The 1,153,433-nt window shown below is 41.2% G+C and overlaps 3 protein-coding genes across 3 annotated transcripts; 1 reads left to right on the plus strand and 2 right to left on the minus strand.

The window, feature by feature from the left end:
- Window positions 1-7,764: 7,764 nt before the first annotated feature.
- Window positions 7,765-48,763, minus strand: LOC136884174 (uncharacterized). The gene is made up of 5 exons (XM_068229826.1): window positions 48,671-48,763; window positions 48,266-48,437; window positions 34,654-35,069; window positions 13,857-13,989; window positions 7,765-7,932 (listed from the first exon to the last, which is right to left on the minus strand). Exons 2-5 carry the CDS (start codon window positions 48,429-48,431, stop codon window positions 7,808-7,810), a joined length of 840 nt encoding a protein of 279 aa, XP_068085927.1. The 5' UTR covers window positions 48,432-48,437; window positions 48,671-48,763; the 3' UTR covers window positions 7,765-7,807.
- A 112,945-nt stretch (window positions 48,764-161,708) lies between these two features.
- LOC136884421 (UDP-glycosyltransferase UGT5) lies at window positions 161,709-216,125 on the plus strand. Its single transcript, XM_067156567.2, has 4 exons — window positions 161,709-161,931; window positions 192,195-192,790; window positions 205,522-205,964; window positions 214,585-216,125. Exons 1-4 carry the CDS (start codon window positions 161,796-161,798, stop codon window positions 214,868-214,870), a joined length of 1,461 nt encoding a protein of 486 aa, XP_067012668.2. The 5' UTR covers window positions 161,709-161,795; the 3' UTR covers window positions 214,871-216,125.
- A 64,422-nt stretch (window positions 216,126-280,547) lies between these two features.
- On the minus strand, window positions 280,548-853,189 carry cpo (couch potato). The gene is made up of 9 exons (XM_067156211.2): window positions 852,901-853,189; window positions 348,995-349,072; window positions 346,046-346,099; window positions 345,811-345,873; window positions 343,770-343,908; window positions 341,550-341,686; window positions 317,683-317,894; window positions 300,446-300,623; window positions 280,548-280,727 (listed from the first exon to the last, which is right to left on the minus strand). The coding sequence occupies exons 1-9, from the start codon at window positions 852,970-852,972 to the stop codon at window positions 280,548-280,550; spliced, it is 1,113 nt and encodes a 370-aa protein (XP_067012312.2). The 5' UTR covers window positions 852,973-853,189.
- Window positions 853,190-1,153,433: the final 300,244 nt, after the last annotated feature.

Raw genomic sequence — 1,153,433 nt, forward strand, 5'->3', positions numbered from 1 at the left:
TTTCATGAGAGTAAGGAGTGTTTTAAAGCCCAAAGGATGTCTCTTAGGGAAAAGACAGACGTGTTAAAATCTAAACGGGCTTGTTTCATATGTTTAAAACCCGGACACAGGTCTGTAAGGTGTAAATCCTCACTAAAATGTTTGATCTGTGGGAAAAAACATTATCCGATAATGTGTTCTGATCTGCCTAGAAATAACGAGAAACCAATATAGTCAGAAGATATTAGGAGGCAAAACATGGGTAGTGCGCGAGTGTCTAACCCAACATTTAAGCCAAGGTGCTTGAGGTATATCCTGGAAGAGATGGTGTGGTACGAGTGGTACGGTTGAAGACTTCTTCTGGTGAACTTACCCGCCCTTTACAGAGACTCTACTTGTTGGAGGGATCTTCACCTTCAGATGTTAGTCCTGTCATTGATGTTGATGACAGAGTCCGACAACCTTCAATGTCGCCACTGAGGGAGGTACAGGTGACGAGAAGCGGAAGGAGAGTAAAATTTCCTGAGAAACTGAACCTCTGAGCATAGATGATCGTTGCTTCGTGCAACAATCAAGGGGGGAGGATGTGAGAAACCAGTAATATGTGTTGTTTACTTCCTTGAACTTGGTTATGTACTCTTTGGAAATGGAGAACTCTGGGAGCGTTTGTGGTTTGTAGATGTCTGGAGAATTAAATCTCGTGTGAAAGTATGTTCTGTGTTTTGAACTGTGTTTACATGTATAGATGACGTCCTGTAGTTATTAATGGTGGGGCAAGGATCTGTGACACGGGTAGTGCGCGAGTGTCTAACGCAACAACAAGTGTTCAACAAATTTTTCAACTGTTGTGTTGTATCCACAAGACAGTGACTTATTTTAGTGGATACCGAATATTGGATCACAACTATTTTCAAGTATTATACTATCTGTTTTCATTACGAAGCCAGATTAAATATCAATGGGAATTTGAATGTACCACTGCTGTTAGTAATAATTCTGAGGCGAACGTTAGGATGTTGGTGGGAGTGTCTGGAGAAGGGGTTTGCATGCGAGAACAGCGGTGGAGAGCTGGGCTGCTTCAGTACGCCATGAGTGAGCAAGAGATGCACAACGCATCATTATCAAATTGCTCGTAAAAAAGGGCACCAAACCTTCCAAAATTTTGAGAAGACTCCACGTACAGTTTGGGGAAGAAACGCTTTTGCAGACTCGAGTGTATGAGTGGACTAAAAAATTTGTGGCAGGAAGAGAAGCTGTGGAAAATGAACCTCATAAAAGGTGACCGTGGACAAGCATCATCACAGACATTGTTGTTGCAATTCGTGAAGATGGACGAATAAAAATTTTTCAAATTGTTTTAGCCGTAGGAATAAGTTACCGAAATGTTCAAATCATCATTCGAGATGAACTCCATTTCAGAAATTGTCTGCCAGGTGGGTTCCTCGTCTCCTCAACCAGGAATGAAAAGTTTTATGTCAGGAAGTTTGTCAGGGACTCCTGCGTTGCTACGAGGAGGAAGGAGAGGATTTCTTGCGCCGTATTGTGACTTGTGATGAAACTTGGGTGCACCATTACATCCCAGAGTCAAAGCAAGCAAGCATGGAGTGGCGGCGAAGTGACGAAGCAGGTCAGGACAAGGTCATGACGCCCATCTGCTGGAAAGGTGCTTGCAACCGTTTTCTGGGACTCTGCAGGTGTTTTGCTGGTGGTCTTTCTTCACAAAGCACAATTAATGCAGCCTATTACTGTCACCTTTTGGATGAAGCAAAAGCTGCGTATTGCAACAAGTGACGCCGGCAACCAATCCGAAACGACATTCTTCTCCATGACAATGCAAAAACTCATACTGCTGTTTTAACGCAGGAAAAATTGGAAGAAATTCACTGGACACCTCCGGAACATCCTCCGTACAGTCCAAATTTATCGCCCTGTGACTACCATTTGTTTGGACCACTCGAACAAGACCTAGGAGGACAGCGGTTCAATGATGATGCAACTGGAGAAGAGTTCGTGCGGAACTGACTCAGCATACGTCCCCTCTTCTGTTAGGACGGCATCAAATACTTACCAATCCGATGGAGAAAATGTGTACCGAAGGCAGGACACTATGCAGAAAAGTGATCTCTAGATGTGTATTTTTGTTGATGCATTAATTCATCCCAGAAAACAACACAGGATGGCAGGAATCATTGGCACAATAATACTTTTATACCATTTTCTTTGACTTCTCTAAGCTAACTTCTGCAATCTCTTGGATAGTAAGACGAGTGACTTGAGGGTGAATGATCAATTACAGGATACTGGTAGGCAACGAACAATGCCATTTACTCTGCCACCCCTGGTTCTAGAGAACTGTGATATGTGGTTGTGAATTACACGGACCTCCATGCGGAGTATAAGTAGGCTCAAATGGGAAAGATTGATAGAGAGTACTTTGACACAACACTTGTTGAAATCAAAACTGATTTAGGGATTCTGATATATAGTATATTTACTTTCAAAACTTCCAGATACTGAGAGCCTTTTGGTAAGAAATTGCATAACATAGAAGCATTTCAATAGCCTCAGCGACCACTAATGTGGAGATGGCTTCTGAAGCAAGTATAACCCTAGATGTGAGTTAATAAACTATGCTAACTCTGTCTAGTCTTCCTAACAGACTAAAATAATGAAGTAAATATGGGGAATAGCAAGTCCAGCAATAAGGTGGGAAAGGGTTAATGATGAAATAGAGTAAAATATACACTTATATGTCCGTTAAAAACTGTCGTATCGTGCTTTAAAATGAGATGAGGTCTATCATAGAAATCCAAGCCCTGCTGATCCTCTCCTGTCATACGAGGCTTGCACTGACCCTACTGACGAGTGCCACAACAACCCCTGGAAGCCTTAACACTATTTATTAATCTAATGTAACTTCACAACCCTGTGGTGATGTGCTACACAGCAAAACTAGTAACAAAACAAGAACTCTTTGGCACTACCAACATCACTTAAGGACTAGAATGAATAAAAATAGACTATTTATAACACAACAAGGAGAAGCACAAAGACTCTCACTGTGATGTAGGAATGTAAAGTCGAATGCACGGAATGTTACAACACCTCTCCCTTGCCCTTCGTTTACAGAATCTAACAAGGTCAAGAAAGATGGTCTTTGTTTAATTACAAGTTCAATGGTTTAAGCTTTTCATTCCATCCCACAGGCTTCGTATAGTTGCACTTTGTTAGTAAGAGGCTGGTGTGGCCAACAAACGTTAACATCAGAAAACACACCGGCAAGATTCTGTGCTGCTGACTGCACATAATGTATAAAAATTGTACTGAGCAAGGTGCCTTCTTCTCGTCCAACTTACAGCACAAACAAAGCCTCCTTCCAGAGGTCCTCCATGTACTTTTTCTTTGTTTACATATTGGAGTCGAAGAGAGTAGCTGACAAGAACACAAAAGTACAGTATGTTCGATAGAAACTGGTTCACTGCTAAATGATAATGTCCAATGACGGACCATTTATATTGGTATTATAAATGATCTCCTGTCAAACTTGACATCTAAATAGGGATGGGAATTATTCTCGCTTGAGAGTGTAGAGATCAAGAATCTGGCAGCCGAAAGTGCGTGAGTTGTAAAATGCAAGACTCATTTTTTTTAAAGGATCACATTTTTGATTAATCTGTCATAACACATGCACAATATTTTCGAATCTTATCTGTTAATATTAACAAACTGTGTTTTTGCAACAACACAAAAAGAACAAAATCAAACTTAGGAACTCTTTAAAAAAAATTATTTGTAATTACAAACAAATCAACTGTTGTTGTTCCTTTGAATAATGTTTCCTCATAAAACTATAATCCCAAAAATGGAACGGAGAAGAACATAATATACAAGAGTTACTTGCCAATGCTATCTTGTGGCTCTTCAAATGGCAAATTTTGCAAAAAGTGAACTAAAAATATTACATTCAATAAATCATGCTCCCAGGAAATGACAGATTCTGCTGTCTGCCTCATGGATTGACTCCTCAGTCTGTTCTATTTGCTGTGAATGGAAGACCAAACCATCTCCTGACTCATTCGGTTTACCAGCACATCACATCATGTAGCAAGTGCTTACTGTTTTCACGTCTCAACATCGAGACGTATTCCCGTTTCCCATTGCTCTAGCTTACACTTAACAGGTGAGCCTCAGCAGAAGAGGGACAGGACACACACATGGGAGACTGAGTCCTCAACCCATTTCCTCTATCACTCAATGAGTTACTGTCTGTTATAACAACAGAGAGGAATACTTCGTACATCACAGAGAGGTTCACAATACAAGCCAACTATATGACTAGAATAAACAATTCTGTCTCCTTGCTTGTCGACGTTGATGAGACTACAGTGTATTTGCCAACAAGACACATCGAGTACAGTGGGCGTGTGTTTAAAACATCCTTTAACTGTAGACGAGAAACAATATCCTTTTGTATTGTCCTTCGGAAAAACACTGCAAGTCATAAAATAATACAAGTTTTGTTCATTACAATCCAAGCAAGGAGACAGAGTGGGACACACAAATATAAAACACTATAAACCTTTAAGGCAGATGCACACAATATGAGTGCAATTTAAGTAGAGAGACAATTTATCAACAACATTTAAAAGACTAGATATCAAGAGATCCTTGGTTCACAACCCTGCTTTTATCTAAACAAATAAATACTGTACACAGATAGGCCTAGGTCTCTGCCAGCTGCAAATTGTGCGCATATCTTACTCCGCCAAGACCACAGTCACTTCTCCGAGCCAGATAATATTCTCTAGCAATGGACTACATCCTGTCCATTGGGTTTGGGTTCAATTACCGGCACAACACAACATTTAACATCCTACTTTTACTACAGATAAATTCTAAAACGATTTTAACACGTGTCTCATATTGATTCTTCTCAGTCTGTGGTATCTGCCATCTACTGGCTATGGTACTTGTTTGTTTCCTCACAGGAAGTGCTGTAAACTTAGTATTTTTGGGAATCAACATGGCCGCTCATTAACAGTGAGAAAGTTGTTGAAACTTTGACGAACGATGGAATTTTGGCCATCTGCAGAGGCGAAAAACCTGTATTGCGCACAGTTTGTCTCTCAGCCCAAGTACAAAAAATGTGTACTTTTAGCAATTATTGTGTTAATTGGTCATGTAAACAAACATACCACAGAAGAATAACACTCCTATATCATCTCAGTTCATGGTCTGTACCGTAATTGCTATAAAGCAATGCTATAGTTCAGTGATCAACAGTTCCCAGCTTCAAGATGAAAAACTCAACAAAATCAGCTGAGAAAGAGAACCAGTACAAAGACTGTAACAACACTCATCTGAAAGTCTTCAATCTGATTGAGACTTCAGTAGGAATGCTGTATTCAGCCATATCAAAGTTAGATGCCCAATTGTATATTTACTACCTGTTTTGGGACATTTGAGTACTGCATAGACAGAAGTTCACCTGCCATGTTCTCAGTTTCTCACATTAATTCCCTAGCCTCGGCAATCGCTGCCACTTTACTCCTGCAGTATTCATCTTCATGACCGCGTGACGTGAACTGGATGTGTTGCAATGAGTGGTAAGCTCTTACTGTTTACTTGTGAGTACTTATGGCTGCTTTTAACTATGAACAGACAACACACCCGCATCTTGCTATCTATTAATAGCTGGAACGCTGTTTAAAACCTAATGGCATTATTTGCCAAAGACCAACAGGAAGCCGCAATAAACAAGGCAGTTGCTGATCTGAGACATACAGTAAAGTAAGTTTCCTCTGCATATTTCTTTAACAAAAACATTCATTTATTTAGCTTCAGTCTTGGAATACGGTAATACAGCACAACAGTTTCAGAACCATAGTTCAGCACTACAAAAACATAGAAGTAATTTGTAGACAACACATGCAACAAGAGTGTTCAATATCTCATTCAAAGAGGAAGGTGGGCTCGTACCATGAATCTCTGTTGGTCAATTCTTCTGTTCTGACGCCGATGGTATTAACCCATTCACTGCCAAACCCGTATACATACGTTATCGAACGCCGTGCCACGTCCGCCAAACGCGTATATATACATTTTGGTGCAGTGTGTACTTCACCAATCTCACAAATGAGCGCGATAGAGTGTCATACTTTGAGATTCCGTGGAAATGCTCAAGAAGTTCTGTACTGCAGATATACCAGTCCATTTCGCGTGTTTTGAAAGCGATCTGGTGTTATTTCAGCTTCCTTGGAGCGGAACATCTTTCCCGCTAACATGTAGCCATCATGGCGTCTTGAAGTATACATTCATCTCTTGTTGACGAAGAAATTGAATGTTTCCTCATAAATAGTGATTCTGGAGAGCTATATTTTGATAATGAAGGTGGAGAATATCCAAGTGGTGATATTGAACTGCAAGAAAGTGCGAGACAAAGTAGTAATGATGAGTCTCATACGGAATTGTCACCCCTTCCTCAGATAAAATTATTCTTTCCCCAAATGTAAATGATTTTGGTAATACCAGTTCTTGGATCAAGAATTTTATATTATATTTCAGTAATAGTATCACCGAGCGGAGTTGCCGCGCGTATTAACATGCTACGGCTATGGCGCCAAGCTCTGTACTCGGCAGGCGAGTGGGTTCGAACCTCACTCTCAGCTGTCCTGACAATTTCTTTCCTTTTCTTTGTGGTTTCCCTTTCGTACCCCCAAGCAAATGCCGAGACAGTTCCTATTCAATAAGTCACAGCCGATTTCTTCCACTTCTGCACCCAGTTTCATTCACCAACATTCATTTTATATTCATTCTCTTCTCAACTGAGGTTTGCGTCGGGAAGGGCATACGGTCGTAAAACAATTAAAAATATGGTGTAAAATATTATCCCACTTCATCCCCAATATTGTATTGGGCTGCAGGACTAAGGGGATGATATGCATTCCATTAATAACATCAGTAAATATGTATCTGTCAGAGTGCTTCTTCCTTTAAAAAAAAAAAAAAACCGGCCCACAGGGCTCAGCTGGTCATCAAAACTTGGCAGTGAAAAGGTTAAGTTTGCGAGTCCTACGGAGACTTCCATTGTCACACCCTCTATGTTCTTGCTAGGTTGGACCTCTACCAATTAGTGTTAACAGAGGACAGTTGTCAAGTTGTACTTCCTCAGCATCCCTGATCAAAGAGTTAGGTCCTCCTTGCCTCGGGGGCGAAGTGTGTTGTGAGGTTAGGACAGGATGAAACCCAGTGTCAGCACATAGCGTACCCCTAGGGATCTGCTCAAGGCCTCAGAGGCAAAGATCATTTCGAAGTGTGCCCAGTGTGTTGTGAGGTTAGGACAGGATGTAATAATATTTTTTTGCTTTACGTCCCACTAACTACTTTTACGGTTTTCGGAGATGCCGAGGTGATGGAATTTAGTCCCACAGGAGTTCTTTTACGTGGCAGCAAATCTACCGACATGAGACTGACGTATCTGAGCACCGGACTGAGCCACCAAGTTGGGGTCAGAAAGCCAGCGCCTCAACCATCTGGACAGGATGAAGCCCAGTGTCAGCACACAGCATACCCCTAGGCCTCAGCTACTGCGAGCAGGCCTTCTGATATGACGCCGTTTCATTTTCCTCTGGCAGATGGCATTTTGTCACGTGAACACTAAATGGTCGACATAGAGAGCCAAATGGACTTTCTTCCGCTCTTCAAAAAAACCCAAAAGCCTCTGCCGGCATCCACAGGCCAACACCATCATCAGAGAATGTCAAGTGTGACTGTGGTCCTCACAATAACAACAACAGTAACATCAGGAGGGCAGAGAAAACAAAACTCATTACGGTCGCAGTAGATCCTCGCTCTGGGACACCAGCTGCACGTTGTCATCTGAACTGCGTGAGTGGAGACGCCGCACATCCGGGTTCAACAGCGAGAAAGGGTTCGGGCTCCGATCTGTGGACACTACCAGAACAATTACAAAATGTTCACAATTTGCTAGTAATAATTATACAATAAATGGAAATAACAAAATAATAGAGAACTGGGTTACGTCGCGCATTCCTATCTATGAAATGTCACTGTAAAATTTGTCACAAATGGAACATAATAATTGCTCTTACACAGTTGAAGTCTAAAATCTGTGGTAAATTAAGAAATATTTTATATTTGGTGAATATTATGTATACCTACTTTACTTCTTTACAAGTACTTTTGGTGCTACGCTCACAGTAACACACGTATGTCTTCTGTTTGTCTTACACTTTCAACAATTTCATGTGTGATGTCTGTGTTCACTGAAGTTCTTTGCTTTCGTTTTATTGCTTCAGGTGTCAATGACATCATTTCCTGAATTTTATCGTGATATGCAAGATTTAATAGGTGACAAAAAGCTATGGCCCATGTACGTAAAAAGAATTCTGTGAACTAGTGATTTATTGGTCCAGGGATCATGCTATTTTTCTTATTGTGAATGCTATTGACCTCCATTTTGCTGTTTCAACTGGCCGCTCTAGTCATATGGACAAAGATAATGAGAGTCCACAGACATAGCACTCCCATTTCTCGGTGCTAGCCCTGGACCTCCAGAAATTAACAAAAGACGGCATCAGCAGCGAAATACGACATAAAGGTGCCCTGTATACAGGCCTTAAGCATGTACTCATATTTCTCTAATAACGACGGTATTTCTTAATTTACCGCAGATTTTTCACTTCATTTAAGTAAAAGCAATTATTATGTTCCATTTGTGACAAAATTTACAGTGACATTTCGTAGACAGGAATGCGCGATGTAACCGAGAACTGCACACAAACACAAGGTCGGAAAAATCAAGAGAACAAACCAGGTGTAGGCATAAATCTTTTCCGGTTTCAGCGAACAGTACACAGCGTATGAATATGACACATACGTCAGTTTGTTCGCCTGACATTAACCTACCAAGACACACAAGTTGAGTCCGCCAAACACTAGCGTCTGTGTTGTATCATTCAGTGATCAAGTCGACGTTTGTGCCTGAAAAAGAACCTTTGCGGCACGCATAGCTTTTCTTATTTAATCAAAAGAAAAAGGCTGTGGAAAGTCATTGCTTGGTGGTAGAAACAAATGGTGGACACGCTCCTTCGATTAGAACATGCGTGACATGTTTTTGACAATTTAAATGTGGTGATTTCAATGTGAAGGACAGTGCGCTCTGGCAAACCACAAAAGTGCAAAGACAAGCAATTACAGGCGTTACTGGCTGATGACCCAACTCAAACTCAATGCTATCACCAACAAATGATTAATTTAAATCACACATTGATCGAAAGATGACTGGAATGAGCCAGAAGACAGGGCAAAGTGATTCTGTTACACGACAATGCGCTGTCTCGCACAGCAAAACCAATTAAAGACACCTTGAAATCGTTTGGATGGGGCATCCTTCTGCACCCGCCGTACTGCCCCGATCTGGTGCCATCTGACTATCACCTCTTCGCATCAATGGGGCCGTGTTCTCAGAGCAGCACTTCAGCAATTTCAAGGAAGTTGGAAATTGGCTCGACGAATGGTTTGCCGCAAAAGACAAGCAGTTTTTCTGGCATGGTATTCATAATTTACCTGAAAGATGGGTGAAGTGTACAGAAGCCAATGGCCAATATTTTGAATAAACTAAAATAAATTTTCCTTGAAAATGACGTGTTTTCTTTACCACAAAATCTGGCAAAAACTTATGCCTAGACCTAGTAATCATCAGATGGATCAGTTTGTAGGTTCAATCCCACCTTAGGTAGTCCAACACTCCATGTTAGTGTCACTTGGCCACTAGAAAGCAGCACAAGCAGAATGTCAAACTGCCTGGATGGCACCGCTCCAGCTGAAGTCATCATCGTCCAGCTCAAGTCCAGTAGAGATGTCAATGACACCCAGGGTCCTTCTAATTAAGCTGTTCTTGATCAAGTCAGGGTTTACCTTTAGTTCTCTTTCTTTCAATCTTGCTCTCCATCATCCTTCCATCTTCTCAACCTTCAACGTTGACAGTAGCAGCTTCAATACTGACATCCTGTTCTACTGAATTATTCTGCCAACTCTAAACTCTGATGATTGAATGCTTGCTTGAGCAACTGAAGTAGCGTGTAACACCCCGTTCCGCCTCGATGACTGTGGCATTTACTTCACGAGAAGCTAGAAGCATTGGGAAGCCATACTGATCCAAGATCGCTGCACAGTCTCCCATAATCTACGAAGATTGGTTGGAGCAGGGTCCAGGACACAAACATCCCTATCGACAGCACAGCACTGGGGCTCCTCAAGTGCCAGGCAAGCATCTTCACAGCAGAAATAAATCTCACTAGTGCCTTAAAAAACATTTCCAGCTATTATGATGCAAACCAGCTCAGATGCATCCTATGATGACACAACTTTGTGCCTTTCATTTGAAAAACAAACAAGCACATCAGAATATGAAAGTCGTGTGCTTTGGTACTGAGCTACAGTTCTGTGACACTCCAAAATATCTGGGGGTAATGCTTGACAGAACTATCACTTTCCAGAAGCACTGTATGAACTGTAAACAGAAATAACTTGCTGCACATCATCCATCATCTCATGCCAACCTGGTGGATGTGACCCTCAATGAGACCCGTCAGTTGTATCAGCCTGAAGGGACTGCACCAGCACTTATTCAAAGAGAAGTGGCTGCGAACAAGAGAGGACAAGAGTTGTACGAGAAAGTGGTCATGTACCCCCAACTCAGACTCAAGTCCAGGAACAGGTTTTTACAAACATCTCGGGAACCAATTGAATGAGTAAAAAAAAAAAAAAATTCAACAATGGAAAACAAGGTCTCCCAAAATCGCTGGACAGAAAGCAGTAGCTGGCTACAAAGAGAACTGAACAATGTGGGCAGATTGAAAGTGATCTTAGGAAGATGGGGTTACACTAATCCTAACTGTAAGTTCAGGAAAGACCCTACTCTAAAGCACGTGCTTCAATGTCTGCTGTGCCCGTCGTCCTGTACAGAAGATAAAATCTTTCAAGGCACACAGAATGCACTTGATGTAGCCAACGTTTCTTGGTCTATATGTGTGTAATGTTATTGAACATAATTTTATATGTATATTCTAGATGTTTGTGACACGAGAATAATAATAATAATAATAATAATAATAATAATAATAATGACTAAAATACACATTCATTCAACATATTAAGAGCATTTTGTGAATTGTTCAGGACAAATACAGTGTGTTATAAACTAGGTCACCTTCTCTCCGTTCTGGCCCGAAGCTTTTTTTATGCTGATCTCCTTTTTAACATCCTCATTTCTTATGTTGTCCTTTCCTGTCTTACCGAGCAAGTTGGCTGTGTGGTTAGAGTCGTACAGCAGTTAGGTTGCATTCAGGTGATGGTGGGTTCAAATCCCACTGCTGGTAGCCCAGAAGATGGTTTTCAATTTTTGTAAAGGAGACAAAGTCTCTCATAGTGCATTGGCACTGCCGGTGGCACCAAGTAGCCTGCGCAGTGACCTCCACGGTAGGCACTAGCCATGCGTCTTGGTTGGTAGGTGTGCTAATTACAAACTGATGAGCCCAAATTAGCACACTGGGGCAAAATTCTGGCAAGCTAGAATGAATTAGCTGGAAAATTTATAATGTCCAATAACGGATCAAGGATATTGGAATTATGAATTTACTCATTCAGGAGAAATATTTCAGGTTCCCTTTGGGAATCAAATCTATATCAACGAGTGGTGGGAATGCGTGAAGTTGATTTCTTGCCCGAGGCTTTCTTGAAGTCAGCAGCAAAATGAGTGAGCAAGAAGTAGTGTACATGCATCATCATAAAGTCCCTCCGTACCAAGATTTTGAGAAGACCGCAGGGACAAGGAACAAACCTTTACAAAGGCAAAAATAAGGTGTTGGGATGAGAACCTGTCAAAAACAAACCACCCCAACAATGGCCTTGCACAAGTGTTACAGAACAAAACATTCAAGATGTATCTAACAATACTGGAGCAAATGGCTACAAAAATGATATCTAAATATTGCATCATTAGTGACAACCTTCACTAATGGGTGGGTTCCTCGTCTTCTGGAAATTTCCCAGAAATGAGGAGGAGAGAAGAAGCATGGAAGGTCCCTGCAGCTGTTTTCTGAGCCTCCATCAGCATTTCGTTGGCTGACTCGCTTCTTACAAAATCTAAGAGCTATAGCAAGCAAAATATATACACTTCCTTGATTGCATTAGAACTGCCAGGAAAGTTTGCAAAACATATATTTTAATGTCACAATAACTGCCTCCAAGCCCATTTTCATAAAGTACTTTGAGGATACAGTTGCTAGCCCTAATTATATATACTACTGTTCTCAGATTGCACAAAAAAAAAGAAAGGAATTATGACTCAAACTAATATCTTCTGTGAAAATTGTAGCCAAAGTTGTGGCAGAAATTTGAATTTTAAATGTGATTTGTTCCTATTTGGATCCGTATAGATGATGTAGTTGATGTTGGTCTGTTTTTGCTTGTGGTTTAACGTCGCACTAACACATTGAAGGTTTTCAGTGAGGCAAGGGCAGAAAAGGGCTATGAATGGTAAACTAGCAGCTGTGGCCCAGCATTTACCTGGTGTGAAAATGGGAAACCTCAGAAAACAATCTTCAGGAATTCGAACCCACCACCTCACAGCTACGTGACTAATTTCCTTGGTTCTGGTCTGTTTCACTAGAACAATATGGCAATGTGTCCTGAGCAAAGAAGCCCATTTCAGAAGTTTCAGTCAATAACTGCGAAACATTTTTGATCGTGACAATCACAAAATCAATATAGCCTTTGGACAAGATAACCACAAACAGCCATCTTACGGATTATTGCTGGACATCAGGGCTTGTCTACAGCAGTTAGTCTCGCTTCTAAATGGCTCTTTCCACTGAAACTGCAGCAAGAGTTGTAGCATTGCTGAACAATGGGTGCAGTACGCGTTATGTGACAGACATGTCTTGTTCTAACGTGTACAGAACTGTTAAAAGGTACAGAGAGGAAACCCATTTCTATCAAGCTCTTTGTGATCGACACAAAACAGCTGTGGAGGCAGCAAGTACGGGGCAGATTTACAGTCCAAAGGAACTCTGCTTGAACGTGAGCACCCTGGTTCTCGGATGCAACGCCCAAAAAATCTGGACCGTGTAGCTCAGTGCTGTTGGCACCAGATGGAAGAGAGAGAGAGAGAGAGAGTTTGGGAAATGTTATTCACCCTGCACTTTCTCTGCAAGGTTTGGCTGGAGTTACCACTGATGCACACATGGATCTTATGTTGTTGAGAATGGGAGTCTGACAACCCACTGATACATCATAGAGATTTTAGTGGGACACGTGGTACCTTTTTCACTTGTTTTTTTATCCTGATGCATGACAATACTCGCCCACACATTGCTGTATGTATGCTGTGATTGGGATTTAGTGGCCTACTTGCGAAGCATGTCTGGTATATATTTGGGAGACATGCTAGAAGTCTTCCCTGACACACTGGCTCAACTCCGGGCAGAACGGGAGCTCATACTACACGACAATATTCGGGATTGCATTCCGTGCATGACTGATCAATTCACAGCTGTAACTTCGGCGGTAAGTGAGGCAAATAAGGGAGGTTTCGACATTTGCAAAGTAATGTTGGTGCACTGTTGTGATTATCAAATTAATAATGTTACTCAATTACTGTGCTGAAAATTTTGAAACAGACTAATTAATTTAGATACATTGCCATATTGCTGTAATGTAATAATATTTCAATTTTACAATGTTTCAAATGGATTAACATTAATATACTTTGTCATGCCAGTCAGTTTAGTTTCTTAAAACATGCAGGTTTCACCTCCAGCTGCCCTTACTGTCTTTGTACTTAGATAGTTTACCTCTGAGATCGCGAGCACGAGACTGAGAGCGAGGTGAAGCCAGAGCCTCTACTGGCAAGTCACGCACACAGTCTTCTAGAGACGGAGTCTTCCTCTTCTTCTTCTCCTTCTTACCACAGCGATGAAGGCTCTCCTGTAATAGAATGACACAGTAAGGGTCACCAATTCTTAGAATTGCCCTTTGGTACACTTTTCCAGTACACCTATTACATTACAATAATATATGAGGATTACAAGTTAATACGAATCTCAACATTATTTTTGTAAACTACATAGTCTAACTATAAGTTTACCATATCACTTCATCATATACCAGCCCTTAGAAGCTCCCATTTTACTTTCCACAAATTGTATGAAATGGAAATAAAATAAGTTACTGTGAGGGTGCAAAAGAAAAGCCTTCATTTTCATGATAGCTTGCAAACACTTATTGCCGTCTAGTGAGGGTAGGAGGTAATTTTGGAATCTTCACGGTTCTGCATAGTTGGCCTCACCCAACATGTGTGCAAATTTTCAGCAAGATCTGCGATTCCCCCTTTCAGAAACTTCCCTCGTTAAGAGGATTGCACACACCATACTCTCTACTGAACACCCTTTGTGCGGCTGTGATGGACGTCATGATCCAATAATTTTCCGTTAAAAATATGTGCTGAGGCAATGTGTACTGCATCTTGGACGAATGTTTGGTAACACAACAAGCAAGCCAGCAACAAGCAAAATTGAGGAAACTGACACCTACCAAAGAATAACTTGCATTATTGCTGGCAAATGTTGGTACGTGGATCTCCCATAGTTTTGTCACATTTAGAAAGAAATCGCATCATCCTATCAGCTTCAGGCAGAAATGAGATTGTTTTAAAGACCACCCGCTGTATGTTTACGTACCACTGAAGCCCTAAAATTTCAGACTGAAATTTAAAAAAAAAAAACTAATTATAAATTCACTAATTCTCTATCTATTTATCGATGGACTTGGCATTTTTCAACAAGATTTGTTTTCCATTGCCAGAACTCAAAAATTGCTCAAACTCTTGACACAACAAGATGTAACTGACTTTTATCAAGGGTGCAACACCAGAATTTGAAGGAACCTCAATTTAACTTTCAGTTTCGACATTTGACATTGAACTTCTAGCATCATACACGAAAAATAGTCCTTCACTACGGATAGGTTCTTCTGTCTCTTCTATTCGACACTGTAGTACTACGAAGCTTCATACTCTATAATTTAACTTGATATGTGTTTTTCCAGGTTCAAACTATGCACAGCAAAGCATGACAATGCAGAAAAGTTCAAATATATATGCACTGCTGTGTTAAGTTAAAATTTATTGAAATGATGAAAATACTGTCGTTATGTTACGGAGGATGACGAAAAATATTAAAAATTTTGTTAATTTTCTAAGTGTGGGACTTATTTTTGCACCCCCCCCCCCCTCAACTGAAAAAGGGATATAAAAATCGTATATGGACATTGGAATGTTTTCAGTAAAGAAACATGAAAGCAGCCAGACTATATAAATACTACCCTCATTGAAAAAAGTAACACCTGGCAGTATAATTTAGACTTATAAAAAAAAAAAAATTTCCTTTCGTCACTTATTCAATACATTCTTTTTGCAATGCATATATTTACATTACGTGATGATGACCCCGAGTAAGGTCGAAACTAGTTCCAAGCGACCTGGCAGTAGGTATATAATGCCTTTGGGAGTGGCGAGCCCATCATAATAACAGCCCATATATGGTATGATACTATGAAATCAAAAGAAGATTTAATACAATATGTCAAAAGGTGATGAGAATCTAATTGTAATGGGAGACTGGAATGCAGTGATAGGCCAAGGAAGAGAAGGTAATACAGTAGGAGAATTGGGTTAGGACAAAGGAATGAAAGAGGAAGTCAGCTAGTTAAATTCTGCACCGATCATAATTTAATCCTTGCTAATACTTGGTTCAAACGTCACAAACAACGGCTGTATATGTGGACGAGACCTGGAGACACTGGAAGGTATCAAATAGACTTCATTATGATTAGACAGAGATTCAGAAACCAGGTGTTGGATTGCAAAACTTTCCCAGGAGCAGACATGGACTCTCACCACAACTTGTTGGTCATAAAATAAATAAATATTCAATTGCGCACAATATGCATGAATACAAGTATACAAAGTATTCCACTATCTCACAAAAGTTTCTCAGAGATTCTGTTCTCAATTTGCTATTTTTTGCTATTTGCTTTACGTCGTACCGACACAGATATGTCTTATGGCGACGATGGGATAGGAAAGGCCTAGGAATAGGAAGGAAGCGGCCGTGGCCTTAATTGCTTGGTGTGAAAATGGAAAACCACGGAAAACCATCTTCAGGGCTGCTGACAGTGGGGTTCGAACCTACTATCTCCCGAATACTGGATACTGGCCGCACTTAAGCGACTGCAGCTATTGAGCTCGGTCTCAATTTGCACTTTAGTACATGGTATCTCTCGCAGAGTACACCACATCTTCTGCACTTACAGTCATGGCAGGGGTCATGGAATTGCTTGGATTCACACAGTTTATGGTGAAATCCATGCATGGCGAGCCTTGTTAACATATGTCTTAATTCATAACCTCCTTGTATCCACTCTAAGTTAATCATTGCGTCACTGAGGTAAAAATCGTCCGATATGTTGTTCCTCTTTTGATGAAGTTCCTGCAGTAGTGTCTTATACGCCGTGGTGGTGGGGAGCAGGAACTTCCGACGCAGCTCTTCTATGTAGAACAGTTCTCTTGTCAGCAAGTAAGCAAGGCGCGAAGTAGTGTACTTGGATAGACAAAGTGATCTCTTAAGAAATGCTGATTTTACAATCTCTAAACTTTGCAATTGTGCCTTGGTAAGATGAACCCATATGTTTTCTATCCCGTTGGACGCAACTGGACTAACTTTGAGATGAAATAACTCTATGGCCGTCATCAGCGACAAGCTGCTGAGAAGTTTGATGTCACCCATTGCTTTAATGGCCGCGTTTAGTCTTTCTTTGACATCAAGGGAAAATTGTTTTCCAGCTGATTGAAATGTTATTCCCAAGTACCGGAAAGTTGATACTGATTTTAACTGCCCTTCTTGCTTCCTCTCCTAAAAGTCACCGAGACAGTCTTATCCTCATTCAGTCTCAGCTTAGTTTCTTCTGCCCATTTACTCACTTTGTTAAAATTACTTTGTAGGACAGACTCTGAGATGGACGTTAAGGCCATGTCATCTGCATATATGAGTAATTTGACATTCCTAGACGTTATCGATTTTGTAATGTCTGCTGTTGCACTAATGAAGGGAGCAAAGGACTCAACGGGTCACCTTGGAGTACCCCAATAGTTTGTAAAATAGAACCTGATCTGGTAATGCCGTCACTGATTTCTATCCAATTGCTGGTGAGCAGATCTTTGATTAGAGGAAGAGGATAGAAACTCTGGTCGGTGATCTTTTGTAATTTCTCTAAAAGAATAGTTCTGTCAATCGTGTCAAAAGCCTTTGAATAATCAATAAAGATGGCATGAAGTTTCCTTCTAGGTTGATCCAAGGCTTCCTCTATGTCCTGTTGAAAGCACTGAACTGCCAAAGTGTTGACCTACCACTCCTGAAACCAAATTGGGAATCTGGAAGTTTGTCCGCAATTAACTCTGTAATGCGTTTAATGAACTAAAGCAATCAGAGTCTTTAAGGGAATACACTCCAGTAAGCATTGGGATCTGCCGTATCACCTTTCCCTTTATATAACATCTTAATTGTGGATCGTTTCCAACTTTCTGGTAGTCTACCTTGACGCAAACATACGTTTAGCAGTAGTGATAGAGTTCTGTAACATTGGGAAAGTAGCTTTCAAATGTTCGTTGAATAAGAGATCAGGGCCACATGCTTTCTTGTCTCTCAGGTTATGGATGGTATCTGATATTTCATCAAGTGTGAATTCCTCGTAATGGACGCTGGCCTCCGTGTGGGGTAAATGAAAGTTAACCGCCCGCGTATCTCTCTCCTGTAGGATTGCAGTTAGATGCGTCTTTCACACACTCATCGGTATATTCCTTGGGAACAATGATTGCCTTAGACGAAGGGCTTTATATGGATTCTGTTTTGCTTCCTTAATTAGGAGTCTCTCTTCCTTCTCTCTGAACTGATTTTTTCCGCTTCTGCGACAATGACTTTATAATCTTTTCTTAGCCTACTGTAAACTGCTAACCATTCCTTTGCATCCTGTAAGGCTTGTAAAGCAATTTTCCTTGCATTGAAACGCGCCATAGTGGACCAATCATAGGTTATAAACTTCATGGTTTTGATCCGTATTGAATTGTAAGTACAATATAATAATTAAATTAATGTAGTAATGGAAAAAGCAGATATGGTGCCTCGGAAAAGGTTAGGGCGTTCCCTGCTAAAAGCGACGCGCAGCTCTTCAGGTGGTGGGAGAACTGTGATAAATGGGCAACCAGCACTGAACTACATCAAGATTGCAACAGTAAATGTACTGACACTGACGGGAAAGACAGAAGAACTGGTTGACTTCATAACAGAAAAAGATACAGCCATACTTGGACTGTGCGAGACCAAAAAGAGTGGTACAGGGGAGATTCCTCTGAGAGAAGGATACAGGCTGTATTACAGCGGAGGACCTGAAGCAAAAAATGGAGTGCTCATCATACTTAGAAAAGAAATCCAAGAATATGTGGAATATACAAAATACGTCAGCGTTAGGATGATGAGACTGCAGTTTGAAAATGCATAGATGAACATCTAGAGGAATTCTTAGAGGAAGTGGAGAGAGAGATAGAAGATAAGGAAGTGCTATTGATGGGAGATCTAAATGCACTAGTTGGAATGGAAAGACAAGGAAAGGAAGATGTTGTAGGGCCCTTTGGATATGGCAATGTAAATCCAGGTGGATTTTTGCATGAGGAATCAAATGATTGTTGGAAACGCCTGGTTTAGGAAGAAGAACAGTCAGACGATTACAAGGTATGGTTGGGAAGACAGACGAACAAAGACTATGATTGATTATATAATCATAGAGAATGAACACCGGAAGAACCTTTTAGATGTAACAGCCATGCCTGAAGAAGCCTTTGGTGGAGATCATAAGAGTTGTGATAGGAAAATTGAGTGTCGGAAAGATTGAAAAACCCCCATTAAGAAGAGAGAAAAGAATTAAAATATGGAAGTTGAAGGAGAAAAGCATACAAGAAGAATTTCAAAGGGAAATAATACCCTTGGTACCCAGGACGGAGGTGGGGAATGTTGAAGATGAATGGAAAATATTTAAGGAAGCACTGGTTGGATGTGCAAAAAAGGTGTGTGGTAGAACATCAGGAAATGTGAAAGACAAAGAGACACACTGGTGGAATGATAGGGTAAAAATTATAGTGAAGGAAAAGAAAATGGCATGGAAAGCATGAAAAACATCTAAGACTGAAGAAAATAGAAGAAAATATGTGGAAGCAAAGAATTTGGCCAAGAAAGTAGTGGAGGAAGAAAAGAGGAAAAGCTGGGCCTTATTCACACAGAAATTGAGAGATGATATGCAGGGCAGCAAGATATTACTGTATGGTATCTTAAGAAACAAAAAGAGAGATCAAGTAAACACCAGATTTGTGAAGGATGAAGGTGGCATAATATTAACAAAGCCGGAAGAAATAAGAAATAGATGGAGAGAATATTTTCAGAAGCTGCTGAACATAAGAACTGATGACAGTCATTCAATGGACAACCAGGAAAGGCAATTAGTTGAAGAAATGGATAAAGAAATTACAATAAATGAAATTGAAATGGCAGCAAGAAAGATGAAGAATGGGAAAACTGCTGGAATAGATGAAATTTCAGTGGAGATGATAAAGGCAGCTGGAGCTTTAGGCCTGCAGTGGACATATTGGGTTCTCAGGAATGTCTGGGAGAATAAGGAGGTCCCTGAGGATTGGCAAAAAGGAATAATCATCCCAATCTTCAAGAAAGGAGATAAGAAAGTTTTGAAGAACTACAGGGGAATTACTCTAATATCCCATGTTGCTAAGGTAATGGAAAGGATACTGGAAAGTAGAATAAGGTTGAGGGTTGAGAATCAGATACAGGAAAATCAGTTTGGTTTCAGAAGTGGAAGGTCAACAATAGAGCCCATTTTCATTATGAGACAACTAATGGAAAAGCAATGGGAGTATGGAATGATATGGTGATGACTTTCACCGACATTGAAAAGGCATATGGCAGTGTCCCCAGGACTAAAGTTTGGGACAGTCTGGTGCAAAAAGGAATTGGACAGGGATTAATAAAAATGATCATGGCATTGTATACAATGGAATGTTGTAGTTGCGTGCAAACACAAATTGGCAGGACAAGTTGGTTCAAAATAACTAGTGGGCTGAGACAGGGAAGTGTTCTATCACCAATCCTGTTTACAATAGTAAGGGATGACATCATGAGAACAGCAAAAGCAGCATATGGAGGAAGAGAAATGAACATGATGTTATTTGCAGATGATATTGTGATTTGGGGAGAAGACGACAGGAAGGTTCAAGAACAGTTGAATGTGGTGAATGGGAAGATTGAAGAACGTGGATTGAAAATAAGTGTAGAAAAGAGTAAAACTCTTGTTATGACTAGAGGGGAGAAAGAAGGGAAAGGTCAGATTAGACTTGCAGACAAGCCCCTGGAAGTAGTGGAAACGTTTAAATACCTGGGGAGTGAATTAATGGAGAATGCTCGACTGGATGCTGAGATTAGTAAAAGGATTCAAGCTGGAAGTTGTTTCTATCATTGTGTAAGAAATATGTTAGGGGACAAAGATGTGCCAATGGAAGCAAAGGATACTATGTACAAGATGTATTACGTACCCATAACAACTTACGGAGCAGAAACTTGGACAATGACAAAGAAGGATGAGAGTCGAATACAGGCAGCCGAAATGAAATTCTTGAGGAGTATGATACAGAAGAGTAGACGAGACAAAATAAGGAATGAAAAAATCTGGGAAGAAATTGGAGTGGAAAAAATGAATGATAGAATAGAGAAGAGCCGACTAAGATGGTTTGGGCACATAAAGCGAATGAGCGACGAAAGAATGCCAAAAAGGGTGATGGAAATGCAAATCCAAGGAAGGAGAGGCAGAGGAATTAAGGCAGGGCTGAAGGATGTGGGAAAAAGGATGGCTGTTGAGGAAAGGTGCTGTGAATATTATGAAAAACTGGATTATGATTTGTTGGTTTGATGTTACTGAAAATGGGAATAAGAAGGTCAAAAAGGATATTTGGCTTTTCTGAAATTTCATTAAGATTATGATTTGGGTTGAAATATTGATCTAAATGTATGAAGCAGCGTCCGGTAATGTTCAGGAGGGGTCCTTTGTTGATGATTTTGAGAATTTCCATATCTTCTTTTATGTCTGTGAATTTGTGATTATAGTCATGCATATGCTGTCCTACAACTGAAAATTTATTGTATTTTAGGGCATTGACATGTTCCGAGTAACTTATATTAAAATTTATCCCGGTCTGTTCGACATAAGAAGAATTACAAGTGTTCCAAATGACCCTGTATACTCCTGATTTTGAATAACTATTGAACGTGTTTATGGATGTGGCATTATGTAAGACTTGTGCGTTCCTATTGTTTGTTTTGAAAGCTACTTTTATATAGTGCTAGTCACCAACATCAATGCCCTAAAATACAATTAATTTTCAGTTGTAGCATCTCATTTTATTACCTTGATTGATGATGAAACAACATCTAACAGTTTTCCGTCAGCTAATGGTTATTTACAGCGGTGTCCAATGGCTTGCGTACGACTAACACCACTCAAATAGATTTGGTGATGAACTACGGGATCAACTTTTACCAGTTCCCATTTACTATTGAATTATTAATGATTAGGTGTTCCGTGTATATAAATTAATATTTGACATATTCTCAATGATGAGCATACTCAAGAAGTTAGAACCTAGTTTATTTTCAAATTTAATCATAATTTCATCCCAATTTTTCAATGTCAATTTGTATATATTTGTTTCATTTGTTTTATGTCAACTGTGTGCATGTACATTTCTTTAGTTATTAGATGTTTTACATTAAGTCTGAAGATGGTCAGTCCCGGCCAAAACTAGTCCCTAATTAATTAATGTAATTTAGAATATTACATATTATAGTATTGAAAGGTGGACCATTATTATATTAATTTAATAATTATATTGTATAGTGAAACAAGGCTTCGCTTTTCTTTGACAGATGTCGTTGGAGATGAAAGCCTTTTTAATGATCTTTTCTAGTTTTGTTGCTGCCTCCGACAGAGTGCCACTTTGTAGTTTTTCAATAACTATTCTATTGTCCGAGTCACCAATTAAGGACAAATCAATCCGCCTGCTCACTTGGGTTGGTAATACTTCTGGGCACGAGTAAAAGTTAACTATGTTCAATCTCGTCTCAGTTGGTAATTTTTTTTTCTTTTCTGTTTCTGCTCTAACTACTTAACTGATTAGAGTTAACTTTGAGTTAATGAATACAAGGTCTGTCGTACTCATGCCATTGTAGCAAATATATGTCCTCTGATCCTTATTATTGAGTAGATGAAAACCCTCCTACTCTAAGTAACTACTAACCTCTTTTGTTTTCTGAAGTGGTCATGAAATGCCATCTGAAGTTGAAGAAATTGAAGAAAAGAAGGATTGCAACGAGATGGGATCTAGAAAAGTTGAAAGAAATGTGTGTGAGGAATTGTTTCAAGGAACATGTTGCACAAGGACTAAATGAAAAGGCCGAAGGAAACACGATAGATTAATGGGCAGTCGTGAAGAATGAGGTCAGAAGGGCTGCTGAAGAAATGTTAGGAAGATCACCTAAGAATCAATGGATAACTCAGAAGATACTATACCTGATTGATGAACAACGAGAAAAAAGAATGCCAAAAATGAAGAGGGCAGAAAGGAATACAGACGATTAAAGAATGAAGTGGATAGAAAGTGCAGGACAGCTAAGGAAGAATGGCTGGAAAAGAAGTACAAGGATGTTGAAGGTTGGATGGTCTATGGAAAGATACTGCATGCAGGAAAATGAAGGAAACCTTTGGAGAAAGGAAAACAAGGTATATGAATATTAAGAGCTCAGTTGGAAAACCACATCTAGAGAAAGAAGACAAGGCAGAAAAATGGCAGGAACATATCCAACAGCTGTATCAAGGTAAAGACATGGATGATATGGTTCTGGAACAAGAAGAGGCTGTTGATTCTGATGAAATGGGAGACCCAGTTTTGAGGTCAGAATTTGACAGAGCTTTGAGAGTCCTAAATGGGAACAAGGCACCTGGAAATTATGACATTCCATCTGAATTACTGACTGCCTTAGGAGAAGCCAAGCATGGCGAAGTTATTCGATTTAGTATGTAAGATGTATGAGACAGGAGAAGTGCCATCCGATTTTTGACAGAATGTGGTTATTCCTATTCACAAGAAAGCCGGTGCTGACAAGTGTGAAAATGACCGCACCATTAGTTTAGTATTTCAAGCCTGCAAAATTTCAACATGTACGATTTACAGAAGAATGGAAAGACAAGTGGAAACTGAGCTGGGAGAAGATCAATTTGGCTTCAGGAGAAATGTAGGAACACGCGAGGCAATTCTAACTATACGTTTGATCTTAAAAGGATCAAATTAAGAAGGACAAACCCACAAACATGGCGTTCATAGATCTAGAAAGGCATTCGATAATGTTGACTGGACCAAGCTCTTTAAGATTCTGAAGGTGATCAGGATCAGATACTGAGAACAAAGAATTATCTACAATCTGTATAAAAATCAGTCTGCAGTGGCAAGAATCGATGGCTTTCAAAAAGGACGCAGCAATCCAGAAAAGAGTGAGGTACGGTTGCAGTTTGTCCCCCCCTCTTTTTCATTGTTTATATAGAACAGGCAGTAAAGGAAATCAAAGAGAAATTTGGGAAAGGAATCACAATCCAAGGAGAGGAAATTAAAACCCTGAGATTTGCCAATGATATTGTTGTTTTATTGAGACTTCAGAAGATGTGGAGAAACTGCTGAATTGTATGGCTGAAGTCTTGGGTAAGGAATACAAAATGAAAATAAATAAGTCCAAACAAAAGTAATGGAGTGCAGTCAGGTGATGCAGGAAATATTAGATTAGGAAATGAAGTCTTAAAGGAAGTAGATGAATATTGTTACTTGGGTAGCAACATAACTAGTGATGGCAGAAGTAAGGAGGACATTAAATGTAGACTAGCACAAGAAAATAAATTTGCTCACGTCGAACATTGATATAGGAATTAGAAACAGACTTTCGTCTGGAGTGTGGCATTGTATGGAAGTGACAATAACTCGCTCAGCAAGAAAATAGAAACTTTTAAATGTGGTGTTACAGAAGAATGCCGAAGGTGAGATGGATAGATCAAATCATGAATGAAGAGATAGAATGATAGGACTCATCTTAAGACACCCAGGACTTGTGCAGTTGATTTTTGAAAGAAGAACAGGTGGTAAGAACGGTAGTAGTAGACCAAGGTGTGAATATGACAAGCAGATTAAAGCACATTTAGGATGAAACATTCACACAGAAATGAAGAGATTTTTTTTTTTTTTTTTTTTTGCTAGGGGCTTTACGTCGCACCGACACAGATAGGTCTTATGGCGACGATAGGACAGGAAAGGCCTAGGAGTTGGAAGGAAGCGGCCGTGGCCTTAATTAAGGTACAGCCCCAGCATTTGCCTGGTGTGAAAATGGGAAACCACGGAAAACCATTTTCAGGGCTGCCGATAGTGGGATTCGAACCTACTATCTCCCGGATGCAAGCTCACAGCCGCGCGCCTCTACGCGCACGGCCAACTCGCCCGGTAATGAAGAGATTAGCGCAGGATAGGGTGGCAGGAGAGTTGCATCAAAGCAGTATATGGACTGATGACTCAAACAACAACCTGCAAAAGAAAATATTTCCATTTTTCAGTGCGATCCTGTTTGGTGATAGCTACAAACAGTATCTGTCGTTGCATAGTCGCTGATGTTTATTTCAGTGCCAATGTTCTTCTTTAAAATCACTTATTCTTGATAAACTTGATCTTTAAGGTAATCTCACAAGAAAAAATCTGGTGGCAAGAGGTCATTTTCATTAGGCTAAGAGACATAGGAATAAGCGGCCTTGTCAGTATCATCTACCTAAAACTTTCAACTTTCTAACTCTCTCTTTTTGGAGCAATGTGTGCACCATATTCTCTTTGGAAAGTGACAAGAGCTTGATAATGAAACAGAGGGAAAAGAAGAGTAACATATGGACTATGGTGACATCACACAGACACTTCACAAAACTAAACTGTCAGAATCCGTTTTCAATACTTATTCAGTAAAGTTAATAGAAGATTTTCATATGGTATGAACAAAACCACCTGTTTTATATGGAACACTCTGTATGCATCTTATTAAATGCATACTTTGGGACTTTCCTTTAAGAATGCACACAAAATAATGACTCCAGACTTCAGTTTGGGCCTCATGTGAAATGTGTTATTAGTTCCACCTAAATCCAAGAAATGGAAGTACCTGGCAACTTGGAGTGGGCTGAAACCCCACTGTCGGCTGCCCTTAATCTTAGGTAATTTCCTGGTTGTTATCTTTGGTACATTAACATCTTTCAGATCTGCTACTAATAACTGGTGGTCGCTATTGAGGTTCTCACTTGGAATCATCTTGACATCAGTCACAAGTCTACTTCTTTCTTTATCTGTAATGACATCGTCAATGACCGTCTTGCTCTTTCCATCCCAGCTGTAACAGGTAATCTTGTGACTGACACTTTTTGTTGAACCTACTGTTTTTTACTACCAAACAGTTTCTTATGCAGAAGTCTAGGAGATGTTCGCCTTCTGAATTCCTTCTCCCATAGCCATGTGGTCCCATCCCCTTCTCATAGTCATTCCTGTCTGTCCCGAGCTGTGCGTTGAGGTCCCCGATGATAATTGCCCTCTCTTCACTGATGATCTCTTCTAGGTCTTTGAGAAACTTGTTCTTTTCATCTTGATTGGAGCCCGTCTGAGGGGCATACACTTGCACCAGTGCCAGCTTCTCTTTCATAATGTGAACTGTTGCCTTTATTATCCTCTCATTGATGTACTAGATCTCTGTAATACCATCTAACTCTTTAGACAATATCAATCCTACACCATTTCTCATCTCTCTGTTGTTACCATTCCAGTAGAGAGTGCAGTTTTTCCTCAACTCTTTCTTCCCTTTATCTTTCCTGATTCAGATGGCAACTTTTTTGCTAGAGACAGCCAAGACTAGTGAGGATGATCATAATGGGGCAGAGTATGAACTATCAGCAGGAGAAGTCGAAAGTGCTAATCTCCCTCTGAACTCGACTCAGATGTCTCAATCTCAGTTGGGTGTTTCGTCAGTGAAGACTGTCGGTCGAGACGGAACCGACTGGGAGGTCTTGTATTCAAACTCAATAAAGAGTTTGCGACAGACTGGGAACACACAGTGCACCTTGACAGTGTACCAAGGGAAGAAGAACAAGAACATCTTTCTTAACACACGGTGCGCTCAAGTGACAATGAACACAGAACAAACGAAAAAGCCAGAAACTGTAACTGTAACGGCACGAATCACGGGGTAGATGTAGTAGACCAAATGTCTCGTAAAAATACCACTAAGGATGCACGCAGGAGATGGCCAAGCCAAGTCTTTTACAATATCCTAGACCTAACATTTATCAATGCTTGGGTCATTTACAAGCAAGGAACCGGTAGGAAGATAAAGTGGAAGTAGTTCATCCTCCATCTGGCAAGTGAACTAACAAGACGTAACGAGCAAGGCCAACAACAACAACAACACAAAAACCACAAGAGGAATTTGTAGGACCACGTCCATCTAAAAAGCGGAAGAAGTGCCTAGTTGGTCTGTGTAAAGGCAACAAATCTAGCGATGCCTGCAGCAAGTGCCTCAAAGCACTGTGCAGAAAATGTGCACAAAAAGTAGAAGTTCTGTGTGAAAAATGTGTGGAGGTTGTTCTTCATTTTTCTTAAAGTACTTTTGAAAATGTGTTCAATTGGTTAATTTTGTGAAAACTCTTTAGAGAAACAGGAACACAATGCAGTTGTTTGTGATTATGCATGTGTCCATCGAAAACAAAAAAGGTTTGTACACTAAAGTTACGTCTTGATGTGTAAAATGAAAAACAGTAGAATAAAATTATTGAATTCTAATTTGACCATTTTATGGATTTTTTATGATGGGTTAAAATGACCCCTTACTGCTGTTCTAGGAATGTAAGACTCAGCTGTTCTAGTGTTAATCCTTACAATTTATTTGAGATTTAAACTGTACTAAGGTGGAACCTTTGAATTGTTTTCCTTCAGAGGAACTTTGTGTGAAAGTATATAAGAGAGTGCACTCTGCAGCTCTCTACGGATCAGAATATAGTTCTATGATGAGGAAAGATCACATCATTGAGATGAAAATGCTCTGATGGACCCTCGACCTAACACGGTACGACCACATGATGAACACTAGGTGTGGCCCCTATAGTAGAAAAGTGAGGAAGGCTAGGTTCCAATGGTATATTGCACCCGACAGGGGCATGATCCAAGGACCTTTGGTTAAGACTGATCATTTAAATTGCAGATGCAATGCTATGTGTGGAAAGGAATATCGAAATTAATTAATATCAATAACATGGAGACCGATAAAATAAGTCTACAAAATTTATTCTACAGAATGATATTATTTGCGATCTGTTGTGCAATATCTGTCTTTGTCCAGCGGGGAGCCCGCAGCAGAGTCGAGGCCATAGGCAGATTTGGAGTGGGGGAAATTGCCTTCTTGTAAAAGGCAATACCGAAGGGGCAGCTATTTATTCGGGACTCTCAGCTACCAAGGGCAAAGCTATGTTTAGCTGAGCTCCTATTAATCCTTTGTTCTGTAACTTCAAAGTTAAAATTCCAATGCAATAGAGTAATTCGTGTGAATACTGCATAAAGTTGATATACGTGACGCTAGGAATTAAACTTTTAAAACTGTGACATGTCGCGAATACTCAGTTCGAATTGTAACATTATTATTATTATTATTATTATTACCACTGCACGACTGTGTCGGGTAGTACTAAATAAATAGTGGCCGAGGGGTACAAGGAATTCGATAAAGTACCGCGGATTACAAAGTACTAATCCGAAATCGTGGCCGGTCACCCACGTTGAACGCAATTAAACATATTGTGAAAATAAATAGTGACTTGCTCTGTGCTCAGGCTAATGCAAGCGACTTCATCAATCAAAAACCATGGACTTCCGGCTTGAAGGTGAAATGGAGCTACCAGTGATCACCTTGGTGCCAATGGGTCAGCAGTAAACCCCGACATGGACCGCCCTAGCTGACCAAGGTGTCGTCAGATGATAGAGATGAGTATTATTCATATTCAAATGGCATGATTAGAAGGGACGGGAATTATTTATCATAAGCTGACGCTATAATGTTAAGGATGTAATTTCATCTGAATGTAGAAGTGCCAGAAATGAGCACGTAGTTTTTATTTCTTATTTTATTTAATTAATAACAGGTCTGAGTGATTTAATTGTGAATACGGGAAAATATAGTCTGAGATCTTAGAAGTGAAGCTTCCACGGTGTGAAGAATTATTTAATTTAATTTCCGGGTTGAACCGTGTAGTACTTGTACGCATATCACGTACAGTTTGCCGACGTTTCGAATACATTGCAGTATTCTTTGTCAAGGCGACTGAAATACCCCTACTCGATCCGAGGTAAACAGTCTCCCAGGCAGAAATTACACTACTAGAGTGGCCTTGATCTTGGCCTTTTATATCCTAGCCTTTCTGGCTGACGTAAGCCCTGGCTGTCTCGCGAGACTTCTCGAAAGTATTTGTCACAGCCAGGTAGTGGGGGCTTGCCCGCGCTGTTATGTAATGGGGTTGCGGCCCGTGTGTTTATGTTGTGGTCTGTATGTCTTAAACTATGAATGATAGGCATCCAGGAATTACTGATTTTGTATCCTTCTTCTAAATTTATGTTGTTCGGATGTTTCTTGATTTCGATAGCCTCGCGGATTTTCCTTTCCAGATTCCAAGGGATAGCTGCTAGGATCTTGGTCTTGTCAAATGATATTCCGTGCCTAGTTTCGTAGGAATGCTTGGCTACTGCTGAAATATCTGTGTTTTGGTTCTTGGTGTGACGGATATGTTCTTTTAGGCGGGTGGAGATCAGACGTTTTGTCTCACCTACATAACAAGCTCCGCAGCTACATTCAATGTGATACACTCCAGGGGCCTGTAATTCTATTGTGTCTTTTACTGGTGGTAGATAACGGGCTAGCTTACGGTGAGGTTTATAGATAGTTTTTATGTTGTATTTGTCCAGTATCTTGCCGATCCTGTCTGTAGTGTTTTTAATGTATGGCAGTATCGCTGTTTTCTGGCGGGTCAGTTCTTCTTTCCCGTTGTTTTCTCCTGCGGCGGCCTTTTCTTTGTTCTCTTCTGATTTTTTAAGGACTCGTCGGATGTTATTGAGCGAGTAGCCATTTTTCCTAAGGGTTTCCGTGAGGTGTTCTTTTTCTTCCTCGAGGTGCTCTGCGTCAGATATCGCTATGGCCCTGTTCACTAGTGATGTTAGGACAGCCTGCTTTTGTGATGGGTGATGATGAGACGAGGCGTGTAGGTACCTGTCTGTGTGAGTGGGTTTCCTGTATACTGCGGGACTCAGCGTCCCATTGGGGTTACATATTACTAGCACATCCAGGAACGGTAGTTTTCCGTCTACTTCTATTTCCATGGTGAACTGAATATTTACGTGTATGGAGTTGAGATGGTCGAGAAATAGCTGTAGGTTATTGCTCCCGTGAGGCCAGATTACAAAAGTGTCGTCCACAAAACAGAGAAAACATTTCGGTTTCAGGGCGGATGTAGCTAAGGCTTTCTGTTCGAAGTGTTCCATATACATGTTTGCTATTATTGGAGAGAGTGGCGACTCCATCGCGGCCCCTTCTGTCTGTTCGTAGAACTCCCCGTTGAAATAGAAATAAGTGGCGCTGAGGCATTCTTTAGCTAGTATTGACAGGTCTTCTGGAAGTTTCTGGTCTAATAGCGGAAATACTTCTGTTAGCGGCACCTTGGTGAAAAGTGACGTGACGTCAAAGCTTACTAATAGGTCCGTACTTTCAATTGATTGGTCCTTAAGGAGCTGGATGAAATGTCGGGAGTCCTTCACGTAGGTTTCAGTGTTACCTGTATGTGGTTGAAGTAGTCCAGCTAGGTAACGGGCGATATCGTGCGTGGGAGAGCCTATAGCGCTCACGATAGGTCGCCAAAAACTGTATGGCCTGCCTAAAATCCACAAAGAAGGCATACCTCTGCGACCTATCGTGAGCGCTATAGGCTCTCCCATGCACGATATCGCCCGTTACCTAGCTGGACTACTTCAGCCACATACAGGTAACACTGAAACCTACGTGAAGGACTCCCGACATTTCATCAAGCTCCTTAAGGACCAATCAATTGAAAGTACGGACCTATTAGTAAGCTTTGACGTCACGTCACTTTTCACCAAGGTGCCGCTAACAGAAGTATTTCCGCTATTAGACCAGAAACTTCCAGAAGACCTGTCAACACTAGCTAAAGAATGCCTCAGCGCCACTTATTTCTATTTCAACAGGGAGTTCTACGAACAGACAGAAGGGGCCGCGATGGGGTCGCCACTCTCTCCAATAATAGCAAACATGTATATGGAACACTTCGAACAGAAAGCCTTAGCTACATCCGCCCTGAAACCGAAATGTTTTCTCCGTTTTTTGGACGACACTTTTGTAATCTGGCCTCACGGGAGCAATAACCTACAGCTATTTCTCGACCATCTCAACTCCATACACGTAAATATTCAGTTCACCATGGAAATAGAAGTAGACGGAAAACTACCGTTCCTGGATGTGCTAGTAATACGTAACCCCAATGGGACGCTGAGTCCCGCAGTATACAGGAAACCCACTCACACAGACAGGTACCTACACGCCTCGTCTCATCATCACTCATCACGAAAGCAGGCTGTCCTAACATCACTAGTGAACAGGGCCATAGCGATATCTGACGCAGAGCACCTCGAGGAAGAAAAAGAACACCTCACGGAAACCCTTAGGAAAAATGGCTACTCGCTCAATAACATCCGACGAGTCCTTAAAAAATCAGAAGAGAACAAAGAAAAGGCCGCCGCAGGAGAAAACAACGGGAAAGAAGAACTGACCCGCCAGAAAACAGCGATACTGCCATACATTAAAAACACTACAGACAGGATCGGCAAGATACTGGACAAATACAACATAAAAACTATCTATAAACCTCACCGTAAGCTAGCCCGTTATCTACCACCAGTAAAAGACACAATAGAATTACAGGCCCCTGGAGTGTATCACATTGAATGTAGCTGCGGAGCTTGTTATGTAGGTGAGACAAAACGTCTGATCTCCACCCGCCTAAAAGAACATATCCGTCACACCAAGAACCAAAACACAGATATTTCAGCAGTAGCCAAGCATTCCTACGAAACTAGGCACGGAATATCATTTGACAAGACCAAGATCCTAGCAGCTATCCCTTGGAATCTGGAAAGGAAAATCCGCGAGGCTATCGAAATCAAGAAACATCCGAACAACATAAATTTAGAAGAAGGATACAAAATCAGTAATTCCTGGATGCCTATCATTCATAGTTTAAGACATACAGACCACAACATAAACACACGGGCCGCAACCCCATTACATAACAGCGCGGGCAAGCCCCCACTACCTGGCTGTGACAAATACTTTCGAGAAGTCTCGCGAGACAGCCAGGGCTTACGTCAGCCAGAAAGGCTAGGATATAAAAGGCCAAGATCAAGGCCACTCTAGTAGTGTAATTTCTGCCTGGGAGACTGTTTACCTCGGATCGAGTAGGGGTATTTCAGTCGCCTTGACAAAGAATACTGCAATGTATTCGAAACGTCGGCAAACTGTACGTGATATGCGTACAAGTACTACACGGTTCAACCCGGAAATTAAATTAAATATAGTCTGAGATATTTGCATGCGGTAGAAGATTTACTTATTTACTTCATTTTGGGAAACTTGTAGTCAGTTAATGCGTCAGGAGACGAGTAGTTTAGTAGATTCAGGGACTGATAATTTAAGGTAGGTTGTAGTTCACCCAGTATTGATAATTTTATGAGTGGTAAGTTATATAATTAAGCTAAGAGAGGCGCCAGAGTTACGAGAGATGTCTATAGGACTGATACCCCTTATACCTCCATTGAAATATTTAGCTAGGGAGTGTTTCAATTTAAGAGGGGTTGTTTTGATCAGTTTATGTATGATTAGATTATGATTTAAGTACTGTGTGACAATTTAATTATGGTATAAATACAAGTTAATTAGCGCGTGAATATTTAATGATGATTCGATTACCGTGTGACAATTTAATTACGGTGTGATTATGAGTTAATTAGCATGTGAATATTTAATTGTGAGTTGATTACCATGTGACAATTTAATTATGAATTAATTCTGTGTTAACCATAAATTAATGAGGGTTTGATTATGAGTTAATTATCGTTTAATTACTTAATTATGTTCTAATTATGAGGAAGTTTCCGTGTGATGTTTAATATGATTTAATTACCAGGTAAATCACATAAGGAAGTCAGTGGACAGCCGAAATCAATAATAATAATAATAATAATAATAATAATAATAATAATAATAATAATAATAATAATGTTAGTATTATAAGACCGGTGTCATGGTGCGAGATAGGTATATTTGAAGTCATGGGTTGGCCATGGGAAACATATGTGTTGAATTGAGGTTATTTATTTGTTATGCCCGTGAAGGCCAAGGCTAATGACCACCCAATGTGGGGGTGGAAACGCTTGACTGTGCGCCAGATGAGTTCTTTTTGTGTGTGTCTCGCTCCTAAGGGAGGGAGCTCTTGCTGTGAACGCAAGCCTGTATGGAAAGGCTAAGAGCCAGAAATATTCAACGCACCAGATTAATGTATTTGCTAATAAATGACACGGTCATTGGTACTAACATTTGTTAGATTATTATTATTATTATTATTATTATTATTATAACAGTCTATAATGATTATGTATGTATGTTGTTATTTATTTGAGTATAATTTAGCTAGGTTTTTCAGTGCCACATGTTCATCTCTGGGGTCTTCAGTTCAGTCCTCTACGTAGGCAGTGGTATTCCACAGTGCTGGAATGAAGGATGTGTGCCTCACGAGTTTATTGTACATGTGTGATTCTTTATGTTGTTCTATGTAATATGTTGAGACTGTGATTAGCGTCGGCGATGGCTATGTCCCATCGGCACGGCGAATTGTATTCCAGTGAGGGTCGGTTCAAACCCGGGTGTTTGATCCGCATTTGTATAATTTCTTTTAAGGTATTTCGTTGGGAAATAATTGTGTACGTTTAAAATAGGGATCACTCAGACCCGTTGCATGACTGTCAATGTCATTTGTCAATAATGTAAGATAGCTTCAGTATTTATGGTAAATGTTTCCGTTCATGCTGCGTCATGACATATCGCTTCGTGATAAATAATACTCGGATCTATCATCCAAGACTTCTTCTTCTTCATTTTGCCTCATGACTGAGGCGTCATGACTATCATAATATTCCGCCCTCTAGCCGATGAACCATACTCCGCCATTCTTCCCTACCTAAAGCTTTCAATGTGGTTACTCTGAGAGAACACTGTAGGGGGCCGTTCACCATGTCAATCCATCGCGTTGGTATTCGTCCTCTTTGTCTGGTTCCCTGGACCTTGTCCTCAACAATCAGCTTTTGGAGACTACCATCTCGGCGCATTACATGTCCAAAGTAGCGTACAATCCGCTGAGAGACCTTACATGATAGACAAACTTTTATCTGAAGTTGGTTCAGGATTGATGTGTTCGTGCGATGAGCTGTCTAAGGAATCCTTAACATTTTCCTCCAGCACCACATTTCAAAGCTTTCTATCCGTTCACGATCACGTTTGAGGATGGTCCATGTCTCTGCGCCATACAAGAGGACTGAGAAGACTAGAGATTCAACGAGCTTCTTTTTTGTCTCAATGGTGATGTTATCTTTCCAGATCTTCCGCAGACGGATCATTGCTACCTTTGCTATTTCAATTCTTCGCTTTATTTCATCTTTGGAACCACCAGAATTGGATAGTAAGGAGCCTAGGTATACATACTGATGTACAACTTCACACCCTCCAAGACTACAAGTCCATAAATGATCCACAACAAATGTCAATGAATAGTGTACTTCATTTGTGTATTTATGTGTCATCCGCACAGTCATCAGGACTTAATAAACCTTTTGCATTAACTTAAATTCTATATGAATGTGTTCTCATTATAGTTAGGTATGCCCCGTTTCTCCTACACTGTATGCCGCTAAGTTAATTTAAGATATGCGCCTATTTCTTTTACCCAGTAACGCCCTGTAAATTTCTCGCCGGAGCCGCTTTTTGGGTAGGGGCGGGTACAATATGTACGGTATATATGGGATATATTTCCCTGAAAGGAAATGGTCTGTAAAATAAGTACATTTAAGAAGTTGAATATTTTTCTCTTGAACCCATTTCAAAATAAATATTACTGGTAAGTGAAATTATTTTCATTACTGTGACCAGTAATATCACAGAAGCTTCCAAGTTTCAAGGCACAATCCTAGATGATGTTAATTATCAGTTCAGTGGAAAAGGCTGGAACACATGCACATCATCTTAGTAAAGAGGATGTTACCTGACTGGACTCCTCATCACTTGACTGGAAACGGAACACTTTAAAGTTGGGAGACTTGGGCCAGGTGACCGGTGGAGGACTGCGGATCATGTGTTCATGTATCTCTGGCAGTGTAAGCGGGTCCACTTCCAGGTCAAATTCCTGAGACATGAGGTTAGCGTCGTCAGACTCTGACTCCTCAGGGACGAGGCAATCGTCTGCCAGGCTTTCTCGGCTCGCCTGCAGCACCTGCAGGAAAGGGTTGTCTTGCCGTGACAACCGCAGAGCAGCCATGTCCTGATCGATGTCTCTCGTGCGGCCAGGAGTCAACGTCAAGGTGGACGCAGCGGGAGAAGGTGGACATACGATGTCCACTGCAGTCACCGACAGACTGGACGGCACTCGCGGCACAGCCCCGTATCCGTAGCTGGTCACCGCTGATCACACAATAAAGGTTATTACAGAAACTAACCTAGTAAACAGACTTTGAGAGTTACTAAACAATATAACGTTTAATGAACATTTATATCACTATAACAGAATCATTTAGTTAGAAACGACATGCATCACTTTCTTAGACATTCTCATTGCAGTGAAGTTACAATGTGACAGTCACCAGGAAATGATACCTCAAGACAGGATTTAAAAAAAAAAAAATTGATAGTATATAAAATAATAATCATTATCTTGAAAACCAGAAGTCTCTTGCTGACCGGCCCCATGGTGTAGGGGTTATGCCTTCTTCTTTCTGGAGGCCTGGAGTTCGATTCCCACCCAGATCAGAGGCTGGTTTGAGGTCCACTCAGCCTACATGATTACAACTGAGGAGTTAACAGACGGTGAGAGAGAAACCCTGCTCTAGAAAGCCAACGATAAAAACCGAGAGAATTTGACATACCGACCATGACACCTCATAATCTGCAGGCCTTCAGGCTGAGCAGCGGTTGCTTGTTAGGTCAAGTCCTTTTGGGGCTCTTGTTTGCTTAGAAGTCTCCAGCTTGAAAATCAAGCATTTGTCAAACTTTAAATTTGTTAGAATTGACTGAATTTCGAGAAAAGCCCGTCTGGTAGCCATAATCGTTAAGGCTCAAGGCTATATGGTCTGACACCGTGGTTAGCCGGTTCAAGTCCTGTTGGTCGAAACAGTTTTTAAAAAAATAATAATAATAATAATGTTATTTGCTTTACGTCCCACTAATTACTTTTACGGTTTTCAGAGACGCCGAGGTGCCGGAATTTAGTCCCACAGGAGTTCTTTTACATGCCAGTAAATCTACCGACATGAGGCTGACGTATTTGAGCACCTTCCAATACCACCGGACTGAGCCAGGATCGAACCTGCCAAGTTGGGGTCAGAAGGCCAGCGCCTCAACCGTCTGAGGCACTCAGCCCAGCCGAAACAGTTTTCACCATCAGGATGTTGACTGGCAGAGTAGAGTAAGGACATATGACAATGCTGATGGTGATTCGTCTATCATATGGCGACGTTAAACCTTGACTTGGCATGAAATGACCCAAATGGCAAATTACTTGAAATGCTAAGAGTCGCTAACTAAAATGAAACTTATGGGGAAAAGTATTTGAAAGTTGCAAGGTATCATGCTTAGTCTTATTTAGCGATGATAGCCACTAAACGTCTCTATGCTACAAAATGAAGTAATATGTTTTTCTTTGCAAACTTTGATCTCAAATCATGTTTCTAGTCTTCTGGATCGGGTAGTGAGTCAAGGACCTCCACAGTTCCACCAGGACGAGAACACTAGGAACTGCATGTTGCTTTTCGGGGACCTAGGCCTCGACTCACCCTCAGTCATTTCATAGGCTACTAGTACCATGGGCTCGCCATACCTACCGCTAGGATGTTTTCAGGCTGTCCCTAACATGGAGTGGACTTTTGTGGTATTACATCCACCAAGGGACCATCAGCCCTATTAAAGAGCCTCATCTGCCCAAAGCCATCGGCCTCTCATATTTATCCCCAAGTCTGCCATCTCCACCGTATCGAAGTCCACCTTCTCTGCCGTAGATGGCGTTGACGTCTTCACTCGTAATCCTCAGCTGGGACCCTTACCAGATGTTACACACCACGTAGGCAGGGGCACCACTCCTTGGGTAGGGCTGCCTTAAAAGAGGGTCCGTAAGTGCTACTTAGTGCAAACTTTGATCATAGGTTATAAACTTCATGGTTCTGATCCATATTGAATTGTAAGTACAATATAATTATTAAATTAATGTAGTAATGGTCCACCTTTCAATACTATAATATGCAATATTCCAAATTACATTAATTAGGAACTAGTTTCAGCCAGGGCTGGCAATCTTCAGCCTTAATGTAAAGCATCTACTAACTAAACAAATGTACATGCACATAATTGACCTTAAAATGGGGATGAAATTATGAGTAAATTTGAAAATAACTAGGTTCTAACGTCTTGAGTATGGTCATCATCGAGACTCTTTCATGTATTCATATACACAGAACTGTTAGTTCTAATACTGCTAATCATTAATAGTTCAATTGTAAACGGGAACTGGTAAATGTTGATCCCGTAGTTCATCTCCAAATCTATTTGAGTGGTGTTAGCCATATGCAAGTCATTGGACACCGCTGTAAATAACCATTAGCTGACGGAGAACTGTTAGATGTTTTTTCATCATCAATCAAAGTAATAAAATGAGATGCTGTTGTGGTGCTTGTTAAATCATGCTGAAATGTTGTTGGACATTGTCAGGACGGCGCATGAAGGTGTGGTTAAAACAGAAACATTGTGTCTGGTATAAAATTTGCAATTCATTGCGGTGCCCCTGAAGTTAACCTGAATAAATTAAATAAAATAAAATTAATGAATTGAATGAGAGAATGTGTTAGATGGCGTAGGTTATATGAGACTTATCTCTCAATACAGCATGTGCTGTGTGGCCTATTGTATGTGCTTCAGACTAACTGTTGTGAGATTCAAATGAAAATGAAGGAGAGGGGAGAGAAGGTCGTGGGGGGGAGGGGAAGGGGAGATTAAGGCGGTGCTGAAGGATGTGGGGAAGAGGATGGCTGCTGAGGAAAGGTGCTGTGAATATTATGACTAACTGAATTATGACTTGTTGGTTTGACGTTTCTGAAAATGGGAATAAGAAGGTCAAAAAGGATATTTGGCTTTTCTGAAATTTCATTAAGATTATGATTTGGGTTGAAATGTTGATCTAAATGTATGAAGCAGCTTTCGGTAACCTAATGTTAGGGAGGGGTCCTTTATTGATGATTTTGAGAATTTCCATATCTTGTTTTATGTCTGTGAATTTGTGATTATAGTCATGCATATGCTGTCCTACAGCTGAAAATTTATTGTATTTCAGGGCATTGACGTGTTCCAAGTAACTTATATTAAAATTTCCCCCGGTCTGTCCAACGTCAGAAGAATTACCACTGTTGCAAATGATCCTGTATACTCCTGATTTTATGTAAGACTTGTGCGTTCCTGTTGTTTGTTTTGAAAACTACTTTTAAATATTTTGGTGACTGGGTAGATTTGTTCGTTGAAGGTAAAGATAGAAAGAGAGTTGTTTTTCTCATCTTTTTTCAAGGTGTTTATATATATATAATTCGCTGGGGCCATCAAGGACCACGTTAAGTCTTGTTGCATTTGACACTGAACTTGGCCTTCTTTAGAGCCCATATTTCCTCATTCTTTGTGAGTGGGCCTGCTTACGCTCCTCTGTCCAAGGGGCACCGTGTCTTCTCTTCGGTTGCTCGTCTCGGTTTAGCCTGTTCGTCAATATTTTCTTGCGGAAGAGATCTCTGTTAAGGGCGTCTTCAGCTGAGATATGTAGCATTTGCAGGTCTTCTTTGGTATTTCTAAACCAGGGAATTGTGGTTTTGGGGTTTGAATCAAAAAAGTGAAAGATTTCTTTAGTTAACTTTCTTCCGTCCATTCTTTTCAGATGACCGTAAAATCGTGCCCGTCTTTTTCTGATTGTGTCGGTAATTTTCTCTATTTTGCTGTAACTTCCTTGTTGGATCTCTTTTGATGGATTCCATTTCTGTACTTTGATCCCAAGATTCCTCTCACAATTTTGCGTTCTCTTTTCTCCAGTTCTTCAAGGAGTCCTTTGTTGGCATTTAGAGACAGGGTTTCGGCTGCATATAGAACTACTGGCTTCAGAACTGTTTCATAGTGACGTATCTTGGTGTTTTGGGAAAGGCATTTTTTGTTGTAGATTGTACGGGATGTTTGGTAGGCTATTTCCAGTTTGCGTACTCGCTCCTGAAGTGCTTCTTTGTCCAGTCCATTTTTCATGATGATCTCGCCCAGGTATTTGAATTTGTCTACTCGGGTGATGTCCCCGTATTTTGTATGGAGTTTTGGTGGAGCCTCTTTGATGTTAGTCATTACTTCTGTTTTCTCAAACGATATCTGCAAACCAGTTTGTTCGGCAATTTCCTTTAAAATTTCAACTTGAGCTCTAGCGGTTTCTATGTCGTTTGAGAGAACAGCAATATCATCGGCAAATGCTAAGCAGTCTGTTGCGATCCCCTTGGATTTGGTTCCTATTCTCAATGGACTGTAGTTGGTTTCCTGTAATCTCACCAGCCAGGTTCTGATGATCTTTTCAAGAACACAGTTGAAGAGTATCGGGGATAGCCCATCACCTTGTCGGACTCTTGTTTTGATGTCAAAGGAATGCAAGAGACATCCGTGGAACTTCACCTTGGATTTTGTATCGGTCAGGGTGGCTCTAATTAATGCCAGCAGTTTCAAATCAACTCCAAATTCATTTAAGATGTTTAGCAGGACTTCCCGGTCAATGGAGTCGTACGCTTTCTTAAAGTCCACAAAGACAGACACATACTGCTTGGACCTTAGTGTACAATATCTGATGATCGTTTTGAGATTTTGTATCTGTTCAGCTGTTGAGCAACCTTTTCTGAACCCTCCTTGGTAATCACCTATTTGATGTTCGACTTGTGCTTCCAAACGCTCCAGGATGGCAAGTGATAGAATTTTGTAAGTCACGGGTAGCAAAGATATTCCTCTGTAGTTGTTGATGTTCTTCATGCTGCCTTTTTTGTGTAATGGATGAATTAAAGCTATTTTCCAATCTTCGGGTAGGGTCTCCTTGTTCCAAATTTCTTCTATTTGCTTTTGCAAGATATCAAGTGATTCCTCTGGGGCATATTTCCATAGTTCTGCTACTACCGAGTCTTCCCCCGGCGCTTTGTTATTTTTGAGACGGGCAATGTGGCGCTTGATTTCATCTCTGTCGGGTAGTCTGGAATCTGGGTACCTGAGAAAGGGTTCCTTGGTCTCAATGGCGCTTTGCGGTTTAGAGCAATTAAGTAAATTCTTGAAGTAATCTGCCACAATGCTGCACTTTTCTTCATTTGACGTCGCCAGTGTGCCGTCCTGTCACTCAAAGCATAGAGATGGTGGTTTATAGCCAGTGAGTTTGCGTTTGAATGCTCTGTAGTACTCTCTGCTTTCATTCTTCCTAAAGTTTTGTTCTATCTTTTCAATGAGAGATTTTTCGTATTTACGTTTCTCAGTTCTGAACACCCTAGCTCAGGGATGGCGAACCTTTTCCAAGTGGTGTGCCATTTTAAGTCTGGTTTAATTTTCTCATCTGTTGACTGTGCCACCTGTTGTTTTCCATTAAGGGATGTCGACAACCTACAACCCCCCGGCTCCCTACCACGCCGTGCCTTCTTTTCTAAATTCCCGATTATGTTTCACAATATGTTACTTCTTTATTTATTATACAAATATCTTGTAAATACAAATATCTTGTAAATACATAAATTGCATGTTCCGTGGGGTTGTACCTCAATTATGGCCACGGCGGTTTCCTTCCCACTCCTCTCCCATCATCGCCACAAGACCTAACTGTGTCGGTGCAACATAAAGCAAATTGTAAAAAAAAAAAAAAAATTAGATATAAAAATCAAAAGTACTAATATTGCGAATGGACTTCACTTCCTACATTAGATTCATTATCTTTCCATGTACCCTCGACAATTTAACTAATTTCTCCCTCATCTAAAACGAAAACAGCTATCCTTGTTTGTAAGGTCACATTCATGATTTCATCAAAACATACATGTGGGAGTTATCCAAATTAGATTTCAACTGCTCCGAAATTTCTTCACTCATTTTTATTATTCTATCCTTGACAGCAGTTCAGCTGGCTGGCATTTCTTTAATTATGTTAATTATTAGTTGTTTGTTAGGGAAGTTTTCAAATAATGTGTCGGACGTCAATAAGAAACTTTCTTTCAACAACTCACCGTCAGAAACCGGTTTCCCATGCATGTTGTACTATGCAGTGAGACAGATATAACAGCCGCACTAATACTATTCCCTGGCCGGAAAGATGATACAAAATAACTAGTTTCTTTTGTCTAAAGTTCGATATTTTCTGAAACGAACTCTCCCTTTCCTTCATTTGAAATGTTACAAACATTTGAATGACCAGTCTCGAAAGTGCGCTTTACATTAAATGTAGGGGATACAACTGTTTTCGGATACAGGCAACGCATCTTTTTATCAGTCCGAATTCCCTTGGCCAGAGTTCTTGAAAAATACGGTCACCACCTTTGTTAATTTTTTGTTCTTTTCAGCACCGAAAACATGGCTGCGATGTCCGTATACAAAGCCACTAGAAAACGACTTATTTGACCTTCGGACCTATCAGTGTAGTGGTGTTGCCATATTGCACGTCCACATGGAACTAGTATTTAGATTTTCGATATTTATTTCTTCCACGTGAAACACTTTAAGATATGCATTGTCTGTAGTACAAGACATATATATAAAATATTATTATGTTCATGTGGCGTGCCACCGAAATCGTGTTCGCGTGTCACCTAGTGACACGCGTGGCATAGGTTCGCCATCCCTGCCCTAGCTGCTTGGGCACGTTGGGTTTTGTAGGTTTCCCAATCATTTTCTGATTTCGTAGAGTAGTACTGTTTCCACGCATTGAGTCTTTCTTGGAGGACTGATTCGCAGGTACCATTCCACCAGGCATGCTTTTTGCTTCTCTTGATTTCTGCAACGTCTTTTGCGGCCTCAACAAGGAGACTTTTGGCGTTGTTAAAGTCACAGTCATTTGGTCTAGCCTTCTCCTGGAACTCCTCGACCCTTTGCCGAAGTTTATCATTGTTGAAGCTTGTGATCTGTTTGGTTGTCTTCCTTGTGTTTGCGGGAATTGGTTTGAATTTGATAAGAGACATATAATGATCTGAGGCCACATTGATGCCTTTCTTTACCTTGACATTCATAATCTCAGGGCTGTTTCTCCTGGAGATTGCAACATGATCAATTTGGAACTCTCCGAGAGCTTGGACGGGAGAACGCCAAGTCATTTGCTTTCTGGGTAGATGGCGAAAGTGGGTCGACATGACCTGCAGGTTGTCATTTTCGCAAATGGACACCAGTCTTTTGCCGTTGGGATTGGTTCTTTTGTTATTGATTATTTTTTCTACAAAGAAACTGTTGTATTCATTGGATTTCGCTATATTACGAATAGTGTTCAACTCATTTTTGAGGTCTCTTTTAGACATTGGAACAATGAAGGCTCGGTATACCGTGTTGTTGTATGCTGCTCGTTTGTGAATTTGGGGGTGTGAAGAATCTTGACGGATTGTAGTGACTGTTTTGGTGGGTTTTCTGAAAATCTTATATCTTTAGTAGCTTGGGTGCCGGATAATAGTTAGGTCTAAAAAAATTTATTTTCCGTTCAATTTCAGATTCAAGTGTGAATTTTATGTGTGGGTCAATGTTATTTGGATTAATGAGAGTGGTAGCTGCGTTTGTAATGCTCTCATCCATAATTACTATGATGTCATCTACAAATCTTGCCCAGAAGGGGATGTTGTTAAAGTTGTTGTTATTATTATTATTATTATTATTACCAATTTTGGTGTGTTCCAAAAAATCCTAGTAAATCTCAGCTAAGATACCCAAGGCCGGTGATCCCATAGCCAATCCTTCTTGTTGATAAATAACATTATCGAAAGTGAAAGCGGCCTAAGTATACTAGAAATACAGGATATCATGTCTATGCTTAAGTTAGTTATAAGCAACAACTATTTCACTTTCGATAATGTTATTTATCAACAAGAAGGATTGGCTATGGGATCACCGGCCTCGGGTATCTTAGCTGAGCTTTACTTGGATTAATTGCAACACACCAAAATTGATAATAATAATAACTTTAACAACATCCTTTTCTGGGCAAGATTTGTAGATGACACCATAGTAATTATGGATGAGAGCATTACAAACGCAGCTACAACTCTCATTAATCTAAATAACATTGACCCACACATGAAATTCACACTTGAATCCGAAATTGAACAGAAAATAATATTTTTAGAGCTAACTATTATCAGGCACCCAAGCTACTTAAGATGTAAGATTTTCAGAAAACCCACCCAAACAGTCACTACAATCCGTCAAGATTCTTCACACCCCCAAATTCACAAACGAGCAGCATACAACAGCACGGTATATCGAGCCTTCAGTGTTCCAATGTCTAAAAGAGACCTCAAAAATGAGTTGAACACTATTCATAATATAGCGAAATCCAATGGATACAACAGTTTCTTTATACAAGAAATAATCAATAAATATGAACACCTTGAAAAAAGATGAGAAAAACAACTCTCTTTCTGTCTTTACCTTCAACGAACAAATCTACCCAGTCACCAAAATATTTAAAAGTAGTTTTCAAAACAAACAACAGGAACGCACAAGTCTTACATAAAATCAGGAGTATACAGGATCATTTGCAACAGTGGTAATTCTTCTGACGTTGGACAGACCGGGGGAAATTTTAATATAAGTTACTTGGAACACGTCAATGCCCTGAAATACAATAAATTTTCAGCTGTAGGACAGCATATGCATGACTATAATCACAAATTCACAGACATAAAACAGGATATGGAAATTCTCAAAATCATCAATAAAGGACCCCTCCCTAACATTAGGTTACCGAAAGCTGCTTCATACATTTAGATCAACATTTCAACCCAAATCATAATCTTAATGAAATTTCAGAAAAGCCAAATATCCTTTTTGACCTTCTTATTCCCATTTTCAGAAACGTCAAACCAACAAGTCATAATTCAGTTAGTCATAATATTCACAGCACCTTTCCTCAGCAGCCATCCTCTTCCCCACATCCTTCAGCACCGCCTTAATCTCCCCTTCCCCTCCCCCCACGACCTTCTCTCCCCTCTCCATCATTTTCATTTGAATCTCACAACAGTTAGTCTGAAGCACATACAATAGGCCACACAGCACATGCTGTATTGAGAGATAAGTCTCATATAACCTACGCCATCTAACTAACACATTCTCTCATTCAATTCATTAATTTAATTTTATCTAATTTATTCAGGTTAACTTCATGGGCACCGCAATGAATTGCAAATTTTATACCAGACACAATGTTTGCGCCGTCCTGACAATGTCCAACAACATTTCAGCATGATTTAACAAGCACCACAACAGCATCTCATTTTATTACTTTGATTGATGATGAAACATCTAACAGTTCTCCGTCAGCTAATGGTTATTTACAGCGGTGTCCAATGACTTGCATATGGCTAACACCACTCAAATAGATTTGGAGATGAACTACGGGATCAACATTTACCAGTTCCCGTTTACAACTGAACTATTAATGATTAGCAGTATTAGAACTAACAGTTCTGTGTATATGAATACACGAAAGAGTCTCGATGATGACCATACTCAAGATGTTAGAACCTAGTTATTTTCAAATTTACTCAGTTTCATCGCAGTTTTTAATATCAATTTGTATATATTTGTTTCATTTGTTTTATGGCAACTGTGTGCATGTACATTTGTTTAGTTATTCGATGTTTTACATTAAGGCTGAAGATGGCCAGCCCCGGCTGAAACTAGTTCCTAATTAATGTAATTTAGAGTATTGCATATTACAGTATTGAAAGGTGGACCATTACTACGTTAATTTAATAATTATATTGCAAACTTTGGTATCATGCACACAAACAAAGTCAGTGGTTTCCTTATCATTGGTATTCTGTGAAGTATTTGTAATTTTTCTGACTACTTGTTGAAATAGGGGCTGTCTGGCCGAGGTGGTAAAGGCGTACTCGGTTCGCCCGGAAGGACGTCGGTTCGAATCCCCGTTAGGAATTAGAAATAGGACAATTAGAAATAGAAATTTTGTTCATCAACAGGTTTTGAATGTTCGTACTTGGAACAATCTGGAACATACTCGCTATTTTGGTTGACGTGTTCAGCAACCCGATTTATTTTAATGTGTTGTTCTGTCCTTGTCTTTTTTGTGCTTTTTCTTAAATATCTTACGGCTGATGATGTCTACAAGTTAGACGAAACATGTCCCGTCATAGTTAATAATGTAATAATGTTGTTTAAATAAATAGACAATAAACTTATGGTATTGTAAAGGTGGATTATTGACTTGTACAACAATGTCACAACTAAAGTAGAGGTCGAGCAGACATATATGAAAATTCAATATCAAGGTTATCAGAGATTTGGTCCCTTTCTATTCAACCTCGTCATGCACTATTTATTTAACAGCACACCTCCTCGGAACACACTTTACGCAAGTGACAGTCTTCATAAGAAATTATCAAGAGCACCTACAGAGGATTTGTGGAGTGAAAATTTAGAAGAGGTGGTCTGAAAATCAGCAGGCAGAAGACTGAATACATGCAAAACAACTTTACCAACACTGTAACATATACCATCAGGAAATCCTGTTCAGAGAAGTCGGAGAATTTAGATATCTCAGATCAGTCATCTTGAAAGATGATGTCACACATCATATAAACTCTGGGTGGATGAAATGGGGAGACCTGTCTGGGTTACTATGCGGTAATACCAGAGTGGTGGCCTGGACATGTGGACAAGTTGCACAATGCTGAGATGGGCCGGTGGAGTCACTCTCTTGGACAAAGTGAGAAAAGACCACATTCATGGGAGTTTCATAGAAAGCTCCCTTGCTGGCAAACTTTCCAAGAGCAGGCTAAGATAGTATGGCCATGTTATGAGAAGCCCAGAAGGCCATATGATTTGGACAGTAATGGAAATCAGAACCCAACTGAGAGGTCAGTCAATCACTTAGGGCTGGTGCACAGATGGCAGATACCCTATCAGGTTTTTTACCTAGTCTTTTCTTCAATTATTTCAAAGAAGTTAGAAATTTATCAAACATCTCCCTTGGTAAAGTATTCCATTTCCTAATTCCTTTTTCTATAAATATATATCACAATTTGTCCTCTTGAATTCAAACTTTATCTTCATATTTTGATCTTTCCTACTTTTAAAAGCTCCATTCCACTAACTTCAGCTTCCTTCCTCCCAAGTTTTCCCCGCCCAACATTTTCACCTTTTGTTGGATGTCACCTAGAAAGAAATGCACTGCTTTCCTTTACATCTTTTCTAGTTTTTGTAATCCTGGTGAGAGTTCCATACACTAGAACCATACTCTAAGTGAATTTTACATCCTCTTGTTTACATTCTTACTACACCCCCTGAACACCTCCCATTAACGTGATTACCGCAATGAAGATCACGTAAGTACTAATAGTCATCCACATGAGGTGGAAATCACAAACCAGACTTTTCACCCTGTTTACCATCATCTCATAACTTCAACAAGGTCTTTTTGAAGTCACTCACAATCCTGTAATACAGTATAACATCGTCCGCAAAAAGCCTTATTTGAGATTCCAGTTTTAGGAAGACCTCATCAAACTTGGATGAAAATGAAAATCCACAGCCTATTTTCAGTCATTCGACCAGGTCAGGAATGGAATGAATCAAACTTGGATATCGGTAATAAATAATGACATTCGGAAAACCAAACTAAATCCTTATTTTTTTATTATCGTACGGGGATATCTGAATTTGTGGAATTGAGATAAGGTGCTGTCAGCTTTTTCTGTCCTGTTCTTCATCCCATTTCTCCTAGTTTAAATTCATCGGTACTGGGAGTGTCCAAGGATATGTTCAGCTCACCTGGTGCCTGATACTTGTGGGCGGCCTGCACGTCTGGATGTAAAAGACGATAATGAGGTAGTGAGATGAATCACCATCAACACCATCTCATCCCCTCATGATCATTGTGGGGAGGTTTGAAAATGAATCCAGGCTCTTTGCACTCAATCTAATGATTACAAATTCTATACCACTACCTCTCTGCCATGCTGGCCAACATTCTGATGGTAAACACTTTCTCCACCAATGGGACTCAGACCTGATAACCATCGTGTCTGACTTTAATGATCATGGCCACAATTATCTGAGACAGGTCGAATCGATGAATTCACACTAGGAGAACTGACACCAAACAAAATGGAACAGAGAATAGGCCAAAGAAAAAGCAGGCACAGTATTTTATCTCACATTCCACAAATTCAAATATCACACGTTATAAGAATCCCAACACAAGAGCGAATAAGCTGAAACTCATTTCTTCTCCACTACAGCGTAAAAATATGAACACTCTTGTGGTAATGAAATACCATATCAGACATCTTGGGACATCTTAATGTACTCATCATAACATGAAAGCAAGTCATCACTACCCATTGTTTTCCTGTCACAAAATAGCAAACTGTCCTGACAAAGATGTAATGGAAATCACCAAGGTCTACAGACTAGGTCATTCAATGGAACATTCAACCAACTGACGCAGAAGACCAGCTAGTTTAAAGAGATGTAACCGAGGTCACCAACGAAGGGCTTGACGATGTTCTCCAGGCTAATGTTATTAAGATATTATGGACAACGAAGATAAGATTAGTCACTCTGGAGCCAAGAAAGTGTTCAAGGTTGCACTGAGATACTTCAAATAAAATCCAGCAGCAAAATGTATGGATGAGTTGTGGAAACAGACAGGTGCATCCACAAAATTACGAATGTCCAATTTGAAACAAAGAACATCAACATACAGACTTCTTCATGTGAATTAATTTCTCGTATATATTTAAATTTGTTCTTACAGTAATGTACAGTTCAATATTTTATCGAACATAGTGTAATAACCTGTGAATATTACATTAAACATACAACATTATAATATTTAAATACCTACGAGACTTGTGTCACATTGTTATGTGCTATACTCAAATTTTCTATTTTTTCCTTGAATTATCCAACCCTTTTTATGTACTGACCATGTTCTGGTCCTGTAAGTAACGGATGCGAGAGATTGCCCAATAAAATAATTGCAGTTACTTGAGAGGATGGAGAAGAATAAGAATGAAGGTAAATAAAAGTATCAGCAGAAGAGATAGAAAGTATATAAAAAGCCTGGCAGTGGAGATGTTTCATTTTAAGGGGAAAAATGTGATTATCATCCTGTAAATCTAAAACTGTTAGGTCTGGAACTGGACAAGAATTAATGAACAGAGGCTGGATAGAAAAGATGAAACTGGGAAGCCTGGCACAAACGGAAACAACGCAAGACTATGGTCACCATTAAATTTTCCCAAGTCAATCTTACTATGTAAGTTGACTATTTACTAGGTTGACACAATTAAAAATTGACATTAGTCCTACGCCTACATCTGAAGCAGAAATCAGAGGTAATATAATAAATCTGTACTCACATTCCGACCCACCACGCTCCATTTCAGTGAATGTTGGTTCTTCGAATCTCACATCATTATTGTCATCATGATATTTCTTTCTCTTGAATAAATTAGAGAAGAAAGTGAATGGTGTTTTCTTCAAATACCCATTTCGGTTATTGCCATCAGATGAAACATGAAGCATTCCTGACTGAAAGAACAATGAATACAGTTCATGCATTACAAGTCAGAAGACAACAAACCGTTACAGTTCAATTTAACAGGTGAATAAAATATAACTTATGGTATAAATAGAAGTTGCCGGGCGATATAATTAGTATAAGTCAATCACCCGCAGGCATAGTCATTAAGGTTGAAGCATTAATCCAATAGACATGCTAAATGAATACCATCAAATAGTAATATACTGACATATTTATTCACCTGTCTCTTATATCCTGCATTCTAATACAGTCATTAATGTACGGGCTGATGAGAAATTACGTGAACATCAAACACATGCAATGATACAAAACGTTCTGTTCTGTTCTGTTCGTGAAGTTTATTTGGGCTCGTTATTTCACCCAGACACTATACCGTATGATATTTGTACTAGATCTACACACGCACACAATTTCAATAAAGTAGTACACCAATGCAGTTGACAATGTTTTCGGAGTACAAGTACTTGAAGATTGAGGGAAGTAGACCATGCAGCAAACTCACAAATGGTTTCAAAGCACTGAAAGTAGATCAAGAAAAGACGTATCACCTAGACAATTAAAAGGGAGGAATTACGTATACAAGACTAGGAGATATAGGAAAAGCACAGGGACACAAGGTATACTAATCTTCACGCTAGAGTGGCCGTCTCAGCGACTTCTACAAAACATACACACCGGGCCAACATATAAGGGACAAGCAGGAATGATACAAAACGATTTGTTTTCTTTCCAGCATACGAGATATCATGGAATAAACAGTAAGTCCAATCAATCAATATATACAGCAAACTGTCTTCTTAAATATGGAAGTTTACTCTTTGCTTCTCACCTACCGTGACCAAATACAGTAGAGACGATCGAGGGACAGCTATTAGAGCTCTCTCTAGCGGGTAGACCTGAGTACTACTGATTCTGCCATAAGAGCACGTGTATTTGTGTGTGAAGTTTTTGGTGTTATTTATACGTTTCCAGTGAGTTGACATGATTAAATAGTAGCGTGTGTCATTCCTTGATATCTCCTCTTAACATGAGGGGAAAGGTATGCGCTGTGTTTCGCTGCAGTAACTATGAAGTAGAGAAGAATGCGCGGTCTTTCTTTCGCTACCCTCGTGACAAGAAAATGTAAGTAATATTGTGTTTGCATATATATTCTTCCAGTGGCAAAGAGATTTTTATAGTACTTCATAATCTCCTGACCTGCTCGACTCATATTTTAACTGGCTTCAAATATAATACGCATATTTTATTGTATAGTGCAGCAGTTAACCCTCAATACCGTACCGATGTGATGTTGTAGGTGTGATCTGTGGATTTTGAAATGTCACAGAAGTGATTTGGATAAGGTGTACAAGAAAGAAGGGACGTTACGCTTATATAGGTATTATAAGATTTGTTCAGATCATTTCAGGCCAGCGACATTAAAAATCCTCGACGATACAGCGAAGGGTATGTTACATTTTTACTCTAATTGAACGTAAATATTCCTCAAAGCATCACTATCGACAACATTTTCATAATTTTCTTTCTTTTATCCCTCTTCTCAGATTAAAGCCGGGATTTTATAGATTTTCCTTTCTGTTAGTAGGCATCATGTTAAGATGAAAATTGTCCAGCCTTTAAATGTTAATTCATTGCATCATGCGTGTAGGGAATGTGCCGGTATTTTTATTGACAAGTGTCTTAATGTGATGATACAATGTTTTTAAATGAGACAAAAGACAAATCTAACTGCAAACTGCTAAAGCAAAAAAAAGAAAAAAAAAAGAAAAAAAAAGAAAAGTAATGCATAAATGAAAGATCAAGCCATTTCACAGCAGTCCATTTCACATCTTGTTTATATGTCTAGTATCAGTCTTTAAATAATAACCTTTTAAATAATTCTTCATTCATTTATCCAGACTTGCTTTAGCAACTTCGAAGTTAATATCTCAATAATACTTTCTTTCTAGACGCAATTTATTTATCCATTTTCGTATATGAATTTCCATTGATATTCGAATTTAGGGTGACTTTTCAGGTCACTAGAAACGCCACCACCGAATTGTCTCCCATTTTAACAAGGCTAAATCCGTAAGTGTCGCGTATTGTTACGAGGCGTTTTCTACATAATTGTAATGAATTACAAATATATAAAAGTAAATATGATAAGTGAAGTACGTCAATTTGAAGGAATACGGGGAAAATGGTCATATCATGTGTTGCTTACAATTATTGCAGTCAGAGATTTGAAAAGGGGAGTAAGATATTTTTTCACAGGTAAGGATTAAAATCTGTAAACGAAAAGACAGTGACATGATTACATACCGTATTTAGAGAGTATAAGTGACAAAAATGACTTGTACTCTTCTCCCTTACATGGATATTAACATGTTTACTTGTGCCATTAGGAAAAAGCCTTATCTCTGATACACTTCTTTACATATAACTCAGAGAAATAGAGTAGGCGAAGCTTTATCTGTCCCTGTAATAATTAAGAGGGGTATTCCTCAAGGCAGTATTATTGGACCTTTATGTTTTCTTATATATATATCAATGATATGTGTAAAGAAGTGGAATCAGAGATAAGGGTTTTTGCAGATGATGTTATCCTGTACAGAGTAATAAATAAGTTACAAGATTGTGAGCAACTGCAAAATGACATCGATAATGTTGTGAGATGGACAGTAAGCAATGGTATGATGATGAACGGGGTTAAAAGTCAGGTTGTGAATTTCACAAATAGGAAAAGTCCTCTCAGTTTTAATTACTGCGTTGATGGGGTGAAAGTTCCCTTTGGGGATCATTGTAAATACCTAGGTATTAATATAAGGAAAGATCTTCAAGGGGGTAATCACATAAATATGATTGTAAATAAAGGATACAGATCTCTGCACATGATTATGAGAATATTTAGGGATTGTAGTAAGCATGTAAAGGAGAAGGCATAAAAGTCTCTGGCAAAATCCCAACTAGAGTATGGTTCCAGTGTATGGGACCCTAACCAGAATTACTTGATTCAAGAACTGGAAAACAACCAAAGAAAAGCAGCTCGATTTGTTCTGGACGATTTCCGACAAAAGAGTAGCGTTACAAAAATGTTGCAACGTTTGGGTTATGAAGACTTGGGAGTAGTATAATTGGATGGTTCGGCCGCCGCCTCCGCCTCCGGCTCTCGGGAAAGGCCTCCGCCGACCGCGGGAAATTTGAATTTTGGCGGGAAATTTGAATTTTGGCGCGAAATTTGAATTTGTAAACAAAGCCACGTGCTTTTTGACAGCTGTCATCGACAACAACGCATCGCTAACCTCACTGCTGCCATCTTGACGGGCCTAAACCTCAGTAGTACCAACTTAACCTAACTAGCGCGAGATTTGAATCGGTAAACAAATCTACGTGCTTTTTGACAGCCACGTGCTTTTTGACAGACAACAACGCATCGCTAACCTCAGTACTGCCATCTTGACGGGCCTAAACCTCAGTAGTACTAACTTAACCTAACTAGCGTGAGATTTGAATAGGTAAATAAATCCACGTGTTTTTTGACAGCCACGTGCTTTTTGACAGACAACAACGTATCGCTAACCTCAGTGCAGCCATCTTGACGGACCTAAACCTCAGTGGTACCAACTTAAACTCACTAGCGCGAGATTTGAATCGGTAAACAAATCCACGTGCTTTTTGACAGCTGTCATCCGCCATCTTTAAACTACAGAGCAACGTGCTGCCCTCTTTATCGCAGTAGCTGCAAATTCGTCACCTGTCATCGGCAGTGCTGCCATCTTGGCGGGCCTAAACCTTAGTGCTACCAACTTAACCTCACTAGCGCGAGATAAACAAATCCACGTGCTTTTCTGACAGCTGTCATCTGCCATCTTCAATCTATAGAGCACAGTGCTGCTCTCTTTAGCTACTTACCTTTGAAATGTGGTGGCGGATAATTTGAAAAATGCTTTTTGACAGCAGCCATCTTTGAGCACCGAGCGGCCCTCTTTAGCTAGATACCTTTGAAATGTAGTGGCAGGCAATTCCACGTGACAGCAGCCATCTTTAATCAAGAGAGCACCGTGCTGCCCTCTTTGTGGTGGCGGGAAATTCCACGTGCTCTTGTTTGGAAACAAACTCACGTGCTTTTTCTGACAGCTGTCATCCGCCATCTTGCATCACAAACCTCAGCGCTGTACTCTTTAGCTAGATACCTTTGAAATGTGGTGGCGGCAAATTCTACATTCTCTTGTTTGGAAACAAACCTATGCGCTTTCTTGACAGCTATCATCCGCCATAGTTAATCCAGAGAGCACCGTGCTGCCCTCTTTAGCTACTTACCTTTGAAATGTAGTGGCGGCAAATTCTACGCGCTCTTGTTTGGAAACAAACCCATGTGCTTTTCTGACAGCTGTCATCCGCCATCTTTAATCCAGAGAGAACAGTGCTGCACTCTTTAGTTGAAATGTGGTGGCGGCAAATTCCACGTGCTCTTGTTTGGAAACAAATTCTACGTGCTCTTCAGCTGTCATCCACCATCTTTAATCAAGAGATCACCGTGCTGCCCTCTTTGTGGTGGCGGATAATTTGAAAAATTCTTTTTTGACAAGCAGCCATCTTTAATCCAGAGAGAACAGTGCTGCCCTCTTTAGCTACTTACCTTTGAGGCGGTTAATTTGAAAAATTCTATTTGACAAGCTGCCAGCCTTAATGAAAAGAGCATCGTGCTGCTATCTTGCGGGTAATTTTTACGTCACAGCTGTCATCCACCATCTTGCATTGCTAACCTTAGTGCTGCCCTCTTTAGCTACTTACCTTTGAAAAAAATCTATCTGACAAGCTGTCATCCGCCATCTTGCATTGCAAACCTCAGTGCTGCACTCTTTATTTGAAATGTGGTAGCGGATAATTTGAAAAAATTCTTTTTTGACAAGCAGCCATCTTTGAGCACCGTGCTGCTATCTTTATCGTAGTAGCGAGCAATTTAATAACTAGATGCTTTTTTCTAACAGCTATCATCCGCCATCTTGCATCGCAAACCTCAGTGCTGCACTCTTTAGTTGAAATGTGGTGGTGGATAATTTGGATTAATATTTTTTGACAAGCAGCCATCTTTAATCCAGAGAGAACAGTGCTGCCATCTTTAGCTACCGCCATCTTACATCGCTTACCTCGGTGCTGCACTCTTTAGTTGAAATGTGGTGGTGGTAAATTCGAACAAGTTTACTCATACATCGGGGGAGCTAGAGTAAGCACGTGCTGCAGTGATGACGTCATCATGCATGTTTAGACTTGTTCGTTTTCTTAAGAGTAAGTCGGTGTAAAGGAATGTGGTGGCGGTAATTTCGAACAAGTTTAAACATGCATCGGGAAAGCTAGAGTAAGCACGTGCTGCAGTGATGACGTCATTGTGCATGTTTAGACCTGATCGTTTTTCTTAAGAGTAAGTGGTGTAAAGCAATGCAAGAAGTACGACATTTTTGAATGCGATCAAATATTTATTTACAAATGTACTACAACAGTGTTCGTTTTTGCTGCTGACAAGGTTGGTATGCTTCTTAACAACGTATGCTTCTGAAATGCCTCCTGCAACATTCAAATTAAACAAAACATTTAGAAATATATTATACTAAGTATGTTATGCTTTACAGAGAAGATCATATACTCCTTACCTTGTTGTTATTCCTTTTCGGAATCATCTTCATCATGAGGTACTAGAGAAAGTTCATTCATACACTGTGTACAGTGTTCAATCCTCGGATTTGGTCCATCCCAATCATCATCACCATTTTCTCCTCGATGCTTGTAATGTCGTTGACATGTTCTGCATAAAGCTACTTCGATCGACATCTTACTGTGTAGAGGAATGATGCCCCAAAAATTATGCACGTAAGAGGCAGCGTACGTAGGTAAAAATCCTGGTGGTAAGTATTGAATAAGATGTTTCGGCATCTACGATCTATTTTATAGAACATCTTAATAGCCTCACTCACTCGTGTAAGATAAATAAGATGTTGCGTATGAGCATGCAAACAGCATGTGCATTTGCAGTTTTGTTCCATAGCGTACGATGTCGAAGCACACACTAATGAAAATGATAAAGAGCTATTCTTATTTACAGTCTCGTAACAATATTCGTTAGCGGATGGTAGGTATCATCACTCATATGAATAATAAGACAATAGGCTGCTGTGTTAGCAGGAATGTTTTCAGATGTTTCAAATTCTAAACGAATATCAACTGGAGATTCTTTTATAGATTCTTCATGATAAGAGCAGTCTATAACAACAATCGGTGCTTTATTTATAATTCTTGAGGTGTAAATAGCGGACGATCTTCTTTCTGATAATACGATGATTGAAATTTACAAAACATGTCATAGAGCATCCCAAACTTATTTTTCTCAAAGTTAATGTCTATGTTTTCGTTGGGATACGTAATTCCGTTGAGATATAGTCTAACGTGTCTTAATTTACAGTGATCAAACAGTGAGCTATCTTTTTCGTGATTGAATTTACGATTAGTTTGAAATCCAAAAATAATGTACAAGGGCTTCTCAGTACAACGTGATGTTTTAACAGCCCAGCTATGCTTGTTTGTAAGTGGTAACACAGGATATTCATGCACCTCCCAACTTCTAAAACGTATAGGTAATGGTGTATCATTTTCTACAATCTTGAGCAATCGAAGTTTTTCACTATCAGATAAGGTTACATGTGGAATCCTCCACAGTATACGATGCAGTGTTATTTTCGATTCTACTGGTGTTTCTACTGCTTTAAGAGAATTGTAATCACTTCGATCACGGATTAGAATAAGCTCTTGTTTTGCGTTGATTATAATACGTGTAAAGTCTTCTGCGAATCCAAAAATATGTTTCAGTGATAACATACCCGTAAAAGTACCATCCTCATTAATCATCCAGTTGTTAGTAGCTTTTGGACACCATCCAGCCATCCGCAAAAGATTACTTTCTTCATCACACAAAGAAGGGTAGAGTTTCATTGCACTTGTAATACCAACATTCTTCGTTCGATCTATTTCAACATTATTTACTTCATATCGCGCTTCAGAAAAGAGAAAAGCTAGAGCATGGTTGTTTAGTTGTGAAGTGCTTGGTCCACTTCCATCCGACTTTTCTAGTCGTCCTTCAATATAGAGGTAGCTTTCGTGTGGTAAGGTGTATACATCTTGCTGATTAATAATAAAATGAATTTCATCATTGTTATTTAATCCAAACGTAAAAGGTTGGTAGGAATGAAGCTCACTTCGTACTACACCTTCACGACTTTCTACTGTATTCGTAATGTCTAGCATTTCTTCCATTCTATTGTAGTAGTGTATATCCTAAATCTTGGAGTATCTGCTTATGGGTATCTGTTAACTCGATGAGTCTCTGCACACATTTAGTATGTCTTTGGAATGTACACCGTGTTTTATATATGGTTTTCATACTGGTTTAAGATGTAGTTTGTAAGCTACGTACGCGTGCTGATCTAAATGAATAAGCTGATTATGTTTATTTACAAGTCTAAGAGTAATGTTGCTAATGTGTTTTACAGACACAGGATGATAAAGAACTACTGCTGGTTTCTCACAAGTAGTATATCCACGTTCCTCTGTAGCAATAAAGTCGTGCAGGACGTGCGAAGGTTGTAGATTACTATTCAAGTCTGTAATAATATTACAAGTAATGTTCACATTATAATCATCGAAGAGTTTTATAGGTTGATCAGACTCGTAACGTACGTTCGGTAGGAGCTCCCTCGATGAAAATCCCAGCAGTGGTCCAATCGATTCAGGTTGTGATTTGAAGTCAGTCTTAAATGATGATTCAATAACACATTTACGTGTAATGTTGCTTATAGTGATTGAGAACTTGTAATTATAATTACTAAAACTATCTTCCCCAAACTGATCAATTAACGTACTTTCAATATAGTCGTGAATACTGTCTACTGTATAACTACCTGAGGGTAGTGTTAGCACATAGTCATCGTAATAGAACTTGTTTACACCATCACGCACATTATAGATTTTATTGTAGCTTTCAAACGATACTAGTCCAAGACTATGCGGCTGATAACCAAGTTCGATTGGTGGATTAAAATAGATGGTTGTTTCAGGTCCTTCTCCACGTACAGCAAACGTTCTTTCACTGTTCGTCATCACGTAGACACTAATGCACTTTCTCTACTGTCTGGGTTTGATATAAGAACATAAGACATAATCGTCCGCACATGCGTGTATTAAAGTTTTGCACACGGTTTTTATTGTAAACAATGTCTGCACTGCTTCCGAAATAACGTATGAGCTCAAAAGGAGGAGGTAAGTCTCCATAGCTATCAAAATACCATACTTTAGATTTACGTTTTACATAAGCAACGTAATGAGTTCCAGGTCCACGACTGTCGTCCAAGTTAATTACGGCACTTTCACGTTCACGTGGGCGCGCTGGTAGTTGATCGCGCATATACACTCCTCGAAAATAATGAATTCCTAGTTGTTTAGCAAACATAAAACTTCATCATGCGTTAGAGCTCGATGTGGCAGTGCATTCAGTAGACGTTTTTTGGAGAAATGTAGATACCAAGGCCTTCCTTGTATGGCGCTAGCTTCATGTTCACACCTTTGCCTCGTAACGCAATTGCCTCCATCGTCTTGTTATGACGTTCACTCTCTTTCAACTGTTGTTTCGCTTCTTCTACAGCTTTGACAGTTCTCGCTACAGCACTAGCACCACCTAGCAATGACCCTAAAGCTGCTAAGCCAGCAAACAGCGCAGGAAGAAATCCTCCTCGTTTTGGTACAGGAATAATTCGTGCACGTTTACTAAATATTGCTCTGCACTTTGGAGAAATTCTCGCTCTTGCTGCGCGTAACGCCTTAGTAATAGCTACACGAGGATTGTATTCCCCTCGAATAGCTTTTTGCGCAGCCTTTATAACATCTTTCCATCCAACAGTTTTTACTTTCTTCTTCTTCTTCTTCATGTCGTTTGGATATCGTTGTTTCACCATGCTGTACACGACTTTACTAGTCAAGAGGAAATCATAAACTAACCGTTGCCTCTTGTTTTGTTTAATATATATATTACTATTACGCACTTTATGATTCAGTTATCATGAAGATTATAAAGCAGCAAGACACACTACCTGTTACCGACATTGTACCACATCTCTTACCTAGTTCTAGTACAACTACAAGAAAACGTCATGGAACGTTGTTTCCTTTTACTGTTCGATGTATTATATCAGGTCCGTCGGGATGCGGTAAAACAAATCTTTTACTCACACTTATTACTTCTGTAAATGGTGTACGCTTCGAGAATATTTACGTTTTCGCAAAGTCACTCTATCAGCCGCTATACACTATTCTACAAACTGTAATGCACGATCTACTTAAACATGAAATAAGATATTTTAAATTTAATTCGCATGAGCAAGTACCATCACCAGACGATGTGCTTCCTAATTCTCTTATGATCTTTGATGATGTCGCAACAGAACAGCAAAAGGTTATTCGTGCATTCTTTAGTATGGGTCAGCATAAATATGTTGATTGCATCTATTTTTGCCAAACCTATTCTCGTGTGCCTAAGCAGTTGATACGCGACAACGCAAATGTTATTGTGCTTTTTCGGCAAGATGAGCGCAACATGCGACATGTGTATAACGATCATGTTAACACTGATATGACATTCGATGACTTTAAACGTATGTGTGCTAAATGTTGGTCATTACAGCGTTACAGCTTTTTAGTTATTGATAAAGAAAGTGATGTACAGCATGGACGATATCGCATGGGTTTCGATCATTTTATATGCATTAACACAGAATTACAGTAACTACTTGATTAAAAACCATCATCATGTTAACATCTAGCAAGGAGATCACAAAACATATCATCCAAGCTCGAAACAATATTCGACGGAAATTTAAAGAGCTTAAACGTATTCAAGCAGACACGGATTTATTTTTAAAAACACAACTAAGTACACCACTCAAAGAAATTTTTAATTCTACTTCATTACCGCAGTCTATTTCAAGTTTTACTTCTATGCAAACATCATATCATAAAGCGAAGCATGAAGAAGAAAAGCATGAACAAGATAAGGAAGAGAAGAAGCAGGATGTAGATCAAGAAGAGGAAGATAAGGAAGAAGAAGAACTTAATGATACATCACCATCTAAGCGTGTTGAGTTTTTAACTACAGATGTTATTGCTGAAACACCTACTACATCGACGCAAAATCTACCATCTTTGTCTGAGGTTATGATTACACCAGAGTATCGCAATCAGTTTAGAACTTTTATTCAAGATACCTATGGATCTCTCTTTGCACCTTATATAGAAAAACTTTTTACAGGACAAACTGACACTACCTACGGTATTCGCTACGAAGATGACTGTTTCCGGATAGGAAATTCAAATGTTAAGATTAATAACAACAAACTCATTGTAAAAGGTGTTACCTATAAACCTACGAAAGGACTCTTAGAACTTCTTTTCTCACGAATACCTAACAAGGATATAATTTTACAAGATGATCTTAAAAAATATAAAGCAATACTTTTTGCTACTGACGCAACACGACGTAATTACAAGAGAACAGAAGCTGTAAATGCGAATAAGAGTTACAAGTATCGTGAGTTTATTTCTAAGCTGTTTCCGACTGCACGTAATCTTGATGTTATCTACAAGCCTTTGTTGCCGTATGTGGATGTAAGATACTGGAATGACCCAAACTTACTCGTTGAACGATTACAACTTTTAAGAGCATCGCAAGAGGCTGGTCACACTGGTCACGGATCAGAAATTCTAGAAATAGAAAGAGAACTACGCTATGCCGGTAATATTTTGTAATGGCTCGTCAAGAGAAGATCTCACCTGTAAAGGTAAACATCGCACATGAGATACATAAACCAGCACGTCGCACCTACTGTCGCAGACGCGTTATTACACGAGGAAAAGATGATCTCTGGCAAGCAGACTTAGTAGAAATGATTCCATATGCCTCTAGTAATAAGGGGTATAAGTATCTACTTACTGTTATCGATGTGTACTCGAAGTTTGCTTTTGCACAACCCGTGCGTTCTAAAACAGCAGCTCAAGTTAAAGAAGCATTTAAACATATTGTTGAAGAATCGAAACGCTGCCCAAGGCTTCTTCAAACTGATCAAGGTAAAGAGTTTTACAACAAGGATTTTTCTTCTTATCTCAAGTTACTTGACATTCAACACTACTCTACGTTCAGCAATCTCAAGGCAAGTGTTGTAGAACGCTTTAATCGTACACTCAAAACAATGATGTGGCGAGAATTTACAGCGCAAGGTTCATATCGTTGGATTGATCTGCTACCTAGACTTTTATCTATCTACAACGATACACCTCATCGCACTATCGGAACAAAGACACGTCTTGTTACAAAGAATACACCTCGTATAAATGCTATTCATCTTGTAATTAAAACAGCTGATCTACGTCGCCATCGCTTTAAAGAAGGTGATTTTGTTCGCATCAGCAAACACAGGTCTATCTTTGCAAAATGATACACACCTAACTGGAGCACTGAAATTTTTCAAATCAGAAGTGTTAAGCTTACTAATCCAGTTACGTATTTACTTCGCGATCTCAGAGGACAGCCTATTGAAGGAGGATTCTACATGGAAGAACTGCAGAAAACAAAATATCTTGATCACTATTTAGTTGAACGTGTTATTCGACGTCGTGGCAATAAACTGTATGTTAAATGGCTTGGTTTTAATAAGAGCTTTAATTCATGGATTAATAAAGAGGATGTACTTTAAATCTTATGTGTGTTTTCTTTTAATCCTCTACGTTTACTTTCTTCTAAGTCACTAGGACATGCTGTAGGATTAAACAACACCTGTAATATGTTTTGACAATTCATATTTATTTTAGAATATATATATATATATATATATATATATATATATATATATATATATATATATATATTTTTATCCTCTGTTTATTTTACGGACTTTGTCACTCAGTTTTCGTTTTATTGCACCAACAACGACAAGTGCTGCTATCTTCTGAGCAGCTAAAGCACTATTCAATAACACACACACACACACACACACACACACGCAGCATAACTGTACGAAGCAGATTTTAACAGCTACACGACATACTCTATGCAGGCAGCATGTAACTACGTGTCAGGCGAACGTGTTCTAGGGTCGCAGGGGAGATGAAGCACGAAGAAAAGAAGATCAATCACTCTATTGATGAGTCCACGCCCAACATGCTTCCTCATCTTTTTCCCAGCACGTTTCTTCACCTTTTCCTTGTTTACTCTTTCCACAGCCATGATAGGTGTTTATAAGCGAATACAACTCGTTAGTTTTAGGTCTGTGATACAGTTTAATTAGTTGACGTGTACGGCACTGTCTCACAGAAGGTCTTCTACCTAAACTCACGTGTTCATGATGTAAACTACACGTTTGAAGCTCTGACAAAACAGGATCTTGAGTCCACTCACGAGGCACCTTTTCCCAAATCTTCTTTACAGCATTCGCAGCTACATTAACCAAAAATGCCTTTGGTAATGCATTTAACTTTCTTCAGTAAAAGTGTTTAGTTTCGTTTTGCATGCATAAAACTTTACGATCGCCTTTTCAACTGCGTTACACTTAGTATCTTTTAGAAATGACATGATGCCTTCACTCTACAAATGTTTCTTTTACACTAAGGTTATTTCGACACTGCAGTTTACATATGTTGTTCACTTCCCGGCATGCACTGCAACACAACCAATCAAAGAGCATGCATACATGTTGTAAAGACTGTTCACTTGTTTCTCTACTATGCTCTTTCGGAAGAGTTTTAAATGATGGGCACCCCAATTCATGCATGTCGATAAATTCACACGATGATGGTAGAAAATCACGCGACCATTCTTTCTTTTCACAACCCTTTAAAAGAACATGATCTGCTCTTGACAAATGTGCATTCATCATTAAAGGTAGAAAACGATAAGGTATTCCTTTTTCTTCCCACTTCATACCTAAATTGTTTTCAATCCACTGAGTCTGCTTTTTATCTTCATCTGTTTGCAAACAGTAAGGGAACGGTGGGCTAAATACTAAACTAATAAGTTTTGGTGCCCACAACACACTGCAATCTAACACAGCCACATCTTTAAACACAAATTTGTTTCCGTTTACTTTAAAGCCTTGCACATCAACTATTAATGTTTTCGTCATGTTTGCACTCCACTCTCTATCACTGTTTCTCGAAGACTAAAGCGTTTAGTCAACGAACGGGTTTAAACATGCACATCTACGATAACGTCATCACTGCAGCACGTGCTTACTCTAGCTTTCCCGATGCATGTTTAAACTTGTTCGAATTTACCGCCACCACATTCCTTTACACCGACTTACTCTTAATAAAACGGACAAGTCTAAACTTGCATGATGACGTCATCACTGCAGCACGTGCTTACTCTAGCTCCCCCGATGTCTGAGTAAACTTGTTCGAATTTACCGCCACCACATTTCAACTAAAGAGTGCAGCACCGAGGTAAGCGATGTAAGATGGCGGTAGCTAAAGATGGCAGCGCTGTTCTCTCTGGATTAAAGATGGCTGCTTGTCAAAAAATATTAATCCAAATTTTCCGCCACCACATTTCAACTAAAGAGTGCAGCACTGAGGTTTGCGATGCAAGATGGCGGATGACAGCTGTTAGAAAAAAGCATCTAGATATTAAATTGCTCGCTACTACGATAAATATAGCAGCACGGTGCTCAAAGATGGCTGCTTGTCAAAAAAGAATTTTTTCAAATTATCCGCTACCACATTTCAACTAAAGAGTGCAGCACTGAGGTTTGCAATGCAAGATGGCGGATGACAGCTTGTCAAATAGATTTTTTTCAAAGGTAAGTAGCTAAAGAGGGCAGCACTAAGGTTAGCAATGCAAGATGGTGGATGACAGCTGTGACGTAAAAATTACCCGCAAGATAGCAGCACGATGCTCTTTTCATTAAAGATGGCAGCTTGTCAAATAGAATTTTTCAAATTAACCACCTCAAAGGTAAGTAGCTAAAGAGGGCAGCACCGTTCTCTCTGGATTAAAGATGGCTGCTTGTCAAAAAAGAGTTTTTCAAATTATCCGCAATCACAAAGAGGGCAGCACGGTGATCTCTTGATTAAAGGTGGTGGATGACAGCTGAAGAGCACGTAGAATTTGTTTCCAAACTAGAGCACGTGGAATTTGCCGCCACCACATTTCAACTAAAGAGTGCAGCACTGTTCTCTCTGGATTAAAGATGGCGGATGACAGCTGTCAGAAAAGCACATGGGTTTGTTTCCAAACAAGAGCGCGTAGAATTTGCCGCCACCACATTTCAAAGGTAAGTAGCTAAAGAGGGCAACACGGTGCTCTCTGGATTAAAGATGGCGGATGATAGCTGTCAAGAAAGCGCATAGGTTTGTTTCCAAACAAGAGAATGTAGAATTTGCCGCCACCACATTTCAAAGGTATCTAGCTAAAGAGTACAGCGCTGAGGTTTGTGATGCAAGATGGCGGATGACAGCTGTCAGAAAAAGCACGTGAGTTTGTTTCCAAACAAGAGCACGTGGAATTTCCCGCCACCACAAAGAGGGCAGCACGGTGCTCTCTTGATTAAAGATGGCTGCTGTCACGTGGAATTGCCTGCCACTACATTTCAAAGGTATCTAGCTGAAGAGGGCAGCTCGGTGCTCAAAGATGGCTGCTGTCAAAAAGCATTTTTCAAATTATCCGCCACCACATTTCAAAGGTAAGTAGCTAAAGCGGGTAGCACTGTGCTCTATAGATTGAAGATGGCGGATGACAGCTGTCAGAAAAGCACGTGGATTTGTTTATCTCGCGCTAGTGAGGTTAAGTTGGTAAATGACTTGATATTCTTCCGCCGTTGACACGTGTGGCTGACGTCACGTACCCCAGAGCGTGGGACCGAAGGTAATCACCCCCTCGTCACGTGTCAAATCCATGCTATCAAGAATCCAACTTTTAAATGATTGTCGATTTATACATAATGTTCTTAGGGCACAAAGATCATGGGTTCAGTACGTGATAGCGATCACAAATCACACATGCATCCCTCATTTGGCGAGTGATACTTCGTCGTGGAGCATAGTTTGAAGTGAAAACCATGCACAGCAAGCCTTGTTGATACGTGCCGTAACTCGTTGTTGGCTTCCTTCCATTTGTCATTCATCATCACTTCCGTACTGTTGAAGTCCAACCAGATTTCCGATTTCTTTCTCTCATATTCGCGAAATAAACTTTGGCACGCTGGAGTTGATGGGAGAATTTGTCCCGTATTTCCTCCAAAAACATGATTTCCCTAGTTAGCTCATACATCAGTCTCGAAGAGGTGAATTTCGATAAACATAGGGCTCTCTTTAAAATGTTGCTTTTATCTTCTCCACATCCTGTAAATTTCTTACCGACAGATGCTGCCAGATACTGGAGATGCCGTAGGTTATTACAGGTGCTATTTTCACTCTGAATAACTTCAACGCTGTCTGAAGGGATATTTTATACAAATATTTGATGTCATTAATAGCTACCACTGCTGTCGTTAATCTTTGTTTGATATGCACTGTGAAATTGGTTCCTTGTATATGCAGTGTTATTCCGAGGTATTTACATTTGTTCACACTGGTTAATGGTTTTCCATCCAAATATATCACACCACTTGCTGCATGTCTGCCTCCTTTCCTAAAGGTCACAGTCATGGTTTTACTTCTGTTAACATGAAGTTCATTTGTTTTAGCCCACTCTACGAGCCGATAAAATGCCAACTGCAGAGCAGTTATTGATCTGGACACTAAAACCATGTCATCTGCGTACATATGAATGTTCGTGCGTTCTTCGTTGCCTGAATGACATCATGTGTTGCGACGTTAAAAAGGAGAGGACTTAAAGGATCACCCTGTAGTACACCTGTAGTCTGGTCTGTTGGATCGGATATTGTGATCGAGTCGTCTATTTGCACCTCATTCTTTGCCGGGATGTTTTTTAGTAATTGCAATAATGGATTATTTTTTCCTATGAGATCCTCAATCCTTGATATGACTTGTGTTCGACTAATTGTACCAAAGGCTTTCGAATAATCTACGAATATAACATGTAGCTTTCCCTTCCTTAATCTAAAGGTTTCATGAATATCATTTTGAAGGCATTCTATAGCCTGCATGGTGGACCGGTTTTTCCTAAATCCAAATTGCTCTCCTGAGAGATACTGATCTATTAAAGCATTCAGCCTTTGCGTTAACAGTTTAGTCACTATCTTCAATAATGTGCATTCTAGTGCTACTCCTCGATATGAATTAGGGTCGCTTAAGTCTCCTTTCCCTTTATAAAGGGTCTTTATCGTTGAAGTCCGCCATCGATCTGGTATTCTTCCCTGTTTAACACATTCGTTGAATAGGCTAGTAAGGGGTTCAAAGAGAACAGGAGCCAAACTCTTCAAATGTTTATTATATATCATGTCTGGCCCGTGAGCTTTGTTATTTTTCAAATTTAAGAGTACCTCCTGTATCTCTTGTGCGCTTAACATATCTATTGTTCCGTCAATTTCGGTGCTATCGTTGATTATGCGTGGTCTCGAGTCCTTAAATGTCAAAACCTGTGTGTAATGAGCCGTCCACGTGCTCATGGAATATTCCGAGGGAATGTTGGTCGTTTCGGATTGATAACCATGTAAGGGTTATTTTCTGCCTCTTCTATCTGTCTTAGTGCTGTCTGTTCATAGTATTTCGCTTTAGTTTCCCTTATTAGCTTTTTGTATTCCCTTCTTTTCCAGGCGTACATTATTAGTGCTTCTTCTTCTAGCGTGTCTGCAGCAGTATGGAGGACCCGGCAAAAGGACCCGTTGGACCATGGTTTTGCTCTTTTCTCGGTTTGACTATATTTTATAGCGGAATTTAGGATATAGTTTTGTAGTTTCGATACGGCACTATCAATATCACCATCTTGGACATGTAGGGGCACCATATCTATTAATGCATTAGACTCTGATATTACCTGTATGTTGATTTTCCTTGATACTTCCGTAGTTTTAGTGACGGCTCTGGTTCTCTCTCGCAGCATCAGTGTTGTTGCCACTGGTAATTGCTTCCTGGTTGCTGCGTAGAACTGTCTGGGAAATCATTTCGACGTCCTTCATATTGGAAAATAACAAATCTATAGTGCTACTTCCATTATGGCATATATATGTATTTTCACTTGGTTCGTTAATAAGGCTTAACCCTTCTGTCTTGAGGTATTCCAGAAGTACCTCTGTTTTAGAGTTGCGAATATCTATCCTGCAATTCAGGTCTCCCATGAGTATTACTAGATCCCGTGGTTGTATTCTCTGAAGCCCAACACTAATAATATTCACAATATTTTCTGCCTTGTATCATGGTGAGAAGTATACGCCTATCACTGTGCATAGTTTTGTTTTTACTATTATCATCTCCGGTACTTCGTACATCAATTTGAAGGGAACCATTTTGGGTTTGAGAAGGCATGAGATTCCTCCCACTGGTCTACCCATTTGTCCTTGAGTGGCAAAAACATGCATCGTATAAAAAGTAGAAATATTCCACTCTCTAGTTAGAAAAGTTTCTTTTAAAATGATCAAATCAAAGTCCGCTAAATCATCGTTTGGTAACATATGGAATGCATTTAGTGCACTTTCAGCGTTCCATGTCATCAATTTCAATGTGTTACTTGTTTCCTTCCTATAGCTGTATGCTTTCTCTTTGGTGTCCTCGAAAAAGAAATCGCCTTACTAAGACACCTTTCGGCCAGAAGTGTGGTTGTTCTACTAACTCTCTCAGTTCGAACGGTATTCCTACTCTGAATGACTTATTGTTACCGACTGCTTTTAGCTGAGCACACTCAATCTTCCCGGTAATACCATTATCTTTTAAGTGCGCTACAAGATCCGCATCTTTAACCGTTTCGTGTATTCGGCCGACATATAACCAAGCTGATTTATCTCCTGCTCTTAGTTGATTGTTTTCAGGTGTCCTATTTTCCAATGATAAATTGTGATTTCTTGTATTTCTTTTTATCTGCTACTCTCCACTGAAGGTGCTCTTCATCGCTGTCTGTACCTTGTCGTCCAACAGTATGCATATCGGGTAATATTTTGTGATCCTTCCGTTTGGGATCTGTTCTGTCTCTATGATCGGGTATGTTCTCCGGTATGGACGATTCCTTTCCCCCATTGGGGTATACCTTTGCTTCAGGTTGTGTTGCTGGTTGGATTTCCTGGCAGTGCTGTTTCCCTTGACTAGCCACCTCTCTGAAGCTCTTCGTAGAATTGGTTGGGCCGGTCGGGCCTGTTGGTTCCTCGCTATGTTGTTCGGGATTTCTTCCCCTATGTTTCGTTTTGTTGGTATCCGGAGTTATGTCACCTATACCTACTGTAGAGGATCTGGTATGTTGTCCGGCGATGGTTGTTCTCAGAAAATTCAACTTCTGATTTATTTCGTTTACTTTTCGGTCTCTGTCGACATTCCATTTTAGCGCGTGGGGTTTGCAGCTACTGCATAACGAAGTCAGCTTGCAGTTCTTTCTTTTCTTCATATCATATTCACCCCTGATCATGCCGGTACATTCCTGGTGCTGCCATCTGTTGCAACTCTCACATTCAGTGGCGTGGTCTTCATCTCCCACTGGTTTCCTACAGATGTCACACTGCATCTCAGTCGTTACTTGCTCCGCTCCTGACTCTGTATTCTGCTTGCTGCGTGTCATTGTCAAGAGGTCAAAATGAAGATTTATTGCTATCCGCAAAGCAAAGTTCAATGTCACTCTCAATCCACAATCCAATGTCCACTCCCCTAGATAATATATCTGTAAGTAATATACCAGTTAGTTGGATATTCCTTGGTCTCGGGTACTTTTAGCTGGAAAAGATCCCGTACCCTTGTCGCTGCGTTTTATGGCTAATAGATGTCGTTAATTGTCACGGGTAATTATGAACTCCAAGATAGTCAACGGAGTTTTATATCTTACGATTACTCCTTGGCAAATACTTCTTGGCCAAATATTAAAATGGCGGGTCCAACCATGGTCCAACACAAATTCCGAAGATATCCAAATGTTTCAATTCATCATACGAGTAGCAAACCAGACCTAGGTAACACTATCTCTCATGAAGGTATACATTTGCACTGCATCAAATAATTATTCACCTATATTGAATTTTCAAAACACCATTTATCACACGTAAATCATAGCCCTCCGCTATTTCTGTGCGATTGACACGCTGAGCTTTAAAATGTTTTCTCCCAACCTCCTGACATGTTTAAATTGCCTATTGTCATGTTGCTTTTCCGAATCAGTTTTTAATTTTAGCCTGAGACCACTGTGATCAGAAAATATATGCTCTGTAACACCACATGTGAAGTCACTGTTTTGAATATGAGTGATTATGTTTTCCAGACAAGAATTTTTCCTGGTGGGTTGATCATTGGCAAGATAGAAATCATGAGACCTGAGAATTTCAGAATTTTTTTGCTGGATGATTCAACTAAAATATTAATATTAATATCACCTACACAGTAGATTTTGTAAATCCCATACCTCACTAAGTACTCTGCAAAATGATCCCACACGTTCAGAAAGGCATGACTATCAGAATCTGGTGTTCGGTACAGGGAAATAATTATCAATTTAGTATTTGTAAATATCACCTCTGTCACCTCAAATAACTTTTCTATACAGTACTCCTCTAAATCTAAAACAGTGTATTTCATATTAGACTTTATTTTACCATATATTGAAACTCCCGCATTTGAAATCCTACTTCTACAAAAATATGTAACTATCTCATATCCTGCTGGGATATAAAAACCAACCTCATCCTTTACAAGCCACTATACATTAATGCATAAAATAACAACTGGAGATTAATTCAAGAATATTTCAAGTTCACCTAGCTTATTTCTAATGGATTGAAGATTGATATGATAAACAATAAGGTCTGAATTTACATAATGTTCTCTTGAAACCTTGACTGCTGGTATAGGTTGGTCCACTGAAAGATGTTGTCTGGTATTAATATTCATACTATTTCCTAGTGTTCCATTTCACTCATGAGTTGAGAGCTTCCCTGGAACCCAGATCCTTGTACACAGATCTTGATTTAAGGATCTGAGTTTTCTGGCAGGTTTCCCTGTATATGCCAGTTTAGTGGTATAGATTTTCTTAAGTGCAAATTAGTTTGTAAATCTCTGTTGATAATGGTAGCAATTTGTCTACAGAGGGGTTGATTTTCCATTACCATTCAGATGTAACCCATGCCTAGTGAACATTTGCCTGCCAAGACCTAAAGTATCTACTGCGTAGACATTTCTAAAACTTTTAAATAATCTCTTGATTTTTGTATTTACATCATGCACAGCTTTGTTCACACACGAGTCCTCTAAAAGGTCATACTTACGTGGAACATTAACTGCAATTACTTTTGAGTCAGGTAGTTTGGAAATCATACCTCTGAGGGTCGTAATTAATTCATCACCTTCATTTGCAGCAATGTCATGTGAACCACTCAAAATCACCACATAACTGTCCTTCTCTAACACTGGATCACCACTTGAAAGGACGTCTCCTGTTTTGGCACCTGGTTTTACTAGTCCTAAAACCTCAGTTTCTGGATTCTGCAGCTCATCCTTGATGCCTTCTGCCACATCCCGCCCTTGACTGTTCGCGCAGAGATGAATTTTTGGTGATCTATACTTTCAGTTGGTATATGATGTTGAGGAAAATCCAATAAAAATCCTAAATGTGATGGAGTGTTATATAAGGTGACTGCGGAATGTCCTTTACACAGCGAGAACAATGTCGAATGAAGATTATTCAGGGTCATCAATTCTAGTGGCAACCGAAAAGTTTTCGACGTCTTGGCAGAAAAATCGAGCCTGGTTGCTGTTGACTACCAATGAGAGAGACTGTCAAGTAATGATGCGTAGAGTGTGTGTGTGTTAAACATTCGCAACGCGTGTGTAAAATGGTTGAAACTTCAACTAATGATTTACCTTGGGCAAAAGACGGTGTAATGAGGAAAAATAGAAAAAAGAATCTGGACGTTGTTTATAAAAACGAAAATAGCGTAATTCATTATCACTGTGTGCAGCAGGATGAAATGTATAAGAAAAAGGTTCTAGAAGCGTGCGCAGCTAGCGCTCGTGATTTGTTCATGAAAAGTCGAAAGGAAACGTTAGATACAATAATAGTTAAAGTGTTAAAGTCAGTTTATGCAGCAGTGAAAAGGGAATGGAGTTTCCATGATCATCCGGAGCTTATAAATCTACAGATCGCAAATGGCGTAGACATATCTTTATACAGACAAGAATGCGGCGGCAATGACCAATTTTATTGCGGAAAAATTACGTTTAAAATTAGTGAATTTTATCAAAGTGACTGACTGTTTTTCAATTTCTGTGGACGAGTCTACGAATGGGTTTTCTGAAAAACATTTGATTTTGTACGTTACATACGTTGACGAACAGAATGACGCTTGCTGCTGTTTCTATAAGCTAGTACCTGTTCAAAATGCTGATGCTAAATCGCTGAAAGAGAAACTTGTCCAAGCCTTTTCATAAGATGATATAGATGTAGAAATACTCAAAGATAAACTCGTGGGCTTTGGTTCGGACGGAGCTGCAGTGTTTACTGGCCGAAATAAGGTGTTGCTGCTAGAATCGGGAGGAACATATCTCCGCACTTGATCAGCGTGCATTGTATGGCTCATAGAATGGACCTTGTTTCAAAACAAGCTTTTAGTGTTGTGAATGCTGTTCATAATTTTGAACGCGTACTAGAAGAACTTTATAAAATTTTCAGTAGACCTTCTACAGATGCTGAACTGAGACATATTGCGGCAGTCCAGTGTTCTTTAAAGTCAAAAAAACTCTTCCATGTTCGTTGGATTTCAAGTGAGAAGGACTGTTTACTGGCAGTTTTTAAAGACTTCACTTGCATCATGGAATATTTAATCCGTGAATCTGAAAACCGTAAAGCAGAGCCGTCTACATTTTACAAGCCGGAGTCATGTAAGTTTGGCAACGTCCAGCGGAGGCGGAGGCGAAAGCGCGGGAGCTATCTGTGTATGTTGATGTGTAGTGAACTTCGTGTTGTGTTTATTTGTATTTTTCATGCATATGTTCGAGTATATGTAACAAGGTAGGTGACTGAGTGACATACGTAGAACCTATTATCGAAATACGTGAAGGCATGCCCCAATTTGGGTTATTAATAACACGTTTCGTGTATTTGTAGATGCCCAGAAAATGTTGTGTACCTATGTGTCGTAGCAACTATGACATCAAAAAGGATGGTTATGTTACCTCATTTAGGTTTCCTTCTGATGAGGAATTAAAACAAAAATGGATTCGTCAAGTTAAGCGGGATAATTGGGAACCTGGGAAGGATTCAGTCGTGTGTATAAAACATTTCACAGATGATAGTTTTTCAAAAGGGAAAAGTTTTGTGATAGTAAAGGCAATATAACTGTACAACCACCTAAACCTAATGAACTTCTTCCTAATGCATGTCCAACTATTTTCCCAAATTTGCCCAAATATTTGTCATCAAAGAGTGTAAAAGGAAAAGATCCTGAAGATAGGAGACTGGAAATTAAGAGTAGGGAAAACAAGAGGAAAACAGATTTGGAGGAATCAAAGCTTCAAGATGACTTAATAGCTGACTTTAATCATTTAAGATCCCTTTTTCATACCAAAATTGACATGTCAGTATGGCAGATCAGTATCTGTAATGAATTTCTTTGCACATACAGATTAAATCTGGATGATTTGCCAAATGTAAGTAATTTACTAAAAATTCACCAGGATATGCATGTGACTGTATATGTTAATAGTTATCAGGTGTCAGTCAAAGAAATTAAATGTTTAGCTGATGGTAAAATCTCCAAGTGGTCACAGCTAAATGAATATTTATTAAATTATACAGGAGCCACTGCTAGTAGTGTTAGTGTTGAATGTGTACAAAGTAATGTACTTAAAATGCTTGACAAGCTCATAGAGTTTTGTGAGGTTAGCAGTGAAAGCACAGACTTCTCATCTAACCTTGTTTTCATAAGGGAACAATTCGAACTTTGTACTAAAAGGAAAAAGAGTTACTCAAAAAGTACATTGATTCTTGCCTTTATGTTGAACTGTCAGTCTCATGCTGCTTATTGTTCTTTGCGTGAGAGTGGTACACTGATACTACCACACCCTAAGTACCTTGAAAAATTAGCAGCAAATTTACAAGTGTCACCTAATTTGGAAAAGGAAAACAGAAACTTTCTTTACCGAGTGACAAGGAATTTATCAGACATTGAAAAATATGTAGTTTTAAGTCTTGATGAAATTTATGTGAATCCCTCTCTTGAGTACAAGAACGGAGTACTCATTGATCAAGCCAAGAATAGCCCTTTACAAGAAGCAAGAACAATACAAGCTTTCATGGTGCATTCTGCATTTGGATCCTTTAAGGAAGTCATCTCTCTCACCCCAGTGAAAGCACAGTCCGGAGATATTTTATTTAACCTGACAATGAATGCTCTGACACTTGTTCAGAATACGGGACTAATTGTTATGTGCATAATATGTGACAACAATAGGATAAATAAGAATATGTTTAGCAGTATGTGTTCATTGTTAGGAAGTGAAAGTCCATATTGTGTACCAAATCCCCACCACAAGAATTTACAGATATTTCTCATGTTTGATCTTGTACATATATTTAAGAACATCAGGAATAACTGGCTGAATCAGAAAGACAGAGACAAAACTTTTATTTTCCCTTATTTTGAAGTAGATCAGATTATCCGTAAGGCGTGCTTTAATGATTTAAGGAACCTTTATGTGTACCACAGTCATGCATCCAACCTGATTGCTACAGCTTTTAAACTTAATTATAAAACGGTGTATCCCAACAATCTTGATAGGCAGAAAGTGTTACTTGTTGATAATCTGTTCCATGACACCACCATAGCTGCTTTAAAAACCAGTCAACTAGATTCTAATGCCACTGCAATTTTTTTAGAAATTATTAGTAAGTGGTGGCTTATTGTAAACGTCAAAAGTGTAACTAAAGGAATTTGCAAGAGGGACCACAATCAAATGCCTTTTACTGAACTAGATGATGACCGCATGCAATTTCTTCAACATTTCTGTGAGTGGGTAAGCAGTTGGGATGATTTAAATTTGGTTCATGGTCACTTAACAACTGACACTTCAAGAGCTTTGGTACATACCACAACTGTCCTGTTAAAAATTATCCAATTTTCATTTGAAACTGTGGAACCAAATTATTTACTGTTAGGGAAGTTTCAGAGTTACAATCTGGAAAGAAGGTTTGGTCAGTACAGACAGCTTAGTGGTTGTAACTACAATGTTACTGCACTTCAAGTTATAGAAAGTGAGAAGAAAATTAGGATTAAGAGTGTTCTGGGCTTGCACTCATCTAGGTATGGAAAAGTGCAGTTTGACTGTAGCCAGTTAGAAATGTCTGATTCCACCAAGACAGATGATATTAGGCTCAATATGGCAGTGATAAAAAAGTTCGACTCACTTTTATCATGTGACATTTCTGATGGGCATTTTGAGATGTCAGGTGTAATATACATTTCTGGGTATGCAGTAAGGGCAATATCCAAAAGGATAAGCTGTGACACATGTTTAGGTCTCCTGCAGTGCAATGAAACAGATGGCCCCTATTTTGAAGAACTTCAGAGAGGTGGGTTAGTGGTGCCATCAGATTGTGTTGTGTGTGTCTGTGTAACAGTGACAGGAATGTTTACCTTGTTGGTGTCAGAAGACTACAAGGAAGACTACCTGGATTGTGGAAATCACAAAGCAGTTCTCTTCTCTCTATCCAGAGCTGCTTTAGGGAGAGATGAAAATCAACAGTTCTGGTTTGAACAGGGTGACTGTGGGCATGACAATAATAGTCTAATAGACTGTTTATTGTCCACATTTTGCAACGTCATGTTGAATAATTATAGAAAGTAGATTAAGAACAAGAGTTATGCCAGCAGTGATGATAAACTCAGTAAACGAAGGAAGCTGTCAACACTCCATAAATATTGAGCTTGTGAGTACTGTTCTTTAAAGGGTTTTGTTTTTATGCATGTAAAATGTGTATTTCTAACTTTACTCTGAGTGCATTTCTTGTTGTGTGTGTTTCTTAGTGTTATTTTTCGCAGTGTGTATATTTTTCATAACCACCATGTTGGTCTAAGTGCGCTGAATATCATTGAAGTCAATTCAAAGTCGGACACGCCCCCTTTTCTCTCGGCCTCCGCTTGACAGATAGATACAGCGTTGCCAAGCGTACCTTCCGGCTTTAGCTGTAGATGGCTCTGCCGTAAAGTGTTGAGTAAAGATCGTTGTAAATTTGCAGGGCTGTATAGAAAGTTGTCGCGGAGAAAAAATTATATTGTTGAGTTTTCTGTTAGATGTATCGTGTGTACTGTCCCTCCTAGGTACAACAATGCAAAAGGAATCGGTTTCTTATCGTGAAATCGAAAACTAGCTTAATACTACAATGCAGACCCTTAAAGAAGTGCGCATGAAAGACGATGATTATTTGACTCTCTACAAGTGGTTCATGCGCCCATGAACGTACGATTTATTGGCAATTTTCACTATTTCCGGTACTTCTCCTACTTGTCTGAATTTATGTTATAGGTTGTTCTTACCTTAATTCTTTCGGTTTGGTAATCTTTCGTTGATTTAATATAAGTTCCCTTCGACGTGCAATCGTGTCACAGGTTGGATTAATATTGCTTGCCTATTTTCTTTCTCTTCTCCGCTGACTTACGTAATTTTTTCTTGCTTGTTGATTGGTTGCATCACCTTGACATGACTGTTTGCGTCACCGGCAACTTCATTTCTAATTGGTTCCGAGAATGTATTCCTCCGCGCCTTTCTACTTTTTCATTGGTTATTTCTGTTATTTGCCTTTTGCCTTTGTTATAATATTAATTCATTGGAAATAATTAATATTTTTTCTGGACGTCCTTTCTCTCACCATTTTGTATTCTTTTGTTAAGATTTTTATGTACTATTGTGCAATTATTTCCGTTGGTCTTACAGCACTATTTTGCGTCGTATCTGGAACCTTCCACAGCGCTATTTAAGGACTGCCTCAATCAAGTTCTACAGGATGCAGCCCTCACCGTAATTGCTGCTCCGCGGCCGAAACTTGGCCGCATGCACTGAGGACAGGCATCTCGCTTGCTTGTTAAAACTGCGGCATATCAAGTCGACACTCCTGCAGCTGGCTTGGCCGGCTTTTCTATTTTTCTACGGAATTGTATTAACGGCAGACTGGACTTTGTATTTTGCACAAAGCTGTGCACCAAATTTATGAATATTTTATACTCTGTTTTGTCCAGCCATCTTTAGTTCTGGAAGACGACTATTTTATGCAGCTGGTTTGCCTTTGAAGATTTTTCAATAGCACTGCAGTGCTGGATTATTTACTTGCTGGTCTCATATTTGACAACCATTTCTTTTAATTATTACCTCCCTGGTGGAGAACTTAGTGCTGTAAAGTCTTGTTTCAAGCTTTGTAATCAAATTTAGAATCCTTGTTAATCTATTGGTCATGGAGACCACTTTTTCGTAATATTTGATAGCTTTAATATCTAGTCATGCTATTCAAGTTTAATATCGTCCTGGCTTGGACCAGCCTTCAAATTTAATATATAACTATTTCAGATATTTTGATTTTTTGTCAGCTTTCATAAGACGGCAGTCTTACTTATATTTATTATCTTGCGCACAACCGGTGGCCGTTTTGGCTCAAGGACATGTGTACACTGTTTGATCTTAAAGCTTAGTTATTGTTAATGTTCAAAATCATTCAACCTATTTATTGTCATTTTTTGAATATTATAATAAATGTTGTGACTGGCGATCCCTTACTTTTCTCATTTCCCGTAAAACTTTGGAAACCTACTCTGGCCTTTCCTAGTTTTCTCCAACAAGGAAACGTATTTAACTTATTGCAAATGCGATTCTGAGGAGGATGAAAAGAAAGAGTTTGAAAGAGTAAGAGGACAATAATTCAGGGTTTAGTAGATGAAGTACACTGACTGAGCAAATGTCATGGGATAGCGGAGCACTGATGCGCAGGTGTGTTGTCTGCGCACCACACGCCCCCTGTGCCAGCGGCAGTTGTATAGGAGACCTTGTGAGCAGTGGCTGTGCATGTAACAGGTGTAACATGGAACGTCGTCGAGAGCTGACACCGTTTGAACGAGGTATGGTGGTCGGTGCCCGACGGATGGGAAGTGCCATTTCGGAAGTGGTGCGGGAATTCGGCTTCACGCGATCAACCGTGTGCAGGGTGTATCGTGAATGGTGGAATGCGGGTGTCACCGTCCACAACAGACGAACGACCGGCCGTCCAGAGACCCTCGATGACCGCGACTGGCGACATCTGAGACGGAGTGTCAATAGTGACAGACGGGCAACCGTGCAACAAATCACGTCTAAATTCAACACAGGCCGTGCTAGACACGTCTCCCAGTGGACAATCCGTAGGAACATGGGTTCTATGGAGTATGGGAGCCGACACGGCACACGGGTGCCACTGTTAACTCAACGTCATCGGGCACAACGACGCGTATTTGTCGCCAGTCACCAGGGATGGACACTGGAACAATGGCGTAACGTGATATGGTTGGACGAATCACGATTTCAACTGCACCATGCCGATGGGAGGCACCGTATATGGCGCAGACCACACGAAGCGATGGGTCCCGCCTGCCTCGAAGGTGTGATCCAGGGCGCTGGTGTCTCTGTTATGGTTTAGAGTGCATTTTCCTGGTATGGAATGGGCCCCCCTAGTTGTTCTGAAAGAGACTTTGAATGGTACGCGGTATGTTGAGCTGCTCAGAAACCATCTCCACCCATTTTTGGCCTTCCAGCGCCCAGACGGTTCTGCGGTGTTTCAAGATGATAACGTGCCGCCACATCGCTCCCACGTCGCCCGGGAATGGTTCCAGGAACATGCAGGGGATGTCCAACGACTGCCATGACCACCCAGGAGCCCCGATATGAATCCTATCGAGCATATCTGGGATGTCTTGGAACGCAGGCTCCGTGCCATGGATCCTGCACCCACGAACAGACCAGCATTGGGGGACGCTCTGCAAACGATTTGGTGTCAGCTGCGTCCAGAGGACTACCAGAGACTTGTCGACTCACTTCCATGGCGTCTCACTGCAGTTCGCAGGGCCAGAGAAGCCCCACACGCTATTAGGTGACTACTCCATGTCATTTGCTAAGTCAGTGTATAAAGAAGATTTCCTTCAAGTGAAGTACTGAAGTGCTTTGCAGTGTCTGAAAAAGAAACAAGTAGTGATATGGCAATGCTGATTTATGATTATGATTTGGTCCATTTGAAAGGATTCATACGAAAAATTCGTTCAGTGCCTATGTCAACCGCCGCTTGTGAACCCTGATAGACCCTCTGGACATCGCTTGGCAGACCAACGCTACTCACTGAAGAACTGCAGCGAGGAGAAATACACCCTCAGATTTTTTTCTTTGCGGTGAGTTTCGTTTTATTATTTTCCTTATCCTGTAATATTTTCCTTTTCTTTAAAATAGATCTGCATTTCGTTTTTAAAGATTTTTAATTACTTAAGATTTTCCAAGATACCTTCGTGACGCAGTTGGTAGAACGTCGGCCTCCCATCATTGCTCCGGTGGTTGAAACACTGATCACTCCATGCGAGATTAGTGCTGGACAAAGCGGGGCAGGAACAACTTCAATCAGGTTTCTCCTGTCATCTCTCATCCCGGCAACACTTGGCACAATCTCTTCATTTTTCTTTCATTAATCTTTGTCCAGATGAGTGCAATAGGCCTCACCAGCTGGCACAGCGTCAGTTACGCGCTTCATTCATTCACTTTTCTACTTTTTCACTTATGATTTTCCAAATTAGTGAACTCGTAGTTAGCAGGATTTCTTTCAGAAAAAATCTTCTGGGGGCATATTTCGTACCTTGCGGATGTGGTACAAAGATAGGACAAGAATGACGGACTATACAATATTTAGTACACTCTATGTTTATAAAATGTATCTTTTATTTAGTTTATTAAGTTAAATTTGGTTACAGTTCTACTCCCTTTGTCGCTATAGGATTCCATGGTCACAATGGGTGCAAAGATCCAGCATGTGTTGCAGATACATTATTGTTCAACATTGCAACTCATAAGGTCTGCCACCAGCCGTGCTCAAGGGAGAGAGAGAGAGATATGAGTGCCTAGACTTCCGAAATTCACATTGACTTTTTCCATCGAATACGCGTAGGGATTCAGTGAAATTGCACCTCGTTCGAAGTGCCTACTTGATACTACTATTTTTACTGAACTGTGTAATGACGAACGGGAAAAATTGAAATTGCCTACAAGGAATAACTTTCCAGTAATTATCATTCTTGTTATAACAAGAGAATTCAAGTAAAAATATTTACAACGTACATTTTCCTGGGAGAGGGGGTAATTTACTTACAGGGAATTAAATGCCCCCTCCCCCGCCGGGGACTGCCTGAAATAATAAACACTAGTAGTTACAGTAGTTGCCTGCTGCCATTTCTTGATGGATACAGTACTTTTGTATCCATCCCTTGGCACAGGCCAGAGTAAAGTGTAGCTTCCACCGAAGTCCCAGTCTCATCCATGGCTGTGACAATATGGAAGCTGCTGGGGTATGGGTGGTGCTGAGTATTGACATTCAGAGCACGACTAGTGCATCTGAGTGTTATGAAAGGTGTTGCTCATAGGGTCAGTCGTGCTGCAATAGCACTTTCTGACCCAGTGAGGAAAGCAATGGCAAACTACCTCACTCCTTGTCTTGCCTAGTACGCCTCATTTTGGTGCTGCCATTGGTTTTTGCGGTTTCCTTATAACCGCATAGCCTTTGGTGGTGCTATTTGAGGATCCAACCAGCCTCTGGGCTGATGACCTAACAGACAGACAGTTACAGTAAACTCTATGATCCTTATCCCCCCACCGCTTTTTCTGATTTTGCACCCCAATAGCGGCGATTGGGGGGGGGGGGCAAACAAAGAAAGGTACTCGGGTTTGTGGGATCTAGCGGCGGGGTGGGGCGTGTATAAATCAAAACTGAAAGGAAAAGGCTACAAAATGGTAAATTTTTATGTTCCCTGGGCAACTTTCGACAAAGAGGTAAGAGTTTACCAACTGAAATGAAATGTCGTATGGCTTTCAATGCCGGGATATCCCAGGAAGGGCTCGGCTCACCAGGTGCAGGTCTTTCTATTTGACTCCCGTAGGCGACCTGCGCGTCGTGATGAGGATGAAATGATGAAGAAGACAACACATACACCCAGCCCCCGTGCCATTGGGAATCGAACCCGGGACCCTCTGAACCGAAGGCCAGTACGCTGACCGTTCAGCCAACGAGTCGGACAGTTTACCAACCTAAGTGCGGTAATAAGAGTCCTTTTTGAGATTTTTATTACAGTACAATGAAATTTTCATGAAATGAAAAATATTACACAATTATTACAATTAAATAGAAGCATGGCGTGATTATACTATTAAAATCTTTTAGTATTGGGTCACACACAATGAAAGTGCAAGACTGCTCCCCTTCCTCACAAGCTTGTGCACTTGCTGCGACGAACGATATTCTGTCCGGCAATCATTTTGTTAATAATTTAATAACATAAAAGAGATAAGACAACAGTTTCAGCCGGCTAAAGTGTAATATCTTCTCCACAAAGCGGGAGACGAATCGCGGCTATTGCGCATGCTAGTGCTAGTTGCCGTCTGACTGATGTTCCCTACTCGATCGGACGGCAACTAAAATCTCTCACTCGACAGTGTTTCTGTGTAACCTTCCTCTAACTTCATGTCATTCAGGTGTTTCTCCTGGTTTTCGCGCCGCAGCTTCCAAATATTAGTCTTCTCAAACGAAATTTCGTTCTTTGTTTCGGAGTAATAGTTATCAACAGCAGAAATCTGCATGTCTTGATTCCTGGTGTGATTGTGTTTCGTCTACGTAGCAGATAACATTAGACTAAGTCAAGAGCTTGGATACTTCAGTATCTGCAGTTAGTCAAATTTTCGCGAAACTTAATGGTAGTTTAGAAGATTGTCCGACTCCTTGGCTGAATTGCCAGTGTTGAAACCTTTGGGGTCCCGGGTTCGATACTTGGCAGGGTTGGGGATTTTAGTCGCATTTGATTAATCCTTCCGGCTCGGGAGCTGAGTGTTTGTGTTTGCCCCACTAAACAACACACGACGCCACCAGCCAACACAGAAACACATGCCTCCACATACGTTTAGTGTCAGGAAGGGTATGCGGCAGGAAAACAGGGCCAAATACACAGTTCGCACCCGTGATCCTACACGCGTCGAAAAAGCAGTAGTAGAAGAAAAATAGTAGTTAAAACGATTGTAGTAGAAATGTTTCTTGCTCTGCTCGGCATCTTCTAGAGATCAGAACACATCACTTGGCACATTTTCGGTTATTTTCCATCAGAAACAAATTATTAAATATCCTCAGCACCACAACCTCGTATAGTACAAGACATTCTTTGTACATTTTTTCCCTCTGTCTTTGTGCAGTGTAAAATTACGATGTCCTTTATTCGTGTTCGCTCAGAGTTCTCCTGTGTTGTCAGATTGCCGTTCTCAAGATCAATATGTTGTAAATAACTTCCTCGTCTTGTTTTTTCTTGTCACTTAGTTTTGAAAGTGGCATTGCATCAGTTGAGTTCAAGGAACGTGCACATGAGGTCTTCATCCACAGTGAGACCATTTCTGTTCTCCAGCCATCAGATAGTAACTGAGCTCTTCTTTTCTCCACCTTACCTATGTCACTCCAGTAACATTAAAATTGCATTTATTTCAGTTTTTCATAAATTTTCTCCTAACTTCCCTTTTCTTCAATTTATTGGCGACGGTCTAGTTTTTTTTACAGCCAGACGTCTTTCCTGACACGAAGCCTGTGATGTGCTAATACTCTACCTAATATGACAGTGTAAAATCGCCAGCCCAGCCAGAATTCATCCTGGGGACCAAAGAACTGAACTGGATAAGTTTCCACCAAAAGCAACAACATTTATTTTATTACAAATCAAATCATATAATATCTCTACAGACAAAAAACAAATCCCAGCCATTTTCTTCCGTTCTATACTTAGGCTGCCATATCATGAACTGCAGTTCTTTCACTAGTTTTCAAAGGATACCATTCTAAGCTTGTCGCGGTCGCTGCAATTCGCGTCAAGTTCAAAGATATTGGAGTGCAGATTTTCAACATATTCTGTTATTTAGACCATAGGTCAAACTGCACAGAATAGCCTGATCCACTTTCACACAACTGTTTTACTAATGGTCTTCTTCAGTAAAACATCGACTTAAACATACGACTTTGTGATGTGAACGTATTCCCCTTGTTGCATCAGTGTGAACATAAACGTCATAATTAGAAAAACACCATTACTTACAGGTTTTGTCAAATAACCGGTGTCTTGCCACAGTATGATTACAGCACAAGCAGTAACAGTGCAATACCTCTGCCTGTCAAAACGTCACCCTAGTAACTCTCACCTTGTAGCAGTCCATTACGGGTTTCTTGCATCCAGTGCCACCTTTCTTGGTCAAGCAACTTTGGTTCTCCTCCAACCACAACGGTATTATGATTAGGGACTGAGCTATTACACCCTACACGGTGCTACCCTTTGTTTACTAATACCTTAATTCTTTGAAAACCACACCACTTACTTCTTCATTTGCAGTTAATGTTACTAGAGGATGGTTGGCCAGTTGTACTTCCTCTTATAACAATGATCACCATCACCATTAGTGTTAATAGAGGAAGGTTGTCCAGTTGTACTTCCTCTTAAAACAACGAACACCATCACCATTAGTGTTAATAGAGGAAGGTTGGCCAGTTGTACTTCCTCTTATAACAATGATCACCATCACCATTAGTGTTAATAGAGGAAGGTTGTCCAGTTGTACTTCCTCTTAAAACAATGATCACCATCACCATTAGTGTTAATAGAGGATGGTTGTCCAGTTGTACTTCCTCCTAAAACAATAATCACTAACATTAGTGTTAATAGAGGATGGTTGTCCAGTTGTACTTCCTCCTAAAACAATAATCACTAACATTAGTGTTAATAGAGGATGGTTGTCAAGTTGTACTTCCTCCTAAAACAATAATCACTAACATTAGTGTTAATAGAGGATGGTTGTCCAGTTGTACTTCGTCTAAAAGCAATAATCACTAACATTAGTGTTAATAGAGGATGGTTGTCCAGTTGTACTTCCTCTTTTAACAATGATCACCAACACCATTAGTGTTAATTGAGGATGGTTGTCCAGTGGTACTTCCTCTTAAAACAATAATCACTAATATTAGTGTTAATGGAGGATGGTTGTCCAGTTGTACTTCCTCTAAAAAAATAATCACTAACATTAGTGTTAATAGAGGATATAGGGCCAGTTGTCCTTCCTCTTATAACAATAATCACAACCACTATTAATAGAGGAAGGTTGTCCAGTTGTACTTCCTCTTATAACAATAATCACCACCACCATTAGTCTTAATTGCGAATAGTTGTCCAGTTGTACTTCCTCTTATAACGATAATCACCACTACCATTAGTGTAAATAGAGGATGGTTGTCCATTTGTACTTCCTCCTATAACAATAATCACCACTACCATTAGTGTTAATTGAGGATGGTCGTCCAGTTATACTTCCTCTTATAACAATAATCACCACCACCCTTAGTGTTAATAGAGGATGGTTGTCCAGATGTACTTCCTCTTATAACAATAATCACCACCACCCTTAGTGTTAATAGAGGATGTTTGGCCAGATGTACTTCCTCTTATAACAATAATCACCACCACCCTTAGTGTTAATAGAGGATGGTTGTCCAGATGTACTTCCTCTTATAACAATAATCGCCACCACCATTAGTGTTAATAGAGGATGGTTGGCCAGATGTACTTCTTCTTATAACAATAATCACCACCACCATTAGTGTTAATAGAGGATGGTTGGCCAGATGTACTTTTTCTTATAACAATTATCGCCACCACCATTAGTGTTAATAGAGGATGGTTGGCCAGATGTACTTCTTCTTATAACAATAATCGCCACCACCATTAGTGTTAAGAGAGGATGGTTGGCCAGATGTACTTCCTCTTATAACAATAATCGCCACCACCATTAGTGTTAATAGAGGATGGTTGGCCAGATGTACTTCTTCTTATAACAATGATCACCATCATCATTAGTGTTAATAGAGGATGGTTGGCCAGATGTACTTCTTATTATAACAATAATCGCCACCACCATTAGTGTTAATAGAGGATGGTTGGCCAGATGTACTTCTTCTTATAACAATAATCGCCACCACCATTAGTGTTAATAGAGGATGGTTGGCCAGATGTACTTCTTCTTATAACAATAATCGCCATCATCATTAGTGTTAATAGAGGATGGTTGGCCAGAGGTACTTCTTATTATAACAATAATCACCACCACCATTAGTGTTAATAGAGGATGGTTGGCCGGATGTACTTCTTCTTATAACAATAATCACCATCACCATTAGTGTTAATAGAGGATGGTTGTCCAGATGTACTTCTTCTTATAACAATAATCGCCACCACCATTAGTGTTAATTGACTTTGAGATGTCGTTATTTTACTTCTCCTCCTCTCAACGTTTTAGATTTGGCCTAAACGGCATTCAAACTCTACCTTTCCTTGTACTGTCTTCCATTCTGTTCCTTACTACTTCAAGTTTTATTTAAAACACATGTACTTTGAGCATCGCGCTCATTATTCTTCATTGAAACTATGGGAATTAATGGACCTTGTACGTCCTGAACTCTGCCGGAGCGCTTGAACTGCGATGCTCCGCCCCTTGACCAAGTAGAGCTCTCTGTTACGAATGCGGTTCCTTGCCGATCCTCGTGGAGCGTTTGAACGGCCATTATTGAGTGGCGTATTGTTGGAGAGGACCTGTGTTCGGCGTCTCTCAGGATTGAGAGGTTTTCTGTGTACATCATGGATGTTGGGTGAAGGGAATTATGAGAGGGCTTCCTCTGTCGCCCTCAATATGCTTTAATTTTGGTTTATAACCAAAGAGGGAACGTTACCAGTCTGTATGTTTATTTTAATTTTCGGCATGGTCTCATCATCAAGGATGTGAGTATTAAAATGGCGCTATAGCGTAATCTCAATCCAGCGGAATTTTCGGCTTTCATCAATTTGAAAATCTATTTTGTATTGAATGGGACTCTTAATTACTGTCAGTGAAACGATCTCGGCCCTTCAAAAAATCTGTATTATTATCTTGCTATTTAAGGTTTCGGGTTATAGGTAAAATATTCTAGAAATGAATCTGGGATGAAGTTAATTATCAAAGTTCTCATGTATAAAATTTTTGAAGATCTTGCAAAGTTTAAATTATTTAACTTTATGAAATCACCGCAAGTAGGATGAGTTTTAAACCATTTCAGTTCTAACCAAGAGGAAGGTAAGTTTATTAAACCTTTCTCAGTCTTGTTTTAATTTTCTTGGATTATTCTTGGTTCTTTTCGAGTAAGTTATGCTTTTCCCCTTGTTCATTTCTGGTTTCCTTTCCCGTGGTAACCTTTTGTCATGCTTTGTACTTGGCGGTGGTGTGTTACTATGACAACGGATGACTATTGAGATTGTTGATAAAAACATGTGTAGGTGGATGATTTTGGTTGATTTCTCTGACTTCCGTCGTGATGTAATGATTGTAATTATTGTTTGATTTTCCCTTACCTTCATGAAACCTTGTGCTCGGATTGGGGCAATTTTATTTTAAATATCCGGTTATTAATTGCTACCTGTGAAGTGTCATTGTGTTTATAGTATCCGGACTGTCGGTAATCTTTTCCCTTGGTGAGAACTCAGTGGTTCGAAAGCTTTTTCTATGGTTAATAGTGGACAAATATTATTATTTGCTTCATCTTTTCATTGGTATGTTGAGGCCTAATTTGTGTTACGAAATAATTCATTTCCCTTTGCGGTGGTCGACCGCGATATATTTTACATTATATTTTTCCTTGGTATGGCGACTACCGAATTATCAACACGAAATCAAACAGGGGTAATGCATGAGTTGGTTTAATAATGAATAAGAAAATAGGGCAGCGGATAAGCTACTACGACCAGCATAGCGAAAGAATTATTGTCGCCAAGATAGACACCAAACCAATGCCCACCACAATAGTGCAGGTCTATATGCCTACTAGTTCAGCGGATGATGAAGAAATTGAAAGAATATATGAGGAGATAGAAGATTTATTACAATATGTAAAAGGTGACGAGAATCTAATTGTGATGGGAGACTGGAACGCAGTGGTAGGCCAAGGAAGAGAAGGTAGCACACTAGAAGAATTTGGATTGGGACAAAGGAACGAAAGAGGAAGTCTGCTGGTTGAATTCTGCACTGACCATAATTTAGTCCTCGCCAATACTTGGTTCAAACACCACAAACGACGGCTGTATACATGGACGAGACCTGGAGACACTGGAAGGTATCAAATAGACTTCATTATGATTAGGCAGAGATTCAGAAACCAGGTGTTGGATTGCAAAACTTTCCCAGGAGCAGACGTGGACTCTGACCACAACTTGTTGGTCATGAAATGCCATCTGAAGTTGAAGAAACTGAAGAAAGGAAAGAATGCAAAAAGATGGGATCTAGACAAGTTGAAACAAAAGAGTGTGATGGATTGTTTCAAGGAACATGTTGCACAAGGACTAAATGAAAAGGCCGAAGGAAACACAGTAGAGGAAGAGTGGAGAGTCATGAAAAATGAAGTCAGTAGGGCTGCTGAAGAAATGTTAGGAAGGAAGAAAAGATCAACTAAGAATCAGTGGATAACTCAGGAGATACTAGACCTGATTGATGAACGACGAAAATACAAGAATGCTAGAAATGAAGAGGGCAGAAAAGAATACAGGCGATTAAAGAATGAAGTGGATAGAAAGTGCAAGGTAGCTAAGGAAGAATGGCTGAAGGAGAAGTGCAAGGATGTCGAAGGCTGTATGGTCCTGGGTAAGGCAGATGCTGCATACAGGAAAATCAAGGAAACCTTTGGAGAAAGGAAATCTAGGTGCATGAATATTAAGAGCTCAGATGGAAAGGCACTTCTAGGGAAAGAAGACAAAGCAGAAAGATGGCAGGAGCATATCCAACAGTTGTATCAAGGTAACGATGTAGGTAATTTCGTTCTGGAACATGAAGGGGCTGTTGATGCTGATGAAATGGGAGACCCAATTTTGAGGTCAGAGTTTGACAGAGCTGTGAGTGACCTAAATAGGAACAAGGCACCTGGAATTGATGATATTCCCTCTGAATTACTGACTGCCTTAGGAGAAACCAGCATGGTAAGGTTATTTCATTTAGTATGCAAGATGTATGAGACAGGAGAAGTCCCATCCGATTTTCGGCAGAATGTTGTTATACCTATTCCCAAGAAAGCCGGTGCTGACAGGTGTGAAAACTACCACACTATTAGTTTAGTATCTCATGCCTGCAAAATTTTAACACGTATTATTTACAGAAGAATGGAAAACCAAGTTGAAGCTGAGTTGGGGGAAGATCAATTTGGCTTCAGAAGAAATGTAGGAACACGTGAAGCAATCCTGACTTTACGTCTGATCTTAGAGGATCGAATCAAGAAGGACAAGCCCACGTACATGGCATTCGTAGATCTAGAAAAGGCATTCGATAATGTTGATTGGACCAGGCTATTTATGATTCTGAAGATGATAGGGATCAGATACCGAGAACGAAGAATTATCTACAACCTGTATAAAAATCAGTCTGCAGTGATAAGAATCGAGGGCTTTGAAAAAGAAGCAGCAATCCAGAAAGGAGTGAGGCAAGGCTGCAGTTTGTCCCCTCTCCTTTTCAATGTTTACATAGAACAGGCAGTAAAGGAAATCAAAGAGAAATTTGGAAAGGGAATCACAGTCCAAGGAGAGAAAATCAAAACCTTGAGATTTGCGGATGATATTGTTATTTTATCTGAGACTGCAGAAGATCTCGAGAAGTTGCTGAATGGTATGGATGAAGTCTTAGGTAAGGAGTACAAGATGAAAATAAATAAGTCCAAAACAAAAGTAATGGAGTGCAGTCGAACGAAGGCAGGTGATGTAGGAAATATTAGATTAGGAAACGAAGTCTTAAAGGAAGTAGATGAATATTGTTACTTGGGTAGTAAAATAACCAACGATGGCAGAAGTAAGGAGGACATAAAATGCAGACTAGCACAAGCAAGGAAGAGCTTTCTTAAGAAAAGAAATTTGCCCACTTCAAACATTGATATCGGAATTAGAAAGATGTTTTTGAAGACTTTTGTGTGGAGCGTGGCATTGTATGGAAGTGAAACATGGACGATAACTAGCTCAGAAAGAAAGAGAATAGAAGCTTTTGAAATGTGGTGTTACAGAAGAATGATGAAGGTGAGATGGATAGATCGAATCACGAATGAAGAGATACTGAATCGAATTGGTGAGAGGAGATCGATTAGGCTAAATTTGACGAGAAGAAGAGATAGAATGATAGGACACATCTTAAGACACCCAGGACTTGTTCAGTTGGTTTTTGAAGGAAGTGTAGGTGGCAAGAACGGTAGGGGTAGACCAAGGTATGAATATGACAAACAGATTAGAGCAGATGTAGGATGCAATAGTTACGTAGAAATGAAAAGGTTAGCACAGGATAGGGTGGCATGGAGAGCTGCATCAAACCAGTCTATGGACTGATGACTCAAACAACAACATGTTAATTCACCTTAAATTTTACATTTTTAATTTTTCCTGCGTTGACGGTTTTTCCCTCCTAATATTTTAAAAATTTTCATTTACTAAATAAAATTTATCTATTTGCTTTTCAAAGAATATGTTGTTCTTCTTTTAATTAAACTCCGCCACTAGGAATGACTCGGATTTCCTTGTGCCGGTCCCAAGCCCGGGAAAGGAGGAGGGTCATTGGCTGGTTGTTGAGTCTTGGGGTTGCACTGATGTCGAGTAAGTGCTGCCATTAAAACTCAAGAAATGCTTTAGTTAACAGTCCATCTGTCAATGTAACCAGCAAATCCTACCCCTTATGGGGATGGGTGAGGGCGAGTACCTGGCGCCTTAAAACTGGGTCCCTCGGCTAAGGTATGGTAACCCCTACAGAAGAGTCCCTGGTCCTCCAGGTTGGGGGCTGTGCGAAGGGCTGGTAACTCTTCCACTTAAAAACTTACCTCAATCATAAATCTCAGATGAATAACCGGACGGATTCTATGATGACGACAAAGGCAAGATCAAAGGCCAAACGATTTGGAATTAGAGATACATAAAAGTTGGGAACTTGGAACGTGAGAGGCATAAAAGGCAAAGAAGAAGAACTGGATAGAGAGCTGGCTAGGAAAGAAATCAATGTTGCTGTAATTACTGAGACAAAAAAGAAATTACAAGGAACAAAAGAAATTGATAAATACACTATGATTTATAGCGGAGTTACACAGGATAAAAGAGGTGCAGCAGGAGTCGCAATATTAATAGACAGGAAGTGGAAAAACAAAATAGAAAGCTACACCATTATAAATGAAAGGATTTTGGTGCTGAGGTTGAAGGTAGAGAGAGGGAAATTAACCTTGGTAGCCGTGTATGCTCCTGAAGAAAACAAACAGGAAGAATCTGAACAGTTTTATGAAATTCTTCAATCAGTGATGGATAACACATGTAAAAGTGACTTTGTTGTTCCGGCTGGTGATCTCAATGCCCGAGTAGAGAACAAACCAATTGCATAAATAGTGGGAAATAAAGGTGAACCAACTTTGAATGAAAATGGTAAATTATTGATAGAATTTTCATCCTATAATCAATTAAAAATTACTAACACCTTCCTTGAGAAGAAAGACATACATAAATTCACATGAACTGCAAGAGGACAGCGATCAATTATTAACTATATAATGGTCAATAAAAAGTTAGGCCCAGATGTAACAGATGTCAGAGTGCATAGAGGCAGCGATTTATATACAGATCATTATCTGGTCATTGCAAAAATCAGAATTCTTGCTAAATGGAGGAAAAGGCTGAATAGAAATATATACAGAAACCAAGAGATCTATAAGGTATATTTACTACAGGATGGTGGAATAAAATACTTATATCAAAATCGGCTGCAACAGTATTTAGGTCAGATTCCGGCAAGTACTGATATTAACAAAGAATAGGAAATCATAACCTCATCAATTCAGAGTGCAGCAGATGAAGCCATTGGAATGAAGAAGAAATTTAGGAGAAAAACTGGGCTTAAATATGGAATAAAGAAATTTCAGAAGCTGTCAAGCAAAAACAAATATTATACCTGAAAATGATACAGCATCGCACCCCACAAATTGAGAAAGAATATAAAAACAGCAGGAATAAGGTCAAGTCACTAACGAGAAAACTCAAGCAAGAATCATGGGATAGGTTAATAAACTCAATAGAAGATGATATCCATGGTAGGCAAGAGATGGCATATAAGTTAATGAAGCACCTCAACAGTGATGAAAGAGAAACTGCTAATATAAATGTAATCGAAGAAGAATCATAGATACATCACTACAAAGAATTGTGGTATAACGGAGAGTATGGAGAGAGTCAGGAAGATCAAGATATAGATATCAACATTGAAGGAATTGACCTAATAGATATAGAAGAACTTAATACTGTTCTGAAATCTTTTAAAAATAGAAACGCACCAGGGTTAGACAACATAAATATGGAGTTGTCCAAATATGGTGGGATTATTCTTAAATTTAGAATGTTACATTTAATTAATCTTTGTTGGAAAAGAAGAAATATACCTGAAGAATGGAGAAAAAAATAATTAATTCCATGCATTACAAAGTTAATCAACAAATCGTTAAGTGAAGGTATTGTTCCACGTGAGTTAAAAATTGCCAAGGTCATTCCTGTGTATAAAGGGTCTGATAAATTCGATCTTAATAACTACAGACCTATATCAGTCCTTCCCATTGTGTCAAAAATCCTAGAGATAGTGGTCAAAGATAGGCTATTAAAATACCTACAATGTAATGACTATTTTTATCCATACCAGTACGGATTTTTGCCTAACTCTAGTACCTACAATGCTGTGGAAGACATTATTATTAAGTTACAGGAGTCCTTAGACTCATGTATGGTAGCATCAGGCCTTTTTATAGATCTTCAGAAAGCATTTGACACAGTTGACCATAACATTTTTTTACTGAAGTTGGAAGCAGCAGGGGTTAGAGGTTTAGCACTTAACTGGTTTACAGATTATCTCAGAGACAGGGTACAGTTCGTTAGTTGTATGGGAGCAGAAAGCACGTTGCAGACTATAACAACTGGTGTGCCTCAAGGTTCTGTTCTAGCACCAATATTATTTCTTGTATTTGTCAATGATATTGGTAACTTGCCGCTGTTCGGCAAATTGTCATTATTTGCTGGTGACACAAATATTTTCTACACAGGGAATTGTACATATAATCTTGAAGAAAAGATGCAACATGACATATCTTTAATTCAGACCTGGCTTACTACCAACCGACTAAGAATTAATCATAATAAAACTAACTATATCATATTTCACAAACCATTATGTACATTTCCTCTGGACATCAACTTGAGTTTCTATGACCAAGTGGTACCTCGTGTTCAATCAATCAAATTTCTAGGACTTAGCATAGATGAGTCGCTAACTTGGGAGAATCACATCACAATGCTGTGTGATAGAATAACTCCTGCTATTGGTGTACTCAGCTGATTAAAATACAAAGTTTCTCATGGACTGTTGAAGAGTATTTATCATGCACTAATTGAAAGCCACCTGAATGATATGATTCATATCTGGGCATGTTGCAGTAAAGAACAATTTGAAAAGATCAGTATCTTACAGAAAAGAGCACTGAAAATACTCTTCAACTTACCCACCTTAACACCAACCATACAGGTCTACCAGTATTGTAATGTGCTGTCACTAGATGGTATCGTAAAAAAGCTTCAGCTATTATGTTGTATAAATTGAAAAATGGACAAACTCATTCGAACACACTTTGCAACTTGAATTCTGACATACATTCATACAGTACAAGAGGATCTACTAAAATTCACTGTAAATCATCGAAGTGTACTAAGTATGGCACTAATTCTTTATGGCATTTTTCTGTAAAGTTTTTCAATAGCTTTCCTGAGCATATTCGAGAAGCCGCTAACTTACCCATCTTTAAAACCAAGCTTGTTAATTTTCTAAAAGTAAAAATGCCAAGCCTATAGAGTACTGATTTAGTATACTATATCACTGCTGTTCATATTTGGTTTCTATCGCTAGGATACCTTAATATTATTTTTATTATTCTTCATTGTACAGTATATTATACTTTTGTCCTAGAAGCTGATGTTCTAAAATCTCATCTTTGTTGCCAAATGTAATTAATATTATAATTATTCATTGTACAGTATATTACATTTTTGTCCTAGAAGCTGATGTTCTCAAATCTCATCTTTGTTGCCAAATGTAATTATTTGTACTGCACCATTATGAGCCTTAGCTCAGGTGCCTCTTTTGAAATAAATTAAAAAAAATATCACTTTTCAAGAAAGGAAATCGAAGTTTTTGCAGTAACTACCGAGGAATAAGTTTATTAAATGTTGGCTATAAAATATATGCTAAAATAATAAATAATAGACATAAAATCATTGCACACAATCTCTTATTGGAAGAACAATGTGGATTTAGGAAAGGCAGATCATGTACAGATAATATATTTAGCCTCAAACAGATACAGGAGAAGAGAAGAGAATTTAACTTGAATACTTATGTCACTTTTGTAGACTATGAAAAGGCTTTTGATAGGGTAGATAGAGAACAGTTCTTGAATATAATGGTAAAAAATGGATACCCTAAACATCTTACTCAAGTTATCCAAAGTCTGTACAAAAGGACGAGAATTGTGTTAGATCTAGGATACAAACTAACGGAAGAAATATTAATTAATCAAGTGTACGTCAGGGATGCAGCCTCTCTCCAACACTATTCAATATATATATATATATAGATGAAGTAATCAGAAATTGGAAACGAATTGTGCACTCTGGAATAAAATTGAACACAAACACATACATAAATACTATGCTCTTTGCAGATGATCAATTTATCCTGCAGGATGATGAAGATAAACTCCAGAAATCAATACATCAGTTAAACACCATTTGTAAAAGTTATAATCTTCGGCTATCCAGAACAAAAAGCAAAGTTATGGCGTGGCAAGGGAAATATCCTATCAGAGCGAAGATAGTAATTGACAATCAACCAGTAGAACAAGTCACAAATTTTAAGTACCTTGGTTGTGAAATATCCTTTAATGATCATGACGAGGTGAAGAACATATGTGTGGGACAATTCGCCGAACACTGAAAGAGAAGATACTCAACTTAAATTCTATAAGACTATGGCTGTACCAACTTTGTTATATGGAAGTGAGACCTGGTTGGATAAAACAAGCTATAGGAATAAAATACAATCATCTGAAATGAGATTCCTAAGATCAGTGAAGGGATACTCCCTAAAAGATAAAGTAAGAAATGAAGAGATAAGACAACAATTAAATATATTCTCAATGAATGAAAGAATATTCCAAAACAGGATAAATTGGAAAAACCACATTCTGAGGATGGATAACGACAGAATCCTAAAACTTGCCCTGGAATACCATCCTACGGGAAGAAGAGATATTGGTCGTCCTATGAAGAGATGGAATGACATCTGAGGTCGGAACAGGCTATTAGGCTAATCCATGAAGGGGAAGTAAATAAGTAAGTTCTTTTAATTAATTGGTACTTTTGGTATCAGGTACGTTTTTTTATTTTCCACGGGTTTTGATGTGACACCGTCAATTACTTGAGGTAAGTTTCTTTCTTGTTTAATTTTTTCTGATGTTGTTTGAGGGTGTCTGATTACGCTTCCTGTTTTGCCTTTTGCAACTAGCTCATTTGTTACCAGCTAGTTTGTTTCTTTAATGTTACTGCCGTTATCGTAGTGGTTGTGTGTTTGTCTACGTAACGGGACATTGATAGAGGATGGTTGTCCAGTTGTGCTTCCTCTTATAACAATAATCACCACCACCATTAGTGTTAATAGAGGATGGTTGTCCAGTTGTGCTTCCTCTTATAACAATAATCACCACCACCATTAGTGTTAATAGAGGACGGTTGTCCAGTTGTGCTTCCTCTTATAACAATAATCACCACCACCATTAGTGTTAATAGAGGATGGTTGTCCAGTTGTGCTTCCTCTTATAACAATAATCACCACCACCATTAGTGTTAACAGAGGATGGTTGTCCAGTTGTGCTTCCCCTTATAACAATAATCACCACCACCATTAGTGTTAACAGAGGATGGTTGTCCAGTTGTGCTTCCTCTTATAACAATAATCACCACCACCATTAGTGTTAATAGAGGATGGTTGTCCAGTTGTGCTTCCTCTTATAACAATAATCACCACCACCATTAGTGTTAATAGAGGACGGTTGTCCAGTTGTGCTTCCTCTTATAACAATAATCACCACCACCATTAGTGTTAATAGAGGATGGTTGTCCAGTTGTGCTTCCTCTTATAACAATAATCACCACCACCATTAGTGTTAACAGAGGATGGTTGTCCAGTTGTGCTTCCCCTTATAACAATAATCACCACCACCATTAGTGTTAACAGAGGATGGTTGTCCAGTTGTGCTTCCTCTTATAACAATAATCACCACCACCATTAGTGTTAATAGAGGATGGTTGTCCAGTTGTTCTTCCTCTTATAACAATAATCACCACCACCATTAGTGTTAATAGAGGATGGTTGTCCAGTTGTGCTTCCTCTTATAACAATAATCACCATCACCATTAGTGTTAATAGAGGATGGTTGTCCAGTTGTACTTCATCTTATAACAGTAATCACCACCACCATTAGTGTTAATAGAGGACGGTTGTCCAGTTGTGCTTCCTCTTATAACAAAAATCACCACCACCATCAGTGTTAATAGAGGATGGTTGTCCAGTTGTATTTCCTCTTATAACAATAATCACCACCACCATTAGTGTTAATAGAGGATGGTTGTCCAGTTGTGCTTCCTCTTATAACAATAATCACCACCACCATCAGCGTTAATAGAGGATGGTTGTCCAGTTGTACTTCCCCTTAAAGCAACAATCACCACCACCATTAGTGTTAATAGAGGATGGTTGTCCAGTTGTGCTTCCTCTTAAAGCAATAATCACCACAACCATTAGTGTTAACAGAGGATGGTTGTCCAGTTGTGCTTCCTCTTATAACAATAATCACCACCACCATTAGTGTTAATAGAGGACGGTTGTCCAGTTGTGCTTCCTCTTATAACAATAATCACCACCACCATCAGTGTTAATAGAGGATGGTTGTCCAGTTGTACTTCCTCTTATAACAATAATCACCACCACCATTAGTGTTAACAGAGGATGGTTGTCCAGTTGTACTTCCCCTTAAAGCAACAATCACCACCACCATTAGTGTTAACAGAGGATGGTTGTCCAGTTGTGCTTCCTCTTATAAAAATAAATACCACCACCATCAGAGTTAATAGAGGATGGTTGTCCAGTTGTACTTCCTCTTATAACAATAATCACCACCACCATTAGTGTTAATAGAGGATGCTTGTCCAGTTGTGCTTCCTCTTATAACAATAATCACCACCACCATCAGAGTCAATAGAGGATAGTTGTCCAGTTGTGCTGCCTCTTATAACAATAATCACCATCACCATTAGTGTTAACAAAGGATGGTTGTCCAGTTGTTTTTCCTCTTATAACAATAATCACCACCACCATCAGAGTTAACAGAGGATGGTTGTCCAGTTGTATTTCCTCTTATAACAATAATCACCACCACCATTAATGTTAATAGGCGAAGTAAAACTTCCTCTTATAACAATAATCACCACCACTATTAGTGTTAATAGAGGATGGTTGTCCAGTTGTACTTCATCTTATAACAATAATCACCACCACCATTAGTGTTAATAGAGGATAGTTGCCCAGTTGTACTTCCTCTTATAACAATAATCACCACCACCATTAGTGTTAACAGAGGATGGTTGTCCAGTTGTATTTCCTCTTGTAACAATAATCACCACCACCATTAGTGTTAATAGAGGATGGTTGTCCAGTTGTGCTTCCTCTTATAACAATAATCACCACCACCATTAGTGTTAGCAGAGGATGGTTGTCCAGTTGTACTTCATCTTATAACAATAATCACCACCATTAATGTTAATAGGGGAAGTAAAACTTCCTCTTATAACAATAATCACCACCACCATTAGTGTTAATAGAGGATGGTTGTCCAGTTGTACTTCCTCTTATAACAATAATCACCATCACCATTAGTGTTAATAGAGGATGGTTGTCCAGTTGTGCTTCATCTTATAACAATAATCACCATCACCATTAGTGTTAATAGAGGATAGTTGCCCAGTTGTACTTCCTCTTATAACAATAATCACCACCACCATTAGTGTTAACAGAGGATGGTTGTCCAGTTGTATTACCTCTTGTAACAATAATCACCACCACCATTAGTGTTAATAGAGGATGGTTGTCCAGTTGTACTTCATCTTATAACAATAATCACCACCACCATTAGTGTTAATAGAGGATAGTTGCCCAGTTGTACTTCCTCTTATAACAATAATCACCACCACCATTAGTGTTAACAGAGGATGGTTGTCCAGTTGTATTTCCTCTTGTAACAATAATCACCACCACCATTAGTGTTAATAGAGGATGGTTGTCCAGTTGTGCTTCCTCTTATAACAATAATCACCACCACCATTAGTGTTAACAGAGGATGGTTGTCCAGTTGTACTTCATCTTATAACAATAATCACCACCACCATTAATGTTAATAGGGGAAGTAAAACTTCCTCTTATAACAATAATCACCACCACCATTAGTGTTAATAGAGGATGGTTGTCCAGTTGTACTTCCTCTTATAACAATAATCACCATCACCATTAGTGTTAATAGAGGATGGTTGTCCGGTTGTACTTCCTCTTATAACAATAATCACCATCACCATTAGTGTTAATAGAGGATGGTTGTCCAGTTGTACTTCATCTTATAACAATAATCACCACCACCATTAGTGTTAATAGAGGATGGTTGTCCAGTTGTGCTTCCTCTTATAACGATAATCACCACCACCATTAGTGTTAACAGAGGATGGTTGTCCAGTTGTACTTCATCTTATAACAATAATCACCACCACCATTAGTGTTAATAGAGGATGGTTGTCCAGTTGTACTTCATCTTATAACAATAATCACCACCACCATTAATGTTAATAGGGGAAGTAAAACTTCCTCTTATAACAATAATCACCACCACCATTAGTGTTAATAGAGGATGGTTGTCCAGTTGTACTTCCTCTTATAACAATAATCACCATCACCATTAGTGTTAATAGAGGATGGTTGTCCAGTTGTACTTCATCTTATAACAATACTCACCATCACCATTAGTGTTAATAGAGGATGGTTGTCCAGTTGTACTTCCTCTTATAACAATAATCACCACCACCATTAGTGTTAACAGAGGATGGTTGTCCAGTTGTGCTTCCTCTTATAACAATAATCACCATCACCATTAGTGTTAATAGTGGAAGGTTGTCCAGTTGTACTTCATCTTATAACAATAATCACCACCACCATTAGTGTTAATAGAGGATGGTTGTCCGGTTGTTCTTCCTCTTATAACAATAATCACCATCACCATTAGTGTTAATAGAGGATGGTTGTCCAGTTGTGCTTCCTCGTATAACAATAATCACCACCACCATTAGTGTTAACAGAAGATGGTTGTCCAGTTGTGCTTCCTCTTATAACAATAATCACCATCACCATTAGTGTTAATAGAGGATGGTTGTCCAGTTGTGCTTCCTCTTATAACAATAATCACCAGCATTAGTGTTAATAGAGAATGGTTGTCCAGTTGTACTTCCTCTTGTAACAATAATCACCACCACCATTAGTGTTAATATCTGATGGTTGTCCAGTTGTACTTCCTCTTATAACAATAATCACCACCACCATTAGTGTTAACAGAGGATGGTTGTCCAGTTGTATTTCCTCTTATAACAATAATCACCATCACCATTAGTGTTAACAGAGGATGGTTGTCCAGTTGTACTTCCTCTTGTAACAATAATCACCATCACCATTAGTGTTAATATCTGATGGTTGTCCAGTTGTACTTCCTCTTATAACAATAATCACCACCACCATTAGTGTTAACAGAGGATGGTTGTCCAGTTGTATTTCCTCTTATAACAATAATCACCATCACCATTAGTGTTAACAGAGGATGGTTGTCCAGTTGTACTTCCTCTTGTAACAATAATCACCATCACCATTAGTGTTAATATCTGATGGTTGTCCAGTTGTACTTCCTCTTATAACAATAATCACCACCACCATTAGTGTTAACAGAGGATGGTTGTCCAGTTGTATTTCCTCTTATAACAATAATCATCATCACCATTAGTGTTAACAGAGGATGGTTGTCCAGTTGTATTTCCTCTTATAACAATAATCACCACCACCATCAGAGTTAACAGAGGATGGTTGTCCAGTTGTATTTCCTCTTATAACAATAATCACCATCACCATTAGTGTTAATAGTGGATGGTTGTCCAGTTGTACTTCATCTTATAACAATAATCACCACCACCATTAGTGTTAATAGAGGATGGTTGTCCAGTTGTTCTTCCTCTTATAACAATAATCACCATCACCATTAGTGTTAATAGAGGATGGTTGTCCAGTTGTGCTTCCTCGTATAACAATAATCACCACCACCATTAGTGTTAACAGAAGATGGTTGTCCAGTTGTGCTTCCTCTTATAACAATAATCACCATCACCATTAGTGTTAATAGAGGATGGTTGTCCAGTTGTGCTTCCTCTTATAACAATAATCACCAGCATTAGTGTTAATAGAGAATGGTTGTCCAGTTGTACTTCCTCTTGTAACAATAATCACCACCACCATTAGTGTTAATATCTGATGGTTGTCCAGTTGTACTTCCTCTTATAACAATAATCACCACCACCATTAGTGTTAACAGAGGATGGTTGTCCAGTTGTATTTCCTCTTATAACAATAATCACCATCACCATTAGTGTTAACAGAGGATGGTTGTCCAGTTGTACTTCCTCTTGTAACAATAATCACCATCACCATTAGTGTTAATATCTGATGGTTGTCCAGTTGTACTTCCTCTTATAACAATAATCACCACCACCATTAGTGTTAACAGAGGATGGTTGTCCAGTTGTATTTCCTCTTATAACAATAATCACCATCACCATTAGTGTTAACAGAGGATGGTTGTCCAGTTGTACTTCCTCTTGTAACAATAATCACCATCACCATTAGTGTTAATAGAGGATGGTTGTCCAGTTGTATTTCCTCTTATAATAATAATCACCACCACCATCAGAGTTAACAGAGGATGGTTGTCCAGTTGTATTTCCTCTTATAACAATAATCACCACCACCATTAATGTTAATAGGGGAAGTAAAACTTCCTCTTATAACAATAATCACCACCACCATTAGTGTTAATAGAGGACGGTTGTCCAGTTGTACTTCATCTTATAACAATAATCACCATCACCATTAGTGTTAACAGAGGATGGTTGTCCAGTTGTGCTTTCTCTTATAACAATAATCACCACCACCATTAGTGTTAACAGAGGATGGTTGTCCAGTTGTACTTCCGCTTATAACAATAATCACCACCACCATTAATGTTAATAGAGGATGGTTGTCCAGTTGTACTTCCTCTTATAACAATAATCACCACCACCATTAGTGTTAACAGAGGATGGTTGTCCAGTTGTGCTTCCTCTTATAACAATAATCACCACCACCATTAGTGTTAACAGAGGATGGTTGTCCAGTTGTACTTCCTCTTATAATAATAATCACCACCACCATTAGTGTTAATAGACGATGGTTGTCCAGTTGTACTTCATCTTATAACAATAATCACCATCACCATTAGTATTAACAGAGGATGGTTGTCCAGTTGTGCTTCCTCTTATAACAATAATCACCACCACCATTAGTGTTAACAGAGGATGGTTGTCCAGTTGTGCTTCCCCTTATAACAATAATCACCACCACCATTAGTGTTAACAGAGGATGGTTGTCCAGTTGTGCTTCCTCTTATAACAATAATCACTGTACCGGGCGGTACACCTCCACGCCGCTAATTCAAACTTTGCGCCAGTTGAAACTCCCCTACTGGACGATGTCTGAACTTTATCTAATGTTTTAATTTTCAAGTTTCTCAGAAGATGTCACTACTTGGAAATTTTGAAGTTTCTGAACTGGGTCGTTTTCGATGTATTTTTGTTTTACCTGTAGTAAAAAGTGTGAACTTTCTCTTCTAGAGGACACTACTGAAAAACTACTATGGTGCACCCTAGTGCGAAATGAAAGAACTGTTTTTTGGAGTATTTTTTATTTCAAAAGTTTGTTCATTGTTTAATTTCTTTCTGTTATTGTTTAACCCTTTCTTTCCCCTTGTTTTGAATTTAGCCAATCCCAAATTTCTTTAATTAATTTATAACCAATCAGGTGTATCTTCTCCAACTTGAATATCTTGCTTAACCCTAGCCAATAAAGTTTTTGTGGGCGGGTGTTTTCATTCCTGAAACGCCTCGAACCTTCCACGAGAGGTTATAAACTGCTGATTTTCGGGTCTCTGCGCCACTTCAGTACCAACTTTCAAAGTGTAAAGTACGTAGCAGGGGGCGGGAAGCGCCTCTTTCTTCGGGCAGCAGTTCAACAACAAGGTAATGGCCGTTTAATAACTTCTTTTCTTGCTAGCTCAGCAGTTTAACTCTCGGGGCGGGTCCGAAGCGTTTTCCACCATGTAACTTTCCCTAAAATGTAAAGACTCTTAGCATCTATTCTCTTTTAAAGCTACATATTGGGATAGAGAGTGCTTAACCCTCTCGAGCTCCCACTCATATTGTTTTGAGGTGAACTTATTTTTCATAACCGATTCTTCCTTAACGTAATGTAAATTGTTTCCTTCTAAAGTCACCTCTTTAGTATGGGATTAGCCCTTGCATTAGCGGCCTAGAGCCAGATTAGGTTTTAAACAAAAGGTATTAGTAGTGCAGATCGCCTCCTCTCAAATTGTTATTTTGGAGGTCATGTAATTAACCTTTTTCTCACTTAACAGACCTCAGTAGGTTGGGTATTTTACCCCCGTGTCTATGTCCTTAGAGGACAACTTGAAGGTGGAGTTTGGTGTGGCCTTTGATAGGCTTAAATTTGAGAGCGAGTGGCTCTTTTTTGAAAATTGGGTGTGTATGCCTCGATGAGGCTTTTCTGTGTAATTTAGAGCACGTGCTCCTGGGCATGAATGGGGTTTTCTGCCCCTCTGTTAAATCATGTTTTGGGGTAAAGTGGGGCTAGTTGCCCAAGAATTGTGAGTTTGGGGGTCGAAGCCCAAATCCTGTAAATACTGTAATTGTACTTTTGTTGCCTTGCTACTCTGTACCTGCCATTCTTGTTATTTCTGAATTTTGAAAAGAAAATATAACCTTGTTAAATTTTAAATTAACTTTAATTTCGTAGCCTGAGACCTGTTCACCCCCGCACCTTCATTCACCTCTGCTAATCCACCAAACCACGGTAACAAGTGGTAGCAGAGCGTGGTTGAATGGGTCTCAATTTAGCCCATTTTGACGGCTAAACATTGCTTGGATTACAACTCTAACTATTTTCTCACTTGCTGGAATTTTTACCTTTTCCTTTTTCAAATTGTTCTGTCATCATGCCCGGCCCTCGCGATGTTCTCCATATTAACTATTTGCGCAAGGAGGAGCTGATCTATGAGTTAACTGTCAGAAATGTGCAATCTGGAGGCACGGTTGCGGTAGGCACAAATAAGCTTAGAGAGTCCCTTGATTTGCCCATTTCCATCCCCACTTTGGGAGAGAAAGAAATTGACGACTCTCTTTCCACGATCACTGACAATACTACTGAGCTAGCATCTGTAGTTAGTTTTTTTGAAGAAATTGATCCTTCTCCTAATCAAATTAAGCGTGTGCAAGCCAGGTTATTTCATTTTTCAAATAGAGTTAACGATCTGTTGTCTCTGAAGTTGAATGACGTTCAGAGGAAGGAAGCTAGCATGGTTCTCGAAAATCTTTCTGAATTGTCCAGTAAAGTTACCCAATTGTTAACTGGGGAAGTTCCTCCCAAAACTGATCAACCCGTCACGCTGAATGTAGGTAGCGAGGAAGAGCCTCCTAAGGGAGACATCAATAGGAAAACCGTTGCAGCTCAAACAACCTCTGCCCCATTGGACAACGAGTCTGAACGCCGAACCTCGTTGAATAATGTACGTTCTGAATTGACATCCTTGCCACTTAAACCTTTACCTACTATGTCACCTGGGTTCAGCAGCTTGCCTCATCCATTGGCAATGTTGCTCAGAGGTATCTCGAAGTTTTCTGTTAACACTACCAGTGAAGTTATTTCCTTTTTAAGGTTTTTAGTTGAGTTCCAGGACCATGCTCTTGTTTTTTCTCTTTCTCCATGTCAGATTTTGCAAATCATTTATCCCTATGCAATTGGTATTCTCTCAGACAAAATAGTAAGAGCCATTGCCGAGCAATCATCTAATGAAGACTTCCACGCCCACTTGCCAGCTAACTTCATCCCGGCTAGGGCAAGGTCCTCCCTTATTCAGAAGTACTATTATCGTGTACAGCGCTTGGATGAAAACTTGGCAGACTTCATCCAAGATATTAAATTCTATACTAGGGTGTTTGCTCTTCATTTCCCTGAAGATCAGATTGTACAGGCTATTGTGGAAGGCATTTCACCATCCTATAGGTCATATTTGTGTTTCGCGGCGTGCCCGCACACTTTCTCTGAACTTGAAGCATTGGCTGTCTCAGCGGAAGGAGTTAGATACGCCGATTTCTTGCGTGTCGCGAAAGAACCTCCTCCTTTTGGTAATCCTCGGCCTCCACCTCGCCGACCTGTCACACCTCGTAAATGCTATGCTTGCGGGTCGCCTGACCATCTTCGCAATAAATGTCCATTGGTCAAATCTAGTAGGGCAAATAATGGAGCTGGTTCATCACAAGGCTGTTTTAAATGTGGGGCTTTCTCACATATTGCCAAGAATTGCCCAAATTCGAATAGCACCCCCTCCTGCTCAACTTCTGGTGCAAATTCCACCAATGCCAATAATAAAAAATGACTAGTGGCTTCGGCTGAGTCGATTAGTCCCTCTTCCCGAGGCTCAGCCCCTGGTAAACAGGTCGTAAATTCAGGGAAAATTCAGTCCTCAAATTCATCTGTTGAATGCCACAAAGAATGTCTGAGGATTGCGGCGGATACCCCCGCACCTGTTCCTTTTCTTAAAATTGAGCTAAATAATGAACCTCTAACTGCTCTATTAGATTCAGGCAGCGTTTGTTCTATTATTTCGGCTGAATGGTATTCAAAATTGAAATCTGTTTGTAAACTATCTGACTATGGCTCATCCCCTGTTCAATATGTTTCGGCTAATTCATCTCCATTAGAAATTCTAGGTTCTGTAAATGTCAAAATCCGCATTTTTAAATTTACATGGAAAATCAAATTGTTTGTGGCCAAGCACTTGTCTTGCCCCATTATATTGGGAGCTGACTTCATTTCTCACACTGGTCTTGTGCTCGATCTTCAGAGTAGGTCGTGCACTTTGAAATTTGCGTCTAATTGTAAAATTCCATTATTGAAATGTAATTCTGCATCATGTTCATCTATTTCGCCTACCCAGGATGAGATGTTGTTAGACCTTAGACATCTACCTGAGGAGCAGGCTGATAGTATTCGTAAGCTGTGTCAGTCGTTTCCAGAGGTGTTCTCTGATACTCTTAATGTTACTGACCTTATTGAATACAAAATTGAGGTCACGGATTCGATTCCTGTCCGTTTTCCACCATATAGGCTATCTCCACCTAAAATGAAGGCTCTGAAAGAAATCATTGATCAGATGTTGAAGGATGGTATTATTAGGCCCTCTAAGTCGGCGTATTCTTCGCCTATTTTTCTAGTCCCGAAACCCCAAGGGGGCTTCAGGCCTGTCATTGATTATAGGGCTCTCAATCGGAAGGTGGTGTTGCAATCTGTGCCCTTTCCTGACCTTCATTCTTGTTTTTCATGGTTTCATAAGGCCAAGTTCTTTACTATCTTGGACCTGAATCAGGCCTATAATCAAATTCCCCTAGCGGAAGAGTCTAAACACCTTACAGCGTTTGCCACGGATTGGAATTTGTACGAATACAACCGCGTGCCTTTCGGGCTCCCCACGGGAGCAGCTGTACTCACTAGACTGCTAGATAGGGTCTTCTCCGACATCAAATTTGAGTACTTGTATCACTACCTGGATGATGTCGTCGTATTTTCGGAGACCTTTGAAGAACATCTAGATCATCTGCGAGAAGTTCTCAATCGCCTTCGTAAGGCTGGGTTAACTGTGAAGTTGTCCAAGGTTGCCTTCGCTAAGCCCTCTATGTCATTCCTAGGGCATATTGTGTCACCTGATGGTGTGGCAGTCGATCATTCTAGAACACAGGCCATCCGTGATTTTCAACCTCCCAAGGACAATCGCCAGGTTCATTGGTATGGTGAATTTCTTCAGGAAGTTTATTCCTAACTTCGCTAATAGAGCGGCGCCCTTGAACCTTCTTCGTAGGAAAGGCATCAAATTTGAGTGGGGACCTTCTCAACAAGCCGCTTTTGAAGATCTTAAATTAGCTCTCTGTAATGCCCCTGTCCTTGCTATGCCTGATTTCTCAAAGAAATTCATCGTCCAAACCGACGCGTCGTCGTCGGCGGTAGCTGCAGTCCTTCTTCAAGAGACTGAACTAGGGAGGCGACCCATCGCCTATGCATCTAGGACTCTATCGGCTCAAGAAGCCAAGCATTCCATCTATGAGCTCGAAGGTTTGGCAGTCTTATTTGCCTTGGAAAAGTTCCGTCTCTATCTGGAACATGTCAAATTTGACCTGGAGACAGACAATCAAGCCTTAAGTTGGGTCTTAGATAGGCCGCGTCGTACTGGTCGTATAGCCCATTGGGCCATTCGTATTTCTGCCTTCCAATTCGATGTCAGGCATATCAGAGGTACCGAAAATGTTGTCGCAGACGGACTCAGCCGTATGTTTTCCAACGACGTCGAGACCCATGAACCGGTCGATAGTTCATCTCCTCCCGAGTCCATACTATCTGATGTTAATGCCATCTTAACAGATGCTCCCATGCTCTTTAGGGATATCGAGAAATACCAACGTGAAGATCCGACGCTGGCTCCGATAATGGAAACCCTTTCTTCTGGGGAACATGTTGTCCCTTATGTACTGAGGAATGGTGTGTTATGTTGCCCTTCGAGGCATGATAAGATGATGAAGGTTGTCGTTCCAGCTGTTCTTGTACCTATGATCTTTAAGTACTATCATGAGACCCCATTAGGGGGGCATCTAGGCATCTTTAAAACTCGTGAGAAGATTCGTGAAAGGTTCATCTGGAAAGGTATGGACGGTGAAATCCGTGAACTAGTAAAGGCTTGTAAATCCTGCTTGGTTAGTAAACCCACCATGTCCACCAAGGTAAGCCTGTTGTCTTCTCATCAAGCGTCGCGCCCTATGGAACGCCTGTATATTGATTATGTAGGACCCTTCCCCCAGTCAAAGGGAAACGCCAACAAGTTCATCTTTGTATGCGTAGACGGTTTTACAAGATTTTCCTGGTTATTTCCGACTAAGCTGGCTACCGCTCAGTCCACCATTACTTGTCTAAATTCTATCTTTGCTTCTTTTGGTCCGTGTCAATATATTGTGTCTGATAATGCTAAGGCTTTCACATCAAATCTTTTTCGTAAATTCTGTTTTGACCTGTCCATCTCTCATGTGACGACTTCTGCTTATTACCCTCAACCATCTCTGGCTGAACGGGTTAATCGTAATCTCAGGTCCGCGCTTATTGCCTATCATCATGAAGATCATTCCAGGTGGGACGCGTCCCTGCATTGGTTAGCTTTTGCTTTGAATTCGGCGGTTCATGAATCTCACAAGTTTACTCCAACTTCTTTGATGTTCAAGTTTGTTCCCAACACGCCGCTCTCTAACCTCTGGTCTCTGAGTGACATTCTACCTGAGACAATAGACCCGGACAACATTAAAGAACTTTGGAAGAAGGCTAAAGCCAATCTTAAAGTGTCTCACGAAAAGGTTAGGGAAAGATATGATCGTGGACGGAGACCCACCCATTTGAAGGTAGGTGACCAGGTGATGGTCAAGAATTTTGTTCCCGCGGGCAAGCTTGCCCCCAGATTTCATGGGCCGTGTATCATTCTCGATTTCCTTACGCCGGTTACGTTGTTATTAAGTAATCCAGCCACCGAGAGGATATTTAGGGTTCACCTGTCGCAGGTGAAACCGGTATAATTTCTGTACTAATTTGTTTCATATGATTTTGAAAGAAATATGAAGGTTATATTTTTTGAGGGGTTTCACTTTAAGGCCTTCTGCCCGTCTATAATATTTTTTTTATATTTAAACATTTATTGTAAACCCTCCCCGCACAGTTAAACTACCATCCTGTCCTTGCCACGGCCATTACCACGCTCCCGTCTCCTGCTCCACAACATACAGTGGCTTGCATATGGAAAGAATTGCTTCACGCCGCTGGCTCCTCAACCTCACCACAATGAATGTACCCTACTATCATTCTGGTTCAACACAAATTCTGCCGTCGAGCTTTAATGTTTCAGTGCCCCCGCAGCCGCGCGGCGCAGTGCCGCGACTGGGATAGAGGAAGGGCCCCCTCTACTCCAGCGAGGTCGACTTGTGCACGGCGAGCCGGAGCCCTCCTCCCGGCCAAGGCTGATGTGCGGCGCACAACCTGCTACTTGCCCGCAGCTTGTATATGTTCACCGCGGGCGCGGCGTGCTTCAACACCTCTACTCCCCTCATAGTGCGGGCGAGCGGTATCTCAGGGTACTTGAGGGGTCCGAGCGGCCTCCTCTGAACTCAAGCAGCGGCGGCTGGTCTGGCCGTCAAACTGATCAACGTTTAAAGTACATATTCAGCTATATGGACATTCCTGTTCAACAATTATTACCCTTTTGGATTTTAATGCAATATCTGGTGGACTTAGAAAATTTTCTTCTCTTTCAAGAATTTAAAGTTTTTCCTCCTGTATTCAACTTCTACAAACATAAAGACATTACTTCAACAGTTACTACTAGAATTTTGAACCTGGAACAAACCGAATTTAGACAATTTTTATAAATGCTTCTGCAATTAATCTCCATAGCAACATCATAACTTGGACCTCGTTTTCAAACAATTTCATGTGTCACCACTGGAGGGAATTTTGGGGGGGGGGGAAGGTCTGTACCGGGCGGTACACCTCCACGCCGCTAATTCAAACTTTGCGCCAGTTGAAACTCCCCTACTGGACGATGTCTGAACTTTATCTAATGTTTTAATTTTCAGGTTTCTCAGAAGATGTCACTACTTGGAAATTTTGAAGTTTCTGAACTGGGTCGTTTTCGATGTATTTTTGTTTTACCTGTAGTAAGAAGTGTGAACTTTCTCTTCTAGAGGACACAACTGAAGAACTACTATGGTGCACCCTAGTGCGAAGTGAAAGAACTGTTTTTTGGAGAAATTTTTATTTCAAAAGTTTGTTCATTGTTAAATTTCTTTCTGTTATTGTTTAAGTTGGCTGTATAACCCTTTCTTTCCCCTTGTTTTGAATTTAGCCAATCCCAAATTTCTTTAATTAATTTATAACCAATCAGGTGTATCTTCTCCAACTTGAATATCTTGCTTAACCCTAGCCAATAAAGTTTTTGTGGGCGGGTGTTTTTATTCCTGAAACGCCGCGAACCTTCCACGAGAGGATATAAACTGCTGATTTTCGGGTCTCTGCGCCACTTCAGTACCAACTTTCAAAGTGTAAAGTACGTAGCAGGGGGCAGGAAGCGCCTCTTTCTTCGGGCAGCAGTTCAACAACAAGGTAATGGCCGTTTAATAACTTCTTTTCTTGCTAGCTCAGCAGTTTAACTCTCGGGGCGGGTCCGAAGCGTTTTCCACCATGGAACATTCCCTAAAATGTAAAGACTCTTAGCATCTATTCTCTTTTAAAGCTACATATTGGGATAGAGAGTGCTTAACCCTCTCGAGCTCCCACTCATATTGTTTTGAGGTGAACTTATTTTTCATAACCGATTCTTCCTTAACGTAATGTAAATTGTTTCCTTCTAAAGTCACCTCTTTAGTATGGGATTAGCCCTTGCATTAGCGGCCTAGAGCCAGATTAGGGTTTAAACAAAAGGTATTAGGAGCGCAGATCGCCTCCTCTCAAATTGTTATTTTGGAGGTCATGTAATTAACCTTTTTCTCACTTAATAGACCTCAGTAGGTTGGGTATTTTACCCCCGTGTCTATGTCCTTAGAGGACAACTTGAAGGTGGAGTTTGGTGTGGCCTTTGATAGGCTTAAATTTGAGAGCGAGTGGCTCTTTTTTGAAAATTGAGTGTGTATGCCTCGATGAGGCTTTTCTGTGTAATTTAGAGCAAGTGCTCCTGGGCATGAATGGGGTTTTCTGCCCCTCTGTTAAATCTTGTTTTGGGGTTAAGTGGGGCTAGTTGCCCAAGAATTGTGAGTTTGGGGGTCGAAGCCCAAATCCTGTAAATACTGTAATTGTACTTTTGTTGCCTTGCTACTCTGTACCTGCCATTCTTGTTATTTCTGAATTTTGAAAAGAAAATATAACCTTGTTAAATTTTAAATTAACTTTAATTTCGTAGCCTGAGACCTGTTCACCCCCGCACCTTCTTTCACCTCTGCTAATCCACCAAACCACGGTAACAATCACCAGCACCATTAGTGTTAACAGAGGATGGTTGTCCAGTTGTACTTCATCTTATAACAATAATCACCACCACCATTAGTGTTAACAGAGGATGGTTGTCCAGTTGTACTTCATCTTATAACAATAATCACCATCACCATTAGTGTAAACAGAGGATGGTTGTCCAGTTGTGCTTCCTCTTATAACAATAATCACCACCACCATTAGTGTTAACAGAGGATGGTTGTCCAGTTGTACTTCCTCTTATAACAATAATCACCACCACCATTAGTGTTAATAGAGAATTGTCACCCAGTTGTACATCCTCTTATAACAATAATCACCATCACCATTAGTGTTAATAGAGGATGGTTGTCCAGTTGTACTTCCTCTTATAACAATAATCACCACCACCATTAGTGTTAACAGAGGATGGTTGTCCAGTTGTGCTTCCTCTTATAACAATAATCACCACCACCATTAGTGTTAATAGAGGATGGTTGTCCAGTTGTACTTCATCTTATAACAATAATCACCATCACCATTAGTGTTAACAGAGGATGGTTGTCCAGATGTGCTTCCTCTTATAACAATAATCACCACCACCATTAGTGTTAACAGAGGATGGTTGTCCAGTTGTACTTCCTCTTATAACAATAATCACTACCACCATTAGTGTTAATAGAGGATGGTTGTCCAGTTGTACTTCCTCTTATAACAATAATCACCACCACCATTAGTGTTAACAGAGGATGGTTGTCCAGTTGTGCTTCCTCTTATAACAATAATCACCACCACCATTAGTGTTAACAGAGGATGGTTGTCCAGTTGTGCTTCCTCTTATAACAATAATCACCACCACCATTAGTGTTAACAGAGGATGGTTGTCCAGTTGTGCTTCCTCTTATAACAATAATCACCACCACCATTAGTGTTAACAGAGGATGGTTGTCCAGTTGTGCTTCCTCTTATAACAATAATCACCACCACCATTAGTGTTAACAGAGGATGGTTGTCCAGTTGTGCTTCCTCTTATAACAATAATCACCACCACCATTAGTGTAAATAGAGGATGGTTATCCAGTTGTACTTCATCTTATAACAATAATCACCATCACCATTAATGTTAACAGAGGACGGTTGTCCAGTTGTGCTTCCTCTTATAACAATAATCACCACCACCATTAGTGTTAACAGAGGATGGTTGTCCAGTTGTACTTCATCTTATAACAATAATCACCATCACCATTAGTGTTAACAGAGGATGGTTGTCCAGTTGTGCTTCCTCTTATAACAATAATCACCACCACCATTAGTGTTAACAGAGGATGGTTGTCCAGTTGTGCTTCCTCTTATAACAATAATCACCACCACCATTAGTGTTAACAGAGGATGGTTGTCCAGTTGTGCTTCCTCTTATAACAATAATCACCACCACCATTAGTGTTAATAGAGGATGGTTGTCCAGTTGTACTTCCTCTTATAACAATAATCACCACCACCATTAGTGTTAACAGAGGATGGTTGTCCATTTGTGCTTCCTCTTATAACAATAATCACCACCACCATTAGTGTTAACAGAGGATGGTTGTCCAGTTGTGCTTCCTCTTATAACAATAATCACCACCACCATTAGTGTTAACAGAGGTTGGTTGTCCAGTTGTACTTCCTCTTATAACAATAATCACCATCACCATTAATGTTAACAGAGGACGGTTGTCCAGTTGTGCTTCCTCTTATAACAATAATCACCACCACCATTAGTGTTAACAGAGGATGGTTGTCCAGTTGTACTTCATCTTATAACAATAATCACCATCACCATTAGTGTTAACAGAGGATGGTTGTCCAGTTGTGCTTCCTCTTATAACAATAATCACCACCACCATTAGTGTTAACAGAGGATGGTTGTCCAGTTGTACTTCCTCTTATAACAATAATCACCACCACCATTAGTGTTAATAGAGAATTGTCACCCAGTTGTACATCCTCTTATAACAATAATCACCATCACCATTAGTGTTAATTGAGGATGGTTGTCCAGTTGTGCTTCCTCTTATAACAATAATCACCACCACCATTAGTGTTAATAGAGGATGGTTGTCCAGTTGTGCTTCCTCTTATAACAATAATCACCACCACCATTAGTGTTAACAGAGGATGGTTGTCCAGTTGTGCTTCCTCTTATAACAATAATCACCACCACCATTAGTGTTAACAGAGGATGGTTGTCCAGTTGTGCTTCCTCTTATAACAATAATCACCACCACCATTAGTGTTAACAGAGGATGGTTGTCCAGATGTGCTTCCTCTTATAACAATAATCACCACCACCATTAGTGTTAACAGAGGATGGTTGTCCAGTTGTACTTCATCTTATAACAATAATCACCACCACCATTAGTGTTAACAGAGGATGGTTGTCCAGTTGTACTTCATCTTATAACAATAATCACCACCACCATTAGTGTTAATAGAGAATTGTCACCCAGTTGTACTTCCTCTTAAAATACTAATCACCACCACGGGTAGAATAGCAAGGCGAGTAGAGTACAGTAGATAGTCTGGTAGAGTTGACACGGGAGCACTCATACCGTACAGTAGTAGCACTATGTCAAGGCGTAAACACATCGTAAGTAAGTGTTTAAAGACATTTGCAAATATATTACTGCAAGTGGCTAGTGGAGCTTTAGAAGAAGTACATTAGGAAAGAATGGAATGGGTAAGAGGCTGGCTTGGTAGGAGCATCAGCACTAATTCTGAGAGAACGTGAGATGGATAATAAAGAAGAATACAGACAGTTTAATTTTTACTCCTTACATCCTTTAACAAGGCATCCATTGTCGTAAACCACTTAAGAGAGGGAGTGTAAATGTCTGCTGAACCACCTCCAGACTTTTTGGATTTACGAATTTTCATCAGTTCTTGGTTGTAGGTACATCGTAATTTCTTTTTAAATTTTCTGTTTCAGTTCCATTACACCAAAACCCTCTTTACCCATTTTCTTAACCAAGTCCTCTTCCGCCGCCCGTCTCATATTCTTGTTTCTGTGTTTATGTTCCATAAGTATTCTTTTCCACGGTAAAGTTATGCAAATTTGCATGTTTCTTCTTCCGTCCGTTTCATATTACCGCCAAACAAACGCACAATTTACTCTACTCCATGGAACACACATTGAAATTACGTGGTGGAATGACTGCGGCCAACTATTCGGCCTTCTCCGCCAGCTCTCGGAGCTCGGTTCTGATGGAGGGGGAAGGAGAGTGGTAGAGTTAGGGATGGGTTGCGAACGGAGTTGCGAAGAGTCGAGACTGCTACCTCTGGAACCAAGACCGACTCCAATCCCCAGACCTTAATGCTACTCTCGATCGTTCAAAGATGGCGAATCGAGTAGCCGGAATTGTTAGAAATGTGGGTTTGTTTTGGTTTGTTGTTATCGTATGTAGTCGGTGTAATTTTATGAGAGTTGGCGATAAATGTTAGTTTCTTTGTAGAATATAAGTGTGTGAGTGTATTTATATGAGTCAGTGCACACATAGGATCTGTAATTATACACAGTAATGTGAGAATGTGCTTCTTTTGATCGTGTTTTTGCCCATTAAAGAACATGATTGCACTAGGTGGACCAGGTTTTATTTTGAAGTCCATGTGAAAACTGTAGCGTGCATACATCATTTTGAGAATAAGTCTGAGGTTAGGGAAGCCATTTCTCTAATTCCAAATTATTCGTGTTCCTCGAAAAATATTAATTTAGAGAGACTATAACTGATACTGTGTTATTCCGTCAGTGTCTATGTGCTTCAAAATGTCGAGTGATTTAGATGCAAATGTATTTTACAATAATCTGTGCTTTGCCTGCGGAAATGTTTGGCTGGGTCTTGGAGTATAACAGATGGAGCAATCTGTATACTGTTACACAGAAGAAATGGTGACTTGGAGGAATTAGCTGGGTTTGTAACGTAGGGTTTTACACTACCAACACCTTCAGATTCATGCTGTGGTTATCTGTTATCAAGCACAGAGCGCCGAACTGAAGCTCGCCCATGTGGTTAAATATCAATGTTTAGTCAATAGTGTTTTTGCTCTCATGTTCTTTAATAGGTAAAAACCTATTATATCTTTAGTGTCTGAACGTTTCATTACTAAGGTTACTATCATTGTGTGAAGTGCTGTTATGCCATATGTCAACATTATGTTAACATTACTAGGGCCGTTCATTGGGTTAACATAATCATTTCGGGTGTACTTGGGCTGAGTGCCTTCTGACCCCAAGTTGGCAGATTCGATCCTGACTCAGTCCGGTGGTATTTGAAGGTGCTCAAATACGTCAGCCTTGCATCGGTAGATTTAATGGCACGTAAAAGAACTACTGCAGGACTAAATTTCGGCACTTCGACGTCTCCGAAAACCGTAAAAACTGTAGTTAGTGGGACGTAAAGCCAAACATTATTTCTGGTGTACTTCCCTTTCACTGGGTGCTGAATTTAAGAAATTGTCCACCACTTCAACAAGGTAACAAATTATGTTTCACAGTTCTCATACCCCCTGTGGGTGAAGGCGGTAGAATAACACCCACGGTATCCCCTGCCTATCGTAAGAGGCGACTAAAAGGGCCCCAGGGCTCTGAATTTTGGAGCGTGGGTTGCCGACCATGGGGCCCTTAGCTGAGTCCTGGCATTGCTTCCACTTACTTGTGCCAGGCTCCTCACTTTAATCTATCCTATCCGACCTCCCTTGGTCAACTTTTGTTCTTTCCAGACCCCGACGGTATTACGTATGGAGGCCTAGGGAGTCCTTCATTTTCATGCCCTTCCTGGCCCTCGTCTTCCTTTGGCTGATACCTTCATTTTTCGAAGTGTCGGACCCCTTCCATTTTTCTCTTTGATTAGTGTTATATAGAGGATGGTTGCCTAGTTGTACGTCCTCTTAAAACAATAATCACCACCACACCTTTCACGGTTCTCATGAGAGCGAACAAATCGAGGAATTTCGCACCTTAATTAATTTTGAAGTCCGCCTCTGTGGTGTAGTGGTTAGCGTGATTAGCTGCCACCCCCGGAGGCCCGGGTTCGATTCCCGGCTCTGCCACGAAATTTGAAAAGTGGTATGAGGGCTGGAACGGGGTCCACTCAGCCTCGGGAGGTCAACTGAGTAGAGGTGGGTTCGATTCCCACCTCAGCCATCCTGGAAGTGGTTTTCCGTGGTTTCCCACTTCTCCTCCAGGCGAATGCCGGGATGGTACCTAACATAAGGCCACGGCCGCTTCCTTCCCTCTTCCTTGCCTATCCCTTCCAATCTTCCCATCCCTCCACAAGGCCCCTGTTCAGCATAGCAGGTGAGGCCGCCTGGGCGAGGTACTGGTCATTCTCCCCAGTTGTATCCCCGACCAAGAGTCTGAAGCTCCAGGACACTGCCCTTGAGGCGGTAGAGGTGGGATCCCTCGCTGTGTCCGAGGGAAAAGCCGACCCTGGAGGGTAAACAGATGATGATGATGATGATGAATTAATTTTGAAACATTCGAAACGATGTTAGAAATATCATTTGTTGGTCTCTCTTCTAGTAGAACGTATGTGATTCTGGTTGATTATATGTGGTGCGTACTTGTTGACGAAGCGTTTTCATACGTGTAAAAGTGATTTTCCCTACGATGTTACATGTATCATGTTGAATTACCGCCGTTTATGTAATATGCACGTAATATTTTCGTGTTAGCCAATACCAGCAATGTGGCTACTTCGGCCGCCATGTTGTTTTTAAATATTACGGTCTGAGGTTTGGAGTCGGTCTTGCTGGAACCGACACTCTCGACTCCAGTGTCGAGTCCACTGATGCAGTAACGCCATCTATCATCTATTGTCCGACTCGTTGGCTGAACGGTCAGCGTACTGGCCTTCTGTTCTGAGGGTCCCGGGTTCGATTGCCCGCCGGGTCGGGGATTTTAACCTTAATTGGTTAATTCCAATGGCACGGGGGCTGGGTGTATGTGTTGTATTCATCATCATTTCATCCTCATCACGACGCGAAGGTCGCCTACGGGAATCAAATAGAAAGACCTGCACCTGGCGAGCCGAACCCGCCCTGGGATATCCCGGCACTAAAAACCATACGACATTTCTTTTTCATCTATCATCTATTGCCGGAACTGCTTGGAATTATAGTTGCACGTTCCTCCCTCGGTAACTCGTGATACAAATTGTTCGGTGTTTTCATTTTATCATCGTTAGTGTTAATGTTGTAGGTTTCTTTAATTGTAGCGGTAATAATAATCTGACAGTATACATTTACATAATCGCCAATATTGACCTCGACGAGTTCAGCTCCGCGGTGTAGGGGGCAACGCGCGCGCCTGTCATCCGGCGGTCCCGGGTTCTATTCTCGGCCGCGTTAGGTTTTTAAATTGTAAATAATTAATACCCCTGGCCTGGGGCATAAAACAGAAAAAAAAGGAAGCGAGTGCTTAGAGTATGATTTTACAACAAATATTTTACCAAACATTGTGCGTCATAATAGCCGCCTCCGCAGTCTAGGGAGGCCCCGGGATCGATTCCGGCCAGGTCAGGGATTTTTACCTGTATCTCAGGTTTCGTGATCACGTTGAGGTAGAGACCGGGTCTAGAAAGCCAACAATAACGGTCGAGAGGATTCGTCGTGCTGAACACGCGTCACCTCGTAATCTGCTGGCCTTCGAGCTGGGGGGAGGCCTACCACGGCTGTCGCGAAAAGGGGCTTTTGTGTATACAATAATAATAATAATAATAATAATAATAATAATAATTGTGCCAGGAGGTACACCCCATCGCCCCAGCGCCTAAATGAACTCCTCTACTGGTGAAACAGTGAAATTGAAACTACACCTACTTAGAACTTTACTCAGAAGATGTCACCACAGAAATCTGATGTAATTTTGTTATTGTGAAGTTTCCTGTACTGTGTGAATTTCTACTTGTTTTGTTTGCCATTCATCAAGAAGTTTGGACATTCTCCCATAGATGACACAACCAAAAAAAAAAAAAAAAAAAAAAAACTATGAACATGCACCCTAGTGCGAAGTGAAAGAACTTTTGATTTCAAGAAGTTTTGTATTCATAAGTTTTTTCACTAATTGATGTTCATTTATTTTTGCGTTGGCAATATTTATCTTTTCTTTCCGCCAGTTTTGAATCAAACCAATCAATAATTTCTGTAATTAATTTTCTACCAATCACAGTCTTCTTCTTCTCCTTCTTCTTCGATTTTGAGTGTAACTTGTAAATTAACCAATAAAAATGAGAGGGTGTGGCTAGTTTAGTCTTGAATGGTCTCGAACTTTCCCCGAGGATTTATAAATTGCGTATTTTCACGTTTCTTGGCCAATTGATCGTCAGCTTACTAAGTGTGTGTGTCAAAGCAGGAGGCGGGATGCCTCTTTCATCAGGCAGCAGTACATCGACAAGGTAATGGCCACATAACATCTTTCTATCTTGCAAACTCCGCAGTTTAACCCGAGGGAAAGGTCCGAAACTTTAACTATGTAACCAACTTTTCTAAATGTAAATCTTCTTTCGGCTAATGTAAAAACGTCGTAAAAACTTTTTAACTGTAAATCGGGGATAGAGAGTGATGTACCCTCTCGAACTCCCCTTCATCTTGGTTTGAGGTGCCATGTTTTGTTTCTGCAATGTATTAAAGTTATTTCCATGCGTGCAACCTCAGTAGTTTGGGTATAGCCCCTGTTTTGTCGGCCAAGCGCCCTATAAGTTTTAAGTTTTTGGAGCTTAGTCTTCGACTCAATTCAAATTGTACTCGGGCCGTTTATTTAACCTGTTCTTTTTCACTAAGACCCTCTTGGTTGGGTACTAGACACCTCTGTGTAATTCGATTTCTATTTTTTAAATAGTGCCTGGTAAGGCTAGAGATTATTAGAGATTCATGTTGCCTTGAGTAGGCTTGGAAAACTGACAGCACGTTATCTCTTTTTCAAGTGTTGTAAAAGTGCCTCTGGGAGGCCGGATATTGTAATTTAGGGAGCAAGTGCTCCATGTATTAGGGGATTTCTGCCCTTGTATTAATTTGTGCTCTGTTGTAAATTTGAGCTAGGAGCTCAGGAAAAGTAAAGTGAGGGCTTGAAGCCCACGATCTGTTTATACCACCAATATTGTCTTTCCTAGACTTGTTTAATGATGGCTACTGGTACCTCTAAAAATTGTTAAGCTTAAAATTTTTGAAAATATAACCTTCAGTTTAAGTTTTAAAATTCATTCTTGACATTGTAGTTAGACCCATTCATCCCGGCATCTTCTTTCACCTCTGCGATCCACGATAAACCCCGGAACAATAATAATAATAATAATAATAATAATAATGTATGTATGTTGTATGTTGGGTATTCAGCCCGAAGGCTGGTTTGATCCTCTGCAGCTCCGCCAACGCTGTCATAAATAGCCTAGGCGTCACTGAAGAGGCGTACTAGGGAAATGAGGAGTGAGGTAGTTTCCCGTTGCTTTCCTCACTGGGCCAGCCGTTGCTATTACATATCAGTCTGCCAAGCCCACTGAAATGCATGCACCAACCGACCCTATGAGCGATAATTTCACACCATTCATAACAGGGACTGGCTGCATAAGGAATGGTATTACTAGCATCACTCATATCTGTCACTTTCATATTGTCAAAGCCAAGGATGAGACAGAGACAGGTCAATGAAACTAACAAATTTGATATAGCCCATACCAGAAGACATAGTGCACTGTAAACACTACATCTCGCCAGCAAGGGCATATAATAATAATAATAATAATAATAATAATAATAATAATAATAATAACGCAACAAGACTTAATGTGGTCCTTGAATTACAATGATAACCTACAACCTGTTTTACAGTCAATAACCGGGTCAGGAATGGAGGGAATGAAGCCCCCATCCTGAGGCGAGGATAGGAATTGTACCGGTTGCCAAGGCCTGTCGCACTCCTTTGGGGGAATGATGAATGACTGACAGAGGGCAGCACTGTGCTCTGTTGATTAAAGATGGCGGATGACGGCTGTCAAAAAAGCGCGTGAGTTTGTTTCCAAACAAGAGCATGTAGAATTTTTCAAATTGCCGCCACCACATAGAGGGCAGCACGGTGCTCTCTTGATTAAAAATAGCTGCTGTCACGTGGAATTGTCTGCCACCACATTTCAAAGGTATCTAGCTAAAGAGGGCAGCACCGTGCTCAAAGATGGCTGCTGTCAAAAAGCATTCTTCAAATTATCCGCCACCACATTTCAAAGGTAAGTAGCTAAAGAGGGCAGCACTGTGCTCTATAGATTAAAGATGGCGGATGACAGCTGTCAAAAAAGCACGTGGATTTGTTTACCGATTCAAATCTCGCGCTAGTGAGGTTAAGTTGGTAGCACTAAGGTTTAGGCCCGCCAAGATGGCAGCACTGCCGATGACAGGTGACGAATTTGCAGCTACTGCGATAAAGAGGGCAGCACAGTGCTCTGTGGTTTAAAGATGGCGGATGACAGCTGTCAAAAAAGCACGTGGATTTGTTTACCTCGCGCTAGTTAGGTTAAGTTGGTACTACTGAGGTGTAGGCCCGTCAAGATGGCAGTACTGAGGTTGGCGATGCGTTGTTGTCTGTCAAAAAGCACGTGGCTGTCAAAAAACACGTGGATTTGTTTACCAATTCAAATCTCGCGCTAGTTAGGTTAAGTTGGTACCACTGAGGTTTAGGCCCGTCAAGATGGCAGCAGTGAGGTTAGCGATGCGTTGTTGTCGATGACAGCTGTCAAAAAGCACGTGGCTTTGTTTACAAATTCAAATCTCGCGCCAAAATTCAAATTTCCCGCCAAAATTCAAATTTCCCGCGGTTGGTGGAGGGACCCCTGGGAGCCCGGAGGAGGTGGTGGCGCCCGAATCCCTGTATTATACTACTCACCGGCGTCCCGCGTTCGATTCCCGGTAGGGTCGGGAATTTTAACCATAATTGGTTAATTTCGCTGACGCGGGGACTGAGTGTATGTGTCGTCTTCGTCATCATTTCATCCTCATCACGACGCGCAGGTCGCCTACGGCTGTCAAAATCGAAAGACCTGCACCTCGAGCCGAACTTGTCCTCGGACACTCCCGGCACTAAAATCCATACGCTATTTCATTTTATTTCCAAGTTAACTTGATGCGCATTGCGGGGCCGCTTGCATGTCGAGGCGCGGAAAATAACATCAAATATCATACATGTTGCTGCTCATTGACTTTTTAAAGTGTATTGTAGAGTGAAGTACGATATCGTTAACGAAGACGACGAACGTAATGGTGTAGCTGAAATAAAATTAAACTTGTCATGTCAGAAAGTATCGGCATAGCAGACCAAGGACATTTAATTTCACGTCTTTATTTGTCGTGATCGGGAAATTGATAAACAGATATCGATAGTAAATCATTATGAATTGCACATGAACGATGAAAACAAATCTAATATGGGTAAATCCTCTAACATAATTCGAACATAGATTACACCAACTTAAGCCTCCGTGGCTCAGGCGGCAGCGTGTTGGTCTCTCACCGCTGGATTCCGTGGTTCAGATCCCGGTCACTCAAAGTGAGATTTGTTCTTCTCCGGGTACTGCGGTTTTCCCTGTCATCTTCCATTCTAGCAACACTCTCCAACATCATTTCATTTTATCTGTCAGTCATTCATCATTCCCCCAAAGGAGTGCGACAGGCCTTGGCAACCGGTACAATTCCTATCCTCGCCTCAGGATGGGGGCTTCATTCCCTCCATTCCTGACCCGGTTATTGACTGTAAAACAGGTTGTAGGTTATCATTGTAATTCAAGGACCACATTAAGTCTTGTTGCGTTATTATTATTATTATTATTATTATTATTATTATTATTATTATTATTATATGCCCTTGCTGGCGAGATGTAGTGTTTACAGTGCACTATGTCTTCTGGTATGGGCTATATCAAATTTGTTAGTTTCATTGACCTGTCTCTGTCTCATCCTTGGCTTTGACAATATGAAAGTGACAGATATGAGTGATGCTAGTAATACCATTCCTTATGCAGCCAGTCCCTGTTATGAATGGTGTGAAATTATCGCTCATAGGGTCGGTTGGTGCATGCATTTCAGTGGGCTTGGCAGACTGATATGTAATAGCAACGGCTGGCCCAGTGAGGAAAGCAACGGGAAACTACCTCACTCCTCATTTCCCTAGTACGCCTCTTCAGTGACGCCTAGGCTATTTATGACAGCGTTGGCGGAGCTGCAGAGGATCAAACCAGCCTTCGGGCTGAATACCCAACATACAACATACATACATTATTATTATTATTATTATTATTATTATTGTTCCGGGGTTTATCGTGGATCGCAGAGGTGAAAGAAGATGCCGGGATGAATGGGTCTAACTACAATGTCAAGAATGAATTTTAAAACTTAAACTGAAGGTTATATTTTCAAAAATTTTAAGCTTAACAATTTTTAGAGGTACCAGTAGCCATCATTAAACAAGTCTAGGAAAGACAATATTGGTGGTATAAACAGATCGTGGGCTTCAAGCCCTCACTTTACTTTTCCTGAGCTCCTAGCTCAAATTTACAACAGAGCACAAATTAATACAAGGGCAGAAATCCCCTAATACATGGAGCACTTGCTCCCTAAATTACAATATCCGGCCTCCCAGAGGCACTTTTACAACACTTGAAAAAGAGATAACGTGCTGTCAGTTTTCCAAGCCTACTCAAGGCAACATGAATCTCTAATAATCTCTAGCCTTACCAGGCACTATTTAAAAAATAGAAATCGAATTACACAGAGGTGTCTAGTACCCAACCAAGAGGGTCTTAGTGAAAAAGAACAGGTTAAATAAACGGCCCGAGTACAATTTGAATTGAGTCGAAGACTAAGCTCCAAAAACTTAAAACTTATAGGGCGCTTGGCCGACAAAACAGGGGCTATACCCAAACTACTGAGGTTGCACGCATGGAAATAACTTTAATACATTGCAGAAACAAAACATGGCACCTCAAACCAAGATGAAGGGGAGTTCGAGAGGGTACATCACTCTCTATCCCCGATTTACAGTTAAAAAGTTTTTACGACGTTTTTACATTAGCCGAAAGAAGATTTACATTTAGAAAAGTTGGTTACATAGTTAAAGTTTCGGACCTTTCCCTCGGGTTAAACTGCGGAGTTTGCAAGATAGAAAGATGTTATGTGGCCATTACCTTGTCGATGTACTGCTGCCTGATGAAAGAGGCATCCCGCCTCCTGCTTTGACACACACACTTAGTAAGCTGACGATCAATTGGCCAAGAAACGTGAAAATACGCAATTTATAAATCCTCGGGGAAAGTTCGAGACCATTCAAGACTAAACTAGCCACACCCTCTCATTTTTATTGGTTAATTTACAAGTTACACTCAAAATCGAAGAAGAAGGAGAAGAAGAAGACTGTGATTGGTAGAAAATTAATTACAGAAATTATTGATTGGTTTGATTCAAAACTGGCGGAAAGAAAAGATAAATATTGCCAACGCAAAAATAAATGAACATCAATTAGTGAAAAAACTTATGAATACAAAACTTCTTGAAATCAAAAGTTCTTTCACTTCGCACTAGGGTGCATGTTCATAGTTTTTTTTTTTTTTTTTTTTTTTTTTTGGTTGTGTCATCTATGGGAGAATGTCCAAACTTCTTGATGAATGGCAAACAAAACAAGTAGAAATTCACACAGTACAGGAAACTTCACAATAACAAAATTACATCAGATTTCTGTGGTGACATCTTCTGAGTAAAGTTCTAAGTAGGTGTAGTTTCAATTTCACTGTTTCACCAGTAGAGGAGTTCATTTAGGCGCTGGGGCGATGGGGTGTACCTCCTGGCACAATTATTATTATTATTATTATTATTATTATTATTATTATTATTGTATACACAAAAGCCCCTTTTCGCGACAGCCGTGGTAGGCCTCCCCCCAGCTCGAAGGCCAGCAGATTACGAGGTGACGCGTGTTCAGCACGACGAATCCTCTCGACCGTTATTGTTGGCTTTCTAGACCCGGTCTCTACCTCAACGTGATCACGAAACCTGAGATACAGGTAAAAATCCCTGACCTGGCCGGAATCGATCCCGGGGCCTCCCTAGACTGCGGAGGCGGCTATTATGACGCACAATGTTTGGTAAAATATTTGTTGTAAAATCATACTCTAAGCACTCGCTTCCTTTTTTTTCTGTTTTATGCCCCAGGCCAGGGGTATTAATTATTTACAATTTAAAAACCTAACGCGGCCGAGAATAGAACCCGGGACCGCCGGATGACAGGCGCGCGCGTTGCCCCCTACACCGCGGAGCTGAACTCGTCGAGGTCAATATTGGCGATTATGTAAATGTATACTGTCAGATTATTATTACCGCTACAATTAAAGAAACCTACAACATTAACACTAACGATGATAAAATGAAAACACCGAACAATTTGTATCACGAGTTACCGAGGGAGGAACGTGCAACTATAATTCCAAGCAGTTCCGGCAATAGATGATAGATGAAAAAGAAATGTCGTATGGTTTTTAGTGCCGGGATATCCCAGGGCGGGTTCGGCTCGCCAGGTGCAGGTCTTTCTATTTGATTCCCGTAGGCGACCTTCGCGTCGTGATGAGGATGAAATGATGATGAATACAACACATACACCCAGCCCCCGTGCCATTGGAATTAACCAATTAAGGTTAAAATCCCCGACCCGGCGGGCAATCGAACCCGGGACCCTCAGAACAGAAGGCCAGTACGCTGACCGTTCAGCCAACGAGTCGGACAATAGATGATAGATGGCGTTACTGCATCAGTGGACTCGACACTGGAGTCGAGAGTGTCGGTTCCAGCAAGACCGACTCCAAACCTCAGACCGTAATATTTAAAAACAACATGGCGGCCGAAGTAGCCACATTGCTGGTATTGGCTAACACGAAAATATTACGTGCATATTACATAAACGGCGGTAATTCAACATGATACATGTAACATCGTAGGGAAAATCACTTTTACACGTATGAAAACGCTTCGTCAACATGTACGCACCACATATAATCAACCAGAATCACATACGTTCTACTAGAAGAGAGACCAACAAGGTGATTATTTAGAAATTTCAATTCGTCAAATAACTTTTTATCTTAGATTTCACTTCGCTGGATAGATGAAAATACATGTCAAAACTGTTAAAATGATATTTCTAACATCATTTCGAATGTTTCAAAATAAATTAAGGTGCGGAATTCCTCGATTTGTTCGCTCTCATGAGAACCGTGAAAGGTGTGGTGGTGATTATTGTTTTAAGAGGACGTACAACTAGGCAACCATCCTCTATATAACACTAATCAAAGAGAAAAATGGAAGGGGTCCGACACTTCGAAAAATGAAGGTATCGGCCAAAGGAAGACGAGGGCCAGGAAGGGCATGAAAATGAAGGACTCCCTAGGCCTCGATACGTAATACCTGTCGTGAACGGCGGCTCACGACGCGCCTTCCGCGTATTAACGAGAGAGCGAACGGGTTCGAATGGGATTCGAATCCGCGAACTCCAGGGTAGAAGGCCTGTGATTTAAAAGTAGCAGGCATATGAACGCATGTATATATGAAGGGAAATGATAGGAGAGTTTGTGTATATTCATAAATCATAATTCATAAATGACAGTAATAATAATAAGAGAAATAACAGAATATTTCAAAGAAGGATTTAGAATATTCGATGTTGCTTTGGGAGCTCGTAAGCCAAGAGCTTTGTGTCTCAATATTGTGGAACATTGTGTAAGTTAAAATACGCATTTCTTTTGGGTTGGAAATATACAGAGTCACGTGTAAGAGACGTAGAAACAGCTTCCAAATGTTCTAGAACAATGTGTGTAATGCAACGTGACAGGGTGGTTCCGTGTGCAACAACCAATCGGAGAACAGTGCAGTTGTGACGTGAACTAGTGACTTGTGTGGTGGTATATGAATCAGTAGGATTATTCGAGAAAGAATAGAAGAAACTATATAACTGGGTAACTTGTAAACAACAGGGCTTTTTGACTTTCATCCCTCGAAGAAGGCTTTTAGACTAGCAGACCTCAAAGGAGGCTATTCGACGGTAGGCAGTATCGCGCAGAAGAGTGAATAGTTAATTAGGGAGAACTGTTGGAGTACTGGTAGACTTAGCATTCAGTCGCAGACGCACTAAAGTGATAGTAAGATAGAGGGGTATCAGCCTCTTGAACTGAGTGTGACTTGTTGCTGAACAATCACAAAGATTCTCCACACCGATTGTCAAAGTAGGTGTTGGAATATCAGCTTATAGACTAGCAGCTTAATTGTAATTGGGATAATTCACGTCGCCGCGAAGATTAACGAGTTCCAGGGATACCTACGCAGAAGAGGAGAAGACAAGAAGAGAAGAGTGAAGACGTCGGCTGTACAAGAATCAGCTATACTCCGTAGTTAAGTATTCAACAGTAAATATATGCATTATAAGTATTCTTGTGTGTACTAGGAACAAGACTTAAGGACATTCTCATAGATCTGAAGTTGAGAAGGCATTGAGAGTAAATGGTGTCAGAGATTTTATATTGAATGTATTATTGTATATATTGATGTGTGAATATCCTGGGTGTAGAATATAATTAGTGTTTAAACATTGCCAATCTGACTATACGCTCCCAGAACTCCGAACCCAAGTTCTCAGCCTGTTGTACATCCCTTAGGGTCACGACATACCGTCGGGGTCTGGAAAGAACAAAAGTTGACCAAGGGAGGTCGGATAGGATAGATTAAAGTGAGGAGCCTGGCACAAGTAAGTGGAAGCAATGCCAGGACTCAGCTAAGGGCCCCATGGTCGGCAACCCACGCTCCAAAATTCAGAGCCTTGGGGCCCTTTTAGTCGCCTCTTACGATAGGCAGGGGATACCGTGGGTGTTATTCTACCGCCTTCACCCACAGGGGGTATGAGAACTGTGAAACATAATTTGTTACCTTGTTGAAGTGGTGGACAATTTCTTAAATTCAGCACCCAGTGAAAGGGAAGTACACCAGAAATAATGTTTGGCTTTACGTCCCACTAACTACAGTTTTTACGGTTTTCGGAGACGTCGAAGTGCCGAAATTTAGTCCTGCAGTAGTTCTTTTACGTGCCATTAAATCTACCGATGCAAGGCTGACGTATTTGAGCACCTTCAAATACCACCGGACTGAGTCAGGATCGAATCTGCCAACTTGGGGTCAGAAGGCACTCAGCCCAAGTACACCCGAAATGATTATGTTAACCCAATGAACGGCCCTGGTAATGTTAACATAATGTTGACATATGGCATAACAGCACTTCACACAATGATAGTAACCTTAGTAATGAAACGTTCAGACACTAAAGATATAATAGGTTTTTACCTATTAAAGAACATGAGAGCAAAAACACTATTGACTAAACATTGATATTTAACCACATGGGCGAGTTTCAGTTCGGCGCTCTGTGCTTGATAACAGAAAACCACAGCATGAATCTGAAGGTGTTGGTAGTGTAAAACCCTACGTTACAAACCCAGCTAATTCCTCCAAGTCACCATTTCTTCTGTGTAACAGTATACAGATTGCTCCATCTGTTATACTCCAAGACCCAGCCAAACATTTCCGCAGGCAAAGCACAGATTATTGTAAAATACATTTGCATCTAAATCACTCGACATTTTGAAGCACATAGACACTGACGGAATAACACAGTATCAGTTATAGTCTCTCTAAATTAATATTTTTCGAGGAACACGAATAATTTGGAATTAGAGAAATGGCTTCCCTAACCTCAGACTTATTCTCAAAATGATGTATGCACGCTACAGTTTTCACATGGACTTCAAAATAAAACCTGGTCCACCTAGTGCAATCATGTTCTTTAATGGGCAAAAACACGATCAAAAGAAGCACATTCTCACATTACTGTGTATAATTACAGATCCTATGTGTGCACTGACTCATATAAATACACTCGCACACTTATATTCTACAAAGAAACTAACATTTATCGCCAACTCTCATAAAATTACACCGACTACATACGATAACAACAAACCAAAACAAACCCACATTTCTAACAATTCCGGCTACTCGATTCGCCATCTTTGAACGATCGAGAGTAGCATTAAGGTCTGGGGATTGGAGTCGGTCTTGGTTCCAGAGGTAGCAGTCTCGACTCTTCGCAACTCCGTTCGCAACCCATCCCTAACTCTACCACTCTCCTTCCCCCTCCATCAGAACCGAGCTCCGAGAGCTGGCGGAGAAGGCCGAATAGTTGGCCGCAGTCATTCCACCACGTAATTTCAATGTGTGTTCCATGGAGTAGAGTAAATTGTGCGTTTGTTTGGCGGTAATATGAAATGGACGGAAGAAGAAACATGCAAATTTGCATAACTTTACCGTGGAAAAGAATACTTATGGAACATAAACACAGAAACAAGAATATGAGACGGGCGGCGGAAGAGGACTTGGTTAAGAAAATGGGTAAAGAGGGTTTTGGTGTAATGGAACTGAAACAGAAAATTTAAAAAGAAATTACGATGTACCTACAACCAAGAACTGATGAAAATTCGTAAATCCAAAAAGTCTGGAGGTGGTTCAGCAGACATTTACACTCCCTCTCTTAAGTGGTTTACGACAATGGATGCCTTGTTAAAGGATGTAAGGAGTAAAAATTAAACTGTCTGTATTCTTCTTTATTATCCATCTCACGTTCTCTCAGAATTAGTGCTGATGCTCCTACCAAGCCAGCCTCTTACCCATTCCATTCTTTCCTAATGTACTTCTTCTAAAGCTCCACTAGCCACTTGCAGTAATATATTTGCAAATGTCTTTAAACACTTACTTACGATGTGTTTACGCCTTGACATAGTGCTACTACTGTACGGTATGAGTGCTCCCGTGTCAACTCTACCAGACTATCTACTGTACTCTACTCGCCTTGCTATTCTACCCGTGGTGGTGATTAGTATTTTAAGAGGAAGTACAACTGGGTGACAATTCTCTATTAACACTAATGGTGGTGGTGATTATTGTTATAAGAGGAAGCACAACTGGACAACCATCCTCTGTTAACACTAATGGTGGTGGTGATTATGGTTATAAGAGAAAGTACAACTGGACAACCATCCTCTGTTAACACTAATGGTGGTGGTGATTATTGTTATAAGAGGAAGCACAACTGGACAACCATCCTCTGTTAACACTAATGGTGGTGGTGATTATTGTTATAAGAGGAAGCACAAATGGACAACCATCCTCTGTTAACACTAATGGTGGTGGTGATTATTGTTATAAGAGGAAGCACAAATGGACAACCATCCTCTGTTAACACTAATGGTGGTGGTGATTATTGTTATAAGAGGAAGCACAACTGGACAACCATCCTCTGTTAACACTAATGGTGATGGTGATTATTGTTATAAGATGAAGTACAACTGGACAACCATCCTCTGTTAACACTAATGGTGGTGGTGATTATTGTTATAAGAGGAAGCACAACTGGACAACCATCCTCTGTTAACACTAATGGTGGTGGTGATTATTGTTATAAGAGGAAGCACAACTGGACAACCATCCTCTGTTAACACTAATGGTGATGGTGATTATTGTTATAAGAGGAAGTACAACTGGACAACCATCCTCTATTAACACTAATGGTGGTGGTGATTATTGTTATAAGAGGAAGCACAACTGGACAACCATCCTCTGTTAACACTAATGGTGGTGGTGATTATTGTTATAAGAGGAAGCACAACTGGACAACCATCCTCTGTTAACACTAATGGTGGTGGTGATTATTGTTATAAGAGGAAGTACAACTGGACAACCATCCTCTATTAACACTAATGGTGGTGGTGATTATTGTTATAAGAGGAAGCACAACTGGACAACCATCCTCTATTAACACTAATGGTGGTGGTGATTATTGTTATAAGAGGAAGCACAACTGGACAACCGTCCTCTATTAACACTAATGGTGGTGGTGATTATTGTTATAAGAGGAAGCACAACTTGACAACCATCCTCTATCAATGTCCCGTTACGTAGACAAACACACAACCACTACGATAACGGCAGTAACATTAAAGAAACAAACTAGCTGGTACACAAATGAGCTAGTTGCAAAAGGCAAAACAGGAAGCGTAATCAGACACCCTCAAACAACATCAGAAAAAAATTAAACAAGAAAGAAACTTACCTCAAGTAATTGACGGTGTCACATCAAAACCCGTGGAAAATAAAAAAACGTACCTGGTACCAAATTACCAATTAATTAAAAGAACTTACTTACTTACTTCCCCTAGCCCGCCTGGTGGCCATGATCGTTAAGGCGCTGAAGTCTAAAACGGTCTAACACCGAGGTTAGCCGGTTCGAGTCCCGTTGGTCGAAAAAATTTTCACCATCAGAATGTTGGCCGGCAGGGTAGGGGAGGTGGTGGTATACAATTTCTAATCACTAGATTGCGTGCCAAAAGCCTGGATTAAATTCCAAACCTCTCCGCAGTGCTCATATGGAGTGAGGGCATATGACGCTGTTGATGGTGATTCGTCCGTCGGATGGGGACGTTAAACCTTGAGCAGACCCCTTGGTGCTATTCGACAGGAGTAGGCTATGTGCCGGCACCGGGTTTCACCCTCTCCCTACTATCATATATCACGTCATTCATTTCATCTCTCATTAACTCCTCTGATGAGGTTGACGTCAGGAAGGGCATCCGGTCATAAAAAACCGCCACAACAAATTCATCTCACCTCATACCCGACCCCGTAGGGAAACGGGACAAGGGTTGGACAAACTTACTTACTTCCCCTTCATGGATTAGCCTAATAGCCTGTTCCGACCTCAGATGTCATTCCATCTCTTCATAGGACGACCTAATATCTCTTCTTCCCGTAGGATGGTATTCCAGGGCAAGTTTTAGGATTCTGTCGTTATCCATCCTCAGTAGTGCATGTGCCGTGAGGAAGGCATCAGGTGTATACCGTTTTTGCTAAGTGCCTGTAGTGCATGTTATGAAAGTTTTATTGTACAGTATTGAACCAAAATCTCAAAAAACTATTATTACGTCACTTAAGTTGGTAAACTGTCAATATTTTCCTCTCTGTCGAAGTTCGTTCAGAGAGCATCAAAAACTTACAATTTTGTAGCGTTTTTCTTCAGTTTGGAATTGTGATAATGTTATTGGCTTTACGTCCCACTAACTACCGGTACTGTTACGGTTTTTCGGAGATGCCGAGGTGCCGGAATTTAGTCTTTTAAGTGCCAGTAAATCTACCGACATTTGGCTGACGTATTTGAGCACCTTCAAATACCACCGGACTGAGCCAGGATCGAACCTGCCAAGTTGGGGTCAGAAGGCCAGTGCTTCATCCGTCTGAGACATTCAGCTCGGCGTCAGTTTTGATGTATAACCCGCTATATCCCACAAACCCGGCACTATTTGTTGTGTGTATATTTCTTTGCCCCCGCACTTTTAATTCCCAGTCGCCGCTACTGCTATTTACTCCATCCGTGTAATATGTTCGTACTCTGTCAATGAGTTGCAGATCTCAAGTCAAGGTCGTTGGGCGGGACTGCGTGGCTGGGGAAGAGGCTGTTACATAAGAGCTGTCTCACCAGTAGTACGGTAGTGTAGTTTGTAAGACGGTGTCCGCTCAGCGGTTTCAGAACCAAGGCAAGTACAGAACAGAATAACTTCTTACGTGCATGTTTTAACCTTCATGTCTACGATACACCCGTTAACATCAACTCTCTACCTTCCTTAAATAGCAACAAATCACTTTTTAAAATGATCTAATTTCTGCCACAGTTTTACTTACCGTAAATTACCTAAATTAAAGACTTTGTAGGGGGTCACTTTTAAACTTCCTTGTTTTTAATGGAGGGAATTCCCGAGAAAAGAAACCTTAGTGACAAATTATCGTGATTTACATCGTTAGAGATTCTGTTATGTCCTCGGTGTTTCGTGGAGGGGGCCATAGGAAATTCAGCACTTTCGTAATTGCCTGTGGTTTGAAAGGCAACCGTGGGTGTGGATAGACCTAAAGAATTCACACGTTTTTTCACTTCTAAATGAATAAACGTTAACTTCGTAATTTTTGACCAGTAATTGAACTTAGGCTTGCTCCGTCTCGCATGTAGTCACCGGGTTATTTGAGAATAGGCGATGGCGAGCGAATTCTGAGAACATCCGATATTGTAGGATGTATGTCAATACTCTGAAATAACTTTCATTTGAATGTAGTGATCAAGAAGTTTACGCTTGCGAACTTTCGTACGTGGTTTTACATGTGACAAGCATCAGCAGAGGTTCAGTCTAAAGTTCGAGGTGGCATTCTTATATGGTAACTGCACAGTCGTCTTTCAGTCTGACGTTCGTCGTTATTTGAATCGCCTTGTGGCACAAAGACGAATTTGTCGAGTAGTGGCTCGTGATTACTGTTTTCAGAGGAAGTACAACTGGGCAACCATCCTCTATTAACACTAATCAGAGGGAAAAATGGAAGGGATACGACACTTCGAAAAATGAAGATATCGGCCAAAGGAAGACAAGGACCACGAAGGGCGGGAAAATGAAAGACTCCCTAGGCCTCCATACGTAATACCGTCGGGGTCTGAAATGAACAAGAGTTGACCAAGAGAGGTCGGACAGGATAGATGAAAGTGAAGAGCCTGGCACAAGTAAGCGGAAGCAATGGCAGGACTCAGCTAATGCTCGCAAGTGAGTTCCGTCTTACGACACTCTCAGACGGTTAGATGACGTACAACTGGGCAACCATCCTCAGTGGCTGAGTGGCTCAGGCGCTGACCTTCTGACCCCGACTTGGCAGCTTCGATCCTAGCTCACTTCGACGGTATGGGAAGGTGCCTCGTGTCGGTAGATTTACTGGTACGGTACGAAAAAATAAAACTCCCGCGTGACAAAATTCCAGCATCTTGGCGTCTGCGAAAACCGTGGAAGTAGTTAGTGCAACGTAAATAAAAAATGTATATGTTGTTCTAACAGTCTGTATTAACACTAATGAGGGGTCAAATACTGAAGTGCATATAAAACATGAAGGTATCGGCTAATGAAAGACTCCTCCACACGCATATGGTCGCGGTAGGAAAAGAACAAGAGTTGACCAAGAGAGGTCGAATAGGATAGATGAAAGTGAGGAGCCTGGCACAAGTAAGTGGAAGCAATGCCAGGACTCAGCTGAGGGCCCTGTGGTCGCCAACCCGCGCTGCCAAGTAAGAGCCACTGGCGGGAATGCCTTAGATATTATCCTGCTGCCCCAACCCAGAGGGGGATGGATTTGTTGAGAAGCAGCCTCCGCAGGCCTTTGCACCGCAGTACACAGGCTCAAAATAAACGGCCTGTACAGCGGATACTAGCACTTTATTCCTCGCCAACTCACAGCTCGAAACATACCACTTAGTCGAGCAGCTCGTCTCCTTACTCGCAGAGTTTGCAGCTGGACAAATCGTGCTGCTTTCCCTTCCAGTCGCATACACTGGCTTACCCTTCTTCTTCTTAGTTTTGCCTCATGACTATCATAATATTCAGCCGATGAACCATACTCCGCCATTCTTCCCTACCTAAAGCTTTCAATGTGGTTACTCTGAGAGAACACTGTAAGGGGCCGTTCACCATGTCAATCCATCGCGTTGGTATTCGTCCTCGTTGTCTGGTTCCCTGGACTTTGCCCTCAACAATCAGCTTTTGAAGACTACCACCTCGGCGCATTATATGTCCAAAGTAGCGTACAATCCGCTGAGAGACCTTACACGATAGACGAACTTTTATCTGAAGTTGGTTCAGGATTGATGTGTTCGTGCGATGAGCTGTCCAAGGAATCCTTAACACTTTCCTCCAGCACCACATTTCAAAGCTTTCTATCCGTTCACGATCACGTTTGAGGATGGTCCACGTCTCTGCGCCATACAAGAAGACTGAGAAGACTAGAGATTCAACTAGCTTCTGTTTTGTCTTAATGGTGATGTTGTTATCTTTCCAGATCTTCCGCAGACGGATCATTGCTACCTTTGCTATTTCAATTCTTCGCTTTATTTCATCTTTGGAACCACCAGAATAGGATAGTAAGGAGCTTAGATATACATACTGATGTACAACTTGACACCCTCCAATCTGTTTGATATGTCGATTGTTGTTGTTCTTACGATCAACAATAATGACTTTGGTTTTCTGTCGATTTAGGCGTAATCCAATTTCTAGGCTTGCTTCCTCTACTCTCTTGATCAGCTCTGTCAACTCCTCTTCAGATGATGCTATCAAGGTGCTGTCATCAGCAAATCTCAAGTTATTGATCTTGCATCCCCCAATGGAAAACCCTTTGTCCCAGCCATCTAATGGAGTTCTCATTGCATATTCACCCTTCACGTAACGCTAAATACTCTCATAACCATGTGTTTACATCTCCCCAATGAAGATCATGAAGGTACTTAGAGCGATCCCCGCATCAACATATTCGACACAGAAAGATACGGTAATGCAAATGTATTGATAGAATGACCGCTGCGAGTACTCCAAGACCCCAGTAAAATGAGCAGTTCATGCCTTATTTTTGTTTTCATGTTTCAAGAAAGCTGGTACCGGATGGGACGTGGCGTGCTTTACAGGCAGGGTGCGTTCCAATTGCACAGTCGCTTCCTTGCCACACCCCCTCAGCGGAAGTTACCATACTCTTTCTCAGGAACCATAAGAACACTTCTAACCTGAAAGAAAAACTTGGAAAAGGTTTAAAGTACTATGGCTCAAGCCACGTCAAAGGTTGTGAGGGGAAAATATATTTTCTATTTGAGAGCCCCTTTTTCTAAGGTAAAATGAGTATTGTCATCAGAGGCACAAGTGCACAAAAATAATTATAAATGAATATCTTCCATGAAAATAATAGCTGAAGTTGTGTTGCTGTTGCTGAGTTTAAAATGTCAGCAAATGGGACAGAGGTGACCTCTTGTGTCCCAGATGGTATGGGTGGCTGACATTGTCGTTCCTCTTTATCTCTTATGATCAGTGTTGGTATTCGTATTTCAAGCCTGCTTTAGTCTATTCGTCAACTATATTTACAACTTTCGAGAGTGAGAGAAGTAGCACCGTGCTCGAGGAAGACCACCTAACATGTCCAGTAAGTACTGCACCCATCGGATGAGTCTGATTGGCAACATTTTAAAAATTGGATTTGTTAATAAATAGTAATAGCCAGCGTTCTTAAACAAAGGGACAGCATTGGAAATTTCTGGTAGCTAGCTCGTGAGAATGAAGCCTTGATAAGAACCCACGCTTCGTTCTCTGCTAAAAATAAATTATTGGGACACCTGTTATTACATCATCTTTTGGAACTGCGTAGTTAGAGTGGAAAAGTACTGGCAGGAGTGACTGAGATGGAGAATCATGGTTTTTGATACCCGAATCCCCTTATTCTGGAATGAACTCGTCCGTATAGATGAACAGTGGAGTCTGTGCTCCAATCAGATTGCTGCATTTAAATAATTTCAAAATTAGCGCGACTAAATGACAGGTGGCTTGTAATTAATCCCTGTCAGTATTTAAGGAAGATTATATTAAGAGGAGATGTCAGTAATTATTATAGTAATTCTGAACTAACTTATTGGTTTGTGGCAAATGGATTGGAGTATTGTGTATCCAGATGTTTGTTATCACCGGCAGTGGGAACCCCTTGCCAGCGTGAAGAGTGGTTTATCAGCGCGGCAGAAGATATAGTCCAGCCAACGCCTACTGTATTGTAAAAGAAGTTACGAACAATTTTAGAGTCACGATGCATCATGGTAGTAACAATAATTGATGCAATTTGTGTGTATAAAACATTTCATGTTTTGGTAACTTTTGTTTTGGAGTTACCCAGCATTCCTTTGGTTGGGATTTTTAGTGGCAAGAATTAGTGTTCCTACGCCGATTAGTGCGCCCAACATCCCCCGAGTAGTGGCTTCTCACTAGTCAGTCATCATTAAGAGTCTTGTGGCGGACAGACGTGTCTTAACTTTGCTCCGTATTTGAGTACAAAGGTATAGGAAATACGCTTTATAAACAGTAGTTGGGTTGTTAAGGTATTTAAAAACACCCAAGTGAGTGGAGTATCAAATTGACAGATTTTACGAGTGTTCAGTCCATGCAGGGCGAAGACGAAACTTTGAATTATGCAGTAAATTGCATCTGAGGTGAAGCAGCTTGAGTATGTAGCCTGCAGAATAACGCAGACAGTTTAATATATGTGTAAGCCGTAAGTAGTGGAGAACAATTGGCCTGCCACAGCGGGGCTGTTAATGTGTTTGAAACATTTGAGCGGAGGAAATACTCTCCCTTTCTATAAGTATTTAGGTCGTGTGGGGGTGGACACTTTCTCTCACGGCTAGGTCTTTACAAAGGAAAACGTTTGAGCCTGTGCAAGATTTTGCTACGTGAGAAGCAGTAGTGTGTTAAAGCAGAGTACTTAAAATCCGACCTAAGTTCCAAATATCTGAGTACTGCGTATGTGTGTATATATGTATTGTAGTGTAATGTTTAGTTTTAAAACAAGTTATTGTGTTTAAAATTATGAGTGGGAAATAAACGTGTGCAAAGTGTCAAGAGAGTGGAAAGTAGTAATATAAGCCAATGCCGGATACATCAAGAATGGTCAAGGATATTAACATGTTGGTCATGAATCTGTAAGACAACATGGCTGCCTTTAGTCCTGGCGATCCCGAAGTGCCCTCAATGTGAGTACACAATCTCATGTTTGATTTAAAATCTAAAGCTTTCCTTTGATAATGGTATCTTTATTTAGACGGGTATGCGAGTGACGATGATGTAACTATAAACCCGAGTACACAGCCAGAAAATTAGGATAATTCTGTTTATGAATAGTGTAAATATTATTATTATCATTATCATCAGTCGTGCGTGTACTATTTTGTTCTGTATTGACCAAGTTATATTTTTGAGGCAATTATAACGAGTGATTCGCGTATACCTGCACTATTATTATTATTATCAGTAGTATTGTCAGTATTGCATTTAGGCGGAATTTTATTTGTTTCACGCAAGCACAGTTATCGTGGGGGAGTAGTGATGAAGTCAATTAATGATAATCAAACATATATATATATATATATTCAATAGTTACTGTCGAGAATTCTGTTGGACGACAGTAACACTGATACATCCACATGTTGGTTGCTATGGCAAGTAACGCGGTTAGACAGTTGAGTGAACAATGTTAAATAAAAGGATTTATTTTTTGGCTCAGGTAAAATCAAGGTGTTGTCAAATAATAAGAGCGATATTGAGCGACGGTAATTTATTTGAGATGTTTGAAGGTCCGTAGTTGAGAGTATATGGTAACACATGGGGTTATTTACCTGAAGATAATTATGGAGAACAAAGAGTATGGTGAACAGATTCTCAATAAAAAATGGAAATATAAGTATCAGCATGATAGCTGAGAGGTAATAGAATTCGTGCAGAATAAGAAATGATGATGACGTCGTAAATGAATAAATGTGAGGAAACAAATAAGCCAGTTAAAGAAGGTATACGAGTTAGAAGGATAAGATGATACATATAAATGGTTTAGCCGTGTCACAATATCGTTCTATTTAGAGAAAGTTATAGTACGCATTTAAATGATATTTCAAAGTTAGGTTGGTAACATGGATCACGCAACTGGGCTGGTGTGGATGCTTGCCAGTAGGAGCTATTTTATTGGTTTTAACAGATGATTATTATTATTATTAATATTAAATATATTTATTACTTTATTTGCCTCGTATCAGTCATCATTTAGGTACATTCTTTTATTGTCTGTGCATTGTCTATGCATTTTATTCTGAAGAAACCACAGTAACATTTGCAATGGGTCATGGCTACATTTCAGCGAATTATAATATGTTGAGACGCTGAAATAAGTCAAAAGTGTGGTGTGTGCTGATGACAGGGTTCATCTATGTATATATTAGTGGAATTTTAAGTATTAGGTTAGGATTTCTGGCTGCGTTACCTCGCTTGGTGTACATATTAGCATAAGTTAGTGTATGTTTCTTTAAAGTAGGAGAGTTTGTCTTTTCCAGATTAATTTTACGATATCTAAGTAGTGGTCACTCGCATATATGAAAGCAAAGCTTTAGATTTTTGTATGCAACAACAACCAAGGTCCATTATGTGAGACAAAGTTACTGAATTCTCAGGTTAAAGCAAGTATTGTTTATTGCACCTGGAAGGAAGATATTGTAATTATGGGAACTCAGTAACAGTTTTGATAAGAGAAATATTATTATTATTATTAATATTGGTGAACTCTATTATGAGAATTTCATAGTTATGCCTTTACACAGTGGATTAGGTATTTCATTGAATTATGGCAAACATGGTTTTATAGAAAAAGAAAAACAATAAGCACTGTTAAGTAAGATTATATTCCAATGGTGTTATTCATGGCAAATGAATGTTCTAAGATAAATGATATAAACACATTATAACTTATCAGGATGGTGGATCAAGAATACTGTAATTACAGGTCATGTTAAATTACTATTATTATTATTATTATTATTATTATTATTATTATTATTATTATTAATATTGAATATTATTATTTAACATTTTACCAATGCAATTCACAAGTAATTAGGGAGTCTTGATGAATACCATATTAATCACTTGTGTCAGTCAATTGTGGATTTATTAATTAATTAAATAATTTACATTTTATATTTTTTATTATTCAATTTATCTACGATTTGGTTAACAACAGTATTGGATTTTGGTAGGCGATTATAAATTCTTTAGGACTTTTCTTTATGATATCCAACATAGAAGTAACATTCATTAAGTGATATTATTATTCTCGTTTCAATTATTATTATTATTATTATTATTGTTATTACAATATTATTATTATTATCATTTCGATGCAGTGTAAATTCATTAATATCACTATATTGGAGGATTTGAGTCACAAGACAAGGATTTCCAGTGATCAGTTAGGCAATTAATTATGTAATCAATAAAATTTGAGTACAATCAAATTAGTAAAATTAATTAATTGTTATATTATGGCAACTTTTGGTATGTTTGTTTGCAAACTTATTTCACATATCTGAGAGATTAGTAGGGACATTTCTAGGTTTTGATCTACGCAAAAAAATCGTCGTATTATTTCAATTATTATTATTATTATTATTATTATTATTATTATTATTATTATTATTATTATTATTATTATTACTATTGTATTACATTTTAGGTTGGTTTTCCACACTTCAGATATGTATTTGGGATACACTGTGGAGACTTTCCTGTATTCTTTTAATTGGTTTACAAATGTGATTCAGTGATATCAAAACAATTTTATTAATTAGTTAATATCGATATTTTATTTATTTTTTATATCTATATAAAACAATTTTATCTATTATAAATATATTTTACTGATGGCAAGTAGTTTTTTTTGATGAATAACTTGATTTGGCTATACAAAAATTTATTCATATAAATATTATTATTATTATTATTATTATTATTATTATTATTATTATTATTATTATTATTATTATTATTGTTATCATCACTAAATGTTCTCATGAGTATATTGTTATTCAATTGATCCACCTGGTTTATAAACAACATTATCCTAGTAAATATGTAGAGTTACACCGACATTATATAATTGGATGAACAAATATGGGAAACATCATTTAAAACAAAAATTTTATGGAAAATTACAAATATTATACTTTAGGGATTAATGAGGTAGTCATGTGTGTCATTAATGAGAGTTCTAGCTGTACAGTCTCATATGATAATAATGTAACATTAACAAGTCTATATTTACATTTTATAAAATTTATTTACTTTTCTCTTTTTGATTTATCAATAAAATTTTATACACATATTTAAACTCAAATCAGTCTGAGTCATAAATTATTGTAGTCAATAGTTTACCGAATGCACTATCCCTATGCATCCTGATTCGACGACAGGGACTGATCGCGCCTGAGAAGAGGACCTCACCACCTTCGGTAAGTATATTTTTTTAGGGCAGCCGAGGCAACATTGACATCTAATCTACACCGAAGGAGCTCTGCAAGGGTGCATAGGTAATCAGTAATTAGTAATAAAATGTCACCCAACGCTGGGGCTTGACTGTCGTCTATAAGGGAATGGTAAGTCAACGTTAGGATTATTTAAATGACCAGACTGAAACTTAGAACATTCATTGAACTTGTAGTAAAATGAACACTGTGTAAAAGGCGGAATTTCATATATGTGATACATATTGAATATATGTTATTAATGTTTATTTATGTAAAACATGGGACATTTGTTGTTGTTGTATATAGCACGTAAGGTCACCTAGGCATAGAGGCAGACTTTTATGCATAATGGTTATAACACAGGAGCAGTGGGAGCAGTTAGTTACGAGCATTAATATGCTCAACACCAAGGTAGAAACTGTACAGAGTGAGATGAAGGAAGGATAGGATGAAATTACTAAAAACTTAGAAAATAGTCAAACAGTACTCAAGGACGAAATTACTAAGAACTTAACAGAAAGTCTAGAAAATAGTCAAACAGTACTCAAGGACGAAATTACTAAGAACTTAACAGAAAGTCTAGAAAATAGTCAAACAGTACTCAAGGACGAAATTACTAGGAACTTAGCGGAAAACTTAGAGAATAGTCAGGTAGTGCTTAAAGATGAAATCACTAGGAACGTAACTGAAAGTTTTTCCCAGAAACTAGAGGATACGCGGGCTATGTTGGAGACACTCGATGGTAAAATTGTTAGTAGTCAGGGCGAACTGAGAAAGGAATTCCTAGATAACCAAGAAAAGTTATTAAGGCTCTGCGAGACTAATAGGGCACACACTAAGCAGGAATTGCATAGTTTAGCCGCTGCACATAAGCAATTAATTAAGCAGATAGGCGATGTAAGCATATCATTTACAAAAAGTTTGCAAGAAACCAAAGAAGAAGTGCAAGCTCAATGTGAAAAGATGTCACAAAAGATCGTTATGATCGAAGATAGGGTCAACCAGGTGGAAACGGAGACACGTGATAACCTTACGGCGGTTAGCGCTAAAATGCAGGAAACCATGGAAAGGTTGGACCAGGGATTCAAAACGGTCGAGGCCAACCGGGTAGCAGACCAGGAAAGGGTGACACAACAATTCGCTGACATGAAAGAAGACATAGTTGAATGGCAGGTGGACATGAATAATAAATGGGAACAGTTAGATAAAGGCTTGATCTCTAGTGAAGAAGGGGTTAGAGAAGAGGTGAAAGAAGTCCTAAATAAGGAAATACACCAGTTGCAAGTACAAAGTGACAACTTAGCAACATTAATAAAATTTGTGACAGAGGAGCAAAGCGAAATTAAGAAACAGCTGGCTCAAACCACGACATCACAGGTAGTGACAGATGCTAATCCGTTCCGGGATTTGTTGATTAACAAGGAATCCAATACTCCATTAACTTCAGTTGGAGGTGGACAGACAGTTGCTGCACCGGCAAGTCTCATAAATGTGCTTAAGATTACCGATGAACAACCGAGAAAATTTAACGGGAGTGGGTCGTTAACTCCAAAAATGTTTCTGAAAGATCTTAAGGCCTACTTTAGGGAAATGCAGGTACCTGAAGAAAAGAGGTTGCGAATCGCAGAAAGATACCTCGAGGGCTCTCCTAAAACATGGTTTATTGGTTTCCGATTTTTATTTGAAACTTTCGAAGATTTTGAAAAGGCATTTCTGAATCGGTATTGGGGAAGCGACGCTCAACAGAATTTAAGGCTTGAGTTATATTCCAGAAAATACAATTCCAGTATGCCTACGAGATATAGTGATCACTTTTTGAACCAGCTGGTCAAGATGAAAGAGCTAGATAATCCTCCTTGTCAACAAGAGTTGGTTCAAGCCATAGTAAAGCAGTTTCCTCCAGATGTACAAAGGATGATGATTACCGCCAAAGCACAGAGTCCTGAGGAAGCGGAAGAAATTTTGCGACAGCTGGACAACACTGTAAATATGAGCACTCCGAGGCAAGCCAAGGCCACAGAGCACAGGGCATTTGTAGTTGACACGGTGAAGGCAAATGATAAACAAGATGAAAAGGGACGTGTCACTGGTACAATTTCAAGACGACTACCGAATGAGAGGAATACACCAAGTGGTCGGGAATTTTATGAACATCGGCAGTATCAACAGAACTACAATTATCCCAGGTCATATTCGAGAAGATACTGGAACAAGGAGCAAAATAGATACCAAAATAGGAATAGAAGTCAGCCATATCAACGGTACAGTCGAAGAGGAACGTGGAGTGATCATCCATCGCAGAGATCAGGCTACAGGAATCCGGAATATCGCAATTATGAGAAGAAAAGGTATGTGCAGGAACTGCGGGAGCAACAGCAACAGCAAGAGCAACAGAAGTGGAAGCAGGCGTTGGATAGACAAGACTTTAATCCCGATCTCACTGGAGCAGAGAGTATAGAATTTCAGCGAGCAAGGGAGCAGGAAGGTCGACGCCAACAATCGCTTAATCCAATGGCTCAAGCTTACCCACCTGGGGGTAACAGTCAAGAAAAGAAGAAGAGCATCAATTTTGAATCCTCAACTAAACCTAACTGGAATTAATAGATACTACGCTAAATTCGCACCACTTTACATAGGCCCATATCGTGTCACTCAAACCTTTAACAACAATGCGTACAAGATAACAGATCTGGACGGGAACAACGAAGTCATTTTCAATGCTTTAAACTTGAAACTCTATAGACAGCCACGACACGAGGTTCCACCACAAGTTAATATCGCCGAACAGTGGGGAAAATCATCAGAAGAAGATGACGTCTGTTCCGAGAAGGAAGAAGAAGATGGGGAGGACACGGAGCCGTCATCAGATGAGGAGGCGACATCCCTTGTTTCCGAGGAGGAAGACGACACCATTTCGGCCCAACGCCAGGGAGAAGAGAGAAGAGAATGCTGCCCAGTATGTCTGCAAGAACGAGTGGAATTGAGGAAAGTTTTACTAACTATAGCAGAACAGTTAATAGAGGAACAGAGACGCCTTCTTCAAGAGAATCAAGAGCTCCGGAGTAACTTGCTTAAGTCAAATAGAGCATAAAATAGTACAGACTCACAGATGGTTGCAAGTGATGCACACAAGTTACATTATCAACATGGAGGTGAAAAAAATTTTCTCGATACTCTCAAAAATTTTATTTAAAGTGGGAGAGTGTTGCACCCATCGGATGAGTCTGATTGGCAACATTTTAAAAATTGGATTTGTTAATAAATAGTAATAGCCAGCGTTCTTAAACAAAGGGACAGCATTGGAAATTTCTGGTAGCTAGCTCGTGAGAATGAAGCCTTGATAAGAACCCACGCTTCGTTCTCTGCTAAAAATAAATTATTGGGACACCTGTTATTACATCATCTTTTGGAACTGCGTAGTTAGAGTGGAAAAGTACTGGCAGGAGTGACTGAGATGGAGAATCATGGTTTTTGATACCCGAATCCCCTTATTCTGGAATGAACTCGTCCGTATAGATGAACAGTGGAGTCTGTGCTCCAATCAGATTGCTGCATTTAAATAATTTCAAAATTAGCGCGACTAAATGACAGGTGGCTTGTAATTAATCCCTGTCAGTATTTAAGGAAGATTATATTAAGAGGAAATGTCAGTAATTATTATAGTAATTCTGAACTAACTTATTGGTTTGTGGCAAATGGATTGGAGTATTGTGTATCCAGATGTTTGTTATCACCGGCAGTGGGAACCCCTTGCCAGCGTGAAGAGTGGTTTATCAGCGCGGCAGAAGATATAGTCCAGCCAACGCCTACTGTATTGTAAAAGAAGTTACGAACAATTTTAGAGTCACGATGCATCATGGTAGTAACAAGAATTGATGCAATTTGTGTGTATAAAACATTTCATGTTTTGGTAACTTTTGTTTTGGAGTTACCCAGCATTCCTTTGGTTGGGATTTTTAGTGGCAAGAATTAGTGTTCCTACGCCGATTAGTGCGCCCAACATCCCCCGAGTAGTGGCTTCTCACTAGTCAGTCATCATTAAGAGTCTTGTGGCGGACAGACGTGTCTTAACTTTGCTCCGTATTTGAGTACAAAGGTATAGGAAATACGCTTTATAAACAGTAGTTGGGTTGTTAAGGTATTTAAAAACACCCAAGTGAGTGGAGTATCAAATTGACAGATTTTACGAGTGTTCAGTCCATGCAGGGCGAAGACGAAACTTTGAATTATGCAGTAAATTGCATCTGAGGTGAAGCAGCTTGAGTATGTAGCCTGCAGAATAACGCAGACAGTTTAATATATGTGTAAGCCGTAAGTAGTGGAGAACAATTGGCCTGCCACAGCGGGGCTGTTAATGTGTTTGAAACATTTGAGCGGAGGAAATACTCTCCCTTTCTATAAGTATTTAGGTCGTGTGGGGGTGGACACTTTCTCTCACGGCTAGGTCTTTACAAAGGAAAACGTTTGAGCCTGTGCAAGATTTTGCTACGTGAGAAGCAGTAGTGTGTTAAAGCAGAGTACTTAAAATCCGACCTAAGTTCCAAATATCTGAGTACTGCGTATGTGTGTATATATGTATTGTAGTGTAATGTTTAGTTTTAAAACAAGTTATTGTGTTTAAAATTATGAGTGGGAAATAAACGTGTGCAAAGTGTCAAGAGAGTGGAAAGTAGTAATATAAGCCAATGCCGGATACATCAAGAATGGTCAAGGATATTAACATGTTGGTCATGAATCTGTAAGACAACATGGCTGCCTTTAGTCCTGGCGATCCCGAAGTGCCCTCAATGTGAGTACACAATCTCATGTTTGATTTAAAATCTAAAGCTTTCCTTTGATAATGGTATCTTTATTTAGACGGGTATGCGAGTGACGATGATGTAACTATAAACCCGAGTACACAGCCAGAAAATTAGGATAATTCTGTTTATGAATAGTGTAAATATTATTATTATCATTATCATCAGTCGTGCGTGTACTATTTTGTTCTGTATTGACCAAGTTATATTTTTGAGGCAATTATAACGAGTGATTCGCGTATACCTGCACTATTATTATTATTATCAGTAGTATTGTCAGTATTGCATTTAGGCGGAATTTTATTTGTTTCACGCAAGCACAGTTATCGTGGGGGAGTAGTGATGAAGTCAATTAATGATAATCAAACATATATATATATATATATATTCAATAGTTACTGTCGAGAATTCTGTTGGACGACAGTAACACTGATACATCCACATGTTGGTTGCTATGGCAAGTAACGCGGTTAGACAGTTGAGTGAACAATGTTAAATAAAAGGATTTATTTTTTGGCTCAGGTAAAATCAAGGTGTTGTCAAATAATAAGAGCGATATTGAGCGACGGTAATTTATTTGAGATGTTTGAAGGTCCGTAGTTGAGAGTATATGGTAACACATGGGGTTATTTACCTGAAGATAATTATGGAGAACAAAGAGTATGGTGAACAGATTCTCAATAAAAAATGGAAATATAAGTATCAGCATGATAGCTGAGAGGTAATAGAATTCGTGCAGAATAAGAAATGATGATGACGTCGTAAATGAATAAATGTGAGGAAACAAATAAGCCAGTTAAAGAAGGTATACGAGTTAGAAGGATAAGATGATACATATAAATGGTTTAGCCGTGTCACAATATCGTTCTATTTAGAGAAAGTTATAGTACGCATTTAAATGATATTTCAAAGTTAGGTTGGTAACATGGATCACGCAACTGGGCTGGTGTGGATGCTTGCCAGTAGGAGCTATTTTATTGGTTTTAACAGATGATTATTATTATTATTAATATTAAATATATTTATTACTTTATTTGCCTCGTATCAGTCATCATTTAGGTACATTCTTTTATTGTCTGTGCATTGTCTATGCATTTTATTCTGAAGAAACCACAGTAACATTTGCAATGGGTCATGGCTACATTTCAGCGAATTATAATATGTTGAGACGCTGAAATAAGTCAAAAGTGTGGTGTGTGCTGATGACAGGGTTCATCTATGTATATATTAGTGGAATTTTAAGTATTAGGTTAGGATTTCTGGCTGCGTTACCTCGCTTGGTGTACATATTAGCATAAGTTAGTGTATGTTTCTTTAAAGTAGGAGAGTTTGTCTTTTCCAGATTAATTTTACGATATCTAAGTAGTGGTCACTCGCATATATGAAAGCAAAGCTTTAGATTTTTGTATGCAACAACAACCAAGGTCCATTATGTGAGACAAAGTTACTGAATTCTCAGGTTAAAGCAAGTATTGTTTATTGCACCTGGAAGGAAGATATTGTAATTATGGGAACTCAGTAACAGTTTTGATAAGAGAAATATTATTATTATTATTAATATTGGTGAACTCTATTATGAGAATTTCATAGTTATGCCTTTACACAGTGGATTAGGTATTTCATTGAATTATGGCAAACATGGTTTTATAGAAAAAGAAAAACAATAAGCACTGTTAAGTAAGATTATATTCCAATGGTGTTATTCATGGCAAATGAATGTTCTAAGATAAATGATATAAACACATTATAACTTATCAGGATGGTGGATCAAGAATACTGTAATTACAGGTCATGTTAAATTACTATTATTATTATTATTATTATTATTATTATTATTATTAATATTGAATATTATTATTTAACATTTTACCAATGCAATTCACAAGTAATTAGGGAGTCTTGATGAATACCATATTAATCACTTGTGTCAGTCAATTGTGGATTTATTAATTAATTAAATAATTTACATTTTATATTTTTTATTATTCAATTTATCTACGATTTGGTTAACAACAGTATTGGATTTTGGTAGGCGATTATAAATTCTTTAGGACTTTTCTTTATGATATCCAACATAGAAGTAACATTCATTAAGTGATATTATTATTCTCGTTTCAATTATTATTATTATTATTATTATTGTTATTACAATATTATTATTATTATCATTTCGATGCAGTGTAAATTCATTAATATCACTATATTGGAGGATTTGAGTCACAAGACAAGGATTTCCAGTGATCAGTTAGGCAATTAATTATGTAATCAATAAAATTTGAGTACAATCAAATTAGTAAAATTAATTAATTGTTATATTATGGCAACTTTTGGTATGTTTGTTTGCAAACTTATTTCACATATCTGAGAGATTAGTAGGGACATTTCTAGGTTTTGATCTACGCAAAAAAATCGTCGTATTATTTCAATTATTATTATTATTATTATTATTATTATTATTATTACTATTGTATTACATTTTAGGTTGGTTTTCCACACTTCAGATATGTATTTGGGATACACTGTGGAGACTTTCCTGTATTCTTTTAATTGGTTTACAAATGTGATTCAGTGATATCAAAACAATTTTATTAATTAGTTAATATCGATATTTTATTTATTTTTTATATCTATATAAAACAATTTTATCTATTATAAATATATTTTACTGATGGCAAGTAGTTTTTTTTGATGAATAACTTGATTTGGCTATACAAAAATTTATTCATATAAATATTATTATTATTATTATTATTATTATTATTATTATTATTATTATTATTGTTATCATCACTAAATGTTCTCATGAGTATATTGTTATTCAATTGATCCACCTGGTTTATAAACAACATTATCCTAGTAAATATGTAGAGTTACACCGACATTATATAATTGGATGAACAAATATGGGAAACATCATTTAAAACAAAAATTTTATGGAAAATTACAAATATTATACTTTAGGGATTAATGAGGTAGTCATGTGTGTCATTAATGAGAGTTCTAGCTGTACAGTCTCATATGATAATAATGTAACATTAACAAGTCTATATTTACATTTTATAAAATTTATTTACTTTTCTCTTTTTGATTTATCAATAAAATTTTATACACATATTTAAACTCAAATCAGTCTGAGTCATAAATTATTGTAGTCAATAGTTTACCGAATGCACTATCCCTATGCATCCTGATTCGACGACAGGGACTGATCGCGCCTGAGAAGAGGACCTCACCACCTTCGGTAAGTATATTTTTTTAGGGCAGCCGAGGCAACATTGACATCTAATCTACACCGAAGGAGCTCTGCAAGGGTGCAGTACAGTCATCCTACTTTCAGAAGAGAACGGAATTTATCCCGTCACTACGTTTTTTACTTAATTCCTGTTGTTCCTCGTGGAATATCAACAAAGCATCTCCATCTGATCCTGTTGACAGCCAGCCTCTTTACCTCACTCTAGGTCTTGCCTTCTTCCATGTGAACAGATCTTGGATTTCCCTCTAATTGTGGTTACTGTTTTCAAGCCAAAAGTGTTTCTCTTTGTTGAAGTCTCTGTAATGGCTTAATTTAATGTTGTACGAGTTATTAGCCCACTGCACTGGGCTTACCAGCTGAAGCCTCCAGGCATGCTTTTTTCTGTCGGGGTTGTCTTCCTTAGCTTTTTGAGATCCTTCTTCACTACAAGGCTCAGGTTTCCCTCTTTATTTAACCCCAAGAGGGAGGGTTGCCTCCTCCGCCGTGCCAAAAGTCTCCTGTTCTGCCTCATTTGCCGTTAAGGACTTCACCAGAGCCCCCATTAGCTGTTACTTTCCTGTAAGGCCTTCACAGCTGCCGTAGCGGTCCTGGGGCACTGTACTTCGCCCTTACAGGCTATACCGTTGCCCGTCCCCCACGACGCGGAAAAGGGGTTGCACTTACGGAGGAAATTCAGTCATTTAGTATATACTAACAGAGTAGAAAGAGTGGCCTACTGCAAGACAGGATGGTAGTATAATCTCCTGCGCAACAAAATTCCGGCACCTCGGCCTTTTGTTTGTGATGCTAGTTTTTCATTAATGTCGCAACCATTGAACTGTTTTCCTTCATATATGATACCAGGGAATGAATGACAAAACCTCATCGTACGTGTACATTCTTTAAGATGGGTGTAAGGGAATCAAGCGTACAATTTCTTAACCCTTAATAAATATTATTATTATATGAATGTCTACATCTGTAAATTGAAGACTGAGTGGTGAAGAGCAAGTAGCCGTCCGGCACTTCCAAACGGCCCTCGCTACCGTTGGGGGCAGAAATGGACACGAGTTCATCAAGGGAGGTCGGACAGGATAGATGAAAGTAAGTGAAAGCAATGTAGGGACCCACGCTCCCAAGTTAAGATGCTCTGGGTCCCTTTTAGTCTCCTCTTACGACAGTCAGGGGATACCGTGGGTGTTATTCTACGTCCCCACTCACAGGGAGTTGTGAACTGAAGGGCTCGTTTCCAAAACCCACTACGTCAGTTTTTGACAAGATTTGGGAATTCGTTGGATCTTGTTTGTAATGTGTAGACGATATTTGAGGCCATCTTCCGCTTTTCCCCACACCTGTGTGTTGTCTGTATATGAATAGAAGGCGGTTGGGACAAACACAAACACCCAGTCCCCGAGCCAGAAGAAATAACCATACGCGATTAAAATCCCTGACCCGGCCGGGAATCGAACCTGGAACCCTCTGAACCGAACGCCTTAGGGCTGCTGAGCATTCAGCCAAGAAGTCGGACCACTGATGCCATATGATTGTTATTATTATAGGCTATTCCTATTTTGGATGAGGGAACAGCGTGTGTGGACCGGGCGAGTTGGCCGTGCGTGTAGAGGCTCGCGGCTGTGAGCTTGCATCCGGGAGATAGTAGGTTCGAATCCCACTATCGGCAGCCCTGAAAATGCTTTTCCGTGGTTTCCCATTTTCACCAGGCAAATGCTGGGGCTGTACCTTAATTAAGGCCACGACCGCTTCCTTCCAACTCCTAGGCCTTTCCTATCCCATCGTCGCCATAAGACCTATCTGCGTCGGTGCGACGTAAAGCCCCTAGCAAAGGAACAGCGTGTTCTTAGAAGCTTTTGCAAAGAATAGGTACAATACAGAATACCAAGTATTAAATCAGTGTATTGTTGGATGAACTCAATGTAGTACAGGAATGCGATGAAATGAGAAGGACGTTTGTTTCCCTATTGAGGTTGATCACACTACCCTGTGTAGGAGAAAGGAACATTTTGAAGGCAGTAGACCAGATCAAAGCTGAAAACGGCTCTGGGTGGAGGCTTCTCGTCATGGCGATCAGCAATGAGAAAAACGACTAATAAAGATGAGATGGCAGTCTGCTTTTCAAAGGAATTCGCGTTTCAGTAAATCCACAATATTACATGATAACTTGTAAATCTAACGTTTGTATATATTTTACTTAATATGAAATTAAATAAGAAGAAATAACTAAAATCACATTGTTTTGAGTGCTTGCTACTGATCTTCGAAATGTGGAAGCACGATGTGCATGTAGAATGCTTTATTCCAAAACACACTAAGTCTGTTGTTGCTCTCGAGAATCGACCTGAGTCAAGCGATGATGATGCTTGTTGTTTTAAGGGCCTAACATCGGAGGTCATCGGCCCAAGACCTGGTAAACACTCTACATTCTAATGTTAATACCTTCAAAATATGGTTTTAGGTTGTTACCCTTGCTGTTAATATCACTTTAAAAATGTTTTCCTAATGTCATGATGAAGTAATATTGCCCATTTGGCGTGACTGTGTATTTCGTGTTGTAACATCTAAAGTTCTTACTTCATTATTTCTGAATTCTTGCCGATCCTTGAGTCGGAAGAAAACTAAATATGAAGATCTACAATATTGAAAGTTCATAAAATTGATCAACAGTAGCATTACGTTGACCATTGTATGTTGTGTTGTACTTCGTCTCTTATGCTGCCACTCATCTCCGAAAGATGGGTTACCGGTATAACAGCCTGCCTGAATATTGGCGGGAAATAGCTGGGTTTTTAGGAATGCTTGTTCCGTTTCTTCACACCATTTCCACCTCTTGTTTACTTTCAATAGCTCTTATAAAAGTGCTGCCACTCCAATGTATCCCCCAGAATGATCCGCAAAAAATTGCGTCATGCCTACGAATTACCTTAATTGTTTTATTCTTGTTGGACGTGGAAAGTCACATATCACTTTTATTTTAATCGGGTTTGGTCGTATCCCTTCTCCATTTGTAACGTGTCCTACAAATAACATCTGTGCCTGGCAGAATTTTGACATGGCAAGATTGATCTTACATCCTGTATTTTTAGGTTCTCAAAGAGTTTCGCTAGCTTTTCGCAATGCTCTTCGAAAATTTGCGTTGCAAAGACCAGGCCATCCACATACCAGGTAACGTAGCTCTTTACGTCTGATGATAGGTTTCGATCTAAGGCTCTTATCAGCACGGTACAGCTATTTTTAGGTCCAAATGGAAGCTGCCAGTATGCATACGTCTGATTGTTGAACATAAATCCGGTTAGCAACCTCGACTTTTCTTATAATACAACATGGTGAAATAATGACGTGAAGTCCATGTAGGTAAAATATATCATTTTCCTAAATTTCTTAACGATATCCTTGATTCTACAGTAGGTACCTGTCATATTTCGGTATTAACTTCTCATTTAATTTTCTGGCATCTAAGCATATCCTTAGGCTTCCGTTTCTTCTCTTTACTATTACCAAAGGATTGAGATAATTATGTGCCAGTTGTTTTGGTTATTATACCATCAGATAACATCTCCTGTACGATTTCTGCACTTCATGGAAGTATTTTTCTGGAATATCATATACTTATCACTATATGGAGTCCAATAATTTACAAGCAGTTTATATTTAAACTTTGGGATTTGTCCCGGTTTATTCTTAGACTTCTGAGTATTTCTTCAAAATTTCGTATAATTTAAGCTTCTCCGCTGATGTTATTTCGGTTTCTGCAATGTTTTTCCATATTTCTGAATGTCCTTCTTCTTATTCTTCTTCTTCTTCTTCTTCCAAACTCATGATTTTTTCAATGTGTTGACTATTTCTGCCTCTATTTCGTTGATATCATCCTGGCTTGTACCTAAATGTAATCCTTCTTCTAAACTGCCATTTCTTGCCCTTCTATCCTCATATGTTCGTTACCATCTACCTTGTCATTTAGGCTGATTCGGCTGATTCTCTGCCATTATTTTTGATAATTGGGAACCTAATTTCTTAATTTTCCACGTCGATAGTCATTTTTGTAGCTAATATGAAATCAATACCTAAGATAATGTTGTACTTTGTTGTACAACCACATACCATCGATCATTTACTATCACCGCTTCGGGATGGTGGAATGCTCTTCCCAAAGACATCAAGGATGTTGCATCAAAAAGTATATTTAAAACCTCCTACCAGCAGTTCCCCGTTAAGTGCTTCCAGCAAGGTACAGTACCTGTATGAGTGGAACGAGTGATTGTGTGTGAAAATGATATATTATTGCACAATAAATTAAATATTGGTTTAATATGATTATGGAATAATAACAATATGTGTGTGGTTAAGTGTAAGAAAGGGCCAAGAGCCCTAACTTCGCCACAGTAAATAAAGGCTTTATCTATCTATCTATCTATCTATCTATCTATCTATCTATCTATCTACTTTATTTTATTCATTACTAGCAAGGTACCCGTGCTTCGCTACGGTATTATACTGAAATTTATAATTGAATGCTTATTGTTTTAGATATATAATCCGCCGAAATTCGCGATCTGACTCGTTTTCAGCGAGAATCCACCAAAATTCCCGATCTGACTCGTTTTCTATTAGATTACGGCACGTTTCCTCACATTTTTCAATCTTCCTTTCCAGCAATCGATTTCGTACTTCCCGGGATAGGCTCAGGTATTCTTCCCGGTCAGTTGGGTCCGTAAATCTTTGCAATACCGTATTTTCCTATAATCATTTTTAATCTGGATAAAATCCTTCAGGAGATCCGGCGTGGTGTCATATTGGGTGCTTTGACGGCACTGAACACGCGGCCGGATTGCATTCTTAGTCACTACCCGTCCAGGAGCCGTTTCCAGCGCGGTCCGCACATTTGACGACGGTCCGGAATATTATTATTATTATTATTATTACTATTATGTGTTGCTGGGATGAATGATGACAGGGAAAACCGGAGTATCCGGAGAAAAACCTGTCCCGCCTCCGTTTTGTCCAGCACGAATGTCACATGGAGTGACCGGGATTTGAACCACGGAACCCAGCTGTGAGAGGCCGGCGCGCTGCCGCCTGAGCAACGGAGGATCCTTATAAGTACATTAAGAACAGTAAAATCAATTGGTCTCACCTCCTTTTACACCCCACCGCCGTTAGTTTTTACTGCCAACCCCCCCCCAAAAAAATTAAAAGAAGGCGTGTTTCTTTATGTTTAAGGGAGATTCAAAACACCAATGTTCATGTCTATTACCTCCAGTTTTGAGATATAAGTATCCCCATAAATATAATTTACTTTTGTCACTTCATTTCAAACTACTCCTCCCCCCCCCTAAGTGAATTTTCCCGTAAAAATACTTGTTTCTTTAATAGTGAAGGATCTTCTAAATACCAATTATCACGACTCTAACTTCTTCATTTTTTGATTTATGTGTCCTCATGAAAGGAATTCAACTCCTTTACACTCCCGCCCCCCAAGATGGTTTCCCCACCAAAACGCGTTTTTCTTTGTTTTTAAAGGAGATCAAAATGCGAACATTCACGTCTGTAGCAACTTTAGATTTTATTAGATGTATATATTCTCATACAATTAAAGTCAATTAATTTTTCAAATCTTTCACCCCCTCCCCCCGCTTCATTGGATTTTCCGAGAATACGTGTTTCTTTACTTTTAAAGCAGATTGCAAATATCAAATTTCACGTCTGTAACATCTTCATTTTTAAGATATCAGTAGCCTAATTAAAAGAATTCAACACCATTTTCAGTCAGTTTCACCCCCCTCCACCCAAGTGGTATTTCCGAAAATTAAAAATACACGTTTCTTTATGTTTAATAGAGATAAAAATACCATTTTTCACTTCTGTAACATGTTAAGTTTTTTTTTTAGATATACTGTAAAAATTCTCATTTTAAAATTTCACCCCTTTTGGGTTCCCCTTAAGTGGAGTTTCCAAAAACAAATCACCTGTGTTTCTTTACGTTTACAGGAGATTCCAAACGCCCACTTTTTACGTCTGTAACATTTTACGTTTCCAAGATAATCTTTCAAAAAATTCACCCCAATTTGTCACTTCTGTTTAACCGCCATTAATAGGATTTTCCAAAAACTAAAAAAATACGTGTTTCTTTATTTTTAAAGGAGATCCCATATACAAATTTTCAGCTCTGTAATATCTTCCGTTTCTGAGATATATGTATCCTCATTAAAGGCATTCAACCCATTTTTCACCCTTTTACACCCCTCCTATTGGGATTTACAGGAAACAAAAAAATACGTGTTCCTTTATTTTTAGAGGAGATTCTAACTACCAATTTTTACATCTGTAAATTTTAAAGTTTTAAGATGTAGACACATTCATTTTAAAAGATTCACCCCCCTTTTCACCCATCAACATTTGGATTTTCCAAAAACGAAAAAATACGTGTTTCTTTACATTTAAAGTAGATCCCAAATACCAATTTTCAGGTCTGTAATATCTTCAGCTTCTGAAATATAAGTAGCCTCATTAAAGGCATTCAACCCATTATTCACCCTTTTACACCCTTCCTATTGGGATTTTCAGAAAACAAAAGAATACGTGTTTCTTTATTTTTAAAGGAGATTCTAAATACCAATTTTTACATCTATAAACTGTAACAGTTTTGAGATATAGATACACTCATTTTAAAAAATCACCCCCTTTTCATCCCCCAATAATTGGATTTTCCAAAAACATAATAATACGTGTTTCTTTATTTTCAAAGCAGATCCTAAACACCAATTTTCTGGTCTGTAATATCTTCAGTTTCTGATATATAAGTAGCCTCATCAAAGGCATTCAACCCCTTTTCACCCCTCCTATTGCGATTTTCCGAAAACCAAAAAATACGTGTTTCTTTATGTTTAATGAAGATTCTAAATAAAAATTTTTACATCTGCAAACTTTAAAAGTTTGGAGATATAGATTCACTCATTTTAAAAATTCACCCCCTTTTCACCCTCCCATTAATTGGATTTTCCAAAAACAAAAAATACGTGTTTCTTTATTTTTAAAAGAGATCAAAAGTACCAATTTTCAGGTCTGTAATATGTTCAGTTTCTGAGATATACGTACCGGTATCCTCATTAAAGGCATTCAACCACTATTTCACCCTTTTTCACCCCTCCCATTGGAATTTTCCGAAAACAAAAAAATACGTGTTTCCTTATTTTTAAAGGAGATTCTAAATACCAATTTTTACATCTGTAAACCTTTAAAGTGTTGAGATATAGATACATTCATTTTAAAATTTCACCCCCTTTTTCACCCCCTTAGAGACGGAATATCCAAAAATCCTCTCTTAGCGAGCACCTACATCTTATTATGAATGTATCCTCAAAATTTCATTTCTTTATGTCAAGTAGTTTTGGCTCGGCGATGATGAATCAGTCAGTCAGTCAGGACAAGTTACTTTATATATATATAGATTATGAACGGATGCTCGAAATTTTGACTTCCTATTCCAATTTTAAGGTAAGTTTGCATCTTGAATTCAACAGTTTTGTCTGGGATAATACCTCTGATCTTTACCCCTGATACTGGAATTGTTGGTAGTTTGATCTTTCTCTCGGTTTCCAAGAATAGTGGATTTGATATGACACTAATGCTTGCTCTGGAGTCTATTAAACAATGAGTTCTCTTCCAATTTATCTTATTATGATTAGTGGTAAGTTATACTGCTGCGTTCTTACATTAATTATATTGTCATCTACTAGCTCATCTGGTCCTATTTCCCATGAATCAACTTGTGCAATTATCCAGCTTATAATTTTGCCATTCTTTTTCCTTCTTTGAATTTTTCTACGTCTAGACTTATTCTAAGGTTGTCTCTTTTTTCTCTCGGATAAATCTGAGTTCGCCCTAAAACTTGGCGTGCACTTCGGTTCAATCCGCGCTCTCCTCTTTCTCTGCGCTTGTGTATTTGGAGCTCAAGACTCTCAGCACCTTCCATGTCTCCATTCTCGTCTTGATTTCGGATGGCTTGCTCCCGTCTCTCCTTATTTTGCGTAGCTTCTCGCAGAACCTGAATATATTTTTATTAGTTTATTCCCTTCCTTTGAAGTCTTGTTCTCGTCTGTCATCATATGCTGGTCTTCTACGATAATTGTATCGGTTCCTATTCCTTCCAAATCGATTGTTTGGCCAGTGATACGGCATGAATCCGTTGTTCACATTGTACCTTCCGTAAGATTCATTATCTATCCTACACTGGCATCTATTTAACTCCTTTCTTCTCTCTCGCAGTTTCTGGCCGTATTTCTTGGCTCTCTTGGTATGTGTTTCCCAGTATTTTCTTGTGTTACGACATTTATCGCTTCTTCATTGCCTGAGTTATGAATGACTCTACCCGGTGGATGTATCGTTGACATATCTAACTTTCGTAGGATGTTTTCCATTTCCACAGCTGATTCTACGTTTTCGGCGGCTAACAATCTCTGCACGTCCGGTGAGAATTTTTTATGGGACGTTTTTATCGCTTCTAATTCGATTGGTGCTGCGTTGAAGTCTTGGAATCGGTGGAATTGATATGAGAAGTAGTCCCTAAATCTTGTCTGTCCAGTTAATGCATATTTTCTCGAGTATAGTTCCAGCCCAAGTTGCTGTTGAACATCTGAATTCCAGAATCTTCTAAGACGTGCAATTTTGAAATCCTCATATTCAAGGAAGCTGCATTTAAATGCTTGGTACCATATATTCGGGTTTGAATCTAGGTGTTTTTCAATTACTCGTAGTCTCTTGTCTTCAGGAATTCTGTTCTCTCTGAAGTATTCCTCCATCTCTCAAAAATTGCTTGGTTGATATACTTGCAGTATTATTAAAGTGTTTAGGCCTATCGTCGTAAGTTTTAATGATGTTTATCATTGCCGGTGTTATTGTTGCTATTCCCTGCCATTGTGTCTTTGGTATTCTGGTTTGACTCTACGGTAACTGCAGTTGTTGTTTCTCTTTCGTTAATATGGATTTCCATATCTCTCCTCCTCTCATTATAGCTTGCTATGGTAGATTTTGTTGCCTGATTTTCCGTTCTCATGTCTTGAATTTCCTTATGAATTTGCTGTAACTCTCCTTCTGTTTTATCGATTCTTTCTTCTTTCATGATGCTTAATTTATCTGCTCTCTGGTAAAAATAAAATGTCGTATGGCTTTTAGTGCCGGGATATCCCAGGACGTGTTCGGCTCGCCAGGTGCAGGTCTTTCTATTTGACTCCCGTAGGCAACCTGTGCGTCGTGATGAGGATTAAATGGTGATGAAGACAACACATACACCCAGCCCCCGTGCCATTGGAATTAACCAATTAAGGTTAAAATCCCCGACCCGGCCGGGAATCGAACCTGGAACCCTCTGAACCGAAGGCCAGTACGCTGACCGTTCAGCCAACGAGTCGGACTGCTATCTGGTGTCTGGCTACGATAAAATTTACCTCCATGGATGTATTTGTAGCTTCCATTCCTTCTTTTAATTTTTCATGTACTCTTGGCATTGTTCCCATCTCTCCTGAGAATTTATTTTTAATCCCTCGATGTTATCTGCCAACTTCTTTATTTCCCCTTCCTTCAGGTTCTGAATGAAGTTTCGGTTCTCCGATTGTTCTTCTCTAATCTTGTTTATTTCTTCACAAACTTCTCTATTCTTGTTCTCTATTATGTCTGTCAGCTCCGTGCGTAGGCTTTCAATGTCAGTTTTAATCTATGCAACCTATACTCTGATTCGTCCAATCTATATTTTGACCATCTCTTTCTGTCTCCCCTCCATTTTTCTCATCTCTTCCATTTGTTTTTGTTGAAATTCCTATTGGCTTTGCTGGAATTCTTCCTGCTTCTGTTGACTTTCTCTCATGCATCTGATCTCTTCCATCATTTCTTGCTGTTTTTACTCCTGCTTTCTTATCACCTCCTTCTGTTTTTCTTGATCTTGTCGCCTTTCTCTTCTCGTTTCTTCAATGATTTCCTGCAAGATTTCTAGTATTCCTTTTTGTTCCTCTTTCGTCTTCTTTATTTCTTCATGCCTCATCTCTTTTCTGAAGTTTCTCCTCCTGTTCATTCCGATATTCTTCGAATTGAGCCCTTACTTGTTTTAAGTTAGCCATCTTTAGTATTTTAAAGTATGTCTGATACTGTGTTATAAGCTCTAAGTTTTGACAATACTTTAAGAGTTCCTAACTTCGTTAATGACTTATACTAGCTTTAATTCTACATCGTAGCTGTAAGTTTCTTTACTTTTCTTTTCTGTAATTATGGGATGGGCTACCCAAGATTTCCTTCACCAAGCCATGTCCATTCATCCCAAACCATGATAAATTCAGATCCTGTCTTAACCTTCTTTAGCCTAATTCAATTATGGTCGTGACCTATGAAATTAATATACTTCATCGTATCTCCTCCTTGTTATCTTAGATATGTTATTCTAATCTAAGTTTCCAAGCTATGTCTATTCCTTCTCTTCTTTTCTTATCCATATCTGGGATCTAAATTTCTTTTTTACCTCCTTCCTGCCACTCTTTTTCTTGCTCCTCTCTTTCTCTTGTTCGACGTTGGTGATCATTAATTCTTCTTATCGCTCTGTCCTTCTCTTCTTTTCGTTCCACGTTGCGGCACCATTTATTCTTTTTACGCCCTTCCTGCGTCCAGGTTAGGGTTGTCAAGTTTCGGTCAGCAAAAAAGGAATATTTTCAGGTTTTGACTTACTGAACAACATCTCTGGTAGTTTTATTTTAATACACTACCCTCAAAAATAGGGTTGCCACTTTCTTCACAAAAAGAAGGAAGATTGTATATGGACATATTTTTAATGACTCATGCATTCATATTTTTATTAAATGCCATTTTTGATCAAAAACCACTCACACTTACGTCATAAACCATACTGCTTCGTATCACTTTCGTAGTTTGAAACTGATTTAGCTTTATCTAGGAATCTACTCTCATTCATTACTAGGTTATAAAATTCTTTGCAGGACATGTCAAAATTTATTACACTTTGAAGCTCTGATTTTATGAGTTCTGGTGAACACCTGTTCCTAACCTCAGTCCACTCGTTCTTCATCATCGAAAACACTCGTACCGCAAAAGCATTTGAACCTGATATGCGTAGTATAAAACACATGAGCAGAGATATTTGTCAGTTTTTGTTTAGGCAGTACTGTGAAGAATTACACCCAATTAAACACAACATCACCATCCTTAATGTCTGTCTCCATGACTAAATGGTTAGCATGCTGGCCTTTGGTCACTTGGGTCCCGGGTTCGATTCCCGGCAGGGTCGGGAACTTTAACCACCATTGGTTAATTTCTCTGGCACGGGGCTGGGTGTATGTGTCGTCTTCATCATCATTTCATCCTCATCATGACGCGCAGGTCGCCTACGGGAATCAAATCGAAATACCTGCACCTGGAGAGCCGAACATGTCCTCGGACACTCTCGGCACTAAAAGCCATACCCCATTTCATTTCATTAAGCATCCTTAGTGATACAGTCAGTAAAGTTATCATTCACCTCACATTATTCTTCATATAGCTGGTCCAGGTTGACTTGATCGTGTAGATTGAGTATTTCAACTGCAAGTTCAAAGTTACAGTTTCCCCGTTCAAAGAACGAGGTTCCAACTTTGCATACTTATTACTAGCTTAAAAGTCATAAGTTTTCGAGATATTTCAGCAATGTGTCATAGAAACGATCAAATTCACATGAAATCTTCTTAAATGGACAGTCCTCATTTAAGCCGTTGGGCCTCACTATAAAAAATTACTCCATAACACTTCTTATGAACCTATTGTATGAACAAGTTTCACCTGTACTACGTTGGGTCTCAGGAGGGTGTAATAACTTTCAATGCGGATCTACCATGATATTAATCGCTTGCAACATACCACTTAGTCGCACATATCGTCTCCTTACTCCCAAGTCTTCCCAGCCCAAAGTTTGCAACATTTTAGCAACTCTACTCCTTTGTCGGAAATCACCCAGAATAAGTGGGGCTGCTTTCCTTTGGATCTTTTCCTGTTCTCTTATCAAGTAGTCGTGGTGTGCGCCCCATACACTGGAACCATGCTCTAGTTGCAGTCTTACCAGGGACTCATACGCCCTCTCCTTTACATTCTTATTATAACCCCTAATTATGTGAAGAGATCTTTACAAACTCGTTAATGAAGATCATTTCTAATATTTACACCTAGGTACTTACTGTGTTGCCCGTCAGCACAGTAAAGATGACTTTCCCCTCTTGGTCAACCATACAACTTGACTTTCGCCATCTCACAACATTATTTAGGCCCCCTGCAACTCATGTACTACTGCATATAACACGAGAGATAACATGAGGCAGGTAACTGACAAAAGCCGTGAGATTTATGTCCCTGACTTTTTTAGTTCCTTGACTACTAAAGGCCTTTGATGGTATTATGTGGTGCAAATTTTGACAGGTGCTAAAATCATTTGGTATTCCTCTGCATTTAATATCGATAATAAATGGTCTCTATAAAAACCATGCAGCAACCATAAGGTGAATGGTGATCTCTCAGATATTTTCAGTGTGAGAAATGGAGTAAGGCAACTCGACAACATCTATGCAGAGTGTGTCTTCATGAGAGCTCTCGATGGCTGGAGTGGTAGAATCTTGATTGGCGGCAGAAAAATTACCAACCTGCGCTTTGCAAATGACACTTCGCTCATCGCTGTAAGTGAAGAGAAACTCACTGACCTGTTTACAAGAGTGAACTACGTCTAGAGATAAATATGAAAAAGACGAGGTTAATGGTACTTGATCGACAAGGTCAACTCCAACTGATAAGATGTCTAAAGGATGTGGAGATTGTAAAGGAATTTGTATACCTTGTGTCTGTCATCACACTGTCACGGGGAGCTGTGAAATAGAGATTTGTTCTAGGTCGTGCTGCAAGGACTGGGGAATATCAAAAGCTACGAAGATGCGCTTGGTGGAATCATTAGTGTACTCATTCTTTTTGTATGGCTGTGGACCGTGAATGCTAGAGACAAAAATAGAATTGATGCCTTGGAGATGTGGTGTTGGCGGAGAATGCTACGTTTACCTGGAAGGAAGGAAGAACTAACATTTCCATTATGAAAGAACTGAGCCTTAAGAAACATTGATCCTCCCATTGTAAGTAAGGGTTATTTCCAGTTCCTTGGCCACATTTACAGAAGAGAAGGAGACAACTTGGTAAAGACCATTTTGCAAGGCAAAGTTGAAGACTATGCCTTTGCTGGCAGAACCTAGTGTTTACAGTGCACTATGTCTTCTGGCATGGGCTAGAGCAATGTTGTTACTTTCATTGATCTGTCTCTGTCCTATCCTTGGCTTTGACGATATGAAAGTGACTGAGGTATGAGCGATGCTAATAATGCCATTCCTTGTGCAGCCAGGCCCTGCTATGAATGGTGTGAAAATGTCACTCATAGGGTCGGTTGGTGCATGCATTTCAGTGGGCTTGGCAGACTGATATGTAATAGCAACTCTGGCTCGGTGAGGAAAGCAACGGGAAACTGCCTCACTCCTCATTTCCCTAGTATGCCTTTTCAGTGATGCCTAGGCCATCTATGACAACTGATGGCAGAGCTGTTGAGGATCCAACCAGCCTTATGGCTGAATACTGAACATACACAAGTTGAAGACAGTAGACCAGCAAGTAGATGGTTAGATCAGGCCTATCCGTTCTGGATGGAGGTATCTCGTCAAGGCTGCAACACAGAGATGGTGGTAGTATAAGATCATCCGCAAATCTGTGATTCCACTCCTTCGCTTACATCGTGTATATAGATAAGAAAACAGAAGACAGCTGTCAAAAAAGCATGACACTAACGTAAATATATATATTATCTCTGAGGGACATGAGATGTATTTTATTTTCAAAACAATTCGAGTGGGGGACGGGGACGGGGAGAGATATAAAATTACTAGGCGAAATATCGATTTTGTCGTACAAGGACGAGACAAAGTTCATTTTAAGCCCCTTAACACAAAAACCAAAACTCGGTAAGCCCTAAAACCGTTTTTAAGGCCCTAAAACCAACCATTATGGAGATATTGACACCACACTACCCCTGCTCTAGGAATCGGATGAAGAAATGAACTGCCGTAACCATGGCAACGTCAACTCCAAGATTCTACAGCAGCGAGATTATGCGTGTACGTTTGAGCATAGCTGTTGTGTCGTAGGACTCCTTTGGGCGGGGATGGAGTAATATGATAGAAAACGACCTATATTAATGTAGAATCCATAGTTTTGGGGTTCACTGAGGTGAATAATCACGCTCCAGTACAAGATCAGCCCCACTGGTACACATACGACTGTGGGGGCAAGAAACCCCTAGCACACAGATAGTAATATCGAATCCATAGTTTTCAAGGTCCCCGAGAGGAACTGCGTCAATCTGGATGCCGTAGTTCAGCCCCACTGGGACTAAGATTGTGGGTGTATGCTCAAGCCGTAGCAGTTGTACGACCGAGCATGGCAAGGTCTGTCGTGTTGTGTTGAGAGTAATCGACAATAGGGTAACGTAGTGAATGCTTCAAAACTTAGCCATATACAGTGAGTCAGAATGAAACTCATACACTAGAGGGAAGCTTGTTTATTTGGATTAAACCAAAATTATAACCATTACTTTATTTTCTTCTTGGTTCTGATTTAACAAATACACATTTCTCTACTAAGGTACAGAGTAAATCAACTCCTATTTCTTATACTTACAAAGAAAATTAATACGTTATTCTTAAACATGCATGAAACAGGTCAAAGTAAAACTGATACACCTTCAAGTAGTTCCTGAGCAATCTCCAATAACACAATGTTTTTAACAGTCAATACTTTTTAGGACACCCTTTAGCACTGTTCACGGCTCTTAATCGGTTAGGCATAGATTCTGCCAACTTTTCGCAATAAGATGGAACTATTTTCTTCCATTCTTCACTTAAAGCCATTTTCAGATCATCTTTGCTCGAAATCTGGTATTTTCTTATCGCTACTTCTAAGTAATGCCATACATTTTCTATCATATTTAAGTTAAGTCTGGTGACTGCGGAGGTGTCTTGAATACTTTAGGGCAATTATACAGCAGCCACATCCGTACTTTATGAGCTTCGTGCTTCGGGTCGTTATCTTGCTAATACTTAAATCGATCAAGTATTCCAAGCTTTTGAGCACTAGGTCGTAAATGTTCTTTCAGTAAATTTAGATACACATGTTGATCCATGGTCCCATGAATAAAAGTCAACTCTCCTGGTCAACTAGCTGGCATGCACCCCAGACAGTTACACTACATCCAGCATGTTTCACACTTGGACGTAGATTGCTAAATTTCAGCTCCTCTCTTGGTTTCCTCCAGACGTTAACCTTTTCATCTGATCTGAGGAGGTTGTATTTGCTTTCATCCGCAAAAATAATGGTCTTCCAGAAGTCAAAATCTCTTTCTATATACTCCTTAACGAAGCTCAACCATTTCTTTCCATTAATTTTTGCTAACAAATGTTTTCTTTCTCTAGCTATTCGTCCATGTCTGTTAGGATAAGTAGAATAGTTTCTGGATGTGTTCTCTTGTTGGTATGTTCCTCAGCCAGTTTCGGAGCACTAATCTCTTCACTTGTCTTACTATCTTCCCTGAGGTTGAACATTTTTCTCCTACTCACTTCGTCTTTATTTTCAATGCTGCGTGTACTTTGATATCTATTTATAACGAACTGTACAGTTGCATGTCTCCTGTTTGCAAGTTTACCAATTTCTCGGAGTGATTTTCCTCTCTTATGGTGAAAAAGTCATCACTTGTCCTCTTTGACGCCCCATGATAGCACCGGAACTCCACAACAAACTGAATGTGGTGTGGAAACACAAACATACTGTCCATGTAGGACTGTATGACGTGCCCCAGCAACAATCTGTTATATGTTGCTAAGTTAACTTGCCTGTGGTGACTTAATAATTCAAGACACATCTTTATTGTTCCACACATAAAATGCGAACATAAATTATTGTCCACATTCCTGTTCGTAAACACATACTAGTTACAGTGGTGTATGAGTTTCACTTTGACTCACTGTAGGTTTAGAGGGGAGGATATGACAATCCATTTTCCGACCTGTGATTGAGTGTCCGCGAATATTTGACCGATGCCTGGTTTGGTGCGCTTTGATGTTCTTACGGAATAATGACTCATGTTTGTTTTAACGGATAAGGCATGCATAATACACTGGGATAGTTACGGTTAAATGTTACTTGATACCAATGATACTACATCAAACTTGTATACAAAGAAGGTTAATAAGTCGGAAATAAATTCGCCCTTCATACGGATGTGGGGAGAAAGTGGTTGTGGGTTCTCGCGCAGGTACGCTAGTTTTCTAGCCACTCTTTTCTCTAGTCCAATAGCCCTCATTTTCGTCAGTAATCTCTCATCATCTACCCTCTCAAAAGTCTTCGACAGGTCAATAGCGATACGACCTCCTGAATCTAAAATATCTCCTATATCGTGCTGGAATCTTACAAATTGAGCTTCACTGGAATAACCTTTCCTAAACTCAAACTGCCTTCGCAAACTGTCTAGTATAATGAGCACGAATGCTTTCCGAGAGGTTACAAACAACACATGTCAAGCTGTAATTATCTGCTTTATGTTTCTCACACTTTGCCTTGTACACTGCGGCCACTAATTTGATATCGCTCCTTGATGCAAACAGTAATCAAATAAAGGCAATATTTTTCAATACAATATATCCCCAGAAATCTTATCAACCCCAACTGATTACCTAGCTTTCAACTTTTGTATCCTGTTGTTAACGTCTTTATTATGATATTATGATATTATGATATTATGATATTATGATATTATGAACATCCAGCTGCCTTTACCTTCGAGAGCACCAAGCTAGTGGTTCCGCGGTTTGGATCACGTAACTATCAGCTTGCAATGGGTTCGAACCCCAGTCTTGGCAGCCCTGAAGTTTTACCTTGGTTTTCCTTTCTTCACACCATGCAAATTCTCATCATCTCCTGTCCCACTGTCGCCATAAGACATATCTGTGTCGGTGCGACGTGAAGTTAAATAAATAGATATTTATTCAATACTGAGCATGTAAAAAGTGTTTTCTCCTGCAGGATGAGAAGCCTGGTGATACTGCTCCTGCTGGCAAGCGCCAGTCACGGTGCCAGGATCCTGGGACTGTTCCCGTTCCCTGCTAGGAGTCACATGATTTCCTTCACCGTCCTGATGCAGGAGCTGGCCCGCCGTGGACACCAGGTGACTGTGATCAGCAGTTTTCCCCTACAGACTCCCATCGCCAACCACACGGACATCGTAGTGCGGGATACTTTTCCTGAGAAGGGTGAGTAGCTCCTTCCCTGGGTTCATCTCTCCTGTTTTCTACGCAGAGCGTTAAACCTAGAAACATTGCAAACTAGCACCGCGATTATTTTGGACAAGTACTTCTGGATGGGATGGTTCATGTTTGTGGGTTACTGTAGTCACGTTCTAGTTCGTGAACCATGGGCAACAGCTGAGTGGCCTAGTAAGTGGTCCTGAGAGTCGGGATACCAGTTGCTATGGAATGGGAGTGGGCATCTCGGACATATTCTGAGTCATGGCCCTCCTTGTGTTCAGGCGGCTAAGACTATACAATTCACCGGTGGTCCATAACCCGTTAGAGGAGAGATCCTCCCTTGGACTATGTGCAAGTAGGGTAGCATCCTGCTTCATGAATTTACCGAGCTCAGAACATTTTAAGCAAGGCTCGGACCTATGGGAGTAATGGAGTTCCACTCCCATTTAACAGGCGAAGGACTCCTTGGAAACAACTTGGCGAACGAAATGGAATTCGATGGGGAGCTATCAGTATTAATGGGGCTTATGGAAGAAAGAAGATAGAACTGGCTGAGTCAGTAAAGAGGATGCATCTGGATGTGCTAGGAGTAAGTGATATTCGGGTAAGGGGAGATAATGAGGAAGAGAGAGGAGATTATAAAGTGTACTTGACGGGTGTTAGAAAGGGAAGGGCAGAGTCTGGGGTAGGACTCTTTATCAGGAATACCATTGCAAGCAACATAGTTTCTGTTAGGCACGTAAATGAGCGAATGATGTGGGTAGATTTGTCATTTGGAGGAATTAGGACAAGAATTGTGTCCGTGTATTCACCATGTGAGGGTGCAAATGAGGATAAAGTTGACAAGTTTTATGAAGCATTGAGTGACATCGTGGTCAGGATCAACAGCAAGGATAGAGTAGTGCTAATGGGCGATTTCAATGCGAGAGTTGGGAATAGAACTGAAGGACACGAAAGGGTGATTGGTAAATGTGGGGAAGATATGGAAGCTAATGGGAATGGGAAGCGTTTGCTGGACTTCTGTGCTAGTATGGGTTTAGCTGTTACGAATATATTCTTCAGGCATAAGGCTATTCACCGCTACTCATGGGTGCCTAGGGGTACCAGATCCATAATAGACTATATCTTAACTGACTTTGAATTCAGGAAATCTGTTAGGAATGTACGAGTTTTTCGCGGATTTTTCGATGATACAGTCCACTATCTGATCTGTAGTGAACTAAGTATCTCTAGGCCTAGGGTAGAGAAAGTGAAATCTGTCTGCAAACGAATAAGAGTAGAAAATCTCCAGGACGAGGAAATTAGAAGTACATGGATATGATTAGTGAGAAGTTTCGAACAGTAGACAGTAAGCAAGTTCAGGATATAGAAAGTGAATGGGTGGCGTACAGGGATGCTGTAGTAGAAACAGCAAGGGAATGCCTAGGAACAACTGTGTATAAAGATCGGAAAAGGCGACCATCTTGGTGGAATGATGAAGTGAGAGCAGCCTGTAAACGTAAAAAGAAGGCTTATCAGAAATGGCTCCAAACAAGGGCCGAGGCAGACAGGGATTTGTATGTAGATGAAAGAAACAGAGCGAAACAAATAGTTGTTGTATCCAAAAAGAAGTCATGGGAAGATTTTGGTTACAACCTGGAAAGGCTAGGTCAAGCAGCACGGAAACCTATCTGGACAGTAATAAAGAATCTTAGGAAGGGAGGGAAAAAGGAAATGAACAGTGTTTTGAGTAATTCAGGTGAACTCATAATAGATCCCAGGGAATCACTGGAGAGGTGGAGGGAATATTTTGAACATCTTCTCAATGTAAAAGGAAATCATCCTAGTGGTGTTGCAAACATTCATGGGGAGGAGGAAAATGATATTGGTGAAATCATGCTTGAGGAAGTGGAAAGGATGGTGAATAAACTCCATTTTCATAAGGCAGCAGGAATAGATGAAATTAGACCTGAAATGGTGAAGTATAGTGGGAAGGCAGGGATGAAATTGCTTCATAGAGTAGTAAAATTAGCGTGGAGTGTTGGTAAGGTACCTTCAGATTGGACAAAAGCAGTAATTGCACCTATCTATAAGGAAGGGAACAGGAAGGATTGCAACAACTATCGAGGTATCTCATTGATTAGTATACGAGGCAAAGTATTCACTGGCATCTTGGAAGGGAGGGTGCGATCAGTCGTTGAGAGGAAGTTGGATGAAAACCAGTGTGGTTTCAGAGCACAGAGAGGCTGTTAGGATCAGATTTTCAGTATGCGGCAGGTAATTGAAAAATGCTACGAGAGGAATAAGCAGTTGTGTTTATGTTTCGTAGATCTAGAGAAAGCATATGACAGGGTACCGAGGCAAAAGATGTTCACTCTACTGAGGGACTATGGAATTAAAGGTAGATTATTAAAATCAATCAAAGGCATTTATGTTGACAATTGTGCTTCAGTGAGAATTGATCGTAGAATGAGTTCTTGGTTCAGGGTACTTACAGGGGCTAGACAAGGCTGTAATCTTTCACCTTCGCTGTTCATAGTTTACATGGATCATCTGCTGAAAGGTATAAAGTGGCAGGGAGGGATTCAGTTAGGTGGAAATGTAGTAAGCAGTTTGGCCTATGCTGACGACTTGGTCTTAATGGCAGACTATGCCGAAAGCCTGCAGTCTAATATCTTGGAACTTGAAAATAGGTGCAATGAGTATGGTATGAAAATTAGCCTCTTGAAGACTAAAGTGATGTCAGTAGGTAAGAAATTAAACAGAATTGAATGTCAGATTGGTGATACAAAGCTAGAACAGGTTGATAATTTCAAGTATTTAGGTTGTGTGTTCTCCCAAGATGGTAATATAGTAAGTGAGGTTGAATCAAGGTGTAGTAAAGCTAATGCAGTGAGTTCGCAGTTGCGATCAGCAGTATTCTGTAAGAAGGAAGTCAGCTCCCAGACGAAACTATCGTTACATCCGTCTGTTTTCAGACCAACTTTGCTTTACGGGAGCGAAAGCTGGGTGGACTCAGGATATCTTATTCATAAGTTAGAAGTAACAGACATGAAAGTAGCAAGAATGATTGCTGGTACAAACAGGTGGGAACAATGGCAGGAGGGTACTCGGAATGAGGAGATAAAGGCTAATTTAGGAATGAACTCGATGGATGAAGCTGTACGCATAAACCGGCTTCGGTGGTGGGGTCATGTGAGGCGAATGGAGGAATGTAGGTTACCTAGGAGAATAATGGACTCCGTATGGAGGGTAAGAGAAGTAGAGGTATACCAACGATTTAAAGATAAGAGGTATAGAACTAAATGAGGCCACAACACTAGTTGCAAATCGAGGATTGTGGCGACGTTTAGTAAATTCACAGAGGCTTGCAGACTGAACGCTGAAAGGCATAACTGTCTATAATGATAATGTATGTATGTATGTATGTATGTATGTATGTATGTATGTATGTATGTATGTATGTATGTATGTACACAGTACTTCTCAGGGGCGTATTCTCCTTGAATGCAAGGCATTCATTGCATGCGTTATGATAACACAAAGAACTGTCTGATGTACGATTTTAGGTTGTTTCAAGTCGAATATTAACGACTTCATCTCTCAGAAGTTCAAAAGGTCCGCGCAACTGTACTGGTTCCGTTGCTTGACTACGTGTGGTGCTGGTGTAGTCTCGCCGTCTACACCACTCTAGGAAGAAAGAGACAGCGAATGGACGAGTTCAGGAAGAAAGGCATTCAATCTTAAAATTGCATTCGGTGGCAGACGTAGTTCTGAGATCCTCCGAACGATGTCGCTGGAATTGAAACTTGGTCAGAATTTGTCACCCTTTATCCGTGCTACCCTCTGCCATCTGTTAGCAACTTGGAGAAAGTCGGCATCTTTACAGCGAACGGGACCCACAGATTACCCCCCAGCGAGAACCCAACGTGACGAAACTGACCAATGCAACTGGTGTGACTTACCTCCAGTGCTTGAGTTGTGGCTAACTAGTGAGTTAATTCATTGTATTTTCGGTGTTTTATTATATATCTTGCGCAGATGTGGTATTAACGATGGATGAGTCTAAAACGGATATAATTGTAAATCAGTTTGAAAAGCCATTTACTGGCCGTTCGTTTGATGAAAGGATTCAGATAGTTAAAGCCTTCCCTCGTAAATTTCTTCCTCTTCTTCTTCTTAATCTGCTTACCCTCCATGGTTGGCTTTTCCCTCGGACTCAGTGAGGGATCCCTCCTCTACCTCCTCAAGGGCAGTGTACTGGAGCTTCAGACTCTGGGTCGGGGGATGAAACTGGGGAGGATGACCAGTACCTCGCCTCACCTGCTATGTTGAACAGGGGCCTTGCGGGGGATGGGAAGATTGGAAGGGATAGACAAGGAAGAGGGAAGGAAGCGGCCATGGCCTGAAGTTAGGTACCATCCCGGCATTTGCCTGGAGGAGAAGTAGGACACCACGGAAAACCACTTCGAGGATGGCTGAGGTGGGAATCGAACCCACCTCTACTCAGTTGACCTTCCGAGGCTGAGTGGTCTCCGTTCCAGCCCTCGTACCACTTTTCAAATTTCGTGGCAGAGCCGGGAATCGAACCCGGGCCTCCGGGGGTGGCAGCTAATTACACTAACCACTACACCACAGAGGCGGACCCTCGTAAATTTAAAAACAGAAAACAAGAATTGTGTACGCACGTTCAATCCAGAAACTTACAGTAAAACTGTTTGGCTCGAGTTCACCTACATGTAATTAGGGTGAGTAGAATTGAAATTTACTTAATACGTTGTGTTAACTGCATGGTTACTAGTTGCATGCCTCAGTGGAGATTGCAGGATACGCCACTGATACTTCTGGAATGTAGACTACTGTTCGATTCGCGCTACGTATGAAACATGAGCTAGCTGTTGACATCCAGAGTTGCTTCTCCTTCTTCTGACAGAAAGGTATTCTCTTGACTGTGTTCATATACGCACTAAATGTATGATAATATCACCGTACGTAATAGTTAAATGGAGAGCGGAAAACAACGGGTCTCTTTTATGATCCCGACGATAAGTGTTTCATGTTCACGGCCGTTCTCGTTCTTTAACGACTCCTTTCTGATTTATAACTTACCAAGGGAGACGTTTAATAAATTTCCAATTTCTTTGCAATCATTTAAGAAAAGGCTAGGAAAACAACAGATATAGTATCTGCTACCTGGACGACTGCTCTAAATGCAGATCAGTCGTGATTGATTGGTAGTGTTAAGATTGTCCACTACCTCCATTACATTCAAACTAGGCCTTTCTTTCTTTTTATTTGTTAATGTTTCTCCTACTTTGTGTCGCGCATGTCAACTCGGTCTAGTGTTACGGGGATTTCTCAATCATATATATATACTTCTTCTTTTAGCACTAAATCAGGTGCGTTTTCGATGACGATGGCCTAGGAAAGGACTAGGACTGGGAAGGCAGCGGTCTCGGCCTTAATTAAAGTGAAAACGGTGGAAAATGGCAAAACGCGGAGAACAATATTCAGCTGTTCGAACATATCATCTCCGGAACGCAAACCAGCAGCTAGCTTGTTTGGTCCTGTGTGAAATGAAATGTCGTATGGGTTTTAGTGCCAGGAATCGAACCCGGGACCCTCTGAACCGAAGGCCTGTGTGGACGGCACGATAATAATGTTGTCTCGCAGAAGACCTGTTAACTACGGCGAAATTAAAGGTGTTACATAATACATTTTACATTTATGAGCAAAGTAGACATAATAACATAGTATGTGAACCTCTTCTTGATACCTGAGCTCCCTAGTGCTGACCTCCGTTATCTTGGCAACCTTTGAAACACAAACTATGAATCGCTTATGCATCGCCGTGAGACATCTGGCGTACACTTTACGTACTAGTACTGTTGTTGTTTACACAGCTAAGCCAAACTACAGAATTCCTGCTGGGAACAAGATTCGCATCGACAAATGTTATATAGTGTGTGTTTGTCACAGTTGTTGGCTTAAGATAATAAACGTTTAGAAAATTCATATCGATCGGTTATATTATCGAGCCGATTCAGATTTCATTTCCATTCAGTTGGCAGTATAAACGGAACCGGGAGAACTCCCTCTTTTCTCCTCACAGCCGCAAAATTTGACTTCAAGGAAAGGTACCTACTGTATAGTGTGGGGGGGGGGGGGGGCGGAGCTGTTGTTTTGACGTCTTCACCCGGTTGTACCGAGTGAACTTTCTTTCTTAATCTGCTTACCCTTCACGGTCGGCTTTCCCCTCGGACTCAGCGAGGGATCCCACCTCTGCCGCCTCAAGGGCAGTGTCCTGGAGCTTCATACTTTGGGTCGGGGATACAACTGGGGAGGATGATCAGTACCTCGCCCAGGCTGTGCTGAACAGGGGCCTTGTGAGGGGATGGGAAGATTGGAAGGGACAGACAAGGAAGAGGGAAGGAAGCGGCCGTGGCCTTAAGTTACGTACCATCCCGGCATTTGCCTGGAGGAGAAGTGGCAAACAACGGAAAACCACTTCTAGGACGGTTGAGGTAGGAATCGAACCCACCTCTACTCAGTACACCTCCCGAGGCTGAGTGGACCCCGTTCCAGCCCTCGTACCACTTTTCAAATTTTGTGGCAGAGCCGGGAATCGAACCCGGGCCTCCGGGGTGGCAGCTAATCACACTAACCACTTCACCACAGAGACGGACATACCACAATTATTATCTAATATAATTTGCATTATCTACAAAACACAATATAGACGCAAATTTAATAAGCACAGACTGAATACACGACATTCGGATCACGGAGTGTCTTCAAACTTTGTACACATTTAGTAGTCCATTAGGACCAGAAAATGTGCCAGTACTGAAGCGTTCTCGAGGAAATCGCAAGAGAAGTTTTCGCGTGGAATATGTAACGGTGCGTTGCGAACACGAAACGGCGGTGGTCGAGTGGTTAGCGTTCAAGCTCCGTAATCGCTGGTTCGCTGGATCGAGTCCCGCTTGTCGTTTTGTTTCTCAACACTGGTCATATTCTTTCATATATATATATATATATATATATATATATATATCAATTCAAAGGTAATATAATGTCCGCCTCTGTGGTGTAGTGGTTAGTGTGGTTAGCTGCCACCCCCGGAGGCCCGGGTTCCATTTCCGGCTCTGCCATGCAATTTGAAAAATAGTACGAGGGCTGGAACGGGGTCCACTAAGCCTAGGGAAGTCAACTGAGTAGAAGTGGGTTCGATTCCCACCTCAGCCATCCTGGAAGTGATTTTCCGTGGTTTCCCACTTCTCCTCCAGGCGAATGCCGGGATGGTACCTATCTTCCCATCTTCCCATCCTCCACACAGTCCCTGTTCAGCATAGTAGGTGACGCTGCCTGGGCGAGGTACTGGTCACTCTTCCCAGTTGTATTCCCCGACCCAATGTCTCACGCTTCAGGACACTGCCCTTGAGGCGGTAGAGGTGGGATCCCTTGCTGAGTCCGAGGGGAAAACCAACCCTGGAGGGTTAACAGATTAAGAAAGAAAGAACAGGTAATATAATGAAAAAAGTGTATTTGCATGAACTTTTATTGGATTTCCAATGTTATTTGGCTCTTTACATAAAATACCTTTCTTTTTTCTTTCTTAATCTGTTTTCCCTCCAGGGTCGGTTTTTCCCTCGGACTCAGCGAGGGATCCCACCTCTACCGCCTCAAGGGCAGTGTCCTGAAGCGTGAGACATTGGGTCGGGACCTTACTCACGAGATCCGATGCAGAATTGAGCAGGCCAGAACTTCTTTTCAGAGACTTAGGAAACTTTTGACAAGCCGTGACCTTTCCATTTCACTACGGACACGACTACTCCGGTGCTACGTTTTCAGCATTCTGTTGTACGGCGTTGAGGCATGGACACTAACTGAGACCATGTGCAAGAGATTGCAAGCATTTGAAATGTGGACGTACCGAAGGATGCTTAAGATACCTTGGACAGCTAAAATGACCAATATAGACGTTTTGCACCGTATGAACAAAGAACCAGAAATTCTCACTACCATCAAGAGAAGGAAACTAGAATACTTTGGTCATATGATGCGGAACTCTAAATACCACCTTCTGCACGTAATACTCCAAGGGAAAATTAATGGAAAACGTGGTCCGGGGAGAAGTAGGACATCATGGCTCGGCAACTTGAGCCAGTGGTTTGGGGTGACAAAGCTTACTCTGTTCAGAACAGCTATGAACAAACAACAGATCATGCTACTGATCGCCAACGTTCTGCGAGGACATGGCACATGAAGAAGAAGATACAACTGGGAAGCGTGATCGGTACCTCGCCCAGGCGGCCTCACCTGCTATGCTGAACAGGGTCCTTGCGGAGGGATGAGGAGATTGGAAGGGATAGGCAAGGAAGAGGGAAGGAATCAGCCGTGGCCTTACGTTTGGTAGGGGCCTACATCCCGGCATTTGCGTGGAGCAGAAGTGGAAAACCACGGAAAACCACTTCAAGGATGGATGAGGAGGGAATCGAACGCCCCTCTACTGAGTTGACTTCCCGAGGCTGACTGAACCCCGTTCCAGCCCTCGTACTACTTTTCGAATTTCGTGGCAGAGATGGGAATGGAACCCTGTCCTCCTGGCGTGGTAGCCAATCACACTAACCACTCCACCACAGAGGCGGACTACAAAAAAAGTATATTATTTGTAATTATCAACATGTAAAGGACCAAATGCATACTTTTTTTCCTAAAAATGTATGCCTGCCGTGATTTGCGAAATTCCTCATACCTGACAGTGAAATCGGGGAAGGTACCCGGGACTGCTTTGCACCTGGACGCTCTGACCTGCAATACATATGAAAGAATATGACCAGTGTTGAAAAAAAAGCGATGAGCGGGACTCGATCTAGTGATTACGGAGCTTGAACGCTTATCATTCGACCGTCGCCATCTCGTGCTGTGCCCGCAACGCACCGGTACAAATTCGACGTGAAAATTTTCTTGCGATTTTCTCGAAAACGCCTAGGTAGTACACCTTAGTACTTGCACATTATGTTGTCCTAATGGACTACTAAAAGTGTCCAAAGTTTGAAGATAACCGTGATCCGAACGTCGTGGTCTCGACACGTGTCGTGCGCTGGTACACTCGACCGCTACAACCGGTATTACTCGCTCCGCTCCCAGCTCTACTGTCACAAGAAGGTTTCATACGTAGCGCGAATCGGACAGGGCAAATAAAGTACGCTTCTCGAGAAGTACTTGTACGATTTTCAAAATAATTGTAATATTTGCAGGTTTAAGGCTATGCGTAGAAACCCGTGTAGTTCCATTTAAAAAACCGCAATGTTATTACCATTATTTCAGAAGATATTGACGCCATTATGAGCCCCCTGGTACCATTACTGAAAGTGAAAACCATTCACGAGGTGGACGACTTACTGATACTACACAGGGAGCACTCTATGATATCTGTATATTGTAATTAATGGCTCAGTGTAGTGAGAGCTCCATCTGTTTCCTCCCAAGTGATACGGGCCATGCAAGTGTAGATTTGAACCCCGTTTTCAGTGGCTTCCCATTTTCACACCAGAAAATGATGCGTCTGAACCTTACAGTTCACAGTCTACTCCTTCCCAACCCTAGTCAATTCTGTATTAGTAGCCGCGCTGTCTTAAATCACACATTAGGGTTTGTCCACGCGGAAACAAGACCGGACGCGTAGCCAGGACTTACCGACAAAAGAAAGCGAAAGACATTATACCATCGGGGTCGGAAGAGAACAAGAATTGACCAATTGCTAGTAACTGGAAGCAATGCCAGACTCAGCTAGTCACGCTACAGAATACCGTCAAGTGGGCAGTGGCTGGCACTCTGTTTAATGCAGGTACTAGTGTAGCAAATACCCGCGGCTTCGCTCGCGTGGATTTCCTAATTTGATCAAAGTAATTGTTCCTCGGCAGTAGTATAATTGGACAGTTCGGGCGCCACCACCCCCACCGGCTCCCAGAGGCCACCTCCACCACCACCACAGCCAGAGGCCTCCCAGATGCCTCCTCCACCACCACCACAGCCAGAGGCCTCCCAGAGGCCTCCTCCACCACCCGCGGGAAATTTGAATTTGTAAACAAAGCCACGTGCTTTTTGACAGCTGTCATCGACAACAACGCATCGCTAACCTCAGTACTGCCATCTTGACGGGCCTAAACCTCAGTAGTGCCAACTTAACCTAACTAGCGCGAGATAAACAAATCCACGTGTTTTTTGACAGCCACGTGCTTTTTGACAGACAACAACGCATCGCTAACCTCAGTACTGCCATCTTGATGGGCCTAAACCTCAGTAGTACCAACTTAACCTAACTAGCGTGTGGTAAACAAAGCCACGTGCTTTTTGACAGCCACGTGCTTTTTTGACAGCTGTCATCCGCCATCTTTAAATCACAGAGCACTGTGCTGCCCTCTTTATCGTAGTAGATGTAAATTCGTCACCTGTCATCGGCAGTGCTGCCATCTTGGCGGGCCTAAACCTTAGTGCTACCAACTTAACCTCACTAGCGTGAGATAAACAAATCCACGTGCAGCTGTCATCCGCCATCTTTAATCTATAGAGCACCGTGCTGCCCTCTTTAGCTACTTACCTTTGAAATGTGGTACGTCACAGCTGTCATCCGCCATCTTGCATCCGAAACCTCAGTGCTGCACTCTTTAGCTAGATACCTTTGAAATGTAGTGGCGGCAAATTCCACGTGCTCTTGTTTGGAAACAAAGCCACGTGCAGCTGTCAACCGCCATCCTTAATCCAGAGAGCACCGTGCTGCGATCTTTAGCTACTTACCTTTGAAATGTGGTACGTCACAGCTGTCATCCGCCATCTTGCATCGCAAACCTCAGTGCTGCACTCTTTAGCTAGATACCTTTGAAATGTAGTGGCGGCAATTTGAAAAATTCTTTATGCTCCTGTTTGGAAACAAACCTATGCGCTTTTTTGTCAGCTATCATCCGCCATCTTTAATCTAGAGAGCACCGTGCTGCCCTCTATGTGGTGGTGGTAAATTCTACACGCTCTTGTTTGGAAACAAACCCATGTGCTTTTCTGACAGCTGTCAACCGCCAGAGAGCACCGTGCTGCCCTCTTTATGCCGGTGGCAAATTCTACGTGCTTTTTGACAGCTGTCATCCGCCATCTTTAATCAAGAGAGCACCGTGCTGCCATCTTTAGCTAGATACCTTTGAAATGTGGTGGCGGCAAATTCCACGTGCTCTTGTTTAGTAAACAAAGCCACGTGCTTTTTTTGACAGCTATCATCCGCCATCTTTAATCAATAGAGCACTGTGCTGCTATCATGCGGGTAATTTCGTCAGCTGTCATCCACCATCTTTAATCTACAGAGCGCCGTGCTGCTCTCTGTAGTAGCGGGCAATTTGAAAAGTTCTGTTACTTGTCATCCGTCATCTTTAATCAACAAAGCTTCGTACTGCTATCTTTAGCTACATACATTTAACATGTGGTGGCGGATAATTTGAAAAAAAACTTCCGTTAGCTATCATCCACCATCTTTATTCAACAGAGCATCGTGCTGCTATCTCTAGCTACATACATTTAACATGTGGTGACGGCAATTTGAAATTCTATCTAGATGCCATCTTTAATCAACAGAGCACCGTTCTGCTATCCCTTTGAATTGTGGTGACGGATAATTTGAAATTCCGTTAGCTATCATCACTAAACCTTAGTGCATTCGCTAACCTAACCTCTCATCTACTATCTTGAAGGAGATTATACGACACCTCCTCTACCTCCTGCTCTTCCTCCTCCTCCTCCCCTACCACCTCCGCCTCCTCCTCCTCCTCCTACTCCTCTGTCAAGGCATAACTTTATCGAACACGCATCGCGAAGGCAAGAGTGTGCAGCGATATGCATGTTTAGACTTGCGGGTTACGAAAGAAACATAACAAGACTTGAATCGAACACTGCACTCGATGTCGTTAACTTCAACATGTGATTAAAACATTGTCTGGTGTGTTCAGAACACTACATAAGTAGAATCGAACGCTGTACAACATGTTAGGGGATACCTTTGTTCTAAGAAGATCAGATTGAAACATAACAAGACTAGAATTGAACACTGCACTCGATGTCGTTAACTTTAACATGTGATCAGAACATTGATTGATGTGTTCAAATCACTAAAGAAGTAGAACCGAACACTGTACAACATGTTAGGGGATACCTTTGTTCTAAGAAAATTAGATTGCAAAATAACAAGACTAGAATCGAACACTGCACTCGATGTCGTTAACCTTAATATGTGATCAGAACATTGATTGATGTGTTCAGATCACTAAACAAGTAGAGCCGAACACTGTACAACATGTCAGGGGGTACCTTTGTTCTAAGAAAATTTGATTGAAACATAACAAGACTAGAACCGAACACTGTACTCGATGCAACATGTTAGGGGATACCTTTGTTCTAAGAAGATCAGATTGAAACATAACAAGACTAGAATTGAACACTGCACTCGATACAACATGTGATCAGAACATTGATTGATGTGTTCAGATCACTAAACAAGTAGAACCGAACACTGTACAACATGTTAGGGGATACTTTTGTTCTAAGAAAATTAGATTGAAACATAACAAGACTAGAATCGAACACTGCACTCGATGTCGTTAACCTTAACATGTGATCCGATACAACATGTTAGGGGATACCTTTGTTCTAAGAAAATTAGATTGAAACATAGCAAGACTAGAATCGAACACTGTAAGAACATTGTTTGATGTGTTCAGAGCAAAAGTACAACTTCAATGATTTACCTAGTGTAAAAATCAAAAACACACACTGTGCACATATCGCATAGCTATCTCGCCTATCACTTGCCTAGTATGAAAATCAAAAACACACTGTGCACATATCGCATAGCTAACTCGGCAACACTTCAAATGATTTGCTTAATACGAAACAAAAAAATCTATACCGCGTAGCTAACTCGTTCATCGCACTGCTAAGACGCTTAGTAATTGCAAATACACTGATATATGTCATACGAAAATCAAGAAAGCACACTGCGTAGCCAACTCGCTCGGGTCACTTGCTTAGTAATTGCAACACGACTAGAACACTGATACACGTTACTCTTTTTTTCTCGAAACACACACACACACACGGATAAGAATGTTCCGAGATACTACATACTTACATGTTTTTTTAAAAAAAATAGGGGGATGAAAGATCATAAATTATATGTGTATCGTCGCCATAAGACCTATCTGTGTCGGTGCGACGTAAAGCCCCTAGCAAAAAAAAATATATGTACACATGTTGTCTCCTCCAGGTTGTAAGACGAAATAGACGCAGTACTGCGAGTTTCCGCTCTAGCTGGCGAACGGAAGTAGCATGATATCTCAGCAAAAGTACGCGTGAGCATACACGCAAGTCAGACACAATGATGGATACCGCGATTCAAATCCTGGCAACTTATGCCGTCAGGAAGGGCATCCGGCTAGATCATGTTATGACGATCGCGCAGCTCCCTCGCCTAGCATTTGCTATTTTTTACGGCTTCCGACAGTAGGAGTTCGAACCTGCTATCTCCCGAAGTAGCGAGAATGATTGAAGAGTGTTGAGGGTGATTCATTTGTCGTATGGGGGTGATAAGCCTTGTGCAGGCTTCTTCGGTAGGAGTAGGCTATGTGCCGGCACTGGGATATCTAGTTATAAAACCCACTACAACTATTTGTCGCGTATACTGCGATTTAAATCCTAGTCAGGAAGGGTAACCGGCCGTAAAACTATGGTGTATGATCTAAGAGGCGGGGTGTGCAAAAAAGCTAGCATTAATTAAGGGCTGTTGATAGGGGGCGTTAAACCTTGTGCAAACTCCTTCGAAAATGATTTTGAGTACAAGACGTTGATAGTGATTCATCTGTCGGATGGAGGCAATAAGCCTTTTGCAGGCTTCTTAGGTAGGAGTAGGCTATGCGCCGGTACCGGGCTATCTAGTTATGAAACCCGCTACAACTGATTTGTCACGTATATTGCGATTTAAAATCCTAGTCAGGAAGGGTAACCGGTCGTAAAACTATGGTGTATGATCTAAGAGGCGGGGTGTGCAAAAAAGCTAGCATTAAGTAAGGTCTGTTGATGGGGACGTTAAACCTTATGCAGCCTCCTTCGAAAATGATTGTGAGTACAAGAGTGTTGAGGGTGATTCATTTGTCGGATGGAGGCGTTAAGCTGTGTGCAGGCTTCTTCGGTAGGAGTAGGCTATGTGCCGGCACCGGGTTTTACCCTCTCCCTACTATTGTATATTACATTCTTAGGTAGTTTCGAGGGCGTGCAAAAAGCCAGCATTAAGTAAGGGCTGTTGATGGAGGGGTGTTAAACCTTGTACAGGCTCCTTCAACAGGAGTAGCCTACATGCCGGTGCCGTGTAGGCTCTTTCGATAGGAGTGGGCTATATGCTGGCACTGTGTTTTAACCTCTCCGTACAATCATGATATTTTATGTTAGGAGCTTACACGGGCTGAATGCTACTCAGCTAAGAAGACGTTCCGTGAGTTACAAGTAGCTTATCACCACGCAGTGTCTTCGTTCAAGGTTACTACAGCCGGAAGATGCGTGTACAATTTCAGCCAACACATGCATTCCGCAGATCGCTCTCAATGACTGCGCCGATACAACTTCAAAGACTGTGGAACAAAAAAATGTAACCTATAGGCTACAGTTTGGTTTAGTGTGCATGCCTCTCACCCGGTAGTCTCGGGTTCGATTCTCTTGGGATTAAAAATATGTTTTACAGATTTTAAATCGCAAGAATTTGTTTTAAGACTAGTTGCCCTTCCTGACGCAAAACTGGCAGTATCTAGCCTCTTACATCATACACTATTGTTTTCGACCGGTTGCCCTTCCTGACGTCAAAGAACTCGGATTAAGAATCTGTTTTACAACTACTTGCCCTTTCTAACACGAGAATCGGGGATTTACAGCTAGATGCACTTCTTAGATTTTAAATCGCTGTATCACGAACTATTGTTTTACAGCCGGATGCCCTTCCTAACACAGAACTAAGATTTTAAATCGCAAGAATTTGTTTTAAGACTAGTTACCCTTCCTGACGCAAAACTAGCAGTATCTAGCCTCTTACATCATATACTATTGTTTTCGACCGGTTGCCCTTCCTGACGTCAAAGAACTCGGATTAAGAATCTGTTTTTCAACTACTTGCCCTTTCTAACACGAGAATCGGGGATTTACAGCTAGATGCACTTCCTAGATTTTAAATCGCTGTATAACGAACTATTGTTTTACAGCCGGATGCCCTTCCTGACGCAAAACTAAGATTTTAAATCACAAGAATTTGTTTTAAGACTAGTTGCCCTTCCTGACGCAAAACTGGCAGTATCTAGCCTCTTACCGTAAAACGGGGTGAGAATGTGACAGCATTTGTTGTTTTCTAATGATATAATTCCCAAAATTGAAACAAATACACTGAAAATGTAATCGAAGTAAGCTACAATGTTGTAATTTGACTTACCAGGTTCAATTTTGTATTTTCTTCACAAGGGAGTGTTGGTGGGGCATTTTTTCTTGGCACATTCTCACCCCACATTGTGGGGTGAGAATGTGACATGGCTTTCCTTTGCTTGAATTTCCTAAGAAACGGCCTGTGGCACATTCTCACACCACTTTTCATGTAAGTGAGCAAATTGAAAGTGGTTTTAATATTGAAATAGCTTGTAATTGATCTTAATGTACCATTTCATGATTTTATAAAGCATATCTCTAAGCACAGAAATCACTTCTCATTTTTTCCTTCTTTTGAAAGTGAGTTTAAGGTTTAATAACAGAAAAAACTTTTTTTATTCAGTTTTATTAAATTCTTTGATTACAGGATTATTTACAAGTAAAGTAAGAAATATTAAGAAAAATTATTTGGCAACAAGCGTGAATTACTTAAGGCTTCATGTCAATTAGAAATATGTCACGTTTTCCAATTTTTCGTGGTGTCTGTATCTTCCTGACGACCTGCTCCTTGCAGTACCATAACACGTCCGGACGTTCAGGCCACTTCCAGTATTTCCCATTCTTCGTCATAGTAGTTACTTTGACTTCCCCCACATCGTCGAAATTTGTCAATAATTTTCCTGGATATAATTGTCCATCATACCTGACGACTACAAAGTCTCCTGCAGATAAATCAGTTCTTTTTTCCTCATTCGTTGTTTGTACTGGTGCGTCTGACTGTTCATCTTCATGATCATCAACATTCATATCCTCTTGTCCATCCGTATTTTCATCATCTGAATTTGCCCAAGAACCCAAACTGTCTTCACTTTCCGCATAAACCACCGTCTCTTCTTCTTCTGACGATGTTTCGTCTTCATTTTGATGCTTTCGTTTCTGCGGCCATTTCTTCTTTTCTCCAGAAACATGTTGTGCTTTCCTTTGTCTAGAAGTTCTTGCTTCAGTGTCTCTTGGCTGTAATGCAAGATCTTCAAGAGTAAAGCCTTTTCCGGGTGGTACGTTGATCTTCTTCTTTCTGCTTGATATTGAAACAGTTTCTCCTCTTTTCTTTCTCAGTTCCTCAAGAAAAGTGTCACCGATATTTTGTCTGTGGTCTGGAGACTTTTCGATTACACTATCACTCAGTTTACTCAGCACAGCAGTTTTGTCAAGGGGGAAAATTCCACAAGCACGAAAATCAGACTTCAGGTTGATACTGCCTCTCTCATTCAACTGCACCATAAGTTCATTCAGTAAGCGAGGGAATACATTCTTCGGAATAGTCGAAAGTCTCCTTCCAGCATCTGTTTCCTTCCAGTCTGTGACTATTTTCTTCCAGACACTTTTCATCGACCTAAAATAGGCCACATCCAAAGGTTGTAGCAAATGTGTAGAATGTGGTGGAAGGGCAATAAACTTGATGTTATGCTCAGTGCACAGAGAAATCACATGGTAGTTGATATGGGAGCTCAGGTTGTCTCCTATTAACACTTTCGTTCCAGACTGTCTCTTCAAAATTGGTAGCAACAGAAATTCAAACCAGTCTTCGAATATCCTGGCATCGAACCAACCACTTTTCGAGCGGTTGTACCTAGTTCCAGGAGGTCCACCCTCCGTCCAACATTGGTACATTCCTTCAGCCCTATATGTAACATAAGGAGGTGCAAAATCTCCGGCAGCATTTCCACACATCATTATGGAGACGGAAGCCTTAGTAGCATTTTTTATCTGTTCAGGGTACTTACAGCCTCTCTTTACTAGAATTTTCTTGGAGCCTGGATCATCTTGTAGATTCGTCTCATCATAATTCCAGACATTTTCGGGAGGAATTCCCTCAATTTCTCCCGAAAGATTATCAAAATATTCACTGATAATATCATTATCAAGGCTAGCACGTGATCGAGAGATGCACTGAGCCATTCTAGAACTCAGACTGCTTTTGTGTCTCTGTAACAAGAGAAAAGCCCAGTCTTTTCCAGGGGTGTTGTTCTTGAAACGTTTTACTTTACGGTCTATCCTGTCAAGGTATGATCGTATTAACACACGTAATTCATTAACAGTAACGGGAAAACCGTAAGTTGCCAGCGCGATCACGTGAGAAACTATTATTTTCTCCTCTTCATAAGAAAACACTGTTTGACCACCTGATTTACCGGCAAGTTGTCCATGCATTTTCTTCCACAACGTGTTCCTATGGATTCCATATTTCTCTGCCACTTGACGAATAGAAGCTTTTTTCCCTTTGATTTCATTCAGTGCTGCTTCCAACTGATCATCTGTCCAATTTCGGTAATTTCGTCCACCAATTTTCCTTTTATAAATCCGTCCCATTATAGAGAAACACAGCCTGTAATAAATTTAAAAGAAAACCAATGTCACATTTTCACCCCACAATCTTCTCATTTTAGATCAAATTATTTGCATTTCATGAACAAATTATGATAACAATGTGTTTAAAACTGAGATATGACCTAGAACACTAAAGGATTCAAAATATATAATTACCTTTTGCCTACAATTCACGGTGGAAGCTGCACATAACAGACAATGCAAATGTATACAAAAGAGCGGGAACGGCGAGTAATTTTAAATGCACTGCTCGCGCCAAGGTAAAAGAATAAACGCAGGAAGAACGTCATGGCTGCCAACCTTTGACTATAAACAAAACATCAGTGCAGGCCACATTCTTGTATTTGACACCAAGTGACACTTGGAGATGCAGACATATGAAATGATGTCACTGTCACATTCTCTCACCACCAGTCACATTCTCACCCCGTTTTACGGTACATCATACACTATTGTTTTCGACCGGTTGCCCTTCCTGACGTCAAAGAACTCGAATTAAGAATCTCTTTTACAACTAGATGCTCTTTTTAACACGAGAATCGGGGTTTTACAGCTAGATACACTTCTTAGATTTTAAATCGCTGTATCACGAACTATTGTTTTACAGCCGGATGCCCTTCCTGACGCAAAACTAAGATTTTAAATCACAAGAATTTGTTTTAAGACTAGTTGCCCTTCCCGACGCAAAACTGGCAGTATCTAGCCTCTTACATCATACACTATTGTTTTCGACCGGTTGCCCTTCCTCACGTCAAAGAACTCGGATGAAGAATCTGTTTTACAACTACTTGCCCTTTCTAACACGAGAATCGGGGATTTACAGCTAGAGGCTCTTCTTAGATTTTAAATCGCTGTATAACGAACTATTGTTTTACAGCCGGATGCCCTTCCTGACGCAAAACTAAGATTATAAATCGCAAGAATTTGTTTTAAGACTAGTTGCCCTTCCTGACGCAAAACTGGGAGTATCTAGCCTCTTACATCATACACTATTGCTTTCGACCGGTTGCCCTTCCTGACGTCAAAGAACTCGGATTAAGAATCTGTTTTACAACTAGATGCTCTTTTTAACACGAGAATCGGGGATTTACAGCTAGATGCTCTTCTTAGATTTTAAATCGCTGTATCACGAACTATTGTTTTACAGCCGGATGCCCTTCCTGACGCAAAACTAAGATTTTAAATCGCAAGAATTTGTTTTCAGACTAGTTGCCCTTCCTGACGCAAAACTGGCAGTATCTAGCCTCTTACATGATACACTATTGTTTTCTACCAGTTGCCCTTTCTGACGTCAAAGAACTCGGATTAAGAATCTGTTTTACAACTAGATGCTCTTTTTAACACGAGAATCGGGGATTTACAGCTAGATGCTCTTCTTAGATTTTAAATCGCTGTATCATGAACTATTGTTTTACAGCCGGATGCCCTTCCTGACGCAGAACTAAGATTTTAAATCGCAAGAATTTGTTTTAAGACTAGTTACCCTTCCTGACGCAAAACTGGCAGTATCTAGCCTCTTACATCATACACTATTGTTTTCGACCAGTTGCCCTTCCTGACGTCAAAGAACTCGGATTAATAATCTGTTTAACAACTAGATGCTCTTTTTAACACGAGAATCGGGGATTTACAGCTAGATGCTCTTCTTAGATTTTAAATCGCTGTATCATGAACTATTGTTTTACAGCCGGATGCCCTTCCTGACGCAGAACTAAGATTTTAAATCGCAAGAATTTGTTTTAAGACTAGTTACCCTTCCTGACGCAAAACTAGCAGTATCTAGCCTCTTACATCATTTACTATTGTTTTCGACCGGTTGCCCTTCCTGACGTCAAAGAACTCGGATTAAGAATCTGTTTTACGACTACTTGCCCTGTCTAACACGAGAATCGGGGATTTACAGCTAGATGCACTTCTTAGATTTTAAATCGCTGTATAACGAACTATTGTTTTACAGCCGGATGCCCTTCCTGACGCAAAACTAAGATTTTAAATCGCAAGAATTTGTTTTAAGACTAGTTGCCCTTCCTGACGCAAAACTGGCAGTATCTAGCCTCTTACATCATACACTATTGTTTTCGACCGGTTGCCCTTCCTGACGTCAAAGAACTCTGATTAAGAATCTCTTTTACAACTAGATGCTCTTTTTAACACGAGAATCGGGGTTTTACAGCTAGATACACTTCTTAGATTTTAAATCGCTGTATCACGAACTATTGTTTTACAGCCGGATGCCCTTCCTGACGCAAAACTAAGATTTTAAATCGCAAGAATTTGTTTTAAGACTAGTTGCCCTTCCTGACGCAAAACTGGCAGTATCCAGCCTCTTACTTCATACACTATTGTTTTCGACCGGTTGCCCTTCCTGACGTCAAAGAACTCGGATTAAGAATCTGTTTTACAACTAGATGCTCTTTTTAACACGAGAATCGGGGATTTACAGCTAGATGCTCTTCTTACATTTTAAATCGCTGTATCATGAACTATTGTTTTACAGCCGGATGCCCTTCCTAACGCAAAACTAAGATTTTAAATCGCAAGAATTTGTTTTAAGACTAGTTACCCTTCCTGACGCAAAACTAGCAGTATCTAGCCTCTTACATCATATACTATTGTTTTAGACCTGTTGCCCTTCCCGACATCAAAGAACTCGGATTAAGAATATGTTTTACAACTACTTGCCCTTTCTAACACGAGAAACGGGGATTTACAGCTAGATGCACTTCTTAGATTTTAAATCGCTGTATAACGAACTATTGTTTTACAGCCGGATGCCCTTCCTGACGCAAAACTAAGATTTTAAATCGCAAGAATTTGTTTTAAGACTAGTTACCCTTCCTGACGCAAAACTGGCAGTATCTAGCCTCTTACATCATACACTATTGTTTTCGACCGGTTGCCCTTCCTGACGTCAAAGAACTCGGATTAAGAATCTGTTTTACAACTATTTACCCTTTCTAACATGAGAATCGGGGATTTACAGCTAGATGCTCTTCTTAGATTTTAAATCGCTGTATCACGAACTATTGTTTTACAGCCGGATGCCCTTCCTGACGAAAAACTAATACTTTAAATCACAAGAATTTGTTTTAAGACTAGTTGCCCTTCCTGACGCAAAACTGGCAGTATCTAGCCTCTTACATCATACACTATTGTTTTCGACCGGTTGCCCTTCCTGACGTCAAAGAACTCGGATTAAGAATCTGTTTTACAACTAGATGCTCTTTTTAACACGAGAATCGGGGATCTACAGCTAGATGCTCGCCGGATGCCCTTCCTGACGGCATAAGTTGCCAGGATTTGAATCGCGGTATCCATCATTGTGTCTGACTTGCGTGTATGCAAGCTCACGCGTATTTGTTTTGCTGAGATATCATGTACTTCCGTTCGCCAGCTAGAGCGAAAACTCGCAGTACTGCGTCTATTTCGTCTTACAACTTGGAGGAGACAACATGTGTACATATAATTTATGATGTTTCATCCCCTATTTTTTTTAAAAAAACATGTAAGTATGTAGTATCTCGGAACATTCTTATCCGTGTGTGTGTTTCGAGAAAAAAAAAAGAGTAACGTGTATCAGTGTTCTAGTCGTGTTGCAATTACTAAGCGAGTGACCAGAGCGAGTTGGCTACGCAGTGTGCTTTCTTGATTTTCGTATGACATATATCAGTGTATTTGCAATTACTAAGCGTCTTAGCAGTGCGATGAACGAGTTAGCTACGCGGTATAGATTTTTATTTTCGTACTAAGCAAATCATTTGAAGTGTTGCCGAGTTAGCTAAGCGATATGTGCACAGTGTGTTTTTGATTTTCATACTAGGCAAGTGATAGGCGAGATAGCTATGCGATATGTGCACAGTGTGTGTTTTTGATTTTTACACTAGGTAAATCATTGAAGTTGTACTTTTGCTCTGAACACATCAAACAATGTTCTTACAGTGTTCGATTCTAGTCTTGCTATGTTTCAATCTAATTTTCTTAGAACAAAGGTATCCCCTAACATGTTGTATCGAGTACAGTGTTCGGTTCTAGTCTTGTTATGTTTCAATCAAATTTTCTTAGAACAAAGGTACCCCCTGACATGTTGTACAGTGTTCGGCTCTACTTGTTTAGTGATCTGAACACATCAATCAATGTTCTGATCACATGTTAAGGTTAACGACATCGAGTGTAGTGTTCGATTCTAGTCTTGTTATTTTGCAATCTAATTTTCTTAGAACAAAGGTATCCCCTAACATGTTGTACAGTGTTCGGTTCTACTTGTTTAGTGATCTGAACACATCAATCAATGTTCTGATCACATGTTAAAGTTAACGACATCGAGTGCAGTGTTCAATTCTAGTCTTGTTATGTTTCAATTTGATCTTCTTAGAACAAAGGTATCCCCTAACATGTTGTACAGCGTTCGATTCTACTTATGTAGTGTTCTGAACACACCAGACAATGTTTTAATCACATGTTGAAGTTAACGACATCGAGTGCAGTGTTCGATTCAAGTCTTGTTATGTTTCTTTCGTAACCCCCAAGTCTAAACATGCATATCGCTGCACACTCTTGCCTTCGCGATGCGTGTTCGATAAAGTTATGCCTTGACAGAGGAGTAGGAGGAGGAGGAGGCGGAGGTGGTAGGGGAGGAGGAGGAGGAGGAAGAGCAGGAGGTAGAGGAGGTGTCGTATAATCTCCTTCAAGATAGTAGATGAGAGGTTAGGTTAGCGAATGCACTAATGTTTAATGATGATAGCTAACGGAATTTCAAATTATCCGTCACCACAATTCAAAGGGATAGCAGCACGGTGCTCTGTTGATTAAAGATGGCATCTAGATAGAATTTCAAATTGCCGTCACCACATGTTAAGTGTATGTAGCTAGAGATAACAGCACGATGCTCTGTTGAATACAGATGGTGGATGATAGCTAACGGAAGTTTTTTTTCAAATTATCCGCCACCGCATGTTAAATGTATGTAGCTAAAGATAGCAGTACGAAGCTTTGTTGATTAAAGATGACGGATGACAAGTAACAGAACTTTTCAAATTGCCCGCTACTACAGAGAGCAGCACGGCGTTCTGTAGATTAAAGATGGTGGATGACAGCTGACGAAATTACCCGCATGATAGCAGCACAGTGCTCTATTGATTAAAGATGGCGGATGATAGCTGTCAAAAAAAGCACGTGGCTTTGTTTACTAAACAAGAGCACGTGGAATTTGCCGCCACCACATTTCAAAGGTATCTAGCTAAAGATGGCAGCACGGTGCTCTCTTGATTAAAGATGGCGGATGACAGCTGTCAAAAAGCACGTAGAATTTGCCACCGGCATAAAGAGGGCAGCACGGTGCTCTCTGGCGGTTGACAGCTGTCAGAAAAGCACATGGGTTTGTTTCCAAACAAGAGCGTGTAGAATTTACCACCACCATATAGAGGGCAGCACGGTGCTCTCTAGATTAAAGATGGCGGATGATAGCTGACAAAAAAGCGCATAGGTTTGTTTCCAAACAGGAGCATAAAGAATTTTTCAAATTGCCGCCACTACATTTCAAAGGTATCTAGCTAAAGAGTGCAGCACTGAGGTTTGCGATGCAAGATGGCGGATGACAGCTGTGACGTACCACATTTCAAAGGTAAGTAGCTATAGAGGGCAGCACGGTGCTCTCTGGATTAAAGATGGCGGATGACAGCTGCACGTGGCTTTGTTTCCAAACAAGAGCACGTGGAATTTGCCGCCACTACATTTCAAAGGTATCTAGCTAAAGAGTGCAGCACTGAGGTTTCGGATGCAAGATGGCGGATGACAGCTGTGACGTACCACATTTCAAAGGTAAGTAGCTAAAGAGGGTAGCACGGTGCTCTATAGATTAAAGATGGCGGATGACAGCTGCACGTGGATTTGTTTATCTCACGCTAGTGAGGTTAAGTTGGTAGCACTAAGGTTTAGGCCCGCCAAGATGGCAGCACTGCCGATGACAGGTGACGAATTTACATCTACTACGATAAAGAGGGCAGCACAGTGCTCTGTGGTTTAAAGATGGCGGATGACAGCTGTCAAAAAAGCACGTGGCTGTCAAAAAGCACGTGGCTTTGTTTACCACACGCTAGTTAGGTTAAGTTGGTACTACTGAGGTTTAGGCCCGTCAAGATGGCAGTACTGAGGTTAGCGATGCGTTGTTGTCTGTCAAAAAGCACGTGGCTGTCAAAAAACACGTGGATTTGTTTATCTCGCGCTAGTTAGGTTAAGTTGGCACTACTGAGGTTTAGGCCCGTCAAGATGGCAGTACTGAGGTTAGCGATGCGTTGTTGTCGATGACAGCTGTCAAAAAGCACGTGGCTTTGTTTACAAATTCAAATTTCCCGCGGGTGGTGGAGGAGGCCTCTGGGAGGCCTCTGGCTGTGGTGGTGGTGGAGGAGGCATCTGGGAGGCCTCTGGCTGTGGTGGTGGTGGAGGTGGCCTCTGGGAGCCGGTGGGGGTGGTGGCGCCCGAACTGTCCAATTATACTACTCTCGGCATCGTACTAAGACATCATCTGAAAATTTCTGAAGTATAAAAACTCACCCAAAAACTGAGTTTCATTTACCCCAGAAATTAATAATAATAATGTTATTTGCATTACGTCCCACTAACTACTTTTTAATGTCTTCGGAGGCGCCGAGGTGCCGGAATTTAGTCCCACAGGAGTTCTTTTACGTGTCAGTAAATCTACCGACACGCTGCTGTCGTATTTGATACCTTCAAATACCACCGGACTGAGCCAGGATCGAACCCACCCCCATCTCAGTGTATTTTCCGAAAACAAAAATACGTGTTTCTTTATTTTTAAAGGAGATACCAAATACCAATTTTCATGTCTGTAACATCTTCAGATTTTGAGATATAACTCTCCTCGTAATAGGTGTTCAACCCCTCTTCCCCCTTATTTCATCCCCACTAATGATATTTTCCAAAAACAAGAAAATACATGTTACTTTATTTTTAAAGAGGATTCCAAATACCAATTTCTACGTCTGTAAATTTTTTAAGTGATATACCGTATAGATATCCTTATTTAAAAAATCACCCTCTTTTAACCCCTTAGCGACGGAGAATCCAAAATTTCCTTCCTTAATGAGCACCTACACACTGATATAAATATATATGCAAAATTTCATTTCTTTATGTCCTGTAGTTTTGGTTCGGTCAATCAGTTAGTCAGTCAGTCAGGACATGCTATTTTATATTGTCCCCGACGTAGTCAGTCAACGAACACGAGACACCCCAGGGGTGCTCAGTTCGATGGCTGTAGGCTTATAAAAATAAATGAATGTGGCAGGATTAACATGGGGTTCGAAAAATAAGCATGTTCAAGGTATAGAACAAATATGACATTTTTATTGAATTAAATGAAATATTAGCCATCCTGAAGTCTGTGATTATGACTATGATCACTACTTTATGTAATTTAATATGGCTCTTGATGTAACAAACTTAAATGCAAACAAATGGGATGATACACGGCAGTTGTTTTCCCTAATATTCTAACAGAGTATTTTACATTGTTAATTTTCTTTATCGTCTTTAAAGTCATTAAATTATTTATTTAAAGTTGAATAAAAAATTCTTATTAAAAATGAGGTCTGGGCCAAGCCTTCCTCGAACAATCTGGAAAAATGCAGTAATTGTAAGAACGAGTATAATAAAGAAATATCCAAGATTCATTATTTTGACTGTTATAACAAAATAAAATTTACATTCGTTATATTAACAATTTTGTAGTTATAAAAATGCAAAGTTGAATTTGCCTTTGTTTTCTCTAAGTTAATCCGAGACGTCGGATATATCTGTTCACGTCGTCTCACACCTCTTTTCGTGAGAATTAATACTGAACTTATAAGCATCTGATCAATAATTGAACAAAATAAAACGCCTTCTGAGCTTACGAACATTCATAAGTGGAAAAAATATCATCCATGTGGAACTCCCGTCCACTATCCATCAATAATGTCAAAGTGTCACACATTATCAGAATAAAATACATAGAAAATAATTCTCTAACTACTAACAAATTACTACATCTACAGCTAACTACTGAAATTATCAAGAAGACTGTGATTATCAAGAAGAAAATATCTACAATATTTACATGTCGACGAGTGTCGATCAACTATATCACTCTTCTGTTAACAGATTTATTACGTTCCAACAAGATCGAGTTACCTCATGAGAGCGAAATATTGCATTAACGAATGAGCTTGCCTAGTCACGAATCAAATTTTATCGAGATATTTCATCGAAGATCTGTTCTTCAGACCTAAGGCCTTCACGAACATTCACCTGTACCTTCAACTTGAAATTATTAAAGTACCTGAGCAAAATTGGGATATTCTCACGAATTAAGAAGTGCATCGATTAACATGGACTTTCATTTTCTTCATCTGAGGACACTAATAATTGAGTACACTGCCTACGTCTCGAATAATCCATATTCACATTACAACCTAACCCACATCAGGCTTTATAGTATTACAACATTAACATGTGAAAAACTCAGTTTCACGGAGATTCATATCATGCGCAATTATTCCACATACTTTACACGTACAGTGTACCACAATGACGACTCTAACTTGTCGCATCCTAATATCAAATATGTGTAGCTACGAAATATAAGGACTTAACTTAAGGAGATATCTTCACGTCTGGAAGTCTGGATTCTCAATCAGTCATTCTAGGATGAAAGAATCTGCATCCCGACGCCGCCGACGGTGGTCGATGGTTTAGAACTTCATGGTGAAGCACTGGTAATCCATAACACGAAGTTCCGTCCTCTTCTGGAAATGATCACGTCCAGGTCCTCCACGTTCACTCGTGAGAAAGCTGAAACTTACACAAAGTGCTTTAGAATAAACTCCAAACACACACGTAACTGTATTTTGGAAATGACACGTACTTAAGGGATTCATATCTGCACATTCAACGTCTGATCACAACACTGTTCTACGTTGTAGACAATTTTCAGAAGTGTAGAGCACAGGAGTGAAGCCACTGTTCCTGACGACAGTATTCACGATGTTCTACGTTGAAAATCTTGCTGGCAAGGACTCTGAGCGACTGAAGATGATAGTTCGGGAACACGTCAGTATGTGAGAGTGAGTACTTTTATCACATGACTTAAATATCGTGTCTGGTGCTCATGCACGGAAGTAAAGTCAATTTAGATACTGAATTCTTCTACCGTATGAATATATAATTTTATCACCATTTCAGCCAAAAGGTCGCGTAAATTAGTCAAAAATTTTAGTTTTAATTTATATCATCTAAACGTGCAATTATTCATCCAGTTTATTTTAATTTAATCCATGGGCATTCCGTAATTATGCATGTCATGGCACCAAAGATATTATAAAAATTTCATTCATATCGTTCCTCGCCAATTACAAGTGACACGCGCTAGCAACTTTTTTCTCTCGCCAACCTTCATTTTTTATTTTATTTTGGTAGTCGACCAGCCACCCTCTTCACGTCAAAAAACTTGTTCTCGTCCTCGAGCCAAGGTCGCGCACACTCCCTCTTGCCGACAAGCGAACACAAGCCACACGCCTGCATCTGTACAGTCAGCCGTGACCTAATTACGGCAACAATATGTATATGTAGATTACTTTTGTTTCAGATTTAGTTATATTTATCTTGTCCTGGGGGAGGAGGGAAAATAAAAGGGGCTCAGAAAATATTTATACGACTGACCATTTTTAATGAACAGGAGAGCTGCCCATCACTGGAAATATTTATAAGACTGACCCTGAACAGGAGAGCTGCCCATCACTGGAAATATTCATAAGACTGGCCCTGAACAGGAGAGCTGCCCATCTTTGGAAATATTTATAAGACTGACCCTGAACAGGAGAGCTGCCCATCACTGGAAATATTTATAAGACTGACCCTGAACAGGAGAGCTGCCCATCACTGGAAATATTTATAAGACTGGCCCTGAACAGGAGAGCTGCCCATCACTGGAAATATTTATAAGACTGACCCTGAACAGGAGAGCTGCCCATCACTGGAAATATTTATAAGACTGACCCTGAACAGGAGAGCTGCCCATCACTGGAAATATTTATAAGACTGACCCTGAACAGGAGAGCTGCCCATCACTGGAAATATTTATAAGACTGGCCCTGAACAGGAGAGCTGCCCATCACTGGAAATATTTATAAGACTGACCCTGAACAGGAGAGCTGCCCATCACTGGAAATATTCATAAGACTGGCCCTGAACAGGAGAGCTGCCCATCACTGGAAATATTTATAAGACTGACCCTGAACAGGAGAGCTGCCCATCTTTGGAAATATTTATAAGACTGACCCTGAACAGGAGAGCTGCCCATCACTGGAAATATTCATAAGACTGGCCCTGAACAGGAGAGCTGCCCATCACTGGAAATATTTATAAGACTGACCCTTGTTAATGAACAGAAGAGATGACCATCACTGGAAATATTTATAAGACTGGCCCTGAACAGGAGAGCTGCCCATCACTGGAAATATTTATAAGACTGACCCTGAACAGGAGAGCTGCCCATCAATGGAAATATTCATAAGACTGACCCTGAACAGGAGAGCTGCCCATCACTGGAAATATTTATAAGACTGACCCTGAACAGGAGAGCTGCCCATCACTGGAAATATTTATAAGACTGACCCTGAACAGGAGAGCTGCCCATCACTGGAAATATTCATAAGACTGACCCTGAACAGGAGAGCTGCCCATCACTGGAAATATTTATAAGACTGACCCTGAACAAGAGAGCTGCCCATCTTTGGAAATATTTATAAGACTGACCCTGAACAGGAGAGCTGCCCATCTTTGGAAATATTTATAAGACTGACCCTGAACAGGAGAGCTGCCCATCTTTGGAAATATTTATAAGACTGACCCTGAACAGGAGAGCTGCCCATCACTGGAAATATTTATAAGACTGACCCTGAACAGGAGAGCTGCCCATCACTGGAAATATTTATAAGACTGACCCTGAACAGGAGAGCTGCCCATCACTGGAAATATTTATAAGACTGACCCTGAACAGGAGAGCTGCCCATCACTGGAAATATTTATAAGACTGACCCTGAACAGGAGAGCTGCCCATCTTTGGAAATATTTATAAGACTGACCCTGAACAGGAGAGCTGCCCATCTTTGGAAATATTTATAAGACTGACCCTGAACAGGAGAGCTGCCCATTTTTGGAAATATTTATAAGACTGACCCTGAACAGGAGAGCTGCCCATCTTTGGAAATATTTATAAGACTGACCCTGAACAGGAGAGCTGCCCATCACTGGAAATATTTATAAGACTGACCCTGAACAGGAGAGCTGCCCATCACTGGAAATATTTATAAGACTGACCCTGAACAGGAGAGCTGCCCATCACTGGAAATATTTATAAGACTGACCCTGAACAGGAGAGCTGGCCATCACTGGAAATATTTATAAGACTGACCCTGAACAGGAGAGCTGCCCATCACTGGAAACAGCGATTTCGATGCACCAATTGGTAGCTGTTTGCACGTGTGTGTCTCCCACATGCTCTGTCCTGAGTACTTCGTCTCTGAGTGACGATTTGTGGCAAACCTGCGCGGAGCTGTTTGCGTAAGACTTTGAGACTGGAAGTGTTTTGAAAGATCTCCAGCGAAGTCTGCAATACAAAACTTATGGGCAAAATGGCCCGAAACACGCTGTGTAGCGAATAAAATCTATAACTATCCCAAAAGCTTTCAAACACCAGAAAACATTGCTCGAATCAAGAAAAGCCTTGAATAAAGTCCGGCGGAATCTCCGCGCCATTTATCTGTGAAAGTGAGAATTAAGGGACCGTCATATCGGAACATTGTCAAAAAGGACCTGCATCTTAATCCTTACAATCTTGCTCTTGTGCATGCATTAATGCGTCTTGAGTTCTGCCGGTGGTTCCTGAGTGAAGTGGAGTCAAGTCTTTTGGGTCCTCACTCTTCATTTCTTCAGGTGAAGCCTGGTTCAGCCTGTCAGGGTATGTGAGCTGACAGACCACTCGCCATTATGCATCATAAAATCACCGTCAATACGTTGAAAAGCCGTCGCATATTCTCAAGATTGGTGTGTGAGCGCAATGCCTGGTATCCGAACTGTATGTCGTGATACTGTCTAATCCATATGTGCATCAGGTCACAGAATATGAGCGACAGTGTCGATATTTTCAACAAGACGTAGCAACAGAACACGCCGCCTTGACAACCTTGTCACAAGTGGACAATCAGCAAAGTCAAATCAACTGGCCACCTCAATCGCCTGATCTCTCTCCCTGAAGGGTTTGAGATAAGTCGAACACAGCGCTGCATCGGGATCAACGGTGGTCATTTCCAGAATCTTCTGTGAAATTAAGGGTCATACCCATTATACATATTTTTATTTTGCCCATCCCATACAAGAACATTCAGCTGAATTATACCTGTCTCTTTCAGAGTCTGGCAACACCTTCACGGACTACAAGAACAGTGGAGGAATCCTGATGATGATTGGTGTGTTATTCTTCTGGGATATCGGAGTGAAGGCTTGTGACCGAGCCCTCAGACAGCCAGACATCCAGAAGCTAATCAATGACAACGATCCACAATTCGATCTGATCATTTTTGAGAACTTCGTCAGCGAGTGTTTCTACGGCTTCGTTCACAAGTACAAAGTGCCTGTGATAAACGTCAGTCCGACGACGGCGGGACTGTTCATGGGAGACCCGGTCGGAAACCCGTACACTCCGTCGTACGTTCCAGACATTCAAATGGGATACAGTGACCACATGACGTTCTCAGAGAGAGTCGTCAACATATTGTTCGCCGGACTGTTCACCGTCGGACGACGACTCCTGTACCTCCATCGCCACGATGCACTCGTGATGGAACACTTCAAGGACCCCACGTTTCCTGGTGTTTCTGCCCTGGAGCCCAACGCTTCTCTCCTTCTGGTCAACAGTCACGTCAGCTTGAGCTTCCCCCGCCCGTTCACTCCCAACACGATAGAAGTGGGCGGCATGCACATCAAAGCGGCGAAGAAGCTGCCCAAGGTAAGCCACATCCTGTTTGTTATGAAGGAGCATTCATTATCAGTCCCTACTGAAGTGTCAATATCACCCACTCACATTCCTTGGCAAGTTTACACAACATATGCATCTTTAAAATTGGTTTGATACATTCTGAGGATGTTCCTTGTGTTCTTCAACAGGTATGTTCTAGTTAGTGATTCGACAGAATGTTTCGTGAATATTTACAAGAACTGCAATGAAACACAGGTCCAGCATTTACCTGATGTGAAAATGGGAAACCACGGAAAACCATCTTCAAGGCTGCCGGCAGTGGGGTTCATCTCCGCGCCCCTAACCACTCGGCTAACTCGCTTGGTAAAAACCAAGTGAACAAGTCTTAAGATGTGTCCAATCATTCTATCTCTTCTTCTCATGAAATTTTGCCAAATCCTTCTCCTCTCGCTAATTATCTCTTCATTTGTGATTCCATCTCACCTTCAGCATTCTTCTGTAACACCATATTTCAAAAGGTTCTATTCTCTTTCTTTCTGAGCCAGTTATTGCTCTATACAATGCCACTTTCCAGACGATAGTCTTCAGAAATTTCTAATTCCTACATCAGCCAAATTCTTTTCTTAAGAAAGCTCTTCCTTACTTCTGTCGTCAGTAGTTATTCTTCCTTCCTGCATTACTTGGCTTCATTCACCTGCACTCCATCACTTGTACTCCTTCTCTCTAGATCTTCTGCTGACTCAGATGGAATAGCAATATTATCGCCAAATCTTAGAGTTTTGATTTCCTTTCCTTCGATTGTGATTCCCTTACCAAATTCTTCTTTGATTTCGTTTACCGTCAGTTCTATAGTGTGCCCTATAATGACCAATGCCGAGATCGAACTAAGTGCATCATAGTGAACAATACATCCACAACAAGTGGCACATAGCTTACCTTGCATGAGTAATCCTCTCCATCAGCTCCGGCATATGAGAATTCTTCAGGGGTAACGGGTAAGGAAAAAGTGTTACCAAAATCATATAAAGTAAAATAAAATAATTTAAATGAAGAGGAATAATAAGAAAATGCAAGGTGTAAACTCCCACAAGAACTAAAAATGAGCTGCTTTCCGATCTTAACAAACAAGTTTATTACAATACTCTAATTTGTTTTTATATTGTTAATTAACAGAGATGAAAGGCATTTATGTAATTTACATGAAAATCATGGACAAAATTATATGGTTTGGCGTCGAAATCAGGTTCTTCATGACATGAAACTAGCGTGGAGGAGATATCTTCATCATGCAGCGTCAAGCTCTGCAACAACACCATCACGATCGCATTAAATAAATGAAATTTAACATAAATCTGCTCAAATGCAAGTCATGTCTACCAATGACCTACTTCTCTACGTGAATCTATGCCTCAGTGCTCCTAGTTATCCTATCAATTCTAAACAAACATCTTATATACACTCATTTTCTGGGAATCGATCCCGAGACCTTCCCAAGTACAATAGCTATAGAACAACAGATAAATAAAAGGGGCATATGTTTACATTATGCCGATACATCTACCTAGTTGCAAGCCTCTATGAATGACCTCGACTAATTCTAAGACGGCATTATATAAAAAGAATCACTGCTCTACGGTATTCTTGACAGACAACACACAGTTTCAACTTTCAGACATCCATGTCCTGACGTCAGAAACCACATACATTACCCTCTTAAACCTCGGTGTTTTGTACCAAGCGCGCAGCCATTTCCCTTTGGCTATAAATATCCCTCAGCTGTCACCGCATAAACAAAGTTACGTGGAGGGTGATTCTCTCTGCTCCTCGGCCCTTAAATCTGACATACCTATTGCCCTCATTCAAATATAATTACTATAGGCCATTTTATACTTTACAATACTCTCTCGCAGATAATATAAATACAACAGGCTCATATATCACTTAGCATGGGTGCTATCACAGCACATTCCTAGCCTGGCCGTCCAACTGGTGCTCACATTCACAAACACTTACTTCACAGCTATATCTGATTCTCAATAGGGCCTCCACTTAATACTCAGGGCATAATAACATTATTACACAATTATAATAGGTCTCTTATTATATGACTGCTCATCTTGATATGCCGACCCGAGTATGTTTAAGAATTATAGAAGATCCTAGGCTTTCGGCGTTTTACAACAGATGTTACGGCCGACACTACGCCTGCACCTGGTTACTGCCTAACCCACCTGTCTTAGTTCTACTGTTATAAGACCGTATTGGTCCAATAAATGAAATACCCGACCTCAAATTCTTACCATGAATCTAATATCAGCAATAATGACACCAATAAAAAATAGTTGAGATGGAGATTGTCCCGCGGTAGAGTGCAGCGCTTTTCGGAATTGCCGAAGGAACTCGTTCAGTTTGGTCTGCAAAGTTCCCTTGGTGGTCTTCATGGCAAAGAGTGCGTCCTTCACTGTTTGGACATGCCGTTCTGCTTGGCCATTAGTTGATGGATGGTACGGCGCTGTAAGCTTGTGGTACTTCACACCACTATTCTGCAAGAAGGCCTTGAATTCTTCTGCGATGAGCTGCCTACCGTTGTCCGAAACATGCGCTGTAAACAAGTCGTCCATCAGGATTATTGTTGCTGCTGCTGTCATGGAGGTCGTCGGCTTGACCTCGAGCCACTTGCCGTAGGCGTCTACAACAATCAGAAGCATGGTGCCTGCATAGTCGATGTGGATGCATTCCCACAGTGCCTTCGTGTCCTCCCAGTGATTGTCGCGGAACTTGGGTGGAGCGTGCGCACGGGTTGCGCATCTGGTGCAGGATTTCACGGTCTTCTCAATGTCGGGGTCGATGCCTGGCCAAAACGCGAAGGAACGTGCCATTCCCTTCATTTTGACGATGCCGAGGTGACCTGCGTGCAGGTCAGCTTCTCGTAGTGCAGGCGGGACTACTACTTTGTGCTCAAACATCAAGCAGTTGGCGGCGAGTATGTATTTCGCCTCAGCTGCCTTGAAGTCATGGCGAGTGAGATCTTGGCCTCCTTCGAGATGTTTGAAAATGCTGCCTAAATAAGGGCCCTTCCTCGTCTCTCTTGCGATGGCTTCGGCTTTGACGGATAACTGCTGCGTCTGGTGAACTGTAAATATATCAACATCATCGTAATCCTCGTGTCTTCCCTCTGATGCGGTATTGAGTTTTGGATCTTGTTGACAGTCGATGGTAACGGCGCTCTGGATCAGTAGTCAGCGTTAGCATTTTGCTTCGACGTTTTAAACGACACAGTGTAGTTAGTGTGTGCGAGGTAGTCGGCATAATTTGCCATGCGACTAATGCACAGGACTGGTAGTGACTTCTCTGGGTGCAGGATCTGTGATCTGTGATCAACGTGAAGTGGTGAGCATACGGATAGTTTAAAACTTCTGTACTGCCCAGACGATGGCGAGCGCTTCCTTATCAACCTGATGGTACCTCTGTTCCGTTGCCAATATTGTCCGACTAGCGTATGCGATAGGCCGTTCGTGTCCGTTGCTGAGCCGGTGTGACAGCACTGCACCAAGACCAGTTTTGCTTGCGTCTGTTGCCAGAAAAAGTGGTAATGCTGGATCATACTGCATAAGGACCTGCGGCGAGGTTAGAGCATCCTTGATATCCTGGTAAGCCCTGTCACCCTTCAGCAGCATGTCCCTGAGTGGTCGATCTCTTGTTGACAGGTTGTGGATGAAGGCGCTGTAATATGTCGCTGTACCCAGAAACAACTGGAGTTCTTCTGTAGTCGTAGGTTTCGGTGCATCTCGTACAGCTCGCATGTGCGCGTCAGACTTATGGATGACTTATGTTGCTCCACTTTCGGAATTGGGTGTTCATCGATGATGATCCGCGGCTTGAGAGTAGGTTTGTAGTTACCCGTAATTTTCAACTTGCCGTTTTTCTTCACGACGACATGAGTTGTTGACCCACTCTGAGTATTCTACTCTCTTGTAGAAACCAGATTCGATCTCGGCATCGTTTTCTCTGGCGTAGGCAGTTCGCAGGGCCACATGAACTTCACGTGCTCGGGAGAAGTTGGGGGTAGCTCCATCCTTCAGGTGCATTTTCGCTGGTGGGCCTGACTGCTTCCCGGGGGTATGGCTGAAGACACCCTGGTGCTGGTTGAGGATGGCATACAGTTCCTTTTGCTGGTCCAGGGACAGAGACTGTTTGGCGGAGTGCTGTTGGATCTATCCTGGTCTTCCAAAAAGCTGCTCGTAATTGATCTCTCGTGCGAACTCAGAGATCCACTCTCGACCAAGGAGTGTCTCAAATTCATCGTCGACGATGTAGAGGTCAAGGTTCATGGAGGTGGTGCCGATGGTGGCGGTGACTGGCATCTTGCCGATGCAGTTAATGTGGTGGCCAGTGCAGTTTTCTGCAAAGGAAAACCTAGTTTTATCATACCTAACCTCTATTTGGTCAATATTAAACAGGGGGCTCCAGTGTCGAGTTCCATCTTGACGGTGGTTCCCTCTATCTTGACATCTATCAACTGCTTCCATGGAGACTGTATTGCTCCGAAGACCTCAACTTTGTTGAAATGATGTATGGCATCAATGCTGTTGGCTAGATGCTCATCTTCGGTCACGTGGTTTGTCTTGCGCTGCTTTGGTTTGGACGTACAAACTTTAGCAATGTGACCTTTCTTGCCACACATCCGGCAATCAGCGTTGAGGAAGCTGCACTGACTGAGTGGATGGTTCCCGCCACATCCAACACACGACGATGACGATTGGTCACGTGGTGTTCCTTGATTAGCTGGATGTGATCCTTACTTAGGGCTAGGTTGGTCAGATTTCTGTTGGCGATTGATCGATTTCTCACGTTGCATTGGTTGCTGCCCCTCCGCGACTGTGGCTTTTCGTAGCCTATTCGGTTGGTTGAGTCGGGTCTCGAGTTTATTTTCGGGTTCTTAACCTCATCATCAGTGTTCCGGGTGGCTTCGAGTGTGCAGGCTATCTCATACGCAGCTATGTAGCTGTCCGTTTTTTGCAATAATTTCGTCGCACACTTTGAGCAGTTGTTCGATTAGCATGCGGTCTAAAAATTCTCCATACTCACAGTGTGTTGCTGCTTGCCTTAATGTGAGAGTGAACTGGCGATTGTATCCCCTGTCCTCTGCATGATGCTCCGGAATTTTATGATCTCTGCGTGTTTATTGCGACTGGCGTCAAAATGGTCCTTCAACTTCGACTGAATTTCGCTGTATGAGATAGTTTCCGGGTCGATGGGGCTTACGAGAAACTGTAAAGCATCGTTGAGTTCGGCGCCCATGTGGGCACGGCGTACTACGCGTACTCTTTTTACTCAGATCGAGCGACCAGGTACTACGTGAAATAGTCCCCTGTGGTGCTCCCATCGGCAGCGCGATATGCTGGCATCGAGAACTGTGGTGGTCGAGGTTGTGTTGGTGGCGCTGACTCGATCGCGGTGGCAATTCGCGCGGTGGAATCCCTGAGAGCGTAGGATATCATCCCGGAAAGAGCCTGAAGAAGTTGCGCGGATACTCTTTGTGACATGTTGAAGGAAGATGGTTCACTAATTCACTGATACTCTAACACGTGTGATGTTGAACTTCGTTCGGTACCTCGTGCGCGCGTTGAGGTTACATTTCTCAAGAGTTTCACTTCACTGCCTCGTACGAGTTTCACTTCGCTATTTATCGGGTACACACGATGTTATTTACAAATCTCACTTAGGGAGGGTCATTCGTCGTTCACTAGTGCACTAACCCGCGTGATGTCGCGCTTCGTTCGGTAGCACATGGTCGCGTTGAGGTTAAGTTTCGCGCGTGAGTTTCACTTCACTTCACTTTTTCTCGAGTGCACGCGACTTTATTTATCCATCCCAAATCTGACACCACTTTTGTATTTGTGGGTTGATAAATAACACAAACTGATTAGAAAATCAATGTATTTAGAGGATAAAACTACAGACAAATATGGAGAAGAACAATACTCATGGTTGTTCTTCTTCTTCTTCTTCTTCTTGCTGATAGGTTTGTTTATGTTTGTTTGTACTATTACCCAGTCACTGTGTATGTGTATTATCGTTTCGTATATGTTAGATAAGACTTGTTATACACACGCATCACACATTATGGGATTTTATTCACACATAAATTCATAATGTTATTGTTACACCAAAGGTTAACTAACGGTTGTACTCAAATGCAAGGCATAGTGATTGAAGGTTACGGTTACAAAGATTGTAGGAGTGTAAAACCTATGATAGCTGCTAAAACAAAAGAAGGTCGTTTGTTTACAACGTTAATTTGGTATGATCAAGAAACTGGTTTAAAAGTGAAATTGTGTGGGGTGATGGTTCAAATAATAAACATTGGAAAACTCATGGTTAGTAGTTGCAAGTCCCTCTGTGTCCACCATATTGCCAACTGATGGGTGTGAAATCGCAATAGTTACAGAGAGTTTGAATACACAACAAAGTTCAATAGTTTTTCAAAATCAGGAGTATACAGGATTATTTGCAACAGTTGTAATTCTTCTTACGTCTGACAGACCGGGAGGAATTTTAATATAATGTACTCAGAACACGTCAATGCTCTGAAGTACAATAAATTTTCAGCTGTAGGACAGCATATGCATGACTATAATCACAAATTCACAGACATAAAACAAGATATGGAAATTCTCCAAATCTTCAACAAAGAACCGCTCCTTAACATTAGTGAAAACTGCTTCATACATATACATCAATATTTTAACCCGAATCATAATCTTAATGACATTTCAGAAAAGCCAAACATCTTATTTGACCTTCTAATTCCCAACAAGTCATAATTCAGTTTTCATAATATTCACAGCACCATTCCTCAGCAGCCATCTCTTTTCCCATGTCCGTCGGCCCCGCCTCAGTTTCCCCCCATTCCCCTCCACCTCCTCCTCTCCTTTCCGTGACCTCTACCTTTGCCCCACCCCCTTGCCCTTTGCCCTGACCCTTCCTTTTCCTTTGAATCTCACAACGGTTAGTATGAGGCATACAACAATAGGCCGCGCACCAAACGCCGCAACGAGAGGTAAGTCTCATACAACCTATGCCATTTGACTAACATGCTCTCTCTCTCTCTCTCTCTCTCTCTCTCTCCCCTTCTATTCATAAATTTATCTAATTTTATCACTTATTCAGGTTAACTTTATGGACACCGCAATGAACTGCGAATGTATACCAGGCACAGATTAAGAATGTGTCAGTTTTAACCATATCGTCAAGTGCCGTCCTGACAATGTCCAACAGCATTTCAGCATGTTTTTAACAAGCACTACGGAAACATTTTATTTACGCTGGTCGATGTGAAAACACCGTCTAGCAGTTATGCGTCAGCTGGTGGTTATTTACAGTGGCATCCAGTGGCTTGCATACCGCTAACACCACTCAAGTAGATTTGGTGATTGATGATCTGACTACAGAATCAACATTTACCAATGCCGTTTTGCAATTGGAATGTAATGATTAGCAGTGATGGAACTAACAATTCTATGAATATCAATACAAAAAAGAGTCTGGATGATGAGCATACTCCAGAGGCTAAGAATTTAGAGCCTAAATTTATTTTTCATATTTTACACTTAGTTCATCCCAGGTTTTAGTTGTGTGTTTGTACATCAGTTTTCATGTCAACTGTGTGATTTTACACTTTGTTTAATTATTAGATGTATGACATTAAGGCTGAAGATGGCCAGCCAAGGCCGAAACTAGTCTCTAGTTTAGTAATGTAATTCAATAATATTGCATAGTATAGTATTGAAAAAGGTGGACCATACGACATTAATTTAATAATTATTATTGTGATCACAATTCAATACGGATCAAAACCATAAAGTTTATATCCTATGATCACTTTCAGTACCGTTATATGCGAATTGAAAGTAAACTCATGGTCGAATAAAAACCCGTATATCACTGTCACCTAGCTTGTAAGTGTAGTGGACGGGAGTTTTCCTTCTGGTGAACGACATCGTTACACATTTTAATACATTTAAGTACAGTTTATTTTCAGTCGCCCACTCCAATATATTTTTCATATCTAGCTGAAGCTGTTTACAGTCGTTTATGTTTTCAATGGCTTTGAACACTTTGAAATAGTCCGAGTGTATTAGACAGCTGGAATATTTCACTTGTTCAGGTAAGTTATTCACGAATGCGAGAAAAACTAAAGGGCCTAAATTTGCCCCCTGAATTATTCCTGATTTTACGGGATATTCCCGAGAATAATGTTTCTGAAAAGAAATGAATTGCTTCCTATCATCCAGATAGGAAGTGAAATGAGGCAACAGTTGTTTCGAGAAACCGAACAGGTTTAACTTACCTAGTAGGGCATCGTGATTAACTTTATCGAATGTTTTTGCAAAATCTGTAAACACTACGTCCATTTGTCCACCTCTGTCAAATTCTGTGGACACTCGCTGAGTGAAGTTAATCAAGTTTATGAGTGTGGAACGTCATGAAAGTAAACCGGTTGTTTGTCTGGTATAAGAGGTCTTAAATATGTTGTTAGTCGATTACATAACATGAATTTGAAAACTTTCGCTATCGCGGATAATATAGAAATAGGCCGGTTGTTGTTTATTAATGTGGGATCCCCTGATTTAAGTATGGGGCATACTCGTGATAACCTCCATACGGATGGAAATATGGTTGTTTTAATAATTAAATTATAAATAAATAGAAGTGGATGCTTAAGATCATCTGAACAACCTTTTATCACACACGGTGGTACTTGGTGTGGTCCTGCAGATGCTTTAGGTATCAGCCTTTTAAGTGCTACTTCAACCTCTTCTAAAGCAAAGATTTTAATATACAACGTATCGTTAGTGAAGGATGGAGCGTTAGGTATGCGATATTGTGCCTTATGCGGGGAATATACTGATTGGAAGTAGACCGCAAAACCTTCTACAATTTCATCCTTAGTATCTAGTACCGTACGTTATTTTGATGTTTGTAAGTGTCGTAATCCCTACTGTTCTTTCTCCTATTTTTAACATATGCACAAAAAGATCAATATTGATACCTTGTTCCACTGTCTCAATGTATCTTTTGTGTGTGGACTTAATTTCAGATTTAATTTCAGCTCTCAGCATTTTATATTGACTAACATAATGTATCGTAATGTGCTTCCACTTTCTGTAATATTATTTTTCTTTCTTATCTGTAAACCTAATGGGGTATGTTTTCCGTTATCTGTTTTTCTCGTGGGAACCGATTCGTTTATCGCTGAATAAATGTTGCCGTAAAACAGTCTACTACAGCATCAACTTTAGTGCATTCATAGAGAGAATTCCAATCCGTGTCTCTAAGCTTCATGAACAGTCGTTCGTAGTTCACTTTTCTTTAAACTATATGAAGTCCGTGGAGTGGTGTTAGGTTTAGCCCGTCATTCTATTTCTAGGGCCGGGTGGTGTACATCCTCTGGCAGTAACGGGTCTGTGCTCCTTGTACATTCAATGTTTGAAATACTTTGATTAGTCATTACCAAGTCTAAAGTTTTTCCATTACAATTTGGAACTGAATTACATAAGAAAATAGTATGAAGATTAATAAAATAATAAATTAAATTAATAAGATTTCTTAATTGCTGACTTTGCGTATTTGTGTTAAATCACTGTTCATGTTACTAATTGATGGTATGTTGAAATCGCTGACAATGACGACATTACTGTTGTGTAGCTCGTAATGAGATTCTAGCCATCCGAATATTTCACTGTAGACAGGTGATTTTGAGGAAGGTGGTACATACACATGACAGATATACCATACCTTTCCTTGAATGACAAGATTCAGTAAGAGCCCCTGAAAACTATTTGTGACCTACTCGGCCTTGAGCACAGTTCATCCTCTCCTGACAGCAGTGGACACACCCCCACCCTTCCTAGTGCTACGGTCAGCCCACTACACTCTGTACTGCTCACTATCGAACACAGTAGAGTCCAGCCAGGTCTCTGTTAGGGCCACGAATTGATATTCATTGGCATGAATGTTCTAACTCAGTTCATCAAGTTTTGTTTTTAACCCGCGCATATTTTAATAGTAAATGTTAAGCCCAGTGTCGTCCTTTTGATTTACAGCTTTTTTTAGGTCATCCAGCCGAGCCCGCGGTATAGGGGTAGTGTGCCTACCTCTTACCGGAACCCCCGGTTTAGATTCCCGGCTAGGTCAGGGATTTGTACCTGCATCTGAGGGCTGGTTCGAGATCCACTCCCCCTGCGTGATTACAGTTGAGGAGCTATCTGACTGTGAGATAGCGTCCCCGGTCTAGAAAGCTCAAAGTAGTTTGCTAAAAGTTCCACGTTTCGGCGGTTACAGGTGACCAACTCCCCATCCGTATTCTTAAAGTGAAGGCATTGTGGTTTATACCCCGAGAGTTCCTCTTTGAAGGCCTGATAAAAGTTCTTGGTTTTGTACATTTTTAATTCTTTATCTAACTTCTCCAGTCTTGAACGATCAAGATCTTTTCACACGTTTGATGATCTTATTCGACAGTTTCCGCATCATTCTGAAATTCTCCAGTCTTCCTTTCATTTAGTTGAGTACCAGTTCGTCCATGCTGCGGCGCGCTCATCAACGGCAAGCCTGCATTCAGTATTCCACCATCAATGTCGTCTCTTCCTTCGAGGTTGTCCGAGGTTATTGGTCGTTTCGCATATCGTGGACTTCAGTTGGTTCCAGTCTTTCATATCTTTTTGCAAGATGTCAGTTGCAAAACGTTCTTTATTCTCCAACAGGAATTGGGGATCAATCCTTGGTGGAATTCTGGTAGAAGGTATCTTTCGTTTGGGCAGTAATATGACCTTTATTTGTGTGAAGAAATGGTCAGAATCAACATTCCAACCTTTACGAACTCTGACATTCATGACCTCTTTCCTACATTTTACACTGATTGCAACATGACCGACATGAAATGATCCTTTAGCTGCGTTCGGTGAATACCAGGTGGTCTGGTATTTTGCCTTTCTGGGAAAAACTGTGGACATGATCTTCAACTGCTATAACCTACACAGTTCAATTAAGCGCTTGCCATGGGTGCTTGTTCGTCTATGTGCTGTGTAAGGCCCTAGTATATCTTGGTACCGTTGAAGTCACCTAAGAGGATTTTGACATGGTGACCGGGGATCTTACTGATATAGTCTTCTAGCATCTGCCAGAAACTTTGGACCTTTTCGGGGTTTTCCTTATTGTCATCATTAATTGGAGCGTGTGCATTAACAATAGAGTATCCCTTGTTGCCACATCTTAGAGATAACATGGAGATGCGTTCGCTATCTGATGTAAATCCGATGACAGATTCCATTATATAATGTCGTATTAAAAAGGCTGTGCCAAAAACGCTGGAGCAATGTGTGTTCTTAGACACTGATTTTCCCTTAATTACTCTATAGCCTTCTGACTCAAGAGCCACGTCATCAGTAAACCAAGTTTCTTGGACTGCTGTTATTGCAATTTTGGGCTTATGCAGGATGTCGATCAATTGCTTGAGTTTTCCGGTCTTACAGAGGGTTTGAATGTTGATGGTTCCAAAGTGTGTGACAGTTTTGGGTCTCAATGGGTTGGTGATATTGGGGAACTCCGACTTTCCCCGCACGATGAGGTCAGGCTCCCCAGAATCTGAAGGCCTGAATGTGCCACCATTGGTGACGGGAGATTGGATACTCCCTGGAGTATTGACATCTGCATTGTTGTTTATCATTGTATACTAAACGCCTTCAGGGTTGGCCACTCCGAATCTTATTCAGGAGCATTGATTACAATGGGGTCACCACTCCCAAAGGCATTTTAGAGCTACGGGCGCCCCTCACATGGGGAACAGACGCCCTTGCAGCCGCCCCTAACATGGGAAACAGACGCTGCTGATGCCAAACATACTCATATTATTCCCCGAGTACTGCGCTGCCTCTTCCACAATCTCCACCATTCAGAAGTCCATCTTCTCCGCTGTAGATTCTGTTGAGGGCTTCACTCATAACCCTGAGCTGGGACCCTTACCAGATGCTACTCACCGGGTCAGTGTGCTATGGGACTCACATAGGCAGGAGCGCCAATCCCTGGGCAGGGCTACCTCTGAAGAGGGTCCCTACCTGCTACCTGAATAATAATAATAATAATAATAATAATAATAATAATAATAATAATAATAATAATAATAATAATAATAATAATAATAATGACAAGTTTAAATAATTATAAAAGAAAACAGTCAGTATAAACAACAATATTATGCACCAACAGTAAATGATTAACAATAACAACAATGTCAACGATAACTGGCAAGGGTCAGTTACAGAGTTAGCAAGAAGAAAGGTCATGGGTTGGATGGACGGAAAAAATGAAAACCTGGAGAGAAATTCAAAGGAATCTTTTATTTTTTGTTTAAATGGTGCAAAAGGTGTGAATATGTCAATATCGGGTAGTGGGTTAATGGTGGAAGTTGGAGCGTTGTTGTAAGGTTAGGCGCGGACGGGACATGTGATGCGTATGCCGGTCGCATACGTGTATAGGGAAGTACATCGGAAGAGTGTAGGCACTGATCATTTTATGATGGTAACATAGATCGGAGAAATGTAAACGGCTTTTCTGCCCAGGTAGTTCAAAATGTCATTGCCATGCATCACTTAAAATCATTCATTTTCAGACCCTCATTATAAGATACTGTACTTTTAATCTGATGTTTTTGTTAACTTGGTGGAACAATGACACCTGTTTACTTGTTCCTTATTGTGCAGGATCTACAACAGTTCATGGACTCGGCTAAGCATGGAGTGATCTACTTCAGTCTGGGCTCCAATGTCCGCAGCTCGGACATGCCTCCCGAGTTACTGGAGACGTTTCTGATGGTCTTCTCCAAGCTGAAGCAGCAGGTGCTGTGGAAGTGGGAGAAAGACTCCCTTCCCGGTCAGCCTGCTAACGTACGTCTGGGCAAGTGGCTCCCTCAGACAGACATCCTGGCACATCCCAACCTGAAGCTCTTCATCACACACGGCGGACTGCTCAGTACGCAAGAAGCCATCTACAGGCAGGTTCCTATGTTGGCTATTCCCATCATGGCGGACCAGAGGAGCAACGCCAATCGGGCAACCGCAGCAGGCTACGCCCTCATGTTGGAGACGGAGAATATCACAGTCCAGTCATTGTCGTGGGCTCTATCTGAGCTCCTCAATAACCCCAGGTACGTGCTCTATATGTACAATGTCACTTTCTCGTGATAAATTGCTTGTTGATGTCAGTTGCAGTTCGTGAAGTTTGCTGATAGGGGCCCACATATTTAATTATAACATTAAGGTAACATTTTTTGTTATGTTCTAATGGCATTGTTCTGAGATAAAATATACACTCACTTAAGCCAAAACTGTGGAAGTAATAGTGTTTTGAGGATTGAATAATCTATAAAAACAAGATTGGCGCTGAGGAGCAGAGAGACAAGGATCGTGTGAGTGAGCCACCACTTTCTGTGTTAGAACACAAATTTCCTGTACCTTTTACACTTGTTTCCCGCCAAGGGCTATTTTAGAAGCCTTTGCTGGTTCACTCGGTAGATTGTACCATCTGCCTGTGATGGCTAACCAGCAGTATCCTTCACCAGCAGCTGATGAGAAGCTGTTCCTTAAGCTAGAGTTGTGAGTCTCCATGTAAGGATCACTTGAACAAGAGCTGTTATGAAGGGTTCATCATCAACATAAAGTCATAAGGATGATTATATTCATAACTAGCTTATGTACTGTGCTTCGCTACGGAATTCTCTATCGAAGCATAGAAAAAGGTCCACCTATTCAATGCCATTAGATTAATACTAACGAAATACTCAGAAAGACTGTCTTTGTGGTTTTCCCAAATGAAGTCAACATAGGTCATTACAATGACACCAGTAGAAATGTTGCGATTAAAAGCAATATTATCATATCAAATAGTTGAACAAATGAAAAAACACACATTTTTTACTCTTAATGATCAATACTACGGTGGCGATTTAACAGTCCAAAGTTCCAGAGCTGTAATGACCAGGCCGCAGACAGTTGCGAACACTCCTCTGCCATTATTCCATTAAATGTGCACATTGCTCATTCCAATAGGTGCCTCAGAGTAGGGATTGAATAACTGGTACACCAAGATGAACCAGTGTGTTACGTGCCACTAGTATTAAAACATTTATCAACCAGAGGAATGGCATGCTAAAGAACAGAGAGATCTAAATCCCCAGGTACTTCCCGCCATTATTCAGGCAGGTTGTTATACTCAGTACCAGGCAGTAATCCCATCTATTGGAGATGATTGCCAGCAGAAGACACAAAGCACATCACAACAAACACTGGTCCATGTAATGTTATTGTTGATCAATTTTATGAGCTTTCTATACTGTAGGCCTTCACATTTAGTTTTCTTCTGACTCTGTGATATTAGGCATCTTATATAATTATGTATAGCATAGACTGTAGTTCCTTATTCCCCGACTTTACATACCGATTTTCATTAAATACTGTTCGCCCATTTTCTCGTGACTCGACGCTGATATGGACTTAAGCAACAAAAATCCAAATTCATGATTATCTCTGTTATCATAGCCGGTGCGGTAAAAATGTATAAGACATAAATGATCGAAAATTTAATACTATATAACTTTAGTTATGTAGCATTTATCGATAGGACCACTAATAAAGTAAATATTTGAGAATTAAATTTTAGGCCTTCCCCTAAACTACCATTTCACTCAGTGTGAATAAAATTATTTATGGCCTAGATTTTAGCGACGTATTTCCTAACTTTACATACCGATTTTCATTAAATTCTCTTCGGCCGTTTTCTCATGATCCGCATACGTACATATATACATACATAGATACATACATACATACAGACAAATTATGGAAACTTAAAAAATGCATTTCCTTGTAACTGTGGACATGACCGATACAGAAATACCATGTTTTTAAAATTCTGAGCAATGTACAGACAAAACTCTTATTTTATCAATCAATCAATCAATACTGATCTGCATTTAGGGCAGTCGCCCAGGTGGCAGATTCCCTATTTGTTGTTTTCCTAGCCTTTCCTAAATGATTTCAAAGAAATTGGAAATTTATTGAACATCTCCCTTGGTAAGTTATTCCAATCCCTAACTCCCCTTCCTATAAATGAATATTTGCCCCAGTTTGTCCTCTTGAATTCCAACTTTATCTTCATATTGTGATCTTTCCTACTTTTATAAACGCCATTCAAACTTATTCGTCTACTAATGTCATTCCACGCCATCTCTCCGCGGACAGCCCGGAACATACCACTTAGTCGAGCAGCTCTTCTTCTTTCTCTCAATTCTTCCCAACCCAAACATTGTAACATTTTTGTAACGCTACTCTTTTGTCGGAAATCGCCCAGAACAAATCGAGCTGCTTTCCTTTGGATTTTTTCCAGTTCTTGAATCAGGTAATCCTGGTGAGGGTCCCATACACTGGAACCATACTCTAGTTGGGGTCTTACCAGAGACTTATATGCCCTCTCCTTTACATCCTTACTACAACCCCTAAACACCCTCATAACCATGTGCAGAGATCTGTACCCTTTATTTACAATCCCATTTATGTGATTACCCCAATGAAGATCTTTCCTTATATTAACACCTAGATACTTACAATGATCCCCAAAAGGAACTTTCACCCCATCAACGCAGTAATTAAAACTGAGAGCACTTTTCCTATTTGTGAAACTCACAACCTGACTTTTAACCCCGTTTATCAACATACCATTGCTTGCTGTCCATCTCACAACATTTTCGAGGTCACGTTGCAGTTGCTCACAATCTTGTAACTTATTTATCACTCTATAGAGAATAACATCATCCGCAAAAAGCCTTACCTCCGATTCCACTCCTATACTCATATCATTTATATATATAAGAAAACATAAAGGTCCGATAATACTGCCTTGAGGAATTCCCCTCTTAATTATTACAGGGTCAGATAAAGCTTCACCTACTCTAATTCTCTGAGATCTATTTTCTAGAAATATAGCAACCCATTCAGTCACTCTTTTGTCTAGTCCAATTGCACTCATTTTTGCCAGTAGTCTCCCATGATCCACCCTATCAAATGCTTTAGACAGGTCAATCGCGATACAGTCCATTTGACCTCCTGAATCCAAGATATCTGCTATATCTTGCTGGAATCCTACAAGTTGAGCTTCAGTGGAATAACCTTTCCTAAAACCAAATTGCCTTCTATCGAACCAGTTATTAATTTCACAAACATGTCTAATATAATCAGAAAGAATGCCTTCCCAAAGCTTACATACAATGCATGTCAAACTTACTGGCCTGTAATTTTCAGCTTTATGTCTATCACCCTTTCCTTTATACACAGGGGCTACTATAGCAACTCTCCATTCATCTGGTATAGCTCCTCCGACCAAACAATAATCAAATAAGTACTTCAGGTATGGTACTATATCCCAACCCATTGTCTTTAGTATATCCCCAGAAATCTGATCAATTCCAGTCGCTTTTCTAGTTTTTAACTTTTGTATCTTATTGTAAATGTCATTGTTATCATATGTAAATTTTATTACTTCTTTGGCCTTAGTCTCCTCCTCTATCTCGACATTATCCTTGTAACCAACAATCTTTACATACTGCTGACTGAATACTTCTGCCTTTTGAAGATCCTCACATACACACTCCCCTTGTTCATTAATTATTCCTGGAATGCCCTTCTTGGAACCTGTTTCTGCCTTAAAATACTTATACATACCCTTCCATTTTTCACTAAAATTCGTATGACTGCCAATTATGTTTGCCATCATATTATCCTTAGCTGCCTTCTTTGCTAGATTCAATTTTCTAGTAAGTTCCTTCAATTTCTCCTTACTTCCACAGCCATTTCTAACTCTATTTCTTTCCAGTCTGCACCTCCTTCTTAGTCTCTTTATTTCTCTATTATAATAAGGTGGGTCTTTACGATTCCTTACCACCCTTAATGGTACAAACCTGTTTTCGCATTCCTCAACAATTTCTTTAAACCCATCCCAGAGTCTGTTTACATTTTTATTTACCGTTTTCCACCGATCATAGCTACTTTTTAGAAACTGCCTCATGCCTGCTTTATCAGCCATGTGGTACTGCCTAACAGTCCTACTTTTAAGACCTTCCTTTCTATCACATTTATTTTTAACTACCACAAAAACAGCTTCATGATCACTAATACCATCTATTACTTCAGTTTCCCTATAGAGCTCATCTGGTTTTATCAGCACGACATCCAGGATATTTTTCCCTCTGGTTGGTTCCATCACTTTCTGAATCAGCTGTCCTTCCCATATTAACTTATTTGCCATTTGTTGGTCATGCTTTCTGTCGTTCGCATTTCCTTCCCAATTGACATCTGGCAAATTCAGATCTCCCGCTACAATCACATTTCTTTCCATGTCGTTTCCCACATAGCTGACTATCCTATCAAATAATTCTGAATCCGCGTCAGTGCTACCCTTTCCCGATCTGTACACTCCAAATATATCAAGTTGCCTATTATCTTTAGAAATGAGCCTTACACCTAGAATTTCATGTGTCTCATCTTTAACTTTTTCGTAGCTTACAAATTCTTCTTTCACCAGAATGAACACTCCGCCTCCCACCCTTCCTATCCTATCTCTACGATACACACTCCAGTGCCGTGAGAAAATTTCTGCATCCATTATATCATTTCTCAACCATGATTCAACTCCTATTACAATATCTGGTGAATATATATCTATTAAATTACTTAATTCTATTCCTTTCCTTACAATACTTCTACAGTTCAACACTAACAATTTTATGTCATCCCTACTTGATTTCCAGTTCCCTGTTCCCTTATCACCGCTCCCTAGGCCATCCCGTTTCCCTGAATGTACCTCCCTATTACCCTTCCAAACAAATTTCCTAACTTATACGTACCACTGCGGTTTAAATGAAGGCCATCTGAGCGCAGATCCCTATCTCCTACCCACCCATTTGGATCTAGAAATTTCACTCCCAGTTTCCCACATACCCACTCCATAGTCTCATTTAAATCCCCAATCACCCTCCAGTCAGTATCCCTTCTACACAGTATTCCACTAATAACAATCTCCGCTTTCTTAAACTTCACCCGTGCTGCATTTACCAGATCCCACACATATCCAACTATGTTGGTACTTATATCAGCTTGCCTTACGTTGTTGGTACCAACGTGAAACACTACCACCTTCTCCTTCCCCTCCTCCCTCTCTTCTACTTTCCTTAACATCTGCCTCAACCTAATTCCTGGATAACACTCTACCCTGGTACCTTTTCCTCCACACACTTTCCCCACGTGTCTAACGATGGAATCTCCCATGACCAGAGCCTCAACCCTACCCACCTCGTTTGATCCCCTCCCTTCCTGGTCAGCCCTATCTTTCCTGATAACTGCAGAAGCTACTTCCTCCTCCCTTTTCTCCTTCCCATGACCCTGTTCCACCTGTCTTTTCCTATCATCTACTCTACATTTTCCTTTCCTACCTTTTCCCTTCCTCCTACTCCCACACATCTCAGCAACAGTTCCCTGTCCCTCATCTTCCTTCTGTTGTTCTACCTGGAGTGACTCGTACCGATTTTGCACAGACACCTGTCCTGAATTCTGATCCTGAATAGAGCTCTTAGCCTGCATTCTCCTTCCCCTTAGAACATTAGACCACCTGTCTTCTACAACTCCTCCCTTTCCTTCCCCTCCCTCTTGTACACCTACTGTAACCTGTACGTTGTTTGAGGGAGTCCTATCTTCCTTCCTGTCTTCTGTGAGAATCCTAATTATCTCTCTCAAACTTTCCAACTCCTCCCTCATACCCCTCAATGCCTCGTCACACCCACAGAAACTACACTCGCGCTCCTTAGCCATTCTTTACGGGGGGGAAAATGAAATTAAAAATAAAATAACTTATTTGCAAAAAATAAATGAACGGAGGGATATATTGTCTGGGATAGTACACAACAATAAGGTAACTAATATACGACTACACTACAATACTACTTAGTCGTGCTCTATTTTTTTATCCTACAACCCCTGACAGGATAAAAACTGCTGTTAATTACTGAATATCGAAAGTAATAGCCTACACAAGAACTACACAATTCCAAATTGCAATTAAGCCTATTCTAATTACAACAACAGTATTTTAGTACGGTACGAGTTTCTACGGATACCTCTACTACACCAGTACTACACAAATATTTTACAATAATAAAATAATCACACTAAATTCTAATAGGATATTACTCGTACCACTACTGTACAGTACACTACAGTAATGTTAAACTACTTTCAGACGTATCCTAATTACGGAACCGTACCGTATGTCACTAAACTAAGCACAACAGAAATGAAATTTGCAAGAACTACTGTAGCCTACTCAAAGATTACCAACGAAGCTAAATGCTTAGACAAATTATTATTAGTATTACGGTCTAATAGATACACACGAAAAATACACGAATATAGCAGGCAAGATACGGCACTATCTACTGTAAATGTACTGTATCTATACTACAATGTATCTACACTACTATATAGATATATATAATTTTTGAGGCTCTGGATTTTATTTACTCATGACATCCAAGTTTGATAGGTAAATGCATAACTCAAATTTGCTGGATTCACATGAGTTGATTTACTGTTTTTGACGTTCAAGTATGACTGTGCTCACTGCAGGCGCTAAATAGAGCAATATCTCCACTGCCTTGTTACACGATGGATCTGGCTAGACTCTGCGTGACCGACACCTGGCTACATCCATAAAGCACCAGTTGTTTCTGTGAAGCTGCATTAACACAAACTTGCCTAATACACTCGGTTAACATGAACAGAATGTATTATTTCTTATGGAAGGTTACCATGAACTCTTTTCTAGCCGCCTGCATTGTAAATGCTATTTCTTTTACGACTAACTCACATTAGCAAGTTTCATTTCAAAGTTCGGCTAAGCGACAACTAAAGAGTCCATCTCTCCTCAAATACTCGCAGAGCTCTGTTTCAGTTTAAACAGCTGTAACCTGAGCGGCAGGGTCACTAGTTATGCATCAACCGTCTATCCGCCTTATTCAAAGAATTGTCCGACTCGTTGGCTGAATGGTCAGCGTACTGGCCTTCGGTTCAGGGGGTCCCGGGTTCGATTCCCGGTCGGGTCGGGGAATTTAACCTTCATTGGTTAATTCCAATGGCTCGGGGGCTGGGTGTTTGTGCTGTCCCCAACATCCCTGCAACTCACACACCACACATAACACTATCCTCCACCACAATAACACGCAGTCACCTACGCATGGCAGACGCCGCCCACCCTCATCGGAGGGTCTGCCTTACAAGGGCTGCACTCGGCTAGAAATAGCCACACGAAATTATTATTATATTATTCAAAGAATTGATTCGCCAAGTGATATATGGCATTTTGTAACATCTGGCTAAACAACATCCCACACCATTTTACTGGCAAACTGATTATTAGCCTGGTATGGTGAGCTCGGCACTCTTAATTTCGGAACAAGGATGACCTGTGTTATTGTCCGTGGAACAGCTGGAGGAGATAGAAAGTAGTTATTGCTATAGGGCCTACAGTGACTTATCATTAGTGCATGCTCTCACACTATAAGTGTACTGTTGTCTGTTTGGATTTAACTAACTTAATTTCACCAAGCAGTTTAGTAAGAAATGCAACAAAACGTTGGTCTCTGTCAGGTAGTCAGAATTTAGGAATGATACTACCACTTCCTTCTTTTTCTGCTATTTCTTTTACGAGTTCAACACTTTCTTGCCTGTATGTTTCTGTGAAATTCTTATACAGTATAATAAAATTGTAATAGGTATTGAAAACCTAATATTTTGTTGCTGGTTACATTACCGTATGTTCTATAGCACAGAGTTTGGTGCTTAGCCGCTTTATGTGTATCTTCGGTCTACAAACTGCAAATACGACTAAGTTACATTTGAGGGAAATATGCACTGAATGAGTTTTTGTCCAAATACCAATTATTGATTAATTTTGACTGAAATATATCTTTTAAATGTGAAAACATTTGAACATGTCTTGCTCAAAACAAAGATTTGATGGATAGCCGCATGATGCTTAACTCTGTCCAATTCTCAGATCAAATCACAATGACTACTTGATGGGATGAACCATCTCCATGAAGAAAAAGAAATAAATGTGAAAACAAAATATTCTCTGATAATGGCGGGAGGCAGTTGTGATCGAATTAAGCCACTACTTCAAGGAGGCTACTTGGAGTGGTGCGTTGCCAGAATACCACGGGTTGCTCAAGAATATGGTTCACTACGTGCGGAAACATTTCCAGTAGACTAGACATCGTCTACAAGCTCTGTGAAACCAGCACGAGACAGTCAGAACAGGCCAAGTACCCGCTCAAGAAGACATCATGAATCCTATTTCATGTCCTGTTGTTGCAATTTTCAGGGCGATTCCAATCATGTGGATTTATAATGAGGTTCTGGCATGAACCCTAAAAACAATATCCTTGCACAACCTTACAAACAATTTGTGTTTCTTCTGCCTGAGGTGCGCACACATTTTCCAGAAAACATTACTATCAACAACTTCCCTTCTCAGAAATGTCATTTCATACGTATCATCTTCAATGGTGCCAACCGTCCTTTGTAGGAAATTTTACTCATTTACTTTTAGTTTTTCCTCTTTCATTTTCATTTGCCTCATGCTCCTGGGTAATAGCGTGTCATCCTTTAAGCAGCAGTCAATGATCAGTTTATGATTTGTTGTTTGTTTTCTCTTTGATGTAGTTACCAAGAGAAGGTCAAGTGGCTGTCTGCTTTGTTCCGCGACCAGCAGCAGTCTCCTCTGGAGAAGGCTGTGTACTGGACAGAGTACGTTCTAAGACACAACGGAGCACCACATCTGCGGTCCGCTGCACTCGATCTGTACTGGTACCAGTACTACCTCCTCGATGTGTTGGCAGTACTGTTGGTTGTCCCTATGCTCTTGCTCGCGGGTCTCATTCTTCTTTGTCGTACAGTGTGCTTCAGGAAGAGGCAACAGACCTCCATGACTAAGAAGAAAAAGAACTGAAAGAGTCTGTTGCTGTTCGTGAGGTCCCAGGCTGTGGAAAAGCTGCATTGTGAATTGAAGCAAGCAGCATGGAGCTAATGCTCTTTGTTAAGAACTACTGTATTTCTCCAAATCCAAGATGACACCCAATTTTTCCTTTAAAAGAATTAAATCAGGCTTAAAAAGTGCTTTGTGAAATCATATGACTGTCTTTCTTTTCAAGCCAGTGTCGAGTATTGTCTTTAGTTATGGTGTATTTCCTTGCAGTCACAAAATTATTATTCATTTCCGCAAGTTTCATAACCATTAAATTAAAACTGTCATCGCAATATCGAAGAGAATCCGTTGAAAATTTACTGGCAATACCTGTTCCACATCTCGACAATACAATGATTCATCAGAAAAATATTCCTGCTGTCTATAAAACTTTTACTAAGCGTCAAGCAGAACCAGCTGCCGCTAGATGCATGTCTTGCTTGCTGGCTTCATTCGACTTCAGTGGCTAGCGATGTCTAATGAAAACGCGGACGTTTAAGTTTAACGAGTTTATTGTGTTGTGGTATAGCCATTCGGTCCTTGTGTTTTTCACGCACATAGGCCTACCTCAATATTTTAATATTCGACTTCTTTAAAGCGTACTTGTTGCAGGCCACCGAATGTTTCTTTGTTTTGCACATTTTTGTGCATTTTGTGCTATCTATGTCGTTTTGCCAATGCGGAGCGTTGGCTTTAGTTATGCTGTATTTTCTTGTATCTGCATAATTGTTCTTCAGTCCACGTGTTCAATAACCATTAACTTAAACCTGGCATCATATTATCGAGCCGATGATCTAGATGTTAAGGTTGAGTTTTATGCGTTTGTGGGGGTGAAGGGAAGCAGCGTGGTGACCATGGTATTAATACTGCTAGGTTGTGAATGCAAGATGACCTTTGATTTTTCACACGAGATTCTGAAGAAAAGACGTCGTCTTGGACTGGGAAAAGTACAGTATGTCTTGTATCTTCCTTAACAGTGACATCACAGTAATGCTAAGAATTGTTTAATGTTTGTTTTGTTTGTGTTGATTGAGGTACAATAACAGATTATCTATTCAGGAGTATTGTCTAGTATGAAATTAATCATAAAGTAGTAAAAGTCAAAGTGCTCCACAAAAGGTAAGTAGAAATGTTAATGTCGCTTGGATCACTGTAGCATAACGAGTCTTACTGTCTTACGAGTCCACATGTGATTTGTATAACTAATTTTATATTTTTTTCATAAATAAATATAAAGTAATATTATAAAGTTTCTGAGTTTTTTGTATTGGAAACCATTCAACCTATTTCAGTAATTCTTTCACCATTTTCATTATCATTATTGGTAGTCTGCTCCAGCAAGCTGCCTCCTCTTTGTCCCGTCCATTCACTGCTGGTGCTCTATGTTTTGGTGCCAACTTGCAAGGCTTTTCAAAATTTGTTTTTTCCAACCATATGTTTCTCATATGTCCACACACAAGTCATTGTCAGACATTCTCATTCCTTGCTTTGTCTCTCCATGTCTTTCGGTGACTTCTAATTGACTTTCCACAGGTCTGCTTCTGGTTGACATGTTACCTGGAAGCTTGCAGAAATGTTTCATCACAAAGTAGTTAACGAATGAAGGGGTAGAATTTTAATGCACCCTGTATTCTATTGCCCATTTCTTGCTTTATGGTGTTACCAGAAGAATCTACTCCTTCACTGTGTACTTGCAGACGGAGTGTTCCAGGATTTTGACTCAACATCAAACCAACGTGGGATGATCAGTCACGTGTTTTCAAGGTTCTTCTTGCCGAACATGCAGTTAGCTTGTACTTATGGTTCTATCTCGCCCCATATCATAAAGAATACGAGTGGATTTGTTGTCTGATCCTTCATTTTCAACGCTTTTATAATCACATCCATTGTAATAATGAGAGAAGTATTAAACAGCTTGACCTGCCTCCATGAATTTTGACACAGTTCTTTGTTCCCCAGTACAGTTGTTTAACCTCCGACTGAGCACGCACAATCCTCTAACAGACGTCACATATTTACTTCATGAAACCTACATTTCAGATTTTCCCAACAGGTGACCTCCTCTTTTATCTGTCAATTGAGACATTAAACATAATAACAGGTTAAATACTCTCGGTGATATATGCATTAAAGCGTCTTTAAATTGTTCTTTCCATGTACTCATTGCCCAAGTACATAAGTATATGTTAAAAATGTCCATGATAGATCTACATCCATGTTGCTCTTACTCAAGTTTAGATTCGACAGATTTTTGGATTTTTAACCCTTGATATAGAAGCTTATGGTGGTGTTTATTGTTTTAAGAGGAAGTACAACTGTAGTTATAACATTTCTTTCGTTCATCTTTCTTGCACAGTGAGATGATCACACCTTCTCTTCAGCCCTCGGGGATTTCCTACTCGGTATTGCAGGTTCTCATGAGCTCAGACTTGACTTATCTACTCAACTCCTGCACTAGTTACTAGCTCTATTGTCTCCATGCTGTTATAATTTCTATTGTTTTCTATGTGCACTTCTCGGGATTGTCTTCTGTTTGCAACTTCTTCTTTACATTTCCAGTTTAAAGGAAGTGCTATCATCTGCTCCCAAAGTCACTCTGCAGTACGTGTGTCTCGACCTCCTGGATGAAGCGATAGGCACCCATTCAAAGGTTCTTACGAGAGCCACACAAAAACTTGCCCAAAGCTCCCTGGAGGGATCCTCCGTGCCTGTTATCTCGAGACTGTAAGCATCAGCAGATCAAACTGTGTAATATTACACAAGTCCTTAGAGAAAGTAAAGTACGGTAGGTGTTATTGCATTGCAGGTGACGCATGCAGGTAACGCAGACAAGCTTCAGGCATGTGGTTCAATCCCTGGATGACCAGTATGGCACAGCTACCTGTGTCTGAGAGTCAATACCTAATGCCCAACTCATTGAGCCTCACAAATGACTCCTCACCAATAAATCAAAATGGGCAACTTCAGCATTATATATATATCTACGAGTCACCCATGGCCTGACAGTTTTCTGCCAACCACCTCACATCCAGCTATCATCACTGGTGATACTAACTGCGGATACAGGCAGGTTAATTCCTTTGATAGTGTTACCGTGTTTTAGTGGATTAGCAGAGGTGAAAGAAGGTGCGGGCTGGAATGGGTCTAACTACAAGTCCGAAAGATGAATTTAAAATTTAAATAAAGGTTATATTTTCAACAGACAATAAAATTTAACCCCTCATAACATGGAGCACTTGCTCCCACCTTCACATCTCAAGCCTCTCTGAGGCACTTTTAGCACAACACCATAAATTGCTGACCCGCTCTCAATCTTTCAAGCCTATTAAAGGCCACAACCAACATTACAATCAACTGCCCTCAAGGCACACCTATCAAGAAACAGGGGTATCTAGTACCCAATCTACTGGGCCTTCGTGGAAAAGGAACAGATTAATTAAATAGCCCCCCAAAAAACCACAAGATGAATGGAGGCGTGTACTTGCACTCCTACATGAAAGCTTGTTAAAACCTAAGTGGCGTTAAGCCGATACACAGGGGCTATTCCTATACTATATAGGTGACTTGTATAAGAAAATTTTAACACATTAGGAAAGATTAGAAAATCAGTTACGAAACATAGTCACCTCAAATCAAAATGAAGGTGAGCTCAAGAGGGTAAATCACTCTCTATCCCCGATTTGCATTTAAAGTAATAAGAAAATGTTTACATAAGCCAACACTAAGTTACATTTTTGAACAGGTAGGATACTTTGAAAAGGTTTTGAACCTTCCCCGGGGGTTAAACTGCTGAGCAAGAAAGAAATAAAGATGTTAAAAGGCCATTACCTTAGCTGAAGAGCTGCTGCTCGAAGGAAGAGGCGCAACCCGCCCCCTGCTATACTTCCATACACTAAGCTAGATGTTGTTGAAGTGGTGACGAGCCGAGAAAATCAGCAGTTTTTATACCCTCATGGAAGATTCGAGACCTTTCATGAATAATAAAGACACACCCACTCAACTTTATTGGGTAGCTAAGAGTTACACATGGAAATTCGAAGAAGAAACCTCTGATAGGTGGAAAATTAATTACAGAAATTACTGATTGGCTAAGTTCAAAACAGGCGGAAAGAAAGCTTAATATTCCAACCCACAAATGAAATAACAAAATTTAGTAAAGACCAAAACTTATAAATACAAAATTTCTTCAACAAAAGTTCCTTCACTTCGCACCAGGGTGCATGATCATAGTTTTTTGGGTAGAGACACCTGTGAGAGAATGTCCACACTTCTTGATAATTAGTGAACAAAAACAATTCGGAATTAACACAGTGACATCTTCAGATAAATGGTTGAATTAATTAAGTTTATAAGGTTCAGAGTTTCTCCAGTAGAGGAGTAATTTAAGGCGGAAAATTCAAATGTGCAGCGTATAGGTGTACCAACCGGTACAGATAGTAAAGTGAATAACGGCCGAAGCACACAATCTACACCTTGTGTATCATCCTAAAGATGTACGCACATTCCGTTCTGATAGATGTAAGTGTGAAACAAATCCAGACTTGCGCATTGTCACAACTGACGATGCAGGTTTCCTTCTGCCGACCACCACATACATTGTTGATAAATTTCCATACAGCCAACACCACCGTATCGTCCTAGAAGTAGGAATGCAGATACCAAAAATTTAAAAATCACCACATGCATGACAGAATTTTTCCAAAGCCAACTGTAATGAATTTCCTCAGACCTAGACAGCAACAGCCAGAAACACATACCAAGAGGCAATCAAAAACAATACATACCTTGTTGGAGCGAGTGAGCTTCTGTATCAAGATTTCCAACAGAGTGTAAAACAAAAGCTAAAGGTTTCCACCTGTTTGCCGAAACACCAGACATCACAACATCAGCACAGATGCTCCATGAGAAAGGATTTCAAGTGCATGAGGAAGTAATAGAGTAAATGGCAGCGCGAGAAGGATATATATGATTGCCATTAAAGGGAAGAAAGCATATGTGTTAGACCCCATACTAAGATTTGAAACACACTCCGACTAACCGGACGAAGTCGACCGAGAAAAGAAGTCTATCTACATGCCTAGAGTGTCGTATTATAAGAATAAATACGAACTGGACAACATAGATGTGAGGGGTCTCATGATCGGTGTGAGAGGGACAGTCCTTAGAAGACGATAAAGCTGATGAAGACCTCCGTTGCTGCTTCCCACCGTCTTTTCCACTCTGTAGTTGGGTTGTAGCCTCTAGCAACCATGTCTAAGGTGTTATGTAAAGTTGGATGGCGTGAACGTAATCTGTTTTGGTTGATAGTTCATATATCTTCAACATCAGTACCAAGGAGTTCATCGACTGGGGGCTGTAAGCACTCAGGGGTTCTCTTTTGATACTCAGTCACCACTTGTATTCGCCATACTGAGACATAACTTACTTATTTTTTTGAAAATTTTTTCAATGAAGTTGTTTGTGTATTCATTGTCTTAGGCAGACTGAGTGAAGGAAGATTTTAAAAATAAATAAAAAATAGGTGGAAATCTTTAGCGTTTGCTTTACACTGTATTGCTCTTCAATATGGAATAATATGAAACTTATTACTGTGATTTCTACAGAGTTGTTGGACCGAAGTTGTAGATGATCTCAGTTGCACTCTGGATAAGGACAAAAGGGAAAGATGGACAAAAATGACTGAGGAACTAGACTTTAAGAATTAGAGTAAAAAAAGCCTGCAGCCTTCTAAAGATAATTTGAGGTCATTCCCACAAACCACAAGCACTTCAAGAAGTCAAACTGGATAGAATAACAGACTGAATCATTCAAAGCACACTCCAAAGCAATCAGAAGAGATCTATGAAAAGAAAGACGAAGTTACAATAGCCCTTCAAAGCTGCAAAGTGGGGAAGGCACCAATCTTTGACAACATTCACAATGAGTTCCTTGTTCACTGTGGTAAAAATGCTGGGAAATGGCTTGCTGAATTCTTTTCATCCATCCAATGCACAGGACACTTGCCACCAGAAGTCAAAAGAAACCTGATCCCAATAGCTCAATCTACAAGCTACTGGAAAGACTGATCTACAACAGAATCAGTCCAGCCATCTTCAAGATCCTGGTCTTTAGAGAAGCAGGCTTTAGATAGGAACAAATCTGGGAAGATCAAGTACTTGCACTAACAAAATTAACTGAGCTGGATTTGAAGAACATGAACAATACTCTGAGCAAACCAGGAAGATATGCAATGGATTGCTGCAAGGTTCCATATTAACCCTTCTGTATTCAGTGTTTATCTGGTAGACATCCCATAAATGGTGTCAAGACAATTTGATACATTTATAGCCACAAAACACACAATATTGAATAGCTTTGAGGATGCACTAACAAAAGATCTCTGCTTACAGACAAATTTCCATCAAAAGTGGCACCTGACACCAAGCACAATCAAAACATCTTGCTTTCATTTGAGTAACATACAGGCTCAAAGCACCTTAAAAGTGACTCTCCATGACGGAATTTTACCGTACAACCCAAACTCAAAATATCTCGGTGTAACACTGTCATATAGTAAACATCTGTCCAAACTTGCAGCCAAACTAAGTACAAGAAACACCATCTTATCTGAGCTACCTGACAGCACATGGGGATCCACAGTGGCTTATGCATTAAGTCTACAACAGCTGAATATTGTTCTTCCACCTGGCTGAAGAGCATGCAGACCGAGAAAATTGACACCGTCCTGAATCAGACAATGTGGATTATCAGCGGTATCATCAGAACAACCCCACTGCACTGGCTTTCAGACATCCTCCCTCCAGATGAACAATCTTGTCTGCGAAGCAAATAAAATACAGGCCAATAAATCATCTTTAACTCACCAAGACATCCATCGAATTGCTTCAACCTGATTGAAATCCAGACACCGAGCTCGAAAGCTGCAGTCGCAAAAGTGTGGCCAGTATCCAATATTCGGGAGCTAGTAATTTCGAACCCCACTATTGGCACTTTTCCATGGTTTTCCATGGTTTACCATTTTCACACCAGGCAAATACTGGGGCTGTACCTTAATTAAGGCCATGGCCGCTTCCTTCCCACTCCTAGCCCTTTCCTGTCCCATCGTCGCCGTAAGACCTACCTGTGTCGGTGCGACGTAAAGCAAGTAGAAAAAAAATCCAGACATCCTCCCTTGCTGCTGGCTCAAAAACTGATGAACAAAAACTACTGTGGACTACGAACCTGGAATGAAGAATGGACATTGAACTTTGACCACCCAGCGCCCGCCCGGATTACATCTTCCACGGAGTGTGCGGGTCCGACTGGGAATGGAAGAAGTGGCTCTGTGCTGCATTCTTGGGACCTGCGACCTTCTCCAAGCTGTGACTGCAGTGAAGAACTCCAGACAGTGGGACACATTACCTACAGATGCTCACATAGTGCCTTCAGTGGGACCATCGAAGACCGTCCAATGGCTATTCAGTGGCTGGTTTAGTTCTTTTGTTAATTTATGTATTTATATTTTGCATTGTTTGTGTATTGCACATACCTCTCTAGATTTTTACTTTGTGTTTTATCTTGACTTCCTATATTTATTCCACTTTTAAATTATTCATTGTGTTTTCTTACTCAATTTGTGCACAACTTAACTTGTACCACAGGCCCTTTTCTCGTGTAAACTGAGAGTTTGTCCTAAATTTTACTTGACTTTTCTCACACTTAACCCTGAAAACATTCACCGGGGCACAGAGTGCCCCAGGGAATTTTCAATTTGGAGAATTTTTTTTCACAACTCCTATGGTCTCCTACCTCTGTGACTTTTCTTCGACCTTCATCAGCTCATGCACTAATTCTAACGAGTGATGCCTGTGTGTATATCAAAACATATCTTTGGGGCATACAGTTTCCCGGTGTACAGGTAATGAAACTTTACTTTTTTGTAGCCAGTTTGATTTTTCGTACTTTTCAACATGTACCTTTGTACTTTGTGTTTAAGAGTGTATGAAATCGATTGCCTTGAAAGCGGTGAATACCAGAATCATGTAGGTCTGCGCCTGATATCCTTGGTGATTTTGTCAATGTTCTAGATGATGATGGAAATGAACATTATTGAAGAAGATGATGTGATATATATTTTCCCTTTATGCTTCAGATGAACTTATTTTAACGTTGGCAGAAGGATTAATGAGATCCTGGGTTTCACAAGGACTGAAAATCCCACCATTCAGAGGAATCCGCCTTTCTATTGGGAAGAAAATGGTATTTTCAATACAAACACCAGTCATTCTCAGATCAGAAATGTGTAACAACTGTCCAAAGTGTCTAATATTTGCACCGAACAAAGGATATGCTAGCGTTGTGCCCACATTTTGCAAAGTGAACGTTATAGTAGTACCAAAACCAAAAGATACTCTTTTTTTAATGTGACCTTTATATTTTATTATTTACCAGTGATTACAGTGCTGTTATAATTTGCAAATATATATTCACGTATTGAAAATACTCCATTTCACAGATTTCATGAGGTTTTAAAATAAATCGTAAGTCTGAGAGTGTAAAATTACATGATTCTTTTGTCGGGTATTCAGTGCGCCGGTGTATGGTTAGTGTCCCTGAAACACAGGTGTATGGTTAGTGTCCCTGAAACACAGGTGTACGGTCAGTGTCCCTGAAACACAGGTGTACGGTTAGTGTCCCTGAAACACGGGTATACAGTTGGTATCCCTGAAACACAGGTATAGGGCTAGTGTCCCTGAAACTCAGGTATACAGTTAGTGTCCCTGAAACACGGGGGTATGGTTCAGAGCTCATCTTGCACCATTTCTAGCTTCGTGCGGTACTCAGTGCCCCAGTGTACAGTTAGTATTCCTAAAACACAGGTGTATGGTTAGTGTCCCTGATTTATTTATTTATTTAGCGTATGGCCCATACAATCAAGTTGAGTTCAGAAAAAATATATATACATATTTACATAACAAGAAAACAATGAACAAGAAAAGGCTCCCTACAACTGAATGTCAAGATCATTGATCCACTGTATTGCTTCTGGAGTTGCCATCAGGAAATCCACTTTGCTGCCTGTGTATGCCCGCGTTTCACGCTCTCTGACAATATGATGTATGGTTTGTTGTGCAGCTCCACAGTCACACGCAGGTGTCGGCAACTTGTTCCATTTAAACAGCATGTCTCTGCATCTGCCATGGCCTGTTCTTATTCTGTTCAGAGCAGACCATGTTTTACGTGGTAGTTGGAATCCACTTGGAAGTTTGGCATTCGAGAACATACTGTGCAGGTGCGTCTCCGTTGCTGCTTCCCACCGTCTTTTCCACTCTGTAGTTGGGTTGTAGCCTCTAGCAACCATGTCTAAGGTGTTATGTAAAGTTGGATGGCGTGAACGTAATCTGTTTTGGTTGATAGTTCATATATCTTCATGTACAGGCAGATCGGGGTTCCTTAAGATTTTATTGAATTCCTTGATGAGAGCGGTGGATTTGCGTAAGTCAGATTGCATTATTCCAGATAGAAGCAGGAGCCAATGAGTTGGTGTAGATCGAATTGTGCCAGTTATTATGTGCATAGTGGAATTCAATTCAGTATCAATGAGTCTTGTGTGATGACTGTTCATCCATACTGGAGCACAGTACCCAGCACTTGAATATACCAAGCCTAAAGCTGAAGACCGTAAAACGCTTGCCGAAGAACCCCAGGTAGTTCCACAAAGCTTATGAATGACGTTGTTACGTGTTTTCAGTTTCTGTGCAGAGCCCAGCAGATGTTGCTTGTAAGATAGTGTTCGATCCAAGATTACTCCAAGATATTTTGGGTTCCAGTTGTGGTGAAGTATCTTGCCACAGAATCTTACATTCAATTTAGTATTTGCTAAGTGATTGTTTAAATGGAAACAAGACACCTCCGTTTTATTGGTGTTCGGCTTAAGTCTCCAGTTCCTGAAGTAAGTTTCCAAAATGGACAAATCCCTTGTTAACATCTCTTCAGTTCTCTCCAGTTCTTTGTGTTGCACAGCTAATGGTATATCATCAGCGTAGCAGAATTTCCGTGATATAACCTCAGGAAGATCAGATATATATAAGCTGAACAGGAGTGGCGATAGGACTGATCCTTGAGACAAACCATTTTAAGCTTCCTCTCCTTGCTCACATTGTTCCCAATGATAACCTGAAGCCTCCTATCACTCAACATATTGTTAATAAGTCTTGCTATCTTTATCTGATATCCTTGGTGATTTTGTCAATGTTCTAGATGATGATGGAAATGAACATTATTGAAGAAGATGATGTGATATATATTTTCCCTTTATGCTTCAGATGAACTTATTTTAACGTTGGCAGAACATACTCTCCCTCCACACGGTATCAAATTCAGCAGTGAGATCAACAAAAGCAACAGATGCTTTCAATTTTCGTTGGAACCCCATTTCTATGAATGTTGTAAGTGCCAAAACTTGATCACAACAGCTGCGACCTGGTTTGAAGCCTGCCTGATCCATGGGAATGTGCTGTAAAATGGTGCTGCTTATTCTGTTAAATATGCGTCTTTCAAACAGTTTGTGGCAACAGCCAAGGAGGGCTATGGGGTGGTAATTTTCTGGCTTGTTGTTGGGTTTGCCAGGTTTTAAAATTGCAATTATCTTAGCTTTTTTGAACTCCAAAGGCATGTGTCCTGTTAGTAAGATATCTGTGAAAAATATTGCCAGCAATTTCTTCGCATTTTATCCCAGATTGATCAAGAACTTGGGATGAATTCCATCGAAGCCAGGAGATTTAAATGGTTTTTACATCTTTCAGTGCTGTATCAATCTCGGATACTGTGAAGGGGTTTGCATATTCTGAAGACTGAGGTGCTGTTGACTTCAAGACTTGAAGTTGTCGTCTAATATATTTGGTGTGTTTCTTGTCACCTGGAACTCGTGACGTTTCAATGATGTGAGAGGCAATTTGATCTGATGTATCTTCAGCCTATTCTCTGCATACTGGTGGGCTTCCTCCTAATTTTCTAAGAAGACTCCAAGCTTCTCTGCTAGAGTGAGTAAAATCTATCCTCTCAACTATTTCTATCTACTTATGACTTCAAGATGAGTCCAAAGTGGACAGAAGCTCGGTCGCTATGTTAGGATCTCCACATTGTTGAAAGTCGTCACTTTCTTCATTCCTTCCAGGGATATATTCTTTGCGGGAACCTCTTGGAATGAACTTCTCAGCTGTTTCTATAACTGCACCAGCAAAACGCCTATATTTGTTATATTGAGGCGGAATCCATCGGATGCACTTATCAAGTTCTGCTGTGAAATTGGTCCAGTCAGCTTTACGGAAATTCCAACGAGAATGTGATGTTGATCTAGTTACAGGGATTGTGATACCAGTTTCAATTAGGATGGGCTTATGTTGGCTATGTGGAAATTCACCAATCACTTTTCTCGTGATGTTTTCAGGAAAACCACTTTCATTACAGCTTACAAAACAGAGGTCTGGATTTGTATCTTTGATCCATGCAGCTGATCTAAATAAGCCCTTGTCTTTAGCATCAAAAATTAAATGGAGGTCATTTTCCTCTGCCCATTTCACGAGCATTCTGCCATTTTCATCATTTTTGGAGTACTTCCAGAGTTTATGGTGACTGTTAAAATCCCCAACATAAATTGCAGGTTGCTTTGCAATATGTAAACATGTTCAGGCCAGGGAATGTCAGGTGGTTTATATACATTTGTTATAGTAATGCCATGCAACAGTGTGCCAACTGTATGTATATTTCCATCCGTATTTTTAGAAATAAGCGAGGCTTCATTTATGTTGTTACGGATGTAGGTGGCTATTCCATACACATCGTGATATGTCACTCCAAGAGCAATATAACCAAGGATACGAACTCTGCTTCGAAACTGATCTGTATTAGAAACATGCGTTTCCGGAATGGCGACAATATCAATATTGTTGCCCAATAAAAGTTTAGATAGATAGTCACACTTTGCTTTGCTGATACTTTCAACATTTAGTTGGAGGAGTTGAATCGTTGGTCCAATGTTTCTTGTTAGGGAGCTCTTAAAAGAGCTGTTGAGATATGTTTGATATGTCATTGTATGTAATTGGCAGGAGATTGCAGTGATAGACTGGCTGCCAAATATATTCTTGCTCGCTTAGCACCACCCAGGGGTCATGTGTAGGGTATTTTGAGGTTAAACCTACGGATGTGAGCAACATCAACACAGGGATACAGTTCAGAGCTCATCTTGCACCATTTCTAGCTTTGATAACAGCTTTTACATTATCATTCCACCATACTGTTTGTTATTTGGCTCTGTCATCTGCCTGTCGTCTTCAGGTGTGTCCCATTTCTCATTTGCAAACCTTAGATCTTCTTTTGTCAACATCATCTGAAAATTCTCTTGGAATATATCCCTCATCATTGGCTCAGGAAGTCTCCCATTTATCATTTTTAGTGTTCTTTTGTTGTGGGCTCTAGGAGATTTTCTGTTTCGGATATTTGCAACTAAAAGGAGTTTTGGGGTGTTGCTGCAGCGGACATCCAACGTAGCGTGGACATGCAGGTGTGTCAGTCATGTCATGTTGAGGTGCATACAACTATGTGAACTATGCCGACGTTCAGTTTCAATCAATCACTACTGATCTGCATTTAGGGCAGTTGCCCAGGTGGCAGATTCCCTATTTGTTGTTTTCCTAGCCTTGTCTTAAATGATTGCAAAGAAATTGGAAATTTATTGAACATCTCCCTTACTAAGTTATTCCAATCCCTATCTCCCCTTCCCAAAATGAATATTTGCCCCAATTTGTCCTCTTGAATTCCAACTTTATCTTCATATTGTGATCTTTCCTACTTTTAAAGACACCATCCAAACTTATTTGTCTACTGATGTCATTCCACGCCATCTCTCCACTGACAGCTCAGAACATACCACTTAGTCGAGCAGCTCGTCTCCTTTCTCCCTTCCCAGTCCAAACTTTGCAACATTTTTGTAACGCTACTCTTTTGACGGAAATCACCCATAACAAATCGAGCTGCTTTTCTTTGGATTTTTAATAGTTCTTGAAACTAGTAATCCTGGTGAGGGTCCCATACACTGGAACCATACTCTACTTGGGGTCTTACCAGAGACTAATATGCCCTCTCCTTTACATCCTTACTACAACCCTTAAATACCCTCATAACCATGTGCAGAGATCTGTACTCTTTATTAACAATCATATTTATGTGATTACCCCAATGAAGATCTTTCCTTATATTAAGACCCAGATAGTTACAATGATCCCCAAAGGGAACTTTCACCCCATCAACGCAGTAATTAAAACTGAGAGCACTTTTCCTATATGTGAAACTCATAACCTGACTTTTAACCCCATTTATCAACATACCATTGCCTACTGTACATCTCACAACATTATTGACGTCATTCTGCAATTACTCACAATCTTGTAACTTGTTTATTACTCTGTACAGAATAACATCATCTGCAAAAAGCCTTATCTCTGATTCAACTTCTTTACACATGTTATAACATATCAAAACATAAAGGCCCAATGATACTGCCTTGAGGAATTCCCCTCTTAATTATTACAGGGACAGATGAAGCTTTGCCTGCTCTAATTCTCAGAGTTCTATTTTCTAGAAACTTACCCACCCATTCAGTCACATTTTTATCAAGTCCAATTGCACTCATTTTTGCCAGGAGGCTCCCATGATCTACCCTATCAAATGCCTTAGATAGGTCAATCTCGATCCAGTCCATTTGACCTCCTGAATCCAGGATATCTGCTATAGTTTGCTGGAATCCTACAAGTTGAGCTTTAGTGGAATACCGTAAAGTGGGGTGACTTTGAACATTTTAAAATTATTTTTGTAAATAAAACCAAAACTTCTCAAGATATTGAAAATAGCCTTTTTGGGAAGTTGCAAGAGGTGTTACTGAATGTGACAAAGCAAACTATATGTTTTTTTATTTTAAAATATTTTTGACTGTTCAATTTCTCCCCATGGTTCGGGGTCACTTTGAACATAGAGACATTTGTCTACTCTGCGGAAGTTATACCATGTACTGGTCAATGACACCCCTATCATACGAAAGAGCATAGTACTTTGTATATAAATGTAGTTTTGAAAGTAACTTATTTTAAAAAATTGAGTGTTATTTAGGAGTTTTCTTTAACGACCTCAAATCTTTTCATACAATTATGGATAAATTTTGCTAATAATGGAAATGAGTGCTAACCTACCATCAGCCATCACTGAACAGCTGATCTGTCAGTGTCAAAGAACATCGGAACTGCAGTTCAAAGCTTGGTTCAAAGTCGCCCCTTAAAAGACAAGTCTTCATATTTTAATTTTTTACGTCACCAAAGAATAAATATAAAGTGTTTTGCTTTCTGTAAATGTCCATTCAAGATGTTTACCTTGCCCACAAAGACTCGTTTTGAATTCTGAAACTTAAATTACTTCTAATATTAGGCAAATGTATTTGATATTAGAAAAAAGAACGACATTTCCAGAATGCATTTTATTTTCTGGAGTTGGTATACTACGTTATTTCATATCGACTGTTAAATCATATGAAAGTATCGATTATTGGCGATTTTTAACCACCGCCGTCTCGATCCTCCTATACTGCCTGCTCTATGCGAGCCTTTTTGCGACTACGCTGCGACAAAATTTCTCCGCTAGATGGCAGACATAGACGCACAATGGTCTAAACTTATTCTAATGACGACAGTCTACAAAACACTATGCAGTATGGTCATATGTTCACTGAAGCTCGTAAATTACATCAGTAATATTAAATATCGGCAATATTACCTGCACGAAGTCGCAGTTGGCCTCTTCATGAACAATTTAAAGATTTTCCTGGACGAAGGCTAGGAGGGGTACCGCACTTTTTGTGTTCTTACCAACGCAATATCAAATAATAGAGGTCTTACGAACTTGGTTAGGAAACTATCACTAACATTTTGCTGATGTTCTTTGACCTCACACTGTAACAAAACACATTCTGAAAGTTTTTTTAAATATTTGTTTTACGTCGCACCGATACAGATGGGTCTTATGGCGATGATGGGATAGGAAAAGCCTAGGAATGGGAAGGAAGCGGCCGTGGCCTTAATTAAGGCACAGCCCAGAATTAGCCTAGTGTGAAAATGGGAAACCACGGAAAACGAACTTCAGGGCTGCCGACCGTGGGGTTCGAACCCACTATCTCCCGGATACAAGCTCATAGCTGCGCGCTCCTAACCGCACGGCCAACTCGCCCGGTATTCTGAAAGGGAAGACTTCGCAAGTCCTCGTATTACGCTCATGCACTTGAAGGACTTCGACAATAGGGCACATCAGTTTAAACGAACTCCTGGAGATGCTTCACCAGAGCAACAAAACTAGGTTTTGGGTATCGAACTCCTCCTCTGTCCTGATGTATAATCAGTTCCATTTAGAGGTGTCGAAGCTCTAGGCAGTGAGATGTTGCTGACACAAATGTCACACTCCATTCTCTCTTCAACAACACGAACCTAGTACCCGCAAGTTAGGATTTGATTTCCTGTTTCTAGTTTGATTGGAATATTATCGTCTGGATATCTGAGGTTGTCCAAAATGTCTAAACATGAAGGCGTTTTGTGATTGTCTGTCACAGTTTTTATCACAAGGAATCCACTATCCTCCACGGCTTTAATCACCTTCTGGAAAAAAATCAGCAGCCTTTTTCCAGTCATTCGACCGGGCCAGGAATGGAATGAATGAAGCCCCCATCTAGCAGGGAGGATAGGAATTGTGCCGGCTGGAGAAGCCTGTCGCACCCCTCCGGGGCAATGATTAATGAATGACAGATGAAATTAAATGATATTCGAGAGTGTTTCCGGAATTAAATATGACAGGGAAAACCGGAGTATCCGGACAAAAACCTGTCCCGCCTCCGCTTTGTCCAGCACAAATCTCACAAGGAGTGACCGGGATTTGAACCACAGAACCGAGCGGTGAGAGGCCGGCGGTCTACCGCCTGAGCCGCGGAGACTCCATCAAATTCTGAAATAAGGTGTAAAGGCACAGATGCGAGAGTAATTTGAGGATATCCAATTCCTTCATTACGTCCTTGCCTAGATAAAGCCGACAGCCGCTTTTCTCTCAATTCTCTTCTAGACGGTATTTCATGGAGTCGTATATTTTCTGGCTGCGAACAACCTTGCCGAGATTGGCAACATGGTATACAACAGTTGAATATTTCGGGGAAAGAATCTGAAATTTCAGTTCTACGAAATATATACTTTGCACGAACGGAAAGAAACAAGTACAAACACCTTAAAATCACTTTTGAAATATCTATAAACATAACATGATTAATTTATTTCACAGTTCTATTCAAAATATATCTTGTACGATCGAAAGTGACCAGACACGTTTACTCATTGTACAAAATAACTCAGGTTTTCACACACATTCATGCACCAATAATACACTGCTACACCCACACTGACAGCGAAGATTGTGCGTCTACTGCTGCGCTCTTACGACGATTTGGAAAACTATTGGTAGTCGCGCCTTCCTGTGTTAAACTGGTGGCATAGAGCAGGCAGTATAAGAGGATCGAGACGGCGGTGTTTTTAACGCTTGTAACTACAGTTACTTATCTACACAGTAGAGTGCAGCATTAAATTTAGAAAAACGCTAAATTACTGTTCAAAGTCACCTCGCCGTTCAAAGTCACCCCACTTTACGGTAACATTTCCTAAACCCAAATTGCCTTCTATCGAACCAGTTAATAATTTCGCAAACATGCCTAATATAGTCAGAAAGAATGCCTTCCCATGTCAAACTGACTGTCCTGTAATTTTCAGCTTTATGTCTATCACCCTTTACTCTATACACAGGGGCTATTATAGCAACTCTCCATTCATTTGGTACAGCTCCTTCATGCAAACAATAATCAAATAAGTACTTCAGATATGGTACTATATCCCAACCCATTGTCTTTGGTATATCCCCAGAAACCTTATCAATTCCAGCTGCTTTTCTAGTTTTTAACTTTTGTAGCTTACTGCAAACGTCATTGTTATCATATGTAAATTTTAATACTTCTTTAGCATTAGTCACCTCCTCTATCTGTCTATCTGGACATTACCCTCAAAACATCAATCTTTACATACTGCTGACTGAATACTTCTGCCTTTTGAATATCCTCACATACACACTCCCCTTGTTCATTAATGATTCCTGGAATATCCTTCTTGGAACCTGTTTCTGCCTTATAGTACCTATATATACCCTTCCATTTTTCACTAAAATGTGTATGACTGCCAATTATGCTTGCCATCATGTTATCCTTAGCTGCCTTCTTTGCTAGATTCAAATTCCTAGTAAGTTCTTTCAAATTTTCCTTACTTCCACAGCCATTTCTAACTCTATTTCTTTCCAACCTGCACCTCCTTCTTAGTCTCTTTACTTCTCTGTTATAATATATTAGATCTTTACCATTCCTTAGCACCTTTAAAGTTACAAACCTATTTTCACATTCCTCAACAATTGCTTCAAAACTCATCCCACAGTCTGTTTATATTTCTATTTATTGTTTTCCACCGATCATAGTTGCTCATTAAAAACTCCCTCATGCCTGTTTTATCAGCCATATGGTACTGCCTAATAGTCCTAATTTTAATATCTTCCTTTCTTTCACATTTATTTTAACTACCACAAAAACAGCTTCATGGTCACTAATACCATCTATTACTTCTGTTTCTCTATAGAGCTCATCTGGTTTTACCAGCACCACATCCCGAATATTCTTCCCTCTAGTTGATTCCATCACTTTCTGAATCAGGTGTCCTTCTCATATTAACTTATTTGCCATTTGTTGGACATGCTTCATGTCGTTCGCATTATCTTCCTAATTGACATTTGGTAAATTGAGATCACCGGCTACAATCATGTTCCTTTCCTTATCGTTTCCCACATAGCTAATTATCTTATCAAATATATCTGAATCAGCATCGGCGCTACCCTTTCCCAGTCTGTACACTCCAAAGGCATCAAGTTGCCTATTATCTTTAGAGATGAGCCTTACACCTAGAATTTCATGTTTGTCATCTTTAACTTTTTTGTAGCTTACAAATTCTTCTTTCATCAGAATGATTACTCCCCCTCCTACCACTCCTATCCTATCTCTATGATACGCACTCCAGTTCCGAGAGAAAATTTCTAGTGCAAGAGAAACCAAATAGGAAGCGTCACATTGCACTACACACCCAGAACAAAATGGAAAATACAGAAACAGAGTAAACTTACCTTCTGGTGGTAGAAAACAACAACAAACTGGTGGATCAAGCTACCAACTGTCAGTGTGTCAAATAATTATAGAGCAGAAAACAAGACAAATCTGTCCTTTTTTTAAAGTAAAATATAATTCATAAACTCAAGGAGAAATTAAACAGAGCAAATTACAGGTCATCCTCGCAGTTTGTTTTACCAAAATAAAATATAGGTACCTGAACTAAATAAAATCAGTTTGAAATAGAATAAGAATAAAATGGTCAATAAAATAACATCAAATTAAAGTAACCTGACTTCACTAAATCCACAGAAAAACTCCAATTATATTCAAGTTGAACACCAAAGGTAAATTAACGGAATTATTTTAAAAACTGCCGGTCGGCAAGAAATGAATTGAAGGAAATAAAATGGTACCATCAAGTTGAACAGAACACTTTAAATAAAGGAAATGAAATTAAAAACCACCGGTCGGCAAGAAATGATTTAATTCAAAAGAAATGGTAGAATCATATCTTTAGGTTACCTTCGCAACAAACTCAAAATATTTTCCTTAACAGAGGAAATAATTCATGATTTAGGTATATGACACTTTGTAAGAAATACAATATACCAACGTTCACAACTTCTCTGATACACTTTGAGAGATGGATACTCTCTTTCCCGATTTACATGTTTTATAAGGTAACAAAATACAGTGGGAGGTCCAGCACAGGATATCAAGTGCTTCTAGTTAAATACTCAAAGGAAAAGGAAAACCACCACAACAAAACCCGAAAGGAAAGGGAATGAGCGTAAATGATGAGCGAAAGAATCAATCACACCCAACACGGTTTCATAAAATTACAGAACAATCTTACGACAGGGCTGTCTCCCTATCACAATCACTTCTTTCAAAAAACAATTCATATCACCAAGGCAACCATCATTAATTGTTAAACCAGGGATGAACCAATCCTATTATTTGACCAACAATGGTAGGAAAATGGAGGAAAGTAAGCAACAAACCATCCCCAGAAACATGTAAAAACCCAAAAGAGAAAATAAACGAAATAAATTAAAAGCATAAGAAAGAATTTAGATCAATCGGCATCGCACAAATAATCCTTACTGGAACTCCTATGTATTACCCCACTTTTAAACCAAAGATAATTTCAAAACAGCAGTAACATCATTACCTGGTAATAATAATAATAATAATAATAATAAGAAGAAGAATAATAAGAATAAAAATTTCGCCTAGTAACATTTAAATTCCATATCGCAAAAAATTACACACTAGGTGTATAAATAAGCAAAACTAGTACATTTTCAACCCTATTTTTAGTGTTTCGAAAGGTTCTTTAAATTTACACAAGGATGGTCCTCACAATTTTATGGCGCACATCACTTATTTGGTGATAAAAGGGTTTCTCCGAAGAAATCACTGAAGTAGTTCACTGCCGATGAAAATCGCAATGTAAATAAGGAAGTTGACTTACAGTTTGGTTGCTGCAGCAGTAGAAAGATTTCAAACATGGCGTAGCCATGTTTAGCTTACCAGACGAAGATCACAATTGCAGGAAAACAACAAATCTTATACTACGAGGATGAAAAAGAAGAATCTGCTGAGGGTCTGGAGCACAACCCTGCATCACTTATACTATTATCCGTAGTCCATGCCGCTACTCCAGTACATAACGTGGAAACAGATACACAAGCATCTTCTCTCCATGATGGGACCACAGCGAATGTCAGGCTTCGCTTCTCTAGCTCTCTGGAGTCGAGAGTATTTTCAAAATGGCCGACTCAAAGCGCTGATTGGCCGGAGCAAGACCAAGGCCGGGAGGTAGCAGATAGTTGACACTCTCCCGAGAGGCGGCAGAAACAATCAGAGCTTACATGCGCTCGCAGAATTAAACATCACAAATAATTGTGAGAACACAGTTTAAGCTGTAGAAAAATTGACACGAATTTCTATGCCGTAACAGGTTATCCCAAAACGTAGATGGAGAGGAGACTAATACGAAACCTCGGTTTCACAGCTATGATTCAACTCCTATTACAATATCTGGTAAATACTTATCTATTAGATTACTTAATTCTATTCCTTTCTTTACAATACTTGTACAGTTGAGCACTAACATTTTAATGTCATCCCTACTTGATTTCCAGTTCCCTGTTCCCTTATCACCGCTCCCTATGCCACCCCGTTTCCCTTCTAAATGACCCTTCTAAACAAATTTCCTAACTTATATGTACCACTGCGGTTTAAGTGAAGGCCATCTGAGCGTAGATCCCTATCTCCTACCCACCCATTAGTATCTAGAAATCTCACTCTCAGTTTCTCACATACCCACTCCATAGTCTCATTTAAATCCCCAATCACCTTCCAGTCAGTATCCCTCCTACACAATATGCCACTGACAACAATCTCCGCTTTCTTAAACTTCACCCGTGCTGCATTTACCAGACCCCACACAACCCCAACTATGTTGGTACTTATACCTGCTCGTCTTACGTTGTTAGTACCAACGTGAAGCACTACCTCCTTTCCCTCCTCCTTCTCTTCTATTTTCCTCAACATCTGCCTTAACCTAATTCCTGGATAACACTCTATCCTGGTTCCCTTTCCTCCACACACTTTCCCGACATGTCTAACGATGGAATCCCCCATGACCAGAGCCTCAACCCTACCCACCTCATCTAATCCCCTCCCTTCCTGGTCAGTCCTATCTTTCCTGACAGCTACAGAAGCTACTTCCTCCTCCTTTTTCTCCATCCCATGACCCTGTTCCACCTGTCTTTTCTTGTCCACAACTCCACATTTCCCTTTCTTAGCCTTTCTCCTACTTCCACACTTTTCAGCAAACGTTCCCTGTTCCTCATCTTCCCTCGGTTGTTCTACCAGCAGTGAATCATACTCATTTCTCACAGACATCTGTCCATTGTTGCTGGGATATGAATTACTGGTATTTCCATAAATTATATTTTAAATGTTATTTATTGGTGAGTGTTGAGTTCTGATCAAACAAAATGATAAAAATCTGTTCATGAAAGAAAAAAGTCTAACCTTTCAAAAATAGGGGGTGAAACGGTGCAACAAATTGTGTTTCATTTCATCTTAAAATCCTTCCGCTATTCATGATAAGTTACTACATGTTACTACGTTGTTACCACATGTGTCCAAACAGACCCAATGTACTGTTAGTCTGTTCTTGGCTGCCGAAGGTTCGAGAATGAAGACTGTGTATGGGGCAGCATGTCTGTTAAAAACTATAATTGTGAAATGGTGCACCAAGTTCCGTCCGCGTCGCGTTTCGAAGTAAGACGCCGATCAATCTGGGAGGCTAGGAGTCCAGCCTCATCCATTAAAGACAACAACATCAAGACGGTGGATGAGGCCCTATAGTCCTGATCTCTGCCCTTTGGTCCCCTCAAAAAGGCCTTGAAGAGTGGACGCTTCTTGTCGGACGAGGATGTGCAGACTTCTTCACGCAGCAGAACACGGTGTTTTACCACACCGGAATCTTCAACCTGGTGTTTGCCTCAATGCTCGATTCAGGACTGTACGGCAATCGAACTGAAACTTTTTGATTGCACCTGTTGTCTCCATCCAGATTTTGACCAGGAATTACTTGGAGATCACTTATAACCTTCCAAACTTCTTGGCTGGTGAATAAATACTGTAATCAGTCACAGTTCTACATGTTCATTGTCCCAACTCTATCTTGAGATCTTGTGTAAGTCTCTTTCCTTGAAGCAAATGTTACTCTCAATAATATTGTTTCTGATACACAGAAGATGTTCCTATTCCATATTCCATGAGAACCATTGCCCAGTCTGTCTGAACATTAAAATTTCCCAATACTATTAAATTTCCACAGTCCATATCTTCTCCAAGTTAATAAGGAGGTTTTCTTTGACATAGGTGCAGTGATGTAGTGAAATATAATAACATCATTATTATCACTGACTACAGTTACTGTATATATTTTCACTCAACACAAATACACTAGCACTTGAAATATATATAGAATAGTTCGCAATTGGTCTGCTAAACAGGATCAATGTAGTATGACTCATCTACATCAACAAAATAATGACGTATTCACTCGGTCACTGACTGATCACCTACAAGATATAGAGTAGACCTGCCATTATATAACAACAGCAACACATGGATCTGCTGTAGCAGTATCAACAGCATACTTTCACAACAACTCACTACCAAAAATACAGAATAGATTATACACGCAGTGTCAAAACTTCGCCAACTGATTTGCATGTCTGTCGCTGTGCTGGCTGGGATTCTTACCTACAGGACACCTGGAAGATAGTTCTACACTTATCATGAATAGTAGAAGGATTATAAGATGAAATGAAACACAATTTGTTGCACCATTTCAGCCCTCATTTTTAAAAGATTAGACCTTTTTCTTTCTTGAACAGATTTTTAACATTTTTTGACGAGAACTCAACACTCACCAATAAATAACATTTGAAATATAATTTATGGAAATCACCAATAATTCATATCCCAGCAAAACTGGCCAACCTCAGTTGGAATGGAGAATCTGTGGCTGTGAAATCAAATTAAAATGTAAACAAGGATGTTGCAACAGTTCATTTACTACTGGCATGAATTTAATGGTTCCACCTATCTTGTGTATTCTCTTGTTGGCCATGTTAGTGTTCTACCAGTCTGGACAAAAGTGTATTTTTCACAAGACAAAATCATGTCGTTTAAGAAGGAGGTATGGACGAGAAACAGTGGAAGAAGTTATGAACAACTACGTTTTATTCGTAGTATTGACGGTCTCACTACACTCCTCAGCATAGTGTTCTTATTTAACAGTCAGCAAGATCTATTAGACGAGAGGACTTTGTACCTCAATGTGTTTTTAACTCACTAATCATGATCACTGTCACTTCACACCATTACGATTTTTAATTTGTTTGTATATTATGTAATCATTGTTTTACTACTGAAGATGGCCTTGAGATTAGGCTGAAACATGTATAGACTTTGCTTCATCTAACAGATGACTTGACTTGTATTGATAGGAGGATTTTATAAATATTTTCACCTGGAATATACACTAAATTTCACATCTGTTCCCAAGAAGCTGAGGTACCGGTATTTAACAATATCTTTTTTCAGGAGTAATTCGATTCATGTGGAAATAGACGCAACCATTCGAACTAAGGAAATTCTAGTTCATAGGGGAATACCTCAAGGATCATCTCTATCATAGGATATAAACTTCATGGTTCTGATCCATACTGAATTGTAATCACAATATAATTATTAAATTAATATTTTAATGGTCCACCTTTCAATACTATAATATGCAACATTTTGCTTTGCATTAACTTGGGACTAGTTTTGGCCTGGGCTGGCCATCTTCAGCCTTAATATAAAACACCTAATAACTAAACAAGTGTACATACACACAACTGACATAAAACTAATCAACAAATATATATAATTGACATTAAAAACTGGGATGAAATAATGAGAATAAACTAGGCTCTAAATTCTTAGCATCTTCAGTGTGCTCATCATCGAGACTCTTTCACGCACTAATATTCACAGAACTGTTAGTTCCATCCCTGCTAATCATTGCAATTTCAATTGTAAACCGGGAATTGGTGAATGTTGATCCTGTAGTCAATCACCAAAACCACTTGAGTGGTGTTAGCTATAGGCAAGTCACTGAACGCCATTGTAAACAACCACTAGCTGATGCAGAACTGCTAGGTGGTGTTTCAACATCAAGCAACGTAATAAAATGAAATGCTCTCGTAGTGCTTGTAAAAGTCATGCTGAAATGTTGTTGGACACTGTCTGGACGGCATATAAAGATGTGGTTAAAACAGATACACTGTGTCCGGTATAAAATTTGCAGTTCATTGCGGTGTCCATGAAGTTAACCTGAATAAAATTAGATAAAATTTAATTAATGAATTGAAGGAGAGAGCATGTTAGTTAGATGGCATAGGTTATATGAGACTTACCTCTCATTGCAGCATGTGGTGTGTGGACTATTGTTGTGTGTGCCTCATACTAACAGTTGTGAGATTTAAAAGAAAAGGAAGGGGCGTGACAAGGAGGGAGAGGCGGGGCAGGAGAGAGAGGTGGGGCAAGGCGTGAGGCCGCGAAGGAGAGGGGGGAGAACGGGGGTATTAAGGCGGGACTCTAGTATGTGGGAAGGTGCTGTGAATATTATGAAAAACTGAATTATGATTTGTTGGTTTGACCTTTATAAAAATGGGAATTAGAAGGTCAAAAAGGATATTTGGCTTTCCTGAAATTTCATTAAGTTTATGATTTGGGTTGAAATATTGATGTAAATGTATGAAGCAGCTTTCGGTAATGTTAAGAGGGGTCCTTTGTTGATTTTGAGAATTTCCATATGTTGTTTTATGTCTGGGAATTTGTGATTATAGTCATGCATATGTTGGCCTACAGCTTAAAATGTATTGTACTTCAGGGCATTGATGTGTTCCGAGTACCTTATGTTAAAATTCATCCCGGTCTGTCTGACGTAAGAAGAATTACAACTGTTGCAAATGATCCTGTATACTCCTGATTTTGAATAACTTTTGAACTCGTTTATGGATGTGGCATTATGTAAGACTTGGACATTCCTATTGTTGGTTTTGAAAACTACTTTTACATTGTGCTTTTTAAAGATGTTGGTGACCTCGTAAATTTGTTCGTTGGACGTAAAGATAGAAAGGGAGGAGTTGCTTTGTTTATCTTTTTTCAGAGTGTGTCTGTGTCCTCTCTGTTATATTCCTGCAAACACCACATGCATGACTCCGATTGAGTTCAGCATGTCAAAACATTGTCTCTAATATTTTGAAAACATAATTTCTGTTCATAATACACCGTAACGCTCATGCTGCAGCAGTGCACTGGTGGAGCAGTCAACCACGGAGATTTGCATGGAAAAGTTACAAACCACTGCTTTTATGATGAACAGTCTGTATCGTAAGCATGTTTCCGTGCAGTTCAGAGCCTTTGAGGTCAAGGGTGTCTGCAGAACTGGGCAATATCATAAACAGCAAAGCCGCGTTTGGCTGAATCACTAGAGTTCTCCATCTCTTTTACAGTTGTGCAACCTCAGCTCTGAAAGCTACTGACAAAAATCAAATCCATGTCTTTGAGATGTAGTGATGGCAGAGCATGTTACACATACCATGGTGAAGAAGCTCACGGGTGGCTGTTTTGAAGTGTTCTCTCTGATCATAGTGATAAAGTATTTAATACCTATTAAAAGTTGGTTAGTTTTGTATGTGTGTGTGATCCATTTAGTGAAATAAATATGGTGTGTTATTATTTGTGGAATGTACGAGTTTTTCGCGGATTTTTCGATGATACAGACCACTATCTGATCCGTAGTGAACTAAGTATCTCTAGGCCTAGGGTAGAGAAAGTGAAATCTGTCTGAAAACGAATAAGGGTAGAAAAGCTCCAGGATGAGGAAATTAGACAGAGGTACATGGATATGATTAGTGAGAAGTTTCGAACAGTAGACAGTAAGCAGGTTCAGGATATAGAAAGTGAATGGGTGGCATACAGGGATGCTGTAGTAGAAACAGCAAGGGAATGCCTAGGAACAACTGTGTGTAAAGATGGGAAAAGGCGAACATCTTGGTGGAATGATGAAGTGAGAGCAACCTGTAAACGTAAAAAGAAGGCTTATCAGAAATGGCTCCAAACAAGGGCCGAGGCAGACAGGGATTTTTACGTAGATGAAAGAAACAGAGCGAAACAAATAGTTGTTGTATCCAAAAAGAAGTCATGGGAAGATTTTGGTTACAACCTGGAAAGGCTAGGTCAAGCAGCACGGAAACCTATCTGGACAGTAATAAAGAATCTTAGGAAGGGAGGGAAAAAGGAAATGAACAGTGTTTTGAATAATTCAGGTGAACTCATAATAGATCCCAGGGAATCACTGGAGAGGTGGAGGGAATATTTTGAACATCTTCTCAATGTAAAAGGAAATCATCCTAGTGGTGTTGCAAACATTCATGGGGAGGAGGAAAATGATATTGGTGAAATCATGCTTGAGGAAGTGGAAAGGATGGTGAATAAACTCCATTTTCATAAGGCAGCAGGAATAGATGAAATTAGACCTGAAACGGTGAAGTATAGTGGGAAGGCAGGGATGAAATGGCTTCATAGAGTAGTAAAACTAGCGTGGAGTGTTGGTAAGGTACCTTCAGATTGGACAAAAGCAGTAATTGCACCTATCTATAAGGAAGGGAACAGGAAGGATTGCAACAACTATCGAGGTATCTCATTGATTAGTATACGAGGCAAAGTATTCACTGGCATCTTGGAAGGGAGGGTGCGATCAGTCGTTGAGAGGAAGTTGGATGAAAACCAGTGTGGTTTCAGACCACAGAGGGGCTGTCAGGATCAGATTTTCAGTATGCGCCAGGTAATTGAAAAGTGCTACGAGAGGAATAGGCAGTTGTGTTTATGTTTCGTAGATCTAGAGAAAGCATATGACAGGGTACCGAGGGAAAAGATGTTCGCCATACTGGGGGACTATGGAATTAAAGGCAGATTATTAAAATCAATCAATAGCATTTCTGTTGACAATTGTGCTTCAGTGAGAATTGATGGTAGAATGAGTTCTTGGTTCAGAGTACTTACAGGAGTTAGACAAGGCTGTAATCTTTCACCTTTGCTGTTTATAGTTTACATGGATCATCTGCTGAAAGGTATAAAATGGCAGGGAGGGATTCAGTTAGGTGGAAATGTAGTAAGCAGTTTGGCCTATGCTGACGACTTGGTCTTAATGGCAGACTATGCCGAAAGCCTACAGTCTAATATCTTGGAACTTGAAAATAGGTGCAATGAGTATGGTATGAAAATTAGCCTCTCGAATACTAAATTGATGTCAGTAGGTAAGAAATTCAACAGAACTGAATGTCGGATTGGTGATACAAAGCTAGAACAGGTCGATAATTTCAAGTATTTAGGTTGTGTGTTCTCCCAGGATGGTAATATAGTAAGTGAGATGGAATCAAGGTGTAGTAAAGCTAATGCAGTGAGCTCGCAGTTGCGATCAGCAGTATTCTGTAAGAAGGAAGTCAGCTCCCAGACGAAACTATCTTTACATCGATCTGTTTTCAGACCAACTTTGCTTTACGGGAGCAAAAGCTGGGTGGACTCAGGATATCTTATTCATAAATTAGAAGTAACGGACATGAAAGTAGCAAGAATGATTGCTGGTACAAATAGGTGGGAACAATGGCAGGAGGGTACTCGGAATGAGGAGATAAAGGCTAATTTAGGAATGAACTCGATGGATGAAGCTGTACGCATAAACCGGCTTCGGTGGTGGGGTCATGTGAGGCGAATGGATGAGGATAGGTTACCTACGAGAATAATGGACACTGTTATGGAGGGTAAGAGAAGTAGAGGGAGACCAAGACGACGATGGTTAGACTCGGTTTCTAACGATTTAAAGATAAGAGGTAACGGTATAGAACTAAATGAGGCCACAACACTAGTTGCAAATCGAGGATTGTGGCGACGTTTAGTAAATTCTCAGAGGCTTGCAGACTGAACGCTGAAAGGCATAACAGTCTATAATGATAATGTATGTATGTATGTATGTATGTATGTATGTATGTATGTATGTATGTATGTATGTATGTATGTATGTATTATTTGTGGTTAATAATCAAGATTAGTGGTATTCCCTTAAATTTTATATTGAGTAACTGCATTGTGTTTGGTAGATTACATATTGCAGGGCATGTAGGTTAGGTTTAATTTCATTTTGTATCTGGGTGGGGGAAAAAATATACTATATTTTGGTTTAATTACGTATAGTAGTATTGGTAGAATACTTATATAGATAGTTTGTGGATGATCATCTCTTGGAAGTGTTCTCTATTATCATACAGATAAAGAAGTTAATACCGGTACCTATTATGGAGTTCTGCAGATTTTATGTTTGTATAGGCCAATTCAGTCGTGTGTGTGTGGCTTGTGCAACTCTAGCATAAAATCAGAAGATGTTTACATAATATGTGACGGAAAGTGTCGTAGAAGGCATCATAGAGTGTGTGTAAAAATCAATAAGAAAGATTTCAGGAAACTTATTGATGATAAGTCGAAAAAGTGGTACTGTGGTAGGTGTGACGATAGGGCATGGCTTAGTAATGAGATTGAGTGTGTCTAACGTTAGTGAAATAGATGACGTGATTAGAGATATTCATAAAAGGCTTTCAAAACTTGAGGCAATAGAAACGGAGCAGGGCGAGATTCAAAAGGCTGTGTCATTTTGTGCGGACTCGTTCGACGAGGTAAAAGATTCTCTTCGAAAAATTACGGAAGATTTTAAGATGGCGATGTCTGAAATCGCAATGTTGAAGAGTAAGGTAAATGATCTTGAGAAAGAACGTGAAATAACACCAGCAGAGGTGGTAAAACTAAAGACAGAAAACCAAGAATTGCAACAATATGTTCGAAGAAATGATTTGGAAATCCACGGCCTGCCACAAGTTCAGAATGAAAATCCACTTACAACAGTGAAATGCATCTGTAAAGCACTCGATGTCGAAATGGCCGATAGTGATATCGATGCGTGTCATAGACTACCCTCCAGAAAGCCTGAATTCCCACCATCTCTCCTTGCGAAATTTTCTAGCCGCCTCAAGAAAGAAGAATTTCTTTCGGCCAAGAAGATGAGAAACATCAAGTCAAGTGAGGTAGGCATTCAGGCTGCCCCTAGAACTGTTTACATAAACGAACACCTGACACCAACCTATAAATACCTACATAAACTGGCGAGGGACCTGAAGGGACATGGTTATAAATTTGTGTGGACTAAAGATCGCAAACTTTACGTAAGGAAATCGGAGAATCACCGATCAATCCGCATTCAGAACACCGAGGACATTAAACGCCTTCAAGGGGAAGATATTACCAAGTCTATGCCATCCAGGCACATTATTCAACCTCAAAATGGCCAGTGACAGGACTACTTTAAATAATGTTATAACAGGATACCCAAAACTTCCTCTAGGTTGCTATGAAGTCAAATTCAACTGTTTGGACGATTTCATTAAGCAGAAACCCTTGGATATTACCGTGAACTCGTGTCATAGTTCAATTTCAGTCAGTTTACTTAGTGAGGTTAGGATTTTGCACCTTAACACCAGAAGTATCAGAAATAAGCTTGACGATATTGAGTTGTTGTTACTCCTCATTGGTGAAGTGGATATTGTGGTTGTGTCTGAAGTTTGGATAACTAGCAATGAAGCTTAATTCTATAATCTAAGGAATTATGATTGTGTATTTGCTCACAGAGATGGTGGAGTGGGTATTTACGTATCGCATAGTTGGAAAGTAAACTTGATATCAAAATGTGAGTTGAATCATAGCTTGTTGTGGATTGAGATTTACAGATATCAGTTCAAAAGGAAAGGTTGCAATCACATTAACATTATTGCTGGATACAATCCTAACTGGAATAATGCCATTCCATTCCTGAGTTCTCTTGAACAATTTCTCAGTCAGCCGAATAGTCCTAACAAGCTGTGTTTGTTCCTAGGTGATGTCAATATTGATGTTTTATCCAGTGACCAATTAAAAAGGAAGTATCTCAATCTTCTAACTTGCTATGGTTTTGCTCTGTGCAATAGAACATATCCAACCTGAATAAGTGACTCTGCTAGCACCTTACTTGACCACATATCAGTGAATAATTCTGAATTATGCTATACAGTATCAAATATTAATAATGACTTAAGTGACCATAATATTTTAGTTTTTGACATGCTATGGCCAAACCAAAACACTCACCTAACATCTCCTCACTCTAATATTTCTGCAATACCTAGTATGTGTAAGGAGAATGAATCGAGAAATACCTACATGAACACTGGTGTAGGCCTACACATGTCAGATACATATCTTGCGAACATTTGCCAAATAGGTATATTGTATGATTCATTCATTAACCAAATACAACAAAAGGACAATTATACGAGCTGTCCTAATAAATACAATACAACATTAAAGGGCACAAACAAACCTAGGAAAATTCCGTGGGTTACTAATGATCTTCTTACACTTATACAGAGACGAGACTGCTTGCATGCAAAACTCAAACATCCTACTCACAAAAATAACATGCTTCTGAGACAAGAATACTGCAGGTGTAGAAATACAATAAGTAACTTAAAAAGAAGACTCAAACATGACTACTACTCAAACCTTTTCAAATCTCATAATAACAATCCAAAACAGACATGGAAATTAATGAACGAAATCATTCATAATAAAAAAAGTAACGAATGTCTCGTGTACCACGCTTTAAATTGAAGGCAAAGTAATAACTGGTAAACAGGTTCTGTGTGACTCATTCAACTCCTTTTTTTTTATATACATTGCCAAAAACCTAGCTCTAAGTATTCCTGAACATAATACTGTGACTTTCAGTGAATTTACTAGTCTTGAATCCCTTTACCTGTACCCAACGGATGTAGCAGAAGTAAAGTCAATCATATCTAACCTTAAAAGTATGAATAGCTGCGGAATAGATGACATTACTACCTCACTAATAAAAAAGAGCAAAGGACCCTATAATAGGATTACTCGTAGAGATCATTAACGAGTCCCTGACTACCGGTATAATACCCAATAAACTAAAGATAGCTAAAGTGATCCCTGTGTTTAAGGGAGGGAATAGACTAAATCCATATGATTATAGGCCAATCTCAATTTTATCAGTTGTTTCCAAAATTATGGAAACTGTTGTGAAGAAAAGACTTTTGGCTTTTCTAAACAAAAAGAATTTCTTCTATAAGGGGCAATATGGGTTCAGGGAGAGGTTTAGTACCGAAGTAGCTACTGTTGATCTCATTACAATGTTACAATCCACTGTAGATAACAACAACATTGCAGCAGGCTTATTTGTTGATCTTACCAAAGCTTTTGATACTGTTGATCATAGTATTCTTTTAAGAAAATTAGAAAAGGCTGGAATTCGTGGTCTTGCACTGAATTGGTTTCAAAATTACTTAACAGGACGAAAGCAACTTGTTACCGTGAATAATTACTCAAGCTCTGCCAAGTATGTAACCCATGGTGTCCCACAAGGTTCCATACTAGGTCCTATTTTATTTCTCCTTTAGATAAATGATATTTCTTTATGTAATCTAAATGGCTATATCACATTATATGCTGATGACACCAGTATCTTCTATACGGGCAAGAGTAAGGACAGAGTTTTAGAAAACATTCAGCAGGACATACTCACTCTCTTACACTGGTACCACTGTAACAAACTGACAGTGAATCTGCGGAAAACTAAATACATACTTTTTTTCAAAACAAAACGTCCTTCACTCAGATAGTGATAAATTACTAATAAATTATACGGAAATAGAAAAAGTAAATAAAGTGAAATATATTGGATTAATTATTGATGAGAACCTTACCTGGAATGACCATGTTGAATACATAACTAAGAAAATTGCCCCAGTTGCTGGGTTACTAAAAAGACTTAGATATTTAATCCCTAAACACCTCCTCCTACAAATTTATTATTCACTAGTACATAGCCACTTGCAGTACTTATGTGTATTTTGGTCACATTGTATAAAGTCTTCCCTGAATGAACTAATGGTGATACAGAACAGGGCAATAAGGAACATATTTAACTTACCATTATACATCCCAGTAAAAGACCTATACACTCAGACCAAAATTCCACCTCTCAGCATAATTACAGAGCTTAATTCTGTCTTACTAATGTATAAAATAAAAAGAAACATAATATTTCGCAACACTACTTTAATAACCAATTCAGACAACCACAGGTATCAAACTAGACATGCAGATGACTTGGCCTTGTATCACATCCACTCTTCTAAGTATGGGAAGAACAGTTGTAAATTCTCAGCAATTCAAGCATACAACAAACTTCCTGCTGATGTAAAAATTGCCCCTACTTTAATAACTTTCAAACGAAAGGCAAAGGAATATTTATGGAATAGATACTTCATAGGTGAAATATAAATATGTAATGTTTAAAACAAACACTCGCCCCGCTTTGTCAATCCTATTGCATTGTTACTCACTTGTAGTACTAAGTATTTTAAGTATCTTAGTATAATTAAGGAATTATAGAATGGTATTTTACTTTTATTTTTTACACTTTCTGTATTGATGTCTCTACTTTTACTGTTTAAGTCACCTGATTATATCATTGTAAGTATTCAGAGTTTGTTGATCCGCCATTGAGTATATTATTCATTGTACAATTCCTCTGTATGAGCCTTTGGCTCGTTGGAATTAATTATTGAAATAAATATCTATCTATCTATCTATCTATCTATCTATCTATCTATCTAATCTACGTGCTAGACATGGTATTTCATAAACAGTAAGCCTACTTATAGTCGTAGTTCTTAGAGGGGTGTCCGTTTACTGCCTGCCTGGGTGGTCCTGGGTAAGGCTGTTGGCCAGCTCGTGTTGCTTGGAGTTACCAAACCTCTCTCTTCTGAGTTACGTACAACAGAACACAGTGGTCCAAACGAATGAACAAGTGAGCCGGAAGAGCTTTGCACGGTCTTGCCACATTTCTGCTTCCTTTAATATTGTGGGTATAGGTCTTTTAAGATCCATAGCACCAGTAACAAAAAAGATAATTTTTGATATAAATAATACGATAGCCTTGTAAATTTTATTAATAAAGAATTGAAGGGAATGTATGGTACTTCACTAACAAGATATGTATTGCCGGTGATTATTGCAATATTTAGCATTCCAAAATCTATTGTCAGCATACGGTCGAGTAAACATTCATAATCCAATTCATATATCCCGATAATTGAATTTTAAGTCTCCGGCATAGTTTTGAAAGAAGTTGTTGAGAAATGAATGTAGACATCCTCTTTTTTTTCAGCATTTCATGCTAATTTTAATTTCTGTCCATCCCACATAGAAGGGAAAATAATAGATATCTACCAGCTGTATTAATCCATCTAATTATTCAGTTTTTACCACATTTCTATTATTCACATTAAGTTTTGAAATTGAGATACTCTTTAGGAACAGTTTAGAACCGTAGTGTAGTTATTAGATACGGTAGTACAGTATCTTGCTTGTAATCTTTACTGTTGTGTAATTCTTGTGTATTCCTTTCGATATTCAGTAATTAATGGCAATTTTCATTTCTGTTAGGCGTAGTAGGATAACATAATAATATATGCTAAAATGGTATTGTAGTGCAGTTATTTTATTAGTTAGTTTGTTGTCATGTGATCCTTGTGTTAGCTGCTAGGAATAAAGAGAAAAACTTTCTAATAGGGATTTACTTTTTACCTACATTTCTTTTTTTCAATTAATCTATTGTAATTAGGATACATATAAACACAGTTTAGAACCATTGTACAGTAGTTTAGTTATGGTACTTTACTAGGAATTACAGTGCTTACTTTATTATTGTGAAATATTTAGTTACGGTACTTTACTAGGAATTACAGTGCTTACTTTATTATTGTGAAATATTTATGTAATATTGAGTAATTATTTCAGAAACCTTCCTCTGTACTTGAATTTTCAGCATTTTTTTTTTTTTTGCTAGTTGCTTTATGTCGCACCGACACAGATAGGTCTTATGGCGACGATGGGACAGGGAAGGGCTAGGAGTGGGAAGGAAGTGGCCGTGGCCTTAAGTGAGGTACAGCCTCAGCATTTGCCTGGTGTGAAATTGGGGAAACCACGGAAAACCATCTTCAGGGTTGCCAACAGTGGGGTTCGAACCTACTGTCTCCCGAATACTGGATACTGGCTGCACTTAAGCGACTGCAGCTATCGAGCTCGGTTCAGCAGTATTTTATGTCACATGTTGTAGAGCTTCAGTTGTTTCCTTTTGAAGAATATGACATTTAAAGTCAATATAGAACAAAAAAAAACATGATATGCATAAATTTTAGATACTGGTACCCATCTGATATGATTTCACCTATGGCTTGACTACCTGCTTTATTGGGATGGAGAAGGCTCCCCACTAATCTACAATTGATCTGTCAAACAGTATTGATACACAGCTGACACAAGTCACAACAGTGTGACAACAACTTAGGCCTACTCACCACTCTGACTGTATGCCTACTACCGATTATATACACTTCTGGCTAAGTTCTCATTACCACGAGATATCCAGAAAGTTCTAGAATTAATATAGCCTACAGACATCCTTGGTAAGTCAATGTTCCCAAGTTCTCTGGAATCAGCACATTCCAGGTAATTTTGGATTTCCCATAACATCCTATAATATATCTAGAATTAATACACAGATGTCTTTTATATGCTGTTCTTTCAGAGGTCTCCTGAATTGGTACAAGCACACCTAGAAGTTTCCTGAACTTGAAACCCATATAAGAAATTGATTACAAGTTGTACACGTAACCTAACCCACACCAACACTAACATATTCCCTGTCCCTCAAGGCAGAGAAACAGAGATGTACTTTGAGCTTTACTTACCATAAATGTGGTTGCATCACCTGGCTCCACTTCCCAATCTTGTTAGGATTTTTAAAGGATATTTTTAAGGAATGAAATTAACACACACAATTTTTATGATTTTCAAACACATTTTTATTCCCTTCCTTTGGACCCTATACAATTTATAGCTAGTAGACAAATCTTTCTTTAATGACAAGTCAAATTTTCTTTGAAATGCATCACCTGTTATTTGGTATTTGACTAGCATTGCAATAGTAAGAGTTGCTCAAGGTTATATAGCTTTCTTCTCCAATGGCTAAGGCTATACTTAGATAAGTACTTTGCTAGAGGAGATGTCAACTAAGATATGTTACACTTCTTTTTTAAAATAAAATATTGCAATGGTAATTTTTTGTTTTCATGCACACGCACATCCACACAAACACTCACTGTTTCACAGTGTTTAGCCAAACCTTCTAAAAAAAGTAAGAAGTACTCACTATATATAGGAAATTCTTCAAAAACCCTTCATTTTCCTTAAAAGAAATTTTTGTTTCTTATATATATCAAACTTTGATAACAATTTGTAAGGGGCACAGAACATGATATGTTTAGAAAGTGGTGTTTTTTTTAAAAACCTATGTCCTAAAGCAGGTCAATCAAAGAAGGCGTGAGTGGCAAGGTTATATCACATATTTCCTGCTTTTCACTACAGTTCTGGGGCTCAAAGTTCATCATGACACACACAGCACCTCTATCACACGCTACAACACTTTACCAGGGTTACCAGGCACAGAAACATAGATGTTGTTCCTTTACTGAACGTGAAAAGAATCTGGCTAGTTTCAAATGAAAGCTATTAGTTAAGTACTTACAGAACCATTCCACACAAGTTCCTAAACACATGTAACTCATCTAACATGTAGGGGATAGATCATTATTCTCATTTACTCCAAATAATTTTCAAAAATGAAATGACTTTTTAAACTCCAAGGAACATGTTGAGAAGTGACGAGTATGACATCTGTCACTTTCTAAAGAAGTATGGCAGCTAGTAAGAAGGGTATCTTGTAGTAGAATGAAAAGAAAATTTTGTGATATAAGTGATAATAATTGACATGAAAATAACTCTGGTGACATAAATGACAAAGGTTACAACCAGACTCAATTTCTGGTTCACCGCTACTGAATATGCATACATCGATTTTTGCTGAAGATAATTTCATAGATATGTTTTATTTTGATTTATTACAAATGTATTAAGTTTATTTATTTTCCAAAAACTTTATATGAGATATCTGGGTCCACATGTGAACATATTATTAAGAGTTAATACTACCTTGACTGTGAACAGTTTCATGAGTTGCTTAAATTAAAAAAAAAAAAAAAACTCAATTTAACTAAACTGTTTCCAATGTAGTTCAAGTGAGATGAGTGCCAAGGCTCTTCTTAAAATCTGCTTAAATGGAACATACTTCAAACAAAGCTTAGAAAAATAAAAGAATCAACATCTGTCAGTTTGTAAAGAAACAGAATGATGGACTCTCAAAGCTTTTGAGATATGAGTAAATCAACGTATGCTTTAAATACCTTGGACAGCTTGAATAATCAACAGAGAAATTCTGTACAAAGTAGGATGAAAGTGAGAGCTGCTTCATAGTGTTAAATAAAAAACCAGTATGTCTTGATGACATCCTTAGACATTGCTGCAGTGTACAGTTCAGGATCGGTGCCATAACTCTTTGATGCCTTCTTTATGAATTTCTAAATACACATAACAAGCTAGGCATGTGTCACTCTGTCATTGCAATTTGCTACAAAGCATTTTAAAAGTTCTAATTGGAACACAAGTTTTATGAAAGCTAGAAATTAAAAGCAGCATCCAGAAGGATATTTTAAAGTGGCTTGAAAGTAACTGTGATTATGAACCAATGTCAGGAGACCATGAAGTTTGTAGCAAAAGTGATTAAGAGATGGGGATAGATAACCTGGAAGCAATTTAATTACATCCAAGCTGGAGGGTCAAACATTTCCATTACAGCCAGAACAATACAATTTATCATACTCTGGTTCTTCTTCTTCTTCTTTTATGACCACATAGGATCACTTTAGTCAGTCCGTCGTTCAGGTCTCTTTGAAGGGATTGTTCGGGCTTTGCGGTCCTCCCAGTACTTCTTCAGACGCTCCGATCTTCGTGCCCTTTCCTCAGTTGAAAATGTGCGTGTTGTTGGTTTGTTTTGTGTAAGGGTAAAGCGGAGGTTTGTATTCTTGAGTTTTGTATTCAATTTTATCTTATTTTTGGTGTCTTCTGTTGTAAGGCCTATTTCCTTCAGATCCTCTCTTACTTCTCTGATCCATTTACATCCTGTTGTGGTATTTTTTGAGACGAGATTGTGTTGTACTAGTTGTTTCAGAAGTCTCGAGTCCTGCATCCTCATGATATGTCCAAAGAATCCCAGTCTCCTCTTACGCATAGTATCTGTAATGGGTTCTAGCTCTTTGTACACGACTTTGTTAGGTATTAACCGCCACTGTCCATCTTTCTGATATTTTTTGTTGATACAGGTTCTTCCAATCCTCCTTTCAATTTTCTGAAGTCTGTCAGTCTTTGATTGTTTATTCAGGTAAAAGAGTGTTTCTGCTGCATATGTAGCTTCCGGTTTTATAACTGTGTTGTAGTGTTTTATTTTTGTATTTATTGATAGACATTTCTTTTTGTAGATATCCCATGTTAATTTTTGTGCTTTAGCTAATCTATTTGTTCTTACTTGGATTGAGATTTTTTCATTTAAGTTATGTGTTATTACTTCTCCAAGATATTTAAACTGAGTTACTATTTTGATTTTATTACCATTTATGGTGACTTCTTTTAGCTGTGTTGGTTTTTGGGGCATAATTTCTGTTTTTTCAAATGATATTTTGAGGCCAATTTTATTTGCAATGTTTTGAAGTTCTGATATCTGGGTTTTTGCTTCTTTTATGTCCACTGCTAGTAATGCTAAATTGTCAGCAAAACCCAGGCAATTTGTTTTGATTTTTCGGCCAATCTTTATTTTGGGGGGACATTTTCTAAACCATTCCCTCATTACCATTTCTAGAGCACAGTTAAATAATAGTGGTGAGAGCCCATCTCCCTGCCGTAGTCCAGTTTTAATTTCAAATGTCTCTGATGTTTCACCCCTAAACTTCACTTTTGACTTGGTATTGGTGAGAGTCAATTTTATCATGTTTATTAATTTGGGGTGTAGTCCAAGGTGTCTTAAAATTTTAAACAGAGATTCTCTATGGATGCAATCATAAGCTTTCTTGAAATCTACAAATGTTATCACCATATCTCTGTTTCTTCTCCTGTTATAGTCCATTATCAACTTAAGACTCATGATCTGATCAGGACAGCTCCTCCAGGGTCTGAAACCTCCTTGATATTCTCCTAGTTCTTTCTCAAGTTGTAAACTTATCCTATTAAGGATGATTATTGAAAATATTTTGTATGTTATATCTAGGAGAGAGATTCCCCTGTAGTTATTAGGGTCGGTTTTGTCCCCTTTTTTGTGCAGAGGATGAATGAGGGCTGTTGTCCAGTGTTCTGGTAGTTCTTCTTTAATCCAGATAGAGACAAGTTGTTGATGGAGGGCAACTTTTGCTGAGTTTCCTGGTTATTTAATAGACATTCAGACATTGATTTATGCAAACAATAGTTTTGTGAATACAGTATGTTGCATCTTGAATTATTACAAATACTGTATATGTTTCCTCATTTTCCAAGAATCAACTGGAGATATCTGGGTCTACAAGTGAATAATTTGTAACGGTTCCAGTTAGTTAACTAGATGGCACTAAAAGAAGACGTAAAGAAATATGGCAGCTAATGTCTTGAAAGTGGCTGAGATAATGGATACATGTCAGGGAAAAGCCAACTTCTTGACAAGTGTGATATTCTAGTTCATTATTAACAACTGATTACAGTTTCTGAACGTTGGACATTGATTTCTACAAAAAGCTTTATGAATATTTTATGCTTTTATTTGTTACTGATATACTAAGTAACTCTATTTGTCAAGAAATACGAAAACAAGTTATCTGGGGTTACGTTGCAGTTACAAGGATTGTATTTTAAGTTGGTCCATTTGCCAAGAGGTTAAAGTAAGATATCTGGGTTTACATTGTGGTTACAACACATAAATATGGTCAGTAGTGAGACCTGAGGGAGAAGAAAAGCTGAGCTTTTTCCAAAATGTTCTAACGAAGTAAAAGCAAATATGTTATTTGAATTTAATATACAGTACTAGTGAAATATGTTTGTAGTGAAGCGTTACCTAGCAGGAAACAGTGATTTGTTCTCATCAAAGAACGAGAGTCAGCAGATCATCCGATCTGTGGCGAGCAGAGAAAAGGGTCCTCAAGTGATACACATGCCTAGCTACTGGCTTTCCGTAGTGAAGTGCTGAGAGAAGAATAGTGTGTTTTATTGCTACTGCACAAAATGTGTGTTAATGTAGCTTCACTTTTTTGTAGACGTGCACATCTACTGAATTCAATAAAGGAAGTAAAAGAGCGACAAGGACTGCGAACGCTGCACTTATACGTGGTGTGTAAATTATTATTATTATTATTATTATTATTATTATTATTATTATTATTATTATTATTATTATTATTATTATTATTATTTTGTCTATCCATTTTGTATAAATAAGCAAAATTTTGTTTCTAGTTATATATTACATGTTCCGTTGAGCTTACTCAAAGAAAATTGCCGTGCTTTGCTGGCTTACAGAGAATGTGCCTGGTAACCAAACAAGCAAAGTGCTTGTTCAACTGAAGACTGCTGAAAGAAGGACTGGCGATAGAACAGTAACATACAGGTTAGCGACTACTGTACTACTCACAGTATATATACAGTACATATTTGAGTAACAAATCTCTATATAGTTCTGTTATAAATTATTTGGTCATTTGTTTCCACACTCACCCACAAAGCTCGAGCAGAATAAGGCAGTACTCACTGGTAGAGCGACTATGATATGACATACATTTCACGCACTCTCTCTTCCATCCTGGACTATCTACTGCCCCACATAAACAAATCATCCATTCAGCTAGTAAGTGGTTCAAGATCTGCCCAACATCTAGACCTACTCATACCAGGGGTTTCCAACTCACTTTCCAAGTCATTAAAAAATACATTAATTTAACCTATATACTTTTAATTATCATTGCCAAAAAAAATGACAAGGTCTGGTTTGATGCTGCAGGGAAGTTACAAGTTAGTAATAAAATCAACAAAACTACGGTATGTATCATCACACTATCCCTATATTATTCCACTCTGAACTCGTCTATTGCTGCTGTGGAATTCAATGTTCTTTTCTAATTGATAACCAATACATATATTAATTTAGTAAAGTAAATTTAATTTAATTTGAAAAACAATTGCTTTTCCTTGGTACCACATACTGTATGTATTCATTTTAGGGATTAGCTCAAGCTGCTATCTTACTTTATACAGTCTTGGAAAACCTAAATATGGATGATGTAAGCAAAATAAATTACTTTTAAACTTAATTTTAAAAGTAACTTAAATTGTGAAGTAAAGCTATAAATTTGTCCACTTCTCTTCATGCACCAACAGCATACCACACCACCAACCACCATACAAACATGTGGTGATGAACTTTCACAATAGCTAAAGGCTTGAAATTCTATATTTTCATTTTATACAACCTGTATTTTTTAATGGATTTTGAAAATGCAATAATGTGTGGAATTTATGCAAAATTCAATATAAATGCAAAACTGACCTCTTTTTCAAACAAAGTTTCTTAATATTTTTTATTCTTCATCTGGAAACTTAAGCCCCCTTGGGCTGCCTGGATATGTTCAAATACCCAGAGTTTCCCCAAGTAAGTCCCATCAAAGTCCCAGTTCAACTGTAACAGCACAACATGAAAGACACAAAAACAATATCACTGATTTTTAAACATGACTCATCAATTTTTTGATATCTTCCTTTTATTATTCTGCTTTTGCATTAAAGGGCCAATAGATTTTTTGTTTCTTTAGCCAATGTCAGTTTGAAATAACTGTACAATTACTGTATTGTACATTTTACTGCTCGCTCTATGCAAATGTGATTTTAACTTCCCATTAGTTCTAAGAGTTATCTCAAACACTGTAAAACACAAATCAAAAGCTCAATAGTGAATACATCCCTCAGGAAGGCCTACATCATGACCAGGAAGAAGATGATCTATAAATTTTAAATTTATTTTCAGTTCATAATTTACCCTCTTTTCTCATTAAAATAAAAATGAAAGAGTCATTTTTGCAGCCTGCCACTCAATTTCTGGATACATTTGAGTCTTCAAGTCACCAAACGCAACTAAAAATAGCCCTCACATGATGATGTTGATGGCCTTTAGAAGTTGGAAACCCCTGTGTTAGACCATCTCTGAATTGGCTAACAATCTGAAAACTTGAAAAAGAAAGGTGCATTCCCTGCAACATTAATAGGGCTCTGATTTCTATGACCCTAGAACTCAGCAAATATGCAGGCTCTTATGCCCTAAAAGAAGTCAAAATATGACATAAAAACTTGGTAAAATGATGCAAAAGAAATTAAATATTCTCCAAAAACTGCTTTCAACCTTCTACATAAAAAACCAAAAAGCTCTTTTCCCTGCAGAAAAGTTGAATAAGCTAAATTAATTTTTGCTGTGAAAACAAGGAAAATTTTAACTGAATTCATGCTTCACCATAGAGAAGACAAAAGGGTTCTGAGAGAAAGGTGTCCAATGTCTGTTCTCTACACAACTGATGTTAACAGAGCCACTGACAGCGGAGTTGGCACGTTATGGAGAGGTGATGATTGGAAGGTAGGCGGGACTAAATAGCAGCAAGCTCATCACATTTGTAACATTCGTTTATCGTTTCTATTTTTACACCTTATTATCCACAACCATCAATGTTCATTTAACCACAAAATATTTCTTAGAAAATCCAAAATAACAAACCACAAACAAAATCATCAGGCATTAGTATACATAAGATACGATAATATTTGTCGAACAGTTAAAACTATTACAATATGACAAAAATATAACTTAGTGATAAGATATAGTAAAACATGCATTCATATGACCAATAAAAACCTAACGTGTTTAATTTAAGTTAAAAAGAGACCCCGATGTGTCACAGAAATCTGAGCCCTGCACGAAACTGGAAACGGCTCACCAAGGGACATTTCGTGGCCACTCATCAGCTGATAAAGGACGTATCATAGTAATAGGAGAAAGGGAAGAGAACTGAGCCCCATAACAAGGTCGGATTGCTTTTAACAGGTAAATGAAGCATTTGATATGTGTCACTCGGCAATGGTGCCCCTTGAGCTACAAGACATAATCATCGTTATAATGGACGGAAAGAATGGATCTGTCGCACTGTGTACATCATTGTCGTGTCCACACAGTGCGCACAGATCTTATAAATCTGCTTACAAAAAGAGTCAGCTAGCTCCATATCACATCAACCTTACACATAAAGCAACTAGACACTATTTAAAATTCTATAAATCTGTAGTTTTTTTTTGGTTTTGTTTTGTTTTTGTTTTGAAGATTCCTACAAGATAACACATGGAAATTGGATTTCCATCTGAACAAACAAGTGATGCCCGTACGGTTCAAGATTGTCTGGGCTTCTCGAGAGACAGGTTATATACATTTGTATACAATCAAGAACTTCTATATCCACTAAGAATAAGAATGCTTAAAGTTCTTTTCATTTAAAAAAAGAAAATAATACAAATGCCCAGCATTTCTTACACAAACTATGATAACTAGATTCTAAAACAAGTGGTCACATACAATATTGATATTACATTCATTAAAAGTAACTACATACGAGCTTATATACAAATAATTATCCTACCATATATATTTATATATAAAGTACGCGTCACATAGTATTACCCCAGAAAATTCGGCAAACAGCCTAAACTAACGTTCACAAGATTATTTAAACTACAACTTTTAATTTTTTTAAATTTTTTCTTATTTTCTCTAATGGTACTTGTGATAGGAGGAGAAGAAAAGAAAGCACTGGTTATTTTTGATATGATTCATATGATATGCTTCGGTAGTCTCCCTCTGCCCTTGCCGATTCACGCTGACCGCCGACTCTCCCGTGGTGGGGAAGGCCGGTGTGCAGAGCAATTCCGCAAGGCCCAGAGCTAGAAAGGCACTGCCGAGCATCCCCTCCCCTCACAGAAACACACGCACACACACACACAATAATATATAACAAAGCTTCCTGGTGGAGGGGGGGGTGGCGGCAACTGCTCCATGTGGTACAAACACCCGTATTCAGAGCACAAAACACTAAAACATCTCTTTTCCTTCTATCATATTATTATTATTATTATTAGTAGTAGTATTATTATATTATTATAGGTAATACAGCATAAGAATTTTTTGTTTATTGCTATGAATAAGAAGATCAAACCAAAGTATATATTACATTATATTATATAATATTTATGTCTGACCCAGTCACGCATTCATTGTACATCAATCTACCTAGAACTGATTGTAACATCCAGACACATTGAACTAATCTTCAAAAAGAATACACCCAATTTAACTTCTAAAAACATAACATGTAGGGCACCTTTGGTTTCGAGCCACCTCCGTCACTGCTAGCTGTGATGTGATCTTCAAGTCAGTCAGTCTGTTACCAAACATACAATAATAAAACTAAAATTAGCCCTCGCACACCAACTTGGGTACTCTGTGGTAACTTATATATCCTAATAAAAATAAATGCAATGTTTTACTCCACTTGGCAAACAACAATTTTTCATTCTCATTGTTGAAAATTAGAGTATAAAAATCAAAGAAAGTGAAGACCACTTGAAGCTAGCCTCTCACTGCTCCCCTGTCTGACCAGAAACAACAACAAAAACAATTAACTTTCTAACTGGATCATCGCTCACCCTGCGTCAGGTGCTAAGCTGCACATGGGGATAATTAAGATTGTCCGTTTTCTTCTCCCTTAGGTCCCTGCAACACCAAAAGACAGTTTACATTAGAGGTGTGGGGTAAGAGAAAGAAAGAAGGAAGAGCACCTCACAGAGCAGGAAAGAAAATATCACACAGGGAGCATTCCATAAGAAATAGTACTTGATATAACAAGTAGCCTAGTGGTGTAACACATGGAACCAGTGTTTTTTGGCACACACAGAAGCTCTTGTGCTGCTAGATGGCACAGCTGACCATTAAGAGTGCTTGTCTTGAAGAGTAACAATAATCTCTTCATTCCTACAAAGGTGTTACAGTGTCTCGATTTTCAGAGACTGTAAAACGATGAAGGAAAGATTTGTTAAGAAGTAAGCTGACTCAGTCTGTCAAAACACTATTTAAAGCACTCTTATATTATAGTGTCACATGTGTTTGGATACACTGACACATAATGGTACTGCCGAGGTTTCAAACATTATCACACAAGGTCAACATTTTCTTAATTCGAACTGATTGTATTGTTTCTTTTAGAGAGTAGTAATGTAACAATGTTAGATGTGGATATGAAAGAAATTTAATTATACTAGAACATGATTTGAAATAAATGAAAAAGAAAGCTGATAAATATATTGACCCTCTACATATTTATAATCTATAACAGTGAAGTCTGCTGAAATTAATGCAGGAGAGAGCATCATGAGATTCCATCAAATTACACTTCTCATTATTTTATAACCATTCCACCAGTGTGACGAGCGATAAACAATCAACTTGACCAAAATTTTTTATAACCAAATACTGCTTTAAGGTAACAATACCAAAGATACAGTAACATTTCTGTACAGTTTCTCATTTAAATTTAACACAACGAGATATGCAAGCTAGATACTTCACGCACAAGCACTGAACCACACACCACACAGTTGATTGCTGATTTGTTTGTAAAGCACCCAGGTGATGGACTGCAGGAGGAGGCCGAGGCTCAAATCCTGGTCGATTCTGGGTCAAGATTTTCATCTCAAGAATCACGTGACGTCAGAAAGGGCATCCCTGGCCAAAACCAAAACGAACCTGGGTGGCTCCAGATATAACTGGAAGATGACCCCAGCTGGAAAGACAGAATGGCTTAGGAATAAGACTGGGGAGTGTGCTGTCACCTCTTTTGTTTATTAAGGTCCTGGAGGAAATTGTAAAGGAAACAAAGGAAGCCTATGGAGATAAAGAGATGAAGATACTGCTGTTTGCAGCTGATGTTGTGATCTGGGCAAGGAACAGCAAAGAAGTGCAACAATAACTAGATGTACTGAACGAAAAAATTGAGAAGTATGGCATGAAATGAGTACAGAGAAAAGCAAGATGTCGAGAGGAGAAAGGCAAGGAAATGGCACTGTGAAAATTGGAAGTCAGAGTCTGGAAATTGCGGACAGCTTTAAATACCTAGGAAGCGAATTAATGCAAAATGCTAGGGTGGACATGGAGATTAGCAGGAGGGTACAGCAGGACAATGCATTCTGTCAAAGTGTATGAAAACTTATTTGGAGCAAAGAAGTACCAAGGAAAAGTAACTTATGCAGCTGAGACTTGGACTTTGACTGGCAGGCAAGAGAGTAGAATTCAAGCCAGTGAGATAAAATTCCTAAGAAGTATGATAGGAAAGAGAAGGAAAGAGAGAGTGAGAAATGAAGATGTTAGGGAAGAAGTTGGGATAGGAAAGGTAAATGAGAGAATTAAAAAGAATAAATTAAGATGGTTTGGACATTTAAAGAGGATGGAGGAGAATAGAATTCCAAGACAGATGCTGGAGGCAAAGTGCAAAGGCAAGAGAGCAAGAGGAAGACCTAGAACAAGATGGATAGAATCAGTGAAAAGCAGTATAAGACGAAATTTAGACTGGGACAAGATCGTGGAAGAGGAATGGTGGAAGGAAAGACGAAGGTGGAGAAGTACCAACCCGGCAGGGGAATGAGCTATGTTGTTTGTACACTCTGGGAAAGCATTCTTCCTGAATATATTAAGACACGTTTACAAAATTACTAACTGGTCTAGCAAAGCTAAACTTCTGGGGTTCCAGCAAGATACAGCAGATATATTAGATTCAGGACGTCAAATGGACTGTGTAAAAAAGTGTTTTACAATGTATTTATAACTTTAGCTCAGGGTTTAAAAAGCCCATTTTATTGAATGACTGTGTGCTTATTTTAGTTGTAACTTGTTTAAATGAATAGCTGAATATGATCAAGTCAAACAGTCAAAACTAGTACTGTTCTTAAAAAATTTGTATTGATTAGGTGGAATAAAAGATCAAGTTAAAAACTAAGATTGTTAAAAGTGAGTCTAGAAAGGTATTTTTAACATTTATTAACGTTGAACGCTGCAGGGAATATGACACTAGGCCAAATATACTGATTAATAGTGGAGAATTCCTGACTGGATTTCAGCAAAGGTGAACTACACAATTTGTTTTGGGTCCTTTATGACCACAGTCTCATCAAAGACAATTTCATCACTAAAGGTGCGGTTTCCTATGTGCAGCCATCGCTTGCGATTGCTGCATGCAGGGGGTGCATGCGTTGGACGCATGGCCTTGGCAGTTTCCATCGTGCAGTTGGTGCGCGCACCTCAGAAGGGCCAGTCTACTTGTGCAATGGCGAGTGTTGTGACACAAGCTTAAACAACAGGAAATGGAAGACAGTATCATGATGGAAATAGAAAGAAAGAGAAGGAAGAATGTATTTAAGGAGAAACGAGGAAGGATATCATTCCAATTTAATTTCCAAGCACCTACTGGACGATGAAATAAAGTTTCATCATTTTTTTCGTTTAACGAGATATCAGTTTCAAAATGTTACTGTCTGCAATTAAAAGTGACATAGAGAAACTTCCATCTAGAAGAGTGAGAAGAGTAATTTCACTCGAAGAGAAACTTGCTGTGACCCTGAGGTAAGAAATTTTAATAAGAGAATACATTATTTTAAAAGTCACCACCACACGCAATTAATCCAATATTATCTGCTTTTATGTATAGAATATTCAATATTAGACATGTTCACAAAAACATAAAATCGACTTTATATCTCAAAGAGTGGTTAATTTATACAGTTATATGACAAATTTGTGAATTAATTATGTCTGGTGATGACTTATTTTATATTTATGTTTCATTGCTTTGATAGAAGTTGGAATTATATGGTAAATAATGAAATTAGCATATTAAAATTGAACAAAAATACTCATTATTGACTCGTTGACAGGAATACAACAACACCATTATTGATAGGTGCCCTAGCTTTAGTCTCCAGCTCCATCACTACTTGAAAATGGCGCAACTTGGCTTCAGACTGTAAATAGTCTGGCAGTTTTTTTACTGACAAAGCCGAACTTTTATAAAAGAAGTCTATTTTGTCATCCTTCTGCACACTGTTAATAGACTCCAGTAACTGCAGCCTTTCTTTACGCGATAAGTCGAAAAAATTCTCAAAACTACTCTCAGTTCTTGGCCGTTTTCTTTTGTTTTTGCAGCTGCTCGGTGTTTCAAGAGACGGATCTTCGTTTCGTGCAGATTGCACGTCTTCTTGGAATGGCCTTGCCATTTATTCCATATCTTCGGAATCTGCAGCCTCAATGCTTCCAACAGTCGTCCTTTCCGACTCCACAAATTTTAAAAAATCAAGAAATGGAGCCAAATACCACTTCCGCTTTGCCTGTGCCCCCGATCTTGTTCCAAGCTTCTCCTCCTTGTTCTGCCTCTTCCAGGTATCTCGAATGAATCACCACCTCTTCTTGCAGAATTCACCTATAAAGCAATAAATAATACTGCACACCGGTAACCTATTTGGGTGCTTAATACTAATTTTCCATAATTTTAATTTCATATCATGTGTGATTGCAATTCTTATTTATGAGCCTTTACTTTTATTACTTATTCAGTTCTATTTTCCAGTTATATTAAATGTGTTTTGCAGGTACTTAGCAACAGGAGAAGCCTTCCATTCCCTGAAGTACGCTTTTAGAATTTCTCATAGTTACATAAGTTTAATAGTTAAAGAGGTTGTTTCTCCTATTTGTACAAGACTGCTCAACGTCCTGATGCCGCCACCAACAGAAAGTATTTGGAAGTCGAAGGCCACGGAATTTTGGGAAAGATGGCAATATCCTAATTGTGTCGGAGCAATTGACGGGAAACATATCCGGATTGTATGCCCTTCGAACAGCGAGTCTCTGTTCTTCAAATACAAGAACTTTTTCTCCATTGTTCTTTTGGCAATCATGGACGTGAATTACAAGTTCGTTGCAGTTGATGTCGGATCGTATGGAAAAGAAGGTGATAGTGGAATATTTGCCAAGTCGAATATGGGCAAAGAGTTGTATTCGAACAATTTCGACTTTCCACCAGAAGCAAATTTGCCAGGTTCTGAGAGGATTCTGCCACATGTAATTGTTGGGGATGAAGCATTCAGGCTTCACAAGAACATTCTGAAACCATTTAATAGCTCCCAGGCAAAGGAAAATTACCGTCTATGCAGAGCCAGGTGTGTTTCTGAGAATGCTTTTGATTTACTGTGTCAAGTTTTCAGATTGTTTTACTCCCCAAGCGGAGTTAAACCTGAAACCTGTAACAAATTAGTATTAGCTGCATGCTGCCTCCACAATTTAATTAGGGAAGATGGTCAATCACTTCTGACAGAAAACAGTGAAACAGCTGTGAGGAACATGACACCTCTTAGTAGAAATGGAGGATTCGCCCAGGCAGAAGGATTCCAGGTTCGAGATTCTTTCATGGAATTTTTTGTAGCAGAAGGCAAAGTTGAATGGCAAGAGAGAAGAATTCAAGGCACATAATTAGACCAGGGATTTCACTATACAGTAAAACCTCTTCAAGACGAAAGCTCGTCCGAAGTGGAAACGTTTCACGGTCCCTGTGATTATAACAGTCCTTATTGCATTATGAAATCTGCATAACACGTGAGTGGAAAAGATTTTATTTACGGAGAATATTATTGTATAATGCGGATAAAATTATTGTGGCAATGAAATCACTTGAGTTCTGTGTTGTACTGTACGAGCAAATACTGGCCATGACGGCCATATTATGTTCAAACCATGATCATATACACGAACTTCGGTGCAAAAGTGATGCAAACCAATTTACCATTCATTGATTCTCACTCTTCCAAACTTTTAAAATTATCGTACACAGTTCACGGGTGTATTCATAACACGAAAGAAAAACCAAGTGCGTGGATGTGTAGTGTTGTGAAATATTATTATTATTATTATTATTATTATTATTATTATTATTATTATTATTATTATTATTATTATTATTATTATTATTATTATTGAAATCTGTGGATCACTTGCATACATCAGTCAAGATATTCGAGTGGCATTCAAGAATAGATATTGATATGTTGTTAATGTTTTCTTTCGTAATTTTCCGTTTTTTTCCGAATGCAATGCAGAAACAAATCTATCGGAAAGCAAAATCGGTTCCTTGGAATTCCGCCTTCATCTGTATATATGTTTTGTACATAACGCACTTTTCTGCTTGTATAAATGTGTTCCATTTCAATATTTTAAGCAGTTGTGAAATTATGTAAACACTGTGAAAATAATTCAAAATAGAGAAGAATATTCATATGAATTGGTATTAACAAAGCAATGTTTCCATTGTATTGTATCATTATTTGTAATTTTTATATTTATTATAAGCATATGAGTCATTAATTAAAATGAGATGTTAAAATAAATATAGTGATTTTTGAAAAATATCCATTCAAGAGCAAATAATATACTAAGTTTTGTTTCCCGCTACTCACAAAAAGCTACGTGACTTGAAAACTTCTGTAAATACGTTGTGTGAACATTTTATAAAAATGAAACCGTGGGGCAGTTAAAAATAATCACTCACCTGTTTTATCATTGAAATTGGAGGCTATTTCTTCCCAGATTTTGTCTTGGAGCACAATATGTTTATAGTCCTGATGGGAACAGTCATATAGTTCCCGTCTTCCAGAAACAAACTCAATAAATCTCACCTCTTTGTCTTTAGAAAAGCTCATCATGAGATAATACACGCACGTGTCCGCTGCACCCGACTGGTATACTCAGCACTGCCTGTGTCTACTGCATGCGATGTTTCTAGGAGCTGTATGAAGGAAACCAGTCCTACAGCATTCCATTGTAGGAGTCGGGGATGGATGCAGTAGCGGTCGGCAGCAGACGCATGCGACCGCTGCACATAGGAAACTGCACCTTAAAGTTTATGCCAAGATATCTGATGCATTCATCAGTATTTGTCAAAGAATGTATAATAGATATTATAGCTATGTTAGCTCTGGGAAGGCATTCTTTCTGATTGTATTAGACACGTTTACTGAAGCTCAACTTGTGAGATTCCAGCAAGATAAACGGGATATGTTAGATTCTGGATTGTATCACTAGTGATAGTGGGAGATGAAATGAAAGTGAGGACTATTGAATGGGTGGCTAAATAGAACTCAGAGAATTAGTACAGATGAAGTAATTATTAAAAGGGGGAATCCTACAGGGCAGTATTATTGGACCTTTATGTTTTGTTACATACAGGATGGTCGGAAACGTGAACCGTGGAGGGTCGGTCGTGCCAATGACTCGATATCTCATACTGTTGTCCTTTTATCAGTGCTGAAGTTAGCCAATCAGATATGGGCTTCGCGAGGCAGTTTTGCTAAACCTGTACGTGGCCTAAGATCGGCACGAGAGCACCAGGGGTTTGAATACCTACGGTGAGATCGTTGGTTATATTAACACCTAGCTATCAACACTGAGAGGACGTTTTCTCTTACAGCTTGACTTTTCATCCTGTTTACATTCATACCATTCCCCTGCAGTCACATCGTGTGTGATTCCAGTTCTTTACTGATATCATACAGGCTGGTCAGAAACATGCTGATAACTCGATATCTTGTACTATTGCTGAAGTTAGTCACGTGCACAAAGCCCAAGCGATTTGATTGGCTAACTTCAGCAATGGTGCAAGATATCGAATTATTTCTTTATTTATCAGCACAACAGGGTTCACGTTGTTGGAATAAATTATCGAGGGAAATGTTTGATAAAGTTCCAAGTTCTATGAAAATGTTTAAGAATAAGCTAGGTGAACAATTGATAGGGAATGTGCCATCTGGGCAACAGTCCTTGATGATTGACCGATCAGGTCCATGACTGTAAACATTTAAAGTTGTCTCATTGTTTGCATTTCAGCCAATGCTTGACTGTCTTGTAGCCTAGTTCTAACATGACCTTATGTCATACAGACTTGACCTTTAGCAAAGTTTTTCTGTTTTTGTCTGCCGAGATCTATAACTGCAAGTCATTTCCTGAAGTTTGTGAACCATGACAGCCCAGTTAAGGATCAATAGCAGCATTTGTCTCTCCACATCACTGTAGCGGTGTCCGGCTCCATGGCTAAATCGTTACCGTGCTGGCCTTTGGTCAGAGGGGTCCCAGGCTCCAATCCCGGCAGGGAAGGGAATTTTAGCCATCACTGGTTAATTTTGCTGGCACGGGGGCTGGGTGCATGTGTCCTCTTCATCATAATTTCATCCTCGTCACAACACACAGAATCAAAAGACCTACACCTGGCGAGCCGAACTTCTCCTCGGACACTCCCGGCACTAAAAGCCATACGCCATTTCATTTCATTTACCGTAGCGGTTATTAGCTTGAAATGTTGTAAATGTTGATGTTATTGATACAAGGCGCTCACTCTTGTTGCTATCATCTAGTCATGAAATTTAACCAGGACGGCTTCATGTAATTTGCCCACTTTTAATTGATCACATTTTTCTTGTAAGGCCATAAGAAACTAACAAACTCCTTCTTAACAGTATTCTAGAACCAACAGCAATCTCTAGAGTGTGTAAAACGCCTCCACAGTTCCCATACAGTGCTGCTTCTCGGGATTCATTGACTGCATGAACTGTGCAGTTCTTTTCAACTGAGCATATGTATTTTTTAAATGTGTGTACATCAGTTACCGTGCGATTCTGTGATTGATTTGTGTAATTCCTTACTTGAAAGTGAATACTCTTGAATTGGTCTCATTCAAATTTCACCAAGATATTTTCTGTAGTTTTTAGTAAATCAAGAACAGTGGTCAGGGCACAGCTCTGTAGCTCGCATGCTGTTTATTATTCAAGTTGTTTTGCTCTCATGAAGATTCCTTGAAAGTGGGATTGATTATTAAGAATCCATGATAATAATTGTGACGTGTGCTGCGAGAGTTTATATATTTGGCGTCCGTCAAGTAAATTTTGGATCATGTAAAATTGTATTAAATTTTACTGTCAAAATTTGTGGGATGCCTGTCTCAATTTTTCTGTGACTTCCACAAGATACAAGCTTCAAGAAGTTTCCAAGGACAAGGCAACAAGTGTCAAATTAAATATTTAAATTTGATTGGTTTAAATAAAATCAAAAGGTAACTCCTGTGCAGTCATTGGTCAATAATTTTGCTGTGCTGTTTCCTGCTGCATCACCCAGTGTGGGCTACCTCTGTCTTTGGCATCATGTAGTGCGGACCTGTTGTCCGAGAGCTCTGTGATCCATGGGAGCTCTGCCTTCTCGTGGGATAAGAAAATCTTTAAATTTTCTAAAGTAACTTACTTTTATTTCAAGTTTTAATTTGTCACAGAAGTTTACCCATCAATTTTTCTATTGGAAATCAATTGTAATTTACAATGGTATACGTTGGCATGAGGTAAGCTTTTTCTAAAAGTTTTGTGATTTAAATTTAATTTCTCACCAAGCTTTACCTCATTAAATCTGATTCATTTAAATTGTTTTCCTATGACCTGTATTTTTTTTTCTTGTGAAGATGGTTACTTCACATTTTCATATTGTAATTGTCTTTGAATATTGACCCAATTTTAAAAGTATTTTCCATGAAGACTAGCAGCGGCAAGATTGTAAGACTGCAACTTAATTACATTGGGGTTTGTATTTCAATTTTGTATTTATGCTTCCAGTAGTGTTCCTTATTTATTTTTTATGTTTTTTAATAAATAGGTATTAACTAAATTATCCTTTGGTCGAAGTTTTGGCCACAAAAGTCCTTCGATCTATAACCTCGTAGGGTTCCTTCCGCTTCCTGCCTGTAGTTGTCATGATTTTTACGTTCTTTAATTATGATTTTATGATATGGTTTTTATGATTATAAATTTTATTTAATGTTACAAATTTTCTGTCTTTTTATTTATGCATGCTCGATCGCTGCTACAATAATATTCCTGGTTTATTTGCAGCTTGAGCACACGGTAGCTGGTCGAATATTCTAGATGAGGAATTATTCTGCTGTTCTGTATTATTATTATTGAGTGGAATGGTAAAGAAGGGCAGTATTGCTATAAGAGTGAAGAGACATTTTGTAGGAAACCAGAATACTCAGAATTGAGATTAAAGATAACTAGTTCACAGGAAGAAGAAATTTCATGAAGTGCCTGATGGAGGAAGATTTCTATGGAGAATTTTGCATTATTGATCTAACTATTTAGCAAGTAGTGTATTTTAATGAAAACTTATGTTATAAAATAGGTCATCTGGAGGTCGCATTTGTTGAAAATGTCTTTAGTATAAAGTTCTTTTGCGAAAGCAAAGAGTTCAGAAGCAGCAAATAAAATGCACAGAATAGTGCCATGGAGATAAACAGAAGAACTGTGTATGTAATGAGATGTCTTTGACACAATTCACGTAGCGTGAAGTATTTTTCTACCACCACCAGCAAAGCAGAGTATGTGTACATTGACCATAGCGAATGTTACTTGACCAACTGCGGAAGCAAATACGAATCGGGCAGCATTAAAAGCAGCTTAGCTCTTCATTAACCCTTTACCGTTCCTAACGCTGAAGTTGTATGACTCGCCTGCTGTGAATGGAAGTGTGCTGATAGGCTCGCTGCATTCTTATTACTCAGCAAGCTCTCAGCAGCAGGCCTAGTTTATACACATCATCTTCAGGTTCGAGTTCACACCATATCACGGTAGTGTCAAAAAGTTTGAAAGAATGCGAAAGTGCAGATTTTTAAAAATTAGTGGAGATAGTGAACTTTCTAGTAGTGGTTCAGAATTGTTTTGGATGAATAAAGTAGTGATAATGATTCAGAGAATCATGAAAATCATGAATACTGAGTCACAGGGTTACAGAGAAATGTTACTAGTGATGTCTGGAGTTGCGATAATCATTTTGATGAATTGAAGACCTCTCTGTATGTTACCAACAAATCAGTAATTTTTCATGAGAGGAAAAGTATTTTGGGGATTTATTTCATGGAACACAGTACGTGAATCAGTTGCATATGCAAGTGAACAAATGAGGTCAGTAATTACAATCAATATTTTATTGTTATAACTTATGACTTAAGGTTTTAAAAGTAATGTATGAATAAGAAGTGATGCAATGGAAAATAATCTGCAAGTGTGTCTTATGTTTGTATATAACAGCACAAATTATAGCAAATAATATTAGTGTAATAATAATAATAATAATAATAATAATAATAATAATAATAATAATAATAATAATAATAATAATAATAATAATAATAATAATAATAATAATAATAATAATAATAATAATAATACAAGGGCAGATCAAATATAAATGGTAATTATATTTTTAAATTTATTGCATCAACAAAAATACCTGCATTTTCTCCATGGGATTGGTAAGTTTTTGATGCCGTCCTGATAGAGAGAAGAGGGACGTGTGCAGAGCCAGTTGTGCATGAACTCATCTACACTTGCATCATCATCGAACTGCTGTCCTCCTAGGTCTTGTTTGAGTGGTCCAAACAAATGGTAGTTTCAGAGCAATAAATCTGGACTGTACGGAGGGTGTTCCAGGGGTGTCCAGTGAATTTCCTCTAGTTTTTCCCACATTAAAAGGGCAGTATGTGGCCTTGCATTGTCATGGAGAACAATGACATTCCAGATCGGTTGCCGGCATCACTTGTGATACCCAGCTTTTGCTTCATCCACAAGGTGACAGTAATAATTAATCCACCAGGAAAACGCCCATGGAGTCTCAGAAAACGGTTGCAAGCACCTTCCCAGCAAATGGACGTTTTGGCCTCGACCAGACCTGCTTCCTTTCTTTGCCGCCACTCCATGCTTGCTTCCCTTTATTCTGAGGTGTAATGATGCACCCAAGTTTCATCACAAGTCAAAATACGATGCAAGAAATCCTCTCCTTCCTCCTCGTAGCGACTCAGAAGTCTCTGACAAACTTCCCGGCATGAAGTTTTTTGTTCCTGGTTGAGGTGACGTGGAACCCACCTGGCACACAATTTTCTGAAATGGAGTTCATCTCGGATGATGGTTTGAACACTTCCCAAACTTATTCCTATGGCTAAAACAATTTGCAAAACTTTTATTCGCTGTTCATGAATAATGTCACAAATGACAACAACATTGTCTGCAGTGAGGCTTGTCCATGGTCTCCTTTCATGAGGTTCATTTTCCACAGCTTCTCTTCCTGTAACAAGTTTTCTAGCCCACTCATACACTTGAGTATGCAAAAGTGTTTCATCCCCAAACTGTGCGTGGAGCCGTCTCAAAATTTGGGAAGGTTTGCTACCTTCTTTCGCGACAAATTTGGTAATGATGCATTGTGCAACAGACGTGTGCATCTCTTGCTCACCCAGCTCTCCACCATCGTTCGCGCACACCTTCTCCGGACACCCCCACCAACATTCTGGCAACGCCGCCTCAGAATTATTACTAACAGCAGCAGTACATTCAAATTCCTGTTTATATTTGATCCGGCGATGTAATAATAAAAATATTTCAAAATCTAGATTTGTCTATGGCCTCTTACACGTGGTTTTGAACTGTCCACCATAGCAGAGGCATCATCATACAACCTATCACCACTGAAATCTGATTTTTGAAAAACTTCTTGGTTACATCCATATTCCTGAGAGATCTTCAATTGGAAAACAACGCTTGTCGAAATGATGCTTTTCCTTACAGTAGTTCAGAAAAAGATTTTTTGAATTATTTATGGAATGAGAATTTTATGAGCTTGCAGCAAAGCAAATGACTATTCATGGCGAATGTTTACAAAGAAAACCTAACACTGTTGATAGTACCTGGCAAGAAACTAACCCTCATGTTCTAATTTATATGGCTTTGGTTATTTACCTGAAATTGACAATTACTTCCTAGGAAACTTTCGCTAGTGCATGTTAGTAAGCCAAGCAGTGACAATGAAATGGCTTAGGAAACTTACGCAATATTTAGATTCAAAATTAGGGTAGTACAAATCCAATACACATTGTTCATGAAATGCAAAAGAAATTTCATTCATACCTTTATTCGTTTCACTTCTATATTATTTTCCGTAAAGGGTGGCATTTATGCTGTGGTGTGTATTGAGATTTAAATGCCCTGTCAAAAAACATTGTAATTTGAGCCTTTAAATAGAGAAGGTAAAGGGTTAATCCTGGAAAGCATGACATTTCATTTTCAGGAGATGGATCATTTTTTTAGAATCTACGTAAAAGTATATTAATCTCATGGTGCTTCCTCTTCTATAACAAAGCCTCCGCTTTCCAGCGGTGTGAAAAATTGCCAGTTTTGCTTTTTCTTTTCGGAATATTGTGTTTTTTTGTGTCTCTTTTTCTCATTAAATAGTGGAGTAAATACAATATGAATTTTTTTCACACCATGCAAAACAGTCAATATACTGTACATATGAATCAAATTACAAGAAAAACCCTGAATAGTTACAGACTAACTACAATTACAGGTGCCACTCTTTACTATAGAAGTACCTAATCAATGTACCTAACTAAAATACTAAAATAAAATTAACAATTGAAATTATAGCATAAATATATTAAATCTAAGAAATTATTAATGTTGAGAATTAATTGCAATTCCCAAAAATTATGCTTTCAATGGTGTGAGACCTCGTGTGTGAGCCCACTCACTAACATTGACTTTGACAAATTTTGACTACTCTTGAAAAGGTTTGGTGCAGTGGGTGGGCACAATAAGTTGCTAGGACTTCAAACAGTTTATGTTTAGCATGCAATATTTGGTTGCCTGCTCATCAGTTTCGACTTTCTGTTTAACTTCACGAGATGGCACAGTAAAGATTGGTGCCGATTTCAAAATATATTTTTATAAAGAAATCATAATAAACTGTAAGCATGAGTGATAATAATGCAATATTAAATATACAAAATAAATGAGAAGTGTAATTATTACAATCTATTGATAGCTACAAGCTTTAAAGAAAAATTATTTTTTTACTTTGTAGTGGATTTATCAGTACATTTTTGTGTTGTATTTCTTTCAAGAGGGTTTGTTTATTTACTTGGTACCATGTTGGAGGTTTGTAAATCACAGTGTTGTACAAGAGCAAGTGCATTCTGCCTCTCTTCAAAAATACAAATCAGTCCACTGTTCAGACAGATAATTATGATTTTGAATACAAAAAAGGATAATTCATTTTGCTAAAAAATTGTTGAAGTTGTAAAGCCTGAGATTATGGCTGAAATGCTCAAATAGTACCAGTAGCCACTTAGTCACATGTTACATGTACAATACTTTTAAAATCACGATTCTGATACTTGCCAATAAACATCATAATATTTGTTAAATGTACAAATTTTAATAGGTTATGAAAAGTTTAATTCAAGAAACCTAATTGTGTGCCTCTTATTTAAAGGTGGTGCTTGTTTCAAGGTATGTACGGTTCTTACCGTCAATAATAATAATTGAATGGCCTCAGTCCCTGGCTGCCTGCTCGTCAATTTCGACTTTCTGGTTAACTTCACGAGATGGCAGAGGTCCCACAGATCTATGGCCGAGTTTTAGTTAATTTTTTCAGGTGAATACCAGATATCTTTTACATGACAACATGGAGTGCCGAAGGGCCTGACTACCTGTACTGGGTTTGAAGCCATGATCTCAGGATCGGCAAGCGGATTTTAAAAGTTGCTACCAGTAGAGTTTCTGTGATTGTATGAAAGTGAATTAATTTCTCAGTTTTTGAAACTTGTACCTACACGCGCTGCATGTGCCGTGTTTGAGTAGCTACGTGCTTAATCTCACCGTAATATTCAATGCACTCAGAACAACAGGTAGCATCCTTCTATCATTCACAGCTGCACTCAACTGCTGAAACGCGATAACATATCATTATTTTATTTCATTTTGAGAACTGAGCTACACATTCTGACACCTTGATTGGTCGAAAAACTGTTCACATTGAGAATTTTCTCCAACAGGGTAGGAGAGATTGCGTGCCAAAAGCCTGGATTCGAAACCTATCTGCAGTGTTCACTTGAAGTGGGGGTGATGCTGACACACTTCCTACTATCATATATCACGTCATTCAAATTTCATGGTGGAAGCCCATTTTGATGGTGATTAATCTATGCTAATATATGAAGACGTAAAGTTTGTATGTAATGGCTAATCTCAGGAACTACTGGACCCATTCTAAAAAATATTTTACTAATGTAAATATACGTTATTCCTGAGGGACATGACCTGTATTTCTTTTCAAAACAATTTGAGGTGGCGGGAGGGGGGATAGGGGAGAAATATAAAAATAATAGGCTAATATAGGTGAAACGCATAAACCATCATTGTTGGTGCGGTCATATGAGGCAAATGGAGGAGGATAGGTTACCTAGGAGAATAATGGACTCTGTTATGGAGGGTAAGAGAAGTAGAGGGAGACCAAGACGACGATGGTTAGATTCAGTCTCTAACGATTTAAAGATAAGAGGTATAGAAGTAAATGAGGCCACAGCACTAGTTGTAAATAGAGGATTGTGGCAACATTTAGTAAATTCATAGAGGCTTGCAGACTAAACGCTGAAAGGCATAACAGTCTGTAATGTATGTATGTATGTATGTATGTATGTACTATAGGCAAAATATCGAATTTGTCATACAAGGACGAGACAAAGCTCATTTTAAGTCCCTTGATGCAAAGAACAAAATTTGGTAAGCCCTATGGGCCCAAAACCATGTTTTAAGGCCCTAAAACCAACCATTAAGAAGATATTCGCACCGCACTACCCCTCCTCTAGGAATCGGATAAATAAATGAACTGCCGTAACCATGGCAATGTCAGCTCCAGGATTCTAGAGCAGCGAGATTATGCATGTACGTTTGGGCACAGCTGCCAACCAAAATTGGTATACGTATGACTTAGTATCAGTAGACAAACCACGTGGGGGTAAGACACCCCTAGCGCCCTTATGGGCAGGGGGGTGAGGGGGTAAGTATAAAAATAATCTAAAATAGTACTGAATCCATAATTAACGGGGTACCAGATGAACAGTGACACTCAGAAATTTTTGAAGTCCAAGTTCAGCCCCCTTTTGAGTGGGTGGCAAGGGGAGAGGGAGATTTGAAAATAATCAAAAATAGTGTCGAATCGACAGTGTTCGGGGTCACTGAGATGAATTGTGACAATCCAGATTTTTTATCTCCTAAGGGGCGAGAGGAGAGCAGTCTAATTGACAGTCGAAATCGTGCACATCGTATCTGTAGTGCGACAGCTGAATACATATAGTCATCTCTTATTGACAGGATCAAATACTTCCCAGTCAATTCGAGCTTCCATAAGGACAAAGTTTTACTCAAAAATGAAATAACCTACAACTCGAAATCGAACACATCTAAATAACTACATAATAGATTGTAAAATATGAATCAACACGTCAAAAAGGAATTCACTTCACACATAACTAACTAGTAATACAACTACAGCTAGTTATAAATATTTTGAGAGAAGTCCTTTTCCTTAATACTAAAACAATGTATTCACTTATGAAAATAGAACCATGCCAAAAAAGTTGAAAGAAATACAGTGAATAAAATTATATCACAAAAGATGATGCACTGTCTGTCCACTTAAAACATATCATTATTATAAGATGGCTAGCTGGCCCCATGGTGTAGGGGTAGCGTGCCTGCCTCTCACCCGGAGGCCCCGGGTTCGATTCCCGGCCAGGTCAGAGATTTTTACCTGGACCTGAGGGCTGGTTCAAGGTCCACTCAGCCTACACGATTAGAATTGAGGAGCTAACTGACGGCGAGATAGCGGCCCCGGTCTAGAAAGCCAAGAATAACGGCCAAGAGGATTTGTTGTGCTGACCACATGACACCGTGTAATCTTCAGGGCTTTGGGCTGAACAGCAGTCACTTGGGAGGCCAAGGCCCTTCAAGGGCTGTAGTGCCATGGGGTTTAGCTATAAGATGGCTACTTATTTCACATTACAATGTCTTTAAAAAACATTCTTGATGTTGGAATGACAGGAATGACAGAGTAAAAGATATAGTTGTGATCATAGGAAATAAGAATGCCCAATTAGGCCAGGAAAGGAAAGGAGATGAAGAGATTATAGGACCATTTGGATATGGGAAGAGAAACAAGGCTGGAGATATTCTGGTAGACTTTTGTGGAAGAAATAAGCTGATCATTGGTAACACATTGTTTTGAAAGAAAAACAGTCAGAAGATAACAAGATATAATTGGGATAACAAAATCAAAACTCTGATAGATTACATTTTGGTCGAGAAAGGTAACAGGTAGATGTAACAGCCCTCCCAAATGAATCCTTTGAAGGAGATCACAGAGTTGTGATAGCTAAGTTAAAGGTGGGAAAGATACAAAAGATGATTGAGATTAGGGAGAGAAAGCTAAGGGAGTGGAAGTTGCAGGAGAAGGAAATAAATAAAGAGTTCAGTACACACATTAAAACAAGTATACCTAAGGAAGACATCAGAAGGGCTGAAGAAGAATGGGCGTACTTTAAAAAAGTCATGGTGGAATCTGCAGAAAAGAGCTGTGGAAGAGTATCAGGGAGGTAGAAAGATAAAGAAATGCTCTGGTGGAATGACAGGGTAAAATACACATTTAAACAGAAGAAACAAGCTTGAAAAAATGGCTGAGAAACAGAACAACAGAATGCAAAACACAGGTGCTGAAAAAAGGAGTGCTCCAAGGTGGTTCAAGAAGAGAAAAAGAAATGCTGGCAAAAATTCACTGAATCTCTGCAAGAAGATACAAATAGAAGCAAAAAGATCCTATTCCAGTGGGTAAGAAAGAAGAAAAACCCAGGTGAAGGTGCTAACGTTTTTTAAAATGAACAGGAGGAAGTGATGACACAGAAGCAGGATATATTGCAGAGGTGGGGAAAATACTTTGAACAGCTTTACAACATGTAAAATACCTCAGTACAAGGAGAAATTAAAAAAACAGATTTACTGCAGATGGAAGGTAAGGAAAATGAAGTGTTCATGGCAGAGATTGAGTGGACCACTAAAAGAATGAAACGAGGCAAGGCAGCTGGAATTAACGAGGTCACCATAGAAGTGATAATAGCAGCAGAAACAGTTGGTCTACATTGATTGTATAGACTCTTCAGAGTGATATGGAGAGGAAAGACTGTTCCAAAAGAGTGGACAAAAGGGGTCATAATACCAATTTTCAAGCAATGTGAAAATTACAGAGGAGTGACACTGATACCTCATACAGCTAAGATCCTTGAGAGAATCTTGGATAAACGAATAAGAGACAGAGTAGAAGGAAAATTGGCAGAACACCAGTATGGATTCAGAAGAGGCAGGTCCACATTTGACCCAATATTTACATTGTGTCAAATGATGGAGAGGTATTGGGAATATGGAAAGGACATGGTATTAATGTTTCTAGAGATTGAAAAGGCATATGACAGTGTCCCAAGGAATTTGGTATGGAAAACATGGACAGAGGCACAGATTGGGAATGAAACAATGCGGATAGTAATAGCATTGTATCAAAATTGCGAAAGCTGTGTTAGAACCAAAGAGAACCAAACTGAATGGTTCAGAGTTGAGACAGGCTTAAGACAGGAAAGTGTATTGTCTCCCTTACTCTTCATTATCATCATGGATAGAATTCTACATGATACCAAGGAGAAGATGATAGGTGAGCTGATGACATTGTAGTTTGGGGAGATAATGAAGAGGAAGTACAGACACAAGTTGATTTATGGAATGAGGAGATAAGATAGTTTGGAATGAAGATTAGTATTGCAAAAAGCAAGATTTTGATCATGACGAGAGGTAACACAAAATCCAGGGGAGTGATAAAAATAGGCAATGAACCTCTTGAAGTAGTGAACATTTTTAGATATTTGGGCAGCATGATATTACAAGATGGAAATTTGGATGGAGAAATTGATTTAAGAATACAGCAGTCTGCAAGTTTCTACCAGTGTGTGAGAGACGTTGTATGGAACAAAGATGTGCCAATGAAGTGCAAGAAGGTTTTATACTCGTCCTATTATAAACTTATACTGACCTATGCTTCAGCAGCCCGGGAATTGACAAAGTGGAAATAAAGTAAGATACAAGCAGCTGAAATGAGATTCTTCAGGAGCATACAGGGAAAGACAAGATGAGATGAGGAAATAAGGAGAAGCGTGGGAGTGTGTAAACTTCAAGAAGAGATTGATATAATGAAAATCCACAGCCTGTTTCAAGTCATTCAACCGGGTCAGGAATGGAATGAATGAAGCCCCCATCTAGTGGCAAGGATAGGAAATGTGGCGGCTGCCGAAGCCTGTCACACAGACTGATATAGCAAAGCTAAAATGGTTTGGACACATGATGAGAATGCAAGGAGAGAGAATACCAAAGAGAACATTCATGGATACAGAGACTGCAAAGAGGCGTCGAATGACATGGAGGAGCTCTGTTGGGGACTGTATTGCAGATAGAGGAGTCGACAGCAATAAAGTACTAGCAGAGGAGTGGTGGAAAGATCGAGTAAGGTGGAGGGCTTTGGTACGCTACGCTACCCAGAGAGAATCTGGAAAAGCGAATGTAAGGAGGAGGAGGAGGAGGAGGAGGAGGAGGAGGAGGAGAAGAAGAAGAAGAAGAAGAAGAAGAAGAAGAAGAAGAAGAAGAAGAAGAAGAAGAAGAAGAAGAAGAAGTTGGTTCTGGAGAACTCGTCTCAAAAATTCAACTAGAGAAAATACCTGAAGAATCAAACTGATAAAAAGGACATCAGATTGACCAGTACTCATAAAAAATAAATAATGTACGGTAGATGGATTTTATTGCACGAAGAAGAAGGAGTTTCATTGCCATTTCCCCTAAGCTGCCTGGTATGCTACCAAACATATGAAAGAACTTGAACACTATGGAGAAGTTTCGTACTGAATCAAGCTTGCTAATTGCCTGTATTGGCCGAATCTTGGACTCCAGATTGTTTGTTTGAAATTTACTGGGTAGAACATATTCCACATTTAAATTATTTACAGCATATACAATCAAAACTTTGTACATATGTACAATGCTACAAGGTAACGATGTCAAACAGTGGTTTTGTTGCTGATCTCCATCCACTTTTGAAGACAAACCAGAAATTTGATTAAAAAGACCAGTCTAACGTCACTGATATGTTCAAAATGTTCCCTTAGAGCGATGTTGGTTACAGCAAGGGCCAGAGGTCTCTTAGTGTTAAAAACACACCACCGTTGCACTAACAAAATGTGCTGTATCTACATAACCATGTTTCCTTAAAGCTGACAGAGTTATTTAACTGAAAATGTCCACGACTGAAGTTATCTTTTTTCTTTAGAATGTGGGGTTGATTTCACAAGCAAGTCAGATTTCTTAACAGCATCATCATCATTTCTTCGCTCCAGAAAGCCGGGCGTGGTTGTGTACGAGCCTCCTCCAGTTTGTCCTATCCCTCTCATATATGCGACACAAGTTCACATCTCTAATTTCAAGGTCCTTCAATATCTGTTTTTTCCAAACATCACGAGGTCTTCCTCTTGGAACATTGTGGTCAAAGTATGTTCGAGGAGTCCTGTGAGGGTTCAATCTTTTCATGTGACCATACCATTGCAATCTCTTCACTTCTAGAGTCTCCAGCAAGCTTCTTTCCAATCCAAGCTGTTGTCGGATATTCACATTCCTTATTTTATCCATTTTTGTTTTTTGTAGACAAGAATGGAGGAACTTCATTGCTGTTGCCTGAAGATGACTCTTTGTTGGTCCAGTAAGCGTTGGTGCTTCCAAGCCATATGTCAGTATAGGTACTAGGTATATTTTGTACAAGCTGATCTTGGAAACTAAGGGAAATGTTTCATCCCAAAGTATTTGACGTACAGCGTGATAGAATTTGGAAGCTTTCTGTATTCTGTTACTAATCTCTTGATGTATGGTATCGTCTGATGACAGAACACTACCTAAATACTGAAAGTTGTCTAAAATATTCATCTCCTCATCTCCAATTCTTAGATGAACAGTTGGAGAGTTTCTACTCATTACCAAGCCAACTGTCTTCGTTTTGCTGATTTTGAGACCAAAGGTTGTAAAAGCTTCATGCCAGAGATCTAGTCTAGTTTGTCCTTCCGCTTCTGTCACACCCCATACCATTACATCATCAGCAAAATCCAGGGCATTAGTTGTTGGATGCTTTCTTTTAACTGCTTTTAAAACTTCATCCATTATTATTATGAAGAGAAGTGGTGAAAGACAACTTCCTTGCTGGACTCCACTCTTCATTTCAAACCAACCTAACCTTCCATCCTGGACCTGGACAAAACACTTGCTACAAATATCTGAAAAAGAAGTCCCTTTTAGGATACAAACTTTTTTCTGTGAATTTGCAGTGTTTAAAGGATATTCAAGATTTTCCCAAAGGAAATCTGAAAAGTTTTCTCAGGGTTCTTCATTCAGCCATTTGTTGTGAATGTTTTTAAATACATGCACACTGTCATAGAGAACAAAAGTTTCTATGGGACAATTTTCATTTTGAAAGGAGTGATCACTTTGTGAGCTCATGAAACATAACGATTATTGTTAATTCACACAATGTTTTCAGTCACATCTTTACACATTGTAAGTTGAAATGATCAAGGGTGGAAGAAATTAAAATGCTACAACACTTTTCAAAGATCATCTGTTTTATTTGTGACGACCCTGAACAATCATCTACACTTCCCTTTACATGGATTTCATCAACTTGAAGACTCACAATGTTTTTGCTCCCAAAATGTTTCTTAACAACATCCTGTGCATTCTCATTTTCAAATAAAGGTGATTTCTTTTTAAATATGTGGTGTGACATCATAGCACTTATTACTTCATATGTAAATTAAGAATGAACTCATAATAGTAGGCACACTATATTTAGGTTTCTTGATGAATATGAGGCCAAACTGATTATGTGGGAGATGGATTTGGTGTGTGTGGTGACGACACTTTCTTCCAAAAGAGAATAACACACTTAGCCACCTATACTAGTGCTGTACATGCTACACACAGACTGTTGGTTAATTCAAAGATGACATTTGAAGTTAGTGGTCAAATCCAAAGTGATTCTCTATGACAGCATACCACCCCAGCACTGCTTACTTGTGCTAGGCAGCTAGAACACTGAAGACCAGACCCAAATGAATTAGATGGTAGAAAATCAATTCCAACAAGAACGAGCTGAGAACTGCCTTGGTAAATTTCGCAGTGAAGTGAGGGACATCAGTGAAACAAATGTGCAGTGATGCTGTGGAGCAGATACATCAGGTTGCGGCAGTCACTTTGGCTGAAACAAAGCTATGACAACGATTTTTTGATAAGCAAACATGGTGGTGGAACGAATAAGTTCAATGAATCATTAAGGAAAAGAAGTTAGCCTTCAGGACCTGGTGGAATACGCGACTCAAAACAGATCATGAATGATACCATTAGTTGAAATTGGCAGTGAAGAGAATGGTAGCTGTGGCAAAGGAGCATCACTACAAGGACTAGACACACCAATATTTATCGCCTAGCAAAATCCTGCAATATATTGACCATTTTATGCAAATCAAAGGATCAGATGACAGAATCCTGAAAGACCCATCAGCTATTCTCCACTGACTATTTTGCTGCCATCTGCAACAGAGAGTTTCCACACCTACCACTTCTGAGTCCTTGCCCCACATCTGGACCTGCACCATTATTCAAGTCCAGAAAATTGAGAAAGCAACCAGCCCAGATGATGTACCAGCCAATATCTGGAGGATGCTTGGATGGCCTGGCATGGAATTCCTTGTCACCCTGTTCAATCAAATCATAGTTAAGAACAAGCTTTCCAGTGTGCTGACCACCAGCACGATTGTGCCAATTTGGACAGACAAGGGAGATGTAACAGTATGCAGGAATTACCGGCCAATTTGACTTTGATGCCATACTCTGAAGATATTTGAAAGAGTACTGGATAATGGAGTAAGAAGCATTGTTGCCATAACACAAAATCAGTGTGGATTTGTCAGAGGATACAGTACCACAGATGTGATGCATGCCACATGTTTGTTGATGGAAAGGTACAGTGGAAAGAAGAAGCATTTTTAGACCTGAAAAAAGCTTATGATCGGGTCCCACATGATCCCATATTGTGAGCACTTCACAGCCATGGAATTTCAGAGGTATATGTAGGATAGATCTAAATTCTATACTGTAATATCACAAGCATGATTTAATGTCAGGGTGGGCTGTCGCTGCCTTTTATAATCACTGTCAAAGTTGCCCCTACGTTTCAACCTTTGTACGGATAGGGCAACAGTTGACCTTCAGTGTCTCTATCCCTGGACACTCCTGATATCTGGATGATGTGGTTATTTCACAAGAGTGCTGCCTTGTACTTCAGCATCAGGTGGAAACAGAGGCTGGGTGAGAATGAGCTGCAACTCACAATATCTAGAATATGGCCCCCAAACAAATGGTACCATTTCCATCAAGAAGTCAACAATTTTAAATATCTTGGATCTTTGGTCACATCAGATAATGATACTACCTATAACACACAGAAGGTCAAAGTTGAGACAGGTAACTGGTGCCCAACACTGTGATAAGACCAGTTGCTCTCTATGGAGTAGAAACATACTATGGAGATGGACCATGTCAGAAATGAAGAAGTATGGACGTTTATCATGTAAAACAACGACAATTCAGTTATTAAAACAGCCCTGCATATTGACCCAGACGGACACTGACCACGAAGGAGACGGGCGAAGAGGAGGATTGACAACATTGTGGAAGATATGTGTGCTGTGGGCCTCAACCATCAAGACGTCCTAGACATGCCCAAATGGCAAAAATGTAGCCGAATAGGGAACCCCATTTGATAGAAAAAATGCTAGGAAAAGTACAGCCGGCTCCACTGTTAGTATCCAAGGAGCCCTGGGTTTGATTCCCGGCAGGGTCACACATTTTAACCTTAAATGGCTCGGGGGGCTGGGTGTATGTGTTGTCTCAACTACAATCTCATATCTAAAACAGGATGGTAAGCCAAAACTCTTTCTAAAATGTTGAAGAAACCTTTGTTATGGCACTTCGAGCTTCCAGCAAAAGACTCCAAGTAATATTTATCTTTGATGAGATTTACTGTGAGTTCATAAATACTCTTTTTTTCCTTTGTGAACTTCTGTTCATCCCCCAACTCAAATCTTATTAGGGATCTCGCTTTGTGTAAGCTATCATGTCAATTCGTTCACAGCAAGGCAGGAAATTTCCTCATCTGCTGTCCAGCTGTTCTTCGTCAGGGCGTCAACTATATTTGACATCACAATTAGCATTCCACGGTTGCACTGTCCCAAGACATCTCCCAGCAGCCATGTCTAAGGACTAAAGTGCAGCAACATTTGCATTAATATTTAAACACGTCACCCACTCTGAAGTAGATAACCCGTTCTTGTTAGCATCGGCCACCGCGCTGTACATTGCTATCCTGTTTTTTCTTCCAGACGTATATTTCCAAGTTTGAAACTTGTGGTTAAATCTTGAGTATTTCCACCTTTTCAATACATTTCTAATCACACTTGGTGATTAAATGACATTATCAAAATTAGCAGTACATGTTCGTCTCATGAGAGACTTATTCAGTTGCTTGTTAATAGATACAGAATAGTGTAAAAACACTTTAGAGATAAAAAGATATTTTTACCTAATGCATGGATTTTCACGAAACTTTGTGGGAATGTCACCAACATAAAAGTAGAGATATCACGAAAATTTCATTCATATACAATTAATAGTTTTTCGAACATGTTAATGTAAATTTGTAATTAGGTAGATAATACTTCTTTTAAAAGCACTACATATAGATTTTATGTACATAATTTATATAAGGAGATATATCGTACTAAATTTTATGTAATTCTTACGTTTTAAAATTTTGGACTTAAAAATCTCTACTACTTGAAAAATTCTACAATAAAAAATTTCATATGCAGGTTTCTTAATATAGCTGTGATACATAAACCATACAAATTTTGATACAATTGGCTGAATATTATGGGAGAAAAATTGGATTTAAGTGTAAAAATTACAATTGGTGGGAAAATTAAAATAAAGTTCAAGTGACATTTTCTTCCTGATTCATTACCTGAAAGTCACCAGAACCATATGTTTTTCCTTCCCTTCCTTTCTTAGCAGCTTCTGTACGAATACTGGTAACTCTGGAAGCTTGTCTCTTCTCTTTCTCCTTCTCCGAAGAACGGAAAATGATACACCTGTATTTTGTTTTTCACAATGCAAGCTTTCCTGAGTCAAAGTTATGGGGATTGTAGTGTCTGTCATGTCATGATTGTTGGGTATAGGTGCAGGACTTACATGGCTTGAAGTTGATGCGACACTTTCCTGGTGAGAACAATCTGATTCCGATAATATTTCATGACCTTTTGTCCCTGATCTCTTCAATTGAGACTCCTGTTTGGTAATAGCTGGTCCCCATCTCTTTCCTATCGAAAGTTCAGCAATAATTTGTCGCTTGCTAAGACTGATTTATGTTTACACAGATTGTTTATTCCCTTGAATACAAGCTATCAGTTAACACAGCACACTGTATTTAAATAATAACAGTATCTTGATATGCAACTACAAGACGTTACTTGCACGCGTACCTCACAAAAGTAAACTACAATCAATCAATACTGATCTGCATTTAGGGCAGTCACCCAGGTGGCAGATTCCCTATCTGTTGTTTTCCTAGCCTTTTCCTAAATGATTTCAAAGAAGTTGGAAATTTATTGAACATCTCCCTTGGTAAGTTATTCCAATCCCTAACTCCCCTTCCTATAAATGAATATTTGCCCCAGTTTGTCCCCTTGAATTCCAACTTTATCTTCATATTGTGATCTTTCCTACTTTTATAAATGCCATTCAAACTTATTCGTCTACTAATGTCATTCCACGCTATCTCTCCCCTGACAGCTCGGAACATACCACTTAATGAAGTTAAATAAATATTAAAATTTATTTATTCCACCTATTCAATACATAAATAGAGATTTTTATATTTATTTGACTTCATTGTACATTTCAATACGGACCAAAACATGAGAATTATAACATGTAACATACCACTTAGTCGAGCAGCTCACCTTCTTTCTCTCAATTCTTCCCAACCTTAACTTTGCAACATTTTTGTAACGCTACTCTTTTGTCAGAAATCACCCAGAACAAATCGAGCTGCTTTTCTTTGGATTTTTTCCAGTTCTTGAATCAGATAATCCTGGTAAAGGTTCCATACACTGGAACCATACTCTAGTTGGGGTCTTACCAGAGACTTATATGCTCTCTCCTTTACATCCTTACTACAACCCCTAAACACCCTCATAACCATGTGCAGAGATCTGTACCCTTTATTTACAATCCCATTTATGTGATTACCCCAATGAAGATCTTTCCTTATATTAACACCTAGATACTTACAATGATCCCCAAAAGGAACTTTCACCCCATCAACGCAGTAATTAAAACTGAGAGGACTTTTCCTATTTGTGAAACTCACAACCTGACTTTTAACCCCATTTATGAACATACCATTGCCTGCTGTCCATCTCACAACATTTTCAAGGACACGCTGCTTTTGCTCACAATCTTGTAACTTATTTATCACTCTATAGAGAATAACATCATCCGCAAAAAGCCTTACCTCTGATTCCACTCCTTTACTCATATCATTTATATATATAAGAATACATAAAGGTCCCATAATAATGCCTTGAGAAATTCCGATCTTAATTATTACAGGGTCAGATAAAGCTTCACCTACTCTAATTCTCTGAGATCTATTTTCTAGAAATATAACAACCCATTCAGTTACTCTTTTGTCTAGTCCAATTGCACTCATTTTTGCCAGTAGTCTCCCATGATCCACCCTATCAAATGCTTTAGACAGGTCAATCACGATACAGTCCATTTGACCTCCAGAATCCAAGATATCTGCTATATCTTGCTGGAATCCTACAAGTTGAGCTTCAGTGGAATAACTTTTCCTAAAACCGAACTGCCTTCTATCGAACCAGTTATTAATTTCACAGACATGTTTAATATAATCAGAAAGAATGCCTTACTGGCCTGTAATTTTCAGCTTTATGTCTATCACCCTTTCCTTTATACACAGGGCTTACTATAGCAACTCTCCATTCATCTGGTATAGCTCCTTCGACCAAACAATAATCAAATAAGTACTTCAGATATGGTACTATATCCCAACACATTGTCTTTAGTATATCCCCAGAAATCTGATCAATTCCAGCCGCTTTTCTAGTTTTCAACTTTTGTATCTTATTGTATATGTCATTGTTATCATATGTAAATTTTAATACTTCCTTGGCCTTTGTCTCCACCTCTATTTCGACGTTATCCTTGTAACCAACAATCTTTACATACTGCTGACTGAATACTTCTGCCTTTTGAAGATCCTCACATACACACTCCCCTTGTTCATTATTTATTCCTGGAATATCCTTCTTGGAACCTGTTTCTGCCTTAAAATACCCATACATACGCTTCCATTTTTCACTAAAATTTGTATGACTGCCAATTATGCTTGCCATCATGTTATCCTTAGCTGCCTTCTTTGCTAGGTTCAATTTTCTAGTAAGTTCCTTCAATTTCTCCTTACTTCCACAGGCATTTCTAACTCTATTTCTTTCCAGTCTGCACCTCCTTCTTAGTCTCTTTATTTCTCTTTTATAATAAGGTGGGTCTTTACCATTCCTTACCACCCTTAAAGGTACAAACCTGTTTTTGCATTCCTCAACAATTTCTTTAAACCCATCCCAGAGTCTGTTTCCATTTTTATTTACCGTTTTCTACCGATCATAGTTACTTTTCAGAAACTGCATCATGCCTGCCTTATCAGCCATATGGTACTGCCTAATAGTCCTACTTTTAAGACCTTCCCTTCTATCACATTTATTTTTAACTATGACAAAAACAGCTTCATAATCATTACTTCAGTTTCCCTATAGAGCTCATCTGGTTTCATCAGAACGACATCCAGGATATTTTTCCCTCTGGTTAGTTTCATCACTTTCTGAATCAGCTGTCCTTCCCATATGAACTTATTTGCCATTTGTTGATCATGCTTCCTTCCCAATTGACATCTGGCAAGTTCAGATCTCCCGCTACAATCACATTTCTTTCCATGTCTTTTCCCACATAGCCGACTATCATATCAAATAATTCCGAATCCGCGTCTGTGCTACCCTTTCCCGGTCTGTATACTCCAAATATATCAAGTTGCCTATTATCTTTAGGAATGAGCCTTACACCTAGAATTTCATGTGTCTCATCTTGAACTTTTTCGTAGCTTACAAATTCTTCTTTCACCAGAATGAATACTCCCCCTCCCACCATTCCTATCCTATCTCTACGATACACACTCCAGTGCCGTGAGAAAATTTCTGCATCCATTATATCATTTCTCAGCCAGATTCAACTCCTATTACAATATCTGGTAAATATATATCTATTAAGTTACTTAATTCTATACCTTTCTTTACAATACTTCTAGAGTTCAACACTAACAATTTTTTGTCATCCCTGCTTGATTTCCAGTTTCCTGTTCCCTTATCACCGCTCTCTAGGCTACCCCGTTTCCCTGAATGTACCTCCCTATTACCCTTCCAAACAAATTTCCTAACTTATACGTACCACTGCGGTTTAAGTGAAGGCCATCTGAGTGCAGATCCCCATCTCCTACCCACCGATTACAATCTAGAAATTTCACTCCCAATTTTCCCACATACCCACTCCATAGTCTCATTGAAATCCCCAATCACCCTCCAGTCAGTATCCCTCCTACACAATATTCCACTAATAACAATCTTTGCTTTCTTAAACTTCATCCGTGCTACATTTACCAGATCCCACACATCTCCAACTGTGTTGGTAGACTACTTATATCAGCTTGCCTTACGTTGTTGGTACCAATGTGAAACACTACCACCTTCTCCTTTCCTTCCTCCCTCTCTTCTACTTTCCTCAACATTTGCCTCAACCTAATTCCTGGATAACATTCTACCCTGGTTCCCTTTCCTCCACACACTTTCCCCACGTGTCTTAACGATGGAATCCCCCATGACCAGAGCCTCAACCCTACCCACCTCGTTTGATCCCCTCCCCTCCTGGTCAGCCCTATCTTTCCTGACAGCTGCAGAAGCTACTTCCTCCTCCCTTTTCTCCTTCCCATGACCCTGTTCCACCTGTCTTTTCCTATCCTCTACGCTACATTTCCCTTTCCTACCTTTTCCCTTCCTCCTACTTCCACACATCTCAGCAACAGTTCCCTGTCCCTCATCTTCCCTCTGTTGTTCTGCCACCACAGAACCCACAAAAAAAGATTAAACCTACAAGAATAAAAAACTTATAGTTGTCAGCACTATGCTAGTACCATCAGGAATACCAATACAAGCATAAAATATTGCTCAATGACAGTCAAGTACTGAAATATTAGTCCGTAACAGGCTTTATAAATTTAGTCAGAAATATGGTAGTTGTACAGCTTGAGCCCGTATAAATATATTGGGAGATGCGGGGGGGGGGGGAAGTGCTTTTGGCCCATCCCATGGATGCATAATTGCAAAGAACAGGCATATTTGATTGAATGGAAACATGACAGTGACATCATTACCTAACAAGGCAAATCAGCAGATGCCACGCCCATTTCTGCTGTGTGCAGACTGACAAACAAAGCATTATTAAAGTGATAAATTGTTTGAATTCACTGAAATAACTTTGTGACAAGAAAGAAGAAACTCAATACTTTCAATTTCAGTCATAACAAATTTGCCAAAATGACCAAAATATTTATTTTTATCTCTAGAGTGTCGCCTTAAAAACAAGAAAGTATAGCCGAGAAGTATGTGATGGCTGTTTTTATCTACTTGCAGCTCAGTGAGAAAACGAAATACTAACATGTGAGACTGAGAAACAAAGTCACTTTATGAGTTTCATATCGTTATTGCTCTAGTGTTTTTCTAAAATTTTAGCCAAATAGCAAGTTGCACAATGTATCTGATAGTTCATAGAAATTGCAGAAATGTTGTGAATACACAGTGGTTTGACACTATAAATGTGAAAAGTCAAAATTGTTGTAAAAGTTTTGGATAAGAAGAATAATTTGGGCATTGAAGATTCTTGAGGTTTGTATATGTCACTCCTTACGAAGTTCTGATAGTTGCACTGTGATGTGTTGGACGGATTGCTGGTAAGGTCTCACTGGTGATCAAAGTTTCGGATTTTATTTAAAAATGCATACATCAATGCATATAGTTGTCGTTGAAGGACAAGGAAGATTCTTGTGAATTACGTATCACACGATATGGAGTTCTAAAATCTGCAAATCATCAACGGTAGTAGTAGTAGTAGTGCTGAGAAAACAATCCATGCACACGCAGTGAACAATGCAAAAAGATGGTAAATACAAGTCATTCAAAGTCCTTAAAAGCTGAAAGTGGAAGTAGTGCTTGAAAGTTAAAAAAAAATTTAAAATTTAAAAATGGACGAGAAGATTCGCAGATCAATGCAGAAATAAATGAAATTAATAAAGTTGTAAATAGTAATAAAAGCCAAATTAGTAAAATCGTAAAGAAAAAAAATGGAAAAATAGAAATTTTTTATAAAGAAAATATGTAATATGTAATATTGCATTGCTAAGTGTTAGACGTATGGGATAAATTTATGTGATGGGAAGCAAGATAAAGGAAGAAAAAGAAAGGAAAAGAAAATTTCTGAGAGAAATGGGGAAAAGAAGGGGAAAAAAGAGGAGAGGTTAATTTGAAGGGAATGGAAATGGGGGAAGGAAACATATAGAAAAGGCAATAAAATATGTAATATGTGAATCAATTTATGGAGCGAAGTGTTGGACGTATTGTATAATTTATGTGGAAGGAAGGAAGAATAAGGAAGGTAAGGAAAGAGAAAATAGGTAGGATAGTTCGGAGATAATTGGGGAAGGGAGGTGGAAAAAACGAGAGAGGAGGGGCTAATTAAAGTGGGTGTGAGGGATGAGGGAATAGGAGTAAATGCTGAGGAAAGGTGCCATGAATAGAATGGAAAATTGATTTTAGATTAGTTAAATTGAAATTTTTAAATATAATAATCAGGAGGTCAAATAGCATGTTGGTTATAGTTTGAGTTGAAATAGTGATCTAAATGTGTGAAACACTTTTCTGTTATATCAAGTAGAGGGCCTTTGTTTAATGTTTTAAGGATTTCCATATCTTGCTTTATGTTGGTAAAATTATGGTTATAGTCTTGCAATCTTGTGGTGAAACTCCTTCCAGTTTGTCCAATACCATATATGAAAAATTGCAATGATTACACTTGAGTCTATAAACTCCTGATTTTGAGAAACTATTAATTCTGTTAACAGAAGTGGAGTTGTATAAGATGTCTCCATTTTTATTATTTGTTTTAAAGGCTATTTTTACATTGTGTTTCTTAAAAATGTTGGTGATTTTGTAAATGTCTTTATTAAAAGTGAAAGTGGAAATTAAGGGGATGTTGGGTTTTTCTTTCTTTAAAGTGGTTGAGGGGCAATGTCTGCATTTGTTAATTATTCTTTCAATGAAAAAATTATTGTAACCATTGGATTTGATGATGATGATGATGCTTGTAGTTTAAAGGGGCCTAACATCGAGGTCATCGGCCCACCATTGGATTTTGTGATGTATCGAATAATGTTCAATTCGTATTTTATATCTTATTTTAGACATGGGTACAGTGAAGGCTGTAAGCTGTTGTAAGTTGCCTGTTTGTGAGTCTGTGGATGCATTGAATCCTGACAGATTGTGGAAGCAGTTTGAGTGGGTTTTCTGAAGATTTTGTAATTTAAAAATGTTGGGTTTCTGGTGATGGTTAGATCTAAATAGTTTATTTTTTGGTCTTGTTTGGATTCTAGTATGAATTTAATATGTGGATCAATGTTATTGAGAAGAGTGGAAGTAATGTTGACTAAGATATCATCTACATATCTGGTCCAAAAGTTGTGGTTGTTGTCAATCTTATTATGTTCTAGGAAATCTCGGTATATTTCAGCTAGGATACATGAGGCAGGCGAGCCCATTGCTACACTTCCCTGTTCATAGATACTGGTAATGTTATCAAAAGTGAAGAAATTTTTAAATAGACATGAAATCAAGGATTTCTAATTTACTCAAATGATTGTATTTATTTAAATTATTTTCAATAACAGGGTAAACTTTTGATATTTGTACACTGGGATACATACTTTTTTTTTTTTTTTTGCTAGGGGCTTTACGTCGCACCGACACACATAGGGGATACATATTAATGATATCAAAAGAATGAAGGGAGTTAATTAATTTCGTGTCACTATTTCTAGCCGAGTGCAGCCCTTGTAAGGCAGACCCTCCGATGAGGGTGGGCGGCATCTTCCATTTGTAGGTAACTGCGTGTTATTGTGGTGGAAGATAGTGTTATGTGTGGTGTGTGAGCTGGAGTGATGTTGAGGACAGCACAAACACCCAGCCCCTGGGCCAATGGAATTAACCAATTAAGGTTAAAATCCCCACCCGACCAGGAATCGAACCCGGGACCTTCTGAACCGAAGGCCAGTACACTGACCATTCAGCCAATGAGTCGGACAATGAAGGGAGTGATGGGGTTGGATACTTAAGTTATTTAATTTATTGATTATATCTGAAGTGTTTTTGAGGGATTTTTGAGACATAAATTGATAATTCTTCCTCAAAATGTTTTGGATAAATAGAGATATTTCATATAAAGGGCTTGGTCTTAAGTTGATGATTGGACAAATAGGTACACCGGTATCGTATTTTTTGGAGGGGGTTTTTGCATTAGGAAGGCTTGGATTCATAATTATTAACTTTGTTTTTTCTTGGTCTGTAAATAGGTATGGGATGTGCTTTAGGGTTTGTGTGAGTAATCGTTGAATTCTCTGGGTGGGATCCTTTGTGACTGTAGAAAATGAACTGTCTGAAAATAAATTCTTTGTTTTACTAATATATTCAGTTTTATCAATTACGACGGTAGTATTACCTTTGTCGGCTTTGGTGATGATAAGATCATTGTCACTGATTTCCTTTTTAAGTTCCCATAATTATTTTTGTTCAGCGGATAAATCTTTAACGTTATAATTCTCATGTTAGGTCCGTATTGAAATGTACGTAAATACAAAATATGTTACAAGTGTTATTTTTAATATCCACCTATTCAATACAAAGAGATCTAGTAAATTAAGAAGTAAATCTTATCATAAAAAGTTACAAGGGACATGTTTCGTCCATATTAAGGGCATCATCAGCCTCAAACTCGAACCTGTGAGGTGAATAATCTGGATCCTGATTATTCTTAAAAATTGTAAAAAGAGGATATCAATGTAGGTGTTTGTCTAACATAAAATGATTAGAATGTCCTTGGTTAAAATCGTATTATCAAGCTGCATGTCACAAGTTCACAAGATTACACTTTCTGGAGCGCTGAGTCAATGCGCCCAAAACCTGTTGAGGGTAGAGCAATAAATAGCTCAATCTTTATTAATGAAATAGAAATGTGTTTCCTTGAATACTCCTGTTGGAGGGTAAGAAAAAGTAAAGTTGATAGATTGTTAAAGATGTTAATTTCGTATATTAAGATAAGACAACAGTTTTCTTAAGTACCCGTTCAGCTGTCTATAGTCTTATTTAACTGGCTTGAAGGTGTGAAAGTTGAATGTGTTACGATAAGTTAACAGTCTTCTTAAGTAGTTGTGGGAGCAAGGAAAGTTATTCGGCTGTCTATAGTTGCATTTATCTTGCTTGAAGGAGCGAAAGTCGAAGGTATATTGATGTTGATTAGAGTTTTTTGGTGTGAAGTCTGTAACAAGAGGAGAGTGAATGCTTAGGGAAGGTATTTTTGAAGTGAATATGGGTTTAAAAAGAAAAAAATGGAGAATGTATAAATACTTACCCTTTCCTCTGTAAAGACGTAATCAGTTATGGAAAGATTAGTTGAAGAAAACAACGTTATGTGTATGTTCATTTATTTCTTTAACTGTTATGGTGTTAATCAGTTGCTATGGTAGCGTTGAATGACTGATACTTGTGCTTCTAGTATCGTATCGATGTGAGATTGGCAGAGATGGGTGTGGTGGATGGGAGGGGGTAGGCGGGGCATTAAGTTTATGTGTTGTTGGTAGTGAGTGATTTGCATGGTTGGACAGGGAGGGAGTCGTGTTGAGTTGCAGGAGATTTGCGGGGGCGGACATGAAGGGAGTCATGTTAGTTAAAGTAGTGGAGGTTCTAGAAGATGTTAATTTAAGATTTTTAAGAATGTAGTTATGTTTTGAATTTAGAGTTTGTAAAAATTTGGGTAAACTTTCGTATAATGGATTCTTGACTTCAATTAAATAATTGTGGTTTAGATTTTTGTTGTAGTATTGGTCCAAAAATATATAGATGGTTTCATTCATCAACTTTCAACTTTCTTTTGTCTACTCTGTTAATAATTGTGAGGTCTTGTTCTATCGTTGTGAAGTGATGTTCTGTTTCTTTCATATGGGAGCTCACAGCTGAAAATTTATTGTGCTTATTGGCATTATAGTGTTCTAAGTACCTAGTTTTAAAACTTCGGCCTGTTTGACCAATATAACGGACATTGCATTGTGTGCAGGTGAGCCTGTAAAACGTTTTTGCTTGAATTGACTATGTTGTGATTAAAATATAATTTTTTTTAGTGTTTGTTGTCCTAAAAGCTATATTGGTAGTTTTGTTTTTTATTGAGTTCAAGACCTGGTGAAAGTTTGGATTGTTGTAGGTGAAGGTAACGAATGTGGATTTTTTGGGTTTGTCAGGGATGAGGTTTATTGTTCATTTGAATTTGACCTTATTTATCAAAGGGTTAATCATTTCAGGTGTATATCCATTGATTTTTGCTAAATCCTTTATATAATTTAATTCTGTTTCAAGGTAAAGCTCTGTAAATTAAACTGCGAAAAGTGGCCAATTTATGGGAGTAAGGATGTAAAGAAGTATTTTTGATTTTTAATCTTTATTATTGTAATAATTAAATGGGTTGTATGAATTCTTCGGAAAGAAAATATGGTTCAGTTTCTTTTTTAATTCTATTTTTAATTCATCTTCTTTATCTATTGCCATTTTGTTAATGGCTAGTTCAGATTCTGTGAACAAGGTAGTGGTTGTGATAAGTGCAATAAGCTTAGGCCAATTATGTTTAGGGCCTTTATCTAATATTGAATTTTCATTTTCATTTAATTTACTTTTGATAAATTAATGTCTTGTGCATGAAAGTGTTCCATTACGTTTCTGGTTATTCTGGTTGTTTTAAACCAGCTATTGTATAGAGTTTTATAGTGAGTTTAATTTTCTTTCTAAGATTTACTGCTTCCTGTCTAGCTCGTTAAATAATTTATTATCAATTTAGGATTAGAAAAGATTCCATTGAGCACCTGATAACAACTTAGTGGCCTCAAGGTGAGTTTCATGTACTCTATGATTTAAGAAGAACTTCTTCTTGTATAACAATTTAATTTCTTCTCTTAGCCAAATTTAATTAGTTTTGATGTGGGTTTTAATGGTTTGAGGTGAATAACAATGTTTTCTGATAGTGCCTTTGAGAAAATTGGGTGTTAAGTTTAACAAGATACATTAAGGAAATCAATCTCTTTTCCTAACTTGGCAATCTTAAGTAAAGAAAAGCTTTACATTTTGCTTAGTAGGCTGTAACATTTTCTCAATTTTATCCAATACATCCAACATGTAGTAAAGAAAGGAAAGAGTGTTGGGATAGGTCTAGAGTTAGATTATAACAGCATAGTAGTGACTAGTTTTATAGTCTAATTTCAAAGTTCTATGTTCGTGTTCTGAGTCCTCGTGGCTCAGGTGACAGCACGCTGGCCTCTCACCGCTGCGTTCTGTAGTTCAAATTCCGGTCACTCTATGTGAGATTTTTGCTGGACAAAGCAGAGACAGGACAGGTTTTTCTCCGGGTACTCCAGTTTTGTCTGTCATCTTTCATTCCAGCAACTCTCTAGATTAACATTTTATCTGTCAGTCAATAATCATTGCCGCAAAGGAGTGCGACAGGCTTCGGCAGTCAAGGATGGGGCTTCATTCTTTCAATTTCTGACCCATTCGAATGACTGGAAACAGTCTGTGGATTTTTTCACGTGTTATGTTCTCTTAAGCATTCGTCTATATTTGTAATTACAGGAATGTGACTTTGAAATGATACCGTTTCTCACTGAAGGTGTATAAATCAGGGACGACTCACCAATATATCCGTCTTCAAAATAAAATCTGTTGGGAAGATATTCATATTCTAATACTCAAATACTTGATGGTGGGATATTTAATGATATTCATTGTCTAATAGTCGAATGTAAGATATTCATACTCTAATACTTGAATATAGTGTACTCAATAATATTCATATTTGAATGCAGGATATTCATTTTTAAATATGAAAATTAGTAGTAACATACAATTAAGAGATATATCAGCAGATAATGTAAATTATGTTACATTCTATCAGTATGTTATTAGGATAATTCCTGATATTTTAGAAAATTATTAATGTTAGGATATTTGGGATGAATCACTGATAATGAAACTTATAATCACATCGTTGTGAATATTGATGTCAAAAATATCCTAATAATTATCACAATTTCTTGTCATTAAGTTGAATACATAGGTTTTATTATTTACATTTTTTGCGTTATTATTTTGCAGTTATTTGACATTTTAATGTTATGTTAATTTAGATGGCGTGATTTTGAATTGAATTAGTTTAATCTTGTGTATTTGTATCGTGTCATATGACCTAATACCTTCTCCCTGCACGTTTTTCTGAACGATAAGTTCACAATGAACTTGAGCGCAGCAAGCGTAAAGACAACAAACTACCTCTTTTTGTACTCCAAAAATTTCTGAGACCTCTATTACAGAGCATTAGACTCAAGCAGAAGAGGGAAAGTTTCAAAACTTGATAATAGCCCATCAATAGGAAAGTTTTAAAACTTTAGTGACCTTTCCAAGCCAATGAAACACCGCTGTAATAAGGTACTATAAATACCAAAAAACACATCAGCACTTTTTATTGAGGATATAGTATTTACTCATTGACATATACAGTCATATTTAAGTTATTTCTGAATTTAAAAAGAAGCCAACCTTGAAGTATCTGTAGTAAGTTAGTATAGGTCAAATTGATTAGGCGGTATTTCCATGGGTGTACTTAATATTTCTTTCAACGTTATGTACTGTGTGTTAGTCTCGTTGTTTGCTGCTGTAGCCGAAGAGCTTGTTCAGTCAATTGTGCATAGGAATATTTCACAATGTATATTTATTGTCTCCAGATACATTTAATACCAGAAATATGTATGATGATTCTTTACAACCAGTTTGAAATGACGATCTATTTGTAGGATTACGTACTGTAGTGCCATCTTGTTGTGAAAATTACAAAATATCTTGTTTTATATGACATATGGTTGCAAGGAAAGGCAAGAATGAACAATATAAGATGGAAGTAAATCTGCAAGAGATAATAACGGTTAGAAAATAAAAATAAGAATAAAAATAAAATAGAAGAAGAAAAAGGAATTAAAGTGAGAGAAAGTTGCTAGTCTTCCACCAATCACACCTTGCGAGTAAAAGCCCTCTCCATTCTCTAGATTCAGGCTCTTTGGCACATTAACCTTGGCTAATGAAACAGCTTTTTTCCCAGTCATTTGACCGGGTCAGGATGGAATGAATGAAGCCCCCATCTTGCGGTGATCAATACTGATCTGCATTTAGGGCAGTCGCCCAGGTGGCAGATTCCCTAGCCTTTTCTTAAATGATTGCAACGAAATTGGAAATTTATTGAACATCTCCCTTAGTAAGTTATTCCAATCCCTAACTCCCCTTCCTATAAACAAATATTTGCCCCAATTTGTCCTCTTGAATTCCAACTTTATCTTCATATTGTGATCTTTCCTACTTTTAAAGACACCATCCTAACTTATTCGTCTACTGATGTCCTCCCATACCATCCCTCCATTGACAGCTCGGAACATGCAAGGTGAGTCACATATTACATATTTTTAAATAAAAATGTCTATTTTTTCTCTTTTTCCATTACCATTTTACTAATTTGGCTTTTATTACTATTTACAACTTTATTAATTTCATTTATTTCTGCATTGAACTGCGAATCTTCTCATCTATTTTTAAGTTTTAAACATTTTTTTAACTTTCAAGCGCTACTTTCACTTTCAGTTTTTAAGGACTTTGAATGACTTCTATTTACCATCTTTTTACATTGTTCACTGCGTGTGCATGGATTGTTTTTGCAGCACTACTACTACTACTACTACCGTTGATGATTTGATTGTGTGATACATAATTCTCAAGAATCTTCGTTATCTTTCAGTGACAACTATATGCGTTTTTAAACATAATCTGAAACCTTACCTGCAATACATCTAACACATTGCAGTGCAACTATCCAAACTTCATAAGGAGTGATATATACAAACCTCAAGTATCTTCAATGCCCAAGTTATTCTTCTTGAATTCTTCCTACAACAGCTAAATACATTAATTTATGCATTTTATACATTATCCAAAACTCTTGCAACAATTTTGTCTTTTTAACATTTATAGTGTCAAACCACTGTGTTTTCACAACTTTTTTGCTATTTCTATGAACTATCAGATACATTGTGCAACTCGCAATTTGGCTGTAATAACCTTAAAAAATATGTCAAAACTAGTTCCAATAAATGTTTTTTCCGTAATGTAACCCACATTACTTGATTTTGTATTGAGAAGGTGGAAATATTTTACTCTTACTTTTTAATTTAATTGTAATCACAGTTCAATACCGACCATTCAAAATGAAATTCACATCTCTTAACCAGAATACATATCCACACATTTTGGGTCCTTTTCAACAATATATCTGCCCCCCTCCATAAAAGTTGCAAGTTTTGATATTTTATCGAGCAGTCCTCTCAAAAACACTGCGAAAAAATGAAAGCCCACAGAGGTGCCACAACACTGTTCCAGCACATTTGGGCAAAATTAAGCACTGCTAACATCTATGCGTTTGTTTTTAAGAGCTTAGTTTCTGTGTAGTTTACATTGGAACAATGTTTTGTCATTATGGAGTGTTATGCAAAGGAATGCTGGTTTCACAGGTTTCTTGCCATTTGCCTTGGAATATATTGTGCCATCAAGTTGAATGTCTCCTTTCAGTTCTTCCAGTGACATATTCGTTGTATTTGTGATGAAGTCTATCCATCTCAGTTACAAACCATCACTCTCATTTTTGTTCCGTATTGCAAACAGCGATCTCACTTAGTATAGGTGGGGTAATAAATATACTCCTTTCGTAATCCATCTCAGTGCCGACCAAGTTCCTTCAGAACGTCTCCCAATCACACCTTCTGTCATTGTCTGCACGACACATGTTTACAACAGAACATTCACCTCATCTTATGCCATACACAGTGCAGATTTCACATGAAATTAATTTCATTATGGTCTGTATTAACGATTCATCACTGTTAACAAAGATGGGTAGGTCCACCTATTCAATACTTCAAATTATATGTTGTTATATTTTATTCATTATAGATTAGGACTAGTTTTGACCCTTCTATAGGGCCATTATCAGCCTTAATCACAAATGGAAAAGACGTTATATGTAACTTACAACCACCAAAACCCGATACATCAAATTGGTTTGTCTTGACTCATTGATACAACATGCTATGATCATAACATATGAGTCTATTTAAACTTATATCAATTGCACATATGAATCACTTGTTCTTGTAAGAAAACTATGGTCTTGATATATGATGTAAATATTACACATTTATGATAACACAGCAACATGTTAAAAATATATTCTTCGATTATATGATTTTTATCATGTCCTTTGGTGTAGTTCAACATTCTTCCAGAATAGGTGCACTAGTTAGATAATATCAAAGATGTATAATAAGGTTCTAAAATAGTCTTCATATATCATGTAAACATCATAGGGGTAAAGATAACACGTTAAAAATATCACATATCTTTCTGATATATGAATCTGTTGTGATGTCCTTTCATGTAGCTTTTAGGATAGGTGTATAGGGTAAACAACATGAAGAAGTGCGTAACTTTATATTATTATCAAGTCCATGGTCTATATGTTGTGAACTATCATTTTGTAATATTTATTGGATTTTTACAGTGTCGAATTTGTGGCCTTCTGACTGATGGATTGATATGTTAAATTATTCTGTATAAATTTGAATGTTTGGAAAAGAAAAATAAGGAACATTAAATTGGAAATGGAATAAAAGATGATTATTTAATAGTATCAGTTTATCTTTAGGTATATTGTTAAGATATTTAATACCAATACTAGAGTGATTGGTCATTAGGTATAAAGGAATGGCTTATGATGGTGGAGAGTGGGAAGAAAGTCAGTGGGATGGGTATATAACATGAGGGTTGTATTTCTTTTCTGTTTATTTTTGACATAAATATGAAGAATCATGTCAAAAAGAATATTAGGTCTTTTCCATTTGTGATTAAGGCTGATGATGGCCCAATCCTGCATTGTGCTTCAAAAAGCATTCGTTAGATGGCACTTGATAATCTGCCAGAGCAAGTTTCCAAGTGCCCATGCCAGCTAGTAGTAGTTGTCTTGCTATATGGAGAGTTGAGTGCCTGGTCAGTCCCAATGTACTACAAACAAGCAACTGGCTGCATGTTTTGGGTCACATCAGCTTGTGTGGTTCGAACCCCACTGTCAGAAATCCTGAAGATGATTTTCCGTAGTTTCATTATCGTAATTAAGGCTACGGTTGCTTCCTTCTCACTTCTAGCCCTTTCCTATCTTATCGTCGTCGTAAGACCTATTTGTGTCTATTAAAGAAACTATTATAGTTTTATATGAGTCCACCTTGTCAATACACCTTATAATGGTAGAAAATTATTAATTTAACATACATATTTCAGGAAAATTATCCATTCCCTTCATCATTTCAAAACTATTGCAAATTCGGATTAAAAAGAAAAGAAGGAAGGATCTTTCATGCATGTCAAATATCACAAATTCTACGAGATATTTGCAAGTGACTTTATTTTTCAACCCAGTTGAAACTTCCTTTAATTTGCATGTGTGCAAAGACTGTAGACTCAGAATAAAGTAAAAAAAAACCTCTTTTCCATTATTCGTTTTGTATAATATTCATTTACGTTCCATGTAATGCTTTGCTGTTCTAGTTCTATCCCGATGAAGGACTGTATAGCACTTACACATTTTCCACAGATGAAAAATTTCACTTTTTATTATGCTTTTCCTATTAATAGAGTACCATAATTTCACATGACAATACATTAGATAACAGTCTTAAATACTGCAAAAGCTACTCTAATCCACAGTTCGGAAGGCTGTTTGACTCGTCTGGCATTCCTTACTATTTGCACCTGTTGCCAAACTTTCCAACTGGTGAATGAACACCATAAATAGGTGGGAAACCAACAACCACCCTCTACCCCTGAAATTAAACACTGTTTCTATCCACTCCCTTAATTAGTCCAAGAACTAATACTTCAGTAAATTAATGGATGCCAGATGATGTACAATAATGTGTTTTTGTATTTAATTCCTTCTACTATTTTCTAATCTCTAATCAGCAATTGTATAACCACACTTTGTGTCTTTATTATGCTTTGTCCCTGTGGCAGTGGCAGCCTTGATAATTTTCAGGAAGCTAATAAAATAAAAAATAAAAATGTGGTTAACAAAACAAACCCATGTTACATGTAATTAAAACAAACCCAGTCAAAAATAATTTGTCCGCATTTTGTGGAGTGTGGAGGTTGTAACACACATTGCTTCACAAAGGTGCTGCTATTAACAAATCAATTGTATTAGATACTGTAAACTTAATTCAGTCATACTGCTTTACATGTTAAAAAACAAAGAAAAGAAATAAGACCAGTATTCACCTTTAGCAGGCAGCAGGCCACACACACAAAAGCTTTGCTTCCAAGGAAGTCACGACTGTCTTGTATGAGCTGCAGATCCTGTGTTTGGTTGGAAAATCTCTAGGTCAACACCAGTTAAGGGATAATTGTAGGTTTACAAAGATGAAATAACTATTATAATGTCTTATGCATAAAATTATTAACGAGTGATTGTTTATGGAGTCATAGTTTTACATTTCTACGCTGGAGAATGGCAAACATTTAGGTGTTCTGTAATTCTGCGCTACTGATAGTTATTACAAAATCTCTGTAGATACTTCAGTACATTTTTTCTACTCTTACATTTCTTCAGAAGCGTCTTGTCAGCCAAGAATGTTACATGTAAAAGGCAAGGGAAGCAGCCGCCACCTCAGCAGCTTGTTGTTAGTAGGGGATCATAAGCTGCGTACACCACAAAGACAGTTACTTACCTCCCACAGAATTATTCAAAAATCAACCTGAAAAATGACAAAGTTAACCAACCTCGGCCATTTTACTTTTGGCGTACTCGATACGAATGGCTCCGCGGTCAGAGGAGAGCAGAAAGGAGCCCTGGAGGGTGGCCATAGCCTGCGCAGCGAAGCGAACATCCTGGTATTCGATGAATGCCACGGGGGACCCACCCTTGGCGTGCATGCGAAGTCGACAGAAGCCAGGGAAACTGTGCAACACGACAGAAGAAAACACACACAACAAGGTGCAAGTTAGACAGAGACAGAGAGCAAGGGTTAGTGACTCCAAAACATCTGAAAGCAGGACTAGTGCAGGGGAGCATGCACTGCACCACAAGCACCACATTCTAAACCAAGAAACTACGTTCTAGCATTTTCAAATTTATCCAAATAACTTCAAGAACAATTTGGTTCATGGGCATAGCCGAGGGGGGAGGGGGGAGGGGGAGGGGAGGAATATCAGGATACTTCTCCCCATTTATTTTTATTCTTTGAGAACTGTTAAGAGTAATGCTTTAGAGAAATAATTGCTGCTTCTAATGAATTATGCAGACTAAATGGGATGCTAGGGTTTTAACAGTTAACTAAATGTAATCAATGACATCAAATTTACTTAGATTCTGCATTGTTATGGACAATTGCATTTAATTTTTGGTGTTGGCAGGGAGGGTTTGTTTGTACCATGGCCTTGGGGACAGTGGTTGGATTGTTTTGTGTTCAGTCTTAGTCATTACAGTTGCCTCTGTGGATCCGTGGTAGAGTGCCGGCCTCCGGATCCCAAGATAGCGGGTTCAAACCCGGCAGAGGTAGTCGGATTTTTGAAGGGCGGAAAAAAGTCCATTCGGCACTCCATGTCGTACGATGTCGGCATGTAAAAGATCTCTGGTGATACATTTCGTATTTACCCGACAAAATTAATGAAATCTCAGCCATAGACGCCCAAGAGAGATCCGGTTTACTCTGTCTGCCATCTAGCGGACCTAGAGTAAAACGGAACGTCGAAATTGACGAGCAGACAGCCAGATGGCGTCAAATCGAAATGTCTGCACACGGTAGCTGAGGCCATACGATTATTTATTATTACAGTTGATAATTTGTTTGTATAGTAAACGTGTTGGGCTTTGTTGACCTATCGATCATTATGAGGCAGAAGGAAAAAAGAAAAAACTGTGTCCTTCTGGTAGTGATTCTTAAAAATAAAAGGCTGGAAGAGTACCTGGCAACTTCTATGGACACCACCAATTCTAACTCGCTTTCAGAAAGTAGATTGGTAATAGTGAAAATGATAACTCATTCTTAAGACAGAAACTGTTGAGACATGGTGACGTTTTTATATAAATCCTTCATGATTATGATAAAAACTATCCACAAAAAATTAGTCACCCTGTGTAAGAATCCTGCTACTTTATTTTACAGTATATTATTGTACTGACACAGTTAGGTCTTGTGGTGATGATGGGATAGGAATGAAGGGGGAAAGAAGTGGCCGTGCCCTTAATTAAGGTACAGTCCGAGCATTTCCCTGGTTTGAAAAAGGGAAACCTTGGGAAACCATCTTCAGGGCTGCCGCCAGTGCGATTGAAACCACCGTCTCCCAAATGCAAGCTCACAGCTGTGCGGTCCTAACTGCACGGCCAACTTGCTCGGTCAAACAAATGTTCTCTGAATGAGTCCAGTGTAGTGAATAGAGGTGTACATTTAAGATGGCTTGGAACATATAAGTTTAAAACAAAAAATTACATTTTTGGTTACACCAATAAGAAAGGATTATATTTTACAAACTGGCTGTTAGGTTTGCTAAACAAAATATTTAAACTGGTACTGACAAACCTCTAAAATCAAAATAATAAAATAACATCAAAGAATATATACTTGACATGGTTGAAATTTATTTATTTATTTATTTATTTATTTATTTATTTATTTATTTATTTGTTTATTTATTTATTTTTAACTTTAGCAGTGGCAAAGTTAGCATTGATGGCCCTCATTAAATGGAAGAGAAAAATGGATTCTGATATTTATATCTGTAGAAAAGTTACCATGAATAATGAAAAGCATCATTTCCTGGTAATTACTGGTCACATTTCAGAGGAGTAACTGTTCTCTTCATCTTTGGTACACAAAGTGAACAAGTCATCATCATCATCATCATCATCAGTTTTCCACTCCAGTTGCCCAGGTGTGATTTACGAGCACTCTCCACTTCTGTCTGTCCATGTACCACTCTTCTCTCAAGACGACATCCCAGCTGACTCCTCTTGTTCCTATGTCCTCTTTCACTTGGTCCAGCCATCTCTTCCTAGGTCTTCCTACCGGTCGTTTTCCGGCCACGACTGTGTGTAGCCATTGTTTTGCTGTCCTTCCATCGTCCAATTGTTTGACATGGCCAAACCATTTCAAACGGGCCCTTGTCACTTTTTCATTCAGGGATGGGTACACACCAGCTTCCTGCCTTATTCTTTCATTCCTTACCCTGTCCCTTTTTGTCTTCTGTACCATAGTACGTAGGAACTTCATTTCTGTGGCTTGTAGTTTGCTACCCACTTGTTGGGTTGTTGTGCAGGTTTCTAGGCCATATGTTAGTATGGGGGTGAAGTATGATTGGAATAGAATCTGCTTTGATCTTAAGGGAGGTATTTGCAATAAACATGCTCCACTGCGTCCAGTTTCTGTCTTCTTTTCTGAGTTCCAAGGCAACTGATTGGGCTAAACCAGAAAGACTTCCGTGAAACTTGGGTGAATGAACAACTACAGTAACATATATAATGACATGATTGAGTCTGCCTCTGTGGGGTAGTGGTTAGTGTGATTCAATTTTTGGCTCTGCCATGTAATTTGAAAAGTGGTACGAAGACACAGCCTGAGTCTTTGTCTTCTCCAGACAAATGGCCACTTCCTTCCCTCTTCCTTGCCTATCCCGTATTCAGCACAGCAGGTGTGGCCGCCTCATGCTCCAGGACACTCGCACAGCCTGGGGAAAAACCAACACTCGAGGGTAAATAAATGAAATAAATAATAATCGTGTATTTCTACGTCGTACCATAGGTCTTATTGCGACGATGGGATGGGAAAGGCTTAGGACTGGGAAGGAAGCAGCCGTGTCCTTAATTAAGGTACAGTCCGAGCATTTCTCTGGTGGGAAAATGGGAAGCCATGGAAAACCGTCTTCAGGGCTGCCGACAGTGGGGCTCGAACCCGCTATCTCCTGGATGCAAGCTCACAGCTGCGCACCCCTAACTGCATGGCCAACTCCCCAGTATTTAATACTTATTTCTTATTTTTAAGCATACCTGTTTAATGGCTTCTTCAGTGCATAGCTTTTGATCAACCCTATGTTAAAACAACTTATATACTGGCATAACTCAGTCATAAATAAAAATAAAATGTAGCCTGCCCCGTGGCACCAAGTTTGACACTGTGGTTAGCCGCTTTGAGACCCAGACTGGCAGAGTAGGAGATTTGCTGGTATACTACATTACATACCTCCAAATGCTGTTGGATGAGGCGGTAAGACTTGAACAGACCTCTTTGTGTCATTCCACAGGAGTAGGCAATGTGCCAGCACCGGGTTTCACCCTCTCCACATTTCATTATCATGCCATGGGCGTCATGCACCAGATGAGCCAAATATGTCCTCGGGTACTCCCGGCACTAGAAGCCATTAGCTAAATAAATACATCAAAACGTATCATCGAACTTTACCTCCACACTTCGTGTATTCTGTTTCTTGATAATACACGCAGCATCTGTTCGTAACTGATGTTTCAATATTGCATGCTCGTGACATTAAGTGGAATCAAAACTTCATTTTTCGAACACAACAGTTGCAAACTCCACCGCAGAATTCATTTATATTTTATAATAACGACTTAATTCCATATCAGAGTTGATCAGTTGTGGCACTAGAATTACCATAAACTATTTTTGAATTTTGGTGCCTTACACCCATCACCAATTATTAATTTATAATTATAATATTTAAATCAGACTTCAGTTTTAGATTAATGTTGATTCAAAACTTCAATTTTCTGAAGAGATTTGTTGAAATTGCATCAGTGAAACTTACAAATACACTAATTGCCTTAATTCACATAACAAATTCTAATCAAGAATATATTACTGTACATTCAACCGATTTATCATTTTCGACAAAACCACATGAAGTAATTCTGTATAATATATGCAATATGTAAAAAATATTTGCAATTTTAGACTCTGAAACTAAAGAATATGCCATGATATCGTCCTTCAGTTTCTTAATTTTAATTTCAATTTTTATTTTTAATTTGAGTAGTAAATTTACTGTAAATTTAATGGTTTTCATTTAGTATGTAAAGTGTTATAATATATCTCTTTATGGTGTTGATCAAAAGAATACAAATACAAGAAGTCCTCAAAGCAAGGCAAAAAGTGTTTACAGTACTGAATGGTTGTAACATTAATTTTTATTTAAGATTAATTCATGAGTAAGCAACAGTAGTGCTCGTTCTATTTTAAAATAAATGTTCATAAATCACTTGACATAAAACATTAAATGAGTGTTGAGAACACATTGTACAAACCTATTTTATTAAAATGCACTTGTGTATTGTTTATAATTGAAGTCTAAATAATAAATATAGTCTTGGTCTCTGTATACACAGGGTTTTCCCAAACATATGGGAAGTAATCTGGGGGGATGGACACTACACCCCAAAACAACACAAAACTTGTCCCTAGGGTCAATCTCCTGTTTTAGTTATCAGCTGGAATCAGAGTCGGACATGCAGTTATGGACACTGTGGGTCGAACAAGGTTGCAATGCGTGGAGTGTTTGTATGTGTCTAATGATCAGTCAGGTTTTCAGGTGCATGTGGGACATTTAGAGCACTTCTGTCATTTTACATGGGATGTGCCAGGTACTTCCTGTACAAAGTCTGTAACTCATAGGGACTTTTTGTGTTCCACGTGTTTAGGAACACACTGCTGTGTTTCTCTTCAGAATCACTGAACAGATCATCCTGCAATTCATACCTTTGATACATGGCATTTGATTTAAAAGTGCAGGTACTTTTTAGGTACATAAATACAAAAAAAAAAAGGAAGTGGGGGGTCAGATCCCACTAGTGTCCGGTTGGCAGTTTTAGTTCTGTTTGTTCTCCTCAGCATGTAGTGAAATCCACAGCCTGTTTCCAGTCATTCGATCAGGTCAAGAATGGAAGGAACGAATCCAACCTGTTGCATGCCTCTGGGGCAATGATTAATGACTGACAGATGGAATGAAATGATATTGGAAAGTGTTGCTGGAATGAAAGATGACAGGGAAAACTGGAGTACCCAGAGAAAAAGCTCTCACATGGAGTGATTGAGCCACGGAGACTGAACACGACCTGCGATAGTAAGCGTACAATGCAATATTAACTTAAGTTCATGATGTCTTCCCTCCACAGGACAGTGTACGATACAAGCTCAGGGGAAGGGAGTGCGAGTGTTTCCTTGTTAGTTGGAAGCAGGTTCACAAGCAGAATAGCAGGCCCCACTGAGATGTGCTTTCAGATGTTTGGGTTGCACTATCATTACAACATGCTGCATTTCTACTGCTACAGGATTTGATACAGTGTGGGTGAAAAAAATATCAACACCAATGCATGCAAGAGTGGGCCCCAGCAACACACAAACCTTGACTCCAGTGGCGGTCTTCATTTTTTTAAACCCACACTGTATGAGCCAGCGAGTTCAGATGAAGACAAGCAACTGGTCGTTGTTTCCCTCCATCTCTCGGACAATCTTAAACCTCACTCTTAAAACAAAACAGTTTCATTTCTCCTGGACAACACAAAGTTCACATTCCTCCCCACACGGTAATCTCTGAGCGCTATTACTCGTGCGAAAGTAAGTACAGTGCGAAGTGTTGTTGGGTTGGTCAACTTCTGTGTGCAGAGCAGCGGGGATGAAGAGATTACAGGATGAAGACAATGGCAGGTCACATCTTCTCACCCCTCACCACTCCCAGTACAAATTCGTCTCTGTATCCCAGCTAGGCATCAACACTTCAGTCTCAGTGTGGCGAGATAAACACAAGAAAATGGAAGAGATACAAGACAAAGATGATTAGGAAGACAGGGAAAACACAGAAGGAGCCTATTGATCTTCACTTTTCCTGTCTTATCTCATGGTTTCTTGCCCCACATCGAGACTGATGCCCCTCAGTGAGTGGGACCGAGGAGTGAGAAGTGATCATCTATTTTCACACTCTCTGTATGACTCGTTTATTTATCAATTTCCAATTTTGATATACTTTGTCATCGTAGAGAAAATGACACTTCTAAAGGTTATCAGTCAGAGTTCATTTTAGAAATAAGCATGTCTCTCCATCAAATACTTTTAAAAGGCTTTATTTGAACAGTTGCTGAAATAAAGATGAATAATAAGTTATTTCAAGAATTTTAAATATTTTTCAAAATTACATTTATAGAAGTGATACTGTAGTGCTTGTAATGGTGAGGAGATGAGTGTTTACTTATTCATGGACATCTGCAGCAAGTTAACACAGTACTTCTTAGCTTCAAACGTTCAACATAAGCAATCCAGAGGTGAAAACTCTTAAACTACTAACAAGTTCTTTCTAAGCTGCCAACATTCCCAACACATACTATAACCTATCAGCTTCATTGTCCGTATTGATAGTTTGAGCACATAAGTATAAAAAATGAGAGTTTTCCACCTAATGAATACTTTCTTAAATAAAGTGTCTAAAATATTTCAATCACATTAAAACACAGTACCGGTTTCGACCTGTTAATTAGGTCATCATCAGCTGCTGATGAAGCTGCTTATTCAATAACGATTCTACAATGTCAAACATTACTTTGACTAAACATGAATGCCATATTTTTATATTTTATTAGAATATGTGGCATTCGTGTTTAGTCTAAGTAATGTTTTACATTGTACAATCATTATTGAATAAGCAGTTCATCAGCACTGACGATGACCTAATTAACAGGTCGAAACCGGTACTGTGTTTTAATGTGATTGAAATATTTTAAACACTTCATATAATAAAGTATTGATTAGGTGGAAAACTCTCATTCTTTACACTTGTGTATTGCCAACACACGGCAGGACTCATGTAGGCTACTGTCTCCCACTATCGTTATATTTCATGGAAATATCAGTTGTACACAAGCATTCCCCTTAAAAAACCTACACAACTTTGTTTGATAATAAGTTTTGCGGCTGTGTTCTGGAACCTTGAAAGGGATAAGCCAAGCGGCTATAGAAATACCTGAACAACATGAATTAATTCTCAGGTGAGACCGTGAACAGTCTGAACAATAACAGAAATGGGCCACAGAGATGACCATGGGGCTCGCGGGAGTCACCTTCATAAACAATACTGCCCAATAACTTCTGTTAAAGGCAGAAGATCATCATTTCAATTGTGCTATTCAGCTACCTTAAGTATTTTGTTTTTCATAGAAAATTAAATACACACCGCTTGAAGTTCTTTAAAGTATTATTGTTTCAAATGAGAGATTAATCATAGCTAAAATATGACTAAAAGCTGTGATCCAAGTTTATGCTCCGCAGCAGGGTTGTAGCGATGACCAAAAAGCAAGCTTCCTAGAAAAACTAGAGGACATCATTGATGAAGAGAACATAATGATAATTGGGGATTTTAATGCCCAGGTAGGTCAGGTTATGAAGGAGTTATTGGTCCATATGGATTTGGTAATAGAAATGAGGAGGGTGAACTTCTGCTTCATCTATGTACACGAAACCAACTTCTGGTGAAGAACTCGTGGTTTCAGAAATGACATAGCCACAAGACAATGAGATACAGCTGGGATGGTCAGTATAGATCAGTGATAGCCCTTATCATCACAGATAGGTCAAGTGGAAAAAAGGTGCGTGATGTAAAAGTGATACCTCATTGCAGACCTAAGAGTCACCAAACCAAAGTAAACAAGAAGAAAAAAACCACAAATTAAAGACTGGAAAATGAAAGATCTGGAAGTCAAACAGCAGTTTCAAGAGGAAATCAGAGCTAAAATACCAATAACAGACACAAAGAAAGGTAATGAAGAATGGAATAATTTTAAGGTAAGTCTGGTTGGTAGTGCAGATAAAATATGTGGAAGAACAAGCAGAAGAGTTAGAGAGAAAAGAACATCTTGGTGGAATGATAAAGTGAAAGAAGCCATAATGAAAAGGAATAAAGCCAAAAAAGTTCTTGATGTGGCTAAGTCTGACAGAAGAATCAACAGCGACTGAATAGACAACAATAAATTGGAAGAGATGGCAAAGGAATATAGATACAGCAAGTTGGAAGTCAAGAGAATTGTACGGGAAGAAAAAGAGAAAAGTTGGAAAGAATTTAGAACTAAACTGGAAGTAGACAGTAAAGGGAATATGAAAATGATATATGGAATAGTAAAAAGTAAAAGATCAGATAAAGAAGCAATTACAGCTCTGGAAACAGCATATGGGAATATAGTTCGCAATATAAAAGATATCACGGATACAATGGGACAGTATTTTGACAAGCTCCTAAATGGCCCTAATGAGATCTCTGTTCAATATTATCAAATGAATAACAATAATTTTGATTGGACGAAACCTTACGTACCGGTACAAAAAGACAAGACTGTACAACCTCAGTATACGACTAATAAATAATAATAATAATAATAATAATAATAATAATAATAATAATAATAATAATAATAATAATAATAATAATAAATGATTGTTCTTTCCTATTCTGCGACAGCAGAACTGGTTGCATCTTTTTAATCGCTGCGACTATACAGCATTCATATTTGTAGTAAGGCGTTTCATTTTGGTGGGTGTAAATCACAAGCATGCGTCTCTCCATACTGCTACTTAGGAAACGAGCATGCCGCCCAGACAGACTCAACTCGTTCAGACAAAGTGAAGACAAGAAGAATTGAAACGGTTTTGGTCCAGAGTGGTATTTAATTCTAGTTTGATGGTTGCTGCAAAGCTCAGCGGGCAATAAGCGACATCCTGTTCCTTCACTAAGTTTTACAATATTTAAAATTCTTCCACCGTTTTGATACTTTATTTGCCTTTGGCAAAATTTTTTTATTTGTCAACAGTACATGTTTCGTTCCTTATTTAGGAACATCCTCAGCTGTTATTGTAGCTTAAGTGAATTGCTAAGATTTAAAATACATTAATTTGCAGGTACAGTACATTGATTCATTTAAAAACTACTGAAATTACCAATTAAATTAAAAACAATGTAGGGTTAGTGTGTTAATAATGTGAGAGCGGATGATTACATAGTTGGTCAGCTTAAAAACTATGTCTATTCATTTGAATAGTTGTTAAAAATTTCATTTTGTTACATTAAAAAAGTCTGTTTGCGGTTAAAAGTTTAAAAAAATATTTGACTTCGTAACACTGTTCAAATGATTGAATTTTTTATCTTCTGTTCCTTCCAGGTAAGTTGTTATATATTATGAGTTTGCCTTATGGTGCCTTTGATTGAGTCTAATGTGGAACTTTGAAGCTGATTGCTGAACAATATTTGTGAAGGGAGCTTCGTTTCAATTTCTTGCTTTGGTAGCATTGACCCGGTCAATGACTGGAAAACAGTTGTAGGTTTTCATTTCGTATACAGATAGTTGTAAAATATAAGTTACCGACAAAAATGATTTTGACATACGTGTCAGTAGCACAAACGTAGCAACATTTCAGCCGTGTTCAATGTGCTAATGACTTGATTTATAGAAGAGATTGAAAGAGCAGGCTGCAGTACCCATCTGATTTACCACAGTGAATTTTTAAAGTTATTCATGACTTTGTATTGAAAGCACAACAATTTGCGCATAAAAACTGTGTTGCTTTGGTAGCAAGAAATTGAAACGAAGCTCCCTTCACAAATATTGTTCAGCAATCAGCTTCAAAGTTCCACATTAGACTCAATCAAAGGCACCATAAGCAAACTCATAATATATAACAACTTACCTGGAAGGAACAGAAGATAAAAAATTCAATCATTTGAACAGTGTTACGAAGTCAAATATTTTTAAAACTTTTAACCGCAAACAGACTTTTTTAATGTAACAAAATGAAATTTTTAACAACTATTCAAATGAATAGACATAGTTTTAAGCTGACCAACTATGTAATCATCCGCTCTCACATTATTAACACACTAACCCTACATTGTTTTTAATTTAATTGGTAATTTCAGTAGTTTTTAAATGAATCAATGTACCGTACCTGCAAATTAATGTATTTTAAATCTTAGCAATTCACCTAAGCTACAATAACAGCTGAGGATGTTCCTAAATAAGGAACGAAACATGTACTGTTGACAAATAAAAGTTTTTTGCCAAAGGCAGAAAAAAATATCAAAACGGTGGAAGAATTTTAAATATTGTAAAACTTAGTGATTAAATTTTGATATGGAAAATGAAGTTGATTACTTGCAGTCCTGTTCCTTTCCGAGACTACAAAAACAACAAAATCTGGAAGAAAAAAATGGTTGCAAGTGGACAATAATAATTAGAGTACCACTGTCTGTAACAAATACCACAAGCAGGAATAAGAAATACAAATGCTGTATGAAGACTGTGAGAAATATATTGTCGTGTTTTCTAATATTAATTGGTATTTTATTCAGTGAGACTGACACAGTCTTTTTTCTTCTGAGTTTTGTTTTCAAGTAGTCTCGGGTAGGAACAGAATGTTGCTTGTCGCTCGTTGGTGGCGAGGACAAAGCCGACACGGCCCTACATCGAGCATCCTCACTTTTCACTTCGAGGCCCAGCGCAGGCGTAAGCTTCCATTCCTCCTAAGGAGCTATGGAAATAGTTCCTTGAGAACAGAACCAAAACCGATTAGCCTATATGCTTCTGCAAGAAACGAAAATCTTACACTCGATGATACCAGGAGTAAATATATTATATTAGGCTATCTTGGACGGTGGAAGGATTAATCACAGCATTTTGTGCGGTAGAAGAACAAATTAGCCTCATGCATGCTGTGATGGGCGAGGCTGACGACTGACAACAAACCTCCAGAAATCCGACCCTGAAGTCGATGCCTCTGACGAGCTGTTGATGAAGGGGAAGCTTCCGTGCTTATCATTCAGCCTCTTTATGTCAACGTAGTTCCTCTTCAAGCACAGTACGGTACCTAACTGATGTAGAAACAGTGTGGCACCAAAGTGTATGATTCTCAGTAAGTGTATTCCAGGTTTGTGTGTTAAATACAGCTCTCTTCATAGTATGCTTTAGCTGATCGTAGGTCATCCTGTGGATGCGGATGGTAAAGTAAAAGCCACAGTCTAGTAACCCAGTCACGAAGCTCTAATAAGAGGAAGGTTCATCCATTTGATAGGTGGAGCGACACTAGCACCTCTAGTGGCGAGGTAGGGGCAACTAGCTAGCAGACAATAGGGAACGTACTACCACTACAGTCTTACCCATTCATACTATTCTGAACCATTCTATCGCCCTCTAGTATGACTGCGCTAATGCGCCTTCTCATTCGCCCAGTCACACATATAAACGAGCGAACACGGTGTAGTTACCAGTTCAGGTGCTTGGAGCACTGAGAAGCTGGCATTAGTCTGCTTGATGAGACACGCTCAGTGATCATTGCTAAGAGTGCTGGTGTAATTTGAGCCTGCGTTTATTTTATTTGGCTTGTTTCCTTGGTTGTGAACCGTTATAATGTTTATGTACATAATATTGTTTACTGCTGTGTCCCTTAATGTAAGATGGAAAGCAGATCAGCAAGTGGGATTTCGTTTCATGAATTTCCTCTCAACGACCAACAACGTCATAAATGGCTAAATGTTATTTCAAGAAAGAATTTCTCTCCAAATTTCAATTCAAGGTCATCGAAACGGTATGTTTGCACACCGAATAAATCCATACATTCATGCTACGGAGGAGATATGAACTGCGAGACTGGAATAACAGTCTTAGTAAAGGAGCGCTTCTTAGCAGAAAGTCAGCGCCTAAATGCAGCAGAGAGATGGTGATTGTTGCTAGTCCATCGAACAGCAGACAAGACAAGAAACTCGACACCTTCTTTCAGCGGAGAGATGCTTCATTCTATTTTGAGCAAATAAAAACTATTCAAGATGGCTGTCATGAAAGCGAAAGTAGAAATCGAATGACCCTACACAACAACCTTTTCTGTTCTATAATTTCTGCTGTGACTACAAAATAAAGGTTACAGCAGAATTTTTCTTCTTTAAGAGGCTCTTAGGTACAGACCTACATAATTTAACACTCAAAACAATAAAGGAAGTCGAAGCTTGCGGATTTTTTGCGTTGCGCATTGTGAGTTATAATCATAAGACTAATGTTAGCAGGATAAGAAGAATGTCTTCTTCAAAACACATCAAACCGAAGATCTGTCATCCTGCTGATAGTGAAATGTCTCTTTTTGCTTTCGACAAATGGCACATTCTGAAAAGTAAGACATTCTTTACTCAAAAAATCTATGTTTGATGGTTCCCAGGATATAAATGGTGATTTTATCAAGAAACTGTATCAGATACAATCAAATGAAACTGTGAAACTGGTCCATTTTTCTTACATGCAAAAACGTCGAGCCGTCTAAGTTTAACCCTCAAACACACGCGTATGGGGTGGAATCCACCCCAGGTCATTTTATTTCCTAGTGAAATGTACAAATAACTCTCCTGTGCTCTCCCCGCTCTTATATCTTTCTGGCTGGATCCCCGCAGAAAGAGTCATTCTTATATAATCTATCATAAAATCTCCAAATAATATAGTAATTCATATTTTACAATACAATGATATGTGGGGTGGAAAGCACCCCCACACGTGTGTCTGCATCCTAAAATTTGGCGCGTGTGCTTGAGGGTTGAAAATGAATGTGCTGCGCCCGAAGGGTATTTTCGCGACTGAAGTAATAACAGCCCTATAATATTTAAAAGACCATTCGTATACCGATACACGAGCCTCCGTGGCTCAGATGGCAGCACGTCGGCCTCTCACCGCTGGATACCGTGGTTCAAATCCCGGTCACTCCATGTGAGATTTGTGCTGGACAAAGTGGAGGCGGGACAGGTTTTTCTCCGGGTACTCCGGTTTTCCCTGTCATCTTCCATTCCAGCAACACTCTCCATTATCATTTCATAGCATTTATCACTCATTAGTAAATCACCTTGGGAGTGGTGACCCCACTGTAATAACAGCCTATATATGTTTCTATCATTACATCTCTGACCCGGTCAATGACTGGAAAACAGTTGTAGGTTTTCATTTCGTATACAGATAGTTGTAAAATATAAGTTACCGACAAAAATGATTTTGACATACGTGTCAGTAGCACAAACGTAGCAACATTTCAGCCGTGTTCAATGTGCTAATGACTTGATTTATAGAAGATATTGAAAGAGCAGGCTGCAGTACCCATCTGATTTACCACAGTGAATTTTTAAAGTTATTCATGACTTTGTATTGTGCGCATAAAAACTGTGTTGCGCCTATGAGTGACTATTTAGTGCCTGTGTTGCGTGATTTTCCTCACTTCAGTTGTTCTGAAATCGGACATTCATAGTTATTGAGTGAAGTTATTTGTGAGTGTGCTATTCCTGAATTCTTAAATAACATAGCCACATAAATAACAGAGATCTTTGAAAGATTTGAACGTGAGACACTTAAACAGAAAAGTGTGTGAATATATTTATTTTCCACAGTATTTACTACCTACCATTAACATTATTTTGCCCGACTCGTTGGCTGAATGGTCAGCGTACTGGCCTTCGGTTCAGAGGGTTCTGGGTTCGATTCCCGGCCGGGTCGGTGATTTAACCTGAATTACTTAATTCCAATGGCGCGGGGGCTGGGTGTGTGTGGCGTATTCAACATTAGAAATCATCCTAGGTAGGGCCCTCATCTTCACAGACATGCAGGTCGCCTAATAGGCCGTCTACTAGAAAAAGACCTCTACCAGGCCTCTCGGGAGGTCATACGCCATTTAATTTTTAACATTAATTTTACAGCTTTTCCGCTGCGGAGGGGTACGTTCATCACTGAGTTTCTTTATTACGGTGTAACGTGTGATTCAAATGTGTTTATTGAGTGATTGGCTATATATATGAACAGAAATATACAAAACACTTAACGTGTGGTGTAATGAGCAATCGTGATTCAATGCCAGCGAAGCAGCGCTTGGTGGTAGAAATGGGAACTAGGCCCGTATCGCTGTATTGGGAAGGCGTATTCGCGCAGTCATAGTAGAGGGCGATGACCATTCATACAAATAATGTCCTGACAAGGTGATTGTAATCGTTATAAAATAGTGGAGGAGATCAAACAATTTATTTCAATGAGTAGTTCGAGGATAATATCGAAATATTTATTTAATTTTAAGGAGTTATGTTTTTTACCGCGGACTACAGCATAAAATTGCTTCTAGAGGGCAACCGGTTGGAAATAGGTATATACCATCGCGGACTTTTTTTTTTTTTTGTAGAGGTTTCTACGCTCTACATTCGTACGTTTACTCTTGGAATCTATCGTCGACGGTTAAGGCAGCGTAAGCCAAGAAAGCAAGTGACGGACCGACCAATCTGTTTGTCTACAATCTGAGCTGCTACTCATCCCGGCTATTAGCACATAACAATGATTATAGGAAATATAATTTTCATTCATTCATTTATATCTGACACCTTTTTAGCGTACGAGCTGTAATAATGGAGATATTCAAGAGTTGCCGACGAGGGGGTATTGTTAGGCCTATGCCATCACAGTAGCAAACTAACTGGCTATGGTGATTGTCTTCATAATACCGTATGCAAAATAATAACAATGTTATTTGTATTACGTCTCACTAACAACATACGGTTTTCTGAGATTCGAGGTGCCGTAATTTTGTCGCACGGGAGCTTTTACGTGCCGACAATTTTCTAGGCCCATAAAACTTACCTTTCTGAATGCTTAGGAAATTTGAAGAAAGACAATTCCGGTGAACTCTTCCAGTTATTGGAGCAATTTATAGCACCACACGCAATATGTTGACTGCATTTTAATCAGTACAGCTGTAGTGAACGTACAGCACCTCGCCGCTTGGAACGCTGTAGTCACCTCGGATGAAAAATATCATCAGAGCTTCGCGACTGTGTTACTAGACTGTGGTAAAAGCTACGATTTATGGTTTTAGGTTATAGGAGTAAACAAATTTCTTGCCTTTCCAAATAACTCACAGGCTTGTGGAACCTTATCATCTACTTTTTCTTCATGATACAATACCGGTAGTTGTCTTCTCTCCCTAGAAGTGGCTTTCCTTCTGAGCTCTTAATATTCACACATCTAGTTTTCCTTTCTCTAAAGATTTCTTTGATTTTCCTATATGCAGCATCTACCTTTCATCACACACTTCTCTTTCGCAGCTGTCCTGCACTTCATTCTTTAATCGCCTGTAATCTTTTCCGTCCTCTTCAGTTTTGTACTTTTGTGCTTTCGCCATTCGTCAATGAGGTCTAGTATTCCCTGAGTTATTCATTGATTCTTACTTGACATTGGGACAAGACTTCATAGAGCCCCTTTGAGGATCTATAATCACTCGGGAAAAAATACATTAAGAACGTGGAATTGGATGTTCCTGGTATTTAACAATTCATGAGATTTCATTTTATTTGTTATCAAAATACAGTTCACCTGACGCGTAGAGAGGTTCAGTTGTTTCTGGAAGCTGTCACCGAAGGTCCACAACATCTCGGTGGTCGTAGTTATGCGTTCACTCTTTAAATGAACAGTGGAAGTTGTAACGGATGACGTGTTGTCACGCGAAGCAATTAGCGAAACATATGTCAGATGATAACTACATGGCTGTTATTTTATCTAACTTTTGTTTGTGGAATTATTTTTGCACCCTTTCTTGAAGACTGTTCCCCATAACGCTCAGCAATTTCTCCAGATCTTGTGCAGAGTGACCGCTGAAAGACATGAAGCTACTGTTCCTGTTTCTTCATTTAGTTCTTGTGCAACATGTTTCTCCTTCAACTTCAGACCAAGTTGTGCTCCTGGCTGTTCAATATCGTCTGAAGCCATCTCTTTCCGGTTTCAACTCAGTCTGACGAAACGAATTCATGAATAAACCACCTGAATATAACAGAATTACAGCCGAAAGTTTATGAGTTGTTTCTTTTCCAGCTCTTATCATATGTTTTGTCTTTCACGTGGTTTATAAAGTTGTTCTTACTTTGGGCAGACTAAACATCCTAACAGTTACAAATGAATCATAATGTCACCTTCCAGTGTCTCCACACGGTCGTTTGTGCTGTTTGAACCAAATATTACCAAGGACCAAATTATGATCGCTGCAGAATTCAACGAGCCGAATTCCTCTTTCATTCCTTTGTCCCATTCCAAATTCTCCTGCTACCCTGCCTTCTCCTTTTTGGCCCACCACTGCATTTCAGCCTCTCGTCACAATTAGATTCACATTTTCTATTAAATCTTCTATCTCTTCATCATCTGCACAACATAGCAAGCTCTCCACCTGAAAATAAATTCGTAAACAGACGTTTTGTTTTTTCTTACAATTTGTTTTACGTCGCACCGGCACAGATAGGTCTTATGGCGACGATGGGTTAGGAAAGGCCTAGGAGTGGGATGAAGCGGCCGTGGCCTTAAATAAGGTACACCCCAACATTTTACCTGGTGTGAAAATGGGAAACCACGGAAAACCATCTTCAGGGCTGCCGACAGTGGTGTTCGAACTCACTATCTCCCTGATCCAAGTTCACAGCTGTACGCCCCTAACCGCACGGCCAATTCGCCCGGTCACTGTCGTTATCAGTAGGGACCTTATTTACAATAGAGTCGCGCCTCGTTGTTGCTATATTTTTGTTATACATTAAATTGAATAAACAGACTTCAGGCACATTGTCAACAACGTTCCGTGCCGTTAAATAATTCGGAATCATACACAAGTGTACTTTTGAACTTAATTGTGGCATTTTTCAAATGGAGAATAGCCACCAAATTATTGTCATGTTTTTCTCATGCTCCACCTCATTGTTTAGTTGCGGAGCTGACAGGGGAGTGGACGTCAAAAGTGGCTACACACAGACTGTGCACAACTGTGCAACCAACATGAACACAGTGAGTGCAGTACTACTGCTAACGATGGCAACACTTACTGTATAGGTCAGAATGTCGGAGTTCGCCGTGGATGTCTACAACCGGAGAGAAAGAAACATGATGAGCGCTCTCGGGGTAGCACGGGGGTATGGAGGGTACGGTATGAGTCACTCACCTGCTGAAGATCTCCTTGAGCTCGTGTTCAGACACGAACTGGCCCAGGTTGGCTACGAACAGTGTAGAGCACGGCGCATTGCTCATCCCCATGCCAGGCTGCGAAGACGACGACCCGACGGGCGAGGCGAGCGCCGGGGACGGCAAAAAATGCGGCAGCGAGGCATGGATGGAGGTGAGCGCAGCAGCTGGGTGCGGAATGGACAGCGGGGGCTGTAACAGAACACCCACATTTACCACTTCACACGAGAGAGTACATTCAACACTTCACAGGAGAGATGGGACCAGCGAGTACATTTAACACTTCACACGAGAGATGGGACCAGCGAGTACATTCAACACTTCACAGGAGAGATGGGACCAGCGAGTACATTTAACACTTCACAGGAGAGATGGGACTAGGAACTAGATTAACCACTTCACAGGAGAGATAGGACTAGGAACTACATTAACCACTTCACAGGAGAGATGGGACCAGGAACTAGATTAACCACTTCACAGGAGAGATGGGACCAGGAACTAGATTAATCACTTCACAGGAGAGATGGGACTAGGAACTACATTAACCACTTCACAGGAGAGATGGGACCAGGAACTACATTAACCACTTCACAGGAGAGATGGGACTAGGAAATAGATTAACCACTTCACAGGAGAGATGGGACTAGGAAATAGATTAACCACTTCACAGGAGACATGGAACTAGGAAATAGATTAACCACTTCACAGGAGAGATGGGACTAGAAAATAGATTAACCACTTCACAGGAGAGATGGGACTAGGAACTACATTAACCACTTCACAGGAGAGATGGGACTAGGAAATAGATTAACCACTTCACAGGAGAGATGGGACTAGGAACTACATTAACCACTTCACAGGAGAGATGGGACCAGGAACTAGATTAATCACTTCACAGGAGAGATGGGACTAGGAACTACATTAACCACTTCACAGGAGAGATGGGACCAGGAACTACATTAACCACTTCACAGGAGAGATAGGACTAGGAACTACATTAACCACTTCACAGGAGAGATGGGACTAGGAACTACATTAACCACTTCACAGGAGAGATGGAACTAGGAAATAGATTAACCACTTCACAGGAGAGATAGGACTAGGAACTACATTAACCACTTCACAGGAGAGATGGGACTAGGAACTTCACTTCACAGGAGATATGGAACTAGGAAATAGATTAACCACTTCACAGGAGAGATAGGACTAGGAAATAGATTAACCACTTCACAGGAGAGATAGGACTAGGAAATAGATTAACCACTTCACAGGAGAGATAGGACTAGGAAATAGATTAACCACTTCACAGGAGAGATGGGACCAGGAACTACATTAACCACTTCAGAGGAGAGAGGACTAGGAAATAGATTAACCACTTCACAGGAGAGATGGGTACTAGGAACTAGATTAACCACTTCACAGGAGAGATAGGACTAGGAAATAGATTAACCACTTCACAGGAGAGATAGGACTAGGATATAGATTAACTACTTCACAGGAGAGATAGGACTAGGAAATAGATTAACCACTTCACAGGAGAGATAGGACTAGGAAATAGATTAACCACTTCACAGGAGAGATAGGACCAGGGACTACATTAACCACTTCACAGGAGAGATGGGACTAGGAAATAGATTAACCACTTCACAGGAGAGATAGGACTAGGAAATAGATTAACCACTTCGCAGGAGAGATAGGACCAGGGACTACATTAACCACTTCAGAGGAGAGATAGGACTAGGAAATAGATTAACCACTTCAGAGGAGAGATGGGACTAGGAAATAGATTAACCACTTCAGAGGAGATATGGGACTAGGAAATAGATTAACCACTTCACAGGAGAGATAGGACTAGGAAATAGATTAACCACTTCACAGGAGAGATAGGACTAGGAAATAGATTAACCACTTCAGAGGAGAGATAGGACTAGGAAATAGATTAACCACTTCAGAGGAGAGATGGGACTAGGAAACAGATTAACCACTTCACAGGAGAGATAGGACTAGGAAATAGATTAACCACTTCACAGGAGAGATAGGACCAGGGACTACATTAACCACTTCAGAGGAGAGATGGGACAAGGAAATAGATTAACCACTTCAGAGGAGAGATAGGACCAGGGACTACATTTGCCACTTCATTAATGACAAGGCCATTGTTCGGCAATTATCGAGGTGAACTGTGGAGCTGGCTGCGGAATGGACAGATCAGAACACACAATTCACCAACTGGTCGAGTGGCGGCCTCCAGATCCCAAACTTGCCAAACGTAATCAGATTTTTAGAAGGCGTAAATAAGGACTTTCGATCTAAACACGCCGCAATGTTAAACGATCTCTTGTGACACAATTAATTGGAGATCCGGTTTACTCTGCAGTACGGGTTAGAGAGAAATAAAGAAAGAAAGAAAAAAGAAAGGAAATATTGAAATTGGCGCGCAGGCAGCTGAATAACCACTTCACCTGACTACAGCAATGCGGTACTCAGTTTTTGCCCGCTAATGTTGGCAGTGGCCGGCCAGGTAAAGCGGCCGCCACAACCCACGCTAGGGCACGCTATTACGTTGCTAAGCGACGGGGCCATTGATTCCAAGTCTGCATGTTCAGGAACTCTGAATAAGTCATGACTGGAGCATGTAAGTAGCGCACACAACGCCAGCCGTTCATACCCTCTCGTGGCTGATTCCGGATTCTTACAAGTACGTAGGTCCTAGGGTCGCGGGTTTAAATCCAGCTGAGGTAGTAGAATTAATGTTCACTTTGCATTGCATGTCGTACGACGTTCACATGTAAAAGATCTCTGGTGACCTAGAAGAATGAACCGGAACAAATCGGCAAGCAGGCAGTGAAACTGGTAGCTGTTATCATCGTACAGTAGACACTCAACATTCGTTTCGATCATCAGTACTGTGGCTAGTATCAGTTTGTTGTTTGTCCAACCCTTGTCCTGTTTTCCTACGGGGTCGGATATGAGGTGAGATGAATCTGTCGTGGCGGGTTTTTATGAACGGATGCCCTTCCTGACGTCAACCTCATCAGAGGAGTTAATGAGAGATGAAATGAATGACGTGATATATGATAGTAGGGAGAGGGTGAAACCCGGTGCCGGCATGTAGCTTACTCCTGTCGAATAGCACCAAGGGGTCTGCTCAAGGATTAACGTCCCCATCCGACGGACGAATCACCATCAACAGCGTCATATGCCTCACTCCATATGAGCACTGCGGATAGGTTTGAAATTTAATGATTTAGAGCCAGTTTCTCCAAATCGAGTTAAACCTGGTATAAATTAAACCCGTTTAACTCTAGTACCTAGTTTAAACTTACGTTCATTTTCTCCACCAATTTCTGACACTCGTTTAGTTTAAACGGGCGAGCTGTCGTTGGCGCTAACGTTGGCTGCACTGAAAGAATAGTCGAAGGCATGGTCGATTGGAATTGGCCAATCAGAGCCAAGTAATTCAATGACCGACATTTTTGTAATATCAGCTGTTTGTGGCGAATTAATGCTATCGTACGTAGTGAATAAAGAACAAATTCGGTGGGATATTAGCTTTACTGATAAATAAATTGTTTACATTTGTGCGAAGTATTGTGTCATATAATTTTACCTATTGCTGTCTACAATTTCTTGGAACGCACTTTTATTTCTTATTTTTCTCTGTCATTTACCATAAACAAGTACCGTGGGCCTAATGCGTGTCTTTTGATGTCTGTATTGTCTTACGGAACACACGGGAACGTTGAAATATTAAAATCCTGGTCTTTCAGCAATAGGCCTACGGTATTCCTTTCCTCAGAAAATCAACATTTATGTGAATTTCAAGTAAACAAATTCCAAGCATGCTTGGGATCTATCTCTTATTAAAATCCATCGCCCTCGGCCGGGTTCAATCTCACAAACCTTGGATCCAGCAGACAGACCACTGAGGATGTATTATTTGGAGATGTATTACTTGATTCCATATTCGTTTATAATATAACCAAGTTCGCGATATGTCGTACTGTATGCATAATACTCTTCTCCCTATAGCATTAATATTTCTATTGCTGGTATGCTGGCAATAGTTACGATGAAACATTCTTAACTATAATTTATTCTATTACAAGTTTACTAGCGAGCATGAAACACTTTATTGTTTTACTGATCCTATAAATATATAATCTAGCGATTAGAAATTGTATACCGCCTCTCCTACCAACATTCTGATGGTAAAAATATTTTCGACAAACTGGATTCGAACCGTCTGGTCACGGATTCTGACGATGCTCACCTAACGCTTTAACGACCACAGCTACCAGGCACCGCCTAAAGAGCGCATGCTTCACATTACAGTATTCATCATTATCTGTTTACCCTCCAGGTTCGGCTTTTCCCTCGGACTCAGCGTGGGATCCCACCTCTACCGCCTCAAGGGCAGTGTCCTGGAGCTTCAGACTCTTGGTCGGGGGATACAACTGGAGAGAATGACCAGTACCTCGCCCAGGGGCCTTGTGGAGGGATGGGAAGATTGGAAGGGATAGACAAGGAAGAGGGAAGGAAGCGGCCGTGGCCTTAAGTTAGGTACCATCCCGGCATTCGCCTGGAGGAGAAATGGGAAACCACAGAAAACCACTTCGAGGATGGCTGAGGTGGGAATCGAACTCACCTCTACTCAGTTGACCTCCCGAAGCTGAGTGGACCCCGTTCCAGCCCTCGTACCACTTTTCAAATTTTCGTGGCAGAGCCGGGAATCGAACCCGGACCTCCGGGGGTGGCAGCTAATCACGCTAACCACTACACCACAGAGGCGGACAACAGTATTTTACAGTATATAATATTATAAAGAGACTGCAGTTTAAGGTCTGTGGTCCCCGTTGTTAATAAGAAAAATGCCTGCTGCATCATATCTTAAAGCAACCAGGACCATTGCTTCTAGCGAAATAGCATTATTTCGTGCAGTTGACGTTTTAAATGAATCCTTCTTCGATACTAGACAATCCTTGCTGTTCGCTTATGAATTATAAATCCATCAAAAAAACTCCGTTACATCCGATTTTCCAAGATTGTAAACTTTTGGAATGCTGCTTCTTAATCTCACTTGCACATCAAAATTATTTCCTGTTTAACCAAAGACTTCAATACATTCTCCCATTTTTCTAATGCTAATACTAGGTAATAATTTTAGTGTCCGCCTCTGTGGTGTAGTGGTTAGCGTGATTAGCTGCCACCCCCGGAGGCCCGGGTTCGATTCCCGGCTCTGCCATCCTGGAAGTGGTTTTCCGTGGTTTCCCACTTCTCCTCCTGGCGAATGCCGGGATGGTACCTAACTTAAGGCCACGGCCGCTTCCTTCCCTATCCCTTCCAATCTTCCCATCCCTCCACAAGGCCCCTGTTCAGCATAGCAGGTGAGGCCGCCTGGGCGAGGTACTGGTCATACTCCCCAGTTGTATCCCCCGACCAAGAGTCTGAAGCTCCAGGACACTGCTCTTGAGGCGGTAGAGGTGGGATCCCTCGCTAAGGCCGAGGGAAAAACCGAATCTGGAGGGTAAACAGATGATGATGATGATGATGATGATGATGATGATGATGAATAATTTTAGTACTTTTTCTATTAAAGTGCTGCAGTACTGGTAGTCAAAACTAACCCTTCTACTATGAAAATCACAGATACGTTAATAAAATGTCAAGAAGGTTGAATATAAACAGCAGTTTAAACCAGCAATATAGAAGGTTTAACTTTGAACCAAGTTTAAACTTGATACAAAGTTTAAACCAATATGGGGAAAATGAATGTTAGTTTAAACTCAGGCTTAAACCAGATTAAAATAAACCTAGTTTAAACTCATTTGGGGAAAACGGCCTTTAGTGATTAGAAATTGTATACCACCACCTCCCCTACCCTGCCGGCCAACATTCTGACGGTGAAACTTTTTTCGACCATCGGGACTCGAACCGGCTAACCTCGGTGTCAGACCGTTTTAGACTTCAGCGCCTTAACGATCATGGCCACCAGGCAAGCTGCTGTAGATAGTATCAGTAATCCATATAAGTTATTACTATTTCAATGAGTTATAATTTCCCTCTGGAAGCTAGTGTAAACTTGAAATTGAGTTGATCGCACAAATATCTCCACCGCGACATGGCCCAGGACAGAACCAAATGGAGATAACGAATACAAAGCGAACCCGCCGGCACGAGGGACAAAGGCTGAAGAAAATGAGTATTATATTATTATTATTATTATTATTATTATTATTATGGTTTTACGTTATAAGAGTAAATATATTTCTTGCTCGTAGATTTGCCATTCCAAATGACCGCTGAATGGCATGAGCTATTTTAGTTTTCATCTATTTTATTTTTTTTATTTATAAATGCGATTGATAACTAAATTCGGCAAAATTTTTCAGGTGAACCAATTCAAGTATTTGGGTGAAATTATTCAGCCTCTGGTTTAAATCACGAAGTAAATAAATAAATAATTTCCAAATCACAGAAAGCTTCCAGGTACAATAAACAATCAATATCTCGGAACTTAGACACTATAATACAGTAATCAAACCTGAAGCAATATGCTTCAGAAACCGTAATCATTGGTGGTGGGTCTCTAACCAAAGACATAGAGAAACAGGGAAGGAAAATTTTAAGAACAATTTTTGGTCCAGTTTGTATAGAGGGAATATGGAGGTAAAATCAATCAATCAATCAATCAATCAATCAATCAATCAATCAATCAATCAATCAATCAATCAATCAATCAATCAATCAATCAATCAATCAATCAATCAATCAATCAATCAATCAATCAATCAATCAATCAATCAATCAATCAATCAATCAATCAATCAATCAATCAATCAATCAATCAATCAATCAATCAATCAATCAATCAATCAATCAATCCTGATCTGCATTTAGGACAGTCGCTCAGGTGGTAGATTCCCTATCTGTTGTTTTCCTAGCCCTTTCTTAAATCGCAAAGAAATTGGAAATTTATTGAACATCTCCCTTGGTAAATTATTCCAATTCCTAACTCCCCTACCTATGAACGAATATTTGCCCCAATTTGTCCTCTTGAATTCCAGCTTTATCTTCATATTGTGATCTTTCCTACTTTTAAAGACATCACACAAACATATTCGTCTATTGATGTCATTCCACGCCATCTCTCCACTGACAGCACGGAACATACCACTTAGCCGAGCAGCTCGTCGCCTTTCTCCCAAGTCTTCCCAGCAACATTTTTGTAACGCCACTCTTTTGTCGGAAATCACCCAGAACAAATCGAGGTGCTTTTCTTTGGATTCTTCCAGTTCTTGAATCAAGTAATCCTGGTGATGATCACATATACTGGAACCATACTCTACTTGGGGTCTTACCAGAGACTTATATGCCCTCTCCTTTACATCCCTATCCCCCCAAACCCCATGGCACAACAGCCTTTGAAGGGCCTTGGCCTACCAAGCGACCGCTGGTCAGCCCGAAGGCCTGCAGATTACGAGGTGTCATGTGGTCAGCGCGACGAATCCTCTCGGCCGTTATTCTTGGCTTTCTAGACCGGGTTTACATCCTTACTACAACCCCTAAATATCCTCATAACCATGTGCAGAGATCTATACCCTTTATTAACAATCATAGACTATTTATGTGGTCACCCCAATGAAGATCCTTCCTTATATTAACACTTATGTACTTACAATGGTCCCCAAAATTAACTTTCACCCCATAAACGTAGTAATTAAAACTGAGAGGACTTTTCCTATTTGTGAAACTCACAACCTAACTTTTAACCCCGTTTATCATCAAACCATTGTCTACTCTCCATCTCACAACATTATTGCAGTTGTTCACAATCTTCTAACTTATTTATTACTCTGTACAGAACAATAATACTGCCCTGAGGAATTCCCCTCTTCAGTAGCGTAGCCAGGATTTCAGTTTGGGTGGGGTGGGGGTGGGGGGGCGGGGCATTAAGGTAGTTCTTCATCCAGAATTTTGTTTTGATAAGTGTCCAGACTTCCAGAGTTTAGGTGGTATAGAATACCTTAAAAGGAAATGAGTGTCCTTGGATACAAGTAAGAGTGGTGGATTCGTGCGGATTCCAGAAGCAAATAATAATATACATCATATATAAAAAGATTAATAAAAGTATATTAGTTAAAACTCGTGGACTCCTTGAACGACAGCCACACCCCCCTCCCGCCAGCTTCTGTTATTCCCATCCTAGTATAAGTGCATGAATGCAAGAATAAGTAGTTTGAGTAAAGATGCAATTTTCTGGTTTAGAATAAACACGGTAATAATAATTTCGTGTGGCTATTTATAGCCGAGTGCAACCCTTGTAAGGCATACACTGCGATGAGGGTGGGCAACATCTAACTGCTTGTTATTGTGGTGGAGGATAGTGTTATTTGTGGTGTCTGAGTTGCAGGAATGTTGGGGACAGCACACACACCCAGCCTCCGGGCTGTTGGTAGTAACCAATGAAGGTTAACATTTCCGACCCGGTCGGAAATCGAACCCGGGACCCTACGACCTACGACCTGGAAGGTAGTCACCTTCACGGGGCGTAGTACCAAAGTGGTTCCTTTTTTTAAGAAGACAAATTAAATGAAGATTCTACTTGCTCACAAACGAAGAACCATATTCAATAATGCAGCCGGTATTATGATTTCGATTCTTGGACATAATTACATCGCAACAATCAAAACCATCACTATCTACTGAAGATCCGTCACCGCACTCGGTACGACCGGCCTTCTTTTCATATCCACTGGGCGAGTTGGTCTTGCGGTTAGCTGTGAGCTTGCATCCGGGAGATAGTGGGTTCGAACACCACTGTCGGCAGCCCTAAAGATGAGTTTCCGTGGTTTCCCATTTTCACACTAGGCAAATGCTGGGGCTGTACTTTAATTGAGGGGATACTCCGGAGATAAAAATCGATATTTTGGTTATTTTGGTGAAAATTTTTTTATGACTGAAATTGAAAGGGTTGAGTTTCTTTTTTTCTTGTCACGAAATTTTTCCACTGAATTCAAAGAATTTATCACTATAATAACGCTTTGTTTGCCAATTGTAATTTTACACTTAAATCCCTTTTTTCTCCCATAATATTCTGCCAAATGTAACAAAATTTGTATGGTATATGTATCACAGCTATATTAAGAAACCTGCGTATGAAATTTTTGATTGCAGAATTTTCCAAGTAGTAGGGATTTTTAAGTCCAAAATTTTAGAACATAAAAATTACACAAACTTTAATACGATAGATCTCCTTGTATAAATTATGCACAGAAAAATCGATGCTTTTAAAGTGCTTTTAAAAGAAGTATTATCTACCTAATTACGGATTTATATTAACATGTTAATTAAATTTCATGAAGAAAATGGAATTAAACCTTTCAAAAGAAAACAAATATTTTGGAAAAACTATTAATTGTATATGAAAGAAATGGTCGTGATATCTCTACTTTTATGTAGGTGACATTCCCACAAAGTTTCGTGAAAATCCATGCTTTAGGTAAAAATATCTCCGGAGTGTCGCCTCAAGGCCACGGCCGTTTCCTTCCCACTCCTAGCCCTTTCCTTTCCCATCGTCGCCATAAGACCTACGGTGCAAGTTAAAGCAAATTCTAAATAAAAATACCGAGGATGCACATAGTTTGGCTTCTTTATGAAAAAACGGTCCATCTTCAAAAAAATGTACTTATATGGCACAAAATGAGGAACTAACGTGCAGCTCACACTCCTGTCACAGCCCTCCCAACGCTTCAACTCAAGCACGGTACAACCCCAGGATTCCTAGGATATTGCTGTTTCGTGCAACCGATGTGAAAAAGCTGATACGATGTTGGAAGCTTGCAACTATTTCTGGCCGTGGCCCCCGTTATCTCGGTGGTCACGTTCCGGCCCCCTACTGAATATCGCCTTGCTAATTGACTTTTCCTCATCTCTTGACATTTGTCAACACACGGTTATATTCCCTCTACAGGGAAATATCCCCGCGCATCACAAATCCTAAGTGGTTTCCTTTCACTCAAGCAGTACAAATATGGAGAATTATGTAAGGCCGTATTGAGCCTTGCTAGTAGATTCTTTGTCGCTACGTTAATTTAACATTTCGGCGTAATTTTTTAAGTTGTTAGTACCGTACGTAAAACAACGGCTGATCCTCGCTGTAGTTTCTGGAAACTGACTACGCCAGTGCCCTCTTAATTATTACAGGGTCAGATAAAGCTTTGCCTACTCAAATTCTCTGAGTTCTATTTTCTAGAAATATAGCCATCCATTCAGTCACTCTTTTTTTTCTATTCCAATATCCCTCATTTTTGGCAGTAGTCTCCCATGATCTACCCTATCAAATGCCTTAAGATAGGTCAATCTCGATACAGTCCATTTGACCTCCTGAACCTAGGATATCTGCTATATCTTGCTAGAATCCTACAAGTTGAGCTTCAGTGGAATAACCTTTCCTAAACCCAAACTGCCTTCTGTCAAACCAATTATAATTTCGCAAACATGTCTAATCTAATCAGAAAGAATGCTTTCCCAAATCTTATATGCAATGCATGTCAAACCGACTGGTCTGTAATTTTCAACTTTATATCTATCATCCTTTCCTTTATACACAGGGGCTACTATAGCAACTCCCCATTCACTTCGTATAGCTCCTTCATGCAAATAATAATCAAATAATTACTTCAGATATGGTACTATATCCCAACCCACTGCCTTTAGTATATCCCTAGAAATCTTATCAATTCCAGCCGCTTTTCTAGTTTTCAACTTTTGTATCTTAACTTACTGTAAATGTCATTGTTATCATAGGTAAATTTTAATACTTCTTTAGTGTTAGTCACCTCCTCTATCTGGACATTATCCTTGTAACCAACAATCTTTACATACTGCTGATTGAATACTTCTACCTTTTGAATATCCTCGCATACACACTCCCCTTGTTCATTAATGATTCCTGGAAAGTCCTTCCTGGAACCTATTTCTGTCTTACCCTTCCATTTTCACTACAATTTGTATTACTACCAATTATGCTTGCCATCATGTTATCCTTAGCTGACTTCTTTGCTATTCCCAGGAAATATATTGTCATTCTGAAAAATAAAAATCTCACACTTTTCGGAAAAGACGATTGAAAATTTATGAACACATTATCAGAATGAACAGTAACGGACTAACTGAAATAATTCTCAACCTGGCCCTTTCATCTAAAACCAAGAACTGAAATAGATCTCCAGGAAATAAACATATCGGAAGACATTGTACAGAACAGATGTAAATTCAGAATCAAAACAGACAATCACCACTTTGAAGACAAACCCAACACCAGAGCCGCTATAACTTGGACAGAAGAACGAAGGAAGAAGCTCAGCGAGAGGATGAAGAGATTTTGGGAGGAAAAGAAGGCCAACACATCAGCTAAGCAAGTTCAACCGTGCTCCTGAGTAGGGCATAACGATGTTAAAAAAATAATAAGAATTCCCTCCGTAATGTTTTCCCGACACAATTCGCTCTGGGACAGGATGTTCAAACCAGAACCGTCCCGATAAAACCTCACGAAGCTTTCTCTACTTGTTACAACGGGTGTATTGTGCTACTGCGTGTATATTTTTTTGCTAGTTGCTTGACGTCGCACCGGCGACGATGGGACAGGGAAGGGCTAGGAGGGGGAAGGAAGTGGCAGTGGCCTTAATTAAGGTACAGCCCCAGCATTTGCCTGGTGTGAAAATGGGAAACCACGGAAAACCATTTTCAGGGCTGCCGACAGTGGGATTCGAACCTACTATCTCCCGAATACTGGATACTGGCCGCACTTAAGCGAATGCAGCTATCGAGCTCGGTACTGCGAATATTTTCTGTGCCGCAGTTTGAAATGTTAATGAAAGTGATTCGTGTTGTTGTTTTGTGATACCATGATATAAAAAGTAAATGTGGAATTTAGGATGGGTGGATAGGTGCTAAGCTGTGAAAGAAAACTCCATCCTGGAAAATAAGAAGTGTGAAATAATTGAAGTTGATGCCATATTCTCCGTAGCACCAGTACAACGTGATATCAACATACGGTGTGATGAGGGTCACAGTTGTGCGCTATGAAAGTTGTGGAAAGGCACATGGTACGTACACACTACTACTGTTAAGGATTGCTCATGCCAATGCATGTGGATGAAATACTAGAAGTGGAAACAGCAGCTTTTAAACAGGAACTCCTGGACTGGTCTTCGAAAACTTAAATCTACACGATACTTCACGAAGGATATCTCTTCTCAAGTATTCAAACATCAGCTCGCCTATGATTCAAAGAAGTTAATTGAAGAATGTGGAGGGTACTCAAGCAGCTGGAGTGCAGTGCTAGTGACTATTACAGCCGACGTGCAGGACACAACTAAACATACTGTGATATCTTGATTATGAGAAAACCACTACAATCCAATGCACATTCTCAAGCTTTATCAACTTACCTGATTTTCAACAACATTATTTGAATAATCTGTCGACTAAGCTACACTCAGAGGCCGAAGTTCCAACTTCTTGTCTCAGTTTCATGCTACTATTCTTTAGAAAAGGCTTTTTGTTACTTGTTACCCACTCCCATACGTAAATTATGGAACAATGCTACAAGAAAAGTCATAGTAAGCTGCGTTGAACATGCGTGATAGAAACTTCAGAGACTGAATGCACACCTAAACGAGAACTGAGCAGTCGTCACATTTACCGCTAAAATCTCTCACCAACGCAGGTACCACTGCCTGCTACCAACTGAGGGGAGGGGCATTAGATACGTGCGCTATTTAATTGACTCTTTGCTATGTTAATTAATACATAAGCTATTCGTTGCTATGTCATTAAATACATTATCGGTTGCCAAGCTAATACGTGAGTTATTCGTTGCTATGTCATTAAATACATTATCGGTTGCTACGATAATACATGAGTTATTCGTTGCTATGTCATTAAATACATTATCGGTTGCTACGCTAATACATGAGTTATTCGTTGCTACGTCATTAAATACATTATTGGTTGCTACGCTAATACATGAGTTATTCGTTGCTATGTCATTAAATACATTATCGGTTGCTACGCTAATACATGAGTTATTCGTTGCTACGTCATTAAATACATTATTGGTTGCTACGCTAATACATGAGTTATTCGTTGCTATGTCATTAAATACATTATCGGTTGCTACGCTAATACATGAGTTATTCGTTGCTATGTCATTAAATATATTATTGGTTGCTACGCTAATACATGAGTTATTCGTTGCTATGTCATTAAATACATTGTCGGTTGCTACGCTAATACATGAGTTATTCGTTGCTATGTCATTAAATACATTATCGGTTGCTACGCTAATTCATAAGCTATTTGTTGCTATGTCATTAAATACATTATCGGTTGCTACGCTAATACATGAGTTATTCGTTGCTATGTCATTAAATACATTATCGGTTGCTACGCTAATACATGAGTTATTCGTTACTATGTTAATAAATACATTATTGGTTGCTACGCTAATACATGAGTTATTCGTTACTATGTTAATAAATACATTATTGGTTGCTACGCTAATACATAAGTTATTGGTTAGTATGTCAATAAATACATTATCGGTTGCTACGCTAATACATAAGCTATTCGTTGCTATGTGATTAAATACATTATTGGTTGCTACGATTATACATAAGCTATTCGTTGCTATGTGATTAAATACATTATTGGTTGCTACGGTAATACATAAGCTATTCGTTACTATGTCAATAAATACATTATCGGTTACTACGCTAATACATGAGTTATTCGCTGCTATGCTAATCAATAATTCATTGTTTGGATATGGATGTTCATGTGCGAAGGTTGCTATTTCAATATGTGTGTCCAACCCTTGTCCCTTTGTGATGTTTGGGACATCACTGAATATTTTTAATTATTGAACTATATATTTAATTGATAAGATGTATATATTTAATCACTGATAGGTCATTTTTAAATTAATATATATATATATACATATATACATATATATACATATATACATATAGGGTTTTTATCATCCATTTCAATCATCATTTCATTTCTTTGTATCGCGGCTATAACGTATTCTGAACGAACAAATTATTGGGTAAAGTATTTCAACATCATGCATATTTATAACTTGCAGTAAATTTTCCAATAGCCGTTGTGAGGTGACCAGAGTCAGCAGGCTAATTTCAGCCCAATTCCAAGAAAAGTACGTCATCTAGGTTACGAGAGACCTTACCTTCTCTACCTCATGAAGAGACAGTTGATACATTATTAACACCCACTTTTCAAACTCCGCTTCGGGACGCTTTATTTCAGCGAGAAAGTTCAGCCTATGTGAATGAACGTAATGAAGCAACGTGATGGATTCACAGCTATACATCGGAGAAGGGATGAGACCTCGAATCTTACTGGACCATGTGATATGGCTGATGGAAGGAGACTTTTGAACCGATATATACCACCGACAAGAGCTGGAGATTCAGATTCTTATTAGCATTAGCAGTCGTTTTCACATTCATACTCGTATTCTTACTCGTGAGCAGATTGTCACTTGTATTCGGACATTCTGATTCTGATTCTCACGCTTGGAAGATACTCTTACTACGATTCTACGTCTACACATCGGAGAAGATTTTAACTTAGTTCACTTCGCATCTGAGTATATTCTACTCAAAAGTTACTCTCATTGGGACTTGTTATCTCAATGACGAGAGGTAGTCAACGGGAGACCGGTTTTGACTAGTATAGGGGAGGAGAGCTTTTATTATGAATTTAGCTACGCTACTGTTCCGTAATACGGAAGAATACGAATGTATTCTCTCCATGAACATAACCCATGGTGGTTTTGCACTTAAAATTAGGACTCATTACGACTTTATGTAAGGAGTACAGTAGGAAGATTTAAGGACAGGAAATGTAGAAGTAGGACTGTAATCCAACAACAGAGAAGGCAGCCGGTACGAGATCCACACATCATCAGCTTCAAGACAACAGAGTCTACATATGGTGAGCTTATGGCATAAGTTACTGCAAGTCTTCGCGCAACAGTTCATTTTAAAAATTAATTTCATTCAATTTTTCTTTTGCTTCCGTAAGTTCAGATGTCGTTAAAACGCCGTTACGTCACGTTTTTCATCTTAATAAATAGCTGTTTTAATTTGTATTTTATGAAATGATTATTAATGATCCTTAAATTCCAAGTTAGTGCACTTAATGGTTTGTATTCCGTTCACCTCACCCCTGGGAGTTTTTTGAGTCTCATTACGTATTATTATTATTATTATTATTATTATTATTATTATTATTATTATTATTATTATTATTATTATTATTATTAATTATCTACTTTTGTTTTCAAGCCATAAGCTTGAAGACCGGCGCCCTTGGGATACTGTTTATGGAGAAACAATGACATATCATTTATTTATTTTAATATTAAAGTGACCCGCCACGTTATAATTTTGTCATACATCTGTGGGCCAAGTGGGTACGTCACATCTTTTCTCCATGGCAGCGTTGCTCAGCTGGACGTAAGGCTCCATAAGAGTCTTTAGAGAGCCCTATCTGGACGCAGTGCGGCCGGGCTGGCGTGACGTGGCAAGCATACGTCACAGTGAGGCGAGAGAGCGGGCACACTTTGCAGTGGGACTACGAAGCTTTGCTTCACTACTCCGCGACATGCTCACTGGGGTGCAGTATTTAAAAGAAAACGCTATAATCGCAAAAAAGAAAACAAACAAAAGACTGACCCTTCCAAAATATTCCGATTTGGGTTATACTGCCCTCGATATAAACAGTCAGTTTTATTTTCTTATGTTTATCTTTTCGAAGGAAACTGACACGTTAATTACATCATGGAAAAGTACAGGGATTAAGCGTACAAGCTACGATTTACAATTCCTTGAATGGGCATGACAGTATTTCCATTAAAAAAAAATAGAATTCCTGTTATTCATTACGAAAAAAGTAATATAAATACATAATTCAACAAGTTTACTGCTTGATTTTGCACAGCGTTGTTGTGTTGTATGACTTTCTCTGTTCACTGAAGTTCTGAAAATAGTATTTAAAATTTAACAGGCGTCCATTGATAATAGCCAGCCTCTAGATGGCGAAGGAGTTTCGTTACGAGTGAGGACATAGATATTTACGGTAGGTACTGTTCAACAATGTAAATGTATCTACCAGATAGATGTACAGTATCCTTCAACTGGTGTTATTCGCGGTAAGCATAATTGGATTGTTGGTGAGTTTATCAGATAAAACAACTACAAGCCACAGCTAATTCACCTTAACTCCATAACATTTTTTAAAGCACCTCTTAAAATTCAATAGTGGAGATTGTAATTCATTACGTAGATTATAAAATATTTGAGGTTTATTGTATCCGGTCAAACTACATGAACTGCTACGAACATAAATTGAAAATGACGTGGCTTTCTGTCTCCATTTCATACTCGGGTATCGTCGCAGTGATCGCGAGTGACACGGCCTGTGACGCAGCCCGCCGGCGCTCGCGGGGTTGGGTATGAAGTGAGATGAATCTTTGGAGCGAGTTTTTACGACCGGATGCCCTTCCTGACATCAACCTCATCAGAGGAGTTAGTGAGATGAAATGAATGACGTGATATATAATAGTAGGGAGAGGGTGAAACCCGGCGCCGACACGTAGCCTACTCCTCTCTCCATCCGACGGACGAATCACCGTCAGCAGTGTCGTCGTCGTATGCCCTCATTCTATATGAACACCACGGATAGGTTTGGAATTTAATCCAGGCATCTGGCACGCAAATTAATGATTATAAATTTTATATCACCACCTATCCTACCCTGTCAACCAACATTCTGAAGCTGAACGGGACTCGAACCGGCTAACCACGGTATAGACTTCAAACCCAAACGATCAGGCGGGCAAACGTTCTGGTTTGAGTTGACATATTTTTGTTATCTACACACCGTTTTGTTCAGGAAGCTCCGATGAATATTTTGGTAGATAAAATAATAATTTTATTCTTTGACCACGTTCATTTCCTGACTGCAGCACTTGCAGAATTTTAACAGCATTTAACTAAACAATGACGCTTAATCTGAAGATTACGACTTTGCTGTCATCAGAAGACAATATCTTTGTAGTTAGTTCAATAATGTATCTAAATACTATGGGTAATGAAGTGATTACAATTATTATTCACAATTAAGGAATATCAGTTGGACTGCTGCATGTCATTTCTCACGACATTAAATTGGCAAATATCGACGAAAGTAACCTTTTAATTAAGATAAATCGGCAATCGAAGTCAACAGCTTTTCCATAGAGGAGTTTTCATGTCTATCACGCAACCTTAGACGGCTAGAGCTATGACTATAGTGCGTGGACCGTTTGGTCAAGGCTGGTCTAACGAGATCTAGTTGGCTGTGGTAAAGCTTCGGCGCGAACATTGGTTATCCACGGCGTCGCTCTAACCAAGGCAGATTTGGAACATGACTGAGAGCGCGGGCAGTCAGTTGTCATTCTCCGTATGATGTGACGTTTGATGAGAACAGAGTGAAAGTGATTTGGGTAATCACGGAGAGAATTGGAGGTGTGTATCGCTTAACTCCAAACGACGCGATGGCGGTAATCATAACTTGGACAGTTTATCTGAAATAGCGCAGAAAGCACAGCGGAGAGTGAACTAATGCATAAGAAGGGAAACAGTCAATATTCCCCAAGACTTGTTACTCCATGATGTGCGATATATAAAAATAATTTGAAAGGAAAATATGAACAACACTATCAACATTTACCTAAAAATAAAGATGAAATCATGTATATTTCCGTCATGGCTCAGCCATTTGCCAACTTCCTCGCAGACTCGTTTGTAGCAAAATACTGAACTCCCTCTTCCCTCCGCATCTATGGACTTCAGATCAGATAGGGTGACCAAGGCATTTCACCCGAACATTTTGTGGGAGTAATTAAGTGTCCGCTATGTTAGTTTAAGAAGTCTGGGAAGGTAACTGACGAAACAATATCTTGAGTACCGAGCTCGATAGCTGCAGTCGCTTAAGTGCGGCCAGTGTCCAGTATTCGGGAGACAGTAGGTTCGAATCCCACTGTCAGCAGCCCTGAAGATGGTTTTCCGTGGTTTCCCATTTTCACACCAGGCAAATGCTGGGGCTGTACCTTAATTAAGAACACGGCCGCTTCCTTCCTACTCCTAGACCTTCCCTGTCCCATCGTCGCCATAAGACCTATCTGTGTCGATGCGACGTAAAGCAACTAGCAAAAAAAAAAAACAAAAAAAAAAAATCTTGAGTCAATTGAAAACAATGAATCGAAAAATAAATACCTTAACAATGTAATTTCTAGAATGGATGATGTAAAAACGGTGTATTTTCGTTACAGAAACTAAAGTGTTTCCTGTGTGTAGGTTTACTAAGAACGAGGTTACATATGAGGCAGGGGAACGACCGGTACAGTTCGCTATCAGGACTTCCTTTGGATGTGTGCCGTGCTACGTTTGGTGAAGGACGCATGGTCGGCTAATGGGCATGCTGTCAATAAGAGGAAAATTTATTTTTTTGCTTGGTGTTGTGTCGCTTTTAGTCTTTAGTCCGTATTTATGTTTCACATGAAGTGAAAATTGTTAGGTATTGCTAACTTGATGTTTGGCGTAATGCTTTTAAAAATACGCTCTATGCATCTTATTCTCTTACACAAAGTGCACGCAAAGTTGATCTCTTCTCATCAAATATTAAAGTGATTTTTCGTGCTACAAACTTCCCACGACACTTCGCCATGTCAGTTCGGCAGCCATGTTGTGTATGTATTGTAGTTGCTCCTAGCGCATCGTACATCTAGTTGGCCGTGGTTTATTATGTTTCACCTGCACATCAGATCTCATGTCACCATTGCTCCGGATGTAGGCTACTTATTGTGAGGAAACTTTTCTGTGTCGATTTAACACTTTTCAGTCCGTCGAATACACAACTTATAACACATACCTATACCACACACACTAATAAACAAATTACATGTTTCGCTCCCCAAGAATATCCTTAGATTCTATAAAATCGCTTAAAATCATGTGCGTATTGCTTATGTTGCGTAAAGTTATCGATAATTGTGATGAACAAGTGAGAAACCTCCAGCGACTACGTTTGTTAGTGTTTTCGACACGCTGAAAAGCTTTGAGGTTACGATGGAAGTAAGTAAAAGTCTACATTAAATTTACGAAGAAGCGTCAAGTTTGTAGGAGTCAGCAACCTCAGAACGCAATCTCGAGAGTTTCAGAATATATATCGATAACGACCGAATGAAAAAGAAGAACTGTTAACAACAAACCAGATAAAAGTGGAAGGTGCTGTTCTGAGTAAGTGTTAAGAGTACGTGGTAAGTAACTACCACAAGTTGATGATAAAACTGCGATGAGTACATCATGGAGAAAATAGTTATGGCAGCCTTCACGTTAGAGATCATATTGGAAAAACGTATTAAGTTGGGATTGCTATTTTGAAACGAGTCGTATGAAGATAGTAACCAATATAAATTTTTAACTTAGTGAAAAATTTGCTCTTCCACCGTGATTCATTAATTTTGACCTTGAAACTTAGCATCATTTTCACCTTTGCTCCAAATGTGAGATAGATAGCATTGTGGTTTGTGAAAGGGAACTACGGGAACATTACAACGTTTTATATAAAAAGGATAGACATAATTCAAGAACACACAATACGACAGAGCTACTTCTGCAGACAACCATGGTGCTATCAATAGAAAGCTCTATTACCAGTCCAAGTGCTTGTTAAATACTATGCACATCCGTTGACAGTAAACTAAATACATATCTAGCAGAGACGAGCTAGGGCAGGTTATGCCTAAGTTAATCAAAGGATGTTTAATGTGTATGGTTAGGGATTTATTCTAAATAGAAGGTGACGAGGGAAATCTATTCAACTTCCGTCGTGTGTGGAATGTTTCGCATGAGAATTAAACCCAAAGTAACGATCTGAAATCACGATAGTGATCAGCTACGAAAATCTCTGTCAATGAGAAATTAAAGAGAGTACGACATCAGAACTTGCAGATCAAAACAGACCGGTTGATAACCAGTGTAAGTGGTATCGTCCATTTAGACGTGCTGCTGTGTCCGTGAGCTCAGTCCCACGCAGTCACGCCTACTTTCAACGAAGAATCATGCATCTGCACAACAGCCAACGGCAGTTAATATAAATGCCAATAATAAACAATAATAATAATAATAATAATAATAATAATAATAATAATGGCGGGCTAAGTGGCTCAGACGGTTGAGTGCTGTCTTCTGACCCCAACTTGGCAGTTTCGATCCTGGCTCAGTCCGATGGTATTTGAAGGTGCTCAAATACGTCAGCCAAGTGTCAGGAGACTTACCGGCACGTAAATTAACTCATGCGGGACTATATTCCGGCACCTCAACGTCTCCGAAAACCGTAAAATTAGTTAATAATAATAATAATAATAATAATAAATACATAATTTTCCGGAAAACACAAAATGAACGCAGGCTGACACATCCTCTGACGGTCGAGAGCACGTTAACCACTGACATAACATGACGTAATACTTGTTCTCAAACTCATTAATGAACGTAGTTCTAATGAGCCGTATCTGTGGTAGTAACGACAATGTCCGGCTCCTCAGAGTAGTGTTATTCCTTTCATAGCCCCGGGTTCAATTCCCGGCCAAGTAGGAGATTTTAACCTTAAATGGTAAATTGTCTTCGCAACCTGTACACCTCCAGCACAATGACAGATGGCGCCCACCCTTACAGGCTAGAAATAACCACACGAGCACAATAAGCGTTACTTTGATCCTATTAGGCCTCTTTCCTTGTTCGATTGGTCGCTGTCGCCTTCTTCTTCTTCCCTTCTTTAAACATATTTTTTTGACTTTTACACTTTGTTTTACGTCGCACCGACAGAGACAGTGGGAAGGAGCTGCCATGACTTTATTTAAGGTGTAGCCCCAGCATTTCCCTGGTGTGAAAATAGGAAACTACGGAAAACCATCTTCAGGGTTGCCGACAGTGGGGTTCGAACCCACTATCTCCCGAATACTCGATACTGGCCGCACTAAAGCGACTGCAGCTATCGAGCTTGGTCTTTAATCAACTGTAGTATGTTAAACTGTAACTAGTAGTTTAAGTATCGTGTTGTAACCTCCCTCAACACCAGACACGGTATTGGTTGTTCATATTCACTGATTATGGTGTCGAACATTCCGAACTCTTGCGAATTTTGAACACAATAGGAATAGACAGTGAAGATAGCTGTATGAAGATCAAGAAGCTTCCGGGAGAATTGGAAACTCCGCTACCAAGGAGTACGGCAAGGATGTGTATTATCTCCCCTGCTGTTTAATCTTCCGAGCTACTCTTCAAGCTTACGGTAGGCTGATCAACAACCTATACTCTTCAGCGTCTGGTAGGCAGAAGGGGATAAGCTGGTGATGGACGTAACACGCACATCTTATGAACATGTATGGGGAACTAGTTGAACGAGTACCTTACCAGCTGGATTACTGAGGACTTAGATCCGTGTACGAATAGCAATAGCTTTCTGAGAATGTGTGACACGTCACATGCTGCTGTACGGCGCTGAAACATGTAGGACATGTTGAGAGATGTGAGTGTTGCGGACCTCGTCTCCAATGCTGCCGTATGACGAGGCAGCACAGCACAGCCAAGAAAAGAAAATCGGCCTAGGCCTATATCATGAGGAATGAAAAGTAGAGGTCACGGTCTGGATTCCAGCAGACTGATCAGGACAGACTTCAGAGTTGTTGTGTCGCTGTCAGTCTAGACGACCTGTGGCCGGGCTTACAAGTCTACCACTGACCTTCATATCGTTATCAATTGTATTCCTAGTATTTTCTTAGGTTATTTCATAGAACTTGGAAATTACCGCAATCTCCCTCAGTAAATTATTTCTAAACCTAATTCTTTCACCTCTAGCCGAATATCTGCCCCAATTAAATGGTGTCAGCTCGCTTTCATATCTTCCATATCTCCGTATTTTTGGAGAGGAGTTACGATATGAATTTGTCGCCTGTATTCTACTTTTTGACTTCTCGTTCGCGGGCGCTGTGGTCACTTGCAAGCCCTACTCACGTACTTGATTTTTTCGTTGCTGGTATCCAGACCTACCTTTCGGGCCTTTCATCCTATCTAACATGACAGTTACTACTGTACTGGGCATCCACTGAAGTCCACTGAGATAATTATGTTGTTGTTATACATTTGGATTATATTTTCTTGTTAAACATGTTTCTGTTGGAAACTAGAAGGCTAGAATTAAAGCTGAATGTCGCGGGTTCGAATTCATACAAGAAATTGTGAAATTCATCTGTGGTCATGTCAAAGATATGTTCTGACAAGCTCTGGTCGGCAGATTGTGTTACTTTAAAATATCTTCGACCTGCCCAAAACTCGCCGACTACAAGGCAGACAGGACATCAAACAAGGCTAAGAATGCATCTTACGAAACAAATAGACGAATTCTACGAAAACAAGACACACTGAGATGGATTGGCGAAATCAAACAGGCACACACCAGTAGATGTCCAAAACAGCGCAATCTTCAGATCCAAAATTCAAAAAAATGGAAACTTCACCAACTAACTGTAACTACTTTGCGTAAGTCCTAATGGGCTTATTTGCATATAATGTAAATAAACACACATTTGTGATGAAAACTAGCAACAAGACTGGTAAAAAGTGGTCAGAAGAACGGAACAGGCAACACAGTGAGTTCATGAAGAGAGTTTGGAAGAATAGGAAGGCGAAAATCATGAAGCCAATAGAAAAAGTAAAAAAAAAAATAAGAAAAAAAGAAATAACATTACAAAACGTTAATTGGTGAATTTTTTGATAGGATACATTCTAATCTAATTTTAATTAAAAAACTAAATCTACAAACTGTCATTGTCAATTTCTATTGTGCATTAAAATGGGATAATGTTTGCTTGAAGAACAGTGCGAATGAACTAGTGTCACTCTTTTCAGAAATCACTTTTACAAATAAAAAAATCAGTCAACTTCTTTTCTTTTCAGCCATAGAAGTGATGTAAAGGGGCCTAACAACTAAGGCCTTAGGCGGCAGCACGACACTGGACATGTGCCGTCTTGTCCAAGAGTTTGACAGGAGTGAGGTATACAGCGGTAGTTTCTCCTGTGTCGATTTCGCCAGGATCCTACAAACCGACTCCCACAAGAAGGAAATATCAGCACATTCTGTGAAAGAATATGCGGCTTTCGTATTGGAGAAGAGACAGTTAACACTCTGTTATTACTGGACATTCCAACTAAATAATGCATCGTATGAGCACAGGAATCCCTCTAGGCAAAGCGAAAATTGAATAAAAATCTGTCCAGCGTTTTCGAGATAGAATCGAACACAGATACACAGGATGTGTCAAAATTATAGTTACAAATTACAGGCTTGTGTATAGGACAATAAGTTAAACAGAGGTCCAGAAACAGTTTCCGAGATATGGGGGAAACAGACTTGTTCCAGCGTCTGGTATTTGTAGCACGTGAGGTACGGTGAATACAAGACGCCATCTCGGAGCTGGTTCGTTCCCTTGTTCAATTGTCCTCTACTCACTCCTGCAGACGCTGAAGTAAGCACTTGGAGAGGTAAATGCATGCGTCGTGCCATCTATTAGTAGCTCCGAGGGCGCGTTCAGTGTTAGTGTGCTGTGTGCAGAGAGAGACAGACCAATTGTAGACTAACATGGGCGCCAGCCTGGTGAAGCTGCGAATCCGCCGTTTTGTCTGCAGATAGTCAAAGATAGGAACGTACAGGGACCTGCGGATGTAGTGCCGGGTGGACGAGGGTGGCGTGTTGGAGTGCTGCCCCCGGCAGTTCGGCGGCGGCTGAGTACGCCAGGGGATGATGCCACAGCTCAGGTGCGCCCGGGAAGAAAGGCGCTCCAAGATCTGCAACAAATACAAGGTCATTAGCACAGAGTCTACAGTCTACAAGCGAGATCTACTTAACGCACGTCCACACCAAGGTATACAGCGGAGGTACCGGACGCCCTTAAGACTGCAATGACATTACCACATTTTACAAAGGAACAGGTGGCCCAATCTTGAATCTAGTTTCAATCAATGGAGTGTTTCTTGATCTCATTCTAGCAAGAGGAGTGGGCACGTACTCAAGTAAACAGTAGAGGCCTGCAGCAAGTGACGAGAAGGCCTACTGACGTCACGAACTCGCGGACACTTAAGAAAGAAAGGAGATCTCCAACGCGGTGTCATTAATTCAAGAGGCCACCTTGTAGTGATGCTGCTAATGAACCAGGCTGCAGCGCCGAGCAGCTCGGCAACAGCATGTGAGGACATCATATACATTTCACTTATTAGTGAAATTAACATTTCCAAAGAACTTTACTTTGGTTGTATTGTCAGCGTACTCTAACCACGTACATGGTGGTGATAATATCCTCTACAGTTGTCGTCAATGCTAGAGGAAAAAGACGAGTGAGTCATTTTCATGGCCGTTACAAATCGTTGCACAAAACCTAGAACTGAAGTTTTTGATTGCTTGATTGGTCCATGAACATTCTGTGTGTACAATGATGGCTCGATCAGATGCCTCCTTGCTGTTGACGTGGACTCGGATGGTATTGCATATTTCTTTAAAACATTGTGTATATTTGTCCATAGCTTTGTGAACAATTGGTAGCACTGGAACTACAGAAAATGTTATTTCTGCACAAACATGGGCGTTAAGAGGCAGTCGTTATTTAAATATATTTATTAGTATATGAACGAGAATGTTACATTTCAACAAGTGTTATACTTGACTTTGAAACTTGTGTAGCTCTAGCGATGTGTTTCTTTCGACATGCCGCAAGGTCAACTAGATTTTTAAAATTCACTTGCAGTGCACTTGAAGAACAAAACCATGCTCGTCGTGTTTGGCAGTCTTTCATCACTCAGGTTGTTGACGTCTTGTTCTTATTTGGTTACATCAAGCCGTACGTAAGAATCCAGATGTCCATCTCTTTCATGCTTGCAAATATTGTCTCACGGAAACAATTTTAGAGCTTCAATAGTGTGCATGTGTCGCTGCGAACAACAGATCACGTTCAAGTCCACCGACACACTTCAAACACAAGTAGCTCCGTCGTCATTAAAAAATGATATGGTACTATTCATTCCGGAGGCTGGGAGATTCCTCAGTGTGGTGCACAACATGAGTTTCCACAGCTACCTACGTGTGAGGGGACTGTTTGCGCCCACCTCGTGTCGAGTTCTTTTCCCACCCAATTACTTTATCTCTTGTTATTCTTGTTAAAAGTGATTTTTGGCCACTCAGCCGATTTTTAAACTTCTTCTTTCCCACCCAGCATTTATTTTCGAAAGAGTTTGTTAAAATACCTTTTCACGTTATATTTCTTTCGCACGATGCACAATAAACACACATGCTTGTGATTTAGGGAAGTATCATGCTGGTACTAAGTTTGTTGTATTTTACCAGGAGGCTGGTGGGTTATTGAGACTTCCGACTTCCTGGTTCGTATAGGGTCCATCACCTTCTGTCGATCGTCTGTGGTCAATGGTTATTCACTCCTTGCCGTCTCCTGACGGACTCCATCTCCCAGTGTCCTTGACAAGCAGTGCCACCATACACGTGAGGTAATTGAAATGGGCTGTCATCCTGCCTGTACCTCTGGGTAGTGTCAAGAAAGGACCTCCACTGTACTGGACAGCTCGATGCCTATCGCTTCGTGCTGTCCGTTTGAACTATATTTATAAGTTTGGAATGTGAAATAGAAGCATTGTTATTGCTACGTCTTTTGAGAAGAAGGAAGAGTCGTAGGAAAACTAGAACATTCTAGGTAGAAAGCAGCAGTCTACTTGGCCTGTATGAAGACGGATTTATTAATTAATTGTTTCCTGTTTTGTGCTAATACTCTTCCTTGTTCTGTTGAGATGAGGGCCACCACCAAGCAAGCCGGCGCTACAGTGACCTTGGTGTGGATGAAGGAGGTGCCAGTGCTGTGCTACTTACGTCCGGACAGTGGGTGCATTAGAGTCGTGTGTGTGGCTGCAGTTGCGCTCTGCTGCTTGGGCTTGCTAACCTTGGTGTTACTTTTAGCAAACTCCAGGCGGATCGTTTGGGGCATATCAGGATCGAACCTGACACCCTGCTGCAAAGAAAGGGCCGTACTAACCAGAGACAGACAACTTCAAAACAGAGTGCACAAGAACAATACAAAATAGTCATTAGCTAGGACAGAGCCATTCCGAGAGCGCAAGCACCACTTTCTGGTCGAAATGAAATAACTCAGAATTCGTAAATTTTGAAAACAAGTTATTTTTCAGCTCAGTAGAATTCATTCTCTGAATGACTCTGTCCTAGAGTAGGAGCGATGGGTGCTAGTAGGTGACAATAGGGTGCTCCAAAACGTGACGACTGATCTCCTTCATGCGATATCTGTACACAACTAATAAAAGTCAAATTTACACTTTTACAGCAACATGAGGGTAGCGGATTTCTGAAGTACGTTCGGCTAGTGCGGATCGAGACACCACTGCACTACGTACCTCCGGTTTACTGAAAAAACCTTCTCGCAATCACTGAAATTGAATTATTGCACTGAACACGGCATTTGTTTTCTTTAAATAAGTTACCTTCATAGGATATATATTGTCATAAAGAAAACGATGATATTGAAATAAGTTTCATTGTTGTTAAGTGCGGTCAGTACATGTGAGAGCGTGTGCGCACTAAAGAGCACGAATGATTTTATAATAGCTGCATTAAGATTTGCAATCCACAGAAATCCTCTCCCTCTAGCGTTGACTATGTTACAGGAGACTTGGGCGTGAAAAAGCCTTCAGCAATTCAAACTTTGTTTTCCCCACTTCTTTGAATAGATCAAGCTTTCCTGTACTACCTCACAGGCCATTTCCGAAAGTGACAAATCTCGGGAGCCAATGAAGCGACTCAGCAGACTTGAAGTAGCGTCTGCTTCGTCTCAGTGTCCGTTCTCATTCAGCAGAGATCTGACAAACAAACTTCCACTACCACCAGCTCTTGGAGAGCACGATCGCAAATGACAAGTGGCTAGCTGTAACCGGAACGACAAGAAAAATATGTTAATTTAATATATTCCAAGTTCTACTGTATAGTTACACTGGCAGAGAAAAAGACTGCCCATCCCTGTTGGAGACAGAAGACGGGCATACGCGGCAGTGGCAAAAACTGTGCTCAGCGAAAGCAAAAGACAGTCGAAAGAAGCGGGAAGAAATCTGGGTAAATGGATACATTGAATAATACTATTGTAAAAACAGAACTCTGAAACTTGCTTGGACTGGCTTGTGAATGTCATCCCCCTAGCCACTGCCTCAACAGGAGGCCTTTGCACAACGAGAGACATTTCGATCATGAACTGAACGATTTGGAAATATGTAACATAGTCACTGACGAATGTAGGGATCATACAGGTAAGCTTCTTATTCTGTAAAACTATAAACATTCTGGGCCATAAAAAACTGGCATTCTGCAACATGGACCTCCCTCTCGCTACTGCTCCAGACTCTGCGTGAACTGTACAACATTCCTTGGCCAAACGTTGCTTTCTTTCGACCTCGATGGTGTTTTTCTAATGTGCGGACTTGTTTGTGTTTGTCTTCTGGTTAGAGACGAACTTCCCCTTAGAGCAATAATCGCCAAAGTGTCTTCGGGGGCAATGGAAACATAGTTGGTGAAAAGCTTCCGATTTCGTGCTGGAGCCGGGGATCGGAGATTGACTTAGTGTCCGACGACATGACCCACATGGGTGACCTAGTGCCGGAACATAGCCTACTCCTGTCGAATAGCTCGCGAGTCGTCATAGGCCTGACTTCAGAGGAACACTGCGAAAAGGTTTGGAATTGAATTCAGGCTCTTGGCACGCAATCTAGTGATTGTAAACACATGCTGATGGTATCCGGCTAACCATAGTGACGAGGAAACCTGTCAGAGCGAGTGGTCGTGTTGGAGAATGCCAGCCAGTTCAGGGAGGGAACGCTAGCTTGTCTTGAGCTGTGCTAAGTATCTTACGCACCTGCAAGTCCTGTTTGGCCGCCTCAGCTCCTGCTCGGGTGTTGAACGTGACGAAGCCGACGGGCTGAAACAGTGAACAGCGAGAAAGTCAGTTGTGAACCCCGTAGCGACGCGGTTTTCAGGATATTTCCCAAGGGAGGCAGGGCTTTGGATGTTATTGCCTAGCAATCAGACTGCTCTCTGTTGCCACTCCCTCCCTTCAGCAATATCCTTCTATAAATAGATCACATACTTACCGAGGCTGTTTTGCCGTTCTTGCTGGTCACTTTGAGCAGGGATCCCTCGTAGCCCTGAGAACACAAAACAGTTCGTTAGTTCCTACCGTGCATGTTATACAGGAATTTTTAATTACACTGGCGGAAATAAATATCCAAACAGCATGAAATAAGGTATGTAGAATACAGAAATGTTGGCAATCTATTTGTCGAGGTGACATATTTAATTAATTAAAGGTACAAGACTACAGGGTAATATCCGCGGGAGAAAGCAATCGCAAATGTGCCGTGCTGGTCCATTACTAACCACTGTAATCGTCTGACTGTTGAATGCAGACATAAAAACGCGCATGCATTGTGATTTACAGGTGCCGGATGTCAGCTTGTGGGATGGAGTTCCATGCCTGTTGCACTCGGTCGGCCAATGCCGGTTGTGGATGATGTCCCATACGGCTCGATTGGGGACACACCGGGGGGATCGAGCAGGCCAAGGCAACATGTCGATACTCTGTAGAGCACGTTCGGTTTTAACAGCGGCATGGGGGCGTGCTGTTCATCAGTAGCAGCACAACACGTCGAATCACCATGAGAGTGCTCCCGGTCTAGATCCACCTGGCCTCCTTCTAACCAACAGACGGCCTTCACTGGAACCAAGGCAGAACCGGCTTTCAACGGACCTCCACTGCATTCTCCAATGACCTCTCGCTTGGCACTACTGAAATCGCAGACGACGGTGGTTTGAGGTAAGTGGAATGCACGGTGCAGGACGTCTGACTCGGAGCTGTCCTTCTAATAACCGATTTCGAACAGTTCGTTACGTCACTGTAGTGCCAACTGCCACTTGAGTTGGTGCTGCTCCACAACCTCCCTCTCGGTGGTGCCACGGGTACGTCCGGAGCCCGGTTTTCTCGCGAACGTACCTTCTCTTAATCACTGCTACCAGCACGCGAGCACAGTGGAAACATTCCTGGCAAATCGTTCTGCAATAGCGCGGAAGGAAAATCCACCTTCACGTAGCGCTAGTTCAACGGCAGGGAGCTGTTGATAGTGGCCTCTTCGTCGTCGTAAAGGCCTTTGTGACCCACTCACAGTCACTCGTCCAATCTCACAGGTAACTAACGCTGTCGCACAGACAGCCGGTATGTAAACAAACCTCGTGTGGAACGTCGTGAGTCAACGTCACCTTTCAGATCTACGAACGTTCTAGCACAACCCGTTCTTGGTGTTCCGCCAGTATCACAAGACCAAGCAGTTCTTGTCTCGTACATAACATGCATTCACACACTGGGTGCGTTTCTAAGCCAGACCGCCGACGGCAGCGATTGAAAGCTAGTTCTGGGCTGCTGTGTGTGGAGGCAGTATCCGCTGCCTGCCGTAAGAGGCTTCAGGGACTCTTAACTTGGGAGCGTGGGTTGGTGACCACGGGACCCTTACTTGAGTCCTGGCATTGCTTCCACTTATTTGTGTCAGGGTCCTCTATCCGACCTCCCTTGATCAACTCTTGTTGTTTTGCGACTCCGACGGTATTACGCATGGAGGCCTAGGAAGTCTCATTTTCACGCCCTTCGTGCCGCTGGTCTTTCTTTTGCCGATATCTTCATTTCATAAGTATTGAATATGTTCCTTCTTTCCCTCTGATTGGAGTTAATAGACGATGGTTGCCTAGTTAAAAGCTGAGTCTTATCTCAGGACATGGACAGCCACACCGGTCACGCGGCCCGGGACGTCACAATACAACCAGGAATGAAAATGCAAACACGTGGAGCTCGGTACTGAAAAATTAAGTTCTCCAATAAAATGTATTGTAAAAGTTTTAATTGTTACACTCGGTGTGTAAGGAGTTTAGATCTTTATACTCTCTAAATAAAAATAAAAGTAAAACGTGTAGTTCGTTAGAAAAAATGTATGAAAATTATAGAGTTTTGATGAAACTTGGTATGGATCCATCTCACAGTATAACGAGTGACGTCTTACATAACTATTAACCTCCCCAAACTTGTGTCTGTTTATGGGGGTTGAATACCCACGGTATCCCCTGCGTGTCGAAAAAGGCGATCGGATTTTCAGTGTGCAACAGATAATTGAAAAATACTCCGGCAGGAATAGACAGTAATATTCCTGTGTCGTAGAGAATAAGCCAGAGTAGCGCAGCCCTGACGGATTAGCAGATTATTAAAAGTAATCAAGGGCATTTGGGCTGCAGTGAGAATGAGTCTTAATTCAAGGTAGTTAGAGGAGTTTAATGTTCCTGGTTTTCATGGATCATTTACTGAAAGGTGTCTAGTGGCAGGCAGTGAGATGGAAATGTATTTAACCGGTTTCAATGGCGGATAGCGTGCAACTCAAACTTCAGGATATGATGTCGGTGGGGAAGACAAGATGGTACTGCAGTGAGCTCACCAGCTGCCGGACGAAACAGTCTGACTTCAGACCAACGGGAGTGAAAGGTGGGTGGACTCAAGATATCTTATTCATATGTTAGAAGTAACAGACATTGTTAGAAAATGTTACTATGCCATTTTAGGTTAGATTAATATTATTTTTCACAGTTGGAAAATAAAATGAAAGAGTGTTCCAACGTGGAAATTGTGTTGATGTACCTTTCTTCAGACATGAAGGTAGCGGTCACTTGCTGCGGTCATGGAGACGACTCAGTTGCTAATGCTCTATAAATAAGCCACAGCTCCAGTTACAAATAAAGGATTATGCAGACCGAAAGGCGTGTCAATAAGTACGTACTCCCCAAACCAGTGGACGGACGGCCGAGCGAGTTGGCAGTGTGGTTACGGTCACACATCTGTGGGCTTGTATTCGGGAGATGGTGGGTTCGAACCCCACTGTCGGCAGCACTGAAGATGGTTTTCCGTAGTTTCCCATTTTCACACTACTCCCACTATTTGCCCTTTCCTGTCCCATCCTCGCTATAAGAGCTATCTGTGTCGTTGTGGCGTAAAGAAGAAGTGGACGTACCTCATAGGCCCTGAATAGCAGGTACAGCTCTCTGGGCTTGGCGTCCATGGGCAGCCCGCTCACGAACAAGGTGCGCACCTGTAACAAACAACAACGTATTACCAGCTGACTTCTATACGGTACACGATAAGGAACACACCAGCATAGTTTGTACACAGTAGTACAAAACAAAAATATGCTAAGTAGAAAATAATGATACACAGTATTTAGTTTCAGAGGATATTGCCTGCGTGAATCAACAGTTTCCACATGATGCACGAAGTTTCGAAGTCATAGCAATGTCAATTCTCTGGTTACTTCCAGAAATTGCACACTGTAACTAGTGTAGAATTTTTGTGACTCACTGATTTGGAGTGTTCACAATAAAATGTTTGACGTGTCCGTAAATTCGTAATTTTCACAATTACAATTCATTTATCAGTTTGTATAAGAATATTTATGGAAGGATCTCCCTTTTCACATAATTGTGAAAGTTTAAATTCATGTATGAAACTTTTCTTTCAGTGCTGAACTATAATGCGAAGAAACTTCTTCTGAACTTTTTCTATCTTATTTATATGGTACTGATAATGAGGATCTATACAACACACACATTTTCAAGTTTACTACGTACAAATGCATTATAGAGAGTAAGTAATCAGCGTACCGACATTTTTGAGTTCCCTCGAATTCCGAACCACAAAACCTAAGGATCTGCGGACTTCATTTGTAATTTTTCAATGTACTCTTTAACGAACAATGTTCTCTCTATTAAAATTCCCCACATTTTACTCATTTAGACTTACCTAAAAGAATGTTATCAATTTTATGCATTTGTTGAATATGTTAATCTGGAACAATTATTGATAATAAAATGCATTTTTTATTCCTACTTCACATATACATATCATATTGATATCAGTCTATAATTTCAAAGCATACTCATGTATTAGCATCATCGGTATACATTAGAGATTTGATAAGTCATTAATACATATTGTAAAGAATGGGGCCCACATTCGAGCCCTGAGGTACGCCAAATATAACATTGAAATAAAATGATACATTGCAAATGCTTTTCTCACAGGGAGATAAGATGATATTAATTTCATTTCATAAAATCACGGGAAGGGCCATAATTAGAAAGTTTTTGCAATAATATATCGTGATCGTGTTTATCAAAGGCTTTTGAAAAAATCAGATCGCATATGTTTGATTCTTATTATCAATCCCATTAAAAACATCTTGAGTGAAATGTGCAAGACCTACAAACCATGCTGAAAGGGAGTAATGCAATACATTACTTGTTCCAAAACTTTCGTTGGAGCACACAATATTCATACAGGTCTATAATTTTCCAGCTTTGCACTGTAATCACATTTAAATATAATATTTCATAAATTCGGAAATATCTGAGTACTTATAAATAAACAATATTTCATCGTATTTCGGTACATCCTTTTAATACACAGACACGTAAGTCCCGATAGTCACACTTGCTAGACGTGAGATACTCAATAAAAACGTAACAAGATGTCTAGTCTGCTTAACCACAAGAAAAAAACAAAAAAAAAACAGCGAAGTTATCTGCAATCCACTTGCTCTGTTTAATGATATTTCATTGCTCTTATTGAATGAAATTCCAAACATATTCAGGATTAGTTTCCATTTTTATCTTGGATTTGGCAATGTAAGCTCTATGTGCATATTTGACTAGAGATGTAGATTCTCTCTGATGTCTTTGCAGTTCTTGGGATGATGGTATGAAAATTTAGATGGCTGTTTGTGCTATTCATTTAGCTTTAATAAAGATCTTCGGTTTAGAAACATGGATCGTTTCTTCTCTTATAAAACGTTTGCTTTGGTACAACATCCTTAATGCCCTAATTATTCTATAGAAACAAGTAAGTGTCTCTTTTGGATCCGTGAGGTTGTCTAATTCCTTCCACGATTTCTCTCGTAGTTGAAAAGACAATTTATAAAAATTAGCCTTATGAGGTTTAATGGAAGTTTTGGTTTGTTTAACCGACATGGGATTGTCTCGCGATAGTGCACGTGTTTCAGTGGTAGCTGAGGTATCCTGCGCTTCTCGTAAGAGGTGAGTAGAGTCTTTTCCTGATTCTTTGAGTTCATAGTGGGTTAGAGGTACTGAATATGGTTTACCATAGTTTTCTATTTTCACACCAGTCTGTACCACGGTCGCTGCTTTCCCACTTTTAGCTCTTTCCCATCCTATCGTCACTCCGACGTAAAGCAAATGGTTAAAACATTCTTTGAATTTATCCCGTTGATTAGTATTATTGGAGGAAGGTTTGCTGCCCTGGCGTTATGACAGGTACAATTAGAAAAGCTCTCACCCCGAAGGCACACATGGGGGAGCACAGCCGGAAATGGCTGTCGGGTGTCAACTTCCGCTCACGTCACCAGGGGGCGAGTAGGCTGCTAGAATGGCTCTTTATCGACGTTAGATATTCCAAGAATATGAGCTGCTTACTCCAGACCCGGCAGTGTATACGATTACTTCTCTCCTGTTTCATGTCTCGAAAGGATCGAGTTCCACAACTGCGAACTCAGAGTTACTGCAACATCACGACGTTCCGAACATGCGAAACACAAAAATTACCAATTTTTAAAAACGATGCAGAAATTCGTCAAAATTAATAATAATAATAACCGTCCGAACTCAGCTACCAATTTGACTGCCTGCATGCTATTTTCGAGGTTCAGTTTTGGCCTACGTGTTCGAGTGCGATGTGATCATGTGCAGCTACCTGTATCATCGAGCTGCGCCAAAACAAGCGAAAGTACATTTTTAGGTATAAATTGAGGATGAAATTTACTTGAGCACGTGAAGCACTTGTAACGTTAAAAAGTAATATTAAGAAGAGTCTTTTATGAAAGACTCACCCACATGTAGAGTGTGGTAAATATTGTCCAAATTACTTTGAAGATAATAACAATCCTAACTTGAAGACTTCACAGTCGTTAACATTATCCTATAAACTTGATTTCTCCTATGGCAGGAAAATGAATGAGGTTCACTTCTCAGCGCCAGGCTGAATGGTGCTGGCCTTCTTCGCAGCTCCGATCCTGGCCACGTATCGGTAGATTTACTGGCACGTAAAAGAACTCCTGCGGGACATAATTCTGGCACCTCGACGTTTCCGAAAACCGTCAAAAGTAGTTAGTGGGACGTGAAAATATTATTATTATTATCATCATCATCATCATCACTTTCGTGCCATATGTGGGTTATTCTCAGTATAATTGAAACAATCATTAACGTGTTAATTTTCTTTTCCCGTATTTGAATACGTCAATGCTTTAGCTTCAGCGTTTGAATAAAAGCATGCTGTCAAATTTATGGAGCAGAAGAAACAATCCCGGCGCAGCGTACGGATGGGCGCGCGAGTATTCGTGTACTGCTTTGAGGACAGGTGGCCTTTCACCATACATTACTCTGTTTCAGTTTCAACTATATTCACCTGCTAAGTTCTGTTACAAACTAACGCGTACCGGGATATCCCAGGACGGGTTCGGCTCACCAGGTGCAGGTCTTTCTGTTTGACGTCCGTAGGCGACCTGCGCGTCGTGATGAGGATGAAATGATGATGAAGACAACACATATACCCAACCCCCGTGCCATTGGAAGTAACCAATTAAGGTTAAAATCCCCGGCCCGGCCGGGAATCAAACCCGGGATCCTCTGAACAGAAGGCCAGTACGCCAACGAGTCGGACACTAACGTGTATACCTTCTGTAGTGTGAACGTTACAAGTGAACAGCGGATGGAATTGTACATCTCTCTTGTTTATTTTTGACACTTTTTTGTATTTCTATAATTTCTAAAGAATTTAATTTGGTTTCAATGTTAAGAATTTTGAGATGCTAATCCGTACTGAAGAAATAATTGTTTGTTATCAGATGTTCTTTCATCTTGTCTGACCGACGTTGTCACCCGTTGTTGAAAAATAAGAACCACATTTGTAGCGACCAAGTGGCTCCTTGCCTCGCCGGTGCCACGTAAAGCAAGCAGTAAAAAAATCCTAATTTTTCAGAAACTGGACCGTAGTGTCCATCCATTATATGTTCTGCTTCCGTGTTACTAATTCATTTTGTAGCCAGTATTCACAACAAATTTTTAAATATTTTGAAGTTCTTTGTCGAACTCTGTTTGATTTCTGGAGACAGAAAACCGTCTGTGAAAGTTACCTAACTTGTGTTGGAAGAGGTGGTATGAATTATTTGGTATTATTAAATCCGTGGAAGTGTAATTCCTGTGGACACTAAAGGTGAGGATATTTTCAGAGTGGTCAATAGTTAGATGAAGAAAATTTAATTCGGAATTGCTTTCAGTTTCAAGAATAAAGTGTGACAGTAACTGAAGTATGCCATCAACATAATAAACAGTAGGGTCTGTACATATTACACGAGTAAGAAAGCGACCGCTAATAAATCAATTTGTGGTGCAGCCTGTACATCCTCCCCAACGAGGGGTGACCTCGATCGATACTAGGGGGTGGGTTTCAGGTGAGACTAGGAGGTGGGAAGTAGGACCTTATTTTCCTGTGCGAAAGACTTCATCCAAAGAATGTGAGAACGGTCCTGGAAGGAGCGAAAACTCTCGCAAAAACTCCCACTGTGCCAGGTGCAAACAGACAGTCAACCTTCAGATATGCTCAACGGTGGCTTATGACGTCACGTTAGGGAAGTCCAAGTGACTAAATATTTGTAGCTCAACTTTACTTATCCCATTTCATCACTCGGTCTCGAAAGGGTTGACACTGGATCTACATTCATGACGAAACGAGATCATGGATGTTCAAAGGACAGTAACCACACCCTCTTAAACAGCGTCCTTTTGTCCTGTAAGCCCAATAGGAACAACTATTCACACTGTTGTGTCTAAGGTATGTCCACGATGTCCATGGATAACGATAAGCACACAGTCGTCATAGGTTTTGTAGTCTTCAAATTTCAGAAAAAAAGGGAAACAAAAGGCAATTAACGTCAATCAGGTGGCCACAAGGTTCTAACATTGATCCTGTATTTTACCATTTATACTGTTCAACCCGCATACCTCTTGATCAACAGTGTGCAGCATATCTGTATTTCACGGTGAGGTAAGCTATTCCGTTATCCACTTTCGGCCCAGAATGACAGACTGTTTCACTTCGACTGAACATGAACTGTCATTAGTGACCAGATGAGAACAAAATCTTCTTGCCATTTTTGCTCCTCTATTGTGATGTTTTCATGAAGTCAAAATGATCACAGTAATGAAAGAAACGGGAATTATAGATGAAAGACAGGTTCAGAAGACTGAAAGGAATAGAATCAAGATGAGAATGAAGAGAGAGTGGGGTCATTGCTCATGCACGGTAACACACGGTGAGTGACCTCCGACTCCGATGGTACTAGCTTCGTGAGGCCTACTTAGTCTTTAATTTTCACACTTCGCTTCTTTTTCTTCTATTCCCATTCTTAGAAGGGCTGGAAAACAATAATCACTACCATCATGGAGGACGGCCATAGAGAAGACAGTAGTTGTGAGTTAGCAGAGAACGGAGACCGAACATTTCTGTTGATGAATTAAAACTCGATAATGGTCGTGTAGTATTTCAGTCGGACAAGACGGGGCGGGCGAACACAATAATTAAAATGGAATGACGCTGTGCAGACAGACAGTTGAGGTGCAGTTCTTCGCTCCTAGTAATTCGACCAGGTTTGGTGTATCCGAGGAAGGGCTGGATTTAGGGTATAGTCACGGAGTACTTAAAACGATAATTTCTTATAATACACAAAACATTCTTTACTTGGTATATATTGTAATAGAACAGAAACGTAGCAACGTCTAATAATTTCGTGCGGCTTTTTCTTGCCGGGTACAGCCCTTGTAAGGCAGACCCTCCCATGAGGGTGGGCGGCATCTGCCATGTTTAGGTAACTGTGTGTTACTGTGGTGGAGGATAGTGTTATGTGTGGTGTGTGTGAGTTGCAGGGATGTTGGGGACAGCACAAACATCCAGTCCCCGAGCCAAGGGAATTAACCATTTGAGGTTAAAATCTCCGACCCACCGGGAATCGAAGCCGAGACCCTCTAGATCAAAGGCACCACGCTAACCATATCTCTTTAAGTAAGAACAAGTAAATGTGTCGTCAATAAACAATATTTCATAAACTATGACGTCAGTCAGTAATACACCTTTCCTGATAACGAATTCTTCCATTCTAGAGAGTGACCGGCTCCATGGCTAAATAGTTAGCGTGCTGGCCTTTGGTCACTGGGGTCCCGGGTTCGATTCCTGGTAGGGTCGGGAATTTTAACCATCATTGGTTAATTTCGCTGGCTCGAGGGTAGGTGTATAGGTCGCCTTCATCATAATTTCATCCTCATCAAAACGTGCAGGTTACCTACGGGAGTCAAATCATAAGACCAACACCTGGCGAGTCGAACTTGTCCTCGGACACTCCCAGCACTAAAAGCCGTACACCATTTCATTGCCCGTCCATTATATTTGAGATAATTGTTACTCACACTAATGTAAAATACCGTGCCTTGATTTCAAAACTTACCTCCTTGAATACATTTAATGGTTCTTGTTGAGAAAAAAGCCCCACATGATAACCCCCCGAAAATAAAATGACCTGTTCTTTTTTTCTCTACGGGAATCTTAACCCTTAATAATAATAATAATAATAATAATAATAATAATAATAATAATAATAATAATCAGAAAAAGGAACGCAAGATCATTAGAAAAATTTTAGGCCCAAAACTCGTAGATGAACAGTACCGCCTTAGAGAGGGAAACAGGAAATCAAACAATTTTCTAACATTCACAGCGACATCAGAAAACGCAGATTAAGAATCTTTGGACATATAAAAAGGATGAACCCAGATAGACTTACCAAGCAAATAGTTGAATTTTATGAAAACCGAAGTAAAGCCTAAACGGACACAATGAAATGGATTGGCGAAATTAAAACAGATCTCAAACTGGTAGGAATTACATCTGAAGACATCCAAAGCCGGGTTATCTTCAGAGCCGAAGTTCATTAGTGGCAAGTTGACCAAAAGAAGGAACCAACGAAGAAGACTGGAACAACATGGTCTCAAGAGAGAAAAGAAGCACACAGCAAACGAATGAAGGAAGTGTGGGCACAAAGAAAGGCAAATGCCTGTCTCCAAGTACTTTGCGTAGTCCTAATGGGTTCATTCGCAAATAATAATGATAATGATAATAATAATAATAATAATAATAATAATAATAATAATAATAATAATAATAATAATAATAATAAATAATAATAAATTTGATATGACAGTAATCTGCACGTTTTGAGTTCCGTGCCCAATTCACTGACGTTACATTGATAGCCACGGCCTCCTAGATTCTGGAAAACACGTTACGTGAGAGAAGCTTGACTTCTCCAGTAATCCAGCAACACGTTCTTTTTCTGTTTCTTCACCACGTTGCATGAGATTCTTTGAAAATATACTTCTCATTGTAGAACTTCAAACGAATGTATTTATAACTGTTGGTGGTCATGAGCCTTCTAGGAATTCCAATTTTCAAATTAGTTCTCGTGAAGTCACGTGACGGCGAGCTCACTGCCACTCAAACCGAGATACATTACAAAAGGTAATCTTCATTGCACAGCAAAAGGTTAATTAAACAAGATTATTAATTTTAATCTGGTGATTTACATTCTAAATGCTCCGTTAATTAAAATAGGATTACAAACAACTAATTACGGTGGGGCTGTGACGTCACAGAACAGTTGAAGTTCATTCTTCCGGTATCATTGAAGGCTGCGGAGTGGTTATTCACTCGCAGAAATCACTGAATCGAAACTAGAAAGCATCGACAGTCGGTGAGAGCAACGGTTCTCAACTCCGAGCTCCCCCTTCAAACCTCGACATTACAAGGTTTGCGAGGTCTAGGCACTCTTTGACGCGTTTCTGTGCCGTGACTCGTCTCATTGATGAGCTTAAGCGCTTCTCGACGTTGGCGATTTTACAGTTGGTGGTGATTATTGTTTTAAGAGCAAGTACAGCTATTCTCTATTAACACTAATGGTGATTGTGATTATTGTTTTAAGTGGAAGTACAGCTATTCTCTATTAACACTAATGGTGATTGTGATTATTGTTTTAAGTGGAAGTACAGCTATTCTCTATTAACACTAATGGTGATGGTGATTATTGTTTTAAGTGGAAGTACAGCTATTCTCTATTAACACTAATGGTGATTGTGATTATTGTTTTAAGTGGAAGTACAGCTATTCTCTATTAACACTAATGGCGGTGGTGATCATTGTTTTAAGTGGAAGTACAGCTATTCTCTATTAACACTAATGGTGATTGTGATCATTGTTTTAAGTGGAAGTACAGCTATTCTCTATTAACACTAATGGTGATTGTGATTATTGTTTTAAGTGGAAGTACAGCTATTCTCTATTAACACTAATGGTGATTGTGATTATTGTTTTAAGTGGAAGTACAGCTATTCTCTATTAACACTAATGGTGATTGTGATTATTGTTTTAAGTGGAAGTACAGCTATTCTCTATTAACACTAATGGTGATTGTGATTATTGTTTTAAGTGGAAGTACAGCTATTCTCTATTAACACTAATGGTAGTGGTGATCATTATTTTAAGTGGAAGTACAGCTATTCTCTATTAACACTAATGGTGATTGTGATTATTGTTTTAAGTGGAAGTACAGCTATTCTCTATTAACACTAATGGTAGTGGTGATCATTATTTTAAGTGGAAGTACAGCTATTCTCTATTAACACTAATGGTGATTGTGATTATTGTTTTAAGTGGAAGTACAGCTATTCTCTATTAACACTAATGGTAGTGGTGATCATTATTTTAAGTGGAAGTACAGCTATTCTCTATTAACACTAATGGTGATTGTGATTATTGTTTTAAGTGGAAGTACAGCTATTCTCTATTAACACTAATGGTAGTGGTGATCATTATTTTAAGTGGAAGTACAGCTATTCTCTATTAACACTAATGGTGATTGTGATTATTGTTTTAAGTGGAAGTACAGCTATTCTCTATTAACACTAATGGTGATTGTGATTATTGTTTTAAGTGGAAGTACAGCTATTCTCTATTAACACTAATGGCGGTGGTGATCATTGTTTTAAGTGGAAGTACAGCTATTCTCTATTAACACTAATGGTGATGGTGATTATTGTTTTAAGTGGAAGTACAGCTATTCTCTATTAACACTAATGGTGATTGTGATTATTGTTTTAAGTGGAAGTACAGCTATTCTCTATTAACACTAATGGTGATTGTGATCATTGTTTTAAGTGGAAGTACAGCTATTCTCTATTAACACTAATGGTGGTGGTGATCATTATTTTAAGTGGAAGTACAGCTATTCTCTATTAACACTAATGGTGATTGTGATTATTGTTTTAAGTGGAAGTACAGCTATTCTCTATTAACACTAATGGTGATTGTGATTATTATTTTAAGTGGAAGTACAGCTATTCTCTATTAACACTAATGGTGATTGTGATTATTATTTTAAGTGGAAGTACAGCTATTCTCTATTAACACTAATGGTGATTGTGATTATTGTTTTAAGTGGAAGTACAGCTATTCTCTATTAACACTAATGGTGATTGTGATTATTATTTTAAGTGGAAGTACAGCTATTCTCTATTAACACTAATGGCGGTGGTGATCATTGTTTTAAGTGGAAGTACAGCTATTCTCTATTAACACTAATGGTGATTGTGATTATTGTTTTAAGTGGAAGTACAGCTATTCTCTATTAACACTAATGGTGATTGTGATTATTGTTTTAAGTGGAAGTAGAGCTATTCTCTATTAACACTAATGGTGATTGTGATCATTGTTTTAAGTGGAAGTACAGCTATTCTCTATTAACACTAATGGTGATTGTGATTATTGTTTTAAGTGGAAGTACAGCTATTCTCTATTAACACTAATGGTGGTGGTGATCATTATTTTAAGAGCAAGTACAGCTATTCTCTATTAACACTAATGGTGATTGTGATTATTGTTTTAAGTGGAAGTACAGCTATTCTCTATTAACACTAATGGTGATTGTGATTATTATTTTAAGTGGAAGTACAGCTATTCTCTATTAACACTAATGGCGGTGGTGATCATTGTTTTAAGTGGAAGTACAGCTATTCTCTATTAACACTAATGGTGATTGTGATTATTATTTTAAGTGGAAGTACAGCTATTCTCTATTAACACTAATGGTAGTGGTGATCATTGTTTTAAGTGGAAGTACAGCTATTCTCTATTAACACTAATGGTGATTGTGATCATTGTTTTAAGTGGAAGTACAGCTATTCTCTATTAACACTAATGGCGGTGGTGATCATTATTTTAAGTGGAAGTACAGCTATTCTCTATTAACACTAATGGTGATTGTGATCATTGTTTTAAGTGGAAGTACAGCTATTCTCTATTAACACTAATGGTGATGGTGATTATTGTTTTAAGTGGAAGTACAGCTATTCTCTATTAACACTAATGGTGGTGGTGATTATTGTTTTAAGTGGAAGTACAGCCATTCTCTATTAACACTAATGGTGGTGGTGATTATTGTTTTAAGTGGAAGTACAGCTATTCTCTATTAACACTAATGGTGGTGGTGATCATTATTTTAAGTGGGAGTACAGCTGCTTACCCATACTGTATTAACACTAATGGTGATTTGATTATTGTTTTAGGAGAAAGTACAAGCGGACTACCATCCTCTATTGACACTAATGGTCGTGGTGATTATTGTTTTAAGAGAAAGCACAATCATCTACTATTAACACTAATGTTGGTGGTGATTACTGTTTTAAGAGGAAGTGCAACTGGACAACCATCCTCTATATAACACTAATCAGAGAGGATAAATGTAAGGGACCCGACATATCGAAAACTGAAGGGGTGTCGGCCAAAGAGAGACAAGGGCCACGAAGGCCGTGCAAATGAAACACTCCGTAGGCCTCGAGTGCTCTAATACCGCCGGGGTCTGTAAAGAACGGGAGTTGACGAAGGGAGGTCAGGTAGAAGTTAGTGGGAGCAACCGCAGCCTCATGGTCCGAAGATGAGACACTTGTTACGACAGGACAGGCAATACACGTGTCGGCGGACCTGTTTCGCCTTTAAAACTTGCATGTTTTGTGAGAAATGACATCGTACGACGATGAGCACAGCTACGGTGTTTCCCTCGCGTAAGCTAATGGAACGAATATAACTAAACTATTATGTGCGAACTAACTGCAGTGGATAGAAGGAGAAATGTTTCAATCTGTTTGGATAAGCTGCTAGGTACAGCGCATAGTGCTTTGATCTGTTGTTCCTTGACAAGAACACTTCCTCTCTTCTTCATCGTAAATAGCAGCCACATTTAGTTTTTCGAATTGAAGCCATACTTTTCACTTTATCAGCCATAATTCTTTTTTGTGCAAGACGGGTCAAAGGTTGGGGAGGGGAGCGGCCATAGAGGTGTGCTCCGGTGTGGGTGATCGTCACGCTCTCCGGACGGGGAAGCCTTCCAGACGGAGTTCGGTGGTGGTCGTGCCGTGTCTGCAGGTGCTTCTGTGGCGAGTGGTGTCTTCAGACTCCTGACGTTGTTCGGGGGACACTCAGGAGCCATCCTCGGCTAAGTTCGTGTATGGTCGTCGTGGCCCGATATTTAGCCACATCCTCCCTCTGCTTGGGCGTTTCAAAACTAAGGATTAATACTTCCCTCGAGTTGAGTGTATTGTGTACAGAATTACAGGCTCAGTGAACGCCCAGTTTGTAATGCCACTTGTTATTTCTAACATATAAAGAGAAAATAAGTGGTAATATTATTATGAAAGGCATACCTAGTTACAAATATTCATATCATATCGTTATGATGGAGGCCCGTATAATATTGTAAGGGGAGCGAGCTGATAAATCTTTTAACTTTTCTTTGCTAGGATGATACGTATCCCTCTTACAACTGTATATGGACTGTATATATACTGGAAAATTATTTATCATAAAAACAGGCTTACCAGTTTTGTTCTACATCTTCACAAACGCCGGGAATAGGATTGTTGAAACTCATTTTATAGTTCCTGTCGAACGATCTTTACTACAGTTTCAGCACTTATAGTTTAGTTCCTAATATCCCTTGACATGTTTTACACAGATTCTGTAAATAACTTATTGTTCACACTCAAAATGTTAACTAATAAAATAAACAAAAAGAAATTTCAATTTATATTATCTGAAAGATGAGAAACACATCACTGTGGAACAAACTAGGGAAGATACAACTACATATATTTATTACGTGGCTGTGGTATGTAGTTTAGGGGAGTAATAACTTTGTACACATTACTTCTTGCTCGTCTACAGTAGGTCTTTACAATGAATGAGGCTGTTCTTTGATAAAGTCTATTTTAGAGGAGAATAGTCTTCTTTGCGGTTCAAAATTTATTCTTTTTTATTCTTTTTATTCTTGTTTATTCTTTCTTATTTATTCTTATTCCGGGCTCGTATTGTAGGTATTATAGGTTGAAGGTGTCTCCCAGAAATTTCAGAATCTTCAGTATACTCAACTTCTGCAAGAATTTCTTCGAACATTCCTCTAAGTTTTCTTTTTCTTTGTTGTGCATCGTTATCCGATTTTTCTTCAAGGGATTGTGAAACTCATTTATGAGTCTTTCTTCTTCCTCTTTAGATGGGCCTTCCTGAATAACAAGGTCATTTTCTGTGCTGGAATTGTCTGTATTTATTCTTCAGCAGGCTGCATTGCTATCAGATGGATATGCTTACACATATTGAATTTGATGGCTGACTCGTGACAGCATGAATGCAGACTTTACATTCACTGCATGTTAAATTACATTTGCAGTCTCTTTCATCTGTTTTCCTAATTTCATGTCTATTGGCAGATGGTACTCTCGACAAGTCACCATCGTAGATAATATTTTCTCATGAAAGAGACAGTGCGCGTCTTATCTCAGACAGTTTACTTTACTTTACCTCTGTGCAAGTAAATGAGGCGCTCTCTTATGAACCGCATCAGAATCTCGATGGTTATATCCAGTCTTTTCGGGTTCTTCCCGCCCATATAAATGTGCTTGATAACTCCATGCATTCGCTCCAAATGCATGTTGGTGGAGGCGATGGCAATGCGCCCAACTAGAAGCACAGCAGCTCGAAATACAGGGCAAATTCCAGAGTGCCCGGATCACTTTTTAAATCTCTTAATGCCTGATTTAACATCCTCGAAAATGCATCCGAATCTTTCTCTTATAGCAGAATAATATCTTGTTAGTTTCAGCCTGCTTTTCCCTTCCTTTAATTTTACTAAGATTTTTTCTCCACGCGCGGTCAACATGCCAGGAACAGAAAAGTCGGAACTTGGAAGGAAGCATTACTTTCATCCAGGCATTATAGAATGCTTCCGCCTTGTCTGACATGAAAACTTTAGGCTCAAGGTTTTGGGACATAGCCTTTCTCAAAACCGACGTGAATATTTCCATGACTGTCGTGTTAGACCTGTTACTCGGCGTGAAAGCACACGGGAATAACTAGCAGTGTAGTCAGTTCACCCCGTGTGTGCTATAAGGCAAATGCAGCTAGAACCATATTTTTCAGGCATTTCCCTTTGTGATTTGTTCATAAGAATCAAGACAAAGTCCTCTGTTATACTGAGGATTTGAGGAAGGTATGCTTTGTGCCATGTGGAAACGCACTACATCTCCTAGTGTATCCACCTCACGGATCCAGGCTTCGACACTCGTGCAATCATTTCGATGCCGCACTGCCTCAGATTTTAAATTATACTGTTGTTCGATGTTAAACAGATCTTTCATGGTGAGAAGATGTATGCAATCTATATATGAACAGCCTATAGAACATCATCAAGAATTTTATCAAAGATAATTTTCATGGCTATTTTACTTGCTATATCTTCCCTGTCTAATTTTGTCAGCCTCAGACGACCCAGTTCTGGTTGGTGACCGACATGGGTTTTGCAGAAATTAGCAACTATTTTTCCTGATGAGCTGAATGTAACATCTATTTTCGATGGAAAATGGCCGTTTATTTTATTTGTTCCCAAAATTTTATCATAGCGTATGTTCTGCCCCTTAGTGTTAAAATAACCATCGCGATGACAAAATAATTTTTTCTAGAACCATCAATTTTACTTACATATTTAGAGCGCCATGTGACGTACTCACAGACATGGTATTAGCCTTCCAGCTGTAAAACTCCTTACTACTGGAGAATTCCAGAGTCTTGAGTTCGTATAATGTTTCATCGCATCAATTCTTGAGTACAGTATTTCTGAACAAATTGGACATCTCACTTTCACTCATACACTGCCTTAGCGTGGGGATAGCACTTTGAATTGTACTTATCATGAGTCCTGAAACTACATCACCTGAATGTTTCGTCTGAAAATGACGATTCAAGTATTTTCTATAATTAAAAGATGTAGAACATACTGTGCAAACAAAGTTATTCATGACTACTTTATAATTAAATAATACACTAGCTTAATAATTTTACTCCAAAATTCTCAAAGAAAGAAACTTTGATCCACGTTTTTACAAACTTCATCTGACTACCGCATGCTACAGATTGGGAGCGAGCATCTTTCCGCCCGGGATCTTCGGGAATGCATACATTACAAGAAAAGAAAGAAAGACTTGTGTATAATTATAGGATGTACCGGTAGAACATACTGCACACAGGATGTTACTCATCACTACTTTAGAATTAAATTTAATACACTACCTGAATTAATTGCTTGTGACGACACGATAGAATTAAATAATACACTAGCTAAATTATTGTCAAGATTGTCAAAGAATGAAAAGTGAGCGGGACTTGTGACGACACGACGAGCCGAGTGACCCCGGTGACGGCTCCTGACTGTCAGACGCTAGACAAAAGTACATTACGATAGTAGTGACAGGAAGTGAGGGAAGGCTGGGCAGATGTTGTGGTGATGGTGGTGGCGGCGGCGTTGGGGGTGGACCAGGTTCCACTGGATGGAGCTGGCGGAACATATGCGGACGTCGCGTTCGGTGGCAACATGCGGAGCATACTTGGTGAACTGGAACGAAATCTAGGTGGAGTGCGTCGAGGATGGTTTGGGCGGAGATGGTGGTGACAGCGTTGTGAATTACACAGGTGTACATGATGATATTGGGGTGGCTGGGCGCAGTTAAAGGTGAGGAGTCACCCGGCCGAGGTTCTGCTGCTGTCCGCGTCAGAGAGCAATCCACTTTCGCAGATGATTTGGCCTTGTTTGCTGAAACGATCGAGGAAGCAAGGGAGAAAGTCCTTTAACTAAGAACTAGCAGAACATCTTCTTCGAAGAAACAACAACAATATCGTGTCAAACAACAAACACCCACATGAATATCTCAAAGTCCAAGAACAAAAGATTGAAATACAAATACCTGGGAGAATGGATTAGGGGGAATGTTGTGGAATGCAAAGCAATAGAACCCAGGAGAAATAAACTTGAACTGGCCTTCCAACTAACAGTCAGCAAAATTAAACATGATAAAGCAGTGAAGCACTGCACTGAGGCCACATGGAGAAACTCGAGCTAAAAGGACCAACATTTCAACAATGAAACACTACAAAGAAATTGAAAACTCTCCAAGGGTACATTTTTACGGTAATCTTCTCAGAATGAACTGTAATAGATAAACCAAACAAATTTTTGACTTCCTCCCTAACCGCAAAACGAAACCCAAGTGGTTTAAAGAAGCTGAGAAAAACCTAGTAGAATTAAAAATGACCGACAGTTCACTATTCGATCGAACAGCTAAAGACGAAAATAAGAGAAATTAACATTGAAAGCCTCGGAAGACGAGAGGAAAGGAAGATCACAACGTGCCGCAAACAGGGCGGAACGAAACAATGAACATAAATCCTTCAATTATTTCGAGGTGGTCACTGATGTACTAAATACACATTTTGCAAGTCTCTCTCGTGGCTTTCAGGCAATTAAAATACAGTACTGGAGGTTGATTCGTGAGTGACAGAACTGGTTACACCTACATATTATTATATACTTTTGGATTCAGCAAAGAAATAGAACTCAAAATGAGTGTCGGCATTCCCTTCTGGACAGGTTTCTTTGCCGGTTTCATCATTCTCCGCCTCCTGCATTTTGTTCCGTATTTGGCCCAAAACACCTGCAGATGACTTCCTTAATTGTTGAGTGGATCTCGAACCAGCCCTTAGCTTCAGGTGTGGAACGCGAGGAGAAAGTCTATTACAAGTTAAGCAGGCGTGTACGAGAGGCGCAAGGGTCTTGTTAGCTAATTAGGACTCACTTGTCACAGTCAAGATGCAGCTAACATGCAGTGACCACGGGATCATACTGTACGTACTGCTTTCTGTGCGACGTACGGAAGATTCATTTTCCAGATCAGGGTCGCCGACAGGGCCCGCAGGGGGCGCACGACCAAACTAATGAGTAAAAGTTTAAATAAATTTAAATGCCTTTTGTTGTTTAAGAACTGAAAAGTAAACCAAAACAGGGCAGAGCGTGTGTCAATGTGCTGCTGTGTTGTTATTACCAATTTTGTACCATATTTTTGGGCTAAATGCGAAACAATATGCACTAATTTTGCAGCAAAAGCGGCACAAAGGTTGTTCCATAAATGTACCACAATGTTTGTTTGGAAAAATACAGCGGAAATTCACCAACCTTACACCAAGATTACACGAATTTTGAACCATTATATTTGTGGGGTAAATACGAAGAAAACTGCACAAATTTTGCACTAAAATGACACCAAGGTGATTCCACAAATGCACCCAAACCCTTGGTGTAAATTTGGAGCATTTTGAAGCAAATTTGGTTCAAAAGTGGTGTGGACAATAAAGAGGGTCGAAAGAAAAACTTTGGTGTATTTTTGACGTGAAATTGTTTGATTAATGTCCTTCATTTTTGTCGTAACTGTGGTGTAAAATGTCACTTCTTTTGCACCAACTATGTTGCTTGAAAAATGTGAAGAGATATGTGGTGTGATCATGGTGCACTTTTCACTGGTGTATCCATTGTCTCTTTTGCACCACAAATAGGCCTAGAGCACGTTTGTACCATTTGCACCATTACCACACCAATTTTTGGTGCAAACTCCGCCGTCAGAGGCTGATAATCAGGCAAGTCTTGGTTCTAAAATAACCTACAAGTTCGCAGTTCTGGTCTAAATTAAGTGTGTGTGTGTTGGGGAGGAGAGGACTGGGACCCCTCAGTTGCCCACGGGCACCGGGCCTTGATGTTGATGCCCCTTTCAATAGGAAGGACAGAGTTGCACTAAAATACTCATTGATTGAGAATGGATGTTAGAATTCAGTTGTCGCTGCTCGTATGGCAGATTGTGTGGGACATTGATGTTGTATGTCTAACTAACACGTGCCGGTCTCTTATGGTCGACCATTAGAGTTCAGATACACGATAAAATACACCCACACAATGAGTTCTTGTTGTTGACGAGGTAATTATAAACAGAGGCCAGTATTCTGTATAGCGGGGAACATTCCGGCGCAGTTGACATGCTGGTTCGTCTTTAGAAGTAAAACGCACTGAAGAAATATATGTTCTGGATTCTCCAACGAATCTGTCACAACCTGTCGACAACACGGAAGCTACCTTGATTGAATCTAATTCTGATGATGGTTGTGATATATCGCCTGTTCGAATTCCATTTACAGAACCATGGCGTCACGTGGTGCGCCTGCGCCTATCTCAAGTCTCAAGGCCTGACAAGAAAGAGCTGTGCTGCTGTCAAGTTTCAAATTGTACTTTGGTTACACATTTACACGTGCCGTGCCTACAAGCTCCCGCGGGACTCACGCTCACCGTTTACCCTAGAAATGAGGGCCAGTGGATGCAAGGTCCATCTCAGGAGGCGATGTTGTCCACATATTCCGCTGTGGGCTGGGATCCCGATAGCCCTGTCGGTTCAGTTGAGTGATAATGTGAACACTGGCTTTTCGACACACAATTGGGGTTGATAGAGTAGTCAGTACACTCTGTGAATCTGGATTCTGATGCTCCAATACAAGTACGGGTGTCGAAGAAAGCTATTGCCTCTGTGGAGAATATAGAAGTATCGGGCGGAGTTTGTTGAGTGCTGAGCACATTTACGGCGTCTCAGATCCGTGTTAGAGGCCAGTTTATTGATATGTATTCTTGGAGCATTTGAGGGGCTGTGCGTCTCTTGCGAAAAATACATTCCATCTGCTGTACAGTAAGACCACCCACACAAAAGTGTGGTAGCTGTGCTTGAAAAAATCGGAAAAATACTGGAAGCTATTGCTCAGAGCAAGAATGTTCTTTAACTTTCTAACCGGATATTACTATCACTTTTACTTGTGGTTCACCTGCCGAAGTGTAAGAGAGAGCCGTCACCCCTATCTTCGCCACTGATAAATAAATAAATAAATAAATAAATAAATAAATAAATAAATAAATAAATAAATAAATAAATAAATAAATAAATAACAATTTCACGGAATGGTCGGAGTTTGTAGGGCTCCGGATTCAATTCGTGAGTGGGTCGAGGTATTTTAGCTGCTTTCGGTTAATTTCTCGCGACACTAGCAACAGCATAGTCAAGAAAGACATCCGGCTGAGGTAATACAGGATAGCATTAGCCACTGTATCTCAGTATTTTAATTTTTGACTACACGGCCTATAAACTAATTTTTCATGTATTTTTAACAAATGATAACATTCGAAATTTTCTCAAAATGCGATTTTTCATGCGAATTTTTAAATAAAATTATGTGGATGTTTATTTCTTTTCTGGAAATATAAAGCGAGTCTGTGCACCCCTGGAATGTCACGTGGAAATGTTAAAAGTAATTCTGCGACAGATATTTCAGTACCGGTAAGTAAAATATAATCTGAAATATTTTATTTTAGAGAATACATACTTTACTGCCTTACAACTACTATTTGTGCTACGTCGCAGCGCTTCCGTAAGTGTTTTGTTTGTCTAACACTGTCGTGTGTGATGTCTTTGCTCACTGAAGTTCTTTGGTGTCGTTTTATTGATTTTTCTCATTCGATGTAATTTGAAGGGCTGTCACTTGATGTGCTGATTCATTAAACGATTTATTGGTCCAGGGATCACGATATTTTTCTTTCAACAAAATACTCGCGCTGGACATAATATGGAAGAACAAATGAGAATTCACAGACATAGCACTCCCAGCCCTGGACCTCAAGAAAGAAACGAAAGACGTGTACATATTTCTCGCTAGTAACGAGGGTATTTCTTAATCAACGTCCGATTTTAGACTTTGAGTAAAATCAATTACTATCTTCCACCAATATTACAGTGATATTTCGTGTATCAGCATCATTCACATAACCGAATGACACAATAAAATGGTCAGGTCCATCAACATGACAAGTTTATTTTGTATCAATTTAAAATAAATGTATTTCTATTAGCTGTTAGCAAACACAAGAGTTAACTCACATTCTGTGTTTTATTTTGAAAATGCTAAATCACAAATGCTGTGTGTATAAATCAAAATGGTAAATGCCTGATTTCAAAACTGTAAGTGATTGTTTTAATCCCGCAGGAAAAAACAACTAATCAGTGCAGGTTTCACTCACTTCCTTAAAGAGTTCAAGAGATGGCCAAGGGCAAGGTGATTGTGAGCCCCTGGCGCTTGCCTGCTGATCTAAATATCTCGCGAGAACGTCTCGACGCGGAAATGAATTCCACGGCACAGCTTATCTAAAGAAGGCGCTACAATACGCTCCGAGCTTCTGTGTCCACTACAGGCTGACTCGCAAGTATTTAATAGCCATTATTCGGTATGCGAGGCCACCCTTTGCTTTCTTTTTGACGATCTCTCCATTCTTTAAAGGGCCGGACTTAGTGCTAAGGGCTCGTGGCGTGAAACTCCCATTGAACTGAATGTGTGTTCGTAAGAGAGCGATGTAATGCTGGAGGCTCACGCTTTCACTCTCAGGTGCACAAAACTGTTCAAGACTCGTTCGATTGACCTGACGCGTAGGTCTCTGGCAACAATGAAGTAGAAGAGAAAGTTCATACGCTGCTTCCATATGCCGTGCGCAGGCGATTAATGTGACAGTATTGTTCTATCTTCAGCAACTCGGTAGAGAACTAATTGCTTCAGACATGACAAAACTTATACTCACGGAATTTCAGGAAACTAGTGTTGGAAGAACAAACAGCTAACATTTTAACATGAAACTACAGTATTTTTTTAAGTCTCTGCAATCACACGACGAATTTAATAATACAACACGAAACGTTGACTGCCTACTTTACCTGGACTTCAAAGTGACTGCAATATGCTACAAGTAGTTTTTCAATGTTTTGTTGTACAAGGTTGAACGTTCCATGCTCTCGGTCGGTTGGAGGGGGTTAAGTCGGTCAATGTTGCCTGAGTGGTTTTCCAAACAGTGGCTTGTTTCCAGCAAGTGTTTCGATACAATATCTGAAAAAGCCGGTTCATTGCTAATGGATATTTTAACGACGGGAGAAAATATCGTGCAAATATTACTACATAAGAAGGAAGAGAAAGATTCTACCGACATGTTATAAAATATGGAAGACCGTTCCTTTGCTGAATGGTCTTTGGCACTGAGAGGGCTGGGTTCGGTTCCCGGGCAGTTCGGAGGTTTGAGTGGTGTCTGTTTAATTCCTTGACTTGAGGCTGGATGCTTGAGTGTCTCATCATCACACACACAACAGGTCCATCCACATTCGCCATCCAGCCGTAAAACAGCGCCATGTGGGGAAAAGTGCTAGAAGATTACGAGTGAAAATAATGATTCGAACGAAGGCACTATTATGACAGGAAGGCAGACGTCCCCTTAAAGCACAAGCATTGTGTCGCACCACCATAAAAACTTTCAAAAAGAAGGATGTCCTTGGCCAAGTGAGGCGCTAACATCGCGCACGACGTAGCGTGAAGTAGGCTGAGAGTCGTGGTGTAATCAACTAGAAATCAGAAGACGGTCGTGGTTTTCTTAAAGTGCGCTGCAAGTAAACTGTATATTTTAATTGACCTTAAGATGTATTATTATTGACTGGTAGCATCAAATGTTTGTTCAAATTTCAACAATATTCTGTACGCACAGCTGTTGGAGCACCGTGTGCCCTCCTCCCTCCTCCGGCTCCTCCCGATAAGGCGCGCATCCCCTTCTGTATTTACAATATCACATTTCCAATATCAACTTTCCGACTTATTCTGGTCCGGGCTCGGAGCGCAGAAATTAAGATTTATCGCCGACCTGAGGCGGAAATGAGATTTCGAAAGAGAAGACATTAGTGGCTTTCTTGTGTCGAGCTGCGATACAGGGAAGTCGCGAGCGAAACCTTGCACCGGTGGACGTATGGAGTGGCTACAGCACGAGCCCTACACGAGTAAAAACTGCACTCCTTTAATGAATGGATGATCTAGGTACAATTAGGACTGTCAGCCCGGTAGCAAATTACCTACCAGTTGTTCATTTAAAAAAATGATTTTTTTATTTGCGACTTGACCGCTGAAGATCATGCTTCCTCCAGTACTCCTTCACACGCTCTTCCAATCTCTTTAGACTTGAAACCCTTCCACGGTCTAACATCTCAACTTTCTGGATGTTGGACTTCTCTAGATCTTATCCACGCCGTCCATGTCTTCTTGTTCCACAGGTAGTCGAATAACTTTCTTTTAAGTCTGGTTTTGTCCGAGAAATGATAACCTGCTGTTTTTCAGGGTCTCTGAAATTTTCTCAATATTTTTGTAGACTTCTTTGTTGTTTCGAACTTTTCAGCCGGTTTCAGTTCGGATTGGGCCCAGGATTTTCCGTAGCATTCTTCTTTCTAGGATCTCCAGCTTGTAGTACATATTATTATTAATTAATGAAATTTCATTGGGACAGTGTAGTTTGAAGGTTTACTGGTTTATGACGTAAGAATTTCTCGTCCAGTTTCTTTTGACAGTCTGGAAAGAGTAATCATTCTGTTATGTTGTATAGTGGGGTTCTTTTGATGTTTAGCAAGAGTGAGTCATGTAATGGTGATGAAGAAATGTAATTTTCGTTGGGAAATATTTCAGCAGAGAAGTGTCCGTTGTGGTGCGGGTCAGTATTTCTTGTCACAGGCGCAGACACGTTATCTCTGTTGAGGAGAAAGACGTGCGTTATCGGTAAGCTACTGTTTGACGTGAGAGATTTCAATGCACATCTTGAATTTAGAGATGTTTAATTTCGCAGTAAAATTAATGGCAGTGTTATAAAGTTTAAGAGCGATGAAACTCTTTACATTTGTATAGAACACTTTATACCGAATAAGAGATTTTTACTAACACGTACAGTATATCTATATAAATAAAATTGTAGGGAGGCCGCTGTATGTAATTTCGTTTGTTTTGCAAATTTTTCAGATATTTATCCGTTTTAGGTCAACTCAAGACCGTATCAGTGGTTTTTATTTTTCGTCTCTGTTTGTTGTACCATCATGGCGAAACGGCCGGACAGATCTCAACCAAACTTCATATTTAGAGTATACTCAACCCGAGGAAGGTTTCGATATGCATATGACTTAAAAAGGTCTGAATAGACCTTCATAGGGAAACCAGAACAGTTTTCTTCCATTTTCTCTTATACTATTGATTTTCTATAAAATCTGTGAACTGTTTGTAAAACTTCCCTTCATTATAAACAACTTTTGTTATGTACGTAATTTTGCTTACTTTTCAAATGATGGAGAAAGTCTGCGGGTCTCATGCTCTGCACTGAGTGCCCGACAGACCGACAACGTCTCTGTATTGCCATTTTCGTCATCATTCCTGTTCCTTGGGTAGAAAGCAAGAAAGACGTTAATCGGCCATTTTGCGGGATATTGGCGGAATACCATTCGAGGTTACAAATGTCCTCGGATAGCATTAGAGGGCGTTGTTACTGCGGAGTGTAGCCCATTGTTTCACACCGTAAGGTGTTTTCTGGTATTTGCTATATTTTTTACTGTATTTCTATTCTACTTCTCTTTTCCGCTTTAATTTCTTGCCTCTGCCTTACCTCTTTAGGCTTAAGTCATCGTCTTATCTGTTTATCTAAGAATTTCTCCTTTGTTGGTGCCTTCTTATATCTGTAACTCATAGTATCACAATTTATTTTCCAATACATCCACTTGATGTTTACGTATTTGACCTATCCGACTATCCTCAGTTATAGTCCCATTTCCTATTAATTTCAACTTTCTTAACTGTATTACTTTCTTTCTTAATTTATCGTATGTATGCAGTTGGACACTCTGTTCTTTGAGGAAAAATTCCAAGTTGTTCATGTGTATAACTTTTGGCCCCAGAAAATATCGAAATATGGATGCTTTTTAATGACGGTCCAGACCTTCGTTTCGGGGTAGTTTTTTCTAAACGGGAAGTCGTATTACAAAACTGATAGCACAATTGCAGTTCAATTTGGAGAGATCTACAGCTATTGTCGTGTTTCGATTGTTGATACGTTAGATAGCGCTGCATTTCTCGATTATAATCAAATATTTCCAACTCGATTGTGACTGGCATTAGGAAAAGGGGCCTGTCTCTATCTCTACTGTGAATGGCGGCTGCGAAGTGAGCCTTCCGTTGTCGTAGAACTCGACTGTGATGGCAGTAGGGAATTGTCAAAACTTCCCCAATGCCTATCTTACATCGGAAACAATTTATGGCGTCCTCGCTGTTTTGTTTTTCGGATAGCGCTAAGAGACATGCAGTTTAATATAATCTTACAGAGAAATGTGGCGAAGCACGTGTATATTTGATAGTATTTTAATATTTCTGCATATGTTGACAGTCTCTCATGTTCCCTCCAATGCAGCCCAATTGATGATTCAAGTATTTATTTATTTAGCGTACGAAAAGGAAAACATGCTTATGAGATAAAATGAACTATATAGATAAAGTAACTTCACAATTACAAGCTACAAGACACATGACAAGCACTGTCCAGTTCTCACGTAAGTTGCACTCGCGTACAATATGTTGGGTTGTCTGAGCAGGGGAATCACAATCATACTAAGAGGATGCAATCTTTCCGCACTTGAACGGGGAGTAGGCACAGACTCCATGCCCACAACGGATTTTATTCAGTGTACTCCGCGTTTTTCTTGAAAATTCAGCCCCCGAGGAGGTACAATATTTCATGATGCTGAATAGTGGCCAATGCCGAGGGTCATGTTTTGATGTCCAATCTTCCTTCCACTGTGCATTGGCGCAGAAACTGCTAGGGCACAGCGGATCGCTGGAGATCATGATTTAAGCCGATTCATTTCAACGGCAGGAATGTCATCATGAATAGGCAGCATGGACTTCCTTAGAATTTTATTATATTCCCCTATAAGCGCTTGTGTCCGGAAAGGTGCCATGATATTACTGAGCACAGGAAGCCAGTAGGAAGGTGTGTATCTTATTAAACCTGAGATCATTCTCATTGTGTTGTTCAGCTGGGTGTCGACAAGCTTCACATGACTACTGTTGAGCCATGCTGAACAACAATATTCAGCTGCAGAGAAGACAAGGATCAGTGCAGGCACTGGGGCGAAAGTAAGAATCAAAGTGGAAAATACCTTAATTAATTATTTCTGGGTGTTACTCTCCCTTTTTTTTAAAAAAATATTCTTATTTATTAATTTTTTATGTGCTTAAAACTTTTATGTGGTTAAAATTGAGGGACAGTGTAAGTTAAGAAGCCAATGAGGTGATTGCATTGTTTTACAATACAATAACGAAGTACAACTAAGAGTGAGGTCAGTAACTCTGGCAGAAACTGCGATCTCAATCCATTATAAATTTCAGTTATAATTACATATTTAATGCCGGCCTGCCTGCATCTTACCCGGAGGCCCTGGGTTCGATTTCCGGCCAGGTCAGGACCTAGATCTGAGGGCTGGTTCGAGGTCCACTCAGCCTACGTGAATACAGGTGAGACAGCGGTATAGAAAGCCAAGAATAACGGCCGAGAGGATTCGGCACCTCGTAATCTGCAGGCCTTTGGGCTGAGCAGCGGTCGCTTGGTGGGCCAAGGCCCTTCAGGGCTGTAGTGCCATGGGGGGAGGGGCGTACATATTTAAGGAAGGAATATTATGTTTAAAATGCAAAATTCTTGTGGTAAGTAACATACAGTGAAATGCTTCTTCTTTGTATATTTTTAGATTATCATAATTTTGAATTGAATCTCATGAAGGCGAGGTACAGATGAGATTATGTGAATGTCACAAGTGGACTGGTGTCCCTCGATAATGTCATGAGAGAACTGTTGGGGGAAGGAAGAGAATACAATGGGAAAGATTTATCACATTTGTCTTTTGTGTTCAAGAATTAGTGACATGAAACACAAGTCAGAACGAAGCAGAGGCTGCAGGATTCAATATAAATGCTGTTAAGACCAAGGATATGAGAGTAAATGCTAAAATTGATGAAAGATTGTATAGGCTTTTGGGCGTGTGCCGTGTCAAGAAAATAAGGTGAAGTTCTTAACGTTTCACAGAAAACTGTGTTCTGCGTCCTCAGAAATATTCTCGATTGTCCACGAGAAGGGCTTCTTAAACAATGATACTTTTGAATTTAGAACGTTATAATAGAAGTAGAAGTGGAAATGGTACGTTCATTCACCACCAGATGGCCCCCAGGACGTGGCACAACGCTAGCGTTCGAAGCGGAAGCTGACCGAACTATCACAATCAGACTAAGCGGTTCACATAACGTGTTTACGTAACATATAACATTGACACAAGCCTGGAATGATACATCTGGCGCCGAGGAACGTACGAATTTGGAAAACACCAAGACGAAATAACAATAGTGAAGGGACAGGGAAGGGAACTACCTACGTAAATTCTTAATGGCTGGCAACCAAGTATTACTTAATTGATAGCCGGTGTCCCTGTTGAAATTGTTAGGAATTCTACGTATTTCCACAGCTTTCCGTGACACGGCATAAGCCCAAAAACCTATACAATATCATTTCTATAAGTACGGGCCGTGAAAGCATGAATGGCAACATTGATGAAAGATTGTTTGTGGCAGGAGAAGAGATTGAAGAGGTTAAAACATTTACCTACTTGGGGAGTGCAGTGACAAGATAAGAGGATGTGACAGCCAGAATAGAGGAAGCAAATGGAGCCTTCATGCAGGTGTATACAGTGTCGAAGAATAACAACATTTGAAGGAAGAGGAAGATAAAAATTTTCTATGCAAATGTCAAATCAGTCCTGCTATATCCTTGTGAAACTTGGAAGGTTACAGCACGTATCACTAAACTCTTGCAGACATTTACAAACCATTGCTTACGACGCATCATAAACATCAGATGGCCTGAAATTATATCCAATGACGAGCTATGGAGAACAACGAACCAAGTTCCAGTCGCACTGGAAATCAAGGGGGAAGAAATGGAAATGGACAGGTCATACTTTGAGAAAGCCAGCGCACAGCAAGGGGCACGGAGGAGAGGTCATCCCAGGAAGACCTGGAGAAGGAGGCTTTTGAAGCAGAGAAGACTTGGAAGGAAGTTAAAACATTGGGAAATCGACGACAATGGACACGTTTCACTATGTTCGAGTGGGAATGAGAGTCAGTCATAAATTTGAACAAGGAATTCCGTGTTTGTTAAAAAAGAGTATTTCCAGAATTTAGAATGAATTCAGAGAACCCGCAATGGACATCCTGGAAAAATAGATTGGAATTAGTATAACTGGAATTATATTTGGCTTAACCACATCAGGGGTGCATAAATTGACCTCGGTTGGCTTTGCAGTGCACCACCACAGGTAAATAATCTCGAAATTTTTCTCCACATGAACGGATGTTAACCGTTCATTCTTAAAGAAAATGAGATCTTCCTCTTCAAAAAATCTTGTCCTTTCAATATTTCACTTATCTTGCTCATAATTTTATACTCCTATTGCACTAGTTTCATGTTTTCATTTCATTCACTTCATTTTCTCTTTTACTACAGAAAAGACAGAAGGTGAAGTTGCAAGTGTTCTGGCACACAACTTGATAAAGCTGCTTCCGTAAATTTCGAATGAATCGACAAATAGTCGCTCATGTTAGCACAGAACTTGTCATGATGAGCAAATACCAGAACAATTGAATATGTCGTAGAACGTCAGTTCTCTGTTCCGGAGGCTCTGTTTTATTTCTCATAGAATTTGCTATTTAGCACCGAATATTGTACAGCATAATGTAGAAAACTAATGTTATTAGTGAGAAAAATATAATCATTTTTGTGTCTCTATAATCACTCTGCATTAGTGATACCCAATTCTGTTTATTACTAATTAATATTCAAATATTATTGATATTTGATATAAAACATTTAGGTTTTAGGAACGATAACCATTAACATAGTGTATTCTAAGAGTAAATACATGTTTTAATTTTAAAACTACTCATTGGTGGTAATTTGGAGTTTTGGTCAAAGGGTCAGAGAACAAATGCCGCCTTTTCACAACATTTCCTTGCAGATTCTGTATTGAGAACATTTGTGAACAGGCTAGTGTACACAGACATCTGATTGGGAAGTTCGTAGATGCAGCGTGGTTTGTTTGTAGGAGATGATTGAATTTTGAATGCATAGGAAATATAATTTTTCAGTTACATAGTAGAACATTATTTCTTTGGGCATGCAACAACGTCTACATGGAAGTTAACAAGAACCAAGTAGTAACCTATTCACTTTAAACTTTATGATGGCAAATAATCCTAACCACAAATTGTATCATTTGGATCTGAGCCACTGCCTGCAATTAATCAAGCAAGCAATTAGTATGTCCCATAATGTCAGCACCTGGACTGCACAGAATTTTAGTTTTGCTAAGGCCGGAGCTATGATAAATTAAAGTCTTTTTTTCCTCAGAGCCATTACTCATTTGGTGACACTATCGCAGACGAGGCAGATAAAACAATAAAAGGATTTCAATAAAGCTGCGTTGCGCGCATATATCTGCCTAGGCCGGACATTGACACAACAAAGGTGGCGGAGCAAAAAACCTGCATCTCCATGGCAACCTTTATGAGCGGAGAGTAACGCCCAACAAGTAGGCCACGCTCTGATCTTCATACTTTGTGCTTGAGAACAGCCAACACGAAGAAGTAGGTGAGTGCAGGAGCACTGGGGCCGAGTGTTGGTCATTTCATTGCCTTGAAAGAATGGCCAACGGAGCGTTTTCTCGGTTCGTGCTGCCAAAACCGTCAATGATAGACCTCACTTATGTGTGCTAGAAAAGTTTGTTTGCAGGAAAAATCAACATTAAAATTAGAAGACATGCTTTGAGATTAATTACGAATCTCCTATCAAAATAAAAGTATATCTACTTGAATAACCTTATGAAGTAAAAATGCCCTTCAGAGTATATAATTTTCTTGAATGGGTGCAGAATTGTTGTCGTTTTAGAGACTAGAAGGGAATCTTATAAAAATGCTGGGATGAGTCGCTATTATTGTGCTACTCAAGATACTATGATGGAACGTCGTTCATATCCAAAGGAAATTGCTGATGAGACTGCCATAAACAAACGAACTTACACAGTGAGAAGATACAGAGATTGGAGCGGACTTGGGAGGAGTTAGAGCTCAGTTCGTCCGGCCATCTTCGAACGTCTGGTGCATAAACCCGACCTGGGGTCTACTACAAGAGTCGAATGGTCCTTCGAATTGAAGCAATCCCTTCTCCAGGAAAACTCGCCTATATTCGAAAGTCATACGTTTGTTGTCTGTCAAATAAATTCTGGGAGCGGTGCAACAGTAAAATGTAAGGAAACCTACACAAGTCCGAATTGGAATTTGTGCAAGAAGAGGCAATACATTTTAACAAGTCCCTTTTTAGGGGCCTGTGATCATTTTCTATGGAAAAACCTGCTCTTTCTGCTGCCAGAAAGTGTTGGAGCTCGTCTTCATCAGACATACGAGAATGTGGAAGACTTATCCCACTTTGTTGAGTTCGAAAGTTAAGGAACCCCTGAGAGGATCAATAACCGGCCAAGCGACAAATTCTCCCAGTCACCGAGCGAGGACTCTAACTTATTCATGTTCCTTAATATTTCAGTGGCGATCGAACGTTTCCAATTGAAAATGTCTGCCGGGTTCCTCCGAGCACACTTAGCGTCAGTGTGACGTATCTACGTGCGCTCATCTCACGTTCTGTACGGCGGGACGACCACCAGAAACCTTCGAGAAATGCGATGAAGGAAAACATGGCAATTTCGTTACTGTGGAATGCCACTTTATTTTATTTTTAAATATGTTCTTATTGGGCACAAAGCAATACGCCTCGACAGCCTAAAGGGTGAGACAGAAAACCATGTCTGTTATCACGCAGTGTTGTAATTGTGTTAGGCATGACCGTCCCTGCTACCTTCACTCCAAGCGATATTCTTCTGTGAGTGGAGTAAGTCACAAAGTCCCGTCGTGCTCAATCTGGTGAGTCGGAGAAAGACTCGGTTGGTATGATCCTGCAGTATTCGCCTGTAGTTGGAGTAGACTGTCCAGAGGTGACTTGGTGTGAAGTGCCGCCAAGCTCTATGAGTCTGAAGCATGTGGTACATGTGTAATAATAACAGTCCCAACTACGTGTACGGTTACTGGACACGCCGAGGGGCCGGAATGTTATCCCACAGGAGTTCTAGTGACGAGTACCTTCACTACTACCGGACAGAGCCAGGATCGAGCTCAGAAGGTCAGCGACCTTCAACCTGGCATGACACAAATTGGTAATTTACATTTCAGACTTCAAGGAGAGAACAAATGTTTTCCGAACACTACTCCACATTGGAAAATTAGTTGACTTCAAGTCTGACGACTGAGACAACTTGTGGTCGGAGGACGCACAGTGTTTTCAGGCTGGCTAGTAGCTGCGAGAGCTAATAACGTGTATAAACCTCAACGATACCGCCCTTGTTTGTCTTAATAACTTGGAGGTATAATTTAAAACTCCGTCTGGAGTTAGTTTCCTTATTTCTTCTCTCAGCAGAGCGCGGACCAGCAGCACGTTCAGTAGTGGACACAGCGTTGTACGATCAGCAGTAATTTGAACTTTTTTACCCTAAAGATATGTTAGTCAAAATTAATGTTCATAATAATAATATATTACTTTTTATTACGTTTATGGTAGTTTTAATAATATTGTGTTCTAATATGCGCTTATAGAAACTAAATGAAAAATTTCAAATTCAATTCTCTGGGCTTAGAAATATTTCGGTTGTGATACATTTCAAAATTATTCTCATTATAAATGTAATATATTTGTTGTGTTTGAATGATTGAAGTTCCTAAAATGTTTGTATTTTGCGCAACAATACTATAGGATCTTAATCTGTATTGTTTGAAATATATTGATCTTGTTATTAATGATCAAGTAATTTCCAAAAGGTGTTGTTTTACAAGCAGGTTTCCGCCGAGGTTTCGTGAAGTTATCAGCAGCAGTAATGCATATCAAATGCCGCTCTGTTTAGCCTTTTTGGACTTTGAAAAGGCTTTTGACTCGGTGAGTCACGCTACGGCCTCGATGATGCCTACATAAGAGTGAACGTCAATGTGCAACCACGGATTTTACCATTCAAATAGCTCTAAAGCAAGGCGACCCCATGTCTCCCAAGCTGTTCTCAGCAGCATTAGAAATGGCCATGTCAAAAATCAACTGGCAAGGTACAGGAATCAAAATCAATTGGAAAAGGCTGAACATTTTAATGTTTGCAGACGACATTACGCTTTTGACCAACGACATCGATGAACTACAGACTCTATCAGCCTGTCCAAAAGTGGGACTATCCATGAACCTTTCTAAAACCAAAGTAATGCTCAACAAATGGGCCCCAGAAGGAAAGCTGCATGTGGGAAACTCCACATTACAACAGGTCAATGAGTTTGTCTATCTTGGGCAGCTTGTAAACATGAAAGGGGACTTCAGACCAGAAATCTTCCGACGTATCAAACTAGGATGGCAAGCCTACGGAAGAAATTCTTCAATCCTCAAATCCAACATGCCAACCCACCTAGAGAAGCTAGTCTTTGACCAGAGTGTTCTCCCTGTACTGACTTACCTGGACATTGAGCGAGTTTGTTCAGCAAAAACTCAGAACAGCCCAAAGAGCTATGGGACAGTTTATGGTAGGCTTCACGAAGAAAGACAGGAAGAGACCTGATTACATCAGGTCAGTCAAGAAGGTCAGTGAGATTTTAGAAAGGGTGCTTACCATAAAATGGCAGTGGGCAAGCCATGTTGCTCGGAGAACTGATGGTAGGTAGACAAAGCTTGTGCTTGAGTGGAGTCCGAAACATCATCTGAGACCTAGGGGAAGAGCACCGGACAGATGGGATAAAGTCATCCGGAAGATTACTGGGATCAAATGGCAGACCACCGCTCAAGACCGTGCCAGATGGAGAGACCTCACGTAAACCTACCTTGCTTCGGACTTAAAGAGGCCACATCGCAAAAACGATTGAATAAGAGGGTCTTTCTTATAAACCCAGAGCGACCAGCGCCGTGTGCTCATTGTGTTGAGCAATTTCACGAGCACATGCTAGCACAGTGCTCACAAGAACAGTTTTAGCAGAGGACACTGGTGCGAATCCTGAACGGTCACCGAAAAAATGACTCACAAAATTAGCACAACAAGTAGGTATTCTGCACAAACAAGCCGTACAGGTTTCAAACCTGCTGTTCCAGCCACTGTGAGTGGTTCGACCCACAGCTTGTGGCCTGCGAACTGTCATAACTATCGCTACTCGTGTTTATGAAGGCTAACACCCCCTGACCCTGTAATACTTAAGAGGGGAATTCCTCAAGGCAGTATTACTGGACCTTTATCTTTTCTTATGTATAAACTAACTGATGTACCCGTGCTTCGCTACGGAATTCTACATTGTATACAGAATTGTAGGTAAGGTATAGTACACGGTGTGAGCATAGTTCTTACCGTTACCCTAGAAACGCGACGGGGAAGTCACCAAACGTCTTTTCTCATATGAAGACTGCGTTAGGGAACTTTCATTGCAATGGTATGCCCGCTTGCCTACCATCAGTCACAATCAGGTAGGGGAATTGCATTATAATGGCAGACACTCACTCTTCACCTGCCTTTTTATATCCTCAGAAAGACTGTCTTAGTGAAATGAACATAGGTAATTACAATGACGTCAGTAGGAATGGACCGAGTAAAAGCAATGATTTTACATGAAATACTCAATCAAATGAAAAACCACACATTTTCCAACTTTTAACGAACCTGCCGATCTAACAGTCCAAAGTTCCAGAGATGGAATGACCAGGCTACAGACAGCCGTGAGCCGTGAACATTCTTAGTTTTTATCGCGGGGGTGTCGAATAGTGGAGATTCCCAGGGCAAAAACTATGCCCTTTTACTAATCTGTTTCCTAGGAGTGCCAATTCACTACACTGGCGGCGGAAAAATCTGTCTGACTTGGAGGCAATTTTTCGCTCCAAGCCAGAAGAGAAACACCCTATTCACTGCTAATTTTTGGATAAAATGAATGTAGAATTTAATACAAGTGAAGAGGAAGAAGCTCATTTTAACAAACGGCTCTTTTCAGCGATTAATTTTGAGTTATTTAGTGAATTGTGGTGCTATAATTTGGAATATGCCTAAATTGTAATTCTAAACCAGGTCGTACTACTACTACTAAGTGAGCCTCTGTCTTAAAAGTACACACTGCTCATTCAAAACAGCGCGTCATAGCAGGAATACTATGATGAACCTGTGAGTTACGTACCAGCAGTATCAGAAAATGTATGAACCAAAGGAATGACATGCTAAAGAAGAAAGTTTTCTAACTCCCCAGCTATTTCTCGCCAATATTCAGCCAGGCTGTTATACTCGGTACGCATCAGTAATCCCATCTATCGGAGTTGAGCGGCAGCATAAGAGACAAAGAAGATCATCACAAACAATGGTCAATGTAATGTTATTGTTAATCAATGTTATGAGCTATCAATATTGTAGGCATTCACATTTAGTTTTCTTCCGACTCTGAAATACCGCTCTTATCATAGTGGCACGGTAAAACTGAATAAAACACAAATGGCCGGAAATTGTATTCTGTGTAACTTTTGTTATGTAGTACAGGAACAATAACATGTATGTATGCATGTTCAGTCCGTCAGCGATGCCACTGGTGGGATCCTCAACAGCTCTGCCATCAGCTGTCATTGATGGCCCAGGCATCACTGAAGAGGCGTACTAGGGAAATGAGGGGTGAGGTAGTTTCCCATTGCTTTCCTCACCGAGCCAGTGTTGCTATTACATACCAGTCTGCCAAGCCCACTGAAAAGAATGCACCAACCGACCCTATGAGCAACATTTTCACACCATTCATAGCAGGGACTGGCTGCATAAGGATTGGCATTACTAGCATCGCTCATACCTCGTATTGTAAAAGCCAAGGATAAGACAGAGACAGATCTATGAAAGCAACAAAAATTGCTCTAGCCCATAGTAGAAGTCATGGTGTACTGTAAACACTACTTCCCGCCAGCCAAGGCATACCAACAACATAGGTACTTAAAAATAAAATTTTAGGCCCCTTCCCCTAAACTACAATTTCATACAGGGCGAATAAAATTGTTTATAACTTAGACTGTATTTTCTTATTCTCCGACTCTATATACCGACTTTCATTCAATTCCGCTAACCCATTTTCTCGTGGTTCGGTGATAATATGGGCCTGGCCACAAAAATACAAATTCATGAATATCTGTGTTATCAAAGCTGGTAGGGTAACAATGTATGACTTAAATGATCGGAAATTAAATTCTAAATAACTTTAGTTGTGTAGTGTTTATAGATAGCACCTCTAATAATGCAAATAGTTGAGAATTCAATTTTAAGCCTTCCCCTAAACTACCATTTCACTCAGTGTGAGTAAAATGATTTATGGCCTAGACTGTAGTGGTTCATACCCCGACTTCACATATGGATTTTCATTAAATTCTCTTCAGCCGTTTTCTCGTGATGCGTGTACAGACAGACAGACAGACAGACAGACAGACAGACAGACAGACAGACAGACAGACAGACAGACAGACAGACAGACAGACAGACAGACAGACAGACAGACAGACAGACAGACAGACAGACAGACAGACAGACAGACAGACATTCCGGAAAAGTAAAAAGTGCGTTTCCTTTTTACTATAGACATGACCGATACAGAAATACCATTCTTTTCAAATTCTGAGCAATGTACAGACAAAACTCTTATTATATGAGTAAAGGAGTGGAATCAGAGGTAAGGCTTCTTTCGGATCATGTTATTCTGTACAGAGTAATAAATAAGTTGTGAGCAACTGCAAAATGACGTCGATAGTGTTGTGAGATGGACAGCAGGCAATGGTATGATGATAAACGGGGATAAAAGTCAGGTTGTGAGTTTCACAAATAGGAAAAGTCCTCTCAGTTTTAATTACTGCGTTGATGGGGGATGAAAGTTACTTTTGGGGATCATTGTAAGTACCTAGGTGTTAATATAAGGAAAGATCGTCATGGGGCTGATCATATAAATATTATTGTTAATAAAGGGTACAGATATCTTCACATGGTTGGTATTTAGGGGTTGTAGTAAGGATATAAAGGAGAGGGCTTATAAGTCTCTGATAAGACCCCAACGAGAGTATGGTTCTATGTAAGGAACCCTCACCAGGATTACTTGATTCAAGAACTGGAAAAAATCTAAAGAAAAGCAGCTCGATTTGTTCTGGGTGATTTCCGACAAAAGAGTAGCGTTACAAAAATGTTGCCAAGTTTGGGCTGGGAAGAACTGGGTGAAAGGAGACGAGCTGCTCGACTAAGTGGTATGTTCCGAGCTGTCAGTGGAGAGATGGCGTGGAATGACTTTAGTAGACGAATAATTTTGAGTAGTGTCTTCAAAAGTAGAAAAGATCAGAATATGAAGATAAAGTTGGAATTCAAGAGGACAAATTGGGGCAAATGTTCGTTTATAGGAAGGGGAGTTAGGGATTGGAATAAGTTACCAAGGGAGATAAATGTCCAATCTTATTAAAATCATTTAAGAAAAGGCTAGGAAAACAACAGATAGGGAATCTGCCACCTGGGCGACTGCCCTAAATGCAGATCAGTATTGACTGATTGATTTATACGGTATGATATCATAATAAGGAGGGCGGCCGCTCAGGCAGCTGCCGTAGCGCACAGTCTGCAAGCCAGCCTTGCTTAGTTGCGCAGATGTCATCTAACCATCGTCGTCCTGATCTCGCTCTACTTTCCTTACTCACCATGGGCGAATCCACTCCCCCACAACAGAGCCGGTTTATGCCTATCCTGTCATTGTACCCACCAAGAATCCTTCTTCACTGCTGTGTAGTAACATGAGCCGACTTACAGGGGACTTGTGTTTATTACAAGCAGTAGTGGTGTGGCTCAGTCTGGTGCTCAAATACGTCAGCCCTGCGTCAGAGAAAAAATGAACTCCCGAGGGACTAAATTCCGGTACATCGGCGTCTCAAATAAGAAATATCCTCCCTGTGTATGTTGAGCCTCGAGCGCGAAGGTTCTTTTGATCCTCAACAGATACGCCATAAGCCTGGGCATCAATGAAGATGCGTATTAGGAAAATGACGAGTGAGATGGTTTCCCGTTGCTTTTCTCACAGTTCCAGTAGGGAATCACCGATTGAGACTGAACTATTAACAAGTACTTTCCTAATCGTAAAACAACGACCGTTTCAGCCCTTTGTGGGTGGAGGCGACTAAGTTGTGCCAGGCTCCTCACATTCACCAACTCTTGTTCCTTTCCGATCCCTTCGTGTTGAAGACTTTCGGGACCCTTCCGTTCGTTAGTTCTCATTAGTGTTGCACCACCACCTGTCGTCCAAGACGCTGGCGGATAACTTCATTATGAATGAGACAGGAAATGAAAAAGCGAAGGAGTACTCGTGTGTTACAAGCGCAAGTAATCCCGTGAAAGACGATTTCTACTACTCAAACTCAAGAGCATTCCTGTGTGTTTCGAGCAGTTGACATGTGACGGCGAGAAAACGTATCACAAATTTTGGTTTTCACGCCTCTGATAATTCATAATCACAAAGTTTGTGTAAAGCCCACTCGACAGAATGGAGTGAACACAGGGAGGGGATGAAGAGATAAGTTCAAACACGCTCCTTAGCTGGGCATAACGAATCAAGAACATAATAATAACATAAATGAAAGTGGAGAACTGGTACAGAAATATGAACCAGAGAGACATGTGCTGTAATTTGTAACGACAGGCCGCGTGACGTCACGGCTCGTTGCTAGGTAACTTGTGCTGTGCATTCTGTGTATCAGCTGTATCACCAGGGGGCTCCTAGCTGAGTTTGATTTCCTTTCCACATACTCAACTCAAGCTCCTAAGTTTCGCGTTTACCACCTTAGCTCCCAGCTAGGCGCCCCGTGGTCACCAGTCCTCGTCCACAAGAGAGAAATAATAGGAGAGTCAGGTTGTTGGACAGCCCTGGTCATGCTCGATCCCAGGAGAGCTGTACACACAATTAGAGCGGGTCTCATGTCCTGCTTTATATCGAACACAGGACCCTCTTGTACACTGTTGGTCGCCTGCTTCCCTTTTGTTCGTGTGCTGAGCAGATTATCTAGAAGTTTACCTTAATTAGGAAACGTTTTGAACAATGCAGATCTGCCTGAAGGTTGGTTTGTTCCTCAACAGCCTAGGTGTCTAGGGTCATGAGAAGCGAGGAAGTTTCCCGTTACTTTCGTCACTTGAATACACGCACCAACGGGCCATGAGACGGACTGGCGAGCCACTTTGACCTTGTCAGAACCAGAGACAGCCTACACTAGGTCTGACTAACATATGAAACTTGAATAAATTAACTAGATGACGTCTTTGCAAAAAATATACACACATTTGAATCTTACAAGTGAAACATTGAGTGTGTACATTTGTATAACGAAACAACAAGCAATATTATTCAAGTGAATGTTTCGACTGGTCTTCCGTCGTCAAACTGGTAGGTAATCTGGCTGTGGTGGTGATTACTGTTTCAAGAGGAAGCTGTTCCCTCCCTGACCTGAGCACAGTGTCCAGGTGTCCGCACAACAGGAGTTGTCTCGAAATGGTTCAAATTCTCTACGTGACATTTCTTGTGGAGCCATTGATGCCCGACGGTCAAAACTTCCTCCAGCAACGTTACTACTGTTCACGGTAGACGTGACATTCAGCAGCTTTTCTACTGTTTTCTTTTGCTAGTGGCTTTACGTCGCTCTGACACAGATAGGTCATATGGCGACGATGGGATAGGAAAGGCGCAGCAGCTTTTCTATTGCGAGAAGACAAGTGAACTGTGCTGAAATACAAACAACAAAGTGGATTATTCCTGTGGATGAAAAGTGCATAAGTATCACAATATATAAACTTTGGAATACTTACTTAAATTCAGGGATTTGTAGTAATACATCTGCGATAAATGAGATTGGTGTAAGGTTTGGAAGGAGGTTGCAGCAATCCACAGATTGTTCTTGTACTGTTATAGTTATGGTAGAACAAGGACACAATATGCTGTTGGAGTGACAACTGTTTTGTACGTTCATATCTTATTGTTCCACAACTAAACTGGCAACATTCAGAACTTTCCACTCCTAATTCATTTGTCCAGTGTGCTGATGGTTTTCCTTGAAGCTCTTTTAGAAGTATACTCTGATTTCCTGAGGAAAGTCCACCTAAAGATTTCAGAATGATGTTGACTTCCCCCATAATAAGTCGTCATTTAAGGATGCACTGTTCTCACCCAGGACAATCGGAAGGACGGTAACCGATGGTACAATGTTGGTCATAATGACGTCATATCTCTGGCCGTTGAGGTGGTGACGTTAGCGAATCAGATCGTTTCGCGGGCGAACTCAAAGCGGTGTTGGTGACTTGGTCGAGCTTGAGAGCCAGCATCAAACACTAACAGACCGTAGCGTCCTTGTTCAGGTCCCTCCCCTGGAGAAGCACTCTCTAAGCCACGTGCACATTTAGCAGTGATCTGATTGGCTAACTTCAGCAGTTCAACGGCCAGAGATATGGACGCAGTACGATCAACATTGTAACGCTCATATACATGGCTCAAGTTGTTTTCCACCTCCCTGTATATATATATATATATATATATATATATATATATATATTCAGGAAATCTTACCGTATTCAGAGGCGTGAAAACCAAAATTTGTGATACGTTTTCTCGCCGTCACATGTCAACTGCTCGAAACACACAGGAATGCTCTTGAGTTTGAGTAGTAGAAATCGTCTTTCACGGGATTACTTGCGCTTGTAACACACGAGTACTCCTTCGCTTTTTCATTTCCTGTCTCATTCATAATGAAGTTATCCGCCAGCGTCTTGGACGACAGGTGGTGGTGCAACACTAATGAGAACTAACGAACGGAAGGGTCCCGAAAGTCTTCAACACGAAGGGATCGGAAAGGAACAAGAGTTGGTGAATGTGAGGAGCCTGGCACAACTTAGTCGCCTCCACCCACAAAGGGCTGAAACGGTCGTTGTTTTACGATTAGGAAAGTACTTGTTAATAGTTCAGTCTCAATCGGAGATTCCCTACTGGAACTGTGAGAAAAGCAACGGGAAACCATCTCACTCGTCATTTTCCTAATACGCATCTTCATTGATGCCCAGGCTTATGGCGTATCTGTTGAGGATCAAAAGAACCTTCGCGCTCGAGGCTCAACATACAGAGGGAAGATCATTTTTATTTGGACCCTGAAGTTGTTCGTCGCGTCCCAGTTTTTGGAGTTCTCTATTTTGCCCGTCATACTCTAGCAAATTCTTCTAGAAATTCCTGCATTGTTCTTCTATAATCGCGGTGGCAGTATTTAATAATAATAATAATAATAATAATAATAATAATAATAATAATAATAATAATATTATTATTATTATTATTATTATTATGAAGGCTACATGGCGGTGGTGAGACTGGTGGCAGTGAAGCACACATAGTACAGCCGAGTGCGTTTTGCAGGTTCCCAGTTGGCGGACGATGACTCGATTGCAATCTCGATGGAGATATTTACAGAGTATGGAGGTGCCACAGATGTTCCGACATTGAATGAAATATCTGTCTCTTTTTGATTATTCACCGAGGTGAGACGATATGCTGTGCGATGAGGCGGCAAGTGAACAATACGCTCAGATACAGCGCGGTCCACAAGTCAACGAAGTATGAACGGCATTAAAGGGTGTTATACACATGGCGTGTGTAAGATTTAGAAAGCAATACCGCCTGCCGGGAATGTAGCTTACAACACTTCTTTCCATACAGCTTCGATCTTGCCCGAGATAGTGCAACACTTGTTCAGATAAGTTGTCTCTGTGCTTTATTACTGGTCGTGGAGAGTGAGTTGGCGACCACGGGGCATTGCTTCCACTTACTTGTGCGAGACTCCTCACTTCCTCCTCTGGTCAACTCTCATTAGTTATAAGGAAACTTGTGCCATCTGTTGAGTATATTAAGAAGCTGGTGAAGGTCAGATAACCATAGAGTATGTAGCACAGAGATGATTCTCTCTGGCTTGACATGGCTCTATGCAGTGACGTTACATATATCAGAATATTAATGAAAGTGTTAGTCGCTTAGCAACCTGCTAAATACAGAATGTATTGCGGGTTAGGGTAAGCGTTCGCCTGCAGTTATTGGAGTGATCATTTTATGATAACGAAACGTTGATTCACAGCCAGGTAATTCCGGAGACAATAAAGCAAAAACTAAGCAAATCGGTCCAGTAGACTGATAGGACGGAGCGGTTTTTAACAATCGATATCATTCAACAAACTGTCGATATGCTGAGTTTTGAGGAACGTAAACGAATGCCATTCCTGACACAAGGTGGACTAAGCTGATCACATGCTGGCGATTTCTCCAGTAGGCTACCATATTCTTTTAACACAATAAGATGCGGCCAGTATCCAGTATTCGGGAGATAGTGGGTTCGAACCCCAGTGTCGGCAGGCCTGAAGATGGTTTTCTGTGGTTTCCCATTTTCACACCAGGCAAACGCTGGGCTGTACCTTAATTAAGGCCACGGCCGCTTCCTTCCCACTCCTAGGTCTTTCCTATCCTATCGTCGCCGTAAGACCTATCTGTGTCGGTGCGACGTAAAGCAACTTGCAAAAAAAAAAAAAAAAAAAAAAAAAAACACCATAAGAAAAAACAGATATCGTGACAGGAAGAGAACAAGAGATGGCCAAGGGAGGTCAGATGACAGAAGTGGGGAAGAGTGCCTGACTCATGGAGGGGAACTGTGGCGCCCCTTGTTGTCCCCCTTCACGAGAAGTAGGCATAGCGCACCACCTCCACCCACGACAGAATGTTCCCCTTCGGAAAAAATGTGTTCCTTCCAATCGTTGAGTCCACCAGCACTTTTACTCATTTTCCTTGTAATGGTACCACACATTAACTAGCACAGCCGGTCTTCGAATACGCCCCACAAGTTTCATATCAAGGGACTTCCCCGTCAAAACCAGTTCTTGATAGCTCGATGAAACATGACAGCAGCTCTGGTAGCGCTTTGCAACGGAACAAAGGACCAACAGCCTCAGTACGTTGATTGCGTGGACAGTCTGATGTCTGCGTTTCGCTGGCGCCAAACTCTTTCGCTCTGCATTTGACCTCAGGTGGTATGAATATGAACGTGGATCGTCTCTGATGAGAGGGCATCGTTCTATGTGATAGGAGTAAGTCCAGGGATGTTCCTCTCTACCATTTATACCATTAATAAATGAAGACTAGTTTCGATTCTCTTGGAATCATCTTCATTTCAAACAAATACATAAATCAGAAAAGATATCAGAACTAATACACATTTTACATGCAATATGCCTTAAAATACACTTAAAGGATGTCTTAAAAACATATTGAATGTCAATTTCCTTAGAGCAGGTGTGCACAATTTTAAGCCAAGTTGTGTTTGTGAATCTTATTAAATTTCTGTAGATGCCATCAATGTAAGCATAGATATATGTTAAAAATGTAAAGCCTGGATTTGGTACGTATGAATTATGTTCAGAATTGGCGAGGAGCTGGTGGAACATCCTACCTTGCTTGTAATGGCTGGTGTCATTTGAAAGTAGAACTGCTGAATATTGATGTTAAAAGTTGTATGACGGGGATGTCCGTGGAGAAAGAAGAACAACGTTGTGTTCGTCTTTAATTACTAAACATATTCCCTCGACTGATTCCTATCGCATTAGTCAAACGTCAACACGGACATCAAAGTTATAAATTATGATATAAATGATCTTTCAAAGAAAATTTAAATGAATGCAACGTTTGATTTTTCCAGCATTATCCGCAAAAGCGAGGCACTTGATATCACTCTTGGTGTTACTGACTGCCCTTTCACTAGTTTTAATGTGGAACTCAAGGTAGAGAGGAAGGCACTGATTGTTGCCTCATATCGCAATAAAAAATATATCCGGCTGTGTTATTAATTCAGGACGGTAAAAGGTGGGCTAATGGGATTTCACCTTCTCGCCATTATTGATCGCTGTCAGTCAACGCAATCAGTGGTGGCGCAAGCGCGGTCCGTATCCCAGATAAGAGGCGGAAGCAATCCTAGAGATCAACAAAAATTACCGAGCAGTGTTGCCAACTACTTTATTTACTTTACTGGCAGACCACTGTGTCCCTGCCTGTGGTTCACGACAGCTCCTCATTGGTCAGCTCCTGTTCTCTTCCCAATTCACCAGTATTGGGCTTGTGAGGCCCACGCCCTTCCTAGCTCTTCGCTATCTTTCGTCGATATGTTCGATATGTAGTGTTACCACCACCATCAGCACGGAGGCAGTAATGACCAGACATCTCGAAAATCCCGGACATACAGTTCAGTCCGGCGTCCGGGACATATTAAAACGATGGGATCAGAGAGACTCGCCAAGAGGATCCTCACCTTCCAGGAGAACAGTCCCATGGGTAAAAGAAGTCTACCGAGATTTAGAAAAATGTGGGACCACGGCAGAAGATATAACAAACAAAAAAATCTTCAGGCAGAGAGTTGCGGAGGTGAAGGACCTAACTGATGAGAAAACGAGGAAGAATAGAGTATTCTCGGCAGAAGAATGAGCACGAGCAAGCCAACGGATGAAGGAATACTGCCGAAAGAGGAATACTCGAGAAAACAATGGAAGTTGCGTAATCGCAGCTCATAGATGGCTGAAACGAAAATAATAATAATAATAATAATAATAATAATCTCAGCTGAAGACGCCTTTAACAGAGATCTCTTCTGCAAGAAAACATTGACGAACGGGCTAAACCGAGACGAGCAACCGAAGAGAAGACACGGTGCCCCGTGGACAGAGGAGCGTAAGCAGGCCCACTCACAAAGAATGAGGGAAATTTGTGCTCTAAAGAAGGCCAAGTTCAGTGTCAAATGCAACAAGACTTAACGTGGTCCTTGATGGCCCCAGCGAATTATATAATAATAATAATAATAATAATAATAATAATAATAATAATAATAATAATAATAATAATAATAATAATAATAATAATAATAATAATAATAATAATAATAATAATAATAATGTTGTACATTGTAGAGCAGGGATGGCGCGCCACTATACATATCTCGTGCATCGTATAGTGATCGTGTTTTATGTGTAAGAAATAAATTTAGAAAATCTGCCCGTCAGTCAGTGAGTGAGTGAAGTAGCCAGTAGTTCTTTGTGTATAACTGTGCATTGAATGTGTACGGACCACACAAACAACAACAGAAACTTAACAATGGTAGTGACCGGATTCTTCAAGAATACTGTAGTGGACAAGTGAATTCGGAGTGATGGAAAGAAGCAATAAAGCTTTTTGTTCCCTATGTTGGAAAATAGTTGTATCCCGCACATTTAATGTAAAGCGCCATTTTGAGACGAATCATTCAAATGTTCGTTATCGGATAATACACCAAACAAACTAGTTGTTTTGTATCATGTTGCAGGTCAAGGAATAATATCAGTGCGACTGTTTCCGTCTGTCTCGCTGCACAGAACAGCATAGGAAACCGCTTTCTGACTAAGTTCTTGAAAGAGACTTTCTTACTGACGTCTGGCACATTATTTGAAGACTTTCCTAACAAACAACAAATAATTAACAGGGTTAAAGAAATGTCAGGAGCAATTGAAAGCAAGGATAGCTGTTTTTGTCCAATTTCCTTGTTTAAATGTGGTGAGGGAGGAATTAGTTACAAAGAAAGATATAGTGAACGAAGTGAAGGAAGAACTTGTATTAAAAATGGGGTTTGCCTTAAAGAATATTGTGTCTGGAATAACTGATACAGCCCCAAGTATGGTGGGTATTCATAACGGGTTTGTGAGATAAAGAAAAAATTATACATCCTATTTTACAGTTTCATGGTATGTTACACCAGGAAGTCCTATGTGCAGTATTGTGAAAGAGTGCTCTCGGGGTAGCCAAAGTTGTGAACTTCATACATACACGTCCTCTAAATAATGGCCAGTTCTCCAAAATGTACACGAAGTGGCGCACTTGTAATGAGTACTGCAGAGGCTTGTCGAGCTCTTGGATGAAATTCACTTCTTCATGATAGAAAAGCAGGAAGAATTCCCAGAACATACGGACTCTATTTGGCTGTGTGTTTAAATGTTCCTCCCTGATTTTACAGCAGTGCGCAATGATATAAATAACGAACTGCACACTGCAGATAGATTGTTTGAGATCATAAAATCATTCGGGAGAAAACTTGAAGTAATCGTCACGGATTTTGAAACAGAGACATTTAAGTAATTTCCTTCACTTAAAGTACAAATTGAATTGATGTCAAAATTTTCAGATGAATTAGTTTTTGAAGAAACAAAAAGTGTTCGTAAGAAGTATGTGGACGTCTCACAAAATTCAAAACAAATAGTTTCCAAGAGATTTTCTCAATTTTTACATTTGGAGTAAAAATTTCGTATTTTAGTGGTTTCTCTTCAATATCCTGATGTCAATTCGGCTTCTGAACTCCTTTCTATTGTTGATCACATCTGTCGTAAGTCTCATTTCGTCTGCATCTCTCTTGAGCTGTTCATGAGTGACATTATTGACCATTTGGAAATGGAGTTGATTGAATTTGAAGAAAGCAGTACATGGGTGAACAAATTCGTACAACTTGGTGAAGCATTGGTGAAAATGGAGTGTGCTGTTGATGTTGAATACACTCTTCAGAAGCCAGAGAACTTAATACTTGAACAGTGGAACAGCCTCCCACAGAAGTTTACAGCCATGAAGAAACATGTTATAGTGCTACTTTGTTTGGGTCATCGTACGCCTGCGAGCAGCTTTTTCTACAGTCAACAGTTATAAACAGTCTTGTTTTAGACCTAAGTGATTAATCTATGTTGCTGAAGAAAACACGTTATGAACCTAACATAAATGACATGGCTACTAAGATTGAGCAACAAGTTTCACGTTAAATTTGAGAACGATATTTGACTTAAAGTCCATTGGCAATATTAGTATTTTTATTGTTATATCTAATAATATTTAATGACGAAGTGTGTTACAATGGGAGCTTATTTTCCTCAAAACTTACGTATTTTTGATAAATTTGCAAAAAACGACCACGGAATAAGCAAAAAATGTATTTTCAAGATACAGTATAGTAAATAAATAAATAAATAATAAATAAATAAATAAATAAATAAATAAATAAATAAATAAATAAATAAATAAATAAATGAAGACATTAGTAACATATTATGGAGCATATTTGGCAATTAGGAAAGGAAGTGGGGGGGGGGAGTAGCCAGTCCTTAAAGCAAAATAACAAGTGGCACGGTAAACAGGTGAGAATAATAAACCAGATTAAAAATGGCACACTAGCTGGAAAAGGTTCGCCATCGCTGTTCTAGAGCATTAAGTGATAGGACGAGCTGACCAGGCCACTGTCCTCGCCATGTCTAAACAATTTCACTAAAAACTGTAACATATGCTTCACGTCGCACGCATACAGACGATGGGAGAGGGAAGGCCCAGGGCTGTGGCCTTGCTTAAGGTACAGCCTCAGCATTTACCCGGTGTGAAAATGGGAAACCACAGAAAACCATTTTCAGTGTTGCGGACAGTCGAGTTCGAACCCAGTATCTCCCGAATGCAACCACACGGCAACTTGCTTGATAACATACATACACACAACGTTCGTTGGCGGTTCGGGCGGTGTAGGCCAAGGTGCTTGTTCTTGTACTGTCAGCAGCCCTGAAAGTGGTTTCCTATTCTCACACCAGGCAAATGCTAGGGCTGTACATTAATTAAGACCACGGCCGCTTCCTTCCCATGCTATCCCCTTCCTATTTATCGTCCCCATAAGACCTCGCTGTGTCGGTGCAACTCAACTCAATGTTGAATACATCCTGGGGATATGAGCCACGAATTTTTGGTAAATAAAGTAATAAGGATATATTTTGTATTTATTCCTAAACATTACAATCCTTTCCTTGATCATCGTCAACCGCTCGATTAGATTAGCAGTTTGCCTTTTTCTACCACTAGGAGCGCTAACGTGAGTCAATGCATCGTTTCACTTAAGCATCACTAGGAGCGCTAATGTGAGTTAATGCATCGTTTCACTTAAGCACCACTAGGAGCGCTAATGTGAGTCAATGCATCGTTTCACTTAAGCACCACTAGGAGCGCTAATGTGAGTCAATGCATCGTTTCACTTAAGCACCACTAGGAGCGCTAATGTGAGTCAATGCATCGCTTCACTTAAGCACCACTAGGAGCACTAATGTGAGTCAATGCATCGTTTCACTTAAGCACCACTAGGAGCGCTAATGTGAGTCAATGCATCGTTTCACTTAAGCACCACTAGGACCGCTAATGTGAGTCAATGCATCGTTTCACTTAAGCACCACTAGGAGCGCTAATGTGAGTCAATGCATCGTTTCACTTAAGCACCACTAGGAGCACTAATGTGAGTCAATGCATCGTTTCACTTAAGCATCACTAGGAGCGCTAATGTGAGTCAATGCATCGTTTCACTTAAGCACCACTAGGAGCGCTAATGTGAGTCAATGCATCGTTTCACTTAAGCACCACTAGGAGCGCTAATGTGAGTCAATGCATCGTTTCACTTAAGCACCACTAGGAGCACTAATGTGAGTCAATGCATCGTTTCACTTAAGCATCACTAGGAGCGCTAATGTGAGTCAATGCATCGTTTCACTTAGGCACCACTAGGAGCGCTAATGTGAGTCAATGCATCATTTCACTTAAGCACCACTAGGAGCGCTAATGAGAGTCAATGCATCGTTTCACTTAAGCACCACTAGGAGTGCTAATGTGAGTCAATGCATCGTTTCACTTAAGCACAACTAGGAGCGCTAATGTGAGTCAATGCATCGTTTCACTTAAGCACCACTAGGAGTGCTAATGTGAGTCAATGCATCGTTTCACTTAGGCACCACTAGGAGCGCTAATGTGAGTCAATGCATCATTTCACTTAAGCACCACTAGGAGCGCTAATGAGAGTCAATGCATCGTTTCACTTAAGCACCACTAGGAGTGCTAATGTGAGTCAATGCATCATTTCACTTAAGCACCACTAGGAGCGCTAATGTGAGTCAATGCGCAGTTTCACTTAAGCCCTTATAACTACATTCGGTGTGGACAGTCTTCAAAAAATTAAGAAGCACTTGAGGGCATTTAACCAACGAACACATTACAGAAAGGATTACACAAATAAGTTAATTTGGGAAGCCTCCGTGGCTCAGGCGTCAGCACGTCGGCCTCTCACAGCTGGGTTCGTGGTTCAAACCCCGGTGACTCCACGTGAGATTTGTGCTGGACAAAGCGGAGGCGTACAGGTTTTTCTCCGGGTATTCCGGTTCTCCCTGTCATCTTTCATTCCAGCAACACTCTCCACTATAATATCCTTTGATGTGTCAGTCATTAATCATTGCCCCAGATGAGTGTGACAGGCATCGGCAGCCGGCACAACTCCTATCCTCGCCGCAAGATTCACTGAATGGAAAACAGTTCGTAGGTTTGGCTAGCATTTGAATAAAAAGGAAAACGAGTAAGAAACAAGGAAATTGCTTACTTTTATGTTTTCTCACTATGGGCCTGTTAAAACTACCGCTCAGCTCCTACCTTGTTATACATTAACAGCTGCACAGGCAATGTACCGCCGCCAGGTGGCACTGGACACACGCCGTTCGTGTCAAAAGCTGGGATGAACTGGAACTCCTGGTATATCTGACAATGTACCTACCGCCCATCGCTCCGGAGTTCGCCTTGACTTGTGTTACTCGCCAACTACAGACATACTCCATAACACGTTCGCTCTTCCCGTCGCTACTGCTCCTGAGGGAGGCGAGCTCCGCCAGGGGGAGTTCGCTGTACCCTCCACACACAGCACTCTGGTGCCATACCAAGAGCGGGCCCATACTTCGAAGAATGAAGGTATCGGCCAAAGGAAGACAAAGGCCACGAGGTGCGTGAAAATGAAAGACTCCCTAGGCCTCGCTAACCTAACACCGTCGGGGTCGGAAAAGAACAAGACTTGATGAGGTGAGGTTGGATAGGATAGGTGCCTGGCATAAGTAAGTGAATAATAGCCAGATTCAGCTAAGGACCTCGTGGTTGTCGCCCACGCTCCAAAGTTGAGGAACCCTGGTCCCTTTTAGTCGGCTCTTACGTGAGGCAGGGGATACCGTGGGTGTATTCTATCACCGCAGGGCCATCAGCTATGTGTAAATAAAGCTCCGCTCTTTTTAAGTTTGAATGGTGTTTTTATAAGTAGGAAAGATCTCAATATGAAGATAAAGTTGGAATTCAAGAGGACAAATTGGGGAAAATATTCCTTTACAGGAAGGAGAGTTAGGGATTGGAATAATTTAACGAGGGAGATGTTCAATAAGTTTCCAAGAAAATACTAGGTGAACAACAGCTGGGTGCAGTGCAGATCAGTGGTGATTGACACTCCGGCACTGAGGACCAGAAGAGAGCTCGGTAGTGACCACGCAGTGCGACAACTGGATCATGTGGTGATTTCTAATGAAAATGATCCACTTTTCAGCTGCTCGAAGGAGCCAGTTATGTTTCATCGCTCCTCGGCCTCATAGACTGCTGCCAACCTCAACGATAAATTAACATGTAGATAATGAGAGGATATTGCAAGTTGCCTGCAATCATAATTGCCAACTGTAAGTAGTACTAACTGTTTTGAAGTCCGGTGTTGGTATCTAACCCCTTAGAGTGTCAGTAACATTACTCTAACAGATAAAGCAGATATAACCACTTCCCCACCCAATTGCTATGCTCCTATTCACTTTTGAGTGTCCGGACGCTTATTTTAACAATTGACTACTCTGCAAGTAAGCCACCTTAGTCTGTAACAAGACTTGTAATAATAATAATAATAATAATAATAATAATAATAATAATAATAATAATAATAATAATAATAATAATAATAATGTACTCATCTCTAATTGCCAATGAAGGACTCCTCAAAGAACTGGGGATAAAGGACCGCAGATGGTGGGATCCAACTACAATCCAACAAGCAAGTCTACAACAAAACAGAGACGCGCACGACTTTACTCTCACGTCAAGCGAATAGACGGGAACAGGTCGACCAACAGATCTTTCACGTATTTGATTCAAAACCACGATTCCTTAGTTTGGAAACAACAAATAAGACCTTCAAGTGCTACAGATCAAACCGGAAGACGCCCTTGACAGAAGTCCTTTCCTAAAAACGATAGTGACGAACGGGCGAACGATCTGTCCCTTGGACAGAGGAACGCAAGCAGGCCCACTCAGAAAGAATGAGGAATTCTGGGCTCAAAACAAAGCAAAGTTCCTTGTTAAAAAATGTAACAAGACTTAGCGTGGCCCTCGATATCGCCGGAGAATAAATAATAATAATTATAAGGGTGTGGTGCAGGTTTTTTCCTAGTAGACGGCCTATAGGCGAGCATGGGGCTCTACCCCCGAGCTAACCGACCCTGCCGGCCGGCAATCGACCTCGGAATACCCTGGACCGAAGGCTGGACAAACTGGTTCTCCACATACAAATGTTAGTCACATCAGCTGTATGCGGCGTAGCCTGCTTGCGGAACAAATGAGGGTGAAGCTCTACACATTTTGCTTGAGCAGCGACGAGACGAACGAACGTACGGTTTCTTTCATTTTGTAAGAAAGATCATTTTACTGTCGTTATCAGAGGACGAGGCACAATGAGATGGATGGGGCTTCCTCGACAGTAAGAAGTAGAGACGGGAATTTGCCTATTTTATTCCTGTGTAGGCTTTTGAGATATAAATACGTTTTAGGGTCCTTGAAGCTAGATTTCCTTGGTTTTATTGTGCCTATAAATGCCTATTTCAGCGGTTTGTGCCTATTTGGAGTATAATTGCCTATTTGATGCCTTTTGAATCTATTTTTAAAAAGCTGATTTTTTCAAGTGCATTATATTGTAGCTGATGTGCTCGGCAGTATTAACTTCTCACTTCTCAAGACCCCACGAGCAAAAATGGGAATTCTTGAAAGTCACCAGAAATAGTTCTCGGGAAATTTCCGTCAGGAGAAGCAAGGAACAATTTGACCTCGAAGCCAACCTTCAACCTTGTAAGACATATGCGAGAACCAATCAACGTCGAACCCTTATACCTCCTTCTCGATGTGAACTGTTGTACGCGTACGCTTTATCTTCAGAACGTGTTGTGGTTTATTGTGAAGAAGAAGTGTGTCTGTGGCAATGCCCAAAGAAAAACCACCGGGCGAGTTGGCTGTGCGCTTAGGGGCGTGCAGCTATGAGCTTGCATCCGGGAGATTGTGGGTTCGGGCCCTACTGTCGGCAGCCTTGAAGACGGTTTCGCATGGTTTCCCATTAGAAATCATCCTAGGTAGGGCCCTCATCTTCACAGACATGCAAGTCGCCTAATAGGCCGTCTGCGAGAAAGAGACCCGCACCAGACCTCGCCATACGCCATTATTACGTTTATACTAAGCGTTATTGCCAATTAGCCCAGCTGTAGAAATATAAGAACATTGTCATTTAAGTCAGTTTTATTATTTTTGAGATCAAGTGTGAAAAGATACCATATAGATTAACATAGAAATGCTGCGTTGCATTTGACACGAGTACAGAAAGCGTTGTCATCGCAGCTTTTCTACCAGTCCACTGTAAAGAGCGACCAACAACAATTTTCTATAGACCTGTGAACTGCAATGGTTGGAGCTAATATCCCCCTGCATAAACTGGAGCATCTTCAACAAGCTGCCGGGAGCAATCACCGAGTTGGAGACCAGTGGCTTTCCCCCGGTGGAGTCATTTAAGGTTGTAGAAGAAGTCAGGAGAAATTGAGAAATTTTAACCGAACCTCCGGGAAGGTGCCCGCTGTCAGCAAACAGTTCCATAAGAGTCCTGCAGCAGAATCCATGATGGTAAACGTAGGCAGGGTGTTACGAGGTGAGGTAGATGAAGCGGCTTCGATGAAGTTTTGTCCAATCAATTCCTGTGATGCTGAGAGATTTCTCTCAGTACAAAACATTCTGCCCGACAGGAGAACAAGATTGTTACCGGCAAACATTGAAACGTTGCTTGTCGTAAATACCTTTGATAGTAATTGAACGTGTTATTATAAGTAACTTACGCGATAGTGCCTATTTTGACTGTTTTTAGTGCCTATAATTCTCGTCTCTAGTAATAAGATACCTTGGAACATGGAAGTCCTTTCAATCCTTCATATCGCCGGCACTACTTGAGGAATACCTCACTAGCAGGTCGTCATCTGATAAAAGTAATCCTTCCTCAGTACTGTACTAAGACATTGTCTGAAAATCCCTAAAGTATAAAAACTCACCGAAGAATTGAGTTTCATTTACCCCAGAAAGTCTTTGTAAACCACGTTTGTTCTATTGCCTTTTGGGGCTAAGATGCGACTTAAAACTGTAGGTGTGAGAAATAGTCTTCTCTCAAGTCGGAAAAAAGTTTATTTTTAAGGATGATGATGATGATGCTTGTTGTTTAAAGAGGCCTAACATCGAGGTCATCGGCCCCTAAGTTTATTTTTAAAGGAGATTCCAAATACCTATTTCCACGTCAGTAACATCTTCACTTTTTCAAATATAAGTATCCTCTTAAAAAGCAATTCAACTAATTTTTCAATTCTTTCACCCCCTTAAGTGGATTTTCCGAAAACAAAAAATACGTATAGTTTTAAACCAGACTCTAAATACAAATTTTTACGTCTGTAAAATATTCAAATTTTGAGATATCACCATCATAATAAAACGAATTCTACTCCCTTTTCAGTCCGCAATCCTTTTTACGCCCCTCTCTTAAGTGTCTTTTCCGGAAACAAAAAGTATGTGCTACTTTATTTTTAAAAGAGATTAAAAATACCAATTTTCACGTGTGTAAAATGTTACCTTTCTGAGAAATACTGTAGATATGTATAGTGTTTTAAAAATTCACCCCCTTTGTCAATGCCGTTTACCCCTATTAAACTGGATTCTCCAAAACTAAAAAATGTTTATTTTAAAGAAGATTCCAAATACTAATGTTCACGTCTTTAAACTGTTAAGTGTTTGAGATATAGATACTCATTCTAAATATTCGCTCCCCTGTTCACCCCCTTAGCGGCGGAATATCCAAAAATGCACCTACATCGTAATATAAATTTAACATCCAAAATTTCATTTCTTTATGTCCAGTAGTTTTGGCTCGGCGATGATGGATCAGTCAGTCAGTCAGTCAGTCAGTCAGTCAGTCAGTCAGTCAGTCAGTCAGTCAGTCAGTCAGTCAGTCAGTCAGTCAGTCAGTCAGTCAGTCAGTCAGTCAGTCAGTCAGTCAGTCAGTCAGTTTATATACTGTACGAACCCGCCCGTATGTGTGTCTTACCTCACAGTTTTCTTTCCCAAACAGTAAATCATAATATGTTTACCATACCGATTGGGAACAAACTTTGACTTAAACGGGCATTCAGAGCGTCACAGTTCATCTCAGCTATCCCAAAGACTATGAATTCGTCACTTTCGTCATATTCGGAGTTTTAAGTTTCACCTCTTTCCCTTAGAGGTGCTAGGGGTTTCTTGCCCCTACAGTAATTTTTCCAGATAGTAAGGAGTATCAAATTTGGTTGAGAGCTATGCAGGAACATACACAGATTCACCCGTAATCTCTGTGATTTGCGACGTTTTCTCACCTTCTCACCCCGTGTGCAATGGGGACAGAACTAGGACTTCTCATTTTTATATAATTATATAGAAGTTAAAAGCAGAAATAAGTTTTAAGGAACACATCATAATCTTCACATGCTGTTGGGTAGGCAATCCGCTGATCAGACTTGACTTGCGGTTTGCTTATCTTCGCCTATTTTCTTTTTCACCCCTTCTCATCCCCAGTGCCGAACTACCAATCAGATTTCTTTTAAACCACATCATAATCCCTCTCAGATGTAATAAGGACAAACTGTGAAAATTTCAGCGAAATCGGTCGAGTAGTTTTTGAGTCTATTAACGTCAAATATATCAACATCCAATTTTATATATACGATTATACACTGACTGACAGAGCAAATGCAACACCAAGAAGGAGTGATCAGAACTTTATGCCAATTGCAGGGTAGACTGACATCACTGAGGTATGCTCATGATGTGAAATGCGCCGCTGTGCTGCGCACGTAGCGAACGATAAATGGGACACGGCGTTGGTGAATGGCCCACTTCGTACCGTGATTTCTCAGCCGACAGTCATTGTAGAACGTGTTGTCGTGTGCCACAGGACACGTGTATAGCTAAGAATGCCACGCCGCCGTCAACGGAGGCATTTCCAGCAGACAGACGACTTTACGAGGGGTATGGTGATCGGGCTGAGAAGGGCAGGTTGGTCGCTTCGTCAAATCGCAGCCGATACCCATAGGGATGTGTCCACGGTGCAGCACCTGTGGCGAAGATGGTTGGCGCAGGGACATGTGGCACGTGCGAGGGGTCCAGGCGCAGCCCGAGTGACGTCAGCACGCGAGGATCGGCGCAACCGCCGCCAAGCGGTGGCAGCCCCGCACGCCACGTCAACCGCCATTCTTCAGCATGTGCAAGACACCCTGGCTGTTCCAATATCGACCAGAACAATTTCCCGTCGATTGGTTGAAGGAGGCCTGCACTCCCGGCGTCCGCTCAGAAGACTACCATTGACTCCACAGCATAGACGTGCACGCCTGGCATGGTGCCGGGCTAGAGCGACTTGGATGAGGGAATGGCGGAACGTCGTGTTCTCCGATGAGTCACGCTTCTGTTCCGTCAGTGATAGTCACCGCAGACGAGTGTGGCGTCGGCGTGGAGAAAGGTCAAATCCGGCAGAAACTGTGGAGCGCCCTACCGCTAGACAACGCGGCATCATGGTTTGGGGCGCTATTGCGTATGATTCCACGTCACCTCTAGTGCGTATTCAAGGCACGTTAAATGCCCACCGCTACGTGCAGCATGTGCTGCGGCCGGTGGCACTCCCGTACCTTCAGGGGCTGCCCAATGCTCTGTTTCAGCAGGATAATGCCCGCCCACACACTGCTCGCATCTCCCAACAGGCTCTACGAGGTGTACAGATGCTTCCGTGGCCAGCGTACTCTCCGGATCTCTCACCAATCGAACACGTGTGGGATCTCATTGGACGCCGTTTGCAAACTCTGCCCCAGCCTCGTACGGACGACCAACTGTGGCAAATGGTTGACAGAGAATGGAGAACCATCCCTCAGGACACCCTCCGCACTCTTATTGACTCTGTACCTCGACGTGTTTCTGCGTGCATCGCCGCTCGCGGTGGTCCTACATCCTACTGAGTCGATGCCGTGCGCATTGTGTAACCTGCATATCGGTTTGAAATAAACATCAATTATTCGTCCGTGCCGTCTCTGTTTTTTCCCCAACTTTCATCCCTTTCGAACCACTCCTCCTTGGTGTTGCATTTGCTCTGTCAGTCAGTGTAGAGTGTGGAAATGATTTTGTATGATGCAGTTGGTTACAAACAACTGTTCAAAATTTTGCTACCGTATTCCCAAAATTAAGCGAGAACAAGCGATTATTTCACTCCTCCTGAAATCAGATGGCTCCTTCTACCGGATGAACATGACATTTACCGAAGTTGGGAATTTTTATTTTTCGAAGTACGTAACTTACGGGCGAATTTTTGACGGATTCTCTTCAGTTTTAATGTTAAAAGATATCTTAGCAGACATAGAAGGAGTCGCCATATCACTAAAAACGTAAAATTAAGCAATTTCCTGAATTGTGTCGAAAATTGAAGGGCTAAAGGGCCGGAAAGGTTTAAAAGTGAGAGTCTTCCATTACAGCTTTCGCAAATTATATCGGCCTAAAATCTCTTGTTTCTTTACTCTTTTTTTAAATATTCAAATCCTAGGCAAATTAACTTATTTAGATAATACTTTCTGTGATATGTTCCTTGGTTCAATACCCTCAGGCGTTTTGTGAATTTTTTAAATGTCCTCACCGAATGTAGTTAAGTGAAACTGCATTGACTCACATTAGCGCTCGTAGTGGTAGAAAAAGGCAATCTAATCGAGCGGATAACGACGATTAAGAAAAGGATTGTAATTTTTAGGAATAAATAAATAATACATTCTCGTACTTTATTACATGTTATTTACCTAAAGTTCGTAGCTCATGTCCCTAGGACGTTGCTTGGCTGAAGTGCTACAACTGTGGCTTGTCTTCGAGATTGACCACCTGATCGCGGTTAGCCGGTTCGGGTCCCGTTGTTGGAAAAATGTTCACCATCAGAATGTTGGCCGGCAAGGTGGGAGAGGTACTGGATTGTGTGCCAAAAGCCTGGATTAAACCTCTCCTCAGTTTTCATATCTTCGTCCGTCGGGCGGAGACGTTAAGCCTTGGCTACGTGCCGACACCGGGATTCGTCCTCTCCCTACCTCATTATAATGCCACATCCAGACGCATAGGCCACCTATGGGCGTCAAATAGGTGGGAAATATCCCGGTGGGATAGAGTGGTGTGGTAATAAGGTAAAGTTAAAAAATAATTACCCCACATCATCAACAACAACAAAAGTACAACAAGCAATTTCATAGAAAGAAAATACGACAAGTTTAACATTGTAAATCCAGCATCCACACACAACTTAAGTATTCCCAGTGCTCAACGTTACGGCTTACAACACTTAACATTACAAGCGATAATCAAGTAAAGAAAAAATATCAAACATATCTTGACCAGGCGAGCCGGACAGTCCCAGCACAAAAAAAACATTCCATGAATAAATAAATAAATAAATAAATAAATAAATAAATAAATAAATAAATAAATAAATAAATAAATAAATAAATAAATAAATAAATAAGCTACCAAGTTCCAAGATAATCTCTGTGTAATGCTAGGTCAAAGAATAGTTTGTTTATTCCTTGACCACGACCGTAAATAAAGCGACCCGAACTGTGAGGTACTCTGACTGGAGCTTATATCCCTTCACGAAAATGCAAATATCTGAAAGGGACTACTGAGAAATCCGAATCAAAATCGATACAGAGTCCAACGACCATATTTACGAGGTGAGCCTACAGTGTACAGAGGGCCCTAAATGGCGCGGTGTACCACTGTGAGGTCTGATGTTAAGGCCGTGAAGCCCCTTTCGGATATTCTGAAGGGGAAATTCTACTCATCTGGAAGTTAGAGACAATAGTTGAGCGATTGCATTACTTAATTCAGTTCAATCAAGCGTGACGTGGATCAGGGCCGACGAAGAAAATAATCATACGGCTCCGTTTTGTCAGAGAGGCAACCAACTACAATCTTGAGTCCCAGAAGCTGAGTCAAGTACTAACAACCTGCCTACAAACCAGGACTCACCCGAGGAATCTAGCACGCGACGGTTATCAAGAAGTCAGCTGCGCAGCGCTTAGAAAGCCTGCAGAAACAGACGATCGAATCGAGAGAAGACATTCTTTGTGTTAGAACAGCAACACTGTGCACGGTAAAGAGCACATAGACGCTGAAACAGTTTTACTATACACATCAATGAAACAACAATACATAATTGTTAAAACTGATCTCAGTTAACACTAAACCTCTTCTATGTTCAAATGAACAATTTGCATTGATGTCACTTGAGTAGTTAATATTAATATATTTATATTATCTTATATAGAATCGATAAGTGAATATGGAGTGGCAGATCAATTCATCCATCAGTCAGCTCCCTGGTATCAGGTAATCAACATACATTCAATACAATTCGAGTTCGTCAGTCGTCATGAAATTTCTCTGGGATCAGGAATGCGTTTCGGTTCTAAAATTTGTCGAAAACTTGTATGTTTTATTCCTGATTGTGGTCCCGTGTTCGGTCCTCGGGAAGTGACGGCCTTGACTTTTACGATACAGAACTGATACCGTCTGACGGGTGAAACGCATCTCAATTAGGGCAGACTATCGATCAAAGAATTAATGACAAAATTTACCTTTCATGTGAAGGTAGCAGTGGACGAGAAGCGAACTGTCCATCTTCTCGTCTGAATAAAAAGTATTGGTGTCCCAAAGAAGGCGGGAGGCAAGCGCACGAGTGTCTACATTGGACATCTGATTGACAGCGAACCAGGAACTGCCATTAGCTAGCTCCATGTAATATGAATGTGGCGGGCCATAGAGAAGAGAGCGGAGTATGGAATAACATCTACCTGGTACAGTCGTGTGGCTGTGAAAGTGATAGAAGAGAGCGGAGTATGGAATAACATCTACCTTGTACAGTCGTGTGACTGTGAAAGTGATAGAAGAGTATGGAATAACATCTACCTGGTACAGTCGTGTGATTGTGAAAGTGAGAGAAGAGTATGGAATAACATCTACCTTGTACAGTCGTCTGATTGTGAAAGTGACAGAAGAGTATGGAATAACATCTACCTTGTACAGTCGTGTGATTGTGAAAATGACAGAAGAGTATGGAATAACATCTACCTTGTACAGTCGTGTGATTGTGAAAATGACAGAAGAGTATGGAATAACATCTACCTGGTACAGTCGTGTGACTGTGAAAGTGACAGAAGAGTATGGAATAACATCTACCTGGTACAGTCGTGTGATTGTGAAAGTGACAGAAGAGTATGGAATAACATCTACCTGGTACAGTCGTGTGATTGTGAAAGTGACAGAAGAGTATGGAATAACATCTACCTGGTACAGTCGTGTGACTGTGAAAGTGACAGAAGAGTATGGAATAACATCTACCTGGTACAGTCGTGTGATTGTGAAAATGACAGAAGAGTATGGAATAACATCTACCTGGTACAGTCGTGTGGCTGTGAAAGTGAGAGAAGAGAGCGGAGTATGGAATAACATCTACCTGGTACAGTCGTGTGATTGTGAAAATGACAGAAGAGTATGGAATAACATCTACCTTGTACAGTCGTGTGGCTGTGAAAGTGAGAGAAGAGAGCGGAGTATGGAATAACATCTACCTGGTACAGTCGTGTGACTGTGAAAGTGACAGAAGAGTATGGAATAACATCTACCTTGTACAGTCGTGTGATTGTGAAAATGACAGAAGAGTATGGAATAACATCTACCTGGTACAGTCGTGTGGCTGTGAAAGTGAGAGAAGAGAGCGGAGTATGGAATAACATCTACCTGGTACAGTCGTGTGATTGTGAAAATGACAGAAGAGTATGGAATAACATCTACCTGGTACAGTCGTGTGGCTGTGAAAGTGAGAGAAGAGAGCGGAGTATGGAATAACATCTACCTGGTACAGTCGTGTGACTGTGAAAGTGATAGAAGAGTATGGAATAAACATCTACCTGGTACAGTCGTGTGACTGTGAAAGTGATAGAAGAGAGCGGAGTATGGAATAACATCTACCTGGTACAGTCGTGTGACTGTGAAAGTGATAGAAGAGTATGGAATAACATCTACCTTGTACAGTCGTGTGACTGTGAAAGTGCGAGAAGAGAGCGGAGTATGGAATAACATCTACCTGGTACAGTCGTGTGGCTGTGAAAATGAGAGAAGAGTATGGAATAACATCTACCTGGTACAGTCGTGTGACTGTGAAAGTGATAGAAGAGTATGGAATAAACATCTACCTGGTACAGTCGTGTGACTGTGAAAGTGATAGAAGAGAGCGGAGTATGGAATAACATCTACCTGGTACAGTCGTGTGACTGTGAAAGTGATAGAAGAGAGCGGAGTATGGAATAACATCTACCTTGTACAGTCGTGTGACTGTGAAAGTGATAGAAGAGTATGGAATAAACATCTACCTGGTACAGTCGTGTGACTGTGAAAGTGATAGAAGAGTATGGAATAACATCTATCTGGTACAGTCGTGTGACTGTGAAAGTGATAGAAGAGTATGGAATAAACATCTACCTGGTACAGTCGTGTGACTGTGAAAGTGATAGAAGAGTATGGAATAAACATCTACCTGGTACAGTCGTGTGACTGTGAAAGTGACAGAAGAGTATGGAATAACATCTACCTGGTACAGTCGTGTGACTGTGAAAGTGATAGAAGAGAGCGGAGTATGGAATAACATCTACCTGGTACAGTCGTGTGACTGTGAAAGTGATAGAAGAGAGCGGAGTATGGAATAACATCTACCTGGTACAGTCGTGTGGCTGTGAAAGTGACAGAAGAGTATGGAATAACATCTACCTGGTACAGTCGTGTGACTGTGAAAGTGCGAGAAGAGAGCGGAGTATGGAATAACATCTACCTGGTACAGTCGTGTGGCTGTGAAAATGAGAGAAGAGTATGGAATAACATCTACCTGGTACAGTCGTGTGATTGTGAAAGTGATAGAAGAGAGCGGAGTATGGAATACCATCTACCTGGTACAGTCGTGTGACTGTGAAAGTGATAGAAGAGAGCGGAGTATGGAATAACATCTACCTGGTACAGTCGTGTGGCTGTGAAAGTGACAGAAGAGTATGGAATAACATCTACCTGGTACAGTCGTGTGGCTGTGAAAGTGACAGAAGAGTATGGAATAACATCTACCTTGTACAGTCGTGTGATTGTGAAAGTGACAGAAGAGTATGGAATAACATCTACCTTGTACAGTCGTGTGATTGTGAAAATGAGAGAAGAGTATGGAATAACATCTACCTTGTACAGTCGTGTGATTGTGAAAGTGACAGAAGAGTATGGAATAACATCTACCTTGTACAGTCGTGTGATTGTGAAAATGAGAGAAGAGTATGGAATAACATCTACCTGGTACAGTCGTGTGGCTGTGAAAGTGACAGAAGAGTATGGAATAACATCTACCTTGTACAGTCGTGTGATTGTGAAAGTGACAGAAGAGTATGGAATAACATCTACCTTGTACAGTCGTGTGATTGTGAAAATGAGAGAAGAGTATGGAATAACATCTACCTTGTACAGTCGTGTGGCTGTGAAAGTGCGAGAAGGGAGCGGAGTGTGGAATAACATCTACCTGGTACAGTCGTGTGATTGTGAAAATGAGAGAAGAGTATGGAATAACATCTACCTGGTACAGTCGTGTGGCTGTGAAAGTGACAGAAGAGTATGGAATAACACCTACCTGGTACAGTCGTGTGGTTGTGAAAGTGAGAGAATAGAGCGGAGTATGGAATAACATCTACTAGCCCTCGAGTGCTCTAATACCGTCGGTGTAGGAAACGAAGAAAAGTTGACCAAGAAAAGTCGGATAGGATAGATGAAAGAGAGGAGCTTGACACAAGCAAGTGGAAGCAATGCCAGTAGGGTTGGGCACTATGTCCCTGTTTCGGAACACTGCGCCGGTGCACAGTTATGTTCCGGTGCACAGTTATGTTCCGCTATTCCGGAATAGCTAGTGTCAATTATTCCGAAACATTCTCAAGCGAGACTGAGACAGTGACTCGCTGTCCCGTCAGAAGCGCCACTATGCACTGCCCTTCGCCTACTAGCTGACTGTGGAGTGGGAGCACGGGACACGGGACTGTAACTGCGCAGTAGAGAGAACTTCGAAAGGCAACATTACATGCTCCGCGCCAGCGTGAATGTGCCTGTACCGAACGTGCTGTGTGGTTGGTGTGTGCCTGTGTCTAGTTATGGCCATGTCCAGCGTAAAACTGCAGGGAACGTGAACGAACAGTCGGAACACTGAAATTCGCGCCCAATAATCACGTTTAAAGGCTGCTTTTAGGTTAAGATTTTTCCGGTTAATATAAAATACACATAACACGGTTACAATGGCAGTGCAGGTGTTTAAAAGTAACTAATTCAATCATAATTTCACCAGTTGAATGTATCGGCTTGTGTTGTGAGTAATTAGGGCCAGGATAAAATTTCACGGCACGTGAGAAAGCAGTCCGAACTCTGAATGAAATACGCACCCAAAAATCGTGTCTAAATTTTCTTTTTAGGATAAGAAAGTTTTTATTCATTCTGAAATACACCTGCCACAATTCCACTGGCAGTAGATGTGTTTACAAATGTCACAATGTTATTTTCACCAATTAAAAGTAAACTCGTACAGTTGAAGAAACATTCGTCAGTACACAATATACATGCAGAACACGAAAATAAAACTGTGGGATGTTTTATGTTTGAAATGTTTTGTCACTGTGCCGGTTGAAGATCCCTTTGCAGACAAAATAGAACATAAATTGCATTTTACTCTGTCCGGTTTTCTTCTAGTAAAAATGTCGCTGCGACATTATGCAAAGTTTACCGTCTTTCGTACGGTTTAACTTTCGTGCTGTTATGCTCTTTGCACTTCGCATTCCTTCCCTCTCAACTTCCATTTACCTTCGTTAATATCTCGAAAATTTCCCTTAACACTTTCTCGGGGATTGCCGTTAAAAATTAATTTGAACTTTCAGGAAACTTTTAAGCCCAAGAAAAAATATAGGTCATCGCTTTGGAATTGCAGCTGACGCGGAGCATGTCATGTTGCCTCTCGAAGTTGTCTCTACTACGTAGTTACAGTCGTGTGTCACATGTGCCGGCACTCTGTACCTAAACACTCCGCCTCAAGCTGCTAATGTTCCGGTCTGCCCAACCATAAATGCCAGGACTCAGCTAAGGGCTCAACCCGCGCCCCTTTTAGTCGCCTCTTACGACAGGCAGGATATACGTGGTTGTTATTCTACCGTCGAAAAACAACAAAAGAGTAATGAACAATTAAATCTGTCGGAATAGGAAATAAGACCTACATTAATAAGTGCTACAGTTTCCAATAGATACCAACAGTAATGTGAATTTCTGTTGTAAGCAAAGGTAGAACTGTTTCAGTTAATCAATGGGAGAAATACTGAACTGAACACTGAAATGCTCGTCAAGTTTTCAAACATTAGTTACTATTATTGTATTTGGTTAATTATTCATCACAGTTTTTCCTGACTGAATTTTGGTGCAGTTTTTGAATAAAACGAACTGCAATGGAACACCGTAAAATCAGCCTCGAAGTGGCTCAGGATGGAGCCGGAATACCTACCACTGTGAAACATCCGAAAAGCTCCGTCGAAGCGACGCAAGAAGCAAGTAGTGAAATGCTGAACATTTTAGTGGCTGAGTTCTTAAACGCAGACAACACGAAAGACAGGAAAAATTCCAAACCAGCTCATCTTGCTAGAAGCGATGCCATAGCTGAATGGAGGTTTGTCTTCCCTTGGACGAAACCATTGAAAATATATTATGTTGAACAAAGATACTCAGTGTAAAAACATCATGAAGTTCTTTTACACAAACAAATCTATTCAATGACATGTTATCACTATTTGATCAATATGTACTATTGTCAATTTTGCAATCGTAACTCTATGTAATTAATGTAATTATTCCTTTACGTATAGTTATGAATATCACGACATTACTTTCTTAGATAAAGGGATAGTAAATAAACTTAAAAATACGTATAAAAGACGTGTAGCTCCGGGTTCGAACCGTGTCGTTCAAAAGTTAACATCCCCATTGATATCTGACTCCCATGATGTAGATTTTGAGTGGTTTTCATAAATGTTTCTGATCTTTTATCGTTTTTCTATTCTCTAGATGACCCGGCGAGTTGGCCGTGCGGTTAGGGGTGCGCAGCACTTACCTTGCATTCGGGAGATAGAGGGTTTGGACCCCGCTGTCGGCAGCCCTGAAGATAGTTTTCCGTGGTTTGCCATTTTCAAATCAAGAAAATGCTGGGGCTGTACTTCAATTAAGGCCACGGCCCCTTCCTTTCCTTCCCATCGTCGCCACAAGACCCATCTGTGTCAGTGCGAAATAAATAAAATTGTAAGAAAAATACGTATCTTTAGAAGGATTAGCCTTCTCTTTTGATGTTCGTCAAACTTCGCGCTTTATCACTGTTAGGTCTATATTTACTTCAGTGACTGCTCTTGTAATTTTGTTTCGAAAACTCTGACTAGCCTAAGTATAAATAGCCTACTTTTGGTCCAGTCTACAATGTTTTTGTTGATACTTACTCATTTATTATGCATTACACTGATGTGTCTTTTTAATTTAAAATCAGTAAATAAAGGGTCGCTGAACTTAATGACACTATCATTCAGCTGTCAACTGCTGATGCATCTTCGCGTGAGCCATTGAAGAATTGATAAGAGGGTACCAACTAATCATCGGAATTAGAGTGTCGGAAAATTTTAGTTTTCTCCTCTATAAGTCAACGTTTTCTCATTTTTGATTAGAATTTGTTCAGGAAAAATCATGGAGAATAAAGATCGGGAAGAATGGGAGGTTCTGTTGTAGAAAGTGAACTCAAAGATGGACAAAAATATACAGTGTTTCCTACTACTCTGATGGCTTACCTGCTGGCTTTCCAAGGATCGTATTCCGGTAGATATTCCACCTAAAATACCAGACTCTGGGAAGGAAATGCCGCCTTTGAGTCTTAGTGGTTCCAACGACCTCCAAAATCTACCTTCGTGCAAGTATGAAGTCTTAAATTGTTACTGTTGAATGAAATGCATTCCAGTGAGAAATGCAAAAAGAGTTCCTCTTAAAATCATGAATAAAAGCACCATTTAATGTCCTAACGTTCACTGTACACTGCGCGAAGTTGAACAGCGAAAGCTCAATAAGCTTCTAGAGCTGTTACGGTACTCGCGTATCTGGAGCTTCTGGAGGAGCAGATTAAAGTTTATTAAAACAGTTAACATCACGTCGACAAATTATCAACACATGGGAAGCCATGTCTTCTTTTTTTATCCCACCAAAACAAAGAATATCGTGTATGGATAAACTTCCAGAGCAATATTATTGAGAAACACACCTTCTAGTTGAGGCTGTAACGAAGTCAGGACAACACGAGGACTGTCGTATCGTATTACATAGCTATGGGATAAGTTTGACTATTTTGACCCCTATAGTAGACGAAGTTCTTAGAAGAGTTCTACTTAGTGAAAAACCTGAGTATAAGGTGTTTAGGAAGTACTACGGGTTGGAGGCGAGAGATGAGAGAGTGGATATGTGCCGTGATGTAAGTCGACAAAAAATTGTATTTATTTGTAAAGAAAAACGCAATTTATTAAAAATCGTATTTTTCTTGACTCTGTGCTTCTGATTTTACAATACCACGAAATTGTGGGACATCGCTGAGAAGTTTGAGTTAATTGTTCTGGAGATGGTTCACTCTTCACCTCGTATATTCCGCTCCTGCTTAGAATTTAAATGGGCCGTCTCCGGGAGACAAACACAACTTAGCTTCAGCAATAAAAGAAAGACGATCAAAGAGTTTCTGAACTAAGTTTGTCTTAGAGCACCATTGTTGTGTCGAGGTGCAAAACACGGAGAGAAGAACGCTTCGCTATCACTTGAGATGATAGAATAGTGCTTACCGCCCTTGCTCCTTGACATCCAGCTACAATATCTCTCACCGTAATACCAAAACCAAGATGGCGGAAATTATAGAAAAACAGTTGAAGACTTACATCACTACATTTTATTACATTCCACCAGAAACTAGAAGCTCAATATTGTTGAACACAATAGAAATGACATATTATAAACTGCAATAAATGAGAGATACGAACTTAGATTAAGTATGTTTACAAATGATTGAGAGACAGGCGGCCACGGCGAGGACGGAGGTGAACCACCATTTCCCAAGTTCTTAGCTGAGAAAGATATTGTACACTAAATAAAAATGCTCCCTGTCTCGTGCTCTGTAGACTTAGTTCGCATTAAACGCAGCTGTAATTGTGTTTGACTGGCGAGTGCCGAATCCTTCGAATTTCACACAAACTGTATTTGGTTGTCGGTGGACGCGGGAAGAGATCTTCAATTAACTACTAATATCGAATATCACCTTGTGTGTATGGAGGCTTGCGGAGTCACTTATGCACTCTGAGTACATCTTAGCCGTAAAATGGAAGTAACAGACTTTAAAGGAGCGGGAATGACTGCTGGGAACAATGGCAGGAGGGAGCTCGGACGATGGATGAAGGTGGGCATGTATCGATTTTCTTTACCACTAATGTAAACTGTGGCAGATTCCCTATCAACTTTTTACCTAGCCTTCTCTTAAATGTATCGAACACCTCATCTCCTTAGTCCCACAGTAACATGTTCTGTCGAATAACGGTCACGATGTTACTACCCTCATATTAACACGAACCTAACTCCATCAACACAGTAAGGAGACTGGTGCATCTCAAAGCTTCGTCGAGGTCTTTTTCCACTTGTTCACAATTATGTAATATCATTCGCAGTTCTTTATTTATATATTATAAAATATAAAGGAGCAATAGTAGTGCCTTGCGGAACAGCCCTTTTAATTATTAGAGAAGTGCGGAGTTAGCTTGCAGACTGAACACTGAGCTGAGATAGATGCACAGTGATCGAGGTCGAAGGGATCACAGTCTTCTCTGAAGCATTACAATTACTGCCAGCCTTGTGGTCTAGGGGGTAGCGTGCCTGGTCGGGGATCAATTCCCGGCCAGAACAAGGACGTGAGCACTGTTGAGAGCTCTCTGGCGGTTGCGGTCTAGCGGGTGAAGAATGACGGCCGAGAAGATTCGTTCCGCTGACCACGCAGCGCATCTCTGCAGCGGTTGCTTCGTACAACAAGATTACCAGCGCTCTTTTATTATAATAAAAAATATGTAATTGAAGAAGTAAATGAAATAAATATGGCATAGTGACAGTTGATGGGGCACATAAGCCGAGTTTCCGCTGCGTACTAAACACAAGATTTTAGAACTGCCAAATCATAGTCTGCATGAAATACTTGAAGATCGTTTAGCGAGCAGCTTCTCGACTGCACGCTGATAGCACGAACAATAGGGGAGAGGACACTTGATGAAGGCTCTTATAGCTCTGGGGTTCAGGAGGACGGGAGGACGCAGTAGCGGAGACCTCGTCAAGTTCAGAGATAAAAATACTACTTGTTTGACTTTTTAACACCAAGTACATGTACGACATGAATTGTGTCCGTTAATTTATCGACAGAGACACAAAGAGTAGCGTGGTCATAGTCCCTTTTGTCGAAGTTACGGTTACCACTTACATTTTAGGGGAAATATAATTTTGTGCAAGCTAAATGCCGCCATATTGTTACTGGAGCATACACATAAGAAGTGAGAAGAAAGTGGCGAGCCACGTGGCTTCAGGCTGTGCCTGTCACTTCGCCATGCTCCGACATCACAGATGAGCCGAGTGAGCGCGGGAGGCTGGTGTTGTCCTACAAGTGTTCAGATGAAGGACACAATTTAGTATTTAAATAATAATAATTAGATTGATGCTTCGCGGCCTGGATTAATAGGGATGATAATCCTCCGGGATTTTGCCGTGTCGTAGGATTCTTCACGTCCCGCGCAGATTTCACCCCCACCCGTCAAGTATTCCCAAGTTCCAACCGTTATGTCCTCTGAGGACACCCAGCAACGTGTCCAGGAAAGCTCTTTCTTTGAGACGCCAAATTAATAATAATACTAATATTAATAATAATAATAATAATAATAATAATAATAATAATAATAATAATAATCTATATAAATAAAATTGTAGGGGGTCCGCTGTCTGTAATTTCTTTCGTTTTGCCAATTTTTCAGATATTTATCCGTTTTAGGTCAACTAAAGACCGAATCGGTGGTTTTTACGTTTCGTGTCTGTTTGTTTGTCTGTTTGTCTGTTTGTCTGTCTGTTTGTCTGTTCCACCATCACGTCGAAACGGCTGGATAGATCTCAACCAAACTTCATACTTAGAGTATACTCATCCCGGGAAAGGTTTCGATATGCATATTGTTTTAAAATCTTTGAATAGACGGGGGGTTTATAGGAAAACCACAATGGTTTTCAGCCATTTTCTCTTATACTATTGATTTTCTATGAACTTAGTTTACCGTACGTGAAACGTCTCTTCATTATAAACAACTTTCGTTATGTTCATAATTTACATTACTCTTCACATGACGGAGAAATTTACAATTTTCCACTGGTATCATGCTCTGCATTGAGTGACCGACAACGAACCTACAGGTTACCATGGCAACGTCTCAGGGAAGTAACGTATTGCCATTTTCCTCATCATGCTTTTAAATTCGTGGTTGTTCCTTGGGTAGAAGGCAAGAGAGGCGTCAATCGGCCTATCTGCGGGATATTGGCGGAATATCGTTGGATGTTATAACCGCCCTCGAATAGATGAAATAATAACACCATTAGTCATCTTCTTATTATTTGTTTACCTAAGAATCACTGGACCTAAATTTCTCCTCTGTTACCGCTTTATTATATCCATAACTCACACTAGCATAATTTATTGAGGGGCATTTGATTTTCCAATACATTCACTTGGCATTTACATATTTGTTGTTATCCGGCTGTCCTCAGTTATAATCCATTTTCTATCCTTTCAACTTTTTTAACTGTATTATTTTCTTCTTTAATTACGCCGTATGTACGCGAATGCCACAAACTACTGGATGTATTTCCACCAAGACTCATATTTAGAATACACCTGTCCTTGATAGGTTTTAGGGAAAATATTGTTTCTAAATCCCTGAACTGAGTGGGGGTTTATACGAAACCGAAACAGTGATTTTGCCCTTCCACAAAATATACACAACCAAACTTAATGGAAATCTACCTACCTTGGTAGAAATTAATTTCTAAACCTTTTTTCTCATGTGCATCATTTCGATACGAGGATTAATAAGGGAGATATCATTAACGGACCGTTTTTCTGTACAAGTCCCATCGGACTTAACTCACGAGCGGGTGCGTGTAAAGCGTATTCCTTACAACTTGAAAACTACTGAAGACATTCGAACCAAACTTTATATTTAGCATCCACCTATCCAAAGGTAGGTTTTAAACGTAAATAACATTTCATGTTCCGGAATGGACTGGCGGTTTATAGGGAACCGAAATGGTGATTTTACTCTTCCAGAATATATACAGAAGAAGACCAACCTGACTGGAAATCGACCAAACGTGATGGAATTCCACCTCTAAACCTTTTTTTCCATGTGCATTTTTTCGTCAGGAGGATTAATAAGGGAGATATCATGAATGGTCACTTTTGCAGGTTAAGTCCAGCGGACATAGCCCAAAAGGTGTTTTACATGGAGCAGATTCTTAATCTATGTAAATCAAATCGTAACGACTGTGTGCCTCTACACTGACTATTTTGGCGAAATTTTCGTACAGCTTTCCGTTTAAGGGGTAATAATGACCATCTCCATAATTTTTGGTTTTCCTGAAAGTCCTAATTTTTACCCGCCTCGCCCAAAATCCAGATTGCGGCATAATCTGCCAGAAGAAAAAGAAGATAATTGAAATTTGACAAAATTATACGTTTTAGCCTGTAACGAACGGGAAACATCCTAGATCATTAAAACTTTCACTTTTTATCCCCGAACAATATCGAAATATGCAGGCAATTTTAATGATGGTGCAGACCTTCGGAAATTCCTATCACATAACAGATTGCACAATCTCCGTTCAATTTGGAATGATCTACAACCTTGGTCTTATGACTTTTTGCCGTATCTGTATCCATTTTACGTTTGATTTTTCTCTATTAATCGATGTTAAGTCAATTTGGAATTTTCACATGCATAATTCATACTTTCAAGTACTTATATGAAATACAGAATCATCAAACTCTTCACGAAAATTGGTCCACCCAGTAGCCATATGTGAAGAGAAATGCTATGTAAGTAGCTGTCACATAATTATCCAAAAAGTAATGTAATGTGAGATAATCTTACAAAACCTTTACCCTGTTCCACGTTTCTAACTCAATCCGACCCAAGAAAAGACGACATATCATAGGACCAGCCATTTAGGCCACTAAATCCGGCGTGTCTTATGGTATAATCCTTTGTCGATATGACGTACGTTTAGTAGCAGTTAATCTGTAAATGAAGGTCTTCAATATTGTAAACACGCATATACTTTCGTATGTCGATCTATATATATTCAGTGATGTCGATTTTTAGCGATCGAGAAAGGGTGGATCTGCTATTGCAATCAGTACTCCCCACACCGACTTTGACTGGCAGTAGGCAAGGGTGCCCGCCATTATAAAGAAATGTCCTCATTTAAAATGTGACTGGCATTAGGCACAGTGGCCTGCTATTTTGATGGAAACTCACCAACCTGGTGTGACTGGCAGTAAGCTAGCTGGCAGTAGGAAAATGGGCATGGCATTATAATGATAACTGCACAACTCAATTTCGAGCGATAGTAGGGTAATTGCCTGCCATTATAATAGAAACTCCTCAACTGTAATCTGTCTGGAAGTAGGAAAGGGGGGCTGCCATTTTAACGAAAACTCCCCAAATCGATTCTGTCCGCGTAGTAGGCAATGGGGCCTGCAATTATAATGTAAACTTCCCAACTCGATTGTGAATGGCAGTAGGCAAGTGAGCCTGCCGTTATATCACAAATCCGTAACAAACACTTCACATTGGAAACAACGTATGGGGACCTCCCCATGCTCTTTCTCGGATAACGCTAAGAGACATGCAATTTTAAAACAATCTTATTGACTGCATGCACACTATTTACTTCGATATTCGAATACAGTGTAGAATACCGTAGCGAAGCACGAGTACATTCGCTAGTAATAATAATAATAATAATAATAATAATAATAATAATAATAATAATAATAATAATAATAATAATAATAATAATAATAATAATAGGCTATAGATTATCACCGACTATCGTTAATTGCGTGTTGGAGAAGGTTATCCGTGAATGGGAAAATAACGAGAAAGGTTTACTGAACCAAGTATACATTGGAGGTTTAAAGGACGATGTCAAGATCAACTGTCTAGCTTTTGATAATGATTTATCGATCCCTTCTAAAAACACAGGTACAGATGCAGAACAGATACCGTACATGTTTTGAAACAACAGACTTAAGATCTTCTTTGAAAAAACAAAGTACTTTACTAATATCTCCACAGCTCTCCAAAAAACTAAAGACAAGGTATGATAAGATTGAAAGAGTTAACAGCTTCAAATATCTCGGTGATATTGTACATATGCAATCTAATGGAAGAGATGCTAACAACAATAACCGAGATAGGATGGTCGCAGCGTACACACTGCCCGTACCAATATCAATGCAAGTTTAACTCAGATACTACAATACGTTGATGTCTCTATGGAAGTGAACGCCTTCGAGTTACTAGAAAGGCTGGTCTGAGAGAAGCTGAGAACTATGAGAGGAAGATCCCAACAGGTTGCGAGGACGAGAAGCGACGGCTGAAGTTATGTGGTCACTTATTTAGAATGCAAGACAAGCGGTTGAATATAAGAATTTTTTTTACCATACTCGATAGTAGACCTAACACATGTGATAAGTGGTTGTGGGAGGTCAATAAAGATCTGAAAAATTGGACTAAGCCATGAAGACATTGTTAACAGAACCCACCAGATGACTAACTTGAAGGGCTTTGGTGCAGAAGAGCAGCAGAACAGAGGGCGGAGAGCAGAAAGAAAGAGAATGCAACGATACTGAGTTGCAAATTAATGTGTAAGTGCTCCTTATTGTGGTAAACCGCTGTACGGCAGCTTATCGCAGACAAGTCGTATAGCTATTACATCACCCACTTGCGCAGACACAGTAGCCTTTTGCTTAAACAAGAGCGAAGGCCACCACAACTCTGGTGTAGAGAAGGACGAAGACCTGCAATTCACATCTAAAGAAAGAAAGAAAGAAAGAGATCTCGAGTGGAAGGAGAGAATCAGTGGAAGTTCTTTCTTCGCGAGTTTTATAAAGCGTCCCCTTACTCCAATAACATGCCGGCACTGCTCGGGTTACAGCGAAGCAAGTGGCCGGGTTGTGTTCCACGTCACCATTGATCATCCTCATGTCAGAAGCTAGGAAGTCTGCAATACATGGAACTAAAATTTACGGCATTATTTGTATTTTTAATTTATCATGTTAAAACGCAATAGGAATTTAAAATTCGAGCTGCAGTAGATTGTACTTGAGTAAATTCACCTTTTCATCATCTTTCCACGATCTGTATACCATTAGAATGACTTTCTATTGCTCTGCACCGCACAAATAAAATTAACAGATGACATATGGTGGCCAATGCGAGATTTCACTGCCAGCTCATGTCAGAGAAACAGACTACCTGCTGATTGTGTGCCTGAGGATGAGAGACTTTTCATTATAGCTGTAAGAAAAATATATTGGATTATTATTATGTAAATATTATTAATTGTGTCTTGATAAAGATACATTTGTATTGAAGGACACTAAAGTGAGGAACTATTCCTCGATTCACTGTGAATTTTTCGGAGCAGTTTAATTTAGAGGTTCCAAACTATGTCTTTACGAGGTTCCATTTCATTACTGAGAAATCATTGCTACTTTTAGAGCAGAAATAAACAAACTTGTTGTAAACCAAAACATAATTTCATTTGTTTCGTTATGTTTGTCCATTGCAGCAACTTTCAACCGAGGGAAGTTTTGTAAATAAATAAAATGTTGTAATTTTCTTTAATTTAAGGTTTCAATATTTCTTATAGTCAACTTTATGATCTTCCTTAACATAAATTATGTCATTTTATAATAACTAATTGTTGTTAATTTAGTTTTATTTTTTTAATTTATTTTAAATTACATCAATATTTTTGTTTAATTATTTGAATTGTAATCAAAATGTGGTTAATTGTAAGAGAGGCCCTAACTTACCTGTAGTAACTCTGGTTTCAAGCGTCCCGGACTATCGCGTTAAGTGTCTGTTTCTTTGGCAGTACGGGAGTGGATATCTAAAGTAGCGGGTATGATACAAGCAAGTGGGAAGAATGGCAGGCGGGTACTCGGAATGAAGATAAAGGCTGCAATGAACTCGATGCATATGCTGCAGGGTGGAGTTATGTGAGAACAGATTACCGGTACGTAAAACTGGGCATTGGAGACAAGGTGAGTATGTTTAGAGTCAGGAGCTGTCGAACTAAACGATGGGCGTGTTCTCTTCAATACATTTCTTAATCTGGATATGTAGTATTTACGAAATTATTTAAAAATCGTTTAACATGAGACATTTCCCTCTCAATCATGCCTCACACATTCACTTCAAATACACGTTCATTCTCATTTTTCAATACTTAATCTTTTCTAAATGGCAGCCATTAATATGCGCGTGTTCTGTCCGCTAAGAACCCAGATACACTAGTGTGTACGAGTGCTGCTGGGCTGGACACCATTGTTTGTTATCATTAAAGTCTGATCGGTGAAGACAGCAATGGCGAGCGGTCCAACAGCTCACGGGAGGTATCAACTGATTGAAGGTCTTCCCACTAACACGTCCTGAGTTTGTGTACCTAAGTGGTAGGAAGGTCTGTTGTGCAAACGTCTTGAACCACTTCAGGTGAACGAATTGTTCTGACATCTGGATCCAGGTGAATTCTACAGAATGTATTCCTTTATGAGTCACAAATATTCTCGTACAAGCTAATAACAACCGTGCCTACAATAAAGATTTAGACGTACTGCAATACTTCTGACCCAGGAGTCGGTAGTACCCGAAAAGTTGTTATAGGAAAAACACAAAAGTTTTAAAATGGAGATAATTTGTGGACATCGCGTGCGACAATTATTGTACCTAGCCTCAACCGCCATGTTCAGGTGGCCGCGTGACTATGACTGTAGCTTTGGACTCCGGCGTGAGATGTTTTGACATAAATATCTCTTTATGGCGGGGGTTGGTTTTAATATTTACCATAGCCTAGTAACCGTGCAGGCTCTGACGTAAGGTATGAATGGATGGCCAGACAATGTTACCCAGCAGGCTGTGATGTAAGGTATGAATGGATGGCCAGACAATGTTACCTAGCAGGCTGTGATGTAAGGTATGGATGGATGGCGAGACAATGTTACCTAGCAGGCTGTGATGTAAGGTATGAATGGATGGCCAGACAATGTTACCTAGCAGGCTGTGATGTAAGGTATGGATGGATGGCAAGACAATGTTACCTAGCAGGCTGTGATGTAAGGTATGGATGGATGGCGAGACAATGTTACCTAGCAGGCTGTGATGTAAGGTATGGATGGATGGCGAGACAATGTTACCCAGCAGGCTGTGATGTAAGGTATGGATGGATGGCCAGACAATGGTACCTAGCAACCGTGCAGACTATATCTCATGCCTGGTGATGGGCTAAAATCACCAGCTATTGGATGGATGACCGAGGGACATATTTATGATGATTTGATTTACACAAAGCTATATTTATTTATTCATTCGTCTCATTGAGCTCTGCAAGTGTAATGGCGAAAACATCGTGAACATTTGAGACATTTGTGGTGGGAGGAAGTACAACAAATATTTCTTGACATATGAAGAATGGTCGTGGCCGAGCGAGTTCCGGGCCGCCTCTTCAAGATTTGTTTAGATTTACGAAATGAAACATCAAGCACAACATTTGGAAACCAATATAATTTGCAACCGTGTTCAGAAGTCGAGCTGTATCGATAATCTGACAGCATGTTCCCGTCACTACTTGGAATTACAGTCAGAGAAATACGCCTTAATTAAAATCTCTGTTCGTCAGGATTTATTAATGAAGACTAAGTCGATGTCAAAGACATTGTAAATTGCGAATTACACTTCACCTAGGCTTCGGCGGTTTATTTTCCGAGATCTCGTAGGTGTAGTCAATTGTTTTGTGTTTACATTCAATTACTTGAGTTGAGGTAACGAACTGGAAAACACGTTCAGATTAGGTATAGTCAGTTGTATATACACGTCAGGGTATGCCACAGTAGATGTAGTACGGCTTCAATAATTTGTTACCATTTGTCGTATCCACGCTGCGACTGCTCGCTTGTTCGTGTCCTATTGCTTGTTCATTACGTAGTTCTGTGACCTCTCCTACAGTAAACCTAGATCAAATTGACAATAATAATAAATAATAATAATAATAATAATAATAATAATAATAATAATAATAATAATAATAATAATAATAATAATAATAATAATATCACCCGCAGCTCGTAAATTGCCCTTTGTCTACGGCCTGGATAGAGTGGGGCCTCACTGCCCGCCTTGTGGCTATGATATGGTTAGACACCGAGGTTAGCCGGTTTGAGTCCCGTTGGTCGAAAAAGTTGTCATCATCAGAATGTTGGCCGGGGCCGGCAGGGTAGCGGAGGTGGTGGTATACAATTTCTAATCACTAGATTGCGTGCCAAAAGCCCGGATTAAATTGCAAACCTCTCCGCAGTGCTCATATGGAGTGAGGACATATGGCGCTGTTCATGGTGATTCGTCCGTCGGATGGGGACGTTAAGCCTTGAGCAGACCCCTTGGTGCTATTCGACAGGAGTAGGCTGTGTGCCGGCATCAGGTCCCCCTTCCTACTGTTATATATCACCTGATCAGATAAGGAAGGGCATCCGGTCGTAAAACTAGCTACGAAGACTGGTCTCACTTCAAACCCGAGAGAAGGGGGTGAACCCTCTTCAGCTCCCCGTGAGAAGTATCGCCCGTGGGTCCACTAGCTGAGTGTTGCGAGCCATAGCCGCCTTTTCCTTCCGACACCTTTATTCTTGGACTTCTTCGATTTTCATGTTTGATTAGAGGCTGGCCATTCACGATGGTAGAACACGAGTTGTTAAAATGCCATTAACAAGTAGATTACAATTTGAATATCAGCGAAATAAAATAACACATATTTATAAGAAATTGTACGAGTGCGAATCAAAAAGTTAGTTACACTAGCTCGCCGCGAGAGTGACCGTGGCCAATGCGGAGCAACCTACGTTTACTGCTGACACGTCGGATAGGAAAGCTGGTGTGGTATCTTCTCGTGTTGTGTGTGCAGAGCGGGCGCATCAACTGGATGTTCACTCCAAATTGGAGGTGCGTGAAACGATCACATTTATATGGGCTAAACGGCTCAATTCGTCGTGACACCACTGCTGTATATGGTGAGCGAGCAGGTATGTAAAGTGGTGTAAGCAATTCGACGCCGGACACACCGATCTCACGGACGAATATCGCGAAGACAGGCCCGCAACGTCCAGTACCATTGCAAATGTTAACCGTGTGGATGGGGTCGTTAGGGAGAATCAGCGCACAACACTGCAGGAAATTGCCAGCATGCTGAACATTTCCTATGGCAGTGTGTTCTTCTTTGTTCACCAGCACCTTGCAACTGTGTGAAGGAAGGGTCGCACGTCTGCTTACCGGTGTTCACAAGGGACAACGTTTCCAATCGTCTGTGGCATTTTTGCAAGCGTATTCTGTGGAGAGCAACGAGTTTCTGCGGTAAATTATCACAGGGGTTGAAACGTGGGTCCACCACTTCACCCCCGAAACAAAGAGAACATCGATGAAATAAGTGCACACAACACCACCACGAAAGAAGGCCAAGGTCCAACCTGCAGCAGGAAAGGTAATCGCGACATGGAGGGTGTGGTGCATGTGGAATTTATGCCGAAAGGCAGGACAATCAACTCGTCTTCGTATTGTGAAACGTTGAACCGTCTGAGTCAAGCAATTAAAGAAAAGCGCCGGGGAAAATTGAGCGCCAGTGTGATCTTGTTGCACGACAACGCCAAACGTCCGAACTGCAGCATCCTCCATACAGCCCAGACTTAGCGCCATGAGATTATCATGTGTTCGGTAAGCTGAAAAATTATCTCGGTAGCTACGTAGCGCTGAAGGTGATTTGAACACATCCAGAATCGAAAAGTTGGTTGGTCGTTCCGAGAAATGTTTGCAGTCTCTTGGGGACTATCTAGAAATTGTATGTTGTCAGAGCCGTGTTGCAGGTGCTTTCATAAATGACCATAACTTGGAAGTGTAACTTACTTTTTGATTCGAGTAGCAATCATTATAAAAATTAATACGAAATTTTCATAACAGGAGGGGAACAATAAGGTAAGTTTATTTTTCTCAGTTCTCACTTTTAGGTCACGTAACAGAACTGGGGGAAAGCTAACAAGGACGTGAAAGACTTTTGTACAAGTGGTTTTACGTCGCACCGACACAGATAGCGACGATGGGCTAGGAGGGGGAAAGAAGCGGTTAAGGAACAGTCCCAGCATTTACCTGGCGTGAAAATTGGAAACGATGGAAAATCATCTTCACAGGTGCCCACAGTGGGGTTCGAACACACTATCTCCCAGAAGCAAGCTCAGAGCTACGCGACCCTAACCGCACGGCCAACTCGCCCGGTTGTCCGCCCGACTGAAGGCCTCAAATGACACGTTTTACAGGATCTGAGAGTGTTTTGTAAGTCAGAAGAACTCAAACACTAAATCGTCGTATTTTATGAAATGTAGCCTGATATTTCTTGTCCCAAAGATTAGATGAAGTAGGGGCTGCCTGACCGAGACGGTAAAGACGTGCTCGGCAAGCATGTGGGTTCGATTCCTCGCCAGGGGTCGACAAATTTAAGAAACGTTATATCGACTTCCAGACATGCTCATGGCCTTGAGGTTTACTCAGCCACATGCTTAATTCGTGGGGGAAAAGGCGGCCGGGTGTAGGGCTAACTACTCTACCCCAACCCTCCACCGAGTTGGGTAGCTGCGGCCTACATCTAGTATTCGGGAGATAGTGGGTTCTAACTCCACTGTCAGCAACCCTGAAGATGGTTTTCCGTGGTTTCCCATTTTAACACCAGGAAAATGCTGGGGCTGTACCTTAGTTAAGGCCACGGCCGCTTTCTTCTCACTCCTAGCCCTTTCCTGTCCCATCGTCGCCATAAGACCTACGGTGCGACTTAAAAGAACAACTTGTTCCAAGGTCAATCATGCCCTGTACATTTTCCTTTGCTTAGTTGAAAAGTCCTTTCCTGTTTCAAGAGTTGCACAAATCAGTAAGTAATATTGATGATGTGATGAAGGAGATCTGGCTAAGAGCCCAGTCGCGCCCAGCGTGATTGAAATCAGGCGAAGTAACGGTATAATCATAGGTTTTGTAGGTATTAAAATATATTAAGTCTACGACACTTTCTGATAAATGTGAACGTCTAACTTTTGCTCTGACCAAAAAACAAAAAACAACAACAGCATACATTTAATTTCACCAAATTAAAATAATTGCTTTATAAGGACTTGTTTTAATCTTTGGTAGCCCTGTGGTCCTCATATGCATTCACTGTTAACCTAAATGCCGCGTTAATGAGCTAACTGAGGGTCAATACCATTGTGCTCAAATAAAGATATGATATAGAGAGATGTAATTAAGCAGCAGACAATGAAAGTTTTGTTTCCCTCGCGAGCTCAGCGGAGTTTCAATTAAAATTCCAGTGGTGCATACTTGGGGCTTGTTAACGAGGGGAAGTTAGCTGATGGAGTGAAGGCATATCTTACTTATCCCCTGCCTGTCGCACAGCTCTCAGCTCTCTTCCTTTCAGACCTGCCTTGGTCATTGGCCGTTCTCTTGCGACTCTGATGGTATTAGGGAGTCTTTCATGTCCACGCCCTTCGCTTCAACAGAGGACTGGTTCTAATCATGACCGCAGGTCTCACAAGGTTCCACCCACAAGGTCCTCAACGAGAGTTTCAGTCTACTTTCTCGAACATACTCTAGGCACTGTGATGGTACATTGCAAAACAGAATACCACCCGCCACAGTACAGTCGCAAGGGTAAGCCGCCTGTTGTGACAAACACAACACTGTCATACACAGGAACTGGTTATGTAACTTGATATTTACAAACAGTCGTCTCGCGTGGGATGTAAAGAAAAACGGAAAACATTCACTTTTCCTGCACAATAACAGGTTGTCAGCTGTTGACTTCCTACACTCCCCTCGTGGTGTTACTATAACTTCCCCTTACATCCTGTAGACATTTCCAGAAATCGTAGTTCAGTGGTAGCAGTTTATAGTAACATGGGCAACTTACGAGCAAATTATTTGTGGTATAAAAGGTAGACGGGATATGGTAGATTTAGGGTCAAGATGGTGTTTCGTAGTTAACCGCATGCAGGTAACATTCTGAGTTATGCACAGTGAACGCCGAGACGTACCGCACATCCAAAGAACACTTATCTTCAGATAACACTCATATTTCTTGTGAAACGAAGAGACCATTCAGCTCTCACCTTCTGAACAGGTTTGCAGACACTCAGGTTGTGAAATGTGCGATAAGACTTCCCGATTCTTCTTTACTCAAATCAATACAGACCTCAGCCTTGTCACATTTCCTTTAATTTTGGACACTTCTGAGTTTATACGATTTCCCTTTTAATAGTTTATTGCATTTTTGGGTAGAAAAATGCAACGAACTGATTCGTCTACTATTTCCTTCTTGTTAAGAAGGGGCCCAGTGGTTCGGAAGTCTTCACTATATTACATACGGTATTCCTATTTGGAGGGCAGACGCAAGGATATCTGCAAATGAACTGAAACCCGCTCTTCTCGATAGACGAATGCTTGCCAAAGCACTGGACAGTGAGAACAGATTATGTTCAAACAACATGATCCATACAGAAACTGCACTGCCAAAGTAAACGTATTAGCACTGGAACGTCTGCCAAGATCAATACGTTTTAACTCCGCTATCGTCGATATATGTCGGACCCTGTACGGACGAAGGCCATTTCATGGCATAGCGCAACCTCTAACAATAGTTGTGCTCTCACATCGATTTTCAGGATTTTCAGTGGCGGATCAACTTCCGGAAATCGCTGCTCGAACAAGTCATTTCTGTTTTAGGCGAGGTGAAATTTTGAAATGATGATGACTCCAGGTGACAAACTGAGTGGATTGGAACTCCGAGCAGTGGTGGATGGTCCGACATGAACATAGCTTTCAGTTCTCAAGCATCATAAGGAGTGATCCCCCGGTCGTGGAAGTTAGACCCTGAGAGGAACGTCCAGCTGCCGCGGACATTGTACGGGAACTCCTCTATACAATAATCTCCAACAAGGTAAACATGTCCTCAGGGCAGTCGTTGAACCTCCGTCAATCTGCCTGCTGGGCGAAGCTCTTCAGGTTCGTGTTATTCGCTACACACACGTGGTGCTCTGGATGGGATCTCTACAAGGTTGCGCAAGGATCTGGTAGTCTGCACCTCAATCCTGAATCTAAAATGTAATATTCTGGCTCACTAACAGTTTGTTTAACAGAGAACAGTGAAGAGGAACCAAAAAAGAGATCCGTCTTTTATTGATCAAGTAAAAGAGAATACAACACAAATCGATACGCATACTTTGAAACACACATCCGGTTCCACAGGCTGCTGGCTGCCATCTATCCTATTCGACATCTCTTGGCGAACTCTTGTTCTTCTCCGACCCCGACAGTATTAGGCTCGCAAGGCCTAGAGAGTTTTTCGTGGCCCTTGTCTTTCAAAATATGGTTCTTGTAATAATAACACCACTCTGAAAATGACGGCAAGCTCACGATAAATTGCTGGCTTTTGTTCAATGCGGCACAAATGTGTTCGTTCTTACCCCAGTACATGGACCATTGACATTTTTCTGGTCCTGTATCTCACGTTTTAACATCAAGAGGATGTAAAGAGCAACAGATCACGTTGAAACTGGGTACTTTGACAGTCTTCTGGCTAGATCATTGACCTGTCTCAGACTCATCCTGAGAAATGAGCGGTGTGAAAATGTTGCTACAGGGAATTTCACATGTAATAGCAATTTCCGGCTCGGCAACACTGCTCCTCTTCAGTGGCATGTGGGACAGCTGCCTTCGCGCTGACCGCTCAATGTGCCGCGTTCTGCAAGGTTGTTTGTTGATGCGTTTGCTATCTACATGTGGTGGAACATCCATAACCGTGAGCCTTGCCAAGACAACCAAACTCAAAGTCCGGAATGGCGATCCGGCTGTTGCGTCACTGCGGAATTATGTGTTATATTAAAGCCACGTAAGAGCAGGAGGCATTAGCAGTCATCTGTCATCAGCACAAGGATTACTGCAGTCTGTCTTCCGGCTGTGAAACACATTTCCAGAGTTTGGAACCACGATCTGCGAGGAGAAGGAAAGCTACACCCACTGAGGACCGATTTCTTCGTCTTCAGCCCCCGTAACGCTCGCGACCTGATGTCAGTCCGCAAGCGCCTGGGAGAGGGTGGTCTACGATCCTGTGTCAAGACCGTATCAGTTGGCGGCTGCGACTTTCGACAGTGGTACCGTTCAAGCTGCCTGGGACAGATAGTCGCGTCAGGATGTGGGGACGACAATCTGCGGATGACCGCCGACAGCCGACTACTACAGACAAGAACGCGATATCGGCAGAGAATTCCTGTTAATGAATGATGTGATGAGCCCCCACACACTGCGCTACGGTCACCGAGCGCTGCAGATGGTGGATTGGCCTCCACGCAATGCAGATATGAATCGCATCAAAGGTCTGTAGGACCTAATTGACAGCCGTGTTCAGAAACGACAAAATCATCCCGACACATTGCTTTCCGCAGAATAGCATCTGTGGGCTTGTCATTAGTAAGTCGTGATGTTGTGCAGCGCCACAAGCTACCGGAGAGGGATCAGTAGCATTTTCTTCGTTCTGCATGATTCCCTTATACGAAGATATGTACTCCTATTGGACAAGTAAGGCAATCAAGTTATGTATTCTTCGCTAATGTTTGGTGTCCACAATACTCGCTCAGAACAAGTACAGAGCATCAGAAACCTGTGCTATGTTCTTCTTGTTAGTAGTGTACCTTAGAACCTTGCAAGGAAAATTTGCGCTGTGTCAGACATGGTAAACGATGAAGTAAATATACCAATTTGTGAGCCTACATAGATATTGGTATACTTGAGGAAGTTTGGGAGTCTTGATGTAGAAATCTGTTAAGTGCAATGTTCATGACAATAAGCATATTGGAGTTGAGAGTTGAGCAACTCAGTGTCCCAGACAACATTGTCAGAAGCATCAGTGGTATCATATTTCCTCAAGGTATGTTACTGAATAGCGGCACACTGAAATGAATACGGATAAGGGCGTCTGGAAGTAAATATCAAATGTTGTGGAGTAACTCACAAAAACATTTGGCAAACGTTTGCCATTGACGAGAAAAATGTTCATCCAAAGTTTGAAGAAGGGAAGTTGCACCAGGTAGAATGGTGTATATGTAGTTTATCCCAAATTACAAACAGATTTTGTTGACGGAGGAAAAATGAACGCTGGTTTACGATGTGAACAACATATGTGTGTATTAGGAAGTCTGTTGCCATTGAGTATGTTTCGTAAGTGACAAAGTGAGTCAAGTTGTGACTAACAATCTTGTCAAAAATTCAAATTCAGGTCGATCCAGCTTTCGACTTGGCCAATAAACGGGCGTGAACACCCACGCCTTATATCTATATCGTCACATTGCCTCGCGTGTTGTTCATGATATATCTGATAGCTCTCATGAACTTTGGTTTTAGCTTCTCGTGTCTTTGGCTACGTTATCATTCAAAGCTATCCTCGATGATTGCAGTGACAGTGTTCACGTATAATCTGGTGTAAACTGCGGCACAAACAAACACAACATCGAGAACTCCCTAATTACAAATCACGAACGTAGGCAAGTGATATTTGTTAGCTGCTGCCACGTCGTGAATGACGAACCGAGCTCAATCAAGATAATGGCTCACAGCGAGGACAAAAAGGCGAGCTCTGCTGACTCATGACCAATTTCGTAATTGATTTTCGCACGAGGAAGGTAGCCAAGTGAAGTCTTTTGAATATCTGCCAGGCGCGCGTGGTTTGGCCCGCGTTCACACACCACATATGGCTCGGCCATGCGGAACTTTCGCACTGCGCCATTAATAGCTCAGTACCACGGGTTACAGTCTTGAACCTGGCTGCCATAACAGACAACTAAAGGGGAAAAGGGCGCTCTTAAGTGGACCCGGCCCTTCTTATACCCACCAGAATGATGAAACTTTTACAGTAGTACATTACATCTATTCACCATCATGTATCAGAAATTTCAGTGTATTAGTATTTTCCGAGAAGATATTGATTATTTTGTTACTGAAAATAATTGATACATTTGTCGACATAGTATCTTTGACATAAAATCTGTCATCAATTACGTAGGACAAAAGGGCTGCAACGAAATATGTATATTGGCGTTGTTTACAATCCCTGCACATTTGAGGTCTCTATCTCTAATAGTTTAGGAGAAAATGCTCCTTATATGGCAAAAAAGTAAACTTGTGGGAAACGAGGCTGAAAGTTCCTAGTGGAGTCCAGCACCATGAGAGGGGTTTCACTGTTATCTTATTTTCTTCTTACACCTTTCTTATTCCATCTTCTGCAGCACATCCGGCTTTATAATGTTATCTTCGGTGTATAGCATCATATATTCCTAAATGAAGGCTATACATTTACAGGAACACACTTATTGGGATTCTGGTCCAAATTACATAATTCACACTCTTATTTTGATTTTGAAGTCCTTAATATCGCTTAATATTTAGTAACAGAGGCAATATTCATTACACAGTACTATCACCTTTTATAGCAATGAAATGTTAAAACATTTTGTTCACACTGTTTCAATAACCTGGAGTAGTTTCCAGTTGAAACTTCTTGCTTGTGCTGAAGACAGGAGTATAGCCTTACTGTTTTCAGAATCATTTCCTACGGTATGAGAATTGTCTGAGTTCCACTAGAATACCTGAAAGGAGGCTTTTTCGTCTTATAAACTCTATTAGTAAATCGAGGCATGCTCGATAACTTCCAGTTACAGAATAGAAATAAAGCAATACGAATCTTGAACTAACCACCAAACGACTCAATGTAAACAACGATATCCAAGACATGCAGCAATGTAGACAAAACAACAACCTGTCAAATCAAAAAGCCAACACTAGAAATATGCGCTACACACTTTGGAAAGACCGGAAAATATGAATAAGGATGTTTTCATTCAACCGCTATCCATGACAATTGTATGTGGTGACACATGCTTGGAGTTGAGCTACCGGGATGATTAATATGGCAATACGAAGAGGAAAAGCTGTAGTATTTTATTTCATAATAAAATAAAATGAAAATCCAAAATGTCATCATTTTCAGGGTCCGGGTTCCCACTAGCTGAGTCTGGCACGGTATTACGTTTACGAGGCCCGACTCCCTTGGAGGGAATTGTCTTTCTTCGGCTGACACCGTAACTCTGAGAAGTGTTAATAGAGGAGATGCCTCAACGTCAGAACTCGCACGCGCTTCGCAGATGAATCATAGACCAGTTTATTTTCAGTTCACGACATTTAATAGTTACAAATCATCTCGCAGCTCAACACACCCCACGTAGCGATATGCCGACAAATCAATTTGTTCATTTATGAACATCAACAAAAAATTCTCCGTCACGAATTTATGAATTTCCAGCACAATCAAACGTCAACAAAAAGGTACAGGCTCTGCCAAAATGCTGAGGCGGGAAACATCAAAGCGTGTTTGGATTCTATCAAATCCAATATTCTCCAGCTCTTTCCGTCCGAATGTAGACAAACTTTTCTATACAAAGCAGTTCGATATTTGTATGTCTCCTCTCCCCACCTGTAAACAAATTCCTCTTTCACTGGAGAAAGAAGACAGCAAGTTTTTCAATTCTATTCCGCCTCCGGAATGCGCGCCTCGTTGCTCAACTGTTTACCAGCCGTTGCCATAACGACGGACGATCGTCAGACTTAACTTTGCGTTGCTTTTTAGAGAGAGAATTACAAGCAAGGAATAAAAAAGTCAGCAAAGTAAACAACTGCAAACTCTATTCATTTTCAAGTAGGTCTGTAATTACATCGGCGAAAGGTCAACATGGCACAGACCAGCAAATCTCAAAGAGAAACAAAACGCACCTTTTTCCCAGCTTTCGGTCTTCTGTTATTTGTGACGTCATTAATGAGTCAAGGAGCGCGCATATGTCAGTGCTAGGAATAAATATCGCTTGGGGAATTGAACGCGCCGCTGCGTAAGTAATTCAACAAGTGAACTGTTTATGCAATAGTTTGTAAATATTAACGCAAATCGGAACGGCTAGCGTTCGCCGCGTGGCTGAAGGTGGACAATAAAATACAAGGAAACGCTTAATTGTAATGCAATAATGCTGTCAAAGGTTTTGTAAATAAAATATTCGCTTTGACGGACAACCACCGATTGTTTTCTGCATTGCAGTGAACAATTAACAGATTGTCAACGGGAAATGATTGCTGATTACTTCTCAGTAAAGATTATTGTTATGGAGAAGCTTCTCTACAGTAAGTCCTCAGCGAGTTGGCGTCGTGTGCCTACCAGAAGGACCAAGTTTGTCTGGTCTCTTGTGTGTTGTTCTCATAAAGTCGTTGAATGAGCACATTTTCTAGTCAAAACAATAAATATGCATACAAATGGAGAAAAACGGTTCCAAAAATTTGTCAAAAGAAATGTAAAAAAGAATTTAAAAGATGGCCCTGCAAAGAGACCGAATTTGGCTCGTTTTCGTCTAAAACGCACTGCACCGTAATGCAAGGGAATGAATCCCGATGCGCTAGAATATGCATGGGGATGCACTTATTATACTGGGTGTACTGTGATGGTTTGTGTCAAATGCAGCGAGTAGTTTCTGTTAAGATAGCCCTAGCCAACATGTGATGCTGGCGGAGCGGAAAGCAGCGAATAACCTTTGTGGCTGTTTAAAAGTAAATTTAGTGTAATATTATTGTTGATGAGAGTAAATAAGTGTGTACTTGCTGTAGTTTGAAAGTAATTTACTGTGCAGACAACACGTACTTCAAGGCGAAAGGGAGAAACATCTCTGCCTCACGCTATGGTGTGTATTAAGACGACCACACGCTGAGTGTTCAGCCAAGCATATTTCCTCTCCCAGTAAAGAAGTTTGTGTTGTTTATTTTATATCAGATATTTTTGAACTAAGATTTTCGACACCGAGCATTACGTAACAGGAACAATCTGCAAGTTATCAGACAAAGAGAGGCCACTTGAGATCAAGGAGTCCTGGCATAGCTTCCAGTTACTTGTGCAGGTTCACGGTCAACTCTTCTGCCCATAGTTTCGGACTTCTTCCTTTCCCCTCTCATTAGTGTGCCACTAACCTCATACCAGAGGGGACAAGTAGCTGTGGACCTCGTGGTCGCCACATGCCTCTCTGTCACATCTCACCTCGTTCTTGCCTGTACTTTTGAACCTCCCTTGCCTAGACCAATATGCCGCAGTGACTGTCCCGCCCACATGCAGTCAATTAGATCAAAATCTTACATGTGAGTGAGCTGTTCACCACGCACTCTGTATACACAGCGTATTATTATTATTATTATTATTATTATTATTATTATTATTATTATTATTATTATTATTATTATTATTATTATTATTATTAAGCGTACGGAATAAAGTATCACATCAGCATAAAATGAATATATACTGTAGACACAAAATTAATAGTTTAATGTCGAAATTCTTCGGTATGCGTAGACCACTGCATGTGGCGTTGCATGGCAAATGTGTCAGACTTTGAACTCCGCAATTACAGCGAGGAAGGCACTCAGGACGTACAGTTGAGGTTGACCAAGTTCCTCTGGACAGGGAGGATCCCAGAACCTACGCAAAAGTTCTCACGCGCTTTGCGCTTATCAGACCCGAAGGACTTTGGCCTACGAAGCGACCGCTGCTCATCCCGAAGGGCTACAGGAGTCAGGTGGTCTTGGCTTTCTAGATCGGGGCCCCTATGTTCCTCAAATGTAATCACATAGACTGAGTGGATCTCCAACCAGCCCTCAGGTAAAAAAGTTCCAACCTGACCGGGAATCGAACACCACTGGGCAGACACAGTCACGAGCTGCTGGAAAGGAAAGGTAGTTGTGTGCACAACAATGTACAGAATTAACTAACACTCAGCAAGACCCGCCTTCCACTTACTAGTGCGAGGCTCCTCACTTTCATCTATCCTATCCGACCTCTCTTGTTGTCTACTCAGGCCGACGGTGTTACGGGTTCGAGGCCTGGGAAGTCTTTCATTTCCACTTCGTTGGTGGCCCTTGTGTCGATACCTAGAGCAGATGGTTGCTCAAGTTGTTAAAACAATAATTACGACCACTTCCCTTGTTCATGGCTCACTGGGAATGGTGAGCGCTGGGTTTGACACCCGTCGGTAGTAGATAAAGCCGGGAGTCTGAAATTTATAGCAGCGATGATGTTCGATAGTAAAATTTGTGAACAGGAGAGCAATGGATCAAGCTGTCTTGAGCAGACGTTGTCAGTCAGTGTGGTCCAGCCCCCAGCGTGTCACCTTGTTCTACATTATGTGCTCACAATCGGCTTGTGGAGCTCTCTGCAATCACAAAGGCTGCCCTATGACGGCCCAAAATATAACAATTTGCTTCATACCGTCTTCTGAATGTAAATATCCCGCCCACTCCGAATATCGGCTGAAATAACAATATCATTACGTACGATGAGAACAATTTGGTCAGACGTTTTCTGGTGTGCGAAGTTTTGAAAATGATCAACTGCATTGAAACATATGCTCGCGTCTGTGGCTTGAAGATGAAAACAGACTTGGCTTCTTTCCATTCTCAAAACTAGGTTCAGTAGTCTGCTGTATGCACAATACTTTATTTCGCCTCATTAGACACTTTAAATGAAATATTTCCTTGTACATCATTTTGACATCTCGTCACGCAAAACATCAATCTCTGGTTGTGAGTACAAATACATGTCCTACAATGGAATAAAATATTGCACGTAACAGCCACTAAATCTGCTTTACTCGTAACGAAATTCCATTCACTCCTAAGGTAGTAGCCTGCCACGTAAATAACTACTGTACTGAGATCAAGGAGTAAACAGAGTTCTATATCAATGGCCTCCTAGTACACTAAATTCAAGGAGTAAACAGAGTTCTGTGTGCATGGCCTGCTAGTACACTAAAATCAAGGAGAAAACAAAAGTCTATGTCCATGGCCTCCTACTCTATAAGATCAAGGAGTAAACAGAGTTCTTGGTCCATGGCCTCCTACTCCACTAAACACTTGTCCTACTCTAGTAGTGTACTAACGGATCAATCTGAACACTGATTTTGCTCTAATGCTGCGGTGGCGAGGGGAATAATTCAAACCTCGCAGCCTCCAGCTTTGTTCTCATTCAGACAAGTAGTGAGAATGTAATCTGCTGGCAACACGAGCTCTGCAATTTAACTTCTGAAGCTAAATGTGTAGGTCGTATCGATCTCCGCGTGCGTGTGTGGGCACTGGACACTACCTGGCAGAAAGTTGTGAGACAATCTTTCCTACTTGGAAGTTACTTTTCAAGTTGTCCCTGAAGCTGTTGCCATGTGACCACGACTCTTGACACCGAGGAACATCGCGCTGTCTCACCGTGGTGTAATATTTAATGGTGTAGAATATGGCATGCCAGTGGCGTAGAACGCATTGTGACCGACCATGTTCAAGATCCAACGAGGCGGGGAATCATGTGAAATAGTTGGAAATAGTAACTGGAGGTGACCAGAAGATCATTCCGAACTTTATACGGAAACTCTGATGTGATTCTTCGACAACTGTGAAGCTTCTTGTGAAAGAACACTCTTGAAATGTTCACTCTTCTGACGATATGCAAAGCTCGCTGACCCAGTTACAAACATGAAGGAGAGTATTCACTACTCCATTCAGAAACGACCGAGCTCGATAGCTGCAGTCGCTTAAGTGCGGCCAGTATCCAGTATTCGGGAGATAGTAGGTTCGAACCCCACTGTCGGCAGCACTGAAAATGGTTTTCCGTGGTTTCCCATTTTCACACCAGGCAAATGCTGGGGCTGTACCTTAATCACGGCCACGGCCGCTTCCTTCCCACTCCTAGCCCTTTCCTGTCCCATCGTCGCTATAAGACCTATCTGTGTCGGTGCGACGTAAAGCAACTAGCAAAAAAAAAAAAAAATCAGAAACGGAGAGATACTAAGCATTTCACACGCGAGGTCTAGATAGGAAACCTGTACTTATATTTCACAAACCGATTTGCACGACTGATGTTCGAACCTGAACGAGAAAAGAATTCTCTTCTTTATTCGTATCAGAAGCGAACATAACGATTAATTAAAAACAAAGCTGCCTCTGTGGATCCGTGGTAGAGTGTCGGCCTCCGGATCCCAAGATAGCGGGTTCAAACCCGGCAGAGGTAGTCAGATTTTTGAAGGGCGGAAAAAAGTCCAATCGACACTCCATGTCGTACGATGTCGGCATGTAAAAGATCTCTGGTGATACATTTGGTATTTACCCGACAAAATTAATTAAAATCTCAGCCATAGACGCCCAAGAGAGATCCGGTTTACTCTAGGTCCGCTAGATGGCAGACAGAGTAAACCGGAACGTCGAAATTGACGAGCAGACAGCCAGATGGCGTCAAATCGAAATGTCTGCAAACGGTAGCTGAGGCCATACGATTATTATTATTATTATTATTATTATTATTATAATTAAAAACAAATAAAATATATTACACAATGGTAATTAATATAGAAACTGAACATACATACACCTTTATTATAGACTGTTATGCATTTCAGCCTCCACAATCCTCTGCGGTCTCGTTTCATTCCATCCCTCCTATCTGTAAATGAGTCCAACCATCGTCATCTTCGTCTCCCTCCCCTCTACTATTGTCCTCACAGGTAACCTTGCTTCATATAATACCGTCAATGACGGCTTATACGTGCCGCTTTAATCATTGATTTCATTCGTAACTTGCTGGTCCGGTTGGGGGCGTGAGCTGTGAGTTTTCATTCGGGAGATACTGCGTTAGAATCCCACTCTCGGCAACACTAAAGATGCTTATCCATGGTTTTCTATTTTCACACCAGCCAGGCTGTTACCTTAAATAAGGCCATGCATGCTTCCTTCCCATTCCTAGCGCTTTCCTATCCCATTGTCGCCTTAAGACCTATCTGCGTCAGTGCGACGTAAAGCAACTTGTAGAGTTCCCTCCTGCCATTGTTCCCGCCTCTTTGTGCCAGCGATCATTCTCACTACTTTCATGTCTGTTACTTCGAACTTACGAATAAGTTTCCACTCAAAGTCTACTCCCGTGCAGCGAAGTTGGTGCGAGTTGCACGTTGACTAAGTACCATCCTTGAAATAATCTGCGTTCCCAATCTGACATCACTTTAAGTGTCATCGCACAAGACTGCAGGCTTTCCGCACAATTTCGCATTAAGACCAAGTCGTCAGCACAGGCCAAACTGCTTATCTGCCACTTCATACATTTCACTAGATGATCCATGTAAACTATGAAAAAGCCAGGTCTAACCCCTGTCATTATCTTAAACTAAGAACTCATTCTACCTGTCACGTTAAGTGATCAGTCAGATGACAAGACAGACATGGGCTATTTACTAATATGAGTATCTTTGAGACTCTATTTCTTCTCTTTGTATGTTTTCGCCAGTTATGCAGTTTTAAAATTGTTTTTATATCGATAGGCGTGTTGCCGAATAAAAGAATCGGTCGTGTGATTGAAGTCTTGTCTATCGAGTTTATTTCATTTCCCAACACTACCATCAATTCTCATTGCAGCCCAATCGTCAGCATAAATGCCTATGATTGCTTTCAATAACCGGCATTTAATTCCATAGTCCCCCAGTGCGGCGAACATCTTTTCCCTCGGTACTCTGACATATGCCTTCTCTAGATTTACGAAACATAAACGTAGCCGCCCATTCCTCTCGTAGCATCTTTGAGTTGCCTGGCACATACTGAAAATCCAAATTCCTCACAACCACTGGTGGCACTCTCCCTTGCGAGATGCCAGCGAACACCTTGCCTGGTATACCTCGACAGTTCTGTTCCCTTGCTTATACAGAGGAACAACTACTGTTTTCGTCCAATCAGAAGGTACCTTACTAATATTCCTTGCTAATCTTATTTCTCTTTGAAACCATTTCGTGCCTGCCTTCCCGATATATTTTAGGTCTAATTTTATCTGTTCCTGCTGCGTCCTCAAGTAACATCATTGTCCTCTTTTTCCGGTTGTTCCCTACGTCACGAGGAAGATTGAGAAGGTGTTCGAAGTACTCCCTCCACCTGTCCAGTGATCTATTGAGTTCACCTGTATTATCCAAAACAGTATTCATTTGACTTTTATCTCCATTCCTGAGATTCTCTATTACTGTCCAGAGGAGTTAACCCAGCGTTCTCTTCCTACAACAACTATTTGTTTCGCTCTGTTTCATTCATCTACGTACAATTCCCTGTGTACATTAGCCCTTGTTTGCAGCAAATTCTGATACGCATTCCTTTTATGTTTCCAAGCTACTCTCACTTTATCAGTCCAACAAGATGTTCTATTTTCCCCATCTTTACACACAGTTGTTTCTACTACAGTATCCTGGTATGCCTGTTCATTGTCCACTGAATGGAACACCCTTGTACTCCTGTCTAATTTCCTCGTCCTGGACGTACTCGTATTCACAGAGATTTCGCTTTCTCTATCCTAGGCCTAGAAATATTTAGTTCACTATGGAAAAATTCTCAGAAAACCCGCACTATCCGAACATATTTCCTGAATTGAAGGTGGATTATGAAAGTGTGAGTTGGTGCTAGAAAAGAGATATTTGAAGTATCGGAACACGTTCATTTTCTGATAAATGTTGGCCAGTTGTGTAACCACTGACTGCTTCAGGATACGTTCTCGAGAGGGCGTGACTCAAACCTTGATGTAATATTTTCAGTATATTGAATCAATATCCAGAAGCCCTACGCTTTTGCCTTTGAAATGCCACAAACTGTTTATCATTTTTTATTTGACTGTTCCTGTTTGAAAGATGTAGATATGAATTAGTGTGTCAAATGTACGACTCCATGCCTAAATACTGGCCTTTGGTCACAGGGGTCCCAGGTTCCTGGCACGGGGACTGGGTGTATGTGGTATCTTCATCCTCAACACGACGCGCAGGTCACCTACGGGAGTGCAGCAGGCCTCTCCGAAGGCCATGCGTCGTTATTACAATCGTGTGTTAAATGTGAGTGATATACAACATCAAGCGCCTTTAATGCTTTATTTAAAATATTGCTGTTGTAATGTGTTTGCTAAATTTCTCCATTTTATTTAGAAGTCATTCCAGTTTTAAGATTTATTTGTTATTTCGTGTACTAACCCGGTTATAGCTCTAATGTGTAAGATAGGGTTTGTACTTGGATAATGATACTAATAATAATAATGTGCTTTTTAGTGTCTTCCTACTGTGCGTTTAGATATTTCTAATGTGAATCCTTTGTTTATCAAACATTAGTTGCATGCTGCTTTTCCACTTTCTATTGAAGCTTATATCTGCAAGATACTTCCAATTTGGTATTCCATCAGACTTCTCAATTTACAGGGATAAATTGACAGTAAAATATTTTCCTCGCATAAGGCGTGTAAAAGGTTCCGGAAACTCTTGATGCGTTAAGTACATAATAATTTATATATTTTCATTATTTTATCGACGACTTACAACTGTACAGCCTGCTTCCTGTCATTCGACCAGGTCAGGAATGGAATGAATGAAGCCCCCACCTAGCGGGGAGGATAGGAATTGTGCCGGCTGCCGAACCCTGTTGTACTCATCTGGGGCAATGATTAATGGCTGAAGGTGAAATGAAATGATATTAGAGAATGTTGCTGGAAAGAAAGATGACAGAGAAAACCGGAGTACACGAAGGAAAACCTGTACCTCCGCTTTGTCCAGCACAAATCTCACATGCAGTGACCGGGATTTGAACCACGGAACACAGCGCTGAGAGGCCGGCGCTCTGCCACCTCAGCCACGAAGGCTCTGCTTACTAAAGCAAAGAAACATAAGAGTGATGGGCAACAGTTGAGTGACCTAGTAAGTGGTCCTGAGAGTCGGGATACCAATTGCTATGGAATGGGAGTGGGCATCTCGGACTTATTCTGAGTCATGGCCCTCCTTGTGCTCAGACGGCTAGGACTATACAATTCACCGGTGGTCCATAACCCATTAGAGGAGAGATCCTCATTTGGACTATGTGCAAGTAGGGTAGCATCCTGCTTCATGAATTTACCTAGCTCAGAACACTTTAAGCAAGCCTCGGACCTATGGGAGTAATGGAGTTCCACTCCCATTTAACAGGCGAGGGACTCCTTGGAAACAACTTGGCGAACGAAATGGAATTCGATGGGGAACTATCAGTATTAATGGGGCTTATGGAAGAAAGAAGATAGAACTGGCTGAGTCAGCAAAGAGGATGCATCTGGATGTGCTAGGTGTAAGTGATATTCCGGTAAGGGGAGATAATGAGGAAGAGATAGGAGATTATAAAGTGTACTTGACGGGTGTTAGAAAGGAAGGGCAGAGTCTGGGGTAGGGCTGTTTATCAGGAATACCATTGCACGCAACATAGTTTCTGTTAGGCACGTAAATGAGCGAATGATGTGGGTAGATTTGGCAGTTGGAGGAATTAGTACAAGAATTGTGTCCTTGTATTCACCATGCGAGAGTGCAAATGAGGATGAAGTTGACAAGTTTTATGAAGCATTGAGTGACATCGTGGTCAGGGTCAACAGGAAGGATAGAATAGTGCTAATGGGCGATTTCAATGCGAGAGTTGGAAATAGAACTGAAGGATACGAAAGGATAATTGGCAAATGTGGGGATGATATGGAAGCTAATGGGAATGGGAAGCGATTGCTGGACTTCTGTGCTAGTTCGGGTCTAGCAGTTACGAATACATTCTTCAAGCATAAGGCTCTTCACCGCTACACATGGGAAGCTAGGGGTACCAGATCCATAATAGACTATATCTTAACAGATTTCGAATTCAGGAAATCCGTTAGAAATGTACGAGTTTTCCGGAGATTTTTCGATGATACAGACCACTATCTGATCTGTAACGAACTAAGTATGTCTAGGCCTAGGATAGAGAAAGTGAAATCAGTGTACAAAAGAATAAGGACAGAAAATCTCCAGGACGAGGGATTTAGACAGAAGTACATGAATATGATCAATCGGAAGTTTCGAACAGTAGACAGTAAGCAGGTTCAGGATATAGAAAGTGAATGGGTGGCATACAGGGATGCTGTAGTAGAAACAGCAAGGGAATGCCTAGGAACAACTGTGTGTAAAGATGGGAAAAGGCGAACATCTTGGTGGAATGATAAAGTGAGAGCAGCCTGTAAACGTAAAAAGAAGGCTTATCAGAAATGGCTCCAAACAAGGGCCAAGGCAGACAGGGATTTGTACGTAGATGAAAGAAACAGAGCGAAACAAATAGTTGTTAAATCCAAAAAGAAGTCATGGGAAGATTTTGGTAACAACCTGGAAAGGCTAGGTCAAGCAGCAGGTAAACCTTTCTGGTCAGTAATAAAGAATCTTAGGAAGGAGGGAAAAAGGAAATGAACAATGATTTGAGTAATTCAGGTGAACTCATAATAGATTCCAAGGAATCACTGGACAGGTGGAGGGAATATTTTGAACACCTTCTCAACGTAAAAGGAAATATTCCTGGTGGTGTTGCGAACAGCCAAACTCATGGGGAGGAGGAAAATTATGTTGGTGAAATTACGCTTGAGGAAGTAGAAAGGATGGTAAATAAACTCGATTGTCATAAAGCAGCGGGAATAGATGAAATTATACCTGAAATGATGAAGTATAGTGGGAAGGCAGAGATGAAATGGCTACATAGAATTGTAAAATTAGCATGGAGTGTTGGCAAGGTACCTTCAGATTGTACAAAAGCAGTAACTGCACCTATCTATAACCAAGGGAACAGGAAGGATTGCAACAACTATCGAGGTATCTCATTGATTAGTATACCAGGCAAAGTATTCACTGGAATCTTGGAGGGGAGGGTGCGATCAGTAGTTGAGAGGAAGTTGGATGAAAACTAGTGTGGTTTCAGACCACAGAGAATCTGTCAGGATCAGATTTTCAGTATGCACCAGGTAATTGAAAAATGCTACGAGAGGAATAGGCAGTTGTGTTTATGTTTCGTAGATCTAGAGAAAGCATATGACAGGGTGCCGACGGAAAAGATGTTCATCATACTGGGGGACTATGGAATTAAAGGTAGATTATTAAAATCAATCAAAGGCATTTATGTTGACAATTGGGCTTCAGTGAGAATTGATGGTAGAATGAGTTCTTAGTTCAAGGTACTTACAGGCTGTAATCTTTCACCTTTGCTGTTCGTAGTTTACATGGATCATCTGCTGAAAGGTATAAAATGGCAGGGAGGGATTCAGTTAGGTGGAAATGTAGTAAGCAGCCTGGCGTATGCTGACGACTTGGTCTTAATGGCAGACTATGCCGAAAGCCTGCAGTATAATATCTTGGAACTTGAAAATAGGTGCAATGAGTATGGTATGAAAATTAGCCTTTCGAAGTCTAAATTGATGTCAGTAGGTAAGAAATTCAACAGAATTGAATGTCAGATTGGTGATACAAAGCTAGAACAGGTCGACAATTTCAAGTATTTAGGTTGTGTGTTCTCTCAGGATGGTAATATAGTAAGTGAGATTGAATCAAGGTGTAGTAAAGCTAATGCAGTGAGCTCGCAGTTGCGATCGACAGTATTCTGTAAGAAGGAAGGAAACTATCGTTACATCCGTCTGTTTTCAGACCAACTTTGCTTTACGGGAGCGAAAGCTGGGTGGACTCAGGATATCTTATTCATAAGTTAGAAGTAGCAGGCACGAAAGTAGCGAGAATTATTGCTGGTTCAAACAGGTGGGAACAATGGCGGGAAGGTACTCGGAATGAGGAGATAAAGGCTATTTTAGGAATGAACTCGATGGATGAAGCTGTACGCATAAACCGGCTTCGGTGGTGGGGTCATGTGAGGCGAATGGAGGAGGATAGGTTACCTAGGAGAATAATGGAATCTGCTATGGAGGGTAAGAGAAGTAGAGGGAGACCAAGACGACGATGGTTAGACTCGGTTTCTAACGATTTAAGGATAAGAGGTATAGAACTAAATGAGGCCACAACACTAGTTGCAAATCGAGGATTGTGGCGACGTTTAGTAAATGCACGCTGAAAAGCATAACAGTCTTTAATGATAATGTATGTACAGTATGTATGTGTGTATGTATGTATGTATGTATGTATGTATGTATGTATGTATGTATGATTATATAAGAGTGTTTTCTAAAAATGTATTTTACGACAGTGGAGGTAATAGTCTTAATGCACACTTTTCTGAATAAGTTGTCATAATCGTTGCTAAACTGAAAAAGATTTGTTTCCGATGCAAAGTGACGTACAAATGTTATTTCCTTCACTTGATAGGTCACGGAACGAGCATATTGTGGTTGAGAAAGGTGCTATAAAAATAGACTACTGTTTCGCTATTTAAATACTACATCGTAGCAAAGTGGTAAAGGAATTACAGGTGAATGTGAATGGAACAGTAGAGTTGCAGTGAGAAAAACAGTGCCATATGCGCATCAACGAAACTTCAATGCGGAGTTTTCTTGTTGTGTTAATGCGACAACCCACAACATATCTTTAATTAGACGACTTTTTAACGATATGGAAATTGGTGCTCCAACTTCCAACACTTCACTTTCTTAATTGCTGCTGCGTTCTCCGTCTCCCTGTAAGCCTGCGTACTCTGACCTCCCTTCGCCAACCTTCCTGCCCTCCCCTTCACCGTCAACTGTCCATAAAGATGGGTAAAAGTGAACATCTTTGTGGAATGATAAAATGAAAGCAGCTTGTAAACGTATCCGAAACGGTTCCAAACAAGGACTAATGAAGACAGGGATTTGCACGTAGAACCTTTCACTACCACCCCCCCCTCCCTCCTGTCAACAAACCGTCTCTCACATGCTGATCCCTACTACGATGTCACTCAATGCTTCATAAAACTTGTCAACTTTATCCTGATCTGCTCCTTCACGTGGTATTTAGACTCATCTTAATTCCTTGCATCACTAACGCGAACCAAATTCCACAAAAGGTATTCGTTACACAATTTTCAAATGTTTTCAAACATATAACGAGTTTACAGTTGAAGGAGATCTATCCCTCTTACTTACACAGTTGTGACTCAGCACAAACACACTAATTGTAGATTAAGAACACCACTAAGCTTCTGTCTACTGATAGACGACTATATTCAGCTTGATAGTTGGTCGTAGATACGTTAACGTTAATACGATATTTAGAAATTAATCAGTAATCTCATGACTCCATCCCCTTGCCATGTACTATTAGCCAACAAGATGCAGTAGTCAATATAACAACTCGCGCCTTTTGGGAACAATAATAGGTAAAGCAATAGCAACAATAGCGGAACAGGTGCTCCCATTATTGCGAGTGACTTGATACTTGCTAGCCTGTCTACTTGTCGAATACAACGCCCGATATCAGAGTCTTGCACACGGCGATTACTGAGCTGACTGTTCATATTACCGCCACACTATAACTCAGATTCTGTTCTCCCGTTTCAGATGCTTCAGAGAAGTCCATCAAAGATTTCAGTATGCTTAAAAATCGGCTTTCAGCTTTTAGGAGTATTTCGTATTTCATATTTCCTCTCTTGACAAGCTTGTATCATACAGCCAAGTGCCTAAAATAGGCTGTATGCCAAATCAAGTGTCACCGTGTGACTCCTCCACTACACTTCCGACCTTCAGATTTACTGCGTGTCGCTCGCCTTTGTAGCCAGCCTTCACCAGCTGGTGCCAGATCCCAGTATTCGCTTGGGATGGATATCGTAGACAGCAAGTGTTGCACGTTTTGTGTTTAGCCATTGTAGTCTGTACGACCAGTGAAATAAATAAATAAATAAATAAATAAATAAATAAATAAATAAATAAATAAATAAATAAATAAATAAATAAATAAATAAATAAATAAATAAATAAATAAATAAATAAATAAATAAATAAATAAATAAATAAATAAATAAATCTGGCATACGCCATCTTATGGTAAATAGACTAAACTATCTAGACCAAACTTTTGTCGCACTTTATTTTTAGAAACACATTCTTCTACCATATTCCTTCGCCATCGTCTGTGATTAAACTGATGACACAGGCGTATTAAGCAGGAAGCATCTTACTCGAGCCTCCTTCCCTTCCAACTGCTGACGAACGAGAGTCCACTGTATTCTCTTCTGAAGACGCGGAGAAACGTGAAGAATTTCCCTTTATTTCCTTTGACCACGCAAAAATCTTGTGTGTGAGTGAAAACTTCAATTTAGAAAGTCAAATCACTTCGAACAACATACGGAGAACTTCTAACACTGCACTCTAGAAAGGACAAAGTTGAAACCGCAAGACGGTTGTACTGTCACTGTAGCCTTCAGAGTACTTAGTATACTGTCAGCGATCTTGAAGTTCTGGCCGCACGCCGAAGATACTAGAACTTCATCACCTGGCTTCATACAGAGTTTTGAGTCACTATTTGTGAGCTGAGAGTTCAGTGTTGTAGGACGGTCACATGACTTGATTGTGCAAGTCATCGGTCTTGACTGGAGTCGAAACAAGATACAGCAGTTGTGTATTGTGATAGCTAACGGACCTGGGTTCGACAAGCTGCTTTACATCGCACCAACACAGGAAGGTGCTAGGAATGGGAAGGAAGCGGCTCTGCCCTTAATTAAGGTACAGCCTGGTGTGAAAATGGGAAACCACGGAAAACAATCTTCAGGGCTACCGACAGTGGGATTGGAACCCACTATCTCCCGAATACTGGATACTGGCCGCACTTAAGAGACTGCAGCCATCGAGCTCGGTCTGACTGTATGGAGCTGGTGTGTGAAGTGGCTGAGTTCTGTCAGTCATGTAAAGACTGAGAGCCGAAGACAAATCATCTCAGTGTTTCATTTGTAACATTTAAAAACATGTTCCTTCGCTTTGACACGAACGAAGTGAGGTAATAAAAATCCTTACTGCGTAAATGATTTCCCCCTCAAACTAATTACGAATGTTTTGAACTTCTCATGACGTTTAATCAATAATTATTGATCATACAATAAGAACCCTTCGTAGGAAGAAATCTAACGTTGAAGATAGCAGAAAAACGCAGTCCCCATTGAAGGTTAGATGGAAAATTGAATCAGGCACTCCTTGGACGAAAGAACTGGACTTGACAGTAAGGTAGGCTGTACTATGTGACGTCTTCAATGAATAAGATTTCAGATGCTCCATTAGAAAATACAGACCGAGTAAAAGGAATATGAAAATAACTACTTGTGGGTTGTAGTTTGAATGCAGAGTTCTGTGAATCACTACATACCACCTTTCAGTGTGATGTGTGGGAGCAATACCACCAATGATGCCAACAAGTACCGGGAATGGAACACGGGCCTCCCAGGACGACAACTACACTAGGGAAGTGACTTGTCTGACCAAAATAATGTGAAAATAACTAGTTGAAACATAGCGCAGAGCCCCGTGATCGCAGGCTAACAGGGAGCCACTTTAAGGTATGTTCCAGCTGGGAGATGTTGGCTCGGCACTCTGGATTCTCTCCAGCATCTCTTGTTATCGAGCTAATACAGTCTGCAGGAAAGAAGGATGGATATTCAGTGCTCATTCTTTACACCGTTGGCAACAAACAACTTGAAAGATGTTAAAACAGGTCTATGAAGTTGGAAGGAACTCAAGTGTGGATGAGTTGTGCACCATGATACATGTGAGTGCAACGCGAGTTTCCACACGGCGATGTTGCCCCTAGATTTAAGAACATGGAACACAAGCCTGTTTTACTATCTGTAAAGTGATTGGAAATTCTAAATCTTATGAATAAAAGTTGCACTTTCCAGGTTTTATCCTGCAATCAAAACAAACCACAGCTCGTGTGCTGCTTACAACTGACCAGCAGAGGTTTCGAATTTAACCCGGGTTTTTGACACGCATTTTACCCCTCTGTGGTGTAGTGTGATTAGCTGCCACCCCTCAAGACCCGGCTGCGATTCCCGACTCTGCCACGAAATTTGAAAAGTGGTATGAGGGCTGGAACGGGGTCCACTCAGCCTCGGGAGGTCAACTGAGTAGAGGTGGCTTCGATTGCCACCTCAGCCATCCTGGAAGTGGTTTTCCGTGGTTTCCCACTTCTCCTGTAGGAAAATGCCGGGATGGTAGCTAACTTAAAACCACGGCCGCTTTCTTTCTCTTACTTGTCTATCCCCCACAAGGCCACCTGGGCGAGGTACTGGTCATCCTGCCACGCTCCAGGACACTGCCCTTCAGGCGGTAGAGATGGGATCCCTCGCTGAGTCCGAGGGAAAACCAACCCTGCAGGGTAAACCGATTAAGAAAGAAAAGAAAAGATACTATAAAACTCATTAAAACTTAAAATATTGAAAATAACAGTAATATTTAAAGCATTCATCACTTTTCTATACAAAGGGTACAGAGAAATTGTTTCCCGACAGTGTAGATGGATCTAAAGAGGGACATATTGTTGACCTTTGGAGACACTACCAGCACGATTCATTTAGTCACAGGATGGCATTCCCCTTCATAACCTGCTATTTCAATCATGCACGTAAAGGTGAATTTTCCCGGGAAGTTTCAGTGTGAACATTTCGGAACGTTGGCAGTGGGAATAAACATTTCCATTCAAAAATATTAAAATAAATGTCAATTAATGAAGCTATCTTATAAACGCCCAATCTTCAGTAATGCACCGGCATTAGAAGTAATTTTTCGAACCACACAGGAAGAACATTATTAAAGAAGTGGTGACATTTCATGTTCTTGTGGTTGCGGGCCTGAATACGAGCTAACGCTAGGAATAACCATCGAACACTGGAACCTCTCACTTCCGTCATTGCTGCGAAATGACGAGGTGCCGGAAGACTGGGCTGAGATATGGCCCTTCAGGTAATGAATGTGAGACGTGTCCTCATAGGGCATGCATGGTGGCGCTCGCAGGTGAGCTGGCAGCCGTGATGAAGTGAGGAGGGCGGTATCCTCGGCCTCCTTGAATGTATTTTACTTGTCTGTGATCTAGGACTCTTACTCCGGGCCATGTTGTAGATGTCGTACATACGCAGTGCGACCACAGTCGACATCCTTTGTCCCTATTAATTTAATTATAGCGACAATCACGTCATACGAGGTGACACGTTCTTTACGGGGGAATATCCATTAGTTGGCCGTCACGAGAAATGTCGTGCGGCCGAACAGCAACACGAAGTGCATTGCAGTCGTCGGGCTCGCGCTATTGACTGCTTGTGAGCCCATGTTCTCGTGATCGTAAGTCGCTCGTGTGTGAAAGTGCTAAGTTCTATAAAACTACAGAAAAAATCGAACTGGAAGGTTTAGGGTGGGCCTTTGTCGTGTTACTCTTTTGGGGTTAAGACGTCAAGTGGTCTGTTTGTCTTTTAGTTTCGAGTCAAACCAAATCCTATAGCTCACTATGAGCAGCCCCTTCTCCCAAACTTGACTGAAGCGCATATTGTATCTCATGGCCAACAGTTGCAATCAAACTGTACGATCGTCGCATCTTGTGTTCCAAGGACAGAAAGTCGAAGATCACTGTGTATGAGTATCGAACACAGGTTACTTGCTCTGAAATCTCCGTGACAGTCATCTACCTGGGAAAATGTACACCACAGAAATCATGCCTTCAGTAACAAGAAATAAGCAGGAACGTAAACATTAAAATTAGGAAAGAATTTCATACTAAATGATTTTCACTTCTGTGTTGATTACCTAGTATCGAAAAATAGTGCAAAGCATGTTCCACCAATCAACACCATATGTGAACCATTACTGTTCAATTTGACCAACATCAAAACATCTATAGCTATCTGTATTTTTCAACAAAGTAATATTTCAGCACACATGAGGTAGTATGAAACGTCTTGAGCCAATCACCAGTCATCACGAACTTTTCAGAGCCACGGTTTATTTTAATATCAGCTTGTTCAATTGAATTGAGTAGATAATTTTAGTGAAATGCCAGTATTTTAATCAGTTCGTGTGTATTTGTTTGTAAGTGTTTTTGTCAAATGAATGTACTTTGAACTGAAGATGTCCTAAGGGGGTGATATAGTGTTGAATGGTGGAACAATGAGACAAGGAAAACCGAGCTCGATAGCTGCGGCCAGTATCCAGTATTCGGGAGATAGTAGGTTCGAACCCCACTGTCGGCAGCCCTGAAAATGGTTTTCAGTGGTTTCCCATTTTCACACCAGGCAAATGCTGGGGCTGTACCTTAATTAAGGCCACGGCCGCTTCCTTCCCACTGCTAGCCCTTTCCTATCCCATCGTCGCCATAAGACCTACCTGTGTCGATGCGACGTAAAGCAAGTAGCAAAAAAAAAATGAAACAAGGAAATAATTTGTGAAAATGTTTGTGTTTTGTTGTGGAACACGGGGCTTGAAGCACTTGAAATGTGGATATGGAGGAGGGTGCTGAAACGACAGAGGAAAAGTCAAACAAATGTGTCCTAGGAAGTAGATCACCATGATAGAAAAGAGAAACCAAATTACTTGGCGACACAGTACAAACTCCTCATGAACATGTTCCTGGGAACAGAGGAAAGAGTATCTAGATTCCTTGATGGACAGAGTGAATTTCGAGAAATATGCTGACTTGAAACGCTCAGCAGAGGAGAGAAGACAAGGGCAATGTTGGTACTGGAGACGGTGATGGGCTCGCTCCTCAGGATGTTTTCAGACGCAGCAGTCCTTACCAGAAACATGTGTCATTCACTTAAAAGTTTCGGGGATTTCCCGCATTGTCTTGCCTGTAGGGTGACTGGTGGTGTGCAACCGGTCTCACACGTTGTTCATCGACAAGCTTCGCCTAGCTGAGTCTGGCATCGCTGCCACTTACTTGTGTCAGGCTCCTCACTGTCGGACCTCCGTTGGTCAACTCTGACGCCGGCGGTGAGGCCTAGGGAGTCTTGTATTTCGTCCTCCTTGTTTTTCGTTTGCCGACCTCCACTCCTGCAACTTTGTCTGTGATTAGTGTTGAGGTATTGGCTGCATGTAGCTTTCAGGGCATAGTCGTTCGGTAGCCCTGGAGGTGGCTTTCCCTTGTTTCCTACTTTCACAGCAGCTGTAAGCCCATTCCACTTCTAGCCCTCCCCTGTGCGATGTGTCCGTGCAACAAATTATAAAATAGAGGTTGTACCACACACCATCACAAGGACCTGTGGCGGGCTCGAACCGCAGGACCATCGCACTAAACCTCAAGTCGAGGTGACAGCACCGCAATGATTTGGGATCGTACCTTTGTGAAGATCATCCCACCGCGCTCCACAGTATCTTACCTGAAACAAAAGAAGGCGGTCATTTAGTTGTGGAAGCCTGTAATAAATATTAAAACTAGATAATTATTTATACATTTTAATTCATCGTACAGCAGACCTCAAACGAGGAAAGTTTAAATAAAGTAATAAAAACAACTCTTGTTTCAGCAACTAACTACCCAGAATTTACCCGAAATGTTTATTAATCCCTGACGATGAGCTTGGAAAGCTTAGAGCGAATGATACCAACAAACACATCACAAATGGAAATTGTACTACATTAGTTCTTCTTCAGTTTGGTAAATTTTTGAACTTATTGTGAATTACTGATATCGATTCGTTTAGTTTGCACATCTTTTCTAACTAGGAAATCATTAATCCAGTGCCATACGATAAACAAACACAAATATAGTACAACCTCATAAAACAGAAACACCTTTTCCTACTAAGCATGCAGTTATGATTTCCTCTAATGATGAAGTTGGGGTGAAACATTCAGAGCAGACTTTCTGGTATACAACTAAAGCGGAGTCTTCAGAGATACATCCTTTAAGAATCAAGAAATGAAGATGAACGCAAAACTGTGGTACGTAGGATTCAAGCGCAAGTATTCTCTACTCATTCATTGATGTTAATTTTTCAGAGATCAAATATTCAGATTGCATCAGATATTCCATGCTATTCAAGCAACACTGTGGCACTCGTCAACATGTCGTAATATGCAATATGAATACAGGGAATACGTGAAGAAGTATATAAGTGAGTACTGCTGCCACCAGATAATATGGCGGAGCAGCTTTCTCTCAAGATGACAGATTTTCCGCCAGACCATGTAGCATAATATATGTCGTTGGTTTGTCCAGTCCATCCGTTAAGAGTTTTGGTGTCAAAAATGGCGTGTAAACTTGTGCCTATAGATGACATATTATGACCAGTTTTATGAGATATTTGACGATATAATTTCCTCTACCATCCTAACGACTCATTCATGGCATCGATTTTAAGTTTCCACAGAATAAATCGCTACGTCGTATCATAGAACAAAACGCAGGGATCTAGCAACTACCAAGTCCTGCACATCCCTACCTTACTCCTTTCTCCACTCTGTTCCTTCGAGCTTTGGTATTTAACATGGCGTCAGAACTGCTACCCCTATATCACATATGAGCTCCTCATGGTCTTGGTGTGAATTTTGGCGTTGAACACTCGAAGTTTGTATGACCAACACACTTCTTTTGATCTTACACATATTACTGATATCCTTCGTGAAAACCATAACGAGAATAGTGCTAGAAATTTAAATTCTCAAGTCATTCACTCGTATTCTGCACTACACGGTCGCGGTGCAATTCTGTCGTATCTCTATAAATAACGGGGAGTTTGTCTGTTTCCTTTTTGATAGCACTAGTTCCTTGTTCCAGTCTCCGGTGGACCTGAGGTGAATGTAGGACCCAGGATGTAGCTGATGCGTATCTCCCGTTCCTGTCTGTGTGGACATTGACCAGCTCCAAATGAGATTTGCCTGTTATCACTTCCGGTATTCAGTGAGGTAACTACCGGTTATGCTTCCAGGGTCACGGGACATCTTCCTTCCTTTCACACTCTCAGAGACCGAGTTCCAATTTCCTGCTCAACACCTTGTGTTCTTCTCACCATTCTTGATCCTTTCCTACTGGTTTGACGTCCCACTAACAAAGTGAAGGTTTTCGGAACGGGAGGATGAGAAAACGGGAAACTGTCGAAAACCAACTTGAGGGCAGTCGGCACTTGTCCAACTTCCTCGCGTCAAGTTCGATATTTCCCTCTGAACACAGTTATGCATTATCTCCCGAACTTCTAATTCGTCAGTTATTTAACCAGCAATAAAATGTTCTACCACATTTACTCTAGTACGTTCACTTTAAGAATATTTCATCCTCGATGCGATCCAAAATATCGAAACGCGTATCATCTGGACAAAAACGGACGCGGTTCTGTTTTGATCATAGTCGATGCACCTTCAGAGGACGTTGGTCAGGAATGTTGCACTCCACCATGAAGGCAGGGTTGCCACAACACCAGCCTCGCACCACACAGTTCACCATATCATTGCAAATTTATAGCGCCATATTTTTTGAACATATCTTAAAGACTTCCGGGACTTCAGTGTCTCTTTCCTGTTGCCTGTCGGACTTGGTACATAATTTCATTAATCTCCAGAGTAAGAATTTTCCCGATGACCTGTATTATTGTGGTACCTGTACTTGACTAGTATCCTCTGTATATCCAAAGACGGGCCTTTTAAGAGGACTTCTATGGGTTACCAGCTTGCGAGTGTAGGTTAGCAAACACGGTGCCCTGGCTGAGTTCGGCATGCTTCTACATACAGAGAGATCCTTATAAAAATGCTCCTTTTTAAAACAACACATATCTGTTCGTACGGCACGGATCCTAGCGGTTGTTGTTGTAAATAACATTGGAATAAGAGGAGTTAAGTATCCGTGTGATGCCACTGTAGTCTATACGTTACATTTCGCTCCATTTCGACATCAAACTCCGTCACTGCTGCTCAGAGAGAATGTGGTGCACACAGCCCTCCAGTCCTGGCGTTACATAGCAGGTTCTTCCGTAACTGGAAAGTGTGGAAGATCTCTCGGCCCTTCTATACAAGCTTCATGACTTGTGTCACGAGATACGTTAGTCCTGCATCACCGTCAGATGAGTCCTTTATCCTAATCGAATAATTACACAGAGATTGTGGCCTCCAAAATCGCCGTACCTCATCCCACGAGCTGTTTTACTGTGAAGATTCCTTAGAAATCCAATCTCTCGCAATCGGCCAAGAACAATTGACGATTTGAGGAGCAATGTTGTAAGCGAAACCTACAATATTGCATCAGTGGAAATACAGCGAACTGCCGGGAATATTCAAAGATGTTACGGATGTGTTTATAGGCCGCGTATTTCTCCAACATATACTGTTATAGCTTCTAGCACGAAAAGTTACATTCATTATCAATATAAATAAAATCAATGTAGAGAATCAAGAAATTGGTCTTGTTATAAACAGCCTGCACCTTGTGAGCTACACATGACTAAAGTCTCAAGTTCTTGGAGATCGAACACGTTCTTCAAAACTTCAAATCAATCATTGTAGTATCTATATAATGATATGTAGGGTGCCTCTTCTTTCTACCCGCATTGACCTGATAGAAACAGCTGCCTCATTCTTCAGATGAATAAGAGAGAACCGAGGACCAATAAAACTTTGTTACCTTTAACTGAATGCTTTTCTTGGTGTAGGAAAGTTTCCTGGAAGTTGATAGAAAGTATCAATCAGCAAGTTGTGTGCCCCATGTCCGGCCTGGTCACAGAGGTGTTGTTTGTCGACCTGTGTTATTGATGTATGGAGTACAGGCGCCTGCCGTCCCGACGCTACCAACATGGCGGCGACTCGCGTGTTGGCGTCGGCAGCACGCGACGGCAGGTACACTCAACGCAGGTGAAAATAGGACCTTAGTAGCCTTACATAAGAATAGTTTACCTGGAATACGCTACTTGTGACAGTGTACGATGGCGCTACAGTAATGTAGCCTGGAGCACTACTGCGCGTTATCTCCTACCTATTACAAGTGCAAGGGGTCCTCCCTTTCTTTGAACGACACCTTCATTTTTCGAAGGATCAAACCTACTCGATGTTTTCATTCCAGATTAATGTTGATAGACGATGGCAGTATACACGAAGGCTGCTTACAATTATATACAGTTGTATAGGCGCCAGGTGTCTTAGCTGTATTTGGATAATCGAGCTCGATAGCTGCAGTCGCTTAAGTGCGGCCAGTATCCGGTATTCGGGAGATAGTAGGTTCGAACCCCACTGTCGGCAGCCCTGAAAATGGTTTTCCGTGGTTTCCCATTTTCACACCAGGAAAATGCTGGGGCTGTACCTTAAGTAAGGCCACAGGCGCTTCCTTCCTACTCCTAGCCGTTTCCTGTCCCATCGTCGCCATAAGACCTATCTGTGTCGGTGGACGTAAAGCAACTAGCACATACATGTATTTGGATATAGGCACGAGTTTTCGATGTGCCTGTAGATTCCTTGAGGAAAAGTGTGACAGGAACATGTTCCGCTGTCCCAAATGAAGTTCGTTAAGCTTCTTCTTTGCCCTGGCCTTCGTCTCATTTCATTTGTGGTCCCCTTGTCTAGTTGGAATTCTCCAGTTCCTCTTGTTGGACTTATGCAGGTCTATACTTATCACCCAAGTCTGACGAGATCGTCCTGAAAATAATTTTCCGTGGTTTCCCATTTTCACACCAGCCAAATGCTGGGGCTGAACCTTAAGTTGTGAACGGTTCTCTTAACGCATAATGACATGGAAAACAATGGAGTTGACTTTGAAGTTCTCATGAGTGTGACTTCATCGGGTGAGCTCAGCAGCATGTGAACTACACGCACCGCACGATATACCTGGTCTTATAGGACGGGGAAGGAAGGGCCGTGATCTCAGCCAAGGTCCAGCACCTCGTATGAAATTGTAAATCTATTGAAAAGCATATTCAACCTTCCCGTGAAACCCACCACCTCCCAAATGCCAGCTGACTGTGAAGTGAGAGGAGCAGAGCAGCAAAATCCCTGGCTATGATACGTTTACCTTAATTATAGAGCGTTATGCTTTGCAGCGTGCAGTCTGCAAGCCTTAGAGAATTGACTAAACCACCACTACACTGCTCTATTTGTAAACTGTTCAGCGGCTTCTTATCTTTAAATAATTAGAAACCGAGTCTAACGTTCATCCTTTTTGTCTCCCTCTAATCCTAGATTCGCTTTATGTATACAGCTTCACGAATCGAGTTCATTCCTAACTTTTATCTGCTCATTCCGAGAACCCTCCTCACATTGATCATTCTTCATGTCTGTTACTTCTAACATATGTAACTTCCCTCCTGCACGGTAAAGGCAGCCTGAAAACAGACAGGTGTAAGGAGCTGACATCTTTCTTATAGAATACTGTTGATGCCAACTGGGAGTTTGGCACAGGCTGCCATTAAGACCAAGACCAAACTGAACGAGTCCCTCCCTGCCAGTTTATACCTTTCATCCGCGTAAACTATGAACAGCTAAGACGAAATATTACACCATTTTCTAAGTCCTGTAAGGACGTCAATTCTCTCTGCTGCCCAATTGTTAACAGAAATGGCTTCGATTTCATTTAATGCCATAATGGCTCTTTTTACACTCAGTACTCTGTAATATACCTTCTCTACATCCTCGAAGCGTAAACATAAGTGTCTAATCATCTTCGAATATTTTTTCAATTATTTGCCGCGTAGTGAAAATATGGTACTGGCAACCCCTCTCTCATCCTACAACTTATTCTCCACCGTTGACCCCACTCTCCCTCCCACCTTACCTGGTGTACTGATCAAAGAGATACCTCGATAGCTGTTGTAATCCTTCCTGTTCCAGTCTTCATAGATAGGTGCAATTACTGCTGTCGTCCAATCAGAAATTACCTCACTAACACGCCAATATTCCACTGTAATCTTATTACTCGTTGAAGCTATTTGATCCATGCTTTCCTAATGTATTCTTCTTCTTCTTATTTCTAATACGAGTGAGTCTAGGTACGACTTGTATTTCGCAGAGTCTCAAGACCGTTAAGAATGAGCTGGTTCTTGGAGAAGCCAACACCTTGTTAAATGCGGAGCAGTTTACGAGTCCATTATTTTCACTTGTTCATGGGCCGTCGTGCTCCGGAGTTCACGTTCATTGCTTCTTGTTCGTCCTTTGACTGCGTAAGGAGGTGCCTCCTTGAACTACGTGGTCCCCATCTGAGGGGACAAGGCCGTGTAAGAGGCGTCTCACCAGGCATCAGTCTCGTTACATTAATATTTCCTAACCAACCTCTCTTGGTCAAGTATTGATCTCTTCCCACAGCCACTGCGTTACGTCTAGGAGGTCCTTCACGGCCCTTTCACTTTTTGTTGTACTGTTTGGTGTTAAGAGACGATGGCGTGAGGACTGAACAAGCTAATTCTTGAACACTCGGCAGACGAAGTGGACAGCCGTTTTCACATCCGCTGTTGTACCTTGTTTAATACCAGCATCACTAGCAAAGGAAAATATTATGGTTCTATGAGTTCTATCACAGGACTGTTGAAATGTGAAAGATACCTTCTTGAGACCAACGTTTTTGTTCGTAATTTAGGCACTGACCTACGAAGCTTATTCAAATTGTAAGGTATCTTTAAATATAATACAGATGTGGTTTCAGGAGAAGTGGCGCTGTATAGACTGTGGAGATGCCTGAAGGTTACGGCAGCGTCTTTCGTGCTTCAAACGAGGAAATGGTTTAGGGAACCAAAAAAAAAGAAAGACATCGTTTTATGGCGGACCGTGTTGTGCACCGTGCTGGGGCCTCTACCACGACCAACACATGATGACCACCGACGATGCTTTTTCATCGACCCCACTCGACTTTTCTGTATTCCCCAAACTCTGAAAGAACGTGAAGTCGCAGGCGAAACTGTGCAACTTCCCACAAATTATCTGCCAGATCTGCTTCCCGGCTGACCGGCAGCTGAGTTAGGTGGTAAGGGTTTCGTAGTGTGTTTCTGTTGCTCGGATAGGCCAGCACGAGAACTCGCTTGTAAAGTGTGATGTCTACCTCAAGGAAACACGGGCGTCATGCCGAATCTTTCTCGTATCTCAGTAAACATCTAACCTGCGCAACTGTACTCTTTCCTTTCAAGAACATCGATGGCAGAAGTAATGTTTTCGTTTTTGTAGATCTTGTCCTAGAAAAGTAATTTAAAAAGAAAATATTCGATAAAGAAAATTTTCTGCGAAAGACACAGGTGGAAATTATTTGGGAGAGGTTTACAAGCCCTCTTCCACTGAAGCTATGCGTAGAGGCGGCTCGAAGGAAGTGAGACTACGCTGCTTGATTGTCACTATTACGTAAAAATCGACGTGTTTCCGAAATAAATGCACCTTGGATGAGTAAGAAGGAGAGCTTCATGTCAGCTCAACCCGAAGGAGAGAATAATTACATATTAGTAGAATTTGTGGAATGTGCTGGGTGTGAACAATGGCAAGCCATCTTCAGGACAACCAGTGGTGGGATTCGAACCCGGCATAGTGTAATGTTCCCATCAACAGGACGTGTGGAAGTTCGCTTGCGCTCCACTTGACAGAGCTCTCTGTAGAGTTACGACTAGTTTCGATCCGCGCCGGAGAACAAAAGTGAAATGGTCGGAAGTGCCCTGGCATGTCAACGTTCAAATTTGTCAAGTCGAACATTTGAATATCGATAGCTGAGCCTTCGTTAATCGACCTGTTTCCTCGATGAGCTATAAAAGCGCCTGCGAGATATCGAAAGCCTCATCTTCCGATAACTGTTATGGATGGCTGTAATATCGAAGTTCCTCTGCACATAAATCTCACCCCCAGCATCACTTAGCTTCCTCCGCTCCAGCTCGGCTTCTGGCACGGGGCCAGAATAATAATAATAATAATAATAATAATAATAATAATAATAATAATAATAATAATAATAATAATAATAATAATAATAATAATAATGTTTTAACAGATAATACATCTGGGCAACCATAAACTCTTAATATTTACAGCTACACGGAGCACACTTCACTGGCTCTGCATCTTCTTTCTTCCTCTCGACTAGTCGTTCCAATGCCAGTGTTAATGAACATTTCCTTCGTGACGTAACCAATTCTTCTTTCTCTTCTGAATGTCGTCCTTTCTTCACTTTCTCTTTCTAATACTACCTCGTTCCTTAATTTCTCTTGCCAGTTGATGTTCTCCATACCCACATTTTAAAGATTTCAATCTTCTTTCTGTAAAGAGACGAATTAGCGAACGTAAACTTTCGTGAACAACACATAACAGATGGGTGACATCAGGTACAGTCGTGGTTCACATCAAGTTATCCTTAAACGATTCTGCAATGAACTTTTGTTCGATGCTTACTACTGAATAGAGGTGGGACACGTTGGAGTATTGTGTGCTGAGTGTGTGGTTATACTGATTTCTAAGCTTGCGAGAGACTGTTGTCGAAATGGGACATTAGTAGCTGAAGAGAGATCGAATGATAGTGAATACCAGAGAGTGCCTAATAATAATAACCAGGGGTGAAAAAAATATATAACACAAAAATGTTGTTTATCGTATTACAGACACACACCAGCTGGAAATGTCAATTTTTATAAACTCAAATGTTTTGCTTCTAATATCTAACAAAAATAAAGGTTGCAATATGTGTTTTTTCCTTATTGAAATTTGTCTCTTCTTCACCCCACCTCTGCAATTATTCAGGTCTCTGAGACGCTGTGGCAGTGACACCATCTTGAGGAGGTGGTCCCGTTCCACGGTGGCAAAAATAATGAGGTCTGGGAGTGCCTGAGCGCTCACAGTGCAGTTCAGGTCCGGTGAGTTAGGTGGCCCCTCACTCATGCAGCTCAGTCGTCGACCTTATTCATCGCGTAAGGGTTGTTTCTTCGCTACAGTGAACAATCCTCGATTTGGTAACAAAGGTATTCGACGGTCATACATAATCCCAGCTCACCTGTTGAACATGCTGGTTCCACACCCTCCGTGTTTCGTCTGCAAACATGACATGACGCCATGGCCGGCTTCTCTCAACACGACGACGACCTTACTCGTGCTATTGCGTACAGTTAGTGCAGCTTGCCCTCAAGTCATCTCCCAGCTGTTGATCAATCCAAGTCGGTCTCCTCTGTGCTCGTGGCGTGGCCTTGGTCTGTCATGCACATCATTGCTCTCATGCGCTCTGGGTAACCATTACGGTACATGTGAATGTCCATCCTGAACAATGGCACAATTCTCTCACAAGAAAAGTGAAGCTCGTATCAGACAAACAGCGACATCTGCTGCATTGTAAATAAACTGTTTAATACTTGTCTATGTGTAAGGTCCGACCCTTCAAAGAATAAAGATATCGCCAAAACTGGGTCTCGCTGGATTCGGAAGAAAACAAGAACTGACCAGGAGAGGTCGGGTAGGGAAGATGAAAGTGAGGAGCCTGACACCAATGAGTGAAAGTAATGCCAGACTAATCTAAAGGACCCGTGGTCCTAAACCTTCGCTCTGAGTTTCAGGTCACGATTTTCGGATATGCTAAAATGCCGGAATGTTGTCCCGCGGAAGTTCTTTACTTCGCCAGTAAACCTTCCTTGCTCTTTCGTTTACGTCGCACAGGTCTAAGGCGATGAAGAGGGAGAAGTGAGAACCAAGTGGTCGGGCGAGACATCTTCATCCCGGACTCTACCGCCCCACAAAGCAAACCGTGAATACAATCCCTGTACTGAAATACCTACAGAGCTTGCCATGAACTAACGACCTGCGCTAATACAGTTTGTTGGTAATTACAACGAGAATTCCAGGCCATGTAAAACTCTGAAGCTATTCACAAGCTCAGTTTCCGATATCCAATTATATGAATGAGAGAAAGCTGGCCGCTACCTGCTCGTCTGCTGTTCTCCGCACAGCTGGGTACGTCCATCAGTGGAACCACACTACAGTACACAATAATAATAATAATAATAATAATAATAATAATAATAATAATAATAATAATAATAATAATAATAATAATAATAATAATATACAACATAAGGCATATTTTATGGTTAGTCAAACTAGTAATATGCCGAATCAGTTTTTCAATGATGGGAGTAATGGTCTCCTGTTCACAGGGTTCGGGGCTTATTTTGACTGCGTATTCATCTGGGTCAGGAGTCGGATGTTCGCGCTCGTTCACACAAGACTCCACAGGAGCAACCGTTACATGAGAGTAAAACTGGAAGAAGAAGCAGTTATACTAACAATATAGTAAGATTTATAAAAAGTAATTAACTCTTCGCTGTTCGTTTGGGCACCCGAGTGTGTCAAAAGCTAAACGTCACTAAATAACTGATGATGCGAGCATTGTAGGCAGCTGACTTGCTCAAGAGTCGCAAAGTTGATGATCTCAGAGTTCTGCACATTTCTTATAACGTGTAAGTCGCAGCGAAAAGAAAATATGAGCCTGATGGACTTTGATTGAATTGATTTCCTTGTGTACAGTAGACAGCGCAGTGAAGAAGCTGTTTTGGGTAAACAACGTATGAATCGTATTCCCGTTGTTTCCCTCACTCAACAAAAACAAGCACAGTAGAATTCTTGTGACATGTTTCCGGTATTGCTTCTGACGCTCTTGCTGCAGTAACTCTAAGTGAAGGTAAGTTTCTTTGCAATCGGCTTCTTATTGACTTAGAGTTCGCTTCACCAATGCCCGACACTGATCATGGCTCAAAACAGAGTTGTGATGGGGAGAAACATCAAAGTGAACTGTGGGTGGTATCCCCCACCCCGGCTATCGTAAGGGGTGACTCAACTCTCAGGCATTACACTGCTTGTGTCAGGCCCATCCTCTCAGACCTGACTTGGTGAAATCTTTAGCTCTTTTGAGAGCTAACACGACGAAATCACGAGACAGAAATTGTCCGGTTGTGAGAAACTCTACTGAAAAACGTTAGCTTCATTTTATTACCATTTCTTGAACATTGGCAGTAAAGCACTGAAGGATTCTTTTTCCTGTAAAATCTCGCACTTGATGGAAGAACTTACTTCAAGTACTTGTGATGTGGTCGCGACTCTAGCCTACAAGTGTCTTCCCCGCCAATGTTCCCTCCTCACTCACACATTTTGTTGTACTGCGGCTCGTTGTAAAGCTCAGTCAATTCGCTTTTTCTGTTATTAGCGAATGACGGGGTCACGGTCGCAACTAGTTACCGCATCTTACTCTTTAATTCTAAACAAAATCGTGAAGATGATGAGTTCCTCCTTCGAAAGGTCATTTTGGACTGGCTGGGATGCGTATTCAATAAACCATTTAGTGCACACGCTTTAATCTTGTTCGCGGTACAACTGTCTCAATTGTTCGTCAGAACAATCACGTGACCTCACCGCTGTCCCGAGTTACACATCAAGATGGCAGCACTATCGCAATGCCCGATGACGGCATAACAAGGTCACTGTCTGATTGATGGAAGCAATGGTTCATGTCATCAGACGGGTTTTCATATTAAAACTTTTGGAAGAACTTCAATAATAGCACAGTAACTTGTAAAAGTGTTTCCTCCTGATGTTACAACTTCATATAAGTAGCTCAAAACATTTCAGGTAAAGTGTACCTCAAGTTGTCCGGGGTGTTCCTGTTCCAGAAGTGCACGGACCATATAAAAAAATTCCCAAAATCTCCTACGAACGCTGGGAAGACAAAAATAACCGTGTACTGCGGTTTGAGGGCCGAACCGGAAGAGAGAATGTGCGCTACAAATTCCCGGAGCTCAAGCTCAGGTGTAAGAAGCACGTAATGACCACGGGTTGCTTTGAAGGGGCCGAGCTATGCGCATCACAAAGCAACACACGTTAATATAGTGGCATTCCTTTGCAACGCACAAGGGCTGGCTTCTCCCTTTATATTCTGTCGAGATTCCCTTCCTTCGCTCTTCAATTTGGGTGTGATGACCCAGAAGTTATTGCGCGTTGGAACTAAGGCGAGATCTGCAGGTTCCACTCTACACCGCCAGAATCACAAACCTAAGAACAGAAGATCGAGTGTATGAGTGAAGGCACGGGATTTTAAGCTGGGTGCAATGTGTTCTGTTCCTGTCTTACGGCCCACACACCTGTGACCGTACATTTATCTGGTGTGAAATTGGGAAACCGTGGAAAACAATCTTCAGAGCTGCCGACAGTTGGACTCGAACCTACCATCTCCCGAAAGCAAGCTGACAGCTACGTCATCTAAATGAACTCGTTAATGTGGAAGTAACAGACATTGAGGCACGTGGGTGCACTAGTTCTTCGGTGGGCTGCTCATTTGTGCTGAACAAGGCAGGAATTTGTTGTGTAGATTAAATAGAGCATGTCGTATTGTAAAAATACAAACACCGATCGTGGAAAATGATTTCTTCTACATTCAGTGAGATGACTGTTTCCAAGGAGTCCCTCGCCTATGGGACGTCCGTTCTTAACAATTCTGTGAAGCATACTGCCACCCCAGTAAGGGTTAGGGACCGCCGGTGGATTGTATAGCCCAAGGAGGGCCATGCCCGAGATACCCCGACTCTCAGGACTACTTATTACGCCACTCAGCTGTTGTCCGTGGTTCACGTGACTAAACTAACCAAACCACGGACCATGTGAGGCGAATGGAGTAAGATACTCGGTCTTGGAGGGTAAGAGAAGTAGAGGGAGACGAAGGTGACATTCAGTTTCCGATGATTTGAAGATAAGAGTTATGGAACGAGAAGAGGACACAGTCCTGCCGACTGGAAGCTAAAAGGCACTCTGTAATGAAGATGAATGCATTCATATCATTGTCGCTGCAACCACATTTGTCTCCCCTCTGCTGAGTGTTTCAGGTCAACATTCAGCCTGTCCATCACTTATTCCTCGGTCTACCTCTTCCCTTCCTACCCAGAAGTTATCCTTCCAGCAGAGTCGTGAGGAATGTGTTATGTCCAAGTGTGTGGCCAAGGATTTTGATTTTCCTCTTTTCTGCAGTGTTGATCAATTCCCTTCTTTCGTCTATTTCTTTAAGGAATGTATTGTTTGACTTTTTCTCTGTCCAACTAATTTTCAGCACCCTCGTCCATATCCACATTTCCATTGCTTCCAGGCGTTTTATATCCTGTTTTGCTAAGACCATGTTTTTCGCAACCATACAACAAAAACTTTCCACACAAACATTTTGGCAAAGTACTATTATTAGTGGGAAATAGTCCCACCTTTGCTGGCAAGACCTAGAGTTTACATGTCTTCTGTTGTAGGCTTGGTCTGTGTCGGTCTCATCCTTGTCTTTGACGATATGAAAGTGATGATAATAATACCATTCCTTATGCAGCAAGTCCCTGCTATGAATGGTGTGAAAATGTTGCTTGGTGCATGCATTTCAGTGGGCTTGGCGGATTGATGTGTAATAGCAACTGCCTCAGTGAGGAAAGCAACAGGAAACTACCTCACTACTCATTTCCCCAGTATCCCTCTTCAGTGACACTTGGGCCACCTGACGGCTGAGCACTCCATCTTCTGTTTATCCTCGTATGAATATCTGCTGGTCTTCTTGTGTGATTCCATGCAATTGGAGATCGTTTTTGTCTTTCCTTCCATCTTCGTAGAATTCACTATTTATTTTACGTATCTGCCTGGGTTCGGTTTCTGATGTGGCCGCAAAGAGTTTTCAAATGTCACTGTGAAGGTCTGATTTATGTTTGCAATCCATTGAGACAATCTGACATTGTCTTCTGTGTTCAGAAATACACTTCCTCTCGTAGATATTTTGGGTGGGTGATACAGTCTTCCTGTTATTGTTATTAAATCAGTATAAAGGTTACTTCATGCTGAATGTTCAGTGCACTCGCCTTCAGTTCACAGGAACACCTGTTCGATTCCCGGTTGGGTGAAGGTCTTTAGCTACTCCTCTATATGTAGCCCAACATACCACCAACCATCACAGAAACATGCAATAGTGAATACTTTCCAATGTAGACGGTTGGCGTCAGAAAGGGCATCCGGCTGTAAAACTGAGACACATACACATCAAATACCGACCCCAATACATTTGGAAAAGGACAGAAAGAAGAATATCAGATTATTGAGTTCCGTCTATTTCAGGTGACGGCGCCGTGAGATACATTGCAGCGCAACCATTCCTACAGTATCGCTCAGCAAGTTGCATACCTATATGTCACTAGGAGCATTCAGTCCTCTACTAATCTTGTGAAGGGACATGCATTCAGCGGTAGCCACATACCTTCACGATGCTGCTACAACACTTAATATTCCAGGGCTGTCAAGAGGCGCCAATTAAGACAGGACTGCCAACAATGCAGATGTTGGTAAAATCTGAATATTTTGTCTTGGGGATCGATGAGACTTTCTTGTTGGGAATCTTGGCACGTTTCGCTGCGAGACAACGTTATACCGAGGGGCGGTGGGGAAAATGGACCGGAAACTCAACATTTGTTCCAGAATACAAGAGCAGCATTTGAGCAAGATGAATACCAAACACTCGAGGCGGCGTCGTTGTACTGGACCGACTTGCTTCATTCTCTCCGCAATTACCTGACGGTGAGTCATGAAGAACTGCTAGGTCTCCAAGTTCAGGGAACTTTGAGTAATCATGAAATCAAATCATTAAATGATCACTCCAATAATTGCAGGCGAAGGCTTACTCTAACCCGCAATACATCCTGCACTTAGCAGGTTGCTAAGCGACTAACACTTTTATTAATATTCTGATGTAATTATGTGATTTTCATCCTTAGTAATGTCATTGCATGCAGCCATGTTTGATTACTACCTGTCAAGCCAGAGAGTATTCACTTCCTCTGATCACGGAAGAATACTATTCCCTGCTAGATATTCTTGATGCTCTAACCTTTCTCAGCTTGCAAATATACTCAACAGATGGCAGAGAGTTCCTAATAACTTACATGCTGTTAGAAAAAAAAAGTCTACATACAAACAGATCACATCATGATATATACCTTAGACATTATCTGGGAACACAGACCGAAGGATAACCCAGTTACACTGGAAAGAGTTCCCTGCTTGGACAAACCTCTCGTTCCAGACCAACCCATAAGCTCACAAGACAACCGTTCTGTATAGAAGAACTGCGCTTGTATTCTACGATTCAATACCAACCTTTACATCAAGAACTGAAGGATAAAAAAGCAAATATGTGGATAGATTTTTACCAAAAAGACGGCATGATGAATTCTGACTAGGAACTGCGGCATAGTTCATAACACCGTTAAAAAGGGGCAGGCAAAACATTATGACTACGACAGGCGAGTTATCTGACTTATTACAAGGGTCCTCTAGTAATAATAATAATAATAATAATAATTGTACCGGAGTACACCCGCCCCGTGCATTTAAAACTAGCGCCTTGTGCAAGGCCATCTATAACAGCAAAAATCGGAAACTCATTTCGGAAATAGTTTGAACATTCCTCGACAGATGTCGCCTCTATCAACTTATGTGCGCCCTCTGGAGTGAAGATGAACTATTAATTTACAACGTAATTTTGTGTGTCAAGGTTTCCTAAACTGAATTGCTTATAGTTTGTTTTTGGTGTTCTAAAGTTATCAACATTTCTATCTCTTCCCGCCAACTTAATATGTTAGCGAATAAGAATATTTGTACATTTATTTAAGTAACCAATCACTGTTTATGATATTTATTTGATCGTCCAATGAATATTGGGGGTGTGTCGGGGTTTCGGCCCTTCCTCTCCGCTATAAAAGGTGGAAAATTTCGGGCCATGTTGTATTTATGATCTCTCCAGTCAAGGAGTTTAGAGCGTGTTCGTAGTGGCGGCAAGATTAAGGCCTCCCTCGTCCATTTTCAGTAGGTCCACCAGCTCAAGGTAATGGCAGCTAGCTCGAGGGAAGGTTTCAAATTTCTTTCGCAATGCAAGTTTTATTTCTCAACGTAAATTCTCAAGCAAGTCTCAAGAACCCTCTCGTGTTCCCTCTCAACGTGACTGTTATGATGTAACCTTGTCACCTCCGTAGTGTAGCCTTGGCCTCTGTAAGCCCACATAGGGTTTTCAGTATTTTCATGTGAATTTCAAATATTGTAAGTGTTCGCCTCCTAACATTTAGATTTTCGTTTTTATCAAGGGCCCCGTAGTATGGGCAGTTGTTAACGTCAATTTCATGTTTTACTTTGAAGGTAAATCAGACTGTTGAGCATATAAGAGAGTGTTTATTGTTTGGGTTTGTTAAATGCAGGTAGGGGCCTTAATAGGCCCGGAGCTTGGACATTGAAGTAACTGGCAGAGTAACGACTCCCGTCGTAAGATGTAAAATTCGGAACTCGGTTTCTTTGATTGAAAGGAGTAATGGTGCTCTTGTCAAACTGGTGACTAGGCAGCTTCAACCTCTTCTTGTTGTTACTCAAGCTCACGAGCTAGACCTTGCACCTCATTTCGTTATTTGCTTAGCAAAGTGTAAATTTTGAAAACAATTAAAAACCCGGAAAGTAATATATAACCAATTTTAAAGTTTTCAGTTCATCTTCCATCTTTTCTATATCCTCTGTCCACCACGGTGTCCCCGGAACAACAACAACAACAACAACAACAACAATGTGATGTTTTATGGACATTTAAAAATAATCAAAGGTGCACAATTCTCATTCTCCAGACGTGGAAGTTACAACCGCCTTGGCTTCAAAGTGCACCAGGACTTTCAAGTCTTGAATATTACGACGGGAGGTGTCTGGGACAGAGCGAATTTTAGGACGAAAGTCGCAGGAAGTCTGCCGGGAGAAACATCTGCAGAAGGATGGCTAAGGAGAGTTAAGTGGCCGAGGGAACTATGAAAGGAAAGGAACAGAACTACAAGCCAGCTTGAACAAGGAATGCAGATGGGTAGATGCCCATGACATGAAGTGAAAACGCCGGCTTCGGCAGTTCCAAGTCAGAATACAGGAGGGAGCCACAGACGCCGAAAAGGCCGACTGTTAAAACTCAAGAAGAGCTCAACCATCCTTGGTCCTAGAGGTTGGACGAAAAGGAACCGGACAATCTAACCGATGATGAACTGGCAAACGGAAGAATCAAATGGGACCGGCCTTGCCCTCTACGGTTAGCGATCCTCAGAGCCTGGATTCGGTTCCTGGGCAGGTCAGGGATTTTTACTGGTTTGTAATTCAATCAGATACATGAGAGCGTTCATCCACCTCTTACTTGGAGCCCCAGGGTTCTGCCCCGGTCTAGAAAGCCGATAAATCGCGCTGAATAGCGGTTACTTGATAAGCCAAGGACCGCCAGGGGCTGACTCCTTGTGACCTTCGTTTCAGAGGGTCCTGGCTTTGATTCCCGGCCAAGCCGCAATTTAGCATCGTCTGGTTAACTCCTCCACCTCGAGAGCTGTGTATTTGAGGTCGTCTTCGTTCACTATAGTGAATATGGCGCCGTGCGGTTAAGGGCGCTCAGCTCTGAGCTTGCATCCGGGAGATAGTGGGTACGAACCCCACTACCTGGCGGCCTGAAAATGGTTTTCCGTGCTTTCTCAGGCAGGGGATACCGAGGATGTTATTGTACTGCGAAGTAAGGAGATTCATAACGGGCGAAATAATAATAATAATAATAATAATAATAATAATAATAATAATAATAATAATAATAATAATAATAATGCCTGGCACTTTGAACTGACCTATGGCTGCGTTGCCATTAGTTTTGTTAGATAAACAGCGAATGTGTCCCCATCGCCGACCCTGAGAGCTGTTCTCTCTAGTGAGAAGCCATCGTACGAAAGTGGAAAGAAGGATTTAGGAAATGCAAATTCCGATCAAAGATCTTGTGAACAGAAGAAGACTAAAGATGATGGATGATTTGAAGGTCAGAAGGGGGTAATGAGAGAGGGGATAAAAACACAGTATGAATACGTCAAGGAGCTGCGCTGATGAAGATATATCACGTGCTCTGTGCCATCGATTATTGGGCGGCCTACACTGGTCGTCATGGTTACCGCACTGTCTAAACAATCCGACTGCACAAGACAAATTTGTTGTGATTGTGGCTAGATCAACTTCTATTGAGTGAACTTTCAACTCGATGGAATTTGGGACAAGGTGTAGTTTCTTTATGTCGGCTGCTCATTGAGGACTGACGGCAGAATGACGTGGCATGGCCTGAAGAATACAAAACTGGAACAGGTAAGTCATTTCAAGTCCATTCTCGCAGGATGGCAGTTTCAATCAAGGTGCACCAAGGGCAATGCAGAGAGCGCCGCAGTTGCGATCAACAGTAAGAAGGAAGTCAGCTTCCGGATGAAACTACCTTTACACCTTTGCTCGGTGTAATCTTATTCGTAAGGTAAAAGTAGCAGACATAACAGTATCGACAACAGATGGGAACAATGCCAGGAGGGTACTCGGAATGAGTAGTTGAAGGCTAGGTTGAGAATGAACTCGATGGAAGAAGCTGTATGCATAAACCAGTTTCGGTGATGGGGTTATGTGGAGCGAATGGAGGAGGAAAGATTACCCAGGGGATAATGGACGTGGTCATAGAGGGTAAGAGAAGTAGAAGCAGACTAAGGAGACTATGGTTAGATTTGGCCGATAGGTAGAAGATGAGGAACGAAAAGAGACCACAGAGTTGGAGGATTAGGCTTTGCAGACTGAACGCTGAAAGGAGAAACAGTGTCCGAGGCAACACCATATACAGGGGTGTGAGGGTGGTGGTCTAGTTGGAGAGGGCATTCTATCCCCGCATTCGCCTGGAGTTTACATACGAGACCACGGAAAACCTTTCGGTGTTGGCCGAAGGGACTTTCCCGGTAAGTAACTGGCCTTGCTGGAACGCCAGACAACTGCCACCACACGCTCTACAGCCAGGAACAGAGGATGTGACTCTAACAATAACGGAACGTGGAAGTGTAGGTAGGAAGGGTCCACATTGTCTTATAACACTGGGACTCAGCCACGCTCCAGTTGGAAGACATGAGAGCACATATAAACACAATTTATAGTCTTAATTTAAACCATTGATGAAGTCTGAATAACATATCAACACTTTAAACTAAATAACACATCAAAAATGTTATTGTTGATGGCGAAATATTTTGTTGATCTGGGAGTTGGTATCCTTTTCTGTGTAGACGACCAATTTGACTGATATTCATGTTTGTTCAATAGTAATATGATGTAGCTTTAAGGGGAACATTCATTCTGGTATCCGCACCAAGCGCACGAACAGCATAGGGACTTTCACCTCATCACCACATTGATAAGGAAAACCTCCCACCCACTCAAGAATGCAATAAATAGCCATGTGCAAGGCAGAAACCGTTTGTCGCCTCGAGAGAGGTGACAATGCCCTGGCTTCTTAGCCGGGGCAATATTTTTCGTAGATGACTCATCGCTAAGGCGATGGACCTCTAGAAAGAGAGATAGAGCACATCTCTCAGTCACCTATCCCCTATTTTTTCTAAGGAAGCTGGGAGGAGAGGACCACCTCTCTACCCTCCCCTCCCAGCCCGAAATCAACAAAGTAAAATCCTCGGTTCGCTAACCTAGTCCCTGAGGACCTCGTCGTGTTGACACTTGCCAAACAAGAGCACGTCGTCCAAAATGGCGTGTGTAAGGTTAGCCTTGCACACTTATTCAAATTCCACGCCTCACACCTGTCAAAACAAGAGCATGTGGTCGTAAAAGCACGTGGAGTGAAGTTAGTATCCTTCAAGATGACGTCTGTGAGGTTAGGGTTTTTCTCCTATTCAAATTCCGTGCCTCTTATGTTTGTAAACAAAAGCACGTGGTCTTGTTTATAAGCATAAGCACGTGGCCATGACGTCATGGGTCAATCACCTTGCCAGGGGTCAATGACCTCGTGGGAAAAGGCTGATTCAGCTCCCACTGTTTCTCAATCGTCCTTGCTACACTAGTTATGTTCTCTAGCAATTAATGAAATGCCATTAATTTATTTAAAAACAGAACAACCAGGTTCAAAATTTTCAGTTATTACAATCGCCTGAATTAATGTTGTATTATATACAATTGATAATTTTATAAATGAGCATCAGATTTTTGATTTTTATGATTTTGAAAAACAGTTTTATGCAATAAAGGTTGAATTTGTTGGCGGAAGAAGGCTGTGCCTCTTCCTTAGGCGGGAAGCTTGTGTCTTGGTTTAATCAAAACATTTCATCTAACTAAGATTGAACCTACATATGATGATTATATTTAAGAAGTAATGTCCCTGAAAACAGCTAACAAGTGGAGAGAGCGGTACTAAATGTGTGACCAGCAGACATATTTATAACCATTTGATTTCAAAATCTATTCTGTAAACGTGTTCAACAGTTGCGACTGTTAATAATGTTGAAGGACGCAATGAGTGCAGTACAAGTCTGTAGCAGGTAAACTTTTCTTACAAATATAGTTTTAAATTTTCTTACGGCAGGTGAATTACAGTTCTCTGTTTTGTTTCTTACCAGACAAAATAGCGGCCTTCATCGCTCATTTCTTTATCGTTTTCTAGTCCTTTCCCTTGTTCAAGAACCTCGGGCGTTCATTGATCTTTTGAAAAATATCCACACTGAATGCAGTTAAGTGAGACTCTGCTTTCACTGACATTAGCGCTTGTGGTGGTAGAAAAGACAACTGCTCCTCTAATCGACCAGATGACGAAGATTAAGAAACGTTTTAGGAATAAATAAAGAATATATTCTCATGCTTTATTATATTGTATTTAAAATTCGTAGCTCATAACTAGACGTGGGATTTGAAGACAAATGCCTATTTCGTTCCTTACGAAATAACATGATTTTTGTTAAATATGTTTACGTTTCATGATAAATCCCTTACATTAATAGAGTTTTATAGTACCCTAAATGCCTATTTGGACCTTTAGAGCCTATTTCACTATTTCAGTGCCTAAAAATGGCTATTTTCTACATTTAAAATAAAATTCAACTTCAGTAATTTTTACAATCAAACAATGGACAACCCTGGAACGAGCAGAACAGCAGAGGGTGGGTTTTTCGCAGAAATGTGCTCTTCCCAGACAACTGTCACCAAAGGAATGCTGACTGAAGGGTGGAGGTGGAGGATTCGCTCAGAAGAACAACGAGCAGGTAGTAAGAAGGGACATACTGTGTCAAGTCGCCAGTGAAAGAACATCTGTTTAAGTGAATATACCGGGCGAGTTGGCCGAGCGCGTAGAGGCGCGCGGCTGTGAGCTCGCATCCGGGAGATAGTAGGTTTGAATCCCACTATCGGCAGCCCTGAAGATGGTTTTCCGCGGTTTCCCATTTTCACACAGGCAAATGCTGGGGCTGTACCTTAATTAAGGCCACGGCCGCTTCCTTCCAACTCTTAGGCCTTTCCTATCCCATCGTCGCCATAAGACCTATCTGTGTCGGTGCGATGTAAAGCCCCTAACAAAAAAATGTGAATATAGTTCATCATGCCTAAACCGAAACCATCTAAGAGTTAGGGTTGGGCAGACCGGAACATTCACTTGTTCCGCAACATTAGGAGCTTGAGGCGGAGTATTTCGGTACAGACTGCCGAGACACGGGACACAGGACACAGGACTGTAACTGCGTCCTAGAGAGAACTTCGAGAGGCAACAGGACATGCTCCGCTTCAGCTGGAATGTGCCTGAACCGAACGTGCTGTGCCAAGGCCGCACTAGAGAGATTAGTTGGCATTGGCTGTGCCTGCCTGTCGATACCGGCTGTGTGCCGCCCTGTGTTGGAGTGTCAACATTCTTTCATCCAGTTATATCTTTAATTCCAAAGCGATGACCCGTAGTTTTCTTGGGCTTAAAAGTTTCCTTTAAGTCCAAATTAATTTTTAACATCAATCCCCGAGAAAGTGTTGAGGGAAATTTTCGAGATATTGAAGAAAGTAAATGGAAGTTGAGAGGGAAGGAATTCGAAGTGCAGAGAGCAGAAGGCGGGGCGCACATTGGGATGCAGAAGAAGCAGCTAAAGCAGTGCAGTGCAGAGCAGATTTTTGTAATCCACACAAATCATTGCACCATCGCAAGTTGACAGACAGGGCAGGCCGGTTCTGCACCTACTTCCGCCTACCACGCGCAGTCTTCTAAATACAGTTTCCTGCGCACGTGCCACGAAGTTAGTTAAGGAATGGAGTAGAAAATTACCACAGCCATTCAGTCTCACCATGTTTTGTAGGTACTATGTGAAACATGTGGAGTGCAATGCAGTATGTACGTATATATGTATGTATGTATGTATGTATGTTCGTGAGAAAATGGCTGAACAGAATTTAATGAAAATCGGTATGTAAATTCGGGGAATAAGGCACTACAGTCTAGGCTATAAATCATTTTATTCACGCTGCGTAACAAGGTAGTTTAGAGAAAGGCCAAAATGTAATCCACCGAGCAAGTGGCCGTGCGGTTAGGGTCGCGCCTCTGTGAGCTTGCATTCGGGAGATAGTGGGTTCGAACCCCACTGTCGGCAGCCCTGAAGATGGTTTTCCGTGGTTTCCTATTTTCACACTAGGCAAATGCTGGGGCTGTACCTTACTTAAGGCCACGCCCGCTACCTTCCCAATCTACCACCCTTCTTCCGTCGCCGAAAACCTACAATATGTTAGTGCGACGTTAAACAAACAGCAAACAAAAGAATGTAATCCTCATATATCTATGAAACAATCCGTGACCCAAGTTCTCGCAACATATAGAATTTAAGACAAAGATCTAATGTTGATTATGGAGAGCATCATCGCCGACTCCGTTGCCGTCATCTATCATCACATTTATGTGAAGAGATAAATACGGAAAATCATTTATCATGTCTTGTCAAATATAAATGCAAACGCGTTCACAACAGATTGTCAATGTTGATTGATTTAAGTATCTTGTGTCTTGTGACAACTAGATGAAAATCGAGCAGTACATTTGTAAATACATATTTTCCCCTCTCCCCCACTGTGATCCTATTAATGAATTTACCATGCAAGTTGGTCGTGCGGTTAGGATCGCCTTGCTATGAGCTTGCATTCGGGAGATAGGGGGTTCGAACCCCACTGTCAGCAACCGTGAAAATAGTTTTCCGTGGTATCCCATTTTCACACCAGGCTAATGCTGGGGGGGCTGTACCTTAATTAAGACCTCGGTCGCTTCCTTCCCATTCCTAGCCCTTTCCTATTCCATCGTTGCCATAAGACCTATCTGTGTCGGTGCGACGTAAAAAATATAAAAAATAATCATGAATTAAATTCTTTGCTTAGTCCATATGAACGCCGAACATCGGTAACATAGAAATATTGTTCAGTCTTGTAAACTGGCGAAGGTGGTTGTTTTATTGCGATTGTCTTAAGCTGAATAACCGCGTTGCCATCAGCACAAGGGAAATTGTGAAGATGACTAACAAAATGAGAAAAATCGCGAATGCTTGAAGGAAAAGAAAAAAAGAGCCTCTTTATACTGGATGCCCCAGTATCACAGAGTCTAAAGAAAACATGTTACTTCTGAAAACCGACGAGACCCTGCGTGGCAATGTGCACTCACGTCCACTTCGCAGTTTCGTAAGCTTCGCGCTGTTCTGCTCTGCTCTTCCCTGCTCTGCGGCCAACTGCTTCTCAATGTGCGCCCGGCCTAACAGCACGAAAGTACAACAATGTATCCATCCAGTTATATTTTTAATTCCAAAGCGACGACCCATATTTTTCTTGGGCTTAAAAGTTTCCTTAAAGTCCAAATTAATGTTTAATGTCAGATATTAATTACTCACTAATTACTCACAATGCAGGCCAATACATTCAACTGGTGAAAATATTCTTGAATTGGTTACTTTTAAACACCTGCACTGCCATTGTAACCGTGTTATGTGTATTTTATATTGACCGGATAAATCTTAATCTAAAAGCAGCCTTTAACGTGATTATTGGGCGCGAATTTCAGTGTTCCGACTGTTCGTTCACGTTCCCTGCAGCTTTATGCTGGACCATGGCCATAACTACACACAGGCACACACCACACAGCACGTTCCGTACAGGCACATTCCCAGTTCCCAATGGCGCGGAGCATGTAATGTTGCCTCTCGAAGTTCTCTCTACACTGCGCAGTTGCAGTTCCGCGTCCCGTGCGCCCGCTGCACAGTTCAGCTAGTGGGCGAAGGGCAGTGCATAGTGGCGCTTCTGATGGGACAGCGAGTCAGTGTCTCCGGCTCGCTTGAGAATGTTTCGGAACAATTGACACTCGGTGTTCTGGAACAGCGGAACATAACTGTGCACCGGCACCTTGTGCCGAAACAGGGACATAGTGCCCAACCCTACTAAGAGTGCGCTTATACAACAATGGCTTGTACAGTTTCTAGGGATGACTTTTGATGGCAAGATTATTTTCTGCCAGTACTGCAATAAACAGGTATGTGCATATATCTTAAATTTCATATTAATCTAAAATAAGGTCTTGATATTGGCTCCTCTAATTAATTGTAGAGACCTAGTCCAGGCGACCTGGGTTCGATTTCCAGAACCGGCAGTAATTTAGAAATCTATGAGATCTGGAACGGTGTTGACCCAGCATCGTGAGGACAATTGAGGAGCTACAGTGGGCAGGAGTCACGGAGGCAAGGCAATACGGCTGAGGGATGTATCTTGCTGACCAGACGCCACCCAATATCTGCTGGGCAGCAACCGTTATTGAAAGCGAAGGCCCGTCGGGGACTGTAGTGTTCTTGTTCTTAATTAACTTTAGAGCAATAATGGCTTAATTTAAATTACAAATTGTATTCAATAGCTCACCTCATCTTAGTCTCCAATTGACATCACTTTATTGTGTTTTAGATTTCACATGAGAAAAAATTCCACCTTCAGCAGCATGCACATACTGCCAGTCACAAAGCAAAAGCAGCCATGAAAAGTAACATTAGACAGACTCTGCTCACACAAACTATATCTCCTACAACCCATGCTGATATGTGTAGAGCCCTAGTTGCAGCAAATGTCCCCTGGAATGCTGTGCATAATCCGGTTCTCAGAGATTTTTTAGAGAAATACACCAAGCAGCACATCCCATCAGCATCTACATTAAAGAAGAACTACTTAGATATTTGTTACAATGAGGTCATTTTGTCAATCAGGGAGGATATTGGGGAGTCTTGCATATGGTTCTGTGTGGACGAAACCACCGACTCTGTGGGCAGGTACATTGCTAACCTTATAGTAGGAAAACTGGAACCCAATCAGGCATCTACCGCTCACCTTCTTTGCTCTAAACAGCTTGAGAAAGTCAATAGTCAAAGCATTGCATACTTCATCAACAAGGGGTTGCAATTGTTGTATCCTGGGAGTGTTGATGATTCTAAAGTCCTACTTCTTGTCTGCGATGCTACTTCCTAAATGATTGCCACTGCACCTCTCCTCAAAACTTTCTATCCTTCTTTAATTCATGTTACTTGCATGGCCCATGCCTTGCATAGACTCGCAGAAACAGTTAGGGCCGAGTTTCCTGCAGTAAATACTCTCATTTCAACAATGAAGAAGGTGTTCTGTAAGGCTCCATCCAGAACAGCCATCTTTCGAGAGAAACTCTCCTCTATTCCCCTTCCATCACAGCCAATCATCACCCGTTGGGGTTCCTGGATGAAAGCTGCCCGGTATTATGCAGAACATCTTGAGGAAATCATGACTGTGATGGACAATTTGCCTTTAAAGGACAAGGCTGCATGTGTGTCGTCTGTCAAAGAGCTGTTAAATGATTGTTCCAGCATTCAGAGAGACATTGGGTATATTCAGGCAAATTTTTCATATCTTCCAGTCACCATTACAAAAATGGAGGAAAAAGAAAACCTTCTCAAACAGGAATTTTCTGTAATTGAGGACGCTGAGAATAACATACAAAGTGCTAGGGGCAAGGTAGGGGATAAAATAGGAGACAAGTGGTCTAGTGTACTGCAGAATAATTCAGGTTATTCAGTGCTGAAAAGGGTACATCAGGTAATGGATGGGGAAAAGGTAGACTTACCAAGTGAAATTGAATTGAAAAATGTAGGTAAATTTCCCTATGCCCCTCTAACACCTGTGAGTGTGGAGCGCTCTTTTTCTGCTTTCAAAATGATCTTAACAGACAAAAGACACAGCCTGACTGTGGAAAATTTGGAGAAGATTATTGTTATGTACTGTAAAGCAAACTACGAATGAAAGTACTGTAGGAATGTTCCTCACAAATAATAGACACATACTCCATTCGCGTTTACACCGTTATTGGATGCCTACAGTGCTGTAATTGTATACAGTGATTTTAGTATAAAGGTTTTAGATCAGTACTGATAATGATATATCATATAATCCATAACATTTTTTGACACATGACTTTTTTATATTGTTTTTGATAAATGTTTTTTATTCTGTCTTAATTTTGCAGTTATTTCGGTTAAGAATAGGGATAGCACGTTTTTAAAAGTAAAACAGTATCACGTTACAGTTTAAATGTATATTGTAACATTTTAAAGTCTATTTCCTGTCTATCCACACATTTTTAAACATATTTTAGGTGCGTATTTTCTCTTTTAAAACCTATTTACTTCTTTTAAAAGCCTATTTTACGCACCTAAAACCAATTTTGTTTAGGGCCTACTCATATCCCTTAGGATGTTTCCAACATTGAGTTGTTTCCTAAAAGGCTAGAACTGTCGATTTTTGAGTGTTGGTAATGACATGGACAGAACAGTACAATTTCTTACTTTTCTCACAACTATAGATATAATGTTTTTGTGGCAGGTAAATTGTTAAGTCTGATAAATGTGTCAAGAACATGCAGTACAATGTTTTCTTGAGAGACTGTACTTTCGCTGAAATACAGTTTATTCCTTCCCTGAAAAGTGGGAAAATCTTCCTTTAGCAAGAATCTTCCTCTCCCCGCTCTCCACTTTAAAATAAATAAATAAATAAATAAATAAATGATATAAATAAATAAATAAATGATTTTTATAATTTATTTCATTTACTTAAACTCGTATCTTAAGTGGTTTTCCTCTTTCTACCCCGAGGAACCAGTCATTCGTGTCAGAGATTTGGTTTGCTCATTTCGGACCACTCATACAGAAACGGCAGAATAATTTAGTATGATTTTTCATTTCTAATAAATATCCTGATCCACAAAATAATATGGTAACAATCTCAAACACTGAGATCGTCAATATCAGCAGCTTTCCCATTTTATGAAGGCAAATAAATAAATAAATAAATAAATAAATAAATAAATAAATAAATAAATAAATAAATAAATAAATAAATAAATAAAATGGACACGTGAAATGTTCAAACACGCGATAGTTGAGATATAGACTGTGAACTGTAACACGATCCGGCCCATAAATAACACGTTACATTTTATCGCGTGTAAATTACGAACATAATCCTTATTGATAACACCATTTGTCTTGTGGATCAGCGCGTTTGGCAAACCGAGAAGTGTTACACCTCGGTTGTGAAATAATAGAGAGACGACTCAGTTCACAGGGGATAGGAACTGCTCCACAAATGATCCTCTCTAGGCTCGTATCCTATAAGGCTGTGTGAATGGGATACTGAAAGGGGCTCTCCCTTCTTATCTTGCAACCCCAACGGCGTTAGGTTTACAAGACCTGAGAACTTTCTGTTCCATTCCCTCTCTTTTGTCGATAAATTAATTCGTGGCTGAGTCGGACCTCTTACTTTTCCCTCACATTCTTCTTCTGTGGCCCATGACCAGTCTCCCGAATGTTGGCGATCAGCACAGCTCCTGCAATGTTCTGAACACCAGTCCAGGTGTTCATGTCCTCCCTCTTCCCCTTTGCTGTAGAATCTTGTATTCCTCGCCACGAAGTACATGGCTCAATCATTCTGCTTTTGATAGTACCCAGTAGTTCTCTTGTAGAACCTGTTCGTTCCTTACATGTTAAATCCAGGAGACTTTTAACATCCTTCTGCATAGCTACATTTAGAAGGCATCCAACTCCTTAACGGGTTATGTTCAAGAGTCCTTGCCTCGACACCACATAGCGTTGTCGGTGTTTTAAATTGAGAGTATCACTCCATAACAAAGATTGTGCTTCTATACGGATCTTGATTTCCAAATCGGGATTTTGGGGTGTCAGTAACCAACCACCCTTACGTTTTGGATCAACGCCGAATAAGTTTTATATTTGCTTTGTTTTTTCCTCGTTCATGTTTGTGGGTTACTGTAGTCACGTCCTAGTTCGTGAACCATGGGCAACGGCTGAGTGGCCTAGTAAGTGGTCCTGAGAGTCGGGATACCAGTTCTTATGGAATGGGAGTGGGCATCTCGGACATATTCTGAGTCATGGCCCTCCTTGTGCTCACGCGGCTAGGACTATACAATTCATAATTCCATAGCCCGTTAGAGGAGAGATCCTCACTCGGACTATGTGCAAGTAGGGCAGCATCCTGTTTCATGAATTTACCGAGCTCAGAACACTTTAAGCAAGCCTCGGACCAATGGGAGTAATGGAGTCCCACTCCCATTTGACAGGCAAGGGACTCTTTGGAAACAACTTGGCGAACGAAATGGAATTCGATGGGGAGCTATCAATATTAATGGGGCTTATGGAAGGAAGAAGGTAGAATTGGCTGAGTCAGCAAAGAGGATGCATCTGGATGTGCTAGGAGTAAGTGATATTCGGGTAAGGGGAGATAATGAGGAAGAGATAGGAGATTATAAAGTGTACTTGACGGGTGTTAGAAAGGGAAGGGCAGAGTCTGGGGTAGGACTCTTTATCAGGAATACCATTGCAAGCAACATAGTTTCTGTTAGGCACGTAAATGAGCGAATGATGTGGGTAGATTTGTCATTTGGAGGAATTAGGACAAGAATTGTGTCCGTGTATTCACCATGTGAGGGTGCAGATGTGGATGAAGTTGACAAGTTTTATGAAGCATTAAGTGGCATCGTGGTCAGGGTCAACAGCAAGGATAGAATAGTGCTAATGGGCGATTTCAATGCGAGAGTTGGAAATAGAACTGAAGGATACGAAAGGGTGATTGGTAAATGTGGAGAAGATATGGAAGCTAATGGGAATGGGAAGCGTTTGCTGGACTTCTGTGCTAGTATGGGTTTAGCTGTTACAAATACATTCTTCAAGCATAAGGCTATTCACCGCTACACATGGGAGGCTAGGGGTACCAGATTCATAATAGACTATATCTTAACCGACTTCGAATTCAGTAAATCTGTTAGGAATGTACGACTTTTTCGCGGATTTTTCGATGATACAGACCACTATCTGATCTGTAGTGAACTAAATATCTCTAGGCCTAGGGTAGAGGAAGTGAAATCTGTCTGCAAACGAATAAGGGTAGGAAATCTCCAGGACGAAGAAATTAGACAGAAGTACATGGATATGATTAGTGAGAAGTTTCGAACAGTAGACAGTAAGCAGGTTCGGGATATAGAAAGTGAATGGGTGGCATACAGGGATGCTGTAGCAGAAACAGCAAGGGGATGCCTAGGAACAACTGTGTGTAAAGATGGGAAAAGGCGAACATCTTGGTGGAATGATGAAGTGAGAGCAGCCTGTAAACTTAAAAATAAGGCTTATCAGAAATGGCTCCAAACAAAGGCCGAGGCAGACAAGGATTTGTACGTAGATGAAAGAAACAGAGCGAAACAAATAGTTGTTGAATCCGAAAAGAAGTCATGGGAAGATTTTGGTAACAACCTGGAAAGGCTAGGTCAAGCAGCAGGGAAACCTTTCTGGTCAGTAATAAAGAATCTTAGGAAGGGAAAAAGGAAATGAACAATGTTTTGAGTAATTCAGGTGTACTCATAATAGATCCCAGGGAATCACTGGAGAGGTGGAGGGAATATTTTGAACATCTTCTCAATGTAAAAGGAAATCATCCTGGTGGTGTTGCAAACAGCCAAGCTCATGGGGAGGAGGAAAATGATGTTGGTGAAATCATGCTTGAGGAAGTGGAAAGGATGGTTAAAAAACTCCATTGTCATAAGGCAGCAGGAATAGATAAACTTAGAGCTGAAATGTTGAAGTATAGTGGGAAGGCAGGGATGAAATGGCTTCATAGAGTAGTACAGTTAGCATGGAGTGTTGGTAAGGTACCTTCAGATTGGACAAAAGCAGTAACTGCACCTATCTATAAGCAAGGGAACAGGAAGGATTGCAACAACTATCGAGGTATCTCAATGATGAGTATACCAGGCAAAGTATTCACTGGCATATTGGAAAGGAGGGTGCGATCAGTCGTTGAGAGGAAGTTGGATAAAAACCAGTGTGGTTTCAGACCACAGAGAGGCTGTCAGGATCAGATTTTCAGTATGCACCAGGTAATTGAAAAGTGCTACGAGAGGAATAGGCAGTTGTGTTTATGTTTCGTAGATCTAGAGAAAGCATATGACAGGGTACCGAGGGAAAAGATGTTCACTATACTAGGGGACTATGGAATTAAAGGTAGATTATTAAAATCAATCAAAGATATTTATGTTGACATTTGGGCTTCAATGAGAATTGATGGTAGAATGAGTTCTTGGTTCAGGGTACTTACAGGGGTTACACAAGGCTGTAATCTTTCACCTTTGCTGTTCGTAGTTTACCTGGATCATTTGCTGAAAGGTATAAAATGACAGGGAGGGATTCAGTTAGGTGGAAATGTAGTAAGAAGTTTGGCCTATGCTGACGACTTGGTCTTATGGCAGACTGTACCGAAAGCCTGCAGTCTAATATCTTGGAACTTGAAAATAGGTGCAATGAGTATGGTATGAAAATTAGCCTCTCGAAGACTAAATTGATGTCAGTGGGTAAGAAATTCAACAGAATTGAATGTCAGATTGGTAATACAAAGCTAGAACAGGTCGATAATTTCAAGTATTTAGGTTGTGTGTTCTCCCAGGATGGTAATATAGTAAGTGAGATTGAATCAAGGTGTCGTAAAGCTAATGCAGTGAGCTCGCAGCTGCGATCATGAGTATTCAGTAAGAAGGAAGTCAGCTCCCAGACGAAACTATCTATACATCGGTCTGTTTTCAGACCAACTTTGCTTTACGGGAGCGAAAGCTGGGTGGACTCAGGATATCTTATTCATAAGTTAGAAGTAACAGACATGAAAGTAGCAAGGATGATTGCTGGTACAAACAGGTGGGAACAATGGCAGGAGGGAACTCGGAATGAGGAGATAAAGGCTAATTTAGGAATGAACTCGATGGATGAAGCTGTACGCATAAACGGGCTTCGGTGGTGGGGTCATGTGAGGCGAATGGAGGAGGACAGGTTACCTAGGAGAATAAAGTACTCTGCTATGGAGGGTAAGAGAAGTAGAGGGAGACCAAGACGCCGATGGTTAGACTCGGTTTCTAACGATTTAAAGATAAGAGGTATAGAACTAAATGAGGCCACAACACTAGTTGCAAATCGAGGATTGTGGCGACGTTTAGTAAATTCTCAGAGGCTTGCAGACTTAAAGCTGAAAGGCATAACAGTCTATAATGGTAATGTATGTATGTAAGGTTTTTTCTTTTGCTGAAAATCATTAGTTTTCTTTTGTCAGCATTTCTATTTAATCCCACTTCTTCACCAGCCACTTACTTCGCCTAGCAAAACTGTAAGGCAAGAGCACCCTCAGTAAGGATTTCCTCATCACGAGATTATCGCAGTGTGCTTGTTATTTCTCCATTGGCACGTATCTGCAAAAGTCTTCTTGAAAATAGCTTCGCAATATAGGTTGAACATTGGCAAATTGCTCTTCAGCAAAGACAAAAATAAACGGTTTGTTCTGTTAATTTGCTGATACCACAGAGAGACTCCACAATCCAGTGAACGGGCACCACACAACGTAGCGGGGCAGTACAGTACGAGTTATGCTTGAGTATGAGAGACTTTACATTCGATAGACCTGTTTTAGTGGAGTTTGGGCTCCCGTGCTGTAAGCGTGTTCACTGTAAAGTATTCCTCAAGTCGAGAACAATGCTCGGGTCTGAGTGACACGACACTCTCTTATTATCTGTGAAGTTAAATCATATCAGACTCCTACAGAAGTGGTGCGTAGAGCCTGAGTCCACCCACACTTTTATAACCTAACAGTAGGTCATGTGACCTATCACTGCGCAGCTGTCGGTAGAGAACTCCACTGTCGGCAGCTCTGAAGATGTGTTTTGGCGGTTTCTCACTCTCACCCCCTACGCCATCTTGTGACGTCACTCCTCGTCTCCATGTACGATGATAGTGAGAGGGTGGAAACCGGTGTTGGCACGAAGCCTACCCCTGTTGAATAATACCAACGGGCCTGTTCAAGGATTAACGTCTCCATCTCACAGACGAATCACTATGGGCAGCGTCATATGCCTTCACTCCATTTGAAGACTGCGCAGACGTTTGGAACTCAATGCAGGCTTTCGGCAGGCAAACAAGTGGTTACTTCTCCTACTGCGCCAGTCAACATTTTGAAAGTGAACATTTTTCTATGAACGGGACTCGAATCACAGTTAACGCTCATAGCCACAAGATGTCACACTCGCTCGCCATATATTACAAATTAAACGTAACATTTTACACATATCCATATTTCTAAATCTACGTCCGGCTCCATGATTAAATGGCTAGCGTACTTCCCTTTGTTCACAGGAGTCTCGGGTTCGATTCCGGCCAGGGTCGGAAATTTTAATCATCATTGGTTAATTCCACTGACACGGGGACTGGCTGTATGCGTCGCCTTCATCCTCATAACAATGCGCAGGTCGCCTAGCGGCGTCAAATCCAAACACCTGGATCGGGCGAGCCGAACTTGTCCTCGGACACTCCCGGCACTAAAAGCCATACGCCACTTCATTTCTCAATATACAAAAGTGTTTATAAACTGTCAGTGAACGACACTGGGAACAGGTCCTAAAAGTAAAAGGTGTGACAGAGAAAAGTACGAGGTTGTAGATGTATATGTGTCTTTCAGAATAGATCTAATCCAAAGTTGGTAGAAATACGAATTACTGGAGGGGTAAGGCAACGCTAGCAATCGTAGGAGAGGGAACGTTATACAAGAATAATAAAAACCGATCAATATTAGCGTCGAATCCATAGTTCCCGCGGTCGCTGAGATGTACTGTGACACTCTGGATGCCGCTTAAGTACAAGTTCAGCCGCGTAGGAATGCTGAGTATGAGCCAATGTCACAATAAAGAAGTCTACAAAAATTGCTTTACACATAATTAACAGGTTGTAAATTACCTAAAAGTAAACAAACAATCAACGAAATGCCCGGGGAGCGCTGGATCCAACTCAGCTGGAGATGGTTGCAACGAACGAGCATTACACACGGTGTATACTGATCTGGGTTCTAGGTACGAGTGGTGTCTAACTGTTCCGGAAGGAGGGAGCGAAAAGGAAATGATACCACTTTGTTTTGAAAATATCACAAAGCCCACTTTGTTAATATTACGCTTATGAGATTCACCACGAGAGAGGCCAATTGGCGCTTACGACTTTAAGTGCAGCTGGAGAGAAACACGTCTATAGCATGGTGCAAATGCCTTTGACTTACATCATTATAACACGAATACACAAAATAAGAATTACTGCGAAAAGGCACTTGATAAAACATGTTCTATTCTATCTTTGCTTCACCTGAGACTAAAGGTGCCATAGCACACGGGCGCGTCCTGCTGACTCTGGTTGCTTGACCCACCCAGCCTAATTCGTGCCGCTCCTAACGCTTAACACGGAAGCTCAGCCTTCCCGGTGACAAACTAGCGAAGAAGCCACTCAACCGCCCACCGCGGCTTTACATAATTGTGTGATATTTTATTAATCTCACTATCGATAAAGTTCGAAATTGTACACCTTCCTTACAAGCTGTTGAAGATGCCTTCTTCTGCGTATAAAAGATTAATGACTCCGGGGAAATTGAGTGTTTTGTACGAAGTTGTGACTGTTTGTTCAACAAAGCTACGACCAGAAAACGATTTAATACAATTTCCAATTTTTCACGTAATTCTATCCACTTTTAAGGTTCGTAAGTAAAGCATGAGAGTGATCTGTTGCGTGTGTCACCTTGAGACGTCACCTTCTCTGTATCGCAAAATGTCCGGTAAACCCCACAGAAGTTCACTTTGAAGTGACGTTTACAATTCAAGTTACAGCCGCTCGTCAGAAGAATGAATACCTCGTATTGTATAAGTCCCTAGCGGTTACTCCTTCGTCAGAAACTATATATATCATTAACCATGAGTACCTTGCGTTATTCTTATTCTGACGGAGTGTAGATAGTTTTAGAGGCAAGCGCAATTAGTATAAATCTGTCTGTTGATGACAAGTATCTCTCAGCATGTGGCAGAGTAAGATATCGCAGTGTAGACCTGCTGACGCTGCTCACGCCATCCTCCTCATTATTATTATTACGCATAGAAATACACGCACCTCAAAGTCTAAAACAGGTTTAGTTTAACGTTTATAAATCTGTTCGTTTGTTTGTTTGTTCGTTTGTTTGTTCGTGTTTTTGTTTCAGCATCGCGGGGACACGACCTAATAGAATCTAGAAACTACGTATCTGATATCGAGACACTGCAGTGTCGTAGCAATATTGCTTGTATCGAAAAACTGTTTGTAAAAAAGCTGTGTGAAACATAATTCTTTATCTATCTTCTTTCACAAGACATAAATTCCATTTTTGCGTATTGGCAGCTAACCACGACGCTATCTTCTCAATCAATACAACAATAGTATAATTCAAATTTAAAGTACACATCTATCACATTTGAACATGTTTCGACCCTGATTGGGTCATCTTCAGTAGAATATTAAAATTAACGTGCATAACGGTTAAAACACTTCAATTAGAACAACGTGTGATGTGACTGTTCAAATGTTCCTAATAAGTTCATGAACCGTAGTCGATTAGTTGAGCTAAAATCTTCCATATTCACTAATGACCACTTGTCCAGATGTTTTGTCTCTTGGTGCTTAAATAGAAGTCAGTCAACAGAATTGGACAGTATTTGATGAAAGTTTCAGAATTAGGCTAGATTCCAATAAGGACAATTTTTTAGAGAAATAAATGTGCTTGTGATAAAAATGCGTCGTATTGTCCAGTAGAATATGGTTATAAACATCAAGAGACAACATCTGGGCAAATGGTCATTAGTGTACCTCAACTCACCCGCTACATGAACTTATTAAGAACGTTTTAACAGTCACATCATATCTTGTTCTAATGTAAGTGTTTTAACCGTTATACACGCCAGATTTAACATGCTACTGAAGATGACCCAACAGGGTCGAAACATGTACAGATGTCACAAACATGATTTTAAATTGTAAATTTGCACTCTACTATTGTTGTATTGATGAGGAGGATACTGTATCTTCTTTCACACACTCCAATCATCTCCACAAATATTAGTTCTGGTCCACCTCCGTGGTGTAGTGGTTAGTGCGATTAGCCACCACCACTGGAGGTCCAGGCTCGAATGCCGGCTCTGCCACGAAATTTGAAAAGTGGTACGAGGGATGGGACGGGGTCCACTCAGCCTCGGGAGGTCAACTCCTCAGTCATAGTGAAAGTGGTTTTCCCCAGGCAAATACCAGGAAGGTACCTAACTTAAGGCCACGGACGCTTCTTTCCCTCCTCATCCCTGTCTACCCCTTCAAATCTTCGAATCCCCTTACAAGGCCCATGTTCAGCATAGTTTGAGGGACTGCCTGGTCCTACTCCCCACTTGTACACCCCGACCCAAAGTCTCGCGCTCCAGAACATTGCTCTTGAGCTGGTAGGGCCGGATCTCTCGCTGAGTCCGAGGAAAAAGCCAACCCTGAAGGGTAAACTGATTAAGAAAGAAATAAATACTAGTTTTGGCAAAACAGTGTAAATAATACAAGTTGTGGGAAAGACGAACAGGATTTGTTAACTAGCGATGATTGTGCTTGTCATCTGCTCATTAGCCGCTATTAATAAAGATTGACTGTGTAAATGCGAGGGAAAGCGTGGAAGGAGCATGATGGAGAACTTAGCTTCCCTGCTGTGAGTTTTTAATGACGGCCGCTGTGACTAATGAAATAGACCATTCCTCTCGGTCTGGGGAAGCGTTTCATGCTATGTCTGCTAATCTATTCCTAGTTCTAGCACAGAGCGTGAAATTTTACTCCACGGTTCGAGCAACATTCTCATCGCATTTCCCCTCAAGACACCACTACAGTCTCTTCGTATAGAAATCGCGACGATGCAGGTATCTAGCTCATAGAATGTGGAGCTGCTCCATTCAGTGCGCAGCATCTCCAACTACTAGTAATACACTTATCTAGTCCCCAGCAGGACCTGTGATGATGCTCCTCTGTTGGGCGAAGCTGGAGTAGACAGCCTGATCATTTCAATTTTAGTAGAGATACCGCAAAAATTCACTTATCTAGTTATAGCGACTTGAATGTTACGGGACTGCGATGGTGTTCCTGTAATGAGCGCTCCGTTCAGCGCGAAGCTAGAAAAAACAGTGTCTCCTATCACTCCTAGTACAGACACTGCAATAATACACTTATTTTGTCTCTGGCAGGGTATAGCGACCTGAATGTTGCGGGAATGCGATGGAGCTCCTGTAATGAGCACTCCGTTCAGCGGGAAGCTTGAGCAAACAGTCTCTCCTATCACTCCTAGTACAGACACTGCAATAATACACTTATCTAGTTATAGCGACTTGAATGTTACGGGACTGCGATGGTGCTCCTGTAATGAGCACTCCGTTCAGCGGGAAGCTTGAGCAAACAGTCTCTCCTCTCACTCCTAGTACAGACACTGCAATAATACACTTATCTAGTTATAGCGACTTGAATGTTACGGGACTGCGATGGTGCTCCTGTAATGAGCACTCCGTTCAGCGGGAAGCTTGAGCAAACAGTCTCTCCTATCACTCCTAGTACAGACACTGCAATAATACACTTATCTAGTTATAGCGACTTGAATGTTACGGGACTGCGATGGTGCTCCTGTAATGAGCACTCCGTTCAGCGCGAAGCTTGAGCAAACAGTCTCTCCTATCACTCCTAGTACAGACACTGCAATAATACACTTATCTAGTTATAGCGACTTGAATGTTACGGGACTGCGATGGTGCTCCTGTAATGAGCACTCCGTTCAGCGGGAAGCTTGAGCAAACAGCTTCCCCCTCTCTCGTCGTATTTGTGGACGGCTTGCGGGCTCAAGCCACGAGCGCTAAAGAATTTACGACTTTCCTATTATCCCAGCTTTAAATTTGAAAATCCTCCCTATTGGAATAAACCAGATCTCTTCAGAGGGGCTTGCAAAAATTCGTTTTTTATTTCTCTTTCTGTCTCGTTCCCTTTGTGCAGCGCTTCAAATGAATGCCGTAGGGAAAATGTCAAAGGTTTCACTTCAATAGTAACACATTCGTCAGTAAAAACACTGGTTCACTCTCCCCGGAAACAATAGCAGCCATTACGAGCTCGTCCTGGGGAGTGGCAGTCGCGTGTTCAAGTCTCGTCTGCAGGAGCTCATTCATGTCTCTACATGGGAGAGGTAGGACACCTCGGCGTCTGTGTTGGGGGTCAACACGTTTGTGTTCGTCTGAAGTGAACTAAAGGATTAAAAACAGAGGAGAAGGGAAAATGTTAGGGTGAAGTATGATTAGTGAATGTACAATGAGAGAGGGGAAGGACATTACAATGCGTCACTGCTGATGATCCGTCGACTTTTTGCTAGCACATGTAATAGTCTTGTGTTGATTTCTGCAATTATTGTCGTCGCAACAGAGATGAACTGTTATTTCCGGTCATACAGACTGGGTCGAGTTTGTTTCACGTTAACGAACATTTCGAGGAGGGATTTAAGAAGGAGCCTCTACCTGACGTTGACAAGTTCGTCACACGGGATCAGTTTAGAGATCGCCTGTGGCCGCAGACACTGCACAGTATTACTCATAGTTTGTTCCGTTACGAACACGTACAGAAACAATTTGTGGCACAACACAACTAAATAACAAGTCAGTGTTGTTTGTTTTGAGAGCCGTTGAACAACGATTTGAGAAAAACGGTTGCAAGTGTTTTATCTGAAGGCAAGAACATGAGAAAAGGCTGGGGGTGTTAGAGATGAAGATATGGAGGAAAATGGACGGAGCGAGGGTGAGGAATGAAGGCTAAACTGTCCGGAGTACAAGTTATTTGGAACAGACAAATCAATTGGACTGGACACTGTTTGAGAAAGGATGGCATGTGATAAAGGAAGAAGAAAATCATATCAACAGCTGGACGAGATCACGTGCAAGAACACTGCAATCAATGGAGAAGACAGGATGATGAACAAGGTTAGAAGATGGCACAGAGGGAAAATTGCATGTTGTGAATAATTATCCAACATTCCGAAAAAAATCAAAATTTCTGTCACAATTTCAGGCACAATGTTTAGGGAAGACACAACATTCGTATTTTAGGTTTTCATTTCTTTGAATAGACTAAGCGTTCCTAGATAAAATAATTTTAATGATGTGTATGTACCTCTAATAGGAGTGGCTATTAAAATATGGCGACATTCAGAAAGCGGTGTTTTAAAATTTTTTACACGTTCAGTCGTGGTTCCGACTTAAGGGGGATAACATCTCACCACTGTCTTAATGCGAAACATTTCAAGCTTCAAAGATGACTCTCGGATGCGATATAGATTGCCAGAATCTTGTTTGCTCACCAGATCGTTACGGACCGTGGGTGGTCTTTGAAGTTGAGCCATAGGTACTCCTGAAGCTCGTGGTGATTCAATGGGAAAGGCAGACGAAATTGAGCTGTCAACTAACGTTATATTTTCTAAAGTAATGTTTTTCAGCCTTTACGTACATTTTAGGGACTAGAAAATCTAGGGAAATCAAACTCAATACATTATGTAATTGCTTAAAACCAGCAAGGAAGACTTTCAGATAATATACAGTATATGACACTGAACACCTACAAAATTTTCGGGAAAATAATCATTTTAAAGCCTTTTAATGCGCAGTGTTTCGTTTTAGCCTTATTAATGTCGACAAAATAATTACTGCGCATAAAGTAATATCTTAGTGAGAATTGTACCCAAATTTATGACACACAAATATGAATATTTAAACATGATTTATTGCTATTTAAGGAACTATCCGAGAAAGTTCACATGCTGCATGCATTTGTCTCAAGTTGATCTTACAAGATGAACAGAGCTTCAGCCTAGAAGTAGGCTCTCAAATTGAACAGGCGTGGAGACTTCAATTCTCAGACAGAACCTGATGTTGAGCTCCATGCGAGTAAACATTTGTGAGATCAAAGTACAAAGTGTTCGCTGGGCAGAGGAAACTGACGAGCGCCATACTGATAGAGACGGTACCGACGGAATTCCGGACCAATTAAAAGTTGGCACAAACATCGGACAGGGTTCCTGTAACTATCTACCCTGAGTCAACATAGCAGAAGAGACATCTCTCACTGCTGACAGACTCCGTCGTATGATCATTATAGCAAAACTGAACTAAAACAGAAGGTCCTACGATCACGATATCTACAGTCACATAGCACTGGAGGTCGTGTGGCTATGATCACGATATCTACAGTCACATATTACGCTGGAGGTCGTGTGGCTATGATCACGATATCTACAGTCATACAACACAGGAGGTCGTGTGGCTATGATCACGATATCTACAGTCACACTGGAGGTCGTGTGGCTATAAAGCCTGCATGTATCCTCTGTGATATTGACGAATGGTGATGAAAAGCCCGCCGCTCTGTGTGACGTATCAATCAGCCTAGGCAAAGAATTATCTCCAAAGCCAGTGTTTATGTTGGTAAACAGCGCTAATTGCTCGCCTTGGAAGCTTTGCAATCAGGGCTGCCAATACACTGGTTGGTTGACACAATTATAATGTGTGCGGCGCGGATCATCACACTCATGCAGCTAACTTAGGACCAGAGTGCTTCTACCCGGAGCTTAGCTGAGATGTGTTCACCAACAAAATAAACTCGTGTTTTGATTTACTCTCGTATGTATGTACTACTAGGTGTAAGAGGCAGCCTGCGACACTACTGCACAGAGAGCTAGCGAGGAATTCACAGGATCGCTTCCCTTCCAAATTAGTTATTTTTCTTAGCACAGTTCAGAAACTTATTTATGTAGTGAAAAATCAGTGATATTTCGATAAAGAGCTTCTAATCATTAAACAAACTGCATGAATAGTGAATACAAAATGAAACTCGTTAACAAAGCAGAAGTGTGCGTATCACTTCATCATGGGAAGAAACACTGGTCTCATACGGTGTAGTTTCGAGTAGGAACTCTTGTACAAATGAAGACTAATTATCTAGCGTTTAAAAGTACTGTAGTTATTATTTGTCAAAAGTATCGACAATAAAGGACTCCGCGAGTAAGGAGAATGAGAGTTGTCTGTTTACGCGGACAGAGAGAGTGTAGATCGTGAGGATTACATTCGCCCACAGAGACGTAATCTGTCAGATTTCTTATAACAAACAAGCATTTCTACAGTCGAAGTAAAAACTATTGCTAGTTTTAAAACCAAGTGGTTCATAAATTGTTCAGAAGTAAGAGAAATACTAATGTGTGCCTAAAAGAACCAAGAAACATCATTGTATAAAAGAACAATCCTCCTTTTTCTTGACCACTGTATGGTCTACTTGTTAGCGCTGCGTGACTTTTGTTTTATATAATGTACAGCAGGTGATTGTTTGGTGCGCCCTCTCAATGTATTGTCAATATCTGAATTCTTACATGTTTCGAGAGCCGTAACTCCCTTCATCAGCGATTTCTATATCAATATCAACATTCCGCATATCTCAAGGTCTAGCATTATTCTGTTTTACACAAAGCACCGTCATACACTCACACCGTCATACACTCACACCGTCAGACACTCACACCGTCATACACTCACACCGTCAGACACTCACACCGTCAGACACTCACACCGTCATACACTCACACCGTCAGACACTCACACCGTCAGACACTCACACCGTCAGACACTCACACCGTCAGACACTCACACCGTCAGACACTCACACCGTCAGACACTCACACCGTCATACACTCACACCGTCATACACTCACACCGTCAGACACTCACACCGTCAGACACTCACACCGTCAGACACTCACACCGTCAGACACTCACACCGTCAGACACTCACACCGTCAGACACTCACACCGTCAGACACTCACACCGTCAGACACTCACACCGTCATACACTCACACCGTCAGACACTCACACCGTCAGACACTCACACCGTCAGACACTCACACCGTCAGACACTCATACCGTCAGACACTCACACCGTCAGATACTCACACCGTCAGACACTCACACCGTCAGACACTCACACCGTCAGACACTCATACCGTCAGACACTCACACCGTCAGATACTCACACCGTCAGACACTCACACCGTCAGACACTCACATCGTCAGACACTCTGATATACGACGATGTTTTGTGTAAAACAGAACCTGTCAGATCTTGAGATATGCGGAATGTTGAAATTGATATAGAAATCCCTGATGAAGGGGGAATGTGTGAAACATAGTAAAGAATCAGATATTGACAGGGCGGACCCGTTGCACATTATATTAAACTAGTCAATACGAACCAACTAAGGGACCGAAATTGTTCAAATTTGTCAAATCTCTCTTTCCTTTGTCAGTACCTTGCGTTGAGTGCAGGAGGTATGTCTAGTCTTTAAAGCTGACATTTTAGAAAATGTTAATGTATTTTAGTTTGTAATACTGGATATATGGATTTTGTTTTTGTGATACCTAACAAAAACTGAGCAAATTTTTTCTGACTTTGAATGAAAACAAAACTCCTGGTTTGCAGTATTTTGAGGTAGAATCTACTACTCAAACTTACTTCCTCTGAGACTGTTTGAAACACATACTAACTTTAGAAAAACCACGTTCCTTGTTACGCTAGAGAATCATAAGCTTGTCCTGTTTTATCATTAAATAGTAGCATTATTTTGGTAATTACAGAAACATAATATCGTTTACTTCTTCTTCGTATCGCCTGTCTCTCGGATGCGAACTGTGCATTTCACCGAGTTTTCCGGCCTATGCTCTTCCTGACTCCAACCCTGTGACGTGTTGTCTCACGCCATGGTGGTGAGAAGGGACTGTGCCACTTTCATATTCCCTTCCTCAATTCTTGTCGGACGCCTTCGTGATCCTTGTCTTTATTCTTCCAAGAACCGTATTCCTGTGATTTCTATTAACAGAGGATGGTTGTAGCACCGCCGCCTATCTTTAGGGTAAGAACATCCAAATGTCGAACTATCGGCGCTCCATTAGCAGACACTGACTGGTGGCGCTCTACAACACACTACTGGAGGTAGGAGGAAAGAAGTTACAGCAAGTTAAATCATTTTGTAGCTTCATTCCATAGACGATAATACTTCAAGAGGCCCTCAGGGGTCTTCTGACATGTAAATCTAAATGTATAATATAACTATTTAAAATAGTTTATTTGAATCCGCCTTCATCAATACACTCATAAATTAAAGAAAAAATATTTATTAAACCAAACATGTTTCGGGAAATCTCAAACATTCCCTTCCTCAGTGGTCAGATCAAAGAGCAAACCTCTCATGGTTAAATTTATTATTAACATATAAATCTAAGTCACTGTCTACAAGAGCGTTGCCATGTACACTTTTAGAAATATGACATCTGAGACAAGCAGAGAGGCAAAACTGAGAGCATTTGAGATGTGGTGTTGGAGAGGACGACAGAGACATCCTGGACAGAATGGATGAACAGGTGCTAAGCAATTGAAGAAACGCACTCTCTTGTGTTAAAATACCGTTAAAGAAAGATATTCCACACAGAACGGATAAATTTAATTTGGTCGGAACACTTCAACGAGTCTACTTTCCATTGTCTAAACTTACTTCCAGGAAACCCATGAAAATCATTAGTTGCGAGTAATGCGAGCACCACATTGACTTCTCCAGTCCATTGCGTTCATCGACAACGGATATAAGGGAAGAAGACGCTTTTCGTGTTTGGGCGAGAATATTCAACTCTGATAGAAGAAGAGACTACCTGTTGAACATGAGATAGCGCTTGAATGTGACGTCACACGGATACTCGGTTAGAAGATGGCGCTGAGTTGACTCGCACATTGTTGTCACTTGTACACAATAATGTAATATTACTCTTATTTCTCATACCACAGACACAGAGTTCTTACCGCCATTCCAAGTGTACCTCGTTCCACTGAGTGAGATCTATTATCCACATGCCATTTCTCTTCTATCTCTAATAAGTACATCTAGAAAAACCTCAAAACAATTCCACCGCGAATTAATTTATACGTCAGCTCTTGTGTCTAAGATTGACAGAAGTTCTACCTGCCCTCAAGGTCACAAATACCCCTCGCTGTCATCACAGAACTCCGGTACTATACGTCCTACGAACTGAATGCAAAGATATCCCAGAGTATTTTAAACAAGGTGTTCCCACTAACCTCCACGTAAAACTTGTTTTCAAGTTCGCATTTGAAATATCCTCCATATTTATATCTAAACTAGACGTTGACAGCAGCAGCTCATTTAATACACGAGACGACTAAAGAAGAGTGCTGGATCTCTTGTGCCTCCTGAGAAAGTGGTACTAGTTGTGCTATCCAAACTCCATCGTGTGACATCCACGTAGCTGTTTCATAATTGAGTTAAATTCTAGTTTTTAGTTGCCAATAAAGCAGGAGTGCCACAACATTGAATCCATTTTTTGCATGTCACATTCAATGATGCCAACTTAGCGAACGATTTCTACGTCAAATTACAGAGTACAACAAGCGGAAACATTGATTGCTTGCTAGTAGAGCAGTGATTCCAATTAAAGCATTTAACCAGTAATTTGACCGCATTTGGTGCAACTGGAGGCACGCTTCGCTGATCCCGGCCCGGCTGGTTGTAAACTCTGCGAATAATTAAATCATAATTAACTGAGCTACAATATGCTCGTATTCCAGTGATGGATGCTTAAACCATTGCCTTCCCTCTGCAGACCTGCAGCCCGATCAGAAAATAATTTACCTGGAGAACGGGATCATTTTATAATGGCACAGGCAATGCTACCACCAGGATAGGAGATGGTGTATAGAGCACAGCCAATGCTGCCACCAGGATAGGAGATGCTGCATAGAGCAAATGCTCCTCGCACTTATCGAAACAATTGTAGAACCACAAAAATACGAGCGAGGAACTTTCTTTTTGTAATTAACGTACGACAGAACTTGGCACTTTACTAAATCGTAGGTTTACGAGTAAAACCTGTTGTCAGTTTTGAACTTAAGAGAATAAGTAAACATAGTGGGACCGGCTGGGTGACTCCCTTCAACATCTTAAAACTTTGTAACAAAAACAACTTCGGTTATTCTTCAGGACTTTCCTCCGGACATCGTATATTTAAGTTTACATTTTAAAAATTGTAAGTCTATACTCAAGATAATTAAAGTAGATATTCTTCCAGCATTTTCAAGAAAGAAGGTCCCTTACATACGCATTTTATCTCAAGCTTCAACATTGACTTGTTGAGTGTTTGGGTATTTTATGTCGTCATCATCATAAGTGTGTTTATTCCGTTTGTGTCGATTTTTGTTCCTTTTGTTAGCTGAAAATGTTCCGCATTAGGAATGAAACATGTGGATTTTAAAATAATGTTTTTTTTTGCTAGTTGCTTTACGTCGCACCGACACAGATAGGTCTTATGGCAACGATGGGACAAGGAAGGGCTAGGAATGGGAAGGAAGCGGCCGTGGCCTTAATTAAGGTACAGCCCCAGCATTTGCCTGGTGTGAAAATGGGAAACCACGGAAAACCATTTTCAGGGCTGCCGACAGTGGGGTTCGAACCTACTATCTCCCGAATAATGGATACTTGCCTCACTTATTAAAATAATGTAACTAGATTTTAATATGTTTGATAATTACAGAGAGTATGGTATTCTTCCTTCAACTTAAGCTTAGTTTTGAGTTTTTGACAGATTCTTATGCACAGTGGACGGAAACAACATCAACTGAGTGTACAATGTTGGTCATACTGATATCTCTGCCCGTTGAGCGCCTTACGAGGCGGCGTTGGTGACTTGGTCGAGCTTGAGAGCCAGCATCAAACACTAAGACACCGTAGCGTCCTTGTTCAGGTCTCTCCCGTGGAGAAGCGCTCTCTAAACATGCACAGATTTACCAGCGATCTGATTCGCTAACTTGAGCAGCTCAACGGCCAGAGTTATCTATCAGTATGACAAACACTGTATACAGGGGTCACGTTGTATAACATTCTCTGCTCTTTCACTGATGTTCACAATAACACCAAGCGTCATTCAGTTACGGTAAAAACGGAGGACAAACTTAACGTGACCAGCCGCATTTAGGACGACGTGGCGACCACCGTAAGTGTTTAACTAAAATGATTTTTAATAAGTTGGAAGTAACCATGCATAATTCCCCTTTCTATAAACGAATATTCGCCCCGATTTATCCTCTTGAATTCCAAATTTATGTTCAGATTATTATCTCCACAACATCTCCCCGCTGACCACTTAGCCAAAGAGCTCGTCTCCTTACTCTCAAGTCTTCCCTGCCTAACACTATTCTCCTGTCGGAAATCATCCAGAACAAATCGTGCTGCTTTCTCCTGGGTCCAAGGATCCCCGCTGAGGGACCTTATCATCATCAGTTAGTTATACAAGCTTACTTCAAACCTTAAATACCCTCGTAACCTGTAACCTTCATTTACAATCCTATATGCGTGATTACCCCAGTGAACATCTCCATGAGGTGCGATCTTCTCTTGGTGGAACTTACAACTCGACTTTTTACCTCGTTCGCCAACATACCGTTGTCTGCTGTCCATCTCATGACCAATCGTTCACAATCCTCTGTGACTGCAGTTCCCCTAATATTGCCGTGCGGCACTCTCACTACAATACATCACCTAGAGTTCTATTTTCTGGAAATGTAGCCACCAATTCAACCACTCTTTTGTCTAGTCATCAGTAACCTTCCATGACCTCCTCGCTCAAAGCCCAAGATTGACCTCTTGAATCTAAAATATCTGCTATAATTTGCTTGAGCTTCTCTGGAGTAACCTTTCCTAATCTCCAACGGCCTTCTATCAAATCAAGTTAGTATTTTCACACACAAAATATATTGCTGACATGACTGGTCAGTAATTATCCGCTGTACGTTTACCACCACTTTCCTTGTACACTGAGGCTACTAAAGTAACTCCCTATTAAATTGGTATTGCTCCTTCATGCAAACAGTAATAAATAAGCATTTAATTTACGATACTGTATCCCAAGTAATCTCATCAATTCCAGCTGTGTTTCTAGTTTTCAAGTTTTGTACGTTTTAGTAAATGTCTTTGTTATGATAGGGAATTCCAGAATATTAGTCATCTCCTCTACGTGGACCTTATCTGATGAGTGAATCCTCCCGAAATCCTTACATAAAACACTCCCCTTGTTCCCCGGAATGTCCTTCCTGGTATCGGTTTCTGCATTGAAGCACCTGTACCCTTCCAGTTTCCATTAAAACTCATCAATTCCTATCGTAATATCTAGTAAATTACTATTAAATTACTTAATCCTATTCCTTCTCTCATACATTTTTATAATCTTTACATTATTTCTAGCCGGCCTCGGGGTGTAGGGGTAGCGTGCCTGTCTCTTACCCGGAGGCCCCGTGTTCGATTACCGGCCAGACCAGGGAATTTTACATGGATCTAAGGGCTGGTTCGACGTCCACTCAGCCTGCGTGATTACAATTGAGGAGCTATCTGACGATGAGATAGCGGCCTCGGTCTCGAGAGCCAAGATTAACAGTCTGGAGGATTCGTCGTGCTGACCACACGTCACCTCGTAATCTGTTAGGCCTTCGGGCTGTGCAGCGGTCGCTTGGTAGGCCAAGCCTCTTCAAGGCCTGTTGCGTCATATGCTCTAATCATCAGTGATCCGTAGGCCACCACACTTCCCTATAAGTATTCTAGACGAACCCATAGCAACTCCATAGTCGCAGTTACTGCGACTCCCCCAACACGTTCTCTCCCTCAAAATCTCTCCCGTGCTGCACTTAGTCTAGCGTTACATTGTTGGCACCAACGTGGAAAATTATCACTCTTCTCCTTGGAATGTGTATTAACCTAATTCCTGGATAGCATTCTACCCTAGTTCCCTTTCCCCCACACACTTTCTGCACGTGCCTAACAACAGAATACCCCAAGACGAAACCCTTGACCTTATTAGATTCCCACCGTTCCTGGTTTCTTTCAGCTTCCCTGAAAAGTGCAGAATCTACTTCATCCTGCCTTTTATCACTATCATCACCCTATTCTACCTTCCTCTAGGTTTCCGTTACCCACCTTTTTCTTTGCTCTTCCTCCTGTTCCCTCTGGTCTTCTACCTGCAGTGACTCATACCAACACCTCACTGATATAATCTCTGCTGAACTCTCCACCTGAGTAGACCCGTTGGCCCTCCCGTGCTTCTCTCGTTCTTTGCGCTGCCTCTTGCAAACCTCTGGCATCCTGTAGCTTCCTGTTATCCGATAGAATCCTGAAAACTCTCTAACTCTTCGCTCATGCGCCCTCATGTCCACAGTCCGTGCACATCCATTCCTTCGGCACTGTTTAAATAAACATGTGTTGTGTGGTTATCATGAGTATGAACATTAACCTGCCTTAGGTTCTCACAACATGTCTCTCAGAATAATCTTAATGTAATTACCCTTACGTGAAAAATTAAAAAAAAAGGCAGATAAACAAACTTTTCTAGCGTTTTTAACATTGCATCAACACATCCAAGATTTTTGACGGCGTAAGGGAGATGGAAGGTAGTGTCCGTGGCGTTAGTTAAGGTACACCCTGGAGTAAAAAACGGGAAACCATTGAAGACCATCTTAAGGGCTGGCGAGGTGTGATCCGAACCCACCTACTTCCGAATGCAAGAACACAGCTACGCCACCCTAACCGCGCGGCCAACTCATTGTTCTGTGTCGCGAGCCACATCCATTTCACTCACAGGCGAAGACCTAACAAGAACAGTACCTATGTTTGAGAAAGGAATGAGGTGAGGGACCAATAAGAATACAGATACAGTCATCGACGATTCGCGCAAGGTCGAGCTCGATAACTGCAGTCGCTTAAGTGCGGCCAGTATCGAGTAATCGGGAGATAGTAGGTTCGAACCCCACTGTCGGCAGCCGTGAAGATGGTTTTCCGTGGTTTCCCATTTTCACACCAGGCAAATGCTGGGGTTGTACCTTAATTAAGGCCACGGCTCCTTCCTTAAACTTCCTAGACCGTTCCTATCCCATCGTCGCCATAAGACATCAGAATTCGACTGTCCTTGTTCGAGTCATGATAAGCGTGGAGTGACACGAGGTATGTGTTCACCGAGCAACAGGAATCTCGCGTTCAGCTCTGAACAACTGCAAAGAAACCTTTCTTCTATAAAATCTTGCGAGATATAAACAATAAATGGTCTAACAATTATCCGATAGGGAATAGAGGATCTTTTCGGAATTGCATACGGGCCACAATCGCCTATGCGAGTATCCAAGGCTTATCAAATTTGATGTCGACGAGTGAGTTCTATTGCCCAGCGCTGCCGTCATGGTCATCACGCTTCACGGCCGACTTCGGTACAATATGAAACTTCATTTACACGAATAAAAATCAAGTTCGCCGAAGGAAAGCATAACACAATTTATGCTGGACGATGCCAAAATATGAATATTATATGCCAGAAAACTGAATTTCAATGACGCTCATTATAGTTCGAGTTTCATTAGGATACAGGTTCTCTTCCAATCAGAGTTCAGTGATACAACTGTAGGTAAGGATCGCTTCCCACATGCGCCCAACGCACTAGCTTCGCACTTGTTTACAAAATCAAAAATCTCGGACACAGTGCACCTTCTACTTCCAACATTCCACAAGCACACGGCACATTCACTTCACCAACTGTAGAATAAACAATTTGTATTTGAAGTAAAGCTGGGTTATCATAATTTTCTATCAATGTTTTTGTTTAAAAGCTTTGAAAGCTCTGCGCTCTGTTCAGTAAACTCAACTGTCAAGGGACATCTCGACATGCATTTATGAATATTTAAAAATGTATAATTATCATCGAGCATAAGCAGTCATTATAAGCTTATTGCATAATGTACTATTAATGGACTGGTACTTAATAAAAGCCAAAGTCAGGGATTTATGTAAATTGTGGTACATTCTTGCCCCGGTGCACCCTCACTATACGTACGAGCTTTGTGGTGTCTCAACGGCATACAGCATCTTGTGGCAATCCAACCGATGAGCCCAGTGTGGTATTTTACGATTGAAAGGGTGTAAAGGTCTCCAAATGAGTGTGTATTCCTCTCAGAGCCTGCCATTAACATAAGACAAAATTGCTGGACACTCAGACAGTTGTCTTGTTGGAGTCAGTCGTCTTACTTACACAATTATCCCTGTTTACTCTCGCTATTTCCACCGTCCAAAACGGGAGGAACTGTCTTACCTGGAACAAAGGAGAAGGATATTAGTTCTCTATCGGATACTGGAGTGATCTCTGGCATAAACAACAAAATACTTAGCTACGTTATGACACTAATCACATAACAGTCCCGACACTCACTGTTTCCTGCTTTTTATGAAAGTCTGCTTGTGTACGGGCAGTGTCCACAGGACTCTGCGTTCGATTCCAAGCCGAGCTGAGCTGGCAGAGCAGTGCGTGTTTCAACCTGCACATCCGGTTGACGTCAAGAAGGGCTTGCAGCCGTACAACTGGGCCCAATACAGATTAAGTGCTGACTGCGAATCACTGGGAAACAACTAAAGAAGTATAAGAAGAAGAAGAAGAATATTTTTTGTAGTCAGATTATATCCTTTTTACTGCTGGAGGAACTTCTGCTTGAGCATGTCCCATATCCAAATCTTGGAAAGGCGGTTCCGTTGTTTTAAAATTTGACAAATACCTTTGAGACTGTTTCTTCAGCGTTCTCCTTGGACATGCGAGTTCAACAGAGAAAGAAAGAGGCTAAGGATGATCGAGAATATCACGTCCGCAATACTGATGTGAACTCGGCAAGCACACACAGTGTGGAATGTAGCATCACTTCCTTGGAGTGAACTCGGCAAGCACACACAGTGTGGAGTGTAGCATCACTTCCTTCGAGTGAACTCGGCAAGCACACACAGTGTAGCATCACTTCCTTGGAGTGAATTCGGCAAGCACACACAGTGTGGAGTGTAGTATCACTTCCTTGGAGTGAACTCGGCAAGCACACACAGTGTGGAGTGTAGCATCACTTCCTTGGAGTGAACTCGGCAAGCGCACACAGTGTGGAGTGTAGCATCACTTCCTTGGAGTGAACTCGGCAAGCACACACAGTGTGGAGTGTAGCATCACTTCCTTGGAGTGAACTCGGCAAGCACACACAGTGTGGAGTGTAGCATCACTTCCTTGGAGTGAACTCGGCAAGCACACACAGTGTGGAGTGTAGCATCACTTCCTTGGAGTGAACTCGGCAAGCACACACAGTGTAGCATCACTTCCTTGGAGTGAATTCGGCAAGCACACACAGTGTGGAGTGTAGTATCACTTCCTTGGAGTGAACTCGGCAAGCACACACAGTGTAGCATCACTTCCTTGGAGTGAACTCGGCAAGCACACACAGTGTGGAGTGTAGCATCACTTCCTTCGAGTGAACTCGGCAAGCACACACAGTGTGGAGTGTAGCATCACTTCCTTCGAGTGAACTTGGCAAGCACACACAGTGTGGAGTGTAGCATCACTTCCTTCGAGTGAACTCGGCAAGCACACACAGTGTGGAGTGTAGCATCACTTCCTTGGAGTGAACTCGGCAAGCACACACAGTGTGGAGTGTAGCATCACTTCCTTGGAGTGAACTCGGCAAGCACACACAGTGTGGAGTGTAGCATCACTTCCTTGGAGTGAACTCGGCAAGCACACACAGTGTAGCATCACTTCCTTGGAGTGAATTCGGCAAGCACACACAGTGTGGAGTGTAGTATCACTTCCTTGGAGTGAACTCGGCAAGCACACACAGTGTAGCATCACTTCCTTGGAGTGAACTCGGCAAGCACACACAGTGTGGAGTGTAGCATCACTTCCTTCGAGTGAACTCGGCAAGCACACACAGTGTGGAGTGTAGCATCACTTCCTTCGAGTGAACTTGGCAAGCACACACAGTGTGGAGTGTAGCATCACTTCCTTCGAGTGAACTCGGCAAGCACACACAGTGTGGAGTGTAGCATCACTTCCTTGGAGTGAACTCGGCAAGCACACACAGTGTGGAGTGTAGCATCACTTCCTTCGAGTGAACTCGGCAAGCACACACAGTGTAGCATCACTTCCTTCGAGTGAACTTGGCAAGCACACACAGTGTGGAGTGTAGCATCACTTCCTTCGAGTGAACTCGGCAAGCACACACAGTGTGGAGTGTAGCATCACTTCCTTCGAGTGAACTCGGCAAGCACACACAGTGTGGAGTGTAGCATCACTTCCTTCGAGTGAACTCGGCAAGCACACACAGTGTGGAGTGTAGCATCACTTCCTTGGAGTGAACTCGGCAAGCACACACAGTGTGGAGTGTAGCATCACTTCCTTGGAGTGAACTCGGCAAGCACACACAGTGTAGCATCACTTCCTTGGAGTGAACTCGGCAAGCACACACAGTGTAGCATCACTTCCTTCGAGTGAACTTGGCAAGCACACACAGTGTGGAGTGTAGCATCACTTCCTTCGAGTGAACTCGGCAAGCACACACAGTGTGGAGTGTAGCATCACTTCCTTCGAGTGAACTCGGCAAGCACACACAGTGTGGAGTGTAGCATCACTTCCTTGGAGTGAACTCGGCAAGCACACACAGTGTGGAGTGTAGCATCACTTCCTTCGAGTGAACTCGGCAAGCACACACAGTGTAGCATCACTTCCTTCGAGTGAACTTGGCAAGCACACACAGTGTGGAGTGTAGCATCACTTCCTTCGAGTGAACTCGGCAAGCACACACAGTGTGGAGTGTAGCATCACTTCCTTCGAGTGAACTCGGCAAGCACACACAGTGTGGAGTGTAGCATCACTTCCTTCCAGTGAACTTGGCAAGCACACACAGTGTGGAGTGTAGCATCACTTCCTTCGAGTGAACTCCACTCGCTAAATTTGATTGATAATTTCGGAAGAACCCTCCCCACAACTCAGATGAACACCACACGTGGTTGTAATTCACCTCCCAATTACTATGTTTTAATTGGTTCTGACTAGAGTGTACCTACCATTCTTCTTTCCAGCAAGTGTACTGACTACTAGCTCAGTCCTGGACTGTCACCTCTGAATTGCAAGGCCACGGATTCAAACCCGCCTCAGACAGTCGAAGCTGGTTGTCGTACGATGTCGGCATTTAATCGCTCAGCGTAGATCAAGTGAAGTAATTTACTCGCAGGCCGCCTAAAGAAACCACCAGCTGAGCTTGATGTTTCGGGCACTAAATTTCCGCACTTGGGTGGCAGCTTGTCTATCAATTGTTTTATTAAATAATAATAATAATAATAATAATAATAATAATAATAATAATAATAATAATAATAATAATAATAATAATAATAATAATAATAATAATAATACCATGGTACCATATGCACCATCCTAAATCTGCAACCGAACGTCTTACACTCCCGAGATCAGAAGGTGGTAGGGGCTTCTTATCCATTGTCAATTTACATAGCAATCTGATATCAAGTCTAAGAGAATATTTCCACTCGAGAGCTGATACATCGTGTCTTCATCATGCTGTTTGCAGAGCTGATATAAACTATACACCTCTCAATCTGTCGTCACCAGAAATGCCTGTTTCTACCCCACCTACAAAAGAAATGAATATGGCCATGTGGAAGCAAAAACCTCTTCACGGGAAATACCCCCATGAATTGGATCAGCCTCATATGGACAAACCTGCGTCGCACGCTTGGCTGACCTACTCCGGTCTTTTCCCAGAAACAGAAGGATTTGTTCTGGCCATCCAAGATCAAGTAATTGCTACACGGAACTACCGTAGATTTATCATGAATGATCCAACAGTGGTCTCAGACAACTGCCGCCGCTGTTCCAGAACTACAGAGAGCATACAGCACGTCATCTCTGGCTGCCCACACTTGGCCAACACCGATTATAAGCACCGACATGACCAGGTAGCAAAAGTCATTCACCTGAAACTTTCTGTAAAATGTGGATTTCTTCAGTCTTCAACTGCATATTGGAAATATACACCTCCACCCATTCTCGAAAACTCTTCATATAAACTACTATGGGACCGAGAAGTCATAACTGATGTCACGCTCAGCAACAATAGGCCAGATAATATTCTAATCGATAAATCAAAAAGATCCGCATCCCTTATAGAAATTGCTTGTCCAAATACCTCCAATCTGCAAACAACAATAGCCACAAAGATATCAAAATACACAGAACTGGCAATAGAAATACAACGCCTGTGGAAACTAGAATCAGTCACCACAGTTCCATGTACCGGTGTTATTGCAAAATTCTTGCACAGCTCTCTGGCCGCATTAAACCTGCATCATCACACATACGTAGAATTACAGAAAGCCACCCTCCTGAGCACCTGCCACATTGTGAGAAAGTTCCTAGGAACGACTTTCCCTCTGACTCACGCCAAACAACTTGAAGTTCCAGGTCGCAGTTCCAGTAATACTGAAGAACATATTCCCAAAACGGGGACATAAGAAGTCTGAAGTTGTTTGTATTTATTGTATAAATGTATATGTTGTAATTATTTCTATTGTAAATATTTGTACATATATGTACCTGTAGTTTCATAATCAAGAGGGTGACTCCTTGCATAGGCCGAGTCAGCCCATTATGTTACCGGCACAAGCCGAGCCTTCCTAAATTGATACAAATAATAATAATAATAATAATAATAATAATAATAATAATAATAATAATAATAATAATAATAATAATAGGAACAGAAATTACAACATTCGATGAATAGGAAGAACTATTGGCCAAGGACAAAAGCTCAACAAATGTTGATTCCGCGTCGCGCTAAGTGACCAATCCGCGCAGAATAATAATAATAATAATAATAATAATAATAATAATAATAATAATAATAATAATAATAACAATACGTCAGTTCTGCTGCTCAGGCACTATATGGCTGTCTGTTCGACGTTCCGTTTTAGTGGATGGAGAGTATCTCCTGGACGTTTATCGCTAAGTTGTAATGAATTCTGTCGGGTAAACACCAGAGATCTTTTACCTTCCGACATCGTTCGACGTGGAGTTATGAATGGATTTTTCTCCACTGTTCAAAATTTCGACTACGTTTTGCGGTCCAGAGGCAACTTTGATCTTTCCTACTTCTAAAAGCTCCACTCCATTGACAGCTCGAAACATACCACTTAGTCGAGCAGCTCCTCTCCTTACTCCCGGAGTTTTCAACATTTTCGTAGCACTACTCTTTTGTCGGGAATCATGCAGAGCAAATCGTGCTGCTGAGTGAAATGTGGATGAGCCAGGTCTTATGATGTGGAAGGAGAAGGATGAACAATTCACCCAGGCTAGCAGTCTATGATGTGGGATGTTACATTACGGAGTGCCGTGAGATATCTACAGCCGAGTGTTTGTATTTGTCAGGCAGATTCTTCAGTGAGTACACAGTTGGTAACATTGCGGTGGGAGAACTTGTATGAGTTGGGATTGAGAGCTACAGTCAGCCGATATCACAACAGCCAGGGCAAATAGCAGCGCGCACAATCTGCTGGAGGTGAGGGCACAGTGTGTTACGGAGAGCATCTCATTGTCAGACTGATCGACCTCGAGGCACCTTTGTAACGTTAATATTCTGTGTGAGTTTGTTTATACCTACACGGAAAGTTGTGATTGAATATCACTATTGGGCCCAGGAAACTGCTTTATTTATAAATCGAATACTGGACTCCACCAGATGTAAAGTAGGATATGCTGCACCTCCTAGTGCTAGGCCACACCCGTTACAGCAGACCGAAGCGGTACGGTGAAGCGACTCCTCGAACAGCGACAGTGTGCTGTGACTTCATGCTGCTCCACTGCTACGACCTCTAGATTCATGGGCGAAGACGGTCGCACTTTTCATTCTTGCCAAAATCATCTATATAGTGCGACTATCCTCACGGAAAACGTAACTCAGAGACCCTTCTCTCTTCTTAATGCCACTTCCGTCCTAAAATCAATTTTTCTATTTGGGGAACGATTTCGTTTAAGTTCTTCGAAATTAAAAGTGCTTTTAAAAACTTTAAAAATAAGGGATATCCGGCAGATGATGAAGGCGAACATTGTTTAAATTTTGCTTTTGTGAAATATTAATTGAACCGTGCTGCAGCCATCCTATTTCATTTAATTTCTTACAAACGTTAAATTGAATATTATTAATAATAACTTGTTTACACTTAAAACTGAATATTTATTTACGTAACTCCCCAAAGAGTTCATATTGTCGACTAGGACAATGTTCAGTCATATACATTATTATTAAAACAGTGAAACTGTAGTTGAAATATGTAAGACGAGAATTATCTGGCGAGACCTCTCCCAGTGTCATCCTTGCCTTGACTCGCCTAACCAGTCAATCCCTGTTATCTATGTTGTCCCTCGTAGAGTTGGTTGGTGTTGACCGAGCTGTAATAGCAACTTCTAGTCCGCGGAGGAAAGCAACTGGAAACTGAATCACTCCTCATTTTCTTGGTACGTCTTCAGTTATTCTTACGCCGCCTATGACAACTGATCGCTGACGTGTTGAGCATGAACACCAGGTAAGTACAAGAGCCACTTAACTCTCCCGTCCTAATTCATGCTGTCTGTCACAAATGGAAATATAAAAAAGAATGAATGTGTATTGTCGCTTACTTTTAGTTGGTAAGGCCCCTGACATGCAGAGCTCGTCAGACTCTTCCAGTCCCTACAAGTTTCACATTCCAATGTGATCTAGCGAAGGAGAACGGGCAACTGAAAGTGTTGTCAGTAGAGAGATGAACCCTTCGCCCGATACTCAAGTTACAAAACAACATATGTCCATCCAGACCAATACATATTTCTGTCCAGTTTCGTGGGTAGCTGGTTGTTGACAGGGGTTCCAGGTTTGATTCTTGCCTGGGTCATAGCGTTTTCGCCGTAGTGATCAGAGGACCCAGTTTGTTTTCATCGTCACATCCGGCCGTACCGCTACTTTAGACCTAGAAGCACTCATCAATTTTCTCGGACTGAGCACAGTGCAGGGCAAAGTCGCCGCGTGACGTGTGAGATGGCCAGCCTATAAACAAGAAGAGTTACACAGAAATAAAATTCGTGTCTTCCACTTTACTGCCTCTCAATCACACATTTGATATTCGTCGTAAAGCTTTTACTGCGTGTCGGCGACAGAACGAGGTCATCACAATTACTGGTCGGCAAGAAACCTAATGTTCCATTCAGTGGTTATAAACTCGTTTATGTTATTGGACACTACAGTGTGCATAAATAATTACCAGATATTGTGAATTACATGTTGAGAATAATACGTTTCTTTTCACTCGGCGTTCAAAAATAGTTATGGTGACGAGACTACGTTTTCCTCCGTACCCTCTCTCCAAGGACTTGCCTAGTTCTCTTCATTTCAATACAGATTCACATTTCAGTAGCCTTTTCTCTTAAGTCCAGCTTTCAGAACCGTACCAAAATAATCCACTCCATATCGCAAAAGCTTCGCGAGTCTGAATATCTCTGTTTGCTGACCAACAAATCTGCAAAACATTTCCGTGACTTCTGGTGAGTTCCGATTGTCGCTCGTAATTAGGGTTCCAAGGAAGCTAAACAGTTTCGCGTGTTCAATTTCCTTAGGGTCTGTTATATAATCTCATGGTTTTACTTTCCTTTCAGATAATTTTGAGGTTACACTTGTCTGGAGTTTCTACCAGTTTCTGCCAGTATGGCAATAATTTCAGAGGATCTTTATCGAATGTAACAGATCACCGTTCATTTTCTCTTTCATAACTGCGTTGGCCTCTTCGAGGAGCATACTGAAGAAATAAGGGGACACCTTGGAAAACTCCTATTCTTATTTTGGTATTCTGCCTTGTTCCATAGATTTCAATGCCAGTATTTTGCATTCTGCATACATTAAGAGGAGGATGCTTAACTACGGAAAGTTAAGGCTCAAACTTTAAAGACAAGGCAGAGAAAATGCGTGTCTCGTACGAAAATATCGGGACAATTCGTTGCGGAACGAAACTAGGGTATTCCTCACCTTACAGCATCGTATTCAAACACCCACAACATTTCTTCTAATAGAGATATCATACCAACAACAAACCAGCTAGGATTAAAAAATTACAACACTTGTTTCACTTTTTCTTGAACCTCACTGAAATACAGCCGCACCTCCTGGTAGAGAACCACATCGAGCAGTAACAAGATTGTAAGCCACGCGGGCACTTACGACGCGCAGCCTATCATTTAGGCTGTCAATTGTCACGTTCAGTTTTTGTCTACTAGACAGCAGGAACTGGGATTTCTATTGGGCGATCAATTAATGACGTTTAATTAATTTTGTTGTAATGTCTTCCGCACTTCAAAATTCGACTAGGTTTTAATCCTCTGCTCAACCACAGAGTGGCTTCTATAGTCTGAAAGTATAGGCAAGTCCGTGAGAACAGGCAAACACCCCTAAAAGTACTGTCGGTAACGGGAATAGAAGTAAGGACTGTAACAGTATCGTTCGTCTTATTAAAGTGATAACATTACTTTAGCTGGAATCAGAGGTGTTATTCAATTAAAGAAGGAGTTAGCAGGCCCGATATTTCACCGGGCTAAAGCAAGGCCTGCTAATACACGTTGTTAGGGCCATAACGAGCTGAAGATACCTCGCAGTGTAGATTACATCCAGATTTATGGGGCCGTGCAAACAGGCCTCATTTGTTTTAGACCTTATTTTGTTGCAGGGAAGACAAGGAGTCTTAAAGAGTGTGGAGTTGTAGGATGTGCACACGTGACTTCTCGACATAAACACTTTACTTAAATCGGTCTGTTCTAGGCTTCATTTTAATTTCATTCAACTGCGTATTGCAGCACGAACTCACAACCGGAAATATTCCGCTATAAAATATGTCAAGAATATTGTTTAAACATATGTGGAATAATCATCATCATCATCATCATCATCTGTTTACTCTCCAGGGTCGGCTTTTCCCTCGGACACAGCGAGGGATCCCACCTCTACCGCCTCAAGGGCAGTGTCCTCGAGCTTCAAACTCTTGGTCGGGGATACAACTGGGGAGAATGACCAGTACCTCGCTCAGGCGGCCTCACCTACTATGCTGAACAGGGGCCTTGTGGAGGGATGGAAAGATTGGAAGGGATAGGCAAGGAAGAGGGAAGGAAGCGGCCGTGGCCTTATGTCAGGTACCATCCCGGCATTCGCCTGGAGGAGAAGTGGGAAACCACGGAAAACCACTTCCAGGATGGCTGAGGTGGGAATCGAATCCACCTCTACTCAGTTGACTTCCCGAGGCTAAGTGGACCCCGTTCCAGCCCTCATACACTTTTCAAATTTCGTGGCAGAGCCGGGAATCGAACCCGGGCCTCTGGGGGTGGCAGCTAATCACGCTAACCACTACACCACAGAGGCGGACGTGAAATAATCAATTATGTTAATAATTATTGAGATATCTATTTATGGCAGAATTTAGAGAACAATATGAAATTATATTAAGTAATGTTTGACTTAAAAATGCAACCCTTTATACAAGTGGAGGAACATGCCTCCCCTAGTGCACTGTCACTACATGTACGAGTCCAACAGCTGCAATGGGGCCAAACGGTCGTAATTTTACAATTGAAAGAGCTTAAATGTTTTTTCATTTGCGAATGGTTAGTTGCAATCACAACACGTGATCTGTTCTTGTGTAGTGTGTTACAAATTCTGTTGAGAATTTCTCACGAAATATCACCATGACCTGCACTTAAGAGTGGATACTAAACACCGTCCTCGAAGGTCATTTCGTTATCCACCACGTCACAGCAAGAGAGGAATCAATATCCGCATGTCCGTGGTTCACGCCTCTGCACTGAACATTCTGCACTTTCCACCCACTGTCAGGGATGACACGGGTACATAAGACAGGCGTTACTTGCCCCATTTGACTTGTGGGAAAATCACACGATATTTTCACGTTTATTAGGTCATGGCCTTCCAAGAAAGCGGTTCCTATGCAAAACTGAGTTTAAACGTTTGTCAGCAAGTTCGGGAGTTGGAAGCAACCGACATGATTACTGATAGAATCAAGTGCAAACAATGGCAAGAGGAATCTACTCGATCTACGTAAGAAAAACTTCGTAGAATGCAGGGATATAGGTTACCGAGGATAATAATGGAATCGTCCATATGGACAGCAAGACTATGGTCGTTATACTCACAAGGAGGCATTCCCTACTCGTCACCACCGATTTCGTTCAAATTTATAGAACCTGCAGGGCTTGGCTAGAAATGAAAGTACCCGAAGCGGGAACTCCAGATGGCCAAGCGTATAGAAAATAAAAATAAAAGTAATAATGTTGACGCGGCTCTTGCACCGTATAAGCCACGAACGTTAGTGCGCACGCCGAGCAGTTGTTGGCGTAGCGGTAAGAGCTTGGACTAGTAATTCGATGCTCGTGGGTTCGACTCCCCGTGTGAATAATATTTTTTCAATTTTTATATTATTCATTTATTTTCATTTATTTTATTTATTTGTATGCAAAAGGCATATAGGATGTAATTTTTTAAGTGAGCGCACAATTGTAGAAAATTTGGAGTTGGGAACGTGTTCCATCTCCTCTCATTGGGGATTGTGCTATAAACGGGAGACAAGTGAAGGTGGCTCCTGGTGGCTGTTTGGCCCAGGTAGGAAAAAGTCTGACAATTAAATACACATTTTTTACCTTTTCTATGGCTTTTGCGTATAAATAAATTAAATAACATGAATTATTGACCTCTTTGCTTAATTGGAAAATGAATAATATAAAAGATGACAGTAAAAACCAGTCACCACACGGGGAGTTGCACCCACGACCATCGAATTACTAGTCCAAGCTCTTACCGCTACGCCAACAACTGCTCGGCGTGCGCACTAACGTTCGTGGCTTATACGGTGCAAGAGCCGCGTCAACATTATTACTTTATTTTTATTTTCCATGCGCTTGCCTATTTGGAGTTCCCACTTCGGGTACTTTCATTTCTAGCCAAGCAATGCATGTTCTATAAATTTGAGCGAAATCGCTGGTGACGAGTAGGGAATGCCCCCTTGTGAGTACAAACATGATAATATATTTAAAAAGAATTTTAATTAATATTACCTGCTCTACCTCAATTAAATATAATGCAAACGGATATAATATAAGTAATCTCAACACCCTGTTATTATGGGCTTACAAGACACAGTGCCGCCTCTGTGGTGTAGTGGTTAGCGTGATTAGCTGCCACCCCCGGAGGCCCGGGTTCGATTTCCGGCTCTGCCACGAAATTTGAAAAGTGGTATCAGGGCTGGAACGGGGTCCACTCAGCCTCGGGAGGTCAACTGAGTAGAGGTGGGTTCGATTCCCACCTCAGCCATCCTGGAAGTGGTTTTCCGTGGTTTCCCACTTCTCCTCCAGGCGAATGCCGGGATGGTACCAAACATAAGGTCACGGCCGCTTCCTTCCCTCTTCCTTGTCTATCCCTTCCAATCTTCCCATCCCTCCACAATGCCCCTGTTCAGCATAGCAGGTGAGGCCGCCTGGGCGAGGTACTGGTCATTCTCCCCAGTTGTATCCCCGACCAAGAGTCTGAAGCTCCAGGACACTGCCCTTGAGGCGGTAGAGGTGGGATCCCTCGCTGTGTCCGAGGGAAAAGCCGACCCTGGAGAGTAAACAGATGATGATGATGATGATAATAAAACACTCTGTGTACTGTGTCTTGTCATCATCATCATCATCATCTGTTTACCCTCCAGGTTCGGCTTTTTCCTCGGACTGAGCGAGGGATCCCTGCTCTACCGCCTCAAGGGCAGTGTCCTGGAGTTTCAGACTCTTGGTCGGGGGATACAACTGGGGAGTATGACCAGTACCGGTACCTCGCCCAGGCGGCCTCACCTGCTATAGTGAACAGGGGCCTAGTAGGGGGATGGGAAGATTGGAAGGGATAGGCAAGGATGAGGGAAGGAAGCGGCCGTGGCCTTAAGAGAGGTACCATCCCAGCATTTGCCTGGAGGTGAAGTGGGAAACCACGGAAAACCACTTCGAGGATGGCTGAGGTGAGAATTGAACCCGCCTCTACTCAGTTGACCTCCCGAGGCTGAGTGGACCCCGTTCCAGCCCTCGTACCACTTTTCAAATTTCGTGGCAGAGCCGGGAATCGAACCCGGGCCTCCGGGGGTGGCAGCTAATCACGCTAACCACTACACCACAGAGGCGGCACTGTGTCTTGTAAGCCCATAATAACAGGGTGTTGAGATTACTTATATTATATCCGTTTGCATTATATTTAATTGAGGTAGAGCAGGTAATATTAATTAATAATTATTTTTAATTATAATTTATGCCACAAAGAATGCTGATGTAATTGAGAAGAAACGTGTGTAGAATGCAGTAATTTAAATGTAATTGAATGGTAAAAGGAACGGAAGTAGAGCTACTCACTGAGACATAGACAGCAGACATTGTGAGTCGACATCCAATGTGATAATGTGACGTCGTGACCAGTCCAATGTTATAACATTGATGAACCATATCATAATATGCTTCAATTTATTTATTATAACTCTGTAGAATAATTTTCTTTAAGCGCTCAACATAGCCCCGGGGAGTGAAGGAAGGAATTCTGGATGGCCATGCCAGAGAAACCCCTATCGCTCCTCTGGTTGGACTTGAGCCGCAAGCCGTGTAGACCCCAAAGTTGTAGGGGGTGAGGTTTAAACAAGGAGATGTACCGAACAGGCTGACAAACTTCTCTTTTCCAGCGTTGGAATCACCTGAATTTCAATCAATCCGCCACTAAGCTAAATTCCACACATGACTAGCATTATAGAGGAACAGGAGCCGATAAAACTGTTCACTTGTGCTCGACTGAGAGATATGCGTATTAACGGGAGCAGCCGTTAACGTCTGGTGAGCTGGTCATTTCCCTTGGACCTGGCGTCCTCGAGCGCTGATAAGGGAAAAGCCATCCTTCTGGTTTGAAACTCCGAGTGTGACGTGTCGTAATTCGCGAGCCAACGAGACAGTTTGTTTGTGAAGTTTTTGTTAAACTGAAGTGCAACCGCCGTGAGCTAACTCACAAGAGCTAGTGACGATCTAAAATTATAAGATTTATCTTACGCGTACGCGAACTGTGTTGTTAACGTGTGTGAGTCGTTCAAAGTATAACCGCTGTCAAGGACTGATTGCAACCGGGCCAGATCCGTGCGGAGCCAGTGCTAAGGTTGTATTCCAGCACGCTAAGCGGTGAAGTAGATGGTTCTAACGTAAGTCAACAGTTCTAGATACGGCCCACATCAAGGAGACCGCAGCCATGAAGGAGTCGACAGGAGGACCTTCATCCCTGTGACGTGTGCCGCAGTAATAGCGGTTATGTAAGTCGTCTCTGATGGAGAGGTTGCTGTCAAGCTAAGTCTCTTTGTCCTATAAGCATGTAAAGTGATATCTGTATGCACTGGCTTAGGGCCGATTTAAACAAGTAAATTAATCATTAAATGTAAGCCAGAGTGACATTTGTGTTGCTTATTTTAGTAAAGTTACATATGTTCAGGGCTGTCTGCATGCCAAGTCCCCGAGCTATGTGTTGTATATAAATTTAGATGGGAATAAGAGAGAAAATAGGTTGTGTATATGTGTGTGTGCCAGTGTGTATTGATTTTAGATCGATTTGTTTGGGCAGATTCTTCATAAAAACGTAATGGGCTGTACACCATCAGCGTCGTAATATTAAAGAGGATTAGACTAGAGACAGCATATGTCAGAATGTTTTATTTGCATGATGCACGAATTTCATCTGAAAAAAAAAAACGAAACGGCAGATCTTACAACGTCGAAAGTAGTGGTGGCAGGCAAATTCATGAATGTACCGGTCATCGAACCGTGGATTATTTACATATGAGATTAAGCGGCTGAGATGGCAAGAGAAAGGCAATGAAAGCCATGTTGTTATATTTGGAGCTAAGATATATGTAAGTTAATTAGCCAGTCTATTCATGGGAGAATTATGTCAGGCTGTGAGCTGTATTTTGCTGGCCAGAAGTGCGTGATATTCTGAAGCCTTGAGAATATTGGCGACGGGCGACGTGTCTGTTCTCGCTAGGTAAAAGCCCATTTCAATCAACTGCAGGATGAGTGCGTACAGGAAGTGAAAATTGTCACAAATGATCCCGTTACTTTCATGAACCGCCTGACCACAGAGCCCAGTTATTTTGATGTTTCCGCTCCAACCAGCTGATTTTCTGGCATGTCGTATGCTGTGTCTATGTGAGAGTTATGCGATGCCCGACATCTCTATCAACTTCAATGTATATATTATGTATGTTTTATTTTTACAGGTGTGGATAATTTATTTTGGGTTGTGATGTTGTCTATTGTTTGTTAACGAGGAGACTTAGCCCGATGGCTATTTATGGGAAGAAAGGTTCTGACCTTACTCGTGATCATGTGTTTGGACCCTATATGAGTAGAGTCCGGGTTATTTTGGAAGTGAAATTCAGACGCATCCTAATAAGTGTTGTATATATTTGTGTCCGAATGATCGGAAGGTATATATGTACTTTAGGCCAATTACTAGTGTATAGGATATTACTATCGCATCTCACGAACGGTTAGAAATTGCGCCTTCGGGCAAAAAACTAGGGACTTCACGCGGCAAGCAACATAACTTATTAAAATGTAATTCAGACATATTCCATGTCACACAGATGAAAAAATGAAAACCTACAACCTGTTTTCCAGTCTTTGACCGGGTCAGGGATGTAATGAATGAACCAGATATAGGCTGTTATTACGATGGGGTCGCCACTCCCAAAGTGATTTATATTAATGAGTGATAGATGCTATGAAATGAGAATGGAGAGTGTTGCTGGAATGAAAGATGACAGGGAAAACCGGAGTACTCGGAGAAAAACCTGTCCCGCCTCCGCTTTGTCCAGCACAAATCTCACATGGAGTGACCGGGATTTGAACCACGGTATCCAGCGGTGAGAGGCCGACGTGCTGCCGTCTGAGCCACGGAGGCTCTCACACAAATGATAAGAGTTTAATATATCGGGTTCGATACTCGCTTTATTTGTAACGTTGTGTTTTATAATGTTAATTCATGTGAATATACGCGTTATATTATTCTTTGAATAACACAACCTATGGTCGGTTGTTTATTTGACTTAGAATTTTCTTTAATTAGTATGATTTCATCACATATTTTAGATTAATAAATCCATTTTACCAGATCACTGGAGTTCTCATTCACTAGATTTATATGTACATTACCTGTCCATAGACTTTGATGTATTTTATTAGTTTATTATTTACTGCAGATCTCGAGTTCATAAATATTTAAAAGAAATTAACAAATCGAGTTTTTATTGCCCACAGCCGGACGCACCGTGCGTTCTATCCCTGAGCGAGGCCGAAATTAAGACAGGATACGGTACCATATGATCGAAGAGATCATATCAGTAATAACAGCTATGATATTTTAGTCGAGTTTTAATATAATAATAATATAAATAATAATAGCAAAAAACACGTGAACTCAAAAGGCGGAAAGAATATGGGAAAACCACGAACATATACAACAAAGAATGCATGAGCGTTAACACAAAAATTCGACGTTACACGACGGTCGTCAAACCTGAAACACTTTATGCCAATGAGACTTTAAACCTCAATTATAAAGGGGATCTCTAAAGTATGAAGAAAGCTGAGAGGAAAATTATCCGAAAAATCCTTGGTCCCCAATCGCACAAGATCGCAGAAAAATACTCAAACTTTGAAACAGATTTCCGTAAACGACGGTTGAAATTCTATGGACACATTTTGAGGCCAGATGGCAACCGACTAACAATGTGCTCACAGCATTAAGGACGACAACGGTTTAGATCAAACATCACACCTACAGATATCGAGGACCGCAAAACTTTCAGAAATAAGATTTACGATTGGGAAGTTGCTTCACAAGGTAAGCCCATGGACTGACGAACGTCGAGTTAAACATAGCGACATGATGAAAGAACTCCTTAGGAACAAGACAAATAACAACAACAAATCATAATTTGTTTTATGTGATCCTTTAAGAGTCGATACAAACTAAATGAATATTCAGCTGCTGGCGACCCTCCCGCATTACAGTCGCCGTAGCGTGGAACTTGTCGTATGACACGTCCACATTGTTGTCTTATTTGCCCGGAGATGTCGATTCTGGTTTGGATTTTTACAAGCGCATCCCATTCGAACGCAGGTGCTCGAAATGTAACGCCCCTTCAGTGAGGATTACTACAGATCGCAGATCATGGTCTCTTTATACAAACACACTCAAGTTTTGTGAATACATCACACGATTCGCATTCGATATTTTACTACGAGATTTTATAATTGATTCGTATTTGACTAAAATGGTATAACAGATTAATATTATAGCTATGTTCACCATCCTACAAGAACTTTCGAGTCATTTTATGTTTATTTGATAATATTGCATTTTCTTTCTTTATAAATACTTTGCAGCAAGTAATCACAAGAGAAAGAACAACATAATGTTACGGATGTGATATAGTATTCAATTTCTTTTTCTTCACATTTCCAAAACTGCATTTTATAATTTGTTACTTTTAAGTGCTCACATTTATAAAGGTTTTAGGTAATTGAAATTCGATCCTTAGCAACAGAATAACTCGCAGAATTTTCGATTACTTCGAATTGCTGATTGCAGTGATAGTTTGTAGTACGAGGGATTGTGGTGCAGACTAGCGGTATGGTGTTGTCAGACTCATACTAAAGTTCTGCTCGACCACGTATATTTCTCTCGCGTAGTTTCCCGGCTAAACAATACCAAGTTGTAAAGCCCGCTCAATATCCCGGGACAATATCTCAATACCGCGCTCCCACTGTGCCGCGATGAAATGTTGTTCGAACTCATAAAACTTGGCGACTTTAGCCCCAGGTGGGGTGTCTTCTCCTTCAGCTCCTCCTCTCTTTTCCACAACATCGGGCTGAGGGAGGACTTGAACAAAATTCAGTTTTGATTCCTGAGGAATACTTTTTTAAAACTTAGTACCTTTCTTTGAATCCCTGATCGGATTATGTTCACATTTACATATTGATAAGGTATAACATTGTCAGACTAAATTACTGCTGCTACTCTTGTTGTTGGAGTAGGCGACCACAGAATTGTTTACACCCGGATCACTGTCCTATCTATATTTGGCGTTTACCCGACAAAATTCATTAAATCTCAGCCATAGACGCCCAAGAGAGATCCGGTTTACTCTGTCTGCCATCTAGTGGGCCTAGAGTAAAACGGAACGTCGAAATTGACGAGCAGACAGCCAGATGGCGTCAAATCGAAATGTCTGCACACGGTAGCTAAGGCCATACGATTATTGTTATTATTGTTACTGTCCTCTCTGGCCCCCTTCGTCAACTCTTCCGACACGGACGGTGCCTGAGGGGTCTTTAAGGCTGCCCTTCCCATCCTTTAAACGATACCTGCATTCTAACGATATGTCGGACCTTTTATATTTACGTTTCCAATTGGTGTTAATAGATGATCGTTGTCCAGTTGTAGTTCCTCTTAAAACAATAATCACCACCAGCATAGACTTTTTAAACAGTTAAGCACATTTTACAACAGGCGTTTAAATTACCCATTGCAAAATCCGTATAGAATAACTCAAGACTGTTTCTCACATACTGATAAAATTAAAAAGGGGATTTTTAAAATTTGCGTCAATTGTTGCTCGTTACGTATTACCATCACACGTTACAGAATCAACTCATTTGCCTGGTGTGAGAATGGGAAACCTCGAAAAACCATCTTCAGGTCTGCCAATCCTTCATCTCAGTGGTTGCCCAGAAAGTTGCTCGGTGATCGAACCACCACTGTGAACATTCATTTCTTTTGTGCATAACATCGGAGAGCGGGTGGGAACTTGTTGGGGTGACATTCAAGTCCAGGCAGTTCCTACAAGAAAGTGTTCGCCTGAAAGATGACAAGACAGCAAGAATGCCAGTAACCCTTAAGATGAGAAAAGTGATTCAGGGTAGCTTCAGTGACTGCGGAATTTCTGTAATAACGTGACGAAAGTTTGAATCAAGATCATGTTTAAGTATATTCAATGCAATAATAACAACAACAACGTCCCATCGATCGTCGGTAACGATAACTCCCACATTTCAGCCTGCGGTGTGGCGTGCGGTTAGCCCGCAATACAGCGCGGTCCGGGGACGGGGATATGCAGCCCGTTACACAACATTCATAACACGCTACTGGGGCTGAATGAGAATAACATCGCTTGTTTGTCCATCTTATTCCCCTCCGTGTGCAAGGATGGAAGTTCACATTGTTACAATCAATTAACATGTCCTAATAGGGAGTGTTATGAGCTGCTCGAAACAACTTGCACCGAAAATGACACCTCCGACACGAACATATGCAATATAAGAATATATCAAAATGTTGGGCATTTGATACTTGTCTACAGTTCATAGTGGAACCTGAAATATTGTCTATGTATAATCCTTTATGAGAGTGGCTGATTCTTACTCAAAATCACTCATTTTAACCTTCTGTATATAGCTTATGAATGTTCTACCCTTCCCCATCTCTCTAGAGGGTTCGGCATGAACTGAGATGAATAATTATTAGTGAGTTTCTACGATTCGATGCCCTTCCTGACATCAACCTCATCAGAAGAATTACTAAGATGAAAAGAATGACGTGTTGTAAGATATAGGACGAAAGAGAGTTAAACCGGTGCCGGCACATAGCCTACTTCTGTCGAATAGCACCGAGGGGTCTGCCCAAGACTTTACGTCTCCATTCGATGGATGAATTACCATCAACAAACTCATATGCCGTCATTCCGTATGAGCACTGCGGAGAATTAAATCCAGATAGCCTGCGTAACAACGGCAGCAAGAAATGACCGTTTTTATGGCAGTTTGTCTCCTTAGGCCGTGGCTGGTGGTGAACATGTTTGAGGATGACGTATTGATCGCCACTCCCCTCTGTATTGTCCATTATCTGACAGCAGCTACACACAGCCATATTACAATTTGTCACGCTAATAGACTGTTTGTGTTTTATCGAATGTCACATGATTACTGTATTCAAAATGCGACAAAAATGAGATTTAGGACTGCGATTATTGCATGCTCACTACGGAAATGGGTTATACTGTCCATTTATTAACGCGTCCTCTGTTGCCAAGCAACCGCACTGGGCGCAAGTTTCTCTGGCAGATTGATGACTGTGACACACATTCTAGAACATCATGAAAGGACAAGCAGTAAGTAATTCAACAAGCGAGCTAATATCTTCTGCATTAGACTCTAGAGCAAGACAGTCAAGAAGCAGCTCGTGTTACTGAAGGAGAGATATAGCCCACCCACGAATCGCCCTTCAAATACACGGAAGGAATTTAGAAATATTGGAAAATGAATTGATGATTTTGAAAGCCTCATTCCACAGACAAATTCTAGTTCAAATCTTGATGGGAGGAAGAAAATAATGGTGAAATTACGCTTGAGGAAGCGGAAGGATGGTAAATAAACTCCATTGTCATAAAGCAGCAGGAATAGATGAAATTAGACCTGAAATGATGGTATAGTGGGAAGGCAGGGATGAAATGGCTTCATAGAATAGTAAGATTAGCATGGAGTGTTGGTAAGGTACCTTCAGATTGGACAAAAGCAGTAGTTGCACCTACCTATAAGCAAGGGAACAGGAAGGATTGCAACAACTATCGAGGTATCTCATTGATTAGTATACCAGACAAAGTATTCACTGGCATCTTGGAAGAGAGGGTGCGATCAGTCGTTGAGAGGAAGTTGGATGAAAACCAGTGTGATTTTAGACCACAGAGAGGCTGTCAGGATCAGATTTTCAGTATGCGCCAGGTAATTGAAAAATGCTACGAGAGGAATAGACAGTTGTGTTTATGTTTCGTAGATCTAGAGAAAGCATATGACAGGGTACCGAGGGAAAAGATGTTCGCCATACTGGGGGACTATGGAATTAAAGGTAGATTATTAAAAGCAATCAAAGGCATTTATGTTGACAATTGGGCTTCAATGAGAATTGATGGTAGAATGAGTTCTTGATTCAGGATACTTACAGGGGTTAGACAAGGCTCTAACATTTCAGCTTTGTTGTTCGTAGTTTACATGGATCATCTGCTGAAAGGTATAAAATGGCAAGAAGGGATTCAGTTAGGTGGAAATGTAGTAAGCAGTTTGGCCTATGCTGACGACTTGGTCTTAATGGCAGATTGTGCCGAAAGCCTGCAGTCTAATATCTTGCAACTTGAAAATAGGTGCAATGAATATAATATGAAAATTAGCCTTTCGAAGACTAAATTGATGTCAGTAGGTAAGAAATTCAACAGAATTGAATGTCAGATTGGTGATACAAAGCTAGAATAGGTCGATAATTTCAAGTATTTAGGTTTTGTGCTCTCCCAGGATGGGGATATAGTAAGTGAGATTGAATCAAAGTGTAGTAAAGCTAATGCAGTGAGCTCGCAGTTGCGATCAACAGTATTCTGTAAGAAGGAAGTCAGCTCCCAAACGAAACTATCTTTACATCGGTCTGTTTTCAGACCAAATTTGTTTTACGGGAGTGAAAGCTGGGTGGACTGAGTATATCTTATTCATAAGTTAGAAGCAACAGACATGAAAGTAGCGAGAATTATTGCTGGTACAAACAGGTGGGAACAATGGCAGGAGGGTACTCGAAACGGGGAGATAAAGGCTAAGTCAGGAATGAATTCAATGGATGAAGCTGTATGCAGAAACCGGCTTCTCTAGTGGGGTCATGTGAGGCGAATGGAGGAGGATAGGTTACCTAGGAGAATAATGGACTCTGGAATGGAGGGTAAGAAAAGTAGAGGGAGACTCAGTTTCTAACGATTTAAAGATAAGAGGTAGAGAACTAAATGAGGCCACAGCACTAGGTGCAAACAGAGGATTGTGGCGACTTTAGTAAATTCACAGAGGCTTGCAGACTGAACGCTGAAAGGTGTAACGGTGTATAATGATAATATATGTGTGCCTTGATATAATTTCTTAGCAATTTATTGCAAAATATGGATGTTTTTTTCCTTCCAGGCCAATGGACTGACTGACTGACTGACTGACTGACTGACTGACTGACTGACTGACTGACTGACTGACTGACTGACTGAACCAAAGCTACCGGACATAAAGAAATGAAATTTTGGGGATACGTTTATATTAGAGTGTAGGTGCTCACTAAAGGAAGATTTTTATACATTCCTTCGCTAAGGGGGTGAAAAGGGGAGTGAACTATTTAAATGAGTTTATCGATATCTGAAAAACGTAAAAGTTTACTGACGTAAAAATTCGCATTTGGAGTCTCCCTCAAAAATAAAGAAAGAGGGATTTTCCTATTTTTGGAAAATCCCATTAAGCGGAGTGGGAAGGGGTGAAAAAGTGATTGAATTCTGTTTATTATGACACTTATATCTCAAAACTGAATATATTACAGATGTGAAAGTTGGTATTTTGAATCATCTTTAAAAATAAAGAAACACTTATTTTGTGTTTGTGGGAAATCCAATTAATTGATGTGAACAGGAGTGACAAATGGAGTGATTAAAAAAAGTGTATCTACAGTATATCTCAGTAGCGTAACATGTTACACAATGTGGAAATTGGTATTTGGAATCTCCTTCAAAAATAATGAGACATGTGCTTTTTCCTTTACGGAATGTCCAGTTAGGTAGCGGTAAATGTGGGGGAAGGACTGATAAAGGTGTGGGGATACTTATATCTCAAAAACGGAATGTGTTACAGACGTTGAAGTAGGTATTTGGAAACTCCTTTGAGAATGAGAGAACTTTTTTTTTACTTGAGAGAAAAGGCTATTTCTAACATGTACACATGTCGGCCGGTCGTGTTAGCCCCAAAAGGCAATACCTCAAGGTGGTTTACAAAGAGTTTCTGGGCTAAATGAAATTCAATTTTTGGATGAGTTTTCATAGTTTAGGAGTGATTACTTTTATCCGAGCGAAGCCGCGGGATAACTGTATGTATGTATGTTCATCCCGAGGCTGGTTGGATCTTCAAGAGCTCCGCAATCAGCTGTCATAGGTGGCCTAGGCATCACTGAATAGTCGTACAAGGGAAATGAGGAGTGAGATAGTTTCCTGTTGCTTTCCTCACCGAGCCAGAAGTTGCTATGACATATCAGTCTGCCAAGCCCACTGAAATTCATGCACCAACCGACCCCATGAGCAACATTTTCACACCGTTCATAGCAGGGACTGGCTGCAGCGTGATAACTGCTAGTTATATACATACACTATGCGATCAAAGTATCCCAACACCTGGCTGAACATGACGTACAAGTTTGTGGCGCCCTCCATCGGTAATGCTGGAATTCCATATGGTGTTGGCCCATCCTCAGCCTTGATGACAGGAGAGTGAGGTGCTGGAAGGTTGCTTGGGGAATGGCAGCCCATTCTTCACGGAGGGCTGCACTGAGGACAGGTAGCGATGTCGGTCGGTGAGGCATGACACCAAGTCGATCACTCCGCCACAGGTCGTGCTCGATCGTGTTGAAATCGCCATGCTGGAAGTGCTCTTCAACAATGGGAAGGCCTGTGCTGTGATAGTGGCACGCAAGTCCCCTCCATAAAAAGCACGACCACACTACTGTTGGCACTACACACGCTGGCAGATGACGTTCACTGGACATTCGCCATACTCACACCCTGCCATCGGATCGCCACATTGTGTACCGTGATTCGTTACTCCACACGTTTTTCCACTGTTCAATCGTCCAGTGTTTACGCTCCTTACACCAAGCAAGGCGTCCTTTGGCATTGACCTGCGTGATGTGTGGCTTATGGGCAGCCGCTCGACCATGACCTCCCGCCGAACTGTCATAGTACTCGGAGTGGATCCTGATGCAGTTTGGAATTCCTGCGTGATGGTCTGGATAGGCCAATGGCCGTAGCCGTGTTGAAACACCGGATCCCGTGAGATCTCCGAAGTTAAGCAACATTGGGCGTGGTCAGGAGTTGGATGGGTTGCTACGCGCTGTTGGTGGGGGGGGGGGTAAGGGAATGGAGGAGCGGAAAGGAACTGGCCACCCTACCGCAAGTAAACTCCGGCTCAGGAATACCTCTGCGGAGGTTCGGACCTGCCTTCGGGCAGAATAACCCTTACCTTACCGGTCTGGATAGTTGCCTGCCTATTACACTTGACGACCCTCTTCAACTGTCGGCGGTCTCTGTCAGTCAACAGACGAGGTCGGCCTGTACGCTTACGTGCTGTACGTATCCCTTCACTTTTCCACTTCACTGTCACATCAGAAACAGTGGACATAGGGATGTTTAGGAGTGCGGAAATCTCGCGTACAGACTTCTGACCCAATTGACACCCAATCCCGTGAGTGCCGCGGAGCGCCCCATTCTGCTCTCTCACGATGTCCAATGACTACTGAGGTCGCTGCTATCGAGTACCTGGCAGTAGATGGCAGCAGAATGCACCTAAGATGAAAAGCGTATGTTTTTGGGGGTGTCCGGATACTTCTGATCACATCTATATATTAAAAAAAATATTTGCACTGTTTTTGGGAAGTTCCGAGCGTGTTATTGCAAGTTAAATGACCCTGTGTCAACTGCATCTTCATTATTATAGACTGCTAAACTTTTTACATTCAGTATAAAATATTCTGTGAACAAAATAATAATAATAATAATAATAATAATAATAATAATAATAATAATAATAATAATAATAATAATAATAATAATAATAATAATAATAATAATAATAATAATAATAATAAGTGCAAAGAAAACTGTCACATTATATTTGGAACATGGTATTAAGCCTGTCCAGAGGTAGGTGGAATGATGTAGCTGCCAGGGGCATGCGGTAATGTAAACTCTCCGAGGATGACATCACGTAGCTAATCTGACTGTGTGGCAATTCAGATCAAACGGGTCATCCAATAAATCCCAAGGTATTCAACGTTAAAACGAATGTCTAGAACAGAAAACTGAAACACTTCAAGCCAGTAATCAATCGTGAAGGGGAAATAATGAGGACTGGAGGCAAATCAGTAGTTAAAGGCAAAGAAGATCTAGAAAGGAAGATCCTAAGGGAAATCTTCGGTGCAGCTTGCATGGAGGGAATCTGGATCAGATAGCAGCGAGTAGGTCTGCACAATGGTTCTGCTGTGAAATTTTAATGAATACGACCTGATAGATCCCTAAAATTGATGCCGTTCACCTATAAAACACTAGAGCGGGAAGGACGTTACTAACACCTTCACGTCCCCAGTTTGCAGAGAAACACAGACAAAACCTGAGCAGACTGTGTTGAGGTTTTGGGGAAGCGAAGCCGCGCGGTTTGCATAGCGAACTCTTGCTCACCAGACAAATGCAGCAACTAACAAGGTCCTGCCTCAGTCGCTGTGACATCGAACACAATCTTCTACACTTGACTCGACATTTTGTCTCACAGTTAGTCACAAGTCTGGATCCTGCTGGCCTCTGGTTCAACGAGTTTCGGGTTCAATTCTCGGCTAGTTTATCTTTCATTGGTTAATTACTCTGGCTTGGGAGCAGTAGAATTCATCGCGCCATCCCGACAGACGCGTAGATGGGCGCCAACTGGAAACACGTGCACAGGGCTGAACCGGAGGTGGAGGGGGAGGGGGCTCAACTCTCGTACCATTGGTTAATTTGTGAATTTATGAATATCTTGCGCGTCGACGAAAATGACAGCCTGCTATTAGCGCGAACACGTGAGCAGGTGTGAACAATCTGACTGAGAGGAGCCCTCTGACTCGTTCTGCTACAGCCAGCACATGTGTTAGCAGGGCTCCCCACACTACGACAATTGTGCCGTAAGTTGAAGGGCTGAAGGGTCCGGAAAGATTTCACATTACGACAGCTCTATTTTCTTCCGGAAAACAGCCTGAAATAGCTCGTTTCCTTTGTTATGAAAATCCTAGCCAAATTAACTAATTTACATAATTCTTTGTTCAATGTGTTCCTTGGTTCAGTACCCTCAGCCTTTCTTTGACTTTTTGAAAATGTCCACAACGAATGTAGTTATAAAGGCTTAACTCAAACTGTGCATTAGCGCTCGCAGCGGTAGAAGAAAGCAAACTGATAATATAATCGACCGCATAACGATGATAAAGAAAAGGATTGTAATTTTAGGAATAAATAAAGAATAAATATTCTCATACATTATTATATTTTATTTACCTAGCTGATATCCACAGGATGTTTTAAACACTGAGTTGCTAGAAGAAAAATTCATTTTATGAAAACCATGTCCGTTAATAGAAACAACGCTACATTCCCGAATGTCAATAACATTTGTATGAATACACATAACAAAACAACACATAGTTCTGCACAGAACAACTTGTGTTTCATTTCAGTCGGTTAATGCGTGTGTTCATTACTCACTCCCAAAGTCCGTCTATTGCTCGTCGAGACTTTCCTACAACCCTTCCTATTGACGGATGCCTAAAGTCCTGCCATAGGCATGTGGACTGCACTTATATTTCATAACGTGTTAAATCTTGCCAATTTTTATGTTTACAAACCGGTATCCTTATTTACAAGAGGCATTCACGTCAAGAAAGTTTACATTATGTTGTCGACTGTCCGCTCTACAATTAACGGTGGCGGAGCGAGGCCTTAGCAGTAAGACATATTGAAGTATATATTCTGCCCCATTTAACAAAGTCTGCAGACGAGGAGAGGGGGGAAGGTTTCCAACGCCTTCTGCTCCATTTCATTCCGCAAGCCTCAGCAATTTCAGGCGGCTTTTCCTCACGCGCCATTGGATAACATTCCCTGCCCTCACCCTCTCGGCGGGGTGAGAAAGTGGTTCCGGCGTAGAGGGCGCACTGTGAGAGTTATCGCACTTGTTGGAGAGGGCCATAATAATAATAATAATAATAATAATAATAATAATAATAATAATAATAATAATAATAATAATAATGACTGATATCATAGTGATAATGTTGTATTAAAACAGTGCTGGTGTGTTGTCATGACTGAAATTGGGCTGGGTTTGTTTCCCGGACACGAGCGTCAATCAGGCGATATGTGCCGCATTGTTACAGAGGCTATTGAACTGCGTGACACTCATTATGGGGGACTCAGATAAATCACAATAGTAGTGTACCTTCATTTCAACTGAACTCTAATTAGTGCTCGAACAAGTTTTGTGATTTAATGGCGTTGCATGGATAAATAAGTACACTCCACTGACAACAAGTGCACCATGTAATGAGGAGTCCTAGCTGATGGATTTCCTTCCAAATTATTTCCTTAGAACCTATCGAACTCCATTCCACCTGGCCTTCACAGCCACCTTTGGCGTAAAATTGTCACTTTGGTAACAACGTATGGTTCTGGAAATATTTGGGTAACGATTTCTGATTTGGTTTTCCAAAAATTTCCGGTTATTCGTGTTCAGTTTCATGCTTCTCCTATAATGCTCCGTTTCACTTTACAAGCCACCAGCGCAAGCCACCCAGTGGGTGTCAACTCGAATCACATGCATATGTCCTCTGTATTGACTCCCAATGGGGAAATATTTTACGCTCAGAAATTCTCGTTAAAATACACTATGTTTTTTGACTTGTGCTGAGTTTGTATTTCGAGAGATCTACTGACAGCAGAGTGGTTTAAACATCAAGTGTTTTCCGGAACATACTCACTCATGTGTATGTTTTTGGATTCAGGGTACCATTCAAAGAAGTGAAAAACAAAAATGTGAATTTCTCACGATTTTAAGCCCAAGTGGTGTTAAAATATACTTTGCCTTCTGAATTAAGTTAACTGATGTAGTCTCACTCATGGCCTCTGACTTAACAGATTTGCTGCGTGCTGAAGTCACACCCGTGGCCTGTCCAATGAAGGTACCTTCTACCACATTTAGTATTTTAATGTAAGCACTAATGTGACTAAACATGTCTTAATTTCGATTCCTCAAGAGGTGAGGCGCGCCTCTTAGATGGTAACGCCGTCTCTTCGGCCAAGGAGACCTGTGACGGAGATATGAGGTGAGGAGAAGGATCGGCGATGGCATTTAAAATGGATCTGTGCCGGCATTTGCCTTAGTGAAGCCATTCTCAGAACTGCCCCTGCGCAGCACTGCTTGGTGATGTAAGCCTCTGTGATGTTAAACAATTCGTCTAATATTGAAGGACGTAATCTGTGTCACAGCTTTATGTCCCGCACTATGTGACGTCACAAAGGATAATGGCGACGTAACGACGTAACGGGGAACTGCACGCTGTATTACGTACCTGTGGTGCGGGTCCCTCTACCGGGGGCTGTGACAGGAGAAATGTGAAACTGCCTACTGCATGTTGCAATACGTACCTGTGGTGCGGGTCCCTCTACCGGGGGCTGTGATAGGCGAACTCTACTGTTTGAGCTCGACCAGAGCCGTTTATTCTTTTATCGTATGGCTTTTAGTGTCGGGAGTGTCATAGTGTCTAGATGAAAGGGACAGGAACATAGTCTACTAGTGTCGAATAACACTAAGGGGTCTGCTCATGACTTACCGTCTCCATCCGACGGACGACAACAGCGGTATACGCCCTCAGTGTGCAGATGTTTGGAATTGGATCCAAGAGCTCGCTTGGCCAACTTTGGTTCTCCTGCAGTTCCGACGGTATGAAGTTTCCGAGGCCTAGACACATCCTTGGTGGCCCTTGTCTTTCTTTACTCCATACGTAAGCCCGTTACATTCCCCACTGATTAGTGTTAAGGAGAGATAGTTGGCTAGTTTCACTCCATATTACTGCGGAGTGAAGTTCCAGGTACCGGGCGCACAGCTGTGAGCTTGCATCCGGGAGATAGTGCGTTCGAACCCCACTGTCGGCAGCCCAGAAGATGGTTATCATGGTTTACCATTTTCACTCCAGGCAAATGCTGGGGCTGTACCTTAATCAAATCCACGGCCGCGTCCTTCTCACTCTTAGCCCTTTCCTGTCCCATCGTCGCCATAAGACCTATCTGTGTCGGTGCAACGTAAAACAAATTCTAAACAAAAAAAAAGAGTTTCAGCTGTCACCTACTGTGCTGCTGTCTACTCGACAGTTCCTAAAGCTGAGTGAGACGTGCACTGCCAAGATTTTCGATGATAGTTTCGTTCGTTTTCGGATTAACTACTTGTGCGGTTTTCGGAAAATTATGCAGGGAAAGGCTTGGAATAGATCCGCCACACACCTTCAGCTGGGTTCGACCCCACGGTCACTGATACACGGAGGCAGCTGCTGAAAGCAGTACATGTCAGCCACTTGTTGGTGTGTTCTATACGGCAGATAAGCGCTCCCATATTAAGCGCGCAAATCGTCTTTTCGGATTAATGCTATTGTTGTTGTGACGTCATGAGGAATGGATCGCGCGGCTCATTTGATTGCTTGCTCGTCATAATACGACAACTTGTTGTATCGTGTCTCTGGGAGGAGGGTTACCAACTTTGTATTTCTTTCCTACATATCCTGTACTAATTGACTGGAGTGAGGAGATAAATTTCAGGATCGGCCAAGCCAGAAATGCATTCATTAACATGAGGAGAGTGCAGAGACCTCAGTTTACATCAAAAATTAGACTTGTCCACCTTGTTCTACGGAGTTGAGACCTGGACCATAAAGAAAAGGGAAGTTGACAGATTAAAGGCACTTGAGTTATGGACGTGGGGAAGGTGAGTTGGACGGGTAACGTCACAAGTGAGAGGTGAATGGGAAATATTAAATACAGTCCGAACCAGAACACTGCTGTGATACGAGGAGCAGACAAAAGAAGACCAGGAAGAAAACTTGCTGCAACTGTTCCATTATTGCGGTGTTTCGCGCTGCATCATGTAATCTCTATGATGGTAGCCGACCTTCTGAGAGGAGATGGCGCTTGAAAAAGAAGCTAATAATCCTCTTGACGTAAAATTAACGCTAGTTGTAACTAATATTAAGTTAATCAGTGTCGCAACTGATAAATGTCTAAATAAGTCAACTTTATAGTGACAGATGTTTGAAACATGAGCTGCAGCTTTCACGTGCATGGAGATCAAAACCTTCTGGGATCGCAAAAGAACTGTTCTTGCTATTCACGATGATATTTGAGTTTGGACGGTGATTTCAATGCGCTGTTTGAACTGTGCTGCCACAGTGAGATAGCCTAGGCCTCCTTAACACACATCTTCTCAAACTTTGTGGCTATCTTATACAGAGTTTTGGGTGTGCAGCAGAGTAATGAAGCTCGCTAGGCTCGTGGACCTCGAGGAGCGGTTTAATTAGAGCGGCGGTTCTTGAGTTAACAAGGGACTGCGGCAACAACACTCAGCTGTGTGAGGACTCACGCATCTTGTTAATAATACTAGCCATAATAATAACAATAATAATGATAAAGAACAAAAAATAATCGAAATATCTACAGCAAAAGTGAGTTAAATCAGAAAGTCTCTGTGGATCTTAAATACAAGCTTTGACCATGAAGGCAGACTCTGAAAACCTGAGAAAAATGCAAGAGGGCGAGCAGAAGAACTTGATAATCCCACAGCAAAAGGAGGAAGCAAATGCGGGCGACAAGCACCGCCAATGTCCAAGTGGCATGTCCCTGAGGTGCACCATCACCACATCAATGTCAACTGTCCATTGTCATGTTTCACTTGGAATTTCACCTGTCGAGGATGATGTAATGACGAAGAAATAAGTCCAATTACGGAACATAGATGGACGTATGTATGTACATGTCCATGAAACTGAAACACTTCCGCTTCGATAATGCGCATGTGTCTTAGGCACTCTCTTATCAGGTCATGCGCGTATCTGTTGCACTAACGGTAACAATCGTATGAGTACAATCAGAGGTTCCTGCAGTACTTTGCGCTGGTGTGTGTGTCTACAAGTACGGGCCGTGAAAGCATCAATGGTAAGACAGTGCTTGCGGACCATGATGACTGGTTGTTCCAATGAGCACAGTTACCGTAAACGACTAAGCGTAGGACGCACACCTTTTGTATATCAATGCAAGTTACGTTACAGCGCTTGAGATGTATTTGGTCTAGTCGACTGATGTGACGCTCGTTTGTTAGTTTTGCTCGAAACAGTTCCCAACTTCATTGATATTGACTTGGGAACAGAAAAACAAACAAACAACATACTAACTGGTATGAAAACTGCTAGCATGTAGGCAGGACATTTTATCAAAATGTTGTGTATAGACACACATCCTATAATAGTTAATTTGGAACTGATCTTCACGTGCAAACAAGGGAGGTACTTGGGTGTTTTCCTTTCCCCTGAAGAACTGACTCAGTTTCGAGGTTCTTCATGTTGCACCGACACAGACAGGAGGAGGACAGCCGGGACATTTACCTGCTGTTCGAACACTCTCCGCTGACTGAAGAAACGACTCCATTTTCAAGTGCCCTTTATTCAAAACGACTTCGTCCTTCAGTTATGTTCACATTAATACCTAGTCATAGGCAGTTTGTATCCGGCTGTAGTAAGAGCGCAAGGAACACTGTGACCGATAATATGAGGCGTACCATTCATAAAGTAAGGAGTGGCATGATAATCACATAATACGTGACCTGTGATCTCCGTGCGTAGTTCTCTAGTCATTACATGTCTGCAATTAAGAACATTGCGTGCAAATGGCTTGAGACTTGACCTTGTATTCTTCTTGGAAGTGAATCAAATGTAATAATCAAACTAATGTAAAAGTCAACTGAAGCAAAATTAATTTCTTCACGAGGCATATGTAATTTGCGTACACATTCTGCAAAAGCCAGTGTGTATGTACAGTACACACACACGCATAGATACAAACACACACACAAAGACACGCACACAAATAAACACATACACAAACAGACACACACAAACACGCACAAACACATACACACAAACACACACAACATACACACAACATACGCACAACATACATACAACATACACACATACAAACACACGCACACAAACACATATACAAACACGCACAAACACACACAAATATCTAGAATGGAGAGCGGGTAAAAAGATTGTGGTTTCGCCCACGTAGCTGTGATCTTGCATTCGGGATATAGAGCGTTCGAACCGCACAGCTGGAAACTCTGAAGATGTCTTGCCGCAGTTTTCCATTTTCACACTAGAAAAAATATACTGTAATGAAGGCGACGGTCACTTCCTTCCCCTCTTAGGCTTTCCCTATCCCATGGGCGCCATAAGACCTCCCTGTGTCGGTGCAATGTAAAGCAAATTAAAAAACCAAAAAGTCACATACTATCTGGTAAAAAAAATATTTGTTATTAGAACATTTTCAAAGTATTGAAACTTAATTTAGAGATAATATTTCGAAAGCGCGATATTTAAATAAGATGTATAACTATAGCTTTTTCTTTAGATGCTATTTATTCGAAGCATCGACCTAAGAAGATCTTTTGCCCCTACTTTGCCCCATATGTTGTGAACCTGCGTGTATTTGGAAATGGCGCAAGTGTAAAGTGTTGAATGTGAGGAAAGGAAAATTAAGGACGACGCAAACACCCAGTCCGCAGGCCAGGGATGTCAATCATTTACAATCAAAAACCCCTGGCCGGGCCGGGAATCGAACCCGGGGCTGCCGGTAACAGGCGGACGCGTTGCCCCCTACACCGCTTTTTTCGGAGGAAATAAATGCCATGAGATCTTTGTTGTGAAATTCACATACGACCTTCATTACCTGGATGTGCAGGTTACATCGTACAGCTGAAAAGTGAATTTTGCACGTTTCTAAATTCTAATATAAAAATACTTTTCACGAACAGCACAATTTATAAAATACTTCTGCACCTATCCGAACGAAGAATGCACGAACGTGTAGTGGACGCTTCTTCAGAAAACCACAAATTATTTCAAGACGTGAAGTGGATCATGAGAGTTAAGAATTCTTAGCCAGTGATGAGTGCTTCACTTGTTTGTTCAAGGAGTGGAGAGACGCTGCACCACTCTGCTTAATTAAGAAGGCGGTGGCACCACAGTTCCTCTAATTAAACCAGCCTCCTGGATTCTTGTGGCCTTAGTTTTGTTGTCAGGGAGAACAAACTGCTCTATGCCGCAAGTCAATGTCTTCACATTTTCTCAAGCGAAGTGACGTCACATCGCGTCCAAACCTCTGCACGAAAATGCATGATATTTTGCATTATATTTCTGAAAGGGAAATGTCACATGAATAGCCATCTTTTGTTTCAAAATATTGCCCTAAAATACAATGTTTGAAAACTTATTCTTGAAAATAACGTAATTGTTTAAACTGTGGCTAGATTGTTTGCTTCTCAGATAGAAGCCAGTTCCCATTTCTCAATAAGTATTATTGAAAAATACATTTACTAAACTTCCACATTTTTTATCCAGAGAAATCCAAAATATTGGCCAAATGGTTAGTGCTTTGACGAGATAAAACTCTCAGTGTGTGGTGGTTTTGCTGCTCCAAACAATACACCAGAGTGTGCGTCAGCAAGGTGTACACTCTGCTGGTTATCAAACTATTTGACGTACGCACATGCTTCCCCTGGTGCGCCGTCACTACATATGAGGTGTCTCTACGGCGCGTCTTGCAACTGATGAGCCCACTGATACACTGGGGCGAAACGCTGATAATTTCACGATTGACAAAACCTAAAAACTTAAAGAGCTTAAATGTTTTTAACACTTGCAAACGATGAAATTAAATTATGGTTTCCTTTTAGGAAACTTATTTTTTGAAAGTCTGAATACTCGGCTTTCGACATGTTAATGGATAACAGTACAACAAACTCTGACACCGAGCCATCCCTGAAAAACTAAAGTTAAACTATTATTATTATTATTATTATTATTATTATTATTATTATTATTATTATTATTGCGTTCCTCTGTCGAAGGGACACCGTGTCAGTTGTTCGTGTCGATTTAGGCCGTTCGTCACTGTTGTTTTTCGGAAGAGGGCTTTGTCAAAGGCGTCTTCGGGTTCGATCTGTAGTACTTGAAGGTCTTCAGCAAGGCATGGTGGTTTGGTGAACGTGTTCCCGACCATTCGTTCGAGGTGACGGTGGCCGTCTTTTGCGGAACGCGTCTGTAATGTTCTCTGTTTTGTTAGAGACTTCCTTATTGCACCTCTTTCTGGTGGAAGCCATTCTTGTAGTTGGATCCCATGATTCCCCTATTTATTTTGCGCACCTTTTTCTACAGTTCTTCGAGGAGTTCTTTATTGGAAATTAGGGATAAGGTTTCGGATGCAAACACAACTAGTGGGTTCAGAACCGTTTGATAGTGACGTCCATTTTTCATGGTGATCTCACCCACGTACTCTACTCGCCAGACGTCCCCGTATCATTATCAGTAAGAAGTTCTACAGAGGTATTAATTTAAGTTTTCTGGTTGAGATTTTGAGTATTCCAAGTAGTTTCACGACATTTGTTAGCAGCGACATGTAAGTGTAAGGAGTCATCTTTGTGCTACCACTTGAACAAGTTCAACAGTTATCACTTGCACGAAACGACTTGGTATATTTATACCAGCTATTGTCCTCATCACTCATCGCTACCAGGTAATTATTTAAACAGGAGAATGATAGCAAGTGTTAATCTCATGTAAAGCAACTACTTACTTTGAAATAAATAATGTTACATTGTAGAAAATCTGCAGACAGTCGTGTAGTTGTGAATCTTTCCTTCCTTAGTCTTGGGATAAATGCGCACTGGTATTTCAAAACAACGAAATTGCAACCTAGATATTAATAATAATAATAATAATAATAATAATAATAATAAGAATAATAATAATAATAATAATAATAAGTACGGAAGGGAGTAGATCAGGTCTCATCGCTTAAGTAGACAAATTTAAGTATGTAGGTGAAATTATTGAACCAGCAGGGTTAAATAAGCAAACTAACAAGGAAATAACTGCAAAACTCCAAAGACCATACAAAATTACTTTGAACAGATACACTGAAAGAACTGTATCAAAAAGACTAAATTACGACCTTATAAAACAGTAGATGAAACAGAAGCTCTTGATGCACCTGAAACTCTTATAATTGGTGGAAAATCTCGAAAAAATATGACAAATACAATCAGGAAACGGCGATTAGAATTTTATGGTCACTTGTATCGACTGGATAATAACAGGCTCACAAAGAAAGAATGAAAAACCAGAATAACTGGATAAAAGATCAGTGAAGACCTAAACGAAATTGTCACTAATGAAGAGGGTATTAAAGATAGAATAAAATTCAGAACCTTGATTCACGAACAAAAATTATCCATAAATCTGACCCAGTCACATATAGAATGGACTGAACCACGTGAAAGAGGATGGGGAGAGAAGAAGAAGAACAGCGCGTAACGAATTAACACACGTCTTGTTTGTCTCCACATAATTTTCTGCATGTATTCGAAGCAACCGACCTCAGCTGGAATTGAACCGGAGCCTATCACTGACGACGTTTAGGAGGAGTCATTTACAAGGAAGAGCGAGCACACGAGGACGTAACGAGCTGTCAGCCCCATTTTAATTTTCAGCGCCATTGACCACATTACGTCTTACTTAGCTCGCTCTCACCACCGGAGTCTCAAGTCGCAACTTATCGCTTCAGATGTGCCCAGCCGACACGTTTTTGTCCCTCACAAGTTCTGAATGATATTATCGGGATGGTGGACGTTTTCCGCTCCTCAGCTAGCGAAATTCGTAGACATAGATTCTCTTCCCCTATCTTCTGCAGAAATGGGAATTTGTATTTCCTACCTTGCCTGTCACTTACTTTGGACGAACTTAACTTCATTGCGCCTGGAGATGTGATAATGACCCGCAGCACAGTGCCTAACGCTACTCCCACAACACTGAACCTTACCGCCCAAGGTTCTAGGCTGAAATATATCACATAGCAGGTTTCTAGGCTCATCGAAGAAATTATTCTTGCACTCTTGCTCCATATCTTTTGTGTGAATACCTGTACGAGGTGCTTCAAACTTATAGATTTATCTGCCAGGGGTAAATATAGGACAAAGCTAAAGTGTAGGTCGGAAAAGCAACCGCGCTTGTAAAGAACGGGTCAGCACATCACTGAAATATCCCTGAGATGTCCAAGGCGTTCCCGGACATCGTTGAGATTATTAATAGGACTGGTAATGCACAAAAGATTTCTAAATCTCCAAAGGGATCAATTCTGGAGACCTGGGTGGCCTAGATGTTGGTTAACACGGACGATAAACCTCTCATTGGACCTTGTTGGTAAGAATATTTGCATGAAGGCATTAAGGAACTTGTAACCGTTCCAAAGGTGATTAATTTATGTCTCAAAAAGGTTCGTATTCGCAACTATATTCGTTAAGAATTTTCTTACGTAAATTGTCCGGTACTCACATCTACAATTTGTGACAACAATTCTCGTATACAAAATATTGCTTTACAAGGAGAAAGGGAAGTCCTCCTTTGCCCAGAAAGAGGATAATCAATGTTTTCCGTTTTGCTTTACGGCACCGGCTTGACGAGTGTCACATAGGTGACCATTAGAACAGTCACGCCATCGATGTCTATGTCTGTTCCACACGGTGAGTTACATAACCAGATCGTGCGGTTCACTCTAATACCCTGACTGTGTTGTGTTTGTCACAGCAGGTCGCTTGCCATTGCGATAGGAGTAACTTTTGCCCAATATATTACCGTACATAAAACATAAACAGTAACATATCCTATAAATAAAAAAAATGGTTTCTATTTATTTCGCTGAAATTATATTCTCTGCTAACGTGGAGGATCATGGTAGCACATTCTCTTTCACCCTTTCATTATTTCCTCTGTAACTGAAGAGATGGTGGTGACAAATAAACAAAACGCGGGAGTCTGACTCAGATAATATGTCTCTGGACATGGGATCTAGACTCGCGACCTTGCAATGTCTCTAGAAATCGTACGATCTGTGTAACGTATCGCCTTCAGTAGCTTGGTCCAGCACGGGTGTGGTGGACGATCATAGGCCGTACTGGACTCATTGTGGTCGCTCTCTGCGCGACTTATTCTCTTCGTCTCCACCTTCTCTATCGTGTGCTATCCTTGGTATTTGCGCTGAGTGGGCCACTCTCCCCTCCACTTGCTAGATTGGGTTATAATAATATTTAACGGCATTGGTTTCACGTCCCACTTACGTACGTTTTACGATTTTCGGAGACGCCGAAGTGACAGAATTTTGCCCCACAGGAGATCTCTAACATGCCACAAAATCTACGGACATGAAGGTGGCTGACGTATTTAAACACTGCACTGAGATGGGATCTAACCCGGTAATTTGAGCTCAGAAGGCCAGCGCTCTACCCCCTGAGCTACTTATGAGATTGTTCTTTATGAACAGTTTGAGACAAGTGTCCTGCCGGTTACGTAGGACACAACGATATTTAAGCTACCATTCACCGTCTCTTTCATTGCAGTAAGTGTTGTTTAGAACTCGCCAGGCAGGCAGAAGTTTTAGATGTAGGTACAAAGCATTGGAGGAGTTCCAACGCACCATCTTGTGTTCCACCTGCTGTAAGAGTATAATATACTCTTCATATTATGAAGGTTCTCTAATTAGCAATTGGAGGCTGTCAGAGGCTCCCTGGAGAACCTCGGTCATGTACTGGTGCTCCCAGGTGGTGAGAATGACCACAGAACACGTTCGCCGTGGTAAATTAACCACCAAGTTGGAGTTGGGGACAACAGAATGCCCGCTCCTTAACCTCACTCTCCTACCACACATTTAAAAGTTCTGGAGAATTCTGCAACAGCCCTCTATAAAGAAATGCAAACGTTGATTTCCACGATTGACAAACGGATATTCGTAGTGAGCCGATCATCAATGGTATGATGATGATGTCGTGTGCACTCCAGAGAGACGTGACGACCTGTTCATCCGAGTGTATGAAGTGAGGCATAGCCTACTCGCAAGGGGTATACTGACGTCCTAACGTCCCCACTCTCAACAGCGCCATATGCCGTCAGTACAAATAAACTACTCGGGCATTTGGCACGCCACACGTCTCTTAGCGTGCCAGCCAACGTTATATAAACTTTTACACAAATAAGACACGAATCAATGACTCGAAACATAAAGACTTGACGTCTTTATCATCATTGACGCCCATGCGGGCTTAAGTCATGATCTGTTTTAAATATTGTCGCATCGATGTCTCCGAGCAAGAACGCCTTGCTGCACAGCTACTTCTTGGCATAACTCCTGTTAGTGCGATGTCTGTAAAACATAAGTCATTCACCAAATAATTTGCTAAAGAAATCAAGTGATTCAATGTAGAACGCAGGACACGCTTTTTCTCCTTTTGAAGTATATGGGATCTTTGATTTGCTTAGCATGAAGTCACGAGAGATTCCACTTAAAACAATAATCATCACTACCTAAATAGTCGTAATGCAGTGATAATAGTCCTACATTATTCCACGGTGAGAACTGGTGCCGTGAATGGTCTACGTTCAAACCTGGAAAACAGTTCATATAACAAACCTTTGGATACGACTGAACGTATAGAATGGGCCATATCGCTGTAAGCTTCAATGAACGAGATAATGCTCTCTTCTCATCTTGTTAGAGGGAACACTAATTGACATGAAAAATGCTCCTCCACTGTATCGAGCTGCGTTCGATAATCGATAAACCCACGACTGCTTTCTAATTTACTGCGTCCTGACGTTACAGATTTACCGAGTTTACAAGTAAGATGCACTTCCGGCCTGGAGAGAGCTTGTTGCCATGGAGACAAGACGGTAAGGCTGATGTCTCGATCACCCTCTGTGCATCGGAGGTAGAGTTCATCTCGAGAACTCCGTGTCAAATCCACCGGAAGTGGTTGGGAAGTAAAAGATCACAATTGGTGGAGTGAAGCCCACGGGGCACAGATGGCGTAAAAGCTGAGATTATTATTAAACACACTGTTCTACTCGACCGATTTGCTTTATGTTCTCCGGTGAATCATCCATAGATCCTAAGTTAAGTCAACTGTGAAACTGAACATGGACAGCCTGGCTCCAGTCATTCGACCGGGTCAGGAATGGACTGAATGAAGTCCCCGTCTAGCGGTCAGGATGGGAAATGTGCCGCCTGCCGAAGTCTGTCGCACTCCTCTGAGGCAATGATTAATGACTGACAGCTAATGGAGAGTGTTGCTGGAACCAAAGATGACAGACGAAACCGGAGTACCTGTCCTGCCTCCGCTTTGCCCAGCATAAATCTCACGAGTAATCCTAAAAACGAATCACTAAATGAGCACTCCAACCCGGCTCCATCGCTAAATGGTTAGCGTGATGGCCTTTAGTCACAGGGATCGCGGGTTCGATTCCGGGCAGGGTAAATAATTTTAACGATCATTGGTTAATTTCGCTGGCACGGGGACTGGGTGTTTGTGTCGTCTTCATCCTCATCACGACGCGCAGGTCGGTTAGACCTGCACCTGGCGAGTCCGACTCTACCGGCACTAAAAGCCATACGCCATTTCATTTTACCATTCTAACAATTGCAGGCGAAGTCTTACCCTAGCCCGCAATACATTCTATACTTAGCGGGTTGCAGACGGCTAAGGGGCTGAATGACAAGCAACACATATCTGGAAGGAAAACACACCTCTAGCGATGGAGTGGGATCTATATCAGTGCTGAATACATCCTTTTCGGGATAGTTGAGGTGAATAGTGACTCTCCATCGGCATTGGGGTGAAAAGGAGTGAAAGAGAAAATGTCCAAAATGACCGAGATTAGCGTTGAATCTGCAGTTTTCAGCTTCGCTAGGCTGATTGGTGACAGTTGGTATCTAAACCGCGACACGTAAATACTTACTTTTATTATTTATTTGAAAGGATCAACTACTTCCGAATGCAGACTGCAAGAAGGACGAAGATCCACGGGAAAGGATATAATCTAAAGCTGAAACAAATTAAACACAGAACAACTACCAGGAAGTTCGCAATGAATGTCACAATAAAGAAATCTACATAAATTCACTCGACACATAACAACATGTTATCTGACCTTTTTATAACGAATTATGCCGACAATCACAGGTCAACTAGTTATTATTATTATTATTATTATTATTATTATTATTATTATTATTATTATTATTATTATTATTATTATTATTATTATTATTATTCAAGTGATTTAATATCGGACGCAGCACACATTTTATCTCATTTTGTTTGCTTCTGCTGGGAAGGAATTACTGTGTGGTACAGTGTATAAAACAGCATAGTTTTATTTTGTAAGTTTCATTCAGGGGTAACCATGACGTATAATGGGAGAGCTGGGCCGCACACAGGGCAGGGTAATAGCTTTCTCGCTCTGTTCTCATTAGCAAAGCGAGGGTGCGATAAGCATCAGCTGAGAGCTTACCAACACGCAAAGTGAATGACAGCCCCTTGTCAAACACTGTCCGTGTCAAATGAATCCCGGAAACAGAGCTCTTCCAGCTGTTGAGAGTTAGTTTGGCTACATTGCTCCGGATTTTAATAATCCACAATGATAAGTTCGAGAGACTCCTTCCACAAACTTTAAAAATTTCGCACTACAGCAAACCGACTTCAGCACACGGTAAAGAGCTAGAGTTTCGAACGTAATCACCAATGAACATTGCAAATAAAACTGGGCCTAATTTATAGCCCTGAAGAACTCCATGCTGTTCACTCGTAATCCCCAAATAATGAACGTACTATTTCCTGAAACAGCTCAGAAATTTGATACTGACAGTTGAAAAACGTATAGGATAAGGATTGTGTAGTAGAACGCCTTGGTATACAAAACTATCCCTAAATGTCTCATCCTCAATATGAGTGTTCCCCAAGATTTCTTGTTCCAGAGAAGCAAAGTCGTATACGCCAGTCATATATTGCAATCTTTGAACTTGGAAATGCTCTTAAGGGAAGCAGTGTGTTTACAAGAATACTCATTCTCGAAACCCTTCTCCTTCAACGCAGTGCAATTCAGATGACGCTGAGATTTCAGTGTGATGTTTGGTCTCTCGTAGAGCACAATTACAGAACTTCGTGTGCAGCGTCTACAAGGGAAACACAAAGGTTGAGTCGTGATTGTATTTTTAAAAAAGCGGTTTCACATTTCTGTTTGCGAAAATTTGTTTCTCTGTCATGGCCACCCCTGCTTAGCGTCGTACCGTTTGTGCAGGGTTGTAATGCTGGTGGCCAGGCTCGCGACACGTAGGAGAAGTTCCAAGTTGGATGATAATGCTCTTCCGTGGGCAGTGGAGCAGTCCCGAGTGGGAGAGCTACTGGACCACTCGTATGGTATGGGAAGGTTAAGAATTAAGCAGACCACTTTGAGTGGAGTAGGCTACATGCCAACACAGTGTTTCCCGGACTGGCTCCCTCATTCTCATTATCTTACACCGAAAGGCTCATCTCTTCAGCGATAGACATACGATAAATAACAATATCATTATAACGCTCAAAACTGCATTCAAAATATGTTATTCTGTGAATCTTTTGAATCTATGTTTGTATGCACGGAGAGATTTCGAGATGAGTTCAGTGACAAACGAGACATCCGCTGTAAACTATGTTAGTTCATGATTTACAGAACATAGAATAGACATTTTTGGAGGATTATTATGTGACTATTTTAAACTTAGAGTATTATTACTATTACCTGGAGGCGTTATGTTGATCATTAAGGGGCCCCATCTCCACTCATTAGAGACATTGGCAGTACCACCTGTTCGAGTTGGAGAGATGTTGATGCAAGGAGCGCGGCTGGATTAAATCACTGTCGATGACACCAGGTGGTGTAAGGAAGATCACGTGATACGAGTGAGCCACTGACTGTACTGCTTTCCTTTACTTTGTCTCGATATAGAACTTAATATAAAAACCACAGCATTCGTTCCATCCACGAACACACATCATGGCCTTCGATGAAAAAAAAAGTCAGTCAGTAGAAGTCGGAAATATTTCCTTTATTCGTCTTCCCAGTTACCTGCGGACGGCTCTTTGTATGAGTTGGGCGTAGTTTTACTGTGTCTTGTGTCTCGATGAAGATGTATACACACTTAATCCCCGAAACAAACGAATTAACTGTATCGCTTTAAAATCCTCAATCCAGTGGAGATTCAAACCGGGGCTCTCTGAATCGAAGGCCAGTACGCTGAAGATTCAGACACGGACCAGACGCAGACGGATGTCCCTTACGTCTATCTTCAACGACTTGTGCAGGAGAGTGTGAGTCCTCACAGCAGTTAAGGGACCAGATCCTTGTCATCACCTGTAATATGCGAGGGAGATGCATTCTGTTCCTAAATACAACCTCATACTCGGGTGGAGATTATTATTCTAAACTAGAATCACACTACGTGCCCAATGGTCGTCTGCCTTCTTGTTTTCAATTTAACTTTCAAATGTCCGAGGTGCGGCGGCCATCGCATGCAGCCGTCGTAAAGTGTATCAGAACTAAGAATATGACAAGGGCGTTCACTTTTACGATCATCCACTGAACTGAAATAGATGACCTTAGTGAAGACCGCATTCTCAGTAGCGACAGCGTAGTGATTTTAGATGTAATATAATGTTAAACACTTACGACTTGGAGTTGTGCGGAGTTTCCTCGCAACGAGTCCCGTATAACACCCGCAAGGCTCCTCCACGGTGATGTAGTGTTGTTATGTTCCATATTTTATTTTCCGAGCTGATCTCATCGCCGCCGAGAGTAAAGCTCATTTTACGCGTGGGATAATCTGATTGGCGGACGGCTCTGTATCATATATTGTAATAATGCATAGTTGTGTTGAAAATCGAGTATTTACCGCAATAGAGCAGCAAACAATATACAGTCCCAGCCAAAAGTTTTACAAGTGTTCATCGTAATTGCTCCCAATACCATCGCGACATAATCGTTTGATCTCGGAGTGGAGGTAGTAACGTGCCAGCATCAAACCGCAGGCAAATACTTGAAATAGTTAAAAACTCGAACCCATCAGAGTAGAAATGCTGAATGTGAAATCAGATAGCATATTATCAAGGTACAGTTCACAACGCAAGTTAAAATGTGTTTTAACATTTGGAGTAAAACAGTCTTACCGAAAACTCTATCCGGAGGAAGAAATAAATAGAATGTTTAAAATTATTGTAAATATGAAGCCAAAATTGCATTCGAAGTATGCATTTGGTTGTTATTATAGGGCGTATAACTTTGTATAGTCCATCTTCGTAGTAAGCGTCTTTCTGGACGACCGGAGGTGTGGCCTAGCCTCGTGTGCGAGGAACTATGGGAGCGTTCGCGCTGGTGGTGGGGGAAGAACTTGAACCTTTCCTCCAGCTGACACAGTCGAGTTCAGGCAGCGGACGTAGCCCTGGGAACTGACTGAAATAGTGTGGAAAGCTTAGGCGCGATACGTTCCCGGGTCGGGGTGGTCATTATGCAATGGCTCATCGGTGTACATACATCACACTAACTCAAAGGTGTAGGAATTACTTAATATGATAAACTAGTGAAAATAAAATAGTACCGTACATTGTACAAATCGAGTCTTATATTTCGATTGTCTGCCTTAAAACCTTGTCACCGGGCGAGTTGGCCGTGCGCGTTGAGGCGCGCGGCTGTGTGCTCGCATCCGGGAGATAGTAGGTTCGAATCCCACTATCGGCAGCCCTGAAGATGGTTTTCCGTGGTTTCCCATTTTCACACCAGGCAAATGCTGGGGCTGTACCTTAATTAAGGCCACGGCCGCTTCCTTCCAACTCCTAGGCCTTTCCCATCCCATCGTCGCCATAAGACCTATCTGTGTCGGTGCGACGTAAAGCCCCTAGCAAAAAAAAAAACCTTGTCAATTAACTACACAGGCCTTTGAGCATAACATTCTAAAATTTCAGTTCTATTCCAGTACGGAAATACTTCGTAACTTTCGTCGTAAATGTTGGTGACGTCAAGAAATCAGAGGGTCATGCCTAAAAGAATTCATATCGGATGTTGCTTTCGACACAACGTGAAATAAATCTCAGTGTATAGCAAAAGTGGAGGTCAATATTTTGGCACTCTGTAGCCTTTAATTTATTCTTATACATTCTTACGAATATGAAATCTGTTATATAAAATTGAAAGGTTTGAACCATTTGGTAGAAAATCAATTGAACATAAGACAGTAACTTGCAACTGGTAATACTGCGAATAAAGGAAGTTCGTTTGAAACTGTACTGTACTGTATACCAAGGAAAGGCGCATCGGTACGCGCTATCAGTTCATCAATTGCCTAACGAATAGGAGGAAGTTGTTTCCACTGACAGCCTGGAGATATCATCTACTTAACGTGATTTCTAGTGAAATACGTATAAAAGAGATTAATTAATGCAAATTTGTCGGGCAAATGCAGAGGAGAAGCATTAGTAGAAATACTTCAGCTACTTTCATAATAACATTAACAATGTCTACTTTTCTTGTCCATCAGAAGAAATATAATAATATATAATACTCTTGAATAACCTGCTATTGTTATGACTGAGAGAACAGGTCTCCTACAGCAACAGCAGCAACAAAAACAACAACGAAAACAGCAACAAAATGCTCCGGAACAATAGACAATATAAATCTGTCTCATAAAATCAGAGCAAAAATATTATCGGACTTCTTACGTGTTCTATGGTCACGTTTGTTTAATATTCGGAGTTCAGGGATCGTATTTACAAATTATTCAGAATAACCTTCACTCTCGTCTGAATCAGTGTCATCTGAAGTTTCACCGAGGTTGATGTCGGACTGGTCTAATTCTAATTCCTTATGCATGGTGTTGTCACGCTCCCAGTATTCCTGCTCAGTGTCTTTTACGTGGTCGCAACATTTTTTCCGTTTGTCTTGCGAATACTGTGCAAGCAATATCCGCAAAGAGCTTCCTTTTTGTCGAGTGTGTCTGCTGTCAAGTCACGAGTGATCTATAAGACAGAGAAATATTTCGTACAGAATAAGCATTTTTATTTATATTGGGAGTAGGAGCGCCCCATTTATGAACAGTGAAGGCATTAGAGATGCTATGGCACACATTTTTATGCTAAAAAACTAATTATGCTGTATTACTTTTAATTGAGATATATTCTTTTTTTTGCTAGGGGCTTTACGTCGCACCGACACAGATAGGTCTTATGGCGACGATGGGATAGGAAAGGCCTAGGAGTTGGAAGGAAGCGGCCGTAGCCTTAATTAAGGTACAGCCCCAGCATTTGCCTGGTGTGAAAATGGGAAACCACGGAAAACCATCTTCAGGGCTGCCGATAGTGGGATTCGGATGCAAGCTCACAGCCACGCGCCTCTACGCGCACGGCCAACTCGCCCGGTGAGATATATTCTTATCACGCACCTCTCCTTTGATATCTCCCCAAACCGACTCAGTGTGATTGAGATCTGGATGATATGTTTCATATGTTCACTCATGGTATAAACACTTTCACGTGCCTAGCCTCGCAGTGGTCTCCCAGATTTAGAAGAGGACCTAGAAGCCATGCTCGTCACTTCAGTAATTTCAACTTAGCTCGCACGTAACAACACGCGCCGCTTGAGAGACGTTTTCACTTCAGCGCTAGCCTGGCGACTGGACCAGCTGTAGGAGTGGGGGGACGATAGCTCTCACCACTGCATGCGCAACCATTTCTCGCGCAGGACGCTTTCAACCAAAACGGACTATAGTTATGTTTATTCACATTGTGAAGACCTTCTGGAAATGTAGTCTGAGTCCGCCGCAAAATACATGAAAGCGTTAGGTTGAGAGAAAACTTGCGAATGTATGGGAAGAGTTTAACATGAGTTAAGCGACTAATCAAAAAATCAGGTAACAAAATCACTACTACCAACTAAATATTTATGAAAACAAATAGCAAGTTCATCCCTGTATGAATCCGTGGCCAACTTCATTGAAAGGTCCTCCCGTCATCTTACCGCTCTTGAGTGTGTGTCGCTGCAGCCTTAGAGCTGAAATTAAACAGCTGTTCCCATGTGAGCTCTGTCGCAAAGTGAATACTATAAGATAGCAAAGCTATTGGATGAGAGAGACCGTGTAAGAGAGAGAGAAAGAGAAATGGAGAGATTTTACCTGGAATTACCTGGAACATAGTTCATCCATGTACTCTTGTTCGAGACACAAATGCGCGGGTCGCCATGATGAAAAAGCGGCCAGTATTTTCCACATTTCAACACTTCAACATTTTTAGGAGAGGCTAGCACTTACACCATATATAAAAATTGGGTTGTGATGATTTTTCTGAGATTGAATGTTTATAAAAAAGTGATTACAAAAAGAAGAAACTTATTACCACTTTCTTATCGGACATTTTGAGTTTGGGGACGATTGGTCGGGTTTGCAACAAATTGACAGACTTGGAAAGTACGATATCTCAGCTGAAGATTAACACATTTTGATGACTTCACTATGCACTCAAAATGAGTCAAAACTTATGGCAGAGATAGCTAAACTTACACACTTAATTCACTTTCTTCTAAACATTCACATGTTTTTTCCTCATAATTTGAGTCGAGTTTTTTCACGAGGTCTTGTAGAAACTAAGTTTATCCACGTTTCGGCAATGAGGCCAAACTGAACATCATTCAGCTTTAACTTTAGTTTGGCCGGCACTGACTGTCATTATTGAGCTAAGTGTCAATCTGAACCGAGACACAGTTGCCTCCTTTCGACTTTGCCAGTATAAAACATTTGGAATGTGAGCAGCTTGTAGATAGTGTTTCTGTTTTCCAATTAAAAGCTGGAACATATTGTTATATTCTTCAGTTTGTACTAAAACCCGTTTTCTCTTTAAAATTCTCAACGATACCGAACTCTATCCGGCGGACGGAGTGAATGACCTGTAACAGGCAACACACTCATGTTGGAAGGTGCATTTCTTACAAGCCAGGAAGAGAACATTGAGATTAAAATTGAGTTTTTGTTCTGCCCCTACAACCTTTAGAAATGCTAGAAACATATTCCAGACCTGAAGTGTTTAGCTGATAGTAATTTTTCCTCAATTATTAGAATTCAAAGCGCCCGTGTAAATCACACTACTCTCACACGCGTCAATTGTATAAACCAGGAATGCTGCGGGACTGGAGTTGAACTGACACAGACATGCAGACTTGACGTGACGAACACAATAAACCAGAAATATCTCACTTTCATATTATTGGAGACAACCGATTTTGCAAAAAGGCGACTCAAATTGTGTCACAATGTTTCGTAAATAAATACACAATAATAACGCTGATAATGGAAGAAATTTATTGAATCTCAACTCCACAAATTGGAGACTGCACTTCAAAAGTTTCCGCTGGAACCGACACAGGAACCAGAGCCTGCATCAGAAATGCTCAATCTCCAATGCAAAACACTAAAAGGACAATCAGAATGTACACATTAGTTAAGAAAACCACTACATCTAATTGGTACAAATAGGCAAAGACTTGAAGGAATTAAGATCACCAAATGTACTGGACCGAGATAAATCACAAAAATCACATTCACGCAAGGTTTTGAGTATGATGACTTAAAAACTGACTAACATGTACTGTGTGGGCCCTGGAGCGAACAAAACATTCATTACGTATGAAGGAGTACAGGGCTAAAAGAAACAGCCAACAAATGTCGATTCCGCGTGATCCTAAAGGAATAATAATAATAATAATAATAATAATAATAATAATAATAATAATAATAATAATAATATATTTACTCACGATATAACCCACATTTCGTGTAGTATTTTGGACATTAACATCAAAAAGCTGATCGGTTAAAACCGCTACGCTTCTATGACTTAGCAGAGCAGTTAACGGAAATACCGCTACGAACGTGGGATTTTAAAAATTCCACAGTTGTAGCCCTTCAGGCACGTTCTAGGGATATGAGCTGCGACTTTTTGTGAATATATTATTTAGTTATTCCTAAAATTGCAATCCTTTTTTCAGTCATCGTTATCCTGTCGATTAGATCAGCAGTTTGCCTTTTTCCACAACTACAAGCGTTAATGTTCCACTTATGACTACATTCGGTGTGGACATTTTTCAAAAGTCAAAAGACGCCTGAAGATATTGAACCAAGGAACACATTACGGAAAGAATTGTGTAAATAAGTTAATTTGGCTGGGATTTGAATAAAAAAGGAAAAAAACCAAACCAAACCCCATGGCACTACAGCCCTTGAAGGGCCTTGGCCTACCAAGCGACCGCTGCTCAGCCCGAAGGCCTGCAGATTACGAGGTGTCATGTGGTCAGCACGACGAATCCTCTCGGCCGTTATTCTTGGCTTTCTAGACCGGGGCCGCTATCTCACCGTCAGATAGCTTCTCAATTCTAATCACGTAGGCTGAGTGGACCTCGAACCAGCCCTCAGGTCCAGGTAAAAATCCCTGACCTGGCCGGGAATCGAACCCGGGGCCTCCAGGTAAGAGGCAGGGACGCTACCCCTACACCACGGGGGCCGGCATAAAAAAGGAAATTAGTAAATAAAAAGTGATTTTCCGGATTTGTGTTTAGGGCGGATGTGATTTTTCGAAATTTGCTTTTCAGTTTGGTAGAGATTTTCATGCCTCACAATTTCAAATCTTTTCGCACTCTTTAGCGTCTGGCACAACTGAGGAAATTGCTTAATTTTAAGTTTTTCTTAGTATGATGTTTTCTTCGTTAATTTACAGAAGCTCAATGCCCTTTCAGTTCGTTCGTTACACCAGTCAGAGCTACCTGCCGAGTGCTCAGAGAAAACATCCACAGAGAAGTAATCTGCCCCCTCATTTGATCTTTACTTCTAACATTTTGAAGATTTAAGAAATCATAACTTTTAGAACCTTGTGAAGTGAGAACAGTCAGAGGATTATTGTGACATTTGATGATGTCTGTTTGTCAGGTGAGGGCTACGATGGTGCAGCTGTGAGCAACATAACAGCCTGATGACATCACAGGCGAAGTCGTGGCATTATTACTTTATATATTTTTTCATTGTTATCTGAAAGTCAAGATAAGCCACTAATGCACCAGCTCGCGTGCGACACACAACACGTACGCAGTAGCACCCTGTTCTTTTTTATTTGACTTGCATGTAAAGTGTACATTCATATTTCACGCAAATCTGCGTTGTCATGGCAGCGGTTCGTTGCGTCATAACACACGGCAGAGGGCGTGTTGGCCGGGGCCGTGGGAGTTCTCAAAGTTCAGCCCTTTTAACAAGAATCATAATCATCTTCTTAATGTACAGTACTTCATATATCATAATATATGTATGTCGAACCCTTGTCCCGTTTCTTTTCGAGCTCATGCATAAAGGGAGATGCATTTTTATGAGCGAATGCCCTTCCTGAAGTCAGAGGAGTTAATGAGATTAAATGAATGATGCATGGTCAGTATGGTGAAACCCGACGGCGGCAGGTAGCCTACTCCCGTCGAAGGGGTCTGATCAAGGCTTAGCAATCCCATGGACGGACGTATGACCTCATATTCCCTCATTCTATACGAACAGTGTGGTTAGATTTGGCCCCCTCTTGGAACTATTTCCGTTTGAAAATAGCACAAAATATCTGGTATTTAGCCTGTCTACAAGTGTCACACCCTGATCTGGTCGGTATGGAGCTGGTTCTCTGCTACTAGTCAACCTGTGAAACGTTTCCAAATGTGAAAAATAGGAATATACAATCTTAAATCCGTTGATCGCAAACATATGTACTTATATAACACACGTACAGATATAGAGCTCGTACTCGTACGGAAAAGCGTAGGAACTCGGATTATCTTTGTGGGCTTAGAAGAGCGAGTGCATTCTCAATCACAAGTAAGATAGAGTCCCAAATAATCGAAACATTAATGAATTGTGTGAAAATTAAAGGCATTCTATTACTATTATTATTATTATTATTATCATTATTATTATTATTATTATTTGTTGTAGTGGTGGTGGTAACAGTAAAAATAACATAAGTTTTCGAAGTAAACATCCAACAGTTGCTGGCAGAACAGAGGTATGTGACCCGCAGTGCAGAACTCGGCGGACGTATGCAACTCGGCGGTCAGCACTCCAACGCAGTAATACGAAGCGAGCCCTTTTAGTATATTCTGTAGTCGATAGCTACAAGAATCGATACTCCAATCCATTTGCTGGCGATGAAATATGTAACATTAATTTTGAGTTCCCTGCCTGGCTCCATTGACATCTTATGAAAGAATTTCGGTGCATAGAACTTTCTCTCTAGGATGAGCGAACCATTACTTTGATTGGTGTGTGGACTTGATTAGCTTTTAGCAGCCCACTGGTTAACACTCTGAGTCCTGTGCTCATCCTCTGGGAGTCACGCCTTTCTCAGCATTTGCTTAGAAAGAACATTACACGTTTAGGACAAGGTATTACCATTCTCCTTCTTGTTTTTCCTAATTACGTTGGTCCATTTTAAATTGATTTTAAAATTGAAACTGTTTCTCGCATATTAACAGTGGATTTGGCAAGACATCTCAGCCCGTCTCTTTATGAAACAATGTAATTCCTCCCATCACCTACAGAACATCAAGACTTAGTAAATGTATTGAATACCTTCCAATTAAACGAAGGATCAGACCATTCTCAAAACACAGCACCTGAACGTAGAACGACAAAGGAAACATCTGTCAAAACCACTGAAAAATTTGCCGACAAACTAAGGTATTTGTTGTATTCTAATTACAACTACTACTTATACCTAGTACAACAAAATAATATTAATAATAATAATAATAATAATAATAATAATAATAATAATAATCTTATCAATAACCGAAAAGAAGCAATCTAGTATGTAGAAAAACCCAATGAAATAGCAGCCAAAACAGACCTCAAAATTTCTTATCAAAAGACAAAATATATGGAAGGGACTAGATCACATCCCAACATTCAAAAGTTCTTCACCAAATATGGAAATATCGCTCAAGTAGACAAATTCAAATATTTAGATGAAATTATTTTAGCAGCAGGGTCAAATCAGCAAGCTAACAAAGATAAATTGCAGAACTTCAAAGAGCATACAAAACTACTTGGAACAGATACAATAAAAGAACTATATCAGGAAAACAGCAAAATTTCGACACAATAACGTAATGGTTAAAACAGAAGCATTTCATGCACCTGAAACTATTATAATTGGTGGCAAATCTGCAATAAAAATGATTGAAAAACAAGAAAGAAAATTCCTCAGGAAATTCTTTGGACCAAAATGCGAAAATGGAATTTGGATGAAAAAGAAATTACATTAAATCTATCAAGTTACAAAAAATCAGAAATAAAATCAGGAAGCGAATATTACAATTTTATGGTCACTTATAGAGGATGGCTAATAACAGTTTCACAATGAAAATGGAAAATAACAACAATTGGCTAAAAGAGTAGTATGAGCAAGGGGGATCCTAAATCACTGACGTCAGAATTTGTTTCTGCTGAGTCAGCATCCGAGGTCATTGACCCCGGCTAAGGTCGTTGACCACATGATGTAATGAACATGTGACCGTGACGTCACGAACACGTGCTATTATTTGTAAACAAAGCCACGTGCTTTTGACGACTGTCAAGATGACAGCTGTCATTTTAGAGGAGGACCTGAACTCAGAGTAATAAAGGTTTAAGGCTAGGTGCCCTCCTCGAAATGCCCCCTGTGGCCTAAGGGCTCTAGTTTAAGGCTAGCTGCCCTTCTCAACAGCGTAACGTTATGGAGGTCAGCTCAATCCCTCGTCCTCCTGCTCCTCCTTACAGTGTTTACGGACAGATGCCCTCCCCTCTACTATTTTTGGAGGAAGCCTAACTACACAGTCGCTAAGGCTTTACATATACATCCGACGCGTCACCTCCCCTCCTGAACAATATAAGATATGTTGTTAATCAATCCTGTTATAGAGAACCGGAAAAATGCGTTGTGCTGTGCCCCTCTACCAAGAGCAACATTTTTTCATGTTTAGAACATATACAGTCTGTTGTTATCTTACAGTAAAGATTTCAATAGTCAGCATACATTCCCCATCGTGTTCTGAAAAAAATTGCCTTAATTATAAATATATGATAGAAGGAGGGGGCAATAATTTAGACTACCTGAGATTCTTACATGTTAAAAAGGACATGTTATAAGGGAGAGCGTAGTAACACATTCCCCTTTTTTATCGAATAGATTTGTGAGGTTTTCATAAGGCTTTACGTCCCCATCCGAGAAACAAATAACTATGAACAGCGTGCTCTCGCTGCGAAGAGGATATTTTACACACACAGAATGGTATAAACTTACTCTGTTACGCTGAATTGCCTGGACGGCGTCGTCCTTCTTGTTGCAAAAAACCTGGTTCAATCCTGTTTTTAGCTGTGTGGGACCGGAAATGTTTGTCTGTTGTTAACTTACCTTACGACAGGAAGGGGCTGGCTATAAGTCGAACATAGACATTACGCTGAATACCCAGGCGGCACCCTTTTAGTCACCTCTTTTATTAATGATAATAGAAGATGAATGTATAGTTGTACTTCCGTCCGTGGTTTGACATTTTCACTCTACGGAAATAGAATTTATGAATGAACTATCTTTTACATTCATAAAGCGATATTCACCACTACTACTACTGATAAATAACACACGGTTGGACCATCTTCTAACGTAGCGAAGACATGCACACATTTTCACAGTTTTAGGAACATGTTTTAATCGTTTTCATTCACTTCGTTCACTTTTTGTACTTACTTTACACTTACATGTAAAATAAAAAGAGGATTTATTCATGATTTGAAATGATAAATGTAATAACTGCATTGAGGTAGGTCTTGTGTGTGTGTCTGTCACTCTGCGGTCTACAACAGGAAACAGGGTTTCCATTTTCTGTCGGGACAACGCCTAGAGTACGCAGCGTCTTCTCTAACATACATACACTAGAAGTGAATTATGAAATTAATCAGATATGAGATTATAATTTAGAAGGCTCGATGGTCGGTTCCCGGCCAGGTTAGAATGTTTTAACCCGCATCTAAGGGATTGTTCGTAGCCGGCAGGTTAGGAAATTTTTTAAGTAGTCTTCTCCTCTAGGCAAATGCTGGGAGAAAGTATCTAACTTAAAACAACGGCTTGCAAGTTGTAAGAGGCTACTAATAGGGTAATCTGCAGACCATCGGGGCTGTGCAGATGCTGTGCTGTTAGATGGGGCTTCATTCTATTCCGAACCTGGCAAAGTAACTAGAAAACAGCCTGTAGATTTTTATTTCTATATCGAACACATATTCCGAGTTATTTACTACTACTACTACTAATAATAATAATAATAATAATAATATTAATAATAATAATAATGTTATTGGCTTTTCATCCCACTAACTAGGTTTACGGATTTCGGCGGATACGCAGGTGCCGGAATTTTAATCCTGCAGGAGTTCTTTTGTAAATCTACCGACACTAGGCTGTTATATTTGAACATCTTCAAATACCACAGGACTGAGCCAGGATCGAACCTGCTTAGGTCCCTCCAAGATAGTTCTCTTGCTTTCGTCACCGACTTAGAGGTTGCTATTACATATATTAGATTGGCAAGCCAACAGAAATGAAAGCACCAATAACTCTGATAATATACGGAGCGAATTGTCTACGCGGTTTAGGGAGACGACCTCTCTAGGTGGCTACATCTTAGTTATAATAATACAACCCTGCGCCCAAGGAGGAGTTACCTGTTAACATAATTAAGATACAGCTTCCCAGCATTAGAGCCCCCGAGGCAAGGTAGCGGCTATACGGCTTTATACGTATGCTTTTAAACTTAACGTTCGATACTCGGGCTGCAGGCCTAACGTTACGGTGACTACACGTTATACTAACTTATCTTCCTGGACCTTAGATAGCCCGTTTTACGAACACACTATCTCTCTCTCTCTCTCTCTCTCTCTCTCGGATGAAAACTTACAGCCGCACGCCCCCTAACCGCACGGTATAAAAGTAGAGAGAATGTCTAGTACCTCGGTAGGAGGATAGCAAAACGTAAACAACATTAATAATTTCTGTTATAGATTGGCGTACAGTAAATCCGTTTTTAACCCACTATCTCCCGGTATAGGAATTTAGTCCTTAGTTGAGTATACACCGTTTTTGTTCTGTCAAAATATTTATATTAAGAGCCGCGAATTAAACACGCGCCTCTGGTGTGTGGGCATTATACAAAAAGTAATAATTTTCATTAAGTATTATTTGATCGTAAAACTGGACCAGACGATGAGGAAGAGGAGGAGGGTATCTATCCGTATAACTAAAGGGCATCTAACCGTAAAAACTGGTATAGGTAAGGAGGAGGAGGGAAGAGGACAAAACTAGACCCAAGGTAGCGACCGGGGACCCTCTAAACCGAAGGTCACAACGCTGTTTACTCTTCCCCTTATAGACTTTGTAGTTCTGTAAGAAAAGGAAAGTCGCCATAAGACCTATCTGTGTCAGTGCGACGTAAAGCCCCTAGCAAAAAAAGAAAAGGAAATGTGTTATTACTTATATACACATAACAATCAGTTCTACTTATAGACAGTTGTTATTGCTTATTGGAGTGAAGAACTTTATATCATATCTACCTAAGTGTGCACATTAGTAGTAAAACACCTATTATGTTTATGTGTGATCTTTGTGGTGTGAGTTTTTCAAGACTTGACAATCTTCAACGACATAAAGCTGTAAAGCACAACTTCGGAATATTACCATGCAAACAGTGTACTGCTACATTTAACAGACGTGAAATTCTAAACACATTTGTTTAAGTAATCTACCAGTAGAACGCTAAGAAACTTTGACTAAATGTCGAAAGCGCAGTATAAAAAAGCGTGATCTAAACGATACAACATCATCTCAGCTTACTACAAGTTCTGTTACTAACCTCACACCGCTAGATAAAGAGAAGCAAGAAGAGAAGATGCATAAGGAAGAAGAAGAACTCAACGTAGATCAATGAAATACCTCGATAGTTGTTGCAGTCCGTCCTGTTCCCTTGCTTATAGGTAACTGCTTTAATCCAGTCAGAAGTTACCTTGGTAACATTTCATGCTAATATTTTTACTCTGTGAAGCCGTTTCATTCCTGCTTTCTCACTACATTTCACCATTTCAGATTTAATTTCATCTATTGAAGCTGCTTTATACCAATGGAGTTAATCTGCTATCCTTCCCTCTTCATCAAGCGTAATTTCCCCAACACCCATTTTCCTCCTCCCCATGAGTTCGGTTGTTCGCGACACCAGCAGGAAGATTTCCTTTTACTTTGAGAACATTTTCAAAATATTCCTTCCACCTGTCCAGTGGGTCTCTGGGATTTATTATGAGTTCAGCTGAATTACCCAAAACAGTATTAATTTTCTCTTTCCCTCCTTTTCAGCGAACCTTTATTAATGTCCAGCAAACACGTCGCATTCTTATTAGCTTGCATATCTTCCCCATATATACCAATCATCCTTTCCTATCCTTCAGTTCGATTTCCAACACTCGCATTGAAATCGCCCATTTGCGTTATCCTATCCTTGCTGTTCGCCTCGACTACGATGTCACTCAATGCTTCATAAAACTTGTCAATTTCATTCTCACCTCCACCCTCACATAGTGAATACACTGAGATAATTCTCGTGCTAATTCCTCCAACAGATGAATCTACCCACATCATTCGTTTATTTATGTGTCTAACAGAAACTATGATGCGCGTAATAGTATTCCTGATGAACGGTCCTACCCCACACTCCGTCCTTCTCTTTCTAACATATTTTAAGGAATGCTTCATAATCTCGTATCTCTTCCTCTTTATCTCCCCTTACCCGAATATCACTTACTCCTAGGACATCCAGATGCATTTTGTTCTGACTCAGCCAGTTCTACATTCTTTCTTCCGTAAGCTACATCAATATTGACAGTTCCCCATCGAATTCCATTTCGATCGCCAAGTTTTTTTGAAGGATCCCCTCCCCTGTGAAATGGGAGTGGGATTCCGTTACTCCCATAGGTCCGAGTTTTGCTTAAAATGTTCTGAGCTCGGTAAATTCATGAAGCAGGATGCTACCCTACTTACACAAGTGAGGATCTCTCCTCTAACTGGTTAGGGACCAACTGTGGATTGTATAGTCCTAGTCGCCTGCGCACAAGGAGGGCCATGACTCAGAATATGTCCAAGATGTCCACTCCCATTCCATAGCAACTGGTATCCCGACACTCAGGATCACTTACGAAGCTACTCGCTACAGTAACCGACACCATAACAATTCTAATAAAATTATTTTTGCACCGATAATGGGAACTAAATAACAAGGAAACGTCATACAGTATATGTTGTTGTTTTTAACATTCTATAGCTGACAAATGAAGAGATCTGAGGTGCTCGGTTTGTCGATGGAGCCCAGCTCTTTAGTTGATACCAAATTTTTCACGACACCCGATAACATATTCGCTTTTATTTCTCTGAATACTCGATACTTACGTATTTTCTGTTAAATAACATTTGTCGTGTTTTTATTTTAACAGTTACATTTTGTACGGACGGAAATACTTGGCAAGTGTAAAGTTTTATAATATAAATTGATCTGAATTTTCGAATGTGTTTTACAGCTATATTATTTATCTTCTAATATATAATGTATTAAATATTAATCTACTAATGCTTTTCATAATTTGCTGGCAGAGTGTGCTTTTTGCATATCTGCGAAAATGAAATTTCATAATGTCAGAAATGAGTGCTGTATTCTGCCCTCGTGCAAACTTGTACTTGACGCATGCCTTGTGGGCACTCTACTACTTTTGAATGAGAGGCGAGTCTCTTTAATTTGTGCTCCTCGTAACAAACTGACATTATTAATTACAGTTTGATGTACTGGCAAGAACTGAGGACCAATCTCTAGTTGAAACGTAATGTAAATGTTTTCCGTCCCTTTAAACTTACTTGTTTAGAATGTCGTGGAGGGAAGTGCTGTTTGCTGCTACAGCAAGTGGGAATGCCGCCAAACAGAGTAGTTGCATAACAGTCGGCTTCTTCCCGGTCGTCACTTCATCTGGTTCACAGATAACTGCTGCTGTGGAAAACTCCAAATTCTGGACGTGTTGTGAGCGATATTCTTCAGCGTTATTATATAACCGAGCACGAGTAGTTTGCTGACTGTAGCTAAGATCCTGACATGTTTCTAAGTGCAGATACATTAAGGAATGTCTTCATGGCCTCCTGACGTCTCGCGTGTTTTTTATGTTTTCAATTCCCCTTTCTGTTTGCCATGTTCTTTCTTTTTTCTACAACAGTTTATTCTTCTTAATATTAGTTTGGTTGATGATCTTTTGTCTTTACTTTTAATCGATTTATACTTTTATCTTATTTTTCAATTCTTATTTTTTGTTGATTTTCGTAATTTTGTATCCTTATCCTTGTTATTTCTAGTTGGTGATTTTTCCTTTCTTCTTGCTTACTTTCTCATATGCTTGTTATTTACCTTTCGTGTTTCTTTTACATTTCGTTTTGTTCTTTGTTTCTTGTTTCCGTATTTCTATGATGGACGACAGTCCTGCCGGAGATGTGATGGTGCACCTGTCACGTCTGACCACTAGCCTATCTCAGTCACAAGGTCGAAGGTTCAAACCTGACGTGCACAGTCGGATTTTTGAAGAGCGAAGAAAGTCTTTTCAACGGCTCATGTCGTAGATGTCGGCATGTAAAGATCTCTGGTCACACATTTCGTGTTGAGTCGGCAAAAACTTGGCCCTGCCGTCTGGTGGAGATAAATAGAACTTCGAGATTTACAAGACCCTGATCATTTAGCACTCTCATGTCTTGAGTTCGAGGCAATAGTTTATTTTATGAATGCGCGACTTCCAAAGTGTAGTCATTCATCCTCCACCAGCGATTCACTGATCTCTTGAGCAACAGAGGGCGAACTGGCTGTTCGCGATCGTGTGTCGCCACTCCAGATCGCTAAACACCCATCCACTTTGTGTTTGTCTTTTGTCAATTATATTCGCTTCCTTTCCTCTAGGTGTAAACTAAGTTATGTTCTCAAATTACAACAGAGTGAAGAGGAGTCTATAAATAATAATAATAATAATAATAATAATAATAATAATAATAATAATAATAATAATAATAATAATAATAATAATAATAATAATAATAATAATTGTACGAGTATAAAATGAATAACAACAGGCTGACGATAAAACTTAGTACTACCTCTGAAAAAAATGTTTAATTTTCCCTTTGTGATCAAATGATCATAAAATATATCTCTCGATCATGGCCGCCCATGGACGGTTTCTGGATAACATAGTGTCGTGCCGTTAATGATCGCCTGCACAGTGAATTACAATCACACAGAGAACACTGCTGAGGCTTGAGCTCTCAGGAAAAGTGACCGTATGTATCAGAAACACTAGACCTTAATATATTAATATTTGCTTTAGGGGTTTCGAATAAAGGAGGAACGTACTTCTCTCCAGCTCGAACGGAAATTCAGATACACGTCATTCTGCGATATTTGACAACCTGCATCCTGGCAGACCGCTGGCCTTTGTTAAAAACAGAGCGGCGCGGTGTGGGAGTGGACGCTCTCTGGATCTGCAAGAATGATTTTACAGGAAATAGAACACTGAAAACACTAAAATAATAATACTATTCATAAGCAAAATTGTAGGCCTAAATTTCACTGGTATGGACAGTGCTACATTTCGACACAGGATTAGAAAGTTGGGGATTTCTGTGAAACAAAAAAAGAAGACAGAAATCGTGCTACGGATGAAAGAAGAAAAGAAAGGATGAAGAAATTACGGAGACAACAATAATCCCTAAACATGAGGAAGTTACTTTCGTGCTCGATACACGGCCAACAATATTCTACTGGTAATCTCCTACCCAGGAAGGTATCTGAATTGAAGAGCGAGGCAACTCGCTGAATCTAACACGATTATACCCCTTAAGGAATGGGATATTTAGTGGGTACAATCCTACGCCTAGCAGGAACAAATTGTGGGTAGGTGCTGCTGAGTGCCGTGATTGAGGATTTGCTCCTGAGAACTGAGAGATACGGGTTCGAAAAGAATGTGAAAATTGCAAGGCCGATTTGTGTGTTCCCTGTTTTGTCAGTTGTTGGAATACACTCCACACAACAAATAAGCGCTCAGCGTATTTGTTTATCACTCGCACTAATACGAACAGAGTGAAATGCGATAGCAAAGTAAGTTTTATGTTCCCATGCTTCATCTGTTTACCCCCCAGGGTTGGTTTTCTCTCGAACTCCGCGAGGGATCCTACCTCCACCGTCTCAAGGGCAGTGTCCTAGAGCGAGAGACTTCGGGTCTGGGGATACAATTGCGGTGGAGGACCAGTACCTCGTCCAGGCTATGCTGAACAGGGGCCTTATGCAGGAGTGGGACAGACAAGGAAGTGGCCATGACTTTAACATGTTGGCACTTCGAGGAGGGAATCGAACCCGGGCATCTGGGGTTGGCAGCTAATCACACTAACCACTACACCACGGATTTATATGCCCATAACGTCTGTTGTGGGATCGTAGCGATTTGGAACAAAATATTTTTCTTGGATCTCCTTGAACTTATGACTTTAGATATCATATGATGTGCGAACAATAAGAAAAGTAAAATCATCGGTTCTTCCGCGACTCCGGCGGTATTTCTCGACTGTCTTGAAACCATTGAAAGGACATCATGATCAGTGTTCTGTCACTTGCATGCCTTTTACCTTCCTTCTTCCCCTCCCTTAACAGTTAATTCAACAAACTCTCTCGTCCCATTCTGAGCTTTTCCGTGGTTTCCCATTTTCACACCAGGCAAATGCTGGGGCTGTACCTTAATTAAGGCCACGGCCGCTTCCTTCTAAGTCCTAGGCCTTTTCTATCCCATCGTCCCCATAAGATCTATCTGTGTCGGTGCGACGTAAAGCCGCTTGCAAAAAAAACATTCTGATCTCAGCTGCCTCAAAATATTAAATAATCAGCTGAAATTGATGTTCGGGACAGAAAGCCAAGTTCTCTCAACCGAAAGAACTCTCCTTCAGAATGGACATATTTCAAGCTTGCAACCCCGAAAGGGAAATCGTTTTTCAGTAGCTTAGTACCCGTTGACGTGCGGGTAAAATTATACGGAATAATGGCTCTGCGGTTCGGTTCACCAAGTTGTCAAATTACATTCTTGAGATAGTGGGTTCATACCCCACTGTCGGCAGCGCTCAATAAGCGGCAAATGCTGGAGATGTACCCACCTTTATTAACGCCCCGGCCGCTTCCTTCCTTCCCATCCCATCGTCACCATGAACGTATAACAAGTTGTAATAACATAAGGTAGGGAGATTCCACGAAATTGCTGCCAGGAGCAGTGTCAGACAACTGTCGATACATGATGGAGTCACGGGAATGTCGTCATGTTAGGCGGAGAGTTTCATTTTCAAATCCTCCAGACTCATGCCAGACACTTTTCCGCCCCATCAGACAGCGTCAGTGTTGCTTCTTCCAAGACTCAATCTTTAAAGTGACAGACGCCGCGTCACAAACCATTTCCGGCGGAGAACAAGTAGCAACGTCGCGACAGAAGACGAGATTATTTTGACGACGTTGGCGGTGAGACGTCATTCTGGGTGACAGCCGCTCCTGTCTCGTGTCGCATCCCCAAAACACACACATTTCTTCTTGTTTGGTTCATAATGCTGCACCTGAACATAATGAGACAGCTAATATCTGGACGTGAATCATACACATGTGATGGATCCCATTTACTTGAACTGGTATGGAAATTATTCCTACTTTTAGCACTGTGCGACTGGTAATTTGGACTGAACTAATTTCGTACATGACTGACGTTCCCTGATGTAAGGCCTGGGGATATTTTGGTGTTTTGATAACATGAAACGTACTTCTGGGGAATTCCACCGTTTGAAATGCAACTGTAGTGCATAAGCCTGTCTTCATGCGAGAAAATTACTACATACAAAGTAATTGGAAATACTAAATGGACTGTTAATATATATTCCTTGTTTTTCTTTTCTTTTTTAATCTCTTCACCCTCCAGGGTGCGTTTTTTGCTCAGACTCAGCGAGGGATCCCACCTCTAGCGCCTCAAGGGCTGTGTTCTGTAGCGCGACACTTTGCTTTGGGGGATACAGCTCGTGACGAGGACCAGTACCTCGCCCAGGCGGTCTCACCTGCTGTGCTGAACAGAGTCCTTGTGGGGGGTGGGAAGACAAGGACGAGGGAAGGAAGCGGACGTGGCCTTAAGTTATGTACCATCCCGGAATTTGCACGGAGAAGTGGGAAACCACGGAAAACCACTTTGAGGATGGCTGAGGAGGTAATCGAACCCCCTTCTACTCAGCTGACCTCCCGAGGCTGACTGGACCCCGTTACAGTCCTCGTACCACTTTTCAACTTTCGTGGCAGAGCCGGGAACCGAACCCAGGCCTCTGGGGATGCTAAGCACTACACCACAGAGGCGGACTACTATAGTGTTATTATCGCCTACTGAAGGTCATGTATCTGTGTAAGTAGGGACGTTATACCGGAGTAAATCACGATAATTATACTGTTTTACTTGTTATTTCTGATCATCCCCGTGGGGTCGCCACGTGATGTGGATAGGCCGAATGTTGCGTGTTTTAGTAGGATGAGCACACACATCCGTTCCTTGACACATTACTACTCATTGTCTTCTTTGTACCCGCCATAACATTTAGTTTTCAACAAAAAACACTTTTAGGTAGGAAACGTCCAAGAGCAAATAAAAGGACCATTGAGAAAGTATTCAGTTATTGCTCGCTACGATGAGCAGGGAATAGCCCCACTGCAGCGTGCTGGTTCCCATGGTAACCTGCCCGTGACCTGTGAACTTAGCTGTGCTGTAATCTGCTCTCTCCTTTAGAAACACACATCATTAATACTATGCCATACGATCTAATTAGTGCGAATTATCCTCGTAATTTGCTCCTGACGTCGTCCTGCTGTTCGAGCCGTTCATTTCCTAAACATTCATATTATTTTCGTATATGTAATCTCGAGTAAGCGATCCTGATGCATAGTAGCTTTCACTCCCTTACCTCCCGTTTGAAGAATCACTTTGTAGCATCTAGTATTTAGGAAAAACCTTTGACCGAAAGCTTTATTAAAACGGAATACCTGTAAAAGGCAGCCACAAAATAAAAAAAATCGGGTGAAGGTCTGGTTATTGTGCCCCAGCTCAGCTCTCAAGCCCAAGGAGACCCAGCAAGATCATACCACCTTCTTGCTCTAACCCTGGAATACTCAACAAACTTAGGAAACTGGGACCTGATTATCTGATTTTCATAGGAACTGGCTAAAGTCCAGCGAACTACCAATTTGTCGTGACCAGAGTTCCACAAAGATTCATTTTGAAAACTGTACAATGGAGCTCGCTCAAATTTGGTCCTACTTACATTTATGAACGAAAACTTGGACTTCTTTAACTACATAAGGAGCAGTCATGAAACCTTTACAAGTTCTCCTCGGTGAAATGGTGGTGATCACAAAGAGACCTTTTATCCTGTGACATTTCTACAAACTGGAATATGATGAAGAAATAAATCCATTAAGTAATTTATAATTCTATCACGAGGAAGCCAGTCCTAAAATAAGGTGATATTACTGCGGAGTCACGTCCTCTTATGACTAAAAACAACCGCGTAGATTTTGACCCTATTTGACCCTTAAGAAATATTCTCAACAAATAACACCCTCAGGTATTTCAATATCCATTCCGACCACTAGATCACTTTATCCTTCGAAAGGATGACTTTCATTTCATGAGGTCATAGAAAAACTCTTCGATGTCTCAGTCTTCATTATGAGAAGGAGAAGTCGTACGCTATCTTGGTTCATTCGTTATGTTGTTAAAGTGGTCACTTGTGGGTTCAGTAACCTAGTTCCTGCTCTCGTTCAAGAATAACACCCGAGAGAAATCGTTACGCTGACCATAGCGTTTAGAATGGGCAGCGGGTGCTTGGCAAGACAACACAGTGCCATAGCGTTTGTTTTGCTTGCAAACTTGGTCGGGTACATCTGAAGAGTAACGGAGGTAGTTTGTATTAGGAGCAGTACCTTATCCACCAATGAGTTGGCTCCTGGATTGATCTTACTCCTGGTGAACTGATGACTTTCCTTTTGATCCACTACCAATAAACAGCCATTGAAATACTAACCTCATTTTATTTAATTCATTACGAGATTTAGTGAATAACGCATGCAAAGTACGAACAATAAGGGAGATAGGTTGTAGCCTTACGGGACTCCATTATATTTTCTACCGAAAAGGTATGTAAATCTCTACAATAGAATTACGGCGATAGTTGTACGACACCCCAGAACGTTTCCTAACACAACCAATCCGAGAGCATGCACGAGATGCTGAACTGGCACTTGTTTGTTGTTATTGTGTGGCACAATGTGGGAGAGAGCAGGATCCAACATCTCTCCACTTGAGGGGAGACTGGCAGTTTTTGTTCCAGATAATGAGCAGGTCAGGTGATATGTTGAAGACGAACGCGGCGCAGTGAGTTAAGACAGGAGGCCGTGGATTAACGATATCGATTTGCACGGCCTCCATGTGTGTATCGGGGATTTGTTTCTATGTTCCTTCGACATTTAATAAGCATTCTGAATGCCTCAGTCGCCATGCAGTCTGTCGTCAATTACCGGATTACAAGCCAACCTCCGTGAGGTGGTGTTCGGAAGGATAACACCGAGCGGTTCATTCGGGAGCTTGTGGATTCCCACCACACTGCCGGCAGCTCTGAAAATGGTTTTCCATGGTTTCCCACTTTCACACCCGGCGAATGCTGGTTAGGCGACGATCGCTTTCTTCCCGCTCTTAGCCTTTTCCTATCCCATCGTCGCGATTAAACTTATCTGTGTCGGTGCGACATAAAGCACGTTCTAAATTTAGAAAAGAGTTCGATAACAGCCTTTTACCAGGTCACTACAGAGCACTTGCCATCTATTAACTCTTAAGAATGAATTTAAAAATTATTATTATTATTATTATTATTATTATTATTATTATTATTATTATTATTATTATTATTATTATTATTATTGTTGTTACGGGGTTACCCGTGGAATGTAGAGGTGAAAGAAGGTGCGGGCTGGAAGGGTCTATCCACAAAGCTGAGATATGAATAAAATTGCATTAAAGGTTATATTTTCGAAAATAGCAAAAGTTAACAATTTTCACATAAAATTTCAACAAATAACAAGTCAAATCAGGTACAAGAGCACTAAAGCCAAGATTTAGAGACAGTTTAACAATCTGGGCCTCAAGCCCTAATTTTTACAATTTCTGAGCTCTCAGCTCACAACCACATATTTACAAAAGGGCAGAAAACCCCTAATAACATGGAACACTTGCCCGAACCTTTGAATATCAAGCCTCTCTCAGGCACTTTTACCACAAATAAAAGAGCTGACCCGCTCTCAATGTCCTGAGCCTATCAAAGGCCACAACAGACTTTACCATTAACTGCCCTCAAGGCAACTTACAAGGAAACAGGGGTATCTTGTACCCAACCTACTGGACCTTAGTAGAAAAATAACAGGTTAACTTAATGGCCCTAAATGCAAAATGAATGGAGACGAGAATTTGCACTCCTAAGCACACATTTTAAAACCTAAAAGGCACTAGGCCGATGAAACAGGGGCTATTACCAAGGTATGGAGGTGACTCGTATACAGAATAAATTTAACACATTAAGGAAAACTAGAAAAACGGTTACAAAAACGTAGTCACCTCAAATCCAAAATGAAGGGGAGCTCGAGAGGGTAAAGCACTCTCTATCCCCGGTTTACAGTTAAAGATATATGAAGTTTTTTACAGAATTCTACATGTTTAAGAGACAGGATACATGATAAAGGTTTCGGACCTTTCCCGCGGGTTAAACTGCTGAGCTAGCAAGAAATACAGATGTTACGCGGCCATTACCTTAGTGAAGACTGCTGCCAGAAGAAAGAGGCGCTTCCCGCCTCCTGCTACATGTCCATACACTAAGTTAACTGTTGAAGATGTGGCCGAGAGACAAGAAAATCAGCAGTTTTTATACCCTCGAGAAAAATTCGAGACCTTTCATGAATAAAACAGCCACACCCACAGGCGTTTAATGGCTGGCTAAAAGTTACACATCAAAATTGAAGAAGAAAGACACGATTGGTCAAAAATTATTTACAGAAATAATTGATTAGCTAACTTCAAAACTGGCGGAAAGAAAAGATTAATATTGCCAACCCACAAATGAAAGAACGAAATTTAGTTATAGGAAAACTTATGAGTACAAAATATCTTCAAGAAAAGTTCCTTCACTTCGCACCAGGGTGCATGATCATAGTTTTTTAGTAGAGACATCTGTAAGATAATGTCCACATTTCTTGATCAATGGAAAACAAAACAAGTGGAACTCCACACAGTATTAACAACTTCGTAATCACAAAATTTACTGTAGTGACATCTTCTGAGACACTAATGAGTTGATCCAGTTTTTAAAGTTCAGAGTTTCTCCTGTAGAGGAGTACTTTAAGGCGGAAAATTCAAATGTGCGGCGTAGAGGCGTACCAGCCGGTAAAATTATTATTATTATTATTATTATTATTATTATTATTATTATTATTATCATTATTATTATTATTACAATCAGATGTTTCAGAACTGATGTGGGCATTATCCAAAGAGGCTGTTTATGTCGATATCACGGTTTCCTTCATAGTTGGAGAATTTGTTAATATATTTAAATTCTTCTTTTTCAATTGTACCGTTGTAAGTCGCAGCTACAAAACTAAAGACTTTCAGAAATATATTTCTCAAATTAGTTGTTTTACTTTTAATAGATTTTAGTCAATACTTTTTTCCGGCCAGAAATTTTGTCCCAACAACTATGAATACTAGGACCGCAATTCTGGTCAGTTTTGTACATAACATAAATAAAGCCAACAAAGTCAACTTAAATATTAAAACAAACGTGAGGGCGAAGACCACCAAGGTATTCCACATAATTCAGGTGATTTGAAAAAAACTGGTTTGAAAATTTCAGTTTTATTGGAGTAAGATTTCTCAGATTCTTAACTCTTCACTACTACAAAACAGGAGCAGAATTAGATTAACACATACCGGCTCGTTAAGGGTCTTCTTATCAGGAAGATGAGAAGAAATTAAGGCATGTTGGATATGAGTGTAGTGTCATTCCATCTGATTGGAGGCGTGTTATGAAGCGAATAGAGCCGGCCCGTTCTTGTTTTATGAGAACCTATAAAACGCTAGTCGGCACGACGTGATTCTTTTCCCTTTGAAGTTTCTCTTTAAGAAAATTGGAAAAGTTCGTGGCTTAACCGATCAGTGGAGTTTGTTCAGTAAACAGCGAAGAGATGTTCACGGGAAAAACATTAAAGTGCTCAAACAATTTACATAACTTGTGAGCAAGCCGCAGACTATCATCTCCCTATTTTATAATAATAATAATAATAATAATAATAATAATAATAATAATAATAATAATAATAATGATAATAATAATAATAATAATAATAATAATAATAATAATAATAATAAACGTCACACATGATCTGCCTGTCCCAAACTACTAAGCTGGAACAGTTCTGAAGCCAGTAGTTATGTATGCATCCAATGCCAATAAAGTGTCCTCGATGAACTGGATAAAAACGAGCGCAGAATAATTAGGGCATCCACCAAAAACGATCCGATAGGGAAGTCTATAACAAAACAGAGAACATTATAGACGCGCAGGATTTTACTGTCACCTGAAGCGAATGAGCGGAAACAGGTTGACCAACAGATCTTTCACGTATTTGATTCTAAACCACGACGCTTTCGTTTGGAAACACCAAAGAAGACCTTTAAGGGCTGCAAATCAAACCGGAAGACGCCTTTAACGGTGGTCTTTTCCGAAAAATGAAAGTGACGAACGAGCTAAACAGAGAAGAACAAGCGAAATGAAGACACGAGGAACGCAAGCAGGCCCACTCAGAAAGAAAGAGGGAATTGTGGGCTCAAAAGAAAGCAAAGTTCCCTGGCAAATGTAACAAGACTTAATGCGGCCATCGATGGCGCCGGAGAATAAATAATAATAATAATAATAATAATAATAATAATAATAATAATAATAATAATAATAATAATAATAATAATAATAATAATAATAATAATAATAATAATAATAATAATAATGTAGTGTCAGTCAGTTCCAAGACGGGCAGGAACGAATCAGACTTGGCATGTATGTCTTGAGTTATGAAAGAGCTGTGTGATAGGCTTCACGAGCCGGTACATTCGGCTCAGTTAGGAGGAAAAGCTAAGCTACATGTTTCTTTGTCATGCACTACAGAGACCCACAGTGTTCTTGAGCTGCTCAACCTCATGGCGTTGCCATAGCAACTCTGTTGTGGGTTGGCACATTTCACGTAAGGTAGAAATATTTAAAAGAGAAGTGTAAAATTATATTCACATAATAACATCGTAATATCTTTTAGAAAGTTCAGGAAGTCGATTTTTCCAACCACTCCTTTTAGAGCAGAAGACTAGCTGGCATGATCGTGCACACGAACTTTGATTTTCAATTTCCGACTATATTTTACTGTACCTGACGTGCGTTGACCCATGGCGGAGTTTTAATTAACTTGCTCTAATAACCAACACATGTGTCAACCAATGATCTGACATATTTCGATGTTAGTGTAAGATATAAGCGTAAGGAAAAGGAAAGTCTAGGAAATTTCAGTTCCGTAGGCTACATTTTTCAAATCAGTTTCTCTCATAACTCCGAATTCTTAACGATTCTTTGTTGTTGTACAAGTATTATTGCTTATAATACCTACAAAACTGAACTGTATAATGCGCTCAGCGTTTAGAGTTCTTCGGATAAAATTATTATTATTATTATTATTATTATTATTATTATTATTATTATTATTATTATTATTATTAACAAATACATCACAACTGGGAAATATCCCGTTGGCAATGGTCACTTACAGTAGTGTAATAATTAAGTAATTACCGATAAAAACAAACAAACAACACGAGCACGATAAGCAATTCCTAGTGTAACATTCTAAATTCAGCTTTCTTCACACAACTTAAGTTTCTGGAAGTGAACAAAATTGTAGAAGTGGCTTTCAGAAATGGCCCAGTTAGGAAGGAAACTACACGTGAACAGCCGCTCCTTTGAATAAGTAATTAGTGAGTTCATAACGTCCTTGGTTCATTGCTGTACTTGACGTAGCGAGTGACCAGTAGTTGAAGGTTGTCCCATCCCCTTAAGGTTCTTTTGCAACCTTCAAATCTTGACACCAGGTTGTAAGAATAACCAACAAGTACGTAGGTATAATTAGAAACCGTAATCGACACTGGGGCGTTCTCTGAGTGTTGTCTCCTGAGGTGGGATTGAACGTAGGACGTCGTACACAATACAGAATCTCTACAGCCAGGACGTCAACGGGACAGATGAAGCAAATTTTCGGTCACTCTGGGATGAGGATTTGCCTAACGAAAAAACGTAAAAGTAGGGAAAAATCTCCTCAGATGAGCGGGCCATTTGCCGAATGCAAGCGTACTGCTAACAGATACAGGACAGCAGCGTGCTTTTGAATAGGAGTAATGCCACAAAAACTAGTTCAATTAATCTAGTTCTCTAACAGACATACAAAATAAGAGCTACATTTGTAACTACGGAATGTCTTACTTACGGTAAACGCAAACCCTCTTTCATCACAAAAATAAACGGTCACTGTTTATTCGTTCTGTTGCTTTGTTGGTTACTCATACTGACTTCTGGATTTTGTTCACAAGACGTTCTACCACACTCAATGAAGTATGCAAACTGTGAACTCGCGAAAAATAACTTAATTCCCAATACAAATGTCATTTGCGGTTCATTGTTGTGGCTCATACAATTGACTTTCGGGACTCAAGTTTCCTATCCGTAGGACAGTGACTTGACTCGTCAAGTCACGGCTTTTCAACACGTTCTTCTTCAAGGGCCAACCAAGGGCAATACAGTTCGAAGAGGTACTTTTGGAGCGCTTTATCTCTGCTGACTATGTTCCGCCCTTTACCTAAATAGTGCTGACCGGTGTACTGCCCTCCGGTTCAAAAGGTCCCGAGTTCGAATCCTGGACGGGCGGGACATTTTAACTAATCCCTCTAGCTCGGGGACAGGCTAACGCATATGACACACACACAAGGTTAGCACCCAGCCGTAAAATTCATAAGCGCCAACAGCAACAGAACTGGGAAAAGGACAGGACCTGAGTCCGGGTCTCATCAGCTGGTCTGACATTGGCTGAGTGGACTCGGAACCAGCCGTCAGATTGAAGTAGATAGACTGCCAGAAAGAAGCAGGTATGGTACCCCTAAACCATGGGGCAAGTGCTTTACATCGCACCGGTACAGATAGGTCTTATGGCGACGCTGGGCCAGGAAAGGGAAGTAAACGGCTGCACAGCCGCGTGGTGTGAAAATGGGAAACCACGGAAAACCATCTTCGGGACTGGTTCAAACGCACTCTCTCCGCTCGCACCAGCACGCCCCTAGCCGTACATTGCAGTTGTACCACAGCAATACCTGCTCCTATAAAACAATTAAACATCAGGACAAGAGCCTAGCGGTATAGGCACCAACTTGCCCCAGTGAAAAAGGAAATTCCAGTTACAGCATAAGAGACGTGGCTGGCGAATAATCAATGGAAAAGGATTTTGAGCTTCAACCAAAAATAGTTACGTCTACAAAGGGTTAAAAGGAAAAACCTGGTCTGTTTGCAAATAAACCGTAATCAGTATTTTTGAAGAATCAGTAGCGGCCACTGCAGTCTTACTCCAACAGATGGCACAGTGGTCGCGTGGTTTGGCGCACACGTAGCTATCGGCTTGCATTCGGAAGTTGGTGGCTTCGGGCAGCGCTGAGCAATGTTTTCCTCTGTTTCCCACTTGCACACCAACCAAATGTCGGGGCTGTATCTTAATTAAGGCCAAGGCCGCTTCCTTCCCACTCCTAACACTTTCTTAACAAATCGTCGCCGTGTGACCTATATGTGTCGGTGTGATGGAGACCAGATTGTAAAACAAAACAAGAAACAAAAAAGCGGTATTTCAGCTGGCGAGGGATGGCCGAGTTTTTAATTAATTGTGCCGCGTAAACATTGAATGTGTCTGTCCTCCACAGATGAGATCGTGACGTTGAAGATCCGCTGATCCACACCAGATGTTCACTGTCAGTGAGGGGAGGACTGGCTGTTTGAGGGGCACTTCTCAAGGTCAAATCCGCCACGCCCTTCGCTCTACTGTACCACTGTGGGTGTGGCGCCCTCAGCCATGGGCGGCGGCCGCTTTTAAAAGCACCTGCTAGGGCGGAAACAGGAACAAAGCACGTAACGGTGACTATGTTGGTACCACTGCCATGTATCGCGGGACAGCATACCTCTTTGGGCTGAATGTGTAGCGGGCAGCATCACATTCCAAGAGAAGGCATTCTATAGCCGAGAGATGAAGTGCTCCCCCATACCTGGTGGCGGTCTGCGGGGTTGTGCCGTACGCCATTACTGTCCTCTAATGCAGTGCTTGTGTGTTACCCTACGCCTCACACATATCAAGAGAATACTTCTGCACCTTTCATAACACGAATAAAAGAGATATTTTCTAACTGAAGGAAAGCAAGGATAAGTATTTTCACTTTCAGATTTACTCATCTGCCGAGTTTGCTTCGAGGAATATGGGATACGTTCACGTGTGTTACTTCGACGAACATTTTCATACCACCACGTTTCTCTGTTTTGATACTGGTCCTGACAAAAACTGCAGCAAAACCACAAGAGCCGGAAAATCTTCTGGAAGATACAATCAAACTTATCTCCTTAATGTTTTACATTTAACTTCAAGTTTTCCTTCCACGACATTAAGGAATGAAGTCCTAAGCATTTGTCTTCAGATTTGGGAAATCATTTTTGAGGTTATATCTGAGTGATATCAGACAGTTGCAAATTATTTCTTTTCTCAAAGAAAGTGAGATGTAGCCTACTTCGTGTATCGAGCAATCATCAAGATAGGTTTGCATATTACAAAGAAGCCTAACAGTGGCGAGTGTTTTCTTTGCTCATGCTGTCTAAATCATCAAGCGTATTTGGAGGAATTGTTTACCTTTACTAAATAGTATGATAGCAGTCAATAGTAATTTATTGTTAGGATTTGCAGAAATAAGTAATAAAATTAGAGAATACATCCCGAGAAAAATCAATAAATATTTACCAAAATGAATTGGTTATTAACCTTAATAATTTCGTTCAAATAAGTTTAACATTTACGTGAATGCTTTAGTAGATATCGTCATTCTATTAAAATTGTTTAAATATAGCAGGAAGAGAAATGAATAAGTTAAATAAGGAGAAAATCTTTAAAAAAGATTATAACGGAAATTCAGAACTACTCTCATGCGAACTCAGAGTAAGTCAGTTATAAATAATAATAATAATAATAATAATAATAATAATAATAATAATAATAATAATAATAATAATAATAATAATAATAATAATAATAATAATAATAATAATGTTTATTTGTCCAACCCTTGTCACATTTCTCTACGCGTCGGGGATGAGGTGAGATTAATCTGTCGTGGTGGTTTTTACAGACCGGATGCCCTTCCTGACGTCAATATCATCATGCGATGCGTTACGTAGGAATAGAGAGGTGAAACCCGGTGGCGGCACATAGGCTACTCCTGTCTGCTGAAGGTTTATCGTCTCCATCCGACCGACATGCGCACTGCGGATAGGTTTCGAATTTAATCCAGGTTTTTGGGACGCAATCTAGTGATTAGAGATTGTGTACCAACATTCCGACCGACAATCTGATCGTGAACATTTTTTCGATCAACGGGACTCGAATTGGCTAACTTAACGTTCGAGTATTTCTGGACCCTACAGCCGCTGTTCCTGCAGACGTAGTGCGGATCTGCCTAGCTATTCCAACACAGTGTAGTGCGGGTCAGTATGTCTATAGGGAGTCACAGAAACTATATCTGACTGTTTTCAGCCCCATCGTGACAATACTTTCAAGTGATGGAGGTGACGACACCAACCATGGTCAAGTGCGATTTATTTGTTCGTCGATCTCGCTGTAAGTACGTCCTGTCTGTCGCAAAAGAAGCTCAGGACTCTCAACTTTGACAACCACAAGGCATTAGCTGAATCTGATATTGAGAGGATGGTTGTCCAGTTATCCTTCCTCTTAAAACAATATTCACCACGACCATCTCTCCTCATCTTTAGCACATGTTTAGGTTAGATATGAAATTCTGCAATAACTGAAGAAAGCTTGAGACATTTGTCGTTTGTTCTTTATATAAATAATAATAATAATAATAATAATAATAATAATAATAATAATAATAATAATAATAATAATAATAATAATAATAATAGTATGGTGAGGAGCAGACCTCTTGAAGCCTGGCTATCAGTTCCGACTGTGGTGCCATCTAATCGACGATAGCGCAACTCTACTTTAATTTTGCGGAGTGTGCTAGCAGAAATTTGTAAATTCTCAACAATACAGGCAGTCGGGATTGAAACAGAGAGCTTCACCTAGGCAGCCTGGACAGCAGTATATACCCGTATGAGTTATAATTTCCCTCTGAAAGCTAGTTGTAAACTTGAAATTGACTTTAATGATGTGATGGCGAGCTTCCTCGGCAGCGTGTGAGGGGATGTGCGATGTTTCAACAACTTTACTGGTGGTAAGGAAGAGAGTGGGAAACACAGACCTGGATGTTGGAGATCACTGAGACTATCGCTCCCATTGAGTGAGGAGAGAGCTACAGACTTCATGCAGCGTAGCAGCTTTGAGTAATGGTGACGGACCCACCCCGCACGACCTAGCACGACCCACCCCGCACGACCCACCCCACACAACCCACCCCACACGACCCACCCCACACGACCCACCCCGCACGACCCACCCCACACAACCCACCCCACACGACCCACCCCACACAACCCACCCCACACGACCCACCCCACACAACCCACCCCACACGACCCACCCCACACGACCCACCCCGCACGACCCACCCCGCACGACCCACCCCACACGACCCACCCCGCACGACCCACCCCACACGACCCACCCCGCACGACCCACCCCGCACGACCCACCCCGCACGACCTATTTCTTCAGTTAGTTCTAACAAATAATCCATTATCAAACACACAAACGGTGTTGCCTATGCTCTAAAAGAACCATTAAAGTTCTTATTTTAAGGTTGTCGTATATATAACGATAAATTCAATTATTTAAAACATGTTTGTGGGTGTATGGTTCTAAATTTATCGTATTGTAATTTATCATTGCCAGCATAATCGTCAATGGAAATTCACAAAATTAGTACGAATTCCTGACAAAGAAAGCGAACTGGCTTCTTCTTGACGAGGAAATAAAATCAAGCGGTGAAGGGAAGAGAAGGGCTCCCGGTGAGGTCACGACTAATTGAGCGAAAACCACCCCACATCGATTTTATCAGAATTAAACGGCTTACGTCAGGAGCTGCCCTCGCCCTATCCTGCTTGTGAAATACTTCACTTGAGATAGTGGCATTACTTCTGAGATAATTGACACGACGATAGTAAGAGTAATACTAGCCCTAAAACTCATACTGACTCAGAATCAAACAAACATTGGCAGTTACATTAAAAAAGGCTTTAAATGCCAGAATTTGCTTACATTTTCGATTACGAATGTTCTGACAAGTACCCCACTGCATTGGTAATCGACGGACAAGAAAATTCATGTTTGAATTGAGAGAGCGGCCGCGTCTTTAACCACCCTTTATTTAAAAAGTAGAATGAAGGCGGTATTTGTGAGCTGGCACCTTACTCTCATCAAGGAGATCACCAGCCCCTTACCCTTATGCATCCTGTCGCGTTTAATAAACACTTGAAATATACGGTCCCTCTCCCTAAACCATGGTAATGTAACGAGATGTGTCGCTACGGATTAAAACCACCAGGAATCGTTATTCCCACCCCGACAGACCGTGGTTCGAATCCCCGCTCCATTACGAAATTTGAAAAGTTGAAAAGTGGTACAAGGACTGGAACGGGATGTGCTCAGCCCCTGGAGGTGAATTGTGTCGAGTGGGGTTCGATTCTCACCTCTGCCATCCTCTGGTTCTCCATGGTTTCCCACTTCTCCTCCAGACAAATGCTGGGATGGTACTTAACTTAGAGTCACTGCCACTCCCTTGTCTATCCCTTCCTCCCACAAGTGTGGCCAAAGCCTCCTGCTCCAGGACACTGCCCTTGAGGCGGTAGAGGTGGGATCCCTCGCTCATTCGGAGGTAAGAACAATCCTGGAGGGTAAAGAGATTAACAAAGAAACAGAGAAAGAAAGAAAGAAAGAAAGAAAGAAAGAAAGAAAGTAAAGGTGGAAGGATGAATAAAACTGAATCTCAAGTGGCTGATGGACCACCGTGTATGAGCTAGATGACTAGTTTCATAAAGCGATGTCATATAGATTGTTTTATTTTCCGAGAATCTCTTCCCCATTTGGTTGTTGAGTCGAGTTTGCCTTTGTTACTCCTATGGAAGTGTAACGAACGTTGATTTCGAGATTCATTTGTACTTGAATGTATCAAGTACAAGTTGGTCGATTTGTCCGTTGTGTTCCGACAGTAGCAAGTTGCTAAAGATGGTAATAACAGATTTATTACTACACTATTATAATTGGCTGCTATTAGATTGTTAAAAGAGCAAAAGGGAAAAAGGAAAGAAAAACGCCCGAGAAATTATTCCGTCCCATTTCTTCTATTACTTCGTACAGGACGCTTATTATATCCCACACTTTGCTTAAATAATAATAGTGGTTCATGGTGTGAGTTACTGTAGTCACGTCCTAGTTCGTGAACCATGGGCAACGGCTGAGTGGCCTAGTAAGTGCTCCTGAGAGTCGGGATACCAGTTGCTATGGAATGGGAGTGGGCATCTCGGACATATTCTGAGCCATGGCCCTCCTTGTGTTCAGGCGGCTAGGACTATACAATCCACCCGTGGTTCCTAACCCGTTAAAGGTGTGATCCACACATGGACTGTGTGTAAGTGGGGTAGCATCCTGCTTCATGAATTTACCGAGCTCAGAACATTTTAAGCAAGCCTCGGTCCTATGGGAGTAACGGACAAGCGAGCGACTCCTTGGAAACAACTTGATGAACGAATTGGAATTCGATGGGGAACTATCAATATTAATGGGGCTTATGGGACAAACAAAGTAGAACTGGCTGAGTCAGCAAAGAGGATGCATCTGGATGTGCTAAGAGTTAATGATATTCGGGTAAGGGGAGATAACGAGGAAGAGATAGGAGATTATAAAGTGTACTTGACAGGAAGGCTAGAGTGTGGGGAAGGACTGTTCATCAGGAATACTATTTTACGCAACATAATTTCTGTTAGGCACGTAATCGAGCGAATGGTGTGGGTAGATTTGGCAGCTGGAGGAATTAGGACTAGAATTGTCTCCGTGTATTCACCATCTGAGGGTGCAGATGAGGTTGAAGTTGACACAGTTTTATGAAGCATTGAGTGACATCGTAATTAGGGTCAACAGCAACGATAGGATAGTGCTAATGGGTGATTTCAATGCGAGAGATGGGAATAGAACTGAAGGATACGAAAGGGTGATTGGTGAATGTGGGGAAGATATGGAAGCTACTGGGAATGCGAAGCGTTTGCTGGACTTCTGTGCTAGTATGGGTATAGCAGTTACGAATACATTTTACGAATACATTCTTCAAGTGTAAGGCTATTCACCGCAACACATGGGAGGCTATGGGTACCAGATCCATAATAGACTATATTTTAACCGACTTCCAATTCAAAAAATCTGTTAAGAATGTACGAGTTTTCCGGGGATTTTTCGATGACACAGACCACTGTCTGATCTGTAGTGAACTAAATATCTCTAGGCCTAGGATAGAGAAAGTGAAATGTCTGCAAACGAATAAGGGTAGCAAACCTCCAGGACGAGGAAATTAGACAGAAGTACATGGATATGATTAGTGAGATGTTTCGAAGAGTGGACAGTAAGCAGGTTCACGATGTAGAAACTGAATGGCTGGCATACAGAAAATCTTCCTGGTGGTGTCGCGAACAACCCAGCTCAAAGGGTGGAGGAAAATGATGTTGGTAAACTTACGCTGAGGAAGTGGAAAGGATGGTAAATAAAATCCATTGTCATAAAGCAGCAGGACTAGATGAAATTGGACCTGAAATGGCGAAGTATAGTGGGAAGGCAGGAATGAAATGGCTTCATAGAATAATAAGATTAGCGTGGAGTGTTGGTAAGGTACCTTTACATTGGTCAAAAGCAGTAATTGCACCTATCTATAAGCCAGGGAACAGGATAGACTGGAACAAGAATGAGGTATCTCTTGATTAGTATACCAGGCAAAGTATTCACTGGCATCTTGAAAGGGAGGGTGCGGTCAGTCATTGAGAGGAAGTAGTCGGATGAAAACCAGTGTGGTTTCAGACCACAGAGAGGCTGTCAGGATCAGATTTTCAGTATGCTTCAGGTAACTGAAGAATGCTCCGAGAGGAATAGACAATTTTGTTTATGTTTCGTAGATCTAGAGAAAGCATATGACAGGGTACCGAGGGAAAATGTGTTCACCACACTGGGGGACTATGGAATTAAAGGTAGACTATTAAATCACTCAAAGGAATTAATTTTGACAATCGGGCTGCAGTGAGTATTTATGGTAGAATGAGTTCTTTCTCCTTTGTTGCTCGTAGTTTACATGGAACATCTTCTGAAAACTATAAAGTGGCTGGGAGGGATTGTTAGGTGGAAATGTAGTGACCAGTTTGGCCTATGCTGACGACTTGGGCTTAGTGGCAGACTGTGCCTAAAGCCTGCAGTCTAATATCTTGCAACTTGAAAATAGGTGCAATGAGTGTGGTATGAAGGTTAGCCTTTCGAAGAATAAATTGATGCCAGTAGGTAAGAAATTCAAAAGAATTGAATGTCAGATTGCTGGAACAGGTAGGTAATTTCAAGTATTTAGGTTGTGTATTCTTCCAGGATGGTAGTATAGTAAGTGAGATTGAATCAAGGTGTCGTAAAGCTAATGCAGTGAGCTCGCAGTTACGATCAGCAGTATTCTGTAAGAAGGAAGTCAGCTCCCAGACGAAACTATCTTTACATCGGTCTGTTTTCAGACCAACTTTGTTTTACAGGAGCGAAAGCTGGCTGGACTCAGGATATCTTACTCATAAGTTAGAAGTAACTGACATGAAAGTAGCGAGAATGATTGCTGGTACCAACAGATGGGAACAATGGCCGGAGTGTACTCGGAATGAGGAGATAAATACTAAGTTAGTAATGAACTCGATGGATGAAGCTCTACGCATTAACCAGTTTTGGTGATGGGGTCATGTGAGGCGAATGGAGGAGGATAGATTACCTAGGAGAATAATGGACTCTGTTATGGAGGTTAAGAGAAGTAGAGGGAGACCGAGACGATGATATTTAGACTCAGTTTCTAACGATTTAAAGATAAGAGGTACAGAACTAAATGAGGCCACAACACTAGTTGCAAATAGAGGATTGTGGCTTCATTTAGTAAAGTCACAAAGGCTTGCAGAATGAACGCTGAAAGGCATAACGGTCTATAATGATGATGTATGTATATATTATTATTATTATAATACATGGACACCAAGAACCAAAGGCTGACATCACTTACAACCAAATATGGCAAAAGCACAGAAGTTAAGCACTTCAAGTACTTAGGTGAAATCCTTGGGAACACTGGATGTGAAGAAATAGCTAACATGACACGTGCAGGAAAATTATGTAAAGCCTACACAATCACTTCGAATATGTACAATAAGAAGTCGCTTTCAACCAACGTCAATACCACACAGTTGTTCCACTAGAAGCACTCTACGCAATTGAGACGCCATCCCTAACCATCAACATCAAGAACATAGCGAAAATAGAACGGCGGATACTGAAGAAGATATTATTTTGGACCCAAGATTCAAAAGGTATCTGGATGCGGAAAAGCTCAGAATATCTGTGTTCTACGGCAGCGATTATGCTTAGTTGCACGTAAGAGACCCAAAAAATCTCCTTCATCGTTAACGGAAGCCGAGAAACCAAATTACCAGCGACCTTGAAGAAAGTAATATTCACGCACTGGCAACTACACTTACCACATTGAGACAGAAAATCAATTCACACACGTTCACATCCAAGAATCCAACAGCCAGGAACTTGAAACTGAGAAATGCTAGGACACAGGAGAGAAGAGAAGCCCAGAATGAAAGGATGAGGAAGTTAAGAACAAGAAGAATAATCGTTCTACCTTCTCTTTAGAGGGCGAAACGCACTATATATATAACTGCTACTACTACTAGTAGTAATAATAATAATATTAATAATTCGGGTGACGTTTGTACCGTCCCAAAGGCGGTAATTATACTCGTGTCTTCTTTTGTGCACATCGCCACTCAGCCCTTCGTGCCCGTGAAGGAAGGCTCTATACTGTAAATTTTGCGGTCAGAATATGCACCTGTGTCGACTTAAAACTTAATGCCCAATAGTTGCGTGCCGTGGCGTCGCCTCTTGAATTATTCAGCAGCGCCGTCGCATGACCTTAAAGTCGCTCGTCCAGCCCGAGGATTAAATACAGATTCGTTTTTGAATTTCAAAAGGGAGGCAAGAAGTGTTTGTTTTATTCTAGTGGAGTCTTTTGTGTGCACGTGTGTGGGTGTGTGTGTCATGGCGCGTTACCATGGCAACCAGCAGGGCCCCCTCTTCCTCATTACTGACCTCTTTCTTTACCAGGAGGCCATGGTTACGTCTCAAGTGCGCTGAGTCGCTGTGTTCTGCACAACACCGATCGTGATGCAAAAGTGAATCGCAATGAGCCAGCTCTCATCGTCTTATCAAAGCTAACAGTACAATAGTGGCACAATCTCTCAACGTCGAACAGACTCCATTAAGCGGAAACATGCCTTACTGTAAAATTATCTCAGCCCCTTTATTTTAGATTATGCGGAAACTGTCTAACGTAGGAACAGAGAGTTTACAGTGCTTGTAGTGGATTATTTAGCGATATTTTAAAGAGTCCGTGATGCAACAACAAGTACTACACATACCGTGCTTCTGTCACAGTCTTTTTTATTTTGGGGATTAACTGGTGGGTATTTGCCCGTAGGAGAGATATCGCCACCTGCGTTTCACTACTTCTCACTACAGGAAAAACACTTATCAAAACATCATTAGAAGCGTAAAGAAGCTACAGCAATTCGCGCTATGACGGAATTATTCGGATGTGTACGTTGTGATTTCCGAGGCTAAAATTTCAGTGGAAAGTCAGACAATTAAGTAAATTCTATTTTACTGCTGGAAAATTTATATTAGGTGTTGCACCGATAATAAATAATAAGAATAAGAATAAAGAAGGTAAAGAAATTCCAATATTTTGGAGAAACATTCAAGGAAATAGTTGGAAAAATCCGCTGTAGAAGAAAGGATGGAAAGAGCGGACGGTATAACTAGGAATATCTACAACAAAAAATGGTTTATCTGAAAACAACACAGCTGAATGAATTAGAAGCATTGGAAAGAAAATTTATGAGGAAAATACTCGGTCCTCTATGAATTACAGAACTCTGGAAATTGAGAAGTATGATGAAATATACCGGAACATAGAAAACACAAGAGCTTTAATGCGGAAGACGCGATTGATATCTTTTGGACATTTATACAGAATGGATGACAATAAACCAACCAAACAGATCTTCAGATATCTTTGGAACAAGAAGTCAACGACAACCTGGATTAGTAAAGTCAAGAAAAATGTAGAAAGAATCAACATGAGGGAGGAAGAAGCTACAGAGATAGATAGAGAGAGAGAGAGAGAGAGAGAGAGAGAGACGGTTTTTTATACAGAAAGTGTTCGGAATGAAAGGATTTCAAGGTCGCGAGGGGAAGAAAACAGGCTGAAAATGGTGGGAGGGAAGGACAAGGAGGTATAATGAGCAGATGAAGGAGAAATAAGAAGGAACAAGAAAGGATGAAGCATCGAAATTGTCACGTCGTCCCTAGAAGATCATAAGGGAGAAATAATAATAATAATAATAATAATAATAATAACAACGAAGCCTCCGTGCCTCAGGCGGAGGCGTACTGTCCACTCACCGCTGAGTTCCGTGGTTCAAATCCCGGTCAATCCATCGGAGATTTCTGCCGCACAACTGCGGGAACACTCTCCAGTATCAGTCAGTCATTAATCATTCTGCCAGAGGAGTCTGACACGTTTCGGCTGCCGGCACAATTCCTATTCTTTACACTAGATGGGGGCTTCCATCGCTAACTTGGTCGAATGACTGGAAACAAGCTGCGGAGTTTCATTTTCGATATTATTATTATTATTATTATTATTATTATTATTATTATTATTATTATTATTATTATTATTATTATTATTATTATTACTCTAATAACAGTTTATAACCCATCTGCTGACAGCCCTGAAGATTGTTTTAGATGGTTTCCCACTTTCACATAAGGAAAATGATGGGGCTGTACCTTAATTAAGGACACAGTGGCCGCCTTTCTATTCCATCGCCGTCATGAGACCTACCCGTGTCGGTGCGGTCACTTGTTATGATTTACTTTAAAGCGTGTTCTTTCAATATTCCTAGAGAACAACCAATAAGTAGAGAAGAAAGAACAAACAATTTTAAAATATTTCTTGAACTAAGCAGACATTTGTGAAGTTACGTGTTCTCAGTTAAGTTTCGGAGAGTAGCTGTAGTTAAATGTGGTTATGAAAATTAAAACTATTTAGTTTTTACATTAGGTTAATTTTCTGAATAGTGCGGTGTGGGGTTTGTTTTGTGCTTTAAACGTAGATTCCAGGGGAAATACAGGCGACTTCTCACTTTCCGTCATGACGTGGTCCTTGTTCGGACTGTCGGACCTCTACCACACCCTGATGCAGCTAGAACAGCCACCGGTTACCTGTGGGTCGTACTTCCTCGCTATCATCTTGAATTCGTTCATTCACAGTCCATCTAGATAAGTTTAATCATTCATATTCCTATCAGATTTGCTCGAAATCCTTTCGCTCCCATTTAAAAAAAATCTTTGATCAAATCTCCGCCTGTTTCACTTCGAAATCATTCTGCCAATTGAAGAAAAATTACTTAGGAGAAGTGGATGGCGGGTTCATTGTTTATATTTAGAATTTAATTGTCCTCAAAGCGAACAGAGTGATTTAAACTTAACTTACCCTTACTTCAAATAATTCTTATATATGGAAATTTCCGTTTTTTCAATAATCATAATTACGAAGCATGTAGCAATGTGCTGTCGTAACTAGCACCCAATCAGTTTTGAACCATGTTTAATACGCTATTATTATTACTTTGAAATATATGGATATAATAATTTTCTATTGGCTGATCATTTCCTCCTTTGGGTGATGTTACATATATATTGATCTTAATTCTTAATTTGATAAACGATATAATGTTAAGAGTGAATTTCTACAATTAGTTCAAGATTTTATGACAAATCAAACATTTTGACAACCCTTGAGCGTGCATGAATAGGTGCAGTACTTCCCACTCATGTCGAAACCTCAATGAAGTCGAGAGGCTTCGCTTTGCACCTTCCGCAGTAAGCTCCGTTAAGTATGCAACCTGCAGCACGGACTACAGCGGAATGTGACGTCACACCCCTGCGTGCTTCCCAGCATCTGCACATCACTGACTTGGAACAACTGAAAGAGCTAAAGTCATAGACAATATTGTTCTCCTTAAAAGTGAATAGAAAACAAGAAAATATAAAAGTGAGTTTACTGAAGATCTTGTCTAGATGGCCCCAAGTTTGTCAGGGCTGAATTGAAGGAACTCGGATTGATGAGCAGAGAATGTTCTCCACATTGTGACTTTACGACGGATTTACAAACAACTTGCTGATGTTCCTAAAATCCGAAATTGATGAGTTCGTGTGGTTTTACTGCATTCCCTTTAAAAAAACACGCAATAAAAGTTCTGAACTATTCACATTTAGAATTACATTAGCGAATGGAGTGCACACAATGGTACAACGTGGTATTCAATTTAAACAAACCGACCCCTGGCCCATGTTTTTAATCACCTGCCAACAAACAGAGCGACTGCTTCTAATCTCCTAATGGCGCTGCTGGTCTCATCATCTGAGTGTGTGCTTGCCTGCCAGGTGTCGCTTTTACAACTGGTTCTGTAATGACACATAGAGCAGGTACAGTCACGGGCACTCTTCGTGTGGTCGTAGCTGAGTCTGGCATTACACGTCCAACTTAACTATCTCACATCACTTTGTCATCCCTCGTTCATGGTCTTAGGTTTCATTTTCACGTCCTTCGTGGCTCTTGACTTTCTTTGGCTGATACCTTCATTCTCCGAAGTGTCGGACCCCTTGCCTTTTTTCTCTGATTAGTCTTAATAGACGACGGTCCACTTGAAACATTAATAACTACCACCAACACCACGAGTTCAAACGGGTCGACATTGACAATTTTTATTTCACTCGAAACCGCTCATCGTATTGAATCTATAAAATATCATAAAGTGGCAAGTTTCCCGAAAACAATCACCAGAAAACTACAAAAAAATCTTACTTTTAACCGTAAAAATATCGATTTCTGCCTTTCCTCTTTCGAGTCCCCTATTTTGTGTGTAAAATTAACCACATCCTTCTTTGAAACGTAACGTGGCTGATTTCAAGAAAGCCCTCTGTGGTCCGTCCCCACTGACGTCACGTGACGTACCGTCAGTCAGTTTGACCTTACAGGAGGAAACGTCATGCAAGAAGCTCGAACGGAGACCCTCACGTGAGCCTTTTGGGATGTCAGCAAAGAGCATTTCTTGTTAGAGCTTGTGATGCACAACGGTCCAGCAGGACGAGTCGCTCCACATCAGCCAAAGAAAATCTTTACAAGTCTCACCTGGACGTAGTGCAAGAAAAGGCATTACATTTAAACAAGCCTCTTGGCCGCATCCAACAGAATCTTCAGATGTAGTGTGTGTCTCGTCTTTGAGCTGATTGTTACGGTATTATACTGAAGATACAACTACAAGGTATTCGCTTTTGACAAATTAGCAACATGCCTGCCTAAGGTTAAATAGCAAAGTCTCTTGTTGACATATTGTACAAGGAACACCGGTCATCAAATGCTCCTCCTTCTCTTATAATTCATATGCCACGAAATTGTAACTCACGTTCCCCAGTAGAGACAGAGTCGCTGTAGAAGAGATCGTTCATATCTATGTTCAAGCAAGTCCGAGAAAGGAAGGTCCCATCACTCACGTCCAGTTGGCTGCTCTGTGTGTAGAACAGCCAAATAAGTGTCGTGTGTTTGTTGAGCTCCTTCCACAACTGAGTCAAGGAAAAATGAACTCACCAAATAACAGCAAGAACTCGTGTACTCACCTGAAAGAGAAAGAAACACGAACATCATCATTTATGTAATGTTGGTGATGTTTATCATAAACTATACTAAATGTTTAATAGACACAAATATACATTCCAAATACTGTATTCCTGGAATAATCATTTTCTTAATTTACGCTACACATATTAAGAGTAATAACACGTAATCACTCTTAAGTCTTCCGAGGGCATAGTGGTTCATAACCACCCCTCACACATTCACTGCTAATATTAACCACAGTACCACGATACACAGTCATTGTCATCATAATTGTTTTGACCTGTACTTTTTGTGTTCATCGAACTAAGCCGGGATTCAACCTCGAAAGTTCCAGTATGAAATCAGGACAACTTTATCTGCTGGTGAAACACTGACTGACCACATCTCCGGTCTGCTTCAGAGAGTGAAGAACATGTTCCCTTTTGTGGATTCATATTTCTCGCTAGACACTTCAAACAGCTCCACTGTCCCTATCGCGATGGTCACTACTTCAGCGTTTGAAATAAAGCAACCTCATTCAGAGAGTCTCCCTCGCAACGCTCGTGTAATTGTTCAAATGTTTCGTAATACATTCTCAGTGGTTCCCTTTATGTTCCAATTCATGTCCTAATACCGAATTAAGTTTTTGTATTTGCAAGTGTTGAATGCTGATGACGTTTTAGAGTTATTTAGTAGGTGATGTTTCATATTATTTGCTCTTGTGACAACGTTGTTCTCAATAAATATAATGATGAAGGGAAAGAACTTCACAGTCGTAAGTTAACAGTGTTAAAACGTCTTTGATATTTCCCCGGTAATTGTTCACACAGCTCTCAATACAGTAAGCGCGCTCTCCATCGCTGAAAGCGGGGATGATTTATCGGTCACAGGTAGAACAGCGACCAACTTCATAACGTGGCGACATTTCAACATAGAGCTCTGCGGTTTGCATCATAAAGAAAGGCAAGGTCCATTTTCACCGCTCACTACACAAGGAATAGACATTTGTCATTCTCATTATTATTGTTCGGGTCTTCGCTGAATGCCCCACGTTCGATTCCCAACCGGGATGGGGACTTCAAGCTAATATGGTTAGCTCCCTTGACTTGGGGATTCAGTGTTTATGATCGTCCTGATACCGTTCTGTTCATCTGAACGTCACAATAAAACCACCACACAAACTCACATCGTTCTGCATAGGGTTTGCGCTAAGAAAGGCAGCTGGTTGTTACACTAGGCCACATTTACATCAAGTGCTGACCCTAGTAAATTTGAAAAAACCATCAGGAGGTTATTATTATTATTATTATTACCGATCTCGATGCATGCTTGACGGTCAGTTCACAAACGTTTCGAGCAGAATGTTGAGATTGGCACACGATAGGGCTAAGTTTGACGACCGAATGCCCGCCATACGTGTTTTTGTCTTCCAAGTTCCCGAAGCAGTCGAAGTAAGAGATGCTATTTAATGAACCCACAACCTTCTAACATTGAGACAAGCAGTGAAGGAGGACGAGGCGGGTCGAGATTCTCAGCCGTTTTCTTAAGACAGCGACGTCTTCTCGTCCTGCTTCCTGCCCACGGTAATGGTGACATCCCCTGAGTAAACAATTCTCACAACGACGTTCGGTCTATTAATTGAGCAACTCATGTTTCACCTCATATTTTGTTTCAGAACTGATTGAACGGTCCAAGAAATCAAGAGAACCACATTGACAGGCGGGGCAAGAGTGCGAAGATCATCGCTGTACAGGTACTGCTGTGAAAATAGGAAACCACGGGAAAGCGTGTTCGGAGATGCCGACAGAAGGATTCAAACACACGATCTCCAGAACGCAAGCTCATGACGCTAACCCGCTCAGTGACACTGGCTTCCCATCAAAGGAGAAGCGCGTTGAATCCCGGACAGTGGATGTGACATTTCTGAAATGAAAATTCACGTGACTATGACTCCCCTTCCACGTAAAATAGGATGACCTCACTCTGGGCATGATGAGGTCCTGTGGCTATCATCACAATATATACTATACAAACTTGCTTGTCTCTTCTACTGTGTACAGGAATTATTGTATCATCTGTTGCAATGATGTTAGTTTATTCTCTTCGGGATTATTTCTTTGTTGTCTGGTCGACAGCCGTAAATCCCACTCATTTCTGGTACGAAGGTACGTAAAAATTTAATTTTCTTGATTTATAACTCAAATTGTCAGGAACGGAGGTCACCCTACAAATTATGCATCACGCATTGTGTAATAACACAGGTAGATCGCGTACGTCAGTAAAGCGCGGCAGTTGTGGCCAATGTCAGGCACACAGACCACTTGCTGTTTATGTCGAGCAGTGTTGTTTATCTTTGCTTGTTCTCCTACAAAACATTAGGCGTATTTACAGCCTAAGATCCCTTCTTGTGAGTTTCTCGAGAGACCTAACTTGGTAGTGCAGTGTCAGATGACACGTACTTCAGTAGGGAGGAAACCGTTCAAGCAGAATTACGATCTCTGCTGTGAAGAGCGGAGCAACAACCAGCCGTCAACAAATCCTCTTGTGAAGCATTCTAGACGATGAAGCCCCAATCAGTTTTATTCCCACAACGGAAAACTACAACAAGTCAGTGTTACGGCTTGAATTGTGGACGCAGAGTTCATCCCACAAGAAGCAGCTGTAAACAAGAACAGTGAGCAGTGGCGTAGGAAGAACTTACCTGGAAACGGCAAGAACACACGATCCTTTACCGCTTCTTAACAACGCTACGTGTGCTGAGATTTAATTCCACTGACTATATCGTCACTGTAGTACAGGAGGAGATGTGCTGACTACTTTGAGGGAAGTGCTGCGTGGCGCCATCCTCGCTTATAAACAGAAGACCTGTCATGACATGCTTACTACTTCACCCTGTTCTCACAGTTGGCGGTTTCTATGAGACTAGGTCAACTGAATATGTTTCACTGATATCCAAATGAACGGCATGTGCTCGGAAACTCACACTTAACGTGGTACCAATGAGATTTACATTAACTCTAGACTGTTACGCCTCAGAGTTTTCAGTCTGCAAGCTTCTGCATCTAGTTTACCTTCAAGCGGTTCTGCGCTTGCTGCACATCACTCAGACCAGAGTACCTGCGAAGCACAGACGCACTTATGAGCCAGGCCTATGAGACAAGCAGAGTTCGGCACAGCCCTTAGGCAATATGCATTACTCCACTGTTTACAGGGTTGCATACCGCCTACGTTTCACGGAGGGGCAAGGAGTGACATTTCTGTGATGATGATCAGTAATATCTGAAGATGGTCAATTTTCTTAAGCCTGCAACTGGCGTCTGGTGATTATTTCACCCTTCGTTTCTGCTGTCGATGTTTTGACAGCTATTTCCGTTTTTCATCAGTTCGTCAGCAGAAAACATTGCATGCTGTTGTTTGTCCGAGGTAGCTGTTAATAGCACAACCCCTTTCTTGGAAATAATTACGCCAATTATGCGGCATTGTTCGTCGTATTTGTAAGAATCCGTCGCACTCCGCATGTTTAGCGTCTGAGATCCTAGTTATCTCTTCGTATGTGATTCAGTAACTCTTGTGTTTTCGAATTATTATTATTTTCATTACATGTGCGGAAACTATTGCGGATTGGTAACAAATTGAGCGCAGAATGCGGCACCTTCACTTCGAGTGATCGTATGCTACTAAATTTTCTTCCATATCTTGCACGATGTAGCTCTTACACACAGGAAATTTTGTATAGTGCACTTCAGACACATTGTATATCACGATACATTTTAGTGTGAACATTTGTTTAATTGATTTCATTTTAATTTGGGTTATATGATCGTTGAACTGACTATAAATACCTAGGTTAATGAATTTCCTTTGAGTGGTTTATATTTTTAACTGTGTATAATAGTTAACGAATTGATTTCACAATTATAGTGGAATTGTTTGTCAAATTTGAGTGTGTAAAACTTGCCCAAGATAACCGCCACTTCTAGAGTCAACGGATGGAAAATTTCCTAATATTAGACTAAAATCGTCCATCCTGACGCAGCTGGTGGCACTGCGGGCAAGTGTCCGCTCATCCCGGGGTAAGTCTGCTGTAACTGTCTTGAAAAGTTCCAAGTGAGTGAGTTCCTGTGATGGTGGATGACAACGCTACCATCAGTAGGTCTCAACATAATTTTCCGTGGTGTCCCATTTCCACACCAGGACCGTAATTAAGGAAAAGTCTTATTCCTTCCCAGTCTTATTCTTGTTTCGCTAAAAACTGTCCATGTTGAAGATCTATGTGAAGCTACCGTAAGTAAAATTTCCCAACTTTCTAGAGGAGACGAAATAAAAAGTAACCTCGTTAGGCTGATACAGTGCAATCTCTTAAACGTGCAACTATTTCTACTACCGAGGATGTAGTTATAATTTCCCCTAAAGATGAGGTTGAGGTGAGACATACAGTGAAAAATTGCTGCAATCTGCGTCTCCACACGTTCCAATAAACAGAGTGGAAGGAACAAAGAGGAGCGTAAAACATTAGTTTCATGAAACGTGTTTAGAATGTTCTATAAACAAAAGCAATTTCGTTGTCTTAGTAATTCTTGAATTATGTCATCAAAAAAGCCGGATATAAAGATGAACTTACATTTCTTTGTGTTGGTGTTTACAAAGAAACACAACCTTTTCTTGTTCTCTGCCATCAGCGCACGTCTGTTTGTGAGAGATGAGTACATAGATTTGTTCGACATTATAATGTAAGTTTTGTTCACAACACAATTGTTAACAGTTCGCCAAGTACGTTTGCTGCTCCTCACCAGAAACTCAATAATTGAACGTCAACATTCCCATGTATGACGGCGATGTCTCGGCGGTAGCTGGCACCGTGTCACACCTGGCGGTCACACAGCGTATCGTATCGATCGCCGTCGGGGCGCTCGTACCATACAGGTAGAGCGCGCACCCGTCGCTGGCGTCCGACCCGGCACACATCACTCGTACGTTGTACCGTCCACACCACATCTGTCCTCCATCTTCATCCCTTCCTCCACTCCTTTACCCATGGTGCTTCCCTTCTACCAGTCAACTTCTGCACACTTATGTAGTGACAGGGGCCGTGCTACACGAGTTACGTAATGATAATAATAATATTAATAATAATAGTAATAATAATATAATAATAATAATAATAATAATAATAATAATAATAATAATAATAATAATAATAATAATAATAATAATAATAATAATAATAATAATAATAATAATAATAATCGTATGGCCTCAGCTAGCGAGTCCAGACATTTCAATTTTGACGCCATGTGGCTGTTCCCTTCTATTCTAGGTCCACTAGATGGCAGACCGAGTAAGTTTGTTTTGAATTTTGTCGGGTAAACACCAAACGTGTCACCAGAGATATTTTACATGCCGACATCATACGACATGAAGTGTCGAATAGAGTTTTATCCGCCGTTCAAAAATCCGACTACCTCTGCCGGGTTTGAACGCGCTACGTTGGGATCCGGAGGCCGACACTGTACCACTGATCCACAGAGGCAACTTCATTTTGTGTTTATTTGAGGTTTTGTTTGTGCGTTTATGTGATTGTGTTTTAATTTATTTGTTTGTTTGTGTGTTAGTTTTTGTTTGTTTGTTTGAGTCTTTGTCTTTTGTTTGAATGTTTGTGTTTTTTCATTTCTTTTATATTAATTTGTTTGTGTTCGAGTTTCTGTGAGTTTGTTTGCGTGTTTGTTCGTTTGTGTGTTTGTTGTCTCCGTCGGAACGCATGCTTAACTACGATAGATTCTCTTTAAATTTCTTCTGATATTATCATCTTGTTATTCCCTCCTTATTGATGAGTACAACTCCCATCATCACTGTAACTACAAATCCACGTTTCCTTTCAATACACAAACAGAAATTAATATTAACATTCACAATCCGTGAAATTACAGTGAGGTCTCCTACAGGTGATTGTGAAAGTACAATACATTTGGTACATGTCTCCCCTACAGAGGCTCGCAGTAATGCAATACTTCTCTAACAGCCGTCGTCATAGTTTAGTACCGTAAAGCTCCGCCTGCAACGTTGGAATAAAGAGAGTGAAAAGAAGGTATCATGAAGAGGATTGCACAACTATGGCACATACGGTTGACACCTGAATGGTACAGCTGTAAAGTAACCTATCACAACAGGCCTTGAAGAACAAACACGTCAAGGGATGCGCAGTTGTTTCAGGTAGCTCCTGACTCCTCCAAGGGTACAGGTGAAATTCAATTGGATACGACCGCTCATTATTAGGTCAGCGGGAAGTCCGTTTTGAAAATATGTAGGTTGATTTTGGGCCTGAGTCCTTAAGACATGGCTGTCTTCCCCGACAACGTCGATATTTGTTTTCAGTTTGAGGTCCCTCTCAACATGGAGTTGTCCGTGGGAGAACCATTGCACTGATTGTGGAGGCGTGCAAATGTGTATCACGAACAAACAAACAAACAAACAAACAAACAAACAAACAAACAAACAAACAAACAAACAAACAAACAAACAAACAAACAAACAAACAAACAAACTTACCTTTGATTTTCTAGATATAGATGTTGTGTTTTATTTATAATTACATGTTAGACGAAGTAAACATTTTCGATTAGAATAAAATATGCATAGTAGTAATAGTTGTAAAGAAATTGTGCGATAAACCAGTAACAGTTCCTTGGTAGTTCGTGCTTGGGATAAGTGGAAGTTCCTCTAAGAGAGTCGCGTTCATCTACGCGTTTGTGTTTTTGTCTTACACTCCCGTGTCCTCACCAAGACTGTTTACATTTGTATTTAATATTAAGAAGCCTGCACGCCACCAATTTTCGTTGAAGAAATACGAATCGTTGAGACATGAAGTACTGTGACTAGTGTCAGGTTCGTGCCCTATGGACCTCATTACCTTCAGCTCACTTCTAATTGTTACACGACCCCACCTGACAAGTGCGTTGCCATGGCTACCGCCCTCAGCTCGAGGGTCCTCCAGTCGCCTAGCGAGTACCCTCGTCTCTGCACACAGCTCGCTCTGCCGTGCCATGTCCGAATTTTATTTTTATCTCGTCTTTACCCGAAAAATTCACTCATGGATCTGTTTCTCAGCGAGGTGTCGGCGTAAAAGGACAGTCAGATAGCGTTAATGGCCTCAAATCAAAATGTCGACACACGACAGCTAAGGCCGTATAATAATAATAATAATAATAATAATAATAATAATAATAATAATAATAATAATAATAATAATAATAACATATCGACGAAAGTGCCTTTTACATCAAGACAATAAGGTAGATAAGGGACGATCGGTATCACTGCCCTGGATGCATCGGAATCCCTTACAATGAACATAAAAGGCCTGTGAGGAACGAGAAGCTAAAGAAGGAAAGAGAGAAAGCAGAATGTCAGGCCCAGTCAAAGAATACTCGAGGAGACACAAGTGCAAGTGGGGAAGATAAGGGAGAGATTTGAAACGGAGGATTACATAACGTGATTGAACCTGGAGCAAGCGCATCACTTCCACCTTCTAAGCAAGAAAGCGAAGACATACAGGAACGTAGTACACCAAGTCTAAGCTAAAAACAGACAGGACATGGACTTAAGAATACACGGAATGTTTTCAGCAAAGATAGTATAGTTCCCTACCACAACCGTCGTCTTAGTTGAGGAAAAGCCCCAGAATTCACATGATGTGAAAGACTGCAGACAAACGTCTTCAAGGCTCACGATGGTGAGGTTCGAACCTACCATCTCCAGACTGCACTACGCGGCGCATTCCACGCAGCCAGCTCGTTCGGTGAAATGTCTTTTATTCCTCCAACTGGTCCTGTAACAATTCTGTATAAACAGTACGGATACGGTATCGCCTGTCACAAATAGTGATTATGCAACACTCCCTACAGAAGCGCAGTGCGGTCTGCAGCTCTTGGTGAGAACACGGCGACAACACAGAAAGCTCAAAAAATGTCGACCTCAGCAGAAACAGCGACATAGAACAAAACTCTCCAATCTTTTCTTAATTCTCCGAGTGTCAGTGAAGATTGGAAGAACAACAATGAGAGAATCCAGGAATTGTCTGGATCAATCACGTAGAAGGGGAGGGGAAAAGAGTCTGCCAGAGATGTGAATGAAGAGCGGCGAACAATGTAGCCGAGAGGCCATGCCGGTATTCCCTAATTTAAACAGGGGTCACCAGGAGCACACTTAACAGGGCTTACCTGCAGTCTAATTAACTTAAACTAACATTTAACAGGGCTTACCTGCAGTCTAGCTAACTTAAACTAACATTTATCAGAGCTTACCTGCAGCGTATTTAACTTAAAAAACGTTTAACAGGGCTTACCTGCAGTCTAGCTAACTTAAACTAACGTTTATCAGGGCTTACCTGCAGTCTAGCTAACTTAAACTAACGTTTATCAGGGCTTACCTGCAGTCTAGCTAACTTAAACTAACGTTTATCAGGGCTTACCTGCAGTCTAATTAATTAAAACTAACATTTAACATGGCTTGCCTGCAGTCTAGCTAACTTAAACTAACGTTTATCAGGGCTTACCTGCAGTCTAGCTAACTTAAACTAACGTTTATGAGGGCTTAACTGCAGTCTAGCTAACTTAAACTAACGTTTATTAGGACTTACCTGCAGTCTAGCTAACTTAAACTAACGTTTATCAGGGCTTACCTGCAGTCTAGCTAACTTAAACTAACATTTAACAGGGCTTACCTGCAGCGTATTTAACTTAAACTAACGTTTAACAGGGCTTACCTGCAGCGTATTTAACTTAAACTAACGTTTATCAGGGCTTACCTGCAGTCTAATTAATTAAAACTAACATTTAACAGGGCTTACCTGCAGTCTAGCTAACTTAAACTAACGTTTATCAGGGCTTACCTGCAGTCTAGCTAACTTAAACTAACGTTTATTAGGACTTGCCTGCAGTCTAGCTAACTTAAATTAACGTTTATCAGGGCTTACCTGCAGTCTAGCTAACTTAAACGAACGTTTATCAGGGCTTACCTGCAGTCTAGCTAACTTAAACTAACGTTTATCAGGGCTTACCTGCAGTCTAGCTAACTTAAACTAACGTTTAACAGGGCTTACCTGCAGTCTAGCTAACTTAAACTAACATTTAAGAGGGCTTACCTGCAGCGTATTTAACTTAAACTAACGTTTATCAGGGCTTACCTGCAGTCTAATTAATTCAAACTAACATTTAACAGGGCATACCTGCAGTCTAGCTAACTTAAACTAACATTTATCAGGGCTTACCTACAGTCTAGCTAACTTAAACTAACGTTTATCAGGGCTTACCTGCAGTCCAGCTAACTTAACCTAACGTTTAACAGGGCTTACCTGCAGTCTAGCTAACTTAAACTAACGTTTATTAGGACTTACCTGCAGTCTAGCTAACTTAAACTAACGTTTATCAGGGCTTACCTGCAGTCTAGCTAACTTAAACTAACATTTAACAGGGCTTACCTGCAGCGTATTTAACTTAAACTAACGTTTAACAGGGCTTACCTGCAGCGTATTTAACTTAAACTAACGTTTATCAGGGCTTACCTGCAGTCTAATTCATTAAAACTAACATTTAACAGGGCTTACCTGCAGTCTAGCTAACTTAAACTAACGTTTATCAGGGCTTACCTGCAGTCTAGCTAACTTAAACTAACGTTTATTAGGACTTGCCTGCAGTCTAGCTAACTTAAATTAACGTTTATCAGGGCTTACCTGCAGTCTAGCTAACTTAAACGAACGTTTATCAGGGCTTACCTGCAGTCTAGCTAACTTAAACTAACGTTTATCAGGGCTTACCTGCAGTCTAGCTAACTTAAACTAACGTTTAACAGGGCTTACCTGCAGTCTAGCTAACTTAAACTAACATTTAAGAGGGCTTACCTGCAGCGTATTTAACTTAAACTAACGTTTATCAGGGCTTACCTGCAGTCTAATTAATTCAAACTAACATTTAACAGGGCATACCTGCAGTCTAGCTAACTTAAACTAACGTTTATTAGGACTTACCTGCAGTCTAGCTAACTTAAACGCACATTTAACAGGTCTTATCTGCAGTCTAGTTAACTTAAACTAAGTCTTTATGGGGTTACCTGGAGCCTAGTTAGCTTAAAATAATCACTTGTTGACTTGCCTGACGTGACACTCCTCTACCAACCGTGGTGATCTGGAACTGATGTCACCTTGACGTTGACCTTCAATTGCCATCACGAAGTCTTCTGTCCCAGGAATAATTGACGGGCAGTTATCGAATAGTTCGACGCTTACATGGCGACGTAATATTGCAGCTATATCGTCAATTTATCTTCATTGATAGAGATATTTGTTGGGCTTTGGTCTTCGCCAGGGCACAATGGTGTTGAATTGTCTGCTTTGCGTATTTACTGGTGGAATGTTGTGTTGGAAAATGCTCTAAGTTGTTGCTTGCGTTGATTATTTGAGCTTTCCGACAAGGGCTCGGGGGAGTGTTGATGTTTCTACTGATGATTTGGAATAATTTCTACCTGATTTAGTTATCACAATTGTTCCATGTCAGTGTTACTCAAATTTATAATAGCAATCATGTATCCAAAAACGGACCACAATAGGTATTGATCAATTTCACCACGTTATTGACATGGCGGGGACTCATCCAAAAATGTGTGTAACGTAACGAGACAACATGACCGAGAGATTTGTTTTTCGCAAAGAGAAAAGTGGTATCTTTTTTCTTCCTTTCTTTCCTGAAACATTAGGTTTGCCTTCACGATATCTTGAAATCGTTTGGCACATTCGTATGTCTGTTCGAGTTCCATTTGAGGTTGCTCAATGCGCATGCACGTTGTTGTGACACACCCTGTAGCCTGCAAGAAGAAAGCGAGGTCCCACTCCCACATGAACTCTTTGTACGGTACTGCCACCTCTATGAGCCTCAAATTAACCAAGTACTGCGCTTGCTGCTCAACTCAAAGCCAACTTCATACAAATATTTATCCACAATAAATGGCTCGCCTTCTCCTGGGATTTTTAATGTTCTGAGGGTTGAGTTTCCTTTCACTGGAGTTAACTCCCGGAGAAAAGCTCTCAATAAACTCATCCTGTCACTCAGGGAGCTCCAACTTCTCCCCAGCTATTGAGAGATCTCTTGGTCGTCTAAAAAAATGAAGTCAAATCTGCATGTTTTAAGGCACCTTTCCAAGACTACATCTAAATAACTCCTTGCAAAAAACTGTCCACATCCCTTAATTCATCAACGGAGATGTAAAGAGCAACAAACTATATATAAGAATTCCCATTTCTGCACTATGTAAGCCAGTAAATACTTGCATGCGAACCTGCATAGGAGAACTGTTTTCCTAAACAATTTGGGGGTATTTCCTCCTGAAATAAAAGTATATTTATTCCAAGTCTTCATTGCAGTTCTTGAGACGTTTAGTGAGTGTGTTTGGGTGCTCTAGAGCTAGAGAAATGTACAATTTTCTATGTTGTGGATTCGAAAAAATAAACTGAGTTTTTGATAGTGTTCAACGTCCAAGTGACTTTAAGTGGAAAGTTCGATCCCTGCATCCACATTAAGTGCAACTGTATCATCATAGATGATAGTGAGCAGTGATATCTCTTAGAACTGAACTGGTTGTCAACTGGAACATTTCGCTGGGCAGAGAACTGGGTTACCCTGAAACTTCGAGATACGAAGAAGAGCCCCAACAACATATCAGCTTGTCCTCTTACTTCTTGGGGTCATCAGTAACACCCTTCTCCATGCGAACCTCTCCACCTTCTACACTCGATATTTTATTTAATCTGTTTGTCATACTCATACGTTGGTACTAACTGAGCAAGTCTTATCTCTTCTTCTGGTCACTTTGAAACTTCCTCTTCTCTTCCTTTCTGAACTACTTATTGCCTATGTCTCACTCCAACTCATTGGCACGGTCCACATGAAAATCTTCAAATATGCCTTTATAATTAGTATATTAATGAAGTGAGCAAATTTATTTTCTTAAGCAAGTTCTTCCTTGCTTTTGCTAGTCCTCTGTTCTGCTATTGTGATGTTCTACTTCCAAGTTAACAATGTTAATGTATTTCTCTTAGGACTTCGATTACATTCCATTACTTTGGTAATGGACTAATTTAATTTTTACTTTGCACTCCTTCTGCAAGACTGTAGCATTCTAAAGACTCAGACATGGTTTCTCTGCACGATTTATTTATTGCTTTAACAGAAGATATTGGAGTAGGTTCATTACACAGCTCTATATGGAGCAGATTAGTAGTAAGAAGAAACGTGCGACTACGGAGTCGATGAAGGAGTATTGGTGGAAGTGAAGAAGAATAAGAGGACATGCGCGCTACGGAATGAAGATCAACCTCAATAAACAAAAGGTGATGAAAAATGTCAAAAGAAGCTGAAAATGTGCAGGTAGAGATGGAAGGAAAGGTAAGAGGCTCTCTTTAGCAAGTGCTGTACAGAAGAGATAAAGGCAAAACACTAACACTACAAAAAAGACTTTCTGAACGGTGCCTTGTTATAAGGTCGATAAACTGGGATGTTGACGAAAAATAAAGTTTTTGTATGTGGTTGCAGAGGTGAATGGACCGCTAAGGCGAGGAGTGAAGACATCATGGAGAGGTGGGGAAAGAGGAGTCAAGGAGTGGTAACAGGGAGGCCGAATGTTGGAGGAAGTGTTCAGAGGACAGCCTGTTGTAGATACGCTAATGATGATAATGAACAAATGAACATGTCACATTGTTACTTCACCAACAAGAGTTGGTACTGACGTTCCTCATAACGAAGTCGAGAGAAAGTTCTGGTCTAAGGCGAATTTGAATTTGATTCCCGACGGGGAGACTCTTTCTTATCTAAAACGTAAAGAAGATTAGTGGAGCAATATTCTGTGGCTGAGTGGTCAGACCCGAGGTGACTGCTGCTCTTTAACTTTCCTAGTTCTGGGACTAGACGTTTGTTCGTATTCATTCACAACTTCATGTATATAATGTTATGTGGTCGCGGAGCACCTGCAGCCAACCGAGAACCGCTCTGTCGTCTCAGCTACAAGTGCCGACGGTAAACAAATGGCTGCCATCGTGGTTGAGCAGAAAACATGATTCCAATGTTTACCATAATTTTAGTGGTGTCTTATGTAACTGAGATAGTGTTATGGTTAGTGAACAAGTACACCCGCTCAAACTTCCTTCAGAGAACAAAACTTTAGAGCTGCATGAGATATTGCAGCTCAGCTAATCACTCGAGAAGCTCCCTGAGTCAGACATTGCCTTCACTTCTTCCCCCATATCCGACCTTCCTTGGTCAACTCTTGTTCTTCTCCGACACCGAGGGTATTAGGTTGCGATACTTACGGTGTCTTTCATTTTCACGCCCTTCGTGGCCCTTGTCTTTCTATGGCCGGTACATCCACTTTTAAAGTTTCGAATCCCTTCCTGTTTCTTGTTAAGAGATACTGTATATAACATATCGGGACACCCTGTAATAATAATATGCCTTCTCCGCGTCATTCTATGATGATTACTCGCATAACTAGCACTACACGGGACACGAACGACTCGCCACTGTTTCAAGGTACGAAAATGAATCATACACCAGCCAGCAATTGGAAATTCTCTCTCTCTTGTGAGAGTGACTTAGAAGAGGTAAATATCACGTGACAGGCAGTGGGCTGTACTTAACCTAGGGAAACGTAATTCCCTAAATATTTGTTGGTGTATTCAGTGATGCCAGCCAAAAACCTTCACTTGTTTCAAAATTTTCAACGGTGAGAATAATAATATTAATCACGTGACCCCTGACATACGCACCGAAGAGCTCGTCATAATCAGAGAATATTTTAGTTAATTATGACGGCAAAATTTATTCAAATTAGTTAATGTATCATTAATTGCGTGATGTGTATGGTTGCGGCTAACTACGAGAAGTCGTCATGAGTCTGGCCAGGCGAGCCTATGTTGGATTTTGTCGAGGCATAGTGTCAACCATTGGGAAAGTGCTAGGTGACGCTTTGATGTTTATGTTCAAAGCTACAATCCTACAGGAATAATATTCGATGAGAAGGATATAGAAGGTCAGAGCTATCTTTTCATATGAAAAACAATTCCGACAAACGGTTATTACCGGCGTGGTTACCTCCCGCCCTTGTTTTTTACCCTCTTCAGCATAAGAGATGTTGGATTGACGACTATCTAGCTATTATCTATCGTGTTCTCGGACGTGTCGTTGTTCGCACGGTGAAGTGAAGTTGTGCAACATGTTTATGTGTGGTGCAGTTGTAACACATAATTGGTGAAACACTGTGTAAGTTGTTACTTTGAATACATTAATTACTCATATGGTTGGCGTAGCAGGGGGAGAGGTGATACTCCCACGTGGCGCGTCCCAGGTGGCGGATAGGGGGGTCCTAACCGGCTTGCCGGCGGACTTGAGGGAAATAAAATACCTCTCGCGGACCAAACACACTACCCCATGTGGGTTCGGGAAGGCAGACGAATAATACACCCACGGTATCCCCTGCCTGTCGTGAGTATCGACTAAAAGGGGCGACCAAGGGCTGATTGTATTAGAACTATGAAACTACTTTTGATTACTACCATCACGCGTGGAACACCATGGGTCGCTTTTACTTGCGAGTAGTACCACTGTGTTAGGTACTGAATAGTTTTGTGATTCGTAGCACTCAAGCGTGGTTCAGTGTGGGTTTCCAGTACCCGTGAGTCGTACCCATGTGAGGAACACCACGGGAATGCTTCCGCCCGTGCTTACGACACCTAGGTGAGGAACCTCATCGGTTTGCGTTGGCTATGAGTGGCGCGATTGTGTGAGAAACACCATAGGTCTGCGTCACCTTTACGACGTACAATACTTGTGAGTAGTACCTTAATGTTTGGAACACCGTGAGTTTACGCTACCTTTGATTAGTACCGCAGCTTAAGAAATACCATGGTTCTACTTTACACGCGACATGTACCATTCTGAGGGGCCTTAGATCTGGATTTTGAACCCCTTTAGACATCAAGCATCCTGGATTCAGGATTGTGCTTCATGAGTGGGCCCTTGGTCAGTAATGAATTATCTATGATCTTTTTTTAGTTGGGTCCACTCCTTTTTTGTTTGCTCGTATTTTTTTGTTTTTGGTTCATGTCCATCCATTCCTTCTTCATGACGATTTTTTAAATTTTGGTTAGTGGATGATTTTGAATTTTTTGTTGTAATTTCATTTCGTACCATTAGGGACCGATGAACTCGAGCATCATCATCGTCACTCATCTGCCACAGATTGTGAAGAGTTTGTTGTAATCATCGAAGTTAGTGAAGCACAACCTACAGTGAGCTGCGTGGTATCTCAGCTACTTTTATATACGTGTGTTTGGCGCAATTGAAGTACAATTGATCAAATACAGTGAAGTGATGTGAAAACGTAGTCGAATTTACGACTAGAGACTTGAAAGAAGAATTTAATAAGAAAAATAGTGGTTCACATATAATAATAATAATAATAATAATAATAATAATAATAATAATAATAATAATAATAATAATAATAAACCGGCATCATCTGCAGAATATATAAACGTTATGAGTGAGTTCTCTTACATTTTTGACGCAGAATTCAGATCCTTAACATCAGGTCACAGTGCTAGTGTGTGTACGCGCTACTTCAATAGCATTTAAGTGTTAATCACTGTATATGCAAATTATAGGATCAGGCTAATGAAACTGTGGCTTTCTTAAAAATATGAGAAATTCTAACCATACGATTGTAGTGCGTATCATCTAATTAACTATAATCATATTTTTCCTTATTGCATATACGAACGGGTGATCGTCGATCTTGAGAGGAGAATCTACGGGTTGTGTACCTAGTCTTCGTCGTAGTGAATTAGGAGTTTTCAAGACCATCCAACCCCTGGTCAAAATCTACGACATGGAGGATTTCATCGTGGAGACGAACACAAGACTCCACAACATCGAAGGCGTCGAGATGATAGTTTAAGTCTACATGGATGTGCCCATCACAATAGAAAAGTACATTTCAAAATGAAAGTCATTGTCCACCTGTAAATAAGTAAAACTTAGGTAAAATGTAAATGATGATCGCAGGCTATTTCAAAGGGATGATAGTTTCTTAGTTCTCTGGTATAAAATCCAGCATTTTGTTTAACCCCTTGGAAAGACTAATGCATGTCAATTAAAAGATTTTAGTATTGATATTTTTTCTATGTGAAGTATTATAATAAATGGGAGTAGTATTCATTTAAGTAATCTGATTGTTATCATGAGATGAGACGTTGTGTATTCTCAGAAAGTACGTAGACTACTTTATACTTCGTGCGTAAGACAAAGTATTTTAGAAATTAAAGATACCATACCGGATGCAAGTATGATTGTTATATCGTGGATATAATATGTAAATTTTTAAAATGTCCCGAAGAATAAATTCTTATGCAAATATGTGTGTGTTTGGAATGTCAAAGTGAGAACGATGGTCGCCAATTGTTAGTTTGAAGCAAAATGGAGTTATGCCACAGTAATGACGACAAAATGAGGTTGAATATAACCAACAAAATATGTCAGATTTGTACTCTAAAGAGCTGCATTAGCCCGAATTTTAATATCGAGGCAGCTGAGGGAAGAGAGATATCCTTCCTTAACTGAGTTGAAAGAGAGACGTTACGTCGAGAGAAAGAGCCAGCTGAATATGCTTCGAAGATTTACGGTAGGGTGTCACCAGACCGCAGGCTTCACAACTTTTGGGATGTTGACTAATTGTTCGTTTCTGGTAATACACGACAAACACTCACACGCAGAATAGTTAATTATCATCGTTGTAATTGAATTAACATATTAGGAAACGAAATAATTCTTCCCAACTTTCATTTAATTTGTTTGATTCGATTTAGGGATTTAAAAACATGAATCCATCTGCAAGAAGACCACGGGTTCGATCCAATCTGAGGGTGACGAGTATTATCACCGTCATTTTGGTGATGGAAGGACCACTGCTTCCATATATTTGCGAATACCTTACAAGTGACATCATGTGTGTTTATTTTCAGATACGTGTATTGTTACATGTGAGATTATGGTATTATCGTCAATATGTTGTTCATAAGTTCAGCGTTGTTTCTGTATTATATTGTTCCATGGTATTAGTCATAATCGCGGCGAAATACGCTTATGCGAGTATTTACATCATTGTAATAATAATAAGGTTAGTAGGAGTTATAATATGACTTTCAGATATTATGGGATGTGCTTGTCATTGCCTTAAATCAGAGAAGATCACGATACGGCGGACTTCAGCTCATAAATATGATGTCATGATGATTACATAACATGTGATTATAACTGTGCCTTTTATTCACCAATCAATTAATGAGTGTTTCTAACAATGTGTGTGAATAATTAAAATAATAATGAGGGAAATGGGATTATTTGGTGCAGGATGCAAATTCTGAAAGGACAGATGAACATTAATTTCACCGATTTAAATCCCTCAAATTTCTAATTAATGTTAAATTTTATGGCACATTCGATATTTGTAAGTGTTCTTTCCTCACTTTAATAACATTTGTATTTGCAAATCTTAAAAATATCATTGACGTTGTATATTTGAAACCCGTCCTTATAAATATTTCGTTTAATACCCATTATAAGGACGCACCATCGGCCCGTTTGCTCTAAAATCTAGTCGCGGTTACTGTGAAGTAGGGCTGATCAGACTTCGATTCTAGGGTTGTTCTTCGAAGATCTGGTCATGCACTTTCCATTCCGCTAACGCACTTACGAATTATTATTATTATTATTATTATTATTATTATTATTATTATTATTATTATTATTATTATTATTATTATTATTATTATTATTATTATTATGCACTGAAGCTCTAGACAGGTGCAATACCGAACAGAGAAGGCTCTGTACTCGGGAGACGGGAGGTTCGAATCTCCCTCGCGATGGCATGCCAGCTCCTTTCCCACTCGTAACCCGTACAACACCTGCACACTGGCACTCTATTTCCCCTTAAAACAATAATCATCACCACCACCGTGCTGTAATGCTGTGCTTGCAGGTCTCCGTTCGATATCCGGTTGAGCACAAACTTCCCTCCGGTATTCATGGCTCCGGGCCCAGTCGGGTCGAGGGATAACTAAAACGTGTGCCTCCGCAACATAGCTGCAACCCACACACCATATTGAAACCTAGTTTCCTGTACATCGCAGATACTGTCCACCTTCATCGAAGTGTTTGGCGTACAGAATTAGCGATAGCCTCACTGGGTGAGCTTCTCGTCCAGAAGGCGAGTGGGGAGTTGTGTGTGTTTTGTAAGTTGTGCGCGAAGCGCATTACAGTTCTTCTCCCTTCAAATGTCCAACCCTCACGCCATCTCGCGTGCGCTGCACGCAATTAAAGGGCGGGTGACATGCATCCATTAGTCTCACCGGTCCCCACTTCGATTCCTCGGGGAGATCACGTTAATTTACAACTCATATTACGTACAGAATATAGATTTCATGCCTCACACACTGACATTTTTATTCCCGACACGTTGGAACCTTTCCAATGTAATCAAAGGGGTGTGGCTCTGCGGATATTGTGGCAGAGGAGGGGGGGGGGAGGGTTACCTTCTGTCTGGAGCACACATCGGCAGCTCTTCAAGTGTACATCATGTGTGTGCAGACCTACCTACAGGCATACAAAATGTTCATTATAGTCTGCTGTGCCTTTCAGCGTTCAGTCTGCAAGCCTGTGTCAATTAGTAACTGCTTTATTTGTAACTAGTTGTCTCTTATATTCAACCCCTTACAAACTGAGTTTAACGATCCTCGTCATGGTCTCCCTGTACTTCTCTTGGTTTGTCATCCTTCTCACATGACGAGACCACCGAACCCGGGTTATTAATAGAGCTTCATTCATCGAGTTAATTGCTAACTTAACCTTTCCCTCGTCTTTCTGTGCAATGGGCTTACCTTTATCCCACCTGTTAGAAAATTCCATGAAATAGCAGCCAAAACAGGAGTGTAAATTTCTTATGCAAAGCCAAACTATACGGAAGAGACTAGATCAGGTTTCAAAAGTCAACCGTCAATCACCAAATATGGAAATATCGGTCAAGTATACAAATGTAAGTATCTAGGAGAAATGATTGACCAGCAGCTAACAAGACAGAATTGCAAACCATCAAAGAGCATACAAAATCACTTGGAAGAGATAAAATAAAAGAACTATATAAAAAGGAAAAATTACGATATTTTAATACAGTAGTTAACACAGAACTGAAACTCTTATAACTGGTGAAATAAATACAAGAAAGAAAAATTCTCAGGAAAATCTTAAGACCAAAATGAGAAAATGGAATTTGGATGAAAAAGAAATCACATGAAATGTAGCAAGTTACAGAAAATATCACAGATTCAATCAGGAAACGGCGATTACAGTTTAACGGTCAACTCTATAGTAACAGGCTCACTTAGCCTTATCAATGAAATCTTAATAATTGGCTAAAAGAAATCAGTGAAGGCCTAAGTGAAATTGGCATTAATGAAGAAAGCATTCAAGGTGGAATAAAATTCAGAACCTTAATTCACAATTCTGTCAAGCTCACCGGATTAAATAGGGGATGGAATGATCAACGTACAAAGGAGCACAGCGAGCGGAAGAGAAGAAGGAAAAACAATCTCGCTCCATAATTGGGCATAACGGATCAAAAATAATAATAATAGTAACAATGACTGTCCTGAGGATGAACCCAGTGAAGAAGAATGGAACTTCCAACCTGATCAAGTGATTGTCGGCGAGGGAGAAATGCAGCAATTGTGGAATAAAACATGTGGGTTGAAGATCGAGGAACCTCACCTAGGTCTAGGGATACCTTCCTCACTCCCTCGCATGGATAATGATAGTTTGAATCTTGAGCAGAATTCTTCGAAGAACTTAGGTATTTTTTCACTTGGACCCATCATGAGGCCTATCCAGTCCGTATTCACGTTCACTGCCCCTAGTTGGAGTCCCAAATTCAGTCACTCCGCACGGCCTCTAGGGATACGACAAGTTCATGGAATAATAAATTGAGAAATGGATGAAAATAAAAGACATAGACGCTCCCAAATAAACACTTGTCTGAAGCCTCTCAGAGCGTAACAAGGAACATAGCAAACGAGAGATCCTTACCATACTAATGCGGGATTCAATGCTCCTGAATGAGACAAATTTAACCCACCTTGCAACTACGAAGTATCGCATGACCTCATATGAGACGTCATAAACGTTAATCGCAACTTGCCTGTGCCTTATTGTGCAGTGTCCAAGGTTATAAAGTAATCATCCGCAACCCGCTCTACGCTGCCTCATACTTGGCTGCACATCTCACGGCGCTCGTGCGTTCGCAGGCGATTTCTGCCGCAACCCGCACTGCACTGCTTCATGAAGGCACAATCACCCTCAGTTCAATGCTAGAAATGCGCCGTGGATCGCCACTAAGTTTAATTACCATAGAATCATGCATATAATATGCATTCCTTGTGGAAATTACGTCGGTTCTGTCTACGAATGTTAGTTTACAGTCCGAAATCTTGAAATTTTAGAGCACTTAAAGTAAGTTCTCTCACGCTATTGCTGTGAAAGTGAATATCAATCTTAAATCTAGTCGTAAGGATATTCAACATGATTAGTTCAAATCAATTTGAAAAATTATGTAGGCTTCATGTCCAGTTTTAACAACTGATTCAGTAACAAATGAATGCTCAGAAATGAAGGGTCTATTACCTTGAATATTGATCACTGCCACATTTAAAGCTTCTAACGGAAAAGGGGACGATATGGAGATATGGAGTGATGGCTATCAAGTCACGTGAATGGGAAAGAGCTGCATAAGTCGTGAGGCACACGATAACCCACTGGCGTTACACGGATACCATAAACCTACGGTAACTCTTAGTGTGGATACACATATGACAGGTGCCATGAGGCACACGATAACCCACTGGCGGTACGCGAATACCATAAACCTACGGTACCTCTTAGAGTGGATACACATGTGACAGGTGCCATGAGGCACACGATAACCCACTGGCGTTACAAGGATACCATAAACCTACGGTAACTCTTAGTGTGGATACACATGTGACAGGTGCCATGAGGCACACGATAACCCACTGGCGTTACAAGAATACCATAAACCTACGGTAACTCTTAGTGTGGATACACATGTGACAGGTGCCATGAGGCACACGATAACCCACTGGCGTTACACGAATACCATAAACCTACGGTAACTCTTAGTGTGGATACATATGCCACTGGTACCATGCGGGCAACAACAAGAATCGCTGGCCAAAGTTTGTTGTGAATGAACAATTTTAAAATTTGTTTCCAGCTGAATATCAACTTTTAATGTTGGAATTTGTATTTGACAGTAGGCTGCATTAGACTTATTAGTATTATGTAATATATGAACCAAGCAGTGATCACCATCTGCAATTATCGAGAAGAGTACTCTGTTTTTTATGAGTCGTAAGATATGTAATGAGTCTATTTTCCACTTAGGTTTCACCCTGTGTCGTTACTTTTGTCTTTGGCTGAGTGGTTCACAGGGTCTCGGGTTCGGTTGCCGACCGGGTCAAAACAAGTCACAGAAAGACGTAATGTGAATACCACCTGGCGTTAGGAGGGGCATTCAGCCGTAAAACAGGGTGAAGTCCGACGTGGAGAACGACTCTCTGAAAGTTGCTAATTTCTGCTCCACCATATCTGTCGTCCTATGGGACAGGAGTACCCTCTTCTGCGAGCGCTGTGCTACACCGCCTTCGTCTTTTTTTCCTTTTTTATAGGTGTTTGTTTTAAAATATGTATTCTTTATGTATCCGATTCTGGAGCTTCTCACACGACAAACTTAACTTCATTTCTCTGTTTTCTCGTGGGAACTTCACGAGAAAAGACTTGAAGCTCGGTGTTGACGTTCTATAGGAACGCAGCAATATTAACGAGACCAAACAGGAAATATACTTTTCCATTTATATTATTTCTGTCAAAAAAACGTACACCTTAAAATTGTGAATAAATATAATTGATGAGCTTTCATTGTACCGTACTAGCAGTTATTGACATTTATTACATTTTCACAAACTTCTAAATTCCCCGGATAGCCTCTATCAATTATAACTGAAAGCTGCACACAACGAAAGTTATAGTAACTACAATATTTCTGATACATTTTTACCGTACGATGGCATTTATTGGCGAGCACTTCTCCTCGTAATTGTTTTGTAGAGTATTCCTCAGGTAACACCGTGTCATACATATATTTCTATCGCTAATTTCAGATGAGCGTCAGCCACCACACACACTTACGTCAAAGCCACCTAACGAGGTACACCGAACATTAATAAAACGTGCACAGAATATGCACTAATATGCTCCTAAATATTCATTTATAACCTACAAATATGGCACTTATATATTAATTAATATATAAGGGCAATTTTAAAGATAACGATTAACTTCAGTATAAAGCAGGATTAAAGGTCCGGGAGACAGATAATGAGATGTTCAAATAATTACTGTGATCCCTGTAATATTAAATTTACAATAGCATTTTAAAAACAATCTTTCCATTAATGATAGTAAACCGCACGAGTATTTTTGACCAAGTTATTAGTTATGGAGAGACACCGCTTTCCAGTGATCTACAGCGAGTGAACGCAACTTGTAATTTAAAAGATATACTTAATCCAAATCCCTCAGCGCAGTTGCAGCCCTGAATTCTTCTGGCACATCGTGTGGGTGCTATCCTTCCACTATGCCAGGACAAAGTGCATCATATGAACACTTCAAAACATTTACTGAATTTAGTTTTGTATGAAGGAAGTGAAAATGAAAAAATAAGGCAAATTATATGCAAAATAACAATGTTTTTGTTTAATTAAATTTCTTTCGAAATGCTAAGATGTTCATAATTCTAAATGTGAATCTTCATTCAGAGTATTTATATGTAAATCGTCTACCTAGTAATAGGACACAACATCACGGAATTCATTCATAGATTCACAGAATGTCGTGTTGCAGATGAGCTGCAGCTCCTATGGACAAATAAACATGATGGCAAAGTTGGTTGCACTGAGCAGAGATATCATTCAGTAAATGATGATGAATTGGATGTTTTGGCGTCTTATATGCTTTTCCGAACAGGTCACCTCCTAACTCACTCACTTACTTACTGGATTACTTACTTACTTTTTAATATTAATGTCTTACACTGCAATGAAAATTACACAGGTATGAATTTTTCTCACAATTTCAATTTTTGTTCCTAGTCGAAGCTAATAAATTTTAAAACTCAGGACCACTTTGACTCGAGTGATTACCATGACTCCAGAACATATTCACTTCTTGTAACAATAAACTGAGTTCCCTATCTCGTGCCGGGGAGTGAGTGTTTCTCAGGCTGTAGTGAAGCAGCACAAGAACACGTGAAGACATGATGCGAGGGAGCCAGGGCGGGCGTGCACTGCAGTGGATCACCATGGCAACGGACCGGCTGACCTAATGAGGTTACGGCGCGAGGTCAGAGGTCAGTGGGAGCTGCAACATTGACACTGCATTGCACTACACAACACTTCCGGTAGCTCTCCTTGTCCACTTCCTTCTGCATCCCCTTTATTACTCCGTCTATTTCTTTTCTTCATCTCTCTTGATCGTCGATCGTGTTCAACTCTATTTCCTCTTTCCCTTCTCTCTGTTTTTAGTCTTTTGCTACCTTCATGATCAGCATCAGCAGCAGTCTGAGGTGGCACTACGTTCATCAACGAGCGTGACATCAGGTGTTGCCACTCTTCCTTTCAACTCAAACGGTTGTTAACTCTAGTAGATACGGCGGACTAGAATGACCCTGAAATTTTGCAACACTCAATCTACGTTGAGTAGAGATGCTGCTGCAGCAGTGACACTGCTCATAGGTTAGGTTCCGCTATTGGCGGTCCTTAGCGAGGAGAGTGTTCAAATTACGGTAAAGAAGCCACCAAACCACCTAGAAATATTAAGTTTTGCGGCTCATAGACTAAATCATAAGACTCTAAGGAGCGACTTTCCTGAGAGAAAAAATGTGCTTGGTTAAGTCATCAGTAGCATGTATCTTAAAATTGGTAAAACTGAGGCGCAAATTACTTTATCAAAGCAAGCAACATTCCAAAAAATATTTGTTTAATCAATGATTTTCCTGTACTGTATGTTTAGGCGACAGAACAGTACTCGTAGGTCAGGAGAAAGGTCGTGCAGGGAAGGCCAGTTGTTGGCCACTTTAAGGAAGAGGTTCAATACCACGTCATCTCTGGCCGAGTGATGTGGACACTTTCTCCCTGCCATCTCTAGCATGTTCGAACCTGCAGAAGCTGGTACCATTGATTCGCAGAGGAAGAAACATTATTATTATTATTATTATTATTATTATTATTATTATTATTATTATTATTATTATTATTATTATTATTATTATTATTATTATTATTATTATTATTATTATTATTATTACTAGCGAATGTACCCGTGCTTCGCTACGGTATTCTACATTGTATTTGAATATCGACGTGAATAGTGTACATGCAGTAAATAAGATTGTTTTAAAATTGCATGTCTCTTAGCGTTATCCGAGAAAGAGCATGGGGAGGTCCCCGTACGTTGTTTCCAATGTAAAAAGTTTGTTATGTATTTGTGATATAACGGCAGGCTCACTTGTCTGCTGCCATTCACAATCGAGTTGGGAAGTTTACATTATAATTGCAGGCCCCATTGCCTACTACGCGGACAGAATCGATTTGGGGAGTATCGTTAAAATGGCAGCCCCCTTTCCTACTTCCAGACAGATTACAGTTGAGGAGTTTTTATTATAATGGCAGGCAATTACCCTACTATCACTCGAAGTTGAGTTGTGCAGTTATCATTATAATGCCAGGTCCATTTTCCTACTTCCAGCTACCTTACTGCCAGTCACACCAAGTTGGTGAGTTTCCATCAAAATAGCGGGCCACTATGCCTAATGAAAGTCACATTTTAGATGAGGACATTTGTTTATAATGGCGGGCACCCTTGCCTACTGCCAAACACAATCGGGTAGGGGAGTTATAAACAAAACTGCATGCTCACTTGCCTTCTGCAAGTCAAATCGAGAAGGGAACTATTCATTACAATTGTAGGCCTTCCTTACACAGGAGTTGGAGAAGGAACCCTTTCCTACTGCCAGTCAAAGTCGGTGTGGGGAGTACTGATTACAATATCAGACCCACCCTTTCTCGATAGCTAAAAATCGACATCAGTGAATATATATAGATCGACATACGAAAGTATATGCGTGTTTACAATATTGAAGACCTTCATTTACAGATTAACTGCTACTAAACGTACGTCATATCGACAAAGGATTATACCATAAGACACGCCGGATTTAGTGGCCTAAATGGCTGGTCATATGATATGTCATCTATTCTTGGGTCAGATTGAGTTAGAAACGTGGAACAGGGTAAAGGTTTGGTAAGATTATCTCACATTGCATTACCTTTCGGATAATTATGTGACAGCTACATACATAGCATTTGGCTCACATATGCCTACTGGGTGGGCCGATTTTCGTGAAGAGTATGATGATTCTGTATTTCATATATGTAACTGAAAGTATGAATTATGCATGTAAAAATTCCAAATTGACTTAACATCGATTAATAGAGAAAAATCAAACGTAAATGGGATACAGATACGGCAAAAGTCAAAAGACCAAGGTTGTAGATCATTCCAAATTGAACGGAGATTGTGCAATCCGTTATGTGATAGGAATTTCCGAAGGTCTGCACCATCATTAAAATTGCCTGCATATTTCGATATTCTTCGGGGATAAAAAGTGAAAAATGTAATGATCAGGGATGTATTCCGTTCGTTACAGGCGAAAAGGTATAATTTTGTCAAATTTCAATTATCTTCTTTTTCTTCTGGCAGATTATGCCGCAATCTGGATTTTGGGCGAGGCGGGTAAAAATTAGGACTTTCAGGAAACTAAACCAAAAATTATGGAGATGATCATTATTACCCCTTATAACGGAATGCTGTACGAAAATTTCGCCAAAATAGTCAGTGTAGAGGCACACAGTCGTTACGATTTGATTTATATAGATAAGGAATCTGCTCCATGTAAAACACCTTTTGGGCTATGTCCGCTGGACTTAACCTGCAAAAGTGACCATTTATGAAAAATGCACATGAAGAAAAAGGTTTAGAGGTGGAATTCCATCACGTTTGGTCGATTTCCAGTTAGGTTGGTCTTGTTCTGTATATATTGTGGAAGAGTAAAATCACCATTTCGGTTCCCTATAAACCGCCAGTCCATTCCGGAACATGAAATGTTATTTACGTTTAAAACCTACCTTTGGACAGGTGGATGCTAAATATAAATTTTGGGTCGAATGTCTTCAGTAGTTTTCAAGTTGTAAGGAATACGCTTTACACGCACCCGCTCGTGAGTTAAGTCCGATGGGACTTGTACAGAAAAACGGTCCGTTAATGATATCTCCCTTATTAATCCTCGTATCGAAATGATGCACATGAGAAAAAAGTTTATAAATTAATTTCTACCAAGACAGGTAGATTTCCATTAAGTTTGGTTGTGTATATTTTGTGGAAGTGCAAAATTACTGTTTCGGTTTCGTATAAACCCCCAGTCAGTTCAGGGATTTTGAAACAATATTTTCCCTAAAACCTATCAAGGACAGGTGTATTCTAAGTATGAGTCTTGGTGGAAATACATCCAGTAGTTTGTAGCATTCGCGTACATACGGCGTAATTAAGGAAGAAAATAATACAGTTAAGAAAGTTGAAAGTAATAGAAAATGGATTATAACTGAGGACAGCCGGATAACGACAAATATGTAAATGCCAAGTTAACGTATTGGAAAATCAAATCCCCTCAATAAATTATGCTAGTGTGTGTTATGGATATAATAAAGCGGTAACAGAGGAGAAATTTAGATCCAGTGATTCCTAGGTAAACAAATAATAAGAAGATGACTAATGGTGTTATTACCTAATCTATTCGAGGGCGGTTATAACATCCAACGATATTCCGCCAATATCCCGCAGATAGGCCGATTGACGCCTCTGTTGCCTTCTACCCGAGGAACAACCACGAATTTAAAAGCATGATGAGGAAAATGGCAATACGTTACTTCCCTGCTGGCATGCAGTCAGAGACGTTGCCATGGTAACCTGTAGGTTCGTTGTCGGTCTGTCGGTCACTCAATGCAGAGCATGATACCAGCGGAAAATTGTAAATTTCTCCGTCATGTGAAGAGTAAGGTAAATTATGAACATAACGAAAGTTGTTTATAATGAAGAGACGTTTCACGTACGGTAAACTAAGTTTACAGAAAATCAATAGTACAGTATAAGAGAAAATGGAGGAAAACCATTCTGTTTTTCCTGTAAAACCCCGTCTATTCAAATATTTTAAAATAATATGCATACAGAAACCTTCCCCGGGAGGAGTATACTCTAAATATGAAGTTTAGTTGAGATCTATCCAGCCGTTTCGAAGTGATGGTGGAAAAACCACTCAGGTTTTCCTATAAACCCCCCGTCTATTCAAACATTTTAAAATGATATGCATATCGAATCCTTCCGCGGGATGAGTGTACTCTAAATATGAAGTTTGGTTGAGATCTATCCAGCCGTTTCGACGTGATGGTGGAGAAACCATTCTGGTTTTCCTATAAACCCCCCGTGTATTCAAAGATTTTAAAATGATATGCATATCGAAACCTTGCCCGGGTTGAGTATACTCTAAATATGTAGTTTGGTTGAGATCTATCCAGCCGTTTCGACGTGATGGTGGAAAAACCATTCTGGTTTTCCTATAAACCCCCCGTGTATTCAAAGATTTTAAAACAATATGCATATCGAAACCTTCCCCGGGATGAGTATACTCTAAATATGAAGTTTGGTTGAGATCTATCCAGCCGTTTCGACGTGATGGTGGAACAGACAAACAAACAGACAGACAAACAGACAAACAGACAAACAGACAAACAGACAGACACGAAACGTAAAAACCACCGATTCGGTCTTGAGTTGACCTAAAACGGATAAATATCTGAAAAATTGGCAAAACAAAAGAAATTACAGACAGCGGACCCCCTACAATTTTATTTATATAGATTATTATTATTATTATTATTATTATTATTATTATTATTATTATTATTATTCGACTTCCTTGACTAAATGGTCAGGACACGGCCGTCAGATCACGGGGCCTGGTGTTCGATTCTCGGATGGGTCGGAGATTTTTGCCGCATCGCAGAAGCACGCAATAGTAAAGGGCAACTGACCATAAAACAGGAGCAAACTCTTTCTGGAATTTCAAAGCGCGAACGAAATTCACGTCTCTGAAAACTTTGGTGCAAGACGTGAACCGACTTGCATGACACAGGCAATCACTTTTTTAATATTCTAGAGAACATCGAGTGACCAATGAGAAAAGAGAATCACTAAATTAAAATATTAGATTGCAAGGTCAGGTATGTCTTTTTCTATGAATATACTAGTTCATTACTTGACGGAATGTTTCAAACATGCAAGTTGCATGATCAGGCCCCGGATTCGATTTACGGACAGGTCAGGGATTTTCACCTGGAACATAGGACTGATACGTGAAACAATTGACAGCGAGGTCTAGAAAGCCAACAATAACGGCCCTCGCGCCAACAATGCAGAGCAACAAGGGAACGTTACTTGAGCAAGGGCCACTACTCCATCACTAAGGAACATCACAGGAAGTGAACACAACAGAATGGAGAATGCTCGAGTCCTCGCCACGCAGCGCCTACCTTACAGATAACAACCAGATTACCAGCAATCGATACTCTCACATCTCAGTTTACGCTCTGCTCAAGATACACGAGCTCGTTACTGCGCTATGAAAAATAAAATCCGAGCATAATGAAGCTTGGTATCAAAGGGCATTCAGAATGTAAATAGTCCAGTTTAAGTAATTTTTAACAACAGTTTTGGTACGGGAGAGAATTTTACACATTAAACTAACCAGACTATCCTTGGGGTATTTTTATTCAATTGCTACATCTATTTGTTCCTCTGGCATGCATAGTTCCCGTCGATGTCGGCATGTTGGATATTTAGCGGGCAAAATGAATTAAAATTAAAATTCACCACGTAATACAGTGCGATCATGGTACGGTAACCACGGCCCGAGGAGAAGAGGGACATATTCTGCCAATTACAGAGGATTCCTTACTTCCTGGTCGGTGACATGTAATCAGAGGGCGTCGCCATCAGCTACTCTCTCCTGCCAGGAGGGCACGCCACGTGATGTAGGAAGTTGATATTCAAGTGGGCGGAATGTAAAGAGAGGAATCAGCGCAGAACCCTCGTCAAAAGACTTCCTTCTCGTCCTGAAACAGGCACACAACAACTCTAGTTCTTCTGACATTCTGCATTCATTTTCTAAAATCCGACGTGTTATTTGAAGCGGCGTTGTTCTCCCGTCCACGTCCTGACCGTATTCATTTATAAACTTTCAGGCTTCCTCTTTAAAGTGTTATATTGCAATACGACAGCACTTAAGATTCCCATTTCTTGCAAATGCTTTTCCACACCAGGAAGCAGGCAAAAGTTCGTGTTAAGTGACCCTCGAAAGAAAACCTTATTTTGCTAATAGCGTCTGTTATTTTCTCCATATGCAGATATAGTTCATGATTGTGCCTTCTCTCTTTTCCTTTACTGGGCCCAAGATCTTCCTTAGAAACTTCCTCTCTTCTGCTTGTAGTTGCTCTTCCAGACGTTTCTTATTCTGCTGCATATAGAGATAGGACACTCTTGTGCCCTTACGTTCTCATCCTCTCGCTGAGCTTCTTCCTTCGTTGTTCTGCCCTGGTGTTGAGTTTGTCTTCAAACTGGTCATTGTCGATTTTCTTTCTGAATTTACATATGTCTTGGACAATATCTTCCGAGATGTTCATTTCCTGAAGATCTGTTTCAATTTCTTGGTTTTAGATGAAGGGGCCAGGTTGATAATTCTTTTAGTTAGTCTGTTACTGTTCATTCTGATAATGTGTCCATAAAATTTCAATCGTCTTCTCCGAAAAGTATGAGATCTTTTTTTCAGAATGACAATATATATATCCTAGAATGACTTTCCTCTCCATATTTCCTCTATATAAACTGGTCCAAAATTTTTCTTAAAAAATTCCTTTCCTGTTTGTCTGTGACTTTGGTTAGAGACGCGCCACCAATGATCAGATTTTCTGAAGCATATAGTGTCTAAGTTCCGCAATACTGATTTTTTATTTTACGTCTTCCAAGTGATCCTGTAAGGTTTCTGTAATTTAAAAATACTTTCTTTATTTGCTTCGTGCTTTAAACCAGGGGGCTGAATAATTTAACCCAAATATTTGAATTGGTTCACATAAAAGATTTTGCCGAATTTTTAAGTTATTATAGGTTGTCCATCTAAGTATCGTGAAGCTCCTTCCATGTACTGAGTTTCCTCATACGAAATTTGAAGTCCCATTTTGATGGCAATTTCATGTTATTTTTCAAAGGAATGAATTGCTTCTTGCCTGTTGTTAGAAAGGATTGCTATGTCATCTGCAAATGAATTCTGTCTTTAAGTAGTCTGCCAAGCGTTCTTCCTTTAATTTCCTTTCCGAGGTCGTGATTACTTTCTCAAGTACGAGATTGAACAGTAACGGAGATATTCCGTCTCCTTAACGGACCCTGGTGTTAATAGTTATTATTATTGTACCGGAAGGAACACCCGCCCAGTTCATTTAAATGAAGCGCCTTGGAGAATGCTATCTAAAATCCAAAACCCGCAACAACTAGCGCAAGAAGTTGGGACTTTTCTCTACAGATGTCGCTACTATATAGCTCATGTTATGCTCTTTGGTGTGAAGGGGAACTATTTAAATTGTAAAGTAATTTTGCTTTTTATGGTTTGGTAAAGTGGTTTGTTTATTCTTTGTTTTTGGTGTGTATATTTAGTTTTCATGCAGTCAACAGTGACTGGTATTTATTTAATTACCCAATAAGTCTTAGGGGTGTGTCGGGCCTTAACGCAGAATTTACTGGAACTTTCCCCTCGGGTATAAAAGCTGGCTTATTTTCGAGCGAGGTTGTCTTATTGATCGTTCCAGTCTACAGAGTGTGAGTTTATACAGGAAGCGGAGGCGACTCGTCTATCTTCGAGAAGTCCACGAGCTCAAGGTATGGCAGTCCTGACGTAACTAGGTGATAGTCTTTGAACGCCAGCTCGAGTGGAAGATTTCCAATCTTTAATAATGTAACTTTCAAACAAGCCGAAGGAACTTAACCGAAATCAGGGAATAGAGAGTGTGCTACCCTCTCGCGTTCCCTATGAACTTGATTTTGTGGTGACTATGATTTTGTAACCTTTTTGTGCTTGTAACTAAAATATTCTCTCCTTCTAGTGACCTCAGTAGTACAGGCTCGGGCCAGAAGTCCAAATAGGGTTTTAATCCTTAAATTGCAAATTTCAAGGAGTGCAAGTGTCCGTCCCCAAACCATTTAGATTTTTTGCCCAGTAACTTAACATGCTGTTTTTCACAAAGGGCGCTCGATACCCCTCTATTTCATTCCTTTTAGTAAAGATGTTAGACTGTTGAACATCTAAGAGAGTGAATACTGCTCGAGTTTGTAAGATGTAGGTTGTGCCTTTGATAGGCCTGGGCGTTTCTGGAAAAAGGTTCCTAAGTATGAATTTTATAGAGCTAAGACGCTGTTTCTATTAATGTAAAGGTTGAATGGTGCCTTGGGAAGGTTCGGGGAGTAGTCTCCTAGATAAACTTGTAGAGAAAAGATGCTCTTACTATGATGTAAAAGAAATTGGGAAATCCGTCTCATTGATTATGGAGTGAAGGGAGCAGTAGTGCTCAAGTAGGAGCTTTAAACTCAGATTGTTAATTGGCGATTTGTTGATTATTCTGATTTTTCCAACATTGTACTTAAGCTAACGAGCTAGTTCTGTACATGAAGTGTTGCTTTCATAGCAAAGTGTAAAATTTAAAATCTGAAAAGAAAAAAGAGAGCAGAGAAATAAATATAGCTCTAATTTTAAAGTTTCAAATTCATCTTCTGATTGTCTTAGATCGACCCGCATCTTCTTTCACCTCTGTGATCCATACAGTCCCGGAAAATATTATTATTATTATTATTATTATTATTATTAGTAGTAGTAGTAGTAGTAGCAGTAGTAGTAGTAACATTATTATTATTCTAATAGTAAGTAAGCTCGGAAAGCCCGATATGGGATTACACCTGACAGCCCGGTAGTCATGGTAACGTCACCCTCGATTGGGGACTCAACCCGCCGCCAGGACACGGAGCTTACACAGCCCACGAGTGACGAGAAACAGTTTACACAATCCGTATCTCTATAACGTTCACTGGAGCAAGCTGTTGGAGAGCCTGGAGATGATCGGGATCAAATAGTGAGAAAGAAAAGTCAGTCTTCAGCTGCAGGAATCGAAGACTATGAAAAAAGAAGTAACAATTGAGAAACGAGTGAGGCAAGGGTGCAGTTACTGTTTACGAGAATCAAAGGGGAATTTTGAAAAGAAATCAGAAATCAAACAGAGGGAATCAAAAGTATGAGACTTGCTGATGATATTGTTGTTATTTTATCCAAGTCTGCTGCTGGTATGAATGAAATCTCGGAGAAGGAGTGCAAGATACGGATAAATAAATGCAAAACAAAAGTAATGTGGTACATCAAGTGATGCGGGGAATATTAGAACATTGTTACTTGAGCAGAAGTAAGGAGGACTTCCACAATCAAAGAAAGCCTATTGCTTACTTCAAATAGTAATGTACAAATTGCAACATTCCAAAGATGTGGCGTTGTATGGAAGTGAAGCAAGCACAATGCAAAATCAGGGAGAACAGAAGATTTTGAAATGTGGTGTTACAGAAAAATGCTGAAGAAGAGGTCACGAATGAAGAGAGAGCGAATTCAGAGGAGGTAATTTTCACGGAAGAGAGGTAGAACACATCTTAGACACTTAGAACTTGTAGGCAGTAAGATGTGCAAAGATGCAGGATATAGCTCAGGATAGCCTGGCACCACGTTCACCAGGACACTCACTAGAGATCAATCAGCACGTTAATGTTATCACAAATGTCACTTTCCTGATTTATTGCTGGATGTTTAGAGTTCTTTTTCGGAGTAGCTGAATGCACATTGAAGCCATAAAGCTTAGGACACTATCAGCTGCGCCTGCAGCTGTTAATGTTTGTAACTACACAACTCCAAATTTCTTATGAAAAGACAAACTATGTGGAAGGCAGTAGATCCGGTTTCAACAGTCAACCATCAATCACCTAACACGGAAATCACCAAGTAGACATAATTGAACCAACAAGGTTAAATCAGCAAGCTAACAAAGAAAGAATTACAAAACTTCAAAGACCATACAAAATTACTCGGAACAGATACAATGAAAGAACTGCATTAAAAAAGGCAAAATTAGGACATTACAACACAGTAATTAAAACAGAAGCACTTTATTCTTCTGAAAGTATTATAACTGGTGGCAAATCTCGAATAAAGATTATCGAAAAACAAGAAAGAAAAATCGTCAGGAAAATCTTGGGATCAAAATTGAATGGGATTTGCTTGAAAAAGGAATCACATGAAATGTATGAAGTTACAGAAACATTCACAGATAGAATCATAAAACGGCGATCACAATGTTGTGGTCACAAAGCTACAGAACTCACAAACACAAATGCGGGATGGAGTGAACAAGATCAGGGAGAGGATAAGGACTTGCTAGTAAGTCCAAACGCGCTGCGTATGACGAATCAAGAACTGTTACCAGTGGTGTTACTTTGAGAGGGAACGAGCGACAACTGGGCTGTGGATTTAAGGTCAAAAATTTTCAGACCTTTGCTGGCGAGACCTAGTGTGTACAGCAGGGTTTCCCAAACTTTTTGTGACCATCGCCCACTTTCGAGATTTATAAAAACAATTCTCCACCTGATTTCAAAAAACGCACAAATCTTAAAATTACTAAGACATACAACTACATATAAGTTTAGAAATGAGGATTTTACGGACGTTTTCCTCTTATATCATGTTTACTTAGGTATAATTATGTACATTAAAAATTAGTAAATAATACGTCTAAAAAGGAAGAACAATCAATGAAACGAAATAAAGAAAAAATAAAATAAAAACATGAATTAAAATATCTAATTAATGTATCTAAATAATTAAATTAACTTAATTAATTAAACAAGATTAATTAATGTGAGGGATGGATTTTATGAGTTTCAATCAATTTGTTGATGTCAGGAACAATTTTTGTTAGAACAATTCTAAGATCTCCTCGCTTTTCAATTTCTAACCTATTTCTAGACTTCGTGGAAAGATTATTTACCCCACTAAACCCTCTCTCAAACATTAAGAATAAGGAAAGGCTACTAACAACTTTTCTGTGATGTACCACAATCCATGATAGAGCTGGCGAATTTCATTTTGAACCCAAAATGCTTGTAGTCCAGGTTGAACTTGGGCTTCCAGGGTCGGGCTGAGATCACCTTCAGAACTGTTGAAGGGGTCAAGAATCCAATCAGGTATTTCCAAGGATACAATATCCTCAAACCTTGTACACATGTCTGAATGAAGCATCTCCAAATGTGAGCAGTATGCAAGTAGGTCTTCTTTGGTCTGGGTTTCTAACTTGAGGCTAGGAAATTGGACAAATTCGTTTCGCTCAAGTGTTCTTTTCCAAAACACCAGCTTCAATACGAAAAATGCTATTTGCTTATATTAAATTGAGTTAATTCCCTTGCAGCTTCAAACTTACTGCATAGGTCTGCTAGATGTCACCGGTCTAATTGAGTGCAAACCAGTATCTTTCTCCTTTATGAATTCGAATACGGAGTTTAGTAAAGAGTAGAATCTCTCCAAGCAAGCTTCTTTCGACAGCCACCTCGTAAAATGTTCTTCATTCTCCATGCAGAGTTGTTTAAATAGCCTGCTACTGTAGGCACTGGTTTTCATCTTGTTTACCGCCGTAATGACAAACTGTAGAGACCTGTGCAGTCGTTCACTCCAATTTGTGGCCACAAGGTGTCGTCGATGAATGACACAATGTAAACCGGGTACACCTTTCTTCGCATATGCGAGCAGCCCTTTGCAGCGACCAACCATTGCAGGAGCACCATCAGTCAAACTATAGCTTAGCGGTATTTCTTTTTGTAGGAAGATGTTTTAAACATAGTTCCCCTTTCGTGTCAGTCCTTATTCTGCAAAAAAGCAATTCTCCTTCTTTTATAAACCGTAGCAAAAGAGACTCGTTTCCTTGCAGTGTTGACTCGTCCAGCTGGTGTTCACACAGTGTTCTCCGACATCTCGTCAATTCTTCTTTGCACTGTATTATTGCTCAAAGACAATTTCTTAGTAACATCAAAGGAGCATTGTTGTTAAAACTTCTTTAATAGCCGGCAAAACCAACTCTTCGCCAATCGCGTGTGGTTTCCCTGATTTAGCAATCATCAATGCAATGTTGTAGGATGCACGCGGAACCGCAGAAAACATTCAGATAACGAGCTTCCAGATTTTGAAAATAAGACACGTGTTTGTCCTTCATGTTGTTATGAGTCTTGGTGAAATGGTCCACAATCCCTGACGGGTTCATAGCTTCATTACGCATATTGGTTTAGTTTTATCAGCTTTAAATGGAACAATTCCGTACTTTAATTAATCCACTTTATACTGTCGTACAGCGCATTTTATTTATGGCACAGACATATTTAGATCGCTTCCTGAAATTAGAAATAAAGTTACCTTTAGTATTTCTCTGAATTTTTGGAGTACGTTAAGATACAATTTATTAAAACCCTACGTTTATCTTGCACTGAGGGCCTGAAGCCTAAAAAGTGATATGAAATTAAAAACCAATATTAGGCTACCATGTTTGGTGCCGTTCATTTGTTTATTGTTTACATACCTTCAGTGTTCAGAGGGTCACGGTTCAAGGCATATTTGGATACCAGAATATTAGGGGACAACACTATTGGGTACTGATATTTTATAAATAGAAGTAAAGGACTTGAAGGGCTGGTGACCTTTATACGTTAAAAACTGACCCGTCTAAAACTGAACGCGCTTTTTTCTTACCTTACGAATAAAAAAGTAAGGTTAGAAATTATACGAAATATTAGCACACTATTTACTATCACTGTTAATGTATAATTATAATGAATACAGTTAAAATGTGCGGTACATTAATATTCATCACTGCACACAATTGCAAACTTAACCTAAAATAAATACTGTAAACAACGCACGAAGTTGTGTGCACTACGCGCCACTAGTTGTACACCTAACCGACACTAATAACTGCGAATGGCGGCAGGAGACTAACACAACGCCCGCAGCAGAGCGCTGCAATCGCAGACAACACAATACACTGTGCACAAAATATAAACACAATCATAACTACTCTAGTTGTAAATAGATTAAAATGGAAACATAATTTGACATTTTATTTTATTCCTTGTTTTTATAGGCAAAAACTTCTCGGTCATATTCTATATTAAAAAACTGAATTATTCGCCCACCATTTTTTTTCAAATCGCCCATCGAATTCACATTCTGCCAGTGTCACCCACTAGCATGCTAAAATCGCCCACTACTACGCGTGCACTTCAGTGGCCTTGATACATATGCTTCCGTGAGGAAAGCAACGGGAAACTACCCCACTGTTCATTCGCCTAGCACGCGTCAACAGTGTCAGGTAGGGCATCCATGACAGCTGATGACGTAACTTCCTTCGTACTGAATACCGGACATACATACTTCTTCATGATGCAAGCTCGTTGATGTCGCCAAGAGCGATTAAGGGAGAGTAAGGAAGTACAACGTATTCCTAACACTAACTGGAAGAGCATTCTATACCCTTCAGTCAGATGGTTAAAAAAGACTGTGGATGAAGGTCAGAGAGTTCGATCGTGAGTTATATTGACAGCAGGTGGAGAGGAACGTAAACTTGGAGGATAGATACAGTGGAAATATGAGAGCCGCGATGTCAAGATCGTGTTTCAACCAACACTTGTGTAGAAAATATAAACCTTATACATTGTTTTGTGTAGCTTCAGGTTTATTCATAGTGATGTCAGTTATAGCAATTATGTAATGGGTGTATGAGTAAGATGAACTTACAGACAGTACTGTGTGGAAGAAGTGACTGGAATGTGTCGCTTGTGGTAAATGGTATAGCTACACTGGAAAGAAATTCACAGGAGGAAAGTGTGGAAAACCAGGCGGGTTTCGAACCTACTATCTCCTACAAATGTGAACCTGCTACAAGAAAGGAGCCAGGTCTCACATTTATTGATGTCGAGCGGAGTGGCCTGGCCTTTTGTCTGACATTCGACAGCACAGCTGACATTTCCATGCGGGTATTACGATAAGAAGACTTGGGACCACCGGTGAGTCGTGCAGGCCATTTCAGTCACAAATACATGAACGACATGGGATGTCTGTGAACAACAAGACGACAAACCCTTATGTTTGCGTCTTACGTCGGTACATCTGTCGCTACCAACATTGCGACAAAGCGGCGTAACTTAGGGACTTTTTGTGTGTTGCAAAGAGCTTGAGAACATGCTCTATATCTACTGTAGTGCCTTTCAGCGTTCAGCCTGTGTGAATTAACTAAGCGCCTTCCTTCCACGAAAACTGAGTCTAAACATCATCAACTACGTCTTCCTTCATTTCTTTTACCCTCGCTCATCCCAACTCTTATTCCGAGTAGCAGCAGGCAGTCACTCTGTTACTTTAGACTTCAATCCACCCAGCTTTCACCCCCGTGTAACAAAGTCGTACGAATGCAGTGATAGAGAAGTCCATCCTTTGCGAGCTCAGCTGTTCGTTACATGTCACTCGCCTTAGGACTCGTGGCAGCGAGTTAACTGCGATCCACATGCGACATCCACTTATTATTATTATTATTATTATTATTATTATTATTATTATTATTATTATTATTATTATTATTATTATTATTATTATTATTATTATTATTATTATTATTATTATTATTATTATTATTATTATTATTGATTCGTAAGGAGCGCGTGTGAACTTATTAGCACTGTTTTCTTCTTCTCTTCCCATTATCTCCTCATCCGTTCGCTGTGTTCCTTTATTACGCTGCTGTTAGGGCCATCCTGTATTTAGTCGGGTGAGCTTTACAGAAAATTTGTGTGTGTGAATTAAGGTCCTGAATTTTATTCTGTCTTGAATGGTTTTTTTTTCATTAATATCAATTTCATTTAGGTCTTCACTGATTTCTTTGTGAGCCTGTTATTATCCACTCTGTCACCGTCTCCTGATTGTATCTGCGATTTTTTCTGTAACTTGATTCATTTTATGTGATTTCTTTTTTAATCCAAATTCCATTTTCACACTTTGATCCTAAGATTTTCGTGACGATTTTTCTTTCTTGTTTTTCGATCATCTTTATTCGAGATTTGCCCCCAGTTATAATACTTTCAGAAGAATAAAGTGCTTCTGTTTTAACTACTGTGCTGTAATGTCGTAATTTTGTCTTTTATGGCATAGTGCTTTTATTGTATCTGTTCCAAGTAATTTTGTATACTCACTAGAGATTTTCAATTCCTTCTCTGTTCGCTTTCTGAGTTAAGTCTGCTGGTTCAATAATTTCACGTAGATACTTAAATTTGTCTACTTGAGCGATATTTCCAAATTTAGTGATTTGAAACCTGATCTACTCCCTTACATATACTTCGTCTTTTCATAAGGAATTTGCAGTCCCCGTTTTGCCTGCTATTTCATGGAGTTTTTGTACACACTGGATTGCTTCACGTCTGTTGTTAGATAGGAGATAAATGCCATCTGCAAATTTTAGACAATTAAGGTGAATTTCGTTTTGGATACATCTACCAATATTTATACCTTCCGTTTCATGCCATATTGTAATCACTTTTTTGTCATCATCATCATCATCTGTTTACCCTCCAGGTTCGGTTTTTCCCTCGGACTTAGCGAGGGATCCCACCTCTACCGCCTCAAGGGCAGTGTCCTGGAGCTTCAGACTCTTGGTCGGGGGATACAACTGGGGAGTATGACCAGTACCTCGCCCAGGCGGCCTCACCTGCTATGCTGAACAGGGGCCTTGTGGAAGGATGGGAAGATTGGAAGGGATAGGCAAGGAAGAGGGAAGGAAGCGGGCGTGGCCTTAAGTTAGGTACCATCCCAGCATTCGCCTGGAGGAGAAATGGGAAACCACGGAAAACCACTTCCAGGATGGCTGAGGTGGGAATCGAACCCACCTCTACTCAGTTGACCTCCCGAGGCTGAGTGGACCCCGTTCCAGCCCTCGTACCACTTTTCAAATTTCGTGGCAGAGCCGGGAATCGAAACCGGGCCTCCGGAGGTGGCAGCTAATCACGCTAACCACTACACCACAGAGGCGGACAATCACTTTTTGCGGAACTAAATTAAATAGTAGGCTAAGGGAGATAATCCATCCCCTTGTCTGACTCCTGGTTTGATTTCAAATGGTTCACATATTTCTCCTGATTGCTTCATCAATTCTCTTGTATTATTATTATCCTCCTTTTTACTTTCCCTTCGTTATTCTTTTCCTGATACTGTCAGATCAACAAATCGCTCATGTTTCATTGGAAGCCGTGTTACCTCTAGTAATGCCAACAAGACAGTAAAGAAGCTCTTTTCACTTGATAGTGATAGGCTACTCTTCTATTTAATTGAACGCCGCACAATAGGCGCACTGCAGTTTCATTTACAGACATCACACATGACTGCAGCGCGTCTTGTGGCGCCAATATGTAATAATAACCAATAGTCTTGAGTGGATACCTGCTCCGTGCATAGTGTCACGTGCTTCCCCTGGAAATGTATGCAATGAAATAATAATAATAATAATAATAATAATAATAATAATAATAATAATAATAATAATAATTGATTTTCGTGACATTAAGTACTGTTACGCCCAACTACCGGAAGTTTGTCCCACAGGTGTTCAATAAATCTACGGAAACGAGGCTGAGCCAACTCGGGGGGAGAATGAGCACAGCTAAACGGTGTCAATTCAGCACTTGAATTCTCTTTTGTATGACTGGAATATTGGGGCACACCACGGGGCCTTAAGCTGAGTCCTGGCATTGCTTGCACTTACTTGAGCCAGGCTCCTCACTGTCAGCTATCCTACCCGACCTCTCTTGGTCCACTCTTGTTCTTCTCCGACCCCGACGGTATTAGAGCACTCGAAGCGTGGGCCCTTGTCTTTCTTTGCCGGATACCTTCATTTTTAAAAGTGTGGGATCACTTCCGTTTTCCCTCTGATAACTGTTAATGCCGGCCCAGTGGTGTGCCTGTCTTTTACTGACATGTCCCGTCTTCGACTACCCACCATGTCAGGGATTTTTACTTGTATGTGAAGGCTGGTTTGAGGGCCACTCACTCTATGACATTACAATTGAGGAGCTATCTGACGGAGAGATAGCGGTGCCGGTCTATAATAAGGGCCGACCACACGTCACCTCGCTTCAGGGCTGAGCAGCGGCCGTTTGGTAGGGCAATGTGCTTCGGGGCCATCGAGTTAGTTGTTTGGATTAGTGTTAATAGAGGATCTCTTAAAACAAGTGGCTACTGTTCTGTGTTATTGAGTTGCGACTGATCGTACGAATATCCTGTCCATCCTGCTGGTACCACACACAGACATCAAATGTTTCTCTAGAAATAATTGGAGCGAAAAATATCATCAGATAAAGGTAGTTTTCTGCGCATGCATGTCACAACGATAAGGACTTAGTGACACGTTGTGGGATGAGTAAACATCTAGGACATCTCCCACTTCAACTAAGTTAATATAGTGGGACTAAGCCTTGAACTGTGAGAAGCAACGTTTAACATCTAATAACCCTGTATCAGCGAGCTCAGGCTCTCTCTATGGAATTTCGGCGGAGGTTATGCGATGGGGGTCACGCGGAGTGCCGTGTGGTTATCTGTCTTGTCTGCTCCAATCGGCGCTCGCTGCCATCTAAATGGAAATGTGCTGCAATCTACATTATTGACTGTTGACTGACTGGGGCGGAAACATGGACTAATTTCTGGCACTCTCTGTTATATGAACAACAGCACTCATGCAGCATTATCGTCCAGGTGGCAGTGTCCTTGAGACGAGACTTGATGGGCACCCTGTGTACTTCGCTCTGTCGACCAAGCACTTCAGCGCGCACCTGCTATCTATCTCCATCTGGTGGGCGACTCGTGGCGGCCACGCGCTGCTACCATTCATGTTTCATACTTCTCATAATTAAAGCTTCTTCTCTCCACATTCATAGTGGAACGTTCTTCTGGGTTCCATCTTCAACACCTTTTCTCGTGGCATGGCAATCGTGCCAGTAACAAGCAACAAGCTTGTGGAATAACTTGTGCGGGAGAATTCCGAAACCTCCGTGTCTTCATTGGGGCTTCACAAGCAATGTTATTACTATTACCGTTCATATTTCAAAATTGTGAGAAAGTAATCTTGGCTCAGTAGGCCACCCGGTAACGCTTCGCATGAATGAAGTGGTTCCTCTTTGACAGCGTGAGGCTATCCTGCCCTGGAATTCGTCGATCACATCTACACTCTTTCCTTGGCCGGCAGATGGAATTGTTTTATAAGAGGCGCTACACATTTTCTCTCTTGCTTCCAGCCAGCCGAGCAACGCTCATTCAGGAGACTTGTAATTTTGCAAACTACACCATACTTACCAATGAAATAAAGGATGAGTGTATGGTGCGGCAACCTTGACGATGTGAAGTGTTGTCAAAACAAACCTGGCAATAATCAACAGCATACATTGATGTAAAATACGAGTGAATAGGACTGTCAGTCACAACTATCTCACAGAATACTTTATAGGATGTAACGTTCGCAAGGAAAGTTCATATCATATTCTATTTGTATACCATTACATCCCATCCTGAGACACTTGCGGACGTCTCTCCCATACAGGCTGTTATTTGACACATGGTTCACCTTTTACCAAGTTGCACATTAACAACTTAAGACAAAACAGAGAAATCTTCTCTTGTACTTAGGGATGAGGTTACTAAACGTACAGTTTCCTCTTGTTTATGTCTGAGTTTCACAAATAGGAAAAGTCCTCTCAGTTTTAATTAGTGCCTTGATGGGGTGAAAGTTCCCTTTGGGGATCATTGTAAATACCTAGGTATTAATATAAGGAAAGATCTTCATTGGGGTAATCACATAAATGGAATTGTAAATGAAGGCTACAGATCTCTGCACATGGTTATGAGGGTATTTAGGGGTTGTAGTAAGGATGTAAAGGAGAGAGCATATAAGTCTCTGGTAAGACCCCAACTAGAGCATGGTTCCAGTGTATGGGACCCTTACCAGGATTACTTTATTCAGGAACTGGAAAAAAATCCAAAGAAAATCAGCTCGATTTGTTCTGGGCGATTTCCGACAAAAGACTAGCGTTACAAAAATGTTGCAAAGTTTGGGCTGAGAAGACTTGGGAGAAAGGAGACGAGCTGCTCGACTAAGTGGTATGTTCCGAGCTGTCAGTGGAGAGATGGCGTGGGAGGACATCAGTAGACGAATAAGTTTGGATGGTATCTTTAAAAGTAGGAAAGATCACATTATGAAGATAAAGTTGGAATTCAAGAGGACAAATTGGGGCAAATATTCGCTTATAGGAATGGGAGTTAGGGATTGGAATAACTTACCAAGGGAGATATTCAATACATTTCCAATTCCTTTGCGATCATTTAAGAAAAGGCTAGGAAAACAAAAGATAGGGAATCTGCCACCTGGGCGACTGCCCTAAATGCAGATCAGTAGTGTTTGATTGATTGAGATGAAATCGGACTCTTAGATTTACCGGAGTCTGTAAATAGTAAAAACGTCATCATCATCATCATGACCATCATCATAATCATCTTGTATTTACTAACGCCCACCGAGCAGATGATGTCCAAACAAAATCCTGTGAACTGCTCAATCCATTTAAAATGCTGGTTTATGTAATTAAAAATTGAATGATTGCCACAAAATACTCTTTCTGTTTCAATTAACTACTTAGCTTTAATGTATCAAACATGAATCAGAATCGATCTCGTAGTAAACAAGGGTTTGAACTCCCGGAGAATTATGGAGGCTCGTGAAACATGCGACGAAAGAACAGAAGGGTGCAGTGTTTTATTTGCTTGTTCTGGGAAGTACATTCGTTTTCTGCTATCAGCATAATACCATTGTTTCTAAAGATCATATAATTTTCTTCGTAGCTATTCTGTTTGCTGATGCTCAAAGCAGCCCTTTTTTAGCAATTTCTCGTTGTAGGCGTACATTTGTTGTATTTACAGTAGTATAGGCGTGAAAATTCGGCACAAGAAAGAAACGTTCGGCAGAAAGTCTGCACCTACACCGCAGTCATTGGCGGCACATGAAATTGTTGACAAGAAGTTTTGTTTTGAGTAAAGTAGAAATAAGTGATGCTGCCGGCGCTTAGTGACTTATTACCTGTTAGTTATGAGTGAAGAGAAGTTCGTTATTGTGTCGTTGACTAACACTTCACTCCGCGCAGAGGGGTGCACACATATGTCAGTAACCAGAAGTTTTACACCGCATCGACATGGGAATCGAACTTCGGAGTATCACTGTTCATTTCAGCGAACCCGAAACCTGTGGATTCGACACTATTTTCGATTATTTTTATACACCACACCCTCCCCACCTCCACCCCTAGGGGTGGCGTACCTGCACAGCAGTGTTGCCAGGTCTACAAATAAAATATCGGTAGATTGTACGTAAAATTTTCGTGAATTTTAATAAAACATTTCGGAGATTTCCCCAGCACTGAATATTAGAATTGAAGTCAACCGTACTTCTTCTCTCTTCCTGTAGATGTAGTTATTAATCAGGCGCAGAAACTGTGTGCCAATTTTGAAGTTGTAGCGCGATGCACATTTTATATTCTGTATGCGGATTGGAGATTTCGCTTCGAATGATGCAGTCAAGCCTGAGTTTTGAGTTCAGTACGAGGGGAGAGATTACGTAATTCCAGTGTGAAATGAATGCTGGAGCGTGTTGTGTACCATTACTCATTGTTATTCATTTTCCTTAACTTTGGCTTAGAAGAAATTTTGGGATATTTCTTGTTTTTTACGGGTTCTCATGTGTGTCGCAGAAAGCTCGGGAGATCTCTTGAAATTTCGGGAGACCTGGCAGAGAGTTTTCCCAGACAGTCATATGTGCAACAGAACCTCTCCTAGCCTATACCAGGGCTGTAGGCCTACTCTACTGTAGAATCCTCCAGCTGACGTAGCCATGGTTACTGCTGGTCCACAGTGGGGGAGAGTGATGCCAATATCTCCATTAGGTCATTGAAACAGAGCTTTATCGAGTTTTGTTCATCGCATCGTAAGGCTTAAAATGACCTTTGTGTCCTTCTTTTACTATAAAAAAGATATTCCGCCTATATTAGCCTTTAATAATGCAAAGGGACAAAATTCTTTTAGATGGGGTTACCCGCAAGGTCCTAATAGGTAGGCATACAAAATTCAGTTCAGGTATGTGGAATGGTATGGATATTTGTATAAGGAACCGACAGACAGACAGTGTGTATCCGTCATGATGTTATAAACTTTCAGGGTTCATGCAAAACGGCGAATTTGAGATAAGGAACAATATGCTGGAAACGATATTCTACTCATTTAAGTTCGTTTACCTGCACAAGTTGCACAAGCTGCTCCACTTACAACAAATGTTTGAAATGGCGTCCCTTGTCGTTTAAACAGCGTCGCAGGCAGCGAGAATTCTTGCCAAGAGATCCTCTTCAGTCTCGACAGGCTTTTCACGTGGCCCCATAAGAAGAAATCAAGTGGGTTGAGAGCGCGTGAACGAGCGGGCCACGAAGTAGGACCTCCTCAACTAATCCCAGGTTAACTGGTTCAAATCCGACTGAGGTCGGTGGATTTTAAGGTTATTTAAAGGTGGCAAATCCATGTCGTTGGATTCTGGGGCCATCGAATTGTGTTGCCCTTTTGTCCTTTTCTGGCATATTTCGTACATCCGTAAATCCACGCTTGTGGTAGCTCATATCTGACCTGCCGTTAGAAACTCTCCCCCGCATGCTTCGGCCTATTGCACACTGCACTGTCACATCTCTTCCTTTTAAAATGCCCATCGTCCTGCCAGGGAAGTTTACGCTTGCACAGTGGGAGCTCGTCCTTAACTCGGTATCCTCAGCTGGTTTAGAACAATATTACCGCGTGACGGCCTGTCTCTTCTGTAACCACGCCAACATTCGGTTGCCGTTTGCTATCTGCCCTGTAATCAGGGAATATCTCAGCGCCCCCTCCCCTATCATCAGGAGCAGGCGATGCAACTTCTCCACCTTTAAGCTTTTGAATATCTTCTCAGGATTTCAGAGGCTTTGGTATTATCTGGTTGCACGACGTACTCCATTACCGAAATCTTCAGATGGACACACAGTGGAGATGTTGGCACGACTGCTTGCTCAAAGTGAGACTCAGAATATAGAGCGCTCTGGGGTTAGCAGTTGCCGTTCATTTGGAGTTTCATCAAAGGCGAGGCTAGCAGTATAACCGGTCATATCGATGTCTCGTCTCTTTAAGTCATGCAATACCAACATAGGCCTGCTGTGAAATGGAGAAACCGCGGACAAAGATCTTCAGGGATCCAAACCCATTCTTTCCCGAAAGGTAAGCTGCAGCATTTCCTTTCAGGTTGTCTCTCGACTGGCAGTTCCTGCATTAGGACAGAGTTCATAAGTACGATCCAGGCACGAAGACAAGAGCTCTTACATATGAAACATGGAGAGGATCTGCATTCTGTCCTGACAAGGAATGTTTATTTGTTAGTGGCAACAGTGATCTATGCATACGAGGAAACTCAGCGAATGCTTGTCACGAACACATAGCCTAGACTGCTACCTTAGAGAACATGGACTCGTCCATCCAGAGTTGCACGCACGCGCTGTGCTCTGAAGAATGTGAAAGGCCGGGTGAGCGGTTGGTCCCCAGGAAAGTCAAAAGTGCGTCAGTGTGGGCGCGATAACGCTACATCACCTGCAGACTTTCTGTGGATACGGGTGATAGAATAAATCCACTGTCGTAAGAGGCAACTAAAACGTGCAAAGTGACTCTCCAGGTTGGAGCGAGGATTGGCAACCACGTTTATTTGTTTTGTTTTGTTAGTGGTCTAACGTCGCACTATCACGTTCACGCTGGAATGGGAGAAGGCTAGCTTGGGGAAAGTACTGGTCGTGGTCTTTAACTAAGGTATGCGAATGGGAAACCGCGGAAAACCATCTGGAGCAGTGCCGATGACGGTTAGATTCGTAGCCGCCATCTCCCGTATACGACACGGCCGACTTGCTGACCTCACCTACTCGCTCTTCTGCGGCCAACTTCATTCTTCCTCTTCAACACCACCATTTGAGGTTCAGGCATTTTGATCTGGCACGGACGATGCGGCTGCTACAGCGATACTACGGCAACAGGTTCTACGGAATGTAGTGTGAAGGTGCCCACACAGAACTGGTGCAGCATATGGAGTCTGTGTTACACCTTCATTTTAAGAGTTCCATAATTTGAAGTTACGAAAGGTGTCACATGAAACATGCCCCGAGATCCTCTGACCTGGAGTCTCCACGTTCGACTTTTCTACTGGCCATGGCTTTTGATCTCAATGTATCTGAGCTCCATTCAGCTTCTCTGAGACCAACTGTGGAACTACCTCGCGGTGAGATAGCGTTCTTGGTCCAGAAGATTCACCGCGCTGACCACCTGCACGCCTTCGGGCCAAGCAGCGGTTGCTTGGTAAGCCTAGGCGCATATAGGCTTTTGCACTATGAGGGTGTTACGTTGATCGTTTGTCCGAGAATATGGTGTATCTATGAGACTGCCCGGAAACATAGTAACCCTGGAGAAAGTTGCCGAACTGTGGGAATCTCGAGCGGGATTCTTAAAATCAGACCTATTGTGCTACTGAAATATGAATTTCCTTGACTTGGATGCACCTTTCTTGGCGAAAGCTTGTCGATTACGCGCGCAATAGGATCACGTCATTACTCTCAGTCAACCCTGCAAGTGTTCCGGTCTCCATTTCACACACTTCTCCTCTTTAGACCTTACGAGTAGAGTGCAATAGTCAAGTTGACAAGAAAAATAATAATAATCAAAAATAAAAATGAAAACTAGTCAGGAAAGATTTTTAGTAAATGACTCCATGTAGTTTAGGAAGTCAAGAACTTGGTAAAAGATAAAATTGACATGTGTTTTCTTAAGCCTACAGCTCGTATACTTTGAGAGGTCATATTATATTAATAACAGAGCAGACGCCCCATCAGCCCAATGAGCACTCACCAGCGGTGAACTCGCCTGTTAACGCGCCTGAAATATGAGCACATTTTTCACAGAGGAGGAAGAGGCTGCATCTGGTACCTTCTCGTTTAGCGCTGTAAGTTGCAAAATATACCGCCGACTGTCTATTACTTTCCTGCCTCACAGAGTAGCCACGACCGGCATCTCGATGAGTCTTTGTAGCTCGCGTGCTATCGTCATGTCCTGTACTACCAACAGTGCTTGTAAATCAGTTACCTACACTACATAATGTCGACGGAATATCTTCGTTCAATTGGTTTCTAACCAATAAAAATGGTTTAGATTTTAGATTAGAGCTCACTCTGTCTACTGAGCTTGCCGCTTGAACGAGTCTGGTCATAGCTGTTCACTCACTGGCTGTAACAAAGAAGAAGGCTGTACAACAAAGATGTGCTGCGGCACTAGTCTTACACTCATTGTCCAAAGTACTGGAGTAAGAAACTTCGAACGAGACCCTTTTGTCATAAATGAGTTTGGAGGCCTCTACGTGATGCTTTTGTCAGGTCCAAATTGCTCCCTAGGCTTATTAAGACAATTCACCTCATTATTAATTTTAAAAGTAAAGAAATACTAGAAAATATTATAATTTACAAGTGGACTCACATCTCAACTCACTAACACCTATTGTCTCTTCTTCTTTTTCCAACTCGGGTCCTCTTAATCGAAGGCCAATTCACTAACTATTCACCAAAGAAAGACGACAGCTTCGGGGAGATATCTTTATTAATAATACTAAAAATAATAATGGCATTTTTCAAAAACAAATACCCAATTAGAAACAAGATACTATTTAACCTCTATTTCGGTAGAAGTATAATCTTCAACAAAATACTTGGCGAACAGTAAATCAGACATCACAACAGGGAAACAAGCACGGTAATAGGAACCTGCTCTGAGCTTGATAAAATCAGACGAAGTAGAACCGAACATAAACGAAGTCCCATTTAAGCTGTGTATTAATCATGATAGTCCGCCTCTGTGGTGTAGTGGTTAGCGTGATTAGCTGCCACCCCCGGAGGTCCGGGTTCGATTACCGGCTCTGCCACGAAATTTGAAAAGTGGTACGAGGGCTGGAACGGGGTCCACTCAGCCTCGGGAGATCAACTGAGTAGAGGTGGGTTCGATTCCCTCCTCAGCCATCCTGGAAGTGGTTTTCCGTGGTTTCCCACTTCTCCTCCAGGCAAATGCCGGGATGGTACCTAACTTAAGGCCACGGCCGCTTCCTTCCCTCTTCCTTGCCTATCCCTTCCAATCTTCCCATCCCTCCACAAGGCCCCTGTTCAGCATAGCAGGTGAGGCCGCCTGAGCGAGGTGCTGGTCATACTCCCCAGTTGTATCCCCCGACCAAGAGTCTGAAGCTCCAGGACACTGTCCTTGAGGCGGTAGAGGTGGGATCCCTCGCTAAGTCCGAGGGAAAAACCGAACCTGGAGGGTAAACAGATGATGATGATGATGATGATGATGATTAATCATGATGGTGGTGATTATTGTTTTAAGGGGAAGAATTACAATCATTGGCACCTACGAACTTTAGCATATTTTCAAAGTCAAAAATCTCCATTTGAATTTTCTTGGTTTCAACGCATAATTAATATTAAACAAGTCAGTCTCGTTGGCTGAATGGTCAGTGTACTGGCCTTCGGTTCAGAGGGTCCCAGGTTCGATTCCCAGCTGGGTCGGGGATTTTAACCTTCATTGGTTAATTCCAATGGCTCAGGGGCTGGGTGTTTGTGCTGTCCCCAACATGACTGCAACTCACACACCACACATAACACTATCATCCACCACAATAACACGCAGTTACCTACACATGGCAGATGCCGCCCACCCTCATCGGAGGGTCTGCCTTACAAGGGCTGCACCCAGCTGAAAATAGCCACACGACATTATTATTATTAAAGAGAAACATTACGTTGATATGCTATGAATGCCACCTGATTTACTACAGAACAGACACGAGTGTTCCGCCACAGACAGGTATTAGGGAAGCGACCGTGACCTTAATTAAGGTACAGCCTCATGTGAAACCATCTTCAGGGCTGGAGACAAGCAGTTTGATTGGAGCCATTTACGGTGCCTGCTTCTCAGTTTTCCTCTGTGAGACAACCTGAAAATCATTTGGGCGAAGTACGTCTCATTTTGAATTAATTTTGTAGGGTAAACACCAAGCGTATTGTGCAGTCGACTTCTACCCACCTTTCAAAAATCCATCTCTCTCTGGAGGTGTACTAGTGTCTACAATGTCCTTGGTCTAACGAATTCACAGTTTCGTAGGCGAGAGTACGGAACGATCTGTTTAGCCCTTAGCTTCATGAACCCGTTCGAGCAGGTTTGTTGATTTCATAGAGTCAAATCAGGAGACAGGAAAATCTGTAATAGGTCAAGTCACGTGATCTCCACGTCATCAGGAAGCTACGTGACGTCACGATAGCCACATCGTTTATCGATAGCGAAGTGCGTCACTTACAGATCAATCTTCTGAGTTTCTAATCATAACATCTCAGAGTTTGTGTAACCGGAGCTAAGATGGCCACGAACTGCAAGGGGATTTACATTTATTATAGAGCTGCTCCGCGTGTCTCCATGAAATAAACTATAAAATTACTTTCAAGTGGCGTCGCTGAGGAGTTATTGCCAGGAAAAGGTCAGTGGATGGACTGCTGAGGACCACCACTCTAGTGATGTTCCCTGTTATCTTAGCTCCTGCATTTTCTGGACCTTCTGTTACGGTAAGTTTGTGTTGTTCCACGCTTAGAACGACTTCTATTACGAACAGTTTAGCGATATGCTTGGCCCCCTTAATATTGCTACACGAATGTACGCTGAGTTTTCAGAAATTACGATAAGTCTTCTCCCCGTGATGCTACTAGACAGACGGGCAGGTAAAACTTGTAGTGAACGCACTTTTTACTTTTGTGCACTTAAAACGATCTGAACAAGAATTTGAAGTTTGCAGACAAAAATATGTCATTTATAATATCAGCGCTTTCTTATTTCATTCTTAAACTTGTTGTCTATAGATGAGGTTGATAATCAGAGAGCCAAGTATCACAGAGTAGAAGAACTGTCTAATCACAGGACTGCGTAACGAACGTCTGGTTTCAATCATAAAAGGTTTTAGTGAACCTGTTGATGGTGATTCGTCCGTCGGATGGATACGTTAAGCCTTGGTGTTGTTCGACAGGAACAGACCAGCTATCTGTCACTTCCTGTCCTGGCCCAACAGCGCTACTGCGTGTTTCTGCGCTGATTGGTTCAGTTATTACCTCGAACCCGGCCCGAAGGAGGCGGACCAAAAGTAAATGAAGATCGCAAGCCACGTGGCATTAGAATGCGTTGAGAATAACATAACGGATAGTTCAGACTGTGGCGCTATAACAATGTGTCACGGTCTTCCTCTCGAGTGTATATTGAACCTCATTTCCATGATAGGCAGTAGCACAGTTTATCGGCCGTTCACTGCGCGCCAGTACTCTCGTAATGTTTCAACTACATGCCTGCTCCCCGGTGAATAGTAGCACTCACACAATCCTGGTTAATTTATATACAAGAAAAACTGGTCACAAATTCTCTACTCACTGCAACGTGTAAACGAGCAGATAAAGGATGAACTTTACAGGTTTATGATCAGTCGACTGAAATGTTACAAATCAAGAAGACCAGAACATTTCTCTCTCCCTGCACAGTTTACACTTACAAGTAGATATAATAATGTTTATTATTATTATTATTATTATTATTATTATTATTATTATTATTATTATTATTATTATTATTATTATTATTTTATATAACTCACAATTTTACAATTGGGTTTACGTGCTTCTTCGGTAAAATGTACATAGAAGAAGTACTATTTCCTACATACGCACCTATGTTCCATACATACCTGTATATACTTACAATGTTCACAACTAAATCTGATAGATATTTACAATTAGCTGCCACCCCCGGAGGCCCGGGTTCGATTTCCGGCTCTGGAACGGGGTCCACTCAGCCTCGGAAGGTCAAGTGAGTAGAGGTGGGTTCGATTCCCACCTCACCCATTCTCGAAGTGGTTTTCGTGGTTTCCCACTTCTCCTCCAGGCAAATGCCGGTGTGGTACCTAAACGTAAGGCCACGGCCGCTTCCTTCCCCCTTCTTCGTCTATTCCTTTCAATCTTCCCGTCTCCCGCCACAAGACCCCTGTTCAGCATAGCAGGTGAGGCCGCCTGGGCTAGGTACTGGTCCTCCTCCCCAGTTGTATCCACCAACCCGATGTCTGACGCTCCAGGACACTGCCCTTGAGGCGGTAGAAGTGGGATCCCTCGCTGAGTCCGAGGGAAAAACCAACCGTGGAGGGTAAACAGATTAAGGAAGGAAGAAGATATTTCCAATTTATAAGTAGTCAAAATTATTAGTATACCCTTTTCGTTAATCGTCTGTATATGGTGGATGGTTCATACTAATGTGGATAGGATTGCCGCTCTTTGTAACTCACAATAAGTGAGAGGGTACAGAGTATGTGCTTCAATGCTCTTGTGTAGTGTCTTTGGTATAATGCCGTTACATCCAATCAGTACTGCGATGATGATATCATTGTTGACTTTCCGCGTGCTTTTTATTTCTCTGACCAGATCTGTGTTCTCTGTACTGTAGGCTATATGTTGATTGAAGCTTGTGAGGATTATGAAGCATATGTTCTTGTTGGAGGTAATATTTTATCATTATTATTATCGAAGTCAGATCATGCAGGAAATATTAAATTGGGAAATGAAGTCTTGAAGGAAGTAGATGGATATTATTACTCGGGTAGTAAAATAACTAACGATGAAAGAAGTAAGGAGGACATGAAACGCAGACTAACACGAGCAAGGAAGGCCTTTCTTAAGAAAACAAATTTGCTCACTTCGAACAGTGATGTAGGAATTAGAAAGACGTTTCGTCTAGAGCGTAGCACTGTACGGAAGTATATATTCATGACATCTAGCTCAGGAAGAAAGAGGATACAAGATTTTCAAATTTGGTTTTAGAGAAGAATGCTAAAGGTAAGGTGGATAGATCGAGTCATGAATAAAGAGCACTGAATCGAATTTGTGACAAGAGATCGATTTGATCAGAAGAAGAGATAGATTCATTGACTGGACACACTTAAATACACCGAGAACTTGTTCAGTCAGTTTTTGCTGACGACTGCAAGATATTTAGGGAGATCAGGAATCCAGCAGATGCAGCTCTGCTACAGTCCTCACTTAATGCCCTCTCAAACTGGTGCCGTACTTGGAAACTTATCCCCAATCCTCAAAAATTCAGCCACATGACCATCACTACGTAAATCTCCTCTACCGACATCATATTGCCTACTCAACAAGCCCGTCACTGTACTTATGCAACAGTCTGGCCTAGGTGGAATATTCGACACAAAATTACAATTTAAGACCCATATAGAAACATATACAAGCAAGGCTATGAAATTACTAGGCATTCTCTATCGCTTCACAGAAATTTCTGACCCCATTGCTCTTCGTCACTTCTTCCTCACGATCATTCAACGTCTCTTAAACTACTGCTCTCCGATTTGGACAACAGCCGCCCCCTCCAATACTAAGCAGGTAGACAGAGCAGTGTCCTTCTTTGCTGCAATTGTAAGGAACAGAAACCCCAAGCTCAGAAATCTGTCTACGTAGCAGGTATTAATGGCAATTAATGTGTCACCGCTGCACGTCAGGCGACAGGTAGCTGACCTGGGATCTTAAATGGGCACTACCACTCGGAACATCTTGTCTGACTCTTCTCTCTCCGTGTTCCTTCCGCTCCACCAGAACCAAAGATCTTCTCCACATTCCCCACACTCAGCACTCAATACTTCAACGATCTTTCCTAATCCGCCTCCCAACACTCTTTAACACTACTAATAGGAGACAAGAACTTGATATAACATCAAACAAAATCATATTCGAGAGGGGTGTAAATAGTCTCTTAAAGATAAGTTGATGGGAAGGGATTATACCGCCATCTTGACCCACGACGACTTGGCTATGAACATGGACATTCTCATGGTTTTCGATGTGGACAGTTATTAGCAGGATGTGTCCCAGATCTTGTTATATTTTGTTATGTTTGTTATATTTTATTGTGAAAGTTTACATTTGTTGATTAGTCTGTTGACAGTACAAGTGAAATTTGCTCAGTGTAGCTGTATCTTGTGCTTCGTGAATAAATAAATGAAATAAATAAATAAAGTGTAAGCGGTAGAAATGGCGGAGCAGACCATCTTACGAATATGACAAGCAGATTAGCACAAGATAGGGTGGCATGGAAGCTGCACCATACCAGTCTATGGACTGATGACCCAAACAACATGTAGCCTCCGTAGCTAAAGATAGGGGATTGACACCGACCGAAATACTCACACTTCTCAAGGATGGAAACAATTGTTGTTTAGTCAGCATAGCAAAGATCTGGGACCGGCGAAACTCTGGTCTTATTATTATTATTATTATTATTATTATTATTATTATTATTATTATTATTATTATTATTATTATTATTATTATTATTATTATTATTATTATTATTCAAGGAAACCTCAAGCATGAACATGCCGGTGCCTTGGCGTCTCCCAGAGCCACGAAAGTAATTATTGGGTTCTAAACGTAGAACGTACATACAAACAAACATCTGCATTAAACACTGTTATGCCTTTCAGCGTTCAGTCTGCAAGCTTCTGTCACTTAACTACGTGTCTTCAAAATCTGCTGTTTGAAACTAGCTGCCTCGCGTCGTTTAGTTCTTATCGTTAAATGATTGAAGGCTGAGCCTGACCGTTCTGACTGTACTTCTCTTACCTTCCATTGCTGAGTCCCTTATTTTCCTCCATTCGCCTCACACGACTTCACTAATGAAGCCAGTTTATACGTACTCATTCTGAGCTCCCTCTTGTAATTGTTTGTACCAACAATCAGTGTGAATGTCTGAGTCTACCCCGTTCAGCAAAGTCGGTCTCGAAACGAAGACTTCCGTCCGAGAACTCACACTCTGCTACCATCCTCGGAGAATACAATATCCCTTATTAGAGTTTTACATCACTTTAGTTACGCATATTATGATTGCTGAAACACAGCTGTTCCATAATTAAAGCGGCATGTCTTCTTTAATGTATGTGACGACAGTCGGAAACTCCAGAGAAACAGCGCCCACCGAAATGTATTCTCTGTCCAGCCGTGCGATATTGTGGAGAGCAGGTGTCATTGCTGTGTGCCAATCGATCAAGAGTTAGGCTGACCACTAATGTTATTTAAATGTATGACAAGTTCATCTGAATGTCAGATAAACAAATAAAAGCCTCGCTCGTGATCAGAGTGCACTCCAGACCTTGTTATCAGTGTTATAAGGGCGAATCCGTGTAAATTGGACCTGCGTCTAATTTCGACCGGTAACATTTTTGGTACAGGAAAGTTTGGTCACGCCCTGTCTGAGACAAGGTCAGTAAGACGGCCGAGAGTAGTTTTCTTCCTGGAAGATGAACACTCACATTCGTTGTAAGCTTGTTCTGTGCTGTGAGCCGAAAGGGTGTCACAAGTACTGATCTAGGTAAGTTTTAACATAACTTAAATCCTTTGCATATTATTTAGCTTTCGATTAAATCTTTGCGTGTCGTGTAGTTCCGACTCCTCAAGACAGTGTAATTTGAAATAAATAATTACTGGTCATCCTCCCCAGTTGTATCCCCCGGCCCAGAGTCTGAAGCTCCAGGACACTGCCCTTGAGGCGGTAGAGGTGGGATCCCTCGCTGAGTCCGAGGGAAAAACCGACCCTGGAGGGTAAACAGATAAAGAAGAACAAGAAGAAATATCTAATTACATTTTTCGTAGTTTTACTGATGATTCCAAAATAACTTCCTTTATAACGCGAGGAAGGCCCCGCGGTGTTGGGGTACAATGTCCGGCTTTTAATCGGAGGCAGCAGGTTCGACTCCCGGCTAGGTCGGGCATTTTTACGTGGATCTGAGGCTTGGTACGAAGTCCACAGAGCCTACGTTATTTCGGTTGAGAAGCTATCTGACAAGTATTATGGTGGTGATTGGATTCAGTGCAATAGTTGCAAAAATTTGGCTCATTAAAGACTGCACCAAAATTCAAGATACATTGTTTTATGATTGTCTTGCGTGCGAAAACTGACGACTACAATTCATAGTGTCGTATTTTATTCTTTAGCATTTCATAGTAAATTAATCAAATAACTTGTAAATGTTGATATGTACCTGTCCAAATAGCAAGCTATAAAATTAATATTACTTTTAAACAAAAAACATAAGATAAGATAATATTAAAATTTATTTTCAACAAATCATTTGATACATTGTACCAGTTATCGTGTATGAAATTTCAGAGTAAATGTATCTATGGACCTTGAAAGTTTAGTGGTCCGACTTCCCCTACTTCTGTCCAGTTGACAATGCTGTAAGTAGTGTGAATGAAATCATGGACAAAACTGAGTATCATCTTTAATATCTACCGGACATAGTCTAGAGATCTGTGTTTCGTAGCATTAATTTCGAGATTTACACAAGCCTAATGTAATACTGTTCGAATTTCAAATTGCTATTGTGTTTGAAAATAGTAACGGAAGTCGTAAGAGTTAATTTCCCTTATCCCAGACCAGACGAAGCCAGCAGTCTCTCATTGCCGAGCTTGGTGACGTATATTCCGTACTAAATTATGCTTCTTAATTCGTCTCAGGCCTGTAACTCGGCGACAAAGGGAGAGTGTCTCGTGTTCCATCTTGTCAAGGATTCTCAAAATTATAAAAGTGCATTTTCTGGCAGTTGTATTTTCGGTGGGAAGAGCCACGTCACTCTGTAGCTAAACATTTGCGAAGCCGTGAGCAAGCAAGCCGTCCCTCTTAGCGGTCACAATTTGATATTAAAGTGGAGATAAATCTCTCCCAATAGGAGGTAATAAATCTGCCTAGAGCGCGCGAGCAATCAACAGAGATGTGACACCGGCTGTAGAAGACGGCGCGACGCCGACATAAAGGACTCATCTTCTCTACAAGATTGAGAGGCAGGCTCCTCTCGCTATTGTCCCGTTACGGCTCGAATTTCTGAAAACTCGAAATATGACCTTCAAATGGCGCCTACCTGTCTTCCCGAAATGACACGGAGTGTGAATAGAACTTTTCTCAGAGGGAACTGAATGCTGTGATAGGTGACTCTCCCATATAGACTATTGCATTTGCGTCTCATCACCCACTAATCTGAATCACATTGACCGCGTACCATTGTCGAAACTTGAGCAGCAATCAGACACCGCCCGTTATCTTCTCGCAAGAAAGTAGGGGCCCATTGACAGTCGAGCCGGTTGGCGAGCCCGTCCATGTATAAAATCCACACCCCGAACCCGACTAGCTCGACGGTGACCATACACTTGCCAGTCTGTACTGCAAATAGTACGTGCATTGCCTAGTTTTTGTTACAGAGAAAGTGGGTTCGAATCCCACTGTCGGCAGCCCTGAACATGGTTTTCCCTTGGTTTTCCATTTTCACACGAGGCAAATGCTGGGACTGTACGTTAATTAAGACCACGGCCCCTTCCTTGCAACTCCTAGGCCTTTCCTATCCCATCGTCGCCATAAGACCTATCTGTGTCGGCGCGACGTAAAACCACTAGCAAAAAAAAGTGTTTGTTATGGCCCAACAAAAACATTCCAAAGTGGCTGTAGCTGTTGCAGAATTTGTGCAATGATGAAGTAAAGAAGAAGAAATGTGTGTGAATAGCCTATTAAGAACTCTGTGCGTACAAGAACCTGCAGATTATAAGAACTTTCTGCGTATGGATAGCGACAGTTTTTGCGAAAAATTGTTTGAGTTGATTCGGCCAAACATAGAGAAACAGGAGACACACATGAGAGATATCATCTGTGCTGAAGAGAGGTTAATTGTAACATTGTGATTTTTTTTTTTTTTTTTTTTTGCTAGTTGCTTTACGTCGCACCGACACAGATAGGTCTTATGGCGACGGTGGGACAGGGAAGGCCTGGGAGTGGGAAGGAAGCGGCCGTGGCCTTAATTAAGGTACAGCCCCAGCATTTGCTTGGTGTGAAAATGGGAAACCACGGAAAACCATCTTCAGGTCTGCCGACAGTGGGGTTCGAACCTACTATCTCCCGAATACTGGTGACGTGACGATGTTGTTGAGTTGTCGCGACCTGCGGTCAGGAGGCGAACAGAAAGCGGAGCAGAATGTGATAACAACACTATTACTGTTCCTCTTCACTAGTTAAGAACAGCAACTCGGCAACATTAAGAAGTGTTTAAGAAAAAAAATGTTGTTCGGTTCTAGAATATTTGTCAGTTAGGTCGTCAACCTGCGCCAAATCTGTATGGTTTGAGACTGTGATTAACCACGATGGTGGGAGGAGCAGTGGTGTGCCTAAAACCAAGATTCAGTTCCAAACCGCTCCGCATATTACGCTGTTGGTGGTGATTTATCCGTTGGTTAAACTTTGAGCAGACCCCTCGGTGATGAATAGGCTACGAACCGGCCTGGGTTTCACCCACATGTGTTCGGACATTCTCGATCCTTAGAGCCATACCATAAATATATAATTTTCAATTTACAGAATAAAAGTTCGCTATGAACACTAAAACTGTGCACTTACAAAGTATTTCACCTTCGGCATCTTAAAAGTCCACTCTGCACACTTCACGACGTAAGCTTTCTGTGCTCTGCTCAAGACAACTGCTCATCGATAACATTTCTGTTTTGACAACTTATTGTTCGCCATAGGTCAAACATTTTTAACCACGAAAGTAAGACCAGGCTCACTGCACACGAACGCTGCAGGGAATTGCCACGTAATGTAGTGATATAGCCCCACCTGCCATCACTAACCACGGTGTCAGACATGCTCGTGACCTAAGTTCACCTGCTCGCCACTGTCTTTGAAAACACAAAGTACGCGACTAGCGAAAACGTAAAATTAAGCAATTTTCTAATTTATGGTCAAAAGTTGCGGCGCTAAAGAACCCAGAAAGGTATCAAATTGTGAGCCTTGAATAGCTCTATCAAACTAAAAAAGAATTCGAAGATCGCTTCTGGCCTAAATGCAGTTCCGAAAAAGCAGTCTAAAATCGCGTGTTTCCTTACTCGTTTTCTTTTTGTTTTAAATCGTAGGCATATTAACTTATTTCCAAAATTCTCTCCGCGATGTGTTCCTTGGTTCAATACCGTCAGGCATTTTTGATTTCTTCAAAACTGCCCACACCGAATGTAGTTATAAGTGAAACTCTGCGTTGACGCACATTAGTGCTCGTAGTGGTGCTTAAGTGAAACTCTGCGTTGACGCACATTAGTGCTCGTAGTGGTGCTTAAGTGAAACAGTCTCTCCATGGAATTGCTTGTTGTTGTTGTTGTTGGGTAATTATGTTTTAACTTTTTAATCACAAGCGGGATATTTCACAACTGCGATGTATTTGTTAATAATAATAATAAATTAATCCAGCTGGAGAATGCGTGTTGTTTGTGGTCATCTATCGACCACGACACAGCCGTAGAAGTGAGCCTAATACATACCAGCAATTCGGCAGAAATACCAAGAAGAAAAGTATTAATAAAAACAAACTATATCTAAAAAAAAGATAAGTGTTATATGAAATTTGCTATTCGGATCATAGAGCAAGCTATTAGATGGCAATGAAAATTTCAGAAAATACTCTTCACAAATATGGATGCTTCAAAAATTCAGTCATTGTTGTGTTGTGAGAGCGAGTGTGTCTTCCTCTACAAGTGCATTGACGCTATAAGCCATAGGATTAAAAAAAGGAAATGAGAATCTGTCGGCCCCCTTACAGAGCCGTTACCATGGTAACGAGCTGCAGTTGTAAATCTGGAGGATATTAGAAACAAAAAGTCGTCGAGTTGGGATTAAATGAAGAGACATCGGCCGCCACACGAGGAACCACAGGAAGATGGACAAGTCAACAGAAACATTGCAGAGCATTAGGTTTCCCTTCCACCTAATCAAAACCAATTTATTCTATAATTATTACATATATGAGACTATTATATTATCATATGTATGGGATTATTATATATGGACTATTATATCGTTTTATATATATTAAGTTGGATCATAACCTTAACTGCAATTGGAAATACGTACAATATGATGTTCTGGTGGCCAACTCTAATCATGATAACATATCCGAAACATATCTGACAATCAAATTGGTAAAACACCAGCCAATAAACTTGACTTCGGACGCTGAACTGCAAATACACATGTGCCAATATGTACGTTCTAAAACACTTTCTTTCTACCGGGCGAGTTGGCCGTGCGCGTAGAGGCGCGCGGCTGTGAGCTTGCATCCGGGAGATAGTAGGTTCGAATCCCACTATCGGCAGCCCTGAAAATGGTTTTCCGTGGTTTCCCATTTTCACACCAGGCAAATGCTGGGGCTGTTCCTTAATTAAGGCCACGGCCGCTTCCTTCCAACTCCTAGGCCTTTCCTATCCCATCGTCGCCATAAGAGCTATCTGTGTCGGTGCGACGTAAAGCCCCTAGCAAAAAAAAAAAAATCAATAAAACACTTTCTAACGGCCAAATGTTCTAAAGATAGCACATTGTTTGATAGGTCTTCCTAACAAATCAGATTGGTTGCACAAAATGAAATGAATTCAGTCTAGTCTGTTGTAAACCCTTCAATTTGTTAATAATGCCTCAGTGTGTGGTATATAAGGTGCTAAGTCGTGTAGATCATGTAGCAAGGTCTATGGTGAAACTGCACGTGCCTGTGAATGTGTGAACATGAGAAGGGTCAAGCATGTAACTTCTGCGTGTGGATATTCTCAGTAATGCCTTGATATCAGAGCAGAAAGGCAGACGTTGAGGACTTGGAAGAGATATATTATTATACAGAAGGACTAATCAGAAATTAAGCACAAAAATGGCTGCTTGAAGTTGGAAAATGAATTACATATGACATTGTATTAGACAGATGCAATTTCAGAAACTCAGTCGACAATCCATCCACTACCACCAACAAAACTTCGTCAGAAGATCTCGAGAAAGTCACAGAGAGAAGGTGAAGAGAGAGGAATAATAATGATATAGAGAAAGAACTTGAAAAACTCTTACTCCTGCCGCGTGCGAGACATCATGGCGCAACAACCGTCTAGTCGCTGCTGTACTCGACGGTCTGGGTTCGATTCGTGGTACTCCTAGAATTTTGGGATTGGCAGGAGGAATGGTAAGTCGTATGTATCTCACTTCCCTTCGGAGAGCTGCACCACCTCGAAACGAGCAACCGAATTTACATTTTAACCTATTTTCTACGTAATAGTAGCAAGTAGGGTGGACACGAACATGTACACAAGCGGAAACTTCAATCACGTCGGGATTTCCGACAAAAATCCGCGTTAAATAAAAAGAGAAATGTAGAATAACAGCGAACACTTAAACGTTAAAGAACACGAAACAAGACGAAAAGACGTGGTTCTTGCATCATCATCATAATAATTGTAATATGTGATGAGACGGAGAACTACTACTATGGGAAATATAATTTTAAAGTATTTTATTTAACGTGTCTGAAGGATTTCATATTTGTTTGTGTCTTCAAGATGTATTGAACTGCAAAGGAACATTGCAAGATACGAGAATTGTTTTGAAGTGATATTTTTGTATGAAAATTTTATGTAATTGATAGTTGATAACTATCTTAATACGACCATATATGGTAATGCAATTTCATTCGCTACAATAACGAAATTTTCTATTGGCCAAAAGATAGGGAACCTAGTGGAAATTGTTTCTTATTGGTTAATTGTGATCGGGCTATTTCCGGTCTTCTGCCGGCTTCAGAAAAATCATGCGTGTTCTCGGCGTCATTTACATCCGACCGCCCTAGCGGGGCCTCCCCTCGGGAACTCCAGTTTTTATTGGTAAGTGTTATTTCAATGTTATTCTTAATGTTTTCTGATTTCGTTTGATTTAATTTAATTACTTTGGTATTTCGGTATTTCCTTGCTTAATGTCATTTTCAAAGTTTTAAATTTAACGTGTCCGAGTTTGCCCTAGGTTCCCGTTGCTGTAATTTCAGTTCTACCACTTGCTTGCGTTTTAAACTATACTTTATAATGTAGCATCACCCTTCTATTGTTAAATCAATTTTAATCTGAGTTACTTAAGTATGTCTTGATTCCGTGTCGTGGAACTGTATTTTGTTACAGTCTTTTAAACACGCTTCATTTGTGCATAAGTATCAGTTGCTATGTCATGATCTTGTTTCTTGTAATATTGATTTTGATTATGTTAACATGATGAGTTTCGAGGTGATGATTGTAAGTCTTTTCTCCCCCATAACGCCATACCTTTCCATGGACCTCATAGGGCCCTCGCACCTTGCACTCTCCTCTCTTAGTTGTCACTTTTAGGCCTGTAAGTGTTCCCTTGTATTTGATTTAATTTTGCGTATCGAAAGATACTCGTCACGTTTCCATGTTCTGATGTGAATTCACCGCCACTGCATCATTTCACTATTTCCTTATTCATATTATTAAGTGTCTATATTATTTACAACTATTTCTTTATTCTCATTTTATGTCAACATTTATTATTTTTATTTTCCAATTATTATTATTATTATTATTATTATTATTATTATTATTATTATTATTATTATTATTATTATTATTATTATTATTATTATTATTATTTTGCGTAGGCGTAATTGTCCTATTACGGTTACAATAATAATGTTACGATGTTAAGTTCTTTAGCTGCTGCAGAAGCTCGACGTCACGAGTTTCCCAGGCACTCGACAAAGATCATGGGCAGGAGATATTTGTAACTTCCCCTGTCTCCATTATGGAGCCTCCTTCAATAGAACTCCGGCGTGCCATTGTGCTGGTCGCCAACGCGCCACTGCACTGTGATGTTTCAAGACAAAGATGTGAGGTAATGCTATTTGGTAATGAGATTGTCGGTCAGACTAATTACCCATAATGCAATTAGCCAAGCGCTCTCGGTAAACACACTGCGGCTCAAACTACGTATGTGCCCACTTTCTTCAAAAACATCATCCAGTTATTATCACAACAGTGGTGAGAGTCAGCTCGTCTGCTAGCACTAACAATGTGCTTTGTGAAAACGCTCAATTCAGGCAAGTTTTTGTATGTTAAAACTGCGACGACTTCACCACTGCAAGGAAACATGCAGCCGGAGTTGGCAATTTCTTCAACTGAAAATTCAGCTTGAAGGTTTCCTTAATACAGAAGGACCTTCCGACTTTCTTCCCTTCCTTTGAAAATGTATAGGGCATATCTAAATTTCTCAGTTCTACGTGCAATGTTATTCGGCTTAGACGACAGAGTGGGTTGATTGGTCCTTCTTAGTAGCCTCTTACGACATGGAGGGAAGTAAAGAGTTCCGATACATCGAAAGAAAAATATAGCGCCACGAACTACATTCAACAAAATGGAAGCTGATCCAGCCACGGCCGACTGGATCACTCGCTGCGCTCCTTATACCGGCCTTGACAATCGCTTGTGTAGCCCAGTATACAGCTGTAATCACGGCCGACTGGATCACTCGCTGCGCTCCTTATACCGGCCTTGACAATCGCTTGTGTAGCCCAGTATACAGCTGTAATCACGGCCGACTGGATCACTCGCTGGCTCCTTATACCGGCCTTGACAATCGCTTGTGTAGCCCAGTATACAGCTGTAATCACGGCCGACTGGATCACTCGCTGCGCTCCTTATACCGGCCTTGACAATCGCTTGTGTAGCCCAGTATACAGCTGTAATCACGGCCGACTGGATCACTCGCTGCGCTCCTTATACCGGCCTTGACAATCGCTTGTGTAGCCCAGTATACAGCTGTAATCACGGCCGACTGGATCACTCGCTGCGCTCCTTATACCGGCCTTGACAATCGCTTGTGTAGCCCAGTATACAGCTGTAATCACGGCCGACTGCAGCACTCGCTGCGCTCCTTATACCGGCCTTGACAATCGCTTGTGTAGCCCAGTATACAGCTGTAATCACGGCCGACTGGATCACTCGCTGCGCTCCTTATACCGGCCTTGACAATCGCTTGTGTAGCCCAGTATACAGCTGTAATCACGGCCGAGTGGATCACTCGCTGCGCTCCTTATACCGGCCTTGACAATCGCTTGTGTAGCCCAGTATACAGCTGTAATCACGGCCGACTGGATCACTCGCTGCGCTCCTTATACCGGCCTTGACAATCGCTTGTGTAGCCCAGTATACAGCTGTAATCACGGCCGACTGGATCACTCGCTGCGCTCCTTATACCGGCCTTGACAATCGCTTGTGTAGCCCAGTATACAGCTGTAATCACGGCCGACTGGATCACTCGCTGCGCTCCTTATACCGGCCTTGACAATCGCTTGTGTAGCCCAGTATACAGCTGTAATCACGTCCGACTGGATCACTCGCTGCGCTCCTTATACCGGCCTTGACAATCGCTTGTGTAGCCCAGTATACAGCTGTAATCACGGCCGACTGGATCACTCGCTGCGCTCCTTATACCGGCCTTGACAATCGCTTGTGTAGCCCAGTATACAGCTGTAATCACGGCCGACTGGATCACTCGCTGCGCTCCTTATACCGGCCTTGACAATCGCTTGTGTAGCCCAGTATACAGCTGTAATCACGGCCGACTGCATCACTCGCTGCGCTCCTTATACCGGCCTTGACAATCGCTTGTGTAGCCCAGTATACAGCTGTAATCACGGCCGACTGCATCACTCGCTGCGCTCCTTATACCGGCCTTGACCATCGCTTGTGTAGCCCAGTATACAGCTGTAATCACGTCCGACTGGATCACTCGCTGCGCTCCTTATACCGGCCTTGACAATCGCTTGTGTAGCCCAGTATACAGCTGTAATCACGGCCGACTGCAGCACTCGCTGCGCTCCTTATACCGGCCTTGACAATCGCTTGTGTAGCCCAGTATACAGCTGTAATCACGGCCGACTGCAGCACTCGCTGCGCTCCTTATACCGGCCTTGACAATCGCTTGTGTAGCCCAGTATACAGCTGTAATCACGGCCGACTGGATCACTCGCTGCGCTCCTTATACCGGCCTTGACCATCGCTTGTGTAGCCCAGTATACAGCTGTAATCACGGCCGACTGCATCACTCGCTGGATCCTTATACCGGCCTTGACCATCGCTTGTGTAGCCCAGTATACCGCTGTAATCACGGCCGACTGCATCACTCGCTGGCTCCTTATACCGGCCTTGACCATCGCTTGTGTAGCCCAGTATACAGCTGTAATCACGGCCGACTGGATCACTCGCTGCGCTCCTTATACCGGCCTTGACAATCGCTTGTGTAGCCCAGTATACAGCTGTAATCACGGCCGACTGCAGCACTCGCTGCGCTCCTTATACCGGCCTTGACAATCGCTTGTGTAGCCCAGTATACAGCTGTAATCACGGCCGACTGCATCACTCGCTGGCTCCTTATACCGGCCTTGACCATCGCTTGTGTAGCCCAGTATACAGCTGTAATCACGGCCGACTGCATCACTCGCTGGCTCCTTATACCGGCCTTGACAATCGCTTGTGTAGCCCAGTATACAGCTGTAATCACGGCCGACTGGATCACTCGCTGCGCTCCTTATACCGGCCTTGACAATCGCTTGTGTAGCCCAGTATACAGCTGTAATCACGGCCGACTGGATCACTCGCTGCGCTCCTTATACCGGCCTTGACAATCGCTTGTGTAGCCCAGTATACAGCTGTAATCACGGCCGACTGGATCACTCGCTGCGCTCCTTATACCGGCCTTGACAATCGCTTGTGTAGCCCAGTATACAGCTGTAATCACGGCCGACTGCATCACTCGCTGGCTCCTTATACCGGCCTTGACCATCGCTTGTGTAGCCAAACCCATCGTCTTTCGTATATCCCCAGAAATCTTATCAATTCCAGCCGCTTTTCTAGTTTTCAAATTTTGTATCTTATTGTAAATGCCATTGTTATTTTATGTACATTTTAATACTTCTTTATCAATAGTCACCTCCCCTATCTGGACATTACCCTCGCAACCAACAATCTTTACATACTGCTGAATGAACACTTCTGCCTTTTGAAGATCCTCACATATACACTCTCCTTGTTCATTAGTTATTCCTGGAATGTATAACTTGGAACCTGTTTCTGCCTTAAAATACCTACACATACATTTCCAGTTTTCACTAAAATTTGTATGAGTGCCAATTATGCTCGCCATCATGTTATCCTTAGTTGACTTCTTTGCTAGGTTCAATTTCCTAGTAAGTTCCTTCAATTTCTCCTCACTTCCAAAGGATTTACTACCTCTATTTCTCTCCAATCTGCACCTCCTTCTTAGTCTCTTCATTCCTCTGTTATAATAAGGTGGGTCTTTACCATTCCTTTCTACCTTTAACGGTACAAACCTGTTTTCACATTCCTCAACAATTGCTTTAAACCCATCCAGAGTTTGTTTATATTTTTATGTACCATTTTCGACCGGTCATAGTTACTTTTAAAAAACTTCCTCATGCCTGCTTTATCAGCCGTATGGTACTGCCTAATAGTCCTACTTTTAAGACCTTCCTTTCTATCACATTTACTTTTAACTACGACAAAACAGCTAGTTGGTTCCATCACTTTCTGAATCAGCTGTCCTTCCCATATTAACTCATTTGGAATTTGCCGATCGTGCTTCCTGTCGTTCGCATTACCTTCCCAATTGACATTTGGTAAATTCATATGTCCCGCTACAGTCACATTCCTTTTAACTGGTCTGGTAAACTGTAATTACAAGGTTTGCTTCCACTGTGGACGAGGTCTTTACAATAGACGCTCGTACTCATCGGAACCGTTGCTTGAGGTGCGTGTCATACAGAGACCTGTATGGCCGACACATTCTCCGGACATAAACTGTGTTGAACATGTATGGCATGGACCGAAGAGAGAAATTCCTAGAGTAATAATCGTCCTGTCATTATTCAGAAACTGACTGAACTGCTGTCTACTAAAACGGTTGGATTGTGTAGCTCGAGGGGCTGATCCAGCACGCAATGAACGATCTGTTTGTATTCAGGCTCAACTTCGTTGCATTGTTGTTGCATTTGCGCACCTGACTGCATCGATTTACAATTTGCTTAACGTCGACACAGATCGTTCTTGTGGCGACGAAGGTAAAGGAGTGCCTGGTGCTGACGACAATGGGGTTCGAACCTACTATCTCCCGAGTGCAGGCTCACAGCTGCGTGGCGCTAACCGCACGGTCAACTTGCTCCATGTTTTTCCTCGTAATGTACAATGGCAACATAAACCAGAATATGCAAAACTGAATTTGTTGCCTGTAAGTACATTAATGTAGATCACGTTTCATTTAGTACAACATCAACGAAATGACTGTCAAATTGAACGAATAAAGTGAATTCACTTAAGTCAATATTTTTAGTTTTTAAATTTTTGCAGTAACCTATTAAGGCTCTCTGTCCTTTATTGTATTATGAATGATTGGCACTGCTCAGCTGCTTCTGTTAAAGAGATCTTCCAGCTAACACACTTTGGTTCTTACTGCTCAATACACAACAAATCAGTTCCATGCACGATCAAAAGCAGATTTTCATTCATTTTTTGAATTAAACAAAAACCAACCAAAACCATTCATTTAAAGCGCTATTGCATACAACGCAGAATTGTTTGAAAATAGGGGATTTCGGATTGTTTAAAAATGAAACAAAATTGCTTCCCCTGAGAACTATAATTACTTCATGGGATGACTGAACTTTATGCCGTATTGTAGTAAATTCTAACATTATGACACTTTGCATGAACCAAGACATCGAAACCAGCGTAACCACGAAAATAAAGATAGGAAAACAAACGAGGCACGGCTTACACTCATAGTTGCAGCGGATAGAATGTTGCTGTACTCGTGTACAGTACAATCAATCCGTGTTCTGGGGGCTGGACTGTCGTCATTTTCAGACTCCGGTAATTAATCAATGTCATACTACAATACTTAGTGATTTCCAGAGCAATACACAACAAAATTAATAGTTTATTGGCCAATAAATATGTTAGCAACAACAGCCATTGAGCAAACACCATTAGCCAAAGCTCGATCGTAATAAAGACAGCGCTCAGAAATCAAATGTAACAACAGATAAAGTGTCGTCACAGGGAAATGCTTCCAAATTATGTTGCTCAACTAGACATAATTTGAGCTCGTATGACTGTGCGGGTATTTGGATGCAAAATACAAGTCTCCGCGGGACTCTGATGTGGCCAAAACAATATTTCTTTGTTAATAGGATTCGTATACATATTCTAACCTTGTAAATACCTTTTATCTCAGCAACGAAACTTCTGGTCGCATGTTTTCAGAATTGACGTACCTGTTATCAAACTCGCTAATTAATTATTCATATTGGCGTCCGTTTAGGTCAATATTGACCTCTTTATTCATTGCCCGCTCATTAATTAACATACACAGTCGTACCACCTGCCAGTATCCAAAGTAGGACTGACAGCAGTTGCAGCCGTTCAATTGTTGAATAACGGATCATGGAGGTGGTTCCACACATGTTCAATTAGATCGAGATATGGGACATTTGGGTGCCAGGGAAGAACTGAACTGGAACACTTCTAACCGTGTTGGTGGATCCCATCATCGAGGAAGGATTCTAGTAGTGGCTCCCACATGCATCAGGGGACCTACAGAATATGAGACTATAGCACTGCAATGTGTTTCCACCGGACATCTGTTCTACGCGCCTGAAAACCTGACTCGTCGGATAAGTCTATCCTGTGCTACTCATGACAGGCGGTTACTCGACTGTGTCACAGAGTACGTGAGCGTGGTATGACGTCACAGCCTCGGTATTCCCTGCCCGTCCGGCTCTCAACTCGGGACTATGGGTTGGTGAACACGAGGTGCTTAGCTGAGTCCTGACATTACTTTGTAGTTACTTCTGCCAGGATCGCCAGTTTCATCTATTCTATCCAATTTTCCTTGGTCAACTCTTGTTATTTTCCAACCCTGAGGGCATTCGAAACCTAGAGAGCCTTTATTTTCACGCACATCGCACATCTCCTGCCTTAGTTAATAGTTACTGCGAGAAAATAGGTCTATTTAGCAAACGGTGGCATTCAAATCGGACTACGCGTGTAATCAAATTTAACTGTGCATTGGAAATTGCACTCCAGGTTCCCTTGTTTGACACACCTCCGACCTTGTCGCGTATTGTGGGACATACCGTATTTCTCCGAATCCAAGACGACGTTTTTTCTTAGAATCCCACGTAAAAATCAAGGGTCGTGTTGCATTGGCGACCCAACAGTAATGAATACCACTGGTACTTACCACGGCTTCTTTTCACGCTCCCCGCCCGCGTATACAATCAATGTTCGCATCTTCATCAGACATCGCTAGCCGCGGCACCCGCTTGTTCTGTGTAACGTCACTGGTTCTCGGAAGAGAGAATGGCCTTCTATTAGCCTAATGACATCAGAACATGTGAACCTTCCAACTCTTAGAAAGACCTGCCCTTACCTTAGCTTACATTACTACCAGTAGTCCCGCGCTGCTCCGCAGGTCAGGTAACTCGCATGCCGTAGCCATATTGTTTTGTCTGTCCTTTTCAATAGTTTTATGAACATTTAATCTTCTTCTTCTGCTTTTACCACTCTTCCCACATCTGTGGGGTGTGAACTGTGTGTTTTCCGTCCTGTTTTACGGCGGGATGCCCTTCCTGACACCAAACATATATGGAGGGACGTAGCCACTATTGCGTGCCCCTGTGGTGGTTGGAAGTGTGGTGTATTGTGTGAATATGAAGAGGAGAATGTTTGGACAAACGCAAACAGCCAGTCTGCGACACGAAAGAAGAAATCGAAATCCTCGACACGGCCGGAAATCCAACCCGAGACCCTCTGAACCAAAACCTTCCAAGCTGACCATCCAGCCAAGCAGTCGAAATTTATTAACAATGAATACCGGTAATGTAGTTTATAACAGTACAATATTCACTGTGCGTCGATCATCCGAACGATCTTTAATGGCCCTGGCTGAATACTACTGGTCACCTTCTCCTTCTGCCATCTGTTGAATATGTTTGGAACCTGGAAAAGATTACGGAATCAAAGAGTATCTAGCAGAGAATATTATTCTTCCGTGATCACAGGAAGTGTATACTCTCTGGCTTGACAGTTACAAAGGGCACGAGGAAAGTTTTGCAATACACAAGAACGGATGACTGGACACCGCTCTTATGGTGAGGGATGAAAAGAGGGGTGAAAACCGGTCTTCGCTTTTAGACCACACTGACATCTTAACTTGCTTTCAATCCCACTGCTTGGTAACAACTGGTGTGAACGTCGCGCCTTGCTGTCTTCTAGACCGGTGAATATCGCGCAATTATCCGCTACAATTTTGCACGTGGATTGACTGTTGACCGGTGCCTGGAGGAAATGCCTCCTTTGCTGGGGAAAGACTGTCCACATCGGACAACAATTTTCTGCTGGTACAAAGAGTTTAAGAGGGGAAATTTTGGGGTTGAAGACGATCCTCGTTCTGGGCGACCGTCTGAATCAGTGACTGAGGAAAACATTGAAGCTGTGAGGAAAATGTTCCACCAAGACAGGCGGTTGACATATCGGCAGGTAGAAGAGACCCTCCACATCCCTGCACCAGCTATTCATTCAGTTCTACACGACCATCTCCATGTTAGAAAGGTTTGTTCCCATTGGGTCCCCCATTCACTTTCAGAGGAACAAAGGGCACATCGAGAGAAATGGTGCCTAAAAATGCTAAAACAGTTTGAAATTGGCATTTCGCGTAACGTCAATAGCATCGTTACAGGTGACGAAAATTGGCTTTATTATTACGATGTCCCAACAAAATCCCAGAACAAGGTGTGGCTGTTTGAAGATGAGGGTACTCCTGTGACTGTGCGAAAGTCAAGGTCAGTGAAGAAAAGGATGATTGCAGTATTCTTCACTAAACGGGGCATCCTAACTCGGGTTGTGGACAGTTACTGCGAAGTGATCCAGTGAGACTTGTCTCCCTCAGGTCATCCAGGCTCTCAAGCAGCTCCGTCCAAGGTCACGGATCAACACTTGACTCTTGCATCACGAGAATACTCCAGCACATCGTGGTAATGTAACAATGGATTTTCTTGCCAGATCAGGGTTGACTGTGCTTGATCACCCTCCATACAGTCCTCATCTTGCCCCACGTGACTTCGCACTCTTCCCAGAAGTGAAGATGAAGCTGAAAGGGCGGCGTTTTTCATCCGACGAGAAGCTTCTTACAGCATGGGTTCAAGAGTGTGAAAATGTAACCGAAGAAAAGTGGCAGAGTTTCGACGTATGGAGAAGTGTATTGAGTGTGGTGGTAATGATTTTGAAAACGTCTAAAGCGTTCACTCACATTGCAAAACTTTCCTAGTACCCTTTGTACATGGCTGCATGTTACGAAAGATCAAAGTCACGTATGTCAGAATATCAATGGAAGTGCTAGTCGCTGAATGTATTGCGGGTTAGAGTAAGCCTTCGCCTACAGTTAACGGAGTGATTATTTAATTAATGGGTTTTATGATTACTCAAAGTTGGCTGAACTTAGAGACCGTCTCATGATTCACCGTCAGGTAAATCCGGAGGGAATAAGACAAGAATACGTACTACCATCAGAACTGTTAGTAAGATGGCTTTGATATTAATTCATAATGATTAAAATTAAGTTTTCTGGAGAGCAGCAATATTTTTTCGACGGATCGTCGTATTGTAAACATATGTGAAACAAGTATTTTCGGCAAATTTTCAAGGGGTTCTCGTCGATGATAGTATTATGGTAATTAGTTAATGAAATAAAGAATAATTGTGCAGCCGCAAAAGAATACGGCACAACTAAAGCCAATATTGAATGTTGGCCTGAAGACAAAGGTAGTCTAAGAATGCGTACTGCACAAGAAAGATATTCCTATGATTTTACAAAGCACTTTTTAAGCCTGATTTAAATTTTTTGAAGGAGAAATGTGGGAGTTGTCTTGAATTCGGAGAAATACGATAAATATTCGTTGATAAATCAATGAACGAAATATATCAGTAACTTCAAATGATGAGACGTTCTCACGTGAGAATTATCTGGGAGCATATTGTTTAACAAGTCTCGACGGGGAGCTGAGAACATTGCATAGCTCACACATCGCTCTATGGGGAGTTCTCCGGGTGAGCAATTCAATTATGGCGATCAAAGGGTTGCTGTTTCATTACAACCCTCTGCTCACATTCCAGCGCAGAACCGTCACACGTCTTGAGTTCAGCCGGCTTCACAATAACTCACATGAAGAATATTGACGCGTAACTTCCAATTGATTATTTGGCATCAAAACAATTGTAAACGTTAGCAGGTTCTTTCAAGCAAAGCAAGTTTATTGCTAACATTTCGCGCTGTCTCCCATGTGAAATAGTCTCTACTTATTGTGTAGCCACTCTTTTCTTAAGTGATTTGAAAGAACCTTAGTTGAACATTTCTCTTCATAAATGATTTCAAACCCTTCTAATAAATGAATATTTCTCCCAATTTATTTATTAATTCATGTATTTATGTATGCCTTTGTGAATCGCGACGTTAGGTCTCACGGCCCTCTTAACCCGAACATACAGTATATAGTCACATAACAGCGTCTAGAAACGGATGGAATAAAATAGTATTGCAATGGATAGCTCGACACTCTCGTTCGTACAAGCCGTTCACATCTCGACAGGTTATTGACTGGCAGGCAGTGCCCCAGATACCTGGAATGAGCGGCTGTCTACAGAAGAGTGAGTAACTTGTATCATAAGGGTACAAGTCGATCTGATATTATCTCCATGGATAGATGAGAGGAAGTTAGGTATTCCGCAGTAGATTCGTTCAAAAGTCGAATATTAGTGTCGCACTATGTAGGTTCCTTAGTTGATCGATTTTCAGCCAGAATAAGGGGAAATATGTATCCTAAAGTTCAAAGGACATATAAATCTATGCAACACTTCATTTTCCTTTGAAATTTCGTTTCATTGTTTGTTCTGGTCACAACACGATCACATTATTGGAAGAATGTGAGTTTGAATAAGTTTTCTTTTGATACTATGTGTAAGAATTGATTTTTTTTAATTTTGAGGGGATGAAGAGATGCACATTCCTTTTTGCACACGCTTGTTATGTGAGCATTGGAATTTATTGTGTCATTTTTGAGGTCGGCTAGAGCATGAGAGATGTGTCAAGTTTACTCTGTTTGAAAGCCTAAACTGTCCGCTTGCGGTTTCTTCAGGTTAATTTATCTCTTGAATTCGAATATTTTCTTCATGTTATCAAATTTTCTACCTTTAAAAGCACTCCTGAAGCTTATACGTTTACTAATATAATTCCACGTCATATCTCCTCTGACGACTCGAAGCATACCAAATAGTCGAACAGATCATCTCCTTACTCCCGAGTCTTCCCAGCCCAAAGTTTGCAACACTATTGCTTTGTTGGAAATCATCGAGAACAAATTGTGCTGCTCTCTCATCAAGTAGTCCTGTGCAGGACCCATACAACCCCCTAGATGCACGATGTCGCTATGTGATCTGTCCTAGGTACTTACATTGATGCTCGTGAGCTACTATCACCGTATCTACAGTCCGAATCCATGTCTAAATGGTTAGCGTGCTCGCCTTTGGTCAAAGGGTACCCGGTTCGATTTCCCGGAAGGGTCGGGAATTTTAACCATAATTCTGTTGGCATGGGGGCTGGGTATATGTATCGTCTTCATCATCATTTCATACTGATCATGAGGCACAGGTCGTCAGTTCGAAAGACCAGCAGCCGGTGAGCCGAACTTGTCCTCGCCACTTCATTTCACCCTGTCTACAGCTGAGAGGACTTTTCCTGTCGGAAAAACTTACTGCCCATCTCACAACATTGAAAAGTTTCCATTTGCAGAATAATTTTAAAAACATTTGAAGTGATGTCGTTCTTGGTTTAAAATAATCACACCCCAACAACCTGAGCCACAGTGGTGAAGATGTTTCTATCGAAAGAAGGTGAAATTTACAACTATAACACTCTAAACAGAAAATATTTCACTACCAACTCTGTGTTAAAGATTGATGTTCAGTAGGCACAAAAGATAGTCATGCAAAATGTGATACGATTTTGTTGAAAACTTTACGAATTATGACGTACATGTTTGATGAAAGTACGGTGCCGTGAAAACAAGAAGCGATGAACGTAGGTGTGGCCGGCTGGAGTTGAAAGGACCTGGCAAATAGCAGCTAAAAAGAGCGGTCCAAATTGATTCATAATTTTACTTTTAATGAAGGAATATGTTTAAGAATACAGAGTTCTTGTGTTATGCGATACACAGTGTGAAATACTTCTTCATTATACATTTTTAGATTCACATTTAAAAAGAAGAAATTCCATGTTTGATAGGATGTACTTGCAGAATTTACAATGCATTCAGCGAACCCGCAATGGACATCCTGGGAAGAGAAATTGAAGTTAGTACAACTGGAACCATATTTGGCATAACGACACTAGGGTTTGAGAAGTTGAAATGGGGAAATATGTGAGTTGGTTTGCACTGTATCACCACAATCATCTCCAGGTTCTGAGGTGTAAGCGACCATCGGTTTTCAGACAGCGTATTGCGAAACATTGAGAAATTTCTCTCCTCATCAACAGATGTTAAGGGTTCATACTTGAAGCACGTGAGATCTTTCTCTTCAAAAATACTCACATCAAAATTCTCTCTCTCGAATGTTTCGCTCATCTTGCACATAATTTCATACCTTTGATGTTTCCAAGCACTAGTTTCATTTTTTCATTTCATTTCCTCGCGTTCAGATATGGTTCAAAAGATGTTTGAGAGGTGATGCTCATGCATCATCATGAGACTAATGACCATTACAATTGAGAATGGACACTAAAATGTAACGTAAAGTTGCAGGAAAGACCCTTGAGCCGTAAACAAAGCTGAAAAGGATCTACAAGCCAAAAAACGCCGAAAAAGGCAGTACAGGATAAATAAAACCCACCGTGTTCTGGCCTAAAATGACCCAGAATGTTGATACTCGTCTTTGGACACACTATAACAAAAGGATTATTCCTCAAATTCCGAGTCGTAAACATAAACCTCTATCGGCATTGTTGAACAGATCACACTCTCTCATGTTTTGGGGCCTTGCTCTCATGGTAGGGTGATGCGGAACACAAGAGTTCCCTCAGAAGGAAGTACTCGGGACTTGCTGATAATAGCAGTAATGGTTAAATTCGCAACATAGCCTACAATGAATCCGTCTGTGCACAATATATGGGACTGTGAACAAGCCAGAAGACGTTCATACGGAAAATACATTACTATGAACGCAAACTATTCGTCGATTAACTGTAAATTTCTTGCAAGAAATATTAACTTCACGAGCATCAACTTCATTACCCAGAAATCACGGCTAAATGTTTCACCATACTTCGTGGCGATCCTGTTCGCAATGGAAACAGATTTTACTGACATGAAGGTGAAAGTCCATGTCACATTAAGATCGCACAAATAGAAAATGGGCTGTTTTTTCCTTGAAAGGTAACCGTTTTGAATGTGTTACATTTTTTATGAATGTTCCACTGTTCCACTGTTCAATGTTTCTTTTCTTCTTTAGAATAAATCTGTTCAATTTTGAAAATTGTTTATAATGTTACTCCACTCTCTTGATCCCTGTTAGCCTCCCCTGTGCTAAGAACTCTGTAAAGCACGCATGGCGAGAGCAGTAGAGCGCTCCACTCGACAGCGAGCTGCTAACATGCATAGCTCATGTTTGTACAGCAAACTGGGCAACCATTATCACTATGAGTGTCCACCTCCTTGGTTGAGTGGTCAGCGCAGTGTTCTCCGGTTCAAAGGGTTTGATTCCCGGGCAGGTCGGAGATTTTAACCTTAAATCGTTAATTCCCTTGGCTCGGGGACTGCTGTGCCCAACATCCCTGCAAAACACACACCACACACAGCACTATCCTCTACCACAATAACACGCAGTTACGTACACATGGCAGATGCCGCCCACCCTCATCGGAGGGTCTGCCTTAGAAGGGGTCACCCGGCTAGAAATAGCCACATGAAATAAAAAACACTACAAATATCCCACTACTTGGTTGGTGTCGAAGGTTCGGTTCCCGGACAGATCGGGGATTACCTGCCCCCCCCCCCATGCACTAGCCATGTGTCTTGGTAGGTGTGCTAAGTACCAACTGATGAGGCCAGCTTGGCACACTGGGGCGAAACGGAGTTAGCTGGAAAATTGATAATGTTCAATAACAGACCATTTATATTGGTATAAATGTACTCATTCGGGACAAATATTTCAAGTTCCCTACGGAAATCAACATTTATATTACAAGAAAAAGATCGCCAAAGCGTAATCAGCTTCATGATAGAAATTAGTTACTATGTTTTAGAAATACAAAATATAAGCTCGAATTGTTACTACCATGTCATGAAAAAGTTTCTCAGATAATATTTTAACATTTTTATTTTTAACGTCGCTAAGTAGAGATAGGGTGTACTAGTTTCTCATGTATGCTCTTTCAATGTTATACTAAACGAAATCATTGCTGGCATATTTTTGCTCTTACGATATGAATAAATAAGTTGTGTAATTTACCGTACTTCAGTGCGCAGTAAAACCATGTCCACTCCAAGACACTCAGTTTGATGCCTCGGTAAACTTAGCAACATGACTATAAAGATCTGCTTCTTTTAATTCCTTGACACTGGATATGTATTTTTAAGTTCTTTCCGTAAATGAGCTGACAACGCAGAAATATTTGTGTCTTGTGCGGAGTCCCACAAGATTACGTCAGAAATTTCGGCCAGTTTGCCTCGCTTAAAGATTTAGTTCGATATTTTGTGGGGTTGTAATGTACAGATCCGTTCGCACGAAATGGCTTAATTAAATCTATCATATTAAAATATAGTGATTTTGTAAAACGTCTAGCGAATTTATGTTTTACATTATCGGAAAATTCTTGACGTTCAGGGAAGATGTAAGCTTACTCTACTAAAAAGGCTCTCATTTGCATCGTTAACATTCGAAAGTACGACAAGTGTCAGAACTTCACTGCCACGTCCTGTATCGTTTACAGGCTCCTCCTATCCGACCTCCCTTCGTCAACTCTTGTTCTAGATTTCATTTTCACGCCCTTCTTCACTTCCTTTGACCGATACCTTCATTCTTTCCAGTGACGATAATCTTCCATAATTTCGTCCAAGACTAGTCTTAATAGACGATAGTTGTCCAGTTGCACTTTTTCTTTAAACACCAATCTTTCGAGTAGTGACACTGATACACAGGTCAATGAGTTAATTGAACGTTCCATTTAAACTATACTCTAGACATAATTCATTATTGCAGCAAAGTATGTTTTAATAATTCATTCCACAATCTCAAATTTAAAATGAAGGCGGGGGGTCGAGTGAAGTGAGCAGCAGGGTGTAGGCGGATCATCGGGCGAGAGATTACAATTTTGAACGTAATCTCGTGTCGTGGTGACGGCTAATTGGGCCCTGATAGAGTCGTCAGAAGATGACGATCAATACCAGGAGAGAAACAGTCTCTCACACAAAGTAGGTTACCACACTACGAAAAACGTAACATTAAGCAATTTCCGGAAAGGTTTCAAATTGTGATCCTTGTATAGAAACACCTGAGTCCTAATGCTCGGTTCTTTACTCCTTGTATTGTTTATTCAAATCCCAGCCAAATCAACTTATTTACACAATTCTTTTTTAAAGTGTTCCTTGGTTTAATATCCTCAGATGTGATTTCATTTTCTGAAAGATGTCCACGAAGCTCGTAGTGGCACAGGCTCCTGATCTAATCCACCGGATAACGAGCAATAAATAAGGAACATATTATAATACATTGTTTATATTTTATTTAGCTGTAGCTCATATCCCCAGGATGTTGCTTCCATGAACGATACAACTGTGGATTTTTTCCTTACGGTAGATATTTACCATAACTTCATGTTGTCAACTGTGCGATGTCACGTGATCAGTGTTTCCATTGGTCGAAGCGTCTGCTATTTATCTTTACTCGGTGGCGATAAATTATGCAAACGATAAATAGTACTGTCCCACTTCACCAGGTGGCATGACCGGGAACTATGACTACCAAGCATATCACGAGTGTGCAGTTGTTCTTTTGGACAACGTCATGTAAATATCGCCGATGTGTGAAGGACGATTTTGATGAAACCATTGTACTCTAGGGGTACTATCAAGTAATACCGGCAGATTAGTAGATTGGTAACTCGAAAGCATTGTCGTAGATGTTGGTTAGACAAAGCATTTTTGCGTTTTTGTTTTCTTTCACCCTATCGGGAAACGTTATACATAGAACAGTTCTGTGACGGAAGATGCAGACTTAGCAGATGCCTCAATGGTTCTTAGTTATGGGGTCTTATTGTGCCTAATGTTTTGTTCTATTCAATGCATCAGGTTATGGTGAGGAAATAAACTGAGCTATTTTGTTTGCAAACGGTATGTCCTAAGTTAATACTTTTCATTTAATTTTTGAATTATGGTATGCGTAATGAACAAAGTTAATTATTTCGACATGTGGTAACTCCTGTCCTTAAAGAAATACTGCAACCGGACAAAAAAAGCTCTTTTAATGAACGGCAAACGAAATGTAGCACTGTACTGCGTACTCAGCTGTGGCCGTCTCCTACAGGGCAATGCCGACCGCTAGGATCGCTTTCTTGCGCCCTGTCTACCAGAAAGGCGCCTTTAAACGTGTGTGTGTTAGTACTCGCAGTTTATTGCCAGTCACGAGAATTTAAAGGTAGTGCAATTTCATTTCACAAGCTTCCAGTGAATGATTGTTCCATGTTTTGGAGGAGGCATTAGGTACGCATAAGCTGATGAAACTAGGCCTAACGTTTGATCCTAGTCACGTCATACAAATCGTGCGATCGCAACATTTGTCTCGGGACATTCTTGTAAACAATGCTACCGTGTCCGGCGATCATTTGAGAGGCCTTTCCAAACTTCACAAATCTTGAATTATGAAGCAGGTAAGTAATTTAGATAAAATGAATGTAGCAAACGCTATTTCCCTCTCGAACAATCGCTGGTTTGTCCCGAGAGCATTAAAGACAAGACACTTTAAATATGGTATGGAACATTTTACGCAAGACGTCGACAAAACCTCATATGGGCCATATTCCAGGAATTAGAACAATATGGCATTTTGAACTCCTCATTTGGTTACTGAATGATTTCCTGTCATATATTAAGGAAATTCAAATGCTTCCAAAGAAAGCGAAAAGATTCGACGCAAAGCTGAGGGAAAAAGAGAAGACTCACACTGTACGAACCAGTCTACTACAATCAAGAGGTTCCCAGATAGATAAAAAAGATAGAAGGCATGAAAGTCGTGAGATGTACAAATTCCAGAGCTTCCTGAGCACATAATGTCTACAATACAAAACCCTTTGCAAGGCAAATTATATCAGATCTGTTGGAACAATACTTTATTGTAAAGTGTTGGCTATTATATAAATATGATTAATTTCTTTCACGATCGACTGCTACAATGCCTGGTATTTATGTAGCTATGGTAGCAGGATACTTAGTACGTGTGGCGGAACACATCTCTTCTCCAGCTACTCGAAGTCCAACTTGTTTAAAGATCCAGGAGCCCTCAGATACCTGAAATCGTCCTTTGCGGAATTCTGCGGTGCATGACGTAATTTGTCACCTCTGATGTGCAATACTTATGTGTACGTTTTTCCTGAAAGACATGTTCATCAGTGAAATTAAGTGTACAAAATGTTTCCTATTCCAAAAATGTCTGAGACCTCTATTAGATAACATCGCTTCGAGCCACTCAAGAGAGAGTTTTGAAACATGATACAAGCCCCTCAATAGGAAGTTTTTAAAACTTTAGTGACCTGTACAAGCCATGGAAGCACCGCTCTACAATACCAACAAAAATATTCAACTCTTTTTACTTAGGATATAATTTACTTATTGACACGCACGGCGTGCGAACACAAGAGGGTAAGAACGCGATCCTAGTGGCTGAATGGTTTTCATGAGTGCATTCCAAGGCATTGTATTCTAGCGTAGGGAACGGCTGTCAAGGTGTGATACACAGGTCAGGACACGCATGTTACTTATGGAGCCGCCCTATTGGGACTAAGTTACGGCGTTCCCCACAGTACTTAAGTGTTGGATACAGCCGAGTTTCGGATTTAAGAACGAGAAAGTTGTTTAAATTAGTTTTTTAGCATTTTATTACATGCATTTAGCTTTACCATAACCTGCGAATTGTGAAATAATGCTAAGATTTATAGATTTCGTCATCTCGGTTTTCATATACCCTACTCTGAGCATTTGCGATGGCATTAAGAACAGACCATGTGACAACAATTCGTCGATAGATGGAGAGTGGACACGGCTGGTCCGTCGTCCAACAGCTCTGCACTCTGACTGGCCAACCGAGCAGAGGAGAAGTGGGCACGGCTTTACCGTGGTTCTACGCCTCTGCATTCGGGAGACGGTACAGGGCTGGATCTCACGACTGGCCCGAGAATGGTTTTCCGTTGTTTTCCATTCTCCTGCACTAAGGCGAATGCCGGGACCGTTAGGCCACGGTTGCCAACCCCCTCACCTTCTCCGAACATCTCCTTCACCGTAACAAAATAATCTCCCGGCCTGAGAGGCGGCCCGCCTCCCCATTCAGGAGAGGAATGACAACATTTTAATAGCCAGTAAGAAGTGTGGACGGTTAAAATTAAATAATTACATATAGGCTAAGGCGTAACACAACATTAGGCCTATTAATGCCAGCAATTTAGGCTACATTTCTAGTAACAGGAATAAACGCTTAGCGTAACGGTTAATGTAATGACACTGTGTGCAACTCACATCTACAGCGGGTGTGCCTGAAGAAAAGAGCCGCACCGCCACAAATAGGTCTTATCGCGACGACGGGAGAGGAAAGAGCTAGGGTACACTCCCAGCTTTTGTCTGGTTTGAAAACGGAAAACCGTCCTCAGGGCTGCCGACAGTGGGGTTCGAACCCACTATCTCCCGTAATCAAACTGATAACTACGTGACCCATGAACCGCAGCCGCTTGTTCGGTGATGTAGATTTTATATAATAATAATAATAATAATAATAATAATAATAATAATAATAATAATAATAATAATAATAATAATAATAATAATAATAATAATATTTATAATATATAATATATAATATATTTATAATATATTTATAATATAAATATATTATTATAAATATTATTATTATTATTATTATTATTATTATTATTATTATTATTATTATTATTATTATTATTATTATTATTTTACCTCCGATTAAGCACATCGAGGTGACTGCACGAGGCGAGGAACTGTTCCCGCACGAAAGTGATTATTGCCCAGATAAGAAGAATGAAATGTTGTTGAGATGTCCAACCACCAAATAAAACAGAATACACTAATTTATGCGTTTCGTTCTGAAGGGTCATCCTCAGGTTCTGTCAACTGTATTATTTTCAAAAGATACCAAATCCAAAAGTTGAATTTTACAGGAGAAAGGAAAAACGCTCACTGTGTCACATGAAAATTCATTTTAACTCTTGTATTATAGAACAACTCAGTATTTCTGTTAAAACGTTTGCAGGACGGATTTGTTGCCTTTTTGGCACTGAAACTTTAAGTACTTCTATTCGAAAGGTAGTAATTTCAGTGCAGACATCAGAAAACTGACTATATTTAAATGTACAATGATGAAAATTAAGTTATCTGCAGTGAAGGCACAGATTAGTTAAATACAATTAAGTGAAATTCGATGACGACAACAAAGTGTTCTCCGGTCACGTGACTCCGGTATGGCTCCTCCTTGGCTGCGCAGATACGTTGTCTTTTGCGGGCTGTGGTACTTATTGCTATCAAACGTGACAATTAATGGCCTCTTTGACACGTTCCTTTCATATCATGGAGGATATTAATGCATGTTTCCCATCAGCATCATCTCAATTTTGGATTCTTTTTTTGCTATTTGGTACATTTTGAAAATGCGCTTCTCATATATATACAACACAGTTTTCGTTGAGTAAACTCGTCAAGGATTGTGCATGGGAAGTTCATAAGACTCCTTGATTGTGCTCAGCTGTCATCTACAAGTGTCGCTGTTGTGGGAGTAATTAATAAGAGTGGCGGCCGTCGCATTTCCTTACGACTGCTCAACGCGAACTGTTACAGTAGGTACCCCTATAAGCTACAAAGTAGGTAGCAATTATGATATCGAGAACTACAAACAGCTGTATGCGGGATATGTGGTACCCGTGTATGAGGGCTGTCCGCTCGAGTTCTTTCACCTTATCCTCTGCCTGTCCCTATCGCATTAGGTTGACCATTCCCATTCAATATTTATTAATACCTTCAAACACTGCTGTTGCTGTGACGTTACGTACGGTACCACCGCGTACGACGTTATCCTAATTATCGAAAATTTGGCAACAATACAAATGGAATCGTTTTAAGAATAATTCAGCCTGTGTGAGTAGTCTGCTACTCTCCGAACTGCACGCTATATCAAACTACAACGACTGTCCGTCTGAGGTAACTACCATTTCTCTCTGAACAACATAATAAGTATACTTTGCAACGCTTCAAATATGTTCACAATACATGAACGGAATTTATGACATCCGAATGAATACTATAACTTTCCATTAGATTGATGTGGACGAGAAGAAACATGTCATTTACGGTAGCACTTCTTGTTGTTCTGTTAGTTCAGTATTCTTATACTGCACTTAGGGCAGTCGCAGATTCCCTATATCATTTATTTGATTGAACAGCTCTCTCCGTAACCTTAACTCCCCTTTCTCCGATTTGTCCCCTTAAATTGCAACTTTATCTTCATATTGTGATCTTTTAAAGACACCAGTAAAACTTATTCATCTACTAATGTCATTCCACGCCATCTCTCCGCTGACAATCCGGAACATACCACTTAGTCGAGCAGCTCGTCTCCTTTCTCACAAATTTTTCCAGCCCAAACTTTGTAACATTTTCGAGCGAATTATTACAGAGTTTCGCTTTCATAAGTGTATGAGTACGACGTGTAGTAACTTGGTAATTAGTCTCCTTCGCCGTGGAGTAAGGGCATGAAAATCACGTAAGGGCCATAAGGTGGCGATTCTACAAAAGATGAAGGGGACTTACTCGGTGGCAGTTGGGCTCATTAATGGAGCAACGGACATGATATATAGTGCGATGCAGTCCTTGAAGAGGATTCCTTGCCAAGTAAAAGACGTAAAACCTGCCTCACCGTGGACCGAGCATGATCTCCAGACTGAATCCTCACTCCCGATAAGTCAGTCACTGAGATGTTTGAGTGCTTGTTTGAAGAGGAGCAAAATCCCTTGAATGGAACAGTAGGTCAGTTGTTGAAGTTAATTCCACAAAACAGACCTGTATAATATGCTCTGCTTGTTTCCTAGTAACGGTCAAGTTAACGAGCCTAATTTTATGCACATTTACATTAATGTTAAAGACGCTCTATTTTAACTTCATGTGGCTACATTTTTCGTAAATATGTTTTTGGTTATTTTTCATGCAGATAAAAGACGAAAACGGGGTCACATTCAACAATTTTGTAAGTGAATTACGTAATAACATTTCTCAACATTTGGTCTTCTTTTCGACAACCCTCACATACATGAATATAGCTTCCACCGTCAGATTTAATGAAATGAACCAGTTAAGAGGAAAACATGAATTCAAAGTTCTAGTCCTTCAGGCAAGCAACATCCTAGCTACTCATTTTAGGTATTGGTAAATAAAATTAATTAAATTATGAAAATATATTCGTTATTTATTCCTAAAAGTTACAAACTTATCAGGTCAATGTCTACCACGAACCCCAATGAGAGTCAATGCAGAGTTTCATTTAAGCCCTTATGACTACATTCGGTGTGGACACTTTTCAAAACATGTGAGGGAGAATTATGTAAATACGTTAATTGGTTACGATTTGAAGGAAGCGAGTCGAGAAACAAAGGACTTTAGGCTGGAACTGCATTTAAGCTACAAGTGATTTGTTTGTATAGTTTGATAGTTCTCTCCACGAATCCTTCCCGAGCCCTTCAGCCCTTCACAATGGAGGAGGACGCCCTACTCTGTCTGTTAGGAAGGTTTTCATCATTAAAACTCCGTCGACAGTAAAAAGCATCTCAAAAATTGCTAAACACTCAGTAACGTCACCATTTCGCTGTAACCCCAACGAGAACGTGAACTGTGATAGCAATTACCCCCTCTTAAAGAGAAGCGATGAAACTGCAACTCGCCCATTCTTTTTTTCTGAGGAACGCTCGTTCCTTTTGCTGCCGTGTGCCAATGACGCTGCCTGCGTGCCATTTTCTTAGTTCCGTTTCGATCTACCAGATGGCACACTAAGCAGGATCTCTACCTGGTGATCTATGACTGAGGTAATGTCCAGACATAAACCCAACAAGCTCTCTCTCTCGTTTGAATACGCAGGCCGGTAATTAGGAGCTTAGGCGAAATACCCCCGACATACCCTGCTATAAAAATGTGAAACTACGTGAAACGATCTCCATGACAGGCGATCGTGGACACCATTACACGACCTGGGCAGCCTAAATAACTGTCTCACTTTGTGGCAAGCGCCGTGAACAATGTTATCAGACGAGGAAATTCTGTGGAAGTAATAAGCATTTAATCCATAGTCGTGAATTCGAGAGCACAGCTGACTCTACCCTGCCCAGCGACTATCGGAAGTCGCTCACTGGGTTCCCCAGGGACTGCCGCTAAGTGCTATCAATTTGTGAGTTTACACGGCTTATGCAATTTCCAGGAAGCGATATGACCCACGGAAACGCCCTCAACCAGCGACTAAGCTCAGGATATCGTCTTTATGTTGACAAGAGAAATTTCTGCTTCATCCACATACATTCCCATTTTCAAACTGTGGAGAAAACCATGTGGGCAGAATAAGATCTTCTTTGATACCAGATGATCCTCTTGGCAGTGCTCTTTATATTGCGCAGTTGGTGACCATGGCGTCGTCTGTGTAAAGCTTTATAATCTCGTAACGAATGTCCAGCAAGTTTTGCCGTTTCTCTACGGGCAGCGTATGAAGTGAGACGAATCTTCGTAGTGAGTATTTTTGACCGCATGCCCTTCCTGACGTCAACCTCATCAGGTGAATTAATGGGATGACGTGAATGACGTGATACATGATTGTAGGAGGTCCGGTGCCGGCATATAGCCTACTCCTGTCGAATAACACTAAGTGATAGATGGAGGAATCACTATCAACAGCGTCATGTGCCTACCTTTCGCGAACCATCTACAGACCAGATTTGACGCCTTAACGGAGGCCACCCGACGGGCTTGTAGGAGCTACACACAGTATTGTAAACAGTTGTATTGGTGGTGGTTCACCAGCCGGAAGATTAACATGCGGGGCGGGGCGGGGCGCACGCTAATCAACCAGCCGCAAAGAATGCGTGTAATTGGAGAACCCACATGTGTCCGAACGTTCCTTACGACAGGTGATTTGAAACCACTTTAAGTGAAGCCGTCTTCGCAGCCCGAAATCTTTGCTTTCTTTCTCTGGCAGCCTCTGTCCGTTCCATGCTCATTTTCTGTTCGTCACGGCCGTCTCTGAAGCTCTGCATCACTGATCTGCACGTCGTTCGGTTTAAGATGTCTTCCCGATTGAATCGAGACTGCTCAAGATCCTTTCTTATTTTCCTGAACCATTTGTCGGAAACTTTAGGTCTACTGTCAAATGTTTTAACAATCTGTTCGTCAGCATCTTCCCGTCCATTATAAAAAGATGTCCATACAATTTGAGTCTTCTTTTGTATAATATTGTATATACTTGTCCATTATGTAAATTCCATATGCTTAATAATAATAATAATAATAATAATAATAATAATAATAATAATAATAATAATAATAATAATAATAATTTCTCCTTTGGATCAATGGCAGTGACAGCTTCAGGATTCCAAGACTACGGGTTCAAACCCGACCGAGGTTGTCGCATTTTTAAGAGAGGATATATTCGACACTGCATGTTGTACGATGTCTCTGGCGACTTGGGAGATACACGCGCGAGCAGCCTGAATAGCCTCAATGTACTGGTGTTAATGCGTAGTTGTATTCCCTCCGAGGACTGTGTGGCTCAGGTAGGGGACCCGTGATTCCCAACGCACGCTCCTAAGTTCTGAGGCCCTGTTCACCCTTTTAGTCACCTCTTACGACTGACAGGTGTATTCTACGACCCCAATGCTAACTGAAGGAGAGCGAGTACACGATGTCAGCTTCGGGGTTTCTCCTCTTTTCTTCCCAAAATCTCGTCATCTCTCTGAATGCTTCCTCTTCCGCTCCTCTGTCCACTTTCTCTCAGCGTGTCGTCATATTCTGGACTTAAATTTTACATTTGTGATTTTATTTCGGCACTCGCTGGAGTCCGCGAGATTCCTATGTTGATCAGAAGCATATTATTATTATTATTATTATTATTATTATTATTATTATTATTATTATTATTATTATTACTATTATAGTCCGAATAATTGACTGAATGGCGAGCGTTGAGGCCTTCGGTTCATAGTGTCCCGAGTTCGATTCTCAGGCGGATCGGGGATTTTTACCGCGTCTGATTTACTGTTGCGGCTGTGGTACTGGGCGTGTCTGTTTGCCCGAACACTTCCGTCTTCAAATTCAGACAACACACTACACTACCAACCACCACAGAAACATATAATTGCAATTACAGCCCTCCATATTGCATTGGCGTCAGGAAGGGCATTCAGGCCGGAAACAAGGCGAAACCCACATGTATGGCACAGTTCGGGCCCGCGACCTCAGAGATCCCACTAACTACTTTTGACGATTTTCGGAGACGGCGAAATGCCGAAATTTTGTCGTGCACGAGTTCTGTTACGTGGTAGCCTATATCTATCGACATGAGACAGGCGTATTTGAGCACCTTCAGTTACCACCGGACTGAGCCAGGATGGAGTGAGAAGGTCAGGGCCTCAACCATTTGAGCCAGTCAGGCCGGCAGGTAGTAGAATCAAAATACTTTTGACTTTTCTGGGAAACACATAATCGCCGAGTCAAAGGAAGTGGCGAGATCCCGGTTCGACCGTACGAAAGGAAAGGCACTATGCCGAAGGAGGCAGACAACGAGAAACAACGAGTCGTTAAAAGTTTAGTGTAATGAATGTCGAACACAGGGTTGACAACCATCCTGAGGAGAATGGCGACTCCTGGGAAGACACAAACCTTAAAGTTAATGGCAAGAGGAACAGATGTGGCGAGTCTGCAGTTCGATCTAGCAGTCGCCTTCTACTCACCATTTCCGACATGCACCAGGTGAGTCCGTATTCCAAGGCATGAGCAGGGAAACCCCAGTGAGACCCCTGTAATGAGCTCCCGGGGATCTGAACTTATTTTCAAGTCCACCTTGTCATATTAGTAAACAATAGCTCCCTCGTACCACTTCCGTATCTCTGGTGTTTGAAGCTCAACAGAGATTCCTTTCTTGTGGACTAAAACGAAACGTGGAAATTGAGAGGTAGGCAGCCGAAATGGCGCTCCCTACAGTGGTTCAAAGGTGTTACTTATTGTTTTCACTGTTTTACGCCCTTTTCTTTTATCCCTTCATCATTCACTTTGCTCACTTCGACTCTTTCATTTGCACGTTTTTGCAAATCCTAATCAAACCTTTCTTTTCCAGCATTAAATTTATTATTCTATGTAACTGACACAGCGCCATCTTATAACAGAGTATGCGTGTGACGTCACATATTTAGCAGCGCTGTTTCATGAACATTATGTTTCTGCAGCAAGTATCCTTCTCTTTTATCAGATGGTGGTCGGATGCTGCAACAATTCCAAACAGCGGCTGTCATGTTCACTGACGAATGTGCAGCTCCCGGAGTCGCAATGTTTACTTATGGGTAAAAGAAAACCCAACGCACCTCACGTCACGCTCTGGGCCGGAATGATACAAACGCATCTGTTTGGTCCATATGTTTTAAACGTTGTGTTACCTCCAGATGGTTAAACACTGGCTCATCCCGTAGCTGCAAAATTCGGGAATCTTAGACGTTGTTCCGTTTTAACACGATGGGGCGCCGGCTCACTTCGCAGTGACTGTTCGATAACGTCTGAACGCAGTCTTTGGGAAGCGCTGGATTAGTCGAGGAGCGAACAATGATCCATGGCCACCTGATCCAACAACACCCGATAACCCACTCTGGCGTTACATCAAAGAACCAGCGATATGTTCGAATTGATGATCTGAAAATTCGGCGCGGAAAACTTTCCGGACAGTGACCCCAAGGATTCTGCTTAATATGAGCGTCAGAACATGGCGGCGAATTCAGCTGTGCAGAGCCCATGGAGGGACACATAAGGATGATTTAGATTACTAAGATGGCATATATAAGTAGAAATAAAGAAATAATGAGTACATGTACTTTTATGTCATATCAATTTGAGTTTAATATAATGCTGACTTTGTGCGCACTCTGGAGTGACGATACCTTCAGCTGTTGTAGAGGTAAGACACGGCGGATAACTGCTGAGATTTTTATCGTGCTGAAGCTAAATCCAGAAGCTGAACTACGCCACTAAATGAGCCTCACCAGTGCGTCATCAACAAGGGCGGTCGATATTTATTTGAGTCATGTCAGACATAAACCACTTTTTTCAATTGTGGTGAACGAGCAGGGAGGCTATCACAAACACACATTGCGCTCTGGTGGACTGCAGCAGCTTCAAAGGGAGGCCACTTTGATCGCTGCCAGTCGTCATGACAACACACTGTCTTCTTAACGTGCTCCCTTAATTAGTTTTATCTGTCCGGAATAGCGACAATCTGCCTAATTCTTACGAGTGGTGGTTCCTTTGAAAAGGAAGGGTTACGAAAGGTGTCAGATTGAAATCCTCTTTTTCAATGTAACTTGGATTAGAATGGAAGGTGCGAACCATGTCAATAAAAAAACTTTGTAAATGTATAAGGATTTATTTTCTTAACTATCTTACTATCTTTTAAACATAAATATGCATGGACATCTAAGACCACTATCAATAGAATTAGCGGCTACTTGTGGTGCTTTATGAGTTATATAAGTCAAACCGCCGCAACATGGCGGATCGCCTGAAATCGCGATCCTAAGCGAGAACTGTAAGGATGCTCGAGTTTCAGTTCAATCCCCGCACGAGACAGCAGCGAAGACAGGACTACGAATACCATACGACCACACTTCTACAGTAAGCACCCTTTGGGAAGACTGGCAAAGTCAATCGATTCCGGTATCTTGGCGAATGATTCCACCTTAATGTTAGAGACGGAACCTCCATCTTTGACACATGTGCCAAACTCAACGCAGCATTCCAACTGTCGCGAAACCGTTACAAAAAGAAGTGGATTTTGAATAACGCCAAAATATGCTATTAGAAAATTGCTGTCTGACCCCATTTCTTATATGCCGCGGAGATTTTACTGATGAACAGAAAAAGCACCATGGACAACGTGTAAGAACTGAAAGACGTATCCTCCAAGAGTGTTCCCGGGTGGAACCTACCAACTGACAGCGAACTCTGAACTGTACCAACACTAGGATGCGACGTAGGCGGTTCAATTTCTATGAGGACCTTCTGAGAATGGACATCGGCAGACTTACGAAGAAGATCTTCTCGCTCATCAAAAGTTACAAGACTGGAAGGATGTGGCTTGATGAAGTAAAAAGAGACTTAGCTTCCATTGGGATTTCTGATTCTGATGGTTCAGACCGTTGTATATTGGTAATCTCGTGGTCTCCTTTACATCTCGCAAACCTCTTTCGCAGGAAAGTAAGGGAAAACTACAAGCAGGAGTCAAGAGGTGTTCTGAACGAAAGCGAGCATTAGCGCTTCCTAGCGGCCTTGAATCAGTGATAATAAAATGAATGATCCAATCGTCTACTTGAAATCCTACGCGAGTCAACGAGATGATGTTGATCGTGAGAAGATGGTAATATGTGAGCCCTCTCTAAGCTAAGAATGATCATTAATAAGCTTGGTGATTGGGCGTGGAGGCGTAATACCGAGATCCACCCACCAAACTATTTGATGATCGGCAGCGCTAAAGAATCTTCCGTGATGTTTTTTTTGATTACTCATTTCAAGTACCGTCTTAACCTTAATTACTTGTCTTCATTTTTCCATTATTCATTTCTATCTGGAACAAAGTTTACTTTGTCTTTTGGGCAGCGTCTATATGGAGGCAGTGGAGAACCGTTTCTAAAGATAAGACAGAACTTCACAGCAACATAACCCGCCTCTTTTACGATTCTGCCTTTTCAGATTCCTCCTTCAGCCATCTGTTGAGTGAACTGATTCCTGTCAATTACTAGTAGAGAATTTGCTATGTCAGGTCCACATTTTATTCCCAAATATCTAATATATTCACACTGGCTGTTACCCAGTGATACGTAACACCTATCTTGACAACATTTAGACCAATAAGAAGAGTTTTTAATATTCTTCCCGAAGTGCAGCGATTAGAAATGCCGTTGGGGTTTTCAATTCCCTCATGTAATAAAAATCTTATGCGTTATGCATTGGTATAACCAGCAGATCCCTGTTGACGTTCAATGTGGGCTGGGCTCATGAGACGCCACTAACAGACATCGGAAGGTCTGCGTCTGGCCGTGCAGCAGAGGAAGCTCATCATGGTGGATGGGGCAGCAGCATTACTGGCAAGGAAGGTACGGTGCGTGGTATGCGGCTCACCATGCAGTGGTGAGTTACCAAGATAAGTGTAGACAGGTCAAGGTGACAGGTCCAGCAGAATAAAGACTGATTACCTCAGATGGAGTAGGGGTATTTCAATCGCCTTGACTGCAAACTGTACGGAATGTACACATCATGGAAGCTGCGGCAATTTTGAAACGTTTTTACCAGCACAAGGAGCTCATTGGCGCTGTTGGTAAAGGGAATACATTTGAACTTCAGTTGACTTCTGCCTTGGGAAACCTCTGAAGTTAATACGAACAGTAAATCCAGTAAAGACCTAAGTTGGTGTCCTCCGACTGAGATAAGAAGAAGCCAATAAACTCGCCTTGAAAATTTCAATAACACAATGATGTCCATTCTGTTAGCAGAATCCGCGATGTAATAATTTCATCCAGCAGGAGTTTCGTAACAACGGCAGACTTTCGAAGACGACAAGAGTAGAGGCACTTTGCGAGCAGCAGCTGAGTGACATCATAAGAGAAACTGTCTTTCCAACAAATTGCAGTGATGTTTCTAACATAAATTGAAAGTCGCTCAGTTTTCAAAGCAGTTCTTTGAACATTTTTGAACGCTCGTCCGTTCTAAGCTCCTTTTATGTGGTGAATTACTAAATGCAGCTATGTTCCTTGGCTTAGAATTTGATGGAAGTATGAAATGGCACTGGACACATTCACTACGTACAGTGCAGGCCGTTCTTTCACACGCTGTTTAGCGCTACGGAACAACTGAGAATCTTTATTAAGGTGAATTAGTCAGAGCTGAACCTTTGGGAGTCATTAATGCAGTGATTTTGTCCAACATGCTGGAATCTGACGCACAATTCTGAAGGGAGTACAAGTATAACTTCAACTTCTGGAACACTGTAAGTAATAATAGACTGTATTCATGTTTAATTTCAATTATTTTTTAAAAATACGTACCAGATAGACATGTTCAAGATATTTTTACCAATTAAACACTTAGATACTTTTAGAATTAGGAGGTGGCAATCCTGGGTCACTAATTTTTAGAATTCGCATGAGCGATTGTTGATAAAAGACTGTCACATACATGTGCTATATATTTTTTCAAGCTATAATGATGCGAAAATCTGTCCCAACGCCGAGGTGCGGTCACATACAACTGATGAAGTTGCAGTGAATTGCGCACCTCAAATCCCAATCAGGCTCCGTGACTGTACCGCGTGCGATCCCCGACCGGAACGGGGGATATTTAATTGTGAACTGAAAATTTCCTTACTCTGGGATTGACAGTTTGTGCTGTCCTCAACAACACTAGTCTTAACCTAAGTAAAAACGGTTTTCTACGAGGGCCTGTAACTTGCCAAATGGCTCGAAGGCGCAGTACCGCCTTTGCTGGGCGGTCTGTGGCGAGCTTACCGGCCAGTGGTTCGTGTAGTTGGACCCCATTCCCTCACAGCGCGCATTGTCGTGCAATAAGGTTATGACTAACCATCATCGCTCGAACTCTGCCAAGAACCAGTGAAGGTGTGTCGCAGGTTTCTGGAACAACATATTCGTGCTGCTCTGGGCCCAGTTCCAAACGCATCAGCCCACGATGCTATCAAAATGAGTGATGGGAGTACCTGAAACGTCCTCCGTATCTACCGGGCATTGTCCCTCTGTTCAACCACTCCGAGGGAAGCGTTGCCACACATATGAAGCGGCAGGCCGCTCAACAAAGGCGTAATGCTTCTCGTATCATGTCCCTTACACACGTCCAGCCATATTATAGGGGAAAAGTGTTTTCTGCTTCATGGGTAAATGGTTAGTGTGATGGCCTTTGGTGACAGGAGTCCCGGGTTCGATTCCCGGCAGGGTAGGTAATTTTAACGATGATTGGTTAATTTCTCTGGCACGGGGACTGGGTGTATGTGTCGTCTTCATCTTAATTTCATCCTCATCACGACACGCAGGTCTCCTACGGGGATCAAATCCAAAGACCTGCATCTGGCGAGCCGAACTTGTCCTTGCATTTTCATTTCGGGGAAGAGGTTGTCCAGCCACTACATCTCCACCAGACTGGCCCTTCGTGACCGGATCCACCGCACGTGCTAGCTCAGTACTGAGCTCTCAACGTAATCCGCTTTTGTTACACGAGATTTATATCACATTAATTGAAGGAAGGGATAATACATCATTATTGTTTGGGTTTAATTTTGTTCATAATATGTCTGAAATTGAGGTGCGAAGAGCGGTTTGAAAATTAATTTATATGGTATATAAAAATGGGTGCGCTGGGCAGTGGGATTAAATATATACTGTAAAGTTTGTAGTCCCCTCTGTTTGTTGTGTTAAGTGTAGTAGGTCTTTATGATATCTGTACTGCAGTTACAAGCAACTCGGAGTTCTCCAGCAACAGCAGACTGTTTAGTGATTATCAGTGATCTGGATGCCACGACAATTGACACACTTTTAGGACACTGACATCACTTTAGATCCAACACGATAGTTTACAGAGGTTTCTTATACGGGGTGTTAAGAGGGGTGGTGCAGTCGAGAAGTTTGTTACTTCCTGCCGCGCGCTGCCTGTAAGCGGGAGACAGAGTCGTTTCCCAGCCCCAGTTTGTTCCGCAGAAGAAAGACTACTCTGCGAACCCCGTAGAAAGAGATGAACTTGTACCAAGAATGCAGGCAGCTTTTCAGGTCATTCGCGGCACAGCGCACAGTCTACACCATTCTGAACGGTGTATCCAAGTACTGAACATCAACTGTAATGAAACTATTCAGATTGACAAACAGACCAAAGCAGCAGTAATTAACAGAATATCCTCAAAAACAAGACATAATGGCGAGCAGTTCTACTTTTCTCATGTGACCCCCAGTGACGTTAGGGAAGTCTTCAGTGAAATAAAGTCAGGGTCCACTGGCCATGATGGAATCAATCTGTCTCTTTTAAAAAGAATCATAGACATCATACTTCCAACGGTCACGCACATCATTAATAACTCACTCATGACTGGAGTCTTTCCTTCGAATTGGAAACATGCAATCATCCGACCTTTCCCTAAAAACAACAACCCCAACAGTCCCGAAGATTATCGTCCTGTAAGTATCCTTCCTATATTAGGAAAATTGTTGGAGAAAATAGTACATAAATAAATGACTGAATATCTTATACAGTACAACTTACTTGACAAATATCAATCGGGATTCAGACAAAACCACAGTACTGCCACTGCATTAGTTAAAGTGACAAATGACATGCAAGTAGCGATAGATAAAGGACAAATGACTATACTTGTTCTCTTGGACTTAAGCAAAGCCTTCGATTGTGTAGATAGAGACATATTACTCGCTAAACTTAAGGTGCTGAAATTTTCTTACAGCACTTTAACCTGGGTACACTCCTATCTTAGTGATCGTCAGCAGCGCGTATCAGTGGGAAACGATACATCTTCGTGGCAAACCATTAAGATGAGCGTGGCTCAGGGAGGAGTATTGTCACCACTTCTGTTCTCATTGTACATGAACGACTTATCTGAGACGCTGACCAACTGTAAATATCACCTGTATGCAGATGATATTCAATTATATATTCATACAAAGCGTAATGACTTAAACAATTCAATCACTAAGTTAAACGAAGACCTAGCAAATGTTAATGACTGGACTAGCAGAAATGTCCTGAAAGTGAACCCGTCAAAATCGCAGGCCATCATAATTGGCACGTATAAATCTCATGCTAAAATACAAAACAGGTCTATACCCAGTGTTATGCTCAGTGGAATACCAGTAACATTTAGCGATCATGTAGAGAACCTTGGAGTAGTATTCGATAAATATTTAAGTTGGTCGGAACACATCACAAAATTTTTTCAAAGAGTATTCTACTCATTACATTCTGCAAAAAGGATGAGGGACTTCCTTCCAAGAAACACAAGAAAATTATTAGTACAGAGTCTAATATTTCCAATATTTGACTACGGAGATGTAGTTTATAATAGTATGAGCAAAACACTTTCATGTCGACTACAGCGAGCCTACAATGCTTGTGCTCGATTCGTATTAAATATCCCAATCCAAACTCATATTAGCCCTTTCGTCTCTCAGCTGTCGTGGTTAAGATTGACTGAACGACGTAAATACCACGCTTTTTCCCTTCTCCACAGTATTCTGCAAACAAGCAAACCAAACTATCTTAGAACAGACTTTAAATACCTCTCCCCTTCCGCTAGAGCTCCCTTAAGGTCATCCACGCGTTCCCTCTTGTCCATTCCCATTCACCACAGTAACTCGTACAACAACTCATTCATACCTGCTACCATACGTTCCTGGAACTCAATCCCAGCTGAAATTAGAGGCATAGGCAATCCGAGGCTATTTAAAAGGAGATGTTTAATGTGGTATTCAAATATGTAAAATGTAGAATTCACTAAAGTAAAAATTTAATAATTAGCTCTTAATTATCAATAAGTATAAGGTTAAGTAAATTAATTTATGCGATTTTTAGAAATATATGTAAAAATAATTTTATGTACATTGTTCTGTAAATTGTACAAAGCTGTTGTATAATATGGTTTGGCATAATAACAGGCTCCATAGCCCCCCCCCCCATATAAGAAAGGCAATAAACTAAACTAAAGTAAACTATTGTTTCCTTCATTCAGGATTTAGAATGTGAAGGAATACACAATCGTGGGGCGGCAGCATGGTTATTGCGACCAACAGAAGAGAGGAGAAACGATCTGGTGCATTCCTTGACTGACAAGTGTGTCTTCTTGTACTGTGTGTGCAGGTACGGTTGTTCAATAAATGAACTGTGGATATTGCAACTCGAACTAAAACACTTGTGCATACGCGCGGAGCCTCCATCATGCACCCCAAGGCGCGCCCTGAAGTAACAAGTAACCTCCACCAATCCAATCGTTCTTAACATAACACGAAGAGTATCCCTGATTTGTTTGTTGCTATACACCTTGTAACTATCGGAGCTCCAACATGACCTCCACTCTGACACTCAACGTGTCGTCATAATTAAGTCAGGAAAGAGCGGTGGCCAAGCAAAGTCGGCACTTACGTTTTCCCGGATGTCATGTAGCTTATTCTTCTCCATTCATTGACTTGTCTCAGTCTCATCCTTGCTTTTGACAATGTGAATGAATGATGTGAAACTGTTGTGGTTGGTGCGTGCATTTCACTGTACTTTGCAGGCTGATATGTAAGAGCATCTTGTGGCTCAGCAACAAAACCAACGGGAAACTATCTCACTATGCCTCATCAGTCAATCCTATGCCAGCTGATGGCGGAGCTCTAGAGGATGCAATCAGCCTTCGTGCTGAATACCCAACAAACAAATCTTATTGAAGTTTCGCTGTTGAATTTTGAGACATTCTGCATATTATTAGCTGTGGTACCCGCCGTTGTCAAATGGTAAATGTTGCTGAATGTTTTGAAAATTTAGTTATGTGTGAAGTGATTCCTTACTCAGATGTTGAGTGATATTTTACCATCTATTATGCAGTTTTAGCGTTATTTAGATGTGTTTGATATTATGGTTATTTATTTACGAGTAAAACTTTGTCCTTGAGGAAGCTCTAATTGACTGGGAAGTATTTGATCCTCTCAAACAAATAATGTTACAACTATAGCCTGACATACGATAAATATCACTGAGACAGCCACCAATCAGCTTCCAGTGGATACAACACTAATCTCGGTCATTTTAGACTATTTACTTCAGCCGCCAGTCACACGTGGACTTAACGGTATCCAGAGCATGACAATTCGTGTCAGCGACACATAAACAGTCGATTCGACATTAATATAAGTTATTTTCCATTATTCTTATACGTCATCCCCTCTCATTCCCCATCCCTAGCGGGAGTTGGGAAGTTTTATCTCCATAGTATCTTTTTTCCAGACGGTAAGTCATATGTGTACCAAGTTTCGTTGAAAGATATTCTGGAACATACCCACATGCATTCATAATCTCGGTTATTTTTACATTCATTTTCACCCCTTCTGAACCTCCATACTAACTGCAACTGAAGACTGTCACACTTCAACTCAGCGATCTCGTTAACAATGGATTCAACTTTTCGATATTTTGATTTGAATGAAAACAATTTTCACTGAATTTTTTGACAGAAAGTATCGGTAACGCTTTGTTTGAAACTCACATTTTCTGGAACATATTCGATTATTGTTGTCAGTCCTACCTGCTCCCCTCACAAAGTTCCCGAAATATGTCTGTGACAAATTCCAGCTCTTTCCCCCTCAAGCAAAATGAAAGGTCTCGAAGTGAATCAACCCGTGTTTGACGGCCCATTGCATGGACATGACAGAGAACGAAGTGTTACACAACTCACAAAGATAATTTCTGAGTACGTTTGTATTTATTTGCACTTGACCCAACTAGAGGTTGGCCCTGAGATCAAGGGACAATTTAAAAGTAATTGGGAGGAGTTGATTCCATAATGATTTGTTAGTATATTAGACACTTGTGGTTTCATGAGCAAATACTGGTTGATGTATTCAAGGAACTTGGCTGCAATATGAGTCTTCACACTCAGAACTAAATGTCGGTTCTTTAAGTGAAGAACAGGGTGAAAGGTTTAGAAAAGATATCAAGTGCAATGCTTGGATGTTGAGGAGAAAGACACCGAAATCCATACAAAGGAGGAAAGTGAGAATGGCAATAACCTCCGTAAGTGAAAGCTGAAACCGAAAATACCCATCGACATTATTGCGAACAGTGGGGAAGAGAATGAAAATGAGATGATTTTCTGTTCTAAGTCAACTCAACAAACAGGCTTTGTTATGGTTTAAAGGGTGGGATTCAAAAAGAGGTGTTCAAAATATTTATACAATGTTCAATAAAACATGATACATTGGCAAAATATAGTCACTTCAAATCTGTCAGTATTCCCTGCCTGAGAGAAAGAAAACAAACGAATTAGATTCCCAGATTTGGTGCGATAAATAGCTTTCCTTGGGTTAGACAATATTCAAATACACTGACTGACAGAGCAAATGCAACACCAAGAAGGAGTGGTCAGAACTTTATGCCAATTGCAGGGTAGACTGACGTCACTGAGGTATGCTCATGATGTGAAATGCGCCGCTGTGCTGCGCACATAGCGAACGATAAATGGGACACGGCGTTGGCGAATGGCCCACTTCGTACCGTGATTTCTCAGCCGACAGTCATTGTAGAACGTGTTGTCGTGTGCCACAGGACCGTGTATAGCTAAGAATGCCAGGCCGCCGTCAACGGAGGCATTTCCAGCAGACAGACGACTTTACGAGGGGTATGGTGATCGGGCTGAGAAGGGCAGGTTGGTCGCTTCGTCAAATCGCAGCCGATACCCATAGGGATGTGTCCACGGTGCAGCGCCTGTGGCGAAGATGGTTGGCGCAGGGACATGTGGCACGTGCGAGGGGTCCAGGCGCAGCCCGAGTGACGTCAGCACGCGAGGATCGGCGCATCCTCCGCCAAGCGGTGGCAGCCCCGCACGCCACGTCAACCGCCATTCTTCAGCATGTGCAAGACACCCTGGCTGTTCCAATATCGACCAGAACAATTTCCCGTCGATTGGTTGAAGGAGGCCTGCACTCCCGGCGTCCGCTCAGAAGACTACCATTGACTCCACAGCATAGACGTGCACGCCTGGCATGGTGCCGGGCTAGAGCGACTTGGATGAGGGAATGGCGGAACGTCGTGTTCTCCGATGAGTCACGCTTCTGTTCTGTCAGTGATAGTCACCGCAGACGAGTGTGGCGTCGGTGTGGAGAAAGGTCAAATCCGGCGGTAACTGTGGAGCGCCCTACCGCTAGACAACGCGGCATCATGGTTTGGGGCGCTATTGCGTATGATTCCACGTCACCTCTAGTGCGTATTCAAGGCACGTTAAATGCCCACCGCTACGTGCAGCATGTGCTGCGGCCGGTGGCACTCCCGTACCTTCAGGGGCTGCCCAATGCTCTGTTTCAGCAGGATAATGCCCGCCCACACACTGCTCGCATCTCCCAACAGGCTCTACGAGGTGTACAGATGCTTCCGTGGCCAGCGTACTCTCCGGATCTCTCACCAATCGAACACGTGTGGGATCTCATTGGACGCCGTTTGCAAAGTCTGCCCCAGCCTCGTACGGACGACCAACTGTGGCAAATGGTTGACAGAAAATGGAGAACCATCCCTCAGGACACCATCCGCACTCTTATTGACTCTGTACCTCGACGTGTTTCTGCGTGCATCGCCGCTCGCAGTGGTCCTACATCCTACTGAGTCGATGCCGTGCGCATTGTGTAACCTGCATATCGGTTTGAAATAAACATCAATTATTCGTCCGTGCCGACTCTGTTTTTTCCCCAACTTTCATCCCTTTCGAACCACTCCTCTTTGGTGTTGCATTTGCTCTGTCAGTCAGTGTATTCTAAATTCGCAAGTTATCATTATTGTCTTAAGAGGAAGTACAGCTGGGACACCATTCTCTGTTAATACTTATCAGAGAAAAGAAAATCCAAAGTATCCCCTGTTATATGAGGCTCTAAAAGAGTTAATAGTAGTAAAATTGCTACTATGATAATAAAACCGAAGATGTCCTTGAACGAAAAGTAAGGGTGAAACGGAATTTTATCTGAATTTCTATTAAGACCTGAAGGGTTGTTAGATCCCAGCAAGCAACTCAATGTTGAATACATTCTAGGGATATGAGCTACGAATTTTACTATAATCTATCAGCTTCATTGTCCGTATTGATAACTTAAGCACACAAGTATGAAGGATGAGTTTTCCACCTAATCTAAGAAATCACTGTTACAATTAGGTTACCTTCAACATTTCTCAAGTACAGAATATCTATTTCTCTTCTAAAAATAAATGTAAAGTATACTTTGTCGCAAGGCAACCTGTGCATGAGAGGAAGTATTTCATAAAATAAATCGGCAAATAAAATATAAAAATATATTTCTTATTCCTACCTTATCCGGTCGGTTAGAAAATATTTTTTTTTTTTCTCTTTGCTTTACGTCGCACCGACACAAATATGTCTTAGTGCGACTATGGGAGAGAAAAGGCCTAGGAATGGAAAGGAAGCGACCGTAGCCTTAATTAAGGTACAGCCCCAGTATTTGTCTGGCGTTAAAATGGGAAACCACGGAAAACCATCTTCAGGGCTGCCGACAGTGGGGTTGGAACCCACTATCTCCCGATTACTGGATACTGGCCGCACTTAAACCACTGCAGCTATCGAGCTCGGTGCTTAGATCAGTTTGGCTTTTTTTTTTTTTTACCACTATCAGCGCTAGTGTGAGTCAAGGAAAGTCTGGTCACGGTACAATCCTTTGCAGTGACGGCCATACTGGGTCTTAAGCATTGTTATGATGTGGGCGGGGCCAATAGTGCGCTACAACAAGTGTTTCGCTCTCCAGTGATAAGCAATGATGACCTCGGTGGGTATGGTACACAATTCCAGCCGTGATGAATGGCAACCTACATTTTATAATTCAGTCTTGTTGAAGGTTAGTGAGTTATTACATTGAAGAATCATTGTATGAACGATATTTTTTTTATTTATGAGTTATATAATGTATTTCCTCCTGATATAATTTTAATGAATCGCAGTATGAACAGAAGTGGGTAGATGAACGGAAACTCTGAAGTGGAATTCCCAATACATCCATGAAAATGTTCTGCGAAACCTCCCAAAAACGATTTAAAAAAAAAGAAGTATAGAAGGTAACAGGAACGGTATAGGCCTAGGCCTAATATTATTATTCACCGGGCGAGTTGGCCGTGCGCGTAGAGGCGCGCGGCTGTGAGCTTGCATCCGGGAGATAGTAGGTTCGAATCCCACTATCGGCAGCCCTGAAGATGGTTTTCCGTGGTTTCCCATTTTCACACCAGGCAAATGCTGGGGCTGTACCTTAATTAAGGCCACGGCCGCTTCCTTCCAACTCCTAGGCGTTTCCTATCCCATCGTCGCCATAAGACCTATCTGTGTCGGTGCGACGTAAAGACCCTAGCAAAAAAAAAAAATAGCAATATTATTATTCGTGTTCTTTTTCGACTTAACTACCCTAAGGATACCATATAGAAAAAATTTAAATTAAGGAGTCTGGCACAATTAAGTGAATAAGTACCAGGACTGAACTAAGGGCCCCTTGGTCGCCAACCTTCGCTTCACAGTTAAGAGAACCTGGGGCCATTAGAGTCACGTTTTTCAACACAGAGGGGATATCGTGGATGTTATTCTACCACCAGTCCTAAAAAAGTGAGACCTGTAATTCGAATGATAAGTGCAGGCCAATATTCTTCTTCTTTTTCTTCGTTACAACGTGTTATGGAGACGATGGGATATGAAAGGGCTAGACGTGGGAAGGAAGCGACCGTGGCCTTAATTAAGGAACAGCCCGAGCACTTGCCAGATAAACCATCTGCAGCGCTTCCCACAGTGGGGTTCGAACCCACTATCTTCCAAATGCAGGTTGATAGCTGGCGTCTCCGAAGACCGTAAAAGTAGTTAGTGGGACGTAAAGCAAATAACATTATTATTATTATTATTAAGACTATAGCTACACAAATGAAGACCACCAGTTTCCAAATGATGTTGACAAATACAGATGCCAGCTTTGTACCATTTTCTGGGAGTGGTAGAATAGATCCACGGTATCTCCTGCCTGTCGTAAGAGGCAACTAAAAGGGGCCCCAGGACTTTAACTTTGGAACGTGATTTGATGACCACGAGGCCCTTAGCTGAGTCCTGGCACTCCTTTCACTTATTTGTGCTAAGCTCATCACCTTTTTCTCTCCCATCCGACCTCCCTTGGTCAACGTTTGTTCTTTTCCGATTCCGACGGTATTAGAGCATTCGAGGCCTAGGGAGACTTTATTTTCTCGAACTTCGGAGCCTTTGTCTTTCTTTGGCCGATACCTTCATTTTTCCCTGTGATTAGTGTTAATAGCGCGTACTCGCCCTCTCGCTATATATAGTAAAGAAAATGTGTTAATAGCGGATGGTTCTCCAGTAGTACTTCCTCTTGAAACAGTAATCACCACCACCAGCTGCATGAGTTATCCATAAACTAGTAGGAGTAGCTACGAACAGAACTCTGGTTGTATATGCGAAGAGTATTTTTGCCTCAGAACCCGAAGAAATTACCGCATGAGTGGATAAGAACATTTTTTGTCAAATAACATTTAATGCATTCAATGTTTGTCAATACGCTGGGATAGCCTTTCAGAAGCGTAGTACCGGTAACTACTTTCTTAATAAAGAAAATGCTGGAGGTAATTTACTACAACTGTCTTTAAGTACTTGAAGTTCAATGCCTCATGTAATCATAATACAACAGAGTGCAGATTTCTGTGTTTTTGACAATGAGATTACGTATTTTGACACAATAAGACCAAGCTGTTGGAAACATTTCTGCTGATTCTTGTCTCCCAGAAAATGAAATGCATGTTCTCTTAATGATCTTCTTATTCAAATAACTTTGGATGTATTCATGTATTTTAAGTGTTGTACAGGTGTATATACAAGAACAATAGATCCCCAATTAAAGTTCACATCTAGATTAGTTGGTTTTTTTTCAATGCTTGGTAACTAAATCCTCCAAATTCGAATACACTTGCCTTTGGTTATGCTCACTGAAAGACTAAATATGGCGGCTAACATGAGCTCCCTGGACTGGTCTTGACTGCACTGTTTCACTTAAGCTCTTAGAACTACATCGGGTGACGACATTTCTTAAAAAAAATAAAAAAGCGCCTGAGTATATTGAACCAACGAACACATTACATAAAGAGTTACGTAAAAAGTTAATATGGCTAGGATTTGAATAAAAAAGAAAATGACTGAAGTAACAAGCGATTTTTCTGGAATTGCATTTAGGCAGGAAGTCATTTTCAAAACTGGTTTTGTTATTTTGATATCCAAGACTCGTAATTTGAAACCTTCCTGGACCCTTCAGCCCTTCAACTTTCGGCATAATTGAGGAAATTGCTTAATTTGACTTTCTCCGTAGCATGGGGTGAGAAATGTTTGCAACCTGAGACTCCCAGATTTAGATGATGAACAGCTTTCCTTGGTTTAGGCAATACTCATCAATTCTAAACTCGCAGGCTTTGCTTTACAACTGGACAACCATCCTCCATTAAAACTAATGAGGAGAGACTTCGAAAAATGAAGTTATCCGCCGAAGGGCCACGCAGGGTGTGAAAATGAGAGAGGTCGGAAAAGAACAAGACTTGAACAAGAGAGGTCGGACTCCTCTTACGACAGGCAGCATATACCACCCCCACGCACAGACTGCAGCCAACTTCCATAGAAGAGGATTATAAAAGGAAAATCGCGCTCAAAGAAGTTCCAGCAAAATCTTATTGTTCGAAGCTCTATTTATCCGTCAACTCGAACAGAAGAGCGTTAGAGCAGCCGGCAATATCACGCCCAGATGGCGTTAATGGCAAAAGTCTGCAGGACTTTGGGAATCTCCCATTACTCCATCTTCTTAATTGGTTCGAGTTTCCAACTTATGAAGCACAAGACGGAAGGAATGCGTTCATTGTAACAACTTCATTCTCTGCTTCTAGAGATCGCAGCACAACGCGTGCTACATTCTACTTCAAGGCGGCCAGTACACTCGAGGAAAATAAACAGGAAAGTAATCATGTCTCAGCTCTGAAAATACCCGCCTGGTACCGTGGTTAGCCGACTCGATTCCCGTCGGCGGAAATTATGTTTACCATTAGAACGTTGGCTGGCATGGTAGGAGAGGATTGCTTCCCGGAAGTCAGGTTTCAATTGGAAAACACTGCGCAATGTCCATTTGGAGTGAGGACGTCCGTGTGATGGGGACGTTAAGCCTTGAGCAGAATTCTTACTGTTATTTACTTGACAGGAGTAGGCTATGTGCTGGCACCGGGTACCTCTTTATATGTCGGATTTGCACGCAAATGCATATTCTGTTTGCCTAATAGAGATCTCGAAAACCGACAACGAAGTGCGTTTGAAGGTGAAATTGGGCGAATTATTAAGTTTCATAGTGCATTACGTATATGAGATTAGTGCATACATTTCAAGTTTCGTATTTTACAAGCAGTCTCCAAGAAAATACAAAGTAAATAATAGCATGAACTCTTTCGGCAACGAAACGCTAGAAAGGGAGCTGGCACTTATCAAGACACACTTGCAAATCATACCAGGCAGAATCGAGCCAGAAGCTAGAAACGCATGGGTAGCGTCTTCGTGATTCGCTGGACATAGCGGAGAACGTAAAATGATAGGTAGACCAGTAAGTTCGGACTCAGCCTGCAAACAAAATACCGTGATGTTCTCAAACGAGATCCGGGCTACATAAACAAATGTTCGCCTGGTACGATACAGAATGTTCAACACCTACACTTTCTCACATCCGCGGGTGTACACAGAAAATTCGCCGCACTGAAGCTGGTTTGAAACGAAAAACCAGAAAACTTGCAGAATACCGTTGTAGAATACTGACAAACGAATTATGGAGTGCAAAAACAGGGTGTGCATTGTAAAATGGAAGTGAATGTGTATTTAAGTGCGTTTCTTCACATTTGTGTTTGAACACGGTTTTCTTGAAACCTATCTAATTGATTAATCACATGTATTAATTAAGCCACTGCCGTGTGCACAGAACATTGGTACGTCTCACAAAGTAGGCTACGCACGGATTGTTTGTACCAGTCGAACAGCGGCAGCCGTACGGAGTGTGAGTTTTGTTTTCATTCTTGTTTACTTATTTTGTACTAGCAAGATACCCGTGCTTCGCTACGGTATTATACTGAAATTTATAATTGAATGCTTATTGTTTAAATGAAATCCACCGAAATTCGCGATCTGACTCGTTTTCTGATAGAATCCGCCAAAATTCGCGATCTGACTCGTTTTCTAATAGATTACGGCAAGTTTCCTCCCATTTTTCAATCTTTCTTTCCAGCAATCGATTTCGTACTTCCCGTGCTAGGTCCAGGTATTCCACCCGGCCAGTTGGGTCCCTAAATCTTTGCCATCTTTTCCTATAAGCATTTTTAATATGGATCAAATCCTTCAAGAGATCCGGCGTGGTGTCGTCTTGGGTGCCTTGGCGGTACTGAACCCGCGGCCGGACTGCATTCTTAGTCATTACCCGGCCAGGACCCGTCTCCATCGCGGTCCGCACATTTCACGACGATCCAGAACATTATTATTATTATTATTATTATTATTATTATTATTATTATTATTATTATTATTATTATTATTATTATTAATATTATTATTAGATATTCTGGACCCTACAGCAAGATGCAAGACCGTTAATTGGCGGTAAATTACATCTGCTGCCATTGTCATTGTTGACAATGTGACCAGCACCATTGTCGCGCGTAGGCAAGTGTACGGGATTTCTGGCGATACGAATGACATACTTCCGTGTATTATTGACCTTATTATAGACGTGAACAATTGGACGGTCAATCGCATTCCTATCGTTTATTTCAAACGTGTTTAAATTTTTATTTATATGCCAGAAGAATCCACTGTAATCTAAGAACGTTCTCCGAAGGAAAAGATGGCTGCTGAAAACGAACCCAGGAAGGATTAAAAATGATCGGTTTATGATCAGAATAAGTACATCGAAAATCTACAGCCTGTTTCCAGTCATTCGACAGGGTCAGGAATGGAATGAATCAAGCCCCATCTAGCGGCGACAATAGGAACTGTGCCGCCTGCTGAAGGACACCTCTGGGGCAATAATCGATGAATGACAAATGAAATGAAATATTGGACAGTGTTGCTGGAATGAATGATGACAGGGAAAATCGGAGTATCCGGATGAAAACCTGCCCCACCTCCGTTTTGTCCAGCACGAATATCGCATGGATTGACCGGGATTTGAACCACGGAACCCTGTTGTGAGAGGCCAGCGCGCTGCCGCCTGAGCAACGAAGGCTCCTTATAAGTACATTATGAACTGTAAAATCAATTGGTCTCACCTCCTTTTACACCCCACCGCCGTGAAGTTTATTTACAACACCCCCCCCCCCCAAAAAATGAAAAGAAGGAGTGTTTCTTTGTGTTTAAAGGAGATTCCAAACACCATTGTTCCCGTCTATTACCTCCAGTTTTGAGATATAAGTATCCCCATAAAAATAATTCAATTTTTTCACTTCCTTTCACACTCCTCCCCCCCCCCCCCCCAAGTGAATTTTACGGCAAAAAATCTTGTTTCTTTAATAGTAAAGGGTCTTCTAAATACCAGTTATCACGACTCTAACTTCTTCAGTTTTTAATTTATGTGTCCTCATTAAAGGAAGTCAACTCCTTTTCACTCCCGCCCTCAAGCTGCTCCCCCCCCCCCCCCCAAACGTGTTTTTACTTGTTTTTAAAGGAGATCAAAATACCAATTTTCACGTCTGTAACAACTTTAGTTTTTATTACATGTGTGTATTCTCATACAATTAAGTCAATATATTTCCAATTCTTTCACCCCTCCCCACTCCATTGGATTTTCCGAGAATACGGGTTTCTTTACTTTTAAAGCAGATTCCAAATATCAAATTTCACGTCTGTAACATCTTCATTTTTGAGATATCAGTAGTCTAATTAAAAGAAATCAACACCATTTTCAGTCACTTTTACCCCCCTTCAGCGAAGTGGTGTTTCCGAAAACTAAAAATACACGTTTCTTTATTTTTAATAGAGATAAAAATACCATTTTTCACTTCAGTAACATGTTAGTTTTTTGAGATATACTGTAGAAACTCTCATTTTAAAATTTCACCCCTTTTTGTTTCCCCTTAAGTGGAGTTTCCAAAAACAAATCACCTATGTTTCCTTACATTTACAGGAGATTCCAAATACCCACTTTTTACGTCTGTAACATTTTACGTTTCTCAGATGTTCTGTAGATATAGTCTTTCGAAAAATTCACCCAAATTTGTCACTCCTGTTTAACCGCCATTAAGTGGATTTTCCAAAAAAAAAATTGCGAGTTTCTTTATTTTTAAAGGAGATTCTAAATACCAATTTTATAATCTGTAAAATTTAAAGTTTTAAGATGTAGACACACTCATTTTAAAAATTTACCCCCTTTTCACCCCCCCCATTATTTTAATTTTCCAAAAACGAAAAAATACCTGTTTCTTTATTTTTAAGGTAGATCCCAAATACCAATTTTCAGGACTGTAATATCTTCAGATTCTGAAATATAAGTAGCCTCATTAAAGACATTCAACCCCCTTTTCACCCTTTTCGACCTTTCCCATTGGGATTTTCCTAAAACAAAAAATACGTGTTTCTTTATTTTTAAAGGAGATTCTAAATACCTATTTTTACATCAATAAACTTTAAAAGTTTTGAGATATAGATACACACATTTTTAAAATTCACCCTCTTTTCACCCCCCATTAATCGATTTTCCAAAAACAAAAAATACGTGGTTCTTTATTTTTAAAGGAGATTCCAAACACCAGTTTTCAGCTCTGTAATATCGTCAGTTTCTGAGATATATGTATCCTCATTAAAGGCATTCAACCTATTTTCACCGCTTTTCACCCCTCCTATTGGGATTTTCCGAAAAGAAAAAATACGTGTTTCTTTATTTTTAATGAAGATTCTAAATACCTATTTTTACATCTGTAAACTTTAAAAGTTATGAGATATAGATGCACTCATTTTCAAAATTCACCCCCCTTTTCACCCCCATTAATTGGATTTTCCAAAAACAAAAAAATACGTGTTTCTTTATTTTTAAAAGAGATCAAAAGTACCAATATTCAGGTCTGTAATATCTTTAGTTTCTGAGATATAAGTATCCTCATCAACGGCATTCAATCCATTTTTCACCCCTTTTCACCCCTCCTATTGGGATTTTCCGAAAAGACAAAAATATGTGTTTCTTTTTTTTAATGAAGATTCTAAATACCTATTTTTACATCTGTAAACTTTAAAAGTTTTGAGATATAGATGCACTATTTTTAAAAATTCACCCCCCTTTTCACCCTCCCATTAATTGGATTTTCCAAAAACAAAAATATACGTGTTTCTTTATTTTTAAAAGAGATCAAAAGTACCAATTTTCAGGTCTGTAATGTCTTCAGTTTCTGAGATATAAGTACTGGTATTCTGATTAAAGGCATTCAACCCCTTTTTCACCGTTTTTCAGCCCCCCTATTGGGATTTTCTGAAAACAAAAAAATGCGTGTTTCCTTATTTTTAAAGAAGATTCTAAATACCAATTTTTGACATCTGTAAACTTTAAAAGTTTTGAGATATAGATACACTAATTTTAAAATTTCAACCCCCTTTTCACCCCCTTAGCAAATGAATATCCAAAAATCCTCTCTTAGCGAGCACCTGCATCTTAATATGAATCTATGCCCAAAATTTCATTTCTGTATGTCCAGTAGTTTTGGCTCGGCGATGATGAATCAGTCAGTCAGGACAAGTTATTTTATATATATAGATATTGGTGTGGCGGAATTGCGTTTGCATTACATACAAGTGTTTAATAGCATGGAAATACGTGCGTTCTTACACACACCAGGTGAGCCGAACATGTCCTCGGACACTCCCGGCACTAGATCAGATACAGAGGTCTGCACCAGTTGTCTATGTCTACGTTAAAATTAACGTGTTGGTGTCGTACGCACAACTTTTGATGAACCGAGTGGCAGGCTCTGTGATGTGAATTACACTGGCTTCACGACGGTCGGTCTTGCTCGTATTTCTCCCACCATAATAGACACAATTTGATGTTAACATTGATGCTTCCACGACCCGTACCCTACACATCATACAGACTATAACACTTTGCTCCGCGACTTTAGAACAAAGACTTCTACAATAATGAGGGTCTGACTATAATAATGCGCGACCGTTGCAGCTGTGGTGGTATGCTCGACAGCGCTCCAAATGGGAGCTGATGACAACATCAAGTTCCAGTTAACATGTTCCGTCACACTGAGAAGTTACAGAGGTAGCACAGAAGAATCAGGGACCAATGTTTTTCGGGGTTTTCTTGCAGAACTCAGTAAGAAGGACCCGCCAGCGGACGGCGATTATGGCACTCCGAGTTGTCGGTCGTATGACTCTCGTCATGTCTAGTTCGCGTTTTATGTAACCTCCCACGTAATGTGAACATAGAAGGAAACATCAGAGAAATACAGGATGGTTGGAACTGGGATATATTTTACCAAATATATCTTGACCAGCAGGAATCTTAGCTTGCGTCATTGATTATGACAAGTTTTAAACAACAGTATCCTCGCAAAAGAAGGCAATAACTATGTGAACCAAGCAGCGCTTGTCTTGATTGCGTTACTGACGAGATCACGATACGAAAAGGGGTGTAAACACAACTTAGTCTGGCATTGTGTACAGGTTTCGTCCATCTCCCTTTGTCAACCCTTGTTCTCTTCCGACCCCAGCTGCATAGGCTATAGCCGATACTTCAGTTCCTCGCAGTGTCCGACCTGTCGCATTTCCCCTCTTATTAGTCTTAATGGTTCTTCCTGTTAAAATAATAATCACCACCAACACAAGCCTGGACAAGACAAGAGGCAGCAGGGGTGTTCACAGCCAACTTCTCGTAGTGTCCATGCCGTGTCCTGGAATTTGAGGTTCTCCATCTCCAGCAAAGCAGAGCGCTTGAATGAAAAGGACAATAGTGATTCTACTAATCACTAACTGTAAGAGAACTGGTCCGGACTCTTTCTTGAAATGGCTCCCTCTGTTCTTAACTTTATTCTTAACGAGCGATTATTCTTTCCATCCACTAATTTGTTTTCTTATAACAATTTCCGATCATATTTCCTCTTATTTCCTTTGCAAATTCCTGCTCAGGAAGTTCTTATCTCCACAGAGTTAAACAAGCACCCATGAGGTGACGAGCACGGGGAGACAGATTCACGGCTCAAATACTCTACGGTATTGCCCCGACATTGACATTCTACTTGTAACTAACGAAACCGTACCCAGTTCTTTTACGAATTGTATACAGTATACATCAAAATGTAGTCGCATCTAAAACCTCTGCATGACGGAAGCAGGTGATGTCAAATGATCATAACTATGTCTCTTGCTCATGAGCGGCTGCTAAATTCAGATGACACCCAGGCTTAAGATATATCCTGCACAGAGGCTAGGTAACATTGTCAGACCATCCATCCATACCTTACATCACAATCTGCACCGTTGCTAGGTAATATTGTCTGACCATCATCCATACCTTACATCACAGCCTGCACGGTTACTAGGTAACATTGTCTGGCCATCCATCCATAACTTACATCACAGCTTGCACCGTTGCTACGTAATATTGTCTGACCATCCATCCATACCTTACATCACAGCCTGTACGGTTACTAGGTAACATTCTCTGACCATTCATCCATACCTTACATCACAATCTGCACCGTTGCTAGGTAATATTGTCTGACCATCATCCATACCTTACATCACAGCCTGCACGGTTACTAGGTAACATTGTCTGGCCATCCATCCATAACTTACATCACAGCTTGCACCGTTGCTAGGTAATATTGTCTGGCCATCCATCCACACCTTACATCACTAGCCTGCATCGTTGCTAGATAACATTGTCAGACCATCCATCCATACCTTACATCACAGCCTGCACGGTTGCTAGGTAATATTGTCTGGTCATCCATCCATAACTTACATCACAGCCTGCACGGTTGCTAGGTAACATTGTGTGACCATCCATCAGTACCTTACATCACAGCCTGCACGGTTGCTAGGTAACATTGTCTGGTCATCCATCCATAACTTACATCACAGCCTGCACCGTTGCTAGGTAACATTGTGTGACCATCCATCAGTACCTTACATCACAGCCTGCACGGTTGCTAGGTAACATTGTCTGGTCATCCATCCATAACTTACATCACAGCCTGCACCGTTGCTAGGTAATATTGTCTGGTCATCCATCCATACCTTACATCACAGCCTGCACGGTTACTAGGTAATATTGTCTGGTCATCCATCCATATCTTACATCACAGCCTGCACGGTTGCTAGGTAACATTGTGTGACCTTCCATCAGTACCTTACATCACAGCCTGCACGGTTGCTAGGTAATATTGTCTGGTCATCCATCCATACCTTACATCACAGCCTGCACGGTTGCTAGGTAACATTGTGTGACCATCCATCAGTACCTTACATCACAGCCTGCACGGTTGCTAGGTAATATTGTCTGGTCATCCATCCATACCTTACATCACAGCCTGCACGGTTGCTAGGTAACATTGTGTGACCTTCCATCAGTACCTTACATCACAGCCTGCACGGTTGCTAGGTAATATTGTCTGGTCATCCATCCATAACTTACATCACAGCCTGCACGGTTGCTAGGTAACATTGTGTGACCATCCATCAGTACCTTACATCACAGCCTGCACGGTTGCTAGGTAACATTGTCTGGTCATCCATCCATAACTTACATCACAGCCTGCACCGTTGCTAGGTAATATTGTCTGGTCATCCATCCATACCTTACATCACAGCCTGCACGGTTACTAGGTAATATTGTCTGGTCATCCATCCATATCTTACATCACAGCCTGCACGGTTGCTAGGTAACATTGTGTGACCTTCCATCAGTACCTTACATCACAGCCTGCACGGTTGCTAGGTAATATTGTCTGGTCATCCATCCATACCTTACATCACAGCCTGCACGGTTGCTAGGTAACATTGTCTGGTCATCCATCCATAACTTACATCACAGCCTGCACGATTGTTAAGTAACATTGTCTGACCATCCATCCATACCTTACATCACAGCCTGCACGGTTGCTAGGTAACATTGTCTGGTCATCCATCCATACCTTACATCACAGCCTGCACGGTTGCTAGGTAATATTGTCTGGTCATCCATCCATACCTTACATCACAGCCTGCACGGTTACTAGGTAACATTGTCTGACCATCGATCCATAACTTACATCACAGCCTGCACAGAGGCTAGGTAACATTATCTGGTCATACATCCATACCTTACATCACAGCCTGCACGGTTGCTAGGTAATATTGTCTGGTCATCCATCCATAACTTACATCACAGCCTGCACGGTTGCTAGGTAACATTGTGTGACCATCCATCAGTACCTTACATCACAGCCTGCACGGTTGCTAGGTAACATTGTCTGGTCATCCATCCATAACTTACATCACAGCCTGCACGGTCGTTAGGTAACATTGTCTGACCATCCACCCATACCTTACATCACAGCCTGCACGGTTGCTAGGTAATATTGTCTGGTCATCCATCCATAACTTACATCACAGCCTGCACCGTTGCTAGGTAATATTGTCTGGTCATCCATCCATACCTTACATCACAGCCTGCACGGTTACTAGGTAATATTGTCTGGTCATCCATCCATATCTTACATCACAGCCTGCACGGTTGCTAGGTAACATTGTGTGACCATCCATCAGTACCTTACATCACAGCCTGCACGGTTGCTAGGTAACATTGTCTGGTCATCCATCCATAACTTACATCACAGCCTGCACGATTGTTAAGTAACATTGTCTGACCATCCATCCATACCTTACATCACAGCCTGCACGGTTGTTAGGTAACATTGTCTGACCATCCATCCATACCTTACATCACAGCCTGCACGGTTGCTAGGTAATATTGTCTGGTCATCCATCCATAACTTACATCACAGCCTGCACCGTTGCTAGGTAATATTGTCTGACCATCCATCCATACCTTACATCACAGCCTGCACGGTTACTAGATAATATTGTCTGGTCATCCGTCCATAACTTACATCACAGCCTGCACGGTTGCTAGGTAACATTGTGTGACCATCCATCCATACCTTACATCACAGCCTGCACGGTTGCTAGGTAACATTGTCTGGTCATCCATCCATAACTTACATCACAGTCTGCACGGTTGTTAGGTAACATTGTCTGACCATCCATCCATACCTTACATCACAGCCTGCACGGTTGCTAGGTAACATTGTCTGGTCATCCATCCATACCTTACATCACAGCCTGCACGGTTGCTAGGTAATATTGTCTGGTCATCCATTCATACCTTACATCACAGCCTGCACGGTTACTAGGTAACATTGTCTGACCATCGATCCATAACTTACATCACAGCCTGCACGGTCGCTAGGTAACATTGTCTGACCATCGATCCATAACTTACATCACAGCCTGCACGGTTGCTAGGTAATATTGTCTGGTCATCCATCCATACCTTACATCACAGCCTGCACGGTTGCTAGGTAACATTGTCTGGTCATCCATCCATACCTTACATCACAGACTGCACGGTTGCTAGGTAACATTGTCTGGTCATCCATCCATACCTTACATCACAGCCTGCACGGTTGCTAGGTAACATTGTCTGGTCATCCATCCATACCTTACATCACAGCCTGCACGGTTGCTAGGTAATATTGTCTGGTCATCCATCCATACCTTACATCACAGCCTGCACGGTTGCTAGGTAACATTGTCTGGTCATCCATCCATACCTTACATCACAGCCTGCACAGTTGCTAGGTAATATTGTCTGGTCATCCATCCATACCTTACATCACAGCCTGCACGGTTACTAGGTAACATTGTCTGGTCATCCATCCATAACTTACATCACTGCCTGCACGGTTGCTAGGTAATATTGTCTGGTCATCCATCCATAACTTACATCACAGCCTGCACGGTTGCTAGGTAACATTGTGTGACCATCCATCAGTACCTTACATCACAGCCTGCACGGTTACTAGGTAACATTGTCTGACCATCCATCCATAACTTACATCACAGCCTGCACGGTTGCTAGGTAACATTGCGTGACCATCCATCCATACCTTACGTCACAGCCTGCAGTGTTGTTATTGGACCCTTCTGTCTCATATTTTTGTACATGAAACTATTTCGTTACACCAATTTTTAGAAGACCCCGAGCTTTAATTACTCGCGCATGTTTGCCGATGGAGATATTTTCAATATCAGATTTCTAATCCGTAAGCACATCTGACACAGTAACGGTAACGGGAAGGGACCTAAGATCAGATTGAAATCTTGAAAGAATTAGCGGAAAGGAAATCAGCTATGCTTTTTCTGCTGCCAGTTAGCTTGTTTTCAATTGATATTATTATGATTATTATTGTTACTAACATTATTATTATTATTTACAAACGTTCTGATAATAAAGTTAAGGGAGCCATGTGTACTGAAGTAGGTGGTATAAGAGAGAAACTGCCTTCTCGACTGTGGCCTTTACGAACAGTAGTCCTACTGAGGGTGTTTGAGATCATCAGCCTGTGTTGGGAGATCATTCTCCTCCTCGGAAAGTCAACTAAAGAAAGACGAATATTAATTACCATTAAATTCCCCCAGTTCTAGCCCAGACAGCTGTACGCCCGAGTAAAGAGTGCCTTGGGTATAAACGTGTTGTTAAATGTTGGAACACACTCTAGTACTTGGTCCGGGAGGACCTGAACTACCTCGCATCTCACTGCACTCTTCTGCATCAGAAATAATAACAATAAGAAGAATACATGACAAAGGGCCAAGAATTAAGAATGCAATACATTACTTCAACCCAACTTGGAAATATCTAAAGTTACTCATACAGTGAGACTGCGACGAATTCAACTTATAAGCCTTTGGGAATAACAGCAGACTTACTTATCAAATACACAATATCGAGATCAAAGTGATATAAGCAAGTAAAGAAATCTACGGGGTAGAAATGTAATGAGGAAAATTGTTCTCACAGGGGATTTGAGGAAGACAGGAAGAAACCAACACCGAGTACTTGCGTGGGGAGGGACAACTGTTCATTCTGCGTCGTACTAAGTGACCCATAATAATAATAATAATAATAATAATAATAATAATAATAATAATAATAATAATAATAATAATAATAATAATAATAATAATAATAATAACCCAGCTGATATCGCATCTGACGCCATGTGGGGTTCTTGTGCGTCACTTGTGACGTTCCCTTTTACTCTGCGAGATGATACAGGAAGGGGATCTGGTAGCTGGATAAGTTGTAATTAATTTTGTCGCATCAACACGGAAAGTGTCACCAGAGATATTTTGTGTGTCAACATTCTATGACATGGAATTTTCTTCACCCTCAAAGTTGGTCTGCCTCTGTAGGGTTTAAACCAGATACGTTAGGATCCAGACTCGCACTACTTACAACACACCCCGTTTAAACGTATTTCATATTTATTCTGGTATATTTCTTACTCTTCTTGTCTCATTGGGGTATTCTCTTTTACTCCGGAAAAGGGGTGATAATGGATATCTGCCCCTTGTTGGATGATACCATGAGCATTCATTTTCTGGTGTAAAATATAGTATTTGTTTCCTCACCGAGACATTTTATCAATTTCAGTAATTGTGGCGCGCGCGCAGAGTGGACCCCCTACCTCGAGTCCGTTTGTCCAAGTTTTTTCAAATGATGCACCCCATATAAAATGAGGAGGCACAACAATACACAAGGAGCTGACTACACAGTTACGTCAGTACCTTGCGCTGCGGTCCGGTACCGCTGAACGCCCCACAAAAAACGCTACCGTGCACGCTCCGTCGCACGGAACTAACAGCCGCAGGTCGATGCCCGGTGCTGTCACACCTCTTAGAGCAGCTCTCCCACTGCCAACTGTTCCGTTCATAAGCAGCACACTCTCGAGCCTGACTTACAAAACATCTTATTTTTAGAAAGGTTTAATTGCTAGGTTTTAAGATCCATTGTCGGGTTCGTGCTGTAGGGATAGCGCCCCTGCCTCTTACCCAAAGGCCTGAGTTCGATTCCCGGCCAGCCCAGGGATGTTTACCTGGATCTGGGGGCTGGTTCGAAGTCCACTCAGCCTACGTGATCACAATTGAGGAGGGATGTAAGCGTCACTTAGTTGCCAAGAATAACAGCCGACAGGATCTCGCAATCTACAGGCCTTCAGGCTGAGCAGCGATCGCTTGGTAGGCCAAGGCTCTTCGCGGATGTTGCGCCATAGGGTTTGAGTACAAAAGTATGCAGGATTCTTGGAAACTGTAGAAGTAATTTGAGACAACGAGCGATGACTGCAGGAGTATATTTATATCAGTCAGTTTTACAGATATATGACGTTTTAGAAAAGAAGATGACAGTTCATTCAGTGTTTTACCCAGAGAGGTGTATGTGCCCTTAAGCTTACACGGAGCGCTGTTGATGCGCCGTCCCTGCCTACCTGCCGTTGTCATGGTAACCACTTGTTGTCATAGCACCGCCTTGTTGTTGTTGTTGTTTCCCAGATACAGGGCAAACAATGGAGGAATTGCTAGTTCCTCGTCATTTCTGCGGTACATTATCTCTTCTTCTTCTTCTTCCTTCGTTGCACCCTCTTTGTGTACCCTGAATGAATGATTTCTCCTTGTGTTGTCTCTACTTCGTGCCCACTATTTCTTCATTCCTTGTGATCTTCGTCTCCTCTCGTCTTCCGAGATAACAGGTTTGGCTTTCAATGCAGATTTCTCTTGGGGCCTTATATTTTCGCCTTTAGTTACTATTTTAGCTGTTCGACCGAACAGTGAATTTTCGGTCATTTCAATTCTTCTAGGTCTTTTTCAGTTTCCTTAAACTCTTTGGGTTTTGTTTTTCGGTTACGGAAGAAGTCAGAGATTAGAGTTCATTCTGAGATCCTTGTTTCCCGCACAGTATCTCAGAGTTTTCAGAGGCCTGTTATACTCTGATCTTCCTTGAAATGTTTCTATATTTAGCTCAGTGCTCCTGGTTCAATCACTGAAACCCCACGAAAGGGATTTCTTGCTGTCTGTATCTTTTGCCACTTCAAGTTTATTTTTCTCCTGGATTCCATTACTTTGCATTTCACAACATTCCAACTAATCCATTCTCCGAGATATCTGAATACTTTTACTACTTCAATCTTTTTTTCTTGGACTTGGTTTTTCGAAGGAGATGTGAAGACTTATTTTAGCTGCTTGTCTCTCTACCTCGGTTCCCGAATTGTTTGAGCAAGCAAGGCCGTATCATCTGCAAACCACTTTGTTCCATTCTTTCTCAAACGCACAATGCTGAGAGCACATCCCACTGTCGTACTCCCGTAGTTCTCTCAAACTATGGAACTGAACTCAATTTTCCCTTCTGAAATATCTGAGCGTCAGGAATTATCCAGACTAACAAAATGATTTCTTCCTTTACGTGGAAATATTTATTCTCTAACAAATTCAGATTAATGTAGGACTATGTGGGAACGCAAGCGGAAAATGTTACATTAAAAGATCCGATAATTCCTGAGAAAATGCCAGCAAAGGTGTTAATGTTAATGCCCAGCTTACGAGTCCACAATACGAAGACTAGGGGACAGTAATACCACCAAACTGAACACTGGCAGGTACGTGTTGCTGTAGAATGTTCCAGTAATGTGGGATATGGAGTTGGTCAACAACGTATGAAGTGTTGCTAATCAAGGGGTAAGATAAGAGTATTGACCATGTGGTACCTGCGTAGCCTGGTGATAACAGCTATCACGAAAGGGTACCCTACACACAGGAAACACTAAATTCTAAAGCTCAAGATTCATTTTCATGACTTAAGTAGAAAGTCACGCATTTCCACGTCGGACATTCGGAAAGTGTGGGCAATGAAATAAAAAAACTGACATTCAGGCGACGAATTAACACATCTGAGCAATGTACAGAAAAAACCTTTATTTTATACATAGTATATAGACGTATAATAAAGCATGCAAAACTTATGTGGAATTCCTTTTAAAGAAGAGATGTATCCATTGCCATGGCCAGGGACCCACCAACCCACCCCAAAATGTACATTCAATTTTATAGCCTAACAAAGAGTAGCGCACGCAATATTCCATTGCTGAATGGCTAAGCGCATTGCTATTGGCTGTCGTAAAATGCGTTGTTACGTCATTGCCATTAGCGACTAGAAGCACATAGCGTTGCCAACCCGCCAAGTAAAAAAAGTACGGTCTTGTCCAGGCCCTACTCTAACCAGTGCAGACCAATGGTGCTTCCTCAGGTAACTTCGCGGCTTACGCCCCCAGCAGCCCTTTGTTCATTGATGGTCTAATTCAACAAAATCAAACCAATACGAAATTAATCATAATTACATAAAACAAGCATTTTGACGCAAATAGGATGTCTTGAATTGAGGCAAGACACTGCAAACTCTCTTTGCAGTACGATGAGGAATTTTCCTGGAATGACGAAGGTGAGAGCTCGGAGCTTGTAACGTCTCACGTATTCTGTTGTGAATGCGTCCGTGTTTAATGTTCATTGTAAATGGGCTTTAATGAGAAAGTCTAGTCCAGTTTTGAATAACGAGAAAAGTGGAATTTGTTCTGGTTTCGAAATGTAGATGGTTCAAAGCCACAGACATTGCGTACGGCAGTACAATAGCAAGTGAACAGTACCTATGAGCCCCTGAGGACGTGATAGTGACAAAGTTGTTGCCCTCAGGGGCTCATATGCTATTCCATCTGCCGTGACTTCCCCCGCGCTTTGTGCCAAGCTGTCCTTCGTAGAAGTGCACTGCGATACGTTCACATACCGTAAGGTGGTTATTGTTATTCCATTTAACACTAGCCGTACGCGAAATGGAGGACGTCTCTCACTTGGGAGAAATGAAAATACCAGATAAAGGGAGGAAAGAGCTCGCAAACTTAACATTGTCGGGGTCGGACGAGAACAAAACTTAACCAAAGGAGGTCAGATAGTGACGAGTGACAGCCGTGCTCCCAACTTGAGAGCTCCGAGAATACCGGCCGAAATAAGCTCGATACTCTCGAAAGGAAGGTGCTAACAGCAATCCTGGGGACTATGAGAACTGAAGAAGACTGCGGCTGCGCCACCACCTTGCAATTCACCTCCAGCTGACGTCAACAAGAGACTACCTGTGGTCAAAGTGCGGAGTCCATATAATAAACGGTACTGACATGACGTGGTCTTTACAAAGTTCCATTAAAATGAAACGCAAGGCGACGCCAGTAAACCTAATGCGCTCAGTTCACAGAAGTACGAGGACGCAACTCGGATTACTGGTCGTCACGCGAAGTCCTATCAGTCAGCCAAGATAGCAACAAGATAGCTAGGCCTGTCGTTTCATGTTATCACTCAAACTGTCGAAAAATGAAACTTCCGCTTGCTAGCACTCACTTTACCATGTGCATTGCATCACCGCGAACGTTTGACTTACTGTGATCCTTGTACAAATCAAGCAGAATCCGCCTTGCACAACCAGCGTCAAGACAGGAGGAGACGAACGCCAACGTCATACTTACAACGTCACGTTTTCAAACTCACTAGTTGACGATTCGTATTTATTAGCATCGTGATGTAAGTACAGGACTGTAGGTGCAACACATTGATATGTACACTTTCTCGTTGCCATCATATCGTGAAACAATCGGAATCTCGTGGAATTGTCGTGTGATATAGTTCATTAAGAGTCGATGACAATCCACAGTCATTTGACCTGTCGCACTCCTCTGGGGACAATGATGTTGGAGACTGTTTCTGGAACGAAATATGACAAAGAAAACCGAAGTACCCGGAGAAGAACCTGCCCCGCCTCCGCTTTGTCCAGCACAAATCTCACATGGAGTGACCGGGATTTGAACCACGGAACCCAGCGGTGAGAGGCCAGCGGGCTGCCGCCTGAGCCGCCAACGCTCTTAAGAGTGCATATGAAATGAAAATAAGTGTTATTCTCCAGTGCAGTTGAAAATTAGGCAAGGGTCTTTGTGTATTTCTACATCGCGTTACAGATTTAGTGATCCTACTCAGTGAGTTTTTGGAGTCTTAGGGAAATTGTAAGCAGTGATCTTCGAAATATGATATCGTTGAAGATTTTGAATATTTATAGGATTGTCTTTCCGCTCTCAGGATATTATTTCCAAGGGTTGTAAGACTTTATCCTGTTTTATATTCAGTTCTGATATTTCGCTACTTTAGTATAACGTCATAAAGAATGAGGCTTGTTGTGAAGTACTTAATCCATGAAAACTGAGAATGATAAGTTTATTTTCAGACATGATGAAAAGACGCGATATGACAACCCCTGTGCGTGCGTGTGGTATTTACAGTACCCTCTGCTTGTGTTAAGAGCCGAACAAAAACGGGACCCGGGACTGTCAACTGGGTTGGCGATTACGGGTCCCTTAGCTGAGTCCTGGCATTACTTGCGTCCCGCTCCTCGCTATTCGACGTGCCTTGGTCACTCTTCTGACCTAGACGATGTTGGGTAGTGCTTGACTTTCGTTTGTAGGTGCTTCCATTCTTTGAAAGACTGGAGTGTTAGGGGAGGAAGTCCCAGAGTAGCTGTGAGAAGAGTAATTATATCGTGAAACAGATGGAACCCTTTCTGTAGTGTTAATACTAGACCGCAGCAATTTTGATAATTAATTCATCTCATTTGTTGTGCGGCCTCCTAACAGAAAGACGCCGAGACTGAGAACCTGCCTACTTGGGGCGACGATAACGGCGGAACCAATCATGAAGGCCCCGTGCTCCTCCACTGCGGGCGTGTTTGAAAAGAGCTGGCCTCTAGTGCAATGGGTCTCGGGTTTGATTCTAGACCCCGTTGGGAACATTAACGTTGATTGGTTAAATTCGATGGCTCGGGGACTTCTGCCGTCTTAGACTTCATCTTAAGTAGACACGCAGTTCGCTCATACGGCGTGGAGCAGCTCGCCTGGTGCTCATGGTGCCAGATCGACTGAGGGCACACGATTCATCCGTCACATGGAGACGTTAAGCCGACAGTACTGGGAAGCACGTTTCAGTCTCTCCCGTACCGCAGCCAGACGCGGACGTGACATGACGTCACAGCTGCCTTACTATGGTCGACAATTCTCGCACACAACTTGAGGTGTATCCGCTCGGATCGTCCTTCTTATATTTGCCGTAGATTAGTGTTTCACGTACCCAAATCTCTTATCGCTACTTCTCAAGACTCACCCGGCATTTACTTGGGCCTATGTATGGATTTCACCAGAGAGGAGGGACCTGACTCCCTCCGGGGATAAAGCCACATTGGATGCGATCGGACGGAAAATAAACTCTGTCTCAGTCGTGCACTAGAGCAGCTCAACCACACGAATTGTTCGGTCTACGAACAGTGGTTCCTCAAGGAGCCATCTTAAGTCCATTGTTGTACACCCTTTACGCTGGTAGCTTATTTCTACCAAACATTCTGCAGTGCAAGTATCTGTTTATGCCCACTATTGCTGGAAGATCATATAGACAGAGATTTCTTTTGGAATAACAGTGAAGACTCTGTTGCTTTCTGAACTCAGTGTCATTCTGTTTGTCATATGTTGACTTTATGATGACCTGATATAGTTTCAATACTCCTTGGCAGTACATTTATACTTTTCGTGTTCATTTTCGTGGTTTTTAAACTTTCCGGTAGGAATCCCTATATATAAAAAACTAGAGCCGATCTAGCAAGACCGTTTCAATATTAGGATTAACTGATATATAACTGACACCAAAATAGGTGTTGACCAGTGTAATGCATGAAGTGATTGTTTTGTCGTGGAGGTGAGCTATCAGAACTGTTCGGAGGTGACCCCGCCCACTCCTGGCACTTTCTTCTGTTCCCTGATACGCCGCGGATGTTCACTGGTTACGGGAACTGCGTGTTTGCGTTCGTCGTAACAAACATCACATTACCAACCACCACGAAGCCACCGTTGGCTTCAGAGAGGGTGTCGGACCCTGAATGGTTCACAAGAAGCAAGGCTCCAAGCACTCCTTGGTTGGTAAAATGGACTGCTTGTGTCTCGTCACCAAACGTTGCTTTCTTGCCATAGATGGCCAAGGTGTACTCAGGAAATGAGGAGTTTCTCGTTACTTTCCTCACTCAGACGGTCCGCTGAAATGTACGGACCAACGTACTAACATCGCTCACAGCGTTGGCAACATGACAGAGAATGTAATACAGTCGAAACTGGTTATGACGACTCATAACACTCGTTACAAACGGTAGTGGCACAAACAGGGTTGTACAACGTCATATCAGTGAGTTTTAGGCTGCCTGGTTAGTTAGCAGAATAAAGTCAAGACTTCAAGAAACGTAACTCGAATATGTACTGTATTTACAATGCGAGTGGGACAGAACGTAAGCAATATATGTCAGAAAACTTGTGGAGGGGGGGGGGCGCTCTCATGTAATTTCGTTTATGTTGCCATTTTTTCAGATATTCATGCGTTTTACGTCAACTCAAGACCGGATCAGCGGTTTTTAGTTTTCGTGTCTATTTGTCCGTCTGTTCCACTATCCCGGCAAACGGCTGCATAGATCTGGACCAAACTTCATATATAGAGTATTATCATCCACATGAAAGTTTAGGTATGCGTATGATGTAAAAATCACTGAATAGAATGGGGGTTTGTAGGGAAACCTCAAAAGTTTTCTTCCATTTTCTCTTATACTATTGATTTCCTTGCACCACATGTGAAACGTTGCTTGATATTAAACAACATTTGTTATGTTCGCTTGGTCACTGGACACTGGCTGTTTAGGCCCCTGGAGGCAATTTCAATGTTTCGTTTCGTTGTAACTACTTTGTAAACGATAAATCATTTCACAACCGCCGCTCAATTTGGAGAGATCTTCAACTTTGGTCCTGCGCCTTATTGTCGTAACTCGATTCTTTATACTTGAGATAGCCCAGTATTTCTAGATTATAATCAAATCTCTCCAACTCGACTGTGAATGCATGTAGGAACTGTGACCTGCTATTGCCATCAAAATTTCCCCAACGACCACCTTACATCGGAAACAACGTATGGGATCCTCCGCGTTTAGATTCTCGGATAGCGCTACTCACTGCGTGTACCGTAACTTACACAGAACTCCGTATACAAGGGAGAATACCGTGGCGAAGCACGGGTACATCTGCTAGCATAAAGTAATAAGTAAGGAAAGAAGTAGCGACAATGTCGCATACAGTCTTGGCTACAAAACCAGATGTTTTCTCTGTCCATTCAAATGGTACAAATCGTTGAGTGTGATACACTGAACCCCTTGGCGACCCTCGCGATTGTTTCCAGCTTTAATAATAATAATAATAATAATAATAATAATAATAATAATAATAATAATAATAATAATAATAATAATAATAATAATAGCTTTACGTCGCACTAACTACTTTTATGGCTTTCGGGGAGGCGGAGGAATGCCTGAATGTAGTTCCGTAGGAGTTAGTTTACGTGCCAGTAAATCTACCGACACGAGGCTGAGGTATGCGAACAACTTTAAATACCACCGCACTAAGCCGCGATCGAACGTGCCAAGTTGGGGTCAACCGTCTGAGCCACTCAGCCCCGCAATCCCAGTTTAGAAATCGCCATATTGTTTGTGTCTTTCCTTTGTGAGATCTTGACAGCGATTATTGAACTGCTCTGAAGTGTACAATAAGCTTTACATTGTTGTTCCAAGCTCTTAACATTGTCGATACCATGTGTCGTGATGTCGCTATAATCGGTTCAGGTTTAAGTCGCGAGCCGCGGAAGACATTTGGGTGCGTCTTCCTTCATTGAAGTCTGATATAGTCTTGACTAATACATGAGTTGGAAGAGTGTCAGCCACGCTCCCCTTAACGTAACGTGTAAAGTGAGTGGGACTACCCCGCCTACTATTAACAAGGCCAAATGCGGAATTGCACACAACTTTTGCTTAGCAGGAGATTACATCTGAACCCAAAACTAGAATGACACCCGAAAACCTACATTTCATTTAATCGATTTTGGTACGATTGAGAAGAGCGGACGCTTTAACGTTTACACTTCGAGCACATACGACATTCTCCTGCTGATGACATCTCAACAAAGCTTAGGGAGCAGGCGTGTTTCCTGATAGGTTTCAACCGACCGTTTAGTGTTGCTAACCCTAATCTCCCATATCTCAACCACATCCATATTGGTGTGTGAGTCAAGGATAAGACTGAGACAGGTCATACTGTAAACAGTAGCTCTCATCACAAATGGGCCTGAGTTCATTTCCGTCTTCCACTGTGAATACCTTACTTAAACGTTTATGTTTCATTGTGAGGACCCTTAAGAGACCGACACAGACGAACAGAAAGTGATGTGAAGAGCTCTCCTTGTGAACGAGAATTGCAATTTGTGACTTTAATTGCGTGACAAGCTTTCACTTGACAAGAGCGAGATTTCAACTTGTCTTTGTCATTTGATTGTAGCTACAATGTCTTGTGAACAACGCTGTACTGTTTGTGCATAGCGGTCTCACTGGGTGTATTCTACAATTCGTCTATACATTGTGACAATCGTCTGTCTCCGACAGCTCTGGACAACTACCGTGTGATCTCGGATCCTCGCCACCTTCTGCGTATTATTTTTCTTTAGGTATTTGTCCCTTGCAAGACATCGTGTCCGATGACCTAGAATTCTCTTACGTTTTAGTGGATTTATTTTGGTCCCTTTCGATTTGCTTGCAGTTTTCAAGCCCTCTGTATGCGTTTAGCCTAATAGAATGCCATTGTAGCCCATCAGGAGACAGCGATGATGTTTTGGTTTATTTTCCCCTTTTTGGTATTTTCAAGGTATGTGCTTTGAATCACCTTTTTGAAAGCCCACAACGCTTCCACAATTTAATCGTTTCAATGTTCTGTATAGTCCTTTCACGATGCAGAAATTTTGACCATTGTCGTCCACAGTTTAACTTATCTCTTTGTTTGTTTCTTTGTTTCATATCATCCAGAATTGCCTCCGGGGAATTTCATGACAGACTATCTCCTCGTATGTACCGATGGACCTCCAACATTCCGTGATACAACCACATTTCAAAGACTTCCCGATCAAGTCACGAACAATCACCCCAAAGGCAGTCTTCCCCTTTTTATCGCGCCCTCTGAGACTTCGTCCGGTCTGTAAACTGTTAATGTAAAAGGAAATACAGAGATAAGACTGAATACAGCTCCCCCATCGGAAGTGAGTCTGTTCGCAACCTTCCAAGAGCCTGTTCAGACAATTCTGAGCCATCGTTCAAAAGACGCTGTGACTACAATTAGACGAGCAGGATGAGAAATAGCGAGAAACACATTCAAATAATGTTGTAATGCTCTTCATCTTTAATGTTTAACCCGAAGGCTGCTTGGATCCCCATAGGTAGTATTGGGCGGCACAGAAAAGGCGTACAAGGAAAATGAGATAGTATCCCGTTGTCTTCGTCGTGAAGCCAGAAGTTGCTATTACACATCAGCCTGCCGTCGCGAAGAGTGTGGTGATAGGCAGCACATCCCAGAAGACCGGGAGGCTGCTATCACTAGACTTACGACAACGTATCGTAGCGCTGAACGAGACGGACCGTGCCTGGGTCTCACAGATTATTGAACTGAGCAGGACTGTTCACCATGTTCCGAGTCGCAAGATCACGCTTTAGAATCCGGCAGACCAAGTCGGAATGGTGAAAGATGTCGTCTTGACACCTGACGAAATACATTAAAACAGGGGAGGTAGCCTAACTCAGATAAGTGAAGCCACACCATTGCCAGACATGATACAGGTATGTGACGTCTCGTAGTCAGAAGTGAGTTCTGTTACTCGCCAATTCCCCTTGACTCGTCTCTTCTTTCACAAGCACCCTCTTGTTTTCGAAGGAGCCTGTGTATCTTAACTATCGGGAGCTCCCCGAATACAAGGTGGCAGGAAGTTCTGAGCACTGTGTTTTCTCATCCCAAACATGCGTAGACTATGTGGCTGATGCGGACAGTAAAAACGTTCGACTTGTCCCGAATTTTTACAACCGTTTTGTCTGCACTACATTTTAGCAATCTAACACAGGGATCTATTTGAAGCATCCAAACATCCTTCAACAGCATGGTCGGTCCAACAAGAGAGCACACATCTTACGAACATGTACACAACCCACCACCACCACACAGTGAACAAGTCTTAGTTCAAGTTTGTTGTAAAAGTTGAACTTGGGTGGATTATGCGTATTATGCAGTAGATCGTGAACTCTGATGTTTATGTAAAGCACTGGGTGACGAGTTTCAAATACAAATGAAATAATGCGGGTAAGTTTAATTTAAATAATGTTTAGAAATCCCCAAGAGAACGGTGCTGGAATAGTTACTTTACGGTGGAAGTTCTTTCGTGTGAAACTGTGTACAATACGCTCTATAATTCGAGAGATGATCGCGTGAAATCTGAGATGGAGACAAAAGCGTAAAAAGAGTCCTATGTCCACTGAAAAACAGAAAGAGCGCACGGTATTACAGACCCTGTGGATATCCGCAACTACTGACCACCTAGCTACTATCGATAAGGCGAGAGCAGTCAGACACACGCATGGTGCATGTAGTATCAGTTTGTGATGGCCCAGAAGCTCGACACGAACATTTCGGAAGCTGCACGACTTGTCAGGTGGCCGTGGTTAGTGTCCTCAACAAGTGCCGAAACCAAGGTGACACTATACGTCCAAAAGTCGAGAGATTTGGAGGCCACCCCTCATTACAGATGTCGGACGTCGTACGTTGGACAGACTGGTAAAACGGGACAGGCGGCGAACTGTGGTGGAAGTAACATCCGACTTTAATGCTGGAAGTGTGTCTGAACACACAGCGCACCGAACACTCCTAAGGATGAACCTCCGCTGCCGACGACCCATGCATGTGCCAAAGTTAGCACCACGACATTGGCAACTACGACTGAAATGGGACGTGACCATAGTGACTGGACGTTGGCGCAGTGGCAGAGCGTTGCACGGTCTGATGAATCCCGATACCTTCCTCATCATGCTGATGGGAGGGTGCGAATCGGTCGAATCCAGGGGAACAGCTCCTTGACACCTGTACTGCGAGACGGAGACAAGCTCTATTGTGCTCGAGGGAACATACACGTGGGCATGCATGGGTGCAATGGAGCTCGTGCGAGGCACCATGACGGCCGAGAAGAATCGTACTCTGGTAGCAAACCACGAACATCCCTTCATGCCGGTCATGTTTCCCAACGGCAGCGGCATGTCACAAGGCCAGTAGAGTGATGGAGGGGTTCAAGGAATACAGTGGCGAGTTGCAATTGAGGTGCTGGCCTCCCAACTTGCCAGATCTTAACCCGATCGAACACACCTGGGATGTGACTGAACGTAGTGTCAGATCTCATTGCAACCCTCTCTGTAAGTTACTGGAATGAAGTGACTTGTGTGAGCAGGTGTGGTGCAAACTCCCTCCAGCGACCTACCAAAATCTTATTGCGTCCATGCCAAGACCCGTCACCGCTGTTATCCGTGCAATACGCGGACATAAGGTCTATCAGGTAGGTGATCGTAATGTTCTGGCTGATCGGTGTACATAATGCCATTATGCAGAGAGAAAACCCTTCAGGAAATCTATCCGCTGTCTTCTTCTCTATGGAGCTGGAAGGTTTGTGACACCCAAGGAGTCAACACTTTCGTGACCTTTCCGGCGAAACCTCCTTTCTTCGAAAAGTTGCTTCTCTTCTGCCTCGCAATACAAGCATTCTAAGTGAACCTTGTTCACCACACATGTTCAATGGTCAGTGAACAGTCCAAACGTTTACGATGCACAGGGACTTGACATTGTATTTTATGAATTCCACACGTATGTGCTTACATTCGAACTCCGATCGCAATAGTGAAAAGGCACTGGCCGTATCACATCTCTCTCCTTCAGTAACTAGGCTCTCTTTTAATACACTCGCTCCATACTTGCGCTGTTCATCACTGAAAACGCCATCAACAAATTCAAGAACACTAGAAGGACTTTTGTAGTATACGTGACACATTTCGTGCTTTCAAACTGTTCACAACCTCTATGCCTTCTCCATCAGCTGCACCTTCGTCTACAATTAGAAGACCAAAATCACTTCCACTATCATTCAGCTCATTACAAATATCTCTCAGTAATTCTGTATGTAATCAATCAGAAACATCGGTATTTCTGGAAACTGCAACGATACTTTGGCAATAATACAGATAAGTGGAATTAATCTACACTTTAGACTGGATGGCTGGTGACAAAGAACAAAATAGTGTTACTAGTAATCTTAAACATGAGATCCCATGACTCAACCGGGAGATATTCATAACGCATACAGGAGCTATGAGGTCCATAAAAACTACAATTATCCTCAAATAGCGTAGGCCGATAAATAATTCTTCATTAATGGTTGAACAGTGTATTTTTTACATTCAAGGTCTGTTATGGAAGATAGCACTGACAACCCACACAATTTTGGTGATGGAGGAAATGTGGAGCAGACAGAGCTGCTAGTTGTAAGTGACTTACGTTCTAAGATCCACTCGCCACACTGCAATCAGAAACTTACCTGGAACGAAAAGAGAAAGAAACAGTGTTAAACGTTGTGTAGAAAACTTCAAAAAGGCTTCAGGCAGCAGGAAGAGAAATTTGCGTTATTACTCAGTGAAGATGTTTCTTCCTGGAACAATACTGACACAACATTATAAATATTTATCTAATCGTATTACAATAGTATTTCCTCAATAATATAATATCGATTTGCTAACCTTCACGAGATGTTTTCATAAAATTAATTAGGAATTAACGATATTATGGCAGCTTTCTTGATAAAGTGGTACAGTTCTCTAAATCATCTACAGAAATGAAGGACAATAATCGTCATCCTTGAAGCGCTCTGGTGAACGGCGCTACCTGCAAGACGGTTGTGTTCGTATTTTAACGTGTTCGTTCCTATAACAAGAGAGTGAAGGACTCGGCAGCCAAGCGACTCTGTAGGTCAAAACCTCTTGGTTTATTTGCTACAGTATACGGAGGAAGAGAGCCTGTAAAGAAATATGGACAAGCTTGCTGACACATTCGCAAGAAAAGACTGAAGATTTATGAGCAAAGAAAATATTCAATCACATCACCAGAGTAACTAAAGGCGACCACGAAGTGGGTTAAACGCGTGGATAGATCAGTTCAAAAAAGATCCAATTCAGAGAGGTGTTTGGAATGTAGTGGAAGGCTTAAGAGCATTTGGTCTGAGGAAAGAAGGAGGAACCACGCAGAATGAAGAAGTTCTGAGAGGAGTAGAAACTGCCCCTCGTCGTGCACAGAAGGAGAAACAATCAAATATTATTACTGTGGCAAGTGTCGTGTGGTCCTGAGGTGCAGCACTCCTCCAGCGGCCTCCATCGCCCGTATGGTTTGCTATATTTCCCATTAATTTGGCGAGGTGTTAACACCAGATTAGTAATGAATGTCACACTGAACGTACCGTGTTGAGGGGAGTGCAGTGAGAGAGGTCGTTTAAGTCTGTCCTGGAAGTTCCTCGGTGTCCATTCTGTCAGGCATATTACACGTGGAGAAACCGGGAGCCATTTCTATCTGTTCCTAGGTAAAACTCCTTTGTGCTAATAAGAACTCATACTTGAATGACAACCCGTCTCACTGTGAGTGGGGCGGTACCTCTGCCTGTTGTAAGAGGCGAGTAAAAGGGGCCCTTACCTGAGTCCTGGCATTGCTTTCACTTACTTGTACCGGACTCCTCACTTTCATTTATCCTATCCGACCTCCCTTGGTCAACTCTTGTTCTTTTCAGATCCCAACGGTATTCCGTATGGAGGCCTAGGGAGTCTTTCATATTCACGCCCTTCGTGGCCCTTGTCTTTCTTTGGCCAATTCCTTCATTTTTCGAAATATCGCACCCCTCCCATTTTCGCTCTTTAATAGAGGACAGTTGAACTTCCTAATAAAACACAAATCACCACCAAAAGGACAGTTCATATACTCCAAGATTAAATTTAATCGGGTCGAACAATCGAGTGAAAAGCATTTGATGGGTTAATCCATTCATTCCGCAGCACTGGCAACATTGAGGGGGAAGATTTAGGGAACAGGAAAGGAATGATTTAAATACACTTAAATGTACTGAGTATGTTTACAGAAAAAGTTGGATATCATTCAAAATACAATCAAGTTAAATGACGAATAAATAGTTATTTATGTGAGTTCAGAAAACATTCATGTATCACTCTGCACTGGTCAGTGGTACGACACTTGCACCTACAACAGTGTGTTACCTAATTAGGAAAGGCTGTCAAAAGGAAAATAGCATGTGTGTCTTCAAACTGTGTACGTGATTAGTTACATTTTATGGGGGAAAACAAACTTTTCAAGTGTTTCCTCTACCGATAAAAGACATATATATGGAAATCATTTGAAGAAATATATTTTGAATGGGTGCCTCCTTGGCACAGGTGATAGCGCACCGCCCTCTTACCACTGGGTTCCGTGCTTCAAATTCCGGTCACTCCATGTGAAATTTGTGCTGGACAAAGCGGGAACTCTTATATTCCTCGTCGTTGTCTTTCATTCCAGCAACTCTCTGCAATATAATTTCATCTGTCAGTCATTAATCATTGCTGCAGAGGAGTGCGACAGGTTTCGGCAGCCGGCAGAATTCCTATCCTCGCCGCTAGATGGGGCTTCACTCATTCCATTCTTGCCCTTCGAATTACTGGAAACAGGCTGTGGATTTTCATTTTTCATACTAAGAGTAAACGAACTTCATAGCAATTTTCACTATTTTAATTTTATGTTGTGGAACTTGGTGAACTCCCTGTAAAAAAACTGCACGTTTCATAGCCGAGCGAAAAATCATATTAAGAAAATATAAACTGTCATTTCGTTTCGCAGAATATCACAGAAAGATGCAGAGTAGTGTACAGGATCATCACTGAATGAGGAACGTCTGCTTCCCTAGCCTAACGGTCAGCACTATTAACTACCCGGGTTCGATTCCCCGTACTGCCAGAAATTTATTAATGGCTGGTATATGTGGTTAAAATGGTACGTGCAGCACGCCTCCATGGGAAGACCTGCACCACCTTGGGATGACAACAATCTCACTGTCAAGAGCAGCAGGAGCTTAGAGAACGCCGATATTAGGAATCAGAAAGAGATTAAGAAATATATAAGTCCTCTGAACACCTCACTAATGTCATAATAGGATGACCCTGAAGTTCTACGGACATCAAGTTGCTGATGTACTGCCAGAAACTCCGGCCGAAGCATGGATAGAGCACAGAGAATCACTGAACACCCAGAAAAATCTCCCAGTACTCATGACACTATACAGCAAGGAAAAAGAAGACGAAGAAGATTAAGTTACTGGCAAAAAGCAAGGGAAGAGAAGTAGGCCGAGTACTTAATATAAGATTACAAACAGCCAATTTTAACCTCAAGATCTTATAATATACGTCCCAATGGACAATTTAGGCATCATACAGTTCGAACGAAATCTTCGTGTAGCTGTTAACGTGCGCACGCTTGTCACGGGGACCGTCAGGACCACTTTCACTACTAAACCATACTCTAAAAGGGATACAATTACTCAGGCGAATAAACAATTTGTTAATCTTAAAATATGTAGGGCTGATGACCTAAAATCATCATCGTCATTATAAAAATAGGCCTATACTTTCCCTTCAAACTCCTGTTGAGAGCTACATTTTAAACGTAGCACCCGGATGGAAGTATACTACCTGTTATAAACCAGTGGGAACAATGGCAGAAGGAACTAAAGGCCATGTTAGGAATAAACTCGATGAATGAAGAAGCGGGCAGCAAAAGCCGAGAAATCTCTCTCATGATCCGCCCTTGCTCTGTACCTGGCCATCAAATCAGCCCGCACAAACACGAACAGACACTTACTGGCCACATCAATAGAACAATAGGGTACAATCGGAGGACTGCGCGAGTGGTAGCAGACTTCAGAACAAGCTGCCAGTTTTGGAGAACCACAGGGCAGCGGCACAACTAAATATTTGCGAACGAGTGAAGCTGTCAAGAATCAGGGACACAGCGCTCAGTGCAGTAGCACACATGGGTTCTTCAAGATACGTTCCAATAGCAAGCCTTTGAGAAGCAGTCCAGTCAGCTTCCACCCAGTTCACAACTTACGACGTGGCTTCTGCTCTTGGTTTTGGAAATGCAGTTCCTCCTTTCAGGACATACCGTGAGTGTCGAGCAGGTATCAGCTTGCATTCGGGAGATAGTTGGTTCGAATCGCATGAGGATGGTTTTCCGTGGTTTCCCATTTTCACATCAGGCGAATGCTGTGCCTTAATTAGGGCCACATCGCTGTCTTTCCAATCCTCCCGTCGCCAAAAACCTTGAGTGCGTTGAGCGACGCCAAATCCTACCAGGAAAGTAACCGGATAAAAGAAGGGATCGCAAACATGGCGGAACATGCACCGGTAATGCCAATCTTAATCTCATAGATTTTCTAAAGAAATTAAAATCATTTTATCCTGTAGAGTAGAGAACATGCCATAAGCTGACAAAGACTGCGATCGTACAGGAAAATTTGTTTGCGTAGAAACGTAGAAATGATATTAAGGAATTATTTTCTTTAAGATCAAAGCCCACTTTATATTCCTTCAGCAAGTGAAATTTTACAGAGAAAATTATTTTCGTGCTTGAAGGAAAAATTCAGGCTATTCCAGTGTTCCGCGCTGTGTGCTCTGAGCTCCCTCTGTGGACCAGTGCCGGCAAGGTGACGGGTTCAAACTCTGCACAGGTAATGACATCTCTGGTGACATCTGGTGTTCACTTGACAAAGTCCGTCACCCAGAAGTGATCCGTTCCTCTGCCGTCTCGTAGAGTAAATCGGAACTTCGAAATTGACTCATAAGCAGCCTAAATGGCACGTGGCCGCTGACGGGGTCAATGTTGCCATTTTTTACGGCCGCTAACCGTACGTGGAGGAAGAAACACAAACACCCAGTCCCCGACACAGAAAAATTAATCACACGCGATTAAAATCCTTGGCCCGGTCCGCAATCCAACCCGAGACCCTCTGAACCTAAGGTCACAACACTCACCCTTCAGCCAAGGAGTAGGAGTAGGGTAAGCTATATGATGATGATTATTATTATTATTATTATTATTATTATTATTATTATTATTATTATTATTATTATTATTATTATTATTATTATTATTATTATTATTATTATTATTATTATTATTATTATTATTATTATTATTATTATTTTCATGAGCCGTTGTGGTGTTAAATGAAGTGGAAGGCTGATAACGGAAGTGTAGTGTCGTCAGCAAAAAGCCGGCCATCAGTTCGGCTTCATTAGCAGTATTTACTATAGAGATCACAAGAACCACCATTAGTCTTGGACACACGTCAGGTGGTAACAAGCAGCCTGGGAGAGTGTCCCTACATTTACTGGCAATTAGAAGAACTCCTGCGGGGTATCACCCTCTCCTAAAAAGTAGAGCTAGAAGAACGTGGTGATTTTCCTCTGCTCCGAGGTGGAAGTGGTGAGTGAAGGTTACTCGCCATATTTGAACTCAGAACAGATCATCTATAACAAGTGGTGTGTTCTGATTATCAAGGACTTGCACTTCACTGTGGGCAACTGTGGAAGCATGCAGCCACGGTATCCCCTGTCTCTCCTAAGAGGCCACAAAAGCGGGGACCGGGAGTGCTCAACTTGGGCTCGGCTAGCTGAATCAGGCATTCTTTGCAGTGATTACTGTTAATAGACCATGGTTGCCAAATTGTACCTCCTTTTAAACGAATAATCACAACCAACATTAGTGTTAATAGAGGATGGTTGTCCAGTTGTAGCCCTTCTAAAACTAATAATCACCACCACCATTAGTGTTAATAGAGGATGGTTGTCCAGTTGTACTTCCTCTTAAACCAATAATCACCACCACCATTATTGTTAATGGAGGATGGTTGTCCAGTTGTAGCCCTTCTAAAACTAATAATCACCACCACCATTAGTGTTAATAGAGGATGGTTGTCGAGTTGTAGCCCTTCTTAAACCAATAATCACCACCACCATTAGTGTTAATAGAGGATGGTTGTCCAGTTGTACTTCCTCTTAAACCAATAATCACCATCACCATTAGTGTTAATAGAGGATGGTTGTCCAGTTGTAGCCCTTCTAAAACCAATAATCACCACCACCATTAGTGTTAATAGAGGATGGTTGTCCAGTTGTACTTCCTCTTAAACCAATAATCACCACCACCATTAGTGTTAATAGAGGATGGTTGTCCAGTTGTAGCCCTTCTTAAACCAATAATCACCACCACCACCATTAGTGTTAATAGAGGATGGTTGTCCAGTTGTACTTCCTCTTAAACCAATAATCACCACCACCATTAGTGTTAATAGAGGATGGTTGTCCAGTTGTAGCCCTTCTAAAACCAATAATCACCACCACCATTAGTGTTAATAAAGGATGGTTGTCGAGTTGTAGCCCTTCTTAAACCAATAATCACCACCACCATCAGTGTTAATAGAGGATGGTTGTCCAGTTGTAGCCCTTGTTAAACCAATAATCACCACCACCATTAGTGTTAATAGAGGATGGTTGTCCAGTTGTACTTCCTCTTAAACCAATAATCACCACCACCATTAGTGTTAATAGACCATGGTTGCCAAATTGTACCTCCTTTTAAACCAATAATCACAACCAACATTAGTGTTAATAGAGGATGGTTGTCCAGTTGTAGCCCTTCTAAAACCAATAATCACCACCACCATTAGTGTTAATAGAGGATGGTTGTCCAGTTGTAGCCCTTCTAAAACCAATAATCACCACCACCATTATTGTTAATGGAGGATGGTTGTCCAGACCTCCATGAGTCCTCATGGACTTGCCAAAGCGAGTGTCCACTGAGCGCAGAGTACTTTCCCCGCGAACAGTTTGGTCGACCTACTTAACAGCGAACTGAGTGACACATTCATTTCAATTGTATTGCATCTATTATGTAATGAATAATAGAGACCGCGCTATTAGTCAAATTAATCGCCTTAAAGTGCTCGTCAATTATTAACAAGTGAACAACACGGCGTTGCTAGGCGACCACTTACTTGGCGTCGCGACGGCGGGGCTCTGCTGTGCCCCCAGCTCGCTTACAAGAGATCGCGTCGCCTTTCAGGTGTCCGTTGGATCGCGATGGAAATTGGGCACACAGCCCGCTGGCCCATCGAACTCGTGGTCTCGAGAACGACGTCCCACAGCACAACCCGTGTGACTCTCAGCGCGTTCGGTCTTTATAAAAGAAGCCAGTGGTTGAGTTCTGCTCTAGTCTTATTTATTGCTGGGAATGGGGGAGGACATGTTGGACATGAGAGGTAGGGATAAGGTGCAACCCGTTGTCGCCACATAAGCTACTCCTGGCGGATAACAGTAAGAGGTCTGCCTAAGGCTTTACGTCTCCACTCGACGGACAAGTGCCCATCAACAGCTTCATATGACCTAACTCTATATAAAGGTTTCCAATTGAATGCAGTATTGTGGTTAGAATGCGAACATTCTGATGGTGAAGTTTTCTACCAACGGGACTCGAGCTGGTTAAGGACGTTATCAGGACATACAAAATTAGCGATTTACTTTAAGACAGAATGCCTTTTTCCCGACGAGGCAGTTGGCTCAAAGCGACACTGAGAGAGTGTTCCATTGTGGGTGCCTTGTAGTTTAAACACTCTGAGAGTGGAATTTCGTATCACGTGTAAATTTGTAAATGACGATGTTGTAATGTAATGTTCAGCCTAAAGCACTGGAAATACTTAACTTGCATATGATGATGCTGGATTTCGACTCGTAGTAATTCTATTATTTTCTTTCCATGGGATTGCTCGTTGTTGTGGGGTCAATATGTTTTTACTTTACTATGTTCATTGCCACCGGGATATTTGCCAATTGCGATGTATTTTTTAATAATAGTAACAATTAGTGATAAACATTGTAATATTAATAAAGCAATGGCGTAGTGCAGTGAGCGTGTAATAAATGTGTTATTGTTGCGTGTGTATTCAGTATTTTGTAGCGTATTGTTATTGAGCGAGAAGAAGACTAGTTTATTCATGAAATACACGCTCGCAGATTGTCTCTAGTAATTGGCGAGCTTCGTGGCCTTTAGTTGACAAGGTCTCGGAATCAGTTCCCGTCCGGAGTGTGAGGCACTGTCTCAACACACACGACAGCAACAGTGTAATGGAGTTCGTGTGAAGAAGGTCCGCACCTTCGTGGGTGACAAGAACGGGGAAGATGTTATTACATTGTAAAAACATCCAACAAATGCCATTGAATAACCCCGGAAACCGGCAAATGAAAGACAGGTGTATGAGGTTGCTTCAATTGCGTAAGAAATCGTGATCCACGGCGGAAGACGAATGAAGGTGTAAAATTCGCCTCCTGGAGTGATGGATGCTCCTCCAGTGTTAAAACAACATATGTACTACAAACAGCCATAACACGGGCCATTCTCTGGGGGATTTTTTTCAACCTCCGATGGGCTATAAAAAAACACATCGACATCACAAAATGATTTACCACGGAAAGTTTAGTAAGTTCATACATATGTTTTTCACACATTCGCCAAAACGATTTAGGCATTTTTCGTATCGTGACACCAGCTTTCCGATGCCCTCTGCAAAAATGTCTGCCGCCAGTGAGGTAATGTGCGTCTCGACCGCTTCCTGCTTCATAAAGTCCAGCAACAAGACGCCCTTTATAGTGCCAAGTGTTAGCTATTTTCTGGTTCCTCAATGCCAGTTTCAACTTTTCGGGCTTGTTTGCAGAAGAAGAATGCATCCACTGCTTAGACTGCTCTTTGGTTTCTACAGGACCCAAGCTTCATCGCCAGTGACGATAGACTTTAAAACTCTTCCCTCTCATTACGGCCGACGTCGTGGTCGTCAGTCAAAACTGTTCGCATCTACGTGAAGAAAGTTCCGGTATCCTAAGTGTTCATCACAATTGTGCACAGAGAAAACCTTCAAACGCCTGGAATTGCTATAGAAAGCTCGGTTTGTCACGGACAAACGAAGAACCTCTGGTGTCCAACTACAGCAGCAGCCGTAGCCGTCTCATTTTTTCTCCAGAAGTATAGTTTAGCCTTGCTTGTCATTTCTATAGACTCTTATTAGTCTCATATTTGGACCTTTTAGCCAAAATTGGTGAATATTGAATCACAAAGCCGCCAATATCTTTATCTCCGTGTCACGCCAGGCCATTTTGTGACGACGTTACGCGGCCAGTGTCATATCTCATGGACTCACCCTTGTATTGTAAAATAATACTTTTTGACGTATAATCAATTGTTAGTTTTATGAAAAGCGCCACATTCATTTTCGTCAGAGACTCCCCGCTGCCACTCTCGTTTTGTTGCCAGCTGTAAGACGCATTAATGAGAATTAGAGCGCACTTGTCAGACGAGAGAGCCATCTGTCCGAGGGTAAACAAACCAGCTACATTGCGTCACGGAATGTGAAGCTGAAACACTTGGAGTGTCTGTCACCGAATAGAAAACGATTGATTCAGAAACTGAAAATGAGAAATTGTTTGAAAGATCCTAGGGTCGATGCTGCAAAAGGGGGAATTCGGAGACGTCACAACTGAGAGCTCTACTTGGAGGTAGAGAGGGTCTAAAGAGGGGTCTAAACAAGAAAGACCATGCCGTATGAATAATGGAGACTAAGAAGTACGGTGTGGAACAGATTCTGGTACTGAGGAAAAACCTGTGAAGAAGAAACGTACGTCGTGGTCACAGGAAAGAAAGAAGGTCCACCTGGAGAAAATGTGACATTACTGGGGAAAGATCAAAGTCCAAGTTAGTGTTGCCACACTGCATCCCGCGCTCTTTCGCCCAAAAAGCACTAATTCCCACCCAGACTATCGCGTTGCTTTCTTTCAAGGTCAGTTGATAGTTGAGCTGCGCAGTTGTTTGTTGGTCATTCTGATCGCTTTCACACCAAATGCTGTAATACTGGAACCATCAGCTTCCTCGACAAATACACTGGCCGCGAGTTCGGGGCAAAGTGTTTCGCTAGAGGACAACGGCATCCTAGAAGCCGGGGAATTGAACGGAAGTAAGAAAAAGAGGAAGCAGAAATGAATAGAGTGGGAAAAGAGACGTATAAAGTGTCACATGTTGTACGGGAAGGACTTCGCATTGGTTATAATCCATTTGATGACTTATGTTTAATGTATGTTTTGAATTAAGGAGCCTCTTCAATCTTGATTACTCGAGGAACGTGTGCGCTGATTATTCTGGAGGGTACATAGCGTGGCCTCGGGAGAAGATTCGTGATGAGACATTGTAATGCTGAAGACGGCATCACTCGCAGACCCGACCAATTGGAGGGTAAAATCTACGTCGAAGCTGGGACACGCAACTTACGTCCCACTAACTACTTTTGCGGTTTTCGGAGACGGCGGGGTGCGCCAATTTAGTCTCGCAGGGACTCTTTTACATGCCAGTAAACCTACCGACACGAGGCTGACGTATCACAGGACCTTCAAATGGACTGAGCCAGGATGGAAACTGGCAAGTTGGGGTCAGAAGGCCAGCGCCCGAACCGTCTGAGCCACTCAGCCCAGTAACACATAATTTGAGGATCTTAACTACGTTATGGTTGTCAGAGGCGCTGGGTTGCGTTCTGTTACGTGAATAATCAACAGACTAACTACACCTGGCCTGCCACGTAATATCGTGGTCCATTATAGACCACGAACCATTTTCTCGTACGGAAACGTTCTCCCACATAGAGTTTGTGTTTCCCAAAAGTGTTCAAGTCTTCCTTGGCTTCCACGCTCTCCTGATCCTTCCCGTGCCGAATATGTTCTGAGCCGAAGCATTTTGAGCAAGAACTGTGTGAAGTGTAATATGTGACATTTCTTAGGTTCCAAGCCCCGTCGTACCAAGACAGGTGTCCTAGAACCTGGAGCTCTGTTATTGTGGGCTTCCTTCTGTTTTTCAGGCTAATAAGTATACTTTGAATGGTAAAGCATCATTACATACGTTGGCGAGTGTTACTTTTAAACCAAAGCTCCTTACGTAAATTAATAGCTTATTCTTCAATCAACTGGGCGAGTTGGCCGTGCGCGTAGAGGCGCGCGGCTATGTGCTTGCATCCGGGAGATAGTAGGTTCGAATCCCACTATCGGTAGCCCTAAAGATGGTTTTCCGTGGTTTCCCATTTTCACACCATGCAAATGCTGGGGCTGTACCTTAATTACGGCCACGGCCGCTTCCTTCCAACTCCTAGGCCTTCCCTATCCCATCGTCGCCATAAGACCTGTCTGTGTCGGTGCGACGTAAAGCCCATAGCTCTTCAGTCAACTATGTTGGGTGAATAATCTCGGTAATAGTGGTTGGTAAAAAAATTTAGCATTATACTTCATTGTCTACGCATTCCTAAGCTTACGTATTGTGCTGAGAGATAGCAAATGATAACTATTGAGGTTAGAGATATACAGTTTGAATGTATCTAAGAAGAAATTTACCATAATTTCACGTCTAAACATACTGAAAACTATTCTGTAAAATTCCTACGTTGAGGCTTCACAATTTGGACATGCCGATGGCGGCTATAAAGCCTTTCAGACGCCCATCCATACTTGTACTAGCAGCCTTTGTTCATTACACAACGTGTATTTCCACACCCCTGTATGGTAATAAATATCTCCCTCTCATAGCTTCGTTTGTTTCTCCATTTGCTCAACTTTTGGTGCCGTAATTTAATTTCTGCCAACTTTTGGGGTTTCCCAGATATCTCAATTTTCTCGTTAAGCCCAGTAAAACTCTCTACATCATTTGTGCAGCTTCTGCATCTCGTGAATGAGGGCGGGCTTCAGCTCGCTCTGTGCTGGGATGTCGACCTCCAGGATTTAGATCAGCCAATACTGTCGTCCACCAGAGTGAAACGGAACATCGAAATTGACGTGCAGGCGGCCTTCAGAAGGGACACGACATCACACAGCATACTAACATGTTCTAATGTTTTGAACATGTAATAAATAGGTCCAAAATCTAACAACAGCGTATATTTTAACTTTATCGCTCTATTAAGTCCATGTTTACAAGTGTTATTAGGTTAAAGCGAAAATCTACCTTATAAGAAGAATTTTCTGGTTTTTGAATGTAATTTCCTGTGATGTTTCATGAAACATTCAATCAAACACCCGAAATGCCGGGTGTCATGATGAGGAGAATAACCGACCGCACACAAGACGCGCGCTACTCGGTAAAGGTCTGACATCCCAAATTAAAATACCTGGGCATAGTAGCTGAGGGTCATCGGTTCACAAGGTTCTGGCTTCCATTCCCGCCCGATGATTTTGGTTAATTGTTCTGGATCGAAGGTTGGTCCCTATACACACAACACATCACTCTAGGAAGGGCATCCGACAGTAAAACAGAGCCACGGCTCCCACGTGAGACCCCACCACGGGTGGAAGTTCATTTCTTAGTACCGAGTTCCTTGCGCGTCTTCATGTGAGATATTAGCGAGAGGGTGTAACCTCGAGCCGGCACATAGCCTACTCCTGCCAGATAACTCCACTGTGAAGAGCTTTGGAATTGAATCCAGGCGTTTGGCACGGAATCTAGTGATGTACCACCAACTCTCGTACCGTGGCGGCCAACATTCTGATGGTGATCACTGGAGCCACTGCGTGCTGGGTGTCGACAGTCCTTCGCCTTGCGCGCACGTGTGAGAGGCCCTATGCTCAGGACGTTGTTCGTTTTAAATGCATCTTGTGGAGTGAGCTCAATTATCATCGTCAGAGTGGTAGGAACTGGATCTGCTGTTCAGTTAGTGCCAGCAAGCACAGTGATCGCAAGTCCCAGTAAGTGCGCACAAGGCTCGCGTCGCAAGTTTTATCTCCCATTGTGTTCCAGTCGAATGGCCGCTTATTATCATAGCCATGGGTTATTGGGCATTGTCAATCTCTACTTGTGGAGAATTTATGGTTCCATCCGCAGCTCCCGTACTACCAAGCGCCACGAACTGTGCATCTCGTAGTCTCGAGCTATTCGTACTGAGATTACAACTTATTTTTGTTTGTTCATAGATTTTGACTACCAAATGACAGCATATGAAACTCTGTTAGAAGATCTGTGTTGCAGACAAGTCTCGAAATTAACGCTGTACGTGGTAGGGACGGATCGGTTGGAAATTCCACGTTAAATAACCAGAAATGCTTGTACGGGAGGTTTTTTCGCGATTGTACTTTTCTGGCTCCATGCTGAGCCAAGTGCTGCAAACTCATTTCTCCCTACGTCGCAACAGACCAATCAAAATGTCCCTACATTCAGTCAAAAAACCGTGCTAAAGCAAAAAATTTAATATGTAGCAATATGAAATCTATAGATATTATTATTAGCAGTAGGAGTACTATAAACGATAGTCTCCGGAGTCTTTTCAACATTCTGGAAAGGTGATTAAAGTTTTATGGCCACTACAGGCTGATACTTGCTCTCTCAATGAACAAGTGGCTGATTGCCATCCCACAGGAAATTGTTGAAGATCGACTCCAGTTCGTAAAGTCAGTTTACTGAGAAAGCGAACACCAGGACTGAAGTGCCACCAGTTCTATCGCGCTCCACAGAGGGACATGCCCACTAACAACTTTTCACGATCTTTCGGAGACGCAAAGGTACCGGAAATTGGTCCAGTATGAGTTATTTGATGTGTCAGTAAATCTGTCTATACGAAACTGCCTATTTGATCACCTTGAAGTACCACCGGACTGAGCGAGGATCGAACAGTTGGGGTCAGAAGGGCAGCGCCAGTCAGTCCGGCAACACGAAAAGAATATTTGATATTTATGACGATAAAATCTCATCTAACAAATATCAAGATATAAAGCCACGTGTTAAATTACCACTACTCGTGTTATTGCCTTCCTTCCGTATTTTGTTCGTTTGGCTTCGCTTCTCGATGTTCCGAGTTACTCCGTTCTAATCGCACTTCCATACCGATATGCAGGCTACACTGCTTCACTCACATCCTTGTACGCACAAAGATGAAATATATTTTATCATATATTTTAAATCTTGAGAAAAGTTCCCCACTTTTCCTGGAGGGGTCAGAAATTAATTTCTACAACCCTACATTAGGAGAAAGGGGTTTAACGTCTCTACGGTTGGTAACACTTCAGTGGCCGTTGCATCAAGGTGCAGAACATGAAACAAAGCACAGATACGTGTAGCAGTGAATACGTGGGATTAAAATTAGGAAGGGCATCCGGCCGTGAAGTCAGGCCAGTGTAGCAAAGAGGATGGCAGATACGAGGGCATACAAACAAACCATATTCCGAAGATTTGAAAATTTTTAAGATCCACAGACTCGATCTGATTAAAAGAAGAACAGGGATTAAATAATTGTGAGCTTAAGATCAGTAGAGCAACATAGCCTTTTGCCGCTATCTCTGCCTTTGAGAAAGGTCCTTATTGGCACTCCGCAAAGCTATGGAACCCTTTGTCAGGCGATGTCAAGAAGCTATAAGTGTTCACATGAACAGCTGTTGATTGCTTCAATATCCGCATAATCCTTTTTTGGACTGGCCAGTGCGCATGAGGTCTTGGCAGGTCATAGTGGACGTTACCAAGAAGAGCGCTGAATTTATGTCATTTTAATATTCCGCTAATCACTCCTTATAATAGCAGAAGTATATAAAATCCTGCACGAGGTGTCGCTCACGAGTTTAGTTCGAGGAGTGTTGCCCTTCCTATACTACACCCGTTCGTCCCGTGGTGTAGGGCCTTCCTATTACCTGGGGGCCCCAGCGTCAATTCTCGGCTAGGTCTGGATGTGCGGGCTGGTTACGTTCACTCACTGTTCGTAAGAACAATTCAAGACCTATCTGAGCGTGTAGAAAGCCAAGAATAACAGCCGGGAAGGTTCGTCGTGCTGACACTGCGACATCTCTCAACCTGCAGACCTTTGGGTTGAACAGTGGTCGCTTTATAGGCCAATATTTATCAATGCTTTTGTTTTTCTCTCCCATCTACTAAGGGGGTGGTCTCAGTTATCCTCAAATTGAAATTCAAATGACCACAGTTCAAGGACTGCCGACGGTGGATTAGAACGAGCAGTTGTCGACATTTCAGACCAGGTGTTGTGACTCACATCTCATGACGTACGATGTCGTCATCTCAACCGTACATCGCCCAATAGAGATCAAGTTTTTTTGCCATCTGCTAGACGTAGACGGAAAGTCGAAATTGACAAGTGGGCAGCCTAAAGAGCGCCAAATCAAAGACTCCAAAACACGATAGAGAGCATATGATTTAGTCAAACTAAGAGACAGAATTCGAATCCAGTCCTGTTTTCTGTTTCCTGGCAGTCCCAGTACATATTGTGCCCTCAGCTTGTAGCCGGACACCTCGCCATTCTACTGATTAATGGTCTTCTCTCTCTTCATACCTTTTATTTGATGGGCTGACATTTAAAAATTACCTTTACGTGGTCGTTATCGGTCGCATAGCAACGGCACCTGCAGAGCCGCGCTGTCCTGCACGGTGGAAGTAGCTAACACTAGGGAACATGTTCTGTCTGTTCCTACATAGTGTCGTGCTGTGCTGAATGTCCTGCCCGAGGTTTCACCTGCATTTGCCTTTTACAACGCATGCTTGGCTTTGAACGTCGAGGTCTCTTTACCTATACGGTGTTGAACATTCCATGATAAACCCATATTCAAATAATAAATGATCTTGCCACTACCCAACGTACCCATAAGCCGTTCATAGTTTTCTAATTCCCAGAAGAAGAACCACAGTGCCGAAATCTCAGTTCACAGACTTGTCTATGGTTCAATCATCGTCGACATATGTATGTTGATGATTACCAGTTCGTGTCGTATGATTTTTCCTTTTATAGTTTTAAATCCAAATTTAGACACAATTCACGATCGAATGCGTCATAAAACTTCCTCCAAATTTTATTAAAGAGTTCAAACCATTCAGTTTCATTGCGTTAGTCGATGACTGAACAGATCGTTTTAATATTATGTATAAGCTATCTAAAGGAACACGTTCCCTCGGGTAAAGTCCGTGAGGTAAACAGCAAAGCCTCACTGGGACGAAAGGCACGTTATCTTCACGATCGAGTAACCTACATTTTAAATTTTCCTAATTAGAATAAATAAATTTCCTCGTTGGAACTCAATTTTTTATCATAACAAATCTTTTCTTTCACAAAGTCCCGAGTTATAGAAAAACCACTTAAATATTTTATCATTTTCATTCACAAACAATTAGATTAAAAAATTTCAAGGGAAAGTGCGAGTGTGGGGCAGAAATCTTCCCAACATTTGAAAATTTTTAAGATCCACAGACTCGACTTGATTAAAAGTAGAAGGATGAAATAATTGTGAGCTTAAGGTCAGTAGAGCAACAACCATATATGATCTTCTTCGTGGGATATTCTGGGATATCGATGCCTTCTGTGTTCTGTTATCAGTTGTACAACACATGAACTGCTCAACGACTGACAGATCATCAGTTTTTCGCATATTGTTTGCAATTCACAATTAATGGCCTCTGTGTGTGTGTGTCTGGGTTCTGAGGTCTAGAATTCATGTCAATTTAAATAATATTCCTTCAGACGAGTTCATTTCAACCCTACCTCATCTTACAAATTTTACACGGTAGCCAGACGTAATGACTTGGAAGTTAATTTTATTTTTGAGAACTGATAATATTATTTAAAATGCTACATAATAAATGCCTCAGTTGTCAAATGTCTGGTGACACCTGTTAAGTTGTAAGGAAGGACGCTACGAAATGACCTTCCCCTTAATAACAATCAATGTTTTATGATGAACTTACGACTCTAGTATTCAGTCGACAAGCTGGTCATCACATTTCACAATAGGAGTGGGATCCCACGGTACAGTTTCCTGAAATTGAGGAGGTTCTTAATGACATGGAGCGGTTCCTGATGTCACCGGAGCAGTAACAGTGATCGCTCGCGTGACGCCGCAGTTTCGTCACACCGGAACCAGGCCTCGCAGAGTTACACAATGAAGACGACGCGGTTCAGTTGGCTGCCACAGCTCCGCCCCAGTAACTGCACCGCTCTGGCGTCTTCCAAGACCAGGCATTTCTCTCATATTCTGCTCAACCCGAACGCCTGCAGATTACCGGGTCAACGTAGTCGAGTTTGTGGACACGATGACACAGCAAAAGTCATATTTGATCAAATAAATGCTATGAAGGTGTATCTTTGCTCATTTTACAATTTAATGCAGAGATGTTGCGGTATTTTCTCAATGTGATAAGTTTTAACCAAAAATTGCTTGTCTGGACGTCAGAACAGATGGTCAGGAACACTTAAGTTAGTCCCTTCCTTGGAGTAATTTGTGCTATAGCCTACATCTAAAGCATTTTCTGCAAATGTTATTCTCATCTTTTATGTCGAAAAATACTAAATTATTTCGTTTGTCTCCGGTTTTTGTGTTTCTTAGAAATACGGTCTGGTTAAACCAAGGGGTAGGTTGTCAAACTGGTGGTGGGGAGGAAGCTCATGTACGTGTCAGAGTAAGGGAAGATGTCGGGAGCAAGGTGCTGTTGCTAGGTAACACATCCATATCAAAAACCGGTTCAAAAACAATGTTTGCACAATATTTAATTTCTTTACCGTGAGACAGATATTTGTTAATAACAATAACAATAATAATAATAATAATAATAATAATAATAATAATAATAATAATAATAATAATAATAATAATAATAATAATAATAATTGTCCAACCCTTCCTCTACTGGTCGGGTATGAAGATAGATGAATCTGAAGTGGCGGATTTTCTGTGACCGGATGCCCTTCCTGACGTCAACTTCATGAGAGCAGTTTTAATTTAATTTAATTTCGTGTGGCTATTTCTAGCCGAGTGCAGCGCTTGTAAGGCATACCCTCCGATGATGGTGGGCGGCATCTGCCCTGTGTAGGTAACTGCGTGTTATTGTGGTGGAGGACAGTGTTATGTGTGGTGTGTGAGTTGCAGGGATGTTGGGGACAGCACAAACACCCAGCCCCAAGCCATTGGAATTAACCAATTAAGGGTTAAAATCCCCGACCCGGCCGGGAATCGAACCCGGAACCCTCTGAACGGAAGGCCAGTACGCTGACCATTCAGCCAACGAGTAGGACATCAGAGCAGTTAATGAGATGAAATGAATGACGTGATATATTATGATACTAGGAAGGGAGAGGGTGAAACCCGGTGCCGGCACGTAGCCTACTCCTGTCGAATAGCACCAAGGCTTATCGTCCCGTCCGACAAATCACCATCAACAGCGTCATATCCCTTCAGCAGTGGCGGCTGGTGTGTTGTAATCCATCCCCCCTGCGGAAAGTATTTAGGAACATGTGTGGTTTTCAAGAGACTCTCCACTGAGTTCTCTGTTCTGAGCAAAGAACCCCCAACACATTCCTAATTAAACACACAATAAGACCTGCAATGAACTCAGAAACACTCGGTGCGAGCGCGCAAAAACAGAACTTCTCAGTGTTACCAAAATCATTGAAATGAAAACAGCAACTTCCTACGTAAAATTTCATGTTATGTTGTTATAGTGGAATTTATTAGACATTTTGTAATTACAGAATATCACAATATCATGTCCATGTTTTGATAACATTAAAAAGTACAATTTTTATAGTTCATCGATTTACAAATGTGGCTGAAGAATAGGCAAGTTGGGAGTATTAAAAGACCTGGTGGGAACAGCTCTACAGTATTTTGTTTTCCCGTTTGCTTTGAGCGATCCCGTCCGCCACCTGCCACATTCTCAAGTGTGACTAGCGCTGCCTCTCTGTGCTCGAACGAACAGTCTTGGCGATCTTGCGTGTTCTTTCCACAGCACATCGGAAAAGTTAGGCACGCATGCGCAAAAGACAGAGCTTCTTATCTCTGAAAAAAAAAAGCTTAGAAATACTCGCGTTGCTGTGATGTGCACAGCACCCGGCGTGGAGCGCTCGACTGGTTGTGAGGGGAGTTGAAGGATTTCCTATTCTTTGGCTGACGTCTTTCGCAATGCACTGTATTTGATTGTGGATAGTAATATTTTCAAAGTAATTTATTTTTCAATGTTTGATGGTGTGGGTTACTGTAGTCACGTCCTAGTTCGTGAGTGGCCTAGTAAGTGGTCCTGAGAGTCGGGATACCAGTTGCTACGGAATGGGAGTGGGCATCTGGGACATATTCTGAGTCATGGCCCTCCTTGTGTTCAGGCTATACAATCCACCAATGGTCTCTAACCCGTTAGAGGAGAGATCCTCGCTTGGACTATGTGTAAGTAGGGTAGCATCCTGCTTCATGAATTTACCGAGCTCAGAACACTTTAAGCAAGCCTCGGACCTATGGGAGTAACGGAGTCCCACTCCCATAATGTCTGCCGTGAACACACGAATCCCTCTAAGTACATTCAAGAACGTACATCGTGATTCTTTCTTCATCTTCAGCTCTGAGTTGTACTTCCTGAGTAAAACGGCTCTATCTATTATTATTATTATTATTATTATTATTATTATTATTATTATTATTATTATTATTATTATTATTTTACTAGATAGCGCGAAAAAAGTCTGGAATAAATTCCAAACTCTCCGCAGTGCTCATATGGGGCGGCCGTACCTTGTGTGCTGAAGTGCTGCAGTACATTGTCTATTTGAAAAATAAATACATACATACACACATCTTCATTATAGACCGCTTTGCCTTTTAGCGTTCAGTCTGCAAACCTCTGTGAATTTACTAAACGTCACCACAATCCTCTATTTGCAACTAGTTCTATACCTATCGTTAGCTACTGAGTCTAATCACCGCCGTCCCTTGCTGTTTCTACTACAGCATCCATGTCTGCTACCCATTCTCCATAACAGAGAACGTACATCTCCTGAAGCCGGTTTATGCGTACAGCTTCATCCATCGAGTTCATTCCTAACTTATCCTTTATCTCCTCATTCCGAGTACCCTCCTGCCTTTGTTTCCACCTTTTTGTACCAGCAATCATTCTCGCTACTTTCATGTCTCCTACTTCTAACTTATGAATAAGATATTCTGAGTGCACCCAGCTTTCACTCCCGTAAAGCAAAGTTGGTCTGAAAACAGACCGACGTAAAGATAGTTTCGTCCGCGAGCTGACTTCCTTCTTACAGAATACTGCTGATCGCAGCTGCGAGCTCACTGCATTAGCTTTACTACACATTCAATCTCACTTACTATATTACCATCCTGCGAGAACACACAACCCAAATACTTGAAATGATTTACCTGTTCCAGCTTTGTATCACCAATTGACATGTTACTGCGTTGTCACATGGAGATAGTCCCTGAGAAAAGGAACCTGCATGTGTCACGATCCACAGGGATTGTGTCTACATGGAACCTGTAATATATTTTGATAACAACTAAACTAAAAATGATAGCACACAATACCATCCGCTCGTACATGATCATCATCACTGTGGGTTGCGTTCAGCTTCGTGCAGGCTGAAAGATTCCTTATCATGCTCATCCACAACTCCCTGATCACTTCTCTTTTACAATATGTTTTAAACATTAAATGCGCAATTTATTATTTCTTTCAAATATCGTGGGTTTTTCTTTCCAAAAGTAATGCATTATTATCAGAAAAAGATTTTTAAAAAGTTCTTTCAAATATCGTGGGTTTTTCTTTCCAAAAGTAATGCATTATTATCAGAAAAAGATTTTTAAAAAGACCTGTGTCAAAATAAATATGTTTTAAATTATTTTATTTGGATCAGTAAAATGTTAAAACTTTTGAATGTTAGATTATTGCAGCTATTGCCACACCTCAGAGTTGTAAAGTCGTGAAGCAAGTAAATTTTCCTGTGTGCGTATGTATTCAATGTTGTGCACTTAAGTTTTAACTTTCGATCAGGGTAGCTGGGAACACATCGGGCATGTTATTTGCTGTGAAAAGTCGCTTCTTCGTGAGTAAATATTATGGATAGCAGTAACGAATTCATTTTTCGCTAGCGTTACAGAAAATTCACTTCTATGTCCCTCTCTTCCTTCCTACTGATATCACCCCAGAGTTGGAGATCATTATTTTCATACCATGTCTCCCGGCATTCAGAGTTATTAGACCGGAAGTTCTCGACCCTGTACGAGCGAATGTTATAAAATTGTGTGAGGAGCCGTATCTGTTGTTATGAACCATTAATACGGATAAAAACGTGCAAAGAGGACTGCAAACGGAATAAATAATGTTGTAGAGAATTCCTCAAATAATGTTGCAGACGAATGTCTTTCACAGAGCACACAATCCTCTTTGAGTGACTAGCGCCATTCCTGGACAGTGCTTATCAATTTTTATCACATTCAAGAGACATCGGACGTTATAGAACTTTTCCTGGTTGAGGCACATCATCCAACACAAATTTGACACTTGATCTTGAACTGGGATGTGGCAAGGAAAGTTGGAGACCAAATTTCCACAATATACAAAACGTAGTTGCAAAATGACTTTCAAATGTTATCGTACCCTTTTCGATCTTTTGAAATTTCTTGTTAGAAACATATAGGGTAAAAATGTTCTATTGAAATCAAGGAGCGGTAGAGCACAGCAGTCGAATGCTGGGGATTTACCTTAATTAAGGTCACGACCGTTCTCTTCCCACTCGTGTCCGTGTCGGTGCGAGGTGAAGTGTGGCACCTAGGCAAGGGGGTTGCCTGTCCGAGACAAAAGTTGTGAAACGATGACGAATAAAATGAAACACGCACACAGGCAGTCCCGATCCTCAGACGAGGGTAGGAATACTTGCAGACCAAACATTCTCAGGATTTGTTAGCAACCATGGACTTGGATGTACAGTATGACAGTGAAAGTAATGAGAGGGGAGGATGGGGAGTGGTGCACAGGGACTTGGAGACTTCAATGCACTGCAGTAACGAAACTGAAGCATGGGACAGCTCGCGATGTACTTGTTCAGTGCTGTTCCTCTCGCATTCCCCGCCACGATATGCAACACATCCACATTTCAAAAGGCCGGGCTGAGTGGCTCAGACCTTGTGACCGCACCTTGGGCGGGGCTGAGTGGCTCAGACCTTGTGACCGCACCTTGGGCGGGGCTGAGTGGCTCAGACCTTGTGAACCCACCTTGGGCGGGGCTGAGTGGCTCAGACCTTGTGAACCCACCTTGGGCGGGGCTGAGTGGCTCAGACCTTGTGACCCCACCTTGGGCGGGGCTGAGTGGCTCAGAGCTTGTGAACCCACCTTGGGCGGGGCTCAGTGGCTGAGACCTTGTGACCGCAACTTGGCAGGTTCGATCCTGGCTCAGTCTGGTGGTATTTGAAGGTACTTAAGTACATCAGCGTCATTTCGAACTTCTGAGAGACTAAATTCCGGCACCTAGGCGTTTCCGAAAACCGTCAATATTAGCGCGACGTAAAGCCAATAGCATGATTTATTATTGGTAAAAGATTTGGAAGACCAGTACTCGGCTGACAAACATGACAGCGAGCTCGGTACTTGAGACGGAAGGCGCAGCTCATTACCATGATTTGTTTCTGTAGTTCTTAATAATTTGACTTTCAAAAATTAAGGAAATGAAAAGGAGTATTTGGAGCGTTTCACATGCTGCAATACGCTTGAAGTAGGTAACAAAATAATTCTTGTTGAAGTGCAGCAGTCTTAAACAGCTGAAGTACGAACTGTGCTCGCATCTGACTGTAAGGGGGAACAAGTGCGAGTTACATTGCAATTAATAAAAGAAAATAATCACTGGGTTAATCTCCACCGTGTTTTATAAAGCGTCAGCCTGCAACCGTCTGTGAATGTACTAAATGCCGGCTCAATCCTCCGTTTATAACTAGTTCTGTGGCCTCGTGTAGTTCTATATCTCTTATCTTTAAATCATAAGAAACGGAGTCTAACCTTCGTCGTGTTGGTCTCCCTCTACTTCTCTTACCCTCCATGACTGAGTCCATTATTCGCCTACGTAACCTTCAGTCTCTTCACATGATCCCAACACCGAGTTCATTTCTAACGCAGCCTTTACCTCCTCACTCCGAGTGCCAGTAATCATTGTCCCTATTTCCATGTCTCTTACTTCTAAGCTATGCATAACGTGTACCGAGTCCGCCCAGCTTTCACTGCAGAACGGCAAACTCGGGAGCTGACTCCATTCTTATCTACCTCACTGCAGTAACTTCGCTGCTCCTTGATATTTTCATCCAAAATGGAATGATATTTAGATGCCTGGAAGGCAGATGCACATAAGAAGTCTATGTGCCATATTATCTAATGTCTTCACGAGGTAATGCAGACACAATGATGGCTCAGACCGCTGCTCAAGTAGTGAGCCACTCAGCGCGGTTGTGCAGTGCCCGAACACGTGAGCCCGATAGCGAGCTGATAGTGATGGAAATTTCACACGAACACGTTTACAAGGAAACAACCGAGCAACGCGCCGTGTTCACAACACGCTTCCACTTTTTTCCTAGTACTGAGGGCAGGGACTTCTTTCAAGCTCTCCAAATTCTAGAGCTAACTATAATAGTAACAATAATGAGAGGAAGAAGAAGAAACCGTTAGTATAAGATGATGATCTATGGTGACTACATCCTGTTAACCTGGACTAGCACATCTAGGACGAGATGTGGGATGAACCCCCTCAGTGGACATTCCCACGGGACCCAGTGAGCCATGCAGCCGCACAAAGTTTTTACTGCACCATCTCTCAGTCTGTCCATATCCTGCGTGAACTCGGCCTGTCTTCAGTGCGAAAACTGCGACTCTGCTACTCTTCTAGAATAGATTTGGGTCAGGTGCCTTTCTGTACATTTGGACCCTGAATTCGAAGTAAATCTTTACCGTAATCACAATAATGGACACATAAAAACCAAACCAAACCCCATGGCACCACAGCCCTTGAAGGGCCTTGGCCTGCCAAGCGATCGTTGCTCAGCCCGAAGGCCTGCAGATGACGAGGTATCGTGTGGTCAGCACGACGAATCCTCTCGGCCGTTATTCTTGGCTTTCTAGACCGGGACCGCTATCTCACCGTCAGATAGCTCCTCAATTCTAATCACGTAGGCTGAGTGGACCTCGAACCAGCCCTCAGGTCCAGGTAAAAATCCCTGACCTGGCCGGGAATCGACCCGGGGCCTAAGGGTAAGAGGCAGGCACGCTACCCCTACACCACGGGCCCGGCATAATGGACACATACGTGTTGAAAATTACAGTTTTCTCAGTAAACAAGAGAGTCTACTTTTATGTGAACTCCTAAAAGGGTTGATGGACGTCACAGATTTCCCACTAAGAACGAGCTAAGCAATCAAGCATTTAGAGCTGTGATATGATGTGATCGGATGGCACATTGCTATTTAACGGTGTTTTGAATTCGACGTTCATCCATGGAAAGTAGATTCTTCTTTTTACATTTGTAATAAAGCAGAGAGACACGTATAAACAGTTCCTGTATATTGTAAAATAGATCAACTCACTTAACTTTCACCGAGTTTTAAAGAGGACTGCCCATAATACCCATTTAGAGCACATCCAGGTGTACTTAGTGGGAAAACTGTGACCACCACGTAGTTTAGGGACGGCCCCGTGGTGTAGGGGTAGCGTGCCTGCCTCTTACCCCGACGCCCCGGGTTCTTCGTTTCCCGGCCAGGTCAGGGATTTTTACCTGGAACTGAGAGCTGGTTCGAGGTCCACTCAGCCTACGTGATTAGAATTGAGGAGCTATCTGACGGTGAGATAGCGGCCCCGGTCTAGAAAGCCAAGAATAACGGCCGAGAGGATTCGTCGTGCTGACCAGACGACACCTCGTAATCTGCAGGCCTTCGGGCTGAGCAGCGATCGCTTGGTAAGCCAAGGCCCTTCAAGGGCTGTGGTGCCATGGGAGGGGGTAGTTCAGGACTACCTGAAAGCTGAAAACACTTATGTATCTACGATTAAGATTTTTCTTGCAATTCAATTTCCAAAATGTTCAGAAAGTGTTTATCGCTGTCGAGTATAATGATGTCTTCGAAACGGATCAATGTTACAGATTATGTGTTCCTGAAGAAACCAGCTTCACCGTAAAGCAGTGTCCGTCGTTGGGGAAAATCGTGTTCATTATTGCTTATCGGACGATAGAACTAGTAAAAACAAGTGAAGTGCTTTAAAATAAGCGTGAACATTCTTTTAATACAACTGGACAACCATCGTTTATCACCAATGGTGGTGGTGATTATTGTTGTAAGAGGATGTAGCCTACAACTGGAAGATCATCAGCCTCGCCTGGAAGCCTCGCAGGGTCAGGAGTTCGTAGACCCGTGGTCTCCAAGTGAAGAGTTCCTGATCGCCTCTTAAGACAGGCAGGACCGAGCTCGATAGCTGCGGCCAGTATCCAGTATTCGGGAGATAGTAGGTTCGAACCCCACTGTCGGCAGCCCTGAAAATGGTTTTCCGTGGTTTCCCATTTTCACACCAGGCAAATCCTGGGGCTGTACCTTAATTAAGGCCACGGACGCTTCCTTCCACTTCCCAGGCCTTTCCTGTCCCATCTTCGCCATAAGACCTATCTGTGTCCGTGCGACGTAAAGCAACTAGCAAAACGAGACAGGCAGGGGATACCGTGTTGATAATTTACCGCCCTCCCCCAGTGTCAAGGACATCGTAACAACTATTGCACACGTCAAGCAAGATGCTGTGTGAAAGATGAGTGAAGGTCTCCATGAAGCACCCGTCACTGCCATTCAGCGAGAACGATCCACCTGAAGGCGCCATTCCATTTACTGGAGAGCGATTAGAGTTATAAAGTTAGAAAGTCCTCGCATCCTTTCTACACAGCCTTACTCAACACCTGCTGCTACTACTAGTAATAATAATAAGAGAACAACTAGAATCCAAAGAAAGGAAGGTCTTGGCCCAGTAAGGGAAACTGGAGAATACAGGCGAAGGCACAATCTCTGCTCACTTTACACGAACGAGATTTGCCTACTTCGTGGTTCACGCAGGTGGAAAGGGGCCATCTTACGGATAACATCTTGCAACGCGACCCTTTAAAGTTGAAGGTTTACAGAGCAAAAGAAGACAGGCAAGTCGTGGACCGCTGGAGCACACCTGGCCTGTGCGCAGCTCTTCTCACCTAGGATCGACATGCAACGACCCGTAGGAATTAAGCAATGAAAGTTAAAATCCTCGAGCTGGTCGGTAATCGATCTGGGGACCCCTTGCACATGCTGACGGAGTGAAACACATGACAGCCGCCACACAGAGATATTTATCGGTGTGACAGCTCTTTAACAACAATATAAATATTATGAGTGGGATAATAAAGATATTCATTTCAATTAGTTTTAATCCCCCGTACGTGACTTGGCTGAGTGCACTGTGCCATTGATCTGATAACACTCGCTGGCAGTGCGCATGTGCCCGTGTCTCACCTACCTTGGCGAAACCTCTATGTTCATATTGCCACTCGGCATGGAGGTCCAAGTTTGATTCCCGGTTAAGAAAGGTTCATGCAGCTCGCCAGACACCACTGCCGGTAGTCCTGACCATGGTTTCCGTTGTTTTAAGGGGCCTAACATCGAAGGTCATCGGCCCGTTTTACATTCTTACACCAGAAAAACGCTGGCTGGGACTGTACCTTCCCTCTCCCATCATCGCCACATGACCTATCTGAAGAAGAAGAAGGAGAATCACAGGCAGTGCAATGCCCCAAAGCTCCAAGAAGGATTTACATTTTATGCTACTAATCACCTCCAAACTCACGATTGAAATTAGTTTCTCCTTGACGGACACAGTTCTTTTATTTTTCATTTTGCGTCTTCTCAGAGATACGTAGTGAGCAAAAGAGATTCGAAAATTGCGGTGTGAGCTATTGTTTTGGCCTTTACCATCCCTACCCGCGTTTGTTCAGTTCATCTCTCTACTGAAATAATACCCAGGTTATGCCTATACCACATGCGTCAGCACATTTTCGAGCAAGACCTGGAAAAATTCCACAAATAACGAAATAGCAGCAGAACAAGAACACTCAGTATGAATTCATGCGAACACATTCCCAACAAATGGCACATCGGTCAAACACCAACATAGAAATGTTTCATAAAGGCGATTAAATTCTTTCTACGATATAATTTGCAAATGTTAAAATGTCGAGTACTATATATTACTATGTTGGATCACGCACTGCTTTTATGATTCGCCTTTCGGGTCTTCCATATGGTTTCCATTCTTCTCCGTGAGTTGTCTTCCTATGTTCAGTTCTTAGTCTTCTTGGAACTTCACTACCGATCTGTTTACCTCTTTAAGGAACAGATTTCAGTTTAATATTTCTGATGTATCTTCTTGGCTCTCTCCAGGTCCTTTTTCACTTCTTGGATACAATTTTCCGCTGTATATCATGATCTTGTGTGATGCCAGGTTTCTCCCTTACTTTACGGGACTTCAGTCTCTATTCGTCTTCACATTAAGTTTTTGCGTGTAAAAATTTCCGATCATACACAGCAAGATTATTTTAGAAGTTCGAAAACTCATGTTCCAGCACAAATATTAAATTTAAATGCCATTGGGTACGAGGGATTGACTGGTAAATTCGTGGACGTTTATTGATGTTCAACGGAAATGCTGATGTGTTTGTTTCACCTCTTGCTAGGAGTTGGTCTAGTGTCCGCTCCACATGGAGTCTTTGCCTTTCGTGGGGGGTAAGATATTCTCTACCTTCGGACTAGACTTTATTTTCTGGTTCAGGAAATCCTCAGTCGTAACGTTCTAAAAGAAAGGGTTCTTCAAATCAGGTAGTTCTACATATTCAGTTTAATAAGGCAAGCATAACCTTGCAAGTTTAATTTTGCTTCACCTAGTAGTATGCGGGTATCGGCCGTCTTGGCATACAATGCTGCGAAACTGAAATGTTACTTAAAAGTGTTGCAGCAGTCACTGTTCAGAAAGTGTCTGTGAAGTTTACCAAACATGTTGATGATCAAAGGTTTATGTAATGAAGTTACCTCATCGCATAATGCGGTAATATTTGTAGGTGAGGGACGGTCCGATCTGGTGGAGTGGCTGCGAGGGGTAAGTCTGTGGCAAATGTCGCACGGTCTGTACATTACCTGGTCTCAGAGAAATATCAACCTAATATCCAATGACGACTCTTTGGAGACTTGGAGTAATCGTTTGCGGTGATCGTTGATCCAATACTGACGGCGGAACTAACATCGCTCTGTTATTTGGTGCTTTACGCTCCACGTTGTATGAACAGGCTCTTCTCTGCTGCCAGAACAACAAATGCAAAAATTAACATAACACTGTGTTCAAAATTGTAGCCAGGCTAAAACGAAAAATCCCACTTGACGTCCCTTTCCGCACAACGGTCATGTATATGTACATCATAAAACATATGTTAGAAAATAGTAAACAAATGGCCTCCGAGAAGGGGGAGGTTTAAAGCAGAAGAAGGCACTGCGACTCACTTCCTACTTCAGCTGTAGAATTCACCGACGCAGGTCTACTAGCCGTTGATAAGAAGAAGAAGACCAAAGGGCGTGCTTGAGTGAGGTAGAAAAATATATACAAGAAGTATGCTTCACACATGATGATAGCGCGACCCACTTAAGAAGAAACTTCAAGATCACAAGAGTTTCCAAGAAAAGCAGAAGGTCAAAACAGGGAAGCGTGCACCGAAAAAACAGAAAGAAAGAAAGAAAGAAGACCGTCAACGAATGCGGCAGTACTTGCGAAATGGTAAAGCCCGGGGAAGGAGACAGATAGAATGACCTTGTTTTTACTTGACGGAAACGATGTGAGTAATAATAATAATAATAATAATAATAATAATAATAATAATAATAATAATAATAATAATAATAATAATAAGCTAGAAATACTAGAAAGGCGAATCATGAGGAAAATATTAGGCCCACAAAACACAGAAGAAGGTTGGAAATTACGAAGTAATGCTGAAATATATAAAAAATTAGAAAATATATCAGATGTAATGAGGAAAACGAGACGTATGTTTTTTGGACATTTATATCGAATGCAAGATAGTAGATTAACCAGTAAGATTTTCAGATATTTGTGGAGTAAGAAATCAACGACAAGCTGGGTCAATGAAGTAAGAAAGGATTTAGAAGAAAACAATATAACAACAGAGGAAATAAATAATAGAGAAGGCTTTCGGGAAAAAGTATTGAAAATAGAAGGATTCCAAGGTAGGAAAGTAAAAAAGACTGGTTCAAAGTGGTCTGAAGACAGAAAGAAGAAACATAGTGAACAGATGAAAGCGTACTGGAAGAAAAGGAAAGAACAAAGAAGAAGGAATTGAAATTGGCACGTGGTCCTCTGGTGGCCCATTCGAAAGATAATAATAATAATAATAATAATAATAATAATAATAATAATAATAATAATAATAATTATTGTACCGGGCGGTACACCTCCACGCCGCTAATTCAAACTTTGCGCCAGTTGAAAGTCCTCTGCTGGAGGAAGTCCAAACTTTATCTAATGTATTAATTTTCAAGTTACCCAGAAGATGTCACTACTTGGAAATATTGAAGTTTCTGAACTGGGTCGTTTTCGACGTATTTTTCTTTTGCTTGTAGTAAGAAGTGTGAACTTTCTCTTCTAGAGGACACTACTGAAGAACTACAATAGTGCACCCTAGTGCAAGGTGAAAGAACTGTTTTTTGGAGAAATTTTTATTTCAAAAGTTTGTTTCTTGTTAAATTTCTTTCTGGTATTGTTTAAGTTGGCTGTATTCCCCTTTCTTTCCCCTTGTTTTGAATTTAGCCAATCACGAATTTCTTTAATTAATTTACGACCAATAAGGGGTTTCTTCTTCAAATTGGATATGCTGCTTAACCCTAACCAATAAATGATTGTGGGCGGGTGTTTTCTTTCCTGAAATGCCTCGAACTTTCCGCGAGAGTATATAAACTGCTGATTTTAGGGTCTCTGCGCCACTTCTCTATCATTTTTCAGTGGGTAAAGTACATAGCAGGGGGCGGGAAGCGCCTCTTTCTTCGGACAGCAGTTCAACAACCAGGTAATGGCCGTATAATAACTTCTTTTCTTGCTAGCTCAGCAGTTTAACTCTCGGGGCGGGTCCGAAGCTTTTTCACCATGTAACCTTTCCCTAAAATGTAAAGACTCTTAGTATCTATTCTCTTTTAAGCTACGTATTGGGATAGAGAGTGCTTAACCCTCTCGAGCTCCCACTCATATTGTTTTGAGGTGAACTTATTTCTCAGAACCGATTCTTCCTTAATGTAATGTAAATTGTTCTTTTCTAAAGTCACCTCCGTACTATGGGATTAGCCCTTGCATTAGCGGCCTAGAGCCAGATTAGGTTTTAAACAAAATGTATTAGGAGTGCAGATCGCCTCCTCTCAAATTGTTATTTTAGAGGTCATGTAATTAATCTTTTTCTCACTTAATAGGCCTCAGTAGGTTGGGTATTTTACCCCTGTGTCTATGTCCTTAGAGGACAACTTGAAGGTCGAGTTAGGTGTGGCCTTTTTGATAGGCTTAAAATTTTGAGAGCGGATCGCTCTTTTGAAATTTGTTTCTGCGTGCCTCTAGGAGGTCTTACTGTGTAATTTGGAGCAAGCGCTCCTGGGCGTGATTGGGGTTTTCTGCCCCTTTGTTAAACCTTATGTACATGTAAGCTTGGGCTAACTGCTCAAGAATTGTGAGTTCGGGGCTCGAAGCCCAAAGCCTGTAAATACTGTTGTTGCTCTTTTGTTGCCTTGCTACTCTGTACCTTCCATGCTTGTTATTTCTTGATTTTGAAAAGAGAATATAACCTTGTTAAATTTTACATTAAGTTTAATTTCGTAGTTTGAGACCCATTCACCCCCGCACCTTCTTTCACCTCTACCTACCACAAAAAACGGTAACAAGTGGTAGCAGAGCGTGGTTGAATGGGTCTCAATTTAGCCCCTTTTGACGGCTAAACATTGCTTTGATCCGAACTCTAACAATTTTCTCAGTTGCTGGAATTTTTGATTTGTCCTGTTTCAAAATTGTTCTGTCATCATGCCCGGCCCTCGCGATGTTCTCCATCTTAACTATTTGCGCAAGGAGGAGTTGATCTATGAGTTAACTATCAGAAATGTGCAATCTGGAGGCACGGTTGCAGTAGACACAAACAAGCTTAGAGAGTCCCTTGATTTGCCCATTTCCATCCCCACTTTGGGAGAGAAAGGAATTGACGACTCTCTTTCCACGATCATCGAGAATATTACTGGGCTAGCATCTGTAGTTCGTTTTTTGACGAAAATGATCCTTCTCCTAATTAAATTAAGCGTGTGCAAGCCAGGCTATTTCATTTTTCAAATAGAGTTAACGATCTGTTGTCTCTAAAGTTGAATGACGTTCAGAGGAAGGAAGCTAGTACGGTGCTTGAAAATATTTCTGAATTATCTAGTAAGGTCACTCAATTGTTAACTGGGGAAGTTCCTCCCAAAACTGATCAACCCGCTACGGTGAATGTAGGTAGCGAGGAAGAGCCTCCTAAGGGAGAAGTCAATAGGAAAACCGTTGGAGCTCAAACTATCTCTGCCCCATTGGACAACGAGTCTGAACGCCGTATGTCGTTGAATAATGTACGTTCTGAACTAACTTCTTTGCCGCTGAAACCTTTACCTACTATGTCACCTGGGTTCAGCAGCTTGCCTCATCCATTAGCAATGTTGCTCAGAGGTATCTCTAAGTTTTCTGTTAATACCACCAGTGAAGTTATTTCATTCTTAAGGTTTTTAGTTGAATTTCAAGATCATGCCCTTGTTTTTTCTCTTTCTCCGTGTCAAATTTTACAGATAATTTATCCTTATGCAATTGGTATTCTCTCAGATAAAATAGTAAGAGCCATTGCCGAACAGTCATCTATTGAAGATTTTCATGCACATCTGCTTGCAAATTTTATTCCCGCCCGCGCGAGGTCATCTCTGATTCAGAAGTACTATTATCGAGTACAGAGATTGGATGAAAATCTGGCTGATTTCATACAAGACATTAAGTTTTATACTAGGGTGTTTGCTCTTCACTTCCCTGAGGATCAGATTGTACAGGCTATTGTGGAAGGCATTTCACCATCTTATAGGTCATATTTGTGTTTTGCGGCGTGCCCGCAAACCTTCTCTGAACTTGAAGCATTGGCCGTCTCAGCGGAAGGAGTTAGATACGCCGATTCCTTGCGTGTCGCGAAAGAACCCCCTCCTTCGTTTAGTAATACTCGGCCTCCACCTCGCCGACCAGTCACACCCCGTAAATGTTATGCTTGCGGGTCGCCTGACCATCTTCGCAATAAATGTCCATTGGTCAAAACTAGTAGGGCAAATAATGGAGGTGGCTCATCACAAGGCTGTTTTAAATGTGGGGCTTTCTCACATATCGCCAAGAATTGCCCAAATTCAAATAGCACCCCCTCCTGCTCAACCTCTGGTGCAAATTCCACCAATGCCAATAATAAAAAGTGACTAGTGGCTTCGGCTGAGTCGACTAATCCATCTTTCCGAGGCTCAGCCCCTGGTAAACAGATCGAAAATTCAGGGAACGTTCAATCTGCAAATCCATCTTTTGAATGCCCCAAAGAGTGTCTTAGGATTGCGGCGGGTACCCCCGCACCGGTCCCCTTTCTCAAAATTGAGTTAAATAATGAGCCTATAACAGCTCTATTAGATTCAGGCAGTGTTTGTTCTATTATTTCGGCTGAATGGTATGCAAAATTGAAATCTGTTTGTAAACTTCCTGACTATTGTTCCTCTTCGATCCAATATGTTTCGGCTAATTCATCTCCATTAGAAATTATAGGTTCTTTACAGGTCAAAATTCGTATTTTTAAATTTACATGGAAAATCAAATTGTTTGTGGCTAAGCACTTGTCTTGCCCCATCATATTGGGAGCGGACTTCATTTCTCACACTGGTCTTGTGCTCGATCTTCAGAGTAAGTCGTGCACATTCAAATTTGCTTCCAATTGTAAAATCCCCTTGTTAAAATGTAATTCTGCATCATGTTCATCTATTTCGCCTACCCAGGATGAGATGTTGTTAGACCTTAGACATCTACCTGAGGAGCAGGCTGATAGTATTCGTAAGTTGTGTCAGTCGTTTCCAGAGGTGTCCTCTGATACGCTTGGTGTTACTGACCTTATTGAATACAAAATTGAGGTCACGGATTCGATTCCTGTCCGTTTTCCACCTTATAGGCTATCTCCACCAAAAATGAAGGCTCTGAAAGAAATTATCGATCAGATGTTGAAGGATGGTATTATTAGGCCCTCTAAGTCGGCGTATTCTTCGCCTATTTTTCTAGTCCCGAAACCCCAAGGGGCTTCAGGCCTGTCATTGATTATAAGGCTCTCAATCGGAAGGTGGTGTTACAATCTGTGCCCCTTCCTGACCTTCATTCTTGTTTTTCATGGTTTCGTAAGGCCAAGTTCTTTACTATCTTGGACTTGAATCAGGCCTATAATCAAATTCCTCTAGCGGAAGAGTCTAAACATCTTACAGCGTTTGCCACGGATTGGAATTTGTATGAATACAACCGCGTGCCTTTCGGGCTCCCCACGGGAGCAGCTGTACTCACTAGACTGCTAGATAGGGTCTTCTCCGACATCAAATTTGAGTACTTGTATCACTACTTGGATGATGTCGTCATATTTTCGGAGACCTTTGAAGAACATCTAGATTATCTGCGAGAAGTTCTCAATCGCCTTCGTAAGGCTGGGTTAACTGTCAAGTTGTCCAAGGTTGCCTTTGCTAAGCCCTCTATGTCATTCCTAGGGCATATTGTGTCACCTGATGGTGTAGCAGTCGATCATTCTAGAACACAGGCCATCCGTGATTTTAAACCTCCCAAGGACATTAAAGGTATCGCCAGGTTCATTGGTATGGTGAATTTCTTCAGGAAGTTTATTCCTATCTTCGCTAATAGAGCGGCGCCCTTGAACCTTCTTCGTAGGAAAGGCATCAAATTCGAGTGGGGACCTTCTCAACAAGCCGCTTTTGAAGATCTTAAATTAGCTCTCTGTAATGCCCCTGTCCTTGCTATGCCTGATTTCTCAAAGAAATTCATCGTCCAAACCGACGCGTCGTCGTCGGCGGTAGCTGCAGTCCTTCTTCAAGAGACTGAACTAGGGAGGCGACCCATCGCCTATGCATCTAGGACTCTATCGGCTCAAGAAGCCAAGTATTCCATCTATGAGCTCGAAGGTTTGGCAGTCTTATTTGCCTTACAAAAGTTCCGTCTCTATCTGGAACATGTCAAATTCGACCTGGAGACAGATAATCAAGCCTTAAGCTGGGTCTTAGGTAGGCCGCGTCGTACTGGTCGTATAGCCCGTTGGGCCATCCGAATTTCTGCCTTCCAATTCGATGTCAGGCATATCAGAGGGACCGAAAATGTTGTTGCCGATGGACTCAGCCGTATGTTTTCCAACGACGTCAAGACCCATGAACCGGTCGACAGTTCTTCACCTCCCGAGTCCATACTATCTGATGTTAATGCCATCTTAACAGATGCTCCCATGCTCTTTAGGGATATCGAGAAATACTAACGTGAAGATCCGACGCTGGCTCCGATAATGGAAACCCTTTCTTCTGGGGAACATGTTGTCCCTTATGTGCTGAGGAATGGTGTTCTATGTTGCCCTTCGAGGCATGATAAGATGATGAAGATTGTCGTTCCAGCTGTTCTTGTACGTATGATCTTCAAGTACTATCATGAGACCCCATTAGGCGGGCATCTTGGTATCTTTAAAACTCGTGAAAAAATTCGTGAAAGGTTCATCTGGAAGGGTATGGACGGTGAAATCCGTGAACTAGTAAAGGCTTGTAAATCCTGTTTGCTTAGTAAACCAACCATGTCCACCAAGGTAGGCCTGTTGTCTTCTCATCAAGCGTCGCGCCCCATGGAACGCCTGTATATTGATTATGTAGGACCCTTCCCCCAGTCAAAGGGAAATGCCAACAAGTTCATCCTTGTATGTGTAGATGGTTTTACAAGATTTTCCTGGTTATTTCCGAATAAGCTGGCTACCGCTCAGTCCACCATTACTTGTCTAAATTCTATTTTTGCTTCTTTTGGTCCGTGTCAATATATTGTGTCTGATAATGCTAAGGCTTTCACATCAAATCTTTTTCGTAAATTCTGTTTTGACCTGTCCATCTCTCATGTAACTACTTCTGCTTATTACCCTCAACCATCTCTGGCTGAACGGGTTAATCGTAATCTCAGGTCCGCGCTTATTGCCTATCATCATGAAGATCATTCTAGGTGGGACACGTCCCTGCATTGGTTAGCTTTTGCTTTGAATTCGGCGATTCATGAATCTCATAAATTTACTCCAGCGTCTTTGATGTTCAAGTTTGTTCCCAACACGCCGCTCTCTAACCTCTGCTCTCTGAGTGACATTCTACCGGAGACAATAGACCCGGACAACATTAAAGATCTTTGGAAGAAGGCTAAAGCCAATCTTAAAGTGTCTCATGAAAAGGTTAGGGAAAGATATGATCATGGACGGAGACCCACCAATTTGAAGGTAGGCGACCAAGTGATGGTCAAGAATTTTGTTCCCACGGGCAAGCTTGCCCCCAGATTTCTTGGGCCGTGTGTCATTCTCGATTTCCTTACGCCGGTTACGTTGTTATTAAGTAATCCAGCCACCGAGAGGATATTTAGGGTTCACCTGTCGCAGGTGAAACCTGTATAATTTCTGTGCCAACTTGCTTCATATAATCTTGAAGGAATATGAAGGTTATATATATATTTTTTTGAGGTTTTCACTTTTAGGCCTTCTGCCCTTTCTATAATATTTTTTTATATTTAAGCATTTATTGTAAACCCTCCCCGCACAGTTAAACTGCCATCCTGTCCTTGCCACGGCCATTACCACGCTCCCGTCTCCTGCTCCACAACACACAGTAGCTTAGAGGAATGAAATATCTCCACGCCGCTGGCCACTCATTTCCTCCACTGAGACTGTACCCTAAAAAACATTCTGGTCAAACAAAATTCTGCCGCCGAGCTTTAATGTTTCAGTGCCCCCGCAGCAGCGCGGCGCCGTACCGTTCCTGAGGCAGGGTATGGGCTCGCCCTTCCTCAGTGAGGCCAACCTGTGTACGGCGAGCCGGAGCCCTCCTCCCGGCCAAGGCTAATGTGCGGCGCACGATCTGCTACCGGCCCGCAGCCTGTATATGTTCTCCGCGGGCGCGGCGTGCTTCAACACCTTTACTCCTCTCATAGTGCGGGCGAGCGGTATCTCAGGGTACTTGAGGGGTCCGAGCGGCCTCCTCTGGACACAAGCTGCAGCGGCCGGTCTGGCCATCCAATTTAATCAACTACATGGACATTTACTATCAGCAATTACTACACTTGGGAATTCTACTGCAATATTTGGTGGACTTAGGAAAATTTTCTTCACTTTCAAGTATTAAAAGTTTTTTCTTCTGAATTCAATTCCTACAAACATAAAGACATTACTTCAACAGTTACTACAAGAATTTTGAAACTGGATCAAACCAAATTTAGAAAATGTTATAAATGCTTCTGCAATTAATCTCCATATCAACATCATAACTTGGACCTTATTTTCAAACAAATTTCATGTGTCACCATTGGAGGGACTTTTGGGGGGGGGAGGTCTGTACCGGGCGGTACACCTCCACGCCGCTAATTCAAACTTTGCGCCAGTTGAAAATCCTCTGCTGGAGGAAGTCCGAACTTTATCTAATGTATTAATTTTCAAGTTACCCAGAAGATGTCACTACTTGGAAATTTTGAAGTTTCTGAACTGGGTCGTTTTCGACGTATTTTTCTTTTGCTTGTAGTAAGAAGTGTGAACTTTCTCTTCTAGAGGACACTACTGAAGAACTACAATAGTGCACCCTAGTGCAAGGTGAAAGAACTGTTTTTTGGAGAAATTTTTATTTCAAAAGTTTGTTTCTTGTTAAATTTCTTTCTGGTATTGTTTAAGTTGGCTGTATTCCCCTTTCTTTCCCCTTGTTTTGAATTTAGCCAATCACGAATTTCTTTAATTAATTTACGACCAATAAGGGGTTTCTTCTTCAAATTGGATATGCTGCTTAACCCTAACCAATAAATGATTGTGGGCGGGTGTTTTCTTTCCTGAAATGCCTCGAACTTTCCGCGAGAGTATATAAACTGCTGATTTTAGGGTCTCTGCGCCACTTCTCTATCATTTTTCAGTGGGTAAAGTACATAGCAGGGGGCGGGAAGCGCCTCTTTCTTCGGACAGCAGTTCAACAACCAGGTAATGGCCGTATAATAACTTCTTTTCTTGCTAGCTCAGCAGTTTAACTCTCGGGGCGGGTCCGAAGCTTTTTCACCATGTAACCTTTCCCTAAAATGTAAAGACTCTTAGTATCTATTCTCTTTTAAGCTACGTATTGGGATAGAGAGTGCTTAACCCTCTCGAGCTCCCACTCATATTGTTTTGAGGTGAACTTATTTCTCAGAACCGATTCTTCCTTAATGTAATGTAAATTGTTCTTTTCTAAAGTCACCTCCGTACTATGGGATTAGCCCTTGCATTAGCGGCCTAGAGCCAGATTAGGTTTTAAACAAAATGTATTAGGAGTGCAGATCGCCTCCTCTCAAATTGTTATTTTAGAGGTCATGTAATTAATCTTTTTCTCACTTAATAGGCCTCAGTAGGTTGGGTATTTTACCCCTGTGTCTATGTCCTTAGAGGACAACTTGAAGGTCGAGTTAGGTGTGGCCTTTTTGATAGGCTTAAAATTTTGAGAGCGGATCGCTCTTTTGAAATTTGTTTCTGCGTGCCTCTAGGAGGTCTTACTGTGTAATTTGGAGCAAGCGCTCCTGGGCGTGATTGGGGTTTTCTGCCCCTTTGTTAAACCTTATGTACATGTATGCTTGGGCTAACTGCCCAAGAATTGTGAGTTCGGGGCTCGAAGCCCAAAGCCTGTAAATACTGTTGTTGCTCTTTTGTTGCCTTGCTACTCTGTACCTTCCATGCTTGTTATTTCTTGATTTTGAAAAGAGAATATAACCTTGTTAAATTTTACATTAAGTTTAATTTCGTAGTTTGAGACCCATTCACCCCCGCACCTTCTTTCACCTCTACCTACCACAAAAAACGGTAATAATAATAATAATAATAATAATAATAATAATAATAATAATAATAGTAATAATAATAATAATAATAATAATAATAATAATAATAATAATAATAATCCTTCCTCTGTCAAAGAAAGGTCAAGAACAACTGGCTTAGTGAAATAGAAAAGCACCTTCACGAAATTGACGTCCCACAGGAAGATCGACTCCAGTTCAGTCAACAACCATAATTTTCCTGAGAAAATGAACACCAGGATGGATGGACTGACGAAGGGAGAAAAGTTTTCAGTGCGAGATTTTGGGAGAAGATCAGTTAAATAAGCTCTATCGCTGTCCTATGAGCTTTTAGACTGGCCGCACAGTTTTACGCCACCAGATGGCCGTTTAAAGCACATCTCGCTGAAACACGCCCACGGCACTGGCTTCTCTCCACTCTTCCGGAATCCGACATCCTTTGCTGAATTTGAACCCAAAATGTTGGGAACCGAGCGCGGACGTAGCGCTGCCTTGTCAGCACAAATGTCGGTCGACGTCCTTGTTCCTATCATAGCTTATTTTACGAGTCATGATTTGCGGTAAAATCATGTCATTTTGTCACTGACTGTTTTTATTTAGATTACTTAAGTTTTGCTAAAAATTATCAACATTCTCCGTTACTTTCTTCATTCTTATAATATCCTGGAGAGCTGGATGCGGCCGGTTCTTAGCGACTACAGCACGATAACTGGTCAGCTTCACCACAACACCCACCCTTCAGCTTTGAGTCCAACTCCAACCAAAGGATCGCGACCTTCCATTTCAAAACGATCAAATGTAGTCACCGGTACCGCCATGGGTCTCATGTCCCTTCTTAATATGCAATGCATTTTAATCATTTCGCATAATTTTATTACAAATCCTTAAAGGACCGTTTAGCACTACAGCAGCTGAATGGTTATGGCATTCTTGCTAATTTGGGGGAATCATTTTCACCTAGTATTGTGTCAAATTTAGCATTTTAGTAGTTTCAACAGATTTGCTTGATTTTTTAATTCATATAATCATACGCTGCTGTTTGAAGAGAAGACACTTCTAGGAAAACATCATACCTGTAGGAACTGCTTGGACCCCTATTTTTCAAAGTTTGTGCAATATAGACTTGCCCGCACAAGGCCAGCACATTTTCGGCAAACAGCTAGAGTGGATGTAGGAGTTTTATTCAGTCAACTACCGTGCAACGTAACATGTCTAAAGGAAGAAAATCAACGTGTTCAGTTGAAAATATTTGCTTCAGAGTAAAGGTCTCTACTGACGGGCAAATATTGTGTTGCAAAGTGCTTCATTTTAGAGTAGCTGCTGAAAGGAAAATAGAAGATCAACATTCTACTTCAAAAGGCGTACAACTTCTGGTGGAAACATGTTCAATATTTTCTGTTCTTTGTGAGAAACAATGTCCCGATATTCCAGAATATAAATTGAATTATCGAATGGTGCGCAATGTCTTAGTAGAGGAGACCGGAAAATTAAAACCAGTTCCCATAAAACTGAGACGAACTTACGATCGAATTATGAAAGAAAAAAAGGAAGATAGTTGGACAGAAAAACATGGATTTCAGCGGAGGAACCAATTAGGGCGTTGCATAGCAAATGTTATGGTTGGAAATTTGGAAGCAGAGAGCAGTGGAGGGCACTTCTTAATGCACTATGAACAGTTGCAGAAACTGACTGTGGAGTACTGTGGTCCCACGGCATTAGGTACTGCTAGTGCCCTGCATGATAAAGGCTGCCGGTTAAGTGCTCTCTGTGTAAAAATGGTGCAGGAGACATATTACTCCGAACAGCGGAGGATGTACGTCTGTTTTAGAACGTTTTCAAGAAAAATTCCTATGGAGTTAAACATTCAAAACAAAAGCACCAGACACTTGCTTGGTCGAGGACTGACACCTGAAATTAGTATCGCCAGAACATCGGTGCTGTGAAGAAAGTAGCTATCACTGCTTCTGATGGCCTCTACACTACACAGCCGCAAGTGGTGAAATCAAGAACAATCCGAAAGCTTTGTCAGGTGATTCTTTTCCTCGTTGACTCTGAGATGGAGACATTGGATTTTTCGACAATGCTCCAATACTACCTGTTGAAGAGCTTTAACACTGGTCTTCGCTCAAAATATGTCATTCGTGTTCACTTCGACGTGACAAACACGAATATGATGTTTAAAATGCTCTCATTTTCTTGATAAAGAGCAATTAATTGTATGATAGAGGAAAATTCTGCAAGGTTTGTAATTGTCTTTACAAGTGAAGGTTGTCAACAGTGAGTATGCCATAAGTTGTTTTGTTTCTGGACAAGCCATTTTGTTCCATTGCTGTGCTCATAGAACCTATGTGCTCTTAATTCTCAGTAAATTTTCTGTGTTTGAAGTTTAATTTGTACAGGTAAATCAGAAATCAAGTAGAAACCTTTTATTGATCTTCTTGGTTGAAAAATACGTATTCATAATCTAAATTTTCTTAACCAACTTTTTTTCCCCTTACATTTTATATTTCAAGATGCCACGTAAATGCCTTAACAGTGTGAATAACTTTTGCTATGTGTGCGGTGAAGTAACTTTCGCTTCTCAGAAACGTGCATTGACTCCATTAACAAAGGCAGCATACCATTACTTTGAGTGTAAAATAGATGAGGATAAACCTTGGGCACCAAATATTTACTGTATTTCATGAGCAGTAAACTCCCGTCGTTAATGATGTCAATGCCATTCGCAGTTCCCATGACATGGCGACAACATACAAATCATGTCAGTGATTGTTATTTGTGTACGATGCCTCGTCTTAAACATGGAATGTCACGAAAGGAAAACCGACCATCACATGCCTAACTTCGACATCGGCTACACGAGCGGTACCACATGGACAAGGTCCACCTGTTCCTATCGCTCCGAAACATTATGTCCTAGATCGTGAATGACTGAGTCATTATAGCAAGAAACAGATTATACACCAGAATCGATCTCGCCCAATAGGCGACAAAAAATTAATCAAGAATAACTTAATGATTGATTTCGTGATCTGGAGTTACCAAAAGGCTTCTTGTCTCCAGACTTCAGCAGTGGAATCTCCTGGAGAAAAATGTGTGTATAGATACTAAGAAAGAGACTTAACGCCATTCTTTGAAATAGAAAACAACATTGTTGCCTGTAAAGACGTAAATGGTCTGACGGCTTCTTCGAGGTTGGAGCATAATCCCGAACATTGTAGACATTTCATTGACTCTTCTACGTTAAGCTTGAAAGCTGTTTTGCTACACAACTACAGGTCACGGCGTACGTATGAAGGACAGCTATGAAAATGTAAAGTTCGTTCTTAAGGAAATAAATATTATGAAGTCTATGAATGGCAGATATATAGCGATCTGAACGTTATTGTTATCATACTCGGAATGCTGTTGGGATATACAAAGTATTGCGGCTTCCTTTGCGAGGGGGATAGTCGCAACAGGAAATTACACTACTTACAAAGAAACTGGCTTGAGAGGAAAATGCTGGAACCTGGGAAAAAGAACAGTCCCTCACTCCCTTAGTTTCCCGTATCAAAATCTTATTGCCGCCTGTACATATAAAGCTCGGACTTAGCGATATATCGAGAAAGAGACGCTTTCAAGTGTTTAAAGTCAAAATTCCCACATCTCGGATCAAAGAGGGAATAGGCTCATTGAAGGGAAGCGTGGGAAGCTTTCAAAAATATTGTTCACAATTTCTTGGGAAATAGAAGAATTGAAAAATTACGAATTAGCTGTTAATGAACTTATGAAGACATACCAAAGCTAGGTTGTAATGTGCCGCTCAAAATACACTTTTTGGACTCACATCTGGACTTGAGTGACGAGCGCGGGCAGCGCTTCCATCAGGGCAAGTGGAACGTTAGCATACGAGCTAACCAACATTTTCCGGTGTCATATTCTTGCTCTTCGAACTCAGTTTGGTTGGAATTCACTATTTCTGTTCATGATAGACACAAATTAATTTTTAATAATTATTTTTCTTTGAGAATCTCTCCCAAGTCTTCTTGTAATCCATAGAGTACATTTTTCTTAATTGCCGTTGATTAAATTTTATGAACTATATGAACTTAATCAAAATTATAATATATTTTAACAATAAATTAAAAATAATATACTCATTAACCTCTATTTTTCGCAAATAAAATAATAGTGTCATACAATTAATTCACTCTTCATATTTGAATTTTTTGATGCTTTTGTACTATTTTTAGTTCATAATTGCACGTTTATTTTTCCACATATCGGGAAACTATATGTCAATAAATGTCTTGCCCTTTAATAATAATAATAATAATAATAATAATAATAATAATAATAATAATAATAATAATAATAATAATAATAATAACGGCTTCTGAGTCCAGTTTCGCTGGTTTGATTCTTGTTATTCGAAGGTTATAAGATATGTAAGCTCCGTTCTGGAACAAGAACTCCTGCGAGACAAAATTCCGACATCCCACAACGTATTTTCAAAACACATTCCTTAAAGATGGCATTAAGTCTCCCATCCACTGTCTTAGGCCCTAAGGAGGTAAAGCTATATCATGGGAAAGGAGACCGTACTCTAGGCCCGCAGGTTACCACATCACCTGCGTCTTCTCGTTAAAGAAGGAAGATGACACAGCGCAGTAATGGCGAGAAGACACAGCTGGCCCGAGCTATCCATAATGTATGTCCGTCATTTGCATAACGACTGTCCCCGAGCTTCTCGACTTCTTCCGCCACGGAAATATTAATGTACAGTTGTGAGGTCCTGTCTCAGTTACCTGGGGGAATCCTTCCTGCTTTAGCGTCAATACATCCAGCCAGATTGTATCGCATTCTAGTCCCGCCCGACAAATCACAAGACCAATTAACACAAAAGGACGAATTCGCATATTTGGCTCAATGGTCAGCGTGCTGGTCCCTAGTTCAGAGAATCCCAGGTTCGAATCGCAGCCGGGCTCAATATTTTAACTGCTTATGGTTAATTCATATGGCTCGGGGACTGGACAGTCGTATTCGCAAACGTCCGCTACCACAGAAACAGACTGTGATGAATTCCTAGCGCACCGAAACAAAAATACTGAGGAAGGGGAAGAATAAAACAGGTGTCGATCAACATTCTGGCAACTCGGCTAATATACGTGGTTTATCGTGCTTTACTGATGGCTAATAATACTTACTTTGGCCATCAAGTGGTCGAGTAATTCAGAAAAAGGCATTAGAACTTGGAACGACACAGAGCGTCAGGTCAAATTTCTCAACACGTGATCCCTGTTAGCAACGAGAGTAAACACAGAGAAAGGTTTGGACTTTCCTAGTTCATTGAAAGAGAGAAGGCATACATATGAATATTTCTGTCTTTCTAAATTCTGCATTAAATAGAAATAAGTTGAACAAAACAAAGTCTGTATCGCGGAGGGTCTGGTACAGTAAGACCGGAGACAGAAGGAGGGTAGCTTTTTATAGTCGAAGGCATAACACGCTGAGACAAGACTGAGAAGGACATAGAAAAGCTGTGTCTGGTAGCTTTGCAGAACTTAGAAGCTGTGAGACAGATCCTGAAGAAAGCCCATGGTTCTCAGAAAAAAATGAAGGAGAAATCTACCTCCTACAAAGAGACAAAGCTGGGAAAAGCAAAAGTCCACCGGTTGAACAGCTTGGTCTGAAGTAGGCCCATCCGAAAGAAGGAGAATGTAAGCAGGACAGTGACCACTGTCACCAATCACTCAGTGAAAGCATAACTCGCCGGGTCCCAACAACGGGATCGTCACAGACACAGCACAGTGAATTACCATGGCAACGGGACAGGGAGTAAACATCATCCATCAGCGACACGTGTAAATATGACAGGACTAATGTCATGTCCCTGAAACGACATCGTAATTATTACTGTAAATAAAGAATGTTGTTAAGTAGCAATACGCAGGACTGGAACAGAGAGAGAAAGTCGGAAATTTGTGTTCTACACATCGACTTGAAGTCATCAGATATTCGCATTTTTGTATTTTACTTATTTAAACAGATATATAAAATGACAAAAATGTGGATCCCGACTGAGATAGCTAAATATCATTCAGGAAACTCAATAGCAAATATTACCAATGTTTCGTCTCAGTGCGGTATGGGATCATCAGTTGTGTATGTTCCTGCACCACTGCTTACATGCCCAAAAGTGTAATTTTTAGTCTTCAGGTACTCTCTTTTTAGGAACCATAACACGTACAGAAGTGAAGTCACTACACTTCCTTAATTGCCTAAAAATACTTGAAAACTGTGGACATTTTCTCTTCGAGAGTGCATTGCAATAGGATAAAATAATACGTTTTGGATACTAGCGTTATTAACATTTACAAAAATTATTACGACTCATAAAGAAATATTTTCACTGGAATTTCTACCCAAAGTTGCGGCAGAAATATGAATTTTTTAATGTCACTTGTTGGTCTTTGTATCCCTGTATATGAGCTAGTGGAGGTAGACAGTTGATTGTTCTGCAGACATGGAACATGCAGGATTGACGTCCAGAGTCTCTAGAGTCCTTAACGGAATTGCTCATGTCTTAAAAAATGTATTAACACTCCTAGAACATAAGGATTCCACAAAGATTTCAGTAATATTTAACAGAGAAAACAATTATTGTTGTTTCCGTGTGATAGAACTTGCTGTAATTCTACGAGTGGATAGTTCAGCTGAAATATTCTCAAGTCAGGATAACATGGTCTTTGAACAGGAGAGGTTTCTAAAGTGAGGAAACGGACCGATCGAAATACTGAACTCTAGCATTAACAAGTATAGAATTCTTCGAAAATATTAATCGAGCGAAAACACAAACCATAAAGAGGATTTAGGAGTCACACAAGAAGAGATGCACAAAAAGGAGAAGCCGAGGTAAACGTGGATCAAAGAGCAATCAGCGAAATGGCACGACAGAGGAAGAAGAAGAAGAATATGTGGTTGACATTGGGAATGAAAATGAGGCTCTGCGGAAAGCAGGTGTTGTGGTATTTTACATATCGATCTCCTTCCAGACTAAACTGAGACACTGCCGCACGGTAGATCCTGGCCAAAGTAGAAGGTCCTTAGACTGAGAGATAGAAAGAAAAGAAAACGATCCTCAGGAAGAGGAAGCTGTGACCACAATGAGAAAGAGGAGAAGACCAGCAGGATACGAACTCGGAGAGATCGCTCTTAAATCATTCGTTCTTGACTAAAATGGAAAGTTCATCCCCGGCTGGCTGATAGAGCTGCAGGTGGTACGAAACCAGCAGGAAATTCAAGACAGGCTTGTTTTCGAAAGGAAACTGAGAAATGGATGGTTAATCCTGAACAAGTAGCGCACAGTGGAATATGTGTGAGAAGTGACCGCCATTTGGTGGGAGGAGGCTATAAAGACAAGCGCTAGCTACACAAATCCGATTACATCGTTTTCTCAAGTCAGAGCTTGTTGGCTGTGAGCTCCACCACCAGAGCTTTGTAGCGCGGCGCCGCTACTAAACGGACTGAAAACATCGCCCTAGTTGACAATCACTCGAGTACGAACTGTTCCGTTGGGAAGTGCACCTTGTAATTATAAACGCCTGTTTTCCTTCCTTCTTCATGAATCTAGAGAGTGACCCTATCCTTAGAACCGCACCTCTATATGTTTCGTTCACTGAAGGTGGATTCCGATTTTATATCAGATGGAGCTGTTTCTATAAGACCTGTGGGTGTGGAACCACCAACAACTTATGTTTTTAGTACGGCTTCGCGACATTTCGATCGTCCCCAGTCCAGTGGTACGCAGGCGTCTACCACCATGTAAAGGATATCACACGGGGTTTAATTTCTGACATAAGGCCGTCCTAAATACGTAAAAGTACTGTCCACTGAGAAACACTTTAACTATCTGTGGCAGGAGCTGTTTCTTTACTTCCAAGACGCCAGTATTTTTCAAGTATTTTGGGAAACCAAGTTGTCAGAGGAAAAATTCATAACCCGTGGATCTGTCCGCCTTGTACGCACTTCTATCTTAGTCCGCTGTTTAAATTTGTTATCGTTCGAATTCTTCTTCACCCTCTACCACTCTTGTCCTCCTCTGTTACACTATTTTGTACATGCTACCTAGACATTTTCTTTCCAATACTTTTTCTATCCAGTTCTATTTCCTTTTCTTTATTGCCTTCAATATGCCTCCACCGCTCTTCAGAGCTTACTATTTCCTTGTCTTATTTGTACATTTTACTCTCCCCACAATTTACGTCAGTGGCACCTCAAAACTTTCTTCATATTTCTCTTCCATTCTCGACGGCAGCACCAGCAAAGCGACACTCCTCCTAAAACATTTACCAATTATTTTCGCTGTGCTAAAACGTAGTTCTTGCCTTTACAAGTTACTTCAATTTTACGCATGCGATTTTCCTTTGTGTTATCCCGGTCTCTATCTATTCTGTACAGGTTCCATTCCATGTTATCCTTCAATATATATAATTGCACTTCCCTTCTAATATTAGAGAAAGCGAGCTCGATAGCTGCAGTCCCTTAAGTGCGGCCAGTATCCAGTAATCGGGAGATAGTGGGTTCGAACCCCACTGTCGGCAGCCCTGAAGGTGGTTTTCCGTGGTTTCCCATTTTCACACCAGGCAAATGGTGGGTCTGTACCTTAATTTAGGCCATGGCCGCTTCCTTCCCATTCCTAGGCCTTTCTTGTCCCGTCGTCGGTGCGACGTAAAAGCAAATAGAAAAAAATAGGGAAGAGACAAATTTATTTACAATAGGTAGAAATAAATGGAAGCAGCGAGAGACGCCCAACAATAATGTAATCGAAGAGTTTACTAAAGACAGCTCCCTTCTAGTAGACCGATCTGCTTCATTTCTATTTTATTCTCTCTGGAATTATCTGCAGCTGCATCATGACATATTGATAAACTTGGAGTAATCATAAATTCAGGTCATTCACTCCAATAATTTCAGACGAAGGCTTGCCCTAACCCGCGAGATATTCTGTACTCAGCAGGTTGCTAAGCGAGTGACACTTTCGTTAATATTCTGGTATATGCCATTTTCATCCTAGGTAATGTCATTGCATGCAGCCATGTTTGATAAAAGACATTGGCTCTGATCACGGAAGAATACTATTCCCTGCTAGATACTCCTTAATTCTCTAACCTTTCCGAGCTCCCAAATAGATGGCAGAGTGTTCCTAATAACTTACTTGCTGCTAAGAGAAAAAAGACCCCATCATGACACACGTCTTGGACATTATATGGGAGCACCCTACACTAGAAAGACTGAAGGCCACGTATCTTCAAACATTTCGCTGCTGCCTGGCAGAAAAATGACAGCCTATGAACCCACAAGACAACCGTTCTATACAGAAGAACTGCAGGGTGAAGAAAGCGAATGTATGGGTAAGTTTTTATCAAGCAGACGGCGTGATGTATGAATTCTGACTACGACAGGGGTATCAAGACGAGTTATAATGGAGCAGCACGGGTGGTATCTGAAACTGTTCCTCTCAACCCGAAAAGGAAACGGCCATGTGTCTCGAACTTCCGTGATCCATACTCATGGCACACTGGCTCTGCTTCTCTCTACGAACCGAGCTCACTGTTGAGAATGCCACGATGTTACTGAAAGCGCGGGATCCATGACGAACAGTTCTCTCATGTTCACCATTACCTGTCATTCTTCTGTCACTGCTTCGTAGTGTGCCTTCTTCATGGCTATCATCGTCATACTGAATATAACCTCTGAAATATCGGATACAGTTAAGCGAGTTTATATAGTTGTTTCTTAAATATATTTTCTTCTAACGTCAGTTTTTTCGTAGATGGATGACTTAAAATTCTAATTTATGACATTAATTTCGAACGTGTCATCGGAAACTATTGAAATTGTAATGAACTCTGTAATGTACAGAGTGTGTCCTTATTACAGACAACTGTAACCAAGTCGTCCGTCGACGTGGCAACCTAGGAAGAAGAGGAAGCGGGACTCGACTCCACAATGGTAACGAGCGTGTCTCTCTACATTGAATATTTTGGGGAAATTTTTGTACAATTATCCGTTTCACTTGTAATAATGACTAGACTATCTGAATATTGTTCAGCTTTGAAGTCTGCTTGTCTGTTTTTCTGCTCAATCCTTGGACGTTTGCGCTCTTCGAATACACACATATTTCACGACCGAGTCACAAGAAATCTATTCAATTCTATTAGCCTCTCATGACTCCACCGTAACTTACCATCTATTTTTCCTGCTTTACCCTTTATCTCCTGATTCCGAGTGGCCTCCTACAATTGTTTCCACTTGCTTTTACGCACGATCATTCTCGCTATTTTACGAAGTTATGAATAAGATCTTCCTGAAAACGGACCGGCACTGAAGATGCCCTAATTAAGGCGCCATGGTCACTCCCTTCTCACTGTCGCCATAAGACCGGTGCGGTGTAAAGCAGGTCACGATTGCTCCGGGAGGTGACTTTGATCGCAGCTGCGACTTTGCTGCACTTTGTTTCAATTTTTAATAATTTCGCTACCAATTGTTAACAGCTAGTGGATTTGTTGATATTCCATAGAGAAAGTAACTTGCACATCGCATCTTCCATTTAGATTTTTGGCGAAACCTATCTTCAGCTGAGAGAGCAGCGGACTGTCTCCGTCTCAAGGAAGCTACCGCAGTAAATCGTTCAGGGTTTTACGTAATCGATAAAAGGAATACATTGAAAGCCACCTGCTCGCGTTGTGTGGAGAGGCTCTGCGAAGCGACACAGCTTTTGTGATCGAGCGAACAGCACTTGGTGTAGTCCGGCTGCTTGGGCCAAAGGGTCCCCGGTTCCATTCTCGGTTCCTTCTGGAAACTTGTAAACTGGTTGTATTGTTTCATTTCTACACACAGCATAATAGAGTACCAGAAACACTCTATAGGGAAGTGAAACAGGATGTATCTGAATTCAGTACTCAAATTTTAGGGATGAAGAAGACACCATAGCTCTGAAACGACTTAATTATAATCTGTAGTGTAATTAATTATAACCCTCGTTCTTCAAAACCATCACATTCTGTTGAAGATGCGCTGTGTATGGGACTCCAGTTGTACCCGACAGTTCTTGTACAATATTACAGTTAAATTAGCATTTAATAATTTTACTCCCAACCACCTCAAATGTATTTCAACTATTCATGGAAGTTTGACTACTGAATTTTGACACACTCTGCATAGAACGACAATAATTTATTGAGAAAAGAAACCACTTTACCGTATCGAAAATCAAATGATCATAAATATGTCTGCCGGTCATGGCCATCCATAACCAGCTGCAAATTTCAGACGATACATGGCATAGCCTGAACGGTTGCTAGGTAACACTACCTTACAACACTACCTGCACGGTTGCTAGGTAACACTACCTTACAACACTACCTGCACGGTTGCTAGGTAACACTACCTTACATCACTGCCTGCACGGTTGCTGGGTAACACTACCTTACAACACTACCTGCACGGTTGCTGGGTAACACTACCTTACAACACTACCTGCACGGTTGCTAGGTAACACTACCTTCCATCACTGCCTGCACGGTTGCTAGGTAACACTACCTTAAATCATTACCTGCACGGTTGCTAGGTAACACTACCTTACATCACTGCCTGCACGGTTGCTGGGTAACACTACCTTACAACACTACCTGCACGGTTGCTAGGTAACACTACTTTATATCACTGCCTGCACGGTTGCTAGGTAACACTACCTTACAACACTACCTGCACGGTTGCTAGGTAACACTACTTTATATCACTGCCTGCACGGTTGCTAGGTAACACTACCTCACATCACTGCCTGCACGGTTGCTAGGTAACACTACCTTACATCACTGCCTGCACGGTTGCTAGGTAACACTACCTTACATCACTGCCTGCACGGTTGCTAGGTAACACTACCTTACATCACTGCCTGCACGGTTGCTAGGTAACACTACCGTACATCACTGCCTGCACGGTTGCTATGGCTACGCTTCCGTCACGCTGACTTCAATAACCCAGCCATAAGACATGTTTATGTCAAAGAAGCGAGCGGGGTAGTTCAGACTGTGTAGCTATTAGGAGATAGTTGATTCAAACCCCACCGTCGGCCACTTTGCGTGGCTTTCTCATTCCACGCCAGGCAATCCTAGAGTAGTGCCGAAAATTTGGCCACGGTCACTTCCTCTGCACTCTCAACTTTTTGTATAGCATCGTCAACAAATACCTGTTTCGGTGTGTAGGACGTAAAAGGAAGACAAAGGAAGGGAAAAATACAAAGATGAGGACGAAGAAGCAGAAATGGTGACGTAACAAACAAAATGGCTAATGTCACTTTAAATTCAGGCGTCTCTAAAACATTCATCAGCTATGTAACTTTCCTTCTGGATGATTTGTTAACCAGTTGGATGATAGCACGGATTGATCAAATATGTTGGCCTCCTCGATCAACTGATTTACTGATTTGACTCCCTATGAAAATGGGAGTGTATGAGCAGCCAGTGGAAGATCTGACAGATCAATATAATGTTTCATTTTGAGTAGATGAAGCAGACAGAAGCAGAAGGTGTACGAGGAATGGGTGCATATAAATGGGAGCGCGACAATTTCAATGTTCGTCTGATATTAGTTGTATAACTAACGCTATTAACACTCGAAGTTCTCGTTTAGAACAACACAGAAGTGAAGTTTGTGGATCACTTCACAGAACACTGTATATGAACTAACCCTTTCTAGTACATATTCTAAGGTATCTCGTCTTCATCAATATGAATGTATTATGGAAGAATAATGACATACATACATACATTATCATTATAGACTGTTATGCCTTTCAGCGTTCAGTCTGCAAGCCTCTGAGAATTTACTAAACGTCGCCACAATCCTCGATTTGCAACTAGTGTTGTGGCCTCATTTAGTTCTATACCTCTTATCTTTAAATCGTTAGAAACAGAGTCTAACCATCGTCGTCTTGGTCTCCCTCTACTTCTCTTACCCTCCATAACAGAGTCCATTATTCTCCTAGGTAACCTATCCTCCTCCATTCGCCTCACATGACCCCACCACCGAAGCCGGTTTATGCGTACAGCTTCATCCATCGAGTTCATTCCTAAATTAGCCTTTATCTCCTCATTCCGAGTTCCCTCCTGCCATTGTTCCCACCTGTTTGTAATAATGATGATAATAATAATAATCATAACATTTCCTTTCAGAAAGTATAATATTGATTACATCGGTACAGCCAGTTATAAGCTACCTGTCACTCTTCTTTCAGACGCTTACACCTTTTCCTTGTGGCCAAAAGTTCTTCAACTTCAGCTTCTCTTCTAACGCTCTTCTGTAGAGATGTTGGATGTTTTATCATGACATCTCTCCTGATTCTCCAGAAAATGCGCAACTTCGTTCCTGAAGATGGCTCCGTCCCATCATTTCTTTCGGATGTATTCCTACTTTCTTTATATTTTCGTGTACTTCTTGAAGGCAACGGGGAGTTGTTCTTCATTTTTCTTGAAGAACGAATATTCTATACGTCCATCGATCCAGGTTCATTTTCTTTAGGCGTCCGTATGATTGTGGTGCCAATCTTCTCTATTCTTTCATATATTTCCCTGTTGGATCTCAGATGGAATGCAAAACCCTTCGACTCTTTCTGGGACCAACAGTATATTCTAGTATTCACAAATACGTTACTTAACACACTCTAACGCCATGAAACGTTTCACTCTAAAAGTAAATTATGTAACCCCAAAAGGAGGAACACAATTATAAATTACATTACAAATACAACACAGGTGCTGAAAATTTCGTCGGCGAGAGTAGAGACGGGGTAGCCAGCCACTACCGTGCCTCTACGCCTCTGTGTTCAGAAGACGGAGAAGGGCTGGTTCCCACAATCGGCTGTCCTGAGAATGATTTTCCGTGGTTTTCCAATCTTCTTCAATAAGACTAAGGCCAACAACGCGCTCACCTTCACTCAGTCACATCTCCCTGGCCCGCCTCCCCCTTCAGGGGGAGTACTAGCAGTGCAGTTAGGCTCCAGAGATAATAATTGTCTCAATGCCAAAATGTTGTTATGGCGGCTTTAAAATACAGTGTGATCCGCAAGTCTGTTCACTGAAACCCCTAAGTGGCTTTGCTGCTTGGCATTATACTGTATTTTTCTGAAGGTCAGGCTGAGTTTAGTGCCAGTAGTGTGCAATACGAAATGAGGGAGATGTTGGAAACATGCCAAAATATCCTTCTTTAAAGAAACAAGTAACAGAAGTAACAGATTCTGGAATTTAGAAACGGCATAGCCGAAGAGCACGTTGTTCACTTCCTGGAGATGACAGTAACGAAATAACGAAAAGAATAATTTTAAAGAAATCACGTTGGTATTGAAGGTTGAACAACAGCATGCGGTATGTAATACAGCAGGTCCAACAGTCTAGTTCGAATCCTCCAACTAGACGAGACATGAGCATTTTCAGCTATTTTCTTTAAATCCAATTGAGTGGCAGTTTTTACATTTCGTCTGGTACTTAGCTTATTTTACTTTAGGAAGCGAGGAAGTTCGCTTGGCTCAGTACTGTTCAGATCGTTTCATTTAGACCACAATCAAATTTAAATCGTTTTAACAATTATAAAGCATACAATCCATGAACAGCAATCTGGCTCAGTTCGAGAGGGCCTGTACTCCGTTACCAAGGGCTGGAGGTCGCCCTTATCGTTGATAGCCAAAGAAGCAATCACAAAATGCAGGGAGGTGAGGGGTGTGTTGGTAAGCCTGGTACATAACAGCAGTACTTCCGCTTGTCTCCGGCGGTGCCGACGACCGCCCAGTTGTCCACAGTAAGTGGTGCGTTCCGGTTTAACGTCCATCTCCCCGCTCTTGTTGTTATTAATCAGATAAACGTCTCTGTTTGTGGACATATTACGTTTCGCTAGAGGCTCTTTTCTTCAAGTATCGAACTCAGTAGCTACAGTCAGTATTCACTATCCGTTTTCCGTCGTTTCCCATTTTCACACCAGACTATACCTTATTTAAGGCCACGGCCACTTCCTTCGCACTCCTAGGCCTTTCCTGCCCCATCGTCGACATTTGATCTATCTGTGTCTGTGCGACGTCAAACTCTCTTAGCTCTTTTCATGCTCACCTTCTCCCTTATTCCGATGTCTTCTCTTGTGATTCTCGGTAAATTGAGGTCGGCTTTTATTTCATACTATTTGTTTTGGCGATATGCCTATTCTTGTTTTAATATAATTCGGCTAGTTGCCTACGAGTCTTTTCTTTCTTTACTAGTGGCTTTACGTCACACTGTCACAGATAGGTCTTATGACGACGATGGGATAGGAAAGGCGTAGGAGTTGGAAGGAAGCGGCCATGGTGTGAAAATGCTGTCTAAGAGTCTGACAGAGTTCATTCTACCTTGAGTTTCCTAATGTCAGCGTCAATGTGTGTATATTGTTCGATTTCTTGACTCTTTCTGAGTCTCTACTGTTCAACTCCGAGATTGCAGTCTAGAATAATCCTTACGATTTAGTGTTCTTTATATTTTATCATTCTATTAGTTCATTCGCAAGGGCTTGCAGACTAAAAACAGTCTGTAATGGAGAGGCATGTACGTATGTGTGGCTGCTGTTATGGTAAGCGACTGTACTCGCCGTAATCGCTTGCCTTGCTTATGCAAGAGCTGGGAACAAAAATTACTTTCAGGGGAGCCCGATGTATTTTCTACTGCGGATTTCTCCCTTTCGTTTATCATGACCTACAAGCTGTGGATTGTTGCTCCTTTTGAGGCTGACCAAATTACCGCTTCGAGCCGCGTGAACTTACCGGTCCACAGCGAGCCTGCAATTCAAACACAACAAAATGCCATATTTTGGCCATCGTAGAGCGATAAATATACCAAGACATAGCCAACTCTAGTGAGCTGTCAGGCTGCTGGATAAGACACGTCCAAGCTGACAGGGGAATACATCTTGTAAGATGGAAATACTGCGCGCCAGGCCACTCGTGTAGCACTGTAACACTTGCCGGTCAGGTGTTTAGAAGTGTTGCTACCCGCAGCTTGCGGTGACATGCTGCAAGAGCTGTAGCCGAAAGACCAAGCTGTCCCGTCTAAAGCGAGGATCGCTGCAGTGGTAAGAACGTCTCCAGGCTCGAAAATGACGGTCGTCTTCATACGGACAGATCGGAATCGCCGCTTTTTTCGAAATGAAGGCGTCCTAATAAAATAAAATAAACCACTTCCCCTCTGTGAAAATCAAATGATTATAAATATGTCTCCCCGTCATGACCATCTATCCATACCTTACATCACAGCCTGCACGTTTGACAGGTAACAATGACTGGCCATCTACCCATACTTCACATCACAGCCTGTACGTTGGACAGGTAACAATGACTGGCCATCTATCCATACTTCACATCACAGCCTGCGCGGTTGACAGGTAACAATGACTGGCCATCTATCCATACTTCACATCACAGCCTGCACGTTGGACAGGTAACAATGACTGGCCATCTATCCATACCTTACATCACAGCCTGCACGTTTGACAGGTAACAATGACTGGCCATCTACCCATACTTCACATCACAGCCTGCACGTTGGACAGGTAACAATGACTGGCCATCCATCCATACTTCACATCACAGCCTGCGCGGTTGACAGGTAACAATGACTGGCCATCCATCCATACTTCACATCACAGCCTGCGCGGTTGACAGGTAACAATGACTGGCCATCTATCCATACTTCACATCACAGCCTGCACGTTTGACAGGTAACAATGACTGGCCATCCATCCATACTTCACATCACAGCCTGCGCGGTTGACAGGTAACAATGACTGGCCATCTATCCATACTTCACATGACAGCCTGCGCGGTTGACAGGTAACAATGACTGGCCATCTATCCATACTTCACATCACAGCCTGCACGTTTGACAGGTAACAATGACTGGCCATCCATCCATACTTCACATCACAGCCTGCGCGGTTGACAGGTAACAATGACTGGCCATCTATCCACACTTCACATCACAGCCTGCGCGGTTGACAGGTAACAATGACTGGCCATCTATCCATACTTCACATCACAGCCTGCGCGGTTGACAGGTAACAATGACTGGCCATCTATCCATACTTCACATCACAGCCTGCGCGGTTGACAGGTAACAATGACTGGCCATCTATCCATACTTCACATCACAGCCTGCGCGATTGACAGGTAACAATGACTGGCCATCTATCCATACTTCACATCACAGCCTGCACGGTTGACAGGTAACAATGACTGGCCGTCTATCCATACTTCACATCACAGCCTGCGCGGTTGACAGGTAACAATGACTGGCCATCTATCCATACTTCACATCACAGCCTGCGCGGTTGACAGGTAACAATGACTGGCCATCTATCCATACTTCACATCACAGCCTGCACGTTTGACAGGTAACAATGACTGGCCATCTATCCATACTTCACATCACAGCCTGCACGTTTGACAGGTAACAATGACTGGCCATCCATCCATACTTCACATCATAGCCTGCGCGGTTGACAGGTAACAATGATTGGCCATCTATCCATACCTTACATGACAGCCTGCGCGGTTGACAGGTAACAATGACTGGCCATCTATCCATACTTCACATCACAGCCTGCGCGGTTGACAGGTAACAATGACTGGCCATCCATCCATACTTCACATCACAGCCTGCGCGGTTGCTATGGTTACACTTCCGACACACATTTTGTCACATGACATTACACAAATGTTCGGATGACATAATTATATCAACATGTTATAAAGTTTTCCTTTGGGAAAATCAAACGATCAAAAATATGTCCAATAAAATATGTGTCGCCATGATACCTAGCAACAGTGCAGGCTGTGATGTGAAGTATGGATGTAAGGCTGCAGCTCTCAAGGTACTGTTACATGACACCCATCCCCAGACACATAACATTTTTATGTCAAAACGTTCTACGGCTTGCTTAAAATATTCTGAGCTCGGTAAATTCATGAAGCAGGATGCTGCCCTACTTGTACATAGTCCAAGTGGGGATATCTCCTCTAACGGGTTATGGACCACCGGTGAATTGTATAGTCCTAGCCGCCTGAACACAAGGAGGGCTATGACTCAGAATATGTCCGAGATGCCCACTCCCATTCCATAGCAACTGGTATCCCGACTCTCAGGACCACTTACTAGGCCACTCAGCCGTTGCCCATGGTTCACGAACTAGGACGTGACTACTGTAACCCACAAACATGAACCATGGCAGGGAGGGATTCAGTTAGGTGGAAATGTAGTAAGCAGTCTGGCCTATGCTGACGACTTGGTCTTCATGGCAGATTGTGCCGAAAGCCCGCAGTCTAATGTCTGGGAACTAGAAAATAGGTGCAATGAGTATGGTATGAAAATTAGCCCCTCGAAGACTAAATTGACGTCAGTAGGTAAGAAATTCAACAGAATTGAATGTCAGATTGGTGATACAAAGCTAGAACAGGTCGATGATTTCAAGTATTTAGGTTGTGTGTTCTCCCAGGATGGTAATATAGTAAGTGAGATTGAATCAAGGTGTAGTAAAGCTAATGCAGTGAGCTCGCAGCTGCGATCAACAGTATTCTGTAAGAAGGAAGTCAGCTCCCAGACGAAACTATCTTTACATCGGTCTGTTTTCAGACCAACTTTGCTTTACGGGAGCGAAAGCTGGGTGGACTCAGGATATCTTATTCATAAGTTAGAAGTAACAGACATGCAAGTAGCAAGAATGATTGCTGGTACAAATAGGTGGGAACAATGGCAGGAGGGTACTCGGAATGATGAGATAAAGGCTAATTTAGGAATGAACTCGATGGATGAAGCTGTACGCATAAACCGGCTTCGGTTGTGGGGTCATGTGAGGCGAATGGAGGAGGATAGGTTACCTAGGAGAATAATGGACTCTGCTATGGAGGGTAAGAGAAGTAGAGGGAGACCAAGACGACGATGGTTAGACTCGGTTTCTAACGATTTAAAGATAAGAGGTATAGAACTAAATGAGGCCACAACACTAGTTGGAAATAGAGGATTGTGGCGACGTTTAGTAAATTCTCAGAGGCTTGCAGACTGAACACTGAAAGGAATAACAGTCTATAATGATTATGTATGTAACGTTCTACGAGTATCAGGAGGTGAGTTTGACTTGTTTCATACTCAGCGTCTTTTCAGCACTCGAAACGACGTATGGAGCTTAATTTATTTCAGGATAAATATTCAATTCCTTCTTTGGTTAGGATGTATCTTCTTCTTGTTCTCTTTTCGCTCCCTGAATTCCTGACCATGGACCTTAATCTGTAAATGTTTCGTTTAATTTTATACAGTGGTATGTTGAGCTCAATTCTAATTAAATTTAAACCAGCATGTCTTTTGTTATTCCGCAGTGCACTATTTCACCTTTTCATAATTATTATTTTGATTCAGTTAATTCAGTGAACTTCCTGGTTGTTTCGCTTGTCCAGTTTGTATTGAGAACCAGTGAAGAGAGTTGTACTTCCATATTTTGTTTGCAACACCCACAGAGTTGCGTCACAAAATTATCTAAACTGTTCAAGCCACTTACAAATGGCTCAACTCTGAGTACGCAACACCACTTCTGAAATTGTGCCAACTTAGGGTGACGTGTGCAATTTGTCGAATAGCAGAACACAGAGAAACGCATGTTTTCTTGACAATTTGAAGTTCCAACCTATTTGTGGTGCACCGCGGACGAATACCTTAAGATTAGAACAGTACACGTAACATACTGATATTCTTAATTTTCTTTGCCCAAATCACAAATATCTCTGAACTGTTTGAATGTATAACAAGATATTACTTATATTTCCCTTCACAGGCTGCCGATAGGACAAACCAAACCACACAATAACATCGCAGTTAATTAACGTTACGACTGTACACATGGACGGACTCACTTGTCCCGAATCATCACAAAAGTCACAGGAGAGTCACATCGCACGGTTACTCATCTTCTACCAAAGATTCTCTCAGCTCACAAAATATTTCTCCTTTTTCATCAATGAACTAAGTAGAAATATAAAAGGTTTCGAACGAAAGTCACTGAAGATCAAGGGCACCCATGCCCGGCGGCAAGGAGGACACTCCCCCCTCGCCCATAGCTCTCAGGCAAAGGGAAAAATCTAATATAGTCAGGTGTTTATTTTTTTTTTCAAGAAAATGATTTAAAAGTCGGTATTACGTAGAAGTGGTACGGGATACTCTGGGTGGCATTCTACCGTAGAATACAAGTCGCCATTCATCTTCCAAAATATTCAAAATACTGTTTATCCCCAGGTCTAGCACTCCTCCTCCTACAAACTACCCTATGGGCGCCCTTGCTGAAGATCGACTCGAAAAAGCAGTAATCAGTATAAGATTGGCTAAACGTCTTCTGTGTTTCCTGCGTATTTTGTATTTATATACTGTGAAATGTTACTTAATTTGACTGCGAGACTATGGGATAAAGGATACAATTGATGGTAGAATGAGTTCTAAGTTCGAAGTACTTGCTGGGCTTAGAGAAGACTCTAATATTTCACCTTCGTTCATCATACTGAAGTGTCGGGGAGGAAATGTAGTTTGGCCTATGCTGACGACTTGGTCTTAATGGCAGACTGCGCTGAAATCCTACAGTCTAATTTCATTATATACAATTATTATGGTATGTAAATTAGCGTTCCAAGACTAAATTGATGTCAGTAGGTAAGAAATCCAAGTTGGAGGATATGAAGGTGTGGCGTACCCACTTGGCCCACAGATGCGTGACAAAATTATAACGTGGCGGGTCACTTTAATATAAATATAAATAAATGATATCTCATTGTTTCTCCATAAACAATAAACCATGGGCGCCAGCCTTCAAGCTTATGGCTTGAAAGCGAAAGTTGATAATTAATAATAATAATAATAATAATAATAATAATAATAATAATAATAATAATAATAATAATAATAATAATAATAATAATACGTAATGAGACTCAAAAAACTCCCAGGGGTGAGGTGACGGAACATAAATCATTAAGTACACTAACTTGGAATTTAAGGATCATTAATAATAATTTCACAAAATACAAATTAAAACAGCTATTTATTAAGATGAAAAAAGTGACGTAGCGGCGTATTAACGAAATCTGAACTTACGGAAGCAAAAGAAAAATTGAATGAAATGAACTCTAAGAACATGAATTGTAACGCGTAGACTTGCAGTAATTTAAGCCATTAGGTCACCATTTGTAGACTCTGTTATCTGGAAGCTGATGATTGATGATGGATCTCTCGTACCGGCTGCGTCATCTGTTGTTGGATTCCAGTCCTACTTCTGCTTTTCCTGCCTTTAACACTTCCTACTGCACTCTTTACATAAAGCCGTAATGAGTCCTAATTTTAAATGCAAAACCACCATGGGTTATGTTCTTGGAGAAAATACACTTGTATTCTTCCTTATTACGGAATAGTCGCGTCACTAAATTCATAATAAAAGCTCTCCTCCCCTATACTAGTCAAAACCGGTCTCCCGTTGACTACCTATCGTCATTGGATAACAGGTCCCAATGAGAGTAAATTTGAGTAGTATATACTCAGATGCGAAGTGAACTAAGTTAAAATCTTCTCCGGTGTGCAGACGTAGAATCGTAGTCTTCCAAGAGTACGAGTACCAGTGTGAATGTCCTCTCCAGCTCTCGTCTTCGAAGTATATAGGTTCAAAAGTCTCCCTCCATCAGCCATATCACATGGTCCTGTAAGATTTGAAGTCTCATCCCTTCTCCTCTGTGTTGCTATGAATCCATCACGTTGCTTCATTACCTCCATTCACATAGGCTGAACTTTCCCGCTGAAATAAAGCGTCAGGTAGCGAGCTTCGAAAAGTCGGCGTTCATAATGTTTCAAGTGTCTCTTCAGAATGCGGAGAGGGTTCGTAACCTTGATGACGTACATTTCCTGGAAATGGGTTGAAATTAGCCTGCTGACTCTGGTCACCTCACAACGGCTATTGGAAAATTTACTGCAAGCTATTAATATGAATAATGTTAAAATACTTTACCCAATATGTGGTTCGTTCAGAATACGTTATAGCCGCGATACAAAGAAATAAAAAGAGGATGTGAAATGGATGATTAAAAGCCAAAATGACCTATCAGTGATTAAATATATACATCTTATCAATTAATTATATAGTTCAATAATTGAATACATGCAGTGATGTCCCAAACATCACAAAGGTGCAAGCATTGAGGATGTGTATTTTCCCAGGATGGTAATGTAAGTCAGTGAGAGTGTAGTAAAGCTAATGCAGTGAGCTCGCGGACGAAACTCTTTACATCGGTCTGTTTCCAGAGCAAATTTGCTTTACGGGAGTGAAAGTGGGGTGGATTCATACGTTAGAAGCAACAGACATTAAAGTAGCGAGAATGATTGATGGTACGAACAGGTGGGAACAATGGCAGGAGGGTGCTTGGAATAAGGACGTAAAGGTTAAGTTAAGTTATGAATGAACTCGATGGATGAACCTCTGCGGATAAAGCGGCTTCGGTGGTGGGGTCATGTGAGGCGCATGGAGGAGGTTAGGTTACCTAGGAGAATCATGGACTCACTTATGGAGAGTAAGAGAAGTAGAGAGAGACCAAAACGACAATTGTTAGACTCACTTTGAAGACAAGAGGTGTAGAAGTAAACGAGCCCACAGAACTAGTTAGGATAGTGGCGGGGGTTCACAGTCTATAATGAAGATGGATGTAATTTGATAGTCCTTATTGGTGGCCTTTCTGCATTTTATCACCATTACAATATTAAATTAAGCAATAGAGAGAAATATGATTTATCGTTTTCACATACATTCGGGCTGCTAACAATGCACGAAGTGTACAATAGTCAAGTGAAAACTGCAAAACCAACAAAGCGGAGAACTAACATGCGCTTAGAAGTACGTCGGCTCGAAATGCAGTCTAGTTGTCTCCATGAATACCGTGTCACAGTACTCAAAACTGTTTTTTGTTTTGTTTTGCTATTTGCTTTACGTCGCACCGACACAGATAGGTCTTATGTTGACGATGGTATAGGAAAGTCCTAGGAAAGGGAAGGAAGCGGCCGTAGCCTTAATTAAGGTACAGCCCCAGCATTTGCCTAGCGTGAAAATGGGAAACGACGGAAAACCATCTTCAGAGCTGCCGACAGTGGGGTTCGAACCCACTATCTCCCGATTACTGGATACTGGCCGCACTTAAGCGACTGCAGCTATCGAGCTCGGTCAAAACTGATTAAAACTGGTATTACACCTAAACACGAACCCTGGTTCCTCTACTACTAATAATGGTAATGATATTCCCCTGGTGTGCTCAGACTAATAAAGCCACTCTCTCGCTGTGATATTTAATAAATCCAGCATTCCGTCAGCTTGTGTGGTATGTAGCGCCCCTCTCTAAGAACTAATTATTGACGAATGCAAGCTTCAAACACATTCCTCCATTCTCTTTCTCTCTTCGTGAATGAAATAATCCCTGCCTTACTCTTCTTTCACTACCTCAGTCGAGTCGCCCGATCATCTCATCTACCTTGAGTAAAAGTATGGTCCAGTTGGATTCCGTTATACTCGCTTCATCCACATGTTAGGATATTGGTGGTGGTGATTATGGTTTTAATAAGAAGGACAAATGGATAGCTTCCTTATTACCACCTAATGGTGGGGTTCAAACCCGGCAGAGGTAGTCGGATTTTTGAAGGGAGGAAAAAAGTCCATTCGACACTCCATGTCGTACGATGTCGGCATGTAAAAGATCTCTGGTGATACATTTGGTATTTACTCGACAAAATTCATTAAATCTCAGCCATAGACGCCCAAGAGAGATCCAGTTTACTCGGTCTGCCATCTAGTGGGCCTAGAGTAAAACGGAACGTCGAAATTGACGAGCAGACAGCCAGATGGCGTCAAATCGAAATGTCTGCACACGGTAGCTGAGGCCATACGATTACTACTACTACTACAACTGGACAACCATTTTTATTAACACTAATTGTGGTAATGATTATTGTTCTGGACAGCCATGCTCTAACACTAATGGTGGCAGTGATTACTGTTTGAAAAAAGTATAAAATGGACAAACATCGTCTATGAACACTAATGGTGATGATTATTGTTTTAAGAGGAAGTACAACTGGTTAATCATCCTCTACGGACACTAATCACAAATTAAAAATAAAGAGGTGTCTACAATTTCTAGGCGGCACTATTTTTCACAAGAAACTCATTCTTTCCCCCTCTTGATTGAGTCTGCTTCTCCCCCTGATAGTCCTAAATAACTGAGATGTGCTTAAGGCGTGCTCGAAGAATTAAATAGAGTCGCCAGTACGACTCATTACAGAAGTGTCGTTTCCAAGACTGGGATTGTGTCATAGTGATGAAAGGCCGATGTGCAATGTAGTATAATCTAGGAAGAGAAGCCCACATGCCGGTACAACTCCACTTGTCACGTTGACGTCTCTCTTTCTGTTGTTTACTCTCGCTCTCAATCGCCATTAGCATTCTGTCTGAACCCAGCGCTTGCAAGTCGACGCAAAATTCAATTACCTTCAGTGTCGGTGCGGCTGTGCAAGACAAATCCTGCACGAACAGAACACACAATATGTGACTGGCATGGCGCACACTTCGATACAGAATCAGCATAAGTAATAGTGTACCGGAACATCTTCAGTAACACTGCAGCAACTTGGACAGTAAGACATCATAGCTTATAGCGCTCACTTCAACACTGAGACATCATAACTAATGGCACACAGTTCGACGCGCACACTTCAACACTGAGACATCATAACTAATGGTGCACAATTGGGCAGTAAACCTTAACAGGCTGAATGGAACAATCTGTTAAAGAAGGCAGCAGTTAACGCTAGCCGCAGTCTGGTAATTGGGAAACGAAGTATGAAACTTTATATCATGATCATTCTACTGTTTTTCAAGATCTGAATCATACGATAATGGTTTTTCATTTCAGGATTCGAAGAGGGACGGCGTTCTAAAGACGGGTAACTTGGGAAAGGGGCGAGAGAGTTTCTGTTCCAAGATATTAGGGACAAGGTACATCTGTAGAGAGTGTGCTCAGACATGCCTCTAGAAAACTAGAATGATCCGAGTCCGAAAGGTGTCCACGTCCTCAGCTTAGTGTTTCCCACCGAGCTCGATAGCTGCAGTCGCTTAAGTGCGGCCAGTATCCAGTAATCGGGAGATAGTGGGTTCGAGTCCCACTGCCGGCAGCCCTGAAGATGGTTTTGCGTTGTTTCCCATTTTCACACTAGGCAAATGCCGAGGCTGTACCTTAATTAAGACCGAGGACGCTTCCTTCCAATTCCTAGGCCTTTCATATTCCATCGACGCCGTAAGGCATATCTGTGTCGTTGAGACGTAAAGCAAGTAGCAAAAAAATTAGTGTTTCCTATAATTTGGAGCATTCACACGAACTCTTTCATAAAGACATTTCAAACTGAGGAACGGAAATATTTTTCCTCACCAAATTACTGTGTAACCGCATTTCTTCAGTATCCGATATTGGATGTGTAATATCATTATCGATTTACGATTCGATAAGGTTTTCAGCTAACTGTGAACAACCTGACAGAAATACTCACAAGGTGAGTGACGAGAGCGATAGAAGCGACCGTAGCGTGAAACAACAAGAACACGTGCAAAGTACACAGCTTAATTATTGTTTGAAGAGGAAGTACAACTACTAGTGGTGCAAATGGACAAATACAACCGTAAGAATGTACGTAACACACTCATGAATCGGAAGTGACTTGCTGAAGACGACCTATTTGAGCCTACCTTTTGAAAGTAGCGGTAGAGACACAGAGACCATGTGCTCACTTGTGTACCCGGATCATGTTGCAGAGGAGCTCACAGGCTCAGAGGACGATGGGTTTCAGTTAGAAAATAATGATCTGGACAAGGCCAAGGAAAGATGATTGGGCTCGGGGCAAGCCAGCAATCAGCTTCGGGGCGGGTTGCGGTCCCTGCAGGTACTTTCCTACTCTTAAGTAGTAGTCATTTCCCTTTCTGAAATTATCTGTGGTGTCAGGATCACTTTTACGGTCTGCCTAATAGGTCCGGGCAATCCTCGTCATCTGACGTGACCCCTACGTTACATTACATGTTCGTAACGCTTTTAACCCAGTATATCCATTTTTATTATTTTACATGAATTTATCTTTTCTAATGTTGAAAATATTTCTTAGCAGACAAAGTAATTTCCTCAGTTGCGCAGAAAGTTCAAGGACTAAAGAGCCCGGACAGGTTTCAAGTCGTGAGATCACTTTCGGTCTAAATGCAATTCCGCCTAAAATGGCTTGTTTCTCTACTCGTTTTCTTTTCCATTCAAATCCTAGCCAAATCAACTGATTTACACAATTCTTTTCTGAAATGTGTTCCTTGGTTCAATACCCTCAGGTATTTTTTGATTTTTTGAAAAATGTATGTATGTAGAATGTAGGACTTAGTGAAACTCTGCATTGACTCACATTGGAGCTCGTAGTGGTAGTAAACTAATATGATCGACCGGGTAAGAAAAGGAGTAAATAAAGAATATATTCTCATACTTTGTGATATTTTATTTACGTAAAGTTCGTATTCCTAGGATGTTTTCAACAGCGAGTCCCTTATCCGAATTGTGAATTCTTTTTCAGTTTTATTTACGTTACGCAGACGATGACATAGGACAGGGCTTGTAGTGGGAAGGAAGCGACTTCGCAAAGCCTGGTATGAAAATGAGAAACCGCGGGAAACCATCTTCAGGGCTGCCAACAGTTGTGTTGGATCCGAAGCTGATATCTACGAGATGCATACCGCGCAGCCATTCACTTGGTCTAGCTCTTCCGTTTAAAGTGCTATCGATTCTTAATAAGTTCCGATATACTGTACATGGAGGAACGAATGCCAACATTTGAAGCCACAGAGTACGGAGCCTGTCTTCTTGGATATAAAGAATGTCTTAGAGAAAACACTTTTGTCCATGCAGCAAGGAGTTTAACGAGGTGAATTCTGTGACAACTGCCTCTCCAAAGGAATCGACCATGACGTCATGCCAGTATTTCTTATTTTTAAATTTTAGAAGCATACAGGCCTACCAGTGATTCACCATGCTGTGGACTATAAGAAGCCAGTGGAGGTCTCCAACATTACCGATCGCGTGTCTCTCCCCGCCATGTTGGGGCTGTGACGTCACTTACCTGGAACACAGAACAATATCGAATCACATAGCGCACGGAACAGTAATAATAGACAAGTGGGTGGTGGAGCGGGGTTGTGTGGACATCGATTGTAGAGAGCTCACAGTCATCTGGGGCACAGGTCTGCTTTACAAGTGAGTTAGTATCTTTGTTGCCACGATCTCTCCGGTCATGGTTCCCAATAGAAGACATCAAATCAATTTTTTATCAAAATGAGATTTTGGGTCATTTTATGAAGATAGACCCAAGTGATAAACTAAATCTGGTAAAACCAGCAGCTCTATGTTGTTACATGAGCCTTGCTTCGTTAAGGGGACTTATGTCTGAAATGTAGAACAACTACAGTTTAGCAAAAGCACATTTAAAACGCAAACACGTGTTATTAAAATATAGCTCCACACAAAATTTGAGGTTGATAGACTAATTGTATACAAAGTTATTGATAAATAATTGTTATTTTAATGTTGAATGGAAAATGCGCCATGCGATACAATTTTCTTCTTTTTTTTCTTTTGGGTTATAATTTGGCAGATTTTTCAAAAATATTCATATACGGTATTTGAGATATTACAGGCAGGTGTAAACTATTGGAGGTACCATTTTGCAGTTTTCCATTATTCATACGATGGGAGAAATCTAGTTTAGTTAGGAGCAAAATATCAAGGTAAGGTAAGGAGCTTGGCAGAATTGGACTTGAAGAATTTCAGGAATATTATGGACAAGCTACAAATTTATATATGCATTACTGAATATATTCTCCACTTACGCATAAGTTACAATGAAACTGTTGTAGCGTTAGGTATTTGACATAAACATAAACACTACAAAAACTAACCTATCAAAATGTGTTCGTAATTTCGTCCCCCGTCAAACTTATGAAAAGTACAATTAATTTTAATATTTTTTGCTTGCTAACCTTAACAAATACTTTCCCTATAATTAATTACTTGAAGGCCATTTATCAAAAATGTTTTGTGGTATTCTTTTTAACATAGTCTTTCAGCTTTGCTTGTAGGATGTTAAACTCTGTACTTGCACGTTTGTAACCCATTATCTTGTCGCTCACTGCATTAATAGCTTATTTATCCAACTGCTTACGTTTTCTCATCTGAAAATAATAATAAACTTCATAAAAGACGAATAAAACGAAGGGGGACGAACATTTCCTGATTTATTTTAATGGCCGCCAGAGTAACTCACGCGGTTACACGCCACACGACTGAAATGCACTCCAGTGCTCACTCTAGGAATAACAGGCTCTTAATTTGAATGCTGCGCGTGGCCAAATTTTAGGTACCAACCGTGCAAATTCGAAATCCCTAGGGGGATAAAATGTAGAAATATTTTTAATTCCTGTAAATTTTCAAACATTCTCTGAAAATTTCACCTGATTCTGGTAATAACTCCGTCGCAAGGAGTATTTTATGCGTGGCAAAGAGCTGAAAAGTTGTTAAGGTGGAAAAATGTAAGTGAAAGTTTTAAGAAATGTACTTGCTTTAAAAGTACCGTGGACTGTTCTCGCACGGCGTAGTATATAGTATATTCCTGGGGCATCATTGACAGGGAGCACGAGAGCTTTAGAAATGACAACAGCTTTCGAAAGAGAAACAATTAAGGACTTTTAACTCGAAATTTAAAAATCCTCTCTGCTCAAAAATTGGAAACATTTCAGTTATGGCTCCTCTTAAAACGAATTAACTGAAAAATTCTTCTAATCTCTTGTTCAGTTTCAAGAAGGAAGAAACCAGCCAGAAAAGGCCTTTACGTCGCACTGACACAGATAGGTCTTATGGTGACGATGGAATCGGAAAGGCCCAGGAGTGGGGAGGAAGCGGCCGTGACCTTAATTGACGAACAGCCCGGTGTGAAAATTTGGAAATACGGAAATCCATCTTGAGGGCTGCCGACAGTGGGGTTCCAACCCACTACCTCCCGAATACTGGATACTGGCGCAGGTATCGAGCTCATTTACACTTCTAAGTTAATCATTCAAGAACTGTTGCTGGTTGAGTCATGAGTCCATAGACTGGTTTGATACAGCTCTCCATGCCACCCTCTCCTGTGCTAACTATTCGATTTCTACGTAAATGCTACATCTGCTCAAATCTGTTTGTCATACCCCTGTCTACCCCTGCCGTTCTTACCGCCTACACTTCCGTCGGAAACGAACTGTACAAGTCCTGGGTGTCTTAAGATGTGTGCTATCATTCTGTCTCTTCATCTCGTCAAATTTAGCCAAATCGATCTTCTCTCACCAATTCGATTCAGCACCTCTTCAATCGTGATTCGATCTATCCATCTGACCTTCTGCAATTCTTCTGTAACACCACATTTCCTGATATTATTGTAAGATATAATGTATGTTTCTGACACGATTAAATAAATAAAAAATCACATTTCAAAAAAAGCTTCTATTCTCTTACTTTCTGAGCTCGTTATCGTCCATGTTTCACTTCCATACAATGGCACGCTCCAGACGAAAGTCTTCGGAAACGTCTAATTCCTATATAATTGTCCGAACTGAGCAAATTGTTTTCTTAAGAAAGCTCTTCCTTGCTTGTGCATTCTACGTCCTCCTTACTTCTGCCATCGTTACTTGTTCTACTACGTAAATAACAATATTCATCTACTTCCTTTAAGACTTTATTTCCTAATCTAATATTTCCTGTACCACCCGACTTCGTTCGACTACACTCCATTACTTTTGTATTGGTCCTATTTATTTTCATCTTGTGCTCCTCACCCAAGACTTTGTCCATAGCATTCAGCAGCTTGTCGAGATCTTCTGCAGTCTCAGATGAAATAGCAATATCATCGGCAAATCTGAAGGTTTTGATTTCTTCTCCTTAGATTGCGATTCCCTTTTGCACATTCCGCTTCGGTTTCCTTCACTGCCTGTTCTATGTAAGCATTGAAAAGGAGGGGGGGGAGCTGCAACCTTGCCTTACACCTTTGTGGATTGTTGCTTTTGTTTTTCAAAGCCCTGGATTCTTAACACTGCAAACTAATTTTTCCACAGATTGTAGATAATTCCTCGTTGTCGATGTCTGATCCCGTTGACCTTCAGAATCTCAAATAGCTTGGTCCAAACAACATAATATAATGCCTTTTCTAGAAATAAAGATTCATAAACTGCTTCCTTGTGGCTTACTCTTTGGAGCCTTCGATACCTGCCACTTCGGGCACTGTGTTCGTGTGCGATCATGACGGCCAGGTCGACATGTGCAATCCCAACGCGATGTAGAAGAAGAATTTTCTTTCTCGTCGTGTACAGGTTGATAAGAGGGGCTGTCAGAAGAGGCACGCGTGTAAAACATGGACTTTGAGGAGCTTTAACATGAACACGTGAGCTGATAGCAGGTGGATGACGTCAGTTCTGTCACCGTGATGTGTGTAACACCTAGCTAAAATCCCCGTCGCAGTCTGACAGCTTCTGCCCTAACAATAGCAACTTAAAGTGACATTATTTAGCAACAAAAAAAATCCATGCAGGACGCAATGTGGTTATGCCGGATGGTGAGTCTTTTGAGCTGGGAACGAACAGGTAGACAAGGAACTCATTTCCGAGCAGTCAAGGATGGAAATAAGTTCTGTAAGTAGAACTGACAGTAAACGAAGTCAAAGAGGGATTTGGAGAGGAAATCAAAACTCTCAGATTTGCTCATGATATTGTTATTTTATAATAGGTGCCTGTAGAAGATCTGGATAAATTGTGGACCGATGACCTTAGATATCAGGGCCCTTTAACAAACAAACATCATCATTATCATCAAATTGTTGAATGGTATGGACGGATTCTTAGGTAAGGAGTATAAGATGAAAATAAATAGGCCCAAAACAAAAGGAATGTAGCCTAGTACAGTTGTACGAAGTCGGGCGATGTAGGAAATATTAGATTAGGAAATGAAGTCTTAAAGGAAGTAGATGAATATTGTTATTTGGATAGTAAAACAACTAGCGATGGAAGAAGTAAGGATGCAGACTAGCACAAGCAAGGAGGAGCTTTTGTTCAGAAAAGAAATTTGCTCAGTTCGAACTGTGATGCCGGAATGAGAAAGATGTTTTTGAAGGCTTTCGTCTGGAGCGTGGCATTGTAATGAAGTGGAACAAGCTCAGAAAGAAAGAGAACGTATGGGAACGTGATGTTACAGAAGAATGCTGATAGATCGAATCACGAATGAAGAGATACTGAGTCGAATTGGTGAGAGGAGATCGTATTGACTAAATTTGACGAGATGAAGAGATAGACACATTTTAAGACACCAAGGATTTGTTCAATTAGTTTTTGAAGGAAGTGTGGGTGGTAAGAACGGTATGGACAGACCAAGGTGATAGCATATTAGAGCAGGTCTAGCATGCAGCATTTATGTAGAAATGAAAATGTTAGCGCAGCACAGGGTGGCATGGAGAGCTGCATCGGACCAGTCCATGGACACAACAACACGAGTATCATAATACACGGAATATGGCATTATAGTGAGTAATGTTCACACAGCACAATAACAAACACACTACTTACAATATTAACTGAGAACACTTTTTTTAGTTATATCAATACAGAAAAGAATGTCATAACTCGTTGAATTACGGCTAACTTTAGGCAAGTTACGCAGTCACATTTTCATGGCTACAGTTTAGAATTCGGCCAAGAGTTTTCGAAATGTAATAAAGTAAACAAGTGTTTGAAACGTCAAAGGCTGTAGTGGACTTGAGTTGCATCAGGAAGACAGTCAGTGAGCTCCCGATTTGTGTAGAAATCACGAATATTCTGACTGCGGAGCCATTTCTCCGTAACAAACATACAGACAATTGAGCTGTGCGGCTAACCTGTGATAAAACAAAATAATCCTCATTTCCACAGACATCAAGCTGCCTCTCGAGAATATTACGTCCAACAAGATGGCACATCACCGTTACGATAATAATAATATAATAATAATAATAATAATAATAATAATAATAATAATAATAATAATAATCAACAATAAGAGTAGGGAAGTAATCGAATTACTTGGAAATAGTACTTTTTAAAAGTAATTTTTACTTGTAATTGTTACTTTTTACAAGCATTTAATGGTAATTTATCTCTTGAAATATAAGTATAGTCGTTTCATTCGAGTATTCGGCGGACATCACATCGAGACTTTCAGTCATGTTCAAGTACTCGCAGCTTGCGCTGAGATTTAGATAATAGTGAACTACGACTTCCTGAGTTTTCATTTGGTCGATAATGGTTAAGGAATTTCCACTCCCACTCTCAGGTGGCTCTCAAAATAATGAGAACGTGAGTGCGAAATACAAACTTTGTTTGAAATCAATCACTTTGGAAGTTCGAAGGTATCATTACATATCATTACAACGCTCAATAATAATAAAACTTGGCGTGCATCATCATCTAACCATCCGGATTATATCTTGAAGCAAACAGAGACAGAATTTCTAAGTTACGAAATGCGTATATAAACTTTATTAGCGAGCAGTCTCAAAGAAGAAAGCCTTGAGGTTCATGAAGAAGCCCACTGTGTAGCAGAAGGTAGAAGTAACCGCCGGAAAGAATGATTGACCCTACGATAAGCTTTGGAGACTCTCTTTACTAGCCAGATGATGAAGATAAAGGAAAACAGCGCCAACGGAGAGGCTACACCGTCAGGAACACACGAGTGAGAGGACTGAGTGCTAGAGGGACCATCACCAGAAATGTTGTCGAATGGCGGGAGTCGTAATATTCAGCACAAAATTCTTACCACGATTATAGAATTCTCAGAGGCGGAGCCGTTTGTATGGAAAACATAGCATTTAATTTCCTCCAGGCAGCATATTCTTGAGTACATTGATATTTCTTTTATGAAACCAACAATTCAAGTATTTTTTGAAATAACGTGTGAGCTATTCTATGTCCTTGGGCAAGCACGTATTCGTGTCAGAATGAATAAATTTTTAAAAAGCTGTAAATAAGGATTATACGTAGCACAAATCTTGATCATTGGAGGCAGATCGCTAAGTAAGACTTCATCGAAACGAGGAAGGACTTCTTTGGCCCACTATGTCTCGAAGGAGTGTGGGTGGAAAGGAGGTCTCCTCCTCACTAGAAGTCAAGAACTGAAGAAGACTTTCAAGAAATCAGCATGGCAGGTGAAATTAGAAGAAACGTCATTTTTCTGGAAAGAAACACGGCATGGACGGAAGAGATGTTCGGCGCTTCTCAGTTGGGCAGAATACAGAAAGCCAAGTCTAAACTGTTGGCAGTGTCGTCCAAAGCTGCAACACCTCATTCACAGACTGTCAAATGCCTGCAAAGAATTTGGTGTTGCTGTCAGCAGACAGCGACAATACCACCTCTATTGGACTTGCACTCAAGGTAATCTACCTAATGTCGGCTATATCCACCACCTTGGATCCGAATGCAGGGATGACTGACAGATCTAACCTCGCCGAAGCAGAGAGGCTGTCTTAAGAGAATCCTACAGAATGTGACGTGCTCAGTCGGAAGACAACATACTCAGTTCAGAACACCTGACACTTGCCACTCTCCAGAGACTGGATGCCCATAACTACGCTCCCGGTCGCTTCGAGTACACAGAGAGACGCAAAACTAAAACAAACTGAGGAGAGCAAGAAATAGTATCAGCCCCACTTCAAGAAACCATATACCCTGTAGAGGGCAAAATCCGAAACCCGATCCTGCCCTCTTCTACCCAGATTATGAGTTTCTTTCCAGATATCCAATACGAAAAATACCTCATATATTTACCTTATTGATGCAAATCTGCCTGAATCATTTATGTACTTCATTTTTTCTTCTGGTATTGGTGCTAACAGTCTGCATCATCCAGTAGTGTGGATATCGGAGGATCAACGTGCAGACACTCTCTTGTATCGAGCTATGGGGGTTACCACTTTACGGTCAGGAGATCCGCCACATTTCACAGGCCTCCCGTCTAAAATCTTAATTCATCCTTTTTTTATTTCTTTTCTTATTGTACTGACACGAAACTGATTTACCTGTTTATGCATAATAAATCAAGTAATATAGTATTCGATAAATATTGTGCAATTGTTCAATATTTTTATAACTTAACTACTTGCTTTACCCGTGCTTCGCTGTGGAATTTGTGTATAGAAAATTCTACATGAGGTCGTGTACACGTTGTGAATAAGATTTTATTAAACTACATAATAGCATATAATTGAAAAATAAATTTTAATCTCTTTCCCCTAAACTACCATTTCATCCAGCGTGAAAAAGTTATTTATAGCCTGTACTGTACTCCTTTATTTCCCTGCTTTAGAGACCGATTTTCACTACATTCTGTTCACCCATTTTCTTAGGGCTTGACAGTGATATGGACTTAGCAACAAAAAGCGAAATTCTGAATATCTCAGTTATCATACCCGGTACGGTAAAAATTTATAAGACATAAATGATCAGAAATGTAATTCTATATAACTTTAGTCGCGCAGTAGGGCCACTAGTGACATAAATATTTCAGAACTGAGTGTTACGGCTTCCCCTAAACTACCATTTCACTCAGCGTTTATAAAATTATTTATGGTCTACATTGTAGTGCCTCATTCTCCGAATTTAGATAGCGAATTTCAATAAATTCTCTTCACCCATTTTCTCGTGATTGCCGTACAGACAGACAGAAATGACTTGCTGCAGACACGAAGAAATTTTAAATTCTGAGCAATGTACAGACAAAGCGCTCATTTTATACGGGCCTATACTGTGTAGGTATGAGGACATTCTAAATCAGTGCGTACTAAATCGTACTTATATCTTGTAAGTACCTAAGGATGACAACGCAACAAAAAGATGCCGTGACTCATGTCATAAGTGAGCCACGGGAAGTGACACCTCACGTTACCAGTGACATGTCTGGAACTTCAGCACGAGTAAAGTTAACTTGGCACTTTAGTTGCTCTTGCGTAACATTCATTCTGTGGTGAATTTACTAACTTTAAATTAAATGAATTTGTTTATAAATAATTTTGAATCGACGCGACACAAAACCTCCAGGTTTGATCCATGAATTCGGGCTTTCTTGTCTTCTTGTTCCCGTCTAGCTATGAAAGACATAAGAGGATTTTGTTATAAATATTGTTATGTGAAGCACTAAGCTACCAGAGTCGTCAACATGGTCCTGTTTCCATGAAGGCAATACGAACTTTGTGATATACATTAGTCTGTATTGTGATAGGGGCAGATGACTTGAGCGGGGAATGTAGAGACGCAGATGAGTACGGTGACACAGTGCTGCAATCAGGCGGAGAACCAGTTCAACAAGGTCAAGTCTGGTGTTCTCTCTAACAGATCGTGTTTACGTCACTGTGAGGCAGAGAAACAGTTCTACAAGGTCAAGTCTGGTGTTCTCTGTGAGTGACCGTGTTTACGTCACTGTGAGGCAGAAAAACAGTTCTACAAGGTCAAGTCTGGTGTTCTCTCTAACAGATCGTGTTTACGTCACTGTGAGGCAGAGAAACAGTTCTACAAGGTCAAGTCTGGTGTTCTCTCTAACAGATCGTGTTTACGTCACTGTGAGGCAGAGAAACAGTTCTACAAGGTCAAGTCTGGTGTTCTCTGTGAGTGACCGTGTTTACGTCACTGTGAGGCAGAAAAACAGTTCTACAAGGTCAAGTCTGGTGTTCTCTGTGAGTGACCGTGTTTACGTCACTGTGAGGCAGAGAAACAGTTCTACAAGGTCAAGTCTGGTGTTCTCTCTAACAGATCGTGTTTACGTCACTGTGAGGCAGAGAAACAGTTCTACAAGGTCAAGTCTGGTGTTCTCTCTGAGTGACCGTGTTTATGTCACTGTGAGGCAGAGAAACAGTTCTACAAGGTCAAGTCTGGTGTTCTCTCTAACAGATCGTGTTTACGTCACTGTGAGGCAGAGAAACAGTTCTACAAGGTCAAGTCTGGTGTTCTCTCTAACAGATCGTGTTTACGTCACTGTGAGGCAGAGAAACAGTTCTACAAGGTCAAGTCTGGTGTTCTCTCTAACAGATCGTGTTTACGTCACTGTGAGGCAGAGAAACAGTTCTACAAGGTCAAGTCTGGTGTTCTCTCTGAGTGACCGTGTTTATGTCACTGTGAGACAGAGAAACAGTTCTACAAGGTCAAGTCTGGTGTTCTCTCTAACAGATCGTGTTTACGTCACTGTGAGGCAGAGAAACAGATCGTGTTTACGTCACTGTGAGGCAGAGAAACAGTTCTACAAGGTCAAGTCTGGTGTTCTCTGTGAGTGACCGTGTTTATGTCACTGTGAGGCAGAGAAACAGTTCTACAAGGTCAAGTCTGGTGTTCTCTGTGAGTGACCGTGTTTATGTCACTGTGAGGCAGAGAAACAGTTCTACAAGGTCAAGTCTGGTGTTCTCTGTGAGTGACCGTGTTTATGTCACTGTGAGGCAGAGAAACAGTTCTACAAGGTCAAGTCTGGTGTTCTCTGTGAGTGACCGTGTTTATGTCACTGTGAGGCAGAGAAACAGTTCTACAAGGTCAAGTCTGGTGTTCTCTGTGAGTGACCGTGTTTATGTCACTGTGAGGCAGAGAAACAGTTCTACAAGGTCAAGTCTGGTGTTCTCTCTAACAGATCGTGTTTACGTCACTGTGAGGCAGAGAAACAGTTCTACAAGGTCAAGTCTGGTGTTCTCTGTGAGTGACCGTGTTTATGTCACTGTGAGGCAGAGAAACAGTTCTACAAGGTCAAGTCTGGTGTTCTCTGTGAGTGACCGTGTTTACGTCACTGTGAGGCAGAGAACCAGTTCAACAAGGTCAAGTCTGGTGTTCTCTGTGAGTGACCGTGTTTATGTCACTGTCAAGCCGAATTGTACCACTGTGTGCGGAAAATAATGACAGTACGGTACAGTGTCACTACGGCAAGAAGTCACTCTCAGAGCACTAAGCCGTTCCTATTCAAATGTTTGATGTTTAACAAGAACAACAAATAAACTTGTCCTCTCCTCGCTGCTGATAACACAAGACAAAGTATTGGAATATTTTAATTTTGAACTCGGAAATACAAATATTAATCCTCAAGTAAAATGTCAGTTCGACAGGTTGTTATCAAGTTTGCGATGCAAATGAGGAATCACAAGTTTCCTCCGCCGCACCTTTCTCTTGCGTCTTGGAGAGCTCCTCGCGTGCTGCAGGTTTGAGGAGCTTCGCTCAGCTTGTCCCATTAATAGCAACAAACCACATTTGAAAATTCATACTTTCACGATAAATTTAGTTACAATTTTCATTAAAGATATTACTTTCTGAGTCATAGTTCGTTTTTGTAGAAGTTGTTAACACTGGTACCTAAAATAAAGACTTGCGTGCCGAAACCTGCCTGTGGGCACATGATGATCACGTTGATGGTGATGATGATGAAATGCATCCACGAAGTATTTTACCGTACTGAAGTGGGCTCTCAACTTCCCTCAACAAATCGTAGATGGTTAGTGTCCTACAACCATTTTCGTAACTCAGCCTTGTAGGGTTTTAGGCAATGCCATTGCTATAGCTGTGATGGATTCTGAAGCTGCCTCTGTGGATCAGTAGTAGAGTGTCGACCTCCGGACCTCAAGGTAGCGGGTTCAAACCCGGCAGAGGTAGTCGGATTTTTGAAGGGCGGATAATAGTCCATTCGGCACTCCATGTCGTACATGTAAAAGATCTCTAGTGACACATTTGGTGTTCACCAGGCACAAACTCAGCCTTATACGCTCAACAGAGATTCAGTTACTCTCGTAGAGTAAAACGGAACGTCCAAAACTGACGAGCAGATCGCGTCACAGTACACAGTAGCTGAGGCTGTACCATTGTTATTGTTTCTCGTTTTTATAGATTCTGAAAAACTCTACCAAAAATGCAAAATGCAATGGTAGCCGCCATTAAATAAATATTATATTGCAATATAAATTTTTGGTTTCAGAAAAGTGAATAAGTAAAAATCAAAGTGTGAATTCGTGTTGACTTTCGGCTCCCAGTTCCCTTAGGAAACAGTCTGAGCCAAGGACAGAAAAGGCTTCCGTAACGTGGAAGTAGATGTTCCACAGACGGTTCTCAGCTACAGCAAGAAAGGAAAGAGGAGAGAGTCAGTGGAACTGATGTGTAGTTTGATAGCCTTCTATAATGACAAGTAAGCTCATGGCCTCCTGAACCAAGTCGAACTGTATATTGCTGTAATGGCAAGTAAGCTCATGTCCTCCTGAACCAAGTCGAACTGTATATTGCTGTAATGGCAAGTAAGCTCATGTCCTCCTGAACCAAGTCGAACTGTATATTGCTGTAATGGCAAGTAAGCTCATGTCCTCCTGAACAAAGTCGAACTGTATATTGCTGTAATGGCAAGTAAGCTCATGTCCTCCTGAGTCAAGCTCTTGGCCTACTGAACCTAGTTATATTCTGTGATACCACTACTTCTCTTCGCGATCTTGTTGTTTATGCTGATAGTTGTGAACAAAATATTTATAAGATCATTAAAGTGTTATGTATCCTAACATTGTTTTTACAATCTGCATACGTGTCACCAACGATGGGACAGGAAATGGTTAGAAGAAGGAAGGAAGTGATTGTGACCTTAAGGTACATCCCCAGGACTCTCCTGGCATGAAAATGGGAAACCACGGAAAACCAGTTTCAGGACGATCTGCCGAATTCAAGCTGAGAGCTACGTGACCTGATGTGCGCTACCACTTTCTCGGCTGTGCGAAGAATAACAGTTGGTAAATAATATTATTGAGACTACAAAACAATTATGTGATTGAAGAAGAGCGGAACAGTCATTAGCCTGTCCGACTCAGTGATCTGGATAATTAGCTCCAGACGACTATCGATCTGTGTGGCCAGGTACAGGCGACCAATCGATATGCCACAGTGAGAACGCGGTTTAGCTTAAATCGATAGCTACCGAAGGCCTGCGGGGCCCTGACCTGTGTAGTACTGTCTCTTACAGCTCTTCTGTTAACTCGATCCTGGATGAATTGGGTGCAAATTGACACAAGAATGTTGTGTGATTTCCTTTCGTGGAAAATGTGTATGGTCGGTTTTTATTATCCTGATTTTGCACCAATGTACATTTATTATGTGTTACCTGAAATCAATTTAAAATAAATATACACGTTATTGATTTTATTTTACTAATTCTCTATGGCAGATGCAGTATTTGTCAGACTGTTTCCCTTGATGACGCTGCAAAGTGTTAAACGTTCAAATCAAAATTCTAAATATCCTAAGACCAATTCGCTTGTAATGAAAGCCTGCGCTTCACTTGGAGGAGTAGCAGCGCGCTGTGCTCGCGGACGCGGAACGGACCACGTCAAGTCGACCACTTCCGCTGGAACTGGAGCCCGAAACCCGAGCTTACTGCGGGGGCTTCTCCTGGAAGAAGCAATTTCCGTTGTCTTCTCCATCTTTAAACTACTTGCTTATGATCGCCCTATTACCGACTAGGCCAAGAGTTTTATTTGGAGCTGAGGGCTGGTTCGAGGTCGCTAGATCAATTGACGGGGCCGATGACCTCCGATGTTAGGCCCCTTGAAACAACACTTATCATCATCATCGATCACTTGACGTGGTGGGATGGCGCATGTGCAGGCCTTCGAGCTGATCAGCGGTCGCTTGGCAACTAAAGGGGGTGCTGTGTTGAGGGGATCTCTGTAAGAACCTAGGTGTTAATATAAGGAAATGTCTTCATTGGGATAATCATATTAAGGAGCTTGAAATACAGGGCACGGATCTCTGCACATGGTTATGAGGGTATGCAGGGCTTGTAGTAAGGATGTAAATGAGAGGACATGTAAGTCTCTGGTAGGGCCCCAGCTAGAGTATGGTTTCAGTGTATGGGATCCTCACCAAGATTACTTGATTGAAGAAGTGAAAAAATATCGTAAGAAAAGCAGCTCGAGTTAACCTGGGTGATTTCCGACAAAAGAGTAACGTTACGGAAATATTGCGAAGTTTAGTATGGGAAGACTTGGGAGAAAGGAGACGAGCTGCGCGAGTAAGTGGCATGTTCGGAGCTGTAGTGGAGAGATGGTGTGAAATGACATTAGTTGATGAATAAGTTTGAGTGGTGTCTTTAAAAGTAGGAAAGATCACAATATGAAGATAAAGCTGGAATTTAAGACGACAAAGTGAATCAATTATTCGTTTATAGGAAGGGGAGTTAGGATTGGATTAATTTACCAAGGGAGATGTTAAATAAATTTCCCACCGGGCGAGTTGGCCGTGCGTGTAGAGGCGCGCGGCTGTGAGCTTACATCCGGGAGATAGTAGGTTCGAATCCCACTATCGGCAGCCCTGAAAATGGTTTTCCGTGGTTTCCCATTTTCACACCAGGCAAATGCTGGGGCTGTACCTTAATTAAGGCCACGGCCACTTCCTTCCAACTCCTAGGCCTTTCCTATCCCATCGTCACCATAAGACCTATCTGTGTCAGTGCGACGTAAAGCCCCTAGCAATAATAAATAAATAAATAAATAAATAAATTTCCAAATTCTTTACAATTATTTAAGAAGAGATAAGGTAAACAACAGATAGGATATTTGCCACCTGCCCTAAATTTTGATTGATTGATTGATTGATTGATTGATTGATTAATTGATTGATTGATTGATTGATTGATTGATTGATTGATTGATTGATTGATTGATTGATTGATTGATTGATTGATTGATTGATTGATTGATTGATTGATTGATTGATTGATTGATTGATTGATTGATTGATTGAAAAGAGAGGTTAGAAATCCAAAATGGTGTGGCTCGCACGACGTCAGTATTAGCTACACAAAGCTGCCAACTTCGGTGTTGCAAGACCATTGGTGTGGTTTTGTTAGATCGTTGGCAAATGGGTGTAGTAGCGTAGAGCCGTATCTAGTAAATCGCGAGACAAGAGGTGTTCGAGAATGGACATGTGGCAGCTCTAACTCGTTTACACACTCCGTTACAGTGTCTCTAGGTGAGAATAGTTGGATTGGTGCGTCTGCTTATTGCTGCATGCAGGTCTCAGTCAAGAACGGCACGCTGATGGTGGACCTGCACACCGTCGATTACAGAGGAATGTGTTGTGTCTTTTACAGTTTTCGTACAGCCTTAGTAATTGTATTAATTAACGTCCAACAACCCTGAACATGGTTTGCTATTTCTACACCACACAAATGCTGGAGCTGTACCTTAATTAAGGCCGCAGCCGCTTTCTTCCCCCTCCTAGCCCTTTCCTATCCCATCGTCGTTGCGACGTAAGGCAATTTGTAAATAAATAAAACTAACTATGCTCGCATTGTTTGTCGCGCAGCTATAAGTGGTGTGATTCATGTTTTTCACTCACTTTTTATTCATGGTCACGAGTTTGGGTGCATCGTCTGAGTCTAGTTACGTTTGCTTTTAATACAAGTGTTTAATAAGTGCGTCTTGAATGCATATGTCAGCGCTCGTCACTCACCGGCACCCCACCAGATTGTTCACACCGCGGTCGCATCGTCCCTATAAGACCTGTCTGTGTCGTGCCACGTAAAGCCAAATTGTGAAAAAACGAAACACGATACGTATTAATTATAGAATCGATATGATACAGATAACCTGCAACCAATATCAGCAATTATCAGATTATGGGCCTCGTTTACAACTTTTTATATGTAATCCAAAGAGCCATGGCGGTACAGTACGAGGATAGCCGTCGTGTATCTGCGGCCTGCTGGTCACTAGTTTTAAGAATACCTGAAGCAAAATTAAATGCCGCAAAAATGTCGTATGAAATAATTCATGATTTTATTATTCTACAGAAGAGGCGAAGTTCTGCAGCACAACGGAACAAGAATTCCAGTGACGGATGAGAAGAGAGGCTAACGCCAGGCCCAGGTCAGGGTCCCGTGGTTTTATTCCACGAGTTCCATGTGGCTGTCAGACCAACAATGGGACGGACTCGCAGTTGGCCGGCGGCCAGCCCACTCTAATTGACTGACCCTCATATCGATATCACTGGACCTCAGCCAGACAATCGATTCGTTTAGCCGACATCATCGTGTGCTTCAAATTTAAATGGCTGCTGTATCCGCTCCCTTCGAGCAACGGCCTGATTTCTTTATCATTTCAATAATAAAGATCGTGCAAAAGTGAGCTTGCTCTCGCACGGCACGGGTTCTCCTGCAACAAACGTCAGTTTTAAATGCCTCTTTAATTATGGTGGCCCCACTGAGCTAAAGCAACATTCCTTTATCCTTTGATACACTTTTTCCCGGAACCGTAACGGTAATCAAACTTAATACACTGTTTTAATCACATACAACCAAAACTTGCAAACAGAATGTATAAAATAAGATTTTTTGTGTAAATAGCTCAGAATTATAAAAGAATGGTATTTCTATATCGGTCATGTCCATAGTAAGAAAGAAACAAAATTTTAACTTTGCATCATTTCTGTCTGTATGTATGTACGCCCATCACGGGGAAATGAATGAACAGGATTTAATTAAAATTGGTACGCAAAGACTGCAAATAAGGTCCTACAATCTGGGCTCTAAATTATTCTATTCATACTCAGTCAAATGGTAATATAGGGGAAGGCCTAAAATCTAATTCTGAAATTGTCAAATATCGATGTTATTAACGGTCCTGTCGATAAGTACTACACACAAATGTTGTAGAGATTGCAATTTTTTATCATTTATGTCCTATGTAATTTTACCGCAGCATAACAGATATTTATACTTTTGCTGCTTCATCCATGTGAGCGCCGAAAGTCATCACAGGCGAGAAAATGAAGGGCTACGTGGGGCGGAAACCTGACACTTGTCCTTAGCAACCCTGAACTGCAGACCAACAACCCCGAGGACAAGAGGCTTTGCATAAGGAGAAATTTTGTTTCTGAATTTTTCGACTTTGCGTTGTAAATCAAACCCACTTCCTTGCGAGTGAATAGAGCACACGCACTGCTAAAGATGTGTACAAGTGTACTGAGACACTTCTATTGTAACTCAGTTTCATGGGAATGCGCGATTCAGTTGTTTGTGTCACCAACATAGCGAGCGCGTCTGCACGTAACAGCACGTGACTGCACCACAAAGAGACCGTTCCGTGTTGTTGTTGCTTTGAACTCGGACAGATTTTCGGCAGCGCTAGACTGAAATACGTTAGGAAGTTGTGGACAGCTGCATGCGGGTGTGACAGGTGGCACCCAGCACACGCTACTCCCGCCATGCGGGACGCAACACTTATCTGCTGGTTATACAGGTAATTACAGCCCGGTACAGACATCTGATACTTCATTGTTGGAACCCACAGTACGCGGAACTTTTAGTGATACCTGGGCTCCCTGGTGCTGAATCGGTAGACCTCGGTTATCTTCGAGATTCGTATTAGCAACCTTTGAAACACAAACTATGAACCGATTATGCATCGCCTTGAGACATCTGGCGTACACTTGACGTACTAGTACTGTTGTCGTTTACACAGCAAAGCCAAAGTATAGAATTTATAGTAGGAACAAGATTCGCATCGAGAAATGTTGTGTGACACAGTTGTTGGCTCAAGATAATAAAAGTTTAGAAAATTCATATCGATCGGTCTTACCATCGATTCAATTCATATTTCATTTCCATTCAGTTGACACAGCTCCCTCCTCGTGCTGTACATTACTTTCTGCTACGGCTTTACACACAGCCTGGTTTTACTACCCGATGCCCTTCCCGACTGTGAAGAGAAGTGTTACTGAGACAGACACAAGCTCGCAGTCCCCAGGAATTGACCAGTCACAGTTGCAACCCTACACCCAGCTGGGTTCTAACCCGGGAATTCTGAACCGAAAGCTGCAGGATTGACTACTGAACCGAGGAGATCGGAACATAACACCGATAATAAGACGATCAGTGGGCCCCGGCTTCGATGAACACACCTGGGCGTTTTCGAAAATCTTACCACTAAGTGCCACAGAAATTCATCCCTCGGCGTCCGACCGTAAAAATTTCCGTCAAGCACCGACCACAATAAATTAGGGAAAAGATCAGGAGGCATAACAGGAAGAAGAAGAAGTCTCGCTGGAGGTAAATAATCAGTATCACGTGAAAAAGTTACAGCCTTATTTAAAACATAACGCACAAAGTAGCCAAGGAACGATGATCCCTTCACTGGATAATAATAATAATAATATTGTCATTCTGAGAAAATTTATCACACTTTTCGGAAAAGGCGATTGAAATTTTATGGACACATTATCAGAATGAACACTAACAGGCTAACTAGAAGATTTCTAAAACCAAGAACAGCTGACTTCGTGAAATTGAACAGATCTCCGGGAAATCAACATCTCAGAAGGCATTGTACAGGACAGATGTAAATTCGGAACCAAAATCGACAATCATCACTTTGAAGACAAACCCAACACCAGAGCTACTATAACTTGGACAGAAGAACGAAGGAAGAAGCTCAGCGAGAGGATGAAGAGATTTTGGGAGGAAAAGAAGGCCAACACATCAGCTAAGCAAGTTCAACCGTGCTCCTGAGTAGGGCATAACGACGTAAATAATAATAATAATAATAATAATAATAATAATAATAATAATAATAATAATAATAATAATAATAATTGTACCTGGAGGTACACCCGCCCCGTTCATTTAAATCAAGCGCCTGGAAAAATGCCATCTGCCCTTCTAAATTTGCAACAACTAATACAAGAAGTTTGCAACTTATGTTACGCCCTCTGGTGTGAAGAGGGACTGTTAAGATTGCAATGTAATTTCTTATTTTAAGGTTTACTAAACTGAATTGTTTATTCTTTGTTTTTGGTGTGTTAAAGTTTGCAACACTTCTATACCTTTCCCCCAACTTTGGATGGTGGTGAATAAAAATTTTGTGTAATTATTTTTCAGCCAATTCGATCTGCCTTGTATTTATTTAATCACCCAACAAGAATTGGGGGGGGGGGGGTGTCGCACCTTAGCCCAGAGCTCTCTAGAACGTTCCTCTCGGGTATGAATGCTGGCACATTTCTGACCAGGTGATCTTATTCATCGCTCCAGTCTAGTGTATGTGTTTACGAAGTAGGCGGAGTGTCTCGTCCATCTTCGAGCAGTCCACCAGCTCAAGGTAATGGCAGTCCGAATTTTATTAAGTGAGTCTTTGAAAGCTAGCTCGAGGGGAAGGTCTCCAGTCTTTACGAATGTAACTTTAATTTTCTAAAATGTAACTTTCAAACAAGTCAAAAGAACTTAGCTGAAATCAGGGAATAGAGAGTGAAATACCGTCTCGCGTTCCCTATCAACTTGATTTTGAGGTGATATTTTTCACTTGAAATCCTTGTATTTTAAGTATTCTGTCCATCTAGTCACCTCGGTAGTAACTGTAACTTCGGACTATAAGCCCAAATAGGGTTTTAAACTTTATTTTCGATTTGCAAGAAGCACAAGTTTCCGCCTCCTCACCATTTTCAGTTTTGGGCCAGTAACTTAACCTGTTGTTTTTCACAAAGGTCTGGTACTCGATACCCTGTTAAACACCATTTCATTACCTTAAATTTAAGATGTTAGACTGTTGAACATCTAAGACAGTAAATACCGTATGAATTGTAAAATGTAGGTTGTGCCTTTGATAGGCCGGATGCCAATCCTAGGTGGAGGGATGAATTTTATTGCGTGTTTTATTTTTTTGTGGTTGATATTGTGATGTGTTATGTAAGTAAAGGTGTGTATAAAGACGAAATAAATACCTAGCTAGACCTGTCGGGGAATCGAATCCGGGATGCTGTGAGCTGATCACTACTAATTTGACCCTTACTTTTCTCGGTACTGTCATCTCCTTATTCCTTTCGTCTCAGATCTCTTCCATTTTTCTTGGTAAGATTTTCCTGAAACCTCCTATCTTCTTCTGTATCTCAGTCTTCTTCCAGTTTACAGTTCTCCAAAGTAGCTGAAAAAATGTAAAAGTTCAGTGGTGCCTTTGGAAGGCTATAAGGTCATAAGGTTTAGACAGTAGTCTCCTAGAGAAGCTTCTAACCTTGGTGTACAAGACATTGGGAGACCCGTCTCCTTCACTGTTTGTTGATGGGAGCAGTTGTGCTCGTGCAACATTAGTAATTAGGGAGCTGTAAGCTCAAGTTTACTAATTTCTCAGTTGTTTTTCTAAACGTTGTCAAGGAAATATAACTCTAATGTTAAAGTTTTTCATTAATCTTTCGACTGACTAATATCGACCCATTGATGCCCGCACCTCTTTCATCTCTGTCCACCACGTAACAATAATAATAAGGAACCCCTTAGGACCACACACTTTCACTCATTTTGATGGAACACTCTGGACCAGTGTAGTCGATGTGCAGCTTTCTGGAAGATACCTTATGCCATCTACCGAAGTCTACCAACAAGTAGCACGTTTCCAAGAGAAGAATTCTTTGAAATATTCTGGTGTAAGTATGGCCTTCATTAGAAAGCGCTTCTTCAAAACAAGTGAGATATTTTTAAGTTTAGAGTTCAGATTTGCATTTGATCTCGGGAGATATTCGCCTTGAGAATTTTGACGAGGGCCCAAAATCTTTTTTAAGAATGTCCTCTCTTTCATTTGAACCCCGTCTATCTGACCATGGTCAGTGAGGGCCAAGCATTCGGCAGACATGCTGCTGTGGTGTAGTGGCAGTAGGACTGATAAGAGGCGAGACATTACAGGACATCTTTCTCAAATGCATTAATGGAAATGATCTCTCCAAAATACTTGAAATGAATGCACCGTTTGAATTTTCTACATTTGATGACTGTCTATTCAAGAGAAGGTATTTCCGACTTCAAGAATATAGAGTATTTCGTCCACATGCTTTGCAGTAGCTGAATACTGAGGCATCCAGACCAAAAGATGTTGTACCATACGAGATACGTACCTTTATTTGTTGTTCCCTTGGAACTCACCCCAGTACTCCCTCAGCTTTACACTCCGGGTTACGAGTGTTTCCACAACTTTCTTACGGAGAAAAAAGCAGAAACTCCTTAATTATTACACCCTTAGTTCAGGTTTCTTCAAAAGATGTCAGCACCTACAGCTCTATCTAATTCTTGTAATGTTTCAACCTGGAGGCGAGCCGTGCTGACGTCATCTGCTATTAGCACTACATTATTATTATTATTATTATTATTATTATTATTATTATTATTATTATTATTATTATTATTATTATGTCATGACGCGCTACCTGTTATATCTTGCTAAACTGTGGAAGGAGCCTGCACCATTACCTGTGAGACCACATTTGAATGTCGAAGGTAGTGCAAGTGAACGAGGGGTTGGAAGCTGACAGCTGCTTCAGGTGAGCTAGTCTACTTCCGTTGTAGAGGGCAGCTGTCACTTCCGGTCCGGTCATGACCTGCCCGTCACATGCCTCCATCGACATTACGGACAGGGAGTGAAATTCTACCAATTGCCATGTGCCCAGGATAAATGAATGAACTGAAAAACACTGGCTTAGTTAAGTTCACCTGTAAGAGATGAACTTATCTTCAGGATTTAGTGACCACATTCAGAGGAACACCCGACAATTGGCAGCCCTGTCACAAGTTGTGCGCTGAGCGCGGGGAAGCTAACGTAAACGGGAAGATAATAGCAATCAAGCTTTAATTGTGGATAACCCGATGTCAGCCAGGGAGTACAGCGAACAGTGAACAGCAGTAATTCAGAAGGGGCCGCACGTGTTCAAATAATAATGTCTCAGTATATTGATAATACGTGACCTGGCCTGCTTGTATTTCAATTTGGACGTTGTGTTTTACTCCACGAGATCACATATAGCCTGAGGAGAGGCATGAACCGAGCTCGTACTCCATGATTGATAGACAGCCTATCAGTTAACGAACCAAGCCATGTCTCATTCCGAACAAGAAAGTGATGCAATTGCTGAAATGAAGAACAGTAACGAAAATATTAGGATCAATTTAAGATGGACAGCAAATGTGTAGACATGTTGAAAAAATCATAGACAGGATGAAATGATGAATTTGTTTCATTCCGTGGACATGTTCAAAGAATAAATCCCCACAGACCGACAAACATTTATTCAGCTATTTTGGAGAACTGAAGACTCAGATATAGAAGAAGATAGGAGATTTTCAGGAAAATCTTACCAAGAAAAATGAAAGAGATCTGAGAGGAAAGGAATTAGGGGATGACAGTACCGAGAAAAAATAGGGTCAAATTAGTAGCGATCGGCTCACAGCAGCCCGGATTCGATTCCCCGACAGGTCTAGCTAGGTATTTATTTCGTCTTTATACACACCTTCACTTACATAACACATCACAATATCAACCACAAAAAAACCACGCAATAAAATTCACCCCTCCACCTAGGACTGGCATCCGGCCGTTGAGCTCGAATAAATCCATACGAAGTGCTGACCTCAGGTAATTATGACGCAACGGACAGAATCCAGTCCGCTCCACGAGACTCGATATGAATGCCAATAACTCCGATCTACGAAAATAATTTGTGGTCGAGAATCATTTGAAGTAAGGAGAGAAAGCGAGAGCGTTGTCGTTACAACGGCAGGTGGACGGTGGTGGGCAGGTGATGTAGGGGAGACCCACCACATGTGCGCACGCTCAATATTACAGTGGGTCTCCTGAATCCGTCAGAGGTCATAAAGGTAAAGAATGAGATGAGAATTGTCCTTCACATGACACTTATTTCTTAATAGTGTATCCATCATTGGGCGAGATCTTTATTTCTTAACAGTGTGTCCATTATTGAGCGAGTGTTCATTATTGGGCGAGATCTTTATTTCTTAACAGATTGTTCATTATTGAGCGAGTGTTCATTATTGGGCGAGATCTTTATTTCTTAACAGTGTGTCCATTATTGAGCGAGTGTTCATTATTGGGCGAGATCTTTATTTCTTAACAGTGTGTCCATTATTGGGCGAGATCTTTATTTCTTAACAGTGTGTCCATCATTGGGCGAGATCTTTATTTCTTAACAGTGTGTCCATCATTGGGCGAGATCTTTATTTCTTAACAGTGTGTCCATCATTGGGCGAGATCTTTATTTCTTAACAGTGTGTCCATCATTGGGCGAGATCTTTATTTCTTAACAGTGTGTCCATTATTGAGCGAGTGTTCATTATTGGGCGAGATCTTTATTTCTTAACAGAGTGTCCATCATTGGGCGAGATCTTTATTTCTTAACAGAGTGTCCATCATTGGGCGAGATCTTTATTTCTTAACAGTGTGTCCATCATTGGGCGAGATCTTTATTTCTTAACAGTGTGTCCATCATTGGGCGAGATCTTTATTTCTTAACAGTGTGTCCATTATTGAGCGAGTGTTCATTATTGGGCGAGATCTTTATTTCTTAACAGAGTGTCCATCATTGGGCGAGATCTTTATTTCTTAACAGAGTGTCCATCATTGGGCGAGATCTTTATTTCTTAACAGTGTGTCCATCATTGGGCGAGATCTTTATTTCTTAACAGTGTGTCCAGTATTGAGCGAGATCTTTATTTCTTAACAGTGTGTCCATCATTGGGCGAGATCTTTATTTCTTAACAGTGTGTCCATCATTGGGCGAGATCTTTATTTCTTAACAGTGTGTCCATCATTGGGCGAGATCTTTATTTCTTAACAGTGTGTCCATCATTGGGCGAGATCTTTATTTCTTAACAGTGTGTCCATTATTGAGCGAGTGTTCATTATTGGGCGAGATCTTTATTTCTTAACAGAGTGTCCATCATTGGGCGAGATCTTTATTTCTTAACAGAGTGTCCATCATTGGGCGAGATCTTTATTTCTTAACAGTGTGTCCATCATTGGGCGAGATCTTTATTTCTTAACAGTGTGTCCATCATTGGGCGAGATCTTTATTTCTTAACAGTGTGTCCATTATTGAGCGAGTGTTCATTATTGGGCGAGATCTTTATTTCTTAACAGAGTGTCCATCATTGGGCGAGATCTTTATTTCTTAACAGAGTGTCCATCATTGGGCGAGATCTTTATTTCTTAACAGTGTGTCCATCATTGGGCGAGATCTTTATTTCTTAACAGTGTGTCCAGTATTGAGCGAGATCTTTATTTCTTAACAGTGTGTCCATCATTGGGCGAGATCTTTATTTCTTAACAGAGTGTCCATTATTGAGCGAGATCTTTATTTCTTAACAGAGTGTCCATTATTGAGCGAGATCTTTATTTCTTAACAGTGTGTCCATCATTGGGCGAGATCTTTATTTCTTAACAGTGTGTCCAGTATTGAGCGAGATCTTTATTTCTTAACAGTGTGTCCATCATTGGGCGAGATCTTTATTTCTTAACAGTGTGTCCATCATTGGGCGAGATCTTTATTTCTTAACAGAGTGTCCATTATTGAGCGAGATCTTTATTTCTTATCAGAGTGTCCATTATTGAGCGAGATCTTTATTTCTTAACAGTGTGTCCATTATTGGGGGAATCATTATTTCTTAACAGAGATCCATTGTTTGGCGAGATCCTAATTTCTCCTTTTCCTTTTAGGTCATTTCTGGACATTACTTGACTCTATTTATATTTCACCTTCTTTGTCTTCACTTTCTGCCATTATCTCTTCATTCATTCTCCTAGCTCTCCCTCTGTGTTGGATATTTTCTTCTTTTCTTCCACCTCCCTTGTCTTCTGGGCATCTTGTCAAGTCCTTCATTTGCTGTACAAATCTACCTGTGTCTACTATGTGTTATTCTTTCATTCCAACATTGGGCATCTTCCCGAAACCATTTTCACTCAATGTTTTGGAATTTGGCTGTGCCAAAGGAGCAAATATTATTTCCCAAAGACTTTGGTCTCCGTCTTCAGAAAAGAAACAAGCCTTTCCACGACAAGGACTTCTCTCCTTTGCCACGATAAAATTTCGAAAATTTATAATGTCTATTGATACCTGCCGTGAAGGCATCAATCTGCATATTCCGACTCCGTTTTCCGATATCTGAAGTTTCCTTTCGTAAATGGGTTCCTGCTGATAGAACTCTCTTCCTCACCAGTACACCAGTCCTATTTCGGTACAATTGTTTCGTAGTTTTGAGTCTCGTCCCTTTACTCCTTTTCTGCGTCGTTCTTATATCTTGCATCCCGTAACCAATGTTTCTGCTGTGTATAGGGATACGGGTTTGACGCGGTCTCAGCAGATGTCCTCGGTCAGTTGATGGGCTGGTACCTGCTCTTTGCCCGACCCGTTGTTTGATATAAACCATAGGTTTAATGACAACATTTCGGTGCCAATGACTTAACATTTTTGTTTTAAACGTTATGACAATGTTACAAATTTTGGAATATTAACCCACGAGGAATATTGATCAGTGTCTTGTTAGATACAGAACTTCACGACTGCTTTCCTTTCACTTCTCAAAGGAGTACATTTGAATTTAGTTTTTAACCCTTTCGCTCACGATTTATATCTACTGAACACAAAAATCTGTATTCTTTTCACATCACTTAGGTAATGAAGAGAGGACACTGCAAATGTTCATGAATTTATTTTGCATGACTTTTTTAAATACATGGTGTCCTCACTCGGGGACAAAAGTACTCACTCATTGGTTGCATTACATGCAAAGTCTTCACCAAGAAGCAGATGGTATATATAAGATCTAAATTATATCATATTAAAGAGTTTAGTTCTTCATTAATCATGACCTATTCATTTGACCGTGTGAAAAGTTCTGAACCAGTTTTTGGCTTGGCCAGGATAAGATAAACTTCACATTTTTGACAGCGGCATCGAGGAATATCTCAAATTTAACAAAGGTAATGAAAGAATGGACCGAGATAGAACAAGCAGCCGGTTTGTTTGAAAATAGGAATGGAACGGAACTAAAAATGAATTGGCGAAATAAATAAAAGAGGAATTACACAAAGTGCAAGATGAATTTAGAGAACGAAAGAAATGTGGACATGCAACTAATAATAGTACAGTATTTCACGAACTAGTACTTTACGTTGGACTGAGACGCCCAGAACTCCTGATGGATAAAACCAGGACTCAGATTGCACAGTGTCTTCAACCTCATCAATAATCCATCATTAAAACTGTATAAAGTTTCATCAGCCTCTCTGACTGAACACAACAACAGCTTTCGAATCGCCGAACAGTGTTCCGTTCCGTGAACAAAATTCAGGCGATTGGTTTCTGCAAGGACAGACACGTAGTCAACGAACCCTCTCGTATAAGGATGGAATCGTCCGCTCTCACTCCGAATGAGCTTTGGTAATCGAGAAACACTTTGCAATATTAAGCCGAAGGTGACCGCTTCTAGATTTTACTGGGAAATTTCTTTTCAGTTTCCCGCAGTTAGGTAGGATATTCAGCTCAGATTTGAAATCTTCAACTAGTTTCTTGCGCTCAAATGTGCATGATGTATTTTGCAATAATTTTCATAAACCTCTTTGGTTTTATCAAGAATGGAGTTTTTCAAATGAACACCCGAAATGAACTCAAAAAATTCCTTTATCAACACATCGAGGGGAAATTCCTCGCTGATTCACAAGAGGCCCTGAAAATCAATTCAAAGTGATTTATCACTGGAACATATGGACTTCAGAGGTTCTACGAGCAGAGACACTTGCTTACGTCCAGTGCACAGATCAATAACTACACGCCTTTCGTCTTTGAATCAATCGAGTTGCTGGATTCCCCCAGATTTACATCTCCACGACTGTTGACGACTGGAGTCTTCAAACAAGTCAGATAATTAATGAACCTTGAGCCCTTTGCCCGTCTAAATGAATACTACTGGCAAAATCTGTAGTCCATATTGCTATGTAAATAATAAAAAATCGCCACTTGGGGAATTTCATGAAATGAGTTGTTTTTATTATTCTGTGTCACGTGTTTAGGCTTATGCAAACGAAAATTATTTATTCTCCTTGCATTGTGGACGATATTAGAAATGAATTCGGTAACGTCGAATCTAAAAGTAGCATAGTTTTACGTAAATTAAATAGTTTCTTCCACCCAGACGCACCACAGCCACACTGTGGAATCGAACTCGAGACTAGATCTCCCTTACCGTCCGTGTGCCATCGCGCTATCGCTGCAGCAGAAATTCAATTTGGAATGCGTCTCCTTGCAATACGCAATTTCCCCGCTCGGTTTGTGGAATCCAACTTTCTCTGAGCTTCAATTTCCGCCTGATTCCTTCCCTCACAGCCTGGTGTGTTCACTGTAGCTCGAAAACAGTTTTTCGGTTGGGAAAATAAGGCGCCCGTTCGCACAGTTGGCAGTGTATTAGGCTCCCTCTTTTATGGTGGCCGTGAAATACCAGGTTCGTCAAGTTTTCAGCACTGTTCAGTGAAATCACTGATATGCGTTCCTAAGTCCCTGTGTCCAGCTCTCTTCCACTGCGTACATTCAGTCTTCACTATGTTGTAAAGTTCGAGGTATGAAACCTTCTCGTAACAATAACAGTTACCGTGAAAGTAATTTTAAAGATACACGAAACCAGTTTAAGACAAGTTGTTAAAATATTCTTCCAGTTTCACTTTCTTTGCATTTAGGCTACCGCAATTCATTCTTCGAGGAGGACGAATAGGATAACAAGTGTGCATGTATTCGAAGCTACAAAATGAAATACAAACATCCACAGACCACGCCAACTCGGCTCTTCCTTGACCAAGAAGTGGTTGCAGTGCGCGGAACTCTGTGACATGCGAAATAATTAAGTAACTCGTAAAACGAAATTATTTATTCGGACACGTGACGTGAAATTTTCTCACAAACACTCATAATACTACAATTACGCATTTTGTGTGTAATTCATAACTTCCTTACAAACATGTTGTTGTGTCTTATTAAATCATTTTGCCCTTTTGTTTAGAATCTCGCTGTGTGTATTTACTGGTCTCTCTTTCACGTCATCTAAGGAAGCGAGTTGATCGTCTACTCTTAAGGTTGATCTCCTTGCAACAATCCATTGTCCACTTAATCGATTATCATAAGTCTAGAGTATATTTTCAACTTATTTTAAATTGTTAAATACCGGACTAGTTGGCCCTGCCGTTAGGTGCGCGGAACTGTGAGCTTGGATCCGGGAAATAGTGTGTTCGAACTCCACTCTCAGCAGTCCTGGATATGGTTTTCCGTTTCCCATTTTCACACCAGGAAAATGCTGGGGCTGTACCTTAATTAAGGCCACAGCAGCTTCCTTCCCACTCCTATCCCTTTCCTATCCCATCGTCGCTGTGAGACCTGTCTGTGCCGGCGCGACGAAAGCAATATCAAGTGAAGTTATGCTGGTGTCTGTCATTGTTCGATCAAGCGAGAAATCAAATTTCGCTACATGGCAATTCACTCCATTTCTTGCCCACCTAAGGTTGTTTTAGAATCTGAGAAGCGCATAACAGTTCAACAAGTAACATTTTAAAAGGCAGCAAATAGATTATTAGACGGAATGGTTTTCATTGGGATAACAACCCTGCTCACGTATCACATTTCTAAAGGTACGCCACAACCGGAAACGAACCCAGGACATCATAGATCAAGAAGGTAATAATATAAATATTATCATCATCGTCGGTTACCGTGTGGAGGAAGCTCTCTAGCCTGCCTGCACTTCTCTGTTGGATTATGATGAGGTATATGCCAACGTTGCTCGACGTTTGAACCCACGATCGTGGAACTCGAATGCCGGAATCTATCAATGATAATAATAACATAATAGCTATAAGAAAGTAAGGTGGACCTCGCGGACGACCTCGTAGAAGATCATATTCGTGGAGAAACCTGGAAAGAAAACTGGTGGGAAGTGGCAAGATGCAAAACAGCGAAGAGATTGACCATCAGGCCACGCGCTCTTTCAAGGGGCATGGCGAGGAAGGAATAGCAATAATATGTTCAGCTCCACGAACACACAGACTGTACGAAGGAGACGTTTCACATTTTTTGAACACATTTTGAGGACGGGTAATAATAGACTCACAAAACACGAGAAGAAATTGGCAGGAGAGACTTGAATGAGGTGAAAATCAGGGAAGAAATCAAGTGTCCAGGAGCTCAGTAAATAAACACATATTTGTCGTGAAAACTGACACCACTACAGGTGCAAAGCGGTCAGAGGCAACACAGTGAGTTCGTGAACGTGAAAGCCATCAGGCCAATCAACAAACTGCAACGCGCTCTATGAATGGGCATAATAAAAAAAATCCGATAGGGAGTTAACCTGTTACTCATTTTTGGTGTAGGCTCAGTGAACCTCGGCGCCATGTGCACCTCTGGAAGCGGAAATCTCCTTTCTTAACTTTTTCAACTTCGAGGCAGGAAATCAAACCCACGCTTTACGGCCTCGGCTAGGCAGCACCCAATGCCTGCCGTAATGACCGCCTAAAAGGGGTACCGGTCAGGTTCCTCACTTTCATCTTCACCAGCTCTTGTTCCTTTCCGATCCCGACGATACCAGGTTTCGAGACCTACGCAGCCGATCTAGTCGCACTGACGTGTCTTAAAAAATCTATCGGAAAACAGTAGAAAAATTGAAATGTGATTGTAAAAAAAAAATACTGAAAGTTTTCTGACTGAATGTTGGCATACTTCACGTAAGACTAATAAGCGGATAAAATCATACATAAATCTAGGTTCAGTAAGGGATCAGTGCACATCTGCAGAACGACCGAGACCTTGTATCTCTATTTCCCACAACATTCACCAAAAACATTCACCACTTGGGCCCACCTATCAAGATGTACGTCCAATCTTATGGCACCTAATCCAGAACACGATATTCCCATGTCATGTCACAAGATAGCCCCACTTATCAAGATGTACGTCCAACAATATGGCACCTAATCCAGAACACGATATTCCCATGTCATGACACAAGGTAGCCCCACTTATCAAGATGTACGTCCAACAATATGGCACCTAATCCAGAACACGATATTCCCATGTCATGTCACAAGATAGCCCCACATATCAAGATGTACGTCCAACAATATGGCACCTAATTAGGAACACGATATTCCCATGTCATGACACAAGGTAGCCCCACCTATCAAGATGTACGTCCAACAATATGGCACCTAATCCAGAACATGATATTCCCATGTCATGACACAAGGTAGCCTCACTTATCAAGATGTACGTCCAACAATATGGCACCTAATCCAGAACACGATATTCCCATGTCATGACACAAGGTAGCCCCACTTATCAAGATGTACGTCCAACAATATGGCACCTAATCCGGAACACAATATTCCCATGTCATGACACAAAGTAGCCCCACATATCAAGATGTACGTCCAACAATATGGCACCTAATCCAGAACACGATATTCCCATGTCATGTCACAAGATAGCCCCACATATCAAGATGTACGTCCAACAATATGGCACCTAATCCAGAACACAATATTCCCATGTCATGTCACAAGGTAGCCCCACTTATCAAGATGTACGTCCAACAATATGGCACCTAATCCGGAACACAATATTCCCATGTCATGACACAAGGTAGCCCCACCCATCAAGATGTACGTCCAACAATATGGCACCTAATCCAGAACACAATATTCCCATGTCATGTCACAAGGTAGCCCCACCTATCAAGATGTACGTCCAACAATATGGCACCTAATCCAGAACACGACATTCCTATGTCATTCACAAGATAGCCCCACCTATGAAGATGTACGTCCAACAATATGGCACCTAATCCAGAACACGATATTCCCATGTCATGACACAAGGTAGCCCCACATATCAAGATGTACGTCCAACAATACGGCACCTAATCCAGAACACAATATTCCCATGTCATGTCACAAGGTAGCCTCACTTATCAAGATGTACGTCCAACAATATGGCACCTAATCCAGAACACGACATTCCTATGTCATTCACAAGATAGCCCCACCTATGAAGATGTACGTCCAACAATATGGCACCTAATCCAGAACACGATATTCCCATGTCATGACACAAGGTAGCCCCACATATCAAGATGTACGTCCAACAATATGGCACCTAATCCAGAACACAATATTCCCATGTCATGTCACAAGGTAGCCCCACTTATCAAGATGTACGTCCAACAATATGGCACCTAATCCAGAACACGACATTCCTATGTCATTCACAAGATAGCCCCACCTATGAAGATGTACGTCCAACAATATGGCACCTAATGTAGAACACAATATTCCCATGACATGGCACAAGGTAGCCCCGCCTATCAAGATGTACGTCCAACAATATGGCACCTAATCCAGAACCCGATATTCCCATGTCATGACACAAGGTAGCCCCAAATATCGAGATGTACGTCCAACAATATGGCACCTAATCCAGAAAATGATATTCTCATGTTATGTCACAAGATTGCCCCAAATATCAAGATGTACGTCCAACAATATGGCACCTAATCCAGAACACGACATTCCTATGTCATTCACAAGATAGGCCCACCTATGAAGATGTACGTCCAAAAATATGGCACCTAATGTAGAACACAATATTCCCATGACATGGCACAAGGTAGCCCCGCCTATCAAGATGTACGTCCAACAATATGGCACCTAATCCAGAACCCGATATTCCCATGTCATGACACAAGGTAGCCCCAAATATCGAGATGTACGTCCAACAATGTGGAATATAATCCAGAACACGATATTCCCATGTAAAATCACAAGGTAACCCCACCTATCAAGATATACGTCCAACAATGTGGAATATAATCCAGAACACGATATTCCCATGTAAAATCACAAGGTAGCCCGACCTGTCATGCTCTACGTCCAACAAAATGGTTGCTGATTTAGCGCAACATACGTATTATGAGAAGAATTCTGCTTTCGTCGGTGAGGTTAACGTGTGTAAAGGGCTTTGCTGTGATCTAGACGAAATGCCAGTCAAAGACAGTGGAAACTCGCTTAAAACACAACGAAGACTGGTTGGCTGATTACCACACTGTCCACGCTAAATTGACGACACTAATTGCAGATATGTCCGCCGTGTCAACATTATGCAGATTAATACTTAAATGAATAAATAAAGCGATGTAAACATGTCAACTTGATGATCACATATAATTACGAGTACAATATACAAGAGATGTTTCTAACACCTTTATAACTTGAGCCGCTGTTGCCATGATATTTGCAAACTATGTATTCTTAATTCACATTTTGGAAACATAGTGATGTGAAAGTTCGCTCGGAGAATGATTGAACAAATTAATGATGTCGGTTGAAAAGACAAACAGACAGACATACAGACAGAGAAGTAAAATTACTCGGTTTTTTACTTGGGCGCAATGTACGTAAATTCAGGAGGTAAAGGAACTCAGAACAATCCATTTATAATATCTTACTTTTTAAAATGAATTTCCGTCGTCCGTCTTCTAAAGTTTTCGTGGCTGTGTGAGAAACGGGAGTCAAACCCACGCCGGACGTTGTCTGACCAGGTGCGGTGTTAATGTGTGCAGCAGAGCATCATGGGAGCGGCCATTGTCGTGCGCACGCGCTCTTCTTCCCACACTCATTAGCTGCTAATTGCCATCTTAAAACACACGCCAGGCACGCTTTTCCTTCTTGAAAGTCATAATCGATTATACATTTACTGCCCCGCGACAAACCTCCTTTTCGAACTCAACTTGTTTGAGGAGGGTGTCAGTCTCCTCGTAACACGCATTACGAACGGCGTCGGAACAGTTCATCACACGCAATGCCAGACTCAGCTAGGGTAGCGTGGCCGCCTTAGCTCCCCAGATATAATGGGAAGCTGGACCAAACCCTGTCTGGAAATATTTGAAGAAAAAAGTCTAGAAGTTCTTAATAGATAACATTCATTCCGAATAAATGGTAATGTCAATATAAATACCGTGGAAACTATTATTTTCTTGCAGTTTTATATTTGACATTCATAAATTGATTCAGTAGGTAAATGAAAAAATATCGCTTGTCGTGCTTAAATTCATCTAGTAATACGCATGGCAAATGTTCACCAGAAGATTCAAAATGACTTACGATTTTCGTTAGCTATTCGATTTATTGTAATTAATACCATACAATCACTACTGATCTGCATTTAGGGCAGTCGCCCTTTCTTCGCCTTTTCTTAAATGATTGCAAAGGAATTGGAAATGTATTGAATATCTCCCTTGCTAAGTTATTCCAATCCCTAACTCCCCTTCCTATAAACAAATATTTGCCCCAATTTGTCCTCTTGAATTCCAACTTCCTGTTCATATTGTGAACTTTGCTACTTTTAAAGACATCACTCAAACTTATTCGTCTACTAATGTCAATCCACGCCATCTCTCCGCTGACAGCTCGGAACATACCACTTAGTCGACCAGTTCGTCTCCTTTCTCCTAAGTCTTCCCAGCCCTCACTTGCAACATTTTCGTAATGGTTCTCTTTGGTCGGAAATCACCCAGAACAAATCGAGCTACTTTTCTTTGGATTCTTTCCGGTTCTTGAATCAGGTAATCCTGGTGAGCGTCCCATACACTGGAACCATACTCTAGTTGGGGTCTTACCAGAGACTTATATGCCCTCTCCTTTACATCCTTACTACAACCCCTAAACACCCTCATAACCATGTGCAGAGATCGTGCCCGTCATTTACAATCCCGATTATGTGATTAGCCCAATGAAGACCTTCCGTCATGTTAACTCCCAGGTACTTACAGTGACCTCCATAAGGAACATTCACCCCATCAACGCACTATTTGAAACAGACAGGACTTCTCCTATTAGTGACACTCAAAACCTGACTTTTAACTCCGTTTATCATCACACCATTGCCTGCTGCCCATCTGACAACGTTGTCGAGGTCTTCTTGCAGTTGCTCACAATGTTAATGTTATATATTTATACACCTGGTCCAAGAAAACAAGGGCCTCTCTTCACTGGGACTTGATTCATTACAGCATTGAAAAAGAGACTTTCCAGTTAGCTACATCGAAATATTTTTGTAACCAAGTTCACTTGGTTCACCCGCCTGTTAACCGTTCACTTAATTACAGAGGTTTATTCTAAATCATAGTCCATTGCTTCTCTGAGAAGTCCACGTTCGATGGAGCGGATATTGGTGACTGGGCTAATCTCGCAGTTGTGTGCAGCGCCCGTCTGTTGCGTTTCTGTGCGCTTCTTATATATCTGTCCGGAATATTTTGTCACAGTTCGTTGGATTGTTACATCATAGTCTTCGACTTATCAGGGCTCGTTACGTTTCTGCCAATAAAATGCATGAAAATTCTGACTTTTACCTTTCTATCGGGAATTTTAAGGCTTGTTCTGTTTCTATGGGGAATTCCTCGATTTGTTATGCCAGACTGAGTGGCTCAAACAGTAGACCTCAGCTTGACAGTTTGGATCCTGACTCATTCGGGTGATACTTGAAGGTGCGTCGTGTCGGTACATTTACTGCGGGTCTAAATTCCGGCACTTCGTCGTCTGCAAAAACCGTCAAAAGTAGTTAGTGGGGAGTAAACGAAGTAACATTATTCGGCTTACTATGTTCCTGCCAGGAAAATATTTAGCCAGCTTGTCATGGGATAGCGGAGCACTGATCGCAGGTGTGTTGTCTGCGCATCACACGCCCCCTGTGCCAGCGGCAGTTGTATAGGAGACCTTGTGAGCAGTGGCTGTGCAGGTGACAGGTGTAACATGGAACGTCGTCCTGAGCTGACACCGTTCGAATGAGGTATGGTGGTCGGTGCCCGACGGATGGGAGGTGCGATTTCGGAAGTGGTGCGGGAATTCGGCTTCACACGATCAACCGTGTGCAGGGTGTATCGTGAATGGTTGAATGCGGGTATTACCGTTAACAACAGACGAACGACCGGCCGTCCAGCCACACTCGATGACCGTGACCGGCGACATCTGAGACGGATTGTCAATAGTGACAGACGGGCAACCGTGCAACAAATCACTGCTCAATTCAACACAGGCCGTGCTAGACACGTCTCCCAGTAGACAATCCGTAGGAACATGGGTTCTATGTGGTATGGGAGCCGGCGCCGCACACGGGTGCCACTGTTAACCCAACGTCATCGGGCACAACGACGCGCATTTGTCGCCTGTCAGCAGGGATGGACACTGGAACAATGGCGTAACGTGATATGGTCGGACGAATCACGATTTCAATTGCACCATGCCGATGGGAGGCACCGTGTATGGCGCAGACCACATGAAGCGATGGATCTCGCCTGCCTCGAAGGTGTGGTCCGGGGCGCTGTTATGGTCTGGGCTGCATTTTCCTGGTATGGAATGGGCCCCCTAGTTTTTCTGGAAGAGACTTTGAATGGTACGCAGTATGTTGATCTGCTCGGAGACCATCTCCACCCATTTTTGACCTTCCAGCGCCCAGACGGTTCTGCGGTGTTTCAAGATGATAACGCGCCACCACATCGCCCGGGAATGGTTCCAGAAACATGCAGTGGAGATCCAACGACTGCCATGACCACCCAGAAGCCCCGATATGAACCCTATCGAGCATATCTGGGATGTCCTGGAACGCAGGCTCCTTGCCATGGATCCTGCACCCACGAACAGACCAGCATTGGCGGCCGCTCTGCAAACGATTTGATGTCAGCTTCGTCCAGAGCACTACCAGGGACTTGTCGACTCACTTCCACGGCGTCTCACTGCAGTTCGCAGGGCCAGAGGAGGCCCCAGACGCTATTAGGTGACTATCCCATGACATTTGCTAAGTCAGGGTACGCTGATGTAGTTTACTGGTGAGTCTAGCAATGGTATGCTACTACGAACGTCCTCTGCATATTCTGCTGCCTTTCCGCTGTAACATGACGGGGTAAATGTCGCACTGACCAGGCACCGCCCCAACCTCTGCATATTCTGCTGCCTTTCCGCTGTAACATGACGGGGTAAATGTCGCACTGACCAGGCACCGCCCCAACCTCTGCATATTCTGCTACCTTTCCGCTGTAACATGACGGGGTAATTATCACACTGATCAGCCACCGCTCCAACCACTTCTTTTTAAACTACTCGATTTCTCCTCAATGAATGATCTTCCAGGTGATACGATCGAGTAATACCGCTCTTGGTTTCTCACCGCCGTCCAGAAGCCTGGTGTGCCAATTTTCACTTCTCAAGCGCCATATCGTATTCCTTTTGTCCGAGATATTCCACATCTACCCTCCTCAGTCTTTCTATTGTTGGAACATAGTTTTAGACGTTACTGTTTGTGTTTATTGTTGCTGCTTCAGTCGTCAGTCCCTTGGTGCAGCTCTGCAAGCTACTCCTGCATCGTTTGTGTGTGTGATATTACCGTTAGCTGAACAAGTCCCTATCCTATTGTGGCCCGATTGTTCTCTTATCACCGACTCGAGTCTATCTATGCTCACTCGTGATTCGACCTACCCGTCTCATCTTCAGTATCCTCCTTCTTTCTGAGATAGTTAAAGACCACGTTTCACTTCCTTACAATCAGTCGAAAGTCTTCACTAACTACGTACCGTTCCTTATTTTGAAGTGTGCGAATTAGTTTTCTTCAGAAAAGCTTCCCTTGCTTGAACTAGTCTAAATTTCATGTTTGCTTTACTTATGCGATCGCTGGTTGTTCCACTACCTGTCTAATAACACTCCTTTAAAATAATTTTTCCTGTATCACCTAACCTTATTCGAATGCATCTATTATTTTTGTTATGGGTTTGCATGTTTTCATGTTGTGTTCCTTTCTCACACTACCGATCAATTTCTCCAAATTTTATCCAGACGGTCATAAATGATATTTCCGTTTATCTCTAGGTCCTCAGCTGTCGGAGAGACTTGGAGATGTTGGGCTGGCAATAAGATGAGTTTGCGTGTACAACTCATTGACCTCACTGTGGCTAAAAGCGCATGTCCGACACTTGTTTCCTACGGAAGATGAAACATCTTTGTGTCAATGCTTCCTGGAAAACGAAATCGAAACAGTGAACTTCACCTCAGCGGTGTGAGGAACAAAAGCTTTCATTAGGAGGCAACCACTTGGTGATTAGTTGGTTCGTTTTAAAACTGGACGTAGGGAATACAAAAGACGGAATTAGCAGCACGGAAGTGTGTCAGCCGCGTTCAATTTCCGGTGATGAATTTGATTACTTTTATGTGTTATCCAGAGTGATCGATAGATGTCGTCGCGTCTCATTTGAATAGAATGGCTCGGCCGGCGCTCCACCTCCACAACAAAGCCTCCTGTATCACGCCACTATTATTAGCGGTTCTTTGTCTCCAAATCTCGATAGCGCACGTAATACGCCTCAAGAACAAATAGCGTCAGAGTGGCCAGCGAGCGGAGGCAGGCGTCATTCTTCTACCAATAGAGCGAGCTTCCCTCAAACTTCACCTCCACTTTTCTCAGGGAGCAAGCTGGCCACGCGGTTTGGCTCACGTAACTGTGATGGTCGGTTCGAACCCCACAGTGAGTGACGCTCGCTTTCTTCCATGTCTGTAACAACCTCCAAACGTTTCAGAGCAAGAGCCTTTTTCCTTTGAGAGCCCGAATACTTGTTAAACGCATCTGTAAGTCTCTATTGTGTATTGTGTTATTAACTTTCATGTAAACAATATTTATGTCTACCCCACAGTCGCGTTTCCAGATATGGGGTCGGAGATGAGGTGAAGGCAAGTTTTACGGCCGGATGCCCTTACAGACGCCAACCTCCGTTGAGGAGGTGATGGAGATGAAATGAGTGATGGTGAAGGAGGTGGAAGGAATCAGCTGTGGCCTCTGCCGGCATTTGCCTTGAAGAGAAAATATTAAAAACCAGAAAGAAAATTGTACCTGGAGCTGCAGAAATAAACTGAATTTCTAACTTTGATTTGGTGCTATTTAGGTCCCTGTTGATAAACAGGTGCTCAAAGGCTCTTAAAACAGGCAAGCGTATTTCCAGAAACGGACCTCCATTCTCGCTCGGGAGAAAGCAAAAAAAAAAAACAAAAAAAAAACGCAAAGTCATCTCCGTACAGGCCATGAAGCCGCTCGGAGGGCTTCCACTATACGTAACCTCGGCACTTGGTAGGGTACAGTGGTTACCTCTACGCCCGGCCGCCTTTGCCCCCCGGAATTAACCTCTTACTCATTTTTGTGTAGGCTGAGTGAACCTCAGGGCCATATGCACCTCCGGAAGAGGAAATCTCATTTCTTAAATTTTACGATTTCCTGACGGGTATTCGAACCCATGTCCTTGCGGGCGAACCAAGCACGCCTTTACCGCCTCGACCAGGCAGCCCCTATTCTTACTCAGGAAGTACCAGCATATATTGCTGGAGGTGTACGTTTTATCCAGTCCTGTATCAGGCTGAGGTGGCCGGGTGTAGAGCTGTAGGCGGTGGTGAAGTACAACAAGCCAACCATCCTTGCAAGCTAATACCGTCGGGGTGGGAGGAGGTAAGTAAGTAAGCACGTGCAACCAATGCTAGACTCAGACAAGGGTCTTGGAGTCGCCAACCAGCTGAGATCCCTGAGGTACCCCACGTAGTCGCTGCTTACAAGAGGCAGACGAAACCGTAGATGTATTCTTTCGCCCCCACCCACAGTACGAAGAGCCAACAGCTCCGCAACTGGGTAAGGTTTAAAGTACCATATTTCGACTAGTTCATCTGAAAAGTTAGCTGACAAACATCAGATATAGTTGCACAACTTGTGGAGTACGAGAATGCTGTGAGAGTTCGCGCGAGCTCATTTCTACCATAACTAATGAAATGTTGTCAAAGAACTCTGCTCCAAGGTCGTTACTGATTATTTCGCAGCGTAAAGCACTTGCATTGATGTTCAGTCCTCTGTTCTCACCGAGTCCTGACATCTTGCCCCGAGAACTGTAACTTACCATTGTAACAAATCTTACAACCAAGTAAGAAACTAGCGATGGAGAGGGTCTGGTCCACCTTTCGCTAGAACAAATGTAATAAAATTAGTTTTTTAGAGTTCTGCGATCAGGAATGCTTCTTCTTTCGACCCATTCATCATGATTCAAGAAATAATGTTTTATTTTTTAAAAGCCTAGTAATTAAACAAGAGCCGTGAGTACCCGAACCTGGATTTTTCGAGTTTTGGGTGATGCGAGGAACTTTTCATTAAGTTTAGTTTAAAATTAGGTGCACTAAAATAATATACAACAGAGAGAAGCGCTAGAGGTCATGATTGAGAGTCAGTCAATATCTTCTGGCCTGCACGGTTTAATATCTGTGTTTGTGATTGAAGACTATTGCACAGCATTATTACACTTTATCAGAGCAATAAACTGAGTTGTATTTAATCGTCCTCTACTTAGTATTCTATTAAAATGATAAAACTGTTCCAGTATTGAATTCAACTACAGTAACTTTTACATAAACGTAATTTGCAATATTAAATCGTTATTTTCATACGTATTTCATTTAACCCTTACTTGTAATAAGTTCCGTATTGTCTGAGTTATCCTCGGTCCGCAATAGCTCGGATAAGGGTGGCTCTAATGAACTAGTCTAAATGTTATCAAATTTGGATGATATCAATAATTGCATTCAAATGAGATTTGCCTTATAAACACTACAATTCATTGAATGCTTTCACCTTTATTTTTAGAAACGAATTAGGCTTATATCAACAATATTCTCTAGAATCTCTAAGAACTTCCTTCAAGAAAGCGCATTCTTTATTATCACCGTTGATAGAGATTTTTCTAATTTTTTAGTACTAATTATATTTAAAGTTAATTGTGTGTGTAAAAGAAAACAGCATTCTTTGTGTTCCTTGAGTGTGGTGCAATTATCTTCAATAGTTTTTCAGTTATGATGAAAGTCCTGTGTAAAAATGAAAGGCACGAAGAATGAACGAACGTTTGACAGATAATGTCCTTCTAGGGAGGAGGCTTTATGCACGTTCAGTCTTTACATCCAGATGTGCTTGGCAGTGGCTCCAAAGCTCAACCCCAGTGTTTTCGGAATTTTTGGAATTCTGGAGAGAAGCTACATCTATTTATTGTCGCGGCATTATGCGAAAGAATTCTTCGGACCAGTTACTTGGCATCTTTTTATATACATATATCTTATCGCTGAGGGTCATGCGCAACTTTGTGCGTGTGGCGGAAGTGACGTCACAAAAGACGCTACGGCTACAAGTAGAGTTGCAAATCTCCTTGATATAACATTCAGTTTCATTTATGGGAAACGTTTCTTTTTACAGGTATGTAATATGTTTTCGACATCTTTGTAACGTTGGAGTACTGATCTGTATTACCTGTTCGAACTATGAACTTTATCTGAACTCGACTGTTTTTGCAAACAACGCTGTGTTTTTCAACCGGATCATCGAGTGTACATCATTAAATCCCCGCTATTCAGAATTCCTTTTTAGAGAGTTCAATGCTGTAAAAAGGATATTTTTCTCTTGTTGTGTGCTATTTGTTTTGTGTTTACAAGCGTGTATTTTGGTATCATTGTGGTTGGTTGTGCCTTCACCGAATAATGCTATGAATATCGCTCATGAAGGGCGCATGTCAGTGGTTGTTCGGTCGTGCACAGCCATTAACTGCCAGAGGGCTGATTTTATACATCAGCGATATCGAACTTTCTTATTGGAGGACGAGTTACTTGTGGTTGGCTTATAGGTTATGAACGTCACCACCAGACAGCCCAAATAATATTATAGTACTCTATTTATTTATTCGTATCGGAAGTAATACATCATATAAATTATTAATTAAGAACGATAAATAATTAGATAGGCCTAACTGGTGAAAACATACTAGAGGTACATTCAAGTAACAATTATATCATTTCGGACCGGAATTTGGCAAGATCTCGACCATTTGGTGTGGCCTTCACCAAATCTTGCATGGTGCAAAGTAGGTGCACCATGGTCTGTTCTTCTCCGCAGGCACAGAGGGTTGACTGTTCAAATAGACCCCACTTCTTCATATTGTTCTTAGATCGACCGACACTAGACCGCAGCCTGTTCAGACTCTTCCATGTAGACCACGACTCTTCATAACCGTCTGGAAGAGTTTCAGATGGATCCATTCATCCATTGAAATGGAGGTTTTCTGGATCTTCAGGAAGTTAGTCTTGATGATTGAGGTGACTTCGAAAGGCACTCAGTAGAATAAAGAATACTTATAATAATAACGAATGTAAGTGCTGACTGTCGATGTTTTGGTATTGATCGGGAGTATGTCAGGGAAAATGAATGTGACGAAAGCTGCTGTAGGCATAAGGACAAGTGATGAGTTTGCTGGATCCTCGAGCCGAGGACTGCTACAGAATTGTTATCATTTTTGTTATTATTTATTCCTATTATCTCTATTATCATTATTATATTATTATGTATTTAGTTATTATTATTATTATTATTATTATTATTATTATTATTATTATTATATTATTATTATCATTATTTTATTATTATTTTTATTATTATTATTTTTATTATAATTATTAATATTGTGTATTATTGCTTTGTGAACATGTAATGGGGCGGAAAGCCTGTTTGTTCATAAATAAATAAGTATAAGTATTATAATAATAACTACCATAATATAGTATTATGATGCGTTTCGATCGTGCCACTAGGATCGCCTTCAGAGCAGTAACAAATAAGGAACTGTCACTCCATAGTAATCAGACTCGAGATAGAGAGACCTTGTTAGAAATGTAGTTCAAACAGGGCCTCCAGAGGCAAGGAGAAATATTGACGACTTAACTATGGAGGTAGCCATGATCTACTCTGTATATAACCGTCACTTTTGTTAAAATTATTTGGGTGTTTAGCAAATTTCTATCTTTCTCTTTATAAATGACAGAAGTTGCATCAAAAACGAGTTTATGGTCATTATGTATGGCATGTCATGCCACAAAAGTCTTCTCTGGTTGGAAAAGACGTAGGTGCCTGCTGGAGAAGTCTGCTGTGGTCGTGAATGTCCACGTATTAAGCCTAAAGAATGTTTGAGCATCTATGGTCGAGGAGTTCACTTCTTAAGAGGAAGTAGAACTGGACAACTGTCCTCTCTTGATACTTGTCAGGGAGGCGATGTAAGACCCCAGTCTTCGATTAATTCATTTTATCATCCTATCAATCAATCAATCAATCAATCAATCAATCAATCAATCAATCAATCAATCAATCAATCAATCAATCAATCAATCAATCAATCAATCAATCAATCAATCAATCAATCAATCAATCAATCAATCAATCAATCAATCAATTACCACTGATCTGCATTTAGGACAGGTGACAGATTCTCTATGTGTTGTTTACCCAGTCTTTTCTTAAATAATTTCAATGAATTTGGAAATTTATCGAACATGAACATAAACAATAGTAGTTTTCCGTGCTTTTATGGGTTTCGAAGACACCGATGTGTCAGAATTTTGTTCCGGATGATTTCCTCTATGTAAATCAACCGGCACGAGGCTGTCACATCTAATCACCTTCAAATATTATCGAAGCTGCAATCTTGACCGTCGGACACACTCCATCAAACAATGAGGGTATCAGCTAAAGAAAGTGAAGGACGATGAAGGTGTGAGAGTCACGTGGTGGCCAATAAGAGAGTCCCTGAAGCTTACGCTTGTCAGTAGCGTTTTCCGATAGCAGGGGAGTGTCGATTACCAGACTGAGTAGCCCAGGCTCGAACCGACGTGCTTGTGTTGTTGACTCCGCGGCATCTGTGTAAACTAATAACATTTTTGCCTGTGATGTTCTCCCTGGCGCCAATGATAAGCCAATTAACTATACGTTTTTCCCTCGAAAAAAGCACGTAGAACCATTATTTAGCACTGGACTTGTTATCTTCCCAAAACTCCCTCATCCTTTCACTATGGACTTGTCTTCTCTCTTGTGTCAAAGCATTTCTGAGTTTCAAGTTCCTGACTGTTCGGTTCTTGAATTTGAACTGATGTGAATTGACTTTCTGTCTGAATGTGGTCAGTGGGCCAATATTAATGTCTGCGAGGTCGCTTTGAGTGTCCCCCAACGAGCGTAATTTGCTTTGTCGCCTTCCCTTAATGGTGAAAAAACAATTCTTTTTGGTCAATCAAGAATCCTCCATTCGTGTTATGTGTCCACCTCTTCCGTTCAACTGAGGAGAATTGGTCCGCCATAGAATACAGAGAGCTCATACGCATCCAGATACCGTCTTGAACCTTGGATGCAAATATCTTCCTGGGTATTTGCAGTTCTATTTTCTCTATGTCCTTGATGTTCATGGTTAAGGATGACGTCTCGTGCTTCTGGGTGGACAACTATCTGCTAGTGGCGGAGTTTGACTTTCGTAGAAAGCGATTTCTTATTGTGCATATTCCAAGTGATTGAGTAGGCACGTTTTATCTTCCAGTGTTCGAAGTGCTCAACTTGTGTGATGTTGCCAGTGATGTCAAGCTTTCGAGGCCGGTTTTGATGGCGATTTCATGAAGTGTCTCGATGGCTTGTCTGGCTTCCTCAGGAGTCCGCGGAATTATCGCTAGGTCATCAGCAAAGGAACGGCACTTTATGTTGATTCTCTTATCTTTGGTTCCCATACTTATTCCAGGTACTTCCCTCTCCCAGGTTTTGATGATCTTATCCAGTACCAGATTAAACAACAGTTGGGGCAACCCATCACTCTGTCTTACTCCTGTTCTGATTTGAATAGGTTCTGAAATTTCACTCATTAATTTTTATTATTATTATTATTATTATTATTATTATTATTATTATTATAAATGAAGCAACGACTTTCCAGACAGTCTGGATTACCACAAGTACAAAGTTTAATCACATTAAAAATCAAATCTCAAAATGAAATATCTGATATACGCTATTAAGTTAAGCTATTCAACACACTTAAAGCATCAATGGAAATTTAACATTCAAATAATTATTATATTAACTATAATACAAGGAGAGTCCCCTAAAGCGGCCGTTACGAAAAGTTGGATTCTGAATTTTCATAAGCCGAATCTGTTCTAGAAGTTTATAAAGAGCTACTTAGTGTGCTTCTACGGTTAAACCCAATAGTTCAGTTGCTCCTGAAGGTTCGTAGAAGTTCTGTTTCAGTATGACCGGTGTGATACTACTTCCTAATTGTGGCATAACACGCCTTGGTGTCGTGTTTAAAGGCTATCCTGGTGCTACTGTTCGTTGAACCTCCTCGTAAACGTATAACCCTTTCTGTGAAGCCTTTCCACAATGAAATCTTACTTTAAGACGACGGAATTTCTCAATTTTCCAACATTAGGGCATTTTCCCAAGACGTGACCCCGTGTTTCATTCTCTGCCACATCTGCGACAGAGATCTACCCAGGATACTTCCGCTTCATTCTCTTGCCATCGTTACATGTGAGACCTTAATAGAACTTTTCCCAATTGTTTTATTCCTCATATCGCACCACTCCTATTCCATTTTCAGGTAATTTACACCACACAACAAATTCTCCCTTCCGCATATAAGTTGCTCAGGATTTAGTGTGTGAAAGCATTCACTAGTCCCCGCCCCATGTTCCGAGTTGTAAGCGCCTAATCATTATCAGTACTAGTTAGATTGACTTCCCATTCGATCTCAAATAATACAAGGCCTTCATTCTTCCTTCCTGTTTTCACGGGATAATCTGTCAAATCTGTTGGTGAAAGGGGTTATTTCTTTCATAGTACTTTTAGTAATGTTATCAAAATCTCTCCAAGAATTTATAGGAATTGTATTTTTCTCGGCACTTTAAATGGGTAAATTAAACGTAGAGAAACGGTTTTATTCCAGACTATAACTGTTTGGTCAGTTGTAAGCAACGGTGGGGCAAAGCAATCGTGTCTCTGAAAAGTACAACAAGATATTTGATTTTTCTTTCCTTGTTTTAAACATTCTGCCGCACCAAGCCTGCCTTCCTTTATTTTTACTTCTCCTTGAGTGTCGCCATTAGCGATAACATTACCAAAATGTGACGAGTCGTGTTGTGATTCAGTCTGCTCCTGAAACCAACAGTGGAGGGATCGAAAATGAATTCGGAGTTTTAGGACCTACTCAACAGATTTTAAGATTCCAATATAATTATGCGATCACAGATACCAGATACACAGATACCAAGTATACGATACGGAGAAAGTTCCTCTCAACATCCTTCAACATTATTTGTCGCTCATGTCATACCATGTCTACATTGGGAGCAACGATATTTAGGCTATATTCTAGTGAAAGTGACACGTATCATTAAGGGATCTGCTCGTGGAGGATGCAAGCAACAAGTTAGGTGGTAATGTGCATCTCTACTAATTCATAGCTTTAGGTATGTAAGCCGCATGTTGTTGAGTGTGGAAAGTAGAATTGATTAGGCATGTGCGCCCGCACATGGCACGCTGATTTATAGAAGGCGGCGGTCCTCTGAGGATTTATCTTGGTAATTGAATTGTGCGGGGTGCGAATGGACATTAATTGCGAGGTAGCGTAAGATGAAGTGTTGGGGTCACTACAGATCGTCCTCTATATCCCACAGGTATCAACAGAAAGAGTCACTCTAATGAGCTCAGGGAGAGCAATCAGTGCAGTGTTTCTAGGGGCTGGGGAGGATTAGTTCGTAAGAAATAATAATAATAATAATAATAATAATAATAATAATAATAATAATAATAATAATAATAATAATAATAATAATAATCGTATCACTTGTGCTACAGGTAAGTTACTGTAACGCTACTTAGGCTGTCGAGCAAGGTGGCCTTACGGTTAGCGTCGTGAAGCTGTGAGCTTGCATTCGACAGATGATAGGTTCGAATCCCAGTTAATATGGTTTTCCGTGGTTTCCCACTTTCACACCAGGCTGTAAGTCCATAGCCGCTACCTTCCCGATGTATTAGTGGACGGTGAACAAGTAGCAAAATATGGAGCTATTAAGGCTGAATGCGTGTCAATTTGGACGTTCCGTTTGACTTTGCCATGTGGCTGAGAAACAGGGGCGATCTGAAACCCTCCTTGCCAATGTACGTCGGGGCGGGTTTGAACGCGGGATCCCGGCATCCTCAGAGTGTGCAAGCAATAAGAAGTGTTCTTAAACTCAATCTTCAGTAGCTTCTCACCAAGATGGCTGGTTCAAATCCCAATAAATGCTTACGGAAATATTAAAAATGAAAAGAAAAAAAAACGTGTCTGCCTTTATTTCGGAATCGTTGTAAACTGGAAGTGCCGTAGCTGTTAAAAGTATCAACTTACTTCTTTTCCAGGGAAAGCGTCGAGCCTCGAGCGTCCGATGGTGACAGAGAACAGCTAGCACACACCCGAAATTCGACCACCCGAATACAAATGGCGTTGAGATTGTTTTAAAAAAAATGCGAATTAGTACAAGAGAATTCGGTCTCAGGTGCCTCATATTAGTAGGTTCTCCCCTGTTGGCCCAGACTTCTTCATGTGTTGAAGAGAACGCTAACAGACTGGAAAATAATGAATTGAACTTCAAGTCAAATACCCTAACAACTGAAGCAGGTTGAAATCGTAGTCTTGATTATCCCTAAATGGTTGTCCGTACTTTAACCCAAGCTAGAACTATTTTTTCTCTATTCACGCCCCCCAGTGAACCATAAATTAAGTCCGGCACAGTGGCGCGACTAGAAAACATGGACAAGATATGCTACTTCCACTTCCAGTACTGAGGGTGTGTCACGAGACCTTCAGTCCTGCTCCATTGTAGAGCACGGCAGGGAGTGGAGGAAGACAGGACTCGGGCTCCGTTTGAGTTCATGTACAGGCGCATGCAGACTGAACGCTGGAAGGCAATGAGGATATATGTGTCATTATATTTAGAATAGTTAACAATGAACACAATTCTTCCTCAAACTGGTTGAGCTGAACGCGAACATAGTGTGAGAGCTCCGAGAAATGTTAAATTTCTGTGGTAACGATATCTTCTTTATTTATAACTATATACTTGTGTGGAATACGGCCGTGCGTAACATTCGGGAGATGTTGAGTTCGAATCCCACCTTCGGCAGTGCTCACACCACACATATGCTGGGGTTGTGAACGCTGCAGTCAGTGCGACGTTGACGCACAAGAAAGGAGTGTGGAAACATGTCTGACAAGTAAGTTTCGTTCGGTGCGAGTGTTACAAGAAGGCGTGTCGTAGCATCACAGATGTGAACGTAATTAGGATGTCATCATCATCATCATCATCATCATCATCATCTGTTTACCCTCCAGGTTCGGCTTTTCCCTCGGACTCTGCGAGGGATCCCACCTCTACCGCCTGAAGGGTAGTGTCCTGGAGCTTCAGACTCTTGGTCGGGGGATACAACTGGGGAGAATGACCAGTACCTCTCCCAGGCGGCCTCACCTGCTATGCTGAACAGGGGCCTTGTGGAGGGATGGGGTAGATTGGAAGGGATAGACAAGGAAGAGGGAAGAAGCGCCCGTGGCCTTAAGTTAGGTACTATCCCGGCATTCGCCTGGAGGAGAAGTGGGAAACCACGGAAAACCACTTCGAGGATGGCTGAGGTGGGAATCGAACCCACCTCTACTCAGTTGACCTCCCGAGGCTGAGTGGACCCCGTTCCAGCCCTCGTACCACTTTTCAAATTTTCTTGGCAGAGCCGGGAATCGAACCCGGACCACCGGGGGTGGCAGCTAATCACGCTAACCACTACACCATAGAGGCGGACAATTAGGATGTACTCATTAATAATATAACTCAATGCAATACAGTGGGCAATTCCGAACGGCAATCGAAAACTAACATCTCTTTTGATTGTTGTGATCTCGTGCCAGAGCGACTCGTTCCATTCTGTCGCCGGCTGCGAAATGTAATTAGTGACACGAAAAACAATTATTCTTATAATTAATAAGTTTGGTTCTTGGCCACGTTATCCCTGCCGCGCTGAACCCGGACTGGAACATGCTGCAGTGGTTGACCGCCAGGTTCCAGGACAACACACGGGTGAGTGACTGCGTGGTTTGGGGTCAGCTTGCATTCGAACACCTCCTTCGGCAAACGTAAAGATCGTGTTCCATATTTGCTCATTTTGACACTAGGTCACCATCGCTCTAAATCCTGTCCGACGTAAAGCCGATAATCGTTCAGAGCACGTAAGCCAGAAATAAGTACAGGGTCATGGAAAGAGCATTCTTTAAAATGTCAGTACGTGGAGCTCCCGCCAGAAAGCTTGTCTTCCCTCGATACAACAAATCGTACAAGAAACCCATCCCCTGTTATTTTCATGCAAGATACACCGTTCTGAATGGTGGCACAGGTAGGTGCATGCCTAGAAGCCCGATCTCACTTCCTATTTTGGGGATACATTAATAACATTGTGATCTAGTACATCTCACTGCCGCCATCGCAACTGTCATTCAGACATGCTCCAGGTAAGGTCTGCCGTGACACAAACACGACATGCAAAGAACTCCTAACTTTCTTCATCGCCTCAATATGTTTCTCCTACTTGAAGAATGAACTTCTCTCAGACGACCTTCTCTTTTCTGGACAGCCTCTAGCGTGTCTCGTCCATTGGAATTAGAAATACTGAAATCTTCACGTCGTTCACACGAACCGCTTGCTTGTCTTACCTCCCACAGTCCTGCTACGGGATTTCACCCGATTATTTGGATATTTTTGTAAAGTATGTCCAAATTGTGTTATTTTTCATTCACAACATCTATTATTAGCCGTCACAAAGTAATTGTTGTGGTGACAGACGTCGTCCAGACTAATCAGATTACTTCTCATTCGTCTCTGCACGACATCCACACATGCGAAATGTTACCTGAGCGGCCATGTTTTGATGACGTCATAAGCCTTGTACAGTAGCCTATACACAACACTCTTTGAGCTACAACGTTTTGTCCTGCGTGAAAAGAGGCATAATAGTTTTTCCCTACAGACCCCGGAGAGCATTTTGAAAGAAAACAAACAAAACATTGATGTAGAAAAGGGCCATACCACTGTAAAGCGAATTATTAGTCATCATAAAGTGTAAAAGGCATGTGATAATAATAGGTTTAAGACTGGAGTTAGTACAACGAATAATTAGGATTGTTAACGTACGGTGTTGAACTCATTATCATTTCTATGGTAAGGGTACGTATGTCTCAGCTCAATGAAAGACCTCGTCAAAGAACAATTCTGTTGCAATTTTCAAACTGGATTTCTTTAATTAAATTCCGATCTACGGGGCTCCTTTCGGATAAGCCGTGCAATTCCAATAAAAGGAAACTAACGGCCAGTTTGATATAGTAGCTGTTCTCTCTGGTTTTTGATCTCACAAGGATATGTTATCAACGTACAGGTGAGGGACACGGCGCAACTCCCACTAATTCCGCCAAACTGAAAATTGAATAACTTGAGACCAGCATTGCGTACCTGCCTAGTTTGAGCACCCTGTGGGTGGGGGAGGTAGAATAACACCCACGGTGTCCACTGGCAGTCTCAAGACGCGACTAACAGGGGCTGTCAACTTGGGACCGTGGGTTGACGACCACGGGGCCCTCAGCCGAGTCCTAACACTGCTGCCACTTACTTGCGTCAGGCTCCTCACTTTCATCTATCCTATCCGACCTCCCTTGCTCCACTCTTGTTCTTTTCCGGCCCCGATGGTATTAGAGCACTCGAGACCTAGGGAGTCTTTCATTTTCACGCCGTTCCTGGCCCTTGTATTTCCTTGACCTATTCCTTCATGTTTGGAAGTATCCCTTGCATTGTTTCGTCTGATTCCTGTTATAAGAGGATGGTTGCCTAGTTGTACTTCCTCTTAAAACAGTAATCATCACCACCACCACCACCACCACCACCATGAAGATTGTCGAAATTTGGGATTTAAAATCCCCCACTAGTTCTAAATGGTGAAATACATTAAAGTGAAAAGTATCCGTTGTGTGTCTCGCAAGTTCAAGCTGTATCCTTGGCAAATTTCATTTCAGTCAGTTAAGCAAATGTCGAGCCTATCCGGAGCAAACAGACTATAGATAACAGCGAGCAATATGTATTATCAATATCAGTCAGTTCTGATCTGCATCTAGGGCAGTCACCCAGGTGGCAGATTCCCTATCTGTTGTTTTCCTAGAGTCTTCTTTGTCGTGTCATTGTGGACACCTCAGCACTGAGACTTGTTAGCCAAGTGGGGCATTTTGAGTACCTCAGTGTACAGTGGCTCTCACACGACAATGCAGTAGGCTGTATATTCTGTAGTTATTGAGAACTGTTGCCTTGTGCTATGTTTACTGACTACCCTTTGGGTGGGGGCGTTAGTACACCACCTTACCCAAAATAACCATCCACGGGAACAACTTGGCCTAGGCAGAGAAAAGGAAGAATGTAATAAGGATAAGTGCGGTACAGCTAAATGAGGCGACAGAGCACCACGGGGGCGCTTAACATTATCACGATTAGCTCTACAAAAGATATCGTTCATGTGCAAAGTAGAATGTGTTTAGTGTGCAGTAAAGAGGGTCACAATGCGCGTACCTCTTCAGCCCAGAGATTATATGTCGTAGAAGCGGTGACGTCGCGAAATACGTCGAGTGAATACATCTTCTCAGCCGGCCTTGACAGGACAACAATTGACTGTCGCGGGCAGAGTTGCCTGATGTACAAGAGGTGGCGTTCACACTCTCACGTGCCAATCAAGGGAATCTGCTGTCATGTTGGTATTCGAACCCATCATCTCTGAAGTGAAGCTACGCAGGTAACTCGCCGGTAAACTGGACGAACATCGCCTGTCAACACTAATCACAAGTGGAAAGGTATCGTTAGATTAAGGGAAAGGCTGCCTGGTCCTCGGGGGTCGCCAATCCACCCTCTCTTTTATTCGCGTCCTAGGACAGGCAGGCGATACCCACTCCCACCCCCACGATTACTCTCTTGCAACTGGTAGGGGACGCCCCATTTCACTTTGACCTGGCAGAGGCCTTCTAACACGTGTCCAGTGCGGGCTTTATAACGGTAGGCATCGCGCGTGTTCGATGTCTACTGTTCGCCGTAACTGAGCAATCAGAAATATATGGGATCGTAAATTATCCCAACGATGCCATTGTCTTGAAGGACCTATCAAATAATTATTAGAGAAACAAGTGGCTCAGTCCGTAGTTCGTGCTGTATCGTGTCATTTGCGGAGTGAGAGAGCTGTACGTCACTGGAGTGCCACGCCCTAATGCTAATTGGAAACACGGGTTTTAATTAAAAAGGATGCGCAAACATGAGTTATGTCTCCTTTTAACTTTTATTGCAATTGACATGATTGTGAATGGATCAGCTAAATCTCAATAGCCGAGGTACATATCCAAACACTCGTTTTGAAGAGGAAATCAGACACAGAAAATACTGGATGGAAAATAACGCCAAATAAGAAGGAAAATTCTAAGTCAGCACAGATTCGAAAATTAACAGGAATTCAAACATTCACTTTGACATTAGAAAAGTTATATTAAAATGTTACGCACTCATTAGAACAAATTATAATGATAAATTACAGCTAATATTCCAAATGATAACATGTCAACTTCTCACCACTGGGTAACGAATATGTTCTACTAATTGGCATCCAGGCGTTCGGTTCAGAGGGCCCCGGGTTCGATTATTATTATTATTATTATTATTATTATTATTATTATTATTATTATTATTATTATTATTATTATTATTATTAACTACGAAGTACGCTGACGCGAATAGCGGTATTTACACTCCAGTTGGCAATGATGTTATGAAGTCCAACGGTCTTGTGTATGTTGTCATATTGAGCAATGGTGTTTCCTTTTCTCGGTAGATTTAGGCTTCTTGTCCCTTAATAGCTTAGACATTATAAAATGTTCCCTGGTACATATCACGTTATACGTCTCTTCGTGCTGTAGGCAGATGAATAATTATTTATATTTGCACGAAATAACAACCTAAGGCACTCGTTTTTTTTTTCAATTTGTTTTACGTCGCACCGACACAGATAAGCCTTATGGCGACAATGGGATATGAGAGCCCTAGGAATAGGAAGGATGCGCAAACAGGGCTGCCGACAGTGGGGTTCGAACCCACTATCTCCCGAATACTGGATACTGGCCGCACTTAAGCGACTGCAGCTATCGAGCTCGGTAGGCCTATTGTTTTCACAGAGTAAATGTTTAATTTGTTTCTAAGAATATCATACACAAGCTCTTGCTCTTTCTAACCCTTGCTTCAAAATTTCGTAAAATATTGGATGGGCAGGTGATGTCTTCTCCTCGAAACTGGTGGGGAAACACGCTGGGATTGGTCGACTGTGGGACAACAAACTTGAGCTGAGGGATCTCCACTTTCATGTAGAATCCACTGCAATTCGACTGTGTTCCTCGAACCGTGTGGGTGGAGGTGACTAAAACGAGCCTCAGTGGCTCTTAACTCGAGAGCGTGGATTATCGACCACGGGGACCTTAGCTGAGCACTGTCATTTGAGTGTCGTATCCGACCTCCCTTGGTCAACGTTTTTCTTTTCCGACCCCGACGGTATTAGATGTGGAGGCTAGGGAGTCTTTAATTTAATAAATAATAATGTTATTGGCTTTACGTTCCACTAACTACTTGTTTGCTTTTCGGAGACGCCGAGGTGCCGGAAGTTTGTCTCGCAGGAGTTATTTTACGCGCCAGTAAATCTACCCACACGAGACTGACGTATTCCAGCACCTTCAAATACCACCGGACTGAGCCAGGATCGAACCTCCCCAGATGGGGTCAGAAGGCCAGCGCCTCAACCGTCTGAGCCACTCAGTCCGGCAGTCATGCTCTGAGTGGCCCTTGTCTATCTTTGGGTGGGCCCTTTATTTTTGAAGTGTCGGATCCCCTCCAATTTTCCCTCTGTTAGCGTTAGCTGAGGATGGCTGCTAAAACAATAATCACCACCACACGCAGGCATGAAGTGAAAACGGTTTCTGATGGTGTGTTTTTATGCTTGTATTATTTTGACGAACATGAACTCAGCAAGGTATGAAGTGAAATATATTTTCTATTTTGTATTTTGGAAACTTAACATTTGAATAAATGCTCTAGAATGAATATAAAATACAATAATAATTACATGTGATCATCGAAATATCACAACCACGATCAGAAAGAAGAGGTGGACACACCCGAAAGGAATGAACAAAGGAAAATGAACGACTACTTCACAGGCAAGTTGGTGAAGATCCACAAGATGGGGCAGACACACTTTCAGAGCCACGAACTAAAAACAATTGGTCAAGACGAACTGTGTGCTCGATGAGATCAGCTGACAGGATGACATAACGGCGCTGATGACCGGAAGGTCCGCTACCGGAAACAGGAGCCGACGTGACCTTGAAGCTTAGCTAGTGGAGAGTGAAAGGCCGCACCGTGGCTAACTTGATCATCAGACACGCTTCAGTGTGCGCGGCTGCACCAGCTCCAGGTAACATTTACAGACGTAACGTACTTTGCCATCTCTTTGGTGTTGTTGCACAAACAAGGTGTCCGCGAATCGAACCCGAGGCCCTCTGAACCGAAGGCCTCTACTGAGCCAAGGAACAGGACGTAACACACAAAAGTGTAAAGAGATCCAGTTAATTTTTAGAATGTATTTCCTGTAATTTGACATTCTTTCCAGCATTAAAATTACTAGAAAGCTCTGGTGGTTTGAAAGTGCCAGTCAGCGCGGACAAGGAACGTCACCTTCCCCGGTAGTCGAAGAAGTAGTGCAGCACTTGACAGTGTGAAGAGAGCTTCCAGCTGTTCCTTGTCTGCTTCAAGAGCGTCAGACAGGTGACGGTGCTACAGACCTGATCTCACATGAGCACTCCACAGTAACAAGTGTGAGTTAGTTATTTGCAATCGGGAGACACTATCGGTAGTTTTCCGTGGTTTCCCATTTTCACTCGAGCGAAAGGCTGAGGCGCGTGAGGCGACTACCCGCCCTCCCGATTTTCACGGCCTTCCCTTTCCTTTTCGGAGTGTTGGACCTCTTCCGTATTTCCCCCATTATTGCTCAGTTGTAGCCTACTTCGTTCTACAGCAATAATCACCAGCACCAACACAAAAAATTGCTTATGTAAATTTCTCCGTGACACGGAAACCAGAGAACCATGCATACCTTTTTCGAGTTAGAAGGCGAAAGAGGGAGTACAGATTCTTTGGTTCTTTCCCTCTTAGTAGCCTTATACGACATGCAGGGGATATAGGTAATTTCCACCCACAAGGGACATGACGATTCCTTTAAGTCCAAAGACTTTGATCTACGTCCAACCAAATGGTCGCTGACTTAGCGCACAATTTTATGTCTACAAATATTCCAAAGATTATGAGAAAAATTCCTCTGCCTTCCGTGACGTTACCGTCGTTCAGAACAAGGCGCCGTATACTAACGTGAGGAACACGTACTTACCACGCTCCAGCCCGAAAACACACAGTACATCCCTCCATGTAGGCTTGGCCGCCCTTAAACAGCACCAAGCCTACAGTTCGCACCTGGGTGTCAAAAAACCGGTTTAACAAGAGAAGAACCTTATTATTGTATGTACAGTAGTGAGATGAATCTCCGTAACGAGCTTTCGAGACCGCACGCCCTTCCTGACTTAGTGACATGAAATGTATGACGTGATATATGATAGTAGATCCAGGCTTAACGTCTCCATCCCACGGACAAGTCCCCATCCACACCTCACTCCATATGAGCACTGCGGAGAAATTTTCAATTGAATGCAGGCCTTTGACACGCAATCTGTATACCAACACCTCTCGTACTAACATTCTGAATATGAACAGTATTTTGGTCAACAGGATTCGAACCCGCTAACCAAGGTGCCAGTATATTTATACCCTTAACGATTATGGCCACCAGTCGCGCTGATTATTATTATTATTATTATTATTATTATTATTATTATTATTATTATTATTATTATTATTATTATTATTATTATTATTAACTAGAATGTTGACATCTGGGAAATGTATCTCGAAATGAGTTGCCTGACTAACTCTGTGTGAATCGTATCCATTCCATTCGAAGACAACAATGAGGGATCGCAAACTTCCACATTCCATAAACAAAAGGACAAATGCTACTAGTCTTAGCACTAAAATGAATTCAAAATACCCGGAGCAAATATTCCAAGTAATACATGAGATTAAAATGAAAAGTATTATCAACCGTTTAAATCTGAACAACTATACGTAAGACTGTAATCCCTAGCGAGCGAGCTTGTGTTGTTGTGTCTGAGCGCAGGAAGGAGCCGCCTGCTGTATACACAGCTGGAACTACTGTACGTAGCCTAGCTCACCTGTTAGTGGACCCGCATGTACCAGTTCACTGCAGGAGTAGTCCTTATGGCAAGCAGGGTCTCATGTAGTCCTTGCACACTGCTCTACTACTTACTGCAAGCGTGAGTCCATAGAGATTGATTTCCCCCGCTAGTGCAGTTAACCAGAGATTTTTCCGGCTCATCGGCACTTCTCGGAAACAGATGATTAAAGGGGTATAGTTTTCGCCCTGGAACTCGCTGGTATTCGCCCTCAAAAAATAAAAAATAAAAACTTTGAATAAACAGCGTTCTGCATTTCCCCATGTGACTCGGAAAGGTAGAGCACCACCGCCTGTCGTAAGAGGTGACTAAAGAGGGGTCTCAGGGGTCTTAACTCGGCATTGCTTGTGCCAGGCTCCTCCTTTTCATCTATGTTATCGGATCTCTCTTGGTCAACTCTTGTTCTGTTCCGACTCCTACGGTATTAGGGTTGTGGATAGTAGCGACTATTTCACTTTCCCGCCCTTTGTGACCCTAGTGTTTCTTTGGCCGATACCTTCATTTTTCGAAGTGTCGGATCCCATCCCTTATTAGTGTTATATAGAGGATCGTTGCCTAGTTGTACTTCCTCTTAAAATAATAATCAGCACCACCGTTGGAAAGTTCCTTGGATAACTGACGTGGGAACGAGCAGTTGGCAGACGGAGGAGGTCGCTGATAGCACCTGCCGGCCCCTATGCGGTGGACCAGCTGCCATATCTAATTACGATATTCCAGGTTATATTCAGTTCTAGAAGAAGTCATTTTCATTTCAGAATGAAATTTAGCACTCTGCGTCAAAGTCTAAAGTAAAATCAGAATTTCATGTTTCACTTGTCAGTACATGTAGCTTCTGACGTAGCAGTCTGAATGTTCCATCATCTCACCCTTCCCCTACAATGGTATGAACATTTTTAGGGTCGAGCCATTGACCTTCGGTTCCGAATCATTCACGTTCTTATTTAAATGGCTGTGGACAATTATGTACCTGAACCACTGAACTTCCGTCTTAAAACAGCCGTGGAGAATTCTACGTTCAAACGAAGGATCTTTGGCGTGAAACTATCCAGCCATTTTCTGAAATGCTTTTTGGGAAATCCATTTTCAAATAGCTCGACACTCACTGATTCTCGGGCCTTCTTTGGCATATTGGCTTTCTGTTCAGAGTTCGATTCCCGGCTGCGCTGAGGATTTTAGCTCGGGAACTGGGCACTGTGTTCGTCTTGCCTCCTCTTTGTCGGGATGAAGCCATACTTTTCAGTGTCGACTTAGTTAAATGTAACAAAAACTTTTCAGCCTGTCAAACACTCAGCAATTGCAATGTAACACTATAAACATACCACACTATTAAACAAAGAATGACTCGTTCTACAAGAACATCGTCAGATTCTAACAAATCACTTAAAACATGCTTAGGCTATATATGTACAGTATTGTTTCATTCTTTGTTCGTTTCTTTCTTAATCTGCTTACCCTCCAGGGTCAGTTTTTCCCTCGGACTCAGCGAGGGATCCCACCTCTACCATCTCAAGGGCAGTGTGCTGGAGCTTGAGACTCTGGGTCGTGGGGTACAACTGGGGAGGATGACCAGTACCTCGTCCAGGCGGCCTCACCTGCTATGCTGAACAGGGGCCTTGCGGGGGGATGTGAAGATAGGAAGGGATAGAAAAGGAAGAGGGAAGGAAGTGGCCGTGGCCTTAAGGTAGGTACCATCCCGGCATTTGCCTGGAGGGGAAGTGGGAAAGCACGGAAACCCACTTTCAGGATGGCTGAGGTGGGAATCGAACCCACCTCTACTCAGTTGACCTCCCGAGGCTGAGTGGACCCCGTTCCAGCTCACGTACCACTTTTCAAATTTCGTGGCACAGCCGGGAATCGAACTCGGGACTCCGGGGGTGGCAGCTAATCACACTAACCACTACACCACAGAGGCGGACACAGTACTGTTTACGTTGCGTAAACTTGTCAATGATAGAGTTAGTGAAATATGAACCAGTAATGAGGAAAAAATAATTACAAGTGTTAATATAATGATAAAATTCTGTACTTATCCAGACTGCTGTCAGCAAACACTCCTCACTTCACCTCTAGGAGGGAGGAGCGATGACAAGCAAGGGCACCATCTCCCTCGGTACGTGAGAGAACTCCTGGCAGTCAGGGGCCTCGTAAAGCGACTGGACCACGACTAAAGTGATGTCAGTAGTGAAGAAACTTCGGGAATACAATATGTAGCTCGTAGATGCGACCACGGTAGTCATGAGTTAGAACAGACATGAAAATAGCGATAATGACTGCTGGTGGGAACAATGGTAGGAGAGTACTGGGAACTCCTTAGGTGGTAGAACACACTGTCTGTTGACCCACCACGTGGACTTCTGTGGTGCGCCTGACGACTTACTAACATATTTTAATGTTTTTAACATGTAATAAACAGGTCGAAATCTACCATCAAGATTACACTTTAATAAAGAAGAATGTCACTATTAATTCTAGGCCATATTTTTTACAAATTGTATTATGTTAAAGCAAAACTAAACGTTATTCTTAAAATTTTCCTGGTTTTAGAATGCGATTTTCATTGATAAGTTAATGAAAATTCAGTCGAATGGATTTATAAGTAACGCAAACTAATACCGAAATGAAGTCAAATGGGGAGTTTTATGATGATTTAAAGGAAAATAAATGGTACAGAGAGAGAACGCAAGACCTACGCTAGTCGGCAGCTGAGTCTGGCACTTACTTATACCACACCTTCATTCTTCGAAGAATCACACCTCTCCGTTTTTTCTCTTTGATCAGTGCTAATAGTGGAGAGTTCATCAGTTGTACTTCGTTTTAATCTGTTAATCCTGTATCCAGTATTCGGGAAATAGTGGGTTCGAACCCACCTGAAGGTGGTTTTCCGTGGTTTCCCATTTTCACACCAGGGAAATGCTGAGGCTGTACCGTAATTAAGGCTACAACCGCTTCCTTCTCACTTCTAGCTCTTTCGTGTCCCATCGTAGCCGTAAGACCGACCTATCTGCGTCGGTAGAACGTAAGGCAACTTGTAAAAATAAAAAATAAATCGTCATCACCAGAATGGACAAATAAACCTAAGTTAGGAACATGCATGAAGGACGAAGCTGTACGTATAACTGTTTGGGTGATGGGCTGATGTGAGTTGAATGGGGGAAGCTTGCTTTATTGTTATTATTATAGGAGAGTAATAGACACAGCCATAAAGAGTAAGAGAAGCAGAGGCAGACGAACATGTCTGAGTTCTAATAAGTGCAAACAGACAAGCGCTGAGTTATTTCAGACTGAACGCTACAAAGAAACGAGTGGATGTGCGGCGTCATCTTTAACAAATTCTCTTCGGTGTTAACTATCGACGAATGAGTAATTTCACACAAGATCATCTCATTTTCGTTACACTGTTGGTGAATCTCTCTCGCCCTGGGAGTGGGCTCACGCAGAGAACGAGGTCCGCTTGCAACTTGTAACTACGTTCCTCTGTACTCGTGGCAGACTTTGCTCCGAGCGACTTCGCTACGCATTCAGGGCATGGTGGGTTCGAATCCCACTGTCACTGCACGGTATGGGCTGCCTGACGTGTCTACACCAGACACTTCATGTTCCAGTTCCTTATTTTTCGAGATACTCCCGCCACGGGATATTCCAGGTCAACTCTTGGTTCTTTTCCTCCCGAATCCCAGAGAGTCTTCAATTTTCAAGGCCTTCGTGCCCATTGTCTCCCTTTGAACGATATGTTGATTGCCCGAAGCGCCGGACACCTTTTAAAGTTCTTCCTGTCATTAATGTTAATAGAAGATCTTCTTAAAACAATAATCACCACCACAACCTTTCGAGCTTCACGAAGGAAATAATTAACTGGATAGAAGCGATAAGGCGTTCTTTGCGAAGTATCGATCTTGTTGTCTCTGAACTTTTATTTTCAGTGTATTTTTGCAACGTCCGCCTCTGTGGTGTGATTAGCTGCCACCCCGAAGGTCCGGTTTCGATTCCCGGCTCTGCCACGAAATTTGACAAGTGGTACGAGGGCTGGAACGAGATCCACTCAGCCTCGGGACTTCAACGGAGTAGAGGTGGGTTCGATTCCCACCTCAGCCATCCTGGAAGTGGTTTTCCGTGGTTTCCTCAGTTCTCCTTCAGGCAAATGCTAGGATGGAACCAAGTCCGCTTTCTTCCCTTTTCTTTGTCTATCCCTTGCCATCTTCTATCCCCCAATAAGGCCCCTGCTCAGCATAACAGTTGAGGCCGCCTGGGCGACGTACTGGTCATTCTCCCCAGTTGTATCCCCGACCTAAAATCTCACTCTCCACGACACCGCCCTTGAGGTGGTAGAGGTGGTATCCCTCGTTTAGTCCGAGGGAAAAACCAATCTTGGAGGGTAAACAGATTAAGAAAGAAAGAAAAGAAAGTATTATTGCTACAATATTCAGTGGTAATAATAATAATGTGCCGGCCCCGTGGTGTAGGGGTAGCGTGCTTGCCTCTTACCCGGAGGCCCCGGGTTCGATTCCGGCCAGGACAGGGATTTTTACCTGGACCTGAGGGCTGGTTCGAGGTCCACTCAGCCTACGTGATTAGAATTGAGGAGCTATCTGACGGTGAGATAGCGATCCCGGTCCCGAAAGCCAAGAATAACGGTCGAGAGGAATCGTCGTACTAACCACACGACACCTCACAATCTGCACGCCTTAGGGCTGAGCAGAGGTCGCTTGGTAGGCCAAGACCCTTCAAGGGCTGTAGTGCCATGGGGTTTGTTTGTTTGTTTTGTTTTAATAATAATAATAATAATAATAATAATAATAATAATAATAATAATAATAATAATTGTATGACCTCAGCTACCGTGTGCACGCCAATTCGACGTTCCGTTTTACTCCACGCTCATTAGATGGCAGGCAGAGTAAACCGAGTCTCTCTTGGGCGTCTGTGGCTGAGTTTTAATGAATTTTGTCGGGTAAATACCAGATGTATCACCAGAGACACCGTACGACATGGAGTGTAGAATATACATTTGTAAAAATTTCACTACCTCTGCCGAGTTTGAACCCACTACCTTCGAATCCGGACACCGACACTCTACCACTGATCCACAGACAGAGCTTAATCAGTGGTAGAAGAACCTTACACATGCTCTAGTCTGAGACTGGACTCGAATGTGTTCATCGCTCTAAGTGGCGGACTTCAGCACCCCACATCACCTTTTCCTAACAAGTCCAATTAACTCCAAGGTCAGCGATGCCCGATAGAGCTCACCGCCAGTGTCAGCTGCGGTATACGTCCAGCAATATGGCTACGTTTAGTTCATTCGTGGCTGAATTTGTTTTCCGAGTCACGAGCATAGATATCATCAACAGTGTGTAAGTGGTAACTCGACCTATAAAATCGAACACTATCTTTTGCCAATAATATGTATGTATTGTACAGAATTCTTGTAATAAATATGATTTATCATTGTTCAGTGTAGTCGACTACGTAAAGCCACATCCGCTATGGTATGACTTTGGCATATAGATTCACGGAGGAACTATTTGTTAGAATTTATCTAAGTTAAGACATTTAGCATTTTTCTTGGTTTGGAACTGAAATGACAGATTTAAAAATGGAATTAATTTTGAACTGAACATTTTTCAAAATCATTTCTTCCTCAATACGATTTACTGAGGTTTTTGTGTGATCTGACAGCAAAATAGAATGTCAACGTTTGCATAAGAACAACATAAAGGAAATGAGGAAGTTCCAAGTCCCCCACATTGAAAAACCTTCTGAAGTAACACAAATATTAGATTATGGGAACTCACTGTTAAAATAAAAGCCTTAATATGTACAGCATACGAATTTTGTATAAAAACTATTAATAATATCTGGTTGAGATATTAGCCTAACGTATACATCATTTAAGAGGTAAACGGTCACAGATTGAAATATCTATACGAAACAAAAAATGCTATGAGATATTTTTGGTGTTGTGTATTCTCTTAACAGATTCGTTGGCTAGATTGATTTGAAATTATGTGATTGTTGGCTCTGTGACCTAAAACAGAATGAAGACGTCATGTGGACAAAGACGCGAATATCGAAACTCTGTGAGATAGGACAGCGGCTTGCGGTGACAGAGCTGGGCTCTTCATCCTCATGCTTTCTATCTACACACTCTGCGTTTGGGGGCGGTAGAATAACACCCACGTATCCCCTACCTCGTAAGAGGCAAATAAAAGGGGCCCCAGGGTCTCTCAAATTAGGAGCATTGGTTGGCGACTACGGGGCCTGAGCTGAGTCTTGGCATTGCTTCCACTTACTTGTGTCAGGCTACCCTATGCGACCTCTCTTGGTCCTACCCCGACGCTATTAGGTTTGCGAGGGCTAGGGAGTCTTTCATTTTCACTCTGCTCGTGGCCCTTCTGTTCCTTTGGTCGATATCTTCATTTTTCGAAGTGTCGGGCCGCTTCCAATTTTTCCTCTCTGATTAGTGTTATATAGAGGATGGTTGTCCAGTTGTACTTCCTCTTAAAACAATAATCACCACTGCCACCTTTCTCCCTGCTGTACCCGAAAGAATAAATCCCAGGCCTACGAGATGACCTTCGTCTTCGCTTCATTATTGGACTGTAAACTCGATCTGTGACTTAAAACAGAATAAAGACGCCATGTAGACAAATATATAATCACAATATTCCCTTCAGCTAATGTGATATGAAATTCCAATACTTTCTTGAACTCACACACTTGACAGAGCACTATGCAGGTCGTCTCCGTCGATACTTCCTTTGTACTATAACTCGAAGAACGGGATGCGGCACCATCAGAGAAGGACTTTTGTCTTAAATAGGACTTAAAATACTTTACAAAGAAATCGCCCAATAGTTTGCTCTTATGAAGTAGGTGACGGTGATGATTACTGTTTTAAGAGGAGCCAGTATTGTATTAGCATGATGAACGCCGTGGAGAGAGTACTCAGTGAGCGTTCTCAAGAACAAACAGTTCCACTGTTACAAATCTACTGGCCTTCAGAAAATTCTTTGCTGCGTTCGAAATCGATAAGATGGTGCATATTTTTTGTAATGAAATGATGAGCGCATGACACCACAACAAAAGGTTAAATTAATCCTGGATTTATAGTGTTCGGAATGTCCGAAATTCTACACTTTTAAAAGAACTGTCTGCAATTAGTTTGAAGATATTAGAAAATGTTTGTTTCCGGGGAAATAGACTTCATATTCCACTATACCTCGGTACAACTTTATAGACTGTTATAGCATTCAGCGGTCAGTCTGTAAGCCTCTGTGAATTAACTATGCTAACAGCACTGTGACTTCCTTTAGTTCTACACCTCTTACTATACAAGTATTTTAAGTCTAACCATCCTCTTCTTGGCCTCTCTTACCACCTGTGTGTGGGTCGGTATCCCCTGCCTCTCGTAAGAGGCGACGTAAAGGGGCCCCAGGGCCTGTTAACTTGGGAGCTTGGGTTGGCGATTACGGGCCCCTTTGCTGAGTCCTGGCGTTCCTTCCACTTCCATGTGCCAGGCTCCTCGTTTCCATCTATCCTATGAGACCACATCCGATATAATATCCTCACAATTAGTGAGAATATTGTAGAAAATACAGGAGGAGATCTGTTAACAATGTAACCCTCGCCATCGAATACCCATATCCACAAGAGTGCTTTTTAAAGGAAACTCTGGTGAAGAAGTAAACAAAACTCTATCGAGGTCACATAAGTGTTGGTTTTTTATTTGATTTTTCTTCTACATCAAACCGAAACAGACTTATCTTATGGCAACGATGGGATAGAAGGAGCTAGGTCTGGGAAGGAAGCGACCGTAGCCTTAATATATGATGATCATGCTTGTTGTTTTAAGGGGCCTAACATCGAAGGCCATCGGCCCCGTGGCCTTAATTAAGGTACAGCCTCAACATTCCCCTAGTGTGAAAATGGTATACTATCTCCAGGGCTGCCGACGTTGGGATTCGAACTCACCATCTTCTGAACGCTGCCTCGCAGCTCGTCACGCTAATGGTCACAAACGTCTTAGCACTGGGGAGCCACTGCGCGGTGTTAGAATTGTTGTTTAATAATGGTCCCATTACATCTCCCTAAGGTGACCACTAGGCCGCATTCTGTAATGTACTCATCTGATGAGTTTCATGTGCTGTATGCCCAGTAAGAGACAGAAAATGAAGACAAAACCGTGAATTAAAACTAGTGATTTGTAACTTACAGTCAGTAGACAACATATCTGGTCACTGGACTCACCTAGAAATAAGAAAGAAACATCATAAGTGTCGAGCGTAATTGGAAGAAAGACTGTGCACTGTCTTAAGGGTACCTGCACTTGAAAATCTAAAACGCTATTCGTTCCAAGAATAGTATTAACTATCTATTTGCCTTAGTTCATAAACAGAGATCTAAATAGCTACAGACCATATGACATGAGTTTGGAAACAACTTTCACATTATAAGTAATAATTCTTCTTGTCCAAGTTAACAACACTAGTACCTACAATACAAATTACAAGTGTGTAAAAAATATATTAACATGAGTTCTGGAAAATTAAATATTTTCTCTTCAATAACTTCCAAGTTGTTACTGCCATTCTATGTATATTTCAAGGACAGGTAAACTTTTTAAGTCATCCTTGTGGGCAATTAAAGAAGTGTACTGAGATCTTGAGAACGGTGAACCTAGAAATTTAAAAGTATCACTTAATGACAGTGGTGTCATCATACTTTAAGGAGAGAAATACACATATACTTTTGGATTTATAAAATGTTAATTTAATAAAAGAAGAAAGAAACCGATTGTGATGAAATGGTCTACGGGTTCCAGATTTGTATTTCTAACCTGACATCAGTTCTCTTACGTTTCTTCCCTACTGACATCAAGTTCCATTCAGACCAAGTCGTTGGCGTAGAGCAATCCCTCCCTTTCAGTAGACGACCCGTGTAAATTATGAACATATTTCAAAGATAACCCCTGTAAGTATCTTGAACCGAGAACTGTAGCCCAATTGTCAAAATATGACTTTTGATAATATACCCACAATCCCATAATCCGTCAGTGCAGCTAACTCTGTCATATACCTTCTGTAGATCACATAACTGTCTATTCTTCTCGCAGAATTTTTCAGTTATATGGCACATCTGATCGTCACAGGCGCTCTACACTGGTTTTCGGCCAACTTTCAAATACTGATCGCACCCTCTCTTCCAAAATGCCAATGAAAACCTTTCCTTCTATTCTGATCAATGATATACTGTACTTCGATAGTTGTTGCAATCCTTCCTTCCCTTGCTAATAGACGCAAATTACGATTTCAGTAACGAAATTTCTTTTCTTTATTTCTGAATATTAAATATATTAATGTTTATTTAAGAGAAAACTCATAGCAGCTCACTTCATATACGACAATTCTGAAGACAGCAGAACATATTTAGAACTCTCCGTTCGCACATCTGTCATACAACAGGACAAGCACTGATCGTTGGAGCCCATGAGAGACGTTGGCCGTGCGATGAATAGAAAAGTACGGCATGTCCAGAAAAGAACGCAAGGTAAGTAAGACATTGGCAGTGTGTATAATCATGAAGGTGGTTCAATAAGGTACATAGCAAGATTTCTCACAGCGAATTGCGCAGCTATAGTCCGCATATCAGGTTGTTTATTTAAGTCGCCTAAGGTTAGAGATGAAGGAAGGAATGTACACTGAGTTCCAAACGTCACTGGAAGGGGTGACCGATTAGAAGATATGCCGTGTGCGACCCCTGAGCTTTGCTGCTAGCAGTCTGTCACAGACACCAGCGTCGTGAAGGTGGCATGTCGCGAGTTAACGCGGGATGATCATCAGGTTATAGCGTTGCGGAGATTACACGCGAATTCGGGTTTCCCAGGTCAACAGAGTCGAAGATGGATCTTCAATATCACAGAGATTATTACCACCCGCGTAAACCGCCGCATGGGAAGAACATAAGTTTTTAGCGAACGGACATCACGTCGCCTCCGCGGAACCTTACTGGGCGCTCGACGGGCTACTGTGAATCGGATCACCACCCAGTTGAATGTTGGAGTCAGGAACCCGTTTCTACCAGGACTGTAAGGAGACAACTTTACTGGATAGGCTTCGCCAGCCGACGACCGACTCGTGTACCTTTGCTGACACCTCGACACAGAGTTCAACTACGTGCATGGGCCCGCGAACATCGGTAGTGGACCATGGAACAGTGGCAGGGTGTTGTATGGTCCGATACATCCCGCTTCCAGTTGTATCGAGCTGATGGGCGTGTGATAGTTTGCTGTATGCCCCGAGAAGCTGTGTCAACAAGGTTGTGTCCAGGCGGAAAGTGGCTCAGTTCTGGTCTGGGCGGCGTTCTCATGGTCACAATTAGGCAGGGAGCATTGTATGAGGACATTCTTTCAGACCATCTGCATCCCTTTATAGCCCTAGAGCTTCCTGATGGACATGCCATGTTTCAGCAGGACAATGCGCCAAGTCAACGCTCTGTGGTGGCACGCAGGTGGTTGGAGGAGCACTCCAGTGAAGTAAAACCATGCACTGGCCCTTCAAATCCCACGATCGTAATCCAATCGAGCATTTATGGGATGCTGTCGTTGCTTGTGTACGCTCCACGAACCCCACACCAAGCACACAAGACAAATTATGGGTAGCAGTGCAAGATGCATGCGTGCAGATCCTTCCAGAACGATTCCAACACTTTGTAGAGTCGACGCCTCGCCGTGCTGCTGTCGTTGTGAGGGCTAGCAGAGGAGAAAGTCGATATTAACATCACATTCGGTGTCTTCCCATGACGTTTGTATATGTAGTGTAAACTAGTACTGTACACACTATGAGCACTCATAAACTGAGGCCAGAGATATGCCAGATCATATCTTGTATGGAGAGAAGGGGCACATCTTCTTTATAAGTTTCTTTGTTTGCATTTAGTTTTTCAGGAGTGTGTGGTTGCCTAGTAGGACATCTGGAGGTAAATCTGGACTCGGTCTGCATATATACTGTATTCGCCAAGTAAATCCATGTACGAGCGTCTTGCTGGAAGAGAATTTGGGACCAATGGTCACGACGTCCTGACGCTGTGTCCAGACAGATGTCTCCAGCACGGGTAGTACATGTCAACATCGTCTCGAACACAGATGGGCTTTGACCTGTGGGTTATTTATTTATTCCGTTCCATAATTTGAACGTGTTATTGTTGATGTGTTATGTTTAATTTTCGTTTGCATTGGAAACAATATAATATAATAAATAATTAGAGCGACACGATTTGTAGTCAGTGGCTCGCCCGTGTCCATGGCAACGACTACGTCACGTGAGTCTCGCTGCACTGCGGTACAGGAAGGTCTCATACCTACACCACAAATGTCTTCATGTCGAATTAGCTCAAAAGTAGGTTCACTGTTTGTCCGTTCGTGTTGGCAGAATTTGTTCGAATATTTAAAGTTCGGGGATAGTACGAGCAATAACGTTGAATTTCTCCGTTAATATTAGCGGCATGAAAATCTGCAATTGTCATCCACACTTGTCATACATAACGCAGATATCAGTTCAACCTGCAGGCTGGTTGGATCTGCAAAAATTAAGCCATTATAAGGAAACCTCAAAAACCGATGGCGATGCAAAAATGACACTTTCAATGAAATTATCAATTTATCTATTTCGTAAAAGAGTTGCGAAGAATCACTCATCCATAATGGTAATAAAATCGTGGTTTCTGTGTGAATTACGGAGTCTCATTATAATATCTGTTCCCTCCAAAACTGGCTAGTTGTACAGGTAGACGTGTAGAGACAAATTTCAGCCATTGGAATTGACCACCGCCGATTAAAATCACGCAGCGCGGCCGAGAATCGAACCACGCCCTCCACAGACCAAAGGTTAGCACTACGACAGGTGAACCTCGCACTTTGTAGTTTTTAATCCACGTCCGCTGTTCGGTGAGCGCATGCGCACTTTGTTTTACGGCTGATTACCGGCCAAGGACATGCAGCTAACTGCGGCACGGCACTGTTACCCCACCAGGTGAAAGTGCCACTACAGGAACGGATTCCACTCGAAAACAAAAAACGAAGAATATCACAGTTGACGAAGGGCTGTCTGGTTATTGGAAGAAAGTGCTATGGAGGTTATTACTGTTTGCTTTGGTTATTTCAATATGCAAGTATTTCTAGTCAAATTGACAGCAGTGGCAGGAACCAACTATTAAGGTTGTCGAATCAGCAAATGTTAATATTACCTCTAACGGAAAACGTTACATTATTAAATCATAGTTTCCTATCTTTCTTTACCTCACAGTGATGTTAATGATTATTGTATTGTTCACAAAGTTCTAAATATCTCCGAAAATGTGAGAAGTGCGCGTATTTCACTTCTAATCTTCTATACCAGCATAATGAACGGCCTCAGTCGTCATGGTAACGAACTAGGTGGTGATGATGTTAATGAGCGCGACGCCTGCAAGGAGCTAGTATCGCCATTGGTGTGCTACGTACCGCTCATCTCCGTCAAGACAAGTAGCTCCTCACAACAAAACGAATAGTTTTCAGAGGTGGTTCTTCATCACCCCTTCACGTCAGTAGCGCCTCCCTTAGTAGTGCGACGCTGTGTAGAGGACGATTCTTGAGTAGCAGCGAAATGTAATTCCTGTCACTTTCGTAGGAAGGCTGAATAAGGGCTAGAAATACTATACAAGCGAGAAGATATACCAATATTATGAAAGAAGACTTGACGACACAGTGAGTGAGGCAATCTTCAAGGTCTGCAGCAAACAGTGATTTCAATGCGGGGTTGGGAAACATAAGCAGGAGGAGGGACGCTTACTGAAGCACGAGCAGATTAACCGTCGCGAATTCGTTCTTCGAGCACAATGTCATTGACCGCTACACTTGAGAGGACTTACGTACCAAATCGTGAACTGGCTACTACATCGATTGTGGGAGTCCAGCACCCGAGCTGTGCGGGATGTGTGAGAAAGGGATGTACTAATAATAATAATAATAATAATAATAATAATAATAATAATAATAATAATAATAATAATAATAATACGGAAAAGAAGGGGAGAGTTCTTCGGACACTTCCTGAAACGGACCAGGGGAAGTTAAAACTGCGAATGATACAGTTTTTTGTGAACAAAAGTACTCTGGACCCAAGAGGTACAAAAGGGTCTAGAAGAAATGGGAATACAGGAACATGAAACATACAACAAAATTATTTTTAAATTTAAAAATGAGGCTTGTAGAGGTTTTCAGGACAGAACAAAGTGAACATGGAGAGAAGAGCGAAGAAGGTGACAAAGTATGAGAATGAAGGAATAATGGACAAGGAGGAACATTGGATATGGTTGAGAAAGGTGGACTTCAAGATATCCCGAAGAAAGAAAAATAATGCTCAGAAATATTCTAGTCCAAATGTAAAGAACGTTCAGAGAAGACTGAAATCTAAGAATGAACAGAAGGAGTCGCTGGATTGGTGACGAAGGGAAGGGACACTTGTTCAGAATGGATAATAACTAGAGAGTGACGAAGACAATCTTAGAATTCTTGAGAAAGAGCACGGCAGAGCGTTGGACTTGACGAAGGTGGAGGTTACGGAAGATGATATAAAAGATTTAGACAACTCATCAAGAAGTTCCGTGGTTTGCAGTGAGAAAAGCGAGCTCTAGGCTTTTCCCTCGTAATTACTGTAAGTGGACGATGGTTCCCTAATTGTTTCTCCTTTTTAAAACAGCAAAAATCTTGTCTAGAACTGAACTGTAGCAGTGTGTGGCTCCTGTCAGCTCAGTCAGGTAGGCTGCAAGGGTATAAAGACGCACCGACGTACCGGAATTTTGTCCTAAAGACTTCCCTTAAGTTGACAGTAAATATACCATCGCATATTTCCGTGGTCTTCAAATGTCTACAGTTTGATCACGAATCCTTGAAGATTAGTGCTTCCAGTGAACTTGTTACCATGACAACCATGCACGGCCCCCTGAATATCCGCGAGGAGTTCCGTCACTCAATGGAGAAGTTCAGTCTGTAACAACCAAACTGAAGTAGCGTGCTGGCGATGCAGATCAAATTAATCCGTGGATCTTGGAAGCAAGTGCAACGATTTCTAAAGAACTAGAGCTCGGAATTTTATTTCCCGAGTGTCCAAAGACGAGGGTCTTTGTAGGTCAGAAAATGGTCGTTTTATTTGTCCTTTTTTTCGGCGGTTTTAGCGTAAAGGTGTTTTACGTCCGAATAGCAACTTCACGTTCTTTTGCGTACCCATTCTCAACTCGACCTAACCTTTCTAGTACTAAGAGAGAAAATGGGAAGGAAATGAAATGAAACTAATGCTTGAAGGAACGATGAGTATGTGCAAGAAAAGTGAAATACTTCCTTCAAGTATAAACCGTTAACAACCGTTGATGTGAGACAAGTTCCTCAATGTGCTGACCCTCTACACCAGTCCTGGAGAGGACTACTGTGATACAATAGTGTGACTCCAGTTGATCTCTCCACTATGTCCTTTGCAGGTTCGCTGAATTCACTCTAGGTGGAAAAACCGTTTCATTCCAAATTCTGCAACCACTACTTTTTAACAAACACGCAGTTCCTTTTTAGTATTGTTAATCTAAAAATATATAATGTTCGAAAGAAGAAGTATTTCACTCACATATTTTTGCGCTATATGTTGCATACGACCAGTATCTTACATTTAAAACACCACATTCCTTCCTTAAATATGTAATTTGGATCGCATTTTTACGTCTTCTTTATCAACTTTAAGGTTCCTTTTCGGATATTTTTACCTCTTTGTGCAGTTAAGTTTTAGGCAATTTATACTTCTTGTTGCGACCATAGAGGTGCACCTACGGACATTACCTACATACTTTGGGTGGTATAAACATATCGTGAGCCAGCTCCACGTCATCCTCAAACCTCATCAGTCATTTATATATTATTTTGGATATGTTTGTAGGAAGGATGATACTCCATAATTGCAAACTGCAGAGTAGAAAATTAGTGGTAAAGATAGAACAGGAAGGCGTCCGATCCATTACGTGAGTTCAAATTATTGAATAATCTACAGAGATAAAACACAAACTAGAATTGTCCCAGGTGTGTGATGAGCTGTATTTACTTGACGACCCCACATTGCCCATCGACCCTCTAAAAATCGATTACCCATTAACCACACCACCCTGTGGACGAGGGCTCGAAGGAAGAAACTTTAAGACCTGTGCACTCTACATTAAGAGTACCTGCATGTTTTTAGGTCTCAGTTGTAGGTTTGTTTATTTGTTTGTTTGTTCCAAGACTCACCTCATCATCAATGATGGCATTATATGTGCTTGATATGAACTATCCGTCTGCTTTAGTCCATCAGTGCAAACCGCAACAAATCGCATTTCAGTATTCATATTTCTGCGACAATTTTAGGTGCAATTTTCACACGGAAAACCGCCTTGACGGCTACCGACAGTGGGGTTCGAACCCACTATCTCCCGAATACTGCAGCTATCGAGCTCGGTAATCTTCTTCTTAAGCTGTTATGTGATGTCCTTCGGCCTTCGAACAGGCCTCTGGGTCCGTGTGCGTGGCGGTGGTGGTAGGATGATAGGCTACTCGAGGCTAACATCGCACTAGACTGTGTTCAAAGTGGCCGTTCCTAGATTTAATAAAACTCGAAAATATTTCATTACTTTTACGGGAACTCCTTTTTTGGCGTACAATCTCTTGTTCCCTTGAACGTTACGTATCGACAAAGATGGCGTAGCGGAGCGAAAATCCGCGAAAGTAGTTACTTCTGGTATTTCCTTGCTTCATTGTGCCAGAGAAGTTACGTTGCCGAAATTTAGTTATTGGCATATTCGGCCATGAGCGTTGGAAAGGTCGTAATGAAATTGTCTACATTAGACATATCGCAACACTAAATTACTAGTACGAAGTTGTCGTTTCCACAGACATCTTGAGAGAGTTACCACTGGAGGACAATAAAAAGCTGATACTAACAGCTTTATGGCCGCATAAAGTGACTAAAACTTGTAGCTTAATGCCCCATTCTCTGAGTGTGTAAGTAACGATATTTCACAGACAATGTTTCGGAGATCTGATGATGAATAAAATGCCAGAAGAAAGAAGAATGTGAGATGCCTGTGAAAGTACTAGGGACAATATTGTCAGAATATTTCATTTCGCCGATGGTTTGACAATATCAGAATCTAATGTCGAAACAAATTGGAATGAGAATTAAAGCCTCAAAGAACGACTGCATGCATAATCAATACATGATACTACAGTGAAAGGAGTTGACATATTTTCTTACTTACGTCAGAATATTACTAAGAATGACCGGTGCGCGATGGAAATAAGAGGCGGCTTGATCAAGTAAAGTACGCTTTTATGCAGAATGATAGAATCCTGTGATGCTTCCCCTACATGCCTCGGAAACGTAGTAGGGAAAGGGCAGTGACTAAGGCATGGGTACCTAAATTTCCAGAAAATAAAACTCACAGAAATAGAGTATCTGATCCTGTACCGGATCTCACAGGGCAGTAAGTAAGTTACAGAACTTTGGACATATTGTGAGATGGACGGGAAACGAGATAAAAATTCCTTTAATTATTGCCTTCACTCATTAGGTGAACAGATCTCATTTGGGGGCTGTAGTAAGCTGTAAAGGAAATGCTGTGTAAGTGTCCGGAAAGACGCCAGTGTATGGGACCCAGACCAAAATTGCTTCGGAAAGGATAATAAGGAAAGCAGCACGATTTGGTCGGGATAATTTCCGACAAAGGAGTAGTTTACGAAAATGTTCCGGCTGGGAAGACTTAGGAGATGCTCGACTGAATGGTGTGTTCCGAGATGACATTAAGTAAGCTTGAGTGCAGCTCTTAAAAGCAGGAAAGATCGTTGTATGACCACAAAGTTGGAATTCAAGAGGAGAGATAACGAACAATTAGGGAATGGCATAAATTATCGACAAGTTCTTTGAAGTCATATAAAGGGATCTGGGAGGGTGCGACCACAGAGCCCTCAGCTGAGTCCTGACTTTTGCCAGACTCCTCTCTTTCATCTATCCTATCCGACCTCTCTTGGTCAACTCTTGCTCTTTTCCCACCCAACGGTATTAGGTTGAGAGGCCTAAGGAGTTTTCACAAGCTTCGTGTCCCTTGTCTTCCTCTGGCCGATACCTTCATTTTTCTCTCTGATTAGTGTTGCCTAGTCGTACTTGCTCTTAAAACAACAATGTTACGACTGTATTGTTATGCCATACGTTGCTACAAATGATCTCAACGGAGGGGTACAGAACTCTGACAGTTTCCTGTGGATGAGAACATCAAGCGCTCAAGGCCAGCAGATGCAGCCTAGCTATTCGAAACAGGTCCATTTCACATTCCATGCCGTAAGATTCCTGGTGACATAATTAATTAAAACTTAACCAAGTATCGTTCAACGGAATACATTTTTTTTTGCCATCTCTACGCTAAAATGGGAGGACGAAAGTGCGATAAAATTGTCTTAAACATCCTAATAATAATAATAATAATAATAAATGAGTCGCCGCAGATCTTTTACAAGCCAATCTACAACCTTGCGATCAACACAGTTAACGGACACACCGGGTAAACAATACATCAGAACCACAGTCCAGACACTCGCTATTGGTAATCGTCACAGAATAAGTTACATATAAACAGTGAATTACAGTTCACTATCTCTCCGCTCCAGAAGTAAAAAATACATTGAACTTTAAGACTGTATTAATGCGACAACGTTCGATGCTCGTCCTAATGAACTTACTGACGTAAATATTCCATGCCAGGTCATTCTATTGTTCGTGGTCAATATCGTTTTTCGGGTGATTCAAGAGCCATTTCATTTAGTAACTCATTATCCTGTCTTTAATGAAGCTTTCATTTTCTGAAGAACTGTAGCAGAGAAATAATTTATTTGTTCTTACATTTGAACGGAAGTTGTCCACACCATGATTTAAGAACTACTGTGATAATAATGAGGTGAAGTGAAATGGTGTGCCGGGAGTGTCCGAGGACAAGTTCGGCTCGCCAGGTGTATGTCTTTCGATTTGACTCCCACAGGCGACCTGCGCATCATGATGAGGATGAAATGATGATGAAGGCAACACATACACCCAGCCCCCATGCCAGCGAAATTAACCAATGATGGTTAAAATTCCCGACTCTGCCGGGAATCGAACCCGGGACCCCTCTGACCAGAGGCCAGCATGCTAACCATTTAGCTATTGAGGCGGACTGTGATAATAATAATACACATACATCAACCATCTTCGTTACAGACCGCTACACCTTCAGTCTGCAACCCTCTCTCCACAACCTACGTTTGCAAGTAGCTGAACGGCCTGGGTTATTTCCATATCTCTTATCACAAAGTGAGTCTTATTATCGTCGCCCTGGTGTTCCTCTACTTTTCTTACTCTCTATACCCGAATACATTATTTTCCTGCTCTATTCGCCTTACATGACCTAACATAGCCTTTAACTGTTCGTTCCGAATACCTTGTCCTTATCTGTTTGTACCCCAGGGACTCTTAGCTCAGTCCTAAAATTGTTTCCAGCTACGTGTGTCAGGGTCCTCACTTTCATGTATCCCATTCTACCTCCGTTGGTCAACTCTTATTCTTTTCCGACCCCGACGGCATTAGAGCACTCAAGGGCTAGCGATTCTTTCACTTTCTCGTCCTTCGTCGCCCTTATTTTTCTTTAAGCGATACCTTCATTTTTCGAAGTGTCGGATCCCTTCCAATTTTCTCTCTGATTAGTGTTATATAGAGGATGGTCGCCCTGTTGTACTTCTTCTTAAAGCAATAATCCGGTAGTTAGTAGGTTCGCTGGTGGTGGTGATTATTGTTTTAAGAGGAAGTACTACTAGGCAACCATCCTCTATACAACACTAATCAGAGAGAAAAAAAGGGAAGGGATCCGACACTTCGAAAAATGAAGATATCGGCCAAAGGAAGATAAGGGCCACGAAAGGCGTGAAAATGAAAGATTCCCTAGCCCTCGCAAACCTAATAGCGTCGGGGTCGGTAAAGAACAAGAGTTGACCAAGAGAGGTCGGATAGGATAGATGAAAGTGAAGGGCCTGGCACAAGTAAGTGGAAGCAATGCCGGGACTCAGCTTAGGGCCCTGTGGTCGCCAACCCACGCTTCAAAGTTCAGAGCCCCTGGGGCGATAGTGGGTTCGAATCCTACTGTCGGCAACCCTTAAAATGATCCCGTGGTTTCTCATTTTCATATTAGGCAAATGCTGGGGCCGTACCTTAATTGACGCAATGGGCGCTTCCTTCCCATTCCTAGGCCTTTCCTATCCCATCATCGCCATAATACGTATCTTTGTCGGTGCGACGTAAAGTAAATAGAAAAAACAATAATCACCACCACATCTGTTTTTAGCAGCACTCATGAATAGCATATGCTCATTTCAGCCCGGTCGATCTGAAAACAGACTGAGAGTCTCACAGAACATCGCTAGTGCGATCTCTTGATTTACTCTTATCATCCTGGCAGGTTCGATCCTGGCTCAGTCCGGTGTATTTTGAATACATTAGCCTCGTGTCGGCAGATTTACTTGCACGTAAAAGAATTCCTGCGGGACAAAATTCCGGCACCTTGACGTCTCCGAAAACCGTCAAGAAAGTAGTAAGCAGCAACATTATTAGAACTAACTGCTTCAACCGATTCAGCTGTTCCATTTCTGTATTATTTTCAGGTTTCTTATCTCTTTTGTCTTCCAAATGCTAATCTTCCTATCACCTATTTTCAAAGTCCAAGACTTTCAGCACACTCAGCATAGGTCAGAATTCATCCCTGCTTGCCCCAGGGCGTTCGACTTTGGAGCGTAGGTTGACGACCAGAGGACCTTTAGCTGAGTCTTCACATTGCTTCCAAACGACTTGTGCCAGGCTCCTCACTTTCATCTATCTTATCCGACCTCTCTTGGTCAACTTTTGTTCTTTTCCGACGCCGTTATTACGCATGGAGGCCTAGGGAGTCTTTCATTTTCACGCCCTTCGTCGCCCTTGTCTTTCTTTGACCGATACCTTCATTTTTCAAGTGTCGGACTCCTTCCATTTTTCCCTCTGACTACTGCTAATAGATGATTGTTTCCAAGCTGTAGTTCAACTTAAAACAATAGTCACGACCACTTTCACACAAGGAACAACAAACGTGCAGCCTTATCCCTGGAGTTATACAGAACGTGTCACGTTGGAGGTGGAGGTGCGAGCTACTTTCTCCTCCGAAGACATTACTTGTGTCGCGGATTTAGATACGAAGACTAACACTCGCGAGTTGAGCTCCTTACACCGCAATGCTCCGATAACACAAGAAGACAGCTTCACGTGGGAAATATGTGTTTGATAACCGGGACGGGCATTTCTAAAGCGTGAATAGTTGGCGACTTGTTTTCACACTGGTAATGACAAATTACAGGGAAACGTCCTTACACAATTTACGAAATTGTCCTGTGGCTTTTAAACGTTAATTTTCTCGGTTTTTAACCTGTATAATAAGTTAAGGGCCGGCCCCGTGGTGTAGGGATAGCGTGAATGCCTTTTACTCGGAGGGCCCGGGTTCGATTCCCGGCCAGGCCAGGGATTTTTACCTGGACCTGAGGCCTGGTTCGAGGTTCACTCAGCCTACGTGATTAGAATTGAAGGGCTATCTGACGGTGAGATAGCGGCCCCGGTCTAGAAACCCAAGAATAATGGCCGAGAGGATTCGTCGTGCTGACCACACGACACCTCGTAATCTGCAGGCCTTCGAGCTGAACAGCGGTCGCTTGGTAGGCCAAGGCTCTTCAAGGGCTGTAGTGCCATGGGGCGGCGGCGGATAATAAATTAAGTATTAAATACCTCTGTAGGGGAAGGTGGGGGGGGGGGGGGGCATTCATCCATGTGTCACGAGGTGACTATTAGAGGAACCGGAGGCTCTCGACTTGGGAGCGCAGGTGAGTCCGGCTGCTGCCCTTGGTCTGCCCCTGCGCACTCTGTTGGCCCACGTGTATACGACTCATAGGGCTTTAATGCGTTTTACCGGTGTCTCATAACACTCTGCGCCATACGATTGGCAGCCCTGAATACGTGGTGCATTGTTTCTGACATAATGAAATGCGTATGAGCTATTTTAAGTTTGCGATACGGTATTTTAAGTAAGTTGTATGATTTGTTCAGGTTTTCAGGCTTTTCCGTTGTTTCAGTGAGGTTTCTATATCCTCACCTGCTCACCCGCATCGAGCATGCGCAACGTGACGTAATGAAGAGAATGCTCGAAAAGGGCTGTTTCCCCAACAGTTTGCGCTTTTCGGAAACGCCGACACGACTCAGCACCTTGAACTTGAGGATGGCGAAAACGCTTGCACTGATGAACTCTGAGCACTGAGTTCAAATTTCTTTAAACTACAGAGACAGAACTAATTTATCTCACACAATCTCTGGGTATTGGTAGACACTTCACGTTGTTAAAATTTTCTAATTCAGCCAAAGGAATTATTTGTGTCGCCTTCACTTCACAGAAAACACACACTTACAAACTTACAAACTAAAGCAGAAATACAGTAGATCTACATCCACAAGTGAGAAACTGAATTTCCTTTCAAATAATGGTTTAATAGAGAAGTACTTCAACGTAAGTGTGTTCCGGGGAAGGAAGGGGACTCGTGTCTAGTGGAAGTAAATGCTTAATTGCCTACCTGACTTTTTTATTTCGTTTTTGTACCCAACTGTTCAACGGGAACACAGAATAAAACATTGAAAGAAAAGAGAGAAAAAGAAAATCACATGCTCAGGAATCTCGGGCGCTAGCCACTTCATTAAGGTTTAAATGATGCGAAGCACTTCGAATTCGCCAAAAGCAATTTTCTGGGTATCTTTAGGGCGGTCCCCTCGTTGGCTCATAGTGATTGTGTAGTTTCGCGGCAAGGTGTTCTGAAAGCGTGTCTTCCAACCACCCAAGAAACACGTCATAGGGAATGGGTCCCTCCACGTCTGTCGTAAGACGCCACTGAAAGTGACCCGACGGTATTAGGAATGCGAGACCTTCATGACCCTTCGCTTTATTTTCGCTGTGTTAGAACTGTCGGATTCTTTCATTTCTCCCCAGATTAGTGTTAATACCGGGTTGTATTTTCTCTTAGAGCAAAAAATTATCACCAGCAGCTTTACATACTGTTTGCGTCAGGAGGGGCATCTGAATGTAAAATCAGGCTGAATGCATATAAGTAAGTTAGAAGGAGGAGTAACACAGGTGACTGAAATTTATATTACCAATTCATGCGATCTCCACATAAAAGTACAGATACTATTCAACACACTGAACCTTATCTGAATCTTATAGATTGAGTTTTAAATTGAACATTTCTTTCATAATATGACAACGTAGTCATTCGTGAAGGTCAAAATTCGTTTTACCTGTGGTCGGAGGTCTTTTACTCCAAACTCACAGCCGTTCGCTGAAAGCAAAACCCCACATCAAGAATATTGACCAGAAAACATCGTCTGCATTTTACATTCAGGGTGAGTTCAATAAGAAGCGCTGTTGAGATGTCAGCCCAGAGGTTGGTTGTATCCTCAAGAGGTCCACTGTCGGCTGTGGAGGCCTGCTAGGAAAATGAGCAGTCATTGACTTTTTCGTTGTTTTCATAACCAAGCTCTGAGATATCAGAAGAACACGTTGCAGGGCTCAAATTGCAGACTTCGATCGTGACTCAGTACGGGGCATTTGAAGGTCAGTCTCCTGTTGGCAGATTATTTTGGCAAAATTCTGGCACCTTGGCATTTCCAAATATCGTAAAAGTAGTTGGAGGGACGAAAGAGCAATATTGTATCACAAATAATGTATTTCTGTTTAAGACCTGATATACGGAGGACACACCTGAGAGCACACACGTTGTCACATTTAGGGAGAGTAAATCGTACTTTGCTTAACAAATAATTAAACAATTAGACAACAAGAAACAACTTTTTCTCAGCATCAAACGGCTCTCTTCTTAGTTTCACAAATGTGGCGAGAACACAGAGACTGCGGGCAACCACGTTTATAAGGTCCTCGGGGAACAGCCACGTCCAGCGTGAGATGAACTAACGAAAGTAACAGTCTGCGATACTCAGAGTTACCGCCAATTCTTCTTCTAAATTATCTGGAGTCGTGTGGGATACCAGGGCTATGTAGAGGGAACTATTCACTACTGAGTGGTTGGTCAGGAATCGAACTCGGCGTCCTATAAACTGAAGACGACTACGCTGAGCATTCAACCAAGGATTTCAACCTCTACCAATTTTTGAACAACCATTAAAATCTACTTTCGGTGGCTTTCACCTATCTCCTGACCTGAGGCTGTTTCCAACCCAAACTCACATTTGAGGAAGTAACGTGAATCTTTAACCACCAGTGAACTATCAACAACAACAACAACAACAACAACAACAACAACAACAACAACAAAAACAACAATAATAATTATATAACCAGCAAGTGGCCGTGTGGTTTGGAACACGTAGCTATCAGCTTGCACTCGGGAGATAGTGGGTTCGAACCCCACTGTCCGCAATGTTAAAGATGGATTTCCGTGGTTTCTCATTTTCATTAAGGCCATGGCTGGTTCCTTCCCACTTCTAGCCCTTTCCTATCCCATCGTCGTCATAACGTCTACCTGTGTCGGTGCGACGTAAAGCAAATTGAGAAAAAAACTTCTTTAAATTCCAATAACTAATTATTTACGGCGCCAGAATTGTGTCCGCAGTGCCGGCGGGAGGCTTGCGTATTTTGAACACCTTCAAATACCACCGGTGAACCAGGATCGAACCCGCTAAGAGCCACCGCCTTCCCACGTCCGATTGCCACCCACCCTTTCCATGGATCATCTCAATCCTAGGTTAGGGGTGTGGGAACGTGGTGTACCTCGTCTGGTAAATCAAACCCATGTCCTTTAAGCACAGAGATAATGAGAACTGGGACAAAAATAATCACAATTAACAAGAAACGTAGGCGTGGAGCTAACAAGCGGAGAATGTGGTCTACACAAAATATTGTCAGAGAAGTTGAAATACACGCTGAGAAGAGTGACGGAGTTAGCCGAGTACAGTGGCTTTCCGTGGTTTCGCCACGGCCTTGAGCCCTCGAAAATCTTAAAACACTAACACTAAAATAAATCACAATTAAAGAGAAAAGTTGAAGTTTACGTCTGGAGAAATGTGGGTTGTATGAACAGAGCACTTTACAAATACACGAGAGGGACAAGTATTGTATAATTTCGCACTCTAGAGTACTCGGGTGTGGGGAGAAAAGTCGCACAAGAACTCAGGTACATTGATCAAACACATACATAGACAGCACTTCACTTCACAGTAGGTTTCCATGACGACCACTGACTTACCTACCTCTTCCTCGCCGGTCACTGTGTGGACCGAATCCATGCTCTGGTTGAGGGCGTTCGGCGCTTCCATGCTCATGGTGGTGTTGTCGTCGCGACGTTGGCGCTTGGAGGCGGGTGAGGTCGTGGGATCGGGGTTGGGTGGCGACACGGTGCCTACCAAATACTGGTGAGTAGCCTCCAGTCTAAGAGAGTTGTGCGGGGAGTATAGGGCGGTGCTGGGATCTAGGACGTGAAGTGGAGATCAGATCTTGTGCTTCACTACCGCGCGCTTGCTGTGTCTGTCTGTCCTATCGTTAGCCTGCTGCCGCTCGAACTGAGCTTCTCGTCCGTCGAGGGTGGCACCGCTCCGCGCAACCAGGCCCCGCGCTTGCGCACTCGCTCCGGCCCGTGCAAGTCGCCGACTGACTCGCCCCCTCCCCTCCCCTCCCCTCCCCCTCCCACCTTATTCCTTATTCCTCCAGAATTACAGACCGTTAACTCCATGTCCGCGGTTCACGTCGATACACGCGCACGCACACATAAATTACTAATGGTGAGGCACCTGGCGTTTTACAGTGCCACTTCTTGGTAAATTGTCGAATACGAGGTTTTTAATAATAATAATAATAATAATAATAATAATAATAATAATAATAATAATAATAATTGTTTAAATACGTCGGGGAATTTATCGAACGGACAGGCCTTGAAAAGATCTCACAATAAATTCGTCTCCAAAAATTTAGAAAAAGCACTAGTGCTCGTCCAAAACATCTACAAAAAAAAAATCCACGCCAAGACATAGAAAACTTCAGCTTCACAACACAGTCATACAAAAAGGATCCTTTAGGCAAGCGAAACACTCAACAGAGAACGAGAAATAAAGAAAAGAAAGGAAGATCATTAGGAAAATCTTAGGAGCAAGATACATGCAGGACGGTTACAGGCTACAATCAGTCGAAACAACAGAAACGTTCTCAAACATCGAAACTGACATTAGGGAAAGACGAATGAAATTCTTCGGTCATGTCAGTAGATTGACAAAAAGGACAACAGATTATGTAAGTTCAGAACGCTGGAGTAACGATCTTCGAAAGGACCTCAAAATCGCAAACATAATTTCAACAAATAGCCTAGCACAAAGCACAAAGTAAACGATTGGGAAGTTACATGAGAGCAAGCACAACAAAAACAGTGCAGTCCAAAGTGGTGGGAAGAACGTAAACAAGCCTACTGTAACAACAAGAAGGACCCACATAAGATTTCATTGAGTTATGAACGTGGCTCGTTGTGTTAACGTAAATAAATAAATGAAGCCACGATATTTATTTAATGAACCAGAACTTTCAGCCAAATACATTGGCCTTCATCACGGCATATTCCGACAGTGAGCAAAGAAATTCAAAGAGCCGTGGAAGTCATGACCGTACTATCCACGGCCTACCCCACTAATAGGACTCGATGTAATTCAGTGCCCTCTGTGGACGGTTTCGTGAGTGCATCCCGCTGTTCCATGGTGGTGTTATGCATGTACAGGTCTCCATGTATTTGATAACTTGAAGTCGTCTTCCCTGTTGATGTTATTTGGGCGGAATCACTCACTATACGCAGCAAAATACTAAAAATGAATTGCGAAGGAGAAACCCGAGCTAAAAGAAAGCAACATTTTAAGAAAGATCAGAGGACAAATATACATCAAGAATGAAACACTCTACAAGAAAATTGAAAAACTCTCAGATACTATGTTCATCTCCTCAGAATGAACTCTAATCGATTAAGCAAACACATTTTTTACTTCTTTCGTAACCACAACACTTTTTTTTTGCTATTTGCTATTTGTTTTACGTCGCACCGACACAGATAGGTCTTATGGCGACGATGGGACAGGAAAGGGCTGGAAGTGGGAAGGAACCGGCCGTGGCCTTAATTAAGGTACAGCCCCAGCATTTGCCTGGTATGAAAACGGGAAACCACGGAAAACCATCTTCAGGGCTGCCGACAGTGGGGTTCGAACCCACTATCTCCCGAATACTGGATACTGGTCGCACTTAAGCGACTGCAGGTATCGAGCTCGGTAACCACAAAACAAAGCCCACCTGGTTTATAGAAACAGAAAAAGACCTAGAAGATTTAAAAATGACAGAAAATTCACTATTCAGTCGAACAGCTAACGTAGTAGCTAAAGACGAAAATATAAGGCTCCAAGACAAACCTGCATGAAGAGTCAAACCTATTATCTCGGAAGACGAGTGGAAAGGAAGAGGTAGTGGGCACTAAGAAAAGAGCAACACACGGAGAAATGATTGATTCAACGTACCGCAAAGAGGCTCAAACGAAAGAAGAAGAAGAAGAAGAAGAAGAAGTAGACCCTAATAATAATAAAATTATAGAAATTGAAAAGCAAGATTGCTGTATTCTTTATGATGTGGACAACAGCGGCAGGTTCACTGACGCCGTACGCAAGAGACGCCTGGAATTCTATGGACAGCGACAAACTCATCCAAAGATTATTTAAAGTAATCGACTCAAAGAAGGTCAAAATAAACTGGCCAGAATAAACTAAGGCGGACATCCAAGAAATGAAAATCACAGAAGATCGGGCAATAGTAGCCAAGCAAAAATTCGTCGAGAAACCTAAAAAGAAAACTGGTGGTCCACAGAACGCAAGGTGCAAGAAGATTTTGGAAGATAAGCATCAGCCTAACGCGCACTTTGCATGGGTATAACGAAGAAAGAAATAATAATACCACCCGAGTTGGCCGTGCGCAGCAGTGAGCTTGCATCCGGGAGATAGTGGGCTCAGATCCCACTGTCGGCTGCCCTAAAAATGGTTTTTAGTGGTTTCTCATTTTCACTCCAGGCAAATGCTAGGGATGTACCTTAATTAAAGCCATGGTCGCCTCCTTCCTACTCGCAGGCCTTTCCTATCCCATCCTCGCCATAAGACCTATCTGTGTCGGTGCGAAGTGTAGAAAATTGTAAAATAATAATAATAATAATAATAATAATAATAATAATAATAATAATAATAATAATAATAATAATAATAATAATAATAATAATAATAATATTGGCTTTATTTCCCACTAAAATTTTTGTGGTTTTCGGTGGCAATATGCTGGAATTCTTTCTCCCGCAGGAGTATTTTTATGTGCCGGTAAATGTACGTGGGGTGGAGATCGAAGCTGCCTGAAACTGAGGTCATTCGCGTAAGTTATTAGCTTCTGATTAGGAAACTAACCAACATGTCACACAGTAAAAGTAGCGAACATCTGTGTTAAATTATACCTGCCCATGTGTTCTGTTTTACAATGTTGAGTGGTCAGTGAATTGTTTGCTGAAAATACTTTGGATATGTTGATAAATAATTCACATTGAAGAAACAAAAGTAACATTTCTGCTTTAAAAATAGGATATTTGAACATTTGAATCTACCCACATCAGACAGATTATGATGTAGATCTTTTTAAAGAGGCAAAAAGGTGACTATGTACTGTGTGTAGTCAGAGTGTCGTACACACAAAGTAGCAAACTTTAGAGAGTAAACAATATTCACAAGTATTTTCCAAAATGCCACCAGTAAACCCTCCGAAAGTAACACCTTCAACTGTCCCACATCACCGAACAGGAAACACCCATGAAAGGAAAATGGAAGATAACTGGGAAGGAATCGGTTTAGGATGGGCTTGTGTTAAGAGTTATTTTAATTTTTCCCCCACCTGAGGATAATAGTTTGTAATGGGAATGGTGATGGTTATTTCAAGAACTGCAGGGACTCTAAGAAAAACTCAACAAACAAACACAACCCTGTTTCATTTCACACCAGCACTCAGAGAAGAAAGATCTAAAATTTATTATTAGTATTATTATTAATTTACAGAATGGACAAGTATATACAATATTATACAAAAGAAAAACTGCAAAGAAAACATGGTACTAAGTAGGGAACAATTACACATGGATATCTAAATTATTTATCCACTGCACTAGGGATACTGAGACATCAGCAAAGTCTTTCCAGTCTACACCGTAAGCACGCAGAGGGCATTCGTCCATTATATGATGCATGGTCTGGACCACTGCACCACAATCACATGCCGGAGAGTCCCTGAAGCCCCACTGGTGAAGAGAGAATGCAGATCTTCCACAATTAGTGTGAAACTTGTTTAGTGATGACCACGTTCTTCTTGGCAAACTGAAACCAGCTGGGGCGTGATTTGGATTAAAGAGGCTCGGCCACTCCGGAGCTGTACGAAACCATATCTCTTTCCATTCCTCTTTGAAACTGAAACCAGCATCCATTACATTCTTAGCTGTTTTCATTGGTGGCTTACGGGATTTCAGCCTTTGTCTCCAGAGATCTGCAACATCTCTATGGATTGGACATGATCTTATCATATTCTTCAACAGGGGCTCTTGAACGTCGCAGGCTTGGTGGAGAAATGTGGGACAGGACTGGGAGCCAGTGCGTTGCAGTAGGCTTCAGAGTACCAGAGATGATACGCATGGTGGTGTTAAGTTGTACATCAACTTTCTTCATGTGGCAACTGTTAAGGCATACTGAAGAGCAGTATTCAGCTGCAGAATAAACAAGGCCAAGCGCACTACGTCGTAACGTGTCCGCTGAAGCACCCCATGAAGTTCCACACAATTTAAATATAATATTATTACGTGATCCAAGGTTTTCAAGATGCTTCCTATAAGGTAGGGTTCGGTCAAGCGTTGCTTTGGATTAGGATTGTCCTTTAGCACTGAGCCATTAAAGTATACTTGGAGTTTTGTATTAGCCAACTTGTTGTTGAGATGGAAGCAAGCAGATTCTGTCTTATCCATGCTGGGTTGTAGTCTCCAGTTTCGGAAGTAAGAGCTAAGTGTATTCAGGTCAGACGTCAGGATGGCCTCGGCATGGCTAAAATCTGGATGTTGAATGGCAATGGCTAGGTCGTCTGCATAAGAGAATTTTACTGATTTTGCCTCAGGAATATCCGATATGTAGAGATTGAATAGAAGAGGTGCCAATACTGATCCCTGGAGAAGCCCATTGTTTAGTTTCCTAAGACGACTAATATCATCATACATGACGACACGGAAGAGCCTTTCGGTTAGCACATTGTTGATCAGTGTGGTTACAGTTTTGGAAGGGATAACTCAATCGTTGCCTCCACACAGTATCATATGCAGCCTTTAGATCTACAAAGACTGCGGATGTTTTAGTACCCCTTTGGAAACCAGCCTCAATGTGAGTTGTTAGTGCTAGCCCCTGGTCAACACGACTTCGGTTCTGCCTGAATCCATCTTGATCTACTGGGATCAATTCATTAATGACCGAACTAATCCTATTGTACACAAGTCTCTCAAGGAGTTTACAGCAAACACTCAGCAATGCTATTGGTCGGTAGCTATCCACCTGGTCTTCCGGCTTACCGGGTTTCAGAATCCCAATGATCTTGCTTACCCGGAATTCATATGGCAGATGTCCAGACGATAAGATATTAGAGTAGAATTTGGGGGTATAAGGTGAAAAATTTGAACATCTTGGAATTTTTCCGTCGATTAGGACTAAACGCTATAATTTCTCCAATTTTCAATTTTCTACTTCGTCTGGAAGGTTGTGCGGCCATCTTGACTTGGGGGGGGATGGGGGATAAAAATTAGGAAATCCCTGAACATTTTTTAAGCCCACGAAACCTAAGTTATAGATTGACGTTTTGGATAAATTATACGACTGCGTTGTTATGCTCAGCCCGCAATTTGAGGCCCCCAGCGTTCGCCCTTCAGGGAATTTTGAGAATTTTATATTTTTCTAGGGATCCTGGGGTCATCAGCTTCTCCCTTACCAAATTTCAAATTTGTGATATTTCTGGAAGTGCCTCATTAATTCACGTCTATTTCCATTTTAAAATATTTATACAGTATATACATCGCTCCAGACCGACTTGCTTTTATATACTGTATATAGATAGTGTTCATATTTATGTTTTTATGTCTTCAGTAAACAACAGCCGGTGTTGACGAATTGTGCATTATTATATATATGTGTTCGGTTTCGACTTTAAGATTAATTCATTTTCGAGTAATCATTTGTCTTGTGGAAGTTCAAATTGACTAGGAAATACTTGATATTTCCAAAAAATAATAAAAATGTATGTCGTGCTATAGATATGGTGTACACTGTCACCAATCAGCCAAACACTGTAGATTCAGTTCTAACCTCGGTCATTGTAGACTACCATCTCAGCTCCCGTCCCAATGGAGACTGAACATGGGCTTAAACGGTATCTAGAGCGTCACAGTTCATCTCAGCGACACATAAACAATGACTTCGACATTAATATCGATTATTTTCCATTATTTTTACATGTCATCCCCACCCATTCCTCGCCCCTAGCGGGGGCAGGAATTTCTCAACTCCATAGTATATTTTTTCCAGGTAGTAAGTTACATGTGCACCAAGTTTGGTTGAAAACTATGTTGGAACATAATCTTGATCATTTTGGGTGTTTTCTGTCTCATCACTTGTCACATAGGACCGTACTTAGACGACATCCGGAATGTCACCGTTCATCTCAACGACCCCGAAAACGATGGCTTCGAAAATAAGATTGATCGTTTTCGATTATTATAGGGGTATCTCACATCCATAAAAATGTTTCTAGATAGTAAGTGTGCCAAGTTATGCTGGAACACACATACATTCATCCACAATCTCGGTATTTTTATATTCATTTTGACACCCTCTTAACCTCCATTCCCACTGTGGCAGAAGTATGACTTATCGGACATCCAGAGTGTCACTCAGTGACCTCGAAAACTATGGATTCGATATTACTATCAGTCTTTTTTAATTATGTTTATATTTAACCCCTCACTTAGGGGTGCTTAGTGTGTGTTACCCCCACAGTTATCTTTCCCAAATAGTAAGTCTTATGTGTAGCATGTTTGGTTGAGAGGTACGCTGGAACATGCACACGTCCGGTAATTTTCTCACCCCATCCCGATTAGGACTGAACTTTGACTGAATTCATCTCAGCTACCTCATTAATTGGACCCTAATATAGGTCATTTTGGGATATTTTTACATTTCACCCCATTCCTTTAGGGGTGCTCGGGTTTTTCTTTCTTATATGTGTAGCAACCCTGATTGAGGACCATGCTGGAACATTCATCCGTAATCTCGTGTCATTTTCGACCTTTTCCTTCTTCCACCCTTCTCACGCCGTATGCGGATGCGACATCCGGAGTATTCCTACTGATATCAGTGATCCTGAAAACTATGGATTCTACATTCATATTGATCGTTTTGTATTATTTTCATAATTCACCAATTTCTACCTCTACCCCTAGTGTCTTACCCTCGCAAAATATTTTTAAATATAGTAAGTCTTATTATGTGCGCCCAGTTTGGTTCACAGCTATGCCGGAACATACACACACACAATCTCGGTCATTTTGACACATTTTTCTCTTTATTCCTCCTCACCCCATGGGGGCTGAACTTGGACTTAAACGACATCTGGAATGTCACTGCTCGTCTCAGCGACCCCGAAAACTATATATTCTATTATATTTGTATATCAACACCCCCGTAGGGGTGTTACAGTGGCAACAGTTTTTCTCCAGATCGTAAGTCATAAGTGTACCAAATTTGGTTGTAATTGCTCCGGTGGCTCAGGAGGAGATCTGAATTTATACTCGTAGCCTACATACTTCCATTTTTATAATCTATATTGTGCCATTTCACTGTTATAAGAAGTTCCGTTCGTAAGAAGGGCAAAGATGGAGTCCAGGTCTCCGAGAATAATTAACGTCAAAATGTCTGACGATACCGCAAGCGAAAGCAAAGTATTTACCTTAGGCGCTAGAGAAAAGAATTTAGATCCAGAAGGCAGTGAAAAAGACCGAATGTGAAGATTGTTACTAACAATTATTATTGAAAAAAAATAAGAAAACGAGATTGAATTGCTACTTATAAATCAGAGTCGAAGACGAAAAGCATCTACGTCAGAATTAAAGAGGGTATCGACAAGAAATCATTTCAGCAGAAACAAGGGGTAGATTTATGGGAAGCTGCGTCGCAGATCAAGCAAAAGATTATTAATTTCGTTCCGCGAACTTTGAAATACGTGGAAATTCAAGCATAAACTACGACAAGCTTACGTCACGGCAGTCTCTGCTGACGTATTACTCGATATCACCCAAGTTAAAGAATTACAGAAGTGGGAATCCTATAATAACGCCTGGAAAGATAAAGGAGAAAAATCTGTTCATTTCAAGTCATAGAATTATACTACCCCAAGATTATTATTTGTCAAATAGATCAACTCTTTCAAAGGAAGCAATCTTTCGCGTTAAGCAGATTATCACAGCTGTTCATGATGGCAATGCTAATTGATTCTGTTTATTATTCTATTCCAACTAGTCCAGAAATGAGCAAGATGATAGGCCAGACTGCCCAAATGGGTGCCGTCGGATGACGTTGCCTGCCGAGAGATGACTAAGCCAGAGGAGAATTATGCCAGTATTTCCCATTCACCTAGGGAAGTAAAAAGAGGCGTGTCCCTATGTCCTGTCAGATGGACATTTGCCGACGACTGGAGCTGCTGAATTCAGATAAGTCTTGCTTTTAAATTAGTGTAGTAATGTTTTATGTTCATATGTAAGTGTAATATGATTTGTTAAGTTGTTCCGTGCGAAATAATGAAGCGACGAAAATGGGGTATTGAATTAGAGCAAAGGTGGTTAGGTAATCTTCGTATATGAATGACAAATCCATAAATAGGTAGTCAATCAGTGATGAAAGCCTACGTTCGAGATGTGATCCATGTAGTGTGAAATACTGAGTTCGTTAAGGTGACAGTGAATTGTATACTATGTCAAAGAGAGATTTAGGTACGCGTGTACGTTGATTATGACCAAAGAATGTCAAGTTAGGAACCAGCAGCAGGGTATGCTTGCTAAATAGACAGATATGTTTACAATAATTTAAGGTTATGACGGAATTAAGGTCATCATGTTGTGAAATATGTCCATGAACCGTGATTAAAATAATAAATGCCACGATTAAATGGAGTGGATACGTATTTAGTAAAGGAGACGGGATATATGTTTGGAAGTATAATAATGATTATTTTAAGAGAAGCTGATATGAGACTGATAATTTAGAATGGTGGTAGTTATTGATTCTTCGCGAATATGAGCAGTAGTGGACTTAATGATTTCAGGTTGAATTTGTACTAAGTGGAAATGAATATGTAGCATTTATATGTACTATTTCTATTACGAGCAAGCACGAGAAAGTTCAAATATGATCGAAGTGACACCTGTTGGTTAGCGTGCATACTTGGTAGTACCAATGAAGTCTCAGTTAGGAGGATGAACCAAACACATGCACTATGTCACAGATGTTTTCTAATTATAATCCATTCTCAAGCGAAAGGACGTGTAGTAATTTCTTAGGCAACACCCTATCACTGATGATTGACTGTAGGTGTATAAATTGTATCTTATGGTCGAGTCTTCGCACAATTCAGACCACATTAGCTAGTATACTTCAGTTGAAACTAGTAGAGTAGTCGTTAGAATATATAAAGTCGCACGTATGTTCAATTAAAAATGATGAGAAGATTCAGATTTTAGAATAGTGTATGGAACCTACTGGTACTTGTTGAACCATTTATTAAAATACATTAATTTGGAAGAAGACTTATCAATATTCACGCAGAAGAGAAAAAAAGCATGAAATTTCAGAATTGTAAATCAGTTGTTTATAGAAATATCAGGGAACTATCCTCCCAGGTTGATATTTATAGGTATCTATTGATATGTTGTGAGAGATAGGAATAATTATATGTTAGCAGAATAATATGAGCTCCGAGTGAGAGCCAGCAATTAACTCAAAGACTTCATAGGCAACAGAGGAGAATTACAATTCATGAGATATGGTTTTAGGCCTGAAATGCGTCCTGAATATCTTGAAACCGCCCTCAGTTTACACTTTAGCTTGTAAGGTATCATATTGTAAATATTTTTCTTTGCTAGGGTGCACCCAAATATGTTTTAACTATCCACACAAGTTTTAATTATCCACACGTTGTAATTACCCAAACATGTTTTGATAAGTTGTTTCAGTCTATTAATTTTTGACTTTATTTCAATTTAATCATTTCTTTTAAAACCTAAGATGGTGAGTTCGACATCTTTGGACTTATAATTTTTAATTTGTTAATTACGAGCTGAATTATAGTAATGTTCAGTTAAATAATTGGTTATACGGACTTCAATAATTTGCCATATATTCCATGCTGTCCTTGATTTTTTGAATCAGCTAAGACTTAAGCACCTAGTGCAAGAGATTTCAATATATTCATTTTTAAAATGACTAACTCAAATAGCATTTCTTATAATGCACAGTGGGTGCCGGACATGTCAATTACCGGTAGATTCAAGGTGAACGTCGTTTGCATGTATTTTTACCCGATACTGACATTTCTTCGATTTCTACTTACGCCAGAAATGAGGATGCGGTAACTGAAATATTGGTATGGAGAGATGTCAAGAGAGGAGGTAAAATGATTGATTATGCATTCCGGTAGAAGAAATAGATAGATTTAACAAATTGAGGCCATGCTCGCCAGAAATGGATGAGATAATCAAGTGATCGTGCAGTTTCCTCTATTAGAAATTCTTTAGGGAGGATAGTATAATGTTCGACCTTTGGATTGAAACAAGTATGTAATAAATAAGATATGTAAAACTTAAACCATTCTTTCAATGTGTATCATAGCGTAGAGACTTAGATTTAAGTGGATGAATGCTGCAACATCTTGGTGGCGTAAGAAATTCAATAAGTAATGTATGAGAGTTGCATCTATGTGTGATTTAAGATTTCTTTGGCTCCGTATGGCATGTATTTCTCATATTCGGAACTCATAGCCCAAATGATAGATTATGTTAGTCGAAAGGATCGTAATTAAGCTGGCCTGGATCTTATGCGTCCTCTCAGGGAGCCGGAACGGCGCAATATATATATAAAAGAACATGTCCCGACTTCAGATTCATCATCGCCGAGCCAAAACTACTGGACATAAAGAAATGACATTTTGAGGATACATTTATATTACATTGTAGGTGCTCGCTAAGTGAGGCTTTTTCGATATTCCGTCGCTAAGGGTGTGAAGAGGGGGATGAATTTTTAAAATGAGGATATCTATATCTCTAAACTTTAAAAGTTTACAGATGTAAAAATTGGTACTTATTATCTCCTTTAAAAATAAAGAAACACGTATTTTTTCTTTTCGGAAAATCCTACTAGGAGGGGTGTAAAAGGGTGAAAGAGTGGTTGAATGCCTTTAATGAGGATACTTATATCTCAGAAACTGAAGATATTACAGACCTAAAAATTAAGAACACTATTTTTTTTTTTTTTTGGAAAATCCAATTAATAGGGAATTAAGTGACAAATCGGGGTGAATTTTTGGAAAGACTATATCTAGAGTAGGCCTATATCTCAAAACGCAAAATATTACAGACGTAAAAATTGTAAAAGTAAAGAAATATAGGTGTTTTGTTTTTGGAAACTCCACTTGAGGAGAACTAAAAAGGCGGTGACATTTTAAAATGAGCATTTCTACAATATATCTAAAAACTGAACATGTTACAGAAGTGTAAAATGGTACCTTTTATCGATATTAAAAATAAAGAAACATGTATTTTTTGTTTTCGGGAAAACCACTTAGGTGGGGGGGGGGGAATGTGACTGAACATGGGATTGAATTCTTTTAATTAGGATACTGATATCTCAAAAACTGAAGATGTTACAGACGTGAAATTTGGTATTTGGAATCTCCTTTAAAAATAAAGAAACATGTATTTATATTTTCGACTTGAGAGAGACTGTTTCTCACATGTACAGTATGTCGCGAGGTCGTTTTAGCCCCAAAGGGTAATATAGCACAAACATGGTTTACAAAGAATTTCTGGGGTAAATGAAACTCAATTTTTGGGAATTTTTTAGGAATTTTCTGATAATGTCTTAGTACAATGCCGAGAATGGATTACTTTGATCAAGTTATGAAATCCACGCGAGCGAAGCCGCCGGTAATTTTTAGTAGAGTATATTGTATAGACTCACCTTTGCTGGTTCGGAATCCGCATTGCTCTTTGTTAGGAGTGCGTGATAACTCGTGTCACTCCAATGTTGATATTCTACAGTTTTCACAGTTTCCTATAAAAAAAATTCACATCTACATTCTTCAAACTGGGAAGGCCTATAAAATTTGGTCATATGACATGAAAGTACATCTTGATCACGGCATCTCGGATTGCTATTTCCAAATAACAGGCACGGTCGTACTTTATAAAACATGACGGCGTGTTCCCATCCTTCTATGAACAGTATTTTTTAGCGGACTGTCATGATACAGCGTAAGTCGCTGTCGCCTAGCGACAATACTGATCATTAAATAACCACCCATCGGATTTCACTCAAACCCCTCCCCCCCAGGAATAATAAAAACAAATTATGAAATCTTCAGTGAAATAAGTCCAGTAGTTTTTGAGTCCATTCGAGACAGATATACCAACATTATTTTTTACATGTAGGTGTAATTTTTTTTAATTTGCTCGACGTCGCACAGGTAGGTCTTAACGATAACAATGGCATAAAAAATGGCTAGGAGTGGGAAGGAGGCGACTGTGGGCTTAATTAAGGTACAGCCATAGAATTAAGCTGGCGTGAAAGTAGAAAACCACGCAAAACTATCTTCAGGGCTGACGAAAGTCGGGTTCGAATGAATCCAAGCTGACAGCTACGTGGCCCAAATGGCATAGCGAGTTGTTCAATGATAACGACACTAGTGCCTTGAGGCACCTTTCTACTCTAAGGTAACGTCGACCACTTAAGGCAAGCGGAGTCGAAGTGAATTTAACTGAAGACATTGCTGAGAAGGAACGCACATACCTGTGTCTTAGAAGGAATGGGTCTCAGTGGTTCTCTATCTTTACAGATTACTAAGAGCAGTTGTCATATTTCTCTCCACACATTCAGAACTTGAGCCCTGTGCTAGATCATCTGCATATAAGAAGATTCTTGTGTTTGGGGCCAATGGTTGGTCTTTGATATGGATGTTGAAGGGAACTGGAGCCAAGAGGTGCGCCATTTGACTGCGGTGAGCTTGAAGCAGAGTGCTGAGAAGGGCAGACGTTAGTGCCCCTGATCAGTAGGATGGAGACGACAGTGTGTACAAACAGTAAGAAGAGAGATCGGTGCATAAAGAATACTAACATTGAAGTTTCTTCAAGCAAATTATAATTAAAAACTATGATTTCCTTCAGGAAGTTAATTTTTAAAATATAAAATACAAAGCTAGGTATTTATGCAAGTGGAGGTACAGAATGTATCTCCCCTAGTGCACTGTCTTATAAAGGGGTGGTTGCACCATACACTAGCCGGCAGAGCGTTCCAAAGGTGTAGCAATCCAACTGACGAGCCTGGACGAAATGTTGGTGATCATGAACATGCACAGTCTGTATTCGCAAACAATCACTTGAATTCTCAAAACTGGTTTCCGGAATTATAACTGATAATCAAATTTACAATATTATACGTCCCCAGGGAGCGTCCATGACTCAGGAGGCAGCGCGCTGGCCTCTCACTGCTGCGTTCCCGGTCACTCCATGTGAGATTTGTCCTGGACAAAGGCGGAGGCGGGTCACGTTTTCCTCCGGGTACCCTGTAGTCTGTAACTCCCTCCAACGTAATTTTATTTCATCCGCCATCCATTAATCATTGCCCCAGAGGATTGCGACAGCCTTGGGTAGCTGGCACAATTCCTATTCTCGCCGCTAGATGGGTTTATTATTCATTCCTTTCTTGGCCCGGTCGCAGAATGGCAACAGGATTGGATTTTAAATCGGAAACATTCTTAAAATTACATTTAAAATGATCTAAAATATAGATGACAGTATCCATATGAAGTGCACAATTATTGGTGAGCAAGTGCATTTGTTCTCGTTGGGCATATTGCTCAGTTGCTGGATTGGTACTGAGGTTAAATATTTATTGTCAGCACCAGGTTTGTCAGTTTATGACGACTAAACCCTGAAAGACATGCGGAATACTGTGAACAAACAAGCAAAGTGTCAATCTTCGAAATAGGGCGCTAGTGGCCTTCATTTCGAGATGGTGGTGGTGGTGATTATTGTTTTAAGAGGAAGTACAACTAGGCAACCATCCTCTATATAACACTAATCAGGGTAAAAAAAGGAAGGGGTCCGACACTTCGAAAAATGAAGGTATCGGCCAAAGGAAGACAAGGGCCACGAAGGGCGTGAAAAATGAAAGACTCCGTAGCCCTCGCAAACCTAATAGCGTCGGGGTCGGAAAAGAACAAAAGTTGACCAAGGGAGGTCAGATAGGAAAGACGAAAGTGAGGAGCCTGGCACAAGTAAGTGGAAGCAATGCCAGGACTCAGCTGAGGGCCTCCTGGTCGCCGGCCCACGCTCCAAAGTTCAGAGCCCCTGGAGCCCCTTTAGTCGCCTCTTACGACAGGCAGGGTATACCGTGGGTGTTATTCTACCGCCCCCACCCACAGGGGGACTTCATTTCGAGAGTGGCACTATGCGGCTGGAAACTTAGACGTTAAATGAGGCAGAATTCAATCGTAAAACATTACGAATAACTTGGAGTTCATAAAGTTAAGCAAAGAAGATCATTACTGGTAACAATCCGGAAATGACGTCTTTCCAGGTGGGAACGTGCAATGCGCCACTCACACGTGATGCAGTGGATAGCGGAAGGTGTACTCGAACTCGTTCATGACCCAGGTGATGAGAGATGTTGGTGCGAACTGCGAAGGTGAATGTTAAAAATCGTAAAACTTGGACAGCACTGATGGCAACTGACCAGATGGGTGCAGCAACTCGTCGAGCCACCTGCTGTTTGTAGGTGCTCAACAGGGTTCATATCAGGAGAACGAGATGGCCACATCAATCGTTGAAACTCTTGAGAACGCTCATGAAACCAATGCTGGAGAACGTGGTTCCGATGATCCTGCTGGAATATGTCACCGTGGCGAGTCAGTATTCAACTCACAGCTCATGGCACGGAAGAAACTACCAGCAGTCTGTATGGCAGCGCATTGACAACTGGGCTCCGCGGGGTCATCGCAAGTCGACCATCAGCTGGGAACAAGTGCAACAACAACTAAGATACATATCGCCAGTCCTCCAGCATCCAATTAGCAACGTCACGCACCCAGCGGAGACCCTATGCCCGCTATCATGGCCTTAACAAGGGCACTTTGGTATGCCTTCTCCTCCCGTATCCCACCTGTTGGATGTGGGGCTGGTATCTGCTGCACTGAATGTAAATGCGATTCGAGTTAGCGCAGGTTGTCTGTTAACACGCTTAATTCTCAGCAGACACGGCAATCGGCTATCATTGAACATTCGAGATCGACGACTGCGTTGTTTGCCTTCCACGAGGTGTTCCCAGTACACACATTATGCCGTCGTCGAGGAATGTTAAGTGTCTGCACAACATCCATCTGCCCCTATCGCCTTGCTACGACCAGCACGGTCTTGACACTCGCACTTGGTAGGCTGCTGTCTCATGACTTTCGACGTGTCCGTGTAATACAGAGGGGGTCCTCATTATGCAGTCCGACTCTTGAATACCGAGTTTTCCCTGTTCTAGACCAAGTGTGCAGCACCAAGGGGCACGTTTTCAGCCTCCTCCTTTTCATTAAGGTGTTGTTTCACTACACAGTAGCACTATATACAGTAATTGATACCCCTATTGAAATCGCTGCTAGGCAATGAAAACCTCGTGATTCCACTTGAGAGAAAACCATGTTTCTCCATTTGCCTTGGCCGGTCTGAGCGGCTCAGACGGTTGAGACGCTGTCCTGCTGACGCCAACTCGGCACCATCGATCGTGGCTCAGTCCGGTGGTATTTGAAGATGCTCAAATACATCAGCCTCGTGTCGGTAGATTTACTGGTGGGATGTTGTTACTGCTTGGCGCGTTGCCTGCCAAGGGATCAGAAGACTCGAATGGTCGAATAATCGGACTGTCATTAAGCAATGAAAATGGCAGGGTCAGTCCTGCGGCCGATGCTGACCGCTCAGTTCTGCTGTAAACTTTTACAAGGTTTCCTTTGTCCATGCAATGCATGATTGTCATTAGTGGGGAGCAAGGTGATGTAGGGCGTTAGTTGCTTGCCTGTGGTCCCGACGGCACTGGCTTCATTCCCGGTGTTGTTGGAGTGGGATTTTCAGTTAAATGCCTCAGTACACGGACCCTGAGCAAGCCGAATAAACTAAGGAAGATGATGATTATTCCGTATCCAGCAACATTAATTTGTTATTCCTGGAATAATCGCAGGATACTCCCACGTCGGCGGTACGAAGGTAGAGTTTGAATACCACAGTTCTACACTGTAGCTAATGAACTATGAGCAGAAAATGTTAAGTTCACTGATAAATTTATTATTATATTACAGCCTCCTCGGGATCGGGGACTGGTGGTTTGTGTTCGCTACCAACAACAGGAACAGAGCCGGTGAAGTGGTGGCTGCATGAAATCATACAGTCGGCAAATGTGCGAGCACACACAACTGGCATGACTCCTTACAAACTGCTATAAATGTTGTTTATTATGCTCCTAACTCAATTTGTCCGTTTTTCCCTCTTCCTGGTGGTGTTCCTGACGCTAACCCCTAAGCTGTAGCGTGTTACGTGGCTTCCACATTAACCACATCCACCACGTGCGCGGGGCGTTTGTCTTGTCCTGCTTTTACTTTTATGATTTTCAGAGTCACCTAGCATATCCACTCGAGCCAGCGATGTCGGCTCATTACCGAAATTGTGTAAAGGAATTCACGAGCTGGGAAGAAATCAAAGTGTCCGAGCCTACGTAGACGAGGACTCCAGTAGGCCATGAATCTCGGCCTCCTTGTGTTGCTTTGCTAACACTGCTTGTGCCAGCAGGCTAGTAAACCCGAAAGTTGGTTTCATCATCAAAAACTCCACCGTCAAGTGTCACAGACAGCGTAAGCGTCACGGGGAGATGACGAGGGAGATACTTCCCCCTTGCTTTCTTCACTGAGCCAGAAGTTGTTATTACATATCAGTCTACCAAGACCACTGAAATTCCCTCACCAAACGACCCTATGAGCAACATTTTCACACCATTCTGAACAGCGACTGGCATCGCTCATATATCGGTCAGTTTCAAAGCCAAGGATGGGACTGAGTCACTCTAGGTCTCGCCAAGAAATAGGGAGCTGTTCTACTAGAAATATGATGTAAATTATATTCGTCATCGTGAAATATGTAAGCTATCACGTCTATTAAACTATATTAATTTCATAAAGAAATTCGTTAACTTTATTAACACAAAATTATGGACAAGATTATATCTTGTTCGTCGTGTCGCCACCTGGGCGGGATCTGTGTCGCACATGTAGACTTGGCCAGGTGCCCTCCCTCATGTGTTTCTTAGTATTAAGACAAACAGGAAGAAAGGAATTAGTAGACAGATCAAAATCGACTCTCCGGCTGGGAAGCAGATATGAACAGATTCTCCTTCGTAATGGTTTAGCATTTCATCATCACCATAGATATTTGCGTGTTACCGAGAACTGCAAAAGATCCGACAAGGAGAGCGGGACGATATGTTGGGGATCTCCAAAAGAAAAAGTAATCTTACGAAAATGACGCAAGCTATGGGCGGGGTGAGAGGAGATTGAGCGAAGAAGTCTGATCTCCTTCTAAATTTTTTAAATTAAACTTTAATGTGCTATAAAAGTGTAGTAAACAAGAAATAAGTTTTAAACATTTTTAAATGCCACAAATATTTTTTTTAAACATTGCACTTAGGTTGTTTCTGAAATAAACAAATTTTCCTGTTCATTTTTGTAGCAATTATTAAAAAAAACAGCAAATTGATTAATCTGCGCAAGTTTTAAGATGAAAGGTTACGTAAATAACACTGTGCTATTCATACAAAATTTAATAGACATCAGTTAATGAGCCACAAAATACAAATTGGAACAGTAAAACCCTTTCTGGCTTTATTCAGCCTCTGGCATATGCCCAGCAGGTTCTCTCTCAGTTGTTGGCCACTGAATGATGCTTTCATGAAAGTCTTCATAACCAACGAGGTAGTCCATTCATTTTGTCAAGTCTTCTACTTTCCTTTTTGTTGACTGGAACCTAAAATAAAAAATTGCGTTGTGCAGAACCCATTAAAAGTTTTTAAATTATTATAGGCTACAAAATGTTTTTACTTGCTCAATAATTTTATATCCCTCTAATAATATTATTGTAAATCAACTTACCTCTCCCTTCTCGAAACGTAGCTCAGGTGGGCTGTCAGTTTTCAGTCGTGCGGAAGTAGATGAAAATCCTCCAATAAACGCCTTTGCCACAACTTGTCCTGAAGTATCTTTATAGTACAGAAACTGTTTGTGAAACCTTGATTGGCTTCTTACGTTCTCGTGGTACTTCCCTGCCTGACGTTTCATTAGAGTTTATCATTTTCCTGTACGATATAGGCCACCAATGTTTAAAACCTAAGACAACGTCCGAGGTAAGATGATAAACGGTAAAACGTCCAGACACACTTGCCTTGCTCAGCATACTCATCTGGAGTATAAATTCTGACCCCCTTCCTCAGGAGCCGTTTAATACTTCCAAAATCACTGTCACAAGGCGAAAAAGAGTGGCCACGGACAGGGAAGTTATACGTAATCGTCTCAAACTGACCTCTGTCACAAAGATTCAGTAAGAAACGCACAACTGTGTGTTTCTGTGTGAGTCACAAAACGGGCTACCAACCGTCACGAGTGGTGGAATGAATTTACCGCCGTCGCTTAGGTTCTTTCTGAAATAAACGCATTATTTACACAGCTGCCTAACAGCGTTGCTTGTATGGAATATGGTTTCTTTCTGCTAAAAACAATGTATTTATCTCCGAATAGTACAATCCTGTCAAAACTCAATTTTGATAAAAGTGTCACTTAGGTGGTTTCTGAAATCAACGATTCATTTCTCATTTGTCGAATAAGGTTAATCAATTGTTGTCCGGAGTCGCTAGTACAAAGAGTGACTAATTTACCCCAATTAAATATACAAACTGTAGAGGACCCTAATAAGTCTTCTGACAGTAGGAAATCTGTTGATCCACAACAAGCTTCTGACCCATCTGAACAAGTTGTTAGTCATCTATCATAACTTCCACGCTCCTTCATCAGTAACGCAGCTTTCGAACCTCCTCGACCTCCACCGCCCTCTCCGTTAATATCACCATCTTTCAACACTTAGCCATGTTGCTTAAGAACATTTCGAAATTCTCATTCAATTCTACTAACGACATAATTGCCTTTCTAGGATTTCTTGTGGAATTTCCGGATCATGCATTAGTGTTTGCTCCCTCGCATTCCCAAATTTTATAGATACACTGTCGGTGTCCTCTCCGACAAAACTGTGAAGGCAATAGCGGATACAAGTTCTATAAAAATCTTCCATGCTCATCTCTTTGCTAATTTCATATCTGTAAGAGCCATGTCATCATTAGTGCAAAAGTACTACTTCCGAATCCAAGGGCTAGACGAGAATCTTAGCATATTTTATCCAGGATATCAAATTTTACACAAGGGTGTTTGCCGTCCACTTCTCTGAGGGGCAAATTGTACAGACCGTTGTTGAAGGGATATCTCCATCTTACAGGTCTTATTTGTGTTCTGCTTCCCGGCCTCAAACATTTTCAGAACTCGAGGCTAAGGCAGTGTCCGCGGAGAACGCAGACACTCTTCGAGTCGCTAGGGAAGCTCCGCCATCGGCTAATAGTTCTCGGCCATCACCTCGCCGAACCTTCTCTCCCCGCAAATGTTATGCTTGTGGATAGGAGGACCATCTTTGTGTCCTCTCATAAAATCTAATGGACCTAGGAATGGAGTAGGCCCGTCCCAAGGGTTTTTAAAGTGCGGATCGTTCTCACACCTTGCTAAACTGTACTTCACCTAACAGCACACCTTCTTCTTCTACTTCTGTTGCTGCCTCCGCTATTCTAGGCGATAGAAAGTAACTAGCGTGCCCGGCTGAGTCACCACTTTCAGCTTCTCGAGGCTCAACTCAGGTCAGTTCGAGCATCGAATTCTCGGAAGAGGAAAGACCCTCTAATGCATCTTTTGAAGGTCCAAGAGGATGTCTCAAAATCGCTCCTGAGACCCCAGGATTTGTACACTCCGGAAAGGTTAGCTCTATTATTTCTGAAGATTGGTATTTTCCAAATTAAATTTTTCCCTGTTAAATGTGTTTCGGCGAATTCTTTACCTTTAGAAAATTTAGGATTTATTCATATTAAAATTCGCATTTCCAAATTTACTTGGAAGTTTAAGTTGTTTGTTGCCAAACATTTGTCATGCCCTGTGATATTAGGGGCAAATTTCATGTCATTTTCTGGTCTTGTGCTCGATCTTCAAAGTAAATCTTGCACATTAAAATTTGAGAGTAATCTCCATGTTCTCCTCTTACAATATATATCTGCGTCATCTTCTGTGATTTCGCCTATCGAGAACGAGATATCTACCTGAGTATCAGGCTGATAGCATTCGCAAGTTATATTACTCATTTCCCGATGTATTTTCGAAAAACTTGGTATCACTGATTTAATCGAATATAAGCTCTGGGTTTCGTAAGGCTAAGTTCTTCACCATAGTAGACCTTAATCAAGCATATAACCAGATACCTCTGGCGGAAGTATCAAAATGTCTGACTGCTTTCGCTACAGACTGGAACTTGTACGAATAAAACCGCGTGCCTTCAGGGATGCCCACGGTCGCGGCTGTTCTTACTAGACTGCTACATAGGGTCTTCTCCGACATCAAATGTGAATATCTGTACCATTATCTAGTTGATGTCGTTATTTTCTCTGAAACCTTTGAAGAACACTTAGTTCATCTAGAGGAAGTCCTAAATCACCTTCGAAATTCTGGATTAACAGTCAAGTTATCAAGTTATTAAAGGTATCAAAGGTATCTTTTGCCAATAGAGACCGACAATCAGGCTCTGAGCTGGGTTTTGGCTAGGCCCCGTCATACAGGGCGAATCGCCCGTTGGGCAATTAGAATATGGGCGTTTCAGTTTGACGTGCGGCACATTCGGGGATCCGAGAATGTGGTCGCAGATGGGTTTTGGCGAGGTCCCGTCATACAGGGCGAATCGCCCGTTGGGCAATTAGAATATGGGCGTTTCAGTTTGACGTGCGGCACATTCGGGGATCCGAGAATGTGGTCGCAGATGCTCTTCTCTTCCTCCTAGTGTTGACTGATGTATCAACGTGAAGGTCCGGTGCAGACTCCTATTATGGAAACCTTTTCTTCTTGGGATCATGTTTTCCCTTATGTTCTGAGGAACTGGGTTCTGTGTTACTCTTCAAGGCACGATCAAGAGATGAAACTTGTGGTTCCGGCTGTTCTTGTGCCGATGATCTTCAATTGTTACCACGAGACCCCATTAGGGGGGCATTTTCAGAACTAGAGAGAAAATTAGGGAAATGTTTATCTGGAAGAATTTGGGCGGTGAGATTAGGAAACTGGTTAAAGCATGTACTTTGAAAAATCCTGTTTGTTTAGCAAGCCCACGTTGTCTACATCAAACATCTCGCCCTATGGAGCGATTATACGTATATTACGACGGACCTTTCCCTTAATCTAAGGGGAAGGGGAACAAATGTATCTTTGTGTGTGTAGATGGTTCGACACGATTTTCATGGCTGTTTCCCACCAGTCCACTATTTCTTGCCTTTTTCGTGCCTTAATACTATTTTCGCATCTTTTGGTCCTTGTCAAAACACAGTTTCTGATAACGCCAAGGCTTTCACCTCTAATTTATTCCGCAAATTCTGTTTTGATCTATCCATCTCACATGCAAACCTCGTCAGCCTATTACCCATAACCATCTTTAGCTGAGCGGGTTAACCGAAATCTTCGATGTGCCTTGATCGCTTTTCATCATGAAGATCGTTCTCGGAGTTACACTTCACTGCATTGGCTGTCTTTTGCATTCAATTCAGGTGATCAAGAGTCACAGGAGTTTTCTCACACATCTTTTATGTTTAAGTTCGTCCCAAACATTCCGTTGTGCAATTTGTGGTCAATCAATGAAATTTTACCAGAGACAATAGACCCCGACAATATCAGGAATATGTGGAGAAAGGCCAAAAATAACCTTATATCCTCTCATGAGAAAGTGTAGGAGAGATATGATCGTGAACGGAGACCCACTAATTTAAAGGTCGGAGATCAAGTCATGGTAAAAATGTTGTTTTGCAGGCAAGCTTGCCCCCAGATTTCGTGGTCCTTGTGTTATTTTTGACGCCAGTCACGTTCTTGGTGGGTAATGAAGACACAGATAGGGTTCACCTGTCCCAGGTAAAACTTTATGTTTTTTACCAAGTGCTGGTATTACAAATTTAATTATAGTTCTTTCCTTAGCATCTTCGTAATAGCAAGTTAAAAAGAGGTCTTCTGCCCCTGTTAAAGATAAAAATATTGTAGGTATTTATGTTTTGTTCAAACTATATTTTTTCTTCTCTCTTGTAAAAAACTCCAATAAATTATTTTCCTGTCTGTCCTGCCTCCACGCCTGAGCCAGAAATTCTGTGCACTCGTCCTACATGCCGCCAACGCACCACCAAAAAGCCCCACTGTCCATAAAATCAGTTACTGTTGCCCAGGAATTAATTGTTGCAGGTGGTGGTGGTGATTATTGTTTTAAGAGGAAGTACAACTAGGCAACTATCCTCTATACTGTATAATACTAATCAGTGGGGGAAATGGAAGAAATCCGACACTTCGAAAAATGAAGGTATCGGCCAAAGGAAGACACGGGCCATGAAGGGCGTGAAAATGAAAGACTCCCTAGCCCTCGCAAACCTAATAGCGTCGGGGTCGCAAAAGAACAAGAGTTGACCAAGAGAGGTCGGATAGGATAGATGAATGTGAGGAGTCTGGCACAAGTAAGTGGAAGGAATGCCAGGACCAAGCTAAGGGCCCCGTGGTCGCCAACCCACGCTCCGAAGTTCAGAGCCCCTGGAGCCCCTTTTAGTCGCCTCTTACAACAGGCAGAGGTTACCGTGGGTGTTATTCTGCCGCCCCCACCCACAGGTGGATTAATTGTTTTAGTGCCCAGACTTCATCTGACGCCGTGTCGTAACAACTGGCGTCTGTAGTGCAAGTGTTTCGCCTGCTCGCACTTTGTTCATGACCGCCTTTCTTAAAACTTCTCTTTCTGTACATGCAGGCCAGTTATTATGGGCACTTATTGCCCCTGTTTGATTGCTAACTATTCCTAGTCAAATTGTGAATCAGACTGTTCAATGAGAAAGTCAGTAAAAGCTGTTTTCATGGTGACATCATGTAAAATGTTGTGCCTTTGAGAGGCTGATACTGGAGCTCAGTCACTTTGGGGCTACAAGCTCATTTTGTAAATTATTATAACTAAATTTCGACCTTAAGTTAGTGTTGTGATCAGACCTGACGAGCTCAACATTAGTTGTTGTTCATCAAAGTTTAAAGGCAGAACAAAGGGGAAGAAATACAATTTCAAATGTTAGTGTTTTAAATTATGCTGTCAGCCCGCACCTTGCAACCTGCGATATTCCCGTAACAGTAACAATGGGACAGCAAAGGGTACTGCCTGGAGTGAAAATGGGAACCACGGAGAGCTCTCTCCAGGAGTGTCAACCTATCACCTCCCAAACCGTGCAGCCACTCGCTCGGTGCCGGCTGTACCATATTGTTATATATCTGTATATAGTAAAACCTCGATAAGACGTTATTCCGGATAATACGCAATTTTGGCCGGTCTCTGGACATCTCCTGTATAAACAATAATAAAATACCCCGTTATATCGTGCTTTTAGCCCGTTCAAGGCGCTCTTTTTGCGAGGGAATATTATTCGTTTTCTTTCAAAGTTCGGAAGAAATGCAAACATTTATTCTCTGGCACAAGTGTATACAGACTTGAAGCTGGAGGTGAGTACAGATGTAGAGGCGAAGTTAGTATTGCTTGGAAATGCATACCAAGGTCGGAATCACGGAGAGGAGACACCCCTTACTGGTTTACCTGGACAGTAGGCGTATTGAAGCGTGTCTGACTGTGAACAGGAAAGCGCTTTCCTGTTCAGATAAATCAGAAATGTTGTGAAAGCACTACCAATCAGAAACAGCTGGGTAATTCGTTAGGTATTCCATCATCTACGTTAAGAACGATACTCAGAAAAGGTTATTCCATCAGCTCAGCCGCGACGTCATGAGGGCGTTCTTGAAATATGTCCAAATAATTTAACTACGCGTTTGCGTATTCCTCTGCATGTTTTATATACTTCTTTGTTACTGTGTATCTGCGAACACACCTTTTTATTCCAATAATTTTTCTAAAAATCTTCTTTTCCTTCTTCTCGATTCCTTGTACGTCTTTCCTGGCTGTTAATTCTCGGCCTTGTAAAGCATACAGGCAAACTGGCTGGATTACTGTTTCACAGTTTAGTTCAGGAATCGATTTTTTGTTGTATGTGTTTATTATTATTATTATTATTATTATTATTATTATTATTATTATTATTATTATTATTATTATTATTAGAAAGGCTTCAGGAACACCTTCCACCGTTTTCAGGGATATGAACAGGGATAGCCCCTCAGCCGTTTGAGACTTACGGTTCTTTTAAACTGCTCCGTGCCGTGACCCAGATATGAACCTTGTACTGGTCGATATGCGTGTTGTGCGTAATGATTCATCATGGTCCCCTCCTGTAGGCGGTGCGGACTCCCCTCCTAGCCTCGTCTTGAATACTGATTGGCCCACACATCTCCCACTCCACGTATGGTGGGCGCCCGCCACTAATTTTATCTCCTAGTCATCTGCTTGCTCCTCTCGCGGGAGAATTACATGCACGGCGGCTTGTGGTGGGATTGCTGTCACAGGTCCGACACTTAGAAACAGAAGCAAACGAAGCCTCGCAAGCCGTCTGGGTGGGAAAAGAACAAGAGTCAATCAACGGAGGTCGGATAGAATATAATATTGGGCACAAGTAAGTCTAAAGTTGAGAGTCATAGCGCCCCTTTTAGTCACCTCTTACGACAGCCACGGCATATCGTGGACGTGTTCTACCGCCCCTTCCGACAGCGGGAGCGGAGAACAGGGTGGCCAAGAAAAGTTTTAAAATTTGAAGTCGGAATTAGACTACATTTTCAAGCCATTTCTTTCTTTCTTAATCCGTGTACCTTCCGGGGTTGGATTTTCCCTCGGACTTAGCGATGGATCCCACCCTTACCGCCTCAAACGCTGTGTTCTGGAGTGTGAGACATTGGGTCGGGGGGATGAAGCTGGGGAAGAGGACCAGTTCCTCGCCCAGGCGGCCTCACCTGCTAAGCCGAACAGGGGCCTTGTGGTGAATGGGAAGATTGAAGGGATGGAGAAGTAGGAGAGAAGGAAGCGGCCGTGGCCTTAAATTAAATACCATCGCGGCATTTGCCTGGAGGAGAAGTGGGAAAGCAAGGAAAACCACTTCGAGGATGGCTAAGGTGGGAATCGAACTCCCTTCTATTCAGTTGACCTGTCGAGGCTGAGTGGGTCCAGCGTGTCCGGTTCCAGCCCTCGTACCACTTCTCAGATTTCGTGGCAGTGGCGGGAATCGAAGCCGGACCTCCTGGAGAGGCAGCTAGTCACACTAAATACCACGCAGATATTATTTTGAGTTATTTACTTTTTTCTTTGTAAGGGGGCTGAGTGGGCCTTCTGACCCCAACATGGTTCAGTCCGGTGCTCAAATACGTCAGCCTCGTTCCGTATACTGGCACGTCAAGCAATTTCTAGCAAAGACAAAGCGAAGCAAAGTCATCTCCGTACAGGTCATGAAGGCCCTTGGAGGGGTCTGGGAATCAACCTTCTACTCGTTTTTGCTGTAGGCTCACTGAACCTCACGACCATATGCAGCTCTGGAAGTGGAAATCTCATTTATTAAATTTGTACGACTTCCTGACGGGGGATTGAACCCACGTCTTTTCGGGTGAGCCGAGCACGCTTTTACCTCCTCGACCAGCCAGCCCTCCTGCGGGACGAAATTCCGGCAACTCAGCGTCTACGAAAATGTTCAAAAGTAGTTGTGGGACATAAAACTAATAATATTATTCCGGGTAATGCAGAGGTGAGACAAGGTGTGGACATGAATGCGTGGATCAGAAAATTAATTTAAAACTTTAACATTGGAGTTATATTTCTTTCTCTCTTTACAAATTCAGGTACAAAAATGTAGCTCATAAGCTAGGGTAACAATTTTAGGAAATCAGAACAATCGACTAATAACAAACTGGTAACCTTGAGCTCGAAGCTCCTGCGGTTCCTTTCAACCAACAGTCTCTACATCAGTAGAAAGAGCATCATTGCTCTATAAATTTACATTTTGGGAGTCTATTTTCGAAAATGCACACTCTCCAGGCCAATACTCACTGTTCAGTGGCGACAAGTGTTCCCACACTCCTTCTGATTGCTTTACGTCGCACCGACACAGATAGGTCTTATGGCGACGATGCGACAGGAAAGGGCTAGGAGTGGGAAGGAAGCGGCCGTGGCCTTAATTAAGGTACATTTGCCTGGTGTGAAAATGGGAAACCACGGAAAACCATTTTCAGGGCTGCCGACAGTGGGGTTCTAACCTACTATCTCCCGAATACTGGATACTGGCCGCACTTAAGCGACTGCAGCTATCGAGCTCGGTTCTGAGAGAATCGCACCGCAGCATGTCATTTCATAAAAGTGAGACTTGATAATTCATATTACTTTTGTATAAGATCACATCATTTGAAAGTGAGGCTAGCAGTCTCGATTATGCACTAACTGAAAAAAGTTCAGATCATGGCAGCCTACTCATAAACATCTATCTAACAGTATAGCCTATCTGTTCTTTTTTCTTCTTTCCTTCTTAATCTGTTTACCCTCCAGGGCTGGTTTTTTCCTCAGACTCAGCGAGGGATCCCACCTCTACCGCCGCAAGGGCAGTGTCCTGGAGCGTCAGACATTGGGTTGGGGGATACAACTGGGTAGAATGACCAGTACTTCTCCCAGGTAGCCTCACCTGCTATGCTGAACAAGGTCCTTAGTTGGGGATGGGAAGTTTGGAAGGGACAGACAAGGAAGAGGGAAGGAAGGGGCCGTGGCCTTAAGTTAGGTACCATCTCGGCATTTGTTGGAGGAGAAGGTGGGGAAACCACTTCGAGGATGGCAGATGTGGGAATCGAACCCACCTCTACTCAGTTGACATCCAGAAGCTGAGTCGGCCCCGTTCGGGCCCTCGTACCACTTTTCAAATTTCGTGGCAGAGCCAGGAATCGTACCCGGGGCTCTGAGGGTTGGCAGCTAATCACACTAACCACCACACCACAGAAGCGGACCTGTTCTTTTTACTAGCTTATTATGCTAGTCAATTTTCTTTCTGTAAGGTGTACTCAAACAGAACTCTATTCTGGACCTTCCAAACTGAATCATATTGCCAATAGCGTTGATGTGTGCTTGACACACCTCATGGCGTCTGTTTAAAACTCTGAAACTATCTAAATTGTCCACACCGTCTTTATTTCTGAGGAAAATAAAATAAATGGCCAACAGTACAGTTTATTCATCTTTGGACAACCATATAACCAGTCCAGATTTATGTACCACGAGTCATGAAAATATCGTACTGTTCTTTTCGATTCCTAGAATACATTTTTAAACGGAGGCGTGGGTCTACCTTTTTCAATTATGCTTTTCTTTTCTTCAAAAGTTGTTAAGGACATGGCGTGTTCATTGAGCATTCTATTAAACACGAACATTCTGGGCCCGCCAACTCACTTATTTTCGAGGTGGAAGCGACAGCAATCATTTTATGTCCTATAGGCTAGCCTTACCTAACATAAATGAACACTTTAACACGAGAAGTCACATCGTATTATAATAGAAAATAATAACACAATAATATAAAAATGCGCGGCGGAACAGCTCAACACCGACGTTATAAGCTTTTGTTTCCACTTTCCGCTGTGGCAACACCACCGGAGAACGTAGCACTGAGCTTGGCGCAGGCGCAGTAGCTGTTAGAAGAGATTCAAAGCGTAACCACTGCATGGAGTGGTAACAGCGTCTCGCTCAGCTTTGACGGTGGCAATAGAGTTCTCCTGACACGTCCAGGCGAATAAACAAAAATTTTAAATATTAGTATTAAAGAATATTCGATTTTTATATTTTCAAACTGTTACCAGTCATAACAGTGGATACTAGCACGCTTCGCCACTGATGAGGTTACCTATAACAGGGGTAACGAGTACTCAATCTACCTGGCCTTTGGTAAAAGGTGAGGAGCCGAACACTTGTGCTCCACGTCACAGAGGCTGCGGAGGTGACTAGATGGAGAAAATATTTAAGTTGCAGAAATTACAAGATAGATTTTAAAGGTTAAAAAACCATAGTCACCTCAAGATCAAGTTGAGAAGGAATACAAGAGGGTACATCACTCTCTATCCCCTGATTTAGGTTAAGTTCTTTCTAGTTGTTTGAAATTTACATTTGAAGAAACTTTACATTACTAAATACATGAAACATTCCGCTCGAGGTAGCTCTCAAAGACTATCACATAGTTAAGCCGAAACTGCCATTACCTTGAGCTGGTGGACGAGGGGCCTTTCCCCCTACCTCCGTTAGTACACACTTTAGAGCGGAGCGATCACTAAGACAACCACGTCCGAAAAGTGCCGGGAACGTTCCAGAAAACTCTAGGCCAAGGCCCTGACACACTCCGAATTCTCATTAGATAATCAAATAAATATCAACATTATATCATTGGTGATTAATAAATGTACAAAATTTCTTATTGGCCAACATGTTCAGTTGGCGGGAAGAGATAGAAGTGTTGATAACTTTTGAATACAAAAAACAAACTATCAACCATTCAGTTTAGGAGACCTTGACATACAAAATTACTTTAGAAATTAATAGTTCACCTTCACCCTAGAGGGCACAACCTAAGTTGATAGTAGAGACACCTGTCAAAAATGTCCAATCTTCTTGAACTAGTAGTTTGAAAGTTTATTTTACAGATGGCCTTATCCAAGGCTCTTAATTTAAATTCGCGGGGCAGGTGCAATTATTATTATTATTATTATTATTATTATTATTATTATTATTATTATTATTATTAGTAGTAGTAGTAGTAGTAGTAGTAGTAGTAGTAGTAGTAGTAGTGGTGGTAGTACGCCTCTGCGGTGCAGTAGTTAGTTTGATTAGCTGCCATCCCCTGAAGCGCTGGTTCGATTTCCGGCTGTGCCACGAAATTTGAAAACTGGTACGAAGGCTGGAACGGGATCCACTCAGCCTTGCCAGGTCAATTGAGTAGAGCCATACCCGAAGTTGTTTTCCGCGGTTTCCCATTTCTTCTCCTGGAAAATGTCGGCGTGGTACCTAACTTAAAGACACGGCTGCTTCCTTCCCTCCTCCTTGTCTATCCCTTTCAATCTTCACATGCCCCGAGTCCAGCATAGCACTTGGGCGAGGTACTGGTCATCCTCCCCAGTTGTATTATCAGACCCAAATTCTCATGCTCCAGGACACTGCCTCTTCGGTGTTAGAGATGGGATCCCTCGCTGAGTCCGAGGTAAAACCAAGCGTGGAGGGTAAATGGATGAACAAAAAATATTATTATTATTATTATTATTATTATTATTATTATTATTATTATTATTATTATTATTATTATAATTATTAAGTAAAAGTGTGCCTCTAGAACTGTTTAATGACCTAATAATGCGAGGCCAAGCACTGTATTACTGCGCAACAAGACTAAGTTGGGAGAAGACGGCAACCAACAAATCTCAACATTAATTTCTTTTTGAAAATACCAGATTTTTCGAAGTTTTATGGCACGTTCATTAACTTTCATGCACTGGGTTCTGTGTTCTATGAATGCATCACTTTCTATGGTGATCACCAAGAACAGAGCAGACGTGGTTACCGAGCTGGCGGGCAAGACAAGAAACCTACTGCTCTTCTCTTAGACAAACAGCCTCATTTTCATTTTAAAACGGAGATTTCAAAAGGAGGTAATGATTTTGCTTTACTTACGGTGCCTTAATGTTACATCACTTGCTAAAAATAATTAGGAAATTCTGCGACCGCACCGTAAAAAACCTTCTGTCATTTCACCCATCAAGCTCCTAATTCCGCTTTCTACGTGCCCGATAGAGTTGTTGCTTCATATTTCACCACACATAACTTAAAAGTGCCACGTTTCAAGGAATGCACGGACATGAGCAGTGGTTCTGATGACATGGAATTCTGGGAAATAGTTTGCAATACTTCCGTACTCACTTAACACAAGAAGTTTTTTCAAACTTAGTAATTTTAAGTTAAGCTTCTTTAAGAGGTAATTACCGAAGTGGGTGCATTGCACTTGTGTACGAATACAGTTTTTTTCGGGCGTTCAATGCTTTTGTCTTACATATTTAGTGATTGAACCACTAACAACAGTAACAACACAACAACACGAACTCGCTTCTGTTTCGGACATCCCATTTAAACCGAGGATAAACAACCGTAAACAAGTAACTACGTGACGTGGAACTCTATGGTTCAGTAAGATACAGAAATACCGACGCAGTCACATTTGAAGCTCTAGTTGTTCGTTCCTTCCCCAGATATGGTAATCCTTTGACTGAGTGGAATGTTTTTGTGTACAGTCCTGAGTAGTCCTAGGCTATGTTTGCCTGGTTTCTATGATATTATAGTGCTGAAAACGTCAACGCCTTCTAAACAGCAGTAACATTGATGCAAGGTTTTCTTTCATGGCCTCCCACTTTTCTCCAGCTTGTCGCGCTCCCTTCATTGCCTGCTCATCAAAGAGAAATAAAACTTAGACTATGGTTTTACTCCTTGTGCCAGGAGAAAAGAAGCACTGGATATTCATGTGACCAGCTTTTAAGACTCTGACTTCTACTGTATCACATTTTTTTCAGGAGGTACATTCGGATCTCAAATTCAACACACTTTTGGCTTGCACATTCGTTAGTTTACGATACCCTCAATAATATTTTGTTGAAAATTATAGTTGATGAAAGGAAATCAAAACTCCACAATTCTCCGATTATATTTCCTGGGTCTGCCGGAGATCTGACGATTGTGCTGAATGGTACCGATACAGAAAAATGAAAATTAGTAACTGCAGAACAAAAGTAGCTGAATGAAATAAAGTGATGCACGGACTATTGCATAAGGAAATGAAGTCTAAATTAGAAATTACTACTTAGGCATTCTTATAAAGACGATACAAGTGAACTGCAGCCTGACAAACACAAGAAAGGAAAAACAATTTCCTCGCATCAAACACTGATATGTTTTCGAAGACGTTCATCTCGAACGTGGCATGAATGGACAAGAAAGAGAATACAAACTTCTGAAATGAAGTGTTATAGGTGAGAATCTAATTGGTGAGGGGATAAAGATTCGGCGGAATTTGAGCAGAACTAAAGACAGACCCAGGACTTGTTCCGTGAGAGAAGAGTGGTGAGGGGGAGGGGAGATGCAGTAGTCATAAACAGATAACAACAGCCAATAGTTTCCTTCCGAGGTGTGATGAAAGCTTGGAGTAGGGTAAACTGAGCAACAATAACTACAGTAACGGGATCAGATGGTAGTGTTGTGCCTGCCCGGTCATGTTATTTATTATCGGACGGCAGAGCACAAGCGGAAGTGCATTTGATTATAACTTCCGCCGCTGTGATTACACAGCCTTTTATGTTCACTCATTATTGTTCCGCAATTGGACTGAGTAGCTCAGACCTTCTGGGCCCGGTCAGCCTCATGTCTGTGGACTTACCACCTGCGGACGAAATCCCGGCACCTCGGCGCAGTGCATCACTACTTGAGGGAATGTAAAATCAATAACATTATTATTATTATTATTATTATTATTATTATTATTATTATTATTATTATTATTATTATTATTATTATTATTATTATTATTATTATACGCGAATGGCACCACGTGGAAGCTTTCTTCCTTACCCAATCGTTCTTCATTTGCACCGATTGTTCCCCCAACCAAGTACGCCGCGTTGGTTTCTTCTCGTGTTCCTCAAATCCTCTTGTGTGAACAATTTTCCTGATTAATTCGTATCCTGCAGATTTGTCAGTGAGGTCTTTCTCTACCATTTTGACCTCGTATTTGATAAGTAAGTCTGTTGTTATTCCAAACGGCTTATAAATTGAATTAGTCGCAGTCTCATGATTTTCCTTACTTCAATCTCTAATCGTGATGTAAAGTGAGCGTTTGTGAAGCACAACCAGCTGCAGTAATAAACATCCTTTGTATGTTGAAAAGCAATTTCCATTTTCTGAATTCTTGAAGCTACTGATTTATTTTCATTGCTATTTTCAGTGGTCCATTTGTAACGTTACAGTGTAATTATGTTAATTTTATTATGTGTAATTAATTCAGGAATTTAACGTCATGATATTTATTTTGGTATGTAATTTTATTATAATTCATGTTTAATCATTTGCTCACTATCATTTCATTACTTTGTAACTACGACTTATAAACGAGGGCTGAATATCCTAATATTCACTTAGATTCTTGCGACAGTTGGTTAAAATTAACTTGCAGTAGATTTCAGTTATCTTGCCACATCACCGAGGAGGAAGGGAGGACAAATTTAGACATCAAGTTCTGAGAAAAGCGAGCACGTGTTCACGCGTCCTAACGTAAGCTACCGTATTTCGACCAGAATTATTCGAACTGATCAACGCCTATATTTTCAAAGGAGCGTCATGTTGCCATGGATACTGATTGAAAGGACGAATAGAAGAACAGTTGATATCTTGTGTGGGACCCATCTACTCTAAAATCTAGAGTGGGGAGAGAAGTGTCATCTGATTGGACCACGTGTAAGCGACCTGTAATTAGCGCGAGAGAAAGTTATAAAAGGGCGTGTTGGAGCTCCTGGAGGGTCTCTCTACAACGTCTTATTCGCTTCTGCAAGTCTCTCTACAACGTCTTATTCGCTTCTGCGAGTCTCTCTACATTATTCTACGATCTTCTACGAGGCTTCTACTTGATTTTCTACTTGATTCTGCGTCTCGATACTTAGAAATTCTGAATGAGGGGTGTATAGCCACTCTCATGAGGAAGTACGTATAGCACGGCTACAAGACCGGTTTGAACCAGTCTAAGTCAATAGATAGTTTTAATCTAGATAGAAATGAAACTTCAGAGAACATTTCAGTAAAGTTGGAAGGATTCTTAATTGAGTATCCTCTCCATATAACCCAAGGTGGTTCTTCTAACTGTGACATAGGGCTTATCTCCAATCTATGGGATAAAGCATAATAGGGAGTGTTAGTTTTGAAGTCATCTTCCAATTAGTGGTGGGTGCAATTTGTAAGGCAGGAATGGTACTGAGCTGCAGATGAAGAGATATCAAAGACGACCGGTGATGTTCCAGCTACAAGGAGGGAAGCTTTCCAAGGACCAGCAGAACAAGACGACATGGTGAGCAAGCGAGTTAAAGATATTGCAAGTTTTCGCGAAGTAGAGTCATTCAATTTTTTATTAAATTCATTTTCTAATTTAAATTCAGTTCTCGTTAAACCGTCGTCATTTATATTAAATATAATAAATAGTATTTTTCTAGTTTACTTTAATCAATTTGCCTTAATTAGCCTTTTAATTTCTAATTCTCCTGCTTAATGATTAGTGTACTATCACCTCACCCCTGTGATAAGAGTCTGTCCAAGCTTGATTATAAATTTTATCTTTAAGTCCTCAACTTAAAGATTGGCGCCCTTTGCTTGCTTGGTTGCATTTCTCATTTGATGATGGTTCTCCGAGCGGGGAAGTCACATAAAATGCCGCTCCAACGTGTGGCGAGAAAATCATTAAGTACGGAGCAGTTAATAACAGTAACAATATCAGAATTCGTATTGTGGGCAAAATTTGGATATCCACGTTTCATTAAGAGTGTTTGATTGTGGGAAGGGTCATGGCTGATCAGACGAAAGAGGAGAGGATGTTGCGCAGTGGACGGGCGATAAAAGGCAATAATGTATTGAGTTCAGAGGAAGAGTTGTGTAGTCTAGTAGAGGAAATTGAAGATAGAAGTGTAAGTAGTATGGAGAGTGAAGGCAAGCAGAAAGAAGTCAGTATGGAGTCAGATGATAGTAGGATGGGGGGCGAAGCGGAAGTAAACACTAACAATGAAAGTAATAATAATGATCAGTTAATGGGAATGATGCAGTTAATGTTAAGTAAGATAGAGGACAGTAAAACTGAAATAAAAAATGAATTGGAACAAACTAAATCTGAACTTAAAGAACAGTTAGAACAAACTAAAGCTGAATTAAGCAGGGAGATGAGGGAAAATAAGGAGGAAGCGAATCGGAGAATGGACGAACACAGTAAGCAGTTACGCGATCTGGTGGTAAAAAATGAACATTTTAATAAGCGATTAGAGGACCAGGAAAGTGAATATGTACGGCAAGGGAAAAAGGTAGAAGAAAAGTTTGCGGAACAGAGAAGTGAATTCCTGGAATTAATGGGGAAGGAAAACAACTCTACTAGGGAGGAAGTAATGAGGCAGGTCACTAGTAGTGATAAGAGAGTTGAGACTCAAAGAGGGGAAATACGGATATTTAAAGACCACGTCCAACAAGAGATTGACACGGTAAAGCTTAGAATAGAAGATGAGACCCGGGCAAGTGAAGAAAGGTTTGCGATAGCTGAAGAGAATAAGATTGAAATTAGGACATTGAAAGAGAAACAGGTTAATTTGGAGAGAGAAATTGATAGGAGAGACAGAGATGTAGAATGCCGGATGGAGAAAGCAGAAAATAAGTTAAAACAGGTGGCAAAGGATAAACAGGTTTTCACGGGAAGGCAATGTCTAGGAAATAGCTACATTAGGGAAATTGAACTACCGAAATTTAATGGGAAACAAACGAACCGGCTAGATTTCCTTAAGATGATAGAGAAACGGTTTGAAAAGCGTCTAGAGGAAGGGTCTATGGACTGGGAAGACGTTATGGAAAATATTGACCATGCTTTTGTAGGAGAAACTCGGTCTTGGTTCATGGTATATAGGCAGACGATGACGAACCTGAAAGAATTCAGAAATAAATTTAGAGAGAAATTCTGGAATGAAGCGATACAAGCTAGGGAGAGAGAAAGGGTGGTATTTGGGAGGTACAAACAGCATGAGGGAGTTACTATGACCGAGTACTTCCTGGCACATGTCATGATTTGTCAGAACTTAGATGGTATAACCGAGGGGTCTGATGTAGTAAGACTACTTTTGAGACATTTTCCGGACAGGGTGAGAGAAGCGGCCTGTATGCAAAAAGTTGGAACTATTCAGGAGATGGAGAACCTACTAGGCAGTTTTGATGCTTTAGGTAACCTTAGGAGTAGAACGGAGAATATTCAGAACTTTAGTCATCACAACGGAATGAGACATAACGGTAGTACACAGAATCACGAAACTCGCAATCAGTTCAGACCTCAGCAGAACAGCAGGAGAGGAGCAGCTGAATATAGGACAGGAAATTCCCAACGGAGGCCAGAGCAATGTACTAATGAGTCCAACGTCAATACACAAAGGGAACCTTTAAACTAACGAGAGGCTGTAATGTTAGGTCAGAATTCCAGCCTAGTAAGAAGGTAGCGAAGTGTCTTGCCATGAAAGTGTTACCATATGACCTAGATGTTAGGGACGATTTGTTGTATGAACCCGAGCAGAATAATGGAGATTCAAGTAATAAAGTAGTCAATCCCGTGGTTAAATTGAAAGTTTGGGGGGCGTGGGTTAAAGTTTTGATTGATTCTGGTAGCCAAATATCATGTATTAGTTCTCAGTGGTATGAGTCATTAGTGAAACAGGGTATTCAGTGGGAGGAAATGCCTGTTAAGTCTACTTTCATCATTACGGCTGTTGGAAAGAGGTCTAAGCAAATTTGTAAACAAGTAGCTGTCCCGATCTGTATTAATAATTTTATTAGCGTTCAGATATGTTTGGTAATTCCGCATTTGATATTTGATCTTATCTTGGGATCTGACTGGTTAACGTTAAAATTGGCTCAGTTAAATTACAATGATCTAGTGCTAAATTTGAGGTGGAATAATGAGGATATTAAGGTCAAGTTTGAGGAGGAAATTCAGAGGAAAACGGAAGTTAGTACAGTGTGGAGAATGAAAGAGGTTTCTAAAGTAAATGAAGAGGCTAGTGAGGGCCTGAAGTTGTGTCAGTTGTGGATTCATGAGGATAAAATATGTGGCTTGAAAGAAGCCGTAAGTAGAAATGAGTTGAATGAAGTCCAGAAGGACAAGTTATTTGAAGTGTTATGTGAACACGTGGAGATTTTCTCCGAGAAACCTGGTGTTACCCATCTGTATGAACATTCTTTTTCTGTGCTGGATAAGACTCCATTCAGCGGACCGCGATATCCGATACCACACAAATATGCAAAAGCCGTAGAGGGTCAAATTCAAGCTATGTTAGCAGACGATGTGATTGAATTATCAAACAGTCAATATGTTAATCCCTTAATTGTTGTGCCTAAGTCTGATGGATCAATACGTTTGTGTATTGATGGCAGGGAGATGAACAGACGTATTGGTGCTGATCAGTTGAGATCACAAACCATTGAAGAGTTGATACAGAATTTTCAGGGTAAGAGTTGGTTTTCTACGTTAGATCTTAGGAGTAGTTTTTGGCAGATACCTTTGAGATCAGAAGACAGGCCTCTTACTGCTTTCAGCTATAAGCATAGTTTGTACCAATTTAGGCGTGTTCCTTTTGGGACCCGTACGAGTTCGGCAGCTCTTATTCGCGCACTTAGTATTGCCTTGGGAGATGATACTGGAGATTATGCTACTATTTATATCGATGATTTGGTTATAGGATCTAGTACCTTTGAAGAGCACTTGGACCACTTGGAGAGGGTCTTTTCTAAATTAGAGTATGCTGGTTTTACTCTGAAACTTGACAAATGTGTTTTCAGTAGACGTGAGGTGACTTTTTTGGGGCACCGTGTATCGGCAATGGGAGTGACGCCTGAGAGCACAAGAATTGAAAAAATATTGAATACTACGACACCTAGAAATATTAAGGAGCTCAGATCGTATATTGGTGTATGTAATTTTTTCAGACGATTTGTAGTGAGATTTGGTAACTTACTAGAGCCTCAGAATGAACTAGTGAGAGTGTTAGGTTTGCCTGAGGAACCACCTCGTAATGCTGAATTTTACGTCCGACTGGCACGGGAGAACCTGATTAAATCTGGAGATAAACGTAAAAGGCAACAGAAACGTAAGGTACGGGATAACTTTGAGGTAGGTGATATGGTTTTGGTGAGAGTTCCCATGTTGTCAAACAGTGAGGATAAGGTAACGAAGAAATTTTTTCTTTTATATCAAGGCCCGTATAAAGTACATAGAAAACTTGGACCCTGTGCTTACAAGTTAGCGGATGGCGAGAGCGTAATGAATGGTTCATATAACATTAGTAGTTTAAGGAGATACCTGTCGGGTGAGGTGGCTGAACCGGATTGTGAGATATAGGTCAGTAACTCGGGGAAGTTGCCACTTGTTATGTCAGACTACGAGCGGTATGTGTTTACGTCTCAATTGTGGTGGTATTTCCTAATTGTGTTTGTAAACAAGGGAGATGTTTGTGTGACGGTAGATTTACGCTCGTTCACTGACGATAGATCATCTGTTTTCCGTATGTGAGGCCATGAAATTTTATATATTTGTTTTATGAGATGTTACATAAGGCTAATTAAAGCTGACGACGGCAAATAATTAATTTTCCCGTATGTACATTTCTAACTTGCAATAGTTTTACCGTGAGCTTAAATCACGTGTGTATGTGTGTGAAGTGTATTACATCCTGCTTCAAGATAAGGTGAAACATTCGAAAGAGTGATAAAAGTGTAAATTGTTTGTATCATATGTTTTCAATTTTTTAATGTAAAAGATTGGAAGAGAACGTGTTACTGCTATCTAGCAAAGAATGTCGGAGAGATGGGGAGGAAAAGGACAGATAGACACTCGGCAGAGTTCGTAATCTGAATTGTATATATTATGTTATATTCTCTAGAATAATCTTGTTTTTTCTTACAAAAGTGAAAAGTTGCTTATGATGGGCATAATTTAGTGTCTAAACCTCAAGATGAACTGAAATAACAGACAGTCACAATGGTAAGAAGTCTAAGAGAGATATGGAAAGAGTGAGATATAATTAAGTGTATGAAAATACTGTCGCTCGTTATGGGCAGGTAATAGAGGTATTTCATGTCAATGTGGGAGTAAGGGTGTGAGTTCTCAACTCATGTGATATTTGTTAAGAACTCATGGGGGCGTATGTAACGTTCCAGACGTTACAGTGTAATTATGTTAATTTTATTATGTGTAATTAATTCAGGAATTTAACGTCATGATATTTATTTTGGTATGTAATTGTATTATAATTCATGTTTAATCATTTGCTCACTATCATTTCATTACTTTGTAACTACGACTTATAAACGAGGGCTGAATATCCTAATATTCACTTAGATTCTTGCGACAGTTGGTTAAAATTAACTTGCAGTAGATTTCAGTTATCTTGCCACATCACCGAGGAGGAAGGGAGGACAAATTTAGACATCAAGTTCTGAGAAAAGCGAGCACGTGTTCACGCGTCCTAACGTAAGCTACCGTATTTCGACCAGAATTATTCGAACTGATCAACGCCTATATTTTCAAAGGAGCGTCATGTTGCCATGGATACTGATTGAAAGGACGAATAGAAGAACAGTTGATATCTTGTGTGGGACCCATCTACTCTAAAATCTAGAGTGGGGAGAGAAGTGTCATCTGATTGGACCACGTGTAAGCGACCTGTAATTAGCGCGAGAGAAAGTTATAAAAGGGCGTGTTGGAGCTCCTGGAGGGTCTCTCTACAACGTCTTATTCGCTTCTGCAAGTCTCTCTACAACGTCTTATTCGCTTCTGCGAGTCTCTCTACATTATTCTACGATCTTCTACGAGGCTTCTACTTGATTTTCTACTTGATTCTGCGTCTCGATACTTAGAAATTCTGAATGAGGGGTGTATAGCCACTCTCATGAGGAAGTACGTACAGCACGGCTACAAGACCGGTTTGAACCAGTCTAAGTCAATAGATAGTTTTAATCTAGATAGAAATGAAACTTCAGAGAACATTTCAGTAAAGTTGGAAGGATTCTTAATTGAGTATCCTCTCCATATAACCCAAGGTGGTTCTTCTAACTGTGACATAGGGCTTATCTCCAATCTATGGGATAAAGCATAATAGGGAGTGTTAGTTTTGAAGTCATCTTCCAATTAGTGGTGGGTGCAATTTGTAAGGCAGGAATGGTACTGAGCTGCAGATGAAGAGATATCAAAGACGACCGGTGATGTTCCAGCTACAAGGAGGGAAGCTTTCCAAGGACCAGCAGAACAAGACGACATGGTGAGCAAGCGAGTTAAAGATATTGCAAGTTTTCGCGAAGTAGAGTCATTCAATTTTTTATTAAATTCATTTTCTAATTTAAATTCAGTTCTCGTTAAACCGTCGTCATTTATATTAAATATAATAAATAGTATTTTTCTAGTTTACTTTAATCAATTTGCCTTAATTAGCCTTTTAATTTCTAATTCTCCTGCTTAATGATTAGTGTACTATCACCTCACCCCTGTGATAAGAGTCTGTCCAAGCTTGATTATAAATTTTATCTTTAAGTCCTCAACTTAAAGATTGGCGCCCTTTGCTTGCTTGGTTGCATTTCTCATTTGATGATGGTTCTCCGAGCGGGGAAGTCACACATTCACCTAAATTCCTTTATTCTTGTAATTTTATTCATATTCAGGTGGAGCAGTTTTGATATTTGTCAACATTTAATTTTTCATTGAGATTCTAATTTTGTTCCTTGCTCTTCCAGTATAGCAATCTGCTTCTGTGCGCCAGATATATCTTTCGAAATGAACACCATGTCATTATTATTACCATAATTGTTATTCGCTGGACCACCTTAAGTCTTGTTACGTTTGCTTCGCTTTCATTTAGCCCATTCTCTGTGAGTGGAGTTCCTCTGTAATTTGTCTTCTTTTCGGCTGTTATCCCATTCGTCAGTATCTCTTTGCGGAAGATGTAGCTATTGCTTCGGGTTTTATGTGCAGCATTTGGAGGTCTTCCTTGGTGTTCACTAACCAGGACATTGTAGTCTTAGGTTTGGAGTCAAAAAAGTGAAAAGTCTGTTTAGTCAGCCTGTTTCTGTCCGTTGGTTTAATATGGCCGTAATGCCATGCCCGTCTCTTACGGATTGTTTATGTAATTTTCTCTATTTTACTGTACACTTCTTTGTTGGACTTTCTGAAATGGGTTCCATTCTTGTAATTCGATCCCATGATATTTCTGATGATCTCGCGCTCTCTTTTATCCACTTCTTCGAGGAATCCTTTAATGGCATCTAGGGATAGAGTTTCGGCTGCATACATAACTACTGGCTTCAGAACAGTCTCATGATGATGTAGTTTAGTATTTTAAGGCAGGAATTTTTTGTTGTGGATTGAGCGCGATATTTGATAGGTTATTTCAAATGTGTGTACTCGTTCCTTAAGTGCTTCTTTGTCCAGTCCATTTTTCATTCTGATCTCACCCAGATACTTAAATTTTTCTACTCGGTAGATTTCCGTATTTTGACTGGACTTTTGCTGGGGCATCATTGATATTAGTCATTACTTCGTTTTTCAAAGAATATCTGATATTATTACATTATTGATAATGAGGTATATTTTTGGGCTTATGCCGTGTAATTAATTATAAAACGCACTCAACGCGTTTCGAAAGGAACCTTGCCTTTCTTCATCAGGAGACACAGAGAAATGAAACCACGCATAACAGGTTGCTAGGAGAAAGCAACAAGGAACTTGAAATGGTGCCCTGCATGTAAACGGGACGCTATTTTAGCCCCAGATAGAGACAACTCTCTAATGGTTCTGATAATAGGTAGCCACTGAGGTTCTAGCCTGTATCGCTGTTGAATTTATCTGGGTGTTTATGTATTTCAACCGCCTCCCTGATAATTCTTGGGCGATATTGCTTTATGCGGGCAAGAACATCCACTTATTGGAACAGAGCATCATGGCCAGGTGTTAAGGCATCAGGTTGGTTGAGTCTGATACATCTGGTATGTTCTTTGATGCGAGTACATAGCCTTCTTGACGTCTGCCACAAGTACAGGGAACTCTGTAGATACCAGGTTGTTGTAATTTACGCAAACTATCCCTAGTTGGTCGCAGGAGTTGCCTAATCTTAATTGATGTTCCAAAAACAGTTCGTACATGGTACCTACGGAAGATATTACCAATACGATCCGTCGTGTTATGTATGTAAGGTAGGTAAGCAGTTCGTTTTACATCTTTTTCCTTAAGAGATGTCCGATTATGTGTCGATTTAAGAGCCGTTCAGATCAAAGCTCTGCTGTAACCGTTGCTCTCAAAGATGGTCTTCAAGGTGTTATGCGTCGTTTCATTTCTCTGTGTCTCCTGATGAAGAAAGGCAAGGTTCCTTTCGAAACGCGTTGAGTGTGTTTTTATAATTAATTACACGGCATAAGTCGAAAAATATACCTCATGAATAGTTACACGGGCCGTGAAAGTCTAAATGATATTATTATTATTATTATTATTATTATTATTATTATTATTATTATTATTAATTATTCATGCTGTGGGTTACTGTAGTCGCGTCGTAATTCGTGAAACATGGGGAATGGCTGAGTGGCCTAGTAAGTGGTCCTGAGAGTCGGGATACCAGTTGCTATGGAATGGGAGTGGGCATCTCGGACATCTTCTGAATCATGGCCCTCCTTATGGTCAGGCGTATTTGTGTGTACAATCCACCGATGGTCCCTAACCCATTAGAAGAGAGATCTTCATGGAAGTATCTGGCCGAGCTTAGAATATTTTAACCAAGTCACCCACCTATGGGAGTAAAGGAATCACTTCAGTTTGACAGGCGAGCGACTCCTCGGAGACTTGATGGAATTTCATCGGAAGCTGTCAATATTAATTGAGCGTACGGAAGAAAAGGAAGATGAAGTGGCTGAGTCAGCAAAGAGGATGCATCTGGATGTCTTAGGAGTTAATGTTATTCGGGTAAAGGGAGATAAGGAGGTATGTCTAGGCGCAGCATAAAGAAAGAAATCTGTCTCCATAAGAATAAGAATACGAAAGCTCCAGGAGGAGGAATTTCACAGAAGTACATGGATGTGATAAGTGAAAAGTTCCACACAAGTCCACTTAACGGGTGGTAAAAAGGGAAGGGCAGAGTGTGGGGTAGGACTGTTAATCAGGAATACTATTGCCTGCAACATAGTTTCTCTTAGGCACGTAAATGAGCGAACGATGTGCGATGGAAGAATTACGACGAGAACTATCTCTGTGTATACACCATGTGAGGGTGACAAGTTTTATGAAGCAATGAGTGACATTGTAGTCAGGGTCAGCTGCAAGGATAAAATGCTAATGGGCGATTTCAATGCGAAGGAAGGATACGAAAAGGCGATTGGTAAATTTGAAGAACATTTGGAAGCCAATGGGAAAGGGAAGCGTATACTGGACTTAATGTGCTAGGGTAGGCTTAGCAGTTCATCAAGCACAAGGCTACTCGTCACTACATATAGGAGAGAAGGGGCACCAGATCCATAATAGACTACAGTATATCATCGTGATCATCATCAGTGTTCTGCTATATGGCAGCTCGTCTCTTGCCACCCTCTTTGTTTCCTCATACTTGTATTGCATCCTGGTACTGTCCAGCATCTGATATTTTCTCCGTCCTCTTTGCCTTTTTCCATTGACCGTTCCTTCTATAGCATCTACAAGCAAGCAATCTCTCCTCATCCAGTGACCAACCCAACTTTGCTTTCTCTTCTTGATTACTTTTAATATATTTCTCTCTTCCCCAACTCTTCTCAAGACTTCTTCATTCCTTAATTTTTCTATCCATTGTATACTTTCCATTCACCTCCAAATCCACATCTCAAATGCTTCCAGTCTTGTTTCGTCCTATGTCTCAGCTTCACACGAGTCGCTTCCTCAAGTCTCTATCGATGCCTCCACAAAAAGTCTACTCTCCTTATTAAATGTTTCCTTCTCAATCGCAATACGACTTTTCACCTCATGTCCTCTGTTATTACACTTCGTAAGTATCTGAAAGCATACACCTGCTCTATTATTTCCTGCCTTAAATTTATGGTTGTCTTCACTTTTCTTGTGATTATCACCATAAATGTTGTCTTTTTCTTATTCATTCTCATTCCAAATTCTTTACAGACAGCGTTTAGATCTCTTAGCATCGCCATCATAGCTCGTTCACTCTCTGCCAGTAGGACTATGTCAACAGCAAATCTAATTCATTCCACTCTCCTACACCGACTTTCACTCCTCTTTTTCCATTCATGCATTTCTGGATAATCTCTTCCAAAAACATGTTAAAAAGTATGGGGAAGGTACAGCAGCCTTGTCTTACTCTCCTTAGAATTGTGGTTTCCTCTGTCATCTCATTCCCTACCTGCACTCTTATCTTCTGCTGTAGATATAGATTCTTAATCAACTTTCTCTCCTTCCAGTCGACTCGGTTCCTGCTTAGAATGTCCATTAAGTTTTTCTACTGTACTCTGTCAAAAGCTTTTTCCAGGTCAATGAACATAGCATATATTTCTCTTCCTCTTTCAATGTATCTCTCACCTAATGTTCTTAATAGTCCAATTGCATCCCCTGTTCCTTTACGTCTCATGAAGCCATACTGTTCCTCAGAGATACAGTTGTCTAGCCTTCCATAAAGTCTTCTGTTCAGTACTCTCAGTAGTACTTTGACTGGATGTGTGATCAGACTGATGGTTCCCAAATCTTCACACTTCTTTGAATTTTTATTTTCTATCATAGTAATATGAATTCAGGAAATCTGTTAATGACCTGCGGTATTCGCGGAATTTTTGATGGTAGATCTGATGTGTAATGAACTCTCAAGGCGTAGCGTAGAGGAAGTAAAATCTGTCTGCAGAAGAATAAGGGAAGAAAATCTTCAGGAGAAGGACAGAAGTAGCCTACATGGATATGATTAGCGAAAAGTTCCAAACAGTGGACAGACAGTAAACAGGTTCAGAAATTGTAGTGGAAACTGCAAAAGAATGCCTAGGAACAACAGTGTGTGTAAAGATGGGAAAAAGCGAACGAACATCTTGGTGGAATGATGAAGTGGGAGCAGATTGTAAACGTAACAGGAAAGTGAATCAGAAAAGGGACGGAACAAGAAGTGATCCAGGCAGGGAATTGCGTGGGAAGATTTCGGTAATAACTTGAAAAGTCTCGGTTAACCGGCATTAAACCTTTCTGGATAGTAATAAAAAATCTCAGAGTTGGAGGTAAAAAGGGAATCAATAGTGTCTGTGCACATCAGGTGAACTTATAATAGATCCTAGGGTATCACTGGACATGTCGAAGGAATATTTTGAAAATCTTCTCAACGTAAAAGGAAATGACAGGTAACTCGGGAACAACCGAGCTTATGTTGCTTGAGGAAGTGGAAAGGGAGGCTGTTGTAAGGTATCCCCTGTGGGTCGGGGCGGTAGAATAACACCGACAGTATCTCTTGCCTGTCGTAAGAGGCGACTAAAAGGGGAACCAATTACTCTAAACTTTGGAGCGTGGGTGGCAACCACGGGGCCCTTAGCTGAGCCCTGGCACTGGTTCCACTTACTTGTGCCAGGCTTCTCACTTTCATCTATCCTATCTGACCTCTCTTGGTCAACTCTTGTTCTTTTCCTACCCCGACGCTATTAGGTATGCGAGCGCTAGGGAGTCTTTCATTTTCACGCCCTTCGTAGCCCTTGTCTTCCTTTGGTCGACATCTTCATTTTTCGAAATGTCGGATCCCTTCCATTTTTCCCCTCTCATTAGTGTTATATAGAGGATGGTTGCCCAGTTGTACTTCCTCTTAAAACAATAATCACCACCACCACCTGTTGTAAGGTATAGGTGGATGGCGACATCTCAAGGTAGCAGCCATGGCCATCACCGGGAGAGGAAAGTGGTTTTATTTATTTGATAAGTTTCGCAAAGAAAAGTGGAATTAATACAAACTAAATTACAAGCGACGTGCGAGAAGGAGGCGCATGTGAGATGAAGAAAAATTGCATAGTTGTAGCTCTTCAGGCAAGTTGAAAAAATCCTAGGGATATGAGCTACGAATTATAGGAAAATATAATAAATAATGAGAACATATTCCTTATTTATTCCTAAAATTACCACCCTTTTCTTAATCATCGTTATCCGGTCGATAGATTAGCAGTTTGTCTTTTTCTATCACTACCAAGGCTAAGATGAGTCAATGCATAGTTTCACTTAATCCCTCATGACTACATTGGTTGTGTACATTTAAAAAACGCCTGGACCAATGAACACATTACAGAAAGAGTTATGTAAATAAGTTAATTTGGGTCTAAAAGAAAACAAGTGATTTTAGGAATTTGTTTATAGCTCTCCAAGACTCTCGGGCTCTTTAGCCTTTCACCTTTCGGCACAAATCAGGATATGTTCGTGAAATGTTGTCAACATGAAAATAAGCGAACTTCAGTAGACATTTCTGTTCATATCATGATATTTCAAGAGCTGATGGAAAATGAGATACCGGTCACAAAAGTGTGGAATATGAGGCACGTAGAGCGCACTCACCTCGAGACCGGTGTATCCGTCTAAAAGCGCAGAGAGCTCAACAACTGGGTGATATGTGTATCTGCACGAACTGTACGCATTGCGATCATATCAACCGATTAGAGCATCGTCATGATGCCATTCAGCATCTTAACTGGTAGTTGAATGAATGGTGTAATGTCATATTTCCAGATGAAACAGGGCTACAAAGGGTGTGGAGACCTTCAAGAGGCTCCATGTATTTCGAGGTGATCGTCGTGTAATGTTCTACGCTTCTCTGTCGTACACATTTGATACCAAATACCAGCGGTATACTGATGCAATTCATTGACCATTTGGGCCAACCTTTCAGTGATGCATGTGGTGCTGAACTAATTTTCGTCGACGACAATGGTCGCCCTCGCACCACTGAGAAATTGGCCAGCTAATTAAGCGGATGTGAACTCCATTGTGCACGCATGCGATTGTCCACAATCTCCAGCGACACAACATGACGTCACTGTCACATTGCCATACACGATACTAAGGTGGAGGGAAGAAGAGAGGTACATTGTTTTGTTGTTATTGGTGGGACTGGTTTAAACACTGAATATGTAAGAAGAAAGCAACGAAACGACCGAAGAAATGAACAAACTTAATGAAATCGTCAGCTTTAGCCATGACAAGATTTTCAGACACAATTCTTTGATGAATGCGAAGTTCCGCCCCTTGTGTTAATGATTCAATTTAACTATATTCTTAATACTTTCTCTTGTTAACATTCTCTCTGGTCCAGCTGAAGTTTTCAGGGTTCACATATTTGTGCCTCTCCTGGATATTTTCCACGAGGCACCGTGCTATTAATAACCCCGTCAATGTCTTTCGAATATCTCATTCTTAAAAGCAAAAAATCAGTAAATACTGGGACAGCTCTCTGCCAAAGTCAAGAACAATATAATTCATTTCCATGAGAACAGAATACTCAGTACTCATGTTTATCATTTCACACTACAGTTGAGTGAAGTACGAGCTGATATTAGCACATTAGCTAGTCTCTTTCTAGGTTTACCCACCGACATAAGAGATGCATAATGGAAAGAGAACTTTCTTCTTGCTGACCACTGCTGGTAAAATGTTTCATTGAAAAACGGTTATACCATGCAACATAATTGGTTGCTTCACTTAACAGCAATGCTGCATCCTTCACGGATTTGAATTCAGTAGGAGCTACAAAGAAACACGTACTACGATCCTTGGAAATACACATCCTCAATACTTGAAATGATCTACCTGTTCCAGTTTTCTTCGCTACTGACATCAACTTAGTCTTGGAAAGGCTAACGCTCATTGCACCTATTTTCAAGTTCAAAGATATTAGATTGTAGACTTTCGGCTCAGCCATCGTCATACGCCAAACTGCTTACTACATTTCCACCTAACTGAATCCGTCCCCGCCACTTTGTACCTTTCAGGAAATGTGAACTATAAACACAAAGTTAAAACATTACAGGCTATCATACCTCAGTTAGTACCTTGAACTAGAAAACTCATTCTATCATCAACTCTCACTGCAGCTCAACTGTCAGTATAATGCCTTTGGTTGCTTGTAGTAATCTACCCATAATCCCCCTGTGCGGTACTCTGCCATATGCTTCCTCTAGATCTAGGAAACCAAACTCAAAAGTGAACAAACATATCCACGTAGAGTTGCTCTTCTGAACATTTCGGCAGGACAAAAAGATAGAGTGGAGGAGATCAAAGGCAGGATGGCTCAAGGAAGGTTCAAGCAAGTTCTAGCGACATGATCTATCATTTGAACGCTACGAAACGTGTTCCTTGACTGCTGTGTATGTGACGCAGATACGTGCATATTGAGAAAGAAAACATAGACATACATTATGATCTAAAGATCACTTGGAAACGGCGAAAACAAGCAGTTGATAGTCGTTCAAAGAAACAGCTGCTATACCGTCAGATAGTGAACAACTCAAGTGAAGTTGTCTTTTAACATCAAAAGATGTATGATTATTTCAGTGACAGATAGAGTGCATTAACTGTACAGAATATCAACTGTAAATTTAATTTTAAGTGGTACAAAATTGTTAGAATTCAGTAAAGCCTAGTATTTGGGATTATTTACTGACACCGACATAGCAAGAGAACTGTTAATATATTTCACAGTTTAAATTATTCAGAGAGTATGAAAGCGTTAGGAGAGGTATATTACGTTTTGATTCAGTCTGTTCTCAGCCATGAAATATTGGTGTGGTGAGGGGTTCACAAAAACGTAATCAATAAAATACAAGTTATTCAAAACGTTATATTAGGCATAATTTACCAAGAAGTCAGTTATACAGCAGCTATATATCCTATTATTAACAAAAAATAAATATAATTGAGAATATTAACCGTGAATATTTAATAGTAGCAAGATGTACCACCGTGTATTCTTTACGAAGTAACAGAATAAGAAATGCAAATCCTTGTCATTTAATATCCTCACCAATATTTTACAAACAACCTTATTAAGCCAGGAAATCAGTTTGAAGCGTCTTAAATGATTTTCATGGATAATAAAACTGTCATTAAATAAATGACTGAATGAAAATGTCAAGTCATCATATTCGATGCTCCATCATACCCGTCATTTTATGAAAGTCCTTACCAGTTAATTTGTATTTGTGATTCTGTCATTAACGTATGACGATACCGACATTTTGTGGTTAGAAGTGAACGATCTTAAAATAATTCAGTATTATTACATACGAGCATTACAACAGGTATGTTTACACTGGATTGTTGAAGAAGCAGTAATGTTGAGTCAGAACAACGAACAATAAATAGGATATTCAGGACTGCATTTGAATTCAACCAAAGATTCATAATGAATGTAGGAAGGTTGTAGTCTCTCAGCTGACTCCTCAGCAGCAGCAGCTGCTGTATACTAGTTGCGCAGCGGTGGGGAGAACTCTCTTCTAAACTGAATAATATAGGTACTTACCGTAAGAGGCTTGCAGGTATCCTTCCATCGTCTTGAATTTCACAATACCGGTATTGGAGGGATGCCAGGAGTAATGTTAGCACTTATTAAAATCGACGCACGTCATGAATCGGTACTATATGTATTTCCCTCCACAAGATAATATTACCTTATTTGGTTAGCAATATTCATTAAAGGCATCAAAAAGTCTAATTTTTATTTTCAATTTCAGAGTTAGCACATCTTACCGCTTTGCTGTCAGGCATTTTCTATGGCAAATGCTTGTAGATGATGGACCACTTTTACAAGTTGTAGCTCTGGTATCATGGAACATAGATTACATATTTTACAGGTTGAAAACGATTGGTTAGTTCTCAGGACTGCAGGTGTCGGTTTAAAACAAGCCTTTTGTTTGTAAGTAGCCAACAAATATAAAAGAGTCTAGTTAGAATTGTAAATTGAATTTATTGCCATAAATGTAGAAATTGTAATTGAGAAATTTACTGTAATTGGTATGAACAAATGTCGAGGAAGTAACGTACACAATTCCCCTCAAAGTTTGTATGAGTTAATAAGTAATGTAGAGGAGAGAAATAGAACAATTGTACTGGTAGGAGATGTAAATATACAGTGTTCAACTGCAACTGTATCTTATCCAAAACCGTGGGATCTATTCAGAATATTAAAAATTCCGAAAAGAATGACAGCAATCTAAGAAACAAGAATATATCCCATTATAACAAATAACTATTCTTACCTTGATACGGTTAAAGTGCTCAGGCAACAGATCCATCATTTAAAAATTCAATCCAGCCTGATAACGTAAGTAAATACACATAATATCAGTATATACGGGAGCTCAAAATTAATTACTAAGAGAGTCTTCAAACAAAGAAGTGGGTAATGTTAATGCTGTGCGGGATGTATCATCATTAAAAGAAGACTGAGGTAGGTACGGGGACTAAAGAACACTGAAGAGAAGAGTAGTATAATTGGACAGTTCTGGCGCCTCCGCCGCATCCTCCGCCGCCGCCCGCGGGAAATTTGAATTTTGGCGGGAAATTTGAATTTAGGCGGGAGATTTGAATTTGTAAACAAAGCCACGTGCTTTTTGACAGCTGTCATCGACAACAACGCAACGCTAACCTCACTGTTGCCATCTTGACGGGCCTAAACCTCACTAGTACCAACTTAACCTAACTAGCGTGAGGTAAACAAAGCCACGTGCTTTTTTGACAGCCACGTGCTTTTTGACAGACAACAACGCATCGCTAACCTCAGTACTGCCATCTTGACGGGCCTAAACCTCAGTAGTGCCAACTTAACCTAACTAGCGCGAGGTAAACAAAGCCACGTGCTTTTTGACAGCCACGTGCCTTTTTGACAGCTGTCATCCGCCATCTTTAAACCACAAAGCACTGTGCTGCCCTCTATATCGCAGTAGCTGCATCAGTACTGCCATCTTGACGGGCCTAAACCTCAGTAGTGCCAACTTAACATAACTAGCATGAGGTAAACAAAGCCACGTGTTTTTTGACAGCCACGTGCTTTTTGACAGATTTGTTAACAAAGCTACGTGCTTTTTGACAGCTGTCATCGACAACAACGCATCGCTAACCTCAGTACTGCCATCTTGACGGGCCTAAACCTCAGTAGTACCAACTTAACCTAACTAGCGCGAGATAAACAAAGCCACGTGCTTTTTGACAGCCACGTGCTTTTTTGACAGCTGTCATCCGCCATCTTTAAACTACAGAGCACCGTGCTGCCCTCTTTCGTCACCTGTCATCGGCAGTGCTGCCATCTTGACGGGCCTAAACCTTAGGGCTACCAACTTAGCCTCACTAGCTCGAGATAAACAAATCCACGTGCTTTTTGACAGCCACGTGCTTTTTTGATAGCTGTCATCCGCCATCTTTAATCTATCCGCCACCACATTTCAAAGGTAAGTAGCTAAAGAGGGCAGCACTGTGCTCTATAGATTAAAGATGGCGGATGACAGCTATCAAAAAAGCACGTGGCTGTCAAAAAGCACGTGGATTTGTTTATCTCGAGCTAGTGAGGTTAAGTTGGTAGCACTAAGGTTTAGGTCTGTCAAGATGGCAGCACTGCCGATGACAGGTGATGAAAGAGGGCAGCACGGTGCTCTGTAGTTTAAAGATGGCGGATGACAGCTGTCAAAAAAGCACGTGGCTGTCAAAAAGCACGTGGCTTTGTTTACCACACGCTAGTTAGGTTAAGTTGGTACTACTGAGGTTTAGGCCATGCTTTTCGACAAGCAGCCATCTTTAATCCAGAGAGAACAGTGCTGCCCTCTATGTGGTGGCGGCAAATCCAACAACAGAACATTGTTAACCTCACTCTTGCCATCTTTACGGCGGTAAACCTCAAGGCTGCCACCTTATGCATGTTATAGCGTAGAATTTAAAATCCAACAACAGACCATTGCTAACCTCACTCTTGCCATCTTGAAAAGTTCAGTGTTCCAAACACTAGTTCGAAAAACGTAACTCATCGCACCTCGGGGATTTTATTACGTAAGACGTAACCCCTAGGTTCCATTCCTTGTTCTGAACATAAAACCATTTACCAATAAAGATTAATTTTCTACACTTAACAAAGTACAAGCGTTCTTGCTGATAGCGATCGATGAGGTTGTTGCTCCTTTAGCCCATTAGCCCTTTAGCCCTTTAGCCCATTAGCCCTTTAGCCCTTTAGCCCTTTTGCCCATTAGCCCTCCAGCCAATTAGCCCTACAAGGAATGTGCGGTAAGGAGGAGGAAGAGTCCTTTCATCCTTTTTGCCCTTCTGATAAGATGTAACCCCTGGGTTCCATACCCTATCACGATTTTTTTTCAGCCATGTTTATGCGATAACTTGTTCGACTGATTTTTACACACAAGACGAATGATGGAAGGTAAATAATTTGAAGTTATACTTTGGCTATATCGTTTACCGAGCGAGTTAGCTGCGCAGTATGGGTACAGTGTGTTTTTGATTTTTACACTATGCAAATCATTGAAGTTGTAGTTTTGCAATATCGCTTACTGAGCGAGTTAGCTACGCGATATGTGTACAGTGTGTTTCCATAGTTTTTGATTTTACACTAAGCAAATCATCAAAATTGTACTTTTGCTCTGAACACATCAAAAAATGTTCTGATCATATGTTGAGGTTAACAACATCGATTACAGTGTTCGATTCTAGTCTTGTTATGTTTCATTCTGATCTTCTTAGAACAAGGGTACCCCCTAACATGTTCTAAACACATGTTGTATTGAGTACAGTGTTCGATTCTAGTCTTGATCACTTATTTCGTGTTCTGAACACATCGATCAATGTTCTGATCACATGTTGTATCGAGTACAGTGTTCGATTCTAGTCATGATCACTCATTTTTTGTTCTGAACACATCAATCAATGTTCTGATCACATGTTGAAGTTAACAACATCGATTACAGTGTTCTATTCTAGTCTTGTTATGTTTCAATCTGATCTTCTTAGAACAAGCGTATCCCCTGACATATTCTAAACACATGATGTATTGAGTACAGTGTTCGATTCTAGTCTTGATCACTTATTTTGTTTTCTGAACGCATCAATCAATGTTCTGATCACATGTCGTATCGAGTACAGCGTTTGATTCTACTCTTCTTATGTTTCGAAAGTCTAAACATGCACAATAATGTTATCGCTGCACACGCTTGCCTTCGCGATGCAGGTTTAAACTTGTTCGATATAAAGCTATGCCTTGACATAAGAGGCGGAGGAGGAGGTGGAGAAGGAGGAGGAGGAGGGGGAGGAGGAGGAGGAGGAGAATGATAAGGCCTTAACAGCCTATGTATAGTCGCCTTTGTTTAAAGATGATAGCTGTCAAAAGAATTTTTCAAATTATCCACCACCACATTTCAGCTAAAGAGGGCAGCAGGGTGCTCTGTTGATTAAGCACATAGAATTTCAAATTGCCCTCCACCACATGCATAACAGCAGCTGTTATCTTGCGCAGTAGCCTCTAAGCTAGCTTTCTTCATAAGAGTAGCCGCCATCTTGTGCGAGCACCCCTAGGCCGTCTCATAAGGAGCTATGTATAGTCACCATTTTGTGTCTGCCATCTTGCGTAAGCATCCCTAGGTCGTCTCAAGGCATCTTGTTTCTCATAAGAGCAGCCACCATCTTGTAGAAATAGATAGCTGCGAATGCCAAAGGGCTTAAGTAGGAATCGAACCGTTGATCTCATCATTAGACTATGTTTTTTCTTGTTCCTGATACTACGAACCTACGTATTAGGCGGAAAAATTTTGTCCGTTTTGCTCTACGATGCATCGTTTTCGAGATATTTAACATTTTGCATTTAAGCCTCCAAATTTAATGAATCGAACCTGCACGGTACGTTATACTCTCTACCATAGCTAGACCTGATCATGTTACGAAGACTCGCTTCAATACAAGCTAAAACAGAGCGAATGCCAAAGGGCCTAAGTAGGAACCGAACCGTTGATCCCATCATTAGACTATGATTTTCTTGTACCTCATACTGCGAACCTGGGTATTAGGCAGAAAAATTTTGTCCGTTTTGCTCTACGGTGCACCGTTTTCGATATATTTAACATTTTGCATTTAAGCCCTAAATTTAATGAATCGAACTATCACGACACGTTAGCCTCTAAGCTAGCATTCTTCATAAGAGTAGCAACCATCTTGCGCAAGCACCCTTAAAGCGTCTCATAAGGAGTTATGTATAGCCGCCATCTTGTGTCCGCCATCTTGCGCAAGCATCCTTAGGGCGTCTCAAGCCATCTTGTGCAAGGACCCTTAAGCCGTCCCATAAGAGCAGCCGCTATCTTGCGCTAGCATCCCTAGGGTATCTCATAAGGAGCCATGTATAACTGCCATCTTGCGCAAGCATCCCAAGGGCGTCTCATAAGAACCTGTGTATAGCAGCCATCTTGCGTAAGCACCCTTAAGGAGTCATGTATAGCCGCCATCTTATGCAATTAGCGTCGAGAGAGGGCTGCTGTAGAATTTTTCTTTTTAAATTATCCGCCACCACTTTTCAAAGGTATCTAGCTAAAGATGGCAGCACTGCGGATGACAGGTGACGAATTTACATCTACTACGATAAAGAGGGCAGCACGGTGCTCTCTGTATTAAAGATGGCGGATGACAGCTGTCAAAAAAGCACATGGCTATGTTTACCAAACAAGAGCACGTGGAATTTGCCGCCATCACATTTCAAACTAAAGAGGGCAGCACTATGCTCTGTTGATTAAAGATGGCGGATGGTAGCTATCGAAAAAGCACGTGAGTTTGTTTCCAAACAAGAGCACGTGGAATTTTTCAATTTGCCGCCACCACATTTCAAAGGTATCTAGCTAAAGATGGCAGCACGGTGCTCTCTTGATTAAAGATGGCGGATGATAGCTGACAGAAATTTTCAAACTGCCCGCTACTACGTGCTTAAGGTAGTAGCCATAAAGAGGGCAGCACGGTGTTCTGTGGATTAAAGATGGCGGATGACAGGTGATGAAATTGCCCGCATGATAGTAGCACAGTGCTCTGTTGATTAAAGATGGCGGATGACAGCTGTCAAAAAAGCACATGGCTTTGTTTCCAAACAAGAGCACGTGGAATTTACCACCACCACATTTCAAACTAAAGAGGGCAGCACTGTGCTCCATAGATTAAAGATGGCAGATGACAGCTGTCAAAAAAGCACGTGAGTTTGTTTTCAAACAAGAGCACGTGGAATTTTTCAATTTGCCGCCACCGGGGGCAGCACTGTTCTCTCTGGATTAAAGATGGCTGCTTGTCGAAAAGCATTTTTCAAATTATCCGCCACCACATTTCAAAGGTAAGTAGCTAAAGAGGGCAGCACTGTGCTCTATAGATTAAAGATGGCGGATGACAGCTATCAAAAAAGCACGTGGCTGTCAAAAAGCACGTGGATTTGTTTATCTCGAGCTAGTGAGGCTAAGTTGGTAGCCCTAAGGTTTAGGCCCGTCAAGATGGCAGCACTGCCGATGACAGGTGACGAAAGAGGGCAGCACGGTGCTCTGTAGTTTAAAGATGGCGGATGACAGCTGTCAAAAAAGCACGTGGCTGTCAAAAAGCACGTGGCTTTGTTTATCTCGCGCTAGTTAGGTTAAGTTGGTACTACTGAGGTTTAGGCCCGTCAAGATGGCAGTACTGAGGTTAGCGATGCGTTGTTGTCGATGACAGCTGTCAAAAAGCACGTAGCTTTGTTAACAAATCTGTCAAAAAGCACGTGGCTGTCAAAAAACACGTGGCTTTGTTTACCTCATGCTAGTTAGGTTAAGTTGGCACTACTGAGGTTTAGGCCCGTCAAGATGGCAGTACTGATGCAGCTACTGCGATATAGAGGGCAGCACAGTGCTTTGTGGTTTAAAGATGGCGGATGACAGCTGTCAAAAAGGCACGTGGCTGTCAAAAAGCACGTGGCTTTGTTTACCTCGCGCTAGTTAGGTTAAGTTGGCACTACTGAGGTTTAGGCCCGTCAAGATGGCAGTACTGAGGTTAGCGATGCGTTGTTGTCTGTCAAAAAGCACGTGGCTGTCAAAAAAACACGTGGCTTTGTTTACCTCACGCTAGTTAGGTTAAGTTGGTACTAGTGAGGTTTAGGCCCGTCAAGATGGCAACAGTGAGGTTAGCGTTGCGTTGTTGTCGATGACAGCTGTCAAAAAGCACGTGGCTTTGTTTACAAATTCAAATCTCGCGCCAAAATTCAAATTTCCCGCCAAAATTCAAATTTCCCGCGGGCGGCGGCGGAGGAGGCGGCGGAGGATGCGGCGGAGGCGCCAGAACTGTCCAATTATACTACTGAGAAGATCAACCAATTACAGTGAGACCGCTATCACTGGGTTCGTACCCGGCTGTCTCAGCATAGTCTTCCGTGGTTTCCAGGCACCTTAAGTAAGGTCACGGCCGCTTCCTTCCCACTGGTAGCCCTTTCCTATCCCATCTTGGCCGTAAGATTTATCTGTGTCGGTGGGATGTAAAGCAGATTGTAAATACAAATCACTCAGAACTCACTACAGAGAGTCTCGTAAAGCTAACAACATCCACTAATGTGATTAAATCTGCCTGGGAAATTGTAAATCAAATATGAATGGGACTTCACAACAACGTTTCTAAAATATATCCTTAAAAGTGAATGATTCTGCAAGGAGTGTGCACTATTTTCTTTCGTAAAGTCACCAGTGGAAGTAACACAGGAAATTAACAACCTACCCACATTTGGTAAATCAGCCATCGATAGCCTAGGAAATTCTCCTACAGGTGGGTAGGGTGGAATCTCCTAAAAATTATTGAAACACTACAAGAGTGACCATACTGACAAGCACTAATGAATGGAGTCTTCTAAGAGTGTCTGAAAATTAGTATCATTAAACTTGTTATAAGAAAGGAGGTGAGAAAAGCGACGGGAAACTACCTCACTCGTCATTTCCTTAGTACGCCTCTTCAGTCATGCCTAGGCCATCTATAACAGCTGATGGTAAAGCTGTTGAGGATCCCACCAGCGTTAGCGCTGACGGACTGAACATACATACGTAAGAAACGAGCAGCAACAACTATAACTTGTGGTATAGGCAAACTTCTTGAGAATATTACTTTGAGTCGCATACTTGCAATTTTTGGGAAATTAAAAATTGTCAGCATAGATTGAGGGAATGTTAGTGTTCTACAAGCCCTTCATCATCATAGTTCAGTATTATCAAAGCTTTTGATACATGAACACTGTGATGTCCGTGGTGTTGCTTTACATCTGCTAACTTACAAGTGCATAAGCATTGCGTTGACCTAACAGGTAAGGAAAGTCACGTCTTCCTTTGAAATCACAAATAGCGATACTCCACAAGGTGCCATCTTCAGACCTATCTCGTTAATGGCAGAACATGTAAACTCCACTAACGTATCCTTTGCAGATGATGACATCTGTCAACTCGTGCTCAGTTGTCACAAACGCGCTGTGGTCAAATATTATTTTAAAGGAACTGCAATTATGACACAAGTATTCTACTAAAAGGCCCTACACTGTACTAAATTCTAAGGCATTTTTCTAGACAGAAATATGCCTTGGTACAATCATGTTCATTTATGTCCGTAAAAATTAACATTTACGCAGTATATCTAAAAGGTGTAGACAGAAATGTATTACTACACTGTACTATGGAGTATATACCCTGGGGTTGTCCTGCAATTGAAAATTTTAAAAGACTTTTTATACTCTCTAAGGATCATCTTTCGCATTCCGAATCGAATCATGTGGAAATAGTATTTCAAAACTCATATCATTATGATATTTCCTTGCCTATTCTCACTATGAAAGCCAATAAAAGATTGAGTGAGACCCACAATAGCAACAAAGTAATCGGAATGGTTACCTGATAAGTTCCAACGGAATAAAGAGATCGACCTTAATGGCGCTGTAGCCGGCCTAGAGAGGATCCGTCCAAGACGCCATGGGTTTGGTACTCCAACTGTGTAAGGACTTGATTAACAGGTGACTGACGTGTTGCAATAGAATGTGTGCTTTTTTCATATACCTTAGAATATATAATGCAGCATTTCTCTGACTTACGCGCCAAGGAAATTAGAAGGGGAATACCTCTTGCTAAACAGGCCTTTCAACAAATACCCATACAAGTACTACTTTATGGTTGTGAGAGCTCGAATAGTGGAAAAGAGGAAATAGGTTCGGTGGAAGCAACTGAAATGCAGATTTGGAGGACAATGATGAGGACAGACATGCTCTAAAGGAAGTGAATGAGAAACAGGGACGAGACTTCCTAGTAAACGTGTTTGAAAGAGTCATACTAGGAAAGAAACGATACTTGGAGGATGTGAGAAAGTTGAAGGGAAGAGACAACTAAATGAAACTGAAATTGAAATTATTAATGTAAATGTTTATCACTAGGTCCTTCGAATGTTTCCAAGGAGCATTAGTCAAAAAGTTTCCCTATGCCTAACATTACGAGAACGAGTGAAGTGTTTTCTCCACACCGTGGAGCGGTACAGCAGACAATCAATAATTGTCCTACTTTCTGCTTTGATAAAACACTTGCGATCGATTCCATTACACACAATGGTGTTCCTCTCTACAGTGCTACCACTCCCCTGTCATCACCTCCTCCTTCCTGGGATTTTCCGTATTTACTGGTTTCCACACTTGCCTTGTGTTTTCGGCCGGACACAATTCCTGATGGCAATCTTATACGCACTACATTATTCGCTGTTTAAAAACACATTCTCATAAGACACTTTCTTCCATACACATCTAAAAATCTATTCGTACTGCTAAACGGAATGATCTGCTCATCACTTAGACTAGCACACGCCTCTAGACCCAGAGAAACAGTTGAAATAATTGGAACAATCGGGAATATATCCAGCGCCTGCTAAACGGAATACCAGTTCGCTCAATATTCAGCCAAACAAGTTGGATATTCACACTATTGGTGATGGTGATTAGAGTCTTAAGAAGAAGTACAACTGGACAACCATCCTCTATTAACATTGATGGTGGTGGTGATTAGAGTCTTAGGAAGAAGTACAACTGGACAACCATCCTTTATTAACATTGATGGTGATGGTGATTAGAGTCTTAGGAAGAAGTACAACTCGACAACCATCCTCCATTGACACTAATGGTAGGGAATTATTCGTAGAATGAAAAGAAAGACAAGGCCCAAGAACGCTGTGAAAATGGCGGACTCCCTAGGCCTCAGAAAGCTAATACCGTCCGCGACGAAAAATAACAAGAGAGTTCGAATAGGAAAATTATTTGTGTCACACAAGTTGGAGCAGTATGATACTGAGTTAGAGCTCGTAAGTTGAGTGGCGCATTTCCTCTTCCAGCCCGCATAAACGAAGAAATTCATTCTTTGTAAACAGCCTTTACAATTAATAAATTTCTTTCTCTCTCCAGCACATTTCATCAGAGTAGAGGGCACGCCAGAAAGCTATCAGTCAGCCCAGCTCTTGTGCTTATTCATTGCTCGCTACTTGCACTGTTAAAAGCCAGGATAATTCTTCATGTACCTGAGCGAGCAGCACTGAGAATGGCCCCTCACCAAGGTTCGAACCCTGGCTAATGCCAATCTGAATCCTTGAGGATCGCATTCTTCCAAGAGACGGAGGTACCGCGGTTATGCACACTTTATCAACAGCTACATACAATTGGAGGTGTTGTTGCTATGTTCACGATATCAAGACTCACAAATAAATGGGGGTCTCAGAGCTGTGCACACGATATTAACAGACGCATACTACTTGAGGTCTTGTTGCTGTGTTCAGGATATCAAGACTCACAAAGAACTGTGGGTCCCACAACTATGAACAGAATATTAAGAGACACATACAATTGGAGTGGTTGTTGCCAAGTTCAGGATAAAAAGACTCACAACGAACTGTGGGTCGCAGAGCTATGGACAGAATATTTACCGCAGCATACTATTGGAGGTGTTGGTACCATGTTCAGGATATCAAGACTCACAAGGAACTGTGTGTCCCAGACTTTTGCACAGAATATTAACAGGCGCGTACATTTGGAGGTGTTGTTACTATGTTCAGGATATCAAGAGTCACAAGGAACTGTGGATTCCAGAGCTATGAACAGATTATTAACGGGCGCATACATTTGGAGGTGTTCTTTCTGTGTGCAGGATATGAAGACTCACGCAAAGGAGAGTGGGTCTCAGAGCTATGCACAGAATATTAACAGGCACGTAAGACTGGAGGTGTTGTTGCTATGTTCAGGATATCAAGACTCACAAAGAACTGTGGGTCCCAGAGATGTGCACGTAAATCTGCGTTGTTATCAACATATTTGCACTTCTTAAAATTTAATATCAGTTGGTAAATCAACAACGCGTCCCTCCTTTGTCCTAAGGGTTCTGATCGGAAAGTGAAAACCTCATAAAAATGATCTCTATACATCCAAACTAGGTTTATGATACAACACCACCGGGTGAGTTGCCTTGCGGTTAGGAACGCAGAGCTGTGAGCTTCAATTCGAGAGATAGTGGGTTCGAATCCCACTATCGGCAGCCCTGAATATGGTGTTCCGTACTTTCCCTTTTCCCCACCAGTTAAAACCTGGGTCTGTACCTTCCTTCCCACTCTCAGCCCTTTTCCTACCATCGTCGTCGTAAGACCTGTCTTTGTCGGTGCGACGTAAAACAAATTGTAAATTTGACACAGTGTCAAGTGGTTGAAGAATGTCCTATATCTTGACACCACTATGAAGATACGAGTTTCCAGGGTTCTGTGATGAATGCCAATCAGCGACATGTTAGTTACAAGTCTACTGGATGGGGGTATACCACCACTGTGCCCGACACGTGTCCCTCGGGTGGTGAATGAGACCGAGCTCTAGAAGGCGACGTGTGGTCCTTTTCTCAAGTTCGTAGACCATGGCTGCGCATAGTCGAGCGAAATGTGTGTTGTCATCGTGCTTCTAGAAACACACACAGCAGACGAACTACAGTTACAGAGTAGAGGGAAATTCCAGGCTTTAAATTGATAGCGTCTATCATCAAAATTACGGCCTTGCAACTTATATCAGGAATTATATAACAAATTACCAGTTACTATCGCTTAACTATGAAAATGACATTTTTACTACTCCACTTGACATTGGAAACTTGACAATAGTTAATGTTTACAAGGCACCAGAAATTACTTGGCCTAATCCTCCTATACCTTCTCTGCAGCATCCTACTATATATCTCGGTGATTTCAACAGTCACCATCATCTTTGGGGATATAACACGGTTGACCCTAATGGAGAAGTTCTTGTGGACTGGATCGAATCTCAATATTTGAATCTAATTGTTGATGCTAAAGACCTAAAGATCATTTCCACTCGAGACGACAATTTGAGTTTTCTTTCCGCACAATATTTTGGAATCGTTTTTCATCCACTCATAATTCTTTCTCATTACAGATGTTACACACGGTATTGACGGTCTCACTGCACTGCCCAGCACAGTCAGCAGTCAGCAAGTTTTATTTGTCAATCAAGAACGACCTATCAGACGAGAGGAATTTGCACCTCAATATGTTTTTAATTCATTAATCATGATCACTGTAATTTCACTTCACCAAGATTTTTAATTTGTTTTTGGGTTCTGTAATAATTGTAATGCTACTGAAGATGGCCTTGAGAATAGGCTGAAACATGTATAGGCATTGTTCCATCTAACAGATGAGTTGATTTGTATTGATAGGGAGGATTTCATAAATACTTTTATTTGTAAAGCAATGAGTATGGTATAAAATTAGCCCTTCGAAGGCTAAATTGATGTCAGTACGTAAGAAATACAAAAGAACTGAATGTCAGATTGGTGATACAAAGCTAGAACAGGTAGATAATTTCAAGTATTTAGAATGTGTGTTCTCCACAATGGTAATGCAGTAAGTGAGATTGAATGAAGGTGCAGTAAAGCTAATGCAGTGAGCTCGGAGTTACGATCAGCAGTATTCTGTAAGAAGGAAGTCAGCTCCCAGACGAAACTATCTTTACATCGGTCTGTTTTCAGACCAACTTTGCTTTACGGGAGCGAAAGCTGTGTGGACTCAGGATACCTTATTCATAAGTTAGAAGTAACAGACCTGAAAGTAGGGAGAATGATTGGTGGTACAAATAGGTGCGAACAATGGCACGAGGGTACTCGGAATGAGTTAGGTATGAACTCGATGGATGAAGTTGTAGGTATAAGTCGGCTTCGGTGGTGGGGTCATGTGAGGGAATGGAGGAGGATAATGGACTCTCTTATGGAGGGTACCAGGAGTAGAGGGAGACCAAGACGACGATGGTTAGACTCAGTTTCTAACGATTTAAAGATAAGAGATACAGAACTAAATGAGGGCACAGCACTAGTTGCAATAGAGGATTTTGGCGACGTTTAGTAAATTCGCAGAGGCTTGCAGACTGAGAAGGTGCTAGCATTAGGGCCGAGGAAAAGGAACATACCCAGAAGGGAAGCGAGGTGGACTGATGTGAGGGAGTTTTCCATCCGTATATTCATCCGTCATTTATTCAAAGGTAACAAAATGTTTACAATATCATAACTGAAATACCCTTCCAATAATAAACCAATAAACTTCTATTGGCCTCCTACATTCAACAGAGTACAGAGGATCTATTACCAACAGGTAATATAAAAGAAATACATATTACGAAAATGAAACGACCTTCAACTGTACCATAGGCCCCTAGGCTACGAACTCGGCTAATCCACACAGCACGGCACACACAGAACACAACTCTTTCCCAATTACACACCAATTCGCGGCCACAAGCATTAACCTTTCACTCAACATTCACTCAAGACTTACGCTCCGATGCTTGCAGCCCAGCAGCGAAAGGAACCCCGAAGTAGATGTTCGAATAGAGCGACACATAAATAATGAGACTCAAATGCTGGACACAACCAGCCACCAAGATTACTCTTGAGAAGGGAAGAGGAAGGAACAGGAGGGGGGAATAACCAATGTTGAAACAGTAAATCACATACCAGTACACTCAAATAATAGAGCAGGTGCATTTCAAGTGTCTGTAAGCATCTTTTGAGTCTGAGAGAGTAATTCGAAGTTCCTTGTTATACAATTTTTTTTTAAAAAAATAAGTGAAAAACATATGTGATAAGACTGAACCCTGAAGGGCATAACGGTCTATAATCATGATGTATGTATGTTACGTCAAGGATCAGTCCTGGCTCCACTTCTTTTCAGTCTGTACGTATATTGCTTCCCAGACACATCTTCAAGAAAATTCATTTATGCTGATGACATTTATTTGGTGACTCAGTGGTTCAACTTTTATGAAGCTGAAACTACTTTAGCCTCTGATCTGGAAGCCTTGGATGTATAGTTCAAGAAATCGTGCCTTCACCTAAATCCTCAAAAAACAGTTATATCTACATTCCACTTACGCAACAGTCAGTCTATTTACAAATCAACAATCCGCTTCCGAGGTCAAGTGTTGCTGTTCCGCACTACAACACAATATTTGGGAATAACACTTGTTAGAACTTGGACTTTCAAGCAATATCTCTCGATTGTAGCTGCTAAAGTTAAAACTAGAAATAATATTCTTCAGAAACTTGCTAGTGCATCATGGGGAGCCAACCTCATCTTCTAAGATCAACAGCATTAGCCTTGCTGAATACTGCTGCCCCTCTTGGATCAATAGTGTTCACACTAAGAAGAGTGAAGTACAACTCAATCAGGCAATGCGCATAATCTCGGGATGCATTCGGAGCACGAACACACTATGGTTTTCTGTTCTCAGCAACATTCCATCTCCAGCCCTAAGACGATCAGGAGCTCTCCTAAAGATTTGGAAAAACATTCAGCAGAACCCCCAACTACCCATCCATCAAGATAGTAGAATCACTGAACATCAACGGCTGATATCAAGGAAAGCACACTTCGCGTACAGCAATGGATCTTGAAAGAACCTCTTTTCATGTTAACAGTTCATGGAAAGCCCAGTGGGATCAGTCTTCAGTAGTGAACAAACATCTAGTTGAGAATCCTTCTAAACACGTACAAGGATTTGATCTTGCAAGGGGACAGTGGATAATCATCAATTGGATAACAACTGGGCAAGGCAGATGTGGTTATCTATTGTGCAAATGGGGTTGGACTAGCTCTGCAGATTGTGATTGTGGTGCCTCTTCTCAGTCAATCCAACACACTGTTGCTGACTGCCCAATTCGAGCTTTCAAAGGAAAGCTAATGGACATTCACCGCACATCGGATGAAGCAAACAGCTAGACCTGGCGTTGTGGTGTTCTACGGACTTGTGTCTACACACATTTATCTTGAAACTATCTATATATACATTCACCGTAATATAAATGTAGAGATAACCTTTGGCAGCAGCACATCAGGGTATGGAGCCTCTAGCAGGGCTAGACACTTGGTAGGCCAGCATCTTAGCCGCAGTTGACCTATCAAGGGGCAGTGAATGTCCCCCTTGAGCGAAGGAGACCAAGACTCGAGGGTTATAGAGACTTGCAGACTAAACACTGAGAGGCTAAACAGTAATAACAACAAAAACAGCAACAGGAGGCGCGACTAGCTCAGTGGGTTAGCTGCTAGCTTCCCACCACGAATGCTGTGGGTCGACTCCCGGTATAACCTGAGTTTTTATGGTGTCAAGAAGGGCAGCCAATCTTACACTCTCGATCAAAACCTCGCTGTTTTTATCTCGAATCGGTGCCACACGAAATCTTTGCGTGATGGTTCCATTGGAGATGCCATTCAGCTTAGTGGTGCGAAGCCCAGTCGACGCTCTGTATCAGCTGTAGTCGGCCAACAGATGTGATGACAGTGTGATATCGCCGCCAAGTCTCACACTTTTCAATTCCTCTCCTTGTATTGTAATTACTTCACCACGCTGATCTCTTGTTTAATTTACGATATAAACATTGAAACAGAGAGGGGGGTCTGGTTTGCTGCTTCTTGATTAAAGCCGCCCACACTGATCTTTATACAGATTGTAGATATTTGTCCTTTCTCGGTATCTCACAGCGATCACGTTCATAATCTGAAATAGCTTGGTGCAATCAACATTCTTCAATACCCTTTCTAGATATTTGAATGTCATGTCCTTCTTAACTGTACCCTCTTAAGATCACACGTAAAGTCAGGATTGCCTCAAGTATTCCTAAATTTCTTCTGAAGCCAAACTTAGCTACAACTTGTCTTTCCATTCTTCTGAAAATAAAATGTGTTAACAAAATTTGCGGATATTAGGTCGCGTAATGTATTAATCTGCTGACGAGGATCGTCCTCAGAGCAATAAGAAATAATGTATTGGCAACTGTCACTGCACAGTAAAGAGACTCAGAATAGAGAGATCCTGTTAGAAATGTAGTTCACTCCACGGACTCCATAGTCAAGGAGAAAGATATTGACGAGTTAACTATGGAGGGTAGCCATGATCTACTCAGTATATTGAACCCTTGAACTTACCATTCCATCGTTGGTCGGCCACGGCTGCTACAGTAGAACAATTTAGAACTCTTAAATCCTGGGTCGTTGCGGGAATAAATTCGGTCACGATCTTAACCAAACGATGGGGTTGAGAAGAGAGCCTAACTACTTGAAATGAGGAGCAAAATGTGCTTACTAACTTTTATTAAATTGAAATAGCACGATAACATTATTAATTTAATATGCATTCTTGAAATATAAAAAATTTATGAATTATTGATTTTTGAATGTTTCAAACACAGTCACATTACATAGCGTTGATTTGTTTCTTCTTTTTTTGCTAGGGGCTTTACGTCGCACCGACACAGATAGGGCTTATGGCGACGATGGGATAGGAAAGGCCTAGGAGTTGGAAGGAAGCGGCCGTGGCCTTAATTAAGGTACAGCCCCAGCATTTGCCTGGTGTGAAAATGGGAAACCACGGAAAACCATCTTCAAGGCTGCTGATAGTGGGATTCGAACCTACTATCTCCCGGATGCAAGCTCACAGCCGCGCGCCTCTACGCGCACGGCCAACTCGCCCGGTGATTTGTTTCTTACAATATCGAAGAGTTGCTTCGGAGAAGTTAATATATTAGTGGACAGCGAAACTGAAAAACTGAAAAAGGGAAGACCTGAAAACCGGGCACCTATTATTCCAAACGAGAACTGAGAGTTAATCCACACTATCCGTGGAAAATCTGACTTTCAACAAGTAGAACGCCTGATTTTCTCTCAATTAAGGTTATCCACCAGTCGAATACCCTTTACGGATACGGAACACCCGCCGAATGGACCCTTAATCGAACCAAACTGACTATCAGTTGCTTTGGATAGGTTGCGAAATATTATGGGAAAGCATGGTGTTCACTACGAGTTAACAGCATCATTCACAATTGAAATAAAATTCCACCATGTATTTGTCATTCATGACACCCTTAAATGATAAGGTAATCCCGATGCTAAATGTGCATCACCCAAAACAGCTGTTCGGAAGCAACCAACAACAACATGACCCGTGAGGATCTTACGTTATGTCGTTCTAAAGGAACAAAACTGCGAAATGCAGGAAACACTTATTCATCATGCATTTAGAAGAAATGCCAAACATTGAAGTTAATTAAAAAGTGGAAAGTCACTTGAAAAGTATTATTATCGAACCGATTTTCAGGATAGAAATGGTTTTGTTACGCTAAATAAAATTACCAGTCCACGTTAAAAATTATTACAACTTTAAGGAATTCTTTCCCTTGAAAAACAATGCTACCAGTACAGATCTATCTATTTATTGTCTGTCCCAACACACTACTTATAAAGTGATTACTTAATTACTTCAACTATGAATAAAAATGAAAGTACGACAAGATTGAAAATAAAATATTGTTACTGGCTGACGAATCGAAACCGCATTCGCAACTCAAGTCTCACACTAATACACTGAGTGGCAATACGCACACTATCAAACGAAACGGACGTCAAAATGATAAAACAATAAAGTCCGTAAAATAAATTAACATATCGAAGTCATTAAAGCTCAACACGCGCGGAGAATTACAGTAAAATATTTAATCTATATCGGGCCGATATCCAACATTTGGGCAACTCTCATTCGCCGATAGCGGTCCCGTTATCTCAAGGAGAGCTACGCACTGACCCTCTTCATAATTTATATTTACTCTAGATGCTACCTTCATCCAGGCACTTCAACAAAAAACAAAAGAAACATCTAATCTGAGACTTGAGTGTGTACAGCTGACATCCCAGACCTATCGTCGGGCTCACTTGAAATCTGTACATCCTAACACTAATCTCTATGTACATGATACCTTCCAAATTCTATCGTCGGGCGTGAACTAGGACGTCTCATCATCAGTGACTCCATGGATAACATGTGACGTCCTAAATCTATCGTCGGGCGTCAAAGTGGGTCGTACTACGCATCCCTTAACATATCAGGCGAACTAGCAATTTCAAACAACTCCGACATTCAATACTAAACCTGGTCCAACTAACAACACGCGATGGAACAGCGTCTCTTACTATCAAATGAATGCAAGTCAAAAAAATACAGTAAGTCTCTACCTCGTTACAATACGTGAACTCGAAAATAAATATACGTGACGAACAAATCTCCACCTCAAACACAATCTCAGCCTGTGCACTGAAGTTTTAGGGAAGCAATGATAATTCCCAACACACGTTTACCATAGTGGATGACTTCAAAATAATAATCATCACTACCGCATTCGCAACTCTCAAATCGCCTATCGTCAATTCCAACTATTTATGTCAATGACCTATCCAGTGAACAAATTCAATACACCCCAAACATGGGTCCAAAATGCTCTTTTATCCTTGAGGTCGCATTATCTTACTATTCATACGGGCTTTAAGTAACAAATCGCTGGACGTTTACTACCCAGATTTTTAACCTTTTACTAGAGTCGTTTTCACTTGGGATCTTACTAGAAATCTACGGTGCTTCACACAGTAGTCGTCTCAAATTCGGATTGGTAGCGGAAAACAATACAGCCTGCCTCAACACAGCCTGTTTCCTAAATACTTCCTCTGCAAAAATATAGCCTGTCTCACACTCATTCTCCTCGCTTTATTCCAGCGGTATCACTTAAAATCCAGGCTTCATTTCATCCATCTCTCTCATCTCCACATACATATAAATTCGTCGCTCTCAATCCCCTTTTCTTATATTTCCAAGACCCCTTTTCATAATTTAATCCCCTAGTGAAAACAACAACCACTATAAAACACATCTCTTACTTTACTGTTATTACGACTTTCGGACCTCGAGAATCCAAGAACACACCGCGACTTTTCGTATCATTGATATACACGATGTCTCAAAATTTTCCTCCCATGAATAACTGTAACTCTACCAAATTTCACTGAAATTATCTAAATATGCCTGCGATCCTTGTAAAAATATACTGGTAAAATGCAATTTTAACATAGAAAAATTTCTTTACCCCGCGGTAGACATTATTATTATTATTATTATTATTATTATTATTATTATCGACAAACATTTCCGAATTCAACTGACATTTGAAATTTAGATATTCGCCACGACTAATTTACACTTATAACTTTCCAAAAATCCACGCTTTGGACAATATCTCATCGAACATTAACACCAAAATTTAAACGTCGCATTTTACCGTTTCTTGACATGAAATTTACACACTGAAATTTTCAGACGCTGACGAAAAATTACAACACCTTTCGCCCGATAATTACAAATATCAACCCGACAATCATCTCGAAAAATTCGTTGGGACAGAACAATTTAAACTAACTACAACATAATACAAATATAGACAGACCTGCACATGGCGTCATTCCCAGTATTCTGGTTACATCGTCACCAGCAGACCTCGTGCTTAGCCGTACATTTTCACAGATAACATTATCATTTCCAACATCTCACTCTTACAAACACTACCCTTCTCACACACGATATTAAAATTACCACATAAATCGCGCACTTTTCTCTGTAATTTGCACCACGAACTTCCCTCGTTCTGCAGTCGGCTGCGACTGTCTGGTTCGTTCCCCGAGTTGTCTCTCTCCGTTACTCCAATAAAACAGGTGTTCAACAGATAAAGGGAGCAGAACTACTCTGAATAGCTTCCCCAACCCTCTTCACTTTCAAACGTACATGAGATGATATAAATAAAATCTGCTGTGTATATTTCAACCAACGCCTACACTTTCCTAGTTCGTCGGCAAACGTTCAGAACTTTTCCAATCACCTTCTATTCTTAACCGAGTATATGGCCCTTAGCCACGGACATGTATTTAATTATTTGTCGATCAATCTGGCGCGAATTTCCAATGACGACGGGCACAAGCTCCCGCGGCTTCAAGTTCCAGATCGACACTGAAAAATATACGGTGGGGGGTTTCTTTTATAATCTCAGAAGGGACGCTATCCCCACTATTAAGCTTGATTGTGTAATCTGCCAAATTTGCGTCCAATAGACCGATTTTGATGAGACTTGTCCCAGAATTCCGGACAGGCTTGGACTTATTTTAGATGTTAATCTTATAATTTTACCACACTCACAACAGGGGAAATAAATTATTTCTGCCCGTGCGTTTCGCGCGTTTTCTTCATCCCCTGACCTTGGCACGTGTAGCTGGTTCACTGATCTGACGCTAACATGTTCTTAGGCTTAACTGCATTTATGTTTTTCCCTGGGGCTCTGTCTTCACGTAGGGTTTACGAATAATTTAACTTATTTATTTCTTTATTTACTGTATTGCCAAAATCCCTCGTTGCATAGAATTCCATGAATTTAAAGAATTGTCGGGCACTCGAGTTCCGCCGAGGTGTCCCGGTATTTCACGAGCTTGCCGTGAGTGAGATCCTTCCCACGCGACATCGGGGCTCTTAGGAGCGCAACATGGCTGCCCTCAAACATAAAAGTAGCTTCTTGATACCAAATAAATATTGAGAAAAAAAAATTTTTCTCACCGTAGAATTATGGGTTCAATATAGTCGTCAATTTTGGTAAAATTATTCGAGTGTTTAGCAATGTCTATGGCCTCACGATTGATTCTATAAGTGACACAAGATGATTTCATGGTCAGTATCCATGGCACGTTCTGCCACAGCAGACTTTTCTGCCTGGCAAGTACGTAAGTGGCTGCGATATTGTTTAACTCGCGTTGCTATCTTCCTGCATGTTTGGCAAACATACACCTAACAACACGAGCTAGGAATCAAATATATTCCAGCACAGTTTAAACTATAGGACCTTTGACAGATCGCAAGCAATTACCTATGATGATATTAGACTTAAAAATGGTCTTGATATTGTGCTTTCTGAGAATATTGTCAATTCTGTCCGTGAGAGATTGTATGTACGGAAGAAAGAAGGACGAGAATCATCTCAGCAAATTATTAATATTACGCGACCTAATATCCTCAAATTAAGTATTATTATGCCATTTAGTGGTCGTGAAAATCTATATATTAAAGGCGTTTAATCAAAATTGCTTCGGCAACTCCGTCCGTTCTTCTGGACCAATCTCTTCGAAACTATCTGCCGGTGCGTCTTCAGACATTGAGCTAACTTTGAGTGATCATAAAATGAAATCATTAAATGATAATTCCAATAATCGCAGGCGAATATTTACCCTAACCCGCAATACATTCTGTACTTAGCAGGTTGAAAAGCGACCAAATATTTTCAACAGATGGCAGAGCGTTCCTAATAACTCATGTGCTGCTAAGAGAAAAAAGTCTTTCACGACATACGCCTTACATATTACGTTGGAAAACGTGCTGAAGGATATAGCTGGGAAGAGTTAAGGCCACGTATCTTGATGTTTTCTGCCTCGAGACTTAACCTATGAGCTCACAAGATATGTAGAAAAACTGCGATGAAAAATACCATTGCCTTTTTTCGACGCAACACCAAGAACTTTAGGATGAAAAAAGCTAATATCTGGATAACGGACGACATGATGACCATACCATGACGCGCTTCTTATTAAATGTTCATAAAACCGCTGAAAACGGCAGATGACAACGACAGGCACATCAAGACCTGCTCTGGGTCCTCTGGTCTACGCATTAAAAAACTTGTTAAAATTTTGCAGGCGTGAGATATTTCGCTAAGGATGCACTTGTCAGCACCTGCTTTGTTTGGAATAAAATCGGACGACATTTCTCCTGTATCACACAACTTACACACTCAATGGAATAATTTATTCTAGGCATTCACTGATTCTGAGGATATATCTTGAAATTCAGGTGTCTTGTTCTTTCCAGAGGTCTGCCGGATTCTGACGTCTCCCATTTCAACAGCCTTTTTTTGTCGGGAACGCCACGGTTTATTGTCTTTTTCGTCTGCGTGCGAGCACCCTTTAAATCGTACGCCGAATGTTCCATTTTTATATCGCCGTTTAAAAAATAGTATCGATTATGATCGAGTGTGATCAGTGTTCACAGTTGAGAACAGCGCCTCTGGAGTGTTTCTTTTGTAACAAAATGGCTCAAAATTAAATAAGTTAAATGATTTGTTTACTGGAGAAGTTACGGTATGTGAAATGTTAATGATTGTTTGTTAATTGTTTGTGGTTTGGTTTAATTTAACTATTGTATCTATTGATGAATCATAGAACTCTTAAGAGAGCCTCCGTGGCTCAAACGGTACCGCGTCGGCCTCTCACCGCTGGATACCGTGGTTCAAATCCCGGTCACTCCATGTGATATTTGTGCTCGACAAAGCGGAGGCGGGGCAGGTTTTTCTTCGGGTACTCCGGTTTTCCCTGTCATCCTTCATTCCAGAAACACTCTCCATACTCATTTCATAGCATCTATCAGTCATTAATAAATCACTTTGGGAGTGGCGACCCCATCGTACTAATAGCCTACATAATCCCTGACCAGGTCAATGACTGGAAAACAGGTTGTAGGTTTTCATTCTCACAACTCTTAAAAACTTACCTCAGTTCATCAAGATTTTAAAGTTAGTGGAGACACTACGTTTAGAACTGTATATGAATGATTGTATACAGATTGTCTACTGGAGAGATGGGTGCTGGTAAAAAAAATAGAGAGATTTTGATAGTATTTAAGTTTGTGTTTATAATATTTTCATCCAATGTACAAAGTGAAAGAATGTTTCCAATAACAACAATGAAATGGAGAAATGACAAAGAGGAACTTCTTCTCCATTACTGAAGGTTGGCCACAATCACAGCCAAGTCCGTGACGTCTACGTAAGTGATCATTACAACCACAATCCTACTGTATATAAATATGGCCGATGTTCACCAACCAACCAGAATAAATAGAAAAACCATCTATAAGCAAACCAAAGCAAACCCCATGGCACTACAGTCCTTGAAGGGCCTTGGCCTACCAAGCGACCGCTGCTCAGCCCGAAGGACTCCAGATCACGAGGTGTCGTGTGGTCAGCACTACGAATCCTCTCGGCCATTATTCTTGGTGTTCTAGGTCGGATCTATAAGCAATAATCACAAATACACAGTCACATTCGATCCGACAATTGTTCTACGAAAACACTTAACAACATTTGTTCTGCCATTGGTTCGTTTCTAAATCACCTCGTGTATCTTCAAGTCTTTCATTTTCTTTGCACTCAAGAGCTCAAAAGTGCTTCTAGTTTTATGCCCTGTAACTACTTCTACGGTTTTCGGGGGCGCCGAGGTGTCCTCCAGGAGTTCATTTATGTGCCACTACGAGCGTAACGTATCTGAGCACCGATAGACCGAGCCGTGACTTGAATTGAGAAGGTCAACGCAGGACCATCTGAGCTATTCGCAAACCACAAACATTGCACTCTTAACATCGGAACGCTGGAAAAAGATGACAAGAAATAAGTGATTCCAGAACGAAGCAAGTGTCTGTAGCAACAAAGTGCACTGGAGCACCCTGACCTACTACAGTATTCTTGAGGTCTCGGTGACCGCTGCACATTGGTTAGTGAAGTTTGCACATTCTGTAAACGTAAATTGTCTTGAAGGTGCTTTGCAGAAGGGCCTTTATTTTTACGGTTATAATGTCACAGAGCTTGGCTGGTGGCCGCTGATACGGAGGATCAGCCACGGTTAAGATAGGGCCCTCTTGTGATGAACGAGATCCAAAACCATTGGAGGTAAAAAAATGAAAGTTATCTTGGTTGCTGACGATATATACTTGTGCGGAGGCTCTAAAGAAGACTTTGAAGAACAAATGAACAGCAGCTGTTAAAGAATATGGACTCATCTTTAGTCAAGGGAAAAGTGAGGTTATGGTCATGAAAAGATACCAGTGGGTCACACAAAAATGGAGGGGAAACAGCTACAGATGAACCATCAATTCAAATATCTGATACTGATTCTGTAGACAAGGAAGTTTCCCGCAGAATTCAGATAGGTAGCAACTTCTACAAAATAGTTAAACATATAATATGGAACAAGAAAATGCTAACAAAATGTAAGAGAGTCATATATGAAACCTATTACGTACCAATCCTGGCCTATGGTTGCGAAACATGGACCATGAGAAATAAAGATGTTAGTAGAATCCTGGCAGCAGAAATGAGATTTGTGCGTAGAATGATCGGTAAAACACGGAGGGACAAAGTCCGTAATGAGGAAATCGTCAAGCAGGCTCAAGTTGTAAGACTGGAGGACAGAATAACAGCTCAGCGACGCATGGGATATAACAGATTACCGAAACAAATGTATGATCTAAAACTTGAAGACAAAAGACCAAGAGGGCGACCAAGACTCAGGTACAAGGACAGGGTGAAGGCTGATATTGAACAGCGAGGACATACTTCGGAAAGCATCGAAGGAGAGAAGTTCAGAGACCGGAACGACGTGGTATATGTATGTATCAGCCAGGACTGCAGAATGTGCAGAATTACGACTACAATTCATCCCCTGTAACCGTCAAACCAACGCCATCCATTTCTATTTCAGCAGGGCTGGTTGGGAGGAGTTCAAACTATACCTGAAATCTGCCGTTCAGTGTATCCCCACCAACTGTCAGTGTTACAAGGCTTCAGTACTGCTGTACAAGAGATCTTACTTTCTCTGAAGAGGTTACCAGCATATCCAATAAGAACTCGTGGGTAAAACAAAGAGCGACAGATGGCTGAAGACTATCTCTGAAGTCAATACGTCAAAGAATTATATTGACAACATTTAACCGACTATCAGGCATTAAACAACACAACTCCAGACCAAGTGGCCCAAAGACTCCCACGTATCACCCAGCCAACCTTCTTGTCTGGATATACCGCTTACCCATAAGGAATTCTGAATCACCATGCAAAAGCTCAAAGTAGGAAAGTCACGATGATAAAATGGTATTAGGAATGAACAGATCAAGAATTTTGGTGCAAAGTCCTTGGAATGGTTATCTATTTTCTTCATTTCTTGTATCTTTTCTGAGATGATCCCCCAGAACTCGCTTAAGGCAAAAGTTGTGGCTCTCTTGAAACCAGGTAAGACACGAGATAACTTGAGGCATGTCCCTGTCTTGAGTTACCTTTTTAAATCGTTTGAATGCCTTACACACAGTTGAATGACTTCTCTCAGCAGGCAGGCTCCACACCAGGACGATCGTCCGCAGACCAAATGCTGAACCTTACTCAGTACATTGAGGAGGGATTTAATAAGGCGCTGATTTCATCCACCTGACTGCTACGATCAACCACCAACTTCTCCTACACAAGCTGTTTAAAATGACAGAAGACTTCAAACTTACAGGACTCGTCTAAGACTTGTTTCTGTACAGAAGATTCCAAGTAACATTTCAAGGCAAAGAAAGTTGCTTGAGGAACCAGAAGAATTCTCTCTCATAGGGTAGTGTTCTTGCGCCAATTCTCTTCGATATTTAGATGTAATGATCAGAATACCAGGCATTTCCTATTTTGTTATGTAATGTGGGTGTGACCTGAGTCCAAATCAGTTTGGGGAGTAATATCCAGGCTGCAGAACTGCCCCTGTATCACAGGAACAACCAGCGTAAGTTGACTCCTAGGAAAGGACAGGTATCGTGCTGTAAATCACAAACATAACATCAGCTGGGAAGGAAGGCAGCTGTCGTTATGTCTCAAATGTCACATATTTTTAGCATAAATCCTTTTATTACGAAATATTGTGCAGCATCTACTGTAAAACTGTTAAGATCTTCATTTGTTAGTATAATTATTGCAACTGAGATTTAGCAGTCTGTTTCCTGGTGAAATACTGAACGATCACTGATTTACATTTGATAGAGTTACTGACGAACGAATTTTGAAGTAATAATTTTTTAATTAGTAAGTGTAAAATATTTCCTTCCCATTCTTCATGGATTCGTTTCTAAATAAGGCAAATTATGTCTTATTTCGCGTCAACACATCGTAAATGAGAAAATAGAGGGCATAATATTGAAACACCACAGTAGTTACAATGCTTGTGTTTAAACGTGAAATTCAAGCGTCGGGGTCAGGAAAGAACAAGGGTTGACCAAGAGTGGTCGGATAGGATACATGAAAATGAGGAGCCGGGCACAGCACTCAGCTAAGGGTCCCGTGGTCGCCAACCCACGCTGCCATTTCAGAGCCCCTGGGGTTTAGTGGAACGAATGGGGGATCACGGAAATAGAGGGAGAACAAGGAGGCCACAGATTCTGGAGACGGTTCTTTCATTGACACAGACTTGCAAGTCTGACACTCATCAACCTGGGATGTATAAATAAGTTATACAGTATGTACATGAGAAATGGAACTGACATTTTTTAAATTCATGTTCTGAAAAGGATAAGTGTTTTTTGTTGGTGGTGGATAATCTTTTCCCCAACTACATATGAAGACAAGATGCATAGTTACAACGGACCGTGTGTTTGTAAGGCGGCTAGCCGGTGTTGCATGGTAACAGTGGAACTTATCGAACAATTACTCTCGAAAGCAGGTCGCACGTCAACCGCCGATCGATCGCTATGCTGGCCGCTCGATTTTCTCCCAGGTGCACACACACACAAGGACTGCAGACCCATGGTTAGCGTTGCTCTACTCCACAACAACAGGGAAGCTTGTGCGGTTATGATTGGTTGTCACATAAGGAAGACATTTCTATCCTTACGAACAGATCGACTGTCAGTGATGTGATCTTGTCCGCCACATAAACTGACACCAAGGCAGGGGCTACCTTGCATGTTATTCCACAGCCCCCAGTCAGAGGGGTAAGGCATCCCCTATCTATCGTAAGAGGCGACTAAATGGGGCCCCAGAGGCTCTTAACTTGGTACCGTGACTTGGCGACCACGGGATCCTCAGCTGAGTTCTCGCGTTGCTTCCACTTACATGTGCCAGGCTCCTCACTTTCATCCACCCTATCCGACCTCCCTTGGTCAACTATTGTTCTTTTCCGACCCTGACATTGTTAGAGCATTCGAGGTATAGGGACTCTATCATTTTCTTGCCCTTCGTGGCCCTTGTCTTCCTTTTGGCCGATATCTTCATTTTTCCAAGTGTCGGATCCCTTCCATTCTTTTCCTCTGAGTAGTGCTATTTAGAGGATGTTTGCCTCTTAAAACAATAATCACCACCACCACCACCACCACACCGCGGTCTATGTGAGCCGATCGTTTAAGGTTAATAGTATTGTACAACTGGACTGGCCCGTCAGCTGTGAGGTGAATTGGAACGGTGACTTCTTTCCAGACCCAACATCAACACGTTCCCTCGGTAAGAATGGGACGTCATTTCCATGGAAACGTTCCGACACTCTCCGCAACAGAGCCAGTGTCGACTATTACAGAGTATGGCTTCACTCTGAGAGGTGTCTGGATGCATTTGGACAGGTAGAGTATACTTTGTACCCCTGTCGGTGGGGGCGGTAGAAAAACACCCACGGTATCCCCTACCTGCCGTAAGGGGCGAATAAGAAGGCCACAGGCATTGGCGACTACGGGGCCCTTGGCTGAGTACTTGCATAGCTTCCACTTACTTGTGTCAGACTCTTCACTTTCATCCATTCTCTTCGACTTTCCTTGGTCAACTATTGTTCTTTTCCGACCCCGACGCTATTAGGTTTGCGAATCCTGGCAAGTCTTTCATTTTCATGCCCTTCGTGCCCCTTGTCTTTCTTTGGCCGATGGCTTCATTTTTTTTCATTTTTCCATTCTTTCTCTTTGATTAGTGTTATATAGAAGATGGTTGCCACGATGTACTTCCCCTTTAAACAATAACCACCACCATCTCCTCCTGTATTATTTTGTCAGGAAGTTATATTTGAGAATGACGGACAACAAATAAGAGGATATCATCATTGACAACTGTACAGTAACCTGGTTGTGTGGCTGTAACAAGAATACCAGGTGGCCCTCCAACCCCCTGCTTTCTGCGTGCAAGTATCACGCATGCACTAATGATGAATGGGATGCTGGTTTACAAAGGGGTACTAGTACGCGCTATATTTCGGATGTGAAACGAACAACAGTCATTTTACTACACACAGTCTGTAACATGAAGCGGAAGATAAAGTTTATTAACTCATTAACTTATACGCGTACTCTACCAGAGAGTTGCTAACGATTGCAGGTCTGTTCGGCGAAAGGCTGGGAGCTATTTGGAAACCACCTGCGGCATTCGGCTGCATTCTCCACACAGTTATTTGTTTTACGTCACACCGATATAGATAAGTCTTAACGCGAAGATGAGATACAAAAGGCGTAGGAGTGGCAAGTTAACGGCGGTCGCCTTAATTAAGGTGCAGCCCCAGCATTTGCCGTGTACAAAAATAGGACACCACGGAAAACCTTCTTCAGGGCTGTCGACAGTGGAGTTCGAACCCACTACCTCCCGGATGCAAGCTCACAGCTGCGCGTCCCTCACCGCACGGCCAACTCGCCCAGAAAAGTTATGTATGTGTATTCATTGTTCCTGAACTGCAGTGCTGCTGTATCACAAACCAGCCTACTATTGTACTTAGTAATGCAAGACGGGTAGCGCTCAGTGATCTGCCGTCCAGTTGTTATATCTTCGTATTCTAACGTAACCTTCCTGCAGGCAGCAGACTTATAAGTAGAAAGCACGGCGAATCATGGAAGATGTCACAAGACGACTGTCCGTCTTTTCAAAGGAAAAGGCAGCAAGTACGAATGTAACAACTATCGTGGAATGAGAGTCACGTTACCACTGATTGGGATATTATTATTAATGTTTTTATTTACATGGCGTGACTCAGGCTATGCTGCCAAACCATGCCTTGTTCTTCTTCTTCTTCTTAGCGTGCCTGTCCGTCTCGGACGTTGGCGATCAACATGGCTATTCGGGCTTTATCCATTGAAATTCGGAACAGTTCTGCAGATGTTTTGTTGAACCAGGTTTTAAGGTTGTCGAGCCAGGAAATTCTAAATCGAAACCAACTTTCAACGTATTAGGTCGTGTTACGTATATTTAGTACGTGTTGAAGAGATGTTAAGTACAGAACAAAAATGGCCAACCAGACACCAACATCTCTTCAACACGTACTAAATGTACGTAACATGACCTAATAGGTTGAAAGTCGCTTTCGATTACAATGCGGTCGTGAAAATTCAATATTCATCAGGAAATTCTTCTTCGCCCAGATCTTTTTCCTTCTATTTTTCCTTGCAGGATAAGTTGAAGCAGCTCATACCTTTTCTGATTCCTCATGATGTGTCCAAAATATTGTAGTTTACGGCACTTGATGGTGTTGATCAGCTCTGGTCTCTTGTTAGCTCGGCGTAGAACCTCAATATTTGTAATCTTCTGAGTCCATGATATTCTCAAAATTCTTCTGTATAGCCAGAGTTCAAATGCTTCCAGTCTAGCAGTGGTGGCTTTTGTAAGCGTCAATGTTTCCACACCGTAAAAGAGAACTGAAAACACATAGCACCTAAGGAGCCGCATTTTGGTATCCATGGTAAGGTCGTGATTCTTGAAGGTTGAGCTCATTGAATTGTAAACACTTCTCGCTTTTCCAATGCGACACTTTATCTCTTGCGAATTGCCCCATGCTTCGTTAATGATGGTAGCCAGGTACGAATTCTGTGAAACTCTCTCTATACTTGCTCCATTGAGGAACAGATTCACGCCTCGGATGTTCTTCTTACTGATGATCATCAATTTTGTTTTATTAGTGTTGATGTCCAAACCATATCTCTTGCTTGTTTCAGAAATGTTGTTCATCAACTTCTGTAGCCCTTCCATCGTATCTGCAAAGACAATTGTGTCATCTGCGTAGCACGAATTGTTGAGTTTGACACCATTCACTGAAATTCCTTCCTCCACATTAAATAAGGCTTCTTTGAATACGTGCTCAGAATACAGGTTGAAGAGTATCGGTGATATTATACATCCTTGCCTGACCCCTCGGCGTATTCTCACTTGCTCAGATTGGTCTTGATCTATTTTCATGACTGCAGATTGGTTCCAGTATAAATTTGCTATTATTCTTAGATCTTTCCCATCAATTCCTGTTTTATTGAGTATGTCTATCAGGTGTTCATGAATCACGCGATCAAACGCCTTTTGATAATCAATGAGGCATGCAAATACATTACAGTTGATATCCCTACATTTTTGGAACAGTACCTGTACACTAAATATTGCTTCTCTAGTGCCAGCTGCCTTCAAAAACCCAAACTGGTTGGACGCTATCTGTTCTTCACAAATACTGTATATCCGCTTGTGTACCACTTTAAGAAATAATTTTAGCAGATGGCTCATTAAACTGATGGTACGGTAGTCCCCACATTCTTTGGCATTTGATTTCTTAGGTAAAGCAATAAATTCTGATTTTAACCATTCTGGAGGGATTTTACCTGATGAGTAAATGTCGTTGAATATTTTTGTAATCATTTTTATTTTTTCCTCACTGAGCAGTTTGAGAAATTCTGCTTGTATGCCATCTGGCCCAGCTGCTTTCCCTTCCTTCATTTGTTGTATTCCCGCTTCCACTTCACTTACTAGGATATCTGGTCCTGTTGTATCTGATATCTCTGGTTCCTCTCTCCTCATGTCATCTTGGAATAACTGTTCCAGATATTTCTCTCATTTTCTCTTTTTTTTCTTCCTTGTCGATTATGAGGTTACCACTACTATCTACAAGCTTTGCACAGTGTGATTTGCGATATTTTTTTTGTTGCCTCTCTGACCTTCCGGTGCACATTAAAATCGTCATGTCTACTCTGATAAAACTCTATTTCTGCACATAATTCAGTTTTCTCTTTCTCTTTGGCTTCTCTAATTTCCCTTCTGATTGTATTTTGAACCGCTCTGTATTCCATCAAATTACCTCTTCTCTTCCTTCGTTCTTCCATTAGGTCATTTGTCATCCACGTTTTCCTCTTTCTAAAGTCCGGTCTCAAATGCTCTTCTTTTACTCCTTTTATCACTTCTTGTAGGTGTGTGAGTTTTTCATTAACATCGTCACAATTGTCAATCAATTTATTGTTTAGAGCTGTCTTGACTGTCTGCTGTATGGTAGCATCTTTCAATTTTCTCAAGTCGTATTTCCGTGCTGTTTTGGAGACAACATATTTCATTCTGATCTTCAAATTTCCAACCACTGGGACATGGTCTGCACCTGGATATGTTCTGACAGATGTACAACCATTTCTGTATCTTTTGTTCACCATCATGAACTCAATCTGATTCCTCAGAATGTGTCCTGGTGTGTCCATGGGCAATTTCCATGTGAATAACTTGCGTGGTGGTAGTTTAAACCATGTATTCATAACCACTAGCTGATTTGTTTCTGCAAATAGTTCCAACTCATCTCCTTGAGCATTCCTGTCTCCTAGACCAAAGGGTCCGAAGGCGTTTGATGTTCTTCCCGCCCCAAGTTTTGCATTAAAGTCGCCCATGACTATGTTGAGGTCTTCTCTTTTTAGCTTGTTCAGGATATGGTTTATGCTATTATAGATATTTTCGACTTCCTCATCTGGTTTGTCTGCAGTAGGAGCGTAGACTTGAATAATATTTAAGTCATCTGGCCTTGCGGGAGACTAAAGGCAAGAAAACAAAGGTCTATAAAATAATTCAACATAAATTAAGTTGTCCTAATGCATCAATAAAAACAAATGTTGTAAAACTCAGTGACACACGGAATAAAATAACAAAACCACGAAACAGAATTTATGTATTTACACTCAACTACCATTCAACTGGGTTAGAATTTTGTATACGAACGGCAGCAGTCAGGTTCGTTTCCCCGTTACAGTCATTATCATCATGGACACCATCATAACGGAGTGTTCCTTGGACCCTCCGGTACACCGACGATATCGCAACAACCGCCTCTCCCTGATCGATGCCCGTCTGAATAACAGGAAGACGGACTAATCGAAGATATAGTGCCATCCAAGTCAGGGGTGAGAGTTAAGTTAAAATAGATAGTTTGAAGAAGCATCGATCTCGCCTGCAGAGTGACTGTGGAATTAACAACGAGCTGCCAGTTCAGATGATGGAGGAAAGTCACGTGTGAACTTTGTGATTAAAGAATGCCTCTTCGCCGAAAGTCGAAGATACACGGAACCATAGTGTGTCCAATGGTGCTGGATGCCAACCGTCCAACAAAACCACTGAATGCCACTTTCATGCCATCGAGATGCGAATGCTCAGCTGGTCGATGTGCATCTTGTTAATCCACCATAACAGCACTGACACAATTCGCGCCAAGCAGCCGCATGGTATCTACGTGCAGCACCTGTCGAACTCGTCTTCAGCTTTGACATGAGCGGTGCACGGGCTAGCTAGATGCTGTACAAGACGATACGACGTCCACGGCGTTTAAGGACTTGGAGATCAGACATTGCAGTTGCGGGACAGCACCATTATGATCCACGTTTGTATGTCTTAATGTGTCCTAAACCAAATAACGTTGCAGTTTATTGGAATTCTCCATTTGTATGTAGTGTTTTCTCCACATCTACATATCTATGTTATGGCGTCCGGTCTCTGTCTGTTTAGCTGCCCGCCGGATAAGCGTCTCCGTCAGTTCATGAATACTAGCGCACCCAGAGTTATGCGATCCATTCTGTCAGCTTCCGGCACAGAAAAAGAACGCAACAACTGGCTTCGTAGAGATAAGCCATGCCCAGACATCACTCCAAGTTATTCCCTTAATGACATTGTTCTTTTAGTGGTATTTGCCACATTCGCGGTTGCACAGCGGCACGATTTGGTCGCACATATTTTGTGATGAAAACCGTGAATGGCGTATCTAATCACGACGTGTCCTAGTTCTGATTTTATTTCATCCATTTTATATCCATCATCGAGCTTGTAGTGTATACATCTACTCTTATCTTCCCTTGTTTCCAGATATTTTGTATATTGTTCTGTAGCTGGTAGCAACAGTTTGCTCCTCGGGTTCTCCGCGTCCTTGGCTTGTATATAAACCATTCCTATTGGTACTGACTTCCCTATTCTCAGTGCATTTTTGATAAAGCGGGGTTTAACCCTATTTACTTTTTCAAAGTCTAGACGATCCCAGATTACTTGTAATTCATAAGTTAGTATTGGAGATGTAGTGGTGTTAAAAAGTCTCATTGCTGTATCCAGGAACAGGGTTGAAGGATTCGTTATGCCTGGGAATACTCTTATGGCTGGTGCAGTTCTCTCTTGAACATGATATCTAAATGACTTTGTATTAGTTTGCAGGGTAACTCCAAGGTACCTAAAATTATTGACAATTTTTAGAAGTTTTCCATTAATGTCTATACCTGATTTTCTCTCCTTTCCGACATGTGATTTGGACTGCCTTTTCCAAATTTATGGTGAGGCGCCTTTTCTTTACCGAAAACTGTACATTCGTATCCTGTCACTGTCGCAAGTTAATAATATGACAAGACTGGAGATGAAATTCAATGTTCTGAATCTAAAAGTCATGGACCTCATATAAAAAATGCGACAGATTTCATCGTCAACGACTTCTACGAGGATAGGTTGGTTTTGACGTGATGACCTTGCTATCATTGCAAACACCAAAGCATCAGCCGAAGAACTCACAAGCCCCCAACAATTATTATTAACATCGTCAAAGGAAAGCTTACCAATAGCGGCCTGACGATGTATCACGACTTTTAAAATGTTTACAGCCGGGCAACATCAACAAGACAAGACAACTTCTCCATTACCTCAGGGACTGAATGTACAACACAATGAAAATCTTTACCATAAGAACATAGAATTCCTTGACGGACTGAAAGGTCCAGAATGTTGACTAATGGTGCCATTTCCTCGGAAGTGGCTTTCCAACCACAACATTTCACTAGCAGTGAATGTGATACTCACCCTTCGTGAAGTTATCAGCAGCAGTAATGCATATCAAATGCCGCTCTGTCTAGCCTTTGTGGACTTTGAAAAGGCTTTTGACTCGGTGAGTCACGCTACGGCGTCGATGCTGCCTACATAAGAATACTCAGCCTTCAATGTGCAACCACAGATTTTACCATTCAAGGATGTGTAAAGCAAGGCGACCCCATATCTCCCCAAGCTGTCCTCAGCAGTATTAGAAATGGCCATGTCAAAAATCAATTGGCAAAGTACAGGAATCAAAATCAATGGGAAAAGGCTGAACAATTTAAGGTTTGCAGACGACATTACACTTTTGGCCAACGACATCAATGAACTACAAAGTCTAATACAAGATATTGTCTCAGCCTCTCAAACACTGGCACTATCCATGAACATTTCTAAAACCAAATGGGCCCCAGAAGGAAAGCTGCATGTGGGAAACTCCACATTACAACAGGTCAATGAGTTTGTCTATTTTGGGCAGCTTGTAAACATGAAAGGGGACTTAAGACCGGAAATCTTCCGATGTATAAAACTAGGATGGCAAGCTTACCGAAGAAATTCTTCAATCTTCAAATCCAACATGCCAACCCACCTGAAGAAGATAGTCTTTGACCAGAGTGTTCTCCCTGTACTGACTTACGATTGTGAAACCTGGACATTGAGCGAGTTTGTTAAGCAAAAACTCAGAACAACCCAAAGAGCTATGGAACGATTTATGCTATGTTTCACGAAGAAAAACAGGAAGAGAGCAGATTACATCAGGTCAGTTACAAGTGTTAGTGATATTTTAGAAAGGGTGTTTACCCTAAAATGGCAGTGGGCCGGCCATGTTGCTCGGAGAACTGATGCTAGGTGGACAAAGCATGTGCTTGAGTGGAGTCCGAAACATCATCTGAGACCTAGGGGAAGAGCACCGGACAGATGGGATAAAGACATCCGTAAGATTACTGGGATCAATTGGCAGAACGTCGGTCAAGACCGTCCCAGATGGAGAAACCTCATGAAAACCTACCTTGCTTCGGACTTAAAGAGGCCACATCGTAAAAACGATTGAATATGGCTGATAGTGATAGTGATAGTGAATGTGATGGCTTTAAGATGGTAGCAGTACGAGTTATTTCAGGTAGCTTCCTTCAGAGTATCTTCTCCACGCACTAGTAAACCCTGGTCAATGCCAGGCACTACAGGATTCGTTCCATCCTGGCCAGGAAATTCAAGGATTTCGGCGTGGTCGTGAATTAGACATCATCACCTTGCACGAAAGACAGCAAAAGTGGCCCGCCTGTGGTTCTGTGAAACCCCCATCCAACATTAATTTTCTGTTTAAGCTGGATATTGCTATGCATCGTGCCGGTGTGTCAGTAACGTAAATGAGCCAAGGAACTAACGGCTCTGCACAATTTGGCCTCCTAGTTCTAGTAGAAACATGCTGTTTATAGCTCCCTAAAATAACAGACGTGCGATGCTCGTGATCCATAAAGGTAGAAAATTAAATGAACGCCCTAAAACATTCTGACTCGGATATTAACTATTAACGATTTGGTTGGGCCGCGGTTTACTGCACCTCTAGCGAGGATCATGTACCTCTTCTTCGTAACTGAGTTGGTAATGGGGCGCTCGCCTGCGGTATCTGAGTGTCACTATATAGTCGTTCGAGTTCAATCTTATGAATTTCTTTGTCCTTCAGGGTCGTAGGGCAACCGTTGTTACAATATCACCTCGGATTTAGAGAAAGCTGCCACACATGATGGTTTTTTTTTAGCCTCTCTGTTTTTGAACTCCCTCGATGTCTTGACATGCTGAGAGCTCGCAGTGGCCCGTTTAGCTGAAACCTTGACTTAGCTAGCGATAGTTTACTGGAAACAACTTTCCGTGCACGCATAATGAGATGCCAAGTCACAAGCAGAAACAGAACGTCAAACTTTGGAGCACCTAACTTATGGCGTGTTGCGATACGTGCACAAGAGGACACGGGGAAAGTGAAGGAATTTGTAACAGCAAGAAGTGCAACGTATGTGGTGCATGCAGCAGAATGTTGATAAAGAAAGAAGGGGAGGATGACACATAAAACAAGGAGTGGCGAAGTTCTTAAGTCGTTTAATGAAAAAACAAACATACTGAAGCTAGATGGATAGAACATAGACTCAAAAGAGAATGTATGTATCTCGTGATTGGCATAACAGGAACATCGTCGTTGTTATTAATCCAACAATACTGTTTGAGAGAAGCAGTTCAGAGGCCAAAGAAATTGATTCTGAAGATAAGAGACACTATGAACCTTGTGTTAAGTACCACATAACCGCCAGTTGCTGGGAGGTGCGCGAGGATCTATTAGTCAACTTGTTCTTTCGTTTTGACATTCCTGTTTCGTTTTTAAAAGATATTTATTTATATGATTTACGTTATTCATTGTTAATAAATTTAAAAATACCTAAGCTTATTTTATCCTCACAAGGGAGTTAACGCAAGTTGCGATCGCAATTGCAGGAAAGTGTTTTTCCATATACATTACAGACATGCGCACAATATTTGCCATTGACCGTGCACTTTACATTCAAAAATGGGTTGTTGGTAGCTGTTACGGGGATGTACATGTCCACAGAGTGCCGGAAAGAGAGTTGCTTATCACAGGAGGGGGACTGCATTAAGCAGTCGCACGTTGGGGCAGTGTTTTAAACCACTGTAGTCTGAAATCATCATGGGGAGGGAGATTAGCTCCCGGAAGACTGAGCTTGGAATCCCGGTCTTCATCTCAAAAATCGCGTGACGTCAGGATGGGCATCTCTCGGCCAAAAGGAAGATGAGTCTCGGTGGCCGGGTACAGTGAAGGAGTACCGACTGGAGAACAGAACAGAACTGGTACTGTGCTATTCAACACCTCCTTGAACTGTCGGAAGAATAGCACGTCAAGTGGCTGGCAGACCGTGTTTTGAGGTCAGGCAGCATCGAATCAACCAGAAGAAGAGACTCGTAGACATCTTGAAAGACCTGCGTCAGGATTTGTTTCGTGGTCAGGCCGGACTTCGAAGCAACTTGAAATATGTTTTGCGATTTCAGCATGTGTTGCACTACTCATACTCTAGCATCTTTGGAAACACATATTCACTTAGCGACTTCTCACCCTTGAAATGCAGAGTTCGCTATCCGTATACCAGATGGTGTTCATTGCGAAACTCGTCACATCTTACCATCACGTCATCATCCGTATTCCATTATTGTCCGTGTGTGTCTCTGTTTAAACCTTCTCATGCATCCGCCGATAGATCCAGTGAATCGACTCGGGCCTTTCCCTAACCCCAGTCATAAATATATCTGTCGTTAACATTAGCGCCTTGAAGAACTGAAATGTTCGAGAGATTTTGAGCGCTGGCCTTTCTCTACCACGTGACGTAGATGACGTACGTCTTGCATCATTCGCTGTACTGTATACGACCTTAATCTTTGAAATTATCTCCTTTGCCTTCTTCTTCCCCTTCGGTCGGCTTGGCAGATAATCAGACGACTGGCTTCCATCACTGTTCTCCACTGTCAGCTTCTGGACCATCTCACAATCAGACAAGTCTTCTTCTCCGGATTCGCATTCTTCAATATAATCTGTTGAATGTTCTTGATGTATATTATTACCATTGGTCTATCGCAGTGATTACGTATGCGGATGCATTTCTCACCTTTGCTGTAATTTCTGTGGATCTTCATTTGTGTTTGCAATGGCTTAACAATCATGCTCACAGGATTCATTATCTCACGATTACGTTGACACTGAGAGTAACATGATGAGTAACACCACAATTGGACGGATGTTGCAACACTTGCTGTGTCGGCCATAGCACATAACGTTACCATCATGTTAGGTATTGTGAGCGGAATATCGAATCTTCGTAGTTAGCGACGGCACCACCTCAAACACAACTCAACTCCTTCTGTGGCAGTGGATTGTCTCTCTCTAAGAAGTGCAATGTTCAGTTAAAGGAGCGCTTGGACGACAGGTAAATATTAAATAACATTTATTTCCACTTTTTGACCTGCAACATGTGCGTGCTGGCCTTTGGTTCACGGCGTCCGGTGTTCGACTCCCGATCGGGTCGGAGATGTATTATTTCGAGTGGTTAATTATTCCTCTGGATTGGGAGCTGGGTGTAGGTAGTAAGGCCACTGTTTTTATTACCGAGCTAGACAGCTGCAGTCGCTTAAGTGCGACCAGTATCCAGTAATCGGGAGATACTGTGTTCGAACCCCACTGTCGGCAGCCCTGAAGATGGTTTTCCGTAGTTTCCCATTTTCACGCCAGGCAAATGCTGGGGCTATATCTTAATTAAGGCCACGGCCGCTTCCTTCCCATTTCTAGGCCTTCCCTATCCAATCGTCGCCATAAGACCTATCTGTCTCGGTGCGACGTAAAGCAAATCGCAAAAAAAAAAAAAAAACCTGTTTTTATTATTAGGTGGACCCTGAGTTAGCAACTCGGTCGCAAGTAGAACAGAGAGTGGAGGAGTCAGCTCGCCCCTCGCCGAGCCATTAGCGTAATCACAAGCCCGCCAACTGTTTGTGCAGCGCAGCTATTCATAAAAAAATAATCCTCTCATAAGCTTAAAGGTTCTAAGGACTGGGTCAATACTGGTCTGCATTGTTCTCACGACACACTCATTATGGGGCTTTGAGCGTTGTCAACTTATCAATGTGGTGTCGCTGCTACCAGCCCCTCCTTCAGGACCCTCAGAGCAGCTCAGCTAGTGGTCCCGTGGTAGTCACATTCACTACAAAATGTTGTAGAAACTCTTTACTAGCGTATTTACAAGCCTAGGCACGGTCAGTAAATATAATGTAAGTTTTGCTCTTCAATAATAATCCGGTTCCTTCACCCCACAGAAGGTTGGTGAGAAATTATCCCTATTTTGTTCTCCCCACGGCCAGTATACTGGCACAGAGAGGAAGATGTCAGTAGTCTGAAGTATAGTATGTTGAGTCTCTTGTTCCCTCTACATCTCACATTTGAATTACCTTTAGAAGTAGTATTTATTCAATCATTACACTTTTTACATGTTTACAGGACTTTGTTTCTTATACACATAACTTTCGTACTAATGTTAATTGTTACGGGGTTTCCCGTGGAACGTAGAGATGAAAGAAGGTGCCGGGGTGAATGGGTCTAACTTCAATGTCAAGAATAGAATTTAAAACTTAAACTGAAGGTTATATTTTCAGAACTTTAAACTTAACAATTTTTTCATGCCAATATTACAGGTACAAGTAGCAATCATTAAACCAGACTGGGAAAAATTCAAGATTCAGAACCTTAACACTTTGGGCTTTAAGCCCCTAGCTTTACATTTCCTGAGCTACTAGTTCAAATTTACAAAGAGCACAAATTTATTCAAGGGCAGAAATCCCCTAATTCAAGGAGCACTTGCTCCAAAAATACAATATCTAGCCTTCCAGAGGCACTCGTTACAATTAGAGCTTACTGCCTACTCGAGGCAACATTACATCACTCTCTGGTCTCTCAAACCACCATTTAGAAAACAGAACTTACTTTTACAGGGGTATGAAATACCCAACCTACTGGACCTTCGTGGAATGAGAATAACAGGTTAAATTAATGGCCCGAACACAAAATGAATGGAGGCGTCTACTTGCACTCCTAGATATGAACACAAAATAACTAAGAGGCTCTAGGCCGATGAAACAGGGGCTATTCGGAAACTACTGAGGTGACTCGTATAGAAATTACATTAACACATTTCAGTAAGAAAAACAGTTAGAGGAAAACGTAGTCACCTCAAACCAAGTTGAAGGGGAGTTCGAGAGGGTAATTCACTCTCTATCCCCGATTTACACTTTAAGATTTTATGAAGTTTTTACATTAGCCGACAGAAAGTTACATTTTTAGAAAAGTAGGTTACATAGTTAAGGATTCGGACCTTTCCCTCGGGTTAAACTGCGGAGTTATCAAGAAAGAAAGATGTTATGTGGCCATTATCTTGTAGATGTACTGCTGACCTATGAAAGAGACCGCCCGCCTCCTGCTTTGACACACACACTTAGTAAGATGACGATCAATTGCCCAAGAGAAGAGAAAAGCCGCAGTTTATAAACCTTCAGGGAAGGTTCGAGATCATTCAAGATGAATCAGGACACGCCCTCTTGATTTTATTGGTTAAACACAAGGTGAAGAAGAAATACGGGTTTGGTTGGAAATTAACTATAACAGTTAGGGATTGGCTAGATTCAAAACTGGTGGAAATAAAATGAAGAATTGCCAACCCAAAAATAAATTAACATTATTCAGTTACAAAAACATAGAAAAACAAAACTTCTTTAAATCATAAGTTCTTTCACTTCGCACCAGGGTGCATGATCATAGTTTTTAGTGGAGTCATCTGTGGAAGAATGTCCAAACTTCTTGATGAATGTCAAACAAAACAAGCAGAAATTCACTCAGGTTAGGAAACTGCACAATAACAAAATTACTCAATATTTAGGTGGTGACATCTTCTGATTAAAGTTCCAAGTTGGTGTAGTTTCAGTTTCACTGTTTCACCAATAGATGAGTTCATTTAGGCGCTGAATTTGAATGCGCGGCGTTGGGGTACATTAATAATTAAACTGAAAAGAAATTAACCGGGCGAGTAGGAAGTGCTGTTAGGGGAGCGCAGCTATGCGCTTGCACTCGGTAGATAGTGGCTTTGAACCCCACTATTGCCAGCCCTGAAGGTGATTTTCCGTAGTTTCCCATTTTCACACCAGGAAAATTCTGGGGCTGTTCCTTAACTAAGGCCATGGTCACTTGGTTCCCACTCCTTGCCCTTTCCAATCCCATCGCACCCGTAAGACCTGTCTGTGTCGGTGCGAAGTAAAGCAGTTTGTAAGAGAAAATACAAAAAAATAATCTGGTACTAACTCTTACATTGCCACCCGATAGCACCCCTTATGAAATAATCGGCCACTTAATCAGCTCATATGAACAATATTTATTTTATCTGATGTATGGGAGTTTGAGTTAAAAGTCAAAATTAAAGTTGTCAACCATGAGGCGGATTTCCTCTTTTGGGTTTTATTTCATGTTCTCTCCTCAGTCCGAGGCTGTTTGTATCCTCAACAACTTCACCAAGAGCTGTGCTAGACATCACTGAAGAGGCGTATTAGGGAAATGAGGAGTTTCTCGCGTCTTTCCTCACTGAGGCAGAAGTGGCTATTACATATCAGTCTGCAAGCACCAACATTTCTACAATAGGCTACCTGGTGGAGCACAAATAGTGAACGCGGAGTTCGTTGTGCTCTGGACAAAGGTGTGCGGGAGAAACTTCAGCGTCTCCTTTGGAATTGCCCTTCTGGCGACATTCACAGGCCCAACGACTTCCAATCTTTAACTCTCATAGTTCATTCCGAGATCATCAGTGCATGAACCTTTCTTCCTGACACACTAATAGAGGCTGATGTCATTTTTCTCGATTCTTACAATGGGATCACAGTAGTATAATAGGCGGATTCGGCCGCCACCTCCACCTCGGGCTCTCGGGAGAGCCCTCCACCTCCCGCGGGAAATTAGAATTTTGGTGGGAAATTTGAATCTTGGCGCGAGATTTGAATTTGTAAACAAAGCCACGTGCTTTTTGACAGCTGTCATCGACAACAACGCATCGCTAACCTCACTGCTGCCATCTTGAAGGGGCCTAAACATCAGTGGTACCAACTTAAACTAACTAGCGCGAGATTAGAATCGGTAAACAAATCCACGTGTTTTTTGACAGCCACGTGCTTTTTGACAGACAACAACGCATCGATAACCTCAGTACTGCCATCTTGACGGGCAAAACCTCAGTGGTACCAACTTAACCTCACAAGCGCGAGATTTGAATTTGTAAACAAATCCACGTGTTTTTTGACAGCTGCCATCCGCCATCTTTAAATTACAGAGCACCGTGCTGCCCTCTTTATCGCAGTAGCTGCAAATTCCTCACCTGTCACCGGCAGTGCTGCCATCTTGGCGGGCCTAAACCTTAGTGCTACCAACTTAACCTCACTAGCGCGAGATAAACAAATCCACGTGCTTTTTTAACAGCTGCCATCCGCCATCTTTAATCTAGAGAGCACCGTGCTGCCCTCTATGTGGTGGTGGCAAATTCCACGTGCTCTTGTTTGAAAACAAATCCACGTGCTTTGTTTTGACAGCTGTCATCCGCCATCTTTAATCAAGAGAGCACCATGCTGCACTCTTTAGCTACTTACCTTTGAAATGTGGTGACGGTAAAGTCCACGTGCTCTTGTTTGGAAACAAATCTACTCGCTTTTTTTGACAGCTGTTATCCGCCATCCTTAATCAACAGAGCATCGTGCTGCCCTCTTTAGCAAATTACCGTTGAGGCGGGCAATTTAAAAAAATTCTATTTGACAAGCTGCCATCTTTAATCTACAGAACACCGTGCTGCTACCTTGCGGGCAGTTTCTACGTCACAGCTGTCATCCACCATCTTGCATCGCTAACCTTAGTGCTACCCTCTTTAGCTACTTACCTTTGAGGCGGACAATTTGAAACATGCTATTTGACAGCAGCTATCTTTGAGCACCGTGCTGCCCTCTTTAGCTGAAATGCGGTGGCGGACAATTTGAAAAATTCTATTTGACAAGTTGTCATCTTTAATCAACAAAGCATCGTGCCGCACTCTTCAGGTACATACATTTAACATGTGGTAGTGGATAATTTTGAAAAATTCCGTCAGCTGTTATCTGTCATCTTGCATCGCTTACCTCAGTGCTGCTATCTTTACGGTACTAAACCTTATCGTGGTGGCGGTGGTGGGAAATTTAAAATCTACATGCTTTTTTGACAGCTGACATCCTCCAACTTTAATCATGAGAGAACCGTGCTGGTATCTTGCGAGTAATTCCGTCTACTGTCATCTGCCATCTTTAATCAACAAAGCATCGTACTGCTATCATTAGCTACATACATTTAACATGTGGCGGCGGATAATTTGAAAAAAAACTTCCGTTAGCTATCATCCCCCATCCTTATTCATCAGAGCATCGTGCTGCTATCTCTAGCTACATACATTTAACATGTGGTGGCGGCAATTTGAAATTCTATCTAGATGCCATCTTTAACCAACAGAGCACCGTGCAGCTATCCCTTTGAATTGTGGTGACGGATAATTTGAAATTCCGTTAGCTATCATCATTAAACATTAGTGCATTCGCTAACCTAACCTCTCATCTACTATCTTGAAGGAGACTATACGACACATTCTCTACCTCCTGCTCTTCCTCCTCCTCCTCCCCTACCACCTCCGCCTCCTCCTCCTCCTCTGTCAAGGCATAGCTTTATCGAACACGCATCGCGAAGGCAAGAGTGTGCAGCGATAACATTATTCTGCATGTTTAGACTTGCGGATTACGAAAGAAACACAACAAGACTAAAATCGATGTTGTTATCTTCAACCTGTGATTAGAACATTGATTGATGTGTTCAGATCACTAAACAAGTGATCAAGACTAGAATCGAAGACGGTACTCCATACAACATGTGTTTAGAACATGCCAGGGGATACCTTTGTTCTAAGAAAATCAGATTGAAACATAACAAGACTAGAATCGATGCCGTTAACTTCAACATGTGACTAGAACATTGATTGATGTGTTCAGATCACCAAACAAGTGATCAAGGCTAGAATCGAACACGGTACTCGATACAACATGCCAGGGGCTACCTTTGTTCTAAGAAAATCAGATTGAAACATAACAAGACTAGAATCGATGCCGTTAACTTCAACATGCAACTAGAACATTGATTGATGTGTTCAGATCGCTAAACAAGTGATCAAGACTAGAATCGTACACGGTACTCGATACAACATGTCAGGGGACATCTTTGTTCTAAGAAGATCAGATTGAAACCTAGCAAGACTAAAATCGATGCCGTTAACTTCAACATGTGATTAGAACATTAAATCAGATTGAAATATAACAAGCCTAGAATCGAACACTGCACTCGATACAACATGTGATCAGAACATTAATTGATGTGTTCAGATCACTAAACAAGTAGAACCGAACACTGTACTCGATACAACATGTCAGGGGATACCTTTGTTCTAAGAAGATCAGATTGAAACATAACAAGCCTAGAATCGAACACTGCACTCGATGTCGTTAACCTTAACATGTGATCAGAACATTGATTGATGTGTTCAGATCACTAAACAACTAGAATCGAACACTGTTCTCGATGTTGTTAACTTCAACATGTGATTAGAACATTCTCTGATGTGTTCAGATCACTAAACAACTAGAATTGAACACTGTACTCAATACAACACGTCAGGGGATAACAAGACACATAACAAGATAATAAGAAACATAACAAGACTAGAATCGAACACTGCACTCGATACAACATGTGATCAGAACATTGATTGATGTGTTCAGATCACTAAACAAGTAGAACCGAACACTGTACTCGATACAACATGTGATTAGAACATTGTTTGATGTGTTCAGAGCAAAAGTACAACTTCAATGATTTTCCTAGTGTAAAAATCAAAAACACACTGTGCACATATCGCGTAGCTATCTCGCTTAGTAAACGATACAATTTTAATGATTTGCCTAGTATGAAAATCAAAAACACACTGTGCACATATCGCATAGCTAACTCGGCAACACTTCAAATGATTTGCTTAGTACGAATAAAAAAATCTCTACCGCGTAGCTAACTCGTTCACCGCACTGTTAAGACGCTTTGTAATTCCAAATACACTGATATATGTCATGCGAAAATCAAGAAAGCACACTGCGTAGCCAACTCGCTCGGTCACACTGCAAATAGATTACGATACGTTACTCTTTTTTTCTCGAAACGCACACACACACACGGATAAGAATGTTGCGAGATACTACATACTTACATGTTAAAAGAATAGGGGGGTAAAAAATCATAAATTATATGTACACATGTTGTCTCCTCCAAGTTGTAAGACGAAATAGACGCAGTACTGCGAGTTTCCGCTATAGCTGGCGAACGGAAGTAGCATGATATCTCAGCAAAAAAATACGCGTGAGCTTGCATACACGCAAGTCAGACACAATGATGGATACCGGGATTCAAATCCTAGCAACTTATGCCGTCAGGAATGGCATCCGGCTAGATCATGTAATTACACGTTATGACGATCGCGCAGGTCCCTCGACTAGCATTTGCATTTTTTACGGGATCCGACAGTAGGGGTTCGAACCCGCTATCTCCCGAAGTAGCGAGAATGATTCCGGGTACAAGACGTTGATTGTGATTCATCTGTCGGATGGGGGCGATCCTACTGTTACATATTACTTTCTCAGGCAGTTTCGAATAACCAGTGGATGTGCAAAAAGCCAGCATTAGGTAATGGCTGTTGATAGGGACGTTAAACCTTGTGCAGCCTTTCCCGAAACTGATTGCGGCTACAAGATGTTGATGTCGGATGGAGGCGATAAGCCTTGTGGAGGCTTCATCGGTAGGAGTAGGCTATTTACCGGCACCAGGTTTTACCCTCTCCCTACTGTAGTATATTACATTCCTAGGTAGTTTCGAATAACCAGAGATTGTGCAAAAAGCCAGCATTAAGTAAGGGCTGTTGATGGGGACGTTAAACCTTGTGCAGGCTTCGCCGAAACTGATTGCGGGTACAAGGTGTTGAAGGTGATTCATCTGTCGGATGGAGGCGTAAGCCTTGGGCAGGCTCTTTCAGCAGGAGTAGGCTATGTGCCGGCGCCGTGTAAGCTCTTTCGATAGGAGTAGGCTATGTGCTTGCACTGTGTTTAAACCTCTCCGCACATACATAATATATTTTATCTTAGGAACTTACACTAGAAGGAATTACCTACACTATTAAGAAAATGTTCCGTGAGTTACAAGTAGCTTATCAGCACGCAGTGTCCTCGTTCAAGGTTAGTACAGCCGGAAGACGAGTGTACAATTTCAGTCAACGCATGCATTCCTCACATCGCTCTAACTACACAGGTGCAACTTCAAAGATAGTGTTCTAAGCGGTAGAACAAAAAATGTAACCCATAGCCTGTTCCTAAAGCTTAACACTTTTTTACAGCTAGATACGGTTCCTAACGTAACAGGACCGGGATTAAAATATATTTTACAGGCGAGTGCCCCTTCCTAACATGAGATTTTGAATCGCAAGAGGTAGTATAATTGGACAGTTCTGGCGCCGCCACCGCCACCGGGCTCCCAGAGGCCACCTCCACCACCACCACAGCCAGAGGCCTCCCAGATGCCTCTTCCACCACCACCACAGCCAGAGGCCTCCCAGAGGCCTCCTCCACCACCCACGGGAAATTTGAATTTGTAAACAAAGCCACGTGCTTTTTGACAGCTGTCATCGACAACAACGCATCGCTAACATCAGTACTGCCATCTTGACGGGCCTAAACCTCAGTAGTGCCAACTTAACCTAACTAGCGCGAGATAAACAAAGCCACGTGTTTTTTGACAGCCACGTGCTTTTTTGACAGCTGTCATCCGCCATCTTTAAACTACAGAGCACTGTGCTGCCCTCTTTATCGTAGTAGATGTAAAATTCGTCACCTGTCATCGGCAGTGCTGCCATCTTGGCGGGCCTAAACCTTAGTGCTACCAACTTAACCTCACTAGCGTGAGATAAACAAATCCACGTGCAGCTGTCGCCCGCCATCTTTAAAATACAGAGCACAGTGCTGCCCTCTTTAGCTACTTACCTTTGAAATGTGGTACGTCACAGCTGTCATCCGCCATCTTGCATCCGAAACCTCAGTGCTGCACTCTTTAGCTAGATACCTTTGAAATGTAGTGGCGGCAAATTCTTTATGCTCTTGTTTGAACACAAAGAAACGTGCAGCTGTCATCCCCCATCTTTAATCCAGAGAGCACCGTGCTGCCCTCGTTAGCTACTTACCTTTGAAATGTGATACGTCACAGCTGTCATCCGCCATCTTGCATCGCAAACCTCAGTGCTGCACTCTTTAGCTAGATAGCTTTGAAATGTAGTGGCGGCAAATTCCACGTGCTCTTGTTTTTAAACAAAGCCACGTGCAGCTGTCAACCGCCATCTTTAATCCAGAGAGCACCGTGCTGCCCTCTTTAGCTGCTTACCTTTGAAATGTGGTACGTCACAGCTGTCATCCGCCATCTTGCATCGCAAACCTCAGTGCTGCACTCTTTAGCTAGATACCTTTGAAATGTAGTGGCGGCAATTTGAAAAATTCTTTATGCTCCTGTTTGGAAACAAACCTATGCGCTATTTTGTCAGCTATCATCCGCCATCTTTGATCCAGAGAGCACCGTGCTGCCCTCTATGTGGTGGTGGAAAATTCTACGTGCTTTTCTGACAGCTGTCAACCGCCAGAGAGCACCGTGCTGCCATCTTTATGCCGGTGGCAAATTCTACGTGCTTTTTGACAGCTGTCATCCGCCATCTTTAATCAAGAGAGCACCGTGCTGCCATCGTTAGCTAGATACCTTTGAAATGTGGTGGCGGCAAATTCCACGTGCTCTTGTTTAGTAAACAAAGCCACGTGCTTTTTTGACAGCTATCATCCGCCATCTTTAATCAATAGAGCACTGTGCTGCTATCATGAGGGTAATTTCGTCAGCTGTCATCCGCCATCTTTCATCTACAGAGCGCCGTGCTGCTCTCTGTAGTAGCGGGCAATTTGAAAAGTTCTGTTACTTGTCATCCGTCATCTTTAATCAACAAAGCATCGTACTGCTATCTTTAGCTACATACATTTAACATGTGGTGGCGGATAATTTGAAAAAACTTCCGTTAGCTATCATCCACCATCTTTATTCAACAGAGCATCGTGCTGCTATCTCTAGCTACATACATTTAACATGTGGTGGCGGCAATTTGAAATTGTATCTAGATCCCATCTTTAATCAACAGAGCACCGTGCTGGTACCCCTTTGAATTGTGGTGACGGATAATTTGAAATTCCGTTAGCTATCATCATTAAACATTAGTGCATTCGCTAACCTAACCTCTCATCTACTATCCTGAAGGAGATTATACGACACCTCCTCTACCTCCTGCTCTTCCTCCTCCTCCTCCACCCCTACCACCTCCCCCTCCTCCTCCTCCTCCTCCTCTATCAAGGCATAGCTTTATCGAACACGCATCGCGAAGGCAAGAGTGTACAGCGATATGCATGTTTAGACTTGCGGATTACGAAAGAAACATAACAAGACTTGAATCGAACCCTGCACTCGATGTCGTTAACTTCAACATGTGATTAAAACATTGTCTGGTGTGTTCAGAACACTACATAAGTAGAATCGAACGCTGTACAACATGTTAGGGGATACCTTTGTTCTAAGAAGATCAGATTGAAACATAACAAGACTAGAATTGAACACTGCACTCGATGTCGTTAACCTTAACATGTGATCAGATCATTGAGTGACGTGTTCAGATCACTAAACAAGTAGAACCGAACACTGTACAACATGTTAGGGGATACCTTTGTTCTAAGAAAATTAGATTGAAACATAACAAGACTAGAATCGAACACTACAGTCGATGTCGTTAACCTTAACATGTGATCAGAACATTGATCGATGTGTTCAGATCACTAAACAAGTAGAACCGAACACTGTACAACATGTCAGGGGATACCTTTGTTCTAAGAAAATTAGATTGAAACATAACAAGACTAGAACGAACACTGCACTCGATGTCGTTAACCTTAACATGTGATCCGATACAACATGTTAGGGGATATCTTTGTTCTAAGAAAATTAGATTGAAGCATAGCAAGACTAGAATCGAACACTGTAAGAACATTGTTTGAAGTGTTCAGAGCAAAAGTACAACTTCAATGATTTACCTAGTGTAAAACACGCACTGTGCACATATCGCATAGCTATCTCGCCAATCACTTGCCTAGTATGAAAATCAAAAACACACTGTGCACATATCGCATAGCTAACTCGGCAACACTTCAAATGATTTGCCTAGTACGAAAATAAAAAATCTATACCGCGTAGCTAACTCGTTCATCGCACTGCTAAGACGCTTAGTAATTGCAAATACACTGATATATGTCATACGAAAATCAAGAAAGCACACTGCGTAGCCAACTCGCTCGCTCACTCGCTTAGTAATTGCAAAACGACTAGAAAACTGATACACGTTACTCTTTTTTTCTCGAAACACACACACACACACACACACACACGGATAAGGTTGTTCCGAGATACTACATACTTACATGTTTTTTTTAAAAAAAGTAGGGGGATGAAAGATCATAAATTATATGTACACATGTTGTCTCCTCCAAGTTGTAAGACGAAATAGACGCAGTACTGCGAGTTTCTGCTCTAGCTGGCGAACGGAGGTAGCAAATATCTCAGCAAAAAAAAATACGCGTGAGCTTGCATACACGCAAGTCAGACACAATGATGGATACCGCGATTCAAATCCTGGCAACTTATGCCGTCAGGAAGGGCGTCCGGCGAGCATCTAGCTGTAGATCCCCGATTCTCGTGTTAGAAAGAGCATCTAGTTTTAAAACAGATTCTTAATCCGAGTTCTTTGACGTCAGGAAGGGCAACCGGCCGAAAACAATAGTGTATGATGTAAGAGGCTAGATACTGCCAGTTTTGCGTCAGGAAGGGCAACTAGTCTTAAAACAAATTCTTGTCATTTAAAATCATACTTTTGCGTCAGGAAGGGCATCCGGCTGTAAAACAATAGTTCGTGATACAGCGATTTAAAATCTAAGAAGTGCATCTAGCTGTAAAACCCCGATTCTCGTGTTAAAAAGAGCATCTAGTTGTAAAACAGATTCTTAATCCTAGTTTTTTGACGTCAGGAAGGGCAACCGGTCGAAAACAATAGTGTATGATGTAAGAGGCTAGATACTGCCAGTTTTGCGTCAGGAAGGGCAACTAGTTTTAAAACAAATTCTTGCGATTTAAAAATCTTAGTTTTGCGTCAGGAAGGGCATCCGGCTGTAAAACAATAGTTCGTGATACTGCGATTTAAAATCTAAGAAGTGCATCTAGCTGTAAAACCCCGATTCTCGTGTTAAAAAGAGCATCTAGTTGTAAAACAGATTCTTAATCCGAGTTCTTTGACGTCAGGAAGGGTAACCGGTCGGAAACAGTAGTGTATGATGTAAGAGGCTAGATACTGCTAGTTTTGCGTCAGGAAGGGTAACTTAAACAAAATCTTGCGATTTAAAATCTTAGTTTTGCGTCAGGAAGGGCATCCGGCTGTGAAACTATAGTTCGTGATACAGCGATTTAAAATCTAGGAAGTGCAACTAGCTGTAAAACCCCGATTCGCGTGTTAAAAAGAGCATCTAGTTGTAAAGCAGATTCTTAATCCTAGTTGTTTGACGTCAGGAAGGGCAACCGGTCGAAAGCAATAGTGTATGATGTAAGAGGCTAGATACTGCCAGTTTTGCGTCAGGAAGGGCAACTAGTCTTAAAACAAATTCTTGCGATTTAAAAATCTTAGTCTTGCGTCAGGAAGGGCATCCGGCTGTAAAACAATAATTCGTGATACAGCGATTTAAAATCTAAGAAGTGCATCTAGCTGTAAAACCCCGATTCTCGTGTTAAAAAGAGCATCTAGTTGTAAAACAGATTCTTAATCCGAGTTCTTTGACGTCAGGAAGGGTAACCGGTCGAAAACAATAGTGTATGATGTAAGAGGCCAGATACTGCCAGTTTTGCCTCAGGAAGGGTAACTTAAAGAAATTCTTGCGATTTAAAAATCTTTGTTTTGCGTCAGGAAGGGCATCCGGCTGTAAAACAATAGTTCGTGATACAGCGATTTAAAATCTAAGAAGTGCATCTAGCTGTAAATCCCCGATTCTCGTGTTAGAAAGTGCAAGTAGTTGTAAAACAGATTCTTAATCCGAGTTCCTTGACGTCAGGAGGGGCAACCTGTCGAAAACAATAGTGTATGATGTAAGAGGCTAGATACTGCCAGTTTTGCGTCAGGAAGGGCAACTAGTCTTAAAACAAAACAGATTCTTAATCCTAGTTCTTTGACGTCAGGAAGGGCAACCGGTCGAAAGCAATAGTGTATGATGTAAGAGGCTAGATACTGCCAGTTTTGCGTCAGGATGGGCAACTAGTCTTAAAATAAATTCTTGCGATTTAAAAATCTTTGTTTTGCGTCAGGAAGGGCATCCGGCTGTAAAACAATAGTTCGTGATACAGCGATTTAAAATATTAGAAGTGCATCTAGCTGTAAAACCCCGATTCTCGTGTTAAAAAGAGCATCTAGTTGTAAAACAGATTCTTAATCCGAGTTATTTGACGTCAGGAAGGGTAACCGGTCGAAAACAATAGTGTATGATGTAAGAGGCTAGATACTGCTAGTTTTGCGTCAGGAAGGGTAACTAGTCTTAAAACAAATTCTTGCGATTTAAAATCTTAGTTTTTCGTCAGGAAGGGCATCCGGCTGTAAAACAATAGTTCGTGATACAGCGATTTAAACTCTAAGAAGTGCATCTAGCCGTAAATCCCCGATTCTCCTGTTAGGAAGTGCAGGTAGTTGTAAAACAGATTCTTAATCCGAGTTCTTTGACATCAGGAAGGGCAACCGGTCGAAAACAATAGTGTATGATGTAAGAGGCTAGATACTGCCAGTTTTGCGTCAGGAAGGGCAACTAGTCGTACAGCAAAACAGATTCTTAATCCTACTTCTTTGACGTCAGGAAGGGCAACCGGTCGAAAACAATAGTATATGATGTAAGAGGCTAGATACTGCCAGTTTTGCGTCAGGAAGGGCAACTGGTCTTAAAACAAAACAGATTCTTAATCCGAGTTCTTTGACGTCAGGAAGGGTAACCGGTCGAAAACAACAGTGTATGATGTAAGAGGCTAGATACTGCCAGTTTTGCGTCAGGAAGGGCAACTAGTCTTAAAACAAATTCTTGCGATTTAAAAATCTTAGTTTTGCGTCAGGAAGGGCATCCGGCTGTAAAACAATTGTTCGTGATACAGGGATTTAAAATCTAAGAAGTGCATCTAGCTGTAAATCCCCGATTCTCGTGTTAGAAAGTGCAAGTAGTTGTAAAACAGATTCTTAATCCGAGTTCTTTGACGTCAGGAAGGGCAACAGGTCGAAAACAATAGTGTATGATGTAAGAGGCTAGATACTGCCAGTTTTGCGTCAGGAAGGGCAACTAGTCTTAAAACAAAACAGATTCTTAATCCTAGTTCTTTGACGTCAGGAAGGGCAACCGGTCGAAAACAATAGTGTATGATGTAAGAGGCTAGATACTGCTAGTTTTGCGTCAGGAAGGGCAACTAGTCTTTAAACAAATTCTTGCGATTTAAAAATCTTAGTTTTGCGTCAGGAAGGGCATCCGGCTGTAAGACGATAGTTCGTGATACAGCGATTAAAATCTAAGAAGTGCATCTAGCTGTAAAACCCCGATTCTCGTGTTAAAAAGAGCATCTAGTTGTAAAACAGATTCTTAATCCGAGTTCTTTGACGTCAGGAAGGGTAACCGGTCCAAAACAATAGTGCATGATGTAAGAGGCTAGATACTGCCAGTTTTGCGTCAGGAAGGGTAACTAGTCTTAAAACAAATTCTTGAGATTTAAAATCTTAGTTTTGCGTCAGGAAGGGCATCCGGCTTAAAACAGTAATTCGTGATACAGCGATTTAAAATCTAAGAAGTGCATCTAGCTGTAAATCCCCGATTCTCGTGTTAGAAAGTGCAAGTAGTTGTAAAACAGTTTCTTAATCCGAGTTCTTTGAAGTCAGGAAGGGGAACCGGTCGAAAACAATAGTGTATGATGTAAGAGGCTAGATACTGCCAGTTTTGCGTCAGGAAGGGCAACTAGTCTTAAAACAAAACAGATTCTTAATCCTTGTTCTTTGACGTCAGGAAGGGCAACCGGTCGAAAACAATAGTATATGATGTAAGAGGCTAGATACTGTTAGTTTTGTGTTAGGAAGGGTAACTACTCATAAAACAAATTCTTGCGATTTAAAATCTTACTTTTTCGTCAGGAAGGGCATCCGGCTGTAAAACAATAGTTCGTGATACAGCGGTTTAAAATCTAAGAAGAGCAACCAGCTGTAAAACCCCGATTCTCATGTTAAAAAGAGCAAAACTAAGATTTTTAAATCGGAAGAATTTGTTTTAAGAATAGTTGCCCTTCCTGATGCAAAACTGGCAGTATCTAGCCTCTTACATCATACACTATTGTTTTACGGTCGGTTGCCCCTCCTGACGTCAAAGAACTGGGATTAAGAATCTGTTTTACAACTAGATGCTCTTTTTAACACGAGAATAGGGGTTTTACAGCTAGATGCTCTTCTTAGATTTTAAATCACAGTATCTAGTGTTACACTTCACGAACTATTGTTTTACGACTGGTTGCCCTTCCTGACACAAAACAAGCAGTATCTAGCCTCTTACATCATACACTATTGTTTTACGGTCGGTTGCCCTTCCTGACGTCAACGAACTGGGATTAAGAATCTGTTTTACAACTAGTTGCCCTTTCTAACACGAGAATCGGGGTTTTACAGCTAGATGCTCTTCGTGGTGCAGGAAATAAGATTTTAAATCGCAACAATTTGTTTTAAAACTAGTTACCCTTCGAGATGCCAGAATTATGATTTTAAATTACAGTATCTAGCCTCTTACATCTTACACCATAGTTTTACGGCTATTTACCCTCCTTAACACGAGGACTAAGATTTTAACTCGCGAGAATCTGTTTTACCGCTAGATACCCTTCTTAACGCGAGAACTAAGATTTTAAATCGCAAGAATTAATTTTACAGCCGGGTGTTATTTTTGATGAGGGAAACACGATTTTAAATTGTGTCCCACACCACAAACTATTGTTTAATAGCTAGATGCCCTTCTTGACGCATAAACTATTAGTATCTAGTCTCTTACACCATACACCATAGTTTTACGACCGGTTACCCTTCCTGACGTTAAAGGACTAGGATTTTAAATCGCAGTATACGCGACAAATCTGTTGTAGCAGATTTTATAACTAGATGCCCCGGTGCCGGTACATAGCATACTCCTTCCGATGAAGCCTGCACATGGCTTATCGCCTCCATCCGACAGATGAATCACCTTCAACATCTTGTACCCGCAATCAGTTTCGGGGAAGCCTGCACAAGGTTTAACGTCCCCATCAACAGCCCTTACTTAATGCTGGCTTTTTGCACACCCTCTGGTTATTCGAAACTGCCTAAGAATGTAATATACTACAGTAGGGAGAGGGTAAAACCCGGTGCCGGTACATAGCATACTCCTACCGATGAAGCCTCCACAAGGCTTATCGCCTCCATCCGACATCAACATCTTGTAGCCGCAATCAGTTTCGGGAAAGGCTGCACAAGGTTTAACGTCCCCATCAACAGCCATTACTTAATGCTGGCTTTTTGCACACCCTCTGGTTTTTCGAAACTACCTGAGAATGTAATATGTAACAGTAGGATCGCCCCCATCCGACAGATGAATCACCATCAACGTCTTGTACCCGCAATCATTCTCGCTACTTCGGGAGATAGCGGAATCAAACCCCTACTGTCGGAAGCCGTAAAAAAAGCAAATGCTAGTCGAGGGACCTGCGCGATCGTCATAACGTGTAATTACATGATCTAGCCGGATGCCCTTCCTGACGGCATAAGTTGCTAGGATTTGAATCGCGGTATCTATCATTGTGTCTGACTTGCGTGTATGCAAGCTCATGCGTATTTTTTTGCTGAGATATCATGCTACTTCCGTTCGCCAGCTATAGCGGAAACTCGCAGTACTGCGTCTATTTCGTCTTACAACTTGGAGGAGACAACATGTGTACATATAATTTATGATTTTCACCCCCCTATTTTTTAACACGTAAGTATGTAGTATCTCGCAACATTCTTATCCGTATGTGTGTGTGTGTTTCGAGAAAAAAAAGAGTAACGTATCGTAATGTATTTACAGTGTGACCGAGCGAGTTGGCTACGCAGTGTGCTTTCTTGATTTTCGCATGACATATATCAGTGTATTTGCAATTACTAAGCGTCTTAGCAGTGCGGTGAACGAGTTAGCTACGCGGTATAGATCTTTTTATTTTCGTACTAAGCAAATCATTTGAAGTGTTGCCGAGTTAGCTATGCGATATGTGCACAGTGTGTTTTTGATTTTCATACTAGGCAAATCATTAAAGTCGTATCGTTTACTAAACGAGATAGCTACTCGATATGTGCACAGTGTGTTTTTGATTTTTACTCTAGGTAAATCATTGAAGTTGTACTTTTGCTCTGAGCACATCAAACAATGTTCCAATCACATGTTGTATCGAGTACAGTGTTCGGTTCTACTTGTTTAGTGATCTGAACACATCAATCAATGTTCTGATCACATGTTGTATCGAGTGCAGTGTTCGATTCTAGTCTTGTTATGTTTCTTGTTATCTTGTTATGTGTCTTGTTATCCCCTGACGTGTTGTATTGAGTACAGTGTTCAATTCTAGTTGTTTAGTGATCTGAACACATCAGATAATGTTCTAATCACATGTTGAAGTTAACAACATCGAGAAAAGTGTTTGATTCTAGTTGTTTAGAGATCTGAACACATCAATCAATGTTCTGATCACATGTTAAGGTTAACGACATCGAGTGCAGTGTTCGATTCTAGTCTTGTTATGTTTCAATTTGATCTTCTTAGAACAAAGTTATCCCCTGACGTACTGTATTGAGTACAGTGTTCAATTCTAGTTGTTTAGTGATCTGAACACATCAGAGAATGTTCTAATCACATGTTGAAGTTAACAACATCGAGAACAGTGTTCGATTCTAGTTGTTTAGTGATCTGAACACATCAATCAATGTTCTGATCACATGTTAAGGTTAACGACATCGAGTGCAGTGTTCAATACTAGTCTTGTTATGTTTCAATCTGATTTTCTTAGAACAAAGGTATCCCCTAACATGTATTAAGTACAACGTTCGATTCTACTTATGTAGTGTTCTGAACACATCAATCAATGTTCTAATCACAGGTTGAAGATAACAACATCTATTTTAGTCTTGTTGTGTTTCTTTCGTAATCCGCAAGTCTAAACATGCAGAATAATGTTATCGCTGCACACTCTTGCCTTCGCGATGCGTGTTCGATAAAGCTATGCCTTGACAGAGGAGGAGGAGGAGGCGGAGGTGGTAGGGGAGGAGGAGGAGGAAGAGCAGGAGGTAGAGAATGTGTCGTATAGTCTCCTTCAAGATAGTAGATGAGAGGTTAGGTTAGCGAATGCACTAATGTTTAATGATGATAGCTAACGGAATTTCAAATTATCCGTCACCACAATTCAAAGGGATAGCTGCACGGTGCTCTGTTGGTTAAAGATGGCATCTAGATAGAATTTCAAATTGCCGCCACTACATGTTAAATGTATGTAGCTAGAGATAGCAGCACGATGCTCTGATGAATAAGGATGGGGGATGATAGCTAACGGAAGATATTTCAAATTATCCGCCACCACATGTTAAATGTATGTAGCTAAAGATAGCAGTACGATACTTTGTTGATTAAAGTTGGCAGATGACAGTAGACGGAATTTCCCGCAAGATACCAGCACGGTTCTCCCATGATTAAAGTTGGCGGATGCCAGCTGTCAAAAAAGCATGTAGATTTTAAATTTCCCACCACCGCCACCACGATAAGGTTTAGTACCGTAAAGATAGCAGCACTGAGGTAAGCGATGCAAGATGGCAGATAACAGCTGACGGAATTTTTCAAAATTATCCACTACCACATGTTAAATGTATGTACCTGAAGAGTGCGGCACGATGCTTTGTTGATTAAAGATGACAACTTGTCAAATAGAATTTTTCAAATTGTCCGCCACCGCATTTCAGCTAAAGAGGGCAGCACGGTGCTCAAAGATAGCTGCTGTCAAATAGCATGTTTCAAATTGTCCGCCTCAAAGGTAAGTAGCTAAAGAGGGTAGCACTAAGGTTAGCGATGCAAGATGGTGGATGACAGCTGTGACGTAGAAACTGCCCGCAAGGTAGCAGCACGGTGCTCTGTAGATTAAAGATGGCAGCTTGTCAAATAGAATTTTTTTAAATTGCCCGCCTGAACGGTAATTTGCTAAAGAGGGCAGCACGATGCTCTGTTGATTAAGGATGGCGATAACAGCTGTCAAAAAAAGCGAGTAGATTTGTTTCCAAACAAGAGCACGTGGACTTTACCGTCACCACATTTCAAAGGTAAGTAGCTAAAGAGTGCAGCACGGTGCTCTCTTGATTAAAGATGGCGGATGACAGCTGTCAAAACAAAACACGTGGATTTGTTTTCAAACAAGTGCACGTGGAATTTGCCACCACCACATAGAGGGCAGCACGGTGCTCTCTAGATTAAAGATGGCGGACGACAGCTTGGCGGATGACAGCTGTCAGAAATGCACATAGGTTTGTAAAGCACGTTTAATTTGCCGCAGCCACATTTCAAAGGTATCTAGCTAAAGAGTGCAGCACGGTGCTCAAAGATGGCTGCTCTCAAAAAGCATTTTTCAAATTATCCGCCACCACATTTCAAAGGTAAGTAGCTAAGGAGGGCAGCATTCTGCTCTATAGATTAAAGATGGCGGATGGCAGCTGTCAAAAAGCACGTGGATTTGTTTATCTCGCCCTAGTGAGGTTAAGTTTGTAGCACTAAGGTTTAGGCCCGCCAAGGTGGCATCACTGCCGATGACAGGTGACGAATTTGCAGCTACTGCGATAAAGAGGGCAGCACGGTGCTCTCTAGTTTATAGATGGCGGATGACAGCTGTCAAAAAAGCACGTGGCTGTCAAAAAACGCGTGGATTTGTTTACAAATTCAAATCTCGCGCTTATGAGGTTAAGTTGGTACCACTGTGGTTTAGGCCCGTCAGGATGGCAGTACTGAGGTTAGCGATGCGTTGTTGTCTGTCAAAAAGCACGTGGCTGTCAAAAAGTACATGGATTTGTTTACCGATTCAAATCTCGCGCTAGTTAGGTTAAGTTGGTACTACTGAGGTTCAGGCCCGTCAAGATGGCAGCAGTGAGGTTAGCGATGTGCTGTTGTCGATGATAGCTGTCAAAAAGCACGTGGCTTTGTTTACAAATTCAAATCCCGCGCCAAAATACAAATTTCCCGCCAAAATTCAAATTTCCCGCGGGAAGTGGAGGGCTCTCCCGAGAGCCCGAGGTAGAGGTGACGGCCGAATCCGCCTATTATACTACTGATCACTCATCATACCCCTACCTCTTATTAACAACATCAGCTCGTCTTGTGGATCCATTTGTGGAAAGACATCCTACATCTTCATGGACTTCCAAGTGAAGTTGTTTACGGAGGCTTGCATCAGTCAATATGCGAACTGTATCGCGCCGATTGTCGATTGATTCTCATCACCTCTCTCTCTCACGACAGAACCCCAATGCATGAGATCTTCACATCTTCTGCAACGGGATATACTAAGGTTCATTCTAGAGAGAGATCGAACTGGGATGATTTCCAGTTCATTCTAATTGCTTCTGTCCGCTGTCCGCATGACATATTACTGAATCAAGTACTTCCTTTTCTCCAGTAGGAGGGAGAGGGTTGTCGAGACGTTCAACTTTCTCGTTGCTAAGCGGGAAGCATTCAAGGAAATAAGGGATTTCACTACAGAGCTCTCTAGTGGCTTCTCACACGCATCAGCCCCTTGCAAACATTTACTGTATATGCTGAATGAAAGCCTCCCATTGAACTTGGCAAATTCCAAGTCCTCTACGAATGCGTGGTGCGTAAATCATTGCATCTGGGGCGTCAGTAACTTCTTTAACGAAATTCCTTATTTTATTTCGTTTATTTGTTTAATTAATTAATTTAGTTAGTTAGTTAGTTAGTTAGTTAGTTAGTTAGTTAGTTAGTTAGTTAGTTAGTTAGTTAGTTAGTTAGTTAGTTAGTTAGTTAGTTAGTTAGTTAGTTAGTTAGTTAGTTAGTTAGTTAGTTAGTTAGTTAGTTAGTTAGTTAGTTAGTTAGTTAGTTAGTTAGTTAGTTAGTTAGTTAGTTAGTTAGAACATGACAGGCTTTTGCCCCCAGATCAATGTTACCAAGAAATGTCATTGCTCAACACAGCCAATTGGCGGACATCAATAGATAGCGTGAAGTAAGTGCGACACTAATATGCTGGAGTACGAATCTAAGAGCTCTGTATCACGACGTTGTCGTTAGCAGCTTCACAATCCACGAGTGAAACACGGCAATGGTATATTAATAATAATAATAATAATAATAATAATAATAATAATAATAATAATAATAATAATAATAATAATAATAATAATAATTGTACCGGGTGGTAGACCTCTACGCCGCACGTTTAAATATTGCGCCAATTAGAACTCCTCTACTGGAGAAACACTGAACTTGGAACTAGACCAACTTAAATTCCTCTGAAGATGTCCCTCTGTGAATTTCGACTTGTTTCTGTTTACTATTTATCAAGAAGAGTGGACATTCTCTCATAGATGTCTCTACTAAAAACTATGATCATGCACCCTGGTGCGAAGTGAAGGAACTTTATTTGAAGAAATTTTGTACTCATAACTTTTTGTCCTTACTAAATTTCGTTCTTTCATTTGTGGGTTGGCAATATTAATCTTTCGTTCCGCCAGTTTTGAACTTAGCCAATCCAGAATTTCTGTAATTAATTTTTGACCAATTGTGTCTTTCTTCTTCAATTTTGATGTGTAACTGTAAGCTACCCAAATAAACGCCTGTGGGTGAGTCTTAATTATTCATGAAAGGTCTCGAACCTTCCCCGTGGGTATAAAAACTGCTGATTTTCCTGTCTCTCGGCCACTTCATCAACATCTACATGGACGTGTAGGAGGAGGCGGGAAGCGCCTCTTCCATCTGGCAGCATCCAAGGTGAAGTTCCACGGATGTCTTTCGCATTCCTTTGACATCAAAACAGGAGTCTGACAAGGTGATGGGCTATCCCCGATACTCTTCAACTGTGTTCTTGAAAAGATCATCAGAACCTGGCGGGTGAGATTACAGCAAACCAACTACAGTCCATTGCGAATAGGAACTAAATCCAAGGGCATCGCAACAGACTGCTTAGCATTTGCCGATGATATTGCTGTTCTCTCAACCGACATAGAAACCGCTAGAGCTCAAGTTGAAATTTTAAAGGAAATTGCCGAACAAACTGGTTTGCAGATATCGTTTGAGAAAACAGAAGTAATGACTAACATCAAAGAGGCTCCACCAAAACTCCATACAAAATACGGGGACATTACCCGAGTAGACAAATTCAAATACCTGGGTGAGAGCATCATGAAAAATGGACTGGACAAAGAAGCACTTCAGGAGCGAGTACGCAAACTGGAAATAGCCTACCAAACATCCCGCACAATCTACAACAAAAAATGCCTATGAAACAGTTCTGAAGCCAGTAGTTCTATATGCAGCCGAAACCCTGTCTCTAAATGCCAACAAAGGACTCCTTGAAGAACTGGAGAAAAGAGAACGCAAAATTGTGAGAGGAATCTTGGGATCAAAGTACAGAAATGGAATCCATCAAAAGAGATCCAACAAGGAAGTCTACAGCAAAATAGAGGAAATTACCGACACAATCAGAAAAAGACGGGCACGATTCTACGGACATCTGAAAAGAATGGACAGAAGAAAGTTAACTAAAGAAATCTTTCACTTTTTGATTCAAACCCCAAAACCACAATTCCCTGGTTTAGAAATACCAAAGAAGACCTGCAAATGCTACATATCTCAACTGAAGATGCCTTTAACAGAGATCTCTTCCGCAAGAAAATATTGACCAACGGGCTAAACCGAGACGAGCAACCGAAGAGAAGACACGGTGCCCCTTGGGCAGAGGAGCGTAAGCAGGCCCACCCACAAAGAATGAGGGAAATTTGGGCTCTAAAGAAGGCCAAGTTCAGTGTCAAATGCAACAAGACTTAACGTGGTCCTTGATGGCCCCAGCGAATTATATATATATATATATATCATAATAATAAAGACAATAATCTCTTCAAATAATGTCAGCCTTTGTGGGTGAGGTTAAGTTCCGAAAGTAACCAGGAGAGCACGTCCCCAGGTGGTGGATAGGGGCCCCTACAGTATGTAGGGCTAGTTGAAATACACAATGCAACACGCGGACCAACGGGTAGCCCAACTCCTGGCGACTTAAAATACTGGGACACTCTCTCCAGGGTTCATAAATATGCAGGATCTTTAGCCTGGGTTATGGGCGAAGTCCTCAACAGCATCTGCGGCGGAGAAGATGGCCCTCGGTACGGTGAACATGGCTGAAGGGGAAACCTTGCCTAGAGTTACTCTGGTCAACGATCTCAATGGCGGATGAAGAGAAGAATCTCCCAACGGCAGAGAAGGCGGATGAGCTACCAAGAATAGAATCTTGGCTGAAGAACATAAAATTCCCCAGGCGTTTGTTCCCAGATCGGGCGGCCTTAGGTCCGGGGCTGGTTGTAAACTGGTGGCTACTCCCAAACTCATGTTTATCGTTCATGAGAAATTGTAATGTGAAACCGTTGTGCACCAGCAGACATTCGGATTCTGAGGAGTCTGCAGCATTACACAGAGTCTTGGAACCTCAAAGAAAATCAAATGCAAATACCCGAATTTCAAAGCCACCTCCAATGCTAATTCTCTTCTTAAAACTGGGAAGGTAAAACACCTTACAGACAATCTCAGAAATCCTCGAATTATCATAACGGCACTTCAGGAGAGTGGGTATACAGGGTGAACTTTAATAAAACCGACAAACTGCACGGACTTATTACTGACTGGAAATGGAGTAAAAAATTTCCTATGAACATGTGTTCAGAAATGCAACGTTGCGACGCTAGATGGCACTGATGAATGAAATTTTCTCTGACTAGTTGCAGGGTGTTTCTTCTGTTGCAGACAGCGTGATTGAAGTAACGTGCTGTCGGAAGCAGAATGGTCCGGTATTCATGTCGAGAACAAGCCGAGATGGTGTTTGTGTACGGTCAAGCCAATGGAAACGGTCGAGGGGCAGCATGGCTATACCAAAACAAGTACCCTAATAGACTACAACCACATCACACAACGTTTATGCCATTTTGGGTGTTTGTGTGATCATGGGTCCTTTCAGTCAGACGAACGTGCAGGGAGGCGACGGACTGTGCGTAAACCAGATCTGGAGGAACAGGTTCTACAGGACATTGAGACGAACCCTAGTACAAGCTCCAGGCAAGTGGCTCGCCAACATGGGGTAAGCCAGACTACGATAATGTGTATCCTGCATGACAACTGCTATTATCCCTATCACCTGCAACGAGTGCAAGGATTTCCCTCTACGGGAAGGATTTTGTCGATGGTTTTTGCACCAGGCCATCACAGTTATGCGATTTTGTCGTCAGTTCTCTTTACCGATGAACCAACCTTTACCAGAAATGGCATCATCAATCTGCATAAACTTCATCTGTGGGCTACAGAAAATACCCGGGGAATGGTTGTAGCGTCTCACCAGCATCGGTTCAGCATCAATGTTTGGGCAGGGATTCCTGGCGACGACATACTTGGAGCTGTTATTATTCCACAATGCCTCAACGGAGGAACGTACCTGGAATACTCTGCCTGGATTGCTTGTGAATGTGCCTTTCGCAATAAGACAGGTTATGTGGTTTCTGCATGATGGAGCACTACCCCACTTCCGCATTACAGTTCGCCAGCACCTGAACAACATCTTCCTCAGGCGCTGGATAGGAGGCGGAGGTCCTGTTGCATGGCCTCCTAGATCGCCGGAATTAAACCCCCTGGAGTATTACCTCTGGGGACATCTGAAAAGCGTTGTGCATGCTGAACCAGTTCCTGATGTGCAGACCATTCAATAGCGTGTTCACGACGCCTGTAACGCTTTTCGGCGAGAGGCCGGAACGTGCGAAAGAGTGAGGCAATCCACGATACGACGTCTGAACGCGTGAATTGCAGCCCATGGAGACCACTTTCAACATCTGCTGTGACGTGGATGCGATTCAGCTATGTACTGGCTTCCGGGACTATTTGTTGTCGTTGCACTCACACCGTCCATTTCCGGACACATGTTCGTAGGACATTTGTTCCTCCATTTCCAGTCAGGAAGCAGTCCTGCAGTTTGTCGGTTTTATTAAAGTTTACCCTGTATAGATGAAAACTACTTTGACTCTGAAGGGTTCAGGATATACAACGGAAAAGATGGTCAAAGAGTGATGCCACACCTGGCTTCATAATAAACAAGAATGTCCTGGATTCCATAGTCCACTTTGAGTCTCAATCTGAGAGACTATCAACTTTGGTTTTCAAATCAACCAATAGAATATACACTATCGTGAATGCCCATGCCCCCATAAATGATGACAACAGATAGAACAAGGAGAAAGTGGAACTCTCTTGGGATCAGTTGCACGATGTCATCCAAACGGTACCTGAAAAACACATCATACTAATGGGGGACTCCAACGCCCGGATAGGAAAAGAGAGAAAGTATCAACATGTAGTCGGCAAATACCCAGCGCATAACAGGACCAATCAAAATGGTGTCAGCCTTATAGAGTTTTGCCAAGCCCACGGTGTGATACTGAAACCCACAGCTTTTAAAAAGCTTCCTAGAACACAAAAAACGTGGATCTCACCAAATCATAACTTGCGTGAATTTCAACTGGACCATGTGGCTGTTAGACCGAAATGTCGAAGTCCTCAGGGGAGCTAATTTAAACTTGGACCATTACCTCTCGAAGATAAAGATTAAAATCATCCCTATAAGGAGAGACAAGGTCCTTAAACACACACGTAAACGATATGACCCGGAGAAAATCTTAAATTTAAAAGAATACCATCTTGCGACAAAGGATATACACAAACAACATTGGGATCAAACAAAACGGAACTTATTATCAAAAGCCGAACAATTAGCCCCTATAACAAAAGTCAAAAAACATGATTGGTGGTCGGAAGAATGTGACAGTCTATTGAAACAAACTAAGGAAGCATGGCACAAATGGCAGTCGCAACAAACGGAAAGCAATAGAAAAAAATGTTTGAATATCAGAAAGATTGTCAATAAAAATATAAAAAAAATATAAAGGCCTGCGAAAACCAGATGCTTATTAAATCGATGAAGACTTTACTAAAAACAAGACAAGAAGTTCACACAAAATCTTTAAACAGAGAACAACGAAGTACAAGCCACCGACTCTACAGTTACGATACAAGGACGAAAATATAGCACATTACGCTGATAACTGCAGGATACTAACCGACTACTTCGAAAATCTCCTCAACTGTGATACGCCAATCGAAAAAATTACATTTAACCTTCCTACAAATACCAATCCCGACTCACAGCCGCCAATCTTCGAGGAACTAGAAAAGATCATTTCGATCCTTAAAACAACAAAGCATCGGGGGAAAACCAGATCAAAGCCGAACTTGGAAGAATGCCAACAAGTAAGCAACAGTATCCCTTCAAACAGTTTTTGAAGAAATCTGGGTCAAAGAAAGGGTTCCAGAAGAATGGAAGATGTCCCTTATCAACCTAATCCACAAGAAGAGGGATAAAATGAAACCCAACAACTGTAGAGAGTTGGATAGTACATATAAGATATTATCAAAGACCTTACTTAATAGAACAGAACCACATTTGGGAGAATTTTAAGTGGGATTCAGAAAGGGGAGATCGTGTCCGGAACAGATCTTGAACCTTAAAAATCTCATAGCATATCAGAAATCTATGGCAAAAACATACGTCATCACCTTTATCGACTTCCAAAGGGCGTATAACTCACTAGACCTAGAAAACCTCTTTTCTGTACTCAAAGAATTCGGTCTATACAACAAAATAACAAACCTCAACTCTCACTAATACATTTTCCAAAGTCAAATTCATGGGAGAATTGTCGGCTCCTTTTGAGATGAAAACTGGTGTCCAACAGGGTGACGGACTGTACCCCATGCTGTTTGTGCCTCGGTGAAGGTGGTCAGAGAATAGGATAAGACAACCAGTGGTGGAATTCGATAGGGATCGGTAAACAAGGGTATCAAGATCAAATGTTTAGCTTTCGCAGTCGACATGGTCTTACTAGGTGAGACGGGGGAGGAGGCCAAAGAGCAGTCCATCGAACTGCTGAAGCAAGCAGAGAAGATAGGTCTCAGAATCACCTTTGGAAAGACCCAAATAATAACCAGCATTATTAATCCTCCAAAATATCGGAAAGTGGGGAGAGAAAAAAAAGATCATCAGAGATTTCAAATACCTTGGTGAATGTATCAGTTGGAATGGTCTTGAGAATAGAGCAATTGAATCTGGACTAACCAAAATAGAAAGACACCTATAAAAAATCCCTCTCCTGAAATTCCAAGATCAGACATTAAAATACAGTGGTCAAGTCTGAAGCCCTTTGTGCTGCAGAAACACTGTCTATAACTACATGTGGTCCAATTTGAAAGTTCGAGATAAAGGAAAGGAAAAAACTACGAAAAGTTCTAGACCCCGACCCCAAATTCCATAATAACGAAATTTTACACTTGAGCAATGAAACTCTGTATAGGAAAACAGAAAGGATTTCCGACAGAATAAGGAAAAGTAAAATTGACTTGTATGGCCACATCCTATGAGTGGACCCGAAAAGGATAACTAAAAGAATCTTCGACTATTTCCGCAATAAGAAAACCAAGCCGACCTGGTTTAAGGAAACTGAGAAGGACGTACGGGAGTTCCAAATTACAGAAGTGATGCTTGTAGATGGATCCGCGAAGAAAATAACGAAATATAAAATAAAGAGCTTTCAGGACAGGGTGAAGTCCAAACGAATATACAGAGTCTGAAGAAGAGAGGAAGGCAGGATGTGAAAGGATGAAGGGAGTTCAGGAAAACACGACTGAGTAACCACTAGTAGTATAATAAGCGGGTTCGGCGGCCACCTCCACCTCAGGCTCCCAGTGGCCACCTCCACCTCCACCTCAGCCAGAGGCCTCCCAGATGCCTCCTCCACCTCCACCTCAGCCAGAGGCCTCCCAGAGGTCTCCTCCACCTCCCGCGGGAAATTTGAATTTGTAAACAAAGCCACGTGCTTTTTGACAGCTGTCATCGACAACAACGCATCGCTAACCTCAGTACTGCCATCTTGACGGGCCTAAACCTCAGTAGTGCCAACTTAACCTAACTAGCGCGAGGTAAACAAAGCCACGTGCTTTTTGGCAGCCACGTGCTTTTTGACAGATTTGTAAACAAAGCCACGTGCTTTTTGACAGCTCTCATCAACAACAACGCATCGCAAACCTCAGTACTACCATCTTGACGGGCCTAAACCTTAGTGGTACCAACTTAACCTAACTAGCATGAGGTAAACAAAGCCACGTGTTTTTTTGACAGCCACGTGCTTTCTGACAGATTTGTAAACAAAGCCACGTGCTTTTTGACAGCTCTCATCAACAACAACGCATCGCAAACCTCAGTACTACCATCTTGACGGGCCTAAACCTTAGTGGTACCAACTTAACCTAACTAGCATGAGGTAAACAAAGCCACGTGTTTTTTTTTGACAGCCACGTGCTTTTTGACAGATTTGTAAACAAAGCCACGTGCTTTTTGACAGCTCTCATCAACAACAACGCATCGCAAACCTCAGTACTACCATCTTGACGGGCCTAAACCTTAGTGGTACCAACTTAACCTAACTAGCATGAGGTAAAGAAAGCCACGTGTTTTTTGACAGCCACGTGCTTTTTGACAGATTTGTAAACAAAGCCACGTGCTTTTTGACAGCTCTCATCAACAACAACGCATCGCTAACCCCAGTACTGCCATCTTGACGGGCCTAAACCTCAGTAGTACCAACTTAACCTAACTAGCGCGAGATAAACAAAGCCACGTGCTTTTTGACAGCCACGTGCTATTTTGACAGCTGTCATCCGCCATCTTTAAACTACAGAGCACCGTGCTGCCCTCTTTCGTCACCTGTCATCGGCAGTGCTGCCATCTTGACGGGCCTAAACCTTAGTGGTACCAACTTAACCTCACTAGCTCGAGATAAACAAATCCGCGTGCTTTTTGACAGCCACGTGCAGCTGTCATCCGCCATCTTTAATCTATAGAGCACAGTGCTGCCCTCTTTAGCTACTTACCTTTGAAATGTGGTGGCGGATAATTTGAAAAATGCTTTTCGACAAGCAGCCATCTTTAATCCAGAGAGAACAGTGCTGCCCTCTATGTGGTGGCGGCAAATTCCACGTGCTCTTGTTTGAAAACAAACTCACGTGCTTTTTTGACAGCTGTCATCTGCCATCTTTAATCTATAGAGCACAGTGCTGCCCTCTTTAGTTTGAAATGTGGTGGTGGTAAATTCCACGTGTTCTTGTTTGGAAACAAAGCCACGTGCAGCTGTCATCCGCCATCTTTAATCAACAGAGCACTGTGCTACTATCATGCGGGCAATTTCATCACCTGTCATCCGCCATCTTTAATCCACAGAACACCGTGCTGCCCTCTTTATGGCTACTACCTTAAGCACGTAGTAGCGGGCAATTTGAAAAGTTCTGTTAGCTATCATCCGCCATCTTTAATCAAGAGAGCACCGTGCTGCCATCTTTAGCTAGATACCTTTGAAATGTGGCGGCGGCAAATTGAAAAATTCCACGTGCTCTTGTTTGGAAACAAACTCACGTGCTTTTTCGACAGCTACCATCCGCCATCTTTAATCAACAGAGCATAGTGCTGCCCTCTTTAGTTTGAAATGTGATGGCGGCAAATTCCACGTGCTCTTGTTTGGTAAACATAGCCATGTGCTTTTTTGACAGCTGTCATCCGCCATCTTTAATACAGAGAGCACCGTGCTGCCCTCTTTATCGTAGTAGATGTAAATTCGTCACCTGTCATCCGCAGTGCTGCCATCTTTAGCTAGATACCTTTGAAATGTGGTGGTGGATAATTTAAAAAAGAAAAATTCTACAGCAGCCCTCTCTCGACGGTAATTGCATAAGATGGTGGCTATACATGACTCCTTAAGGGTGCTTACGCAAGATGGCTGCTATACACAGGTTCTTATGAGACGCCCTTGGGATGCTTGCGCAAGATGGCAGTTATACATGGCTCCTTATGAGATACCCTAGGGATGCTTGCGCAAGATAGCGGCTGCTCTTATGGGACGGCTTAAGGGTCCTTGCACAAGATGGCTTGAGACGCCCTAAGGATGATTGCGCAAGATGGCGGACACAAGATGGCAGCTATACATAACTCCTTATGAGACGCTTTAAGGGTGCTTGCGCAAGATGGTTGCTACTCTTATGAAGAATGCTAGCTTAGAGGCTAACGTGTCGTGATAGTTCGATTCATTAAATTTGGGGCTTAAATGCAAAATGTTAAATATATCGAAAACGGTGCACCGTAGAGCAAAACGGACAAAATTTTTCTGCCTAATACCCAGGTTCGCAGTATGAGGAACAAGAAAATCATAGTCTAATGATGGGATCAACGGTTCGGTTCCTACTTAGGCCCTTTGGCATTTGCTCTGTTTTAGCTTGTATTGAAGCGAGTCTTCGTAACATGATCAGGTCTAGCTATGGTAGAGAGTATAACGTACCGTGCAGGTTCGATTCATTAAATTTGGAGGCTTAAATGCAAAATGTTAAATATCTCGAAAACGATGCATCGTAGAGCAAAACGGACAAAATTTTTCCGCCTAATACGTAGGTTCGTAGTATCAGGAACAAGAAAAAACATAGTCTAATGATGAGATCAACGGTTCGATTCCTACTTAAGCCCTTTGGCATTCGCAGCTATCTATTTCCACAAGATGGTGGCTGCTCTTATGAGAAACAAGATGCCTTGAGACGTCCTAGGGATGCTTACGCAAGATGGCAGACACAAAATGGTGACTATACATAGCTCCTTATGAGACGGCCTAGGGGTGCTCGCATAAGATGGCGGCTACTCTTATGAAGAAAGCTAGCTTAGAGGCTACTGCGCAAGATAACAGCTGCTGTTATGCATGTGGTGGAGGGCAATTTGAAATTCTATGTGCTTAATCAACAGAGCACCCTGCTGCCCTCTTTAGCTGAAATGTGGTGGTGGATAATTTGAAAAATTCTTTTGACAGCTATCATCTTTAAAAACAATGGCGACTATACATAGGCTGTTAAGGCCTTATCATTCTCCTCCTCCTCCTCCTCCTCCTCCTCCTCCTCCTCCTCCTCCCCCTCCTCCTTCTCTACCTCCTCCTCCGCCTCTTATGTCAAGGCATAGTTTTATATCGAACAAGTTTAAACCTGCATCGCGAAGGCAAGCGTGTGCAGCGATAACATTATTGTGCATGTTTAGACTTTCGAAACATAAGAAGAGTAGAATCAAACGCTGTACTCGATACGACATGTGATCAGAACATTGATTGATGCGTTCAGAAAAACAAAATAAGTGATCAAGACTAGAATCGAACAATGCACTCAATACATCATGTGTTTAGAATATGTCAGGGGATACGCTTGTTCTAAGAAGATCAGATTGAAACATAACAAGACTAGAATAGAACACTGTAATCGATGTTGTTAACTTCAACATGTGATCAGAACATTAATTGATGTGTTCAGAACACAAAATAAGTGATCAAGACTAGAATCGAACACTGTACTCAATACAACATGTGTTTAGAACATGTTAGGGGGTACCCTTGTTCTAAGAAGATCAGAATGAAACATAACAAGACTAGAATCGAACACTGTAATCGATGTTGTTAACTTCAACATGTGATCAGAACATTGATTGATGTGTTCAGAACACAAAATAAGTGATCATGACTAGAATCGAACACTGTACTCGATACAACATGTGATCAGAACATTGATCGATGTGTTCAGAACACGAAATAAGTGATCAAGACTAGAATCGAACACTGTACTCAATACAACATGTGTTTAGAACATGTTAGGGGGTACCCTTGTTCTAAGAAGATCAGAATGAAACATAACAAGACTAGAATCGAACACTGTAATCGATCTTGTTAACCTCAACATATGATCAGAACATTGTTTGATGTGTTCAGAGCAAAAGTACAATTTTGATGATTTGCTTAGTGTAAAATCAAAAACTATGGAAACACACTGTGCACATATCGCGTAGCTAACTCGCTCAGTAAGCAATATTGCAAAACTACAACTTCAATGATTTGCATAGTGTAAAAATCAAAAACACACTGCACCCATACTGCGCAGCTAACTCGCTCGGTAAACGATATAGCCAAAGTATAACTTCAAATTATTTACCTTCCATCATTCGTCTTGTGTGTAAAAATCAGTCGAACAAGTTATCGCATAAACATGGCTGAAAAAAAAATCGTGATAGGGTATGGAACCCAGGGGTTACATCTTAACAGAAGGGCAAAAAGGATGAAAGGACTCTTCCTCCTCCTTACCGCACATTCCTTGTAGGGCTAATTGGCTGAAGGGCTAATGGGCAAAAGGGCTAAAGGGCTAAAGGGCTAATGGGCTAAAGGGCTAAAGGAGCAACAACCTCGTCGATCGCTATCAGCAAGAACGCTTGTACTTTGTTAAGTGTAGAAAATTAATCTTTATTGGTAAATGGTTTCATGTTCAGAACAAGGAATGGAACCTAGGGGTTACGTCTTACGTAATAAAATCCCCGAGGTGCGATGAGTTACGTTTTTCGAACTAGTGTTTGGAACACTGAACTTTTCAAGATGATAGCAGAGAGTTTAGCAATGTTCTGTTGTTGGATTTTAAATTCCGCGCTACAACATGCATAAGGTGGTAGCCTTGAGGTTTACCGCCGTAAAGATGGCAAGAGTGAGGTTAACAATGTTCGGTTGTTGGATTTTAAATTCCGCGCTACAACATGCATAAGGTGGCAGCCTTGAGGTTTACCGCCGTAAAGATGGCAAGAGTGAGGTTAACAATGTTCGGTTGTTGGATTTTAAATTCCGCGCTATAACATGCATAAGGTGGCAGCCTTGAGGTTTACCGCCGTAAAGATGGCAGCAGTGAGGTTAGCGACGCTCTATTGTCCTTCAAAGTGAGGTTAGGGTTCGTCAAGAAGACAGCTGTCAAAAAAGCACGTGGCTATGTTTACCAAACAAGAGCACGTGGTCGTGACGTCACTGTCACGTAGTATGTTGCCTCAGCATGTAAAGTTCAATGTCTACACCTACGTAGTTAACACTCTGCTATGTTCACAAGATTTTTTACACATAACTATTCTTTATGCTTTAAGTTCATGCACATAGGCTATGCTAAGATAGCAGTACAAACACATGCGAACTTTGTACATTCTAATGGAATAAGTTTAGTACTGTGTGCATCATGGATACGTGATGTGTGCACGCATTTAATCTTGACTATACGTAATGCTGCTGCTTTGTTTACAAGATTTTTATACATTGCTATTCTTTATGCTTTAAGTTCGTGCACGCACAAGCGATACTCGTACGCTCTAGCAGGAGAAGTTTAGTACGATATTCGATACATACATTATCGATAGGTGATGTGTACACGCTTTAGAACATAGCTCATCTTTATGCTTTAAGTTCGTGCACAGGGGTTTGGGATACACAAAAGCGATTGCTACATGCTCTAGCGGAAGAAGTCTAGTACGATAGTCGATGCATGTAAAATCGATAGGTTATGCTAAGATAGCAGCACACTTACATGATTTTAGCACAATCTAGTGGAAAAGTTTAGTATGATAGTCGTTTCGTGCAAAATCATTAGGTAATGTGTAAACGCTTTGAAACAAGGCTATTCTTTGTACTTTAAGTTCATGTGTATGAGTTATGCTAAGATAGCAGCACAACCTAGCGGAAGAAGTTTTGTACGAGAGTCGATACATGCAAAGTCGATAGGTAATGTGTACACGCTTTGAAACATGGCTATTCTTTGTACCTTAAAGTCATACGTATAGGTTATGCTAAGATAGCAGCACAATCTGGCGGAAGAAGTTCAGGGTGATCTGTACACGCTTTGAAACAAGGCTATTCTTTGTACTTTAAGTTCATGCGTCTTAGTTATGCTTGCGATAGTCGATGCATGTAAAATCGATAGGTTATGCTAAGATAGCAGCACACTTACACGATTTTAGCACAATCTAGTGGAAGAAGTTTAGTACGAGAGTCGATGCTTGCAAAATCATTAGGTAATGTGTACACGCTTTGAAACAAGGCTATTCTTTGTACTTTAAGTTCATGCGTCTTAGTTATGCTAAGATAGCAGCACAATCTACCTGAAGAAGTTTTGCACAAGAGTCGATACATGCAAAATCGATAGTTGATGCGTACACGCTTTAAAACATGACTATTCATTGTACTTTAAGTTCATGGGTATAGGTTATGCTAAGATAGCAGCACAATCTAGCGGAAGAAATTTAGTACGAGATTCGATGAATGCAAAATCAATAAGTAATGTGTACACGCTTTGAAACATGGCTATTCTTCGTACTTTATGTTCATGTGTATAAGTTATGCTAAGATAGCAGCACAACCTAGCGGAAGAAGTTTAGTACGATATTTGTTGCATGCAAAGTCGATAGGTAATGTGTACACGCTTTGAAACATGGCTATTCATTGTACTTTAATTTTATGGGTATAGGTTATGCTAAGATAGCAGCACGATCTAGCGGATGAAGTTTAGTTCGATGGTCGATGCATGTAAAATCGATAGGTCATGTGTACACGCTTTGAAACATAGCAATTCATACTGCTGCTCTGTTCCCAAGACTTTTAAGCATAGCTAACCCTAATACTGCTCTTAACGACGTCGAGCTAAGGATTGATTACGTGACCGTGACGTCACGACCACGTGCTCTTGTTTGGTAAACATAGCCACGTGCTTTTTTGACAGCTGTCTTCTTGACGAACCCTAACCTCACTTTGAAGGACAATAGAGCGTCGCTAACCTCACTGCTGCCATCTTTACGGCGGTAAACCTCAAGGCTGCCACCTTACGCATGTTATAGCGCGGAATTTAAAATCCAACAACCGAACATTGTTAACCTCACTCTTGCCATCTTTACGGCGGTAAACCTCAAGGCTGCCACCTTATGCATGTTGTAGCGCGGAATTTAAAATCCAACAACCGAACATTGTTAACCTCACTCTTGCCATCTTTACGGCGGTAAACCTCAAGGCTACCACCTTATGCATGTTGTAGCGCGGAATTTAAAATCCAACAACAGAACATTGCTAAACTCTCTGCTATCATCTTGAAAAGTTCAGTGTTCCAAACACTAGTTCGAAAAACGTAACTCATCGCACCTCGGGGATTTTATTACGTAAGACGTAACCCCTAGGTTCCATTCCTTGTTCTGAACATGAAACCATTTACCAATAAAGATTAATTTTCTACACTTAACAAAGTACAAGCGTTCTTGCTGATAGCGATCGACGAGGTTGTTGCTCCTTTAGCCCTTTAGCCCATTAGCCCTTTAGCCCTTTAGCCCTTTTGCCCATTAGCCCTTCAGCCAATTAGCCCTACAAGGAATGTGCGGTAAGGAGGAGGAAGAGTCCTTTCATCCTTTTTGCCCTTCTGATAAGATGTAACCCCTGGGTTCCATACCCTATCACGATTTTTTTTTCAGCCATGTTTATGCGATAACTTGTTCGACTGATTTTTACACACAAGACGAATGATGGAAGGTAAATAATTTGAAGTTATACTTTGGCTATATCGTTTACCGAGCGAGTTAGCTGCGCAGTATGGGTGCAGTGTGTTTTTGATTTTTACACTATGCAAATCATTGAAGTTGTAGTTTTGCAATATTGCTTACTGAGCGAGTTAGCTACGCGATATGTGCACAGTGTGTTTCCATAGTTTTTGATTTTACACTAAGCAAATCATCAAAATTGTACTTTTGCTCTGAACACATCAAACAATGTTCTGATCATATGTTGAGGTTAACAACATCGATTACAGTGTTCGATTCTAGTCTTGTTATGTTTCATTCTGATCTTCTTAGAACAAGGGTACCCCCTAACATGTTCTAAACACATGTTGTATTGAGTACAGTGTTCGATTCTAGTCTTGATCACTTATTTCGTGTTCTGAACACATCGATCAATGTTCTGATCACATGTTGTATCGAGTACAGTGTTCGATTCTAGTCATGATCACTTATTTTGTGTTCTGAACACATCAATCAATGTTCTGATCACATGTTGAAGTTAACAACATCGATTACAGTGTTCTATTCTAGTCTTGTTATGTTTCAATCTGATCTTCTTAGAACAAGCGTATTCCCTGACATATTCTAAACACATGATGTATTGAGTGCATTGTTCGATTCTAGTCTTGATCACTTATTTTGTTTTTCTGAACGCATCAATCAATGTTCTGATCACATGTCGTATCGAGTACAGCGTTTGATTCTACTCTTCTTATGTTTCGAAAGTCTAAACATGCACAATAATGTTATCGCTGCACACGCTTGCCTTCGCGATGCAGGTTTAAACTTGTTCGATATAAAACTATGCCTTGACATAAGAGGCGGAGGAGGAGGTAGAGAAGGAGGAGGGGGAGGAGGAGGAGGAGGAGGAGGAGGAGGAGGAGGAGGAGGAGGAGAATGATAAGGCCTTAACAGCCTATGTATAGTCGCCATTGTTTTTAAAGATGATAGCTGTCAAAAGAATTTTTCAAATTATCCACCACCACATTTCAGCTAAAGAGGGCAGCAGGGTGCTCTGTTGATTAAGCACATAGAATTTCAAATTGCCCTCCACCACATGCATAACAGCAGCTGTTATCTTGCGCAGTAGCCTCTAAGCTAGCTTTCTTCATAAGAGTAGCCGCCATCTTATGCGAGCACCCCTAGGCCGTCTCATAAGGAGCTATGTATAGTCACCATTTTGTGTCTGCCATCTTGCGTAAGCATCCCTAGGACGTCTCAAGGCATCTTGTTTCTCATAAGAGCAGCCACCATCTTGTGGAAATAGATAGCTGCGAATGCCAAAGGGCTTAAGTAGGAATCGAACCGTTGATCTCATCATTAGACTATGTTTTTTCTTGTTCCTGATACTACGAACCTACGTATTAGGCGGAAAAATTTTGTCCGTTTTGCTCTACGATGCATCGTTTTCGAGATATTTAACATTTTGCATTTAAGCCTCCAAATTTAATGAATCGAACCTGCACGGTACGTTATACTCTCTACCATAGCTAGACCTGATCATGTTACGAAGACTCGCTTCAATACAAGCTAAAACAGAGCAAATGCCAAAGGGCCTAAGTAGGAACCGAACCGTTGATCCCATCATTAGACTATGATTTTCTTGTTCCTCATACTGCGAACCTAAGTATTAGGCAGAAAAATTTTGTCCGTTTTGCTCTACGGTGCACCGTTTTCGATATATTTAACATTTTGCATTTAAGCCCCAAATTTAATGAATCGAACTATCACGACACGTTAGCCTCTAAGCTAGCATTCTTCATAAGAGTAGCAACCATCTTGCGCAAGCACCCTTAAAGCGTCTCATAAGGAGTTATGTATAGCTGCCATCTTGTGTCCGCCATCTTGCGCAATCATCCTTAGGGCGTCTCAAGCCATCTTGTGCAAGGACCCTTAAGCCGTCCCATAAGAGCAGCCGCTATCTTGCGCAAGCATCCCTAGGGTATCTCATAAGGAGCCATGTATAACTGCCATCTTGCGCAAGCATCCCAAGGGCGTCTCATAAGAACCTGTGTATAGCAGCCATCTTGCGTAAGCACCCTTAAGGAGTCATGTATAGCCACCATCTTATGCAATTAGCGTCGAGAGAGGGCTGCTGTAGAATTTTTCTTTTTTAAATTATCCACCACCACATTTCAAAGGTATCTAGCTAAAGATGGCAGCACTGCGGATGACAGGTGACGAATTTACATCTACTACGATAAAGAGGGCAGCACGGTGCTCTCTGTATTAAAGATGGCGGATGACACTGTCAAAAAAGCACATGGCTATGTTTACCAAACAAGAGCACGTGGAATTTGCCGCCATCACATTTCAAACTAAAGAGGGCAGCACTATGCTCTGTTGATTAAAGATGGCGGATGGTAGCTGTCGAAAAAGCACGTGAGTTTGTTTCCAAACAAGAGCACGTGGAATTTTTCAATTTGCCGCCGCCACATTTCAAAGGTATCTAGCTAAAGATGGCAGCACGGTGCTCTCTTGATTAAAGATGGCGGATGATAGCTAACAGAACTTTTCAAATTGCCCGCTACTACGTGCTTAAGGTAGTAGCCATAAAGAGGGCAGCACGGTGTTCTGTGGATTAAAGATGGCGGATGACAGGTGATGAAATTGCCCGCATGATAGTAGCACAGTGCTCTGTTGATTAAAGATGGCGGATGACAGCTGCACGTGGCTTTGTTTCCAAACAAGAACACGTGGAATTTACCACCACCACATTTCAAACTAAAGAGGGCAGCACTGTGCTCTATAGATTAAAGATGGCAGATGACAGCTGTCAAAAAAGCACGTGAGTTTGTTTTCAAACAAGAGCACGTGGAATTTGCCGCCACCACATAGAGGGCAGCACTGTTCTCTCTGGATTAAAGATGGCTGCTTGTCGAAAAGCATTTTTCAAATTATCCGCCACCACATTTCAAAGGTAAGTAGCTAAAGAGGGCAGCACTGTGCTCTATAGATTAAAGATGGCGGATGACAGCTGCACGTGGCTGTCAAAAAGCACGCGGATTTGTTTATCTCGAGCTAGTGAGGTTAAGTTGGTACCACTAAGGTTTAGGCCCGTCAAGATGGCAGCACTGCCGATGACAGGTGACGAAAGAGGGCAGCACGGTGCTCTGTAGTTTAAAGATGGCGGATGACAGCTGTCAAAATAGCACGTGGCTGTCAAAAAGCACGTGGCTTTGTTTATCTCGCGCTAGTTAGGTTAAGTTGGTACTACTGAGGTTTAGGCCCGTCAAGATGGCAGTACTGGGGTTAGCGATGCGTTGTTGTCGATGACAGCTGTCAAAAAGCACGTGGCTTTGTTTACAAATCTGTCGAAAAGCACGTGGCTGTCAAAAAAACACGTGGCTTTGTTTACCTCATGCTAGTTAGGTTAAGTTGGTACCACTAAGGTTTAGGCCCGTCAAGATGGTAGTACTGAGGTTTGCGATGCATTGTTGTTGATGAGAGCTGTCAAAAAGCACGTGGCTTTGTTTACAAATCTGTCAAAAAGCACGTGGCTGTCAAAAAAACACGTGGCTTTGTTTACCTCATGCTAGTTAGGTTAAGTTGGTACCACTAAGGTTTAGGCCCGTCAAGATGGTAGTACTGAGGTTTGCGATGCGTTGTTGTTGATGAGAGCTGTCAAAAAGCACGTGGCTTTGTTTACAAATCTGTCAAAAACACGTGGCTGTCAAAAAAACACGTGGCTTTGTTTACCTCATGCTAGTTAGGTTAAGTTGGTACCACTAAGGTTTAGGCCCGTCAAGATGGTAGTACTGAGGTTTGCGATGCGTTGTTGTTGATGAGAGCTGTCAAAAAGCACGTGGCTTTGTTTACAAATCTGTCAAAAAGCACGTGGCTGTCAAAAAAACACGTGGCTTTGTTTACCTCATGCTAGTTAGGTTAAGTTGGTACCACTAAGGTTTAGGCCCGTCAAGATGGTAGTACTGAGGTTTGCGATGCGTTGTTGTTGATGAGAGCTGTCAAAAAGCACGTGGCTTTGTTTACAAATCTGTCAAAAAGCACGTGGCTGCCAAAAAGCACGTGGCTTTGTTTACCTCGCGCTAGTTAGGTTAAGTTGGCACTACTGAGGTTTAGGCCCGTCATGATGGCAGTACTGAGGTTAGCGATGCGTTGTTGTCGATGACAGCTGTCAAAAAGCACGTGGCTTTGTTTACAAATTCAAATTTCCCGCGGGAGGTGGAGGAGACCTCTGGGAGGCCTCTGGCTGAGGTGGAGGTGGAGGAGGCATCTGGGAGGCCTCTGGCTGAGGTGGAGGTGGAGGTGGCCACTGGGAGCCTGAGGTGGAGGTGGCCGCCGAACCCGCTTATTATACTACTACCACTGATTGATCTATCGTACCCCAACGTGGGTGAAAAGGACAATAATAATAATAATAATAATAATAATAATAATAATAATAATAATAATAATAATAATAATAATAATAATAATAATAATTTGTTGTTATCACAAAAGGTTTCTCACCGTTATGAAATAAGTTTCCTTACTGTGTATTTTTTCCATATGTATGTCGCCACGTGGTAAAATGGCAATATTTTAACCCACAATGTTACCTTGCGGCGAGAACATCTATGCGGCTACCACTTCGAACTAATCGATATGCAGTAACTTTCACAAATCGACCGGGGCATGACACAGACAGAATACACTAAGTTTCTCCGAAACAGTCACGGAAACGTTTCAAATATTAAACAACAGCTTTCGTGTTAACTAAGTTGAAAGCAGCCAGCCTCAACGATGTAATATTAAAATAACATTTAGTTACGACGATGAGCCATAACTAGGCTGAATGTCTGTTCTTTCTTATAGTTTAAACTAAAACAGTTTTCCTTTCTTTTCTTTTCTTCATCTAATGTCCACGTACTGAGTTACACCTTCCCGCGAACGGACAGGTGGGCAGTGCACCACTGAGAGGTCAGCTCAAGCCTTAACGTGCTCATTGCCAAGAGATTTGGAGCTGAACCCGAACTATTGGCACACAACCTACTGTTTACGAATTTCTTGACCACCACTTCTTATACCCTGCCAACCAATATTTTTCTGATGAAAGTTTGTCACCATTAGTTCGATTTGTTCATATTTCGTATAATATACAGACTTTGGTAAGGATGATACGATGCCTAAAATGCCTACTTACAGTTGTATGATGTGTTTTTTTTTAACGGTAGGAATAATGGAGAGGAGTATTTTGTGTATAAATGGATTTGATTCAAATAGTGAACATTTTGGTAGTGGTTACTGTTTTAAGAGGAAGTACGACGAGTTAAACATCTCTATGTAACACTAATCAGAGAGAAGAAATAGAAGAGATCGCCCAAAAAATTATAAGGGCGTGGAAATGGGGCATAAGAGAAGAAGACTTGACTAAGAGAGGCGATGGTGTTTATATTTTCGTAACAAAATGCGTACTTGGTCTTGCGTATTATGTAAGAAAAGCAAAGTCATCTCCGTACCGGCCATGAAGGCCTTTGCTAAAGACCTCCACCATTGTTACCCTCGGCACGTGACTGGGTAGAGTGGTTAGCTCTAAGCCCGGCCGCCTTTGCCCACAGGAATTAACCTGGTACTCATTTTTGGTGTAGGCTGAGTGATCCTCAGGGCCATATGCACCTCCGGAAGTGGAAATCTCGTTTCTCAAATTTTACGATTTCCTGACGGGGATTCGAACCCACGTCCCTCCGGGCGAACCGAACACGTCTTTACCAGCTCGGCCAGGCAGCCCTTTACGTATTGTGTTCGTTCGTTCGTAATCTGTTTACCCTCCAGGGTCGGTTTTCCCTCGGACTCAGCGAGGGATCCCACCTCTACCGCCTCAAGGGCAGTGTCCTGGAGATTCAGACTTTGGGTCGGGGATACAACTGGGGAGAATGACCAGTACCTCGCCCAGGCGGCCTCACCTGCTATGCTGAACAGGGGCCTTATGGAGGGATGGGAAGATTGGATGGGATAGGCAAGGAAGAGGGAAGGAAGCGGCCGTGGCCTTAAGTTAGGTACCATCCCGGCATTTGCCTGGAGGAGAAGTGGGAAACCACGGAAAACCACTTCCAGGATGGCTGAGGTGGGAATCGAACCCACCTCTACTCAGTTGACCTCCCGAGGCTGAGTGGACTCCGTTCCAGCCCTCGTACCACTTTTCAAATTTCGTGGCAGAGCCGGGAATCGAACCCGGACCTCCGGGGTTGGCAGCTAATCACGCTAACCACTACACCACAGAGGCGGACTACGTATTATGTACTTGATAAAATTATATCATTGTCACTTCATTGTGATATTTATTGCCTTTTCCAAGCTCTCATCAATACCAGATATGAACGATATTTTGGTTCTGAAATTGGAGCATGATGGATTTGCTGTTGTAAAACTAAAAAAGGCTGCAAAATTATAATTTTAATTTTTTGTAGAAAAAAGTCTCCAAGGATATTGTTGAACTGAACAATAGCGAATTCTTGGAAGTGAAGCTCAAAAGCAAATGGACTTCACATTCCTTCATTCTCTGTCAATTCTGGCCTATTGACTGCTCTTTGTTCCATAAAACATACGAATGGTATTTATTTATTTATTTATTTATTTATTTATTTATTTATTTATTTATTTATTTATATTTATTTACTTACAAGTTTCATGTCATCTGTGTTATTGCAGTTATAACGAAGAAAGGGTACTGAATTAACCTAACTAACCTACTGAGAAAATATATGCATCTCCTCAGTTATATTCTGCAAAGTAAGTTCTTTTAACTTTATTCTTGGGGTTCCTATCGGAATGTATAGTAATATACGAACGTTTGTTGTCGGAATGTAAACAACATCTGGTTTAGCGTTTTGTTTGTTATGTTTACTTCAGAGAGGGGCGTGTCCAGCTCCACCCGTACACTTCTGTACAAGTGGTCATGTTCTGTGTCAGTGAGGAATTTAAAACTCTTACAATACCTGGATAGTCTCAGAAATCAGAATCAAATGAAATACGGCGAAAATATGAAATTAAATGCGAGTGCTCAGACAAGAAATTCAGCTACGTTTAGGTTGTATTCGAACGTGCACTGTGTTTCACAAGTCCAGACGGCGTGACGACATTCCGCGCGGCAAATGTACGTTTATAGAGAACTAATCGATAGCAATCGAGGTTACATTGTCATCCGCACGTCGCCAAGGAGATGTGTTTGGTAAACAAATACTAATGTGCGTCTCAAGTTGGGTTCAAGGAAATCGTTCAAAATTAAGTTTACATTCGACCTACTGTAGTGTGTTAGTGTTCTATAGGTTACCAAAGACGAGACTGGTATCGCGCCTTCAACAAGCAAAACAGTACATTACATGTGCAACGTTCGTCGTGTTGTTGATCACAATTCGTCTGATGACCCTCTCCGCGAGCTCTTCAAAAGTGAGCACGGTGGGGCCAGTCTCTTGACAGTTGCGTATTATTTTCAAAAGGAACAAGTTATAGTGCTTTTCCTCGTAGTTGAATCGACTGAAATCATTCATTGAAGGCCACGATTGATATCACGAGATAAATGTAAACAAAGAATTACGAGCATCCAGAGGATGATTGTAGTGCGGAATGTCCCAAAACTCGCAATTTTATGCGTCTTCACTCTGATTAATCTTATCTTACTATATATAAAAATGTATGTATGCATGTACGTATGTAAATGACACACCTCCTCCTAAAACCACTCGAGCAATTTCAATCAAATTTTGAAACTTATTCTTTGCTATCTGGAGACCAGCACTGTGGGGGTAAGCCACCTCTAGCCCCCTTAGGGGTGGGGGTTAGGGGGGTCAGGTAAAAAAATAATTGAAAATAGTGTCGAATCCGTAGTTTTGGGGGTCGCTGAGGTGAATAGTGACACTCCCATTTTTTTAAAGTCAAATTTCTGCTCCCATTTGGGTGGGGGCGAGGGGGGACTGATATGTAAAATCAAACGAAAATAGTGTCGAATACATAGTTTTCGGGGTCGTCGAGGTGATTTATACACTGCGGATTTTTAGTATCAGGAGACAACCCACGTGGGGATAAGAAACCCCAGGAAACCTTAGGAGCGGGGGGGGCAAGGGGGCCAGATATACAAATGAACGAAAATAGTGTCGAATCCATACTTTTCGGGGTCGCTGAGATGAATAGTAACACTCCGGGTTTTTTAAAGACCAAGTTCAGCCCCCTTTGAGGGGGTGAGGGGGGAGTGATATATAAAAATAAACGAAAATAGTGTCGAATACATAGTTTTCGGGGTCACCGAGGTGAATTGTACACTTCGGATTTTTAGTATCAGGAGATAAACCATATGGGGGTAAGACAGCACAGGAACCCTTAGGGGCGGGGAGTGAGGGGGTCAGATATACAAATTAACGAAAATAGTGCCGAATCCATACTTTTCGGGGTCGCTGGGATGAATAGTGACACTCCGTATTTTTAGTATCAGGAGACAAACCACGTGGGGGTAATACACCCCAGGAAACATTAGGGGCAGGGGGCAAGCGGGTTCAGATACAAAAATCATCAAAAGTAGTGTTGAATCCATACTTTTCGTTGTCGCTGAGATGAATAGTCACACTCCGGAATTTTTTTAAGTCCATGTTCAGCCCCCTTCGTAGTAGGGGGCGATGGGAGAGTGATATATGAAAATAATCGAAAAGAGTGTCGAATCCATAGTTGTCGGGTTCGCTGAGATAAATAGTGTGATCCGGATATTTTATAAGTTCACCCCCTTTGGGGTGGGGAGGGAGGGGGGAATGATATATAAAAGTAATCGAAAATAGTGTCGAATACATAGTTTTCGGGCTCGCTGAAATGAATATCAACACTCCGGAATTTGTTAATGTCCAAGTTCAGCCCTTTTCGTTGGGGGGGGGGAGTGATAAATAGAAATAATAGAAAATACTGTCGAATAGGTAATCTTCGGGGTCGCTGAGATGAATTGTAACACTCCCGATTTTTAAAGTCCATCTTTATAAATGCCCCCCTTTGGCATAGAGGGTGAGAAAGGGTGAAAAAAAATGGTCAAGAATGCCGAAGGTAATATACGTGTGTATGTTCCAGAATGACTTCCAAGTATGACTTACTACCTGGAAAACATATTGTGGGAGTAAGACGCCCCTAGAACCACTTCGGAAGCGGGTGAAATATATAATCCATATTAATAAGCAGAAGTCAGTTTGGCGCGATCTATATATACTGTACTATACATAAATATAAATTAAGGCATAAAAATGAAAACAGACGTGAATTAATGAGACCATTCTAGGCATCCTAGAAACTTAAAACTTGGTACCAGACAACCTGATGACTTCAGAATCACTAGAAAAATCTAAAACTCTAAAAATTCTCTGAGAGGGACACGTTGGTAGTTTCAAATCTGCATAAGAGCACAGTCGGTGATATTTATCCTGAACTATAACCTATAGGTTTCATGGGCTTAAAAGTTTCCTGAAAGTCCTAATTTTAACCCCCTCCCCCTATCAAGATGGCAACACAATCTCCCAGGCGAGTTAGAAAATAGTAATTTGGCCAAATTATAGCTTTTTGCCTGTAACCGATGGAAATTTTACGAGATGTTTAAAAATTTTATTTTTTACCCGCAAAAAATATCAAAATATGGAGGCAATTTTAATGACGGTGCAGACCTCCCTTTCGAGGTATTTGGTGGCTAAACGGTAAGTCGTATCACAAAACGGATGGCACAATCTCTGTTCAATTTGGAGTGATCTACAACTTTGGTCCTATGACTTTTTGTCGTATCTCTATCCTTTATGTTAAACTTGTCTATTTCTGGATTTACCTAAATTTTGCACTTTGTATACGTATAATTGATGGTTTGAGTCACTTATAGGAAAGATGGGTTCATCAAACTCTACACGAATATTGGTCCACCTAGCCAAATTCTATGTTTGAAGCTGTCACATAAGTATCTGAAAAGTAATTCACTGTGTGAAAACCTTACACAAATTTCACCCTATTCAACGATTCTAAAATAATGTTGCCTTTAAATAGATTAGATACGAGGAAATATCATAGGGCCAGCCATTTAGATAGCTAAATGAGGCCAGAGTTGTCTTTAGTTACAATCCGTTTTTTAATATGAATGCACCGTTTAGCAGCAGTTATTCTGTAAATGAAGGTGAACATGCATATACTTCCGTATGTCGATCTACATTTATTAATTTAAGTCGATTTGTAGCGATCTAGAAGGGTGTGTGTCTTACATTGTAATTCATACTTTACAAATCAATAGTGACTCTCAGCAGGAGGGCGTCAGCTGTTGTAATCAGTACTCCCCACATCGACTTTAACTAGCAATAGGAATGGGGCCTTCTCCAACGCCTGTGTACCAATATAATGCATAATTCCCTTCTTGATTTGACTAGCAGCAGGCAAGGGAGCGTGCATTTTTTTTAAAACTCTTTTACCTGTTTCTCTTTATCATTAGGTATAGGTGCCCCGATTATAAACAAATTTACCCATCAAAATGTGACTGGCGTTACGCATAGTGAATTGCGGCAGACAAGTGGACCTGTCGTTATCATCACAACTCTGCAACTCGCACTTCACATTGGAAACAACGTTTGCGGACCTCCCTACGCTTTTTCTCGGGTAACGGCAAGAGACGTGCAATTAATGTTTTTATTCACTTCATGTACAGCAATTTACTTCGATATCCGTACACATTGTAGAATACCGTAGCGAAGCGCGGGTACATTTGCTAGAAAATAATAAAAACAATGCGAAAATGAATGTCGAACGCATTATTTTGTTTGAAAAATTATGAAGATAATAGTAGTATATTTATTAAGACGATTATATTGAAAAAGGAAAGGGGACGTGGTGAAAAATACTATTCATTCTATTAACGAAGTTTCCAAAAATGTATCCTACTCTTTACAAAGTAAATTCTCTGTTAAGAAAGGTTTCAAAAATGAAATGCTTCCTGCCGGGGCTGCATTCTGAGACGAACAGACTGGAGACCAGCGGAACATTTCTAATAACGCCTATACATGAGCGTAATTCAACAAATATTTCACTATTTTCCTTAAATGATATGATCTAGATATCTTTTGCGAACCAGCGGTTTGAGTGCATGTCCTACAGGTCTCCTCAATTACTTGAAAAATGTCAAATCAGACCATTAATTTTAAAAAACTGCAGTACCCCAAAGAAATCCAAACTTTTGTCATTTTAAGTGCAATTTCCGGCTTGCAAACAAACTTCTAATGCCAAAACCATTACAGCACATATCTACCCCCCTATACAAGAATAACACCGACGGTATACCCGCCCATCGTAAGACGCCACTAAAAGGAGTCATAGGGGCTTTTATTTTGAAGCGTGGGTTGGTTACCACGCGGCCCTTACCTGAGTCCTGGCATTGCTTCCACTTACTTCCCGGCTCCTCACATTCATCTATCCTCTCCGACCTCCCTTCGCCGACTCTTGATCTTTTCCGACCGCGACGGTATTAGAACACACGAGGTATAGGGTGAATTTCATTTTCTCGCCCTTCGTGGCCCTTGACTTTCATTGGCCGATATATTCATTTTTCGAAGTGTCAGATGCCTTCCATTTTTTCTATGATTAGGGTTATGTAAAGGATGGTTGTATAGTTGTACTTCCTCCTAAAACAATAATCACTACCATTATTAATGGTAATAGAGAATGGTTATCCAGTTGTACTTCCTCTTAGAACAACAACCACTACCATTACTAATGTTAATAGACGATGGTTGTACAGATGTACTTCCTCTTAGAACAACAACCACTACCATTATTAATGTTAATACAAGATGCTTGTCCAGTTGTACTTCCTCTTAGAACAATAACCACTACCATTATTAATGTTAATACAAGATGCTTGTCCAGTTGTACTTCCTCTTAGAACAATAACCACTACCATTACTAATGTTAATAGACGATGGTTGTACAGATGTACTTCCTCTTAGAACAACAACCACTACCATTATTAATGCTAATACAAGATGTTTGTCCAGTTGTACTTCCTCTTAGAACAACAACCACTACCATTATTAATGCTAATACAAGATGTTTGTACAGTTGTACTTCCTCTTAGAACAACAACCACTACCATTACTAATGTTAATAGACGATGGTTATCCAGTTGTACTTCCTCTTAGAACAACAACCACTACCATTACTAATGTTAATAGACGATGGTTGTACAGATGTACTTCCTCTTAGAACAACAACCACTACCATTATTAATGCTAATACAAGATGGTTATCCAGTTGTACTTCCTCTTAGAACAACAACCACTACCATTATTAATGCTAATACAAGATGGTTATCCAGTTGTACTTCCTCTTAGAACAACAACCACTACCATTATTAATGCTAATACAAGATGGTTATCCAGTTGTACTTCCTCTTAGAACAATAAACCACTACCATTACTAATGTTAATAGACGATGGTTGTACAGATGTACTTCCTCTTAGAACAACAACCACTACCATTATTAATGCTAATACAAGATGGTTATCCAGTTGTACTTCCTCTTAGAACAACAACCACTACCATTACTAATGTTAATAGACGATGGTTATCCAGTTGTACTTCCTCTTAGAACAACAACCACTACCATTATTAATGCTAATACAAGATGGTTATCCAGTTGTACTTCCTCTTAGAACAACAACCACTACCATTACTAATCTTAATAGACGATGGTTGTACAGATGTACTTCCTCTTAGAACAACAACCACTACCATTACTAATGTTAATAGACGATGGTTGTACAGATGTACTTCCTCTTAGAACAACAACCACTACCATTATTAATGCTAATACAAGATGGTTATCCAGTTGTACTTCCTCTTAGAACAACAACCACTACCATTATTAATGCTAATACAAGATGGTTATCCAGTTGTACTTCCTCTTAGAACAATAAACCACTACCATTACTAATGTTAATAGACGATGGTTGTACAGATGTACTTCCTCTTAGAACAACAACCACTACCATTATTAATGCTAATACAAGATGGTTATCCAGTTGTACTTCCTCTTAGAACAACAACCACTACCATTACTAATGTTAATAGACGATGGTTATCCAGTTGTACTTCCTCTTAGAACAACAACCACTACCATTACTAATGTTAATAGACGATGGTTGTACAGATGTACTTCCTCTTAGAACAACAACCACTACCATTATTAATGCTAATACAAGATGGTTATCCAGTTGTACTTCCTCTTAGAACAACAACCACTACCATTACTAATGTTAATAGACGATGGTTGTACAGATGTACTTCCTCTTAGAACAACAACCACTACCATTATTAATGCTAATACAAGATGGTTATCCAGTTGTACTTCCTCTTAGAACAACAACCACTACCATTACTAATGTTAATAGACGATGGTTGTACAGATGTACTTCCTCTTAGAACAACAACCACTACCATTACTAATGTTAATAGACGATGGTTGTACAGATGTACTTCCTCTTAGAACAACAACCACTACCATTATTAATGCTAATACAAGATGGTTATCCAGTTGTACTTCCTCTTAGAACAACAACCACTACCATTACTAATGTTAATAGACGATGGTTATCCAGTTGTACTTCCTCTTAGAACAACAACCACTACCATTACTAATGTTAATAGACGATGGTTGTACAGATGTACTTCCTCTTAGAACAATAACCACTACCATTACTAATGTTAATAGACGATGGTTATCCAGTTGTACTTCCTCTTAGAACAACAACCACTACCATTACTAATGTTAATAGACGATGGTTGTACAGATGTACTTCCTCTTAGAACAACAACCACTACCATTATTAATGTTAATAGACGATGGTTATCCAGTTGTACTTCCTCTTAGAACAACAACCACTACCATTATTAATGCTAATACAAGATGGTTATCCAGTTGTACTTCCTCTTAGAACAACAACCACTACCATTATTAATGCTAATACAAGATGGTTATCCAGTTACTTCCTCTTAGAACTACAACCACTACCATTACTAATGTTAATAGACGATGGTTGTACAGATGTACTTCCTCTTAGAACAACAACCACTACCATTACTAATGTTAATAGACGATGGTTGTACAGATGTACTTCCTCTTAGAACAATAACCACCACTTGACAGTCCTGGATTATTTCTCTGTCCTCCGACATGGGCGGTTTACAGTACTCTTTAAGGAACATCGTGGCGCAGTGGGAGAACTAACGCACCGCTGCAGGCTGTCAGCAAATATTTTCATTTCATTTGTAGCACAATTAATTATTGTGTCAATACTGAGTCAGCTGCGCAGCGCTCGGCGTCCTCAAACGAGCCCTCGCCTGCTGTCCTACATCGTATACTGGTTTTGCTCGGTGCTTATTACTTTTGGGATAAGCTTGTGATTTTAACAGTGTAAATATTATGTGTTCAGGTAGAATAGTCACATTTCGGAGAACACTTTGCGGACTATTTCTAGTAGAAAAGTAAACTTGTGTCCTCAACCCGATCACACCCGGAAGGGAGCTGAGCTGAGTCCTCCTGAGAATGAGTGCGGTGCTCATAAAGGACAGCTTCTGATGCTGGTCTATTTCATCGGCAGTACTGGTGAGATGCTGTAAACTGTCCTGTGAGTTCAGCAACTGGGCTGTACGTTTCTTCACCTTGCGTGCTTTGAATACGACGTGTGCTTCTCTCTTCTATCAATCCCCTGTGGGTAGGGGCGGTAGAATAACACCCACGGTATCCCCTGCCTGTCGTAAGAGGCGACTAAAAGGGGCCCCAGGGGCTCTGAACTTTGGAGCGTGGGTTAGCGACCACGGGGCCCTTAGCTGAGTCCTGGCATTGCTTCCAGTTACTTGTGCCTGGCTCCTCACTTTCATCTATCCTGTCCGACCTCTCTTGGTCAACTCTTGTTCTTTTCCGACCCCGACGCTATTAGCTTTGCGAGGGCTAGGGAGTCTTTCATTTTCACGCGCTTCGTGGCCCTTGTCTTCCTTTGGCCGATATCTTCATTTTTCGAAGTGTCGGACCCCTTCCATTCTTCTCTCTGATTAGTGTTGTATAGAGTATGGTTGCCTAGTTGTACTTCCTCTTAAAACAATAATCATCACCACCATCATCTCTTCTATCAGCGGTAGAATATCCAGGGGTGCTTCACTTTTCAGGGATATGATTATCTTCACTTTGTTCCATGTTCACAAGGTTCCTCCTGTATTTGCTGCACTTATGGTTTGATTCTTTCCCAAAACTCTTTGATCAGTAATATGAGCTTGTCTTATACTCTCCTTCTTGATCAACTTCAGTTTGATTCGCATTTTGATAATGTAGTCACTGCTACAATCCACTAATGTTGCCTCAGTCTGACCAGCCATGGGTGATGTAGACACCCTATTGCTAACACCACGCTCATTTCTCACAGCGACTGTGCTCACTACTCGCAATTAACCTCAATTAATAGTGTTAACTTTTAGGTATCTTTCTGGTGGTCACATCTCATAGAATTCATCAATTTCCTCTTGGGGTGCAAATGGAGTAGCATCATAAGTCTGATGATAATGGAGAATCATTCATCTTGATGGAGATGATTCTGTCACAAACTGACTCATATCACAGGACACCATTCCGACTCGGATCTCACTTCCAGAAAACATACAGATTGTGATAAAAGAGGCAAGGATCTTAACAATAATTAGGTCTCACTGAGTTCAACAATGTCCAGATCAAGTTGTCTATCCCTGAGGAAGAGGTTGCAGTCAGTGTTGCCAGATTGATGGTAAAATCGACGAAGTTAAGTAAATGTAGGGAAGAAACGATAAAACGTGCGATGTTTTAACGCCTTACTTTTAAAAATAGCTTATGAACGTATTTTAAGTTTCTACGAGATTCGACCGGAAATCGGTTACTGGTGCCATATTTTTACGAATAGAAACGGCTGATTCACGAAACACAACTCGAATGTAAGTCCAGGATCAATTATTCTTTGAGCAATAATCATAACTCGCATAAGATTAACAATAACAGATTGTACACAGCTTTAAAATAAAAATAGAACAATACTCCAACAGATAAAACACGAGAAAATGAAATGAAGTTCCTCGCGTTGCTATTGGGCTCACCATTCGTCGTCAACTGTTGAGGTTTCATTTCAATCTCGCTGGACCGTAACATAATCTTCTATGATACTTTCCCTCTCCCAACCTTCATTTAGCTCGGATTGTGTCTCACAACCACGCTCCAGTCTTTCGCACTTCCACAGCTTCCACAGCTGTGAAGAGTTGGGCCCAAATCAGTTCTATGACATTAAAATGACAGTAGTATGGTGGAAGGCGAATGCCCATACCTCCTGCTTATTTCATTCACTGCGTAAACTGGGTACAAGGGCTTGTAATGCCTCGTAAGATGCATGAGATGCCCCCTCTCTCCTATCATCCTTCAACCACCAAATCAACTCATTATTTCTAGCCGCCATTGTTGGTGCTTTGTCAAGAATAACCGATTGAACTGACAAAGACCGCGAAAAGAACTGAGCACAATACAACACACAGCTGATAGCACGTGGTTGTGGTAACCGGAACTGGAGTCTAACGTGCTCTATCGGAGCAATCGGCTGCCTATGATTGGCAGTTAGTAGTATAATAGGGTGGTTCTGCGGCCTCCTCCTCCTCCTCCCGCGGCGCGGGAAATTTGAATTCTGGCGGGAAATTTGAATTTTGGCGGGAGATTTGAATTTTGGCGGGAGATTTGAATTTGTAAACAAAGCCACGTGCTTTTTGACAGCTGTCATCGACAACAACGCATCGCTAACCTCACTGCTGCCATCTTGACGGGTCTAAACCTCAGTGGTACCAACTTAACCTAACTATCGTGAGGTAAACAAAGCCACGTGTTTTTTGACAGCCACGTGCTTTTTGACAGACAACAACGCATCGCTAACCTCAGTACTGCCATCTTGACGGGCCTAAACCTCAGTAGTGCCAACTTAACATAACTAGCGCGAGATAAACAAATCCACGTGCTTTTTGACAGCCACGTGCTTTTTGACAGATTTGTAAACAAAGCCACGTGCTTTTTGACAGCTGTCATCGACAACAACGCATCGCTAACCTCAGTACTGCCATCTTGACGGGCCTAAACATCAGTGGTACCAACTTAACCTAACTAGCATGAGGTAAACAAAACCACGTGTTTTTTGACAGCCACGTGCTTTTTGACAGACAACAACGCATCGCTAACCTCAGTACTGCCATCTTGACGGGCCTAAATCTCAGTGGTACCAACTTAACCTCACTAGCGCGTGGTAAACAAAGCCACGTGCTTTTTGACAGCCACGTGCTTTTTTCACAGCTGTCATCCGCCATCTTTCAACTACAGAGCGCTGTGCTGCCCTCTTTAGATGTAAAATTCGTCACCTGTCATCGGCAGTGCTGCCATCTTGGCGGGCCTAAACCTTAGTGCTACCAACTTAACCTCACTAGCTCGAGATAAACAAATCCACGTGCTTTTTGACAGCCACGTGCTTTTTTGACAGCTGTCATCCGCCATCTTTAATCCATAGAGCACAGTGCCGCCCTCTTTAGCTACTTACCTTTGAAATGTGGTGGCGGATAATTTGAAAAATGCTTTTTGACAGCAGCCATCTTGCATCGCAAACCGCAGTGCTGCCATCTTTAGCTAGATACCTGTGGTGGCAGACAATTCCACGTGACAGCAGCCATCTTTGAGCACAGTGCTACCCCTCTTTGTGGCAGCGGGAAATTCCACGTGCTCTTGTTTGGAAACAAATTCACGTGCTATTTTCTGACAGCTGTCATCCGCCATCTTGCATCACAAACCTCAGTGCTACATCTTTAGTTGAAATGTGGTGGCGGCAAATTCTACATGCTCTTGTTTGGAAACAAACCTATGCGCTTTTTTGACAGCTATCATCCGCCATCTTTAATCCAGAGAGCACCGTGCTGCCCTCTATGTGGTGGCGGTAAATTCCACGTGCTTTACAAACCCATGTGTTCTTCTGACAGCTGTCATCCGCCATCTTTAATCCAGAGAGAACAGTGCTGCACTCTATGTGGTGGCGGCAAATTCCACGTGCTTTACAAACCCATGTGCTTTTCTGACAGCTGTCATCCACCATCTTTAATCCAGAGAGAACAGTGCTGCACTCTATGTGGTGGCGGCAAATTCTACGTGCTTTACAAACCTATGCGCTTTTCTGACAGCTGTCATCCGCCATCTTTAATCTAGAAAGAACAGTGCCTCACTCTATGTGGTGGCGGCAAATTCCACGTGCTCTTGTTTGGAAACAAATTCTACTTGCTCTTCAGCTGTCATCCACCATCTTTAATCAAGAGAGCACCGTGCTGTCCTCTTTGTGGTGGCGGATAATTTGAAAAAAATTCTTTTCGACAAGCAGCCATCTTTAATCCAGAGAGAACAGTGCTGCCCTCTTTAGCTACTTACCTTTGAGGCGGTTAATTTGAAAAATTCTATTTAACAAGCTGCCATCTTTAATGAAAAGAGCATCGTGGTGCTATCTTGCGGGTAATATTTTACGTCACAGCTGTCATCCACCATCTTGCATTGCTAACCTTAGTGCTGCCCTCTTTAGCTACTTACCTTTGAAACAAAAAATCTATTTGACAAGCTGTCACCCGCCATCTCGCATCGCAAACCTCAGTGCTGCACTCTATGTGGTGGCGGATAACTTGAAAAAATCTTTTTGACAAGCAGCCATCTTTAATCAACAGAGCACCGTGCTGACATCTTTAGCTACCGCCATCTTACATCGCTTACCTCGCTGCTGCACTCTTTAGTTGAAATGTGGTGGCGGTAAATTCGAACAAGTTTAATCACGCATCGGGAAAGCTAGAGTAAGCACGTGCTGCAGTGATGACGTCATCATGCATGTTTAGACTTGTCCGTTTTCTTAAGAGTAAGTCGGTGTAAAGGAATGTGGTAGCGGTAAATTCGAACAAGTTTAAACATGCATCGGGAAAGCTAGAGTAAGCAAGTGCTGTTGTGATGGCGTCATTGTGCATGTTTAGACCTGATCGTTTTTCTTAAGAGTAAGTCGGTGTAAAGCAATGCAATAAGTACAACATTTTTTGAATGCGATCAAATATTTATTTACAAATGTACTACAACGGTGGTCGTTTTTGCTGCTGACAAGTTTGGTGTGCTTCTTAACAACGTATGCTTCTGAAATGCCTCCTGCAACATTCAAATTAAACAAAGCATTTAGAAATATATTATACTAAGTATGTTATGCTTTACAGAGAAGATCATATACTTCTTACCTTGCTGTTATTCCTTTTCGGAATCATCATCATCATCATCATGAGGTACTAGAGAAAGTTCATTCATACACTGTGTACAGTGTTCAATCCTCGGATTTGGTCCATCCCAATCATCATCACCATTTTCTCCTCGATGCTTGTAATGTCGTTCACAAGTTCTGCATAAAGCTACTTCGATTGACATCTTACTGTGTAGAGGAAGGATGTCCCAAAAATTATGTACGTAAGAGGCAGCGTACGTATATAAAAATCCTGGTGGTAAGTATTGAATAAGATGTTTCGGCATCGACGATCTACGTTTATAGAACATCTTAATAGCCTCACTCACTCGTGAAACATAAATAAGATGTTGCGTATGAGCATGCAAACAGCATGCACATTTACAGTTTTGTTCCATAGCGTACGATGTCGAAGCACACACTAATGAAAATGATAAAGATCTATTCTTATTTATAGTCTCGTAACAATATTCGTTAGCGGATGGTAAGTAACATCACTAATATGAATAATAAGACAATAGGCTGCTGTGTTAGCAGGAATGTTTTCAGATGTTTCAAATTCTAAACGAATATCAACTGGAGATTCTTTTATAGATTCTTCATGATAAGAGCAGTCTATAACTACAATCGGTGCTTTATTTTTAAATTCTTGAGGTGTAAATAGCGGACGATCTTCTTTCTGATAATACGATGATTAAAATTTACAAAACATGTCATAGAGCATCCCAAACTTATTTTTCTCAAAGTTAATGTCGATGTTTTCGTAGGGATACGTAATTCCGTTGAGATATAGTCTAACGTGTCTTAATTTGCAGTGATCAAACAGTGAGCTATCTTTTTCGTGATTGAATTTACGATTAGTTTGAAATCCAAAAATAATGTACAAGGGCTTCTCAGTAAAACGTGATGTTTTAACAGCCCAGCTATGCTTGTTTGTAGGTGGTAACACAGGATATTCATGCAGCTCCCAACTTCTAAAACGTATAGGTAATGGTGTATCATTTTCTACAATCTTGAGCAATCGAAGTTTTTCACGATCAGATAAGGTTACATGTGGAATCCGCCACAGTATACGATGCAGTGTTATTTTCGATTCTACAGGTGTTTCTACTGCTTTAAGAGAATTGTAATCACTTCGATCACGGATTAGAATAAGCTCTTGTTTTGCGTTGATTATAATACGTGTAAAGTCTTCTGCGAATCCAAAAATATGTTTCAGTGATAACATACCCGTAAAAGTACCATCCTCATTAATCATCCAGTTGTTAGTAGCTTTTGGACACCATTCAGCCATCCGCAAAAGATTACTTTCTTCATCACAGAAAGAAGGGTAGAGTTTCATTGCACTTGTAATACCAACATTCTTCGTTCGATCTATTTCAACATTATTTACTTCATATCGCGCTTCAGAAAAGAGAAAAGCTAGAGGATGGTTGTTTAGTTGTGAAGTGCTTGGTCCACTTCCATCAGACTTTTCTAATTGTCCTTCAATATAGAGGTAGCTTTCGTGTGGTAAGGTGTAAACATCTTGTTGATTAATAATAAAATGAATTTCATCATTGTTATTTAATCCAAACGTAAAAGGTTGATAGGAATGAAGCTCACTTCGTACTACACCTTCACGACTTTCTACTGTATTCGTAATGTCTAGCATTTCTTCCATTCTGTTGTAGTAGTGTATATCCTAAATCTTGGAGTATCTGCTTATGGGTATCTGTTAACTCGATGAGTCTCTGCACACATGTAGTATGTCTTCGGAATGTACACCGTGTTTTATAGATGGTTTTCATACTGGTTTAAGATGTAGTTTGTAAGCTACGTACGCGTGCTGATCTAAATGAATAAGCTGATTATGTTTATTTACAAGTCTAATAGTAATGTTGCTAATGTGTTTTACAGACACAGGATGATAAAGAACTACTGCTGGTTTCTCACATATAGTATATCCACGTTCCTCTGTAACAATAAAGTCGTGCAGGACGTGCGAAGGTTGTAGATTACTATTCAAGTCTGTAATAATATTACAAGTAATGTTCACATTATAATCATCGAAGAGTTTTATAGGTTGATCAGACTCGTAACGTACGTTCGGTAGGAGCTCCCTCGATGAAAATCCAAGCAGTGGTCCAATTGAATCAGGTTGTGATTTGAAGTCAATCTTAAATGATGATTCAATAACACATTTATGTGTAATGTTGCTTATAGTGATTGAGAACTTGTAATTATGATTACTAAAACTATCTTCCCCAAACTGATCAATTAAGGTACTTTCAATATAGTCGTGAATATCATCTACTGTATAACTACCTGAGGGTAGTGTTAGCACATACGCATCGTAATAGAACTTGTTTAAACCATCACGCACATTATAGATTTTATTGTAGCTTTCAAACGATACTAGTCCAAGACTATGCGGCTGATAACCAAGTTCGATTGGTGGATTAAAATAGACGGTTGTTTCAGGTCCTTCTCCACGTACAGAAAACGTTCTTTCACTGTTCGTCATCACGTAGACACTAATGCACTTTCTCTACTGTCTGGGTTTGATATAAGAACATAAGACATAATCGTCCGCACATGCGAGTATTAAAGTTTTGCACACGGTTTTTATTGTAAACAATGTCCGCACTGCTTCCGAAATAACGTATGAGCTCAGAAGGAGGAGGTAAACCTCCATAGTTATCAAAATACCATACTTTAGATTTACGTTTTACATAAGCAACGTAATGAGTTCCTGGTCCACGACTGTCGTCCAAGTTAATTACGGCACTTTCACGTTCACGTGGGCGTACTGGTAGTTGATCGCGCATATACACTCCTCGAAAATAATGAATTCCTAGTTGTTTAGCAAACGTTAAAACTTCATCATGCGTTAGAGCTCGATATGGCAGTGCATTCAGTAGACGTTTTTTGGAGAAATGTAGATACCAAGCCCTTTCTTGTATGGCGCTAGCTTCATGTTCACACCTTTGCCTCGTAACGCAATTGCCTCCATCGTCTTGTTATGACGTTCACTCTCTTTCAACTGTTGTTTCGCTTCTTCTACAGCTTTGACAGTTCTCGCTACAGCACTAGCACCACCTAGCAATGACCCTAAAGCTGCTAAGCCAGCAAACAGCGCAGGAAGAAATCCTCCTCGTTTTGGTACAGGAATAATTCGCGCACGTTTACTAAATATTGCTCTGCACTTTGGAGAAATTCTCGCTCTTGCTGCGCGTAACGCCTTAGTAATAGCTACACGACGATTGTATTCCCCTCGAATAGCTTTTTGCGCAGCCTTTATAACATCTTTCCACCCAACAGTTTTTACTTTCTTCTTCTTCTTCATGTCGTTTGGATATCGTTGTTTCACCATGCTGGACACGACTTTACTAGTCAAGAGCAAATCATAAACTAACCGTTGCCTCTTGTTTCGTTTAATATATATATTACTATTACGTACTTTATGATTCAGTTATCATGAAGATTCTAAAGCAGCAAGACACACTACCTGTTACCGACATTGTACCACATCTCTTACCTAGTTCTAGTACAACTACAAGAAAACGTCATGGAACGTTGTTTCCTTTTACTGTTCGATGTATTATATCAGGTCGGTCGGGCTGCGGGAAAACAAATCTTTTTCTCACACTTATTACTTCTGTAAATGGTGTACGCTTCGAGAATATTTACGTTTTCGCAAAGTCACTCTATCAGCCGTTATATACTATTCTACAAACTGTAATGCACGATCTAGTTAAAGATGGAATAAGATATTTTAAATTTAATTCACATGAGCAAGTACCATCACCAGACGATGTGCTTCCTAATTCTCTTGTGATCTTTGATGATGTCGCAACAGAACAGCAAAACGTTATTCGTGCATTCTTTAGTATGGGTCGGCATAAATATGTTGATTGCATCTATTTGTGCCAAACCTATTCTCGTGTGCCTAAGCAGTTGATACGCGACAACGCAAATGTTATTGTGCTTTTTCGGCAAGATGAGCGCAACATGCGACATGTGTATAACGATCATGTTAACACTGATATGACATTCGATGACTTTAAACGTATGTGTGCTAAATGTTGGTCATTACACCGTTACAGCTTTTTAGTTATTGATAAAGAAAGTGATGTACAGCATGGACGATATCGCATGGGTTTCGATCATTTTATATGCATTAACACAGAATTACAGTAACTACTTGATTAAAAACCACCATCATGTTAACATCTAGCAAGGAGATCACAAAACATATCATCCAAGCTCGAAACAATATTCGACGGAAATTTAAAGAGCTTAAACGTATTCAAGCAGACACGGATTTATTTTTAAAAACACAACTAAGTACACCACTCAAAGAAATTTTTAATTCTACTTCATTACTGCAGTCTACTTCAAGTTTTGCTTCTATGCAAACATCATATAATAAAGAGAAGCACGAAGAAGAAAAGCATGAAGAAGATACGGATGTAGATCAAGAAGAGGAAGAGGAAGAAAAGGAAGAAGAAGAAGAAGAACTTAATGATACATCACCATCTAAGCGTGTTGAGTTTTTAACTACAGATGTTATTGCTGAAACACCTACTACATCGACGCAAAATCTACCATCTTTGTCTGAGGTTATGATTACACCAGAGTATCGCAATCAGTTTAGAACTTTTATTCAAGATACCTATGGATCTCTCTTTGCACCTTATATAGAAAACCTTTTTACAGGACAAACTGACACTACCTACGGTATTCGCTACGAAGATGACTGTTTCCGGATAGGAAATTCAAATGTTAAGATTAATAGCAACAAACTCATTGTAAAAGGTGTTACCTATAAACCTACGAAAGGACTCTTAGAACTTCTTTTCTCACGAATATATATATATATATATATATATATATATATATATATATATATATATAATTTTACAAGAAATTTTACAAAAAATATAAAGCAATACGTTTTGCTACTGACGCAACACAACGTAATTACAAGAGAACAGAAGCTGTAAATGCGAATAAGAGTTACAAGTATCGTGAGTTTATTTCTAAGCTGTTTCCGACTGCACGTAGTCTTGATGTTATCTACAAGCCTTTGTTGCAGTATGTGGATGTAAGATACTGGAATGACCCAAACTTACTCGTTGAACGATTACAACTTTTAAGAGCATCGCAAGAGGCTGGTCACACTGGTCACGGATCAGAAATTCTAGAAATAGAAAGAGAACTACGTTATGCCGGTATTATTTTGTAATGGCTCGTCAAGAGAAGATCTCACCTGTAAAGGTAAACATCGCACATGAGTTACATAAACCAGCACGTCGCACCTACTGTCGCAGACGCGTTATTACACGAGGAAAAGATGATGTCTGGCAAGCAGACTTAGTAGAAATGATTCCATATGGTTCTAGTAATAAGGGCTATAAGTATCTACTTACTGTTATCGATGTGTACTCGAAGTTTGCTTTTGCACAACCCGTGCGTTCTAAAACAGCAGCTCAAGTTAAAGAAGCATTTAAACATATTGTTGAAGAATCGAAACGCTGCCCAAGGCTTCTTCAAACTGATCAAGGTAAAGAGTTTTACAACAAGGATTTTTCTTCTTACCTCAAGTTACTTGGCATTCAACACTACTCTACGTTCAGCAATCTCAAGGCAAGTGTTGTAGAACGCTTTAATCGTACACTCAAAACAGTGATGTGGCGAGAATTTACAGCGCAAGGTTCATATCGTTGGATTGATCTGCTACCTAGACTTTTATCTACCTACAACGATACACCTCATCGCACTATCGGAACAAAGCCACGTCTTGTTACAAAGAATACACCTCGTCTAGATGCTATTCATATTGTAATTAAAACAGCTGATCCACGTCGCCATCGCTTTAAAGAAGGTGATTTCGTTCGCATCAGCAAACACAAGTCTATCTTTGCAAAAGGATACACACCTAACTGGAGCACTGACATTTTTCAAATCAGAAGTGTTAAGCTTACTAATCCAGTTACGTATTTACTTCGCGATCTCAGAGGACAGCCTATTGAAGGAGGATTCTACATCGAAGAACTGCAGAAAACAAAATATCCTGATCACTATTTAGTTGAACGTGTTATTCGACGTCGTGGCAATAAACTGTATGTTAAATGGCTTGGTTTTAATAACAGCTTTAATTCATGGATTAATAAAGAGGATGTACTTTAAATCTTATGTGTGTTTTCTTTTAATCCCCTACGTTTCCTTTCTTCTAAGTCACTAGGACATGCTGTAGGATTAAACAACACCTGTAATATGTTTTAACAATTCACATTTATTTTAGAATATATTCATTTTTATCCTTTGTTTATTTTACGGTCTTTGTCACTCAGTTTTCGTTTTATTGCACCAACAACGACAAGTGCTGCTATATTCTTCTGAGCAGCTAAAGCACTAGGTAATAATACACACACACACACACAGCATAACTTTACGAAGCAGATTTTAACAGCTACACGATATACTCTATGCAGGCAGCATGTAACTACGTGTCAGGCGAACGTGTTCTAGGGCCGCAGAGGAGATGAAGCACGAAGAAAAGAAGATCAATCACTCTATTGATGAGTCCACGCCCAACATGCTTCCTCATCTTTCTCCCAGCACGTTTCTTCACCTTTTCCTTGTTTACTCTCTCCACAGCCATGATAAGTGTTTATAAGCGAAGACAACTCATTAGTTTTAGGTCCGTGATACAGTTTAATTAGTTTACATGTACCGCACTGTCTCACAGAAGGTCGTCTACCTAAACTCACGTGTTCATGATGTAAACTACACGTTTGAAGCTCTGACAAAACAGGATCTTGAGTCCACTCACGAGGCACCTTTTCCCAAATCTTCTTTACAGCATTCGCAGCTACATTAACCAAAAATGCCTTTGGTAATGCATTTAACTCTTCTTCAGTAAAAGTGTTTAGTTTCTTTTTGCATGCATAAAACTTTACGATCGCCTTTTCAACTGCGTTACACTTAGTATCTGTTAGAAATGACATGATGTCTTTACTCTACAAATGTTTCTTTTACACTAAGGTTATTTCGACACTGCACTTTACATATGTTGTTCACTTCCCGGCATGCACTGCGACACAACCAATCAAAGAGCATGCATACATGTTGTAAAGACTGTTTACTTGTTTCTCTGCTATGCTCTTTCGGAAGAGTTTTAAATGATGGGCACCCCAATTCATGCATGTCGATAACTTCACATGATGATGGTAGAAACTCACGCAACCATTCTTTCTTTTCACAACCCTTTAAAAGAACAAGATCTGCTCTTGACAAATGTGCATTCATCATTAAAGGTAGAAAACGATAAGGTATTCCTTTTTCTTCCCACTTCAAACCTAAATTGTTTTCAATCCACTGAGTCTGCTTTTTATCTTCATCTGTTTGCAGACAGTAAGGGAACGGTGGACTAAATACTAAACTAACAAGTTTTGGTGCCCACAACACACTGCAGTCTAACACAGCCACCTCTTTAAACACAAATTTGTTTCCGTTTACTTTAAAGCCTTGCACATCAACTATTAATGTTTTCGTCATGTTTGCACTCCACACTCTATCACTGTTTCTCGAAGACTAAAGCTTTTAGTCAACGAACGGGTTTAAACATGCACAATGACGTCATCACAACAGCACGTGCTTACTCTAGCTTTCCCGATGCGTGATTAAACTTGTTCGAATTTACCGCCACCACATTTCAACTAAAGAGTGCAGCAGCGAGGTAAGCGATGTAAGATGGCGGTAGCTAAAGATGTCAGCACGGTGCTCTGTTGATTAAAGATGGCTGCTTGTCAAAAAGATTTTTTCAAGTTATCCGCCACCACATAGAGTGCAGCACTGAGGTTTGCGATGCAAGATGGCGGGTGACAGCCTGTCAAATAGATTTTTTGTGTCAAAGGTAAGTAGCTAAAGAGGGCAGCACTAAGGTTAGCAATGCAAGATGGTGGATGACAGCTGTGACGTAAAATATTACCCGCAAGATAGCACCACGATGCTCTTTTCATTAAAGATGGCAGCTTGTTAAATAGAATTTTTCAAATTAACCGCCTCAAAGGTAAGTAGCTAAAGAGGGCAGCACTGTTCTCTCTGGATTAAAGATGGCTGCTTGTCGAAAAGAATTTTTTCAAATTATCCGCCACCACAAAGAGGGCAGCACGGTGCTCTCTTGATTAAAGATGGTGGATGACAGCTGAAGAGCGAGTAGAATTTGTTTCCAAACAAGAGCAGATGGAATTTGCCGCCACCACATAGAGTGCAGCACTGTTCTCTCTAGATTGAAGATGGCGGATGACAGCTGTCAGAAAAGCGCATAGGTTTGTAAAGCACGTAGAATTTGCCGCCACCACATAGAGTGCAGCACTGTTCTCTCTGGATTAAAGATGGTGGATGACAGCTGTCAGAAAAGCACATGGGTTTGTAAAGCACGTGGAATTTACCGCCACCACATAGAGGGCAGCACGGTGCTCTCTGGATTAAAGGTGGCGGATGATAGCTGTCAAAAAAGCTCATAGGTTTGTTTCCAAACAAGGGCATATAGAATTTGCCGCCACCACATTTCAACTAAAGAGTGTAGCTTTGAGGTTTGTGATGCAAGATGGCGGATGACAGCTGTCAGAAAATAGCACGTGAATTTGTTTCCAAACAAGAGCACGTGGAATTTCCCGCCGCCACAAAGAGGGGTAGCACTGTGCTCAAAGATGGCTGCTGTCACGTGGAATTGTCTGCCACCACAGGTATCTAGCTAAAGATGGCAGCACTGCGGTTTGCGATGCAAGATGGCTGCTGTCAAAAAGCATTTTTTAAATTATCCGCCACCACATTTCAAAGGTGAGTAGCTAAGAGGGCAGCACTGTGCTCTATGGATTAAAGATGGCGGATGACAGCTGTCGAAAAAGCACATGGCTGTCAAAAAGCACGTGGATTTGTTTATCTCGAGCTAGTGAGGTTAAGTTGGTAGCACTAAGGTTTAGGCCCGCCAAGATGGCAGCACTGCCGATGACGGGTGACGAATTTTACATCTAAAGAGGGCAGCACAGCGCTCTGTAGTTGAAAGATGGCGGATGACAGCTGTGAAAAAAGCACGTGGCTGTCAAAAAGCACGTGGCTTTGTTTACCACGCGCTAGTGAGGTTAAGTTTTTACCACTGAGGTTTAGGCCCGTCAAGATGGCAGTACTGAGGTTAGCGATGCGTTGTTGTCTGTCAAAAAGCACGTGGCTGTCAAAAAACACGTGGCTTTGTTTGCCTCATGCTAGTTAGGTTAAGTTGGTACCACTGAGGTTTAGGCCCGTCAAGATGGCAGTACTGAGGTTAGCGATGCGTTGTTGTCGATGACAGCTGTCAAAAAGCACGTGGCTTTGTTTACAAATCTGTCAAAAAGCACGTGGCTGTCAGAAAGCAAGTGGATTTGTTTATCTCGCGCTAGTTAGGTTAAGTTGGCACTACTGAGGTTTAGGCCCGTCAAGATGGCAGTACTGAGGTTAGCGATGCGTTGTTGTCTGTCAAAGAGCACGTGGCTGTCAAAACACACGTGGCTTTTTTTTACCTCACGCTAGTTAGGTTAAGTTGGTACCACTGAGGTTTAGACCCGTCAAGATGGCAGCAGTGAGGTTAGCGATGCGTTGTTGTCGATGACAGCTGTCAAAAAGCACGTGGCTTTGTTTACAAATTCAAATCTCCCGCCAAAATTCAAATCTCACGCCAAAATTCAAATTTCCCGCCAGAATTCAAATTTCCCGCGCCGCGGGAGGAGGAGGAGGCCGCAGAACCACCCTATTATACTACTGCAGTTTTTTAATTCGCTTTGCTTCCGCCAAAAGGCAGTGCTCATATGTCAAGTAGAAACTAATAAGAAATCAAATATAGTATATTTTGATGAATTGTGCTTTTGTTCAAATCCATTAAGTTTGCCCTCAACAATCCGCTGTTATGCACGCAGATGTTATCTCATGCCGGCGTGACAGTATAGAGCCTGTTACTAGTATTTGTGATTGTGGTGTTCATTCTTCATTCAACCAGTTCAATACGGCGGAATTTTCACCTTAGTGTTATAATGGATGAAGAAAATGGTAACGTAAGGTGAGGGGTGACTTACCTTCAGAAGAAGTGGGGGAAACTGTGGAGAATTCAAGAAGAATAGGTTAGTGATGAAATGTTTAAGGGGTGGTTGAAGCGACTGCCTGGAACCGGAAGTGATTACCTAACGTCGAAGTATCATGTGGCTAAAGTGGGCTGCCGAAACATATCAAACTAGTGAAAGCGTTTCCTGCTACAAAGCGAATCAGTCCATTTGTATCCAAAACTAAAGAAAGAAATGAGTTTTCTGAAAAGTTTAAGAAAGCGGAAATTAAATCATCCCTATACTTTATTCCAATTTATCGTACCAATGTGGAACAATTTGGATTTCATTATTTTAGAATCCTCCTCTGCGAACCATGTGACCTTGCCGCGGTGGGGAGGCTTGCGTGTCCCAATGATGCAGATAGCCGAGCCGCAGGTGCAACCATATCGGATGGGTATCTGTTGAGAGACCAGACTAACGAATGGTTCATCGAAAGGGGGGTAGCAGCCTTTCGGTAGTAGCAAGGGCGGCAGTCTAGATGATTGACTGATACGGTCTTGTAATAATACTCAACATGGCTTAGCTGTGTTGATACTCCTACACGGCTGAAAGCAACGGGAAACTACAGCCGTAACTAACTCCCGAGGACATGCAGCTCTCTCTGTATGAATGATGTACTGATGATGGCTTCCTCCCCGGTATCCCCCTTGGGTGGAGGTTGTAGAATAACACCCACGGTATCCCCTGCCTGTCGTAAGAGGCGACTAAAAGGGGCTCCAAGGGCTCTGAACTTAGGAGCGTGGGTTGGCGACCACGGGGCCCTCAGCTGAGTCCTGGCATTGCTTCCACTTACTTGTGCCAGGCTGCTCACTTTCATCTATCCTATCCGACCTCCCTTGGTCAACTCTTGTTCTTTTTCGACCCCGACGCTATTAGGTTTGCGAGGGCTAGGGAGTCTTTAATTTTCACGCCCTTCGTGGCCCTTGTCTTCCTTTGGCCGATATCTTCATTTTTCGAAGTGTCCGACCCCTTCCATATTTTCCCTCTGATTAGTGTTATTAGAGTATGGTTGCCTAGTTGTACTTCCTCTTAAAACAATAATCACCACCACCACCACCTTCCTCCCCGGTAAAATATTCCGGAGGTAAACTAGTCCTCCATTCGGATCTCCGGGTGGGGACTACGCGAGAGGGGGCAATCATCAGGAAGATAGATACTGACATTCTGCGAGTCGGAGCGTGGAATGTTAGAAGTTTGAATCGTTGTGGTAGGTTAGAGAATCTGAAAAGGGAGATGGATAGGCTAAAGTTAGATGTAGTTGGTATAAGTTAAGTACGTTGGCAGGAAGAACAAGATTTTTGGTCAGGCGACTACCGAATTATCAACACGAAACCAACAGGGGAAATGCAGGAGTTGGTTTAATAATGAATAAGAAAATAGGGCAGCGGGTAAGCTACTACGACCAGCATAGTGAAGGAATTATTGTCGTCAAGACACCAAACCAATGCCCACCACAATAGTGCAGGTCTATATGCCTACTAGTTCAGCGGATGATGAAGAAATCGAAAGAATGTATGAGGAGATAGAAGATTTAATACAATAGGTAAAAGGTGACGAGAATCTAATTGTGATGGGAGACTGGAATGCAGTAGTAGGCCAAGGAAGAGAAGGTAGTACAGTAGGAGAATTTGGATTGGGCCAAAGGAACGAAAGAGGAAGTCGGCTGGTTGAATTCTGCACTGATCATAATTTAGTCCTTGCCAATACTTGGTTCGAACACCACAAACGACGGCTGTTTACGTGGACGAGGCCTGGAGACACTGGAAGGTATCAAATAGACTTCATTATGATTAGGCAGAGATTCAGAAACCAGATGTTGGATTGCAAAACTTCCCAAGGAGCAGACGTGGACTCTGACCACAACTTGTTGGTCATGAAATACCATCTGAAGTTGAAGAAATTGAAGAAAGGAAAGAATGCTAAAAGATGGGATCTAGACAAGTTGAAAGAAAAGAGTGTGAGGGATTGTTTCAAGGAACATGTTGCACAAGGACTAAATAAAAAGGCTGAAGGAAACACTATAGAGGAAGAGTGGAGAGTCATGAAAAATGAGGTCAGTAGGGCTGCTGAAGAAATGTTAGGAAGGAAGAAAAGATCAACTAAGAATCAGTGGATAACTCAGGAGATACTAGACCTGATTGATGAACGACAAAAATACAAGAATGCTAGAAATGAAGAGGGCAGAAAAGAATACAGGCGATTAAAGAATGAAGTGGATAGAAAGTGCAAGGTAGCTAAGGAAGAATGACTGAAGGAGAAGTGCAAGGATGTCGAAGGCTGTATGGTGCTGGGAAAGATAGATGCTGCATACAGGAAAATCAAGGAAACCTTTGGAGAAAGGAAATCTAGGTGTATGAATATTAAGAGCTCAGATGGAAAGCCACTTCTAGGGAAAGAAGGCAAAGCAGAAAGATGGCAGGAACATATCCAACAGTTGTATCAAGGTAAAGATGTAGATAATTTGGTTCTGGAACATGAAGAGGCTATTGATGATGATGAAATGGGTGACCCAATTTTGAGGTCGGAGTTTGACAGAGCTGTGAGTGACCTCAATAGGAACAAGGCACCTGGAATTGATGACATTCCCTCTGAATTACTGACTGCCTTAGGAGAAACCAGCATGGCAAGGTTATTTCATTTAGTGTGCAAGATGTATGAGACAGGAGAAGTCCCATCTGATTTTCGGCAGAATGTTGTTATACCTATTCCCAAGAAAGCCGGTGCTGACAGGTGTGAAAACTACCGCACCATTAGTTTAGTATCTCATGCCAGCAAAATTTTAACACGTATCATTTACAGAAGAATGGAAAAACAAGTTGAAGCTGAGTTGGGAGAAGATCAATTTGGCTTCAGAAGAAATGTAGGAACACAAGAAGCAATCCTGATTTTACGTCTGATCTTAGAGGATCGAATCAAGAAGGACAAGCCCACGTACATGGCATTCGTAGATCTAGAAAAGGCATTCGATAATGTTAATTGGACCAAGCAACTTATGATTCTGAAGATGATAGGGATCAGATACCGAGAACGAAGAATTTTCTACAATCTGTATAAAAATCAGTCTGCAGTGATAAGAATTGAGGGCTTTGAAAAAGAAGCAGCAATCCAGAAAGGAGTGAGGCAAGGCTGCAGTTTGTCCTCTCTTCTTTTCAATGTTTACATAGAACAGGCAGTAAAGGAAATCAAAGAGAAATTTGGAAAGGGAATCACAGTCCAAGGAGAGGAAATCAAAACCTTGAGATTTGCCGATGATATTGTTATTTTATCTGAGACTGCAGAAGATCTCGAGAAGTTGCTGAATGGTATGGATAGAGTCTTGGGTAAGGAGTAAAAGATGAAATAAGTCCAAAACAAAAGTAATGGCGTGCAGTCGAACGAAGGCAGGTGATGCAGGAAATATTAGATTAGGAAATGAAGTCTTAAAGGAAGTAGATGAATATTGTTACTTGGGTAGAAAAATAACTACCGATGGCAGAAGTAAGGAGGACATAAAATGCAGACTAGCACAAGCAAGGAAGAGCTTTCTTAAGAAAATAAATTTGCTCACTTCAAACATTGATATCGGAATTAGAAAGATGCTGTTGAGGACTTTCGTGTGGAGCGTGACATTGTATGGAAGTGAAACATGGACGATAACTAGCTCAGAAAGAAAGAGAATAGAAGCTTTTGAAATGTGGTGTTACAGAAGAATGCTGAAGGTGATATGGATAGATCGAATCACGAATGAAGAGATACTGAATCGAATTGGTGAGAGGAGATCGATGTGGCTAAATTTGACGAGAAGAAGAGATAGAATGATAGGACACATCTTAAGACACCCAGGACTTGTTGAGTTGGTTTTTGAAGGAAGTGTAGGTGGTATGAACGGTAGGGGTAGACCAAGGTATGAATATGACAAGCAGATTAGAGCAGATATAAGATGCAATAGTTACGTAGAAATGAAAAGGTTAGCACAGGATAGGGTGGCATGGAGGGCTGCATCAAAACAGTCTATGGACTGATGACTCAAACAACATATTTTAGAATTGTGTGAAAAATCCGCTAGAAGAGGGGAATTCCAGGAATATGACAGGAGTTTCTACCCAAAGTATCTGGCAACACTGGTTGCAAGTTGTAACCCTCCTCTCAATCATGTCCTCCCCAGAGATCTGATTGGGACACTTACTCTGGAATGTAATTTGAGACTGGGTTGCAGCAATGGTCTGTGTGACAGCAGGATGAAACTTTGTGGCGGGTGGGAAGCAGCAGACGAAATTGGTGATAAGAAAAAAATTACATAGATGTCTCTTTGTAAGGGAATCTGGACATTGCTGGCTCGGTGAGATATATTGGACTTTCCTGGAAGTGAGAATCTCAGTCGCAATGGCGTTGTTAATGCTGCAGTTCACTCCGTCATGGTGAATGCTTCTCCACGTAAGGTGCACCGGACCAAGATGTGAAGAATTCTACGACCTGTTACAATATTTATACACCTAAGTTTTTCTACATTTTACAACTATAATGATCGTGTGAAAGTTGCTATAGACATCATACCAGATTTGTACATCTCTCTGGACATTAACTTGATGGAGGGAAAATGAAGAGCAGGAGTGATGAAAGTGCCATCTCTCACCGTAGTCGTTGCTGTCCAGCGCCACCTGTTGGGCTGCTTGTTATTGATGTCAATATCAGAAATATAAGGCTGTGAACAAGAATACTGTACTGTACCAAATTTCACAGCACAGTAATTTGGAGTAAATGAGAAGTTTTTGAGGACACTCATCTTTCATAATGTATTAAATGCCACTGACCTGGTGTTACCCAAACAGATTGACGATTCCAGAGGTAAAGAAAATATACTTCAATTATACCCGCAAATGTAACACTACTGACGTTACCAAGACGGTATTGCCAAAGCGTAATCCTCACAAATGACTGTGCTAGATTAACAGTAAGTGTAAGACGTCGTGTCGCCAGGTAGGGTGCGTGGTTAGCGACACTGAATCGAGCCCAAGTAATAACAGGGGAGAAGTATCCTTACAGGGAGTATACACACACTGACTTCGGTCCTGAAAGTTGGACAATGGAGAACTGAGCTTCTCCAAGAAATAGCCGAAACACGAAGACTCAATAAAGATATGGAAGTAAAGAAAGAAGGCAAAAGCGATGGGTAACATTTAACACATGGCGACTCTTTCGTAACATCTTGTTGGCACGAGGGGAATCAACCGCATGAATCAATGATGAATGAATGAATCTCCATCGTAGAACATGGAGCGTAGAGTAGTGTTTTTCCACCGGTTTTGAACCCGGGACCTACGAACACTCCGGCTCGCACTACTTTAATGGAAGGGGATTATACGGTTTAATTGTGAATCCTGACTCCGGAGTGGCAGCTCGCTCGTCTTCTTTAAGATATGCTTTTTAATTATCTCCACTACAATAAAAGAGCGCTTTAATATTTCATTTCTGGTATTGTGGCAGCCCTGTTAATGAGAAGCGTGTACCCTGGAGCTCGCAGCTCACAATATGTCATGGGCGACCCTTCGAAACCCATTCAATGAGTGTGAAATTTGTGAAATGGATAGGCTGGCTCACTCGCGCACATTGTGGCAATCAGCTCCTTCCCTTTAAAGAGCGTTGTATCTTACGTATAGGGAAGTTTAATTGTAGGGGAAGAACAGTGTACTATGTAAGCGGGTAGACAGAGATTTGTTTTTTATTTAAACTATTTTAATCATATTATATATGGAATTTTGTTTTCGACGCATACAGATCTGTATTCAATATTATATTAATGACTCTGAACCTAAGACAAACTCTATAACAACCTATAACCCGACGTGCAATCGTTTTATTTTTAGATGTAGACTAAACAGGCAGCGTTGTTGTCAGATAACATCATGAACAATAGCAATATAATTCACTGTTATGAGATTTAATAAGAGGAATAAATAGATTTTCGTACAGGTCACCTTAAACAATATTCTTGTAAATGAGTTCAATCCACCTCCCCTTCACTTCATCAAATATATCTATTACTCTCGTCTTGAACTCAGGCGTCTTACTAAGATGCCACAGCAGGTCCCAAGTTAGACAGTAGGGTCTATGTGGTAGATCACTGAATTCCTTATGGCACTGACAACGCGCTCACTAGAAACTGATGTTAACGGAGTAGACAGCATCAAGTAAGCAATTTCGTTGTTTCCGTATGCACACTCTGGAGTTCATTATTGAGAATGTACTTGTTGGAGTTGTAATAATGTAACGAATATTGACGGGCAAGAAAATCCATATACTTGAAGGGTTTTGATGCTATTTATTAGATGTAAGTTTGCTGTACATCGTATTTAAATATTATTATTTTATTTTTAGACGTGTCTTATCATAAAGTAAATTCAAATTAATTATATTTAAAGCATACCTGAAATTGTAGCCAATAAGAGCACCTTTATAACTGAGATCCAAACACTAGCCAATGAGAGCAAGAGGAGACGCTGGGCGGAGAAATCTCTCTATATCAAGTCATAGTTCCACAGTCAGCGCCTACAGATAGCGTTAGTGTTGCTCTACCTGAAAGCTTTGAAAATCAAAGGGAAAATACACAGAATGGACAGCGTCTACTTTCGCCTACGTGCTTCGTGTAACTGACGCAAGCCCGGGTTTTGCCGAAGTGAGACGAAAAGAGTAAAACAATAATATCATGTATATGGAAACAGTTAATGTTCTAGAAAATAATTGAACTGACTAGACAATATTTCGTTCACAAAATGTTAAGGGTACACGCTGTCTACCCTGTCTCACCCGACGCTTCGCCCCTGGGGAAGTATTTGAGCTATTTCGACTCACACGTACGTGCATTCCACTTTGTATTTTAAGTTGAGAGCAAAATCTCCGAAAAGTGTTACTTAACGAAGTTTTAAACGTATCGTGACAACATAGTGCCCGGCTGAAAAATATCAGCTGATAGTCGTAACAGGCAACTATAACAGGAACTACAAAGTGTGAGTTCCTTTACACCGTTCGCGGAGCTGAGTCTCGCATTTTATCCATGTCACTGTTGTAGAATATCTTTTCTTTTGTGTATTGGACGTGTGAGTAAGACTACTAAGATGCTCCGGAACGAATTAGAAATACATTTGTTAGAGTTACACGCTTGTCAAAACAATATTCACACGACGATTGACTTGATGTTAGGCTACATACAATTTACAATTGCAGCAAAAAGTACAATAATTATAAAGTTCGAACATGAGAAATGAAATTCCTTACAACTCACAACTACTATATATGCATTTCACTTTGTATTTCGTTAAAAAATCGTCTTAGTAGCTTAGAAAACTCGCAGCAATACGAAGCTCTGTACCATAATGTGTCCAACTCACATCATCTTAGTCTGAGACTTAAAGCAGTAGATCATTACGTATGGACAACATTATGTTATCTGAGTTCTAAAGATAATGAAAGATGTTAGTCACTCCCATACGGCATTTGCCACAACACAAAATGTTTTGTCCATACTAAATGTTCCATCAAAATTTAATGCCCGATTCATCATTCCACTTTAAAAGTCCTGTTTCTTAAATATTACCTTCTTTTCTGCCTTTTTCTTTTCAAAGTAATAATTTTAAGAAAACCCCTAGATAATATTTCAGTTTTTAAAGCTATCTACACTGTGTACTTTTACTACCAGACAGATAAATAGGTGTAGTATTTGCATGTAATCTGATTTTTCTCAATGTTCATTGGTTTCTGAAATAATGGTAGTATGCGGTAAAATTTGATAACTTTCGGGAAATCGCATTTCATTTTTTGCATTTGTCTGAAATAATTTATTATTTGCGTCCCACAGACTACAGCTAACAAGCTGACACTAAGAGCTGTGAACACTAAGTTGAAATTCGTCAAAATACAACCTGATAATTTCTGATATTGTTGAGATTTCATATGTTCATTTTAAATGTCAAATTCACTGTAGAATCACACGCACAAAGTGAACATGTGTCCAAAGCAGAAGTAACTTTAGAAGGACGCACATAAGTTCCCTACCTCCCTTGAAACAACACTTTTATCTAGGATTTATGATTCTAGTCTTATTACCTATAAACATAAGAATGGTGATTACTTCTGTCTATCTAAATACTATGGTATGGATAATAAAAGCGATTACTATTATTACTCACAGTTAAGGAATGTCAGTTGCATCTCTTAGCAGTTTCATTTCAAACGACATTATTTGGGCAAATATCAATGAAAATATCCTCATGATTATAACAATATTAACCTATGTACCTCTGAAGATAAATCGGTAATTAAAGTACATTCCCTTTCCTAAGAGGAGTATTAATTTCTATCATACGTAGGCAGCCAGCGCCACGTATCGAACTATGAAAGTATTCTGATTACAGCGGGTGGACCCGTTTGTCAAGCCGGTGTAAAAAGCGCAGCGTAAATCTGTCTATTCCGCTGTCAGTCATCTTCCGTTATTCAAACACTAGCCCGTGAATGACTTTGACATCATACTTGTGAGTCATTGTTAAAAAGAACTACAGACATTTTCTTAAAAGCAATCAAATAGACATTTCTGGAACAGTGTTATCATGGCGAGTAGCGCTTACACGGGTCAGAAACCAATCTTTAAGCGAGAAAAATAGGAATCTTTATCTTGATGGACAAAACGTCGCTTTAGTGCATTTCACTGATGATCGATTCTAGTTCACAGTCTGTGTGCATTACCTCCCTTTATTATGCCAACATGGAGTCAAAAATTTACGAGGGTCGCGGAATGGGTTTTCTTAAAATAAAGAAATCTTAAACAATACCACAAAGTTTAGCTACAATGTAGGTAATCCGTAACCTTACGGGTTGTAGGAATATTTCCGAAGAAATCTGAAATTCTGCATTACTTTTCACCATGGAATGACCACAGTTTCCCACCATCCAGTCGTTTGTGAGATTTTCACCCAGAGAGCGATTTTATTCTCATGGGGAGCATTACATTGCATTTGTACATGCTCATTCAAGGCAGACGTGCCGGCGTCACGGCTACAAGTGTCAAACCTCACTGTGAAGTCAGATGAATCTTCGTAGCAAGTCTGACGTGAAGCTCATCTCCGAGTCAGGTCGCGGCCCGAAGAGTTGGTTAAATGGCTCCTACAAGAGATTTCCTCTACATAGAAGACCTTACCAGCTACACACCTATTAGAGTGTAGAGAGACGCCATGATGGACAGAACGTGGAGCAGAGAGTCGACATTCTTGGTCTGTTGAATGAGAACATTCCACAGCCCGAGTGTACCAGGTACCGTGTAGCGACAAAGAACAACATCTTTTAGTAAATATGGTAAGAATTAATGGCCATTCGGGCGACCATTTTTCCTTTGTGTCTCAATAAAGGATGTATATTATTATTTAGCTGTACCAGATGCAGGCAAACTGGCCTTCAGAGCTTGTTTATATGGGGACGTCGTACGATATGGAAACTTTTCTCCGCCCTTCAAAACACTGCCTGGCTCTAGTATGTTTGAACCCAGGGCCAGGAGATACACAACCCAATACACCTCGGATTTGAGCGTCAGAACTAGATAGTTAGCTCCTCTCAGTGTGGAGGGATGGACATTGACATCGTAGGTCTCTTCAATAAAGGAACAGAACTATAAAAGTAAATATTTTCACGTTATTATTAACTTCAGTTAATATCCCACCGCTATTTCCTCTGACAGGCAATTTGTGGAAGAAAATGGAGTTTTACCTGCAATTGCATTTTGATCTCTGCCAATTGGCTAAAATCATTGTCTTTTCAGGCTGAGTTTCATTTTGAGGAACAGAAAGAAGTGTGAGGTGACGAGAGTCTCGAACGTCTCTGCTGCGATCTCTTCGATCTCAACAGTACTAAGCTGGAAGCTCAGACAACATACTTTCTGGACCAGGGATGTTCAGTTTGTAAGCACTCCAAGACCACATGATCGCGGGACGCACTTTAATAATAAGCCCAATTTTCGTGAAATTCAGCAAATAGGGCAGAGGTACCAGTATCAAATAATATGTGGGTTCGAACCTCAGTGTCGGCAGCCCTGAAGATGGTTTCCCGTGGTTTCCCATTTTCACACCAGGCAAATGCTGGCTGGGGCTGTACCTTAATTAAGGCCACGCCCGCTTCCTTCCCTTCCCTTCCCTTCCCTTCCCTTCCCTTCCCTTCCCTTCCCTTCCCTTCCCTTCCCTTCCCTTCCCTTCCCTTTCCTGTCCCATTGTAGCCATAAGACCAATCTGTGTCGGCGCGACGTAAAGCCAATAGCAAAAAATATAATATGCATAGTTTAATTGAAATGAAGGTTTAATAATTTTGATTGCTTAAAACACTCTTTTACAACTGCATAAAAGAGTGAAGTTAAACAAATACGTAGTACAACTGAGAGCACCCAACAATGTCAGTTCGTTTGACAAATGACAAAAAGTAAAAAAGGAAACCTAAATAATGTTGTGAAAACAAAACTTGAACAAGGACTCAGAACTGGGACCGCTCTATTGTTCTTTCCTTGCTACATTGCATAAAATGTCGCATGGATTTCAAGAATTGGTATCGACCCCGTAGCACTGGCATTTGTGATCGCTCATTTTGGGCCGAAGTTTGGCTTTTAAATTTTTACAATCAAAACTAACCTATTAAGACCATTTGAATATTTAAAAACAGGAAATAATATTAAAATGAATTAGTTCTGACTTTGATCTATACATTGAATACATTTTTGAAGGAGCTATGGTATATTTCTTGGAAGTTTTCATCACATTTCTTAAAATATTTTGTCTAAAACCATCGCCGACCGCCCTTTCGAAACCCCTGCAAACGAAGAGCGATACGCAATTGCTTCAGAAATGCCAAGTTTCTTAGGAAGGATAGAGCAGAGTGAGCAGCGAACATGGCTGTGAGTCCATGTGTCTTTACTGCCAATAAAACATCGCGCAGAACTATCAGCGAGATGCTGCTTTCATTTCCAACGATGACATTATTATTATTATTATTATTATTATTATTATTATTATTATTATTATTATTATTATTATTATTTCTGCCTCTGTGATGTAGTGTTTAGTGTGATTAGCTGCCTCTCCCGGAGGTCCAGGTTCCATTCCCCACCTCTACCACGAAATTTGAAATGTAGTTCGAGGGCTAGAAGGATGTCCACTCAGCCTCTGGAAGTCAACTGAGTAGAGAATGGTTTGATTCCTACGTCAGCCATCCTCGAAGTGGTTTTCCGTGGTTTCCCACCTCTCGTCCAGGCAAATGTCGGGACGGCACCAAATTCAAGGCCACGGCCGCTTCCTTCCCCGTTCCTTGTCCATCCCTTCCAGTCTTTCCATACCCCCACAGGCCTCTGTTCGGCATGGCAGCTGAGGCCACCTGGGCGAGGTGCTGGTCCTCCTTTCCAGGTGTATCCCCTCGACCCAGAGTCTCACGCTCCAGGACACTGTCGTTGAGGCGGTAGAGGTGAGATTCCCCGCTGAGTCCGAGGGAAAAGCAGCCATGGAAGGTAAAGGGATTAAGAAAGAAAGAAAGAAATAATAATAATAATTATTATTATTATTATTATTATTATTATTATTATTATTATTAGACCCTCCGTCTCTCACGTGGTAGGGAGCCGCCCTCCCACCACAGGGTCCGTGGTTCCAATCCTGGTCACTCGATATGAGATTTATGCACAACAAAGCGAAGGCGGGGCAGGTTTCTCTCAGAGTACTCCGGTTGTCCTTGTCATCTTTCATTCCAGCAACACTCTCCAATATAATTTCCCCATTGGCCTAGAGGAGTGCGACTGGCTTCTGCAGCCGGCACCATTCCTATCCTCGGAGCTATATTCGTTACCCGGTCGAATGACTCGAATCAAGATGTAGATGATGATGATTATTATTATTAATATTATTATTATTGATTCCTTATGCCAACTAAGGAGGACGTATTTGCCATAACATTTGGTTTCCTCTTCCCAATTTCTCTTTATTCGTCCACCGTGTACTTTTCTCTGGACCTTTTTATTTAGTTATACTGAGCTTGTAAATTTTGGTCTACTTGTATCCTGAATAATTTCTTCCTGAATAATTTCTTCGATAATCGAATTTCTTGTAGATCTTAGTTAACATCCACTAACTAATTTTTGCTGTTTTTCAAAGCCAGTGCTAGTCTTTGTCAGCCTGTTCTTATCCATTCTGAGTAGGTGAGCTAAGAATTTTAATTCCCGTTTTAATTGTACCTGTGATTTTTTTGTGATTTGATAAACTTCCTGTGGTTTCTTTTTCACCCAAATACCATTTTGACAGTTTGTTCTTAGGATTTTTCTGAGAATTTTCCTCCCTTCTTTTTCAATGTTTTTTATTTTTGACCTGGCGCCAATTGTGATGTATGAATTACCTCTAGTTTGATGACTGTGTTGTATCTGCAAGCACTTGAGAGTTTAGCGGCTCTATCTATCACTGCTGAATGGGTAATTTTGCTTGGATACTTCAATTTATCTACTCGGAATATTTTTCTCAGTTTGGTGATTAATTGCTGGTTGTCGAAACTTCATTGTCTCCCTTCTATATAGAAGACGGTGGTAAAGAAAGACGCAAGAAGATTGCTTCTTTTCAAACTATATTTGGATTGCAATTTTTGCCGCTACTCTATGGACTAGATAGCGTGCCATTTCACTGTTCCCAAGCAGGTCTAATTGGCACGAGCCATGAGAACGTCATTGGTAAAGCGTCAGAATATGCCTACATGTCAAAGGAGTACTGTTGTCGTCAGGTGCTTGATGAGAAAGGAGCACAGAAGGCGGTGGTAAAGAAAGACGCAAGAAGATTGTTAAAATTTATTGTTGGAATATAACAATCGATTCGCACTGAAGGTACAGAAGGAGAACCTCATCCAGAACTACTCGAGAGGAAGAACAATATCGTCTAGACGAAGTTTAAGACATTAGTAAGATAAGGGTTACTGTCCACGAACTATTTTTGCGAGATATCGGCGCTAAATAATATTTCACTTCCAAAATTGAAACTGTCCCTACAGAATAAAAAGACTTCCGTACTACTACGTCTGATATCTTTATAAAACGACATGTTAGCCGGTATAATTGACTTTGAGAGGCCACATAGCAGTGATATCAGCATAGTGAAAGAGAGAAGAAAAACATTTACTACCAGAGCTCAATTGAAATATTACAAGTCTTAGAGTAACCCACAGATCATTTTTAAGAAGCGGTATTCCCATATGATATATAGAGTATAGGAGGCTATATGTGTAAGATGAAATTAATCATGCTGACGTTTGGATTGCGCAAAAGACCAAGAACATCATGCACTAAGGAAGAGGAGGCACAGCTACCTAGATTATGGCGACACGAGATGACGAATCCAACCCATGATGACCGGTAACCGACCGAGACTGTCCCAGGAGTTCCCAAATAGATGAGGGAAATGCCGTGAACCAAGCCTGTATGTCTAATCACCGACACATGTGAGGACAACGAGGGAATACAGAGAAAGATAAGTCATTGGAGTTATTATTGTAAATGAAATTCATTTCTTTTGAAAGTGCTATCTTAATTAATATCGTAGGAGTAATAACATATGAGAAGACGATTTTTATAAATAGGTTAGAGGTTGGTAGGCAATCATCTGACAGCCGTCAGATCCATATATAGGAGGCAGTTAACCAGTGATAATTAGATATTCCGTTCGTAATGCTGTCAATATTAAGTGAAAAGAGGTTAAGTTTCTCCTTTAGGTGAATGATATACGACGTTGTGGTAGTCACTAGTTTTGTAGAAGAACATGTGACATGAAATTGAGTAGAAATGAGATCGTATGTAAGATTTTGAGGGCTTAATAGTAAAATGTGGTGATATTTATGAATTTATTCAAGATTGAGAATACAACGGAATAATCAGGTGAATGGTCAATGATGGCATAATAATATACGTCAGGTTGAAATGAATTGATCTGTTTAAGGTAATGTAGAATGTTATATGAGACGAATAATGTGAAGTGATGGTTTTATATGCGAGTAATGGTAAGAGATTATGATGAATAATGTTGGTCATATTTATTGTTTCATCGCAAGTGAAGTTTTAGTTTATTTTAGCGATGATATTGTTTCAATTTGCGTATTTTTGAGATGATGAATGATTACAATTTGTTTTCAATCGACTGTTGATACTTGAATAAGCCACTTATAGCGGAGAATACGATCTCAGCAACGTTCTTATGTTGATATTCAGTCGGTAGATCATCGAATAAGAGAGATAACATAGAAAGAGCCTATTTTCATGTGTTTCTTCTAACCACAAGAATTCTTACTCAGGTTAGCAAAGCTAGGAAGCTTATTTTACTGCATTTCTTCACAATTGAAGATTGTTAATAATCGATAGAGTCTTCGTACAAGCTAGATCACCTGAAAACAGCATGATCTGGTTGAATGACTGTCAGATATAGATAATAGTACCATATTATGACATAGATAAGCACTTAAATTATTTAAGACTTACAACTAAGAGAACAATGTGAGTATTTTTAGGCATTATATTTGATCATATTTTTCTGAAGGCTATAATAATTAAATGGATTATCTTTCTCTACAAGAGGAAAGCGCTAAGAATCTTGAAGGAATGTTATAAAAGTATAATATATGTTGAATATTTTTAAGGTTTCTGAAAACATTTTCTCATGAATAACCTGTTGTCCGTAATTGAACATGAACAATTACAATCAAGCGAAACCGTTGCACTGTGATGGAATTAGCAAGTGTTTGATGAAGGCAAGATAGATTGTAGGAACATTTCGCACAAGAGTTAATAAGATGAAAGAAGTGATTCTAATTTTTATTTGTAAATCAGTCGTAAAAATCTGCGTCCAGTGCATTAGACGTTGTAAACAATGTAATCTGATATACATTTCCCTTCATTCGATTAGATGCTTCTAATATTTTCAGTCTAATATTTCCAAGAGATTTCTGAGATATTATATAGTTATATCTTACCTACTTTCTCGAAGAAGAATTCAACATTTAATTATTCTCCTCAAGTTTTATTTTCATTTTCAAATAAATATTGTATTGTAGAACTTCAGCACTCTTTCATTGACTTCTTACAATAAGTATTAGATGTAAGTGATGATTATTTTATATTTTCATGAGTCAAATGCGGAAATTAATCAAATTACGGGTAGGAGACGTCCTGCAAGCATAAGCCGGCGATCTTTTCTCGAATGCGGAACCCATAGCCCATAAATTTTGAGAAACGAGAAATTAAGATATATTCGAGCTAGCCTGGATCTCATGCGACGCGGGAACGGCACAATAGCATCGGCAAATTCAAAGCTGGATTTTGTTTTTAAAAGTTTACCATTATTTTAGCTTGTTTTCTCCATTCACAAATCTTTTTTCCCGAAACTAGATTGAACAGTAATGAAGATAATCCACATCCTTGCTGGACACCGGTTCTAATTTTGAACGGTTCTGAAATTTTCTCCACACATTTAATTGATTACTAGCAGTTTCCCGCTGGTGTTGTTCGTTACTATCCTCACGGATGTATTTACAAAGTTTCGAGTTAATGAAATAAAGCACACGATCTTGAAAATACATCACACAAAGAAATTGAATTAAACATTCCTTGGAACAACACCACGCACCGAACTGTTGAAAAGTCCTTCAAAGATCTTCGTCATGGAGACAAATGTACTCATAACTCTTCTCAGAATCTACCACTTTAAGTAGTTATTACCTCAAAAGAAGGTGCTTGATCCACTGAGTGTTTTTAGATCAAAACGAACTGCGTACCTCAATTAGGACGAAAGATATGATTGCTTCAATGACGAAAAAAAAAATGTTGAAGAAATGAGACGTCAAATTGAATGTGCACTCATAACTTTCCTCAGAATCAACCAATTTAAATAGTTAAGAGCTTAAATGAAAGAGCTTGATCCACTGAGAGTTCTTAAGCCGAAACGAACTCCATACGTCAATTAGAACCAATTGTTTCAAAGAGACAAAAAATGAAACATCAAATAATTTGAGGAAGCCGGAAGTTATGTGATTTATAGTACCTGATGACAAATCTGTCCGTAAATACCTTTCAGTAAAAAAAAAAAAGAAAGAATGAAGGAAATCGACCGGATAGAATGGCCGGACTGACTGAATTTAGTTTTCATAAAAAAATTGAATTTATAGATTTCGTGCTGGTTAGAATCACTGCACCGCCGATGGACTATTTTTTACATTACTATAACTCATTTAATTAACAATATCTGTCATTTTACTTGAGTATAACTATGTACTTTTTACAGAGCATACATTTACATCGACACAGAAGTGTGTCCATTGGCATGTAAGATATTTTGAGGTGTATATAATTTTATTATTGGAGAAAGCTCGTGTAGTTTGTATGAAGAATATCTCTCTCTATATATTAATGTATTATCACAAAGACTATTGCACTTTTTATTTAATTCCAAATAAATTCCTCTAGTGTGTTGAGCAGTGTGTGTCTATTATTATTATTAGGCCTCAGGGGCTCTGAACTTTGGAGCATGGGTTGGCGACCACGAGTCCCTCAGCTGAGTCCTTGCATTGTTTCCACTTACTTGTGCCAGGCTCCTCACTTTCATCTGTCCTGTCCGACCTCTCTTGGTCAACTCTTGTTCTTTTCCGACCCCGACGCTATTAGGTTTGCGAGGGCTAGGGAGCTTTCATTTTCACGCCCTTCGTGGCCCTTGTCTTCCTTTGGCCGATACCTTCATTTTTCGAAGTGTCGGACCCCTTCCATTTTTTCTCTCTGATTAGTGTTATATAGAGGATGGTTGCCCAGTTGTACTTCCTCTTAAAACAATAATCACCACCTATTATTATTATTATTATTATTATTATTATTATTATTATTATTATTATTATTATTATTATTATTATTATTATTATTATTATTACAACGTCTTTATTCGTCGTCATTTGTTGAACAAATATTTTTAAAAGTAAGATTATTTACTAAATCACTGAATTATTTCGTGGAACTAATCAGTTTTGTTAGTGGCGTAGAGTATGTGAGCGTTCGAAAATCATGAAATATTAACAGAAGTAGACAGCGTTACTTGATGTGAAAACATGAACAATTAGAAAACTAAATTATTTTTTCTATACAACACGTATGGCGCCACATCACCGAGCGACACACCGTCTGTCTTTCCCGGAGACTTTCCAGATTGAGATCCTTGAAGCCATCATTCTACTGCATCCATTGTCACTCTCTTCTCCTCTTATCGTGAGACATAACCAAACGACTTCAGTATTTGTCCTTACAACGAACAACCTCTGCTGTCCATGGAACTCCAACGTGCAGGCTCCTCTGCATCACCACATATGGACAAGAAATGGTTTCAGAACGCAGAAGTTCCGTGACTCCAAAGTTCACCAATGTCGGGCATCAAAAGACTTATTTGGAGTTAAGGCGGTACCTATCCTAGCACAGGTACATCCTGACATAACTGAAAATGGACGTGGAAAGGGAAGATTATCCTGATGTGGACCTTCCGGCAGGAAACTCTGATACAGCGAGACCTCGTGGTTCTACATTTTCATCAGAGCAATGCTTTGTATTTTATTTTCTTTACGCCACACCGACGCAGATAGGTCTTATGGCGACAATAGGATAGGGAAGGGCTAGGAGTGGGAAGGAAGTGGCCGTGGCCTTAATTGAGGCACGCCTACTGTGAAATACGAAACCACGGAAAATCATGTTGAGGACTGCCGACAGTGCGATTCGAACCCACTGTCTCCCGAATGCACATCCGTAGCCGCGCGGCCAACTGTATGGTCGTTTAATCGTTCTTGGCCGCTGGATAGAATGGGTTATTATTACTCCTCGGTGCAGTGGAGGCACGGGTTACAATATTGTTCAAGGAGGAGAGATGTAATTGTCGCTCCCCTCTTTGGCGCATTGTTGTGCCCCCTGCAGCGAGCGACTGTAGCGTGTTAAAGATTCAGAGATATCGACCTGGGAGCGCGCGGCTCGCTCGGCCTTCTTAAAAATGTAGTACTCAACCGGTAGGGCGAATGTCACGCTGAAATATCACAGGGGAGCGAGCGTCTATTACTATATGAGATGAAGTTCGGACCCTGCCACGTCGTGTTTCTCTTTTGGGAATCCAACATTTTGTAATGTAAACGTAGGGCGTTCAATACCTCCTATAACCGTGTATTTTCCTTTCGGAATTAATAACCGCAAACGGATCAGTCACCGTGCCAAGAGATCCACCGTTCGGATTGGACAGGTACTTACCATCATTTCGTTATACTCAGGTTCGAATGTATGTAGTCTGATGTTATAGACAAGTATTAAAGAACATGTATTTGTAGTAGAAATGTATATCCACTTAGTTCTCTCGAACATTTCAGTGTGAATAACAGAACATAGCAGTGAGTTTTTATATATTTCCACACTTTTCTCCCGAAGGCGATTGTCCGAAATGAACCATCCAACAGTCGGTGATGTCGAATGATGAGCTTTCTGGATTTTCGGAGCTACCCCACAAACTTTCACTGCACGATCACTTTCTCATGAGTAAAGAGAGGGCCATTTGAATCGTTTATTTCAGAAACCACCTAAGTGGTTTTAACAAAATTGAGTTTTTAACGGGATTGTTTTTAGCAGAAACAAACCATATTCCATACAAGCAATGCTGTTAGGCAGCTGTGTAAATAATGCGTTTATTTCAGAAAGAACCTAAGTGCCGTCGCTTAGGTTCTTTCTGCGGTAAATTCATTCCACCACTCATGACGGTCGGTGGCCCTGTTAGGATAACCTGTTTTGTGACTCTCACAGAATCACACAGTTGTGGGTTTCTTATTGAATCTTTGTAACAGAGGTCAGTTTGAGACGCTTACGTATAACTTCCCTGTCCGTGGCCACTCTTTTTCGCCTTGTGACAGTGATTTTGGAAGTATTAAACGGCTCTTTAGGAAGGTGGTAAGAATTTATACTCCAGATGAGTATGCTGAGCAAGGCAAGTGTGTCTGGACGTTTTACCGTTTATCATCTTACCTCGGACGATGTCTTAGGTTTTAAACATTGGTGACCTATATCGTACAGGAAAATGACAAACTCTAATGAAACGTCAGGCAGGGAAGTACCACGAGAACGTAAGAAGCCATTCAAGGTTTCACAAACAGTTTCTGTACTATAAAGATACTTCACAACAAGTTGTGGCAAAGGCGTTTATTGGAGGATTTTCATCTACTTCCACACGACTGAAAACTGACAGCCCACCTGAGCTACGTTTCGAGAAGGGAGAGGTAAGTTGATTACAATAATATTATTAGAGGGATATAAAATTATTGAGCAAGTAAAAACATTTTGTAGCCTATAATAATTTAAAAACTTTTAATGGGTTCTGCACAACGCAATTTTTTATTTTAGGTTCCAATCAACAAAAAAGAGCACAGAAGACTTGACAAAATGAATGGACTACACCGTTGGTTATGAAAACGTTTATGAAAGCATCATTCAGTGGCCAACAACTGAGAGAGAACCTGCTGGGGATATGCCAGAAGCTGAATAAAGCCAGAAAGGGTTTTACTGTTCCAATTTGTATTTTGTGGTTCATTAACTGATGTATATTAGATTTTGTATGAATAGAACGGTGTTATTTACGTAACCTTTCATCTTAAAACTTGCGCAGATTAATCAATTTGCTGTTTTTTTAATAATTGCTACAAAAATGAACAGGGAAAGTTGTTTATTTCAGAAACAACCTAAGTGCAATGTTTAAAAAAAATTATTTGTGGCATTTAAAAATGTTTAAAATTTATTTCTCGTTTACTACATTTTTCTAGCACATTAAAGTTTAATTTAAAAAATTTAGAAGGAGATCAGGCCTCAACTTATACTCCCACACAGTTTTTTTCATTTTCCCAACAGTTTGAAAAGGTGCACTTAGGTGGTTTCTGCAATTAGCGATTCATTTGTGCTTTCCCTGCTTCTTCAATTGTGTTGTTTTGCCAGACTTAGACAGTGTTGTTTTCGAATTGATGACCTGCGATGCACAAAGGAAGACGGTCCGGTCTCACTAAAGCTTCCGATTACTCGATGGATGTCTTTCTTATCATGTGCAGCGCAGTTACAGTGACACGATTTTCATAATCGTGGATTACGAATACCAGTTGCAACTGTTCAGAATATACGCAGCAGTACTTCTCCTGCATGCCACCAGGTGCTGTCACGAGAAAACTCGGGAATTTGACGGGAAGTTTTTAACTGTATCAATGGACTGACTAAGTATTTCTGTAAGACTCGCTATTGACATACTGCGAGAGGACGAGAAACAGAACAAGGAGTTCATTTCAATGATCTCAATAGAAACAAGATAGAATGGAATATAACATGGTAATATAATTGTCCGCCTAGTCAATATAATTATGTTTATATACAGTTTTTAAAATGCAAAAATCGTTACGTAATTAGGACATGTTTCGGCCCCCTTGGGCCATCTTCAGCTATATTAATGAGACGACATGTACATTTTGTCTAAACAATGAGAATGCTATATTAAGTTCTTACATTCTTATGTGATGAAAAGCTTCATATTGTTTAGTGTGTTAAAAAGTCATGAGAAATGAGTCGAAATGCTGTAAACTGAAAAATAATAGCTGTAAAAATGTGATTCGTAGTCCTGAGAATGTTAAAAAGTGTAATAAAACATCCATTGTGTTTAGAGCTACACGTGCTTCGGCTAATCACATAAATGGGATTGTAACTAAAGGGTACAGATCACTGCACAGGGTTATGAGGGTATTTAGGGGTTGTAGTAAAGAGACGGAATATACTGTACGTCTCTGGTAAGACCCCAACTAGAGTATGGTTCCAGTGTATGGGACCCTCACCAGGGTTACCTGATTCAAGAACTGGAAAAAATCCAAAGAAAAGCAGCTCGATTTGTTCTGGGCGATTTCCGACAAAAGAGTAGCGTTACAAAAATGTTGCAAAGTTTGGGCTGGGAAGACTTGTGAGAAAGAAGAAGAGCTGCTCGACTAAGTGGTATGTTCCGAGCTGTCAGCGGAGAGATGGCGTGGAATGACATTAGTAGACGAATAAGTTTGAGTGGCGTTTATAAAAGTAGGAAAGATCACAATATGAAGATAAAGTTGGAATTCAAGAGGACAAACTGGGGCAAATATTCATTTATAGGAAGGGGAGTTAGGGATTAGAATAACTTACCAAGGCAGACGTTCAATAAATTTACAATGTCTTTGAAATCATTTAGGAAAAGGCTAGGAAAGCAACAGATAGGGAATTTGCCACCTGGGCGACTGCCCTGAATGCAGATCAGTATTCATGTATGTATGTAATAAATGGTGTCAAATCTCTTGAAAAAAATCGCTTGTGAAGTTCTGTATTGTGAGCTCGTTGCAAAGAACGGAAAACCTCGACATCCGTGATATGAACTGTTACAGATGAAACGTTTCTTCTCGCTGCTGAATGTTGTGTTACGTCATTTAGGTTTCCTTTAGATAAGGAATTAAAACAAAGAGGATTCGTCACTTTCAACGGGAGAATTGGAAACCTTGGAAGGATTCAGTCGTATGCATAAAACATTTCACAGACGAAAGTTTTTCAATACTACCACGTAAACCTAATGAGCGTTTTGCTGATCCACGTCCCAAAGGTTTCCCAAAGTTGTTCAACTATTTGTCATTAACCGGTCTAGAAAGCAAACACTAGCGGCCGAGAGGATTCGTCGTGCTGACCATACGACACCTCATAATCTGCCGACCTTCGGCCTGAGCATCGACCGCTTGGTAGACCAAGCATCTTGAGGGCTGTAGTGCCATGTGGTTAGGATAGGTCAGTTATTTGTCATCAAAAAGACAAGATACTGGAGATAGGAGACTGGAAATTAAGAGGAGGGACTGCGAGAAGGAGACAGAGTTCGTGGAAACAAGTCTTCTAGGTGACGTAATAGTTGCCTTGAATCATTTGAAAGCTTTCTTCATTCCAAAATAGACTCATCTGTATGGCAGTATGGAATTTCTTTCCATGAAGATTAAAACTCTGCCAAAATGCAAACCATTAGTGAAAAATTCACCAAGATATGGAAGTCACTGAAATTATATGTTGGTAGTTGACAGGATCCAGTGAAAGAAATTAAAGTTTCAGCTGATGGTCAAATCTTCAAGTGGTCTCAAGAAAATGGATATTTATTAAGATGTAAAGGAGCCATTGCTAGTAGTGTTGAATGTGCACGAAGTAACGTATTGAAACTGCTTGAGAAGCTTATAGAGTTACGTGAGGAAGCAGCAGAAACTCCGCCTAACCGTGTGTTTGTTCGAACTGAGCACTAAAAGGAAAGTGAGTTAATCAAAAAGTACAGTACATTAATTCTTGCCTTCATGGTCAATTGTCATTCTCCTGCTTGTCATTGCACTTTCTGTGAGAGTGGTACATCTTAAATTGTCACGTAATTCGGAAAAGGAAAACAGAAACTTTCTTTATTGACCGACCAAGAAATGTATTACCCATACAGTACCGATATGTGCAAGGATGGAGTACTCGTTGGTCAAGCAAGAACCTCCGTCATGGAGGTTGGCTCTCCACTCTGCGACTTGTTCAGGTTGCAAGAGTGTCAACAGTAGTGTTCAACGTTAGGAAGTCCATATTTTGTACCCAACACAAGAATTTACAGATATTTCTCAATTTTGATCCTAGTTAACTTACTGAATCAAAATGATCGATAGCAAACCAAAAACCAAACCCCATGGCACTACAGCCCTTGAAGGGCCTTGGCCTACCAAGCAACCGTTGCTCAACCCTAAAGCCTCCAGATTACGAGGTGTTAAGTGGTCAGCACGACGAATCCTCTCGTCCGTTATTCTTGGCTTTCTACACCGGGGCCGCTATCTCACCGTCAGATAGCTCCTCAATTGTAATCACGCAGGCTGAATGGACCTCGAACCAGCCCTCAGGTCCAGGTAAAAATCCCTGACCTGGCCGGGAGTTGAACCCGGGGTCTCGGGGTAAGAGGCAGCACGGGGCCGGCAAGACCTGTAAATACCCTGGCAGTAGTCCAATACTTCATTCGAAGTCCGCGTGGAGTAAAGATCCACGACATCAGTAACATTCAAGAAGGGAGGGGCGTGTCACTTAGAAGGTACCGGAACCGGGCGAGTTTGGGACGTAGTGGGTTCAAACCCCACTGAAGGCAGTTTTGAACATGGTTTTCCGTGGTTTCCCATTTTCACATCAGGCAAATACTGGGGCTGTACCTTCATTAAGGCCACGGCCGCTTCTTTCCCACTTATATCCCTTCGTCTCCATAACGCTATCATTGTCAGTGCCACTTGTAAAGAAGGTACCGTCTTCTCAATGCCGATTATGACATATGGAATTGAGATCTGCACTAAATTGTCTCTGAATGACCTAAGAGAAAGTGAAAACCCTCTTCCTCACAGCTACCCTTGGCCTATCAAAATACGATACACTCCCTCAAAAGTTCAGGGTTTTTTTTTTTTTTTTTTTTTTAGTTTTTTCATCGAGGCACTCAGAATGAAATACCCTCTGCCATCTACTGGTAGTATAACTGAATGAATCTGCTGGAAAACGAAAGAGGAGAGAAATATGGAGACACATTGTGACACGCTTGCAGTCGATGAAATGCGTGACCAAACACTTCCATGAAGCAGACGTGGAGCGTGGAGTGATTGATAGGACTAGCGCGTTATTTTGTACTCATGCATTACCGGGCCAGGATGGCCATGAGTCGCCACTGTGAGTAGCTGTCTGGCTGTGCATGGCCATGAGTCGCCATTGTGAGGAGCTGTCTGGTAAGAGACAGGTACGCTGTGCATGGCCATGAGTCGCCATTGTGAGGAGCTGTCTGGTAAGAGACAGGTACGCTGTGCATGGCCATGAGTCGACATTGTGAGTAGCTGTCTGATAAGAGACAGGTACACTGAACATGGCCATGAGTCGCCATTGTGAGTAGCTGTCTGGTAAGAGACAGGTACGCTGTGCATGGCCATGAGTCGCCATTGTGAGGAGCTGTCTGGTAAGAGACAGGTAAACTGAACATGGCCATGAGTCGCCATTGTGAGTAGCTGTCTGGTAAGAGACAGGTACGCTGTGCATGGCCATGAGTCGCCATTGTGAGTAGCTGTCTGGTAAGAGACAGGTACGCTGTGCATGGCCATGAGTCGCCATTGTGAGGAGCTGTCTGGTAAGAGACAGGTACTCTGAGCATGGCCATGAGTCGACATTGTGAGGAGCTGTCTGGTAAGAGACAGGTACTCTGTGCATGGCCATGAGTCGACATTGTGAGGAGCTGTCTGATAAGAGACAGGTACGCTAAACATGGCCATGAGTCGCCATTGTGAGTAGCTGTCTGGTAAGAGACAGGTACGCTGTGCATGGCCATGAGTCGACATTGAGAGGAGCTGTCTGGTAAGAGACAGGTACGCTGAACATGGCCATGAGTCGCCATTGTGAGTAGCTGTCTGGTAAGAGACAGGTACGCTGAACATGGCCATGAGTCGCCATTGTGAGTAGCTGTCTGGTAAGAGACAGGTACTCTGAGGATGGCCATGAGTCGCCATTGTGAGGAGCTGTCTGGTAAGAGACAGGTACGCTGAACATGGCCATGAGTCGCCATTGTGAGTAGCTGTCTGGTAAGAGACAGGTACGCTGAGGATGGCCATGAGTCGATATTGAGAGGAGCTGTCTGGTAAGAGACAGGTACTCTGTGCATGGCCATGAGTCGCCATTGTGAGGAGCTGTCTGGTAAGAGACAGGTACTCTGAGCATGGCCATGAGTCGACATTGTGAGGAGCTGTCTGGTAAGAGACAGGTACTCTGAGCATGGCCATGAGTCGACATTGTGAGGAGCTGTCTGATAAGAGACAGGTACACTGAACATGGCCATGAGTCGACATTGTGAGTAGCTGTCTGGTAAGAGACAGGTACGCTGTGCATGGCCATGAGTCGCCATTGTGAGTAGCTGTCTGATAAGAGACAGGTACACTGAACATGGCCGTGAGTCGCCATTGTGAGTAGCTGTCTGGTAAGAGACAGGTACGCTGTGTATGGCCATGAGTCGCCATTGTGAGTAGCTGTCTGGTAAGAGACAGGTACACTGAACATGGCCGTGAGTCGCCATTGTGAGTAGCTGTCTGATAAGAGACAGGTACACTGAACATGGCCATGAGTCGCCATTGTGAGGAGCTGTCTGATAAGAGACAGGTACACTGAACATGGCCATGAGTCGCCATTGTGAGGAGCTGTCTGGTAAGAGACAGGTACGCTGTGCATGGCCATGAGTCGCCATTGTGAGTAGCTGTCTGGTAAGAGACAGGTACACTGAACATGGCCGTGAGTCGCCATTGTGAGTAGCTGTCTGATAAGAGACAGGTACACTGAACATGGCCATGAGTCGACATTGTGAGTAGCTGTCTGGTAAGAGACAGGTACGCTGTGCATGGCCATGAGTCGCCATTGTGAGGAGCTGTCTGGTAAGAGACAGGTACGCTGTGCATGGCCATGAGTCGCCATTGTGAGTAGCTGTCTGGTAAGAGACAGGTACACTGAACATGGCCATGAGTCGCCATTGTGAGGAGCTGTCTGGTAAGAGACAGGTACGCTGTGCATGGCCATGAGTCGACATTGTGAGTAGCTGTCTGGTAAGAGACAGGTACGCTGTGCATGGCCATGAGTCGCCATTGTGAGGAGCTGTCTGGTAAGAGACAGGTACGCTGTGCATGGCCATGAGTCGCCATTGTGAGGAGCTGTCTGGTAAGAGACAGGTACTCTGAGCATGGCCATGAGTCGCCATTGTGAGTAGCTGTCTGATAAGAGACAGGTACACTGAACATGGCCATGAGTCGCCATTGTGAGTAGCTGTCTGATAAGAGACAGGTACACTGAACATGGCCATGAGTCGACATTGTGAGTAGCTGTCTGGTAAGAGACAGGTACTCTGAACATGGCCATGGGTCGCCATTGTGAGTAGCTGTCTGATAAGAGACAGGTACTCTGAACATGGCCATGAGTCGACATTGTGAGTAGCTGTCTGATAAGAGACAGGTACTCTGTGCATGGCCATGAGTCGACATTGAGAGGAGCTGTCTGGTAAGAGACAGGTACTCTGTGCATGGCCATGAGTCGACATTGAGAGGAGCTGTCTGGTAAGAGACAGGTACGCTGAGGATGGCCATGAGTCGACATTGAGAGGAGCTGTCTGGTAAGAGACAGGTACTCTGTGCATGGCCATGAGTCGACATTGTGAGGAGCTGTCTGGTAAGAGACAGGTACTCTGTGCATGGCCATGAGTCGACATTGTGAGGAGCTGTCTGGTAAGAGACAGGTACGCTGAGGATGGCCATGAGTCGACATTGAGAGGAGCTGTCTGGTAAGAGACAGGTACGCTGTGCATGGCCATGATAGTATCACACATCCGATGTAGGCCACCTTCGGACAAGTTGTCAATCTTTCCTGATATGCTTTATACACGTTTGTGTTGATGATGCGATCGGTTTCCGAAATTAGTTCTTATTCTCTCTTTCATTTGAGATCGGCTCCCCTACTTTGAATTTTTCAGTTCTCCCGTACCGTGTTTAGTTGGCTTTGCTCAGCCTCTTGGTTGAGTTCATATTTCAATTACTGTTCGAATCATATGATCTTCTGGGTCTTTTTCTAGCTTGACCTCGGACGTGTACGAAATTCAGTGAATGTAACAGTTATAGGTACAATACAAATGAAGCGTTTACAAGCCTATGTCAGATCCGTCTAGCAACGTGGCCACTGTCCGAAAGAGGCATCACGTCTCACCGAGCAGATTACCTGACAGCGAGCCGCTACTGCTGTCTCAGAGCTGTGTGTAGTAGAGTACACCCGGCGTTCGCATAAACTTTATGTTACGAACAAGGAACAGCAGGTGTCATCTAAAATGTAAAACCAATCTCCTCTGGCAGCTGCGATACAAAACAAGAGAGGTTCTGTTTGATTAGCTAATGGATCGGTGATTGGTTGGTGCACCGTGTTCAACACAAGCCCGCTCCCATTAGGTAGTAATGTTGGTCTCGTCGTTTGACACAAGAGATTGTTTCTCACTTTAGAATGCCTTCATTTGTTATCCTAGCTGACCGTGAAATGCTTTCCATTCTTCTCCAGAACCACATCTCAAATGCGTACAGACGTCTCCCATCGCTTGCGTCAATAGTTTATCTTCCTGAGCCCTATAATAGTCATAATCCAAGTATAGAGCATTTAATAAATTCCGAAAAAAAATCTGCGTCCATTACGTTTTTGGCCTCACAACTACTAATTACTTTTGCGATATTTAGAGACGCCGAGGTGCGAAAATTTTGTCTTGCAGGAGTTCTACCGACGGAAGGCTGACGTACCTCATCGCCTTCAAATACCAGCTGGATCCAAACTCGTTAATTGGAACTCAGAATACCAGTGCTCTCTCTTCTGAGACAATCAATCAATCAATCAATCAATCAATCAATCAATCAATCAATCAATCAATCAATCAATCAATCAATCAATCAATCAATCAATCAATCAATCAATCAATCAATCAATCAATCAATCAATCAATCAATCAATCAATCAATCAATCAATCAATCAATCAATCAATCAATCAATCAATCAGCATTGATCTGCATTTACTGCTGTGGCCCAGCTGGAAATTTGTCGAACATTCCCCTTGATAATTTATTCCAATCCTGTTGCCTCTTCCTATAAACGAATATTCGCTCCAATTCGTCCTCTTGAATTCAAAGTTTGGTTTCATATTATAATATGTCCTACTTTTAAAAACACCACTCAACCTCTACATTGACTCCCCGGAACATACCGCCGAGGCGAGCAACTCGTCTCCTTACTCCCAAGTCTTCCCAGGGCAAATTTCGCAACATTTTTGAAACACTTCTCCTTTATCGGAAATCACCCAGAACAAATCATGGTGATTTGCTTCGGGTCTCTTCCAGCTGTCGTACAGAGTAATCCTGGTGAAGGTCCCATACACTGGAGCTGGGGTCTTACCAGAGACTTGCGCTATATTACAGTGATCTCCATAAAGTACTTTCACCACCTCAGCAGAGTTTCTCCTTGTGAAACACTGTTCATCTCACAAGATTGTCGAGGTCTCTTTCTTAACTTATACCACAGTCCATGAATAACATTATCCCTGGTTCCAGTCATCTACATGTAACTAATCCCTTGAGGAAGTTACATGTTCACATAATCGCATTCTCTGAGTTCTGTTTACCCACTCAGTCACTCTTTGGCCTAGTCCAACAGCCCTCATTTCTGTCAGTAGTCTTCATTCATGGACCGTTTCAAAACACTTGGATAGGTCATTAGCGATATGGACCGTCTGACCTCCTCTAAAATATATGCTATATCTCGCTGGAATCGTACAAGCTGAACCTCAGAGGAATAACTTTTCCTAAATACGAACTGCCTTCTTTCAAGCCAGTTAGTAATTCCTCTGGCGTATAATTATCTCTCTCATGTTTATTACCTTTCACTTTATAGCTAGCGGATGCAAAGGCAAAGCTCCTTCATGAAAAGAGTAATAAAGTAAGTAATTGAGTTATGGCACTATATCCCAAGATGTATTCATAGCTTTCTTATTGTAAATATCTTTATAATGTTTGGTAAATTTCAATACTTCGTAAGTATCGGTCACCTCTTCTACCTGGTCATGAGCTTTACAACTGAATACTTCTGTTTTCTGTAAAACCTCGTAAAAGTCCATTTCTTCCTGAATGATTCCTGGAATGTACTTCTTGGAAACTGTTACTCCCGACATATACCCTTCCACATTTCTCTAACATTCTTATGACTAACAATTACGCTTGCCATCATGTTATCCTCAGCTGACTTATGAGCTAAATTTCATTTTCTACTAAATTACTTCTTCCACTCTGTTTCTTTACAACTTGCGCCTCCTTTTTAGTCTCTTTAATAGTGGATTCGAATTCCACTGTCGGCAGCCCTGAAGATTGTTTTCCCTGGTTTAACATTTTAGCACCATGCAAATGGCGTGGGCCGCGATCGCTTCGTTCCCACTCCTAAGTTTCCTGTTACAATATAGCGGATCCTTACAACGTCGGTAACGAACTGCTTTAAACCCATTTTACACGTACCAATGCGGTACAACTCCAGTTAAGGCTCACCAACGCAGAACGGCTATTTGATGTTCAGTTGTCATTGGGGCTGTAAGTCAGTTCAATTTGCTCCTGCTACCAACTTTAATTAGTTTCTAGTATGAACGTACCAACAACTAAACTTAGTTCGTAATACTATGTAGCACTAAGTACCAACTTGGGCGATGAAGGCGATGCGCGCGATGTTTAATTATTCTTTTCGTTGCTATGGCAATCAACAAGTTACTGTTGAAAATGGATATCGCTGTTAGTGCAAGTTATACCTAACACAAGCTGCTCATCTCTACCGTCGTCTCAATTAAGATACGTTCAGTGTCCTTTTTTCTATATCCTTCTTTATGTGTGTGTACGAAATAATTTTTCAGCATTTCTTTTCCCTGGACCAGCGTGTGCCCTATTATTTGTGTTTCTCATTGATACTGAATCATGAGTGCCAGTACTGCACGATCTATGCTTTACAGTGTGCAATACGTTAGGTCTGGACAGTGACAAAGCGACAAGTAAACGTTAGAAGCGGCTTTCGGCCTCTATTTCTTATTGGTATTAAATCATAAGTGGCGCAATCTAAGCTTTACAGTGCTCAGATCCGTAATTACTGCATGGCTAGTTGAATGGGTGGACAGAGAAAAGATCGAAGCACAATTTAAAACTCTAAAATTTGAAGTTTTATTTCTTTCCTTTTCTTCTTCTTTTCTGACCTCAAACTTGATAGACAAATAACAGTAGGAAACAGTTGAGGTCGTAAGTAACAATCGGGTGCTATAGAGAACATTGTTGACTTAAAGATTATAGCTCAACATGCTCCACTCAAGACTGAGCTCCAACATTCCAGCCAAATTTACATTAGATTCCTTTGACAACAATGTTCAGCTCGACAATACACTGCGAGTAACGAGAAATTAAGAGGCAATAAGTGCCCATTCTAAATGGCCTTAGTGGTTTAAGAAATCGGCCATAAACAAAATGCTAGGAGGCGAAGCACACTTGAAAACACTTAAGATCCTCCATGGGCTCATGGCCCCAAGTTACACAGAGAGTGACTAGATGGAGAAAATGATTAAATTTCAAAAGTAGAGATAAAATTTAAGGTTTTACAAAATCACAGTCACCACAATACCACGTCGAGTGATAATTAAAAGCGGGTGCATAAGATGTGAATAAAGTCCTTAGACTTGCATGGAAATTTACATTTAAAAATGATATTAAACTTTAGACATTTACATTAGAATGAACTTTCAAACCTTCCCCACAATTCAGGTTTCTGAAAATGTTACGCATTTAAAAGATGTCTGTCATTACCTTGAGCTGGCGGGCCTTCTTATCCCTACCTCCACTACGTATGCACTCTAGACCTTTAGTCCGGAGTGATAAAGAAGACAAGATGGCTTCCAGCTTTTATAGCAGAGGCGAAAGCTCCAGAACTCTCTTGGCCGATGGCCTGCACATACCCTCAATTTTGATTGGTTACAAAATTAATTACCAAAATTTCTGATTTGGTAATACTTTCAAGAAGAAAGAGGCTATGTACTGCTGGCAACTTCAGCACATAAGAAAACAATTTTACAAACACTTCAGGTTATTACACTTAAAAAATACAACTTTCTTTGAAAATTAATTTCCCGTCCTCCCACCAGAGGGTCACATAAGTCGAAATAAACAGCTCGGGGTTTACATCACAGATGGCCTTCTAACAGACGCTCAGTTCAAATTATTCAGTGCAATTTTTTTTTTTAATTCGTTAGGGCCATCTATGGACCACGGTGCTTGTGTTTTAGCTGTTTCTTGAAGTCATCGTCGTTGTTTGCCACAATTGGTGTTCTTAGCGGCTGGTTTGGCAGCTGTTCTTGTTGGTACCTCGAGCTTTCCTGATGGCCCAGTAGTCCTTCATTTTCCGGCTAAATTCAATCTTACGTTCCTCAGACCATTTCCTGGTCTCGTCTTTTGGTCTGTGGGTAACTTCTGTGAGGGATGTTACAAAGGATTTAGTTTTAAGAGTTGTATGATAGTTACTCCGATCAGCTATGTCGTTTTGATTTATGTGGAGTTCCCAAAGGTCCTTCTCCACTTGCTTCATCCACACGAACCCAGTAGCTTTGCCCTTGTTAGCAGCCTTGAAGATCCTATGAGATAATCTATTTGAGTCCATTCTGGATAGGTGTCCGTAAAAAGCCAGTCGCCTTCTTCTGATTATTATTATTATTATTATTATTATTATTATTATTATTATTATTATTTTTTGCGTATGGACAAACATAAGGAAGTCACGCAAACAATAAAACTGACAGATGACCTTGAACAATTGATCCCACTTCTCCAAAAACAAGTTGAAAATTTAGCTCCATTGAGCGCTCGTACTAAATATGTCTGATGGACGACAGAATGTGATGAGACATCAGGCATGGTTCAAGTTTCAAGCCCATAAATCAGAAGAAAAGCTGTCGACTTAAAAAATATAAAGAACAAATTTTCGCTGAATATTAGAAGAATTAAGAGGGAATTTCATAATGAACTCCATTGAAGTTAAGACCAATTCTAGAAACATACATACACACATACATTATCATTATAGACTGTTATGCCTTTCAGCGTTCAGTCTGCAAGCCTCTGTGAATTTACTAAACGTCGCCACAATCCTCGATTTGCAACTAGTGTTGTGGCCTCATTTAGTTCTATACCTCTTATCTTTAAATCGTTATAAACCGAGTCTAACCATCGTCGTCTTGGTCTACCTCTACTTCTCTTACCCTCCATAGCAGAGTCCATTATTCTCCTAGGTAACCTATCCTCCCCCACTCGCCTCACATGACCCCACCACTGAAGCCGGTTTATGCGTACAGCTTCATCCATCGAGTTCATTCTTAATTAGCCTTTATCTCATCATTCCGAGTACCCTCCTGCCATTGTTCCTACCTGTTTGTACCAGCAATCATTCTTGCTACTTTCATGTCTGTTACTTCTAACTTATGAATAAGATATCCTGAGTCCACCCAGCTTTCGCTCCCGTAAAGCAAAGTTGGTCTGAAAACAGACCGAAGTAAAGATAGTTTCGTCGGGGAGCTGACTTCCTTCTTACTGAATACTGCTGATCGCAACTGCGAGCTCACTGCGTTAGCTTAACTACACTTTGATTCAATCTCACTTACTATATTGCCATCCTGGGAGAACACACAACCTAAATACTTGAAATTATCGACCTGTTCTAGCTTTGTATCATCAATCTGACATTAAATTCTGTTGAATTTCTTACCTACTGACATCAATTTAGTCTTCGAGAGGCTAATTTTCATACCATACTCATTGCATACTCATTTTCAAGTTCCAAGATATTAGACTGCAGGCTTTCGGCACAGTCTGCCGTTAACAGCAAGTCGTCAGCATAGACCAGACTGCTTACTACATTTCCACCTAACTGAATCCCTCCCTGCCATTTTATACTTTTCAGCAGATGATCCATGTAAACTACGAACAGCAAAGGTGAAAGATTACAGCCTTGTCCAACCCCTGTAAGTACTCTGAACCAAGAACTCATTCTACCATCAATTCTCACCGAAGCCCAATTGTCAACATAAATGCCTTTGATTGATTTTAATAATCTACCTTTAATTCCATAGTCCCCCAGTATGGCGTACACCTTTTCCCTCGGTACCCTGTCATATGCTTTCTCTAGATCTGCGAAACAACCACAACTGCCTATTCCTCTCGTAGCATTTTTCAATTACCTGGCGCATACTGAAAATCTGATCCTGACAGCCTCTCTGTGGTCTGAAACCACACTGGTTTTCATCCAACTTCCTCTCAACGACTGATCGCACCCTCCCTTCCAAGATGACAGTGAATACATTGCCTGGTATACTAATCAATTAGATACCTCGATAGTTGTTGCAATCCTTCCTGTTCCCTTGCTTATAGATAGGTACAATTATTGCTTTTGCCCAATCTGAAGGTACCTTATCAACATTCCATGCTAATTTTACTACTCTATGAAGCCATTTCATCCCTGCCTTCCCACTATACTTCACAATTTCAGGTCTAATTTCATCTACTCCTGCTGCTTTATGACAATGGAGTTTATTTACCATCCTTTCCACTTCCTCAAGCATAATTTCACCAACATCATTTTCCTCCTCCCCATGAGCTTGGCTGTTCGCAACACCACCAGGATTATTTCCTTTTACGTTGAGAAGATGTTCAAAATATTCCCTCCACCTCTCCAGTGATTCCCCGGGATCTATGAGTTCACCTGAATTACTCAAAACACTGTTCATTTCCTTTTTTCCTCCCTTTCTAAGATTCTTTATTACAGTCCAGAAAGGTTTCCCTGTTGCTTGACCTAGCCTTTCCAGGTTATTACCAAAATCTTCCCATGACTTCTTTTTGGATTCAACAACTATTTGTTTTGCTCTGTTTCTTTCATCTACATACAAATCCCTGTCTGCCTCGGCCCTTGTTTGGAGCCATTTCTAATAGCCCTTCTTTTTACGTTTACAAGCTGCTCTCACTTCATAATTCCACCAAGTTGTTCGCCTTTTCCCATCTTTACACACACTTGTTCCTAGGCATTCCCTTGCTGTTTCTTCTACAGCATCCCTGTATGCCACCCATTCACTTTCTATATCCTGAACCTGCTTACTGTCTACTGTTCGAAACTTCTCACTAATCATATCCATGTACTTCTGTCTAATTTCCTCGTCCTGGAGATTTTCTACCCTTATTCGTTTGCAGACAGATTTCACTTTCTCTACCCTAGGCCTAGAGATACTTAGTTCACTACAGATCAGATAGTGGTCTGTATCATCGAAAAATCCGCGAAAAAGTCGTACATTCCTAACAGATATCCTGAATTCGAAGTCTATTAAGATATAGTCTATTATGGATCTGGTACCCCTAGCCTCCCATGTGTAGCGTAGTGTTGGCTACTGAATGCATGATTCGAAGCAGTGTATCGATTCATTCAAGTGTCCGAGTGAATCGATTCACAGGAACGGCGAGCTCACGGCACACGATTCAGCTTACTCCCAGCCGACAGTGCTGAGTGGCGCACTCACTGGACGTTGACAGGGAGCCGAGCTTCCGCTGCAGCGAGACAGTGAATCATGGCACATCGAAAGAATCGTGAACGAGCGCGGCTCAGTGAGACACATGATACACACGGCTCCTTATCGGCTCACTGGACACGCAGAGAGCCGAGCTTCCGCTGCAGCGAGACATACAGTGAGCCATGGCACACGGAAAGAATCGTGAACGAGCCGGCTCAGTGAGACACAAGATACACACGGCTCCTTATCGGCTCACTGCAGCGAGACATACAGTGAGCCATGCTACACTGAAAGAATCGTATGCTATAATGGACTCTCGAGCTCAGCTCATTTGAAAATAATACCCATTTGCATTCACTGTCCTCTTCTTACAGGGAGGTTTAAATAATAGATGGATTTATTTGCAGTGTTAAAAAGGTAGTCACAACATAATTCTGAAGTGGCTAGTAAGTAGGTAGGCTATTAGGTTACACTATTTATTAGTTTAATGAATCTTAGTATTATAACTTAGTTGACATTTGACAATTAAACTCGACTCTAGCCTGCCCTATGACTATGAGTCATGCTCATGACCACTCAAAAGTTCCTGTTTTATATTGGGAAGAACGGCTCAGTATTTTCTCAGTTCATATGTCACATCGTTGCACAAGACTTCAATCATATGTGGACAGACGCAATAACAGTATGTTGAATCAGAAAACCAGCGGGCTACTGTACATCTCGGGTAGCCTATACAAAATATGACGATTTTAAAAAAATCCTCAGCTGATAGAAAAATACATATTTTCAAAAATGACTGAGCGAGTTATCTTGCGGTTAATATCGCGTGGCTATGCGCTTGCATTCGGGGGATGGTGGATTCGAATCCCACCGTCGGCAGCCGTTAAGATGGTTTTCCGTAGTTTCCCCATTTTCACACCAGGAAATGCTGGGAATGTACCTTAATTCAGGCCATGGCTGCTACCTTCCTAATCCTAACCTTTCCCACCCTGCGTCGCCGGAAACCTTCGATGTATTTGAGTAACTAGCATTTTTTCTAAGGAGTTCATAGTATGAAGACCAGATGGCAGCTGCGAGCACTGAATGCTGTTGCTGCTGTCTTACCAGCACATACTACACAGATGCAGTAGGAGCGGTGACCAATGAGCCGTGAATCGGATCACTGTATCGATTCAGTAACGTGAACGGAATCAAATGAATCGATTCAGTAAAATGAATCGAATGTCCCATCACTAGTGTAGCGATGAATAGCCTTATGCTTGAAGAATGTATTCGTAACAGCTAAACCCATACTAGCACAGAAGTCCAGCAAACGCTTCCCATTCCCGTTATCTTCCAGATCTTCCCCATATTTACCAATTACCCTTTCGTATCCCTCAGTTCTATTTCCAACTCTCGCATTGAAATCGCCCATTAGCACTATTCTATCCTTGCTGTTGACCCTGATCACAATGCCACTCAATGCTTCATAAAACTTGTCAACTTCATCCTCATCTGCACCCTCACATGGTGAATACACGGACACAATTCTTGTCCTAATTCCTCCAACTGACAAATCTACCCACATCATTCGCTCATTTACGTGCCTAACAGAAACTACGTTGCGTGCAATGGTATTCCTGATAAACAGCCCTACCCCAGACTCTGCCCTTCCCTTTCTAACACCCGTCAAGTACACTTTATAATCTCCTATATCTTCCTCGTTATCTCCCCTTACCCGAATATCACTTACTCCTAGCACATCCAGATGCATCCTCTTTGCTGACTCAGCCAGTTCTACCTTCTTTCTTCCAAAAGCCCCATTAATATTGATAGCCCCCCATTGAATTCCATTTGTTCGCCAAGTTGTTTCCAAGGAGTCCCCCGCCTGTCAAATGGGAGTGGACTCCGTTACTCCCATAGGTCCGAGGCTTGCTTAAAATGTTCTGAGCTAGGTAAATTCATGAAGCAGGATGCTACCCTACTTGCACATAGTCCAAGTGAGGATCTCTCCTCTAACGGGTTATGGACCACCGGTGGATTGTATAGTCCTAGCCGCCTGACCACAAGGAGGACCACGACTCAGAATATGTCCGAGATGCCCACTCCCATTCCATAGCAACTGGTGTCCCGACTCTCAGGACCACTCACTAGGCCACTCAGCCGTTGCCCATGGTTCACGAAATAGGACGTGACTTAGAAAATATTACAAAATTTTTTAGAAGACGACTGCAGAACTGTTCCGTCCCTACATTAATGTTGAAAGATGAAAATGCAAAAATGGCACATAGCAGTAGTGAAAATGCTGTTATTGTAACAAAAGCATTCAGTAAACTTTTGAACTATGAAGAACCTAAGTAACTATTACTAATTAATACAAATACTCCAATAAAAACCAAATTGAACAACACAGACACTCCAACATTTCAATTAGAAAAAGCACTAAAAGAACTTAAAAATTATAAGGCAAGTGGAGAAGACCAGCTTTTTGTAGAGATGTGTAAATATTCAATTAACAGGGTTCGGATTTCCTTAAATAAGGCTTTAACAAAAATTTGGATCACTGAACAGTTTCCAGAATCCTCTTCATATTAAAGAATAGATAAGAGTAATGCGGATAATTATACAGGATTTTCTCTCTTGAGGAGTGCACATACAAGATCTTATATGAAAGGATTAAAAATCAACTATAAAAGGAGTTAGGAGAATACCATGGAGGCTTTAGACCCTGAAGAAATTCTGCTGAACAGATCATCACTCTAAGATTAATAATGGCATACTAGAGAAAACAAAACAAGCTTATAGTATTAACATTTGTTGAGTTTAAGAAGGCATATGATTGTATAGACCGACCTTCAATGTTAAAAATTTTACGGAATTTTGGACTCCATCCTAAATCAATTCAACTGATAGAACTTACTTTAACTAATACCATATCACAAATATAAAGTTTAGAGGAGAGGTTTCTGAACCATTTTTGATTAAAACAGGTTTAAGACAAGGAGGATGTTTATGTCGATTACTATTTGTATGTGTTTAGTCCTCAGCCCGAAGGCTGGTTGGATCCTCAACAGTTCCGCCATCAGCTTTCATAGCTAGCCTAGCCATCACTGAAGAAGCGTACTAGGGAAATGAGGAGTGAGGTAGTTTCCCGTTGCTTTCCTCACCGAGCCAGAAGTTGCTGTTACATATCAGTCTGCCAAGCCCACTGAAATGCATGCACCAACCGACCCTATGAGCAATATTTTCACACCATTCAAAGCAGGGACTGGCTGCAGAAGGAATGGCATTACTAGGATCACTCATACGTCAGTCACTTTCATTTTGTCAAAGCCAAGGGTAAAGGTGAGACAGATAACAAGATTGCTCTAGCCCATACCAGAAGACATAGTGTATTGTAAACACTAGGTCCCGCCAGCAAAGGCACGATTACTATTTAATAGTGAATAAAAATTTATAATAAGGGAATAGTATAAGGTCAACCGAAAGAACATAAAAGTTGGAAGCTATAAACAAAATGTAAGTTTAGATTATTTAGGATTTGCTGATGACGTTGCTCTATTGTCCAACAATATTTAGGAAACTTGACACCAAATTAAATCTCTAGGTCTTACAATATCCTTAGAAAAACTGAGATCATGTTTACACATCCCCCAGTGGTAAATGAAATAACAATTGGTGGGCAAACAATCAAAATTGTTGATAAATTTAAGTATTTATGAGAAGTCATAACTTATAATCTTAATGAGAAACCACCTTGGCAGAACAGAATAAATACATTAAACAAAGCGAACTACAGACATGATACTGTATAGGCTTTTGGGCTTGTGCCGTGTCAAGAAAATAAGGTGAAATTCTTTAATTTCCCAAAGACAATATAAAAAACCTTGTTTCACCGCCACTATAATTGCTCACAGTCTGAGTAAAACCAAGGACAAATTGCCCCCACTTTTACATCCTGGGGTATACGAAATTCCCTGTACTCGTGGTAAGGTATACATCAGCCAAACATGCCGGTCCATTGGTACCCGTATCAAGAAACATGAACGTAATATTCGTCTCAACCAACCAGACAAATCAGCAGTAGCTGAGCACGCTCTATCGCCGGGTCATGATGTCATGTTCCAAGATACTCGAACTCTTACTGGCACTAGACACTACAGATTATACGGGAAGCTGTGGAAATACGTAGAAATCCTAACAATTTCAACAAGTAATTTCAATTAAGTAATACCTGGTTGGTAGTTCCCTTCACTATTGTTATTTTGTCTCGGTGTTTGTACGTTCTTCATTGCCAGGCTTTACTGATAGACTGATTCTGATGGTTCGGTCAGCGCTGTGTCACGTCCGAGAGCCATCTGGTGGCGAATGAACGTACCATTTGCACTTCTATTATAACGTCTACAATTAAAAAGTCAAGAAGCCCTTCCAGTGGACAGTCGAGACGTGCAAAACGTAAAGAATTTCAGCTTATTTTCTTGACACGGCATTACAGTATCATGTCAGCATCAATGGCAAAGCTTTTCGATAGCACAAAACTGTCTCACAGCTAGAAATCATTACTACTAATACAGCTGGAACTGACAAAACACTTAAGATAGAAGGAATAATAATTAGATCATGCATAAATAAACAGTGTCAAGTTAATGGACAATGCAGAATAGCATCGAATAAAACAGTTTATAAAGAAATTGAACCAGTATTGAGCACGATTAGTAAGAAACATCTTATAGAACACGTGACACCAGAATTAGCGGAAGAGACATTGAAAAATGATGGAATAGTAAGACCAAGATTAAATAGATCACGGAAATTAAGGAGGATATTAAATAAGTACAAATAACGATAGACGATCTGAAAAACAAAACACACACACCAAGATCAATAAAAGGTCTAATGGGAGGGTATTTTCGACAGAACAAAGGAAGGCAGCATCTCTCAGAATGAAAAAATATTGGACTGATAGGAAATCAAGAAATCGTTTGTATAATTGACTAGAATGGTCCAATGTAGGCCATAAAATGTAAAATAAAAATAAATGTGCATATGGACCCTGTTGGATCACGCAGTTCTCTCTTCCTGTCCTCAGTCCGCTGGAACTTCATTCCCTGGGTGTACTACCCACCTGTTTAAACAGACTTCTGTGTGATGTATCTATCTGGGCTTTCTCCAGAACTTCTTGGATCCATGGTAGACTCTTCAGTTGTCATGATCTTGCTTTACGGAATTTCAGTCTGTAACACCTGTTTTATCTGCCCGTATTTTGAGTCATTTTCTGAATGTTGAATCTAGTACAAATGAATTTAGTTTTTTCAAAGGAAATTTGTATCCCAACTTTTCAGCACATTTCTTGAGGACTTCTTTGTGTTTGATTGCTGTGATTTCAGTGTCCGCTAGTATTGCTAAGTCGTCTGATATTGATGTCAACTTTTGTTCATCCGAGTTCAGTTGGTTTACAGAAGTTCTGAATTTTTAGTTTTTCTCCCACTGTCTAATAACTTTATCCAGGGCGAGATTTAAAACGACTGCCGACAGTTCATCGCCTCGTTGAACGCCAGCCTTAACCTCGAAAGGATATGATGTTTCACTGATGAATTTTACTTTTGAGTTTGTGTCAGTGAGTGTTCGCTTTATGAGGTTTAAAGTCGTTGGGTCAAGTCCCATCATCCTCTGGGGGAATCGATGTGGACCAACTGCGCTGAATAAAAGGACAATTAAGGCAATATTGTCCTACATACTAACTCACAACAGGTACAACAAGCGATTATCAGACACTACAGCACAGTACTACTACTAAAACGATTTCATTCCTCCCCTGAAGGGGGAGGCGGGCCTGCTAGACGGTAACGCCGTCTCTCAGGCCGGGAGATTTGGTACGGTGAAGGACATGCACGGAGAACGTGACAGGATTGGCGGCGTTGGCCAATACCAGGAACTGTCCGGGCGTTCACCTTAGTGTAGGAGAATAGAAAATCACGGAAAACCATTCTCACGACAGCTGACGGTTGGGGCCAGCCCTGTCCCGCCTCCCGAATACAGAGGCGTAGAGCCACGGTAGAGCCGTGGCCACCCCTCCTCTGCTCGGTTGGGCGGTCAGAGTGCAGAGCTGTTGGACCACAGACCAGCCGTGGCCACTCTGCATCTATCGACCGCACAGTAGAGGGTCTGTATAGCTCGGAGTAGGTGACACTGAATACAAGAGAAGGAAAATCTTGAGAAAAATTCTAGGGGGACCTCAACAGGCACAGTGAAGAGCAATGCGGAAACGAACATTGAAACTCTATGGACATCTGATCAGATAACCTATTGACGAAGAAGATACGTAAGTAGATATATTATATATTTCCCCTGCTAAAGTTAGGGGTACCTGTCTCTGTTTCACTTAGATTGATAAATAACTAATTGCAATCAAAGAATATTCAAAATAAACTTAAATATTGTAATTAAGTGGTCCGCCTATTCAATACAATATATAATTTATTATATCTAGTACATGTTTCGTCCCCTAAGGGACATCATCAGCTAATAATAAATTAACATTAATATACCAGAAATAAATATTATTAAAATTGGAAAGACATATTAAAATTTTTTTGACATTTAAAATAAGATCTTCGTAATTTTGTTAAAATTGCAAGTCATAAGACAGATAAAACAGTTAAATTGTCCATATTTCTCTTGTTGATGTTCTTGGAAAATACCAGTTTTGCTTATAAAATCTTAAAATATCATTTGTTGTAAATAGCACACTTGATGTGGATCTCTTGGAAGAAGATTTGTTGAAACTTAATAAGCATTCCTTAGACGATATAATAAAATTTAAAAGCTTCAGAATTTAAAGTCAGATCGGGGCCGTGAAGGTAAAGTTCTGTGTGGTAATGGATAAAATTTTATCTGATATAAAATGAAAAATAAAATATAATATAAGTGTAAGTAACGTAATAATAAGGAGTAAGTAATGCGATTTTATTACATTACGTTATATTCATTTCATCTTACATTTCACGTTACTTACACTTATATTATATTTTATTTTTCATTTTATTTCAGATAAAACTTTATCCATTACCACACAGAACTTTACCTTCACGGCCCCGATCTGACTTTAAATTCTGAAGCTTTTAAATTTTATTATCCGTCTAAGGAATGCTTATTAAGTTTCAACAAATCTTCTACCAAGAGATCCACATCAAGTGTGCTATTTACAACAAATGATATTTTAAGATTTTATAAGCAAAACTGGTATTTTCCAAGAACATCAACAAGAGAAATATGGACAATTTAACTGTTTTATCTGTGTTATGACTTGCAATTTTAACAAAATTACGAAGATCTTATTTTAAATATCAAAAGAAGTTTAATATATCTTTCCAATTTTAATAATATTTATTTCTGATATATTAATGTTAATTTATTATTAGCTGATGATGTCCCTTAGGGGACGAAACATGTACTAGATTTAATAAATTATATATTGTATTGAATAGGCGGACCACTTAATTACAATATTTAAGTTTATCTTGAATATTCATTGATTGTAGTCAGTACGGGATTAGTATTACTTGAAATGAAGCTGTTAAAGCTGATCACTTGTAACTAATTACAAATCATTACAAACTAAACTATCATGCATTTAACTACGTAGTACTACAGCTAACAGTAACTACTTGTACACTAATCAAGTACATTTGTCAAGCTATATACAAACACTAAAGTTGTGCAAATAAAACGAGAATTATGGAACAAAATATAATTATTTGTGAAATAAAATGCACTCCTGTACTGTGAAGTTAGGTGCAAGGATAAAGAGGATTTGAAAGAGAATAGGACGGAGAAGTTAGTGTCCTTCGACCAGATGTTCTGTGCACTGATATCCTCTGACGTCTTGTTCTATTCACGAATTGCCATACACTGGAGCACGCTCTGTGCTCTTGTGGGGGTTTCCATGGTGTAAACAGAGAATGTGTAAAGGAGAACTGAAATTTAAAGTTTGTTGCAGTAAAGTTAGGCAGTGAAGATTATGTTCGTCTTGGTGTAGCACGATGTCACTTAAGGTTGCGAGCGCTGTAACTTGTGTAGTGCAGTCGTTGTAAACTATATCACAGTAATCGAGAAGTGGCATAACTAGCGTTTCAATTGAAATATTTTTTCGTTTAAAGGGAAATATAAACTTGAACTCGCTGAGGGTGACGCAAGTTGATATTGAGTGGGCGGAGCATGCAGAGGAAAGTGCACTTACACCGGACTTAATTAAAAAAAAAAAAATTAGAAGTTGAATTGAGAACATCAAAACATTCGAAGAGAAACCACCAAAGTGGTGGTGGTGGTGGTGGAGGTCGTTTTCGTGGTGCTGGTGGTGGTGGTGATGGTGGTGATCGTGATTATTGCTTTAAGAGGAAGTAAAACTAGGCAATCGTCCTCTATATAACATTAATCAGAGAGAAAAATGGAAGGGATCCGACACTTCGAAAAATGAAGATATCGGCCAAAAGAAGACAAGGGCCATGAAAATAAGACTCCCTAGGCCTCAAGTGCTCTAACACATCGAGGTCGGAAAAGAACAAGAGTTGACCAAGGGAGGTCGGATACGATAGATGAAAGTGAGGAGCCTGGCAAACGTAAGTGGAAGGAATGCCAGGACTCAGTTAAAGGCCCCGTGGTTACCAATTCACTCTTCCAAGTTGAGAGCCCCTGAGGCCCCTTTTAGTCGCCTCTTACGACAGGCAGAAGGGGAGAACCACCAAAGTATAGGCTCAAATTGATAATATCCGGAAGCAAAGAAATATCAGAAATGGAAGAATGAAGACGTTCCTGGAAGAGTTCCACGCAGTCTGCATATTTGCTGCACACAGTCCCTATTGGTGTGACGTGGACAGACGCTCTCACACAAATGCTGAATAATGTCCAACGTATCTGAAATTCGGTCATCAGTGCCGTTACTTGGACAGTGGTGTGAGCTGGTTGTTTTACCTGGAAGTGAACGACAAGTGACCCACAGAATGCGTTATCTTATCGCATGCATTACATGTGGCAACAGCGCTCAGCTTTTATGTCCACATAAAACGCTTGATCGTAAATTGTTCACGTGTTCCTTGTTGCTCGGCTAATTGATAGTGAGGTTCTACTTACATCACTGACCTCTTTCTTAACCCAAAACAGACGTACTCCAGCCTTCGTCTCGTGACTTCAATGCCGACTTTAACCTAGAACACCAAAAGAAGAATTCTCTCTCATTTTCGTCCAAATCATCGTACTCTCAAAATATCTATTCATTCGTAACGTTACTGTCCATCGCGGGAGAGGTGCTACGGTATCCCCCGTCTGTCGTAAGAGACAACTGAAACACGTTCTCAACTTCAGTCAAGGGACCCGTAACAAGGTCTATCATTGCTGACAATTACTGGCTCCACATTTCTTGCGTTCATCTCGCTTGTCCGACCTCCACTGGTTTACCGTTGTTCTCTACCCACCACGACAGTGTTAGGATTATGGGACCTACGGAGTCTTTGAATTGCACGCCCTTCGTGCCCAAATCAAATTAACTCAGATAAAGGTCATCATCATCATCATCATAGACATCGTAGCTGTCTCCTGTGCCGGACCAATTGCTTGGCAGGTCCCTTTTGACTTCGTTCAATACTCTTATTCTCTTCCTTCATAGTTTCCTTTCTTCTTCCACTGTTCATTTCCTTGAAGAACTGTTGTTACAAGTTCTTTTACTCCCGGCTAGGTCGCTTTCCTCATTATGATCACTGCACACGTCTTCACTTTATCTCCTCCAAACTCACGTCACAGATTGTCTAGTAGAATTTCGATTTCATTAATAATTATTGATTATTATTATCAAAATGAAATGTTTAGCCTTTGCTGATGATCTAGCAGTCATTACTAAGACCAGATACGCCGTACAAAGCTTACACGATATAACATCAAAGGTAGGCCTCTAGATATCGTACGAGAAAAAACACTTCATGAAAAACCTACATCAACATAGAAAAAAAATAAACAGTTAACCTCCGCTAGAGGTGAGAAACAGGTGTCCTCCTACAAACACTTCGCAGAAATCATACTGCGTTACCATCGGGACTAGACAGTAGCGCCAACATAGAAAGAGCCACCAAACTCCATAAGGGGTACAGACTAACGTGGAAGAGAGTCATATCGCCTAATGCAAAATTACGACATTACAAGACAGTTTTTTTGCCAGAAGCTTTATATGCCTCAAGAATCTAATTCCCTGGAGGCCTATCTAAAATTATAAAAAGTGAAAAGCAAGAAAGGAAAATTCTCCGGAAAATGTATGGTCCCAGGAGAGAAAATGGAATGTGGAGAACAGCGGACCAGTGACAGGTTCACTGACGTCGTACGCAAGAGACGCCTGAAATATTGGGCAGCGACAAACTCACCAAGAGATTATTTAAAGTAATCAACTCAAAGAAGGTCAAAATAAACTGGCCAGAGGAAACTAAGGCGGATCTCCAAGAAATAAATGTCACAGAAGATCGGACAATAGTAGCCAAGCATGAATTCGTGGCAAAGCAAAGTCATCTCCGTACAGGCCATGAAGGCCCTTGGAGGGGTGGAGTGTGAAATTGCCCCTACACAAAGTTGAGACTTTAATCAGAAGATGTCACTACTAAAACATTAAGTAATTGTGAAGTTTCCTAAGCTGATCGTATTTCTCATGGTTTTGTTTTTGGTGTACGGTACATCAAGAAGTTTGGACGTTTTTCCACAGCTGTCACTACAAAAAACTATAGTCATGCACCCTAGTGCAAGATAAAAGGAATTGTTATTGAAAGAAATTTTGTGTTTATAGATTTTCTCAACCTTCATTTGCTTTTTAAAGTAATTCTAGGTTTGCAACACTTCTGTCTCATTCCGCCAGTTTTGAATCTAGCCAATGAAAATTTTCTGTAATTAATTTTCAGCCTATCACAGGCTTCTTGTTTGGTTTTGAGTGTAACTTTTGGGTTCAGCCAATAAAAATGAGAGGGTGTGTCCGGATAAGCCTAGAATCCTGTCGAACCTTCCCTGAGGTTAAATAAGTTGCCGCTTTTCAAGTTTCCTAGTCTCATTTGATCGTCGTCTTTCTGAGTGTGTGTGTTAAGGCAGGAGGCGGGACGCCTCATTCTTCGGCAGGCAGTACACTAGCCAGGTAATGGCCACCTAAATTCTCTTTTCTGTAGCTACCTCCGCAGACTTATCCGAGGGGAAGGTCCGAATTTTTAACTATGTAACAAAACTTTTCTAAAATGTAAATTTTCTTTCGGCTAATGTAAAACTTCATAAAGTCTTTAACTGTAAATCGGGGGTAGAGAGTGAGTTACCCCCTCGAGCTCCGCTTCGTCTTGGTTTGCGGTGACTATGATTTCGTAACTGTTTTCTTACTGTAATGTGTGAAATTTATTTCCATGCGAGTCACCTCAGTAGCTTGGGACTAGCCCCTGTTTTATCGGGGACCAGAGCCCTGTGAGGGTTTTAATATTTCACTATCTAGGAGCGCAAGTGTACGCCTCCATTCGGTTTGTGTTCGTACCAGTAATTTAACCTGTTCTTTTTCCACTAAAGCCCAGTAGGTTGGGTACTAGATACTCCTGTGTAAAACTGTTTCCATTTGTAAATAGTGCCTTGTGAGACCAGGGAGTGTAAGATTTTGATGTAATGTTGCCTTGAGTGGGCTGTAGGAAATCGAGAGCATGTAAGCTCTTTTAGAAGTTTTGTAATAGTTAGGGTGCCTCTGAAAGGCAGTAACTTCTGAAGCAAGTTCTCTTAAATCAGGATAACAATACGTCTTAATGTTTCCAGAGACGCTGAGATACTGGAAGTTCTTACTCGTGCTGCCACTCGACTGAGCTGTGATCAGATCTGCCATCTCGTGGTCCGAGTACATAAGTGGGAGAAATGCCAGATTCAGAATTGCTCGCTGACAGTTTGACGGCCAGCGTGTTTCACATGTTTCGGACGCAGACTTGCTTGCTCCTTCACTTTGTGACGTCACCGCTTATTGTATGTCCATGTTTCGAATAATGTAATTACTGTCCCTGGAGTCTGGTGATTAAACCAGTTAATACTCTTCTTTTTCCACAATTACCAACTTCGTGTATATCCGAAGCTTGTACAACGCAATATGTAGCCTTACTGCACGCAATCATTCTAGACGTAAAGTTTTTCACAAATAAACAAAACATTCCGAAGCATAAAGACACACACATGTACAACAGTTAATGTTCAAAGGTATCCCCTGCCCCTTGTAAAACAGTGCTGAAGTAGCTCACATCTTGCGTCCGCTAGCTGAGTCTCTGCTTTGTGTCACTCTACTCACTAACCGAGGAACAGTGGAGTATTTGGCCGATTTGGACGGCCAAAATTATTTTTGTTGTTTAAATGAAATTCGACGTTCCGTTATATGTAATTATTTGAATTTTAAGTAACTGGGGGAATGTGCAGGCAGAGAAAAATAATTTTCACATTTTGACGGACGAGTCGCAGCACAGTGGTGTAAGTCTCCTCCTCCTCCTCTTCGCCTGAGAATTCATCATGATCTGCAGTAGGGGCTCACTTGGTGCAGGTGAAGTAGCATCTAAAATGTCTCCTTCAAAAACGGCTTTGTCCTCCTTCTAGGTAGTCAAAAGAGGAGCGGAACATCCAGGTTACATGATTCTCTGGAGAAGTTTCCCGCATATCGTTCGCGAAAATACTTCTTTTGTCCTTCAGCGGCCTCTTCATAGAGCATGAAAGACCTCCGACTAGTATTGCCATCATTAGTATTATCAAATACTGCTTTGGTACGTCAACTATCAGTCCCAGTTTGTTTCTGAAGCCTTCTTGAATCTTAACCTGATTGGTTGACAACAGTAAGGTGAAAAAGTGTTGGGTTTTGCCGTATCAGTTTTGTGTTAGAAATTAGTTGTAATGGCAAATTTTAAATTTCTGTTTATATTGTGATCCATCAGAGTGCTCCTCTCTTCCTCACTTAAACGTCTTTCGGGCATTTCAGCAATCGTAAAACAGTGCAATCCAACAGACCTCATTAATTGATTTAAGCACAAGTTTCGCTTACTTGGGACATCACTCCCTTCTACTGTTTTGCAGCAGACTGTAGCAAAGTTTGATTACAATTCCTCATGATTTCGTACTGTCTCCTAGAAAATCTCGCCTCAACAAATGGCTCTCAATGGCGTTAATTGAACTTTTCCTTCTTTCTGTGCTTTATGCAAAGCAAGTATGGATTTACTGGCCCGTTTTGGGGGAAGACGTAATTTCCTTCAATACTTTGGACGCATTTCTCTTTCCACTACTTGCTCTGTAATGCTTCTCGTTCGTCTCGAAACGTGGATGCCAACACTGTCTTATAAATCGGTCTTCCTTTTTATGTTGCGGTCCATTATTTCACATAGAAACGCGAAAATGCCGGTTTATTTCCTTCATTTGTTCGTAAGAGTAGTGTTCACTAGAAGAGATACACTGACTGACAGAGCAAATGCAACACCAAGAAGGAGTGGTCAGAACTTTATGCCAATTGCAGGGTAGACTGACGTCACTGAGGTATGCTCATGATGTGAAATGCGCCGCTGTGCTGCGCACGTAGCGAACGATAAATGGGACACGGCGTTGGCGAATGGCCCACTTCGTACCGTGATTTCTCAGCCGACAGTCATTGTAGAACGTGTTGTCGTGTGCCACAGGACACGTGTATAGCTAAGAATGCCAGGCCGCCGTCAACGGAGGCATTTCCAGCAGACAGACGACTTTACGAGGGGTATGGTGATCGGGCTGAGAAGGGCAGGTTGGTCGCTTCGTCAAATCGCAGCCGATACCCATAGGGATGTGTCCACGGTGCAGCACCTGTGGCGAAGATGGTTGGCGCAGGGACATGTGGCACGTGCGAGGGGTCCAGGCGCAGCCCGAGTGACGTCAGCACGCGAGGATCGGCGCATCCGCCGCCAAGCGGTGGCAGCCCCGCACGCCACGTCAACCGCCATTCTTCAGCATGTGCAAGACACCCTGGCTGTTCCAATATCGACCAGAACAATTTCCCGTCGATTGGTTGAAGGAGGCCTGCACTCCCGGCGTCCGCTCAGAAGACTACCATTGACTCTACAGCATAGACGTGCACGCCTGGCATGGTGCCGGGCTAGAGCGACTTGGATGAGGGAATGGCGGAACGTCGTGTTCTCCGATGAGTCACGCTTCTGTTCTGTCAGTGATAGTCACCGCAAGCGAGTGTGGCGTCGGCGTGGAGAAAGGTCAAATCCGGCAGTAACTGTGGAGCGCCCTACCGCTAGACAACGCGGCATCATGGTTTAGGGCGCTATTGCGTATGATTCCACGTCACCTGTAGTGCGTATTCAAGGCACGTTAAATGCCCACCGCTACGTGCAGCATGTGTTGCGGCCGGTGGCACTCCCGTACCTTCAGGGGCTGCCCAATGCTCTGTTTCAGCAGGATAATGCCCGCCCACACACTGCTCGCATCTCCCAACAGGCTCTACGAGGTGTACAGATGCTTCTGTGGCCAGCGTACTCTCCGGATCTCTCACCAATCGAACACGTGTGGGATCTCATTGGACGCCGTTTGCAAACTCTGCCCCAGCCTCGTACGGACGACCAACTGTGGCAAATGGTTGACAGAGAATGGAGAACCATCCCTCAGGGCACCATCCGCACTCTTATTGACTCTGTACCTCGACGTGTTTCTGCGTGCATCGCCGCTCGCGGTGGTCCTACATCCTACTGAGTCGATGCCGTGCGCATTGTGTAACCTGCATATCGGTTTGAAATAAACATCAATTATTCGTCCGTGCCGTCTCTGTTTTTTTCCCAACTTTCATCCCTTTCGAACCACTCCTTCTTGGTGTTGCATTTGCTCTGTCAGTCAGTGTATAATTTTCCACAAATATCAGTTTTCCGTTCAAATCCGATGAATTTTGCTGCTCCATCATGCTAAATAAGCACTTTCGAGTCCTTATCGTAACGCCCGATGACTCTGAAACAAAATTAAAACAACTCAGATCTGAAATAAGCTCATGGCAAAAAATACGTACTTCCCCCAAATTATTTCATGAGGTTATATCGATTAAAAGCACGGGATATCACGGCTAATTGTTATGGAGTAGTACAGAATAAACATCCTACTTTGTTTGACACCGAAAACAAACGTCGGGAAACATCGGGAAGTATAGCTATCAACCTAAACATCTGTTTAAATATTAACGTAAATGGGTGCATTTTCGAAACAGAGTACTTAAATAAAATATTGCAAAGTTTTAACTAATTTTTAACAAAATGTAATCACACTTATCCCCTTCCTCAAGCTCCATAATTATTTCGTTGACACTATAGCTAGAAGAGAAATATTGACTACAAAATGCGGACTTCAGGAGAGCGCTGCGATGAACTACGTCCACTTCAACATATACACTATGTTTTTCTTTCTTTTTTGCTATTTGCTTTACATCGCACCGACACAGATAGGTCTTCTGGCGACGATGGGACAGGGAAGGGCTAGGAGTGGGAAGGAAGCGGCCGTGGCCTTAATTAAGGTACAGCCCCAGCATTTCCGTGATGCGAAAATGGGAAACCACGGAAAAACCATTTTCAGGGCTGCCGACAGTGGGGTTCGAACCTACTATCTCCCGAATACTGTATACTGGCCACACTTAAGCGACTGCAGCTATCGAGCTCGGTACACTATGTTTGACTGCATGACCTGAATTATTATAAACAAACAGCCATGTAGTTCCCTACGTAGCGTATTTCTTCCATATCCAGTAAGATTCATTAAACAGACTTCTGGCCGCCCTAATCGGCCAAATACTCCACTGTGCAACGTCTCTCAGTCTTTCGGCTCAGAGGGAATTAGGATGCGAGGTCCTTCGTGGCTCTTTTCTCTCTTTTGTCAATATCTTCTCCACATCTGTCCAGTCGCACATCCTCTTAAAACAAAAATCACCACCATCAGTTCAGTTTAAACACTCAATAGAGTTAGAAGATTTAGTGTGTTTGTACTCACTAACCCTCAAATGAAATAGTTTACTAAAACAGCTTTGGCAAATCCACGGGACCGATTAGCTTCTTTTTTGTTTTATTCTCTCCGGAATGAAGTGCCGGTGGATCGTGAGACATTGTTAGGTCTTGAAGTTCAGCCAACTTTCACTAATCATAAAATCAGATCATTAAATGATCACTCCAATAATCGCAGGCGAAGGCTTGCCCTAACCCGCAATACATTCTGTGCTTAGCAGGTTGCTAATTAACACTTTCATTAATATTCTGATATGTACTGACCAGAGGGCCCTGAATTAAGATCAGATAAACATGTGCTGTGAAGTATATGGATTTATTAAGAACTAATTCTTCAGTTGTGGTTCTAAGAGCTATCCGTGGTGTGTTTATATGTGATGTCCATGTGGTGTTGTTATCTTGCGACTACAGTCTGTTACAAGCAATATTAAGTTCATATTTTTACTATATTTGCCTACCCTAAGTGTCCGACATCTTGTTTTCCTACAATCAATCCATAGCAAAAACTACTTAGAGGAGTAATTTATTATTCTTTCTTTCTATCAATCACACTGCCCTAAATGTCGGCCATTTTACACAGCCATGATGCAAATGTGAACTCTACCCTACATTTTATACGTTATAGAGTTTAAACTGTTTATTTACACCTTCTGCCCTTACTTGGCCAGCCACCTTTAGGGCGGGGTCGACGTTGCTTCACGTCCGTACGTTTTAACTTAAAGTGCCCTACACATGTCCCCTGGGTGGTGTTAAGAAAGCAACACAACTGGCTGCCAGACAATCTTTCCAGATCTCCTGCCTACACGACAAATACGTACCAAACTGAATAAGATGACTCAACACTATATCAAAAGCCATTTGCAGGGCCAAAAATCTAGAAAACTTGGACCAAATATTAAAATATGTCGACTAAATATTGAGGGCATTAGTATAACCAAGTGTCAAATCTAACAAAAGATGTTGGTGAAGCATAATATCGATGTGGTTGCTTTACAGGAAACTCATGCAGTTAATGAAGATCAACTTTGTTCTAGGGGGAAAATACTAGGATATGACATCATTGGCGCAACATATCATCATGCCTATGGTGTAGCCACATACGTCCGGAATGATATAGAAAATGCCCATCTGCTATCAACTTCCACGAATGACAATATTCACTCAGTGACAATCAAAATTAGGGAATTAATCACATGTAATATCTACAAACCACCAAGCTCCCCTTGGCCAATCCACGTTCTTCAGACGTACCAACATCCTGCAGTCTTTGTAGGGGACTGTAACAGTCACCACACGCAATGGCGATATGCAGTATCTGATACGAATGGTGAGACTTTAGTAAACTGGGCAGATGAAAAAAATATCCATCTTATTTTTGACGCTAAAGAACGTAGTTCCTTCCGGTCAGGACGTTGGAACAGGAATACGACCCAGACTTAAGCTTTGATAAACATCACCTTGTCAGCACTACCCGCAACATTCTACCAGATTTCCCTCATAGCCAACACCGTCCAGCTATAGTAGAAATTGGTACAAATATCTCATTGATAACCTCAACCCACGACCCAGATGGAATCTACAAAAGGCTAATCGGAACGCCTTCTCCGAAAACCTTGATAAATGTTTAGGCTGGATCCCACCATCTGCTGATAACTATAACAGGTTTGTTGGAGCCGTTATCTGTACAATAAAAAAAGCACATAACCAGAGGATATCGTAAAGAATATATTCCAGGCTGGGACGAGAAATGCGAAGAACTCTATAACGATTTTCAAAGTAGTGGTGACAGAGAAATAGCAGATGATCTGATACATAACCTGGATGCTGCACGCTGACAGAAGTGAATAGACACTACTCAGAAAATCGATTTCAAAGTATCTAGCCGAAAAGCATGGTCTCTGCTACGTAAATTAGGAGGAGCTAATCGTATCGTAGGAGAAGATAGTCTCGTAACACCCAACAGCATTGCTTCACACATTGTTAAAACTTCTAAAGGAATAAATCATCGTGCGACTACAACAAATATTAAACAGGAACTAAAAAACTAAAAGCTAGAGCTGGCTCTACGACAGAATATTCACACGACATCACTGCCGAAGAGGTTGCAGCTGCAATAAAGGATATAAAACCACGTAAAGCTCCTGGCTTTGATGTCATACTCCCCGAGTTTCTCATCAAATCTGGGAAATATATGAGAACAAGAAACAACATCATACAAAAGCTTTGTGGAACCACGTGGGGATCATCTGCCACAACTCTGCGGACGTCTGCGTTGAGCGTAGTATATTCTGCGGCGGATTACTGCGCAGCAGTATGGTTGAACAGCGCGCATACTAACAAAGTTGATGTCCAACTTAATAGTACTATGCGCATTATTACAGGAACAATCAGGTCTACTCCCACAATCTGGCTGCCTGGCCTAAATAACATACCACCCCCTAACCTGCGAAGGAAAGTATCTTTGATCAGAGAATACAACAAGATCCTAGCAAACCCTGGACTATCGGTACACTCTGACATCTCAGACCTCAAAATCAAACGACTTCGTTCGAGACATCCACCTCTTGCAGCCGAGATCAATCACATCGGGTTCAACATCACCGATTCCTGGAGGGAAGAATGGATGCAAAATGCTCCAGCTACATGCCTGGAAATGCCATGCATCGATAAGACAGTTCCAGGGTTTGATCAACCCCGCAAGGTATGGTCAATGCTCAACCGACTCAGGACGGGACACGGAAGATGTGGGGATTCACTTTTTAAATGGCGAATGCTCTCCTCACCGCTATGCGACTGTGGTGCACCGCGACACATCAGAGAGGAATGCAGCATCAGAGCATATGGAGGGCCATATGAAGACTTCTTGATGGCAACCCCAAAATGTATTGAGTACATACAAGATCTAGTTTGGTTAATTGGTTATTGTTGTTCATTTGTAATAATGTATTTGTATGCCATACGCTAAATAAATAAATAAATAGAAATGTTCTCAATAATGTCATTGCATGCAGCCATGTTTGATTACTAACTGTCAGGCCAGAGAGTATACACTTCCTCTGATCACGGAAGATACTGCTAGATACTCTTTGATTTTCTAACCTTTCCCAGTTTCCAAATATATTCAGCAGATGGCAGACGTTCCTAATAACTTACATGCTGCTAAGAGAAAAAAGTCTACGTGCAAACTACCCCTTAGTCATTATCTGGGAACACGTATCGAAGGATAACCTAGCTACACCAGAAAGAGCCATGTATCTTAAAAACCTTCTCTGCCTGGCAAGAAACGCTGCCTCGAGACTAACCTACGATCTCACAAGACAACTGTTCTATATAGAAGAACTACGACACAACACCAAGCTTTCATCAAAAATTGCAGGATAAAAAGCTAATAGTATATGGGTAGATATTTACCAAACAGACGGCATGATGACGTCAGTATTCTGACTACGAATTGCGGCGTACCATAACCACCGAAAAGAGCGTGGTTACGACGGGCCGATTCATACCGTTCGTGCCGCGGTCGAGCCGATCTACGACCGGTCCCCCTGTTCTGTTCAGTCTATTTCAGTAGGTCCGCTAGTAAACAGTAGTACCAAAAATTAAAATACCTTCTTCAATCGAATCGTTAATCAAAATTGTCTTGATTTTGGACGAAGAAGAGGAGAATGGGCCCAGACGGAGGTTCTGGTTGCATGAAATGCCGACAAAGCGAAAAGGTGAAGGAGAAATTTTCAGCTTATTTCCAGACATAGTTGATGATGAATCAAACTTCTACCAGTTCTTCCGTACGTTGTATTATGATTTTATGCGGTTGTGAGGGTTCATTGAAGCTGATATTCAACAGATGAATACTTCGTTCCGAGAATGGATCACGCCGGCTGAAAACTTGATGTATGCTTGAGGTAAGTTAACTACATTTTTGCTTTTGTTCAGGGATGTTTAGGGATGAATTTAGGTAAACGCCATTGAAAACTCTAAAAGTTAACTTTGTTAAAATATGTTGATGAATACATTACAGAAAAATATAGTAAAAGAAAGAGCTTGTTGAAATATGTAGTCTATTTTCACTGATTCCATTGAAATGCTACTATAAAACAGATTAAGTCCCCTGGGGCGGGAGGTTGCCCAACAGAAGACTCCGAACGGGCAGACATTTGGTTTGGATTCTGCGGTTAGCCCGGCGATATGAACTGTGACCCGAGAGATGATGGCTACGATGGTGAAGTGAGCCTTATCTGTGGTTAAATGGGTGATGGTGTAGAAAATGTGTGATCCGAAGGCGTTCTTGAAGAGGAATGGTAATAAGGAAGAGGATGAGGATGCTGTTGCCTATACTGAGAGAAAGGTTGTGGTTTTGACTGATCTCCTTTTTCTTCAATATCTGTTATAATTTTGAAGATTAGCTGCTTAGCTACCAATTGATCGAGTTTGTAAAATTTCCTGAAGGTACCCGTAAACAAAAAAGTAGTCTACCTCATTGTTTCCCCTTTTTTCTGTTTTCTGTTTCCAGAGCGTGTTTCACCAGCACACTAGTTTCAGTCTGCTGCATTCGTTGTTTGTTTTATTACTTTGAGTGGAGTTTCATATTGTGAAGTTGATGGGCAGCTACTACCTATAGTGTGATCAAGCTCCTCCCGTCTTGTATGTTCATACGTCCTGTTTTACAAAATTGTTATGTCCTTCAGTAATTTCAAAATAAAGTGTATAAAGATGAAAACAATTATTTTAACTTTTATCTTGTCTAACTTTCTTGGAGATTTCGGTGATTCATGTCGCTGTATTTTTGTGCGATAAATCATACACTTCTTGATACTTACGCATCCTGTTGATTCTTAGCTCTTGGCCCTTCACACGTCCCCACTAGACGGTCATTGATGATCCCAGCCGAGCCGTTCCGATGAGATGGTCAGTTGATCTTTCCTTGCACGGCTCGGAACATGAAGTGAGAACGAATCCACTGAATTTAACATAAGCGATTTTTGATCAGCCTTGACCGGAACGTCCCTGAACACCTAGTGTGAAGCGGGCTTTCTCTGACCTGAATGCTACGGGTCCTCTAGTTATGTAATGAAATATCAGTGATTTTCAACAAGTATTTTGCCACTTCTATGCTACATATTTTACCAGTAAAATAGCCTGACTTTATGAATTAAGTTTAAAGTTAGCACAAAGTATATCTCAGGGCAATACTGGGTGATTTCTAGCTAGGGCTTGGTACAGGAGACAGGGTCCTACCTACAAGATAATTTTTAAATAGATTGAATAATAGTTTTTATTCAGAAAATGCATTTTAAAGTGCACATCACCTTACTGTTGATAGTCGCTGTCTTCAACATCGCCTGTGATGACGCGTGCTCCCAGTTCACCAGGCTGAACGGGGCTGAAACACGTTCTGCAAGTTGCCAATATTACGTTGAGATAAGGCCTGAACACCCAGGTCGGTTTGATATGGGTTTGAGTCTTGAACTTTCGACGTTCTGGACGATCTCCGACGTTCTCCGACGTTCTCCGACGATGTTGCGTGGTAATCACTCGTCACGTAACTTACACGAGTGTCCAAATTTACACAGTCCCCCGACACTTTGGTTCAACAGCAATGTTTCATTTAATACGGTTGGGATATACCGTCGAATTCACTCTTAATCTTGTAGATAGAATTTATAAGTTCATTAAAGATGAAGATGCGAGTAGCATCGAGATTGGAAGAAAATAAAGCACAGTTCATGAATAGAAATAATAAAACTGAAAACTGTTCACGCACTTGGCACAGCTCGTAGTGATTTTGCACCAAATAAAGTAGCACTTGACGTTGAAAGAAATGTATGACTGCTCTAGAGTTTATGAAAGACACTGCTGTCAGTCACACACAAATAATTTACGCGCTGTTCAGAAGAAATAATACACAGTTTTGTTTGAATTGTGTAAAGAGCACGGTTTGAGTTTGGAGTGAAACATTAGTGTCGTAGCGCAGGATTATGGTAATCACTTGCATTAACATTCAAACACCCTTGTTTATAAATAAAATTATGCTGACTGAGATTTAACAAAATGTCACAGTTAATAGTATAACGTAGTAGTGTCACATTGTAATTAATAATGTTTGTTCAGAGATCAAGCTTCACACAGGCAACGTGGTAATAAACTCAGTTCTACAAGAACGAAAGTAAGTTACATTGAGATGTTTCTACAAGCCCACAGAATGTAAGTTCAACTCAACTGTTGTCACCTACGTCCAACTTGTCATAATCAGAGTTCCAACAGACGCAAAATTTATAAGTTCAACTTGAAGGATATAATCCAAGTCTTTATATAAAGACTTTGAATAATTTGATCTTAACCACGCGCAAGAATTACAAGTTCAACTTGACTGATAGACTCAATGTTCATTATAAAGACTTTGTTATACATTAGAGTCCACACGCGCACAATTTATAATTTCAACATGACTGTCAGAGTTTGACTATTCGAAGATAGCCTCTGTCAGCACTTCGACGAACACTGCAGCGTGGAGAGTCAGGCTGGTCACCCAGCTATAGCTGTGTGATCGGGTCTAGTGAGCTCGGCTTATATTCAGTTTGGGGCTCCTACGTCATCAGATAATGTGATCTCTTTGAGGCTGATTATCTCGCGAATCCCTCGACGGATTTCCTTGAGATTCTCAATTTGAGAAGTTTATGTTATTCTCGTGAAAATGACGTATCGCATTAGAGAAGTTTTGAAAATTTTCCACATCGAATGTTCGCGAAGGCGTGACGTTCATATCCAGAGCAGACCATGCCATACAGGCTACACGTGGCGTCAGGCGAGTAGTCTATACTGTCCCTGCAGCTACGTCACACACACAGCTGTCGCTGGCTCGCCTGCTCGCTCCTCTGAACGTAAGGAAACCAAGTTCGCTCTGAACGTCTTGCGTGATGATGGAGTACAGTTAATAGCCAAAAAATACGGCATGTACAGGTCGTAACCGGTACAATATTGATCTAGATTTCCTTATTTTAATTTTTGTGCATGAAAAATAAGTCAGCAAGTTTAACATTTCTTACATTCAAGATATATGTACCTAAAAGTGAAAAAGTCCATTTTAGAAGTTCCAGATAAGAAAATGTTCTATCAGAAAGAACCTCCACTGGATATTCCCAGGTCGATACATGGATTTGACGGAAGCAAGGACAACGTGATCCAACGACCTCTAGCTCAAATTTACAAGAACACAAATGTATACTGTATATGAAACCACATAGGCAGTTGGCAATACGACTGAAGGAAAAGGCCAAGACTTCGTAGCGACGAAGTAGGAGTCTTGTTCACAGATGAGAGCCATGCGATCAGCAGACAGGCTCCTGAAAAGAAGACGTGCCTAGAGTCCAGCCTTGTTGAGCGTCTGTTCGAGTTTTAGCAGGAGACTTCCATCTGTTAAGAATGACTTCGAACACGTCGCTTTACGTCGCACCGACACAGATCGACAGTGGTACAGGAAAGGGGAAGAAGCGGTCGTGGCCTAAATTAAGGAACAGCCCCAGCACTTGCCTGATGTGAAAATGGGAAACCACGGAAAACTATCTTCAGAGCTGCCGACAGTGGCGTTCGAACTCACTATTTCCCGACTACTGGATACTTGTCGACTGCAACAATCGAGCTCGGTGAAAACGTCCAGTTCAACCTTGTCTTACTTAGTTCTGAAGGTTCTGGTTGTTTGAACACCTGCTCCTTACCTCCTCGCGTTATATCTTGATTGTACGGAACTCAGACAAATACGAGACAATATTGAGAGATGTGGGTGTTGCATTACGTCGCACCGGCGCAGGTAGGTCTTCCTGGTGTGAAAATGGCAAACCACGGAAAATCATCTTCAGGGCTGCGACGGTAGGGTTGGAGCCCACTATCTCCGGAATACAGCTCCGCAACACTAACCGCACGACCAACGCTAAGAGCGTCCGTGTACAGCTTGAATACGGCAGAGGGACTCGGCACTATATGATGACAACTAGCCCAAGGGAGATCCTCTTCGTTCTGCCCTCTCGTAGTTTAAAATGGAACGTGAAAATTGTGGCGCACTCACCCTGAATAGCGTGGAATGAGAATTCTAGCACATCCTCCCCAAGGTGATTACTGTTCTAAGGGGAAGTACAACTCGGCAAACATCCTGTATATAACACTAATCATCGAGCAAGTAGCCGTGGGGTTAGGATAGCGCAGCTGTGAGCTTGCGTTCCGGAGATAGTGGGTTTAAACCCCACTGTCGGCTGCGCTCAATATGGTTTTCCGTGGTTTCCCTTTTTCACACTCCCCTGTGGGTGGGGGCGGTAGAATAACACACACGGTATCCCTTGCCTGTCGAAAGAAAGACGCGACTAAAAGGGGCCGCAGAGGATCTGAACTTTGGAGCGTAGGTTGGCGACCACAGGGCCCTTATCTGAATCCTGTTATTGCTTCCACTTACTACTGCCAGGCTCCTCACTTTCATCTATCCTATCCGACCTCTCTTGGTCAAGTCTTGTTCTTTTCCGACCCCGACGCTAATAGGTTTCCGAGGGCTAGGGAGTCTTTCATTTTCACGACTTCGTGGCCCTTGTCTTCCTTTGGCCGATATCTTCATTTTTCGAAGTTTCGGATCCCTTCCATTTTTTCCTCTGATTATTGTTATATAGAGTATGGTTGACTAGTTGTTCTTCCTCTTAAAACAATAATCACCACCATCACCTACATTTTTCAGACCAGACAAATGCTGTACCTTTATTAGCCGGCCCCGCGCTGTAGGGGTAGCGTGCTTGCCTCTTATCCGAAGGCCCCGGGTTCGATTCCCGCCCAGGTCAGGGATTTTTACATGCACCTCAGGGCTGGTTCGAGGTCCATTCAGCCTACATGATTACAATTGAGGAGCTATCTGACGGTGATATAGCGGCTCCGGTCTAGAAAGCCAAGATTAACTGGCGAGAGGGAAATCAGGCTTCAAACTACAGCTGAAAACGTCTGGTGTTTTCTTAGATCTGACTGCGGCATATGATATAGTGTGGAGAAATGGACTGTTGTATAGGCTACCCTGTAACACGGCAGTAAACCTCATTGGAAACATGCTCAGCAAGTATTTTAGGAACCAAATTAGGAAAACAGAGAAAATTAAACAACGGCCTTCCACAAGGATCGGTACTGGCTCCTTTCTTCTTTGACCTCTACATATCTGACTTGCCTCAAACTGTATCTAAGAAATTCTGCTACGCTGATGATATATCGTTGGCCATAAGACATAACAGCATTAAGGAAACTGGGAAAGTCGTCACGAAAGACCTAGCCATCCTTGGGAATTACTTTAAGAAGTGGAGGCTTCCACCAAGCGCAAGCAAAGCTGAAGTGTCTTGCTTCCACTTAAATCACAAAATGGCCCAATGTACTCTCCAAATACCTTTCGAAGGAAACGTGCTCAGGTTTCCTAAGTAACGGGTGTAGTGTTTGACCGAACACTCTCCTTTAAGCAGCACCTTTCAAACACTGCAGAACCGTAACATCGTCTTACAGAGGATTTGTGGAACAGCTTGGGGTGCCTCTGCCACAACCTTGAGGTGTTCTGCACTGATCCTTGTCTTCTCTGCAGCTGAATATTGTTGTTCAGCATGGCTCAACAGTAGTCATGTGAAGCTTGTCGACACCGACCTGATCAACACAATGAGACTGATCTCAGGTTTAATGAGATACACACCTTCCTACTGGCTTTCTGTGCTCAGTAATATCATGGCACCTTTCCACACACAAGTGATTATAGGGGAATATAATAAAATTCTAAGGAAGTCCATTCTGCCTATTCATGATGACATTCCTGTTGTTGAAATGAATTGGCTTAAATCAAGATCTCCAGCGATCCGCTGTGCCCAGATGCTATATACAAGCAGTTTCTGACCCAATGGACAGTGGAAGGAAGATTGGACATCAAAACATGACCCTAGGCACTGGCCCTATTCAACATCATGAAAGATTTTAGTTCCTCGGGGGCTGAATTTTCAAGAAAAAACTCGGAGTACACTGGATAGTCCGTTCTGGGTGTGGAGTCTATACCTACTCCCTGTTCAAGTAGGGAAATATTGGATCCTCTTAGTAAGATTGTGGTTCTCCTGCTCAGACAATCCAACATATTGTGCGTGAGTGCAACTTATCGTGGGAACTGGACAGTGCTTGTCATGTGTCTTGTAGCTTGTAACTGTGAAGTTACTTTATCTATATAGTTCATTTCATCTCATAAGCATGTTTTCGCTTCCATACGCTAAATAAATAATGTTATTATTTAATGCATTTACCCCTTCTTCTTATTTTTTTCTTCCTGTACCATGTCGGCTGTCATCAGAGCGATCTGGTGCTTGTTCTCAGCAACTCGAAAAAGAGCCCATACCATTCTCATAGATTCCGTAACCAAGATATTGTCCTTCCTTCAATTTTACCTTGTGAGACAAGCTGAAGGAGTCAAGTTCCTTCTCTTTGATGTTGTGCATGACTTCTAGCTCGTTGTTCAGTCAGCCCAGGATATTCTGAGCAGGCGTCGGATCAACGTGGAGTTCTCTGTTGGGGCCCGTCACCACAGAACACTGAAGTTAACGGAGACGGAGAGAAGGTTGCTCATTCTCTTGCCTGTTCAATCCGGGACCTAATCAAGTACGCCGCCAGTGATGGGTCACCGTCCAGTGACGCCTGCAAGCACTGTTGACTTTGAGCTGGGTCACCGTCCAGTGACGCCTGCAAGCACTGTTGACTTTGAGCTGAGTCACCGTCCAGTGACGCCTGCAAGCACTGTTGCCTTTGAGCTGGGTCACCGTCCAGTGACGCCTGCAAGTACTGTTGACTTTGAGCTGGGTCACCGTCCAGTGACGCCTGCAAGTACTGTTGCCTTTGAGCTGGGTCACCGTCCAGTGACGCCTCCAATTGCTGTTGCCTTTGAGCTGAGTCACCGTCCAGTGACGCCTGCAAGCACTGTTGACTTTGAGCTGAGTCACCGTCCAGTGACGCCTGCAAGCACTGTTGCCTTTGAGCTGGGTCACCGTCCAGTGACGCCTGCAAGCACTGTTGACTTTGAGCTGGGTCACCGTCCAGTGACGCCTGCAAGCACTGTTGACTTTGAGCTGAGTCACCGTCCAGTGACGCCTGCAAGCACTGTTGACTTTGAGCTGAGTCACCGTCCAGTAACGCCTGCAAGTACTGTTGCCTTTGAGCTGAGTCACCGTCCAGTGACGCCTCCAATTGCTGTTGCCTTTGAGCTGGGTCACCGTCCAGTGACGCCTCCAATTGCTGTTGCCTTTGAGCTGGGTCACCGTCCAGTGACGCCTCCAATTGCTGTTGCCTTTGAGCTGAGTCACCGTCCAGTGACGCCTCCAATTGCTGTTGCCTTTGAGCTGGGTCACCGTCCAGTGACGCCTCCAATTGCTGTTGCCTTTGAGCTGAGTCACCGTCCAGTGACGCCTGCAAGTACTGTTGCCTTTGAGCTGAGTCACCGTCCAGTAACGCCTGCAAGTACTGTTGCCTTTGAGCTGGGTCACCGTCCAGTGACGCCTCCAATTGCTGTTGCCTTTGAGCTGGGTCACCGTCCAGTGACGCCTCCAATTGCTGTTGCCTTTGAGCTGGGTCACCGTCCAGTGACGCCTGCAAGTGCTGTTGCCTTTGAGCTGGGTCACCGTCCAGTGACGCCTCCAATTGCTGTTGCCTTTGAGCTGGGTTACCGTCCAGTGACGCCTCCAATTGCTGTTGCCTTTGAGCTGGGTCACCGTCCAGTGACGCCTGCAAGTACTGTTGCCTTTGAGCTGAGTCACCGTCCAGTAACGCCTGCAAGTACTGTTGCCTTTGAGCTGGGTCACCGTCCAGTGACGCCTCCAATTGCTGTTGCCTTTGAGCTGGGTCACCGTCCAGTGACGCCTGCAAGTGCTGTTGCCTTTGAGCTGGGTCACCGTCCAGTGACGCCTCCAATTGCTGTTGCCTTTGAGCTGGGTTACCGTCCAGTGACGCCTCCAATTGCTGTTGCCTTTGAGCTGGGTCACCGTCCAGTGACGCCTGCAAGTACTGTTGCCTTTGAGCTGGGTCACCGTCCAGTGACGCCTCCAATTGCTGTTGCCTTTGAGCTGGGTCACCGTCCAGTGACGCCTGCAAGTACTGTTGCCTTTGAGCTGGGTTACCGTCCAGTGACGCCTCCAATTGCTGTTGCCTTTGAGCTGAGTCACCGTCCAGTGACGCCTCCAATTGCTGTTGCCTTTGAGCTGGGTCACCGTCCAGTGACGCCTGCAAGTACTGTTGCCTTTGAGCTGGGTTACCGTCCAGTGACGCCTCCAATTGCTGTTGCCTTTGAGCTGAGTCACCGTCCAGTGACGCCTGCAAGTACTGTTGCCTTTGAGCTGAGTCACCGTCCAGTGACGCCTGCAAGCACTGTTGACTTTGAGCTGGGTCACCGTCCAGTGACGCCTGCAAGCACTGTTGACTTTGAGCTGAGTCACCGTCCAGTAACGCCTGCAAGTACTGTTGCCTTTGAGCTGGGTCACCGTCCAGTGACGCCTGCAAGCACTGTTGACTTTGAGCTGAGTCACCGTCCAGTAACGCCTGCAAGTACTGTTGCCTTTGAGCTGGGTCACCGTCCAGTGACGCCTCCAATTGCTGTTGCCTTTGAGCTGAGTCACCGTCCAGTGACGCCTCCAATTGCTGTTGCCTTTGAGCTGGGTCACCGTCCAGTGACGCCTCCAATTGCTGTTGCCTTTGAGCTGGGTCACCGTCCAGTGACGCCTGCAAGTGCTGTTGCCTTTGAGCTGGGTCACCGTCCAGTGACGCCTCCAATTGCTGTTGCCTTTGAGCTGGGTTACCGTCCAGTGACGCCTCCAATTGCTGTTGCCTTTGAGCTGGGTCACCGTCCAGTGACGCCTGCAAGTACTGTTGCCTTTGAGCTGAGTCACCGTCCAGTAACGCCTGCAAGTACTGTTGCCTTTGAGCTGGGTCACCGTCCAGTGACGCCTCCAATTGCTGTTGCCTTTGAGCTGGGTCACCGTCCAGTGACGCCTGCAAGCACTGTTGACTTTGAGCTGAGTCACCGTCCAGTGACGCCTGCAAGTACTGTTGCCTTTGAGCTGGGTCACCGTCCAGTGACGCCTCCAATTGCTGTTGCATTTGAGCTGGGTCACCGTCCAGTAACGCCTGCAAGTACTGTTGCCTTTGAGCTGGGTCACCGTCCAGTAACGCCTGCAAGCACTGTTGCCTTTGAGCTGGGTCACCGTCCAGTAACGCCTCCAATTGCTGTTGCCTTTGAGCTGGGTCACCGTCCAGTAACGCCTCCAATTGCTGTTGCCTTTGAGCTGGGTCACCGTCCAGTGACGCCTGCAAGTACTGTTGCCTTTGAGCTGGGTCACCGTCCAGTAACGCCTGCAAGTACTGTTGCCTTTGAGCTGGGTCACCGTCCAGTAACGCCTGCAAGTACTGTTGCCTTTGAGCTGGGTCACCGTCCAGTGACGCCTGCAAGCACTGTTGACTTTGAGCTGAGTCACCGTCCAGTAACGCCTGCAAGTACTGTTGACTTTGAGCTGAGTCACCGTCCAGTAACGCCTGCAAGCACTGTTGACTTTGAGCTGAGTCACCGTCCAGTGACGCCTGCAAGCACTGTTGACTTTGAGCTGAGTCACCGTCCAGTAACGCCTGCAAGTACTGTTGCCTTTGAGCTGAGTCACCGTCCAGTGACGCCTCCAATTGCTGTTGCCTTTGAGCTGAGTCACCGTCCAGTAAAGGCGGGCTTCCACTGAGGCAACATTTGGGCGACATGGAGCATGCGGCTGGCAACAAGTGTTGTTCTTTGTAGCATGCGTCACTTGTGGAGACTTGTCGCCAACTACAAACGTTATTCCATCAAGGCAACCAAGACAACAGTTCCTCACTCGACTTTGACTGGCTGGTGACAGCTATACTTCCTTGTTTCGAATTTCTCAACCTGTCATCTCACGAATCATCCCGGAAATGTGCATGGCGCGGAGTGATCCAAGGTGATAAGGCTTGGCAAACAAACCACGTCGGAATTTTCAAGAGGCGAAAGCAATTAGTGATGATTTTATGGAGTACTTTGTCAGATGAAGGTCGTGTACCAGAATTTGTATGCCTAGAGGTACGGGAAGATTTAGAAACTTCTTGTTCACTGGAATTTAATGACATTTTAAAATTTAAAATATAGGCCTATTAGTTTTAAGCAGAATATCCTAACCCTATTTTGATTATTTTACCCCCTTATAGTTCACATTACTAATACAGTTATACTAGGCTAATGAAAGATAACTCGTGGCAACTATGATAATAAGTAGACAAAAATACCATGACACTACACTCCTTGAAGGACCTTGGCCTCCCAAGCGACCGCTGCTCATCCCGATGGTCTGCCGATTACGAGGTGTCGTGTGGTCAGCACGACGAATCCTCTCGGTCGTTATTCTTGGATTTCTAGACCGGGGCCGCAATCTCACCGTCAGATAGCTCCTCAATTCTAATCACGTAGGGTGAGTGGACCTCGAACCAGCCCTCAGGCCCAAGGAAAAATCCCTGACCTGGCCGAGAATCGAGCCCGGAGCCTCCGGGTAAGAGGCAGGCACGCTACCCCTACACCACGGGGCCGGCAATAAGTAGACATAGTGAGGAAGAAAAAGACTGTGATGAAACAGTGTTGGAAGACTGCGTAATTAGAGTAGCGGCGAAGAATATCCGAATCAAAACTAGATTAATTGTTGTGTGTTAACAGTGTAGAAAAGAGAACCATTTGTTATTATGCTATTAAACGACGTGTTTACGAGAAAAATATAGGCATGGAAATGCCATAATATACTGATATGTAGAATTTATTATTATTATTATTATTATTATTATTATTATACAATAATGTTATTGACTTCAAGTCCCACTAACTACTTTTACGGTTTTCGAAGATGCCGAGGTGCCGAAATTTAGGCCCGCAGGAATTCCTTTAAGTGCCACCGACACGAGACTAACGTATTTGAGCACCTTCAAATACCACCGGATTGAGCCAGGATCGAACCTGCCAAGTTGCTGTCAGAAGACCAGCGCCTCAACCGTCTGAGCCACTCAGCCCGCTGGGCATTGAATAAATCACAATTTTATTTACAAAAGTTCATAAGCAGTTAACTTATTTCATTTATTAGGGGAAAATAGTAGCATAAAATCAATTCATCTCACGTTTCTCATTGTAACCTGACGTTTGGAGCATCGATGTCAAGAAGAAAGGTAAGTAGATTATACGCGAACCACAGGTTTCCTCTCAATGGAGAAGCAACACCAGTTTTCATTTTCTGAATTTTTTATGCTCTCGGTGGAAAGCTGAACGCATTTTTAAAATTTTCTTCAGTTCGTGGACACTGCAGTCATATTTTTCTGGGGGCCGTTTTGACATATGCTTTCTTTTATACTGTTTTTATAATCACTCAATGTTACATTCCGCAATTCCGGAGCATTGTGGTAATCCCCAATTAAATTCGCAGTGTTTTCAATAGCTCACTTCATCTTGTCGCACGGAAATTGCAGCACAGATCCACACACTGTTGGATCCCGGGCGACACTGTTCGACAAGCATATTTTTGAGGCATGCGGCACCAGAGAGTGTTCGACAGATGGCAACATGTCTCATGCCACACAGCCGCACGCTACATGTCATGCCGTGTTTCTTCAATTGAAAGTCGACTGCAGCATGCTTCACTGTCGCATGCTCCATGTCGCCCAAATGTTGCCTCAGTGGAATCCCGCCTTAACGCCTGCAAGCACTTTTGTGCCTCTAGCATTGAAATCACCACGTTTAAAACCATGTTCTAATCGATGGAGCATGCTCACCAGCAAACGATGACTTTCCACAGCCCTTTTCCTTTGATTAAATAAGAAAAGAAATGCGTGTCGCAAATGTTCTTTTTCAGCCACAAACGTCGACATAATGACTGCACGATACAACACGGACACTAGTGTTTGATGGACTCAACTTGTCTAGGTTAATGTCAGACGAACAAACTGACTTATGTGTGGAATGCATACGCTGCGCCATCTCTTAGTGAAACCAGAAAAGACTTGTGCATACACCTGGTATTCGTACAGTCATTCAGCTAATTCATAACGTTAAGCTAAGGAGAGATCTCTTTGGGCTGGTGACAAACATAACTACTTGCATTACTTTAACAATGAGGATGAGGCAAGTGTCGTTAATGTCAAGGACAAAAATAAATAACATTTTAAAACTTCGATTCAGGGTTTGGGTCTGAATAGTGATTAGGCGTAATTGTAACGTCTAATGTAGTCAGGAAAACCTCGCATGTAGCAAAAATAATTTAGACTGCAATACGTTCCAGGCGATCGTGAAGGAGTGGAGGAGGACCAGTACCTCGCCCAGGCAGCCTCACCTGCTATGCTGAACAGGGGATTGGGAAGCGGCCGTGGCCTTAAGTTAGGTACCATCCCAGCATTAGCCTGAAAAAGAAGTGCGAAAGCCACTTCGAGGATGGCTGAGCCGGGAATCGAGTGCGGATCTCCGGGGATAGCAGCTAATCACACTAACCACTACACCACAGAGACGTATTATTATTATTATTATTATTATTATTATTATTATTATTATTATTATTATTATTATTCTTTGTCCCACATTTTGTGGTAGGGAATTGAATAAGCTTATTCAGATGTTTTACCGCAAGTGGCTAGTGTGAGACCTAATGACCGCTTATCGGCTCGAACAATGGGACAGATTGTTTGAAAGGGAGAACGTGATAAACCGCTTGTAGCATGGCCACGCGTTGCCAGTCGTCTCTCTGACTCGTAAGCTGTAATGGACAACGCTCCCGCAACTGCCTGCTGGATGATCTCTAATTTTCGGTTTTCTTCGTCGAAACTCTTGTGATCAGTTTTTAATGCTGTCAACGGATACATTTATCGGACAATGAAGTGATTTCATGCAACACTGTAAATTCAAATTTTGATGTTGGGAGAAATATGGGTCTGAAGATCAGACAGGACTAAAGTGCTTTGCTTCTTTTGGAATATAAAGATTGATCCTTGTAATGACTGAAAAATCACCAAGAAAATCATTCTTGCACGAACTCACACGGTTATGACGACTTAGGATTTTCGTGTCCTGCTGCTTTTTGTCGAAGGATTGTTTTGTAGTCATCCAAGGATCGCTCGTATGAACACATCCTGTCTCACTTTGTGAAGTGAACTACTGAACTATTAGATATTCGGGTGCCCAGATCGTTTCCAGGATAATCAAATCCTAATGATAATAACAATGGAGTATTCATACCTTCTGCGAGAACTTCTATGTATTATGGGACCATTCGATTTGTTATATGCAGAAGGGAGGAGAATGGGAACCCAGTCCTGTTCCGAGTGAGAGATACAGATCACTGGAGCAAGAAGAAGTGCAGTGCAGGTTGTATCCTGTAGGCTCTTCCCCACAAAGGGGGACTGACATAATAGGTGCAGAAGTGCTTCCATGAAGTTAGAGCGCAGTGTGGAGGAAGGTTGATGGAAAAGAACTGTGAGATTGATGAACAGATGGTTCAGACTCTTACCTGAAAGATCTTCGCTAAGTTCAAGTAAAGCATTGTCGAGCGTTTTCAAGAGTGCAACACCTACGTCCAAGGATCCTGGGCTTACCATACAGCTAAAGAAAATCAAAGCTTTCGCTCACGTGACTGCGCTTCGAAACTTCTCCAAATTCAGATGTGCACGGACAAAATGTGAATGTGTAAATACTAAAGTGTTTGCTCCCTTATCTGAGCAACAAGTCAGGCACATTGCTTGACACTGCTAACGGTTGTTGTTCGGTTTTATGACCCCTAAGACGGTGTTCAAGTGAAACTGCTGGACCTTCAATCTCAAACGGGTGAAACATCAGACATTGTTGTCAAATACTGTGGGTTGGGGCGGTAGAATAACACCCACGGTATCCCCTGACTGTCCTAAGAGGCGACTAAAAGGGCCTCAAGTGCTCTGAAATTCGGAGCGTGGGTTGGCGACCACGGGGCCCTTAGCTGAGTCCTGCCATTGCTTCCACTTACTTGTGCCAGGCTCCTCACTTTCATCTATCCTATCCGACCTCTCTTGGTCAACTCTTGTTCTTTTCCGACCCCGACGCTATTAGGTTTGCGAGAGCTAGGGAGTCTTTCATTTTCACGCCCTTCGTGGCCCTTGTCTTCCTTTGGCCGATATCTTCAATTTTCGAAGTGTCGGATCCCTTCCATTTTTTCCTTCAGATTAGTGTTATATAGAGGATGCTTGCCTAGTTGTACTTCCTCTTACAACAATAATCACCATCACCACCACTTGGAAAAACTGCTAGTAAAAATGATATTGCAACTAAAATCATCGGGTTTTGTGGTGATAACACAAACAGTAATTTTGGAGGGTCAGAAAGGAAAGGACTTTCAGGAAACTGAACGGTTTTTGGGTAAGGACTTAATTGGTATAGGATGTGGTGCTGATATTATACGTAATGCAATACAGTCCTCTTGTGATTGTTTACCTCTTGATATAGAGAACATAATCAGTCAGGGTTGAACAGTTGAAAGAGTTCTGTGATTTTGTGGAAATTGAGTATAAACAACTCCTTGGGTATAGCAAAATAACGCGGTTAGCACTCATCCCGGGAGTGAAGAGAATGCTTGACATGTACCAAGGACTAAAATCATACTTCTTAACTCAAACAAAATGTCCGGTTTCCTTGAGACGTTTCTTTGAAGATCCTATTTCGGAGTGTGGTTAAATTTTGTCTTCACACAAGCCAGTTCTTTCCACAAAGTAGTATTTAAAATTGAAGGTGAGCTTAATTTCTGCAACAGAAGCCATCAGTGAGCTAAAAGACAATATTTCAGATAAGTTGTTACCACATAAGGTAAGAGTTCTTGTTGGTGCGCTTGGAGATGAAGGATTAGCAAGTAGGAAGAATGTTGAAGAAGTGGCAGGAACTTCTTATGAGATCTCTATAGAGTATTTAGACCAATGGTCTTGTCCTTTTAAAGACACGAACAATTTCCAGTTGACATCATTAAAGACTGTTCCTGAATGGTCTGATGTGGAAAAATGTGATTTTTGACAAATAAAGGATTGTTTGACGGTGGGAATGACTCAGAACCATTTGATCAGTTTTCCTGCTTAACCAAATATATCGCTGCAGAGAAAATTTCCAATCGGAATGTTGCACAAGTTTGAGTAGACCAAAGGTGGACGGAGGTTTTTCTTCACTTCAAGGAAAACAATGCAGGGTGAAGCGTAATTCGCGCACTCGGGCGTCGCAGCACGACTCCTCACATGCCAGCAATAAAAAAATGTCTCTTACAAAATTTCGTCTTGTGAGTATATCCGGCAGAAAACGGACGTTGAAGAGTAACAATCTGGCAACACTGTAACCATATGTAGAGTAACTGACGCTGTCAGCACATTCTCGTCGTGTTGTACAGTTGGTCCAGTGGGTAGAGTTTTTGGTTGGCATGCAGGAGGTCGATGGTTCGATCCTGGGTTGAGGCGCATTTTTTATTTGCTAATTTCCATCTGACATTACCTACTGTAATATAGTTAAGACACCGTTTCTGAGGTGACATGTATCCTACATGTACAACATTTTATAACGCTGAAACAAAAATACCTGGTTAGACTAATAAGAAATAGACAGCTGAAACAAACAGGTTTCACATCCAGTAGATGAAGTGGTGCGAATAAATTCACGCTCACGACGTGGAAAGGGCGCCTTTCAAAGCTGACCAATGAAAACGATTGTTCGTCCATTTCTAGGATCGTAGTATGCAAGTGCAAATGGTTTCTAGAGGACGCGCTGCAATCGCTGTTGACGATTAAGATGCCAGATACCATACCACCTGGACTACATTTACGAAAGAAAAAGCACACGCCTGAACCTAGGATCGACCACTCGACCTCCTGCATGGTAACCGAAAACTCTATCCACTGCACCAACTGTACAGTACGGCTAACTCCTGTTGACAGAGGAAGTTAGCACACATGTTGTTACAGTGTTGCCAGATTGCTATTCTTCAACGTCGATTTTCTACCGGATATACTCGCAAGACGAAAGTTTGTAACAGACATTTTTTTATTGCTGGCATGTGAGGAGTCGTGCTGCGACGCCCGAGTGCCCGAATTACGCTTCACCCTGTACAAGACACAGTCAACTCTCAATAGTGGCACAGTATATTTTTTTCTCTTCTCGGAACTAATGCTTCAGTTGAAAGAGATTTCTCTGAAATGAACAAACTGTGGGTGTCTGGAAAATCTCACCTGAAACTTTCCACTCTTACGGCTTTGTTAATGATCTAGTTTAACTTTTCGGAGAATTGTTTAGAGTTTCATAAGTTTTCGAAGCTATCACCACGGTTGTTGCAGCTAATTACATCCTCTGAGAAGTACGAGTAACACAAGGTAAAGTATTGTATTATTATAATTTTATCTTAAAATGTGTAGTGGAGAAATATTGCAATACCAACTTGAACGTGTAAAAAATAGGTGTGCCACAATTTGACCTCTGGTTTATGTGTAGACTGTCGGAATCAGTGGGTCCCGCTTTGAGCCATGGAAACAATGGTCAGTTTACCCATTATTAGAAGGGTTGAAGAGAAAGAACTTCTCCCACTAGATAACACAGACTCAAGTATTGTTGAACTTACTTCTCTTACGGAACGAATAGAACATCAAGGTTTGATGAACCATGCCACGTGTTCTTACGACACGGATGTACCTCAGCCTCCAATTTATTGTGCAGAGATGCCGTCTTCATCAAAACAAACGCATGGGTTTCATAATACCGTGAGTAACCATAAGAGGAGGTATACTAAAGGTTGGCAAGAAGATGTTCATGGATACCATTGGCGTGGGAAACACCATGATTTCTACAGTTATTTCCAAAAACAAGGACGGTTTCCTAGAAGAAGGAAGAAGGGAGAAAAATGGAAAGTAAAAGAAGCTAGTCCGGGAGGCAACACATCAATTCAATTCCAAGAATAGAGTCCCATTATATTCGAGCTGATACAACACGAGAGTATTTTGGAGGTTAGCTGGATATATCTACACGATAATGGATGTGTAAGTCAGACAACGAACCAATCGCAAAGAAGTATGTATAAAAATCAAATTTAATACAGAATTCGCCATGGGGAAGGATCAGCGTATGATCTGTGAAGAACATAAGAATTCCAGGGAAGAAGAAAACTTAAAGACAAATAATATCAGGCCACTGAGGGAGTTGTGGCTGTGTTTGATTTTCAAGCCCTGACACCTCTGCCAAGTGGTGAACTGTCATGTTTTTAATATAAAAGGAAAGTTAATTTCACAATTTACGAAAATGCTACATGTGGCACGAAGGTCAAACTGGAAGTTATTTTCTACTCAGACAATATTGTGCTGGACAAAATAAGAACAAATTCATGTTATCTTCGTACTTTAACGCTCTTCTAAAGTTAGGAATTCCGCCTATTCGACATAAGGTTTTGGTGGTAGGACACGAGGGAGACGCTATGCACTCTCGCATAGAATATGAACAGAAATCCAGTTTTGTTTACGTTCCCTCTCAGATTTCTACTATCACAAGTCTAGCAAAACGGACTGGAAAACCTTGCCTTGCAAGACCAATGGAAACAACTGACTTCATAGATTGCAATTCATTATGCAATAACATCCGCAACAATTTTTCCATCAAAGACGACGGGGAGAAATTTTCATGGAATGCTGTCACTGAGATAATGGTGAAGAAGAATTCCCCTGGGCTGTTCTTTTATAATACTTCCTGCCATGAAAACCAATATAACTAAGAGCATATTAACAGAGAGACAAAGAGAAGCAATCCACATTATCATCCCGAAACTCTCAGACTCAAATCAGCTTTTAGAAAGGCTCCAAAGATATCGGCCCACAAGAAGAAAGACCTTGTTTCACTCTGTGCTCAAAATCTGATGCAGAAGACGCATCCCCCATTCTGCGTTACTTTGGAAGTAGAAAAAGGAACCAGGTTCTGACTCACTCATGCTGAACTATTTTCCAACATTCATGCCATATTCGGACCCAGTATGCTTTTTTCAATAACTAGTGATTATGTCAAATTAAACGAGGGAACATAACAGTCGGTCTCAAGCGATCTACATAACAATGAAAATAGACCTGAATTGATGGGGCACTTCCAGAAATCTCAGAAATTTGAAACTTGGTACCGGAGAAGCTGATGATCTCAGGATCGCTAGGAAAATCGAAAATTCCGAAAATTTCCTGAAAGGGGCACGCTTGGGGGCACAGCATAAGAACGCAGTCGTACAATTTATGCAAAGTGACAACCTAAAAACTTTAAGGAATTTCCTAATTTTAACCCCCCTTCCCCCAAATCAAGATGGCGGGCCAATCTGCCAGACGAGCTAGAAAATTGAAATTTGGCGAAATTATATCTTTTATCCTGTGATCGAAGGAAAAATTCCAAGATGTTTAAATTTTTGACTTTTTACTCCCGAACAATATCAAAATATCGACGCATTTGAATGACTGTGCAGACATTCCTTTTGAGGTATTTGTTGGCTAAACGGTAAGTCGTATTACAAAATGGATGGCACAATTTTAGTTCAATTTAGGGAGATCTACAACTTTGGTCCTTTGACTTTTTGTCGTATCTCTCTCCCTTATACGTTAGACTTGGCAGTATTTGTGTATTGTTCGTTAATTTTGTGATTTTTACATTATATTTCATTGTTTGACACACTTATAGGAAAGATGGAATTATCAAATTTGGTATGCACATTGACACGATCGATGACCATATGTGAACCAAATTCCGTGATTCTAGCTTCGAAATAAGTACGCAAAAAATAATGTAAAGTATTAAAAATGTACCCTAAATCAATCTAACCCTTAAATAGCGGAGATAGGAGAAAATTTCTTAGTATCTACCATATAAGTCGCTAAAGGTGGGGTCTGATTGTTCATTCCGTTTGTCGATATGACGTACCGTTAGGCAGCATTGTATCTGTAAATGAGTGTCTGCTATATTTTAAACGTGCATATACCTTCGTTTATCGACCTATATTCATTGAATTAGATTTTTTTCAGCGATCTGGAAATGGTGTATCTGTCATTATTATTAATACCTTACAAATTGATAGTCGCTGTCATCAGGAGGGCGTCTCCCGTTCTAATCAATTCTCCCCACATCTACTTTGACTGGAAGTAGGAACGGGCTCCTTCTCCAACTTCTGTGTAACCGGTATTACTAAGGAGGGCCTACCATTTTAATGAATAATTCCGTTCTCGGTTTGACTATCAGAAGGCAAGGGAGCATGCAATTTTGTTCATATCTCCGCTACCCGATCGTGTCTGACAGTAGGGAAGGGTGCCCGCCATTTTAAATAAATTTACCGATTTAAAGTGTGACTGGCAGTAAGCTGGCTGGCAAAAGGAATAGGGGCGTGTCATTATAATGGTAACAGCATAAGTCAATTTTGACTGGCAGTAGAGAAGGTGCCTGCCGTTATAATGAAAGTTCCTCAACTGGCATGTGTCTGTATGTAGGAAAGGGGGCCTGCCATTGTCACGACCATTGTGACCGCCAGTAGGCAAGTGAACATGCCGTTATCATCACAACTTGTATATTTCACAGGAAAGAACGTATGGGGTACTCCACATGGTGTTTCTTCCATAACGCCAAGAGACATGCTATTTAATAAAACCTCCTTCACTGCGTGTACAGTAATTTACACAGAAATCCGTATACAATGTAGAATACTATGCAATCAAGCGAAACTTATAAAAAATTGAAAATTTTCTATAGAATTTCAGACTGTCCAAAGGCTAATACAAAGTTATAGAAAACTTCAAACCTCCTTTTCTAAATAGCAGATATCGTACTCTTGCACTGGCACGCCGATACAATAACAGTCAGTGAGTTGCCTAGTTACATCTCGAACACGACACGTTGGATTCTTGTTTCCAAATGAGTTGCCTAATGACATGAAAGGTACTTTATAAAACATGGCGACGGGTTCCCATCCCCCTATATACAGCATTTCTTACCGGGTTATCATGATATAGCGTAAGTGACAGTCTGTCTATTAAGTCTTGGTGTGGCTTTGTCATTAAATTAATCCCAGAAAATTATTCATTATAAAAACTACCTATTCAATTTCGTTGAAAACATTTTGTAAACGCTCTCGTACTGAAATGCAACGTTGGGTCAATCGATCGACTGCTTTTAGAGTTTTGCGTACGCACACGCAGGCTGAATTTTTTTATATAAAAATGAGATATAATTGAGCAAAACAAGGCAGGATTTGAAGAAGTGCTTTCAAAAGCAATAAAGCTCAAACAATGTCATAAAGAAACCGAAACATGTAAAAATGAAATCAATGTTCTGGCAGTGTTAAGGACAAAAGATTCGATTGGCCTGACTGAGTTACTGCCCGGTAATGATTGTGATGTACGACTTGGAACATACCTCAGTAAACGTGTTACCGCGGGAAGAGAGGTGGTCATCGAAATGCGCTGTGCAGGTATTTAGTCTACTTTGATAGTTTTCATTCTGTCAGCAATGTTTAATTTAACATGAAATAGGCTGTCCTTAATTTTAATTTGTTTGGTATTTTGTATAATATAGCATCGCGCCTTACTTTGTTCCAAATTCCAAACAATATATGTCCCCTAAGTCTATAAAATGTCTGGTAGTTGCGATATTATACACCCCTGAAGTGTTACACTAAATGTAGGATGAACAGTAGAATACAGGTATCTGTCAACTACTTCCCAGACATTGACCGCTTTCAACACTCCCATCCCAACCTCCTTGATGAACAGTAGGATACAGGTGTCTGTCAACTACTTCCAGACATTGACCGCCTTCAAGACTCCCATCCCAACCTCCTTGATGAACAGTAGAATACAGGTGTCTGTCAACTACTCCCCAGACATTGACCGCCTTCAACACTCCCATCCCAACCTCCTTGATGAACAGTAGAATACAGGTGTCTGTCAACTACTCCCCAGACATTGACCGCCTTCAAGACTCCCATCCCAACCTCCTTGATGAGCACTAGAATACAGGTGTGTGTCAACTACTCCCCAGACATTGACCGCCTTCAAGACTCCCATCCCAACCTCCTTGATGAACAGTAGAATACAGGTGTCTGTCAACTACTTCCAGACATTGACCGCCTTCAAGACTCCCATCCCAACCTCCTTGATGAACAGTAGAATACAGGTGTCTGTCAACTACTTCCCAGACATTGACCGCCTTCAAGACTCCCATCCCAACCTCCTTGATGAACAGTAGAATACAGGTGTCTGTCAACTACTTCCCAGACATTGACCGCCTTCAAGACTCCCATCCCAACCTCCTTGATGAACAGTAGAATACAGGTGTCTGTCAACTACTCCCCAGACATTGACCGCCTTCAAGACTCCCATCCCAACCTCCTTGATGAGCACTAGAATACAGGTGTGTGTCAACTACTCCCCAGACATTGACCGCCTTCAAGACTCCCATCCCAACCTCCTTGATGAACAGTAGAATACAGGTGTCTGTCAACTACTTCCAGACATTGACCGCCTTCAAGACTCCCATCCCAACCTCCTTGATGAACAGTAGAATACAGGTGTCTGTCAACTACTTCCCAGACATTGACCGCCTTCAAGACTCCCATCCCAACCTCCTTGATGAACAGTAGAATACAGGTGTCTGTCAACTACTTCCCAGACATTGACCGCCTTCAAGACTCCCATCCCAACCTCCTTGATGAACAGTAGAATACAGGTGTCTGTCAACTACTTCCCAGACATTGACCGCCTTCAAGACTCCCATCCCAACCTCCTTGATGAACAGTAGAATACAGGTGTCTGTCAACTACTTCCCAGACATTGACCGCCTTCAAGACTCCCATCCCAACCTCCTTGATGAATAGTAGAATACAGGTGTCTGTCAACTACTTCCAGACATTGACCGCCTTCAAGACTCCCATCCCAACCTCCTTGATGAACAGTAGAATACAGGTGTCTGTCAACTACTCCCCAGACATTGACCGCCTTCAACACTCCCATCCCAACCTCCTTGATGAACAGTAGAATGCAGGTGTCTGTCAACTACTCCCCAGACATTGACCGCTTTCAACCCTCCCATCCCAACCTCTTTGATGAACTGTCCATTCCTTCCATGCTCGTTGACATTCGGTTAGCGAGTCTTATGCCGATATCTTAGAAGGGTCATATTTCTTTCTTTATCCCCCTCTGACACCGCGATCATAAACAGAGGATGGTTTTACTTCCTCTTAAAACAATAATCACCACCGCCAATAGTGATTGTTGATGACTTGCCAAGTAATCTTGGTTATGCTTGTTGTTTGCTGATGAGTTGGCCGTGCAGTTAGGGGCCCGCAGCTGTGAGCTTGTATCCAGGAGGTAGTATGTTCGAACCCTACTGCCGGTAGCCCTTAGATGGTTTTCCATAGTTTCTCTTTTTCACACCAGGCAAATGCTGTGGATGTACGTTAACTGAGGCCATGGACGCTTCCTTCCTACTTCTAGCCCTTCCCTGTCCCATCGTCGCCATAAGACTTACTTGTGTAGGTGCGACTTAAGCAAATTATTAAAAACGAAAAACTAAGCTAAACTAAATTAGAACGAGTTCCGACAATTTAATTTAATTTGTAGCTACAGGATTTTCATCCCAATTACAGGAGGATTCCTTGTGATACGGAGGCAACTTTAGCCTAACTTAAACATATTCTAAACTAACCCTAATCTAATCCTTTTTACTGAAAAACTGAACTACTTCCTTGACATTCTAAATTGCCATAAGAACAAAATTTTACTACATAAATAAAAGTATCACAATTAATAACAATAACACAGTCTAGAGCATTAACATTTGGAAACACACACAAAACTCAAAGAACAATACGTTGCTTATCATGACATTGACGGCCGGTGCGATGCTCCATTCCGAATGTGGGAGCAATTACATGGTCTTTCTTGCTGTCATTAATTCTTTTAAAAATATTGTTAGACTTGTACTGAAATCAAGAGCATTACACTACATGGTCTGTTAAGCTTGTTTATTTGAAAATGTTAAATGAAATCTTGAATTTGGGCGCGGCACAATGAGAGACTTATCTGATGAACAAATACATTTTTAAGGCTCATATTACAAACATAAGTAAGGGCACGAAGCGTATGCTGGGGTTGTTATTCAGTGGCCTCGTTAGCAGTTTATTAGAATATGCGTGTGTTATGGGAACAGGTACTGAACTCGTAGAAAATAAGGTTTTACGGTACCTCTATTATAAAACATGTCATATATTTTGTCTTTTGATACATCAACAGCGGTGTTTAATAGAAGATTTATTATTTGGTTAAAAACGTTAAACAAATTTGTAAATAATAAATTTGATTCCATACGATGCCCAGATTATGGAGAGATGAAAAGGATCGCAGAGAGAAGAGATCAGTGGTTGCAGCGCCAAGGCAATGATAATAAGGACTGTTGAATTTGATTTATATTTTATGGAAGCAGTATTTCACGTTCAAAGATACAGAACACCTCATCACTTATTATAAATGGTAGTTTATTTGCGGCAGGAACACACATGTCAGTAATGAACGTTTCAAGGCCTGTCTTTCTAAGTTATAAATTCAGATGTTATACGTTTTTTTAATAATCGGTGCTCCTTAAGGTGTTTATTATTGTAGTATGATGCACTGAGCTTAGTCTCATTACTCTCCCACGTTATTTATTATTATTTTTGCTTGGTTTAAGCATAATTTGAAATTAGTGTTCGCCTAATGGCATTCTCGAGCTTCCCCTATGATCTAGTAATTTCCGCTCGTTGCGACTTTACTTCACTGACCGCTCTTTAGTGCATTTCTTGTAATGTATGGGGATGCAGTCGGTGAACTAGTCTCGTTTTGGGGTCACGTGATTTGATTCTTGTCGTCGGCCATGAAAATTGCCGATATTCAGACACTTATTGCTCGCGATAGAAGCTGGATGTACTTCAGACTGACAACGCTTCTTGACCCTGTTGGGTCATTACTGATCCTGGATAAGACAGGTGTAACAACTCTTTTATATCAGCAGCAATCTTCTAGATTTTAGCAACTATTTTGGATATGGATTTTACTGCCGGGGCTCAACTTCTACGGAACAGTTACGTTGTAACGTAAATATCTTATTTCTGGTGAATTCTTCTAATCTTGCAAATCTTAAGTTCTACCTTTATGATATATGCTTGGTAAGACTGCCATATTCAGTCATGGTAAATTCTGCCCTCCAAGTGATTTTATCCATAAAACCTAACATGGCGGAGGGTAACGCCTCTTTTTCTTATGATAAGTTGTACTTCACTATGCATTCGTTAAGCGATTTTTTTGCCTATTGCATCCCTCACCGAGTAATTTCCACTCATTTGGTTTCATTTTCTGAGTTTAATGTAATTGCCATGCATAGCTAAACTATTTTCGTCTCTCTGTTCATATCGGTCATATTTTACTTCCTTATTGAGTCCTTTGCTGCTGATTTTAATAATTGTGTATTATTTCTTTATTTTTATTGGGCATTTTCCTGTCTGATGGAATTTCATTTCTCATATTCATTGCTCGTTATGAGACGCACTACGATTGCGAATTGGATTTACTTGTCCTTGATTACCAAACCTACTTCAGGTTCTAGTTTCCTGGTAAACTCAAGTTCTGTTTGTCCCACGCAATTTATCTTTCGTTTCCTTTCCTTCGAAATGTGCGTATCGTTACGCTGGTTAAAATTATGATCATAATATTAACTTGGTATGATTTTAGATTATATCCAGTACCAATTCCACGTCGATTCTTCTCGTTTTCTGCACTGAGCACTCCGTTTCCATGCGTTCTAAGAAAATGAAAAAGTATTATTATTTAGTTAAGTTGGTTTAAGATTAGTGCGCAATCTCGTTGGCATTCTTTCGCGTTTCGGTACTAGATTTAATGAGGGCTGTTTCCCCCACTGACTACAGTAGTCACTTGAGCTTACATTGGTTTTAATTCCTGTATTTCCACAGTATGGAAAAGTCTTTGATGTACTTTATATCATTATTTTCTCTGTATCTATATTTTCCTCTTCTTTTCTATTTTTATTCTTCCTTGTCTTTATTTTCATTGTTTTCATTTTGCATTCATTTTTTCTTACATAAGTATTATAAATATTGGTGTGTTGGGCCTAATGCCTGTGTTCGTGCAAACAGACAAATAAATTATTTAATAATAGAGGACGCTTGTCGTCTTTAAACAATAATCACTATCACCACATATACAGTAGGTCGTGAAAATGAAACTTCTAATACTGTTGGCACGGGGAGTGAACAAGTAGAGCCCCGTGGTCACCAGTTGCGCCCTCACTCACAGGGGATGACGCCATGAAGCTCAAGGTACTTTCTATTCTTGAACTTAACAAAGGAACTTTCCTCTTGGCAAGAACTTGATATTCGTAACTTACGATGCAAATTACCATGGCGGGCTCTAGACGAGACGATGGCATAACCCTGCAGCGAGAACAGCAAGGCAAGTTCAGAGAATACGGCATGGTGCTCACCTCGGGAGCAGGTGTCCGCATTCTATTCACTTCTTCCAGACTTCTTACTTTCTTCTTTTCTATCCCACCTCCCTTCTTGAAAACTTATGTTTGCTAGACGTACAGAGTTTCTTTTGCATTCATTCTTCAAATTAGCGGACTTCTTCCCTTTATCCTCTGATAATCACCACCCCCACCACCGTCTCAGCGTATAAGTTCTCAGAAACAACGTTCACGAATTACAACTTTGTTATCTGACTTACGGCAGAAAAACGCCTTGAGGATGCTACAGTTGTAAACTATAGTTTACTGCATGAGGTACGTAATAACAGGACAACATTTGTACGGAACAGTAATTTTGTCGACATTTTCGATCAAGGACTTTTTTCGACGCTACACCGACCTGCCGAGTCCATGAACCGACATCATGATTGGGTGCTGAACCGCCAACCCCCACGGGGCTCGTTCAACGTTCGGAAGAGTGATCGTGGTGGTGATTATTTTTTTAAGAGGAAGTACAGCTAGGCAACCATCCACTATATAACACTAATCAGAAAGAAAAATGGAAGGGATCGGACACTTCAAAAAATGAAGATATCGGCCAAAACAAGACAAGAGCCACGAGGGGAGTGAAAATGAAAGACTCCCTAGCCCTCGCAAAGCTAATAGCGTCGGGGTGGGAAAAGAACAAGAGTTGACCAAGTGAGGTCGGATAGGATAGGTGAAAGGGAGGAGCCTGGCACAAGTAAGTGGAAGCAATGCCAGACTCGGCTAAGAATCAACGCTACCGAGTTTAGTGCCCCTTGTTCCCCTTTTAGTCGTCTCTTACAACTGGCAGGTTGATCACCTCCACCAACAACCGCAGTAAGCTCTAGGGGCGTGCTCCCTCCACTCACTGCCGAGCCATCATCGTTAAGGCGCTTCTCACATCGAGGTTAGCCGGCTCGAGACCCGTTGGTCGAAAAATTTCACAATCAAAACGTTGGTCAGGGTAGGGGAGGTGGTGGGATACAATTCTAATCACTAGATTGCGTGCCGAAAGCCTGGATTATGTTCCAAACCTCTCCGCAGTGCTCATATGGAGTGAGGGCATATGACGCTGTTGATGGTGATTCGTCCGTCGGATGGGGACGCTAAGCCTGGACCAGACCCCTTGGTGCTGTTCGACAGAAGTAGGCTACGTGCCGGCACCGGGTTTCATCCTCTCCCTAGTATCATATATCACGTCATTCATTTCATTTCATTAACTCCTATGATGAGGTTGACGTCCGGAAGGGCATCCGGTCATTAAAACCCGCCACGACAGATCAGAGTCAGCATACCTGACCTCGTAGAGAAACTGGATAAACAAACAAAGCACTGATCCTATCTGCATGCTGTGATTGTCCTGACCGACTGAAAATTTCTGATGAGACAAATAACACCACCAGACTAGAAAATTAAACAACGAAAGGACTTCGGAAAGAAAGAGCGCGGACGAGCAATGAGCAAGGTAGGTGATATTTGTGCTCGTAAAGGCGACATCGGAGAGATGAGACGAAATGTAATGACATCCACTGACCAGAATTCCAAAAGACGACGATGAACAAAATTACGAACTTAATCAGTGGATCCTCGATGATGCTTCTTGCTCCAAATCCACGTCACCGGCCCCTTAGAATGGTACTAATCACAGGTAATGTAAACCTATGGAGTTCAGTGTTGAAAACGTCCTAGGGATATGAGCTACACATTATATGTAAATAAAATGTAATAAATGTTGTGAATTTCCTAAAGGTGACAATCCTTTTCTTAATCATCGTTATCAGGTCCTTTAGATTAGTAGTTTGCCTTTTTGTACCACTACGACAGCTAATATGAGTGAGTGCCCTTTTAACTACATTCCGACTACGGTGCATTAGATGTGGTTATTTTCCTTAATTCGAAAACCACCTGAGAGTATTGAACCAAGGAGCACATTACAGAAATAATTGTGTAAATAAGTTAATTAGGATAGGATTTGAAACAAGTGATTTTCGAATTCTTTAAGTTTCATATAGGGAATCAGAGGTAAGTTGCAACAATAATTTGAATTAATTTTTTATTAAGGTAATATTTATTCATATTGAAATTGAAAGGAATCGGAAGATACTTTATACTTTTATTTATCAAAAGCGTCATTTAAAAAATAATTTGAAAATAATACTGTACCTCAAAATGACTATTGAGGAATGAGTGTTCCCCGCTTGAGGGGTAAGTAGCAGTAAGTTGACGAAACACTTACATAGAGTACACACTCAATGAGACTACTGTTTACACTTCACACACTGAATCTTTTTTTCCCTCTTTTATACACGTACCCGCAATTCAGAGAATAACAGTTGTCTTTTTCTGAACAAGAGTCCACAAATCTTCCATTTACCGTTAAACACAGTTTTTCTTTTCTTTGAGCCGAAGTTTACCAAAAGGTTAATTTATGGTGATTTTTCTAATTGAATATCGCCGTCTCCTTTTGCACCTTTCACCACGTCCCATGGCGGCAAACCTTTTCTGTTTTCCACATACACACAAGTGTATAAAGACTTTTAAATTAAATATGACATGACTATCAAGAAATACGACTAAGATAAGCTTGAATTTTACGCAACTGTTGGTACCGTGATCATTGTCACGGTACCTCCGGTTTTATGTGGAATCCGAACCACAGGGACGATACTTTTCATTTCAAAAGTCCCACATTCATTGGCCGGGATTCGAACCGTGCCCGCCCTCGTGAGAAGCCAGCAGCTATCACGCCGACAAATGCAGTTATAAGAGAGCTATTATTATATCTTAAGTCGAGGTTAGTTGCAACACCTGTTGAAAATGCCCCGTTACGCATTCCTTGACAGAAATGGCGGTCATTTTCAAATAACAAAACGGAGACTAAAGCACTTAGTGCAGTTTTGAACTAAAATGATTTTCCCTTCATCTTCGTGTAAATCTAGGACAAAATCTATAAACAGTATTGCCTACTAAATACAATAGCAAGGTCACACTCGCCAGGCAGAAAAATGGACAAAGTGTCGGAACACAATACAAAACGACCGGATATTCTGACATTAACTCAAACTGAAGGTCTAGAACACCTCAATGAACTGTCACTGAGTGACAACATTTGCCTGGAAATTTACAAATAAAACGTAAGTGTTGCAACAAGCTCCGACTCCCCTGCCCCCCAAAAATCACAATTTGAAGCCTTTCTGGTCCCTTTAGCCTTTCACCTTTTGGCACAATTGAGGAAATTGCTTAGTTTCAAGTTCTTAATAGTATGAGGATTCCGTACCTTGTACATATATACATCATCATGTATGCCTTTCAGCTTTCAGTCTGCAAACCTCTGTGAATTTACTAAACGTCGCCACAATCCTCTATTTGCAACTCGTGCTGTAGCCTCATTTAGTTGCATATCTCTTATCTTTAAGGTCTTCGAATCTGAGTCTAACCATCTTCGTCTCGGTCTCTCTCTACTTCTCTTACCCTTCATAAGAGAGTCTATTACTCTCCTAGGGAATTTATTCTCATCCATTCGCCTCACATGACCGTATCATCCTCCTCCTCCTACTTTTCTAACAAATATTTTCGACATTCAACATTCTGTTAATATTAATTTTCGATTTTCATATACACTGCTGAACACAAGTCTTCTTCTACCTCAGAGTATCCCAGTATATCTTCGATCACGTCACTTCTTACAATTCGATCGTTGTAGAAACTCCTGCTAATATGATTGATGTTTCTCAGCTTTTGTTTCGTTCCTACTCCTTTCAGCAATATAATGCTACATTCATTCAGAACTTCGAAGCTGTGGCGCAGAGAAAGGTGATCCTAACTTCTCACATTCCAGCAGAAAAGCATGGTCTCTCATCCGCAAGCTCGATCCAACTTCCACACCATCAAACTATAGCTAATCACCTCGTCTCAACATCGCGGATTTCAGGGGATAAGAAATTCACCAAGTAGGTTAAGTCGGAACTAAGGCAGAGAAAACAAGACACCCAGCCAAATGACCAGTATACAAGTCCATTTTCTTCAGAAGAGGGGAAAAAGGTTTGGGCACACTCAGAAATGGTAAAGCTGCAGGACTTGATGGCATATACCCCGAACTTATAAAGAACTGTGGTCCAGCAAACAAACGCTGGCTTTCTCCTTTCTTCAGTGACGTTCTGCAATCGGCCCGCTTGCCTCCTCTATTCAAAACAGCTAAAATTATTGTTATTTTGAAACCAGGCACGGATCCGAAATCATTTCAAAGATATAGATCCATAGCTCTACTAAGTGTTAAAGACTCATCCTCAGTAAAGATCTCCTTATTCCACTTGAGCAAGCTGGTTTCCGGGTTTGTCGAGGTTCTCGCTTTGACTTCCTTCCTTGCAGCAGGAGTCGAGAGGAAAATCAAAAATCTATCTGTGTTCCTTGATCTCACGGCTGCTTATGACACGGTTTGGAACTCATCAGGTCTGTACGATGTCTTAAAATTTTCACCGTGACAAAAACATGATCAGTAACAGATTTTTCCAAATTCATACAGAACACGTCCGTAGCAGATTCCATAAACTTAATAATGGCTTGCCAGAGGGATCAGTCTTGTCTCCCATTCTCTTCAACTTATACATCCATGATCTCCCAGAAACCGTACCTCGCAAGTTCATCTATGCTGATGATATCAACCTCACCATACAAACAACAAACTTCAATGGGCAGAAGACATTTATCCCAAGACCTTGACAAGATGGGTGATTATTTCAAAAATGGTGCCTGAAACCTAGTCCACTAAAGACAGGGGTAGCTGCGTTGCACCTAAATTACAGGCTGGCAAACTATCAACCTACGATCAGATTCGGAAACCACACACTGCAGTGTAATACCAACCCAAAATATATTGGTTTAACTTTAGACAGGTCATTAACCTATCGACGCCATCTTGAGAAACTGGCTGCTAAGCTTAAAAGCAGTAACAACTTGCTGGGTAGACTAGCTGGTAGTTCATGGGGCACAGATGCATGCGCACTACGAACAACTGCTCTAGCAATAGTATACTCATCAGCTGAATATTGCTCCTCTGAATGGTTCAATAGCTTCCACACTAGTCTGGTTGATGTCCAACTGCACCACACAATGAGAATTATATCTGTTACATTGCGCTCTACTCCTGTTCAATGGTTACCATTACTGAGCAACATTCAGCCTCCTCACATCAGACAGCAAAGTGCCCTTGTTAGACTGTGGACCAGGATAGCGAAGAATAGTTACCTCCCAATATATCAAGATACAGATGAAAATGCCGTAATGAGACTCAAGTCACGGAAACCTGCCTGGAAGAAGGCAAAGGAATTAGTTGATTCACATTTCAAGCCTAATGAAACCTGGAAACGCGAATCGTCTCAATCACATCCTCAGAGCATTGTCAACATCGGGGATCCTGGGTTCAACCTTCCTCGCTTCACCTGGGCCACACTCAACAGGATATGCTGCGGAGTCGGAAGAAGTGCTTCTGCTCTGCATCAGTGGGGCTGGAAAGACTCTCCAGCTTGTGACTGTGGTGCTCAAGTGCAAACCATCCTGCACATTCTGAAGGAGGACATTCTCCGAGTGACCCCTGAGACACTCTCTTGGCTGGAAAATCTGGACATTTGTCTGTAAGAGACTAGAAGACCCCCCACATTAACCTTTTAAATGTGGAGTTTTTTATGTATATATGTATGTATATATATATACATTATATATTATGTATATAGAATCATATTTTGCCTGTTAAGAAGTTGCACATAGTCGATTGTTAAGTGTAGCATCATACGCTAAATAATAAACATTATCACTACTGACTTAAATGAGAAAGTGTTAACTCTGTAGGTTTAAGATTTGGCTGCACGTTACAAAATCGAGGTTTGGCACACTTGCGTTTGGATACTCATTCCTATGTAAGTTTATACTGAAGTTGGTTAGTTAAGCTACCGTTAATCCTGTTGCAAATCCTGCAAGGGATGAATAGGAGCCTTCACCGTGCTTTCAATATCCTAGTAGCCATCATAGTGAACTGGAGTCAGGGTATGGAGTACTGTGTGTGTATTTGTGTGGACAGACTCCCCTATCATGAGTGTAATCGGAACAGTGTTAATGCTCGTTGTTGTGAAGAGCACTGTTTAGTTCTTCAGTGTGTGGGACTGTGAGAATTACTGGAGTCCAAGCAATGAACAGACATCGTGTGCTGTGGGGTGTCAGCAGCTCGATGTTGAAAGCTAGGTGTCTGCACGCAACTGCTGTGTGGGGTGACTCGACCTGGAGAAGTTCAACTATATAGATCCTGTCACTAGGATTATAGCCCTCTCAGGTATTACCAGCGAGAGGGACCGCCTGCTGTGCGGAGAGAACAGACACTTGTAAATAGCCAGGAAGTAGTAACTCTGGACTCTCGTGGTTCAATACAATTAATTGTATATGTGTGTGTATTTATAGGGTCATCTTGAAATAAGTTCGAACGATAAACCAGACGGTATCAAGAACAAAGATCAATCACTCTACATGTCCAGTGCGTAAAAAGCACGAAAACTGATATTTTTATAGTGTTGTTTCCACGTTCCAGGTATCAGAGCCCGCGTGCTCGGGGCTGACCTCAGTGGTTCTTACGTCACGCATCGTTCAAGCTCAGTCGCTTTCACTCGCAAGACTCGCATCCACATCAACAAGTTTCGACCCTTCACGAAGTAAAACAAACCTGCACAAATATATCACTCTTCCCATCACATATGATACATGTGAAATTCAAAACAGGAAACTCAAAAACCCTTACTCTAATATTTTCCTAATAAAAGGTTGTATAATGTCTGACGTCTTGCCCATTATACTCTGTTCGATCCATGTGAACGATAGTCCAAATAATGATACTACTACTACTACTACTAATAATAATAATAGCATAATTTAAACGAATAAATGAACAGGATATTCGGGAGATGTGGGAAAACAGAGCATATTTTGGGTGCACGTAACGTGTTGGTGGTGATGATTATTGTTTTAAGAGGAAAAACAGCTGAACAATGATCCTCTATTAACAGTACCGTAATCACAAGGAAAAAGAAACGTGGTCGAAGATTTTCTTGTTATAGATTGTAACCGTGTTCTGATGAACACCATATCTTCTCGTCCAGGTACCCTTAAAGCCTTAACACCAGCACCGAATGTGTTCTGCTCTTCCAGAGTGTTACGTCAGAGGAGCGTGGCGGAGGTTGCCGCTAGTCGATACAAACGACTTTATGAATACAATATGCTTTTCTCTTTATCCCACTTTGTACATTTTAGAAGACCGACATGACTCATCAGTTCGGAACTGGGTCACTCTCACTTCCTTGTCGTGAACCATCGAGCAAGGTTCGGGCGCATCAGCCGATCGTTAAAGATAAACTACATCGCCGTTATCAGCAGCGGGCGACTTCAGTGTTGACAAATCCGCCAGTGACTTATGACCGGCTTGAGAGCACGAATAAACTTCTCCAGGGGAGGCACGCTACGGTGTGTTACAGTTTTATGCTAGTCTCCTGCGGATTTAGCAGCGATCTGATTGGCTAACTTCAGCAGCTCAACGGCGACAGATATGGACGTTCCTGTCAGTATGACCAACATTGTAACGTTCATATACTCGGTTCCGACCACCATCTGTACCACTGTAAACTGCAGCCCTTCAACATTTATGGTTATGAATATTTTCAGATTAATCGCGTAGTTCTTATAAAAATGAATTGTTTGTTCACCTGAAGATAAAAGTACCCTTAACAGTAGGCAATGCTGTAAACACTTGTTCGTTTCCCTAGAATTCATCACAAACGTCCAGATCTATATACGAATCACTAAATTGCCTGGAAATCACTGGATTTAAGCTGGTTTTACTTGTGAAATTTTTCTAACAACGTTGTTTGCGTTGTCAGTCGAATACAATTTATAAGAACTACATGATTCATCTAAAATTATTGTTTCTAATTCAGGGTTAATAATTTATTTATAACTATGTCAATTAATGAATAAAAAATCAGATCACAGGTAAATGTAGGGAGGAAGAAGAACAAAAGAAATAGCCGAAGAAATTGAAAATGATACGAGAAATGGAAGACAGGATCAGGAATATAAAAAATTAAAACCCTGCACTACAAACCTCAAACAAAATCCACCGGGCGAGTTGGCCGTGCGCGTAGAGGCGCGCGGCTGTGAGCTTGCATCCGGGAGATAGTAGTTTCGAATCCCACTATCGGCAGCCCTGAAGATGGTTTTCCGTGGTTTCCCATTTTCACGCCAGGCAAATGCTGTACCTTAATTAAGGCCACGGCCGCTTCCTTCCAACTCCTAGGCCTTTCCTATCCCATCGTCGCCATAAGACCTATCTGTGTCGGTGCGACGTAAAGCCCCTAGCAAAAAACAAATCCACCCTGCTGAACGACAAGGAAGGAAACCTACTGCTGAATAATGAGGAAGTATGTGAACGTTGGAGAGAATGTGTAGAATAATTGTAGTGGTAAAGAAATCAGAGACACAAATGAAGTACTGGAAGAGATAACAGATAAGACAGTGATAAAATCGGACCTCCAATAAACAGGCAGGAATTTGAGAAAGGCACCAGTTACTGATAATATAACTGCAGAGCTTTGGAAAATGCTGGTTCAGACTTTAATATAATTGTACTGTGATACGAAACAGGAGAGTTTACAGACGACTTTAGTAAAAGCAGAGCAATCACTGTCCCAAAAGAAGGGAAATGTTATGGAATGTAGTCATTATAGAACGATCTCAATCGTATCCCATGCCTCAAAAGTATTTTTAAATATAATACAGAACAGGACAAAACTGAAGATATAGCAGTACATAGATGGTGATCAATTTGATTTTAGCCAGGGCAGAGGAGCAAGACAAGCAATCCTTGCATTAAGAATGATACTGGAAGGAAGGTTAGATATGAACAGAAAAGTGTTTTGAGCGTTCATTGACTTGGAAAAAGCCTTCGAGATGATAAACTGGGAACTATTTTCTAAATGTATGTAAAAAGTAGGAATTGACTGAAAAGATCGGAGGCTGATCTGGAAAATTTACAGGAACCAGTGTACAAATGTAGTGATGAATGCGTGGATAAGAATGGCAAGAATTAAGAAAGGAGTGAGGCAATGCTGTCCACTCTCACCATACCTTTCCAGTTTCTTTATTGAAGAAGCAATATGTGTTTTAAAGGAAGGGTCTAAACGAATAAAGATAAATGGGAAAAGAATCCGCAGTATTAGATTTTGTGATGACATTTCCGTAGTAGAAGGAATTAAATAGAATGTATGATACTTTGAAACATTACAAAGTTAACATCAATAGTCAGAAAGACAAAATTTTAGTTGTGAGCGAAGAAGGCAGGAAAGTTAATACAAACATAAGAACTGGAAATTCCGAATTAGAAGAAGTGCAACATTTCTGATACTTAGGCAGGCAGTAGATGCACCAACGAAATCAATAGAAGGCCTTTCAGGATAAAAATACTCATATAAGTTCAAAAACAAGAAAGGAGTGTACTACGTTACGGTTGTGAGAGCTGGACGATTGGCGAAGAAGAAATAGATTCGTAGGAAGCAACTGAAATGTGGATTTGTAAGAAGATGACGAGGACAAAAGACTAATCGGGATGTTCTAAAGGAAGTGATTGAGCAACGGATATGGAAAGAAGAAAGATAAGACTTGTGGGTCACATTCTGAGATACGATGACTTTCTAGAAAACGTATTTGAAGGGAAAATACTAGGAAAGAAACTTTTCTTTTCCTGCTAGTGGCTTTACATCCCACCGACACAGACGGGTCTTGTGGCGACGATGGATAGGAAAGGTCTACGAGTGGGAAGGAAGCGTCCGTGGCCTTAATTAAGGCAGTAAGGTGCCTGGTGTGAAAATGGGAAACCACAGAAAACCAATTTCAGTGAGGTTCGAACCCACTATCTCCCAGACGCAAGTTCACAGCTGCGCCCCCGTAACCGCACGGCCAACTCGTCCAGTAGGAAGACATAGTTCTAGGATGTGAGAAACTTGAAGAGATGTAAAGACTACAAGGAACTGACGAGAACTGCAGGATTGAGAGGAGAATGGTTGTAACGTAGTGTATGATGATGACAACTGAGACTTGTTTTAACAGTTGAGAATAAGTCAGCTTGAGGAAAATTAAAGTCTCGGTTCTAGCAGTGCCTCCATTGTTCCCCACTCTTCACATGCACCTTCGTACCGCCGAAGAAATCATTCTTAAATACGCACTGTACTTCATTGCGAAAGTTTTGAAGAGCGTCTAAGGCATATGGACACATCATGCCCAGTCTGAGTGTTGGGTTGCCTGCTCACTAGGCGATAGAGCGTTACACTTCTGTAGTCGAAATCATCACAAGAAAGTAATAATGGCTATATTATACCAAGCCGGGAGTTGGAGGCTAACAAGCAAGTAGAACGCAGGAACTTATGTTGTGAACATTGGTCACCAGATGTCACGCCTGCATAACCATTGCTAGGAAGTATGACGTTCGTTTCATCTTTTCTCCAAGCAAGTGGAACTAAGAGAGAAGTGGATGATTACAATTTCCACACAGACTGACGAGCAAGGTTCACTCTCTATTCCTAATAACAATTCAAAAGTATGAAGTTTGCATTTTAATCAGTCCGATTTTAGTGTAAATACAGAAAATAAAAGGCTCCTTCCTAAAAAATTCCACCGGTATTCAGTGGTAAACAAGAACAAAGCTGTAAAGCGTAGAAAAAGATACCAGCAAAGGGAGAAGAAGATGCGAGCATGAAAACCTCGCCCACACGCAGGTAAGTCCAAGTTTCCTTTGTAGCTCATCGCTACTCAATGTAAGATAGAAATATCTATTAAAACAAAATCATATTTTCGAACGAAAATAATTATTCGTAAGTTAAGGAATGCGATAAAGAGATTGGAGTCAGGTAAAAAGAACAATAAAGCAAAACTGGATAATAGAATCCACAAAGAAAATAAAAACGGTGAAAATTATGACATTAAATCCTTGTTCATTTTTCAACAAATTTGATGCTTATGGAGAAACCCTCTGCTACAGATGAACTTCCTCAAACTACGTGATATCGAAATATTTTCTTCAGTGCTCCAATTGTAAAACTGACCTAACGTCGCACATCAAACAATATGACTAATGCCCAGGGAGTACTGGGTTAGATCGTAATTGATGAAATTATCGTTATAATGATCGGTTTCTTGGGAACTCAGAACATGAATTAAAAGAATTGGTTCGGAAGGAAGAAGTTGCGATTAAACTTCTTTGTGTCTTGATTGGAAGAGTTCGCATGCTAGTTGCCGTCATCTAATTGGGGCACGATAGCGTAACTTAATAAATAATAGGACACTGTTTTGTAGATATTAAGGTTGTTGACATTAATGTTAACATGATGAACCTATTGTGTGATGGAAACATTACACCGGACATTTCACATCCGAATTACAAAAGCAGGCCGTCTTTCTTAAGTTTTGACTGCAGTCATGTGATTAAAAATATTCTATCACAATTTCTACCCTAATAAAGCGAGAAAATACAGATTTTGAGCTTCAGAAAATGTACAATCTCAAGAAACAGAAGTTTTCGACATTTCAACACCTTTTGCTGAGTTATTACCATCATAAAACAAGGACCTCATCTTCTGGAAATATGATCTAGAAATCTCAATTCGGCGTGTGATCTCTTTTTCATGGTCCAGATTGTGTATATGAACTAACATACTTGTTCAATGTGTTGCTTCTGATAAATATCGTGACTTTTTTGTACTATTGATTTTTAATCCACTGAACAGCTCTTGAAGACGCTCAATTGGGGTGTTAGTTCTCGGAAACTTTAAATATGATGCATAAGAAACTTGGTGACATTCTTATACAAAGTGTTTTACAAGTTGCTTTAAGTCGCACCGACACAGTTAAGTCTTATGGCGACGATGCCACAGGAAAGGTATAGGAGGCCGTGGCCTTAATTAAGGTACAGCCCCAGTATTTGCCTGGTTTGAAAATGGCCATGTTCAGAGCTGCCGACAGTGGGGTCAGAACCTATCGAGCTCGGTACAAAGTTTTAAAAACCAATTTTTGATACTCTAGGAAAATATTACAAAGAAGTGTCAGACCGGACAGAGAAAACACTTGATGCGACACCATTATGTTGGAAAGTCCCGAGGCCCTAGCTCTTGAAGGAGTGCTTTATGTCAATATTGTTGTGTTCGTTCTCCCTCGCATAAAATTACGACAGTGCAGAAGACGTTCGGAAGTTGTTGTCTTCTTTCTCAGCAATTAGAATGATTCTTAATTTTCCACACTTTACCAGTTTTATTTAACATAAAATAGCACTTTAATACATTCATAAGTACGCTTTTTCCTCAAAACCGCATTAGCTCTTGGAAATCTCCACTCTGTGCATACTTCCTTTCGAAACATGAATCCGTGAACGAGTGCAGTGTGTGCGGATACTTCGTAAACTACTTCGCTAGGTGTTTTAAATTAGCCCTTTCCCGGCCTTGTGCCGCATGAGGTAAAACAGTGCACATTGGCAGAGTATGTATTCACCATCTGCCACACATTGCTGATAATATTTCTGAAGATTATTAAACATGTTAATGGACACAAAAAGGCGTTATCCTCTCGCGTAATTTAGGAATTCTACGTAGATCATGTATCCTGAACATGCCCCGTGCCGTGAGATCCGCGATCTCTAATGTGTCGTTCCAGTGACTCCACCGTGGTGTGGGCTGGAGCTCAAACTTGCTGCACCCGTTGTTACTGGAGTGACAAATACGGTCCAAAGCCCGCACTGATTTTGTAATAATGAGCCACTACCTGCACGATCACACATAAAACAACAGGTGTCACAGTCCACAAGCGGTTCTCGGGCACTCTGACGTCTGATGCGGTACGACGGAACTTGTCAACAACTAACATTGTTCGGTCTCTTAACGTGAAGCAATCTCCGCCTAGTTCGAAGCCGCACTCTGTATGGTCGGAAACACTGCTCCACGATGAAGAGAACCATAACACTTCTTCACAATGTGTTGAAATAATTGGGGAAACAGTCGTTTGCTACACCACATACACACGGCTACGGCGTTACCTCGATCATAATGTCCTCTTAGCTTAATCACCAACTACAGGCAGATGCAATATTTGTTTTTATCGTTTTAACGGAGGTAAGCACATGTTGTAAATAGGCCTAAATATGTGTTAGAGCTGGCGCCACCCGTTTATGAAATAGAGTCATCTAACTCTGCTAATGGGCTGCGTGGTGTTCCGCTCTACGGTGAGGCATGCCGCGCTTGTTAGTTCATCATCCGTACTCTTCAAACATCTCAAATGTTCCCAAACGAGAGACCAAAGACAGTATTTAACACACTTCATACAGCTGAAAAATATAAAGCTTCTGAGTAGCGATTTTTTCTCAGTAGGTAAGCCAAGCGCTGCAATCTCCTTAGTTAAGCAACATTGGAGGAGGAGGAGCCGACCGCCCTACGCCTCAGTGGACCGGCAGTGACTAGTTCTCCAATGTCCAGATTTAGATACGCAAGTAAAAATATTAATATTACTTTTCCCTTTGAATAAATCAGATGGCTGTAATATGTCTTTCGCTCAACTGAGTAACGCTGTGTTACCTAGCAACAGTGCAAGCCGCCGCGTGAAGTATGGCCATGACTCGCAGGTACTGTTGCTAGGTAACGTAGCGTCATACCCCAGCTCTTAGACACATTCGTGCAACTATAGATGACATATTTTGAACAGTTCTCTTCCTCCTTTTGTCTTCGGTGAGCTTCCTTTCTCCCTTCTGTCCACTTCTTGTAATCCACGTTTCTTTCGAATATAATCACATGCGATCCCCATTTCTTCTACACCACCTTGGGTCTTCTTATCCAGAATGATGGAACTGATCACATTAGTGTCAAAATGATCGTAGAAAGTGAAGTGGTGGTTGTAGTGGTCATTATTTTAAGAGGAAGTACAACTGGCCCAAAATCCTCTGGTGACCATAATCAGAGGGAAAGAAATTGAAGGGGTCGGTCAAACAAAGACAAGGACCACGAAGGGCGTGAGAATAAAAGCTTCATTAAGCTTCTAATTCACTAATATCGTCGGAAAATAACAAGAGTTGACCAAGGGGCATCGGATAAGATAGATCAAAGCGAGGCGTGTGATACGAATAACTGAAAGTAATGCCAGGCTCAGCTACGACCTCCGTGGTTTAGGTGAGAGCCTTGAAGTACTCCTTTGAGTTGCCTCGTGTGACAGGTAGCGGATACCGCCCCATACAATTCGAGCTCTCATAAAGGTACATAGGAAGAGGTAGGAAATGCAGTATCGAAGAGGATCTTACGAAATCCTCTGAGGGTAACTCGTGGCAATACCTACAATATTACCAATCTGAAACAGCTGCAGACTGGTTCTTGCTCGCAGGTCAATATTTTATAACATTCAAGTGTCCGGTAGCTGATGATCTCCATGTTAGCGGCCCCAGTGAATCTTTCATTGCCACTAATTTCCCTCCCTTTACGTGACATTGCGCGGTCCTCAAATATTTAAGACTCGCTCTTTGCATGATGGCAGCCAGGCACGGAACTAGTCTACTTCACAGATCATATCGCCACAGTTTTATCTACAAGAAATATGGCTACAAATTAAATATTTATCTCAGACTTTCGAAAGCGCAAGAACACCTTACCCTATATATAAATGCTGGTTATCCTAATACTACATGCTGTAGTCGAGCCTGAGTCAGCTGTGGGCTCCAGAGGCTCTTCTATTACTTTCAGGTCACCGCGCTATTTAGGTAGTCGGCTGCGATAAGCCCTGTGGTAGAATACACCGCACCCTCGAACATTTCTTGTTGTGTTTCGACCTCGTGGACTCACTTCCTGCTATGACAAGAGGGGCGTGTTGTCCCCTCAGACCGGGCTGTGTGGCTCAGCCTCGTGTCGACACATCTTCTGGCACGTAAAAGAACAACATTCCGGTACCTCGGCGTCTCCGAAAACCATCAAAATGTGGCTACAGCGACTTAACTAGTTGTGTTCAGCTCTCACGACAGTCACTGGGTGCTTTACACACGAGGAGAACCGGATGTTTCTCCCGTGCTCTACAGTGAGCTAAGGGTCCCGTGGTCGCCAGCTGACATTGTGCCCACTTACTTGTGCCAGACTCATCACTTTCATCTATCCTGTCCGACCACCCTTGGCCAACTCTTGTTCTTTTCCGACCCCGATGGTATTAGGTATCGAGGGCTAGGGACTCTTTCATTTTCACGCATTTCGCGGCGCTTGTCTTTCTTTGGTCGATACCTTCATATTTCGAAGTGTCGGATCCCTTCAGTTTTTTCTCTCCCATTAATGTTAATAGAGGATGGTTGCCTCCAACATGTTTCATATAACTCAATGTATAATATAAATTGAACAATGCGCAGTGTTTTGTCGAGCGCTAACACGACCATAAATTATTTACAAGTAAAATATTAGCTCAACCAAACTAATAAACACGCAGTGTGGCAATTTAAAGTACACGGGAGCAGTAGGCTATCGCATCATGTCCACCTGGCAACAGGAAAGTCACACAGATTCCATGAAGAAAGAAACAGACTTGTTACACATCATCCATTCCTTTGAATTAATGCACAGGTCAATCACGAGTCTTCCACTATTTTCCCTCGGGTCCCAATTGACGGTTATATTACAACAGAGGGAAAACTCGGACCCGACTATTGGGTTGAATAAGACACATGCTCGTCGCGATATCGCTATCACCTATCTAGATCCTAGGAGACTATTGGCAATTCGAGTGACTGAATGGGTCGCTATGTTTTTTAGAAAATAGGTGAATCTTTATCTGACCCTGTAATAATTAAGAGGGGAATTCCTCAAGGCAGTATTATTGGACCTTTATGTTATCTTATATATATCAATGAAATGAGTTAAGAAGCCTCCGTGGCTCAGGCGGCAGCGCGCCGGCCTCTCACCGCTGGGTTTCGTGGTTCAAATCCCGGTCACTCCATGTGAGATTTGTGCTGGACAAAGCGGAGGCGGGAGGGTACTCCGGTTTTCCCTGTCATCTTTCATTCCAACAACACTATCCACTATCATTTCATTTGATCTGTCACTCATTAATGATCGCCCCAGAGGAGTGCGACAGGCTTCGACAGCCGGCACAATTCCTATCCTCGCCACTAGATGGTGGGCTTCAGTCATTCCATTCCTGAGCCGGTCGAATGACTGGAAACAGGCTTTGGCATTTCATTTCGATATGAGCAAAGAAGTGGAATCAGAGATAAAGCTTTTTGCAGATTATGTTATTCTGTATACTGTAGAGTACTAATAAGTTACAAGATTGTGAGCAACTGCAAAATGACCTCAAGAATTTTGTGCGATGGACAGATTATGTTAAACAAGGTTAAAAATCAGGTTGTGAGTTTCACAAATAGGAAAAATCCTCTCACTTTAATTACTGTATTTATGGTGTGAAAGTTCCTTTTGGGGATCATTGGGGTAATCACATAATGGGGATTGTAAATAAAGGGTACATATGAGAGTATTTAGGGGTTGTAGTAAGGATGTAAAGGAGAGGGCATATAAGAATCTGGTAAGACCCCAGTCTACAAGATCCTCACCAGGATTACTTGATTCTAGAACTGGAAAAATGCAAAGAAAAGCAGCTCGATTTGTTCTGGGTAATTTCCGACAAAAGAGTAGCGTTGCAAAAATGCTGCGAGGATTGGACTGGGAAGACTTGACAAAAAGGAGATGGCCTGCTCGAATACGCGGTATGTTCCGAGCTGTCAGTGGAGAGATGGCGTGAAATGACATTAGTAGTACGTTTGAGTGGTGTCTTAAGTAGGTATGAAGATAAAGCTGGAATTCAAGAGGTCAATTTGGGGCAAATATTCGTTTATAGAAAGAGGAGATAGTGATTGGAATAACTTATCAAGGGAGATGTTCCATAAATTTCCAATTTCTTTGCAATCATTTAAGAAAAGTCTGGGAAAACAACAGATTATCATATCGTTGATTTCTTATATTTCAACCAGTGTAGTGTTTCCATACAAAGAAACGCCAATTCTGTCGAAGCAAGAGACAGGTACAGACGTGTGGAGTGGTGAATACGGAGAGTGATGGTGGGAGGGAAGCAGTACCGGGCGGCGATCGGGAGCTGGCAGAGAACTACGGAGCGGCCGGCAAGAAAGATGTGGCGGCGGTGATTGCGGTGCTGCTGGTAACATGAACTGGGAAGGTGTGGAGAAAATTCGGGTGATTGCGAACGAAGTGCTGAAAGATCAATGTCCTTTTTATAGGGAAATGCAGAAGTTCGATGTTGTGATCAAGGTCCAAGGGGAGCGGAAAGGCTGGATGGATAAGAATGAGATGAAGGTAGGAAGTAACGACACAGAGATCCAGGTTTTAAGAGAGAAAGACAAAAGTTTAGAAGAGAGGGTGATTAAATTGAAGAGAGAGACTGTAGTCTACAGCCAGGAAAGGGTGACATGGGGTGCAGGAAGAAGGGGGAGAGACTACATACAAAGTGGTGGGCGTTATACAAAATAAAATGAAAATTAATTTCAGTGAAGTGGAGATTGACGACGTGGAAAGAGAAGGTAGCGAGAATCTGAGAATACTGAAGAGACATCAGAGGAGAGCAAGGTCGCAGGGGTTGGAGGCGCATTTAAGTGGGCAGCGGCTGTTTGTTTCCAACAGCAACTGGAGGCGATTTTGGACCGTAGCAGATTTGAAGAGAAACTCAAGAACGAAGAGGGCATGGGTTCAAAACAAGATGGAAGGCGGGCTACAGATCAAGAGGAGCAAAGGATCCAGGTAGGAATTATTATTAGCATATGGTAACGTACAAAAACAATGCAAAGGTTAAGTATACATGAACAGTAAGCGCAGACAATTAAATATAAAATGACAAATATACACATTATAACATTGTAAACAATCGTGCAAGCAAAAGGGTTCAAAGAGTTATATCTAAATTCACAAGCCAATGTATTGCCTCAGCAGAAGCCACGACAAAGTCCTGGGTGGATCACTCGAGGTAAGAATTGAAACTAATGAAGAGGCAAATGCGCAAGGCAGTAAGAGGCTAAGCCCAAGGGTTCAGGAGGTGGAGGTGGAGTTTGATGCCCAAGAAAAACCTATTGCAGGGTCGAGAAGTGATGGGTATAATTTAGAATGAAGTGGTCGAGAGATGAGAAGGAGGGGAAAGACACTATGATGAAGGGGAGAAGTAGGAGTCTAAAATATTTGTGGGATAAGAAAAATAGGGTACAGAGGAAAAAGATAGGAAAGATCGCCAGAAATTGTCAAATTATGAAGGGATCGAGATAGAAGGGAAGAGGGCGATAGTGACGAGAAGTATAAATAAAGGAGGTTATGGATTAGGTAGAGAGGACAAGTCATAAATAGATCTGAAGATAGGAGTTGTAAATATTGAAGGTATTAAGCAAAATAACTAATAATGAGGTGATAAAGGTGTTGCTCTACTGGATACCAATAGGAAAGGTGGGTTTACTGCTAGATGCAATAAGAGTGCTGTTGATGAGATCATGAGTTGGATGAAGTGGTTTGGTTAAGATTGAACGTAGGGAGGAGAAAGGGATGTCCATATGCAAACGATAAGTTTTTGAAGAGCTACTTTTAGAAATCTGTATTTTAAGGGGAAGTATGGAGAGGACGGAGTATTATTACTAGGTGATTGGAATGCTATAATAGGGGAACAAATCCCAATGTTTAGCAAAGAAGGCGAGACAGGCTTAACGGTAGGAAAACAAACAAAATTCTATATTTTAAATGGTTTCTGGAAGGGAGATCGAGAAGGTAAATTGACATATATCAAGCACAGGAGGGGTGTGTGATTGACTTAATAATAATAATAATAATAATAATAATAATAATAATAATAATAATAATAATAATAATAATAATCGTATGGCCTCAGCTACCGCATGCAGACATTTCAATTTGACGCCATCTGGCTGTCTGCTCGTCAATTTCGACGTTCCGTTTTACTCTAGGCCCACTAGGTGGCAGACCGAGTAAACGGAAACTCTCTTGGGCGTCTATGGCTGAGATTCAATGAATTTTGTCGGGTAAACACCAAATGTGTCACCAGAGATCTTTTACATGGCGACATCGTACGGTCTGGAGTGTCGAATGGACTTTTTCCGCCCTTCAAAAATCCGACTACCTCTGCCGGGTTTGAATCCGCTATCTTGGGATCCGGAGGCCGACACTCTACCACTGGTCCATAGAGGTAGCTATTGACTTAGAGATGTGTACGGAAGATACGCTAGGTAAAATCGTAAGGATAGAGATTGAAGATTGGATGGCATCATACCGCGCGCCGGTAGGGATGTGGTTAGAAAGAAGCGGAAGGGAAGAAACGGATCAGGTCAAATATAGAGTTGTAGAGAACGGTAAAAGCTATGTTAAATATAAATGGGCTGAGAATTCACAAAGAGAACTTGATGATCTTATGAAGAATGAGATAGAATTAATCAGATACGGAAGGAAAATAATATCGATAGAGATTTGGACCTAATTGAACATCCTATAAGGAGGGTTACAAGGATTGAGCAACGACGGAAAAGAAGTAAGAGTCGAGGGCGTGGACGGTACAATAAGGAATGCTAGGTATTAAGGTGCTCACTAATGATAGATTAAGTGGAGGTAACGAAGAAAGAGAAACTTTCTGTAGATTAAGGACGGAGTAGAAAAGGAAAATCACCGTGAGAAAGAATGCATGGGCAATAAATAAACTGAATTAATTAATAAAGAATGCAAGCTAAATCAGGGGGAGAGAGTATGGGAAGGAATAAATAAAACTAATAAAGGAGGGGAAAGGGCTGTCAAAGCTAGGATTCATTATGACCTGTGGGTGATATACTTCAGGGGATTATTATGGGACAAGTACAGTTGGAAGTTGGGGGATGGGTTAAGGAGTGCATGGAGAAATGTGGAGGTTAGTATATATGAACTTGACAAAGATATCTCTATAGAGGTAGTCCAGGATGTGTTAGGCAAACTCAAAAGTAGATCGGCGGGGGAAAGGAACGGTATAAATAATTTATTACGGAAAAAATTGGCAAATACAGACAGATGAGGGAGGAAATAGCAAAACTGTCTAACAGGTTATTCAGTAGTGGTATAATACCCAAAGAGTTGGAAGGCGGGGTTATTCGTCCCATGTACAAAAAGAAAAGAAACAAAAACTTTTCGGGCAACTATCGAGGAATAACGCTACTAGACTCACTGAGTAAGATTTATATAGGGGTATTCGCAAATACGCTATCGATCTGGGCCAAAGAATATTCAATAATATCTGTGCTACAGGGAGGATTTCGAAAAGGAAGGACAACTGATAACATTATGAGTGTTAAGATGATAATAGATAAATACCTAAGTAGGGGAAAATGTTGCGTGTAGTTGGTGGCCATAGACTTTGAAAAAGCGTTCGAGAATTAGGCAGGTTGGGAGTCTCTAGGAAGATGATACGGGCGATATTCCAGAAGGTATATTGTTGTGGTGGGCCTATAGAGTGCAAGGTCGGGTGTAAACTCTCGACAAGCACGGGGGTGGGGGGGATGGGCAGTACCGGTAGTACAAAAGCTAGAGATCCCAGGATTGATATTTCTAGACGACGTCATTCTAATGGCCTTAACAAAAATAGGGTTTGCAAAAACGTTTGAAGGAGTTGTCGGAGTTTGCAGGGAAATGGGCTTTAAAAATTAACAGCAGTAAGTCGAAGGTGCTAACTATACAAAAACAAGGACGAGAAATAAGGAAAGGAATTGGATACCACAGGGGGAGAGAATTGAAGAATTAGATAAAATACAGTTCTTAGTAGTGCTGTTAAATAGAAAAGGAGGTTGGGAAGATCACATTAAGAGCAAAGATGAAGAGGAATCGCAGCACTATCTATGGTTAAAATATTAGTGACGAAATTCCCCGGGGTAAATTATAAGATTTTGAGATTAGTATTAAAGACATTAGTGTTAAGCAGAGCATTATATGGGGCAGAATTATGGAGTCTCAATAGGAAAAAGGATACATTAAACCAAATTATTTATAAATTTCATAAGGTAATTTTGGGACTGCCTCAGTGTATAGCGAATTTGGGGGCGCTACTATCACGTGGAGAATATATAGAAGTAGGTTGCGTCAGTACTGAATGCGAGTGAAACTGGAGGAGGGTGGCGAGTATTACAGGAGGCTTACAAACAGCAAGCAAAGAGTTGGTTATGTTGACAGTGTAGAATGGGTTATATCTGGTTTGAGACATGGAAAGGGAAAGGAAGTAGTAGTCAGAAAGCTCTGAGAGCCAGAATTAAGGATAGACAAAGGCAAAGTCTGTTAGAAGAATGTAGGAAAAGAGCTTCTCTGAGCTACTCCAAGTCTCCAATATCAACATAAGACTTGGAGAAAGGAAATGGAGAGGGGGTTCGATCTTGTGGCTCTTGGGATTGCACAAGAATAGAGGTTGGAGCAAGAGGAAAGATCATTCTCTGTGCATTTTATGTGGGATCAAGACGGATGACTTATCTTTAGTAGCGGAGTGTGTGGAAACAGGGAAGCTGAGGGAAAAGTTCTAAGCAACAAGCAGCAAGAAATGTGCGAAATCGGTAATAAACCAAAAGTTATTGCGTGTATCTCGAAAGAATGGAACATCAAGGGTAATTTGAATATATTCCTAAGTGCTGTGAAGAAACTATGCGAAAGGAAAGTGAGATTAGCATGTGGTAGTGAAGTAAGAAATGATTATGTAAGCCCACAAGTGGACAGAAACCTAAATGGTAATAACGACTGTTGTGAGACAGCAGAAAAGACAGTACACTCAGCGGAAAGTTTGGTGTTGTAAGAGCTGGTTGGTTGTGGTATATGGTAATACCACTCTGCCGACTCATGCAGTGAATTTACGGGTCAATGCCAGGTGTCGCTTTAAAATACCGACGGCCTTATTTAAAGTTATTTTTGTAACGTAACGTAGATGACAGGTCACGTCTTATTTACCAACCAACTTTGTCAACTTTCAATGATTTGACATGTGCTCATTTCTGACTATTTAGAATCTTAGGTGTGATAAGAGATGGTAGGGAGAAATGGTAAGGTTGAGGGCAGGACATAAGCGTAAGAGGACGGGATAGGACGGGCCTTTCCCAAATGTATGCAGAGAGTCTGGAAAATAATGACAGAGACATATGTCAAGAGAGGAGTGAGGGAGGCAGGGCACATGTAGCCGGCCGCAAAGGGAATGGTGAGAAATTCGCACTGTCAGCTGGTAGGGGATGTTGGGCCCCACGGGTAGGGCCGAGCCTGTCATCCCTGGGAGGGCAGCTCCTTTTCTCACCAGGGGGGATGACACGGCCGGACAGTACATGTAGGAGTGGCGCCTTGCACGTAGACTGGTTTCTCGCCCGTGTAGGGGCCAACATGTGGACTGGTCATCCGCCCATGTTAAAGGCAGCTTAGTAGATTTAGTTTAGCTGTGGTGCCTTTATGTAATTTGGCATTAAGAACATGTATCTGGACTAAAATTCCTAACTATACGAAGAAAAATTTAGATAGGTGACATTTTAAATTCTGTATTCACACGTACGTTTCAGAATTTTTCAGAAGACTCCAGAAGTAAGGTACATAAGATAAATGGTGGACTCCCTCAGGGCTGTGTATTGGCCCCTCTACTATTCAACCTGCACTCACATGACCTCCCAGTAACAGAATCCAGGAAATTCACCTACGCAGATGACATCGCATTGGTCGCCCAACACCAACGCTTCGATGAGTCTGAATCGGTGCTTACATCAGACTTAAAGATTCTAGACAGTTACTTTCGTCGGAACAACCTTAGACCAAACACTCAGATAACTGTTGTGTCTACCTTCCACTCGTGGGATAGAAGTGCTTTGTACAAACCAACCATACCATTCAGAGGAGAGAATCTACAGTACTGTAGCAACCCAAAATACCTAGGGGTCCTTGACCTACAAGAATCACCTCTGTGATGTGTCAGACAAGAAATAACACCCTTCAAATGCTGACGAGTACATCGTGGGGTACTAATGCTCAAATCCTCAGATCCACTGCTCTTGCTCTTTCTTATTCAGTCGCTGAATACTGCTGCTCACACTGGACTAATAGACACCCATATCATAACAGGGTGCATTCCACCGACTAACACACATAGGTTCCCTTCCTAAGCCACATACCACCTCCGCCCCAAACAATATCAAAGTTACTGATTAACTTATGAAAGAAAATAGAAAACTATCTTCACCTCCCTATTCATTCTGACATGGCAGCTTCTCCAGTTATACGACTGAAATCCAGGCACCCTTCTTGGCGTACTGCTATGAATCTACAAACTCGATTCAACGACTGAAGTGAAGAGTCTGAACTTCCTTCCTTCTAGACTGATATCCTCTGAACTTTCCGACTGCCCATTCAACCGCTAATGCCTCCTTCTCGGCAGTACAATAGTTTCTCTCGGGAACAGAGCGTTTCCTGCTGGCATACTCAGTTATATCCTTGCCTCCACCTCCTCTCTCGTGGAACAGTGCATCCCCAAGACCAATGTTACTGGCTTCTGTCTGCAAGCAGACCTCCGGGCTTGCATCCAGATAAGCTAGGCTTGGAGTGCCATAGATAGATCTTTTTATCTCATGGAAGGCTGTTTCTTCCCTTTGGGTCCATTTAAATGGTATGTTTTTATTAATAATAATAATAATCATATGGCCTCAGCTACCGTGTGCAGACATTTCAATTTGACACCATCTGGCTGTCTGCTCGTCAATTTCGACGTTCCGCTTTACTCTAGGTCCACTAGATGGCAGACCGAGTAAACCGAAACTCTCTTGGGCGTCTATGGCTGAGATTTAATGAATTTTGTCAGGTAAACACCAAATGTGTCACCAGAGATCTTTTACATGCCGACATCGTACGACATGGAGTGTCTAATGGACTTTTTTCCACCCTTCAAAAATCCGACTACCTCTGCCGGGTTTGAACCCGCTATCTTGGGATCCGGAGGCCGACACTCTACCAACTGATCCACAGAGGAGGTCGCTTAGCGGAGCAGATTTATTTTCAAAGTGTGGAACAAAAGTACTGTACCACCCACAGAGGCCTAAAATTGACGTACCTGGCGTTTTGTGCGAGGCCTTTCCTGTTCCTCAATGGCCCTATTCTTCTCAGTTTGTCTCTCCAAGCCCTTGTCCGTCAATACAGTACGTAGGTGCCCAACTGAGTTTGATGCGAACTGACACTTCTTGACTTGGCAGGTAAGTCCGTGAATCCTCAACTTCTCTAATATTCTAGCTAGGTGTTCCAAATGGTCCTAAAACGTTTTGATGAAGACGAGGATGTCGTCCAGATAGACCTGGCAGAATTCTCCTGTGTATCCAGACACCTTCGTCCATCAGACGCATAAAGGTGGCTGAAGCATTTTTGACATGACTCTGAATTGACAGAGTCCTCTTGGGATGGGAAAAGCAGTCATCGATCGAGACTCTTCTTGGACTTCTACTTGCTAGTAGCCAGAGTTCAAATCGAGAGTACTGAAGACTTTTGCCCACTCACTTGCTCCATGATATGTTGGAGATCCGGCATGAGTAGGCATCTGATATAGTCTTGTTATTTACCTGCCCTAGGTCTACACAAAGTCGGTAATCACCATTTTTCTTCTTAGGTACAGTAGTACTAGTGGAGAAGCCCACCCTGATACTGAAGGTTCAATCAATCGTTGATTTTCCATTTCCTTGACTTTTTCTATTAAAAACTTTTGATAATCTGGATTAAGTGGGTAAGGCCTTTGTTTGACTGGGGCATTATCCTTACAAATTATTTTATGTTTTACCGTTGTGGTAAATCCATTTCTATCAGTAATGACCTCAGGGAACTTAGTCAGCAACTTCTCAAGGTCTTCCTTCTCCTCCACCCTCAACAGTCCTGTTTTCAGTTCGGCCAGTACGTTGGTTTCTAAAGTTTCCGACTCAAAGGCTTTATTTTCTACCCATGCCACCCTAATTCTGTTTCAATTACCAAAGAATATTTCATTGGCTGCATAATCTACAACTACCGCATATTTACTTAAGAAGTCATCTCTTAATATTATGTCAGGTATAAAATCCTTGACAACCTTTACCGGTATATCAATGACTTCAGTAGAGCACTTAGCTTCAAGAAAGGTACAACCCTCTATCTGGTAATGTATGTCATGGGTTGCCCCATTGACTGTTGGCACCTTAGCAGGATGAACGGGATTTAATAATTTTACCACATTCATGTTCACAAACGCAAGGATAGCGATGGAAGGCCTGTCGTAAATCATCAAGTTAATGGCCAGGTGGGGTGGATTAGGTTCATCATCAGTATTAATTTGACCAATATGTTCACCTTCTAGCCAGGTGTAATGTCTCTTCCGGAAGCATCCTTGCCCCAACTCGAACGGTCCCCATCTAGTTTCTAGAGGTATGCTAACTTGTTTCTTCGTCTAATTTTGCTACGATGTGACGGAGCTCTTCCAATGTTGGTTGTGCCACCTTAACAAGTGATCGTGTATCAGTTCAATTATATAAGAGACGCTCGTGTCGCTGTCTTAAAGAGCACCAATTTAGGACCGTTTTCGACAAATTCTTCAATGTTTTTAGCGCCGCTCGACATACTACGACTTTTATCCTACATTCCATGATGTCTTAATCTATACTGCCTCCAACTCAAGCACGTATTTTCATCCTAATTTTAAATATTAGACTTCAACTCCATCAAATATTGTATCTTTTAATTGTACTATTCTTATCCTGTGAAGCCTTGGTTTTGATAATCTCTTCCCCAGGCGTTCAAGCTTTTCATCAAAAAGATCCATGTCAGTGACACACATGGATTATTTTTAAAATACTATGTGACACAACTCATTTTTGACGAACGTTTTAATTTTTCAGAGTGATTTTGGTATGTATACTGGTTTTATTCAATATTTTTTGTGCTGTAATTATTATGCAACTATAGTATCAACACCGTTAAGTGATCACCAAACGTTTTATGTAATTTGTTAAGATTCCTCAGACCAGTGTATGTTTTAAGATTGAACGAGGCTGACAAAGCCCTATAAATAGTGGGCGAAACGTGTACCTTTAAAATTCTGGTAATTTCTATGTGTATTTGACCACACAATAGTGGAATAAATTGTATTGAATAGGTGGTATTAAAATTACTCCTTGTGCAAACTTTGTGATTAGAATTTTGTATGCAACCGGTACTATTGGGATTCCTCTGTAGTTCTGTCTCCCTTATTGTGTAGCGGATGAATTAATGCATTTTCCCAGTCTTCCTGGATTTGTTCTGTTTTCTATCTTTTTTATTATGATTATGTCACACTCCATCACATGGGGGGTAACGCCAACAGATATACATCGGAAGAAAGTGATCTAGCAAATTAAATTGCATCACTAAGTAGACAACGAGGGTACATGAGGACAAGTAAACCACTTAGAACTCCAGTTCTTCCCTTCCTGTTTCTTCGTGAATAGGAAAAACCCATGCCCAGAAACTACGTAGGTATTCGCCATCCTGACATTCCGAAAAATTACTGTAAAATGCCAATAAAAACAACATAAAACAAAACTGCACATAACACAGTAACAAAGAACTCTACAGTGGATCTGTAGTGCCGTAAGATGGCAGCGCCCACAAGTATCCGGCTTCACTAGCGCCAATGCGCTGGTGACTATGCCAGGGTGGCTTTAGTGTTTCCTTTCCCATGAGTGGGTCGGTAAATTACTTCTTTGAATTCTTTGACATGCTGAGCAGCTGTTTACACAGATAATAATAATAATAATAATAATAATAATAATAATAATAATAATAATAATAATAATAATAATAATAATAATAGTATGTTTTATTTATTCTGGCAAAGTTAGGGATATACTCCCCTTCTTACACTTAATCTAGAACACTTAATAATAACTACTGATGACCATAATATGATAACATTAACAATAATAACCGTAATAGTATTATTAAAAGTAACCACGCTTAAAACATATTCATATCACCTATATAATACACATCGAACGTAGAGTACATTACAAATATATGACTAATGAGTACTATAACTGCTACTTAGGGGCTGCCTCGCCGAAGTGGTAAAGGCGTGCTCGGTTTGCCCGGAAGGAAGTGGGTTCGAATCCCCGTGAGGAAGTCGTAAAAATTTAAGAAATGAGATTTCCATTTCCGAAGGGGCATATGCCCCTGAGGTTCACTCAGCCTACATCAAAAATGAGTACCAGGTTAATTCCTGGTGGCAAAGGCGGCCGGGCGTAGAGCTAACCACTCCACCCCATCATGTGCCGAAGTTAACAATGGTGGAAGCCTTTACCTTCTACTCCTCCAGCCGGGCTGAGTGGCTCAGACGGTTGAGGCGCTGGCCTTCTGACCCCAACTTGGCAGGTTCGATCCTTGCTCAGTCCGGTGCCATTTGAAGGTGCTCAAATACGACAGCCTCGTGTCGGTAGATTTACTCGCACGTAAAAGAACTCCTGTGGGACTAAATTCCGGCACCTTGGCGTCTCGAAAGACCATAAAAGTAGTTAGTGGGACGTAAAGCAAATGGCATTATTATTATTATTATTATTATTATTATTATTATTATTATTATTATTATTATTATTATTATTATTCCTCCAAGGGCCTTCATGCTTTGCTTTGCTATAACTGCTACTTAAGAGAAAGTTTAGAAAATATATGCATTTCTACAGTACACCCAAATTTCGTCTTCAATTGAGAGGTGAAGAGGATTAGTAATAATACGCAGAAGAAGAAGATTTCTGAAGGGAAGACGGAAATAATGATGGAGAGGCGGTAGGAGGAGGTGTTTTCAGGTCATAGTTGACTAGTATTTCGACACAGGCATGTTTAAAAGCTGAGCTGCTGGACATGCTTCTGACGTCCACCGGCAAGAGATTCCATTATCGGGCTGCGGTAACGGTGAATGATTTCGTGTAGATTGTTGTTCTGTGTACAGGAAGGGATAAACACATGGTGCTGCAGGATCGGGTATTTTTGTTCTGGTCTGTGGAGAGGAGCTAGGCTGGTTGAGAAGTTTTAAGTATATTATGCAAAAAGCAAAGAGTATGAAGTGTGCGTCGTTCTTGCAGGCGAAGCCACCCGAGCCGCGTGTAAGACGGTGTGACATGGTCCGCGTAACGAGGTCCACAAATAAATCTTACAAAAGCATTCTGAGCACAGTGTAATTTCCTTCCCCAGTCTACTCCTAGGTTGTTGTAAACTGTATCGTAATAATCAAAATGAGGTTATGCGAGTGATTCAACAAGAATTTTCTTTAGTTTAAAAGGGAAAGTGAATTTTAATTTTCTGAGACAGTGTAGCGCTCCGTATATTTTTCCCAGTATAGTTTGGGCAGACCAGGACAAATTTTCGTCAAATATTATACCAAGACTTCTTTTTTTTTTTTTTTTTGCTAGGGGCTTTACGTCCCACCGACACAGATAGGTCTTATGGCGACGATGGGATAGGAAAGGCTTAGGAGTTGGAAGGAAGCGGCCGTGGCCTTAATTAAGGTACAGCCCCAGCATTTGCCTGGTGTGAAAATGGGAAACCACGGAAAACCATTTTCAGGGCTGCCGATAGTGGGATTCGAACCTACTATCTCCCGGAGGCAAGCTCACAGCCGCGCACCTCTACACGCACGGCCAACTCGCCCGGTCCAAGATTTCTTACATTTTGGCTATACTGTATGGGAGTACCACTTTTGTACAACTGTGGTAACGCTGTTCGATTGCGTCTGATAATTTAGGGTAACCAATAATTATTGCATTCTTCGTCAGATTTTTGGTTATTGATGCCAAAATATTTCATAGATGTTCACATCGTCGCAGGGCGTACGTCAGGTCTAATCAAGTTGTGGGCGTAACGTAGTCTAGCGCTTCGAATTTTAGAGGTCGTTAATTACGTAGTGTTTTATAAGTCTGGTGGTTCACTTCCACTTGTATGAGCAGCGTCTCGTTCAGCCATTAAGTGGCAGGAAAATAGATGGCTTCCTCTGTTCAATCACTTCCTTATCGATGTACGTGAATGTTAATTTGCGACTTAGCGAATTCATTTTGTTTTCGATGTATGACGGTAAGAGTGAACTGTGCAGCTACATTATCAGGCTATCCCATCTCTCAGCTATTCTAGTTGCTTCTTGAGAATTTCTTATGTTACTGCCAGGATTGTATGAACTTCCGGCTCATCCGCTACATCACCTCGATCACTTCCCTCGCTGCAATCACGGCTTAAGGCACCTGGTATTGGGGTTTCCGTTCCTTCTTTAATAACACTTTCGGTGAATACTGTAGAACCTCAATAATTATTTTTCGAAGCCTCTGAGCTGCTAACTTTTGAACGTTATTTCCAGGACCCGTCTTGACCACGAGTGTTGTCCTGTAAATGAAATCGAGGAATTTGTTGCAGAAGAATTTGATTGCTAATGCTTCATCGATCCGCGGATAGTTTTGCTCCAATTTCCGTAAAACTCTGGTTGAATAAACTATTGAGTGAGCACTTCTCCCATTGATTTAAAACTTGCATCAAGTGTTAATTTTACATCCTTGTTCATATAATAGTAGCGTACAACCGGTGGACTTGTCAAGAATTCATTCATAAAAAGTTCTCGCATTGGACTCGTGAATTGCGATAAATTCGGGAGAAACTTGTTTGAGTACATCACAAGTTGTAATTACTGTCTGTTGTTACGCATCTTCAGTTTCTGTCCGTAATCCTTCTGAAGACACAACGTGGCCTGGAAAGTTCAGTGATTGTGATAATCGTCCATTGCCTTGAACGCCTGCCGCTTAGAAGGAACAAGTTGAACATCTCGAAAATCCTGTTCCCAAGCTCATCCAAAAATTACTCCGCAAAGATGCCTTTAGAAGTTGGTACACATTATCATTCAATGGTAACGTAGTGATATTATCTTCCCACTGGAAGAAAAGAAACGCTTGGATCAGTAATAAGAGGGGCTTGAACCATTTAAGGTCCTATCGTAGGAGACCTACCTTCCTTACCTATTAACAAATCAGCATGAGACCTTTCTGTCGGATCGTCTACAGGCTCTTCGTCACTTGCTTAGGTGAGAGGCTCGTTTCAGTAAATCTACTAAATAATAATAATAATAATAATAATAATAATAATAATAATAATAATAATAATAATAATAATAATAATAATAATAATCGTATGGCGTCAGCTACCGTTTGCAGACATTTCGATTTGATGCCATCTGGCTGTCTGCTCGTCAATTTCGACGTTCCGTTTTACTCTAGGTCCACTAGATGGCAGACAGAGTAAACCGGATCTCTCTTGGGCGTCTATGGCTGAGATTTAATTAATTTTGTCGCGTAAATACCAAATGTGTCACCAGAGATCTTTTACATGCCGACATCGTACGACATGGAGTGTCGAATGGACTTTTTTCCGCCCTTCAAAAATCCGACTACCTCTGTCAGGTTTGAACCCGCTATCTTGGAATCCGGAGGCCGACACTCTACCACGGATCCACAGAGGCATCTACTAAATGAGAATAATCGAGTAAAGAAATTGATGATTCTTTAAAGAATTTAAAATAAAGTCGAAGAGACACATGACATCACTAAACAACGAACAAAAACAATAACAATACTGGCTTTGGAGACTGCCTGAGGGGCATCCTCACTAGAAACTACTGCCTTAAGTCTGGAGATCGCTAAGATCGGCCTCCATGTGAGACTGCTTGTATCATCATAATGATTCGTGATGATCCAGCCCCGGTAGCACGAGTTTTGGACTCTTGGTATAATTAAGGCAGTCCAATCGGTAGGCCCTATGTGCCACAGAGTGGTTGTACGGCATGGACCCTTAATTGAATCGATGTGACCTGCGACTATCTTATGGACCGACATCTAACTTTGTTATTTACGTTAAAGTCATTGTGGATGATGACCGTAGGGGAAATGATGCTATAATGGCAAATCGCCGTAATCAAAGTCACTGAGATTGATGACCCCATGGCTATCTAAATTTCTAAGCTGAAAACTGAACACAATTACATTATAGTAGTTGATGACCAAGGTTTGCACACTAATAAATCTCCAGCACATCTGATGCTCAACAACAACAAGCGCTCACAACATTTGTCCCTTTCCATCGGACATATCCCCTCAATCGTTACGTTAATAAGTTGACATTTCCCAGCAAATAAAACTAAGATTTCCAGAATACATTTTTAAATTAGGCACTTCGTTTTATGCTAATTCACAAAATACGATTTCAGTGAATTGAATAACTTAATAAATGAAGTAATCTTATAATGTTAATTAACAACAAATTTTTTCTACCCCGGAAAAATGGTCTCTTTAAAATCCCCAATTATTTAATTGCATAATAGTTTAAATGCTAGTACTTTCTTCATCGCAGCTAAAGAAACGAATGCATTATTTAATTACCAGCACTATTTATTTATTTCATGACGTCACTCAACAAGCATACATTAACACTAACAATTATTTAGAAATTAGCTTGGGTAATCCTAACATTAAATCCATCAATTTGCATAAATTAACACACAACGCAAAATAAACAAATCCCTGTCACATCGTTTCGTGTCATTCAAATAAGACTCTGTACAACCCTCAAATAATATCAGCCAACATCACTACCGATACTCAAATTTTGACATTCCTGAAAATGGTTATCTCCAATCTTTCCGTCGATTCAAAAATGAATTCAAGTTTCTACTAATCGAGTCTCTTCTAAAGAATAAAATCTAATTCCAAACATTTAACTACAAACGACAAGCCTCAGTTATTTTCTTTCTAGTAGCGAGCTACATCGACTACCTAACAGCTGGATGGAGTAATGGGAGCACGAGTCTCTCCACGATATCTCGAGACGAAACACATGTTATTATGTTATTCGTATTTTAACCTGCGTCAAATGAAAGGGGGAAAACTGCCTCTCTGGCAATTCACATTAAATAAATTTCTTGACCCACATAGATTATGCGAAGATATTTAATTTAAAACGCCACTAAAATATTCTTATCCATTACGGTCCTACGGTTTCACGTGGAATCCTAATTATGGACTGACCCTATTCCCATCTCAATAAATTACTCAAAATAACTCCTAGGGTTTCCTACACTGAACATCCCGGTATCAAAACTACAGAATTTCAACAGTCTGATCCACAATCCCTCATTTGTTCCCATTTCGCAAGACTTGAAACACTCGTTTAACACAAATTCTCGACGCGGCAATAATATGGAATCTCTCTCTTGGGTGACCCACAACGCTGTTACACAAACACTCCATAACAACTAACCAACTCTCCCCGCATATCTGATCTAATATTTCCAAATCGAAACTCCATCTATTCTACACAGATTTCAACAGACTTCTGAATAGCAATCCCAGTAACAAATTGTATCGACCTCGCCTCGTAACTTCCGTTGGAAAAATTTTACATCGCTTAACACAACCGTGTGCATTCACGTCAGCTTTAACTGATTAATCACGGATTACGCTTACATGAATATCATCTTTACATCGAGCAGAATTTTACGATAAATTAATAACTTAACTTTGGCAAACCACAAGTATAGAAAATAAACGTACGGAAATGATACTTTACTTTAGACATTATGTTCGTTTCTCAACCATCAAATCTACAACAGTTCACACGCTAGTTTCGCGACTTTCCCGATTATCCAAGAAACATAAACAAATGACCTTTTGTCATATTTCTCTGACATTTTCACGAATTAAAAGGGTGACCAAACTGCGTCACGGATACACACACAAGAAAAAAGTTACATCATGAAATAAATAAAAGCATTTTATAAAGGTGGTAATTCACATAGCTTAGTCCCATTTGTACAGATCCACCAGGCTCTCAATCTTTATTTCTTTAGCCATCCCGACACATAGTGGCTTTACAAAGGATATTTTTCCTTTTACACTGACTGACAGAGCAAATGCAACACCAAGAAGGAGTGGTCAGAACTTTATGCCAATTGCAGGGTAGACTGACGTCACTGAGGTATGCTCATGATGTGAAATGCGCCGCTGTGCTGCGCACGTAGCGAACGATAAATGGGACACGGCGTTGGCGAATGGCTCACTTCGTACCGTGATTTCTCAGCCGACAGTCATTGTAGAACGTGTTGTCGTGTGCCACAGGACACGTGTATAGCTAAGAATGCCAGGCCGCCGTCAACGGAGGCATTTCCAGCAGACAGACGACTTTACGAGGGTTATGGTGATCGGGCTGAGAAGGGCAGGTTGGTCTCTTCGTCAAATCGCAGCCGATACCCATAGGGATGTGTCCACGGTGCAGCGCCTGTGGCGAAGATGGTTGGCGCAGGGACATTGTGGCACGTGCGAGGGGTCCAGGCGCAGCCCGAGTGACGTCAGCACGCGAGGATCGGCGCATCCGCCGCCAAGCGGTGGCAGCCCCACACGCCACGTCAACCGCCATTCTTCAGCATGTGCAAGACACCCTGGCTGTTCCAATATCGACCAGGACAATTTCCCGTCGATTGGTTGATGGAGGCCTGCACTCCCGGCGTCCGCTCAGAAGACTACCATAGACTCCACAGCATAGACGTGCACGCCTGGCAGGTGCCGGGCTAGAGCGACTTGGATGAGGGAATGGCGGAACGTCGTGTTCTCCGATGAGTCACGCTTCTGTTCTGTCAGTGATAGTCACCGCAGACGAGTGTGGCGTCGGCGTGGAGAAAGGTCAAATCCGGCAGTAACTGTGGAGCGCCCTACCGCTAGACAACGCGGCATCATGGTTTGGGGCGCTATTGCGTATGATTCCACGTCACCTCTAGTGCGTATTCAAGGCACGTTAAATGCCCACCGCTACGTGCAGCATGTGCTGCGGCCGGTGGCACTCCCGTACCTTCAGGGGCTGCCCAATGCTCTGTTTCAGCAGGATAATGCCCGCCCACACACTGCTCGCATCTCCCAACAGGCTCTACGAGGTGTATAGATGCTTCCGTGGTCAGCGTACTCTCCGGATCTCTCACCAATCGAACACGTGTGGGATCTCATTGGACGCCGTTTGCAAACTCTGCCCCAGCCTCGTACGGACGACCAACTATGGCAAATGGTTGACAGAGAATGGAGAACCATCCCTCAGGACACCATCCGCACTCTTATTGACTCTGTACCTCGACGTGTTTCTGCGTGCATCGCCGCTCGCGGTGGTCCTACATCCTACTGAGTCGATGCCGTGCGCATTGTGTACACCTGCATATCGGTTTGAAATAAACATCAAATATTCGTCCGTGCCGTCTCTGTTTTTTCTCCAACTTTCATCCTTTTCGAACCACTCCTTCTTGGTGTTGCATTTGCTCTGTCAGTCAGTGTATTTTCATTCACCTGAAAATAATGACATAAGGAATTAAATGCCCTTCACACGTTCTCTTCCTTGCACGGACCGAACACTGACCCACACAGGTTCAATTGCATTAGAATGGCCGTCTGTCCCTGAAAAGTGACGCGATGATTCCTCACTTGTTTATTACTTTTATCGGAAGAATACTTTGACTGACTAATTTCATGTTATGCAACTTTCGGCATTTGCTGACCTCAACCCTATACCACAACAGTTTAAATCGTAGTTCGTTGAATGTTTACGATTCCGTACTTTTTAAACCTATCTCCACTTGGAGATGATATTACAGCCACCTTCGGCCAAAACCTATCTTCCCTTGGGATTTAATCTTTCAAACGCTGGTTTGTAAAGTTACTCTGAAATACGTGGATTCGCCTCGAATTCACTGGACACAATGCGAGTTTGCAAATGGGGCATTGCTCTTTTATAGAATTTACTACCACGCTCATTCCGTCTGCACTTACCGCCAAAAATTTTACAGACACTTCTTCTACCCCATAAAAATGTACTGAAGGCAGGTCTCAATGCAACACATAGTTGTTTAGTTTAGTAACAGTGATACTGATAAGCATTTAAGGATTTCTCTTAACCCACTAAATTGTTAAATTACCTCATAAGACAGGCACTGTATTTGATCGATGTAACAGAATTTGAACGAACAGGCGCGTCTTGACAAATTTCCTTCTGGAACTATTTAGCGGTCTAAAATATGTATCATTAATGACCAAATTGTTTCACTTACAACTTCCTAAAGTTTACTACAGCAGTTTCGTCACCAGCTCTTCTTAAAGTGTACTTTTTATTAGAAAAAATAATCCGACATGTCTCTGCCCCTTCTACACGAGGGGGTGACCTAATTTCTTTAGCGTGAGAATAAGAACCACCACATGTTCCTCCAAGTGCCGTCTCTGGTCAGGTAGCTAGTTGTGGGACCTCATGTAATGACTTTAGGACTCAGGTTCCTTATGACACAAAGGTCATGGGTTCAGTATGTTGTGCGGAGAATGGATACAAGCAATTAAAATGAACTGGAATGTCATCCCAGTTTGATTTCTCCCTGGAAGGAGCCTTACAGGAGATGTGACGTGTTCGAAACCTGGGTTCTGTCGTAAGGCAGAGCTGATGAGAATCAATCGACATTCCGCACAATAGAGTTCGCACATTGATTGCTGGAAGCCTCCGTAAACGACAACTCTTGGATGTCTATGAAGAAGTAGGGTGTCTTTCCACAAATGGATCCACAAGACGAGCTGTGATTGAGCCTACTGTAAGATTCGAGGAAATGGGCAGCAGCCTTGATTAGTGTGTGAGGGGATGAACCATGCATTGCGGATCTCGGAAAGAAGCATGAAATTACAAAATGGGGAGCCATTGGCCTTATGATTGGCGCTAGTGGGACAATTCCTAAGGAGACGCAGAACCAAATACCGCACACCATTATGCAGATCACAACGCACTCTGCGTTGACATCCAGTTGTACTCCCAAACTTGACTGGATTTTCTTATTCAAACAAAATCTGAAAGAGGCAGTTCGCCTGATGTTTGGCCATTTTAATCCTGAGCTATGGCTCCAGCCCTGCTTAATCCAAACATCATATAAAATAAACATTGTTCATATGAATTGATTAGGAGGCTGACCTTTTGATTCGCTAATTGAGTTGGCTATCCTCTCTCTCTCTCTCTCTCTCTCTCTCTCTCTCTCTCTCTCTGCATTTGAAAGCCCTTCAGTCACTTCGCGTGTGATACTCCTTACTTTGAGCGAAGTTAGGATATCATCTCTGTGTTTTCTAACTCTTCCAAAATCCTACTCATATTGAACAACTTCTAGAGCGTAGCTGATGCCAACTAGAAGTCCCAGGGCGTGCTGAATGCTAGATTCTTTTGAGATCTCTTAAATCTGCCAAAACCCACGTCCACAGCGTAATTTTGCGAACTTCTTTCCACACAAGGGTCATTGTGCTAATTACTGGTGTCGGCTCTATAACTTTCCTGATGACTCCTAGCTTTTCCATTCTTTCAATCTGTCTGTAATTGCATATGGTACATTTCTACCTGGTGGCACCTTCGTTCAGATCGACAATCCTTCAACACGTGGCATGCGGACAATAGATTCATATTCCTTGCTCTTTAATGTAATTTGGATTAACAAGTCGTGTGCAAGTGCTCAACTAGATCATGATCAACAACTCGGAGTGTAATCGTTACATTTTTACCTATGATATTTCCTATATCATTTGTTTCTATTTCACTGCCACTAAACATAATCAATGCCTACGTTCTTGTAATACTGCATTGGTTAACGACCGAGATATGTTAACTTCATATTGATATTGTTTCCTGCGACGTTGTTTGGTTAAATTGCTAGTATCTTGGAAGGTTATCGTTGCTACTAACAACTGTTCATTGTTGTAGGCTATCGCTTCTTTCGTGGACTTCTTGTCCCCTTTCCTCTTGGAGAGGAACTCCTTGGCCGCATCTTTTGCAAGCAAACTCCTCCGACTTTTCACTGCAAACAATATACCGTACGTCTGTAGTAGTATAATACAGGGATTCTGGCGCCACCACCCCCACCGGCTCCCACAGGCCACCTCCACCACCACCACAGCCAGAGGCCTCCCAGATGCCTCCTCCACCACCACCACAGCCAGAGGCCTCCCAGAGGCCTCCTCCACAACCCGCGGGAAATTTGAATTTGTAAACAAAGCCACGTGCTTTTTGACAGCTGTCATCGGCTACAACGCATCGCTAACCTCAGTACTGCCATCTTGACGGGCCTAAACCTCAGTACTACCAACTTAACCTAACTAGCGTGTAGTAAACAAAGCCACGTGCTTTTCGACAGCCACGTGCTTTTTTGACAGCTGTCATCCGCCATCTTTAAACTACAGAGCACTGTGCTGCCCTCTTTATCGTAGTAGATGTAAAATCGTTACCTGTCATCGGGAGTGCTGCCATCTTGGCGGGCCTAAACCTTAGTGCTACAAACTTAACCTCACTAGCGTGAGATAAACAAGTCCACGTGCAGCTGTCATCCGCCATCTTTAATCCATAGAGCACAGCGCTGCCCTCTTTAGCTACTTACCTTTGAAATGTGGTACGTCACAGCTGTCATCCGCCATCTTGCATCCGAAACCTCAGTGCTGCACTATTTAGCTAGATACCTTTGAAATGTAGTGGTGGTGATTTGAAAAATTCTTTATGCTCTTGTTTGGAAACAAAGCCACGTGCTTTTTTGACAGCTGTCATCCGCCATCTTTAGTCCAGAGAGCACCGTGCTGCCCTCCTTAGCTACTTACCTTTGAAATGTGGTACGTCACAGCTGTCATCCGCCATCTTACATCCGAAACCTCAGTGCTGCACTATTTAGCTAGATACCTTTGAAATGTAGTGGTGGTGATTTGAAAAATTCTTTATGCTCTTGTTTGGAAACAAAGCCACGTGCTTTTTTGACAGCTGTCATCCGCCATCTTTAGTCCAGAGAGCACCGTGCTGCCCTCTTTAGCTACTTACCTTTGAAATGTGGTACGTCACAGCTGTCATCCGCCATCTTGCATCGCAAACCTCAGTGCTGCACTCTTTAGCTAGATACCTTTGAAATGTAGTGGCGGCAAATTCTTTATGCTCTTGTTTGGAAACAAAGCCACGTGCTTTTTTGACAGCTGTCATCCGCCATCTTTAATCCATAGAGCACCGTGCTGCCCTCTTTAGCTACTTACCTTTGAAATGTGGCACGTCACAGCTGTCATCCGCCATCTTGCATCGCAAACCTCAGTGCTGCACTCTTTAGCTAGATACCTTTGAAACGTAGTGGCGGCAAATTCCACGTGCTCTTGTTTGGAAACAAAGCCACGTGCAGCTGTCAACCGCCATCTTTAATCCAGAGAGCACCGTGCTGCCCTCTTTAGCTACTTACCTTTGAAATGTGGTACGTCACAGCTGTCATCCGCCATCATGCATCGCAAACCTCAGTGCTGCACTCTTTAGCTAGATACCTTTGAAATGTAGTGGCGGCAATTTGAAAAATTCTTTATGCTCCTGTTTGGAAACAAACCTATGCGCTTTTTTGTCAGCTATCATCCGCCATCTTTAATCTAGAGAGCACCGTGCTGCCCTCCATGTGGTGGTGGTAAATTCTACACGCTCTTGTTTGGAAACAAACCTATGTGCTCTTCTGACAGCTGTCAACCGCCAGAGAGCACCGTGCTGCCCTCTTTATGCCGGTGGCAAATTCTACGTGCTTTTAGACAGCTGTCATCCGCCATCTTTAATCAAGAGAGCACTGTGCTGCCATCTTTAGCTAGATACCTTTGAAATGTGGTGGCGGCAAATTCCACGTGCTCTTGTTTAGTAAACAAAGCCACGAGCTTTTTTGACAGCTATCATCCGCCATCTTTAATCAATAGAGCACTGTGCTGCTATCATGCGGGTAATTTCGTCAGCTGTCATCCACCATCTTTAATTTACAGAGCGCCGTGCTGCTCTCTGTAGTAGCGGGCAATTTGAAAAGTTCTGTTACTTGTCATCCGTCATCGTTAATCAACAAAGCTTCGTACTGCTATCTTTAGCTACATACATTTAACATGTGGTGGCGGATAATTTGAAAAAAAAACTTCCGTTAGCTATCATCCACCATCTTTATTCAACAGAGCATCGTGCTGCTATCTCTAGCTACATACATTTAACATGTGGTGACGGCAATTTGAAATTCTATCTAGATGCCATCTTTAATCAACAGAGCACCGTGCTGCTATCCCTTTGAATTGTGGTGACGGATAATTTGAAATTCCGTTAGCTATCATCATTAAACATTAGTGCATTCGCTAACCTAACCTCTCATCTACTATCTTGAAGGAGATTATACGACACCTCCTCTACCTCCTGCACTTCCTCCTCCTCCTCCTCCTCCCCTACCACCTCCGCCTCCTCCTCCTCCTCCTACTCCTCTGTCAAGGCATAACTTTATCGAACACGCATCGCTAAGGCAAGTGTGTGCAGCGATATGCATGTTTAGACTTGCGGATTACGAAAGAAACATAACAAGACTTGAATCGAACCCTGCACTCGATGTCGTTAACTTCAACATGTGATTAAAACATTGTCTGGTGTGTTCAGAACACTACATAAGTAGAATCGAACGCTGTACAACATGTTAGGGGATACCTTTGTTCTAAGAAGATCAGATTGAAACATAACAAGACTAGAATTGAACACTGCACTCGATGTCGTTAACCTTAACATGTGATCAGGACATTGATTGATGTGTTCAGATCACTAAACAAGTAGAACCGAACACTGTACAACATGTTAGGGGATACCATTGTTCTAAGAAAATTAGATTGCAAAATAACAAGACTAGAATCGAACACTACACTCGATGTCGTTAACCTTAACATGTGATCAGAACATTGATCGATGTGTTCAGATCACTAAACAAGTAGAACCGAACAATGTACAACATATCAGGGGATACCTTTGTTCTAAGAAAATTAGATTGAAACATAACAAGACTAGAACCGAACACTGTACTCGATACAACATGTTAGGGGATACCTTTGTTCTAAGAAGATCAGATTGAAACATAACAAGACTAGAATTGAACACTGCACTCGATGTCGTTAACCTTAACATGTGATCAGAACATTGATTGATGAGTTCAGATCACTAAACAAGTAGAACCGAACACTGTACAACATGTTAGGGGATACCTTTGTTCTAAGAAAATTAGATTGCAAAATAACAAGACTAGAATCGAACACTACACTCGATGTCGTTAACCTTCACATGTGATCAGAACATTGATCGATGTGTTCAGATCACTAAACAAGTAGAACCGAACACTGTACAACATATCAGGGGATACCTTTGTTCTAAGAAAATTAGATTGAAACATAACAAGACTAGAACCGAACACTGTACAACATGTTAGGGGATACCTTTGTTCTAAGAAGATCAGATTGAAACATAACAAGACTAGAATTGAACACTGCACTCGATGTCGTTAACCTTAACATGTGATCAGAACATTGATTGATGTGTTCAGGTCACTAAACAAGTAGAACCGAACACTGTACAACACGTTAGGGGACACCTTTGTTCTAAGAAATTTAGATTGAAACATAACAAGACTAGAATCGAACACTGCACTCGATGTCGTTAACCTTAACATGTGATCCGATACAACATGTTAGGGGATACCTTTGTTCTAAGAAAATTAGATTGAAACATAGCAAGACTAGAATTGAACACTGTAAGAACATTTTTTGATGTGTTCAGAGCAAAAGTACAACTTCAACGATTTATCTAGTGTAAAAATCAAAAACACACACTGTGCACATGTCGCATAGCTATCTCGCCTATCACTTGCCTAGTATGAAAATCAAAAACACACTGTGCACATATCGCATAGCTAACTCGGCAACACTTCAAATGATTTGCTTAGTACGAAAATTAAAAAAATCTATACCGCGTAGCTAACTCGTTCATCGCACTGCTAAGACGCTTAGTAATTGCAAATACACTGATATATGTCATACGAAAATCAAGAAAGCACACTGCGTAGCCAACTCGCTCGGGTCACTCGCTTAGTAATTGCAACACGACTAGAACACTGATACACGTTACTCTTTTTTTCTCGAAACACACACACACACGGATAAGAATGTTCCGAGATACTACATACTTACATGTTTTTTTTAAAAAATAGGGAATGAAAGATCATAAATTATATGTACACATGTTGTCTCCGCAAAATTTTAAGACGAAATAGACGCATACTGCGAGTTTCCGCTCTAGCTGGCGAACGGAAGTAGCATGATATCTCAGCAAAAAAATACGCGTGAGCTTGCATACACGCAAGTCAGACACAATGATGGATACCGCGATTCAAATCCTGGCAACTTATGCCGTCAGGAAGGGCATCCGGCGAGCATCTAGCTGTAGATCCCCGATTCTCGTGTTAAAAAGAGCATCTAGTTGTAAAACAGATTCTTAATCCGAGTTCTTTGACGTCAGGAAGGGCAACCGATCGAAAACAATAGTGTATGATGTAAGAGGCTAGATACTGCCAGTTTTGCGTCAGGAAGGGCAACTAGTCTTAAAACAAATTCTTGCGATTTAAAATCTTAGTTTCGCGTCAGGAAGGGCATTCGGCCTAAAACAGTAGTTCATGATACAGCGATTTAAAATCTAAGAAGTGCATCTAGCTGTAAATCCCCGATTCTCGTGTTAGAAAAGGCAAGTACTTGTAAAACTGATACTTAATCCGAGTTCTTTGACGTCAGGAAGGGCAACCGGTCGAAAACAATAGTGTATGATGTAAGAGGCTAGATACTGCGAGTTTTGCGTCAGGAAGGGCAACTAGTCTTAAAACAAATTCTTGCGATTTAAAATCTTAGTTTTGCGTCATGGAGGGCATCCGGCTGTAAAACAATAGTTCATGATCCAGCGATTTAAAATCTAAGAAGAGCATCTAGCTGTAAATCCCCGATTCTCGTGTTAGAAAGGGCAAGTAGTTGTAAAACAGATTCTTAATCCGATTTCTTTGACGTCAGGAAGGGCAAGCGGTCGAAAACAATAGTGTATGATGTAAGAGGCTAGATACTGCCAGTTTTGCGTCAGGATGGGTAACTAGTCTTAAAACAAATTCTTGCGATTTAAAATCTTAATTTTGCGTCAGGAAGGGCATCCGGCTGTAAAACAATAGTTCGCGATACAGCGATTTAAAATCTAAGAAGTGCATCTAGCTGTAAATCCCCGATTCCCGTGTTAGAAAGGGAAAGTAGTTGTAAAACAGATTCTTAATCCGAGTTCTTTGACGTCAGGAAGGGCAACCAGTCGAAAACAATAGTGTATGATGTAAGAGTCTAGATACTGCCAGTTTTGCGTCAGGAAAAGCAACTAGTCTTAAAACAAAACAGATTCTTAATCCTAGTTCTTTGACGTCAGGAAGGGCAACCTGTCGAAAACAATAGTATATGATGTAAGAGGCTAGATACTGCTAGTTTTGTGTCAGGAAAGGTAAGTAGCCTTAATACAAATTCTTGCGATTTAAAATCTTAGTTTTGTGTCAGGAAGGGCATCCGGCTGTAAAACAATAGTTCGTGATACAGCGATTTAAAATATAAGAAGAGCATCTAGCTGTAAATCCCCGATTCTCATGTTAGAAAGGTAACTAGTTGTAAAACAGATTCTTAATCCGAGTTCTTTGACGTCAGGAAGGGCAACCGGTCGAACACAATAGTGTATGATGTAAGAGGCTAGATACTGCCAGTTTTGCGTCAGGAAGGGCAACTAGTCTTAAAACAAATTCTTGCGATTTAAAATCTTTGTTTTGCGTCAGGGAGGGCATCCGGCTGTAAAACAATAGTTCATGATACAGCGATCTAAAATCTAAGAAGAGCATCTAGCTGTAAATCCCCGATTCTCGTGTTAGAAAGGGCAAGTAGTTGTAAAACAGATTTTTAATCCGAGTTCTTTGACGTCAGGAAGGGCAACCGGTCGAGAACAATAGTGTATGATGTATGAGGCTAGATACTGCCAGTTTTGCGTCAGGAAGGGCAACTAGTCTTTAAACAAATTCTTGCGATTTAAAATCTTGGTTTTGCGTCAGGAAGGGCATCCGGCTGTAAAACAATATTTCGTGATACAGCGATTTAAAATCTAAGAAGAGCATCTAGCTGCAAATCCCCGATTCTCGTGTTAAAAAGAGCATCTAGTTGTAAAACAGATTCTTAATCCGATTTCTTTGACGTCAGGAAGGGCAACCGGTCGAAAACAATAGTGTATGATGTAAGAGGCTAGATACTGCCAGTTTTGCGTCAGGAAGGGGAACTAGTCTTAAAACAACTTCTTGCGATTTAAAATCTTAGTTTTGCGTCAGGAAGGGCATCCGGCTGTAAAACAATAGTTCATGATATAGCGATTTGAAATCTAAGAAGAGCATCTAGCTGTAAATTCCCGATTCTCGTGTTAGAAAGGGTAAGTAGTTGTAAAACAGACTGTTAATCCGAGTTCTTTCACGTCAGGAAGGGCAACCGGTCGAAAACAACAGTATAAGATGTAAGGGGCTAGATACTGCCAGTTTTGCGTCAGGAAGGGCAACTAGTCTTAAAACAAAACAGATTCTTAATCCTAGTTCTTTGACGTCAGGAAGGGCAACCTGTCGAAAACAATAGTATATGATGTAAGAGGCTAGATACTGCTAGTTTTGTGTCAGGAAAGGTAAGTAGCCTTAATACAAATTCTTGCGATTTAAAATCTTAGTTTTGTGTCAGGAAGGGCATCCGGCTGTAAAACAATAGTTCGTGATACAGCGATTTAAAATATAAGAAGAGCATCTAGCTGTAAATCCCCGATTCTCATGTTAGAAAGGTAACTAGTTGTAAAACAGATTCTTAATCCGAGTTCTTTGACGTCAGGAAGGGCAACCGGTCGAACACAATAGTGTATGATGTAAGAGGCTAGATACTGCAAGTTTTGTGTCAGGAAGGGTAACTAGCCTTAAAACAAATTCTTGCGATTTAAAATCTTAGTTTTGCGACAGGAAGGGCATCCGGCTGTAAAACAATAGTTCGTGATACTGCGATTTAAAATATAAGAAGAGCATCTAGCTGTAAATCCCAGATTCTCATGTTAGAAAGGTAACTAGTTGTAAAACAGATTCTTAATCCGAGTTCTTTGACGTCAGGAAGGGCAACCGGTCGAACACAATAGTGTATGATGTAAGAGGCTAGATACTGCCAGTTTTGCGTCAGGAAGGGGAACTAGTCTTAAAACAACTTCTTGCGATTTAAAATCTTAGTTTTGCGTCAGGAAGGGCATCCGGCTGTAAAACAATAGTTCATGATACAGCGATTTGAAATCTAAGAAGAGCATCTAGCTGTAAATTCCCGATTCTCGTGTTAGAAAGGGTAGGTAGTTGTAAAACAGACTGTTAATCGGAGTTCTTTCACGTCAGGAAGGGCAACCGGTCGAAAACAACAGTATAAGATGTAAGAGGCTAGATACTGCCAGTTTTGCGTCAGGAAGGGCAACTAGTCTTAAAACAAAACAGATTCTTAATCCTAGTTCTTTGACGTCAGAAAGGGCAACCTGTCGAAAACAATAGTATATGATGTAAGAGGCTAGATACTGCAAGTTTTGTGTCAGGAAGTGTAACTAGCCTTAAAACAAATTCTTGCGATTTAAAATCTTAGTTTTGCGACAGGAAGGGCATCCGGCTGTAAAACAATAGTTCGTGATACAGCGATTTAAAATATAAGAAGAGCATCTAGCTGTAAATCCCCGATTCTCATGTTAGAAAGGTAACTAGTTGTAAAACAGATTCTTAATCCGAGTTCTTTGACGTCAGGAAGGGCAACCGGTCGAACACAATAGTGTATGATGTAAGAGGCTAGATACTGCCAGTTTTGCGTCAGGAAGGGCAACTACTCTTAAAACAAATTCTTGCGATTTAAAATCTTAGTTTTGCGTCAGGAAGGGCATTCGGCTGTAAAACAATAGTTCATGATACAGCGATTTAAAATCTAAGAAGTGCATCTAGCTGTAAATCCCCGATTCTCGTGTTAGAAAAGGCAAGTAGTTGTAAAACAGATACTTAATCCGAGTTCTTTGACGTCAGGAAGGGCAACCGGTCGAAAACAATAGTGTATGATGTAAGAGGTTAGATACTGCCAGTTTTGCGTCAGGAAGGGCATCCGGCTGTAAAACAATAGTTCGTGATACAGCGATTTAAAATCTAAGAAGAGCATCTAGCTGTAAATCCCCGATTCTCGTGTTAAAAAGAGCACCTAGTTGTAAAACAGATTCTTAATCCGAGTTCTTTGACGTCAGGAAGGGCAACCGGTCGAAAACAATAGTGTATGATGTAAGAGGCTAGATACTGCGAGTTTCGCGTCAGGAAGGGCAACTAGTCTTAAAACAAATTCTTGCGATTTAAAATCTTAGTTTTGCGTCAGGAAGGGCATCCGGCTGTAAAACAATAGTTCATGATACAGCGATTTAAAATCTAAGAAGTGCATCTAGCTGTAAATCCCCGATTCTCGTGTTAGAAATGGCAAGTAGTTGTAAAACTGATTCTTAATCCGAGTTCTTTGACGTCAGGAAGGGCAAACGGTCGAAAACAATAGTGTATGATGTAAGAGGCTAGATAATGCCAGTTTTGCGTCAGGAAGGGCGACTAGTCTCAAAACAAATTCTTGCGATTTAAAATCTTTGTTTTGCGTCAGGAAGGGCATCCGGCTGTAAAACAATAGTTCATGATACAGCTATTTAAAATCTAAGAAGAGCATCTAGCTGTAAATTCCCGATTCTCGTGTTAGAAAGGGTAAGTAGTTGTAAAACAGACACTTAATCCGAGTTCTTTGACGTCAGGAAGGGCAACCGGTCGAAAACAATAGTGTATGATGTAAGAGGCTAGATACTGCCAGTTTTGCATCAGGAAGGGCAACTAGTCTTAAAACAAATTCTTGCGATTTAAAATCTTAGTTTTGCGTCAGGAAGGGCATCCGGCTGTAAAACAATAGTTCGTGATACAGCGATTTAAAATCTTAGTTTCTGCACTAAGAAGAGCATCTAGCTGTAAATCCCCGATTCTCGTGTTAGAAAGGGCATCTAGTTGTGAATCAGATTCTTAATCCGAGTTCTTTGACGTCAGGAAGGGCAACCGATCGAAAACAATAGTGTATGATGTAAGAGGCTAGATACTGCCAGTTTTGCGTCAGGAAGGGCAACTAGTCTTTAAACAAATTCTTGCGATTTAAAATCTTAGTTTTGCGTCAGGAAGGGCATCCGGCTGTAAAACAATAGTTCGTGATACAGCGATTTAAAATCTAAGAAGAGCATCTAGCTGTAAATTCCCGATTCTCGTGTTAGAAAGGGTAAGTAGTTGTAAAACAGACTCTTAATCCGAGTTCTTTGACGTCAGGAAGGGCAACCGGTCGAAAACAATAGTGTATGATGTATGAGGCTAGATACTGCCAGTCTTGCGTCAGGAAGGGCAACTAGTCTTAAAACAAATTCTTGCGATTTAAAATCTTAGTTTTGCGTCAGGAAGGGCATCCGGCTGTAAAACAATTGTTCATGATACAGCGATTTAAAATCTAAGAAGTGCATCTAGCTGTAAATCCCCGATTCTCGTGTTAGAAAAGGCAAGTAGTTGTAAAACAGATTCTTAATCCGAGTTCTTTGACGTCAGGAAAGGCAACCGGTCGAAAACAATAGTGTATGAATTAAGGGGCTAGATACTGCCAGTTTTGCGTCAGGAAGGGCAACTAGTCTTAAAACAAATTCTTGCGATTTAAAATCTTAATTTTGCATCAGGAAGGGCATCCGGCTGTAAAACAATGGTTCATGATACAGCGATTTAAAATCTAAGAAGAGCATCTAGCTGTAAATTCCCGATTCTCGTGTTAGAAAGGGTAAGTAGTTGTAAAACAGACTCTTAATCCGAGTTCTTTGACGTCAGGAAGGGCAACCGGTCGAAAACAATAGTGTATGATGTAAGAGGCTAGATACTGCCAGTTTTGCATCAGGAAGGGCAACTAGTCTTAAAACAAATTCTTGCGATTTAAAATCTGTAAAACATTTTTTAATCCCAAGAGAATCGAACCCGAGACTACCGGGTGAGAGGCATGCACACTAAACCAAACTGTAGGCTATAGGTTTTATTTTTTGTTGTTCTAGAGTCTTTGAAGTTGTATCGGCGCATGCATGTGTTGGCTGAAATTGTACACGCATCTTCCTTCTGTAGTAACCTTGAACGAAGACACTGCGTGGGGATAAGCTACTTGTAACTCACGGAACGTCTTCTTAGCTGAATAGCATTCAGCCCGTGTAAGCTCCTAACATAAAATATCATGATTGTACGGAGAGGTTAAAACACAGTGCCAGCATATAGCCCACTCCTATCGAATGTGCCTGCACGGCGCCGGCATGTAGGCTACTCCTGTTGAAGGAGCCTGTACAAGGTTTAACACCCCTCCATCAACAGCCCTTACTTAATGCTTGCTTTTGCACGCCCTCGAAACTACCTAAGAATGTAATATACAATAGTAGGGAGAGGGTAAAACCCGGTGCTGGCACATAGCTCACTCTTACCGAAGAAGCCTGCACACAGCTTAACGCCTCCATCCGACAAATGAATCACCCTCAACACTCTTGTACTCACAATCATTTTCGAAGGAGTCTGCATAAGGTTTAACGTCCCCATCAACAGCCCTTACTTAATGCTAGCCTTTTTGCACACCCCGCCTCTTAGATCATACACCATAGTTTTACGACCGGTTACCCTTCCTGACTAGGATTTTAAATCGCAGTATACGCGATAAATTTGTTATAGCGGGTTTTATAACTAGATATCCCGGTACCGGCACATAGCCTACTCCTACCGAAGAAGCCTGCTCAAGGCTTATTGCCTCCAACCGACAGATGAATCACCATCAACGTCTTGTACTCAAAATCATTTTCGAAGGAGTCTGCACAAGGTTTAACGCCCCCTATCAACAGCCCTTATTTAATGCTGGCTTTTTTGCACACCCCGCCTCTTAGATCATACACCATAGTTTTACGACCGGTTACCCTTCCTGACTAGGATTTTAAATCGCAGTATACGCGATAAATTTGTTGTAGCGGGTTTTATAACTAGATATCCCAGTGCCGGCACATAGCCTACTCCTACCGAAGAAACCTGCACACAGCTTAACGCCTCAACACTCTTCAATCATTCCCGCTACTTGGGGAGATAGCAGGTTCGAACTCCTACTGTCGGAAGCCGTAAACGAATAGCAAATGCTAGGCGAGGGACCTGCGCGATCGTCATAACGTGATCTAGCCGGATGCCCTTCCTGACGGCATAAGTTGCCAGGATTTGAATCGCGGAATCCATCATTGTGTCTGACTTGCGTGTATGCAAGCTCACGCGTATTTTTTTTTTGCTGAGATATCATGCTACTTCCGTTCGCCAGCTAGAGCGGAAACTCGCAGTACTGCGTCTATTTCGTCTTACAACTTGGAGGAGACAACATGTGTACATACAATTTATGATCTTTCATCCCCCTATTTTTTTTAAAAAAAACATGTAAGTATGTAGTATCTCGGAACATTCTTATCCGTGTGTGTGTGGGTTTCGAGAAAAAAAGAGTAACGTGTATCAGTGTTCTAGTCGTGTTGCAATTACTAAGCGAGTGACCCGAGCGAGTTGGCTACGCAGTGTGCTTTCTTGATTTTCGTATGACATATATCAGTGTATTTGCAATTACTAAGTGTCTTAGCAGTGCGATGAACGAGTTAGCTACGCGGTATAGATTTTTTTAATTTTCGTACTAAGCAAATCATTTGAAGTGTTGCCGAGTTAGCTATGCGATATGTGCACAGTGTGTTTTTGATTTTCATACTAGGCAAGTGATAGGCGAGATAGCTATGCGATATGTGCACAGTGTGTGTTTTTGATTTTTACACTAGGTAAATCATTGAAGTTGTACTTTTGCTCTGAACACATCAAACAATGTTCTTACAGTGTTCGATTCTAGTCTTGCTATGTTTCAATCTAATTTTCTTAGAACAAGGGTATCCCCTAACATGTTGTATCGGATCACATGTTAAGGTTAACGACATCGAGTGCAGTGTTCGATTCTAGTCTTGTTATGTTTCAATCTGATCTTCTTAGAACAAAGGTATCCCCTAACATGTTGTATCGAGTACAGTGTTCGGTTCTAGTCTTGTTATGTTTCAATCTAATTTTCTTAGAACAAAGGTATCCCCTGACATGTTGTACAGTGTTCGGTTCTACTTGTTTAGTGATCTGAACACATCGATCAATGTTCTGATCACATGTTAAGGTTAACGACATCGAGTGTAGTGTTCGATTCTAGTCTTGTTATTTTGCAATCTAATTTTCTTAGAACAAAGGTATTCCCTAACATGTTGTACAGTGTTCGGTTCTACTTGTTTAGTGATCTGAACACATCAATCAATGTTCTGATCACATGTTAAGGTTAACGACATCGAGTGCAGTGTTCAATTCTAGTCTTGTTATGTTTCAATCTGATCTTCTTAGAACAAAGGTATCCCCTAACATGTTGTACAGCGTTCGATTCTACTTATGTAGTGTTCTGAACACACCAGACAATGTTTTAATCACGTGTTGAAGTTAACGGCATCGAGTGCAGGGTTCGATTCAAGTCTTGTTATGTTTCTTTCGTAATCCGCAAGTCTAAACATGCATATCGCTGCACACTCTTGCCTTCGCGATGCGTGTTCGATAAAGTTATGCCTTGACAGAGGAGTAGGAGGAGGAGGAGGAGGTGGAGGTGGTAGGGGAGGAGGAGGAGGAGGAGGAAGATCAGGAGGTAGAGGAGGTGTCGTATAATCTCCTTCAAGTTACTAGATGAGAGGTTAGGTTAGCGAATGCACTAATGTTTAATGATGATAGCTAACAGAATTTCAAATTATCCGTCACCACAATTCAAAGGGATAGCAGCACGGTGCTCTGTTGATTAAAGATGGCATCTAGATAGAATTTCAAATTGCCGCCACCACATGTTAAATGTATGTAGCTAGAGATAGCAGCACGATGCTCTGTTGAATAAAGATGGTGGATGATAGCTAACGGAAGTTTTTTTCAAATTATCCGCCACCACATGTTAAATGTATGTAGCTAAAGATAGCAGTACGAAGCTTTGTTGATTAAAGATGACGGATGACAAGTAACAGAACTTTTCAAATTGCCCGCTACTACAGAGAGCAGCACGGCGCTCTGTAGATTAAAGATGGTGGATGACAGCTGACGAAATTACCCGCATGATAGCAGCACAGTGCTCTATTGATGACAGATGGCGGATGATAGCTGCCAAAAATGCACGTGGCTTTGTTTACTAAACAAGAGCACGTGGAAATTGTTTGTTTCCAAACAAGAGCGTGTAGAATTTACCACCACCACATAGAGGGCAGCACGGTGCTCTCTAGATCAAAGATGGCGGATGATAGCTGACAAAAACGCGCATAGGTTTGTTTCCAAACAGGAGCATAAAGTTTTTTTTAAATTGCCGCCACTCATTTCAAAGGTATCTAGCTAAAGAGTGCAGCACTGAGGTTTGCGATGCAAGATGGCGGATGACAGCTGTGACGTACCACATTTCAAAGGTAAGTAGCTAAAGAGGGCAGCACGGTGCTCTCTGGATTAAAGATGGCGGTTGACAGCTGCACGTGGCTTTGTTTCCAAACAAGAGCACGTGGAATTTGCCGCCACTACTTTTCAAAGGTATCTAGCTAAAGAGTGCAGCACTGAGGTTTGCGATGCAAGATGGCGGATGACAGCTGTGACGTGCCACATTTCAAAGGTAAGTAGCTAAAGAGGGCAGCACGGTGCTCTATGGATTAAAGATGGCGGATGACAGCTGTCAAAAAAGCACGTGGCTTTGTTTCCAAACAAGAGCATAAAGAATTTGCCGCCACTACATTTCAAAGGTATCCAGCTAAAGAGTGCAGCACTGAGGTTTGCGATGCAAGATGGCGGATGACAGCTGTGACGTACCACATTTCAAAGGTAAGTAGCTAAAGAGAGCAGCACAGTGCTCTCTGGATTAAAGATGGCGGATGACAGCTGTCAAAAAAGCACGTGGCTTTGTTTCCAAACAAGAGCATAAAGAATTTTTCAAATCACCACCACTACATTTCAAAGGTATCTAGCTAAAGAGTGCAGCACTGAGGTTTCGGATGTAAGATGGCGGATGACAGCTGTGACGTACCACATTTCAAAGGTAAGTAGCTAAAAAGGGCAGCACTGTGCTCTATAGATTAAAGATGGCGGATGACAGCTGCACGTGGACTTGTTTATCTCACGCTAGTGAGGTTAAGTTGGTAGCACTAAGGTTTAGGCCCGCCAAGATGGCAGCACTGCCGATGACAGGTGACGAATTTACATCTACTACGATAAAGAGGGCAGCACAGTGCTCTGTAGTTTAAAGATGGCGGATGACAGCTGTCAAAATAGCACGTGGCTCTCAAAAAGCACGTGGCTTTGTTTACTACACGCTAGTTAGGTTAAGTTGGTAGTACTGAGGTTTAGGCCCGTCAAGATGGCAGTACTGAGGTTAGCGATGCGTTGTTGTCGATGACAGCTGTCAAAAAGCACGTGGGTTTGTTTACAAATTCAAATTTCCCGCGGGTGGTGGAGGAGGCCTCTGGGAGGCGTCTGGCTGTGGTAGGGGTGGAGGAGGCATCTGGGAGGCCTCTGGCTGTGGTGGTGGTTGATGTGGCCTCTGGGAGCCGGTGGGGGTGGTGGCGCCAGAATCCCTGTATTATACTACTGTCTTTGTCATTCTTACGACGTCAATTATTCCTTGATTCTTAAATTTCTCTTCATTCAGTGGTTTAGTTGCTAAAGCTAAATCTACTGCACGATCAAAAGTTAGGTTATCTTCAGCTAAACATTTTCCCCTCGGTGCTCCTGAATTTACACCAATTAGACTTACATCTTCGAAGAAGCTGCCATTTAAACGACCAAAATCGCATTTCTTTGGTTGTTATTAGACTTCAGTTACAAATTTACAGAAACTATCTTATGAATTCTGACACATTTTACTACATGTATGATGTTTGAGTGTTATTTTAATATTCGAGGATAATTTTGTCTTCGTTACCTGACCTTAGTTAACAAGCGGACATGCGGTTTGGGTCACATAGTTATCAGCGTGTTTCGGCAGCCGTGAATATCGTTTCCCATTTCCACACAAGGCAAATTCTGAGGCCGTACAGGTCGCTTCCATCCCCATCTGTGTCGGTGCGACGTAAGGCAAATTTTCTCCCGACAATCCAAACGTATTGAATGTTGTGATTGCTTCGTCTCTCTTAATACCGCTGTTTGCCTTTGTCGAGTTGCACTGGTTAAGTTGCTCCAGCCATGTCGCTGGTAATGGCGAGACTGCACCGGCGGCGCCATTATCCCACATTCTTATTTAGGAGTTTCTTTAATTACACGTTCCTGACACTATGTAATGACAGTTCACACAATAATGATACATATGACCATGTAAATGACATGTCTCCCCTTGGGAGCGTGCGTTGGCGACCATGGGGCACTCACCTGATTCCTGGCACTGCTTCCACTTTCATCTATCCTACCAGACCTCCCCTGGTCAACATTTTACGACCCCGACGGTATTACGTACGGAGGCCTAGGGGGTCTTTCATTTTCACGCCCTTTGTGGTCCTTATCTTCCTTTGGCCGATAGCTTCATTTTTCGAAGTGTGGTATTCCTTGCACTATTTCTCTCTGAATAGTGTAGTGTAGAGGTTGGTTGCCCAGTTGCACTTACTCTTAAACCAGTGATCACCACCGCTTGAAAAGATACTGATAGACAGTGAAGGCAGAAAAGGCCAAAAATACTGCAATGATTGTCAAATGAGGTCCATAGACTGGTTTGATGCTGCTCTCTATGCCACCCTATCCTGTGCTAACATTTTCATTTCTACGTAACTATTGCATCCTACACCTGCTCTAATGTGCTTGTCATATTCATACCTTGGTCTACCCCTACCGTTCTTACCACCTACACTTCCTTCAAAACCACCTGCAAAAGTCCTCGACGTCTCAAGATGTGTCCTATCATTCTATCTCTTCTCCTGTACAAATTTAGCCAAATCGATCTCCCCTCACCAATTCTATTCAGTATCTGTTCATTCGTGATTCGATCTATGCATCCCACCTTCAGCATTCTTCTGTAACACCACATTTCAAAGCTTCTATTCTCTTTCTTTCTGAGCTAGTTATCGTCCATGTTTCACTTCCATACAATGCCACGTTCCAGATGAAAGTCTTCAGAAACATCTTTCTAATTCCGATATCAATGTTTGAAGTGAGCAAATTTATTTTCTTAAGAAAGCTCTTCCTTGCTTGTGCTAGTCTGCATTTTATGTCCTCCTTACTTCTGCCATCGTTGGTTATTTTACTACCCAAGTAACAATATTCATCTACTTCCTTTAAGACTTCGTTTCCTAATCTAATATTTCCTACATCACCTGCCTTCGTTCGACTGCACTCCATTACTTTCATTTTGGACTTATTTATTTTCATCTTGTAATTCTTACCCAAGACTTCATCCATACCATTCAGCAACTTCTCGAGATGTTCTGCAGTCTCAGATAAAATAACAATATCATCGGCAAATCTGAAGGCTTAGATTTCCTCTCTTTGTATTGTGATTCCCTTTTCAAATTCCTCTTTCATTTCCTTTACTGCCTGTTCCATGTAAAATGTGAAAATTAGGGGCGACAGCCTTACCTCGCTCCTTTCTGAATTGCTGCTTCTTTCAAAGCTCTCGATTCTTATCACTGCAGACTGATTTCTATACAGATTGTAGATAATCCTTCGTTCACGGTGCCTGATCCCAATCACCTTCAGAATCTTAAATAGCTTGGTCCAATCAACATTATCGAATGTTTTTCCAAATCTACGAACACCATTTACGTGGGCTTGTCCTTAATTCGATCCTCTAAGATCAGACGTAAAGTCAGGACTGCTTCACATGTTCCTACATTTCCTCTGAAACCAAGTTGATCTTCCCCCAACTCAGGTTCAACTTGTCTTTCCATTCTTCTGTAAAAAATACGTATTAACATTTTGCAGGCATGAGATACTGAACTAATGGTGCCGTAATTTCCACACTTGTTATCACCTACTTTCTCGGAAATAGGTATAAAAACATTCTGAAGAAAATCAGATGGCACTTCTCCTGTCTCATACATCATACACACTAAATGGAATAACCTTGCCATGCTGGTTTCTCCTAAGACAGTTAGTAATTCAGAGGGAATGTCATAAATTTGGGGAATCTTGTTCCTATTTAGGTCTCTCACTGCTCTGTCAACCTCTGACCTCAAAGTTGGGTATCCCCTTCCATTAGAATCAACAGCCTCTTCTTGTTCCAGGACCAAATCATCTACTTCTTTACATGTCTGTGAGGGCCATTCAAAAAGGGGGTTATAAAATGAAAACCGCTGAAAAGATCGTAATGCGGAAGAAGGCCCTGCACCAGTCGTGCTGACTGCAGGCTTTTAAAGGGATGTCGAGCAGGAACAAGCGTATGGCGAACACAGCAAGTGTCAAGACGCGGTACAACCGATTCAGGAAAGACGGCCGTCGTTGGTCTGCCCAGCAGGTGGAGGCTCTCATTATGCAAGACCGGCATGTGAGGGTAGCAGCCTTTACCGCAGGCGTCGTAATGAGCCACGCCATCATTAAGAACAGATTGAAATGTCGCTAAAAGCACAGGAAGCATGTCGAATGGACTTCTCTCTTGAATATTTGCTGCGCTATGCCAAGGAAGGAGATAAGATCCTGTCACGAGTTGTCGCTGGAAACGAGACATGGTGCCATCACTGCGAACAAAATCTCCAGTGGAAGCATGCAGAGTCGCCGAGATTCAAAACATTACCTCTGACATCGACGTCAAGCAGCACGTTCGGAACTGGTTCACAACGCACTCCCAGCTGTTTTACGAGACGGCGTTGCGTCGCAGTGCAACAGTGCTGCACAATATTTCTGAAATAACGATACAGGTACGGCTCGTTTCTTTTTGAATGGCCCTCATTTTGTACTTCATGTCGCTAATCACAGCAGCCAGCGCTCCTTACTCAGTCTCTGGTTCTCTTCGAGTCCCGACGATTTTCGAGGTATGGGGCTCTTCCACTTTCCTCTCACTGGAGTACACCTAACTTGTGCTACCTGCTTCAATGATCAGCATCATGCCTTTCGTTTTATTAAGTCTCAAGTTCGATTCCTGACCAGTTGGGGGAGATTAACTGCGTATGGCTGATTCCGCGACTGGGGGGAGGGGGACTAGGTAATTACTACACACCAAACGAACCACCCGCCCTCCACATAGCTTTGGCGACAGTAAAGACATCCGACCGTAGAACTGGGCCAATTCCACAGAACGTCCGACCTGCGAGAACTGACAAAAGGCCGGTTTATTGATTAAACTTTTTCACATAAATAAATTACAAAGAAACATCACATTACCCACTGGAATATGAAAACTGTCCTTGTTTAGCCGTTCAGCCTCCGTCAGCGTATTTGAAATACAAGTGGCCAGCATTAAAGAGAAGATACTCCGTAAGTGAGCCGAATGTGGCGCTCGTACACACACCTGCCAGTACAAATCGGCTGGACTGGGATTTCGAAACAAAACAAACACGACGTCATATTAAATTGCTAACAGAGTGAGAGAGGGACAGAGACAGCTATTGTTTTTACTTGATTAATTCGGCTGATATTCCTGTCGCTACAGTCCAGTTCAAAAACATGCCGTCCGCACTTGTAAGGTCGAACAAAAACATTTCAACATAGCGTTAGTGTTTAGAAACACCCGCTTTGGTATTACCAAATTATTAAAATCCTGCATAAGATTCTCTTAAGACTCACCGTGACAGAAGTCATCAGCTCTCTGCAATTGAATATACGAAAAATGAAAGATAGATTTAAAATTTTTAAATTGGCAGTTTTATTTCTTTCCCTAATTTGTCTTTCGTCTTTTCAGATGTTAACTTTTAACAAAACAGTTCGCTAAGCGAATAACAAATACTCTGGTGCAACAATGATCTCGAGAAGTAATACTATGGGTGTATGAAAACAATTAAGCAACATTAATAAACAATACGAGCTTGAAGTGTGACAACAGCGACCACTGGTCCATTCTCTCACAAGAGCGACCACTGGTCCATTCTCTCACAAGAGCGACCACTGGTCCATTCTCTTACAAGAGCGACCACTGGTCCATTCTCTTACAAGAGCGACCACTGGTCCATTCTCTCACAAGAGCGACCACTGGTCCATTCTCTCACAAGAGCGACCACTGGTCCATTCTCTTACAAGAGCGACCACTGGTCCATTCTCCTACAAGAGCGACCACTGATCCATTCTCTTACAAGAACGACCACTGGTCCATTCTCTCACAAGAGCGACCACTGGTCCATTCTCTTACAAGAGCGACCACTGGTCCATTCTCTCACAAGAGCGACCACTGGTCCATTCTCTTACAAGAGCGACCACTGGTCCATTCTCTTACAAGAGCGACCACTGGTCCATTCTCTCACAAGAGCGACCACTGGTCCATTCTCTCACAAGAGCGACCACTGGTCCATTCTCCTACAAGAGCGACCACTGGTCCAACCCCTTACAAGAGCGACCACTGGTCCATTCTCCTACAAGAGCGACCACTGGTCCATTCTCCTACAAGAGCGACCACTGGTCCAACCCCTTACAAGAGCGACGACTGGTCCATTCTCTCACAAGAGCGACCACTGGTCCATTCTCTCACAAGAGCGACCACTGGTCCATTCTCCTACAAGAGCGACCCCTGGTCCAACCCCTTACAAGAGCGACCACGGGTCCATTCTCTCACAAGAGCGACCACTGGTCCATTCTCTCACAAGAGCGACCACTGGTCCATCCCCTTACAAGAGCGACCAGTGGTCCATTCTCCTACAAGACCGACCACTGGTCCATTCTCCTACAAGAGCGACCACTGGTCCATTCTCCTACAAGAGCGACCACTGGTCCATTCTCTCACAAGAGCGACCACTGGTCCATTCTCTCACAAGAGCGACCACTGGTCCATTCTCTCACAAGAGCACATTTGCTCCACAAGTTTATCTGCGAATATTACAACATTCCCGCCCTCCAAAGGCACCATTCACGTTCACATTGATAAGATCGTCTTTGCTCTATAAATTTACACCTAGGAATCTCTTTTCAAAAGTACACAATTTCCAGGCACATTTAACAACATCAAACAGTATTCACTGCCTTATCGACCTTTAACATGGAGTTAAACAGGGCTTTTGGAAAACACAAAACCACTGGCCGAAAAACTGATGATGATGATGATGATGATTGTTGTTTTAAGGGGCCTAACATCTAGGTCATCTCCCCCTGATGGTGCGAAATGAGACGAAATGCAATGACAAAAAAAATCGAAAATCCTCCATTGACCAGAATTGAAAGCGTGAGAACGAAAAATGAACGGATGGATATGAAGTTAAAACAACCAGTGGAGCCGACCCGCAAAGCCTTAGTCTCAGAAACTGAGGGAGAACAATAGTAATACTGACCACGGGGCTGCTTCTAGAGCTCAGTACTGATTCGGTGATGCTTGCAAGCTCAAGGGGTCCTGCCTATCATAATGGTACTTAGCGCTTGGAAAGTAGAACCATGGTATTTGACATGGTGCGGTACTAATCAAATGTAGCGTAGACTCGCGGTATTCCACACATTATGGTACTACTCTCTGGTAATACAGACCTATGGTGTTCCACACATAGCGGCGCCATTTACAGGCAACGCAAACCTATAGTTTTCATCACATAAATGTACTAACCTCAGGTACCGTAAAAGCCTGACCGCACGGTGTTCCTGATTGCTAATCACAAACCTGGTTCGTGCCTAATATAGTGGTACTACGCGCAAGTAAAATCGACCCACAGTGTTCCCTGCGTGGTGGTACTAATCACAAGTAGTTTTATGGTTATAATCCGATCATCCCTTGGTCGCCCCTTTTAGTCGCCTCTTACGACAGGCAGGGGATACCGCGGCGTTATTGTACATGTGTTCCCCCACCCGCAGGGGGTAGAGTGTGTTTGGTCCGCGAAAGGTACTTTATTTCCCTCAAGTCCGCCGGCAAGCTGGTTAGGAGGCCCCTATCCGCCACCTGGGGCGCGCCACCTGGGAGTATCACCTCTCCTCCTGCTACGCCAGCGTAGAAGGTTCGTGGGGCCCAAAAAAAAACTAAAATGGTAAGGAGGCAAACTTCTGCACTCCTAGAAATTTACAAATGAATGCATAAAACCATATTGGGGCTTATGGCCCGACATTACAAAGGCTAATCCTATACTACTGAGGTGACTAGATGGAGACACATATTTGGGTTGTAGAAATTAGAAGATCGAAAATTTACTTAATAATAATAATAATAATAATAATAATAATAATAATAATAATAATAATAATAATAATAATAATAATAATAATAATAATAATAATAATAATAATAATAGTAATAATAATAATAATAACAATAATAATAATAATCATAATAATAATAATAATAATAATAATAAAACAAACCTCATAACACTTGTCGGTTATCAAGTGATCCCTCTTCAGTACATAAGGTGACGAGCCCTATCGGAGGTTAGTCTTGGTTTCTTTGGCCAGAGTCGTTATCTCATATTCAATAGCTCTTCAATGTTCTCGTATAATCTGAGTGGATTTCGAACCAGACCTGGCATCCAGAAAAAAATCACTGATCTGAACAAGAATCGATCCAAAGTACCCCTGGGAAAAGGGAGGTTCGCTACCATTACGAAGCGGGCAGTAGTGGTGGTGATCATTGTTTTAAAAGTAAGTACAACTATATAACCATACTCTATTAACAGTTATACTGAAAACGTAAGGTGCGTATAGGAAGTATGTGGTGCAACTGGTAACGTCCTCTTGTTGTCCAGAAGAAAATGATCAACGTTTTTCGCTTTGCTTTACATCATCACGTGGCGAGTGGTTGTAACTGCACAAAGAGGAGTCTATGACACAGGGATTTACATAACCAGCTGTCGTCCACAGTACTACTCGCACAGTGTAGTGTTTGTTGTTATCCACAGTACTACTCGCACAGTGTTTGTTGTTATCCACAGTACTACTCACACAGTGTTTGTTGTTATCCACAGTACTACTCGCACAGTGTAGTGTTTGTTGTTATCCACAGTACTACTCCCACAGTGTTTGTTGTTATCCACAGTACTACTCCCACAGTGTTTGTTGTTATCCACAGTACTACTCGCACAGTGTAGTGTTTGTTGTTATCCACAGTACTACTCACACAGTGTAGTGTTTGTTGTTATCCACAGTACTACTCGCACAGTGTAGTGTTTGTTGTTATCCACAGTACTACTCGCACAGTGTTTGTTGTTATCCACAGTACTACTCACACAGTGTTTGTTGTTATCCACAGTACTACTCGCACAGTGTAGTGTTTGTTGTTATCCACAGTACTACTCCCACAGTGTTTGTTGTTATCCACAGTACTACTCCCACAGTGTTTGTTGTTATCCACAGTACTACTCACACAGTGTAGTGTTTGTTGTTATCCACAGTACTACTCGCACAGTGTTTGTTGTTATCCACAGTACTACTCCCACAGTGTTTGTTGTTATCCACAGTACTACTCGCACAGTGTAGTGTTTGTTGTTATCCACAGTACTACTCGCACAGTGTTTGTTGTTATCCACAGTACTACTCGTACAGTGTAGTGTTTGTTGTTATCCACAGTACTACTCGTACAGTGTAGTGTTTGTTGTTATCCACAGTACTACTCGTAGAGTGTAGTGTTTGTTGTTATCCACAGTACTACTCACACAGTGTAGTGTTTGTTGTTATCCACAGTACTACTCGCACAGTGTTTGTTGTTATCCACAGTACTACTCGTAGAGTGTAGTGTTTGTTGTTATCCACAGTACTACTCGCACAGTGTTTGTTGTTATCCACAGTACTACTCGTACAGTGTAGTGTTTGTTGTTATCCACAGTACTACTCGCACAGTGTTTGTTGTTATCCACAGTACTACTCACACAGTGTTTGTTGTTATCCACAGTACTACTCGCACAGTGTAGTGTTTGTTGTTATCCACAGTACTACTCACACAGTGTTTGTTGTTATCCACAGTACTACTCGTACAGTGTTTGTTGTTATCCACAGTACTACTCCCACAGTGTTTGTTGTTATCCACAGTACTACTCGTAGAGTGTAGAGTTTGTTGTTATCCACAGTACTACTCGCACAGTGTAGTGTTTGTTGTTATCCACAGTACTACTCGCACAGTGTAGTGTTTGTTGTTATCCACAGTACTACTCACACAGTGTTTGTTGTTATCCACAGTACTACTCCCACAGTGTTTGTTGTTATCCACAGTACTACTCGCACAGTGTTTGTTGTTATCCACAGTACTACTCGCACAGTGTTTGTTGTTATCCACAGTACTACTCGTACAGTGTTTGTTGTTATCCACAGTACTACTCGTACAGTGTTTGTTGTTATCCACAGTACTACTCGTACAGTGTTTGTTGTTATCCACAGTACTACTCGCACAGTGTTTGTTGTTATCCACAGTACTACTCGCACAGTGTTTGTTGTTATCCACAGTACTACTCGCACAGTGTTTGTTGTTATCCACAGTACTACTCGCACAGTGTTTGTTGTTATCCACAGTACTACTCGCACAGTGTTTGTTGTTATCCACAGTACTACTCGCACAGTGTTTGTTGTTATCCACAGTACTACTCACACAGTGTAGTGTTTGTTGTTATCCACAGTACTACTCGCACAGTGTTTGTTGTTATCCACAGTACTACTCGCACAGTGTTTGTTGTTATCCACAGTACTACTCGTACAGTGTTTGTTGTTATCCACAGTACTACTCGTACAGTGTTTGTTGTTATCCACAGTACTACTCGCACAGTGTTTGTTGTTATCCACAGTACTACTCGTACAGTGTAGTGTTTGTTGTTATCCACAGTACTACTCGCACAGTGTTTGTTGTTATCCACAGTACTACTCGCACAGTGTAGTGTTTGTTGTTATCCACAGTACTACTCGCACAGTGTTTGTTGTTATCCACAGTACTACTCGCACAGTGTAGTGTTTGTTGTTATCCACAGTACTACTCGCACAGTGTTTGTTGTTATCCACAGTACTACTCGCACAGTGTTTGTTGTTATCCACAGTACTACTCGTACAGTGTTTGTTGTTATCCACAGTACTACTCGCACAGTGTTTGTTGTTATCCACAGTACTACTCGCACAGTGTAGTGTTTGTTGTTATCCACAGTACTACTCGCACAGTGTTTGTTGTTATCCACAGTACTACTCGCACAGTGTAGTGTTTGTTGTTATCCACAGTACTACTCGTACAGTGTTTGTTGTTATCCACAGTACTACTCGTACAGTGTTTGTTGTTATCCACAGTACTACTCGCACAGTGTTTGTTGTTATCCACAGTACTACTCGTACAGTGTTTGTTGTTATCCACAGTACTACTCGTACAGTGTAGTGTTTGTTGTTATCCACAGTACTACTCGCACAGTGTTTGTTGTTATCCACAGTACTACTCGTACAGTGTTTGTTGTTATCCACAGTACTACTCGCACAGTGTTTGTTGTTATCCACAGTACTACTCGTACAGTGTTTGTTGTTATCCACAGTACTACTCGCACAGTGTTTGTTGTTATCCACAGTACTACTCGCACAGTGTAGTGTTTGTTGTTATCCACAGTACTACTCGCACAGTGTTTGTTGTTATCCACAGTACTACTCGCACAGTGTAGTGTTTGTTGTTATCCACAGTACTACTCGTACAGTGTAGTGTTTGTTGTTATCCACAGTACTACTCCCACAGTGTAGTGTTTGTTGTTATCCACAGTACTACTCGTACAGTGTAGTGTTTGTTGTTATCCACAGTACTACTCCCACAGTGTAGTGTTTGTTGTTATCCACAGTACTACTCGTACAGTGTTTGTTGTTATCCACAGTACTACTCGTACAGTGTTTGTTGTTATCCACAGTACTACTCGTACAGTGTTTGTTGTTATCCACAGTACTACTCGCACAGTGTTTGTTGTTATCCACAGTACTACTCGTAGAGTGTAGTGTTTGTTGTTATCCACAGTACTACTCGTACAGTGTAGTGTTTGTTGTTATCCACAGTACTACTCGTACAGTGTAGTGTTTGTTGTTATCCACAGTACTACTCGCACAGTGTTTGTTGTTATCCACAGTACTACTCGCACAGTGTTTGTTGTTATCCACAGTACTACTCGTACAGTGTAGTGTTTGTTGTTATCCACAGTACTACTCGCACAGTGTTTGTTGTTATCCACAGTACTACTCGTACAGTGTTTGTTGTTATCCACAGTACTACTCGCACAGTGTTTGTTGTTATCCACAGTACTACTCGTACAGTGTAGTGTTTGTTGTTATCCACAGTACTACTCGTACAGTGTTTGTTGTTATCCACAGTACTACTCGCACAGTGTTTGTTGTTATCCACAGTACTACTCGCACAGTGTTTGTTGTTATCCACAGTACTACTCCCACAGTGTTTGTTGTTATCCACAGTACTACTCGCACAGCGTAGTGTTTGTTGTTATCCACAGTACTACTCGCACAGTGTAGTGTTTGTTGTTATCCACAGTACTACTCGCACAGTGTAGTGTTTGTTGTTATCCACAGTACTACTCGCACAGTGTAGTGTTTGTTGTTATCCACAGTACTACTCCCACAGTGTTTGTTGTTATCCACAGTACTACTCGCACAGCGTAGTGTTTGTTGTTATCCACAGTACTACTCGCACAGTGTAGTGTTTGTTGTTATCCACAGTACTACTCGTACAGTGTAGTGTTTGTTGTTATCCACAGTACTACTCGCACAGTGTAGTGTTTGTTGTTATCCACAGTACTACTCGCACAGCGTAGTGTTTGTTGTTATCCACAGTACTACTCGCACAGTGTAGTGTTTGTTGTTATCCACAGTACTACTCGCACAGTGTAGTGTTTGTTGTTATCCACAGTACTACTCGCACAGCGTAGTGTTTGTTGTTATCCACAGTACTACTCGTACAGTGTAGTGTTTGTTGTTATCCACAGTACTACTCGTACAGTGTAGTGTTTGTTGTTATCCACAGTACTACTCGTACAGTGTAGTGTTTGTTGTTATCCACAGTACTACTCGTACAGTGTTTGTTGTTATCCACAGTACTACTCGCACAGTGTTTGTTGTTATCCACAGTACTACTCGTACAGTGTTTGTTGTTATCCACAGTACTACTCGTACAGTGTTTGTTGTTATCCACAGTACTACTCGCACAGTGTTTGTTGTTATCCACAGTACTACTCGCACAGTGTAGTGTTTGTTGTTATCCACAGTACTACTCGCACAGTGTTTGTTGTTATCCACAGTACTACTCGCACAGTGTTTGTTGTTATCCACAGTACTACTCGCACAGTGTAGTGTTTGTTGTTATCCACAGTACTACTCGCACAGTGTTTGTTGTTATCCACAGTACTACTCGTACAGTGTTTGTTGTTATCCACAGTACTACTCGCACAGTGTTTGTTGTTATCCACAGTACTACTCGCACAGTGTAGTGTTTGTTGTTATCCACAGTACTACTCGCACAGTGTTTGTTGTTATCCACAGTACTACTCGCACAGTGTTTGTTGTTATCCACAGTACTACTCGCACAGTGTAGTGTTTGTTGTTATCCACAGTACTACTCGCACAGTGTTTGTTGTTATCCACAGTACTACTCGCACAGTGTTTGTTGTTATCCACAGTACTACTCGCACAGTGTTTGTTGTTATCCACAGTACTACTCGTACAGTGTAGTGTTTGTTGTTATCCACAGTACTACTCGTACAGTGTAGTGTTTGTTGTTATCCACAGTACTACTCGCACAGTGTTTGTTGTTATCCACAGTACTACTCGTACAGTGTTTGTTGTTATCCACAGTACTACTCGTACAGTGTTTGTTGTTATCCACAGTACTACTCGCACAGTGTTTGTTGTTATCCACAGTACTACTCGCACAGTGTAGTGTTTGTTGTTATCCACAGTACTACTCGCACAGTGTTTGTTGTTATCCACAGTACTACTCGCACAGTGTTTGTTGTTATCCACAGTACTACTCGCACAGTGTTTGTTGTTATCCACAGTACTACTCGTACAGTGTAGTGTTTGTTGTTATCCACAGTACTACTCGTACAGTGTAGTGTTTGTTGTTATCCACAGTACTACTCCCACAGTGTTTGTTGTTATCCACAGTACTACTCGCACAGTGTTTGTTGTTATCCACAGTACTACTCGCACAGTGTAGTGTTTGTTGTTATCCACAGTACTACTCGCACAGTGTTTGTTGTTATCCACAGTACTACTCGCACAGTGTTTGTTGTTATCCACAGTACTACTCGTACAGTGTTTGTTGTTATCCACAGTACTACTCGTACAGTGTTTGTTGTTATCCACAGTACTACTCGCACAGTGTTTGTTGTTATCCACAGTACTACTCGCACAGTGTTTGTTGTTATCCACAGTACTACTCGCACAGTGTTTGTTGTTATCCACAGTACTACTCGCACAGTGTAGTGTTTGTTGTTATCCACAGTACTACTCACACAGTGTAGTGTTTGTTGTTATCCACAGTACTACTCGCACAGTGTTTGTTGTTATCCACAGTACTACTCGCACAGTGTTTGTTGTTATCCACAGTACTACTCGCACAGTGTTTGTTGTTATCCACAGTACTACTCGTACAGTGTTTGTTGTTATCCACAGTACTACTCGTACAGTGTTTGTTGTTATCCACAGTACTACTCGTACAGTGTTTGTTGTTATCCACAGTACTACTCGTACAGTGTAGTGTTTGTTGTTATCCACAGTACTACTCGTACAGTGTTTGTTGTTATCCACAGTACTACTCGCACAGTGTTTGTTGTTATCCACAGTACTACTCGTACAGTGTTTGTTGTTATCCACAGTACTACTCGCACAGTGTTTGTTGTTATCCACAGTACTACTCGTAGAGTGTAGTGTTTGTTGTTATCCACAGTACTACTCGTACAGTGTTTGTTGTTATCCACAGTACTACTCGTAGAGTGTAGTGTTTGTTGTTATCCACAGTACTACTCGCACAGTGTTTGTTGTTATCCACAGTACTACTCGTAGAGTGTAGTGTTTGTTGTTATCCACAGTACTACTCGTACAGTGTTTGTCGTTATCCACAGTACTACTCGCACAGTGTTTGTTGTTATCCACAGTACTACTCGTACAGTGTTTGTTGTTATCCACAGTACTACTCGCACAGTGTTTGTTGTTATCCACAGTACTACTCGTAGAGTGTAGTGTTTGTTGTTATCCACAGTACTACTCGTACAGTGTTTGTTGTTATCCACAGTACTACTCGTACAGTGTTTGTTGTTATCCACAGTACTACTCGCACAGTGTTTGTTGTTATCCACAGTACTACTCGTAGAGTGTAGTGTTTGTTGTTATCCACAGTACTACTCGTACAGTGTTTGTTGTTATCCACAGTACTACTCGCACAGTGTTTGTTGTTATCCACAGTACTACTCCCACAGTGTTTGTTGTTATCCACAGTACTACTCGTACAGTGTTTGTTGTTATCCACAGTACTACTCGCACAGTGTTTGTTGTTATCCACAGTACTACTCGCACAGTGTAGTGTTTGTTGTTATCCACAGTACTACTCGTACAGTGTTTGTTGTTATCCACAGTACTACTCGTACAGTGTTTGTTGTTATCCACAGTACTACTCCCACAGTGTTTGTTGTTATCCACAGTACTACTCGCACAGTGTTTGTTGTTATCCACAGTACTACTCGCACAGTGTAGTGTTTGTTGTTATCCACAGTACTACTCGCACAGTGTTTGTTGTTATCCACAGTACTACTCGCACAGTGTTTGTTGTTATCCACAGTACTACTCGCACAGTGTAGTGTTTGTTGTTATCCACAGTACTACTCGTACAGTGTTTGTTGTTATCCACAGTACTACTCACACAGTGTAGTGTTTGTTGTTATCCACAGTACTACTCGTACAGTGTTTGTTGTTATCCACAGTACTACTCGTACAGTGTAGTGTTTGTTGTTATCCACAGTACTACTCCCACAGTGTTTGTTGTTATCCACAGTACTACTCGCACAGTGTTTGTTGTTATCCACAGTACTACTCCCACAGTGTTTGTTGTTATCCACAGTACTACTCCCACAGTGTTTGTTGTTATCCACAGTACTACTCGTACAGTGTTTGTTGTTATCCACAGTACTACTCGTACAGTGTTTGTTGTTATCCACAGTACTACTCGTACAGTGTTTGTTGTTATCCACAGTACTACTCGCACAGTGTAGTGTTTGTTGTTATCCACAGTACTACTCGTACAGTGTTTGTTGTTATCCACAGTACTACTCGTACAGTGTAGTGTTTGTTGTTATCCACAGTACTACTCGCACAGTGTAGTGTTTGTTGTTATCCACAGTACTACTCGCACAGTGTTTGTTGTTATCCACAGTACTACTCGCACAGTGTTTGTTGTTATCCACAGTACTACTCGCACAGTGTTTGTTGTTATCCACAGTACTACTCGTACAGTGTAGTGTTTGTTGTTATCCACAGTACTACTCGTACAGTGTAGTGTTTGTTGTTATCCACAGTACTACTCCCACAGTGTTTGTTGTTATCCACAGTACTACTCGCACAGTGTTTGTTGTTATCCACAGTACTACTCGCACAGTGTAGTGTTTGTTGTTATCCACAGTACTACTCGCACAGTGTTTGTTGTTATCCACAGTACTACTCGCACAGTGTTTGTTGTTATCCACAGTACTACTCGTACAGTGTTTGTTGTTATCCACAGTACTACTCGTACAGTGTTTGTTGTTATCCACAGTACTACTCGCACAGTGTTTGTTGTTATCCACAGTACTACTCGCACAGTGTTTGTTGTTATCCACAGTACTACTCGCACAGTGTTTGTTGTTATCCACAGTACTACTCGCACAGTGTAGTGTTTGTTGTTATCCACAGTACTACTCACACAGTGTAGTGTTTGTTGTTATCCACAGTACTACTCGCACAGTGTTTGTTGTTATCCACAGTACTACTCGCACAGTGTTTGTTGTTATCCACAGTACTACTCGCACAGTGTTTGTTGTTATCCACAGTACTACTCGTACAGTGTTTGTTGTTATCCACAGTACTACTCGCACAGTGTTTGTTGTTATCCACAGTACTACTCGCACAGTGTTTGTTGTTATCCACAGTACTACTCGTACAGTGTTTGTTGTTATCCACAGTACTACTCGTACAGTGTTTGTTGTTATCCACAGTACTACTCGTACAGTGTAGTGTTTGTTGTTATCCACAGTACTACTCGTACAGTGTTTGTTGTTATCCACAGTACTACTCGCACAGTGTTTGTTGTTATCCACAGTACTACTCGTACAGTGTTTGTTGTTATCCACAGTACTACTCGCACAGTGTTTGTTGTTATCCACAGTACTACTCGTAGAGTGTAGTGTTTGTTGTTATCCACAGTACTACTCGTACAGTGTTTGTTGTTATCCACAGTACTACTCGTAGAGTGTAGTGTTTGTTGTTATCCACAGTACTACTCGCACAGTGTTTGTTGTTATCCACAGTACTACTCGTAGAGTGTAGTGTTTGTTGTTATCCACAGTACTACTCGTACAGTGTTTGTTGTTATCCACAGTACTACTCGCACAGTGTTTGTTGTTATCCACAGTACTACTCGTACAGTGTTTGTTGTTATCCACAGTACTACTCGCACAGTGTTTGTTGTTATCCACAGTACTACTCGTAGAGTGTAGTGTTTGTTGTTATCCACAGTACTACTCGTACAGTGTTTGTTGTTATCCACAGTACTACTCGTACAGTGTTTGTTGATATCCACAGTACTACTCGCACAGTGTTTGTTGTTATCCACAGTACTACTCGCACAGTGTAGTGTTTGTTGTTATCCACAGTACTACTCGTACAGTGTTTGTTGTTATCCACAGTACTACTCGTACAGTGTAGTGTTTGTTGTTATCCACAGTACTACTCGCACAGTGTAGTGTTTGTTGTTATCCACAGTACTACTCACACAGTGTAGTGTTTGTTGTTATCCACAGTACTACTCGCACAGTGTTTGTTGTTATCCACAGTACTACTCGTACAGTGTTTGTTGTTATCCACAGTACTACTCGTACAGTGTAGTGTTTGTTGTTATCCACAGTACTACTCGTAGAGTGTAGTGTTTGTTGTTATCCACAGTACTACTCCCACAGTGTTTGTTGTTATCCACAGTACTACTCGTACAGTGTTTGTTGTTATCCACAGTACTACTCGCACAGTGTTTGTTGTTATCCACAGTACTACTCGTAGAGTGTAGTGTTTGTTGTTATCCACAGTACTACTCGCACAGTGTAGTGTTTGTTGTTATCCACAGTACTACTCACACAGTGTAGTGTTTGTTGTTATCCACAGTACTACTCGCACAGTGTAGTGTTTGTTGTTATCCACAGTACTACTCGCACAGTGTTTGTTGTTATCCACAGTACTACTCGCACAGTGTTTGTTGTTATCCACAGTACTACTCGCACAGTGTTTGTTGTTATCCACAGTACTACTCGCACAGTGTAGTGTTTGTTGTTATCCACAGTACTACTCGCACAGCGTACTAGCTCGCACTGTACAGCGGCGCGTGTTCCCATCTATTTTACTACCTTAGCTAAAAGTATTGTGTTTTACCATCACATATGTCCGAAAAATAAATATGTTCTTACTTACTAGAGCCCGCCTGGTGGCCGTGATCGTTAAGACGTTGGAGTCTAAATGGTCTGGCACCGTGGTTGGCCGGTTCGAGTCCCGTTGGGAGATTAATTTTCGTCATCAGAATCACTAGATTGCGTGCCAAAAGCCTGGATTAAATTCCAAACCTCTCTTCAGTGCTCGTATATATTGAGAGCACATGGCGATGTTGATGGTGACTCGTCCGTCGAATGGAGACGTTAGGCCTCGAGCAGATCCCTTGGTCCTATTCGACAGGAAT

This window comes from Anabrus simplex, chromosome 12, assembly GCF_040414725.1.
Source record: "Anabrus simplex isolate iqAnaSimp1 chromosome 12, ASM4041472v1, whole genome shotgun sequence".
NCBI lineage: Eukaryota > Metazoa > Arthropoda > Insecta > Orthoptera > Tettigoniidae > Anabrus > Anabrus simplex.

Bases quoted from the DNA above. Each gene is read 5' to 3' on its own strand.
- LOC136884174 (XM_068229826.1), bottom strand. From the start codon at position 48,431: ATGCTTCATGTTTCATCTGATGGCAATAACCGAAATGGGTATTTGAAG. The intron at 35,070-48,265 runs GTGAGTACAGAT...TTGTGTGATCAG, and splicing joins GGAGCGTGGTGGGTCGGAAT to CGGTGACCAGCTACGGATAC. The intron at 13,990-34,653 runs GTAACATCCTCT...ATTCTATTACAG, and splicing joins GTGATGAGGAGTCCAGTCAG to GAGAGCCTTCATCGCTGTGG.
- LOC136884421 (XM_067156567.2), top strand. From the start codon at position 161,796: ATGATTTCCTTCACCGTCCTGATGCAGGAGCTGGCCCGCCGTGGACAC. The intron at 161,932-192,194 runs GTGAGTAGCTCC...TGTCTCTTTCAG, and splicing joins GGATACTTTTCCTGAGAAGG to AGTCTGGCAACACCTTCACG. The intron at 192,791-205,521 runs GTAAGCCACATC...CTTATTGTGCAG, and splicing joins CGGCGAAGAAGCTGCCCAAG to GATCTACAACAGTTCATGGA.
- cpo (XM_067156211.2), bottom strand. From the start codon at position 852,972: ATGAGCATGGAAGCGCCGAACGCCCTCAACCAGAGCATGGATTCGGTC. The intron at 346,100-348,994 runs GTACGTCCACTT...TTGTGTTCTCAG, and splicing joins TGCTATTCAGGGCCTATGAG to GGCTACGAGGGATCCCTGCT. The intron at 317,895-341,549 runs GTACGTTCCTAT...GTTCTGTTACAG, and splicing joins CACTACATCCGCAGGTCCCT to CCCCCGCTGTCCATTCCGCA.